This window comes from Leopardus geoffroyi, chromosome A3 (assembly GCF_018350155.1).
Source record: "Leopardus geoffroyi isolate Oge1 chromosome A3, O.geoffroyi_Oge1_pat1.0, whole genome shotgun sequence".
In the NCBI taxonomy this organism is placed as follows: domain Eukaryota; kingdom Metazoa; phylum Chordata; class Mammalia; order Carnivora; family Felidae; genus Leopardus; species Leopardus geoffroyi.
The window spans coordinates 65,083,706-66,121,266 of record NC_059336.1 but is presented as its reverse complement, the minus strand read 5'-3'; the positions used below and the strand labels follow the sequence as shown (position 1 = coordinate 66,121,266).

Sequence of the window (1,037,561 nt, the reverse complement as noted above, 5' to 3'; positions counted from 1 at the left end):
CTAATGATGCTCCCTCATCCTCGTCCCCTCTCTGGCTGGCTCTGGTCCCCAGGCCCCACCACTCTGTCTGACCAACCTCACAGAGCCTTTGCCAGCCTCCTTCCACATCACTCAGCCTGGTACCCAGCCTAGCCCTCCACCCCCAATACACTCTCCTGTCTCATTTACCTGCTTCCAGGCCCCTGCCCTGCCCCTGCTTCAGTCCTAATCCAGGCTTGAGCCAAATTCCCATCTTCCTTCAAGAAGTTGTACAGAAATTAGATTTTTGCCACTCTAACTGGATTTGAAATGCATTAAGAGATCTGTCTCTTGAAACACCTCAAGGTGAGGCAGTTGTGGAGAAGGATCCCTTACTGCTGCTTCCGTGCTTAAACACTGCTGGAGTGAATCACATTCTATTTTTGTACTAGGAAAGCTTTCTGTTTCAAGAAATCCCCCAGCAGGTCTCTGAGTGAAACAGAGACTGTATCATAAGGGAAATCACATCTCAAGTTCAGAGATTGTGAGCCAGTGGGCCTGGCCCACAGACTTTTGTTAGGTCCATAGTATGACAAGCAAAACAAAACAAAACAAAAAAACACAAACCAACAGTTCAAAATCAGCAGGTATTACATTAAAAAAAAAAAAAAGACTGGATTCCTGGCTGTTCTTGACCTGGACAGGGACCCAGCATCTTTACATGGTGAAAATGGGGGTGGGGGGAGGGGAGTAGGGGCTGCCTCAGTTGCACCGGCTCATCATTTCCTGTTAGCCACACATCTGACCAATTTCCCTGTTTTGCCTGCTCCACCTGGGCCCTCTGGGCACCCCAGCTTTTGATTCCTGCCCTAGCTGATTTGTTTTGAGAATCAGGATTGTTCTGCAGTGTGTGGTTTGCTTAGGGCAGTTATCTGGAGTTCCTCTGAAGGTAGCCTGATATCGGCTTTCTACACTTTGCTGTGTTTCTAGGGTCTTCCAGTCAAAACTCATCATTTTCTAGGAACCCACTCAGGCCAGTTCTGATGTGGGCTGGGTGGGAGAGTTGTGGCAGGTGCTTTGTGTTTGTGAGGATATAGAAATCACCCAGAAGTGAAAGTCAGTGAGAGTAAACCCTAAGATTCCTCTCTGGGTCTGATCACCTCCCTCTTCTTTTTTTGTTTTGTTTTGTTTTGTTTTTTCAACGTTTATTTTTGGGACAGAGAGAGACAGAGCATGAACGGGGGAGGGGCAGAGAGAGAGGGAGACACAGAATTGGAAACAGGCTCCAGGCTCTGAGCCATCAGCCCAGAGCCCGACGCGGGGCTCGAACTCACGGACTGCGAGATCGTGACCTAGCTGAAGTCGGACGCTTAACCGACTGTGCCACCCAGGCGCCCCCACCTCCCTCTTCTTTTACACACCTGTCATGGTACCCTGTTCTTAACAGAGCCAGGCATGGCTGATTCAAGAGGGAAGACTCCCAGGCCAGCTACAGACTCTCACGTGATTTGAGGGATCCAGTAGAGGATGTTGGGTGGGGTCCAGAGGCGGCTCTCCAGGGCTTTGAGTGCCGATCTCCCACTCCCCTCCCAAGAAAATGGTGGGTATGTGTGGAACAGGTGGGCCAGTGAGTGAGGACTTACATCCTCATCCCCTCTCAAAGAAAGACAGTTCCCTCCACAGCCTTTGGTGGGAGGAAAGGAGACACTGGGTAGAACAGAAAGGTAGCTTTTTAAGCCAATAGCTTTGAAGCTGCTACCCCTAGATATACATATTTGGAGGGACCCAGTGGGCCTGCGCAAGATGATTGGAAATACACAGTACTCTTCATATGTGTTATCAAAGAAGCTCTGAATTTTCATCCACAAACCCAAATGGACAAGACATAGATTTGCTCTTTTTAAATCAATTTTTAGCTCCTTCTCCTTGCCACACTTGGTCTCTGCCACCTTCTGGCTGAGTAAGCTCAGGCAAATCCTGAACCTCCCTGAGTGGGTTTTCCAATATGCAGAGTGGGGATGGGAATAGTGCTCCCTGGGGAGTGGCCTCAGATGAAATAGACACAGAGCACACTGGACAGGGCAGAATGCACAGTGGGTATTGAGTAAGTGTGTGCCCCCCTCTCCAGACGCCTTCACACAATGCTTTAGCTCTCCCAGCTTGTCTCAGGTTGCCTATTGCAGCCTTTTGTTCAGTGGATTGTTCATTTTTTCGGTAAGCACTGTTAAGTCCCCAGGTATTAGGTATTAGCCGCTCTGGCAACTTGGCCAGGGTTATTGGAGAAGAGCTGCTCTGTGTTTGAGAGCCCCGCCCCCTCTGCGTGCACGGGCCCTTCCGGCGTGGAGAGTAGCTCCCTGAAACACCCTGCCCGCCTCACCCCCCCCCCCCCTTCTCATCCAGGGTCGCCTTGCTCAGCACTTTCTCCAGGGCTTCCTGGTGGCTGGCTTCCAAAGCCTGCTCTCTGCACCAGGACCCTACAATGGCTCCTTTGATGAAAAGTTTGAGGGAAAAGGACTGTGTCATTTGATACAGTGAGGCTCATAGGGGTAAAAAATGGAGGTTTTTTTCCTCCTGTTCTGGGATTTTTGAGTCCAGAGAAAAATGATTAGTTGAGTGGGGCTGGGGGCAGAGGCCAAGAGGGGGAAATGCCCTGGAGGAAGACTTGGAGGGCCTGAGGTTTCTTGAGTCCTGTGATTAGCAGCTGCTAGCCTGGAGCTTCCTCCTGCCCAGACTCTGCTTCTAGAGCCAGTGGGTGGACAAGGGGTCCACGTGGCCCGGGAGAAGTCCTGTCCTCCCCACAGATCACCAGACTCAGCCCCCCAAGTCTGCTCCCAGGGTCCTCGCACCTTTTCAAAAGGCACAGAGCCCGCTCCCCTCCCTCTGGCTGATGGGGTGGCCTGGGACATAGCCTCTATACCCTGAGAGTCTCCTCACCTACCTCCAGGTCTGGCCTCATGGGCTTACCGTCAGGGCTGTGATCCCTGCTGTGCTTGGGAACCGCTGCCATTGTGGGGGTGGAGGGTACACTTGGTTTCCAGGCTCTTTTGAACAAGGAACCTGGCATTGGCCTTTCACGCTGGGCCCCACAAATCGGGAGCCTGTCCCCCCCCACTTCCCCTAGCTCTCCCAGTCAGGTGGCAGTCAGGACACATTCCCTGCTCCTCTCTCACTAGCACCTCCCATTTGTATAGCTCTGCATTATCCATTCCCCCTCCTCCCCCCATCATCCGTACCTGTCACTACAGCTTGTGACAGCTAAGACCACCAACTCACCGCTGAGGAAAAGGCCTTATGGGAGTATTTGTCCCTTCACCATAGGCTCCTTGATGCCACCCCTTTGTTCTCCTTGAGAAACAAAAGTGCTACCTGCTGGCACTATCTGTGACCCCCTCCTGCCTAAGGGTGGGTAATTTGCAAGTCCAAAGCTGATCCTGCTCTTTGCTCTAAAGAGCTACCAAACCCTTTGAGGGCGCTTAATAAATACTGACTAGTGAGCCTCAGCTGCTGCTCCTTTGGCTAATTAAATCTAAATAAGTCACAGACTTTAAATTATGCAACAAGGCTTGGCCAAAACAGCTGAAAAAATGCGGGAGCCCTAGCTTTGCTGCTGTGCCCTGTGGAAAAATCCCATCTTTTAATCATGCTTAACCTTCCTGAAGGAACAGTGGCAACCTTTAAATAATGAATGAATGCATATTAGCAAGATTTTCCCAAGCTACACGTGTAGAAGCTAGATCAAAAAAGGGACAGAGGCAGAGACAGGCCTGGGGGGATTCCGGAAGTTTCTGGTAAATCCCTGAGTGCTGGGATAAATCATTTGGTTCCTCAGAAGCCCAGAGCCAGGGCTCATGAAAAGGCACAGAGGGAGGAGGGGCGGACACAAGGCCACCCTGGGCTGTGCCAGATGTTGGTGGCCTGCCCCCCCTCCCCCTCAGCACTTCTAGGGGCTACAGGCTCAGTCGTCCTCTTTCTCCTTCCCATCTCGCCTCCACATCCCCTTCTGGAAGATCCTCCAGGCCAAGAGCAGTATCTTCATAACAGAGGACAGGTTGAATTGAATTGAATTGCATCACCTACAGTAATACTTCCCCTGAGAGTCCCTGGGGATATTGTCAAATGGAGCAGTTAACGGTGGGGTCTGGGCAGCTGGGGCTGGGATGCTGCATTTCTACGATGCCCCAGGCAATGCTGAAGCTGCCGGTCTTCAGATCACAGGTAGAGCAGCCAGGAGTTGGCTTTTACAATACAGCTGCACATTGCAATCAACTGGAGCACTTTTGAAGCGACTGAACCCAGATCGTTTCAGTTAAATCAGAATTCTGAAGTCAGACCCTAGGATTTGGTCCTTTTCTCCCTCACTAAGAGTTTCGGTAATTTACAGGTCATCCAAATGAAGCCTAGAAACCTTAGCCAGCTTGCTTGCAGTCACCTGCTCAAGTGAGATTAGAAAAAGAGAGGCCAGGAAGTGGCCTTTGGAACCAAGCCTGTTCCCTCTTCCCTCCTGCAGATTCCAGCTGTCTTCAGAATTCTGCTTTTGTCCTTGGGCTTGGGGTAGCGACTTGTGTGATTCCATCTGGGGAACAGGAAAGATTCTTCTATCTTTCCCTCCGGAAGCCTGCCTGAAAGTTAACTATTAGTGTTTGTTTGGACTAAAGCTGAGTGGCCCTTTATAAGGCGTAGGATCTGTCATACCCTCAGTCTTTGGCAGCTTGGGGTGAGGGGACTGACCGGAGAGACGAGACGGGGAGTGGGGGCACTGGGCTCAGTTCTGTGGAATCTGGGACTTGGGGGGGGGGACTCTAGGAGCAAACTTGCATCTTGCAGCTGTGCTGAGGGCACTCAGCACAGAGGGGTGTACCGTCTAGTGCCCCGGCCCCAGCCAGGGCTGCTGTCCTGGATGTGTAGGGCCTTGGGGCCTCAGGCAGAGGTCAGGAAGATGAAGGCAGAGCTGCTCCAGCCGCCCGTCCAGAGGAGAGGTCTGTGACCTTCCTGCTGTGGTATGTGAATGCCGCCTTGGGCTGTAGGGCTGCAGTGCTCCAGGCCCGGACTGGCCACAACTGTGCCCCCAACCCATGTCTCAACCCCACTAAGACCGGCGCAGGGCTGGGAGTGGAAGCTGGGTCTAAGAAAGCAGGCTATGCTAGACATAGTTATTTGATTCTTCGATATCCATCTCTCCCTCCCCCACACTAATTCTCCCTCCCCAGAATCCTAATTTTGTTCAAGGCTGCAACGGTGCGCAGGTAAGAAACTTCCCATCTCAGAAAACATGCAGCTAAGAGCAGCCACATGACCCAGTCTGACCAATGAGATGTAAACAGAAGTCTCTGGGTGAGTCTTTCTAGAAAGCTTTTAAAAGCTGCCCCTTTTCTTTCCTCTCTTTTCTGAACTGGAGTTGTGGATGTGGTACTTGGGGCAGCAGCAACCATTTTATAATCATGGGGCTGAAGGCCATAGGATGAGGAGGATAAAAGCTGAGTGCTGGGGCGCCTGGGTGGCGCAGTCGGTTAAGCGTCCGACTTCAGCCAGGTCACGATATCGCGGTCCGTGAGTTCGAGCCCCGCGTCAGGCTCTGGGCTGATGGCTCAGAGCCTGGAGCCTGTTTCAGATTCTGTGTCTCCCTCTCTCTCTGCCCCTCCCCCGTTCATGCTCTGTCTCTCTCTGTCCCAAAAAAAATAAACGTTGAAAAAAAAAATTAAAAAAAAAAAAAAAGCTGAGTGCTAAGGATGGTGGAGGAAAAAGCAGCCTGGGTCCCCTCTGATTTCCTAGAGCAATTTCACCAGTCGCAGACTGTCTTACCTGGGACTTCTGAGTATGTGAGAAACATAAGTCACTATATGGTGAAGCCACTTTGGTTGAGTTTCTTTTACAGCTGAATGCAGTCCTCCACGTGGTCAAGGCAAGAACATGGTCCCCAGGAGAGAGGGGGAAAGGAAGTCTTTTTTTTTTTTTTTTTGAGGGAGGTTTCTATCTCACACTACACTATTCTCTGTTTCCCAAGGGATGAAGTTCATATTCCTCAGACCAACATTCAAGACCATAACATTTGGCCTCCTATCAATTTTCCAGGCCTCTTACCCTTCACACCATTTATTGGAGCAGAATGAGCCTTCTCTTTCTTCTGTACACTGTGTATACACTCCCGTCCTGACCTTAGTTTGTGTGAATTCCCTCTCTTCCTCTCTGCCTATCCCGGGCTTACCTGCTCTTGTGGGCTGCTCTTTTGAGAGGTCTTCCTATCACCCTGGGTTCCAGGAAACTCTCCTTTGATTTCCTTCATCACTAAGGTCTGTGTGCGACATTTTCATGTATGTTAACCTCATCCTGCCAGCAAGGCTGTGAAATCCTTCAAGGCAGGATCATGGGAGCATAGTCATGTAGGAAGATCACGTGTTTAGGAGTCAGACTTGAGATCTAAGACGATTTCAGGTAAGTTATTTAACCTCTCTGAGCCTCAGTATCCTTATCTGTGAAATGGAGATAGTAAACCCTTCCAGGGTTTGAAGAGCGTCTCCATAAAGCATTTAGCAAAGTGCCTGGCACGTTGGAGGTGTTTGAGATATTCTTGGATGTTGTCTGTTTGCAACCCCTTGACTGTGCCTTCTTCCTATGTTGTACAGCTCTCTCCACGTTCATCTCTCTCCCTTCTGATTTTCTGCTCTGAATTTGAACCAGGAGAACTTTACCACGTTTGGGGAGTGACCATGAGCTGTTCTCATTTTCCCAGAGGGCAGATCTGACACTACCAGCTTCAGTCTTCAGTCACAGGACGAGGAATAGAAGGGAGATTTCATGCCCCTTCTAAGGATGGGATGCTAAATTAACTGTTCGAGGGAGTTAATTAAGTCTTTCTCTGAAGATTTGCAAGGAAAATGGATGTATTTAAGTCCAATTTACCTGGCAACAGGGCAAAGAACTAAATGGCCTTTTAGCACTTGGTATTTTTCTTTTTTTTTTTTTTTTTCAAATGTTTATTTATTTTTGAGAGAGAGAGAGAGAGACAGACCATGAGCAGGGGAGGGGCAGAGAGAGAGGGAGACACAGAATCCGAAGCAGGCTCCAGGCTCCGAGCCGTCAGCACGGAGTCCGACGCGGGGCTCGAACTCACGAACTGTGAGATCGTGACCTGAGCCGAAGTCAGACACTCAACCGACTGAGCCACCCAGGCACCCCAGCACTTGGTATTTTTCACAAACTCCCAGTTCCATCTGCTATAACAAATACCTGGACCTTAAATCTTTTTGATACCCTGATTTCCTTCTCCTCTTACCTCAATTCCACTCCAGATCAAATAAGATGAGTGTGAGAGAGGACCCATAGCAAAAACACCTATCATTCGAAGTTTAACGAGAAAGGAGAGTTTTCCTACTTTCAGGTAAATACGTGGTGCATGCAACTATGAATTGGAGTGGTGCCCCGAGCTGGGCGGGAAATGATGAGTCACTGCAGACTCACGTGGCACAATAATGTGTTAGGACATCGAGTCCCAGGGCGGTGCTCTTTTTTTCATGTGTCTTCACTGAGTATCTCTCACAGAGCCCGATGAGACAGAACTGTATTCTTTCGTCCGTCTCAAGGCTGAGATCTGTGCCCCAGAAAAAGAGGGGTTATGACAGCCTTGACTGATTACAGAACTGTGTCCACCCTCGTTCAGTTTGCTGCATTTTCCCGAGGGCCTCCTGTACCTTAGCCAGGTGCCAGTCCTCCCTGGGCAGGGCTGGTGGGGCCGGAGCAGCTGACGGCCTGCTAGCAGTGGTGTGTGTGTGTGTGTGTGTGTGAGAGAGAGGGTGGAGGGGGGTAGGGTATTGGCGATGGGGGAGTTGAACTCTTTGTTACATACATACCGGGAACCCCATTTTGTGCCTACTCTGGACCCTCTAATGTTCAAAGTCGGCTCCTTTTCATTGCTGCTGCCTGTTTATTTGGGGGTGGGGGGACTGTGTGTGTCGCTGTTATGGACAACTGCTTATTTGCTATGCATCTGCGTGTGTGTATATGTGTGTGTGTGTGTGTGTGTGTGTGTGTGTGTGTGTGTTTGGGATTTGAGGGTTGAGCTGTGTGGCCTGTTTTTTTTTTTTTTTTCTCCTCCTACTTTTCACTAATGAGCACTGCGGACTTGCTCTGGGCCCTGTCAGGCATTAGAGCCTCCCTGCCCCAGTCCCCTGGGAGCAGGCGGGGACTTTGCTCTCGAAGTCTCACCCAGGCAAGCACTGCTCAGAGGTAGGGATAGCCTTTGTCTATCAGATTCTGACAGGCCTGTCCTGGGCTCCCTGGGGCTTCAGAGGCTTTCTCTGAACTGCCTGTTGCCTGAGGGTAGGCTCTTCGCCTACGTGACTGACTGTACTGTCCTGCTCATGCCCAGTGTTAAACCAACTCTTGCCCATGGCCTGGCGCTGCTCTCCTGACATGTGTGCGGAGCTGGAAAGAGCTCGGGGAGTCTTGGCTCCTGTATTAGTTCCATGTTGCTGCTGTAACACAGTACTACCCACTTAGCGGCTTAAAGCAACACAGATTTATTCTCTTTACAGTTATGGCAGTCTACAGGTCTGTCTAAAATGGGTTGGCAGAGTTATGTTCTTTCTGGGGGCTCTCAGAGAAAATTCATTTTTGTGCTTCTTCTAGTTTCTAAAGGCTGCTTGCATTCCTTGGCTCGTTCCAACCTCCACTTCTCCAAGGTCACATCCCCTTCTCTCTCGCCCTCCTGTCTCCCTCTTGCAAAACCCTTGTGATTACGTTGGACCCGTGGAATAGTCCAGGCTTATCTCCCCATTGGGAGGCCTTTAATCACATCCCAGAGTCTCTTTTACTATGTTAAGGTGAATTCACAGGTTCTGAGGATTGGGACAGGCACATCTTTGGGGGGGCTTATCCGCGAGCCTACCACAGCATCCTCCACCTCAGAGAAGATCTGTGCAAATGAATAGATGTGGTGGATCCCGAACCAACCTGGTCATACTATGATTCCTGTGATCCTAACAAGGCTTTCCAAACCCCTTCTCCCTCTAGAAACCTCCCTAGCTTGATAACTTCTGAAGTCCTCCTCTTAGGGCGTAAAGTATCCTCAACCACACTGAGAACCCAGGCTTAGAACGAGGCCTGAATGCGTTTCTTCACACTAATATGTAAATGGTTGACAACAGAGCCTTTCCTAACAGCCAGTTCTGATTGGAGGGAGGCTCGTATGAGGGAAGGAGGAGGCAGGGAGGCCACAGGCCAACTTGGATCATGTCCTAATTACCCATGGAGGTTCCCAGTGATGGAGGGAGCGAAAACACCTAGAAGTATGACCATAAAGTTTTAATCAAACAGAGCAGAATGGCCGCGATGCAGAACAGGTAGTGCTTGGAGAAGAGGAAGAAGACCATCTCCTTGGTGACATAGATTATGTGTATAAAGATGAAGCAGTACAGGAACATGGCAAACTGGTTCTGGGGGAGCAGGAGGTCCTGGAGGCCTCCGGAGAACTGTGGGGGAAAGAAGAGAGTGGAGCTGGCCAAACCGGGCTCGGGTGCCAGGCAGGTCTGTGTGTCAGTCCTGCTCTTGTCCCCTCCGGAATGGGACCTGGGGCAGGTTGTCTTCCTCATCCCCCGCTCACAAGACTGCAAGAGGAAGAGTGGACCGAGAAGTGAAACATTCCTAGTCAGGTCACTGGCACGTGGAGGAACTCATGGGTTTTCACTTCTTGAGTCTGCCTTTAGCCTTCCTGAGCCAGGCTCCAGGTGACACCTTCCCTTCTCTGTGCGTTCTGTGCTGTGGCTGAGTCACACAGGTGGCAGTCTCTCTCTGACTCTGAGATCCCCAGATCTGGATGCTGGGTTCTTGGGAATGTTCTCTGCATGGTTTGCCCTGACACTCGGCCTTGTTTTCTGGACAGCGGCACAATGAGAGGATGTCCCTTGGGCGCAAGTGACTGTTTCTGAGGTTGGGTCTCCCTGGGGGATAGGTCGTGAGAGACAGGTGATAGAGCCTCCCTAAACCCTCACGATATTGAGGAGGAGGAAAGCAGCTCAAGTTAGTTCTGGCTGATTCTGCCTGTGTTCTTGCTGCTCATTTCTGGAATCTATAGAATTGAGATCCAACAAGCCTCCATTTTAACTGTAGAAAGCATCAACATCGAAGTACAGCAAAAAAGCTGATATAACTATTTTGATCTGTAGTTAAGAAGGCATCACCCATGGTTTATTCTTTAAAATATCTTTTAAAATCATGCCATGTTTTTTTGTAAGCAGGCAGATGGCAGGAGCTGTGATACCCCAAGCTGGCTAGAAACAGACAGAGATACTTTTCAATACAATGAAATCGATCTACCCACCCATTCATCCAGAAAAAGAGAGTGGGGAGGGGCTTAAAAATCAAGTCAGCTCTCTACCTGCCAATAAATGCACAACATGTAAAATACTTTTGTAGACGATTAAGAAAGACAGCAGTTTCAGACACACCATTGTTGGAGTAACCACATACAATGTGAGGGCAAATAAATAAACCCGAGGGGGCAGAAAATGACTCCAGGGATGCCATTTCCAAAATGAATAGTAAGGCAGGTTGAAGAGCAGAGGAAGAAACCCAGTGTTCTAGAGGGAGGGGTGGCTGCATGGGCCCTACTGGGCACCTATAGACCTGCTATGGCTCTGGGTCCATGGATTTCCAGAGGCCCCAAAGCAGCCAGCATATGCTTTCAGTCTAAAATGCTGATGGGTGATAATTATGATATTGACAACCAGACATGCATTTGTGAAACCTTTTAGACTTTTCACAACACTTTCCACGGTCTATCTTTTGAGCAGAAGACAGACAGCAGATAGGGCCATACACCCAGGGTTTCAGCTCATCCAACAAGAGTAAGCTTTTCAAACTAAAAAAAGGGAAAACAAATATGGTTAGAAGGAAGCATAGAGCAAAGGCACAGTACCTTAACCACAGGTGCTTTAAGTAGTTTCAGTGTCCAACTCGGGACACATTTTATCCCAGGATACTGAGAATAAAATCCCAAGCCTGGACATGGAACTTACCTGTGAGAAATCAAAAATCTGAGGAATGTGCCAGCATCTTAGAGACAAGCAAATGTTTGTTCTATTTTTTCTTTAAAGAGGGAGTAAAAAAGATGGGATTCTGGAGATCCCACTTCCATCAGCTTGACTTGGCTTAGCAAAACCATTCGGTGTATAATTAAGCAGGCATTTTGTGAGCAAGAAAAAAATGATTAATTGTTAAAAGCCAGCATGTGTTCATTGAAAACAAATCATGCAAAACCAATCTCATTTTCTTAGGGAAAAAAAATTGACCCGTCAATTAGGGAAATTCTATAGGTAGTGTAATAACAATTATGGGAAACTGTTTGACGGTGTGTCTGTTTCAAGATAGTTTTTCTGGACAAGGTAGAGAAATGTGAGCTGGATAAAATGTGACGCAAGGGTGGTGATTAATGGAACATTGCTAACCTGTAGGGAGATCTTTTAGTGGTATTTACTTCAGGTCATATCCTCCTCAACAATTACAGTGATGACTTGGATAAAGACAGAAGGCAAGTTTCTCAGAATTGAGGATGACCCAGAGCTGGGAAGCATGGCTAATACATTACATCCCAATAAAATTGCCAAGTGATGAATGTAAGTTGTTGCATTTGGGTCAAGAAGTGAATTGCGTGAGTGCATAAAAACAGTAATAGCTAACATTTATTGAGCGCTTACCTAATCTGCCAGGCTCATTGCAAGGCACCTCACATGCAGCCTATCACTGAATTCTCACGGCAACCCTATGAGGTAGGTACTGCTTTCCAGATGGGCAGAGCGAGGCTCAAGGAGGATTCGTAACTCGCCCAACGCCACGCAGTTCATACACAGGAGAAACAGAGTTTTAACCAATTCTGTCTGATTTTAAAGCCTAAGCAACCTGCCTTAAACAATGGCGTCTTGTGTAATTTAGGACTTGTGGTGGCCCAATCACACAGTGCTAAGTCCTTCACATCCCATTTAATCAAGAATAGGCTTTTTTATCCCCATTGAGTACAGGTTAGGGGAGAGCAGCCCATTTCTTGCCACAAGATGTCTAAGCCTTAGATGGCAACAAGGCAGAGCGAACAGAAACAATACAGCTCTGATAAGGGGAAGGTGATGGTTTTATCAAAATCCACTGGCCAGACTGCAGGAAGGCTCACATCTCTCACACAACAGGCAGAGAGGAATAGAGAGTGGTGAAAAGATGTTGAAGACTTTTCCCTGAGGAGGGAAGCTGCGGACAGGTGGGTGGACAGGTGGTTCTGGGGCCCCCTCCAGGGTCAGGGTCAACTCTCCTTAAAGAGTTGATCTTAGCCGAGCAGGGCAGCTCTAAAGCAGCCGGCAACCCATCTCTGGACCCGGGACAGGGTGCAGGGGTGAAGCAGGTCAGGCGGGCTCCCCATGCAGGCAGCCCCCAGCCCTCGGGCGCGGGGGGGGGGGGGCGGGGGGGACCTGAGGGCCTCTGGCCAGCGCCCCCACCCTCCCGGCACCTACCAGGCGGGGCATGGCCTGCTGCTGCAACTGCTCCATCACCTCCTCGTGCTGCCGCTGGCGCTCGTTCTCCTCATGCAGGTACCTGAGCCGCGTCAGCTCAAACTCCATGCGCACCTTCTCCAGCTCCATCTCGGCGTTGCGCTCGGTCCCCGGGGTCCCGGGGGTGGCCGGGGCCGGAGGCAGCTCTTCGAGTTCGGGTGCATCGCCCGCCTGGCCCTTGGCGGTGGGACCGGCCTTGGAGCACAGTGACTTGGGCGGCCCTGGACAGCCTCCGTCCTCGCGAGCTTCCATCTCCTCCAGGTAGTGGTAGGAAGAGTCTGGCTTCGGGGACTCTGCCTCCTGGAGCAGCAGCGAAGGGGCAATTCAGGGGCCTGGGGCCGCCCACATTCCCCCACAGCACATCTACAGCCCCAGGCCACAGTGGGGGCGGGGGCGTGTGAAAGAGGGCTATGACCTGTAAGGATCTAGAGTTCTAACCAGAGGTGCACTTACCTGGAGTTACACGGAAGGACAGGGCACACTGACGGGAAGGAATGGCACCCTGAAGTTGCAGGGGGAGGCTTGGGGCATTGAGGTAGAAGTCTGACTTCCTGATGACTTTCCAATCACCACTGGTGAAACTTTCCCATCCCCCACTCTATGTAACTCTGAGGCCAGTTATACACCCGGTCCTCTCTGTGCTACAGAGGGAGGAACCTCCACATAGAGGACCAACAAAAAAGGGCTACGGGGGAGCCAGATCCCAGTCACAGAGGGAGGAAAGGGCCCTGAATGGGGTGCTAGACGGGAGAGACCAAAGCCAGCTTCCAGTGACTTCACAATCTCATCAAGGGCTACCTGGTCCCTGGTGACAGCTGGGGGCCAGTTGTGGGGGTGGGGTTCACATCACCTGCTCTTGTTAACAGCTCTCTGGGATCCCCTAGCACTTAGCTCCGATCCTGTGTTCCCTCAACACTGTCCTCCCTGTGTAGGGACAGGCTGGGGCAGTGAAATGAGGCACCCCCCCCTTACCAAAGAAGGCCTTGACTTCCCTTCAGACATGGGGTCATCAGGCACCACCATGGGGAAGGCTGGGCCGCTTTCTCCTGCTCCCCGGGCTTCCACTGATTCCCTGTCCTCTGCTGCCATCCAGAAAACCACAATGCTGTCAACTGCAGCCAAAGGACATCTTTTGAGGTGCTGGCATTTGGTCTCGCTGGATTCCACAGCTGGGCCACCATCACAATCCCCTGCCCTCATAATAACCCACATTCTATTAGTTGCTAGGGCCCCTTTGGCAGAGGGTGTGACACACCTTTGAGGTCCAGTATGAAGAACTGCAGGATGAGTCTTTGCCACCCTAGGGACTGCTTTAGAAACTAGAATTCCACCACTTGAAACCCAGAGTTCCATCATTTGAAATGTCTTCCCTTGGGTCCCTCTTTTATTTGTATGTATGTATGTATGGCTATTGATTGAGGAGGGGAGGGGAGAGGGAGAGAGAATCCTAAGCAGGCTCCATGCTCAGCACAGAGCCCAACGCAGGGCTCGAGCTCACAAACCATGAGATCGTGACTTGAGCCAAAATCAAGAGTCAGACGTGTAACTGACTGAGCCACACAGGCGGCCCCACATCCCCCGCTAGGGTCCCTCTTTTAAAAGCAGACTGTATTGGGATGAGTTACAGTTGGCTCCACAAACCCTGTTATAGGCTGAATTGTGTCTCCCCTCCAAATTCATATATTGAAGCCCTACCCCTCAGTTCCTTAGAATGTGCCCTTATTTAGAGATAGGGCCTTTAAAGAAGTGATTATGTTAACATGAGGTCATTAGGGTAGGTTCTAATCCAGTATGACTGATGTCCTTATATGAAGAGGAGATCTGGGCACAGACACGCACAGAAGGAAGGTGGTGTGAACATAAGGGAGAAGAAGCCCATCTACAAGCCAAGAAGAGAGGCCTTGTGTTAGTAGTCAGTGTTCTCCAGAGAAACAGAACCAATAGGGGCCATACATATATATGATCTATTATAAGGAATTGGCTCACGTGAAGAAGTGGCATGATCTGCTGGCTGCCAGTGGGACCTCCAGGAAAGCTGGTGGTGTGAATTCCAGTCCCAGTCCATGGCCAGGAGAAGACCGATGTCTCAGCTCAAGCATTCAGGCAGAGAGAACCAATTTAGTTTTCTCCCACTTTTTTCTACTCAGGCCCTCAAAGGATGAGATGATGCCCATGCACAATGGGTAGGGCCTTCTGCTTTACTCAGCCCTCCAATTTAAATGCTAATCTCTTCCAGAAATACCCTCACACACACTGAGAAGTTGGGTATCCCACGGCCCAGTCAGGTGCAGACAAAATTAGCCACTACAGGGCTGGAACAGACCCTTTCCTTACAGCCTTCAGAAGGAACCAGCCCTGCTGGCAGCTTGATCTTGGACTTCCAGCCTCCAGAAGTGAGAAAATACATTTCTGTTGTTCAGGTCACCCAGTGACTTTGCACTTTGTCGTGGGAGCCCTAGCACACTGGTACAACTCCCATTATTCATAGAATGGATTGAGGGAGACCAGCAAAGAAACTGGGAGACTGGGGAATGTACTTTGCCCTCTTCAGTTTTGTGAAAATGACAAAAAGCATTTTTGGTAGCTGGAGGCAAAATTGCATTACGGAAAGAGAAAGGATTGTGTTTGAGTTTTAGCTTTACTACTCTCCCTAGCTGTTGTCCAAGGGAAAGTTATTTTATCTGTCTGGTGCTCGGTGTACTCATTTAGAAATGGGGGTAAGATTTAGCCACTTCCCTACACTGTGGCACTGACATGAAGACAAGAAAGTATATTTGCCCGCTACCTGCCTCTATAGGAGCTAAGGCAATGGTCATCATCATCACCATGATCATAGTGGGTTTGTCACTGGAGGGGAGAAAGTGCTTAAGTTCTGCCATCTTGCAAATCTTACAGTTTGAAAACCATGGCTCTTCCCTCCCAGCACTTTAATGGTGACCAGGAGAACTATGTCAAGATTATTGTGTAAGATGTTGATCTGCCTTAAGCACTAGAAGTAGGATTGCTAGATAAATAGAGGATGCCCAGTTAAATTTGAATTTTAGATAGTTTTTAGTATCAATATGTTCTAAAAATTACATGGGACACCCTTATATTAAAAAATGATTCCTTGTTTTTCTGAACTTCAAATTTAACTGGGGATCCTCCAGTTTTATTTGCTAAATCTGGCGATCTTAACTAGGAGAGAGCTACCCAAAGAAACAATTATGTGTGACCAAATAATGAACTGTCATTAAAAGTCACCAAGTACTGGGGTGCCTGGTTGGCTCAGTCAGTTAAGTGTCTGACTCTAGATTTCAGCTCAGGTCATGATCTCGTAGTTCATGAATTCGAGCCCCATATCAGGCTCCATGCTAGCAGTGTGAGCCTGCTTGGGATTCTCAATCTCTCTCTCTCTCTCTCTCTCTCTCTGCCCCTCCCCAGCTCTCTCTCTGTCTCTCAAATAAATTTTTTAAAAATCACCAAGTACTAAAAAGCATAATAAGTGTTATGGGTAGTTGTATTAGCTATCTATCAAAGAACCATAGAATCTCAGTGGTATAAAACAATAAGCATGCATTTAGCTCAGGCATCTAAGAATTGGCTCATCTAGGCTGGGCTCAACCAGGGGGCTTGCCCAAGGCAACTTCCTTCCACATGTCCCTCATCCTCTTCTTGGGAACAGTGGGCTAGCCTGTGCATGCTCGTTTCATGGCAATGGAAGAAGCACAAGGGTCCTTGGAACTGGCACATCATCACCTCCATCTTGAGCTATTGGCATTGGCCAATAATATAAGGTGGTCATATGGACAAACCCATATGGTTTGCCCACTACCTGCAAAGGTGGGAGTCAAAGGTGGGAGAAATGTACTCTGCCTTTTTAGTGGGAAGAACTGGAAAGACATACAGTAAAAGGTATGGTAAAAAACATATGTGGTATGGCTAGAGGGCAAGATGAAGAGTTGGGGCCCTTAAGGCAATGTAGTCATGTTAGTAAGAAGACCAATGCTAATATGGTTGGAGCGGCTAGGGAGGGCTTAGTGGAAGAGGTAACATGAAGGGTGGGTGGAATTCGGGCAAGAGGGAAGGATCTACATGAGCAAAATCTCAATTGCTAATTATTATCCATTTTCCTCTCCATTTCTGCTCTCTGCCCCTCTCCACTCTGACCTTTTCCCAGGAGGCTGACCTCCATGTAGCTGCATCAATTTCAGCAAAGCAGTATATTCTAAAGCAAAATGGAATCTATGACTCCCATTTCCCCTACCCTGAGGTAAGATCTTCACACACCTGTCCTTTAGGGGACTCTGCAGGAAGCTGGGGATATGGGTCTCACAAGCCTTGGCCTGGTTTCACACTCCTGGCAGCACGAAGAGGGTCTTTCCTCCTCCGCTGTGCCCAGGGAAAGGCAGGGTATGGTAAAGTCACATGAGGGAGCGAGGGAGACAGGATCATACGGGAGCCCAACAGGGACTTGGATGACAGGGCCTCACCAGGGCCTTGTCATGTTGGCTTCAGCAGCTGAGCTGGTCACTGTTAGAATGCTTTGGTTCTGGTGGTTCTGCTTCTCTGTGTCCTCTTTTTACCAGCATTCTCCACTTTTTTCCTACCTCATAGCTTCTGCATATTCAGCTAACTCGTTTCAGGAACTGTGGCTTCTAGTGGCCCTCCAGGGCCCTGACTGCATGGCCTCTCACTGTGTATTCCGTCTTATGTTTGTCCTAACTATCTTAGTCACTCATGACTTCCTAGTAGACTTTTCCAAAGACAAGAGTCAGAATGAGTTGGGTTGTCTGGGCACCGCTTCTCATTCTAGCCACTGGGGAGCCTGTGGTCAGTGTGCCTCAGCCGGGTTCAGTCCCGAGGTGAAGTGGAAGCTTGGGGAGAGCAGGGACACACAGTGCACAGCAGCCTAGGGTTGTCCGTAAGCGGGAGCTGTGTGTGTGGGGGTGGGGTGGGGTGGGAGGGTACGTTTCCTTTAGAGGGAGCACTGGGTGCCCCAGGCAGCATGTTGAGGATTTATGGGCACAGTCCTCGAGCAACATATCAACCGTAGGTTTGGCCAATAACCCGGTTAGAGGCTTGTGGATTAGCACAGTGCTCACCAGCTTTCATGCACCTTGTCTCATTTGATCCTCAGAATGCCCTTGTGAGGCCATTGAAAGCAGGTACCACTATTGCCTGACAAGCAAGGAACCTGAGTGACACAGGGAAGTGAAGAAATTGGTGCCCGGGTGTGAAGGACATGATTAGTTGAGATGGGTCTGGAATGCAGGTTCTCAGCTCCTAACATGGTCATGTTAGACCATAAGGATGGCCTTTGGATCTCCAACTCTAAGAGGTGAGATGATTTTTCCACCTCATAAAAATAAAGAAGTCATTATGTACAGTAGATAACTTTTGACAACATTGTTTATGACGGGAAAAGACCGGGGAGAAATAAAATTTCCACCGGAAGGGCTCTGGTTAAATACTTAGTGCTGTATCCATATCAAGAATACTATGCACATTTAAAAAAGAATAAGATGAAAGAAAAAAATGAATAAGGGAGCTGCATCAGTGCAAATATGGAATGCTCTCCAAGATATATTATTCAGTGGAAAAGCAAAAATGGTGTTCCCGTATGTATTAAAATATGAAAACATATTATATTTGTATATGCCTAAAATATGCCTGGAAATACACATAGTAAATTGGCTCATGGTGACTGTCTCTGAGGTGGGAGAGATGACGGACTGGGGGTTTGGTGTGGGAGGGAGACATTCTTGACTGCATAGCATTTTGTACTCTGACGTTTAAAAAAATCATATGCATATATTACATTTTCAATTAAAAATTTTAAAAGGAATCTGGGTGAGAGAGCTGTGCTCAGTGTATGTGAAGGAAGTTTAGGGTATAAAACTCATTCTGGTTGAGGACAGGCAGGGATTGGAGCCAATGGGGCATATCCAGCCTACACATCATCCTCTTACCCTCTGACTCCCTCCCCAGTCTTTACTTCAACTGGGGATGGAAGTCTTACTGCTGAAATGTCTTCTTCCCTTCTTGGCTGCCTCAGATACAGTGATGTGGCTTTGGGACCCTTCAGCTCAGATGTGCTGGAACATTTAGAGAATTATAATAGTAACACTAATAATAGCTTACAGTTCTTGGGCACTAACCATGTACCAGGCCCTGGGAGTTTTTCATGGATTATTTTACATAAGTTTTCAGAGGTACCATATGAGTTAGGTGTTATTTTTATCTCTATCCTTATAGAAGTGGTAACTGAGTTTCAGAAAGGCCAAGTCACCTGCCCACAGGGACAGTTAGGAACAGGCGGAGACTGTTAAGCACCAGAGTCCCTGTATTAAATTCCTTCCTGCTTGAAATACTTGGGATGGTTCCTGTCTTCCTGGTGGAAGCCTGATTGATACCAGGGATATTCAAGAGGAGGAGGTGACTCAAGATGCTCAGAGGATTTACGAGGGGGGAGAATCCATCTGAGGAGGGAGCAAGGAGCCCCTCCAAAGAGTCTGTATATATGTGTGTGAGTGTTTTATCCGTCGGGGCCTAATCAGGAGACAGAAACCACATGGTAATTCCAACAGGGAAGGTAGACTATCAAGAAATATTACCTAGTGACAGGAGATTGACTACTTAGAGCTAAAAAGAACTCTAAACATATAGGAAGGAATAAAATGGGAGAGGTGTCTCTCTAAAGCTGAGATTCAGGTCTCATTGGAGAGGGTGTGGCTAGTGCCACTGAACAGTATAAAAGTTCACAAAAGCCAAGGTCAAGTAGGTCAAGGCTGGTAAGCAGGAAACTGCCTAGTGGGGGGCCAACAAAACTCACTACTCACCTAGGGTTCGGTGTTGAACTTACCAGGATGTCACAGGAGAGAACCTCAGCTTGTTGTGAAGCTGTCCCTTAGGTGCCCCTGAGACTCTCGAGAGGTTAGTGTCACCGGATGTGCCCACGAGCGAGCATTGCAGCATTGAGGGATCAGGAAAAGAGAAGACTCACCTTTTCCTGTGACGTCTCTCCGTCGCCCTCTACTGATAAAGCATAACATCGCACACGGGCAAGAGGAATGTTTATAAACTCTGGCTTCATTACCAAGACCAAGGCAAAGAAGGGTAGAATTGCAGCCCAGAGGCAGTAACACTGCAGTATGTGCAGTTCCAGGAATTCAGTTCCCTTTCAACATAGCTACTCCAATGCCCTGGGGGAATGTCCTGTCTTTTGAGAAGTTCACCCAAAACAATAACTGGCCCCTTCCAGGTTCCTGACCCTGTGCTAGTTACTGATGGGAGCACTAAGGATCATCATATGCAGTTCTTATCTTTGTGGAATACATAATCTGGATGGAGACAGAAGGGGTGCTTCTCTCTGTTCCCTAAAAACACCCTAGCCTTCCTGCCTTCCAGGCTTTTTGCTGGCACTTTTGTCAGCCTATAAAATGCTCTCTCCTTTATCTCTGACTATGAAAGTCCCTGCAACCTTTGGGGTCCATCCCAGCCACTGCCACCTGTGAAACTGTGTGCTTTGTGTCTCTGGCTGCTTGGTGTTAACATGATCTGGTGTTTGTTTCACCTCTCCCCCTAGATTAGAGGCTTGGTGCGGGCAGGGCATACTGCTTCACTCACGGTGGGCACCGAATGGGTTAGTGTGGCCCCTGGCCCCTGGCCAGGCTGTGGCTCCCTTCTGGCTAGTGAGCGTAACATAGACAGGCAGACCAGAAGGTCAAGGAACTATATCTTTTCCTGTTTGTCTCTACACGCCCAGCCGAACCAGAGGCCTCACTTCCTACCCACTTTTCCTGTTTGATCCCTCGACTTTGATGTGGGTGAGTTAGCAATTGAAGGATTCACACACAGCTGGGTGTAAATTAAACCCTTGTCCCTTTAACTCTATTTTAAATGCTTGGGAAGTAGGATGATGGGTGCAGGAACTTTGCCATTTCAAGGAATTTTGTGCATCATTTCACAAAGCTCCTTTCCCCCAATCTACAACATATGCAAATCCAATGGCCATTCATATACTGGGCTTGTTCAAGCAAAGCCCACCTGTGGTGACCTCAGAGAAACCAAAATTTAGGTGCTCTTGTGCTCTAACCAGGTTCGAGCTCTTGATGGGAGGAATATTCCAATGGAGAACCTTCTTAAGGCTGAGATTCTGGATTTTCATCATTCAGAGCTGAAAGGGCTATGGAGACCCTACAGCCTGGGCCACAGTGGCTCTCAATAACAACGAGAATCCATTTGGGGTCAGAGAAGAGGACCAGTGGAGTGCAGTGGAAAATGTTCTGCACTGGTGAATAGGGGTCTTGGGGTTCTGGCCCAAGCTGTGCCACTGGCTAAGCCACGATCTCAGTAAGTCATTGAAACACTCCAAAGATGCAGCTTCTGTGTGTAAAAACTGGGGCAATTTAGGCCTTCCCTGCTTCCTACAGGCCCATTATCCTTGTTTCCACTTGACGACAGGTGGGCTTGCAGGTGGTGGTGCGTCTGCTATCAGAACTGCCCCCAGCTGGCCTTTTGGAGCGTGCTGAATGAGGTGATGGAAGGTCTCCCCTCACGTTGTTGAAGTTGCCCTCAAAAATCCTCCTTGAATGTTTCATCCGATACTCTTCTTTCGTTTCACATAAGTTAACATAAAACAAATTTATTCCGGGAAAGACCTTTACTCTCATCTTTGTCCCCCTCCATCCTCCTCCCAGGCGACAAGAGGTGGGGAACCAACTCTGTGAAGCAGGGGTTGGCCAATACTGCCCCCTTGTGGTCCAGCTTGTCCTCACTGGGAGGCTTTCAGCTCCGTTCTCCAGAGATTCCTAATTCTGACCATTTGCAGAATTATCAGAAGGCCACCCAGAAAAGCTGACCCACAAGACCCTTGGAAGGGGTTCCAGATACAGAGAATTCCTGGTGGTAACCCAAATGTCTACACTGGCTTTGTGGATGTCTGTGTTCCAGGGAGGACTTTGGGGGTGGAGAGGGAAGGAATACATCATAAATATCTGGCAGGTGTGAGGGTGCCTCTGGGAACAGGTGAGCACAGAGCTCTACAGAGCCATACTAGGACCTTGGCACTATGCCCTGCCCCTACCACAGCCAGTCATTTATGAAGGGCTGTGTGTGCTAGGCCTGGGCTGGGGCCCGCATGTGTGCATTGCCACATTTAATTCCCCTCTGGAGGGATTATTATCATCACCCCTATTTGTGCGGGAGGCAACTCTGGCTCACAGAAGTTCAGCGATTTGCCCATGTCACGGCTGTGAAGCGGTAAACTGATGACCAAAGCCAATCTGGTGTCTTACTTCCTCTTGGCCCTAGGGCTCACTGTCCCACACCCATGGGCTGAGCCGGGGGCCTGATAGCCCCCCCAAGTCATCTCCAACCAGACCCTATAACCTTCCATCTCTCCCCTTCTCTAGACACCCTGTAAGGGTCCCGGTCACCAGGGTCCTACTAACAGTGCTGCCTACCATGATGGGGAGTGAAGGCAGTGGTAAGACTCAGCAAGACATGCTTGAGCCTTCTCTGCCCTCCCTTTCTGCTGCCCACCCCCAAGTGTCACCTTCTCTGTTCCCATGGGACCATTTCCTCTCTCTGCTCCCAGCAGATTTTTCTCTTTTGAGTATTGTGTCCCGTGGTACATCTCCCTCATGACACTAATCACAGTGAAATGTTACTATTGGCTCTCGTGTTTCTGGACTTCTGAAACTCAGGCTTTTTTATTTTTTATTTTTTTAACTTAATTTTTTAAGAGACATTTAACGTTCATAGAAAAAGACTTTAGGTTTTTTTTTTCTTTTCTAGGACAGAAACTATCCAACTTATCTCCACCCCATCACCTAGCATGGTGTCTGGCACATAGTAGGTGCTCAACTATGAGCTTATTGAGCGATGAGTAAGGCAAAACACACTGGACATGGGTAAAAAACAACAGCGAAGTGTATCATTCAATGCATCTTTGCTGTAGCACGTGAAATCAATTACTGGTTTCTTGGCAGTTAAAAGTGATTTTTTTTCACGGCCCTCCCCTGGTTGATTTTCAAGTTTGCTCCAGAAGCTGCTGTGACCAAGGAGAGGCCTCTCCCTGGCGGCAGTACCACCTTTGTCCAGAAGATGGCGGTCAAGGCCAGGAGAACACACCTTGCAGCCCTCCAGAGCCAGGCCTGCGCAGGTGTGACCCCTTTTTGTAAAAGATGCGGGGATCTGAACCTAGTTGCCAACCCTATAAATGCGCATGGGCGATAAGAATTGGCTTTCGAGGTGGATTCTCTGGCTGATCCCTGTGAAAAGGAGCTTTTTTTGAAGACGTCTTTAAAGGGAAAATCTGGAAGCTGGCTGTGAGGGGACTGCCCCTCATAAACCCTCTTTCAGTAATTTCTTGAAACACTGTGGGAAATGAACTTAACGTAAAGCAGACACAGTCCTCAAACTCTAAATGACTCAGGACAACATCTTTTTTTTTGCCTCTTAGAGCTCATTTCTTTGGAGATCCTTCCCAGCTCTGTGGCCACCTCTCCAGTTGACTGGAAGTTTCTCTCCTGCCACATCTCTGCAAGTCTTCACCCTTAAGAGAGGTAAGTAAAGGCTTTCTGACTCGAACTGACTGAAAAGAGGTTAACAGCCTAACAAAACGGCCTCGGTCTTTCTAGCACGATGGGAGGTTGCCAAACAGCTTTTTGGCAGAATTAATAAGACCTACCAATATTTTCTCCTCAGGTTCAGCATAATTACTAAGGTAAGGCCAGGCCTCCCCTTCCCCCTGCTCCAGGGGACATGGGTGTGACCGTGGGAAGAGGGAAACATCTCCCTAATCTTGTGCTAAAACAGATTTTAGGGCTGCGGCCACCCCCACCCCCATTTTCCTTCTGACCTAAATCCTCCCCTGAATCTGAGCTGGGCTCTGGGCCAGGGTGTCAGCTGTGGACAAAGGCGCCCTGTTTGGGAGGCCTGGCTACTGTGTTTTCCTACCCAGTCTAACAAACGGTGTTAAACTCCCCCAAGTCAATGTGATAACACAGAGACATGCAAAGATAGGCAGTGGCCTCAGTGCTACCTCCCAGGAAACCAGAAACACTGTCCCCTCATATTTCTACCACCTGGCAACAGGTCTGTTCCTATGAAGCTGCCCACTCCTCTGCCCTGGGTGTGGCTGCTTACATGGAGGGCGCTGTGCTGGAGGCCTCCTCAGGCCAAGCTTGCCCTATTTTTTCTGGCTGACTGGGGAGCCAACGGTTACTCATTGCTTCTCCTCAGGGTCTTTGGAGCGTGAGTGCTGTCCCCCCTCCTCCCCATCTCTTTCTCTTTTCAGCACCCTGGCTCCTCTGCCTCTGGTATTGCAGGAGTGGTTGGGGAGGGCTGGGCTGGACACTGGGACCAGCTCTGCTCAAACAACCCATTGCCTTGCAAACTTGAGGGGACAGATCTTTTACTTCTGTAGGCATCGCTCCTGCTTCGGCAACGTGGGCATAACACACAGGCCCTAACTCGCCAGTTGGCCAGATGCCACTTTCATGTCGATGGTGCCGATGACAAATGGGGTGTTCGTTCGAGATGGACAGGGCTCTCTGTGGGCCTGGAAGGAAGACCAAGATGGAAGGAGGAGGGAGGGTCAGAAGGATGAGAGGGATTTTGACCTGTGTTCGTTTGGTGGGACGGTATGCCAGGTGGGAAAATGGTGGGAACGGCAGCATAGTGGCAGGAATCCACGGAACACTTCCTAGGAACAGGGACCACGTCATTCTGGCTTAATCAGAAGTTGTGTGTGTACACACATGCAAGTCTGCCCGTGGTGGGAACTTGGTGTGAGATCCAATTATGGAAGGCCTTGAGGTCCTGGCTCAATACTTTGGGGAATATTGCAAGTTTATGAGCAAGGTTCACCTGTCAAGTAGCATGTGGAAGATGAATGTGGCCATTTATGTATGAGAGAGGGTTGGAGAGACCGAAGGTAGCCGTTTGGGACAGAGAGCAGAGTGTGTGAGACCAAGATGGCGCCCAAGGGACCATTATAAAGGCCATTATGCACGAAGATCAGTAGGACTTGAGTCCAGTCCTGAGACGAGAGGCTGGTGGTACCGTGGCAGAAACTGGCAAGGCCAAGGAAGAAAGCCTGGTGTGGGCAGAAAGTTCAGCTTTCAGGTCTTCCACCTGAGGGGACTGGGTTCCTTTGGCCAAATAGAAGCGGTGACCAGTGAGAAGGAGGGCAGAAGCTTCCAATGGCCCTGCTTGAATGAGCTCTCTCTACCACTCTGGGTGCCTTGTCCTTTCAGAACGGGCTCTCCACCCTGACCCTGTGTCTGGACTTGGCCTCTACCAACAATCAGTTTAAGAAACTGGGCCTGCTGACCTCTGACCTGGGCCTAGGTGGAAAGATCTTTGGCTATGGCTGGGCTTAGCATCACTAGGAGCTGGTGTCCTCTCCCTGCAAAGCCAGGCTTCAGCTGTTTTTTTCTGGGTTGGTAGAAAGTCTAGCCACATTTGGCAGGCTCTATATGGGAAATAGAGGCTGGGAGTTCTGCCGAAGAAGGAGGAGAGAAACAACAATGATCATTTTCTGGGAAAGAGCAAAAGGCAGAAGGGGGCATTTTGTTTCTCCAATTCAGGCCCTTTAGGATAGCCGCTCATATGATTGATGGAGACATTTATTTGCAGCAGTTTTCTTGGAATCCCCAATCTCTAGTAAATGCTCAGCACCATGCCGGAGAACACTGGTAGTTTTGTAAGGTATGCATTTCAATTCTGAGGGAGTCACAGATGCAGTCAGGACATGGACGGAGCAGTGGCAGTAGAAGGTAGGTGTGAGCACCCACAAGGAGGAGTCTGGTGGAGAGGGAGAGCCCGCCCAGCTCTGCGGCAGACTAGTCCCTCCCTCCCTCCTGACCTCTATCTTCTCATCTGTAAAGTGACGGCACTGGGCTGGAGGACCTCCAAGCCCCTTCTGTACCCTGACATTTTGTGACTTCTTTTGTGTCGCGGTCTCAGCCTGGACCTGGGCTCTGTGGGCAGTGCTGGAGAACAATGCACCGACTGTGCTATCTGGAAAAGACCCCATCAGAACTGGCCGTCTCCAGCCTCTCAAAAGCTTTTGAATCAGTCTTGATCAGCTGAACAGAATTCTGGTCTTGTGAGCCAGTATCAAAGCTCACGCTGCCCACGGTGTGGCCCCTCCCACAAGCTGACCATAAGAAATAATTTTTATGACAGATGGTCAAAGACTAATTTTCAAACATTTTAAAAAGCAATTAAATCCTTGTTTTCAAAGGACTTGTTTTATGTGGACTCGAGACAAGAAGATAAAACTCTGGCTGCTCTAGTGGCAAGAACTTGCGGTCCCCAGGCCTCTGCAAACCCACAGGCTCTGAGCAGCGTGGTTTGAAAGGGGCCGGCTGAGGGGGCAATCTAATGACAGATACGGGGACGAACAAGGTCCTCATCCATGTTCATGTCCTGCCTTTGCATTTTAGCAAAAGCCACTTTGAGGACCAGCCATGAATGCTCCTCTGCTTTAGAATGCTCTAAAGCCTTCATTGAAGACACAGCACGTATAACATCACACGATGTCCACTAAGGAATGCCACCACGTGAGAAATGGCTTTCAGCAGTTCAGAGTAGGAAAAACTTTATCTTTTCCCCAGGAACTCCGATGTCCTTTAGTTCTTTGTTCTAAAACAAACAACCAACAGGCAAACAATCACTTTGTCTCCCCTGAGAGGAACTTCGCCATAATAAGATATGTATCATTTATTGCATTTCCCTCCCCGTGCTGTCTGGTGGATGTGGTAGATGGGCACTTGGCATCCATTTCCAACTCCTTCCCTGTGCCTTCCTGTACCTGAGGGGCTGGAAAGCTAACAATGGCATTTCCTGGATTCCCCTGCTCCGAGGGTTCTGGATTTAAAGTAGTTTCTGTCCGTAGGGCACTAATGCACTCTCTGGACGTGAAAGTGGAGGGGAGGCCATCTTCACTCTGTTCTGGCTCTTGCTGGGAACCAGCGTGGTTTTGGGGTGTGGATGTTCCTGCAGTCGTGACTTGACGTCCAGCCACAACCTCCAAGAGTCATCTTGGCACATTGGTGGGGTGGCAGTGCCTCCCTGATCCTGGGGTTGGAGGTTAGATGGTGTGTTCTTGACTTCAATAATTCTGTGTGATGGTCTTTGGTTCTCTGTCATCCTGATGACGGCAGAGGTGGGAGCTCCCTTGGCAGGCAGGTTGCATGGCGAGATTCTGATCATCCTGTCTGACAGCCCAGCCTGGAGCCTTTTTATCCCCTGCTCTTTCCATGACCCATTCTGTAAGCACAAATTCCTTGTGTTATACTGTCTTTAATAAACAAATGAGCAAGAAGGGATTGTTTCCTTTTTTAAAAAATTCTTTTTTAATGTTTATTTCTGACAGAGCACACATGAGTGTGCGCGCACCAGCAGGGAAGGGGCAGAGAGAGAGAGAGGGAGACACAGACTCTGAGGCAGGCTCCAGGCTCTGAGCTGTTGGCACAGAACCCAACGCAGGGCTTGAACTCATGAACTGTGAGATCGTGACCTGAGCTGAAGTCAGATGCCCAACTGACTGAGCCACCCAGGCGCCCCTTCCTATTCTTGATCTCTGACTAATACTCCTTGGTTACCAGCATATGCTTGGATCCAAGCCATCTTGCCCTTTGCCCTTCAGTGAAGCTTGAAGGGTCTGAGCCTCAGTTTCCACATGTATAGCTCTGTGATAGTAGTAATCTCATTGTATTGTATCCTTGAATCCCTCACTATGGGCTCCAGTCTCCTTCCATGACTAACATCTGTTTGAGGTTTTACAGCTTGTCAAGCCTTTCCCCTGTTATCACTTGACCCTCACAACCACCCTAGGAGGTCAATAGGGAATGTTGTTAGAATTACAAGACTACAAGGTAATTGCCAAGGCAGAGAGAGGCATGTGCAAAATGTGGCCAGAGAATGGGTGGAATGCTTCGGGTTGCTTGGGGCAATCAGACAAGGCTTTAGGAGGACCTGGTGCCTGAGCAAACTTTGAAGAATGAGATGTCTAAAGGGAGATAGGCAGGGGAAGACTTTACCAGCAAAGGGAAAGCATGTGCGAAGGCCGGTGGGGTGCACATTCAGGGGAGTCTGTGAGTGTGAGTTCAGGGCTGTTGGAGTGGAAAGTAGGAGGGATGGGCTAGAGACGAGGCAGGTGTGGAGGACCCATGTGAAGTCCTGGCATTCCTGACTGAAAGGGTTCAGATTTGCCCTGTAGATGGCTGAGAAGCAGGGGAACAACCTGATGGAGCAACCATGTTGGGACAGCATTGAGGGTGGGCTAGAGGGGTGAGACCAGTATGGGTGGAAACAAGGGGGCTGGTGAATGATCTGATGTGGAGCATGAGAGAGGGAGGGGTGATATGGGTTCCTCCCTGTTTCTGGCTTTGATGGTTGGGCAGGTAGTGCTCACTGAGAAAGGGAACTCTGGAAGAGGAGCAGATTTGGACATATCGAATTTGAGATTATCTGGTAACTAGCTAGCTACATGGCTCTGAAACTTGGGGGAGAGAGTTCTGTCTGAATGTATGAAGTTTAGGTAAGTCTATGTTCAGGTGGTGGTCAGAGCCTTGAGTGGATGACCTTGTTTAAGGAGAGTGAGAGGACTAGGGAAGAGGGGGAATTAAAGATAGAGCTGGGAGGACCATCCGTACTTAATGGGAGAGAAACCTGTAAATAAGCAGGGATGAGTGGCCAGAGATGAAGAGGGGAGAAAACTGAAGGAGAGAGGTTCAAGGAAGATGCAGCGGTCAGCAGTGTCCCAGCTGCAGAGAGATCCAAAAAGGTGAAGACTAGAACGTTCCCTTTGGACCTGGCAGAAATTCACTGGTGACCTTGGTGATTCAATTCATTTGTAACAAATACTTACTGAATGCTTACTATGTGGCAGGCACTGTTCTTAGACTTTGGGGTATTATCAGTAAATGATCTCATTCTAGTGAGGGCAGACAGCTAATAAAGAACGAACATAACAAATAAGTATTTTTATAGCATGCCAAGAAGGTGGTAAGTGCTATAAAGGAAAAAAAAAAAAGCTGAAAATATAAGGGGAAAATCAGGAATGTTGGACAGAGGTTGCAATTTTAAATATGGTGGTCAGAAAGTTACATGTGAGCAAAGACTTGAAAGTGGTGAAAAGTTGACCATGTAACGATCTGGGGGAAAAGTATTTCAGATGAAAGGCGTAGCCAGTGAATAGGCCTTAAGGTGGGATGTGCCTGACATGTTCTAGGAATAGTGAAGAAGCCCGCATGGCTGGAGGGAAGGGAGTGAGGGGGAAATAGTGGGAGATAACATCAAGGAGATAAGGTGTAGGGTGGAGGCCTCTTTCAGGACTTAGCAGACGTGGGGAGGACTTTGACTTTGAGGAGCCACTGGGGACTTTTGAGCCAAAGAATGACACAGTCTAACTTACACTTTTAAAAAGATAATTCTGGGGTGCCTGGGTGGCTCATTCGGCTAAAGCGTCTGACTTCGGCTCAGGTCATGATCTCACAATCTGTGAGTTCAAGCCCCATGTCGGGCTCTATGCTCACAGCTCAGAGCCTGGAGCCTGCTTTGGATTCTGTGTCTCCCCCTCTCTGCCTCTGCCCTGCTCACGCTCTGTCTCTCTCAGAAAGTGAATAAACGTTAAAAAATATATTAAAAAAAAAAATTTCTGGCTACTGCATTGACAACAGACTATAGGGAGGGTAGGGTAGCAGCAGGGAAACCTGTTGCAATGACCCAGGCAAGAGACGATGGTATCTTAAGTCAGGATGGTGGCACTGGCAGTGGTCAAATGGGTCAGATTCTGGATATATGTTGAAGGTAGAGCCAACGGAATGCCTGATGAATTGGGCCGTGGGGTATGGGAGAAAGAAAAGGATTACTTCAAATCTCTCGTCATGTTACCAGTTCCTCATGCTGTTTCCCTCAACTGAGATGGTGGGAATCGTAGGGGAAGAAGGTTTGGGTTCAAAGATTGGAAGTTTAATTTGGGGCATGTTGAGTTTGAACTGCCCACTACACACTTGAATGTGGATATTGACTAGGCGTTTTCAGTGGTGTGGGAGGAGGTGGAAGCCAGATTATCCCCCTTGGGGGAGTGGATTGGAATTGTGTAAGTGGAGGCTGAAATATAGACTGTATGTCCTAGAAACCTGGCTATGGGAGGAAAGTGTATTGTATGTGAACGTGAGGGGATGGATAGGTGGAAGAATTTTTTTTTTTTCTTTTAAGATGTGTAAGTGTGTTCACAGAAGTGAAGAATCGAGTGAGAACCCATAGGTTTTTGATCCTAGAAGAGAAATTGTTCCTGATGGCTCCAACTCCTTAAAGAAGTCAGTGATAATGAGTACATCTGGGCATCAGGAATACCTTTTCTTCTGAGAAGGGGTAATGCTGAGCACAGATATAGATAGATAGGTTTCTTGGTAGTAGCAAGGAAGCTGAGAGATTTTAATTTACGTTTCTGCAAAAGAAGAATTTGGTTCAACCAGGAGAGAAGGGAGTGGAGCTGGGGACTGGGGACTGGGGGGTGGGGGGGAACAGGAAGTCGGAAGAGACCCTGAGGGGAGAAATTGGGGAGGGGGTTGCTGACAGTGGTGAGGGTGTAGCTGAGGCTATTGCCAGAAAGACAAACAGATGATTGAGCTGAGGTAGTTGAAGTGAAGCTCTGGAGGGTCCCCGCTAGATGGGGGAGGAAGCGAAGTCAGGAGATGCTGATAGATAGGACCAGGTGGAATCAGGAACTCAGAGGTCAAGGTGAGGTCAGAGAGTAGGTGTGGTGGAAAGACCTGAGTGAGAGCTGGAGGAATTGATTGTGACCTGGGAGTGGGGTATTGAGGTTACAGTGGGGTATTGGGGTCAAAGATGAAATGGTTCTGGGTGGTTGTAATCAAGAAGGTGGGACCTCCAGGGGGATGGGCAGTTCAACCTAGACAGGAGATGAAGGTCACTGGAGCTGAGAATGTCAAGGACCTGGAGACTGGGATGTTAGATATCATTCACACATATGTGAAATTCTCTTGAGATGATGCTGGGAATTGGGGTGAAAAGGAAGTCAGTGGGTCTGGATGATAAACTTTTCAATATAAGTTGGGGGAAGTTCAGGCGGTACCTAAAAAATCATGATAATGGGGAGTTGGGGACAACGAGATGCTTGGCTTAGTACCAAGGAGAGGGGGGTGTTGCCCAAAAGCTGAAGAGGAATTTGTTTCTCTTTCTGAAGTTTCTCTGCACATTTTTGGCACCTCTATAGATAGGCTATGTTTCATATGGCCTCCTGCTATAACTGACCTCTTTTCAGTGTCTTTGTTTTACAACATTGTTAGGTCCTTGGGGACAGGTATAATATACTCTCACATTGAAGGTACTTAATAAATGCTGGTCTAAAAATGGAGAGTTGGACAGATTGGGACTTGTGTTGGGTACATTACCTGAAACAAATTGGTGAGAGCTGTATTTTTTTCTCCACCAGTTTGTGTTTTCAATGGGAATACACCATCCCCTAAATTCAAGGTCTGAGGATGGCTGGCCTCACCTGGAAAATACCAGAAATGTTAGATTCCCATATGTATCATGGCCTGGGACCTTGGGGTCTGGAAGTGTCCCTGAAACCTGAGTGTGCTCAGGCTCTTGGTGACCTGACACCTGATGGGGAAACACAAGGAAGTGGAAAAGAAGCCAAACCCAGAAGTGGCTGCTGAAAACCAGAGACTCCAACAGAAGATGAGTTGTACAATGAACAGCAAACTGTATACAAAGGCAAATATTTAATTTGAGGTGGAGCCTTATTTTCCTTACATCAAAATAATACAGACCTTGGATCAAAGCCTCTGGGATTAATGACAAAAAAATTAAATTAAGTGTAATTATATGCCACTCAAAGACTCCTGGGAAGCCATTCAAATATGCAAGAGTCCTTTGTGAAAGGTGGTGTTAGTTCTTCCTGATTGGGAAGGGCAAACTGAGGAGGAGGTTGGTTGAGTAGAGGTAATTATGTTTGATAAACTCAATTACCACTTCTCAGCAGCTGTAATGGGTTCTGCTCAAACAATGGAAAAATGATTATGTACCCTGTCCCTTTGATGATCCAAGTGAATAAAAGAAGAAATCACAGAGTTTCTAGAACCTGGCAACTTCAAGGCAAGACCAGATCCTAAATTTTGAAAGATACTTCAGGACTCGTTAGTACACAGGGGACTGACCCATTTAGCCAGCTGGTGGATAGCAGGTATTGGATGCCAGGGATGTTGGTAGCCCCCTGTAGGCAGGTACTATGTTTAACACTCTTTGGTATTCTGCACATGGCGTGGGCATTGGCCACAGTTGGTTTGGGAATGCTCTGTTTTGCTCCCCTGAATAAGGAGGGATGGATGTTTTGTTTGTTTTTTGATATAGTTGGTTGCACATTTTTCCCTTTGTGGTGGCTGTAAGAGGCAACTTTAGTTCACATCTTGATTCTATGGTTAGCCCTTAGAGAATTAGGTCTGTAAAAATAAAACAAAAGCTAGCTTTAGCCATGAACGAGTTAAGAGTTGCCTGGATTCATAGTAGTCTTTTCATATCACTATGAGTGAGTGCCCCAAAATGTTTTGCCTTCCCGATTCGTTTACCCCACCTTTCTTTTAACCTTCTGACCCACATGTCCAGTGGTTTACGGACACCTTACACAGGTATTTGAGATTCAATCCTCCCCTTCTCTACCCTGTGCCTAGCTATCCTCCCCTGGCACCTCTGCCCAAGCCCTCAGGGTGACCTAGGGACCCCTTTCTCTCTCTCAGTCCGATTGTGACTTTCCAAGTTGTCTTCTGCCAACTTCCCTCTAAAGTCTGTCCTCTTTCCTCCAACCCCCTTGACACAGTCCTAACTCCTGCCCTTGGTACTTGTCACATTGATGGGGGCAGCCCATCTCTAGCTGTCCTCCCTGACTGTCCTCCTGCTGAACTATCCTCTGTGATGTTGCTGGAATACTCTTTTTTTTTTTTTTTTCAACCTTTATTTATTTTTGGGACAGAGAGAGACAGAGCATGAACGGGGGAGGGGCAGAGAGAGAGGGAGACACAGAATCGGAAACAGGCTCCAGGCTCTGAGCCATCAGCCCAGAGCCTGACGCGGGGCTTGAACTCACGGACCGCGAGATCGTGACCTGGCTGAAGTCGGACGCTTAACCGACTGCGCCACCCAGGCGCCCCTGGAATACTCTTTGAAAACAAAGGGGAACAAAAGACAAATGGATCACACTGCTCATGACCTATTGGTGGAGGATGCAGACTCTGGATTAAGAGGCCCGCTCCACCATGTCCTGGTTGCAAAACCTACTTGTAAAGCCAGGCTCAAAAACGATCCCGACTTACTGTGACAGTTCAGCGAACAAACCTTTCTTGGCTAAGAAAATGAAGCTTGAGACGTTGCCATTTTATGAAGTTTCTCACATGCATATAACCCTCGGAGCAAGCTGTGGCAGCTTCAGATAAAAATCAGATGAGCCAAACCAGCCACAGTTTATACATGAGTATGTCTTGGGGGAAGGAAACTGGCCTTCAAAAGGTAAGGGGAAAAAAAAAAAGATAATGTGAAAATGATTGTTTGCATGGCAAGTAATAACTTAAATAATTTTAAGTTATTAATGAAAATTTTGTTTTTTAAATGTTTATTATTTATTTAGAGAGAGAGCAAGTGAGTATGGGGGGAGGGGTGGAGAGAGAGAATTCAAAGCAGACTTTGTGCTGTCAGTGCAGAGCCTGACGCAGGGCTTGATCTCAGGTACCAGGAGATCATGACCTGAGCCAAAATCAAGAGTCGGACTTTTAACTGACTGAGCCACCCAGGCACCCCTGCTGTGACATCTTTACATGCAGCTTCATGGATTTAATGATTCTTGCTCAGGGCTGTGTAATATTGCAATGAACGGGCAGCTCATATAGTCCCCTTTCATTGGAAAGCTAGGTTGTCTCTGTTTAAATTTGACATGGCAACACTGGTGATAATGAGTTTCTGAAAAAGGAATGTCTTGAGGGCTAACTAGGGAAGAGTTTACAAAAGGAAAACTAAGCTGAGGACCCCAAAGGTGGTCAAGAAAATGACATAAGAGTGGACCATTGTCCGTCTGTCTCCCCGGATGATGCTTGAGGTGTTATGTTCTTCTGGATGCGGTGGAGTTTGTTCTGAATACCTGTCACTGTACTGTGTTAGGTCCACTCAGATGCTGTGTAAAAGTGACTGTATTTTATCAATCTCTGCACAGCAGGAGAAGGGTGGGCCTTTGTCTATATAATAGTCTGATCCTAAAAATCCAAGCACCACATTTTTGCTTTGCATAAGGATAATTCCCTTTACAAGACCTGTACCTAATTATCTCTAACTAAAATGTTTTATTCCTGATTACATTGGTGTGGCTTCTGATTGGGAAAGGAGATGGAAAGTAGGGAGACTTTAAGCTAAAAGCCTGGGATTCCCTGTCTCCTTAAAGATTGATGGAAAAACAGTAAATTAAAAACAAACAAACAGCTAGAAAGTAAGGTGAACCACATTTACTAAACTTCAGAGTCCACTGTGGTAGATTCTGAGAATCTCAGCCTTGGAAAGGACACTTGGTCCCTCGCTCTGCTGAGTGTATGCTCTCTGAGGTCTCTTGAAGGATGGCATGGAGCCTTTGGGGCTAGAACATTTGCTGGGGTGGGGAGGTCACTACCTCCATGAGATGCTCTAATTGCGGGCAGGCTCTTCTTCCAGTGGTGATGTCTTCTGCCTCCCTTGGAGCTTCCTGTGGTGGTCCTTGGTTCTGCCCTGTGTGGCGGCCCCAAGCAAACCTATTTCCTCTCTCCACCTTCCAGCTGTTTGTGGCAGTTATTATGCCTGTCTGGAGTCAGCTCCTGTCCAGTCTAAATACCCTCATTCCTACTTGTTCCTCAGCAGACGAGGTTCCTAGATTGCCATTCTGCTCTGTCTCCTCAGGGCAAAGGCCATCCCGTCAATGTCTAGCAAAGGAGTGGTACTCATGAGGTTTCTGGGACTTGGACTTGAGTAATCCCACCCGATGAGAGTAAAGCCTCATTGGATACAAGAAACCTTCCTGCACTGATTTTTTTTTTCTTCTTCTTTGTGGGACAGTGAGAGTAAGAAACAGGAAAAACAGACCTACTGATTCCACCCAAATTTAGTTATTCATGGACTCTCTCCAATGATGAGACCAGTTACTTCTCTGGGTCACTAGGGGTCATGAGGGGGAGGATGAATAAAGGTGTCTCAGAAAAGAAGAGGTAGACTTGATCCATTTCTTCCCAGAACAGAAAAAAGAATCTCTTTTATTTGTGGTCCTAGAACATAAGAGCTGGAAAATTCTTAGACGCCATATCCACCAATCTCTAGATGTTCATACAACAAAACTGATACCAGACTGATCTGCCCAAGGTCACAGAGAGATTTAACAACAGGCCTGAAACTATAGTCAAAATCTCTAGGGTACTTTCCATCAATTTCTGCTGCCTCCTCATGTCTCCTCTACCTGCTCTCAGACTTTACCTTTGTGGGCAATCCCCCAGTCCCCAAACCTCTTTGTCCCTCTGACCATTATTTTTATCTGAGAACTTCATTGTGAAAACACAAGCACCAAAGTAAAAAGATGCCTTGGCACCATTTTCCCCCCCACCCCATGAGAATCTTTTGCACTGTGGTTTGTGGAGGAAGCTGACGTTAGCAATGTAGGTGACGTGGTGGTTATCAAGAGAGAACAGTGGCCGTTGAGATAATGTATGTGTCTAAATATGTCAGCAGGTGCAAGAGCTGTCTTGTCCCACTGGGGCTACAGGAAATGTATACACCCAAATATTCGGGTCACAGATAGGTCAGAGAGATAGCATAGTACCAGGCGTCAAACCAACCACAGTGTGGTTTTGATAGACACATAGCCTTCCCAGAGCCAGGGAAACAGAAATGCCCATCTCTAGAAAATGTCTTGAGTGTTCATATGGGCACCCAGAAGGAGAAAACTCATTTAAATGGGAATTTTTGCAGAGTCAAGGGCCATCTTTAATTTTAATCTGTGGTCTACTCACTGCCTCTAGAATATATCTTGGACATTACAATTTGTTCTTTTGTTTCTCCAGGCTTTGCATTCATTCTCTTATCCAATAATTATTTCAAGTGAACCCTTTAAGATTCACCTGGAATTCTAAGTCCTTTGGGATGCCTCTGTTGTCCACCCCAGCCCTCAGGGTTCTCTCTCTGCTCTTCACACTGCCTATACTCCCATCTGCTTTGGACACTTACTGCTCTCATGGGTAGGCTTGAACTCACTAACTGGATAACCAAACCAAACATTTGTTTAGCCATTGGTAGCCAATCAAGTTCATGTCTATCTTCATATTTCATTGCCAGAGCATTAGGTAGATATTATTATCATTCTCATTGTAAAAGTGACAACATTGAGGCCTCCGAGAGATCGAGAAACTTGCTGGTCACATGGCTGGAAGTGATGGTGCAAGACTCAAAACTCAGCTTTGTCTGGCTGAAATCTTCTACTTTTTCTTTTTAACCACATTATATTTGTCTTTTTATGGACTATGTTTTAGACACTTTTATTGTGAAATATACACTGAAAAAGTGCATAAAGTGCATCTGTATATATAGTTTGTTATAAAGTGAATGTCTGTATAACGAAATAGCCAACACTCCACACACCTCTGTGTATCTTTTTCTAGTATAATCCAGCCCCTCTGGTCCCCCTACAGGTAGCCATTAGCCTGAGTTTCTGTGTATATAAAGCTAAACAAAAAATTAGTTGGCTTGTTTCTGAACGTTATTGAAATGAAATTAAACTATATTCTTTCTGGCCTTACTTTTCTTGTTTGACATGATATCAGGAATATTTTTCCATGACCACGTGTATAGCTGCAACCTGCTCACTTTCACCACTTTATAATATCCCCTTGCATGAATATAGTAAGAAGAATTCATTCACATTATACTTGTCTTAAACTTCCTTTTTTTCTGTTGATTCTTACACACCGTACCCAACTACGTTCTCACTGATTGAATTGTTCCGATGTTTTTCTACTCTAGTTTGATAGTTATAGAAGGACATATTCATTTGGAAACCGTCATGGAAATATGGAAATGTTGGATTGTACTTGTGGCCATTTTTGTTTCTAGTGTTATGCTAATTGCTTGGCCTGAACCTGGCAGAAGATGAAATATATACATTGCCACCATAAAGCAACTTGTTAGTACACAGCAATCACATTATGCCCTACCCTCCAAAACACAAGTCAGTTTCTGGGGCAGAGGAGGAGAAGAAGAGGGCTACTGAGGTGGCCTAAACAGAACAGATGACTTGGTATCTGAGATCTAGTGAAATTTCTCAGTTTTCATCTATGTGTCTTAGGATCCATATCAATTCAGTTCAAGTTTTCTATTTAAACTGGGAGTTTGGTTTTGTTTCTCGTTTTTTTTTTTTTTTTTTTTTTTAATGTGGGCTCTGGTTGGGCTCTAGGATGAACTTGAAAAGAGAGTTCCAACTTCTTAATTTGAAATTATGTTACCAAATTAGTAAGAGTCCGTCTTATACTGGGTGCCAGATCTGATAGGCAGTCTTGCTAACTGTGAATGAAGATCGTTTCAGTTTTCTTTTTTTTTTTTTTTTTTTACCCCATCTGTATACTTATTATTTTCTTTTCTTCCTGCAGTAGCTAGACTTCCAGTGTGATTGTGAAGAGGAGAGATGAGGGGGCACATCTCTACGTTGTTACTGATCTTAAGGGGAAAGCAACCCATTTCTCCCCATTAAATGTGATGTTAGCTATAGGTTTCTTGTAGATGTTGTATATCAGGTTGATGAAGTTGCCCTCTATTCCTAGTTTGCTGAGCGTTTCCTTTTTTTTAAAACCACAAATGGGTATTGGATTCTGTCAAATGCCTTTTCTGAATCAGTTAATATGACTATATGATTTTACTTCTTTAGCCTGGTGATGTGGGTCACATTGATTTTTGGATGTTGAACCAGCCTTGCATACCTGGGATAAATTCTGCTGGATCATGGTATACAATTCTTTTTATACATTGTTGGATTATATTTGTTAATATTTTATTGAGTATTCACCTTGATTGATTTAAGCCCCAGCCATGAATAAATCATTCCCTTGTTCAAAAGCCTCAATGGCTCTTAATTTCAAGCAACTAAAATCCAGATTTCTTACTCATTCAATGCCCTCTATAATCTGGCCTCATATTGCCCTTCTGTGCTTCCTCTCTCCCACTACTTTCCATGATATACTATTTCTGTAAACATTTTCCTTTTCTTTCTTTCTTTTTTTTTTTTTTCAAGCTTTTATTGAAGTTCTACTTAGTTAACATACAGTTTCAGGAGTAGAAATTAGTGATTTATCACTTACATAAAACATCTAGTGCACATTACAACAAGTACCCTCTTTAATACCCATCACCCATTTAGCCCTTTCCCCTGCCCACCTCCCCTCCAACAACCCTCGATGTGTTCTCTGTAGTTAAGAGTCTGTTTTATGGCTTGTCTCTCTTTTTTCCCCCATGTTCATCTGTTTTGTTTCTTAAATTGCACATAGGACTATCCCTAAACATCTTCTATACTTTCTTATCATCCTGTGCCAAATTATCTTATTCCCTTCATTTGGGACTAGGCATAACGTTCAACATTTTCCCACTCCCATTTTTTAAAATCCCATTTTTCTTCAATACCCAGCTCAAATTACATTGGGAATTGTGTCTTTTCATCTCTGTACCTCCTGAAACACAGTGTCTCCTATATAAGGTGCTTAGGAAAGGATCCTGGAATTCAACTTTGCTTCATTTCTCAAAATCTGACTTTCAGTCTTTGTTTTTTGATCTCAGATATTGAGGTCATCTAGTTCAGCAGTTCAAGCAAAGTGGCGATCCCCCTCTCTATTATCTCAGAAAAGTCATTTCTGTGATGAAGCATCCACTACCTCATGGCTGGTTCTGTTGCTGGATTTTGTAACTGTGAGAAGGTTTACATGATATTGAGCCAAGTTTTGCCCACTTACGACTTATGTCATTGGTGTAGCAATCACTAGCTTTCATGAAGTGGTTTCAGGGAGACAGCTTGGTGGAATGGAAAGGACCTAGGATTTAGCATTGGGTGGTCAGAGTCCACTCTGCTGCTTACTAACTGTACTGTCTTGGATGAGTCCAGGGATTTGTCAGTGCCTCTGTTTTCCCATCTTTAAAATGGGGGTAGTGCTACTTTTTGTAGAATTGTCAGAACAACAAAATGTATGTGTGAAATAAATGATGTAAAGCTTCAAGCATAGCAGCTGGAATAAAGTACTCACCAATGCAGCAATTATCGAGCTCCTACAGTACACACAATACTAGGTGTCATGAGGAATCAAACATGTATAAACTTATCCTCCTCACTTAAGGCTAGTTTGAGTTAAATTAAATTTGGTTTCAAATTTGTTGCTCCAGATGAATAACAGGAGAAACTTAGTTCCTTCACTTGCCTGTGGGATGAGGCCAGCTTGGTAGATGAAGATTGTGATTTCTGTTGGGGGCAATGTCATAGTTTCTTGGCATCAGGAATGAATCAGAATTAATTGATCCATGATCAGTTTAATTTAAATTGCCAGTGGCAGGTTTGGAAAGGCCCAACTGTCAGTATGATGCCTGTGTGGAAAGGAAAAAGTGAGACAGACCCTCAGGGTGTTTGGTGAGTTGAGTGAGCTGTGGACAGTTGAGCAAGGGAGGGGGGAGGGACAAGTGAGAATTCCTTAGAACTTTCTTTTCACGTCATCAGAAGACTTTGTGGTGACAAGTGTCTATTTTCATAGACAATAATTCATAGTGATGTCCAAACCTTTTTTTCATTTTAGCATTGGTATATTTTTCCCCCTTCTTTCTCACGCTAGCGTTCTCGTTTTTTTTTTTTTTTTTAGTGTTTTATAAAGATGACTGCGTGTGTAGCTCATTTTAGTTAGATCCTGCAGTGTTTCTTGTTTGTTTGTTTGTTTGTTCATTTTTTAAATCCATGAGCTGGTATTAAGGTTCTAAGTGTCCTGGGCACTTCATTAAATGTTTTGTGGTCTTCGTGGGCAATTGGTAATGGCTGTTTTGAACATTTCCTAGGCTAATGTGCTAGTGGTCAATCTCTATGACATTTAGCTTTTGGGACCTTGCCACAGGTTGGAAGAGATGCAGAACCAATTCCTGTGGGAAACTTTGCTGCTGGTCTTGGCCCTGTTCTGGGTAGGGGTTCAGTGGATTTTTATGCTGGCTCCAATCCTGATTAGGCTCCATAACTTGGCAAAAGAGGACACTGGCTCCATCCTCCACTTGGCTTATGGCCAGAGCATATTCAGCTGTCCTTTAAGAGGAAAAATAAAGCTTTTGCCTGATAGTATAACTTCAAACTCTGCAGCCATCTTCTTATCAGTAGCTCATTTTTAAGAAATGTTTATGGAGGATTACTTGAAGGATAAACCATTCGTCTGTTTCTCTATATTCTAAATATTATCCTTGGGTCAAAGGCTACCATCAGGTGTCTGTAGGCTTGGACTGCAATGTCCTGGTCTTTCAAATAACTCAGTCTGATGATTTGAACTTTGGCCTGTGCCATTAATCTATACTGAAGGATAGCCCCTCGAAACCTGCTGTTGTATTCATTATGGGGTCATTCTTTTTATTATTACTATTTTTTGGATACTGTTTTTAATTTTATTTTCTTAATATATATCCAAATTAATTAGCATATAGTGCAACAATGATTTCAGGAGTAAATTCCTTAGTGCTGCTTACCCATTTAGCCCATTATGGGTCATTCTTGAAGGTGGAATTCATTCCAAACAACTACCTTTGGGTCAGGGAGAAGATTCTCCCTGATTTCAGTACCAGCATAAGCTATGCTTCATCTAGGCACCTATTTTTATCTTTTAGAAGCCAGGAAACTTGGAACTAATGTTATCCTCTGTATTTGCCCTAGGGAGCGTACTGTCAAATTTGTGGTCCTCTCTCTACCTAGCATTTTGCTTTATCTCTTTTGCCTACTTTATTTTTCCTTCAGGCCAATTTTCTCATTGAAACAAAAGTCTCATTGTGTTGTATGGATATCTGTACCTGGTAACTGGCACAAATCCCTCCATGAGCAGGTCAGGGCAAGTCTAAATCTTTAAAAGACTACTCCCTTTGACGAAGGTCAGCACAGCATATGGGAAATTCCAGAGGAAAGAGCAAAGGGAGGCACTCTTTAGAGAACAGAGGTCAGCATTTGCTTGCATCTCAGTTCTGCAGAACTCTCATCTGTCATTTGTTGCATGCAGTAAACTCAGGCCGCAAGGTTCGGCTTTCTCAGGAAATCATGGAGATGCTGCAGAAATGAAAGTCTGGGCCCACTGACCAGAAATGCAGTTATACTGGGTGGGTGTTTGGGGCCACAACCAAAACCAAACACACCCTTTGTCAGAACCCCACAGCCCCAGCCTGCCTCACCTCTTGGGTGACCAGCAGCTGCTGTGAATACCCACCTACCCCCTGCATGGCGGAGTCTTCAGAGTTCCGTGTGTCTGTGTATCTACCTGCATCTGTGGGCCTCTGATTAATTTCTCTAATTAATCCTTTCACCTGCCAAACAGACAGATGGGCCAGTGAGCTCTGTGTAATCCTGGCAAAGAGGTAGATGACCCCTAGAAGAAGTCATGGACTCCTTAAGGTGAGAATGTCTTTCTCAGCCATCGCCTCTTTCCTTGAGATGCCCTCCCTCCTGTGCTCTGTGCCCATCGCTCAGGCCCTTGTAGGCTATGCTCTGCATATGTGTGCTATGGCGTCCTTCAAGCTCACTCAAGTTCTTTAAGTTCAGTCCACACCACTAACAGCCCCCCACACCTGGAATTACTCTGGACTTCGGTCTGGAGCATGCTTGGCCCTTAAATTCTGCTGTCCCTGTGGCTAGGCCATTTCATTTGTCCATGGCTCCACTCTAACTAGATTTGAAACTTCTAGAGGGCAGCATGTATACCCAGACCTTGATCTTCTATTTCTCACAGACATTAACATGGTTCAAAGCACCAATAGGTACTCAAAAATGTCTCCTCCTCTCCTCCTGCTGTTCCACATCATCCTCTTCTCTTCCTCCTGTTTCTCCTTCTGCTTGTGGGTCTCTCTCTGTAGGGACAGTTCTGCTGTCGTAACATGTAATTCCCAAATCTCAGTGGCTTATAAAACATAGGTTTGTTTCTGCGTCGTGAAGGCCACTCTGGCTCTGCCCCATGTGTCTTCTAGGAACCCTACTGAAGGGGTGCCCTGATTTGAGATGAGCCATGGCTGTAGGAAAGAGTGAGAGAGAACTGGAAGAAATTCCCATTGTCCTTAAGGCTTCTGTCCTTCCCGTTTACATCTCATTGTCCCAAGCCACATCATGTGACCCAACCTGACTTAGGTGGAGACTGTGAACTCCACCTGCAGGAAGGCAATGGTGGGATGTATGATCAATTTTCAAGGAAGGGAGCCAACAGTTGGACATGATGAGACATTTTACCGTAGACTCCTTCTAGGTGCCTGGCCCTCCTGGGAGCATCACATAAAGCATGTATGACTATCTCCAGGCATAGTAGTTTTATGGCATGTGACAATTTTAGACCTGTTTTTTTAAGTTTATTTATTTATTTTGAGAGAGAGAGAGCGCGAGCAAGCAGGAGTGGGGGCAGAGAGAGAGAATTCCAAGCAGGCTCGGCACCATCAGCACCGATCCTGATGCGGGGCTGGAACTGTGAGATCATGACCTGTGCTGAAACCAAGAGTCAGATGCTTAACTGACTGAGCCACCCAGGCACCTCAACCCTGTTTTATAACAAGGAAACAGAGGCTCAAGTAATTTATTTAAGCATCTCTGAAATGAATGAATGAATGAATGAATGAGTGTCCACATTACTTTCAGCTTTTCTTGGCAACTGCTAATGCCCAGGTCCCATCAGCACTTTTCTTCTCCAGATGAGGCTGCCATTATCACTCTTACAGTTCTCCGTGTGATCCTGTAGAAGAGCACCCAATAGGTCTCAGGATGTTATTTGTTATCTCTCCAGATTAAGTTATTTTCATTTCAGTGGGGATTTCTAAAGATGCCTCAGTCCCCAGTGGTGAGTCTAGTGGTGGAAACTTCAAGTACTAGCCACATGTAAGACTAAGGGAAGCTTGTTGATAATATCTGTTAAGCCTCTCTCTCTCTCTTTCTTTTTTAATGTTTGTATTTAAATTCCAACTAGTTAACATACAGTGTAATATCAGTTTCAGGTATATAATATAGTGATTCAACACTTCCATACAACACCCAATACTCAACACATCAAGTACACTTCTTAATCCCTATCACCTATTTCACCCATCCCCCCACCCTGCTCCCCTCTGGGAACCATGAGTTCATTCTCTATTATAGTTAAGAGTCTGTTTCTTGGTTTGTACCCCCTCTTTTTTTCCTCTTTCCTCATTTGTTTCTTAAATTCTACATATGAGTGAAATGATCGTATTTGTCTTTCTCTGACTTATCACACTTAGCATAATATTCTCTAGCTCCATTCACATTGTTGCAAGTGGCAAGATTTCATTCTTTTTTAATGGCTGAATAATATTTCATTGTGTGTGTGTGCTTGTGTGTGTGTGTGTGCGCGCGCGCATGTAAGGCCTCTTCTTTATTCATTCATCAGTCGATGGACCCTGGGCTGTTTCCGTAATTTTACTATTGTAGATAATGCTGCTATAAAGATCGGGGCGCATGTATCCCATTGAATTAGTGTTTTTGTATTCTTTGGATAAATATCCAGTACTGCAATTGCTTGATGGTAGGGTAGTTCTATTTTTAACTTTTTGAGGAAATTTCATACTGTTTTCCATTGTGGCTGCACCCATTTGCATTCCCACCACAAGGGGATTCTCCTTTCCCCACATCCTTGCTAACACCTGTTGGTTCTGGCATTGTTATTAGCCATCCTGACATGTGTGTGAGCTATTATTTCATTGTGGTTTTGATTGGCATTTCCCTGATGATCAATGATACTGAGCATCTTTTCATGTCTCCATTGGCTATCTCTATGTCTTCTTTGGAAAAATGTCTATTCATGTCTTCTCATTTTTCCTCTCTCTCTCTCTCTCTCTCTCTCTCTCTCTCTTTAAGGCTTATTTTATTTTGAGAGAGATGGAGAGCAAGCAGGGGTGGGGCAGAGAGAGAGGGAGACAGAACACCAAACAGGCCCTGCTTCATCAGCAGAGCCCAATGCAGGGCTCAAATTCATGAACTGCGAGATCATGACCTGAGCTGAAATCAAGAGTCAGACTCTTAACCAACTGAGCCACCCAGGCACCCCAAAAAGGTGATTTTATTAAAGCATAGGGACAGGACCCGTGGGCAGGAAGAGCTGCCTCATTTTTCCTCTCTTAATAAATGTTCCTAGTTCCTGGTCTCAAATAATTAGTGGGTCTTGACTTGAAAGCATTTTCATGGGTCATCAAAGATGTATTTTAAAACATGAAATAAAATAGAATGGGGTGAAGAGTATCAGATTGTATCACGTACAATAAGGCTAAGTTTCATCAAACTACTGTCTCTATTATGTATGTGTATGTGTTATATGTATGCAGAATTGCAATGTAAAACGTATTTTTTGTTGTTGTTGAGTTTACATCAAAAAAGCTTTGAAAGCCATTGCTTTAAACAATGTCTTTTTCAGTTGATTCACTGGGTCTATCCTGAGATCCAGTTCAATGAATATCCTTCAAGGCCAAAGTTCACCTTCATTGTGCTTTTCACCATGGAGGTCTAACCTGGATGACAAGGATGGCTTCTCCCTCTCTTCCAGGTGTCCAGACCCTAACCTACAACTAGGATGCTGTAGGCTTCTAAAAAAAGATGTGTTTATTAGGTTATCTTATATCTGCAAGAATGAAGTGGTTGATCAAGACACTCCTTAAAAAAAAAAATTTTTTTTTAAGTTTTTTTATTTTTGAGAGAGACAGAGCATGAGGAGGGGAGGGGAAGAGAGAGAGGGAGACACAGAATCCAAAGCAGGCTCCAGGCTCCGTGCTGTCAGCACGGAGCCTGACACGGGGTTCGAGCCCATGAACTATGAGATCATGACCTGAGCCAAAGTCAGACGCTAAACCAGGCACCCCTGATCAAGACACTCTTTAAGGCCACTTTCAGCTCTATGATTCCACAATCCTACATGTTTTGTTGCAGAAAAGGGTAATCCACCACAATATTATGGTTTGATAATGTGAAACCCAAAACATTTTGTATCTTTTGGACTGTGACCTCCTACCTCACTCCTATGTCTGTGTCACCAGATGTTTTCAAATACTCAAATGTTTGCCAATTCATAGGGATAGTGGACATTTGTTGTTTTTGTCTAACCCCCTTTCCTGCCAGTTCTGCTCTTACTCTCTGTTAACCACATTGAACTGTGACAATTAGACAATGGATAAGTGTGTGGCCCAAACAAAGCCAGTCAGAAACTTTCCTTGAGGTTTTTCTCTGATGAAGCGGAGATAATTTTCTCTTGTTCTGGACTCCTAGATGGACACTCAGAATGATGTTAAGCCCAGGGCCTGATGTGCCTCTCCTGTCCCCCATCTCCACCAGGAGGTTGTATGCAGTAGAGGATGAGGGCCACACTCAGAGAATGGATACGTGGTGGTAGCTTGAGAGTGAAAGACGGACTCATCAGAGCATCCTGGGTTGAAGATAACATGGTTTGAGCTCTTGGATCCATCTGACCTCCTGTCAGACCTATGTCCTTTTTCTGTGTCACATGTACCAACGTATTTCTCTTTTGGGTGTAAACTAGTTTCAGTTTGGTCTCTGTCCCTTGCATCACAAGGAGTCCAGATCAAACAGTGGATTACAACATTTGGGTGATTTTCTAAAAATATCACTTTTGATCCAATCTGTTCACATGGCTTTTGTTAAAAACCCTCCCTTCTTTCCAAAAGTGTTGAAGCACAAAACATGTGCTCTAAACAATGTTAGATCTAGATAATAATGACTGCAACTGCTGTGTGTAGCAAGTTGTGCTTCAGTGTTTTTTTCCGACGTTTGCTTAGTGCAAAAAATAATGTGACATGGCTCAAGAGAACCTTCTAGAGAGTAAGATTTATCTCTATTTCTGCCAAAGTGGTTTTTCTGTTTTCCATCTTTTCACGTAGTGTTCCCTGCTATGCAAGATAGTATTCCATGATGAAAATCATGGTGTACTCCAAGTTTAGATTTCTATTTTTTTCTCTTAACATAAAATAGAGTCTTCATATCAATCATGATTTCTGTATAACAGAGTTTCTCAACCTCTGCCCTATTGACATTTGGGGGCCTGTCCTATGCATTGTGGCCAGTTTAGCCACTCCTCTGGCTAGAGGGATGCCCTTAGGTACCTATAGAACTCATTCCCTTCCCTCTCTCCCATTAGGACCACCAAAAATGTCTTCAGACACTGCCAAGTGTCCCTGGGCGGGGAAAAATTGTTTCCAGTTGAGAACCATTGCTCTACATTAGTCCTTTGACTCCACACCATGGTCTTCTTAAGTAGGCTCCTATGTTTGGACGTTGAGATTACTCCCAATGAATTGCTGTTACAAATAATGCAGCAATGTATCCCCTGGGCATGCACCTTTTTCTATTACAAAACTGATTTCCTGAAAAGAAATTCATCAAGATCAAGTCATAAGAACACTTTTAGGAGCTTTCAACTTGATCTTCAAAATACTTCCACTAGTGTGTACTTTCCTGTAGGAGGTACAATGTTAATTAATGAATGTAATTCTTTCCCTGCCATCTTGTTAGTATAGAGTCGAATATGTTGCAATTTCAGCTTCATGTGGTAAATGGAATCTAGAATTTGGAGTTAGCCTGGTCTGGACCCAAACCTAACATTAGCACTGACAGCAAGTTGACCTCAGGTAGTTTCCTCATGTTTCAGCCCCTGTGTCTCATTTGTAAAATGTGCTCAAAAACAACTATTTACTGTCTTTGCCTTTTATCACCTTGGATGCTTGAAGTACCTCTGCCTATGAGTAGTATGCACTGAAAAATATCATTTCTGTTTTACAAAGGCCATAAACGGGCAGGACTTTACCATGATCAGACCTGTGCTTCCGAGGTGGAGGTTTATTGCATCTGTCAGTTTCCTGCTTCATTTCAGCCATCTGTATGTGCTATGCCGGGTGCCTGCCCTCCTGTAGGCTGTGGGGCCCGCAGAGAAAGGGGTGGGAGGGATCACTGTCTGACACCTGAGATTATAGGGACGGTAGGCAGAAACAGCAAAGCCAGGGGCTAAATGGGGCAGAAGCCTTTGGTAAGAGCTATGGGTGTGCCCAGGAGGATGGGAGCACCAGGGGCCATAGGGCAGGGGTGGAAAGCTTTATGGGGACCTGGGATGGGCTGCAGGTAAGAGGTATGCTATGGAGACAGAGGAGGACACACAGAGATGGAAATGGGTGTGGCAGTTGGTGGGGACAGCTAGAAGCCAAGAAGGGCCAGGAGCCTGAGCCAGCACAGAGGGGAGGATGAGTGTCCTTGGAGCCAGTGGGACGGGGTGGTAAAGAGGGGGCAGGTAGGGTAGAGCTCAGGGCGAATCAGGACAAGGCGATATAACTGGCCCTGTCCTGTCCTGCTCCTGCTGTTTGGGTGGGTTGGACCAGGTATTTCCAAAGAAATTGCTGAGCGGTCCAGCAATCTGGTTTGAGCCCCTAACAGCAGGACTCTTCTTGATGAAAGTGACAGAAATACGATGTGTGCAACTTTCAGTAAAAAGAAGATACTATTGGTGGTTCCTCAAAAAGTTGAAAAGAATTCCTGTATGACTCAGCAATTCTAGCCCAAAGTGTATGCCCATCCCCCAAATGAAAATAGATTCAAAAACTTGCACGTGCACACTCGTGGCAGCACTACCCACTGTAGCCAAAAGGTGGGGACGACTCAAACGTCCACCAGTGGGTGACTGGATAAACCAAATGTGGTATATGCATACCATGGAATATGGTCCAGCCACAAAACGAAATTCTGATACAGGCTTCAAGGATGAAACTTGAAGACCTTATGCTCAGTGAAGAAGCCAGAGACAAAAGTCAACATGTTGTAGGTCTGTTTATAGGAAATGTCCACAACAGGTAAATCCATAGAGGCAGAAAACAGACTAGTGGTTGCTAGGGGGCAGCAGGGAGGATAGAGAGTGACTGCTTAATGGTATGGGGTTTTCTCTTGGGATGATGCAAGTGTGTTTGGAATGAGCAGTAGTGGTTGCACAACACTGTAAGTGTGCTAAATGCCACTAAATTGTTCTTTCTTTTCTTTTTCTTTTCTTCCTCTTTCTTTTTCTCTTTCTTTCCTTGTCTCTCTCTCTCTCTCTCTCCCTCCCTCCCTCCCTCCCTCCCTCTTTCCCTTCCTTCCTTCCTTTTTGAGAGAGTGTGTGTGAGTTGGGTAGAGAGGCAGAGGGAGAGAATCTTAAGCAGTCTCCATGCTCAGCACGGAGCTCAACCTCGGGCTCATGGGATCATGACCTGAGCCAATATCAAGAATTGGGACACTCCGTGGACTGAGCCACCCAGGGGTCCTTAAATTGTACATTTTAAAGTGGTTGCTTTTATGCCGTGTGAATCTCACCTCCTTAAGAGTCACTCCCATAGCCTCAGGAAGGGCAGGCTCATGGCTGGTCCTCAGGAACAGCCAGAAGCAGGGGGTTCCAAGGCCTCTAGGAGGCTTCTCTCTGTGGTTCTCTGTGTGTCTGTGTCATGCTCACTCTTCATGGAGGAAATGTGGCAGCAGACAGTTCCAGGGTGCCCTGAGCACACAGCCTCCCAGCTTCTCCAGCTTTATGACAGCGTTCCCTTATTGGCCCAGCACTGACCAACGGCCCGGTCCTGTGTCCTTCATATGCAGCAGAGATAGGGTCAAAAGAGCCTTGGGGGCGTGGAGGAACAGGGGGAGCCAGCAACGGTGCTGTAAGGTCAGCTCTGGGGCCCACGCATAGATTAGATTTCCAAGGGAGCATTAAAAGGTCTCACCAAACTAAGTCCACCTTGCAAATGTAATGTGAAGGTTCAGAGTAAATGTCCCCTTTCACCTTTCTGAGGAGCAGCACCCTTCCTCAGCCTGTGCGCAGTATACGTCCTGATTCTCCGTACTCTCTCTCACTGGTAGGACCTAACTAGGGCTCCTGCCTCTGCTGTCACCTCTCTATAGTCTGTTTTCCACAAAGCACCAGCCCTTAAAAGGCCAATCAGATCACGTCACACCTTTCCCTAAACCCATCGATGCCTTCCTACTGCATTTAAAATAAATGCAAACCTTCTTCTGGATGGTACCTCAGTGGCTCTCAACACTGCCTACACTTTAGAATCACCTGGAGTGGTTTTTAAAAGTCCTGATTCTTGGCTTTCCATAGACTAATTGAATCAGAACCTCAAAGTGAGCACATGGGCAGCTGGGCATGAATATTTTCTACAAGCCATAGAGCTGTTTCTCTATTGCAGTCAGAATTGAGAGCTACTGCCCCACATGGTCTGGTTGCTGGCTACCTGCCTCCCTGAAGTCTCCCTTATCACTATTTCCTTCATTCCAACACTCCTGCCACATTGGCTTTCTTTCTGCTGTGCAAGCTCAGACAAGTTCATCCTGACCGCAGGGCATTTGCACTGACTCGTTGGCTTGGAATGCCTCACGCTCATGTCTTCACTTGACTGGCTCCTTTTTGCTTTTGCAGATCTGTGCTTGGATTTCACCTTCTGACCCTCTGCCTGTTTTATCTGAAGTTGTTTCTACCTTTTCCTCTTCAGTTGCTTTCTGTCAGGTTACTCTGTTTCCCCTTTTTCACAGCACTTGTTACCAGCTGAAGTAAACTTAAAAGGAAATCTGTCCATGCTCTGTGTCTCCCATGGAAATGTCAATTTCATGAGAAAAGGGGCCTTTCATGATTTATCCTCAGAATCTATAACTGTGCCTGACATTTAGTGTATGGCTGAACCCTTGCATCTCAAATTCCATATCGTGTAGACATGGGCTATCTACATGGCTATTGAGCACTTGATATACGGCTAGTTCGAATAGAGATTAAAAGTAAAATACACACTAAATGTTAAAGTCTTAGTGTGAAAGAATGTAAAGTACCTTATTAATAGTTGATCATTTCAATACGTAATAAGTTTTTAATGTTTCTGATAAACTGAGTTAACTAAAACATTGAAATTAATCTCACCCGTTTCTTTTTACTTTTTGTAATGTGGTTATTAGAGAACATTACATTATACTCAGTTCAGATTAGGTTTCTATTGGCCCACTAAGGAGTTGAAGGGGCACTTTGTCCAGGGTTCATCTCCACTGGTCCCCACAATTTCATAGCCCTGCACTTGGAGTTCTGGTTCCAAGAAGCCTCATGGGTTTCTGGTTTCTGCATACAACATCCATGGAGCTGCCAGGCTAAGGACATTTATCACCTTGGCTTGAGCCCCCTCCCTTGCCTCTGGTGTTTCCTCCCTTTCTCACTGTTAGTCCCTCATTATACTCTTTTGAATTTTTCCTGTAATCTTTTCTATCAAAATCAATGCTATGCTACTTGGCAATCGTGTTTTCTGTTTTTCATTATATCTTTATTCATCTTTATAAAGTTCATTTATTTTGAGAGAGTGCGCATGAGCAGGGGAGGGACAGAGAGAGAGGGAGAGAGCATCCCAAGCAGGCTCCACGATGTCAGCTCAGAGCCTGACACGGGGTTCGAACTTATGAACTATGAAATCATGACCTGGGGCCGAAATCAAGAGTTGGACGCTTAACCGTCTGAGCCACCCAGGCGCCCCTTCTGTCTTTAAAAGGGCCACAAAAAACTATTCAAAAAAGAACCAGAGTTGTGAGCTGGATGGGACTGTAGGGAAAATTTTATAAATTATGAGACTTGACTTCAACGAGGCTTCACTTAAGGTCACCAGGGAGATCATCAGGGAGTCCCGACTCAAGTGCAGAGGTCAGTAAGGTGTGTAAAATAAGAAGTGATGTGTAAGCTGCAGCCCCTGTGCTCTGGAGACCTTCAGTACAGGTGGACAGGCAGGTGTGAACAGATGAGGACATGATAATACACTTGCTCCAGGACATGAGAAGGAGGGGGCTTGCTGGGGATCCAAGGGTTGGGGCTGGTGCACAAGGGGGATTCATAACAGGAGGGAGCTCAGGAGATGGAAGACATCTAGTTAAAGAGACCGGTTTGGCTCCTTCCCAAGCCCCATTGTGACTCAGACCACAGGATTGTGGTTTGCCTAGACTTAGACAATTTTCTGAGGGAGTCCATCATCTTTGTGTCCAGGGGTTTCTGAGGATATGAACCAAGGCTTTAAAATCCTTACTTTGTCAGTCTGATGGCACTTCTAAGTCTATGAAAAACCATGAAATAAACCCATTCACTCATTCATTCATTCTCCAAGGACACTTGGAGAACCTGCTATGTGTTGGACACTGTGCACACAGAGTTGACTGAGACATGGTCATGTGGTACCACAAGGGAGGTCGTCTGAGGACAAGGTGAGGGATGGGAAGAACCCAGGTCCTCAGTGGTTGTCTGAATGAGCCAGTCCTGCACTTTGCTCTGTGTCTGGATCTTCTTATTTTAAGGCATTGTTAGTCAAGCTTACTTGTTGCTTAAGCTGAAGCTGTCCTGATGGGACCAGTGTTTCTCTGGTGACATTTTTACCCCTGGCTGTGTCCCTAGGAGCCTTCTTCATCTCTCTTGTAGATCCCCATCACTCTGAGGGAGATAAGCTATAAAAGGTACAGAATTAAGTGAGAAAGATGAAAAGACATGGTTTTCTGTGGGACATTCACTTTTCATTGATTTCTTTCCTACCTTCCAGCTCACCAGCATCCCCATTCCTCGTGTCCTTTTAATCCAGCTTAGACACTCCCACCTGTCATTGCAGAACCCTGAAACCCCACCTGGGTCAGTTTTACTGGCCACTGTCTTTGTACACTCATGCTTTCCAATCTCAAGTAGACTCTTGGGACTGGTCAGCAGTTGTACCACATTTCTCTTGTCAACTCATTCTCTCATATCCCACAAGGGCTACTTTTAAAACCCTTTATTTTTGCAAAATTCCATTTCACTCTTCAGCATCTCTGATATTGCTAGGAAAATTCAATTCCCACACCAAATCTACAAACCAATTAGTATTTTTACCTCCCCCTTCCCCTTTCTATTCTTATAAACAAGGTGCTCCCATTTCTTTCTAAAGCCATCCATTCCTCTTTGCTTGGCTTTTACCCCTTGCACCAATTATCAATCATTTCTCACTTTTGTAAGCATTTTTAATTTTCTCCTATCTTAAGAAAAAAAAAAAACCCAAGCCCTCCTTCCTTGATCCCATGACCTATTATAGCTATCACCCTATTTTTTACCCTCCCCCCGCCCCCATACAACCAAACCTCTTGCAAGAGTTGTCTGCCCTTGTTGCAAGACTGTTGGGATTTTGAGCCAACTGCTTAGGTTGGGCTCCCCTCTTTCTTGGCCTGAGGCACTGACTAGGCCCAAGGGCAGAACATGATGGCTGTAGGACAGCCTCGCTCGCACTCTCCTCCCTCCTGCCTTCACTGCTGCTCTTCATGGAGATGCAGATGTACAGCCCTCAGCTGGCCTCCACCGAGTGACTCACCATCCAGGGCACCCTGCTGGGCTCTGGCCTTTTCATCTTCTCTCTTACTGCCTTCAGTAATCTGGAAAATCTTGTCTTTGGCAAAGATTCCAAGCAAAGATCTTCCCTGAGATTCTTCTCTGCCTCCTGTTGGCTCTCTCTGCATCTAGCCTCATCCACCGAGTCTGCGTCACCACCTGCTTCGTCTTCTCCAGGGTTGGCCTGTTCTACGTCAACAAGATCTCCTCCACTGTGTATCAGGCAACAGCTCCAGGGCTCACACTGGCCAAGGTCACTAGGAAGGGCAAAAAGAGAAACTGTACTTGAATGTCCAATAAAGTTGATTCTTTGTTTAAAAAAAAATATTGTTGGGATTTTGACTGGGATTGCATTGAATCTATAGATCAATATGGGGAGAAATAATCTTTTCAATATTGTCATCAAACCACGAATGTTTTCATCTTTCCTTTGTTTTCATCTTTAATTTTTCTATTTTATACTTTGTGGAAGTCTTACTGTGTGGAACTTGTGTTGCATCCCAGAAATTTCATATTTCTTTTTGCTACCGGATATGGTATTTAAAATTTTTTATTTTCTGTTTCTTGCTTATATATAGAAATATAGATGAAACTTGTTTGTTGACTCTGGGGCAGCATTCTTGCCCAATTTACTTATAAATTGCAATGATATGTCTGTAGATGCCTTTGGATTTTTTCAGGTACACAATTCTATCATCTGCAAATAATATTTCTTGTTTTCCAGTCATTACTGACTTACGTACTTGCTTAGTACTTCCAGTGCAATGGTGACTCGGAATAGTGATAGTGTGAAAACTTGACTCATGTTTTACTTTTTAAAATGGAAGTATAGTTGACACACAGTATTATATTAGTTTCAGATGTATGACATAGTGATTCAACATTTATATACATTATGATATGATCACCATAATATGTCTAGTTACCGTCTATCATCATACATACTTAGTACAATATTATTGACTATATTTTCTTTACATGCCCATGGCTTATAACTGGACGTTTGTACCTCTTAACCCCCTTCACCTATTTTGCCCATCCCTCTGCCCATCCCTCTACCACTTTCCCCTCTTGCAGCCACTGGTGTGTTATCTATGTGACTCTGTTTCTGTTTTATTCATTTGTTTTGTTTTTTTTTTATATCCCCCATATAAGTGAAATCATATGGTGTTTGTCTTCCTCTGACTTATTTCACTTAGCATAATACCCTTCATGTCCATCCATGTTGTTGCAAATGGTAAAATTTTATTTTATGGCTGAGTAATGTGTGTGTATGTATGCATATGTGTATATGTGTGTGTGTGTATATATGTATATATATATGTATATATATATGTATATATATATATGTATATATATAAAATAAATCTTTGTGTGTGTGTATAGCAAATCTTCTTTATCCATCCGTCAGTGGACACTTAAGTTACTTCCATATCTTGGTTATTGTAAATAATGCTGTAATGAATATAGGGGTGCATATATATGTTTTCCAATTGGTGTTTTCACTCTGTTTTTTATTTTTATTTTTTTTAATGTTTACTTTGAGCGAGAGAGAGAGAGCGAGAGCGCGTGAGCAAGTGGGGAAGGGTCAGAGAGAGAAGGAGAAAGAAGACAGAATCCCAAGTATGTTCTATGCAATCAGCACAGAGCCTGAAGTGGGGCTCCATCTCACGAACCATGAGATCATGATCTGAGCCAAAATCAAGAGTCTGATGGACTGAGCCACCCTGTGGCCTCTTCACTTGGCATAAATACCCAGAAGTGGAATTGTTATGTGGTGGTGTCATATGAGAGTTCATTTTTAATTTTTTGTGGAACAGCCATACTGTTTTCACAGTGGCTGTGCCAATTTACATTCCTACTGATAGAGCACAAAGTTTCCCTTTACTCCTCATCCTCACCAACACTGGATATTTCTTGTCTTTTTGATGATAGCCATACCGACTGTGTACTGTGATATATCATTGTGGTTTTCTTTTGCATTTCTCTGATGATGAGTGATGTTGAGCATCTTTTCATTATCTGTATGTCTCCTTTGGAAAATGTCTGTTCAGGCTCTCTGCCCAGTGTTTAAATTGTCTGTGGTTCTTTTGGTGTTGAGTTGTAGAAGTTCTTTATATAGTTTGCATATTAATTCCTTATTGAATGTATCATTTGCAAATATCTTCTTCAATTCAGTAGGCTGCATTTTCATTTTGTCGATGGTTTCCTTCATTGTACAAAAAGCTTTTTAGTTTGATCTGGTTCTATTTATTTATTTTTGCTTTTGCTCTTGCACGAGGAGATAGATCCAAAAAATTATTGCTAAGACTGACACCCAAGAGTTTACTGCCTATGTTTTCTTTGAGGAGTTTTATGGTTTCAGATCTTACATTCGGGTCTTTGTTCCATTTTGAGTTTATTTTTATATATGGTGTAAGAAAGTTGTCCTGTTTCATTCTTTTGCGTGTACCTGTCCAGTTTTTCCAACACCATTTATTGAAGAGATGGTCTTTTCCCCGTTGTATATGCTTGCCTCCTTTGTCATAGATAATTGACCATAGAAGTGTGGGTTTATTTCTGGGCTTTCTACTCTGTCCCATTGATCTATGTTTCTATTTTTGTGCCAGTATCATCCTATTTTGATTACTGTAGTTTGAGTGTAGTTTAAAATCAGGGTCCCTTGATACCTCCAGCTGTGTTCTTCTTTCTCAAGATTACTTTGGCTATTCAGAGTCTTTTGTGGTTCCATACAAATTTTAGGATTATTTGTTATAGTTCTTTGGAGAATGCTATTGGTATTTTGATAGGGCTTTCATTGAATCTGTAGGTTGCTTTGGGTATATGGACATTTTAACAATACGAATTTTTCTACTCCATGAGCATAGAATATCTTCTCATTTATTTGTGCCATCTTCACTTTCTTTCATCAATGTCTTCTAGTTTTTAGAGTAGTGGTGTTTAACCTCCTAGATTAAATTTATTCCTAGGTATTGTATTCTTTTTGATGTAATTGAAAATGGGATTCTTTTTAAATTTTAATTATTTTAATTTTAATTGTTTTTTAAATTTCTCTGTTATTGTATAATGATAATAGTAATTGTTGTATATAGAAACACAACAGATTTCTTTCTTTTTTTTACTGAAGTGTAGTTGATATACAAGATTACATTGGTTTCGGATGTACAACATAGTGGGTCAGCAAGTCTACACATTATGCTATGCTCACCACAAGTGCAGCTGCCATCTGTCCCCACACAATGGTATTACAATACCATTAACTATATTCCCTATGCTGTATGTTATTCTATAACTGGAAGCCTCTATCTCCCATACCTATTTACTCATTTTGCCCATACCTGTACCCCCCGCCCCCTCTTTCTGGCAACTATCATTTGTTCTAGGTCTATTTCTGCTTTTGTTTGTTTTGCCTTTTAGATTCTACATATAAGTGAGATCATATGATACTTACCTTACTCTGTCTGACTTATGTCACTTAGCATAACACCCTTGACGTTCATCCATGTTGTTGCAATGGCAGGATCTCATCCTTTTTTTTTATGGTTGAATAATACTCCATTATAGAATATCTGTATATATGTACACACACACACACACACACACACACCCTAAATCTTCATCCATTCATCTATTGAAGGATACTTGGACTGCTTCCATATGTTGATTATTATAAATAATGTTGCAATAAACATGGGGGTGTATATATTTTTTTAATTAGTTTTGGTTTTCTTTGGATAAATCCCTACTAGTGGCATTACTGAATCATATGCTATTTCTGTTTTGTATTTTTGAGGAAACTCCATACTGTTTCCCACATCAATTTACGCTCCCACCAACAGTGCATGCACAAGGGTTCCTTTTTCTCTACATCCTTACCAACAACTTGTTCTTTCTTGTCTTTTTGATCCTAGCTATTCTAACAGGTGTAAAGTGATATCTCTTTATGGTTTTGACTTGCATTTCCCTGATGAGTGACATTGAGCATCTTTTCATGTATCTGTTGGCCATCTGTATGTCTTCTTTGGAAAAATGTCTGTTAAATTCCTCTGCCTATTTTTTAATTAGATTATTATTATTATTTGTGTGTGTGTGTGTGTGTGTGTGTGTGTCTGTTTGTGTGTTGAGTTGTATCAATTCTTCATATATTTTGGATATCAACCTTTTATTGGATATATCATTTGCAATATCTTCTCTCATTCAGTAGGTTCCCTTTTCATTTTGTTGACATTCTCCTTTGCTGTGCAAAACCTTTTATTTTGGTGTAGTCTCAGTATTTATTTTTGCTTTTGTTTGCCTCACCCGAGAAGATGTAGCCATAAATAAGTTGCGAAGGCTGATATTAAAGTGATTACTACCTATGTTTTCTTCTAGGAATCTTATGGTTTCAGGTATTACGTTTAGGTCTTTTATCCATTCCAAGTTGACTTTTGTGTATGGTATAAGAAAGTATCCCACTTTCATTCTTTTGCATGTAGCTTACCAGTTTTTCCAAAGCCATTTGTTGAAGAACTGTCTTTTGCCCATTATATATTCTTGCCTCCTTTGTCCTAGATTAATTGACCATATAAGCTTGGATTTATTTCCAGGCTTTTTATTCTGTTCTAATGATTTAGGTATCTATTTTTGTGTTAGTAACATACTGTTTTGATATTATAGCTTTGTAGTATATCCTGAAATTTACAATTGTGATACCTTGAGCTTGTTCTTTCTCAAGATAGCTTTGGTTATTCAGGGTCTTTTTGTGGTTCCATACAAATTTTAGTATTGTTTGTTCTCATTCTGCGTTTTGTATTTTTATAGGCATGACTTTGCTTTGGGTACTATGGACACTTTAGCAACAGTAATTCTTCTAATCAATGAACATAGAATATCTTTTCATTCGTTTGTGTTGTCTTCAATTTCTTTCATCAATGTTTAGAGTTATAGTTTTCAGAGTATAGGTCTCTCACCTCCTTGGTTAAGTTTACTCATAGATATTTTATTCTTTTTGGTTCATTTGTAAATTGAATTGTTTCTTATTTTCTCTTCTGATAGTTTGTTATTAGTATATAGAAACACAACAGATTTCTGTATATTCACTGTGTATCTGGCAACTTGACTGAATTCATTTATTACTTCTAATAGTGTTTTTTGGTGGAGTCTTTAGGGTTTTCTATGTATAGTACTATTATGTTATCTATCAATAGTGACAGTTTAATTTCTTCATTGCCAATTTGGATGCTTTTTATTTCTTTTTGTTCTCTGATTACTGTGGCTAGGACTTCCACGACTGTGTTGAATAAAAGTGGTGAGAGTAGACATCCTTGTCTTGTTCCTGATCTTAAAGGAAAAGCTCTCAGTTTTTCGCCATTGAGTATGGTGTTAGCTGTGGGTTTGTCATATAAAGCATTTATTATGTTCCTTTTATTTTCAACCATTTTGTTGAGAGTTTTTATCATGAGTGGATGTTGAATTTTGTCATGTGCTTTTTCTGCATCTATTGAGATGATCATAAGATTTTTATCCTTTATTTTTTAATGTGGTTTGATTTTTGGATATTGAAACATCTTTGCATCCCTGGAATAAATCCCACTTGATCATGGTGATTGATTTTTTAATGTATTGTTGAATTTGGGTTGGTGATAGTTGGTTGAGGGTTTTTGCATCTATGTTCATCAGGGATATTGACCTGTATTTCTCTTCTTTTCTTTTCTCTTCTTTTTCTTTCTTTCTTTCTTTCCTTCCTTCCTTCCTTCCTTCCTTCCTTCCTTCCTTCCTTCCTTCCTTCCTTTCTTTCTTTCTTTCTTTCTTTCTTTCTTTCTTTCTTTCTTTCTTTCTTTCTTTCTTTCTTTCTTGTAGTATCTTTGTCTGGTTTTGGTATCCAGGGTAATGCTGGCCTCATAGAATGAGCTTGTAAGCATTCCTTTCTTTTCAGCGTTTTGGTATCGTTTGAGAAGGATAGGTGTTAATGCCTCTATAAATCTTTGATAGAATTCACCTGCAAAGCCATCTGGTCCTAGACTTTTGTTTGTTGGGAATTTTTTGATTACTGATTCAATTTTGTTACAATAATTGGTCTGTTCAGATTTTCTATGTCTTTCTCATTAATTTTTGGAAGATTGGATGTTTCTAGGAATTTATTACTTTCTTCTTCGAGGTTGTCCAATTTGCTGACATATAATTGTTCATAGTAGTCTCTTACAATCCTTTGTATTTCTGTGGTGTCAGTTGTTACTTCTACTCTTTCATTTCTGATTTTATTTATTTGGGTCCTCTTTTTTTCTTTAAGTCTGGATATAGGTCTATAAATTTTGTTTATCTTTTCAAAGAACCAGCTTTTGGTTTTATTGATCTTTTGTTTTTTTAGTCTTTGTCATTTACTTCTGCTGTGAACCTTACTATTTCCTTCCTTCTAATCTTGGGCTTTGTTCTTTACTAGTTCCTTTAAGTGTAAGGTTAGATTGTTTATTTGAACTTTTTCTTGTTTCTTGAGGTAGGTCTGTATTGGTATAAATTTCCCTCTTAAAATTTTCTGCTGTGTTCCAAAGATTTTGGACTGTTGTACTTTTATTTTCATTTTCATTTCATTTATTTCATTTTTTGATTTCCATTGACCCATTGGTTGTTTACTAGCATGTTGTTTAGCCTCCATGTGTTTCCAGTTTTTTCTTGTGATTGATTTCTAGTTTCATATCATTGTGGTTGGAAAAGATACATGATATGATTTTAGTCTTCTTAAATTTATTGAGACTTGTTTTGTGGCCTAATTTGTGATCTACCCTGGAGAATGTTCTATGTGCAGTTGGAAAGAATGTGCATTCTGATCATGGATGGAATGTTCTATATTTACTTTTTGAGTCCATTTTGTCTAATGTGTCATTTAAAAACACTGTGTCTGTATTGATTTTATGACTGGATGATCCATCTATTGATGTAAGTAAAGTGTTAAAGTTTCATTATTATTGTATTACCGTCAATTTCTCCTTTGATGTCTGTTAATATTTGCTTTGCATATTTAGGTGTTTCAATGTTGGGTGCATAGATATTTACAGTTGTTAATTCCTCCAATTGGATTGGTCCCTTTATCATTGTGTAGTGCCTTTCTTTGATTCTTATTTCAGTCTTTGTTTTAAAGTCTATTTTGTCTGATATAAGTATTGCTAAGCCGGCTTTTTTTCCCCCCACTTCCATTTGCATGGGATATCTTTCTCCATCCTTTCATTTTACACTCTGCTTGTGCCTTTAAGTCAGAAATGATTCTCTTGCAGGCAGCATACAGACGAGTCTTGGTTTTTTTTCATCCATTCTGCCATCCTATGTCTTGTGACTAGAACATTCAGATCATTTACATTTAAAGTAATTATCAATAGGTATGTACTTATTGCCATTTTGTCATTTGTTTTCTGGTTGTTTTTGTAGTTCTATTTCTTCTCTTGCTCTTTTCCCTTGTGATTTGGTGGTATGCTTGGCTCTCCTTTTGTGTGTGCGTGTGTATGTGTGTATCTGTTATAGGTTTTGTGTTTGTGGTTACCATGAGATTCATATATAATATCCTAAGTACATAGCAGTTTATATTAAGTTGATGGTCATTCTAAAAGAACCTTTTTATTCTCTGCCTCCACATTAAAAATTTTTAAATATTTATTTATTTTGGGGGGAGAGAGAGAGAGAGAGAGAGAGAATGAATGTGAGCAGGAGAGGGGCAGAGAGAGAGGGAGACACAGAATCCGAAGCAGGCTCCAGGCTCTGAGCTGTCAGCATAGAGCCTGACGCAGGGTCTTATAAGACCAATGTAGTGGTGATGAACTCCTTTAACTTTTGTTTGCCTGGAAACTCTTTACCTCTCCTTTATTCTGTCAGGTTTTTTTTTTTTGTTTTGTTTTTGTTTTTGTTTTTGTTTTTGTTTTGTTGTTGTTGTTTGTTTGTTTGTTTTGGAGGAAGAGCGAGAGTGTGTGAGCAGGCAAGGGCAGAGAGAAAATGTGGGGCCTGACTCAGGGCTCCATCTCAGGACTGGGATCATGACCTGAGCCAAAATCAAGTCAGATGCTTAACTGACTGAGCTACCCAGGCACCCCCTCCTTCATTCTGAATGATAATCTTGCTGCATAGAGTATTCTTGGTTGTGGAGTTTTTTCCTTTCTGCACTTGGAATATATCATGCCACTTCTGTATGGCCTGAAAAATTTCTGCTGAAAAAATTAGCTGATAATCTTATGGGGTTTCCCTTCTACCTAACTATTTGCTTATCTCTTGCTGCGTTTAAAAATCTCTTTAGCTTTCTTGAGAAAAAAAATTTTTAATGTTACTTATTTTTGAGAGAGAAAGAGACAGACTGCAAGTGGGAGAGAGACAGAGAGAGAGGAAGACACAAAATCTGAAGCAGGCTCCAGGTTCTGAGCTGTCAGCACAGAGCCCGACATGGGGCTCAAACCCATGAACTATGAGATCATGACCTGAGCCAAAGTGGGATGCTTCACCTCCTGAACTACCGAGGTGCCCCTCTCTTTATCCTTAGTCTTTGGCATTTTAATTATCGTATGTTGTGGTGTGGAACTCTTTGGGTTCATCTTGTTTGGAACTCTCTGTGCTTCCTGAACCTGGATATCTGTTTCCTTCCCCAGGTTAGGGACATTTTCAGCTATTATTTCTCTAAGATTTCTGTCCCTTTTCTCTTCTCTTTCTGGGACCCCTATAATGTGAATGTTCTCTTGATGTTTTCCAAGAAATCCCTTAACCTATCCCCAGTTTTTCTTTTAGAAATTCTTTTTTTCTTTTTGATGTTCTGTGTGGATGCTTTCCATTATCCTGCGTTCCATATCACTCCATTCCTCTGCATCTGCTAATCTATTGTCAATTCTCTCTAGTGTATTTTTGTTTCATTGATTGTATTCTTCAACTCTGATTTTATTCTTTTTTAATATTTTCTATCTCTTTGTTAAAATTCCCACTGAGTTCTTCCACTCTTCTGTTCAGTACAGTGAGCATCTTTATGGTCATTACTTTAAACTCTTTGTCAGGCACATTGCATATCTCCATTTCATGTAGTTCTTTTTCTGAGGTTTTGTCATGTTCTTTCATTTGAAACGTATTCCAATGTCTCCTCATTTTACTTGACTTTCTGTATTTGTTTCTATGAATTAGGCAGTGTTGCTACTTCTCCTAAACTTGGAAGAATAGTCTTGTGTATGGTTGTCCCCTGGTAGACTGCGTATGCCCAGTGACTTTGGCTGACTGGCTGGCTTGAGCTATGGCTGGTGTAGGCTGGGGGTCCTGGGGCACTCTGCTGGGGATGCCCTGGTGGGTGGTTGGAGCTGAAATGGGCATAAGCCAGGGCACTCCTGGGGCTCTCCATGCAGAGTGCTCTGGCAGGACAGCTGAAGCTGAAGTAGGTACCAACCAGGGAGCCCCAAGGCTCTCTGTGCAGAGGGTGTCCTGGAAGGACAGCTAAAACTCAAGTGGGTGTGGGTTGGGTAGTGTCTGGGCTGTTCACACAGAGGGTGCCCTGGCAGGATAGCTGAGCCCGAAGTGGGTGCAAGCCAGGGTATCTTGGGGCTCTCTGCATAGGGGGCACCCTAGCAGGGCAGCTGGAGCTGACTCAGGCGTAGGAAATGGGAGAATCTGTGTAGAGGGTGTCCTTGTTGGCAGCTGGGGCTGAGGTGGGGTATAGGTTCTAGGGGTCTTAGTGTGCTGCATATAGGAGGCACCCTGGTAGGATAGCTGTAGCTGAAGTGGGCATGGGATGGGGTGGTCCCACGGTTCTCTTTCTGTAGGGTACCCTTGAAGGATGACTGAAGCTAAAGTGGGTGCAAGCTGAATGGTCCCGGGGTGTTTAGGCACAGGGAGCACCCTGGTGGGGTGTAGGCCAGGGGACCCAGGGTTCTCAGTGCAGGATTGCCCTGGTGGGGTGGTGGGAGGCAAGGTAGTGTGTAGGTCAGTAGGTTCCTGGGTGCCCCACATAAGGGGTACCCTGGTGGGATGGCCGAAACCAAGGCAGGCATGGGCCAAGTGTTCCTGTGGCCCTCTACGCAGGGGGTAGCCGGGTGCTGTGGCTGGAACTGAAGCAGGCATGAGCCAGGAGATCCTGGCGTGCCCTGCACCTGTTGTGCCCCAGTAAGCCTTCTAGAACCAAAGTGATGCAAGCCTGGAGTGTTCTGGTGTGTTTTGTACCTGTGTCACCTTGGTGAGCTGGCCAAAGCTATAGTGAATGCTGACCAGGGGTGTCCCATATGTGCCACACTGGGCCACCTTGGTGGCATCACGGGGGCTGGTGTGGGCTAGAGCCCTGGGGCTCACGAAGGTGGCAAGCCAGTGATGGCATCGAGACCATGTTCCCGGCTGTTCTGTCAGGTTGGAGAGGGAACATGACCATGCTGCTGGCCAGTCCCTCCGATGTGGAGAGAGTTCCAACAGTTCCCCCACCTTTAGGCAGGGTTCTAAGGCTGGTTTCTTCCTATTCTAGTTGTCCTTTTAAACTGCAGCTTTTTTTTTTTTTTCCTGTGCCCCAGGGCAGATGAATCTGTTCACAGTCCCTCAGTATTATCCCTCCCCACTGCAATTCTCAGCATTGGGGGTCCCTACCCTTCATTACTGTGTGTCTGTCTCTCTATCTTTTGTTGTGAAGAAGCTGTTCAGTCACCCCCCCAGTTCTTCCTCAGGAGGAATTGGTCTATAAGTAGATTTAGATTTGGTGTTTTCATAGAGGAGCTGAGTTCAGGGTCAGCCTGTGATGCCATCTTGGGTCAGAATTTCTTTCGTTATTAATGATCGTAAGTAATTCAATTATGATATTGTTTGGTGTGGTGTTCTTGTTTCTTTTTCCTGGGATTTGTTGAGCTCTGGACTTACGGTTTGCATCATTTTTGGAAAATTTGGCCATTATTTCTTCAAACAGTACTTCGGTCTTCACTTCTCCAATTACATGTATTTTGTTCACTCAGTTCACGGATGCTCTTTTTCATTTCAATTTTTTTTCTCTAATCTTAATTTTTGATACTTTCTATTTCTATGCGTTTGAGTTCACACATCTTTTCTTTGGCGTGGTCTGATTTCTTTCATGAATCTTATCTAGTGTCTGTTTCAGACTCTGAAGTTTTCATTTTTAGAGTTGGATTTGGTTCTCCTTTACATTTTCAATGTAAAGTATGACATGAGTCATACTTTCTTTTTTTCTTTGCATGCCTGGTAACTTTTATTGGATGCCAGACATTAAGAATTTTACCTCTTTGGGTGCTGGGTATTCTGCATTGCTCTAACTATTCTTGAATTTTGTTCTGGGATGCTGCAATTTAGAGAAAGTCTGATACTGTGTGCTTGCTTTAAGTTAGCTGAGAGCATCATATCCTTTAGCCTAAGGCTACATTTCTCCACACTACTGAAGCGACGCTCTTCTGAGTCCTCCGTCTGATATATCATGAATCACAAGGCTTTCTGTTTTGCCTTATGGGAATGCAAACTTCTCCAAGTCCTGTGTGAGTTCCGTTGATGGTTTTTCTCCTTTTGAGTGGTCCTTTTCCCAGCTTCAGGTTATTTTCTCAACTGAATGCCTTAATTCTTAGCTGAAGTATCAAGGCGGTTGGGGGGGAACTGTCTGCAGATCTTTAGATTTCTCCCTCTCCCATCTCTTTTTTTTTTTAATTTTTTTTAATGTTTATTTATTTTTGAGACAGAGAGAGACAGAGCATGAACAGGGGAGGGTCAGAGAGAGAGGGAGACACAGAATCTGAAACAGGCTCCAGGCTCTGAGCTGTCAGCACAGAGCCCGATGCGGGGCTCGAACTCACGGACCATGAGGTCATGACCTGAGCCGAAGTCAGACGCTTGACCGACTGAGCCACCCAGGCGCCCTCCCCCTCCCATCTCTTGGGCAGCTCTCTCCCTTCTGCTACCACCCCTCTGCAAACTCTAGCTTCCAGGGGCTCCGTAGACTCCCATCTCTGTCTCCTCAACTCAGAGACTGTCAGGCTCTGCCTGGGTCCCCCACCCTGCACTGTGCCCTGGAAGTGCTCTCCAGTAAGCTTGGGCAATAATAGGGCTCACCTCGTTTTGTTTCCCATCTCTCAGGGATCCCTGTTATGCATCGCCTGATACCTGAAAACTATTGTTTCCTTTCTTCCTCCCAGTTTTTTTCTTTTTTCTTTTCTTTTATTATTTTGTTTAGTTTTTTTTATTATGAAATGTATTGTCAAATTGGTTTCCATACAACACCCAGTGCTCATCCCAACAGGTGCCCTCCTCAATACCTGTCACCCATCCTCCCCTCCCTCCCACCCCCCATCAACCCTCAGTTTGTTCTCAGTTTTTAAGAGCCTCTTATGTTTTGGCTCCCTCCCTCTCTAACCTTTTTTTTCCTTCCCCTCCCCCATGGTCTTCTGTTAAGTTTCTCAGGATCCACATAAGAGTGAAAACATATGCTATCTGTCTTTCCCTGTATGACTTATTTCACTTAGCATAACACTCTCCAGTTCCATCCACGTTGCTACAAAAGGCAAGAATTTCATTCTTTCTCATTGCCACGTAGTATTCCATAAGTGTAATAAAAGCTAGAAGCCAGAGGGAACATTTGTAGGTTCTCTCTTTATTTATTTATTTATTTATTTATTTACTTATTTATTTATTTTTTAAATTTATTGTCAAATTGGTTTCATACAACACCCAGTGCTCATCCCAAAAGGTGCCCTCCTCAATGCCCATCACCCACCCACCCCTCCCTCCCACCCCCCCATAAACCCTCAGTTTGTTCTCAGTTTTTAGGAGTCTCTTATGTTTTGGCTCCCTCCCTCTCTAACCATTTTTTTTTCCTTCCCCTTCCCCATGGTCTTCTGTTAAGTTTCTCAGGATCCACATAGGAGTGAAAACATATGGAATCTGTCCTTCTCTGTATGACTTATTTCACTTAGCATAACACTCTCCAGTTCCATCCATGTTGCTACAAAAGGCCATATTGATCGCCAGGGTTGATTTGGCTGATCTGGCTGGCTAGGCAGGTGCCCCCTTCCTCCATTACCACTCCATGTGCGTCCCTCCAGAAGCTGCATGCTCGGTCGAAGAGGACAACCTTCCCCGATAGAGGAGGACCATTCTTCAGTCAAGGGTATACGAGTAGCTGCCCTCCCCTGCTAGAACCTCCAAACAAGCTCTCCCAGTTTTTTTTCTATTGTTGAAGCTGGGAGGATAAACCTAGTGTGTATTAATCTGGGCCAGAAACAGAAGCTCATGTAGATGTTAAGGCCTCCACACATGAACCACTGTCTTTTGAACTCAGTGGATATTTCCATTCTGCTTCCTCAAATTAATTGTCCCAAATTTAGCCCATACTGGAAACACCATACAGCAGTTTGAGCTAAAGCCGATGTTAAAATTTTCCTTGCTTTTAAAGTTGTGAGTACAGTAGATGAACACTGGACTTCCTAAATTAATCCTAAAAGATTAATTCAGTGCTGATTGCCTGCCTGCCATGTAGTAGGCCCTATTCTCAGTACTGGGAGGACAACAACGAACAAGTCATATGAGAATTTTTGCCCTTCTGGACCTTACCTTGCAGTGAAAGATGGATAGATTGGACCATGTAATAGCTGACGTTTATTGAGTGATTGCTATGTGCCAGGAGTTATCTAGGTTCTTTAGACATATAAATTTATTCTATCCTTACAACAACCCTCTGTGGTAGGTATTATTATGCCCATTTTATAAAGAAAAAGATCCATTATGTGCCCAGAATGGCAAAGTTAATAGGGGATAGAGCTGACAGCAAATTCTCGCTGTTGGTTTCAGAGTCTGGCTAAGCACCGTGGTATGCTGCCTCTCGGCATATGGTAACTCGGATGATTTCTGGGGTCGACTCACCTCAGTTATAATTTTTGAGCTCAGACCTCCATTAACACACAGCTTTGCCAAATCAAGGTCAGTTGACCCAAATTATGCAAAACTCAGACCTCAGACCATTCTCTAATTGTTCTCTATTTTCTTGCTAGTAAATATGTTACCTTGAGAAGATGTCTTGTTCCAGAGCCAATTAAGAGCTGCTTGGAATGTTGAGGTCTAATCTCTTCTTACCTTTATCATCTCTACAGGCAGTCCTAACTGGTGCCATCTTGTCCCTTTTTAGAAAGGTAACTCTGCACCCCCTTAAATTGTCAGGTGAGCCGAGTAGGCATTGCTTCTAAAACAAATGTGTTTTTGTGCAACAAATGATAAGCTAGGGCTTTTCTTGTTCCGGTGTTTTACAAGAGATGCAGGCAGGCTCCAGACTCGGCTCTTCCACTTGAGATCACCGTTGCCAAACCTTGGGACAAGTCAGGTCAAGAGTGGGGCTTTAGCATTCGATTCTGGACAGGAATCAGTTATGATGTTATGATGTTAGACGAAGAAAGATACCATTTGAATTATTTAATTGACAATTTTAAAACTATGAGTCCTGTCCTGTGTTATCTTTTATTTTCCTTGGTCTACCTGATTTGGACCACAGACTTCTTGGGAGACAGATCTGATCAATGTTCAGTTATGGAGAATTCCAGGAAAGGATACCTTACGTATTGTCTGCCATGTACGTTATGATAACTGGTTCATTCTTGTCGGTTTATACTGGCTGTTTAAAAATCCTAAATCTAAAGACCTACAAATAATTAAATATTGTTTTATTATAAATTATATATAAATCACATAGTTTCAAATCCAATTAAAAAATACTAAAGATAGTAAAACTATTTGGGGCACTATTGTCGACCTAATGCGATGTGTCAGTCTGATGATTTATTTTACAAAATGTCAAAAATAACTTTTGGGCCCAGAAAGTCACTCTAAATCTGTAACTTTTGTTTGAGAACCATAATTTTAATGGCTGTATATGACTTAGAACAGCTTTTGGCAAATAACCACAAGTCTCTCCCTTCCCAAGTGTGGATATTTTTGCCTGGATTTAAAGGAAATATCAATATTTGGCTGGGGAGTAAGGTTTGGTCTATTTATTATTTGCACGGTGAGCATATTTTTAAAAACTTAGGTTTTCAATCAGGAGCATGAGGACTCTTGGGTTTGTTCCTTCCTGCCCTCTCTGGGCTGTTCAGTCTTGTGCTTAGAGGAGAGAACTTGGAGAAATTAGCCGCCCAAATGTGTGATTTCTTGGTCTGCTAGGGCTGGGCACAAAACAGGTGCTTCCAGGACACTCACGGGTTGCCCAGGGTGTTTGCAAGGGCATGGGAAGGGACCCGCCCTGTCTAGACATTTTGGTAGCATCATTTCCCAATGTTCAGCTGGCTCCAGCAACCTGGGCCATTCTAGATCTTTCCAGTTCTCTGCGACAGAGAGATGCTGGCTGTTGGTGACATGTGGGGCTGACTCTTACCCCTAAAACTTGGAGGTGAAGGAAACAAGGACACAGGCAGTGCTGTACAGCCTACAGAGCCCTGAGAGGGAGGAGCGAGGGGCATGCGCTCTGGGGTATGTCCAGGAATAGATGTAGAGTTAGCCTCTTCCAATCCTTGTGTGGAGTCTGTGTGATGTAGGGACAAGAGCTCTACCTGCACACGGAACCCTTGGATTCTGTCCCTTGCTTGCCATTGGACAAGTAGTTTTCTCAGCTGTAAACAAGAGGGTCAGGCTAATGAGTGATCCGTAAGGTCCTTTGAGGACACACATTCTATGTTCTATGATCCCCACTTCTCTGGGTTTTTTTTTCTTTCTTTCCCGCCCCCACTTTGGGGGCCGAACGTTGGTGCTGTATGTGATTGCATGGAGTGAGGGGGGTGGATGGGGGGCAGGGAGCGGCTTCTCCTTCTCCTGGCCTTCACTCTCCCTCCTTTCCCATCGTCTCCCCTTCTCCAGGGTTGAAAGCACTGCTGAAATCTCAGAATGTGGAGTTCCCCTCAGCAGTTCGTGAAGCTCGTTACATGAATTAGTAAGCTAGGCAACGCTCTTCTCCACTGACAGCTCTTAGTAGATACCTGTCGGGGTGTTGAGGGAAGTGCCAGGCACTTGAGGTGAATTTGGCTGGGATTGCGGTGACTCAGGGAGCTGGCTTCTGGGGAGGGACTGGTGTGTGTGTATGTGTGTGTGTGGCCGCATGGTGTGTGTGTGAGCCAGTGACACAGCCTAGCGGGACCTGGGCCAGTGGCTGGCCACTGTTGGGGCCGAGGTAAACACCTTGAGACGCTTTTGTCAACAGAGCCTAAGCCCTGTCCAAATGTTGACTGGGAGACATAATTGAGCCTCACAATAGCCCAGGGAGGGTTGGCCTTTTTCCACCTACAGTACTTAGTTTTGTCTCCAAAAACTGAGCCCAATCCTTTTAGCCCTTGCCTCTCCATGCCTCCAGGGGAGGAAGGTAATGCTATCCTTGCCTCCTCAGGCTCAGTGAGGTTATGCAACTGGTTCCAGGCACCAGGAGAGGGCCAGGTCTGCCTGTGTTCTCTCTGGGCTGGTGGGAAGGGAGGGGGTTGCCTGCTGGATTCTCCTGGGGAGCTTCCTGGCTGGCTGGACATCTTCCCCCCGGCCCCTGCATGCCTTAGCCCCTCTCCACATCCAGTCTTGCCCTTCTCCTTCCTTATTCTCAGACACTCCCAGAGGATCTCATACCCTACCCCACCCTCCCCGCCATGGCTCCCAGAATACCTAGCTTCTAGCCCAGGCCTCTCTACTGGGCTCTAGACACACCACCTCCCCTCAGATGTCTCACGGTCAACGTGGAGCAGAGGGTTAAGAACGCAGACTCTGAAAACCACATCATGGCTCTTATAATAGCTATGATGATAATTTTCAATCACTCTGCCTCATTTCTCAGCTGGAAATTGAGATGATAACTGCACCCTTCTCAAACAGTTAGTGTGAGTTTAAATGAAATAATTCATAGAAAGCTCCTAGATCAGTCCCCAGCACCTATTATTTTATTTCTCTTCTTTACCTTCCCTCCCCTCTAGCCCGCCCCTGCTGGGTCTCCCCAGTCCTGAGGAATGGCTCCATGGTGACCCGGTCTTCCTGGACTCTGTCTGTGCTTCTCCTGTATCTGGTCGCCTCCAGGACCCAGTGACTCCCCTCGCCTCCATTCCTGCTGCCATTATGTTAGCTTAGGACCTTTTATTTCTCTTTTCCATCGCTCAGGCTGCCCAGTGACACTTCTTATCCCCCATGTCCCTTCTTCCAGTCCAGCTGCTTCATGACACAACCACCAAATCCGATCATCCGATCACCCCAAAGAAGCATCTAGTTGCTGCCTGTCAGCTACAGGACCAAGCCCACCCTCTAAGGTGCACATGGCCTGCCAACGTCTGGCCTTCACCTGCCTTTCTGGCTGCCTTTCACCACATGTTCCCATGGAGCAGCCATGCCAAACCACAGCCCACGCTTCCACCATCCACGGCCCGTTTATGCGGTTCCTTCTTCCTGGAACACCTTCCCTACACCCTTCCTCATCTGCTAAATGCCTGCCTTTCCTTCCAGACAGTAATAAATACATTTCTAGGACCTAATAGCTGGCATGGTTCTAAACATGCTTTATGTGTATTAGTTCACTTAATCTTTTCAACAGCCTTATGGAGTAGGTACCATTTACAGAAGGAGGAAACTGAGGCACAGAGAGGTTGATAAGTTGACCAAGCCCATAGAACTGGTAGCTGGCAGAGCCTGGGTACAAACTGACTCAGCCAACTCTAGAACATGTGTCTGACCACATGCTTCATGACCCTCATGGGCATTGACCTCCCAGAGAAGCCCCCGCCTCTCCAGGCCTTGTTTGGTGCTCCCTCTTCTGGGCTGATGACTACTGTACTTTGTCACACCTTGGTCACATTGCTTTCTCCTTTGGACCTCTGGAGAGAGAGGACCATGTTCTATTTGTTTCCATATCCCAATTGCCTGTAGTGCCAAGTGGGTGCCCATACATATTTATTAAATGAAATGAAAGAACCCTGAACGAAGTGTTATCTGTAGGGATACCTTCTTGTTTCCACCAACCTTTGGCCCTCTATTTCCAAGACTTACCTGCGACTTGCCTCCCCCAAGAAGCCTCGCTCCCCCTCTCCCTCTCCTTTGGCTTGAAGCCTTCTTCGCCCTTGTCCAGGACTGTGTGTATGGTCAGCTCTTGGTTAGATCTGCTGGCTGCAGAAGAGCCACAAGAACCGGGGAAAAACTCCGGTTCTGTTTGGTTTGGGAAGAAGAGGCTTGGTAGTTTGGGGTCAGATCACGCCTAGCTGACAGGACAGAAGAGTGAAGAAGGGTGTGTGGGGTTGAGGGCAGGAGACAGACCAGCAGTGGGTTCTGTTCGGATGACCCTCTGCCACCACAGCCACCCCAACTCAAATGAAAGAAAGAGTAACAGGGAATACAAATGCAGAACCAGGGGCCATCCTGCCCCTACACAACTATAATTAAGGAATCTGACAGAGGGAAGGAAATGTCTTTCCCTAAAAGTAGTCATACTGAAGCCAAAACTGTGAATTGGGTCAGGCAGGGCATTTTGAGGCTGATTCAAAGTTCTCTCAGTCTAACAGCTGTGTTTCAGGGGCACTGATGGGAGCAGTGGGGCAATAGGGCCACCACTGAACAGGATCTTTCTTTGTGCCAGGCACTGAGCTGGACACCCCATGTACTTCATCCCACACAGTCCTCACTGAGACTCTAGGAGCTGGGGGTCATGTTCTTTGTGCAGAGGAAACTAAGGAACCATGTTGCCCACTCCCAAGTGTCTGTCTCTAAGGCCAGTCACTCGAGATTTGGACACATCTTTTCCTTACAGGCTGTCCTTCAGCTCCCGGAAGGAACTAAGTCTGTGGGCCTTCGTGGCGTGGGCTCCTTCCTCCAGGAAGCCTCCCCTCTTTAAATGTGTGTTGTCTCCAGGTGCTTCCTGCAGCCTCTACCCCACACTTCCTGAGGAAGCTGAAGCTCAGAGAAGGTTTGGAATATTCTGTCAGCCACCCAGAGAGAACCATTTTGGTATGGATGTGTCAAAATGGCCCTGTCCAAATGTAAAATCACTGGTTATTTTTTTTTTAAGTCCCCAAGTGATGTGTCCCATAGGCCTCCTTCAGTCACTGACCGCACATTAGTCCCCATGCCCAATCCCTGACTTCCTCTCCTCCCTCAGCCCCCACTTGATCCTCAGATCTCAGATGATCAGGTTGGGGGCAGGGAGAGAATAAAGATTTACACGTTAAAATTTTGTGACTTTTTAAAAGCAAAATGTTTAGTGTATGTGTGTGGCTGTGTTGGTTTTAGGTGGCCTTAAAATGTCCCCAAATGGGCCCTCTTCCAGAGTGTCGAAGCTTGGGGATTTCCCTGGGAAGTGCCCCTCCAGAGGGTGGGGCTCCCGGTCACAACAGCCTCCGATAGGCCTGGCCACAGTTTGTCTGTAAAATCTGAGTTCCCTGCCCCTGAGACCTGCTGGCTCCCTTCTTGACAACAAGAGGGGTGCTAAGAATCCTACAGGACACAGAGCTGGGCTCTGTGCACACAGGGCAGGCTACCCCTGGGGCCCAAGTGGGGACCTTAGTGAATTTAGCCAATTCTGGTGGTGGCCATGGGGCCTGGAGGGAAGGTATTTAGCTAGGCGAGTGTGGGGTTTGGACCCAGGCCGACTGAGCTCCAGCTTTGCCACTTACCACATGGGTGACCTTGGACTGGCCCCTTAACTGCTCTGAGGCTCATGTCCTCATTCATCGTAAAGGGGGAAAATGGTGCTTTAGCCATAAGTTTGCCGCGAGGGTTAAATACTGATATGTCGTAGCTGTTTGCCCTTCAGTTCTCATAATTCCATTAGCCTGTGTGCTGTCCACGCTTTCCCTCACCATTGGCCCGCGAACATAGCAGAGTAGTAACAGACTCTTATTCCTGAAGGACTTCAAGAACAGTGGCTGCCTGGGGGTGGGGGTGAAGGAGAGAGGGAATGTAAAGGGAAGGATGAGACTTGGCAGATGGTGGGAATGTTCACTGTTTTTGTGGTGATGCTTTGGTAGGTGTATGTCAAGGCTGGTCAGTCTGTGTACTTTGAGTACGTGCACTTTTTTTGAGAGAGAAGGTAAGCATGTGTTTGTGGGAGAGGAGCAGAGGGAGAGAGAGAGAATCTTAAGCAGGTTCCATGCTCGGCACGGAGCCCAACGCAGGGCTCGATCCCATGACTGTGAGGTTATGATGTGAACTGAAATCAGAAGTCAGTCGCTCAACTGACTGAGCCACCCACGCGTCTGGCATTTGTGCACTTCAATTATACCACAATAAATTTGGGGAGAAAATTTAAAAGATGTGTTTCAAATGGGCACAAAGGACAAAAATGTGCTTTAATGCTACATTTGAATTTCATTAAACTACAACGGAACGTTAAAAGCAGCTTTGGTGCACCTGGGTGGCTCAACTGGTTAAGCGCTGACTCTTGATTTCGGTTCAGGCCATGATCTCACGGTTTGTGGGTTTGAGCCTTGCGTCGGGCTCTGTGCTGACCGTGCGGAGCCTGCTTGGGATTCTGTCTCTCCTTCTCTTTGCCCCTCCCAAGCTCTATTCCTCTCAAAAACAAACAAACAAAACAAACAAACCCAACAAAACGGCTTTGTCTGTGGCCTATCACTAGGTGGTCTCACTAGACCATCACAGTTTGTCTGTGAGCTAGGCCAGAATGTGCTGTACCTCATTCTGCCAGGATCACGTTTACGGTGATATTCCTCATGCCCAGCCCAGAGTCTAGTGCCCAGGAGGTATGCAAAAAGATTGATGGGTTATTGAATGAAAATATGAACAGATGGATGTGGAAATGAAGCCCCTGGACTTGCAGCCAGCTCTTCTCTATCAAGCCTGCTTTGGAGCCGGAGAATGTTGTCAATGGTTCCCTCCTATTCCCCCTAAACTCTGGTCTGTCCAGGATGCCATGCCAGACCCTTGGTGTTGGTCTCCCTACCACCCTGTCGCCTGCACCCTCCCCCAGAGCACCTGCTTTTCCTGCACACGTTTCCTGGGGCCTTAGCTGCTGTCTGATGGTTGCATCTGCACACAGGTGGAAGAGTGATGGTGCGTGGGTGTTTAACTCCCAGATCATGTATTTCCATTTTGGAGGAATGCAGACCGTGGCTGCTTCAGTTTCCTCGTGGGCATAATGGGGGGTTGGGACCTGATGGCCTTTGAAACCTGGTCCTTCTCTGGCACCCAGGTGCTATCATCCTGGACACCATTGTTTTCTCTTTGGATTGACGTATTTACCTGCTGACATGATACAAAATTCAAAAGGTAGAATAGTGGCTCTGCCTCCTAGTGCCTGGCCATAGAGGTGACCATCACTGCTGGGTCCTCAGGTGTCCCTCCAGGGACATTTCAGTATACAGAAACCTAGAATAAAGCTTGAGGACTTGGGCCACACTGGGTCAACATTTGTTTGTTTTGACACTGGAATGCTATCGTTGAGATGCCCCATCATTTATTCAACACCCTCCCCCCAGCTTAAAAATAGTGCTGCAATGCATATCCTTATATGTGCATCTCTGTGCACATGCACAAATATAACTACGAAAATCCTAGAAGTAGAATTGCTGGATCAAAAGATATATATGGCATTTCGGTTTGTATAGATATGACCAAATTTCCATTCAATGATATTTACAATTTATACTTCCACCTACAATATAAAGCGCCCATCTGCCCACAAACCAGCACCAATAATATTTATCAAATCATGAAGTGTATGGTAGATGAGTTTTCCCAGAGTGGAACATGCCTATATAACTACCTTCTAGGTTAGAAGTCGCATATTGACAGCATTTCAGAGCCCCCTCCCCATGCTTTTTTGTCACTACTCACTATTCTGCCCAAGGGTAATCAATATCTGACTTATTGCTTTTTTGAGAGAGAAAGTGCACGTGCAAGTGGGGGAGGGCCGAAGGGAGAGGGAAAGAGAATCTTGAACAGGTTCCATGCCCAGCAGGGAGCCCGACTTGGGACTGGATCTATGATTGTAAAATCAATAGTCTGAGGCTTAACCAACTGAGCTACCCAGGTGCCCCAATATCTTAAAATTTATTTTTCATGTTTATTTTCGAGAGAGAGAGAGAGACAGACAGAGTGGGGTGAGCTGGGGCAGAGTGGGGTGAGCAGGGGAGGAGCAGAGAGAGGGAGACACAGAACCCAAAGCAGGCTCCAGGCTCTGAGCTGTCAGCACAGAGCCCGATGTGGGGCTCGAACTCACAAACTGTGAGATCATGACCTGAGCCGAAGTCATACACTTAACCAACTGAGCCACCCAGGTGCCCCTTAATATCTGACTTTTTTAATACCATACGTTAGTTTTGCCTGTACTAAACTTTTACGTGGGATTATACAGTTTGTAACCTATTGCTTCTGGTTTCTCACACTCAGCATTTATGAAACTCATCTGCCTTCTTGTGTGTGGCAGCACTCATCCATTTTCATTGCTGTTGCATATTCCATTTAAAAAAATATAGCTTGACTTAATTTGTCCATTCTGCTGGTGACAGACATTTGGGTGGATTTTAGTCTGGGGCCATTGAGAATAATGCTGTTACGTATGTTCGTGTGCCTGTCTTGCAGGACAACTGTACTAATTTCTCGGGCATTTCTATGAGCAGAGCAGCTGGGTAAGGCAGCATGCTTATGTTCAGCTGCCTGGCATTGTGTGAAAGCTCCAGCCGCTTTGTGTCCTCTCCAGGACTTGGTGTTGACAGAGTTTTTTAGTCATTCTTTGGGGGTGGAAGTGGTTTCTCACTGTGGTTTTAGTTTTCATTCTCCTGATGACTACTGCATTTGAGCTCTGTTTTATATTTTTTGCCCATAAAAACTTCCATAAAGTATCTCTTCAAGTCGTTCATTAATGTTTCTATTGCTTTTAAAATTGATTTGAGGAGTTCTTTATATATTCTAGACATGAGGTTTTGTTTTTTGTTTTGTTTTTTTTTTTTCTGGTCAGATGTAAATACTGCAAATATTGTCTCCCATTCTGTGAATTACCTTTCCGTGTACAAGAAGTCTTGTCTACTTTGAGGTGACGAAGATAGTCTCCTATGTTCTTTTCTAGAGGCTTTATATATCTTTTATGTTTAGATTTCTATTCCATCTGGAAATCTCGTTTGGTATAAAGTAGGAGTTAAGAACAATTTTTTTCCCCATATGGATATCCTATTGATTGGGTATATTTATTGAAAAGACCATCCTTTCCTCATTGCTCTGCAGTATTATTACCTTTGTAATAGAGTGAGTGTTCATGTATGAGTGTGTTGATTTCTGGGCAGTCTTTTTCTGTTTTACTGGTCTATTTGTCTATCTTTACATGATATCATGCTGTTATCATTTTTGTGATTTTACAATAAGTTTTGGTATCCAGGAGTATATGTCTTTCAACTTTGCTCTTCTTTAATATTGTTTTGGATACTTTTGACTCTTAGCATTTCCACATAAAGTTCAGAATACATTTTTCAGACTACAAGCACACATATACACACAAACTAAGCTCTAGTGTTCTGATGGGGATTACATTTGGTACGTAACTAAATTTGAGGAGAATTGATATCTTAGACATAATGACTTTTCCAATCCATGAACAAGGGATAGCCCCTCTTTTATTTTGGTATTTAATTTTTTCTCAATATTTTTCAAGGTTCTGTATTTATTTTCAAGGTTCTTATTCTTCATCTTCTATGTCTATTTGGATATTATATTTTTACTGATTGAGTAAATATTTTAAAATGTTATTTTTCAATTATTAGCATATAAAAATACAGTTGACTTTTATATATTTATATTCAGTAATCTGAAGATCCTTTTGCATTTTCTGTATAGTCTACAATCATGTAGACTATAAATAATGACAGGTTTTTTTTCTTTCTAATCCTTGTTCTTTTATTTATTTTTCTTATTTTATTTCACTGGCTAGGTCCTCTAACATTGTGTTGAATAGAAGTAATGATAGTTGGCATCTTTATCTTGTTTCTCTCAAGGGGAAAGCTTTTAGTGTTACTATTAACTTCACCACTAAATATGATGTTTATTTAGGTTTTTAAATAAATATCCTTTATCAGATTGAGAGAATTACTCTCTATTCAAAGTGTACTTAGAGTTTTTTTCCTAATAATGCATTTCAAATTTTATCAAATATCTTTTCTAGATCTCTTGAGTTTATTCTGTTAATATGGTGAGTTACATTGATCATTTGTTAAATTAGCTTTGTATTCTTTAATAAACTCAGCTTTCTCATAGTGCATTTTCCTTTTTATATGTTACTGGGTTTGATTGGATCATGTTTTGTTGAAGATATTGAAATTGGTGTTTGTGAAAGAGATTGACCTCCTGTAAGCTTTCTTTCTTGTTAAATGCTTGTCAGGCTTTGGCATCAAGGCTTTATTGGCCTTGTAAATGAATTCAAAGTAGTCCCTCTTTTTCTGTTTGCTAAATGTGTTTGAGAAAGAGTGATTTTCCTCGAACACTTGGGAGAATTTAATAATGAAGCCATCTGGGACTGAAGTTTTCTTAGTGGGAAAGTTTTATTTAAGGATTCAATTTCTTTAATTAATATGGAATTATTTTCTGTTCTTGAGTCAGTCTTTTGTTTTTCAAGAAGTTAGTCCATTTCATCTAGTTTAATGGCATAAAGTTGTTTTTAATATTTTAATGTTTTAATATTTTAATATTTTAATATTTTAATGTTTTAATATTCTTTTATAGTCTTTAACTTTATTTTGGGATATTAATAACTTGTATACAAGTTATTAATAATATTAATAATATTAATAATATTAATATTGTATTAATAATTTGTTTCCTTTTCTTGAGGTTCAAAGAACTAACTTTAGCTTTGTTTATTTTTCTTTATTTTATATTTGTTTTCTATTTCATTGTTTTCCTCTCATATTTATTATTTTCTTATTTCTGCTTTCTATTAGGTTTAATTTGCTATTTATTTCCTAACTTCTTGATATAAATACTTATATCATTGGTTTTCATCCTTTATTTTTTTCTTAATGTATCTATTTAAGGCTATAAAGTTCCCTTTAAGCATGGCTGTAACTGAATCCTAGAAGTTTTGACACACTGCTTTCATTAATATTTAACGTCTGCTCTAATTTCCAATGTGATTTTTTTTGGAACAAAGTACTGTATATTCCTTACATTCAAGACTTTGTGATTCTTAAACTTCCGTTTGGTTACCGGCGTCTAGTTTAATTCCACTTCATTCAGGGACTATACTGTGTGTCATTTAAAACCTTTGAAATATATTGATATTTGCTTGGTACTAATACTATGGCTTAGTACAGGGCCAATTTTAGTAAATTCTCCATCTGCACTTGAAAGAATGTCTGTTCTTGAGGTGCCTGGGTGGCTCAGTTGGTTAAGTGTCCAACTCTTGATTTCAGCTCAGGTCGTGATCTCAGGGTTGTGAGACTGAGCCCTGTATCAGGCTCCATGATGAGCGTGTAGCCTGCTTAAGATTCTCCATCTCCTTTTCTCTCTGTCCCTCCCCCCACCCCTCTCTCTCTCTCTCTCTCTCTCTCTCTCTCTCTCTCTCACACACACACACACACACACACACACACACGGAATGTCTATTCTGTAGTTATTTGGTAAAAGTTCTACATATGCCATTAGGTCTGTTTCTTAATTGTGTCCTTCAATTTTTTATGCCATTATCTACTTTATTTTTTATTGAACTATAATTCACATGCCATAATATTCATTCACTTTTTGAAGTGTACAATTCAATCGTTTTTAGTATGTTAACAAAATTGTGCAACTATCACCACTAATTCCAGAATATTTCATCACCCCCAAAAGAAACCCTGTTCACTTCTCTCTTCTTTAGTCCTTGGCAACCACTAATTTACATTCTGTATCTATGGATTTACTTATTCAGGACATTTCATATAACTGGAGTCATATAATATGTGGCCTTTTGTGTCTGGCATCTTTTGATCCATATCATGTTTTTAAGGTTCGTCCATGTTCTAGTATGTATTCGTTATGTTATATGGCTGAATAAATAATATTCCATTGTGTAGTTATACCACATCTTGTTTATCCTTTCATCAGTTGATGGACATCTAGGTTGTTTCTCCTTTTTGGCTATTATAAATAATGCCTCTATAAACATTTGTGTACAAATTGTTGTGTGAGCATAGGTTTTCAGTTCCTGGGGGTGTGTAGATATATGTACGTGTGTGTGTGTGTGTGTGTGTGTGTGTGTGTGTGTGTACATGTATAAACATGTATAAATTTCAGGGTCATATAGTAATACTATGTTTAAATTTTTGAGGAACTGCCATACTGCTATCCAAAAAGCTGCACCATTGTACATTCCCACCAGAAATTTGAGGTTTACAATTTCCCCACATCCTCACCAACATTTGTTACTGTCTATCTTTTAGATTTTAGCCATTCTAGTGGTGTGTGAAGTGGTATCTGATTGTGGTTTTCACTTGTGTTTCCCTAACAACTAAAGACATTGAACATATTTTTATATGCTTATTGGCCATTTGTGTATCTTCTTGGAGGAATGTCTAAAATCTTTTGCCCATTTTGAATTGGTTAATTGTCCATTTTAAAAAGGTTATCTGCCTTTCACTTGTTGAGTTGTGTCCTTTATATATTCTGAATATTAGCTCCTTATCAGATATGATTTCACAAATATGTCCCCTATTTTTTTTTTGGCAGATATGTCCCCTATTTTGTGAGTCATCTTTTTACTTTCTTGATTATTACTTACAATTTTCCTGCTTGTTCTATCAGTTAAAATCTCCTACCATGATTATAGATTTTATGTTTTTTCTTGTGGTAGTATCTATTTCTAAGGCTTATTGGGTGCATAAGTCAGAGACTTATAATATCTTTCTGTTGTGCTGACACTTTTATTATGAGATGTCTGTCTTTATTTTAGTAATGCTTCTTCCTTAAAGCCTACCTATCTGCTATTAGTGTGCTATACCAGATTTTTGGGCTTTTTTCTTTTTAGTGTTTGTCTTTTTTTTTTTTTTTTTGTCCTTTTAAATTCTCCTGTCTGTATTCTTATTTAGAAGTCCTATATCCTGTAAGCAGCTAATGTTTATTTTTTACACCCAGTCTGACATTTTGCATTTAGTTGAAATATTTAACTTATTTGTATTTTATGTAATTACTGATACATTTAGATTCAAATCTATCATCTTACTTGTTTTCAATTTGTCCCACTTATTCTATGCTCATTTTTCTCTCCTTTTTTGTTTTCTTTTGGAGCCATCATGTATTTTTTTAAAGATTCAGTTTCTCTGCTGTATTAGCTTGTTAGTTACGCATTATTTTACAATTCTTCTAGTGACTTCCCTAGTGATTACAATATGCATTCTTGGCTTATTAAAGTTGAATATAAATTAGTACATTGACCACTTCCTAGACAATGCAGAAACTGAAAGTCACTCCATTTACCCCTTCCCAACTTTAATGCTATTGTTTGCAAATATGTTAATTTCACAGTTATTTAAAACTCCACAATATATTATCATTATTGCTTTAACAATCAATATTCACTTAGATTTATTCACTTACCTATCCTTTTCTTTGCTTTCCATTTTCTCCTGCATTTATTTGTCTTTACCTGACATCTTAAAAAATTTTTTTTATTAAATACTTTCTTTTTCTTTAAAGAACAGTTTTGGATTTACAGAAAAATCACAAAGGAAGTACAGAGGATTGCCATTTATCATGCGGCCACTTTCCCCTATTATCATCTTACATCAGTATAATTTATTTCTTACAAGTAATGAACCAATACTGATACATTAACACTAGGTAATGTACATACTCTAGTCAAATTTCCTTATTTTTTACCTAATGTTCATTTTTTCCCCATGCAAGAAATCGCATTATATTTAATCATCCTGTCTCCATAGGCTCCCTTTGTGACATTTCTCAAGTTTATTATTTTTTTTTCCTAATGTTTGTTTATTGTGAGAGAGAAAGAGGGAAAGCGTGAGCAGGGGAGGGGCAGAGAGGGAGAGAGAGAATCCCAAGTAGGCTCCATGCTGTCAGCGCAGAGCCCAATGTGGGGCTCAGTCTCACGAACAGCGAGATTGTGATCTGAGCTGAAATCAAGAGTCCAACACTTAACTGATGAGCTACCCAGGCACCCCAAGGTTACTTTTTTTTTAACTGTTTTAATTTTAATTTTAATTTTGAGAGACAGAATGAGAGTGAACTGGGGAGGAGTGCAGAGGGAAAGAGAAAAAGAGAAATCCCAAGCAGGGTCCATGCTCAGTGCGGAGCCCAGTGCGGTGCTCGATCCCATGACGCTGAGATCATGACCTGAGTCAAAATGAAGAATCAGAAGCACACGGACTAAGCCACCCCACCACCCCTCCTCTTCCTCCTTCTTTTTTTTAAGTTTACTTATTTTTGAGGACCTTGACAGTCGTCAACAATACTAGGGAGGCATTTTGTAGAGTGTCCCTCAGTTGGGATTTGTCTGATATTTTTCCTGTTACTAGACTGGTGTTACAGATTTTGGGGCGGAAGAACCACAGAGGTAAGGTGTCCTTTTTACCACATCTTGTCAAGGGTACACACAGTTAACAGGCCCCTCAAAATCAGGATCTGCCCTTGAATGTGGGTCCCCATGCCCACTGACCATTCTAGGAAATGACACATGTCCCTGAGGTAGGTTGGGGAAGTAGCTGTGGATGCTCTGTCCTCAGGGAGTCTGTCACCACTCCCTTCTCAAGGTGTGAGCATCCTGCTGTTCTGAGTGTAGTTGTGTTGAAAGACATGCCTCTGCTTTGCAACACGCTCCCTAGATGTTAGCCAACGATTTCATCTGGTGCTCATCCAGAAACACTGTGATTGTTCTGACACTGGAGGGGAAGCCGGCGGTGCTGGGCTGGCTGGGGTGCCAGTTTTCAACAGGGTGATACCTTCTGAAAAGGTTTGCAAGGGTAATTTTGGCTCAGGTGATTTTTGTTTTACTCACTGCCTTTAGATGTGACCCCACAGGGGGTGCTTGGGAGGCTCAGTCGGTTAAGCGTCCGACTTCGGCTCAGGTCGTGACCTCATGGCTTGTGAGTTCGAGCCCCGCATCGGGCTCTGTGCTGGCAGCTCATAGCCTGGAGCCTGCTTTGGATTCTGTCTCTCTCTCTCTCTCTCTCTCTCTGTCCCACCCCTGCTCACACTCTGTCTCTGTGTCTCTCAAGAATGAATAAACATTAAAAAAAATAAAAAAATAAAAAGATGTGACTCCACAGTATCTCCTAAATAGAAGCAGTAATTCTTAGAGACCATGCAGTTTAAATCTGTATAAGAAAACCGTTTTATTTTATTTTACTTTTTAAAATATAACGTATTGTCAAGTTGGCTAACATACAATATATACAGTGTGCTCTTGATTTCAGGGGTAAATTCCCGTGATTCATTGCTTACATACAACACTCAGTGCTCATCCCAGCAAGTGCTCTCCTCAATGCCCATCACCCATTCCCCCCCTTGACCCTCCATGAACCTTCAGTTTATTCTCTATATTTAAGAGTCTCTTATGGGTTTCTCTCCCTCTCTGTAACTATTGTTTTTCCTTCCCCTCCCCCCTGGCCTTCTGTTAAGTTTCTCAAGTTCCACATATGAGTGAAAACTTATGATATCTGTCCTTCTCCTGACTGACTTCTTCCACTTAGCATAACATCCTCCAGTTCCATCCACATTGTTGCAAATGGCAGGATGTCATTCTTTCTCATTGCCAAGTAGTCTTTATCTTCTTTATCTATTCATCAGATGATGGACATTTGGGCTCTTTCCATGATTTGGCTATTGTTGATAGTGCTGCAATAACCATTGGGGTACATGTGCCCTGTGAATCAGCATTCCTGTATCCTTTGGAGAAACTCCTAGTAGTGCTATTGCTGGGTCGTAGGGTAGTTCTATTTAAATTCAGCAAAATTTGCACTTTCTTCTGACCAGACAGGAAAGGAACACTTAAGGAGCCGTTCCAGTTCCCCTCTGCCTGCGCCAATTTCCGCGGGGGCCATCGATGTCTGACGGCCAGGCCAAGACCTGAGCAAAGATTTGAAATCACAGTTTTTCTTTATCTTGACAAGATCTCCTGAGATGACATCGTTCTCCAAGTAGCTTTGTTTGGTGATCAGGGTAAAGACCTTATTTCCCTGACACATTGGGGAAAAAGTGAGGTTAACTCTTGAGTGTATTTGCACTGAGCTGAATGCTGTCTGACCTATGGGCCTGGTTCTATCACGTGGGGCCATCCAGAAAAATACACACTATGCTTCTCTGGATATTTGAAAGTGCGCTTTTGAGCTCCCCCAAATCTTAATTCCTCTGGGACAAACTGTCTCAACTTTTCTAGTTAACTGTTGTGACGTGGTTGTGAGCCCCGTCATCATTTTCATCTTCCTTCTGTGAGTAGATTCCTGTTTACATCTCAAAGTGTGGTGTTAGAGAGGGCCATAGTGTATTGGGGTTGCTGCCTAGCTCATGGTCTTGTGGAACATAAGCTCCCAGGGCCTGAGCACAGCACAGCTCAGAGCTGGTGCCTAACCTGAGGGTCCTTGGTATGTGGGCTGCTGGGAATAGCCGGCCCTCACAGCAGAGGCCACCCTGGGCAGCATAGCAGCCACTCCATGTTTTAAGAAGCAGCAGGACTGGAAGCACATTCTCTCGATTTCCCACACCCATCTGGGCCAATTTACCCCATTCTGAGTTCTCTCTCTCATCCAGATTTGAATCTTTACTTGGAGCTCTGCCTTGGCTTTTAAGCAAGGCCCCCCAAATGATGTCAATGTTCATGCTCAGCTGCCCTCGCCTCAACCGGGCTAACAAGGACAGGAGAAGGTCCCTTTGTTTCTGGCCAATGGGTCCTCCAAATACAGCCGACTTCCTCTGTTTCTGTAAGCGCTGGGCCCACCTACAGGGTGTAAAACCCAGATGCCAAGAGGCCGGGAAGCGGGGGGGCCCTGGCTACCCTCACACCTACCCTAGAAAGCAACAACTCCACCTTTCATTCAGTGAGAACACTCGTGTGATGGTCCCTAGGCGCTGCAGGGTATAAGGAGGGCCTAGAAAATTCTGCAGGCAGGGTGGAGAAGCCATGCAGGCTGCAGGGGGATGGTCAGCTCCCCACCCTTTGGCTTGCCACCTCTAAGAGATGGTCAGGATGATACACCATCTCTTTACTCTCTCTACCTCAGTCAGCGGTGGCAGACCAAGGCTTCCAGGTCATCTGTCACCATTTGGCCCCTGGCCCCAGTTGGTTCTCTGCATCCATCATTCTCTCCCATCTCCCATCCTCCAGATCCTTCCACCACACTCTCTGGAATCTGTCTGATATCAGCCACCTCCTAGATCCTCCCCTCTTCTCCGAACGTGCCTTCACCTTTCTCTTGAACTGGACCCTGTCTCTCTGCTGAGGCCCCTACTCCCTGCAGCCCTCGGGGAGGGGACGGTTTCTCTCCTATGGGTGGATATCAGGCAGGGCCTGGAGGGGGAGGGGGTCCTCCTAGTTTTGGGATGCTGCCTCCAAACCACTTCTCCCTTTTCCCTTTATGTCCTAGGACACTTCTTTCTCCTCGTGGCTGTCTACCTTGGCCTCTGGTCACTCCCCCTTCAGTGATTTCAGCCCACAGCTCATACCTCTCCTCCACCTCTCTGCTCAGCATCCTTGTGACCCCCACCTCATCAACCTGTCTCTCCTACTTCCTCACATCTTCCCCTCCATGTTATTTCCACCACCTCTGAAATCTCAAAATTTGCTTTTCTTTTTAAAAGTTTTGTATTTACACAAAGTAGAATTCTTTTTCTGATGTATGGTTCTATGATTTGTGTACATGCACAGATTTGCATAACCACCACCACTGCCAGGATATAGAACAATTCTAATACTCCAAAGAACTCCTCCATGCAGCCCCTTTATTCAAGCTGCTCCCACCGCTAACCCCTGGCAACCAATGATCTGTTGTCTCTTCCTGTAGATTTTGCCTTTTTCCAGAATGTCATATAAATAGAATTATTAGAACATACTGTTTGTTATTGCCTTTTTTCACTTGACAGAATACCTTTGCGCTTCCTCTATGTCATGTGAGTCAAGTTAGTTAACTTTGGTTGCCGAGTGGTATTCCATAGTTGGGATGGATTACAGTTTTGTTTTGTTTTAAATCCATACCCCTGTGGAAAGGCATCTGGGTTGTTTCTAGTTCTTGATAAATACAGCGGCATTGTTCACAAATAATGAATATTAATGAATATCTGTTTGTGGGCAGATTTTGCATAGATCTAAAGTTTTCACTCAAGATAAATACCTATTGTATTTATTTATGGTGGTGCTGGGTCATATGTGAGTCTAAGTGAAGTTTCAATGTTAAGTTTCCTCTCCTCTCTGGCGGTGACTATCTGCATGCTTCCTTTTCTCCACACCTCTCTCCGACCCCTGTCTGACCTTACTAAGGCCTCCGGTTCACTGAGCCTACCGAGTTTGCATCGATCATCATCCGCCTCATCTTTTTTTCTTTCCTTCTCAGACAACTTAGTTTTCATGGTCTAACATAATAGTCTTGGAAACATTCCTAGTTCCTTCTAACATACTGCCCCAGCTGCCCCCCAACCTGGTAACCTCAGCTATCCATCCATTCTGCCTCCACTAAGGTGGACCAATGTGGTTGGAGAAAAACATACAACTGTGCCAATGGGCTAATTTGTGACCCAAATCGCATTTGAACATCTAATACTAACCATCAATCTGACCTCCTGGAATGACAGTTCCATACTTCTCTCTCCTCAAAACTGATAACGCCTCCCATCCTCTCCACTGATGGTCTTGTCTCACACATCACTGAGGAAATGGAAACAATTAGATTGGAGGTTTCTCATCATCTTCCCCCCATCAATTTCGCCTGACAGGCTGCAGACTCATTCTTCTCTTTACCGCCCCCCCCCCCCTTAAAACGATCAACTGCCCATGCTTCCATCCATGGGTAGCCGCTCCATGCTGCACTGGATCCCATCTGTGGCCACCCCACCTTCTCGGTGGTGGTATTCCTGAAAGTATACCTTCTCTTTTCTGTCCTGATTGATTTTTCCCTCTGCCATCACCATATAAACACTCCAAATACTATAGCTCATCTTGAAACATAACTTCCCTGAAAAAAAAAATCTCTAACTTTACAGGGGGGCAACCCGACACGCAGTACCTCAGCCAACTAATTGAGATGAACATCAGCAGTGAGATGTCACATTGATTGTATGTGGCCTTGATATGGAGCGATGAGAATGGCACTTTACCTCTACAGTCTTCCTCCCACAAACCCATCATCTAACTATTCTAACTATGAAGATAACGTGAGAGAAATCCAAATTGAGGGATGCTGTAATTTAAGAATATCTGAATAGCACTCCTCAAAACTGTCAAGGTCATCAACAACACGGAAAGTCTGAATGGCTCTTATGATGGACCATGAAAACTATCAGTGTAGAGAAACCTAAGGACTCATGGCAATTACATGCAGTGTGGTATCTGGGATGGGATCCTGGAACATAAAAGAAATACATTAGGCCAAAACTAAGAAAATTTGAACAAAGTACAGATTTTAGATAATAAGAACGTATCCATATTGGTTCCTTTGTTGTGACATATGTCCCATAGTAATGTTAACAAAAGAGGGAACTGGGTGCAGGAATGCTCTAGAATATTCTTGCAACTTGTTTATGATTCTAAAATTACTCTAAAACGGAAGTTCATTAAATGTTAAAAAGCAAAACAACCCGTCCTCCAGCTTTACTCCATTTCCCTGCTTCCCTTCACAGGGAAACTTCCTGAAAGAGTTGTGTGTTGCTGTGGTCTCTATCTGCCCCTGCCCCACCCAGCTCATTCCTCAATCTACTCCCATCAAGCTGCTTTTCTTAGCTCTCTAACCAAATTGCTTCGGACAAGGTCAGTGATGATCTTCGATTTTCGTGTTGCCAAACCTGATGTTCCCAGAGCCAACTTTGTTTCCTTCTCTTACCTGGCCTTTCAGTCTAGGGTGTGACCCAGTTAACTGTTCCTGCTTCCTGGAACACCCTCTTCCATTGGCTTTTGGGATGTGACATTCCTGGGTTTTTCCTACTCGTGGCTGCTTCTGCTTAGCCTCTTTGCTGGCTCCTCCTCTGACTTTGACCAGCACTTACATGGCCCAAAGGCTCTACCTTAAAATGGTACTCTCTATGCTCTTATCTCCTGGGTAATTTAATCCAGTCTCATGAAGTATAACTTACCTGCTGTTGACTCCCAAATTTATATCTCCAGGCCTCATCTATGAAATAGGGACTATTATACCCAGTTCACAGGGAGGCAGACACAGGTTCTCGGGCATGAAGGGGCTTCCCCGAGGTTACACAGCTAGAAGCAGCAGAGCCAGGGCCCGAACTCACGTCTCTGTGACTACAGGCCTGTGTTGTGAGTGGCCAGGCTGCCCTTTCCCCCAATCCTAGCATCCTGTCTGCTCCCCAGGGTCCCCTGCATGTACTATCCATTCTGGCCTTATGCTTTCGTCCTCCTCCTACACTCCTGGAATGACCTTCCCGCCATTCCCCCCTTACTAAGCTTCTTCCCTCCCAGCTGTGGTGGGAGGTTTCTGCATTCTTGAGGCCCAGGCTGATCTTTCCTGGCCTCCTCTGAACTGCCACAGGACCTGGACTCTGCCCAAAAGCAACTGAGGGCTCATTTGCATCTATTAGTTTTGTGCTTTTTGAACCCAACATGGGCGTCCTTGGCCCAAGTACAAGTGTAGCTGGGGACACTGGAGCACAGTATTTGAGACAGGGACTATCTGGGAAAATGCGGGCCAAGGGCCTCCATCGTTGTACACCAGCTCACACAGGGGAGTTGTTCAGGATTTTGTTTCTGCCACTATCTGGTAAGCTCTTGTGGAGATCATGACTTCACCAAATGAGTATAGTTAAAAAAAACAACTGTGTGTAGGGGGGAATACTTTAAAACTCTTTTCTCCTGGGTCCTGCCTGGGTGGTCATGGAAGTGAAGCAATTGATTTCATTTTCACAGAGGCCACAGAGAAGCCAAGCAGTTCCCATTGGGGCCACAGAGGTCAAAGGAATACGCTGGAATGGCCGGTGCTAGGACTGATGGTTGTACGCAGAGGCTGCTGCCAGCTGTCTCCCCAGCCCTGCATGGAGACAGGTGCCTATTCATAAGCAGGTCATGATTTAGAAAAGTAAAATTTGAACTCAAGAACGCATCACATACGGTCTCGGTCTGAGGCGGTCTTTGCCCTTCCCATCCTACCTGGGAAGGTCCCGCTGGAGCCCTGCCACCTCCAAATGGAGGTCCTTCCTGACCCTTCGTGCAGCTGTCACGCTGCTTCACATAGTCTTCTGAAAGCAGAGCCGTGACTTCTGTCCTTGGGGACCCCCTAGGATATGAGAAAGGGCCCAGAGGCAGGCAGAAAAATATGTGGGAAATATGGACAATGCAACATGGCGCCCCGTCTTGAGCCGTTCCTAAGTGTTAATGTTGCTCTGTTCTTCCTGTCGGCTGGCCTCTGTTGCCTCACAGAGATCAGCGCCAAGGTTCGTGGTCTGTAAACTGTTTAACAGATTCTTTGCTTTACGTCGGTGTAGCCCATGATAAGTCCCCACGGAACAAGAGTCGCCGGCAGTGGTAGGATCAGAACACTTTAATAAGATATCAGTGTCAAAATACATTTCTTTATAAAGTTAAGCTCCCCTATAGTAATAATGTTGTCAGTAGGAGTTTGACAATACAATAATGTTCATGAACTCGTTACGTTGACAGGTAAGGTTACTATGAAGCTTGGAATATTTTTCAGAGTGTTTTAGTAAAACTGCAAGGGTAAAAATGCCCTTAATGCTGAGGCAACACACACAGGAAATCAAACACCAAACACCAGCATTTACGCGTCAGTAACCCTTCAAGTTCTGCCGCCGTGCGTGGGGCAAAGCGGTGGTGCTAAAGTGTGATTTGGTCAATGCAGCGACCGGGTCATTCTTCTTAGAGATTTCTTTTGAAATTCAGTTTTTTTTGTTGTGTTTTTGGCAATATGTCCCTCCAGCTTTACCAAATTCTTCACCGGCTGTGCTTTGTGTGTGTTTCTAGAAAACTTCCTTGTTGTATCCGGGACAGAAAAGCTCCATGTGATTGGTATTTAAAAACCAAAAAGGTATCGTCCTTCTTACCCAGTGAGTTACAAAGTGCTCTGAGAACACTTGATTTTCAGTGCTTCCTACCTAAATAAGTCACTTCAGGTGACAGACAGAACTTGGGGAAGGCCTGAGGCTAGGGGCCACCCAGGAAGTCTGCCTGCTGTTCCTTGCTGGGCCACCTCACGGCAGGCTGAGGAAGGGGTGCGTGGCCGGTCAGGACCAGCTGTGCCCCCTTCCCATATCCTCTCTCAGGCCAGCAACATGTGCTCCCGGCTGGTAAGCTGGGAGCACCATGGCTGGGTCACGACCCCCATTTCTGAATCCTTTCATGAACTCCCACCAAAACCGTCTCGTGGTAATTCTGGAAATATCCAAATGTGCCATGTGAAAGACCTTTTGGGTCCCATAGCTCAGTGCACCTGAAGGGCTGGCAACAAAATCTGAAGAAAAATTAAAGCACTTCCCCTCCCTTAGATTTGCCCCACCCTCACCCCCACCCCATGACATGCCATCAGACCCTCTTGGCAGCAATAATAATATACATACATACATACATACATAATACATATAGAACACGAGAAGACAGCTCGCAGTGCTCCCACACTTTATGATTCCACGTCTTGGATTGTCTGTCATGCCCAGGGCATATCCCCGAAGCAAAAAGCCACCAGCAAGAGGCCTTGAGCAGTGCTGGTCCAGGCCCGTGGGAGTTCTGTACAATCTGCAGTGTCAGTAACACCAGGGGAGAGAAAATGGACAGCTTCAAACAGATCTTAAAGTGATTTCGTGAGCAGGATTCCATTTCCAAGTTTTTAGATATTACAAAGTACCCATATATATGATAAACACTTAACCCAGATATAACTTTTCTTTTTAAAGAACTTATATTTTTGAATAATAATTACCAAACAAATCCACTGAATGCGGGAGAAAAACCACACTGGGGGAAAAGCCACACTACACAACCTTCACAGTTAACCCCATATGCTGGAGCCCACCCTTTGCATTTTCCTTTTCCCCAACAGTTGTGTCAAAATTAGAGCCGAGAGTCAGCTTAAGAAAAGCAGAAAAGATGGAAATTTATTATATGGTGATTAGTTTTAAAAAAGAAGGAAGGGCTTTGAGAGGGAAGAGGCCATGAAAATCAAGCTTGGAAAGCAAAATTTTGTTTCTCTTTGGCAATAACAACAACAAGACCTTTTTAGTTAAATGAAGCCAAAGCTTTCCCTACAAGAGAACAAATGTACACAAAACTCGTTAGTATGGATATCGTGTGTGTGAGAGAGGGAGACAGAGGGACCCATGAATAATATAAATTAGAAGTAATCAAAGTCGGGGGAAGAAAAATCTTACAAAATTTAAGAACGTTTCATTGACAGAACAAAACACAGCAGGTAAAACAACTGTGCATCTTAAAAATACACTAAAGTGAGCATCTTTAGAAAAAGGCCACCACGTGGGGGACGTGGGCGAGTTCACCAGGTAGGTACATCTTGTAAAAAGTGTGTTGGTGTTAGAAATACCTAGTTGGAAAAATAGATGTAGAGAGTGAAGCTGGTGGGGTGGCGCGGGCAGGGGGGGCGGGGGGCCTGCCCAGTGGAGGGCCCTGGCTCAGGTGGCCTGGTCCAGGGCTCTGAGGAGGTCCCCTCCTTGCAGGAGCGTGGAGCTTCCTGGCACAGGAACATTCACCTCACAGTCATATCTGGTCAATTCGGGCAGCAGGTAGGGCTCAAAGGAGGGCCCAAGCAGCCGACTCGCCATGCCTGAAAGAATGAGAGTTTTAAAAACATGGTACCAAATGTGCCAAAAGGGTCTCTTCCATAAGAGGGGTTCTGGCGTGTTTCCCCCAAACAGTACCCTTTTCGTGATGGTATCTATGTTTTGTAAATGGCAGCACACTCAGGCAGCCCAGGGAGGAAGACGGGCATCAGGTGCCTAACCCAGAGAACAAGGTCCAGGAGGGTGGCCCCCGCAGAGCTCTCTGGGCACGTCCTCCGCTCCGTTCCTGCCTGAAGGCAGAGCGGCACTCCTGCTATGGGAGTGAGCAGCAGGCAGTATGGCAACATGAAACCCTGAGCAAAAGACATGGGTTCGGGGGCTCGTAGGTCCAAAGGGCCCTGGATGTCCCTTCTAGAGCCCTGTGGGCACACGGCACCCAGCCCCTGCTGTAGTAAAAATCTGGAAAGGTCGCTGCCTTCCAGGGCGTCAGTCTCATTCTCGTGCCCTGCTGAGCTCTGTGGCCTTGTGAGATCCAGCTCCTGGCGCTCTCTGTCCCCCGTCAGACCCTAGCATGGTGGGTCCACTTCCTGAACGCACTCACCTGACACCTTGGGAGCTGACGGCAGGCTGTAGTCCTGGTACTGGGGGGCGTAGCACTGTGGGGGGAACCCACTCTTGGTGTTCTCCCTGGGGCTCATGGCAGGCGGCGGCGGTGGCAGATGTCTCAGAGGCTGTCCCGCACCCCTCATGGGAAGTTGGGTGAACTCATCTGAAAGACCAATGCCGGCGAGTGAGGGCAGTGCCGGGCCGAGGGAAGGGAGAGGCCGTGCCGCCCCCAGCATCCCCCTTCCTTCACAAAAGGTGCTCAGAACTAGAGCCAGCTCCTGGGGCAGCAGAGCCCAGAGCTTTCTGACTGTATCGGCTGAGCCAGAGTGGAAAGGGGGTGCTGGGTGTGTGGAAGGCAGGGCAGAGGACACCACCCTGTTCTACCACGGCTCAGAGGCGCAGGCGGTGAGACGGTGGGGGATCCCGGGTGGGCCCCTGCAAACACTGTCACCCCAGCACCCCAGGAGGCCCGGGCCTGCTGCTTACCACTGGGGGTGCTTGCGCTCAGCAACTTGTCGGGCACCAAAGGGCAGTTCATGCTGCCCCTGAGGCTCTTCATCCTTTTCCACATCTGATGTGAAGTGCTGCTGCCTGATGGGTCCCCCTGGATCTAGAGGTGAGAAGGCCAGATACCTGGTCCTCAAACTGAGTCGGGGGTGGGCTGCTCTCTCTGCAAGGCTGTATCCCTCCCTGCTGCCCGTCATAGGCTCTCTGAGCCCTCACAGCCATCGTGAGAGTTTCTGCCCGGGCCCGACCTCTGCTCTCGGGCTGTTTCCACCCCCAGCCAGCATCCCTAGGCCACACCAGGCAGATGGCTCACCCCGCTCAGGTCCTGGAAGGCCTGCTCCTCATATTCTCGCTGTCGCTTCAGCTTCAGCTTGTTGGACAGGGCTACCATGGCCGGGCTCATCACATCCGGGCCCTGGGGCCCAAAGCCTTTTGCAGACCTGCCAAGCCCAAGAGTGAGCTGTGAAGAAGTGGGGAGCCCCATACCCCCCAGGGCCTTCCCCCTGCTCCAGGGGCCCTCCCAGAACCAATAGTTGACCGTGCTGGCTCTAAGACCCAAAGGGCAGAGTCCCAGAGGAGGGGCAGGGGGCTTGAGATACCGATGGCTCAGATCACCTGTACCTCCCTCCACATCTGCCTGCTGGCCCAGCTGTACCCAGACAGCCTTTAGGCCTGACCTCATTCCATCTGTCTTTAAGACCTCTGTCTCCTGCCCTGTCTCTCCCCTGTACCACTGCCCGGAACCATTCCCCACTGAGGACCAGTGATGGGCAAGTGCCCCAGGGAAGCATAACCAGTAGGTCCTGGGAGCTAGAAGTCACATCCCAACCATGTGACTCCGCCCAGTGAGCACCCTGCTGGTTGGCATGAGGCTTATTGGGGAGATTTAAAAGAGCCCTAAGATGTTGCTGCACTAGGACCTTGGGAAGCCAAAAGGCAGGGCGAATCGAGGGCATCTTTTTGCTTTTCTCAATCAGGGTTCGAGGAGAGAACTAAGAAAATAGTCACTCAAATCATTCTTTGCATTCTGTGGCTCAGCTGATGAACCCTGGTCTGAAGAGAGAGACGGTGGGGCTCAAGGCCCTCAACACCCCCCTTCTCTTCCTTCTCTGGGCCTCAGTCCCCTCTTGGTCTCCAGCCCTGATAGAAATGTGTCCTGCTTGAGGCCTCACATACCTTGGGGGGATTCCCTCAACGCATCCAGACTCTGAGTACAGAGAAGGCTGTGGTGGGGGAGAAGGGGAGGAGGCAGGGAGCCTTTCTGGGGCCCCAGAGATTACAGTGGGAGTCTGCTGCTGCAGCCAAGGGTCTCTGCCACTTACTTTTTCTTGAAGACGGAGAGATGGGGTGAGTTGACGGGGGGCCCCAACGGTGATGGCCCCAAGGACTCCGCGTGCTGATCCACAACAGGCCACTTCGTGGGCCCAAAATGTAATGGCGGATCAGGGGGCCACTGTGTGCTGCTGGACCTGCCTCCCAGGGAGGAGAGAGGGGTGCCGGCTTGGCCACAGCACGGGGGCAGGGACACTTTACTGCCGCCATCAAAGAAGATGGAGGACAGGGGCCGGTGCTCAGGCTGTATCTTCTTGCTTCCCAGCTGCTGTTGATACTTGTCCAGGAGGAAAGGGTTGTGGGAGGCCACAGGTGCCAGCGGCTGGAAGATGTTCGTCATGGTGCTGAAGCAGTGCTGGGGGGTCGACTGGGGCTTCTCCTGCAGAAGCCTCTCCTCGGGGCAGATGGGACTGAGCTGGAAGTCTTCCCCGTCCATGGGGATGTAGGGGGCCAGGGTCTCCAAGTCCAGCTCACTGAAGTCCGTCTGGGGGCAGGGCAGCGGCAGAGGAGCAGTGAGGCTGGTGCCTCCTGAGAACGCTGGTCCAGCCGCTGTCTGCCCCTCACAGCCCTGCCCCCATCTCCCGTGCCCCTCCCGGAGTCCCTCCCTTGCTTCAGCACCTCCGGCCATTGCCCACCAAAAGGAAACCCAGGTTTGTCTACGCCATGTACACGTCTCCCCGCACGTGATGCTAGCCTTTCCAGGGGTCCACCCCTCTTCAGCCTGTGCCCCAGACTGCCCCACACTGCTGTCACTGCCTCACCCAACCCAAAACGCCCTCCTCTCTCCAGTCTACCTGTCCAAACCCCCCCCCCCCGCTCTTTCTCTCCTGTGGCCCCAGTAAGACTTCTCTGCCTGTGGTGACTGCCCCTGGGGCCAGAGCATACACAGGGGCTCCTGGAGAGCCAGAAACAGCTTTATATGCCCCAGCACAAAGGACGTTTTACAGAATTGCGGGAGCTTGTGCGAGGCAGGGCAAAGAGACCAGCTGAGCAGCAAGGTGGGATTTGTTTCATAACTGGGACTGAGACAAAGGGGGATTAATAATTCTTCTTGGGGCTTTGTGAAATATCCACCCACCTCCTCCTTGTTTTTATAATGTTTCGAGAACAGTGGCCCTTCTGTAAGAAGTGCGTTCCCAAAAAGTTGTGCGTAAGTGAAAATTTGTCAGACGCCTGTCATTTTTAAATCCATTTCAAATAAAAATTGTTCTTACGGAATCCTAAGGTGAAGGTGTTTGTGAGGAGAGTAATTGCTCCTTATTGCTTCTAAACATCTCACAAATCTGGAGATGCTCTTTGAACATAGGGCCTCTTTAAAGAATGCAAGAGCTGGATTTGGCATGCAAAGCCGAGGGCAGCAGGGGGAGAAGGGGCTACCCACCGGCCTCATTTCCCAGTTAAGACCAGGGCCTTGGCCAAGTGGTCCCACTGGTCTCCGCCAAAAGGAGCGGGGCTGCAAGAATGGGCACGAGCCTTCACTTCCACCTACCTGGGTGCTGCCCTGGTCCTTTGCCTCTGTATCTATGGTGAAGAGCTTCTCGATCACTTCAATCTTCAGATCGTCATTCAGAGATGTGTAATAGTCTCCGGGGCTGCTGGGCTGGGGGCCAGGAAGGAGGGTGACCAAGTCAAGAGTAGGACACTGGTCTTCCCAGAAGTCCAAGGTGAAAGGAGAAATCTATTTCTGGACCCACAGAGTCAACGCCAATCCATGGAACAAGCATGTGTAGAGGGAACAATCCTTACAAGAAGGCTATGGCCAGGGGCCAGTGGTGGGGAGGGGAGTGCTCCAGAAACTGTACAGCTGTCTGCCTCGAGCAGGATGGTTACTTGCCCTGCACAGGGAATGAGTCACAGGCTCCAAGCTGTGTGTAACTCAGCCCCCATCTTCAAGGATCTTATCACTTAGATTGGGGGGGGGGGTGCAGACAGATATTAATGGCAAACGGCTGGAACAGCCGGCAGGTAAGGGTTACCACTGCCCTAGGGGACTTTGGGATAGCTTGAGGGGCATGCGGGCAGTATTCTTGTCTGGGCAGTCTACTCAGCCATCCTGCAGCAGCCAGAAAGAGCAGCCCACCCTTTCAGCGTCCTCACCCCAAGACGGGGTGCTCACCGTGGAGCAGCTGCTGCTGCTGGTGGCACTTGGGGTGGCGCTCCCGGAGGCAGCCGCTTGGGGCACGGTGAAGGCGGGCAGGCTCCCGGCCTCGCTCTGGGTGCCGTGGCTCCTCAGCTCTCTGGACCACGGCTGGCTCGGGGGCAGAAGGGCACTGCTGTAGGCTGAGGACTTCTCAAAGTTCTGGTTCCCTGTGGAGACAAGGGCCTGGCCGCTTAACCCCCACAAGCACTAGGCCCACCCTTGGGCAGAGAAAACCCAAAGGAAGCACAGAGCATCCGAGGAGGCTCTGAAGGTGTACCTGGGGGCTCAGCCCTCCATGCTCCGAGGTCTGGCTGTGACCAAGAGGCCATTACTGGGTCTGTGAGTCAATGAACAGGCTCCCTTTGAAGCAAACACCTTCCGGGAGCATCTCATTTTCAGAGACCTCATTTCAGATCCTAGCACCCACTTCCTTGACAGGCGATTGGGAATGTTGAGGAGGAGGAGGTTGCAAAAGGACAAGTGGACAATTTGCCTCAGTTCTGCCACAAAATAAGGAAGCTGCAAGACCTCTTGTCCTGGGGCTGCTGCCCTTTATAGTTTCTGAGGTTGCAATCCTCACATGGCCTTCCAGAGCACTTCTGAAGGGGCCAAGACAGTTGTAGGGTGAGCATGGGGAGGTGCTGCTGGCCCTGGGGCAGCTGTGCAAGGCTGGGGGAGGAAAATGGGGGTCACGACCTGGGAGCAGGGGGCTCCCCGGGTGCACACTCGGGGTGCCTCCAGCACGGGAGGGGGACCAGGGCTGAAAATTTTGCCTGGGGCCATAGGACATGCATCTCCACTGGACTGGCATACATTTGTAAGAAATAGTGCATATGAGGGCTTCATGCTGGGCCAGAATCTTTTCTCCATCCACATTTCTGGAATTATTTCTGACACTATTTCAGCCTGGCCCTCCACCTAAACAGTCAATCTGTCCTTCAAGGCCCAGGTGGAGATTTATCCTCTATGAAAATGTGCCAGTGGCCTCAGGGCATCTCTCCTGCTGCCCCCTCCCTCATCTCAGACTCTCTGCTGCCTGGACCAGAAAATCAGTCGACGTCTCAGGAGGGAGTCCCCCATAACCCCGCCCCACTCGGCACTGTGCAAGGTCAGAAGCAGGACTGTCTTAGTGGCAGGAGCATGCATTGTGTTTTGGGGCTCAGCACAGTCTGGCCACATTCACAAGATGCAGGGCTTAAGAAAAAGCTGAAGCCAGGGAAGCCTGCTACAGTCAGAACTGCCTCACCCAGAGAGGCTCAGCAGGCCCCTTTGAGCTAAGAAGCACCCACCGAAATCCAGGGCAATGATGGCATCCCCCGCAGTGGGGGCCAGCTGGGCCAGCTCCTCCGGCTCCTCCTTCAGCTTGGTGAACAGGTAGTCACTCTGCTCAGACACAGCCACCTCACTGCTGCTGTCAAAGATGCTGCTCATGGCCGTCAGGTGCGGCTTGAACAGGGATTCCGTCTGGTCCATGGAGAACACCACGTCGTTCTTCTCAATCTCACTGATGGGACGAGAGGTGTGTCAGACCTTCCGGGTTTTCCAGCAAAATCCTTTTACACGCCCGGACCCGTGGAATACCAGGTAGCCAAGCCTTTCAGCCAAAAACATGGGTTCGGCCCCCATGCCAGCGCTTTGTAAGGAACCACACAATGACGTCTGGAGTCATGGCGGCAGCAATCCTGAAGAGTGCCCTCTGAGTATGGATGCATCTCGGATGCTTTTTATTATTGTGTGTGGGCTGCACTGTGTACACAGGTTTGAGGGCTTTTGTTTTTCTACTCTAGCAGTGTGACCGCCTCCAACTCTCTTCCCAGACACTATGGAGTGAAGGTGTTACATCTTCTCCCGGAAAGAACGAGCAATCCTCTTTCCTTGTCCCCCATTTAGAAAATATTAAGTGACAACTATGCTTTCTGCCTCCCCACGTGGGTCAGAGGCATGACACAGAGGACAAGCAGGGAGAAAGATGCAGGGGAAAAAAAAAAAAACACTGTGAAGGGGAAATGCCAGGTGTCCTGTAATTCCTGAGACAGCCATAGAAATCCTGTGGGTCATAAGGATCAGCACTGCAAAGAGCTTTCGGAAGTAGTGCCCAGGTTCTGGCAGGTCTGGGTTCCCCGGGACTGCTGCCCTCCGTCCAGGGAGCACCGTGGCCCTCATAGGCTTACCTCAGGACGTAGTTCACACACATGATGCACTGGGGCTGCAGGTTGCGAGGGTTGTAGATGACCGTCCCCTGGGTCTCCAGCCACACGTAGCCCCCATGCTTTGCAAGCATCCGGTACTGGCCACTCACCACCTGACCTTTGGTGCACACTGGGGGAGGAGAAACGGAGCCTGAGGTCAGGGAGGTTGGAAAGCGAGACCTCACAGGGAAGGCAGTCTGCAGGGAAACAGACAAGACTGGCCTGCTTATGGCTTCTTTCCTCCTCCAGATTGTTTTAAATGCTCATGTAGCGTTTGTTTACTGTATGAAAGCCCTGGGAAGGCGTCTCACATTCCCTACTCCGGAATTCTTCATCTGCTCCCAGTAAAAAGGAATCAATAAATCTCCTTAAAGTCTAATGTTAGAATTTCTGGTAGTTTTCCAACCTGGACATATACATTTTCATTCCTTGGGAATTCATTCTTCAGAATCCTAGCTCAGAACTCAAATCACAGAGAACTGGAAGAGGCACAGTGTAAGCATTAGAAAATCTTGCTTCATGGGGACTTTGGGAAAAGAACAATCCCCCTTAGATTTGGTTTCCTTATCTGCAAAATGAGGTACTGATAAAAATAATAGTAATGATAATAATCATTCTTAACTACCTGTATACCACAGCTATTTGTACTGGGCATGACATCTGCCTGTCTGGCTTATCAGGTGCAGAAGTGTTGACTGAATATCCTGGACAAATGCTGTATAGGAAAAGCCACCTCTTCCCCAGGTCTGCAGGTAACGTTGTGAGGGACCCCACGGAGAAGACCCAGATTCTCTGTAAACGCGGAGAATTGCCCCCCGTTCTCTGGGTACGCTCATGGGCCACCTCCCCATTCACCAGCCCTGTGTGGTGGAGGAAGGCAGCGTGGTTCACGCTAATACCACTTGTGGTCTTTTACATTAATGTTTTTCTAGGCACAGTTACCGTCTTCAAAAATTGAACAAGCACCACCTCCAGGGTGCAGGAAATACTAACTTACGGGTGTGCAGTGCTTTGCAGTGGTCAAACCCATCTCAAGATGAACGCACTGCTGCAAAACCCATCTCAAGATGAACTAGAAGTGCCCGCACGTAAGTGATCAATGAGGATGAGTGTTATCAGCAGCTCAAGTGACACATGGTGACACCATGAAGTGTCTCCTGTGATTCCTGTTTTACATCTGAAGAAACGGAGGCTTCAAACTATTGAGTGACTTACTGAAAGGTCCCCTCGGTGGAAACAGTAGACGGGATCACAGCCTAAATTAAAGACTCCTAATCTAGGCTTTTGTGGTTCGGTTTTCATTTTTAAAATCAACTGGAGTGAGGTTTAATTTACCTTCAATAGAAAATGCACCTGCTTTAAGCACAGAGTTCAGTGAGTCTGGACTAACGTACACACTCTTGCAGCTATCACCCCACAATCAAAGGTAAATGCCCTTCCCATCACCCCTCCCCCGCACCACCAAATTCTTTATGCCTCCTGATGGTTAATCCCCATCACCACCCCTGGTCCCAGGCCACCCCTGATCTATTTTCTGTCACTGCATGTTGCTCTTCTCTCCATCTGCATGTAAGTGGAGCCATACAAGAGTGTGTACTCATTTGTGTCTGGCTTCTTGTCACTCAGCATGTTTTCCAGATTCCTCATGGTGCTGCAGGTATTCATGGTTTGTTCCTTTTTATAGCTGAGTAGTATTCCATTGTATGGAGGTACCATAATTGGTTTATCCATTCACCTGTAGATGGATGTGTAAGTTGTTTTCAGTTTCTTTGCTTATTACCAATAAAGCTGCTATAAACATTTGTGTACAGATCTTGGTACGGACACGCATTGTGGGTGCAGCTAGGAGTGCAATGGCCAGATCACACGCTAAGAACATACTTCCTTTATAAGAAGCGGCCACGTTACTTTCCAAAGTGGTGTATCAGCCTCGTCTAATCTTTTTAACAAAATCCTGGGCCGTAGAGAGGACAGATACGATCTTCTTTCAACAAGAAGAAACTAAAGCCGGGAGGATGGTGACCTGCTTGACGTGATGCAGGAAAACAGCACTCCAGGCACCACGCTCTCTTCCTATATCCCCCAAGCCGCCATTCACTGGGAAGACTTGATTTGCTATTGCTGTGGTCTGAAATCATCGGGGACTCCTTGGCCAAAGAAATCACTTCCTCCCTGATGTCCCTTTATGTGCCCTGCTGAGGATCCCTTGCTGCAAAGAAACGATTCTTGCACAATTTCAAGTGCCTGGAGTTAACTTATTTAGTGGGATCTTAATGCAGACAAAGTTCAGGGCTCTTACTCTTTTTGATTAAACAGTACAGTGAGCAAAGGTCTTAACTGCATTTCTAGTGATTGCAGGCGAGGGCCTGCTCTGTCAGTAGAATATAATTACGCCTGCTTTCTAACCATCTGCTCATTAATGCCAGCCTTGGTGAGGGGCCTGCTCCCTGGTAGATAGGCCTTTTATGGCCTTTAATCTTGTTTTCCTAAGAGCACATAATGTCCTCACACAACAAAGAGAAACCGACCCCCCACCTTCCCGCCTAGCTCTTCCCACCCCTACCTCCAAGAGTAACAATGTATAAATTACTAATCTATTTGGAAATGATGGCTTTCAATTATCTAAATCTGGTTTGGGGATAGAGCTTCCCCAGTAATTTCAACGGTAAACTTTCACAGGCTAAAACACACATAGATGCGGAAACTCAGGATCCTGGTGTATAAACCTGGACCAGCCTCAAAATTGGGCCTCCAATTATTCCACAGCATTGGTGTGAATCTGTGCTACAACTTTATTTGCACAAACCCAATCTTTCTCTCTCTCTCTCTCTCTCTCTCTCTCTCTCTCACACACACACACACACACACACACACACACACACACAGAAATAGATGCTTCCGTTTTAGCTGGCATTCACACGATTTCCAACCCATGCAGATTTCCCTTTGCTGGATTTGGGTTTGCTGGCTGGGTACAAGGCCTCTGAGCTCAGAGCAGCTTCACTTGGCTTCATCAGGAGAAGAAGGGAGCCTGTGATTTCTATTTGGGTCATGAATTACCTTTAAGTGTGCCTAATGCTTAAATATACAGATTCAACAAAAAGCACCATATTTTCCCTGGAGTCAGCAGGAAACTGATATGACAAATTTTTACCCCAGCTCTGTTTTAAGGATCCAGGATTTTCTAAGAAGAAAGAAAAATCTTTTTTATATGCCTTGTGAGAAGTCATCATTTTTGTTCCCTTTGATAGTAGTTACCTCCACTTTCCCACCCTAGAAGACAAGGTACAATACTGTCCTCCAGGAATTCCCAGAACCTTCTAGTACCTTCTAGTCTACTCGTAGAACCCTGATTTGACTTCGCCCTTGGCTCATAAAAAAAAAAAAAAGCTGGACTTTCCCCCAATTTTACATCTAAAGGAGCAAAGGCCCAGAAAGCCAGGCCCTGGGCCAGAGCTGGGCCAGAGCCTAGGTCCCTGAGTAGCATTGTTGGGATAACTTTGGGAGCAAGAACCATCATGTAACAGAAAAGCATGGGGAATCCTACCATGAAGGCTGGAACCACATCCTACAATTTCAAAGCTGGGGCAGGCTAGGGCTGGGTCACATCCACGGGCACCCATCTCTGGGTCTCTAAGTGGGACTGAATCTAGGTTGGTTGGGCTGGTTGGTTTTTTTGCCAGAGAGCAGAGTGAGAAACTTCTCTGAGATATCCTCAGGGGCCCTTCTGCACTGTCAGCTCAAACCCCAAAGCCATGAGGAATAAGCAGAGAGACCAATTAGAAAGAGAAGATCCCACTCCATAAGAGAACATTAACTGTGCTCACGTACAGCTTATAGGGGTTGCTAATCTGTTAGCTGCTCTGAACTCAGCTGGCCTAGCCTTAGGACAGACAATGGATTTAAGAACAATGGACACACAGCAGCACCGCCATTTTCTTCACTGCCACCCCAAGCCACAGCTAATCCTGGAGGCCCAAGAGCAGCAGGGCCACGGGGAATCTTGTTAGACTTACCTTACCCATTTTTAATCCTCCTATGATCCTCTCAGCACCTTGGTCTGTACCACTATCACCACTTATTTTGAAGCATTCTTTCCCAAATATGTGTTTTGCCCTTGGGTTTATCACTCAGTGCCTGCATTTTGCCAAACACTGTGCTAGATACTGAGGCTAAAGGTAAGAGCCACCTTGCTCCCACAGAGCCCACAACCCTCCTTTTCCTTCAGAAATGAGATCCCTTAAGTCGGGGAGTAATCCCATAAATTTCTCTGTCCCCCAGTGGGGCAATATAGGGTTATAGGCCCGGAGTCCTTGCGTATTGACGGGCTGTATGGATTTAAGGAAGTTGTCTTGGATCACCTGCAAATAGGATGTCTGAATTAGGAAAATGGCTAAGTGAATGCATTAAAGTTGCCCTGTCCCATACGGTAGCTACTAGCCAGGTGTGGCTATTTAAATTTAATTAAATTAAACAAAAAATCCAGTTCCTCAGGTACACTAGACATTTCATATGGACTATGCAGGTATAGAACAGTTCCACTGCAGAAAGTTCTATTGGACAGTCCTGTTCCAGAATCTCTTTTAGAATTCAGGTTTTCGTTCAAGGGGCAAAGCACAGTGTCCGTATGCCATCACTAGTATGCCTGGGATAGCCTCCAACTGACTTCTCTGATCCAGCAAGATCTCTTGGGAGAACCACAGCCTACCTCAACACATCTTTTAAGTTGTGCCCTATGACTTTCACCCATGTAGCCCCATCCTCCCCCATCCTTCAAGGTGCAACTCAAGTGCTCCGTCCTCTCCTTTTCCTGAACTCTCCCAGGCCTCCTCTTCTCAGGACGTGTGGACTTCCTTCAATAGCATACAACCCAGTTGACTGTGTGTTGTCTCGTACTGCTCTCTACAGAGCTGTCCCACAGGGCTGTACAGACTGCTGACTGCATGTGGGTGTTGGGTGGAGGTGGCCCGTGGGGACTGAGATTCAGCCTGCCTTCCACTCGCCAAGCTGTGTGCCTTGGCATGGGTGTGTCCCCCCCCCGAGGAAGGGTGTGTGCCCTCTTCCTAATTTGTGTGAAGTTGTCATCTGGGCTGGTGGCAGCCTCAGTTTCTGACCATCCTGAGGGCACAGGGCTTGTCTGCCACAGAAGATGTGATGTCTGTGAAGGAGGTAAGCAGGTCTTATCTCACTGGTCACACCTCACTCAAGGCCATATTCCACAGATACAAGGGAGCCACATAGGGCACTCCAGGAACTTACGGTTCTGGTGACTTTTGGTCATGTTCTCTGAGTCCAGGGCATGGTAGAACTCGTAGGCTGAGCGGCCGAGCAGCTCCTCAGGGTGGTAACCAATCAGTTCTGTGATTCTGAATTAAAAAAAAAAAAAAAAAATCACGTGGGAAGAGACACTGCATGAATGTGGGCAGGGGCTCAAGGAGCTCAATCCAGAAGGTAAATCAAATGCACGCATTCTGATGAAAACACTCCAGGCTTCCTGGTCACACCATTCATCCAAGTTAAAAAACAAAACAAAACATGTGGTCAACCTGCAACTGTGGCTCCACCCAACCTCCGCTCTTCCTGCCCTTCCCGGACTCATGTTTGGAGGGTCAGGATTCCTATCCCCCGACCCCAATATACACATACACCTAGTCTCCAACAACCACTGGATGGGGCTCTCCCACCCTCCACCTCCCGATTTCTGCAGGCGAGGGAGCAGAGATCCAGGGAGAGCAGACAATTTGCTTGATGCCCACACAAGCATCCAGGGACAGACCAAGAATGAAAACCAGGGATCCGATCGCCAGCTCAAGCTTATGCTAGTACAGGGTGATATAAACACAAGTGAAGACGATGTGGTGTCAAGTTGGGAAAAAGCACAGAGTCGGCCTTCGTCTGTGTGTTAAGTCGTGACTGAGGAGGAGAGTGGGCAGGAGATCCCCGTGTGTGTCTGATATTCACTTCTCTGAGTACTTTTCCTTAGGCCCTGCCTGGTGACTTCGGGTACCTCTTGGACATCAGGCTTGCCTTCCATGGAACTTTAACCTGCCCCTCCCTACTTCAAGGGAAGGGGGCAGGTGGGAAGTGCTGAGGGGAAGAAATATAAAAGCAAGGTGGTGGAAAAGTGTCTCCTCATTATACTCTGATAAAGGGGCAGCTCTGAAATGACAGGGCTCGGCTGTCCCAAGTGTCCCTGTCTTCACCCTGTAAGGTGTCTGGGTTTGACGGAAAATGGGCAGAGAGCAGACAAATGTGGAGAACTGTGAAGGGTCATGTAACACTCTTAGGACTCTTTGCTCTGTACCAGAACCACTGAAATCAAGAAGACCTGCCCAAGAACCACCAGATTAGCCGCTTTCCCACATCATACCTAAATATTATTTCTTGTCTTTCTTATCTCACAGCTTTCCTAATGGGCTCATTGTCTTGTTTACCTGGCCTACCACAAGTCAGAAGTGGGGCTATGTTCTTATGATTACGAGCTCTATTTCAGAATGCATGACTTCTGAGTAAAGCCCTGTCATCGATCCATTTTGGAAATTAATAACAGAGGAGAAAGCACAAGCAGAGAGTAGACACAAGGGCCCCCTGATTTCCTGTCCCTATTCTCTCCCCCCTCCAAAGGGCCTTTGCACGTGTCTTCCAGAGCAAATAACCCTGAAATATTATTTCCATCTTGTCACTCCCCTATTTAAGCACTGACAGCTTTCTGTATTGTCAACCACTATCATCACCATGATCAAGAATAAATATACTCTGCCTAACTTCAAAGACCCCCTGGAATCTGGTCCCCGACTTCCCCAGCAATTTGATTTTCAACTAACCTGCAGCGTGTCTTACACGCTGTGCCCTGGCAGATAGCTCTCCTCAAAGTGCCCCACACCCAGAAAACCCATTCTTGCTGCAGAGCCTTGACGCTTTCTCCTTCCCCCTCTTCTCCAGGCCCTGATGACTGCAAGGCCAGCTCAAGGCCTGGCCCTCGCCACAGAGCCCTAATTCCCCCACCCCTCACCCATGTCTCCTTCTCATGGAGTCCTAGCAGGTGGATATAACATCACAGAGAATTACCCACATCCTAGGCTGCCAACCCCTGAACTTAGGGACCACTTTCTCCTTTGGCCTTCCTTCCAATGGACACTTGATAAATACTTGAGTGACTGACCAGTGGATTGATTCTGTCTTAGGACCTAAAGTACAACAAGAGCCCTGTCTCCTCCAGCACTGCTAAGGGATCTGGGCAATAAAACTCGACTTTTTCTCCCAGAACATGAGTAACTTGTCTCAATGCATGTCAGTGAGCACACACACACACACACACACACACACACACACACACACACACTTCTCAGCAGAACCCCTCGTGATATTCAATACATCCTTTCTTCATTCTGGAAGCTGTGGCTGGTGTGGTCAGAGAAGAGAAAAATTCTCTGCCTAGGTGAGACTTTGGGGTTAAACGCTTGGTTAGACAAGGAGCAGCCCAACAGGGCTGAGCAGCTTAGGCCTCAGCTGATTCAACCCCAATGGAGACTTCTTCAGAAAGATTCTCAGCAGTTCACTTGTGCCAGCCAGCTGCTCTCCCACCAGGAGGATCTGTCCCCTCACTTGGCCAGGAGCAGAGAGGCCTTTAAACTCATCGGCAACAGACATGTTCCTTGGCAGCCTGATCCTGGGGGTGGTGCCCAACAGCACCTTAGCGAGGTAAAGCCTGGGGGAGAACACGGAGACAGCGGAACAGTGCTGGCCTTTCCTTCCTTCCCTACAACCAAGTAACTTTCTTGTTGGATCCGGGGCTTTTGAGCGTAAGCCTGAGAATAGGAATTATACCAGTGGGCGCTGCTGACAGTGGACCGGCCATTAACAGGCTTGCCGGTTTGCCAGATAAATTGCTTCTGTTTCTGGACAGGGCTAGCATTTTCTAGAGACCCTCAAAAATGAGGCCATGCTGGAAAAGATAGGATACCACTCCCTGAAGAAATTAAATTTTCTTTCAAGATTAGAATCTTTAAAATGTTCAAAGTAAATATTTATGATAATCAGCCTCATAATAAAACATTTAAAAAATCTAATTACTTTACCATGTATTCAAAGGCACACAATGGGCATATTTTGGAAGGAGACAAACAAACCTAGATTTCAGAATTGCCAGCTAACTTCCCAGGAGTGGCCTTCATTTATCTTGTCAACTAAAATAAATATTTAATGTCTCCTTCTTCATTCCTTTAAACAGACTACTATAAAAACTGGGAAATACACATACCCCAAACACAATTGAAGAACATTCGAGTTGTCAAACTTCACAAAGCCAGGAAACCCCAACTTCAAGCTAATGGTCATTCCCCTCCATCTGCAGGCACGCAGACGCCAGTGGGGAGGTTAATGAACCCAGCTTGTTTATAGGGTCAGCTATGACAGCACAGAAGGGCCTTCGCTGCTAATTTCCCCGGGTCCCAGAGAAGCCTGTGGAGCTGGGCTGTGATAATGCTTTCATCTGCTCTCTCCATCAGGGGCAGGGAAAACTATTTCTTTCTTTTTTTCTAATTAAGGGCCCTGACTCACTGGAAGAAAAAAAATCAGTCTGGGGTCACCCATAAATTTAAAAAGTCAACTCAGTAGGGCTGTTCTGTGTTAGAGAAGAGGGAAATGTAAAAGGGCCTAATTTACCAGATTTCACAAATGAGAAGAGTAGAGCTCACTCTTTAACAATAAAGTAGAAGAAACAGATCAAGGGTGTGGCACAGAGAGAGAGATAGACACAGATGGGCAGCCACAGGAGGCAGAGATAGAAGGCAGAAAGAAAACAGAAAATACAGAGGAAAAAAGGTCACTAGATTCTGAAGTGTTATGCCAAGTTAAGATGTGGGTCAGACCGCCTGGATTTGGGATTCAGAATCAGATAGGTCTTCATAATGTAAAATGACAGTTACTCATGGTCCTTCAACTGTTCTTTACCTGTAAATGCCCACAGGTTCTTTTCAACATGGATTACCTGTGCCTCTCTTGCCTACAGTATCCATGCCATTGCCTCAGTGGGCAGCAGAAACCCAGCAAAAGGCCTAAGGTGACTCGCTCCTCCTCCAGGTGACACCGCTAAGCACATGTGCACGCGGGACACGGCAGCAAGCTCCCTGACTCTAGACACCACTGCCTGGAGTCAAACAAGGTCTGGCCACGGCTCTTACCCCTGCTTCCTAGGCGGGTAAAGGGTTTGCTAAGTCAATTCATCATGTAAACAAGCTGTTTAGAGGGTATTTTAACTATTCAAGAGGATAAAAGTTTTAAGGACTTTGTAAACCACGTATTTGTTTTCCAAAGAATGCATGTGCTAATAAACCATACTTCTGTTGAAGCCTGTTTTCTTTCCTTCCACCCTTTCTGGCCATGGCCTGTCTCCAGCAACAACCTGATTCACCTCAGTTGGGTTTCCATAATGGGCTTAGAAGCTTTGGAACTTCATTTCCTTAATAATAGCCAGACTGCTCACAGACTCAGATTTCAATGTCTTCTGTTTTAATATACTTTTACCCAGATTTTGTTTGCTTTAAACAGTAGTCCTTAAGCTTTGTGTTTTCCTCAAATATTATGTGGCCTTGTGAAATCTATACAAACAGCTCTGTAGTTAAGGGACAATCAGTTTTCATCTTGTTGGTGTGATGTGCAACGGGTGTGGTGACTTTATACCTAGGAAGACCGCCCTAGCTCAGTCCCGGACTGACCCTGCTCTGAGTACCACCAAATGCCACAGCTGCCTTTGGTTACCTTGGGACCCCCAAGCAGTAAGAAGAAATCTGCCTTGAATTGTTGCAAGAGAGGAGCAGATCGTGTAGAAGAAATAATCTTTGAATTAGGACGTTGATTCAACTTCGAAATATGTTGCAAAGAGAATTTGTAGAGCTGTCTCTTCTAGGGGAGTATCTCAAGCAGACCAGGCAGGATAATATATAAGCATTTCTCATATGTATGTTCAAACTCTGGCTGATTTCAGGACACTGTCATTTGGAGGAGACATAGATGCCAAGGAGAGCACTTAAAACTTCTTCTAATTCAAAGATTTAAAGAAAGTCACTACACCCTCTTCTATTAGATGTGAGCAGAAAGGCTAATAATGTGTAGGGCTGCAAAAATATTTAGAATACACTAGGTATGGTACTAAAAAACTACATGTATTAACTTGAAAGGCCACTCTGAGTTTTCAAATGCCACCTACCCTCTAAAAAAAGTACAATAATTTATTAAGTTTATCTCATGATGCAATGAAAGTATATAATCTTTTACTATTAATTTGCCTAAAATTAATGTATTTTATTCTCAGATTTCAATACTCCTGCCTCCCAAGTATTTTGATGTGTATGTATTTCATGACTCATGGCTCTTTATAGTTTTCTTCACTGACATTCTCTTTAGGATCCCCAATTCTTCTCTCACTACTATTATTTTTATTATTCCAGACTTTTTTTAATGCTTATTTATTTTAGAGAGAGAGAGAGTGCATGCAAGAGCAAGGGAAGGGCAGAGAAAGGGGGACAGAGGATTCAAAGAGGGCTGTGTGCTGACAGCAGCCCTCCCAACGCGGGGCTTGAACTCACGAATCATGAGATCACGACCTGAGCCAAAGTCGAACGCTCAACCGACTGAGCCACCCAGGCGTCCCCCTCTTCTGTGTATAAAGAGAATTCCTCATAAATTTGACCCACAGAATTTGAAACACAGACATCTTAACTTACCCAATTATGCCTCATGTTGCCTTAATCCAATGGCAAAACAGGGTTGCCTTCAAATTCTTTAACTGTAGACTACATGATCCTCTTTGTTAATCTGAAATTTTCACTGTAACTCTGATACCGTATTCTCCCTATTGATATGGAGCCTACCCACAATCTGCTTTTATAATTTATTTCTCAGAGACAGGAACACTCACACACAAATCATGGTAGGATTATGTGAATTAGAGTTGGCCCTCTCCCTGGATGCCTGGCTCCCTTCGCAGTTACTCCCTGTCACCACTAGGTGGCACCTCCACATGAGTTTAAGAACCACCCCATTTTAGAGTTAAACTATTTGTGAATAACCTCTATCTCCCTTTTCAGTGAACGGAATGCTCTATTTTGTGCCATCTACTGCAGTTCATTAAGCTGCTGGTGTCTCAATATCTAAACTCTTGGAGATCAGGAGCCATTTCTTTTACTTATTTGCTAGAATAGTCTCCAGCACAGGGCTAGATACACAGCACATGCTCAGTAAATAACAGCTGGCTCACTGGTTGCTCAGTATTTTAGGAAACGGAGTAGAACGGCTCTGTGGGAGTCCTAAATGGAGACAGATCATCGGTCACAGTGATAGTCAGGACATCCTTCCTTAACCTTGCCACCATGGTGCTCCCCTTGTCAGGAGCAGTCAACCACATATACGCAAATGTAACTGACATGAAGTGTCACAGAATTTACTTTGTAAAATGTTTACTTTTTAGATGATTCATGCGAGACCTAATAACGGTCCTCTAACCCTTTACGATGAGGCACGGGACCAGCGCATTCTGAGCTGTTTTCCTTTATTCAGCTGTGGCTGCCTCAGAACCCCATTGCCTGAATTCCATGGACTGTGGGAACCCGAAAGTTAAATGTGAGATTACAGCCTGATTTTCTCTCTTCTTTCTGCTTTATTTCTCTCCCCTCTCCCTTCTCCCTTTATTTCTTCTCCAACACCTCCCCCCCCCCCTTTTTTTTTTTATTATCATCAGTCTGTGGTTTCTATACACGGAAGAAAAAGTACTCAGCCCTCTTTAAAAAGTGATTTTGTGGATTCCAATTGCCTTATATTTTCATCAGATTCTTTCAGTTTTCCTTATGATAAAGTAGTCCCCTGGGTGGGAAATCACAGCCCCTCAATGTAGTTAGATGTCATCAAATCTAGTGAATTCCTAGATTAAATGGGAAATGGAAAGCAGTCCCCCGCCCCATTAGCTATCATATGTAAGTACTGGTTTTTGAAACATTGATCTCGGAAGGGTATTAAGGAGGCAGAGTGAGAGAGAGAGAGAGAGAGAGAGAGAGAGGAAGAGAGTGTGTGTCTGTGTACATGTGTGTTCATGTACACCTTTCCCCATTCTAATGAAAGAGCGAAAACAAAACAAGCTACCAAACCCAAAAAACTCCAGTTCTCATCAAAGCAATAGAGAAATAGCACTTAAGGATTAAGGACTTAAAATAGTCACTTTATAAACCGTCTAAGCCATGTCTGTGCCCTTGTTAACTAATCTGCTAATCGGTTAAACACAACTTCCGTGAGGCACAGCATTCTGTATACGTAAAGCACCTCTGTGTTCATCCCTCCAGCCCACTGAACTCAGAGTTCGGGCCATGTAATTAGGTTTGTTGAAAGGCAAGATTTTGCTGAAAATGCAATGTGTCCAGCAGAACTTAGAAGCACTATCACCCTCCACACTCTGAGTCACAAAGCCCTAAATCACAGGTTCCTTCAAGCCAGTATCGACTCTGCCTGTAAGCCCTGAGCCAGACTAAGCAGCCGGCACCAGAGATCTCTCTCTTCTCTGTGTCCGTTCCCTCCTCGACCACTGTTAGGCCAATTCCTGCTACGTGTGTCCCCTCTTCTTTTATCCAAAGCAAAGCTGCTTTCAGGAAATGACCTGAGACCCATTCAAATAAGGTAATGAAAGGAGGACAACCTCAGATTACTCTTTCCAGAGGATTTTTTTCTTCACTTTAACAAGGATCAAAGTCTTAAGCTTAAAAAATCCCTGTCTTCTATTAACTAGAGATGCTGAGTTATTTTCTCGGACTGTAGGGCTTTCCCAGAGCTTGTGGGGTCACATGAGGGATGGCTTCACTCACAGGGGCTACATGCAGCTTGCAGAGTCCCAGGCACAACAGCGGCTGCTCCGGGCTGTATGGCTAAGGCATCCAGAGCGCCACCCCATCCTGGAGCCAGACATGTGGGCCACGTAGTGGGAATTCCCATGTCATCTGGAGAGTCTACGTTATAGATCTGTGTCTTCTGCCAAGAATGTTCCTTTGAATGCAAAGGCTTCATCTGACAGATGACCCCTTACACACAACATGGATTTCTCCAATGCCTGCCTTTGGGACAACCTTTATCTCCAATCTTCATCCCGATCACAATAATGACACTATTAACCACGGTAATCAACGTCGACTGTGTCAGAGTTCTAGGACAAAAGTCTTCATATGTGCATTTTCTCCCTATGAGGTTAGAGTACTTCTTACTAGTTAGAGAATTAGCTGCTGCCTGGGTCCTGGTGCCATGGTGGTCAGAACAGGGGGCCAGGAATGACTCAAGGACCCTTTCACAAAAGTCCTTCAATTGTGCCTCGAGTGGAGACCAATTCTAAGAAGGGACATATACAGTCTTAGGCACTCTTTCAACAACTTATAATAAAGAACAATTTAGCAAGAGAATAACAGCTCACACTGAACATTTCCTATTGGACTTGAACCCGGGCCATCCCGCCAGAGCCGACACTCTGAAGCACGTCACTCTCCCGTAGGAGAGCTGTCAGTGGGGCCTGGTTTGGGGGGTTAGAGTCTAGCTTAGCTTCCTTCATCAAAAAGTCTTTGAAATTAGCCTGGACAGTAGCTGGGATGGAGGTGACACAGAAGGAACAAAGGCTGAGGGAAGAGCTCATTAATGGAAGAGATCAGGTGGAAGGCTTGCAGCCATGGGGCAGTTTCAGACCCCGAAGCTCCTGGCTGGTCTCTGAATTGGGAGTGCTGATGGAGATCTCTAGACCCTGGTCTCCTGGGAATGAGACTCCTGGAAATTTGCTCAGGAGCCTGATACATATGTGGAGGACTATGTACACACTCAACAAGGACAGCGGGGCCACAGAACAGAATGGCTCTGCCTTCGGCCCCTGACATCACATCAATGGGGAACCACCAAATAGGGTACCCAGAGCCCCTCAGCCTCACTGATGGGATGAAACAGTGACACACGCCCACAGACTTGTACCCGGCAATGCAACGTTCCCGCCCCAGACCCACACCTTTCCCACAGGCACAGCCACACATGCACGCCCGTGCACGTGAGACACAGCCCTGCCACGGCACACGTGCTCCGGGGCCCCCACCTGTCGTCACAGTAGGTGAACTTCATGTCCATGCTGTGGCGGCTCAGGAAGGTCTTGCTGTCCAGGGGGATGTCCATGTGGGATGGGTGCTGGATTGGTTCGCACATGATGATGAGGCAGGAGAGCAGGGGCTCCTTGAAGCTGCACAGACTACTGTGAGGGGGGCAGCTGTTGTAGACCTTCACCTGGCCGGTGCAGTGCAAGACCTGGAGACCAGCCACGGGGGGATCAGCTGCGGGGCCAGCGGCACACACGGGGGTCGGGGTGGGGGACTCCAGCCCAGGCCTGCTGTCGTCCTACCTTCCAGGTGGCTGACTTGAGGTTGACGGTCCGGCCTCTGTTGGTGACGGTGCACTTCATCCTCATGAAGAAGTCCCGCTCTGTGGACATGTCTTTGCCTTTCTTCCCAAAACCAGAGCCTGGATGGGGGTGAGCAGAGGGACCCGGTTGACTTTTAATTTCATGCTTATATTCAGAAGAGGGGCCCTGATGCAGTTTTTCTGGGCAATGTATTGTGCGTACTTCCTGAGGATCTGCTCCCTTAGCACCTGTGGCCTGCCATGAACGCTCAGTACCATATTGGCCCATGGACTAACGTTGTCTCATCTCTGGCTGGTCTCTCCAACTGGAGTAGAAGCTCCTGAAGGCTGTTCCACTGTTTTGTTTCCCACTGCACCTAGTACATAGTCAGTGCTCACTTCAGGGTTGCGAGGCAAGGGGTGACCAGTAGCCATGATCTTGGCATGCCTCTCCTGGGTCAGGCCCGTGTCCCCTAGAAGGAATTCCAAGGGACGGTCTGGGCGAGACCCAGTCTCCTCAAAGGGATAAACCTCTCAGATTAGAAATGTCCCTCAGACACCCCCGTTTTTTCCTCACCCCTGGCCCTCAGTAATTTGATCCCTCCAGGGCCCTATTTTCAACCTGCGGTAGCTGCATTCAGGATACCAAGCCATCAGCTTTCTCCCTAAAGTGACATGTGTCAGGGCTCTGGTCCAAGCCTCCTGGGTTTAGTGAGCAAGTTCACTTTGAAGATTAACTCAACACAGATCATATCCTTTCTCAGCCAGAATTAAATAAATCGCCACGACAAACACCATAGCCTCCTTTCTGATAGTCTTCAGATGCCTGCCCACTCAGAACTTTTCCCACTTTCCACAGAACAGTGATGAATGTGGTGAGTGCCAGCTGAGTCCCCCTCGTCAGTGCCTAAATTCTGCCTCCACCACCACCACCTCTTGGACCTTCCTGGGTGCACTCCTGCTCCCCTGCCCAGCATCACAGAACAATCCAGAGCCTTTTTTTCCCAAATAGTCACAGCCTTCCATAAACCTCTAGAGGGCCATGATATATCGGACTGATGTATCCTCAAAGGGCTGTATCAAATGAATTTTGGCATCTCTGAATCTATCTTAAACTTCCCTAGGAGCTGTTTAGCCCATGAAATAAGAGAACAAAAGTGAATCTCTTTTTTTTTTTTTTTAAGAGAGAACATTCCTTCAACATGATTATAAAATCATCTCTCCCAAAACTTAATGATGGTCCCTACAATTTTCATTTTCATCAGTGGGGTCTACATATCATGAGATATTCTTCTATCCTGGGGCCTGGATCCACTATTAGGATCAGTTCAGGTGCTGTTGATAAGTGGACTGGAGGGACTCATTTGTGGCTGTGGCATAGGTTACTATTGTGGCCTCCTAACTTTGCTAACCTCTAGATTCTCCCCATTCTGCCATTTAATTGATCTTTCTAAACATAGCTCCAATCAGATTACCCCACCCCTGCTCAAAAACTTTCAAAAGCTCCCCTCTGATTACAGGATAAAGTTCGAGGCCCTCTACCTGGCCTTCAAAGCCTTCCACAATCTGCCTCATGGCCTTATCTCCTTCTCGGTGTTCACACTAACCCTTTGCTTCCAGATTGTGAGTCCACGCAGGCCGGCACCTTAATTGAGGATTTGCTGATTCATACAGTGTGATCCCAAGTCCTTGACACATGGACCAAGCGACCTAAAGTTCTACTCAGATAAATAGAGTAGAATCATGCTATGAATCATGGTACTTGCGAGCAAAAGGTCCCGCCTAGACTTTGCCTGGTCCAATGCCATCAGTCTGAAAGCAGAGGCTCTGAGGAACAGAGCAATGGAGTGGCCTGGCTCAGGTCTCATGGTCAGACTGAGACTAGGGCAGTGGCTGAGCTCCGACTGAGAACCTAAGGGCTGAAGAGTTTCTGGAGTCCAGAACAAGAGACTTTTCCATTTTCCCAGGCTCCCAACACCTGCCTTAGAAAGAGATTCAGAAAGTCTGGTAGCCCCTTCCTCAGAGAAGCAGACAAGATCTTTCAGCAGCACAGATAAGGCACTGAACGGCCTGTGGAGTGCTCTCCAGCCTGTGCACTCTAGGAGCCAGGTGGCCTGAGGCCCTCAGGTGGGAGAGCGCAGGGGCTGGGTGAGAACTTTAGCGGGGGAGGGGGTTATAATTCCACACTTTTCGGGCTCCGACTGTAGCAAGGGTGGAGGTGGGCCTGTGAAGCACCTGTTTCTGCAGTGTGTGCAGGAACAGAAGCCCAACCCTGCAGGCTTGGTGCCACTGCCTCTGTCATTCAGGCTGGCCAAGCACACACCCCATGGCCGTGACAGGTAAGAGATGTTACAGGGGATGGACAGCCATGGGCACAATCTGCCCAGGACAGTGATGGAATCTCTGATTCAGAAGGGACCTGGAAAGTCACTGAGCCCTGCTTCCGCTCAAAGCTTCAGTCTTCTTGACAATATCTTCATTTGTGCCTGTGCCTGGAGGTCCCCAGCACTGACTGTCCTTGCAAAGTGATTTCAGCTTATGTGGGCCCTTCCATCCGCTGGTATGTGCTGGATACCCCCCATAGGTAGGATACAATATATGAGAGCTTTTCAATCTCTTCGCCATCAAAAACTACCTGTTGTGCGTCTTATCACCCGGGGACCAGATTCATTCCTTATCTAGTCTTCAAAGTTGGCCCCCATGAGCCATGCCTCCTGATATCCATGGCCTTGTGTACTCACCTCCCACCCTGAGCAGGGGCTGGCTTATAACTCCCTCTAATAACAGAATGGGGCAGGGTGATGCAGTGCCAGTTTCAGGGCTAAGCCTTCGGAAACTCTGGCAGCTTCCGCTTTTGTACTTTGGGAGCCCTGAGCTGCTGTGCCAGAAGTCTGGAGAGGGAGGGGATCTGAGACTCCACAGAGTGAGAGAGAGGTCCAGCACTGCCAGCAGCCCAGCAGAGTCCCAGCCTCAGCTATTGGTCACAAGGTCCCAGACGTGTGGGGGAGCCATCCTGGTCATTCCACTTAGTCCAGCCCCCAGACAACAGTAGCCCAGCTGATGTCATGTGGAGCAAAAGAACCAGTCACAGAACCCACAGAATATGACAGGTAATAAAATGATCGTTTAAGCCACAATGCACTGTGTGGTTTGTTACACAACAGGTAAAAGCAATAGGTTCCACGAACATCTGCGCACAGACGAGTGTACTGGTTTGGGTGGCCCCGTTTGGCAGAGGTGCTGGCCTCACAGGTGGTGAAACCTGCTGGAGACAATGTCCTAACCTAAAGGACTGCCTTACTAGCATGGCATCAGGTGCCATGAAGGGCCGGCCAGACACAGTTCTGAGTACCATGTCCCTCCCGTGCCCTCCATCTCATGCTGGATATTTTAGGGATGCCAGTTTTTTTCTGGATCATAATGACCATGATCCATCAGCCCTACATTCGTAGACAGAGGGAATACAGATCCCCTCCCAAGGGATGTAAGGAGGAATGAAACACAGAGTGAAGAATACTTTACCATTTTTGAGACTCAGGTTCTCACGAATCTCCTCGTGGTCACAGGGATGAGTGAAGTCAAAGATACTGTGTCCTGTTAGCTCCACCTGTTTCAAAAACAAGGTTGGGCTTCATTACTCCTAATGCTGAAGAAGAGGTCTCCAAGAGACATTTGAGCCACCTTCCAGGTCAGGAGACAGAGAGTAGGCTGAATTGGATCTTCCCATATTCCAGTCTGGCTTCCCACAGACACGTGGACATAATACATAAAAGACTGCCATTGATGACAGAGAATTGATTCACAGGGTTGGTCTGTTAATCTAGTCAGTAGAACTGTCCATCAGCAATGTCAAACTCAACACCAGGGCCTGGGAATGTGCTCCTGAGGCTTGTAGCCTGAGATCAGAGAGAGTGGGGGAGGGCACAGGCAGGGAGAAGTCAGGACGGATGTGACCAGAACCTTCCACTCATTTCTACCCCCAAATGCAAACATCTTCCCTTTTTGAAAGAGCCAGAGGAGGGTGTCACCTGTGTGAGTCCCATGAACTTGCTGATGTTTTCCGATAGAAAGATCATGTCGCCATCTTGGGTCACCACGGCAATGAAGCCCTCCAACGCTTTCAGGTACAAGTTGTCCATCTGTTGGTTAGCCTCAGCTTCAGACTCATTTTCAGAGCAAACTGGAAAGAGAGGGTGGGGGGGCGGTTGGGTGGCTTACACGAATGTGGTCCTAAAACAGATGTGACTGGCACAAACGAACACCAGCCAGGGATGGCTCAAAGGCATTAGGTGGACTTTTCTGGAACTCACACTGTCAACCATCTAAGTGTCACCACATGCCTAAAAAGTGGGTATTTGATAAGCACTACACAGAGGACACCCTGATGGGGCTCTGCAGGAGTGTGGCTGTAGTGGCAGCATACTTGAAGGACCACGGGTAATGGTGGCAGCAGGCGTCATAGATATGATGGCAGTCACAGTGGTACTAGAAACCGTAACCTTCACCACTAACACACACTGAGCAATGACTATATGTATTAGGTACTGCACTGAATATACTGTCTTATCTTTACAACGCCTGTGACGTAGGTACTATTCTTTGTCTCACCTTACACACGAGGCTTAGGAGACGTAGTCAGTCATTTGCTCTAGGTTATAAGGACTTATAAGGACTGTGGTTAGTGGGCTCAGGCAGCTGAATTCAACAGCTACACTCCAAACAATTTATCGGCCTTGGAGTCAAATAAATGCAGGTTCCATTCCTCCCATTAGGCTATGACTTTGGCTAACACCTTCTCTGAATATCAGTCTCCTCATCAGCCAAATGGAAAGAATAATTTCCATCTTTTGAGTAGCAAGGATTAAATGAGTGTCTAAAATGCCTAAAACACCACCTATCATTGTGATTTCCCCCCTCTTCTGCTCCCTCTAGGATAGTGCCGCTTCCCCCAAATTGCTCAAAGCCTAGATAGGGGATGTGTAGCACACGGTGGTACAAATCTAAGAATGCAGGAGCAACAGAACTGGGTGACCAAAGACGAATATAGACAGTAAGTGCTCAAGGGTTCAGGGGAAGAGGGGGTCACTTTGTGGTGGTCAGAGACAACTGTTCCAAAAAAGGGCATTTGAGGCAGCTCATAAAAAACAAGGATTCACTCTGTTAGGTGAAAGAACTTTCTGGGCCCGGTCGAGGTGGGCAGACACTGGGCAAACGTGGAGGTGGTACCGCCTGGAGCAAGCTCCCACCCGGGGACCGAGGAGACACTGCTGAGGGGAGCCCAGCATCCTGGAGCGGTGGCATCGCAGAGCACTGCTCTAGGGGGAATCACCTGGCAATGGTACTCTGAATGGTTTGGAGACAGACTGTGAAGACCAGAGGTGCAGAGATCACGCGAGGAGGCCACGAATCAGGTTGCAGAAGTAGTCGCTAGGGGCAACCTGGGGAAGAGCCCACCCCACAACCACCACTCTGAGTAGCGCCAGCTTTTCAAGTGCACCCCTGCCGCCTGCGGAAACAGCAGACGAGATGTAGGCTCAGCTCTTGTCCCAAACAAAGCTCTCAGGCCCCGGGCCCTTGGCTGTTGTCCTCCGATCAAGGACTTTCTTTTGGCCCTGCTTCTCCTACCTCATCATTGAACTCCAAACATACATTTACTTACAAAAATTTGTATTCATCCAGTACAAACATTAGGCCATGTAGGCCTCCTTTAACTTAACAGAACAAGGGGGTTAGAGAGTAATTTGTCCCTTATAAAAAGTGAATACTCACTTAACTAAAAGGAGTCTTCCAACACGGGGCTGTTCTGGGGAATGTGAAATGCAGTTAGATTTATGGCCCACTTGGCAAGGAACGCATGGATACTGTGACATGAGGTCCAAGGCCCTCTCCATGAGGGCACTGGATTTATTTAGTTTTCTTTTCCCTGGAGCCCCTAAATTTAAGCTCTGGGCTATATGCTGTCATTCCTCAAGAACAAATCCAAATTAGGAGATGTTTCTACCATGGGGCTTCGGTGGCACGCCTGGGGACCAGCCACCTTCAGGACATGGGACCAGCACACGTGCCCGAGGCACCAAGAGAGCCGGCAGTCCAGGGACAGGCTAGCAGCCTTTAAAGCTAAGGGCTGGGCTGCAGACAGTAGTAGCCTGGTGGCTTCCCTTCTGTTTTGCAAAAATGGTGAAAACAATGAGAGAAATTCTTTCCCCTTCACACCCTAGCTAGCCTCTGGGAGGGGAGACCATCTGGGGACAGCCTGGTGCCACACACATACCCACACTGGATCCCTGCGTTGGGTTTCTGCCCACCAACTAGTCAGCTGAACTGATGATAATGAGCCAAAGTTCTAGGTGTGGATGCCGTTACTGCTAATGTTGTGGTTCCAGTCAACAGCCATATTTAACCTGGGGCTTTAGGAGAGATGGTGATAGAACTCAGTACTTTCAAAGTTGAGCGTGCACCAGAGTCCCCTGCAGGGCTTGCTAAAGCCAAGGATTTGGGGGCCCAGACTACTACATAACTCAAAGCAAAAATGTGAGACCTCTCGTTGAAAACTTAAGCCATGTCCAGGGCCCCTCTCAATGTGCCTTGGGGGACCACATAGGGCACACACTCATGAAGCCGGCCTTGGATGGTCCCTTCCCCAGGGTTCCTGATTCAGTAGGGCTCAGGTGGGACTGAGAATATGCTTTTGTCACAAGTTCCCAGGTAATGTGGACATGCTGGACCTACGGCTACAGGTTGAGAATCACTGCCTTAACTCAAGGTCCTATGAGTGACCGTTAGTGCTGGGAAAATCAAACTGTTTTGGCAGGTGGTGACCTATTTTGGGGATGGGTGAGGAGAGGTTTCCAGCACCATTAAATCACACCAGATAGGTGACTACCCTCTCCAGAAAGCAAAGGCCAGCTCTGTGATTCCTGGCCTATTGAGACAATTTTTTTCTCCTCAATTTCTTTGATCTCAGTGGCAACACTGACATCAAAATCTGGTGTAATCCCAAGACAGCTCTATTTGGGTTAGCTAGGCCCAGAGGAAATAGTTCTGCTTAAAATTTCCTGTTTTTAACAGTTCCAACCTAGCCAAACTGGTTTCTATCCATGCCCAGTACACTTGCTTCCAGGAGGTGGTGAATTGGCTGTAGCAGCTGGCCAGCCGGCCTCTGGGAGGAAGGCAAAGGGGCACTCAGGGACCACGAATGGAAATAGAACATCTTGGGACTGAAGTCACAATGGCTGCAGGGCCAGGAAGCCAGCAGGCCAGCCCCGAGGGACCCCTGGGACAAGCTGGCCTCTTGCCTTTGTGGTACTATTTGCTCCAGCACCTGCTTTTCCTCCTAGGGGATTCTGAAGGAACCTGGCCAGCTCACTGTCAGCTTGGAGCTGAGGCTGAAAACTGCAGGGCTGGAGGCGGACCTTCACCCTACGGGCCAGGGGTACGCGTATATCACTCTCTGCTATCACATCCCTACTATGTGTCTGCCCTGTGCTAGGCACCAGGCAGGAAATCAGTCAGGACATCTGTAAAGAAGTGTCACTATGCACTCAATCCCGTCTTAGGGAGAATCAGGGATACTGAAAGGTGTAAGAGCAATCTTTTTTTTTTTTTTTAATTTATTGAGAGAGACCGTGTGCACACATGCACATGAGTGAGTGGGGGAGGGGCAGAGAAAGAGGAGAGAGAGAATCCCAAGCAGGTTCCGTGCTGGCAGCCCAGAGCCCAACCCGGGGCTCGATCCCACAAAGCGTGAAATCATTCTGAGCTGAAATCAAGAGTCAGACACTTAACTGACTGAGCCACCCAGGTGCCCTTAAAAGCAATCTTTTTGCTGAGGGAATCTACAGATGGGTGGGGAGGACAAAGATAAACCACCATAAGGTTTCACGGCGATCCAGAAGAAATCTTCGGTGCTAAATAAAGAGGAGCCCACCAGTAGATGCTCAAGAAGCCCCCAAAGGGGTCTTTAAGTTGCCTTGGGTTCGGTCTTAGTTACTCGCTTCCCAGGACCCTTCAGGGTCTGACCCCCAGAAGAGAGAGGAGGGTCATCAGAATCAGAGGCAATCTGCTGAGGCGACGCATGCTCAGCGTGGGGAGCACAACAAGATTCTTTAATGCTAAAAATAGCCCCAGTAAACAGGCTTTGATGACGACTCCCCACAGCCAGGATATGCGCGGGCTGAGGTTTCGGAGCACTTTTTCCGGAGCACTGCTCATTTCCTTCAGGCAGCACCACCCATGTGGGGTGGGACCCCATGGGCAGCAGGAGCTGGGCATCTGGGGTGAGCGGGCAGGGTGGCAGGGCAGACATTCCTGACCAGGTCTCTGAGACCAGACTGTTACAAGGTACTGTCAGTCAGGATGCATTTTTATTCCACCAGGGTCATCTTCCCTCTTTATTTCCTACCCTGAAAAGTTCCAGGACTGCTCTGACCATTCTTAAAACCATGCTGATGTGATCTTCCCAGTTCACATGTGCTCGGCAGTCACCATTTAGTTATTATTACAGGGGCTTTCTTTTTCAATCCAATTCCTCCCCTCCAACTTTCCCAGGCCCATAGACCCACCACTGCCATCACCAGGTAGTGGGCCTGGGCTATCCTTACATCTTGGGCAGAAGGCACTGTGTTTTACCTGATCTTGCTGGCCTCCCAATGGGCCTTAAACATCCACCACGTGAGATTCATTCCTTTGTTCTTTACATAGCCTATTATCCTATCTTACGTCTTTGTAGTACCCTTCGTAAGACGCACAGGGCCGGGGTCACCAAATACCTTTTTACCAGACTTTTTTGGTTTAAGTTAAGGGAGTGATCTGAACAAGGTCAGTATCTCTAGAAGAGATTGTGTATTAGCTGCTTTTAGCCATTTACATCTCGGCATGAATCAGCTTCTCAGCTCCTCTCCAAACAGGACAGACAAAAGGCTCGAAGTAGAAGGTGAGTGGGGCAAGACATGAATCAATCGATTCATTCATGCCAATGAATTGATAATAAACCTAATTTCTCTTTTGAAACCTTGCTACATAATGACCTCTAGCAATCGTGTAAAATCAATTTGATTTCACCTCTATGAGTGTGGGAAGCCAAAACTCAATTTTACGGTGGAAAGCCAATTTTGTATATTTGCTGCTGTTTGATGCCCCCCGAATGCAGGAGCAACCCTCATTTGGTCACGGTTTGCGGGGCTCATCTTGAAAGAGGATTTCAGACAATCAAGCGGTACTTCCACTGATGTTCCCGTCAGAGTGTGTTCTGTTCTCGGCCCAGCGTGGAAGCTAATATCATAAAGCTATTGTTTCAGTTTGCTTCCTGTGATATGGATCTCATTCGGCCGTCCCGACTCCCAGGCTGAATTTCTCAGCGCTGAGGTTTTCCTCTCCAACATTCCCACACAGAACAGCCTACTGTGAAAATCAAAGGGAAGCGTGTTACTAAGTAAAGCAGAAACTTTTCTAAAGCAAAACCTGGTCTTTTTTAGCCTTTTGAACTCTGAGCTAGGCAACTGGCTATTTCCTATTTTAAAGTGAGCCAACACAAGTGCTCACCTTTGTTAAAAAGGCTTCAATAATGAATCTGTGGTTTGTTTTGACTTGGAAAACCCTGGCTGTTCGGCATTTTGATAGGCGTTGCTGGAAGGTGGGTATAAGAGGACAGTAAGAGTTTCTGCCGGGTCTCCGTCTATGCGATTTCTCCAGAAGCCTATACTTAGTCTAAATCCATTTGCTTCTTCGTAATGACTTTTATTTCTAAGCTGTAACTCGTGAAGAACCTCCTATGTGGCAGCAGAGAGGATAGGGCTTTTCTATCCACTTAGATCAATCCTCAGATAGCACTGCAAAAGAACTCCTGTCATCCCACTCGTACAGATGAGAAAGGAAAGTTCAAAGGCAGTGAAGAGATTCTCACAAACTTGTAAAGAAGGCTCCAGGGTGGGTCTGTGTGACCACAAGTCCCATTCTCCTTTTTACTGTATGGCCTGTTTTGAAAAAGCAAAATGTGATTTAAAAAAAAAATCCTGTCTCACATGCAATTCCTGAAGATGATTTCAACAACTGGTCTAAAGAATGTGCAGCTGGAGCCTGGAAGAGAAGGCAGAGAAAGGGGATGTTGAAAAGCCATCCACTGCCTCATCCCCACCGTGGGTAATACGTGTTTTATGAGAACTGCTCTGTCAAGGACAGCAGGACCCGACGGCCAAATGTAGACACTTCTTATCATCTTCCGTCATTTCTTTCCTCAGGACGGAGAGGACCAGAGCTGACGTGCTGAGGGCTCTGGTCCGTCTGGGGCCAAGCCCAGCCAGAGGGCAGGCAGTTTGTGTCCACAACTTGCAACAGCTCCTGAGCGGGATGTGTGTGGTCTCGCCGTGGTCCCGTCTCCCAGGGCGTGGCTGGCACACGGAGGCTCATGCCAGCACATAGGCAGGCAGATGTGCTCAGGGGACCCAGCCTCTGGTTCACGGCTTTCACCAAGCCAACCTCTGAACCACTGAGAAGAATGATTGTATGTGGGGGAGCATGGAAATCAAGGCTGTCTATCAGAAGAAAGAACAGAAACAACTCACTGAATGTGTGAGGGCCATCGCTGCACCCCCTGCTCAGGGCTGGCCCCCAGGTGCTTCTGTTCAACTTTGGTTCTCCCACCAAGGAAGAACCTGCCCCCCACACCTAGCCCTCATCAACGTCTTTGCCTGACCAGGTTTGCACAATGCTCCTGCCCTCCCATGTCTGCCCTTCTCACAGAGACAGACTCCAAAGGACTTGCATAGCAGGTGCAGATTCACCAAGTGCTAAGTGTGTGGCTCTGAGCAACCTTTTTTGTACCTCACTTCTTCTCATCATTCTACAAGTTCTATGACGTTCTACAAGTCCAAATTCAATCAGAGAGGTGTCCCAGGATGAATACAGTATTCCTTTCGGGGTCTCTGGTGGTGGTGGGACGGGGCTTGCGGTGGAAGGAAGCAATAATTTACCCAAAGAAATTAATGTCTAAGAGTAGGATTTCAAGCATCGTAACAGGGGAGTTAAGGAGATGCTTCTGGGTGTGGAGGAAGCGTCTGTCTGGTCATTAAATCCTCCAGTGCAGACTCTTTGTGTGTGTAAAGATGATTCCAATGGTACCAGACACTGCCCTCACCTGTCCAGAAAGAGAAGCCTCTTTAAAAGAAAGAGGTACACACGTGCCCTCTGATGGTGTCTCCCGGCCACTGTCCCCTCTCTCGCTAGCATCTGTGACAAAACCGCCATTCCTTGGCATTGTTTCTTTGTAAGTATTTATAGAGCATGTCTTTGCCCTTGGTTCTCCCCCCTCCTGTCTACTCTTTTCGGAGACTCTTTAGATTTGCAGGACAGGGTTAGCCCTCCGACCCTTGGACCCACTGAGCTGTCATCCTATTTTCTGAAGGTCTTTCTTTCCCCATATCCTTCCTGTGCTTCAGGCCCAGAATAGCACATGCTGGTCTGGCCTCCCTGCCTCGCGCTGGATTCCCTCTGCTCTGGGTTTCCTTCCCAGAATAGCCACTTCATAACAGGATGGCAGAGTCAACCAGCTCCCAGGCACCAGGCTCACTCAGGAAAACTGAAAGCCAGCCACAAAAGAACCTTCCCCTGCCCGCCTCCCTGCCGCTCACCGGCTGGGACGCTGCCCACCCGTGGCACCTCAGCCGCTGCGTGGGGAGAGGTGCTACCTGCTGCCCAGTTTCCTCACGAAACTGACAGACCGGATGGGACTGTCACATAGGATCTGAAACTGGAAAACTAATTCCCCAGGCTGCTTCTTTCTGGCCAGGGCTAACAGGAAAAGGTTTCTCTGAAGATTGTGAATTCGGAGGGGAAAAAAAAAAAAAAAGATTGTGAACTGGAGACTCACAGTGATAGCAGGGAGGGTGAGTGAGCTCTGGGGAGGCTGTTATCCACCCAGGACTCCGTGCTGGGAATGAGTGTGGCTGGCTCAGGGGCCTCACACACACTTCACCTCCTCTCATTCCCACAGACACCCTGTGTGGTAGGCATTTTACAGGCGAGCAAACCAAGAGTGGAGACACCACACAATCGGTATGGTGTACGGGCTGGTAGGAGGGAAAAGACTGCACGGGCACACCAGCTGCCCTTCTGGAGAAGATAGCTGGAAGATAAGCGCAGAAATGCTTCCTAAAGACGCGCTCTGGAGTGGAGTGTGGGTCTGATGGCCGGGCGGCCGGGCACCTGGGAAGCTGGTGAAAGCCACTCCTGATGCCCCAGACCTTTCTCTCCTCCTCAGCTTCCGGGTGCCCACGTGCTTCCTTGGTCCTGTCCCTGCTCTTCACCCCATGGTGGTATTCACTGTAAAGGTCACTGCTGGACAGGAGGTGTTCAACACCAAGAAAGGAAGCACCAGTGATGGTGTCTGTGTGGGCGGGGGTCCTGCAGAGGAAGACCTTCCCAGGAGCCTCCTGACCCCGGCACGACAGAGCCTGCTGCGTGTAAGCACACAATGGTAAGGACGCCAGCCGTACCAGCCTGGGGAGACTGCCAGCCTCACCTGAGGACAGGAGCTTGTGTGTGCGCAGGAAGCTGATGGCCAGCCGCATGATGGAGGCTTTGTCCAGGTGGGAGCTCACGCTGTGAGGCAAGGGCAGCTCGTGGGCCAGCTCGTAGAAGACCTCCGTCTCCTTGCTCCGTCGGCACCGGGCAGCATCCCGGGACTTCTCCTTCCTCCTTTCTGAGCTGCTCCTAAATTGAGAGAGAAGGGGTTAGATCCTGATATGTCATGGTCATCCTATCACGCCTCTGGTCAAGACATCCCCAGGGCCACAAACCATGGGGCAGCCAGACTCTTCCCCTGAACAGATGTGGGTCCATACCTGTCCAAGCACACACAGCCTCAGCTGTACATTATCAGCTCTATTTTCGTGTGTGTGTGTTTGTGTATGTGTGTGTGCCTCTAACCGCCTCCCTCCTCTTGTGCACCTACAGTGTCCAGACTGGGGGCTTCACATGCAGGGGTTGGAGCAAAGACTTGCCAATTAATCAACTGGCAATGACTGGGACTGGTCCCACATTATCTGGGGACTGAGGTGAGTGCCCGGGAATGGTGGGGGCAGAGTGAGGAAGCCGTGGCCACTGGCCCAGAGGGCTGTGTCAAAGGATCTGGAGAACAAGACGAAAAACCACTTCAAGGCCCTCTTTCTGGATAAAACGCACTTTGAAAAAATTAAGCCCGGGACTGGACCTTAGATCCCATTTTGTATCAAAGAGTGATTTCCTCAGTAAACATTGAAAATGCCATGAGAGCCCCAGAAGAAACAGTCGGCCATACATCTGTCAGGCTGGTGTCCCAAAGTGCATGCCTGGCAAGGGTTAAAAAGGATTATGCACAAACACTCCTCCTCTCTCATCCTGCCAGCATAGGTTAGCAGCCTGTCTCACGCTCACTTTCCTCTTCTTTGCAGGACAGAAGGAAAGATGACACACAGTCAAACCTGCCTCTTTCAGGAAATCCTAAAGAAATCCTGTATCTTACAAAGCCTATGTTAGGTCCTAAGGTGGGCAAGTTCAAAAGCCAGCCTGCCTGGGTTGAAATTCTAATTTCTCCATGTACCAGCTCTGTACACTTAAATTATTTAAACCACTCAGAGTCCTTTTTCTCATCTGCAAAATGGGACTAATAGAACTTATCCCACCAAGTTACTGTGAGGATTGGATATGATAATGTATGTGAAACCTTTACAACAGGTTTATCACAACTATAAGCAATCAATGTTAGCTTATATTAATAACAAATCTGAAAAAAAAAAATCCTGAGAGTAAAAATGTTACACAAGAGTACAGTTCAACCTATTTTCATAGAAAGGTAGGTATTATACATAATACTTCTTATACATTACATAGGAAAAAATGTAGAAATATAACAAAAATAACTATTATTTTTTGTAAAAAAAACTTTTAATGTTTATTTATTTTTGAGAGAGAGAAAGAGAGAGACAGAATGTAAGCAGGGGAGGGGCAGAGAGACAGGAAGACACAGAATCCAAAGCAGGCTCCAGGCTCTAAGCTGTCAGCACAGAGCCTAATGTGGGGCTCAAACTCCAAACTGTGTGATCATGACCTGAGCTGAAATTGGACGCTTAACCGACTGAGCCACCCAGGCGCCCCCCAAAATAACTATTATTCTTATAGTTATAACATATATAGTGCTTACTATATTCCAGGAGCGGTTTTAAGCACTCCTACGTTAGCTTCTTGAATTCTCACAATTGTCCTTAAAAATAGTACTGCTGTTGTGTTTAATTTATAGATGAGGAAACACATCCAGAGAGGTGAAGTAATTCACCTGCAGTCCTTGGGCAGGTTAAGTGCAGAAGTGGCTTTGTGCCAGGCTTTTATCCATCAGTGAAGTTAGTGGAGGGATTATTATTTTTTAGTACTTATCTGTATTTTCTTACGTTTCTATAAATAATCTGTACTGCTCGTTTAGTAAACAAGTTTTTAAAAAACTTCTTCTATTTATATATTTTTTAAAGTGTTTTTTTTTTTTTTTTTTTTTTTTTTTTAATGTTTGTTTTTGTGAGAGTGCGCCAGCAGGGCAGGGGCAGAGGGATGGATACAAAGAATCCAAAGTGGGCTCCACACTGACAGCAGCGAGCCCCAGGCGGGGCTCGAACTCACCAACTGAGGGATCATGCCCTGAGCCGAAGTCAGATGCTCGATCGACTGAGCCACCCAGGGGCCCCCCAAAATTCTTTCATTTTTAAATAAACTGCCCAATGTAGTTAATAGTTCTCAAGGCCTCATCCGACCAGCTCCACTTTGCTCCCTCTGTCCTCCCATCTGAGACTTGCAGAGCCAGCCATGGCTTCTCCTTCTGTTTGGTTTTGCAGACTATTATCTGGACAGAAGATTGGTATCTGGGGATTCACAGAATGTTGACGTGTCTCTCCAACCCCTCCAGATTTGGGGCGGAGGCACTGTTTGGCTTTATAAGATGCTTCATTTTTAAAAAACAGAGAATCCAGCTCCCTGGATGGATTAAGCATCACACACTCAGACTACGGGAAGAATGTCCAACAGCTGTTGATAGGCAGGGAGAAGCTTCAGAAAAAGTGTGAAATGGGTTAGTTATTTCCTGTCCCCTCTCCCTATTCTGTTTCCTTTACCAAACTCCTGTTTCCTCCGCTCCCCCTGCATCCATTCTCTGAATCCTCACTCCATACCCCACCATCTGCACCCTCTCAGAACCTCAGGACCAGCTTGCTCCTGTATAAGAGTTTTAACAGCAGACTGTGTATGAGTCCCTTCCACTTATATTTTAGTCCTGACCTCTGACTGTGGAGCAAAAGCAGTTGTTCAAGGCTTGCCAACATTTCAACATAGGGAAGGAGATTGGGAGGGGACAGGACACTAAAACTGGACACATCACACCTGTCTGTCATGAGAGCAGGCAAGGGAGCGCTAGTGTCTTCAAGGTGCTGGATTCCACTCTCTAGCACCAACCCGTGGCTCCCCAACAAAAGCATCATCGGCACATGATCAGTATTAAGGCTTCTAGAGAAGCAATCCTGGGCAGAACAGATTGCCAGCACTGGCCGTGACATTAATGCCAACATCTGCATGCACAAAGCTTCCCTTTGCTACTGCCCCTTTCTTAGAGTGCAATAGACAAGGCAGAGAGGAAGAGCCAGAGGTAAGGAAAAAAAAAAAAGATAGGCTGGAGTCGATGCTCTGTCTGGCAATGGCATTCATGACTTGGGTCCTACCATGTTCCCTCAACCATGAAAATGTTTATTCACATCCCCTTTTGTGCCTCAAAACTGCACCAAGGACCTTACATATATGACCTTATTATAATTCCAATGACAATATGGTAGGTACTGTGGGCACAGTTTATACATGTGGAAACAAAGGCTCTGACATGATGTATAACTTGCCCAAGGTCACAAAGTAAATGCCTGCTTAAGCCCTTGGAAAGCATGAAGTCAGTTGAGCAGACACTTAGAAGTCCTAAGACATACTGACGCTCTGTGTCTAATTCTGTCTTTACAACCTGCATGTGAGATGGGCAAGACAGGCATAACTCTTGCCCCCATTTCACAGATCTGGAAACTGAGGCCCGACCAGGCTAAGTTACTTACCTAGGACAATCGAGCTAATCAGTGGCAGAACTAGGGCTAGAACCCATCTCTTCCTAGGCCAATACTGTGTCCACTGCTTAATGGCAGGAGATAGTGGCTCTAGCAAGAAATAAAGAAACCGCAACATCTTAACATTTAGAAAAAGAAAGACGGAGAATCTCAGGCAGCCTCTTTTAAAAGTCATGAGCTACATGTGAGCTACCTTGTTTTTACAGTTGCACTCTGGGGCTAGTATAACTTTAATTAGATTATCTAGTTAACCTTGACACAGCCCAGGGATATCTGTTTAATGCTGACTCTTAGAAGAACAAAAATGTGTAACGCTGCTCTCATTTAATTAGCAACACTGAAGAAGAAGCATAATTAATGATAAGTGTGAAGGTAAGACCTCCCTAATAGACGCATCCACAGCCTACTTCAATTTGCCACAGGTTGAGCCTCTTAGCAAATGGAAAAAGGGGCTGGAAGTTAGGAGGGCTGGTGTTTTTGTTTGTTTGTATTTGTTTTATTTTTAATTTTTGTAAATGTTTATTTATTTTTGAGAGACAGAGATGGGCGGGGGGTGGGGGGTGCGCAGAGAGAGACAGAGACACAGAATTCAAAGCAGGCTCCAGACTCTGAGCTGTCAGCACAGAGCCCAACGCGGGGCTTGAACTCACAAACTGCGAGATCATGACCTGAGCCGAAGTTGGACGCTTAACTGACTGAGCCACCCAGGTGCCCCAACTGGTGTGTTAATATACTGGCCACAAGACTATCTGATTCAGATGAAGAAATACATTCTCGGTGCCTTGACAGCCTCATCTGAAAAACGGGAGAGGTCTCATGTCTTATTTATTTGTCAGGATCAAAGGTGAGTGTACAGGGCTGGAAGCACTAGAAAGCTTCTCCACAAACGAAAACCATCATGACACCAGGCTAATCTGAGTGTCAGTCACAGAGTTTGGCCATAACAGCTGCTCTTCATCACCAAATCCACACTGTCCCAGGGCTGGAGGCATAACTGGGGGTCAAGCTGATCTTGACCAGTTCACGTTATGTTGCTGAACCTTCTTAGGGCAAGGAGGCTTCATGTACTAAAATACTTGGCATTTTGTTTTCTCTCCCTAGATAGGTGCTAGAATTACCTGCAATATAGACCAGCATTTTTTGTTTGTTTGCTTTTAATGACAACTCTTGACATGGCATGTTAGAATTCTCTGCTTTCTCATCAAAAGATAGTTAAATAAGTTTTCCAAATCATCCGAAAAGACTCAAATTTATTTCTTACTCCAAATTGTTCTTTCTATGAAGTGCCCACTCCTGTCTTTCTTGGTGGCCCTCCTGCAACCACAGGGTGGTCCTGCAGAGTATTTGGTGTCCAGAACGCACAACATAAACATGGCCTTGGTTAACTCTGTCCTCCTGCAGACCCAGAAGCATTTACTAAACTCCACGCTGGACCTCGTGAAACTGCAGAGTGGGTAAGGTGCTCACTCCTTGTTTGCATGGAGCATGCAGTCCACATGCAGTCTCGTTAGGAGCCAACAGCTTGAAACACCTCTGTGAACCACAGGCAGTAAACAGTATAAGCGGTTAAGATAAGGAACCAGCTAGGATGAGCAAGGTCACAGAAAACTACTCAGGGAGGCAGGACTTCAGCAGATCCTAGAAGGATACATAATACCATCCTTACATGGCTTGAGGGTCAGAAACTGCTTCTGCCCCCTCCCCCCCCCATATATGTGCTATCTCATTTGATTCTCGCAACAACCCTGAGGGATAGGAACTATTATCCCCACTTAATAGATGAAGAAGCAGAGATTTAGAGAGATTAAGTAACTTGATAAAAGACATTGTCTCCAAGGGAGTTCTTCTGGGTCCAAGATCAAAGATTTCCCCACTGGCAGTGGGGAAACTGCTGTTTATTGCACAGCTTTGACATGCTGTGTTAGATACTTTCCCACAAAGTGGATGTCCACAGACACTGCAGGGAAAAGAGGTGGGTTAAAGTTTGAAAAGGACACAGTGGCATAAAGATTCTCTGTCCTTAAGTGAGTACCCACTCATTTGGGAAAAAGACCTGAAACCTCAGAAGGAGGATTAAGGGCACTATCCGTGTTCCTATTGGGTGTGAGAAGAAGGCAGGAGTCAGTGTGGTGGCCCTTTGTGGGATGCAGCCTCCATCACTGTGGGGGTGGGGTGTGGAGGGGGGACTGCTGGAGGGGACCCGCTGGAGGCTGTGGGATGCAGCCTGCAGATACGTTTCTCTCCACGCTGCAGGGGAGGAACACGTTTCTATCATTTTTTCTTTTTTTGACATGTTAATACCTACAAGTTTACACTTACTCTCCCCAAGGTGGAAACTCACATTCTGAAACATTTGATCCTGATCAAGGGAAGCAACCATGTAAGGACCAGGCAGCTAGTCAGAAAAGAAAACAAAACTGATGTAAAGCTTCAGTGGGTATATGCCACAACTCAGCCAGGAAAGACCTCTGTGTCCACAGCTTTGCTCTCCAAAATGTCTCAACTTCTGGCTTAAGTCAATAATAGAACCATTATCAGCTCTTGGTCAAGACGATCCTGGTTGCTGACTTCCAGCTGAATACAGCCTGGTGTGGGGCCCCCAAGATGTCCCCACATGGCACCAGTAAGGCTGGTTGCTTAATTAGCTATCTTCTTCTGACCTTCAGGACTCTGTGCCTAATGTCTGTGGGCCACCAGGGGACCAAAACACTATGCCTGTTACCCTATAAGCTGGATGGATTTTAGCAGGTAGAGAAAGAGAGAGACTGAAGTTAATTAAGCCAGCTTGCATCAGTCTATTGGTTGGTGGTGAAATTCTTTGTTTTAAAAATGTTTATTTTTGAGAGGAGGGGAAGGGGGGGAAGGAGGGAGGGAGGGAGGGAGGGAGGGAGAGAGAGAGAGAGAGAGAGAGAGAGAGAATCCCAAGCAGGCTCCATGCTGAGAATGGAGCGTGATGCAGGGCTCAGTCCCACAACGCCAGGATCACCATCTGAGCCTAAATCAAGAGTTGGACACTCAACCAACTGAGCCACTCTGTGCCCCGTTGGCGGCAAAATTCTAAGCTGTGCCAATGTGCAGGAGGTTGTGAACAGACGAAGGTCAAATGCCATTGGGAGGGCTCTCGTGACCCTTCCGTAAGGCTGTGTGGCCGCTGCATAAGGGCCACCCGAAAGGGACGAAGAACAACAGCTTCAGGTCCCAGAGATCAGGACGAACCCCACACCCAGGGGTCGATAGCTGCACGGATGAAATCAGAGCAGAGCCAAAGCAAGTACTTCTCAATCTTGGCTGCTCACTTGAGTCACCAGAGGAGCCTTAAAGACTGATGCCTGGGTCCCCTCCCCCAGAGACTGACTTAATAGACCGATTTAATGGTGTGGAGTCCGGGTGTCAGGGATTTTAAAGCTTCCCGTGTGATTCTCATGTGCGCCCAGGCCTGGGAACCACTGTTGCAAAGCAGCCAGCTTAAAATAAAAAGGTTTGTGTTTCGGTTTTGGTTTTTGTGGAAGGAAAAGGAAATTGATATTTATTGCGCACTGGGGCAAGGTGCATTTCATGGACAATCTCATCTGATCCTTGGTTAAACTATGGGGCGATACTGGTCCTGGTTTTTGCAGAGCAGTGATTCTCAACTTTGGCCTCCAGCAGAATCACCCGGAGGGCTCACTAAACCACAAGCTTCTACACCTGCGATCACATGTCTTCAGAGGCTTGAAACCCACGTCTATTTCTGAAATTAACCACTGCTCTAAGTATTTGGGGTGGCCTTTTAGAATGAATTTCAGAGCCACAAAAGAAAAGCAGTTGTAACACTTCACAGAACATATTTCATTTTAAACCCTAAACAATATCATCCTGTTTGCCCGCCTCCTTTAGTCACCAGATTTGGCTGTGGATGGATGTTGGTTGTTTGAAAGAATGAAATGTGCCCTCAGAGATAAGGCCTTGCCACAATTGAAGTTACTCAAAAGAATAGTCTTTAGCTCTACAGACAATTCTAAAGGAGTGGCAAAAATGTGCAGAAGAGGGTGGTATTCTCACGGCCAATTTTCTGGTGTATTCGGATGTTTGTCCAAAGGGAGCAGAAATTAGTATATGAATCTATAACAGAGGGCAGTGAAGGCATCAATGTTAATCAGTCAAAATAGAAGAAATTAAACTTGCAAACTCAGGAGGAACTGGGCATATCAGACAGACCTCCACAAGGGGGGGTGGCGGGGAACCACATTAATATAGCTTCACTATGCACACCTCTGGTGAGAGGCATTGGCTCTGCCCGAAAAGAGACCAAGCCTCACTGGGAGAGAAGACTAATACTATAGATTTGTATATCAAAAGTCCTAAAACAGGGAATACCAAGAAGAGGTGAGGGCTAGAGTGGCTAAAACAGGAGTGGATGCTCCCACTCATCTCTTCCCTGAAGGACGAATCCTGGAGAGTGTCTCATACCTCAGCCTCCCAACCTCCCCTCCACTGGGGCCGAGCCCCTGACTCCCTGACCCACGCTGATGGTCTGTGTCCCTGGAGAGCGGGCCTGGACTGCATTCAGAGCTGACAGTAATGTCTGGGGCCCACCCAACATGGCCCTCTAATGGTCAATTCTGCTTAGGGCCCGCTGGAGATGCTTATCTCATGGGCTTCTGGGCTCCAGGCAGCCTGGGAGAAGAGCAGCAGACCCAATTACCAAGCAGCCCCATAGGTATAGCCCATGTGGGGCTCCAGATGACCCAGCGCCTTATATAATCTGAGGACGTGTGCAGTCCCCAGCCCAGCTGGGAAAAGCCAGGCAGGCAGAGGAGTACCAGTGGTGAACTGTTGCCGTGCCTAGCTTCTCCGAGCCCAAGCCTTAGCGGGGTTTTCCTTATTAGACATATTATGAGCAACACCACTTTGTAACAATCACTACAGTTTGTAAAGCGCTTTATGAGCTAGTCTGTAAATCTCACCCAGTAGGATAGAAAGAGCAGATACCATTATCCCCATTTGAGAGATGAGGCAACTTGAAGGTCAGAAGGGTAGTATCAATGTGTGGAGCTGGAACAGGAGCCCTGAGCTCCGAGTTTTCCAAGGACACATGAACAGAGAGCCCCCTGCCAACCAGCACTAGACATGTCACACAACTGCAACAGACCTTCGTTATTCATTGCCATTCTATAACCTAGCTTATCTTAAATCATTTCCTTTTTAAAAAATGCTTTGGTGAAGATAAGGGTAATACACATTTAGTGTAGGCAACTTTAAAAGTACAGAAAGGTATAAACAAAACAAATTGAGATTTTATTGGATTTATGGCTTCTTAATGGTTTATCACATTTTAAAGAATTCTTTAAAGATACTCATAACAGTCAGTCATATATTGTTTGGGTATATCACAATGCACTATGCTATTGTTGAGTTATGGTTTCTAATTTCTAGGTGTTATAAACACCACTAAGGTGACTGTGCATCAGGTGTTGCTTTCTAATTTATTTTTTATGATAAACGAGGACATGTATCAGCTGGCTGTCAGCTCCCCACAGCTGCCTCACAGTGACTCCCCTGTGCAAGCTGAGGACTGGACAACATTAGCATTTCCAGGGCCACGACGGTTGCTATTGAAGGCAGGGTCTCGGGACAGGTGCCGCAGAGGGAGGTATCAGGGGCAGGAAGGTAGGAAGCACACACCCTCTCAGCCACTTTCCCTGCCCAGTCTCATAGGCCTCCTTTCTCTCTCTTGCCATATCCATGTTAACACAACTGAAGAGAGATGGCCAACTGAGTTGGAATTGGAGATCCCAGTTCTGTAAAGGCAGCCACTCTTGTTGGTGAGGAGGACCTCCTTCCCCATTGTATAAGTGTCTTTCCATCTACTCTGATGTCACCACAACCAATGTGTGGACAGAGAAGGCTCCGTGGCATCTGTACCCATGAGAAGGGGAGGAAAGCGAGTAGCCGCAAGGGGCATCAGCCTGGCTCTCCATGGCGCTCTCTGGTCTCTGATGCCTGCTACTGCCTGACCCTACACTGTGCAGACTCTAGCCGAGGGACTAATCAACCTCAGTGAGCTGAGATACTGTGGCTGCTGGTGCTACAGCATGAGATACTTGCTGTTGTAAAGGTCTCTCATCATACTGCCTCTGATTTAATCCTGAAACAATCCTATCAGGGAGGTATCGTGTCATCCCCATTTTACACAGAAAGAAATAGGTTGCAAGGATGTTAAGTGACATGCCTGGTATCACCCAGTGATGGAGCCAGCACTCAAACCTGTCATTAAAAAAAAAAATTTTTGTTAAGTTTACTTATTTTTGAGACACAGAGCACAAGTGGGGGAGGGGCAGAGAGAGGAGGAGACACAGAATCCGAAGCAGGCTCCAGGCTCTGAGCTGTCAGCACAGAGTCTGACGTGGGGCTCGAACTCACAAGCCATGAGATCGTGACCTGAGCTGAAGTTGGATGCTTAACCGACTGAGCCACCCAGGCGCCCTTCAAACCTGTCATTTAATCATAAATCCTACTTCTCTTCATTGCATTGCCACCTTCTGGGAAATGCTCATAAGCAGATCCCTCTTGCAGGTTCAAATGGGTTAGCTGAGCTGGGTGTATTGGGGGTGAAGCCTTCCCTCTAAGGATACTTTATTAGATGAATTCTCGATCTGGGAAGGGATGTCCCCAAAAGAGAAACCCTGGCCACCCTCTTGCCCTAGGTCAGCCCCTTTTAAGCCAGGGATATGTTTTCTCTGCTTGGAGATGTCTGTGTTTAAAAAAAAAAAAAAAAAAAAAAAAAAAAGTCCTTACTTTGCTAGCAGACTTTGCAGACACCACAAGTAAAGTGTTTCATTCTAATTTTTTCCTATTAAAAAAATTTTATTGATGTCTAATTGACCTAAGTTACATTTGTTTCAAGTACACAACAGAATGATTCACTATCTGCACACACTGCAAAGTGATCACCACAATACGTCTGGTCCCCACACTATTTTCCTCAGGGCTACTTCCCTAGGCTTGAGACTATCTGTCCACACTCAAGGGTCTTTCTCTGAAGCTTCTATCTGCCGGCAGCCCTTCTTCCCCTGGGTCCCACGGGCTTCCAACCGCATGATCTGGTGGTTTGGTTCAAGCCATTCTGCATGTGCAGCCATCCTGATCCTATACCGCTGCGTGCAGCTAAGAAAACTGAAGAAATGACACAGCAGAAAGACAAAGGAAAAAGTGCCCGAGATGAGATGTGAACGGATTCCCACGCATGAAGCATGCACTTTCTCTGGAGGGAGTCGGGAACAGCTTACCGTCAGTGACCCCAGCCTCTACAGACCAGCTCCTGGCCTTCCCTGTCCCACATCCCACCTGATACACATGCCCTTCATCCACCTGGCCTGCCTAAGTGACACCCATCTCTCGGGACCTCCCGCAGCCCATGTTCTCCGGGAAGGCCTCACCTCTGCAGACTTCTGCACATCCCGCATCAGAGATTCCGCACTGCATGATCCAGCCCTGGTATTTATTCTCTTCTTACATCACTTCTGTAGTCTTTGTCTCTCCCTCTAGACCACATATTCCCCAGGGAAAGGACCCATCACCTGTTCTTTTGGTGTCCTCTAAAGCATAAATAGTACAAAGTGGTACCAATTGGAGACACTGGATAAAAAGCACTTGAATGATTTCTGTTCTGTGAATTCCTCAAAGTCTCTCACCGTTCTAGGTCTTTTGTAAGAATTCTAATCCAGTTCTCAATCAGAATAAAAGGTTTCCATCCAGGAAGAGCCATAGACAGAGAGATTCAAAGACGTGTGTGTGTGTGTGTGTGCGTGTGTGTGTGTGTGTGTGCGTGTGCGTGTGTGTGTGTGTGGGCGCGCGCACGTTTCCAACTCCTTGAATGAAACCTGGGGTCTGAACTAGTACTGCTGACAGCTGCCTGTGGGGTCCCATGCACCAGCAGTTCTCAAACTTGACTGCGCACACAAGTCACCCCAGGATCTTGTTACAGTTTCTGACTCAGTAGGTCTGGGCTGGGGCCTGTGAGTCTGCATTTCTAACAACCTTCCAGACGATGCTGATTCCACTGACCACACCCAGGGACACAACGGAGATGTCGATGTTGACAGGGTCAATGTTACCCTTGATGCCATCCTTATCCAAAGCCACCTAAAGTCTAACAAGTCAGATCTCTCTTCTGCCAGGAAGAATCTCCCTCTCTTTTCATATTTTCTTACAGGATATTTCACTGGGCTCCACTTGGATGTCCCCGCTCTCCTTTGAGTACCCCCTCCCTCCATCATCTCATCCCCTTTTATTTCTTAAAACTCCTTCCCTCGGGGCCAGTCCAAGCCCAACCTCCCGCAGACGCTTCCCGGCCACCCTCGCTCCCTTCTCCAAGGCGCTTCCTGCCTACATTACTCACTGGCCCTCATGAGAGGCCTCCCTGTCTTGCTGGCTTTTCTAAGCCAGAGCCCTGCTGCTAGAGCTGGACTGTAAGTACCTTGGTGCTTTTGCACGGAGAAGGGGCGCAGACACAACATTTACTTCTGTGCATCCTTCACGGGACCTTGGCCCAGGGCAGACACACTGGGTAAATATTTGCTAATTGACTCTAAGGACAATTCAAGCATGCCCTTTACTCTTCTCCTTTCCCTCTCAGGGCCGAAAGCAAAAGTGATCACAGCCGCCTTGGCCTCCAGCCCCAGCCCCGGGGCCTTGCCTCTCCCAGGAGCTGCAGCTGGGCCAGCTTAGATTTTGTGTAGTGCTCCGCAGCTCCTCTTCCCTTCAGTGAAGAGTTAAAGCACCGGGAAGGCTGCTTCCCACTTGGAAACCTCCATTTCCTCATGCAGCTTGAACAAGAGAACATCTATGGACAGAGGCTGAGTGAGCCAACTGCACAGGGAGTGAACTCACTCTGAATGGGGCTGTTCTAACGCCAGCCAAGTCAAGCCATTAAGATGCCAGCCCCAAGGCGCAGCCCCCAGCCTCACCTCTAGATATCCCCTCAGCTCTTTGGCACAAAGGATGAATGGTGAGCACAGAGCCTAGTGAAAGCAAGCTCTTTCATGAGCAGGGAAGCGGGGCTGGGTGCTGCAGAGTGGGTGCAAAAGTAGAACTCCTCCTCTCTCCCGCTCCCCCTCTTCACCACGCTGAACCAAATTAACCCCCGATGTACATGGAGTTGCCCAAACCACTGCTCCTCAAAAAGGCAACCGAGGGGAGGGGGTGAGTAATAACATTAGAGAAAATATGTGCAGTGCCAAAAATAATCACCGTGTCATGAGAAAACAGAACTGGGCCGCCTCTGGGGCCAGCGCTGGGCATAGGCAGGAAGGAGGGGGCAAAAATTCCCCTGGCAGTGTCGTCAGGCATTCTGGGTGAAAAAATTTAAAAAGCTATAACTGGAGTAGACAGTTGTCAGAAAGAACGCTCTTCTTGAAAAGAATATGATTTTAAAGGTCTGTTCTCTCCTATTTCAGACACTTTAATTTCAAAGAAAATAACATTTGTTTAGTCTTAGAATCGGGACTGACGCTTGATCATATGCTAATAGCGAAATATCCCAGGATCTGCCTTACTAATCCCAATTTGACGCCAGAAATTCTGGTGCCTGGTATTTAAAGTATTTCAAAACAGAAATAGAAGGCGGGGGGGGGGGGTGGGGGGGTGGCGCACAGACAGAATCTCTTACTTTCTCCCCCCATCCCATAACGCCTTCTCTCCTCCCTATTTAAAAAAAGAAGAACATGGGGAACCTGGGTGGCTCAGTCAGTTAAATGTCCGACTTCGGCTCAGGTCATGGTCTCACGGTTCGTGGATTTGAGCCCTGTGTCGGGCTCTGTGCTGACAGCTCAGAGCCTGGAGCCTGCTTCAGATTCTGTGTCTCCTTCTCTTTCTGCCCCTCCCCCACTCACGCTCGCTCACGCTCTCTCTCTCTCTCTCTCTCTCTCTCTCTCTCTCTCAAAGATAAACATTAAAAAAAATTTTTTTTAATACAAAAAAAAAGAAGAAGAATGCAAGCAAAGATAAAGGAAAAAGAAAAGGAGAGAGAAAGGAACCCAAAGAAAACCTCGGGGACCCTTTCTGTCCTGGGCTTCAATCCTATTTTCAGACTGTTACACGGTTGCATGTCCAGAGCTGTGGGATCTGATTCATGGCCAAATGCTAGTCCTTGCTTTCTTCCAATTCTGCCTGCCATACTACAATGAGAAGGGAGATGTTCATGCATATTATAGAAGCTACATTCCATTCCTTTGTAGAGAAGTCATCAAAAGCCACGGGAAATGCCAAAGTCTTCCCCCAAGTTACTATCATGCTCTCAAATGATAATATTGAGCAATTTGGGAAATGGGGTTTTCTCCCTGGCAACAGCCTTTCCTCTCCACTCACTCAGCAAGTATTTATGAACCCCTCTTCATGTGCTCAGAATGGGAGCAGTAGAATGAAGCCTAGAATGACCACTCCTGGCCTCAGGGAGTTTGCAGAGAAGTGCAGGGTCAAGTCCTGAGGGGCTGGCCTGGCAATCAGCCACTGTGATGCCAGGCACCAGGAAAAAGTCTGCAAGGCTAAACAATACAGGGAAAGCTGGCTTCTGGAAGAGGGCTGCTGGAGCAGGGGGTACAGGGAGGCAATCGGTGGGCAGGAGGGATGACAAGGAAAAAGATACTGCTGAAGAAATGTGGGGGCGGGGTGGCTGGGAGTCAGGAGACAGGCTGGAGCAGGTACCAGGCTGGAGAAGTCAGAGTGCGGAGATGCATTCATTCCACAAACACCACTGAGTATCCACAAGGTGCCAAGCACAGAGGAGGGCTTTCAACAACAAAACGACAGGGAAATAAAGTCTGATGATCAGATACCTGCCTACCCCACTGACTGGTAGTGTCTGAGGTGCCAGGTGGTGGGCAGGGCAGAACCCAACCTGGATCCCTCTTCTGCTGGATGTGCTTTTGCCATGCTGGACAGCAAGTATGAGAACCCCTCCTGGAAGTAATGCCAGGGGAAATGAGTCCCTTTATTAGGAGCTCTAAATATGGCAGCAAATTGTGTGCCACCACGGACTGGAGCCTTGGCTCAGCCCACAGAGACCTCAGCAAGGCATGCTTGCTAAACAGTAACTCATAAACGCTACCCGTGGGACGAAAAACAAACTTCACTGAGGGTGTGCGCCTCTTCTGGCTCCAGTGGTGCTTTGTTTATTTTCAAAGACATCAGCCCCCATCTTCTGGCTGTTTCCCCTTGCTTCCTGATTGAGAAGGATACAATTCCAATCAGACCTCAGGGGAAGGAACAGCTCTCCAGTCCACTCCCCTTGCCCCCAGACCATTTCAGCATGTCACTGCCCTGTTTAAAAATGAGAGTGGCTCCCTACTGCCCTCCTGATGAAGCCCAAGCTCTAGACCTCCCTTGAGGTCACCTAGCCACGACCTTGCCTTCTCATCTTTATTCCTGGAAGCCAGCAGCACCCTACCTGCTCCAGCCAGACCACGTTCCATACTGCCCCCCCATCACTGAGCACCCCTAACTGCCACCCAGTTATTTTTTTCCACCTGAAATGTGATCTTTACTCTCCTATATTCCAAACCCTATACTTTCAGAACCACCTCTTCCATGGCGATTTTTCTGATCACTCTACCCAGCCCACCCTGATCCCCCACCCCTGTCCTGAACACATGGAGAGCTGATCAGTACTAACCTGTAAGGTAGCATCACCTTATTGTTCCTTATCTTATGGGCCTTCTCTGACGGCAAAATAAGAGTTTCATCTCTTTCAGATGGCAAGCTGGAGTGAAGGCCAAAGCAGCCAAGACCACCCCCCACCCACCCCCCCCAGTTATAGGATCAGGACTGCAAATTTCTAATGCTTTGGTTCTTTCTGAGTAGAAAGGGAGTTAATAAAGAGGAACGATGGTGACTGTCTTCCTCACTAGGTTACCTAACATCCGATGACTCCTCACTGTCCCAGGAAACAGGTCCCCATACCCTGTCTTCATACTGAAGGTGCTGGCTGTGCCTGCTGTTCTCATCACAGGGGGTGTTCAGTGAGCCAAATGCCACTCAGCTTTCACTGACAATGCGCAAGCCTGGACAGAGGTGCCCCCCACCCCCCCGCACCAGATGAGACCGGGGAGGTTTCTGTGTCAGATCCCAGTTCCTTGGCACAACAGAACAATTTGCTGCCCAACACCACCCATCACGTCACATGTATAGATGCCCTTCTTGGGGCTTTCACGTCACATGTATAGATGCCCTTCTTGGAATCAGATTTTAAACAAAGAAGATGCCAGGAGTTGGCCAGGGTTCCACCCCTTTAGTGATGCAACTTGAGAAAATGGGCCAAGCCATCCCCCTGCCCCAAAAAAGCTTCTAAAGACAAAAATCCTAAGAGACAAAAACCAAACAAATTTAAAACCCAATGAATACCCTGGAGGTCAGCAAGAAGGGTTCAAGAAGGACCCACACTTTGGAATAAACATCCTCCATTAGCCCAAATGTCAGTGTTTAAAAATCTAGTCCCCAAACCTCAATCCCACCCCCTCAACACACACACCAGACCAGGAGGGGGTTAATAGAACCCAGCTGCTCCCCTTATCTGGCTAACCTGCTAATGGCAAATCTCTGCTACTGATATTTTATCAGTGATTTCTGCAGATCACTTTTATTAGAGATAATGTCATTTTTACTTCATTATCCAGCCCAGCAGTCAAAGAGAAAACAAGTTGCTATTTTTTTCTGTGAAACACCAGTTCTGTCCATTAATGCTGACAGGTGACAGCAAACTGAAACTCTTTGGCCACAATTTTGGGCAAAAGACTGGGCAGTTAACCCTCTGTTTCCTGGGTGGAGCGGAGCACCCCAGAAGCCTCTTCCATCATGGCTACAGAGCCAAGGATGGTTTCTATGTTTCTGATGCCCATTACCCCGAATGCTCAAGAAGGGCCCATTGGTTTTGCCTCAGCCATCCTGCACGCTCAGTCCCAACTCGGCAGATAAAAATGATTGTATGACATCTGGGCAGGCGAGTGCAGCAGCACTGTTAATTCTACTTTGTGGAAAGCGATAATTAACATATGAGTCAGCAGCAGAGAAAGACTTTAAGCCCAGGGAAGAAACAGCCCCAGAGTCCCTGAGGCCTCAGAAGCCGGACAGTGTTCGATTAAATGATTTAGAAGATTAGCCCTAGTATGGGGAGACCTGATCGGAGGGTGGTTGTGTAACCCCCAGTGGCTCTTTGGAGTGGCTCTCAGCTATGCCTGGAATAGTCCCAACCAGGCCGCCAGCGTGTGGAAGGAAAAGGCCCATTCCTCCGGAATCAACTAAGAAATGTTCTTTTCTGTCCTGCTTACTTGTTTCTCCTAATTATTTTTTAAAATGCCAGATGCAGCTTTGAGTGACTTCTGATTGACTTACAGACTGGGACAAACCCATTTGTCCTATACCCGCTGCGGTGGGCCACACCCCACAACTCTGTAGCACCTGGAAGAAAGTTCTAAAGCAGCCAGAGGTCTACAAAGCCACTATTTACTTGGCTAAAAGGGCAAGTACTCCTTTGCAGTTTAGCATTTTTGATAGAAGTGTGGCTCTCTGGAATTTAAATCCCATCTGGCGTTTATGTTTGGCGAGCTTTTAGCTTTCATTAACTGAACATTTACTGAGTGTCCGCCCTGTGCCAGGCACTGGGGATACAGAAGGAAAGACAGGGCTCTGCCCTCAACCAGCTGACAGTCTAGTGAGGGAGACAAATAAACAAACCACGGCCAAGTGGACCGCCTGGGCTTTGGGGCTCAGACACCCCCTCTGTGACCCAGCAAGAGTCCCTCAGGTTTTTCTAAACCTCAGTGTCCTACAAAACAGTTACTCTAAAAGTGCTGGCCTCCTTGAGCTTTTGTGCGGAGTAACACATGTACATGTAGCCTCGATCCATGTCTGTGGCACACCGTGGGCTGGGCGGTGCTGCAGGTGTTGCTGCAGAAGTCAGCAGTGAGTGCTCTTGGGAGCAGAGAAGGTGCCGTGACCCAAGGCAGGGAGAAGGGGAGCCTCACGGAGGGCTCTCTCAGTGAGACTGTGCGGACAAACAGGAGTTGGCCATGAAAAAGAAGTGGTAAAGGGGTCTCGAGAAGATGCAGCACAACAGGCCTGGGGAGGTCTAATAAGGAGGTGCTTGGCTCAGGTTTTTAGGAGCACAGGCCTTACCAATCGGGGCTGGCTTCCAGAACAATGTTTGGGACCGTGCCTCCCAAGGTGTCCCAAGGTGCCCTCGGCCAGAGGCAGAATCCTGGGTCCGCTGGAACATGGGGCAACCCTGTTGTGGCATTTCTTCTATTTTTGCATTCCTCGTGTTTTGACAATGAGATGATTGTGTGGATATTACAAGAGGTGATTATCTCCATGGGCGCTGAGCCTGTTTTAGTGCAAAGACTTTGCCTTGCCAGAGCCAAGACTTCTGAGGTCACCGCTGAGTTGCCAGTTCTAGAGAACCTCCGACAAACCTCAAGGCCACCAGGGAACCTGCTCTTTGCAGGATGGCTTATTTTAAAAGATAAGCCATGCTACACAGGTGTTGGATAGGAGACAGTCTGTGTGGGGGACAGTTTCAATTCAGGGTGGCATACTAAACATCTTCTTGTGCCTAGCTTTGTGTGTAAGGAATTGAGGGAAGAGAGAGGTACCCTCTGCCGTGAGGCAGTAACTGCACAGAAACGGTCATTTGTTCGGGCGCCTGGGCGGCTCAGTCAGTTAAGCATCCGACTTCGGCTCAGGTCATGATCTCGTGGTTCGTGGGTTCGAGCCCAGCATCCGACTCTGCGCTGACAGCTCAGAGCCTGGAGCCTGCTTTGGATTGTGTCTCCCTGTCTCTCTGCCCCTCCTCAACTTGCATGCGCACGCACTCTCTCTCAAAAATAAATAAATATTAAAAAAAAAAAAAAAGAAATGGTCATCTGCACTTCTGGATTCCATAAATTAGGATTTCACCCCAGATTTCTGTGGACTGGGAGTGTTTGGTACAGCTCACATCAAAGGAGTGGTGAGCACTGAGCTTGTTTGACTCTTGCGTGATCAAAAGCATTAAGGTGAAACACTGGAGGAAAAGTTTTAAGAAAAGGGAAACGATGAAAATATTCCTGTTTTTTCTACATGTTACAACAAGCAGGGAAGCACATATGTTCCGGGACCTCAATCAAAATATGGTCAGCAGTTACACATTCTTAGTTGGATTTAAGTCACTGTGAATGATTCATCTTGATGCCTATAAGTGAACTTCCTGGCTGTGAAGGGATGGCTGGAGAAATTAAAATGTATACTATCCCATTAAGAAGCAGGCAGAGGCTATCCAGATAGCCAGTGGTGCTTTTAGCTTTAGGGAAAGTTTTTTTGTTTTTTTTTTAATGAAAAATCTTACTATTCTTAAAATTTTCTTAGAGATAGAAATAGGGATGAGCACAGGTCAATGAACAAGCAAGTCTCCAGGGAAAAAAAAAAACTTGCCATATAGAGGGAGGGCTCCTGACTTCTATTGCTTTTAGCTGCCAGCTTCCCTTGAGTATCTTCCTGTTCTGCAGAATAACCTCCATGCTCCTCTCCTGCCTTGTAAGGATCCAGAGTAGAGGCTGAGTCCCAGGAAAGAAGGAGCATTCTAGAAACGGTACCTCCTGTCCTGATGTTGCCTAGCACCCAGATGATGATCCCCAAACCAGCATCCCCAGCCAGAGGTCTCCACTTTAGGACAGGGTCTAATCACCCAGGAAGGATTTCTGGAACTGCCCTTATTAAGGAAATGTAATATGTAACTTGACTTTAAAAATCCAGGAAGCTCTAACACTCTATCAAGTTCTTAAGACGTTTTCTTTCCTCCATAATCCTTGGCCAAGTTCAAAGGTGAGCACTTTCCCAGAGGCTTATTAGGAATAATGTTTATTTCATATATTTGGGGTTGCAAAGTTTGATTCCATCTTGCTTATTTGGGAAAAAAATAACTTTTTTTATGAAAGGAAGGGAGGGGGTGGGGGATGAGCCAAGGGTAAAATTTGGGAGAGAAGAAAGGTGCTTAGAATACTGGCCTGGAGGGCAGGCTCAAGTTCTGAACATTTTTTATCTCTGATTTTCTCTGAAGGGTCGTAAGGCCAGCTCACTGTACCTTTCACTCTTCTGAACCTGTGTGACCGCATCTGTCCTCCCTATCTTTGTGGGTGCTTGTGTCAACGGGTGCTCTGATGGCAAATGTAATACAAGCTTGTGCCTTCACAGAGGGTGCTACATAAATAAAGTGTACTGACAGGGATTACCAAGATTTCTGGGTTCTTTACCGTGAAAGGAATTCAGCAGAAAGCTGTGTGCGAGGGTTTGTGGTCTGTGCATCTGAAGCCAGGGTGTCACAACTGGTCTATTGAGCCAGGCCATCACTGACGGCTTGGGGTGGGGGGGATGGGGAGCAGAAGTTCTCAGTGACCGAGGGAGGCCAGGGAGTTCATTCTTGAAACTCATGTGTCATATCCACTTCATATCCATCCCCCAGGATAAAGCGCCAGATCTAACTGGCCCTGCCACCTCCCATGTTTGGTTAGTGAGGAGGAAGTATGGGAGTGAGAGTAGGGGGGATACAAATACTTGATGCCTCTACCCATCTTATCTGCTGACTTGGCCTCTACTTGTTCCTCAAGCCCCCAGCTCACCCCTCCAAGGACATTCTCCCACATTCCCTGGCTGGGGTGACCTCTCTTTTGTCTGCACCACTCTTTTGTCACACGGCGGTCTTTGCCAAGTATTGTTTTTTGTTTTTTTTCAACGTTTATTTATTTTTGGGACAGAGAGAGACAGAGCATGAACGGGGGAGGGGCAGAGAGAGAGGGAAACACAGAATCGGAAACAGGCTCCAGGCTCTGAGCCATCAGCCCAGAGCCCCACGCGGGGCTCGAACTCCCGGACCGCGAGATCGTGACCTGGCTGAAGTCGGGCGCTTAACCGACTGTGCCACCCAGGCACCCCTTTGCCAAGTATTGTTAAGTCTCTTGTCGCCTTTGTAGGTCAGGGGCACTCAAGGCCCAGTCTGCATATCTACCTTGAGGTACTATGGGATAGTCAGGCTGCAGGAGAAATTGGAGGCTATTGACAAGTTTCCTCAAAACCTAAGTTCCAACGCTGCTGGGCAGAGGTGGGGAAGCCTCAGGGAGCAGGTGGACTCATCTCTGATAAGGATGGTTCAGTAGGCATGAGGTAAAACCGACCTCTGACAAAGCTGGGGCTGGAGGGCTCTGCAGGGCTGCCTCTGAGCGCTGCCCTCTAGAGGAGGGGCTGAGAACACCACCAGGATGCCCGGGGCCGTTCGAAGCCTCGGGAGGGCACAGCGCTGGGCTTTTTTCCCACAAGTCGTGCAACACATGATTGTTTTATGCCTACTTTGTGCCAGCTGCTATGTTCTCCCGGAATGATTGTCTAAGAAGATCTGGAAAACCAGTGAGTTTTCTAGACTTTGTCCCGTCTCCATCCTGATGTGTAACCCTGGTCTTGCTACAGTTCTACTTTAAATATGAATGCGGTGTTCCAAGCTGAAGAATCTTGGGATTTGGTCAACTGGTCTGAGCTGCCGTCTACAGTCTTTGTGTTGGATTTATGGCTGCTACAAATCTCCTGACTGCTCTGGTCCCCTTGATATTCTCTATTCCTATTGTCTTACCACCCATACCACCAAGATTTAAATTTCTAATATTCTCTCACTCTCTAATTTTCTCCTGAATATTAATGTCCTCTCTCCTCTTAGACTATAGCTCCTTGAGGGCTGGGGCCATATATTCTACTTTTTCTCTTTCCCACCGCGCTCAGCACAGTACTGGGACCAGCACACCACTGGCACTGAATGTATACTCAATCACAGAACAACAGCATTTAAAAATTTTTTTTTTCAACGTTTATTCATTTTTGGGACAGAGAGAGACAGAGCATGAACGGGGGAGGGGCAGAGAGAGAGGGAGACACAGAATTGGAAACAGGCTCCAGGCTCTGAGCCATCAGCCCAGAGCCCGACGCGGGGCTCGAACCCACGGACCGCGAGATCGTGACCTGGCTGAAGTCGGACACCTAACCGACTGCGCCACCCAGGCGCCCCAGAACAACAGCATTTTAGAGTACACACGATGTTAGCATGTATCTAGTCGGATCAGGTCCCTCTGATGGACACATGAGGAAACTGAGGCTGGAGGTCATCATTCACTGACTCAAGCAGCACAAACCCTGTTTTCATGTCTTGGAGCTAAGACCAATGTTACGAGCCATTAGGACACACCCTCTGACATAGACTCTACTAGAATGACCCCCATTTTGCAGATGAAGAAACAGGAGTAGGGAATGCTTAAGCAACTTATCCAAGATGCTTCCACTAATAAACAGCAGATCCGGGACTTGAGCACAGGCTATGTGGCTCCAGGGCCTACATGGTTACCACCACTCTATCCCATTTCTCCTCTCCAGAACCCCTAGAATCATCTCTCACCAATTCCCCATCATGGCATTTACCATCTCCTGCCTTGACTATGACCACCTGCATGCCTGTCTCCCCCTACCCAGCCCCCACTAGATTGCAGCTCTCATGGGCAGGAATAAAGGTGTTTTCTTCTCCTTTAATCTTCCAGGGTTTCCATTCAGTGCCTTCCCTAAAGTGGATGTTTATGGGTAAAACTCCCAGAAAATACAAATAAAATATGCTAGACTAGATAAGGCAATAAATTTCTTCCTCCTAGAATGCTGTGCAGAACTCTAAGTTTTTTTAATGTTTATTTGTTTTTGAGAGAGAGAGAGAGAGAGGGAGAGGGAGGAGTAGAGAGAAGGAAACACAGAATTTGAAGCAGTCTCCAGGCTCTGAGCTGCCAGCACAGAGCCGGATCCGGATGCGGGGCTCGAACCCGCAAACCATGAGATCATGACCTGAGATGAAGTAGGACGCTTAACTGACAAAGCCACGCAGGTGCCCCTGTGAAGAACTCTTTACACCTGTTTTCCCCATGTTTACCAACATGTTTTACCCACGTTTCCCCTGTTTACCTACAGGGTACAGGCATCTGTTAAAAGTGCAAATGCCTTTGCCAAGGCCTCTCCACCCTGACCAAACATTGCACAACTCTTGCACAACCATGGAGTCACAAGGGAGGTTCATCCTCCAGGCAGGTGATCTGGCCACTCCTTTCTGCAGCTTATTCATGGTTTTCCTTCCCTTACTCTTTCACTCTGTACAGAAGACTCCATCCTGGCCCACATCCTTAAGCTACTTACTACTCCAAGACATCTTATGTCCCTTAATATTAAGTAGGCAGCTGGGACTGGAAGCTAATGTGAAAGCAGACCCACCATCCCCCAGCTTCTCCCAGGAACATAAGTTGGTCCCCTGCTGGCAAGACAGTCAGCAGTGACTACTGGATTTGGGTGTTTCCCAGCTCCACACAGGAGAGGGAACTGGGCTATCCCCATGGACAACTGAGGCCGGGAGCATGCGATCCCAGAAGCATGCGATCATGTCCAATCCCAGCAGCATGCGATCATGTCCCTTTCACAGAGAACCCCACTCTTTTCTCAAATATTCAAAACGGTGTCCCTGCTACTCCAAGGCTGCCCCTTAGGAAGACTAACTGGCCCCATAATTACAGTTTTCTTTGCAGGAAGTGATTACTACAGCTTGCTATTTTCTCTGTTCAGGATTTAAATGCTGTAGGAATGAGGGGTTTTCATTAACCTTGTATATATAGCTTTCTGTTTCTTCTATATTTTGTGTCCTTGTTTTAAAAGCAAAAAGCCCTAACACAAATTTTGAAAACCAACATGGTAATGGAATTTCAAGTTTTTCACCAAATTTCTTGTCTATACAGCAGCTATGGATAAATGTAAATAAGACCTACTAGAAGTGAGGGTGCTCATCCCAGTGGAGTTTTTCTGTAACAGATGGCAGGAAGAGAGAAAAGTGGTTATGGAACTCAGAGTCCTCTAACATGTGCCTGAAAACACTGGAATTCTCCTGCTGAGCAACGTGGAGGCTGACCAGCTATCATACAAGTAACCTCTACTGACCCGATTCACCTGGACTCTCAGTTGAACTGCCAGGAGGTCACCACCAGAGTGAGTCACCTCATCCGTCCCCCACTGGCTTCCTGGGCATTCTTACACTGAGACTATCAGGGATTTTACCATGAAAGACGCACACCCCTGGTGTCTCTCCCTGTCTCTCAGCCCTTAAGTAAACACATCAGTAGAGTTCACATGCTGTTTTACATTCTCCTCTCCCACCTCCAGTGGATGGGGCAAAATAGCTTTCCCTCCAAAGAATAACTATCTAAAATACTTCCAAAGACATTATTATTCTAATGTAACACAATAATGACTTTTAACACCTTTTGGAAAACTCTGACCTTTGCATATCCAGAGTCACTGCCCAGTGGAGTGCAATGGTCCATCAGGTGCTGGGAAACCTTCTTCTCTGTGCTTAGGCAGGGAGGTGGGCTCTTCCCAGGAGCCTGTCCTTAGGGGGTTTCTCTGCTCCATCTGGGAAGTTCATATCCACCCAAAAGATAAACTGGATCTGTTTTCTTTTCTTTTGTTGTTTGAACTCTAGAACATAACTGAATATTAAGCAATCTCTGTCAATGAGGAACTTCCCAATCCAGCACTACGGCTAAAGTCTGTACCCACATTAAGCAGAACAAAAGTATGGTTCCTGCAGGCCATGAGACTGACTCCAGCCAAATCCATTTTCAGTGCAGAGCAGGAACATTCACTGGTTTTGAATTTCCTTACCCTTGACATTTAATGAAACAGGCTCCAAAGAGAGGACTCTGCCTCTTCTGTTAAGCCTTTTATTAGGTGCAGTCAGCTTCCCAATTACATAGCTGTTTTTAATACATGACTTTAAAACTTACTGTGGAAAGGAAAAACCTTGGCATCTAGGAATTGCCCAAAGATGACCAGTTTTTATTCTAACCAGCCCCAGTCTTGCCCACCATGGGGCATCATCAAGCCAAAATGGACAGAGATGATGTCATTCCTTTTCTTATGCTCCCAACATCTATATGCTATTCCCAAACTAAAATGGCCTGCTCAAAGCATGTATACTAATTAGCCAGGACAGGAGACATCATGAAGGAACCTCTTTTGTTTTTCTCTAGGGGCCCTAGGTTCAAGTTTTTAACCATTAAATGATCTGTTCTTGTTGATCTACTTCATTTAACCTGCCCAACCATGGCCAATGGCTTTCAATAGCTAACTGAGTCATCATTGTGTATCTGCATGAAACTGACTTCCAATCCCATACAGTTTCATTGAAGACCCATTCAATATCTTGGAAAGCGTTCTTGTCTCCAGACAGATTGTTGGATGAAATTTTCTTCCTCCTTTTGCCAGGGGGCTACACAGGTGGTCTTATTTTTTAAAAAAGATAGCATGACTACAAGCATACTCATATAGAAACACAGGCATTAGGAATGTGCAGAGAAAATTGAGTTTTCTTTTTTCTCTATAAAGATTCCAAGGTGGAGATGGTCAAGTACCACAAAGTCTTTCCTTTTAAAACAATCCAGAAGGCAAAACCCAGGAAGGCCCTTCAAGGTAATAAACATAAATGCTCCCTGTAACTGCTTCCTGGTTTGGCCAGACAGCCCTGGACAGTTACTTTTCCCCACCTCCAACATACATACACCTTCCCTACCAAAGCTCTTTTCAACCATGTGCATGTGACCTCAGCCCCAATCTTCCCCTCAACCCCATCACATGTCCATTTCATATCTGAAATGCAAAGTCACCCATCACTTAAATACACACACACACACACACACACACACCCTACTCACTCTCATGTCAGATATACAAGGTAGATGCATACATATACACCCATATTATACGTATGCTTATGGACATTACATTGTTTCTTTTTCCCAAATTTAAAAAAGAAAAGATCTGTGTTTTCAGATAACGAATTTTTATTGAGTATCTACTACACACAAAGTCTTGCTAAATACTATGGGACTCAAGACATACGAAATCGTAATTCATCCTGCCCTTCCTTTTAGGCTGTGAACAAACATTCAAAGCAAACATTCAAAGAAACAAGAGATCTCCCTATACACATAATAGCAACAGACTAAATATCTGTTGGTGGTGGTGATGAGGGCCAGACATTGTGTGGGCTGGGAGAAACATGCACAAGGTGGTGGTGGTGGGGGGGGGGTTATTTTAGAAGACAGGATAATCACACCTGACATAATCAGTTTACTTTGATCATTACCATATATAGTTTAGAACACTCTTGACCTTTATAAAACTCTGCTGTAATGGAATAACTAATTTTTGAGTAAAATATAGCAGAGATGAATAGATTATGGCAGCCTTAAAAAATCTCCTTATTAATGTCATCTAAATTTTAAAAGTTATGGGTGAGGGCCCCTAGCCAAGGATCCTGCCCCTGCCTGCGTGCTGAACCAAGACTCACTGGTTATCCATGCTGTTCCAGCACTGTTTGGGATGGCTGTGCTTCTCACGGCTCCAAATCCACCAACCACTTCTCTCTGAAGCAGTGGGGACTGGAGCTCAGGCTAGGGCTCTTCAGATGTTAACAGACCGCTTTTTGGTAATGTCTCTATTTTAGGTATAGGTATAACTTATTTCGGCTCCCACTGATGGGTAGGTATGGTTGTGGGGAGCAGTGTGTGAAGGAGCCCAAGGCCATGTCTGTGCTCAGATATGCTATGCTTGGTTAATACTGCTTGTCCTGGGGTGGACTGGATGAGAGATGCTCAAAGGCTGTGTACCTGCCACTGCTGATTCAATGGAAACAACAGAGGCTTTGGAGTGAGGGCCACACCTTCAAATCTGGGCTTCTGGCACTCTGACTATGTGACCTGGGGCAAGTCATTTGGCCTCTCTACAACTCAGCTCCTCTTCTATAAATGGAAATAATGTCTATTTCACAGGGTTGATATAAAGTACTGGCTCTCAAAGTGTGGTCTCCAGACCACCAGCAGCAGCATCACCTGGGAACTTGTTAGAAAGACAAATTCTCAGGCCCCACCCCAGATCCTGAATCAGGAACTCTAGGGATGAGGCCGAAGATTGTGAATTCTGGTGCTGATGCACACTAAAGTTTGGAACCCCTGTTATAAAGAGTCGTATGAGTCCTTAAGTTATAAGTCCTAGAGTAACTTATTTTAAGGACAGAAGTCATGTTTTTCATCTGCTACAAAGTGACCAGCAAAGTACCAGGCTTAACCACGGGTGCTCAATTCTAACCCCCTTGGTAAGTCATCTGGGAGACTTCCTCCCCAAGGAGAGGAAAGAAGATGGGCTCATGCTTCTGTAGCCAGTGCCAACAATGATTATTCTCAGGGAAGAGAGACACTTATGCCTATACACCATGCTAAAGCAGGAAGGATTACGGCGGGTAGATCCAGCCCACAGAGGGCTTGCCTTTGTTAAATCTCCTCCAAAGAACCGCCATTCCTTCAGTCCCAAAGGTCTCCAGTTTAACACAGTTTCACTTGCTCCACAGTGCAGGCTTTGAGAATAGGTAGGTGGTCTACTGACATGCCTATGCAATAATCACACGGTGCCTCCCTCCCTTCCACCACCTCCTACTCCAACGAGGATCACCACACAGAGAGTCCCGTTCGCCTCACAGATATAAACAACGAGGCCGTGATTTCCACTGCCACACAGGCCATCGCGCATAGGCCAACATAGGCACAAAGATAAATAAACTGCTAATTGTTAGGGAAGTACAAATTAGAACCACAATGAAATACCTTTTCATACCTGCTAGGATGGTTTTTACCAAAAACAAAAAACCAGAGAAGGGCAAGTGCTGGCGAGGATGTGGAGAAATTGGAGCCCTTGTGCACTCTTGGTGGGAATGTACAATGGCGCAGGGGCTGTGGAAAACATGTGGTGGTTCCTCAAAAATTTAAACATAGAATTACCATATGATCCAGCAAGTCCACTCCTAGGGACTCAAACAGGTATCTGTAGACCCGTGTTCCTAGCAGCATTATTCACAATAGTCAAAGGTGGAAACAACCCAAATGCCCATTTAGGAAGAATAAACAGAATGCAGTATAGGCACACAATGGAATATTATTCGCTCTTCAATAGGAATGCAATTTTGACATGTGCTACAACATGAATGAAACTTGGACACATTATGGTAAGTGAAATAAGCCAGACACAAAAGGGCAAATATTGTATGATTCCGCTTACATGAGGCACCTAGAGCAGTCAAATTCACAGACAAGGTAGAGTAGCAGTTACTATGGGCCTGGGGGAGGAAGGAATGGGAAGTTATTTTTGAATGGAGGTAGACTTTTCAATTTGGGAAGATGAAGTTCTTGAGATGGATGGTGGTGATGGCTGCAAAACAGTGTGGATGTACTTAATGCCAATGAACTGTACACTTAAAAAATGGTTAAAATGGTAAATTTTATGTTATATATTTTTTGCCACAATAAAAAGAGAGTGGTTAACCACCCTCATCCCACCACCATCACCTAAGGAAAAAGACACCACAATGGCAACCTTGTAGTCTTAAGTCTCAAAGTAAATGTCTTGAACAAAAAGGACTCCCAAACATCTCCATGTTTGAAATCTAAAATGATAATGACAGCTACACCTTTTCAAGACGGTGTTCCCAATTTACTTCAGCTTGCCAAGCTCTGAGCATATCTGATGTGAAAAAGAGACACTCAGCTGAAAACGGAGATTTGGCGGTGGCTCTCCAGTGTGTTCGCTCGGTAGCTTCAAAATCCCCATCCTTCTTCCTGTTAATGAAGGTTTGCTTCGACCTTTCCATTAGCCCACAAACTACTATTAAAAAAGCCATTTATCAGATTAACACTGAGTACTGCAAAAGTCATCTGCAAGCAGCGTGCACTTTTCCACGTAGGGGTTGCCATGCCAACAGCTGCTCCATGTTCATTGTACAGAAGTATCAATTTCAACAAAGTCCCGCTTCATAGTTCTGAGGACCGATTCAGTCTTGTTGTCCCTCCTCACTTCCGAGATGTGCCCACATGGCAAAGACCCCACCAAAATCAGGTAAATGACCGAGAAAAAGAGCAATGACAAAATTAACCAGCTGCATGTCTACATACTGAAAACGCTGTAAGGCAGGCAATATAGTTATTTCCTCTATCTCTGACCCCATCCTAATTCCCCAGGAGTACAGTCAGGGAATCTGATGTAATAACCATTTTGCCAGTAATTCTAGAAAAAGGAGTCCAGAGGGAATAAACTGGAGGAGAAACCAGAATTACACAAATTTGTTGTAATAGATTATTTGCCCAGAGAGCAGACAACTATAAACGAAATGGGGTAAGATACTTGGATTTTATTGGTGCTAATTTTGATTGCAATTTTTTTTTTAAAATAATGCCTGAGAGGTTTTAAATAAATGTGTTTCAATTGACTGGCATTATCACATTTCAGAAGGTTTAGATTTGGAAGAAGAGTCTGAAACAGAAAGCTCTAGGAAACAATTTGTCTTTGACTCAAGAGTAAACCTAACAAGCAATTTCCAACCACGAGTAATGAACCCCAGTGTCACGCTAAAACTCCTGATGAAATCAAAGAAATAGCCAAACCAGTTTAAAGTCATTCAAAGAAAATAAGCAAATGCTGTAGACACCAGGCCCCTAAATGAACAGGAGCCATTTTTATGTCAAAGTGGACTAAATCTATGTCACACTTCCAGCCACCATCAGCAAAGGAAGAAAAATAGCTCACCATAACCCTTAAAAACACATAGCTTTCAGGGATGGGACAGAAACATTGTATTGATATCATTTATATCAGCTAATTAAAAAAAAAATCTTCTAACCGTGACATACCCAAATGATACTTTACACACATTAAAGTTTTCAGTATCAGGAGCACACTATTGTGTGAAGAAGAAAGGGCGCCTTTTACAAGATATGGATTGTATCACAAAATTTCAGAAGGGCAATAACCAATTAAAATTTTAAATGGGGCTTATTTGAAATCTCGGGCACAGGAACACCACTGAAGAAAAACTTGTTCTCCCAGCTAGTGGCTCCTTGCTCAAAGCAGATACATGAGGGGCGCCTGGGTGGCGCAGTCGGTTAAGCGTCCGACTTCAGCCAGGTCACGATCTCGCGGTCCGTGAGTTCGAGCCCCGCGTCGGGCTCTGGGCTGATGGCTCAGAGCCTGGAGCCTGTTTCCAATTCTGTGTCTCCCTCTCTCTCTGCCCTTCCCCCGTTCATGCTGTGTCTCTCTCTGTCCCAAAAATAAATAAACGTTGAAAAAAAAAATTAAAAAAAAAAAAAAAAAAAAGCAGATACATGGGCCACACTGGGAGATCATCTTATCCAAAGTGAGACCAAGCCCAGTCCTGACAGCCCTATGGCCTCAGCCTTCTCTATGCAATCATGTGTATTATTCTAAGCCTAGAGAAAAGATTACATGGGGGGGGGGGGGGAAGCACCTTTTAATTTGTAGTTATTTCTGGGATACCAGAACTAATACGCTGGTTGGGAACATGGAAGAGATGCTGCTTTTCAGGTTTGAGAATAATGTTTGGGCTGGTTATAGCTTGTTTTCTGAGCCCAGACACGTTAATGAACAGGGGTTGCATTATGATACATCTGTAAGTGGGCCGTAATACAGCTACTTATTAAATCTATGTACCATGATAGCTAAGAGATAACTCTGATATATTGCTGTATAGAAAGTGCAGTTTTCACAAGATATAATAGTATTCTATAATTACGTATCTATATTTAATATAAAGAAGTATGAGCAAGAAAATGTTAACAGTGTTATCTCTGGGTGGTAAAATTTTGCTGATTTTTAATCCTGAGGTCCTCGCATATTATGACTTTTTATAGGAAAATGCATACTTTTAATGATAAAAAAAAACTTAGCTACTTTAAAAATAATCTTACAGGAGAGACAATTTATAGGGACTGCTGTGTGTGTGTGTGTGTGTGTGTGTGTGTGTGTGTACATGAACATTCTTGCACAGTCTCCCCAACTCCCCTTATGCTATCATCTCTCACCAGCCAATATGGGGAGCACTATCCCTCCTGCCTTTGACTCACAGGGCCCAGGGCACTCCTGGGTGATGTTTACACATCCCCATCCTCTCTCCATATCCTGCTCTCCATCCAGCAGCGTCACTGAGCTGCCCCTTGCGCTGGGGGCAGCCATTCAAGAAGCAAGGAAATATTATGCAAGAGCACAGGAAGTCACAGGAGACAGGATTCTGGGCAGGCCTGGCAAGGAGTCTGTGTGAACTCCAGTGAACATGCGGACTTTGCTCAGTGGTGCTGAAGCCAGCGGAGAGCCTTCCCAGGGCGGCAAGGGAGAGCCGTCCACCTCAGGTCTCCGGCCAGTGGGCCGCCATCCAGAACTTGATGTACCTGATTAAAGGCAGATAAACCCACATCCCAATATTTCTACTTTTTTGGCCCAAGTTCAAGGTGACTCCCCAACACTCACGCACGGTGACTCACCTCTGTCCCACAGCGTGCTCCCCTCCCCCCCCCCCCCCAGTACAACATGATTCCATTCAGTAATGTTTGAGCCTGTTCCTCTCAAGGCCACCGGCTTCCTGACTCGGGCCTCCTGCTACTGCCTCAGATCAATACTTTCAGGTGGCTTGTGTCCCTCATCTCATGGCAATATGAAGCCTGAGCACCCCAGTTATGTTCATTTACACACACACACACACACACACACACACACACAAACACACACATGCACATATACCTATTCCTGTATATATGGGGGTCGTGGCAGTAATAACACCTTCTCTTGGAGCAGTTTCTATTTTCTCAGCCCAGGCAGAGATAATAGCAGCCATGTAACAGATGTGGAATCTGAGGCTCCGAGGGAGTCCATGACCGACTGCAGCATGGTTGTGGCAGTTGGGAGCCGGTCTCTTAGTTAAGGGTGCTCTCACTCACCCCAGCAGCCCACCCCCTGCTTCTCTGGCATTAGGAGATGAGCCACTGCCCCTCCTGATAACACGGCTGTTCCCGCTGTAGAAACCACTGGGCAGTGCACATTGTGTCACAGCTCACCCCTTCCTACTTAAGGGAGGTCCTGCTGCTACTGTGGAAGTGGATCCAGCCCTTCTCTCTGGCATCATGCCATGCCCAACAGCGACTACCAAGTCTCTGCCCCTGTCCACTTGAACCTCCTCTTGGGCGGGGAGCAGTTCAGGGAAATTGGAGAGGCTTCCTCCAGGCACCCACTGATCACCTTTAACGCCCATCCTCCTTCCCTAAGGAAGCACCTGGAAACCAGGCTCCACTTGGACTGCACTTCACAATGGAATTAGAACCCTAAAAGGCATCTTTGTGTCTGGTTGCCCCCTACTGGCCCATTTTAAAGGTGGAGACACTGAGGCCCATTGGTCACTCGGCCAGCTAGCATGCCTCTTTCCTCTTCACCAGACCACAGAAATTCCACTAGCTACCCAAACAGGACCTTTCCCAAGCAGAGGGGGACAAGATGTGAGTGGTGGGATAGACAGACCCAGGCAGAAATGCGGCTGTGGTCCTAGGACTCCCACTCCCCTTTGCCTCTGTCAGGAGCAGGCAATGGTATTCCAACATGCAAAACCAGCCACATAGGGAACGACACCAACCCAGTCACTGCCCCTGGCCTGACAATTGCCAATTGTGGTAAGGAGCAACACTGGAAGTCTCCTGGGACTCTGTTGTATATTTCCAGACGCCACCAACACACAATGGCCGCTACTCCTCCGGTGTAAACATTGCCAAATAGGGCAAACAATAACATCATCACAACACAAAATCAGTAAAAAGAGGCTGGGCCTGGGGGTTTGTTAACACGGGCTCCAACATTTTTTGTGATCACATTTTTATGCCACATGAGAATGACAACTACTTTAATCTATATCATGAGCTTTGGGGGAAAAAATTAAGCACCAAATGAATGTAAGAAACAAAAGTGCAGAGTTGAGGACAAAGACCCAGCAATCCTAGCTTAATTATTTCACTTAGCAATTATTTAAGAAGCATCTAATATGTGCCTGGCACTTTCCCAAATGCTAAGGATATGATGTTGAGCAAGTCAGCACAGTCCCTGCGCTCCAGGATATTAAAACTAGAGGAGGGGCGCCTGGGTGGCTCAGTCGGTTGAGCGTCCGACTTCGGCTCAGGTCATGATCTCACAGCCTGTGAGTTCGAGCCCCGCATCGGGCTCTGTGCTGGCAGCTCAGAGCCTGGAGCCTGCTTCGGATTCTGTGTCTCCCTCTCTCTCTGACCCTCCCCTGTTCATGCTCTGTCTCTCTCTGTCTCAAAAATGAATAAAATTAAAAAAAAAAATTAAAAAAAAAAACAACTAGAGGAGAACAACAGGTAACAAGCAGACAAAAAAAAAAAAAAATAACAGCATGTGCAAGTATTGTTAAAAAAAAAAATAGAACAGGGACAGAGGGATGGAAATTAACTGAGGGAGGTCAGGACAGGCTTCCCAAGGAAGTGATACTTAAGCTGAGACCTCAGACTTAAGTCAGCTGGCTGGCCTGGGCACGGGGCTGCAGGAAGGGCAGGTTCAGGCACAAGAGATATCAGGAATGCTGTAGATCTGAGGCCAAGTATCATGGTCACCGTGTGGCAGAGCCAGGGTCCTCCCACCCAAAGCCTCTTCCCACTTCTAGTAACACCCAGAGGCCCAGGTATCATCTAGGCAGTGTATGTCCCCCCATATCTGGATCTTCCAGTAAGTTGCCTGACCTTTATTTTAAAGACCTTGGACCAGGCACTCTGTCCCTTCAAGAGCCCACAATTAGGTCTTGCTTGTAAGATGCAAAGCATCAGGTGGGTCCTGAGCAGATGTGATGTGGATACAGCCCTTTAGATCATGAGATCTGGGGGTGCCAAGTCAAAGGGAAATTCCCACTCATAACAGGATGGTAGCCAGCATGGATGCTCTGTCTCCACAGGTGAGGGGACACAGGCCAGGCATGGAAAGGGACACGTCCCAAGTCACACCATTGTTCAGGAGTCCTGGAAGGTTTCTTGGTCTCTTGGTGTTATCAGATTTCCTCACATCTCAGAGTATGGGAAAAATATAGCTCATGCCCTGAAATCACTATTGGCGGGAGCCCATAATCCTGAAAAGCATCTTCTTTTAGATTCTCCTGAGACTCCCTTCCAACTGCAGTCAACAGGTAACCATGTTACCAGTTATTAGTTACCAAAAGGTAATGATGTGCTGAATAATTACACTGCTGTGCTTGTTAGTAATGATGCCTTGACGTCTGCACTTTATACTTTCAAAGATCTTTGTAGGGAGATAATGGCTGCAGAAATGATTTTTAAAGTGTAATATACTTTTAACATAAGTGGTTTTATTGAAACTCTAGCTCATTTCAACCTCATGACAGCACTCATAGAAAGCAGTTAGTGTGTCTAATCCCCATCTAGGAGTGAGAAACATTCAGAGAGGTTGAATTACTGGTTTTCGATCACACAAGCCAGAAAGGAATCTAGAACAGTCTTTCAGATTCCTTGAGACTGTTGAGAGCTCCCCTGACCTGCACGTGGAGGCAAGTCCTGCCAGGGACACAAAACAAATGAAGGTGGCCCTGGAGCATTTACAATCTGTTTGGCAACACAATGGCTAAGAAATATGGAATTCTTGGGACACCTGGGTGGCTCAGTTAAGGGTCCGACTCTTGGTTTTGGCTCAGGTTGGGTCGTGATTTAATGAACTGTGAGATAGAGTCCCACATTGGGCTCTGCACTGACAGCTTGGAGCCTGTTTGGATTCTCTCTCCCTCTCTCTCTCTCTTTCTCTCTCTCTCTCTCTGCCCCTCCCTTGCACTCTCTCCAAACAAACACTTAAAAAAAAAAAAAGAAATATGGAACTCTTGTGGTCATTCCCTGACGCTAATTTTGGAGGCAAAGAAACTCAAGTGGGTGAAAGTTTGTCCCTTTCCAAAATAAACATGTACCCTGCTGTGGCCCAGAAGATCTAACTCAAGGAGAATTACATCTGTCGTCATAACCCTTATAAAATCTGAATCCATACAAGGAGATACAGGTGGCCCAGAATCACAAGGCTTATGCTAATCTATGGAAGTAGTTCCAAAGGTGCTCGAATGAATGGCTTGGAAAAGACGGGATCAATGTTCATAGTGAGCTCAGACTCCTTTCTGCCAGCATTCTCTGGTCACTAGGCTTTCCCAAGGCCCGAAGTTGGCCAGAGGCTGTGGTGACCCCACCATCACCAAGAGTGCCCGGGTCCCCTGTCCTCACTGACCTAGGTGGGGAGAACAGTTTGCCAGGAGTTCTGCAGAGGCAACACTGAAATTTTTCAAAAGGAATTTTTACTTTGGAAAGGAAGGGAAAAGAGAAAAAACACAAAGGAATGGATACGCTATGTTCACAGGTTTTAGACCCCAGTGGTGTAGTCACAAATTATCTTGGTTAGGACACCTTCTTTTCCTTCCAAAGGCCTACCTGGAGCTGAGGTTAAGTAGACGCCAAACTCAAGCTTCTAGCCCTAGCCAGATTCAAGTAAACACCACTTTCCGGCCAACGGGGGTTCTTAGGATGCCCCAAAGGCAACTTCCTGGGGACTGCCCATGGCCCCAGACAACCCTATATCTGGGCTGCACAGGGCTCTGCAGCTGTCTGTCACCTGCAGTCCCAGATAAAGAAGCCTCCTTCCACCTGCCTCCATAGGCCTTTCCCTGGGTTCAGGCCCAAGGTTCAGCAGCCTGCACAGAGTAGGTACGGACATGATTACTGAGCACACTGCTGAATAAAGCTATTATGCCAGTGCTGGGTAGCAGTTTCCCAGTTTGACAACCATTTATTGATTACTGAAGGGATAGAACAGGAATAAGAGATGAAGACATGCGGTTGTCATGATGAGATTAAATCCCAAGCCCAGAGCATTCAGGAGCTACAGGCTCCCTCAAGGTGCCATTGGACAGCATGCGCTGAGGTGACTCTGCTGGTCCTTGGTGTGGGATCCTCTCCAGTGATTTGGGATCTCTGGTCAAAACTCTGCTCACAAGTGTCCAACCATGACCTCTAGTGCTTCTAAATACCTCCAGGGGAAAGGTTACACCTGCTGGGGGAGTGCAAAAATTTCATCCACCCTACCCACCAGGTGACTCCAGAAAGATAATGCCTTTTCTTTCTCTTCTGGCAGCATCTGCCCAAGAACATCAGAGCTCAGGCTTTAGGGAGTGGTGTAGGCACACAACAGGAAAGGCAAAGGTCAAGGAACTGCTTGGCTGCAGTTCTCTGCACAAGAAATGCTATTAATGGGTAGAGACTGGCAAGAGGGCTGGTCTGACTTGGATTTGGTGGTCTCTCTTCCTATAAATAGTAGTGTGTTGAAGGGACTTTACAATAATCAGACTCAAAGCCCCAGAATCTGGAATGAGAAAGAGCAAGAAGGGACAGAGTAAGAGACTTGATCAAACTGAAGGGGACAAAGACTTTATCACCAAAAACGAGAACACAGGGTAAGGGTCATTGCACCCTCCCTCAGAGCCTGAAGGAAACTATCGTAGCATATGGTAAGCTGACCCCTTTCAGCTCCCGTTTTGTACAACAGGAGGTATTTATGCCCCTGAGTGATGGTATAGTCCTATATATATTTATATATATGTTCCAGTGTGATTTGGATACACTGGCAAATGACCGATTTCCTAAGCAATATGGAGGGACTTTTCAGTCTTGGAAGTCATTCCTATGGAGAACAACCACAGCCTCATCCAGCCATCTTGCCATGTTCACACGAGAGCCAGGCTCCTGGTTGGAAGATAAAAGAGGTGCCCTGAGCAGCTCTCTCATGTCCCACTAATTCTCAAGAGAGACGTGGGCTGCTCCTGTGGCCCCAAGGCAGTCCAACGATTCTATCACAAGATAACTCAGGACGGACTGTTCCCAAACTTCTCTATACCGGCCCAGGCCTGGTCCTCACCTCCTGTCCGTTAACAGTGCTCTGGATTCAGCTGTGCAAGGAGCCAGCTCACCAGCCCTGACATGCACACCTTGTTTATTCCTGCCTCCTGGCTCAACTTAAGCTGTTCGCTCCAGCTGGAATGTCCCATACCCATATGCCTACCCAAGTTCTACCCAATGTTCAAGACCCAGATCTTAAGGCTCCTCTGTTAAATGGCCCTCTAATAAATGCTAACCATCTGCCTTCCTAACTATTCGCAACACACAAGACCTATTTACCCTTATTCACACTCATTTAATTACTACCAATATTCCACTGTTCGGTCAGTCTTTTATCTGAGCTAGTTTCAACTACCAAACGAGATTGTAAATCTTAAAAAGGGGCCTAGGGTTCCCATCAACATAACCATCTTGCAACGTTTTAAACAAACAATTTTAGGGATTCTTTAACACCAACACTAGACTGTAATTCCCCTGAGTGCAGGTCCATCTAATGGACCTCACTGCATGGCATGCCACCTGAATGTGGTAGGTGACCATAAATGTTTACACACAGACCTCACCACATGCATGGTGGGTGACCAAGGAGAATGGGAAAGTTGATCTGAGCAAAGGTTTCTCCCTGTGTCTCCAACCCTCTGTAACTAAGCACCCAAAATTCCAGTCACAGAATTACTGAGTCTACAAAGAACTACTGGGCACCCAAATGTGGGTCTCTGTTCTGGGTGCTATGGGAAGAAAGAGAAAGGTGACTGCCCCTTGCTCCCCATGGCCCTTTACCCCAAGCACCACCCCACAGACTGGGCACCAGATCCCTCCCCAAATCCCTTTAGTTGGGGAAGGAAGAGAACAGAGGGGAGGGGACCTGCCTCCTCCTCAGGCACCTGGGAGGGCCCTGCCTCCATTAGCTTCACCCTTTCCTAAGGGCTCTCTCCCCGCCACATTTTTAAAAATCAAACCTGAGTAAAACCACAAGTGTAATGCAAAAAAAAAAAAAAAAAAAAAAAAAAAAAAAAAGAAAGAAAGAAAAAGATGATTGGTCCCTGCTCATGAAGGCCTTACCACCTGCATGTTTTCAGAGACAGACACACACATGCACACGCACACTCAAAAGCAAGGTGTGAAAGCCTCATACAAATAAAATACAGACGGAAAACCATATAAATACAGGGGTAACCAATGTGCTGCTGATCGGGGAAGGTACCTCAGGGGAGGTGATTCTTCTGAACTGAGAGTTGTGTTCCCTTCTGCACACACTTTCCCATCTGGCCTTTTAAACACTGACACTAAGCTGGAGTACTTTATTGTTTGGCTCGCACTTGCCTTGGTGTATTGGGTGCTCCTGAAGTGAAGTGTTGACATAGTACTAGCCTGAGGTTTGCATTTGATGTAAAATCAGGTATCAGCAAGACCTGCATGTGGTTCCCCCAAGTTTTTCTTTTCCTTTTTCGTTCTTTTTAAAGGAAAATGAGTCCAGGGCTCAAATCTACATGACTGAGAAAAGGAGGGCCCAAGAGGAGGGCTTTCCAAGTGACCCAAGGGACAACAACCGCGCAATTCTATGATTTTTGAAAGTTAAGTGTGATTTTAGGGACTCAAAATATGGAAAATATTACAGAACACAGCAGAAAATTTAGACACCCTGGCCCTTAAGCAACACACAATCTAGTTGGAAAGACGAGAACACATGAAATGTCATTAGATAACAAGGAAACAGAATCAGGCAGCCTCTTTAGTAAACATAAGGAAGAGCTACAGTGCGGTGGAGGGGGGCGCGGTACGAGCATGGGAATTACTACAGCAGGCTTTGCTGGAGCCGGAGAACTTGGGCTTGCACTAGGAAAGTGGCGGATATTTGAGTAGAAAGAGCATCCAAGATAGCAGTAGTAGGGTGAGGGAATCTAGGTGGGAAGGAGCCTGTGACATGAGGTAAACAAGTCACTAGGGCACGGGGAGGTGGAGGTCTGCATAGCTGGAGCTCAGAAGGCATGTTGGGTGATGGTGGTTGGGGGGAGAGAGCTGGGATGGGGTCCCTTCCACTGCCATGAGGCTGCCCTTGGGAAGGAAATTAGGCCAAGGATCCAGGTCTTCTTTCAGACTCTACGCAAGCCAATCCTTCGAGATCTTTAGGAGAAACAGTACAATCCATGGCAAAAGAAACCCTTCTCCCACGCTGAAGACTCTCTGTGCTCTGAGGATGTGACAACCCTGCCTAAAACAGGGACAGTTCAGCACCATGCAAACCTCTGACGGGAGGCTAGGAAAGCTATTTTAGTAGCCAGGCTGCTTCCCAGCCAGTCAGATAGCAGGTAAATGCATGGGGCACCAACTTCCATGGAACACCATAAGACGCCAGAGAGTGGGGCCCCACAGTGGACTACAATTTCCTGACTTCTTGACCACCCCAAAGGGCCTCGCCTAATGGGAGGGGCACATCAGCTGAGCCAGGACATGCTGAGTACAGGCAAGGAAGCCAAAAAACCAAGAAGGGCCTGGTTCCCATGCCCCACCCACCATTAATTCCCCTAAGTCCCTGGTTTAGAATAAAAGACAGACTCCTGCTGCACAGTGATATGGTTACATTTATAGAAGCGCCTGTCCCTGGCAAAATGTGACCTTCATACTTTTCTTATCTTAATATCTGGGTAAACATTTGTTGTGCAAGCACACAAATAAAGGTTCTAAAGGTGAAATGTGGTGTGTCTGGCAACACCATGCTGCTCCAAACTGAGGCACCAGAAGCCCTTTTGGCTCTGCAGAGGACTTCTCTCTCCCTTTACCCTGGGCACCAAAATTAGCTTCATCAACCTTAGCCAGTGCTGGAGTGAAAGCTGCCATTCTAAAATAGGATCTGAGGACTCTTGGAAACATGGGAGAGAAATACAAGGGTACAGTGGTTTACAGACACTGAAGAGAAAAATTGCAGTGAAGTGCTCTTTAAACCAAGTGTGTAGGAAACGAGCATTATCAGGATTTACTCCGGAATCTTTATTAGGTGGATGATATTCTTCCTGCTCCCTGAAATCCCCACATGGCATATTTTATAAATCCTGATTTACTCCATTATGCATGACTGTTTTCATTCAGAAAAATATTGTAGAGATCACGTTCATAAAGTAGTATATACCAAATGACCTGTGCTTGAACTCAAAAATTTTTCTTTGCAAAGTCGTTTTATTTCTAGAATAACCCGCAAAAACATCTGGTGTCCCATTTCCCCATATATTTGATCATCCAGAATTGATTTTTTAAAATTTGTTTTAAAGTTCCTAGGAATGGATCCTCAAACAGCCCCTCATGAGCGTAATTTTGTTGTTTCCATGTGGAATCCGTGAACAGAGCCAAGCAACCGATTTTTTTGTGTGTGCTTAAAGCCACTCTTTCCTGCAACTGTGTATGACGTATTTTTCCAGGACAATCTTTCTCAATACTCCAAAGTGCTTCAGCAACAGGAAGTCGTAAAGGTAGGAAGGAGGCCTGTAAATATTTGCTATAATTACTCATTAGTAATGAGAACAGTTACCACTTAAATTTGAGTCACCCCTTTTGTGCTCTTGACTCTTTATTACCTTATAGCAGGAGCCTTAGGGGTCTAGCCTCACCAAGGGCACCTGGACCCAGTGGTAGATTTCACTGCAGACAGCGTGGTTTGCTCCTGTTAGCAGCTCAATTTCCCAAGTACAAAGTTAGGATAATGTTTTGCCCTTCCTTCCCCTTGCCCCCAACCCAGGGGCAGTCAGGACCAATATACAATATGGTTACAATATGAAAAAAAATTTTTTTTGAAAATTTTGTATCACAAGTAAAATACGGTATTTGTTAATACAACATCAAAACACAGAGAAAGAGTACTGCATGGCTAGACAATACAGCACAGTGACTTAAATGATTACCACCAAAAATAACCATATACTTTTACTGACGTATTTTAAAGGATTTATAAAATGCTTCTGAACAGTCTCAGATAGAACCCATGGATCTCTTATGCATAGCAAACCACTGACTCTCCACAAGAGAAAGGAGCCTCAGACTGAAAATAAGACCGAGAGAGTCAACTAAAGTTGTCACAGAGTTGACAAGCTCCTACAGAAACTATAATATTGGCTGTACCCCCAGCAGTTGCAGGAAGCGAACCTGGGGATGGGGACTACCCTCCAGTAGCAGCAGCATGAGTAGAGCACAGTGGAGTCATTTTCCCACTCATGTGTTTTCTTACATAGCCTAACCCAATAAAATCACTAATCTGCAAAGATTCCTAGAACCTCTCAGGTTTGACTTTTTTTTTTTTTTTTAATCGGAGGGTGCCATGGAAAGGGGAAGTCACCAGAGGAATATAAGAAGAGAGTTCTAACAACAATCCATTTCACGGCTTTGTAGAATTGGGAAAATGCCAGATGGGTGTGTGGCAGATCAATACACATTTTTAACGGGGTCCTTTTCCTTACTCATGAACCACCCTTTCTGAAATACCTTCCCATGTGAGAAAAGAAACTGCTTCTCAGAGTCATTATCTTGCACAGAAGTTACTTGTAACTTTAAAACTGAAGAATTTTTCCAAATTAAGGGGGAAATGTGTGCCTCCTGGGAACACGTGAAGCCCCTGGTGGCCATGCCACGTAATCAGTGTTGCTTATGTACAAGTGGCCCCTGGGAAGGGCCCAAGGCAGTCAAACAAACCAGTATTTCTAGAGAAACTAGAAAAAAAGAAAAAGGCCACCTAGAAATAGATGACGTTCTGACCCATTCTGCACCTGCCTCCTTGGCTCCGGAGATCTCAAAGGGCCCCACCGCTCTTCCTGACTCCATACTTGCAGACCAGTCTGTGGCTTTCAATACCAGACAACTGGCAACAAATTACACCCAGACTCTGCTTGAAAATCATAGATGTTGTGAGTAGCACACACCCACGCATGACCTACCACACATACGGTGATGTGCAACTGCCAGTAGGATTTGCTTCTCTCTGTGTGATGGTATGTGTTGGTGCACTTATAGTTTACAGCATGATGAAAACTCAAGAAACCCGTCTAGGCCCACAGTACAGAAGCCAATGGTGTGACGGCTGCGAAAAAGCTCAGGGCTCCTCAGAGAAAGGGCTCTAGAAAAACGCAATGTATTATTATTGCAACGGTCATAGCTATTCTTTATTCCCCCCATCCATTCTTTCCTTCCTGTCCTCGCAGTTTCAAAAGATCAAAAGAGCCAGAGGAAGTCTTGTGCATCTTGATTTGGAGATGGTTCTTCAGAAGCCACAGAGGAAAACTTCTAACAGGTTCTTCTGCACAATGGGGTCTGAAGGCTAAAGTAATTATTGAAGTCTTGCCACCAGTTAAGGGTGGGAGGTGGAAAGCTTTGAACTTGTTGGGGGCAGTAGACAACCACCTCCTATCAGAGCTGAGGAAAACGTACGAAAAGTAAGAATTTCCAGGACTTCCACGTCTACCCTTCAGATCTTCAATCCCTGTCTGTGTATGAGGTTCAATCCAGCGATGAGTCACAAAAAAGTAATTGTAATAATTATAAAATACAGCAGCAAAAGCAGTTATCATCTAGAGAGTACTTACCACGTATCAGGCATGGTATTAGATAGCTTCGAAAAGGTAAGGGGGAATGGAGCCCCAGTTCAGAATATAGACTCTGGAGATTATCTACCCAGTTCAAATCCCACTCCCACCCATGTGACCTCTGGCAGTCACCTTCCTACACTTCAGCTTTCCCATCAGTGAAATGGGGATAATAACAGGGCTTATTTAACGGGGTTGTTCGGAGGATTAAAAGAGTTAATCCATGTAAAGTTCTGAGAACAGAGCCTGCCCTAATAAGACTAAAATGTTCAGGTTTTATGGTTTTGTCCTATTGCATATATGATTTCTATTAAGGACACACATTCTTACTACATAAAAAGACCTCCAAATAACTGTTTGAGGATGATGGAAAATGTGAGGACACATTTTCACGGGTGTTTTAAGAAGCATTAAGAAAATGAATCACACCAGAGCTAACCCTGTGCCGCACACTCAGCTCCCCTTCCTTCCATCACCAAAAGCAGACATGTAGCTGGATACACAGGACAGCCAGGTACAGGTAAGGTTAAGGTGCACCACAAAATCTCTACTAGATTACACATACCAAAGCCCTCTCCTATTTGCAACTGGGGAGAGACACTGGCAGTAAATGTAGGAACTGTCTGGGACCTGAACAGAAAGATCCTGAAATGGAAGGCAGTCACTGAATCAGACACTGAAGAACAAGGGCTTGCCTTTTTCAGATCCTAGAACCTTTTAAAGGCTATTGAGAGCTGAACAGACTTTCATCCTGGGGGGGGGGGGGAAGGCATATATACATAGTATCTTGCACCCAATTTCAGAAGCTCATAGACCATCCCCTGAAGCCTACTCACAAAGCCCATGTTAAGAAGTTCCTTCTCTCTCAAGGAGCACCTGGGTGGCTCAGTCGGTTAGGAGTCTGACTTCAGCTCAGGTCATGATCTCTCGGTTTGTGGGTTCGAGCCCCACATCGGGCTCTGTGCTGACAGCTCAGAGCCTGGAGCCTGCTTTGGATTCTGTGTCTCCCTCTCTCTGTTCCTCCCCCACTTGTGCTCTGTGTCTCTGTCTCTCAGAAATAAACATAAAAAAAAAAAAAAAAAGAAGCTCCCTCTGTCTTCTTGGCCTTCTTGAAGTCACAGCTGTCTACACTGTTATCCTCAGAGGGAGAGGGACCACAACCTCTATCCCCATCACTCCCAGGGCCCTGCTAGAGACCCCTTCCCATGCCCCTCACCCAAAAGTTCTAAAGAACAGCAAACACACATCTTAGGGGCCTTTCTGTCCATAGTATGGAAGTATACAACAGGAAATACTCCTGAATCCCGCATTTTCTCTTTACTCTCATTACCCCCAACACGGACTACCCCCATTTGACCCTACCAGAGTCAGTCTCCATGCTGGTGATCAGCGTCTGCCTGTACGATTCCAGGAAAAACTATGAACCAACTCTCCCACCCACAAACCCACACAATACCTTTCAATAACTGCGTGCTTGTGTGTATGGTTATGAGCTTCTTTTCTTTAGCTTCAAAAGATTTGATCTCAACCAAAAAGTTACATGTAAGCTGCTACCTAACTATATTTTTAGGTAAACCTCCTTATGTGTCCTCCTCCCCCCACCAATCAAACTAAACAACTTGAAGGACCATATCCCCTATTTCTTAGTCTCTTGTTTAGCATTTTCTCCAGGTACAGGTGTCCAACACTCGTTTGTTATCTTAGGGATTTACATCATGGTGTGAACAGCAGAGCCGGTTTCCATCAGGAGAGATGACATCATGGTCCGGGGTGGGGGGGGGGGAGGGTGGTGGGGGGGCAGGGAGGGCTCTGGTGAGCCAACATTGGTAACTTCACAATATTAGCAAACACCCGACCAGGTGAACTATCGGTGATGAACTATCAGTGATGGGCAGTACTGAAAGCAAAAGGGAAGATTCATTAGGCTAAAATGAAAAGGAAAAGTCATGTTGGTAGGAGACAGAACTGGGGAAAAGCCAATAAAAGCAAATAGGACTGGATAGGTTTCTTAAAAAGTGAAAAAGCCTAAATCTTGAGAAAGTAATGATGGCAAGTATTTTCAAATGTATGGGGCTAAAATCCCGGAGCACTAAGCATTATCTAATTGGTTCCTTCTTTCTGTAAACATTTTATAGAATAAATTCCTACAAAGTTGAGGATCACCCTACACAGGCACACACGTGTGCACACACACACATGTGTACACACAGACTGACTGATTTACATTCCAAGTGAATTAAACACTTTAGTACTACCAACTCCATACAGGAATCAATCTAGTAGCTGTTTGAATGTGTCTCCTGACAGAGGGCTCACTACTTCACAATGCAATCTGCCCTACTGTGGAACAGTCCTTGCACTGGTTTTGTTTAATGAGGTCCACATATAAGTAAATTTTCTTCTAAGTGAAATAAAGGGAGAGCACTAAAACAACTGAATTCATACTTCCTCCAGTTTATAGACAATGGAACCAGGCTTCCTATTTTGCAAAAAGCAAACAGAACTGCTCCTGCTGCAGCTTGGAGTCTCTTATAATTATCTAGAAGAACAAATCTCCTTTCTACAAGGTTCAGTGATTTGGCAGGGGTGGGGGAGAGGGCACTGTAATCCCTTGGAAATCATCCTCACTGTTTAGAGGCATTTCAGGGCAGGGGATACTATTTGGTCAACAATAGGAAAATACATCATTAATGAAAGTAATGAACCAGGGTTCTGATTCTTACCAGCACTAACTTTCCTTGTGACTGGAAAAGTCACTTAACCTCTCTGGGCCTCAGTACTAGATGATTTCCATGACCCCTCATAAAATGATCGTTAAGCCCCTCTTCAGCGACACTGAAAAAAACCTGAGCCACAGCATTCTTTTTGAACTTTGTGAAAGCTGTATGAATTAAATTTTAAATGCCTGAACCTAATGTGTTAAACCAACTCCGTATCATCTCTGCATAGTCATGCAGTGGACAGAGATAATCAAATGATAAAGAAAGATTTATAGGAAATACACTTAAATTGAGTAAAAAGTTCCTAGCAATAATATCCCCATCAGAATTGGGAAAAGATGGGCTTTGCATTTATTTTAGCAGAGGAACAACTAACTCCAGCCGGCAGGGGGATGGGGAGGGAGGTTGAAAACTTCTGGTCCAGATGTCTCCAACTCCGTTCCACTACTGGCCCTGCACTAAGTGACCTATGCATTCCAGAAAGGTGCTCTGAGCTGGGTCTGGCTTTGGGGTAGACTTTGCTCCCTGATTATTCCAAAGATCTCATTTACATTTACCTGAACCACTCTCCAAATCCCCACATCGCTAAGGATTTCCAAACTCTTCTCTCCCAGGGAAGGGACTCAGGAATGGTTTTATCAGGAGGTGAGACACTTTCTAGCTCTTCAGAGAATCAGGAACCTTAACTAATGAACCCCCACTTGCTCAAGATAGACTGATACAGAAAGGGGAGTGCACTACCCTTACCAAACGTCGGCTTCTGACCTCTGAAATCAGTAGGAATGCCCACTACCACCCAAAAAGCGCACTTTGATACCCATTCTGGAGGCCAGCCAGCCAACCTTTAGAAAGCAAACTCTTTACTATTAAACATTAACATATCCATGGAGGCATAAACGTTTTTTGGAACAAAATAATCCCGCCCACTTCTTGAAGGGCTGTTAGAAGGAACATTGCAAAAGTTCTGTGCCTCTTGAATTTGGGGTAAGAAATGGTTCTGTTGAACCAGAAGATTACAAAATCTTAAGAACCCATGTGCAGAATCATCATCCTGAGAGCCCCCTGGGCAGGCATCACTTGTGAGGCACGTATGGAAAGCTAAGAACAGACACTTAGATGTAACTAAGACAGTAACTAAGACAGTATCTTTTAATGTATTGGTTCACGTGCTTTAATTACACCTTGGTCCCGCAAGGAGCCTGCAGCGAACAAACAGAGCCGGGCAGGAAAAGTAAATATATCTCAAAACAACCCAACAGGAATTGGACAAGCCCTCGTGGGGCTCTGGAAGGTGAGGGGCATGCTGTGTATGCTGCCAGTCTGGGACGCAAAAATCAAAGCAAGCCACAGAGGGCAGACACACTGGGCTCGGTCACCAGCTCTGCTCCTCAGCCCCAAGGGGGCCTTCAAGGCGACTTCGCACGCGATCCCCACAGCAGTTCTCACACCCACCGCAGGTCAGGAGAGTTAATTGGAGTCTGTTTATCCACTTTCTTTCCTTCTCCTATTCCAGCTCTCTCCATCTCTAACCAAGGAGGTAATACAGCCAGGCTTATCGAAGTAATTATTTCCCCTACTCCCAAGTTTCTTGCAATTATTAAAATACATAACACAAGGACCCAGGCGCTGAGCCGCGGGGAGAAACTGACACTTCACACATCTGTCAAGATTACCATCAGGCTCCACCTCCGCGATTGCGACCTTCCCCGATAGGCATCACAGTTGTAAAATGTACCTACCATAAGTTCCCTCGCCGGCTCCGGAGCCCAGAGCGCGCTCATAAGAGCGGACTACAACCTCGCTTTTTGGTTGTTCGGTCGTTAGCATTGGCATCATGACGATGCAGGCTATGTTGGTTTTACAAAATACGTCTTAAGAGATCTTAAGGTCTCTTGCTTTGCCGCCGTCAAAAGACACAGGACCCCAGAGAAGCTGCGAGGCCCTGGGGACCCAGCGCGGCCGGGCCCACGCTCCCTCACCCGTGTCAGGCCGGGGGGGCGCCACAGTGACGCGGGAGGGGGAGCCAGGCTCAGTCCCCTCCCCCGGCGATCCGGGAGCGCCGGCCCGGGCGCCCTGCCAGAACGCGCGCGATTCGCTCCCGGTTATCAAATCCTTATCGGTGCCCCGAGGTGGGAACCGCCGCTTGACCGAAAGATGCACTGTTTCTGGCGCAGGTCCCACAGTGGAAGTCAGAACAAGAGCAAATCAATCCCGGAACTGAGCTCTCCCGGGCCTCGGTTCGGGGTCGGTCACCCCCTCCCTTCGCGGCTCCGTTCCCCCATCTCCGCACCACCGCCCCGCAGCCCTGCAGCTTATCTGACCCGGCTCTGGCCACAAGTTCGATTCGGTTCCCCCGAAACCCAGCCCCGCCAAGCCGCCGCCGAGGGCAGGGCTGAAAGCGCCAGCCCACCGGGCAGCCCCAGAGGAGGAGACCCTGAGCAGTTGGGGTCTAGGCGACCGGCCTCGTTCCATTGCTGGAGGCGAGGCCGTGCCCACGCCGTGCGGCCGCGCCGCGCGCTCCCACCCCCGCCCGGAGAGGGCCGGGCGGGGAGCGGCTGGGAGGGGGCGGGAAAGCAGTGAGAGTTGGCCGGAGTTGCCTCTCACCCAGAGCCGAGAAGCTAACGAGGGCAGACGCGCAGATCGTGGCTGCCCTTCTCTGTCCTCTTGAGGGAGAGACACCAGGACCTGCCGGGGTCACCCGGTGTCGCCATTCCCTCCTCGCACACCAACACACCTGCCCCCCGCGAAGCAACCTGGCCCACCACCCACTCCTCTCCGGAGTCAAGGTGCGGGACCAGTAAGGGCGTTTCTCCAGGCTTCAATAGGTCTGTAAACCCAGAGTTGGGGGGGCCCTTTGCTGCGTACTGGCCCTTCCGCGGGGGCGCGTCCCAGAGCCGCGCTCCGCTTCCGGCCCCTGGCTAGTTTGGGGCGCAGTACGAAAATAGCTCACTTGCAAGAACCCGAGGGGTCCGAAGGAAAAGAAGACGAGTGGATGGTGCCTCACATGCAAGACCTGAGAAGGTCGAAAGTTGACCTAAGTCGAGTCAACCCAGAAACATTTCAACATGCTGGCCACATGAGTTCGGTGCGGGGGCTGGAGCGGCAGCGATCTGGGAAGGTTCTGCGCCCCAGAGCCCCTCCGACCTCCAGGGCCATCTCCCTGGGCCTCCTGGCTTCGTCGCGCGCTCAGATTCGTGATTCCTTCGGATCACAGAACCCTCCCCTGCGAAGCCGCAGCCCCGAGTCCGCGTCCAGGGACGGGGCACCTGCTCTCCCTCTCAAACCCCTCCAAACCGATCCTCGGGCCTCAAAGACCTCTCCGCACTTCTCTCCTAGCCGCTCTTGGTCGTGCCGACCCCGCGCAGCCTGGCCATCCCGCTCCAACCAGGTCCCTCGCCGGCTCGGACGCCTGCTTACCTTTTCTTCTCCTTGTCAGTTGTCATTGTCGCCGTGGTGCTCTGAGACGCCGGACACCTGGGCTCCGTGGCCGGTGGGGATTGCAGGCGCCGCCTTTGCTGTGGCCCTCGCCAACTCCTCGCGGCCGGGGCCGGTGTTAAAGGTCCCAGGTGCTCACAGGTCCCGGGCGCCCCGCAGGGTCAGGTGGAAGTTTGCGGGAGGCTGGGTAGGTGCGGGGGAGGAGGGTGGAGAAAGGTGACTGGGAGGAACCTGCACAGGGAGGCGGGGTCGGGAAAAGGAGTGGGAGGAGGCTGTCAAATCCAAAAAGAGGGCAGAGAAAGCGGGACCGAAGTTCCTTTTTCCCACGAAGAAGAGTCACTTTTCTGGGTTTTCAAAAAAAAAAAAAAAAAAAAAAAAAGAAAAAGAAAAAAGAAAAAGAAACGAAAGGAAAAGAAAAGAAAAGAGAGAGAGAAGAAAAAGTGGCTGCAACGATGGGAGTTGGAAGAGTCCAGGGCCCGGCAGGCGCGTACGCGGAGATGACCGTACAGTCTCAGGACACTGCCGAGGATTGTACAGCCTCCTCAGGCTAGAGCTGTGTTGGGTACAGGGACTGTGTCGCGGACCGCTCTCGAATGTCCGGCTCCCGCGGCCGCCCGCCCACTTTAAAAACTCCTACGGCCGCGCGGGGGAGGGCGCTGGGGGCGCGGACGCGGGCGCAGGGGGGGCGGGGGCGGGCGTGCGCCGGCAGGCCCCGCCCCCGCCCACCCCGCCCGCGCAGCGCCGCGCGCCCGGGCAGCCCACTGCGTCCCGGCCAATGGGGAGGCGCGGCCGCAGCCTCTGCCCTGACCCCGGCCCGCCCCCTGCCCCCGCGCTCCCGGCCCCGCCGCGGCCTGCCCGCCCCGCCTCCTCCCTTCGCAGTTCCAGAAGTTGTTTATGAGGTCGCGGGGTGGCGGGTGGCAAGGTGGGACTCCGCACCGGGCAGGCGCAGCTTAAGTGGGGCTAACCGGCAGCGAGAAGTCGGTCTCCGGGAGTGCTGCGAGCACCGGGAGCGCCCCTTTGCACCGGTGTCCTTCCACCTCCGCCATACCTTTGGGTCTAGGGCAGGACCGCGAGTTCAGAGGGTCCCGCGCTCTGCCGGGCTTCGCAGAGCCGCTCCTAAGTGCTGAGCTCCTGCTTCCCTCGCCCTGCTGCCTGGTCCCCTGGCCCAATGGGGATAATTCGAGGGCCCAGCAGCCGCGCTCCGAGCCTAGGCGATGCACTTTTTCGGCCGAACGCAGCTGACTTTGCCGTCTGGAAGAAGAGGCGGGGAGACCACCTGCAGCTGTTGGGTCTGGGGAAAACAGCTCGGTGAGGCAGAGCTAGGGCTGCGCCTGCTCTTCCGTTCCGACTGATACACCGGTGTGCTTGCGGGGCTGTGTTGGACCCTGTGACCTTGATAAGGATGCGGGAAAGGAGGGTCCTCGCTTTGAGCTGTCTGGCCTGCCTGCCGCACCCTACTCTCAACACCTGGCCACCACAGCGTGGGCCTGCGCCACTTCAGAATTGGCCAAGGCAGTCTGGCTTCCCAGTGTAATTTTCGGATTAAGAGTTGACAGCGTGTCCTCAAATCACAGGATCTCAGGCCTGCCCTGTGTGTCTCCAAGGTTTTATTGAAGCACTAGGAACATGAAAACTTCAGGTGTCGAGTGTGGGGAGACCAGAGATCTAAGGAGCGGGCCGTCAGAACTCAGGGATTTTCCAGATGTGCTTTAAACGCTGCCTTTGGGACACCTGGGTGGCTCAGTCGGTCAAGGATGGGATTTCTGCTCTGGTCATAGGGCTCTGTGCTGGCAGCTCAGAGCCTGAGCCCGCATGGGAGCCTGTGTCTCCCTCTCTCTTTCTCTCTCTGCCCCTCTCCCGCTGGTGCTCTGTGTCTCTCAAAAATAAACATAAAAAAAAAATTTTTTTTAAACGCTGCCTTCAATCGGTGCTGGCCCAGGCACCTATGTTCTATGTGACTGGGTGGACTCTGCTCTCCCAAGAATCCCACCCCATCGTCTACCTACATTTGGTTGATCCAGGTGGTAGGGATCGGGGACAGGGGAGGCTCAGTCTTCCAAGCCTTGAGAAAAGCCTGTGGGCTTCACAGGTGTGAGTGGAAAAGAAGAGAAAGGCCCACAGAACTGGTAGCCTGGGCACCGAAAGCCTTGCTGTATGTTTCCCCATAAGCTTTGCCTTATTTTATATTAAATAATCTGCATAATGAAACTCTAGGACTTTATGCAAAGTGAGAAAGGCCAGTCACAAAAAAAATTCTATATGATTCCACTTACATGAAGTATCTGAAGTAACCAAATTCATAGGAACACAGTAGAAAGGTGGTTGTGTGTGAGGGGGATGGGATGGCAAATTAATGTTTAATGGGTATACAGTTTTGCTTCTTGCAAGATGAAAACATTCTAGAATCTGTTGCAGAAAATGTGGATATATTTAACTCTACTAAACTGAACACTTAAAAATAGTTAAGGTGGTAAATTTAATGCCATGCTTTTTTACCACAATACAAAAATAAATATTAAGAAAAAATAATCATAAGTGGAACTTTCTTTTTTATATAAATTTGTGTTATCACCAAAATACAGAGTTTTTTTGTTTGTTTGTTTGTTTGTTTTGCATATCAGGAGGGGTGGGAATACTTTTCAGGTGCCTGGAAGGCATTGGAAAGCAGAGGAGAAAACCTGCTGAGAACCGGATAACCAAGCACATTTTCTCATTTTCCTAGAGCCACTGAGCACTGTGTACACAGACTTTGAAATCAAACATCACGCCTGACAGTGAAGGGATTCAAACAAAGATTGCAAATCTCTTTAGGGGGCCATTTCTTGGAGGTGGTGGGTTTTCAGAAATAGAGTGATTTCAAACTGGGCTTCTCCAGCCGCCCAGTCCTAGTGGACACATTTATTAACCTTAATAAAGAGGTTGGTAAGACACAGCGCTCCCTTAATCAACAATTAGCTTACTTATCTCACTTGGTGCAGGAGTGGGAGAAGAAACAGGTGCTTTGGCAGCTTCCAAGGTGCTCAAAGTGGTTCACTGCCAGAGCAAGGAGAAACCTCCTGAGTCCTGGGCTGTGCTCTCAAGTCACAGAACAACACCTCCAACCTACACAGAACATTTCAGTTGTACTGAGCTTATGAAATTATATTTTTTGATGTTAAAAAAAAAAAAGAGGAAAGGTAAAGGATCACTTAAGAACACATCTACCATATCAATATTGCTCCTTCCCCATGGCCAGCCTGCCCATCTTTCTAATTGGGATTTTGCCCTCTAAGTGAAAGGTCCCCAAGCTCTGATAAACAACTGGATAGATTTCGTGGAAATCCCAGTGAGTAACTTTGAAGAGTCTGGGATTGAATCCAGACTCTCTGATTGAATCTGAGAGATTCACCAAAAGCCCTATACAGAAGGATTGGCCCCAGCCTTGCTTAGAGCAGAGCTGAGCAGCCCAATGACCTTTTAAGATTTCTTCCAGGATTCAGTTCAACAACCTTTGCAGGAAGGAGCTGAGAGTGTGAACCCAACACCAGCTTGTGGCTGGAGGGTCCCATTTTACTTTTTAATGCCCATAGAGCACTAAAGGAGAAGAGCTTTAAAAGATAGTGGCGGAGAGAGATGGATTCCAGGATTTAGAGGAGTGTCTCTAGAGACACTGATGTTTTGGCCACAGAGGGCAGCAGAGGGCATTACTAAAAGAAACTCCCAAACTGCTTAAAATGGGAGCAGCTGCCCATCTCCCAGCAAATTTCCCTCCCTGTCCCCCAGCTGTAGCCTGGACCTCTTGGCAACAAAGTCTGTGACCCCAGGAGAACACCCTCTTGTTTTAATATGGGACAAGACTGGGTCTCCAGCTTCCTCTGTCCTCTGTAGAGCACAGAGGGATGGGACAGGATAGGGTGGGATAGATGTGAGACAAACAGTTAACTTACAAACTTAGTAGAGAGCGGGCACTGGGAGGTAGTGGGCAGGTAGAAGACAGAGGGCCTCAGTAATCTTGTTAAAGTAACAGTATGATCCAGGATATGGTTGGAATTTAGGTTGGGATGAGTGGGATCTAACGAGAGAGATCTTGGAAGGCAGGGCTGTTTCTTTACTATTTTACAACTTGCAATGTATTGTCACATGTCAGGGCCAGGGTGCAAAATTTAAGGAGGTATTTACTCTCAGGGTGGTACCAGCCCTGGCCCTGCCACATATGTCATCTCTCGTAACACCCATCTGGCCTAGTCTCGCCATTTATTTGGTTGGAAGGGAAGTCACCCCTTCCCTCATATTTGCCTGTTAGTCCTCCAAACAAAACCAACTCTTAAATTGTGACTTTACAAATCTATCCTCATACCCCTCATCAGTGAACTCCGTGACCAGAAAACCACACCCCTTGTGTTTGGCTTCAGGCCAAAGCTATGGGCTATTTCACACAGACATATGCTATATCTACAGTGAAATGTGACTTTTGACCGTACAAATCCAGAATTTGTCATCTTTCAAAAAGAGTTCTGTGACTCTTATTGAGGAAAAGGAGGAAGAAAAAGTAGAGCTTTTTTTTTTCCTACTTGAATTCTTAGTGCTTACTAAGAAGGATTCAGTTTTAAAAGAAACACAGTTTCCCCATCCCCCCTCCCATCTGGATGATCAGTGACTTAGAGATTAATGTCTTTGCCCATGAAAGGTCTTGTGTGTTTATCATTTTGTCACTCAACAAATAGTGAAGAAGTCTTCCTCTCCCAGACTACTTTAAAATGCATATATATAGGTATGTATTCTTAGAACTTTTTAAATATGAAAATTGAGAGCAAAATCATATACTCTAAACAATAGGTGTTGTGAGAATCTGGTGATGGTGGGTGGGAGGGTGGAGAGAGTGAACAAGAAGGCAGGTAAACCTCGAGTCCCAGCCATATTCACTGCTAGGACTCAGAGACGCCTCGCCCACACTGGCCCGTCTGCCCGGCTGGTGGGTGCGAGCTCTGGGGTGGTAAAGTCACACACATGCGAGAGGAATGGCCAATAGGAAGGATGTGCCAGCCCCACCTTAGAGTGGAAAGGACACAAGCAGAAATGAAGGTGCCGCTGTCAATAAAGATGATGACATTGGGCCCCAAGCAACACTGCCCTGAAGTCTGGTAACTAAGAATGACACAGAGTGGGGGGCAGAGACACCCTCCCCACTCCTATAGTATGGCTTTGGCCTGTAATAGGGTGTTAAAATGGGACTTTTTCTAGCTCAGTTTCAAAATACAGAAATACAGAACTGGACAGAGTGCTTTTGAAAATGGTTTTGTGTGCTTTAGTCAATGCCCATCTCAAGGGAATGCATGAACTGATAGAGACAAGGACTAAGAGTTCGATTTCTGGGGTAGAGTTGTCAACATCATGGAATTTCCCCTCCCTACACCATGGACAAAGGAATGCTTTTCAACTATCTCCAAGTCCTGTGACTGGGGCTTACTGGAGACCACATGAGAGCTTGATGTCTGTCCCCTGCAGCTTGAGGGACACAGGACACTGCCCCCGGGTGAGAGCTGGCTTAAGTGGCTATTGCAGCCAGGTGGAGGGCTGGGTTTGGAACTTACTCCCTCTCACCTAGTCATGGCAATGGTGTATTTTGCAGGCTGGATTCCCTGGAAGCCAACAGGAGGGGGAGATTAGTGTTCAGCAGGTTGATGAGGGAATGCTCTGAGGGATCACATTTGGGGGACAGAAGTGGGATTGGGCAGAGAGAAGTGGAGCCTCAACAAAAGTCTCATCCAAACCCTCAGGGGGTCTGGAACTGGAATGGCTCTTCACAGTCCCAAAGTGGGGTGAAGGGGCCAGGCCTTTCTATCTCTGTGTTGATCAGTCAAGGGGTGTGGCTTTGGGCAACAGCACTCAGCGGGGGGGGGGGGGGGGGGGGGGGGGAAAGGCCTTCATTCCTGCAGAGGGATCTGAGTAGGGATTTGGAGCTCCAATACAGAGCATGATGTTTACAGATCAGATGTGGAATCCACAGGAGGAATACCCAGCGAGGATTTTTAAGACGACCTTGCCACATGGACTTCTTCAAGAAGGTCTCAACAGAAAAAGATGGGGGGCACTACTGGAGGCAGAAACTGAGGAGGATCACAAGTGATCCGCTGGTGGAGGGTCCTTCCGGAGCCATGGGGGTTGCAGTTGGAGGAGACTGTAAGGGGAATATCCAAGGAATCCACAGAGATACCAAAGAAGCAAATAACTGCCATGGCGAGAGAAAACCAAAGAGAAATTACACTCATGCTAGTGAAGAAGAAGAAGAAGAAGGAGGAGGAGGAGGAGGAGGAGGAGAAGGGGGGAGGAAGGCGAAGGGGGAGGAAAGGGGGAAGGGGAGGAGAGGAAGAAGTGGGAGGAGAAGGAGGAGGAGAAGGAGGAGAAGGAAGAAGAGAAGGAAGAAGTAGAAGAAGAAAAAGGAGAAGGAGGAGGAGGAGGAAGAGGAGGAGAAGAAGAAAGAGAAGAAGAAGAGGGGGAGGGGAGGGGGAAGAAGAAGAGGAGGAAGAAGAGGAAGAAGAAGAAGACCTTTCTTATCTTAGTTTTCCCTCTCTCCTAGCCTAGAGGGGCCAATGTAGGCTAGTAGAGGGGTTAGGTGTAGAGGTGCTAGGTAAGGAAATATCTTAGCATCCTCAGTGCCTAAGAGGGCATCTGGCATAAAATGGGCACCCAGTAAATGCTGACCAAACAAATATGCAAATGTATAAATGAGTGAGCAAATGAGTGGATCAGTCAAGATTCTAAGGTGTAAGCAATGTATAGCATCTTGCCTCCTTCACAGGTTTCCAAGTTCAAGGAAGTCTGAGCTGGGGAGGACAGAGCTTTAAGTTGGGGTGAAGCTTGGAATTTTCATTATCTACTGGATTTGGACATTTATTTAATATGAGCAAAGGAATTTCTATTTTTACTACTAAAGAGTGATTTAAAAAGTCTTGGGACCTGAGATTTTATTTGAAGTGGGAATAAAATAATCCATCAAATGGACTACTTAAAAGTTTAATGGAAGAAAATAATAATGTTGCCTTCTGATTGTGTCATACGCACCCTGTTTGTTTAATGTAACTCTTCCAGAGGTCTTGAGACCCCTTTCAGGTCTGTGGGTGTGGATGATGTCAGAAGCCACAGTAATGCTTAGAGACTCGTTGGAAGAGGCTCAAGAGGTGGCCCAGAAAAAAAATTGGGCCCGGGAGGCAGTGGTAAATGTACCGACCTAATTTTGCAGAAGGCCTTAACTATGGAAATCACAGGAAGGGTTGTAGAAGGCCGGGGGAAAATGGCAGCAAAGGCAGAACTTATGAAAAAAAGCTCCAGGGACTCCCAGAAATAAGTAATGGGGAGACCGAGGAGCAAGGAGGGGGCATCCTGCAGCAAGAGTCAGCCAAATGGAGCAAACAGAGGCAAGAGTTGGCTAAATGCACAATGTATTTACATCTTGCACCTACATTTTCTTAATTTATTGGTGGTAATGAATATTTTCTTTCTTCTTAGCTCCTTAGCTTCCGAACCTTAGCACCTTCCCATGACTGGGGAGTTCCTTACTCACCTTATTTAGTAAGGCCTGCCTTTCACTAAAGGTAGTAAAAATGCTAGATTAATCTCAGCTCCCCCTAGAACCCTTGGCATGGACATGTGACTCAGGTTCTTTGAATCAGACACGTCTCCCTAGATTTCAAATCTAGTTGAATCTGGGGGAAGTGGGCACCTTGCAAAGTGGTCGCCATCTTGGTGCCAGCAGTTCTGACATCAGCGTTCAGAGTCGTGAGTTGGCGGGTTGGCCATGTGAACTACAGTCACCTGCGGTGGCAACTATGGTGCTCTCGTGGTTCCAGTCTGGGATGTTATTCCTGATTGCCTCAACCTCTGACTCTTCAGTTACCACCCCCACCCCAGAGATTTTGTGAGATTACCAGAACCTTCTTAATAAATCATTTCTTCTCAAATTGCTAGAGACAATTTCTGTTACTTGCAGCTAAGAATCTTGGCTGATATATTCATTCATTCCTTCCCTCATTCATTTGTATATGGTATTTACTTGATCAGCACCTGTTGAATGCTCACTATATGCCAGGTATGCTGCTTGGCATTGGTGACACCAAGATCAATGAGACATGCTCCATTCCTCAAGGAACCTACAGGCAGATAACTTGAACAGCTAATTTTCTACCTCTGGCCCTGAGTTTCCTTTTCTTTAAAGTGAGAGGGCTGGATCTTTAGATACTTTGGGCTCTGACGTTTGAATTGGCTATGCATCATTCAATTAAGCGGAGGTCTTTACCCCATTAGCTTCAGCTGGCAGAGATGTGAGACCATCTGTGGATTACTTTGGGTCAGGCCATAAGCTGTGTCTTTAGGGCTTCCATTTCCTACATGGGAAATTAACCACTCTCGGCATCTTATTTAGGCAGGTGCTTGACTAACGTTTGACTCGGCTGGAGCTGGTTTCCAGCATCTTCTCACCCTGCCTTCTCTTGATCTCATTTAGAGCCCTCTCCTGCCAGCCTGAACCCATCCCTGTGGCAGACCACAGAGCACCCAGCAAGGTCTGTGAGGGAGCTTGTCTTCTACGAGCAGATTGTAGTGTTGTCTGGCCCACTCTCTCTGGGTTTAAATTTCAGATTTAAGCTAATAGAAACACAAGGGAAAATGGAAGGAAAAAGCCTCACTACCTCACAAATGGCTTTCCCTGCAACTCATTATCATGTCTCCCCGGCACAGCACCTGCAGATTCAAGAAATGGTCAGAGATAACAAGATATAATTGAGACTTTTAGTTGAGAAGGATGGTCACATGACATTTAGGGGGTCTGGATACTATAGGAGTTGGTTTTGAAACTTATTAATATACAGGGAATGAGGAAAAAGTTTGCCCCTTTATGATTTCCATGGCTATGTAAAGGCTTTTCCTATCTGCATCACTTTGGAACTAAAGCTGGGTCCTTCTGCAGCACCGATGTTAGAGGGGAGAGCATCAGGGGTGCATACTAACATGGCCCTAAGTGCACCTGTACATTCATGCACCTACATGCACCTTTACCTCCCCAGGTGCCAAGCCCAGAAATAAGTTCCCACACAAACCTCATTGAAATGTTTGATTTTCTCTAAATGCATACCTCTGTCTTAGCCCTTTGAAGAAAACCAGAGATGCAATGCCGAGAATGTGCCTATAAATACTTAAGATTTTAAACTCTGAGGATTTTCTCTGGGTCTGCTTCAGAGGATTGCAGACTCAGGTGCATGAATGCTGGGGTTGCAAGCCCAGCTATGACCAGTGTACTCAATGATCTACTCTGATGGAGGGGGAGGCATAGACATGTCAAAGCCTTTAGACAATGGGTCTGGGCATGTTTTATCTTGGTAATTTTAAATTAGAGCAGATTAGCATTCCTAATTATTCTATTTTAGGCTAAATTAAAGTCAACTTTGATCAGACAGGAATTTATGGTAGAGAGATGCCTTCTGCCATAAAAACATGCCAGTGGTAAAGCTCTAAGTAGATGACTCCAAGTCAGAGAGCCCAGAGTTCATTGCGTATCAAAGTGAAGCTCATATATCCAAGGTTCAATAAATAGGATCATACTTAGGAGAGTACTTGAAAGATCTAAAGACAATTCCATAGTAACTTTACCAGTTAAGAATAGATAGCATATTTTAAAAGTAATAAAACAACAGTGTTTAAAAATGCACCTTTCCAAATTCTCTCCTCAAATCTCATCGCACGTGAGGCATCATCCCCTTCGCGAGAAGTCCGATTTTGTTTAATTAATTTTATTCGTTCATCCTTCCATTCTTAAGCATTTAATGAGTGCCCAGCTCACACTCATCAATGTGGTTGAAATTCAGCTTGGGCGGATGAGTGAGACACAGCCCTACCCTCTAAACTCACAGTGTACCATTGGGGACAAACTCAGAAACAGACAAAACGCCACACGGCAGAAGTTTACACCCCTGTTTTTGTTTTTCTGGGAGTTCAAAATAGAGAATGATTCTGTCAGTCTGGTGGGGGTTGGGGGATGAGAGTAAAAGCTTGCAGGAAAGGTGACATTTTGGCTGGGTCTTGAAGCGTAGACCTGGAGTTTGCTAGTCAGAGAAGTGACAGAACAGCATTTGGGTCTGGGAGTAGGGACCAAATCCTCTTTTACACCCCTCAGAGCAAAGGGCAGGGCATACAGAAGCAACACAAAAGACCCTTCAGGGGGGTTAGTTATTGTTGTCATCTGAGGTCATCAGCTATTATTGGCTCTATAGAGCACGTAGACCACCTGTATTCATGCCTCCTGGGACCTTTGGAGGATGACAGCAACACCTATGCTGGTGAGGAAGGGGCTGTGACCCTCTTCTTTTAGCCATGACATTCCAGTTTTCCCATCATGAATTTGCTCCCAATAATTAGGTGGCCATTGTGGCAGTAATGATACCACTGTACAGGACTGAGTATTTCTCTGCAAACTCTGGGAGCACATGTGGAAAGGAGTGTGGATGTCCTTGATCTGGGCAGCCCTTGACTCAGGTTACCAGGTAGCTTTTCCCAGGCTTTCATAAGAACAATTTATCATTCTTGTTCAGCAACCCCCCCCTTTTTTTTTTTTTTTTTACAAAACCTTCATGCTCAGTTTATACTAGAGTTTTGCACAACAGGCATTAACATCAGAGCAAACTTCCTGTAGGTTCTAGAATCTCCTGGGTACGACCTCTCTAAGCAAGGAGCCAATTAGTACAGCCCTGAAATTTGAGGGGATTCTGGTCTGTATGCACGGCCCTGGAAGTATAGACAGGTAGCTGTAGAGGCCATAGCATCTTGGGGATGTTAAGTAGGTTCAAAGGCAAATCAAGCTCTCCCCACAGTCCAGTTCAGGGGATATTTATGTGTAAGCAGCATGGGGGAGGCCCCTGGAGGTGTGACAGGTGGACACAGGCCCTGCAAATTTCTTCTGTATGTCTTGCCATGGGCAATCCCACCCCCTACCTGCTCCCTACCTTCTTCCTTCTCTTTCTCCACTCGTCTCTCCCAGTGAATACACCTTTTTTCTCCACAAGTTTCTACTGAGTTTGAGGGTTTCAGTGACCATGCTTTTCCCAGCCACAATGATCCCAGAGATAAGAAGGCCACTTCCATTAGTACCTGCATAAGGGAGAGCACAGTTGAGAGGCCTCTGCGCAGGCCTGCCTGGGCTGTTCAAGATGAACTGGTGGCAAAGATGTGTGGGAGGTGACACTCCAGCCAGCTTCTGTGGCTTGAAGTCACTCAGGCCAGTGCTGAAGAAGCCAGCACCGGGCTGCGCATCGGGCCCACAAATGCTGGAGAGGTATGACCGAGAGACCTCAAGAGAAGGCATGAGGAATAAACACATCTCGCTTCCCATTTGTTCCTACATTTATTTTTCTTCCAAATTAAAAGAAAGGTGAGGGAGTTAATGAGCCATGGAATGAGGAGAGTCTAAAGCCCTATATAACCATAAGGACCTGATTTGGCTGAACTGGATCTGTGTGAGCTCAATGCTCTGGGCTGGGCTAGAACAGGAGGCACATTCAAAGGTGCCCTTTTCTCCCTTGGGCCCAGAGGCTCCAGTGCTGTGGAGCCCCACTGGTAGGCTTGGAGTCTGAAGCCTAGAGCCCAGATTCTGGCCTCCACTTCTTAGGTGGTCACTGATCCATTCAACTGAGTCCCAGTGTCCCCATATGCAAGATGAAGATACTAAGGGTTCCTACTTCACAGACTTCGGGACAGGGTCAGATGCAATCCTGTGCCCAGAAGCCCCTTATAAAACTATGATACAAATGTGATTATTAATGCCCTATCAATATCATAGTTTCTCATACTGTTACAGATTTCCAAAGGGAAAGCATTAGCAAGACGGAATCGTCTCAGACTGAACTAAAAAAAAAAACTCTGAATTTTGCATACTAATGTAAATTCCATACCTTTGAAGCTTAGTATTTATCCAATATAATTTTAAACCAATTTATTTTAAAATTAAGAGGCATTTTTTTTAAAGAGTCAGTAAAGACCCCTGTCTTCTGCTCTTTGCCATTGCTAAATTAGCCTACTTCTGGAAGGGAGGCCCCCCCCGCCCCCCCCCCCCCCCCCAACTAGAGTAGAGCTATCCAGCTGAACTCCCTCCCCTTCTCTCTGAGCAGATGGGTGGGGACCAGGTAAGCCTCTAGTCACATTTTTAAAATAGTGTAGAGGGAGAGAGAGAGGGAGGGTGGCAGGCAGGGAGGCCTACTTGACAGGAAGGGCAGGTTCGTCTTCTTCTCTCCCTGCCTGAGGTCCTAAAGCAGGCCAAGCAGCTGAGCCCCACACCCTGTCACCTTGTCACCCCAGAGGAGCGTGGGCCCAATCTCACACATTAGAGGGCACTATTCTGGCCCTGCACAGACTTACCGCAAGCATTTGTCCTTCCCACTGTGTTTCCCTTTTCCCCAGGGGCTTCCCCCTGACATAGAAAGAAATCCCTTTTCCTAGCTCTCAGTTCCTGCATGCAGACCCTCAGTCACTCAGTCACTGAGCCAGCCTCAGTCTCCGTCACTCAGCCAGTCACTCAGCTAGCAGCTGGCAATGCTGAGAGAATGACTCTGTAGGAAAATGGGCAGCGGGGCCCAGGGCTGTGCCTGGGGCATCTGGGCTATCCTGAAGTGTGTGTGCAGCCTGTGCTGGGCACTCCCGTGGCCCTGTCCCGGCTTTCTGCTGTGCTTCAGAGAGACATACAACCTGAGTCCCAGGCCCTGGAAAGGGAAGCCGTCAGGCCCTCTGGCCTTCTCATGGTGGTAGCTGAACCCATATCATCACCCTCTTCCACCCGTCAGCATTGCACGGACCCTGATTCACTGTTAGCTCCTGGTCAGCTCCTTCCTCAGTGGCCAGCCCTGCCTCTCCTCTGGGCGTAGACACGGCTGCATCTTGTTCTCAAATTATTCTTGAATCTGCACACCTCCTGCCTGCCTGCCAGACCTCTTACCCAGGCCCGTAATTAACATCTGCTGGCTGATTGATCATTTGTCTTTTGATGGATTAAATGACAAGCCAGCCCCAAGAGGTCTGACTTTGTCCTCAATCATCTCTGGCCTGAGGGGTTCCCAGAATGTCTGGAGAGCTGGCCTTCATGGAAAGAACTATGGAGAGGTACCCTAAATGCTTTAGGACTGTGAGTCTCAGGGCTGGGGTGCACAAGGCCTTGGAATCGGCTGACCCGGCCTAACTGCCAGCTTTGCAGCCCATCAGGCAGCCTTGGACAAATCCATTACCTTCTCTGAATTACCAGTTTCTCAGTCTGTAAGATGAGGATGATGATATCCACTCGGTTAGGAAGAAGTGAGCTTTAATGCACTCACAGTGCTAAGGCACAAAAAGCACCTTGATCCCACCCACGGTGTATGCGCCCATAGACTCTGGCTTCTTACGGTTTTGTTTGTTTGTTTGTTTGTTTTCTGCTTCGTGCATGTGTTTCACAAAATGGCCTTCCGCTGGAATCCAGCCTGCAGGGCTGGAGGCAATAATCTTTCTTGATGTATCACAGGCTTTCTTTCCCAATCCAGTGACAACAGTGGTAGTTCCCTTGGCAGCAGCAACAACAGGACTAACACTCCAGCCCCTCCTCGGGGGTTTCTGTGGATCTCACACCGCCCCCCCCCCCGCCCCGCCCCGGGAGAAGCCGGGACAAGGCCCTATTCCCCATTCTTACGAGGCAATTGCCTTGGAGGAGTGAAGCAACTCAGCCATATGGCTGGTTTGAAACTCATCTTCAGTCCCAGGTGATGTTCCCATTCCCCTGCACAGAGGCTGTCTTAGTGCTGGTGGTGGGGCGGCCACTGGTTCTGTGGGGCCGGTGGTGACCAGTGACATCCAGCTAAAGGCTGTCTGATCAGGTCGTGGCCCGGGGATGGAGGGAAAGAATCTGGCTGGCACTGGGGTTGAGTTTGACCTCATTAACCAAATGAACTGACCAGCCTCTGTGCCAGTGAAGACTCAGACGCCATGATGTTCATGGAGGAAATGAACTCAAGTTCTTAGGACGCAGACCCCACTTCTTCACTTGAATTTAGTGTGTCTAACATACTGAGGGGCAAGAAGATACCACAGTCTTTGTTTTGTACTGCCCTTTGTCCTTTAAAGGTAATGTTTTAAATGGTCTATCACTGATTGCTACCCTGTCTCTATGACGTAAATAGCCTAGATACTACTACTGGCATTTGACAGACAGATAAGACAGGAGAGAGGCTAAGTGATGCATCCAAGATCACACACAGCACACTGAGGAATCCAAGACTCCTATCTTCTTGCCCATTGTCCTGTTTTGTTTGGTTTTCTCTTGTCACCGCTCCAGGCTATTCTCCACACAGTGGCCAGTCATCTTTGAAATCTCAGATGAGGCCGTGTCAGTCCTTTCTTTACACCCTCACGTGGCTTCTATCTGCAATGGAAGACAATCCCTTTCTGGTGCAGCTGCTACTCCTTCTCTGAGCTCTGGTCCTGCCCACCCCCCCAGGCAGTGTTGCCCTCCAGGCTCTGGGTTCCCGGCCCCCTGGTCCAGCTCCCCACTGGCCTTCAGAGCCCTCTCCTCATGGGTCACAGGGGCTTCTCCATTTCTACCCACTGATCCTTGCTAATTGCCAGGGAAAGAAAGAGAAGAAGGCAAAAGGGAGAAGACGGGATTGTTGATTTCCTTAGGATGAGGGCACACGGTCTCCCAATTAGAACTTAAGCTCTGTGATATCCATGCATCCCCGGAGTTTTGCTCCCCAGATTCACGCTCCCAGTAGCTAGCATAGCACCGGGTGGGTAATCAGGTAAGATCGGGTAATCAGTAAAGGTTTTTGAATGAATGGCTATTACACTGTATCGTTAAGAGACAGAGAAAAGGTCCTGGGCAAGAGAGGTTATTAGCAATGGGAAACACATGCTTCCGGTCCCCTGAAGGAGCAGCTGCTGTGAGAGGCCACAGGACCCCTGCCCGCCCGGTCAGCCCAGCCCAGCCCAGCCCAGCCCCACTCAACTGGGCCTTCCTGAGCCCCGGCTTCTCTAAGCCAGCTCTCTCGCAGAGCTCTCAGGCAAACCAAACCCAAGCAGACTGACTGTAAATTGGGCCCTTCACCCTAGGCCTGTCTGGTAGCCCCAGCATCTTCCCTGACTTTGCCCCACCCTGAATCATCACCTCAAGTTGCTACTCGAATGGCAATGGCACGGCAGACTCATAACTATAGTCTCCATGGGCTAATTTCAGACCCCGGAACCAGCAGACTCATTCATCCCAATTCTGCCATAACTCATCCTAACAAACTCTGCCTCAGTGCCACTAGTAGATGCTGTCACGTGAATTACAATCAGAGACAACAAAAGCTGGAAAAGACCTTAGAGATGATCTCATTTCTTCCCTTCATGGATGACATTACCATTAATGGATACTATCATTGCTTTCCTATCTGTCCATTGGTTCCGTGCTCATTTTTCTTGTACTCTTTCAGATCAACTGCGGATTATAACTTAATATTCCATTTTACCTCCACTCTTGGATTTGTCGCTAAACTTCTGTGTTGTTTTAACTTTTTGTTCTAAGTATTACCATATGCATCCTTAACTTCTCCCAGTTTACCTGGGATTTGCATATGAGAACTTAAACCAGTGCAAATCCCTTTCCTACCCACCCCCCCCACCCCCCCATCCTTTGTTCTGTTGTCCTGTATGATGATTCTTGAACATAAGCCCCAGGGTACATTGTTGTTGTTGTTGTTATTGCTTTTGACAATTGTCTTTTTCTTTTTAATTTTTTTTAAGTTGACTTATTTTGAGAGGGAGAGAGCTCGTGAGTGGGGGAGGGGCAGAGAGAGAGAGTGGGGAGAGAGAATCCCAAGCAGGCTCTGCACTGGCAGCCCAGAGCCCGATGTGGGGCTCGAATCCACAAACCGTGAGATCATGACCTGAGCCGAAACTAAGAGTTGGACACTTAACCAGTTGAGCCACCCAGACGCCCCTCGACAGCTGTCTTTTAAAGAAATTAAGAATGGAAAGATTGTTCTGTTAGAGCTACCCATATAATTACAATTTCTGATGCTCTTTATTCCTTTCTGTAGATCAAGCTTCCATGTTATTATTTCCCTTCAACCTGCAGAACACCACAATTCTCTTCCCACCTCCATGGACACTGAAGCCTCCAAAATCTGCAAGTTTCCATCCATTCCCCATAGTGCAGTTAACTGCCAAGATACAATTTTAAGCATTTCCAAACTCCCTGAGGATGGGTCCAGATGGAGCTATGAGAGAGGAAAGGGTAAGTAACAAGGGGCATCCCTTCTTTCCCCTTCCTGTGCCACCACCCCCTTCCCTGCCTCTGCCCTCCCTCTAAAGGGTATCTGCTTCACCCCAGAATGAAAAATTAAACTACTGCATTTATTTACTGTTCTTACATCCGTTCTTTCCTGGAGGAGGGAGGACAGCAGACAACCTTTCAGCAGTAGTGTAGACCCCACTGTCAGTCATTCACAGGCATTTACTGAGCCCATCTCAGCCCATGCCCTGTGCTTGGTGCAGGAAACATGGAGGAGAAGCCTGCATGGATGTCAAGGGGCTTAAGTGTTAGTCGGGAGAGCATGTGCACCCATCCTAAGGAAATCAACAATCCAGTCTTCTGCCTTCTTCCTCTTTCTTTCCCTGGCAGTTAGCAAGGATCAGTAGAAATGAGGGTTGTAATAAATGTAACTGGGTAAGAAAAGATGACCAAAGAAGACCTCTGATTCTGGACTCCGCTGAAGGATGTGGCCTCCAGGGCCTATCCCATCTCTAAAGTTTGTGAGGACAAACTGAAAGTTGTGCTGCGGCATACAGATTTGAAGAGGATGTGGGTAATTGCTGGAGGCAGTCCTCTGAAGAGTCATGAAAGTATGAAGGATGCCAGAAGGGTGTCCCTCAGCTTGGAAGCAATGATCAAAAAGACACACAGCTGGCACCAGGCCAGGCCCCTTCCTGGCTTCTAAGTCCCCCAGCACTGTGTTCCTTCTCCTCCTCCATAAACATCTCCAACGCTTCCAGGAGCTGACTTCTACTCATCCTACAGAACAGACTCAAGTTCCACCACTGAGGCTTCCACAGCTACCGTTACCATTTCTCTACTCTTCGTAATTTTTTCTGACTAAGAGTTCTACAGCCAGTAAGACCTGGGCTCAAATCCCAGCTAGACCATTTGCCAGTTGGGTGACCTTGGATAATTCACTTCTTCACTGAGTCTTGGCTTAGTCATCTGTAAAAATGGAGATATTTTCTTCTTTACTTGGAAAATTCTCCAAGAATAAGTATGATAAACATAAGGTTATGTTTATAAGCTTTAAAAGATAGAGTTCATCTAAAACATCAAGAAATATATACTAAGACAAAAACAGTAAGGTGAATAGGCGTCATGAACAGATAATCCCCCAAAATGAACTACCAGTAGCTAATAAACATTTCAAAACATTATCGTTAATAAGAAAAGTGAAAATTAAAGAAATGAATCATAATCAGTATTGCAATTATCTCTGGTTATAAGGATACATTTTGGAACGCAATTTGGCAATGTGTGCCAGTAGCTCTGACAATGCTCGTAGGCTTCGACCTGGTAATTTCACTTCTAGGAATGTGTATGAAGGATATGATCAGAGATGAGGTCAAAGATTAGTATTCACAGATATTCAAGATGTTCAGATATTCATAAGAGAGTTACTAATGGAAAATTTGGGGAAACAAAACTCTAAGTGGCCATGAATAAACGAAGGCTTCCATTTGTATGCTGTATCCCTACAGTGGCATTGGGCAGCTGTTAAAAGTAATATTGTCCAGGTGCCTGGGTGGCTCTGTTGGTTAGGCATCCAACTTCAGCTCAGGTCATGATGCAGTTCGTGGGTTCGAGCCCTGCATCGGGCTCTGTGCTGACAGTTCAGAGCCTGGAGCCTGCTTCGGATTCTGTGTCTCCCTCTCTCTCTCTGCCCCTCCCCCACTCACAGTCTGTCCCTCTCTGTCTCTCAAAAATGAATACATGTTAAAAAAAAAGTTAAAAAAAAGTAATATTGTCAAAGAGAATTAATAATACAATTAACAATACAATGCTTGCTGATGAGCAGGCTGGAGCATGGTATATACTAGTAATACCAATTTTTTGCAGCCATATTTATTTATACTTACATATGTATGTCATTGGAAAAAACGCTGAGAAATAAGCACCCCAAAATGTTAATAACAGTCATTTGAAAAGTTATGATGCTATTTTTTTTATGCGTTCCAAATATTTCACAAAAAACAACTCTCACTTTTGAAGTCAGAAAATAAAACTACTATTTAAAATCAGTTACACTGACCCCAACAGTTCTTCTTCAAATCTATCAAAAATACAAAAACAAAAGACAAACTCAGAAATTCATAGAAAGATGTTGGTACCAAGATGTTACTGAATCATTATTTATAATTTCAAAGGATAGAAAAACAGATGCCCGGTAGTTGGGAAATAGTAAAATTAGTTGTAGATTCGCAGAACGGCCACTGCGAAGGCACTACAGATGTTATTTTAGAATTTTCAATGACATAAAAATATGTCTGTTGTAAAGTTCAGTAAAAAAAAAAAATAGAAAATTGTAGGTACAAGGTAATATCACATATATTTAAAATGGATTTTAAAAACTGGAATATACACATATATAAGTGCTAATAATGGTTATATCTTTGTTATGAGATTAGAGATGATTTTCTTCTCTCCCCTGCACATTTATATTATTTTCATATACCATGTTTACAATGAATATGAATCACTTTATGACCAAAAAAGAAAAAAAAAAAAAACAGGAAAAAGAACAATGGAGAAAGGGTGTGAGAGGAAATAAACTATGTTGGGGAATGCAGCTAATGACAATTATCTCCCAAGATTTGGGGGAAGATTAGGTGAGGTAACATATGTAAATGTGATTAGCACAGTGCCTGGTACACAATAGGTGCTCAGTAAATGCAAGTTCATCCCTCCCTCCCTCCCTCTCAATACCCACACCCGCTTTTCCCATCCTTATGCACCACCGGCAGTCTGTCCCACTCTCTTATAATTGAGTAACATTTGTCCCTCCAGTGGGACCATGGGTCCAAAAGGACTGAGTTAGTTCCTTCCAACAGCTCTTCCTTCTGGGCAAGGGGCTGGCAGGAGCTTGCTGCCTTGCTGACACTGACCAGGGACAGAGGAGCAGACAAATATCCACAAGGTTTCTCATGGCGATATCTAAAGAAGTAAGGTCTGCATGGAGTAAGGGAGTGGTAGGTTTCCTTGTAAGTTTCTTTCTCCTCTTTCTACCCTGTGCCCCTTGTCTCCCGCCCTGCCCCCGTGCCCTGTCTAGAACCGGCAGCACAGAAGGCAAGGAGAGCAGGGTATGACTGAATGGCTCCGAGAAAGTTTCTCATGCCCACCATTCATCCCTTGTTGATAACTGGCATTCCACCACAAAAGCTAAATGATGGTTCACTAATGCTCTTTCCAGGCACCTCTGGCAATGCAGATTCCCTTTGGAGGACAGATGTATGAAATTCCCGATCCCTCAATATGCATATATTTATCAGCTCCCCTTCAGAAGCATGTAGGTGGCAGCCCCGGCACATGGCAACTGTGCAGGGAATGACTGGAGACAGGAACATCTGGGGCTGAGGTCTGGAAACTTCCCATCAGCAAAGCCACACTGAGCCTGCTATTGTGCACCAGGCATTGCTATAGCACAGAACATGCCAGTTGGCAAAGGCAAGCTCTGGTCCCTAAGGCTCTTGCTCTATGAGTAGAGAAGTGAACTTGTAAAAAATGACAGCAAAATCACATGGTCGTAATACAACTGCAGGACGGAAGGGACCCTTAAAGCTCTCAAGGTCAACTGTCTAGTTATTAAATGACTGTCATAGGTAGTAAGCATATGTGATCCAGAGCTCAGAGATGGGTAGCTCAGGGCTGTCTGGACAGGTTTGTATGTGGAAGCATTTGTTAGGATTGGGCAAGTAGTGAGGAACAGGAAAGGCATCGAGGACAGGTAAAGCCCAGAGTGGGACAGTACTTGAGAGGCAGTAAGTACACTATTGCACAGAGTTTGGTGACAGGGAAGGGTAAACAAAGGTGCACACAGGGGAGTTAAGGTCAATCTTCAGAGGACCCAGGACACCAGGTTTGAATGTTCAGATTTTGTCTTTTGACACCCAGAGTCACCTCTCCAAGTGGAGGTGAGAGGTGACTTGGAAAACAGAAGTGTCTGAAAATGGTTCTAACATTGGAAGGAGAAGGTAGGAACTGATAGGGGATGGAGACAAGGTGGTGAACCAGAAAACCTTCTGGGCTGTCCACATGAGAAGACAGGGGCATGGGTTAGGACTGTGCATGTCAGAATAGGAAGAAAAGGACAATGACTTTCAAGGGAAGGCTGGCAGGCCTTGGAGGCTGAGCGGTGACCGACCAGCCAGTCAACTGCACTTTAATTTTTTTTAATGTTTATTTATTTTTGAAAGAGAGAGAGAAAGAGAGAGAGAGAGACAGGGGAGGGGCAGAGAGACAGAGGGAGACACAGAATCCACAGCAGGATCCGGGCTCTGAGCTGTCAGCACAGAGCCTGATGCGGGGCTCGAACCCACGAGCCATGAGATCATGACCTGAGCCGAAGTCGGATGAGCACCTGACTGAGCCGCCCAGGCACTCCTCCACTGAACTCTTTGTAAGTGGCGCTTCTGCAGGAGTGCTCAGAGTCCTGGTGGGAGGGAGAGGAAGCCCATTTCTGACCAGGGTTTCCAGGAGTTGTGTGGCCAGCCACAGACTGGCATCCAAGGCTGGGGTGGAGTCAGGGAGAGGGGCAGCCTCTCCTATTCTCTCGGACAACAATGCCCCGTGAGCCCGTCATTTTCTGTAGTTAAAATGAAGGCCTTTCTCCCGGCCAGTCCCTCACCCACAGGAAATCCGTAACCCGGGAGTCCACAGCTGTGAATACAGTCTGTTAAATATCCAAGGGCAGGGCCAGGGACTGGTTGACTCAGGCCTCAAGGCACTTAGGGAACCAAAGCAGCCAAGTACTGCTCACTCATTCAGTCGAGTTGTCTTTACTGAGCACCTACTCTGTGCCAAGCAGGTGCTGGATGCTGAGGATACAGAGGTGAGGGAGCCACCGACAAGAGGCCACTGACAAGTCAACACATAACTGCCCCGTGGCCAGACACTCGCCTGTTGAGGTCTGTGCCAGGCATCACATAAGCAGAGGACGGGTTGGAACACTCAACGGGAAGTGAAAAGGGGCCTCATGGAGGATGTGACATTGAACTGACTCTTGAAGGAAAAGTAAGGGCTTGTCAGGTGGGCACAGGTAGGAGGAATGTGTGTGGCATTCCAGGAGATGCCATGTACCCAGGCCTGAAGCAGCACGATGCACCTGGGAACCACAAGTCACTGGGCAAGCTGGTCACAGTGCAAATGGAGAGGGCTCCGATGAGAGATTGGAGACAGAAAGAAGGCCCAGATAATGAGGATACCTGTGGGCATCCCAAGGTATATCAAAGGTATATCAATGTTATTCTGCAGACCGAGGGTAGTCACTGGAGCACAGACGTGGCCACTCATGTTGGCCCTGCCTCAGGGAGATTTTTTTTTCCTTCAGCTGAACTCTGGGGGTCCAGGTGAGGCCCAGGTGGCTAAGGGGGGCGGGGGGGGGTTGGGGAACAACGATCTCTGTATAAGTCACATTCTGCCAAGCAAGCTCTCACCTCAGCGCTTTCCATTGCCTGTTTCCTCTACCTAGAATGTTCTTCCTCCAGACAGCGATTTGGCAACTCCAACCCCCCACTCCCATTATTGATCTTCCCACCCCCTCCTCTTTCTTTCCCTCCGCAGCACTTGTTGGCTGTATAATTACTTATTACATCCATTATTCGTGGTCTGTCCCTCCGCTAGAAGGAGAGCTTTAGGGGCAAAGATCCCTGGCTGTATCCCTAGCGCCTAGAACAGTGCCTGACCCATTAGTGCCTGGCCAAATAGTTAAAAGAACAGTAACTACTTGTGGAACGAATGCATGAGCGAATGAATGAATGAATGAATGAATGAAGCGGAAACCGTCTTTGTAACGCCAGCAGCCAACACAGCTTGGCAGTACGAAGTGCTATAACGATCCGATCCGGGGAAGGAACGAAGGAACGATCCAAGAAGCGAGTGCACCCGGCTGCCCCTGCAAACCCCAGGGCCTGATTTGGACCCCAGCGTGGCGCCACCCCCCTCACCTCCGCCCAGCGGGGCATTTGGCACGGCCCGAGGCGAACGTGCCACTCGGAGAATCGAGCGCTTCCTCGGCGGGGCCGCCCTGCCAGGCTGCCCGGCCGCGCGTCCAGGAAACGCCTCCCCCCGGCCGGCGGCGCGGTCCCCAGGCGCGCGCACAATGGCTCGCCGCGGGATGGCCAAGGCCGAGGAAGCCTGGGCGGGTTTTTCTAGGAAGCGACCCCCTCCCTCTCCGGCTGCTCTGGCCCTCGGCCCGCCCGAGGGAGAGGCAAAGAGAACCTGGGGTCAGCTGGCCCCAGACACTCCGGAGCGGGCTGCACTGAAAATATCATGGAGAGCCGGTCCCCATTTGTAATTTTAGAATTACATTGTTTTTATTTACACAAACAGAACGCTGCACAAACAGAGTTGTAAGAATAGGATTGACTTCCCGACTACAAGGGCACTCTGCTCTACCTGAAATGTTTATTTCTTACAAAATGAAATGATTGAAAGCAAAGGTGAAATCAATCTTAGCTTAAATTTTAAGCGGTGAAACTCTGGGTGCTGGTTAAATAGCTCAAGATTCAAAATAAAATCAGCATAAGGAAGAGGGACCAGATTCATATTTTCTTTTCCATGATGATCACTTGGAGGTTGGCTGAATTAGTGAATGTCCTGGATTCCTGCCTGGGTGCTGTTGTTTAACCCTTCCGGAGAGGGAGGCACCAGGACAGTTCTGTGGGCAGAAGGGATCTCATAAGGTTGGTGTAGACCCAACCTCATCTCTTGAATTTCTATGAAATCAACGACTCTGCTGGTATCTTCGCTCTGGCTGCTATAATAAAATACCATAAACTGGGTGGCTTAACTGACAGACCGCTGTTTCTCACAGTGGCTGGGAAGTCCAAGATCAAGATCTAGTGCTTGCCAATTCACTTCTTGGTGAGGGCCGGCTTTCTGGCTTGCAGACAGGTACCTTCTCACTTCCTGGCAGAGGAAAGATGCCCTGGTGTCTGTTCTTTTTCTTATAAGGGCACTAATCCTATCAGGGGGACTCCACTCTTATAATTTCATCTAATCTAATCTAAATCTCATTACCCCATAAGGTCCTCACCTTGTAGTATCACTACATTGGGGGTTAGGGCTTCAACAGATGAATTTAGGGGGACACAAACATTCAGTCCATAACAGGTGGGAAGCATCTTGGGGGCCAACCCCAACAGGTGACAGAAACAGCCCTTCTGACTATGCACACACAGTCTCCCTTTTAACTTCCTCAGTGGCAGGAAACTCACTACCTCCATCCACTGAAAACAGTTCTGCTGTCTGGACTATACTAAACTTGCCTGACCCTTGTCCACAAGGCACCCTTCTCACATTAATAGACTGAGTATTCCTTTCTTTAGACTAAATGCCCTGGCTCCTCCCATAGGTCTCCCACTCTGAACAGGTCTGTGGAATGTCAATGATGCTCCCAAGAGTACTTGGAAACCCCTAAAGATTGATAAGTGATCAATGCACTAGCTGGACACGACAGCTTGGCATTACCCAAGCTATAAAATCACCCAACTCTGTTGATTTCCTGGTCAGCTGGGTCACAAAGTTGGTTAAAGATAGAGTGACCTCCTAAAGTGTTTAATCTGGGCTCACATGGGGCTTGGAAATTTCAGGACTTTTTACAGGAATATTCTTTCGATTACTGCTTCATGTACCTTGTCAAGTGTCAACTCTTCAGGGCAATAGAAGGCTAAGGAATCCTCCACAATTATTTCAGAAGATAGACAGTGTAGTCTGGCCTAAAATCCTTAAAAAACCCGTGTTTTATGTAGATTCACATGGCCCTCCATATGGCACCATTTCAGGGGTTGGGGTTGGGCCCAGAATTCGTCTATTGCAAATGTTTGCTGTGAACAGGAGGTATTGACCAGTATTTCTGATCTCCAGGGAATCAGGATGGAGCAGAGAGCTGCAGTGTGTCTGTGTGTGTTGGGGGGGGCGGGGTGGGGGGTGGGTGGGTGGGGTATTGGGGGTTAGAAGATGGGGGAGGGGAGGTTCTAATTACAAAGAAAGAATGGGTGCTACAGGGTCCTGACTTCCTTCCTGAGACACTCATCATCCTTCCTGCCTCACCCAGAATGTAATCCAGCTCCCTGGTGGCTCCTCTTTATCTACCCCCCACCCCCATCCCAGATTTCCTTCAGAGATTTCCTTCAGCCGACCGTGGGCACTTGTGTGTGCAGGCCTGAGTCGGGAGCCACAGTTTTTAATCTGGGTTGCCTGCTGACTCATTTTGACTCTGGATAATTACACAGGGCTGGGCACAGTGTCTAATTCAACACTGCATCTCCTGGGACCCAGCCAGGCACCCATACATGTCAGGAGGCCCTAGGGAGATAGCACAACAATGAATGGGTTTAGAGACCCAAACAGGTACTCGGGAACATGGAGGGCCAGGCCTTGGGCACCATATGCCTCTGGGGCACAAGCCAGCTCTTGAAAATGTCTCTGTGTTTTTTTTTTCTGGGCCTGCTGGGGCTCAAGGAGGTCAATATAGAACATCTATGTTTTCCTCACACAAATTCCAAAATACAGAAACAGCAGATAGAAGTAGAAATGTCAGCTCTATTTCCTGGAAGGATAATGCTCCCCTCCTTAACTTTCACACAGCAAACTCAGCTCCCATCAGTGGGGAGGGGTCTTGGGTGAAGCAAGCAGTCGGGAAGGTACAGAGAATTCCCTCCTATAAAAACCACAAGAGTGGGGAAGAAGCCAGCTCCTATCTAGTAATTTACTTCCAAGAAAAAAGCTTTGAAATTTGGGGTAAAGAGTTTTGGTTAGGAATTGGCAGGGAAAGTTGGAAAGGAGTCACTGAGGGAAACCAGTAAGTCTCCTGGGCGGGGCAGAGAGGAAGCCTTCAACTCAATTCCACAACAGCGTGAGTATCCACTTGTGATGCCAGGGTCTGGGCTCCCCCACGAGAATGGCAATTTCCTGCCTTCTGCATTCCCCACTACAGCCGTCCAATTTCTGCTGGGTCACACTGTGCTGTCCGGAATTGAGGTATGAATCAAGTGCAGAAAGAGAGGAGGAAGCAATGTTTCTACAGGGGGACATTCTAAAGGTGAGCAGATATAGGGTAGCCCTGAGGAGAGGACAATCATGGAAGCATCGAAGGAAGCCTAAATAACATCCTATCTAGAGGCAGAAGATTGTGCTAGTTGGATCACCTCTTAAAAATCCCAAACTGGGGCACCTAGGTGGCTCAGTTGGTTAAGCATCTGACTCTTGGTTTTGGCTCAGGTCATGATCTCACAGTTCCTGAGTCAAGCCCCGCGTTGGGGGCTGTGCTGACAGCGTGGAGTCTGCTTGTGATTTTCTTTCTCCCACTCTCTCTGTCCCTCCCCCCCCCCCACCCTCAAAATAAATAAACTTTAGGGGAAAAAAAAATCCCAAACTGTAACTAACTGTAGGAGTGCTAGGTTTAAAGCAATAATCCTCCAGGGAGAGAACCCATAGTCCCACCTAGGCCCCAAGTCAGCTCGTTTGCTTTGGGCCGCACCTCTGCACCAGTGACAGCTGCTTTCTGCAGGGCTACACCCTGCTTTTGCAGTGCTTTCACTGGCTTTCTGAGACAACTTTTCCCCAGGTGCCAGCAGAACCTTTGGGGGGCCTCGGGTCAGCCTCCAAGGAACCTAAGTCATCTTCCTAACCCTTTGGTTAAATTGTTCCGATTATGAGGTCTCACAACCAAATGGCAGGTCAGGAGAAGGTTCCCCATGTAGTAGTGTTCCCCCCCACCCTGATGAATATTAGAATTATCTGCCCTAGAGGTAATTGTTGTTGGGGCAACAAGTGCTTTCACCCTAGAGAAGGGGCCAACCTTTTCCAGGGGCCTTTCTCAATCACACAGTCCCATCCACCTGACCATGTGACTGACCAGGTCTCCCAGACCCTGGCGAACAGCTCAGGGCTTCTGTGGCAGCCATCGCCCCCAAGCAAACCACAGTGCTGGCTTCTGAGCCCACACAGCCTTCTGCCCAGCTCTGCAAAGCCGTTACCCTCTCCAGCACACACAGGCCAATTACGGCTGGCCCAGATTTAATAAGACGTTAATACCCAACAATAACAAAGAATTCACTTAAGCAAAAAGAGAAACCCAAGTTTCAATGCTCCACGTGTCAGATTGATTTGCCTCCTTTGGGGCCAGGGCAGGGTCCTGGGAGCCACAGGGTTGGTAGAGGGAGTTGTGTGTGACAAGAATGCTGTTGAGGGGAGAGGTGCTGTGTGGGACAGGGCTGGAGGCCTGGCCAATCCAGGTCTCAGTTTCTTCATCTGGTCTCTGGGCTAGAAGCTACCTCTGGAGGATGTCATGCAGATGACATGCAATCACACAGCCACATTGTGAACCCTGCAGAGGGGGTAGTGGGTGCTAATCTTTCCTTGCATATTCTACAGCCCTTATCAGAGTATTCAGCTCTTAGAAGCCACTTAGCAGAACGAATCTTTGTTGACCAAATGAATAAATCTGTTTCCTCCCTGCCAGAAATCCCCCATCCCCAAAGGGAAGCAAGTTTTGGGTGAGTCGCAAATATTACAATTGTTGTATCCAGGACCTTCCATTTCCATATTGTCTGTAGTTCTAGGAATTTGCTGAGAAACCTCAGCAAAGGCTTTGCTTTATAAAGGAACAATGCTCCTGAGAAGTTGGGTGTAAATCAGAGTTTTGTGAAAACAATTTAGTATTTTAAAGGCACAATGGGAACTGGCTATTTTAAGAATTCTGTGAATTTGTATAGAAAGTGAATAATTTGTGAAATCAGTGTAAGGTGATCCAACTAAATCACACATACAGATACATACTGCACCCTCCCACATCTTTCTTTATCTGTTGCTAAGGGACTAATCTTATATAGAGATTGTATTACATTATCAAAAAGAAAAAAGAAAAGAAACTCACTACTAGGGCTATGGCCCTTAAAAATGCAAATAAGTGATAGGGATTCTCCTAATCTTCCAGGATTGCAGCCCTGATTTCCAGTAGAAGCACAGGGGAAAATGGGCTGCTACATCACTAGTCACCAGTTGGTTGATTATCTTCTGGGAAGCCAAATGAGTCACACAGTGGCCCCTGTGAGTAGCCCACATGTGCTCCTCAAGAATGACCATGAGTCTACTCTCAGAAGGGGCAGGGCGGGACCCTCACAACCATAGGGCAGACCCAGCTGGAGTGTGGGAATGGGACAGGAAATGAACAGACATGGAGGGGACCTACCGAGACCTCTACACCCAAAACAAATTCCCCTAGTTGGTCTTGGAGTGCTCTGCTGCAGGAGGTGGAGGCGTTAAGAGTTCTCTCAGTGGGGCAGAGTGCGTGGGGGGTGGGTGGGGTGGGAATGGCCCTCTCCCCAACCCCAGAATTCTTTCCCCCAGGGGTGAGGGAAGTGCTGGGGGGCTGGTCAGTGTGGTGGACAGTACTCCTCTTCCCCAGTAGTCAGTGCACTCCCTGCAGGAGGATTATAATTTCCCACCTATTTTAAGTCTTGCTGGGCCATATGACGTGCTTTAGACAATGAAATGTGAGCAGAAGTGACCTAGGTCATTTCCAGGCAAAGGCGGTAAGAGCCAGCACCCACAGTTACCACTGTCTTCCTGATAGTGGCTATGGCATCATCCTGGATCCCAGAGGGGCCATGACACAGAGAAGAACTCTGGCCAACCTGTGGTGGATGTGCAGAGTGAGCAAGACACAAACTTCTAATGTTTTAAACCACTGAGATTTGGGGATTGTTTATTAGTACAACACAACCTTGCCTATACAGATGGGTTTGTGCATAAATACAGATGGAGGAAGCATAGATCCTGAAAGAAGCTCCCACAGAACCACAGAACACACATAACGTGGGCCGACCCTCAGGGAGGTGGGGAAGAGGGTGGAGGGCAGGCATGCATCTCCCAGGTCACCCCTGAGCCTCAAGTAACCAGGCCTCAGAGATCCAAGGGAAGGCTCATCTTGTCTCTGGGAGATTAAGATAACCTTCAATGAATCCTTTCAGAACTCCCCCCAAGAGAATCTTCCTTTCTGTACTCTGAGCTTCTCCATCCCCTGTTGATTCCTATCTATGGATTAAGCATGAACTAATACCCAGCCTCGCAAAACAGGTGGGCTTGTAGACCCAGCGCATGGGAAGCCTTCTTGAGAAGAAAAGTCTAACCTTTGAGAAAGATGTAGAAGCAAGATAATGCAGAGCCGACCATAAACCCTACAACCCTCATTTTCTTTTGTTTTTAAATGTGGTAAAATACACATACTATGAAATTCATCATAACTATTTTTTAAGTGGACAGTTCATGGCATTAAGTACATTCTCACTGCTGTGCAACCAGCCCCACCATCCACCTCTGAACTTTTTTATCTTGCAAAACTGAAACTGTACCCATTAAATACTAACTCCCCATCTCTTCTCTCCTCCTCCCCAGCTCCTGGCAACCACCTTCTACTTCTTGTCTCTGTGAGTTTAAATACTCTCGGTATCTACAGTACTTTTTGCTCAGGCTGAAGGGCAGTGGTCTGTCTCCAAATCTTTTCAACCAAGAACTCCCATCAGCTAAATAAGTTTGCATACACATAACCATTGTATCAAGAATTGTTAATTTTAAAAAAAGTTTATTTATTTTTAAGTTTTGTAAATGTTTACTTACTTATTTTGAGAGAGAGCGAGAGAGAGTGCGTGCCAATGGGGGAGGTGCAGACAGAGAGGGAGAGAGAAATCCCAAGCAGACTCCAACCTATCAGCGAAGAGTCACATATGGGGGGGGCTAGATCTCATAAAGCGTGAGATCATGACTTGAGCTGAAACCAAGAGTTGGACACTTAACTGACTGAGCCATCCAGGAGCCTCTAAATGTTTATTTATTTACTTTGAGAGAGAGAGAGATAGTAGGGGGAAAGGGACAGAGAGAGAGAGAATCCCAAGCAGAGAGAGAGAGAGAGAGAGAAAGAGAGAGAGAGTATGAGTGCACGGGCAGGGGAAAGGCAGAGAGAGAGGGAGAGAGAGAATCCCCAGCAGGGTCCATGCTGTCAGCCCAGAGCCAGACATGGGGCTCGATCTCATGAAGCTTGAGATCATGACCTGAACTGAAATCAAGAGTTGGCTGCTCAACTGACTGAACCACCCAGGTGTCCTTATAATTGTTAATTTATAAATTAATGGAAGTATCTCAATATATGAATACATTATGTGCATTTTAAAACGTATGAGAGCAGTAAAGTTTTTATTCCTTTTTTTAAAAATTTTTTATTTTGAAAAAAAATGTAGACTTCCAGAAAACTTGCAAAAATAGTACAGAGAGTTCCCACAAAGCCTTCTCCCAGTTCCTCCTAATGTTAATATCTTACATAATCATAGGACAATTATCAAAACAAAGATAGTAACATGGGTACGATACTATTAACCAAACTACAGTCTTTATTTGGATTTTCACTAATTTTCCCACTATTGTACATTTTCTGTACCGGGAGCTAGTCCAGAATCCCACACTGCATTTACTTGTCATGTTGCCTTCGTCCCCTGGTCCATTCTGTGATAACTTCTGCCTTTCCTTGTCTTTCCTGCCTGTGACATTTTGTAGAATTTTCCCCAGTTGGGATTTGTAGGATGTTTCCTGTTGTTTAGATTGTGGTTCTACATTTTCAGCAAGAATAAATACCACAGAGCCCACGTGTTCTTGCCACTGTGTCATAGCAGGGTCTCCATGATGCCACCAGACTCACTACTGGCTCTGTCTACTTGAAGCCTTACTTAAGGTGGTGTCTACTAGGTTTCCCCACTGTCAAGCCGTAGTGTGTCCCTTTGTAAATGATAAATATCTTGAGAGAGATGCTTGGAGATTATGCAAATATCGACTTTCTCCTCAGACTTTTGCTCACTAACCTTAGCATCTGTGTGGGTTTGCCTGTAACATTTATTACTGTGCTGTTCTGACGGTGGCTTTTCGATTTCCTTCATTCTTTCCACATTTCTGCATTCTTTCTACGTTTAGTAGTTGGAATTCTTCTGAAAGGAGGAGCTGTCCTTTCACTGCCATTTACTTATTTATTCAGTTATTCATATCGGTATGAATTCATGGATGTGGTTATAACCTAAGATTATTATTTATTTTATTCCTCCAATTGTTGTAGCTTTGGCTACCGGGAGCTCCTTCGATTTGGCTCCTGTGCCTTTTTTTACATGTTCCCAACCTTTTATTTGATTATTATTTTTTAATGTTTATTCATTTTTTTTTGAGAGACAGAGCATGAGCGGGGGAGGAGCAGAGAGAGGGTGAGAGAGAATCCCAAGCAGGCTCCACACTGACAACAGTGAGCCCGATGTGGGGCTCGAACTCACAACCATGAGAACCTGAGGAGAAGTTGGATGCTCAACCGACTGAGCCACCCAGGCTGCCTGACATGTTCCCAACCCTTTAAAAGCATTCCCTAACTCTCTGGGTCCACAAGATGTTACAGACTCATCTAACATTTCCCCTGTCCCAGGCCTACAGTCAACCACTTCTCCAAAGAGAAGTGTTTATAAACTAGGATCTGGGTGCTAGGTACGTCCATTGCTCCTGGAGTATAGTGGCTTCATGGCCCTCTCAGTGGACAGAGACAGGAAAATATGTTTTGTCCTAATACATGGACACTCATGTCTCCATATTCATTTCTGTAGCTACCTATCTGTATATAAATTTAAAAAGTCATGAGTGTCCATCAACAAATGAATGGATAAATAAGACATGGTGTAGACAATATGGTATACAGTAGAATATTATTCATCCTTAAAAAGGGAATGAAATTCTGGGGCATGTGGGTGGCTCAGTCAGTTAAGCATCGAACCTCAGCTCAGGTCATGATCTCATGGTTTGTGGGTTCGAGTCCTGCATTAGGCTCTGTGCTGACAGCTCAGAGACTGGAGCCTGCTTTGGATTCCGTGTCTTCCTCTCTCTCTCTCTGCCCCTCCCTGACACATGCCCTGTCTCTCTGACTCTCTCTTTCTCTCTCTCTCTTAAAAATAAATAAATAAATAAATAAATAAATAAATAAATAAAAGGACGAAATGCTGCAGTGCGTAGGTGGCTCAGTCAGTTAAGCTTCTGATTCTTGGTTTTGGCTCAGGTCATTATCTTATGGTTTGTGGGTTCGAGCCCCTCAATGGACTCCAAGCTGGCAGCATGCAGCCTGATTGGAATTCTCTGTCTCCCTCTCTCTCTGCCCCTCCCCTGCTCTCTCTTTCTCTCTCAAAATCAACATTTGTATTTAAAGAGATGAAATGCTGATACATGCTACAATATGGATAAACCTAGAAAGTAGTATGCTAAGTGAAATAAGACAGAAGAACAAATATTATATGATTCCACTTACATGAGGTATCTATAATAGAAATATCTATAAAGATAGTATAATAGAGGTTAACAGGGAGTGGAGGGAGGGCAGAATGGAGAATTTTTATTTCATGCCTACAGGGTTTCTGTTTGGAATAAAGAAAAAGTTCCGCAAATGGATAGTAGAAATGGTTGCACAACATCATGAATGTAGTTAATGCCAATGAATTTTAAAACTTAAAAATGGTTAAAATGGTGGGGCACTTGGTTGGCTCAGTTGGTTGAGCATCCCACTTTGGCTCAGGTCATGATCTCACGGTTTGTGGGTTCGAGTCCCACATTGGGCTCTCTGCTGTCAGCACAGAGCTGCTTTGGATCCTCTGTCCCCCTATCTCTCTGCCCCTCCCTCACTCTCTCTCTTTCTCTCTCGAAATTAACATTTAAAACTTTATAAAATAAAATTTCCTTATTTTCCTTATTTTCTCCTTTTCCTTATATGTAACTTCTTTCTCCGACAGTGAGAAATTGGGCTGTCCTTATCTAGAATATATTTACGTATTTGTCCAATATAAGTATATTCATTTTCAGATTTGCCAAAGCACATCCCTATGAGAAACAAACCACAGAATTTGTGTACAGTCTATTTTTCCTTTAGCCTGACAACATCCAGTCAAAATACTAGTTTCCGGAAGTACATAGGTGAGGTCTTTTCTTTTCCACCCCAATTCAGGGTAGTGACGTTATTCATTTATAATACATTGACGTTCATTTATTATAACTTGTATTCTATTTTGAGTTCATCCTGTATCCTGGTTGGTTTTTTCTTAATTTACATATTGTAAAATTCATTTGCTATTATGCTCAGTTCTATGGGTTTTGGAAAACACATAGTGTGGTGTATCCACAATGCCAGACACGTGATGCAGGACATCCCATCACTCCCATGTCCCCTCATGCTGGTTCTCTGTTACCAACACTCCTCCCAGCCTCTGGCAACCACTGATCTATTCTCTGCCCCTACCGTTTTGCTCTTTTTGGAATGTCACGTAAACAGAATCATGCAATACAGAGCCTCTTGGCTCTGGCTTGTTTCACTTTTAAAATACATTGAAGATTCATCCATGTTGTTTGAAACAGATCTTTGTTCCTGTTTTATTGCTAAGCAGTAGTCCGACCATTTCTTGGATGTACCATAGTTTGTTCATTCACTAGTGAAAGGGCATCTGGGTTGTTACCAGTTCAGGACAATTATGAATAAAGCTGCTAGAAACATCTACATACAGGTGTTTGTGTAAATACATGTTTTCGTTTCTGTTCAGTCAATCCCAAGAGGAAAGATTGCTGGGTCACACAGTAGGTGTATATTTCACTTTATATGAAACCGCCAAACTATCTTCCATAGTGCCTGTGCTGTTGCTGTCCTTCCAGTAACTGATCAGATTTCCAGTTGCTCCAAATCCTTACCAGCACTTGGCATTATCAGGGTCACGGGAACCCATGTTTTTGTTTTCATTTTGTTTTTACTCTAATGTGGGTGGGGTAGTATCTCATCTTGGTTTTAATTTGCATTCCCTGGTGACCGATGCTGATGATCTTCTATTTATTCATTCTTTAAGGTATAAAATAAATCTGAGTAAATGCTCTAGTATTTTCTAGCTTTACCCTAGTAGGAGATAAATTGTGGGCACTTTGGAGGCCATTGCTATAGGAGGTGTGGAGGGAGAGCTCAACCTGGCCTGAGGTGGTTCAGAAAATGACCGGGGCAGTGAATGTGTGGGCTGGTGTTGGTGTTAAAATGGCCCTTTAGTGGTGAGGAGCATCTGGCCAGGCAGGGACTGCCCGGATGCATTCTGAATCCCAGCTTCTGGGGTCCCTACTCAAAGTCCTTGAGGTGAACAAGAAGACAGCAACGAGCCAGAGGAGTAGAACTGTGTCTTTACCAATCCATGCCTGGTTCTCTCAACTAACTCCTATCTGTAAGGCGCTTGTATGTTTCCCACTCACAAACTCCTTAAATCTTCATAACCACTGCTGGTGTAGCTACTGAGATTACTCCCATGTTACACATGGGGAAACCGGCTTGGAGAGGTTAAGTAATGTGGCCAAGACTACCCTGTTGGAAGCAGCAGAACCAGGACTCATGTCTGGATCAGTTCATTCTAGATCTTGAGCTTTTGTCATTTTCTGTGCATGATGGAAGGGGGGGGGGGTGCCACTGTTTTCACATCTCAATCTTGACTTTATTTTCATAGACAGATATATCCATGTAGTCTATAAATATTTACTGAGACTTTACTGTGGATAGATAAACCACTCCTAGGTTAGGTGGGGGTTCAAAGATTAACAAGACATAGTTTTTGCCTCAATGGACCTACCTGAATATAAATAATCTAAATTTGATTAATTCTTAAATTTATATCTTTGGCTTTGACCACTTCCCAAAATTGCACTCTAGTATCCAACTGCCTGCCTGACATCTCCACTTAGATTTCCAACAGACAATTCAAACTCAAAATGTTGAAAGCCAGACTCCCGATCTTCCCCAACCCCCACCAACCCTTCTTGTCTTTCCCCTCACTTAATGGTGACCCTACCCTTGCATTGCCCAGTCCTAAGGTCTTGGAGTCATCCTTGACTTCATGCTTTCTTTTTTTAATTTTTTTTTAACGTTTTATTTATTTTTGAGACAGAGAGAGACAAAGCATGAACGGGGGAGGGGCAGAGAGAGAGGGAGACACAGAATCGGAAGCAGGCTCCAGGCTCTGAACCACCAGCCCAGAGCCCGACGCGGGGCTCAAACTCACGGACCGCGAGATCGTGACCTGAGCTGAAGTCGGACGCCTAACGGACTGCGCCACCCAGGCGCCCCCATGCTTTCTTTAATATCCATATTCAATTAATCAGCAAGACCTGTGGGCTTTACCTTAGAATAGATACAGAACCTGACCACATCTCACCAGCTGTGACACAACCACTTTGGTCCAAACTGCTGTCTTCTCCCTCTGTGTCCCCTACAGTCTCTCCTCAATACAAATGATCCTGTTAAAATGGAGTCAGATCAAGTCACTCCTCTATGAAAAGACGAAAGACCAAGTTCTTATAGTGGCCCCTGAGGGCCTGTATGATGTGGTTCCCTGTGGCCCCTTTGACCTCATTTACACTCACCAACCCCTGCCATTCTAGCCCCACTGACCCCCACTGTTCCTGCTCATATTCTCTTGCCTCAGGGGTTTTGCACTTGCAGTTGCCTTTGCCTGGACCACTCTTCCTCCAGGCTGTCACATGGCTCATTCTTCAATCTCCCCAGGGCTTTCTCAAACCCATCCTCAGTAAGGCCCTGACCTGCGCCCCCATCCTCCATATACACACGTTCCCTATTCTCCTTTCCTGCTTTGTGTTTCTCCACAGTACCCATCACCATCTGGCATATGTTGTAAATACAGGATGTTTTATTTCTTAAAAAAAATTTTTTTTAAGTTTTTTAATTTATTTTGACAGAGAGACAGTGAGCAGGGGAGGGGCAGAGAGAGAGGGAGAGAGGGACTTCCAAGCAGGCTCTGCACTGTCAGCACAGAGCCTGATGCAGGGCTCAAATTCATGAACCGTGAGATCTTGACCTAAGCTGAAACCAAGAGTCAGATGCTAACTGACTGAGCCACGCAGGCACCCCAGGGATGTTTCATTTCTTTATTTATGTGTCCATCTGTTCCCGCTAGAATATAAACCCTATGATGCATCAGTTTTTATCTGTTTTGTTCATGATATACCCCAGCTCCTGGAACAGTGCCTGGAATGTAGCAGGTCCTCAATAAACACTTGTTAAGTGAAGGAAATAACTAGTATAAGAAGAAAGAGATTTGTGTCACAGAATAGGTGCTATAGGATTGCCTAAGGGAAGTGACCATATCGGAGGGAGTCAGATGGAGGAGAACTGTAATTATTTGAGAAGAAAAGGACTTATTTTATAATTCTGCATGGAAACCCACACTGCTTGCATTCTTCTGTATATTCTAGCTCTTTGCTTGTTTTGAAGCATTTACGATTAGGATTTAGAAGTAACCACATAAAAATAAACTGCTCTAATTACAAGTGTGTACACATACACATACAAAAAATGGTTTTTAAAAAAAAGGCTTATTTCAGACAGCCTTATCTAATGCCCTTTCCCCCAGCTTCTCCGCAGCTCTGGGAGCCTCCATGTGCCCCCAGGGGCTGGACCACGGTGCCTACTCTGCGTTCCCTTAGTCCCACACTGACCCCTTTTTTTCTCAGCCATTTTCTTGCCTCTTTTCTTGTCACTGGAGTGTTTTGATAGCTTGGGAGTCTTTTTTCCTGTCTACATCTTTCCCAAAGAAATTTAAGAAAGAAATTTCTTACCAAAGAAATTTAAGACAAACCCATGGAGTAAAATTGGGCTGCCTGAAGTTGAGGCTTTTTTCATTCCATCCAGTGAATCCAAGAATGGTGACTTTGGAGGGCCCTTCTATCAGGCCTCAGGTGTGGCGTGGGGTTTCTCAGGCCTTCCTGACTACAGACCATTATTAACCCATTCTACACGCCCAGCTGGCTCCCAGGTCACCAGGCGTGAGAGAGTGAGGCTTCTCAAACCAGAGGAACTTGCGTGCAACAGAGCGGAAGACTTTTCTCTCCCTTAGCCATAAACCCGGAGCCTTCCTCTCTACCTTCCGTGTCATTCTACTGTATAGAATTTGACTGCTGGTTCCCATTTTGCCTGCCTCCTTCCCCAATGCAGGCAGGGCCCACGCACACCACTGAGTCCCTGACTCATTCAATCATCAAACATGTACTGTCTTCCTACTTGATGACAGGTCCAGGGTAGACCCATAAGCTACAGAGAGAGGTAAGGCCCATCCCTACTCCGGCAGAACTCTTGGGGCTCAAATATCCATGCCTCATCTATATATGTTTTGGGGCCAGAGTTTTCAAGGGAAGCCATCCCTGAAAGTTTTAGGAATTCCAGGATGGGGTAGAGGAAAGTTTGGAGTAAAGAGGGATAATGGGGGAGGGGGAGAAGGACTAGATGAGTTTGGAGTGGGAAGATGTCTCTGGCGGTAAAATTTACAATACATTCCGCAAATAGTAAATCAATAGCATCTCAGTCCTTAATATTTTTCAAAACCTTCCTAGGTACTATCTTATTCTCTCATGACAACATCCCTGTGAGTAGGCAAGGCAGGGACAATTATCTGCAATTGATTGATGAGGCATTTGAGGGCTCAGATCGGGTAAGCGCCTCACCCAAGATTGTAGAGTGAGTCAGCAGTGCAGCTGAGGCCAATTGGGATTTTCTCTCTCCTCTACCAGGGTGAAGAACATTATCCTATTATGATGATGTCATGTGAGGCATGTATATGTGTCTTCTAATTAGATTCATTTCAGTCAATTAAGTGTCATAATCTTTTATGAGGACATGAACTGTTGCTCTTGCCCCAACCTGCTTTGATCTGTGATTGGTTGGCCGAGATGATGGGCACCATGGTGACGGGTTGGCCACCAATAAATTCGTAGGCTTCCAAGCAAAATATTTTGTTAGGAGTAGTCATTGTACATGTTGGTGTGGTTGAGATTCCTAAAATGTGAGTTGGTTGCCTGCTATCGAGCCTGTGTGCCCTACCAAACACCTTTCTCTGGACTTAACATAAGGGAGAAGCCTATGGCTTCTGCTCTCATAGAAGCCCCTCATTTGGTGAGGATGGAGCCCTCGAGGTGCCCCTAGGTGAAGGAGGAGGCTCAGCTCCCATCCTCAGTGAGGCTTAGTGAACCTCCATGGGAGGAGTGCCATGGTTATAATGTTAGGGGCCTCCTGGTTTGGTTGGCTCTGTTGGTGACCCAACCGGCTCTGTAGGTTTCTGAGTTTCTGGTCCAGAACCCTCTCCCTAGTCATTTAAAGTGTGCAAATTTTTCACCATCAAGGCTTTCCTGGTCAATGCCAGTGAGTATAAGAGCCTGAGCATGCATTCTTGGAGTGGGAGTAAACTTCTAAGGCAGAAAGAGACCACTCAACAACACCAATTGGTGCCCAGTTGAAATTATGGCTTAGAGGGGGAAAATTCAATAGTTTTCTAAAAAACAAACAAACAAACAAACAAACAAACTGGAAATTGGGTTCTTAAGTGAAATTCCTCAATGTTGAAATATTGGCTTAACTTTTTTTTAAATTCTGTAAAGTTGAAGTCGTATATTTCTTTGGGCAAGATTCGATTATTTTTTATTTTTATTTTCCCCAATTTTATTATGTGGAACAACTTCAAATCCAGGAAAGGTGAAGGAAGAATAAGATCAATCCCTATATTCCAACTTCACTTAGACCAGCCTATTGTTACCATTTTACCACATTTGCTTTATTTCTCTCTTTACACACACACACACACACACACACACACACACACCCCACACACATTCTTTTACTGCTAACTGTTGGAGAATAAGTTGCAAACGTCATGATCTTTCCCTGCCTAAACACTTCAGCATGTATCTCCTAAGAACAGGATATATCTCTACCTAACCATAGAATGATCATCATATTGAAGAAACTAAACATGTCTTCATCTCAAGAAAAAAAAGTTTTTGTAACTATGTATGGGGATGAATGTTAACTAGATGTATTGTGGTGACCATTTCACAATATATACAAATACTGAATTATGTTGTACACATGAAACTAATATAATGTTATATGTCGGTTATACCTCAATAAAAAAGAAAAAGAGAAACAAACTAAACATGATACAATATTGTCTAATACACAGCCCGTATTCAAACTCCCCCAATTGTCATAATCCTTTCCTCTGTGACTCTTTTTTTTTTCCTCCTCAATCAGCAACCTAATCCAGATGTACACACATCTTTAGTGTCTTTTAGTCTCCACCAGGTCCTCTGCCTTCTTTGCTTTTCATGGCAGTGACAGTTGAGAAGAGCCACCAGCCAGGTGTTTGGAGGCCGTCTTGTCTATGGCTGCTCAGCAGTTGGAAGGTCAGACATCTTTGGCAAGAATACAAGATAGGTAATGTTGTGTCCTTAGTGCACGATGTCAGTTTGTCCCACGAGTGGTGATGCTAAGCTTCCCCACTTAGTTAAGGTGGCTTCCGGGGGGTTTCTCCATTGTAAAGCTGCCTTTCCCCATTTGTAACTAGTAAGTGATCTCTGGAATGATAATTTGCGACTGTCATCTTTGGTTTCACACCTTTGCAGGTGTATGGGAATGCAGAAAGAGACAGCGGCACATCAGTAACCAGATGCCTGCGTTCCGAATCAGGCCAGCCGTCCGGGAGCCCCTGGGCCTGATGTGTGCAGTCATTGGAAGTGAGGACTGTGTTTTTCACAAAAAGCGGAGCATTGTTAGTCCAAAACACACCTGCAAACCGGCTCAAGCACAGCGACCTTGGGAGGGCCCCAGCTGACTTTCTCCCTCAGGCTCTCAGTCTCCTCATCTGTAGAGTCGATTATATTACATGATTTTCAAAGTCCATTTCAGCTGTAATATTTTTATTTTTAAAACGATTGGGGCATCTACTATGTGCCATGAGTTTCCCCATCTGGTATCTTGTTTCAGTTGCCAAGAACTCCTTGTTTACCTAGGGTTCTGAGGCCGAAGAAGACTAAGTAAACTTGCTGTAGTTGCAAGTCTTGTCAGTAGGTGGTTCAGGGCTTGAACTGTGGTATTCCTGAGTACAAGAATCTTGCGCTCTGATCCAGGGAGGCAAAAAGCAGATTAGTGGTTGCAGGGGGTGATGGGAGGGGGACATGGGGAGCACAATAGGTACAGGGTTTCTTCTTGGGCTTTTGAAACTGCTCTGGAATTAGACCGTAGTGATGTTTGCATAACATTGCACATGTACTAAAAGCCACTGAATTGTGTACATAAAAAGGATGAAAATAGTGAGTTTTATGTTATGTGCATTTTACCTCAATGATAAAAAAGAAAAGCAAGAAGAAAAAGATAATATGCTTTTTTCCCCCCTTTTCTATGCTATGTCAGCTTTCTGGTCACAGACCAAACTAAAAATGTATCAGAAATGTGAGCAGATTTGTAGGTGGATGCCAGTCTCATTATTCTTCATTAAAATGGAAACCTGGAAATAACCTAAATATCCAACCCTAGGAAATCAATGAAATAAATGGTGAAATAGCCAAGGAGGGAACATTGTGGGGCCATTCCAAATCACGTTAAAAAAACCTTTCAATGACACAGCAATGTGCTCATGATATAATGTTAAAAGAAAAAAAAAACAGGATGCAATACTATGTATGATTATATACAGTGCTTGTGTATGTGCTTAAAAAAAAAAAAAAGGCCTTTATGGAGACATGCCAAACTGTTAACATCGGATGTCTCTGAGCTGTGAGATTATGGAGGATTTCTTCTTCTCTCTGCTTTTGCATATTCCAAGTTTTCTCTAGTAAGCAGCTATTACTTTTATAATAATAATAAAAAAAAGTACAGTAAAAGTTATTAAAACAAATTTAAGCAAAGTTTCCCTGCACTCTCTCTGGCTCTGGGCATAGTTCCCAGGACCTCTGTTCTCCTCCGCACCCTGCCCAGATAAATAACAAGCAGATAAATATTTCAAAAGGTCTTGATCTCAGATGCTGCCCAATTCCAGCAGCAAATTAAAGGGACACTACCCTGCTTACAGGCCCAGGGCTGAGTATGGCCCTGGAATGTCCTATTTTTGATGGGTGGAATATAAGAGCACCTCTTGGGAATCCAGATGAGCCTTGTGGGACACAGCCACTCACCCCCTAGATGGAGGTTTGGGGGGCGTGGATCCAGAAGGGCCCTATGGCTCCTCCTGTTCAGACAAGGGACTGTCCTATCAAAAGGCTAACTGACACATGACTGTTATCAGTCATTGACACCTCAGTGTGACTGAGCTTGTCAGTTTCCTGAGCACAGATTGATAAGAAGAGAAGGAAGTCACACCCCCAAGAATAATGATAAAATCCAAGTTAAATTTCTTTAGCTCCTTGGATACTGACTCTGAGAAGTGGCTTTTATAAATATACAAAATTAACGAGGATTGAGGTCATTTCAGGGCAGGGACTCTCAGTCCTGGCTGCACACAGAAACAGCTGGGAAGCTTTTTAAAAAAGACCAATGCCCAGCACCACCCCCCAGAGATTCTGACATGACTGGTCTCAGGTGGGACCCAAGCATCAGTACTTTCTTAAATCTCCCTAAGATTCCAGTCATGGTTGAGAGGCACTGGGTTTATGCATCTTTTTCTTCCAATAGCTCTTTGCTGTTAAAATAAAGTAATTTATGGGCACCTGGGTGGCTCAGTCAGTTAAGCATCTGACTCTTGATTTTGGCCCAAGTCATCAAGCCTCACATTGGGCTCTGCGCTGACAGATTCTCTCTCTCCCTCTCTCTCTGCCTCTCTCTCTCTCTCTCTCTCTCTCAAAATAAATAAATAAACTTTAAAAAATTTTAAAAAATAATTTAAAGATGCTGTTTCATCAAAAAAAATAATTTAAATAAATAAACTTAAAAAAATTTTTTTAAATACAGTAATTTAAGGATTGCAGCTAAATGGAATGCCGGGGTAGCTTAGTAGGTTAAGCGTTTGACTTCAGCTCAGGTCCTGATCTCGCAGTTCGTGAGTTCAAGCCCCACATTGGGCTCTGTGCTGACAGCTCGGAGCCTGGAGCCTGCTTCCAATTCTGTGTCTCCCTCTCTCTCTGCCCCTCCCCTGCTCTCACTCTGTCTCTGCCTCTCTCTCAAAAAGTGAATAAACATTAAAATTTTTTTTAAAGTGCAGCTAATAAAAGCATTCATAATATCTGACAATAAATGACCCCCTCTTTTCTAAAGAATAACTTAGGATGGGGGAGAAAAAAAAAGAAAACTTTATCTTACACTTGGGCATATCAGGATTCATAGCCCTAGACCCACATTCTGCTATTTGGAAGAGAGGAAAAGAAAATGATCTGAGATGTAAAGAAAGACTTATTTAAAAAGATGTTATTTATAACATCAAAAATTCTGAGACAGTATTGTCTGTTGTTTTTGATTCCCTGAAACCTGGTACAAGTTGAGTTTGGTCAAGAAAATAATCAGGTAAGTAATTTTAAACATAATACCGAGTTTTTAGACATAACATGAGGATGTTTCTATAGCTCTCTGTGTGAATTAGATCCTTCTGTTGCATAGAGGAGACATGCTTTGGTTTTTCAAAAAACCTAACAGGAAACAACATTAAATGTACTAAATGGCCAAGTATCAGGGAGCCTGAACCACCAGTTGGAAAATACTGTATTTCTTAGGATGCAACCTAGCTGTAGTGACGCGATTATTTAGCCACCCCCTGGGCAATTGATGCTGAGGCCCCGTCTGTCACACTCCATCATTATGGTGACCGGGCTACTCTCTGTGCTCTGGCTCTACCGACTTTCTGAGCCTTTCCAGGGCAGACTCCCAGGAAGGAATCTGATTGGTCGTAATCATTTTCTAAGTTCTTAATTCAACAATTATTTACTACACGCCTATGATACACCAGGCTCCTTTCTAGGCACCAAAGAAGAAGCAGTAGGCAAAATGCACAAAGTCCTTGTGATCATGGTTTTACATTTTAGTGAAGGAAGACAAGAAAAAGTTACACACACGTCTGTGTCAAATGTCAGATGGTGCCACATGCAGAGAAGAAGAGAGTATCACGAAGGAAGAGAGAGAGAGAGGAAATGCCATGTGTCATTGAGCAGTAAGAGGAACTTCTCTGACAACATGAACTTCAAGGTGGGATCTGAACACAGCGAGTGCACTCAGGAGATAGGCAGCAGGGAGGCCAAAAGCTTGCTTACTGCGTTGGAGGAAGAGCAAGAGGCCAGCATGGCTGGAGCATGGTGAGGGGGGAAGGAGTGATGGGAGGCCCCTCAAAAGTGGTCTTGTAGACCATGGTAAGGGCCTTTGCCTTGCTCCCAAAGTGGGGTGGAAGCCCCTGGGGGGTATAGAGCAGAGATGTGATGTGATCTATTTTTCTCCCCAATTTCACCCCGATTGCACAGTATGGAGTTCTGACATACCCCCTTCCCTCAAGCTTCCTCGATTATTTGCATCTTACATTAGTGTGGCACATCTGTTCCAACGGCTAGGCTGATACTGACACGTTATTAACTGAAGTCCGCAACTTATGGTAGGTCTCACCCTTCCTGGTGCATATAGTGCAGGTTTTGATGTGGACGATAGGACCTACTTTCTGTGTTATGAAAGGATCACTCTGGCAGCTGTTGAGTGGAGCATAGAGACTGGGGATGGGAATGGAGCAAGGGGAGAAGGGAGCCTACAGTAGGTTTCTCGCTGAGGCGAGGGTGACGTGGGCCAGGGAGGTGGTACAGAGTGGCCAGGTAGAGCTGACAAAAGTTGCCGATGGATGCCACATAGAGAACGAGAGAGAGGAGAGTCAAGGGTGACTTGATAGCTCGAGTAGCTGGAGAATAAAATTGGTGAGATAGGGACATACTGGGGGTGGGGAGAGGGGGCCGGGAAGTGTCAGGAGTTTGGTTTTGAACACATTTAGCTTGAGGTCCAAGGGGACGTTTTGGACAGGAATTGAATGTACAAGTGGAGGTTAGGGGAAAGGTCTGGACTGAGGTATACACCTGGGATTGGCATTCATTTGAACATGGGACTGCATGAGCTCAACTGGAGGGAAGTATGGATGGTGACGACCAGAGATGAACACTGAGCCCTGGGATGTCTCAGAGGTCACAAATCAAGCAAATGAAGTGGGTCCTGCAAAAGAGATTGAGAAAGAGCTGCCAGCAAAGATGGAGGAGAACTGAGAAAGAGTGGCCTTGGACACCAAAAGAAGAAATACCTCAGGGAAGAGAAGAGCCAGCATCCATGTCAAGCACTGTTGAGATGTGGAGGAAGATGAGGACTGAGAATTGGCCGTCAGCTTTGGAACATGATGGCCATGCGTGGCTCCTTCGAGAGTGGAAGGTTGGGGGAAGAAGTCTAACTAGAGTGAATTTTAAAAATACAGACAGGAGAAGCACTCCTTCTTGCCGGAGACAGCGAGTGTAGACAACTCTCTGCAGCCAAAGAATGAGGCCATGGCTACACAAGGTTGCTGAGTGGCAGGGAAGGGGGATGGACCCACATATGTTGTGGATTGCTCAGTCAGCATCAAGTGGAGCACACTGTTGGGTGGAGGGGGCAGAGATTTCATACCTGCTATCTTGCCTACATAGGGTTGCCCACCTGGTCTTATTGGCTGTAGTCAAAAGGGGTGTCATGTGGCACCAAGCCCAATGACCCTCTAGATGAGTCTCTCTCAGGATAAGTCATAGCAGCATCCAGTCTTCCCAGGAGGGGCCAGCGTTTCTAACTAGTACCTTGTATGGCTAATTTGGAACGATCCTTTCTTTAACGGAAGTGATATATTTTTATTTATTTAAAAAATTTTTTTAAAATGTTTATTTATTTTTGAGACAGAGAGAGACAGAGCACGAACGGGGGCGGGTCAGAGAGAAAGGGAGACACAGAATCCGAAGCAGTTTCCAGGCTCTGAGCTGTCAGCACAGAGCCCGACATGGGGCCCGAACTCACGGGCTGTGAGATCATGACCTGGGCCAAAGTCGGACGCTTAACCGACTGAGCCACCCAGGTGCCCCAGAAATGATACATTTTTAATTAACCCAAGGAAAGCATTTCTTCATTCATACACTTAAGTATTTGCTCTTCTGAGGTATTAGAGTCTCCTTTTCACAGTTGTATAGTAATGTCAGTATTGGTCATGCTGCCTTGCTCTGCAGGAGAACTTTATATTCTTCTAAGCACCTACCTATACAGCCTTGCCATTCAGATCTCTCAACTCCATGGGGTAGGAAAGATAAGCATTATTTTCCTCCTTTTAGTGTTGTAATCCCAGAAATATCAAAGCCCTGTCCAGGAATGTGGTATTAGGAACCTGGTTCCTACAGGAACCTGGGATTAGGGTTGAGGTGTCCTGATCCAAGGCCAATGATCTTGATTTTATCAGGCTGCCTGGGGGGCCAGCTTGCTCCAGGTTCTGAGGTGTGTCAGAAAATGTTTTACATTCACTGAGATTTAGGGCAGAGCATGGGCCTTCTGTGTGTGTGATCCATTTATGGTGGTGTGATGGATGCACGGAGGGGTCAAGTTGAAGGTCATGGTCCAGAGAGCATCATCAGGAAGCTTTGACCCAGGCAGAAGACCCTAACTGGCTTAAATAATCTGAGAAAGCCATTATATTAACACCTCCATGTGATAAATGGGAACTTTGAGGCCAGAGAGCAAGCAGAGTGACAGCCACCTCAGTGTCTTAGTTCCCAATCCAATTGCTTCTCTTCTTCAAACATTCTCCTCACTCATACTCTGGAGTTTCCCAAAGTCTTGATAGCAGTGGTGATGAGACTTGGCCATGTTTTGGTTGTTTGGGCCCTGTCAGTATGTCAGGCCTTGAATCCCATTTGAGGGAGACTTTATCCCTCATAGGACCCAGTCTCCTGGACACTCTGCTCTGGATGAAGTGTGGCCTCTGGCATTACCTCCAACCTCCCTATATTTCTCGACCCTTCCAACTTGCTCCCAGGCCTCTGGAAACATAGGATCTGCCTTCTGCTCCCATTGTTCTTGGGGGCTGAGGTCTTTCAGGTATCCTGTCTATCCCCAGGCCTCCTTTCCAGCTACCCAGCCAGACTTTGTTAGCTCTCTCCATCTCTCTCTCTCTCTCCTCTCCCCATCTTCCCCTGGCACACCACCCATCAAACGAACTGAGTCACTTGGAAAATGTGAGAAATCACTTAATAAAGAACTGCCCTGGGGAAATGGACAGGTAAAAGGCTTTAAATAAATGATTTCATCTCACGCTTAATTTAATAAGAACTATGCCCACAGTATCTCCACTAGTAAGGAAGATAGACAGCAGATAAGTGGACAAGAAGAACAAGGTGTCAGCTCTGGGGCATGTAATCTCCATGAGTCCAAATGTCTCTCTCCTGATGCAAATGCGGCTGTGCCAGGGAAGCAGTTCTCTGCCTGGCCCTACGGAGAAGAGAAAGGACTGGGAATCAGGCCAACCTGATGTCAATTCCAGATCTGTGTAACTCAGGGTAAATGACTTAGCTTCTCTGAGTTACATTCAGGAAATGGAGGAACAATACTTAACTTTATCCATTACACCACACACACACACACACACACACACACACATACACACACACACACACACACGCCAAGTGCCAAGCCCCATGCCAAATATTGGGAACACTCAGTAAGGACCAGTATGCCAGGAACACCACAAGCTGAGGTAAAATGGCAAGAAGACTGTAAATGACAGGGCAGGAACAGAGAGGCTGGTCAACCTTTACCATCCAGCGCAAAGAGGTGCTATTGGCATTTGATGACATCGTGGTCAGGAATCCTGGCAAATCAGAATCCTGCCCTGCTTCTCGTGTTTTCTCTCTTCCTCTCAGCTCCAGAAAGTTCCCATAGGAAGGAAGAGGAGCCAAAAGGGAATCAAAATTACACTTATATGCTGCACAAATGCAGATCTTGAACAAAAGCTGGGTTGAAGCATGAAGCTCAGACTGTAAACTGAATGACTTCCTACTTCCTCCTAGGCCCGCATCCAAAGTTTGTGAGCTCACCAATTTCTGTCTGGGCTGCATGGAGGAAGTCAAGGACAGAGGGGAGTAATAAGGCCAGGTCTGTAGAGTAAGACACGGCCTATTTACTAAGCCAGCTTGCCTATCTAGCCAGATGGAGAAAGAAAAGTGAATGCATGTGACCCATTAATGCACAGCATTCCCGCCCACCTCTTCAGGTTAGTACTCTCCATGGAGAAGAACTAGGAAGAGGGAGGTTATAAGGAATTCTCCTTTCTCCTAGATGAGTCAAGCTAAGAATCCGGAAGCCCAATGGGAAACCCCCAGAGCTCTTCAGCCAGGACAATGCCGAAGTAAGATTTGCATCTTTAAGAAGCACAAGTGCTGGCTTTGTTCCCCCAAGATCAACCCAGAGGATCTGTGAGATAGAAAACTGTGGGAACCCCCAGGGATGACAGGAGCTATTTTGATTTGTTGTGTGGGGGTGGTGACTTTGGCCTGGGGCTGCAAGCACTCCCTGGGACTGTCAAATAGAAAGAGCTGTTGGCAATCCACAACTGCTTCTCCACCAACAGTTCCCTGAGTCAAACCCCGTATTTACGGGCACCTGGGAGGTGAAATTGGGGCAGTGCGGAGCGGGAGCTGTGGGCTCCAGTTGCTGACAAAACCAGGCGGGGACCAGCTGGCTTGTTTTCTTATCCCATCTCCTTCCCACCCCCAGGGATGGGGAATTACATTCTAAGGAGTGTCTCCTCCGAAAGCACTTCTGCGTCTGGGGTGTGGAGAGGAGGGTGAGGACCAGACCTGACCTGAGGGTTGTTTTGGATGGTGAGCAGTGATTGACTATGTCTTATGGGAGCGGGGACAGTGCCCACTTGAGAGGATCCGGAGACCTTTCCTTTATAAAATATATTAAGAATTATATTTTATGACTGTACTAACATAAAGATTAATATAATCCAGGCTGGATTCATTATTACACATACATTGTTATTACGTTTGTTTTTTTCTTTTTATATTAAAGTGAATTAGAAATGACACATTCTCATGGGTCTTTGAAAGCATCATGGAAGCCAGGCACCATGCCTGCTATGGTGAATGGATAGCGAACTGTGGTTTTCTGCTGCCTGAGGCTCCCTCAAGGTTTATTCACTGGCCATCCCTTGAGCCTTTCGGCATCTTCCCCGCCCACCCCCTATAATTATTGCCTAACACAGTAGCCAATACACATAAGAGAAAACTAGCCCCTGGCCAAAAGAGCTGGCCACTTGAAGAGCTCATAAAAAAGGAACCAAGTCGAAATATTAGTTATGAACACCTAATGTTTCAAATATAGAACACAGTAGATGATTAAATAGCTGGATGGTCACAACTGAGAAATGAATTCGTAAATCAGAAGATGAAATTGGAAAAGCAAACAGAAAAAGGAAAGAAATGGAAATAGGCAAGGAAAGTTAAGGAGACATGGATTTTAGAGACAGAAATGCTAATATCTGGATTAGAAGTTACCAGAAGGAGACAGAAATAAAAAGGGAGAAGAGAAAACATTTTTTTAAATGTTTATTTATTTTTGAGAGAGAGAGACAGAGCATGAGCGGGGGAAGGCAGGGAGAGAGGGAGACACAGAATCAGAAGCAGGCTCCAGGCTCTGAGCTGTCAGCACAGAGCCCAATGTGGGGCCCCAATTCACGAACTGTGAGATCATGACCTGAGCCAAAGTCGGACGCTCAACCGAATGAGACACCCAGGCGCCTCAAGGAAACATTTTATAAAGCAGCCGAGCTGTAGTTCCTGAAATTAAAAAAAAAAAAAAAAGAAAGAAAGAAAAAAAAAAAGAACCTCAGATCCAGAGGATCTGTAGAGTGTCAAAGAGGAAAACATGAAAAGGCTCACACCTATCCTCAGTGCAGTGAATTTAAGACTATTAAAGACAGAAATCCTAAAAACCTAGGAAGTTCATCAAGCTGCCTGGATAGGAAATCAACACTCAAAAGTCCGTTGCATTTCTACCTGCCAGTGCAAATAACTAGAAAATGCAGTTGAAGGGAAGGTAGCATTGACAATTGCATTGAAGAATATAAATTACTCAGGAATAAATGTAATGAAAGGTAGTAAAGACCAGAGGAATGGTATTAAGAGATGTTTTTAAAGCATAAATAAAGGGGAAGAAATACCATCAGGAAAGCTGATTATCAGAAAGTTGTCAATTCTTTCTAATCTGATCTACAGAGTGAATGAAATTCCACTGAAAATCCATTAAGATATTTCTTTCTTTCTTTTTTTTTTTTAGAACTGGAGAAAATAATTCTAAAATTTAGTTGGGGAAGTATAGGGCCAAGAGTAGCCAGAGCACTTCTGAAGGAGATGATCAGGAGAGGACTCATTTTGAAGCTGTTAAGGGTAAGATCATGTGGTACACCCATACGGTTCAGGGATGATGAGGCTGACCAGTGCAGTATAGCAGAGAGTTCAGAAACAGGTTCACACAGCGTGGGACTCTGGCACGAGATAGAGATCACGCATTTAACTGATGGAGAGAGATGATTAGTTAATAAATGAAAATGGGGAAAAAATGATTGCCCAAAAGGAATAGATTAAATAAGATCTCTTCTTCATAACGCCATGTGGATTAAAGACTTAAAATTTCAAAAACAAAACTTAAATTATGCTTGGTAAAAAAAAAATGCGAATATCTTTTATACCTTGGCATAGAGAAGGATGCCTTAACATACAAAAAGTATTGCCCCAAATATTAAAGATGAATAAATTTGGGTATATTAAAATAAAGATTATTTTGTTTTTCAAGAGACCACCTGAACAGGGTTAAAAAAACCAATTCAGACACTGGGAGAAGATATTTGCAATATACGTGATAGACCAGGATTAGTGTCAGAATATATTTGTATATATATAACAACAGACATTTTATTTATTTTTATTATTTTTTTAACATTTTATTTTATTTTTGAGAGACAGGAGAGACAGAGCACGAGCGGGGGAGGGGCAGAGAGAGAGGGAGACACAGATTCTGAAGCAGGCTCTAGGCTCTGAGCTGTCAGCACAGAACCTGATCTGGGGCTCGAACTCACGGACTGAGAGATCATGGCCTGAGCTGAAGTCAGATGCCCAATCAACTGAGCTACCCAGGCGCCCCTACAACAGATATTTTAAATAAGAAGATGGGCCCAATCAAGCCAATAGAAAGATGGATATGAGCAGGGATTTCACAGAAAGGAAGCACATATGGCCAATAAACATATAAAGAGATGTTCCTCATCATTGGTGATCAGGGAAACACAAATCAAGACCATAATGAAACACTGTTTCACACTCATTTGATTAGCAAAAAATTTTTAAAAGTTTTGGAGTATGTGCGCCCACAGCCACACGGTCTTTTGTGCGTTGCCAGTGAAGGTATACATCAGTGGAGCCATTTTGAAAAAGTAGTTTTTGCATTATTTCCTTAAGTTTCCAACATAACCTACGCCCCAGATTTTCACTCACTCACATATACTCAGGAAACACGCGCAAGAGTATTCAGGGCAGCACTGTTCACAGCAGCAAACACCTGCCAACAAGCCAAGTATCCATCTACACAGAGTGGACAATTACAGTGTGGCATATTCCCGTGTATGGGTTAAAATAAATGCACTGCAAAGATAGACAACAATATGAATAAAACCAGCAAAGCAAAATATCAAGTGAAAATAGTAAGTCCCCCCCACACCCCCGTTCTACACAGCATGGCATTGTTTTTGTAAAGGTATTAATAGGTAAAATTTTACAAATAACATTTTAGGAATTATATAGAGTAAGAATCTTAAAAAGGAGTACAAGGAAACAAAGAATCTGGGATTTAGGATTATTACCACCTGATGTGAGGAGGAGGGAGAAAAGGTTAGTTCTGAGGAGTGATCATATCATTAGATGTAAATTCATAGAGACAGAAGTAGATCAGTGGTTGTCAGGGGCCCTAGGGGGCTTGGGGTGGGAGAATGGGGAGAGATTGCTACTATGTACAGAGTTTCTTTTTGGGGTGATAAAAAGGCTCTGGAATTAGATAATGGTGATAGTGACTCAACTTGGTGAATATATAAAATCCACTGAATTATAAACTTTAAAAGTGAATATTATGACCTATGAGTTATATCTCAATTAAAAAAACAAGAAAAATTTTATTATAAAACTACAGTAATTAAAAACAAAACTCTAGTAATTAATATAGTGTGTATTGGTTTAAAGATGGACAATCAATGGAACATTGAGTCCAGAAATAAATCCACAGATATGTGGTCAATTGATCATCAACAAAAGTGGAGAAAGGATAATCTTTTCAATAAACAATGCTTAAAAAACTGGATATATGTCTAAAAAAGAGGAAGGAAGGAAGGAAAGAAAAAAAGAAAGAAAGAAAGAAAGAAAGAAAGAAAGAAAGAAAGAAAGAAAAAGAAACAAGCTTTGACCTACCTTGAACTACATAAAAAATTTAACTCTAAATGTATCATATACCTCAATGTAAAATCTGGAATTATTATAAAAGTTCTAGAAGAAAACACAAGAGAAAATCTTTATGACCTTGAGTTAGGCAAGAATTTTTTAGATGCAACGTCAAAAGCATGATTTCTTTTATTTAAAAAGGGATTTTTTTTTAAAGAGCAAGTGGTAAATTGGACTTCATTAAAATCAAGAACTTCTCTTTAAAACACATAGAAGAGCACGAAAACACAAGCCACAGACTGGAAGAAAATATTTGCAAATCACATTTCTAAAAATGGAATTTTATCCAGAACATGTGCAGAACTCTCAAAACTCTGTAAGACGTAAACAAGCAACCCAGTAAAAAATGGGCAAAAATTTCAACTGACACTCTACCAAAGACAATATGTAAATGGAAAATAAGCACATGAAAAGATGGTAAACTTATTTGTCCTTAGCGAAATGCAAATTAAAACCACAATGAAAGACTGATACTAATTTTAGGATGCCTAAAATTAAAAAGACTGATCATATCAAGTATCATGATGATGTGGAACAACAAATTCTCATGTATTGCTGGTGCGAATATAAAACAACCACTTTGCAAGCGAGCCTTACGGTTTCCTAAAAAGTGAAACACACCCTACCACGTAACTCAGTCATTCCACTGCTAGATATTTGCCTGAGAGAAATGAAGTCAGATGTATACATAAAAACTTGTACACGAATGCTCATAGCAGCTTTCTTTGTAATAGCACCAAACTGGAAGCAGTGCAAATGTCCATCAACAGGCGAATGGATCAAAAAATCATAATGTATCCTTCCAATGGAATACTACTCAGCAATGAAAAAGAATGAACTATTGATACACACAACAACAATCTGAAAATAATTAGGCTAGGTGAAAGGATCCAACAAAAAAAGAGTATTTGCTATATGATTTCATTTATATAATACTCCAGCTAATGTAAACTCTGTTACTATGACACATCGGTGGTTGCCTGAGGATGGGGGTGGAGTGAGCTTCAAGGTAAGGATTGATTACAAAGGGGTATAAGGACATTTCTGGTGGCCATAGATATGCTCAGTACCTCGATTGTGGGGGGGGGGGGGTGAAGGGTTGTTCCATGGGTGTAAACATATTTCAAAACTTAATGAATTATCCACTTGAAATATATGTGATTTATCATTGTTGTTTATCCTTCAGATAAAGATACTGGCCTGTGTTCATAATTGGAAGCTCGATGATGGGTATATGAAGGTTCATTACACTATTCTCTCTGTTTTTGCATATGTTTGAAAGTTTGCCCATTAAAAAGTAAACAAATGTCCATAATGGTGATGGTTTTAAAATATTTTTACAAGTTCTTTGATCCTCCTCCCTTCCATAGATGAAGTCCAAACTCCACCTCTTAAGTGTGTGTGCTGTATCTAGGGATTGGCCTCTAGGCCAATCAGAAACCGGCCCATAGAAACTGGAAGGAATGGTGCATGATTACAGAAACTAGGTCAGAAATGACAGTGCAGTTTCCCCCTTTCATTCCTTCTTGGATAGCTCACTCTGGGGGACGCCAAGTACCTCATCATGAGGATTCTCAAGTGGCACTCATGGCAAAAAACAGAGGCGTAACGCTAACAGCCAGTGCAGAACCAAGTTCTCCTGCCAATGACCATGGCAGTGAATGTAGAAGTGAGTCCTCCAGCCCAATCAAGCCTTCAGATTACAGTGCAGCCCAGCCCAAATTTTGACTGTAACCTCATAAGAGACCCAAGGCCAGAGCCACCCAGCTCAGCCATTCCAGAATTCCCAGCCCATAGTAATGCTGTGAAAATGAATGTTTGTTGTTTTAAGCCAGTATGTTGTGCCATTGTTTGTTAGGCAGCAACAACTAATATACTAACATTAAAAAAAAAAATCAAAAGACAGGCAGAAAAATTACCCACATGAAACATGATCGGGCATCTTAACCAAGTCAAAAGTTTCATTCAAGTGTCAGCTTCTACAGCAAGTGTCTACAGCTGATCCAGACCTCACCCGTGCCTCCCCTTTTATGACCAGCTGCAACCCTCACCTGGTCCACACAGTTAGTCCACACTTCTCTGCACAATCTCATCTCCCCAGAGCCAGTCTTTGTGTTCCCAGGGAGGCCTATAGATTCCAAAGGTCATCCCCTGCTTCCCTCATGACACAAAACACAGGGCAAAGCTCATGGGAATACATACTTTTTGGTAGATACAAGTCAGGAATTCCAAACAGTACCATTCTCTACCTCATTTAAATTAGAGAAAGAGCAGGCATTTCTCTCTTGAGAGTCTCATCTCACTCTAAAGAATGATGACAGCAAAAGCCAACAACGTTCAGAGGTAAGGATTTTCATCTGTTTTACTGATGAGGAAACGGAGCCTCGGAGAAGTGAAGTAGCCCCCGCAAGTTAGCACATCTGGAGAGTGACAGCATCACTATTGGCCGTCAAGCCTGGCTTGCGTGGGTGCTGGTGTGCTCACAAGATGTCCATACCAGGGTCCGTCCTCCCTCTACTGATGAGGGCGTTCAGACCCACGAGCTGGGGAACAGTGTGTGCGTTACCATCAGCTGGCCGTGTTGTTCCTCCCTGCCCAAGATAACCTTCCCAATCCTCTGAGCTTCTCCTTGGTGAGCTGCCAAACCCACTTCCTCTCTCTGCATTGCCTTCCCAGACCCTCTGACCCACCATGCTCTTCCCTCCCGAATGTAATACAGCACTGCTGGGATCTGGCACCGCTTTCTGGATGGATTACCCATTTCCTTGTGTGAGCAGACTGGGTGTACCTAGATCCTCTGTCCACGGGGCAGGAAACACATCTCAGAGATTTGCCCCACGGTGCTGTGTGCAGAGACTATGGCTACACAGCCATCACCTCTGGGCCTCTCAGACGTGAGGACTCTGATTTCAGGTGAGCTGAGGCATCACAGCCCAGACCTTGCGGCTGCTGTCAGGAACCTCCAGCATGGCTCCCAGACCCAAACCATCAGGCCAGGCTGCCCTCAGGGGGTCAGCTCCACCTGGTCCAGCCCTCTGTGGGAACAGGATTTCTGAACATACTGGAAAGACCACATAGTTTTGTATCGCAGCTGCAGAGGCAGGGTCGGAGGCCCTCCTCCTCTTTACTTCCTCCCCACCCTCCCCACCCAGGCATGTGGAGCCCAGGGCCCTGGGGGGTCAGAGGTGGAGGGTGGCCAGAATGCTGACTCCAGAGGGAGGGATGGAGGGATCTGCTGTCACTGCCCCTGTCCTCAGGGGTACAGAAGCCCTTTGGGATACCAGGTCAGAGGGCCATGTCTGCCCAGGGCTCCTCTTCCCAAACCAAGACACTCCCCTATGAGAAACACTGTTCTTCCAGGTCACAGTGTTTCTGAGACTATACAAAGCTACCCCGGTGACCTTGTGGCCCAAGAGACAGGCTAGGAGACAACTGCAGACAGAGGGTCTCTTATCATCATCACTATCTTGAAGGCATGAGGAGCTAAGGACACAAGAGAATAAAAGTCCCTACCCTCAAAAACAGACCATCTAGTTGGGAGATAGGTACAATGTTAAAAAAAAGGATGTCTTTTTAAGACAACAGATAGGGGTGTAAGTCCAGATGGCCACTGTACTCACCAGGATGTCAGGAGCTCAGAGCAGGGAGAGTGACAGTGACCTGAGGTTATGAGCATGGGGGCCTAATTCCAATGGTCTTAGTCAGTGAGTATGGTAGTGGGACCCCAGGAGGGATCTCAGACATTTCTGAACCTTGGTTTCCTTGTCTCAAAAACTGTGGTGCTAACAATGCCTATTTCATGACTTTACTATGAGACTCGAGTGAGAGCATGTATGTAGTCTGCACAGAGACACCAAGGTCCACAGTGTGTCCAGTCCATGCTCCAGCACGCTAGTGTCCAGGGAGTGTTCCGTAGCAGGTGGCTGCTGCCACTGCTGTTCCTGACAGCCCTGAGTGTTGAAGGATGCCGCAAGAGCAAGAGCCGGAGCAAAGGTACAGAAGCAAGACTGGGCAAGCCTTATGTAGCAAAGCACGAAGCAGCTCATCATGTTCCACATTGGGTGAGATTGTAGGAGGGGCTAGAGATCTGGCTGTGGTCTCCCAGACGAGGAGACCCTAGATCCTGTGTGTAATGTATGCTTTTCCCTGTCCCATGCTGCTGCCAGCGGGGGCCCAGAGCAGAAAAAAAGCAGAAGCAGATTAGGAGGATGCCGGGCCCAGTGTTGGTCCACTCTCTCCTGTGGCTCGGCTCTGCCCTGCTGGGCTGAGGGAAGCCTTCACAGAGCATGGGGTCCAGGTGAGGAACATGAACAACTAGGGAGGTGGAGAAAGCCATCCCAGAAGATGGTAAGGAAGTGGTGGTCAGTGCTGTGGGTATGTGGGTACACACATTCAAGCTGATGCCCACACACACAGGTACACCCCCCGTCCCCGACAAGAGTATGGACAGATCCACCCAAGGCAGGGATAAGTGCACAGAGGTACACAATGACATCACATGTTCACACAGTGAATAGACACAGCAGTACAGGGATGCACAGACACACCAGAGCTTGAGTGCTACATCTAAGGGAGGTGAGGGCCTTTCTGGGCTGCTGTCTTGAGATGGGTGTGTTGTCTAGTGCACAAGGGTGCCTGGCTTAGCCAAGAGAGGACAGTGGGACTGAAGTCCAGCCCCCACCTCCACTTTCCAAGCTATGGGCCTTAATTTGGGGCTATGTCTTCCAGGAGGAAAAGGCTCCTTTTCCTGTGTGCAAAATCATAATTTACTGGCCACGCCCTGTACCCATGAGATGGCATCCACTGATAGGATAACTTTTTTCTACTTTGCCAAATGGGCTAGCGATGGCCCTACATCTGCCTTGTTCCAGGCTGACTCCCCAGCACCTAGCACTATGCCTGGCACAAGGTAGGTGCTCAATAAATATTTATCAAATGAACTAAAGGTATATTGAGAGGCAGACCCAAGTGCCTATGCAGAAGCACACACATCACATGTACAGACATAAAAACAAGGATCCTCATAGAAACAGGTGTGACTGCAGGCAGTGGGGAGCCTAGCAGGGAAGCTTGGGCCAGGCTAAGCTTGACTATTCAGAGAAGGGGAGGGTATTGAGGGAGGGGGGATGTAGGGGCAGCAGAGAGAAAGGCACGGAGGGGTTCTGAACCCAAAGTCCAGGAGTCTGCAAGAGAAATCCCTCTTGTGAGTGTCATGCTTTCCAGTTTGCAAATGATTTCTCCGCCTCACTTTACATTTGAGAGAATCAAACTCAGAAGGGAAGGGACAGGTCCAGAGTCACATGACTAGGAAGTGGCAGTCTCTCCTATCTGTGTGCAGTAAGAGTGGACGATTGTGGGGTGCCTGGGTGGCTCAGTCAGTTGAGCATCTGACTTTGACTCGGGTCATGATCTCGTGGTTCTTGGGTTCGAGCTCTGCATTGGGCTCTGTGCTGACAGCTCAGAGCCTGGAGCCTGCTTTGGATTCTATGTGTGTGTGTCTCTCTCTGCCCCTTCCCCACAGGTAGGGGTTCTGCCTCTTCCCCACAGGTAGACAGGTTCTGTCTCTCAAGAATAAATAAATGTTAAAAAAATTAAGAAAAAGAAGAGTGGACGATCGTGCTGGAGGGGTCTATGTATGCTAGGCATGGAGGACCTTGAGCGCCAGGGTAAGACATTCACGTTTAGGAATGGGGAGCCACGGGTGAATGTGAAGCCCTGCAGATACCCACCTGCACTCCCCAACACAATCACTGTGCCTCGAGATGCCTAGGGACTGAGGTGCCCTGTTCCCATTTAATGGACACCATAAAGCCTAGACCACTTTATAAAAACTAGATGCTGTACAACATGGACATACCCACAGACACGGAGATCCACACAAGCCCATGCAGTGGGACACACATAAAGAGATCCCCTGGAGAAGCAGGCTGTGGAACAGAACCTTCCCTGCAGTCACAGGAAAACTCCCACTTTCACACTATAGCACAGACAGACATGCGTGTGCAGGCACAGAGGCCCACACACAGATGCATAGAACACAGGCAGGGCCCTTAGGTTTGGGCAAGCTGACTGTCCTTCTGCCTCACATTTTGTCACAGAGGGATCCATGGGACGCTTACACTAGTGGTCAGCAAGCCAGGCCATTGGCCCCGAGCTCCCTTAGGTGAGTCTGAGACCTTTCTCTGCATCACAGTGTGCCTCAAATAATCCCTTGGGCCGAACTTCAGCTTCTGCTCTGCCAAGTCCTTTCCCTGTATTGGTATCATCTGAGCCTCTGAGTGCTCCTGGGTAGCAGTGATATTATCTTCACTGGCAGGGGAGGAAGCCAGGACCTGGCCTAACCAAGGTCAAGCAGTGACCTAGCAGGCCTCTCTCCCCACACTAAAGCAATGCATTTCTCCCAGAAGACTCTGCCAGACCCCCTCTCTCCTATCTCCCCAAACCCTCCCTTGACAAGCCTTGCAGAAATGTCACAAGGACATGGGAGTGACATCTGTGGTGGGTGGAGAACTCTCAGAGGAAGGAGCCAGACACAAGGGCCACTGTGGGAGCTGAGAACAGAAGATGAGGCAGCTCAGACATCCTTTTTAGACCCTTTCCGTCATGCCTATCCATTCTTCCATCCCCAGAGAAGCCCCAGAACTTACATGCTTAGGACTGGGAGGGGACGGTGGAGACTGGCCCTCAACGGACCTCAGCACTTTGGGGTTCCCTGTAGGCAGAAAGCTAGTTAGTACCTTTGTGCACATCATGATTTGCCTGAGGCCAGTGGTGAGCTGGCTGTTGGCTATCCTATAGCAAGCAAGACAAGGTAGATACGAAGAAGGACTTTCTGTCTCTGAAGCTGAAATGCAATAGTCTATGGGTCCAAGGAGAAGAGGCAGCAGCTATGATTCTTAAATTCATTAGGGCAGACCAACCTAGGGGGTGAGACCTGTGGGGGCCATCCAGTTCTCTAGCCCCCCAAACCATTAATAGATCTGATAGCAAGTAGCATTGGCATTGCACATCTTTGTTTACAGACTGTCTGCTATAGCTTATTTTTGTCAATGAATATATTCATCTGGAAGGAAGGAGGGTGCAGTTGGTCAAGAGTGGGAGCCTAGAGTGGCTGCCTACAGTCAAATTCCACTGTATTCTGTCTGGTTTGGGCCAGTCTTTTCCCTGCTCCAGGCCACAGTCTTTTCACTTGCAGAATGGGGATAATAGTACAAGCCTCCCTGCCTTGAGGGTTAAAGGAAGTTGTTAGCATGGCACCTGGCACCTCAGATAGTTCAGTAAATATTAGCTATTTGGATGAATTCTTCTGTTGATTGGTGCCCTGCCTCTACCTGTAAAGTTGGCTACAAACTTGGATTCAATCCTCCCAGTAGCCCTGGGGATAACCATGTTTGTCTCCAGGGTACAGTTAAGGAACTCGAGATCCAAAAGGTCGAGTGATTTGCCTTGGTCCCGTAAGTGAGTCCAGGCCTCTTGCCCAGACCTTTGGGCCCCCAGTGTTGTGTTCCTTCCCGGTACCGTTAGTTGACCCCGCTGTCCTGTCATGCAGCCCCTGGAACCTGGATTGGGGACCCTGGAGGAGTGGGTAGGAGGACAGGGCCTCTTAGCTTCAGAACTGGGAGCTGCATGGCAGTCTCTAGATGTGCATGGCATAGAGTCTGATGGTGTGTCCTTTGACATGGATTTATACATTTTTAAACCTGAAAGCTGATCTACAGTGACATAAATCAGACAGTGGCCGAAAGGAGAGGGGGCTGAGTGGAAAGGGGCATGAGGGAACTTTTTGGGGAAATGGGAATATCTAGAACTCAGATGGTGGTTGCACCCAAATTGTAAAGAATGATCAAACTGACAGTACATTTTGTTGTATGTTAATTTACCAAATGGTATCAAGTTTAGATGTAATTATATAAATTACATAAACAAAGAAGTCCGAGCCTACCTTTGGGGGCTCTTTGAGCTATATAAGGGGATTAACTCCACCTCAGTGCTCTGTGGCCACCATGGGCAGTGCAGGGACCTCTGAGGAAAGGCTTCAACTGCATCTGCTATGAGGGGTGTGCACCCTTGCAGGCACACATGTGCACACACGTTCACACTCAAACTCAGATGTGGGAGAAATGATAGGGACAGGGCAGGGAAGCATAGGACACTGGCAACTGAGTGCTCAAGGTAGGCTCCAGTCTCCTGTTTGCCCCATAGAGCTGGGCACTGTTGAGGGCACCAGAAGAATGTGGGGTGGGGTGGGGGTGGGGGCACACAGAAGAGTGTGCCATGAGCTGTAGCTGGAGTGAACCAGCCATCACCCCAACTTCACTGCCCTCCTGGCCGTTTTCTGGCCTCCCCTTCCTGGGAGCCCTCCAGAAACCCTGCTGGGCTGAATCGGTTCTCTGTCTGGGACCAGGGCATTCATCCACGAATTGAGATGCTGGAGCTGACTCAGAGGACAGGGGAAGCTTCAAGGACGTGAGTGAGAGCACGCTGGAGCTGCCCATGCCTCCCACACCACCCAGGCCCCAGCAGGAGTCCCAGGCTGCCCTGACAGGCCCTCCATGCAGAATCCATGACCACACAGGTTTCCTGGGTGGTCCCCACCACCCCTATCACAGGCCACCTGCTGGGACAGAGGGAAGGACTCTAGAGGAGCCGAGGAAGAGCAGCCACAGGGTGAGAGGGAGGGGGTCTTTCAGTTCTCAGGGTTTTAAACTCTTGTGTTTCAAAATATTTATAAGATGCATCTAAGAGGAAAGAAATAGTTTTGAGAGCATCTGCTATGATAGGTTATCCAGACCATATATTCATTTATTTATCCAACAATGTACTCAACTGGAAGCTAGCTTATTCTATGCACAGCTCTGTAAGAGGCCCTTGAATTGCATACAAAGATGGATAGTATAGTCTCTGCTTTCATAGTGTTTACAACCCAACTAGGCAGACAGGCAGGTAACAAATCACAATAACAAAAAGAAGGACATCAGGACAACTAGCAGCAGTGGCCCAGAATGAGTGTTCATTCTGGCTGGAGGGGTTTGCAGGAGGCTTCCTGGGAGGGAAGCATGGGTTGAGCCATGAAGACTGAATGCATCTGGTGAGGGGAACAGCATGGACAGAGATGAGGAAGGTGAGAAGAACGTCATGGGTTCCCAAATACTGAGCCTCTGGAGATGGTAGGTAGGGGTCTGGTCAGTCTACCTGATCATCACCTCCCTGCTCCCAGTTGACTGGATCAGGCCAGGCACTGCTCCAAGTCCTGTCCGTGAGGTGGTCTGGTGAGAACTCTCCACCCAAGGAATATTGGGACTAACCGGCTCAAGAGATTCTTTCCTTGTGCGGGATGAAGTAGATGTAGGAAAAACAAGGCAGCTAGCTGGTGGTAAGAGCAGAAGGAAAAAGGCAGAGAAGGGCAAGATGGCACACCTGTCTGCAACAAGTAGAGCTCAAGAGTCGAGGAGGTGATGAGGTAGCCCAGGTTCTAAGCTCAGGAAACCAGAGCTCACTGTCCACCTAGGTCTTTCTTGGTGGCTTTTCCTGGCTTTTGCCAGCAGCCCTAGTCACGTGGTTGAGGTTTGCCATTGCCTGATTTCCCTTGTCCTCCACTCCCCACACCTGCTGCAGGGGCAGTCTGATCTTTACAATGAACATCATCATGAAACAAGTACTTTGAAGTACAGGCCGAGGAGCTGAAGTTCTGGTTTATGGGCAGTGGGGCACTTGGCAGATTTCTGAGCTATTTAGGAAGACCCTCTGGCAGCAATATGGAGCATGGGATAGAGTAGAGCAAGACCGGAGGAAAGAAGGGCCTCCTGATGGCTGTCCCAGCTCTAGCAGAGAGGTCCTGAAGTGGAACTGGTAACTGTGGCATAGAGCCACATGGATGGTCTTCAGAGACCTTAAGGAGGTAAAATAGGTTAGATATGGTGACAGGTAGGTGGGGAATTGGGGCTGAGGAGAAACAGTCAAAGACTCCTGGGTGCAGAAACCATGAGCAAAGAATAGGTTTGGGAGAGGAAATGGGTTGAGTTGAAGGACCTTCTAAGACATTGAGCCCAGGAGAAAGATCTGGGTCAGGACATAGAAAAATGGCAGGTATGACAAGAAAGTTTTCAACCACAAAGCATGACTGACCTCTCAGGTGGGCCAAGATGGAGCCATAGGTGGTGAGTGACACTCTCTGGCACTCTACCCCTCCTCTTGGTTCCAGATGAGGAGATTCCAAAGGCACAAAGACATTCAAACATTATTGAGATGACCCAACTAAAAATCGGCAGGCGATTTGAACAGGAATTTTACAAAAGAGGACATCCAAACTGCCAATAAACACATGAAAATGTGTTCAACAGGCCCACCTCTAACACTTATGGTCCCAGAACCCACAAGTCTAGTGATATCCCAATTAACATCAGTCTTAATATTTCAGTGATAAATTGAGTTAACTATTAACTAAAATATATTCTATCCACCTAACTCCACAATACACATTCACAATGACCTGGGAGGCCAGGTTCAAATTTAGAATCATCAGATTTCTGGGAGTTCCATGCCTGAACATGGAAGTTCTGATAGGGTGGACCCACTCTCCTCTTTTTCCTACCCCCAGTGGCATCTCTCTCTGCAGAAACTTCACACTCCATAGGGATAGGCCAACCTATGTGTCCAAGGTCCACCCACAGCTAGCAAATTTCTTCCCTGTAGCTACCCTTGAGAGTAGAGACAATGTATATATACAGTACAGTCTACCCTTGGAAAACAGGCCTGGAGAAGACTCTGGAACCTTGTTTGTGGACATTTGGGCAAAGAATTCCAGAGTCTTATGCATCAGCTCAATCCCTAACTGAAAAACTTAACTTCTATGGGCCTCAGTTTGGTCACTATAAAGACTCAATAAAACCTCCTCCACTAGCTTGTTATGAGGTAAGAACATTATGTAACTCTTAATTCCCATTCAAATGTTAGTCCCATAAATTTAATAGTACTGGGCTGGGCACTAACCTGACAGCTTGGCCAAGGCTATGGGGTGTCACCAGGAATAATGACAAGCTGAGAGGGGGCTGGGCTCCCACTGACCCCCTCCTGCAGCCTCACAGGAAGGGGAAAAGGTAGCTAACCAGCCCAGTCCCGGGACCAGGTGGGCAAGAGCCTTGGCCAGTTTGGCCCCTCTCAGGCCTCCAGGCAATCCACAGCCTTGGCTAGAATGCCTGGCTGGGCTGGGAGCTCTGGCAGCGGCCCTGAGTTGGGTAACAGGATTCTGGCCCCAGCAGCATATCTGCCAACTGGGCTGGCTTGCAGCTTGGGTAGAGCGGTGTGAGTGCCAGAAGCAGGGAGACCTATTTTTGCTCCAGCCACAGGCCAAAGGCTGGAAAAAAAAAGTTAAATTAAGATGGCCTTTTTTTTTTTCTTGGCACATAAAGAGTGCAACTTGCCTACTTTTGAACAGAAGTGATTACAGAATCTGTTTGGTAAAAACAACGAATCCTAAATATGTGTAGGTCTGCCCTGAGGCTGACACAGGGGTAGACACATGAAGACAGAGGACAGAAAGAGAAGTGAGGAAAAGGGGAGGAGGAGGAAAGGAGGATAGAAAAAAACAAGTGGAAAGTGAGAGGAAGAGGGGCAAGGGGAGGGAGAGAGAAGAGGGGGATGGGGGAAAGGAAAGAGGTACAGATACACAGATACACCAGGGAACCTACAGGAGAAAGAGAGGAAGAGAGAAAGACTGACAGAGACAGAGAAGATTTGGCAGGTTTGGAGGAATGCATGGAAGGAGGCCGTGAGGTGATGTGTATTTGGATGTGATTCTTTGTGGCTAACCATTGGTCAAGCTCTTCAACTTCTCCCATCTGCGAACCCCCAGAGAGGCCATTTTCAATGCACAATACCAAGCAATCCATGAAAGAAGAAGTTATTCTCGATGACCTCAAATTTTGTCTCAAGCTAAGGGGGCACCTTCTTCTTCTGTGCCCCTGTTACTTCCTTGAACAAAGGCAGAAAAAGGGTCAACTGGGAGCAGACCCTGGTAGACAGGGGCCATCCAGCTCACCTCATGGTGAAGATACTCAGAGAAGGTGAGATATCTCCTTCCAAATAGCTTTCCAAAATATCAGGGTCCTGGGCCCAGGACCAGCCAAGACACTGGGCAGCCGCCTCCAGGGATGAGATTTGAGAAGTGCCAGGGAGACAACCCTACCCCACAATATCACCCCCATTCTCTGTCAGGGCCTTGGCCTCAAGGTAACAATCCTCAGCCGGGCCAGGAGTCAAGCTGCTAGCTAGAGGTCCCTCACAAAGTTCTCCAAGTCCTAATTTCCTATCTTCTATCAGGATCACATTCATTTCCTGCCCATTTCCCAGGGTTGCCATGAGAACCAACCTAACAAATGGATGCGCAAGAAAATGGCCTGAGTTTGAATCTGGCTCCGCTGCTAAGTAGACAGGTGAATCAGGCCCTCTGTTTCCTCACTGACAATACGACCAGGAATAAGTTGCTGTGACAAAGAAGAAAAGTAATTATTTATAGGGATCTAGCACCAGTTGGTGGCCAGTAGGAAAGTGCTCAGGTACTTTCTCTGGCATAAGCTGTAAACTAAGACATTATTAGGATTCCTTTGTGTGTAGGGACCCATATCACTTTTTGGACCCTGATGCATGTATTCCTGGGAGGGAAACACATCTGACTTGTTGTTAACATATTTTCACAAATATTTTCCAATAGGACAGGCGTTGGAGAGCAAGTTTCTGATGGCCTGCTGCCACACAGCATGGGTAAGGTCGGATGAAGATAGGTGAGAAATTGATACAAGGCTGGGCACTGCCAGGGTTCAACCAGGAAATCACTCAGTGCCCCACCTGGCAAATTCTAACATGTTCTTGAAGACTCAACCCAAATGTCACCTTTTCAATGACACTTTCCCAAGTAGAGATAGTTCCTTCTCTGGGTCCTATCACTCTTTTTCACTATTCTGTTACCTTCCTCACATTTTACTGCAGTTATGGCTTGCCTCCCCCCATCAAACTGAATTCTTTGAGAGCGGGGACTGCATCATGTTCAACTCTGGATCACTGGCCCCTGGCCAAGTGCCCGGTTTCCGAAAGGCACCCAAGGTTTATTAAATAAGTACCCAGGCTTGCCTGCCCTCTGGGGAAACCAGAAAACAGAAATGTTTAACCTCTGAGAAGATCCTTGTTACCAGAATAAAAGCCCTTCCGTTTGCAGAGCCTTTATAGATTACAAATTTATATATCTCATTTTCTCCTCAAAATGGTCCCATGGGGTAGATTGGAAAGGTGCTGTGCCCCACAGGACAGCTGAGAAAAAGAGCTAAGGAAGGCTAATGGTTTTACAAGGTCATCCAGCCAGTGAAGGGTGGAGCCAGGACTGGCGCCCAGGCCTCCTGAATTCTAGTCCAGGACAAATCTGCTAAGTTCTTGCTGGGCTGAGAAACTCCAGCCAGCTGAGGAAAGAAATGGGGGATATTATTTTCTGTTTTTTTTTTAAGCTAAAGCACTATATACTTTTTAAAGAAAGCTTGTTAAAAAAAAAGCCCAATAACTAAAACCTATGAAACATCTAAAAGCAGAATATTCTATAAATTTCTTTTATACATTTAAATTTATTGCATTTATCATTATTGAGTTGCTGAATGAGAACAACAAAGCTGTTATAAATCACACAGAGGTAGAGATTATACATGAGCTCTGCAGCCTAGTGAGCCTCATTATCAAATGAATTTATTTATTTTGTCTTGAATCATAATTGTTGTTTAGTTTTATAGCTTGTATTAGGGAAAGTAGCTAAGTGCTTTCTAATGACCATCAAGGAGGTGCCAGATCATTACAAATATCACTTTTCTCCATTTGTCACACAAATGGACTCATGCTATAAATATTGCCAGAAGCTTTTTTTTTTTCTTCTGGCTTTATATATGTTGTCCTCTCTTTGACATGAACAAACACAGATCAGCCTCTCTTCTTAATGGTGCAGAGTATTCTGTAGGCTAAGTTCTGGATGTCTGTGTCTCCCGAAAATTCATAGGTTGAAACCTAATCCCCAGTGTGCTGATATTTGGGGGTGTGGCTTTGGTGAAGCAATTAGGTCATAAAAGTAGAACCTTCATGAAAGGGATTAGTGCCTTTATAAGAGACCCCAGAGAGCTTCCTCACTCCTTCTGCCATGTGAAGAGCCAGAGAGAAGACCACTGCCTTTGAACCAGGAAGCAGGCCCTCACAACACACTGAATCTGCTGGTGCTTTGATCTTAGACTTCTCAGCCTCTAGATCTGTGAAAATCAGTTTTTGATGTTTATAAGCCCCCAAGTCTATGGTGTTCTGTTATACCAGCCTGAATAAACTAAGATACCATGAAAAGGATGTATCACTATTTGCTTAGCTAGTCCTATACTGAGAGACATTTGTGGGTTTCCCAATGAATGCCTTTAAACCCAGAGTACGTACTTGTGAAGTATATCTATAGGATTAAATATCAGAAGATGGGCTGTTCAAAGAGCAGGAGCATTATACATTTTCAAATATTCCCTATTGGCCTTCAACAAAGTCTGCCTCAATTTGCACTCTTACCTACCTGCTGATCTGCCTTTACCTTTGTTAGTGATGAGTATAAAATTCATTTTCTGTGTCAATATACTACAAAGAAGTGGCATGACATCATTCAATTTGCATTTCCTTAATTATGAATGACATGAAGAATTTATTCATGTGTCTCTTGATTGTATTTCTTTTTTTTGTAATGTGTATTCATATTCTTTGCCTCTTTTTCTCTTGGTTTTCTCTTTTCTCCATTTTTGATTCACTTATCTCTTTGAATATTAAGGGGGGTTCCACCCCCAGTGTTGACCAAGAATCTTTTATCTGGCAAAACTCCTTCAGAAGTGAGGGAGCTATTAAGACATTCCCAGATAAACAAAAGTTGAAGGAGTTTAGCCTAAACCCAAGGGACCACCCTGTGGGCAATGTCTATGTCAAGTACCAGCACAAAGAAAATGCAGAGTGGGCAGTGGCTGAGCTCAGTAACTTCTGCTTCAATAGTCAGGCTGTGCATGCCAAGCTGTCCCCTGTCACCAGCTTCTAGGATTCATGTTGTTGGCCACATGAGATGGGAAAATTTACCCATGGTGGCTTTTGCAACTTCATATCCCTGCAATCCATCTCCCAGAACCTGTGGTGGAAGCTCTGGGGTGGGGGGTGGAGGGTGGTGCAGGTCCAGGTACCTCAGGACCAGCCTTCTAAGACTTCTCATACCTTAAGTTTCCTATACCCTGAGATGAACCTGATGCCATGCCTCATACAGTATTTCAAGCATCTTGTACCCTAGGACTAGCCCCGAGTGCCACCCTGGGACCAGCACCTAAGTCCTAAGTTGGGACCAAAACCCAAACCGAAACCAAAACAAACAAGGTCTTCTGTTCCTTTACTCATATTTCCATTTGTTCATACATTATTTTCTAGATTCTCTTCACATATTCCTTTGGATCTTTAAGTATATTTTGGCTGTTTTAAAGTCTTTGTCTAGTAGATCTGCCATCAGATCTTCTTCAGAAATAGTTTCTGTTGACTTAAATTTTTTTCTTTGAATGGGCCATTCTTTCCTGTTGTTGTTGTTGTTTGCACGCCTTGTGATTTTTTTTTTGAACTGGACACTTGAATCTGATAATCTGATAACTCTGGAAATCAGATTTCCCCCCTTCCCTGGGGTTTGCTATTTTTTTATTATTGCTTTTGTTTGTTTGTTTATTAATTATCACAGGGTGTCTCTATGCCACAGATCTGCCTGAGGTGTAAACTTAAGGTCTTCTCAGGTCTTTTCTGAACTTGGAACTTCCTTTGGGCATGTGTTATCACTTTTGTTTTCTTTTTCTTTCTTTTCTTTTTCTTTTTCTTCTTTCTTTCTTTCTTTCTTTCTTTCTTTCTTTCTTTCTTTCTTTCTTTCTTTCTTTCTTTCTTCCATTAGAGGGAGAGAGTAAATGAGCAGGGGTGAGAGGCAGAGGGAGAGAGAAAGAGAATCTCCACGCTCAACACAGGGCTTGATCCCATGACCCTGGGATCATGACCTCAGCAGAAATCAAGAGTTGGACTCTCAACTGACTGAGCTAACCAGGAGCCCCATGTATGATCACTTTCTAAATTTCCTTATGCATGCAGTTGCTTTTAAATATCCCGATTTTTAATGTCTGGCTCCCAACAGTGGAAAAAGAGAAAATTAAAGGGGGGACAGGAAAAGGAGTGGTAGCCATTTAAATCCCCCTAGAATGGATTTCAGCTCCACACAACAATGGGAGGAGACGCAACAACAATGGCCATCCACCTCTTTGTCCACACTTCTGTGAAAAAAAGCAACTGTTAGAGGGCAGAGTCCCTTCTGCCTACCCTGGTTCCCACATGCTTCATGCCAGCTGCTCCTGGAATGTGTGCTCAGACCTCTGCCACGGGGCTGGGAATAGGGGCTGGGTGTCCATAATAGTGCTAAGAGCTGAACTTGGGTGAAATTAACAGCAATGTACCGTTCAAGACTTCCTCTGGAAGTGGCAAACCTTCCACAGACTCCAGAGTTCCAAAACAGTTACATCAGACACATTCTGCCAGTGTAATTGTTGTCTGGGTATGAAGGCAGATTACTGGTTCCTGGTGCTTCCCATTTTGCTGCCTTCTGAAAATCCTCTCTATTTAGCTTTATTTTGATTAAATTTACATGAACATAGTTGGAAGATTACAGTAGTTATATAAGGCTTATTATGAAAATTAGCACACTTACCCTCATACCCTCCATTAAATGTTGTTCCCCAGAGGCAACCAGTTTCAACCACTTAGTCGATTCATTTGGTATTTACTTCCACATCTCTAAGGAACATGCTTATACTGCTATTTATTGATTTTTCAGTTCTAGATATGACCTAGCCTGCTATGGAAAATGAGAATCTAGCTTTCTTTTAACCCTGGCTTGCCCCATCACATTTCATTCATGAACGCTCTTCATTCCTCTGTCCTTCAAATACAGTTACATCATAATTTAGTTAGATTGCTATTCTGTGTTTGCATTTTTCATGACTGCAAATGCCAGTTCCAGTTGAGGCAGAGAGTAAACTTTGATTGCTTTACCTTTCCCCGCCATGTTTTGTTTTCTCTGGAATTAAGAATTTGTTTTATTTTCCCATTATCTTCCGTTTTGACGAACTCATCACTAGCTCAACTCCAAACTCTCTCTCAGTTGTGTAAATCTCTCACCGTGTTCATAAATCTTAGGTGTTCTATCAATTTAATCCTCTCATTAAATAATCTCCTGAGTCTTCTGACCTGTTCAAGTTTGTCCTCTTTGCTCTCTGCACTTGGCAATAGCTGTTGTCTTTGGAATTTTTTTCTCCATCATTTTGGGGATTTCCTTCTTCTCTTCCTTGTATTGAATCTCTTGTTTCCTGGATCTTCTGTTTTCTCAAAGTTTCTGAGAAAGAGTGTGTGGGAGACCTTTTTTTAAACTTGAATATCTAAAAATGACTCTATTCTGCACTAAAACTTGCTCGTGGTTTGTCTTGGGTATAAAATCCTATATTTAAAGTAATTTTTTCATCAGATTTTAAAAATACTGCCTCATTACATTGTCTTACACACTTGCCTTTGAAAATTATGAAGGCATTCTGATTCTAAATGTTTGCATGTGACATCTTTTTTTTCTTTCCCGGAATCTTGAGAGATTTTTTTCTTTGACTTTCAGTGTTCTGAAATTTCATGATATGCATTGGAGAGAGTTTATTTTAATCCATTGTTCTAGAAACTTGAAGAGCCCTTTAATCTAGAATCTAATGAGCTCCTCATCTAGGGCATTTTCTTCTATGTATTCACCTAGTATCCACTAGTATTCATGCTCTTGGGAAGCCCCCTCCAATATTGAAAGGGATGACCTTTCTGATCAGTTGGATATTGGAGTAGTGATGATGCATGATACGTAAAGCTTGTCATAAAACACATTTCAGCCTTTTCCTTGGTCTCTTGGATCACTTTCTTGGGGGAAAGCCAGCTGTCATCCCAAGGAGACATTCAAGCCACCCTGTGGAGAAGCTCACATGGTGAGGACCTGTGCTCTTCTATCAAGAAAGAGCACAAATTTGATAGCCATATGAGTGAGCCAGTGTGGAAGCAGCTTCTTCAGCTATAGGCAGGCCTTAAGAAAACTGTAGTATTGGCCAATATCCAGTTGAATCTCATGAGAAACTCAGAGACAGACCATTCAATTGAAGTACTCCTGAACTCATGGTCACATAAACTATGTAGTCCTTATTCATGGGAGAGAAGTTTGAAATGTTTCTCTGCGCTAGATATCTGTTGTTTTGCTTGGTCAGCATTTCTTCTTCTGGCAAAATTACTATGTCTTCTCCTCTGGGGAATCATCTGTGTGGGTTGGAAAGGGCTTGTTCCTTCCCCTCTATCAGAAATGAACTGACCCAGCAGGCAGAAAATCAGTGAGGACACAGTTCAACTCAACAACACCATTAATCAACTGGATATAATGAACATCGATACACTACTTTATCCAACCACAGAATACACATTCTTCTCAAGCTCACATGGAACATTCACCAAGATAGACCATGTTCTACACCATAAAACACAATTTAACAAATTTAAAAGAATAGAAATCATACAATGTGTGCTTTCAGACCACAAGGGAATTAAACTAGAAATAAATAATAAGGTTACTGTAGAGGCACCTGGGTGGCTCAGTCAGTTAAGCTTCTGACTTCAGCTCAGATCATGATCTCATGGCTTGTGAGTTTGAGCCCCGCATAGGGCTTTGTGCTGACAGCTCAGAGCCTGGAGCCTGCTTTGGATTCTGTCTCTATCTCTCTCTGCTCCTCCCTCTCTCACACTCCATCTCTCTCTCTCTCTCTCTCTCAAAAATAAACATTAAACAAATATTACTGTAAAAAAAGAGATTAAACAATACTTTTCTAAATAACACAAAACAAAAAAATCTGAAGAAATTTAAAAATATTTCGAACTATATGAAAATGAAAACACAACTAGCAACATTTGTGGGATACAGTGAAAGTATTGCTTAGAGGGTTGCTTAGTATTAAATACATATATTAGAAAAAATAGACAATGACAAAAAATTGAAAACTTGAATGAAATTAATACATTTCTAGAACAATCTAAAGGATGATGGTTTTATATGGAAGTTTTGTTTCAGAGAATAGAAAAATACACAAATTATTTCAGATAATAGAGAAGAAAAATTATCCAGCTTATTTTATCCAGTACATTAGTCAGGTTTTGCTGTGATAATGCCATGTAACAAATAATGCCTTAAAACTTAGTGATTTACAACAACAATTATTTCTCAGTCATTTGTCCATGGGTCTCTATACTCCACCTAATTATATCCATCAATATAGAAAATATATGTAATAAAAGCCAACACTCAATCATGATAAAATAAACAAACTAGATCTCGTAGCAAACTAACATTAGAAAGTAATATGAAAAGACATGGCTTTCAAAAACCTATAGCAAAAATACAGGTTACAAAACTGTATGAAAAACAAACAAACAAAACAAAACCAAGAACCCAAAACAACCCTAAAAACAAACTTTTAGCAATCATTATACTCAATGTTAAAGCTATAGACTTCCTGTTAAAACTAATAGCAAATCAAGAGTGTTGGCTATAACAGCCTCTATTCAAATTGTCCCGGTGGTCCTCACCACAGTAGATTTGGGGAGGTGGAAGGATGAAGAATTTTTTAGCTGATGACTTTTATTTTCTCCATGAAGCATAAGGCAAAGTCATGAGCTGAAAGTATGGATGGGAAGAACTTGTCAGAAGTACAGCAAGAGAGGAAGGTATTAGCTAATCATCTTCCATAATGGGAGAGCAAACTTATTTGGGAACTATCTGAGGATTTCCAGGAACAGCTAAATGGCCACTGTGCTTTGTGGTCATGAAGGTAAGGGGAAACCTGTGATTTAGAGTTTGTGATTTTTCTCAACCGATATTTAGCTGCTCAGGGGTAGGCACAGTGAAATTGTTGGATTTAACCAAATTTGGGATTTTTGACAGACAAGTAATGCTAAGCCCCAAGGAAGCTAAGAGTGTTTGAAAGGTAGTCATAATGATGATGGACTCTAAGCTGGGTAATGAGGACTATGAAGACAAAAGAAGGATGATAGATGACGAAGAGGTGGTGGGCTCAATGGATTGGAAGTCTCAATGAAGTTGAAGATTCCTTGAGGGGATACAAAACTAAGTACACTGTTGGCTAGAAGGCTAGAGGGTTATGGTGAGAGAGTCTGAGGCTTGTGGTTGAGTTTCAGAGATGCTGCAGTTACTGGGTCTGAACAGGAATGGGGCAACCATCAGGGTAGGGGGTGGCTAGGTTGGGGATGGAAGAAAGTTGGAATTAGAGACAGGGAGGGCAGGGAACTGGGAGATCAGGGTGTTAGATGTGGGGGCTCCATGGATGTTACAGTTTCTTAGAATGAGGTCAGGAATGGGAAACAATGACCCCAAAACTGGAATCTTCAATGAAAGAGGGAAGAGCAGGGAGGTTGATAGTAGAGAGGGATAGTGACTGCAGATGGTATAGAGAGATGGGGTCAGTGTCACAGGAACCGGGATTTGGAAGGAAGGTACAAAAAGGCTTGGGAAAGTCAGTGGAGGGCAAGGAAAACACCTACCCCAGCTCTGTACCAGTGGAAAGCTGCCTCTACCTGGGAGGGCTGCAGGGGACAGGAAGACTTCAGTGAGGACTTAAGGCACCCAGGCTGAGGGTGTAGTGGAGGTTGCTAAAAATGGGTCTGAGGTGATGGAGGTTCAATGGGAGGGCTTGAGAAGGAAGGACTAGCAAAGGATTGGATAAAGCTGGGCCCAGGATTCACCAGAGCAGGAAGATCCTTGAGGACATGGGCAATGGCTGAAGTAAACAGGGATTATTTACTGTCTTGGGGAGGGTTGAGAGGAGAGAAAACTTTTTAAACTACCATATTGAGTAGTTGGGGGCTTGGGGGTTTGGGGTGATGAAAGCCTTATCAATTCAAATGAAAGCAGATTATGGAAGTGGAGCTGCTTTTGAGAGAGGTTCCCTCAGTGGGTCCTGAGGGAAGTTTCTGGAAGGGGGCAAAGGGGGGTCAGGACAACTCCCTGGAGGTAAGTGTGGGTCACAGGCTCAGCTCAAACTGCACCTCTTCAGGCTGCAGTGGCTTCAGAGGGCAGCAGCCCTGGGGAGCAAATGTGTCTGGGCAGAGATAAGGTCTACAGGAGATGGTTTAACCAGGAAGTGGTGTCCTGTCCTCTTATCATTGCTCATAAACAACAGGTATTAGGAGTTCTGCTTTTTTGGGCTGGACCCAGAGGAGCAATCTTAGTGGGTCCTATAAACATTGGTTTTAAGGAGTCCCTTTAGGCCAAAGCTGGGGTAGGGAGGCCCTAGGAAATGGTGGGTGCTAGCCTTCCCACAGGTCCTGAAGATGAGCTGACAGGTTTCTTTCTACGCACCTTTCTAGGGTACTGCCCCGAATTCTGCAAGGAAGAGCCACCCTGGGCACGTTTGGCATCTTATCCCCACCCAACAACCCTGAGAGGTAGGGATGAGGGTCTCTACTTTGCCAATGTGAGCAACCTGCTCAGTGTCCCATGGAAAGTGGCAGATCCCTCAGACTTCAGAACCTGTGCTTCCTGCATGGTATCTCCCTGCCTCTCATTCAATGCTTCACGTATTTGTGGGGCACCTACCATGGCAGGCCCTCAGCTAGAAATCAGGGACACCCTATCCACAGGAGAACAGTTTCACGGCCCTGGTTATGTACCAGGTCACCTTTGAAACCCCCCACCCTCAGACCTGACTTCATAAGTTGAGGGGTGGAGCCCACGAGTCCCCATTTTTATTTGAACAATATTCGGAAATGACAATACTAGTTCCCATTTGTGTGGGGCCCTCTTGAGCCACCAGCAGCTGAAGGAGATCGGTTTCCCTTTCTAGGCAGGCAAGAGAAGTGGGGTGGTCTAGCTTTGATCACTTGCAGCTGGACTCTGCCTTAGGCAGGGGTGACAGAGACAGCTCAAGGCTCCCCTGCACACCTTCCACCACCACCCCATCTCCTCCAGGGTGCCTGAAACTCCACAGTTAGAGATTTATTTCTTTGGGTTAGATTTTATCTCCAGCTAAAATGCAAATCCCTCTGGAGGGGTGGTGGGGAGAACATCAGCTATTATAGGTTGGATTTGGGTGAGTTTGTCACATCAAGACACTGGGAGAGCAAATATTCAGGACCACTTTTTTTTTTTTTTTAAGTCACAGCCCAGGCAAGTAATGGTGAGAAAACCAGATCAGAACCTGCCCTCTGGGAAGTTCTAGAAGGGAAGTAAGGAGAAAAGGGGAATAGGTCCAGAAGCCAGGGCATTGCGCTGGAGGAGTAGGTCTGGAGGGGGGTGGCAGGAAGGGCATTGGAGCACACAGGAAATCCAGAGCTTACAGAAAGGAGGATGGCTCAACCAGTGGACCAGCTACTGGGGTAGGAGGTGGGAGTCCCAGGAGCAGGAGAGAGACCTGGGAGGTGGCTGTGGGGAGGGGGCATCATGCCCAGGAGGGCCAGGGAAGGCTTCCCAGCAGATTTGTGATGTCAGTGTTAAAGAAGCATCTGATGTGGTGGAGGGTGGCTGGGAAATGAAGGGCACAAACAGAGGGACAGCAAGGGCACAGGTACCAGTCTGCGCAGAGGACCATCCATCTGGGGGACAGGACCCTCACCAGGGGGGTAGGTGGGCCCTTGCTGGGCCAAGCCAAGGCTGGGCTCTGGCTGCAGTCCCTAGTCTTTGTTAATTGTAGTCCCCTCCACTGCTTGAGCGGCAGTGGGAAAGGCGGGTGGAGGGCAGGACTGACAGAGTCATAGAGCCCTGCAAACCTGGGGTACTGCCCTAGCCAGGCCCTCCCTGACCTCCCCCTCCAACCAGAGAAATCTTCCCTGAGGCCTGCAGGGGAGGAAAAATGTTCCCTTCTACTCTTCTAGATTCTGTGGCTGGTCTATGAATTAAATTAACATAAGATAAACAGGGGGGAAAAAAAGCCAATTTTAATTACATAGGTGTTGTAGGGTCAGTAGCCCCACAAAGATAAGAGACTCAAAAGGTGACAGCCAGTTGATGGGACAGGGCCTGGGGCTTCTGGAGGGGGAGAAGATAATTCACTGGAAGGGGACAGGAGGAAGTATAAGGAAGGAAAGTTTGCCCAGCTTTGCAGATCAGTCTCCCAGGTGAAAAAGTTATCTCTGGTAGAGGTTCCCTTCTTAGCACTGGGAGGGAGACACCGGGACCAATGGTGATTTCCTTTACGAAAATAAATTTCCCTACAAAAGGGTAACTTCTACTCTGTTTACAGAGCTTTTCCTGTGTCTTCAGTTTCTCAAAATAAGCAGCACAAAATGATCCTGGTGCCAGGGAGACATATTTTGGGGTGGCAAATTCTGCTTGCCTCAGGCCTCTTTCCCTTCCCACTGCCCTGTGCACTGAACAACTTCTACAGAATAAACTAGGGTTTTAAAAGATTCAGTTAATCTCGATGGAAGGAGGGGTTATTCCCTGTGTTCAGTTCCCAAGAGCCTTTAACTCCAGCCAAGGACCTGGCCTGCTCTTGCAGGATATCTTCTTCCTCTCAGAGGTGGCTAGGGACCACAGTGCCTCTCTGGGCAAAATAAAAAGGCACATTAAAAGAATTACAACCTTTAAAAAAAAGCAACTAAAAAAGAAAAGTCCAAGAACAACAGGAAGCTGAACAGGAAGTTCCCATAGAAGATGAAAATATTTGAGAGTCATGCTGAGTGCAGAGGCTGAGGGCAGAGGGGGATTGCAGGGATACACAGCATGGAGGTGATGGTCCATGCCACCCCTCCTCTTAGCAGGATGCCCCTGGTCCTGCTGGCCAGGCCCTGCCCACCTCCAGGGGCTCCTTCATCAGGCGCAGGCACATACATATCTATACACACATGACAACTTTTACATGTGCTTGCCGAGATATGTCCGTGCTTGTTCATGTACACCTATGCCAACTAATATGTGTGCATGGTGAATTTATTTATGTACCCAAATGCAGAAGGACAAACACTCGGAGACGTTTTGTGTGCCAAACTGTAAAGAAAGTGAAAGTTAGACTGTAGGCCCTTCGTTTCACTTGCTGTGTTTGGCCACCTCTCCCAGGCATCCAGGCTTCTGAGTTGTTGGGGTCTGAGAGGTTTCTCGTTGGCATGTGCTTCCCTCGCCCCGCCCCCCAGGGCAGCCCTCCTCGGGCATTATCCTAGCTCTATCCTTTATGACCTGTGGTCCTCAAGTTTTTTGATCTCAAGATCCTTTTCTACTCTTTAAAATTAGGAGGGCCCCGAAGAGCTTTTTATTGATGTGGGTGACATCTCTCAATATAGTGGCATTGTTTTCCATTTCTACAAATCTCCTTTTTTTTCCCTACAAATCTCTTTAATGTGCAGCTTAATAGAGGACAGCTGGATTCTTGCATATGCTTCCGCATGAACTCTCTTTTGGGTGAAATATATGAAGAAAATCTAGCATCACAGAGATATGTTGGGAAAGACAGAGCCTCATGGATTTCCTGTTAGGCAGGATCTGAAATCTCTCCCAATGACCTCTGCCCCCCGATCTTCATGCCCTTGTGGAATCCCCTCCACTTGGGTGTGGGCTGGACCTGGCAATTTGCTTCTAAGAAATACATAGAGCGAAAGTGATGGGATGTCATTCTGAAGATGACATCCAAAGACTGTGGCTTCCGCCTGAAGTGCCTTCTCTTGCTCTCTTCCTCTGGGGGAAGTGAACTGCCATGGTGTAAACTCCCATGTGGTGCCACGGGGAGGTCCACCCAGCAAAGAACCGAAGGAGGCCTCTGGCCGAAGTCCTGAGTGATGAACTGAGGTCCGCCCACAGCCGCAGTGGGCAGTTAGAAGCAGACCCTTCCCTAGCTGAGTTATCAGATGAGACCGCAGCCCTGGCTGACACCTTGACTGAAGCTGGTGAGAATCTTCCAGCTAAGCCACACCTGTACTCCTGACTTATTGCAAGTTACTATGAGGTAATATCTGTGGTTTTAAGCTGCTAGGTTTTGAGGTATTTGATTACATAGCAATAGATTACTAGTAGATCACACCCCATGAAAAGATCTTGGAGATGCCAAGAGTCCTCAGACCTCACCTCCTTGGGACCCATCTATCTTCACCTGCCCTCACGGATTTTCCCAGTCAGTATCTACTTTTCTTTCAGTGTCCTGCTCTCAGCTGGTATGGGGAAGAGGGCTGGTAAGGGAAGCAGGCCTGCACAGGTGACAAGTGACAGGTAATGTGCAGGTGAGGTATAGGCCAATGCCTGTGTATGGGGTTGCTGCTCCCTGATGGTGGACTTCCAGGCAGTGCACCATTAATAAGGGTTAGCTTATTGATTCAGTTAATGATGGCAGAGTGGGGACAGTTTGTAAATAGTGGTTCATTCCCTCCACGGCCAGTCTACACTCTACCCACTGCCATCCCTGTGTTTTCTAGGGAATCAAACCACATGTGAGCGGTCTTCATCCCAGATTATCCTAATTCCTCAACAATTTGGGTCAACACATAGACAGCCAAAGTCCTGACACCTGTGGTGTCACAGCTCTTTTCACAGATGGAAAAAATATTAGTGGCATCTAGTCAGGGCCCCACCATCTATGGTGGAACCAAAAGGTCGATGTCCAAGTGGTGGAGGGATTCCTTGAACCCTCATCTACCACGTAGAAGTAAAAGTGCCTGACCAACACTGACGATGATGCCTCATGTTCTAGACTGCTTCAGGCTTCCCCCATTGGCATGCACCATGGAGGATGGGAACCTCAGGAACCATCTGGGCATTCTGTCCCACTGCAGAGGAACCCATGGAGACCTCGCCCCACGAGGTGATGTGACCAACCCAAGGTTACCTGGCAAGTTGGAGACAGTGACGACACTGGAGTTTCAGATAAGGCTCCTACTACCTGCTCCTGCCCCCTCCCCCAAATCTGATTAGAGCTTCACATGTGAGGCCTACCTTCCCTCACAGACTGTTAGGGTCTGTGCAGGCTGTGTTGGGCTCACAGCACTTAGCACTCAGTAAACTACTGAATGGATGAGGAGACTGGCAAGCAATTGAGTTTGTTCTGTGTCCAGGGTTAGGAAGCAAAGCTGTAGTTAGTACCAAAGGTTAGTTTCTGACAAGGTCAAGTGTAGAGGGTCAGTGTGTAGCCAGGATGAGGAAGTGAACCATAGGAAAGGACTAGGAAGTCAGGTTTTGTTGGGGGCCAACCAATCTCTGACGGGGGTTAGAAGCCACTGGGGTGGGGTGGGGGGGGCTGGTAAGAGGTCAGCCTTTGGCTGGGGTGAGGTCTCCACCCACGGTTAGAAGCTAATTAGCCTCTCTGGTGTTTTATGTAGGATTTCTGGCATTCCAGGGCTCTGGCCTAGTCTCAAATGACCCGTATCCTGAGAAGGGGATGAGGAAGTCAGTTCTGGCTCCAGGAGCAGAGGGGTTTGTAAGTGGCACTGAGGATCCCAGTCTCCAGGCTGGGGGTTGGGTGGCCTTGTGTCTGGGTCTTTGCTCAACAGCTGGCCTGGGACGCAGACCCTATGCGAAGGGCATGCAGTGACTAAAAAGACTTCAGACCCTTGGAGGCATTTCCTGTTTTCCAGTGAACTGAAAACCGGCTTCCTGCTTAGAATAGTCCATAGGGAGGGGTTCTTTTTCTGGTGGTGGGAGGGGTGTCTGAGGGTGGAGGACTTGCCGGGCTCAAGGACCAGCTCTCAGGGCCCTGCTAGGAGGGGGTGGCATGGGGACAAGGGTGGGGTAGGAGAGAAGGAATTCCCGGATACCTCTGCCCATTTCCTGGCTGTGCCTCAGTGTTCACACACTCAAAGCTTTCTGAGAGAGCAACACAAGTCTAATTCCATCAATCATATCTTTTCACTGGGAGGTGACATTTCTCTGGGAAAAAAAGCAAAAAGCATGCAGGACCTATGTGGGGACAGTGACCAGAAGCCCCACGGGTAGAGCCAGGTTTGGGGCACCAATTAGATGGATTCTTTTTTTTTTTTTTTTAATGTTTTTCTATTTTCGAGAGAGAGACAGAGAGACGGTGTGAGCAGGGGAGGGGCGGAGAGAGGGAGACACAGAATCTGAAGCAGGCTCCAGGCTCTGAGCTGTCAGCACAGAGCCTGACGCGGGGCTCGAACCCACGACTGCGAGATCATGACCTGAGCCGGAGCTGGATGCCCAACCAGGTGAACCCCCCCCCCCCAGGCGCCCCTGATTAGATGCAGATTCATGTTGCAAGCTTGAGTCTTGCATCTGCAGGGGACTGGTTGTGTGGCTTGGACAATTTCCTGAACTTGCTGAGCCTCAGAGCCCTCATTTCTCAAGCTGGGGACCTAATCAACACCGCCTCCATGGCACAGTGCCCGCCCTGTCCATGGCAGGCGCACTGGAAACCGGCCTCCTTCCCTCAGTCGAGCACAGCGGTGAGGGGGTTACTTGGGCAAGAGAATGAGGCACATCCGTCCCCACAGCAATCCAGTTTGCTCCCCTGAAGCCGAAATGCTCCCAGCTACTGTGGCCAACCCTTCCAAGACCCCGCCCCGTCTCTCCTTTCCACACCTGCGGGCACATCGTGGTCAGCCAGCTCCTTACCCCGCTCCTGGATCTCTTCATTGCCTCAGTGGGTGGTGATGAGATTTGGGAGGACAGACTTTCTTCCTTGGGCCCACCCACCTTGCTTTTGGCTGCATTTATCCTCACCAGGCTAGACTCTCACTGTTCTTCTTCCCCTGCCAGGGGTCACGCAGGAGCCCCTGACCCCCAACCCAGAGTTCACACAAGATACAGATTAAACACCCCCACACACAGCGGGGATAGGTGGAGTGGAAGGCAGGGCCATTTAAGACCACAAGTTTTAAGGAGGTGTTGGCCAGGGTAAGTTCTTCTGATTCTAGCCCCACTGTAGACCTGAGCTGCAGAGGAGGGGCTGGCCTCAGCTAAGCAGGAGGGCAGCCGGGGAAGGTGGGGAGGGGCTGTCCAGTCCATCCTTTGCTCTGATTTCATCTGCTGTCTTTTGTGTTACCACTGTCTCCTCCTGGTGAACAGAACCCACTAGGAGGGGCCCTCAGGAGCGGACCCCCTTACAGTAACTGGAATTGCTGGAGGTGATAAGCCCGGAATCACAAGTACTTACGTAGGTGTCTTTGTCAAGGGACAGGGCTAGCACATATTTAAAGGTACCTTGACTTTTAACTTAAAAATATATATATATATTTAGCCCTATGATCTGGACCTCCAGTTATACTCTGGCTTCAAATGTTAGGGGTGGCCTCGACCTTCTTACAAATTATGTAATTCACTTACTGGTCGTATTTGTTGCTTGTTGTCTGTCAAGATCCCGCCCCCTGGTAAGTTCTGTAAGGGCAACGATTTTTGTCTGTTTTGTTTGGTTCACTGATGTCTAGATGAATGGTTGGCACGTGGTAGGAACTCTACGAACATTTGTGGAATAAACGGGGGAATGAATAGTTCTGCATTATCTGTTCTGCGTGCAAATACTTTCTGTCCTGTCTGAGCAGACCCTACCAGTCACTGGGTCTGACAATTTGGGCAATTCTCTGTAGAATGGGCATAAGAATACAACAGTTTCATGGAGTCATAAGGACTAAGTAAGTTAGAAAATTTCTGAGCTTCAGTTTTTTCATCTATAAAATGGGGGTAACTGGAGTATCAACCACCATATAAACTAGAAACTACCTAAATCGTGTGATTTTTGTGAGGCTTACATAGATTACTTATGTTAAGAGCCTAGCATGGTGTTCGGAACAAAGAAGGATAATACATGTGAAACTTAAATAAATAATTAACAACCCAAAGAAGGAAGCGTAAACGGTGAGATTCTGCAGTTGGTGCCCGGAGGGGACCCCCCCCCCCCACACACACACACTCAGAGCTCCGAGAGCAGTGGGTGGCTGTCTGCTCCGATGCACAGAAGGCCTGAGAAGCAGTACAGTTTACTTGGTGTTTGGGTCCTAGAACTGAGAATGACCTGATCTCAGTCCTCAGGCAGCAATTACCGGGTCCCATCGGGAGAGCCGGCAGGGAGACCTCATCTCTCCTGTCATACACAAAGGCAGCCCTCTACCGAGGGCTGGGCTGGGCTCTCTGAGAGACCATCCCACCTGCAGAGACCATTAAGGCACTTTGAAGGATTCCCCATCCCCTGACAATCTCCTGCTGAGAGCAGAAGTTACAGCATTGCCCTGGAACTCCAGTTCCCCACCCCTGCCTTTCCCTGCTACTCCAAGCTGAGTGCGGGTCTGGTATTTTTGCCGTAAGCATCGTTGGTATAGATGCTTAGGCCCAAACAGATTTACAAGTGTTTTTGCCCACATGACTAGTTGGCCATAAAACAGTTTGCCATGAAGATAAAAAACACAAACAAACACTGGTTGATAGTTTGGTTTCATTTCTCCACTGGTACAGTGCTCCCATTTCGACACTCTGTAAATCTTAGCTCTCGTGCTATACAGCAGCACAGGGTGTCAAACCCATGTTTCCCATAGAACGTCAAAGCATCTGTCAATGGACGTGAGACAATACACCGAGAGCAAACAGCAGGGTAGAAGGCCTTCACAATGCGACACAAAGCTCAGTTATATATATGCATCCTAGCACTTGGAAACACATACCTCTCTTAATGAGGGAAGAAAATTCAGTGAGGAAAGAAAAAATGAGATAACAAACAGGGAGATGAATCAACCAGCAAAAAAAGAAAAAAAAAAGTATAATATTACGATAGAAAGACTTTGAAGTGCTTTTGTACAACCCACAAAATATAATCAGTGGCGGGGTGAAAATGCTTGTGGCAAAGTTGCTTACTGCCCAATTCCCTAGAACCAGCTGAGTGGCCACCCGGAAGGCCCTCCTCTGCCTTTTGCGTACCCATAGCTTCATCATCCTTCAGTACCCTCTCACCACTGCCTCCTCCAGGAACCTGCCTGGATAGCACACACCTAACCCCTTTCTCTGGACTTCCCCAGTGTCATCTGAAGGGCTTATCTTTGTCTCTCTTGTCAGCCCTGTGCTGCTCTCCTGCATGGGCCTATCACGTCTTCTGCTGGTCATAAGTTCCCTGAGCACCAAGACCTTGTCTTCACCACTCTTCTCCCTGCTCCCTTCCTGCCCCCAAAAGGGTCTTTCACAGGTGGGGTAGGGTGTGCGGGTGCCCCAGGAGAGCTGAGGGGCAGGACATCCGGAGGCTGAGAGACAACAAATCAGAGCGAGGACAGGAGAGCAATCCTCAGGAGACCAGGCCACGCCACTCGTGGTGGCAGGCTGGCCTCTGATGAAGGACAGGGCACCTTGGGGAAGAGAAAGAATACTAACAGTTCTAGATGCTGTGCTCTGGAATCTTTATCTCCCCTGACCCTTCACAACAGGACTTTGAGGTAGTAGGTCTTGTTATCGCCATTTGATGAATGTGGAAAGGCACGGTTGCCTGCCCAAGCGGAAAGAGCTAGAGCCAACCCTCGCTTGCTGCAGACTCTCTGAGCCGATTTTTGTGATGCATTTCCCCGGGTTCTTTTTGGTGATCTCAGTAGCTGCCAGAGGGGGAGGCTTAGCTGCTCCCTGACGACCTCACTGACCATGTTCTGAGACATATATGGACAAATATTTTATTAGCAAGCAGGGACAGAATAGTCTTGTGGACATTCCGCAAGTTGCATGAAGTCCCAGCTCCGGCAGCCTGGGTGTTTCCAATAGGGCCTTGAAGCAAAGGTCTACCCAGGTCAAACGCAACCCTGTGCCAGCCACAGACGAGGCTGTCTGTGGGAGTTAGGCAACCAAGGCTCTGGCAGGACAGCAGGGGGACACGGGCAGCTTATGGGGCCAGCCTAGAGTGCCATTCCCAAGGGTGAAAGACAAACCTCATCCTAAGGTAGGGGTGTGTGTGTGTGTGTGTGTGTGTGTGTGTGTGTGTGGCAATTTTTTATTGATGTACAAAACACATAGAGGGAAGTGCACCAATTGTAAGGGTACAGCTCGGTGAATCATCACAAAGCGAACGTAGTTCTTTGGCAGCTCCCAGCTCAGAGAATAAAACTTAACCAGCATCCCAGAAGCTGTTTCGTGGCCCCTTCTAGTCACTACATCCCTTCCCCATGAGGGCAACCACTCTCCTGATTTCTAGCGACACAGATGATCTGTTTTGCTTCTCTGCACAAATGGAAGCATACAGTCTATACTCCTTTCTGCCTGGCTTCTTAGACTCTGCGTTATGTTGTGAGATTCATCTGTCTTGTTGCACGTTGTTATAAGTCATTTGTGGCTATATAGTATTCTGTTGTGTAAATACTCCACAATTCATTTGTTATTCCACAGCTGCTAGACTTTTCTGTTGAGTCAAGGGTATTCATATTTGGCTTTAGCAGACTTTGAGTAGCCAAAATGTTTCATAGTGGTACCATTTTATACTCAGACCAGAAACACCCAAAGTTCCAACTGTTCCATATCCTTAACGAAACCTGATACATCTGCCTTTTGGATTTAGTCATTCTGGCAGGTATACAGTGGTATTGCACCGATTTAAATTTGCACTGTCCTGATTACTAGGGGAGGAGAAGGCTATTTTCTTACATTCTGTTTTGTTTTTTTTTTTTTTACTTTTAAATGCAGAGATTTGTCTTTAAATATCTTTGCCCATCTATTATCCCAAAGGTATCACCAACGTCACCTTTCTAACATTCTTTATGCTAGTTAACAAGCCACCATTTTCCTTGAGAAAATAGTTTCCTGGAGTTCCTTATGCTGGTGACAAGACCTCCAGGTGTCGATGGGAGATAAGAGAGCACATGCACTTGTGGTAGGCTTCTGGAAAAACACTATGCGATCAGTTGTCTGTCGCTAGAGGAGGGATTCCTGATGGGCACAGCTATTCCATTCTTCAGGTATTGCTTACAACAATGAGGCTAGAGTAAGAGGAAAGTAAGAAAGAGACTTCATAATATGACATCTAAGCCTTCTTTCCACCCCCATCTCTCTGCGGCTGTAAGTGCTATGACAATGCACGTCACGTGGCTCAGTCCTCTCATCACATGGGGATCTTTAGGCCACTGCTCACCCAAGCGCTGGACTCTATTCAGGTACAAGGACATGGAGAAGGGGCAAGGTACTCATTGATCCTATGAGAAATCTGTTAGACTGGCAGGTTTTCAGTTCCAGGGCACAGCTGCCCAGACAGGCTTTCCTGAAGCGGTTCTGGAGCCATCTAGGCCTTGCCAGGAGACAGCGTTCCTCTTCCTGGAACAGACCTACCAGCGCTGGGCATTCTCTCCTGGAATGTGGCTAGTGGTGGGGAGAGAGGTTCCTAACCAGGGATGCTGATCAGCCAGTGACTTTTCCTATAGCTTCAAAGTGATTTGTGCAGTATATAGATTTGGGAGGATGAGTTCCCTCATCTCCAGGACTTTGGAGCTGTCTCTTCTGGGCTACCAGGCAAGGAGGTGTAGGCTGGTCAGATTGCATTCAGTGCAATGCTTGGAGAGGTCCTCTGAACTCTCTGGAATGGCTCCTTTTGTTTCTTCTGACTTTTATGTAAATTAATAAGACAGATAAGCTGGCAAGAGGTTTGCTTTTCCTTGGTCACTTACCTAGAAACTTACCAGCATCAAGGGAGGAAAATATGTGATGTATACAACTTTCCTGTTGGGGTGGATCCGGGGGTCCTTTCCCTACATCTCCAGGCAGGCAGGCAGGCGACATTGCTAAGGGGAAACCGAGAGTACATTCAGGATGACATGCCATAGTCATTGGAGGGCTCACAAGGAAGCACCACCCTTACCCCTGAGGATGACAGATGGTAAAACTGCAAATATTTCCACAACTTGGAAGGAAGACAAAGTTGTGGCTAATTGAAAGTTGTGGTATACTCCAGAGCATACTTAGGAGTTTCAAATATTCTTGAAAAATCTGTGTCAGAGAAGGAAGAGGAGGAGCCTTGCAGAACCAGCAGCGTGACATGAATGGCGTGGCCAAAAAGGAACGCTCCAGAACAAAGGAGGAACCGGAGAGCCCAGGAGCCACCATGGTAGCCACGAACATTGGCTGAGCAGGGGCGGTGGGCACGCGCTAAAGCTCAGAGCCCCAGTGACCAGTCGTGCTCCAGGACCAGCCTGCAAGGGGCCCCAGTCTTGAAGGAGTTTCCTGGACTCCAAAAGCCTGAAGTTCTGAGCGACCGGCCAGAACCTGAGTCCTGACGAGGCTTGAATGGGCACTGGCTTCAAGAAGATTTGGTGTTTGCTTTGCTAGAAAGGTAAGAATGAGGGTGCTGCCTGCTTTGCTTGCCCAAATTCCAGCACTCCCAGGCTGACTGCGTGCTTTCGCTCTGCGCCCAGACAGCCCAGAGCCACATCTGATCTACTCAGGCCCCCTCCATCTCGATGGTGGTAGTCCCAGAAGCACAGAGGCGAGGCTGGGTGGGCCAGTACGGCCATTTGCATCCTTTGTGCATATTCTTCTCTCTTTTTTAATGTTTATTTATTTTTGAGAGAGAGAGAGAGAGAGAGAGAGAGGAAGCAGGGAGGGGCAGAGAGAGAGAGAGGGAGACACAGAATCCAAAGTAGGCTCCAGGCTCTGAGCTGTCAGCACAGAGCCGGGTGCAGGGTTCAAACCCACGAACCGCAAGATCATGACCTGAGTCGAAGTCAGACACTGAACTGACTGAGCCACCCAGGCACCCCTCCTTTGTGCAGCTTCAAAGGGAAGGGGAAAGCCGAAACCGTGCCTACGTTTCGGAATTTGGAATCCCTAATGTACAAAAGGCACAAAGCTTCATTGGTGCCAAGCTGCCACTCCCAAAGAAGATAAAGAAATGCTCATTGGAGCCGAGAAATAAGATTTAACGCCATTGTATTTATTAGGTTCTGAAACAATACACATTCACATCCTTTTGAATACAGTACATTTGGCACAATAATGTTTACAATGAAATAACACTAATGAATGGCAAGAGATTAAAATTACATCCAGAAAGGAAAAAAATGTACAAATAAAGCATCACAATACAAAAAAAACCCCTAAAATTGAGTACGTTTTATATTTAGCCAGAATTATTTTGCACATAATTTAAAAAGAGGTAATTTTTTAGCCTTCTTTTTTTTTTTTAAAGCAAGAATGCATTTTTTTTCACCTTTGGAGGAAAAAACGATGTTTCCACTTCACAGAGTCCATAATGAGAGAACACAGGAGAACAGCTATCCTTCATATATTTTTTGGCATTTTTTTTTGCACTCAAGAGCTGGATAGATTAGAAAGAAATGTAATAGTGTGTCCGCTTCCTAAGCCTTGTGAAAATTGAAATGAAACAGTGAATACTCGAGGAACACACAAGCTTTTTTCTATAGACGACATGGGATTTGAACCCGCCTGTGAGAGAACTGATCAGCTCCGGCCCCAAGCAGGAGGCATCCCAGCCAGCCCAGCTTCGGTGCTGGAAGGGGGCATCTCTGGGCCAGGCACCCCGCGAATGACTGCCTGGAGCTGCCGGGTGGAATGTATTACTTGACTCTGCAGCCAAAATGCCAGTTGTCCTGTAGGAAGGGCCCGAGCCCTGCTGACATGGGAACGCCACCGGGGCCTTGAAGCAGGCCGCTCGTCTTGCAGGTAGAGCTTGCTTGGCTGTTCCAGGTTCATCGTGGTGAAGGAAGCAGAGGAGAAACAGAGCAGTAGTGATGCAGGAGTATGATGGGCAGTATTGTCACGTCTTCTTAAAAACTGAGATGATGCCACCGTGAAGATGTTTCTGTGCTTGTACTCAACTCCGGAAGATAGTCTCTCCCCCAGTACGTCAAGTTACCGAAGAGAAATTAAGTTAATCTGTTCTTCTTCACTTCACTGGTACGCCAAACACACAAACTGATAGAGTAATAGTATTTCTAAGTATCATAAGAACGGATCATAACTACACCTGAGTTTTTCAAAAATAAAAACAAAAGGAAACTGAATCTCATCCTTAGTAATAACAAAGGCTACGGCCAACCAGATGCAAATATGGACACCAACCTTCTATGGGCTCGAGCTGGTCACCGTCCAAGCTTCGAAACCACCATCGAAAACATTCCTTTCGCTTCCCCATCCCTCTCAGGGCATAATAGAGCACAGGAGAACTGTATGTGAGATTTAATGTAGCTTACTATATGTTTACGTCTTTTGAAATAAACCAAAATGAAATAAACAATAAAAAGGACTCCTCCCCATCCTCGAAAAAGAAACACACCTTATCTCTCGGTAACTTGAACCAATATGCTTACAGAGTATTGCACCTGGACATTATTATAATTATTCTTTCATAGACTAAAGTTTTATAATATGCCTGAACATGCAGCAGTTGATACCTCTAAGTTCAATGAATTAATTCCACAGGCCTTGCAGCAAACACTATATACAAAAATCTCAAATGTACAAAAGGCAAAAAGCTTCATTAGTGCCACTTTGCCACTCACACGTATCTATATTTAGGGGCAGCTGGGAAATCCGCGTGCAACAGTTGGAATGGATTCCATTCCCTGCTAAAATCAGTTCGGTAAAATAGATAATCAAATAACCTCCGGGAAACATATACACAAAGCCACAGAGAACCCTTGGAAATCAAAGAATGTAACACTGTTAGCATATCTACAGGAGGTAACATCACATCCATGAAATAGTGTCCCACACGAGTTGCCATTTGCATGTCACACAGAAACAAAACTCCAAGCACGTCTCGCCATATTGGCAGTTTGCAGGTAAGTTGCTGTTCCGTCTCTGGATTCCCTCCGCATAACCCACGTTTAGCCTCATTCGGCTTGCTCCGAGAGCAGAGATTTCATATTTAACTTTACATGTTTAATGTCTAAAAAACACAACACAGCAGTACTACCAATTCTTCGTAGAAGTGCGCAAAAGTAACACACCGTTGCAGGAAATAAATAGAGCGTATGCTGGGAACTCAGAACGAAACTGGAAAGAGAATTTGGGAGTGAGTTTTCCTAGAACCTCAGGGTCTTGGCCATTGCTGCGGTGGCCTCTGTGTTCAGGCAGAATTTGAAGAATGAGGAGCATTACTTGTTTTCTTCTCTCTCAATTCATCCAGCCCCCGTGTGCCACAAACCACAAAAACGTTAACAGCCTAAACCCTGGACAGTTGGTTTCTCATTGTATAATAGCCCTTTAATATCTACCTGCGTTAATATTGGAATTTATATCTTTTGGCCGATTAGAAAGCCAATTTGGTGATATATTCCTCAAATGTTAACCGAGTTCAAAATCCGATTTCTTTTTCTACAAAGAGTGATTTCTTTCACGAGACACATGCTCTCACAACTTTGGCATGCCCAAGAGCTACAACCGAAGCAAGCCAGCGTTGGCCGTTCTGCCGAACATGGGCAGCCAACCCATGCATCTCGCGGTGTGCCTCCACCACAGCGCGCCTCGAGGGCACCCACCCCCATGCCGAAGAAGCACCTGTCTCTCCTGGACAGAAGGGCGGAGGGCGGCAGGCTCTCAAAAGTGGGAGCCTCAGAACCGAGGCTCTCAGAAGTGAGAGTGATCGGGCCCCTATGTCCAATAGCACGGCCAGGCCCTTCTTGTTTGCTTTTCTTGTTGCTCTTTGAAGTAAAAGAACCGAAGCTGCCTCGCTGCCTCGCTGCCAGGAGCCCCCGAGGAGTGGAAACGGGCTTGCCAACAGACCAAACACGCAGTGTGTCCAGCCGACCGCTGACCCCATGCGATTCTGCATCACTGGTGAGACAAGAACCAAGAGTGCCTTCTGGTCCCCAGGTGGAAGAGGGAGGAGCCCGCCTGGGGTGAGGGAACACAATAAATAGAGGGTAGACGAGGGACTGGGGCTCTGGAGAACAGGAGAGGCAGTTCAAGGCCTTCTGAGCCTCCAGAAATAGGACTCTTCTCGGCACCCTTTCCTGCAGCGTCACCAAACTCCACCTGAAACAGCTTCTCAGGGCATCAGGTCTTCGCCAAAGTAGGAGAAGCCTTTGAATTCCTCTTGGTTGATCTGCTTCACGATTGCTTCATCCACGAGCGTGAGGACGGGCTCTTCCCGGGTAAAGTCTTGGTCAAAGTTATTGACGTCTCTTTTGGTTTTCTGTGAGAAGAAAAGAGAAAGCACTGACTCCAAGCTGACCTTCCTCCCGGGGCCCCCCCACAGGGAGTGGGCATCACACCGACCAGCCTCTCACCAAAGCAGGCCTCTAGCTACTGAGAGAAGACACGGGGCTGCTCCAATGAGGTCACGACGGATGGCCCCAGGACCAGGAGGTGGCAGAGGACTTGGAAAGGAAGAATGAGTCCAGGTGAGAGGGAAGAAAGGGTGAGAGGGTATGATGGAAAAGCAGGGAAGTGGGATTCCCACAGACTGCCGTGTGGGGGTGGAGCACGCGTGTTTGGGAGCGTGGGATGCATAGCTCTCATCCCGTACTCCCCCTGCTAATCTAACCCTCTGGCTCCATCGAGACCTCCATCCCTGTGACCCGGGGAACAAACTTGAATCTCCCATGGAGTCTCCAGTGGTCTTTCTTGTCTCTAGGTAGACCTCCATAACCTTGCCAGGTCTGCTCCATATGACCTCTTCTAAGTAGGAGGATGAATGGAGTGGGGGCAGGGGACCGTCTTCTGGGAAGCCTGCCTTGATCCCTACCTGCATCCACCACGAACCCTATTTTGTGCTCCTACATTCTTTCCATGATTATACTCAACATGCTGACTTGCAACGAGTTGTGGCTATTTGCCTTGACCAAGAGCTCCTTAAAGGCAGGGGCCTTGTCTTACTCAACCTTGGGTTCCCTACAATAAGCATCTACTGAATGAATGGCCATGTGGAAGAACCCGCCACTGCACTGACACCCCAGCCCTGAAGGACCCATACCCAGTTAGAGGCTCAAGTTCCCGAAATAGGGCTTATGGTCCATGGGGGATGGAGAGCAGCAAACAAACAAATCCTGGCTTTTGGAGAAAAATCCGGAAGTGTAAATAATATTCTCTCTGCCTTTCGGGACTTCCAGTTGATCTGGGAGCCAGTACTACTGTCTAGAACACACGCTGCAATAGTTAGAAAAACTTCCATGGAGAAGTCGAGACTTGGCTGGGACCTGAAGAATGAATTACGGTTGTGTTGGCAGAGAGGGGAAGAAGTCACCTCGGCAGGGAGAGGTGGGACAAAGATGGTGGGTGGGGAGGTGGGAACAGGGTTCACTGAGTTGCCCGGGGTGGAGTCCAGCATGGGGATGGAGGGAGGCAGAGTGAGTCCGACTGCGGAGGCCTTCAACGCCCGCCCCCCTCACCCTGCACTACATGGCACAATGCCCAGAGGATTGAAGGAGCTCCGGCAATACCCTTTCAGGTGCTGATTAACTGGTGTTACCCAGGATTAGTGACCTGGATGATGGAATAAATCTTGTGGAAAGATTAGCATTATTATTTGTAGGAGGAATATTAATTAATATAAGCTTTGTTCTGTGGAAACTAGTAACCTAAAAGATGTTAATAATACTCCATGAAAAAGGTGGTTTAGAGACAAAGCTATTTTTGCACTCTGCTCTTGGAGGTTTGCCACATACAGTGGCAAATTAAAGGCTCTGAGATGTCATAGGGTCAAGAAACCTGGTTCACTTTGTTTAGAACAGCCTTCCTCAAACTTGACGCGAAACTTTCTTTTTCCTGAATAGCCTTTTTTAAAAAATTTAATTATTTAGAGAGAGAGAGTGCACATGTGCAGGGGAAGGGCAGAAAGAGAGAGAGAGACAGACAGACAGAGAGAGAGACAGAGAGAGAGAATCCCAAGCAGATTCCGTGCTGTCAGCACAGAGCCTGACTCGAGTCTCAATCCCATGAACCGTGAGATCATGACTGGAGCCGAAATCGAGAGTGAGATGCTCAACCGACTGAGGCCCCCCCACCCCACCTCAGGCACCCCTTTCCTGAATAGCTTAACATCCATCTCAGATGCAGAGTTCTGCAGGACACGGTTTGGGAACTGTGGTTTTATAGTTTATAAAGCACCTGCCCATTTGTTTCCTTATTTGATCCTTAGAACAGGCAGATACTATTACCCTGATTTTACAGATGGAGACACTGTGGCTCAAAGAGATTTGGTAACCAGGGTCACCCAACTAGTTAAGAGCAGAGTTGGATTCAAATCCAGATCCCTGCATGATGCTGCTTGCATAGAATGTCTAGAAAGCTGGACACTGGAGAAATGGAAAGACAATGCAAGGATCAAAGTCCACCCGGAGACATTCAGGCCAGACTGCTAGGCCTGGAGCCAGAAGGGCTTGCCAGTGGGTGAGTGTGGCAGGAGAAGCTGTGGGTCCGGGCGAGAGTGGGTAACCTGTACTGGGCGAGCTTGGCTGGGGGGAGGGGGCATGTGTTCAGACCATCCCAGGCTGAGATCACAATCAGGAGGATAGCCCACAGCAGGGATGACTGGGTCTTTCGGCCACATCAGTCATGCTTCGTGTCTTTTCTCTGGGCTTGAGCTGCATAGTTGAGTGGGTCTCGGAGACCTCAGAAGGGAGACAGAAGAGAGATACAGAAAATCCAAGGGATGGAAACAGGACTTGAAGGATGTGTGTGTTGCCCTTGAGATGAGGAACGTTGAGAAATCTGGAACTGCTCGGGCACTGGCCTTCCCTGTCTGCTTACTTGTTTATGCTTCACCTTTTCAGTCATTAGTGTCCATGGAAACTGGCTTCATTGCCTGAGGTCGGCTGAGCATAGTGACGGAGCTAGATTCCACAGGACGTCTGAATTTCATCACTCACTGACTGTGTACCAGGCAACCAGGTTCGGTCAGCACAGCAAGGGATGTCCTTCCCAGAGGACCTCTAGCTCCATTTCATGCTATTTTGGGGCACCACCAAGTCAGCTCTGGGCTCTCCAGGGGTCACAGAATCATGGGTGGCATTTCAGTGACGGTGCCATTCTTTAAGAACTCTAGAGAAAGACATACTTGCCTTGTTCGCCCCCTTATCCAAACTGGCCCAGGCCCTGGTTTCCTTGGAAACATTTTGAATGCATATCAGTTACTCATTTCCAATTCAAGAAGCCAAGATCCCCACTATGTGCAAATTCCTGACCATTAACCTTAGAGACTTGAGAAGTTTTCCAAAGCAAATATCTCTGGGAAACACCACTCCCTATTAACAGCACGTAGACAGCATAGCATCCTCAATGTGGAGGGGATTGGGCATTATATCCTTTATTCACCGATTTTATTCTTTGAAAAGCTGGGGCCTCCCTGTGAGCGAGCATAAGACTCAACTCCAAGGTTCAGATGGACAACCCCCCAGAGACATTCCCCGTTGACCTAGATCCTCAGTCTTCCCATATGCCTCCCCTAGAGTCTAAATGTTAGACTCTTAGCCCACAGTGTGGAGCCTGAGAGGAGACCCTGGGACCTCTTCAGTCTTTATCTCCTTCATGAAGCCCATCCTACATGCTTGTCCCACACTTAGCGGGGTGACACGGAGGAGGACAGAGAGCACTAGTTGACCTCTTATCTTGGTACTGCCCCTTCCTGGCTATATGACACTGTGAGGTCACTCTCTGAGATTTAGTTTTTTCATCTGTAAAATGGGGGTAGTGACAGGCACTCTATAGATTGCCTTGAGGACTCAGTGAGACATCACATGTTAGGTGCCTCAGTGCAGACTCCAACATGTAATGGGCACCCAATAAATGCACGTCCAAGTCTTAGCACCTGTGTGCCATGGGCACATATCATAGACAGCTTGGTTGCTACCCAACACAGTCTGTGTGGCCTGCCCATTGATGCCATGAGCTTCTCGAAGGAGGGACTCAGTCTTACATTTATCTGTATGCCTCCAAATGCTGAATGAGTGCAGAGCTAGGGTCTACCTGAACATCCCAGTGCTTTGTCCAGAGATTGAGATTCTTCCAATGGCACCTGACTGCCCTTGGGAAAAGTCCCAGGGTCTTACAGTCCTCTACTTCTAAGGCCCTTCAGGGTCTTATCCCCGCATAGCTCCCCACTGCTTCTGGGCCCTGCTGGACCATGAGGTTCTCTGGACTCACTGGCTTCCCCTGACTCCAAGCCTGTGCCTGGAACCCCCTCTCCCACCCCTGCCTCTGTCCCATGTCCTCATCACCCAGCTGAATTGCTCACCCTTCCCAACCAGGCTTAGATGGCCTTCCTTCAAGCAGCCTTCCTGTCCTTCCACCCCTCTTATGGGCGCTCCATCATCTCTCTTTTTTTTTTTTTTATGAAAGAGAGAGCAAGAGAGTGAGCGAGTGCACTAAAGCAGGAAAGAAGGGCAGAGGGAGAGATAGAATCCTAAGCAGACTCCACGCTCAGCACGGAGCCCGACACAGGTCTGAATCCTACGACACTGGGATCACGACCTGAGCAGAAACCAAGAGTCAGATGCTCAACCGACTGCGCCACCCAGGAGCCCTCTCCTGCCTTATCACAGCCCTGATCACACACATCCTCCTCCTTTCCACTAATCTGTGAGTTTGTTGGGGATGGGGACTGGGTTGAACTCACATCCCATCCCCATCCTAGTGCACTGCCTGGCACACAGTGAGTGCTCAATAAATAGCTGCTGAGAAATGAGTGAATGCACTGCTCTTGCTTCTACTGTATCCAGAGCCAGGTAAGTGCTCTGGCTTCAGGACCACTGGCAGCTGTTCTACCAGATGGGCTTTTCACGTCGTGGGGCGGGGGGGGGGGGGGGCCCAGGTGACGTGGCGAGATGGCTGAGGTCTGATCTGTGAGGGGCCTAGCGCGGGGCAGCCCAGAGAAACAGGCAGACTTAGGCCTACTTCATGGGGTTTCCTCTCTGAGCAGCAGTCAGCTTGGGGCACTGGGGTTCCCTGATTGCTGGCAGGAGACCAACACAAACAGGTTCAACCAGGGTTTGGGAAAATTCCATCAAAGACAGATGGGCTAAGGGGACTTTATGACACTAACCCTTGTGGCTGATGTTAGAGGAAAATGACACTCCCCTTCCCTCTGGCATCCCTTCCGAGAGAGATAAGGTCTGGGATTTGAGAGGTCCGGGGCTGACTCTGGGGCAAGGGCCTACCTTTGGTATCTCCAACGGGGGAGTGAGGTAGGTTATGGAAACAGTTACAGGTCCCTCCAGATCCTTTTGAGAAACTGCAACTGAGAAGCAGAGCCACTGGGCCTGCCTTATAAATCACCGGAGGCGGCCGAGGGCTTGGGGGATCAGCCGGCTGTGGTAGTGCTTGGATCGCAGCACGGACATGGGCAGGCGGCCTGAATGCCTGCTTCCTGTCTGGCTGGCGCAATTCTTTCTCTCACTGTACTGAGGTCATAAACACCAGCTTTCAGAAGAGCCAGCGATTTCTGCTTCTGTCTTCATCTGATTACGAGATCAACAGATGACTTTGTTCTGAAGCACCGAGAAAACTCCCTAATCTCACCAGCTGGGGCATGGGGCTGGCTTTCATGTGGCTACCTCGCTGGTCCCTGCCCACACCTCTTTACCTCTTCCGGGCATGACGAGAGCACAGGTTGTGGTCACTCTGATCCACGCACACAATCAGAATGGGGGAGGGGGGAACATGCTGTCTCCACACAGTCTCCAAAATGCCAGCTTTTTTTGGTCTTGGGCCCACATCAGGCTCCGACTCCCTCTTCGGAGTTCCCTGACAGCCACCTTACCCAATCTCACCCTCCTCCCAGCTCCCACAGCACTTTCTGGATCATGCATTTGGCCCCTTCTAAAATGCTATGTGTGTCACAGCCTCCTCTCAGATACCTTAAGACACCTAGGACACAGCAGATGATGTGCAAATATTCATTTGCTTGAAATAATTTCATTCACCAGAGCAGTCAAGCCCCAAATTCCTCCTAGCTTTGAAATGTCAAAATTCTCGCCTAAGCTCTACTTGGCTCTTTTACATACTTGAAAACAAAAAGCAAGACTTTAAATAATTAGAATGCTTGCTCTCTATTAAACAAATCTTTGTAGACACGTATCTATTCATTATACCCCTACATGGTAAATAACAGCGTATACATGTGTATGTTAATGCACCCATGCTTACATGTGAAGTTAAATGAAACAAAGGATGTAAAACTGCATAATGCCTTGCCTGGCAAAAATGAGGGCTGGAACAGAATTTCAAGTTAACTATCATTTACCTAGAAATTGCTCCAAACGTAATCTTCCATTCCTTTCTTTCCCTCTTGATCTTGTTAACCGAGAATTGGTCACACTTCGGGATTTTCTTTATAGAAATCAGAGCAAGATGTACGGGCTCCCCTGGCACTCGGCCGCCCATGGAGCTTTTATGGCACCTATCCTGCCCTGAGCCCTCAGTGGCTCCCTCCTTTTTAAAATCCACTTCCTTCTTAGCATGCAGTGGCCACAGCTGACCTTTCCACTCCTGACTCTGGTCTGAGCAATGCCAAGTGCTGTGGCATGACCTTCTACTTGGTAGGAACCCTCAAGTTCATCCGATGCCTAGTTCCATTTCTCAGGGAGCTGTGATAAATCAATGATGCTCTTAGTGTTACCTATCCAGTGTGACCCTATTATGGGTTGAACTGCATCTCCCAAAAAAGAGATGTTGAATTCCTAAGCTCTGGTATCTCAGAATGTGACCTTATTTGGACATAAGGTCCATGCAGATGTCATCAAATTGAGATGCAGTCATGAGGGTGGGCCCTCACCCAGTGTAACTGGGGTCCTTACAAGAAAGGGAAGTTTGAACAGTGACAGACCTGCACAGAGGGAAGCCCACGTGCAGAGACATGGAGAATGTCACCTGAAGAACGGAGATGTTGCCACAAGCCAAGGAATGTCTGGGGCCACCTGAAGCTGACAGAGGCAAGGGAGGACTCTCCCCACCACCTCTAGGCTGTGGGGGCGCCAAGGCCCTGCTGGCAGCTTGATTAAAGACTTCTCCTCCCCAGAACTGTGAGATGATAGGTTTCTGTTGTTCTAAGGCACCCCGTTTACGACACTTTGGGAAGCCCTAGGCAACTGATACAAATGTCAATCTTCTGAAATAGATTGTTTTGAATCCAGATGTAATCCTTTGCATTTGACTTTGATTTCCTCTTACTTTGGTGCTTATTTCCGGCTTGTTGAGATAGTCATAAATAATGATTTTGTAACTTACTTCTCTGATCTCAGTCTGTTACCAACAAAGTAGGGATAATAAATATGCCTAGCTTGCCGAGGGCTCTATGAGAGCATATAAGCAAAGCTCATGTAAACGTGAAAATACTACGGGAATATAATGTTAATTCTATCATCCATCTTGTCTGCTATATCCTTCGACTCTGTGTCATCCTAAAATATGACTGGCATGCCTCCCATTACTCCAGTAAGACATGTATAAAAATACCATGTAAGGCAGGCTCAGGCTTGAACCCTTCTGGCCTGCCCTCTACAAACAGCCCTTTTGCAAAGCCAACATCCAGGCACCCCAGCAGACTTTGGGGGCATTATGGTTAAATCCACTGTGAATTGACCAGCCAAGGTCACTTTTTAAAAAATGTTTATTTATTTTTGAGAGAGAGCACAGGTGGGAAAGGGGCAGAGAGAGGGGGACAGAAAATCCGAAGTAGGCTCCTCACTGACAGCAGCAATCCTGATGCGGGGCTCGAACTCCTGAACTGCGAGATCATGACCTGAGCCAAAGTCAGGTGCTCAACTGAGCCACCCAGGCACCCAGGCATGGTCACATTTCCCATCTTGTTCAGGAGGATGATATCAAAGACTTTCAATTGCTTTGCTGGAATAAAGACACCTAACGCTGTTGCATTTCTCTGGTCTATTGGTCTAGAAATGAAGTTTATTGGCTCCAAGTGATTACCATTTCCCCCCAGTGTTCACGAAATATCTTTTCATAAAAAATTCTAGAAATTGCTTTAACAGCACCTACCTCCAAGTATCCCAAATCTACATTTTCCCTATTTTTGAATACGGGGAGACTGTCTGCCCATCTCCCATCGCTTGGTGTCACTGCTGGTTTCTGGAAATCCAAATTACCAAGTAGTGGGCACAGCAGATTTTTTAGTAACCTGACATGTAGTTCACCTGGGCCTAGACCAGTGACTGCACACTGGACTGCCAGGAACTTTACATAACAGTGATGCTGGCCCCACATCAGAGATTCAGTGTCACTGCTCAGGGATCCGGCCCAGGGAATGGCCTGTCCTAGCTTCCCAGGTGAGCTTTATCAAGTGCAACTGATTTGCATTTGACTTTGATTTCTTCTTATTTTGGTACTTATTTCTGGCTTGTAATGACTTATTTCTCCCTTGGAAATCAGTTCATCTTTACTGGGTTTTGCCCTAATCTTTCTACTTCTAAGAGACTTCTCTTTGGGGAAAAGTTAGAGACAAGGTAACAGCCTTGCTTTTTGTCACTGGTAACAAAGCAGTTCTCCATCCTGCCTGTGCATCAGAAACAAAGGGAACCTGGGCAAGGAGCCCTGGTGCACTGCTGGTGGGAACCCAAACTGGCCGTGGCTGCTCTGGAAAACAATGTGGAGCGTCCTCAAAAAGGTAAGGATAGAACCACCCTGTGATGCAGTAATCACTGCTGGGTATTTACCCAAAGAAAACACTAGTTCAAAGGGATACATGCACCTCTAAGTTTACAGCAGTGTTATTTACAAGAGCCAACATATGGATGCAGCCCAAGTGTCCACTGACTGATGAATGAAGAGGTCATACACACACACACACACCCACGCATACTGGAACATTACTCAGCCACAAAAAGAATGCAATCTTGCCATTTGGAATGACGCGGATGGAACTAGAGAGTATAATGCAAGTGAAATAAGTCAGTCAGAGAAAGACAAATACCATATGTGGAATTTAAGAAACAAAACAAGGGGGAGAAAAAGAAAAAAGGGAGGCAAACCAAGAAACAGACTCTCAACTCTAGAGAGCAAACTGATGGTTACCAGGGGGGAGATAAGTGAGGGTGAAGGAGGGCACGTGTCATGATGAGCCCCAGGTGGAGTAAAATAAAAACTTAAAAAAAAAACAACAAAAAATCCAACAGTGCACCCACATGGACACCTGGGCCTTGCCCCACACCTCATTAATTGGGCCATCCAGGGGTGCGGCCCAGACCTGTGTATGTTTTAAAGCTTCCCAAGTGATCCCGACAGGCAGCCTGACTGGGTCCCTCTGTGTAAAGGAGCAGTGGGTCTCTTTCTTCCTTCTTTTCCTTGGCAGTTTCAACAGGCCTTTTTGTGGCTTAAAAGCCTATGTAGGGCTGTAGTTGCTGTGGATTTGGCTTCCTCTCAAGTTCACACTGTATATTGGCATTCCTTCTCCATTTCATGCCCTCCTTTCCTTATTTGATATTAGCCTTTATAAACTGGGACATCCAAGAGCTCACTGGGAAGCATACTGGTGTCGCCAGGTGCTGCCTCTGAGAGGCAGTGCAGCTCAGTAGGTTAGCACGAGAGCTCTGTGGCCAGACTGCCTGGATTTCACTTCTGCATCTCTCCAGCTTTGCGGCTTTGGGCAAATCACGTGGTCTTCTCTGGGCCTTACTTTCATCATCTGTAAAATGGGGATGCTGGTAGCCCTCCCTGTATATTCGTTATAAGGAGTAAGTGAAATAATACATTTAAGTGGTGAGAACAGCACATGGCATAGAAGAAATGTAAATTATCAGCATTGCTTCCTCATCATTATTTATCACAACTGTATGGTTAGAACAAACAGCACTGCCTTTGGGATGATCCTTGAGAGCGATTTCTACTTGATCTTGGTTCACAGAACAGTCACTATTTCACCTGGACACCCTGGGTGCTTTCTCGTCCCTCCACTCTGCTCTACAATTAACAGTCTGCTCTCAAAAGCTAAGAGCCACATGTGTGACACTCCCACAAAGAACATTCCTGATTTTTTTTGTCTTCCTGCCTTTGTTTTTCTTTCCTCATTTTCACTGATATTATATTTAGAGCATGTCCTTTATATATCCTGGTGGGCCATCTTTAAACTTTCAAGAATAAAGCAAGATAAGAAAAACAAGAAGAAGAAAGAAGACAAATTTTACTTTTGGCGCTGCTGGCTGTGATGTCATCTCTCCTCTGTAACGAGCAGGGTGTGAGTGTGTGTGGGGGAGCCTGGGGAACTTGGAGCCGTTAGAGACTGGGGCACGGTGGGCACCACATGGTGATGACCCCTGTAGGAACAAGGGCTTCTGAACGTCAAGAAATGCTCCAGTTACATTTTCACATTAGGGGTCCTAATTTTTATTTTATTTAAAAAAATTTTTTTTAACATTTATTCATTTTTGAGAGACAGAGCGCAAGTGGGGGTGGGGCAGAGAGAGAGGGAGACACAGAATCCGAAGCAGGCTCTAGGCTCTGAGCTGTCAGCACGGAGCCTGAGGTGGGGCTCGAACTCACAAACAGTGAGATCATGACCTGAGCTGAAGTCGATGCTTAACCAACTGAGCCACCCAGGTGCCCCAAAGCCCACAGAACTTTAAAAGGAGAGCCCAAGACACCACTCCCTGGGGTCCCCTGCTTAACATGGTCAAGTGGGGAGCTCATCAAGGTGAGTTTATTTTAAGTTTATTTATTTTAAGTTTATTTTAAGTTTATTTATTTTGAGAGCGAGAGCAGAGGAGGGACAGAGAGAGAGAGGAAGAGAGTGAATCCCAAGCAGGCTCTGCACCGTCAGCACAGAGCCTGACACGAACCATGAGATCATGACCTGAGCCAAAACCAAGAGTCAGACACTTAAACAACTGAGTCCCCTGGGGCACCGCATTCAGCTCAATTATTTTAAGTAAAGTATTTCAAGCAAGCCTCTTAACCTGGATTCTCACTCTTAAAGCAGGGGTGGCAAATTTTCTCCAAAGGGCCATACAGTAAATCTTTAAGTTTTGTGGGCCACGGATCTCTGTTACAATCACTCCACTCTGCTGTCGTGGCTCAAAGGCAGCCGCAGACAGTTGCACAAGTGTGGCTTTACTTATGGACGCAGAACTTTACATATGGATACTGACATTCGAACTTCATATAATGTTCATGTGTCATGAAACATTCTTCTTCAACCATTTAAGAAAAATGTAAAAACTATTCCTAGACCGAGGGCTGCACAAAAAGAGGCAGTGGGCTGGATTCAGCCTGTGGGCCAATTTGCAAAGCCTTGTGCTAGGGAATGGACTTCAGGGCTTCCGTGAGCCTCGTATGGTACAGCATGTTGTGCATGTGGAAACATCTCACTGCAGCAGATTCTTGAAGGGGCGGTGATTTGATTGCTAAGAACCACAGATTTGAAAGTTTCCCTTTGAATAAAACCTGAATCTGTCCAACGTATGATAACTCTGAGGAATCCACATAGAGAAGAAAGATTCTCAGGACATGAATTGTCCCCTTGGACCATGGCGAGGGGGTCCCCAGCACGGGGCGTTCCCTCTGGTGTATTCAGTGCTCTGCAGGAAGGCTGAAGCGACTCTATGACAATGATTGGGAAAAGTCCCCCGGACACAGACTGTGTATCTGAGGCTCTTTCCAGAAGGTTCTTTTAAGGCCAGGTGAAGTCATTTGTATCAGAGTCTTAACTCCACAGACAGCATTTCTTCATTCCTTTTAGGGAAGGAGGCATTTCTGTGCGGCTCTGAAGGGTGGTACTTCTACCTGCTCGAACCCTTCAGGCCTTCCAAAGTCCACCCACATGCACACCTTTGGCTGTGACAATTTGATTCTAAAGTTTGGTGACAAATGCATAATGCATACATTTCAGCCAAGAGTCATTTTGAGCCACGTGGGTAGGGAGAAGTCCTCATTGTCTGTACGGTGCACACGGGTGCTTGATGACATTCAGTCTGGAGTTTATAACCAGCCTGGAGGTGCCTCTAAGTGGCCTGTGAATCTTGGCTTCCCGGTGAGGCAGGCATCTCACCAGCGCTGCCTGGCTCAGAGCTGGGGCCTTGCCAGCTCCCGGTTAATTAAATGGACCCTGCTGCATCCCCAGAGGATGGCAAAGTGCAACGGCTTTGTTCAAAAGGTGAGCCTGCCCTCTGAGACCAGCAATGAGAATAAGGGAGAGTCCACCGCCCTCTCAAAATGCTGTAAAGGAGTTCTGAAACCATTCCTGAGGCCACAAGGCTTCCATTCTGCCACTAAAGACAGGGTCTGGCGCTGCCATGTGGGGAAGGAAATGCCCCTTGTATCAGTTCCCTTTCCTGGGGAACCATTCCCAGCCTAGGCTGGTCCCCCCATACCCCTCGGTTGTCCCGTGCCTCTTTCCTGGTACTCCTCATAACTAGCGCTAAATAATGATGCACTGGGCATCTCTCTTGTATTCCTAGCGTCGTCGTACAGAGCCTGGCACACTTGTTTCCGCACATGAAAACGTCACTAAAGCCCACGGATGGAGGGTTTTTCAGGTGCCGGGCTCTGCGCTAATTGTTTCCCTGCCTGATTCACTCTTGCTCACCCCCACCCCAGGGGTAGCGAGCACCGCCACAGACCCCACTGGAGAGACTGGGAAACAGTTTGCCCAAGGTGCAGCCGGGACTGAATTCAGGTGTCCTAACACCAAGGCCCATGCTCCTGACATGTGCCGTCCTGCCTCCCTCCGAGAGGCATCGATGCGTTCATGTGCGCGATGGGCTGCTGCACAGAGCCCAGCACAGGCATGCTGTTCAGAGCTTTCCACCAATAGCCTTGTTATTTGCATTACAAACGCACACCTGCAATCTTCCCTGTACGTGAAGCCACCGTCCCCACTACAGCTCATGGGGTCATTTCTTAGACATGAGGAGTGAAGAGGGGCCTAGCCCTTCAGAACTTTTTAGTATGACCAACAGTAAGAAAGACATTTTGTCTATAACCTAGTGCACATCACCTCATCCCATCAGCCCAAGAAATGACTCAGCAAGCCATAGTTTACCTAGATTGCATTCCGTGCTATAGTCTGATATTCTACTTATTCTTTAAAAACTTTTTTTAATGTTCATTTATTTTTGAGAGAGACAGAGTGTGAGAGGGGGAGGGGCAGAGAGAGAAAGGGAGACACAGAATCTGAAGCAGGCTCCAGGCTCCAAGCTGTCGGCACAGAGTCCGATGCGAGTCTCGAACCCACGGACCGCGAGATCATGCCTGAGCCGAAGTCAGACGCTTAACCAACTGAGCCACCCAGGCGTCCCATGATATCCTACTTATTCTATTCTGTTTGATTCTACTTGACCTGACCCTACTCTACCCTATCTTAGTCTTTATTACACTTTTTTCTTCACCTGACTCCTTAAATTGACTTCACACCCTGCTGCTGCGGAGACCCTGAAGTAGGGCAAAGGGGCACTCAGTCGGGGTGTCTGGAACTGACAACATGCGGAAAACCTGGGTGGATAGCCAGCCATAAAAAGGCTCAGGAGGAGACAGCGCCCTACATGCTGTGGCCCGCCCGAGGCCTGAGCGCCCGAGCTGGGCTCTGCAGGGAGCTGGCCCCACACAGCGGGACGTGCCACGGCAGGACCCGTGCCCGGTGATGCATCAGGAGCCCGCGTTCTCCAGCTGAAAGTGGGGAGGCCCACAGCGGCAAACCTGGCCCCATTCCGCTTCTAATCGTGCAGCCCTTTTTCATGTAGCATCTACTTTTCAAAGCATCTACTTTTCAAAGTCATGGTTGACGCCTGTTGGGTTGACATCTATCTAATTCCAGGGACTTTTTGGTGCCCAAAGAAACTTTTCAATCTGGTCCTGGCAAAAGCCCTGTTCCTCCACTCACCAATACTACCCCCCTTATTTATGAAAATGTTCTAGATAGAAATCAGTTCTCTTGGCCCGGAATGTATTGTTGCTCTGCCTGCTGGCTTTGAAACGGGAACTGTAAACACCCGAATATATGCCTCTCAAGTCAAGATGAGGTCACCCACCTCTCCTACCATCCAACACTTTCAGGTTTCCCAATGCAGGATCTTATCACCCTATATTCTGAGGCATAAACTGGAACAGATCTTGGGCCATAAAAGGTGACAAGAGAATTTAGAGCTGGAGCTAAGAGAGAAGTATTCTCTGGAAAAACACTGTCGACCTATAGAACTTATTCATTCATTCACAGTATATGTTACAACACCTACTACGTGCCGGGAGTTGCTGAGGATGCTGCTGTGCACAAAACAGATAAAAATTCCTCCCCTGACAAATTAACCAGAACAGGCTAGTTGTTGGTGTTGGGTGACGGGCACATGGGGATTCTCTCTACTTCTGTACACGTTTGATGTTTTCCATGGTAAAAAATTAAAAATATAATTCCTAAATCTCACACACATGGATGCTGAGTGAAAGAAGCCAGACACAAAATCACAAAACAGCACACACTACATGGCTCCATATATATGTGTGTGTATACACACACACACACACACACACACACACACACACACACACACACACACGAAACTCTAGAAGACAGATCTACTCTCCAGTGACAGAAAGCAGATCAGGGACTGCCTTGGGGCACAGGGCACCTGGGAACAGTTTGGGGTAGAGATCTTCTTTCACTGTGCTGGTGTAACATGGGTGCATCCATTTGTTAAAATGCGTCAAAATGCACATTTTAAATGGGTTAAATTTTATTCTATGTAAATTTTATTATAATAAAATTGATTTCCAAAAACCTCCAATCCCTGCCCTCATAGGCTGTAAGACATTTTAGGGATTATGTAAGTCCCTCATTTTATAGGAAGGGAGCAGAGAAGTTCAGTGATTTGTTCTGAGTCTCAAAGATATAAAAAACAGAGGGACCAGCACCCAGCCCTGTCCAGTGTTTTCCTCTTAGCTCGTTGCCTCTGATACAAAGTGGGGGCTAAATTCTGGAATCTCATGTTTTGGGGTGACTATATTCTGAAACTTTTGGTGGATCACCCACATCCCAGGTGCCTGGGTACCTGCAGCCTGAATCTGCCATGCCTCCCCCAGGAAGACCACCTGTGGTTTCCAAACACTAGCTAAGATGCGGGAGGGGTGGGGAGGGAGTTTGGCTGAGGCCCCAAGTCAAGGTCTGCTTTATTTCCTGAGTCATCGCAGTTGGTAAGCCCCACTGTGGGCTTATCTTCCTATCTCCTTACTCGAGGCAAGTATCATATCTCACTGTCCCTGCCATTCTTGACCTTCTTCCACACCTAGCGGGGCTCACACACCTGACATTCAAGCTCTGTGCACCGATAAAACCCCTTTGGGGGTGGAGCGGGTCCCAGAAAGAAGAGGCCAGAATAACGTGGGGGTCTGAGTCCCGCAGGCAGGCCGGGATCACCTTGCTCTGAGAGTGAGGCTGATGTGGAACTGTAATGATGTGCCACAGACCTAATGTGTGTTTGTCAAATCCCAGAATTCCAGAAGAATGTCTGAGTGTCGAGTTTAAGCTAAATCCAATTCTGTTACCTGGCACAAACAGTGGGGAGTAAACAGGGCACTAATGCCCCCGTCCCCCAATGCAAGCTGGGTTTCCAAGAGCTTCTTTCCTCCCTGATAGCCAGCTGTGCCCCCTTGCAGGCTGACGTGGGTGGGGAACACCCCCAACCCCTTGGTGCACAGTCTCCCTTGGTGCCTGCACCCCTCAGAGAGCAAATGCTGGCTGGAGGCCTGGAGGCCTGAGTCCCCAACCTGGGGAAGGTTTGAGCTTCTATCTGCTTCTACTTCGATGCACATTATCCAGCCTGGGACCACTGCCCCTCTTTTCCTGGCTGCCAGACCACCACCCCGGGAGGGACCTTCTATGAGACTGCAAGTGGCCAGTGGCTCCTGTGGCCCACAGAGGCCCTGCCAGCTGGCCTGTCCGGGGAGGCTTTCCTCTTCACATCACCTTTCCTCCCTGCCCCCTAACCTTAAGAGGCAAACCCCAAGACCCCTGCCCTGAGTCAAGGCCTGCATTTTGTACTGTGCCTGGTATTCCCCAAGCACTTTATGTTTGAGGCTCCTTCTGCCACTGGAACCCCTCAGGATGGTAGCATTCAGGTGATTCTTCTTCTTTCTTTTTTTAAAAATTTTGTTTAATGTTTATTTTTGAGAGACAGAAAGACACAGAGCATGATTGGGGGGTGGGGTGCAGAGAGAGAGGAGACACAGAATCCGAAGCAGGCTCCAGGCTCCAAGCTGCCAGCACAGAGCCTGATGTGGGGCTTAAACTCACGAACTGTGAGATCATGACCTGAGCTGAAGTCTGACACTTAACCAACTGAGCCACCCAGGCGCCTCTTATAGGTGATTCTTCTTACGTCAACCAGCCTTCTCCTCTACAGCTTCACAGAGGGTACAAAGTACATGCTCACTAAATTCCCACTGAAAAGACCTGATGTGAATCCTGCCTTGCCCTCCCCTGCTGCCATGCCTTTTCCCGGTAGCTCTCTGTCCCTAATCCTTTTTGGCTTTCTCTGCCCAGATCCAGCTCCTCTGGAGAACCTTCCTTCCTTCAGTCACATACAGCCCAGTAGGTCCCACGCTCCCCGGCAGGCTGTGTGTGTTACCTCAGGTGCTAGTGGGGTGGGGAGGAGATTAAATTCAATATACACTAGTTCGATGAACCCATGAAGGCAAATCTCAACTGAACAGCTATGAAGTTATAAATGAAAACTTCGGAACTTACAGAAATGCCCAGCCCAGCCCAGGGCTCAAATTCCTCCCCTAGGGTAGTGGGTGGGAGCACCAAAGTGATGTGCAGGTCGGGCTATAGGAACGCTCCTGCAAGCAGAATTCCCAGACAGAGAAATCCCTTGTGCAGAGTCAAAGATGCCCCACTGAGGCTGTTTAGCTTAGAAACACTTGGGAACCCTCCTTGCTCCTACAGCCATGGTCATGGGGTCTCATCAGACTGCCAGCACTTTAGGGCTGGGCTGCACGGCTGTGCTCGGCAAACAAGACCAGTGAGGACAGGGGCAGGGGAAGTAAAGGTGGTGGCAAGGTCACACCGTAAAAGGGGGGCAGACCCTGCGGGGCAACTTGGGGTTCCTCAAGGGGCATTAGGGCCGGGGTGAGTCTCTGTCTTGCCGTATCTCCTGTCTCCCTGTGCTCTCCCATCCCAGACCAGGGGCAGGGCCGGAATGAAACTCCAGAAGGCTCTCTGCGGGGATTGGATGGTGCTCTTTGCTAGTCCTCTGCCTTGCAATGGCAGCTTTCCCGACCACATGATTTCATCCCTCATGTGAACCCCTGGCCTCTCCGGGAACTGCACCCTCTCTAGCCCCCTTGGCTTAGACCCCCGGGATCTCCAGTACTGTCAGCTTTAGCTCTGTCCTAGCACCCGCTGTATCCCAAGGAATGTGCTAATCACTTCACTTGATTTGCTTTTCACTCCTCACAGACATTCGACGTGGTACATACTAGTATCCCTGTTCTATGGATCGGCTCACTGAGGCTCGGAGAGGTGAGACAACTCTCCCAAGATCCTGCAGCCCTAGTTGGAACCTGGCCGCCTCTGATTCCACAGCCTAGCCTCCATACACCGCACTGCCTCCTTAGCTCTTGATTCCTGACGCGAGCGGGAGAAGGAGGGGCTTTGACAGGCTGGGTGGGGATGGTGACTGGAGAGAAGAACTAAAATTCATAGGGAATCTACAGGTTTATCTAATCCTGTTCATAATTTTATAAGTGGATATTTTTATCCCTATTTTACAGATAAAGAGCTCAGGCCCAAGGAGGCCAGGGGTTTGCAAATGAAGTGAACTCCCGGGCTTACATGGCTAACCTACGACAGCAATTTTGTTCCAACCCAAGTCTCTCTGCGGTGAAAGCCGGTACGGGTCCACTGTGCCATGTCACTACCTGGGCCAACTGCCAGAAACAGCTTCCTGGACATTTCCCATGATGCCCTCTAGGCCCGGACTGGTGTCCTGGCTCTTTGCAGGACCTTGCAGCCTCTTGGAGACGAAGGGCTCCCACTCTGGCCTGGACACAGTCCGGGGGGATGTCCTCACTGATGTCTCTAGGCACTGGCCGGGTCCCGTCCCTGCTCTGCTAGGTGGAGGAGAAGGACAGCCTTTGCTGGTCACCTGGGACTCTGTCTTCATGGGGCCCACTAACAGGTGGTCTCCTGGGTGGGTTGACGAGCTTCAGGGGAAAGGGTTGCCTTTGCCTGCTCAGCAGGGCTTCTCCTCAGGCTGCTACGTTGGTGAGGTTGTGAGGGTCTCAAACCCACTTCCCGGTTTTCTCTCAGCACAGCCCGGTCATGCAGGAGCATGCAGGAAAGGCCTCCCTCGAGGGTCCCGCCATGCAGTGTGGACGACTGGATGGAAACAGATCATGGGGTTGGAAGGGCCTCCATGTCACCGGGCCTGAGAGGGCTCACCTACCTGGACAGACTCCCCATTCAGGAGGCCTTACCTTAAAGAGGGACATTCACACTGAAGCAAACTTGAAAAGAGAGAACACGTACACAAAGAGAAGTTTACTTGGCCAGCATTTCCCTCATTGCCCTTGGCTTTCACTGAGGATAGCTAGGTTTCTGGGGAGGCAGATCTCTCCCCCCTCCACTGGCTTCCCCCAATTCCAGCGTTGGAGCCCTGGGAGCCATAATCTCAGAGCCTAATGCTTTTTGGTTGCAAGAGGAGTGCCCAGGAAAGAAGCCTGGAGCGAGAAAATACCTCCAACATCCGCACAGTCACATGATGCTGTTCAAACACACTGAACCCATCACTCTACCCTCTGCGGTCCCCAAAGAAGGTGAGCTCACCAGTAACACAAAAGCAAAATGTGCTACATTTATTGGCTACTGGATGATGCCATCACCTTGGAACTAAATGCCCAGTGGGACAGACGAATGAACTCTATGATGGGAGATTTTTTTCCAGCATCAAAGGCCTTGGCTCCAGCCTTACTGGCTTCTCTAGCCTCCCAACTGCTGCTGGGGTGCCTGCCACCCACCCTGTGTGCCCTTGCCGTGAGGCCAGCCACCTCCAGAAATCGATTTGAATACAAGGGTGGCACAGAGTCTTTGGTTTGGTGTTGACGGCACATCGCTTGTGCAAAATCAATTGCAAATGTGGGTGGCAGAGGGTAGACAGGACGAATATAAAAGGCAAAGTGAGGGTGGGAGAATACAAGATAGTTGGCAGGACGAATGAGATGAAATCCCCACATTGAAGCAGAGGCCACTGAAAAATGTCTTGAGGTGGGGGTTAGTGCAAATGGGCCTAAACCCGAAGGCAGGCAATCCAGTCGGACTAATGACAGCTGGTGAGTCAGGGCAGGGGTTAGACAGGGAGGCTCAGGCGCGAGGGAGCAGAAATCTAAGCTTAGCAAACGTCTTGAGAAGGTAAAGGCCTGGAGGGGACAGCAGCCACCTGAGGTCTGTGAGGGAACTGGACCAGAGGCCAGAGGCCAGCTAGGGATCTGGACAATCTCGGTGAGATCTTTGGAGGGACGAGGATTCCTACGGAGGGGATGGAAACCAGGCCTGGGAACCTGCCATATCCTCAGCCCCTACGGGGGCGACTGAGCCACCCTAGTCTTCAGCAGAGCCAGCCTGGGCAGTGTACAGGTTTGCTCTCCCACCACAGGCTGTGCCGTGGAGGAGCTTCATCCCTGCCGCGTGAGCGGGAAGAGTCCGGAGATGCAGAAAACATACCATGGAGTCCTGGCTCTTCTTAAGCCCTGGCACCTGGATGACATGACCTCACCTGGCCTCACTCCAGCACCTCCCACCAGACAGAACCAACTCCCTCCTGAATCAAGACAGGCAGGACACCCCCAAGGCCCTTAGACTCGGTATGGCCGGCTCATTCAGTGGGGTGGTCACTATCCGGCTGTTTTCTGGGGGTGGCGGCATTTTGCTGTGATGTCAACAGGACGTGGGTAGGAGCTAGTGGAGCTAGCCCAAGACAAAGGAGCCCCAGGGTTCCCTCTGTGACTGAATGCCTGGGGCGGGGGGTTGGCATGAGGAGATTAGAGGGTTTCTGTGTATCTCGTTTCACTGCCTTCTAAAACACACACCCCGTGTCTTCTTGAGGCCACCGCCAAACTGCAAGGCTCGCACACTTGTCCTCTCCCTTCTCAAGGAGGCTGTCTGTCTCTAAGATCCAAGAAGCTCACACTGCCCTGTCCACTTCTTCCCAATGTCAGGCTCCAAAGCAACTTTCCTTCCTCCCACTGTCACAACCTTTCCTTCTCAGCTCTCCTCAAAGGGCATCGATGTACCCCTAAGGTTATGCGACACCCTCAGCCGGCGGATAGCCTATCTTATGATGGAACCCCTCCCCTGTAAACAGAAGATGACTTCTGTGGGATGCACTTCAGCCCCCAGTGTCTCTCCCGTGACCACTCGTGGGTGGCTATCTATTTTGCCTGTTGGTAACTGGCCCTACTTACAGAGCATAGCCACCACCACTGCTGGTATCTGAGCCAGGAGGGCCTGGCTACCCGTGGTCCCCCCAGGGTTAATCCTGAGTTAGTAAGAGGTGGGTGTTGGCTTCTTAAAACCTTGTGTGAGTTACACGTGGGTCTTGCAAGGCTTTCAGACACGGGAACTAGAGTATGTTTGTCACTGTGGTGGGCTTGAATTCAACTTAAAATTCATTTCTGCTGTGAACAAGCCCACAGAGGACTCAGGGTGGTACCATCAACATTTTTCAGAAAAGAGCTTTCAACTTAGGGGCAGTCTCAGGCAGACCTTTCCAACCTGCTAAGGAGATGTAGACTATTCTTTTCTTTCCCATTTTGATATTTCTCCAGAGACAAATCTCTAGGATATAAATGAGATCAGATACTTAAAAGAACTTGAATACATCTTTAAAGACCTGTAACTGAGAACTCTGTATGGAACATTATTCGGCTCAAAATGTGACCAGAGACACCTGTTGCACAATGGAAGTTTCCTTTCTTATCCTTCCTTCGGATGGCCTCTCTCTTCCAAACGGAATTCAAACCAGCCAGATAAACGCTCTCCCTGCCTCCTCCCCTACCCCAACCCCCAACAGTGTTAAGGATAACTCTGGAGTTCTGTGGGGGTGAGCAGGGACTTGCACAGAAGGTGACGTGTGAGGTAAGGATGAACTCAGTCTTTGGGAATGCTGACTCAGACAGTTGGACACTGTTGGGAGCTCCTGAACAGCCCCTGCCCTCACTCTTTGCCATCCTCTCAGGGGATGGTCTGGCCCCAGGAAGCCTACTTGAGCCCTTCGGCAAAGGAAGCGAGGAGAGTCCTGCCCTCCTGTCCCACACTGGAGGCTCAGGAGAGACCCAAGGGAGGGAAGCACGGGTCCCTGGTGCTCTGGGTGGAGTCCCACCTGACCTCCAGGTCAGCCTGACCCCCTCACCCAGAGATGTACTTCTGCTGCTGGTTCCCAGGGACCCTCTCCCACCCTGGCCCACAGGAGCACCTGCACGCCAGGCCGGCTACCCCTGCCTGTCCAGGCCGGGTGAGGCCTGTCTACCAGTGGACTGGGTCACGGGTTGGCCTCCCGAGTCACCCTTCTCTCCTTCTTCCTCTGTGTCTGGCTCCTTCTCCATCCTGCAGGCCCACAGAAACCTCATGCTTGTTCTTTACACTCTTCCCTCACTCAGGGGAAGCCAGGCACAGCTCAAAGGGTCGCTTCTCTTGGGTCTGCCCTTTCATTTGGCTCAGAGGTGAGACAGAGGGTCGCAGCCTCAGGAGGAATCCCTGCTATTGCTCGGCCTTAGGGACAGGCTTCTGGAGACAGGAGCTTCGCAGGGCCCCTGAAATCTCAGAGCACTTGCCTCTGCTGGGTTTGAGCCATGTTCTCCCTTCTCTTTATCCCAGAGAGAGACTCTTCTCCATGAATCCATACTTTAAAACTTCTTTGGGCCTTTTATCATAAAGATTCTCCCTAATTCCTTGCTTCCCTGTGGCTTCTCAGCAAAGACTTGGGTGCCTGCCTCTGCCCTACCCCAGGCCCGCTCTTCCCTTTGCACCCCCTGCTGACAGTCCCCTCAGCTTGCCCTGTCCTCTGGCCCCACACCCGCAGGAAGAGCTGCCCCTCCAGCCCTGTCTGGCTCTCTATAAGCCTAGCTTTGAGTCGAGTAAGTCATTTTGCAGACCTGTGCTGACTGATCGGTCCCTGCTCTTGCCCTGGGATCCCTTTTGTCAGGTGGATTCTCTACCTCGCTCTACTTCCCACTTTGCTTTGGGTAGATTACCTTAGACTAAACCTGCAATAACATTTTACCCTTGGATCTGAGTCTTTAGTTTTCCCCTCCTTCTCTACCTGGTCTCTGGTTTCCTACTTCCCCTTGCTTTTTCCAGGACACGGTTGATCTTGTCCTTGTAAACCATTCACAGAGACCGTCTGGGTAGGGGGGTAGCCTTTGAGCACGATGGCATGTGCAGGGAGCCCTGCCCAGAGCCAAGGGGGAAATGGGCAGGAGCAAAGGTGATGCTAACAAAGAAAGAAGGTGAGCCTGAATCTAGCCTGTTCCGAGCTGTGCACCAGCCAGTGAAAGTCGTAAAAATCAAAGGAGGAAGCAGATGAGGAATAGTGACCCAATCAAGCATCCAGGGACAGTCAACCTTCCGTGCTCTAGACTGGCTGAGCCTGGACCATGCTGAGAGTTGCTTCCTACTTGGGACATTTCATAGCACTATCAGTAACTGCTCCCCAGAAAACCTGGAATATAACAGAATTCCTCTGTGATGATTCACAAAGCACAGGAGGGTCCGTCCTGTACTTGGAGGTGAGGGAGAGGGGGCTGCATGACACAATGTGGGGTGACTGAGGCTTGACTGGATGGTCTCAGGTCTTTCCTGCCCAGGACCCCGGTCCCAGCATTCCGGGGCTCTTGGCCTGTAATTTCCTAATATTACATACCCCCTTTGCTCCCAGCATACTAGCCAACTGGCTACCCCAATTTTCAGTCTGAATAATTGCCTCATCAGGCCACAAGCCAGCAGACTTGGGATACTCCCCCTACACAGGCCTGTACGCACACTCTCAACTTCAAGGAGAGCCCTGCTGACCAGAAGGCCTCCCTCCAGCAGAAGGTCACTGCTAGGACATGGCCTCTGCTCTCTGATTCCTCTTTCCAACAGCTGAGCTTTGACACCCTTTCCTGCAGCCCCTTCGACAGGTATCACCGGGACAGGGCTGAGAACCTGGAAAGAGGTGTATGCTGGGCCGGAGGGAGGCCAGCAGGGACAGCGGGGCAGAGGGGGGTGGGGAGCCCTACAGAGACAGCCTCTTACAGACTCGGCCCCAGGGTTGGTGCAGCACAGCCCTACCCCAGGTGTTGGGCACTGGGTCTTACCTTCTCACGCTGCACTAAGTCCACATAATGACCATGACCGTGACTCTTATTTACCTAGTAAGTACTTTTCTTTAAATTGACTCAGTTATAAAGCGAACCCATTTGTTTATAAAGAAACCTTAAATCTCCACCATACACGGCCAACTCATATCATTTGTAACTTCTGATTGAAATCAATCAATTGATCTCTGTTAAAATTAAAAGTCTTCTGTGTCCCATACGAATCAGCATCCTGGTTATGGCTCTAGGTTATGTATTTTTGACAGTAAACTCTGAGGGCTAGCAGACTCTTTCGGGGAGCGGCTCGGCCACCTCCTGCCCTTGTCATTTTGGCTGTAAAACGTGCCCCAGACCGCTTTTTCTGCGCACCCAGGCCCGACGCACAGTGTGGAATGGGCTCTGGGGCCCTACTTACAATTCGAGGCTTGAAGGGTGGCTTGATCTTCTTCTGCTCCAGGAGAACCCAGTCGATCTCCTTGAAGAACGGGTGCTGCTTGATGGCGTCCTCGCCGTTCTGTGCCGCCACACAGCCCAGGCGCTTGTGGGGGTTCTTGGTCATGAACTGCAGGGAGGAGGGCATAACAGAATGAGTGACAAAGGCTTGGCAGGGACAGGCTGTGAGGGAAAGATGAAAGTCAGCCACGGCAACAGCTTCAAGACCATTTCCCAAGCCTGTTTCCTGCACTTTGAGGGGCTCTGCCCCTCAGGGTAGTCTTGAACTTTTTTTTTAATGTTTATTTATTTGAGAGAGAGAGAGAGAGAGAGAGAGAGTGCGCGCGAGAGCGAGCACACGAGCCAGGATGGGGCAGAAAGACAGGGAGACAGAGGATCCAAAATGGGTTCCATGCTGACAGCAGAGAGCCTGATGCAGGGTTTGAACTCATGAACTGTGGGATCACAACCTGAGCCGAAGTTGGATGCGTAACCGACCGAGCCACCCAGGGGCCCCAGGGTACTCTTTCACTCTTATACAGAATTTACCATATGCCAGCCGTCATTCTAAACATCGTATATAAATTAATTCATTTCATTCAAATGCAAGCCTCTGAGGTCTATTATTATCCCTATTTTATAAGTGAGGCACAGAGAGGTTAATTAACTTGGCCAAGATCAAACAGCCAACAAGGTACAATGCTGGGATTAGGAACTCAGGCTACTACTAACTCCCTGATTCTCCTCAGGTTCTCAAGTCTTCTAGTTGGGGAGACTGAGATCAGATAAACTCACTCATGCCGAGAGGTCCACAGTCCTTGTTGAGGTAAGGAAAGAGGACCAGATATTCATGCCAAGGTAAATTATCAAAGGCACCCCCTCCACTTCTCCTTTTCCTGGACCCTCTCATTTTTTTTTTAAATTTGAATTTGTAACCTCTAGCATAAAAGATCCATGTAGATCAACTGATTAAAAAACAAACAAGAAGAGGAAAAGCTTACTGCTTGTCTGGTAAACCACATGGATGTGTTTTCCTCCTTAGCCTTGTGAGAAGAGCTTCTGGCTTGGAGGCAGCTTCCCCAGATGTTAAAATCTGTACTTTTATCTGTATCCCTGATAGTTCCCCACACACCCAGGTGAACTTATTCCTGTTAAGTCAGTCAGTCCGGATGGCAAGTAATTTGAGCAGATGTGTACCATATAACTGAAAAAAATCAGTGCTGGTAGGTGGAAATATTTCTGATAGCCACCCAAAATAAAGGCAGTGGTGTGTGTGTGCATGTGAGCTGCAGACAAAGAGTTAGATTTTACAGGGGGAAGGCTGAGAGCCTGTATTTAAACAAAGGAATTTAAGAGGACAAACCATAATCCAAAGGAATAAATTTATACTGATACAATTTCAGGCTTCATCTTCAGGGAGATTTTCCTGGGCAGGGAGAGCGTCTTGCTGACTCTTGCCTGGTGTCCCTGAAGCCAAAGCACATGGACACTGAGCTGGGAGAGCCACAGGTACGAGAATGCCTTAAGGGGTTTTGGGCAGTTTGGAGTTAGAAATGGTACCAATGCACACCTTGCCCTCCTAATCTAAAAGTCAGCAGAGGCCACCCCTGCTTAAACACTCTTGATTCGTAACACCCATAGGATAAAGTCCATACCCCTCAGTTTGGCACACGGAAACTTCTCAGTCTGAACCAAGATTACCCGGTTAGGCTTTTGTATCCTTTATTGCACCTATAATGCCCATATCCAGTCCCTATGTATCCTCTAAGAAACAGGCAAAATGCTGCCTGCTCTGTTGAAGCCTCTCCAGATTCTCTCCCCTGTAGGGACCTGGGACCTCATGTTTCTCATTTATTTAAATTACAATTTATGGGGTGCCTGGGCGGCTCAGTCAGTTAAGCATCCGACTTCAGCTCAAGTCATGATCTCACAGTTTGTGGGTTTGAGCCCCGCATCGGGCTCTGCGCTGACAGCTCAGAGCCTGGAGCCTGCTTCAGATTCTGTGTCTCCCTCTTTCTCTGTTCCTCCTCCGCTCATGCTCTGTCTCTCTCCTTCAAAAATAAATTAAAACATTAAAAAATTTTTAATTATAATTTATCTAGGGGCACCTGGGTGTCTCAGCCAGTAGAGTGACCAACTCTTGATTTCAGCTCAGGTCATGATCTCAGGGTCATGGGATCAAGCCATGTGTTGGGCTCCACACTGAGCGTGGAGCTCAGCCTTTTTCCCTGTGTCTCTGCGCCTTCCCCGCTCATGTTCTCTCTCTCTTAAAATAAAAAATTAAAACAATTATAATTATAATTTACCCTTGGTGAGCTCTAGGATATAGGAATCAGTCCCATCTTCCCAGCATTTGGTTCAGTGCCTAGCTTCTATTGTGCACTCAGTACATTGAAATGACTAAATAGGGGGCTGAACACTGGGCCTTAGAGCACAGTGGTAAGGAAGGAAGGCAGCAGGACCAGCACTTACTATTGCACAGGTTGTGCACTGCATAACTCTATGATGCAAATGGCCTTCTCGAGAGCTCTGCACCACTTTGATGTAGGCAGCAGGTCTAAGAGACAGAGCTCAGTGGCCAGTCATGAAACCTGGCCTGGGATTAGAATGTGAGGAAGTAAAGTGTTCCAAGGCCAAGGGAGTAAAGATTCTTCCTTACTTCCTTAGCTCTTCCTGTCCTTCCACTTCTGGGAGACAAAGTATAAGGGCTACCGACAAACATATAGATTTTAACATCTCAAGAAGATGCTCCTGAGCCAGAAGCTCTTACAGGGAAATGCCTTCTCTCAGAGACTTTGCCCTCACGGATCAGTGGACACAGGCACAACTTCTAGCTTCTGAATCTCTGTAGGTCAAAGTTTCTCAACCTCTGTGCTAATGACACTTTGGATGGGGTACATCTTTGTTGTGGGGACTGTCCTGTGCACAGTAGGATGTTTAGCCACGTCCCTGGGCTCCACCTACTAGATGCCAGCAGCAGCAATGCTCCCTCCCCACCCCAAGTTGTGATGGCAAAAACATCTCCAGACGTTGCCAAACGAATCACACCTAGCTGAGAAACACTGCTCCGGGTTGGCCAAAATGAAAGAGCCTAGTGGGGGTGCCGGCAGGGGGCTCACTGGAAGGTTTGCCGGGCTGGTGTTCAGGGCGCCGGGCGAGTGATCAGCTCTGCTCGGCTGGTACTCTGGGTGTTTTGGGTGCTGCCTGCAGGTTTCTCCTTAGCCGGCATCTGACACAGTGCCTGGTACATAATAGATGCTCACTGGCACACACTAGATGAGTGAATACACATATTCTATCTGCTTCCTTCACCGCTTTCATCCCAGTGGTGACTATGTGTGGATCTATTTTTTATTTACTGCCCACGTTTGCCTGCTGGATTGTAGTCAACCAATCCAGCAGGACCCTGGCTGTAAGCCACCAAAGCTTACTTAGCATGAGGCATGATGCCCAGCACATTGGAAACACTCAATAAATAATAGGTCATTATGGGTCATTATGGCTCAGTCGGTTGAGTGTCTGACTTCAGCTCAGGTCATGATCTCACAGTCGGGAGTTCGAGCCCTGCGTGGGGCTCTGCGCCGACAGCCTTCAGATCCTCTGTCTCCCTCTCTCTGCCCCTCCCTCACTTGTGCACTCTTAAAAAAAAAATAGGTCATTAAATTATTGACTAGGAGGGAGAGAAGGTGGGGGGGAGGGAAATTGATGAGTTGAGGGAAAGAAGAAAGGAGGAAGAAAAAAAGAAAAAAAGAACCGCGGAAGAGAATAGCATGCTCTGATGTGGCATTTTCCGGAATATGGTATGTGTGCTTCCAGACACTTACAAAGTGATTTTAGGTCTTTTTACCAATTTCATATGATGCTTTATGTTAATTAGTTATGGCAATGATACTGATTTTCCATTTATGACAGCGATATAGAACTTCTTTGTAAAAAAACACATGCCATTAGGTAAATATTGGTAGTGGATTGAAAGAACAAGTAAATCACAGTTGAGAGGGTACCTGATATGGGAAATCTGGTGAATGTGATGTGCCAAATACTGAACTTTGGAGCATTCTGGTGGGTGAAAGAAGCCAAGACTGGAAGGTTCTGGGGCTGTCACCTCAGTCCTGCCTCAACCCCGAGGGTCAACTGCTCTGCTCACCTTCCCTGCACCCCAGCTTTTACAGCTTTCCAAGGAGGTCAGGGAGCTTCACGTACTTGCCCTAGCACAAGTGGCTTACATGGCGGAAAGAGCCGTGCTGAGGCAGTACTGAGCGTTTCACGTGTGAGGGATTATTTGCAGGACTGGGGATAGTCTCTCTGTCATGTCTGAATCCAGCGCATGGATTCCACGCCCTCAGTGGACACTTCTTTTCTGATCAGGTCTTCTGCCACAGAGATGCCGTCATGCACGCAGATACACTGTGCTCGCCTCCCTCTTGTCCATCACAGGCTCCAGAGGAAGACGGGTGCAGGTGGTAGGGGAGGACGCAGGGTCCAGTGCCTGGTGTGTAAGGGGGCAGAAGTGATCCTGGCACGGTTTGGGTTGGTTCTGCTCCCTCTGAAATGCAGAGCTCCCTCTCAGGAAACACAAACGCGTCCCTGGCCCACAGAAAGCAACTCGAGCCTCAACTCCCCACTGTGACTGCCTACCATTCGGCTGCAGCAGAGGTGGGCCAGAGACAGGCGGAGAGGGATGGCGAAAGGGCTCATGGGATGGGAAAGGAGTGACAGGGACAGAGGGAGAAGACAGAGGCCAGGGGAGCAGGCACGAGGGGGAGGGGGAGGGCGAGGACTCACGGCTTTCAGGATGCTGACGGCCTCCTTGCTGAGCCAGACGGGGTAGAGCACGTCGTCATGGAGGATGGACTCAAACAGGTCGTCCTCATTGTCGGCCTCGAATGGGGGCTGCCCAGCCATCATTTCATACATCAGCACCCCCAGGGCCCACCAGTCCACCGAGGGGCCGTACTCCAACTCCTGCAGGATCTGTTCGAGGAAACGGGCAAGGTCAGGGCTCACCAACGATCCCCACCCACGGCGACCCTTGTCTCAAGTGCTGTGCGAACTGCCTCGTTATTTCCAGCTTGCTTCTCTGCACAGCAGGGCCCAGGCTGGTATGATTTAGGCTCAAAATCAGCCAATTCAGTGAAAACTGAGTTTAGAACGCGCGATGCTGGGGGCTAACTATCAACTTTCCTCCAAAGTCAACACTGACAGCCTGTCCTCCCATGGGAATAGATCCTGTTCTTTGAGCAGATGAAGTTCCTGACTTGTGCTTAGGACCATATAAAAATGCATGAATGGTTTTGACACTAAATTCAGGGTCAGAGGAGCAAGATGCAGACTGAGAGAGACATAAGCAAGCTGTGAACGACTGAGAGCAAACAAGGATCGTCTCACACCGAGCACGGCGCACACAGTGAGAAGGTGAACAGAATGTCAGTCTTCTTTAAACTGTGACAATGTCAAGTTCACCTGAGTCCTGTGCTTTTGGAAAAGAAACTGTAGTCAATAAGTCTCCCCATCCTTTTGTGTTCTAACCACAAAGGATGACTATGTTTTTGGATGTTCCAGGAAGGAAAAGACCCATCTCCAGCGTTCCTCACGACTCCCATAAAACCCACTGATGAATCCCTTGTTTGCCTGCCTCTGCAAAGCCCAGGCCCCTTCACTTTCTGTGAGGCATTCTCCTTATTGCAATAGCCCCAATCAAATCCTCTCCTTGATCATCCAGTGTGCTTTATCTTTGTCAACAGTCACTTCTCTCACCTAGGCTCTCAGTCTCTCTTTTTTTCCTCTGACTGCAGGCACAGTTGAATGCATTTATGTTAAACGCATGTATGACACGTGGCTGAGGAATGTTCTGTGCCATCACCTTCCTGCATGGCGTGTGGGGACTGCAGTTTTAAAAAATGAATCACAATTTCAGTATCTGGGAGAAACGCCACCTAAAGTTAGGAAGCTACAGAACCTTTAGAAAAGCGAGTAATTGCCCCAATCCTATTTTTTTCTGGAGCACTGGCTATGGGTTCCAGTGGAAGAGATGGAAGACTGACCGGGATGTTTGGTGCTAAGTTCTTTCTGGGTGATCTGGAGCCACTCACTTGACTTCCTCATCCGATGAAGCTCAGATTCTCAGCTCAACCTCATAAGATGAATCAAGGTGGAAGATTTGAAAGCATATTGCAAAGTACAAAGCTCCAGATAATTGGAAGGTGGTAGGAGATCCAAGTTTTCTTCTGTTAGCTTTGGTCTCCATGTATACAAAGTACGTGGTAGGTCAATGGTCTATGTGTGGCTCAGGGTAGAAGTAAATGCTGCGCTGTCCCCACTGCTAAGGAAGGAATTATGAAGTGATGTCCCCATCCCATAATTATCTTCTCCTCTTATCAGAGCAGGAGTAGGCCTGGTGCTGCCCAAGAACAGAAGGGCAGAGGAGATGACCTCTCCTGGTTTCTCTCAGCTCTGTAATTCTATGGAGAATTCCCCAAAGTGATGGTGACGGAGGACAAGCATGGGTGGGGTGCATGTCCTAAAAGGGGTGTGCATCCAGGACTCTCCCCAAAATGGCAAAGGCCATGAACAGTCTCATCAGTTTGCAGGTAACTTCACAGGGAACTTGTCCAGAGCAAGGCTCCAGTTCAAGTTCTCAGATTTCAGGACAGCCAGCGAAGAGGATGCTGACCGTGAGGACCGGGGCTTTCCATGGTCTCTCAAAACACCCTTCTAGAGACTAGAGATTGCTTGGGATTAAGTAAAAAAAGACTTGGTAGGAATCATTTTGAAAACATTAAAAGCATGCATGATTTAAGAATTTAAGAATCCTTTTTAATTTAGAATGGAAAGAAATGCAAGCAAACGCAGCCATCTTTGAATTATTTGGGGCTGGCACTCTGTTTGGTGAGTATCTTTGGTCTCTTAGCTCAGTGGTCATCACATGGTATCTGAGGGTCAGTAAGCTCTGCTGTCCCGAGAAGCCAGTAATGCTGCTCTGTGCCAAAGCCAAAGCCAGCGAGTGGCTCTGTCAGTCATGAATGAGCCAACACCCTGTGCGGCTCAGCATGGCATTGCTGGTTTTGAGGGCATCGCTATCACCCATCTTGTCCAGAAAGCTTTCTCATATTCCCCCAGCTTTCCTCTTATCTTCTCACATCCTAAGACCCTTTCCTGTCCCTAAGATCTTTAGGCACTTTCCATATACTACCATGATTTTGGTTATTTTTTCATGGTCAATTGTTCCCTCTGGGCATCTCTAAGGCACCAGGCATAAGGGTTCTAGCATGCTTCTGAGCAACGCGCCCCCCGCCCCCGGCTCCCCCGCAACCAGGCCAATTGCAGCACTCGGGACACTGGCTGCCACATGTGCCCCAGTGTGTGTCTCACCGGGTGTGCTCCCTTCTCTCTTGGGTTCAGGGGGCTTGGGGTGCCAGGGTGGCCACCCTCCAGCCTCCAGGAGGTGGAAGATCTGGGTTCAGTGCCTCCACAGGGTGGTGGGGAGGTGACCTCCAGGTGGCCCATGTGTGCTCAGCCAGGACAGCTCTGCAGAAACCACAGAGCGGCCCTGCCCACCCTTCCCCAGGCCCACTCCAGAGCCTTCCCTTTTGGGGAGGCATCTTTTGTAAAATCCCTTTCGGGCTTGGCCCTAATTTTATGCTTTCTCACCAGCTTGTCAACAATGGAGAGGTGAGAAGGGCAAGGCTTCACACGCCACGGGAGGGCACCTGGTACGGTGGCTGCCCCCTTGAATTGGTCAGAGCCCGGGTAGAAGAGAAGGGCAGGCATTGGGTCTAATGGTGCCAGTCATACCCAGGGCTGGCTGCCATTTCCTGGGGAGCACGCGCTGGGTATGGGAAATGGAGAGGGGATGCAGTGGGGGCTAGCCCAGGTCGCATGGTGGGAAGAGAAGCCTTGGGGAAGAGCTAGCACCAAATGAGCTAGCGCCTCATTAGGTGTCTCTGGTTTCAGGGTTAACCCAGGCACTTCACAACCCCTCCCTGTTTGAATAGAGGCTTATGGTTTCTCAAGCATTTCCATGCTCTAATCTCATTAGATTCTTATAACACCTTGATGAGGTAGGTAGGGCGGGAATTGTTATTCCTATTTGAAAGATGAGGAAGCTGGGGGGTTGAAAACATTTTGTGACTTGGTCAAGGTCCCATGAGGGCATGAGTGGTCAAGTCTAGCCTAGAAACTCAACTCTCAGGACTGTGCTTTTCCCACACTGCACGTGCCAGCAACAGTGATGATGGTGACAGAGCTACTACGTATTGTCCCAGTGCTCACTGTGGGCCAGGCACCAGGCTAAATGCTTTAGAGGCATAATTTCATCTAATCTCCCCCGTAGCCCTTGGTAAAAGTAGCTATGTCTCTATCAGTTGTAATTTGCCTACAGGAAGACCAGGGATTGCTTTTGGCATTGCACACATAGTGGAGATTCTGTATCGCGGACATAAAGACGGAATGGGAAGGAACAGTGTCTGCGCCTCCTTATAGACAGAGAGATCAGCCCTATTCATTGTGACTCTCATCAATGGACTGCCTTTCATGAAGGTTGTGTGGGCGTTTTGTTCATCATAAAGTGAATGTTGGCCTTGGGCTGGGTCCTTAACTACTATGCTGGCCTGTTAACCCTTTGTCTCTGGCATCAGCTTACAGAGGAATTGGAACCGAGTATTCCGATGATAAGAAACGAATGAGGAAGATGGTAAAAAAGAAGGTCCCAATTGAGAGCCCTCACTTTTGCTGAGTTCTCCTCAAAGATTAAATTCCTAGTGTTCCTACTAAGGAAGATATTTTGAAATCTCTCCTTTCAGATCTCTTAGAAGATAAAGGTCCTAAGGGAATTCAACTATTACTTACCATCCTCACATCTCTCCTCAGGCCCCCCATGTCTTGTCCGGTCTGTGAAAAGTCTCTTCACTGACCTTCCCTCACTCTCTGTCTTCTGAGCTATATTGCTGTTGCCTGTCTGTGTCCTGGGACAGGTGTGAGAAACCTGGACACCCTCCAATGGAAAACTCTTAGTGGGTCTATAGAGCCTACAGGAAAAAGACCACTTTCCTTGGTCCTTTTTCCTAATTTTATCTATTACCATAAATAGCTATACTATTTTCCTTTTCTGAACAAGGCCAAGAATATTCTCATCCCTTCAACTGTGTTCATGGTGGAGTGTCACAAGTTCAAATTCATTTATTCATTCAACGAACCATGACTAAAAGCCTGATCTGTGGGCTGGTTCCTGGAGTCAGATTAGAAACACAGCCTCTGCCCTAAAGGATTCAGAGCCCAGGGATACTGAACCTCCTGTACTGCCCTGCCCCCACCCCAATCTTCCCTGTTGTTTTCGGGAATGCTTCCCACTCCCTACCACCAAAGGAAATCCTGCTGATTCTTGACAACTTAGTTAACCTACCAGGTGCTCCAAGAAGACTCCCCTTATCCCTGAGGATACCATCTTGTCTCTCATATCTATTTATTCTGCTTAATTAGTTGTTTACTTATCTGCCACTGCCTCTAGACCAGAAGTTCTTTTAGGAGAGTGATGAGTGTTTAGCCAATTCTTTATCCCCACTTTGCTTTGTGTCTAGCAGGTGCTCAAACAATGCCACTGAAAGGAAATGAAATCTGAATGGGCTAACACCTACCCACCACGGGCAGTGCTTAATGGAGATTGGTATTTCCTTCCCATCTTACATGTGTCAGAACCCTCAAGTCCATTTTTATTAAGCATCTGTGATATACTTCGTCCTAAATTGGAATCATATCACACTAGGTATCACTCAACCTAGGTAAGATTGATTTGGAGAAATTCGAAGCAAATAGTTTATGAGGCACAAAACATCCAGACAACTTGACAAAAGGCAGCCCATCAGTAGGGCTCCCAGTGGACATCTCTGATCTATATGTATCAGATATACATATAGCTTTCCTCTTCCTACTTGACCCTGTGCACCTGCTATGCAGAATCGCCACACCACTAGGAAGGGCAAATAATTCTTGGTTTTACTGTAGGTGCGTTACAGCTAATGAAGAAGCTAACTGCTGCCTTTATCGATGATGCTCCTTTATTCCGGTTATTAAGAAGTGAAAACAATGATAGAAGTTTACAAAGTTCTCTTAGTCTTACTTTCATTGGTAGTTCTGGACTGAGAGGGAAGGACCTGCCCAGGTTTGGGGAATGGCCTGTTCACAGTTTGCCCAGTATCTCCCTTATCACCGTCAACTTCCATACGGAGAAATCAGCAAACCTTCTACCTTTCCTTTTCTCCCTCCTCCCTCAGAATCTATCCTAGTTTTCTAGAGCCTTCCCCCAGCACCAGTAAGTGACCCCAGTGCATGGGAATGGATCCCTGCCTCTGCCCTGGTGGAAGAAGGTGGTTAGCACATGGTCTTACCTCGGGTGCGATGTAGTCAGGAGTTCCACAGAATGTGGTGGTTGTGACGCCGTTCAGAATCCCCTCCTTGCACATCCCAAAGTCGGCTAGCTTGCAGTGACCTTCTGCATCCAGAAGGATGTTGTCCAGTTTCAAATCCCTGCAAGAGGGGTCAGAACCACATGATTAGTGCTTCAGCCACCCCAATATGGTCTTCTTGAGTTGGAGAGATGTGGCCACCTCAGGGAAATCTGCGATAAAAAGGAAAACCTTTGAGGAGGCTTGACCTGCTGGCAACCAACCTCTGTCCGGGGCTCTTGCCCAAGTTGAGTAACCCCTAAAGGTGCCTCCATCGTCCCCAACATGAGAGGGGAGCTCCTAATATCTCAAGACTACTGTGGTTTAATAAAATCAGTAGCTATTTATTGAAGCCCTACTATGTGCTGCAATTCAAATTATTTAGACCTTGATATGAGAGAGAGAAGCAACTTATCCCCCTTCCTTCATGGGTTAACCATAGGGATCACTTGGAGGGACAAGACTAATGCATAGTAACATCGATGACTCAGATAAAACCACAGAAGGATCAGATGCTACTTTACAGGACACCGACTATGTGAGCTATTGTGTTTCATGGGGAAGACCACTGACAGCAGCTGCAGTCTGGGAGAGCTTCAGAAAAAAAAGGACTCTCAAGAGAAGCTTGGAGAGATGGTTAGGTTTGGAAAGGGCACAAAAAGAAAAGGTGGGAGGGAAGGGAAAGCCAACACAGCAGGTGCAAAAGGCAGTGAAAGGACCAGAGAATTGGGCTCCAGTGAATGGCGGGGCAAGACAGGCAGATTGAAACCAACCCCAAAGAGCCTAGAATGCAAGAGGGGTTTGAAATTCCTGCTGAGGACAACGAGAGACCTGCCTGCATGAGCACGATCTATTTGTAAGATCAGTCTTCTCTGGGCAAGCAGGCAGAGGGGGGAAAGTTTCTGGGGACAGGAGGGAAGACACACTGGTGGCAACGACCAGGGCCTACAGAGACCAGGTGGTTCCTTGCAGTGAGTGAGGGCCACAAAGGGTGGGTGGGGGCCTGGTGGCCTCAGTCAGTGTAGCTCTCTTGCATCCTGCTTTACAGTTTTGGGTTCCACATAAGATCCTGTATAAAATCTGAAGTTCTGGATAAGAATTCCCCTACCAACCAAATCTGCAAACCCCAACCCTGTCCTGTAGAAGAACCCAGACTGTCAGATGGAGGTCCTCACCCTGGACCTCCCTCTGCATCCTCTCTGGAATGGGGCCAGGGTCTTACAAAGAAGGCCTATTGCCCCACACACAGAGCAAGAGGGGCCTTTCTCACAAGTCTGCTGGCATCTGGATTTGAACTTCAGCCATCATCAGAGATCTGGGCCTGAGTGCAAAGGTGGGGCAGGAAACATTTCAGGGCCTGCCTGCTTTGCACCCACAGCCCTGTTTCCGCTTACAGCTGGGACTTCTTGAGAAAAGAGAAAGCTCATAAAATATGCTGTTCTAAGCAGATGCTTGTGAACTAAAGAAAGAACAGGGAGCCCAACCAAGCCGCGCCACTGGGACTGGGCTCCTCGACCTTCTACCCTGGCCACTGTGTGTGGTCAGGGCTCAGCTCTGGCTGGGGTGGGAGGGAAGGGAGAAGAACACTGACGTGGGCACAGGAAGCCTGGGTTTTAATCCCTCTTGCGGCATGGCCCTGGTGAATTCACCTTGTGGGTCTGTTATCTGGTCTATCAAATTGGGATGACACTTTCCTGCTTGTCTAAAGGGTTGAGATAGTATGTGTAGAAGTAGCAGGCCTTTATACCGTTACACCCACTTCTTTCACAAGGAAACTGAGTTGGAGGGGAGTGGGTGTTCTGTCTGCCCATCTGAAAATGTTGGCGTCGTCAAGAGGTGAACCTATGTGCCCCACTGAGTTACAGCCCCTTGCTGCTCCCTAATCTAGTGTTGCCTTGTCGAGGCCCACACGCACGCACCATGGTCACCATGGCAACACTTGCAATTGTAGCAGCAATAAACAAACATGTGGAAAGCACCTCTGTGGTCTACAAACCACATTCATGTTCTGAACAAGGGTTCAGAAGAACATGCTTTGCTATTATCGTGGCAGCGGTAAGCAAGTGGAAGCTGGAAAGAGGTAGGTGATTTCTGGAAGGTGACGAGGGGGTTGATGTAACTAGGACTTGAACTGGGTCCTCTGCTCTAAAATCTGGTGTTCTTGCCTCTGTGTACTACACTCCTCTACCTTCCTGCCTTCCTGTTGGTGGTCTTCTTCCAATGCCAGCCACCAGCCCCAATTTAGAAAGGCCCCACCTGCACCCTCTCAAGCCCTCTCTTTTAAAATTTTTTTTTTTCAATGTTTATTTATTTTGGGGACAGAGAGAGACAGAGCATGAACGGGGGAGGGGCAGAGAGAGAGGGAGACACAGAATCGGAAACAGGCTCCAGGCTCTGAGCCATCAGCCCAGAGCCCGACGCGGGGCTCGAACTCACGGACCGCGAGATCGTGACCTGGCTGAAGTCGGACGCTTAACCGACTGCGCCACCCAGGCGCCCCAAGCCCTCTCTTTTAAAGCCTTGTCATTGGAAGGGTGCATTCTGCTTTGTACGAATGGAGGAGATTCGGAAGATTCCAAGCCAGCCTGAACTTTGCCCTTCTAAAAATTCAACTCCGCACTTCCTTCTGCTCAGGATTCCTACTCAGGACAAGAGAAGGTGGAATGTCTTTCTTCTCCCTCTTCTGCTCTCTGCCTGTCCTAGCCCTGGCCCAGGTACACACTGTCCCCCTGCTTCTTGCCTCCTCTTCTCCCCGAGGGAAGAAGCCACCCCATGCTGAAGGCCCAGGGGGACCACGAGGGCCAAGTATGTTCTGTAGGCAGTCCACGGGCAGCTGTCCCCTCTGCCGTGGGGAAGGGAGGCTCCAGGCCAAAGCACATCTTCACACTGTCCCACCGCTGATGCCAGAAATCCTGCCACTACTCACCTCTTCAAATTTCCCCTCTGCTGTCTGTGTTTCTCTAGAGCTCTGCCTCCCCACATGAAACCATGTCTCATGGAAGAGATGGTGACTTAAGTTCCTTTCCTCTGTGACAGGGGAGACTGGCGCAGCTGGAAAGTCCCCTGGGGACCAGAGATGCCACAATTAAAACTTTATTCCCCTGGGAGTCTTCAGTCTCTTTAAAAAGAAAACTACCCACACTGCTGGGACTAAGCCTGCCTGGTGCTGGGCTCTCAGTGAGTTCTGAGTGGGGTTTCAGTGGATGGCACAGCCAGGGCCATGTTTTGCTCAGGCAGAGGAAAAGGGAGAGAACGCCCTTCTCTACAAGGGCGTAGGGGCCCAGGGCCCTTCACGGAAGGTGGCATCCCTGGAATCCTGCTTGTTGAATGGCTGGCTGAGGGTGGTGGCTCCTCTTTGTTCTCCCTCCCTCCTCCTTGGCCGCACTGCTGCCCCCCAAGACCCCCTGCCTCCCCCTCCACTTTCTACTTGCCGTTCCGGCCCCAGGATCTCCTCACCTGCTGGCTTTTAGTGCTCCCTGTTCTGAGGGGTCTCTAAAGCTTCCCTGGGAAAGAGGTCAGAACAATGGTTTCTCAGCCTTGCTGGCTCTGAGGCCCAGCTTGCAGGGCAGGGTGAGTGGGCTCTTCTCCTTCCTAGGTGTTCCCCAGGCGCTCAGGTCAGGGGCCGGGCACATAGTGGGTTCTCATTGAACTTGTTGACTGATAGCTTTGCAAAGAGGGATTTCTGACTAGATATTAACCCCCATCAGTCCTCAAATACAAGGGCAGGGTACTTTTGAGGACTGGGGACATTTTTAAAGGAATGGGGTCATTTGTTTTAATAGTGGAAAAAAATACAGTAAAATCCTTTCCCCTATATATGAATCAATATGACTAGCTTTTACTTATTAAATTAATAGTTTCAACATTTTAAATAGACAATGCCTTCATATGTTCTAAAACCCAAAGTATAAAAAGGGCATACATAACAATAAAAATTCTCCCTACTGCATCTGTTCTCCAGACACCTCTATTTTCCCCCTACAGGCAACTGCATTAAAAAAATGTTTAGGGGCGCCTTGGTGGCTCAGTTGGTTAAGCATCCAACTTCGGCTTAGGTCACGGTCTCATGGTTTGTGGGTTCGAACCCTGCGTCAGGCTCTGTGCTGACAGCTTAGAGCCTGGAGCCTGATTTGGACTCTGTGTCCACCTCCCTCTCTGCCCCTCCCCTGCTCATGCTCTGCCTCTGTCTCTCAAAAATAAATAAATGTTAAAAAATTTTTTTAAATGTTTATGTTTGAGAGTGAGCAAGGGAGGGGCAGAGAGAGAGAGAGAGAGAGAGAGAGAGAGACACGGAGACAGAGGACCTGAAGCAGGCTCTGAGAGCACAGAGCTTGATGCAGGACTTGAACTTACAAACTGTGAGATCATGACCTGAGCCTAAGTCAGATGCTTTGACTGAGCCACCCAGGCGCCCCAGGCAACTGCATTTTATTCATGTCTTGTGTATTTTCTTGGTCACATTTTACGCATAAATAAGAACACTTCATGTCCCCCCTTTTAACTAATCACGACCTTACTACATGCACTGTTTTGTGCGTTACCTTTTCCATTTTATATGTATTGGAGATCTGTCTTGGCACATAAAGAGGCTATTTTTTGTGGCTGTATAACACTCTACCATATTTATTGGGGAACGTTTAGCTTGCTTTCAATTATCAGGCTATTACAAACAGTGCTGCTGTAAAGATGCTTATAAATATATGAAGGTAACTGTACATGCTTTCTAGAAAGGAAATTTCTGAGTCAGATAGAACGGGGATGTAGATTTTGATGGATGTTGCCAAGCTGCCCTCCTTAGAGGCTGAAGGATTTACACTTTTTTAAAAAATATTTATTTTTGAGAGGGAGAGACAGACAGACGACAGAGTATGGGCAGGGGAGGGTCTCTGAACTGTTAGCACAGAGCCTGACACTGGGCTCAAACCCATGAACCATGAGATCGTGACCTGAGATGAAGTTGGACACTTAACCAACTGAACTACCCAGGCACCCCAACGATTTACACTTCTGTCAGCAGTCCATGATAGTGCCTCCTTGCCAAATGGTACATTATTGAGTTTCTGGTAGTCTGATAGGTGAATACAGTATCTCAGTATATTCTTAAGTTTCTCTGTAAGTTTGAATATTTTTTCATACGTTTAAAAGATATCAGTATTTTTTTTTTTCTGTGAACTGTTGTCGTTTTTATTTTATGGTGTTTGTTTCTCATTGGTTTTTTTTTAAGGAGCTCTTTCTAGATTAGGAAGTGAACTTTGAGTGGCAGAGGAATTGCAAATTCTTTTCCCAGGTTAATTTTTGATATTGCTTATGGTGGTTTATTTTATGGTTTTTGGATTTTATGTCTTAATTTGAAAGGATTTACCCCTTTCAAAGTTAATAAAAGCATTTTCCCAAGATCCCCTTTGTACTTTTCTGCTTTCATTTTATTAAAAAAAATTTTTTTTTAATGTTCATTTATTTTTGAGAGAGACAGACAGAATGCAAGTGGGTTGGGGCAGAAAGAGAGGGAGACACAGAATCCGAAGCAGGCTCCAGGCTCCGAGCCGTCAGCACAGAGCCTGATGTGGGGCTCGAACTCACAGAGCTGTGAGATCATGACCTGAGCCGAAGTCGGATGCCCAACCGACTGAGCCACCCAGGCACCCCTGCTTTCATTTTATAAACAGAAGTCTTTTGACGTGTTTGGAATTTGGCCTGATAAAAGTACGAAGCAGAGATCCAACTTGGGTTCAAATCCCATATGTTGGATAGTTCATGGACTGAAACACCACTTTTTCAAATGCTGTTACTAGCTCTCCATAAGCATTTGGACTTACTTCTGTACTCTTCATTTGATGATGTTGATCTATATCACACTTTTTAAATTACTGTGGGTTTATAAAACATTTTCACATCCAGTAGGGCTGATCCCCTTCTTTCTTAAAATTTCCTAGCTACTCTTGCTTGTTTATTTTTCCATATGAACTTTAGAATCATCTGTCTTGTTTTAAAAAAAATCCTTGTGATGTTTTTATTGGGAACATGTCTAAAGCTATAAATTAACTCAGAGAGAATTGATATTTTTATGATGTTGAGTCTTCCTATCCAATAATATTGTTTGTCTTCCGATTTGTTAAAGTCTAATGTCCTTGAGGGCCATTTGAAAGTTCTCTCTTATAGATCTTGTGCATTTCTGGTTATATTTAATGGCAGCCTGCTGGTTGTCCCAATACCCCTTCTCATTTTCTTCCTCAGTAAGAGAACGTTGCTGCTATTGTTGTTGTTGTTGTTTTTTGAGCCCTGCTCATAGAGATGTAGCTATAAATTGGGACTCAAAGCCTTCCTTAGAGCTGGGTGTGGTTATGTGACTATGTTCTAGCCAATCAACTGTGTGAAGTTGCAAAATGAAGAAGCTTACTCTTCTCTTTCCTTCCTCTCCCTACTGCCTGGATGAGGATATCATACCTGGAGAATCAGCAGCCACCTTCGACCATGAAGAAAAGGACCAAAAGCCCGAGTAATGGTGACTGGACTTCCCATCTCCAGTTAGCATTCGTATGAAAAAGAAACTTGTATCTTATTTAAAGCACTGTTGTCTGGGGTTTATATGATAATTACAGAGGAATCCACTTCTAAAGAATGCAATTTGTTATTGTCTGTTTTAAATTCCAATTATACATGGGGTCTTTTCTTGAGGGTGCCTGGGTGGCTCCATGGGTTGAGTGTCCAACTCAGGTCATTATCCCAGGGTCATGGGATTGAGCCCCCTGTGGTGTGCTAGGCTGAGCATGAAGCCTGCTTGGAATTCTCTCTCTCCCTCTGTCCCTCCCCATCCCCTCACTACCACTTATGCGCGCTCTCTCTGCAAAAAAACTTTTTTTTATTAAAAAAGTTTTTCCTATTATAAATGAGGTCTTTTCTTCCATCATATTATTTATCTGGTTGCATATGTATTTACTAGTTATTAATTTCTGCTTATCATTTTATGCCCTGCCACCATACTGAATGTTCTTTATTTAAAAAAAAATTTTTATATTTTATTTATTTTTGATAGAGGGAGACAGAGAACAAGTGGAGGAAGAGGGAGAAGGAGACACAGAATCCGAAGCAGGCTCCAGGCTCCGAGCTGACAGCACAGAGCCTGATGCAGGGCTCAAACCCACAAACTGCAAGATCATGACCTGAGCCGAAGTCGGATGCTCAACCAACTGAGCCACCCAGGCACCAAATGTTCATTTTTGTAAAGGAGTTTTCCAGTTGATTCTCCTGGATTTTCCAAATCATCTGTCGTTGCTGATCATTTTTACTTCCTCCTTTTCAGTGTTTACATTTTTAGCTTACTTATTTTGCCTAATTGTGTTAGCTAGAACCTCAAGAACAATGCTAAATAACGATGGTGATAGTGAGGATATTTGGTAGTCTTTGATTTTAGGGTGGGGTCCCTCCCAGCACTTCCTCAGGCAGAATGCCTTTATCATAGCCCTTGTCACTTGGTACCTGACTGAAGGCGACTAGACCTCCATTAGACTGAGGACTTGTGAGAAATTCCATGGAAACTCCCTTTCTCTCCCAGCTTCCAGAGGTCCAAATGAGGTGTGGGGAAGAGGGTAAGGAACAGGGTGTACAGTGCCCCCCTCTAGTCCTGGGTTTCTCATTCTTGGAGCTGGATTGACATTGGCAGCTGGATAATTCTTTGTTGTGGGGGGCTGTCTGGTGCATCGTAGGAAGTTCAGTAGCAGCCCTGACCTCTGCATATTAGATGTTATTATCAGCACCCCCTCCCCCCACCCCGCCCTGCCCAGTTCAGAAGGCCCCAGATGGCTCTAGACATTGTCACATATCCCCTACAGGACCTCTGGTGGACTGTTACTGCCCTAATCTAAGTCTTAAACAGTGATCAAAGCTCCAAGATGGTCTGGCCCAGATCATTAAGCCAAACAGGGATTTGACAGCAAAGCTATCAGGAAAGGGTACATCTGCCTGGAATGTCCTCTGCCATTTTATCCTGGGAGACAGGAAACCTGACCACACCAGCCTTGCAGACATTTGGTATACCATCAACCAATCTTTTTAAACGTCTTAGGAAATCGAGGCTCACCCACACGTGCATGGCTGGTAAGAGGAGGTGCTGGGCTTACGCCACACAACTACCCGTGACCAGCTTTCAGGCCAAATGTAAGATCCATAAGCTGTAAATCTCTGTCTGCTGATGGGACTCCAAATTCCTTTGGTCTTATAAAGGTGGGCTTCATGGTGAGAAGGGAAATACAGAAGCCGAGAGGTCACAGCTGCTGACAGGGAAGGAGTGATTTAGGGGCAGGATGGTATAACCAAGGCTCCCTTGAGATAGGAGCACAGATCTCTTCCAGAAACTCAAAAGACAGTCAAGAAAATCTCAAATATCTTTGGGACTCAGTTTCCTTATCTGTAAAATCTGGGTAACAATTGCCATGATTAAATGATGTAACCCATGTGATAGTTCTAGCATAGTACCCAATACATGGTGGTTACTCCAGGAGTAACTAACTGTCTCTAAGAGTCTCCAGGGGTCTCCAACCATCATTTCTTAAAACACGCATGCCCTGTGAGGGCAGGTGAGTAGGTCCCTAAAAACTCTTTGAGAAGTACTTATTACTTCCTAGTGTGTATAAACCACAGAGATAGACTCTGTAGGGCGAAAACTACAAAGTATACGTAACTATAACATACGGGGGAAGTGTCAAATAATACTTGAGAGATGGAAAGAGACTGAAACTTTTAGTCTAGTCCACTGAAAAAATCACGGATTCCTTTCCCCTGGGCCTGGGGAATGACACCTCGCACGCACCGAGGGGAATACCAGTGCCCCAGGGGAGAAAGCAAAGGTGGAGGCCATGGTTTAAGTAGTAGGGGGTAGAGCAGCACAGGTGTCACTAATCAGGATTGATGCGACAGCTTCCAGACCCTCAGCAACCTTCCCAGGCCCTTGGGGGTAGGCACTCTGCACAGCCAGGGAGCAGCTGTGGTAGCGGCATGACTCTGTTCCTGTGCTTTGTGGCTCACTGTGTGCTATCACACACCTTATCTCTCTTTGTCCCAACAACAGCCCCAACTTGTAAAGAACATGGCGGCATGGCCCAGCTGGGGGTGGGGGTGGGGGGGAGCACCAAGTCTCTTGAGGTGAGCAGGGACCTGAACAACAGAAGCTGGGCGGAGTCCAGCTTTCCTCCCGCTGTGCCTCAGCCATCTTATTTGAAAATCATCCTTTCCTACTTGTGAAATCGTATTTTCCCAACGTGGCAGATCCCCCAAGAATAAGGGCCAGAAAACTCTTCTGTAAACCACAAGCATTTAGCAAAGGGTTGGCACAAGTTGAGAACTTTCACACATAAGAAAAAAATTGAACAGGGGCACCTGGGGGCGGGGCGGGGGGGGTGGGGTTCAGTCAGTTAAGCGTCCGACTCCTGGTTTTGGCTCAGGTCATGATCTCATGGTTTGTGGGATCGAGCCCCACACTGGGCTCTGTGCTGACAGTGCAGAGCCTGCTTGGATTCTCTCTGCTCCTCTCTCTCTGCCCCTCCCCCTGCTTGCTCTCTCTCAAAATAAATAAACTTAAGAAAAAAAAAAAAAGAAAAAGTTGAACTTTTTTTTTTTTTTTGCTTGACTTGAAAACTCACCCCAAAGGAAGAGACCCACATGCCCCCATCCTCATCAACCAGGCTCCATAAAATTTAATGCCTTCATTTCCCTGGTGCTACGCTCACTGGAATATTTCTCTGGCATGCTAATTCCACAAAGCTCAGGCCTGAATGCCACACATATGATAGCAAATTCTTCCATTTACTTGAAGATAAGAGATTAGAAGGATTACTTCTCAGGATGCCAAATATTTCAATCACCAGAGAGCAGGCCCCTCAGGGGAGATTATGAAGAAACTCTGCTTGTTTTTGGACAAATAGTGGAGACTAGCACATGATTGTGGTTAACCAGATGGGAATATAGGCCCTTCTGGCAGATGTCGCTAAACACCTTCGTAAATTTAACAACACATTTACAAGAAAGACACTTTTCCCCTCTGGGATAGCACACTCTCCTTGACACTGTGGCAAATGTTGGTGACCAGCTGATGTCCTTTCTCCTGGCTCCTTCTGTGGCAGCCACCCCGAAGCACACCCAGGAAAGCCAAATCACTCAAGCACCACACCGGGCCAGATGGCACCGCAAACACGGAGCCTGTAAAACCGCCCTTCGTGCCTTTCACCAAAGAGAAAAAAGCAGAATTTGCTGCAGAGTCGAGGCAAATGATTTAAGAATTCTCCACTGCTATGCTGATACCTGAGCTGAGAGTCAGTGGTAATGTTTCACTCCGGGCCAGCATGCTGGGAAATCTCTGAGCCTTTCCATAGGAAAAGCTCAATAATTTAGGACAAAACAATTAACTACATTTTCTCCCCCAAATGCTTTTGCCCAGGCTCAGCATTAAATCTTTAAATGCATTATCTCATTCAATCCTACCAATAGCCTAGGAATGTGGCAGGACTATTGTTATCTCCATTTTATTTTTATTCATTCATTCATTCATTTATTTATTTATATGAAATTTATTGTCAAATTGGTTTCCATACAACACCCAGTGCTCACCCCAATTTTAAAGATGAGGAAGAAGGGTCTGAGGGGTTATTTACCTAGCCCTGGACACACAAGTGGGGAGTGACACAGTGGATTTGCCTGATATCAACTCCCATGCTCTGAATCACTTTGCTGTGTTGTTTGGCAGGGGGGAGGGGGGGGTAGGGAAGTGTGGAACATTGTATTTATAGCTGTGCTGCTGTGGGATTGACAACACAGTTGTTGCTATTGGGGTGATGGTTGTTTCTGACTCATGGCAACATGGTTATAAGATGTAACTGATAAGCTAGACCATGCTGTTTTGACCAGCAGGCCTTCAGCTACTATGCTGACCTCTAGAAATCTGAGGGGTGAAACTGTACTCTTTTCGTGGCCAAAATAAATAGCCTGGGGCTGTACCTGGACATGAAGACTTGGAATTGAAGCACTGTAGAATAACATCTGACTGCATGATTGTCCAATTACTTTTTAAAAATTTTTTTTAAGTTTATTTATTTTTGACAGAGTGTGAGCATGAGCTGGGGAGGGGCAGAGAGAGAGGGAGACACAGAATCCGAAGCAGGCTCCAGGCTCCAACGTATCAGCACAGAGCCTGACGTGGGGCTCAAACTCACGAACTGTGAGATCATGACCTGGGCCAAAGACGGACGCTTAACCAACTGAGCCACCCAGGTGCCCCGTCCAATTACTTTTTTAAACCCACAGTCGTGAAAGCAAATTCTTTTTTTTTTTTTTTTTAATTATTATTTGAGAGGGGAGGGGAGGCAGAGGAAGGGAGAGAGAAGGAGAGGGAGAAGGAGAGGGAATCCTAAGCAGGCTCCATGCTCAGCATAGAGCCTGATGTGGGGCTCAGCCCAACGACCCTGGAATCATGACCTGAGCTGATATCAAGAGTCTGATGCTTAACCAACTGAGCCACCCAGGCGTCTCATGAAAGCAAATTCTTAAGCTTGACACACTCACGGACAATATCCTGACTTCCACCGAAGGGAAATAAGTCTTGACTTGTGTCCCCAGCCAGTGGGATGGATCCCTCAGACCATCATGACACTTACCCCTGGCCCCCTCTATTCCTCTCCAGGTCATCAATCAACCTGCACTGGGAAATGGCTATTTATGGGCTTTGGTGTACAGACTGGGTCCAAGGACAACGACAACCTCAAGCAAATCACTTCTCTGAGTTCACTGTCCTCAAATATGAGAAAAGACGGCTGGATGAGTCAATCCCCAAGGACCTTCTCGTCTGAGATCCCGGGAAGTGAAGGCAGCTGGAGCCCATGAAGTCTGAACTTGCAGTCCTGGCTGTTGCACACCAAATGTGTCCCTTTCCACTCTGGAGCAAATCTCTGCCAGCAGGCGTTTTTATAGAAAACGTAAATCAGACGACGCTCTCCTTCCGCTTGCATTCTTTAGAGGCGCTCCACGAACATGCTTCCTGGCATAGTGTGCAAGGTGCTTTGGGGTCTCCACCAGCCTGGACTATCAGCCTCATCCCTCACTGTACTCCCTCATAATCCAAACCTGGGCCGTGGGCCTTGGGTGCTTCCAGGGAGTGTGAGCCTGTCTCCTGCCTCAATGTCCTGGCTATAAGGATCTGCCTCCCACAATGGACACCCCATGGGGGTTGCTGAGATGTCCCCCAGTTGCCAGATGCTCTCTAGCTTCTCAATACACATCCTCTATCAAAGGATGAAAGAATCAGTGAGCAGGGAGGGAAATTTGTGAATCGTGGCCCCAGGCAGCCAGACGGCCCGAACAAATGCTTTCAGATGATATATGGAACTATTAAAATATGTTATTATTAAAAATTGTTAAGGCCAAGGGCAAACCATCCGAGGCAGCTGATTGCATCCGTTCTCCCATTACATTCAGGAAGAACCCCTTCGCTAACGCAGCAGCTTCCATGGCAGTCAGAGGGGAGCCCCAGACCCTCGCTCTGGCTCTGGCACTGGCCCTCTCCTCCCTCTCTTTTGCCGCCACCTTCCCATCCGTCCAGCCCCACAGGGGACTCTGACAGCACTTTCCTGCCTTGAGACCTTTGCCACATCGCCGTTCCGTCTCCCTGGAGAACAGACTCTTCATCACTAGGGTCCCTGACTTGATCCCCATTCCATAGGCCTCTCTCTGGCCACTGTGTCTAAAATGGCCCACCACCACTCGTCCCCCACCGACCCTGACCCTCATCTCTGTCACCTCAGCCATTCCCTTCACGGCAACGACCACAGCCTGTAATGATGTTGCTTGTTTATTTCCTGGAGTAAATGCTTTTCCCCCACATGAGCTCCATGAGAACCGGGGCGGTGTCTTTGTGTTCCCAGTGTGGTCCCCAGAGCCCTGCCAAGTGAGCCTGCACTCACTTTTGGCTGAGCGTCTGGAGGAGCCGGATCTGTGTTAAGTCCACCTTGGTGATGGTGTAGTTAATGGCATGATTACAAACCCTAATGCACCCATTGCCTAAATGGCCCTACTGTGTAATGTTCCATTATGGTTGCCACTCAGAGTCTGCCTTTTGTAGCAGGCCATGAGGATACCGAGAGAGAAGACAGTCCCTGTACTCGGGGTCTGGAGGGAGAGGTGGACATGAGGCCAGAATGCCTGGGGTGGTAAGTTCTACACTAGAGGGACAGGCAGGATGCTACTGCTGCCCTTAGAAGGTAAGGGCTGCCAGCCTGGCCTTTTTTGGGCTCAGCGATTTGCAGCTCAAAATCCGGCCAGCATTCTGTCATCACAGAGAGGGCCACTCCGGCTAAAGGACCAAGAGTGACCCTTCTGGGGGTGTGTCGGGAGCCGAGCGGAAGTGGACTCTAGACCCTCGTGCCCAGGACTCCCAGACAGGAAGGCCAGAGCGCCACTCTCCAAGCTCCTTGGGCAGGGCGAGCGGCTGCCCAAACGAGGGCAGCGTAGGTCTTCCTTGTCTGGCCACATGGGCAGCCGCGTGCTAGAAGAACGGTCAGTGCCTCACGGGTCACCTCCACCCAGATAAAGAGCTGAGGGAGCACAAATGTAAGTCCGCACAAGTGGAGGGGGATGTAGGGAAAGCACGTCTTCCTGCGAAGTGGGGGTCACCCAAGTTACTTGGAGGATAGCAGAGGCCTCGTGCGAGGCCAGGGAGCTGAAAGTGGACTGACCTCTGAGGGGACAGAAAACAGATTTTATTAGTCTTAAAAAAAGGCATCTTACATTTGTATTTGTTTAATTTGGCCACGCAAGGGATTTGCTTCTAGGACTATGTGGTGCTTTTCAGCTGATCAGAACTGTTAATATGGGAATGTGCGCGTGTATATGCATGCATACATGCTGCGAGGACAGCGACAGGGCTGTGCTCGCGCCTACACGTCTCCTCGTGGGCGTAGGCCTGCAGCTAATGGCCGAGGAGAGGGCACAGGCCCACAAGGGGGAGGCAGGCGAGGGAGATCCCTCCGTGTCTTCCGGGAGGACAAAATCTGGTGGAATTTATAAAGCAGACGGCCTCCATCACTCCACCTGATGAATACTGAATGGGCCGCTACCACGCACCAGGGAGGTCCTGGCTTCCGAGTGAGGGCAGGGGTCTCCCAATACCTCAACCCGCCCATGCAGAGTCTGAGGTGACTTGGAGATGTCTAAATGGACATGCCAACCAAGTGGTGAGAGATGAAGGTTTGGGCTAGAGAAATAATAAGCATGGGTGAAACAGTCTGAGAAGAGAAGTGGGTTAAGACTGGTCTGGGAGCAAGGCCGATATTTAACGGGACAACCAGAGAGGAAACTCAGGAGCCTGGGGAGTCCGGAAGCCCACGGAAGCCCAACTATCCACCTCAGGCTCGGAGAGATAAAGGCACTTGTCCTTACTTATATTTATTGAGATTTTCTCTCTATGCTTAGATATTCCAATGCATACTCAGAAATGATGATGATAAGTTGTATTTTTCAAGAAAATACTTTCCAGATCAGTAGAGGTATCATGTGCCAGAGTTGGCCCAGTGAACAGCTTTAGTAAAGAACAGAACCGTAAACCGCAAATCCGCCAGTGGGAAGAAGGGAAGGGATTTCCAGGATTCTGCTCAGGGGAAAAAGGAAAGAAAGCATCATCTCTGCAGTGACCCCGGGAGATCTGCCCGTGCACAAGACAGTAGCTGTCTCTGTGCAGGAAGAAGCCCCGTTCAGAGACACCCCTGTTCAGAGACAACCCCCCGGCCCGCCCCCCCCCCCCCCGAGCTCTGTGTTCTCCAGGAGCCTCCCAGTCTCCAACCAAGATGGACCTAGTGCCTCCTTCTCTTCCCAGTTAGTGGATTTAGAGAGAGCCCAGCTCAACAATAGGGCAGTTTCCTGAGCCCTCTCGCTTCTCTACTAGCCCACTGCCTTCTGGGTGCCCTCCATGGACTCTTCTGCTCCATCCGAGGGGGCCACCGTGCTCTGGATATTTCTTTGCTTCCTTCTGGTTAGAAATCACCTACCCCCAGGGCACCTGGGGGGCTCAGTCGGCTAAGCGTCCAACTTTTTTGGTTTCCGCTCAGGTCATGATCTCATGGTTCATGAGATTGAGTCACGTGTTGGGTTTTGCCCTGAGAGTGGGCAGCCTGCTTGGGATTCTCTCTCTCCCTCTCTCTGCCCCTCCCTCCCTTTAAAATGAATAAATAAATAAACATTAAAAATTTAAAAAAAATAACCCTCCCCCAAACAATAAAACCCTTTGAATTAGTTGCAAATCTGTTCAATGTCACTGAGCTAAGGTGGGCACTTATGCCTTGAAGTATAACTTCCCCCAGGGAACCTGCCTAAACTGAAGACAGGACTCTGGAGAGTTAGTAGAGAAGATGGGGTGTGGAGCGGGGGGCACAGCTTCAATACCACGTCTCTAATCCTGGCTGGAGGGGGCCTAGATCCCTTCTAGGGGCCACTGGCTTACCCCACCTCTGGGTCCAGCCTGAGCCAGCTACTTCTTTTTATTTACCCCTAGGAACATCCGGGGAGGACTGGATTTTCTTGATGTCATTCAGCTAAAACTCAGGGTGTTGCTCATCCCCTGACTTCGCTGGCAATCACCAGCTGCCTTGATCTTCACACTGGAGCAGGCTGTTTGGCCACAGATGTGGATGAAACAGTACTAAGTTATGTCCAATGGAGGGAGGTACTTAAAAAAGGTTGACTCATCTCTGCCTTGGAAAAACGTGATACCCAGCTTTTAAACAAAGTCTCTTTCATTACAGTCAAGGTCACGGATGGGTAGTAAGGGCACGGGGTACACACAGAGCATAGTGGACCCCCAGATTGAGCAATAGTGTTACTACTCTTGAGCTAGCACGAGGGTGTATGAAAGCAGCAATTTCTACCTGTACAGAGAACATCTTTTAATTTGGTTTTGAATGGAGCCAGTTTGTGGTGTAAGCCAGCTGGCCAGAGAGTGGTCAGACCAAGTGAGATACTGATGAGGTCTATGAGAGGAATAGTTTTCAGCTAGAAAGCACGTTGTTTGACCAAATTAAGCACAAAAATGTGCAATCTGTGGGTGTTTCAGATATATGACAAATAAGTTCTCCAAATATTCTACTCCGAAATAAATTATGACTTGTGAATTTATTCTAGCAAGTGCTGTGGCAAAAACTAAACTGTAGTGAAAACTAAAAAGGAAGTGAACATGGCTGTGAGGATGTGCCCAGGCAACACAGAATTCTCAACATCTCCCCATCCACCTACAGCTCTACATCATACTCTATGCTTTAGGATACACACGCTGCATTATCTATGTGCTTTATTACATATACATAATAAAGTATACAGTGTTATTCACATAGAGACAAATTAATATTTGTAGACACAGATACATACAGAGATGCTGGGAGCTATGTGTTGCCTGTATATATACAAAGACATATATGTGTAATAAAGTAGTTAACATGTTGTGTGACAATGAGTGAAGATGTAACTCTCTCACATATTAATCATACTCTGTACTTTGTTGTGTGTATAATATGGTATATGATAAAGTAATATATATAGTAAATTATATATATGTAATAAATATAAAGTAATGATAAATATTTATGACATAGAGAGATATGGGGAGTTATACATTGCATATATATATATATATATATATACACACAAACACAAAATATATATATAATAAAAACAAGTAATATAAGTATATATGTAATATATATGTAATAAACATGTAGCATGATTAACATATGCAATATTTATTTGTATATGTATTGATATTTATATAATTCATGTATGTATCTATGAAACATGTGTATACAGTGTATGTTTTACATCACGAAGTTTAAGTGACTTGTTAGATTATATTTGGTGCTGTTGGTCTCTTTCCAATTTTGCAATATATTCCTGCCTATTCATTTATGGTAACAGAGATGGAAACAATTACTCTTGAGGCCTTAAGAGTACACAAATGCAAAATCTGTCATCTTACGAAGGAAAAAAAAAATTCACTCTTTTCATGCACTAACAGCCCCAAATGGAGGTTAATTAAACAAATGCTAATTTCCTAATCTGTTGAAGACTGTTAAATAGTTTTTATTGCCAGAGATTAGCTGTTAAGATATATATACCCACAACCATACCTGCTCTTTTTCAAAACATAAATGTTCGGATTTGACGGAAAATCACTGCAGGGCACAAGTATAAACTATAAAACAATTAAAATCATAAATCCAAATGGCAGCGATTCCCAGTGAGTTTTACAACATTACACTAAGCCGCTGCCAATCTGAAAAGCTGTGCCCTGGGCCCTGCAGGTGAGCTGGCTGGAGCTGGGTCAAGGGACCGGCACAGGCAGCTTCCGTGAGAACCCAAGCCTGGCTGCAGTCTGTGGGACAGTGGGATCATTAACCCCGGGGGCTCAGGAGGTCCCGGGGCTAAGGCTGCCCACAGGTTTCTAGCCAGCCTGTTTTCCTCTCTGAGGAAGAAACATTCATTCGTGCATTCAGATATTACGGAGCAACTGCTCTGTGGCAGGTACTGTTCCTGGCATGGAGGAAACAAAGTCCCTGCCTCACGGAGCTTACCTTCGAGTGTGGAAAGAGACTTCAGCTAATGTAACAATAACTAACGTGTGAAGGGATGCAAATGCTGGGAATATGTCGGGTGGGATTAACTCTGGTCCATGTCCTTATCTCTCTTCCGTGAAGTGACGAGTATCAAGCACCTTCTAAATGCCTAGCCTTTGTGAGAGGACTTACATGAGACAGAATTCTCACACGTAGCCTTTGTCACTCGCAGGTGAACCCGGGAGAAAGCTACCTGCTCGATGATGGTATTTGGTGAGTATTTACTAGCGCACCTCATGTGGATGATCTCATTTAAGTTGCCCCCAAACTCTCTGGAATGGGCACCGCCACACTCCCATTTCATAGATGACGAAATTGAGGCCTGGAGTAGGTGAATACCTTACCTGGAAGCCCACTGCTAGCACTGGGGTGGGGACAAGGATTTGCACCCCATAGACCTAGCTCCTAACCACGCCCTGGGGGGAAGGGTTCTAAACTGGATGGTGGAGATCATTGGCACTGGAAGAATTCATGAGCAGCTGCAAAGAAGGGCCCCCATCTGCTGCACTGTCCATATTCTCCCTTGGCTCTGGTGCCAGGAAAAGTCAGTACATACTGACAGCTGGGTCGTTCTCTGGAGGTCTCACGTCAGGGACACCCCAATTTCTAGTCCAGTAGGTTGTGAGGTGTGGTCGTCCAGCCCTGACTTCTCAATAATGGCATTTCATTGGCTTGTCAGACTTAATTTTTAATGGTCAGCCAAAGATCTAGATCTGGGGCCTCTGGAAAACTGGTTAAAGATCAAAGGCATAAGGATTAGGAGACGTTTACCAAAACAGGGACTATTCATGATCCCACTTAAGGATTAATAAGGCAAAACTGCCTGAGACCGAGCAGGAGACTGAGACATCTCACAGATACGAGTCTGAAGATTACTCTGGTTCTGACTTACTATTAACGATATGTGAACACAGTGACCTAATCTCACTGAGCCTCAGGTGTCTCACCTGTAAAATGGGGATAACAATTACTCATTTCAAAGGCTTACTGTGACACTTAAATAATATGTAAAAATTCATTACGGTTCCTGGCACAGAGTGGGTGCTTGACAAATATTAGTTCCAATTCTCCTTTGTGAGCAATTTCCAAACTTGATCACTGAAACCACTCATTTCTTACTCTTCTCTCACCTACAAAAAAATGACTGCCTGCCGCATAGATTTGAATGTCTGGGGTGTGTGTGTGTGTGTGTGTGTGTGTGTGTGTGTTGACTGACCACATTACAAATGACACTGGAAGGGAACAACGCAAATGGTAAACAACCAGAGGGGGAAACCAGAATGAAGAACTCGGAATTACAGAGTGGTAGCTGTGCCCTTGTTGCTTAGACTTTATCTCCCACAATAGCTGACTTTGTGTGTGTGTGTGGGGGGGGCGGGGTGGTGGTGAGGGGGGCAACCCCCGTGTGTGAGTTGTGGAAGGACACGGGACATCAAAGTCTGGCCAGCTTGGTACTCCTGTGACTTCTGAGGCAGAGGCACAAAGGTGAAGGGACTGAGCTGACCAGGCTGTGGTTTCCTATGGTCACGTCAACGAGGCACGGCTGTGTCCGGCCTCCTTGATCCCTGCTTATTTCTGATTTTCCAGCTTGCCCTTGGTATCTGTGAGATGCCCCCTTTGCTATCCAGCAAATTCCCTTTTTTGTGCAAATTAACCAGAGCTCTGCTTAGCACTAAGTCCCCCATCTAAGCCCCCAGGCCCAGGCCAATCTAAAAACCCCTCAACTCATTAGCGGTAGCAAGCTGCCTGTGATGACAGCCACTCAGCCTCAAAGGGTTACAAACTTGGATCTATCTCAGGAGCCGGACCAGCGTACTCTGAGAATGGAGAGAACTTGCTGGTCCTCGTCCCTTCACAAGTACCTGCAGATCGCCTACCATGTGCACACAACAGATTGAGAACAGGGACGGCTGCTGGGAAGAGCAGTCAAGGGCAGCAGAACAAGCAACACCAAATTCAGTACATCTCCAAACTCTAAGAGAAGCCTGGAATGAGTGGAAGCCAGTCAGTGTGTGTTGACATGACCTGAACATCCGAAAGCTGAGAGGTTGGGATCAGATGCTAGCTTATGGCTCAAGCTCTCTCTCTCTTTTTCAAAATAGACTACACAGCTGTTTCTACACCAACTCCAAAATAAGAGAAAACATTAGGCACACGATTAAAAACCCAGAGGCAGCATCGCTAGGGACACTGTGTTAAGAAGATTATAAGGAGGCACTTGTTGGGACGAGCACTGGGTGTTATATGTAAGTGATGAACCACCAAATTCTACTCCTGAAACCATTATTACACTATATGTTAACAAACTTGGATTTAAATAAAAATTTTTTAAAAAGTAGGTTCTAAGAATCCAGGGTTTTAGCAGTACGGGAAGGAAATATCAATGGCAAATGTTTCAGGGGAAGGACCAATGATTTTAAGCAGAACAGACCTGGAAGTTAAATAAAGACACAAAGTTGGAGCACAGAGCTAATTGGGAAAGCCCAAATCTGCAGGCTTTCTGGCCCTGAAGCCTTGCTCTTTCCATACTTTGCCCCTCAACTCCTAGGCTAAGGGTCTGGAGGCCTAAAATAGCACCAACCGTCTCTAGGTGTTAAATAAAGCTCAGCAATAATACCCATATGGCAAGGGAGCTCACCTAGAGAAGCCTATTAAGGCCAGGCCTTAAGGAAAGTAGAATTCAGAGAGGGGTCTTCACTCTCTGGAGCCTCTCCACCCTCAGACATCTACTCTGCTGGCCTCTGCCAGGAAGGCTGCCACAGAGGTATTATCCTCAGGGTGAACGCTCCGGAAAAGAGGGAAGGGAATTCACATTTTTCAAACTGTTACCACAGGTCAGGTTCTGTAGGGAGACCCAAGGATACTAAGAGAGTTTCTACTGGGAAAAGCCTTTTAACCTGGCCTTAAAATGGGAAATATATATTTACGTATCAATAAATGTCAAATAAGAGGTGTAAATAGTAAGACTTTTGCAGAAACTGCTCTCTCTGCCTACAACACTCTTTCTCTCTCTTCTCTGGCCAGCTTCCATCACTTACTTCCTGAAGGAAGCTCTCACAGGCTCCCCCAGTTAGGTTCCGTCCCCCTCCTAAGGGGTCCCAAGGTGCCTGGATCGCCCCTGGCATAGTATTCACGACAGTAGAATCTGAATGCCTATTTCTTTGCCTCCCAAACGAGGTGCAAAGAAGGATGAAGGCATTACACCGAGTTCACCACTTTATCCCCATATGACCCTGCACGGGGCCTGAGATGTAGCAGGCACTTAAAAAAAAATCTGTTGGTTGACTAAGAATGAACACGGGTACTAAGAAGAGACTCAGAGACATCTCTGTGGGCTGAAGAGGGTCAACTTTCAAGACAGCAGGCGCTTTGGAGTATTGACTAAAGAATGAACCATTAAGTAGTTTTCTTCTGGAAACTTAGTGTTGCCTGTGCCACAGCTCAGATGTCATGCTGATAATACAACCCTGCCTGAACCCGCTCTACAAGAACCAACCTGCTGGGTTATTAGTACCCTGGCTTGGCAGCTGCAACCCCGTTGCTTCCATCTGCCATGCTGTTTGCACAGATTAACTTCCTTAAATAATTTTTAATCATTTTAAGCAGGTACTTCACTCAGACACAATGAAGACACGTACAACTTGATTTTGATTCACACTCCATTTTGTTATGGCAGTAATCATGTATGGACTGGACTTTGATTTTCATTCCTATTTAATCCTAATGTGAATTACGAATGACTCACTGTCCTAGGCTGAACATTTGTTTTTCTCAGTGGATCCTTACTTATGTGCCTACTAAGGGTCCCTGCACTGTTAATGCTTTGTTGTGTGTGTGTGTGTGTGTGTGTGTCCACATTTATAAGCACATGTGAACTTAGAAGAAAGGGATTATCAAAGACACTAAAAAGTAGAAAAAGTCCATCAGTTAGTTGTATTTGACTAGATGAAGTCAATGACCAATTCATTTCCTTCCTGATGATATATAGTTAACCATATTCAGGGAACTGACTTTCCTTCTCCCTTCCTCCCTTTAAGTCCTGCATGGCAACAGCCAACCCCTAGTCCAATATACCAACTTCAGAAAAGATCCCTTTGTTCCAGATAAACTGGTTCCCATCAACTCAAACTTTTATTTTGAACTCAGTCACTGTTACCAAAAATGTCCCCTCAAAGTCATTACCTTGTTCATTTAATGACTGGTTCCAAAGAACTTTCTAGAACAACACAGTATACCAGAAACTAAACAATCTTCTTTGTTAACCATGTGATGGGGACTATGCCTATTTTTCCTTTCTAACAGAATTTGGATTGTTGAGTTCTCTTGGATGAACAAACTATGGAACTGCTCATCAATTAATTTTCCCAAATATTCTTCCAAAGGCATTTTTCCTAATATTTAGATACATGTCAAGGCAAATCAACTAAATTCCAATTTTTCTAGAGTTTCTATATGTCGATAGGACTAAAGTATGGCAGTGAGGAACTGGAGAAATTACTAGAGAGAGAGATCATTGAGCAATTAGTGGCTGAAGTGGGCAAGACACCTTTGCAAATAATTACCCAAGTGTCCTATTTGTGCCCCAGTGGCAGAGTCCAAGTGAGACATCCTTTTTTTCAGAAGAGATTTCACTATGTGTAAACGGTGTAACATCCACCATATTTACCAGTTAAATGGAGGTTGCCAGTGGAGAAATATTTTTAATTGTGTAGGGGCACCTGACATTATATAAACAGGTAACACAATCATCCTTATCACTCGCAACACTGACTGTAAGGAGCGTTGCTAGATGTAGAAGATCAGAGAGCTGGAGGACTGGTTCCGGTCCTTAAAAGAGTTTGTAGCATGCCAAAGTTAGATCAACGAGTGAAGTTTTGGTATAAAGACTATGATCTCTTTCCTCCACCCAGAAGCTCTAACATAAATATAGAGCCATGGATTTACATGGTCATTTTTAACACAAGCAGGAATTTCCAACTGGTGAATGAACATAGGGCAGTGTCAAGGGTACTGGTCAGATAAGTTTCATAGAGGAGGGGGATCTTGATCATATTAATATCAGCTTATCAGGTTAGTATTTAAAAAGAAATTCTCTCTAGATAGTTGCCTATTCATATTCCTTATGACATCTAAAGATACCATACATTAAAATGAGAACAGCATCCACTGTTTGACACTAATCTCTTCATTTACAAGCAAACATTTTATTAACAAATTTTTTTCTTATATGTTTTTATCTATTTTTGAGAGAAAGAGAGAGTGTGAACAGGGGAGAGGCAGAGAGAGAGAGGGAGACACAGAATCCGAAGCAGGCTCCAGGCTCTGAGCTGTCTGCACAGAGCCCGACGCGGGGCTCAAACTCATGAACCACCAGATCATGACCTGAGCTGAAGTCAAATGTTTAACTGACTGAGCTACCCAGGCACTCCGCAAGCAAACATTTTAAAGTCACTTTTCAAACGAGCGGCTCTTGGTGAAATCACTTGACCACTGCCAGTTGCTTGAACTCGGCAGTGCCTTGAGTTTGCTTCCCCTTTGGATCAGTACGTGCCTCATAAACATTCATTTTCTTCATTTATTGTTGGCAACTTGATCTCTTTGTGCTTGGGAAGGTGCTAAACCTTATCACCAAATGCCAAAGAGGGTGGAAGGAGGAAGAAGATACAATATGACCTTAAAACCAACATATTTGCTTTTGATCCATGTGATCCAGAGCCCTTAAGGATTCTTAAACAGGTGAAATCATTCATTCCTCCAATAAAAGTAATTTCTTGTTTCGGGTAGTGCTTTTGACACTTCCCCCAAATTCCTTTATCCTCATGTTCCATCGAACCTTATTTTAATCTCCTACTTCTCAGTAACTGTCCTACAATTGGAGGTAATAGTTTAAGGACATTAATATGTGTGACTTATCTTTTTACTCTGAGTTTCCTTTTCACAGTGTGTAGACAAAAAATAAGGGGGCGGGGGGAGGCTCAAGTGTTTTCCTTTCTAAGGCTCTTCCTTTCCTTGTATTTGTACATTTTTGCTAGTGAACTTAAGTAAACTTTCTTTTTTAAAGACTGAACACAGCACCTCAAAGGGAGGTTTCAGAAACCATGACCACTGGGCATTAAATATTGCCACAATGACCAATGGCAAGGTAGTCTGGTAAAATTTTCTAGAATCTTTCCTCAAGCTTTACTAGGGAGGACTGAAGTCAGTTTTATATGAAAAATAATCTGGCTTTGCTCAGACTCTTCTACGTATAATGGAGGCAAGTACCTGCTGGCATCGTGCTAAAGGAAAGAGGCTTCAGTGCCTGAGCCGGGTTCCAATGTGGCTTCCCCACTTCCTGCCTACAGGATCTTTTTGCTTCAAGTTACAACCTGAGTCTCAGTTTCTTCATCTGTAAAATGGGGACAATGCTGTCTACCTCCCAGACCACGTTCCTGAGGGTTAAATGAGAGAACATATGGAAAACCTCTACTGCCAGGCATGATTTAACCTCGGTAATCACTACTAATAATTTCCAAAGTGAGGGAGTGTCACATATCAACCCAGACCCAGGTAAGGTCAGAAGGATACAGTGAGGGCTAATTAGGGTATCCTATCACTAAGGTCATCTTTAAAGAGACCTGAATGTAAAACTTACCTACGGTCAGAACGGTGGCTACCTCTCAGGGGGTGGGATGGTGCTGATTGAAGGGCTGTAGGAGAGTCTGCTGGGTGCTAGAAATAGTCTGTATCTTGATCTGGGTTACATGGGTGTATATTCATGTAAAAGTTTGTTAACATATAGGAATTGTGTACTTTGCTATAAGCTTATTATACCTCAATAAGAAAAAAGAAATAAGAAGGAAGGAAGGAAGGGAAGGTAAGGGAAGAGGAGGAGAGAAAGAGGAGGAAAGAAGGGGTAAAGAAAGAAGAGAAAAAAACAGGGAACAGACATAAATAATTTTTCCTTTAGTCTGCCTTTGCTCCATTTAAGTTACCTACAAACCCAGCCCTGGAGAGGATTGTTCAGCGAGTGAGCCGACTGTACAGAGACATTGACGAATGTCATTTTGGGTATATATTTAGGTGTATGAAGCCATGGGGGTGTGTGTTCAGAGATGGCATGCTGGTCTGTTTACAAAACAATGTACCTACTGACCTACTGAAACTGGTGAACCTGACCACCAACCCAGAATTTCCCATCAACAAAGTGGTCAACATTTTCTCTAGCCACTCCCCTAATAAGCCCTATACTGGGCTAGGTTCTGTAACTTCCCGGTGGGCACCTATGCCATCTCAGAGCCCACTTGCTATGCTGCACAGACCGGGCAGGTATTTGCCGGCACTGACCACAGGGCATTGAAGACAAGGGAGTGAAGGCACTGGGTGCCCAGGTTTCAGAACAGAACCAGGAGACTTCTCTCAGGGTGCAGGGTGGACCCTCTCCCAGGGCACTGGGGACAGAGACTCTGCAGACTGATCTCGCACCATAAAATGTTCAAGGCACTCTGGTCCCAAGAAGCCATAAACAATACGAAGTCTACTTTATGATGGGTGCACTGAGGTGGAAATGAAAATTGTCTACCGGTGTATTTGTAATCCTTTTAATCCCAAGAACACCAAACCATTAACTGGCATAACCTTCTCATAAAAAGATTAAAGGGTGGGGTGGTGTTAAGGTGCTCTGGTTAGATCGGGTTATGATGGTAAATTGACTTTAAAAAAATTTTTTGTTTTGATTGGAGCAAAATTTATCTGGAGAGAAGTGGTTTTGGTTTGTGAGTGGGCCAAGCAATTCCAAAGGATACTGCCACATGTTCATTTTAACCATACATTAGGGCCAACCGGGGTGGGGAAACCCACATTAATACAGCAATAAGAAGAGAGGATCATATTTAGACTATTTCAGCTTTTATGGTATGGATAAATATCTTTCTTAACATTTATAGAAAAAAATATCTGGTTTTTCAAACATGGGTGGTATTCTTTAGGGAAAAAAACTCAATGCGATCTCAGAGGTTATGCTGTAGAATCTTAGAGAGTGGAGGAAAGGAAAGGAAATGAAATGACAAATGGAAATCTCTCCCTTATGCCTTTCTTATCTTCAAAAGGGTTTTAAAAATCTTCAGCATCCTGATCTGATTTCTTCAGGGTCTGAAAACCCTGCACTTCTGGCTGTGCTCCCCCTAACATGCACACACCTTACGAGGGCCAAGCAAGGGTCCTGTTAACTCCCAGCCTCCCCAAGCCATTAGAGCTGCTTCAGCAGAGAACTTTAGAACTGAGGCAGGGACTTTTGGTCTCGGCAGCCCCGGCAGGTTGGTCGGACAGCGTGCGCTGTGGGCTGTCTAGCAGTACTCTTGGCTTTTGTCCACTGGATGCCAGCAGCAGCCCCCTCCCCAGATGCGACAACCAAAATTGTCTCCAGACATTGCCCATTTCCCCTGGGGGCAAAATCACCCCAACTGATGTCAGAGGAACATCAAGAATCACCTGGTCCAATCTTAACAGAGAACTGAAAAAGCTATGGGCAAATAGAAGTTTCTGAACCTGAGTTCAGCGCTTTTTCCCCCCCTAAACAGTGCTGTTGCTTGAGAACCAAATTCTGTTTTTTTCCCTGAGCTCCATGCTGGGAGCTGAGTTCCCCAAGTCTATTGTCCAGAATGACAACACTTCTGGGAGCTTTAGGAACAAAGGAGGCTCATGGCTCTATAGGCAGAGTGCATCATCTCTGGGTGGTGCCCAAGGGGCCTCCCATCTGCAAACTCCCAGGGCACACACCCACTGAAAGCCAGGAGAATCCAACCAATTCCCAGGTGGCATTTTAAAAGACACATTACAACTACAACTTCTATCCAAAGTCCAGCAACAGGAATTGAGAACCCTAAAGCCGAAAGTAAGATATGCTAGATGAAGGTCATTAACAGACCAGGTGGATGTTTCTTGCTAGCTGCCGGTTGGTAAGAATTTAGCTCTGCATCGGAACATTGTGTGTCCCTTAGTCCACTGGTTCAGAAGATCTCTTTGTAGGAGTTTCTTTACTTGCTAAGAGGTGATGGTTTCTGAGAAAAGAAATTGCTGGAAACGGTCCTGCCTTTTCCAGCCCTAATATACACCACACTGCAAAACGAGGCACTATGCTAAAAACTAAATTCCTCCTGAACAGCCTAGAGGCACTAGCAATTGGATGATCAGAAAACATGAGCTCCCAGGGCTAACAAACCACATTTAGAACCACCCGAATATATTTTGTACTTAAAGGAATTTTATTTATGATAAGAATTTGAATGTCTTCTTGCCTCCTCCCCACCCCTTATTTATAAAGATTAAGTGACATCATTTAGCTAAAGAATGCCCTAAAAAGAACTAATAGGCCAAGTTGTTTCTACCATTTAGGAAAGGAAAAAAAAAAAAAAAAGCGAAACAAGAACAAACCTAAGAAATGCTGTTTTTTTTTTTTTTCTCCTTCACAAAAATAACAGAAGGAAAGCTGCTACTGTAATCAGCAGTGATTGCAGGCATTTCCTGTATTTTTATATCAAGCTGCTTGTTTTTTTTCCATTACATACCCAGTGAACTCCAGTTAGGTCAAGATGAGAGAAAAAACAGTACTAATTATGCCTCCAAACCCACAAATCTGCCTACTTAGCTCTGCTAATTTGTGTTGACTCCCTGGTTCCCAGGAACCAGTGGAAAGAAAACTCTTCGTAAGCCATTGGCTCCTTCTCCGGGAGCCATGGCCCTCGATATCCTCCGCCCCCCATCCCACTTAGTTTCCAACATCCCGAGAACAAACTTTTGCCCTATGTGTTTCAGGTTGAGATTCAATCAGGTTGCTCAAATGAAAGGGTCTCGGGTCAAAGATCTACTTTCTCAGGAGTTCCCAGGCTCCCTGGGTCAGTGCTCCAGGCCTGCTTACGGACAGTGAATTCCTAAAGCTCCAGGTGCCATAGTTACTCTTGCCCATCACTAGGGATCTTTGTCCTTATGTTTTATCTCCAAGAAGGTCTTCTTCCTTACTCGTCACCTTCCATCTCTTTGGCTTTAAGTCTGTTCTGTCTCCTTTGTCTTCCATGGTTACAAGAGAGCATTAGAAGCCTCGTTACTGAAGTCAGTATGTTACTGTATATCAGTAATATCAGTATATTACTATGCAGTGATAATCAAATAGGCTCATCTCCATTTTTCTTTTTTGTTACTTCAAGGCTTTGCATGAAAAGCATCCCCTATTGTGTTTCTGCCTTCTCCCAATTTTTGATTGCTTATGATACTGCGTCACACTGGGCTTTGTAGTCAATATGGTATTATTTTCAGAGCTGCGAGGGCCTACTCTCCCTTTTGAAGCTGAAAAGGTATGAAAACCTTATCAATCTGAGATCATCATAAGAGGGTGACAAGATCTTTGGCCAACCTTGGGCAGTTTTCTCTCCCCGCCCCCCCGGTCCCACGACTGCCCAAGGGCCCACTCTCCTTTGTTTGTGGACTTTGAGGTAGGTTTTCTTCTTGGTGATGCCTCCCATGCTCCAGTTAAACAAATGACCTCATCGGTTTTGAATGACGAGGCCACAGAGGAGCCTTTCCGGTTGACAAAACTGTCCCAAGGATATTCTCCTCTATATAGGGTTACTTGAGTCTCTGACAGTTTATTTTTCAATTATCTATGCTACTTAACATTTTTTCTTATTGTTCATATGAACTCCTTCGTTTCACATAATAGTCAACTTCACAGAGTAGGATTGCTGAGGTGGAACTCTGGGGTAAATAAATGCCACTCTAAAAGAGTTTCACAGGAATGAGTATTAGACGTGTTTCCTAGCCCTTCTACAATGACCTCAGATGACCCCACTCGTCAGCTACAGGTATACTTTGAAGTCAAAGCCTGACATCTTTTGCATCAACCTCACAACCAACCCACTGCTCTTTAGTGATTACCTACCATGTACCTGGTTCCACAGTCAGATAGTATGAGGGAAGAATAATAGCAATGGAATTACTATGCCCTGCCTATGTGCTTTTCAAGCATTACCTCATTTAATATTCCTAACAGTCACAGGGCACCTGGCTGGCTCAGTCAGCCAAACATGCAACTCTTGATCTCAGGGTTGTGAGTTCGAGCTCCACACTGGGTGTAGAGAGTACTAAAAAATATATATGTATACTTACACACACACACACACACACACACACATTATATATAAACTTAAAAAATAAATATATTCCTTACAGTCACAAGAGGTAGGTATTATTCCTATCCCAGGTTTTAAATGAGGAAATTGGAGGTCAGAAATGTTCAGAACAGGCTGGCAGGCAGAGCCAGGACCTCACCTGGCCCAGGTGTGTCTGGCTTACAGGTGGGTGATCGCCCAGGCAGGCTGCTGCATGTTGGATCCCTGGAAGTTACTGGAGAAAGCAGTGAGGGTGCTGCTTCTGCCTGCTTGATTTCTGGACCTCATGTAGAACTTACTTTAGAATGTTATCACTGTAAAGTCCCTCAGAAAATCGAGGTTTTCCCATTATATGCACACATTATTTTTGATACAAAGTATAGGATTTTCAGAAATCAGATTTACTCCTAAAGGAGAACCATCATACATGAAGGACACCACTTGAAGAAGAAGCTGGAAAGGAGTGTAAAAATATTCAAAGTGAAAGCAGTATTTTCCCCCGAGAATAAAGTCTCCCAGGAGGACTCCTTTAAAGGAGATGACCATACTCATTCAGATAGGCAAACTCTGGTATGTTTGTGTAAAAAATCAGTCCATTTCCTGATGGCAGAATTGAGAAAATCCTGGCCTCCTGATGCCCTTGTGTGCTTTCTGGAAGAGCTAACTTGACAGGATTTTATAGTATGTTTGACAGTCAATTGTGGTTTTCTCCCTCAACGTTCTTTCAAACATTCAATTGGGTTCTTAGCTATTGAAGATAAAATCCTTCATTTCATGTTGCTTCTTATATGAAATTTGACCCATAATTTTCTTTACTGTGGGCTTCCCTTTGAACAATAGCAAGGAAAACCAGCACAAAATTCTTTAGCTTCTCCAAGTGAAATCTCTTTCTGTTCTCCACAGTTTGCTTTTCCCCTCTGTAAACCTCACCACTGAAGTACCTTCTCATTTGCTACTTTCTCCTTCCCCTAATTTCAGTATGGGATGTTTTTAATCCTCACATTTTCTAGCCAGTCTTTCAAGGAGTTTTCATTTGTTTGTTTTTTTAAAGAGACATTCTTCTCAGAAAAAGCATTATTTGTGATTATTAAATTACCGCCTCTGGCCAACCACAGGGGAGAGTGGGGATGGGCAAACTTGGCTGGTGAGCCCATGTAGGTTGTGGGGATAGCACTGTTATCAGCACAGACCAAATCCCGTCAGTGAAATGGTGCACTTGGTTGCAGTTAAGGTGGGGACAGCAGGGGAGTGGGGTGTCGTGGGAGATGAATGGGGGGATGGCAGGGGAGAACTCATACTCAGGATAACCCAGAGTTCTTAGCCCATGATCAATCCTTCCCAGGTGTCAACCATACCAGGCTACCCCAGCAGCTCTCCAATCTCCTCTCACACTTCTCCTCATCATCTTAGCAGCTCACACCCATGGGTGCACACTGTTCTCTGAGAAGTTCTAAGAGGCAACTCTCATTTGACACTCTCCATCTGCAGGTGTAGTATGCCCCCTTGTCAACAGGGATATCCTCTCTGAAGCCAGCTTACCTCCTATGCAGCTGTGAGGCTGGGCACCTTGGAGGACCTGGGATGAGGAGAGGTCATGGCCCCTGACCACCAAGGGCTAACAGCTTAGTTGGGGAGAAACAACAAAGATGAAGCATTTCGAGACAGAGCAAGCACTACATCCCTACCTACACTCTGACATCCCATAAGCTACTAGGCAAATGCTCATTCACCTTTCAGGGAAATCTCACCCTAATCCTCCTCCCCTGTAACATTATAAGGCAAGATCTTTCCTCCTGTAACTTTAGGCTTTCAGTTCCTGATAGTGAGGACTTTTGTTTGTCTCATATTGAAAAGAAAAACAAAGAGTCATATACAAACAGAAAAGAAGGCAAAGGATGGGAGAGCTCTCTCTGAGCTGCATTCCCCAGGGTACCCTCCATGATGGGGTGCTAATTACAGAGAGAAAGAAGCCTGTGTCTGATTCTAAGTGGGTTCTAATTATAGCTCTGTATCTTATTTCCATCAAAAACACTGATTTATAACATACACACACACACACACACATACATATAAACTTGGTAGCTTTGAAGCAAGTACTGATGCATATATTGATAGCTCTAAAATCTGGCTTCATGCATGCAAAGATATGTCCCTCATCAATGGCCAGATACCATATTGTATGCACACAAATGTGTCCTTAGACTATAAAGGTCCCCACTGGAGAATACTGTGGAATCTTCAGGGAAGCAGGGCTTTTGGGTTTGTTACACCTCTTAGCACATTCTTCCAGTCATGTGCTCAGTGGCTCAACTCTGGACAAGATGGACTAGGTGGTCATTTTTTGCTGGGGATTTGAATTTTATGAGAAGTGAATTTCTCTGTGCCAGCAATAAGTTAGGTTTTCAGGCTCTCACCTGAAATGGCAATCACCTCCACTACCCCTCAGGAATATGGAAAGGATGAGACACAGCGTCTGGGACTAGGCCCTCTTTGTGCAAGCTTACAATATCAGGGGGTGAGAGTCTAAGGTGACCAGCTGAGCCTGGAACCTTTGTTCTGCTTTGGGTAGTGGATAACTCGTGAAATACTTCCCTGCCACTTTATCCAAGTATAACCTTCCAGTGCCTAGGACTGAGGCTTCAGCTCCACCGTATCCAGGAGGGACACCAGATGCAGAAACTCTCCACAGTACGCTTCACGTGGAGGGCCACTCAGGACAGGCTGGAAGCCTTCATGGAACTGTCCCTACATCTCCTCAGCAGCCCAGGCCAATGCGACAGGATTTTCCTGGGATCTTGCACAACACACAATCTTGAGAAAAGGGGTCCCTAAATATATATTATGAAGGGCTCAAATCCTTTTTCTTCAAATCCTGCCTTTTTCTTACACAATCCAGATAATTGCTTCAATTCACCCATATTTTTAAAATTCATGTCAGTATATCACAAAATTCTCACTGAATCATAAAGCACAGCAAAGAGGCACTCTTGAGGGAAAGAAGTTTCCATTCTTCTAGAAGCCTTGGACTCTGGAAGGGCAATGTTGTTTCCTGCTAGGTTAGCCAGATGATGGCTTCTGGAAGGTTGCAGTCTTGACTCGGAAGAATCATGAACAAAGCCCCCTGACCACAGAAAACTAGGTCAGACATAGAAATTTCCTCTCAGGCAGGCCTAGATCTGCATGTGTTTAGTTCTGTGCTGTTTGACATGCTCACCACTATGGTGAAAATGAACCAAGCACTATAGGGTTTTTCTGTGAAGGTACTTCTCCCTGCTCATCTGGGTCCAAAGGCCAGCCTGGTGGTTATTCAGACATTAAAAATGTATCTGGGGAATGAATAGAGAGGCAATGATTCACTCCCATTAAAGCAAAACTGCAGATTCAAGAAAAAAATTACATGCACACACACACGCACACACACATATACACACACACACACGTGTGTGTGTGTGTGTGTGTGTGTGTGTGTATGGAAAGTAAATAAGGAAATAAAAAAATGAAAAACTAGCAGTATCTAGAATATTCTTGAGAAAATTACAGGGATGAAGCACAATCACCTGGGACTGAGATGAATATGTAGGTGGTATTCCACCAAGATTCACTGCTTTATGATGGATGTGAGAATGGGGTTACTGTCCTGTGGCCCCTGTTACCTGCATTGGCCAGGAGTCTCTTCCTGCCCCAGAGCCAGCCCTGTCCAGGGTTGAGAGGTAATCCCCGACATGAGGTACACTATAAAGTGGCCCCATTCCCTTTCCCCTGACATGTATACCTGGAGAGATTTGTCCCTATGGCTCAAGGCATTTCTCCTGCTGATGCTTACATCCTTCCATGAGCCTTCTGCCTTCCTCAGGTCCTGCCTAGAGTTTCCAGCTCAAAAAGAGAGACTAAGGCATAGGGATGTTTTGTTTACAGGAAGAGATATGACAACTGATAAGAGTATATCTATGATTTGGTCACCTGTTAGGTCCTGACCACATTCTATAAGGCATTAATACAAGCATTCTACAGGTAAGGAAACTGAGGCTTGGAGGGGCTTAGAAATTCCCCAAAGTCATACATTTGTAAGTGACAAGTCTGGAATTCAAATACAGGGCTGTCTGACCTCAGAGTTCTGTTTAACTGTGGACTACAGAGCAGGTCAAGAGAACATATTCTCAGCAAGTGACTTAAAACAACAACAACAACAACCCCAGTCCAGATCTATATTCCTATGTATTTAGGGTAATTATTTTCAACTGTGGTGCAGTAAGGGAATTGGGGTGTCTAAGTCAGCTATGAGGTCCACAAAGTAATTGGATAGTACTAACACAGTAATTATAGTAATAGTTAATGTTTAGTGCTCACTGACAAACCAAATACTGTGCTAAGTACTTTGATGAATGATCCTATTTAAGCCCCATAACCTCCTTATAAGGGGGGTATTAAGACCATGTTTCATAGACTCTAGAACATAATTCTCCCCCACATTTTCATAATTTTGATGATGCATCTTACAATTCAAACTGATAATTTTTCTTTTTAGTTAAAAAGCATCAGAAAAAAGTGGGGGCGGTGCAAGAAAACAAAGAACAAATGTAATGAATAGTTATAAAAATGGTGATATGAATTCAATTATATCAATAATCTGAATATACAAGTTAAAGGACTAAGATTGTTGGAGTAGATTTGAAAACAAGTAAGACCCAATTATATGTTTTCTATGAGAAACCCACTTTAAATATAAAGATTCAGATAGATTAAAAAAGGATGGAGAGAGAAAACCTAGTACTAACACCAGTCAAAAGAAAGCCGGATTACCTATTTCAATTTCAGACAAAGCAGACTTCACAATGTGGAAAATTATCAGGAATAAAGAGGCATATTACCTAATGATAAAGGGGCCAATTCTTGCAAATGACCTAAAATCCACATAGCCACATAGGTATGCATCTAAAAACAGAGAGTGAAATAGAGGGAAAAACTGAGAGAACATAAAACCACAATGGGCTATATGTCACATCCACTCGGATCTGTAATAAAAAATGCAGACAATGACACGTGTTGATGAGGATGTGGAGAAATTACAATCTCCAGGTGCCACAGATGGGAATGTAAGAAGGTGTAGCCACTTTGGAAAACCATCTGGCAGGTCTTCAAAAAGTGCAACACAGTTGCCATCTGGCAGAGCACTGACACTTGTAGGTATACAGCCAAGAGAAATGAAAACCTATGTCCACTCAAAGACTTGTACTGCAACATTTCTAGCAGCGGTTGGACAACCCAAAGGTCCAGTAACTGAGGAATGAGTATACAAAATGTGCTACCTAAGCCACATAAAGGAGGGAAGTACTGACGTATGTTACAACACGGATGGACCTTGAACACATGTGGAAGAAGCCAGTCACAAAAAACCACATACTGTATGGTTCCATTTCTATGAAATGTCCAGAAGAGGCAAATCTAAAGAGAAAGAAGGCGTTAAGAGTGGTTGCCTAGGGCCGTGGGGGAGGGGTGGGAGCCTGAGGGAGTGATAGTTAAAAGGAATGAAGCTTCCTTTTGGCCCGATGGAAATGTTCTTACACCGACTGTGGCGATGGTTGTACAATACTGTGTGAAGACACAAAAACACATTTGATCTGTATACTTCTGGTGGGTGAATGGTATGGTATGTGAATTACATCTCAGTAAAACTGCTAGGAAAAGAGATGTCCATAACTGAAAGGAGAAATGGACAAATGGATCTGTCAGTGACAGATCAGGCAGGCGGCTAATCAGTAAGGATGTGGGTGACCCGAACGGCACTGCCCAACTTAACCTCCGGATTCCTTTTACAGCAGTGTGCCGGTAAATGTTTAACAATAGCTCTTGAGGGGAACAAACCTTGAGCTGTAGCATTTGCTGAGCCCCATGGCTGATTTCAAACCATCAGCAAATATCACCGATCCCAGAGTTGGGAAGAGGTGCATATAGTCAGCTGTCCCTTCGGGTACACTGTTGCTGGCTCGTACTGGCGCACAAACCAGACCGCTCAACTTCCAAGGATTTTCTGAGCTGATTGTTAAATATGGGTAGTTTGAAATTGGCCAGGGGGTAATATTTATATCACAGAAATCAGCTACCAATTAGGTATTTCTGTTTAGAGCCAGCTTATTAACACACACCATCAAAAAAACACCCAACTCACAATTCTGCTTGTGTCACCAAGAGACAGAACAACCTTGGGTAAGTCACATGACCTCTCTGTTTCAGTTTATTTATCTATAAAAGATGGATCTGGAGTAGCTGACCTCCAAGTTTTCTTCCACCTCTGAAATTCTATTAAATTGTAGGCCTCTCTTCCCCAGCCCCTACATACAATACAATCTAAGATCATGTACTGTCATTACCTCTCATGGTTCATCTGTGGTCCCTCCGGATGAGGACCCCGGTCTCCCCTCAAGCCTTGTTGCTCACCAGGCCTCCCTTTGTGCTCTGAGATACAGGCATGTAGAAATTCTTTAGCCCACAGCCCATTTGGTGTTGCCCCCACCCCAAGCCTTCGCACATCCTGTCCCCACTCCTTGGCTCATTCTCCCAGGTCCTTTTATTCTGGCCATCAGGTGTCTATGGGAGAGGTCACTTCCCCCAGAAAGCCGTCTTTGATGTTCTCCAACTAGCTGAGATATCCCTGCTATGTGGTTCCCTAGTACCCTAACCTTTCCCTATCACCATTCTTATCAGTTTTTATTGTTATTGCTTGTATTACCGTCTGGCATCCCCACCCAAACTTAAGTGCTAAGAGGGCAGCGAATGTATGTCCTTTCCTTTCCATCATATATTTAAGTCCTATACCTGACAATGCCAAGGGGACCAGACAATCATTGATTGAACAAATGAGCATCTGCTTAAGCATAGTGCTCTCTAAACAACAGAGACATTTTCTTGGTTGTGTCTCAAGAAAAGGTATAAACCCAAACAGAAATCCCCTTTGGGATTTAATCTGCTTTTACATTAGCAGATTTCTAACAAGGGAACACATTTCACCGGACAGATGCCCCTCTTCTGAGAGGGTTTTTGACCCCTGGGTGTGAGATTCTCAGTCCTGATGGGTCCACAACTATCTAAGCCAGCAGCCATATTCTTCACCCAGTTCTTGCGTTTCAGCCCCTCAAGGGATAAACATTTAACTTGGCAACATCAGAGCCTTGAAAAACTATTCATTCTGATTAAGAGAGAGGACTGAGGAGACATTAGGGAGGGGAGCCCCCATATGGTGACTTGATATTCAGAGAGCAGCTTATGGGACCACCTCCAATGATGTCTCGTGTTCCAAGGGATCATGGGAATCACGGACCACATCTCTGAACCTTTCCAAAGGGCACCAGGCACCCTTGCTACTTTGATTCAGTTGCCTCCAGAGACGCACTGAAATCATTTGGAGAAGCCATTTTCAGACTTTCATTTTCAGATTCTGTTCAAGGCATTCCCAGACCAATAATCTCATGGTCACAGGGCTAGATCATCCAATCCTGCCTACACACAGGGTACTAAAGTCCAGAAGGGAGAATTTGCCTAAGGTCACACGGCTGAGGCAGAGCCCTGTTAAGAGTTCTGGGCCCTGAGTCCCAGCCCATGCTTTTCACTGCAGCACTTCATCAACCAGGCACTGAAGAACAGAAAGACCCATGGCAGGGGCACAGCATACAGAAAAGGGCCCAGGGAAATGGTAGCCTAGCAAGAAGTCCATTAGAAAATACACCCTGTGGGGGTGCCTGGGTGGCTCAGTCACTTGAGTATCTGACTCTTGATTTCAGTTCAGGTCATGATCCTAGGGTGGTGAGATCGAGTCCTGTGTCAGGCTCTGTGCTGAGTATGGAGCCTGTTAAGATTCTCTCTCTCTTCCTCTGCTCCTTTTTCAGCTTGTGCGCTTTCTTAAAAAAAAAAAAAATCCTGTGGCCAAATATGTTTAGAAAATTCTCCCACCTTCCTGGAGGGGGTTCCTCGATATGTTTGAATGGGTTGGCCAAGAAATCAAGGACCATGGGGCAAAACCTTAAGTTCAGCATAACTGGGGGAGCTCTCTGTATATGATCTTTCAACCAAGAAAGCTACAATACGATGTAAGAAATGCTATTATATAAGGTAGCAGGTGCAGTGTGAACAGGAGAAGGAAGGGACTCACTGTGCTTGAAAAGGCCAGGAGATAAAGAAGTTGTGGTTTATATATACAACGGAATACTACTTGGCAATAAGAAAGAATGAAATACAGCCTTTTGTAGCAACGTGGATGGAACTGGAGAGTGTTACGCTAAGTGAAATAAATCATACAGAGAAAGACAGATACCATATGATCCTGAGAAACTTAACAGAAGACCATGGGGGAGGGGAAGGGGAAAAAAAAAGGTTACAGAGAGGGAAGGAGGCAAACAAAACATAAGAGACTCTTAAAAACTGAGAATAAACTGAGGGTTGATGGGGGGTAGGAGGGAGGGGAGGGTGGGTGAGGGGCATTGAGGAGGGCACCTGTTGGGATGAGCACTGGTGTTGTATGGAAACCAATTTGACAATACATTTCATATTAAAAAAAAAAAAAAAAAAAAGAAAGGGCCAGGAGAAATGAGCTGAGGCAGAATCTCAAAGGATATGAGTTAGAAAAAGTAAAAAGTGAAAAAGAAGGTATGGTATTCCAGGAAAGGGCAAAGGGAGGAAGGAGTCCTGTGACTGGTAATGTTCAGGATCTAGGCGATACATGTCCAGTGTGTGGCTGTGTTGATAAGGACACCTGTTAGCCTCAAGAAGATATTCGAGCAGGAGCTGGGTGGGAGAAACACTTGAAAAGCTGGGGGTAGCAAGAGAATGTCCATAAGTTCCAGAGACGAAGCTAATTAAGAGAGTCAGCTTGGGGATGGCTTTGAGGAAGAGGTAGAAGAAGTCTAGACATTATCCTGATAATGGAATGTGACCGCAGACTTCTGAGCAAGAAAGTGCATCAACTCCTTATTTTATGATAATTAATCTGCAAGGAATGGTCAGCCTGTTACCCCATGACCAAAGAAAGAAGCAAAGACAATTAAGTGTGACCCCTGTGGCCTCAATGTGCTGAGGCACCCTGTCCCCCCACCCCGAGCCCGAATCATTCTGGACTCAGCCAGGGCCCACAGAGACCACAGGACCAACTCAGGTGTTCATGTACATTCTGCTTACCATGGGGCGGAGCCACCCATTGTTTGCTAAAACAATTCCCATTTTTAGTAGTTCAATCATTAGCCAAAGGCATTGAAGAAACAAAATCATATGACTAAACCTAGGAGGGTTCAGGCTCTTATTATCAACTACTTTCTAGAGCACATTTTATAGTCCTATAATAACAGTGAATATACAGATATTGACTGCCTTCTCATATGGCAGCTCCCCCCCTCCTCAGATGAGTCTTCATTTGGAAGCTCTGATGTGACAAGGTGGTTTTCATCCATTTGCCAGCTGGCAGGATACGTTCAGGGCGAAATTCCCAAGATAGACAAAGTGAATCTTATCCACTGTTCACTCTGCCACTTGTGAAATAGAATAATATGACAAGGAGGACAGTAGCTAACACCTAGCGAGTGTCTACTTTGTACCAGACACAGTCGTAGTTACTTTACAGATGAAGAAACTGAAGTTTAGAGAAGTTCCTTGTCCCAAATCATATACCCGATGAGCCATGGAGATAGCGTTTGAGCCCAGAAGTCCTTAACCACCATACCAGGTTCTCAGCTCTATAGTAGGTAGCATGACAAACACAAAAGTAGAGGACAAGGTCCCTGATAATTTTTTTTTTTTTAAACACATACTATTAGCTGAAACACTGAAACAAATTTAATCAGGAGTTTCCCTCTGGTTCCAAACTTCCTGTTTGCTCTGAATGTCCGATGTCAATGAGAGTCAGAATCCTACTTCTGATCAGGTCAGCAATAATGTGGCTTCCTCAGAGGAATGTAAACTTGGCCTTTCAGCCCAAGCAGCTCAGTCCCTTCCTCTCATTCTCCCTCCCCTTTCTCATGTCCCAGTGACTTCACCCCATGCTGTGATGGGCAGGTAACACCACACAAAAACAGTTTGGGGTAAAGATGATCTCACATTTAAGAAAATCTGGACCCACAAAAAAGCAATTACTCCTGAAAAACTCCTGATGATATTTAGCATTCCTTTATCAGGAGGGTAAGCACTTTAATTATAAGAGATGGTACAGGGGCAGAATGATTCTCATGACCAAAATGCACATTTCTGAAGTCAGTGCATTTGGGGAAGCATGTCACGTGGGAAGCGGGTGGTGCAGGTGTGGGAGGGGGTGACAATGGATGGATGCAAATGGAGCCCAACAGGAAGGCTGAGGCACAACAGTCAGACCTCCAAGCTTTCCAGCGCAAGCACATCTGTTCAGGCCACTGGTCGCTGTCAGGCGCATTTATCAGGAGTTGCCTGTCCTGTCCCAGGGCCTCTGAGTGCTCCCAGTATTAGAATATCACCAAGGAGAGGCCCCCTTTTCTGAAACAGTGCTTGGCCCTGAGGTCTGGCCCTGCCCTTGGTGGGCCCTTTTACTTGCACGGGGCACACGACATCACATGTCCACCATCCTGCTCCCCTCGAACAGGGGCATTACTACACCATCATTACTGCCATGTGCCTGTACCTCTGCAAGGATTGCTGGGCCCCAAACAACTTCCAGAGGCCTTTCTGTGTGCATTAGCTGATTTAAATCTTTCAATTTATGCCGAGACTGCAGGCCTGGCCACCTTATTTTATTTATTATTAGCAGCTCCATTTTATAGATGAGGAAACTGGGGCTCAGGGAGACTAGGTCATTTGCCCAGGACGACACCAATTCGTAAGTGGCTGTGCTGGGGCTTGAACCTGGGACTTCAGTATTAGTTTGTTAGGGCTGCCATAACGGAGTACCACAGACCGAATGACTTAAGGGAAATTTATCTTCCAAGGCTACAAATCCCACATTAAGGTGGCAGCAGGATTGGTTTCTTCCGAGGCCTCTCTCTTTGGCTTGTAAATGTGTCCTTTCCTGGGATCTTTACATGGTCCCTCTAGGTGCATTTCTGTGTCTCAGTCTCCTCTTCTTCTAAGCACACCAGTCATATCAGATTAGGGCCCACCTATGTGACCTCATTTTACTTTTTACCTCTTCAAGGGTCCTCCCTCCAAATAAGCAGCCACGTTCTAAGGTTTGGGGAATTAGGGCTCCAACATATGAATTTGGAGGGGACGCAATTCAGCACATAACATCCTCTGACTCCATAACCTATTCATCTAACAAATATTTCTGGAGCCTCCTAGGTGCCAAGGATTGTACTTAGTACTTCTGTAAATGCTTTCTCATGCGATTCTCAAAAGCAGGTCCGGGTAATTCCACAGGAGAACGAGGGCACTACATTTCAAGCAGCTTGAGGATCCTGCCCAGGGAAACACTACAAAGACTAGGCAGAGCCAGGATGCGGCTGCAGTTCTCCGAGTCTGAACTCAGCGCTGTCTCCAACATACAACTCTGCTGCCCACGTGAAATCACAGCTGGCCTGTCAGGGAGACGGGACATTGGCGGCGGTGGGGCGGGTCTTCAGAAAGATCACAAATCCCGTGGATAATGGCAGTATCTACTGCCAGTATCTAATGGCAGGGGGCTGCTGTGAGGATTGAATGAGTTAATAAGTGGGAAGCGTGCAGAACAGTGTCTGGTTTGTAACAAAGGCTAAATAAGGGTCTTGCTATTCGTGGTTGTCATTGCTGCTGCTGTGGCTGTTGTTGTTGTCGTTGTTGTTATTATTATTGACTTCTGGATAAAGAGAGTAGCTTGAATAGCCACAACGACTTTTGTCTCCTTCCCAAAATTACACACAAAGGCCTAAATACACAAAGATGGGGAGAAGAAGAGAAGAAACAACAGCACACAACGTTGGAAGCTGGCAAGCAAAGGGATGAGTGGTGAATAACTTAGTAGACCCGAGAAAGAGCTGAACCCAGGACACACCATGGGGAAAGTCAAGAACAGCTACACGTATGCTGTAGAATCTCCCGTCCTCTGTCCCACCCAAAGCTCAGGAATTTGCAGTAACGTTTACTTCTGGAGAGGACGGTGGAGAGAGATAAAATAAAAACAGTTGGCTGAAAAGGAGCCATAAACCCAATTCTCTTCTTCACTCTGCATAGCCCCTTCCCTGCCCCCAGAGGTTTATTCTCTGGAGAAGAGAAACAGAGGGTCTCTGGACACAGGGTAGGATGGGGCAGAGGGCAGGCACCAGGATACAGAACTGGAAATGGAGGATTCAATGGACAATGTATCCTGGGAGCAGGGCCTTCCAGGTCTCCCTCCTCATGTGGGAGCCTCTTGTGGCTGCTAAGCCCTCTCTCTTCAGGCAGGATGCTGGAAGAGTCTTCCCAGGGCAATCTGAACATTCTAAGAGGAAATTTCTAAAAATATTGACAATCAGGGCCTCCCCAACTATGTAGCCAGCCATATGAGTCCACAAGCAAGCCCAAGTTGACTAATCCAATACCCAAATGACAGTTCCAGAAAGAGAAAACAGAAGGAATCATTAAAGAAGTATTTTCCAGAATTGAAGGACATGATTTTCTAAATTGTAAGTCTATCCAGAGCCCAGTGCAATGGATGAAAAATGGCCTACCCCACATCATTAAGTAATCGCCAAACTCCAGAAAAAAAGAAATAGATCCTTACCAAGGGATCAAGAATAAAAATATCTTGGGACTTCTTAAACAGTAACGCTGGAAGTTAGAAGGCAATGGAGCAATACCTCCAAATTTTGAGTGAAAATGGATTTCAATCTAAAGTTCTATACCCAGCCAAAGTCTTTAGCAGGGTTGAGAGTAAGATAAAGACAGTTTTATATATAAAAGAAAGGTCTCAAAAATTTATATCCCATCCTTTTCTTCAAAAACCTTCTGGGGCTGCTTCACCATATCAAAGGAATACATGGAGAAAGGGGAGATGGGGGACACAAGACCGGAGATTCACAGAGGAGAGAGGCCAAAGGAAGCCTGGCAGCAGGGGAGGGAGAGCGCAGGATGACAGCTGGATGGCAGCCACGGGGGCGGTGTTCAGACTGGAGCGGTCTGGAGGTCTCCAGGAGAGTTACCCATGAGCATGCAGTTGATAGAATACCCACTGCATGGAAACATCCTTCAGGGAGATGTGGACAATTTGTAGAGTTTGTGTTGAACTAATAACCACGTAGAAAGCAAGGAGATAATGATGATCTCCAGGGAAAACAAAGAAAATGTATAGGAAAAGTAATGATAGCTTACCACAGGGCTTAGTTCCACATAGTCTTTCACTGTCATAATAATGTACACGACGTATACTCATTAACCATGATTGCAGTAAACTCTAAGGAGAGGAAGGGAGGAAGGGGGGTTGGTACCAGAGTGTGGATGTGGGTGGGGCAGGGAGCAGGTAGAGGGTGGGGCAGAGAACCAAGCTCTCACTTCCACAGTGGAAAGTCACCGTAGAACGCCTAAAATAAAGTCTGACAAAAGTAACAATAAAGCATGTTATTTAGAAATACGAAGGTCCATACGAAAGGCAGCAGCTGGAAAGATTGCAAATGGTTATCTCTGTGGAAGAGGAAACTGGGCAAGAGGGAGAGTGGAAAATGGCTTTTAATTGGCTTAGGCACCTTGTAGAACAGTTTGAATCTTTATCTATATGGGTATCTCTGATTAAAATAACATCGAAGCTTTATAGTGCCTCAGTGTGTAAACGTTGGGGAGTTACTGCTCAGCTCTGGTTTCAAGTTCTGCATCTAGAAAATAGAATTGGATTAGACTGTCTCTGGGCCCTCCTTGATTTAGCATTTGAGATTCCTGCCACCCTCTCATTACACACTCAGGTCTGACATCCTTAGGAGTATTTTATCACAATATCATGTTCTAGAATGGTTGGGGAAAGCCTGACAGTAAGGGACAGTGCTTTGTGAGGGAAAAGATCCCCAAATGTCCTAGGAGATTTTCTGAGGGCAGGCCACAGAAGTCTGGGAAGGAAGAAGGAAGAAATGATCCTAATCCCTCCTCCTCCTCTGCTTTTTTTTTTAGCATTAGAGAAATCGAGAATGTAGTGAAAGAAGATAGGACTCTAAATATTAGGACTTCCATTTGTTAGCACGGGCTTTAACTGGAGACCTTCACCAAGTCAAGAAATGTCTAACTGCCAATGGCAGGAGATGGCTCTGGGGATCAAGGCAGGCCATCATTCCCCAAACTAGGCACACATGTTCCCCCTTGGACTAGCAGGAAACAAGGCTAGTGTTTACATCATGACTCTGTGTGCATTTTCCAGGGGGTTCTGGCTTGCGAGCATAGCTAGAGACCTCACTGTGTCTCCAGCTCTGTCGAGGGAAACCCCCCTCAGCCTCCCGTTGTTAGCTTTGTCCCCCAGTCCTTCTGAGGACAAGGCATTTAAGATTCACATTTATTAGGTATTCTGAGGTTTTACCTAAATCTTTGTTCCATGCTTCTCACTCTTATTTGACTTCTTGTGAACATGATCATCAACAAGGAAAGTCTTTTCTAAGCACCTCTTGAATATAGAGTGATCTAGAGTGAGCCAAAGCAGAGACACCCTTCTCTCTCCTCCTGGTGCCCCACTGCCCCCACTTCTGACACCGGGCATGCAATAGGCCCCTAGAACAGAATAGCTCTTGGGGAGCAGTGGTGATGATGTCTTGTTACAGATGGAAAGTTCTGAAGAATTAACAGAGGAGGAGAGCATTAGAAGTCATTGTCCCCTGTGCTAGATCAAGACAAAATTTTAGTGATCGCAGTGAGACATCATTCATCAATGAGGCTTCCCATGAATAAAATGCCTTGTCATTTCCCACTTGCTTTCAGACCCTTCACCTGGACCTGGTCAGTGTGACTTCCAGGAATCACGCTCTGCTCCTGCATGAGGGAGACAACACAGGCATTGTCTGAGCTCCAGGTCAATGGAGGCCAGTCACAAGGAGGTTCGGCAATTTGCTCAAGAAGAATTCTCAAAAGATTCTCTAGAAACTGTTGAACTGTTTTACCGTGGATGGCTGCAAGGCTGGTGAAGGGAAAACTGACTTCATCCCTCACTCTGCTGCTTAAATTTTTATTTTTCCTATGACTACTACTTTCATCATTTAAAAAAAGGAATCAAATTGTTTAAGAAGGAAAAAGGAATTCATTCTTCTAATTTGATTCCAGGAATCCCTTTTGGAGCCTGGATTGGTTAAAAGATCTCCAATGTTCTTTCAATACATTTTAATAAAAATCAAGATACAATAAGATAGCTAACCTTTATTGGGGACCTACTGTGTGGCAGGCAGTATTCAAAATTACTTAGGCCTATCAGATCACAAAATCTCTACGACCTCAAGAGATAGGTATGTACAACTATCATTCCCACTTTAGAGGTGAGGACACTTAGGCGTCAAGTGTTAAGACGCTTGGCCAGTGTGACAGCGGCCATGTTCTCCACCACCCTCTGCCACAACGATCCTGGCTTCTGAACTCTAAAAACACAAAAGATACATTCAGGTCTGCCAAGCTTTTGGTTCACTTCCCAGGGGCCCCCAGCTGTCCTCTGTCTGGGGTGGATCACACCGTCTTTCTCTCTCATGTTGCACACACAGAGAGAGGTGTGCTGAGAGTCAGCTGCTCCCAATAGAGCAGCTCAGAGGAAAATGGACAGGCCCAGCCCTGATGTAGAGGAAGAGAAAGTTCTCTGAACCCACGCTTTTTTTTTTTTAAGGCAGATTTTTTAAAGGTTTTTTTTTTTTTTTTTTTTTAATGTTTGTTTATTTTTGAGAGAGACAGAGCACCAGCAGGGGAGGGGCAGAGAGAGAGGGAGACACAGAATCTGAAGCAGGCCCTAGGCTCTGAGCTATCAGCACAGAGCCCTACGTGGGACTCCTCCTCGTGAACAGTGAGATCATGACCTGAGCTGAAGTCGGACGCTTAACCGAATGAGCCACCCAGGCGTCCCTGAACCCACTCTTAAAGAAGGCCCACCCTTCAAAACCTCTACCCTTCACGGTGTATGTGTGTAAAGGAGGGAAAGAGATTCTTTTTAAGCCATAGTTGGGAAGAGCGGACCCACAGTGAGCCACACAGAGGAGTCCCAGGAACGCTGGGCAGGGGACACAGAGACAGTGCCCTGTGCAGCCTGGTGCTGGAGCCTGGCTCCAGATGAGAAGAAAGGGGGCTATGGGCTCTCTGTTGTTAAGTGTGAGCCACCAGCCAGAGAAATGATTTTTTTCCTCAGTTCTTGAACACTGGCCAATTAGCCGCTAATTAGCATGTATATAAATTCCAGAAAGAAGGCCGGAAAATTCAATCTCAACTCCAGCCATCAGCTTCCTCCTCCAAAACCTGGCCTTGCCAATCTCCTAAGTAAGACCCTGGATCACACAAAATAGGGTCTCCGCCTGGGCTTCAGGACAGAGGCAAATGGCAGAGATAGTGTCTCTAGCCAGCGGCATGCAGACAGACTGCCCCTTAGCACAAAGCTACATGGGAAATAGAGATCATACCATGCTCATTAATCCATAAAATGAGAGATATGAAGGAACTGGGGGGCCTTTTAGGGTAAGGAGTTAGGAATGCTTCCAACACAGACTTTTAATCAGTACGCACCTATGAGCGAGCAGCCCACTGGACTGGAAGGCTCTGGAACATTACATACATGAGGAACAAATGTTTAGTGAACACCTACTATAAGCAGGCTACTGTTCTAGGCCAACCAGGTAAGGACTCTTGTGTGGAGTTCTCAACCACGGAACAGGCATCTTAAGTAAAAATATAAGCCCTGCAAAGAGAATCTGCTAAATGCCTGGTATGGAGAGACGTTATGTTGCTCAGGGAAGGCACTATTGCTAGGACAGCCTGGGTGGTCAGGGAAGGCCTCACATAGCAGGGGAGCTTGGCATAGTTCGAAAGGCACAATAGAATTTTTCTCGATCTGTGGTCCCCAAGCCACCTGAGGAACACTTTACAAAAATAGAGATTCCTGAACCCCATTCCAGACCTACTGCATCAAAAACTCTAGGAATGTTACCCTGGAGTTGCTAGTCTTTTTTTAAAAAGATATTATAATTATGGCAAATTTAAACATATAAACAGTTGATAGGATACTGAAGCCCCAGGTACCCATCGCCCAGCCTCAGCAATCATAAACTGATGGCCGTTCTTTTCTCGCTGATACCCTTATTGGTTTCCCCTCCTCCAGTATTATGGAATCTACACACCTTTTAAACCAGGGACTCAGAGGCAGTCAGAACACGGATGCGAACTAGGAACTGCTCATTGATGAAGACACAGATTAGAAGCAAGGGATTTCCAGGGACAGGTGTACAAAGGCTCAGAGAAATGAAAAAGAATGGTACTGGGGGAGGGGGAGGGGGAAGAATGGCAAATAATTTGGAACACTTAGAGGGTGGGATGTGTGGTTAGAAGGAACAGTGATAAGGGTCACAAGATCACTGGGGCTACTGGGGCCCAGTTAGCACACGTGGTGTCTTTGTGAGAAACACAGTAAGGCATCTCTTCTGGGTAGAAAAAGCACCCCTTTCCTGGGATGAAACCACCCACAGAAGCAGAGCTGACCTGGATGCCACCCTCCACTCACTGCTGTGCCCTTCACTGCTAAGCCATGTCCAGACCACAGACCTCTGCACAACAGGGCCAGGGCATGAGGGAGTCTGAAGGCCAGAAAAGGGGACTGTGCTTTATCTTTAGGGGCTGAAGGATGCTAAAAAGGGGAGCATGTGACAATCGTGTGCTTTCAAAGAATGCTGGGCAGCAAACGGAGGGAGGACAAAGAGGAACGATGGGACACTGAGAACCGGTGAGGGAGTCAGGTCAGTAAACTACTGGAAACTCACCTGGGAAGTTCTCAAGAAGGTCAACTCTTGAGAGAGAGAGGTTTGGGATAGAGATCTTGTTTGGGGGTCTGGGGATAACTGGGGACTGGATATAGTGACATAGAGTCGCTGGCACACAGGAGTCATCTGAAAGCATGTAAATGTTGAAATCACTCGGGCAGAGTATTTAGGGTGGGAGTAAGGAGGAATGAAGGCCTTGGGGAAAACCAGCATTTAGAGAATGGACGTTGGAAGGGAGAAGCAGCCGGGCTGGGTAATACAGACACTGAGGAGAAAGGGTCAGGGAGGTGGGAAGGAGGGGGGGAGGGGAAGGTACGGCACATAAAAACCGATAGAGCAAGTGTTCACAACTGTGATGAGACAGACTTGGAAAGGAGAAAAGTAGAAATGTAAGGGAAAATCAAGTTTTGGAATACCTGGGATGACAAGCCTAAGAGTCTGGACTTGGACCTGAAAAGGCAGAGTAACAGGTGTCATGGCGTACAGCACGAGCTTGCTTATCAGTCACTTAGACTTCCCGGGTCTGTCACTGACCAAGTAGGGCCTTGGGCAAGCTATTTAAAGGGAGTCTCTGAATCCCTGCCAGTAAACTGGACAGTTTATACCCACTCCTAACAGGGATGGAATGGGGATGACATCTCAAAGGACAGAAATTCTTCCTCCTGCCACTGGCACCTAACAGTGCACTGCCTTGCAGGATGGGTGAGCCCTTTGCATACGTAACTCCTGTATCTGGAACTGGCTTGTGAGCTGCTCTGGGGGCAGAGATTAGGGTCTTAAACTAATTGAAGTCAATGGTCATTTGTTGAATATTTACTATGTGTAAGACAAGAAGAGTATGTAAAATAAGATGATTGAGGGCTTGAAGAAGAAGAAGAAGAAGAAGAAGAAGAAGAAGAAGAAGAAGCAGCAGCAGCAGCAGAAGAAGAAAAAGAAGAAGAAGAAGAAGAAGAAGAAGCAGCAGCAGAAGAAGAAAAAGAAGAAGAAGAAGAAGAAGAAGAAGAAGAAGAAGAAGAAGAAGAAGAAGAAGAAGAAGAAGAAATGGTCCTTTAAGGTTGTTTGCAACTTGGTGAAGGATCCACAGCGATGCCTACTGCTAACACAAGGTGGACAGTGGTAGGCGCAGCGACGCAAGTCTCAAATCCCATTCATTCCCAAATTGCAAATGGAAGTGTCCAGCCTGGAAAGACCTGCTCTGGCTGGTGAGACCAGGCATTGTGCAGGCAGGCAGTGTTGTGTGAGGCCTCTGGGCTGGACAGGGGAGGGAATAAGCACAGGAAATTGGGAATTGGCAGGTGAGTTTGAGAAAAGCTACGAACCTTGGCGAGGTCAAAACAAGGTGCTATGGGGAGTAAGGAGAGAAAGGTGTCCTGGGCTATAGAGCAGATACAGCCTAAGCTGAGCCCCACTGAATCACACGCTGGTATAATCCCGTAACCCCTCCCCCAAGTATGGTGGCAGCTGTGACTTAACTCTAACCGAAAGAAGGTGGAAAAGATGATACGCTATCACTATTGTGATTATGTGACATTATAGGAAAAAGGACTTTTGCAGAGATAATAAAGGTCCCTAATCATTTGAGTGAAACCAAAGGGAGATGATCCTGGACAGTCCTGATATAATCATGTGATCCTTTGAAAAGAGGACCCAAGCCTTCCCTGAAGGTAGAGACTCAAAGCAAGAAAGGTTTTCTTTCCTGCTAGTCTTGAAGAAGCCAGCCATGTGCTTCGAAGAAATGAATTCTGCCTACAAGCACATGAGCTAAGAAGAGGACCCCACACTTCAGACAAGCAGGCAGCCTGGCCTGACACCCCGATCGCAGCAGAGAGACCCCGAGCAGAGAGCTGGGGCACATGATGTCTGAACTCCTGACCCATGGAAACTGGGAGATAATAAATGAGTGCTGTTTTAAGCCCCGAAGTCTGTGGTATTTTGTTACAGAGCAATAGGAAACAAATACATGGACGCAAGATGCGGAGGGCCATGACTAGGGGCTAAAGAGCATGGGCTTTATTATGTAGGCCATGGGGAGGTCCTGACTATTTTTGAGCAGAGAGATGCATACTTTAGGAAACTAAGACTCATCAGTAGAAAGGAAGTCTTGGGGGCGGTTGGTCAGAACCCCTTCAAGAGCATTTACTCAGAGCACTATTCCCAGGAGAGAGTCAGAAAAGTTTTGGTGACTAAGTTCTAGGTTGAACCCAGCCAGCTATTATTCAACCCAATTAAAAAAAGGGGGGGGGGAGCAAAAGCAATGGACAGTCATTGAGAAAACCTTAAGGAACTTTAGTGTCCTTATTGCTAATTATAAATATTTACTCCCCCCAGAATTCCTGACCTCACAGAAGAGCCTGCGTAAATAGCCCTGCTCCCTTACTGGAAAATCAGTGTGTGTGTGTGTGTGTGTGTGTGTGTGTGTGTGTGTGTGTGTGTTTTCTTGGAAAGGGGACAGGGCGGCAGTAAGGGACTGGATGATCTGCAGTCACTTCCTGTTGGATATTGTCTAGCTCCCTTCCCCTCCTCCTCCTTGAATCATAAACCCAGAGACCCCCAAGCAACTCCTCCTTCTCTGATTCTATCTGCTGGAGACAACTAAGCCAAACAAACTCAGGAAGTGGCAAGAGGTTGGGAAGGGAGGAAGTTCATGGCACAGAAGGAAAAAGTAAGGAGAATGCCCTGATGTTGAAGGAAGAGGGTGGGGAGAGAGAGAAATGAAGGTCACCCCAAGGTCGCTCGGCGCCAAGCCTTTAAAATGTTGTGTTTGGGCTTTCAATCAAAACTGGCACAAACGGTGGGCCAGATCTCCCGGGGCTATTCAAATATTAACATTCACAGTGATAAACAGCCCCCAAAAAAGTCCTCTGTGAACAAATTGGAACAAACAACTAATCTAAAGCGGGTTGCTAAGATACCAGTTGGGCAGGAGCCAAAGTCAGTTCAAGTGCCTGCAGAATTCTTTATTTTCTCGCTGTCAGGGAAGGGAGGCGGAGGAGGAGGGAAGAGCTACCTGTAGATGACTCCATGTTGGTGGAGGAACATGAGGGCTGACGTAACCTCTGCAGCATAGAACCGGGAACGAGGCTCATCGAATTTTCGAGAGCGCTGAATCTGGAACATGAGGTCTCCACCATTGACATACTCCATGACAAAAAAGAGGCGGTCCTGAAAGGAGAACAGAAAATGCCATTTAGGTATTTCTACCGCAGCTGCCCACGCAGGCCAGAGAGGGCATCGTGAGCCTGACACAACAGAACTCTAGGGGGAAGAGGGTGCGGAGGTGAATGAGTCCTGGTAGCACCCAATCCAGACAGAAGACAAATAATGCAGACAGCACACGGATTAGGGTATGAGGTGTTATTTTAAATCTCTTCCTCTGTTTTATTTTTATGAACATCAGCTTAGTCTAGTGGAGAAAGCCCAAAGCTGACAGAAAGGAGACTTGGGTCTTTGTCTGATTTCTGTGACGACCTTGGAGTGTGTCCTTGGGCAAATCTCTGCCCCTTTGGAAGCTCCAGTTACCTTTACATGTCGGGTAGGTTGGATAATGGCTCCCCAGAAGAAATCCATGTCCTAATCCCTTAATGTGCAAATGTGACCTTAGCAAAAAAGGACTTTGCAGATGTGCTAAGGATCTTGAGATGGGGAGTTATTCTGGATCACCAGGGTGGGCCCTAAATGCAGTCACAGTTGTCCTTATAAGAGAAAGGCAGGGGGGAGTTTTTTGAAGCAGGGAGAAGGCAATGTGGCCTCAGAGGTAGCGACTGTGATGTAGTCCCAAGCCAAAGAACATGGCGGCCACCAGAAGCTGGAAGAGGCAAAGATGGACTCTCCCCTGGGCCTTGGGAGAGAGCAGGACCCAGCCCACACCTTGATTTTGGCCCAGTGACACTGGTTCCAGACTTCTGGCCTCTAGAGCTGTGAGAGACTGGATTTCTATTGTTTTAAGTTCCCAAACTGGTGGTGATATGTTAAAGGCAGTCCTAGGAAACTACTACAAAGTAATGAGGCTGCAAGTGCCCCTTCTGCGAGGGCCACTTTTCACTCTGGAGGAGGTTCCTTCTGGGATTCCCATCTTGGCACATTTTCCCGTGGATTCCTCCCTCAAGGCAGCCTTCTGAATGGCCCAACCACACTCCTACCTCATGGGAGGAGGGGCCTTCTTTATCTGCCCTACGTGAGCACGTTACGTGAGCATGTGCGAGGCAGATAGATGGATATTTACTTTGCGGTGCATTTCTTGACTACTATTTCCTAAGGCTGTGGGGGTGTGGGGTGCTGGGCTGGGTAGGAGACAAAGAAAGACGAGCCAGCACTGTCCCTGCAGAACTTATGATCCAGGGGTAGAGATGAGAAATGGGCAGAATGAAAAGCAAAATAGGAGCAGAGTGTCTTAAAGATGAAAGAGCAAGAGAAGGGCGGGTTCTCTAAGCCAGGGACCATGGAGGATTCTGAACAGAGCTAGGGCCTGAGAAAATGAGGATGCGGGGGTGGAGGGCATGAACAAATCCCAGGATTTGGGGACAGAGTGAGAATGCCCAGGACAGGAGCTGAGCAGCTCGGCGGGGGAGGAATGTTCATGGAGCAAAGGGAAAACATTGATGTTGGAGAGGCCAGAGGAACAGAGCACATTCTTAACATATAGACAGAGTCTGAGTGAAGCTGCCAGGAGGAGGTGAGCATACTGTTTTCAACCAAAATTAGTAGAAACACTTCCATTAAGACTAACTAAAAATCACAATACTTCTTTATTCATGAAGCAGTCTTGATAGCATATTTACTTTACAATTGGAAGTGCTCTGAAAATAAGTCCCCCGTTAAGAATTGTTATGAATTCAGACTGCCTTCTCCTCCCACAACAGTGTCCAGATTTATTCAAGCTGTATTGCTATTCACAAAGGGCCTAAGGTCTGGCTTCTCTTCCATTTGTCTTCTTTCCCCTTCAAGACCTGCCTTGTTTTCTCCCCCAAGTATGATTCTGACTCAAAAATACACAAGCTGCCTTGCCAACCATTCACTCAATCATCCACTCCCCATTCAAGCCTTCATTACAAGAACCAAATGCCCAGGCTGACCCCAGCCCAATGACACCAGGATTTCTGAGGGTGGGACTTGGGCATTGGTAGTGTTCAAAGCTTCCCATGTGACCTCAACGTGCAGCCAAGGTTCAGAATCAGTCTTCCATCCGGTTTCTGCCAAGGTGCTTTGCATCTGTGAGATACATGGATTATAAGCTATTCGGATTTTCCCTCTTCTGGTTTCAAGGATACCCCAAGAACACGGGTTTGTGTATCGGAATCACACAAAGACTTGTTAGAACATGGATTCCACCCCTCGTCCCCCGAGGTTTTGATTTGGAAGACCCGGGGCGGTGAATCTGAGAATCTGCATCTCTAACAAGTTCCCAGGTGATGTCAACGCTGTTGGTCTGGGGACCCCACTCTGAGAACCGCAGCCCTGAAGCACTGGGGGCAAGCCTTTCCGCCTAGCAGTGCAGCTGTGTCACGTATCCGACGCTGCCCTGCTCTAGCTGAAACACGCCATCAGAAACAACTGCTACAGTGCCTTCCTATGGTCACCAGCCCGGACTTGGGCTTTAGCAACAACACTGCATTTCCTCAGCTGACTTTGAAAGAATCCAAATCTTTCAAGAGGAGAAAACTTCTCTTTCCCATGCCCCTCTCCACTCCCTGACTGCTTTTTATTCCACCAACCCCAGACACACAGCATTTAAGAACAGGGTCCATGGAGTGACGGAGGAGAGCTCCCTCCCGAATCTGTCACTTACTGGCTATCTGAGCTTGGGCAAATGACTTCATTCCTGTCCTCAGTTTTCTCATCTGTAAAAAGCAGATGACATAGGACCTGCCTTACAGGTGTCTTACGGGGGATGAAATTATATGCTAAGATGCATGGTTCACGACTGGTACTCTGTGAAGGTGGCCTATTCCTATTGTCACTGATGGCTGTATAGCTGCCACCATTACCAAGTCTTCATTTTCCTGTCCTTTTAGCAGCATTTTCTCGTGATCACATCCTCTTCCTGCAAACGCTTGGCTCCCTTGGCTTTTAGGCTGGTTTCCTCCCCATGTCTTGTGCCTACTCATGTGAGCATCCTGAGGGAGGTTAAATCCCTTACTGTATCTCCAGCAGCTAGAATGGAGCCCGGCACCTAGTGGGTTACTAGTGTGCCTTTGTCGAATGCACAAGTTCTTGAACATCCACCATGAGTGAGGCTCTAGTTGCTGGAAATTCAACAGTAAATCAGAGCTGGTTTCCCGTGTTATTTCTATTGTTAACCTCACTTTGAGTTATTCCAACATTAGCTCATTCTGAACTTCTGTTTTAACCTTTCTACTCAATATACCTCAGTGTACATGGCCCCAAAGCAGAATCAACCCTTTTTAGATAGGATGGACTGCTGCTAAAGCAAGATCAGTTTTTCACTCCCCCTCCCTCTGTTTAGTGAGCTTGGATCCTTTCTGACCTCCACACCTAACACATCTGAGAAGCATGTTTTGATGCATAGTGAGAACCTCAAGTCATTCTGGGAACTGCTTAATTACATAAACTGAAATCAAAAGAAAGCTGGCAAACCCAGCAGCTACTCGTTAATCCCCTCTTGGCATCAGTAGAAAACAAAACAAAACAAAAATCCAACTTCCTGGTAAAGTAAGCAAATATGTTTTCTGAGGTAACCAAAGGTTTTGAAAGCCTTATTCCACCTCCTCCTCCCTTAATCTCACCTGAATGTCTAAAAAGTTACGGTCTTGTGATAGTAAGTAAAATAATAAAATTAGGAAAGAGATTATATGTCATGGCCATTTAGGGTAAGAATAGTTAATAATGACCTACAAGCCGGAAGAGCCACACCGTGTGTTTGAAATTCTCATTGGGCTCTGTTTTCCCAGAGCGCTAACCTTTCCTGCCTTTGAAGGGAAAGCTGGGCCTGCCCTGTTCATCTTTCAAGGTGTGATGGATAGCCAGAGGCTTCCTCTCAACAGCACCACATGTCCTGCCAATTGGATTTGTTTGGACGCACATTCTCCATCATTTGTTAGCTGTTTATATGTGCAAAGATTCTATCGCTTTTGAATCAATTTCACATGAGTGCCCAACAAAAGACTGGACTTGGAACAGTCCTCCTTTGATGTGCCAGTGACAGGATGAACGATTTCTCCAATGCACCATCTAAGGGAATCATGGATCCTCACTTCACACTCTGTGACATCTCCTTGGCCCCTCCACATCTACACCATTTAATCTATCAGTTCAACAGGTCTTTCTTGGGTGTCCAGCCCTGGAGTGGGTACTTGGGGGGATATGAAAGATAACATAAGCCAAGGCTTTGGTTTCAAAGAACTAGAAACTGAACACGGGAAACCACAAAAAGCAACACAAAATGTTCTATCGTTATGTACGAATCAGATCGTGAAAGCTATGTATCTGGGTCATTACTTTCTAGCCACCATAGAGAGTAATCATCTGTCATGATCATTATAGGAAACAGTCATGGGAAAACCCTTTTTATATTTTATTTTCCATAATATCACTGGTCCTGGTCGAAGTGGCCATTTCTACAGGAATTTGGATGACACAAATCTGAATTGGAGTCAGGAGGGGGGGCAGGTGGAGGAGAAGTCCTGGCAAGTGAAAGGAACAGCCCTCGAGGACAGAGGGAAACAGAAAGGGACACTGCATGTGGGGATGGGGAGGCTGGGAGCAAGCAGGTGGAAAAAACCTGCTATCTAGGAAATGGCATAAACTCTGGATGTGGGTAGGAAGACAGACTGGGTGGTGGGGGTGGTACAGGGAGGAAGTGGTTCTGAAGACACAGGGAGGAACCAAAGAACCCTAGAAATATTTCTGAGTTGTGAAATGGCATAAATAAAGCTGATTTTATGCAAAGCTATTCTGGAAGCAGACTTCAAGATGGAGTGGTAGAAGGCAGCCTGAAGTTATTCCCACTGTTCCCTATTGCCACTGTCCTAAATACTTCATTATCTTTGAACAAGAACAACAAGCCAACCTTCCTCCTCTCTATTACACCTCCTTGGTAGAACCAAAGGAAAAATCCAATCACTCTGGGAAACTTAACCAAAACAATTTTTAATTTGTTTTTTATTTTTTTAATGTTTTTGAGAAAGAGAGACAGAGTGAGAGTGGGGGAGGGGCAGAGAGAGGGAGACACAGAATCTGAAGCAGGTTCCAGGCTCTGAGCTGTCAGCACAGAGCCTGATGCGGGGCTCAAACTCATGAACCATGAGATCATGACCTGAGCTGAAGTCAGACGCTTAACTGACTGAGCCACCCAGGTGTCCCAACAATTGTATTTCCCCACAAAGAAAGCAAGCCATCATCACAGGAAACATCCTTTTTCTCACTGGAGACTCAACTCTCAATTAATAGGGAAGAGTCTCGTGTGAATAAGAATTAGGATTAGTGATGTCAGCATCCCGATGCAATAACAAAAATAATTATCACTTAAATAATGTTGTCTACAGAAAATCATTTTCACACATTCTCAGTCCTTCTTCTCATAGGCCTTCTCTTCCTTTCGTCTCCCATCATTCAAAGGCCTTACTTGAGTGTAATGACCTTGTTGTGATATTTCCTCAAATTCAGATTTATCTCAACTGAATGCCTATCACAATAACCGATTCTGCCAACAGCAATGGTAGCATGGGGAATAGAGAGTGGGTTTTCACATGGCTGTGTCTTGTAACGATCTTCTAGAAGCCATCGAGGGTAGAGTCCACCCTACTTTGGGTAAAAGGGGAGACGCTTATTTTCATGTGGGAAAGCCTTAATCAGAATTGGCCAAATGGTAAAAATTCCACTTGACAGTTTGCCGGTTGAGAAGGTCTAAGCTTCATTCAGGTACATCTGATGTTTGTCTCCAATTGCTTAAAACTATGATTATTTGACATACACAGGATGACCCAAGTTTAAAGTGACCTAAAGCTGTAGCAAACTGACTCACCCAATAAAGTTCAAATAAACATTTCCTGCCTCTGACTAGAGCTTCACTTTGCTCACAGAACAACTTCAAGTTACTGCCAACCTGCACCACGCACTTTCAACTGTGTGAAAGCCAGGGGCAAGAGGAAGGGTGTGCGTTCAATACATCAGAGAACACTTTCCTTTTACAGCGGTCATCAACATCTTATAAGAAAGAAGCTTCTATGACATGACACAACAGTACGTATGGAACAGCTCCCAAATAGGCTACATGTCCACAATGTTGACTGCTGGAGTGTCTTCCTGCCATGAACAAGGGCAGTGTCTGAAGTTAAGTGGGAATAATGGCATGTCGTTAATTCCCCTCCCCATTTTAATGTTATTTTGAGAGAGAGAGAGAGAGAGAGAGAGAGAGAAGGAGGGAGGGAGAGACAGAGGGAGAGATAGCACAAGCAGGGGCGGGATAGAGAGAGAGAGGAGGCAGAATCCCAAGCAGGCTCCATGCTGCCAGAGCAGAGTGCGATGCAGGGCTTGGACTCACGAACCAGTAGATCATAACCTGAGTCGAAACCAAGAGTTGGACGCTTAACTGACTGAGCCAACCAGGTGCCCCAGTTCCCATTTTGAAAATGATAGAATCAAGAGGGTTTCAATGGGGAACAGTGAAAAGGATAGCAGTGTGGCTTTGCTGAGTCTCTTCCACTTCACCACATCATCAGAGCGTCAATGTCTTGTACCTCAGTGGCACCTCACAAAACCCAAGGTCCTTCTTCCTGGTTTCCCCCATTGGCTGTTTTGTTCATCAAGTGCCACTCCTGGGGTGTAGCATCTGATGACTGTCCTCTCTCTTTGGCTGTTGACCTGGACTCCAGGAAAGCACCAAGGTATCAGGAACCTTGCCCCTCACTCGTTTGCTCAACTTAGTGGCCCAGTCACCCAGCAGAGGTTTTAGGCTCTGTGCTATGCCTACTGCCCACCCAGAATCTGGTCTTCCCATTCTGGGCAAGATGGTGGCATAGGCCAAATCTGTCTTTGATGATACCAAGAGATCATTTAAAGAGGAAGAAGACACTGCCTGTTCATTAGAGCCCATTGTCACCAGTTGTTGGCTGTTTGAAGCCAATGTTAAGGACCTCTGGAATGTTCCTTCTAAGTGTTTTTAAGCATAGGAATAAAAGTATTCTTGTTCTAACTCCATTTTCCCAACCCAGCCGAGGTCCACATCATAGTCTTGTTCTTTACCAATGTTCTTCCCATGAGCTCAGGCTGTTCCTCCCAATCCAGTGTGTGACTGTATCCAACTCTGCTTGTTTCTCACGCATAAGCCTTCCTGTGTCTTTGTTAGGTCATAAGCACCAATAGGTGGGGCTCAGGACATCCCTGTCTTGTGTAACCCCATCTTGTCTAGGCTTGGTGCATGTGCAGCTGAGTAAAGAACTAGCTGAGATGCTCAGTTTTGATGCTAGAGATGGACCCCACACAGGACTGAAACAGCTCATTTAGCTGCTGCTCTGATTCCAGAAACTAAGCCGTCACCTTATCGTTTCCTGGGCCCGACACAAAAAGCAGCACCTATAGAGGTAATATTGAGGTCTGATTTCCAGGGAGCTCATGCACCTACTACCACTGCAAATAAAGCCTGTGGTCCTGGGTTAGGTCAGTCCTTGAAGCAGGTTATTGCTGTTGCTATTGTTTTTTCTGTTTCTCTATCTTTGCTTTTGTTTCTGTGCTTACTTGATTCTATTTAGAGAAAAATCCAGCTCACCACTCAGAGGATTAGAATGTACCCACATTCATGGTAAAGTGACCAAGTCTATTCAGTGAAAAGCAATCAAGGAAAGTTTTTTTCAATCTTGTGTATACAAAACAACTGACCAGTTAACTGAATTGTTCCCTTTACCACTAGCTCCTTTCTTACCTTTCTTTTCTTTCCAAAGATTATGCAAAGTTCTTGTGCCAGCTTTAAAGATAAGCAAATACCAGGTAGGTGACTCTGAATGGAGAACGTACATCAATATTTCCCTTCAATTGTGGGAAGAATACAGAACCTGCTTAGATGGAGATATTCAGGTTGATCCGCACCAAACGTGAAGAAAAGAAAAGCTGCCCCCCCACGTCTCCCGGCTCTGGGTAGCAGACAGAGCTGATCATCTGTAACAAGATCCTAGAATGTAAATTCCTGAACCAAAGGTTTCCAGCTTCTTCCATTCTAGCACTCTGACGGACAGAGTGTGTTCTCATGAAAACCATGGCTTTCCACAACAGGAGGCGTCTCCTGGAGTGATCAGAGCCCCGTCCCCTGCATCTGGCTGCGTCTCTGCTGCGCTTAACACCATGCTGGGCTCGTCCAAGCCATTCCAGTAATGCTGTACGAAAGCACTTACTGTGTAGCTGATACTGCGTTGTGTCGTGTATTTTGCAACTGTAGGGCCATACGAAATCAAATCAAGGGCCTGAAGTTCCCACCCGGGGCTAGAGAGCTGTGGTTTCACTGCATCATTGTATTTCTGTCTTTTCCTTTCTATCAATCCCACTTGGCTTGACTTTTAGTCCCATAGTCACGTTGTTGGACTCACATGCATGGCTGCCTTGAACCAAATAAGCCACTCCATGATGGCAAGGAAGCGTGGTTGACATCTCCACTGTGCTAAATCCCCTTTCATGTTCTGACTCCTTTAATAAAGCCGAAATGAAAATGTGCTAATCTGGGGGAAACTGGCAACTTGGAAATAATACACTAACGTACCCATACAACTCAATCCTGTGGATTCTGAACGCTCAATCACATTGTTTTAAATCTTAAGTGGCATGGTTGGTGGCTGCAGGCGTGCTAAAGAGGATTTCCATACCACTTCACTAATACTCTCATTTGATGGCAGATAGAGCGTGAAAGGTGGTTTTTTGATTATTAAATTCTTTGATCTCCATACTACTGCCCAGGTTTACTCAGAATGCCAGGCGGTGTGGTGAGATAAACTTCTAAATATTTGGTGTAATAGCACAGGGCCCTCTCAAAGGAATTGTTTAGCTACGGTTGTGCTATTGTAAGAAAGTGCTAAATTCCAGCATGTGTTGCTTTCAAAAATCTATGGGCACGGACTCCGATCGACACAGGTAGTCTGCACTAAACAGGTATAGGTACTCAAAAAGCGGAACACAAACAGCGTAGGTTTAATCTGTTCACAAACCTTTTGTTCTTAATGACCGGGAAAGGTGGTGATAGGGACAAAGCAAGAGAGAGTTTCGGGTTGAGTTGTAGCTCTGATGCAGACCGGGGGCGGGGGCAACAAATTTAATTTGGCGAGAACGCTGGTTTCTTTAAACGTAGAAATCCATTCTCTAAATAGTTTCATTTAATGCCACGAATGAGGGGAAAAAAAAGACTCAGGAACTTGCACACCTCAACAGGAATAGGGTATGACTGGACTATAGTCAAATCCTATTTGTGGTACCTTGTCAGTGGGTGTTTTTTAATGTTCTGATATCATTCTCCATCCACACTCTCACCTGCTTGGTGTAGTGGTCCGAGCTCAGCCTGTGGACCCAGATTGCCTGCGTTTGAATCCTAACTCAGCTGCTTATTGGTTGTGTGAGCCTGGAGAAACACGGACGTTGGCTTCCCCAACTATCAAATCAAGATCCGATAGCAGTGACTGCACAGAAAACAGATTACCTTTACTATAGGTGCTTGGGTCTGGGAAAAAAAAAAAAAAAAAACAAAACCAAAACTGCTAAGGAAAACATTAGTTCTAATTTTTCATTCACAAGCCTCCTTTTATTTGGTGGCTGCACGTGGCTCACTCAGTGATGGACTCATTTCAAATCAGTCCTTTGTACTACGTTTTAAACTATAAAGCACCATAAAGGTGTTTGCTATCATTGGTGACTTAGCTAAGTTTTTGCATAACACGCGCATTAAAACAAAACCCCTACTTACAAAAACCTACCATAGATGCACACCACATCACTACCCAGACAGGACCTACGCTCAGCCTTCAGAAACCACTTCAAAGAGCATTTATATGACTTCAGCTCCCACAGTTAAATGACTGGCAATTTGGAGAGGTTTTCTCGTGCAGGTGGTGACCAGCAGGTGAGTGAGAATTACAAGTGAGAATACTGAAGAAGCATACAGGTTGAAGACCATCTCCCCAAGGCCCTGGTTTGCTAGCTCACTAAAAAACAGGCCACCTCTCTACTCCAGAGCCTTCAAAGGGTCTCCACTGTCATTTGGAACAAAGCCCCAACTATCTGTAATGGTGCTTTTCAAACTTCAGTGTACAGAAGAATCAAACGGACGCTTTTTTAAGAACACAGATTCCTGGACCCCAAATCCCCAAATTCTGAGTCTGTAGGTCCAGATTGGGACCCAAGATTCTGGATCTCCAGCAAGCTCCCACGTACTGCAATACTGCTAGTCTGGGGATCGTGTTCTGAGTAGTTCACACTAGAACCTCCCCATCTGGTGGTGATCCAAATTTCAGTCTATCTCACTGCCTCCTACTTGACTTGATTTCACTTCATCTTGCAAGCAGTCCTTGGCCTTTGTCACTTCTGAACCATCTAGGCAACTCTGCTCCCAGGGCCTCCTCTCCACATTTCAAACACTTCCTATTCTCCTCCTCCTTGGTGACGTCCCTTCCAGTGAAGACAGCATTTACAGAACCCTTTCTCCAGTGAACTCATGGCAATCCTCAAGCCTCCCAAGAGAATGAGTAATCATATCCTGTGCACTATAAACTTATACCATTGGCATATACTGTGAATGCATACAGGGTTATTTGCCTCAGTGCTATTTTTCTACCCTACTTCTTCAACGAGACTTTCTCAGGCCATGAGAGCAGGACTTACACCTTGTATGTAACAGCCAGTCAATAATAATGACTGATTAATTAGACTTATCAGTCCATGTATTTAATATAATTTTGGTTCTGCCCAGCTAAGACTGTCTGAATTATGAGGTAGGTGAGTACCACCAGACAATCCAAGTCAACACTCTTTTGTGGTCTTGGTTCCTCCAGTGGCTCCTGAGGTTTCTTTCTGAATCCTTTACTGGACCTAGCACAGAAGGCATGCTTATAAATTAGATGGTTCACCACTGATGAGGCTCACCCAAATAGATTACTTCTCTTCATCCTGGATACAGACTAGCTGAGGTTTACACATGTTCATGACCCTTCTTTTGAGAATTCCACAGGGGAGATCTATCCACCAATGATGTAAAGTGCAGGCAAACCATCGCAGTCTCTTATGAACAATGAAAACAAAAGACTTTTCAATTGCCTTCTGACTAATTCCTTACTTAGTGAAATAATCAGTGAGCTGGTAAGGAAACCCTGCTTTCAACCACAGTATTATGTAAAAAATGTGCACTCTCTTGCAATACTGACCTACAAACAATCCAATGCCAGGAAACTCCAAATAAATGCCTGGAAAAGAGGTGCATTTCCAGATTCACATGAATTTTACTGTTCCTCTGCTCTGCGTCAAATTCTTGGTTTGCCACATCAGAGGAAAACTAAGTAACTATTCTGAAATAAACTGGCTTCCTAAGGATGGGCGGTCCTGCATCCGAGAGCCTTCAGGCCCTGCCCGGCTAAGTCTAAGTTTGGTACCTTCATTTCATAAATGTCAATCAGTCTTTGGCAGATACTTTCTGAGCACCTACTAAACACAAGGCAGCATGCCTCCAGGGTATAAACTGCTCATTCTCCATCTCTGTTCTCGGAGAACTCCGAGACATGCCATGCCACCTCTTGAGATTATCGTTGGTGTTTCATAATGTACCGTGTGGACTGGGCCTAAACCTGAACATGTGCTGAACAGACAGAAGAGATGCACAAGACTGCAAGAGGGCACAACACGCACTGCCTTAAGCTGCCAGGTACCCCCCTCCGTCCCGCCTCCCAGGCACGGTCCAAGTCGCCTCTCAGAGGCCGCCTCAGGCTGTTCTTCAGGGCTCTAAACCACTGTTTAATATCTCTTTCCGTAAGGTGGACAAGGCCTCAGTACACAGTGCACTTCACCCATGTGGCATGTGTCCAAACACAATGCTGTAATATCTCGAATGGGAATAAATTGAAAATTTATCTTTATAAAGGAATGCATTGCTTGGCCAATGAATGGCCAATTCAAATGCATGAAAACTGTGTAACTAACTGAAGAACACAAATCTTTAAGCACACTGACAGCACCCATCTACTCTCTAGCAAATGTGCTAATTAAAATTACGCTTATCGTTTTATTATGGAAGGTTCCTAGGGAACCTCTACCTGGCAGCTAGGAGTTAGCAGTTCTAATTCCTTTGCACGCACAGAGGTAGTAGCACATCATCTTTCTGAACATATTCCACATAATTCAGATTTGCCACCAATTCTAATTGTCCAAATTAGTTTTCTTTTGCTGTGTATCTCTGTTTGGATAAGATAAAATTCTGCCAACTTGGTTAAAACAGAAGCACTGACACAAGAATAATTAGCAGAAGCTCCCGACAAACCCGAGGCAGACTTCGCCCTAGAAACGAGCTTTTCTCCGCGCCATGAAGGCCTCGACCAAGTTCCCATGCACCTACAACCCAGGGTCGGCCAGTGACAACCGTTGCCTGTAGCTTAATAGTGCCACAAAAAACTTCTGCCCTGCTCTGATCATCCAAATGGAAAACTTATGAGAGACACAGACACATCAGTTCACAGACTATGCCCCGAGCACTAGAAATCACTTATTTTCACAGTTTACTCGAAGACAAGGCACTGAGTAATAAAGTTGTTAAATGAATATACGTCTAGGATTTCTAATTAGAGCAGGTGGTCTCTTGCCTGCTTTTCCCCAGACACTGGTTTAGCAAGAGGCAACCAACAGCTTTAGCCAATCCAACCTCTGATTATCTATTTCCATTTACAAATGTTTGGGAAAGGAAGGGAAGGAAAGCAAGATCAAAATAAAGGCAGGTGACTCTGATTACTGCAACATTTCCTTTGGGGTGACTCTAGCCACGCCGACACTCGAACGGGCATGCAGGCATAAACGGAGGGGAATCTACAAAACCCAGGAAAGGGAGTTTATCAACTCTTCCCCCTCACCCGATATTGTACAGGGCTATCTCATCTCCCCACAGACCCCCTGAAGCCCCTTACCACTTTCATGTGCTTCCTCTAGGTCCTGGCCTGCTACTCCTCTATTCTCTCAAGGGAAATGCCAAGGTTAAAATAGTGGCTGAGCTATCTGCAAGCAGCCCTTTGGAATGTCTGTGAAATAGTAATCTCCGGAGGGCTGCTGCTGGGTCTTTACAAATGTGTTGGGGCGGGGGAGAAGAGGGGAGCAATACCGTCTCAGAAGAGATAGTTATGACAGAGTCAGCAGCGGCATTCCATCAGCCCCGTGTGCATAAGGCAAGGGGGCCTGAGCTTCCAAGGAGACAATGCCATCAGCTAAAGCATGCGTCAACTGGCCCCTTCCACTTTCTCAACTTGTGTAAACACCTTCCTGGAATCAGCAGCATGACTCAAAGCATCTGTGATCATTTACAGCTGGGAAATATAGTAAAGATATTTCAGGGTAATTTTCCAATTGAAAAATAGTTAAATGTTCTTTTTTGCTTATGTTTCTGACCTCTAGTCACACCAGACCTTGATCATTAAGACAAAGCAAAGACCTGTCAGAAGGATCTAATTCCAGAATAGGAAGGTAAAAGGGTGTCTGCTAAAATCTGAAAAGTAATGTCTCCAAATTTAGTTACAACAGATCTTCTCTGAACTGTGGTCCCCACACCCACATGATCTTTGGCGATTCCAATGAGAAGAATACCCCATTTCCCCCAAATGACTGTGTCCTTTTTCTCACTGTAAAGCTTAGCAATCAATGGACAGATAGTAACATGAATGGTCTTCTGGTAGAGTCAGAGAAAGACTTTCCAAGGAGTGACACTGGCATTCACTTGTTGGGAAAGAAACTATTTCGTGAGTAGGTTAGAAACTATGACAAACCCCAACCAAACACTGTTCCTCATGGAGACTCGGGGAGAGGTTGCTTAGATCACCCACAGACACGTTTCCTGCCACTTGGATACTTGGTGGACAGCGTTATTTCAAGGTTCAGGTCTTGGACGGTCGCTTTCCCTTTTTCTCTTCCCTTAAGGGTAGGCCTTTAGGTTTAAATGAGCCAGGAATTACATCAACACCCCCACCCTCACTCCTTTACCTGTCTGAATAAAAGAAGCCTGGAGAATTATTACCCTATACTCTAGGATCCTAGCTCTGAGGTGTGGAAACAAGGAAAATATTTCAAAGGGTTAAGAATGTGCAAGGGTCAAAGAACTTAAGAGTATGGTCTTGTAAGTTAGAAAGTCAACACTTTCTCCTTCATACCCTGGTTAAAAGTAAAGAGCAACATCTGTAGAAGGCGTCAGCTCACTGTCAGCGACAACACCTAACCCCCCTTCCCCACCCCCTCAATCACATGCAAAGGAACATAAATTCCCGGGCCAGGGACTTCCACAGGCAAAGAGAGACATGTGAGCATAAGGTAGCAAAATTCTGTAATACTAAGGAGCCCACAGAGAGAGCCCAAAAGAGCTAGAAAACATCAGTCGCTGTTGACTGTGCCTCCTGCAGTAGTTGGTCGTGCTCCCAGTGTTAGGCCGGTGAGGCGTTTTCCAAGTCCCAGTCCACACCGTCCCCCAACTCAGAGTATAGCCAACCTCAGAAAATGTTTCCTTGTACCTCCCCGGTTCTTCTATCTAATCTAGAAGAGAGATAGCTTTCAGTAAGACTTTGCTTCTAGTGCAGGCTGCTGATGATAATCTCAATCCCTTGAGCTATAGTTGAAGCATTTGTGGCCAAGATGTCCTTCCCATTATCATCCACTACCATTTTCTTTTTTTATTTAAAAAAAATTTTTTTTTAACGTTTATTTATTTTTTTTGAGACAGAGAGAGACAGAGCATGAACGGGGGAGGGGCAGAGACAGAGGGAGACACAGAACTGGAAGCAGGCTCCAGGCTCTGAGCCATCAGCCCAGAGCCCGACACGGGGCTCGAACTCACGGACTGTGAGATCGTGACCTGAGCTGAAGTCGGACGCCTAACTGACTGAGCCACCCAGGCGCCCTTTTTTTTTTTCTTTTTTTTTTTTTTTTTTTTATCATCCACTACCATTTTCTAAAGAAGCCTTCCATGCAGGGAAGTCTAATTGATTTTGGGCTGCCCAATTAGTCAGTATTAAGAAACACATCATTAATTGACGTTCATGTGAACTTCATTTATAGATATATTTAGATGACTTTTGGGTGTCAGAGGAGTAAGACTATTGTAATGGCAGTTAGCTGTCCTTCTGTGCAGCAAAAATTAGCAAATGAAGGATTTGAGGACTAAAACCTTATTATAGTCAACAACCCTTGGGGCTCAGAGGGGAAGGAGGGTTCTGTCAGGTCATTAGAAATGAATCCTCTGTCCTCTCCCTGGGTTATTTAACAATTTGCATCTTCAAGGAGTTTGATAGGAAAATGCAACTCCAATCTAGGCAGAAGAGGGGTCCAGGGGTCCCTAGTAAGAACTACTGCAGCAGAAAGAATGGAGACGAGGCTTTCTCAGGAAAAAAAAAAAAAAAAAAAAAGCCGCAAAAGAGTTCTCTGTCCTGGGAGCGTGCTAGGCTTTCATTTTCAAGTGCAGGGGAAAACAAACTTGGGCTGCTTCACACAGCCTCAAATAGCTTCAGCCCTTGTCAGGTGGGTTTTTGAGGGCCCAGACCACAGAGACTGTCTGGGAGTCTGTGCTCCAAAGTCCAGAACAATTCAGAAATTATTTCAGCTGTTCTCGTTTTAGAAGTAAAACAAAAACACCAAGTAGGAATAAACAAACACATGCTTCTATGTATCTATTTTTAAAAGAAAAGCACAGCTCTGCCCCTGACTTTTTGTCCGTGTTTTGTTTTGTTTTTTTTTTTCCCTGCGTAACTTCAGAATCTTGCTCATAAGAAAAAAAGTGTCCTGCGTTGCTGGACATGGGGGTAATTCCAAAATTTATTCTCCTAGAATATCACCAATTCACTCACTTAGCTGAGCCTAAAGCATTTTAGCTCTCCCGCCTGCTCTTCCTGGCCCTGGATCAATCAAACATAATAACCAGTGGCTATTTCATCAGTATCGCCTAGTTCAATAGCCACCCTCTCAGCCCTCCCTTCCAAGTACCGTCGCCCTCTAGCGGCACAAGCGGCTAACTGCAAGATGTTCAGCAACTGGCTTGAAGAGAAGAGAAAAAAAGATCAGCTTTTCCCCACTCCACTTTCTGCTATGGTTTCCAAGAATACACTTAGCAAAACGAGAGACGTGCTTGAATATTTGTGTGCTGTGGTTGTAAATGTAGGAAAACCTACATTAATAAGCTGAGTTTTTATCCTTCACCTCCTAGTTAAAAGATGGGTAGTGAAGTGGGGAGAGGGAGGGGTGGATGCAAAATAAAGAAAACGGAAAGTGAGCATATCGCAGAGAACCTCAGCCATCATTCTGTCCAACTCTATTTACCCCTCAGTCCTCATGCTTTGTGTCCAGTCCCGGATTCTCAGGGATTGTTTTAGAATCACAGCAGGATTTTCTTGGCATGCTGGGCTTCTCATGGCTTCCTAAGGGGAACACTTTGCATGAAGAGGCTGACTAGATTGGGTAAGACACATCCGCCCAGGGAGTGCCCACAGGGATGACCTATCACCAGAACACACAGACTATGCACTGGGACAGATTTTGCCCCTGAAAGCCTAAAACTTATCCCCAGCAAGAGGATAGGGGCCACGTCTATCTTACTCATTTCCACGTCACCAGCATCTGACGCAGTGCTTTGTATCTGGGAAGAGAGCAAGAAACACAGTTTATGCACGAATGACAGCAACATGCTGAAAAGGTGCTCAGGAGAGCAAGCATGATACTACTCTCCGGGAGACTCTGGAACTCCAGTCCTGATTTCCCCCCATCAACGAAAAGAGGGGATTTAAAATTATACTCCAGGAATCCCAGGTACCAAGGAGGAACTTTGGGGGCCAGCCACCAGAAAGCCAAGTCCCCTTTTATAATTTTATACACTGAGCTGCTCTGCAGGTTGTGTTTTAAGGAAGGGTTCCATTACTATAAACAGCCTGGAACCACCTGCTGTAGGGCATTGGTCTCCGCAGAATAACAATGAATCCAAGAGAATTGCTTCTCCGAACTAGAGAGCACAATGCTAAATCAATTCTAAAAAAAAAAAAAAAAAAAATTAGAAGGAATTGGACACAATTAAAGGAAAAAATAAGATCTGGCGCTAACATTGACAGGACTAGACAGAGTTCTTTGGGTGACTGGGATGGACACACAGACTGAGATGCCTTCAGCGTGAGCAGGGCTGAGTATCCTACAAGCATATAGAACACTCCAGAACCCTGCTCCCAGTGGCCCATTGCAACCCAGCGGCGCTGGAAGAAAGGCCTGCTTCGTAAAGCTACCGTGAGCGGTCACCACCTGGTGTGCATGTGGGCTCCCCGGGTCGGCGGGGGGTGGGGAGAGGGCGGTAGAGCTCTGAGACTTAATGCTCCAAGGCCTTGCCCACCCAAGTCTCACTCACAACAGGTATCCTGAAACCTCGGACAGGGTCTCCTTTCCACGTCCAGGCAGTGCTCGTGGAAGGGCTGTCTGACCTTACGTGTGGTGGTTATACATGAACTGCTTTCGCAGTCATCCACGTTGTTAACTTCGGCTCTGGGGGCTGAAAACACATTCCCAAGTTGAAATGGTATGTTCTATAGAGAACAGATACGGCAAAACTACTCTTCTCGCGGCATTTAATAGCGTACAGCTCAAAGCCAACAACATGCTCTGTTGTTCTTTAATAACGTACAGGATAATTCACGTTTGGTTAATCCTATGCCTGGTATTTTCTTTAGTCCTTTAAAGGTCTGTTTGGTTTTCATTCTTATCGTACATGTAATGGTGCACCCACATGACCTTGAGCGTAGAGCAGTAAGGACATGTCAAATTAGCAAGGAGAAACGCTCTGGTTGGCTAATCTCTAAAATGTTCAAACATCCCTTGAATTCCAATTCATTTGAAAATGAATTCAGATACTTGTCTTCAGTAAGCACATGACAAGTAGCGAGCAGATGGTCCAAGCCAGACGCTGGGTCCAGAGAACGTGAACACGCACAGGGGTGGTAGGGAATGCCCACAGTGGAGTGCCTCTCACATCTGCTTGGAAACATTAACAAAACCACTAATCCCTGCAAAAGCAAGATGAATCCCAGTGGTCTCGAAGATGAACTGTTCTGAGTCAGACCACTCTGTACAGACTCACCGATCACTTACAACTGCACTGGTTACCTAAGGATCTGAGTGACAACGAGTGCCCTGGTTGATGCAACGATCTATGTGCTGTGGCCACTGTCCCCGAGGAGTCGAAGAAGAGAACTTCACTGGCCAAAAGAAACAATTAATGTGCAGGCAAACAGGCGTTCATAATATTTTACTTCACTTAAAAGTGACATTTTTAAGTAACAGAATCAAGAACCATTCAATGAGATGGAACCCATGGCATTTGGTGAACCTTTTGGAACGTCCAGAAAAACGGAAGTCCCTGGGTCTGTCCTGCTTGGGTGAGAGCGCAGCCCTCCTCTCACCAGGTGGTATATGCGGACCAGGTCCTGAGTGAACATCTTGATCGCAACTTCGGATCGAAAAAGACTCTCTTCTTTCCTTCCGCACTGTCCGTTCCCTCTAAGCCAAGTCTGTGGGATTTCAAATTCAGACCCTTTGACTAACTTCTTCAGCTGAAGTCTGGTTCGACCAAATAAACATTTAGCATCCTAAACAATGAGCCAGTTCCTTTGGAAACATTTCATCCCATCCCCACACAATGGGCATCTGGATCCCAGCCAGTCCAATTCCGGCTTTCCAGGGGCTGGGTGGACGGCATGGCCAGCTGACCTCCTCGTGTCCTGACCTGCCACAGGCCACCTAGGCCAGGATATTTGTGTCCTGTCAGGACAGAAAGCTTCAGTCACTTGATCCTGGTAGGCTCTGCAAACGCGGGTCCTCCCTCCGGCCTTGTCTAGCATCTGTGTGAGCTATAGCAGGCCGTTTTCTTTCACAGGAATTGAACTAGCCGGTCGCTAAGGTTCCTTCCAGCTCAAACTGCAAAGTACTGAGAAGGGCATGAATTCATCCATTATTTTGCTCCTCTTGCAAACCGAAAAGTGAGGGCAAAGAGGGGGTCGAGGAGAGGAAAGCGGGTTAAAAGTAACTCTTGAGGTCTGAACCTAACCTTCTCATTTCACGTCAATTGGCTGGCGGGGGGCCTTTGCCTCTTCTGTGTTTCAGCCAGTGTAAGAAAAGTCCCTGTGAATAATCCTGACAGAGATCTTTTTATATTCTTATCTTTTCACAAGTGGTTCCTCTTCTCATCCTCCCAACAGCTTGGCCAGGAAGCCAGGGAAGCTATATGCAAATCCCTGTTTTTGTGGAGGAACAAATTGAACTTCTGAATGCTTGAGTAAAAAAACCAAACCCAAACAAAACAGAACAAAAATGCAAAGTCACAGAGCTGAGTCATTCAGCAATTTGAAAAGAGAATCTTTCTTGCCTTATCCTATGTCTCGCCCTCTTTCCAGCACTTTACCCCAATAACTTTATCAACTGTGTGTTAGAGTTCTACGTCAGGCGAGACTGGGTGGGAAGAAGGTTGCATGTTTTCCAGATTGCTGCAAATTCCTCATTCCATGTGTCCCTTGAAACTGGGTGGGTTTCTGTGGAAGAACTGATGCAATGTGACTCCTGAGGTTAATCACAGATGGCACTGAAGGCTCCCCATTGTTCGCTGGAATGTTCTCTCTTGAAATCTTCAGCCACCACACCTGCCCTGGGCCCACCATGTTGTAGGGAAGCTCAAGTCAACCCATGCGGTGAGAACACAGGGACAGGCTTGGAGACCCCATGAGGAGGGAGGGATGCCAGCCAGTCCCCAGCTGCTTCAGCCCCCTGCCCCATGTTTCAACCACCCTCTGACTGCCCTGAGCCAGAACCAACCAGCTGGGCCCTCCAAGCTGAGGTGACTGACCTCTATTGCAGCAAAAGTAACCAAAACAGGGCCAAAGTCGCATCTTTCTATCAGGGAGGAAATGCCTTCGTCTCTTTCATATGTTCGGGGTTTCTCATTAGCATCAGAGCCATGAATTCCACCACTAAAATAAAAGGTTTGAGAGCTATCTTTAGGAAAGAGAAAAGGTAATTTCAGCCCTGCGGCTACCCACAGAAAGGATGGTGTCAGGAAGACAAAATCGAACTCCAGGCTTGTCTGGTTTCCAATATTCATTTTTATACAAAGAGACAGTTACTCATAACACACAGTAAAAGCTCTTAATGAATAGTGATCTGGGAGGAAATAATCTAGGGGCACCTGGGTGGCTCAGCCGGTTAAGTGTCCGACTTCGGCTCAGGTCATGATCTCGTGGTTCACAAGTTCGAGCCCCACGTCGGGCTCTGTGCTGACAGCTCAGTCTTGGGATTCTGTGTCTGCCCCTCCCTCTCTGCCCCTCCCCCACTCGTGCTCTGTCCCTCTCAAAAATAAACAAACATTAAAGAAAGAAGAAATAGGGGCGCCTGGGTGGCGCAGTCGGTTAAGCGTCTGACTTCAGCCAGGTCACGATCTCGCGGTCCGGGAGTTCGAGCCCCGCGTCGGGCTCTGGGCTGATGGCTCAGAGCCTGGAGCCTGTTTCCGATTCTGTGTCTCCCTCTCTCTCTGCCCCTCCCCCGTTCATGCTCTGTCTCTCTCTGTCCCAAGAATAAATAAACGTTGAAAAAAAAAATTAAAAAAAAAAAAAAAGAAGAAATAATGTAAAATCTAGAAACACCTAAATGCACTAATTGCCACCAATTTCTGTCTTAATCACTACAACACCTTTTGAGAAAAGAAAGGAAAGAGGATCTGGGGACAACAGCATATGCTCCCTCCAGGTAACACCTACAAAATGAACAGCTTTATCAGGAAGCCTTGTGCTGACACATGAATCCCATCTGAAAGTGACTGTGGGCTCAGCTCACAAGTGGGCTTGGTCAGACACATCAGGGGTTACAGAGTCCAGCTCTGGCGTCTGCCTTTTGGGACAGTTCTTTGCAGGCAGAGTGTACCCAGAAGAGCGAGATCCGAAAGGAAGGGTCTGTAAGCCACGAGAGGTGGTGGGGAGGCGGGTAAAGCAGCAAAGGTGCTGACATGAAGAAGAGGAAGCTAGACTGGAGTGACCAAATATGGTAACAGTGAGCAGCCCCGGGGTGCCTAATGATGCACTCCTCCCAAGAGCGTGTTTGCATTTTACAGATGAGGAAACTAAGGCCCAAGGTTACAGAGTGTGTTTGTCACAGAGCTGGGCTTCAAACCCAGGAAACAGGACTCCCTGAGCACTGTTCCAGAGGCAGAACCGGGGCTGAGGATGGAACTGACAAGGCCCAAGCCACCTGGGGCTCAGAAAGGAGGAGAACATTCTATCTAGAAGGGCTATCAAATAATAGTCACTATAGGGAGCTTCCCAGGGCAGAAAATGCGTAAGAGGAAGCTGTGTAATGAACTTTTGGTGAATATGGGTGAAATTGCAGAGATGCTGAGTTTGGATAGGAGTTGTCCTGAGGATCGAAGAGTTTTCGTTCTCCTGTCATTCTTCTCTAACTTACCTTACCTTATGTATGTGGGACATGTGCTCGCAGTGAACAGGATGGGTGTCAGTGTCTGAGGCAGCAGAAACACACCAGTGAATTGATGGGCAACTTATGTCATGGCCTTGAATAATTGCTTACAGGGTCTGTCCCTGCACTTCCTCAGTTATATGCAAGTGATAGGAGGCCGTACTGGGCCTGGTGAGGAGTCACCATCCTGTAGCCATGTTGCACGAATTTGTACCCCAGCTCTGCACCTTCTTAGCTGTGGGTTACAAAACCATATTTGCCTCAATATCCTCATCTGTAAAATGGGCGTGAGAACAGTACCCACCCCCTTGGGCTGGTGTGAGAATCCAGCAAGCTTGTATCCTGTAAAGAGCTGGGAGCAGAGGCTGGCACTAGGCAGGCATGGAGTGAAGATGATGGCAATTCTGCTCCTATCTCACCAGAAGGCTGTAGTGTTGGGAGGGGGGAGAGGGGGGAACAAAACAAAACAACAACAACTATATACTGGAAATAACAAAAAGAATTTGAAATAAGTAGCTATTTTATATTAAAAAGTTAAGTTCCCTTATAACATAATAAGGTCCTTATTAGGTCCAAATTTCTTGGTCTGCAGATGACCTGTGGGGTCCAAACAGTGAAAGGTTCCTGCTTTCAGAGCTGGGCTTCTCACCATGTCTCTAATCTGTTTTTCTCTCCCATCCAGTAATTTCTGCAGAATCACTGAAGGTCCTGCTTGTATCTCTTTGGCCACTGCTCCAGGCCTTTGACATTCTCATTCTGGTGACTTCACAGGAAGCTGTAGGTAGGACAAGGTCTTACATTTAGGCTTATTATTCGATTTAAGTGGATTTTAGCCGATGGTGTGGGAGAAGGTTCTACATGTCCTGGCACCATTTGCTGAAAAGATGATCCTTCCCGCAACTGAGTGGCCTTGTCCCTCTTGTCAATGATCCATCCATCACCATAAATGTGAGAGTTGATTTCTGGAACCTTTGTTCCACTGGTCTGTAGGTCTACCCTTATGCAGGTGCCACACTGTTTTGATTACTGTAGCTTTACAGAAAGTTTTGAAATGAAGAAGTGTGCCTCTTCCAACTTTGTTCTTCTTTCCCAAGATTCCTTTGGCTATCCCAAGCCCTTTGAATTTCCACATGAACTTAAACTTCAGATTGCCGCTGTTTGCAAAGAAGCCTGCTGGGGCTTTGATAGGAATTGCATCGAATATGCAGACCAACTTTGGGAGAAATTCCATTTCAATAATATTGTTTTCTAATCTATCAATATGGACTGTTTTTTCATTTATTTAGATCCTCCTTAATTTCCCTCAGTACTTTGTACTAAATTTTTTTTAATGTGTATTTATTTTTGAGGGGCAGAGAGAGAGAGGGAGACACAGAATCCAAAGCAGGCTCCAGGCTCTAAGCTGTCAGCACAGAGCCTGACGCGGGGCTTGAACCCACAAACTGAGATCAAAACCTGAGCCAAAGTCGGACGCTTAACCAACCGAACCACCCAGGTGCCTCCAGTACTTTGTATTTTTTAGTACAGAAATCTTCAGCTTCTTTTATTAAGTTTATTCTTGAGCACTTAATGCTTTCAGATGCCGTTGTAAATGGAGCTGTTTTCTTAACTTCATTTTCGGGTCGCTTCTTGCTAGTAGATAGAAATGCAACTGATTTTTGTAGGTCCATGCCCTTGCCCTTCCTCTGCTCTTTTTTTTTTTTTTTTTTTTTTTTTTAATTTTTTTTTTTTTTTCAACATTTATTTATTTTTGGGACAGAGAGAGACAGAGCATGAACAGGGGAGGGGCAGAGAGAGAGGGAGACACAGAATCGGAAACAGGCTCCAGGCTCTGAGCCATCAGCCCAGAGCCTGACGCGGGGCTCGAACTCGCAGACCGCGAGATCGTGACCTGGCTGAAGTCGGACGCTTAACCGACTGCGCCACCCAGGCGCCCCTCCTCTGCTCTTTTATTAGTTCTAGTAAGTTCTTTATGTGTGCGTGCATTTGTTAATATTTTCTACATACGGGATCATACACGGTGACTTCTGAAAGAGGCTCAACCCTTAGATACACTCAACTACTAGAGGGATGAGGGATCATGTCCAAAGTGACACAACCATCGATTATTCAGCTTTTCTCCTCTCTCTCCATGCACCCCCAGAAATCATCCCTGAATATTTGCTTCTCACTTGACTTCAGTGAAGCCTTAAAAAAGAAATAAATAATACATGCAAGTGGTAAAGCACCGGACAGATAGAACAGTCCCTAACAAATACTATGCCAGGGCACCTGGTTGGCTCATTGGGTTGAGTGTCCAACTCTTGATTTTGGCTCAGGTCATGATCCCAGGGTCTTAGGATTGCGGCCCATATCAGGCTCTATATGGGAGCGTGGAGCCTGCCTGGGATATTCTCTCTCTCTCTCTCTCTCTCTCTCTCTCTCTCTGTCCCTCCCCTGCTCATACACATGTGTATGTGTGTGTGTGTGTGTGTGCACGCGGGCACACGTGCATGCTCTCTAAAAAAAAAGAAAAAAGAAATGAAATGCAGCATGACTTCAAACTGGGTACCAGATCCAGGAAATAGTTTCCAGCTTCCCCCAAAGGAGATCAGAGCCACGTTAAAGTCTGCATCTGGTAAGAAAATAGCAAGGGTACTGCCTCGTGCTCAGGGGTTCAACCACGCCACAGGCTGCATGACTGAGCCTCAGCTTCCTCATCTGTAGAAGATAAACACACCTGCCCTGTTCACAACTTCCCAACCTTCACCACCAAGTCTCAGAGACAAAGTGACAGCCTGTATATGGTACACAGAGATGTCTGGACAACTCCTTGCCACTGGGAACCACCAGCCCAAGGACCTGCTACTCTAGGCTGCCCCAGGGCTGGCCTCGTTTTTGACAGAAGCAGTCATGTTACAGCGTGCCCACAACGCCCTGGTGGTACCCTGCCTGGAAAGCTCACATCCAAGCATCAAATGACACCAGCCAGAGGTATTTTGAGAACTGCTGTTGCAAAGAGAATTTGTGTTCAGCACCCAACCTGACACAACACACAGATCGCCACCCCCCTGCCTCTCCCACTCCGCACAGAATGAAGGTGCAGGGAGAAGAGAAGAGGATCGTGAGGAATCGTGGCTTTTACGGGATCCCTCAGATGATGACCCAGGAGGTGCTTCTGCCCATGGGGGACCTCGTGAAAAATCACCATTTTGGTTTTTATATGTTTTGCTTTCATTTTCCTGGCAAAGAGTGAGGCTTTGATTAAAAAAAACAAAATGGAAGAAGGCACATCCCAAATGTACTCGCCCGCCCACAAATGACTCCCAGGACATGGCTGAAAAAAAAAAAAAGTAAAAAAATCAGAGATCTACCAAGTCATGTTCTTTCTAAGCCACGGTATCAGTGTCCTGAAATTGCTCCTGGTACCCTCTGGAACATCACCAAGGGGCCAGTGCCAGGGGCGGGGGAGGGGAAAACCAACCCCTAAGGTGGTTCCTTCCCAACCCCCAAGGTCACACCTAGCATTTTATAATCCATTTGGCTCATAAGGGAGGGGCTGGGAGAGAGAGGAGGCAGGGAAGGCTGGAAAGGAAACCAAAAGACCAGAAATAATATTTTCTCTCCACTGCAACCCACAGGGATGAAAGCCATTAAGCTTGGAGTGATTACAGAAATGAGACTCCTTCTAGGGAGCAGGACCCAGAGCCTAGGTGTGCCCCAGGGCAGGCACATAGGGACGCCCAGTGAGCAGCACTCAGACAGCTTCTCATGGCTTGGGGATTAGAAGGAAGACTGTTGACATGAATTGCAGAAACTCAACAATCACACAATTGCTCATAAGAAATTACCAGGGTTAAACAAAACTAAAAGGCAACCAACGGAATGGGAAAAGATATTTGCAAATGACATACCAGACAAAGGGCTAGTATCCAAAATCTATAAAGAGCTCACCAAACTCCACACCCGAAAAACAAATAACCCAGTGAAGAAATGGGCAGAAAACATGAATAGACACTTCTCTAAAGAAGACATCCGGATGGCCAACAGGCACATGAAAAGATGTTCAGCGTCGCTCCTTATCAGGGAAATACAAATCAAAACCACACTCAGGTATCACCTCATGCCAGTCAGAGTGGCCAAAATGAACAAATCAGGAGACTCTAGATGCTGGAGAGGATGTGGAGAAACGGGAACCCTCTTGCACTGTTGGTGGGAATGCAAATTGGTGCAGCCGCTCTGGAAAGCAGTGTGGAGGTTCCTCAGAAAATTAAAAATAGACCTACCCTATGACCCAGCCATAGCACTGCTAGGAATTTATCCAAGGGATACAGGAGTACTGATGCATAGGGGCACTTGTACCCCAATGTTCATAGCAGCACTCTCAACAATAGCCAAATTATGGAAAGAGCCTAAATGTCCATCAATTGATGAATGGATAAAGAAATTGTGGTTTATATACACAATGGAATACTACGTGGCAATGAGAAAAAATGAAATATGGCCTTTTGTAGCAACGTGGATGGAACTGGAGAGTGTGATGCTAAGTGAAATAAGCCATACAGAGAAAGACAGATACCATATGGTTTCACTCTTATGTGGATCCTGAGAAACTTAACAGGAACCCATGGGGGAGGGGGAGGAAAAAAGAAAAAAAAAAAAGAGGTTAGAGTGGGAGAGAGCCAAAGCATAAGAGACTGTTAAAAACTGAGAACAAACTGAGGGTTGATGGGGGGTGGGAGGGAGGGGAGGGTGGGTGATGGGTATTGAGGAGGGCACCTGTTGGGATGAGCACTGGGTGTTGTATGGAAACCAATTTGACAATAAATTTCATATATTGAAAAAATAAATAAATAAATAAATAAATATTTAAAAAAAAAAAAAAAGAAATTACCAGGGTTAGAGTCTTGGTGGTGGTGCTTGTAAAGCTTTCCTGCTTTGGCCCTTTTCTTGTGCAAGGTAAACATGACTTAAGGGAAGTGACTTTATAGATGTGGGCCATGAGCTCGCCTAAGCCACCCTGTGAACAGGGCAGCTGAGTGAACAGCAGAAGGCCAATGTAGGAAATGCCAACCCCCCAAGGCCACAGGGCTTAAAGTTTCCCATTGGTCCAGAGGCCTGGTTTTCCCCTACAGCCTTCACTGGCTGTGACAATGGCATTTGAGGCTGGCACTGTGCTGAAGGGCCCGGTCTTTGCCCCAGGGGCCTTATAGTTATGAAGGGGAAACGCATATCACAAGAAATTAACCGTGTGTCCTCAAGACCTAAGTGGAGGTAAAGCAGGAGGAATTGGACAGAGGGAAACCAATGAGGGAGATTAAGATAGGTCATCTAGAACAGATGGGACTTAGGACTCAGCAGAAAAGTGGAGGTTAGGTCCCTCAACCCTTGGTGACCCAGATGGAATCAAGTGAGAAGACTTTCCCACAGCTTTCAGGAAACCAGAAGGGATTTCCTGCAACAGGTATATAACCTACAGATGCTTCCCTCTTGCCAGAGTGCTCCTCAGGAACAGTTCAGGCTTAAACCGGCATGGCTCCTCAAGGCCCGGACTCTGGTCTGGGCTCACAGTTCATTGCAAAATGTGTGTGTAAAGGGCTCTGCACCATCTGGTACATGATTTCCCATCTCACCCTATCTCAGACCACTTTAAGTCAAAAGAGGCTTAATGGACCTGTAGGCCTCAGTGAGGCCTGGCTACAGGCATCGTCAGGACTGGAAAGAAGCCTGGATGGAACTAATCCAAGGGCAGGGGCTTCCATCACACTCTGAGCCCATTCTGCAACTAGTCACTGCTTGGGAAACTTCTAGACAGAAACCCTGAGGCCGCTGGAGACACTAAAAAGGGCCGGGGACCGGATAAGGAGAAGACACCAGGAAGGATGGGCCTGGACTGGCATTCCTGCCCCAAGCTCAGTCCAGAAGGGGAAAGAAGGGCCTGTGTCTTCTTCTTGACCTTCTAACTCTGTCAAGGTCAAGTCATCTCTATCAGGGGACCCCAAAGAAGGTCTTCAGGACTCTAGACTGCAAGGAAGAACCAACTAACCTGTTTTTAGAACTTCACTGAGTTCCTCCCATACAGATGAGAGACCAGGCTTCACTGGAGAGCCATATAACACAGGCCCAACGATTACACTGTGTGATTTGTGCCATGTGGACGTGTGAAAGAGGAGAGTGCATTCTCTCTGGGAAGGAGAAGGAAGAAGGCAGGAGTCACTCGGAGATGGGTCTTGCAGGATGAGTACCATTCCCCCAGTTGGAGAAGGCTCTGAGTGCCCTGACCAGGCCCCTTTTGCATTCAAAGCCCAGTGCATTTCCTACCCAAAGGAAAGGCTCACCTCTCAGATGCTGGTTTCCTTCACCACCACCAAAACCCCCATGCAGAGCAGATCACTTCCAGCTATCACCTGCCTCTTCCTGGAGAAAGGCCAAATGTTAGGGAAGAATAGGGTCAAGGACCACTGGGCAGATCCCTACCCTGGGTGAACCTGCCCCTGCCCTCTGTGTGGAGACTGAGGCCCTTGCTCAGAAAGCCATTTGTTTGGTGGGAGGCGCTGGCAAGTCACTGAATGCAGTGAACACCATGTGGGCCCTGGCTGGAGGTGAGGAATCCTTGGAAGTGGGAAGCTGATGGCGGAATACAAAATACAGAAAGAACACACAGGAAGACTTTTCCATTTTGCTAACACCCTCAGGGCTCTACAAAATGCTGTTTAAGCCTGAGGACAATGAATGAATGAAGCAGGTAAGGACTGTTGTCCCCATTTCACAGATGGAGAAAATGAGGCTCAAAGGAATCACCATCCAGCAGCCCTGACTACAGCTAGTCAGAAACAGAACAGAAAATAGAACCTAATTGTCCTGGTTTCCCCCATGTGCCCCTGAGCAAGGTGCCAAACCTTACTGCGGTGGGCAGGTGCGTCCATCTGTGGAGTTCCTGTCCACGGTGCGGAAGGAGTTCAATTAAAACAGTGATTTTATGACTGTTGATAATAGTTAACACATACGTTGGCCTCCCAATGTTCAAAGCACTTTTTTTTACATTTAATGAGCTACCCAGCTGGTCTTGGTGAAACTGAGAGAGAACAACATTTCAAAATCAAGTTCAATTTTCCAGGATTTGCTTGGCACTTGACAGCAAACTTTCTGTATGCAGGTCAGAGGTCAGCAATCAAAGTGGAAATGCTTTGATGGGATTTTTTTAGGCCAAGATATCTTCTCTCTTGAAATTTTTTTCCCCAAGTCTTGTTTTTGAGTCATTTACCATGCTTACTCAAAAATAAATGAGTTAATGATTAAGTAAATAAGAGAGGGGAGAAAGGGGACCACTTTGATTTAAAGCCTTGAATGAGTGAAACAACCAACATTGTCAAGTTGGACCCAGTCCACTTGAGTGTTCTGAAATGTATAGCTTCTCAAACATTGAGCATCTAAAATGTGCTTAATGGCCTGAACACTATGGTGACCTCTAACTTGGCAAGTTAGCCAGGATGTGCCAACTACATCGCATTGACCTTGCACTGACCACACGGCACTGTGAGCTCGGTGGCCTGCTGGGTGGGCAGAGGGTACAGTGACTTCCCAAAATGTCTTCCATGACACGTGTTTTGCCTTATTCTTGTTTCAGCCATGGATCTTCATCACTCTATAAAAGAGCTGCGCATCACCAGTTATCTGTGGTATTTATCAACCCCTAACAAAATCTTGTCAAGTTCAAGTGCTTGGTCCCTTTGGCCAACTGGAGAGGAGATTTCTATACTCTTTTTTCTGAGCTTTTAGAAAACAGTATAGCAAAGAGTGATTCAGATGAGGAGCACAGCTTCAGTGAGAGCCCTTGCCCATCAGCTCATCTGAATCAATCTATTCGTGTGCCTTGAAACTTACTCTAACGAGGGATAAATACAGTCAGGAAGGCTGGGTCTCCCGGAAAAACAAATGCCACAGGATTTCTCCCTCAAATAGTTCATGGATATCAGATACATCTCTCCTGACCCAAGAAGAATCCACTGCAGGAGAAGGGACAGAGAACAAGGCTGAGCATGGTCCTTCAGTGCTGAGTTGAGGAAAGCGGCAGAAAGCTCAGTGTCAGGCCCATGGGGAGCTCTCAAGAGCGGCTTGTTAACTGGCAGATGATATTAGAAGTAGGGTTGTTCTAACGAGGTTCACTTATTACCAGAAATAGACTGAGAATGTGGACCACCTCGTGAATCCCATCTAAGTCCTTGCTTATAAGATTGTATTTTCAAAAGGATTTCTGAAGGAGTCATACCCAAGGTGATGCCCCAAGATCAGTGCTCTACTGTTGCTGTTGTAGATGAAGAGTTGATTCTCCCACTTCCTTTCAGTTTCCAACCAGCCACATAGCAACCCTAACCAAGAAGACTCCACAATGAAGCTGAATTAAAGTTTTTTAATTATGAAAGAATATACCCCACATGCTTACGTTTTTCCATCTTTCAGTGTGATATGTATACCAAAGAAAGCCAAAGCTGAGATTCTCAAACTTTAATGCACAGAAGAATCCCCTAGAAGGCTTGTTAAAAAAAATCACCTGGGACTCAGCCCAGACCTTATGCCTCATCAGGTGATTTTGATGTGAAGCTAAAGTTCTGCGGGCCACTCTTGGGGAAGACTGCTCTGTGGAGCTGCTCTGCCCCATGTCATCCACCAAGGCAGCCTCTTTTCACAGTAGGATCTATGGCCCTCCGTCATCTGGTCCCAGCCTACCCACCTAACCCCCCCTTCATTTCCCCTCTCTGGTCAAGTGAGTATACCCTCACTCTCTTCCCTAACCCTGAAACTACCATCCCATTTTCTTTCTCTGTTTACAGCTGCCTTTGAGACTCTATTTGTGCTGATCCCCTGGCCTGTAGATTCCTCCACTGCCCATCTCAGAATTCAAACATTGCCATTCTGCCTCCTTGATGTTATGTAATCGGGACTTAAAGTGCCCTTTCATTATTTCATGTAGCTAAAGCTTCCATGCTAAATAAGAACGTCAATGCCTTAAGGACCAAGCCCAGATTTTCTCATTCACTCATTCATTCAACAAATATCTACCAAATATTTGTACCACCAAGCACCATGTTACCCTTCTCTCTTATCCTTGGTCTCTAGACCAGGGTTTTGGAGAGTCTCCGGTCCACACCACCTGTATGGAAAAGAATTTAATGTGCATAGCTGGTGACCAAAATGAGAGACGTGTATTTTGGCCTCAGGCCTAAGGTAGCTGGCTTAAAGCCTTAACGAGGACAGAGCCCATGATGTCACCCATCGCTGCTGCGTTCAGGACACTCAAGCCAATGGACCCAGGCACTTGCCATCCTCTCTTCACAGGAGGGTCTTCCCCACTTTGGAATTCTGCATCTGCCGGGAGGTGGCTGCAGCCAGAATACATGAACCACTCCAACACAAAAAGTCTCTATTTCACTCACAAAAACACCCACATTTTCAGACAAATTGATAAGAGCTGTAATGATTCATGGATGTGGAAACAAATTCCTTTCTGATTCCTTCCATGTGGAGCTCCATGATGAAAATACAGGGGAGCAGTCAGAATTAACAGAACATTTCTGTCACCTTCCTTTCTCTGAATGATCATCACAGGTGCCTCCAGCCCTGCCCTGTGCCTCCCACCCGCACCACATCCCCACCACCCATCCACACAACTGGGTCTCCTTTTTTTTTTTTTAATTAAAAGAAGGTCGGTGGATGCTTCCATTATTTAGCATAGTGCCTTCCAGGCAACCATCACCTTGAGCGCCACAGATCTCTAGTGGAAGGTACACTATGTAATTGCCCCTTGAGTTAAAACATTTCAATGTAACATATCAAAAAAGAGATCAACTGGGCATTTCTAATGTTACTTAAAAAAAAAAAAAACACTGGAATAATTACTGCATGTATGACTCTTACCCTCCACTGTTGGACTGAAAGTTGTTTTTCTTGCCATATAAGCATGTCTATAAGAAGTCCAAACAAGTTCTGGGTTATATAACATATTTCACATTTTTGGGGGCTATAATTAGAGCGATAAGATTATGGCAATGATCCTAGAACAGATTAAGGACATAATTGTGATGAAAGAGGGCTCTGGGTCAGTAAAAGTACAGATCTGAAACTGTTTTATTTAACATGGCTTTGGCACAGGAGCAGTAGTAATCCCCTATTTACAGAACACCTTTCAAAAAATGTGTTTCTGAAGGCCCCACAAGGTTTTCCCACTTCACATGTTTAATCTGGATGTAGAGTTGCCTTGTGAGTTTAGAATGAAGTTATAAAACCAAGAGAGGGACTCTCAGGAAAACCACCACAATTTTGAAGGGCGTAAAGAGGCAGGTGACTCGAGAGAGGTCGATATGGTTTCTAAAACTTTACCATGTTCTGCTATTAAAAAACGTTACACACAACACAGCTGTGCTGGCATATGATGTCTGAAAATCAAAACGCTGACGAGGGCAGTGCCTGTCCATGAAGCAGTGTCCATGGAAAGGCCCACAGTCAGGTCGGAGTAACCACACTGCCTAACCTGGGGAAATCAGAAGAGGGTCTCTACAGCTGAGCTTCTGGGAGTGAACCCCTGCCCCTTGCCTCTGACATTCTGTAAGATGGACAGAAGACCCCCTTGGAGAAGGAGATTTCTTCTCCCACTGGTGACTTAACAGTATACTCCTCGCACTCCTCTTGGGGAACAGTATACTCCTCCACTGCTCTGTGGAGCTGCTCTGCCCCATGTCATCCACCGAGGCAGCCTTTTTTCACAGTACGATCTATGGCCCTCTGTCATCTGGTCCCAGCCTACCTACCCAACCCCCCTTCCTTCCCCCCTCTCTGGTCAGGTGAGTATATCCTCACTGTCTTCCCTAACCCTGCAACTACCGTGCCATTCTCTCTCTCTGTTTACACCTGCCTTTAAGACTCTGTTTGTGCTGATGGTCGAAACTTAATAGAAGGACCAAGATAGGGATACCTGGGCCTTGAAGATGGAGGTGGAGGGCCCTGGCCCTGGTTCTCCAGAGGCAAACAGAACAGAACCGTAGGCTGGCATGTGGACCTCTTAAGCCTGGCTGGCCATTTGACTCTGTGGCTAGAGCTTATTTAAAGTTGGAACAGAATCTCGGACTCTAACCTCTCCTGCTTACTTCTGTTTGTTTTCTCTTCTTACCAATGTCCCTTTTGAAAAAGCCCAACTTGTGCAGGCAATAAACAGTCAGAAAAAAAACTTTTTCCTTCCCTTAATAAGAATTTAAAAACAGGGGGGGCAACCTTCTTTTAGGGGGGACTAGGACATTGGGGGTAAGAAGTGAACAGGAAAAGGGAACTCACAGAGCCAGAATGTGGGTCAGCCACGGGAGCTACAGCCTGAGTCAGAGGGTTTGATGAGATCCACATGCTACAAAGACCCGCAGGTACCGGTCCTTACGACGCTGTTCATTTACCCATTCTGACTTGTCCTTTTCACACTGACCTATTTTCAGCTGGCCAGTATTCACAGTCGTCAGCTTTGGGAGCTTACATAGAACTCGCATATTAAAAAATGAGACAAACAACAAAACAAGTGAGATCCCTAGAAAGGGGGCTGCCACATCAAATTATATTGCACCCTGAGATACAGAAGTCAGATATTCTGGTAACTAAAAATCAGCCACAGAAAAGAAAAGCTTATATAATGTCCGTAGGGTAGAAAACAAGAGGGTTTGAGCTGAAGTGTTAAAACGGGAGACTGGCTTTTTCTACACCGAATTGCCAGCAGTGCATCGTAGTTGTAGAATTTTAAACGGAACTATAAACAGTGTAATGTAAACTGACCTACCGTTTGCCATGATGCATATGGAAAGGTATTTGCGAGGAAACACTTCAGGACGATGTCATTCATTCCACATTAAGCAAAACAGCTATTATTTGTGACCAGGCAGTTAGCTTGGTAAACAAACCCAAGGTCGTCAGTGCCTTCATGGTTACTCAGGACAGTACCTGTAAAGCCCGTCCTAGACTACGTGCCCAGATTCCTCCAGTCCTGCAAATGCTGTCACCTCCCGCGTTCTACATTTTCCAGCCTTTCCTCTAGAAGCCGGCATGGATGTGAGCAGAGTTCCAACAGGTGTAGGGAGAAATAGGCATAGGTGAGTTTCTCTCTTTAAAACCCAAGAGGGGACACGTGCTGTACTAAGTGGGTCTGATTTATCGAAAGCCCAAGCACCGGGTAGTGACTTACGGAAAGAAAGATGAACGGAACAAGTCCTGCACGAAAAGCATTCTGTTTGTTTTAATACTGCTTTAAAATTCTTACACAGGACATGGGCATCCCCAGTATTCTACGACCAAAGGTAATTATTTGTTACCTTAAGCCCTATGGCACAGTTACTGGTACTAATATGAGAAACGCCCGAGACTGATTCCACACTGTGAACCTGAAGGCCTGAGGAATGCAACCCTATATATGAAACGAATGCTTTGCCTCACTTACTCGTGAGAAGAACGATCTTCAAAAAGTCAGGATGTGACGGTAATACTAAATGATTTATTTTGAATAGTAGAAATATAAACAGTACCCTAATGAGCCTGCTGGCTTCTCACTCCTGGGATATATGGTGCTTTCGCTGTGACCTAGATATAGGGTAAAGTCTGAACTACATTTAAAATTGAGATTAGTCAGTTTGCAAGCATTCAGGAAGTCAGCAATTTTCAGAGTGCAAGGGTTACAATTAAGGGAGAGCAGGGGCAGGCGAAGTCTTAGTAAGTCGTTAGCACTGCCTGCCCCAGTGGTTTCTAGCCCTTATCATTCATTCTTTGTCATTGACCGATCTCTCTCATTGATTTTTACACTCCTCTTTCTAGGGTTCACGCTGGAATCCTAAGCTCCAGCCTGGAAGGCTCTAGAGGCAGATTTTGCCATTTCCCGGAGACTGTTACCAGTTTATTGTGAAAACGGCTTCCTGGGTGTGGGACTCTTGCCTTTCTGCAAAGTGTCCCGGTGGTTCTCAGCCCATCCCCAGAACCTTCCAGGCCCCACCCGCAGGGATTCAGTTTTAACCAGACTAAGGTGAAGCCATGAGGGGGTACGTTTTTAAAGTAGCCCGAGTGACTCTAACCAGAAGCCAAGGAGACAGCACTATGCTAAGGTTACTCAGCACACAGCCAGCGGCTGCTGTCTGTCCTCCCCTCACTGCAGTAGGTCACTGAACTGCAGTCGGCTTGCCATTCACCATTCATGATCCCTGCTTCCTGCCTGCTTGGGCTCCTCCTTCGTGTGGAAACTTCTTCCTGGAATGCTCCGAGCTCCCCTCTTCTCCCAGGGACCATCCTACTCATCCTTCAAAGCTCACTTAACATTCCCTGGGCACCCACTGGGAGCCAGATGCTGTGTCGGCTCAGAACACAGCAAAGATACACAAGACACAGGGCCAGTCTTCACAGAGCTTCCAGCCATGGCTGAGAAGTCAGATTTTCTGAGACGCTAGCCCCAATCAAATGTCCTACCCTCAGCAGGTAAACATGGCAATTCTAGAAACAGCGTGGGCCTATATGCATGGTAGCCCAGAAACGTAACCGCAATCAACTCAGGTGGTGGAAGAATAGATCTAGGATGCCAAGGAGACCGATGAAGAACCCAATGACAGTAGATGGTGGTGAGACCCCACACATCCTCCTCCTTGCTCAGTAGTGATCAGAGGGAACTAGCAAGTGGAGCCTCAGGTCTAAGCAAAAGGGCTTCATCCCCAAAACTTATCATCCCGTTTCTTGAATAAACAATAAATAAAAGATACTTTAAAGGATATTAGCTAGAGCAGGTGTCCAGAAGAGGAAGACTGAGCCAATCCAATCCAGAGATCGAACTTAGACCCTGGGAGCAGAATTGTTTTTTGCTTTTTGTCTTTTAAGTTTGGTTTTATTGTTTTGTTTCGTTTTTGCTTTTTGAAGTAAGCTCTATGCCCAATGTGGGCCTTGAACTCACAACCCCAAGATCAAGAGTCACATGCTCTATTGACTGAGCCAGCTAGGCACCCATTTTTTTTTTTTAATAACATGAGCCAATAATACAGCCAGAAAAACGTAGTAGCGATAAAAGAGACAGGCTTGGTGGAGGTTTACTTGGCAACTGTTTGGAACATCAGTGTGGGAGCCTGAAGCCCCAAGTCAAGTGCAATGCCAAATGAAAATGGCGGCAACCCTGCTAACTGGGTTCCAAGCTCTCTGGAACTTGTGAGAGGCGCAGAGAAACTGGAGGTGGGAAAACAAGGAACAGTAAACTTGCCAAGAATAGTAATAAAAATCATAGCAAATTTTGTGTGCCCTATACTTTACATTACAGACATCACCTTAGAGTCATTCATCTAAATCCTCAAAATGAGCCTTATTAGTTACGGTTATTTTCATTTGGCAGATGAAGAACCAGAAACACCGGGACGTCAAGTAGCATGGCCAAAATCACACAACTAGTCAAAAGAAAGGTGGGATTTCAAGCAAGGTCATGATCTTACCACCACGTGAAACTGCATTTTCACAGCAGAAACGGCGCCTAAAGAAGTAGATAAACTGCACTTGAAAGTCTTTTTTGAATATGTGCTCAACGCCAGGAACTGTGCTGGCACTTCAAACGTCGATTAGTAAGATCTAGTTCTCAGTTTGAAGATGTTCATGGTGGCTACAGTGAAAAGTACAAATATTCAAAGTGAATCGGCATTAAAAAAAAAATCAAAATAAATGTTCTATTTTTCATTTCACTGTTTGGAGTCGGCAGAGCAGCTCTGTTTATCGTTATAAAGTATGGCTAAGCCTGGAAGCTTGATGTAATGGAACAAGAACATTACTCACACGGAAATATCTGGAAAAAGTGTGTTTGTATGTGAGAGTGTACGTATTCGGGAGGGAGGCTGGTAACCACGATGCCTTCACTTCATCTATCCAGGCTATTTCTTCCCTATCCCCAACAACAGTGGTGAATACTGGGGGGCATCTGGGAGGCAGGAGCATCTGTGGGTCAAATCATTTTCGAGCCTCTTCTGAAGTCAGTTCATTTTAAATTGACAGATCACTTGGAGCTAACAGGAGTTTGAACTTTTGCCCAGCAAGATATCCTGCCCACTGGTAAGTAAACATGCACCGGGGACAAACAGTTTTTATACAACTCTTCATTGTATGATGATAAGATCTGGGGAAGCTTTTTTTTTTTTTCCCCCTAGTTTAGATTTCTTTATTCAAATATCACACTCAGAAATTCCCCACCCCACTTTGCCAAGACCCGACATTCACTCCCTTGTCTGGGAACTTCAATAATTTGGCATTGGCTGCCAGTAGGCTTTTTCTTCAAAAAGAATTTTAAGTGCTATGTAGCCTCCTGAATTTTTTTTCCCTCAAAATTATACCAACAGTATAATTGGCTTATAAAGAAGATAAATATAGAGGAAGGGCCTCCGGCCAGTGACTACCACACCCGACTGCTCCCCTTGAGTCCCCAGCTGACGCTAGAAGGAAACTGGCACACTGAGGTCCCTGTGCTAGGCATTCATAAACATCTTCCCATCTGAACCTTGAAGCAGCTCTAGCAGACGGTAATGGTCACCCTGTCCCCACCTTCCCCCCTGCTTTACTGAGATACAACTGATATATGACATTGTGTAAATATAATGTGCACAACCGTATTGATTTGATACACTTACAGGTTGCAAAATGATTACACCATAGTATTAGCTAATACCTGCCCCCATTTATTATTTTAAGATGATAAAACTAAGGTCTGAAGAGTCTCAGTAATTTGACCAAAGCCAACCGGCACCGAAACCAGAGGTCACACAGGTGTCTGGATTTGAAGTCTAGGGTCATTTCCTCTTTGCCAGAGCGAGGCTGCCATGTTTTAAGACGTTCCCTCCCACCCCCAAAGGCCTCTTAATCCTGCCTGTAATCTGATCATAACCCAGACCAGTTTCTGGAGGTTGAAGGGTGGCCTACGAAGGAACAATAGCCCCACGATGTCCTGCCCGCAGAAATAAGGTTTAGAAGTTGCTGCTGTTTCCTAGTATTATTACCAGGCTGAATAACAACGTGGGTATATTTCTCCCTCTTTTGAAAGATGGCAAGTAAAACAATACTCAGCTCTAGAGTTACCAACGTAAGGATGTCAGCATTAGCCTGGGGGGAGCTTCAAACTCCTCTGGAGTGTTTTATGTAATAATGCATCTCTAAGCCAAATGGCACTGGCAGGTAATCCCTTCTCCTTGTCTTATGGCAACAGTGCCTCCCCGCTTCTCTCACACGTGGCTAATTGCTGATGGAAGGAAGGAGGTGAGCTGGTCTCAGGGTGGCTGGCAGATAAGCATGCCTTGGAGTTGGAGGTCCTTATCTTGAACTCTCGCATGCCTTTTCAGTCCAGAAGCTAAGTAACACTTTTCATAATAGCTGCCCACCACCTTCCTGTGGGATTCCAGTGGTTCCAGAAAGAGCATTCCTGCAGACCTCAGAGATTTATGTCCAGGGAGGGTGTCTGTGGCTGGGAGGGGACCTGGTTTGTGCCCCTGGCAGAGTGATAGTCATCACTGGAAGGGATACAGGAAAGTCTGAGTCAGCAACAGCAGGGTTGAACCCGAGGCAGGGTTTGAGACGCTCTGGAGAGCCAGAATCTCCACCAGGCTGGGCCAAGCTGCCTGCTTGGTGGGATCGAACCCTGGACGGCCAGGCCCGCACGGACTTTTCACAGCCTCATCTGCCATCTGAGGCCCTCTAAGCACGGCCCCACTTCTGGGTTCAGCTTTATTGTCCATTAGCTTCCTTCACATCTCTCCTGCCTGGAACATCCTCACCCCCACCTGGCCATGCTGTCCTTCCTCTCATCAAGCCTTTCGTCTCGCAGGAGGCCTTTCTTGACCACCCCAGCCCAGAGAGGATGCTCTCTTCTCTGGGTGTTTTAAAACTGTCTGTGCCACTCTGTGTGTACTTACCACATCCTGCTTTTCTCAGTTACCTAAGTTTTTATGTGACTATGTTCTTTCTTTCCTAGCATGGCCAGGTGACTGCCTGCTGTTCTTCTGACTCCCATCTCCTCCTACCCTCCTTTTGGCTCACTCTGCTCCAGCCGTGCTGGCCTCCTCACTGTTCCTCAGAAAAGCCAGGCACACTCCTGCCCCAGGGCCTTTGCACCAGCTGTTCCTTCTGTCTGGAACACTCCTCCCCCAGGTTAATGTCTCACTACTTCCCTTCCTTAAAGGCTCTGCTCTGTTATTATAATTTATCATAGAGGCTTCCGGCATTACCCCAGATTACAACAAACAAACAAACAAACAAACAAACAAACAAACATTCTTTCCCAGAACTCCACTTCTACCTTCCCTTGCTTTATTGTTCTCCTTTCTTTCATCATGGATTTTTAAATCTGCTTATTGCCCTTCTCCCCCTACTTGAATGTAAGCTCTATGAGGGTTGGGATTCCCCACTATTTTGTACAATGCTGCAACACTAAGGACAGTACCTTACATGTAATAGACACATGCTAAACAGGTATTGAATGAATATCTCTATGTTATTCTGGCCCCTGTGCCTAGCCAGTGCTAGGCCATACGTGTCTATGTGTGTATTTGGGATACACACATGTGATATATACCATATATGGCAAACGCTCAACACATATTTGTTATAAATGACAATATTGTTGTTTCTGAGCTCAGACCCCTATTACTGAGGTATCAGCAAGGTGGGGGGGGGGGTAATCTCTGGGTCTAAAGAAGGGAGGTATGGGGTGGGGTAGAGCAAGCAGGGACCAGGGAGGACAGAGCATCTTGTTGTCACACTATGTCCAACATTACAACCTACCAGCCAGGTTGGGCCCATGCTCACAAGACAACTATAGAGTCGCCCATTGGGCATCTGGTTTAAGTGTGAATTCCTGGCTGGTAGCCCTGAGAAATCAAGGGAAAAATTTTCAAGTTAACCTGCACCTTCCTGAGAGGAGCCTCAATGAGAGACACGGGCTAGTCATGCAAAGCCCTGGCCCTCTCTGCTTCCTGCCCACATCGGATATTCGGACCTCATCGCCTCTGTAGAAGGGGGCTTGGGTCCTTACAGCCACAGGGAAGTCTCTGGACCTTCAGCTCAGCTCCGATTCGGATATTTCCACAGAAGTATAAAGTACACCCTGAAGTATGGCTGACAGAGCTGAGCTACAGACGAGCCTGCCGGTGTGCGGAGACCTGGGATGGGGGGCTGATGGGGGCTGTGAACGTTCTCTGCTCAGAAGCCCTGAGATCAAGGACCATCCTGATTTTGCTGAGTGGGAGTAGAGGAGATCCTGTCTGAGGCAAAAGATAGCCAAGGCCTTCGGTTGCAGCACAACTCACGTGATCACAAGCTGCTTCTGAGAATGGGTGGGCTGTTTGGGTAAAACCCAAATAAACGGTCCCCTTCCCAGAACCAGGATCTGCGCATAGTGGGGCTACCATGTAGTCAGTCCAATGTACAAGCAGCACGTGCCGGTGAGCAAGCAGTCCCCAAAGTTGCAAATCTCAGAACATACCATCAATAATGAGTCAAGCTACTGTTTATTAGTCCCTGATATGTGCCTGGTGCTATGCTAGAGTAATTTTCCCAACCACCCTCCATGGTGGGTCAGAACGGCTCATTTGCTGAAGGACTCGCTGTGGTCACACAGCACAACCAAGCCTGGGACCCCTGGGCCAGGATGCCAGGCTGCCTCTCACAGCCCATGGCCTCAGAGTGCTCTCAAGGCCAGGGGGGTGAATGTTACAGAGACTGAGCTACTGTGGAACCCCTCCAGGTGTGGGAGGGACGTCTGCACAAAGGAAGCAGTGATTCTGCCATTTCTTGAGTTTTGATGGACTGGTGGCCAGAAATCTACAATGTTTTCAAAATTGACTTTGGAGGCAAGATACTCTGACTGAGGAAGAACATAATAGCAAACACGCAGGCACAGGCACAGAGCTGCCCCCACCTCCATACGAGAGTAGTGAGGGGGGGGCCCTAGTGACTGCTATCATTTATGCAAGGCTAACAGCCCAGCACCATTCTCAGTGCCTCACCCAAGTTACCTCATTTAATCCTCATAGCACCTCTCCCCAGTAGGTGTTAATATACCCATTTCTCAAATGAAGAAACTGTGGTGTGGACGGGTTAAGAAACGTGCCCAAGGTTATTTAGCTCGTAAGAAACAGAGCAGTCTGACTCCAGAGCCTAAACTCTTAACCTCCATCCAGGCTGGGAAGTCAGAGGATTTCTGCTGTGGTCATGGCCCTCCCTACCTTGGGAGGATCACCTGGCCTATCAACCCAGGTTTTCTCATCTTTGAAAGTGCAGGTTGGACAAGGGCCTCTAAGATCACTCTTTTGCTGTACATTGGCTGAGTGCAATTCTTTGCCTGGCACTGAGCTCGTCTAGGAGAAAACAGAAGTGGACAAGCCATAGACTCTGTATTCAAGGAACTCAAAGCCTGGAAGGATCCTTCCCAGCCAGAAAATCAGAGGCTCCACTGCAAGGGGACCCTTCTAGGCTGCCTCAGGAAGTCTCAATTCCTCCACAGTCTCTCTCAGCTCTCTGGAGTTAGGACCCAGCCTGTTCTCCATCTGCCTGAGTCATCTGTGAGCACTAGCATCTTCCAGCCCTGATGCTGTGGTTCACGCTACTTAAACCTACCCAACGTCCCAAGGACCAGTAGACCATCCAAAGGATCCAAACCAAGGACCAGCAGAAGCCCCAACTCCCTAACTGCTTCAAGATACCTACATTCTCTCTTTTTTCCAAATTTCACTACCATTTACTGCCTGGCGCATACAGTTTAACTCATTATTGGCATATGTGTCTCTACTCATTTTGTTTGTTTCAGCCTTGTTTACCAGACATGGTTTATACTTTTTTATTCCCCACAGTAAGAAACACAAAGCTACACACACAAAAGAATTCCAAGCTTGCCTACGAGTTCCACGAAGGTTGTCTCTTTGCCCAAGAAGGGGTTCTAAACTGGACTTCCTTGACTCACGTCCATTCCTCTCAAAGGAGAGCCATTAACTTTGGAAGCCTCAGCTTCTTCATTTATAAAATGGAAATGATACTAGCATTTCCCCCATCAAACTGTTATGAGGATTCAACATAATGCATAAAAACACTCAGTTTTAGTACCTGACAACAGTGAAAGCTCAGTATTAACTGCTTTCATGACTGGTAGATGGTCTCCAAAGATGGTCCCACTGATTCTCCCTTTCCTTGATGGGCATGCTCCTCCCATCGAAAAGTGAAGTTTGTTTCCCTCCCCTTGAACCTGGGATGGCCTGTGGCTTGCTTTGGGCAAAATACACAGAAGTGATGCCAGAACTGTGCTAGTTCTGGATCTAATCTTAAGAGGTCTGGCAGTTTCTGTTTCTGTGCTCTCTAGGGCAGTGAGCCACCATGCTGGAAAGAAGCTTGGGCTCAGCCACCAAAGGACGAGGCCCTTCGTGGGGGCTACCAGATGTAGGAGTGAAGACTCCTAGCAACTTCTAACCCTATCCCAGCGACCAGCTGAATGTAGCCAAGTGAGGGAAGCCACCTAACCCAATTTCCCAAATTCCAGACCCACAGAATAAGGAAAATTAACTTATCATCGTTTTAAGCCACTAAGTTTTGAGGGTGTTTTTTTGTGTAGCCTGGATAACTGAAACAATCAACATTATTATTGTAACTCTTGTGATTAGATAGATTGAACTCAATCAGTTAAGGACACATTGAGGGGCTACTGAATGCAAGACAGGTATTTGTATCCCCCATGATCCTCAGAGCCAAAGCAGATAAAAAAAAAAATAAACAGGAGTCCTATCTAATTCTTCACCTTGAGGTTTCCGGTCTAGTTTGGTGGGAAATGCTACCACAGACATAACTACCATACACATAAGCATGGGATACATGGTACTCAGAGTGACAAAGTCTCAGGAGGATAAAAGGAAGAAGAGATGAGCCTTGTTTAGGAGGATGAGGGGGCACAGGTCATATGGGCATTCATAAAGAGAAAGACGTTTTAGATAGATCTCAAAGGGCAATAGGAAAGGATTTTTTCTTTTTAAACAAAGCAGAGCCCTAAAAATGACTCCAAGAGCCTTAGTCCTCACATGCAAACTGGTCTCAGTGGGGTAGCAGAAGGGTCTCAGCTGCGGACCAGAGGGACTCAATCCCACCCCATATCACTGACAGGATTTCAGGAACACTCCACCTGTTTTCTTACCCGTTAAAGGAGGTGACAGTCCCCAAATCCCACCAAAGGCTCAAACAAAAGCAAGAGCTTTGAAAATCTGGAACATACTCTGCAGACAGGTATAAATAGTGAGGTCTGAACTGTTAGAGGCCACAGCCTACGTTGCCCACGTCACCCTTTGCATCAGAGTACAATTCTGAAAGCCCAGAGTGTCACTTGTCATCTGCAGCATCATCGGAGCTATGTCCTGACCTGTCAGTAGCAGGCGGGGCCGCTGCCCAGACTTGGCTCACGGACACCAGATTTCAGGGAATCTCGGCCAGTGCCCACTGAGCCCATGACTTTCACAAAACTGAAATGTATGTTTTCAGGCTGGTGAAGTACCAAACTCAAGGCTGCACTCACACTAGTGGTCCCCCATCACAAATGCCTCCTTTCCCCTCTGAGTCATCAGTGCAGATGCTGCTGTCCTCCAAGCTCAGCTGGAGCCCCCACCACCCATGCCCCACCGGCCTTGACTCTCCAGCCCTTTGGGAGCTCCTCTGGCAGTCCAGCATCTGAGTCTGCCAAATCCTGTATGCCCACTCCAATTCTTCCATACACCTCTCAAGCATGAGGCTTACGGTATGTGAATCTTTTGCAAATCCCAGTGGGGCCTATGACAGTGTCTAGGACAGTCACCTGCCATCTAAGGCCAGCCGTCCCCAACAGTAGGTGGCTGTGCCACTCCGGCAGTGTCGTCAGAGACCACATTGCATTAAAAAATGCAAATCCCTAGTGCTTCTTAATCTAAAGCTCCAGGAGTAGGACCCATAATGTGCCATTTTAATGAGCTCTCTGGGAGACAGAACACACACCAGTGCTTAAGGACCCTGTCATAAGACATGGTGCAATAACCAACTTGGATGACAAGATCCATGTCCAAGGGCTCTGCCCTGGAGACCAAATGGGTCTCGCACAACCGTGTCTAGTGAGAAAGATAAAGAGCGATAGCTACCTGACCCTCCTCTTGCCCCTCAAACGTTGATGTGCTGATATGGTGCCATTCCTACAGACGAAAATGATAGGCCTGAGTCTGTAGCCAATGTTTGATTCACGTTTTCTCCTTTCTAATCCTCCCAGAAATGACCGATATTTGTAAATGCTACGTGTTGATTTCATGCCGTTGCTTCCTGAGTGGGGGCCATCCAGTCCATGCTTCCATACCGTTCACACTGATCACAGAGGAAAGTGGGCCTTTTCTCCTCCAGCTGAATGGCTCCAGGTCTGTAAATGAAACCTCGACCTTTAGAAGCAGTGCTGAGGATAGATACTTCATTCTCCATACTTTCCTGTTTCCAGTTCATGACGAATTCCCGGCAGAGTTCCTTTCTCACAGCTGAAAACATTGGCAGGTTGCAGACTTGGAAGTTTCAGCCGGGAAGCATGAAATTTCATTAACATCCCCCAAAGCACACACCTTGGAAGAGTAACTTTACCCAAGACTAATTAGAGTTGCTCTTAATAAGGAAATTACAGAGAAGATTAAGCCACTTCATCCCTTTCTCTTGGCTTCCCATTAGGGGCTTCTAGGGTTACAGGGCTTTTCATAAATCACCACCCGTGTAGCCCATCTGACTCCAGCATCAACACACCATCGCTGCCTGGGTGTTTTCCAGCCTAGCCAATGAAAGCTCCCAAGACACCTTGGAACTTTCTAGAATAACTGGGATGCAAGCAAAATACATGGTAACCTTGAACAAATCCTACTGCTGGAAGTAAGCAGGGGGGAAGGTTCCAGAGGGCTGGGAATAAGGAGGTGGCTTGACCATAATGAGGGCAAATCTTGCCAGAAACTCATGTCCATTCTAAGAGGAGAGTGATAGGCAGAAGTCAGGTGTTGGGGCTCAGTCTGTAGGCACAGGCTGCCCCTTCTCCCCACTGCCCACAAGGCAAATGTTGCCAGGAGGAAGACCAGGCATGGCAAGGTCTCCGGTCTGGCCCAGCCCTTCGTGAATCATGGGTCCTTGAGAAGACCCCTCGCTGATTTGTGCCTGTTTCCTCATCTCTCAAAGGAAAATATGCTACTGTCCTGCCTATCTCAGAGGCTCTGTGAAGATAAACTGCAGTGAGAGCCAACAAAGGACTCTGTAAGGTGGCTGAAGGGCTGCCCGTGTGCACCTGCTGGGCACTGTGCTAAAGGCCGGACAGGCCCACACTGAATTCTCGTGGCAGCCCTTTGAGGGGAACATCCTTACTTCCACTTTGCATAGGAGGACACAAAGACCTTTTCTGGAAGTTTAAAAAAAAAAAAAAGAAGAAAAGGTCTCTGAAAACTAAATGTCTGTGCAAAATAAGGGCTCCTGTGCTTAAGGGGCTGGGCGCTGGGCATATCTAAGGGGAGGGGAGGCAAAGGAGAAGTTGGGATTCTCTCCCATGCTACCCGTGGTCAGTCAGTAGGGGCTGGCAGGGGCAGTGCAATGTGTTCAGGAGTCTGCAGCAGCGTGCCCAACGGAGGAGGAGGGCGGGTTCGTCGCACGACAGTGGTGGTTCAGTCAGCTGATTTCAATTCCCGAAATGATTCCTGCTGGGTGCAGTCACATTACCATCACTGCCATGGCGACCACAGGAAGCACTTACTGAGCACTTACTTTGGGTAAGCAGGCTTTTCCTAAACACACACACACACACACACACACACACACACACACACGAAAAGTAGGAAGGGGTAAAAAAAATGTGTCAGCCTTTGGACATATATAGCTGGTTGTTTGGGGAGGTAAGACATTTGCACACACGAATCTAACAGCTGTATATGCTGGGTGGCGAGTAGTGAGTAATTAATAAACACTAGTGAAGTTCCGATGAATCGAAGGGTTCACAGAGGAGGCAGATATGGATAAGAGGTGGGCTGTGTCTCTTAGGCAAAGGGAACGGGCAGAGAGGCAGGAATTGGCATGGTGGTGGCCCAGAACTTGGGCAGTGAGATGGACAAGGGCAGGCTGTGATCCGCTGGAGGATGTTTTATTTTGTAGGCCATGGGCAGAACGGTGTGGCAAAAGCGGCAAGCTCCTTTGGTCTATTTGTAAAACTCCTTCCCTGATTCATTTCAAATTAAAATCAAAATGGCTAATCCCACCATAATCTGTTGCTCCTGTCACCACCCGACATCACATTTAGGTAAGTCCATTTCAATGTTCATCCCTACTCATAGGGAGTGTGCTACGTCATCCACAAGGAGGCAGCTCAAAAGTAGGATGCCCGACAGGTAAGGAATGATGGATATGGAATGGAATGAGAACCCCAGAGAGGTTCCCTTCTACCATGAAAGGAAACACAAAACGAAAACTGTTTTCAGGGAGAAGAAGCTTATTCTATGGATGACAAAGATGGCAAGGAGCCTGGAGTTTGTGGGGCAGGAAGACAGGGACGGTCTCCCCTCACGCAGGAGCAGGAGAAAGCAGCATGGTCGTTTCAGTGGTTAATTCCCTTTACTGGGGCATAGTTACAGTTTGCTACAGAAAAGGGTCACTCAGGGGTGCCTGGGTGGCTCAGTCGGTTAAGCATCTGACTCTTGATTTTGGCTCAGATCGTGATCTCACAGTTAGTGAGCCTGAGCCTCGCATCAGGCTCTGTGTTGTCAGTGCAGAGCCCGCTTCAGATCCTCTCTCTCTGCCCTTCCCCAACCTGAGCTCTCCCTCTCTCTCAAAATAAACATTAAAAAAAAAAAAAAGTGTCACTCAGCAGCAACCTTAGGAGACATTGATTTCAATGATTCTAAAGGCAGCAGCGACTTTACATCTTATCACATCCCCCAATCACCTCTGAAAGATGCTATTGCTTTTCAGAAGGAACACCAGTGGGAGAGAACGGACAGCGCTTACAAATCTCCAGGTTTAAGGGGAAACTGGGTGGCTCAGTCGGTTAAGTGGCTGACTTCAGCTCGGGTCATGATCTCGTGGTTTGTGAGTTCAGGCCCCGTGTTGGGCTCAGTGCTGACAGCTCGGAGCCTGGACCCTGCTTCGGATTCTGTGTCTCCCACTCTCTCTCTACCCCTCCCTCGCTCATGCACGGTCTCTGCCAAAAAATGAATAAACATTAAAAAAATTTTTTTTTTTTTAAAGAAATATTCAGGTTTGTTGCGTGGCTGGAAGAGCCCATGGGTCATTTTGGCAATTGCATCTTCTGACCACCTAATCTCCTCCCCCGCAAGCCCCACTGCCCAGCACCACTGTCCTTCGGGGGCCCTGGGATACAGGAAGAGCTGAAGTCTGACGAGGCAACCAGGAAGGCCCTCTGGAGAATCCTAGCGTGGGTGTAAAGGATGTGGACATTCCCCATCCACAGGAGGTTGATGGCTGGGGTACTGGTGAGAAAATGAGCTAGTTTTTTTTGGTACGTCAGCTGTGTTTCTCAGTGTATCCTTACCCTCTCCAAGTACATGGGGGATGCCTAGAATACTGTCTATGTTCATACACAGAAGACAGAAGTGAACATAGTCCACCTGCAGGACAGGAGGGCCACAAAGAGCTGTCAGCGTGGTCACCCCATGGGACCTCCCAAAGGTTTTGCAAGTGAGGACTTTTCACCAGTCCCTGATGGGAAGTAGCTTAACTTTCTGATTGGTGTTCACAATCTTCTAGCCATGTTTTGTGGGTGGACTTTCCTCCCGACATCACAGCGAGGGCATTCAGAAGAATGCGCAATGTGGGAAATATTTACCCAAATGTGCAGCCTGGGAAGGGGGTCATTATTCATGAAGCCTTCTGTTACAAAGGCCCCAGCAAATGCCCCTAAATATAATTTCCTCCACTTACATTTAAAAAAAGAGAGAGAGAGAGAGAGAGTGAGCTGGAGGAGTCTGATATTTTCTAGCAGTTTCCTTTTTCCTGACGCTCTCTGTACAGGATGATGTAGTTGTTTACTTTAAGGCTCAGGAGTCAGCCAGCATTGTATGAAAAGCTTTCCCACAAAAAACAAAACAAAACAAAAAAAAACCAACAAAAAATACACATATAACGAGACAAACTCCTTTCCATGATGTTCGAGCAATTAGCAACACACGAACAGGCTTGCTCATGCCCTCGATCCAGGATCTGCTCCTTCCTCCTGTCATAGAAGCCACTCACCCCAGGATTGGCTGGGGTAGGGGGGACAGGGAGGACACTCATTTCCCCAGGGTGTGGGCTGGGGAGGGGAGTGAGTAGGAGGGTGAAGGAGTGGGGGGCAATGAACAAATGATGTCCTCAATGGTCCCATCTCCAAGCCACTTTTGTGGCTTCCTCTGCTGTTCAACCCTGCGTGAAGTGAAATTACAAACCTCAGTATGCTTATCTGTAAAATGGGGAAATAAGAAAGCTTTTGGAGGCACGGTTAGAATAAATCACACCTATAAAGGTGTTAGCATGTCACCTGGCCCGCACAGTGGAATGGTGGGCACACAAATGAAGGCGTGGGGACGATCTGGGTTCAAATCCCAGTTCTACCACTTATTGGCTGTGTGATATTAGGGGAAGATCTTTCCGTAGCTCAGGAGACCTACCTCATAGGTCCCTTGCAAGCATTACCGGTCAATATATGCAAAGAGTTTTAAAAACAACAGGTACATGGTAAGTGTTGTCAAAATGCCAGCTCCTATTATTTTTGGCTTATAGAAGACATTGTATAAATGTTTGCTGCCGCTGAGGACAGCGAGGAAAGCTATTTGAAAACCAGTGGCAGGACAGGGGAGGGTGACACAGGAAGGGTCATGTTCTCCGTAGAGGATGTGTCAGAATCCAGAAGGAACACGTACATGTACAGCTTAGAAGCAGAGTTAACTCACAACGTAATTTTATAGATGGGAAATGGAAAGATGTCTGTGGTTTTCATGATATAAAGTGCCAAATGAAATCTTTGACTACATCTTCTTAGCTGTAAAATGTGGTTCAAAAAATGCTGAGAAATGCCAAAGTTGTGGAAACCAGGAGAGATTTCTCCCCTCGTCAGAGCCACGTGCCGAAAGAGTAGGGCTCAGCTAGGTCACTCCTTGAGAATTCTCCACCCGTGAGGCCACAGGCTGGGCTAACGGCAGGCCAGCATTCCACCTGGGATAACCCTGAGGTCCCAGCCTCATCTTGGCCTTGGTCTTGGGAAGGAGACAGGGACTGTGCTTTATCCTTCCAGCTAACCAGACCACGTGACCAGCTGCCACACTTCCTGTCCTTGAGACAGACCTCCCTGCCAAAGACAACAGGAAAATCAAGACTTTGGTGGCAAAATACTGACATGCAGACATTGTCCTCAAGCTCAGTTCTTACCACAGTGAGGTTTTTTTTGAGGGGAGGGGCTGGATATTATAACTTAAAATGCTAACATCTCTGGTAGTTTAGATACTTTCACGATCTTGTTCTATCCCCCCCTTTAGTTATAAAATACACCTACAGAAGGATATACAACATGCATTTATTTTAAAGAATAACCAAATAAAACAAACTCCTTTTAGCCATGACACATCTTGACAAACAGAAAATGGTTGCTTGCTGGTCCTCAGAAGCCCCTTTAAACCTCTCTGGCAGCATCCCTCCCCCCTACTTCCCATCCAGGGGTAAGGGTAACCATCATCTTGTTTTTCTTTATAGTTTTATCACCCCTATGCTTGTCTCCAAATAATATGTTGCTTGGTTTTTTTCTGTTTGGGCCCTTTCTATAAATGCAGCATGCTACACGTCTTTCCAGAACTTGCGTCTTTTGTCTCTGTGCCCTCTTTAAATCACCAGCTCTTACAGCTCGGGTCTCCATTCTGAGTGGGGGAGGGGGCTCCCTCTTTGTCTTTTTAAAAATTTTTAAAATGTTTGTTTAGTTTTGAGAGAGCATGAGTGGGGGAGGGGCAGAGAGACAGGGAGACACAGAATCCAAAATAGGCTCCAGGCTCTGAGCTGTCAGCACAGAGCCCGATGTGAGGCTTGAACTCATGACCTTCGAGATCATGACCTGAGCTGAAGTCTGATGCTCAATCAACTGAGCCACCCAGGTGCCCCTCCCTCTTTGTCTTTTAAAAGCACCTTTATAAAACATCCCTCAATCATCCTCCATAAAATATCATGACACAGCCACTGAATGGATTCATTCCATCCCCTTGCTTGCTAACTGGCTGCCACATTTACTCAAGCTGTGGCCACTTCCTCACCTTTATAATTCAAATGCACTTTCCTTAAATCAAAATGACGTATTTTGGGTAGATTTAAAGATAAAAGCAATGCATTCAAACCTTCCAGATGATAATCTCTTCCAAAAGGGGAGTTCCCCGCCCCCGGTACCACATTCTTAATATTTTTGCACATTCCGTGTTTCTTTCCAGTTTTGTCCAACTGCTCACACTCTTCCTATTCTTGCCCTTCCTTACCGATGAAGTCTAAACATCCCTTTTTATGGAATTAGGATTTTAAGTCTCACATCTGTACCGTAACCTTTGACCAATTTGTATAGGTGTTCACAAAGCCCTCTGACTGTATTTTTCTCCTCCCACAAAAGTGCCTATTTGGATCAAATGGGCTTTTTACTCTCATAATTCTGCAAACTGTTAGCACCATTTTCTATACAGCAGGAAGGAGCATCAGACTGTCTGCGTTTTATCCTAAACTTAGTGTCTTCAGGATTCAGGACTTACCGTGGAGCTCAAAGAGCTGAACGGAATCCATCATCCCCGGGGATACAGATGCATAGGAATCACATAGTTTTTGCACTAGAAGCATCTATCATTTTTCAGATTAGGGGAGGACCCAGTTTGTTCCTGCCTGTGCCATACACAACATATTGCCTTCCTGTGCTCACCCAATGCCAGCGCATCAGGCTCTCCCCAGTTCCCAGGATGGGGGGCTGATTTCCCTGTCATTAACCTGCTTTAACACTGGGAGATCAACACTGGGGGGCGGGGGAGGGGGGGTGACAGCTGGATGGGAGGACCTGAATTACAAAACCATCCAGACTAGTCTCACACGAAGTTTGTTCCTTGTCACAGAATGACAGGACCACATACAGCCAGTCCCATGGACTCAGCCAGGCTCTCAGCACTGTGCTCCTGACAGAGATGGACCCAGGCTCTTCCTCCCATGACAAAGCCCCTCATATGTGACAGTAGGGCCCCTCCCTTGTGCAGGAGTGTGCCTTCTGCCCCAGCCCACTCATGCCTCTTTCTCTGACTTCCTAAGAAAATTTCTGCATCACTTACTTTTGTACAGATTTCATTTTCTGGTTCACCTGTGCTGGTCTTACCTTCCTGGACAGACTAGAAGTTCTTTGGACAAGGACTGTGTCTTTTCCTATCCCTGGCATACCTGCCACTAAGCTGAAGACATACCAGGTATTGAAGAAATCCTGGGTGTCTACCATATACCAAAGCAGGACACTTCCTCTCTGGCTGATGGCGCGTATTCTGTGTGTCTTCCCTTCCTTGGGACCACTCTTCCACTGCCACAGGTTTTAATGCTGTAGGTTAAATACCTCTACATGTCAGCCGTTCCACCTGGCAAGTCCAAGTGGACCTCGTCAACCCAAGGTGTTTTCTAGTGAATTCTCTGCTAAACGTTTTACAAAAGGAGTTGGCTTTTGTAAGGTGAGCAATCACACCTAAGTATGTATGTATGTATGTATGTATGTATGTATGTATATTTTTTTAAGGGTCAGATTTTATTTTCAAGTTTTCTTGTCACTTCTACTTCTTTGAGGTTCACTTCTAATTTACATACAATAAGAAATGCTTCCCGTATTTCTAATAAATTCCCCCATAGGAAAAAAAAAAAAGTCTGAGTGAATTAGACTATGGGATTATTGCCACATTAACAGCAGTGCATTTCATTTGGTTGTGTTTGAGTGTTTCTAGTGTTAACACCGGTGCATCTAGGAAGCCTTCATAAGTCAGGACTTGATAAAGGAGGTTATCAATCTATGACTTGAAAGCCAAAACAAAACAAAATGGGTGTCAGCTGGATAAATAATGAAGAAACGCTAAGAACAAAGCCATCATTTTCCCCAACCACTCCTTCCTCAGACTCTTACCATACTGCATTCTCCATGCTCTTTCTGGAGGACCAGGGAAGGCCTCAAACCTCATCACCACTCCTGTAATTATCAGTTAGCCAGGCCCAAATTGAGCCTTAGAGCTGAGCAGCTCAGCTCTAAGAGCCAGGGCCAGGTAATGAGCTTAGTTCCCTAGCAACCTGTACATAAGTATTCCTGATAAAATGGATTACATACTGCTGACGAATCCCAAGCAAGTATCATATTGACCCAACAAAGGAGTTAATTTGTACCTTCTGCCATGCCATGGGGGGGCTGAGAGAATTCTTTATTCTCTGTTTATATTATCCCTGGAACATCATGGTAAAATAAAATGCCCCAATGGGGTCAAGAGTAGATGTTTCGACTTCTTATCGCCCCTGCAAAATAAAGGTCTCATAACAGGAATAAGAGGGTCTGTTTTTCCTTCCATTGCTTTCCCAATACAATTCAGATTGCCTAAAATACTACTCCCCAAGGAGTTATTCCAGAATGCCCTGAGCAACAGACATAAGTAGTCACCCCACCATAAATCAACCAACCACCATTTTATTTACACCTGGTCTCTTAGGAGTTTGGTTTGTGTTCATCAGTCTCAGGGGCCTAATCTGCACTGGATATTCAGACAAAATGAAGTTTCTAGAAGCCAACGGAGTGTGAATCCAGGCTCTGCCACTTCCAGCTGTGTGACCTCTCTTTGGAATAATAGGTCTACCTCAGAAGCTTGACTTGAAAACTAAATGAGTTAATAGATATAAAATGTTTGAAATTGAACGTGGAGTATAATGAGTCCTATAGAAATTGTTGCTATAGTATTGTCATTATTGAGCCAAGGGCGACCCTGAAATGGATGGTGAGGACTAGCCCACCTAGATGACCCCTGTCCCCCTTTCTCAGACCACCACAAGGGCAGTTTTGCCCAAGATATTCTTTACTGGAACCAGTAACCTCTTCCTCTCACATTGGGGACCTGGCCCCAATATGTGACCCCCTCCATCCACCATCTCAGTCATAGGAAGGAGACAAAGTGCCTAGCAAGAATTCACTAGAATCTTGTGGATGAAACGAAGCATTTAGAGGGGATATGCAGAAACCACTGTCATGGCGACCTTGTGTTGGCCCTAGTTCAAGTTATGGGTTGGGGAGTCAGAAGGATGAATTACTTAACTCCTAGGGACATATAATCACAGGCATGTTCCTCACACCTTAACTAGTTACACTTCTAAGTGTAATTGATTTCATCATTAAGAAAAGATTTTATAATTAAGAAAAAGGATGTAACAGAGCATTCATTTTCTAGTTGAGCAGACACTTTTTCAAAAAGGATGGCCCCTCCTGATGTACTTATGAGAGGAACAGACGAATTCAGAGAATGGGCCACAGCTATAGTCAAGGACAATCTGGGCTCAGGTTAGGGGACAGGTAATATATATTTTCTCTTTGTTTAGCTAGTATGCCTGGGGGTCAAATCTACCAACAATGGGGGCTCAAGTCTGTTTCATGAACAACTGGCCCACTGGTCAGAAGAGGTCATCATTATAGGCAAACAAAGCAGGACAAAGCTCTCTATCCAGTTTGGGGCCTATCTTTGTAAAGGATATTGAAATTGTTAACTAGGTAAGACAGAAGCTAACATTTATTGTGCCTTCTGTGTGCTAGAAACTGTGCTATGCTTTAATGAGAGCACAATAATACCTCCTAGGAGCTCTTCCAATGTGGCACCATTAGTCATTGAAAGTATGTCTGAATTTGGAACCCTGATGAAGAAGGAAAGCCCTGTGAACGTAAAGGCTTTGATCAAGTAGAAGCCTTTACTGAATTGAGCTCTGAAAAGGGAACACTAAATAGAAGCACTGTTCATTGATTTCATCCTTGTTTTTCTCTCACGTTAGCAGCAAGCAAGTCTGGAAGGGTCCTGTGTATGGTTCCCAGTGAGTTGCATTTTCAAAGATCTTTAAAATCCTATAGATCATGCTGTCTAATTCTTTCTGTGTGTCCTCCCCCAGCTTTTATGATGAGTGAGGAAATCAATGCCCAGAGAAATATCTAAGAACCATCAGTGTCAGAACCAGAACAAGAACCAGAATTCCTTGATTCACAGTGCCTTCTTTCCTATATCCCATTTTCCCTACAAATCAACAGGGCACAAACACACACAAGTAGCTGAATGGGACATACCCACTGTCTGGCAAGATCTCAAAGTCAAAGCATTAATGGCCAGCAGGGCCATCTGAAGTACCTGAGACCGTTGTAACAAAAAGTTCAGGTTATGTGAGGAAAGCCTGTTGCCTAAGTTGAGCAATCTCAATAGACTGACTTCTCCAAATTGCCCCGTGTGTAACACATCAGTCTACTATCAAAATTCAACATGAATCTAAAAATGGACACAGACACACACACACACACACACACACACACATACAGAGTGAATCCCGAAACCCAGCAGATGGTGTTGGGGGGAGGTGGGAGGTCTGATGTCAACCAATGAGGAAACTGGCTTTGTTTGGTGAATGGGTTCGATGACTTGGCCCTCTGGTTTTAGATTTCAAGTTGAAACTTTGTATTTAAATCTGATCCTGTGTACCCATGAACTGTGAGCAAAGGACACCTTAGAAGTGTGTAGGTCACCGAACCCAACTGGCAGCTATCTAAATTCACATTTCTAATCTGTCTGGGATTACACCACCAATATTTTCTAGACTATCCAAAGGAACACTCTACTTTCTTCACCAGCCTTTCTAGATGCAGAGGGAAGGTCAAATGGCCTGTGGCAATTCTTCCTTCAGAAGCTCTCTCTTACTGCCTCTGGACACATGTGGGTTATTGAAACAGCCTCTTTCCCAGTATGTCTGCTTTTCCTTTCTCCCTTTTGTCCATGGCACACGGAGGCGTCACGCTGCACTAAGTCCTCACTTCCCACGTGACCCTCAAGGAACCTTTTATCTCCAGAGTAAGTCTAGACTCCTTGCCGGGCATTGTAAGATCTCCCCAGCTTGGTCAGAACCTCCTCAGGAAGGTGTCTTTCTCATGCCCTCCCACTGTGGGCCTCCTGTTTCAGCACAGCCATTGCTCTCCTTTCACTGGCGGGTCTGTTCCTGCTAAGCCCTTCTTCCCTGTGGCTCCCTGTGCTCTGAGCCCCAGATCTGTGTGAGCCTGGCCAAGCTGTTGAGCACCCCAACCTCAGTTTCCTCATCTGTCCAAAGAGACGGCAGAAGCATCACACCCCATGAAAGTTTGTGTGAGATTACATCAGTTCTATGCAAGACTCACCACATAATAGGTGCTCATTAAGTAGAAGCCTCTCTGTGCCCCTCATCACATACTATATTCTCAGTTACGGATTGATGTATATTTTATCTACTCCCCTTGAACAGAAGAGTTACAGTCCCTGCTATCTTCCAATGGCACCTGATAGGGTGCTGGCACAGAGCAGATCTTCATGACCAACTTTCTCGTCATCAGAGTGGCATATCCTAGCCACGTTCCATCTACTTACCTCTCTCTCTCTGGTAGAAAACCTTCCTCAGTGAGCCAAAGTGGTTTATACACTTGCTTCTAGGTACTGTTTTCTGCAAATGCTTGTATTAACCATCCAACCCATTCAGAGAGGGCACTCACAGAGAATACGAGAAATCTAGGTTTTAAATCTGCTTCCCCAAATTCCATCTCTACCTAAATCTCAGGAATGTGTCTGTTTTAGTAATGGAAGGACCTTTGTAATGACAGTCTTCAGGAACCGCTGTTCCATATAAACATCAGCTTACATATGGGTAGGTAAAAATCATCAAGATTTATTCCAGACTCTCAGAAGTTACAGTGGTTTTAAACTGTTGTTTTGTTTTGAAGTGAAATCCCCTCTTCAAATGATAGGTTACTTGGAATCCTAATGTGTGAAGAAGTTAGAAGTGCTCCTTTGGGAGAAGGAGGCGAGCGAGGGTTCCCTTGCCACGGCATATCCAGGGTCTGTGTGTCCTCATGCGTGTGCACACACATGCAGGCACACACCGCACCTCCACAAAAACCTCATGCAAAAATTACAGCTTAGAAGAATATGCAGATAGTTTAGGAAGATACGGGTAAGTATATTCCTTAGAGGTGGAAAGAGCGTTTAAATCTTGCTCTGCCATATGTCAATGTCAGGTAGATTATTTACAATTTGCACTCGAGTTTATGTTCTAGAGAGAGAGAAATGGTAATAGAAAGAGGCAGTTCTGTTGCAGAGAGGCAAAAGCCATTTCTGGGCAGCACCTTCTGGTTCACTTCCTGCTGACGCAAGCTCCACGGGAAGCCAAGCATGGACTGATGGCCTGCAGCCCCCAAATACAGCATTTCTCTACAAGAGGCCCTCACATATTGTAGAGACCTCGGAAATCATTTGATGGAAGAATAGTGACAATGGGGATGGTTATACGCTGTCACCTGGTGAAACACTTTATTATATAGAATATCAACTTTATAAACAAACAGATAACTACTTTTAAACTGAAAATACATCAAATACTAGTCATTAGAATCACTCTTATTTTCTTGAGCTTTTCTGAATTTTCCAAATCTTCTACAATGAACAAAAATGCTCTGTGATAAAATTTAAATATTTTTTATTTTTTTAAAGTTTTTATTTGAGAGCATGAGAGAGAGCATGTGCGCATACATGAGTGGGGGAGGGGAAGAGAGGGAGGGAGAGAGGGAGGGAGGGAGAGAGAGAGAGAGGGAGAAGGACAATGAATCCGAAGCAGGCTCTGTACTGTCAGCACAGAGCCTGACATGGGGCTAAAATCTTTTAACTCATTTAACATGAGATCATGACCTGAGCTGAAACCAAGAGTCAGACGCTCAACCAACTGAGCCACCCAGGTGCTCCAAAATTAAATATTATTTTTTAAAAGCCAAGGACAACAGTTTCGGAAAGAAAACAAAGCAACGGGTTCTGGGCAGTAGGTGCATGCCAGCACTTCTCACACTGTGGCGCAACAAACATGTTCCAGTGAAGCTTTGAGTTCCATAAGGCCAGGAAACATAACTATCTGGTTCACCACTAACTCCCTCAGCAGGTAGCATGGTGCCATGACACCCATGGCGTGGTACATAGTGGTTGCTGAGTAAGTGATGGCTGAGTGGTCAGGTGTGAGGACCTCATCCTGTTCCTGCCCATTTCGGATACATGGACAGTCCCTGATTTCCGATGGCTCAATTTATGATGTTTGTGATTTACGATGTAGTGAAAGCAATATGCTTTCAGTGGAAACTGTACTTCAAATTTTGACCTTTACACAGGCCAGTGATTGCGGTACTCCCTTTTGAGGCTGGGCAATGGCATGAGCCCCAGTTCCTAGTCAGTGACATGGTCACCAGGGTCAACAGCCTACGTGCTTACAACCAATCTGTATCCATACAACCATTCTGTTTTTCACTTCAGGATAGTATTCAACCAATCACATGAGATATGCAACAGTTTGTTGTAAAATAGGCTTGGTGTTAGATGATTTTGCCCAACTGTAGGCTGATGTAAGTATTCTGAGCATATTTTCAACTTATGATGGGTGTGTCAAGATATTACCCCCTCGTGTAGAGAAAGAGCTCTAATTCCTGTGCCTAGGTCCCTTTCTCTTCCCTTCTCTTGCACTCCCAGAAAACAGACACATTTCCAGAAACGGTCTGATAGATCCTACTATATCTGCCAGCATTTTTTAAAATTTCAATCTCACTGGGTCCAAGTCAGATAGAACTATCATCCTTAGACCCTTTCTCCTATGTGTGATAGCAAATGGAGACAGGGGAAAGGAGTTTGGAGGTGAGGCTATCTGAAGTAGAGAATTTAAACAGTAGGAAGGAGCTCCACAGAATAATGTGTGAACAAGGGCCATCAGGAAATCTCCATTCCAATCTGGATTCTATTACAGACAAGTTGTAAGGCCTTGCTGGGCCTCAGTTTCCCATCTGAAAGAGAGAGTAACCATACTCACCTCCCAAAGACACATTTAGGGCATGTTCAATGGCTGATATAAGCAAAAGCATTTTTAAAAGCAACTGTCCATTTTTAAAAGCAACTTTAAAAAGCATTTTTAAAAGCATTTTTAAAAGCAAATGCAAGGTTTCCTTAGAGGCAAAGAGGCAGGAGCATCGTAGATTAAGAGCCAACATGCATACCTCTCTGCCCCCAGGGCACATGAACATTAATTAACTCTATAACCTTTGTTTCATCAGGTAGAATGTATCCTGGTATGTTTCAAGACCTGAGTCAGATCCTTCTCCTCTGTGAAGCCTTGCCTGATTATGAAAACTCTTATCTCCTCTGACTGGCTTGGGCATGCCTGGCCTGTCCGCACATAGACACATCCTACCAAACACACACACACACACATACACACACACACACACACACACACTCTCTCTCTCTCTCTCTCTCTCTCTCCCCACCCACACTTCCTCTCTCTCTCTCTCTCTCTCTCCCCTCTCAATCCCCACCAGCCCTCCATGGCCTCAGACCACCCCTCCTCAAGAGAATTGAATCTGTCCGCCATACTAGTTTGATTTGCGAGCATCTTGATTACCAGGTGGCTTTCTGACCCACACGCCAACTCATGGTGTTGAACATGTCAGTCTACTCTTGTGAGGCACCAGTTCCAATCAAAACTCCTCCAGCCCCTTCCACGTCTGGCTGCCTCATACAAGCACGCTCTAGTAGGAGGCATACTTTGTTCAACTGTTTCTTGGCTCTTATAATCTGACACAGTCATCTGTTTTTCAAAATATCTCCCAACGGCCTAATTTTTAACTTTGCTTTTTGCTTTTGTGTTTGCCATCCTACAGAAACAATGATCAAAACAAACATCAGGGTTCCTTGCAACTGTCATTTTTTTCCCTATGCTGTCAACACCCCTGCTCTGTAGTTCTCACCCTACGCTCACACGGATTACTAAAACTCATTTGAAAAATGTCTCCAGTTGCTTTTTAAGGATTTTTCCATTCTGCATTTCCCCCAGGGCAGCAAGGGAACCTGGCCAAGGGAGATTCTCTAGGAGTTCACCCTCTGTTTCCTTCACAGCAGCTGAGAGAGGCACAGCCCTCCAGGAGCTAGCTTCCCAGGCCTGGCGGGAAATGCCAAAGGGAGGGGGATGGGTGCGATGAGGTAGAGATTAATATTTTTAAAGAGGAAAAATCGTGGATGAAATTACTCGAGACAAGTTTTATGGGATCCAGTCGGAAGCAATGATTTCACAATGGGGTTCATACATAGAATCTAAAAATGCCTGAGAATTTTATTTCCTGTAACTACAAAAACAAAAACAAAAGCAAAAACAAACCCATCACTCAGTGGCTCTCTCTCGTCCCTAAGCTTTCTGTGCATGAGCGAGAGGCTTGAAGAGGCAGTTCCTGAAGTCACTCCTTGCCCTAAGCCCTGACTTTGACCAAACCTGTAACTTGTGGAGCTGCACTGGGTGCCTTGCCCAGTGAGGTTGGCTCATAGTACAGTAGGTCTGGAACAACATGGCAGTTGGGGTGCGCAGCCCCTGCACAGTCAAAAATCTGCATAGAACTTGACTTCCCCCAAAACTTTACCAATAGTCTACTATTGCACAGAAGCCTTGCTGAGAACACAGTCGATGAGCACATATTTTGTATGTAATATGTATTACACACTGTATTCTTACAATGAAGTAAGCTAGAGAAAAGAAAATGTTATTAAGAAAACCTTGAGGAAGAGAAGACACGTTTGTAGTCCTGTACTGTCTCGAAAATAAGCCGCACATAAGTGCGCCAGTTCGAGAGCGTGTTGTCCAAAGGCCAACTGTACTTCCGCCCCCTCTCTACCAATCATCTGATCTCGCAGGTGCAGGAATTTTCTGAACATCCTCTACTCTTCCTCTCCTTCACTGCTATCGTTCAGCCATTTTCATTTGCTTGCGGAAGTAGGGCACAGAAAGAGGTGAGAGTTCCAGCGTTGGGAAAACAGTGTCGAAGAGGAGATTGGTCGGTAAGTTCTAGGTTTTCTCAGTCATCTCTCTGCCCTTATCCTCTTTCAAATGCCACCCATGCTTTGAGGTCCTGGTTTTGTTTCACCTCCTCTAGGAAGCTTTTCCAACTACCCTTTGCAGGGCTTCAAATGTCTCATCTCCATGGCCCCATTAGAAGAGCTGTCCATCACTCCACACATCTGTCTCCCCAGTAGACAGTCATCTCCCTGAGTTCGGAGTTGGTATGTTTGGAGCTTTGTAGCCCCAGAATCTAGCAGTGTCTAGCCTATAATAGATGCTCAAAAAATACCTGTATATTCATTGAAATCATTATGGACACTACTTTTTTAACCAAGAAACAGTTATTGTGTGTGAAAATAGTAAATACCATTGATAGCAGTTTAACATCATCCATTTAAAAGTCATCTGGCAGTTTTAAATATGGAAATTTTAGTTTCTCATCTGCATCAATAGATGATACTATAATTCTGGATGGCTATGTCAATCTTGATGAGCATAATGCCTTTATGAAATGAGAATTACATTGAGGGTTCTTTAGTTGTGAGAGAGAGGATCTGATAGAAATGAGGGTTCTCTATCTCAGCTGGAGTTGGAAGTCCCTGATCCACCTTTCATACTATATATTTGATAGTTAATTAAATACAGTTTTGTAGCTTTCCCTAGTTCAGGCTACTCCACCAGCCCCAAGAGCACACAGCATAGCAGGAACTGAAGTCAAATATACTGGTTTGAATTTGACTGAAATTGAAATTACTGGCTTAATTTACTGGTCTGTCTGCCTTTTCTTACTAGCACTGGAACAACGGAGCTGTTTCCTTTGCTTTTCTTCCTTCCAGATCTCCAGGAGAAGGATCAGAGTATATGAACCAATGGCAGGTAGGCACGGCACAGAAAAGGCCAAATTGGCCTTGAATCGTACCTTCAGTGTGCTGTGAGGACCATATCGAATTCACGACTTGACATCATGACTGGTGCCAGTAGGTTTATATAGTCATCACCATTGGTCACCACACCAGACATAGCACCCACACCTCACACACATTTAAGTCCCATCGGGCAATCTGTATAGCGTGTGGCCTGAAGCTATGTGCAAACTATCAAGAAGTTCTAAAGTTGTGTTTCTATGGGGGCCTTTTCCCCCACACACTGAAAAACAAAGGCTCACCTAAAAGTAATTAAACCCGACTTAACATTATTGCTGCTTTGTGTGTCATAATTAAGTAAGAATGAAAGAAATCTTAATAGGATTGCAATCAGATCTCACATTCCTTTATCATGTATTAGAGTCTTAGTTGAAACCAGGTTCAGGGTCCTTTCTTTTCAGGAAAAGTGAAATGAAAGCAAGACTGAGCTATGGCTACTGAGCCCGGCTCCTGTTCCCACCCAGACTCTGGCCCAATCCTCCCCTCCTCAAAGCCTGGCTTGAGCTCCCTCCCCACTCCAAACCCCAAGAGCACCTCTTCTCTGAGTCCTTCTGGTTTGAACACCCACCCAATACTCTTTGCTGCCATTTGTTTACAGAAAGAGTATAAACTCCCCATTGCTTATGGAGTAAACCCCTCCACATTTTGCTGATAAACCTAGAGCCAGTGCCTACCTCATAGTCAGGTGAGTGAATAATAGCTACTCTTTAAAACCATGACTACTGGGGGCACCTGGGTGGCTCAGTCGGTTAAGCGGCCGGCTTCTGCTCAGGTCATGATCTCATGGTTCCTGGGTTTGAGCCCCGCATTGGGCTCTGTGCTGACAGCTCAGAGCCTAGGCCTGCTCTGGATTCTGTGTCTCCTTCTCTCTCTGCTCCTCCCCCACTCATGGTCTGTCTCTGTCTCTCAAAAATAAATAAATGTTAAAAAAAAAAAACCATGACTACTGGTTGTCATGGGAAAAGTCACCTTTTCTAGAAGTTGGGAGTTCATAAAATGATTCTTCGTAAGATTGCCTTCATTAATAAGCTAAGGTCCTTCAGTGAAGTTAAAATATGATTCACTTTCAAAAACTGAGATGAACATATGTCTGCTGTGTAAAGTAGGGTGTGCTATTTCTCTATGGAATAATGGTGGCAGGGAAGAGGTGGGGCAAAGTTGCTCCTGTAACTATGGCTACCTGACATCGGCCTGAGAAAAAGAGTTAGTAAATGTCTGAACTACTAAAGTCTCTTCTCTCCCCAGCCCCATGCTTCAGCCATCCAGACCCCAATCTCCATGTGTCAGTTTGGGTATTGTTCTCCCATAAAGGAAATCCATGGTGTTTATTAAATACTGCTTTGTGTTCCAAAAACTGCCATACAGTGAGGAACCTTAGCCTTGATATTCTACAATGCACAGAGGAGAACACTGCTGAGATGGAAGACATCCATTCCCATATCTCACTTATTCAACAAGAGGTGTAGGAAAGCTGACCCTTCACTGTGGCTTCCCAAGAATGTTGAACCTCTTGGCAATATGTCCAAAGAAAAAACACCAGTGTGGATCTCTACCCATGAAACCACCTCAGACAGGGAAAGAGATGGCTACCTGCTAGGGGTAGGGGAAGAGGGGGAAAGCTCCCCCCACAGAGGGGGGCACGGTGCTGGGTCAGGCAAGAGAGAATATCAGTGTGATATCAGAGCAAGGTCCCACTGGACTAGGAGTCCCAGAGACCAGATGCTAAGTCCACTGTGGCCAAAACAGAGTGTCTATAGGCAAAAGACTTCTACTTCATTGACATCTGATTTTCTCACTGGTGCAAAAAGTAGAGTAGAAGAGATAATTTTTATAAAATCTTCCAACCCTCCAATTCTGATAGCGAATACCCACCAAATGTGAGGCCCTGTGATAGGTGCCATGGAAGATAAAGACTTACAGGACACATTTTTTCATTAATCTAGAATTATACTCGAGTGGAGAAAAGAAAAAGTTAACCACATGACTGATCCTCTTTTATCATGTTGGGCTCCGCATATGTACACATACACGCATAGACCCACAAATATTAGGAATTACATAACACATTTCAAAAACAAGGATAGCTAATGACTCCTGCACCTGTTCAGAAAAGGGATTTCCAGATTTTCAGAAGGTGTTTCTTATCTTCCTGAGAGATCAGAGGGATAGGAAAAATCCACTAGATCACTGTTTCTCAGTGTGGAATAGGTGATTGTATAAGTGGAGCTTGAGATCAAATAATTGGGAAATAGTAGATTAAACACAGGCAATCCTTTCTTTCCCCCCATTGCATTTCTCCTCAGGGACTTAAACAAGCAAGTACATGTTGAAGCAGTCAAAAATTTCAATTTCCCAAACTATGGGCCAAAGGATCCTTTATTCTTAGAATTTCTCAAGTGATGAGGGTTCAGAGAAATATCCTTTGAAAAACAGTGTACCAAAGAGACTGTAAATTCCCTGAGGTGAGAGACTGGAGATACCGTTGTATCTCCAGTACCTGGCACATGGGAAGAAGTCAATAAAATATCATAAAATAAAAATTTGCCAAATGACCAATAATAGTTGAATTCAAAGTGGAAGAACATCATGGCAGTGACATAGAGGTGAGAGTATGCCAAGGGGCAAGAGATCGTGTCTCCATGATGGCGCCCTGTACTGTCTGGGCTCCAGATGGGCACGGGGGGAGTTTCAGGTGAGGTTGCCTTTGCCTTCTCAAGAAGCTAAGGACAACAAACCCATAAGCCACCATAAAAGACCTTGACTCCCCGCAACAAAAGGGGTAATAAAACAGGAGCTTCATAAAGAATGTTGGCATTTCTCTTCTTTACTAACAAACAGTAAGTTAAAAAATCAGTTACAATAGTCATTGGTCAGACTCCATAATGCAGCTACAAATTATTTTCATTTCTTTACTGCCACCTTCTGGTTCCCAGGCTCCCACACAGCCAGCTGAAAATGAGCATTGTAAGCACTTGTCCACATCCTCTGCCTCATATGACATTATACAAGTCAGAAGTGGTCAGGGCGGGCTTTACTCCTTTGCATTTGATCTGAAGGCAACAGAGAACTTAATTTGCCTAATGATAGAAAGTTAGGAGAAGAGCAAGGACTAATCACGCCTGTTGTTTTTTCCAGGGAGCAAACACTGGGTTTAGCCATTTGGCTTTGTCCAGCTGCATTTGCAAAGTTCTACTGCCCTCTCATCCCTTCACGAGCACAACCCTGAATGGAAAATTCCGCACCCTTAAAAAAGAGGATGCCGTTCAGATATACCCTGATCTTTTCAAGGGTAAAATCCATGCCACTTCACAAGGCCTGTTAGAAAATAATGGAGAGGGTCTATAATTGATGTTTTTAATCAGACATCAAGATACCATCACATCATACAGCACTACCTCAAGATGGTGGCTTCTTCCTAGACATACCTTGGTCTGAAAGCAGCAATAGAGTTGGGTTAGGTACGGGTGTTTCCGCGCCAGAGCCAAAATCCTCTTCTCTGTCATCGTGCAGTCCACATCATCATCCTGGAGGATGACATCCTTCTTTAAAACTTTCACAGCATATACTTCATCTTTGCCTTTCAGCTCGGCCAACATGACCTGCAAGGAACCAAAACCACTCATAGCAATCTATCCATGCATGGAATCCAAAGAAGCAAATACAAGTCAATGCCTAGTGCTGTAAGAACTCCTGTTTTCTTTAATTTTAAGTAGTAACAACATTAAAAAATGTTTAGAAAAACTACCCATTCTAATAGAGGTACTGTAATTCATTTATTTATTTTTAATCTCTAGCATAGAAAAAAAAAGAAGCTTAATACATATCTGTTAAATAATTGTCCATATGTTCATATAGATTTTTCCTTACAATCATAGTATTGCACATATAATTTTATTTAAACGAACGTGATTTCATAAGGTTTCATCATCTACATCGTCACCAACATTATCAGGGATGCTTATATTTAACTCAAGTAAACATATCACTGGAGCGCCTAGGTGACTCAGTCTGTTAAGCATCTGATTCTTGATTTCAGCTCAGGTCATGATATCATGGTTGGTGGGTTTGAGACCCACATCACTTCGGATTCTCTCTCTCCCCCTCTCTCTGCCCCTCCTTTCTCATGCTCGCTCTCTCTCAAAATAAACTTTAAAAATTTTTAAAAAGTAAACATATTACAATTTATTTAACCACTTACCTAATATTAGACACTGAAGTGAAATCTAATTGTTAAGCACTATATAAATAAATTGGATTGGGTGTTTTTGTACATGTACTTTTTTTCTTTTTTTCAACCATATCCTTAAGCTAGAAAGTCTTAGAAGTTGACTACAGGGTTAAATATTTTGCACATTTCTTGAATTTCAAAAAGGATGTACAACAGAATTTGCCATGAGGAGTGGAGAGGTGCCTTAGTTTTATGGCAATGTACCCACATTGGGTGTTTTCACTTAAAAAGCATTTTTGCTCATGTAACAGGTGTGATATATAACCTTCAGGCTGTTTTGCAGTGAAACTTGTTTCTGATTTTTAAATTTTGTTTAAATCCCTATTAGTTAACATATAGTGTAATAATGGTTTCAGGAGTAGAATTTTGTGATTTATCACTTACTCATGTCAGTAAATGCCCTCCTTAATGCTCATCACCCACTTAGCCCATCCCCCACTTACCTCCCCTCCAGCAACCCTCAGTTTGTTCTCTGTATTTAAGAGAAACTTGAAAAAATTTTTCCTCTAATTGTGTGAACTGTCAATTTATATTTGTCAAGGTAACTTTGTCTAGTTATCTACTACTTTATATTATTTTCTTATGAGTTTGTAGGAGTTTTGTATATAAAGATGCTAACACTTTGCTTTCTGCAAAGGTTTGTCTAAGCCTGTTTTAGGATTTTCTGTTCTATCTTCTATCAGACAGGATCACTTGTCCTCATGTAGCTACATCAGTCATGTTTGCCTTTGTGGTTTCTTCTAACACTGGGAATGTGATTCCTTTTCCAGAGGGCAAATTACCAGTTTATTAAAGTTCTCCTATCATTTGATATTTTTGCACTCATCTCTGCACAACATGACAAGTCTTTCTCCTTTTAAACAGCTCCTAAGCACAGTATTCCAAGGTGAGCTGCCAGTTCTCAAGAGTGGGAACTCAGAAGCCTCAAGAGGGAATTCAGGGGGCTACCTAAGGACCTTTCATTGCCCACATGTAATTCACTCTTTAAAACTAGCTCCAACGTTGGCTGCAATTTTCCCCAAGAAACAACCTAAATACTCCAGAGTCTTCCAAGTTCCCATCCTGCCTACACAGCATGGAGACCTGGAAACTCTGAGCCTGCTTGTTTACCTTGAATCTTGTTCAAAATTAAAGTGGCTCACATCCCGGAGTTAGGCCTGGACCAAGGGACTGGGGCTTGCTTCTTACTTACTCGGTCTCTGAGGAATGTGATTGCTTCAGCATTTGCCATTTAAGCCCCCTCTGGTTACCTTCCTGCTACAGTAATCTCAGGAGGAGATGGGGCAGGTGAGGGGCCAGGGGGCAGGCCCATACCCTGGAGGCTTCCTGAGCCATTCCCTTCAAGAGCAGTAGAGCGGTTCAGCAGCTCCGAAAGCTGGCTGACCCGCCGGCTGAGGCTTTCAAGAGTCCAGGACACGGGAGGGCACGTGACCCTGGGGAGCTGTGTGTGGGGGGGTGCCTGGGCCCCAGAACAGAGCCTGGGGAGACACCTCCCGTAGACTCCTGCCTTTGAGAAGAGCAAGGGAATCATCGGGGGTCTTGGCTGAAACGTTAGCCGACATCCCAGGCTTTCCGCCCTTACACCTTCTTTCCAAAACGAACAGTGAGTATTTACGCACCCCACTTCGCCAGCCATCAGAATCGTGCCTGATCGCCACGAAAGCTTCACGGGACATGCTTGGCACCCCTACCCTGCATGGTTCTGCTCACCTCAGTGTGGGGCAGGACAGGGAGCCTGGCACCGAGGGCAAAGCAAGACCCAAGACATGAGATGATTATCCTCATTCTCTTGCCAATGTGGAGGATAAACCCAACATGTAGTAAGTGCCAGAAAAGTCGGTTCAATAGTGTTTACCTTTCAAAATAACCCACACTCAGATTTGCTTTGAGCCCCAAGCTCACTGAGTGCAGCGATTCTAGAGTTCATTTTTTAAAGTCTTTGCAACGAATGAAAGCCAAAATTTCGCATGGAGCTCTTAGGAAGTGAAGTAGTAGCTAGTAGTACTGCTAACAGGAAGCCAAGCTCATGTAAAGCAATTTAAGCTTTTCAAGGTGCTCTTCTACCCGTGATCTCACTGGATGCCTGTGTCACCATCTGACAAATGAGAAAAACTGAATCCCAAAGAAGTTAAGTGACTACATTGAAGTCTCATAGCTACTTAGCAGCAGAACCCGGACTGCCACCTGCTCAGCCGCAGGCCGTTTCCACTGAACAAGAAAGGAAGACGCAACAAGACTGGGCTGAAATGTTCATAGCTTAATCTGATTTAGATCAGATAGATGAGGCAACGCCACAGGGCAGAGAAAGTCAGTGGTTGTACCCACGCACGCCACAGACCTTGCCAAAGCTGCCTTTGCCCAGCACCTTGATGAAGGTGAACTCATCCAGACCCAAGCGCTTGGCCTGGCCCTGCCGCACTTCGCCGTTCTCGCCGGGGCTCGCCAGGTGGCCATCGCTGCAGGCCGCCGCCCTGTGCTCCTCCCCTCGGTTGTCAAATGACAAGGCCTTCCGAATGTTGTTTTCAAGTTCTTTTATTTCTAGGGCCAAGGGTGACAAGATACCACATTAGTGCATGCCTCATGATCCCTTTCCATCAGGACCCAGCACTCAGAATGTCCCCTGCCCCCAAGCGTGAGGCCTCCACCCTCCATCTGGTTCTTCAGAGCAGCCAATCCAGTGCGGCATCTCTTCCCACATTCATTTGCTCTACACACCTTCATTGGCACTGAATGTACATGTAACGTACACGCTTTCATTGCACCGAATGTACACGTAAGGTACACACTTTCATTGGCACCGAATGTATGTGTAACGTACACGCTTTCATTGGCACCTAAGGTACATGTAACGTACATGCTTTCATTGGCATCCAAGTACACAAACAAGAGGACACGGTCCCCACCAGCCAACACCTTCAGATTACACAAAAACCCGGCCCTCTCTCTGAAAGCCCCCTTGGCTAGCAGCCTGTTGTTATCTTAGGTGTTGTGCAGGAATCCTAGCCTTGTCTGGAATCCTGCAGAGTCTCAAAGGCAACAGGTACCTGTCAAGTCCCTTTGAAACTTAGAACAATGACTGAGAACAGTCATCACAGTTATCACTGGTGATATGACTATATCAAAAGCGAGGACCAGGAAGCCTTTAACTTGTAAGGCACTTTACTCGGCCTTGTTGTTGCGTTTATTCTAATACCCATCTCCCAAGAGGATATTAAACCAAATGAGCAATGGGCTTATCATTAAGTGAAGAACTGTTTCCCGAGACTGGCATGCTGCAAATTTATCGGAGCCGGGGCAGGGATTCCTCAGTTCCATTTCACGACCATGGGACAGTCCTGTGCCCTGGCAGAGCATGTGACCTAAACTACCTGGCGGTGATAACACTGGATGACCCCTTGACCTTTGCTGTTTGGGGAAGCTTTATTGTTAGCTATTCATTCACCAGGACACACACACACTCCTCATTGTAGAAGTGGGCACCGAAAGCATACTCTGGTTTTAAGAGATGCTCATGAATAACTGGGATGGTCGAAGGAGAACACAGACCATTAACCCTGAGGAATCCGAGTTAGGTATGATAAGCATGTGCTGCCTGACATAAAGAGACCTTCAGCTTCTTTGCAGGACTGAGGCCCATGAAGCCTGCTCAAAGAATCTGGATCTTTCTTAGACCTGGAGTCCAGTTCCTCTAAGATGTGCTAGGGTGGAGGGGAGGGCAGGGTGAGGGTGGTTCCTGAGTCTAAAGCTCTCCCCTTGGCCAATTCACCCATTTCCTCTCTTTTATGCCTCTACTGAGTATAACTTCTAGTCTCAGCAAATGGCTCAAAGTCTCCGTTTTCAAGGCAAACTATTAAATGGGTTTTGGAAAACAGGACTTGGGTGTTTAGGGGATTTAGAGCTTAAAGAAAATGTCACTGTGGGTGTTCCTTCCTGGAAGGAAGAGAAACTATGTGGCATCCCTGTTGTGTAGCAATGCTGTGTCTTGCTAAGGGTCTTTGCATCCATTTGTGCCCACACCACTGCCGGGTAATGCTCGTGCCTGCACTGACCAGAGACAAACACAGGCACTGCGTCCTGCCGGGTCTGGGCAGCACGTTGGCAGGAGCCAGGCCTAGAAACTCCAGCCAGCTCACTCTTACTGGGGGTCTATACCATAGAACCCCGGCTCCTTGAAGCTCCCAAAGGAGGTCTCAGCACTAACATGGGGCACATGAAAACACCTGCATGGGTTCTAGGATAATACCTACTAGTTTGGAGGCCCCCTGAGTGCCACTGGAAGTACATACAAATGGACCAAATTCTTTTTTGGAATTAAGCAGACACAGGAATAAAGACACAGGAAGCTAATCAGAGCAGCAAGAGGAGGGATGCAGGCCGAGTACTTTGAGGCCTCAGGATCGGCATATTGCCCTGCAGCTGTTTCGTCTACTGCTGGATAAACTGAAGTGGGTCACACCCCCAGGGAGAGTATGACAGCACAGATTCTGAGGTGGGGTGGTGGCGGGGGCGGGGGGGGGGGGGACGGTCCCCAAACTAGGAGGGGTATGGCGTTGCTCTTACTGCTGACTTAGTTCCAGGCCTTTGGACAGAACTTTTTGACTCTCTGATCTTCCACTTCCCACCCTGTAGCATGGGGCCAGGGATGGGGCACACCAACACAGAGTTAGTGTGCGGATAAGATTAAGATAAGGAACACAACTGGGGCTGTGGAAAATCAAGGCACTATTGTCACGCAATGATGATTATTCCTGCTCTGCAGGAGCAGACATCCCTTTCCCAGGGATGCCTGGGTCTGATCACCAGAGGGTAAGGTTTTAAATGTGTTAGTCTCCCCTCAGCATTCTTGGATGCCTGCAGAACTCAGAAACTTCGACTACATGAGGCATATTCTTACGGGGAAGAAGGAAACATCCTAAGCTGAACTTTAGGAAGGGGTCAGGCCTAGAGCTGGCTTCCTCCCTTCTCTCGTCTGTTCTCTGCTTGGCGCTCCTGTCCCTGCTCAGCCACAGGCCCCCACTCATGCCCTGCTTTCAGGTTTTTGGGTGTGATGACCAGAGTCAGGAAAGAATTTGCTCTCAGCTGAGTGCCACAGACACATGGAAGGTCTGGGAGCAGGCTCAGGGTGCTTTCCTACACTTGGAACCCGGGAAAGAGGCAGGAGTAAAGAAAGAACCACAACATCCCCTGCTTTTTCTCTCTTACCCTGGCATGGACAAGGTTTAACACGAGCTGAGCCATTTAGTGCCTCTCCCTGAAGAAATACTTGTAGAGAGAAAAGAGTAGCTAATGAGTCAGCAGGAAGAGGGTGTCTGAAGCCCTCAGTCCTTCAGATGATATTACTCAGAGGTCACAAAGCAAATCTGAGGGTCTCACCCTGGTCACAAGGGGAGGTGGGTGCTGACTTGGATCGATCTTCCTCAGACGGTGAGCTTCCGGAAGCAGGCTGCGGAGACTCGGCGCCAGCGATGAGCTAGAGAGAGGGAGAGAGAGGGCGGGGGCGGAGACATGAGAAGGGAGGGTGGGGAGCAACCCCCAGGTCAGAACCGCCCAGATGCTGGACCCCAACGAGGGCTGTAGGAGCCCCGGGGGCACAGCACCACTTGCTGAACTGACCTTCTGAAAGCCCAGACTCAGGTTCCTCCTGACAGTTAAAGGGAAGACGAGACTGCACGTGGTGATGCACGCGAGTGCTGAATCACTAGGTTGCACACCAGAATCCAACATTACACTATGGGGCAGCTAACAGGAATTAAAAACTTAGGAAGAGACTGTGGTTTGTTCAGTTTTCATCCTATGCAAAGGCAATTGACCTGTCTAAGCAAAGCACAACTGCACCCCTTCCTGTGAAAACCCGCTCGCCAATGCAAGCAGCGCGAGTTATCACGTTTATCATGTTTATCCGTCCTCTTGTTCGGCTGTGTTTAGTTAATGGCTTCTGCTTGTGGATACTGTGTGGGGCACTCTCCTCGGGTAGACTATAGGCTCTTTGAAGGTAAGACTCTATCTAGCATTTGTATTGCCTCTGGCGCCTTGTACCAAATGATACCTTTAGTCGAAGCTCAATAAATATTTTTAGGTGCATTGATATCGGTTGGCAAATTTTAACAGGACACCCTCCAGTGAAGTCTATTTCCCAGCACAGGTGTCAGTGCACCCATGTGGAGCTCCCACCAAAGTCAGAGGTTTGGACTAAGCGGTCACACATACTCTATTTTACTCTTGCTCCAGAGCCGTGTGCACACATCCTTGCTGGGTGAAGGACTACTGGCAAAGGGCAACGTGAAGACAGACAACGCTCCAGCAAGCCTGATGCTCTTGCAAAAAGCCCGCTTAGCTTCTGAGCAAGAGACTTCTCTCCCTTCCTCACACGCTAAGGGACCAAGGGATCCAAGCCACGACTTGGATCATGTGGCTTTTTTCCAGCTTTTGCATCAGAAGCAACCCAGCAATAAAAATATCAGAATCTTTTAGTCTTTAACTCTGTCTCTTCTTGAATTCCTCCATGTTGGCTTCATATCACCAGGTGCCCCCAAATCTCAGACAGACGATGGCTGGTTATTGGCATTATGGCCTGTGTAAATTGGGGGTGGGGGGCAGGGAGGGCAGGTGTGTATTGAGTTTTCTTTTAAAATGCTTCATGATGATTAATGAAGGTTCTGTCTCCATTTCCTTCTAGCAAGGAGAAAAGCCGTATCTTCTGAAAAGGGCTCTCTCTAGAGCTCATAAATGTGTATGTCCAACTCTGTCATCACAAGGTGTTTACTTAACCCACTCCTTCGGTGGGGGTCTAGCATTCCTGGGTGCAGACATTCTGCTTGCAATTGCAATGCCTTGGGTCAATAACTAAAGTCCTACTTCCACTGGTGGGATTTACAGAGCTAAGAGTCACCAGAAGCACAAAATCCCATAGCTAACCAACCGGGGAGAAGAGAGTTCTTCTCCTCCAACCTTTGCTTATTGGGAAGGTAAAGAAGGAGGAGTTTAAGAAGATTAAAACGATCCAAACCTCCCCATTCAAGGGAAAGGGCTCTTCTGAGATGCACCCGGGAAAAGGGGTGGGCAGCCTCTAAAAGAAGGGAAACACAGAGCCCTTCAGAAGGAATTTTAGGGCAGGACTTAGGGAGAACATTGGGAGTCCAAACTGTAGAGCACCTGGTGTGAGAATTACTTTTCTAGAAAGTGCTTGAGGTTGCCTGGTACTGGGCGATGAGGATCACTGCCTGCTTCTCACCTCCACCAGAACTTCTTGCCCAGTTAAATGTGGTTCTGATTTTCTCATAACTTACTTTTTCAAAAACTCTTACATTTTCTAGGCTGGGAGCCAAGGCTAAGAAGGGCCTTCAAACAAAATGCTATGGATGCCTTTAGCTCTGTTTACATCTGTGGTCCCTGACTTACCAAAATAACATTTTAGCAAATGGATCTCTTCCCACTGACATTCCAAAGGTCACCCGGGTAGAGACGGGGGCTTAGGTCTCCCAAGAAAGACCCAGATGTTTCATGTCACGGGGCATTAACAATGTCCCCTGGGCAGCTGAGCGCGGGCACTAGCACAGACCTTCTTGGCTTGTTCCCTAGAAAAGAATGTGGCTCCAGCTCTTCGTCCACTTATCCTCATTACAGCAATACCAGGGGGCAAAGTTCAAAACAGTGACATTGCTTTCATGCCAGTTCTGGAGGCAGATAAGCCTAATGCCTTGTCTAGAACGGTGCTTTTTCTAGAGAGAATTCCAAAGTCCTCATCTCAAAGGTTATGCTTCCCCAAGGAATGTAACACTTGAGACTTGCTTTGTTTTTCCCCCACTTCTGGAACTGAAGGAGACTTTAATGTCACCTGCCTAATTTCTTTTTTTTTTTTTTCCTTCCCTTTAAGCACATGCTATTTTGTGTGCAGTGTCTCAAACCCAGTGATCTTAGAACCTCACTCCATGGGGCTCTCAGGAAGCCAGCACAGAGAAAGTGGGCCCACAGAGAGCTCCAGAAACACCACCAAATAGCCAGTTACCTTTTTCCTCCTCTGGCCGCTGTTGGTGATTTTGTCTGGAGTGACACCTAGGTCCGCCAGGACTTTGGCAATTCCTCTGGCGTCCACTCCACAGTTGGGAGCTACGTTGGTCTCACAGCGTCGGTGAACGTTCATCTTGCAGACTGTAAGGAGACACGGAGAGGAGACTTCCAACATTCACGACCGAAAACATTACCTTATTTTTTTTCCTGATTGTAAATGTAATACATGTTCATTTGACAGAATTTGGAAAATGCAGAAAGACAAAAAGAGAAAAATAAAATCACACAGAACTAACAGCATCCATCCAAACACCATACGGTGGTCACCACTGTTTGTGGATAAATATCACATTACATTTCCTTTCAGGGAGCAGAACACTGACTGTGAAAGAACAAAACTGGTTTATTTAGAGAAAATTCATTTGGATCCTGAGCACAGATGGGTTGCATATATACAGTGCATTATACTACTTTGCTAAAATGTGCGAATACTACCCAGAGAGAAGTGCCCATAGTAGAGCCTGAGACACTCGTCTGAACATGAGGACACTGAGCAAGGAGACCTCCAAGGCTCCTTTCAAATCTAAAATCCAATTTCAAAGGAACAAGAGCCGTGCCTGAAAGTCTTGTTTTGCCCATATCACTTAGTTGTCCTTGGTATAGAGCATCGCAAGTGAAAACATCAACCAGCTGGCTTCCAGCTTAGTATTCTGGTTTCCAGCTTAGCATGTACAGCACTTGGAGGACATCACTGGGTCCTAACAAGCACAAAGCTTGCACGAACCGAAAAACTCATTCTTCTCAGATTTACCAGAGAAGGAAGGTCACAGGGCAAACGCTACCGCCAAAATGAATGAGACAGATGGGTAGCTACAGTGAACCACAACTCACCAGGCAGAAACTCCCCAGCAGCAACCTCTGTGGGGGCCAGGGCAGGGGAACTAGAAGCGAAACTGACAAAGTGTTGGAGTCTCCGGCAGACAAGGCTGAGTCCAATCTCTGGGCAGACCCAGTCAGTCATAGGGACCCCCCACATCTTTGTCAGTTTTGCTTCTAGGAGTTTGACCAGGTTCTCAGAGTAAACCCTAGAGAAAAATTCCCTTATGCTTCTGGCTGCGGGGGGGGGGGGGGGGGGGGGGGGGGGGGGGGGGGGGGGGGGGGGGGGGGGGGGGGGGGGGGGGAGGGGGGGGAACCATTTTGAAATAAACCAGAATACTTTGTTCTTAACAAGGCCTGCTTTAAGGGTCAGATGCTACCTGACCCTGGCTGGGGGGGGGGGGGGCAGATACCCTAAGTCTAGCCTGCTGTAGCTTTCCATGTGGAAGAAGAAAGATACCCAATTCCAGCCCACTCCAGCCATACTGTCCTACCTAAGGTGGGAGGGAAAAGAAGAAAACAAAAAACCCTGAGTAATAGTCACAAAGCTCATAGTTCAGAGGAACAGGCTCAGGCAAAGACTGAGATCTAATTATAGGACTATAGAATGCTTCCCCTCCCCCACACCCTCGCCACCACCTTATTAAAGGCCTATTTACTGCAGTTCCTTTCACCTAGTACATCATGTCCAGCTATCAAGAAAAAGTTAAAAGGCATTCTAAAACGGCAAAACACACAGTTTGAAGAGACAGAGCAAGCAGTCAGAACCAGACCCAGACATGGCAGGAATGCTGGAATTATCAGACTGGGAATTGAAAACAGCTATGATTAATTTGCTAAGGGCTCTGATCAATAAAGGAGACAGCATGTGAGAACAAATAGGCAATATAAGCAGAGAGATGGAAATTCTAAGAAAGAATCAAAAGGGAATTCTAGAGATCACAAACACTTAACAGAAATGAAGAATGCAACGAGCCTGGGTGGCTCAGGTCATGATCTCACGATTTGTGAGTTCAAGCCCCACTTGGAGCTCTGTGCTGACAGCTCACAGCCTGGAGCCTGCTTTGGATTCTGTGTCTCCCTCTCTCTCTGCCCCTCCCCCACTCACGCTCTGTCTGTCTCTCTCTCTTGCTCTCAAAAATAAACATTAAAAATTTTTTTTTTAAATGAAGAAGACCATTGCTGGGACCATTGGTAGAATGGACACAGGTGAGGAAATAATCTCTGAGTTTGAGAATATGTCAATAGAAACTTCCAAAACAGAGAAGCAAAGAGAAAAAAAAAAAAAAAGACTAAGGAAAAGAGAGACTGTCTAAGAACTGTGGGACTATAAAAGGTATAATGTGTATGATGGAAACACCAGATGAAGAAGACAGAGATAAACAGAAGAAATATTTGAAGCAAAAATGACTGAGAATGTCCTCAAATCAATGTCAGACACCAAACCACAGATCTGGGAAGCTCAGAGAATACCAAGCAGGATATATGAAAGAAAAAAAAAAAAAAAAAAAAAACTATACCTAGGCATGTCATACACAAACTTCAGAAAATCAAAGATAAAGAAAAACTATTCTTGAAAGAAGCCAGAAGGAAATAACACCTGACCTACAGAGCAGCAAAGATAAGAACTACATCTGAGTCATCCCCAGAAACCATGCAAGCAAGAGAACACAGTGAAATATTTAAAGTACTGAGAAAAAAAAAAAAAACACCAACATAGAATTCCGTATCCATGAAGTTATTCTTCTTCAAAAGTGAAGGAGATAGAAAGACTTCTTTCAGACAAATAAAAACTGAGGGAATTCATTGTCAGCAGACTGGTCTTGCAAGGAATGTTAAAAGAAGTTCTTCAGGAAGAAGGAAAACAACATCGGTCAGAAACTCAGATCTGTGTAAAGAAAGACCATCGGAGAAGGAACAAGTGATGGTAAAATAAAAACTTGTATTTCCCTCAGTCTTCATTGATCTAAGAAATAACATTTCCTCAAAATAATGGCAACAATATAACCAATTACATATGCTGATGTACATCGTATGTATATAAATAGGTGTGCTTACATGTAAGGGAAATGAACCATAGCAATGATACATGGAGTGGGAGAAATTATGATTATTTTGTTATTATAATGTACATGCATTACCTCTGGAGCATTAAGAGTATTATTTGAAAGTGGATTTGGATTAGTTGTAAATGTATATTGCAAACTCTAGGCAACCACAAAGATAGTTAAAAAAGGAAAAATAATTGATATGTTAACAACAAAGAGAGAAAATGGAATCATATGAAATATTCAATTAATTACAGAAAGCAGGAAAAAAAGAGAATAAAAATAGGAAGAACAAGGGCATCAAATGGAAAACAACAGCAAAAATGGTAGCTATTAATCCAATTATGTCAATAATCACTTTAAATGTCAATGGTCTAAATATACTTGACCCTTGAACAACACAGGAGTTAGGGGTATCGACTCCCCTGCATAGTAAAAAAGCCAAGTATAACTTTTGACTCCCTCAAAACTTAACATCTAATAGCCTACTGTTGACTGGAAGCCTTATGGAAACATAAACAGTCGATGAACTCATATTTTGTATTATATACTATATTCTTTCAACAAAGCTTGAGGAAAAAAAATGCTAGTAAGAAAATAATAAGGAAAATACATTTACAGTACTGTAAAAATTCCACATATAAGTGGACCCACACAGTTTAAACCTGTGCTGTTCAATGGTCAACTGTATGCCAATTGAGATTTTTAGAGTGGATCAAAAAACAGGACCCAATTATATTTAATCTACAAGAAATATACTTTATTTTTTTGTTCTTTTTGAGGTTAATTTTTTTTAATTTTATATATTATTTTTTAATTTGAATCCAAGTTAGTTAGCATATGTTGGAACAATGATTTCAGGAATAGATTCCTTAATGCCCCTTACCAATTTAGCCCATCCCCCCTCCCACAACCCCTCCAGTAACCCTGTTTTCTATATTTAAGTCTCCTATGTTTTTGTCCCCCTCCCTGTTTTTATATTATTTTTGCCTCCCTTCCCTGTGTTCATCTGTTTTGTATCTTAAATTCCTCATGAGTGAAGCCATATGATATTTGTCTTTCTCTGACTAATTTCATTTAGCATAATACCCTCTAGTTCGATTCACGTAGTTGCAAATGGCAAGATTTCATTCTTTTTGATTGCCGAGTAATACTCCAGTGTGTGTGTGTGTGTGTGTGTGTGTGTGTGTGTGTGTACCACATCTTCTTTATCTATTCATCTGTCGATGGACATTTAGGCTCTTTCCATACTTTGGCTATTGTTGATAGTGCTGCCATAAACATTGGGGTGCATGTGCCCCTTCGAAACAGCAAACCTGTATCATTCGGATAAATACCTAGTAGTGCAGTTACTGGGTCGTAGGGTAGTTCTATTTTTAATTTTTTGAGGAACCTCCATACTGTTTTCCAGAGCGGCTGCACCAGTTTGCATTCCCACCAGCAGTGCAAAAGGGATCCTTTTTCTCCTCATCCTCGCCAACATCTGTTGTTGCCTGAGTTGTTAATGTTAGTCACTCTGACAGGTGTGAGGTGGTATCTCATTGTGGTTTTGAGGTAAATAATCCACAAGAAATATACTTTAAATGTAAGACATATTTAGGTTAAAATTAAAGGCATGGAGAAAGATATACTGTGCTAACACTGACAAAAAGAAGGCAGAAGTGGCTATATTAATTTCAGACAGAGCAGACTTCAGAGCAAGGTAAGTTGACAGGGATAGCAAAAGGCATTACATAATGATAAAGGGATCAATTCTCAAAGAAGACATTAAATCTTTAATGTGCATGCACCTAGAAGCAGAGTATCGAAATATGTGAGGCAAAAACAGAACTGCAAGGAGAAATAAATAGATGAATCCACTGTTACAGTTGGAGACGTCAATACTCTGCTATCAGAAATGGATAGATCGAGAAGGCAGAAAATCAGTAAGGACATGGTTAAAGTCAACAGCACCACCAACCGACTGAATATAATTGACTACTATATCTAGCAATTACTCCATCCAACAACAGCAGAATACACCTACTTTCGAGCTCACATGGAACATTTACCAAGACAGACAACATTCTGAGCCATAAAACACACCTTAACGGATTTAAAAGAACAACAAAAAAAAACTCATACAATGCCTGCTTTCAGACTATAGTGGAATTAAATTAGAAATCATTAACAGAAATATGTTTGGAAAATCCTCAAATGCTTGGAAATTAAATAACACACTGCTAAATAACACATAGGTCAAGAGGAAATCTCAAGAGGAATTTAAAAATATTTTGAACGGACTGAAAATGAAAACCCAACTTCTCATAATTGGCAGGATATAGCAAAACCATTCCTAAAAGACACAAACTCTACCAAACCTCACAAAAGAAATAGACAGTGTAAAAGGCCAACTAAAGCAATCAAGTTCTATTAAAGCAATCAAGTCAGTAATTAATAATTTTCCAAAACAGCCTCAGGCCCAGATAGGTTGACTGGTGAATGTTACCAAACCTTTAAGTTAGAAATTATACCAATTCTCTATAGTATCTTCGGGAAGATGAAAGCAGAAGGAATATTACAAGAAAAGACAACTACAGCCCAACATCTCTCATGAATATAGATGTAAAACTCCTCATTAAAATACCAGCAAATGGAATCCAGCAGTGCATAAGAAATATAAACCATAAGCAAGTAGGACTTATTTCAGGTACACAAGACTAGTTCAACATTTGAAAATCAGTTAATGTAATCCTTCACATCAATAGGCTAAAGAAGGAAAATCACACAATCCTATTGATAGATGCAGAAAAAGCATTTGGCAAAATCCAACACCATCACAATCAAATCTCTTAGAAACCAAGAAATACAGAAGAATTTCCTGAACTTAAGAACATCCACAAAAAAACCCTACAGCTAATATCATACTTATGGATGAGAAACTAGAAGTTTTCTAACGTTAAGTACAAGGCAAGGATGTCCCTTCTCATCCCTACTATCCCTTTTCAGTATTGAATCAGAAGTACTAGATAATACAATAAGACAAGAAAAAGAGATAAAAGGTATACAGATTGAAAAGGAGGAAATAAAACTGCCTTTATTCACAGATGACATTGTCTATGTAGAAAATCCCAAAGAGCTGAAAAAAATCTTCTGTAATTAATAAACAAGGATGTAGGATACAAGGCTAATATACAAAGCCAATCATTTTCTTATATACCACCAACGATCAAGTGGAATCTGAAATTAAAAACATGATACTGACATTAGCACCTAAAAAATACTTAGGTATAAATCTAACAAAATATGTCCAGAGTCTATATGAGTAAAACTACAAAACTCTGATGAAAGAAATAAAAAAAGAACTAAATAAAGGGAGAGACATTCCATGTTCATGGGTAGGAAATCTTAGTGTTGTTAGCATGTCAATTTTTCTTAAGGCATTTTCAATCAAAATCCCATATTTTGTGGATACTGACAAAGGGAGTCTAAAGTTTATATGGAGAGGCAAAGACCCAGAATAGCCAATGCAATATTGAGAAGAGCAAAGTTGGAGGACTGAGACTACCTGAGTTCAAGACTTACTCTAAAAGGTATATTAAGACAGTGTGTATTGGTGAAAGAGTAGACAAACCAATCAATGGAACAGAAACAGAGAGTGCAGAAAGAGATCCCCATAATTATACAACTATCTATCCCTGATAGAGGAGCAAAGGTACAATGGAGCAAAAGATAGGTTTTTTTCAACAAACAGTGCTGGAACCCCAAGACATACTCACACACAAACGAATCTAGACACAGACCTCACACCCTTCACATAAATTAATGGAGCACAGACCCAAAGATAAAACTCAAAACTATGAGACTCCTAGAAGGTAGAAGAAAACCTAGGTGACCTCAGGTACAGTGATGACTTTTTAGGCTTTTTTTTTTTTTTTCAACGTTTATTTATTTTTGGGAGAGAGACAGAGCATGAACGGGGGAGGGGCAGAGAGAGAGGGAGACACAGAATCGGAAACAGGCTCCAGGCTCTGAGCCATCAGCCCAGAGCCCGACGCGGGGCTCGAACTCAGGGACCGCGAGATCGTGACCTGGCTGAAGTCGGACGCCCAACCGACTGCGCCACCCAGGCGCCCCAATGATGACTTTTTAAATACAACCCCAAAGGCATGATCAATGAAAGAAAAAATTGATAAGCTGGACTTCATTAAAATTAAAGACTTCTGCTCTGCAAAGGACATTGTCAAGAGAATGAGAAGACAAGCCACAGACTGGGAGAAAATATTTGCAAAAGACAATCTGATAAAGGCTTATTATCCAAAATAAGCAAAGAATTCTTAAAACTCAATGATAAGAAAATGAATGACCCAATTTAAAAATGGGCAAAAGACCTAAGCAGAAACCTCACCAAAGATATACAGATGGCATCCGTTGAAGATGCTCGATATCATATGTCATTAAGGAATTGCAAATTAAAATGACAATGAAAATACCACTACCATGCCTATAAAAATGGCCAAAATCCAAAACAATGACACCAAATGCTGGTGAGGATATGTATGAAGCAACAGGAATTCTCATTCATTGTTAATGGGAGTGCAAAATGGTACAGCCACTTTGGAAGACAGTTTGGTAGTTTCTTTCAAAACTAAATATACTCGACCATACAATCTAGCTATCACATTCCTGGGATTTACCCAAATGAGCTGAAAACTTATGTCCACGTGAAAACCTGCACAAGGATGTTCACAGCAGTTTTATTCATAATTACCAAAAGTTGGAAACGGCCAGGCTGTCCATCAGCAGGTGAAGAGATAAATAAACTGTGGCATGCCCAGACAATGGAATTTTATTCAGCACTAAAAAGAAATGATCTATTAAACTATGAAAAGACATGGATGAGCCTTATATGCATATTGCTAAGTGAAGGAGGCCGATCTGAAAAGGCTCTGTGTTGCAGGATTCCAACCACATGACACCCTGGAAAAAAAAAAAAAAAAAAAAAAAACAACTATGGAGACAGTAAAAGGATCAGTAGTTGCCAGTGGTTGGGGGGAAGCAGGGATAAACAGACAGAGAGCACAGAGGATTTTTAGGGCAAGGAAATTACTCGGTATGAGACCATATTGGTGAATACAGGGCATTATACCTGTCCAAAATCATGGAATGGACAATACCAAGAGCGAGGCCTAATGTAAACCGAGTGATAACAATGGGTCAGTCTAAGTCCACTGATTGTAACAAATGTACCGCGCTGGTGGGGGATGCTGATAGTGGGGGATACCGATTGTGTGTGAGGGTATGGCGTATATGGGAAATCTCTGTACCTTCTCCATTTTGCTGTAAACCTAAAACTTCTCTAAAAATTAAAGTCTATTAAAAAAAAAAAAAAAAAAAACACAGACAAATCTTTCTGAATGAAACCAAGCCGGGTGGCTGGGTCTCCTCCTGGCCCTGCATAGCCTGATCACTGGCCTGGAGGAGGGACCGCACAAATCACACCCCCGACCCCAACTCAGGCTTGGAGGGTTCAACTGAGCTATGGAGCTCAAGATGTCCACAGAACCAAAGATGAGGGTGCAAGGTAGGGGTTCTGGTGGAAGGGCCTTTCTCAGGCAATATAAACATATAAGGAAGCTCCCCTGCAGCCTAGCCAAGGTGCTGATTGCATTCACTGAATGACTGCTAGTGAGGTCCGGAAATCCTCAGGCCCATCATGTACTCCCAGCCCTCTGTTCTAAATTCCCTATCCCGCTCCCTGTAGCAGATGCTACCCTCTGACACTCAGCTCACCTTACTACTCCTGCCCACCAGCCCTGTGAATGCTTTCTCCTGCCTCTTCTTGAGGTGACAGAAAGGACAAGAACAAAGCAACCAAATTAAAAGGATTTCTTAGCAAGGGCGACTGATCTACATAACTTAGCCTCTGGCGCCCTCTGCTGTTAAAATGCTGACCCTGTCGTAACGAAACCACAGAGTGAGTTGGCAGATAGGAGAACAGAAAGTCTTCAGGGACTTCATTTTTTACTTTTAAAAATTTTGTTTTCTTCCTCAAAGATTTTGCTTTTTATTTTTAAAGACTCTGTTACTTCCCCGGGAGAGCCATGTAGTTTTCTTAATACGTAAGAAAAAACAAATCCCAATGATGTGTCAGTTCAAACAGATGGCACGAGACAGTGATGTTGAAAGTGCTTTGAAAAGTCTGGAAACATGACAGCACAGCTGGCTGAGGAAGGGGAACTTGAGATAATTCAGGCAGCCCATGGGTCCCCTGGAGGCCGGGGGGTGATACCCAGAGGCTACAGACCAATAAAAGTATGTGGCCCTGCTGGCTGGATCCAAAAGAAACCTGAGGTTCACTCACATTAATGGGGACCAAACAAACCACCCACACTGTTCTTCCTCACCTCCACACCCCACCACTACTGGTGAACACCAAGGTCAAGGGCCATCAGCCCTGGGCTGCCAGTCTCAGCCCTTTAAGGTTTCCCTGTCCAGACTGCCTTGAATGTCCATTTTCAGTGGTTTCACCTGCACAATTCATGCCGGGAAGAAACAGAGCAGGCCTGCTGGGGCTCTTCTAAAAGGACAATCATTATTCTGCTACTTCCCAGTTACGCATAATTGTTGAGCTCCTACTGCGTCCTGGGCAGTGCCGCCATGCACTCACCTACGTTTTCTATCATCCATTCTACCGTCCTGTGGAGAGATTTTCTTTCTATGTTTGCTGCCTTTTCTTAGCGAAGATTAAGGATGGTACCGAGGTGGGTCAGGCTGTTGGGAATTTTTCCAAAGCAAGCAGCCAGCCTTCTGAGAACAATGACGGAGCCATGCCTGAAGAGAGAGGCAGGCCCATGTGTCCTGCAGAATTCTCTTTATGTTACTGTGATCTGGCCCTTGAGCACGAGGCAGGGCGCTGGTTTGATTCCATAGCAGGTTAGAGAGGGTCGTGCCATGCTCGGAGGCAGAAGATAAACAATTGTCAATAGGAAACAGTGTAACTATGTAATGCAGGTTGGCAGGGGGCAGGAATGACAGACTGTGGAGTCCCAGGCAGAAGATGATAAAGGAGGGTAGAGGGGAAGCTGCCTGGCGGGTCACACCGGGCACCGAATGTCACTGGATAGAGATTTGGGAGCCCTGATCACACTGGAACCACCAGTCAAGGCTTCCCAGGGACTGACTGACCAACTATTTGCTGCCCAGCACTCTTCAGATGATAATGCTGATGGAACACTCCACCGAACGTGCGAGCATGGCCCCCAACATCGCCAGGTGCCACTGCAAAGGAATCCAAATCAACCAGACTCCCGTGGCATTCTGGTGCTGAGCACAAAACTGCTTCTTCCTTCCGTGCCCTCCACTTACAACTGGTTGCTTACCCTTCCCTCTTCCCCTCCTTCCTGTTCAGGTCCTTCTCCTCACGGTATAGCTCAAGCCCCATCTACCCTCAAAAGCCTGTCCTGACCGCCTGAGTCCCGAGGGCCTCTCTTGCCCATGACTTGCTCACACTTATTTCTGACTCACTGCTTGATTTACTATTATTTAACTTGTTAATGTTCACCCCCCAAGTAAGGTGGAAGTTGCTAGAAAGCTAAAGTAATGCTCTATCTCCATGTTCTCCATGATGCCTTGCACAAAGCAGGGTGCCACGCTCTTAAATGAATTCTAACTCTCGAGAGAGTAGCGGAACGTTGGCAGCATAAGAGCAACTCAAAGACCAGACCCCAGTACGTGACAGTGACTGAGATCCTAAACTCCCTACACAAGCATTTTCCACTCGTGCAAAACCCAACGTCAAGGCAAAAGAAGGGAAAGCAGTTATTTAAAGACAAACAAACAACAAACAAAAGTCCCCTGATGTAATTACCTCCTCATGCAATTCAACCACACAGAGACCAGGACTTAAAGCTATTGCAGGACTTCTAGGGACCTTTGTCCCATAACTATTTATACATATGTGTGCAGATACACATACGAGGATGTTTGCAGCAGCTTGAAATAGCGAGGCCGCAGAAACAAGTAAGTGTCCCTCAAGAGGGCAACGTTGAAATGACGGATGGAATGGTCATAATGTGGATTATTAAGCAGTCATTAAAAATAATGAGGTAACTTATATATACACTGACTTGGAAATACTCTAAGATGTACTGGCAAGAAAGCAAATTACATAACAAGGCATAGACAATTTAATTAAATATTTATTGAGTGCCAAGGTATCAGACACTGTTGTAGATGCTGGAGAAATAGAAAAACAGATGGAAAAAACTTTTTGCCTTTATGGACCCTTGGAGAGAAATAAACATTATATATAAGTAATTTAGAATATTAGAAGGCGATAAGTGCCATAAAGAAAAAGCAAGCAAAGGAAGGGGATGGAAGGTAAAAGGTGAGAGCTTCAGTTTTTAAAAGGGTAGTCAGAGTAGCCCTCACAGAGGAGGTGATCACACGGGTGTGTAGGAGAGCATGGGCATATGGAGTGGGGGGGGGTGTGGGCAGCTTCTAAGATGGTTCCTAATGGTCCTCCTGGTGCCTATGCCCTCATGTCATTCCTTCCCATTGAGTGTGTGCTGAATGTAGGAATCTGTTCTCATTAACACAGAATGTCAAAAGTGATGGGATGTCATTTTTGAGATGAGGTTACAAAAGGCTGTGACTTCTGTTATGGGCATCCTTATTCACATTCTTGCTTGTTTGCTCTGAAGGAAGCCGGCTTCCGTAGTGTGAGCTGCCCTAAGGAGACACCCACGTGGCAAAGAACTGATGTCTCCAGCCAACATCCAGCAAGGACCTGGGGTTCCAACAGCCACATGAGCGAGCTTGGAAGAGATCTTCTTCCAGTCAAGCCTTCCTATGAGACCAGAGCCCCAGCTTGCCTACAAGCTCATGAGAGACTCTAAGCAAGAAGCACTTAGCCAAGCTGCAACGGGAAAGAGACTCTGAGATAATATTGGTTGTTTTAAGCCTCTAGGTTCTAGAATAACTTGTTATGCAGCAATAGATACCTAACACAGAGTGAGCGAGTGAGTTTAGGTATCCATGCAGCAAACATACACAAAAACATCCCTGGAAGGACCCATAGCAGTTAAGTCTTGGGATGGAAGTAGAAAGAGACCATAAAAGGTCTTTAATATCTTTTATAGAAGTTTTAAGTCTTGTTGGAATCTTTTAGAGTGAGAATGACTTACATATTACTTGTTCTTGTTTGTTTGTTTCCTTCTAAAAATACAAACAAAATTTGAAGTTATGACAAGGAGCCGAGTTGCTAGAAAAATAATAAAGGATCGACATTTTCAGAAATGATGAGAATAAAATCACTGTTGTGTGTGTTTAGTGTTTTACAAATGGCCAAAACACTTAAAAAAAAGGAAAGGAAAGGAAAGGAAAGGAAAGGAAAGGAAAGGAAAGGAAAGGAAAGGAAAAAGAAAAGAAAAGAAAAGAAAAGAAAAGAAAAGAAAAGAAAAGAAAAGAAAGGAGGAAGGAGGGAAGGGAGGGAAGAAGATTCTTCCTTTCTCTGGTCTTTCTGGCTCCCCACAGCCACTCCCCAAAGTACGCCACGAAGATGGCTCAGTTCACCATTTTCATTGCAGTTCCCAGAAGGCAGGAGAGCAGCTGAGATTAGAAGCAAGCCCAGGGTCACCAAGCCAGAGTGACTCCTGCAACTGCTCAGCCAGGAGATAATAGAACCAGGACCGAAACAGCCTCCAAGACTCTAACCCTGTGATCTCAATGGGCCACAACTCCCCTAGGTCATTTGTCCCCAAACAAATTGACCCATTCTTCATCACTTCTTGGAGAGTAAGTGATACTCTGGCTCCTTAGCCCATGAAAGCAGCCTCAGAGTAGGGCGGTTATTAAGATGGGATCTCAGAGAAAGGCAGGGAGCCCGGAGGGTTCTTTGGGAATCTCCCAGCCAGACTTTCCCCCAGGGTACCATCACCCCTGCCTGGGGACAGAGCTGCAATCAGAGTGGACATGCAGGCACAGGGGGCCCACCTCACATGGGGATGACAAAACGCCAGGGCTTCTGCAGGTCCCTGCAGGGCACACTGTGAGTGGTGTAGACGGATCTGGCTTTCTGCTGCCTTGCTCCTCAGTGCCTGATGACTTCAGGGCAGCTGTGCTGGAAGATGTGAGTGTGGGGGGATTGTGGGCAGAAGAGAAATGGAAGGCAGGCTACGAGGAAGGTGAGAATGTGTATCTTCTTTAGAGACGAAAAGAAAAATCATAAGGTATTAGGTGTCTTTCCCTCCAGGGGGACTGACTCCATGTGTCAATGGAAAAATAAAACACAGGTGCAAAAGGGGCTGGAGAGGTTCATGGTGCAGGTGAGGTCACATTGGGGAAGCCGAGCAGTTAAAATAAAGTGAAGAACTGGGGCACCTGGGTGGTTCAGTCAGTTGAGTGTCCAACTTCAGCTCAGGTCACGATCTCGGTCTTTGAGTTTGAGCCCCGCGTTGGGCTCTGCGCTGACGGCCCAGAGCCTGGAGCCTGCCTCGGATTCTGGAGCCTGCCCTGTGCCTGCATGTCCACTCTGATTGCAGCTCTGTCCCCAGGCAGGGGTGACAGTACCCTGGGGGAAAGTCTGGCTGGGAGATTCCCAAAGAAGCCTCCGGGCTCCCTCTCTCTCTGCCCCTCCCCCACTCATGCTCTGTCTCTCAAAAATTGATAAACATTTAAAAATAAAGTGAAGAACAACAAGGATTCACATGCCTCAGGGGCTCAGTGATGCTGGCCTCTGAATGTCTGAAGCCAGTTTCTGGTCTAACAGTGGTTGGGGTGCTCAGGCAGACCCATGAATGAATCGGGAGAGAGATGCGGACTCTTCGGGCACCTGAGTCCTAAGAAAAAAGGGATGAAATGTTTTGTCTGCCTACTTAGTGCTGGTGTTTTTCTACCCTTTACTAAGGAGCTCGGTTACCCAACAAGTGTTGGTGAGTGTCCTCCTTAGGGTCCAGTGCCTCCGGGCCGTGGGCGGGGAGGGGGCAGCCCAGAGGACAGAGGTGGGTCCCTGTGGGTCCCTGCCTGTATCCTCCTCGTGCACTCCAGTTCTCCATCCCCACCAGTAAAACAGGGTGGTTAAGTTCCCTCTACCTGGCCGACAGAGGGACGGTCTTTAGGGGAATACACACACAACCCATGAACCCACAGGGCTCAGGCAATTTTAGGCTGAAGGGAGATTAACCAAGACAGCCCCGTGGGTCCTTCCCTGTAGACCCAAGCTCTCAAGAAAACGGTTTCACTGAAAATACGTGACCCTATTCACAGGAGGGGGACAACAAAGCTGAAGGCATAGGCCAGGGGACCAGGGCCCCAGCCTAGAGGACCAAGCCAGCATGATCCAGCGAAGGTGGGAACCTGATGGAGGCTTCCAGAGCAGGAGAGGGCATGGAGCAGAGATCGGAGGCAGGTGGGGTAAGCTCTGGCCCCACAGGAAGGTGCTCTAGGCCCCTGGGCAGTTCTCTAATTCCTGGTTTCTTTTTTTTTTTTTTTTTTTTTTTAGCAATCATAGCAGCAGAACCAGACTCAGACCCAGGCAAGAGGGGCCCCTGCTCTGAATCCTGCTGGCCTCTTCAGACCATCACCCTCCCTACAGGGTAAGGGGTCCGCAGGAGCAAAAAGACATGAGGTTGAGAAAGGATCAAAAGGGAGAAGTAAACACAGGAGATCTGGAGCAAGGAAAGCATTCTGTAGATACCATGGGGGTGGATTCAGGTCACTGTACATTTGTCAAGACCCAAAGAATGTCCAACTCTAAGAGTGAATCCTAATGAAAGCTAGGGACACTGGGTCCCCAGGGTCCTACTGTGGCAATGGAGGCTCAGCCATTGTAACAAACGTACCACTGGTGGGGGGGCACATTGATGGTGGGGAGGCTGTGTGTATGTGGGTGCAGGGGGTATATGGGAAGTCTCTGTACATTTCTCTCACTTTTGCTATAGACTTAAAGTTGCTCTAAAAATAGTCTGTTAATTAAGGGTGGGGGAGAGGTAGCCAGGATAGGGAAGGAGTAAGAGGGAGTGACCACACCATGGTAACAGGGGAACAGGAGAGGGGAGACCTGTGAACGTGTGCTGGGGACCCTATATTCTGACAGCCTTGGCCTTGAAGTCTGTGTGGCCTGCCTCCCATCCGCTGCTCTGGGCTCCTGGGAACAGGTATCCTTGCTGTAGGTAGCCTCATTGTCCCCTTCCTCTGCTTGAGCTGGCATGAGAGCGTTTCCTGCCAAAACAGCTGAATACACGTCCCTGAGTCCTGCCTTCTTCTAGGGTCATCCAGGGACCCTACAGCCCTGGCAGTGACATCTGGGTGCCTGGGAGGCTTTCTTAAAATGTCAATATTTATGAGATGATGGTATTTTCATTTAGATTCCCCACATTGATCAGTCAGTAATATATTTACTGAAACCCAGACATGGCCTTATCAGAGTGGCATCCAAAGCAGCTCTGTGCTTCCCGGCAACCCCACTCAACAGTCCCTAAAAGCGTCACTCCTCTGCCAACAATACTCGAGAGTCCTGCTCCACTCACTCCCTCCTCTTCCACTGTTTTGATGTCACTTAGTGTCAAGAAGGATTTCGGGCAGGCCCTGCTTCTTTGTCTCAGGGTCGTGTGCGGGAATGCTGGTCTGAAAGTCTGGAGAGCTCACCCAGGACAGATGTGTGGACAGCCAGAACTTCCTCCTGCCCCTAATCAGGGTGCCCTCGGTCTCCAGCATAGCCGCTTCCAACCTGCACCACCTCTCACACCCTCCACCCACTCCTTACCTCGACTTCGAAAGGGATCTCCTCCTTCAGAAGACAAGGGGACTCTCGCGCAATGCCCTCAACAGAGTCAGAACTTAAAGGGTCACCTTGTGTCCTCACCTCCTACCCGACACAGGAAACACATCCGCACCTGTGCCTGGCCTCGAGGCTTCCTGTCCACCTGGCAGGAGGGGTGTCCATCTTTCTCCCCAAGGCCCACTCCTCTCCCTCCCAGCTCACTAATCTCTCCTATTCTCACAGTCTTTTCCCTCATTACCTAAAACATTCTGAAAATAGTTCATCTACAGCCTCCACACTTGGCCTTCAATCCCACCAAGACACCTCCTGTCAGGAGGTCACTAGAGGCCTCCTGAGAGTTAAATCCAACTCCATGTTCTACTTCTTACCTTGAATGACCTCTTGGAAACATCTGGCGCCACTTATCACTTCCTTTGAACATTTTTAAATACTCTCTCCCTCTTTGTCTTCCGCGATGCCTTTCCTCAAGACCTTTCCTCCTACCTTTGAAGTCCCGCCATAGCCTCCGCAGGCTCATCCTTGAATGCTGGTAACCTTCCTCCCCCAAATCTCAGGGTGTTACCCTCTCTCTCGATGCTCAGGTTCTTCCAGGGATGAACTTTATAGCTTTAAGTACTACCTACTATACCTTTAACTACTACATTGACAAATCCCAAGTCTGGATGCTCACCATAGCCTTTGCCCCAAATTTCAACGAGAACGCCAAAAAGTTAGCTCTGGTAGATTTCACACAGGCACCTCAAAGGTAATATGTCCTCAACTCAACTCCACCATCTTTGTCTCTAGCCTGATCTCCTCTCCTATTTCCTCTCAGCGAATGGTGTCACTGCCCTCCCAGTTGGATCTGGTCACACATCCAATAAATCACTCCTCAGTATCTCTTAAGTTACTCTCCTTCTCTTTATTCCCTCTACACCTGTAAACTTTGTTTCCAGTCCTCATAATTTCTCATTGGGATCCTTCAATGACCGGCCTGTTCATGGCCTCCAGTTTCCTTTTTATCCTTTACCTTTAATTTTTCCGTAGTGGGAATTTATTAATAATATATTCAGTACAAATCCCAACAGTCCATGAATGTCCAATGCTGCATGCCAACTGGACCAGCCCATGAAACTAAGCACTCCATTCAGATCCCCAGAGCATGTTCCCTCCTCCCCACATTATTATGTATTGTTACCCATCTCATCCGAACAGAAGACAATTCATGAGCAGGACAACAGGAAACAGGAAGGAAGTCGAGGCTCAAGAGTCAAGGTTCAAACCTTATTTTTACTAATAAGCGGTGTGGCATGAGCAAGTTACTTAGTCGCTGAGCCTCAGGGTCATAGGAATAATATCACCTATGGAACAGACCTATGAAGGATCAATAAGACGTCTTAGGTGATAGGGTCCTAACATGGCTCCTCCCAAGAGTAAGCTCGGAACCATGGATCGTGACAGGGTATCTATTACTTCTTTCGGGTCCTCTCCAGAAATATTTCTTCTCCTCTGCTCCAACCTATCTTTTCCTTAAATTATTTCTACACTTTTATGGACTCATCGTGTTGCTCTGCCTTGTTCATGGTCTTGATGGAAGAAGCACACCTCCCCCCTCCACATCCGCTCTGTGGAGTTTCTTTGGCCGCCATCTGCATGGAGATTGTTTAACAAATTCACAAGTAACTAATGAGAGCCAAATAAGGGCTTGGGCTCAGTCCTCCGGCCAGACCTGGAACTTACTGGGGAACAAAGATTTTTCAAAAAGGAGACCAAGGGGACACGCGAGTACGGAAGGGTGAGGGCAGGGCATGGGGCGCCTTACCTTTGCACTGCAAACCCTGCCGTAAGAGGCCCCAGAGCAAGGACCCACAGTGGTCGCAGAAGGTGGGGACCTTGTAGTTGTGGATACCAAACTTGTGGGGCATGTTGACGCTGAACCGCTGGGAGCCCACCTGCAGGGACGGCAAAACACAGGGTCACTGCCAAGCTCATTCACAGCCCGGCGTGCTTAGTGCTGGAGCTCCCAGAAGGCATGACCGCTGAAGGGGGCCAGGTCCGAGCGGGGCTCTGGAAGCTTCCCTGACAAACGAGGTGAAGAGAACCTCCCTGGACCTCTGCTCCTGATGCCTGTAACTCATTCTCCACCTCTCGGTTTGACCTTGCGAGGCCAGGCCTGCTCCCCTGTGTGGTCCCTCCAGGACCGCAGGCTTCAAACTCTCACGGTGCACAGCACCCATTTCATACCTCATGTTTTGGCTGTTGAGGAGATGTCGCCGTGTGCTTTTCAATGTCGCTTTGGGCATAGAAGGTGCACCTGGGCAGTCTTTCAGCAGCTTGATGGTGGGCGGATTCCATAAACACCCTGAAAACCCAGCACAGCTGTGGAGACTGTCGGCCATCCATTGGGACAATCACTGTGGTATGGAATGCTAATGCAGAGTCGTGACCACTACGGGCACTAAGCTACCAGTGCTGGCCACAGACCAGGCACTACCATCAGAGTGAAGCCTCACCAGCACCTACGGGCTAGATGCCATCATTAGCCTGAGTTTACAGACGGGGAAGTTAAGGCAGCGTGAGGTTAAGAAGCATGCCTGGAAGCTGAGGAGTGGTAGAGCCAGGATTTGATGTCCACAAGTGTGAATTCAGAGCCCAGGCCTTTTAACTACTCTGTTGCCACTTACCCATTACTGAAAAGGGGTAAAGACAAAGTGGCAAGACGGATGGGGAAGGACTGGAGGATGAGTCGGGGAACCTGATCTGCAGGCCTGGGTCTGCCACCAACCAGCCGTGAGGTCTTGGACAAGTTCCGTGACTTCACGGGGCTGCAGATTCCTTACCTGGGCAAATAAGGACAGCACCCCCTATCCCACCTAATGTCACAGGGCTGTGGGGTGGACAAGACACACGGAAATGAGGGGTCATCAGCATGGTCCACCATTTTGGGTCTCCTGTGTCCCTAGCAAAGCAGCCACATGAACCAGGTCCCCCTCAAAACGGGCAGGGACCAACACCTGAGACCCCATGGACTGGGGAGAAAGTCGCTCTTGTTACATTGGGAATCAGGGGGTACAAAGCAGGCCGCAAAGAAGCTGTCCTTGGCTCGCTGCGGACTGGTGAATGAAAGGTCCCCGTAGGGGGGAGCATCAAACGGGGGAAAGCCAGACACAGACATGACAAAGGTGTGGATGCAGACTTGAGCACAAACGTGGAGGCGTGCCTGTGTACACGCACACGCACTCAGGGTCACTCGCCTTCGCAGCAAGGCACAGAAAGTCTGATTCTTCCAGTGGACCAGAATTTTACTGACCCCAGCTAGAGACGCATGGGCTATCAATTAGGGTCTTGCCCCAGTACAAGATCCCCTGATTTACTGAAAACAATTGCGCCCACCCCTCCTTAGATGCATAGCTTAGGTGTATGTATTAGTGAATATAGTCACCTCACCTCTATGTGTGCCTGCCCACCCTGAAGGATGTATATCGTTGTACCCACCCTCTTCCTGCAAATGCTGAAGATGTGGTGGACCTACGTGGAGAACAGGGTCGTGGGTCCCAGGACGAGCCTCATAGGGATATGGGTGACAGACAAAGGTGAAGAGATGGGGAAGTATCCAGGAACTAGGAAGTTCAGGGAGGGGTGGGGAGAGCTGTGTGACTCTCAGCTGGGCTCCCTAAGGACCCGAAGGTGTCGGAGAATGGTGGGAGGTGGGTGGGGCACGTGCAAGAGCCACGGAATCAGAGAGGCTGCGAAACGGGCACGAGAGCGCATGCATCAGGGCCCAGCTGTGCACACACCACCCTACCAAGGAAGACCAGAAACGGGCGAGCGAAACCAACCCGGAGCTCGTGGGGAAGAAGAAAAGAGCAGAAAGACAAAACTGGAAGGTTAAAAAGTGAAGGAGGGAAGGTAACACGAAGGAGAGCCTTCCTTGGTCACCACGCTCAGAAGTGCGGGGAGAGGGGTGTCAGGAGTGCTAACCCCCAGATGCAAAACAGGGAGAGAACACCAGCTGGGTGCTCATGGTGTCCAAGTTCCAAAGCATCTGATAAGAGGAAGACCCTAGACATTTGGTGTTTAAAGCTACGTGTGTGCACGTGTGTATGCACATGCAGGCAGTTATAGGGGGAAAAATGAGCTCGAAGGATGCTTCCCAGAAGTGCTATATTGGGCAGAGGGCATGTCGGTCACCCAGGTATGCCGCGGTACACCAGTGCTAAGGGAGACCGGTCCTGGGAGCAGTGGCCCACAGCCCCCGTCCTCAAGCCTTGACAACTTATCTCCCTTGGGAGACCCGCCGAGTGTGGGAACACACCTCACCGGTGACTTCGATTCACTGCCAATATGCCAGGAAAGACAGAAGAACTCGGTCACAGATTAAGCTGCTGTGGGTATTTCAAATCTCAACCCTCTAATCCTCATGGCGAGGGCTCATGTGCGACTTTTTCTCTCCAAGGAGACAGGAAAAAGCTGGAGAAATATCCAGGGGCTCTCAGTGGATGAAACCTGTGAGATCCTGGAGGGCAGGAGTTGTGTGTTCCTCCTGGTTCTGAGGGACATGTACAGTAGCTGGTATACAGGCAGTGCTCAGTGGACTGTCCAGAGGAAGGAACAGAGATGGACAGCGAGCCAGCCATGTATCTCTCATTTACTAGAAAAGTAACAAGGGTGACAATCTATTCGGGTTATGATCCTGGTGCCGGAGCCAGGAGGCCCAGGTAGGGATGACCTGCAGTTTCTGCCATGACAGTAAAGTCCCTGCAAACAACTTCAGTGCCCTGGGCTGCCTGCCCCTTGGGGACATGGAAGGTTCCACCCTGGGCTGCCTGCCCCTCAGGGACATGGAAGGTTCCACCCAAGCTTTGTCCCTTGCTGCTTTCTGGAGACCGCGTGAAAGCAAAGGGAAATGAAAGATAGGAGATGCAAGGATGCAAGGATGCCATTTGGTTGAATTATTTTTAAGGAGTAGAAGATCCTGTAAGTCATTCCTTTTGGAAGACACATTAAAAATCCACTTGATTATGAAGCCACCTAGGGTCTCTCTGACCCCCAATTCTAATGTCCTATGATTATAACTGTATTTATTTCACCAAGAATTAAAAGCATGCCTTTGAAATCAACTGTTGTGAACACAGATAACATCCAAACTCTCAGTCACGCTCTTCTCCCACTTGCTTAGTTAGGAGGACTCTACCTTCACTGTTGAATCACCTTGCTTCCTTACCCCTAGCGACCTTCCCTAATCACCAATCCAATACTAGTTGGTAAGGATAAGAGACAATGAAGTCTGGCAGTCAAGGGCTCAGACTCTTCTAGAACAGACCACCTGGGTTTGAATGGGGCTCTTTCACATAGCAGCTGTGTGATCTGGGGCAAATTAATTTGACCCCTCTGTGCTTCTACTCTCTTTGTTGCAAAATGAAGACGGTAAGTGCATTGATCTCATTAAAACTGTTATGAGATTAAATAATATTCGATGAAGTACTGAAATCGGGACATGGGAAGTACCCAGTGAACGTTGGCTTTTATTATTACTGTGGCTATTTCCACCTCCTTAGTGTTTCTTGGGTCTGCTGCTTCTACTCCGTTCCCCCATCACCTCATAAAGAAAGGTTCTTGCTTGTGCATTGTCTCACACTGTTTATAAACAGTGTGGAGCTACTGACATGTCAGCTAGCTACTTTTCCGTTCCAATGAGAGAATGACATAAACCAATTCACATTTTCCTCACAGGCTTTAGCTCTGGGGTCACACGGCTCTTGGCACAACATCCAGAGACGCGAACCTGACTCTGAGCCACGCTCATTCTGCAGAGTGTGCCTCACGCTGGAAGGCTGTAGACAACTGCTTTAATTTTGATCAAACACAATGAAGAAAGCAAGGAGAGCTCAGAGAGATAAGGATTTTCTTAGGGAGTCTGGAGGAGGCAGGGGAGGGTGGGAGTGGCAGAGAAGAAAGCCCAGAATTTCAATGTTAGAAATATTTACCTCGTCGGGAGTTTCCTGTTTCTTTAATCCCGCACACTTCGTAATTATGAGCTCATGGCATCGCTTGTGGACCACGCAAGTGCAAACTGCAAACAGCAAAAAACGGAAGGCTGAGCGACAAGTGGGGGGTAGGGAGGTGCCCAACCCAAGATTCAGCTCTGAGCAGAGGGCTGAGGGGAGCCACGCCCCTTCTGTCACCAAGTCTTAAAGTAATATCCTGGCTGAAGCCCTTCGTGCTTCGTCATTTCAAAGCACTTTGCCATCAGAGCCATTAGGGTTTCCTAAATGATCTGGAGAAGAATGCACCACTCACACCCAGAGGGCATCAGCACTTTTCTCTAGTTCCAGAAGTACCGATCAATTTCCCTGCTTCTTTACGCCAAGGTCAGGGAACAGTTTCCCTTCCGTGAAGCAGGTCTATTAAAGGTACTGCAGCAGCCTTGTGGTCCACTCTAGAACGTCAATGTTGGCAGGTGCGATAGCAAACACTGCAGCAGGGGAATGGATGTCTTGTGGCACAGGAGTTCCTAAGCTTTTTGATCTGGCTGTGCCCTTATGTGCCGAACATTTTTGTTTAATTTCATAGCGGCCTGTAGCTGTGTCATCAGTGTCATGGGGCAGTGTGGTGGAAGAGGTAAGCAACTGTTTGTACACGTGATACCCTAAGGACATGGGAAGGTCCAAAAGAACCTGTCCAAGTTCCCCAGGGGTGAGACCCAACTTAACCAGTGGCTGACATGACCACAAGCGCATATCCACCCTCCAGTCCTGGACAACCTGACCTAGCATTTTTGCCAAAGAACCAGAAATAAACAATCTGCAGTAACTTCAAGTGAGTCTTAAATGCTTAAGAGCTAAAGATTCCACGGTAGAGACTAAAAAAAGAGAATCAGCAAGGGCCATTGGGTGATAGGAGTGAAACGAGGTGAGGGAACTTCTCCAGGGAGCGAGAGAAGGAGGGAGCAGACAGGAGACACAGAGCCCGGCTCCTTGTAGAGTGGGGCCTCCAAGGGCCTTGGACTATTGTGTCTCACCAGGAAAGATGCTAAGACCCCTAGGACACCTGGAGACAGGTGGCACCCCCAGGTACTCTGCTCTCATATGTGAATGCAGGAGCCAGGGCCAGGCGGGGACAAAGAAAAGCAGGGTCTTGCTTCTCAGAGAGGGACCATAAGCAGGCAAACAGTATGGAGCCTTCAAATGTTGTCAAACCCAGCACACGCTTCCCGTGTCACTGATCCCGATAGGCCTGCAGGCCCCCAAGGATTTAGTTCATACAATGTCTCTTACCTTGACACTGGTATCCCTGCTTTCCTATGACACCCCTGAAAAGAAGAATACAACCTTTTAATAAAATTTAGCACGTCAAAAACCATACAAAGCCACCCCATTCTGGCCACCACCCACAATGCACTGAGTACACGGGAGGACCAGCTAGTGGTTTCACTCCCACTTGCAGGGTGCTTTAAAATCGGCATCAGAGGGGCGCCTGGGTGGCGCAGTCAGTTAAGTGTCCGACTTCAGCCAGGTCACGATCTCGCAGTCCGGGAGTTCGAGCCCCGCGTCAGGCTCTGGGCTGACGGCTCAGAGCCTGGAGCCTGTTTCCGATTCTGTGTCTCCCTCTCTCTCTGTCCCTCCCCCGTTCATGCTCTGTCTCTCTCTGTCCCAAAAATAAATAAACGTTGAAAAAAAAATTAAAAAAAAAAAATCGGCATCAGAGGGTAGACCCAGTGCTTGGGATGAATATAGAGTTTGGTCAGTATCAGGTGTTGGCGCCCTAGACAAACAGCCATTCCAGTGGGGCCATTAGTGTTCTGGAAAGCCACAAAGACACTGTCTGCTCAAGGCAGGCCTTGATTAGTCAAACGTGCTGTTCCTTGTGGGAAATCATGTAGGCAGGCTGCAGCTTACAGATACATTTCCTGGGCATTCCAGAAGCAGTCAAGAGTTCCAGGTCAGTCTGTGGCCAGGACTAGGGGTTCAGTGTACTGTGTGGTGAAGGCCAATGTTAGAGGTTCCCTCCATGGCAGGCGTAGGGTTCCCTGGAGCAGGGTTTGGGTCAGCATGGATGGACAAGATGGACCATCTGGACCAATGGACACAGAACAATCCAACCAACCTGGCCTGGGCCCTGTCCTCAGTGAACCACCACCAAATGGCCAGGGGGCAATCTGCAATTCCCAGCCCAGCAAGAGCAGCCGGACGTCACTTGGGGGCAGTGCCTCAGGAAGCCTAGAACCCCATGGAGCTCACCATGGGCTCAGAGGAGAGCTGAATCCATAAATCTCAGCACTCACAGCCTACTCCCTCCAAACACACAACTTATGACCGAAATACAGAAAATGGAGGTCAGAGGGCAGAAGCAGCCTTGGGGGTGAAATGTATCTGTGGGTGGGAGTGGGGTGTTATTTCTGCTTCCATTGAGTCAAGTTTGCTCTGATCTGCACCGCCTCAGATGCCCATGCCAACCTCGGTGGCTAGTCCTGGAAAACCACAAGGACAAGACAAGCCACTCCTGGACACCTTGGGAATCCGGGGGGTTCTCAGAGTCCAATTCAAACATCCCCTGGCATGGTCCATGCTGCAGACTGGCCTCACTCTTTCTCTGCCACACAGGATCCAAGTGTACTGGCAAACTTCAAGAGCTCAGAGAGGTTGCCAGAAAGGCTGGTGGGATGTCAGAAAAAGCTTTCAGTCGGGCCTCTGACACTTCATACCTGGGGGACGCCAGACTAGTCTTGTTTTCATTTCTGAGCCTTGGTACTGTTGTTAATGAAATGGGTTTGGTAATACAAAGCTCGTAGGACACCGGGAAGATTGAATTAGACATTTTCAGTGCCTAAGAGAAAGGCTGGCACATGGTAGGTATTCCTTAAAATCCCCCCTCCAATACCCAAGCGAGTGCCCCTTATCCTTCTCCACTTCCTCAAAAGGCCTACAACCTGTCTCTGCCTACCAAATCCCAGTCATCATGCAAAAAGAAATGCCACCTCCTCTAGGAAGCCTTCCCTGAGCACTCCAGCCAATGCTGTTCTCTCACTCCTCTGAAATCTGGCCACCCTGGTAGCACCACTATTAGAACAGTTATTAACAACTGCTTGGAATTACAGGTATTGGCAATCAAGTATTTTTTAAGCTTTATAATGGAAAAACTCAGATGTATACAAAAATAAAGAGATAAATGTAACGGGCCTATCACCCACCTCCAATAATGATCAACACGTGGCCAGTATTATGTCCTTTACCCCAAGCCCCTGTCCTCTCCTTCCAGATCATTTTTAAACAAATCCCAGACACCATATGATTTGTAAATAATTAAGCTTGTGTCTCTAAAAGAGAAGGATTCTTTAAAAAAAAATACATCACAATATACCATTACTAGTTATAAACTTTTAACTCCTTAAACGTGATATGTGATATGATTCTAAGTATTAAGTCACCAGGAACCATGGTTTGTTCTTTCCATTTATCCCCCCTTCTCAAGCACTAAACATTCACTTAGCCTTCCAGAAAAGTCTTCTCCAATCAAATAGAGGACATAAAGCACATCAGCGCTTTAAAAATAAAGTTTCTATTCTCCGACACCGCTTCCCCGACTCCTTGCCTCAGAGAAGGCATAGCTAGAGGTTCCCAGGAGAGAGGGCCTTACCAGATAAAATCTCTGCAGTGAGAGCAGTAGGTAGGCTGCCGAAGGTAGGTGGCCATGAACTTGTGGCCGTTGACCTGGTGGACCCTGCGCCTGACGGCCCCCTGCCGCTTCCTGGGCCGCATGCGCTCCCTGAACACTCGCTCTTCATTGTCTTTAGGGGCTGGGGAAGGACAAGAGCAGAGAAGAAAACACAATCTGGGTTAGCACACCTCACAAGAGACCGCCCACCCCACTCTCGGTGCCTGGAGTGGGAGAGGCGTGGGGGCAGCATTCACCGGCTGAGGGGCTCCGGGGTCTGAGCCTCACTGCCCAGCCCCAGCAAGGGAGCACCACTCAGGGCAGGAAGGCCCAAAGTGTGCCTTTCCCTGCACCAGTGGCGCCCTCCAAATCCATCCCAATCCCAGTCCTGCCCTGGTCCTGTGGCTGCTCCATTCCCCTGCTGGAAGGGTGTGGGAACCCAAAGACTCAAGGTGCACACTTTATTGCAGCTTCTTGCAGCGTGACCTTAGACAGCGGCGTTTCCCTGCCTGGAGCCTCTGAAGGCCTGGCCCTCTGTAAATGGGAATAACAGTGCTGAAAACACAGGGTGCTGTGGAGTCGGTGGTGTGAGCCCTCTGCACCCAGCTGCCTGGCCCAGAGAAGCAACTACCAAATCTGACTTTTCTTCCTTCCCCTCTTCCAGCCTAGGACAACCAGGAGCCTTTTCCCGAAGGTCAAAAGGAAAGGGAAATATAACACTGTAAGAGCGGTTTTCCAGAAGGCTCAAGACCCACAACCGTGGACTTTAAGACCTCACTGGAGACAAAAGGACTGTCCCCATTTCTTCCTTCCTTCCACGGGAGAGGTTGCTGCAAACCTAAGTAAGTCCTGCAAGGGGGCTAATAAATGACAACAACAACAATAATAGTGATTGTTATGGACTGAATGCTTATGTCTCCCCCCCTCCCCAACTCACATGCTGATGCTCTACCCGCCAATGAGATGCGGTCATGATGGTGGGATTCCCAGGATGGGGTTAGTGCCCTTAGCAGAGGAAGAGACGTGAGCTCTCTATTTTATGAAGACACGGCAAGAAGGTGGGTGTCTACAAGGTGGGAAGAGGGCCCTCACCTGACCATGCTGGCACCTTGATCTCAGACTCACAGCCTCCAAAACTACGAGAAATACATTTCCACTGTCGAAACCACCCTGTCTATGGCATTTTGTCATGGGAGCCCAGCAGATTAGTACAATGATAATAACAGCTAATGCTCACAGAGGGCTTACTCTGGTGGCAGGTGCTCACTGAATCCTTACAACCACCCTTTCTTGAAGGATACTGATAGCATCCCCCCTTCATAGGTGTGCCAACTGAGGAATAGAGAGTTCACGTCTCCTGTTCTTGCGAACATAGCTACCAAGTGGTGGAGCCCAGGTTCTAACCCAGACAGCGGGGAGAAGCCACCGTTCCACTGTCCACACACTGCTTTGGGGGACAGCCCACTTTCCCAACAGCAAAGTCTCAAAGCTCTCATAACACAAGGGCTGAGTTGCCTTTAGCTTCCCCGAGGGCAGGGAAGGTAGGCTCTACTCTCCTGCCTGGTTCCCAGTACTAGTGCAGGCCCTGGAAGGTCGCCTATATGGCACTGAAAAGGCTCCATGCTCCCAAAAGTCCCCCCACACTCAACATGCCACCGTGGCAGTACCATTCCTGGGGAGAAGAAACACGGCTCCTCCCAGACCCCTTTGAAAATAAGGTTCTTTGCAATGGAGGGCACCTGTGTGAGCCAAATAGCTGCTGATCCAAGGGCAGCTGCGGGGTCAAGGCAGAGAGGGTAGGGGTGGAGGGACATAAAACTGGAGGAGGGAAAGGCAAGACAGAAGCACATGCCCAGTGTGGGCTTTTAGAGGGAAGCAGCCTCCAAGCAGACAGGCAGAGCTGCTGATCCCCAGCTGGTCCCTAGCCTGCCTGGGTCCCCTTTCTAACTGGTGCTTATTATTTCAAAAAGTCTCTGACACAGAAAGATATGGAATATGGAAAGCCCACCTCCTACCCTGCCACAGCCTAGGGACCAAGACCCAGGTGACCAAATTCTTATGGGGACATCCCAGCTGTTTTATTTTATTTTTTTAATTTACTTTTCCAGTTCTGTTTTAACACAGAGACATGCACACACACACACATACACACACACGAAGAAATCTGGCAACTATCACCCAGTTGTGCAATGATAGGTGACTTCCATTTCTGCTTCCTACTTTTCACTGCATTCAGAATATTCTACCATTTTTATAAGCAGGAAAAAAAGACCATGGTTAATAAAAAGAAAAAAAAGAATCTATGCAGCCCTTACTTGCTACAAACCTCATCTACAAAAATCCAGACGCCAATTTCCAGGCCCGGGCAGCTGAGGCCAGAGGATGGAAATTCTCTGCAAAAGGCAACCTCTAACTGCCTTCACCGGATTCCCCATGGGACACATTGAAATAGTAAGTTGGCCTCCTACTGCATTTAAGGTGCAATTTGATTTGCAAATCCCTCAAGCTTACTAGTCATTTTGACCCTGGAACGTTGTGTTTTCAGTGAAACTCATGATGAGTCCAATCTAGTTTCCTCAAGGGAGTCCTGCTGGAACGGGGGTTACAGGTATCCCTGAGGGCCTCATTTCTCAACTTTTTACAGAAATGACCAGGGACCAAATCAAACTTCTAGACTCTGTTTCCAATGATTTGATACGTTAACACAGCATCCCATTAATTTAACCCCACCGATTTTTAAAGATCTCTTGGAGGAGTGCAATCACACTTGGAGAGAAGCTGTTTAATGTCTGTGGCGGGTGAGGGGAGGGTCCTGGGGACAGGTTAGACAGACAGCCAAGAATAATTCCCCTTAGTCTGATTGTCAGACTGAACTTTCCCCCAAAGGCTCTGCCACTCCTGCCCCCAGAGCACATCCACACTGCCTCATGAGTTACATTCTGTGTCAAAGATGTGTGAAAACAGAAGGCTATAGGAGGGGAAGAACACAGGTAAACCTCATGCTCCCTTGAGGACCTCCCCACCTGCCATGTACACAGTAGTAGTAGGACAGGCAATAGGAGAAAGGGGACGGGGCCCCTGGTCGGTCAGCACACTCCCTCCCACATTCCTCTGGACAGGGAAGCTGAGGGTCCGGCCAGAGCATCTCTGTGCCTGTCACCCACATGCCTGGATCATGAGGGGAGCCGCAGGGTTCCTCGGCCCCACAGAACCTCCCTGCCGGGCCTGGAGTCACCAGCAGAAACCGGTCCCTTGAGCATTTCCTGCTGCTGTCAAGGGTCTCAATTAAAATGCAGTTCCTGTGGGATAATGCACCTGTGGGGTAATGCATCACACACGTGTATACGTGAGTGTGTGGTGTGAGTGTGACAGGATTTATAAATGTATACAGATGTGTATATAAAAATCAGTTAATAGATTAGATATTAAATATATCATGAATAATTTCTATTATTTATAGACATAATAATACAGACCAATAAAGTATTATTACATTTATTTACATCACGAACATAGTATAACCGTATATTATAATTACAATATTAATATTATGATCATGTTTTAATCATAATATTATTAATGTAGAGTATATAATAGGATATAAACCTATGTAGTTTGGCTAAACCATTTGAAGGTGGCAAACACAGTGACACCTTATCCCTAAATACTTTAGCCTTCATCTCCTGAGAACAAAGCCATTCTCCTACATAACCACAGTAGTAGAGTCAGGAAATTGAACATTGCTGTAACATTATCTAACATATAGTTCATTTTCAAATCTCTCCAATTGTCCTCCCCCAAAATACCTCTTATAGTTGTTGGGGCTTTAAATTTTTTCAGAAGCTACTTAGAGCTCATGCCTTGCATTCAGTTGCTGTGTCTCTTTAGCCTTCTTAATCTAGAACAGCTTTGTTTTCTTTTTATGACACATTTACGTTGTCTTATGGAATGTTCCACAATCTGGATTTGTCTCTTTCCTCCTGATTAGCTTCAAGTTAAATGGCAAGTATACCACAGAGGTCTATGTATCAACACATCCAAATATATCCATTAAGATCCCTAGAGACAACTGTGTAAATGACATGAGCATACAATTTATGGGGGAGATACAAAATATTCACTCTTCCTAGGAATTTTTAAAATGCAAAGCAGAGCAGTCTTGACATACCGCTGACTTACCATATAATACCTAATAAAGAAACAAATTTGCTTTAAAATGGTATTATCCACAGTATACCTACACAATGTGACATAACATTTCCAAAAGTGATATTATAATAATAGCAAATACCACAAAGAGACTCACATCCTTTCATTTGAGTTCCTTAGCTATTAACTCTAAGTCAATAATTAAACTAAAAGCTATGTAATTTACAGATGTTCCCCATCGCATATCTAATTTGGCCAACAAACAGAAGTAACTTGATTGTCTAACATTAAGAGAATGGTCTAGGGGTGCCTGGGTGGCTCAGTCAGTTAAGTGTCATACTTGAGCTCAGGTCATGATCTCACAGCTCATGGGTTCGAGTCTTGCATCTGGCTCTGTGCTGACAGCTCAGAGCCTGGAGCCTGCTTTGGATACTGTGTCTCCCTCCCTCTCTCTCTCTCTCTCTCTCTGTCCCTCCCCTACTTGTGCTCTCTCTCCCAAAAATAAATACATACACATTTTTTTAAAAAGACAGAGAATGGTCTAATGAATTATATTACATCTATAGCAATTTAAAAACGGTAAGTGGAGACTATGTAGGAACATGGGGAAATGTGATAGAATACTGTAAACAGAATTCACAAGAGCACAAACCTATGGAAAACACATCTGCAGGTTGAAGGTAACAAAAGTGAGAGTTCCTATGCTCTACTAGGATTATGGGTTTATGTATTGTACATAGTGTTTGAAAACAATGTTCTCTAATGTTCCTTAATGACTTTTAAAAGCAGTTCTCTGTGCCTAAGGGTCCTTTGTGCTGCGCAAGCGGGAGGCTGCCAGGCATGAACGAGGAGACAGGCTGCAGTGCAAAGGGGGACAGGACAGATTTCATCAGCTTCACAGCCGCCTGTGCTTCTAAACTGAGCGAAGAGTCACCCTGACCTGCCTCCCGACGCCCGCTCCGAAGGATGCTCACTGCTGTCACTGGATGCACCCAACTACACCCACCTGGTGGGACCCTTCGTTTGCAGCAGCCCCAGAGGCAAAATCAGGCTAGCTTTCCTCCCAGAACCCCCATCTGGCCCTTTCCAGATCCTTTGTTTTATGGGTGCGTCTGCCACACAGCAGAAGGGGAGACCGTAAGTCACGGAGAGACCAACAAAAAGCTGGATCACTTCTGCCAAACTTTCTGTGGAAACACAGATTTGGTCGGTCAGATATAATGACAAGAGTTCACAGAGGCATCAAGCGAAGCAGTGAATCCTCTGGAGCAACCCTAAGATCCTCTGTAACCTCAGCCTCCGGCAACATTCCTGGCAGGTTTCCCGCGTGGTTCGATTAGTCTATCAACTTCAGGCTCTTAGGAGCTTTACACGATGAGCATCCTACGTCCCCCATGCTCAGAAGAATCTAGGACAGCCTGCAGGCAGGTGGCAGAGCAGCAAAAAGAGCCGACGCGTTGCAGTTACGACTCTGTTAGTCTCTCCTCACCTGGCCCCTTTTCCCGGGGCCGAGACCTCCCTGTTGCAACCACAGGGACACTCTTGCACACAGAGAAAAGCAGCTCCTGGCACCAGTCTGATCGTTGAAGATCTCACTGCTCCGCCATGTCCTCCCTCACCCCACCTCACCACCTCTTACACAAAAAGGGAGCTGGCTTGACAGGACTGAACACCATCCCCTACATGAGGTGACAGACACCCTTCACCTCCACACACCTGGAATATATTTCAGTTTAAGAATACCGAGCAGGGAATTTCTGACAGGCCCAGACCTATGAATACCTGGATGCCAGCACTTCCTTCCAGGTCACATGTAGCAAGGACGGCCGAACCCAAGGATCGACCCTGCCCAAGACCCTTGACCAGAAGCCTGGACCAGACTGACCAATATGCATGACCAGCAGCCTCTGGGTACTACTGCTGTTCCCCACCACAGGACAGTCACCTATCCTTATGCTCAGGGGCACACGGGGGTCTTTTCCACAAGCAAATATGCTGTGGGGTCATCTTTATTTTTTTCTGACTTCTCTCTTTTGACTTCTTCTGCCAATATGGTTGAACTAGGCATTAGGAGACCAGACAAATGTTGCCTCTGCCCCAAACTTGCTTTATGTTCTAGACCAATTCATTCAATGTCTTTGGGCTTCTGCTTTCTTATCTATCAAGCAGGAGTAATGCAATGGCTCAGCCTAAACCCCAAGCTCATGTGCTTCTCTTTTTCTTCCTGGTGCGAACACAATACCTCCTTACTGCGGGGGTGGGGGGTGAAACCGCCTCACTCCCCACCCTGCGAAACCTGCTCAGTCACCCCCTAATTGCCCCACCCTGCTGGGGCCCAGCTGCCTCCAGATGTTCCACACCTGTCACTGTGAGTAAGAGAGAGTCAGCATTATCTCTCCCCACCCCATCCATTAGGAGCTTTAGAAAAACAACTCCATCTTCAGACTTGGCAAGCTTCCAGGAAGGTTGGGCTGGGCGAGGGACACTGACTCAGTTCTGGGACTCAGTGAGAAATGTAACGGGTTTGGGGAAAGGCTGGGGACCTTCTCAGAAGGCTTTTCTTAGAAGCCAAGCCAAGAATGAATCCAGCACTCAAAGGCAGGTAATTTCACAATACAAAGAAAACTCAACCATCCTTGTAGTTTTGGTCTAAGTAACTGTCAAACCTGAGAAATGGGAAGCTGAAAAATAACAGCTACAATTCATGGGGCCCCTGCCATGCGCTGAGTACCATTCTAAGCACATCATATCCATGAAATACTATTCTGTGCCCATGAGGTACTGTTACATACACATGAGGTGCTGTTCCATATTCATGAGGTACTATTACATATCCATGAGGTGCTGTTACATACACATGAGGTACTGTTCCATATTCATGAGGTACTGTTACATATCCATGAGGTGCCATTACATACACATGAGATATTACTACATACACATGAGATATGTAAGCAACTTACATACATCCTCTAATACTAAGGAGTGGTATTATTCTCGACTTACAGACAAAGAAACCAAACCTTCAAGAGACTAAATAACTTATTTGTTGAAGGTCATACAGTTAATAAACAGTAAACGTCAGTTCAGAAATTCCCACCTTGGCCCATCCAGTCACACCTCCCAAGGATGGAGGGATGGCCTGGGGGTCCCACTTGTACCCAACTGTGTGGACAGAAGTCACCTCCTGCTGCTGCCCACCTCCCTGTCCACACGTCCACCTCTGCTCTCGTCTGGAGACATAGGAAAGGAAGCTTAAAGGGACTGATGAGTTCATGATCCACCCACATGATGGCATTTAATGCAGTGGTTTAAGAAAGGCAGATATGCTTAATCCATCAAGAAACAATAAATAGAAAAAAGAAAACTAAGAACTGTGTGTATAGTCTGTACGTATATGAGAAAGAGAAAAGGATAAGCATACTCAAACAACATAAGTGAAAAGACACACTGAAAATCTTCGAAGGGAATAAAATAAACCGTTCATCTAAAAACGTTTATTATGTGGATAATGGATATCAGGCACTGTTCTGGACACAGACTCCGCACCACAAAGGATGGCCTGTGGCCACTCTCTCAATTATTGCCCTCAGATATTCTAGATTTGGTCCTTAATACACAGATCTCCACTAACAAAGCAACAAATACAAGGTTATTCCAGACAACGGTGGTTATGGCTTGGGGGGAGCGCCTAATAGAAGCCAGACAGAACCCTTCCCATTCCGTCACTGAGGGGTTAATTTTCCCTCTCAATAATTCTCTGGTCTGCCTTTATGGACTTATTGGTGAAAAGATACAAGATAAATGGAAAGAAGACAAAACCACCCTTCCCCCAAAACTAGGTACTGAAAATCAAAGAAGCAGTGACTTTTCTTTTTTATTTGCCATGAGGAAAATAGGTTATAATATTTTCAAGTGGAATTAATGCTTCATGAGCATGAGTTTTAAGTATTAAGTAAATATTTATGTGATGCCAGAGAATATGTTCTACATGCTGTACTCACACAATAAAGAAAATTTCTGTTCAAAACAGGAAAGAGGAAACAATTAACTCCCCGGGAGAGATTACTCCATGCTATCTATATCTTCCCAGAGAGTCACACAAGGAGAATCGGAGATGTCTGAGGGCGGAGGCTTGCTGTTGTCTACATGTTTTATTCGTGTGGAATCTAATCAGAAGAGCACTGGGGGCATTTCAAGATTAGCATCTCAAATGTAATAGAAACTATTTCTTCTTTCTCTGCTTTCTGAATGATCTGTCCTGTGTTTATTGCAGAGTCTGAGCTCTGTCCACATAGTAAAATAAAACTTAAGCTGGTTTGTGCTTTGTAGGGAGAAAATGTGAAAGAATCAGACGCTGATAGGTTAGGGAGAGAGCAGAGCATAAGGTGAGGTGGAGGGGCGCCTGGGTGGCTCAGTTGGTTGAGTGTCCGACTTTGGCTCAGGTCATGACCTCACGGTTCATGACTTAGAGCCCCATGTCAGGCTCTATGTGGACAGCTCAGAGCCTGGAGCCTGCTTCGGATTCTGTGTCTCCCTCTCTCTCTGTCCCTCCTCTGATCGTGCTCTGTCTCTCTCTGCCTCTCAAAAAATAAAGAAACGTAATAAAAAAAAATTCAAAGTGAGGTGGAAAACATGCTGCTGGCCAGACAGTGGGATGATGATCACTGAGGGAGAATGGGGAGGGTGACCCCCCCCCAATCCCACCACCCATGTTCTGATGCAAAGCACACACATGAACACAGAGAACCATTGGACAGCAGCAATTTCACTTAAGCATGGAATGTGCTCCCCTCCTGCCCTTCTGTATTCATTCATTCATTCACTCACTCATTCATTCCCTCTCTCCCTCCTCCATCCATTCAAAATTACATACTGGAGTTACACTGGAACTTCACTGCATGCCTCTGGAACCCAGGAGAAGTCACTACTTGCCAGGAGGAAACCACAGAGCAAAACCCTCCAGGCAGACCTGCTAAAAACTCCAAGAACTTTCCCAGCCCGGGAAATCAGCCAAGTGGGGCACCAGCCAAGGGTGGGGCGAGAGGCCCCACGGGTGCCAGTGACAGTCCTGTGATTCAGATCGCAGGAAATAGAGCTGCTGCCGCATTCCTGGGCACCTGAGCCCTAACGGAGCTTATGTCCATGAGGTTGCGTACTGTCCACTGTTCATGTTTCTAAAATACTGTATTGAAAAAGGCCTGTGGGAGAATAGTGGCAGAATTCTGTCTCAGCAGGGCGTCCGTCCATTCCCAGGTGCTAACTGGTTATTGTGGAGAGGAGTGTCAGAGAAGGGGTGTCAATGCCAAGTGAAGGCTGGCTCCCACCTGCCTTCAAATATATAATAAGCCTTCTAATGCCACGGTCACCCCCACCAAAAATGTTATGGGGTTACAAAAAGCCCACACACATCCAGTGTTGTTGATATCAGCCCTTCCTCATCATCCGGTCAGCGGTAGGCAGAGCTCAGAAAGGTTTGAGCACAGTAAACTACCAATCATAATCTCTAGTGCCCCAGGGCCCTTAGCTACCTCATCCTGGGCTCCACCCAGCTTCTCAAAAGTGCCTGTACCATTTTCAAAGACATCACAATAAACTAACTCTGTCTTCTCCAACCTTCTTCTTTGCTAAGGTAGTTTTGAGTGCTTGCTAATGAAGTTAAAGTTCAAAAGACAACCCACATCCTGTCCCTGAGCGATCTGGAGTCCCAGGCAGGGGTCCCAGGAAGCTGGCTAGGTGGGTAGGTCTTGTTACACTGGCAGGAGAGAAGGAGTGTTTCAGGGAACTACAAGATGGAAAGAAGAAAATAAAAGGCAATGTAAGAATGGCAGGACAAAGGAGCTGGAGCAAAAAAATAAAAAGAGGTGAAGTTGATTGTGAAGTCAAAAATCCAGGCTGGTAATGGGCTAAATGAAGGCCACCCCTTCCCAGGAAGTTGAGGGCTTTGTCTTAAGTACTCGATCCACCTTCGCCAGCCCTTTGGTCCATGCCGACCAAGAAGCGAGCTCACCTTCCTTCCACCCTCCCTCTTGGAAGCCCAGCCCAGTCCAGGCCCCAGGGCATGTCACGCAAGAAGCTTAACACAAGTGAACAAGCCCCATGTCTTTCTACTGAAACAGCTATAAGGGCCCCAGCTCTTGTGGAACTTGGATGTTTTCCCCTGGCTCTGAAACCCTGCTTAAACTTGTGCTTTCAAATTTTATGTTCCATTAAGAGTGTGACCAAAACTCTGCACATGGAGAGAGGGATGAACAGGTCAAAAGCAATAATGCTTTTGTGATGAACTGAAAGCATCCCATAATCCAACCCATGCTCCCTTAAGGTGCGTGCATGTGCTTTTGTGTGCCAGAGGTCTCTCTCCCACCCTCACCCCACCCCCTGCTCCGGGTATTCTCCCCAACCAGGGGACACTGCAGTCGAGGAAACCTAATAAATCCCCAGTTACTGCTTCTTAGGGCCTCAGAAACCCCTATCTCCCCCTCAGCTGTCTTTCCTAGTGATATGGGAATGTTGGGAAAAGAACAGTCACTATTGTGAGGAAAAAAAAAAAATGTTTTTCTAATAACTCTGTCAAACAACAGAGCCATTCATTGAAGTTTGGGCCCTGTATCTATAAACTCCCATACAAAGAAAACAAAAACTGCCGAGAGGAAAAGAGGTGTTGGGGGTGGGGGGGGGGGGAGATCTTCTTTTGTTCCAGTTTAATGAACATAAGAAAATATTTTGAGGCCACAGATGCTGAAGGGTGATCCAGTTAGCTCAGGCCTTGGTGCTAATGAAATCCAAGTGAGGATCAAATTCTCCAAGTAAGTGAGTTATCTTTGTCCACAGGCAAATGTTTTTAGCCACAGGCTCTGCCTTGAATCTCAGTAACTTCTTGCCCGTATATATTCTTGGTCACCAGAGCCCCGGGGAAGAAGTGATTATGGCTCAACATTATCCAACCTCTGTTCTAAAAACATAACTCCCATCCTACACCCTACTACCTCTGGGCAGCCCAAAAGTTACGTCTTTGCTTATAGAAGGTGGTACTTTCCTAATCCGGAAATCTGGGTCACGCATACAGTGCAGCGACCTCCCTGAATTTTCATTAGGGCTTGGCTTAGCAGTAACTGAGACTATGCAGCAAGGGTTAAGCTGAGGTTAAGGTCTATCACATATTTAAGAGTCAAGAACCACTGGTGATGGATTAGCATTGCCCCTGGCCAAAGCACATCTCTGCCACATCTCTGAAGTGCCAGTGAGTCTGGTTATCCCTTACTAGGTCATGAGATGCCTAAGAGGAGAGAATTGAAATGCATCTAGAAGAAAAGTGGTAAAAAGGAATTTTAGTTTCTGGCAGAAATAAGAAAGGGTTGAATGAGAGGTATCGTAGCCAATCTCCAAGATGACCCCTAGTGATCCCTGCCTCCCGATACTCACACCTTTGTGTAGCCCCCTTCTACAATGAATAGAAGCAACCTGCTGACTTATATAACCAAAAAGATTTTGTAGACTATGACTTCTGAGGCTAGGTCATAAAAGACATTGCAGGTTCCACCTTGTTCTCCCTTGGGTCACTCGCTCTGGGGAAAGCCGGCTGCCATGTCAACAGAACACTCAGGAAACCCTAAAGCAAGATCCATTTGGTAGGAAACCGAAGCTCCCTGCACACAGTCAACCCTGAATCGTGAACCATGTGTGTCAGCCATGTTGGAAGTGGATCTGGCAGCTGACCAAAGCCCTGGCCAACATCCCATTGCAACCTCCTGAGAGACCGTGGGCCAGAACCATCCAACCTAAAGTTGCTCCCGAATCCCTGGCCCCCAGAAACTGTGCGAGATAACACATGTTCATTCTTGCCTGCTAAATTTAAGCTGCTAAATTTGTGGTAATTTGTTGCATATCAACAGATACCTAATTCAAGAGGTAAAAGATAAGCCAAGCAGAAGAGATATAAGGTCAACATCAGAAGGAATCATTTTTTACTTGTGAGAATCAGTCATTCACTCAATCAGTGTTTACTAAGTGCCTCTTAGATGCTAGGCACTGTGTACTTTGTGTTACACACCTATCCTGCCTATGGAGAGAGAGGGGAGAAGAATAAATACTAACAGGACAGACTATATCAGATTGCTGTCACATGGATCCCAGAGTCTGTGTGAAAGCAAGTTTGGCTGACCTGGCTCTTGAATCTGGGAATTCAGAGATATTACTGGCTGTCCTAAAACCCAAAATGATCCCTGTAGGCGTTCGACTGTACTGCATAAGCTTTATCCTTTAAGTGTGAGGCTTTAACCCTGTTAAACCCTTAGATCCTCTGGGAGGGCCCTCATGAGTTTAGTTTGTGAATCTCAGATCCTATTGGGAGAGGTCAAGCTGGGAAGGGAGGAAATTGTGCTGCATGAAAAGGGGGAGGACCTAGAGAGAGTGGTGGCAAGAGACACATTTTGGAAAGTTCATATCCAAGGCTGGTGAGTGCTTGGCACATCTAAAGCAAAATATGAAATCCATTTTTTTTTTAATCTAAAACTCGGGGTGCCTGGGTGGCTCAGTCAATTGAGCGTCTGACTTCAATTCAGATCATGATCTTGTGGCTCGTGAGTTCCAGCCCCATGTCTGTGCTGACAGCTCAGAGCCTGGAGCCTGGAGCCTGCTTCAGATTCTGTGCCTCCCTCTCTCTCTGACCCTCCCCACCTTGTTTTCTCTCTCTCTCTCTCTCTCTCTCTCTCTCTCTCTCTCTCTCTCTCTCTCAAAAATTAATATATATTTTTTTAATTCTAAGAATCATGGTGAGCACTGAGTAATGTATAGGATTGTTGAATCATTCATTATATTGTATACCTGAAACTAATATCACACTGTGTGTCAACTATACTTGAATTTAAAAAAATAAATTTAAAAATAATAGAACTTACTTACTGCATAATAACTTCTCAAAAGGGTCCTCAGGATTGCCATTATTACCTGCACTCTACAAATGAGGGGTAAGAAAATCTAAGTGACTCACCCAAGGGTGCGTAGTTATTACGTGGTACAGCCTGATTTTGCATCAAGGTCTCTCTGGCTCCAAAGTTCATGGTTTCCCCACCATATCTCACATGTTAAAGAATATGAAATGGGACATTCCCCCAACTCTTCCCCTTTCATCTCATATGGAAACTAGGGAAAACACAAGAAAATTCAAGCATGCTGTTCATATTTCTCTAACAGGTGGATCATAGATTTTTTTTTTTTTAGTGAACTTTCCTTCTTAAATGCTGTAAATGAAAAAACACTACGTGAAAAATTATTAGCAGATTGGAAAGGGAGAGGCCAATCTCTTTCAAGTGAATATGGGGTTGGTGAGAAGTTCTGAACATTGTTTTGGAAACCAGACCACCGGCAAACTAACAGAAAATGCAAACTCACAAAGACAACTAACTCACTTTCATACATACACCAGGGAGCATAAGGGAGTGACAGAAAGACCAGAGACCCCACTTTGGGTCTATTTGTACTGATCCAGTTAGGTCATCCAGAATTTTGAAAAGCAGGAGGAGATGTGAGGTATGATGCAGGGACAAATGCAATCACCACATAGGCAACAACCTTCTGGAACAAAAGGTTTGTATTCAGTCAAGTCAAGCAAGGAAGCAAGTTTCAGTTCTAAGTGTTCCCCAAATCTGACCCAAGTCATCTAGTGTCCAGCAGGAACACTGGTCATGGAGAAAAAGTCTATTCTTTTCCCCAGGTCGGTCCCCTCCTCAATCCTGAGGCTACAAACATGGAAATTTAATGCTGCTGTTTTGTTTCATTTTAATAAAAATCATCCTCTTTTTCCAAACACAGCAGTCAACAAAGGCTCAGTTCGAATCTATTACTGGAAAATTAAAAGTGAGAGGTTAAAATATCGTGTGTGTTTAAGGTAGAGAACTAACATGAAAAGATGACATTATATCTTTTGCTCTTTTAAACCATTTTCCTGAGGGGAAAAAGCTTGCAGTGTTGAAGATGGCATCCCTCCTGTATTCCGCAGCTGCCCTGGCCTCTCTGGCTGTAGCCTGTACCAGGCCATCTGCATTTGCCGCCCAACGCGGGAAGAACAGGGCGACAATTTTCCTCTTGCAGTCAGGAAGTTTGAGGCTTTTTCATGTTTATTTATTTTTGAGAGAGAGAGAGTGCAAGTTGGAGAGGGGCAGAGAGAGAAGGGAACAGAAGGTCCAAGCTGGCTCCGTGCTGACAGCAGTGAGCCCGATGCAAGGCTCTAACTTACGAACCGTAAGATCATGATCTGAGCCGAAGCCAGATGCCTGACTGAGCCAACCAGGTACCCCAAGTTTGAAGCTTTTTAAAAGCTTACACAATATTCCCCCCTTATTTGCAGTCAAGAAAACCCCAGTTGACTTTTGGGTGGGGAGGACCTGGCACTTGACACTCACTAACCAGAAGAACCTTAACCTATCAACCTGATATGCACACCCATTAGATCCCTGACTTGGGTCTATCTGAAGTTGGTGTCTTGCTTGAAAACCTTTCTCGATATCAGAAATGCCCTCTCATTCCTCAAAGGGAACCTCATTTCCTGTTGGAGTGTGATGGCCACAGGAGTTCAGAGAAACATTTTAAGGGCAGGAAGAAAGGGAAAAAAGAATCTCTTTCAGACAGGCAAGAGCCACGGTCTCTGGTCCAATCTGAATGAGAACACAGAAGAACCTGATTAAGCCCATTAACATCATTCCACCATCATTTTCTTCTAAATGACCTGAATTCTGAGATCTTCACCTCCTTAAAAAAAAAAAAACAAAAACTGTGTTTCTCAAACTTCAGCATGCATCAGAATTACTTGGAGGGCTTCCTGAACACACGCTGTTGGATTCCATCCCCAGGGTTTCTAATTCAGCAGGTTTGGGGAGGCCCTGAGGATTTCATTTCTGACCAGCACACAGGTGATGCTAACGCTGCTGGTCTGGGACCACATTTTGAGGACTGCCTAGACCACATTAGGTGCCTTATCTGAATCACTGAAAAGTGCTACACTTACTTATCCAAAAGGGTTAGGGCCCTGCTAAGAATGTAGAAAGCTAGAAAGACCATCACTCCCACCGCTGCGATGAAAAATAGACAAACAGAACAAGGAAACAGAATAGAGCCCAGACATTAGTCCACACATACATGCTCAACTGACTTTCAACAAAGGTAGTAAGGCAATTCGATGGAGAAACTGTAGTCCTGTTCAACAAACAGGACTGTAACAACTGGATACTGGTATGCAAAAATAAACTCAAAATAGAGGATAGACAGAAATGTAACAACTATTACATATCTGGAGGAAAATAATCTCTGAGACCTTGGGATTAGGTAAATATTAGATACGACACCAAAAGCACAATTCATAAAAGACTGCAAATTTGAACTTCACCAAAATTAGTAGTATCTGCTGTTCACAAGACATCATTAAGAGAATAAAAAGGCAAGTCCCCAACCTGAAAAAAATAATTGCAAATTGCACATATGGTAAAGCACTCAGGTCTCTAATATATCAAGAACTCCCAAAACTTGATAGTAAGGAAACAGCCCAATAAAAAATGACCTCAGATTTGAAAGACACCACACCAAAAAAGACATACAGATGTCAGCTAGGCCCCTGAAAAGATGGTGAATGTTAGCTTTAGGAAGATAAAAATTAAAACCACACTGAAAACAGTACGTACCTGTTAGAATGACTAACATCAAAATAATAATAAAACTTGAAAATATCAAGTGCTAATGATGATGGAAAGGAACTGGAATTTTCATATCCTGTTGGTGGGAAAACAAAATGGTTTCACCACTTTGGGACACAGTTCACAGTTTCTTAGGAAATCAAACTCACACTTCCCACACATGTTCTAGCAATCCCATTTCCAGGTATTTACTCAAATAAAAAATTATAGTCACACAAAAACCCATATGCAAATATCTCTAGCAACTTTACTGGCGATCCTCAAACACTGCAAACAATCCAAAGTCTCTCAGCTGGGGGACGGATAAACAAATTGGTGAACACCCATACAATGGAATTCTACTCAGCAACGAGGAGGAACAAATCACTGACACAATCAGCAACACAGATGAATGTCAAATGCACTGTGCTAAGTGAAAAAAAAAAAAAAGCTAAATTCAAAAGGCTATATACTGTATGATTGCATCCAAATGCCATCCAAATGACATTCTGGAAAAGACAAAACTGTAGGCACTGAAAAGGGATCAGTGGTTACCCCCCCACCCCTTCCCCCGCACCCCACATGTCACACATTTTTAAGGTAGTGCACTGTGAAGGGGAAAGATAATGGGGGGATTTGGAGGGTGATAGAGCTATTCCGTACTTTGATCATGGTAGCGGTTACATAACTGTATGTATCTGTCAAAATTGGCAGAAATGTATGCTAAAAAACAGAGGAGTTCTACTGTCTATAAATATTGCCTTAACATTTTTTAAAAACAGTAATTAGGGAGGAGCTTCCATATCCTCAGCCCTGAGTCAAGAGCCACTAGAGATAGAAAGAGCCAACCTGAGGACAGCTTAGAATGAACATCTACCTAAAGCATTTAAGAAAGCCTGCTGAGAACTTGGGTGAGCTGGAGAGATGGTAAACACCAGAGAGAGCTGGGGTACCTGGCACAAAGCCAGTCCCCTCCACCCTCTAGTTCTACCGTGAACCTGAAAGCTTTTGTTCTTCTGCTCCTGCTCTCACCAGCCTACAAAGGTCCATCCAGATGGTCCTCACAGAAGTCATGTTTTTCCTCCCTCCAAGCTTCCTGTAAGTCACTCCTCCTTCCCAAGACATGGATCTTTTCCTATCTCCCAATCTAAAGCTTTCCCATCCTTTAAGGTCTAAATCTTCCACAAAACATGTCTTTATCTGAGCAGACCATTAGGACCTTCTGCTAGCACTTGGAGTCTTTACTATTCAATTTGATATCCATTCACTAAACACCCATTTATACACCTTCTGAGTGCTTGATGTGGTGCTCATACTGTTTCCTCAGCTATGGGCCTAGTTGCTTTAGGAAAAGAAGCCCTTAAGATTTCCTGTGTGTCCTCCCCTACCTTGCCTCTAACACACCCACTGCCTAGTTCCAATCATCATTAATTGAATGAAACCCTGAACTATTGACAATAGTAAGAGAATTAATGTTGTATTAAACACATTGCAATTCATTTGCTTATAGCTCAAAATACTTGTGAATTTCTTCCTCACTGACAAGGGGATTAAAATGTCTTTTCACAAAATAAAACCCATCCCAGTTCTAAACAATTTAACAATCCCTAAAAGACCCACAATCGTACAGCAAATATATGCATCTTTTGATATGTGATTGTTTCCATGTATTAGATTCCTTTCATGATAGCACATGGGGATGAGGGTCGGGTTGTTTTCCTCTAAAAAAACAAACAATAATCAAACAAATTCTACATATTTATCCTCTAGAAGTCCTTGACTAAGCATCTTGAGTTCGTAGGCATCCTCTATGGATATTTCCTATTTTCATGCATGCTTATGTTTAAATTAGACAGGCCAATATAATTGGTCTTTCAGTCCAGCAGAACAGCGATGCAAGAACATCATGCTGGGTTATTGCCATCCTATTCTGAGTCTCAGGCTACATTTCATTATTTGTTCTTTGGTTATTCTACAGTAAATTATAAATGAAAAGTGCTGTATTGATGAGGAATTATTTGATTGCAAGGAAACTGTCATTTCGTTAGAAATTTTAAACTCTTCACTCTGCATTTAACCAGCATTTAAACTCTTCACTCTGTTGAAGTTTTAGTGATAAGGAAACTATCCATCCTGTTTGGCTTGGATACACAGACCCCCTCCAATACTATATCATAGAGACGTGTGTGAATAAGTTTGAGAACTGTGATCTTCCCTGCCCAGAATCACTGGGCTGCACGAAGAGGCCGCGCATCCCTGAGGCAAAGCGGAGGTGAGTCTTAAAAAGGCTTGGAAAGTTAAAGAGGACTTGTCCAAACTGATAATTTTGTCACTGGCCAGTTCTTTCTAGGTATAGCTCACAGGTGTGATTTGAGGTATTATCTCCAGGTAGACAAACTAAAATAGATAGGAGAATGTTACTAAATCAGTAAGATTAAAATAAAACCACTTAGAGTCCCTGGAAGCTTGTTAAAGCACAGGTGGCTGGGCCACAAGCCACCCATTCAGGAGGCCTGGGGCAGGGGAATGGGGCTGAAAATCTTCATTTTTAAAAAATGTAATTTATTTCCAAATTGGCTAACATACAGTGCATACAATGTGCTCTTGGTCTTGGGGGTAGATTCTCGTGATTCATCGCTTACATACAACACCCAGTGCTCATCTCAACAAGGGCCCTCCTCAATGCCAATCACCCGCTTTCCCCTCTCCCCCACACCCCATCAACCCTAAGACTGTTCTCTGTATTTAATAGTCTCTTATGGTTTGCCTCCCTCCCTCTCTGTTTGTAACTTTTTTCCCCCTTCCCTTGCCCCACGGTCTTCTGTTTTCTCAAGATCCACATATGAGTGAAAACATATGATATCCGTCTTTCTCTGACTTATTTCACTTTGCATAATACCCTCCAGTTCCATCCACGTTGCTGCAAATGGCAGGATCTCACTCTTTCTCACTGCCAAGTAGGATTCCATTGTATATATAAACCACATCTTTTTTTTCCATCCATCAGTTGATGGACATTTAGGCTCTTTCCATAATTTGGCTATTGTTGAAAGCACCGCTATAAACATTGGGGTACATGTGCCCTTATGAATCAGCACTCCTGTATCCTTTGGATAAATTCCTAGTAGTGCTATTGCTGGGTCATAGGGTATTTCTATTTTTAATTTTTTGTAAGGAACCTCCACACTGCTTTCCAGAGTGGTTGTACCAGTTTGCATTCCCACCAACAGTACAAAAGGGCTCCCTTTTCTCCACATCTTCACCAACATCTGTTGTTTCCTGAGTTGTTAATTTTAGCCACTCTGACCAGTGTGAAGTGGTATCTCAGTGTGGTTTTGATTTCTATTTCCCTGATGATGAGTGACATTGAGCATCTTTTCATGTGTCTGCTGGCCATGTGCATATCTTCTCTGGAAAAGTGTTTATTCATGTCTTCTGCCCATTTCTTCATTGGATTATTTGCTTTTCAGATGTTGAGTTTGGTAAGTTCTTTACAGATTTTGGATACTAACCCTTTATCTGATATGTCATTTGCAAATATATTTTCCCATTCTGTTAGTTGCCTTTGATACTCCACTTACAGCAATGGGCAGATCATCCAGACAGAAAATCAATAAACAATGACCCTGAATGATATACTGCACCAGATGGACTTGACATATATTCGGAACTTTTCATCCTAAAGCAGAATACACATTCTTCTCGAGTGTACACGGAACATTCTCCAAGTAGATCACATAGTGGGTCACAAAACAGCCCTCAATAAATATAAAAGAATTGAGATCATACCCTGCAGATTTTCACATTACAATGTTATGAAACTTGACATCAACCACAGAAAAAAGTTTGGAAAACCTCCAAATGCATGGAGGTTAAAGAACATCCTACTAAAGAATGAATGGGTCAGCCAGGCAATTAAAGAAGAAATCTAAAAATATGTGAAAACATGAAAATGAAAACACAACAGTCCAAACCCTTTGAGATGCAGCAAAGGCAGTCCCAAGAGGAAAATACATTGCAATCCAGACCTATCTCACGAAAAAAGAAAAATCCCCAATATAAAATCTAACAGCATACCTAAAGGAACTAGAAACAGAACAGCAAAGAAACCCTAAGGCCAGCAGAAGAAGAGAAATAATAAATATCAGAGCAGAAACAAACAATATAGAATTTAAAAAAAAATAGAAGAATAGATCAATGAAACAAAGAGCTGGGTTTTTGAAAAAATAAAACTGATAAACCCCTGGCAGACTTCTCAAAAAGAAAAGAGAGAGGACCCAAATAGATAAAATCATGAATGAAAATGGATTTATTACAACCAATCCCTCAGAAATACAAGCAATTATCAGAGAATACTGTGAAAATTATATGCCAACAAACTAGACAACCTGGAAGAAATGGACAAATTCCTAGACATCCACACACTACCAAAACTCAAACAGGAAGAAATAGAAAATCTGAACAGACCCATAACTAGTGAAGAAATTGAATCAGTCATCAAAAATCTCCCAACACGTAGAGTCCCAGACCAGATGGCTTCCCAGGGAAATTCTACCAGACATTTAAAGCAGAGTTAACACCTATCCTTCTCAAATTGTTTAAAAAATAGAAACGAGGGAAAACTTCTGGACTCATTCTATGAAGCCAGCATTACCTCAATTCCCAAACCAGAGACCCCACAATAAAGGAGAATTATAGGCCAATATCCCCGATGAACATGGATGCAAAACTTGTCAACAAGATACTAGCAAATCGAACTCAACAGCATATAAAAAGAATTATCCACCATGATCAGTGGGATTCATTCCTGATCTGCAAGCCTGGTTCAATATTTGCAAATCAATGTGATACATCACATTAATAAAAGAAAGGATAAGAACCATATGATCCTGTCAATAGATGCAGAAAAAGCAGTTGACAAAATACATCATCCTTTCTTAATAAAAACCCTCAAGAAAGCTGGGATAGAAGGAACATACTTCAACATCACAAAAGCCATATATGAAAAGTCCACAGCTAATATCATCCTCAATGGGGAAAAACTGAGAGCTTTCCCCCTGAGATCAGGAACACGACAGGGATGTCCACTCTCACCACTGTTGTCTAACATAGTGTTGGAAGTCCTAGCATCAGCAATCAGACAACAAAATGAAATAAAAGGCATCAAAATTGGCAAAGAAGAAGTCAAACTTTCACTTTTAGCATATGACATGATACTCTACAGGGAAAACCCAAAACACTCTACCAAAAGACTGCTAGAACTGATACATGAATTCAGCAAAGTCGCAGGTTACAAAATCAATGTACGGAAATTGGTTGCATTTCTACACACCAATAATGAAGCAACATAAAGAGAAATCAAGAAATTGATCCCATTTACAACTGCACCAAGAACCGTAAAATACCTAAGAATAAACCTAACCAAAGATATAAAAGATCTGTATGTTGAAAACTATAGAAAGCTTATGAAAGAAATTGAAGACATAAGGAAATGGAAAAACATTCCATGCTCATGGATTGCAAGGATAAATACTGTTAAAATGTCAATACTACCCAAAGCAACCTATACATTCAATGCAATCCCAATCAAAATTGCACCGACATTCTTCTCAAAGCTAGAACAAACAATCCTAAAATTTGTGTAGAACCACAAAAGACCCCAACTAGCCAAAGTACTATTGAAACAGAAAACCAAAGTGGGAGGCATCACAATCCCAGACTTTAGCCTCTACTACAAAGCTGTAACCATCAATACAGTATGGTACTGGCACAAAAACAGACACATAGACCAATGGAATAGAACTGAGAACCCAGAAGTGGACCCACAAATGTGTGGCCAACTAATCTTTGACAAAGCAGGAAAGAGTATCCAGTGGAAAAAAGATAGTCTCTTTAACAAATGGTGCTGGGAGAACTGGACAGCAACATCCAGAAGAATGAAGCTAGACCACTTTCTTACACCATACACAAAAATAAACTCCAAATGGAAGAAAGACCTCAATGTGAGACAGGAAACCATCAAAACCCTAGAGGAGAAAGCAGGAAAAAACCTCTCTGACCTCAGCCGCAGCAATTTCTTACTTGACACATCTCCAAAGGCAAGGGAATTAAAAGCAAAAACGAACTACTGGGACCTCATCAAGGTAAAAAGCTTCTGAACTGCAAAGGAAACAATCAACACAACTAAAAGAAAATCTGCATTTCTAATAAGCTCCCAGGTGACTGCTGCAGCTACTGCTGCTGGACCAACAAGTGAGTGCACTGTGAGTATCACTGGCTGCCGCAGACATCTCTGGTCCCCTGGATCACCAGAATTAGTGGGGAATTCTGCACTGATGGACAGGAGATAGTCCAAGAAAGAAGGGTGACAGAGATGTCTTCTATCTTTATGTGGTTTATGTCTAAACCACACTCCTAACAGCGGCCCCAACAGCTCCAAGGAGGGACACCCCCAAGGCACTGCCCATGGGCGTGCCAGTGCCCCTCATCTCACATCTCCGTTCAGAAACCCGCTTCTAGGAGCATGTCAGGGAGCAGGGGACTTGCGCTAGGGAAGGAGACTGGCAGTGCAGGGATCAGAGAGCCTGTGACTACGTGAGGGACAGGGGGAAGAGCACCACTAAACAGGAGAAACTCGAATTCTCTGGCAACTAGAGCACCTGCTGTGCAGAGTACTGAGCCCAACTCTGGGACCGGGACCTGAACTGTCAGGATGGCACTTCGCCCTGGTGGGGGACCTGGGAGCTGGACATCCCGCCCTCCCTGCAGAGGCTCGTTTCTCCCGTGGGCATGTAGGGTCACCACGTTGGAAGCTGAGAAGCCCTCATTTATGACTAGCTTCTTCCAGTCTTCTCCTAGTAAAAGACCCTAGAGCCTTTCTCCCTGGGAAAAAAAGGGAGAGCTTTAAAATACACAGAGGCCTTGCCCCATCCACCCACCAAGGGTTGCCATTTAAATGGGTGGGGGGAGCACCCTGGAAGGAGGTAGTTTTTAAAGCTCCCCAGGGGATTTTTAACCTGGGGTCAAAATTGGGAACCACTGGTGTATCAGATCTGAGCTTCTGGGCCCAAAAGAAGTCTGTATTCTGACATTCCCTGTCCTTCATCTGGTGATGAGGGCATTTCCACAGCCAGGAGATTTGTTTTATTCCAAAATCCAAAAGAACTATAAAAAATGGCACCTAAATAGGTCTCCTTTCGTTCTCTTTAATAGGCAAAGGCACTAGATAAGACTGTAGGAGGGCAATGCAGCTTCTATGCGTTGGGAAAATAGACAGCTTTTGTGAATCCATTCCCCTCCCTGAAAGCTCAACCCCCTCCGGGCTTCGCCCACATCAACTGGTAAATTAGGTTTAGCAGGTACAAAAATAATTAGAACTAATATTGAGTGACACTAGCTCTCAACCCAGGCTGCACATCAGACTCACTTGGAAAGTACTGAAATATGCCAGTGCCTGAGGCCCACCCCAGATGACTGAATCACCATCTCTGGGGGTGAAGCACAGGAGTGCTAGTTCTTTAAAGCTCACCAGGGGATTCTAATGTGCAGCCAGTATCGAGAAGCACTGGTGGAAAGGGTGGGTGGTGGTGCAAATAAAACTCAGGAGAGGCACGGAGGGACAGTGGCGTTGATCAAGCCGGTGGCTTCTGACTCAGCAGCTGCCAGTGACCTTGAACAAATGTTTGGGTTCCATGTTTTGGGGGCATGACTCAGAATTGGGTATTCCAGAGGAAATATTGCAAGGATGAGAGAGAAGGAGGAATGGGAGTTGGTTTTCAGGGAGGGGGAGGGAGGGAAAGAAGAGAAAGGGAGATTCTGTTCTATCCTAATTGCAAAGTGTACGTAAAGTGCCCTTGACTGGGAATCGGCTAATGGAGGATAAAGTCTTGGCTCTGACACTGATCAGATGTGACCCTGACATAAGCCTTTTTGCTTGCCTTGGTCTCAGCTTCCCCCAAATTACATGGATGGCTGTGAATTTGCAAGTCCCTCCTGGTCCTGACATTCTCCAGGTATGTTCCATCAAGATCGCCTGACTGTTAAACAGACATTAACCCGGCCCCCCGGCAAAAGGAAGAGGAAGGAGCTTCAGAGAGGAGTCTCTTCTAAGTAACCTAATACAGATGCTCAAGTTTGAGAACTGGTCCAGGGTTATTTCAGAGCTATCAACTATTTGAGAAAGTTATCTCCAACACACTTGGTAATGTCAAAAAAAGGTAGCTGGCTTGAATTTCCTGTCCATGAAATTGGCTTTGGGAGGGAACCCAGCCTACTGTGTAAAACAAATTCGCATACTGGAATCTACAGTTTTATTTGGCTGCTGTGTTTTTGTGTTTTGTTAGTTTATAAGCTCCCTGGAAGTAGAAACTGCTTGTCTAATAGAACCTTGGTGTTATATGGTGTGACTTACAGCACTTTCAGTGTTCTTACTTTTCCTACAATTAACTTGTGTTCCTGGGAAGCTGCACGTCAACGGGATTCCCATCAATCAAACCCAATTTTAAATGTATCTTAAATGCTGTGTAAAGGAGCCCCGTGCTGAGTACTTTTGAAGCCTGGCTAAATTTTTTGGTAATGCTAATAATTACACCTTAATTCAAATTTGGTAAATCTAAATTTTAATGTAGCAATTTAAATGTAAAATAGAGGTTTTCTATGTGTCCTTAATTTAAACCCTTAGCAAGGGGCTCTGGGGCATATTGTAATAAATTCTGCTATAGTTCATGCTCCTTTAGAATACTTTCAGCAAAACGAGGGGTGTTTTGTTGGTTTAAACTTCAGTGTGTTTCTGTGGTTGAGCCACTTATACACACAGAACAGGGATAACTCTCACAAGGCCTAGGAGCTACAAGGTGTGCTGAAATGAGCACAGTCACAGAGTTGGGAGGCCTAGGTTCTTCGGCCTAACATCACCTATTGTGTGCTTTTGAGTGGGAGGGGGGGTCCCTTTTCTGGGCCTTAGTCTGTTTATCTGTGTGATGGGAATATTGGACTAGGTGATTCCTGAACTCCTTTTCAGCTCTAGCATCCTAAGATTTAGGGTTCCTTGGAGAGTCTGGATCATCTGAGGTTGTCAAGTTTCACAGCCCTAAACCCCTCTATTAGCGCTTCGACCCAGCTTGAGGCAAACTTGGAGAATGAGATGTGGGAGAACCAAGCCCTCCGTGTGTGATCGTGTAGCTTGTGCACTGCACGACAGCACTCAGCCTCTGCTACATTTGCCCCCAGCGCGGTGCTGCGTTACGTTAGTTATGGCCCCTGTTATGTTAGATGCTTCATGGTCGAGCCTGGCCCTGGTGATAGCAGGACCTTTAAACCTAAGGACCACAAAGCACAAATTCTGTGGTTAACATCATGACACAAGTTATCCTTCAGGGCTCAGAGAAGGTTTGGCTTGTGGATGGAGATCATGTACACATAAATATCACCTAGTTTCAGTGAGGAAGCCAGGGTTAAGGGGGAGTTATGGAAGCCCAAAGTCTTGCAAGGTAGAAGGGCATGTCTGAGAGTTGGCTGTGGGTGGAAATATTACTTAACGCTCTACATGACCTGCTTCCTCCCTGGAGCCGAAGGTTAAAGCTGTGTAGAGCAGGGGTTCTCAAACCTGGCTGCTTTTTAGTTGCCTGGGAAGCTGGTGCAACCACATACCCCTGAGTGGGTCCCTGATCCTGTTGGGTGAGGCTGGAATATCTGTCATTTCAGTCCGCTCCCCAGGAAATCTGGTGCAGCCAGCCAGGCACCAGACAGCCCTACAGTGTTTGAAGAACGCTGGCTTAGAGCGATCACACGGCACTGGGTGAGGCATAAGCTCTGGAAAGGGTCAGAATATACTGCGTGATCCTGATCAGAAATAGACAAACGCCAGGGGAAATGAAAGGAGGTCGTCTGGGGCCTTCTGTCAGGGTGGCCGAGTGGACGTAGTCCCAGGCAGAAAGTCTGAGGCCACCCAGTGGGCAGAGACAGGCCAAAGAAACGATCGTGGTGGTCAGGACATTAACTGAGGCGAGCCAAGTTCTCAGAGGTACTCAAGGCACATCTGTCCCCCTCATCCCGGGACACCTCTCCCCGACCGCCAACAGGAGTGCGAACCACAGAAACTGGCAGCCTCCCCAAGGCACCGTCTCTCTCTCTGCCCTCCATGTGCCTGTGGTAATCTTCTTTACTGCATTTCTTATTAGACACTTGACCTGGGGTATCAGCAAGCCAGGCATCTGGCAGTCCCTGGGGAAACTGGAATAGAGTCAAGAATAAACCCCGCTGATGACCTTGAAGCCTATTTATTTTCTCCATACCCAGAGCTACCCATGCAAATGTGCTGTGACATCTTTATTAGCTACCCTTAAAATCAGAAAGCGAGAAACAGAAAAAATGAACTCTGGGAGTGTAACTGCAATTCTGCCAGCAAATTTCAAGATTAAGCTTTTAGTAAGAAAACATGAAAATCAAATGCACTCATCTAAAGACCAAACATCGGCTGAAGTCCAAATTACCTGATTTATAAAGCAGTGGTATGTTTTTATACCTACTATCAGAACTCAGTGTTACAGTTTGATAAATATATTGATTTTATTAAAGGAAAAAAACCCACAAAAAACTAAACTGAAGATAGCTGCAGGCCTTGGTCAAAAATTCATTTTGCAGAAAACAACCTTTGTTATGTTCCCCAGGATACCAATTAGGGATATAATTTCTAAGTATTTATTTAAGGCAAATGTTTTACTTCATAAAAAATTTCAACTCAGGAATTAAAAAACCTGAATAGATCTATAATCTTTTAAAAACTCAAAAATTCAAAAAAAATCAATGCATTTCCAGTTTAAATCCCAGTTTTTCATGGAATTTGAGAAATTGATTCTAAAATTTACAGAAGAAAAATGGCCAAAAATAGTAAAAAGAAAAAAAAGAAAGAAAAGTTAAATCACAATAAAGAATGAGAGCTTGCTCTATTAGACACTAAGAATTGTTTCACAGATAAAGCAATTAAAACAATGTGTATGGGTTCAGGGATGGACAGACAGCCCAAAAGAATAAAACAATGATAAGATAATAGATAAGAAAATGGGTTGAGGGTGCCTGGGTGGCTCAGTCGGTTAAGCGTCCGACTTCAGCTCAGGTCATGATTTCACAGTTTGTGGGTTCAAGCGAGCCCCACATTGGGCTCTGTGCTGACAGCTCTGAGCCTGGAGCCTGCTTCAGATTCTGTGTCTCCCTCTCTGTCTGCCCTTCCCCTGCTCACTCTCTCACTGCTCTCTCTCTCAAAAATAAAACATTAAAAAAATTTTTTTAATTAAAAAAATAAAATAAAATGGGTTGATCACAAAGCGATCTTAGGTCCATAGGTTGTTAAACTGGGGGTAAAAACAGAATTAGGCCCACGTGTAAAAAGCAAAACACTGAAACTTTTACTTGAAGGCTAAATAGGAAAATATCTCTGTCACTTAGACAGGGAAGGCTTTATTAAAACAGAATGAAAAAAACACAAACCCAATATAATCATATTTAAAATGTGAAACTGCACAGAGACACCATACATAAATTATAACGACAAGCCACAGACACTGTGAGAAGATACTTATAACATTTAACAGACTTGGATTTGGTAGTCCAGTTTATATATATTCTTCTCAGGGGACAATTAGCCAATAACCCTAGCAGGGTCCTCAATCTTATTTATAATTATTCGGAGAAACATGGATTAAAATACTAACGGCATGCCACATTATACTTACTGGTTGGCAAAAATTAAAATCTAGCATTAAGAGATATTGGTGAGAGTATCAAGAAACAGACTCTTACACACTGCCAGTAGGGGTGTAAATGAATATAACTATGTTGAAGGCCATATAGCTATGTTATAATTAAGCTGATGATGTATATATCCTATAACCTAGCTGTTCTACATACTGTATACACTATATGTTGTAATATACCCAAAGAGACACAAAGACGTTTACTGAAACAGTCTGCGGTAGCAAACCACTAAAACCAACTTAAACGCCCACCACCAATGGAATGGATGACAATTGTGATGCTGTCTTACAATGAATATCATTTAGTAGTTAAAATGGACACACTCTAGTGCCACAGACACATTTTTAAAGCATAACATTCTCTTTAAAAAGCAAGTTACAGGGGAGCCTGGGTGGCTTAGTCAGTTAAGCGTCTGACTTGATTTCGGCTCAGGTCATAATCTCACGGTTTGTGAGTTTAAGCCCCGAGTCGGGGTCTGCACTGACAGTGAGGAGGCGGCTTGAGATTCTCTCTCTACCCGTCCCCCCACCACATGCTCTCTCTTAAAAAAAAATAAGCATTAAAAAAATAAAATAAATAAAAAGCGAGTTACAAAAGAATATGTAAGGTATCAGTTTACATAAAATCAAATTCACAAAACATTGATGGACAGACACACGTATGTAAAAAGAAAATAATAACAAACATAAGAATGAGCTAAATACCAACATCAGCTCAGTGGTTACCTCTGGGGAGAGAGGAAGGGCAGAAATCCCTCTTCAAGGTTACTTCAACAATATCTGATGTTTTATTTCTTTAACAAAGTCAATGCAAAAGACTGGAAGCAAATGTTAGATTTTTATATTTGCTAACTAGGGGAATTAGATTGCCACTAAATTATTATTGCTTTTTCATCTGTTTGAAATATTTTCAACATTCTTAAAGGTTCTGTGTTGTCCACATGCTGATGAGCATTTGTTTTGAATGTGCCACATTAGCATATAGCAAGGACTCAACTTCAGTGCACCGAATTTGGAGATAGGACCCGTGAGCACTCCATAAGTGATTGCCTTGCACAGCACAACTTTACAACCAATGCAATTTATAGATTAATTGTTCCCCACAGCTGTAGTTATTAGCCAGTGTCTAATGTTTAGACAATTTATATGTGAGCAATGTCTGAGCACAGTCTAGGGTCGGGGTGGGAGAGTGAGTTTTATCACTGTTCCAAGAGAGCACTGCTGATCTCACACGTTCATTGTTCTCTGACTTCCCCTGCTTCTAAGTCATTTTGACACCTCCAAACTTGGTTCGGTAAAATAGGCTAGAAAAGAAATATAAATTGCATGGCAAGAGATTTGACTAGATAGTCCCACTCCAGAAAAACAATCCTAAAGAAATTTTGGGGGGCATCTGGGTGGCTCAGTTGGTTAAGTGTCCGACTCTTGATTTCGGCTCAGGTCACGATCTCACGGTTCGTGGGTTTGAGCCCTGTGTTGGGCTCTATGCTGACAGCATGGAGCCTGCTTGGGATTCTCTTTCTCTCCCTCTCTCTCTGCCCTTCCCCCACTCATGCTCGCTCTCTCTTTCTCTCTCTCTCAAAATAAATAAATAGACTTAAAAATTTTTTTTTTAGTTCTACATAAACACCACTGCCAACAAATCTGGAAAACTGAATGCCTATCAACTGGAAAATAATTAAGCAAACTATCAACCTATAGAATACAAATGACAATTATAAAGACTATGTAACAAAATTTAAAAAGATTTGCTTAAAAAGAAAAATGAAAACAGTATGCTCTGACTATGCCTGTGTAAAAAAGGTGTCTCCTAGTAAAGATCAGAAGACATGTAAAGTTAAAATAGTTATGTCAGCATTGTATTATTATAAACATTATCTTAATCTTTTCCTTAGCATTTTGATACATTTGTTTCTTTTTTTGCTAACCACTTTGAGCTATAATTCACATACCATACAATTGACCCATGTGAAATGTACCCTCAATGGTTTTTAGTCTATGCAGAGTTGTGACGCCATCCCCATAGTCAATTTCAGGACATTTCATCACACCGAAAAGAAACTTCCATACCCTTCACCTGGCATCTTCTGTATCCCTGCCTCCAGCCCCAGGCAATCTCTAATTTACTTTCTGTCTCTATGAATTTGCCTGTTCCAGACATTCCACATAAATGGAATCCTATAACATGTGGCCTTTTGTGTCTGGCTTCTTTCACTGAGCAGAATGTTTTCAAGGTTCATCCATATTCTAGCAAGTGTCAGTACTTCATGTCGTTTTATTGCCAAACAATGTCCCATTGAATGGATATACCATATTTCACTTACAAGGTGCAGTTCTTACAATAACAACAGACACACTCTGCGATAGACAGAGGTTCAGAGAGTGCCCCATCCCGCCTACTCTGACATGGGTTACTTTTGGTGGCTAAAGGTGATCTCAGGGCTGCTACAAACAGCCATAGGGTCTAAGTCTACTGAGTCATAACCGGGACTTACCTGGTGGGTAGAACAGGCCAGACGTAACGGGCTGTGATCTGGGGACCAGAAGTCTCTAGGGGCTGAACTGACAATTGGTGCAGTCTGGCAGAGATCAAGGGAAATGAGGTTTTCTGGCCCAAGTAGTAGGTGGGAATTGTGAAGGACAGTGCAAGGCAGAAGACGGGCAGAGGTCCCTACAGGTGACCAGCTGCCCAGGGTGGTCCGGCCACACGAGCAAGGGCCCAAGCACAGGCCTGGGCTCAAGAGCAGGCCCAGAGCATGAGTGCAGGGAGTAGATCTGGCTGCGGGCTCAGAGTGGCCCTCCACCAGAGAAAGCCTGGTCAAGGCAGAGCCAGGCTACTCAAGCAGGGGTTTGGAGCCAGAGAAGGACCAAGGGGGCGCAGAGCTCGAGAGGATGCTGTCCCTGGGTTCTGTAGACTGAGCCCTCATGGGAGGTAAAGGTTACAGACATCATGCAACTCAAAGGACTGGGACAGAGGAAACAGTTATCATCATAACTAGCCCCACTGATTATTTGCTGTGCACCAAGCAGGGTGACAGGTGGTTTAACATATATTATCTCATTAATCCTCACCACCGCTTATAAGGCAGGCACCATTCTTATCCTAATTGCACAGATAAGAAAATTAAGACTTCAAGAGGTTAAACAATGATACATTAGATCTGAACCCAACTCTGACTCCAAAGCCTGCGTGGGCAGCTGTGAGGAGGGCAGTGACAGTTTGCCCAATCCCCGGCAGGCAGCTGTTCTCGGTGCTCCTGGCCCCTGCAAGCTGGGATGAGGCCACTTTCCATCCCATGCAGAGGACTCAAGGCCTGCCAGAGGGTGGTGACAGCTAAGCTGTGCAGCAGGCAGCATCCTGAACTGATCAAGAATGTGGTCACACCCCTCTTTATCTGGACTCTGTTTCCACTGAAGCCCTGGGAGGCAGGTGGGGGAGGATTAACCCAGTCAATCTGTTGGTGCCTTGATCACAATCTGGTTCCACTGGCCTTTAATGCATCTCCCCCTCCCCCACGGCACTGTGACAAGGACCTCCTCCCGGGGCACCGCAGAGGACCTCAGAAAGATTAAGCTGGCGGGGGCGATTCTCCCACCTCTCACCATTGTTGACCTTCTTCTTTGAACAGGAGCTCGAGAGCCGATGTGTTCGGGATTGGGCAGCTCTGTTCTCCAGGTTCTCACCTTCCCTCCCCTCAAATGGACAGATGTTTTAGCGGTCCCTGCTTTCCCTGCAAATCCCGGGAAGAGCTGAGCCAGCATATCCCCAGGCTCTGACTTGGGTCATTTATAACCCATTTCATTTCCATAAGATTTAAATGGAAAATAGATTCAGGTGAAGGGAGCCAGAAAACAAATGGGGGAGGAAGTAGGCCAAGTGGCCTTATTGCACGGTCAGTCACAGACTGATCAAGCATGACTCACAGTCACCCAGGGTCCCACGGGCCTGGAGCCCTGCGGTGGGCAGGGATTTACAAGACACAGGGCTCCTCCTGGCTCTTCAGCAGAGTGATTCTGCCAATGCCAGTCACCTTGGTTGGTATTCAGCTAGCAGCCTATACCCAGGAGGGTCTCTGTCAGGTTCATAATCAATCCTGGCCCCACAGATGATGGTTTAATGGCAGCCCTCATCGTTAATAAACATGAAACAATTTGTACGTGCAGAGCACCGAGACCAATTCAGTTTTCTTGGCTTATCATTACTGCCATCCAGGGCTGACCTCACACAGAGGTAAAAGTGGCCGTCGTGTGTTCTCACCGAAGGATGTGGAGAGACCTTGTACCAGTCTTCCCCACAAGTGCCTGACATTCTACCACTAGCCAGTCATTATTTCCTCTCTAGGGACCATATGAAAATAGAGACAACTAGCCTTGGCTTTGGGGTCACGTGCCTGGATTCGGATTCCGGCACCTACCAGCAGGGCACAGTTACACAGCTTCTTTTTAGGAGATCCACAAAAAGAGGGTGATAACAGGATTTACCTCGTAAAAAGCACTGAGCACAGCGCCTGGCACATAGTACAGACTCGCTGAAGGACAGCCGCGGCTGGGGTCGCGGTGTATTGTGGCCTTCTCCGGACCCCCTCTGAGACTGAGACCCCGCCTGGCAAGTGCCCTACCCTTAGTGCTTTGGTGCTTAGTGTCAGTCACTTTCTTTTCTTGCCTAATGGGGGAACCCGTGGCAGCTGAAGGCTCTGGAAGGGGCAGGTGGGACGAGGAGCAGGAAATACAAGACCCATTATTGAAGAGGAAAAGGCACTGAGGAGGAGGACTGGGAGTCTGAAGACAAATGTCTCCACTCCACAGAGGGCAACCTCCACAGCAAAATGGTCTTGGGAGTGGGTGGAATTCACCAACCTACATGCCCAAGGACTTACAAGTGAGGGTTTTGTGTGTGTGTGTGTTTTTTTTAAGAATTTAAAAGGATTCTTTTTGAGAATGAATGTATGTAAAGTGGAATGTATACATCTTAAGTGTACAAGTTGATGGGTTTTGACAGATGTCTACACCAGTGTAACTACCACTCCAAGCTAAACTGCCTTACACGTACATGCTGGCTCGAGGGCTTCCACACAGAGCTCATGAGTCAGAAACACACACTTGTGGGGACACGGACCTTCCCCTGTGGCTCCAGTGCCTGAGGCAAGCTGCCGAGTGCAGAACAAAAGTGATGCCAAGAACCTTGAATGGCATCAAGGGACTTAGAACAGTGAGGCAGACCGTAAGAACTGAGTCACCAGCTAACTGGTTCGATCTGCAGGGGCCGCGGGATCAGGGCATGTGGGCAAGAATCTGCAGAGAACGCCACGGTGGTAGAGCCCTGGAACTGATCGTGACGCCTAGATTCCTTCCACATCTGACTCGGCCGCGGCCCCACCATCTGTCTTTGAGGAAAACACATCATAGCTCCGTGCCTCGGTCACTAAACCTGGACAACAGGAGCACACTGGACACTCATTTGTGTCCTTTCCGGCTCTAGCAACTTAGACAGGCTAGACTGGGCAGCTCCACTGCACAGTGACCCCAGATTCTCCCCCGTTTACTTAACTCAGACACAGCCTCCCCCGCGGCCGTCTGGAACACTCTGCAAAGCTGGGACGCTCGGTAAAGAGGACACTAAGAAGCAGGCGCAGGGGCTCGGTTTACGCCAAGATAGTGGGACTTGGCTGACACAATTTTCATGTCCTGGTATCTGGTGAGAACTTCATATTCCTGTGTCTTCCTCTAAGGCATTTGGGACAGTGGAACTTGAAAATGTTTAAGAAAAACAAAGGAGATGTGGAAAGAAGAAATTCTGGTCTGTGTAACCTCAATGATTCTGAGTCTTTGCAGGAAAACTCGTTTTCATCCGGTACGTCTGAATTCTGATTAACTGGCAAGGCCCAGTTCAATCATTCTCTCTTCCCAAGAAGCCCTTTCCAAGGCCCTGGCCGGCGGGGTGCACGCCTAGTTCCTGTGTAGTTACCTGTGTCCATCTGTGATCTCCTGGCTGAGATGGTTACTGTCCCTTTAATCTTTCACAGGCTGGGGGTTTTGTGCATGGTAAGCGCAACATCCTTTTTGATTTTATTTATGCATTTATTCATTTTTTTTGCAACGTCTCTTTCTAAAATGGAGGATTCAGTGAATTATGGCCTTTGACAAAGGAATTTGCCTCCTACAATGCTCAAAAGGAAAAAATTACATAAAATGAGTTCTTAAATCCTCCTGAATCTTCGTTGCTGTGTTTGAGCCCACAAAATGCACCCAATCTCTCTAGCTAAAATGGTCAACTACAAACCATCATACAAGTTGAAAGGGTATCTGAAATAATAAGGACAATAACTGCACGTATTTGTGTCGCCTTTTGACTTCTAGAAGGAAAGGGACGGCGACCGCAGCCAGCTTCCAGGGAGAGGGGATCAGGAGTCAGGGAGGTCAGGCACCTTTGACTCTACTCCTCAAAGCACTTTTCTGTATTGTTAAATGTCTTCCTGTAAGCATATGGGTTTTTTTTTATTATTTAAATACTGTTTAATTAAAACTAGAGTTTACAGAGAGTGTCGACATTGATACACTCCTTTAATTACATGTGTATTACAATATATACAATGCATACAATGCATTATAATGCAGTTTATTGTTGAAAAAACTAAATTTCAAGGAGATTAAATGACTTGCCCAAGAGTTAACTGCAGAGCAAGGAAACAGTATGCTTATGTAACGAAGCACAGGGAAGAGGGAAATTCGTATTCCACTCACAGTCTAATCCTTCCTGTGAGGACCTCATTATTAGGCCAACGTGATTTACTCAGTGCACACCCTGTGCCAGTGTCTGCTACTCTCCTCCTGAGAGCTGGGAGGACCTTGCGCATCACACTGGCTGCAGAGTCCTCTGCACACAATGCGTATATGAAATGCACAGCCTTTTTCCGTTGCATCACCTAAATGGACTCTAGGAAGGCAATGTTACTTATATTGTTACTTTCTTTTCTCACTAGTACAATTTAGAAGTCATGGACCAAATGCAGTTATCATGTTCTTATCCTAACCCACAGGTAAATTTTTTGTCAGCATCTCAGGGTACACCCAGATAAGCACTGTCTTTAACCAGAAATGTTTCTTTCATTGGTGTCTTTGGAACTTAACCAGCACAATGATTCATTCTGTCAACATTAAACAGGTAGAAATAGAATCAATGTCTAACTTGTTCTGCCTCAGATGACCACAAGAAGTGAAAAAATATTTGTTTTTAATAGCAGGGTCCTACAGTTCTCTAAGCAAGAAGGCTGACGTTCCACAGACCATGCTAGACAGATCATGCCTCAAGAAGAAGGAGCAAACTCAGAACGGCAGCTAGGTTTGGTTTCCAAGAGTTTGCTTTGATAGCTGTTTGGAAAGACCGAGCCCACTCAGAACCTCCAGGCATGTAGCAGCCTTCCGCCTGGGTCTCCAGTTTTCACCCGTGTAGGAGAGGTAATCCTCTAAAGCAACAAGGGTCTTTCACCCCAACCAACAACCTCACAATCAGTGAGTGTATCACCTCTTAACCAGAACCAGCCAGGAAAGGCTGTGTTATCATAAAGCCTCAGGTGGACTTTCAGAGTTATGTAGGCCATTTACTTTCCACCACTTGAAATCCCCCTGAGGCTTCTCCAGTATCCGTGTGGACAGCCCAATGACCAGGGCACTACTCACTTTAGAATAAGCAACTTTAGGGGCGCCTGGATGGCTCAGTCAGTTAAGCATCCAACTTTGGCTCAGGTCATGATCTCTCTGTTTGTGGGTTCGAGCCCTGTGTCAGGCTCTGGGCTGCCAGCTCCGAGCCTGCAGCCTGCTTTGGATTCTGGGTCTCCCTCTCTCTCTGCCCCTCCCCTGCTCAAACTCTATGTCTGTCTCTCTCAAAAATAAATAGACACACAAAAACATTTTTTTTTTTAAATGTGCAACTTTAGTTCGGCGGATCCTCGGTCACTGAACAAATGGAATTGTGCTGGCTGAATCTTCTCTTCCCTCTTACTTTTCAACTCAACTATCTATCTCAGCTGAAGTCTACTTCTCCCTCAAAGTTCTCCCACTGACTCTCCTCCCTCTGAACTGCACAGTCTGGCGTGTTATAAATACCTGTCAGTGCCTAGTTTGATGGTCGATATCACCTCTCAATCCAAATATTAAGTTTCTTAAGGCTGGAGACCATGTGTTTTCCTCTTGCCTGCCCTCCTGTCGCCTAATCTATCGGTGACCACACACCGATGGTGTCCACCAACACCTGGTGGGCATGCAGAAAATGCCTTGGCTGCTAAGGGTCAGTGTGCACGTGCGGTGTGCTGACTTCCTGCTGCCCAGGTCGACCCCGGCCATCAGAATGGGTTACATCAGCCAGCAGGTGGCCACCGGTGCTCCTCCAAGAGACAAACGGCCTATTGCCTCCCCTTCTGCTCCTGGGAGTGTGTGTTCCTGCTTTGCGCTAACACACAAGTCATTTGTTTATTTGGGAGTGGGTGTCTATCAAGTTTGCAATCATCGCAGGTTATTAAGCTGAAGGTGCCCGTCTGTGTTTGCGAATGTGGGGTGTGCGGGTTTGTGAGAGTGGGGGAGGGGGTGGGGAGTGTTTGTAAATGGACGTAACCATGAGTATGTGAGGGTATGAGGGAAGGCGCGTGTGTGCGGTGTGCACGTGGCACGTGGGTGTGGCGTCTGTGGTATTTGTCAGTACAAGCATGTGAGCACACGTGTGAGGATCCAAATGCATGCTGTGCACGTAGTGTGAGTGCATGACCGTGTGTGCACAAGCGTATGGACAAGTTCCCGGACGTAAGCAATCACGTTTGCTGTTCTTCCAACTGGCATGCTTTCGGCTTCGTCCACTCCTGGGATCTACGGGGGTCAACTGAACCAGAGGTCTCCCCGTGGTTTTGACTGCAAATACCAGCAAAACACTTCTGGTCTAAACGTTTCTCACGAGCTGTGAGCATGGCAATCTATTTATGAAACACTGAAGTGAAATCACGTTGTTTCTGAGGGAAGAAGGTAAATACTAATGGAAGGTCTGTTGCTTGTTTCCCATAGCCAGTAGCCCAGCTTGCCCAGCTTGGGCCGCGTGCAAATTCTACTTTGGAGGCCGCTCCTCCAAACCACAAGTGCCCCTGATCCGGTCTCTCACTCCACTCCTGGCCAGTCACACAGACACACGGACACATAGACACACCCTGATGAGGGTTAGCCCTGGATCCCTCAAAGCAAATGTCCAGCGACGGACTAGAAACAGGGTCTGTGTCCTTCTGCACGTGAGGACAGCCTCCACTGTGCACTGTTGATGCCCATTTCTAGAAGCCAATAAGTGAGAGACAAAAGAAAGAAGCCAGGAAGATGTGGAGATGAGTTCTAAAACGTGAAGTCAACTAAGCAAGGAGAATCTTTGAGGTTATATGGGGTCAAAGGGGTGGTGGTAGTCACGTTATTCTGGTGTGTGTGTGTGTTTTTTAAATTTGTTTTAATGTACTTGCTGGCAGTTCACTGCCAGCCCAGCATGGTGAGGGGCTGAGTTATACCTGTATCTCAGAAATGCCAGCAGATTCCCAAAACAATTTACAGCAAGCGTGCCTAAAAGTGCATTAGCTAACTACTGCTGGAATCACTTAAGTAAAACACTTTTTTTTAATTCATTGCATTTCATTTTAATGGCACAGAGTTGAAAATGTCTCTTTGAAAACCTTAGTAATCCAGCCAAAGAGAGGGCCCAGATACTATTCTAAGGAGAGTAGGATATAACAATGAAAAACACAGCAAAAGGCCACCTCCAAGACCTGACCACCTGACAGTAAGGCTTATTAGGGGCTGAAATTCTGAACCCTGAGGAAGATGGGGGTGCTGGCTTTATACAAGCCTGTCTCTTGTCTGTCACTATTGGGGCACTACCAAGATAAACTCAAGATGTTTGATCACGTTTCACACTTGTATCAAATTTCGCTTTTCCAAAGCGCACTTATATCCATTATTTCACTGAAGGCTCTGAAGCGACCATATGAATGAGGCTCAGAAGAGTACAACGTACAGGAGTCTGTTTTTGTTTTTTCACATTTTCCAGAGAAAAGACAACTTGGAGAGGGACAGTCCAGCACCTCCCCCACCCTGGCACGGTGCTCCGGGCTGGATCTCACTGGGATGGTCGCAGGGTTGAACGAGGTTGGAGCCAGTGGGGAATCAGCCTACTGCACTGGATTCCTGAGTGTTGGTGCAGCCACAAAACTCCACGAGGGGAGAGAGCTAAAGTGCCAGAGTGAGATCCCAACGGGGTGCCCACTGTGCCTCACTGGGCGCGAAGACTGACTTCTGCCCTCGGGGGTTTACGAGAGGATCCATCACAAATAGGGCCAATGTTTTTGAGACATGGAAATTAGAAAGAAAACTGGCATCATTTTGTAAGTAGACGCTTTCTCAGTTTAAGCAAATTGGTACAGTTGTTCCTTTTGTTCCCAAAGTTGCTGAATAAGATACAATGAGTTTATGGTCAAATAATCAGGAAGAGGCAATGTTAAGGCAAAAGAGAAGGGATCCATAAGTTAGTAAAGAAAGCACACTGGATGCCAGAAAAAGCATGCTAGCTGAATAAATATCTCCTACAAGGACTGGTGGGGGTGAGGAGGGCAGGTATGGGAACACTGGAAGGGTACCAAAGGGTGGGTCATGGAAGCAAGGTGGGAAATTCAGGGAGATTTATAGAATAGGGAGAATTAAGTTCTGATTTGCCTGAGAGAGTCCTAGATTTTGCCTGTTTTCCCACATTCATTGTGAATAGTGCCACCTTTCATGCTCGATTGTGTCCTTCTTGAAGAATAAACTAGGCAGTCACCCTAGTTCTCAAAAACCCACAAGATGCCTCCAATCGCCAGATAGCACCCCCTTCAGTCAGGCTGTCTACACTGGCTTCTATATCGACACAAGCTCTCCAAGGGGCTAAACACCACTTCATCAGCCTGTCCTGCGCGGGGAGAGTTCCTGATTTTTCCTGAACAGATGGTAACAGTGTTAGGTCACAGCCCTTTGTTTCTGGGGCCACACTGGCTCCTGAGAATGGTATGAGGAGTGGAGGTGGGGGAGAGAAGAGGTGGAAAGGGAGAGATACCATGGAGATTGGAGGCTGGGGCCCATCATATTTTGGTCCCCCACTCCATAACATCATGGCTTAGGTCACCCTGAGGCAGAGAGACATGGGAAGTCATAAGGCTGGACTTGGTGGGCCAAGAGATACAGCTATGGCTGGGGTATCAACAACATCTACTATGACCCCCTAAACAGGTATTTTTACTTAATTACAATTATAAAACTACACACAAAGGAAAAAAAAATGTAAAGGAGATTTAAGACACATGAATAAAAACGGAATCTATTCTTCCCAAAGGGGATCACCTTGTTCACTCCCTCTCCTCTCCACATCTCCTCTCCTCCACATCTCCTCTCTAAGGAGCACTCTGGAAAGGACCCAAAGAAGAAAGTCCAAACTCCTATGGCGTTCAAAGTACGAGCACCAGAAGCCTTGTGTCTGAACAGCACAGCCCTAGCAGGTGTTTGCAGACGCCTGTGATTGATTAGAGCCTGCAAGTGTCAGGGGGGAAAGGCAGACCTCTAGCTCTGCCCCTCTGAATAAAAACCTGCACCTGTAAGAGGCTGTGGGTCGGAGGAAGTCTCCCAGAACTAGAAGGGGGCATACCCCACACCTACCAAAAATCCAGCCCCCCGCCCTCACAACTCCTCACAACCACTCCTCACACCTCAAGTTGAACAAAGCCCTAGAATGCTTACCTGTTAAGAAATAGTAGCAATAAAATTAAAAACTACATGTATCAACGAAGATTATGTAAAATGTCTTTTTCAGGAGGGTGCCAGGCCTGCAGGTGACGGCTGCATCCTCCAGCCTCTGCGTAAGGAAAACCCGGCTGCGTTTTCTAAACGCGTCCACCATGGCCACACGGGGGCACTCGAGTCAACGCCTTGGACTTGGGGCCTCTGGGCGGCTTCCGCTGGGTAAAGTAAGAAAGGAACGACAACGACGTTGGAGGAGGAGGATGATAGATGGTGAGCGGAGAATCACTCTGGATGATTCCTTGCTTGGCCCACTGCCACGAGGCCAGTGACTCAGACTAATCTGCCTTGGGTGTTTCAAAACCATGTGGGTGCCAGCCCAGAAGGTCTCCCCTCACTTTCCCAGCACCTTCCCAGCACTGCGGCCTGGGCACTGGTTACTGTATTATAGGGGGTGGGAGGGGGTGGGGCACGAATGAAAACCACCTAAACTGCCGTCTGGGGAGTAAATGAACCACCCCCCCCCCCCCACACACACACACAAAGGAGGGCTTGGAGGACAGACAGCAGGCTGGGGGTGGGGGTACGAAGGCATCGCCTGTTCTTCTGTGTTGTCACCACGGTGTCCTTGGCACGAATGGCATGCTCACCCTGAGTGCCTGCCAGGTCTGCTCAGAGGGTAAAGAATCCAGCCTGAGATGCAGGGCAGCAGGCTGGCTCCCAAACAGGGCAGTGCTGAGCTTCTGGAACAGAGGCTCTCCCACACGCACAGGCTGCAGCTTCCTCCCCACCACATACTACATGTCCACACCCCGGAGACAGGCCAGCCACCCAAGCTCCCAGCATCAGCAGACATTCGCTGCAAGGCAGGCGTGAGCTCCAGGCCGCAGGCCATAGGTGGACCCGCCGTAAAGATCACTGTGGATCCCACAGCACTGATCCCACACTTCGATTAGAAGGGAATTTAAATCACCAAACTACTCCTATTACGGAAGAATTCAGCTAACTCATAGAATTCCTCTCACAGAAGAAGTATGTTGTTTTATTTGAAGATTTGGGGGAACAAAATTTATTTTGTTTTTAAACATGGATTAGAATGCAAATATTGAAGTATAAATATTGTTGCTGTTGTTGTTTTTAAGGCAAAACTACTTCAAGAAGTTCCTAGCTTGAGGCCATCCAGGAAAGAGGAAGGATTCCTTCCCCTAGGCCCTCTTCTCCATATGAATAGAACAATGTTCCATTGAATGAGTCCATTAAAGCAGAGAATCATGCAAAACTAAGATATGTAGTTTCAGTATTTTAACTGACAGCATACGTTCAAACTTAAAACATTCATCTGAAAATATGTCCACCCACTGGCCAGTACCACAGAGCCAAGGACTTTTCTTTAAAGCATGTCCCTGTGTTCAGCAGTGTCTCGTAGATAATGGGTCATCCGTGAGTTCGAATTTGTTTCTTTAGAGTGGAACAAAAACTCTAATATATTAATGAAGCAATCTGAATTCAGAATCTTATAAAAACTCTATTATCTGCACCCCTCCCCCTGAATCGTATGGCCTTCTCTTACACACGTAGTTCAACAGCAATTTTATTAGCAACTTATCTTTCCAATGCCTTCAATTTCATTTTCACACAAACTTGTCACACTCACATATCGCCAGTTTAAATGAGACTGTATCAAACTTAGGCAATTACTGTAAGAACAATAAGCTTAAGTGACTTTTGATAATCATACAATTGATGTGTCAGGACGGAAGTCCACGTGCTCCAGAGAGCAAGCTACTATGTTATAGCTGAGGGTTTCAAGTGTGCTCTTGGGTGTCAGTCAGAGCGAATGGAATGCAGAGTTAATTTAACCAGTCTGTAGGGCAGAGGTGGGTTAATACATAACCTTTCCTAAACTTTGGCAGAAATATCTGAAAAGTCATAGACTCAGCATTTATAATATGGCCAAGTTCCCTAATTTATATGCAACTCTTCAGAAAAACAAAATGGTGCCTGTACCCATGTATACATCCACCAGTCACCTGAGCTGGTTACCAGTGGCTCGAGTTAACACGTTTCACCAACGTGCTGCCCAAATCCTAGGTTCCCACTGCAAGTATCCCACTTTCCCTAGGATTAAAAAGTACTCCCAATTGAGAAGGCAGACATATTAGATGAAAGGTAAAGTGATAAAGCTTCTGGAAGAGAACACAGGTGAATATATACCATGACCTTAAGGCAAGCAGCACTTCCTTAAATCGAAGGCAAAAAGAGTGCTAACTATAAAGAAGAAAAATGGATGAAGAACACTACATTCATTGAGGACTTCTATTCATCAAATATATTCTTACGGAATGAAGAAAAGGCAGGACACAGATTGGAAGAAGTTGCAAATAATATACCAACAGACTCATTTCTGGAATATATTAATATTTCCATAAATCTATAAGAAAAAGGCAGACAATCCAATAGAAAAATGGGCTTAAGTCTTAAAAGACTTAAGCAGGCCCTTCTAAAAGAGGATATCCAAATAGCCAATAATCACGGAAAGGTGCTCAAGAGAAATGTCAAGTTCTCAAATGCAAATTAAGATCAGAATGAAATGGAACGATGCGTGGGTCAACAGAATGTGGTACATACAATGGAATATTCTCAGCTTTAAAAAAAGAAGGACATTCTGATTTACCTCTGGATGAGCCCCAGAAACATTATGCAGTGGAAATAAGCCAGTCACAAAAAAATACATACTGTATTTAGTCTGAGGGTGAGTAGTCAAATTCATAGACATGAAGTAGGATGGTCTGGAAAAATAAAAAACGTTCTGGGGATAGAAGGTGGGGATATTTGCACAACAATGTGGATAGACTTAATGCCACTGAATCTTATGCTTACAAATAGTTGAAATGGAAAAAAATGGTTGAAATGGTAAATTGGAATGTTATGCATAGTTTACCACACACACACACACACACACACACACACAAAGAGACACACACCCAAACAGCTGGGTGTGAGAAAGAGATGGATAATACCAAGTTTTGGAAAAGGTGACTTTCTTTAAAAGTCAAACCCGAGTAAATCTATGCTGTGCTCTTGGGAGTCCGGATGGCAGAAGAAGGTGGATGGTGACAGTAAGAGGGCAGGGAAAAGGCTGGTCATGTTGTGTGGCTTCATCTGGATGTTGATCACATGGTATATCCACTTGGTGAAAATTCAGTGTGCTGTACACTCACGAGCTATGAATTTTCCTATGGGTATGTGTCACTTTAATAAAAATGTTGACATAAAACAAAATCACATGCAGCATTGCGTCTAGGGAAGTATCCAATTATGGAATATTTAGGACACAAGAGCATTGGTGAAGGGAAATGATGCATGCAGCTTCCACCAGATGTGATTCACCACCAGGGAGTCCTTCAGGAGTGGGGGAAATTTAGGTCAACGAGCTGAGGACACCAGAAGGTGTTGTTGGAGCATTTACCACCTAGGTCATTCATCTTGACATCTAATCGCATCGTGCCTCGTTTTGTTATTTAAGTGTCTGATGAGTGTTTGCCTTACCTATAAGCTCCCTGAAAGCCGAGACTGTGGTGGTATTTCCCTGGTATCAATCAGAACCTTGCACAGGGCCAGGCATGTTGTAAGAGTCAAAGCCACTTGTTTAATAACAATATACCACAATACTGGACTTAGGTGACAAGAGCATAATAAACTAAATGTGTTATCATCTAATGCAGGGACTTAGACATGTTAGAATATCTATCTAGGGGCAACTTTATAATAACCAAAGAGGTTTGGCTTTGAAGCATGACAGATCTTGGGCAAGTTATAGAATATCCCTGGTATTGTCTTTGCTGCCTCAAAGTGAAGGTAGCAGTGACCTCACGGGGTTGGCATGAGGATGAAACAAATTATAGGAGGCAAAGTGAGGAAATGGAAGATTAGGGGCACAGTTATGTGTCCAGTGGCACACAGACAAGCATGGTAGTTGTCTTCCCCTGAAGCCTGTATACACTTCTGACCCTAAGCAGAAGAGAAGGTAGGAAGAAGAATCTGGAAGCTTCTCCAACCTTCATTTCCTTACATCTTCCCGATGCCAACTCCTGGAGGGATCACACATCATGCACACGTCGTGCTTTCTGATCTGTTACCAGGAATCCCTTTTGCCATCACACATTCCTCTTCATGAGCCAGATGCCTCTTCTTTATTAATTTCACAGTTCCACAATTCAAGAATAACTTGATTACCCCAGTTAGGGCAGGGGTTGGTCCTAAAAAGCACTACAAATTTCTAAGTACAAATATGCCCTCACTGCCACACTTAACTGTTTCAAGCCTCTTCTCCAGGCCTCTCTCCCATCAAATCCCTCTCCTGTCCCCATCGAACACCCACTGAGAGCCTCTCACTGCTGGAGGCCACAGGTGCTGGGATCTCATAGCCCCGCTGTGATTCTCAGAGATGACACCGTGGACATTGGAGCGGGGAGTCCAGGGATAAATATCCAGTACATCCTCTGTGAGATGCTGGCCTGCTGGCCTCCCCTCTTGGGACCTTGGTTCTCCCATCTCCACTGTTAGATGCATTCAGATTCTTTCATTTGCAAGCAACAGGGACTAAAAGAGACATCTTCAGCATGAAGGAGAATTTATTGGGAAGACAATGGACCGTCTCAGACTCCAAGGGATACTTGAACCCTGAGCCCCCAGAAAGAGGGAAGGAGGGCTGCTCAGGACACCCCAGCAATGGGAGGTTGTGGGGCTGACAATGTGACTCAGCTCTAGACAGACACATTTTTGAGTCAGACAAAGCCAAACAAACAACAGATGCATGAAGTGGACTGTAGGTGGAATAAATCATGTGAGTGATGGCGGTGTGTTCCTAACCACGAGGCAGCAGAGTTCATCAAGGGTAACTGCAACTGACTTGTCCCCTGTAGACCAAATACAGGCCCTCCGATGGTAAAGTGGGCAGCAAGAGCCTTTGCAGCTCCCTGTGGGTGGGAGGGCTGCCCTGCCCCCAAGACGTCCCCTTTCTTTCCAGCAAGGGGCAGGGTGGTGTCTGTGGAGGGCTCTGAACTAGGGTTCTGAAGATGGGCCCTGTGCTTGTTTGTAAGGCTTACTGAGCGTCCTACGTGACCCCGCAGGCAATGTCCTGGAACTGCCACTCACTAACTATGCCACCTGGGGCAAATTTTATGAACATTCCAGGCCTTCATTTCCACATTTTAAAACTGACCAATAGTACCAGGGCATCTCCAAATCTCTTATCAACCCGTGAGCTTTCCAAACACGATACTAACTGTCCTCAATTTCTGACTCACTCCGTGACATCTTGTTCAGATGTCTTCAGAGTCCTCAAGTTCTCACTGTGGGGTATCACATGGGACGGTAGTCAGGCGACTGCTGAGCTGGATGGAAGTGCCACTTGGCTGCCAAAAGGAACCTGCCCCAGACCTGAATAATGACAGCAGGATTCGTCTCTCATAATAGATTTTTAGAAACCATAACATACCCCCCTTGGTTTGACCATTCAGTGATTCACTGAATCATTCATGTATTCAACAAGCAAGTATTTGGTGCTCACCTTGGACAAGGCACTGCGCTGGGCATTGGCTTAGACCAGGGCCCTGCCCCCAGGGTGCTCACGTTCCAGGGGAAATGCAGACCTTAAACACTAATCACACAACGGGGCACGGTGAGGGAGAGCTGTGCACGTTGGAGGCAGAGGGGCAGATGCCAGGAGACAGGTGATGGAAGATGCAGGAGAAAGAGACCAACTGATGCAGCAAGGACCTGGGGGTGAGGGGTTGCAGATGGGGACAAAGCTGGAGGAAAACAGTATTCCCTTCGGTTTCAGAAAACTCCCTAGTGTTAATTTCCAAGGCAGAAAGTACCTTTTGAGAATTTGAGTCTTCTGAGTGTCTGGTTTCAGGAGACATCTGAAGTGGGAGCACGGTTTACCATCATAACATCTGGCCACCCCCCTAGACAGCGCCTCGTCTGCTCTTGACGGGCCGCAGCTCTCTGCACCGTTCCCTTGTTACTCAGTCTTCATTTCTGTTGCCCAAATTCAGTTCCGTGGGGGATGAGAGGGAACTGAACATGGTTAAAAAGCCACAAAATGGAGAGTACGCACAAGAGTAAAATTATTTATATATGAGTATCTTCCGCTGGGAGGAGACGCTTCCCTATCACTCTTTGGTGTCTCAGACTAAGGCTTAAACACAATCTTTGTGTGTGTGTGTGTGTGTGTGTGTGTGTATGTGCTGTTCCATTCCAATTAGCTGCATATTTTTAGCACGTGTTATATAAGGCTCATCTGCCCAAATTCGTTGGCTTGGGGCCTTTCCTTCCTTTCATTTCACTGGTGGATTGACCCGCGTGCTGGAATGACAAATCTCTAAATAGCCTGCCTGAGGAGGGGTGGATGGGAAGAGAGCTCTCGAGATGAAGTGAGGATTTGTATTTGGCATGCCAGAGCTAAATCCATCTCTTCTAAAAGGGGAAGGCAGAAAGAACGCATGATTCCGAATGGAACTGCAACACGCTAGGAAGGGCCGCTCCGCCTACGACAGGCACACGCGGACCAGAAGCACAACTCAGGCAGGTGGAGCCGAGCACCCGCAGACAGGCCCCCGGACTTCCACTGAGCCAGGCGCGGACGGGCCGGCCTCGGGTACAAAATGCTCCAGGGGCTCCGGCAGCTGCAGAATCATCTAGTTCTGCCTGCCCATGTACTACAGGTATTAGTCGCAGACCTTTCTAGGAAAAACAAAATGCTCATGGCACTGTCAGTGAGAGGCAGGAAAAGGCATGCAGTGGGATTCAGAAAACCTCTCCCTGGCCCCATTGCTGCCAACCATTACTGCTCTAGGGCAGACCCCTCACCTCTCTCAAGATTATCATCCTTGTTGGGGCGCCTAGGTGGCCCAGTCGGTTGAGCGTCTGACTTCAGTTCAGGTCATGATCTCACAGCTCGTGGGTTTGAGCCCCACGTCGGGCTCTGTGCTGACAGCTCAGAGCCTATAGCTGCTTGGGATTCTGTGTCTCCCTCTCTCTCTCTGTCTGCCCCTGCCCCGCATGTGCTGTGTGTCTCTCTCTCAAAAATAAACATTAAAGAATTAAAAAAAAAAAAAAAAAAAGACTGGCATCCTTGTGTTAAAAACACCTACCATCTCTTCCAGACACAGGGTTGTGGAAGGACTAAAATGACACAATGGATGTGTCCAGGAAGGTATTAAAGTTACATTCTGATATAAAGCATTAATGCTATAGGAGTCTGAACTGTAATCCATGACTATAAGCCCCAAGTAAAACTTGTGGTGGGCACAGGGGCTAAGCCACTTCCTTTCAGAGACCACATCATGGAGTCAGTTCCTCTAGAACTGAAGCCTAGAGAGGGAATGGGGAGGAAATCTAAAAGTCAAGGAGTTTAGTGGTGGGGCACTGTCTTAGAGCCCCAAAGAACATCCAAAAGCCAAACACCCTTCCCCAGGTCCTGGGCTCATGGGAGGTAAGTCGCCTTCGGCCTACATCCCCCCTCCGCCCCCTCCCAGGCTATAGGTTATGCACCAGGCAGCAGTTACCACAGAAGGCACACATTTGAATGAAGCCTCAGAGGTGTCCAAACACTCAAAGTCACTACAGAAAAGTCTTTCTAGAACTGAAGAGAAATAAAGGTGTATTTTTTCTCAGCATACACCAGCAGTTGGCAATTATATGTTTATCTGTTTGAAGAGAAGGCATTCAAATCCACCGCAAGAGAGCATACCAGCATAGAGACGGATGGGACCTCCCGCCATTTTGCTGTTCCTCTCTCTGATGCTCTTCCGCCTGAGGCGCAGAATCCAGTAACCTATGCCAGGCTGCATATCTGCGGGCCAGCCATCACAGACTGGCACTTAGCATGCTTGGTCTTGGCCAGGCACTGGGGTGCTATAGAAAGATGGCCTTTGGATCATACGGGCCTGGATTCATGTGGCTTTCCTAGGTGACCTTGAGGGAGGTATTTATTAACTTTATGCATCAGTTTCCAACTGTGTAAAATGAAGATAATTCCTACTTCATGGGTGTGTGTGTGTGTGTGTGTGTGTGAGGATTAAACTGGATGATGTATATAAAAGTGCATTTTTTTATTTAAAAAAAATTTTTTAATGTTTATTTTTGAGGGGGGGTGCATACACACAGCATGAGCAGGAGAAGGGCAGAGAGGGAGACATAGAATCGGAAGCAGACTCCAGGTACTCCGCTGTCAGCACAGAGCCCGACTGGGGCTCGAACTCACGAACCGTGAGATCATAACCTGAGCTGAAGTCAGGCGTTTAATCGAGCCACTCAGGCACCCCAAAAGTGCACATTCTTTAAAAGGATGTATAAAAAGCATAGGGCTTGATAGGTTGGAGAGACTCAACAAATACTCATTTCCTTCCCTTCTCTACATTCTGATTCAAGGAAGTTACAATTAAATTCGTTAGTTCACAAATTATGTCCTTACTTTTAAATCTTCCTCTTCTCTGAAAACACCCCTCCAACACTCATAATCACAGATACACATACACACATTCTCACACCTTTGACTGTCCTGTGTCCTACTTTCCACCCCAAACTACTAAGCTCAAATTCCATTTCCAGAAACCATTTTGGTGCTTCTGGCCTACAGCAGCCCCTTTCTGTGTGAACACTTCTAGCCATAGCTTTCCATGCCACTCATTTGCCGACAAGAAAACAGTGGTATTTAAACAAACAAACAAACAAAAAACACAAACAGCCCTATCGTACAAATTCTCTGAATCTCAGCCTCCATTTCTCAACTGGAAATATCACTACCTTTTTTCACCTCATTTATTTTCAGAGAGCAAGAGAGAGCATGAGCAGGGGAGGGGGAGAGACAGAGGGAAAGAGAGAATCCCAGGCAGGCTCCATGATGTCAGCGCCATGTCTGATGCAGGGCTCGATCCCATGAACCTTGAGATCACGGCCTGAGCCAAAACCAAGACGCTTAACCAGTTGAGCCAACCAAGGTGCCCCCATAACACTACCTTCACCGTCTACCTCACCATTTTGCTTAGATTACCCATATGGAAGAGCTAAGCGATCTGCCAGTATTACACAAATACAAGGTCTCTTCTTTACCACCATCATCGTCATGACTATTCCTATCATCACCATCACCCCTCCATCATCATTAGTACCACTATCACCACCACCTCCATAATCATCACTGCTGTCGTCATCACCACCATCATTACCACCATCACTTCCACCATGTCCACCACCACCATCGCCACCACCCCTACCATTACCTCCGTCACCCCTACCTCCATCACCGCTACCACGATCATAAATACCATCACCATCATCACCATCACCTCCACCTCTACCACCATCACTATCGTCACAACACACAAAGGGTTATCAGGGCTGTAGGCACTCACATAAACCATTGAATTCACTAGCTGCTCCCACACTGGCTGGGTAATGGAAATTTATTTCTGTCAGGCTTTTCCTTGAAGACAGTGGTTATGTATGGCAGTCGCCCTAAACAAGGAGTGGATAACCCTTCTACCACACACACCCTTGGCCAGGGCCCTGGAGAAAGGAGAATTCAAAATTAGCCAGCTAAGTTTCCACGAATATCATTGCAAGCCCCAGAAAACTCAGTCAGCTGCTGAGCAGCAGACTGAAAATTCATGCCTGCTAACCTTGTCAATTCTCAAAATTTCTGAGTTATTTATACTGCACAAGTCTGTGAAATTTAAGTCCCTAGTTTCCTGGGATGTAAGAGAAACTGGCACAACGCTCTTCTAGAAATGCCCGACCAAAAGTAGGTGGTACTAAGGTTTCTAATATTCTACCCCACTGATTTCTCCCAATCTGATTCTACCCACCTACATTAGCCTTGACTCTTCACGGACCCCTACCCTCAGGGAACCCCTGCAATCTGCTTATGGAAAACCTTGAAGTTCTTGCCCAAATTGCACCTGTTGCTAGAAGTAGGTCCAGGTTTTCCCACCCTATGGTGATCAATGATCCACACAAGCTTTCTCTCATCAACATCATGGATCTTAGTTCTTAACAGTAAGCTCTGGCAAAGTGATTCTTGACCAGCTGGTGAGCTCCCGAAGCTTATGCTCCAGCATTCTCCCCTGGGTTCATTGCTGGCTGGGCGTATCTTCTGTACATGTAAATACTTGCTGATAAGATTTGATAAAAATGCAGGATGTTTAAGAGGTCAGGCGAGATAAGTATCAGAACAATTTGCAAGCTTATCAGGCCTATAAGAAAGGAAAGGGGAAAACCCTTACCCTTTAGTACATGGCCTAAGTCTCAGAAATAAGCAACTGGACATTTTAAAGAATAATCCTCAAGTCCTGGTGGCCTGACACCAGGCTCCAGATATTTCTCTCTTTCCTGGGAGTCCTAGCCACCGCAATCAGACAACAAAAAGAAATAAAAGCATCCAAATCAGTAAGGAAGAAGTAAAGCTTTCACTATTTGCAGGTGACATGATACTATATATATAAAAAAACCCAAAACACTGTACCAAAAAACCTGCTAGAATTGATAAATGAATTCAGTAAGTTGAAAGACACAAAATCAATGTACAGAAATCTGTTGCATTTCTGTACACCAATAATGAAGCAGCAGAAAGAGAAAGTAAGAAAACAGACCCATTTATAATTGCACCAAAAATAAGATACCTAGGAATAAACCTAACCAAAGAGGTGAAAGACCTGTACTCTGAAAACTATAACACTTTGATGAAAGAAACTGAAGAAGACACAAAGAAATGGAAAGACATTCCATTGCTCATGGGTTGGAAGAATAAATATTGCTAAAATGTCTATACTACCGAAAGCAATCTACACATTTAATGCAATCCCTATCAAAATACCAACAGCATTTTTCACAGAAGTAAAACAAACCATCCTAAAATTTGTATGGAACCAATAAAGACCCCGAATAGCCCAAGAAATCTTGAAAAAGAAAAGCAAAGCTGGAGGCATCACAATTCCGGACTTCAAGTTATATTACAAAGCTGTAGTGATCAAGACAGTATGGTACTGGCATAAAAATAGACACGCAGATCAATGGAACAGAATAGAAAACCCAGAAATTAACCCACATTATATGGTTAATCACTCTTTGGCAAAGCAGGAAAGAATATCCAATGGGAAAAAGATGGTCTCTTCAACAAATGGTGCTGGGAAAACTGGACAGCTACGTGCAAAAGAACGAAAAGGAGCCAATTTCTTATACCACGCATTATTCTTATATCTTATACCACGCATATTCAAAATGGATTAAAGACCTAAACGTGAGACCTGAAACCACAAAAATCCTAGACAAGAAACACAGGCACTAATTTCTCTGACATCAGCTACAGCAACATTTTTTTAGATAGGTTTCCTGAGGCAAGGGAAATAAAAGCAAAAATAAACTATTGGGGCTACATAAAATTAAAGAGTGTCTGCACAGTGAAGAAATCCATCAATAAAACTAAGAGGCAACCTATGGAACGGGAGAATATATTTGCAAATGGCACACCTGATGAAGGGTTACTACCCAAAATATATAAAAAAAAAACCTTATAAAACTCAACACCCAAAAAACAAATAATTCAATTGAAAAAGGGGCAGAAGAACAGATATTTCTCCAAAGAAGACATCCAGATGGCCAATACACACAAAAATGCTCAAAATTACTCATCATCAAGGAAATGCAAATCAAAACTACAATATCACCATATCACCTCATACACGAGAGAATGACTAAAATCAACAACATAAGAAACAACAAGTGTTGGTGAGGATGGGGAGAAAAAAGGAACCCTCTTGCACCGTTGGTGGGAATGTTAGCTGGTGCAGCCACTGTGTAAAACAGTATGGAGGTTCCTTGTAGGAGGCAATCGCACAATGGGGTATTTACCCAAAGAACACACAAACACTAATTCAAAGGGATACATGCACCCCTACGTTTATAGTAGTATTTACAATAGCCAAGATATGGGAGCAGCCCAAGGGTCCACTGATTGATAAATGGATAAAGATGATGTGGAATATATATGCAATGGAATATTACTCAGCCATAAAAAGGAGTGAAACCTTGCCATTTGCAACAACATGGATGGAGCCAGAGAGTACAATGCTATGTGAAATAAGTCAATCAGAGAAAGACAAATATCATATGATTTCATTCATACGTGGAATTTAAGAAACAAATGAGCAAAGGGAAAAAAAGGAGAGACAAACCAAGAAACAGACTCTTAGCTATAGAGAACAAACTGATGGTTACCAGAGGGGAGGAGGTGGGGGGGATGGGTGAAACAGGTGATGGGGATCAAGGAGTGTGCTTGTGATGAGCACTGGGTGGTTAAAATAAAAATAAACAAAGACTTTAGCAAGCTTACCCTTGAGGCAGAGTTGGATACCTTTAAAATACCCTGCCTACCATGCCCAGCATCACCTTCCCTCATCCTCTTTGGTGTTCCTCAGTTTCCCCTCACTGAGCCTATCCATGAACTCTGGCTTAGTCCTGGCTGCCATGGGCCCTCAAGCTGGTCCCTTGTCCTCTGTTCTCAGAGCTGTCCACATCCCAGCTAGCTGATGAGCCCTGAGGCATCCAGAACTCTGCTGGCTTCTGCATAGCCCAGGCCTGGCTTTGGTAACCAGCCTGTGCCTTCATCCATGAACACCTGCCCTCAGTGCAAGGTCTATATATGGCCTCACTTCCCCCATAAATCAATTTCGTGCCACCAGTTCAAATGAAAACACTCGTTCTTTTCAGTGTTGTGTTTGAGGCCAATAATAAAACAACAGTATCTCTAATATTTACTGAGCACATACTATTTGTTAAGCCCTCTTCCAAACACTTTATGTGTGTTCTCTCCTTTAACATTATGACAACCCCGTGAGGCAGGGGGCTGGGTATTAGTATTTTCCCTGCTGAGTTAAATAACTAGGTCAAGGTCCCATTGCTGGGAAGTGGCAGAGCCCTGTCCAGTCTGGGCAGGAGGCTATGTTCCCAACCTCCCTGCTCTCCATTCAGCACCCATGTGCAGTGAAGAATTCAACCAACCCCAACAATCATTGTTTTCTTAATGCCTCCTCTGCCTTCAGTCCTTCATCTTCCTATTCAGAACCAACTGGTCTGGTAAAGAAAGACTCAAATGTATATAAGGATTTCTTTCTTCTGGCAGTGGACATATTGGTTTTACCAGTCCCCAAAAGTATATTTGTTTCCCTTTGTTAAAATAATCAAGGAACAAATTACTTAGCAACTACATGGCCGGGCCAGGGATGAACAGTCTATTCTACTGCCCCTCCCCACCCACAAGGAAAGGTTCCCACTTAAGTTCCTGAGAAACTGAAGCCGCAGGAGAAAGACGATTCTCCCTCCACAGAGAATATGGACGAGTGAATTGGATCCATTTGTTTATTAGGAATGAAGTCCTGTGGAGGGAGAGCTCACATTCATACTCCTCCCTCCCTCCCTCCCTCCCTCTAGCTCCAAGGAGTCTAAGACAAAAACTCGTATTTAAAGAAACATTGATTTAGTCACGCCCCTCTGCTCAAAACTTCTGATAAACCCCTCTCTTCACATTGCCCATTGCACCCAAGAACATTCAGCTCTGGTCAGTGAGGTTCCCACACACTCCTAGTACATTTCACACTCCTTCCAACCACTTCATCTTTGTCTACAAGGCTCTTCCTGCCCCTCCTTCCCTCTGCTCATAGAAATCTGTCCTCCAAGGCCAGCCCCAGCCCCACATCCCCCATGGAGGCTTCTCAACCCCGTGAAGCCTGAGGGAGAGCCCCCACTCTGGTTCCTACCTCATGAGGTCCATGCTACACAAGTCAGCGTTTAACTAACTATATACCATCATGCCCTGTTTTACATGTGTCTTCTCAACTAGTCTAGGGATAGAAATCAAGTGTCTTACACTTCTGTACCTTCCACAGCGTCTGAAATGGTGTCAACATGGCAATTTGCCAGTCAGAGTCACAGATCCTACTGACCGTGCATAACATCTCTTCCTCTGGTCCCCAGGCCCTCCCCTGTGAGCCTCAGGGAGTTGGGCTCACAGCTGTCCCATCGGGGCGCGCTTCTGGGCACACAAGCACATTTGTCTGCCAAACGACTAGTTAAATCCTCCAAAATGATACAGCACTCCTATCTCCATATCTGAGAGCTGTCAAAACCTCAAGAAGAAGTAAATATCAGCTCAGGGGGCCAGGGACCTATACTTCCTGCATTTTCTAAAAGAATTTTAGTGTCACCCTCTCTCCAACAGAACCTTCCTGAAATGCTCTCACTCGGGGAAGCTTAGTCCTCCCCGTACAAATGAATAGTCACTCTGAAGAAAATTCAAAAGCACCATTTCCCTCCCCTCTATACACACAACACTCAATTTCTGGTTCTTTCCTTTATCTTGCTTTACAGGTGTGTGGTATTTGCTTCCCTCTAATGTCCTGAAGAATCACTGATCCCTGTAAACCTGGGGATATGGAACACGATCTTTTGTGTACTTGTTATTTCCAATGACAAATACATGAAGGATGTATCTACCCTTAAGTTATAGGGATTTAGCATAAAAGCAGACCTGCGAGAGAACGGTTTGGTGGTTTTTAGGTGCTCGAGCACATCCCGGCACCAGATGAGATACCCACGTGTGGCCTCAACTCGGTGATAATCTCCAGGCAACCAAAAGCCAGCTGCTTAGCAACACGAGCTGGAGAATCAGCTCCTGTGTCTCTATTAAAGAGCAGTTCTCGCCTCTTGGTAAGCACAGGTCTGCACTGCAGGTGCCCTGGGCAGTCCGCTGCCTGGCAGAGATGGGGCCACACAGGCTTGGGGTGAGGGCATCCCAGGAGGAAGGGTTTAGTGAAGACAGTCAGTGAGAAGTGAGTGGGTGGCAGACTTTGCAGAAGTTAAGGGAGGAATTCCAAATGAGACACAGGCTACAATTCCAGGGAGGGCACTTAACCCCCTCGAGGGGTTCTGAAACACCACCTTACACTTAACTTCTTATTCCTCCATTTTCCCTCTCTAGACACTAAACCCCTTGAGGTCGCAAGGGGGCCTTGGCTTCAGAAAGGTCTCAGAGTTGGTTAGTTCAGCCAGTACAAAGCATTTGTACTGGCCTCTACTGCAACTCTTTTCCATTGGACCACACCTAAACCCAACTGTAAAACTAATAGGGATTCGTGAAACCGCTACTTAACAAATCGCTATGGAACTCAAGCTTTTCCAGTTGCTCTGAGGGGTAGAAACAAAGAACATAGGAGCAGAAAGCAAGCTATGATTTGGAATATAGGATACCTGGGCTGGAAATCAGGCTCTGCCACTCACCAGCTCTAGAACCAGGGGGGAAAAACGCTTTCCAAGCCTCACCTATAAAAGAGGGATAATAAATACTTGCCTTGTTCACCCCGGTGTCGTTGTGAAGGTCAAATGAGAAAACAGGTGTCTGGAGGAAGTCTGTGGAGCTCTAGTATTAATACTATGCAGGGTGCCTGGGTGGCTCAGGTGGTTGAGTGCCCCACTCTTGATTTCAGCTCAGGTCATGATCCTAGAGTCGTGGGATCGAGCCCCATGTTGGGTTCCGCACTGAACAAGGGGCCTGCTTAAGATTCTCTCTCTCCCTCTGCCCCTCTCCCCTGCTTGTGCCCTCGTTCTTGTCCTCGTGTTCTCTCTCTCTCTTAAATAAATTTTTAAAAATACTATCATAGATCAAGAGACCTGCCCTGAGGGGTGCTCAGCTGGAGAGAGACCAATGTATGATACAATGTGAACTAGGAAGCAGGTGGCTGGCAAACCTGTAGGAAAAGGGAATCCAGAGACTGGAGTGTCTTTTTCCCATTGCCCAGTTTCCTAACTGCTTGCCTAAAAGCTGGGCAATGAAAAGTATAGGAAAAGCAATTTACACTAATCCAGAGGGGTCCTCGGGGACAGCTCCTTTGAAGTAGGTCTTAACTGGTCCGTGTCCTGAACCAATTCTATGGATTTTAATTATCCAGGCTACCGCAATCCCCCGGAGTCAGAGACAGCCTCAAGCGGCTGTCAGTGGAGAGATACTCATGCCATCTCCACCCCAGATCTTTCGGTGTGACCTCCCAGAGGAACAGCAGCTCATTAGTAACCACACACATGTCACCAGGTGTCCTTATGAAAATCAAGTCCCTAAAAGGAAGACATCTCCTGTGCAGAAAAGGTTTTTGAGATCTCAGAGTACCTGCCCACCTGTAATCTCATTTGAATCTTAGGCTCACTTTTCCAATATAAGGGTGTAAAGGGATATATATTATTTATAATTACAATTCTATCCCTACTACTGACAAATATAAAAAACAATCTAGAAATCAGTTAACCACCTTCATTTATTATACATCCAAATTATGTATCAAGTCCTTTCTATAAGCCAGCAGGCATCACACCAGGCGGAGATACCAAAATGAAGACAACACTAGCTGTGCCCTCCAAGGTCTTCCAGAAGGGCTATGGCCCAGGGTTGTGACACCAGGGTACCCTTGCTATGGAATGGCACATGTGGGAAATGATAGTGTTTGATCAGCACATACATGTAACTGGAGGAAACTGCCCATGGCCAGAGACAGCAGGCCACAGTCTCTGGCCACTGGGACCACCTTGTCAATTTATCCTAGCTCTGCCACTTGCCAGCTGCAAGACCTTAGGCAAGTGACCAACTTGAGTTTCCTAATCTAGAAAACGGGGATGATAACAGCAAATAACTCATCGGCTTGTTGTGAGGAACAAATACACTAAGACTTACAAAACGGTGTCTGGAACAGCATAAATGCTCCATTAAGGCCAACAATCACCAATCTGCCCCATCTTTTAAGGGAATCCCATTAACTCCTTTTAGGCAGCTGCACCTTATTCATCTTTATTTTCTACCATCCCCAGCCAGTTTCTCTCAGAGGACATAGGAATTTAGCAGCTCCAACCCCACACATAGTACATCTTCTATTTACAAAAACCTTGGGGACTCTATCACGGGCTTTGCCAGGTAAGATGTAGTTCCCCGCCCCACCCCCTCCCTGCCCTCCTCCCAACACACACACAGCTGTATTTGACCCATATTCTTCAGTATCCTTTGGTTCATTGAAGACCTCAGCCTAATCATTTTACTTCTCTTCTTTTATTTATTTTTTTTTTATTTAAAAAAAAATTTTTTTTTTTCAACGTTTATTTATTTTTGGGACAGAGAGAGACAGAGCATGAACGGGGGAGGGGCAGAGAGAGAGGGAGACACAGAATCGGAAACAGGCTCCAGGCTCTGAGCCATCAGCCCAGAGCCTGATGCAGGGCTCGAACTCACGGACCGCAAGATCGTGACCTGGCTGAAGTCGGACGCTTAACCAACTGCGCCACCCAGGAGCCCCATTTTACTTCTCTTCTGTGATATATTTTTAGGTCAGTGTTCTAGGGCAGGGGCCATCTTGACTTCCTTGCGTCCGACGTCTGTTTTACAGAGTTCGCGCCTCATTTCTGCAGCTCAGTTTAGCAGCGATGGGCTGATTGCCTGGCTGCTTGTTAGAAATGTTTAACCACAGGCCCATGCAAGGGGTGAGGAGGGGACAATTATTGGGTTGATCTTTTTAAAAAAAAAAAAACAACTTCACGTACCATAATTTCATCCCTCTAAACTATACCATTCACTGCGTATAGACTTGTGCAACCATCACCATAGTCCATCTTAAAGCACTTTTTTCACCTCAAAGATAAGCCTCCTTTAAATTGTCACCCCCATAACTCTCCAATTCCCCGTCCCCAGCCTAGGAAACCACGAATGTACTTCCTGTCTACAGATTTCCCTACTCTGGACATTTCACACGAGTGAATCCTCTAACACATGGTCTTTTGTGTCTGGTTTCTTTTACTTAGATGATATTTTCAAGGTTTGTTCATGCTGTACCATGTATCCATACTTCATTCCTTTCTATGGCTTGATAATACTCCCTCGTATGAAGACTCCATATCTTACTTATCCACGCTCACGGACATCTGCGTTGTCTCTGCTCTTCGGCTGTTGTGAATAATGCCACGAAGACCATTACAGGCTTTGTGTGGACATAGGTTTTCATTACTCTTGGGAACATACCTAGGAGTGGAATTGCTGGGTTAGGGTAAGTCTCTGTTTATTCACTGGAGGGACTGACAGGCTGTTTCCAAAGCAGCTGCACCATTTACACTCCCCTATGTGATTAATTATCGAGCGGCCAGTTAGAAAGCCTAAAGCTGAAGCCTTAGTGTACTCTCCTTCACCTGCTAAAGTTTTCCCTCAAGTGAAGGTCGCTTTACTTCCTCCATGAGACCTTAGGAACAAAGCTTTTCTCTTGTCAAAGAGAAACTCGACTGTGAGATTGTTCAGACCCTGCCTGAGTATCGCAGAGCAAAGCAGTGTCCTTACCCCCCAGTGGGGCTACTGGCCCTCGCCCCACCAGTCTTGGGGCTGCAGGAGATGAAGACGACAGGGGTGGACTGCCGGGGCTGGACCACCATGCAGGCATGTGGAAACAAAGCCTGAGGAGACCTGCGGGCCAGCCCAAGATCACTGGGTGACTGGCAGGGTCGGGGTGAGACAAGCCAGGTCTTGCTTCCGAGTGCCTTCCTTTTCCCCTTACCAGTGTCTCTCCTTCACCCAACCGAAGCCTTCCCACACCTGACGGACGCCGGCACCAGCCCTCTCCCCACCAGGGAGGACCCCACACACATGGAGTCCTCTCTTTTGGAGAGGTTCTTACATTTCTTTCCTTCCATGTGTCAGAACAGACCCCACGCGTGCTGTGACAAATGTCCGCAGTTGTTTACTGTGCTCTTTTCCAGCCCCCACCCGACGGCCTGGATTTAAAAAAAGCAAGGCCGTTCCTGACAACAATCTCGGGCTGCCCTACTCAGCTTTTCCGTGGCCTTTGTCTCCTGGTAGCCTTCCCACCCCCATTCTTCTCAGTGTTCTCTAAAGCGTGAGCCAAACAGCACCGAGCACACCAAGGGTACCGGCTCACCACGTGAAAGAGGTACGGGAAGGGGCCCCAAACTCAGGCCAAAAATGTGGCATAAACACACACTTCGGTGGAAAGGCAGCAGATCCAGTGAGACTAGAGGGTAGAGGCAAACACCTTCACACACACACGGACTTCCCTGCGGCCTCCCTTGCCTAGTAATTTGGAGATCACGTGCCTTGGAAAGGAAGAGGCTCTCTAAGGCCAAGCCAGTGCCGGAGGGTCCAGCGTGGCCTGCCCACACCTGGTCTTCCAGGGGAAACTGGTGCTGACAAGTGTCGGCCTGCTTCGGCTTCTGCTAGCTCCCGTTCCCAGGACAGGCTCTCGGTGCTACATCACCCCCGCCCCCAGCTCAGGCCAGGCCTCTTTCCCGTGGTCCGCCCACCCCCCTCCCTTCCTTCTCTCCCGGCCCTGAAGTGCTCCTGTTTTCAATTAAACTGAAGTGAAACCAGCTGTCTCCGTATAGCCACCTTGATTTACATAAGCCTTATCAAGCCAGAACCGGCTGGCTTCGGGCCTGTTCTGACACACTCTCTGGGTGGCTGTCCGTCCCCACTGGGATACCCTGGCCACTGCCACATCCTGCCAGCTCTTTCCAGTGAGCGTCTCCAGGCCCCTGAAGTAGCTTACACTCTCCTTCCTCTGCACCCATTAGCAGCCGCAACCCCCCTTCTCCAACCCAACCCATGGATGCCTTCCCTGGGGCTGTGGCCCACAATGACCCCCTCCCCCCTCCCTGTCACTGCCGGCCTGTCCCTACCACCCCCTCTGACATTCGTTTTCATCTGCCTGTGACATCTCTTGAATAGCAACCTTATGATTTCCATCATGAACACTCTACAAGATTATTGAAGAAAATCTGGCCAATTAAACAGGTGTGGAAGAAAAGCTATTCAAAAACTCCACCATCCAAACACAGAACTGTTAGTGTTTGGAAGTATTTCCCCCCAGGGGTGTCTGTGTATGTGTTCACATCATGGATCTTGCCTTGTTTAGCTTTTTAGTTCTGCCCTGCTTGTATTTCTATCTGAAAAGGAAGCTCCTTGAAGACAAGGGCTGTTTGACAGGAAGGCAACGTAAGTTGGGCCCTGGAAAGAGCTGTGAGGCCTTCCAACCTCTGCGACATTTGGCCTAACAACAGTATTCTCTCGGCTTCTGCAAAACACAGCCAGGCTTGTGGGACTCAGGCTCAGAGGCCTTGCACTGCCCACCCCCCCCCCGCCCCCCACAGGCTCCTGTGTGCCTCGCCCCGCCGCCAGCCTTGGCCAGCCCCACCACAGAGGACTCAAGCCGGCAATAAACCTGGCCCATGAAAAATAATTCCTATATGTGCCTTTACTTTCCAGCTGGTGGACAGATTGGTTTACTATACACAACCATGAAAGCTTCAGGGATTTGGGCTGAATTTGAGTCATCTGGTTTTAAGGGAACTATAGAAACCTAAAAATGATTTCTATGGTGATTTTCCCTCCTACAATTCCGTTTATTGTCCGAACCTTTTTCTGGTCCTTAATCCCATGTAGCCTTTTATGGTCATCATCTAAGTACGCGTGTTTATACACACAGGCCTTCACATAACAAGAGCTACCTCTGCCTTGGCTCCTTGACAAGTCCAGATGCTTCTTGGTTCTGGTCATGCTGTCCTCCACAGTCTTTGCAAAATGGCAGCCGAATAATAGAGGCTTAAACTCATGCATGTTGCTGGTACAACATGTTTGGTACAACAATCAGAGCTTCAGTAAAAATACAGGAGTTGTGATTTTGAACAAAAGTTCGAGTGAAGCGCCTTCAGAGAGCAGACACAGAGAGGTGAAGCTAGAATCCTCCTTATAAACCTCCTCCCTCACAGGTCGGGGGAGGAAGCACCCACTGCCCCTCCCACGGAGAGCAGGCAAGGTTTCATAAGCAATATTAAGTGAGCTGATGAATAGCAAGACACCGCCATGGGGCTTTACTGTGTAAGGACAGTACGCTCTTGTAAAAGTATAGCCGAGAGAGACCAGAGCATCGAAGATTCTCTATTCCACTAAGCAAATACTCAGTGTGAGAGGATGTGGAAATTGACCACATAAAATGCTATTACTGCAGACATGCCTCTGTCAAGTCAGAAATTTCCCCAGTGCAAACAGAAGAATCCCACGACTCTCTCCTGCAATAAAAACACTACGTCCTAGAAAACTTTCAAGGAAAAGTAAGTAGTGATGGAAGAGACCAGCACAAGCCCACCAAAGAGCAGAGGGGTCCTTCTCTGTGCCTATGTTTCCTTCTCAACCTAGTGGTCTCTCCTCACGTGAACCCCAGAACCACCCCAAACTCTCCAAGTTCTACCTTCTTTTCACAGTAAAGGGTGAGCTCCTTTAGACCAACTCAGAGCATGGTCCTACCTTTTCTGGCTGATGACAATTCTAAGAGGATGTGGATGCTGCCGAGGTCTCCATGGCGGTGGGGGGGGGGGGGGGGGCGGACAGGTAGGGAAAATGTTCTCCCGGGTTTGTTCAGCCCACCACATCTCTTGTGACCTCCCCTTTGAGACCAAGAGCACACAGGGCTGAGTCACACCTGAACAAGGCCACGACATGACCCTGCCAGCACCATCCCCTGCTGAGCTAACCAGCGAACGTAGAAAAGATGGTGTGGGTTTTGTACCACTTTGGGAAGGCTTGAAAATCTACATCCATCCTAGGAAGCTACGGTGACTTTCATTTGCCCTTTTGTTCACTCCTCAGGTAGAAAATACTTGCTCCTAGAAAGGCCCCTGGGGGACCTAATCTCTAATGATGAGGGGCTGAGTTCTTTAGGGTTCACTGGAGCTTTATTGAATTCTAGAACACTCATAAGAACAGCCAATTCTCAATCCGATTAATATTTAAAACCTTTCTTCTTATAAATTCATAGCATGGATCTTGAAGATGTGTTTAGATGCTAACAACGGATGGGCTGGCTAAATACTTTTTAAAAAAACATCTATTTATTCCTTAAAAAAAATAAAACTCTCAACAGCATGTCCTACTCCTCCATTGTTTTAAATTATTTTGCACAAAACTTCAGGTGTAGGGAACGAACAAAAATCTCTTCAGTCTGAGGGGCGCCTGGGTGGCTCAGTGGGTTAAGCATCTGACTCTTGATTTCAGCTCAGGTCATGATCTCACAGTCATGAGATTGAGCCCCATGCTGGGCTCGGTGCTGACAGCCAGAGCCTGCGTGGGATTCTCTCTCTCTCTTTCAAAATAAATAAATAAACATTAAAAAAAAAAAACTCTTCAGTCTGAAATTATACAGTATGGTAAATCCTAACAAAAAGATACTTTTTTCAGTGTCTGATAATAAAGGAAAACAGAAATTTGAGGAAGGAAGCCCAATAAAGAGTTCTCTATTGGGTTTCCATGTGGAATCCCCAAGGGCTGGGCGCTCCGGGAGAGCTATGCATGGTATTCAGTCATTTCTATGTATGTCAAGCCAATAAAAGCAACACTTGAATAATGTGCCATCAATGAAAGACTCTGTGGACTCTTAAAAAATTCCTAATCTGATTATGGCTCATTGACTTTAACATGAAAGTGAGAATAATATTTGCTGTTGAGAGTCATATAGCCCCTCCCCCTACTTAACGCCAAAACCAGAACTTTGTAAAGTGGGTCACTCAGCCAAGCGGCCTCCCTTTACAAATGAGGAAACCAAGGCCCATAAGACGGCTCGCCCAGGGTCACATCACTAGCACTGACAGAAGCAGAAGTCCTCCCTCAGAGCTCTGTTTGCACAGTATTTAGTGAAGTGTGCTCTCTTTTTGACAAATGTTCAAAAAAGTTCAAAAGGCTCAGAGATGCTAAGGTAGGCTTGAGAAGACTCTTGCTCCCATAATACCCTGAATTGCTTAACTCGACAAAAGGAAAGCTTCAGAGAAAACAAAACCCGCTTTTTCTTCTCTGCAGGGCCATCCGTGTGAAGGACATGACAGATTCACTCTGTAGAGCTCCAGGGGATTGACCAAAACCAGCCAGAGTGAAAGCTTTAGGCAGGACCGGTTTGGATCAGCCCCCAGGACAAGTTTCTAACAAGAAGGTGCATCCCACGAGGCACTGAATGCCTGCTGTTCTGTGAGGAAGCAGCTCACAAATGAGGCTATTCATGCACATACCTGGGGGTGAACAGGGAGAGAAAGGTTGGCACCCAGAATCTTGGTTATCACTGGCCAAAAATAATATAAATGGGAATCCTCTTTTGGGTGTGAGTTTGAACCTGACCAGCAGATTTTCAACATGGTTGATCGCTGAACTCTCTGGGGATGCTTTCTAATGCCAATTATTCAAAACAATGGGTGGAAATCGGCCTGGAAATAGGGTAGTTAAAAAAAAAATTCTCTGATTTCAAGGATTCTACAAATAGGGAGCCAATGAAATGGGTCAGTGGCTCCCATACTTTTTGACCACGACCCCAGAGTATGGAAAACATTTTTGGCACAGAAACTCGAGACACACATAATTATATAACTGAAAGAGAAATTTCACAGAACAATTGTTGCCCCTACTGCATATGATGCACTTTGATATTTTCAATTTTGTGTGTGTGTGTCTGTGTGTGTGTGTATATATATATATATATATATATATTTTTTTTTTTTTTAAGTTCACTGAGATTCACTAAATTCACTTCACAACCAGCTATGGGTCACTTTGGAAAATAGCGAACTACATAACCACCAAGGACTCAAGAAACAGTAAAGGTGAGAAAGAGAGAGAGTGCCCACAGAAAAAAAGGAACCATGATGTTAGATTCTCTTGGCAGTTTGCATGTGGCTTGGTTGCTTTAGGTATAGATGAGAAGGAACCAGGCAGAACCCTGAAGGAAATGGCTCATTCAAAAAACAAATATTCAGGGGGCACTTGAGTGGCTCAGTAGGTTAAGCATCCAACTTCAGCTCAGGTCATGATCTTGCAGTTCACGGGTTTGAGTCCCGCGTCGGGCTCTGTGCTGACAGCTCAGAGCCTGGAGCCTGCTTCAGATTCTGTGTCTCCCTCTCTCTCTGCCCCTCCCCCACTGGTACTCTGTCTCTCTCTCAAAAATAAATAAAACATGAAAAAGAAAGTATTCGGGGCGCCTGGGTGGCGCAGTCGGTTAAGCGTCCGACTTCAGCCAGGTCACGATCTCGCGGTCCGTGAGTTCGAGCCCCGCGTCGGGCTCTGTGCTGACAGCTCAGAGCCTGGAGCCTGTTTCCGATTCTGTGTCTCCCTCTCTCTCTGACCCTCCCCCGTTCATGCTCTGTCTCTCTCTGTCCCAAAAATAAATAAACGTTGAAAAAAAAATTTTTTTAAAAAAAGAAAAAAAAAAGAAAAGAAAGTATTCAAAGAGGTGGCTGCTAAAATAATTAAAAAAAAAAACCCTCATAGGTAGGCACTTACTGAATCTTTCAGAAGCAAACCATCTGAACAAACCTCTGGCACAAGAGTTATCTTCCCTTTGGAGAGCTTTGAAGAGGCAGCATAGATCAGGCTAATCTACACAGCTCAATCACACTAGCAGTGGAAAGGGTATTTCCTTCCTTTACATCTGAATTATTATTTGAAGAAAATGGCTGTTAATTAAAAATGTAGGAAAACTTGCCCAGAGCCCAGGGTGCTCCACCAGCCTTTTGTCAAGGGGGCCACCATGGCCCCGGTCCCATGGCTTGGTGGCCAGTGCATGCCCTTCCTGGTAAAGGGAGCTCTTCAAGGCCCTCTGAGCACATGCAGCTTCTCGAGCTGCTCATGGAAGGGAAATGCATGTCTTTCACCCCATTTCTCTTCTCCCAAAGTAGTTTGGGTCCTTCTTACCTGAAACCTGGGTTACTAACATGTGGTACAGCGGTAAGCACAGAGCAGTGCTTCTCACACTTTAAAGTGCATGTATCTCACCTAAACTTTGTTCAGGAGTTTCTCTTTTTTTTTTTTTATCTTTTAAAAAAATTTTTTTCTTAATGTTTATTTTTGAGAGAGAGAGAGAACGAGCATGAGTGGGGGAGGTGCAGAGAGAGATGGAGACACAGAATCCGAAGCAGGCTCCAGGCTCCGAGCTGTCAGCACAGAGCCCGATGCAGGGCTCCAACCCATGAACTGTGAGATCATGACCTGAGCAGAAGTCGGACGCTTTACCAACTGAGCCACCCAGGTGCCCCACAGGAGCTTCTGAGTAGGTCTGAGGTAGGGCCTGAGAATCTGCATTTCTCATCAGGTCCCAGGTGATGCCCACGTTACTGGTCCCTCCCCGCACCACACTTTGAGTAGCAAGGTCCCAGGCTTCGGAGCCAGGTATATTGGGATTTGAATCCCTACTCGGCCACTCTCTGTTTGCAGTACCTTTGGAAAACACTGAATAGCCTTTCCGGGGGCAGGGAACAGGGAGGGGGGGGGGGGCGCGGTGGTGAGAGTGGGGGTTTCTGTTTATAATAGTAATGTGAAAAGGGACAAAGCATTTCACCTGTCTGAGCCTGGTCTCTTCTGTAATCAGAAAACAACAACCCCACCTCAAGTGGGTGGTGGATATTAAAAGCTCTCACCCATACTTTCTCCTCCCCTTACAGTCCTGAAGGTGGCCCCTCCTGGTCCCTTCAGTGCACCTGGCCTCAGCTTCCTCTTGAGATGGCTCTCACCTGGGACGCTAGGTTCCAACAGGTGCCGCTGCCCCACTCTCATCTGGATCCCTCGTGAACATCGGAAACTAGCTACCTTTTTGTGCCACAAGGCTCTTTGGTTTGGGGAACAGCCCCCACCTCCACCTCCCGGTTTTCCTTCAGCTCCTCTGGCCAGCCCTCCTCCTTTGGAGATTCTTCTTCCTCTCCCTGTCCAAGCATCTGGGGCTTTCTTAGGCTCTTGCTTTTTGTCAGATTCTTCTACACACGCTTCCTTGACCATCTGGCACTGGGATTCTCCAAATGTTGGCAATTCCCAAATCTAGATCAACAACATGGAACACTCCTCTAAGCTCCAGACCCAGAGAGCCACCAGCTCTGTGTCCTCGAGATACCCCTAACTTCACACGACCGAACAGAACTTGCCTCTTGTGTACCCATATTCAGTCCCTGGACCTGCCATCCACCCACCTTAGCTATTTGAGGGGCTGTGGCATTTACCCTACACCCCGCCTGTATCATTACTTCTTCAATTCACATATGGAAGTATTATCTCCCTAACAGTTATGTAGTAAGACTCCCTAATGGCCTCAGAGCACTTACACTATACCCTTACTTCTAATTTAAGTCACCAATAAGTTATTTCAGAAACCAGCATGTGAATTACACTTTGCTACACAGGCAGAGAAAACTGCATCCGCTAATAGCTCTTGGCTTTTTGAATGTTTCTACCTAGGAAGAAAAGTACTAGGTTCTGTTAAGTTTGTAGGTCACAAATAAAATCTCAGAATTAAAAAAAAAAAAAGCGGGGGGGAGGTGAGGGATCCTTGTTTTCCTAGGACTTGAGGAATAAACACTCACGTTTTGGCTGGCGGCATTATCAGTATAGTCCTAGAATTATCATGGGTGAGCAATATTCACTGTATTGCACAATAACATGTCTGTTTATACACCTGGCTCCTCTCCCTGACTATATATGAGGTAGACGGCAGGTCACAGCCCCAGAAGCCCAGGACTGTGCTCAACGTATTAGAGTTGCCTCACTGAGTAGATGGACGAGTAGACAAAAAACTGGCCTACTGATGCTCAAGTAGGTCTTTCCACCTCAAGTCCTAAAAATGGGCTGGAGAGATTAGACCGGGCCTCACACTTCAAGCAGCTCTCAGATGAGATCATCTAATCCAACCCAGAACCCAGTGTTCCTCTTCATGTCCGACCATGATCTCTCCTTACACAAAGCAAACACAAGCTCTGTCTTCTCCATAAATCCAGGGGCTAGAGAGTACACAGATCATGGGATACTTGTCTAGCTCCCTCATTAAGTGGCTCCTGAGTGCCAATTCCACACACTGCAGCAACATCATGGCTATTGCTCTGTCTCGAGCGGCCCCGTGAGGTATGGGCTTGAACTTCATCAGGATGCTCACTCCGGCTCTGGTGGGGTCAGCTGGTGGCCCCCAGGAAGCTCCCAGGCAGCACACTACAAATGTACAGGTGGGTCCTTTCCCAACACCTGGGCTAAGTCAGTCTGTTTTGTCATTTCCAAACCTTCCACGTCAAAGACTTGCTAAAGCTTTTCCTTTGAAAGCTATTCTGTATTAGAAACCTCCACCTGGCTGAAGCCAGGGGCCAGGAATGGGTCCTGGCTGCTCCAGTGGTGTTTTCTGGCAAGATATGCTTCTATGATGGGTCTCTGAGGCCACTCCAGGCCACCTGCAAAGCCTGTCTTTCAAATGTCCCCAGGGAGGCTCCTTCCAGCCTCCTGAATTATCACCCCTGCCAGGAGCTGTCAGATGCCTTCTTCTCTGACAAAGGCTGGAGTCTCAACTTCTGCAGTCAGGGCCCTGCGGTGTATGGCAGAACCCGGCCCCCACCCACCCCTCAGGAAGTTACAGTTCCAAGGCAAAGTGCCTTCCTCCCTCCTGAAGGCAAAGCAGACGCAGGGTAGTGGGGGTGATCCCTGATTGTGATTTCCTTCCTCTCTGACCTTCCTTGCACCTGAAGAACGCTCAGAGGGCAGTGCTACTGACCTGCAGCTGGGGAGGCATGGACCATGGGGACTTCGTCTGTCACTGACGAGCCTCGTGGCTTCAGGCAGAACAAGTACCCCGCGTCTCATCTATCACGCAGGATAACACCTTCCCTGCCTTCCAGAGTGTTGTAAGAATCCAGTGAGATTAGGAGTGCGTTTGGAAAACGCTTGCTTTCATCCTGGCGTTTTCCTTATTGCTATGACCAATACTCCCCACTAGTGAGAAGCCACTCTCGGGGTTCTTCCTTAAATTCAGTTACCAACAGGTTTAGGCAATATTCTCCTGGCTCCCTAGCAAACTAAACATTCCCTATTTTTCTCTAGTTTCTTTGTAAATGCGCCTGCCTGTGACTGCTGCACCACACTGCCTCCAGTCCTTGAAGCCAGATACCATGAGCAGACCACATTCCCAAAGTCTCAGAAGATGCACAGAGGCTCTGAGTGGTCATCTGATCAATCCATCCCCTGCCTTCGGGTAGGGCTTACAAAGAATAATCCTTAAAATCAATTTCTCATCTGGTCTCCAGGGTTTAGGGGAAATGAAACCACATACAGCCCAGGAGCATGGCCTTGCCGGAAATGGAGTCACAGCTGCTTCCAGTCACATTTGGGATTTGGTGACCCATTATCCCATGGGACCACCACTCTCTGCATGCATAATGCAGCATTTCTGAGCCGGCAGCACACTCATCACCTAGCCCTCTGCAGGCACGGTCTACTCTGAGGCCTGTTTCCTCAGTGATTCGTTGTTTTTCTTTTTCCCTTTTTTTTTTTTTTTTTGAGAAATGTTGGGGAGGGGGGTTGAGAAATGTAGCAGTGGGGCTGGGGAAGGTGCTTATAGCAAAAACGACACAGCTTTTTTGCTGTTGTTTTAAAGAACGCATCTCTCTTCCTAATGTTGGTTGATAAGCATTTCCCCTGGATTCCAGTCAGAAGAAATTTGTAAGGAAAACCCGTTTAGGCTGACAACGCCAAAGGTCCATATCTCTTGGGTAAAGGCAGAACACCCAGGCCTTTGCTTAGGTTTGAGCAACAGTGCACTGCTATGGGCCGCCTACAGCAATCGGCGCAGCTAATGTGGAAACCAGTGACCCTCTCTGTGATCAGCATCACCTCCTGCCTTATTTTCCATGCCTCTTGCACATGTCCAGGGCTCTGGACAAGCTCCCCTAAGCACATACGCGCCATGGGCCTCCATGCTTCATATTCTGCTGCTGTGCAGTGGAATCCGGTATGCGTCCCTGCTCCCTGTCCACGCCTGTAGCTCCACCCCCCCCATCCTCGCCTTGCACCCTTCCTTCCCCTCCGCCACTGCTCCACCCTCCTCTGATAAGTGGGAAGGAAAAGAAGGATGGAACTAGGAGTGTTCAGGGAAGGCCTGCTATGTGCAAGCCACCATGCTAGGCTCTTCAACGTGCACCATTTCACTTTGAGCTCATAGCCACCTAAGAAGTCAAGGCGCCCAGATACCAACAAGCCACCCAAAGTCCCCGAGCTCATGAGTGGAAGAATTACGATCTGCTCCACAGCCTGCCTCTGGGAGAAGCGCTCCCAGTCTCCTTTCCACAGCACAGCTGGAACCCCGATGCAGTGCTGGATAATGGGTGCAGGATGGTCTTCCCTCCAGATGGCAAATCCTTTTGGGGCAGGATCCCTGTTTGAGGACTCTCTAGATTTCCCGCCATCACCTTCTCTCATTTCCCAGTTACCCCACCTGGAAACGGTGCGTGCAGCCATAGGGACTCCAGAACTGGGTCCCAGTGGCAGTGGCCTTCAGAGCCCATTTTATGGTGAGGCTCTCCTTATGCTTGGTGACTTGTTTTTTTGTTTTTTTTTTTTTTCTTTTTTTGTTTTTACACAGCAACTTAGCAGTTACTTTCCTGGAATCATTAACTACAAAAGGAGCTTAGAAGGGATTGTTCTCAGGTGTCCTGTTTTGCTGTAAGTACTCTGTAGGGTGAGTTTCAGGGCCCTCCTCACAAGTTCCAGGGCACTCGGCTGGGGGCGAGAGTACCGGAAGGGGCGCTCACAGACAGGCCGCTCTGTCACTTCCACCTTGCACAGACGCACAAGTGTGATTCCAGCTCTATTTGAGGGAGAAGGCAGTAGACCGTCTCCATGGCAACTGGAAGCAGCCTGTGAAACAGGAGCCTAAAGAAGGTTTGGGGCAAATTCAGTTGTGGCTGGCCACGTGTCCATCCCACCTTGTCACGGCCAGGGGCTTGATATGCCTGCCTGAAGGCAAAAGAAAGGTGTGGTGGCCTGGAGGAACCGTTCCAGAAAGGAGTCCAACATGCACCACACAAATGACCCCCTGCTTGGCTTTGCTAAATGCTTTCCTGAGGGATGTCAACCGAGCCAGGAAAACCAGGCAAAGCGTGTGTGCACACACGCGAGTTTGAGAGAAAGTGAGAGAGCAACTGAGTAACTTAAAACACACTTTCTAGCTTGTATACTCTATGGCTTGGTTTTTGCTGGTGTTGTTCGCTTTGTTTTTTTTAAAAAACACTTTTTTAAACTTCAGAGCATTCTTGGCTATGCACTTAAGTAACAATGTGGCCACTGTCATTTCAGGAGGAGTCCTAACACCCAGCTGCAGGCAGGCCACACTAGGAGTGTCATCTCTGATATGGCATCACGAGGCCTGGGCTGGGGCGAATTACGACCCAGGGGATCAGCAACTGGTTCAACTAACTCCACTCCATACGAATATGCACCCACATCCCAGTTCTGCCTCTCAGCACCCTGTGATCCTGGCAAGCTCATAAACCAATCTGAGCCTCAGTTTCCTAAAGATGATAATCTTTTATCTCATAATGGCCGTTTGAGTATCAAATAAGATAATGGTGATGAAAGTGCTTTGTAAAACAGAATATAATCCACAAATGGAAAAGAGCGCTATTATCGTATTATTAATAAATGCAGGATTTAATGCAAAGAGGTTGCATTACTAATGACGTTATTTTAGTCAAACGGCTTACTGCTTTTCCTGCCTAACCTTTTTCAGAGTTCAAAGAGACAGTGAAAGACAGAAGCCTGCATGGCTGGCCGGCTGGCTTCAAGGTCAAAACTCAGTCATGCATTTTTCTGTGGCACAAAATGTGGCCAATCGATTGGACACAGAAATCAGAGCGCTAAGTAGAAAGCTGCCTGAACAGATGACTGTGGGGCTCAGAGGAAGGAGCAGGAGGTACCAATCTGCCAGCTGCACAGCCAGCCTGCTCCCCTCTCTCCAGGGCTGCACCCACCCCGGAGGATAACCCTTCCCTCTCGGGGAGAGCAGAGCAATGTGCTCTCAGAGAGGTCCTCCACTTTGCCCCAGTGGGACCTCATTAGCCTGAGTGTTGTTCCCATCCAGCTGGTGTTGAGAAACCTGTGAGCCTGAGGAGGAAAATAAAAGCCATGCACAAGGGAAACAGAAGCGGTGCACACCGATGGGAAAAGACATCCGGCCCATGCCCACGCGCCCTCTACACCCTCACCACTGGGCCAGGTCCGTGAACAGCGCATGGGCAAGACTGGGAGTTGGGGAGAAATGCAGAACCTGCGGCTGTACTTGGACCCACTGACTCAGAACCTGCATTGCAATGCGATGCCCGGGCTTCCCTGGTGCAATTCAAGTCTGAGAAGCACTGCTCTTGTACCCAAGGGGTAGGAGACAGGGTGAGCACTCCTTGGGGGGTGTTTGGTAAGCTTCGCCCACCTGCCTTGATCCTGATGAGTTCTGGCAGCCCCTGCCTCCTGATCACTTGGTACAGAGAAGGACCACCACCCGGGTGTGCCACTTTTCGGCAAGCAGCCCATAGGCTAAATTGGCTTTCTCCTCCTCTCTACTCGGGGACAACCGGTGACCTCAGCCTCTTCAGTGCTGTGGGAAATTCGCCTTTCCAGTTCACTAGGCCTCTGTCCAAAGAACTTGAGAGGCTGGAGTGGTCACTTCCAATCACACTTCCTTAGCACTTGGGAGCAGGCTGCACTCTGGGCCTTTAAACCCAGACCGCGGGGTCAGTCCCCTCTTCAGGCTGTGCAGCGCGCCTGGCCTGCAGCGCCGTCCCCTCCCCCACCTCCTCGGCACTTACTTTCTCCAGGCGCTGAGAACTGACCTTGTCATCTGTTAGTTTGTCTTCATTCCGCGCCCGGGAAGCGGGACTCTATAGCGGATGATGAGACTGGGAAACTGAGGGAAAGTGGAGGGGCTCGGATGCAATTCTTTCCCCTCTGAAAGTGGTATGGTCAACGGCTCTGGCTTCTTGGTTTCCACCCTGCCCATCCACTAACCAGCCATGGGCACTCTGGCAAGGTCTCCAAAGTCCCCTTGTGTTTTCCCCTTTTCCAAAATGGGGAGAAAGTCCCTCCGCACCTTAGAGGTTTGTAGACGATGAAACAGAACTACAGGAAGTGAACACTGGGATGAACAGATCATTCCGGACAAGGTGTTTTATTCATTAATATAGGCGGCGGGCACAGCTCTCAGCACCTTACGCATGCTGACCCTGTCGGCACAACAGGGTCCGGTTTAGGATAAGGCCCGGAGACCCAGAGTCAAGGAGTTTGCTCACGGTCACTCCTGTGGAAAGTGACAGAGAAGTGCTGTGATTCCAGCCGGAGCTCCAGGTTGGTGTCCCACAGGGGCTCAGAGAGGAGGCCTGCCTTGACAGCCTTGACCGTTGTCTAGACTGGCTCTTGGGCTGGGGGAAAACACAAGATGCGTGACAGGGGTCAGCCAAACCCGCCTCACCCGCCTCCACCAGGAAGCCCTCAGAGAAATGTGCTCCTTGGCTACCACCTGGTCAGGGACAAATCCAGTCGAGTCTAGTTTTTTCCTAATTGCATAGGAGAGTGACCCCCAGAAGCTCTTCAGAAAACACAGTACAGCCTCAAAGACGTTCTTGACCTCTGAACACAAATATAATCTGGTGCATTCAAATGTTTCCTCAGTATCTAATTGGTCTTGCCTCTGACTCCTGAAAGTTGCTCAACAGGGGGTTGATTTACTTCTCCCTTTGCCAACTGCCAATCCACTGAAAACCCTGTTACTCCCAGTCTGACGCTCTGTGATATGTAAGCCTGGACTTTCTTCTCTCTCAGGCTTACTCCTCCACTGCTGATCCAATCATTTCTACAGTCCATCAATTAACCTTGAGCAATTTAACGTAGGATGACCCCTGGACTCCTTTCCTCTATCTCTTACCACACTTACACCTCCCCTGGCTTGTTCTGGAGCTGACCAAGGAGGCCTCCCCGCATGGTGTCTGTGGGGGGCCATGAGAGATTACCCCTCTCTGCCCCTTGCACTTCACCGGGGCCCCCCACCAGGTTCTCTGGATCTGGACCGACCAGCAGAATCCAGTGCAGCCCGCAGGGAGGACAATAGGCAGACACCTTGCAAACCCCTGCCCCAGCCAAGGGTGGGACAGTTTCCAACAGACGTTTCAGTCAGTGCTGGCCTGGGGCCTCTCCACAGGGCTTGCATGCTCAGCCAGGTGTCTTGGAAGCTGCTGGAATACTGACACCCAGGGGGACCGGCAGTAACACATCATGGCCTTTGCTCCTGCTGCCCCTTAATCAGGGGACATGTGGGGGAGCACATCACCCTGTCAAGGCAGAGACAGCCGCCCGCCTACTTCCCAGCGGTAAGATCGAGGGATGACCCCAAGATCCACACCAGCCAGGCTTGTGTTCAGAACCAGGTGAAAGACAATCAGGGAAAGCACGCACCCTGCACCCTCCTCCCTCCTTCCCACCTGGGTTAAACCAAGCCGTGCATAGCCCCACAGGTAGAAAGGCCTCACCTTGTTTAATTGTGGGAGTTTGGGCTTTGTTTTAGTAAACGCACGCTTTTAAATCTTCAGAGTCTCTCAGAGCAATTTTGCAGCTGGTGAGCTATAGGGGTTTAATTAGCCTAATTACCTTCAACTTCCTGCCTCCAGAAACCTGTTCTGTAAACATTGGCAGTGACCTGACCCTGTGGTCTCGGCCCAGGCAGAGCTGCCTGTACCCTGTGCAAGCCCGGCTAGACTCTCAGACTCAGCATCGCCGCACCTAGCAGTGGCCCCAGTGGGCAGGAGATGCCCGACAGTCCAGGGGCCGAGACTCTTCGGCTGCCCATGGCCCAGCTAATTAGGAAAATCCATATGAGATTCCAACATACGACCAGAAAGCACATCATGCTCCAGACCTGGGGACATGCAGGTGGGAGGAGGAGGAAGGCCAGAGTGCTTCACTGAAGGCAGCCCTCCTCCCAGCTTCCCCTGCCCATGCACACTCGCACACAGACAGACACATACACGCACATCATGCTATGCACAAACTGCCCTCGTCCCACTGAGACTCTCAGAATAAAGGTCTTAAAGAAAACGGCTTCCCAGTATAGGCGCCATGTCTCACCCAGTTTGGGGTCCTGAGAACAGAGCTGGGGAAGCAGTTAAGGGAAGGATGTGTGCTTCTGGACTGCAAGGGGCAAGAGCCAGTCCCCATGAGCCCTTCGGTACACAGCCTGCCTTCACATCACAGTTGAGGGGCTTTGCCCCTGGCTTCCACCCTCCTGCCGGGCTCCTGTTCACCCCAGTACCTGCAGAGGCTTCAGCTGGGGCTGTGACCGGCCCCTCTGTCCTTTAGGAAGAGCCCACGGGGCCATGATACAGGGCTCAATGCAAACACTGCTCTGCCAGGCTTTCAGGAAAGCACAAAGGAATCCGATGTGTGGAAGCTGTGTTTTACTAGACTGCAGGATATCTTTAGCTGATTATAAAGTCACGGTCTACTATGGCCCATCAACAACCAATTTGGCCCCGGTAAAATGGATTCCAATTCCCTTAGTACTAGTCTCCTAGAAGTCAGCTCATCAATATACATCATGTTTAGAAGCTGGATATTGATTGTGGAACCTAATGGACTCATTATTTAGGATTCAGCTTGACCTCTGGAATAAATTTTTTTGGACTCCCCTCTATTTCCACTACCAAATTCCAAAACGGGTGGTGGTGTGGGGCAGCAGGAATTTTGAAGAGCAAAGAGTTTCCTGGGCCTTGACCATAAAGAATGCTTATAATCCAGGGGTTTCCCCGAAGCCCACGTGAAGTGGCCTGTACCACTGCCTACCCCCAGATTCACTGAATTAACAAGGAGCTGCCGTTGCCATAGGATACGGCAAGCACCAGTGGTGTGATTAACATTGGTGGCACCCATGTGTCACAATGCCCGCAGAGGCGACTTGGAGTCCCTACCAGTGTCTTTATAATGATCAGCAGAAGCTCCGTGCCCTGACCCTCATATATGTCCCCCACAGCCCAGTTCCCCAGTGTTCCCCAACTCCTCACTCAGGGCCACCAACACCCATGCACTGCACAGGAGCTGCTTCCAACCTCCTCCTAAGTCCCTGCTGTCAGGAGCACGTCCCATGCATGGCTGGGGAAAGGTGGGCTCCTGGGGCAGAGAGCAGGTAGGGGGAGGGGGTCATCAGGAAGAGGAGGGTAGCTGTGGTGAGCAGTCCAGCCACCCAGCAGATCCTGGGAAGACCTTTCCAACAAAGAGATTGGTTTGATTCTTTTCTCCTCCTGATGATATCCCTGAGCAGAGACCACTGATAAGGCCTGACCTTTTAGTAACAACCATCCCATCACTAAACACGGAAAGGAGATATTCCACTTCCCAGCAGGGAAAGGGACATCAGAGTCTGTGTATCCCAACCAAGGATAGCCCTCCCTGGCCAACCTTCATTTACAGTTCTTTTGGTTTCAAGACTTCTAGGTTCAGACACAACTGGCTTCTTCCTACAAAATTATAGGCTTTTTACATTTTCGGATCTGTGCTTTTGGGGGTAAACTTTTGGATCTGATATTTGTTTGTAAAAGTGTGTGAGCCAAATAAAGGTTATGACCTCTCACATACAAACTCTCCCACGCCCAGGAGAACGGGGGCGAGCGCAGGGAGGGGGCCTGAGGCTGTAGTCACACATCTCCTAGGAGGGAGGGCCTAGACTCTCAGGAACTTGAAATACATCCACGTTACCTTGCCTTTACACTGTAAGTCACTTTCTGGTCCTAGCGTGGCTAGGCTCCCCGAGCATCTTGGGCAAGTGGGTCAGATTTAGAAAATAAAAATACCAGACGCCTTGTTAAATTTCAATTTCAGATAACAATGAATAATTTTTGTGTGCAATTATGTCCCATGCAGTATTTTGGGACATAGTTATACTGAAAAATTATGCAGAGTTGATCTGAAATTCACATGTAGCTGGGCATCCTGTATTTTATCTGGCAAGTCCCCAGTGCCAGCTAACCTTCAAGGCTCTGTCCCTACAGTGAGGCTATGGGGTGGATACGAAATCCTTCCCCGTATTTTAACAGAAGCAAGGGCATAACAGTAACAAAACAATTATTTTGTAAAGCCTGTGTTATGTGTGTATTCATATCCTGGGGAATAACTTCTGAACTAAGATGGTATTTCACTCCAGGCTGGGCATCCTTGAAGGACCACTTATTTGCTGGTTTCTTTAAATGAAGTCCCTCTAAATTCCTTCCAATCAATCCCCTTGGGCTTTCAAGACCACTGAAAACATGACTTTATTGCTAGTGACTCGCACTGAAAAAAACACACGGAAGTAAAATCATTTAGGTTAGCATTTCCCCAACTCGATTATACTCTTTGGAGCTCTATTCCTGCAGGAACCTCCTGGAGAAAAGACATGGTTCTGTGGTCAAATAAGCAGGAAGCTGCATGTTATATATGCCCATCTGGCAAAGTCACTGTGAATGTCAGCCTATAAAAGGCCTGAGGAGTCTTGCAGCAAGAAAACTCTCAGTTGCTTATTCTAGCACTATCCAAACTTATGTGACCACAGAGCCCACTGGCCTCCAGTTCCCCCATTTAATACCTACAAACCCTACAGATAACACGTTGGATATTAGAAACAGATGAATATTTGAGTTAACTAACAACTAACCCTTGAGTTAGTATTTCTATTCCTTACTTGGGTCTGGGGTTCTTCTGGGTTCTTCCGAAGTCTTTTCCTAGCCTCGCTTCCAGACCTGTTCAGTCATGGCCCTTTGTCGAGGTCTTCCCCAAGCTCCACATGCTCCAAGAAGGCTCCCTGACCTCACACCTCTCCAGCCCACAGTGACCACCTCCTTGATTACCTGATCTTATCCAATCAGAACCTACTGTCAGCACAAATCGCTTGCCTTGAGGACATTGATCCAAATATCCTGATTTTTTAGCTATTATTTCCTGATTCTTTCATTTCTATAGATTTTGCCTCTCCAAAGAGACTTGAAGCTACTTGGGGGCAAGACTCTTCCTGCTTAACTACAGCCACTTAGTGCAAGATGGATTGGGCGTCCAGCAGGCCTTAGCAAATGCTTGTTGACAGAATTATGTCTATTCATGCACCCATATTCTAACTGTTGCAAATTTCAGGGGCGGGAAACGGATGGTTTCCCTAGAAGAGCTATGAACTGGCTTCTCTCGTGTGCCATGAACAATCAAAGATCAATCTCAGCGTTGTTTCCTGGGCCACACGTGGTCACATCAGTCACTACTCCCCTGGCAGAAGCCCCAACCCTGACCCAAATTCCTGGGGGTGAGAAAGACTTGATTTTCTTCAAGCTGGAGTGACTTCTCAGTTAAGTTCATAAGTCAAAATTCCCAACAATTATGGGACCCACAGCCCTGTGCTTCTTTCCTGGGAAATACCACTGCAGTATCCTAAGGCAAAGGCAGCCATGTGCTCTTATAAAAAAAGAACCATTTGCAAAATGACTGATCTCAAACTCTGAAGTCACTGTACTCTTTTATAATGTGCCTGGCTGAACTTCAGGGTTTCACAGACATTGTGCTGTGAGCTCCATCACAAATCGAGGCCTGTGCGGTGCAAACTTCTAACGATTCAACTGCATTCCCGTGGTCCTCAGGGGGCTCTCATCTTCTGCCCTGAGACTCTGACTTAAAAAGACAAATCTGGGGCGCCTGGGTGGCGCAGTCGGTTAAGCATCCGACTTCAGCCAGGTCACGATCTCGCGGTCCGTGAGTTCGAGCCCCGCGTCAGGCTCTGGGCTGATGGCTCAGAGCCTGGAGCCTGTTTCTGATTCTGTGTCTCCCTCTCTCTCTGCCCCTCCCCCGTTCATGCTCTGTCTCTCTCTGTCCCAAAAATAAATAAACGTTGAAAAAAAAAATTAAAAAAAAAAAATTAAAATAAAAAAAAATAAATAAAAAGACAAATCTGGGCAAAAACAGGGGAGTCTCTAAAATACATAATGGGAAATCTAAATACCTTGTACAAATCAACTGTGCGCTCACTTCATTGTCCCAGAAGCTGTTTTCTTTCCATTGTAAGTTGTTAAAAAAAAAAAAAACCTTAAAACTCCACAAAGCTTTAAATAAATAGCCTTGGTTTCTAGGGTAAAAAATAGACTGATCTCCTCCTGAATGATAATGTGATAAAAATATCAGTAATAACTGATTTTTGTAAATCAATTGTTTTCTAGAAGGCATAATAGTCTTCCCAAGAAGGCTTCCACTGCATTTAGATCCTGAAAGTGTTAAATGAACAATATGTGAACCAGTTAATATCATTGCCTGGGTGAAAACATTACTAGGTCTGAACATTTGGAATTCAGCAAGAAATATTTTAATATTCTAAGCCACTAATGCTTTGCTTGTCCCCATCTCGATCCTCAAGGTGTCAATCAGGAATACTTGGAACGTTGTTTGCAAGCACAGTTCAAAATAAGCTTTGGATTCTGCAGCAATTTCTGTATCTCAGAAATACCAATATGATTTCAGGTAAAATGAAGTTCAAATATATTCGGTAGGTTCTGGTGGATCAGACTGTTTTGTATCGTTCAGGACTTTGCCCAAATGCTGACCCTTCAGAGTCCTTCCCAGGCTTCCCCAGCTAAAGTACCCCCGGCCCATGCACATGCAGGACGTGGTTCTAGACCACATCAACTACCTGATTTTATCTTTCTCAAAGTCCTTACGGTACCCACACAGCCCTTCTTGTCTGCTAAATGTTTATTGCCCACCTCCCAACAGTAGAAAATAATCTGAAAGATCTTGCAGTCAAGTCCTCTGCCTGGTCCAATGCTGTCTCCAGTGCCTAGGCCTAGCAGCATCAATTTGTAAACCACTTGCATTAAAAAATGGTTAACTTCATTGTGACAAAATGTATATTACATAGTATTAATTTAATCATCTTTAAGTGTACAGTTCAGAAGCATTAAGGACGTTCACTTTGTTGTGCAAAGCATCACCACTCTCTATCTCCAGAACCTTCTCATCTTCCCAGACTGAATCTGCACCCATTAAACACTGATTCTCCATTCCCCCCTCCCCCCTGGCAACCACCATTCTACTTTACGTCTCCATGAATGTGACCACTCTAGGTACCTCATTTAAGTGGAATGATACAAGATCTGTCCCTTTGTGTCTGGCTTATTTCACTTTGCAGGATGCCCTCAAGCTTCATCCTCACTGTAGTCTGTACCAGAATGTCCTTCCTTTAGAGGCTGAAGAGAATCCCATCGTAGACATATACCACACCTTGTCAATTCATTCATCTGTCAATGGACAATTGAATTGTTTCCACCTTTTGGCTATTGTGAATAATGCTGCTCTCAACAGTAGTGTACAGAGATCTGCTCAGTCCCCTGCTTTCAATTCCCTGGGGTGTCCATTTGACGGCAGAACTGCTGAATCTTATGGCAGGTTCTAGGTTTAACTTTCTGAGGAAATGTCATGCTGTTTTCCACCTGCTTCCAACTTCTCCTCATCAACACTTGTTGTTTTCCGGGTCTGTTTTTGTTTTTCGCATTTCGGGTTGTCATTTGCCTTTTACTTGCACCAACAGTTCCTCCTTATGTCTGCTGTTGATTAATGGATCTAATGAGAACAACCTTTGCATGTGACTTGGCGTACCACCTAATGCATACATAGGCAGCAGTCACAAGCCGCTAAACAAAAATAATTTAACTTCCACAGCTCAGCCTGAGCTAATTAGCACAGGATTACTTCTGAATACTTAGACTCACCTTACACTATACCTGGCAGCAAGTCCAAGTAAAGAGAACCACCTGCTGGGTAGCTTTCTCCCCATACTAGTATCAAATAGCCCCGATGAACAGCAAGCGGGACCTCAGGCAGGAGCTGGTCTGTGCAGCACTAACTTCAGGCCTGTCTCTTCTGGACAAGCATGAAGGGGCCTCTGGAAATGGTGTGGCATGGGCCATCAAGACTTGGAGGGAAAAAGGAGTGGAGATTACGGCCATCTGAATGCAACTACCTGGCTTTATCTTTGCCCAACACTCTGAGAGCCTATAAACATCAGAAGGAAAAAAGTTTAATTTCTAGACATAAAATTTTCAGAGCTATGTGACCTCTGAGAGAATATGGCCATCTGAGAAAACCATTTCCTGCAACTCAAATCTAGCCTTTGGGGGTGAAGCTGCCTGCGAAGGCTCAGTCTTCCACTCGAAATGACTGCGTATTAGTCTTTCCTGCTGGAGAGAAAAGGCTGTGGCCTACCTAAACACGTTGCCACATCCTTTGGCAGAGGCCCTGACACCCATCTGGGAATAAATACATATTTCCTGAAGCAATAAATGTATGGATGACAAGTCTAAGAAAACTGGGGGCTTTCTTAGGTGAGAGAATGTTGCCTTCTTGGTACTTTCTACCCCAACTGTTGCCTTTCTCAAGGACTAGGCCTCAGTGTCCCATAAACACCCAAGATAACGGTCCTTCACAGAAGTCCCTGTAACTGTCACAGCCTCACATGAGTTTATGGTCACGACAGGCCTCCTCCATTCCTGCGTTGCCGCTATTCCTGAGCCAGCCCTCAGGAATACTAATCTGGTTAGAATAGTTTTCAATCCCCAGTCCGTTTTTATGCCCCACTCCTGTGTCTCCCACAGCAGTACCTCTTTCCAACAATAACAACAGTTGTGGCGATAATGACAGAAACAACCAGCTTCCTTTATTGCTTTATGGTTTACATTGGGCCTTCAACTGCATTAGTTTATTTGACTCACAGCATAACCTGACAGGAAAACCAAAGGGAAACTGGATTTACCAAAGGTATGTGAGGAATATATGGTAGAACCAAGTTTCTAGATTCCAAACACTCACTCCTCTTTCTTGTTAGTGGCTTCCTATTCCTTAAATACTACCCAAGCACATACTAATCTCAAGACCAAAACTCTCATTCTTTAGGAATGTCTTCAATAACCCACTGAGAGGAAAGATGGCTCCCAGTGAAGAGATCCTAACCATACTAATGACTGAGAATGATCTCACATGTTCGTGGTTGTTTTAAAATCTGTCCACAAATTCATACTCCTCTCTTCAAAAGGGGGAGCTTATTACCCTCCCTTTGAGTGTGGGCTGGATGGACTCAGTTACTTGCCTTTAATGAATAAAGCGAAATGATGTGTGATTTCAGACACTAAGTCATAAAAGCCCCTGTGGCTTCCTCCTTGCTCTCTCTCGGCTCACTCTCGGTGGGGGAAGCCAGCAGCCATATTGTGACAACACTCAAACAGCTCTACGGACACGGTCACATGGCAAAAAACTGAGGTCTCCTGCCAACAGCCATGAAAGACTGTTTCGGAAGTGGATCCAACAGCCCCACTCAAGCCTTCAGATGACTGCAGTCCTAGCCAGAAGACGGACTACCTCATGAGAGTCCCTGAATGGGAACCAACAAAACTAAGCTTCTCCTGAATTCCTGACCCACAGAATTGTGAGGTAATATCTGCTGTGTAAAGTAGCTAAGTTTGAGGATAGTTTTTTGTACAGCAATAGGTACCTAAGACAATTTTCTACCACTTTGGGACTATACTTTAAGAAAGGTTGCCTTTAAAACAAATTATATTTATACCATAATGTATGCTAATATTAGAATGTTGAGTATACATGAGAAAAAAGACACATTTAAAAAAATTATCCATATTTTTATTATGGATTTTATATGGATATTTATGGATATTTATTTATATGGATATTTATATGGATATTTATGGAAATTATCCATATCTCTTTCAAAGATAACTAATTTTATCATTTTAATATATAGCGTTTCATGTTTTCTATTTGTGTATGTTTTTCTTACAAAAATGAACTCATATTACTTGGAATCTGCCTTATCATTCAACAACACTGAATAATATTTCAAGTCATTAAAGAAAATTACAATATGTGGAATCGTTGCATAGTATTTTATTGTACAGGTACACAAAATATACTTAATTTTTTTTTTAAGGAGATTTAGGCTATCACCAGTGAATAACCATCCATGTGGCTTTTATGTGCTTGCTTGAGAGAAGTACAACTGCTGGGTAAGAAAAGGCACATATGTCTTAAATGACTGGCATACACATTGCCAAATCACATCAAATATTGGGCAAATTTAGATCCTTCCAGCAGTTTATCAGAGTGTCTTTCCCACCCTACCCTGGCCAACAGCAGTGCTCATCAGAATCATTAATGGCCAATTCTTAATGAATTGAATCTCTAGTGGTGGAATTTCTAGCAGACTAACAAAAAGATATCTGGGCAGCTGAGAAAGGATCTCTCTCAAATCATACACCATACTGCAATATTCCCTCTGGTCTATGTCCCTCCAAGCTTCCTCTTAACTCCTCTTACTTCAGCTACACAGACCAGGGGAGGAGGCAGAGGTAATCTCTGCCATGAAAGTCCCCAAATGCAGTTGCAGAAAACGTGGCACCATCTTCTGGTGCCCCTCCAGACAGCAGTTATCTCGGGCAAAAAGCACCTTTCTCCCCTGAAGATCCTCAATTGCATGCTATTCTCTAACACTAACCATTCATCCCTTTAACCTATGTAAACTCATCCTCTGATTTGCAAAATAAAAATGTAAAATAAAAACCACCAAATGACTTATTTCTGTTGGCATGGACCAAGATGGGCAGGCGGAGCAAAAGGAGGAGCCTTGATTCACCGGACCCATGGACACACGGCCTTGAACAGCATTTACCAGGCAGTGTTCTGTGGAAAATCAGTGTCCTACAAGAGGTCTAAAGGTAGGAGGTAAGAGTCTGGGGGATGCTAACGTTACGTGGATGGATGGAGGCATGGATGGATGAAAACAATAGTAATGCCTATATTAGTTAATGGAACTAAAGAGCTTGCTAGATTATTTGAGTGTATGTTTAATATAATTTCAGCTATTTCGGAGGACATAATATTACATTTAATGGTACTACCAATCCAGTTAATGGTCATTTTTCTCTCGTATACCCCTGCAGCACGTGAAGACCTGGGCCACAGTAGGTCACTGCTGGTCACTTACAAACACATATATATTTATCTCAGGATTATTTACCAGCTGTGTATATTTTCTCCATAATCCACTCAAATAAAAATGTGTGTATTTTACTCCTTTGATAAGGGTATATCAACTCAAAATTGCCTCTTATACAGAAAATACGCACATTGTGCTGTTTGCACAATTTAAAAAAGACAATGTCTTGATTCAAAGGTATAAATTCGATATATATATCCAAAGCCAGGGAAGGGGAATACAGAAAAGAGTCTGAAGGGGGAAAAAAAAAAAGCATTCAGGTGGTCGTTCACACTATCCTTGAAGCAGGATAAAAAGGTGAGACTCCCAGGAGACGGGATGGAGCAGAGAGGTGCTTGAGCCCCTTGTCAGCTATGGAAAGCCCGTGACTCAAATTTCTTCCCTTGCAGCCTGTGTAGACCACCTGTAGGTAGGATGGGGAGGACTACGACCACTTAACCCACCGGCAAGAGCTACATGCATCTGAAAGAGGCTGCCATGACTCAGACGAGGTAACGGCGCTGGGCACGGGGCAGGGGCAACACCCAGGTAACAAACACACCTTTGTGGCCAACTGCCCCAGCTCAGGCATGTCTAGGACAGCCATCCGAAAGTGCTGGGACTCTGTCAAGTGCCTTTGACACCTGAGGCCTTCCTCGTGGACACGTATTCACGCAGAGAGCCTCAGCCACGGCCCAAACACCAGCTCCTCTGGAACCCTTGCCCATGCCCCCACCTTTCCATATTAGTGGCTCCATCCTCCGGGCCCCACAGCACTTCTGTACCCCTGTAGCTCATCTTGCCAAGACAACCCCCAGTTCCCTGACCCACTGGGATGGGAAGCATGCCCTCCTCCGCTTGGGTTTCCCAGCCCTTAACAGAGCAGAAGGGCTCCGTAAAATCTGACTCAGCTGAGATGGAAAAGCTTACATCATCCACCCTGCATGCCTTGAGAGTGACTTCTACCAAATGATGAATAAAACATGATCACTTTGCATAAATTCAGAGAAGCATTTTTCCCCTAACCAAACTGAGGAAGTAAAGAATGAATTAGGCTTTCCTCGTGTCCTACAGTTACTCTTCTTAAAATCACCACATGGCTGTCTTTCTTGGTCCCGGGCACCATTTACCCACACAGTCTGAGGTCAATCAAATGCCATCAGAGCACCCGGAGACAGCCAGGCCTACTCTCACTGCAGAGTAGAAGCTTTAGGAGAAAGTCCACCGTTTCCATGGAAACTCCCCAAAGCGCGCGTCCCCAGCACGGGGCTCACCGCCGCTGGGGAGCTACCGTCGCGGGCTGTCTGCATTCTGGAGGAACACACCAACACCCTGTCGTGTGACCACGAGTGAAGATGAACCAGAACAGAAATCACCTTGTGAAAACACACCCAATCCACACCCTTTATGCTGCAGAAATTTTATTTCTCGGCAGACCTTCTCCTCAGCATGCGGCCAAACCCTTACAACTTAATGCCGTCGACACGCACCTCTGTCCGCCTAAGTTCTTGAGTTTACCCAGACCCAGACAGGAGCACGGATAATGGGATTGGGCCCACTTTGAAAATGGTCAGGATTCTTCCCCTTCAGGGGGAAGTGGTCACATCATCTTACTGTGTGCCAGGCGATGGGGAGAGCGTCTCACATACACGGCCGAGTCTATATTCGCATCAACTCTGAGCACTGGCATTACCCCCACCCCGGGCTTAAGGAAAGCAGCTGGCACCCTGAGGAAGGTGAGAAAGCCACCCGCCCTGTCACCCGGCCAGGCTGCCTCACCTCAGAGGATGCCTCCACGTTACTACACGGCACTAACTCTCACGCATTCCAGCTATACTTCCTCTTAGGTTTATCCTATTAATTTTTATCGTTCCCTCTACTGAATGCTTAACTTCCTCTCTCTGAAGAGGCCTCTACCTGGCATTAACCAGATATTCATTGCTCAGCAAAGTAATTAGTTACCTTAATCTTCCTTTATCATCAAACCTACGTCCTTAATCCCTCGGCATAAGTTCCAGGCTCCCCCCAGCGGTTCTAGATCTGAATGCTGGCAGGCTGAAGTCCGAGCCCTAAAAGAAACCTTCAAAACCAGATACCATTAAACTCTCATCACCATCAAACAGCAGGTATCGACAGAACAACTATTATGCACAGATCCTGTGTGGTAACATGTATGGGCTGCAGAGGAGGGGAGGGGTGTTCATTTGGACAGCGTGTGAATGCCCACTCTAGGTTACCTCTTTAAAGACATACATTTGTGTTCTTTTTACAAATGAACAGACTGAAGTTAAAGACTTCTTCACCTGGAAGCAGAGAGGCAGGATTATGGCCCTAGAGCCTGAGCCCTCCCCCCACCCTCATGCTGTTTGGCACAGTGCTAAAGTACCCTAGGGCATACACAGAACAAGCCAGTTCCAGGCTTCGAGCTTCAGCCTGGCTGTTGAGCAGAAAGTGGACCCACAATTCAAGTGAGTGTTTGCAGAGGAATGAATGGCTGTCTGAACAGAAGGGGCCCCTGAGGCAGGAGGAGATGGTCTTCTGGGGAGGCCCTGGGCAGAAAAGACATGAGCCAGCTGTGATGAGGGAGACAGAGGCTGCTCTTGAAGGACAGCGTCACCTCAGAGCCCACAGCACATTGACCCCACAGGATGGCGGTCATTCTCATGGGCCTGTCCTTCCATCGCCCACTCGCCACAAGCCTCAGGAGGCACAGGTCACTTCTCTGCTTCCACCACTCCCTTGGTGCCCCAACTCTTCCTTCTCATTCCTCCCTACTTGAACTTTGCTGTGGACGTGGCCCTCAGGGTTCCATGAGGGATGTAAATTATCAGCCCAAACTGGGGGCCCCCTTTCAACACTTTTCTGGACAGATGAACGAGACTCATGGGAAAGTGGGCAGGAGGCCCCGGGCTGAGTCACGGTGATTTCCTGAATGCCTGGCTACGCTGCCTGTGAGAAGTCACCTGTCATCAGCAAGCCGGGCCAGCGGGGTGAGAGGGTGCATTAGCGACTCCTATGCATTTCTGAGCTCTCGGAACCCTCCTGCTGCAAAGACCACAATGATCTATCTCAAAGTCCCCCGCTGGTGCGAGCTACGAGGACAATCCTTCTGCCATCAGCGTATGCTGGTAAATCCACGTGCCGTTCAGCAGCCAATGTTGCTCAAGCACACACCACTCTTGCCCCTGTCTAAACAAAAACATGCTGAAGTCTCCAGAAAGCCTTGCTGCTGGACTCTCGGCCACCTTCGGAGCATCTTTTTGAACCAGGTGGGCGCTCAGAGCACACGACCCAAGTGTACTCCACAAACAGAGCAGATACGCAACCACCCCATCCTCCCAAACTCACCTTCCACGCCAGCTTGCCTGAACTCCTGCTTTTCCACCTCTGCATTTTACATTTGAGCTTCCCTGTTTCTAACATCCCCCACCCCCTTCACTCCTTCTTTGAAAAAACAAAGCTTCAAATGTCTGGAGAGCTCCCACGTGCTCTGCACAGTGCTGGCACGTAAGAGAAAGATGAGGACCAGCAACATGCCATCCAATGAGCTCATCGGTCCACACGGACAGACATGGGCCACGAAGGGGCCCAGTAAATGCCCACACGTGCCGCAGGGCTGAACGCAGGCAGTCCCCCCTCTCTGGGGAGGTGCACAGAACCTGAGTGGAACAAAGACTTTGCTGTGCAGGCAGCAGCAGCGAAGGCCTTCTGGACAACAGAACTATCAGCAAACAAAGCACGAAGCCAGCAAGGCACAGGGTATATCTGAGGACCTGCTTGGTCAGGAAGAAGAGTTTCCAGAATGACAGACAAGGCTGCAAATGGAGACCAGACGTCGACTGTGAAAGGCAGGGCCAATGGAACGAGTCAGTCTTTATCCTCCAGGCAACAGGAAGATAGCAAAGAATTTTCAAGCCACCGTGCTGTTTCATGGGGATGGGTGTGACAGCGGCGCTGAGTAGGAGGCCTGCAGGTGGGAGCCACCAGAAGGAACCTGCTCAGATGCTCTGAGACACCTGCCGGTGAGGGGCACCTGGGCTCTCACCATTGCCATGGGAACAGAAAAACAGGATCGACGCATACAAATGGCTTTTTTAAGGAAAACGATGTTGTGACGGTGCTGAGAGCAGTAGAGAGAGAACAGTCAACGAGGACAGTGATGTTCAGAGTGGACACTTCTGTTTTGGGGGACTTGGCCTTTAAACCCTTTTCTGTCTCGGAAAAACCCTCCCCACCCCCCCACCCCCCAGTCACATGCTTCTCGATGGAAGGCAGAGCCCATATCTTCTAGAGAAGTTGAAGGAGACAGACTGTCCTCTGCCCCTCCCCTTGGCAGCCATTGTTCAGAGGTATGACCTCCCCCAGATGGTCCCACCTGGACTTCGAAACTCAAGGGGTGACAAGGACATAGGGACAGTTTAGGATTCAGTCCCAGAGGAGGCATCCAGCAGCAATCAGGGCTGGATCCAGGGCTGTGATCAAGCCAGAGAGCTTCTGTGGTTAAACTTGGGCCGGGCTTCCCGTGGTCTGGCAGAGCATGGCTCTCCAGCCATGTTGCAGCCTAGAGATTCCTCAGTTACTCAACGGGCCCTTAACATATGCCTTTAGTCAGAATCATACAGATAAAAATATCAAATCCAATCCATGCTCTGTGCCCCTCCTCAAAGCCTTTGTCCCCAAACACCCAGATGGCACAGCCTCTTGTCCTGCCGAACCCTTCTAGCTCCTCTGAACATAGATGCTCACTAGGTAACCCCTTTGTGCTCATTTCTATTAGCCAGTGTTCCACTGACTAGGCTGCAGATGCAGCCAGGATAGAGCCCACATCTTTTTTTTTTTTTAGGGTGGGGAGGGGCAGAGGGAGGCAGAATCTTAAGCAGGCTCCATGTTCAGGGCAGAGGCCGACATGCAGCTCAGTCCTCCAACCCCGGGATCATGACCTGAGCCGAAATCAAGAGTCCCACTGAGCCACCCAGGGGCCCCCCACGTCTTCTCTTAAACTTACTTCTGTGGTCTTGCTCCATTCCACCCAGCAAAACCTGGCCCACTCCCACACTAGCACAGCACTGTGGGTAGGAAAGGCACTCTGGATACACCTACAGAGGGATATGAATTTCATTTATTCACTCTGGGCAAAATCTGAAAAGCCTCTCACAGGAGTTAAAAGTCCTTAACGCTGCAATGTTTGGAAAATTTTGTAAAAATATTGAGAGATAAGGTAGAGAAAGAAGAGGGGTGCTAGAGTAACATCAAAATATATTTAATTTTAATTTTTGCCTCAAAATAATCCAGGGGAACAAAGAAATGGGTACAAGTATAGATTCAACGAGACTGGCCGTACATGAATGGATAGCTCGAGTTAGGAATAGGCACATGGGGATTTATTTTCCTATTCTCTTTAGTTTTGATGTTGAAATTTTCTATAATAAAAACCTTAAAAAGGTTCAAGATATCAAAATTAAATGGCTGTCCCTGAGAGTCTAAGCATGAACGGAGAGGGGATTGAAATCTCCCGTGACCGGGTAATAATTGCTCAGGACGGATAGTGAGCGGTGAGTTCCATGTTTTTAGGAAAAGCTTGGATTTAGTAATAATGCAAAAACTTCCATTTATTAAAGAGCTTCCAGGGGTAGAGGTGGGGGAGAGTGCTTCAGTAATGGAATCAGCATGGAGGGATTTCAGCCCAAAGAGCACACAAGGGGGAAGCGGTGGTGATAATACCCACTGTGCAGTGCCTACAGTTCCCCGCCCTGTTCTGGTCACCTCAGGGTGACCTGGAGGAGAATGACTGATACCCGTGATTTACCTTTGTATACATAAGAAAAACTGCCATCCATCCCATAACATCAGGTGCAGTGAATCAGAACACGTAAAGATATAAGGAGTAAGAAACATGCTCTTGACTGCAGAGACGTAACTTCCACCTTTCACCAGACTGATTGAATCTTATAAATCCCATGTCCCCGTTCCTGGGAAAGCTGCATATAAATCTACTTAGGGCATGGCAGACTGACTTCTTATGGGAACCCACCTAGTCAGATTTTTCAAAAACCCGGTGCATTATTACAGTGCTTCGACTGAAACTTCAAAAAGGGTCAGCTTGAGAATGACACACCTTTGCCACAGATGACCTGTGTGTCAGATGGCAGAAAATTAAAATCAGTGGAAGATGAATTGTAAGATGGAAGTCCATCTCTGGAAGGGTCTCCTCTTACCCTCTTCTGCATCACCATAGTTTTAGAAGGTGCTTACCGACTACATTTACTGCTGGTCCGACCCTCATTTCCATCTCTGGCCTTTTGCCATCAACCTGGCTGCAAATTCCTCTAAGCAGGGGTCTGCCTTCCCCTGCCCTCAGCTGCAGCTGTCACTCACAGAGGTCCCCTACACTCACCCGCCTCCCCCTCTTCTACCCAGGACACTCACTGGAGACTCTGAGCTCCCTCTCCTGCTGACCTTATATTCCTTGAGCTACATGCAATTCCCTCCCTGCACCACCACCTGCTTCTGTAACAGATCAACACACGAGATGTGGCCTATCACTGATTAACACTTTATTATTGTTGTAACTTCTCCTAGTGATTACAAGGCTACTTTCTTAGAGGCCCCTAAACGTGCCATCTGGGTGCCTAAGGGAACCTCCTCTGTCCACACAGGCTCATTTCACCTAGGCAGGTGAATGTCCCCTCCTTTCCGGTTCTCCTTGAAGGGAAGAGGGCCATCCTCCCTTTAGGATATCCTATCATTTCGATGGTAAATGTTCCTGATGGAGGCTATAGAGAAGGTTCAGTTCCTTGGAAATAAAATAAACCCCTCCTCCAAGGTACTCCCTTGCTTCCTCTTTGAATTAGAGGGAATGTGTGTTTCCCACATATGTTGGGGAACACTACTTCTACGTCTCTTAAAAGCAGGGCTTTCCTGTGACCAAGTTGGGAGAAGCTTGCATTCTGTATTCTCACTGAAGAGAGATTCACACACATATTAGTATAGTAAAGACTACAATTAGGACTGTAATGTATCATTTCCCCTAATAGCATCCAGTGAGATTAGAATTCTCTAGAACTCTCCCTTGGGATGTTGCAGCTACAGCTTAATAGTCCCAAAGAAGCTAAGCAGAAGCCAGAGGGCAAACCTGTGGCCTTTCCTGCTTTTAACTCCTTGCTGTCTGTTATCTGGAGTCATGAACACACAACCCCCAGAAAGATTCATGATGATTCCCTGCCCTGGCTATAACCTCATTTCTGTCCATGTCAGCTGACTCTGAAAATCAAGGCCCATTTCTACTGACCATCAAGCACGGAGGATACAAAGGATTGGTTTTCAGCACACGTGCTACCCTCTTCCCAGCATGCCCACCTGTCCTGAAGGGGATGGAAAGCCAGAACTACATCTCCCAGATATCTCATGGCTAAGGTTCCAGCTGTGAGTTCAGCGTGGCCATTCAGATGTACTGTTGGGAAATTTGGAAAGTAAGAGTGAGGCAAAGGCCATAGTTCTCTGTTGCCGCTCCTTCCACAGCAAGAAAAGTCCAAGAGGCACTAGGTTCTTCTATGATGGTTTTAGCCAAGGTTCCAGCATGCAGGTGCCAGCTTCATGGGTGTCAGGAGGCAGGACTAAAACACCCATGTGCTGGTGCAGATCACAGCAGTGTGGCCTGGTTTTGATCGAGGCAGCCTCTCAAGCATGGCAGTGCCAGTGTGGTCCTGGGGAGGTTGCTCCATCACTGTGGAAGAGGCAGCAGCTTCCTTGGTGGTCCAGCTCTTTAGCATGGCTTTGGGACACTCAGTCCTGAAACCTCCACCTGGAGAACTGTGTCATCAGAACTCTTAATAATTCAAGCCATTCAATTCCCTGCAATAAATCCCTTCCTCCTGGTGTTTGCTATGGTGGATTCTGCTTCCTGAAATTGAACCTGGATCCATACTCTGGCTCCGTCTGTGTTCTTGCAAGGATGACCCAACCTCTCAGTCGCACTGTGATGGCTGTGGGATTCTAAATAGTCATGGTCTATGTTCCATCCAGGAAGGAAGCCTCCTGTATGGCTGACTGTGGGGGAAAATGCTGAAAACCTGAAAAGCTGGCCTTCTGGACCCAAGTATGCGTCCTGGGTCAGTTCAATATAGATGTCTGCCTCCCAAGCAAGTAATGATGCCAAAACTCCTGGAGTGGCAACTGTATGTTGGGTGCCACCAGAGGTGGAAACCACGTAAAGCCCAGGCAGCAGAGTTTACCGGAAGGAGCAATATACCTGGGTTCTAACTGCAACCTATGCCATTTAAACTTTGTGAGTTGCAGACCCCCCTGTTCTGCCCAGTGGGGACAGTGACATCATCCACCTCAAGGGGAGACAGGAAGGAAGAGTAACCTGAAAGGTCTTTGGGCAGTAGGCGAGGCAGGGGGCGTGGAAGGGAAGGGGGAAGGGTGGTGATGGGAGACAGGGGCGAGTATTATTATTTTTGAAGGATGGCATTTATTACTACTAATTATTATTAGGATCCAGAAATCATAACCAAGAAAAGTATATTTTCCATACTTTGAAATATACTGGCTAAATCTTTAATACTCATAACTTTTCAGCACATTGGCATTTAGAGACAAAATTTTATGAACCTCATAAAAAAAAAAAAATCAGAGCACTAAAGTGCAATGCTTCCTTTAGATTACAGCCAAGCGTTGGAAAGGTTTTTTTTCAAAAATCATCTAATTTCAATGGTACTATTAAGACCCATCGCAGGGTTACTATTTTCAGGTCAGTTATCCTTTTGTGCTGTCCCACAAGTTGGCTGGAATATTTCCCGTACCTCCGTGGCTCTGGTTTTTTGTTGTTGCTATTGTTGTTTTTGTTTTTAAGCAAGAATCATTCCTGTTTCTTCAGTTTTTGACACAACAGGAAATCAATATGGCAGGTTTCTCTCACCACTAGCCTTAAAATGCCATGACCCCTTGAAGCAATCTCAAAGTGCTGCTCTAAGATAACAGAGAGCCACAAGGCAAGGGGTTCTCGGGAAGAAATAGACTAACAGGCAGGAAAGCAGGCAGTGGCCAGACCAAGGGGAAGGAGCTCCGTGCTCTCAGTGTGCAGCAGAGCAGTGGGTTAGGAATTGGGACAAGTGACAGAAGGGGACCGAGAGTCACGTAGCCAGAGCTCCCTGGGCTCAGGACAGTTCTGCAATCAACTCACCATGCATTCTAGAACCCAGAACAGAAGTCAGCCACAGTGTGGAGCCCAGAGCCCATGGGCTACGGCAGGTAAGGGTTATACCTGCCAGCAAGAGCTGGGTCCATCAAAAGAGGCCAAGGAAGGCCCCTGGGGAGGTCCCTGATCAGGGAGTCCTGTGGAAAGGATCCAGACCCTAAAGAGGGGGTGGGCCCAACACTCTCTCCACACCCGATTCTTGCACTTATGTTACCAAAAGTCTTCAGTAAGACAAAACAAAACACATAACTCAACAGGATTCCTTTAAGGTTCCCTAGTGCATTTAACATAGGATTTAGCTTTTTAAATGGTCTTACACATAACATTTTGGGAAGATAACAAAAAATCAAACAAAAAACCATAAATCTATGGACTTTTTTAAACCATAAAACATTTCACGCTGCAAAATGAAATCCTAGGAGGTGCTCTGACCCTAAAATATTCACTTTAGGATGTTTGAAGTGTTTGCTCTAACCATGGAACTAAACCCCATTTGTTGTCAACGACAGGCAAAGAAGTCAGACTAGGGGATGATTGTGCAGTGCTGAAAGAGCAAGCAGGTCCGATGCCATCAAAGGGATACATGAATTCATGTAGATTAACTGCTTTTTAAAACGAAGTTGACTGGATTTGCTTTGTGTATAGGGAGACATGTTTTAAAATACATGCAGCCACTTTCTACAATCCAATTAATGGCAACAGCTTTATCCAAGGAGACTAAAGAGTTAGTTGCAAATATAAATGTCCCAAGCAGAAGGGCTCTGCAAACAGGGCTGCCTAAAGACAGCTTTGCTGTATTCTCTCAGATCAAAAAAAAAAAAAAAAAAAAAGGGGGGGAGGGTGGGGGTGGGGAGCTTTGTTAGGTCCTTCCCTCCAGACACACACATCATTTTATTTGGAAGTCACATGGTGTGATTAAATTTAACTGGGTGGAGCAGTGGAAAACCACAGTATTAACAACACAATTCTTTTTGAGGAGAGATTCTTTCTGCCAAGTGCAAAGGAGATAATTCTGAAAGTGGTGAGCTGCTAAGAACTACTTTCTGCATTTTTTAAAATCTAGAGGTACCAAGATAGAAGATCTCTGCTCATTATGCACTGCTTCTAATAACTGAATCCAGGGAGGGACCTGGGTTTTCATCATTTGGGCTCATGGTGGGGAAAAAAAAAAAAATCATAGCCCATATAGGAGAGATTAGCCGCTTACATAACTTATGTAAGTTAATATCTGTGCGTGTCCATGTGCCCAGTTTCTGGAAGGTTACAGAAGAAGTAAACAGAAGTCATCTCTGGAGAATAGAACAGATTGGGGGAGGAGTGTCTTTCCCTGTCCAGTTTACACCCTTCTGTCCTAGCTGAATTTTTATGCTAAGTATTCCTTTTATAATTAGAAAAACTAGCCACGAACACATGCTTGAAAATCACTTTAAGAGCCCACGGGCCAGGAATCCTAGAAAGCTCAGTGTGAGCCCTGCTCAGTCACCAGGAAGCTATAAAGGTAGAAAGGCTCGGGGCGCCTGGGTGGCGCAGTCGGTTAAGCGTCCGACTTCAGCCAGGTCACGATCTCGCGGTCCGTGGGTTCGAGCCCCGCGTCAGGCTCTGGGCTGATGGCTCGGAGCCTGGAGCCTGTTTCCGATTCTGTGTCTCCCTCTCTCTCTGCCCCTCCCCCGTTCATGCTCTGTCTCTCTCTGTCCCAAAAATAAATAAAAACGTTGAAAAAAAAAATTTAGAAAGGCTCTACAACTGTAACACTCTGCACAGTTTCCAGGGCATACACTGTCTCCCTTTATTCCTGTAACACTGTCACTGGCGTCAAGACAAGACACTCCAGAGACCGTGACTGCTCCTATTTAACCCATAAAGAAACGGAGGTGCTGAAGACTAAATGTCCTTCCCGGGGCCACAGGAGCTACAGTCAGGGAAGCTGCACTTGGACCCAGGCCGCCTTCATCACCGCCATCCTGTCTTCATTCTGGAAACCTTACACAGGTCACTTCTGGGTCTTGGTCTACCCATCAATAAAATGGAGACATTATCATAGGCATCCTTTCAACAAATGAGTAAACGGTATCTTCTTTTACTAAAAACACAACTGAACTCAGGTCAAGTAACTTGCCCAGTGACAGACAGCACTTGAACCCAGAAACCCTCTCACTCCATTTCCTGGCTGCTATTCCAGCCACCTCTCCCGATTGTCCCTTCCACCTACAACAGGGCTGGTTTCAGGCCCCCAGATGTTCACAGTCTTGACTTGCAAAAACAGGTGTCCTAGAACGTGCATGGCAGGGACAAGGGCCGATAAACCGTGCACAGAGCCACCCACTCTCAAGGCATTTGCCTAAAATCTGCTCCATGCCCCAGAAGGCCTCGAGCAAGCTCACGGATTCCAAGCTGCTCTGCGGGAAGGGAGAAAATAAACTTCGGCTCTGCAGAACACTGACAATTAGGAAAGCAACTTCCAAGGAAAGATTCCCAGGACCTTTCCCCAAAGCCAGAGCCTGCACATCTCTCCAGGAGATGCTGGGGAGAATGATGGTCTCCCACCCACTCCCATGCCTGAGCTATGCCCCGACCTCCAGTGCCCACTACGGCTGTGCAGAAATGGACATGCCAGCCCAGCCCGCCCTTCCCCACAGTGTGACAGGGAGAGAGGCCAAGTCCCTCCTAAGGTACGGAGTAGAAACGATCCGTGCAGGGAGGGAGACGGCACTACAGTCGTACGGGCTCACTTTCAGCGCATGCCAGGAGAACAGCTATCAATGCATGAAAAATACAGTATAAATTTAACTCCTCCTGCCCAGGAAAAGCAAAACCCCATCCAGAAGAGCCAGGAGGAGGAGTCCATCAGAATGGCCCAGGCAGAGGGAAGTAACTCCATCTGTAACCCTAACACACAGGGAGCTCACCCCAGGAACCTTCCACACATGTGGCCTGGCTCCCTTGGGGCATCAGCCACTGGTCACAGCTCGGGAGCCTGTAACAGGCCTGGGGCCCTCACCCACACCCTGGGGCCAGCTGGGGGTCGTCCCTGCAGGGCCCTCAGAGTCCTGTTCCAAGTGCCCCGCAATTGCTCTGCAGCTTCCAATCAACGCAAACTCAACATCCAGTTAATCTCTACAAAATCAAAATCCCTACTTGGCTCTGTTCATGAGCCATCCTTTTAGGGAAGCCCCCACGTGGCTGGCTGAAATGCAGCAAACACACACAATGACCACACAGTGCCTGGCTGCAGCAGTGAGGGGGAATACCTAAGACTAGGGCTGAGACATTCATTTGTATATGTGAGTTGTTTTGTTTTGTTTTGTTTTGTCTTTTCCCCCCACTAAGATTTAAATCCCAGATAGCCAAATAGTTTAGCGGTGACTGGTCATCGCCACACACTGCTGTGGAGTGCGGTTTCTGTATAGCTCTGGATGAGCCAATGGCAAATCTTTAGATTTCCGAGTGGTGGCCAGCTTTATTAACTACATCCAAGTCCTTCTGAATGGAGCCTGCTTTCCTCCACACAGGTTCACCCTGCCAGGGGCGATGACAGAAGCCGGAGCTACCCTGGAACCGGCGAACTCAGAGGCGCCGCGTGAAGACCTAAGAAGAAAAGTGCAGTGCAGGCCCCAAAGGGGCAGGTGGAATCTTGAACTCTAACTCACCAGACAGACACCTTCCATTCATTTTCCTCCTCGTCCTTCTCGTCCATTTGTGGACAGGTCCCCAGGGTCAGAGAGTCGCTGAGTATTAGGCCAGTTTGGGGGGAATGCAGGAAAAGAAAAATGCCCACCAAATATCAAGGTGAGGACAGGCATGTGGGGAAAGGCAGTCGATGCCTTTTTATCCCGCAAAGAGAATTTTCCAAACATCGTTTTCCCCCAGTCACTGGACACAAATCCTCAAGACATCTTTGTATTCTTCGAGCCCAGCTGTCGTAGGAGGACCCAGCACCACAGAGTAACCCGCCCAATGAAGAAACCCTCAGAGTCCCACAGGCTCAGACTGCTGTGTGACTGACACTGGCAGGGCAAGGGTGTCGCATTAACTCCCACGTGTCCCTTGCCAGCTTCCACATGGTCGTGTGCAATGGGACAGCCCCACCCTGAAAGCTGGAGCCTGCTCTCCACAGAGGAGTAACTGCATCTCCATGAAATACAAAGGAAGTAGGCGAGACAAGTCACCAAAGAGGAGAACCCGCTGTAACAGAGCCATTTACTCTTTAAACGTTAAAAAACATTTACTTATGTTTGGGTTTTGGCTTTTTTCTTTCCACACACACACAAAAAAAATGCCTTTTCCCTTAGCCAGCCAGACCTGACACATTAGGTTCTTTTGGAAATAACTCAAAAATCCAATGGAAGGCAGGAAAATGCCCCTGCGGAGGCTATGGCATAATGATGCACAGAGCTCCAGAGGTCCTCCAGCTACCACTGAGCTTTTTAGTCTCTGGTTAACATGCACAGTGGCACACAGCCCTGGGTAGCCTCAGAAAAGCCACTTAGAATTCAATCTTGTTCCCTGCAACACTAGAGTGGGAGATCAAGAAGATGGACATCAGAGCCAGAAGGAAGGGCTCTGTTCAAATCGTGACACTGCCTCTTACTGTGTGACCTAGTTACTCCACCACACCGGGCCTCAGTTTCCTCAACTATAGAAATGGGGATGATAAGAGCATCTGCCCCACAATACTGAAATGATTAGATGAACTTATAAAACATATTTAATATACTTCTTGAGATATAGCCAGCACGATGTAAGCATTGGCTATTTAAAAAAAATTTTTTTTGATGTTTATTTACTTTTGAGAGAGAGAGAGAGAGAGAGAGAGAGAGAGAGAGAGAGATACAGAGCATGAGTGGGGGAAGGGCAGAGACAGAATAGGAGACACAGAATCCAAAACAGGCTGCAGGCTCTGAGCTGTCAGCACAGAGCCCAATGTGGGGTTCAAACTCACAAACCAGGAGATCGTGTGAAGTCAGACACTCAACCGACTGAGCCACCCAGGTGCCCTAAGCACTGGCCATTATTAATTAGAATTGCTTAATGCACTGAGGACCTACTGAGGACTGTGAATGCAAGAGCTTTTACATTGCAATAATAACTATATTCATAAATTTCTGACTTGGGTACTTGAGGGTTATTGGTGTTATGCATTATCAAAATGTAGTAGTGAGGCCTGGAAATTCTGTCGATTTAAAATGTGTACACCTAGATAATTTTAAAGGTGTGCACCTAGACTGCCAGATGTGCTCACCCTTTGTTTTTCAGGATGTACGGGGCAAAATTCAAACACGGCGTGTCCTATATATGGATTGCCTTAATTCTGTGGTCCGGCCTCTTCTGGAAGACACTGCATAGAGCAGGAGAAGGTGGGCACGTTCAGATGCCAGCTGCAGTCCCCGAAACCTTGAAAGAGGTGTTCTGAGCCCTTAGGATCTAGCTCTCACTTACTGATCCATGAGAATGTGACAAATTGTGCTTCCTGATAGAACTGTATTCAAACCACCACAGTCCTTTGCATCTAGCCAGAACCTACAGACCCAACAGAGACTCTGCTGCGTTCCTTTTCTGAGAGACCAGATATTTACTGCACACCTGCTATGAATGAGCTGCCGTGCTAGACGCTGATATAGGTACACTCTCTGCCCTCACATAGCCATCCAGGCCGATTTCTTTAATCATAAAAATACACATAAAATTATAAATTGAGATAAACGTATGAAGATAAAAACAGGGCTATGAAAGTGTATACTGAGGAGACATAATGGACACTGGCCTTAGCCAATTCTCTGCTGAAGAAGTGACAAAGTGAGACCTCCAGTTTCTGGTAATGGTAGATTAGGTAATGGTAGTCGAGCCAACTGTATCACCAAAAATAATGACCAGATTAAAAAAAGTCAGATAAAATTATTCTTTAAACCATCGAAAAGTATAGGGATGCCTGGGTGGCTCAGTCGGTTAAGCATCCAATCTTGATTTTGGCTCAGGTCATGATCTCGTGGTCCATGAGATCAAGCCTGTGTCGTCAGGCACTGCGCTGACAGTGTGGAGCCTGCTTGGGATTCTCTCTCTCTCTCTCTCTCTCTCTCTCTCTCTCTCTCTCTCTCACTGCTCCTACCCTGCTTGTGTGAGCAAGCTCTCTCTCTCCCTCTTTCAAAATAAACAAACATTTGAGGCAAAAAATAAATAAAGCATCAAAGTATAGACGAGATAGTGGTGAACAAGGGAAATTGCAGAGAAATAGGAACACAAGGAGCCACTTTTGCCCTGAGGGTATTTGCCAATTCTGAAAAATTTCTATTGTTTACGAGCCACTCAATCTATGGTATTTTGTTACTGCAGCCCAAACAGACTAAGACAGAAATAGCAGCCTGGATGAGATAAGACAGAGACCCAAGCCCTAAACTTGGCTTAAGTTAGCTCTGGATACCAGGCATTAAGCAGAACAAATACTAGAGGAAGGCACCTTCGTAACAGGTCCCAAATACAAATCAACACAACAACCAAAGATAACCAAGTCCACAAGGAAAGAAGCACCATGAGTAAGAACTAGTTGAAAAAAACCCCATAAGAACAGAACTACAAAACCTTCAAGTATTGGAACAGACCATAAACTATGTTTACAGCATGGGAAGATTTTAAAAAGACCACTTGGAAAATATGTACCAGGAATAGGAAAACTAGTGACCTGAAAGATTTTAAAAAGAACCGAATAGAAATCTAGAAATTAATATAGTACCAACAATTTAAAACTCAAGATTTTAATACCAAATTAGATACAGTCAGAGAGAGATTTGAAAAATCAGACTAAATTATCCAGAGTATACCATTTAAAGACAAAAAAGATGGAAAATACAGAAGAGAGGATAGAGGATGTAGAGGAAGAGAAAATGAAGTGTCTGTAATCAAGACCTCAGAAAGAGAAAAGGGGATGGGGTAGAGGTAATATGTGAAGAGATAAAGGCTGATCATTTTCCAGAATTTTTTTTTAACTTTTAATGTTTTTTGTTTTTTGTTTTTTTTTTTTTAATATAACTTGTTGTCAAATTGGCTAACATACAGCATGTAGAGTGTGCTCTCAGATTTTGGAGTAGATTCCCGTGGTTCATCGCTTACATAAACACCCAGTGCTCATCCTAACAAGTGTCCTCTTCAATGCCCATCACCCATTTTCCCTCTCCCCCATCCCTCCCATCAACCCTCAGTTTGTTCTGTATTTAAGAGTCTTTATTTATTTTTGAAAGACAGAGCATGAGCAGGGGAGGGGCAGAGAGAGAGGGAGACCCAGAATCCAAAGCAGGCTCTAGGCTCTGAGCTGTCAGCAGAGCCTGACACAGGGCTCAAACCACGAGATCATGACCTGAGCCAAAGTCAGATGCCCGACCAACTGAGCCACCCAGGTGCCCCTCCAGAACTTATGAAAGACATCGATAGGTAAATGTAAAACCCATTCAGTTCTGAGAAGGAAAAATAAAAAGCCAAACCCTGATACAATACTATTAAAATATACACCCCCAAAGATAAGGAGAAAAATCTTAAAGGGATCCTGAAATGAAGCCAAGCATATTACCTTTAGTAGTGACAGAGTGATGGGTGTCCTCTCAGTAAGAACAATGTGAGATAGTGGAATGATCCCTTTAATGTGCTTGAAGAAAATAACTCCCTAACTAGAATTCTATACCAACAAAAACAACAAAATCATTCAAGGATGAAGGTCATCAGAAATATTTTTAAGTAAAACTAAGAGTGTTTGCCATCAGCATACTGAAATGTGAATTGTAAGGGAATTTATAAAGGATATACTTTAGGCAGAAGTATCCTAAATGATAGGTTTGAAGTATATGAAAGAACAAAGGGCAAAGAAAGTGGTAAATATGTGGTACTATCAACAAAATATTGGCTACATAAAACGATTATGATATTTTATAGTTTCCTTTAATTAAAATTTTTATCATGAACAGCATGTAAGATGAGCATGGGGAAAACAAATGTAATTATTCTAAGAGCCTTGTATTATCTGAAAAGAGAGTAAAAGTTTGATTAAACTTTAAAATTTGAAAAGTGGGCATAAATATATTTAAGTGGTAATTTCCAAGGTAATCACTAAGAGAAACAGACATTTTCAAAACTAATGGCAAAAATAAAATGATAAAAAAAAGAAGAAAGAAAGGAAAAGGAAAGGAAAGGAAAGGAAAGGAAAGAAAAGGAAAGAAAAGGAAAGAAAAGGAAAGAAAAGGAAAGAAAAGGAAAGAAAAGGAAAGAAAAGGAAAGAAAAGGAAAGAAAAGGAAAGAAAAGGAAAGAAAAGGAAAGAAAGAAAGAAAGAAAGAATCAAGAAAGGAGGGTAAAAGACCAGGGTACATGTAGGAAGAATAAAATGTTAGGTTTAAATCCAAATATATCAGCAATTACATTAAATATAAGTAGATAGAGATATTCTAGTTAAAAGGCAAGGACTATCAGACTGGATTTTTAAAAATTCTGCAGTATGATATTCATAAGAGACAAGGTATCGGAAGCTGTTGATCTGACCAAGAATAGTTTTCCAGGCAGAAAGAATAACATATGCAAAAGCCCAGGAGTAGGAAAGCTCAACTGATAGGAGGTCAGTGTGGTAAGGTGTAGAGATTAAAAAGACACACAGCCTAAACTGAGCTGGAGGTGTAAGCTTAGCCACTCCACACAGGGGCAGGCCAGAAAAGAATCACCGAATTTATCCTAAATGGCTGAGAAGTATTGGATGAAGTACACAACACACAATCTAGGATCTCAAGCTGCAATGAATAGACTTAAGCAGAAATGATAAAAAAAAAAAAGCTAGTGCTTCCAAGGGCACCTTGGTCCATTTGGGAAATGGTGTGGCTCGAATATGAATTCTGAGGTGAGAATAAGCTGAAGGTGACCTGGGAAGAACCGCAGGGACCAGATGATGGAGGGCTTGTATGCTGATAAAGGAATGTAGATTTGCATGTTGCAGGTGATAGGGGACTGCCAAAGGATTTTAAGCTGTAGAGTAATTTGATGAAAAGTGCATTTAAAACCATTCAGGCATGACTGTGGAAGATGAAATAAGAGGGGGATTGGAAGTAGGGAGACCAATTAGACCACTCGTGGTTTCAGAGCCACTGTCATTTTTTCATACTACCTCTCAGTGATATACAGAGAAATGAGCATTTTTTTTTTAAGTTTATTTATTTTGAGAGAGAGAGAGACAGACAGTAGGGAAGGGGCAGAGAGAGGAGACAAAGAGAATCCTAAGCAGGCTCTGCGCTGTCAGAGCAGAGCCCAATGTGGGACTCATACTCAAGAACCTTGAGATCATGACCTGAGCCAAAATCGAGTCTGACCCTTAACTGACTGAGCCACCCAGGCACCCCAAGAAGCGTGCACTTATCTCACACTCCCCAGACAGAGGGACCAAAATCAGGGAAGCAGAAATGGATTTTCAAGCACCCATAGTAGATTATTCCCACCATGGTTACCAAACTCCAGAAAGTGGCTTCATTTTGAAGTTATAAAATCTACCCACTGTACTATTAATTAGCAAACATTTTTTTTAGCATTTTCTGAAGACTAGGTATCTGCTAACATGGTGGGAAATACAAAAGACCTAGCACTTTTAACTAGGAAGAGATGTTATGTCATTCACTTTCCAAAATGTCTGAGGAGTTTGACAACTCATTAAGTTCAACCTCCCAGGCATTGCCCGAACCCCCTGTAGGCGGAAGGTTAGCTGACATCTATATGAACATGTGGAGGGATGGGAGCTCACCATCTCCACAAAGCAGCCTGGTTAACCGTGGGGAAATCTTTACCTTGAGCTTGCATTTTACCCCACTGCTATTTTCCCTGATCTGTGCAGAACAAAATGAATCCCTCATCTATAGAACCACACTTCCCTGGGAGGTGACTGCCTTGAGGCCTTGATCCATGCCAGGTGTCTCTTCCCTCAAGCGACCGCTCTCCTGGTTCCCTCCAGAGTGGGCTGGGGTGTGCCAACATCCTCCTTAGCAGGTACCCCCTGAACCGGTCCCCAACGTGAAGTGTTCAATATGGTCATGAACACTGAATTAGCAAGCTTTAAATCATAGCGAATTTAAGGCTATAGATGAAAATGCTTAACCAAGACCAAGGTCAGACATACTGTGGGATTTTCACCACAAATACTGCCGGCTGCACCTTGAGCTCAAATGTATGGCTTTCTCTATTAATGGACTAGAAAATCTGCATTTGGTTGTTCTTTCCTCTCAGACTGCTGTCCCACTGCTGCCCTGGGCCTACCTGGAGAAGCCGCCCTCACATCCACACCATCCAAATGCTCAATCTTGCAGCTTCTCAGGGGGCCCATGGAGATCAGGTGCACTTGTTGGGGGTTTTCTATATTTGTAGGCATACACACATAGGCATACATATATTTCATAACTAATTCATATATCTATATTTATATCTATCTATATATGGATATAGATATTTCTTCCTACCAAAATAATACAGGATACACTCACCTGCTTGAAACAAGCTTATAGACATAAGCTTTACCCCCAAATTAAAATAAGAAACAAACAGAATGAGGCATTTAATTCCCCAATATTCCCAGTTGCCATCTGTTCGGTGGCATATTCTGAAATCTGTGAGATCTAGGGCCAGCAGTGAGCAGAAAGCAGGAATCCTCTCTCTCTGTAAACTGTGGAATGCAGTTTGTTGGAACAAGCCACCAGCCACATTTCATCACCAGGAACGTAGACCCCAACAGCAAGGGTTACTTACGTGACACTTTAATGAAATAAGCGGACACCTTAGCTAGGTATTTGACACATCTCATGGCCATGCTCTGCCCAATGTGACTCTTCCAACAACCCTTATCAGATAGTAAGAAGGAAGGAGAGGGGGCCCCCGAAAGAGTGGCAATTGGCAACTGGCTCAGAGGCAAGTGACACATTGGAAAAAGAGCTCCGCGTGGCTCAGTCCAACTGTGGGGAGGACATGGTTGAGAGCTGGCAGCCATCTGTAGGCTGAGAAGCCTCCTCCCTCACTCAGTCTTGAATATGGCAGGTGGGAGGACAGGTACCAGTTCAGGGCAAAGCAATCACAGAAGCCACCCCTCCCCCACCCCAGCTGGAATGGAGCCCCCTGTCATTCCATGAAAGCCCTACAAGGCGGCCCATCCAACAACTTGGGATCCAGCAGGCTCACTACATAATCCTATGAGCAGACAAGGCAGGGAAGGGAGAGACCTCAAGAAAAGGAATCACCCTGAAGGTCCCACCCAGAAGGAAGAGCTTGAAACATAGAAGGTGGGGCAAGGCTGGAGTCCTAAGTAGGAAGCTCCCTACCTGGTGTGATTTGACAGAACTTTGGTTGACAGATTTTTGACAGAACTAGGGACAGTACCAGCTCCTCTCCCTAGGTACCCCACACCACTATTTCACATAACACTCCCAACAAGCTATGACGAGGAGATGGTCACCCCGTTTTATACAGGGGGAGGGTTAAGACTCAAAGACTTACAATGTGGGGGGTCTTAGTAGACCCGGATTCTAGTCCAGATTTTCCAACTAACTCCAGGTATAACACTGGGTATAACCTTTTACACTCCTGTGTCACTGAGTTTCCCTTCAGAAGATGACAAGTTTGGGGGCACCTGGGTGGCTCAGTCAGTTGAGCGTCCAACTTTGGCTCAGGTCATGATCTCGTGGTTCTGGAGTTCAAGCCCTGCATCAGGCTCGCTACTGTCAGTGTAGAGCCCGCTTCGGATAATCTGTCCTCCCTACTCTCTGCCCCTCCCCTGCTGTACTCTCCCAAAAATAAATAAATATCAAAAAAAAAAAAAAAAAAAGATGACAAGTTTGAACCAGGCAGCCACCAAGGAGCCTTCCAGCTCCCAGGTGTCATGCTCTCCAGACTTACAGCTCCATAGACTGCCTACCTGCTCATGATTCCTCAGTTCCCATCTCCAGCCTGGACCTCTCCCCTGAACACCAGAGCCATACATCCTGCGGCCTACTTGATGCCTACCCTCAAGATCTCCCGGACATCTCGAACTAAACATGACTGAGGCAGAGCTCCAAAATCTACCCCCCCACCCCTCTTGGTCTTTCCCATATCAGTTAATGGCCAACTCCATCCACGCAATTGCTCAGACCAAAAATCTTGGAATCATCCTTGATTTCTCCTTTTATCTTGCAACTTCCAACATACAAAAAAAATTTTCAACTTACATGTTCACATGTATCCCAAATGCAACTCCTTATCATCCCCACCACCCTGATCCAGGCTACACCATTCTACTGCTGGCCTGACTCATGGCAGTGCCTCCTAATAGGTCTCTGGTTCTGCCTTTGCTCCTCTGCTGTCCTCTCGTGCACAGTAGCCAGAAGGATCCTGTTAAAACCCAGGTCACCTCTCCTCTGCTCAGAACCTTCCAGGCTCCCCCCGCCCCCTTCCTTCAGAGCAAAGCCCTGCGTAAGCTGGCTCCCTGCTGCCCTCTGACCTTGCTTTTTACCCTTCGCCTCTTTATTCTCTCTGCTCCAGTCACACAGGCTCCCTTACACACAAAGTCTTTCACTTGCCATTCTCTCTGCCCAGAATGCTCTTCCATTTCTGCAGAGCGCATCCCCTGATTTCCTTCAGGAATGTAGCTGAAGGTCTCCCTGGTCCCCTAACATCTCAGGGTCCGCCACCCACTACAATTCATATCCCCCTTTCTTAACGTTTTCTCCTTAGCAGTTACACTTAGGTAACAATACTTCATCTTGTTTGTGGTCTGTCTCCCCCACCAGAATGTAAGTGCCCCGAGGGCAACGATTTTTGTTTTGTCCCCAGTCCAGCCCCAGGGTCCACTACAGTGCCTGGCACAAGGTAGGTGCTCAACACATTTGTGGAACAAGGGAAGGAGTTCCACGGGTCACTGGTCAAGCCGGTCCAAGGTCCTCTGGTCGCTCCGTCTCCACTTGGTCACCAGATTCAGACAGTGAACATCTCAGGCCTAAGGGGACAATTCCAGCAAGGGGTGATAAAGGCCCGTCCCCATCACTGGGGCACTGTCTTGAGAGGGGACTGCACAGACGTCCGCTCCTCACAAATGCCCCAGCTTCCAAAGCCGCTGCTGTGCACCGTCATCTCTGCAAAGGAAAATACCCCCTAGGATGGCTCTAAAAACCTAATCCCATGTAAACCCTTCAGCTGTTTACCTGGATTCCATTTAATCTCCTATAAAGATGCCTCTAAATCACCTGCTGTCAAGGACTGGGGGGGGGGGGGGAACCACCAACTACTCCCCAGAAAATGTTTTTATCACCCTGCTGCTGAGAAAATAGGCTTTAATTTCCATCAAGAGAAGTACAAAGCAATAGAGCAATTATTTATATTTTTTCCTCAGTGCTGGATTATCTAACCACGGGTCTCACAGCGTTTAATCTCCAACAGGTAAAGGGCTTTACCCATGCAAATGCACCTTCAGACAACGATCTCAGTCCCCAGCTACAGGCTTACGTGTGAACCTGCTGGACCTTCCATTTGACCTCATCAGGGAGGTCATGAAATACTTTCAAAGCCAGAACCATTACAAATGAGATCTTCCTCTTTAGGGGCAGGAGGTGGGGCAGAGAGGGTCTCTTCCATATATGTGGTTCACGAGATGTCTGCTGTCTCATTCCACATCCAATGGCATTCTCTCTGAGAGGAGCAGGACACCCCAGAGGATCTCAAGACAAGAAGCACCCAGAAGCCCTTGGGGCACTCTACTCTCTGAGAAGTCCCTTCCACAATGTCCCAGACAACCAGGCCCACTGTTTGCCCAGATGCTACTGGGGACAGGGCATTCCCTCTCCATCTTCTGGGAAGCCTGTTCTTCCTAAGTGCCATTGGTCCCCTGGGTTTACTCTTTTCAAAGATCCTGGGCCTTTGTAATTACTGAGTGCTCACACTGTGCTCAGCACTTGACATAATTTACCTCACTTAGTCTGAGGAGAGAGTTACCATCCCCATTTTCAGATGGGGAAATGGAGGCTTCCACTCCTTCCACCCCTTCCTAGCCACTCTCCTGTGACATGGGTCCTAATGCGGCATTTTATCTTATGAATGCTGTAACCATGACTGGAATCTCTTTCTCTCTTATTCTAGAAACACAAGCTAGCACTTGTAAATCCACTAAAGTCTTCAAAGACAGGGAGAGAAAAAAAAAACACAGCATGCTTAGCCTAAACCCCAAGAAAGAAACTGAAGAAACTCAGGTTCATCACACGTTCAAATAATGAGGCAGGTCAGCCTCTCAGCTGAGATTAGACCCAAATTTAGATGCCGACTCTGTGAATCTTCATTTCACCAAGGCCCTCTATCATTTTTGAAATAGCTTTTAGAGTAGTTTTAGTTTTATGGGAAAATTAAACAGGAAGTACAAAGTTCCAAAATACCCCCTGCCCCCAGAAACACAGTTTCCTCTCTTATTTACATCTTGTCTTACTGTGGTAAATTTGTTAGAACGGATGAACCGATGCATCCACGGCTTCCTTTAGGGGCCACTCTGTATTATGTTCTACGGGTTTGGACAAATATATAATGACGCGTGTCCATCATTACTGTATACAAAACAGTTCACGGCCCCAAAAATCCCCTGTGCTCTGCATGCTCATTCCTCCCTCCCGTCCCCAACTCCACCCTCTGGGAACTGCTGATCTCAAATAATTGACAAGAAACCCCAGAACTGGGGCGCCTGGGTGGCGCAGTCGGTTAAGCGTCCGACTTCAGCCAGGTCACGATCTTGCGGTCCGTGAGTTCGAGCCCCGCGTCGGGCTCTGGGCTGATGGCTCAGAGCCTGGAGCCTGTTTCCGATTCTGTGTCTCCCTCTCTCTCTGCCCCTCCCCCGTTCATGCTCTGTCTCTCTCTGTCCCAAAAATAAATAAATGTTGGAAAAAAAAAAAAAAAAAAGAAACCCCAGACTAATTAGCAATTAGAGCAAGGTTGCCTAATACAAGCCAATTGCTTTCCTATATCCTAGCCATGAACGATTGGAATTTGAAATTAAAAACACATTAGCAACAAACAAAAACCAAAAACCCTCAGGTATAAACCAATATGAAGCTAACAAAATACGTACGTGATCTATAGAAGGAAAACTATAAACCTCTGGTGAAAGAAATCAAAGAAGATCGAAATAAATGGCCATTCCTTCGTTGAACTTTAAAAGCAAACCCTCCAACTCCCTCTGTTACCCTGATCTCAAATCGTAGCGGTAGTTAACAGACAAAACCCCCAAGCAGAGGTAACCCCACGGATGTGCGGCTACAAACCCAAAGTTCAGGCCCTCCGCCCACTGTGGCAGGGAAAGAGGTGCCCAATGGGGTGGAGACGTGAAATACAAACAATTGCTTCCTAGTATGTATATATCTCAAACTTTGCATGGGACATATTTACGCTAAACAATTAGAAAGTTACTTGTACTTTAGCTACATTTGAAATTTACCTGGGGCTCCTCTTGCGGTATCTGGTGACCCTACTCCAAGGCCTCACTGTGGCCACACAGGGAACAAGGAAAAGTAACAAACCTCTTAGGTGTATTCAGGGCTTGACAGTTTTCAAAGCCTTTTCAGTTCTCTTTCTCCGGATTTGCTACACGTCTGAGAGGAAAACAGGACAACTATCTCCACCCTCATTAACCAGAGGAGGGGGAAAGGCAGGCGCCAAGCAATGGAGCCGAGGCCATGCGGGTCAGGAACACAGCTGGCTCTCATTATGCCTAAGCCCACCTGTTCAATTAGTCCGGTGGCTGAACCTTGGGATCACCTGGCGAGCTGCCAAAAGCCCCTGAGGATTGGGCCCCCTCCCAATGTCCGGGCATCTTTTAAAAACACTTCATGATAGAAAATATTAAAGATGTATAAAAGTAAACAAGAAATAATGAACCTCCAAGTACCCAATCACTCAACCTCAACAGTGATCAGCTCATGGCCAATCACATTTCACATACCAGTGCTGCCCAAGTATTTTCTGTCGTGATGGAAATGTTCCGTATCTATGCTGCCCAATATGGTAGCTGCTAGCCACATGTGACTAATGAGCGCTTGAAATGTGGCTGGTGTCATGGAGGAACTACTTTTTCAGTTTTTAAAAATGTTTAGTTGGTTTCAATTCAAAAAGTCACAGGTGGCTGGGGGCTACATATTGGATAGCCCAGATCAATACCCTCACCCATTTCTCCCCACCACCATGTTATTTTATTTTTTTAAGGTTTTATTGAAATTCCAGTTAGTTAACATACTACCATGTTGTTTTAAAGCAAATCCCAAATATATTATTTCACCCATGTATCAATAGATTTTAAAGCTTTCCAGATGATTCAACTGTGAAACCACAGTTGGAGACCAATCACTAGTCCATCAAATACTCAAAACTGTAACACTCCATTTAATTTGAGGACTTTCAGCAACTTCACAATCTTGACAACCAGATTCTAGCCTTGAGTGCTTATCCAATCGCCTGGGGAGCCCAGACTCCACTCCCAGAGATCTGGGTTTGGGGAGATAACTTTATCTTTCCCTCCTCCTCTTGCTCCGTCCCCATTTTTCCACAAGCTCCTCATGTGATTCTAATGTGCAGTCTGAATTCAGAAGCACTGCTTAAAAGTCTTTCTATATAAAGCATCTTCCACAGACCAGCCTCACCTGGAAGCTGGTTAAAAACAGCAGAATCTCGGACCCACCCCAGACCTTCTGAATCAGAATTTACATTTTAACAAGCTTCCCCAGGTGACTGACATGCACACTGAAGTTTAAGGAGTACTACTCTAAAGCAGTGGTTCTCAGAGTGTGGTCCCCTGACCAGGACCCTTGGGCTCCAAGCTTGTTAACAGTATAAGTTCTGGAGCCTCATCCCAAGCCTACAGAATCAGAAACGCTGGGGGTCAGGCAGAGCGATCTGTATTTGTACTTTCACCAGCCCTCCTGGTGATGCTGATGCACGTTCTAGTTCAAGACCCACTGCTCTGGAGTCTAGAACGTGACTGTATTGCCCAAGCAGCAAGTACTGTTTATAAAACAACACTTTGCTTCAAAAGAGAAGCTGAAGCCATCCTTGGGCTCCTATGCAAACAATTATACATAAATTAAGATATCTCTTTTTAACTCATGACATAGGAAAACAAGGAGAATTAAAAACAAAGCAACCTGGGATCCTTAGGAAAGCACAGGCCAATAACTGATGTTCATAAAAGCATCCAAGATATTAAACATGTCGGTTATGTTCCATACATTCTCCTTGAGAAGGCACCCAAGTTTACATTTTAGAAATAGTTCTATTACAATGTTTTAAATTTCTTGCAAGCAGAAAAAGAATTGCTTAGGACAGTGTATTGTGTCACATAGTTCATTCCTAAAATGGGGAGGCGGGAGAGGGAAACAAGAAGAAAAGTCCCTCTGGGGTGGCATGGGAGGACCCAGCACCATTCTCTGGAGCGGTTACTGTTAAGCTTTTTGAGGTCTTGAATTCTTCTGAGAACTGGAGCAAAGACCTGCCCATAAAACACGTATCCAGAATGTACAGAAAATTTTGGACAGAGTGTCAGAGGAGTCAAGGCTCCTAGGCCAGTGGGTCTGATGCTGAGGACGCCTATTCTGGTATAGAAACGAGGCAGAGAGAAGAGAATGCAGCTCTCTCCGGGGGAGAACCATTCAGTCCCCTGCCAAATCCTAGCTTATTCTCTCACCAGCTAAACAATCAGAGATTCATATTCCACTGAAAAAGTGGGTGCAGGAAGGCCGGTTTTACTGCTGCCATCTACATACGAGTAAGGAAACGGAAATCCGGGACAGTGAGGGGCTAGTCTAGGTGGGCCAGTGACAGAGTCAATCTCAGCCTTTCCACTGGCCCATCTCCTACATACCAGGATGCAAGAACCCTGCCTTCCTCACAGCCCCAGGATGGCCAGGCACACCAGTCTCAGCTTTACCGCCCACCCTTTAGGGCCCATCTCCCACACAGCCACAGCCTGCCATCTGTGACCATTTGTACCCTCCTGACCAGGAAAAGCCCATCTCTGCCTCCAAGCCTCTATTCCAAGCCGGGTAGGGTTGGCCAGCCCGTCCTTGAAGCCTCAATGAATCCTGAACAGGAAGAAGTCTTAAATCAATGACACTATGGCACTGACTGTTGTAATGCCGATTCCCACAACTAAAAGCATGAGCTCCTTGCCAGTAGAGTCATGTGACTCACCTCTGCATCCCCAGAGTTGGCCAGTGAGCACTCAACAGATGAGGAAGGGAGGCCAGACACCACTCCAGCTTGTGAAGATTCATAATGGAGAAGCCTTCAGGCCTTTGCAAGTGTTAGTTTACCCTGGGATTGTGTTTGCAGACCAGGCTGTCTCCAGGACTAAACTTTAAGCCCCTGAGGACGCGGGTGAGTTTTCCTATCTTTATGTGGGAAGTACCAAGGGCCATGTTGTATAGGTGTTATATATACAGTGGGTGGCCTTAAGACCCTCCATTTTCCTGAAGAGTCGAGTTCTTCCAAACAAAGTAGCCATAGGGTCTAGGCTGAATGCTAAGGAGATGTCAGGAAATGGGGAGCCTAATTCTACACACCCACCTTTCAAGAACCCCAAACACACATTAACGGGACAAACTGCAGGTCCGGCCGCCCTCTCCCACAACCTCACAGCTCCTCAAACCACACATACTGCCCCCAGCTTCTGCCTTCTCCTCCAGCAGAGCCCCAGCAGGTTGCAGGAGGGGGCAGTGGTGCCTCCAGGCACCAGGGAGTGGAACAGAGAACAGGAAGGCTGCTCTTTGCAAAACTGTTCTCAGCCATCATGCTCTGACCTGGGGCGGGGTGGGAGGGTACCTGCATTTCCAGCACGAATGTCGCTTCTGTGGAGCTTGCGGAGGACACAGAATTGGCAGAGCTTAGAGCCCAGGGGCACACCACACAGGTGATTGTGAATGCACGTGTGTGCGTGTACGTGCATGAGCACGCACAAGCACAAGCCTTGGGGGTTGGAACAGAGCTGACTTTAGTAATTGGCTGCCTGCCCTGAGTCCTAGCAGCAAGCAAAGCCCTGGGTATTGAGTCCTTATTCCTATCACCTGTAGGGGAACAAGGCAATATACGTTTCCCAGCCCAGCAGCCCTTGAGAATGGGTCACAGAGGCCATGACTCAAGTCCAGCTCCAGGAGCACAGACAGCCCAAAGGGCCAGGCAAGAGATCTTTGCCCCTCAGGCTGCACCTTGAGGCCTTCTCGTACAGTGTCGTCTTCTCTCCGGACAGTCGGTTGAAGAGCAGTGATAACTGTGAAACAAGGCAGAGAACAACCTAAGAGAGGCCTAATGGATTGCTAAGCTGTGCAATCAGAGAGTTCTGTGGGGCTTCAGAAACAAGGCCAATGAGCTCAATGTCAATGAGCTAAAATGACATGGGGGCAGGCAAAAGTCCTTTGCTCTGATTCCAACTCTGCAGAGGTAAAATTCTGTGTGTGAACACAGGTCTAGTGTGCATATGCGTGTGCGTTTCTTTTTGCACGAATGGGATCATACCATATCTACTGTTTCAACTTACTTTACTCAACCATTTGTTTTGAACATCTCTCCCCGTTAATATATAAAAATCAGCCTAAAAACTTGTAATGGTTGCTTATTCCATTATAGGGAGGTACGAAATGCCCCTCAGCTGTAGGATTTTTCTTGTTTCCAGTATTTTGCTATTTCAAATCCTGCGATTTGTCTTTGCCAGTGGGATAATCCTGCAGCAGAATTTCTGGGTCAGGGGTAACTTCAGGTACATTCCTACCACCAGCTCAAATGGCACTTACTGAGCACTTACCATGTTTTACGAAAGAGGTCAAATAAAACAGCTTTTATTTTAATGACACTGAAAGTAAACTGATCCTGAGCTCCTGACCCCAACGAGGAGGAGGCCCTTTATTGAGGGATGAGTTAAGCGCATTTCTATTCTTTCTATATTTTTTCTATTGTATGCACATATATATTTTATGATAAATATTAAATGTGCATTCTAACACATGAGTTATAAAAACATCACTGCAGAACAGGTAATTACATGGCATATTTACCCCAATCTAGTACACATCATAAATTCTTTTCACTGTCTTCAGCACAACTCAGTGTGTGATTAAATTATGTGCATAAAAAAATCACCCTGCGCTTTTTTAGAATTCTCTCCCAGGGGTTGCAAGGATTGCCTGTAGGGAAGAACCAAATTAGTCTCTAGCCTCAAACCCACCCCCACCCCTCATACCAGCCCCAGCACGAAGGAACATTAACATCAGGCAATAGCTCAGCTTGCTGATTTCCCAGCCGGAAAACCAGGGAGTAGGAAGCAGTGCTTCCCACTTGGGTTCTGATTTCCTGAAAAGCCAAATTCTCACTGCTTTCCCCACCCAGACCCTTTCTCTGCCCCCACCCTTTGATCAAAAGTGAAAGTCACTGCCACAGCACACAAGCCTTGGCTTCAAAGATTCGTGTTACTCACTGGTTCCCAGAAAAGCACTTGTCTGGGACACGGGTTAAGGAGCAGCCAAGAAGAGGTCATTGATCTCCGTCTCCAGGGCTCAGCGGCTTTGGCACCAGGAGGGGCCAAAGCTTTCCAGATGTTCCACGGAATGGCTGGAACAGCGCCAGGAGAGCCCTGCAGACCTACAAAGGGATGCCTGTCCCCCAAGCGTGCACCATTCGAAATCACAAGCTCTCTGAGGAGAGCGCCCTCCAAAGTGGGCAGGGCCTTCATGGAGAGGTCTGCGGTGTCCTCACCCCGTGTCCTGGGCCACCACCCAGCTCTGGAGCTCTGCCACTTCCACGACACCCCTCCCCCAGCATTCACATGCACACACATTTCCCCCAAACTACCAGCTCTGGTTTCTATAGCAACAAAGCAAAAGCCAACAGGGTTTGAAAAAGCGGCGAACTTGACAGCAACCATGCAGAAGGGCAGAGAAAAAAGCCTGGGAAACTCTGGTCTCACCCTAGCAATCTGCCCTCAGAGGAGTGCCAGCCCACCAGGGGCCGGAGCTACAAATCTAAAAACTGAGCTCTCGGCTCCCAAGGGTGCAATTCCCTTCCTTTGGCTCCACCTACCCTCTGTGGAAAGAAGAAGGCTGGAGAATACACTGAACAATGCCCTACACAATTTGGAAAGTTATCTGAACAGGGAACAAATCCTAAATACAGTGTTGGGACGATCGCACCGCTATGATACCCTGACTGCTACAAATACCACTGGCTCAAACTCACTGCACAAACATTTTTGAGTACCTACTCTGTGCCAGGCACCAATCCAGATTGCCAGGAATGCAATGACAACCCAGCAAGATAATACTTGCCCTCTGCAGCCTATACGCTAGAAAAGCAACTAGATAATAAGTGAACAAAATGTCAATAACAATTTCAAAAGGCACCCACTGCAATTTAAAAAAAAGCAACTCAACAACAAAAAAGATTTCCAGAGAAGATGTTATGGTATAGAAATGAAGGCAGTATGATATATGTGATGGTGCTTTACTTTCAAAGTGGGTTTTCATGCATAAAAACTCCTCCCGCCATCACTCTCTGTTAGTGAGTAGGGTGGGAATCCGTCAGTATGCTCACTTGATTGAGCAGAAACAGAAGCCCAACCGTGTGAAATGACGTGTTCAAGATCCACACGTTTCACGCCTGGGATCTCTATTTATCAGATGACCACGGAGAGAATGTAAATATCAGCCTCGTATAAACATTAGGGGAAGATATTTGCGACAAATATAACTGCCTCTGAAGCTATAAGACCTAGAAAAAAGCTATGTAAAAGTGTAAGAAGTAATGAACAGCTATCTTTCATGAGCGATCAAAAACCTGTAGATACATGAAAAGATTCTCAATGTCACTAGTAGTCAGAGAAATACAAATTAAAACTCCAATGATGCATTACCCACCGTACGAGCAGAAATGTAAAAGTCTGATAATACCAACTATGAAGCTATAAAGTGATTGGAAATTGCAAACATGTCTGGTGGCAGCAGCAACTGGCATGATACTTTGGAAAACAATTTATCATTACCTAGTGAAGTTGAACATACACAAAAATATTGAGCCATCATTTCCACACCTAAATAACTTAAAGAAGTTATAGAAGCCAGTATGCCCCAGAACACAGTATTATCCCTGATAGCAAAAACTTTAAAACAACCCAGGTATCCTGAATAGGACAGATAAATGAACTTTAATATATTACTATAATAGAATAAAAATGAATGAACTACAGCCACCCACATCAATATGGATGAATTTCAAAAGCATAACAGTGCATGAACCACAAAAGAATTTATATAGGATGATACCACTTAAAGAAACCTTAAAAAGTAGGTAAAAACAGGGGCACCTGGGTGGCTCAGTCAGTTGGGTGTCTGGCTTCAGCTAGGGTCATGATCTCATGGCTCATGAGTTTGAGCCCCATGTCAGGCTCTGTGCTGATAGCTCAGAACCTGGAGCCTGCTTCAGATTCTGTGTCTCCCTCTCTCTCTACCCCTCCCCCCTGCTCATGCTCTGTCTCTCTGTCTCAAAAATAAATAAAAATAAAAATAAAATTTTTTTTAAGTTGGTAAAAACAAAACAATGTATCATTTAAGAAAACACACGTAGGAAACAACACACAATTCAGGACAATAGTTACCTTTGGGGAGAAAGGGTGAAGACAGGATCAGCAAAGGGCCACAGAGGGCTACAAAGGCACCAGAAATGTTCTTTTTCTCTATCTGGATCATAGGTACATATGACCCATGATATATAATATGATATAATTTCCGAATAAAAATAGTGGGAAGAGAGTAAGGGAGACAGAGAGTAAGGCTGATTTAAATTTAAATCTGTCTCAAAGGACAGATTGATTCAAGGGAAACAGATCACAAGAGGGTATTTTTGCCTCCAGTCAAACCAAGAAATTATCATTTTTCATTTTCTAAGGCAAGAAAGCCTGGTGAGGGCCTCAGGCAGCATGGAAGGAAATGCTCAGTCGAAAGTACCCTGGTTTGATATATGTTTTAAAAAATTAAAAATAAAAACAAAATAGGTCCTTCTGCAGTCCAAGCTAGGTGTTTCTAGCGGGCCTGGCAGTATAGTGGCTACAAAGGCCATAATTACAGCCAGGGAGAGGTCCAGTGGCTAGACGGACATCTGTAATTAGGCAGGTGAAGTCTGCCTTACAGACTCCAGCTGCTTGGCCGACAACCCTGCTGACCCCAAACCCACCTATGACAGGCAGTTCTCGGCTTCCATACATCTCGCGTCCCGACAACACACATGGACGCTGGCCATCAGCCGTCAATCGCGTTCCACAGTGGTGTCCTCTGTCTGCCAAGCCACTGTGCCACCTTCACGCCTTCGCCGTATTTACCTGGACAGCAGCCACTCATTTTTCACGCAACAAACATTTCCTAAGTATGCCCAGACCCTGGCGCTGTATGAGGCCATGAAGGTAGAGCAGAGACCAAAACAGACATGGTCTCTGCCTCATAGGACTTAAGAGTCTAATGAAAGTGATTTTGCAATTATTTTAATATTTTATTGCTTCCTGCCTTTTTTGGTTAAATAAAAATAATAGTAAAAAAAAATGAGAATATTGGCCTTTGTGATAAGATACATCTTTTCTACTTCGGAGAATAGATTCTAATACAGCAAATCAGCAAAGGGAGCTCAGGGGGCTGCAAAGGCCCCTGGTTAGCCTCAGCTGGACCCTCCCAGCCTGTAAACAGGTCGGCAGGCTGCCCAAATGACCAAGTGGGGAAGGATGCTGGAAATAGAACCAAAGATGGTATCTAAACACTGAGACACAATGAGAGCATTTTATAACATATGTTTGTTCTCTGACATATCTAGAAAAATGCTGCTACAGCCCATGTCAAAAAAAATTACTGCCTACGCGTTTTTCTAAGAGTTTTATGGCTTTAGGTCTCAACATTTAGGTCTGTAATCCATTTGGAGTTTATTTTTGTGTATGGTGTAAGAAAGGGGTCAAGTTTCTTCTGCATGTAGCTGTCCAGTTTTCCCAATATCATTTATTGAAAAGACTCTTTTCCCCGTTACCTTTGTCATAGATTAGTTGGCCATAAAAATGTGAGTTTATGTAAGGGCTCTCTATTCTGTTCCGTTGATTTACGTGTCTGTTTTTGTGCCAGTACCATATTGTTTTGATTACTACAGCTTTGTAGTATATCTTGAAATCTGGGATTGTGATACCTCCAGCTTTGTTGTTCTTTCTCTAGATTGCTTTGGCTACTCAGGGTCTGCTCTGGTTTCATACAAATTTTGGGATTATTTGTTCTGGTTCTGTGAAAAATGCTGTTGGTATCTGATAGAGATTGCACTTAACCTGCAGATTACTTTGGGTAGTGTGGACATTTTTTTTTTTAATGTTTATTTATTTTTGAGAGAAAGAGAGAGACAGAGACAAATCAGGCAGGGGCAGAGAGGGAGGGATACAGAGAATCTGAAGCAGGCTCCAGGCTCTGAGCTGTCAGCACAGAGCCCGGCACAGAGCCCGACACAGGGCTCGTACTCATGAACCTCAAGATCATGATCTGAGTGGAAGTCAGACTCTCAACCAACTGAGCCACCCAGGTGCCCCGGTAGTGTGGACATTTTAACCACATTAATTCTTCCAATCCACGAGCATGGAATATCTTTCCGTTTGTTTGTGTCGTGTTCAATTTCTCTCATCAGTGTTTACAGTGTTCAGAGTACAGAGCTTTCATTTCCTTGGTTAAGTTTATTCCTAGGTATTTTATTCTTTTTGGTGCAACAGTAAATATTTTAGCTCTCTGGAATGTAATCTCCCATTACAACATTAACTCAGTTATTCAAACTTTCACTCTTTTGACCTTCAGACACCTTTTTAGAAGTGTGTACAAATTTAGGGACCTACCTACAAACCTAACTGTTGGTCCTCTGAGCATGAGGAAATTCAAGAAATGCTTAGGATTTCATCTTTCTATAAGGATTGGTCTTTCTTTTCTTTTCTTTTCTTTTCTTTTCTTTTCTTTTCTCTTCTTTTCTTTCCTTCTTTCTTTCTTCCTTCCTTCCTTCCTTCCTTCCTTTCTCTCTTTATTCCTTTCTTTCTTTCTTTCTTTCTTTCTTTCTTTCTTTCTTTCTTTTTAAATAAAAGAAGAGTTAGATATTCAATGAGCATCATGAACTTAAACCAGCAAACACATGAAAGTTCTGGAGGTAAAATTTCAAGCATTTAACAAAACGTAGGTGACCATTAAGGGGAGATGGGCCAACCTGCCTTCCTGGTGCCCCACCTCATATGGGCAATAAATTCTTAATTGTAATCTTTATGCCAATACATCACCCATAGTGAGAAGCTATCTATTCAGAATCAAACCATTTCTCAGGGCAAGAAGCTGAGTAAAGTCTTCTCAAAGGAACTTCCATTCTTCCTACTTCTATAGCTCCTAGGCTTCTTAAGTCTGAGGAGAAACTCCTTACCTCCCAACACACATGAACTGATGTTGCTTCCCCTACATCAGGGGCCTTGGTTGCCATCCTTCTCTCCCCTGGGTGATCTCTTCACAGATGCACACCAAGGGACCACTCTTTCAGTGATCTCTGTGTGCATACCCGCAAGAGCGAGAACTAAGGAGCGAATACTGGTGTTACAAGAGATTTTCGATTTACAAAAAGTATTCATAACAGGGGTGGACACAGTTTGGGGTCCGTTCAAATAGAGATCTTCTCTAGTTCTCTGGAAACAAGATCCACATTGTAACATTTCCATTTTTGCCTAAATTTTCAAGAAATATAACTATTCTGTAAACAGATGCTGAAACCCAACTTATTCCGTGTCCCCATTATCCCATACTCTCTTGTTCTCTCTGTTTTTACAATGAGGACCTTGGATTTTTTTTTTAAATAAAATAGGGGCGCCTGGGTGGTGCAGTCGGTTAAGCGTCCGACTTCAGCCAGGTCACGATCTCACGGTCCGGGAGTTTGAGCCCCGCGTCAGGCTCTGGGCTGATGGCTCAGAGCCTGGAGCCTGTTTCCGATTCTGTGTTTCCCTCTCTCTCTGCCCCTCCCCCATTCATGCTCTGTCTCTCTCTGTCCCAAAAATAAATAAACGTTGAAAAAAAAATTTTTTTTTAATAAAATAAAGTAGCCCTACGATTCTCCATTTGTATATACTTAAGGAAATTATGTTATAAATATTCAGATCTCACAAAAGACCATTAGGAGATTGATTTTTCTATAATATTTTAAAATGCTCATTCAGTCTCTGAATACCTCCAGCGACGGAGAGCTCCCTGCTTACTGGTCAAATGTGTTTAAATGCTGGAGAGCTCTGTCTACTAGAGGCATTTTCTATACACTAAACCAAGCTTAAAGCTGCCTCCCTGTACCCCTACCCCTCTGGTCCTAGAACTGCCCCTAAGGGGTCATGAGATAAACTCTCCCTCTTTACTTAGCCACCTTTTAAGTTCCTCAGACTGCCACCATGTCTCACCCACTGCTAAGGACCCAGTGCTTTGGCCAGGGATAACTGAGTCTGACTTCCCGGTGGTAAGTAGGGATAAGCAGAGTAAGCAGGTAAAGAGGGATTATGAAACCTTCTCATTGAGCCACACCTGTATTCATAAAATCTCCGATCTGGCGTTCTGGAATCCTGAACATTCACTGAATCACAGCGTCTTAATGCTGTCGATGCAATCCAGTCAAGGGCTGGAAACACTCAATGATTTGTTCACCTTTAACTGGCTGGTTAGTAGCAGGTCCAGGAACCGAATCCAAGCTTCTGATGTCAGTAAAGGGGTTACTCCTATTGCCACTTCACCACAAACTGCTTAAATGCTTAATGCTGAAATTCACTGTAACTAATCAGGGGGCCTTGTGCCCAGCACTAGCCAGGCCCGGCAATAATCAAGGCTCCCATGGACTGAGTCAATGTCTCTATGGTATCCCGTACCACCCTGGGTTTGGGTGGTCTGGTTCCTGGCTGGATGGAGAGGCCCCAAGTACAGAGATGGCCCTTGCTTCCCATCTAGCTTTGTATAGTCCTAACGGTAGGATGGTCTGCATTGTCATATTGTGAGGCCACCCAGGAGCCTCATGGGTGCTGGGCCAGCTCTTAGCTCTGGGCCCCTTTTACAGAAACCTCTGTCCTCAGATGGCTTGTGGCTTACTGGGGCGGGAGGGCACAACCAGGACTCTCGTTATAGATACAATATAAATATATGAGTACACGGTTGTACAGAAAGACACCAAGGAGTGTGGGAGCAAATACAGTGTTGTGAACCAGCAGGTGGGGGTGGGTGGGCTGATGTGGGAAGGCCTCTGGCAGGGGGCAAACTTGAAATCAAATTTTGAGAGAATGGAGAAGTAGCTGAATAAACAGGGAGGGGACAGGGTATTACAATTGGGGACATGGTGTGTGTGGAGGCTCTGAGGAGGCCTCAGAGAGCCCCTAATAAGTGCAAGGTACAGAAAGCTTAAACACGCAGGCCCTCGCTCACCCATGAAGTCCCCAGTGACTATACACTGGAATATGAAATAACCGGCTATCCAAAGCAGAGTCAGTCCAAACACTTGTTTATCTCAATAGTTTCCTTTTAAAGTGGCACTTTCTCCTGTGATTTCATTTAGCCACGCATTCATTTATTCAACAAATAAAAATTATGCCCCTCCTGTGTACCCAACATCTCATCCAGAACTCCCTCTGTGTTTCCGCATCCATCAAAGGAAGGTGCAACCTACCTACCTCATCAGAGGAACACATAAAGGTGAGTTCTAGCAAGGGCCCTGGGTAAGCTGTTTTCATCAAAGCCCCAGAAACAAGGAGAAAATTAGCACAGTGGGATCACATTCAAGCACCACTCAATAGTTGCAGGTATTTATAGAAAAGCAAACACAAAAACAAAAACTCCAATATCCTGACTGCTTTTTGTTTTCCTCGTGCTCCTCGCTGAAGAACACCAACGCCCTCCACTCTGACCTTCTGCAGACAACTAAAGCCGGGCCTAGAAAGCCAAGGCCGGGGAATTGCTCACCTTCCCTAAGAATATCGAGTGCCTTCTCAGCCCCTTTCCCAGAAGAAAGGAGAAGAGGGATGGAAAAGGATTGAAAGGTATTGACTTTGAGACAGGATGTAGATTTCTCTCTCAATTTCCAGTGAAATAGAAACTGATGCCTTCTCAGCATGCTGCAAGGACACCATCAAAGCTCTAGTAGTGTCCTGCTTCTCAGTGTTGTCCTGAGGATCCCCAGCACCTTCATCGCCCTGGGGTGGGGGTGGGGGGCTGCTGAGAAATGCAGCATCTCAGACCCCGCCCGAGGCCCACTGAGTCAGGATCTGCATTTCCTCAGGATCCCAGGTGATTCACACTCTTCAACTTTTTTTTTTTAATTTTTTTTTTTTTTTAACATTTATTTATTTTTGAGACAGAGACAGAGCATGAACAGGGGAGGGTCAGAGAAAGAGGGAGACACAGAATCTGAAACAGGCTCCAGGCTCTGAGCAGTCAGCACAGAGCCCGACGCGGGGCTCGAACCCACGGACCGTGAGATCGGTCCGAAGCGAGCCGAAGTCGGACGCTTAACCGACTGAGCCACCCAGGAGCCCCAGTCTTCAACTTTTTAAGCCTAATTCTTCTCATATGTAAAATAGGATCAAAGTTACCTGACAGACCCCTGGAGGCTTCAATAAAATGATTTCTATATGGAGATTTGGCTTAAAATTTTGTACTCACCACTTGCCCCCTTTCAGGTGCCTGGCTGTGTGTAAATTCTTGGTTTTGATTCAAACCACGGAGGGAGAAGGTGCCCTTAGTCCCCATCACCCTGCACGTATGGAGGAGGCCCCTGAGACCTAAAGAGAGCCTGTGACTTCTGGATGACAAGCCCTAGCCTGGGGGCACCTGGAGGGCAGGGCCTCATCTTTCTCACTTTTGATTCTCCAGCTCTCAGCATGGCACATAGCCCACAACAGGTTCTCAGATGATGTTTGTTCAGCCAATTGGTAAAGCCAGTAATTAGTGCAGCAGGAACTACAATGCAGATGTCTAAGGAATCCTGGTCCCAATAACACCTAGACATACCTTGAAGGGAATTTAACTTCCCCTGAAAACTCCAGGAGAATTCACACCTGGCAAACTGTAGCAGTCACGGGTTGCTGTTGGAGAGAACATCTCTGTTTGAAATAAACATGACCGTTATTTTCAATGTCGGGAAACAGGCAAACTTGAGGGTCTGGAGAGGGGGAGTAACTCACCCACTGGCAGCAAGCTGGCCCTTCCTGGCTGGACAGGAGGTACCCCAGCTGGTGAAGCCACTTGGTCTGTGGACATGACCAAGCTTGGGACCAGTACCAGCTGCCGCTAAATGCTGGAGAGTGCTGTTTGGTGCTAGAGAAGATGCCACCATGAGATTGTGCATCCAGGGGGGCGGGCCTTTCAGCGGCCTCACGGCTAAGCACCCAGAGGCAAGGTGCTCCATGGAGTGAACGTCTGCCCACATCACTGGCTCATCACCCACTCTGTCCTACCTGCTTTTCCACACTGGGGCACTTGGTCCTTGGTGACAGGCACAGTCTGGGGGATCCCTACATATCCTACATTTCAGCACATCCCATTACAAATCAGAGGTGTCTGTGGAGTAATGCAGAGCATTAAGAAGGGCATTATCCTTAGAGTCCCTGGATATGATGGGTCATTCCTCTCTGCAGGGTCTTCTGGAACTTGTTGTAGCCTCTGGCCACGGACAAGTTGCTGTGTCTGTGTGTATGGCAATGGTTGTATTTCCATCTATTTTTTTTTAAGCTTCTAAGTGATTGTTTTAAAAGCTAATACACATACATGGGAAAGAAAAACAAGATTACAGGTATTGACAGGAAAGTTTCCCTCTTTCTAAACTTACCCTTTCCCCTCCCCAGAGGCAGCTGTCGTTCCCAGTGTGTTAGGTATCCTTGCAGAGACAGCCTACACACACACAAGCATAGCCACTAAAGTGTAAGGCCCATGCGGCTTTGTATTGTTTATAGGGTTCACTTCTGGGCCCCTAGCACTCACAAGTGTAACTGGTACAGTTGCCCAATAGCTAGAAGTTGAATGAATGAATGTATAAATCAGATATATTCCTGCAAAGTTCAAATTTAGGTAGATCAAAGTCTTTGTCCACCTTTCTTTTACCTTCTGATTGGACAGTGGCTCTGTTTCTTCAACCAAGGAAAACTTGCCTTTTGGGTTTGCCATGAAGAGCTGATGGGAGGCTATGGATCTATAATCTTGTTTTTCTTTCCCATGTATGTGTGTTAGCTTTTAAAATAATCACTTAGGAGCTAAAAAAAAAAAAAAAAAAATAGATGGAAATACAACCATTGCCATATACAGAGACATAGCAACTTGTCCATGGCCAGAGGCTACAACAGGTTCCATCACTGACTGACTGCCTCCTCCAGGGTGAGCCCTCAAGTTGAAAGGAGTCTCTTCGGTGGTCCCACAGCATGCTGTTCTGCCAGCCGCTACACAATAGCTAAAACATGTCTATCGCCTGCCTCCTTCTGCAGGAGTATAGATACCTGAGAGCAGGGGCCAAGTTCATTAGCTCTTCTCCCAGAGCCTACCATATCTTAAGTAAACAAATACATGATGTTTCCAATCAATGACGGAAACTAAGGATGAAGGGGAGACAGAAAAGGTGATTCAGAGACATTCATTCTCATCTACGTGTGTGTGGACAAATGCACAGACTTCCCAGTCACCCCAGCTCACACCAGCTCACACCCCCCCACCCCAGCTCACACCAAAGGTCTGTAAAGAGGAGGAACATAAAAGCCCCTGTGTTAGCAACTTGAAAAAGATGGTGAAGCACTTGATTGTGAAAATGTGAATGTTTCAACAAAGCTAGGTAATAAGGAAAATCAATAAAACTGTCAGCACTGGCCAATTTCGACTGGATAAAAGAATAAAGTAGTTGATCCTGAAAGACAGCTCTCTAAATTAGGTTAGATGAATGGAAATACTCTCTTGTTTTAAGCCAAATCACGAGGACATAAACAACAGTCAATGATTAAATTATAGGCCGCTTTGACCCAGTGTGAACTAAGCTGCAAACATGAATTTCCCAAAACAATCTTCTTTATAAGACACAGAAATGATGCATAGCAAGACAACAGAGACAGAATTAGAGGCCATGCCAGGAAACACGGGGCTCACTTCTTGACTAAAGATCTATTATAAATCCGCCCTTTCTAGAAGCTGCTTTCTTCAACATAACTATTCCTTCTTCAATTACTTCATTAGTGAAATAGGCACAAAAGTCAATAGAAAATACACATCTATACTCCATAATGGCACAGGGGAAGGAGGCTTTGGTAGTGATACGCAAGAGCTCTGCTCTTTCAACACTCAGGATTCAATTCTGTTTTTCATCTGCTAATGGGTGGCATTTGGTCTTGTTAACTGTGGATGACTCATTTCAGAGGAAGTGCTTTGCATCGAGAGCCTATTTGGAAGGAAATGAGGGTTTCTTGGTTTATTTCTCATCAAGCATTTTAGCACTGTCTCTTTGGGACATAATAAACCCCTTGATGGCGGTAAGGTGCTCTGTTTTCTCCCCTTGGTTCACTGCTGACTGCCCCCCCCCCACTCCAATGTCTGGTGCATATGGTCATTTCTAGGAACAGGCATTTATTCCATCAGAAAATAGAGCCAAAAACCTGGAGACTAAGGGCTCTGTGTCCTGGGTATCAGTGGTAAGTACTTATGCCAGGGGGTGGAGACGTGGGATACACACTGCAAGATCAATGTTTTTGCACATCTGGACTTTATTTTCACTCTTATCAAGCCCTGGGGCTGCCTCTGTGCTCCACATGCTACTAGAGAATCTTCCATGCCCATGCGCGTCGGGGGAGTCTGCGGGGTGAGCCGGACCACATCCCACTGCCTAAGGCACCTCTTAGGAGGGAAACCTCTTGGCATCTTGGAACTGGAGACTGACTTTGAAATCCCACGTTTGGGAAAGTGAGAGTCTTCTTTGTTTCTCAAGCAACGCTTCTCGTTAGAGACTGAGCAGAACTTGCAAAGAGAAAGAGGGAGTGTCAGGGCTTGCTGGGGGGACACAAGCTAGATAGGCTGGCGAGGAGGAGGGTGGTGGAGGTGGTGGAGCACTTACCATAGGACTCCATGTGGTTGCTGAGGGAGAAAAGGGGAGGGGGGCAGAAAAGATACAAAGGAATGCCTGTACCTGGACTTGATCTTCTAATCCCCTAAGCCCCAAGCTTATAATAAAATGTGCTCTACTCAACATCGCAGACTTGACCAAACCTGACCTAGAACATTCCTCCTCCTTGGGCTCCAAGGTGGGTGAGAGGCCTTGACCATGAAGACACATCTAGAAAGAACTGCCTCCAACCTTCAAACACAGCTTAATCATTTCAGGTATTTCATTTTCTTGTTTGCACTGTATGAGAGTTTCTGTCTACAATACTGATAACTGTCTTTGTTAGGAAGCTCTTAGAGAAAACAATTTGTATCTATTTAATTTATCGTGTCTATCCAACCTTACCTAAAAATAAAAGCCACAAAGCTGTCTTTGATAGCAATGATATGATGCCCCTGTGCTCAGAATGCCTCCCCCGCCCCCGTTTCTTCCCTGTCAACCCAGGCTATCTATCTTTTCCTTTTCAGCCCAAGCCCTGCCTCTTCTCTGAGGTTGTCCTGGGTTATTCCAACCCCAATTTGTTCTCTGAGGTTGTCCTGGATTATTCCAGCCCCAATTTCCCATTTGGAGCACTCTTGGTAAAACCAAAGTAAGCATTTCATGTGATACTACCTTGCATTTCTCTCTAGTACTTTTGTCCTACAAGTGAGTCCTGGATTCCTAAATGAGCTGTACACTTCCTTGAAGGCAAGGCCTTCTTGGGTCTTGTGAAGGCCATCTCTTGTTTTCTGCTTACCTCCCCACTTCCCATTCTCCAAACCCAGCACGGGGCACCATGCCGGGCACATTTGTTAAAGCGCGCCGGTGACTATCGTTCGCTTGAACTAATGGTTCTTTTTAACTATCTGGTAACTGAAGGCATTGGATTAAATGCTGTAGAATTCTCAGGAACTAGACCTGAGAGATGTTATCCAGATAGAAACTGCCCAGTGGCCGAGGCAGTCTCCAGAAGCCCTCCCCTTCTATTTCAACACGGAGGATAGCACTCTAATGCTGGCCGTGGAAACAGGGTAAGAAAGACAACTAACCTGCTTGGATTTGAATCACGTCTAGTTGCAGACCAAGACTTAGTTAGGAACCCACCTTCCAGAAAGCCTGAGAAGGAGCTAATGGCTCTTGAACTAGGACTAAAGGAGTTCTCATTTCTAAGAGAGCAGAAATCTGCTTATATATGAAAAGGACTCTGGGTCACCTTTGGATTCAAAGCTAAGAATTCTAGCTCCTTATCACTGTAAAAAAAAAAAAAAAAAAGCTGAAGAAAAAACTAAAACAGAGTGTTGGGGAGGTCTTTGCCACGTTGGCACACTCACTACTGAGGCCATGATGTAGAGCAGGGCACCGGATTGCAGACTGGGGGTCTAGACCCAACAGGGTGGTGCAATCAGACTTTTGGCCTTGGGCGTGGCACTTGACCTCTCAATGGGACTATCTCCCACGTGGAGGTAACACTGTCAGGCACGTGCCCTACACACCTCTACATACATTACCATTTAAGCCAAGCAGGTCTGATCATGTCTATCTGCCCTTGCAACTTGCAAAAAAGTCCAGGAGAGAGCTGCGAAGATGAGTTAAAGTTCTCAACGATTCCTTCAGAAAAGGTAAGGGATTGGAATGATCAACCTGAAGAGGAGAGATTTAATGACTGTCTTCAAATCCATGAAGGGCTTTTACCCAGGGGCCAGTGAGAGTGTGGGGCCCACATGTGCTCAGTCTGCACTGAGCAGAGAGGGCACACCCAGGCTCCAACAAAGACAAGTTTCTGACATCCAAGGCCAGAGATACAAACAGGATAGAGAACGTCTTTCTAGGAAATAGTTCACTGGGGGGAAGGGTGAGGAAGAAAGAGAAAGACAGAAAATGGGGCAAAACTATGGCAAGGTCTGAACTCTGCAGAAAGCAGTCTGTTAGCCCCAGGCAGATATAGATAGGAGTCTATAAATGGCCTCTTTGTCACCTTGATCTGTTCTTATACCTTTTTAATATGCCCCAGAGTCAGAAACCTGCCTTCAAACTGCTTCCCTGTATACCCTTCCTGCTGTTCTTTCACGGGCTTTGCCCACCTCCCTGCCTGCAGGGCTCCAGGGCCTTAGGGCATTTACTGAGCATCACCTATATTCAAGGGCACTGTTCTCATAGCGATCTGACCGTAGTCCCTGCCATACACGGGATTATCCCCCTTCGCCAGTGAGAAGCTCCAAACCAGTAAGCACTAGAGCCAGGATTTAAGGCCAGGACTGATGGGCTCCTGGGACTGTACTCTTTCTACCCCACCTGCTGGGGCTCCCAGGGAAGAGACTGAATGGTGTCCACAGCATGTGGCTGCAGGAAGAAGGGGACGGCGTGGGTCCTGCTCCCTGCTCTTCTGCTTCTGCAATGCGCAATCACTCCACTCCGAAACCTGATCGAACTGCATTATTTGCGATGCCTCTGTTACAAAAATCCTTCAAATTATTTAATCTCTCCTGCGTTTTATTGGAGAAGCAGTTTGGCAATCCAAACATATCAGTGAGACCCACTTTTAGTTCTTTCTGTTGTTGTGTAGGCTCTGAAGGACTCTCCGGGGTGAACACTGTATCTGGATGGAAGGCAGGGAAAGGAGAGCTTAGAAATCCCCGGGTCAGACCCTGCTGGCCCCTCTGGGAGCCTGCACATAGTGGTGCATTGTCACATCATTATAAAGAATCGGAGTAATGGACAAATTGCATCACAACAAAGGTAGAAAGGCTAACTAATGTGCACAGCAGGAGACAATACTTTGCACACTTGAGAATAACATTGCTGTTCATGCGTCTGTCACCTGGGCTAATTATGCTCTGATTTAAGTGTTTAAGTATCCGGTGAGCCTGTAGTGCTATGTTTACCAGGAAGCCAGGTGGCTATTACTTAGGATAAAAGCAAACACTAAGAGGCACCCGAGACTGGAAGATCCCACGTGAGTATTCTGGAAGGTTCACTACTGGGGATAATGTAGGTAAAGTGCCTGGTGTGGTGCCTATCCAATAGAGCCCATTTCCTTCAACTCCTTCAACCTGCTACAGATATTAGCCAGTCCTCAACTTTGAGCTCTGATAGCTATTCACATGAGACCAGAGATCGAAACTGCATGACCGGAAATGGCCTTCACTGTCATCGTGCCTGACCCCTTACATCTGGGGTTAGGGTGCCTGGTTTAGCTAAAGCACACACCAGTCAAATCCCATTATGATGAGCTGTACAGGACATGCAAGCAGTGGAATTTTATTAGACAGCTAGAAATCACATTAGCTCCAGCTCTGGCAGACACAAACGTCCAGGCGTTCTACAGTGTGTTAGCAAGAAAAAGAAACCTTTGGCACATCCTGGGTTCGGAGCCTCATCCCACACCTCTCCCTGGGCTCTTTGCTGTTTGCCTGTGTTGTAAAGTGTATGTGATCGCTATGAACATAGGTATTTTTGTCCACTGATGGGACTGGAGCATTTGAGACAGGCGAGCTGAAGGGATGCCGGACGGCAGAATAACAGAGTGAACCTGGCAGCCCTGCTTCATTGCAACTCTCTTTGCATGCTTTTGTAGAATACAGTGAGGTGCTTTCACTAAAGAAAGGGACTTAGATACGAATCCGTGAACATCCACAGTCCAGCTGGGACAACCGTGTTTTGCACTGGACCCTTCTCATGCAGTCTAGGTAACACATGTTGTGGCTACCCAACCTTTGCTCCTCTCCTCGCCCCACCGCCCCCCCCCCAACCCCTTCCAAAACCTCTGGATCAGGAGATCTTCAAAGTCTCAACGGTATGATGGGCAAACAGATGTACAGAACGCAAACAGAGCACAACAAGGTCAGCTCCTCCAAAGAGGTTGCTGGAACTCTTTCCCGCCATCCAGAGAAAGACTCCCAAATCCGGGAACAGTGAGAAAAAAAAAGGGGAGGGGGGCAAAAAAAGTTTTCCTTTTCTTCAGAGCAACACATGCTAGCACTTTACAGAGTCTGGCATGTGTCAGCATTTCTGAAGTAAACTCTATTTTCTTAAGATGAAAGAGATAAAAAAAAAAATACACTCCGAATTCAGCCCAATGAAAATTGCTTTGGCCATTCACATGCAATAAGCCACAGAAGCAAGGAGGAAAAAAATCAATTGCTTCTGATTTATTTACTCATTCATTCGTTCCCTATCCTTTCTGTCTAACGTAAAAAAGGGGGTCTTCCATAATTTCACAAGTGTTTCATCTTTTCAAAGCAAAAAAAATAATAATAACCTAAGCCCTCCGATCGGTTACCCAGCATTTTGGCACAGGAAAGGTATATTTTGTTAATTTTCCTAATTTTCCTATGACATATAGATTATGCAAGGAAAGGGGGAGTTGATTTTGCTCATCAAAATTTTCGCCGGGATCTACAATCAGGAGGCCACTGTAATACTTTTAGGTCTGCTGAATTTGGGATCACACGCTACGTTAAAAGCAGTGCAAGCTTCCACCCTAATCATTGCTTTATTTCTTAATCTGGGTGGTGGGTACACTGGTGCTCATTTTATTATTCTTCAGGCCCTTTGGCACATCTTAAATATTTCACACGAAACATTGCTAAATCCCTGAATCTTCTACAACAGATTCTATTCTGGGCTGCTCAGAGCCGAGGGTAGAGAAGGAAAGCTGGAAACGCCAAAATGTAATTGCAGTAAAGAGAAGAAAATGTACGAGACCAATTTTGGAAGGCTGTTTAAAGTTTTAAACCTATGCCAAATAATTGAGATCTATTCAAAGAGGACTGAATTCTATTATAAGCCCCATATACACACAATTATTGAATTATTCTGAACACCTGTTGAAACTGGGTGATAAATTAGCCAAATGAAAACCATCAGGCACAACTGTCAAGCACATAGTTTGACCCACTCCACTGAGTCTGCGAGCATAATCTCTCCTCCCACTACTGAACTGCAAACTAGAGCTCATCCCTAAAGCAAGGAGACCATGTGGCATTGTGACTTTATGGCTTGCAATCTCCAGCATTCCGGAGAGATGCTATAAAAGACCCCGGTCTTCCAGCCAGGTCTACAGGAGCTGACTGTCTTTCCCTAAAGACTGCCACAGTCCCTGAGTTCCATTATTTTCTCATCGCCAGGAGGAACCAGCCTTGGCCTTCCCATCCATCTTTCTGCCATGACATTAAAGCCAACTGTTCTGTCCTCCTGCGCATAGAGAGAGGAGAGGAAAGATGGTTCCCAATAAATTCCAGCCCTAGTTCCCAGCCTCCCTGGGGCCTACATCTGCCACCATCTCCCTGTTCTGTGTGGACAAGGTTTTACTGTCCAGTCTTCCCTTCCACTCTGATTGCTCAGTCCTCGCCACCCGGCAAGCCTTTAAAGGTAGTAAATGGGCCAAGACAGGACGGAGAGAAGAGGGTGTATGGAGAAAGAAAGAAGGAAAATCCAACCATCAGAGAACGTCTACACCCTATTTCATCATCCAGTGGGGAGCAGACATTCCCTTACCCCATTATTTCTCTCTATAAGCAGGGCTTTTGCCTGCGTGGGGAACTGTAAAAAGAAGTAACACTTCTATAAAGGCTCGAAAAAAATAAGATTCTGAAATTTGACACCTTATTTGTTTCATTTCAGAATACCGTTAGACCAACTGGTTTTACTTCCTTCCCCCCACACTCACACACACCCCACGCGAGCCTCCGGGGAGAGGCTGCCGCTCTACTGAAGCCTGCCTTGTGCACCAGCGTGCAGGGACGCCTGCTTTGTTGGCCTTACTTGGTAAGTCAAAAATCTTCCCTCTGCTCCACCAAAGCTAACAGATGGCTGGTCCCTTTTGGTACACAGGCGTAAGCATCTTCAAAATAACCTTTTCCTTTGAAGGGTGCCAATTAATTAAATGTCACTGTAATACGTCCCAGCCACAGAGGGGAGGGAGACAACGTTAGACAAAGGGTCAATGGAAGAGAACAATGAGGAGAGATCACATCCTCCTACCTTCACCCGACGACCCCGACAGATCAATGATCACATACACTCTTCCTTCTGGCTCCAGATCAATCTGCAATTAAGAAAATGATAGTGACTCTGTTAATGCATTGTGGGAAACAGCTGGAGAGTTCCATGACTTTTCCACCCCGAACTGCTAAAACCTAGGGTCACGGCTCCGTTCAACTCATCAACCTGTAGCGTGCCAAGTGTGGGGTGAATCAGGAATGCAGGAGAATTGGCATTTGTGGAATGTCAGCTGTGTCCCAGATGCAGCACGAGGAGGTCTGATACAGACCCAACAGGTAATGTCATCCCAGTGGTTCTCAACTGGAAGTGATCTTGCTGCACAAGAGAAACTTGGCACAGGGGACGCTTGACACAGGGAAGCTTTTTGGGACACAAAAATTATCTGGAGAAGTTTTTTATGGTCATGTCTGGAAAGGAAGGGCTGCCAGTGGCATCTAATGGGTGGAAGCAAGGGATCGTGCTAAGTATCCTACAGCGGACAGATGGTACCCACGACGAAGCATTATCCAGTCCCAGATGCCAATAGTGTCAAAGTTGAGAAACCCCGGGTTACGCCATTTCACAGAGAAGGAAGCTGAGATCAGCGTTTTAGCAAAAGTGGCAAGGCTGAGATTCAGTGGCAAGACCGTCTAGAGAAAGCCGTGTTCTCTGTGCTACACAAACTGCTCACAGGGGAGGAAAGAAAAGCATAAGATGCCATTCACACTCTGAAGGTGTTTACACTCTCATCGGGGAGTTAAAAAACGGAGAACAATGCTGAACCCAGCTTGGTGATGATCGACAGAGGATAACCGGTTAAGTATCTGGCAGGTTGGAAATCAGTGTTGAAGAGCAGTCTGGGAAGACCTCATGAAGACAAGAAAGGGGAGTCATTCAAGGTGGAAGAACCCAGACAGCAGAAGCAAAGGCTGGGAGTGTGCGTGGTGCCCATGCAACACTGGAGGGCCCGAGTGCTCGAGCTGCGTGTTGATACGTGTGTTTTGCAAACCCCAGATTCTACCCGGGTTGTAAAGAGTGAGCCAATACTGCTACATTCTTACCATCGGCCTTCTCCACCCACCCTCACTTCCTCCCTGCCCACCTCCAAATCCAGCTAGCTGCTTCTATATAGAACCAGGCTGACAAGTCAAGGCAGAACGCCTGGGCCTCTTCCACTTGACATCTTTGCAAGGTCTGAACTGTCCTTACAGAAACTGTGTTCTCCATGAGAGAGGAGTAACTCTGGAAACCCTGGATCACCAAGTACCCCCGGTGGCCTGTCCTCGCCTCCGCAATTCCATCTGTCTGCACAGAGCTTTAATTGGCTCGTACGTCCGTGCCAGGCCCGTCTCCCCAGCAAGCTGTGAAATTCTTGAGTGCAGGAACCACTACCCCTCCTTTTCTGTTTCACTGTCTCCAGCAAAGAGCAGAGACACACATTCATCAAGCACCACTTAGAAAGGGTCAGTCTGGTGAACACCTCCTTCTCATTCAAGGCTGAGGTCAATTATCCCCTCCTCTCTGAAGCCTTTCCAGATATTCCCAGTCAGAATTGATCACCCCTTCATTTGTGCCCCAACGAGACACATGCACATCTGACCTACGGTTCCTGTAACACATTGTCCATATGTCCATCTCCTCGGCTAGGCAGAGAGTATGAGAATTATATGTATGTATCTAGCGCCCATCTCACTGTCCATTAGTCAGGAGACACCCAATAAAACTTCAGGGAGGGGGAAAGACTTTATGATCAGAACTCTGAGAGCCTATTCTGGGGTCATTTGCCCCTGCAAGCCCCACCTCCAGGAAGGTAGGCAGGCATGTGATCTGTACTAACGCAACATTCAAATGAAGTAGCAGGGGAAGAAGAGGTGGCTTTCCCACGATCACTACGTACTCCCTGTGAGGTGAAAAGAATTCACCTTGGACTGATATTCTCTAGGTCCCTCCCCCAGCACCTCACGCCCCTCACAGTACAGGTTCCCCGAGACATGCGTGAGCCGTACTTTCTTTGCGGACTCAGTCTTTTTTTTTTTTTCTAATTTTTTTTCTCAATGTTTATTTTCGGGAGAGAGAGAGAGAGAGAGAAAGAGAGAGACAGCATACCAGAGTGAGCGGGGGAGGGGCAGAGAGAGAGGGACACGGAAGATCCAAAGCCGGTTCTGTGCTGACAGCAGAGAGCCTGCCTGCCTGCTGCGGGGCTTGAACTCACGAACTGTGAGATCATGACCTGAGCTGAAGTTGGACACTTAACCAACTGAACCACCCAGGTGCCACCGCTCCCCCCCCCCCCCAGACTCAGTCTTTAGTGGTTGAGTGTTCAAGGTTTCTCTCAAAATTTCAGTTCCACTGGGGCACCTGGGTGGCTCAATCAGTTCAGCATCCAACTCTTGATTTTGGCTCAGGTCATGATCTCACAGTTCATGGGTTCAAGACCCACTTTGGGCTCTACACTAACAATATGGAAGCTGCTTAAGATTCTCTCTCTCTCTCTCTCTCTCTCTCTCTCTCTGCCCTCCCCCGCTTATGCTCTCTCTCAAAATAAATAAACGTTAAAAAAGAAAAAATCCAGGTCCACCAACAGAAGTCTCCAGTGGTTGCCCCACAGGGGCCGCTCACCTGAGTTTGGGATCTGGAGCTTGGGATCCAGATGGAAACCCAATAACAGAGTGGTGATGCCAGGGGATGACTCTCCCAACAGTTTCTGTCCCAAGAATCTGTGATTTTAGGTTTCTGTCTAAAGAAAATGTTTTCTGGCACCCTCACCACTAGGAATCCCCGCCCTGCACACCCCCCCCGCCCCCGCCCTCACACACACTGCCACAAGCATAACCCAGCCCCCACACGAAATTACAAACAGGAAAACCACCAGTCAGCTCCACTGAACAGAGCCAAACCAAAATCCTGTCCCTGCCACAAATATCAGGGGTCCTCTTGTCCAAAAGCATGGAATTTAAATAATGTATGCCTTTCAGAGATTAGATCATCTCTATTAAACCCTGCCAGCTAAATGAAACAATTTCTCATATCCTCCAACTCCGAGGTTTCCCACGACTTCGGACTGCATTGGCAGAATACAATGCTATCTGTGAAAAGCAGGGAGGGAGACAGAAAAGGAATGAGATGGGCTGTGAGGGCCTATTGGAAGGCAAGCAGCCTGCCTCTCTTTGCAAAGGGCGAGAGAGAACTTGTGGCAAGGGCGGGGGGACAGGTCATTGACGATAAAATGTATTAGGATATTAACATTCAAGATAGCAATCAGACACCATTTTAGCACCCACTGCTGCCTCAATGCCGATGAACTGCATTTCCAAACAGAAAAATAGAAATTAAGCTATTAAGCATGCCAAAAGCAACAAAGAGCTTTGCAGCCTGGGCAGATGGCCACGGAGGGCTGGCCGGGCCCCAGCCGGCCGAGTGAGGAGGCGCTGAGAACCATGTAGGGAGGTAGGACTTCAACGCAGATGACTGGAGGCTTATCAGGTACAAAACGTGATGGAGTTTGCAGCAACCTCATGGTCAAATTAATTTAATCACAAGTTCTGCTCACAATTACCTGGCCCGGATAATGAAGCAACGAAGGTGCCCAGCCCTGCAAATCCCTGCAAGCTGTCGATTGCCGTCACCACTAGGCAGCTGGCAGTACATGAAAGGAGGCCTCCTCTCTCCTCCTAGCCATTCCCAGGATTGGTTCTAAGCTCTTTCTCCTGCATTCAGGGTTCCTGCAAATGATCCCAGATGCAAACCTATTTATCAAATCGCCTTGAAACTCCTACCTTTACTTGATGAGTCTTCCCAGCTACCATCACAGAGATAGTATGTCTATGTCTGTTTTCTTTGGACCTCTAGCGCCTTTGGCTACCCCTCCAGCTGAGGCCAGGAGCAAGGCAGTAGAACAGTGGGAAAGACAAACACAGCCTTTGGAGTCAGACCAGGGCTGAATCCCAGCTCAGGCAATTATTTGCCTTCTCTGAGCCGTGGCCTCAGTCTCATCATCTGTGAAATGGGCTGCTGTAAAAATGCCACAGAACACACATAAAGCACTTGGCACCCAGGAGGTACTCGGCACAGGGTGGTTATGTATGAACCTACTGGCTCTCTGGCCTGAAGCAAGCGACTACCTTCTCTGAGCCTCAGAAGGCTTCTTCGCGAAATGGAGCTAATAACAGACCCTGTCACATCTGTTAAATGAGATAGCCTGTGTAAAGCACTCAGCACGGTGCCTGGCACAAAATACTCAGTTACCACTGGTGCTCTTGTTATTAAAAAGCCAAGTCTTCAAATGTGCTGCATAGTCCAATATTCCCTCCACTCGGTCAAGCTGTGCTCCAACAAAAAAGGCATTTTCTTGCCCCAAATTGACATTATTACATGCTATTCCAGGACATCTGACAGCATTACAGAGTTGGGATTATCAAATAAAGCACTGTAGTGAGAGTTTCATGCCCAGCCTGTGGGGAACCCCGAGGCAAAACAGGCTATAGCCTTGGTCACCAGAGGGGTCATGAGGTGCTCATGAGAGAAGGAGAAGGGGAGGGGGACCGTGGAGCTTCCGAGCTCCCCCTATGCCTCAGACACTGTGTGGGTGCTTGATCTGCATTCGTTCCCTCAACCTCGCGTGTGGCAAGCAACACTCCCTACTTTTTGGATGGAAAAACTGGAGCTCAGAGGGCTTTAGGCAGGATTCTGACCCCCCTGCCCCCAAGGCTGTCTGGAGAAGACTCTGCCGGAGCTCCTGTCCCAAAGCCCCAACCAGCCTGGGAAGCCTTCTCTGACAATCCAGGGCCAGGCCTCTCTTCCCAAGGCCTCTGGCTCTCCCGCTCACCTGCAACTGACGGGCTCCCCAGCCCGGGCAGCTGGTGACAGAGCAATGCCTCCGGCACCCTTCTGGCCTCCCAGAGCTCTTGGGGGCAACAGGCTCTGGGCATAAACAAGAGCTCCCCTCTTGTGAATGAGGAACAAGGCAATGGGGAAAGAGCCTAAACCATAGAAACCCATGCAAGAGCCACCTCTGAAAAGCACAAAAGTATTACAGGCATTTCTCCGGGTGATGCCTGACTTCACAAATCCTTCACGCGCACTATTTCATGTATTCCTCACAATTAACCTGTAAGATAATAAGTACTGCGAGTGCCATCGTATGCGTGAGAAAGCTGAGGTTAAGGAAGGCAAGTGGCCAGCACTGCGCGGCTAGGGAGGGAGCTAGGGAGGGATGAGCGCCCCAGAGCTGGACAGCCTGGAGTCCAAGCTCGAAGCCTCAACTCTGGCCTCTCGGCCAACAGGCCTCCCCCACACCTCACCCGTCCAGCAGGAACTCCCGCTGATGCCGCGGCAATGGGCGGCCTGCTTAGGCGGTATTGCCGTGTGTCACTGTGACCCACAGGTGTCTGCACGCCCGTGTTTTGCAGGGGGGGGGGGGAGGGGGCAGTAATCGAGTTCAAGTCAAAGGAGGTAAGAAACTCACTGTCAAGACTCCCCCTAACCACAGGCTCAACTTCCTCCAGAGACCTCTAGACAAACCTTCCCTTGGAACAATCCACAAAGGTCACACGTGCCCAATTTGAGTTTTGCTTCCTTTTCCCTCTGCTGTCAGGCTCTAGGGCCTAGAAAGAAGCCAGAAGTAGGGAGTGGGTCAGAAAAAGACGAATCCAGGGGCACTTGGATGGCTCAGTCGGTTAAGTGTCTTACTTCAGCTCAGGTCACGACCTCACGGTTCGTGGGTTCGAGCCCTGTGTCGGGTTCTGTGCTGACAGCTCAGAGCCTGGAACTTGCTTCAGCTTCTGTGTCTCCCTCTCTCTCTGCCCCTCCCCCACTCACACTCTGTCTCTGTCTCTCTCAAAAATAAATAAAACATTAAAAAAAAAAAAGAAAAAGATGAATCCAGAAAGGATGAGAAGGAAGAAGGGAGGCTTGCACTGCCTGTGTTGCCCCAATTAAGCCCTAGATAAGAGTCTGTTTCTTTTTCCCTTGGAGGAGGGGAGGGGACTGGAGTGAGGGACGCAGAGGTATAAAGGGAACCATCAAGAGAGAAACTCCAGGGTTCCTTCCCCAAACAGGGGTCCCATTTCCCAAGTCCTACACACCCCTTTTTGCTGGCCATTGTCCCCTGGTGACACCACAGTCATATCACAGTCTCTGGAGGCACCTGGCACTGAAGAGGCACCCTAGACATTGCAGGAGACCTTCAGGCAGCAGGCATCCTCCTCACTTCCGCTTTGGAAAACCCTGAACGATGAGCACGCTGCTGGGCGCCAATGTTGAAACCGGCCACTGATTAAAGATTTCATTTGGGGAGGACATGGCTACCAGGCCTTACTGGTAGCGTGCACTGTTTGAAAGCACAGAGTGCCCACATAATTAAATATTTTAAGGCTTCCAATAGCATTTATTTCCTTAAAATAAGGGAGACGAGCGTTGTTTCTCTCTCAAACACTTTCCATGGCAGTGCAAAGATATTATGCAGGCTTTAGTGTATATGCCCGCAGGGCAGAGTCCTGTCTGACCAGCACATGGGAGGGATTTAATACATATTGTGCTTGTTGGCTCAATGGATGAATGGCCTGACTTTAAAGTGAATCTGCACAACTGAATTATGGAGATGAGTCACTTGGGAAGCCAGCAACCTGGACATAAATGTTCCCAGCAGCTTCATTCATAACAGCTAAATGCTGGCAACAACCCAAATGGCCAACAACAGGTAAAGGAGTAAGCAAACCATGCTGCATGCATACGATGGAATTTTGCTTGGCAATGAAGAATGGACTACTGATATATGCAACAAAATGTGTCGCTGTGAGAACAAAGCCAAACGTTAAGAGAATATATCATGGGCAATTCCACTTATATGATGTCCTAGAACAGGCAAAACCAATCTATAGTGATAAAAAGCATATCTGTGATCTCCCAGAGGTGAAGGTGGGTGGGAGGTGAACATAGAGGCACAGAGGAGCTTTTGGGCATGGGGTTAATTTTTCTGTATCTTTTTCTTTTAATATTTTTTTATGTTTTTATTTACTTTGAGAGAGACAGTGTGTGAGCAGGGCAGGGGTCGAGACAGAGGGAGACACAGAATCCGAAGCAGGCTCCAGGCTCCGAGCTGTCAGCACAGAGCCCAACACATGGCTTGAACTCACAAACCGCAAGATCATGACCTGAGCCAAAGTCAGATGCTCAACCGACTGAGCCACCCAGGTGCCCCCAGTTTTCTGTATCTTGATTGAGGTGGTGGTTACATGAATGTATACATTTGTCAAACTCCATCAAGCCAAACACTTAAAATGAATGCATTTTACTGTATATAAATTAGACCTCAATGAAGCCATTTTTTAAAAGGGAAAAAAAGAAGCCATCATTTCATTTTGACACAAGGATTCCTCTGCAAGTTTCCTCTAAATAACAAATCATCTTCCCACCCTCAGGGCATTTAAATTTTCATATTCCAGTTTTAAAAATAAAAAGGTTCATTCAGAGTTTTTCAAGAGTACATCTGTCACACAACATAATGTACACCTACCTGTGTAGGCACACACATTCACACATCCACCCACGTGTGCAAAACACACTCACAGGCACAGCCACCTTCTTCTGTCTTGTGTGATCAAAATACAATAATAGCAAGAAACACACATCCAAAATGTAGGTTTAAGAGCCTGCTGACTTATTTAAATCTGTCTGTGTGTGACTGTCTTTCAAGACAATAACACCAGATGCTTTAGAAGATCTTTAAATGACCTTAAGTACCTAAATATCCATGAATAGGGAACTGCTTAAATAAAATAGGATACATCATGTGGTAGATCGCTAGACAAGCCCGAAAAAAAGAATGAAAAGGTAGAAATGTGCTGATCCCTGGGATATATTAAGTGGGCCGGGGTTGGGGGGGACGAGCAAGGTGCGATGTGTTTATTATGCTAGGCTACTGTGTGAATAAAATGGGCGTGTATGTGTGTGTACGTCCTCACACACTCTCACACACGTCCTCACACTTGTTCCACATCGATTATCTCCAGAAGTCTTAATCAACAGGAAGCAGGGGTTGCCTTAAGAGATGGAAACTACAGGATTGGGGACCAGAAATCAGGAAAAGGCTTATTCTTCACTAAAGCTCTCTTGAACCCTTTGATTTTTTAAGTCATGTTCTTGGGTTAACTTTTTACATAATTTAAATTTAAGTCAATACCTTTTGCCTTAGCTATTTCTAACCTCCAATCCCCCAGAGAGCAGTTTGCTTCAGTTACAAGACACATCTTAACTTTTTTTTTATGTTTATTTTTAAGAGAGAGAGAGAGAGAGAGAGAGAGAGAGAAAGCACGAGCAGGGGAGGTGCAGAGAGAGAGAGGGAGACACAGAAACCGAAGCAGGCTCCAGGCTCTGAGCTGTCAGCACAGAGCCCGATGCGGGGCTCGACCTCATGAACCGTGAGATCATGACCCGAGCCGAAGTTGGGTGCTTAACTGACTGAGTGGCCCAGGTGCCCCACCAGACACATCTTAAACGCCCCTAGAAACTGGCTAACAGATTGTTTTCCCATCCCCTGTAGCCAGGTCATGGCAACCAACCCACCAGCAGCCATCATCTCCATGTGGCAGTCCTCCGGGCTGGACTGGAGGTCTGTGTCACAGATCCTAAGCTCTTCCAAGGCCACAACTGAAGTCAACTCAAGTTAGCACCTGCTTCCTCTTTTCAACAGGCTCAGAAATAGACCCGGAGAGCTGGCTCCGTGGGATGACAGAGGTGGCTAAAAACAAATAACTCTATGTGTACACAATGCTTTCCTGCACTAAGAAAACATCCAAAGCTGCCAAACCCAGGATCAACAGTGTGCAACGGTTTACAAAGCTTCAGATAGGAACAGTATAGATTTTCTATCTTCCTTCAGGGAAATGGCAGTGCATGATTGTGCATCCCAAGAGGAGATGGTGCATGCAAACAGAAGGAAATGGAGGCACTTACCCTACCCCCAGTGTTGTGAAGTGAAAACTATCCCACTACCAATCTGCAGTTTGCATTTTGCATTTTGCCTTGCAGTGGTCTCTCTCTACGGGTATACTTGTATGTGTGTGTTTTATTCTACATTTCCTATTTGTCACAGAAGGCCAATACATTGTAGTGTCTAAAGCTAGCCCACCTGGGTTCAAATCCTAGCTCTGCCTGTTACAAGCTGTGTGGCCCTTGTTTCAATTTCCTCATCTATGAATTGAGAACATCAGTGGCGCCTGCCTCATGGTGTTGGGAGGTTCAAATGACATGGTGTAGCACTTGGAGCTGTGCCTGGCACACAGCTCACAGCCTATAAATGTAAGGTGTTGGGCCATTATTGTTACTTCCTGCCCAGACTGTGAGCCAAGTGTTCCTTTGGGGTGGGAGTGTTCTGCATTTCTTGCTCCAGGGCTGGGCACAAGGCAGGTGAACCCTAGAGACTCCAAGTGAAACTGAATGGATCCATGGAGAACAGCTTAGGCAAGCTGAGCTGGAGGAGCCCAGGACTGTGCAACCAGAAAAATTACCTTCAAATTCTCTGTCTCTGTGCTAGGACAACCCAGCAGAACCTTCCACGAATGGCTGCTCACAAAGATGTTCATTTCTTGACTCCATTCAAAATCCAAGACATGTAATTGTTCTCCATCACTTCTGAGCTCCTCAAGAGGGTGTCTGGTTCCTAATAATAATCACAACCCCAATAAACACCCTTTATTGAGCACTTTACACATGTTATCTGTGTAAGGGAGGCAATGTCCTTATTCTTTCAGGGATGAAAAACTGAGGCTGATAGATTTAAATAACCTGCCCACATTCTCACAGCTTGAAGATGAGAAGCCTGGATTATAGCAGGGCTCTCCAACTCTGGACCCAATGCTCCTGGTTGCATTTTATAAAATTCACATAAGTATGAAATTTAAGAGTCATAAGCCACTTGGAAATCACTTGGTTAAAATAAGCAAAGAAATAGGGCGCCTCGGTGGCTCAGTCAGTTAGGCCTCCGACTTCGGCTCAGGTTGTGATCTCACAGTTTGTGAGCTCGAGCCCTGCGTCAGGCTCTGTGCTGACAGCTCAGAGCCTGGAACCTGCTTCAGATTCCATGTCTCCCTCTCTCTGCTCCTCCTGCACTCATGCTGTCTCTCTCTGTCTCTCAAAAATAAATTAAAACATTAAAAATTTTTTTTTAAATAAGCAAAGAAATAGGAATTAAAGGCTAAGAGTTTTTTAAATGTTCTTTTTCCCTATCAAATGAACCACAGGTGCTTTAGCTTTAGGTATTTTTGTGTTATTTGCTTATTAAAACATAAACAAAATTAAGTCTCATGATACGTTCAGTTGTTAAAAATAAAAAACTACATGTGAATCTTATAATGAGAAGCAACAGTCCCCTGCCCCATTATTCCCCAGGGGGGGCCAATTTTAAGAATTTCTATTTGGGTTTTGCTGGTGTCACTGCCATGTCCCTAAATAAAATGCTTGTACCTCAATTTCCTGATTTTTTATTTTAGACACTCTCTTTTGCCTTGCTGCTGTGATCAATGAGGATTTAGTACTCTCACCGCCTCCCTCCACTTTCCCCCTCCACAAAATATACATCGCAATTCTCAGTTCCTTCTCTATTCTCTGCAACTGCAAAAAAAAAGCAATGTCAAATGTCAATCTCTTGTTCTGTTGGCTATAGACAATATTTCCTAGGCCTCCACATTACAACTAGAGGACATTGGTGCCTCCAGCCCTCTCTGTCCTGCGATCACCTCTCCCACCGACCTCCACCCCCATCTATGTGTCTCTACTGTTAGACTATCAATGTTGACAACAATGATGCTCTGTTCTCTCATTGTAATTGAGTTTTCTGTATATGCTGTTTCAAAAATCTGAAAACAAATTAACAGTGTTTATTTATCCTAACTTTGTAAATGGTATTATATATATTGTCTTTTCCATGGGTCCAGTGTGAAAACCCATGTGCCACCCAATGGAAACTATATCTAGTATCCAATCTAAATGGATTTTTCCCCCCAGTCAATTGCCTTTCTGAGATCATCAAGTTTTCCCTGGGTCCTTATCTCTTGGGTTTGCCTTTCTAGAAACCCCCACTCTCCTCCTCTTCCTAATGGACGGACCGCTCTCTGGTCTGCTACATAGCTGTAGTGCTGTGACTTCTTTTCACTGCTCTGCTGAATGCAGCCACTGTTGCTGGAATCCATCATCTTCTTTGTTCTGGGTTACTCCCTTGTTTTTACCAGTAAGTACTCACTGAGATAAAGTTCTGATTGAAATATTGATTAAGAGTACATTGAAATCCAGCTAAGACCTTGTGTGCCTGTCCTCACACACATGATTGATACTTGGCTCTATACAGAATTCTAAGTTAAAAAAAAAATCACTATCTCTCAGAACTTTCTTTTTCTAACATAAATATTGCCAACGAATCTCATGTCAGCTTGACAGCTGTTGTTTAGTAGGTGATTCCATTTTGTTTTCACTCTCTGGAAGTTTTAGAATGTTTTTATCTTAGTGTTGTGGACTCTCACAAAGATACGTCTCAGGCTGTCCTTTTCTGATCCATTGTGCTGAAACTCAACTTGTGGAAGAGGCTCTTCTCTTTTGTTTTTTGCTATTGGCCTCCTCATTTTTTCTACGAAACGCCTATTATCCAGATGTTGGACCAGTAGGATGATCCCTATGACTCTTACTATGTGTTATACATATTACCTTTTCTTTTATCTTCTTTGCCCATATTCTAGGAGATTTCCTTGGCTTTGACCTACAACTCTTCCACTGTACTTTTATTCCTGATGATATTATGCTGTGTTTCCAGAAATGCCTTCCTATTTTCTCCTTTCTCATAGCATCCCTTTTAAAGTTTTGACTTATTTATTTAGGTTTATGGATGCAACATATTTCTGTGGATACCAGTCCAGTGGTCTTAGGGTTAGAGAGTGGGAGCTGACCATTCTAGCAAGGGATCCCCACACCAGCCTTGCCAGTTCTCCCCAAAGCATTGCACCATTTGCTTTTGAAAGAACCATCCATGTTTTTACCTGAGAGTCAGAGTCTGGCTCCAGGACCTTCTGTAGTGAGAGTAGGGAGTACATAGTTGTACATATAGACCTTTAGATGGGCACATGTTTTCAGCTACACATCTCATGTCTTCGAGGTTCCTACAGTCTTCAAACTTGGAGCCCCTTCTGGGTCCTGTAGACGAGGCTCCAGTATCTTCTGCACATGTTCCTGGCTGTGACTCTTCAGTATTGCCATTCTGTCCCATCAATTGCCACCCTGCCCTCTACTTTCATCCCCAGAAAGTCACTGAGATAATGTGATGATATATCCCTTCTGCTGACTCAGTTGTTATAGAATTTTATCCCTCCCCTTTTTTTCTTTGTCTATTATTTAGATGGGGTCTTTAGTAGGCAGAGGAGCAAACATTTTTGCTTCAAGACGATCTTGAATGGAAAATCTAAAAGCATATCATCTTAAATGATATAATCCTGTGCTGGTGAGAGTAGAAAAGAAACAGACACTCTTGCACACTGCTGATGAAGTGTAAATTGGCACAGAATTTGTAGAGAGGGGTTTGGCATTATATAACAAAAATCCTTTGACCTAGCAATTCCATTTCTGGGAATTTATCCCAAATCACACATGTGCACAATGATTTAACAACAAGGATGAGCATTGCAGCATTTTTTTAAGAGTGTAAAATTAGAAACTAATTGTTTAATAGTCGCCAACTATTTAAATAAATTGTGGCATATTCAAATCATTAAATACCATGCCATCACAAAGAAAGATCTTGCTGAATTATATGTAATGACATAAAGAGATATGCAACGTACTGTATTAAGTGAAGGGAAAATGAGATGATAAAGGAAAATATATTCTATGATATAATTTTGTAAAACAAAAACAAAAGGTATATGGGTGGGTATATACACAAAGGGGAAAAAAAAGATTATCTAAGGAGGAGGGAAATAGTGTGTAAGGTTTTTTTTTGCATTTCTGTACTTTTCTAAACATTTTACTTTTCTTCTATGCCCCACTATAACTTTTGTGGTTAAAAAATCAATAAATTTGTTGTTGCTTGAAGAATATTGTGTTGCTCAATCCCCTCATTTATAAGTAAGGAAACTGAGGCATGATGAGATTAAACAATCCATTTAGGCACCTGAGTAAATTACCCATAGCCAGGAAAGAGGATAGGGAAGGGAAGAGAAGGGAAAGGAAGGGGAGGGAAGGGAGGGGAAGGGAAGGGAAGGGGAAAAAGAAAAAAAGAAACTCAGTTATTCTAATTTTCAGTAGAGTTACAGTGCAAGTTAAAAATGAGAAACATTATTTTAAATTTACATATTTTTTAAAGTGTAGTTTTCTGGTCATATAATAATAGCACTACTCAATCCTAATCACCCATTTGAGAGTAACCAGGCATATTCTTAATTAGATACAATTTGAACATATTAAGGAAAAGCTTCCATAGCTCAACCAAATAGACACTACAAATCCTTTTCTTTGATCAAACCTCTTTCTCTACATGTGTTCCTCTGTTTCTATTGGGTGATGTGGTCCACATTTTTACACCTTACACACTGTTGCCTTTAAACTACCTTTCATGGGGGCACCTGGGTGGCTTATTCTGACTTCAGCTCAGGTCATGATCTCGCATTTCATGGGTTCGAGCCCCGCATCGGGCTCTGTGCTGACAGCTCAGAGCCTGGAGCCTGCTTCGGATTCTGTGTCTCCCTCTCTCTCTGCCCCTCACTTGCTCACGCTTTGTCTCTCTGTCTCTCAAAAAGAAACATTAAAAAATTTAAAAACCAGTAAAATAAAGAGATAAACTACCTTTCATGTAATAGACTTTCATAACAACGTAGACTTTATTCATCAGGTAACAAGCAAACATTTTTGTTGTGACACGCCCATACAGTGCCTATGACCTAGCTAGCTATGCTGCATCACCATTTTATTTCTACAGGAATACTTTGGAATATATTCTCTATTTGTCTTCAAATTTTAGAAGACATTGAAAAAATAATAATTAACAATGCTCGTTCTACAAAACTCAAGCATAGGTCTCAAATTTATATACTATAAAGAAAAATAGAATTTATCTCTATATTTCTATATCATAATCAGTAAAAACTTTTCCACCCATTGGATACTTACTCGTCATGGGACATGTTGTGACTCTATTGAATTTTGAAGGAAAACATCAAATTCTAAAAACTTCTAGATTTTGTATCAAAAAGGTGAAAAAGATGTAAATAAGTTGGACATAACTTCCAGTTTCCTGGGACACGGCCTGCCTGAATATGTACTCTAATGAGTGCGTGTTAAAGTTAAGTTGGGTTTTTTTTTCTATAAATAAATGAATATGTAAATGTTACATGTACAAAATATATATGAATGCACAGACTATCTAGTCTCTGAAAATGAAGAACTCCCCTTATACATTCTGCTCTCATTTTCTCCACCTTAATGAAGTCCCAGGTCTTATAAAATGAACAGGTTAATACAGCTGGAGACACAAATCAGACATATGTGTTCTGAAGCCCACACCAACATCTGAATCAGGAGGAGAGACCTTCCTAAAGCACACAGCAAAGGGGACCTGAAAATTATCTGTTCAAGCCCTAAATGTCAGAAATAGTTGCTTAATTCACAGTGTTCTATCCTGGATATTAGACTTCCATATATATTTTGGACAACCACAGAAAAGAGTTATATTACATATATATTGTGCTATAGACCATATGAGATAGATTTCATGAACCCAAATCTACTTTGTGAGGACAGCTTGGGGCTATCTACAATCATTAATTACTTAATTAATTAATTGGGTAGGGCTTGAAAGAAATAGAAGACATAAATCACTGCTCAAGCATAAGGAAAGTTCTCAGCCTTTCAAAGAGATCAAAGAAAAATAGAACATCCAACTCTATCCTTACAGTAGTCAATGCTTTGTTTGTGGCTCAGAGTGGATGTGTAACTGGAACTTAGTTTTCGTTAATAGATCTCTTCTAATGTGTTGGAGTTTTTGTTGGTTTTCATTTAGATTATTTCATGCCTTGGCTGCAGAAAGGCACTTTTCAAAGTTTGGGTTTGGTGACTGTATGTTAATGTATCTGTTAATTCATCAAGGATGGCCTTCCTGATACTCAAAGGATCCAGGCCTGTGGGTTTCTGAAAGGGGAATGGAAGCATCGGAAGCAGAGGAAGAACCAGTGCAAAGGCGTAGAAGTGGGAGAGGACTTGGCCTGGCCAGGAGTAGTGGAGGCAGGTGTGACTGGAATAGAGGGAGGGGAGGGGCAGTTGGAGGTGAGGTCAGAGAAGTGAAGCACCGTGAGTACTTGGGCTTTGGCTCCCAGAGAGATGGGGAGCCAGGAGAGAGTCTGAGCAGAGCAGTGACATGCTGTGGCTTACGCTTTGGAAGGGTCACTCTGGCTGCTGTATGGAGAATAAACCTGAGGCACAAACAAGGAAGCAGGAGGGCGGCTTAGGAGGCTCTCCTAAGCATCCAGGTGGGAGACGACGGTGGCCGGGAAGGGATGGTAGTAGTAGTGATGGCCAGTGGCCAGATTCTGGCTATATTCTGAAGGTAGAGCCAACAACAGGATCGGACGCAAGGTTAGAGATGAAAAGTGGGCTCAAGGATAGCGTGGAGATTTTTGGCCTGAGCCAAACATGGAGCTGCCATCAGCCGAGCAGGAGAAGGACCGGAGCGGGGTGGATGGGAGAAGGGGCGCCAGAAAGAGGGTGTGCACAGGCTGGCCTGGAGACACCTCTGAGACAGCCAAAGACAACTGCATACACGCAGGGAAGGGCCCAAGCTTATGATCTGGATTTGGTAGTCACTACAGGTAAACGGTACAGATCCACAGGCCCTGACCCACCACCCTGATATGCAAAAGGCTCTAAAAATTTGACTTTTTCTGAAGTTTGGGTCAAAATCATTTGGCAACAAACCCTGACCCATGCTAACACAAGGCTATTTATTGTTCATATTTACCCCATTAAAGTGAATGTTTATCCATTTGTGCTAGAAATCTTAATTTGTTTGATCATGAAGGGCTGCCCTATGGTCTGCTGGAGGTGTTGTGTAATACATAGAATATATACTATATGAACATTCTAGAATAAAAAACAAAATGATTTCTAAGCAAATCTGGCCCTAAGGGTTTTGGATAAGGGTTGTAGGTCTGTAGTTTGAGTGAGCCAGGACACTGGAAGGCTGAGAATTGATCCCAAAGGCCCTCCAACACACAGAGATTGGACGATGTGTGAAAAGACCCCCATGCAGAGGACTGACCTCCAATCTTGGCTGGAGTCAACTTTGACTTCCCTCCTTCTTTCCTCCAAACCACCACCACCAAGCAAACAACAAGCACTTATCATAGATACATGGCTTATAAAAGCCTTGGTTTTCTTGGTTTTCTCCATGTCTTCAAAAGAGATGGCAAAAAATCTCCCTCCCTCCCTCTCTCTCTCTCTCTCTCTCTCTCTCACACACACACACACACACACACACACATCCATAGTTTTTACTAAGACTGTTAAACACTGACTTCATGCACCGCTGAACTACTCGCTGTAGTTGTTGCAAGGTGGGGTGTGTGTGATGAGGGGGAAAAATGTAGAAAACCAGAAATAATGCTTGTAGTTAGCATAAAGACATTTCCTGTTTCTGGGAAGCCCGTCTGCCTACTGCTGTTGCTTTAATAGACTGAGTGTCCTTCCTCCCACCATCTAAACACCCAAACTCCAAACTTCTGTCAGGATGTGGTGGCAGAGGCTTCCAGAAGGACACTCAGACCCGAGGCCTATCACAGGAAAACACTGCTCCTAGATGCGGTGTCTCAGCCCCTCCCCCTGCTGTCCCCTTGAGCTGCAGAACCACAAGGTCCCGACAGGGGCAGCCTTGTGTTCTAAGGCAAGACAGAGAAGAGGTGAGAGGATTTAGAAGAAGGCCAGGGAAGCTGCTGTGGACATGGCTGCCATCATGCACACTGCTATGCCTACATCCATTCCTGAGGATAAACGCGCTCTGGACCATGCTTGCTGGTTTACTGAAGATAAGTTACCTTGTACACAGTTACAAAAAAAATTAAAAGGTAGTTCTACTCACAAATCCATCCAACCCCCAAACAGACCCAGGTTCTGCTGCCTTCCCAGACCCCACCACCCAACCCCCTGCCCCCCATCCATTTCAACTGCCCAGGATGCAGATTCCGAGGCTCAGAAGACCTCCAGATCAGCCTAAACCATTGGCCCATCTCAATTCTAAGAAACAAGAGACAAGAGATCTCTATTAGAAATGTTGGGAGCTCCTTTATTCATAAACAGGTGAGCAACACGCACAAAATGGAAAACCGGTCAAGATAAGCGTTGAAACCGGGCAGTAGATAGAGGGGAGTCCATTATCCTACCTTGTCCACTTCTGTACATGTTCGAAATTCCCCATAAGACAAAAAGAAGGGTGGGGGGAGAAGGAAGTACTCAACTTCAATATCCAGGTGGACCCATGTTCCAAGGACAACCCTAGGTTTTTGTAAAGACCTCAGCTGGGGAGCAGGTGCCTCATTGAACTCAAACCCTTCCCACCTCCTGTTCCAACCAATTCAACCCAATACCTTGCTAGGGACAAAGGGATGGGTAACCACAGCCACTGCTGTCCTTTCTGGCTCTCATCACGGCCCCTCTGAAGAGACTCTCCGGGCCTTTTCCTGACCCTCTCATGCAGATACAGTAGGTGGCTGTAGCTCTTAATGTTGTGTTGAGGATTCACAACGCTAAGTGCTTTGCAGAAAAAAGGAGTTGATCACTTCCTGCTTTCCTTTCTTCATAAAGACGTTTTCCCTGACTTCAAAGGCTGTCTGTTTACCTTAGATGATTAGGGAGGATTAATGGCATTAATTGAGTTAACAATAAGACTGTCCTGCTGAAGCCTGCAAATTACCCCCGATTCCCTTTGACTGTCTCCAGATTACCTCACCACCACCAAACCCGGTAAACTTCCATATGACCAGGCTTGGCTGGGCCGCTGTAGAAAGCTGGTTGTGCAAAGTCAGCAATCGGCGGGACAGAGGCTGCGGCAGCCTTCAGAGTGTGAAACATGCCTGCCAATCTCCCAGCAGTGCCGAGGAAAAGCCAGCAACCCGATGAGCATTCCCTGGCAGTGCAAAGCTTGGTCCCTGTCAGCCTGTCCAGACGCCCTGCCCTCACGCATGCCGGGAACGGTGACTTCTGGCTGGCAACTGCTGTGCAAGCCACCAGGGAGTGCAAGCGAGGGACAAAACCAGCTGCCCTGGGCACACGCATCTCAGATGCCTCCATGGTGCCAGAGGCAGAGCAGAGCATGCCACCAGAGGAGGAACTGGACCCAGGGAGCAAGCCGAGAAATAGAATGCAGCCAAAGGAATAGCTATGGAAAACCTGAAGCTGCCTGTCACAGACACTTGGAAGGTGTCCTCCTTGGAAACTTGTGGCCAGCATTCACACCAAGCAGGGACGGGGGAGGGGACACTGTCATGGCCCACTCGTGACTTCCTCTCTGCCTCCCCACCCCCACAAATTATTGCTGTGGGTGACTCTCATAGGGTGTGACACTGACCCTGGTATCTAATGAGCCAAATATGCACAAACCGACCACTCGATTCTCCCCTCGATCCAAGTTACTCTGATTCTTTCATTCATTAACCTGGCGGTGAATAACAGGCTTCCCAATGTAATGGGACCCAAAGCCTGCAATAGTCTGTCCGAGAAAGTGAATTCAACGTTTCAGCCACCGCACGAAATATTTTCCAACAAATTCCAATTTCTCTTTATCCAGAAAGAGCAGAGAATCAAGGTCACTGCTGAAAAACCTGGCGGCCCCGGGTGTGCTGTTTGGGGCACTGGGAAGGATGTGGCTGTCAGGACCAGTTTCTCAACTTTAAGAATCACAGCCCTGGGAATTCACTCCAGTGCTCCAAGCCCTAGCTGAGCCCGCTTCCCTCTCCGCCAAGTCTCCTGGGGCACACAGGGCTTGACAACGAGGAACAACTTCCGTGGGAGCCTGGGCTCTTGCAGAACAGGCCCCCATCCACCTTTGTCTCCCCAGGCCCAGCATGGCACCTGTGCAATTGGGGTGAGGGTTGGTAACAGGTGTTAGTTACAAGGAAGTGACCGTCCCAATCAGAAGACTAACGAGAAACTTCACGTATTTGGCGTATCCTTTTGTTTAGGCCATTACATACCAATCATAGGAACAAGGGTAATTATTAATGCGAGTTTATGCTTTGCATAAGGGCATCATTGCCAATATACAGAGCTAAGAAGCAGCTCTCCTAACAGAGAGAGAAGGTTAAAAATAAACACTCCTAAGGGAGAAAACAGAAACCCGTCTTAGGAGGGTTAATTCTCGATCATGCAGCACATGCAGTGAGGGACATAGATCCATACCTCCTGGTATACAACATCCCCAAATGCACCTCTCGATACCTCACCTGCCAAGTTAACCAGGCTGAAAGCGCACAGCCTGCGGCACAAGGCTCTCTCCTGCCCAGAGTCCTTCCAGGGCATCCACAGCCGGGCAAAAGGAAGAAAGTAACCTTGCAGAGTTGGGGACCGCGGGCAGTCACCCTTCACTGCACACTCCCCCTGACTATATCTCCTGGGGCAGCCAGTGAGTGCACAGTTCTGGCTGCTTTTCTAATTTCCCCTAGAGCCGCAGCACCGCTCCCCAGGGCTAGCTCAGGCTTCCTTCACTGGAAAGTAGTGCTCTTCAAATGCCACGGGCTCCGTGCAAACAACAAAATTACCTTCCCCCCCACCCCCCCCCGCTTCCGGAGGTGGTGGGAACACAGCTTTCTCGCCTCTGCGTGTGTTTGTACACACACATATTTGATGTACACAACAACCAGTACACCCTGACTTCACGCAAGAACTTCTGAAGGCATACCTATGAAGAATTCAGAAAGACAAGAGCGCTGGACAAAGGCCGTCTCGGGGTCCTCCCACACCGGGCCCCTCACATCTGGTCAGTCACTGAGCCTCTCAAATCCTTCTTCAGAGGCTGCTGGGCCCACGCTTTGTTTGCATTCCCATCCTCCAGGGCCAGCCCTCACAGAATCGGGCCTGAGGACCCCAGAGCTTCCCTTCTACTCCCCAGCACTCATCCACCCTCCACGCGCAAACCCAACTGATGGATGTACCACACGGTCATCACGATGCCTCTTTCCCCACACCTCTCTCTGCCCACAGCGTGACATTCGGCTCCCTGTGCTCCTCCCCACCGCAAAGGCCCCGTGCTCCAGGCAGGCCCACCCAGCCACCAGGCTGCCCGAGCTCCCCTACACGTGCTGGCCTCCAGCCTCACACTGTACTCTGGGGCCCAGCCTGACTCCTCACACCTCCTCCAGGATTCTCCATGGGGCCCTTCCTCTGGCACTGAGCATCGTTTAGGTTGTCAGGAAGTCTCCTCTCACCTGTATTACTGGTCCTGGGGTAGACGCCACAGGGAGCTTGCAGGGGCATGACCCCGCTCTATACTCTCCTCTTTCCTTCTGTCTTTCAGCCCCCGGGCCCTAGTTAAGGACCCCGTGCATAGGAGCTTTTCAAACAATATTTGCTTTGGGGGGTGCCTGGCTGGCTCAGCGGGTGCAGCGTGCAACTCTCGATCTCTGGGTCGTGAGTTCAAGCCCCACGTTGGGTGTGGAGTCTACTTACCAATAAAAAATATATTTGTTACTTGTTTCTACTCCAGGCTGTGATACTCCATCTTTCCTCAGCATTCTAACTTGGAGGACATAATTACTTCAACTTCTAAGTGTTCAATGTTGAGCAAAGTGACTCTAGACGTAAATGGTAGTTTTCAAAAGCCACGCCTCCTTTCCATCAATCAACCAGTTTCTAAAACAACAAGCGGGTAGTGTGCCTACACTATACAAGATGCCCAGAGGGCATGGGGGCTTGGAAGGGTGAATGACCCCAGGCTAGCCTTGGAAGTCCTAAACACAGCGCCTCTCTCCCCCTACCCCCACCCCCATCCCAGGCTTGGCTCCCTCAACCCCTGAGGCTCAGAGATGCTGGCTCTCTGCAGTCTTGTGTAAGGGATCAAGCCACACAAGCTCTCTGGAAGTGAGAGAGCCAGAGCTAGGCCTCAGAGCATTTCAGCTTGTTATCCTGCAGAAGAAGAGCCCGAAAGCCAGGTTTGTCACCTGGCCTCTGCCACTGGGCCCACATGACCCTGGGCCCTCTCTTGCCCCTGCCCCCAGCCACCTCCACTGTACATTCCCCCAGGGACAGGGTGGGGAATCTACAACCGTCATGCATAAAGCAGAGCCTTCAGAATAGTCAAGAACTCAATAAATGAAGCAACGAAGCTTTCGGCTTGAGAACTTCAATGGCATTTGGGTCCTGAATCAAGACTTAAAGACCAAAGTTCCCCTAGGCACCTCATTTTCCAAATAACAAAGTTAAAATCTTTGGTTTTGTCATTTCTATTGCCACAAGTCACAAATTCTCTTGTTGGCATTTAACATTCTTTAAAGCTCAGCCCCAACTGGAATTTCCAACTCTCTCTCCCATCCCTCTGCGTCAGCCATACTGGCCCCCCCACCCGCCACCGTCCCCCTCCCCTCCCCACCCCATCCCTGTCCCCCTCTCGTTCTGCCTTCTCCCCTCACTGGCACCCCACCGCAGGCCTTCCTCACTCCACCCTCCCTTCCTCAGCACAGGCTGTTCCTTCCAACCCCACAGACTGAAACTCGATAAAACCTACCTAAACTTTCAGACCTACGTCCACCCAGAACCTACCCCCGCTCTCAATACTAGGACCCCTCAAAGGCAGGTCCGCACCTACATCCTTGTACGCCACCCCCCTCCCCCCCCGCCCGAGATGCCCCTCTCCCACCACGAGCACATGGAGCGCTGTTGGGCACTTGAAGTGTTCAATGACTCTTGTTTGTTCAATGATGTCATACCAAGAAAAACTGAAGCGCCATGATGTTTCCATTACATTCAGCTGGAAAATCCCATTGAAGATCCACTCCTGCAGTCCTACCCCCTGAAAACACCCTCCTTCATTTTGCTGCTGAGCTCATCCCCGTCCTGTAAAAGTGCCACATCCCAGTTCCATCTGCATTCTCCAGACCAGTGATCACTTCCAACCCCTGTTAAACTCCCCATTCCTTTTCAAAGAAACAGCCACTCCGGACCCATACGCTATGGAGGCGCTGGGCTGTGCAGTGACATGGCTCAGCCCCATCTTGATGCAATTACTTCCTTGTGTTGTTGCTTCCTGGCAGTGTCACCATTGTTCTTCATTTACCCAGAGAGCCACGTCTGAGGCTTTATTGGAAAAATGAATTACGACTTGCATTACATCCCACACTGCCCAATGCACCACCACGGGTTTCAAAGCATTAAGTTGGGGGCTCTCGAGGCTCCGAGGTGAACAACTGCATGAACCAGCTTGCCATACGGTGTCATTCAGCTCTGGCCCCCATCCTCCAACCTCCCACGTCCCATGTCCCACGTCCCATCTGTACTATGTATGCCCTGCCTTTCCATCACCTGGACTCCCATCCCCGGCTCAGGAACCTGAAAAACCACATGCTAACAACCAGCCAGCCTGGCAGAGAGCAAGCTGGAAGAAAAGAATCATTCCTGAAACCACATGCTTTGGAGGAACGGAACAGCCACTCAGCTCCATGGCTGTAACAATCGAGGACGACGCGTCCTCTTGGATCCACACTGTACACCTTGACTCATAAAAGTGGCGTCCTCCCCGCCCGCCCCAGAGGAAAGACAGCGTTGTGAGCCAGGTGAGTTCTTAAGTCAAGAGGAAAACCTACCACATGGTGCACAAATGACTGAGGAGCCAGACTTCCTGGGCTCCAGCTCCACATCATAGCCATGTGACCCTGGGCAAGTCAATTACTCCCTTCACGCCTCAATCTCAATCTGCAAATTACAGACACAACAAGACCTGTCTCATAGGGCTGTTGTTCCTCTATATAAAATGCACAGAAATTATGCCTGACGGTGTAAATACGTATTAAAGCCACCATCATCATTATGGTTATTATTACCTCCTCCCTTTGCTTTGTTTAGGCAGGAGAGGAAATGCCTCCCCCTCGACACAGATCTTCCTGTCACTGAAGACCACACTCCAGGTTTTCCTCCCTACCTCCTTCTCATCGCCTCCAACATTTCAAACATGAAATATCCATCCAAGCATTCAAGCCAACACGATGAACTGTTGTCACTTGCATTCTCTCCTCAGCAAACACCCCAGATTCTTGCAAGCTACTGGATACACTTTGTGGCAACTTCACGGATGTTTATACAGCTTTTCATCCTTGCACATGTTTTGGAGACATGCGCGGTAAGTGCTGACGCAGGGCAAAAGGGAAAGCAAGACATTCCAAAGATCAGAAACAGGTCTCCACCTCCTCGTAGTGAAACTGCAGCCAGCGGTCATTCTCCACCAAAGCCAGAGGCTCCTTGACTCTTCTGTTCTTCTGAATTGTCAGCTCAAAGAGCTGGCCTGGGAGTGAGATAAGGCAGATGGGAAAAACTGCGGACGAAAGCGGGATAGAGGGCTGCATCCCAAAGTGTAAGATGAATCCTTTAGATGTTCTCATTTAATAACAGTTTCTGAGACTTGCCCACCAGGGTCCTGTCCTTCCTAAGTAAACATCTGTTAGGATGACTGAGACCCAGGGTAGTTTGTTCTTTCTTTGCTAAAACTTCCGGTGAGGTATTGATCTCATAAATGTTATCCTTATGGCTCAGATGAAAGTCAACTTTCAAATCCAGAAGGGGGTGTGGGCCACCCAGCCTATCCATCTTCCGAAGATAGAGATCTACAAGTTGCAGGATTGATTGGTGTTTACGCCTCCATTCCCAAATATTTGGAACGAATGCTTTGATGTAGCAAAAACATGTCTCATGAATGCCAAAAAAATAAAAAAACAGAACTTACATTTCTATGCGACAGATAGTTAATGGTACCTTATGGGCCGGCCGATTACGCAAAATGATTGTGCAATTCCTACCGCTGGTCACTGAATCACAAACGGATCACCTTCTTTTCTCCTGTCACACTCCAAAGACCAAACTGATTTAAACTCTGCACGACTCCAGGCTTAAAAAGGAGAAATTCCAGGGAGGCTGAGCCTCGTCTGGTTCCTACCCCAGCTGGATGAAACCCTGCCTGTTGCTTGCCCAGAACCCCGAGAGCAGGCCGTGACATGACCCCTGCCCCTCCCAGCTCTCTGCAAAAGCAGGAAGACAGAGCACTGAGACTGCCTTAACACACAGGCCTCCAGGGTGCCGTCAGACCACTAAACCTACTTGAGCCTCATTGTTGGCAGAATTTGAGGGTTATTTGAGGATTTTATAAGATAAGATATTTGACAGATGGTATTGGCAAACTGCAAAGTCCTATCACATGCAAACTGCAATGCCCAATAAGAAGCTAGCTACTGCCATTACTGGAAAGGATGGATGGGGTTGCAGCTGGTGGTGTAGAGGCATGTGTCCCCTCCCCCACTGCCACCGGGGCAGGCACCTACCCGTGTCACATACACACAGAGACGCTCAGCACACATTGAGTAACTTCCTCACCGAACAGTCTCCGCCACCCCCCCCCCCAAATGGGTACGCTCCTATGGATTTTTAGTGATACTCTTATTTAAAAAGTTCATAGTAGGGGCGCCTGGGTGGCTCAGTCGGTTAAGTGTCTGATTTTGGCTCAGGTCATGATCTTGCAGCTCGTAAGTTCGAGCCCTGCATTCTGTCTCTGTCTCTCAAAAATAAATATTAAAAAAAATTTTTTAAAGTTCATAGTAGTAATTGTAGAATAGAAACAAAACCTCAAAAAAATCACCATAATCTCACAACCCCAAAGACAGGTTGCAATATATTCCTTCCAATTTTTCATGTTTGTGTCTATGTATACATGTATGTATAAGTACTGTTTTTAAGTTTATATATCCATTTTGAGAGAGACAGAGAGAATGTGAGCAGGGGAGGGCAGACGGAGAGGGAGAATCTCAAGCAGGCTCCTCACTGTCAGCGCAGAGCCCAGTGCAGGGCTCAAACTCACAAAACTGTGAGATCCTGACTTGAGCTGAAATCAAGAGTCAGACGCTTAACTGACTGAGCCATCCAGGTGCCTCTGTATAAATAATTTTTAACAATACAGCTAATATGTATTGAATACTTTTTCTGTGCCAAGTACTAGTGTAAACACCGAACATTTTTTAAATCATTTAACCATGTCAATAACCCTTGAATAGGTACTATTCGTCCCTCATTTTACAGAGAAGAAAACTGAAATACATGGGGTGCCTGGGTGGCTCAGAGGGTTAAGCGTCCGACTTCGGCTCAGGTCATGATCTCACGGTTCATGGGTTTGAGCCCCGCATCGGGCTTTATGCTGACAGCTCAGAGCCTGGAGCCTGCCTCAGACTCTGTGTCTCCCTCTCTCTCTGCTCCTCCCCTGCTCGTACTCTGTCTCTCTCTCTCTCAAAAATAAATAATAAACATTAAAAAAATTTTTTTAAACGAAAACTGAAACACAGAGAAGTTAAGAAACATGTCAGAGGTCACACACCTTGTAAGTGGCAAAGCCTGGGCTCACACCCAAGCAGAGTCCAACGTTACAACATCAAACCAAACATAACAATATAACCTGCAAATCTTGTCACTTATTATATTTTGAAAATTTCTGCACTGAATTCACTTCATTTATTCACTTCTATCATCATAACTGCATAGGCTTCCACAGTATTGATGAGCTGAGTTTTAATCAATTGTTTAATAGGACTATTTCTGAGTAGCTACAACATACCCCCATTGGGGATATTTTCCAGTTTTCAATATTTTAAACAACACTAAAAAGAACATCTTTTATATACATCTATGATCATTCTCACCTAGAAATGGAAATGCTGGGTCAAGAAATATGTATTTACAAATGCATATTTTTAAAGTTCTTGATATTTTTTGCCATATTCCCCTCCAGAAAGGTCTCATCAATTACACCCTCACTTGCACCATAGGAAGAAATCTGTACGTCTTCATCAACACTAGGTAGTATCATTGCCTTAGATCTTTAAAACATTGTTTAATAGTGCAACACATCTAAAAGGAATTAAACGTACCCCTTCATTCATGCCTTGGGCCAGTTAACGTTCTACCAATTAGGGAAAGGGACGTGGAGTGTTACTAGGAAGACCAAGGCGGTCAAAGGAGCAATCAGCTGGCAGGGAAGGGCAGTCTGACGAATGGGGGTGCAGGGTGCTGTGTGGCATGGGGAGAGACAGGTACAGGAGTAGGATTATGGAAGACGGGGCAGAAGGAAAAACCAGGGTGGTCCAAAAACAAAGGCCTGGCACTTGAAAAATAATTATGATAATAAAATGGCAGGAATCTAAGGATAAGGAAAGAAAGATTCGTTGAAAACAAAACAAAAGAAACAAAAGCCAGAAGTTTCACAAGAAGTTTGGAGTCTGGCCAGCGCTGGGTTGCTTCTGTCTAGTTGATACAGAAAGGGAAGCACGCCTCTAGGGGTTAGGGATGCTGAAGTGCCAAGTTACCCACCTGTGCGCTCCATCCTGGAGAAAGTGCCCCTGGAGTCATCCCCAAGAAAAATCACTGATCAATGTTTTAGGTCAGAGGGCCAGGATACCTGCAAAAGCTTAAACCTCAGTACAGTCCAGGGAAGGGTGAACACAGACCACTCAGCCTGGTCAGTTAGGACGGGATGTTCTTGCATATGCACGGCGGGTCCGGGACTCAGGGAAGAGCCACATGGGGCTTTTAAAGCAGAATCTTGAGCTCATACCCACTGGACAAGGCCACATACCAAACCTCCATACATGCAGTGCCAGGCAACAACAGTGGTAGGGATTTCAGTAGCTGTGATAATGAGTGGACAGGTGAATAAATGCAAATATAAAGGAAGATGTGTCTTTCCAGTACACCTCATAGACCAGGAGAAAGCGGGTAGGTGAAAGTCCCATCTACGCCTGGGACACATCTTGCTTTAATGGCCAGATTCATGAATGCCCTGCGAGCATTTTCATCTCACTTCCTGGCATTCACACGCACCATCCCAGTGCCGGCACTGGGCTGGTGGGGTGGATACTATCACTGCCATTTTTCAGATGAGAAATTGAGACTTGAGGATGCTTTGCCCGAGATCATCGAACTGGAAAGTAGCAGACAGAACTAGAACCCACTCATTCCAATACCAGCAACTCCCAGCAATGGTGATTTTCTCCTCCAGCTCTAGGTTATTGCTCACCAACATCTCCTGGCTCTTTCTTATAAGTAAGAGAGAGAAATTAGTATGCTTGCTGGAACATTCTATCAATAAAACACTCTCCCCACAGGGAGGGTCCGGACTCTGGCTAAAACATGTGGTTATTTGCAACTACCTGAGGGATTTTCACCTAGGTTGTCTCCCCCTTGAAGCGAGTGAGGAAGAAGTCACTAACCAAGCATAGGTCCTTACTGAAGTCTCATGGGGGAAACCCAGGAAAAAAAAAAGAGAAGGCATCCAGGGTTGGAAAGCTGAAGGGAGATGATGAAATATCAAATCAGAATAGGAGCCTATAAGACAGGGTCAAGAGAGAGGAAGGATCTACTGGAGTAGTGGAGGAAGGCACCACCACCTGAGCTTTGGATTCCAAAGAGGATTCCAAACACCCGGAACCACGGCCTGCCTGCTACGGTCACAGCTCAAAAAACACACAACTTTCTTTTGGCTCCAGAACCAGGATTTTACCCAATGCACTTCTTGCTAGAGATTATAAAATAAATAAGTAAATAATAAGTCATATTCTTGACCCTGAACCATCAAAGAGAGAGCAAAGAAAGAGGGGGGAAACTGCTGTATCAAATTTCCTGCATAATCCTCTTACGAGATTAGTGCCTTCTTAATGGTAATGAGGTTCTGGCTTGGGAACTAAATTATACCACTGGTGAATGCTCCCTTGTGGCTAGGGAATGCCTGATGATATGAAACAGGGTGGGAGCACGGACCTTGAATCCCTTGCTCCGAACGAGTGCAGCTGGAGCCATTTCAAACCAGGTGCTTTAGAACCAGAAGGAACTTAGCACCCAACCCAATCCAAAGCCGTGTTGGTTTGGATTTTGGAGATGTCACACTGCCACAGCCTCCAAGCCCATGGCATGGGATGGTGTCCCCAAAACCCCTTCTTGGACCTCTTCTCTTCCTAAGGGCCCATCTGACAAGTGCAGCCTGTGTCTGAGGTGCCACCAGAGCCCGGCTCCCTGGTCCCCTCCGGAGAATATAAAGTGCCCTGCAAGACACTGTCCAGGGCTAGGACATTTCAGCAACTCTCTTGCACTAAATATTCTTGGCGCCTCAGCCACCTCCTGTACGTGCCTGAAGTCTGAAAGAATCAAGATGCCTGGCTCACACCCTGGAGCAGCTCAGGCCCCAGAACAATCGGCGCTGCTCGTTTCCTCTCAAACTGGCAGTGACTCGGGATTATCCTTCCCTCCTTGTCCACATACAACGACATGTTCTGTCCATGAGTTTTATTTGCCTTCTGGGTTTTCAGCATGAAAGAGTCTTGAAATCCCACTGGAGGAGGAGTGAGCTTGGACCCCAGCAGTGGTGCGAGGAGTGAAAGCAGAGATGCGGACAGAGGCAGGGCTGTGAGCACCAGCTGCAGCCTGGAAACCTCTGGCTTCCACGCAGGGAGCGCCTCTGCAGAGAATGGCCCCGCGTCATTCCTGGGGGGCTGAATTTGCTCTGAGCCGTCATCAAGTTTGCCACTTCTCGTCGCTGGCTCTGGCTTCCAGAGTCTTCTCAACCTGGCCCTGGAGTCATGCTCAGGCCCCCAACACAAGAGCCATCACCATGGCTGGGGCTGGGGGATGGTTACCCCCTATACCACTCCAACTTACAATCTATCTATCCAAGTCTCTCTTTTTTTCTTTCTCAAAACCAAAGTCCGGGGCAAGGGGGTGGGGAAACTTTGCTGATTATCCTGTCCACCCTAGGAGCTCAGTTCCCTGATAAGGGTCAATTTATATGATTCCTGTTGGACTCACGTAGACTATTCTCATTTTTGAGTTTCCTGTGTGTGTTCCTGGAGGTTTAGATTCCACAAACACCCAGTTAGGCTCAGCCGTGTTGATGACCTAACAGTGGAGAACCAATCTGGACATTCTGGAACATGTGCTCCATGAGCCATATTAGGGACTTTACATTATCTCAGTAATTCTGACAGTATTATACCCTACGGGCCATTTCACAGAGGAAAACCCATGATAGGGTGCAATTTGGACCCTGCTCTGCCGGCTTTTCCCCTGTAATGTACTGTGTGGCCACTGGAACCCTGAAGGCCCGAGTGCTGGGTCTGGCTGGGCCCGTGTCTCCAGGTGACCTCCTGGGGCCTCCCGGAGCCCCAATTTTCTCACTTGTGAACATGTAGGGATGGCTCATGAGATCTCTTCATGTCCTCATGTGTGTTTAGCAGGGGGCTCACCACACAGGTGGAAGGAAAGAGGAGGACAAGGCTGCCCCTTCCCCTCCTCTCTACTCAGGAATATGACACTTCCCCCCGCCCGCCCCCCCCGCACTGTTCCTTATCATAAGCACCTATATCTGATCTGCTTCCTACTGTCTGCACCCAGCCATTAACCCTGTGAGCCCCTTCCTGCTAATGCAGCTGAAGGGTCACTTTCAGGTCCTTTATAAGAAATGACTTGAGGCTGGCCAGCAAGGGGCAGGCCGGGAGAAGCCTGAGAGCCCATCCCGGGACCTTCCAGACAGCTGGGCTCCTGAATGGCCTTAGATAAGTGCCTCAGGAAGGCGCGATGGCTTCCCGGCTGGTGATTAGCACATTGGATGAGATAATGCCAAATTCCCTGAAGTTTTGCAGCCTGGAACTAGATGCCAAAAGCGTATTAACTCCGTCCCAAACAAGGCTCACTCCAGGCTGCTAGTGGGGCCAGGAAACCCCAGAAATACAATTTCCAATAGCTGTTTTCTCCTAATGGCCTTCCATGTTTTTTGCAACCAAGCTCAAGATTCTCCTTAAGGTGCTTGTTAACCTGCCAAGGCTCCGTAACGCCGATGAGGGCACTCGATATTTAAACATTTCACCTGGTGCCCTACTATTTTGCTAGTGCAGGCTCTTTCACGGGAGTCCTTCCACCATGAGACCGTACGGGGCACAAGGGCAGAGAGCAGCGCGATCAGCACCTCGACTTCTCCACCACTCACTCCCCCTGGGAGGCCAAGTCACGGGGTTCCTGGCCCTGGGCTGGGTGCTTCACAAATCAACAGCTCTTTTCATCATCCCCACCCACAGAGGTATCTTTCACAACACGTCCCACGTGCCAGGCATTGTTGTTAGAAGTGCTCTACGTCTATTAACTCATTTAATCGTCAAAACAAGCCTATGAGGTGGGTACTAATAACCGTCATTGGACGGAAGAGATCACTGAGACACGGAGAAGCTAGGTCACCAGTCTGACATCACTCAGCAGTCAGGGAGTTTGTGATCTGCCCCACCCCACCCCCGCCCCTGCCTTCCTGGGTACCCTGCAAACACTGGTTTTTTGGAAGCCACTGCCACAGTTAGCTAGCTCTTCGGGCTTCGTGTTTCAAACGGCTCTTCTGCCGCCGAGGGTGGAATTTCCTATAGGAGGTTTGAGATCTGTGCCTTCTCTCTCAGCGGGTAATAACAATCCTTTGCATTTGAATAATGCTGTCGTTTCACACGCACTGACAGTTCACCTGCCCACCAATCATAAATCCTGACAGTGTTCCTGTAAGCTAAGTAGACCAGCGCATGGAAGTAAGCCTCGAACAGAGGAGGAGTCTTTCTCCAGAGATGTGAAGCGACACCCAAACTCATGTAGCTCATCAGGGTTGCGGCTAAAATCCAGGCTTAACTCTTGATGCACATTCCTTCCCAACTTAAGAAGAGATGAGTATAAATAGTCCCAGGAGATCTGCCCAGTAGTGGACTCCCCCAGCCAGGAATATATGGATATAGACACAGACACGGATATGGATAGAGACAGATGTGTGGGAGGGAGTGTGTAGAGAGGTGAACTATAATAGCTACCATAATTTTAAGTTTTATTTAATATTTTGATTAAAATATGCACTGGTAGGGGTCAAAAGGTAAAAAAATAATAATGTTCTTAAATACCATTAAGGCTGTAAATAACATAAGATCCAACCAGTTCAAAATTCAAGAATTACAAAAGGACATGCAGTGAATGTCCTGTGTTTTCATTCTAGGATTCCATCATTTTCTTCTTTGAGCCTCCCACTTCTCCTGATACTTGGGAAACCCAGTAGCAACAATTTAGAAACCTTGCCCCCTCCCCAGCCTCAGACCTACTCCAATATTTCTTTGAGCCACACATGATGGTGACTTTTACTTTATTTTATTGACGACAGACAATACGCGAACACAGTACAGATTCCCAAAGTACCAAAAAACAATTATAGTAACGGAAAGTCAGCCTCCCTCATTGCTCCCTGTCACGCAGAAACTTTTACTTCTTTCTCTTGTTCCTTTCAATAAGAACCTATATATTTATGTGCATATTCACATGTTCTTCCCAACTCAAACGAGGGTCCTGTGTGTGTGTTTTCACAGAACAAAGTATCTTGGAGATGTCTACATCAGTACTCATGTAGCTGCCTCCCTCTTTACTGGCTACATAATATCCCATTGTGTGGACATACCACAAATTACCTAATGGACCCTTACTCGTCTCTGTTTGCTATCAAGAACAATGCCCCAGTAGCCATACATAACAGTTGAGCAGGGGCTACTGGCTGTCCTCAATGTCTTATCTTCCCCTTCCCCCATACAAGAGAATCTTATAAAGTCCGCATTTCCCAACCGCCCTTACAACTAGGTGTGGACATGTGACTAACTTCTGGTCATAGGATGTAAGCAAATGCATATGTGGCAATTTCTAGGAACTTTCTTTAAGAGAAAGCAGACGTATTCCCTTTACTTGCTTCATCTTTCACTTGCTGGGAAAATTGTGAAATGGACAAAAATAATTACTGGTGTCCTGGGTAGAGCACGACTTCTGTGTTCTATCAGACTTTGGTTATCTTGGAGCAATTTTACAACCCTGTGAGTGGTAGAATACTGTTCATGGAAATGAGCCCTGTTCATAAAAATGCAAATTTGGGCCAGCAGAGATGAAGTTGATATCGCAGTGAGTACTGATAAATGCTGCATCTAGCTGTAGGCTCATTTCAGCATTCTTTTTTTTTTTTTTTAATTTTTTCTAATGTTTGATTTTATATTTTGAGAGACAGAGAGAGACACAGCACAAGCAGGGGAGGGGCAGAGAGAAAAGGAGACACAGAATCCAAAGCAGGCTTCAGGATCTGAGCTGTCAGCACAGACGTGGGGGCTCGAACGCATGGATGTGAGATCAAGACCTGAGCCGAAGTGGGACGCTCAACAAACTGAGCCACCCAGGCGCCCCTCATTTCAGCATTCTTGGTGGGCTGTATGTGTGTGTGTCTAGCTCTCCTTTGAATGAGCCCTAACACCTTACAAGTTCCTTCATAACTTACAAGGTGTTTATTGTACATTTGTTTTGACCGGCATGATTTTACCTTTTCAAAAGATTATCCTTTAACGATCCTTCTTTCCATCTCGCTGCCTGGAACACAGAGGGTGCCACCCTGGACAGTAAGACTGAGACCACCCTAGATGGAAGGAGCCTGGGTCCCTGAGAGCCTACAGCACCACACCCACACTGGACTTTCCCCCAGACTTTTATGTGCAAAGCACGTGTCTGTCTCGTTTAAGTCACTGTTATTCAGAGTTTTCTGTTAAAGTCAGACCTAACAGCAATAACTTCCAAGAGAGATTTTTACTGATAGAGTATGTAGTGATTTCATCTTTGTGCAGCTGCAAATTCCCCCTCAGATGGCTCGTGGTGGACAACATTCATCAGTCACGGTGCTTTGTTTCCCCCAGAGCCCTTACTCAGAATGCTTCTCAAGGTCACATTCTAAGTGGTCATTAGTATCAAGAAGAATTATGGATGACATTTAATTGCCCTCCTGCTACAGGATAAAAAATCAACACAAGTTTCTCAGTCGTCCAGGTTCTAACCCAAAACTCACTGATTTATACCTCACCTTATTCTTGAGAAGATTATAACCAGCATGCTCCAGGGACCTATGTAAAAAAAAGCCTGTAGAGTTTCAGAAAGAGCAAGAGTGTCAGCTCTTCTCTTCAATCCGGGATACACCCACCGCGAAGTCTTTCCCCTCAAGGAGCTCACTCCCAGTCTTACACCCACGTAACTCACAGAGGGAACAAGTCACCTGGGTAAATGAGTATCATCAGGGAGAAGGGTGGTCTAGGTCAGAGAACAGTGGTGATTTAAGAAAGATTGGCCTCGGGGCGCCTGGGTGGCTCAGTTAGTTGAGCTCCGACTTCGGCTCAGGTCACGATCTCACGGTCTGTGGGTTCGAGACCCGCGTCGGGCTCTGTGCTGACCGCTCAGAGCCTGGAGCCTGCTTCGGATTCTGTGTCTCCCTTTCTCTCTGACCCTCCCCCGTTCATGCTCTGTCTCTCTCTGTCTCCAAAATAAATAAACATTAAACAAAAAATTTTTTAAAAAATAACAAAAAAGAAAGATCGGCCTGGAAGCGGGCAAAGGGCAAGATGTATGAAGAGAGCCCCCAAACTATCATTGTACACATGCCAATCCCAGGTAAAGCCGGAGAATGAGCACTGAGCTAGAATCAGGGATGCCAGTAACCCTTCGGGCTCTACTAATTAACTGTGTCACTGAGTGAGGCACTTTGCTTCCCTGGGTCTCAGATTCCCCAGCTGAGACTGGACTAGATGATTCCCTGACCCCAAAGTATGTACTTCCTTTTACCTAGAACAAAATACAGTCTAGGCAGCCTTGAGAGCATCTTCAGCTCAGCGGGGCCAGGTGCAGAGACAATTTTCCCACCCACCCTGACTCCTCGGCTCTGGGGCCCCAATCTGGCAGCACCCTGGCAGCGAGCTCAGTGGCAGAGGAAGGGCTGGCAGGAGAGGTGACATTGGCGTTCTCCAGACCGTACACAAACAGGAAGCCAGAGAGGGGTGATAATTGTTTAATCAGCTCTCCAGCAACACCTGTTGAGTTTCCTCTAATGATGTGAAAAGCCGGGCGTACAGGGAATAACAGTTTCTTGTGATGATTAGCGCTGATCTTGACCGTCAGAGATGACAGGGAGAGCATTCTCCTCACAATTTTCCACAGTTTCTTTTTCTCAAATAGGTATGTTTTGAGTGTCTACCATTGGTGCTTAGAATGCAAAAACACACACTGAATGCCGAAAGGGAAAGAAAGAACTGGAAGGCTCACTCACTCCTTGCCAGCCAGGCATCTGCAACTCGAGCTTGGGGGACAAGACGGATCTCCAGAGAAGCTAACTGATGAGAAGGGCAGCAGTGAGGGGGGCGGATCCTAAGGGTGACAGATGGTCAGAGAGGAAGCAACCACTATGGGCTGGCATGACCAGGTACGGTTCTGAGGGCGGCCTCTCGGGATAGATAAAATCCTGATGAGGTAAGGGAAAGAAGATTGCAAGTGTAGGGCGTGAGGCTGGAAATGTCCCTTGCATTATGAGGGAGACCAGTCTGGCCAGAGCAGAGTTTATGTAAAACAGCAGGGGGAGAGAAAGCAGGAATGGTGGCGGGGGCTGGAGCGGTGATTCTCAAACCTGAGTGTGCACCAGACAGCTTATTAAACGCAGGTGCCAGAGCTGTCCCCAGGGCGTCTGGTTCAGGAGGTCCGGGCTGGGGCCTCAGAATCTGCATTTCTAACAAGCTCCCACGTGATGCTGCTCCTGGCCCAGGGACCACACTTTGGCAGCCGCTGGGCTAGACTGTGGAGGGTCATGAACGCTGGGCAGTTGGGACTTCCAAGAGGTCTTTCTGCAAGGGAGAGGTGGCATGGGGGCCGTGCTTTGTGTATTTTGTACCCTGGTCTTTTCCATTTCTACCTGAGCTTTTCTGCCTGTCACTGTTTTCTGTTTCTGTATAGACAGGATCCGTAGACATCAACCACTACTAACTGCCTCTACCCATACTCTTACTCCTCATTTCTGTGTGAAACACGACGCTTCTAAGAGAAATTAGCAGTCGTGATTCAGGGCCAACAGCAAAGACCAGGAAACACTCTCCATTTGGGAGATTTCATCTTCTTTAAAATGCCAAGCGGGGGGCAGCTGGTGGCTCAGTTGGTTAAGGGTCCAACTTCGGCTCAGGTCATGATCTCGTGGTTCATGGGTTCGAGCCCCATGTCGGGCTCTGAGCTGACAGCTCAAGGCCTGGAGACTGCTTTGGATTCTGTGTCTCCCTCTCTCTGCCCCTCCCCCCGCTCACACTCTGTCTCTCTGTCTCTCTCTCAAAAATAAATAAACATTAAAAAAAATGCCAAGCGAGTGTGAGAAACCCATCTTGGATCATTCCATGGGTACCATTTGTGAGTGCTTCTATGCTTAGACACAGCATTTCACACTGTGTACACATCATTTTTTTAGAACAACGTTGCAAGGTAGGGATTGTCATCCCCATTTTACAGATGAAAAACTGAGGGGAAGACTAGTTAAATGGCTTGCTCCAGATCCCATCTAATAAAAGGAAGAGGCAGTGTTCAAAACCAAGGTCTACCTGCTCCCCCGCCCATGCCAGGCCCGCATCCCGCAGCCTTCCTGCTCTATCCACCCTGGCCTGCAGAAAGCTCACAGATGCCGCTTCAGCACCGTCTTGTCAGCCTCGGTGAGGACCGCGGGCTGTGGCTCTCTAGGCAAAACGTCCGCAGAGCCCCAGCTTCTAAACAAGCCTCACAGAGGTTCTGAGTGGCAAGCCCCACCCCTCACTCACAGCCCCCTGGGGCTTCAGAGCTTTCCCAGCCCCCCTCTCCTTGGGCCCTGACACACACGTGATCTCTTCTGGCATGCTCACTTCCCTCACAAACCCTCAGGTCCTCCTCCATCTGCACGCAACCTGAAAACCATTGAGCGGCAAGACTCAAGTGGCCTAAGTAACGTAAGCCCGTCCCCAAAGGACGATACTATAGGATTGCAGTTCCGTGCGGTCCCTAGAGCAGTGAAATAGACACAGAGTAGAAGAGTGGTTGCCAGGGGGCTGCAGGGAGAGAGGGGTATGGGGAGTTGTGTCTGATGGGGACAGAGTTTCAGCTGGGGCAGATGAAGAGTTCTGGCGAGGGATGGTGGTGATGGTTGCCCAACACTGCGAAGGTACCTCGTGCCACTGAACTGTGCATGTTAAAGTGGCTGATACAATTAACATGGTAGAGCGTATGGTGTGTATATTTCACCCTAACTTAATACCCGAATGAACGAGTGTGAGAGAAGAGAACTGGTCCTGTTCTAGCCAGCCTGCATCTCCTGTATCCGCTGCTCACAGAGGCACAGTCGGAAGTGAAAGTGAATGTCAGCCGGGGGACAGGTGGAAATGGTGTGTGTGTGTGTGGGGGGGGTGTCTGCTGGGCTCACACGCGTATCATGGAATACTGATGCTGTCTATGGTGCTCTTCAGTTCACAAGCGTTCTCACACGCCCTTCCCTCGTTTGGTGGATGTACCTGCCAGGATTCCCAGAACAAAACCCTTCTAGAATCTACTTTCTCAGTGGTGTACAAGTTCTGTTGAGACCTGCCCCCCCCCCCTCCACTGAAGCTGGGAAGGAGGGCCTCAGTCTCACATCCTGCTGCTAAAAGCCTGCATTGCAAAGCCTAGCCCCTGAGCTCAACTGAGCAAACATTTACTGAGTTAAACGTAGGGGCTCAAGGGCATGGATAAAGTTGCCCTGGATGGCTTTGTGGCCTTGGGCAATTCCCTCAGCCGCTCTAAAGGTCATTCCTTTCTGGGTAAAACAGAAGAGCTGTGAGAGGATGTAGAAGGTAATGAAAGCAAATGCTTAATGGAAGTTCTTTGAGATCTTTTTTTTTTTTTTTTTTAAGTTTTTTAACGTTTATTTATTTTTGAGAGAGAGAGAGACACACACACAGACCATGAGCGGGGAAGGGGCAGAGAGAAAGGGAGATGCAGAATCAGAATTGGGCTTCAAGCACAGAGCCTGATGCAAGGCTCGAACCCACAGACCGTGAGGTCATGACCCAAGCCGAAGTCAGACGCTTAACTGACTGAACCACCCAGGCGTCCCTTTTGAGGAGCTTTAATTGCCAGGGTCTGTTCTTGTCAGACCCCCTCCTGTCCTTCAGAAGTCATGGCCCAGGGAGGCAAACAAGGAAGGAACAGGTACAGTAAACACCACCATGGTGTGCTGTGTGAGTGGGCAGGAACGCCGAGAGAGGACACAGAACCCAGCCAAGAAGATAGGACTCATCTCTAAAGGCCCCTTAAAGGCCCTACATGTAGCAATTAAGAGCAGACAGCCATGCAGCCAGACCGGGTTTGAATCCCACTGTGTGATCTTGGGCAAGTTAACCTTCTCTGTGCCTCTGTTTTCTCATCTGTAAACTAGGGATCATAAAAGGTGGCTAACTCATAGGGTTCCTGTAAAGACAGGATAAATTCATGCTCAGATACAAATTCATGTATCTGAAAAGGCGAAAGCGGTATTTACAGCTTAGCAATTTGAATTATTGGGTCTTTGACTTGTCTTTTGTATTTTTTCCCCTTTGCTTCCACACATCTAACCTCATTCTAGGATTTAGGCAGCAGAGCTGGGAACATGCAGTAAATGCTCAAAAAGTAGTTGATGAATTTAATCGAACAGAGTATTTAAAAGGCTTAAAACCATATCCCGTCCCAAAGAAGCAAACAAATAGAGAAGGCTTTGAGACCATCAAATTTGATTCCTGGTTGCCCTTCCTGTGCTAACATGCCCTAATCTCTGATTTCCGACATGCGGACATCAACACGGTGCAGCCCTCCTGCCAGAGACGTACTTCTCTCCGTCTCCATATTCACTGGGTGATGGGGTGGGAAGAAGAGCCATCTCTCCTCTCGGTGAGAGACCTGAATTGTTGCCCAGCGACAAAGCTCATAGTGCTTTCTGGAACATCCTGCAAAGATGTGCCCAGGGGTGGGTCCTTCCTCTAGCCACAGCCTTCAGCAACCCAGTGTAGAAGTTACTCCTGTTTAGGATAAAGCCTTTCCAGATTTGCCTTGCTGTCAGCCCCGGAAGACCGTTAAAATAACTTGCAGCTACCTCTCTGGGGCAGGTCCTCACCTTGGTTTTCAGGTCACTAAGTCTGGGGTGGGGTCTGAATATTTGTATTTTTAAAGCTGCTTCAGATAGTGCTGATGCTTAGGGTTGAGAACCACTCCAGTATTTTCCCTAGCGACTCTAAGCTCTGGCTATACTGCACTAAATTTTTCCCTACTGGTTGTAGCATCTTCTTGAAGCTCCCAGTAGGGTTGTGCATTAAGCATTCAAGGTAGGCAAGACACTGAACTGAATGCTATGGCAGTGGTGACAAAGATGACAGACAGCCTGGGGACCACAGAACCCCCGTCCGGTAAGGGAGAAACGTGCTCCTGTAGGACAGGAAATGTAAGGCTTGGCTCGAACTTGTGACCACAGGTCCCTCTCCCAGAATGGGGTGAGGACACGGACCCGGGAATCCTGACTTCGGGCTTTGCCCATTTAAGCAACATTTTCTCTACAGAATTCCTGCAAGTTTAGACAGGCTATTTTATGGGACTAACCCCCACCAAAGCATAATACATTGTTTAAAACTAACTAAATTTAAAGTGCAGAAAATATTTTGGGGGGGAAGCACTCGGTTACTAAAACATTTCAGAAACAATTTACTAAACATTTATTCCTTTGGCCTAAATAGAGCCCAGCCCACGGTGGCCGAGCCGGCATTCATCACCACTGACGATGGTAACAAGCCACGACTATCCAAACGCAAACCATAGACAAAGAGGCCAAAGAGGCATTAAAGTTAAAAGCTTCAGTGACGACTCTCTTAAGTCTAATGGGACAAGCAGGGCCAAAAGGATTCTAGCAAACCTTCCCCGCTATCTCTGATGATGCCAGTGGAAAAAGCATATAGTCACAGGCTACCTTCCAGTGTCAACCCATGCCCAAGAGCAGCTGAAAGTGCCCATAGGACAAAACCCCAGGGGAGGGGGGTGGGCAGGAACACACTGGAAACTTGACCATTCAGGTCCTCCAATTCCACATAGACCCCAAATACCTTATTTTGCAATGCCAAACGGTTACAGCTAAATGTCACATCACCGTGTACAATTCGAATGCCTGGACAGAGTCCAAATCTTGATCTCTTGTATCTAAATATTGCCCCTTTCCTTCCAGGGCTCGTAGTGGTTATTAATATGATTCCTCTGGGGTCCACCGCTGTCTGAGACATTTTAAATTTTGATTTTTTTTCTTTAAAGTTGCTTTGCATATTGTTTAGAAGTCAAGTTCCAACTTTCAAAGCAATGTTTTACTTTTACTTTAAAAAATATACATCTCCAGGGGAGCCTGGCTGGCTCAGTTGGTACAGCATGTGACTCTAGATCTCAGGGTTGTAAGTTCAAGCTCCACGTTGAGTGTAGAGATTACTTAAAAATAAAGTCTTTTGTGGGGCGCCTGGGTGGCTCAGTTGGTTAAGTGGCCAACTTCAGCTCAGGTCATGATCTCACAGTTTGTGGGTTCAAGCCCCGTGTCGGCCTCTGTGCTGACAGCTCGGAGCCTGGAGCCTGCTTTGGATTCTGTGTCTCCCTCTCTCTCTGCCCCTCCCCTGCTCATGCTCTGTCTCTCAAAAATAAACAAACATTTTTTAAAAATTTTTAGTCCTGTGGGGCGCCTGGGTGGCGCAGTCGGTTAAGTGTCCGACTTCAGCCAGGTCACGATCTCGCGGTCCGTGAGTTCGAGCCCCGCGTCAGGCTCTGGGCTGATGGCTCAGAGCCTGGAGCCTGTTTCTGATTCTGTGTTTCCCTCTCTCTCTGCCCCTCCCCCGTTCATGCTCTGTCTCTCTCTGTCCCAAAAATAAAAAAAAAAAAAAAAAACGTTGAAAAAAAAAAATTTTTAATAAAATCTTTTGAAAAAAAAATACATACACATCTCTGTCCACATAGCAACATTTTGCAGTATCTTTCATAAAATTAGTCCAATGGTTCTATGCTAGTTTGGTTATAGTTCATGTAACACTTGGGCCTTCCTTAGTAAACAGGTGATGATAACAGAATCATATACAGATGCTAGCTGTGTTTTTAAGTTAGTAACTAAAAAAGCTGAAATAGTAGTCAAAATTCTCCTAGAAAATCTTAAACCACTCATACCATAGAGTGTATATGTTATGTGTGTTTATGCTTCTGTGTGCAATGATCTTAACTCTCACTGAAATGTGAGAGCCACTGAACCAGATCCCTAGGAAGGAACAAAAGGTGCGGCATTCACAAACCTTTCAGCTTTGAGACATCTATCAAATCCACCGCCAGGAAAGGGGGCTGTGTGGGGAGTTCTAAAGTGCCACAGCTTCCCTAGAGGGTTTACTCCAGTTGTTTAGAATTACGCCCTTAATACATTTTAATTTGTTTGTTGTCTTGAAGATTAAACCAGAAGACAGACTCATCTGCAGTGGGAGGAAGGCTGTCAAAGACTTATAATAGTCTTACTTTGTTGAGATTTTCAAAACATACATTAATTACAGTAGTTCAGCTAATCTAAGACACCATCACTTTTAAGACAGACCATTATCTTATCTATCATTAAGAAAGAAAAATGCTGCCAATTAAAGTATATAACAGGCTACCATTATAAGAAGGATCTAGAATTGGTAGATGTTAAAAGGTACAAAACTGTGCATCTTAGACTAAGTGAAATACCATCTTGCTTTGAAATCTCAACCTAGATGGCGGGTCTTATGAGCCATATTTTGCAGAAAGGGAAAGGAGGAGAGAAGATGGGCCCCAGTCACAGGGCTAATACAAGCAGCAAAGTTGGGACCCTGACTCAGCTCCCTGACCAGTTCTGGTCACCACCCTCAGACCCAGAGTGGCCTCCCTCCCTCTGGCGGGGCAACTTGCCTTGGTAACTGCCAGGAGGCACCAGGGAAGGACGTCCTCCCTGCGACCTCCACTCTTGCTGTGCCCCCACTGGCATTCTGCAGACTCCTCTCCACCAACTCCCACACTGCACTCCTTACCTTCCCCCTCTCCCCCAACACTTACCGCTAAGTCCTATGGATTCCACCACCTAAATATTTCCCCAGTCCTCCCCTTCTGTTCCAATTAACACAGCCCTAGTTCCTATTCCTGCCACCTTCTGCCTGTCACTGGTTTCCCTCCTCTGGTCTTCCCTCTAAACACATCCCTGAAAAATTCATTTTAAAACTCAGCCTTTAATGAGGCACTAAAATGGCCACTCTTCAGCTTCAAATCCTCCCATCATGGTCTAGGTGAACAAGGGGGACTGTGGGAGCCCAGCAAACAGGCCCCCGGGTGTGGCTGCCCCTCCTTGAACCCTGCTCCATCACACCTCCCACACTCTCCTGCGGGGAGATCCCACAATACACCAGGGCTGCGTCCCTGCCTGTGCTTGTGCTGCTCCCCCTTCCTGGAAGGCCCTTGAGCAGCTTCTGAGATTGGCCAAGGAGTCTTTCCTGGCCAAGTGAGTGATCTATAGGGCTGCGCTGGTCTCGGTGTATTGTAACAGGCTTCTCTTCTGTCTGCCTTGTATGGTGGATTTTCATCACCTGGTGGGGAGATGCTGGGACTGTGGTTCATTCATACAGTGCATGATGCGTGGGAGACAATCCATGAATATTTGTAGAAGGAAGGGGGGAGACCAGCTTTACTAGCTCTGCACCAAATTCCTTTCCCAATTTTATTTTTTTTAATAAATAAATAAAATATTTATTTAAAGACGGAGAGAGCGTGAGCGAGTGGGGGAGGGGCAGAGAGAGAGGGAGAGAGAGAGAATCCCAAGCAGGCTCCACACTGTCAGTGTAGAGCCCAATGCAGGGCTCGAACTCACAAACTGCAAGATTATGACCTTAGCCGAAATCAAGACTTGGACGCTTAACCAACTGAGCCACCCAGGCACCCCTGACTTATAACATTTTAATATTTAGACACATGGTATATAGATCTTCATCAGCACCTATATGAGGTCTCATAAATGTGGGGCAGGAATGTGTATGGGGTGTGTTTCAGCAGTAAGAGTTTGGACTTTTAAGTTCAAATCACAGCTTTGCTACTTATGGGCTGGATGACTTAACTTTGGGGAGCCTCAGTATTCACATCTATAAGATGGACAGAGTAAAATCTAACTCGTGTTGTATACTCCATAAATGTATATTCCTCTGTTTTACTCTATAACTCTATTTTTTTATGCTTCCCGTCTTCCTTTTACAATCTCATCTCGCCTTATCCAAGGGAAGTGTGGTTTCAGCTGGGTGCTTCATTTGAACAAATGAACTCTGCCGAGCTCCTTAAGATCAAGCTGGGAGAAGTTCCACTAAAGGAGTGGTCCTGGGAATCTCATTACACATGGCCTCACCCAGGACACCAAGGAGCCAGCTTATGGCTGGTTTATGGTTTATGACATTATGCATCCCCGAGAATTCTTCACGGGAATATAAAATAAGGGAATGGGAATGAGCCTACATTCCTGGTTTTACAAATCCAGGGGCTCAGGAAAGCCAGCGCATGGTTTTGCTGTTTTGGCAACTTTGCATTCACCTTCCGGCTAAAATCTAGCTGAACACCAGAGCCCCATAAGGACGCCTCCACACCCGCGACCTTTACGGAGGCAGAGCATAGCAGCATTTATACTTAAAAGCAAAACACTAAAGGTGCCGAGGTGGTCCCGCTTCAATAAGACGGGGTTTGGGACAAAATTAAATGACAAAGCACAATGCAGTCCCTCCTGAGGTATGGAAGTTGCAGACATCCACTTCAAAACCACTGTGAGACCCTCTGAAGAGATGGGGTCCAGGGCCTGTTTAGCTGCTCCCTGTCTTTCTGAGGGGTTCCACCTCCTCCCCGAGCAGAAGCAGGCTCAACTGGTTTGCACAGAGAATAAATAAATGACCTCAGCCTCTCACCCAGGAGAAGTCTGCTGGAAGGTTCAAAAGAAGCCATAAGATGTGGCCGCCAAGCTCTGGAAAGGATGCCTGTGAGAGTGAACAGGTGTGCTATGCATCGTTTTCCTGGGCACCTGGGTGTAAACCTGGACTGTACTGGGCAACACCAAACATGGCCGCTTCCGTAAGTCTAGTAAGGACTTGGGGGTTCGTGGCTCCCTCTCCCCCACCTACCCAGTTGTCTTTGCTATGGGTTTGGCTCAAAGAAGACCAAGCAACACAGTAGGAGTAAAGTGACCTGGGTCCTGAACTCAAGTGGCCAGCTGTGTGATGTCAGCTAAAACAGGTTCAGGTGAGGCTAATAATACCCACCTGACCGGTTACACAGATCAGGTAGCAGGCAGTCTGAAAATACAACACACTACACAGGAAGCGGTGTATACTCTCCCTCCTCTTCAGTCTGCATTGTCTAAAGCATGTTGCACACCCTCTCCTGTACTGTTATATATCTCAAATAAATAGCAAATAGAGCTACGTGACCTTGAGTGATTTTTTAACTGCCTCGATATCTTTATCTGTAAAGTTCAAAAGACTCGTGACCTTGAAGTCCTTTCTAACTCTCCAATTGTTGACCTGAGCCCTGGGGGAAATATGCAAAATACGCAAAAAATAAGGTGGCTCTCCCTTACTGACCACCAAGTGCCAGGCACTGTCCTGGGCACCTCACCTACTCATTTCATCTTCCTCAGTGATGTAGATATTATAGTAATGCCATTTAGCAGACAGAGAAGCTGAGGCCAGGAAGGTGAAGTTGCCTTGCTAGAATTAGACCTTCCAAGTCGAGATAAGATAGTAGCTTCTCTTGAGAAGTTCAAGTTTAGTAATAATTTCAGTTTGGCACATACTAAATGCTACCATAAGAGTTCAAAAAGAGCCAGCACATGTGGCACTTACTAAGTACCAGGCACCGTTCTCAGAGCAAACCAGATATTAACTCATTTAATGCTGTAAGAAGTAGAAGTTATTGTCACCTGTTAACATATGAGGAAACTGAGGCATAGAGGGTTAAGTAAGTGCCCACGATCTCAGCTGGTTAAGTAAGCACTAGGATTTGAATGCAGGCAGCCCGGCTCCAGTCTGTGTTACCAGCCACCGCACTACACTAACTACACCAGCATGTTTTGTGCAACGAAGAGGGACAACTTACCTGGGGCAGGCATTGGGATGGGGATGCTGAAGATTAAAGAATTAGCTGCAGTTAGGCAAGTAGAGCAGGGAAGGGCATTCCACACTGAAGGAACAGCATAGGCAAAGGCACAGAGGTGTAGAGAATAACTTCATTCAAAGAAATGCAAATAAGGCTAGAAGAAGGAGGGTGGGGGATGGGAGAATTTCTTAGAGAAAATGACCTGTGTTCACTTTTCTATTCTTTTCAACGTTTCCGAATGCTTCAAATTTTTTGTAAGAAAAAATTTTAGAGGCACTTGGGTGGCTCAGTCAGTTAATCTTCCAACTCTTGGTTTCAGCTTAGGTCATGATCTCGTGGTTTTGTGAGTTTGGGCCCCACATTGGGCTCCGTGCTGACAGTGCAGAGCCTGCTTGGGATTCTCTGTCTCCCTCTCTCTCACTGCCCCTCCCCAACTCATGCTATCTCTCTCTCTCTCTCTCAAAATAAGTAAATAAACTTAAAAAAAAATTTAAGGGGCACCCAGGTGGCTCGGTCAGTTAAGCACCTGACTTCGGCTCAGGTCATGATCTCGTGATGCATGAATTCAAGCCCCGTGTCGGGCTCTATACTGACCACTCAGAGCCTGGAGCCTGCTTCCGATTCTGCGTCTCCCTCTCTCTCTGCCCCTCTCTCATACTCTGTCTCTGTCTCTCTCTGTCTTTCTCAAAAAGAAATAAGCATTAAAAAAAAATTTTTTTAAATGTAAAGCACTGTTGTGCCTCAGTGGGGATCATCCAAAAAAAAGAAAAAGAAAGGGCAGCATAAATCTGCATTGTTGGACAAGTGCATGGGGTCCTGTGGCAAGGCCCACCTCTGCTCTGCTCCTGGCCCCTTGGGTGGGGTTGGCAAACAATGAAGAGAGAAGGTACAAGAGGCACAGCAGCCGAGCCCCAGCAAGCCCCTGGTGAGGAAGTCAGAACCCAAGGAGCCAGTTTGTATGCTTTTGAAGCAGTTGACTGCGGTCTTTGGGCCAGGCAGAGAATCCGCCGTGGCCAAGGAGCAGATAATAGGCTGGGCAAACTGGAAATGTTCTAGTGTTTAGGGTTTGAGGGAGGGCCGGCATGGATGCTCAGAAAGGGAAGAAGTCAAAGGCAAGAGTAAGAAGCTTGAGGTCGGAAGGGGATGTGCCAAGGTGTCTCAAGTGTAGAAATTCCACGTGTGAGCTCACACACACATGCACACCAAGGAGGGCCAGAGACTATGAGGCCAGAGGGCCAGCTGGCTGATCAGCATAGGTCCTACAGTCTCTGGAAACCCCAGTGGGGAGAGACCTGGAGGAAGGGAAGAGGACGGTCAATGCCGGCCCCTTGACCTGGCAGCAGTGATCTCCAAAGGGAAGGGTGGGTAGCACAGAGATTCAAGAGCAGTGTCTGGAAGACAACAAAAACTGTGCCTGAATCGCTCTGCTCTCGTTACCTCTGTGATCCAAAAATTTATACTTTATTTGAGGTTCAGTTTCTTCCTCTGTTAAAAAGGAAATAGGGGCGGTAACAGTCGCTCCCATATAGCTCTCGTGTACTGAATGAGCTACTGTGTCGCCCAGTACAGTGACCACTTGGTGAACAACACATGGTGGCTACAGTCATGGTGAATATTTCAAATAACTAGAAACGGAGAAAGATAGTCATTCACCCATCCCAAATCGGCACTGTGTGAGGACGACAGGAAGCAGAGACCCTCTGAAGGAAAAGCACAGAGCCGTGAGTAGTCAGGGACCAGTCACACATCTCCCTCTGGGGACAGTGTTGGTGGGCAATATTCACGCTCTTCTGGAGATTTCCAGCAACAGCGACGCTCGGCTTCTTCCCCAGGCGCTTCGAACCACACAAAAGGCGTACATGGCATTCGGTGCTGGAATAAGGCACCAGCCAGGGACAATAAGCTTCTTGCTTCATTCAGGCGGGGTTAATCCCTCCCTCAAAGATAAGAAGAAACCCAACCCAGAGTGCAGTTCCTTCCTGTCTGTCCTGGCAATGCACTTGCCATTTTGAAAAAACAAAAATCTCTCCCTGAATAATTCATTACTCAAAGGAAACATCAGCCCAGAGTGCTCTACTCCATTTATTCTGGCATAAGAGCTAATCTCGGGCCATGTGTATGTGTCTCTGCAAAGGATCCACACGAGAAATCACTTTTGAAACATCGATATCTGAGGAGGCAAGCAGAGAGTTTAAAAGGGCCATAATTCATAAATCAATGACGCCACACTCCTGAGGAAGCATTCCACATTGACTGCTCAAAGACCCCATTTGCAGCAATCTCCAACATCTGCGTCTCCCTGGGTCGCCCACCAGAGTCCCGGGGCTGTGGTCCTGCGCTAATGAGGCAGTGTTTCAGGGATGATCACAATCTCATGTTCTTTGGGATTTAGGCATGGGGATGTGGGATTGCTGTAGATTTTCTCTAAATCAAGGACTTTTTTTTGAACAATTTTTTTTAATGTTTATTTATTTTTGAGAGAGAGAGAGAGAGCACGCACACACACGCGCATCAGCGGGGGAGGGGCAGAGAGCGAGAGGGAGACACAGAATCTAAAGCAGGCTCCAGGTTCCGAGCTGTCAGCACAGAGCCGGACACAGGGCTCGAGCCCACAAACCATGAGATCATAATCTGAGCCAAAGTCGAACACTCAACCGACGGAGCCACCCGGGCTCCAATGTACCAATAACTGGAACCGATCTGAAATGAGCAAAAAACCAACGATTTGCATGGTCATAACTTAGCGTCCTTGTTGCCTTGGTTATTTAGCAAGCCTGTTCGCCAGCCACTGTGAAAACCTGCCCTCGTCCTTCACAGGCACCTGTCTAGGTTTCGGCTGAGCCCGAATCCTGGGTCCAAACATATCTGTGAGGAAATTTCAGCAATTGTTGCTGTTGTTGATGGTTTCCGATGGCCTCGATCGAGCACAGTACTTGGTGCTGCTGATCAGGGCTGCGGAAACAACCCCGCACTGGGCACTGGCTAAATGCCCAACAAATGTTTATGCAGAAATAAAAGCCAGAGCATCGGGGAGAAAATCAGTAAGCCCGGGCCTCTGGTTAGAGCTGCTTTTTGACACAAACCGCACCACTGCTGGAGGAAAACAGCCTGAAGCTCAGCCTGACTGATAATTCTCACTGCAGAGAAACAGGAGACAGGATACCAGGAGTGCTCAGGATTTCTTTTCAAAGAGCAGGGCTTGGGAGAGTCTACGTACGATTTCTTCTTCCTCCTTCCTCTCTCAGCTTGCTCCCCTCCCCCTGAACTGTCGAACCAAACACAGAACACACGCTGGCGGAAGAAACAGAACAAGCGAGAGAGAAGAGCAGAAGCCCAGAAACAACCAAGAACCGGTAGCATTCGGAGTTGTACCTTTCCCCCATTCACCCAAATTCAACAAATAGGAAGAATCTTGCCCTTGCTCTCTCACAGTCATCAAAGAGCGCTCCGGCACATTTTGTACACTAAATACCTCTTCTGTGCCCTGTTTCGGTCTATTCTGGAACAAGGAAGGGTAAATAAATTATACTACCTACCGTTTGCCAGCCTTTACAGAATGGGTATGTTTATGAGCATTATCTCATTGAATCCTAAAACCAATTCTCAGAAAAACTACTCTTACCCCCACGGTGCAAGGGAGGAGGCCTAGGCACAGAGAGGCTACGTAAATTGCCCAATTAATTTCACTTGGTTGGTGGGCGGTTAGAAGTGGGACGCGAACTTGGACAGTTTGGCACAGGAGCCACCCCCAGCCGCCAGGCTCTCCTGTGTCGGCAGAAGAAGCTGACTAGAGGTGAGGGGGTGGTTTCTCTGGCGTTGTGTTTAGGACGGCAATGGGAAGTGGCTAGTGACAGTAACACTTAACATACACTGAGCGCTTACGATGTGTCAACTAAGCAGCAAGCCTGTGGTCATTTACAGTGCCCTGTGGGAAAGGCACCCCTGTCCTCATTTTACAGATGAGAAGACAGAAACCCAGAATGGTTCCTGGGGTGTGTATATACTAGAGCCAGGATTCGCATCCAGACAGCTGGGGTCAGAGGCTGTACTCTTAACCATCACGCTCTACTGGAGTTACAACTGGCAGTTGAGAACCTGAGCTGCAATGCTGCGTTAATATCAGCAGACACGAGCACAGTACCCCCAAAGCAAGAAAAGGCTGTCTTTGAGGAAAGTGCAACTGCTTTGCATAAGCTATCAGGATTTAATTCAGCAGCTATTTAGTTGGGCTCCTATTTGGTCAGTCAAGATCAATCAATCAATCCATTCTTCTAGAAAGAGATAAAACAAAGGACACAGGAGGAAAACAGGGAGTTATAGAAATATAGTGTAATGTGGACCCTGTCGGCCCCGAGGGGTGCCTCAAAGAAGGAAGCGAGACCTCATGGGCACAGGACCTGGCTGAGGGGCTGCTATGTACGTTCTACTGGGCAAAGGGTTCTGGACTGAGACCACCACCGGGCCAACTGTGACCTCTCTCCATCAAAAACCTGAGAGTCAGACCCACAGCTCCTGGGGCTTTTCCAGCTTTAGCGTGCTGTTATCCCAAAAAGGAAATTTCAGTCTTTTAGTAGCAGGATTTTCTTTGTCAGAAAGCCTAATATCTAAAATGCACACCAGGAGCCGCCAGATGGGAATGGGGAAGGGGGGTTCAGCAGAGTGTAGGCCACCGGGTCCTATTAGCCCAGCCCCATGACAAGACAGGTATCTTTGCAGGCCAATTTAGAAACCTCCCCTCTGTCACCCAAGTGAGCTGGCTATAGACTACAACACTGGGGGCGGTGGGGACCATATATGCAAAATGTCTGGACATGCTGGCCTGGCCTCTTCAGGAGGCCAAGATGCCTTTATAGAGGCCCTGAATCAGGTCCAGGTCCCCTGTCTCCCAGGGCAGGGGCTGCTCACCCCCTCACCGCCACCACCACAGCCATCCGACCACAAAGTAACACTGGCAGCTGCCTGGCTGGAGAATCAACGACCTTGAGAGCCTCATCAAAAGAGATACAAAGTGTGTCCACAAATCATCTGTCCCAGAGCCCAGAACTTAGCACATCCCTCCTCCAGCGTGGCAGCCTTCAAAGTCTGCAGAAGATGGAACAGGAGCAGAAAAAAAGTGGAGGGTTACCCAAGGTTGCAAGCACAATGCCCAGAATGTGTGTAAATACTGGAGTGGCCCTGTGCCGCTTTGGATCCCCTGATATAATGGCCACTTCCTGGAGCCCCATTTCCTCTCATTGTATTTCAGCAGGACAAAAATGTTACAGTGAGCAGCTACTCAGTCACATAGGTTATTTTAATAGATACATCCTACAAGCCTTGAAAACTTGCTCTGTGCTCTGATGACAAGGCTAAATATAGCATAGTCCCTAATAGTGAATTTCAGAGCCTGAAACAGGGAGATCGGAACACACATGTGGTTTTCTCCATTTTCTCACATTCTGGCCCCCTCCACATGGATCCACCCGATCCTCCCCCCGACCCTCCGCTGAATCTCACTTAAACCACTGCTTGCATGCAACACTAGAGAATTCTATGGCACCGATGCATGTCTTCAGCATCTCTGATTCAGCTGCACATTAATCTGAAGGCTGAAGGATGATACACTCATTTCTGTCCTTGTGCATTTTTGCAAATACAAATGTGCAAGACAGACAATACTAAAAAGCTACTTATGCAAGAGCTGTCCATCCAGGTGGCCATCGCAGAAGCCAATCCTGCCACAAACCATTTGTGAGCTCCTGCTGGATCCATAATTCACAGTTGCTCTCAGGATTTCCACTCTCGTGATCAGAGACAAATCTGTGGTGTCCCAGGTGTCTGATTAAGTTCTCCTTTCCCTCCTAGCCTACCGACATGAACACATTCTACCACGTGGGTGTTAGATTTGTAAAGCTAATCTAAAGACAAAGGTTGCCATTATCTCCGGAAAAACACTGATACATTTAAAAAAAGATCTCCAAGCCTCTCAGAAAATGCAGACTTATAAAAAGCAATCTTCCAGCCCAAATATCTTAAACCAGTGGTTCTGAGCCCTAATTGCTCACTAAGAAAACCTGGCAGGGGTATTTTCAAACTGTTCCTAGCTCTTCCAGGTGGTTGTCGTGGGCGGCCAAGGCTGAGAACCGCTATCCTAAAGAAACACAGCTCTTCAGCATGGTGGTTTGGGAAGGATCTAAATCAATGGTTGTCAATCTTGGTTGCATTTTAGAATCCCAAGGATATTTTTATTTTTTTTTTAATGTTTATTTTTGAGGAAGAAAGAGAGAGAGTGAGTGACAGAGCGTGAGCTGGGGAGGGGTAGAGAGAGACAAAGAGGGGAGACCCAGAATCCGAAGCAGGCTGCAGTCTCTGAGCTGTCAGCACAGAGCCTGACGCGTGGCTCGAACCGCAAGATCATGACCTGAGCCGAAGTCAGACGCTTAACTGACTGAGCCATGCAGGCGCCCCAGAATCCCAAGAATATTTTAAAAATATTAATGCCTGGGCCTTACCCCCAAAGATTCTGACTTAAGTGGCCTGGGGATGAAGCTGAGTCCTGGTATTTGAATATGATTTGAAAATTCAGCCAGGGTTGAGGACCACTGGTCTAAGTCGACCCACTTCTCTGATTGACTCATCCTTAAATATGTGAAGATAGAGAGCTCACGGTATTTATCTTCGTGTATTTCTTCAGCTTTACAAAATCCAAAGGGCAGCTCTACTTTGCCTACCTAAAATAGGAAGCAAGTAACCAAGGCACATGAATGTACAAAAACATGATGTCATGATGTCCATGGACATCCTTTCCAGGCTGAGTGTCCCTAGGGTCTTCATGTATAGCTTGTGTCATTTCATACACTGTTGAACCAAGATCATTAATCTGGTTTCTACACCAACAGCAGATCAGAATCAGGCAAACAAATGACAGAGAGGGCAGGCAGAAAGGAGGGAGACTATTAGAAACAGGTCCCCTGATTCAGTGCGCAGTGACGGATAATAGGGAAGAGGCAGAAAGACTGAAGTTGGACACTGCACTAACAAGCATTAAAGTCAGGGTCCTTTAATGAAAGGACTCTGTGGACACCCAGGACATCACCGATAATCCTGAGAATATCCCAGAGTCACTTAGAACAATTTATGTTCATTACAACCTGGTTATGGAGGCTGAAATGTATGTGATACTTCCATCAAAAATAGTAATAATAAAAGTGAGAGCTATGAAAAGGATGAATCTTTAGCTATTTGGAAATCCCAGCCACCCGGAATGACTCATTTCCTGAGGGTCCCAGGTGGCCGTAGACTTTTTCAGGAGACATTTTAGCGGGTAAGCTTCAGCTTACCCAAGAAGAATTCCCCTTCCCTATCAGAGTCAGAAGATAGTGAGGTATGGGAGAGGAAAATGGTAGTGGATGATTCTGACCCTTGGGGTCTCCAGTTCAATGGTATCTCCATCGCACAGGGTCTCCAAGCCTACAATTCCTTGCTGAGAACATCATCCCTCAAGGCCACACATCCTACCATCCAGACATGTCTTTAAAATGCGGGGCGCCTGGGTGGCGCAGTCGGTTGGGCGTCCGACTTCAGCCAGATCACGATCTCGCGGTCCGTGAGTTCGAGCCCCGCGTCGGGCTCTGGGCTGATGGCTCAGAGCCTGGAGCCTGTTTCCGACTCTGTGTCTCCCTCTCTCTCTGCCCCTCCCCCGTTCATGCTCTGTCTCTCTCTGTCCCAAAAATAAATAAAACGTTGAAAAAAAAATTAAAAAAAAAATAAAATGCAAAACCCTGGGATAAATAATACCATATATATATATATATACACATATATATATACACATGTATAATATATAATTATATTATATTATACAAATAAAATGGGACACGCCTGGTTGAAGGGCTCTTGGTAGCTCGAGTCCCATCAGAGTTCCATGAAACACCTGCTTAGGAAACCACTTGGAAAGGACATGCTCTCGGCCCCGCCCCAGACCCACCCAAAGGCTCAGTCCCCCTGTGACTCTGTGGTCAATGTTTCCCAGGGGTGATGACTAGTGTGGAGCCCCTAGCTGCTGTTCTCCTTCATGGGAGCAGCTACCCCCTCCCATTATATTTTATTCTCCTGGTCTTTCTGATCCCTAACCCATCCCCAGAGCCGTCTAGGTCTGCTGATTGAGCCTGTGTACCTGGAACCCATTTTGATCACACTCCTAAGCCAAGGCTATGTCCCAGCTGACACAAGCTGATGTTAGGAAGCCGCTGCCAGCGGTGTTCCCACCAAAGCCTGCAACCAGAGCCCAGGCTCTCCCAGCTGGGGAAATAGCACCTCACTTCCAAATGGCCGGGGGCCCAACTTCCTAAAGCCACCCGCAGGGAAGAGTCACTTAGGGTCTCTTTCATTGTTCAGATTCCTGTACCCACGGGATCCTAGTGGCAGATGGAACTCTCCGGGGAATCCACACGGGAACCAAAGCCTCAAGTGATTCCTATAACTGGGTGAAGCTGAGAAACACTGGCTTCACACTGGTTAACTATGAGGCTCTGGAGCCAGATTGTCTGCGTGTGAATCCTGGCTCTGTTACTTCCCATGTGACTTTATGCAAGAGACTCAAGCCGTCGGGGCCCACAGTTTCCACATCCGTAAAGCAGGGATGATGCTGCTGGCTGCCTTGCTGGGTCACTGGAAGATTAGGTGGCCCTGAGAGCCCCCCCGGCACGTGGCAGATCCCTGGGAAGGGTTGCCGCTTCTTGGTAATGAACTCAGACCCTGGCCACCTGGCTCCCACTTCTGACTTCTCACACAAAATACTCTGCCTTCCCCACTGAGCCTCCAGCACCCGAGATGACCCCCGCCGGTGCCCTGAAGGCCCATCCCATCCCTGGGAGTGGGCCTGGTTCCTGCGGGTCTGCCTTGTCTTGTTGTAGTGAATGAAGTTCTGTGCAGATGGAGCCTAAAGATAAAACGGCTGAGGGAGAAACCAGGAGCAGCCAGGGGGAGGTGGGGTTGTGGGACGATGGCACGCAGAAACACAAGGTGGCAAGGAATGCACACTTCGCTGATGTCATGGTTGTCTAGGAACCCGGTGGATGAGGCGGTTAAACCCCAACTGCCATGTAAACGGTCTTTTCACCGTAACGCCTCCTGGAGAGAGGGGATGAGCTCTACTGTGCCACTACTCAACTGTCATGAGCTCTACTGTCTGCCAGGGATATGCAGACGCCGGACGGGGGACTCGGAGAGCACAGGCTCCCTGGGAACCTGGGGGCCATGAGCAGCAAGGACATACGCCCGTCACAGAAGGACTACAACCGATGTTCCCAACGCACTGTTTATTTCGAACAGAGACCCTCCGCATGTTATCTATGGAGGCCACGGGTCCCTGGAGAGCGCACGATGGCCCACAGGGCCTGTTCCCGAAGCAGGAACCTACAAGGCACTGAATCACAGCAGCAGGTGAGTAAGGGAGAGGGCTCAAGGAAAGTTCACGGCCCTGTCTCTCTCTTACTCCAACAGACAGCATGGCTGGCCTCTCAGTCACTGGGAGCTGCTGTGAGGTGGCGGCCAGAATTTTGTGTCCAGTTGAACCACTCACATCTGCAGTTTCCGGGGTCCGGACTCACTGGTCTCCCGCCCACCACAGATGCCCGGATGGCAACAGCCGTCTTTTGACGCCTCTGGCTCTGGGGGGCACTGCCCCCCTAAGTTCAGAAAACAGAGCCAAACTCGACAAGGAACGTCTGAGTGAATCCGGACAGATCATTTTTCGGCAAGACCCTTCTCCTCTGTCCCACAGGGTCACCCTGAAGTAACGACCCCCTACCCACCAGTGTTTCCCAGATGTCTGCCGGCCACATGCCATTTTCCAGTTTTCACTCTGTATGCTTACCGCTTCTGTCTCCCTTCCTTAAATTATTTTATTTTATTTAGTTACTTTTTATTTTTTGAGAGAGAGAATCTCAAGCAGGCTCCACAGTCAGCGTGGAGCCCGATGCAGGGCTTGATCTCACGACCATGAGCTTATGACCTGAGCTGAAAATCAAGAGTCACTTAACCGACTGAGTCACTCAGACGCCCCTAAATCATTTTATTTTTGAAGAAAAAATATTATAGTACTACTTAGGAGAGCTAGTATCAATAGGCATAAATAATTTTTTTTTTAATGCAATGAAAACAAGATAATGTTCTTTTGAGGCCTCTGGCTTTTGTTTAAAAAAGGAGGGATCAGGGCGCCTGGGTGGCTCAGTCAGTTAAGTTCCCAACTTCGGCTCAGGTAATGATCTCGCAGTTTGTGATTTCGAGCCCCACGTCGGGCTCTGTGCTGACAGCTCAGAGGCTGGAGCCTGCTTTGGATTGTGTGTCTCCCCCTCTCTCTGCCCCTCCCCCGCTCACACCCTCTCTCTCTCTCTCTCTCTTTCTCTCAAAAATAAACAAACATTTAAAAATTAAAAAAAAAAAAGGGAGGGAGCTAAGTATTAGATGGTATAACCCTCTGGCCCCAACCAGGTTCTCCTTGACATGATCAAAAGGACTGAAAGAAAATTAAGGGCAAAAAAAAAGAGGAACAACTTTATTTTTTAAGGTAGAATGGCGTGCAGTGCTTAGATCTTTTATGCAGTTTGCTAAGTTTGACAAACATACAAACTTTTGTCACCAATGCCCCCATAAAGATGAACTTCATCATGATCCCAGAAACTCCTCTCTTGCCCTCTTAGTCAACCCCTCGCCCTCACCAGAGGCAACCACCATTTTGATTTCTATCCCCACAGGTTAGCTTTTTCTGCTCTTGAACTTCAGGCTGTTGCCTCACAGGGATGCATTTTTCATAGAAGTTATGTTCCAGGGCACCTGGGAGACTCAGTCTGTTAAGTGTCCAACTCTTGATTTCAGCTCAGGTCATGATCTCACAGTTCGTGGGATCGAGCCCAGTGTTGGACTCTGTGCTGAGCATGGAGCCTGCTTGGGATTCTCTCTTTCCCTCTGTCTCTGCCCCTCTCCCTCCCTCTTTCTTTCTCTCTGTTCTCTCTCTCTCTCCCTCCTCCTCTCCCAAAATAAATAAATAAACATTAAAAAATTTTTAAGTTATGATGGTGTTATACCTTCGTGTATTTTTGAAAATTTTTATAATAAAATGTTCTGTTTTGTTTTTCAGTGTTGGAACACCCTGTGCACGCTGTACCTACCATTTTCTCCAGACCCTCCAGTGGAATGACACCTATAATTTTGGGCACCCTGAACTAATGAAAGGGGAAGATGCCAAATTAGGAAATTGGATTCTGACTTTGTAAATCCCAACATGATCCTGATTATAGCATTGATTTGCCAAATTTTCTCCCCAAAATCCCAACTAATCTGATTATCTTTTAAGCTCCCAAAAAGGCAGCTTAGACTCACATTCCTTCCCGGCCAACCCAGTTCTTCCTCCGTCTTGGGTCAGTTCAGCTCCCCTCCTCACCCACGAAAGCCCCTCATCCCCACTGTGGGCTGTTGTTCATGCCACTGCCTCTGAGGAGCTGCTTTCCTGCTTACCTCCCACCCTGCACTGACCTTCCTCAGCACCCCGCTCAAGGCCAACACCCTCCATCCCATTAAAATCAAGTTTAGGGGTGCCTGGGTGGCCCAGTCCAACTTTGGCTCAGGTCACTGTGCTGACAGCTCAGAGCCTGGGTCCTGCTTCGGGTTCTGTGTCTCTCCCTCTCTCTCTGCCCCTCCCCTGCTCGCACTCTCTCTTTCTCTCAAAAGTAAAATAAACATTTAAAAAAATCAAACTTCTATCACATTTACATTCAGCTTTCCTTGCGTTCTGTTGTTACTCCTCTTTTACCATGAGTACATCTTATCTCTTCAACTAGACCCTGAGCTCCTCCAAGGCAAGCACAGAATTGTCTCGGCCTCAGTGAAAAGATATTGGAGACGGAGAGGTACGTGTGGGTGAACGTGTTTATAACAGAAGTGAAGTGAAAACAGCCTGCAGGTTGGATCCTGACAAGGCTCAGAATCAGCCTTGAAGAGAAAAGATATGCATGGGGCCAGAGTTGTATGATCTGTACACAGACCAGCACTCTGACTGTCCTTTCTCAGGCTCCTGGGCCCCATCACCAAACACTCAGACTTAGGCCAGGGGTTTGCATAGTCCTCAGTTTCTGGAAGATCTACTGCTGGTGGTTCAAGGACCACACCAAAAGAAACACCACCTGTGAACAGAGAACGGGGTGGGATAACGAACATCCCTGCACCTACCAGACAAAGGAAAACAGCGGTCCCAGCCCATGTTAATTCTACCTCTGTCCCCAGAGGTGAGATTACATGGTAAGAAAACCACCTCAATACAACCAAAAAGGAATGTGAAGTGAAAAGAAAATGCAGAGAGAAGGGGATTCCCAGGGAGGGAAAAGCTGAACCCCAGCAAAGGAGACCAGGGTTCCTGGCCTGAGACCTTGTCCTATTTTCCTTATAATGTTACATAGAGGTATTTCTATGTTTCTGGAAGGAAAATCAAGAGTAAGGTGAATCCTTGGGGTGCAACCTGAGGCGGTGCACTGAGTGATTTAGAAACATTTTTAAATGGGGCACCTGGGTGGCTCAGTCGGTTAAGCATCCGACTTCAGCTCAGGTCATGATCTCACAGCTCGTGAGCCCAGCATCAGGCTCTGTGCTGACAGCTCGGAGCCTGGAGCCTGCTTCGAATTCTGCGTCTCCCTCTCTTCTGCCCCTCCCCCGTTCACACACACTCTCTCTCTCCTTCAGAAATAAATAAACATTTTAAAAAAAAAAGAAAAAAAAAGAAAAACGTTTAAATAAAAAGGCTAACTACAGGACAGCTACCAGCAGGAGGATGCCTGCTGAGGGAACTGGCATTCTTACCACTACGAATGAAAACCCCGAATATTTGTCCTCTGCAACCAGGGAACAAAGGCTGTGTTGAGATGGCTGTGTGTGCAGGAGGTGGAAGTCATTCCAGCACTTAGAGCTTCAATTGAAAATAAACAAACAGCCCAAGCCTGCCCAAGGACCCCAGCTGCCAAGCACCAGCCCGGGAGCGCACGCGGGCCGCTGGGGCCAGCGCACGGCTATTTATATCTGTAATCCAATTTGGATGGGGAAGGCGCATGAAAAGAAATTGATTATCTTGAAACTGTAAGGACAAATTCGCTGGGACAAAAAAGTAATGAAATAATAAAGAGGAAGTACCTGAGTAGGGTCAATGGAGGGGGTGTTGCTCATGAAGCTGCTTCCGACCCCGTTTGCTTTTGGGATTCGGGTATGAGGAAACCGCAGCAGAGGACTTGCCAGAAATCTTATGTCAACCGTGGGTAGAGGTTTGCTGAGATCCCCCCGCCTGTGCCGTGTGTGTGTATGTGTGTGCATACATATGTATATAGAATCAATCAACCAAAAAAAACACTCAAGAGATTATATGACAGAGAGCTGATTATCTCCACTCAGTTTATAGCTTGTGAGGAAGAAAAGTGGGTAGTTCATAAAAAACAACCATCCTTCCCAAATCTAAGGGTCAGACAAAAGCATATATTATCCTGAAAACACTGGCCTTTTATCTTAGATCTCTCTCATGCCCCCTTCCCTAGAGGCTGGATTCAACTCTGCCTTTCCATAGTTACAATGGCAACCATTTATTAAGCATGTGGTGCATGCCTAAGGCTGGAGATGTACAGTCTGCAATGGCCACAGCAATCCTGGGATAGAGATTGTCAGCCCATTTTAAAGATGAAGAAACTAAGGATGGTTATCTAAGTGACTTGCCCAACCACCACCCTGCTACCAAATAGGGACGGAGGATTTGATTTCTTTCATTACACCACCCGTCTCCATGAAAGGACAGGAATACGGTCTCCAAAATCAACACAGATTCCCCGGAAGTGTGCAGCTGAGCCTGTGAGTATTTGTCAGTCCAGAGTTGGAAGAAGGATGCGGACAAAAGACAGTAAGAAGAGACGTGGTGAAGCATTTTGGTAGCTCAATCAGGAAAGCACTCACCCCCTAACTTAGCTCAAAAGAGTTTATGCAACAGACTTAAGGACTCACAGACTGCACCTATGAAGGATGCCTGTCACTATGGCCTTTACCTCTGTGGGTAAATCATAAAAAAAAGTACAAGGATTTTGACAAAACTCAAATAGACATAACCGAAGACTAGGCTCAAACCTCACTTCCATTTGTTACTGATTGACTCTGAGAAATGATAGAACTCATCTAGGATTCAGATTATATATCTATCTATATATCTCTATCTATAGATAGAGATATATAGATAGATATATACAGATACATATATATATATATATATATATTTTTTTTTTTTTTTTTTTTTTTTTTTTTAATTTTTAAGTGAAGGCCTGGGGAGCAAGGGATCAGACAGAAGAATTCTGGACCAGGTTATCTTCTGTGGTCCCCTCCAGCAGAATCTAGTAACTAAGAAAAGTAACCCTGTGGTAGCCCAGACTCCTAGGAGCTCAGGAAAGTGAAGACAAGACTTTTAATCTTTCAAAAGGCCCAAAGAAAGGTACGCATTTCACTGAGATAAGACTACACAGCAAATTAAATTATCAACCTTCGTTGATTTAATGTCATGTTAGTGTACAGACCTTGTATTTGCTGCTGGTGATGAGCAACTCTGGGCCCAAGTCTTTGATTGATCGAAAATAGCAATCAAATTATCTTTAAGAAATGCCACTTATTCCCATGGTGGAGGCAGGGAGAGCTAGTCAAAGGTACTGAAAAACTGGAATGATTGTTTAAGAAAAATGGGGCTGAAGATGAGTTTCTAGGGATGGGGTAGGAAGTCAGATTCAGAGATAGTCATATAATTTCAAAATTAAGTGATTCTTCTACAGGAGTGTGTGATACGAAGTGTAAGGCATTTCAAGAGCACTAGTAATTTCTGCAAACACTGTCCAGATCTCTCCTAGCTCTGAGCTGAGACAGTTAAGCTGTCCTTGGTGGCTCAGCAGTGTCATCGGGATAAACTTGCTGGGAAGAGGAGAGAAAAGCATTTTTATGGAGTTTTTTCTTTTTTTTTGAAGTGGAGATGTTGGACTTGTGGGAAGAAGGGAAGGAAGCCAGTCCAAAACCACGGGAGAGGAGAAAGCCATAGGCTCCCATTTGAGAGAGCCAGCTGCCGGTCAGCTCTAGCTGACCAGATGGTGGGGTCAGATGGCCCCAGGGGCCCCTTACAGAAGGTTCTGATGAGGTGAGAACCACCCCCACCCCCAGCAACTGAGCATCCTTGAAGCCAACCCTACAAAGGTTTGGGGACAGTCCCCTTGGGCTGTTGGGGAAGGCCGGTAAAGTGTCCCTTTCTTTCCTGGCCAGTTTTGCCACCAAGTTTGCTCCTGGTCACTTCACTCCCCTGCCTAAGCAGCTCCAACCTTTTAGCCAAGGAATCAAATCTGATTCTGCTCAAGCTCCTAGAACTAACCACCTGCTTACAGGAAATATAAAGGACAGAGAAATAGTTTAAAAGACACCATGAGGATATACAATCAGCAAAATCCAGGATGTGGAAAACTTTACAGGACCAATGACTAGTTTCTTCAGCAAATGAATGGCAAAAAGGAAAAGGAAAAGGAGAGAGTAGAAATCTGTGAAGAAAAAGAGACTTAAAAAGCATCAAGCAAATGTAATCTATGGGCCTTATTAAATCATGATTCAAACACATCAGCTGTTACAAGTGGAAAAATTTGAACACCAACTAAATAGTTGGTGATATGAAGGAATTCATGCTTTTTAATGTGATGATAGCATTGTGGCTGTATTTTGTTTGAAAGTTCTTTTGAGGGGCACCTGGGTGGCTCAGTCAGTTCAGTGTCCAATGTCAGCTCAGGTCATGATCACACAGTTCGTGTGCTGACAGTGCAGAGCCTGGAGCCTGCTTTGGATTCTGTGTCTCCTTCTCTCTCTGCCCCTCCCTCCCTCACACTCTGTCTCTCTCTCAAAAGTAACAAATACATTTAAAATAAAAGTGTTCTTTCGAGATAGATACAGACCTATTTACAGACAAAATGTATGGTATCTGAAAATTTCTTTAAAAAATCCTGCTGGGAGGGGGCGCCTGGTTGGCTCAGTCAGTTGAGCATCTGATTCAGCTCAGGTCATGATCTCACAGCTCTGTGAGTTCAAGGCCCTCATCAGGCTCTGTGCTGATGGCTCAGAGCCTGCAGCCTGTTTCAGATTCTGTGTCTCCCTCTCTCTCTGCCCCTAACCCACTCGCATTCTGTCTCTGTCTCTCTCAAGAATAAATAAACATTAAAAAAAAAATTTTTTTTTAATCCTGCTGGGAGGACACTAGGAAGAGGGGCAGAGGTGAAACAAGATTGGCCATGTACTGACAAATGTTGAAGCTGGGAGAATGGATTTATTACAGTATTCTATTTTTATAGCTGGTTAACATTTTTAACAATAAGATTTTTTAAGAAGCTGGCTGTAATATATTCCTGAGTTTTTTTAAATAACAAGGAAATTATAAAATTATAGTTTAAAATAATCCAATTTAAAATAACTCACACTATACGTGCACATATTTATGTGCGTATGAGTGGATGTATTTATTTGTCTATATAATTTTACAGGAATAGGAAATCTTTGGGGAGCGTATGCACCAAACTTTTAACTATTAGTTCTATTTCCTGATGGGGGACGGGTGTGAAGGGAGACATTCACTTTGTTTACTTTATGTACTTCTACATTGTCTCAATTTCAATTTCACCAAGCATGTCTTCCTCACCAATTTACCAATGTAGCAGGGGAGAAGACATGGTGACTCCCTGGAGCCCCCAGCCTAGCTCTCAAAGCTCTGTACGCATGACACCAGGCTTGGCCCTGGACAGGCAGCCTTTCCTTGCCCACAGACATTCCCCATTCCTGTGCCACCTCTATGCCTTCATCTATCAAATGTTCTCTTCCCACGCGGCCTTCCAAATCCCAGACTCACCTCTTCTATCTGGGTAGTCCTGCTGGGCTACTTCAGGGCACAGGGTCTCCCCGACTGTGCAAGATGGCCAGGACCTGACAGTGCTTTGCCAGTGTGTCTGGATAGTACAGTTTTGGAGGAAAACAGACTGTAATCCACATACTACCTCTAGGAGGCCTCTTGGCATGCCATGGTTTGAGTACATGCCAGGTGCTCAGTAAAGTGCCAAGTTACCTAACTTTCCGAGCCTTGATTTCTTCATCTGTAAATGGGGCTGCACACACCTGCCTCATCGAACTGCTGTGAGAATTAGTCAAGGGACAGGAGGTAGAGTTCCCCGCACCCATTGCAAAGGTTCTGTCTGCACCTCACTGACCCCTGCAAGAGAATGGAAAACGGACCTGACAATCCACTTGGATCTGCTCACTTAGAAGAACACTGTACTCACAGCTGCCCATTAGTTTACCTATTAATAACAGAAATAATGCACTGGGGTCAGGAGGACCTCTGAAGGTCACACTCTGAACTCCCACTAGGTGGCAGTATTGTTTTCTTGCTGTTATGCAAATAGAGGGGCGGGCCTGAAGAGGAAAACAAACCTTTTTCTGAGGCTGATACAAAGGAGAACATGTCTATATCAATTTCCCCATGATACTGAAAGAGAGGTTGGTGTGAGATAATGCACCAACTTAGAAGAGCATCCAGTAACACCAACGATGAGATCCCATCAAGGATCCCTTGTGTCTCTGGGAAGTAAAAGGGGGTCGGAGGGGATGGTGATGAAGTGGAGCTTCCATTTCAGAGAGGGGATTCCAGTCAGGAGTGAGAACTTACTAGAAGTCCAAACCATGATTCAACCTTCCTCATCTGAAAAGGCACATGAATGAGAACAGTCGTAACGGATCCCCCCGTGAGATCCCCCCACTAGAGCACAAACTCTGTGGATCTAAGTGGCCAGGCATGTCCCCTTGGGAAGTCAGCCTCTAGAGAAACATAGTTGTCAGATAAAGGCCTCTCAGGCTCTACTTTCCTAAAGCAATACTTTCTTCTTCGCGTCCCCCTACCGACAACCTCACCCTGGCTCCCCGCTACCTCAGGACAAAGTCTGAACTCTACCCTATGACAGAGTCATCAGCAGTGGTCTGAACCTTGTATCACCCACCCTCACCGTTCCTCAATGTTGCTGAAGAAGAACACAAAGCCCAAGAGGTGAACTGCCTTACCCCCAAAGCCAAACCTCCACTCAGCTTGGTTTTCCCATTGGTGCTGTGTTATGTTGTATTACTATCTTTTCTCTCCAGAAAGACCACAGCTCCGTGAGGGCAGACAAAACATCATGGTTCAGCAGAAATACTGCAAACCGAGGTTATGGTAGGAGGAAGTACAGGGTGATAATTAGGAATGTGGGGGCTCTGCAGTCCTGACCCTACTCCAAGCAGTGTGACTCTGAAGGGGTTCCTTAACCTCCTTCAGCATCAGATTCCACATCTGTAAACAAGGAACGATAACAGTACTCACTGCACAGAGCTGCTAGTGAAGATTAAATATCAAGCATGCAAAGCACTAGAAGTGTGTCCGCCACATGCAAGGGCAAACGCGGCTTTGTGTTCTGCTCCCAGTTCTTTTGCTTATCAGCTGAGGTGCCTGCACAAGTCACATTATCTCTTGGGCTTCTTTTTCTTCACTGGCAAAATCCAGGGGGAGTGAGGGTAGGAGAGGATGGGTTATATAGCGTTCTCTGAAGTCCACTGCGCCTCTGAAAAATCCATGCTTCTATGGAACACATCTCCCCCCTTCCCCAAAAGACCTAGTATATGAGTATGAGGGGAGATGAATCCAGGTACTGACTTCACCTACTTAAAACTAGCCTTCGGTCGGGCGCCTGGATGCCTCAGTCGACTGAGGGTCCAACTTTGGCTCAGCTCATGATCTCGTGGTTCACGAGTTCGAGCCCCCCTTCCCGCTCCATGTCGGGCTCTGTGCTGACAGTTCAGACTCGGGAGCCTGCTTGGGATTCTGTGTCTCCCCCTCTCTCTGCCCCTCCCCCATTCTCTCTCTCTCTCTCTCTCTCTCTCTCAAAACTAGATAAACATTAAAAAATTAAAAATAAAACTAGCCTTCAGTCAACACACAGCACAAACATCAGCTTTGCAAGGAAGTTTTCCCTGACATCCCCCACTCTCACCCCACCCCTCTTCAACTAGGTTCAGCCTCCCTGCTTTATGCTTTCACAAGACCACATACTTTGCTTTGAAATACATACCCCAAATGTCAACTCAATTATTCATTGTGCACTGCAACCCCCATTTTGCAGATGAGCAAACTGAGGTTCCAAGAGTTTATGTTCTTCATCTAAGACCCATACTCCAGTAAGTGATGAGGCAAGACTCAAACCCTGCTCTATTCGACCATAGAATCTGCAGGATCTTTTTTTTAATATTTAGCTTATGTAGCTTATTATTTTATATTTGTTACACATAAAAGAATATTTGTAATATATATGTGAGTTATGTGAATTATGAAGCATAACAAGAATTCTAATGAATCGAATAATCCAACCTAAAGACAGTAATGGAAACTCAAAGCTGCCAGGACACTTCTCTCCAATGCCATCTTCCCACATTCCCTCACCCCCCAAAGAAGCCCTCCCCTGAAGTGGTGGTTATTATTCTCTTGCTTAATTTTCTCTTCTTCTTAACTTTGCACTGAATTGGAATATATTTACAGAAAAGTACACTAAGTAATGGCAGGTGACCAGTGACACAGGAAGAGTAAGTGTGCACCAGTCAGAAGTCCCTGGTGCCCCAGGCAGTCATGAGATCTGATATTCTTCCTGCTGGGCCAGGCCAATCCTAAAGGCTCCTTAGTTCTGTCTAATCAAATGCAAATGTCCACAGCAAGATTGAGGTCTTTCTCACAGACAAGATGCTCAGTCGTCAGAAAGGGTTGGCATTCTGGGCTCTTGGGAGGAGTCTGCTTGGAGAGTTCTGGTCCAGAAGAGAATCAGAGTCATCTGTGAAAAAAAAGCCAGTGGGGCTGTCCACCCACCTGTGGCTGGCCTCATCCAGCAGCTTTCTCCAAGGCTCTGGAACCACACTTGGACTTCTTTAAACAGAGTCAGAGTGCAATGGCGGGTGGGGAGGAGTGGGGAGAGGAGCATCATAAAAGCATCATGTATGGTTTCGATTGGATCATCTGAATTAATAGTTCTCACAGCCAGGTCTTGAGTAAAAGCAAGTAAGTTTGCAAACGGACCACCTACTGAAAACTACCGAGTTTGGTGCAGGAGTTAAGATTCAAGTCCCCTGAGGAAAAGCTGGCAAGAATATGTGGATGAGACACTAGGTTTGGTCAGTGTATTCAGATGTCTTGAGAAAAGCCACCCTTTGCCCTTTAATCTGCAAGTTCCTGGTAATTTATTCTCTTCAGTGGGCACTGGCAGCTTCTGTTCCTCTCAAGTCAACCGGCGTTTATCGAATATGGGTGAGTACAAGGGCCAAAGTTCGCAGAGGATTCGAATGATGATGTCTGAGCCCTGACGTCAAGGAAAATGCCAAAGCAATGGCTCAGAAAATAAGGAGTTGGTATGGTACGTCTGGTGGTCAAGAAAGAATGTCTTGTGGGAGAAGGGGTTTAGGTGGGGAGTTGGAATTAGGCCTTAGCAGGGTGTGGAGGGCCCCATCGGATTGTTTCTTCTCAGAAGCTTCGCTATTCTGTCCCGTGTTACGTGTTGAATTCATTGTCCATTGGAAGGCAGAATTATAACCATTATGTGAATTATGAAGCATAACAAGAATTCTAATGAATCGAATAACCCAACCTAAAGACAGTAATGGAAACTCAAAGCTGCCAGGACACTTCTCTCCAATGCCAACTTCCCACATTCCCTCACCCCCCAAAGAAGCCCTCCCCTGAAGTGGTGGTTATTATTCTCTTGCTTAATTTTCTCTTCTTCTTAACTTTGCACTGAATTGGAATATATTTACAGAAAAGTACATTAAGTAATGGCAGGTGCCATTGTGACCAGTGACACAGAAAGAGTAAGTGTGCACCAGTCAGAAGTCCCTGGTGCCCCAGGCAGTCATGAGATCTGATATCCAAGTGCTGGGAGAGGAACAAGTTCGATCCTATTGGGTTCTATTATAACCCTTTTAAAAATTTTTTTAGAGAGAGACAGAGAGAGAGAATACCAAGAAGGCTCCGAGAGGTCAGCACACTGAGCCTGATATGGGGCTCGAACTCACAAACTGTCGAGATCATGACCTGAGCCAAAATCAAGAGTCGGCCACTTAACCGACTGAGCCACTCAGGTGCCCTTCCGTTATAACCCTTTTAACTTTCTCCACAGCCCACGAGGACCCAAGGCTGAGGGAAGTGAAGCAGCTTGGGTCCCTTAGTACCTGAGAGCAGGCAAGGATGAGAAATGCCCTTAAATGACTACCCAAAGCCTAAGCGAAGCCTTTCCGTCTCCATGGAAACTCTCCAAACCTTCACTTCATTGGCACCCAATGTTCTGTAAGGTGTACTCGGTGTTCCTAATTATTCCCCTCTTATCAGTCAACAGGAGGGCTTTTTCCGGGACAGTTTGGACAAAATGGATATCTACTTGTGGTGAGTATGACCTATGATAACCCAGGGCTGATCTTGGTGTCCTGACTCTTCATATTCAATGATGATGGCACCCCATTGCAAAAACCCCACAGTTAGGTGGTACCCCTGCCCTACATGGAGACCGACTCTATTTGCCATACTGCCTACACTACTCTCTCTGAATTTTTAGGAACACCTTATACGTGTTGTGCTTTTCACTTCCAAACTCCCAATTAAGGAAACGTCCCCAGCACGTGGCTCACGTATTATATTTGTGTTCCTGCTTTGTGGATCTGTCATGCTAGTCATTTTATATAGTATGTCTAATCTGGGTAGAACAGAAGCGCCTCAGTGAAAAGAATGAATTCACCTTTCACTGTATGATCCGGACAGCGGGTCCTTCTAAAACAGAGGCGCACACGCTCATCTGGGGAGGCTTCCACACCGGCTTCCTGTTGGTTCTCAACAGCTTGACACACGAGCATGAAGGGCATACTGGGGAGGAGCCTGCAGGGGGTTGAGAACAGCAAGGTGGTCTTCCTCATGGTCCCCTGCAGGCTCCCTCCACAGAACCAATGACCAAGCTTACCGGTGCCCCAGCTCTGGAAATCAGTAGCCAACACACCCTTCAATGAGTAGCCAAACCTTACAGTTGCTTTTTTGCAACCTGCTGGCTTACTCTGGCTGGAACCTGGGCAAGCACCGGCACCTTACTAACAGGTGCCCACAGGGATGCAGTCAAGTCCACTTAAGGCATTGCAGGAAAGGAGAAGGAGGCAAGGGCCAGCCCTCCTGATCCTGGGAGAGGGGAGCAGGGCCCAGACCAGGTGAGCTCAGCATCAGGTCTGGCTCTCCCCACAGGCAGCAGGAAAGTCGGGAGCAAACAGCCAGGCTGTCAGTGCTGTCTCCTCCAGGGAGGCCTGGCATTCCCAAGGTGAAACCCCGCTCAGTCTCTGAGTAGTCTCTGCAGCCGTGGGCACATCATGTATCTTCAGTCCCACTCCCCTCTCAGGGAAGATGTGCAGACAGCATGAGATGATCCACACACATACACAGCACCTGGCACATATTTCATGCATGGTACACTCTGGTACACTTAGGCTTTCTATGCCCACGTTACAACTTGGTTTCTCTCCAAAAATCGAATTGTTTTCTTCTAACATAAAACACTTGGTGGGATGGAATCTTTAGCTTGGGAGTAAAACGCCAGGTTCTGGTCATGAGTCCCTCGCTGACCTGATCTGTGATTTGATTCATTCACCAAATATTTACTGTGGTGCCCACTGTGTGCCAGGCCCTGATCTAAGTACTTGCGATGTGTCAGTGAGCCAATAAGGGGAAAAAAATCACTGTCTTTACTGAGCCCGCAGGCTAGCTATAAATAAATTGCATGATGTTTCAGAATGGGACAAGTTCTCTGGACAGAAGACTAGAGAGAGCAGGGTGAGAAGCATCGGGGCGGGGGAAGAGGTTGGTGGTTTTCAGTATATTTGAGAATATTTAAGGATGTTCTGGGTATACCTCATTGCAAGGTCACTGGAGCAAAGACTTGAAGGGCAAGCTTCCGATATCAGAAGTGATCCAAGCAGAGAGAATGGCCAGTGCAAAGAAAGTACTCGGTCTGTTCTAGAAACAGCAAGAGACCAGTGGAATGAGTTGGGAGAGAAAAATACAAAATGAAATCAGAGAGGTGGGGTTGAGGGTGCAGGGCCTTGTTGGTCACTCTAAGGATTTTGGTTTTCACCCACGATGAGGACCCTTGGTGGGATTCCAAGCAGAAGAATGACATAATCTGAAGATCAGGTGGGCTAGGGCAGCAGGGAGAGGGCAGCGATAGAGGCAGGGGGGACCGGTCGGGAGGCCACTGTAAGCGTCCCGGCAGGAGACCTAGAGGCTCAGACAGTCATGGTCGACACGCAGAGGAGGGGTCAGATTCAGGATTTATTTCCTTCTTGGACCCTCAATTTCCCAGTCTGTAAGAGTTTCTGCACCCCTTTCCATATTCCAGGCAGGTATGAAAGTAAGTGAGAAGCAACAACCATCTGGAAATGTTTGGGGCCACTTAGATTTAAAATGCCCCTGGAGGGGCGCCTGGGTGGCGCAGTCAGTTAAGCGTCCGACTTCAGCCAGGTCACGATCTCGCGGTCCGTGAGTTCGAGCCCCGCGTCGGGCTCTGGGCTGATGGCTCAGAGCCTGGAGCCTGTTTCTGATTCTGTGTCTCCCTCTCTCTCTGCCCCTCCCCCGTTCATGCTCTGTCTCTCTCTGTCCCAAAAATAAATAAACGTTGAAAAAAAAAAAATTTAAAATGCCCCTGGAGATGCTTGGGTGGCTCAGTCGGTTAAGTGTCCAACTTCAGTTCGGGTCATGATCTCACAGTCCGTGAGTTTGAGCCCCGCGTCGGGCTCTGTGCTAACAGCTCAGAGCCTGGAGCCTGCTTCAGATTCTGTGACTCCCTCTCTCTCTGCCCCTCCCCTGCTCATGCTCTGTCTCTCTTTGTCTCAAAAATAAATTAAAAAAAAAAAAAAAACATTAGAAAAAACAAAGATAATAAAATAGAATAGAAAAATAAATAAAATGCCCCTGGAAACTCACAGCAGTATGAATAAACTCTTGCTGGTGGAGGGATTTTAGGAGCCTCCAATGCCATGAGAACTGGGCGAAGCATGGGGATGGATGGTCTGCATGGAGTCTGTCTTTCCATATGTCTGCCCTCACAGCCCCGTGCACAAGTGCGCGCACACACACACACACACACACTCAGTAGGAAGACAGCCATGGAGGGGGACAGACCTGTCAGGAGCTTGGCTAAGACCACAAGGCTTAGTTCCTTATGAGCAAATGGGATAAAAACATGGACAGATGAGGTCAGGAGGACACTGACATGAACAAATGTGGGCAAAGTGCCTGTCACAATGTCTGGCACATAATATAGTCTCAATAAATCTTAGTTCCTTCCTTGTTGTTAACCCCTTTGGGAACCGCTCCCACCCTGGAAAGAGAAAGCTGTGGATTATCCAGAATGCAGATGAACCCACTTGTAAATAACTGAGAAGTGTCTACACTGCTATTGTTGTTTTACTATCCTGTTTACCATTGAGAAAAACAACTTCCTTCACCACACCCTGCTGGGACCATGTCACTGTGCTTCCTCGGGCCAGCATGATACCCTGGACTTGGAGACAGCCTCAGGAATGGGAGGAGCAGGGCTAGTGCTCGGAGGCACACGGGAAAGGGAGTGCTAGCTCCAGGGGAGGGTGCTGCCTGGGTAGCCCTCTCCAGGAGGGAGCCAGGGTCAGGGTGACCAGAAGTCCCAGCCTGATTCGCCTCTCCGGAGGCAAGGTGGGAGGTCAGACGGTGCCAGAGGCCAAGGCCAGCATGTCTTGCTGGGTGTTGAGAACACCCCCATGGTGGAACACCACTCCTCACCTTGCCCTGCCTCTGTAGGGTCACAGCAATCCACATCTGACTCCTAACACCCAGCTCTCCCCGAGACAGGCAACCAGGGGAGGGGGGAGTAACGGGGAGCACAGAGTGCTTTTGCACAATGGGAAGAAGACAGGACAGATGGGGAGGGAAGGGAATTCAGTGAAAAGAAGGACATAGAAGCACTCAGTCCCTAAAGCTGTGTCAAGGCTGCCTTTACAGGCCCCTGCCTCCACTCTGCCCCATGCCATGTTCACGGCTCAGTTCAACACGTATGTAGGGAGACCCTCTGCAGTGGAAGGCTGGAAGCTACAGATGGCCCGGTGAGCCTCCCTGCCAGGCTGGTGTCAGATCCCTTTCCGGGCACTTGTGAAGCAGCTTAGACAGAGGGGAGGCCCTGAAGCCTGAGAGCCAGCCGCAGGCCCTGACGACAGGGATGGTCCCCCAGTGCACTCCAGCAGGGCCACCCTAGAACTCCCAGGCTGACAAGCCCCTGGCTTCCTCCAGCCCCCTGCCCCTCTGAGGGAGGCCCCACCAACAAGGCACACAGGTGGGTCCCCCAGATGAGCTGCGGCAGAGGGGAGGGCTCTGGGGCCCAGCAGGAAACTTCTATTTCTAACCTGATGTGGCTGTCAGCAGCAGCTGCGGGGTGGGGGACAGTAGCAGAGGGCTCTGAGTAGTGAGCTGTGCTCGGCGGGATGGTGCTAATGGCCCAGCCACCAAAGAGGCGAGGCTTCGGGCATCCCCCGGTGTGTCTTCTCTGGGGCCTGGTGGCTCTGGGGACAACAACCCCAGGGGCACTCAGAGGGAGCCCAGCGAGGCATGCTCGCTCCAGGAGGCCAGGGGAGAAAGGAGCCAAGAAGTAGGCACTCAGCTACTACGGGACAAGCAAAGGCCCAGCTGCTTGGCTCTTCCCCTCCCCAACATTTGGGAGGCGCCACCGTCCGCAAGGTCTTTGCCCACCTGGGATACCTCCTCTCTAAACAGCTAGAATGACAGTGGCACGGGAGCCTGAGCAGACAGTTCACTCAAGTCCTAATCTTGCAGGCAAGTAAAGAGAGGCCCAGGGGTAATAACTGGAGAGGCAGAGTGCCCTAACCATCAGCGCAAGGTCTTGGGTGCCAGGAAGACTCAAATCCCAGCTCTGCCTCCTGGCACCCAAGAGTTCCCCAAGTTCCGATTCCTCACCTGCACGAGGGGTGTACAGATAGCACCTCCATCCTAAGCTGTGGTGAGGATTGGACCAATTGGTGCTTAGCACAAGGCCAGACACAGGGAGTAGTGACCATGGCCATCTTCACCCAAGTCACACGGCTGGCCAGGAGCAAGCAGGATCCAGGTCTCCTTCAGCCCACCACTCCCCCTCTGGCCCGCCCCCCACAGCCCGGGCACCCTTCTCCCAAGGCAGATCTTCTTCGACTTGGGGTCTTGAAAGACCCACCCTGAGGGACTTCCTGCTCAGAAATCTCCTCACAGGCATTAGGCAGCCCGCGCCCAAGGAGACCCAAAGGGGACAGAGGAGCCAGGAGCAGATTGGTGGGTTGGGCTCTGGTCCTTCCTGGGGACGACAAAGCTCCTCCTTGTCAGATTTATCCAGCCCAGATACATCACCCCACCCCCACCTGCTGTCACCGTGGTTCAGAAGAGCTAGATTCTAAACACCCAGCAAAAAGGCACTCACTGGACGTCACAGGTGGCCAGGTGAGCGCGGCTCACTTCACATTTCTCCAGCGTCCTTCCATAGCAGGGTAGCGGGGGGCGGGGGGGGGCATATTTTCCAGCTTTCTCTTCTCCCACCGAGACCCCCTCCCTCACTGCCGTCCCCACTCAGAGTCGGTCGCTCGGAGCCCACGGCTTGGTCCTGAATGGTGCCAGGTACACGGCATGTGCTCAACACACCTTTCTTCGGTCAACAGCCCTTTGCTGCCTTACTTAGTGCTCCCAAGTGTGTTGGCCCGGCATAGGCTACAAACTCAGTGGAGCTTGTCTCTCCCAGTCTCAAGTGTCCCCAAAGCGTCCAAGACCAGGCACGCTGACCAGAAGATGACCGACAAGCATAAAGAAGCAACTGTGTGCCGGCAGTGATGGAGAAATAATAGGACAGGTTAGCAAGACCCGCATCCACCGGGGAGGGAGCCCCTGCCTGTCCTCCTCTCAGTGACCCCTGGAGGTGGGTGGGAGAACGTCCCTCACCAGGGCCCCACCCCTGCTCCGGTTCACCCACCCCCCTGCTCTGTTTCCCCTTTTCCTTCCGTCACCTTTACTTCCCTTGCTTTTCCTTCGCTCTCTGGCTTTATGAAGAAGCACTACATTAGGCACCAGCATGTCTGGGTGCTGATTCCGACTCTACTAATCAAACTACCTGCTTTCGCCTGGTTAAATCAGCCACTCCATCCCCCGGGCCTCGGTCTCCCCTTCTGTCCAATGGAGATGATCACATTTCCAAAAGCTGTTGGGAGAATGAAACGACGTGACAAGGGGCTGCCCATCCCTTCCAGCCCCTTCCACCCGTCCGCAGTGTGCTTTGGGAGGGGAGGGGGCCGTGGTTCGGCCCTCACGGCAATGAGTGAGCATGCCAGCCAGGAAGCTGGAGTCACGCATGGTTCTGGCTCCACTCTCCCCTCTCCACCCCCAGCAGCGTGTGCAAGAGCCGGGAGCCTAGGGAAGGGTTTCCAGAAGAGGCTGGAGGCCGCTGGAGAGGAAGGGGCACAGCCTGTGGCCACTGATGGAGGGCAGCCCCCCTCATACACACACCGTTACAGAGTCACCCCAACAGAGCCCCTCCACTTCCCCTGGGTCTTAGGCAAGGGTAAAACCGGAACGAAAGTTCTGAGAAAAGACAAAGGAGGAGGAAGGGGAAGATGGCCAGGATTCAGTCCGCGTCACAAAGGGCGGCTCTCAGAAGGAGGCAAAACCTGGGCCACAGAGCACACGCTGCTCGGCGCCTGCACCTCAGAGGAGACAGCAGCTGTGGGGAGAGGTCACCCTGAGGCCACCAGGTTCCCCATGTCCAGCTCACGCTGGGGGAGGAACCTCTCATTAGCTGTCTGCTAGGCTCTTCCCCAGCCCACTGCTCGCAGCGTCTGCCAGGAAAAGGGTCTGCTTAATGCAAGCCTACATAAACAGATTCTGCTTGTTCCTTTTCGTGCGCCTTCTTCCGGAGCCCTGCCCTCTGCTTGCCTCCCAGCTTCCAATTCCCCGAGGTCACCTCCATCTTTACCAACACAGGGCAAGTGTGTGTCAGCCTGGGCAAGTATGAGACGGCCAGCCTCTCCCACCCGGCTCGCTGTTCACCAGCAGGACCCCCCCAGAACACTGGCGTCCCTCGTCACCACTGAATTTGTAGGGGGCAGGGCGGGGCGGGGGGGTGCCCGGTCCAGTCCCAGAGCACTCCGGGGCAAGGAGGACATGTAGAGAGAACAGGACGGTGGTTTCTAAGAGTCCGTTCCTAATGCAGCCGAACTGGCCAGCCTCAACAATGACCAAACTTAAATATTTTCCACCCACGTTAATCAGCTCAATAACTCCTTAATGACTTCCTAAGAAAAGTGTTACAAAAAAAAAAGCCCTTGTTTGTTTTGATTTGGTTGGTCTTTTTCACCCTTGGTTCAGGATTTCATTGTCTCCTCATGGCAAGAAGCAGCCTGGATTTTTAGGAAGGAAGAAATAATGTGCCGTGCAGGGGCCGGCCCCTGCTGCCCTACGGGTCAAGAGAGAGGGTGCGGTTAGGGAGCTGGCACCCTGGCCCCAGGGCTTCTCACTGTCTTAATTTCATCATCCACCTATGCAGTTAAGATAGCCATAACTACCGCCTGCCTAAATCACAGGGTGTTTTTGTGGCTTTGGGGGTGGGCCCATGGCTGTGCCAGCCTGGTCCTCCTGTGAAGGTATGAAGCTAAAGTGATAGTCATCCTGCCGGGCAGACAGTCAGTCCGCCTCCTGGGAAGGCCCAGCAGCACTGCGGAAGGGACGCCACACGTCTGAAATCTCAGAACACATCTCGGGGTGCCTGGGTGGCTCAGTCGGTTAAGTGCCCGACTCTTGATTTCAGGTCAGGTCATGATACCACAGTTGTGAGATTGAGCCCCGCATCGGGCTCTGTGCTGAGTGTGGAGCCTGCTTGGGATTCTCTCCCTCTCACTCTGCCCCTCCCCAGCTTGTGCTCTCTCTCCCTCTCTCTCTCTCTCTCTCTAAGAAAAAAAAAAAAAAAAAAAAGAATACATCTCAAACGCTACGATCTATGTGAATATGAAAAGCTTGAGTAATACTCACACCTTGGAAACAGAAGAGCGGTATCATATTCTTAAAATAAAAAGCCACAGCCAGTGTTATGTTTTCCAGATACAGGAAGCAGGATTTCCACCTTCCTGATGCATCTGTGTAGTAATTCCAGCTCGTGCCTGGCTGCTCAGGGCTGGGCCCCGGGGAAGAGATTCCACAGACAGGGAGAGCAGCAGAATGTCACCGAGCGGGACCCTGAGGGTGGGCTGGAGCTCACCCCCAAGCCAATGCCTGGCATCCTCTCTACAAGAACCGCCCAGGAGAGGGGACAGCAGACCTGCGAGCACAAGGGAAGGAGAGCGTTTCATAGCCTACCTCTTGCAGAATTGCAAAGCCTTTGTGGTGGTCGTGCATCAGTGTTCAGCTGGGCATCCAGGGATGTGGATGTGAGTGACCTAGTGACTGGGTACGGGCTATGCACGTGTCTGTTGCACCCTCAGAGAGCAAGGACCCACAGAGGTCGGGGCTGTGTGTGTGCTCCTATCTGTCCCTCTCCTCTCCTCCTACAGTTGTATCCAAGATGCTAGAATTTGAGGATTTGAAGACAAGTGTTCACTGAGCGAAGGCTACGCATCCACAGGTTCGGCGATCCTAGAGCCTGGGTATGACCCCAAGTAGCAAAGCACACCAAACTACGTGAGCACAGAATACAAACTTCATGCTGACGGGCAACTGGTTAAGGCCCACTGAAGAGAAAAGAACTCACAAACTCAGGAAACAGAACCCCTCCACAATTCTGTATCACAGGAATCACACCACTGAAACAATGTCAGTGAGAAATAAACAATAGCCTGTGGAGGCAAAAAGCTATTTTTTCACTTTGTGAGGGCCCCGGATCCCTCTCCGGTGCCGTAGCACTCACGTAGGGGCTGCGCTCCAGCGCGTGTGCAGGGCTATGTGCAGGCACGATACTCAGAGACACACACACACAGAAGCCCACACGTGTGCATGTGTGCACGGGGGAGGGTACATGCACATGCGCATACATAAGCGTGCATGGGCGTGCACGCAAGTGTACGCACAAGTGCAGACGTACACACACACACACACACTCCTTCCAGCCCTGCTGAAGGGGAGGCAGCACAACCGTGGAGCCATAAAAGCGAACAAAAGGGGTGGAAGAGAAACCGGCAAGTACGAAGTACGGGTGAGGAGGAAGGAGAGAAAGCTCCTGGAAGTGCAGCTTGACTCACAGTTTTCAAGGCGCGAGGTGGGCGAGGGTAAAAAGACCTGCATGGAGCGCGTACAAAGGAAGTCAGGGCAACAGTTGGGCCTCGCTGGCTCCCACACAGAACAAACCCAGCCAGACTCCAGATGATTAAAAATGAGCTAATCTGATTAGAGAATTTTAAATTTGGATGGATTGCCTAGCTCACCAATAAATGGGAACAAATAACATAAATCCTGCCCCACGGCTCTGTTGCCAAAATTGCCCGAGATCCGCCAAACACTGAGAGCAGGGTTTGATCAGACGACCGTGGCAGTGGTGGGACCATCAGATGCTCCATAAGTGTCCGTGGCTAAGCCCTGTCCTGGACATGCGGGCATGTAGAGATACCCAATCAGCTCGGGGCCACCAGGAAGTGACCTACGGCTAAGCGGACACACGTGTGAATGAGACAAAGCGTAGCCAAGAAGTAGGTGTAAAAATCATGTTAAACTGGGTAGAAAAGACTGTGATTGCTGTAGATATTCAGAGAAGGGACAGACAACGAGAGGCGGGGGTGAGTTTTCCTTCATCTGGCATGTGAAGGGCACAGAGGATACGGATAAACAGAGAGAGGGAAGACAGCATAACTGCTCACCTCCATTCTCCTGCCCATTTGTTGGGCCCACTATTCAGGTAGGGCTCCAGGTAAGAAGAAAAAGAACTATCTAGTATTGTCTCTCAGCCCTGACTGTCCCTTCTAACTCTCCCTTGCCCCCATTTACTTTAGCTTTTGTGGAAGGAGAAGAGGGAAGGGAAAACTAAAATGTTTTCATTTCTCAATCAAATTGGATAGTGCCATGAAGGAAGGGACCCAACTAATGAAACGCGATATGGTTCTCAACTGTTCCTTCCCAAACCCATCCTCATGGGACTCGCGCAGGGAGCATGTCATTTGGAGTTAATCAGATGTCTCTGTAAATAATTAGAGCCAGGCAGGGATAGGACCAAGAAAAAAAAAAGCACTCCCAAAACGTACATGTAGCAATGTAGCTGTCTTTTGAGGTTCATTCATTGTTTTGATTTTTTTTTTTTTTCTATTAACAAAACTGGACAGTTTCCTCAGAGGTCGGCTCTTCTCATCCGAACACATGTGGGTGAAAGAGGTGTGAAAAGCTTGGCCATCTCAGAGTCTCTCCTCCATGACTTCAGTCACCGGGGCTCGGGTGGCCATCCACAAGTCCTGGCCAGTGCTTTGCTTCCCACCAGGGCACGGGCATTGCTGCCGAGGAACAGCCCCTCTCTGGAAAGCTTCTGGAGTCTTGGCTCTCAGAGCTTTAACTCCTCGGCTTGGTATCAGGCAAACTTTCACTCTTTGGGGTATTTTTGCATGGATCCACTATTCCCACAAATGTTTTCTATCCTTCAGCGTTTCTAGTTCACCAAGCTCTCTCTGGGAGGCCAACACCTGTGACACCAGGAAGGGTAGGACAAGAGATGTCCCCAATGCCTCAAATAAAGCCCTATGTCTTCCTCCAGGAAAACCATCCAGTAAGGAATCCAAGATTCCACCCAGGGGACACAGGGCAGACAGCACCCTGGGTAGACAGCAAGTCAACAGAAATTCTGCTAGGAGGGAAGGCATACTTTTTTCTGAGGTTGTTTCTTTGATCCATAATAAAACTGAGGGCAGTAATGAGAGAAAAAGTAGTTTGAGTGTGCCGGATTATAAACATATTCCGTGTGTTCAGCCTCCAGGATTACAAAGGCTATGCCAGAGTTCTCCTGTTTAAATGCTGTCTGCGATATGAACTTGGCTGAGGATATACCCTCTTTCTAAACAAATGCCCTTAGAATGCAAAGAGATAGGAAGTCTGAGACTTTCACATCAGCATCATAAGGATGCCAATTTCTGATATAAACACTGCCGAATTCTGAAAGCGCTAAAAATTACCTGTTAGGAGGCTTTTGAAAAGGGGACGTGGCTGTGCAGGCTTTTTACTTTCTTGTTCTTTAAAAAAGATAGTTTATTCATTTTGAGAGAAAGAGAGGGAGCGCATGTGAGCGGGGGAGGGGTAGAGAGAAAGGGAGAGAGAGAATTCCAAGCAGGTTCCGTGGTGTCAGTGCAGAGCCCGACTTGGGGCTTGAACTCACGAACCATGAGATCACTACCTGAATGGAAATCAAGAGTTAGACCCTTAACTGACGGAGCCACCCCCGTGCCCCGGTTTGTTTGTTTTTTTTTAAACATTCACAAAGAACAGCAATGTATTGGGTTAGGAAGGTGAGATAATTCCTCTCCATCCTCCTTTCAGGAGAACATTTTAAGAGAACTACTGCCTCCATCTGATTTTTGTGATAATTATTTATTCCCATCCCTTCAAGAAAAGAAAAAACAAAGTACATCTATATGGGAGGCAAACATGAAGATCTATGTCATTTTCCCACATTTACTCAAGGAAGTCAGACTTGTTCTTCTGTCCCACCATTAGGAACTTGAATGTAAGTGAAGAGGCCCCTAGGAGATGTGACATAGGAGACTCAGGCAATGACATTCACCCCAACCAAAAACTAACCCCCATCCATTAGCCCATGCTAGCATCTAAAATTCCGCCAGTAAGATTTACTACTGGGAGTTAAGAAATTACACTATAGGCTCTTTTTTTTTTTTTTTTTTTTTTGTCTTCCTGTGATTTGCTTATCAAACTTCTCTCACTACCGCTTCTCTGCCTGTCTCTGTATCTTAATTCTCTAGGACTTTCTCTGATCTTTTTCAAAGTAAAATAGAAGGTCCACGAGCTGGAGAAAAAGAAGAGAGTTTGAGCCAACCTGCAAGTGGCCACAGGGCTCTCTCTCGCTTACATCATAAAGTGCTAGATTGGCTTCTCGCTCAGTTCTTCCTTCAGAACAGAGATCTACACAGAACCTTGAACCAAAAAGGGAATAGAATATTGGTGTAAGTCCTTCAGATTAATAAGCAATCTTCTCTTTTTCTTCCCCCAGTTGATTATTTTGGCCTGACGTTTTTGGATGAGCAGGAAAATTAACTGGCTATAGAGTCCACAGACCTACATACTTTTATCTGCCACAGCTCAACGTTCAAATCCCCAAAAACACAGATAAACTTAGGTACCTGCCAGCAACACAAGCGACCTGCTTGCTGTGCCTGCCAGAGTCCTGAAAAAAATCTCTCCCATCTCCAGTATCTCTTAAGTTTCCTAGTCGCCACCTTGAGGTAAGGGTCAGGGGGTCAGGCTGGAACCAACTTCTGGACATGCAGGTTCATTGCAATAAAGTTCTTAGTTCTTTCTGCCACCCACATTTACCCAATGCAATTCCCTTTCCCTAAACTTGGTCAAGACCAGCTCTTCTGGCTGGAAGTGAGAGCAGGGAGGGTGGCAAGAGAAAGGGGAAATCCCCTTCCATGCAGGGATCCTCTGTGTTCTAGAAGGCAAACTCCACCAAGAGCCCAGTTCTGGGAAGCAGCTCTAGGGGCAGCCCAGGATCCTGCTGGGTGGTCTCATCTTTAGGCCTGGGGTGGGGGGTCAATGGTCCAGAGTTCTATTTCCAGCACCATCAAAACTTCAGCCAAGATACTTGACCTCTTTTCATGAGCCCTTTCCCCCAAATGAAAATGAAGAGCAGGGTTGAGAGAAAGAAAGAAGTAGAAGGGGAGGACCACACTGTGGCAAGACATAAATACTCAGTGCTGTGGAAACAGACCACAAAAGGTATTGTCACACAGCAAGGTGACCCTGTAGGGAAGAAGGAGGGTTTGAGAATGAGGTCACTTTGGAGCTCAATACCCTGCAGCTTTGAGGCATCTGCGAGTTCAAATGAAGCCCCTCTTCAGAATTCCATCCACAGGTCACACCTGAGAACCCAACGTAGCCCTTCAATAGGCTCTGTCCATTAGAGTTGCCCCTTTCAATAGACATATTTTTGTTGTTGTCAATAAAACCTCTTCAGAAAGCTTAATCTCCAGGCTTCCTCACCATGTGACTTCTTTTTCAAAAAATGAAGGAAAAAACACTGAGGAATTAAGTAAAAATTAATTAGAAGCACATGGCTCAATTTCTCTTAAAGTTACACATGGCTTAAGAACATATTAAGGGAAAAGCATTCCCTCCACGCCGGCTTGAACGTTTGCTGAAAACAAGGTCTGTGTCAGTGCGTGGGTTCTGAGGGTCTGACATCTAGAACTGCCCCAGGCCAAGGCCATAGGGAGGAAGGCTTATAGCTGAAGTCGGATCCCCATTATTCAGCATGCCCACTGCTGATGGCAAAGAGAGATCCAAGAAATACCAGAGTTCCCTTTGTCCCCAAGGCATTCAAGTCAAACCACTTTGCAAGATCTCAAAGAATAAAGGCAGGAATTATAAATATTTTTGATATATGATTTTAGTGGTTTTTTCTAATGTAGTCTAATTCATCTCCAACAGAACAAATGGCAATTTCTTTCCATTCCAAAAATAATCATAAACCCATGCCGTTACCTTCTGGCACGGAAATAATAATTTGAATTTACTTCTAGGCGGCCTTACTAAATGAATTTTTCTCAACTTTCCAGTTGTGGGAAGTGGATAAAGAGAAATCTGGAGAGTCAAACCCTGCCATCAAGCACCACTTTCATTCAGCCTCAGATTTCACATCACTCAGCCTATGATTCCCTTGTTGGGTTTCAGGGCCATGACTGTCCCACTACATGCATTTATGCTACAGACTTAACTGTCACACACACGTGTACGTACATATGGATCGTGCCTGAACACTGAACCCTGGTTGCAATAGAAACCAGTTAGCAGATTATTTTATTATTTCTTAAAATGCTAGCTTGGGTTTTATTGTGGACCATAATCACTTCCTTCTTTAAACTTAAATTGTTTGCCTTCATTTACAAGCTCTTGGTAAAACGTGTGTGAGAATTTCCTCAAGTTAATTAGAACTGTGGCCATCTTGTATTGAGCAAGTATAACTTAAGTGGGTCAACAGTTTCACCCATCGACATTCTTACAAGTGGGCTTCGCCTTAACACACTCAAAATAAGAGGATCAGCATTTTAAAAACCAGAACAAGACAACTATTCTTGGTGTGGAAGGACTCGTGGTTCCTCCAAAGATTCACCAATAACAAGAACTCCTGGGGGACTGTGACTAATAGTGGGTGCCCATAAGCCTTCCTTGAGAATAATGAGAATGAATTTTGTGATAATCTAAAGCATTTTCTCTGAAGGAATAGCATTTCATGACCTCAAAGATTTCTTCTAGTTCTTTCCAAAATATCAAGAAGAAGGGAACATTTCCAAGCTCATTCTGTGAAGCCAGCATTACTTTGATACCAAAACTAGATGAAGATACCACAAGAAAAGAAACCTATTGACCAATATCCTTGATGAACATAGATACAAAAATTCTCAACAACATATTAGCAAACTAAATTCGAGAACACTAAAAGGGTCACACACCATGAGCAAGTGCGATTTATGCCTGGGATGCAAGAATGGCTGAACATATGCAAATCGATAAATGTAACCAATCACATCAATAAAACGAAACATAAAAATCACATGATCACCTCAAAAGCCGCAGAAAAAGCATCCGACAAAATATATCATCTTTTCATGATTAAAAAAAAAAAAAACCCTTAACAGATTGGATGTAGAAGGACCATACCTTAACATAATAAAGACCATATATGACAAACCCACAGCTAACATTATACTCAATGGAGAAAAATTGAAAGCAACTCTCCTAAGATCAGGAGTAAGGCAAGGATGTCCACTCTCTCCACTCCTATTCAATATAGTACTGGAAGCCCTAGGCAAAGAAATAAAAGGCATCCAAATTGGAAAGGAAGAAGTAAAATTGTCGCTATTTGTCTATACAATCTTACACAGAGATTCTGTGATTTGATACTAAACATCGGAAATAGCCTAAAACATAAGCAAGATGGGGGGGGGGTGGGGAGGCATGGTTGAGGATGAATTAGGATTTCAGATCTAAGTGGAGAAATCCAAGCATTCAGGAAAGCATCCACCAAAGCAAATAATACACAAAGCTCCACCACAAAAAAGACTGTTAAAGTGAGTGCATTAAAAAACATGATCTCTTAGGTCCTTCCCGACTCTAGAGCTCACCAAGTTTGGGCAGGATGGTGGCAAAAGAGAGTGGAAGCCGGACCCCAACACCTAAAGCAACATGAGAAAAAAGGAAGACTGGAGAATCGAGCCATATTTGGATATTATGGAATCCAAATGCTGAGACTTTCAAGAAGAGGAGAAATCAACGAGGGCTGAGGTCGTCTCAAGAGGACATCAGGGGAGACTAGATGGGACATGGTGAAGACTTGACATTTCCTGCACCTGGCTGCGTAGCACTACGTCTGGATTTAGATAACGGAGACAAAGACTGATATGAAACCATTTCAGCCCCTGCCCTTTGGCCTAAAGCTTGGGCTCAATCTTCCACCAACCAGTCTCTGCTGTTTTGTGCTGCAAGGGCTCTTCATTTGAAGGGAAAACCCCTCTCCTCTCTCCAGGCCTGAGCCCAAGCACATCCAGGATCTCCAAAGAGGGGCCAAAGAGGGGACCATCTCACAGGGCTCTTGGGCCACTCGGGGCCTTAACCTGAGGATCTCCCACAGCATGGTGGTTCACATTCTGGTCCTGCCCCTTTTTCATCTGTAAAATGGGCTAACATATATCTATTAGGTTGCTGCGTAAATTAAATAAGTAACACACTTAAAGCACTTAACACACACTCAAAAAATGGGAGCAGTTTATGTTGATGGAAGAAATGAAGCTATCAGTGCACATTCATATGTGTGCTCCAGGGAGTTGCTCACAACGTACCTTTTAGACATCTACCTTCTTTGCCTTTCCAGGCCAGCCCTTGCAGACACAGCCCAATATGAGAGGCCAAGTTGGTCCCACTGAAAATACTGTCCATCAAAAGTGCCAAAGAATATTAAAAAAAAAGCCCTCCTGTTCTGAAAGGGGCTTCCCTCTGAGTCTCTGCAAACGTGCGTTTGAGGCCACCCAGCTCATCCCATCCAGTTTCCGGTGACAAAGGTCAGATGGGAGCAAAAGACAGATGGAGCAGGGACAAAGGCAGGAATTTCGGCCTAAACCCAAGAGTTACTCAGCTGGTCACCGGCTTTCCCAACACAGTGGGACCAATTTGGCAACATCCCCAGATACGCAATCTCTCCACACAGGAATAAGGGCACATGGATCGTAGGGTCCAAAGGGAGGAAGAACCCCAAATCCTTCAGAAGTCAGAGAGCTTGACAAAATGCCTTTCTCCTCCTTTATTGATGGCAGTGATCAACCTAATGTAGTTTTAAAATATTTTTATTGGGATAAAATTACAATGGCACGTGGCAGCCACTCCCCCTGGAGAGTGGCTGAGCAGAACGCCAGCCTGAGGAATGCCGTGGGAGGATGGAATGGACCCTTGTCCACCCCTGACTTGGCAATATCCTCTGTGGAACTTGCTGGGTGGTCCTGAAGGGAAGGCGAGCTTTAAAATCAAGGAGACCTGGACTCTGCTTTTATGATCTTTGGAAGGGACCAATGGGATGCAGGCATTACTGACTGAAGCAGAAAGGGTGAGGAAGGGTGTGATTCTGGAGATGGAACACAGCAGCGTGGGGCCCAGAAGAAGAATGTCTGAGATCAGATGGGCAAGTGCCTATCTCATACAAAAGGCCAGGGTTTTGCAAGAGCCCCAGGGCAAGCCTGAAACAGACAAACACAGCCAGAGAGAAGGGGTTTGAGACAGGAGACAGAGAGATCCGTGGCCAGGGAGAGACAAGGAGCCAAGACTCACTCCACCAGACCCAACGGTGAGGCCAGCTGGAATCTTCCTCAGACTGGAGGCTTAAGAGCATATTGAAATCTCTACAAGCCCCAGTCTCTCCAAAAAAAATGGAGACGATAACAGCACATACTTTTGGAAGTTAAAAGGATGACATAAACATAATACAGGTAAAGTGCTGAGGACAGAATAATGCTCAACAAAGAACAGCTGTTGATAGTTTCGAATCATTGCAAAGCCAACTTACTAGCGTGTAATCTCCTCTGTACCTGTACCTAGGTTTTTTTTTTTTTTTTTTTTTTTCAAGTAAAATTATCCCTTCTAGACTTCAAACTGCTTGAAAACCTGTCAGGAACGATTGCACATGCTTCACGGCTTCAGTTAACAGAAACGTAGGAATGGGGTACTACGGAATGCTGGTGATAGAGACAGAGACAAGACCAGCTTTGGACCCTGGAATCAGACACGTGTTTCCTTTATGCCCCCGGCTGCCAGGACACCCAGCACCAAATCTGATCCCCACACAGGCTAATTGTATGATGGAAAGTGGGGACCAAGGGAGGGAACATCCACAGCCTCTCCCTGAGTAGAACCTTACCAGGGCCAAGGAGATTTCCCTTCTGAATTGCCCCCTAGAAAGGCTCCATCAGGGATTTCTCCTCTGTCTACTCTTCTGGCGGATGATCCTAAGTTCATTTTGCATCAAGTCAGAGCCCCCGAAGCCACGTAACCGGATCCTGCCAGCTTAGCCACTGGCCCAATTACCTTCATGTTGTCACACCTTGGTGCTCAATCCTCCACATTTATAAAAGCTTTTGTTGCTGATGGATCAATAGCCATTATACCCCTGTGTCCTCTGTATAAACTGCTACATGAGAAAATAATTTTAGAAAAATGTGCCGGGAAGAATTTTGCCTCCCCTTTCTGATCAAGAGAGCTGTGTAATTAACCTGCTTTTCATTATGTCCTGCCTGCCAAGAAGCTCAAAAACAAATGCAGCACTCAATCACAGCAAGTAAATTAGCCAATTCTTTCTTTTTGTGGCTTCGATTTTTTATTTATGCTTGTTAACTTTCTGGCATAAGGTGCTTCCACCCTTAGGAGACAAAGGCAGGTGGAGAATCAAGTGAAAGCCAAACATTCCATCCCTTATGTCTCCACCTGCTCACATACAGCGTCCTCCAGGAACCCTTCCCTAACTACCCCAGTCCACAGTGATCCCCCACCCTGTCCCCAGATTCTAGGGGCTCTTACGGTCCCTTTCACATGGCACTTTTAAATGTATCCTCTTAACCTGCGCGGAGGTTTTGCCCCTAAGACCCAAGGGCTGTGTCCTGCGCTTTTGGTACTGCCCATAAAATCTAAGCACAGTCACACGGTGGGGACCACAGAATATCAGGTGCTCGGCAGGTCACCCAGGGCGGAAACTGTGAGGAATTTTAGCCAGGGCTTCCCTGAGACCTCCACCTCCCTTCCCCCCAACTGTAAATGTGGGGTGCCTGAGCACTCACTCAAACTTTAAACAGCACATAACGCCATGGCAAGGACGATCCCTGGGAAATCTTTCAGAAGATTACTCACCCACACGGACTAGCTATTTCTGTCTTACTCCTGAGAGCATAACCGAGGTGCTTCTATACTTAAATTCCAAGAGTGTAATAACTGACATTTCAGATTGGAGCTAAGAGGTCTGCCCTTAAAGAGATGACGCTAATTGCTGAACTTGAGGAACAGCGGGGCGTCGCCCAGCCACTGGGGCCCCTGCCTCCCCAAGGGGCTCAGGTGTGAGGGCGGAGGTCCAGCCTCCCAAGGGCCAAGCAGCCTGGGAGCCCCGCAGCAGCACCCGGCCGGCCTGGGCTCCTTCCCGGCCATGCGCTGACACGGAAAAATCAGAGCCATCTGGCTGGCTCGTCTTCTGACACATGTATCAGCCCCTCTCCCAGCCTCCACGCCCCCTCAGCCTAATGCGGTCCCGATGCCCAGAACCTGAAGTCGGCTCCATTTCAAAATGGAACAGCTCACGACATATTAAAACAATGACCCCACGTACCACTCACTTGGCATTTACCGACGCTGCCTGGTTCTGGCACATTCATCTCCCACGTGTGTCTGGAGCAGGATGCCCAATGCAGGGCATTGGCAAGAGACAGCACAGAGCCCAATGGAGACAGGAGAGAGTTTGAAACATCATATTCAAAATTACCTTTCAATGACTGGGTTCACTTTGCAATTTCAAACAAGGCATCAGGAGCAGAAGGTGCTTGAGTCTCCAAAAATAGGAGGTTTTTGTTTTTTTTTTAAAGGAGAGGGACAAAAACATACAAATGTTCATAGCAGCATTATTCATCATAGTCCAGAAGTAGAAGCAACTCAAATGTCCATGAGCTGGTGAACTGAGAAACAGAAGAGTTACAGCCAACACACGGAATACTATTCAACCACAAAGGGGACCCGAACTCTCCCGATACACCCTACAACGCAGAGGAACCCCAAAGACGCACACAAAGGGAAGGAAACCTGACGCAAAAGGCCACCTACTTTATGATTCCATTTACATGAAATGTCCAGAATCAGCAAATCTAAAGAAATAAAAAGTAGACTACTGGTTGCCATGGGGCTGGGGAGAGAGATTGCTCCCCAGCACGTACGGGTTTTCTTTTGGGGGTGGTGAAAATGAGCTAAAAATCGAGGTGATAGTTGCACAACTCTGTTGAATATACTAGAAACCACTGAACTGTACATTTTAAATGAGTGAATTGTATGGTATAATGAAGCCATTATGAAAAGACGAGGGGGAGGGGAGAGGCAACACTGGCCTCGACCACAAGTACTTTGTGGGCAGGAAGGAGCCTCTCTCCTTAGAATCCATAATATTAAGCACAGGCCTGAATACAAATCTTTGCCCAACAAGGCCCTGACTAATGAGAAGAAGGAAGTGATTTACATTTTTTTAATGTTTATTTATTTTTAAGAGAGAGAGAGAGAGACAGAGTGTGAGTGAGGGAGCAGCAGAGAGAGAGAGGGAGACACAGAATCCAAAGCAGGCTCCAGGCTCTGAGCTGTCAGCACAGAGCCCGACACGGGGCTCGAACCCACGAACCATGCGATTGTGACCTGAGCCGAAGTTGGACACTCAACCGACTGAGCCACCCAGGCGCCTCAGAAGTGATTTACATTTCTACGTGTCAGTGCGGTCCAGTGGGCCAAGGCCATATCCCTCCTGGATGCCCTCTCTCCTTACCCTCTTCTCTCGTGAGCCCCAACACTCTCTCATGGCCCCTGCATCACATCACCCCTCGCTGAGACCCCACACCCAACTCCCCCAGAAGCACAGCAGCTTCAGGCTGGGAGGGCTCAATAGGTTTACGGGTGAGGAGACTGAGGCCTGAAGAAGCTACACGACTTACCTCAGGATACACCTTGAGAAGTCCGCCAGCCAACAAATATCTACTGAACATCTACTACATTCCAGGAAGTGTTCAGCCTCAGAGGATAGGGCGGTAGACAAAGCACAGTGCCTGTGGAGCTTACGTTCTGGTCGGGGACAGGGAAGACACAAGCAAACAGATCGAAGTTGGGTAGCAAGTGGTGAGGGGGCTGTTATTTTTCAAAGTGGTGGTCAGTGAAGGCTTCTCTGATGGGGTGGCAGAGACCTGATACATGTGAGAGATGTCAAGGAGCAACCAGGTGGACATCTCAAGGAAGAGTGTCCCAAGCAGAGTTGTCCCAGCAAGAGCAAAGGTCCCGTGGTAGGACCAAGCTAGAGGCAGTTCTTCCTCTCACTGCTTGTTTCTTGATGATCCTGGCATTCAAGGTCCTGCCCAATAGTACATGATGATGATGATGATGATGATGATGATAGTGATGGCAGCAATAACATTTGTTGAGCACTTAGTATATACCAGATACGATTCTGAATACTTTCTGTACGTTAATTCATTCAATGTCTACCTTAACCCTATGAGGCATAGACTATTACTGTTCCCATTCTACAGTGAGAAAACCGAGGCACAGAGATGTTAGGTGATTGGTACACAGGTTGCCCAGTTTCTAAGTGGTGCGGCCAGGACACACAGCCAGGCAGTCTGGATTCACCCAGCATCCTTCTTCGTTCTTGATATGAGCCCTTCTCAAAGTTCACCCTAGTCTTCCCTGCACCTGCCTCCCTCTTGTTGTTCAACTCGGCTGTTGACTCCATCTTTAGGCTTTGCTCAGTTGGCACCTCCCTGCTTTTTTTTTTTTTTAAGTTTATTTATTTATTTTGAGAGACAGCAAGAGCGCAAGCAGGGGAGGAGCAGAAGGAGGGAGGGAGGGAGAGAGAGCGAGAGCGAGAGCGAGAGAGAGAGAGAGAGAGAGAGAGAGAATACCAAGCAGGCTCCATGCTGTCAGCACAGAGCTTGACGCGGGGCTCGATCTCACAAACCGTGAAATCATGACCAAGATCAAGAGTCAGACGCTTAGTCAACTGCGCCACCCAGGCACCCTGGCACCTCCCTGCTTTTAACATGCTCTCCGCTCCATGAAGTCCATGTGTGATACTACACCCACCCAGAGATTTTCCTGACAGGTCCTCAAAGGCAGTGCCTTTTTCACCAGTATTCGCTTCCATTAAGGCTTGCCTTTAATTGTGTTTGGTGTTAACACTGGCCCTTCTTTGCCATCCTGAGCTCTTTGAGGCTGTCCATTTTTTTTCCATTCATTTCCACTGAAATGAATTCATCCTGGTTCAGGGATGAGAACACAATACGTTTGCCATAGTGGCTTATTTTAATGAACTACACTGAATGTCTGAAATTTTTAACAGCTGGTGAGGTATAATTAACAGACAATAATTTAAACCCACTTAAAGAGTAAACTTGGACACATTCTGACATAGACACCTGTGGAACTATCACTATAATCAAGAGAAGAGACATCCTTCAGCTTCAAGAGTCTGCTCATAAATTGGTTTGCATTTTCAAGGACTGTCTATGAATGGAATGCTATTTTTCATCTGGCTATCTTCACTCAGAATAATTATTCTGAGATTTATCCTTTTCATTCCTCTTTATTGCCAAATAGTATTCCATCGTACGGACACACCACAATTTGTTTACCCACTTGTCTCTTGATGGACATTTGAGTTGTTTCCAGTTTGGGGCTGTTACACACAAAAGCTGCTATGAACATTCCTGGACGAGACTTTGTATGGACATATGCTTTCATTTATCTTGGGTAAATACCTAGGAGTGGAATGGCTGGATCACATGGTGGGTTTATGTTTAACTTTTAAAGAACCTGCTAAACTATTTTCCAAGGCAATTGTACCATCACCATGGTTTTCAGTCTGAAACTTTGCATGCTTCCATCTCCTCCAACCCAAGTGTTTCTTTTCCAGCTAACCCGCCAGAGCCCTTAATCCTCCTCTTCCTTCCTGCCCCATTATCTGGTGTTTGGGGACATGCTTTTTCGAAGTCCAAGAACCTAGAAAATAGGGTGGATCTCCGTCTGATAAGCAAATGTTTATCTCTGTCTTAACCTGACTCATCCCCATCAGTCTCCCCAGGAACTGGAGTGAGCATACGTTTTAAGAATTTTGTAGCCACCCTTCCCTGTGGTCAGTCTGTAGAGTTCTTGGCAGTTCATAGTGTGTCTAGCAAACACCCAGAAGCCAGTGGTTCCAAACTAATTAGCCACACCTCTCTATTAAGCCAGTGGTGCAAATGCAAAGTCTCTTCCGATCCTGCCAACACGGAACCTGCTCTCCCTCCTCTTCCTCCTCCTCCCGTCCACCCTGCCCAATTCTCCACCATGCCAGCCCATTCCAGCCTCCTTCGGGAGGGCTCTCCTGATGACTCGAGTGCCCAGGAAGATCCCCCTCATCTGAACTCAAAAAGAGCCACCGTCTGAGCCATTTTCAGCACTCACCAAACACGGCAGCCTTGAGTGTCACTGGGCAACTAGACTGGAGTCTCTGTTATTATGTGTAGACCACGGTGCCAGGGCTAAGGAGGACGGGAAGAGAAACCAAATGTAAATGCTGCCCTCATCACACACCATGCAGTCTAGATTAGGGATAAGACATGGTTACAAGTGAAATATTTCTCAGCAGCCTGGTTATTGCCATAAGAAATCTGAGCTCAATGTAGTGGGGGTTTTCTAGGCAGGAAAATGTGAGGAACAGGACATTGATAGGGTTTCTCAGCAAAACAGTAGCCATTAGCAGGCACATTCCAATGAAATCCCATACCTTGGGTAGATTAGTTGTTCTATGACATTCAGAACCATCCCTGATTTGTTTTTGTTCTGTGTGGTTAACCTAATTCACCACAAAGACACGTCCCTTCCCTCCATTTCCTGGGCTGCAGCAACGAATTTGCTGAGTACCACTGTGTACCAAAGGTCAAGATGGTCAACATCACTGCCCCTGACGATCTTCTAGTACAAAGGAGAATAAGGACAGGGCAACAGCTCTTTAGAGCCCAGTGTGGTTGCTGCCCTGATGGGACCACAGCAGCGGCACAAAGAGGGCAGACAGGGGGCACAGGGGACTGTGCTGGACTGATGTGTGGCCGTGAGCCACGCACTCTCCCCTCTCTTCCAGGTCCTCTTGCTGGGTCATTCAAGGGTGCTGCTCCCCCAACTTTGAGCCAATGATGGAAAGCCCCCAGCAGTCCCCTGACCCTCAGGCCCCTGTTCAGGAAAGTCTTCCCCTCTCGGTAGCCTCACGTTTCCATCCTCAGCCACGCTTGAAGCTGGCAACCCCTCTTAGCACCGCGTTGAGGGCCATATGGCAGTACAGCTGATGCTTCGCTCTCCAATCCACGTCAGCCCCAGCCACGGGTACACTGTGGCATTTAAACTGCAGCAAGGGACCTTTGATTTCGATGGGGAAACTAAATTAGAAGCCTGTAACATGTTTGCAACACCTACGTGAAGAATGAGTGTGGAGGCAGGGCTGTGAGGGGGCCTGGCACCGCACATCAATATTTATTTATCATACTTCTGGCAGGAAACCAGGCCACCCAAGGGGACTAGGTGTGCACGGGAGCTCTCAGGGCTGGGAGCTCCAAGGAATAGTTTCCCTCCGGGAAGCCTAGATGGAGGCTGGATTGTTAACAGAGGGAGCAAGGAAAGCCCGTGGAGAATAAAACACACATCCCAGACACTCCAGAACACCCACAGCCAAGAGTCCTCAGGGCCAAGAGCTCCTTTTGCCGAGCCTGGGCAACCGAGCCGCTTTTCCAAACATATCCTAACGGATACGTACTCCCACATGAAAGCAACTCACTGATCTAGAAGTCACACGCCTGGTCTCCTTGCCTCTGCAGATCAAAGAAAATAGAAGAAAGTACAAGAACATCTGTGCAGACAACAGAGATGTCTCCAAGCCCCTGAACCAGACCTGCACTCTCCTTACCGTCACTTGAAACCCGTTTTCCCTACTTTAAATGCACATCATCAGCTTTGGGTAACCAGTGGTGATTATCTCTCCCCAATTCACGGCAGACCCCATGCCCCCCACCCCCAAGTAGCAAATTCGAAGGTAAGCTACCTAACAATCAAAAGCTTTGAGGACATAAACCTTTTTTCCATCCAGATCCAACTGGAAAGACTTTTTCGAACAACTTGGAAAATGGGAATACAGTTTCAGTACTAGATGATATTGAGGAATTACTGTCGGATTTGTTACTTGTGATAATGGTCTTGTGGTTAGGCAAGAAATGTCTTTATTTTTTAGAGATGCAGTCAGAAATATTTGGGAGTGGAATGTTATGATGTCTGGGATTGACTTTAGAATAGTTCTACAAAAAAAAAAAGAAGCAAAAATGTTAAAAATCCAGATGATGAGTATATGGGAATTCATTGTCCTACTCTCTCTACTTTTATAGGTGTGAACATTTTAATAAGAAACCTTTTTCAAAAGCTCTGGACAGGAAAGGAAACTACAGGTACACCAGCCAGCATGAGGCGGACCGGCTGACCTCCAGGGGAGGGTTGAAAAATGTAAAACACAAAGCAACAACTCAAACAGCCTGGACCAACCTCAAGGGGGTCCCGGAGACTCCCAATTACAGCCAACCATAATAATGAACAGTCATAATTATGACTATCTATATAAAAAGGATACTCGATTCTTTTTTTCAGTATATCTGAATACAAGTGAATCATTTTTACCTACACACATAGCCAGAAGGGCTTTACTTTTGGTTTCGTTGTTAAAAGGATGGGAAGTTTTAATTCTCTGGCACAGTGGTTGTCAAAGTGTGGTCCCTGGACAAGCAGTTTAGGCATCACCTGGGAACTTGTTAGAAATGCAAATTGTCAGGCACCACCCCAGACGGCCTGAATCAGAAACTCCCGGGTGGGGCCCAGCAAGCTGTGCTCTGAACAAGCCTTCAGGGGATTCCGGGGCACCTCAATCTGTGGTGCTAGGTAAAGCAGACATCTCTCTGAGCCTGTTGTATACACCGCAGAGGTGTAAACACATACACACAGTGCTCAGACCCTGCGCTCCACCCGTTGCCCTGATCAGAAAGCTGGCAGGGGAGGGAGCCTGGGTGGCTCAGTCAGTTAAGCATCTGACTCTTGGTTTCGGCTCACATCATGATCTCACGGTTCGTGGGTTTGAGCCCTGCATCGGGCTCTATGCTGACAGTGTGGAACCTGCTTGGGTTCTCTCTCTCTCCCTTTCTCTGCTCCTCCCCAACTTGTGCTGTCTCTGTCTCTCTCAAAATAAATATGTAAACTTAAAAAAATAAATAAGTAAAACCCATTCAGGGAAAGAATCAAAATGGCACAGCCCCCTTTCTATGCATGCGCTGTAAGAAGCCTATAAACCTTGAGGACCCTCCCCCTAAGTCCATGCTCCAGGAAGCCCCATAAACAGCAGGCACCCATCTGCAGTTCAAAGGATGCACACTCTATTAAAACGGATCGTAAATGGATTACATAACCCACTAAATCCCAGACGCTCGGCAAAACCCACTGAGAGGGGCGGGCTGGCTGGCAGCTTCTCCAAGCACACTGAGGTGCGGGGAGGTACCTGGGTCAGGGTGACCTGACTGCTTGCCTGCATGAATGGAAGATAATATGCTTGCAGGTGCGCAGATGGGGAGTGGGGCAGTGGGGGGAGGGGGAGCGGTGGCAGGGAGACACGGTAGGAAAGCAACTCCCTGCTTCAGTGCCTAATTCATAAAATCATGGAACGTTCTAGCTGAATAACAGAGATTGGGGAAACCAATTCCCAGATTTATAGACAAGGAGACAGGCTCAAAGAGGTGAAATGATTGTCCTAAGGTCTCACAACAGGTGAACGCACAGGGGAAAGAAAATCCAGCTTCCCTAAGTCCCAGTTCTGATTTGTCCATTAAACATGAGGCAGGGAGGAGGTACATGTTGGTGGGTGTGGGGAGGAGGGGAGGCAGTTTAGCACAGAGTGAAGAGTATAAACCCTAAGGCCAGACGGCTTGTGTTTGAAACTCAGCTCCTCTATTTACAAGCCTTATGGTCTTGCACAAGGCACCTGTTTGGTGCCTCAGTTTCCTACTCTAAAACGGGGATACTAGTAACCCTTGCATCATGGTGGGAATAAATGAGTCCAATCAGATGGACACTTAGCAAAGGGCTTAGCACATAACAAGCACTCAATAAATATTAGGTACTATGTACGATATTAACTGGTTCTAATGTTAGTAGTGGGTAACATCAGAGGTAGGATTACAGGAAATTTTCATTTTCATATTTTCAAAAATTTCTAACGTGGCTTTGGTAATTTTTTTAAAATTTTTTTTAATGTTTTTATTTATTTTTGAGGCAGAGACAGAGCATGAGCAGGGGAGGGGCAGAGAGAGAGGGAGACACAGAATCTGAAACAGGCTCCAGGCTCTGAGCTGTCAGCACAGAGCCCGATGCGGGGCTCGAACTCATGAATCGCGAGATCATGACCTGAGGCAAAGCCAGACGCCCAACTGACTGAGCCACCCAGGCGCCCCGCTTTGGTAATTTTTTTAAAGTTAATGAAATTCATCAGGTACGTGTTAGCCCTATTCTGTCTGCACGACCTGGTGCTACATGCTACAGAGGATCAGAGAATAAACGAAGCCGAAGGCCCTCCTTCAGGGACCTGACTTCTTTCATCTGATAAGAGAAACGAGAAACTGTTTAGGAAACAAATCAGTACGTGACGTTAAGGGACGATTATATATATCTATACATATGTATACACACGTGTGTATGTGTGTACACTCGGGAAGAGGACAGAGTCAAAGGCAAGGTGGTCACAGACCGCAAGTCCCCATGGAGGAGGTGGGAAGAGGGAAAACCAAAGCACAGAGGGCGTGGGGAGGTACAGAAGACAGCAAGGAAGACGGCCCGGGAACGGACAAGCAATCTGCACGAACGGCATCTGAAAGCAGTTTGGGGTCAGAATGATGAAGGCATTTGCTGAAGTTCACACGGTTAGTCTGCAGTGCCGGGGCCCCTCTTCACAAGTTGGCATTAATTGGTCAGACTAATCAGGCCTTTACCCACCATGGTCCTGGACAAATGACAGGGCACAGAATAGGCAAGTTGTGAAGTGTGGGTGGAAGCAGGGAAAGGCCTAACGCACAGAAGGGCCCTGGCTAGGGCAGCCCTGTGAGAGGGCCTCTGGGTGGCAACCTTAGCTCCAAGGCGGCATTTTGGGACCCTAAATGGTGGCGAAACAAAGCCAGCCCATTGTGCCAACTGGCTCTGAGTTAAAGTGACTTCCTCCCCCTGATGGAAGCAGAGGCTGGGAATAACCAAGAAGATCTCTCATTTTCATTCAATTTAAGAAATAACTGTAGAGGGGCGCCTGGGTGGCTCAGTCAGTTGAGCATCCGACTTCAGCTCAGGTCATGATCTCACGGTTCATGAGTTCGAGCCCCGCGTCGGGCTCACTGCTGTCAGTTCAGAGCCTGCTTCAGATCCTCTGTCTCCTTATCTCTGCCTCCCTCTCTCTCTGTCTCTCTCTCTCAAAAATAAATAAACATTAAAAAAAAAAGAATAGCTATAGAAACTCTCTGTACGCAGGGCCCCCTCTAGGCACAAGTGGGGATACAAACATTACAAGATACAACCCTATTCTCAAGGAATTTGCAGCCTACTTGGGAGAGCAGATGTGTGCAAACAGTCTTAATAGAATGATGTAATGATACGAAGATAACTAACACGTCCCAAACAATTACCAGCTGTCCCCCACATGTGTGCTTTTCATCTCAGGTGACATTGCTACGTGCTATGTATCATCTTCGTTGTGTATTATGTCAGATAATCCTCAGAACAACCCTGTGATGTACGCACTATTATGAGGACAAAAAGCTGAGGGAAAGAAACGAGCACAGCTTTGCCAGGTGACAGCGAGTGGAAAGTCATTCCCAACAGAGGGAAGACTAGGAGCAAAGGTGTAGAGGCTGGCAAGCCCAGGCGACCTTGCGAGCCGAGGGTGGCCCAGAGCAGGGCTGGGAATAGGCTCACAGGGAAGAGGATGGGCTGAGAAACCAGAAAGGGAAGGAGGGAGAGGCAGAGGGCCTTATATGCCAAGCTGAAGACCGAGAACTCTCTACACTAGGCGGCAGAGAGTCATGGCGGTTTCCTGAGATGACAAGTGGCCAGTGCTGCTTGGGTGACGACATCCAGACCAGCTCTGAGCGCAGACAGGCCACTGAGGGGCCTCTAATATTATCCCAGGGGGTGATGTAGGGCCCAGTCTCATTTCATGCTACCAAACCAAGCATGTGCTTCTAACACATAAAAAGCAATTCCCATACGCAAGCACTGTTCTAGGTGCTTCCCTGTATTACCTCACTTAACCCTCAGAATGGCCCCATGATATTGATGCAATCCCCGTCTTACAGGGGAAGACAACCAAGGCAGAGAAATATTAACCAACTTGCCCAAGGTCAAGAACAGAACAAGGAGCTTCACATCATCTCACTGAATCCTCCAACCACCTTGACCAGCTCAGAGAGGCCACCTCACTTGCCCACCTTGGTCTCTCTGATCCAAAAGCCATACCCACCTGGGGTCACAGCTCTCCGTGGGGGCCGTGAGGCTGCGAATGTTGGTACTGAAAGGAGAACCTTGAGTGGCAAAATTAACGGGACGTACACAAGGCCATACGGTTTGTACATTCATTTACATGAATTGTAAATTTCCATTTACATGAAATATTGAGGTCGGCAAGTCTGTAGAGACAGAAAGCAGATTAATGTATGCCCAATGCTGGAAGGGGGAGGGATGGTGAGCGACTGCTTGATGGCCACAGTGCTTCCTTCTGGGGCGATGGAAAAGTTCTAGAACTAAACAGTGGTGAAGGCTGCGCAAAACTATGAATGTACTAAATGTCACTAATGGTATATTTTATGTTGTGTGTATTTTACCCATTTTTTTTAAAAGCCCTAGCAGGACAAAACAACCCTTTGGGTGTGGGGACCAGGGAACTGTAGAAGGCGATAGACTCTTTGCTACTCAGATTTAAGAGCCTAGGAAAATCAGCCATGCTGTACAAACTCGGGCTACAGACAAGTAAGGTTTCCTTTAGTACAGAAAAGATGTGCTCCCCAAAAAAGTCCTCATCCTTTAGCTGACTCATGGCCCCTACAAATGTCTCTGGACATTTGTCTCTAACTGTGGGCATAGGTAAAAGGCATTTATATTGACTTCCATTTTTCAACCAATGTCCTATCTTCCAGTAGCATGTGAGATGGAGAGGTGGTTTAGTATGCCATCTGAAAGCAAAGATTTAAGAAACGAAGCAGAATCCATCATCCACCAGTTGTAAGATTATGGAGAATTCACTTCGCCTCAATGATAATAGTACCTACACTCCACAGGATTTTTACAAAAAATAAATGAGATTGTATTCATAAAGTATTTTAAGTGCTCATTATGTGGATTATAAGTGCTAAAATATGTAATTCACATCATATGAATGCCACTCTATACCTGGAACTGTGTGCTCCCACTTTGAGGCTGGTGGAGCCATCTCGTAATGACTTCCCTTCATTCATGACAAGCGTTCATGCAAATAGCTGGTCTGTGTCCTGTAGCAGGACTACATCCCATGCACTGCAAGCCACAAGCCAACGACACTCAGTGGTAGACATTCAATCCCAACTAAACCCGGGCCCAGGCAGCTAGAAAAATGCAAAATCCAAAGATGGCATTTCTTGGCTCTGACCACACTGTACAATTTGTTTTGTAGCATATTTCCTTCCTGAGTATGTTTGGTTCAGCATGACATTGGACAGGTGGGCTTTGCAGAACACACATCCATGGTGGGTCAAGAAACATGTAAAATCTTTTCCCTCTCTGTTCCTGGAGCCATAACAATCTGCACTACGCCATTTACTCAGCTTTCAAAGGTGCAACATCTCTCTTTGCTCTAAGGTTGTGTTTGCTGCCTGGTCTAGCCCTTGTAGTGTCTACTACTCCGGGGAGGGACTGTCTTCCCTTCCCCCAATCCCACACAAACTTCCTGTTGAATCGAATTGATTAATGCCTGTGAGCAGCTCTGAGAAGTCCCAAGCCAGAAACAGGACTGCAGAGATGATAGATGTGAAAAGCCAGAGTATCTGCCCTCCCGACACAGGTTGAATAAAGAAACACCAGGTATTTGAGTCACATCAAGAGCCAAAGGTGGAACGGGATCATATTTTGCAGAGTCAGGGGTGCTGGCAGTGGCCTGCTTGCCTGTCACAGGGGTTTTTTAATGAAATCCAGAGAACAAGAGTGATGAGCAACACATGTGTGAAGCTTGCCCACATGCTCTCACACACAGTCTGAAGGCGCAGGAGGCGAGTGGAGTCAGAAGGGCTTGGCTTCCCATCCTGGTTCTGCCACTTCTTTGGCTGGAGGACCTTGAGGAAATTTTTGGACTTCTCTGAACCTCAGCTTCTTCATCTGTAAAATGGAAGTGATACCTCACACCTTCCAGGGTTGTTGGGAGTTCTGCATGAGATCAAGGATGGAAAATACCAGGCATATATCCATAGATCAAAAAAATTCTAGGGACACCTGGGTGGCTTAGTCGGTTGAGCGTCTAACTTCAGCTCAGGTCATGATCTCATCGTTTGTGAGTTCGAGCCCCGTGTCAGGCTCTGTGCTGACAGCTCAGAGCCTGGAGCCTGCTTCAGATTCTGTGTCTCCCTCTCTCTCTGCCCTCTCTGCCCTCACACTCTGTCTCTCTCTCTCAAAAATAAAATAAACATTAAAAAAATTTTTTTTAATTCTTTCAAATTATTTGGCAGCTGGCATCTCAGGACCTTCAAGTGTGGATTCCTATAGTATGGTCATTGATTAGCAATGAGTTCCTTATCAAAAAAAAAGTACCCAGTTATTTCAAATCATGTATCTGACAAGGGATTAATATCCAGTGTACATAAAGAACTCTTACAACTCAACAACAACAAAAAAGACATCATCTGATTAAAAAATAGGCAAAGGACTCAAACAAACATTTCTCCAAAGAAGATACACAAATGGCCAATAACTATGAAAAGATGCTCGATATCATCAACCATTAGGGAAATGCAAATGAAGGCTGCTAACAAAAACAAAAGCAAGTACTAGCGAACACATGGAGAAATTGGAACTCTCCTGCACTGTGTAGGAAAATGGAGTAGCCGCTATGGAAAACAGTATGGTGGTTCCTCAAAAAGTTAAACAACGAATGACCACATTATCCAGCAATTCTGCTTCTGGAAATATACACAAAAGAACTGGGAGCAGGCTCTCCAAGAAATATTTGCACACCCCTGGTCACAGCAGCATTATTCATGATAGCCAAAAGGTAGAAGCAACCCAAGTGTCCTTGGGTGAATGGATGAACTAAATACACACACACACACACACACACACACACACACACCACACACACACACCCCTAGAATGGAATATTATTCAGCCTTAAAAAAGAAGGAAATTCTGACACAGGCTACAACATGGATGGACCTTTAAGGACATTATGCTAAGTGAAATAAGCCAATTACAGAAAAACAAATACTATACGATTCCATTTATCTGAGGTTCCTAGAGTAGTCACATTCATAGAGACAGAAAGTAGAGTGGTGGTTGCCAGGGGCTGGCGGAGGGGGAGAATGGGGGTTATTGTTTAATGGGTATAGTATCTCAATTTTATAAGATGAAAAGAATCATGGAGGCGTGTGGATGGTGGTGATGGTTGTACAACAATGTATTTAATACCACCGAACTTGACTTATAAAAGTGGTTAAGATGGTAAATGTTACATTACATGTATTTCCCCGCCATTTTTTCTTTCTTTTTTTTTAAAGTATAATGTATTGTCAAATTGGTTTCCATACAACACCCAGTGCTCATCCCAAGTGCTCTCCTCCATGCCCATCACCCACTATCCTCTCTCCCCCATCCCCCATCAACCCTCAGTTTGTTCTCAGTCCTTAAGCATCTCTTCTGGTTTGCCTCCCTCCCTCTCTGTAACATTTTTTCCCCTTCCCCTCCCCCATGGTCTTCTGTTAAGTTTCTCAAGATCCATATATGAGTGAAAACATGTATCTGTCTTTCTCTGCCTGACTTATTCCACTCAGCATAATACCCTCCAGTTCCATCCATGTTGCTGCAAATGGCCAGATTTCATTCTTTCTCATTACTAAGTAGTATTCCATTGTATATATAAACCACATCTTCTTTATCCATTCATCAGTTGATGGTCATTTAGGCTCTTTCTATAATTTGGCTATTGTTGAAAGTGCTGCTATAAACATTGGGGCACATGTGCCCCTAAGCATCTATAAAGAACTCACCAAACTCCACACCTGAAAAACCAATAATCCAGTGAAGAAATAGGCGGAAGACATGAATAGACACTTTTCCAAAGAAGACATTCCAGCCATTGTTTTTAATCTGAAAATTTGAAAAACACACTTATTTCATGCTATATGTACTACAGGATGAAAGAGAATGAGAAACAAAAGCCCTGGCCTCAGGTGGTGACAATCTCTGACGAAATGACATGAAAACATTCGGGGGAGGCAGGGTGCAACCAATGTGGGTAAGTCCTGGAGAAATGAGAGCACCAAGTAATCGGTGCAGCTGCAGAGGGGCGGAGGGCGGGGGGCACTCTGGGGGAGGATGGGACTGAGGCCCTGAAAGATAGGAAGAGTCTGGAAGGGCTGAGGACATAGAGGACAGCGTTCCAGGCCTGGGACCAGGAGAGGAGACCTAGAAGCAGGAATGTGAGGACATGGCCCTGAGACAGTGAGGAAGTCTGCCTCCTTAGAGAAAAGGGGTGTGTGGAGAAATCCTTTGGGCAGACAGGATAGAGATGTGTAAAGCAGTCTTGAATAAAAGCTGCATAAAATGCCCACATGATGCAGCAGGCACAAGGGGGACGCTGAATGCTCTGGGGAAGGCACGCAACACGAAGCCTTGTGACAATATAGAGCCATTCTCTCATTACGTCCCAACACCGTCCGCCACAGATTCAGTCATACCCACATTTTAGTGGGGTAGAAACTGCGGTCGGGAAGTGACACACATCTCATTAGCCATCGAGTAGGGAAGGCACCCACTCTTGACTCAAAGCATAAAGGTGTGAACTCTTCATTTTCTTATTCTTCATTCTACAAATATTTATCGAGCACCGACTATGTGCCGGTACTCACTCTTCTGGACGCTGAGGATGAGAAAGGGTCCACAAGGAGCAGATCCGGGCAGGAAGACCAGGAGCTCAGGTCCGGACATCTGAAGTGTGACAACCCATGGGACACCCAGGCAGGTGGATACAGAAGTCTTAGAGGAGAAGTTCAGACAGAAGGAGAAATTTAACAACTGGCAATATAGGAAGCGTCTGAAGCCGTGGGACTGGAGGTGGCTGGTAGCTTTCCCTACCAATACAAACAGAAGGGAGAGGAAGGAAAGAGAAATTCTCAGAGAGGAGAGACAAGCGTACTTAGGATTGCTGCCTAATTTCCTTCAGTTCCACTGCGTGGCTTCTTTTTGCTATCGCGTACAGGCACTTGATAATCGACATCTTCATTTACAAAAGGGAAGGACATCTAGTATGGTAAAAGTCCGTAAGCTTGTGACTTCACCTATAATGACCTCTTAGGCCACCCATTTAAGTTAGCACAGTGACTGAAGATGAAGTTAAGACAAGGCAGGAAAGAACTGGATGCTAAAAAAAGAAAAAAAAGAAAAAAAAAAAACCCTGAAATCCAGAAATTGGAACTCTGATTCTCAGAAAGAACCCCGGTGCTGCTCTGGCTTCCCTGTCTCGCACTGTTCAGATAATGGGGACACGGTAAGCGGCAGGTCCCCATCTGTGCTCTTCCTGGGAGACAAACTGAGAAGGCTGGTCAGAGCTCACTCTCCTCCCCAGGTACCCCATTAACCACCAGAAACAAAATTGCCTGAGATTATTAAGGGAAGCTGGAATTTTGTTTCATACCATACCCACTTCCATTTGGGGGCAGTTATCCGTACAGACCATAAACACAAAAAAGCAAAATGTTCATAAATTGCAGTTCATTTGTTTTTTACATTTTTTTAATGTTTATTTATTTTTAAGAGAGAGAGCGAGCAGGGGAGGGGCAGAGAGAGAGGGAGACACAGAATCCAAAGCAGGCTCCAGGTTCAGAGCTGTCAGCACAGAGCCTGACATGGGGCTTGAACTCACAAACTGTGAGATCATGACCCAAGCCAAAGTCAGACGCTTAACTGACTGAGCCACCCAGGCGCCCCCACATCTCACAGCTTAAATTAGAGAACTTCCTCTGAAATCCAGAGGTCAGATCTCCCCGGGGCAGAGTGTGCATTGCGGACGGGGCAGTGGGAAAGAAGGATTGTTTAGCAGAGATGAAAAAGGGAGACTCACCGGAGCGAATAGGAAAGCAAGCCACGATTCTAGGCACAAGTTCCAGGAACGCTGGAGGGAGAGGTGTGGTTGGCCTGTCAGAGCACAGTGAGACTGGGGCATCTGTGTACCGGGGCTCCCCACGTCCACCACCATCTGCTGCAGGAAGAATGCAGTGGTTTCCGGGACCCCCACTAACAGACAAGGACGAGTGTAAGAGGTGACTCATCTCAGGGTCCTGAGAAAGCAGCCCTCCTTGCCCTGCAAGCCTTCCCTCGGCAATCCCACACCACACCCCACACTCCACAGTAATGTTTAAAATTCTACTCAGGGCAATGAATTCCTCTGGGTTCGAGCAGACGGCACATCAGAATCACCTGGAGGACTCCAAAAATTACAGAACCTAGGGCACCACAGGAGACTCACGAGTCAGAATTGCCACAGCCGAAAAGCCAGGCAAGTGCCTTTTTTAAACCACTCTATATGATTCTACTGTGTGCCCAGAATTGAGGAGAACATATTGCCTGGTGTCGGAAATTTTTTGGAAAGCAAAACTGCAGACTGCCTAGCTGATAGACAGTATTAATAACAATCACTACCGTTGATGGAGAGCCCCTTCCATTACCGATCCTGAGCTGTGTTTCTACACGTATTGTCTCCATTATTTCTCATATCAAACAACATGGCTGGTATTATTATTCCCACTTGACAGATGAAGGAACTAAGCTTGAAACATGAAGCGAGTTACCTAAAGTTACCCAGCTTGTGGTGGCTCAGGATTTGAACCCAGAGCCACCTGCCTCTTTCCCACACGTCATTTTTTAGATGCACTATCTAAAGAAAAACAACAGCCAAAGCCACAGTCCTCTTGGCTTCTAGGGGCCAGGCTTCTTCCTGTACGTTCAGGTCTCCGCACTCTTCACCGGGGCCCAGTGATGAGGTCATTCTGGCACTCGGGCCCTCTCTGGTCAGGCCAGCTTCCTATTTTGATGGCCCAGAGGCTGAGAGAACATCTGTAGGGGACCGGGGCCGGAATCAAGCTCTCTGTAGAGTCTGCTCATGTGGGTGTGTTGGCTCAAACTATTTGGACTGAACAGAATCGAAGAAAGCTCATGCTTGGGGCAAGGTTTTGAAAAGAAGCAGTGGGGGCGGGGTGGGGGGGAATACCCACGCCCACAATACGGATGTGAGGAATAAGTAAATGTACACAGATGTAGCCAGGCAGGGCGGGATCTGAAAGATAAACCAGAGTTGGCTCAGTGGGAAGGGATGAGCTAACTTCCGACATCAGCTTCTCCCGGTTCCTTTCTCCGGAGCAGCTTCAAAGGCAGAAAAGCATCCGTCTAGCCTGGAAGGTTCCTGGACCTGTCTGTGAGGGTAGGAAACAGCAGGAGAGGAGAAAGGCCTCCACCATTTCGCCTTTGGCTGACTCTTTATCCCAACTCTTAAAGCTTTAACCTGGCCAGTGTTAATAAGAAGGGAAAAAAAAAAAAGTCTGTTCAAACTATTGTCCTGTGCTTCATTGCATGGATAATTTAAGGCTGTCTCTTCGAGAGCAGAAGAGCCCTGGCTGTGTCCCCAGCTGCCAGCTGGCAGTCCCCTTTCGATCCCTCAGACCCCCTCCAGCCTGAGTCTGTAATCCCTTCGAGGAGGCAGGCCCAGAGGTGCGCCCAGGTCCATCAGCGGCATAGCTCCGACAGGTGATTTAGGGCGCACCTGCTCGAGAAGGAGGCCAGTTTCCAACCCCAAGAGTAGGTGGAGGGCACCTGGACGCAGGCCCCACAAGTCCACCCGTGCCTCACCGTGGCCTGTCATTCCAACATTGCTGCGGCACAGGGCGCTCACTCCGGGCTGTCAGAGGCCGAGCATTACAGGGGAGTAGCAGTGAGACCCTCCTGTCTCTAGCCTCCCCAAAGCCCAACTGAGAGGACTGTGCTGGAGCAGCCGAGCCCTGTTGCGCTCCTGGCCGCATTGGCGGTGGGGTTGGCAGCCTTCCCGGGGAATCCAGCACAGGCCGTATTAGCACCGAGCTCCCTCCTGAACCTGCCCTTCGAGACCACAGCCCGCAGCCTGTCAGCAATGCCATCCAGCCCGGGCACAGGCCCAAAACGTGTGCATGCCCATCTGCCGGGCTGGGCTGGCAAGATCTCCGAGCCGATCGGTGGACCCCGGCTGGGGGCTGTCAGAGCAGAACAGGCCGCGTTCCACCCAGGCAGTGCTGGTTCCCCCAGAGGACCCCTTGCTCTCTCTCTCCCTGCCAAAGCCAGGCCCTGATATTCATCCCCAAAGGGCTCAAGACACTGTCTCACTCCCTGATCACCACTGATTGTTTCTGTGCAACTTAAGGCCAGAAAGTGTCAGACTGCATATACAACTATAAACAACCTCCAGGAAATGTTTCCTGTGAGCTTTATTACAACCCGAGTCTCATCTCTAACTTGTTTCCAGGGCATGTTGTTCAATCTGATTTTCTAACTCCTCAAAAAACTCCTAGTTGCTGAAATGGAACAGTCTCCCCTGACCCCAGATCCTACCTATAGCTCAGCACAGCCTATTTCCGTATCCGGTGACTCCTTTACAGGCACAGATAGACGTGACCCCATTTGGGGTTGCCATGACCCACTTCCTAAAGCCTCAAGTCTACCACCAGAGTTTTCCTTATTTTAGTTTTAGTAATTGGTGAGCAACATTTGGGGGCGGGGGTGGTTAAGAGAGTTGTTTCAGAAAAAGTAAAAATGCTTGCAGCTTATGCATATTTTTAATCAGATGTTTTCAATCAGAAAATGCAATCGATATCTACAACTGGATGGATTTGTTATTTCCCTGTCAGCAGAGACATTGAACAGAAGACCGCTAACATGTCAGAAAGCACTATGCGATTTGTACATGTGCATGCAGTATCTTATCGCGATGCCACACCTTTGAACAGCTGTGGTCTGAGATGAGACCAGGTAGAATCAAGGTGGGCCGAGGAGAAATCAAAGCATTTGTGGGTGCAGACGTGAATAATCAGACAGGAATGAAAAAGCAAAAGGCCCAGATTGCAGCTGGTTGAACCAGACGGGACCGGGGAGACACAGGGAATACAGAGACTGGCACATGACAGGACAGAAAAGATAGTCCCCTGGGAGACGCTGGGAGCCAAGAGCAGAGAGTGCTGTATGAGGAATGCTTGTGGTAGGGTGGGTGATGTGGGCACCTGAGTGGGTCCTAAAGAACAGCATGGGGTGGCAGGGGTGGCCGAGTAAGGGGGGGAGGGGTGAATGCTAAATACTGGGAACAGTCCTATTCTCCCATGTCCTCCCAATACACCAGCCCTGTCACCCATGCCCCGCCCTCAGCCCTCTGCACCAATCCCAGACTCCCCAGCTCCCTGGAAGCGTCCAACGGAGGGACTCAGACCAAGGGAGGGCAGCTGGGGCACAGCTACACTGCTCTAGTCAGATGGCAACAGCAGAAGGAGCGTGTGATTCACTGAGCTCAGGGAGGGCTTGTTCACTTCCCGGGAAAAGAGAGTAATTATTCTTGAACAACTCCAATACTTGGTGATTTCTCGTTCTCCCTATGAGATTATGGGGATATCGCAAAGCCCCTTAGTTCACAACCTACAGTTGTGATGTTCGTGAAGATGCAAATCCCGTTGTCACTCAGGCCTGAATGGGATCTAAGATCAGGGCTTTTTGTTGTTGTTTTTATTAAGGTATAATTTGCATGCCATAAAATTCACCTTTTTTTTAGTGTACAGTTCTGTGAGTTTTGACAAATATATGCAGTCTTGTAAACACCGCTACAATCAAGATATAAAACCATCTAGGGGCGCCTGGGTGGCTCAGTTGGTTAAGCGTCCAACTTGGGCTCAGGTCACAATCTGGTAGTTCGTGAGTTCGAGCCCTGTGTCGGGCTCTGTGCTGACAGCTCAGAGCCTGGAGCCGGTTTCAGATTCTATGTCTCCCTCTTGCTCTGCCCTTTCCCAGTTATGCTCTGTCTCTCTCAAAAATAAACATTAAAAAAAAAAAAGATAAAAAGCAATCTATTATGTAAAAAAAAATCCCCCATGCCACTTTGTACTCAATCCTCCACTGCTACCTCATTCCTGGCATCTGTTTTCCAAACCTAGAGTTTTGTCTTTTCCAGAACATCACATACATGGTATGATACAGTATATAACCTTTTGAGTCTGGTTTCATTCACTTAGCATATTGCTTTTGAGCTCCATATCAGGTTTTTGAAAAGGATGGGAAAAAAAGAATTAGAAGGAACTGGACATTACCTGAGTTCTCTGGTAAAAGGGTCCAGAGAAAGGAAAACAGACACCCCAACAATACAATCTGCTACCTTTGCAAGTGGGCCAGGGGCTGCCTTGAACTAAAAAATGACTCACACATAGAATAAAAGACACTGGTTGTCCAGGAACAACTTACGGTAACTCAAAAAACACGAACTTTGGTCAGAAGATGCATACATACTTGAGTCTGTTGTGTGACCTTGGGTAAGTCACCTAGCCTCTCTGAGGCTCAAATTTCCTTCCCTGTCCAGTGAAGCCCAGACCCAGCCAATCCGAGTATCACATCTCCTTGGCCACAATGATGAGCTCGAGGAAAGACTGTCCCTTGGCCACAATGATGAGCTCGAGGAAAGACTTTCCTAGTGACTTCTGCTGAAGCTATCAGTAAAGACACTTTCTCTTGTCATTCTGTGGGTTTCTAAAATAGTAGTAGTTGTTTAAGCATGGAGCTGCTGGTGGCCATTTCCACCACCACATAGGAAAAATGTGTCTGTGAATATGACCAGCCAAAAGACAGCAGTCTGGAGGGACAAAGATATCAATGTGATGACATCACATGAGTGTGCTGATCCAACTCGATTTCCATCTATCCCTGGACTGGTATATGAACCAACACAGACCCTTTATTTGCTTAATACAAATAATACAGGAGCAACCTCATTGCTCAGAGATATTGGAGGGATCATAAAATAACACTTAAGGCAGAGCCATGTAAACTACACAGATACATGATGTTAAAATGCATCTATTTCAGGCTTTGGAAACACGATTCCCAATCCTGTGCCTTTAAGAGCACAATCCTAATTTCCAGTAACTCTAAGGCCAAAGGCAAGGCATTTCTTACACCACATATGACAGCCAAACACACCAAGACTTCTCAGCAGTGGTTAGGCCTTCTTGGAGACTCATGCTGGCTCTCCCCAACTTGCTACTATCCAGTGCAGTTCAGCCAACACTGACGGAGAACAGGAACAAAGCTAGGATCTGAGGTTAGATAAGAGTTAATAAGCTATAGCTTACCATAAAGGCAATTTGAAGGAAAGAGAAAACGCATCTGGTTGGGAAAATCAGAAGACCCCAGAAGACATGTTATTTGAGAATGAGATTTCAAACAAAGGAGAAAAGAAGGATGTGCATTTAGGGGAAGGCAAGGCAGAAGCAAAGGTAGGCACGGAGGAAGGAAAAACTCAGCTTCCTCAGAAAACAGCAAACATGGGAATGTAAGCTGGTGCAGCCACTCTGGAAAACAGTATGGAGGTTCCTCACAAAACTAAAAATAGAACTACCCTACGACCCAGCAAGTGCACTACTAGGCACTTACCCAAGGGATACCGGTGTGCTGTTTCGAAGGGACACATGCACCCCCATGTTTATAGTACCAACAATAGCCAAAGTATGGAAAGAGCCCAAATGTCCACCGATGGATGAATGGATAAAGAAGATGTGGTATATATATACAATGGAGTATTACTCAGCAATGAAAAAGAATGAAATCTTGCCATGTGCAACTACGTGGATGGAACTGGAGGGTATTACGCTAAGTGAAATTAGTCAGTCAGAGAAAGACAAAAATCATATGACTTCGCTCATATGAGGACTTTAAGAGACAAAACAGATGCACATAAGGGAAGGGAAACAAAAATAATATAAAAACAGGGAGGGGGACAAAACAGAAGAGACTCTTAAATACGGAGAACAAACAGAGGGTTACTGGAGGGGGTGTGGGAGGGGGGATAGGCTAAATGAGTAAGGGGCACTAAGGAATCTACTCCTGAAATCATTGTTGCACTATATGCTAACTAATCTGGATGTAAATTTAAAAAAATAAAAAATAAAACAAGTTAAAATTAAAAAAAAATGAAACAGCAAACAAACCCTTTGGCTGAGGTGTAGTTTATCAACAGGTGTAAAGGAATTAAGTCAGAAAGGCTAGGTCAATACTACAGGAGACTCTAGTTGTCAGGCAGGAAGTCATTATTTAATTACAAAGCAAAGAGAAAAACCCTGAAAGATTTGAGCAGGAACATAATTAAAACTGGGTTAATTAATGAGTGCCATTAATGTAATGAAAACTATACATCTGGTAATCGTACGTAGGCTGGGCCTGGAGGTGAGAGAGACTGGAGCAGGGACACCAGTCCAGAGGAAACAAGTCACAGACACCTGCCTGAGGAGAGATGGCAGGATCTTGGTTCAAGAGGCTGTCAGGAAACACCAGGAGGACAAGGTGGGGGAGTGACACACAAGTCAACGAGGCCGGAAGAATGGCCATGCTGTCATCTTCAGGAAGGGAAGCCAAGTCGAGGGGAGGGATAGTAAGTGTTCTCCTGGGCCTGCTGAGCTGGGACGCTAGGGTAATGTCCAGATTGAGATACCCAAGGAGCTTTGGAAATACAAACCGCTTAGCGGATGGGGCAAGCCTCAAGACCCGGAGCCAGGAGAGGAAGCACTGGGGGCGGAGGGGGTTCTCCGAGCAGAACACAGAGAACCTTCAAGAGGGGATGGCGGGCAGAATCAGCAGAGGGCACCTGGCTGGACTTGACTCTTCTAACCTTGACTGTCTACATCTCATGGCTCCAGAGGAGAGGGGGTTCACGATGGCAAATGCTGGAGAATATGCACACGTGAGGGATGAAAGGGGAGACCCCGTGAAAGCGTGAAAGAGCAGAAAAGGTGCTGAGAAGTCGGAGGAGAACCAGTATGACTTTGTGAGGCAGCTGGGCGGGGGAGCCACAGCCTTGGACGAATCGGCCCCCACTTCGGACCTCAGTCCCCAGCCAAGTCGATGGACACACTGCCTCGTGCCCCGCCTCCTGGGCCGGCCGTGTGAAGGGTGGACAGGTAACGTGCGTACGAGTGTGCTGAGGAAGAGCGCGGAGGGTCCCATGGCTGGCAGGCCTTGACTCCGCCAGGCTCAAGGCAGGGCAGGGAGGGGGGATGGTTCCATGGGGAGCGTTGGGAGTTCCTGATTTATCTAAAAACTGCGAGAAAGCTCAAGCAAGTAGGCAGGCTGTCAGCGAGCCAAGACGTGGGCCGGGGGTAATTCATGCCCGCTTGCTCACCCGCCTCCCTTAAGGATTTCATTTTGAAGACAGCTGTGTAGGAAGAACATTTGGTCTCAAGTTGGCAAGGCTGGCATATCCACACTCCCCTGGGGGAACCATCCAGTCCCCTGTGCCGCGGGAGAGACACTGGCCACCAGGTTTGGGCCTGACCGCACCCAGGAGGAGAGGTACACGGGACTGGGGACCCCGCCGCTCCCAAAGGCAGCAGCTCCCCTATAGATCGTGCCCCTCTGCCCTCTGCCCTACCTGACCCCTTTTCTCCTGTTCTCCAACATCTGGGTCTGGGCCTCTCCTCCTCAGCGAAGCCCCCCGTGACCACCCTTTGCCAAAATGAACCTTATCTCCACCGGATTTTTAAAGCACCTTTAGCTGCAGGTCACTTATTACCATTGTCCAGTGTTCGTATCTGTTCATGCCTTCCACAAAGCTTCCTGAACACCTACTGGAGGATGCTCAAGGAAAGGCAACATGCAGGGCTATGGAGGGGAAGAGGTTCAGCCCTTCCATTCCCTAGAAACTTGACTCCAACGGGAGTGAGAACAGCTCCCCTAGTTGCCACAACACCAGGTAGAAAGGGAGAGGAGCCTCAACAGAGAAGTCGGAGCAAGGGGCAGACTCCAGAGCACTCAGGGAAAGCTTCCTGGAGGAGGTGGCTTCTCTGTCTGATTTGCCCAACAGACTGATTTGTGTGAGAGCCACTGATTTATTCCCACGCCTCTCTGGCCCTGGCCCACGACAGCACTTTAGTGCTGTCAAAATGCTTCAGGCAGCGTGATCTAGCCACAAGAACACGGGCCCTGCTGTCACACAGACCTGGCTTCCAATCCCGCCTGTCACAGAACAGCTCTCTGACCTTTCACAAGCAACTTAATGTCTCACAACCTCAGTTTTCCCATCTGTGAAGCGGGGATGAAAATGCATGTGAAACGGATATGGTAAGGAATGAATGGGACAACATACAGTAGGACTTGACACATCACCTAGCACCCAGTAGGTGCCCAATTAGCGTTGGCTCCCTTCCCACCCCCACCCCCCGGCCCAGCTCTAGAATCCAAGCCCTGGCCTTTGTGAGTAGCGTCTTTGGTCCTTGTTTCCATGCTCCTCAGCATAAGGGGCTGGCCGGCCCTCCCCATCTATTCCCACGTGCATCTTCGGACAAAATACACCAAACAGTCACGTTCTAAGAGCTCTTTTTGCCTTGGCGCCCCCCCAACACTTTACTTCTGTGCCACCTGCCATCCCCTCTGAGCTCCTGTCTCTTATTAATGTTCTAAGAGCCGACAGTTACACAGGGAAGTGCCAGGCGCCCCTGAAATTGCCCTCAAGGCACTACTTCACTCAATCTGCAAAACAACCCTGTGAGGTGGTCACCATTTTGCAGACGATGAAGACAGGTTAAGTGACTTGCCTGTGGTCACCAAAGCTAACATGTAAGGGAGCTGAAATGCAAACCCAAGCAGTCCGGATCCAAATTCTAGGCCCTTAGCCCCAAACTGCACCACCTCACGTGTCTCACGGCTGCTTTAGACTGATTGCCCTTCTCAGGGACTAAATCGCTTTGACATATTCATTCATATTGAGGTGACAGTCCCCGAAGAATGCAGAGAGCCAAAGGAGAGGCCACTGGAAGAAGGACAACATGTAACTCAAAGATACAAATCTCCAGTGATGACAGATATGGCAGACAGCCTTGCCAGAGACCCAAACCACCCCACAGAGGTGATGGGCCACACAGAGTGATGCACTCATGTCTGTCCCTGTGGCTCCGAGGGATCTGCCCACACCGCAAGCTACTGTTTCCACCAGGGGCTGGCCTGGCCTAGCGTCACAGGTTGGGTTTCTGGGAAACAGACTCTGAGATGAATTTTTGTATGCAGGAGGTCTCCTGGGGACCACTCTCAACACCAACCCCTGCAGGAGGAGTGAGGGAAGCAGGGTGGGGCAAGGGAGAGGGGGACTGTCACACAGTCCTAAAGGCCTCAGCAGACCCTAAGGGGACCTGTGCAAGGTCCTCTGTAAGATGGCCTTACAGAGTTGGCCCAAACCGGGGGGAGGGGCAGGGCCGTTTTACTCCCCAGAAGCTGGTCGTTCCACTTCCCTGGGAAGGTTGGGACCTTGGGCAAGAAGGCTCTCTTCAGCTGAGAGTAGCAGGCGAGGCAGGAAGGTCTGCTTGTGACTGAAAGCAGCCTGGCATCTACAGTCCCAGCGGTTGGGGGAATAAAGGCTTCAGGCCTGGAGTTGGGGGGTCTGTGCACCACACCATCCACCACAATACTCGGGCTCAGGGATTATCTCGAGGCGCTAGAAGCCAAGACCAAAAGTCCTACTGCCCCAGACCTGGGCAGCTCATCACCACCCTGGCTTGCCTGACTCCCGAACTGCACCAGAAGGCCGGCTCTTGTCCTCCAGACATTTGCCCGTGTCCAAACACTCTGGCTGCTCAACCCAGGAAACCACACGTGCACACAGAGGAACACGCTGCCTTTCTAGATGGCGATCATTATGCAAAACAAGTTCAACTATGGACATGGAACTGAGTGTCAGAGTACAACGAATGTCATCGGGCTGGACTTCCAACCCAAACAGCCTAAACTGTGTACCTTTGAACCAATTCACAATGACTCAGCCTCAAAGGCACAACCCACACTGTGCCACGTGCCATACGGTACACATGAAAAGTACGACATGGTCCCTGCCTTCAGGAAGATTTTTCTGAGACGCTAAGACCACCCTGGATGGATCCATGCTGGATCTCAGGAAGTACAGGCTTGAAGTGAAATCAGAGTTCTCAGAAGGCAGGGATTGGCAGGCCCAGGGTGGCTCCTTACTCGGCAGAGTGGAAAGAGACCACAGGGTGATCATCAGAGTCGTGTTGGAATCCAGGCCTCCCCAAACCCCAGGCTTCACCTGCCATGGTACCTTGGGACACAGAGAAGAATGACCCACAAAGATGTGAGAGGGAGGACAAATGGCCATTTCAGGAAGCTACTTGGCCAACCCCATGACTTGCTTCAACTCAGCTCAAGTCCCACCCTCCCAGTGAGGCCAATGCTCACTATCTAAAATATTGACTAAATCAAGGGCACCTGGGTAGCTCAGTCAATTGGGCATCTGACTCTTGATATTGGCTCAGGTCATGATCTTGTGGTTAGGGGATCGAGGCAGGCATCGAGCCCTGCGTGGAGTCCCCCATCAAGCCCCCTGTCGAGACCCCATCGGGCTCTGTGCTGGGCATGGGGCCTGTTTGGGATTCTGTTTCTCTCCCTTTCCCCCTGCCCCTCCCCCTCAAAATAAATGAATAAACTTTCAAAAATAAATAAATAATAAAATATTGACTAAATCATACTGCAACCTGCCACCCCCACATCACCTGGGAGCATTCCAATGTCCCTTACCCTGCTTGGTATTATTTCTTTTTCCATAGCCCGTATGATCTTAGCACATCCTGCATCATTAATATTTACTTTGCTTCTTGTTTATTATCTGCTTTCCCTTGCCAACATGTAAGCCCCATGAGAACAGGGATCTTTGTTTTCTGTACTGAGGCATCACAAGCTCCTAGAATGCTTGGAATATGGCAGGCATTTAATAAATACTTGATGAATGAATGGATGAATGAATGTGAACATTTCTCGAGCACCTACTATATACAAAGACAGGCCAGCTACCAAGGAACAGGCAGTGAGTGAGCCAGACTCTCTGCCCTCACCAGGCTCACAGTCGGTCTAATACTTCCTCAAAGGTTCTGAAAGAGAAATAAAGCCTCATGCCCCAAGCCACGGGGTCAGCAAACTATAGCCTCTGGGACCAAATCCCAGCCACTGCCTGTTTTTGTAAATAAAACTTTATTGGAACACGGCATTTATTCATTCATTCATTCATTCACTTGTATTGTCTCTGGTTGCTTTTGTGCAACAACAGCAGAATTGAGTTGTTTTGACAGAGACTGTATAGCCTACAAAGCCAAAAAACACTTACTTTCTGGACCTTTGGGGCAGAAAGTTGCCAACCCCTGATCTAGAGCATCCATGAATTATCATGAATTAATATCTCTCCTGTTCATCCACAATCGTACCAGTTACGTACCATCCTTGGGAGAACTGAAAAAATAGTCACTCATGTCATGTTTTTGTTCCGTGGTCCATTTGAGGGATCCTATTTGAGAAAGATACTGAAAGAGACAAATAAGCAAACGGGAAAATACCAAATAGCGTGCTAACTGCTGACTGGGAGAAGTACAACAAGATACTACTGAGGCACACAGACAGTGGCACACATAGCCTGATTTGAAGGATCCATGAAAGCCTCCTGAAGGAAGTGGCATGTAAAATACTATTGTTATTTTTCCCACCACTACTACTGCCCCAAATCAGCTATTCGTAAAACACAACAATACAGACTGACTTGAAACCTTTTTTCAAAGAAGTGGTTATCAATGGATGTAATAAGCCCATAGAACATGGGTAATGATCAATAATATTGTATTTGATTATTTAGTAATCTCCTGGTTGTATGACAGGTTCTCTGAAGCATACAGCTGCCTTGTGAATTGATATCAGCACACAAAGAACCTGAAAATATCCTAGATTTCAGCATTGTCAGTCTGGGTAGAATGTAACGATAATGGCATTCAGGGCACCCTATAGAGAAACCTGAATTCCTGAGACCTGTCTGTCTACAACCTCCCCATGTGGGGCTCCGTTCTGCCCTGGGATGTGCAGGGCCCTATATTCTCTCGTCCCTCCAATGATAGTCAGTGCCATGTAAAGCTTTTATAAATTTCATTTACACTGATGTTCAAATGACTGATAAGATGGTGTGGTCCTATTCTAGAACATCTGTATTTTAACCTAGTCATAAAAAGGTGTAGGTTACAGGTAAGACTTTCTAAAGGTTTCTAAAGGTAAAGATTTTCAAGGACTGTGGTGGAAGGCCGGACAGATCTTCTGTGGACTGGGAGATCATCCCTAATGCTTCATTTGCATTGTTAATGGTAGTCTGCTGCAGGAGAGAAGGGCAGGAGTTCAGAAGACCTCTGTTTTTAGGCTTCAGTCTTCCATTTAACTGCCTAGTCCATGATACACTCCCTGATCACGACCAAGATCCTGAATGTCCCTCCTCCTTCTCTCCTTCTCTCATCCACAGAATGAGGTGAGCAGCAGAGAAGGAAAACTGAATTGTTCCCAACAGCCAAGACGTGGGATCAACCAACTTCCATGTCCACGGACAGATGAATGGATAAAGAGAAGGCGGCGCACACACACGCACCCACAAGGGAATAACATTTGACCTTTAAAAAGAAGCAAATTCTGCCATATGTGACAGCATGGATAAGCCTGGTGAGTGAAATAATTATGCTGACTGGAATAACCCAGACACAGAATGAGAAATACTGCATGAGTCCACTGGTATGAGGTCCCTACAACAGTCAAACTCGTAAAGACAGAGTAGAATGGTGGGTGTCAGGGGCTGGGGGATGGGATCACAGATGCTGTTCAGTAGGTATAGGGCTTCAATTACGCAAGATGAGTAAGTTCGGAAGGCAATAGTGCTTATAGTTAACAACACTTATTGTCCACTTAAAACCTTGTTAAGAGGGTAGATACCGTGTTCAGTGGTCTTACCAAAACTTAAAAAAAAAACAAAAAAAACGTAAGGGACTCAGTAAATGAAAAATCTCCAGACAGATGATTATTGCTCTAAGAAAAGTCCACCTCTCTACCCCTTTGGGCATCGCTTCCGGGCCACACATTTCTACATCAGACCCAATAAGCCATAGAACTGATGGTCCTAAAATATTAGCTGTAAAACCCCAGAGAATGGGTCTGCTTTAAGTGAATTACCCAAAAGGGTAAGCTGTAAAAGGCAGGTGATCTTTTCGGCAAATGGCCTCCGTCCTGAAACCACACGAAAACAACATGTGTCGGTCCATCACAGGCAAAGATGGTGTGTCCCTCAGTTTAGTCACACCGTGCTCCCCTGAAAGTTGCAGTGATAATCATCCTCTTCTGTAAAAGCAGAGTGCTAACTAATTACAGTTATCAACTGGCCCTAAAACTCACCTTCTTCCCAGGCCCAGACTGTCCCTAGCTGCTGCCTCCTGCCTAAGACTACTTCCTGGTTCAGAAGCACCCAAGCTTCCACTATCTTCCACATTTCTATTTCCTACAGCTCAACATTTTTATTAACAGCCTCCACATGTTGTTTCACACCAATGGGATTGGGTTTCCTTTTAGGTAAACCTGGGGAATATCATTTTCGTAGTCCATGAATGTTAAAATTTATTTTTAAAACATTTTACAGATAATAGCTCTGTGTCTCCCATGATACATCGGGCTGACACACAGAGTTGATTTCTTTTTTAAGTGGGAACTGTTTCTTGGGAGAAGTGTCTCCTAAGAGACAGGAGGAAGAAAGAAAGAAAGAAAGAAAGAAAGAAAGAAAGAAAGAAAGAAAGAAAGAAAGAAAGAAAGAAAGAAGAGAGAGAGAGAGAGAGAAAGGAAGGAAGGAAGGAAGGAAGGAAGGAAGGAAGGGAGGGAGGAAGGAAGGGAGGAAGAAAGAAAGAAAGAAAGAAAGAAAGAAAGAAAGAAAGAAAGAAAACACAAAAACCTGGTAGGGCTGAAACCCTTGACCGTTAAAAATGTTGTGATCCAGGGGCACCTGGGTGGCTCTATCGGTTAAGCGTCTGACTTCGGCTCAGGTCATGATCTTGCAGTTTGTGAGTTCGAGCCCCGCATTGGGCTCTGTGCTGACAGCTCAGAGCCTGGAGCCTGCTTCGGATTCTGTGTCTCTCCTCTCGGTCCCTCCCCTGCTCATGCTCTGTGTCTCTCTGTCTCTCAATAATAAATAAACGTTAAAAAAAAATTTTTTTTAAATGTTGCACTCTGGGAAGACCCCAATAACAATTCCGGCTCAGTGTCCCTGGCAACATGACTATTCTCTCAGTGCTGTTCTTCTGATATGACGTTTTTCCATCTTTCTTTCTCTTTACTAATGCAAGGTTAATGAAGGGACTCAAAATCATCCATTCTTGTCAGTGCTCTTGAACTGTAAAATTATGATCCTTCATCCTTAAAAAGCAATGCAAAATATGCACATGTCCCAAAGATCCCCTCTATAGTGATTAATTTCTCTCATAAAACCCCAGAAGGGTCTAGAACCCTGCCTCCCATTTGGTGGGCTCCAAAGCTGTTGTTAAGTCTGCTGTCCTTGGAGTGAGGTGAAGGTACCAGTCTCTCCCTTGTAAAGAAGGACCAGAGAATCCCTCAGACCCCACTCCAGCCTGCATCATCAAAGTTGGCATGCAGGCTGACCACTTAGATGGCCAGTGTCCCTTGGAATATTTTCTGCTCAAACTTGAAAAATAAGCCCCCATGGAGGAGGAAGCCTCTGGCACAGCACAGAACCTCTAGGAGAGATTCAAAAGCAGCTGTATTCTAGAGTCTGCAGATCCCTTCACTACTACGTAAAAATTCACATAAGCCAGAGGGCAGTGATTGTAGCTTTACTGGCCTAAGCAATATCCTTCAGGCTGTTGGTATAGGAAGTGGGGGAGGAAAACAGAAAAAGAAGAGTGAAAGGCAGAGACACAGACGCATATGAGTAAGACACAGACGCATAGAGACCTCAGGCGGGAGCCCCTCAGCTAGCTTGCCACCACATCTGTACTGGTATATCCTGGGCCATCCGTATTAGAAACATACCCTTTGATGATAAAGATGACACGGCTGACCCCTGCTTGAGGTGGGGATGGGATTCACAGAGCCCTCCATCCGCTCTCTCTCTACTCTGTTTTGCTCAGTCTCTCCTAAGCTAATGTAAGAAGGGACAGGATTATGCCCTCTGTTGCCCTAACCAGCCAAGGATTCCTGGAATCAATGATATGATCTCAGCCCCTTTAAGTCCCCAGGATAAGGATAAGGCTTCTGAACCATTGAAAATGCTCCAAAGGAAGGAGGCCGGGCTCCTAAGTCGTCATGGTGGCCGCGGTCAGAATCCTACCTTCATACTATAGGAGAGAGGACGGTCCCAGTGGGACAGGGGAGAGGAGTGAGGCGAAGATGTGAGAGCAGAGAGAAGATCTGACTTGGGAAACACGGTGCAAGCACAGCCTACCCGTTAAGAGCCGGTTCTCTACAGTCACCCACTGCATTCTCCGTTCAAATCTCTGCACCACTACCTATTAACATCTGACTGGGACCATATTCCTCGACCCCTCTGACCTTAAAGGAGGAATGATAACAACACTTCCTTCATACAGCTTTTAAAAGAAATAAAGCACTTCGCACAGGGCCTCGGTAAGTGGTAGCGTTGCTATTTTCTCAGATACTGAAGAAAATCACGAACTGGGTGATGAGAAACTTGGATGAGTCTCGGGCAATCTGCGTTCTCAGTTCCCCATTTTTAAAATGAGGGGCTTATAATTAAGGTTCCTTCCAGCTCAGATATTCTAGAAGTCTGTGACTAAGAGCTAAAGACTAAAATGTCATGTGGTTATTACAACTGTAATATAAAATGACACCCAATAGCACATTCGCCACCATCAAAGGAAGCTACGTGCACAGCAGGCTAGTGTGAAGACTGAGTGGGTGTGGGAGTGTTGGGGGAGGGGCGCCGGTGGGAAAGGGGGTGGTTAACCACAACTGTCATTGCTTATATTGTTTTTCTTTGGTTTGCTAGACCAGCCTCCAGAGAAGTTTCTGGCCATCTAGGTACCAGGCAGGCAACTAGGCTGTTATTTTATTTTTTATGTTTTTAATGTTTATTTACTTATTTTGAGAGACAGCATGCAAGCAGGGAATGGGAAGAGAGAGAGGGAGAGAGAGAGGCAGAGGCCGACACGGGGCTTGAACCCACAAACCGTGAGATCATGACCCAAGCTGAAACCAAGAATTGGATGCTTAACAGACTGAGTCACCCAGGTGCCCCAGGGTCTTATCTCTAAAGTTTTCCCTAATATCAGGAGGGAGAGATTTCTCCTTGCTCTAACCTTGATTCTCTGCCCTTTGAAGTCAAAACTGATAGTACCTGTATTTTATTTTTTTTTTAATATTTATTTTGAGAGAGAGAGAGAGAGAGCATGCATGCGAGCTGGGTAGGGGCAGAGAGAGAGAGGGAAAGAGAGAATCCCAAGCAGGCTCCACTCTGTCAGTGCAGAGCCCAGTGCGGGGCTCTATCCCACCAAACGTGAGCCAAAATCAAGAGTCGGATGCTTAACCGACTGAGCCGTCCAGGCACCTTTTAATTTATAAAGAATAACTTCTCAGCCATCATCTTACTCTCTTGATGGGCTACAAAAGGCTTTTGGAGAGAATGTGAAGTCACACTTTAAAAAATACACTCAAACAGACAGGCATAGTGTTAACATAATACACCGCCTCCCTCAGCTTAGTTTAGACCAACGGGGCTTTAGTTTCATTGGTGTCCTTCCTCGCTTCCCAGAGTTCTGGTACAGCATGAAAATACATGCCCTAAATGTGGAGCCAAGAAGCAGAGACCACTGCGATGGCAAGAAAATAGAGTCATCAGTGACTCAAATGATAGCCGGCACATCTGGGCAGAATGACAGATGTTGCACAAAAGCTTAGTCAAATACTCTAAGCTACTGGGAATGCCTTCCCTCCTGGTCCAAATCCTCTTAGCCTGCAAGGCAGAGTTCAAACCCCTCTTCTTCTGGAAGCCTCCACTGATAGCACCGCACACCCAATGATACCCATTCACATGTACTGCCACATACTCACAGGACATACAGGACATTCTGCAGCTTGTTTTCTGTCCTCACTACATGCCTCATTTTCATGAAACAACATCCAAAGTGCTTGCATATCACCTTGCATTTGGCTCACACTGAATAAATAGCTGTGGCCTAAACAGGTGAGTAAACCATTCTCATGATACACACAATTTTCTTCTCAGGAGTAGACTGCACCATTGGCCTACTATTCCCAGTCACACAGCATCAGTTTCACTTTGGGCAGAGAAGGGACTGTGCTATGACAAACATCAGGCATACATCTTCACCTGGAAAATATGCTCGGTGAATGGCAGGTTTATTAATAAGAACTCTAAGGCCAAATCTTAAACTGAATAGAGCTTCCCTTACCCTCCAGCCACCCTCCAAGGCCCTCTGTGCCAACTAGGAGAACAGGAGGTCTGAAGCACAAGACGATACCATCAGAAGCCAGAGGCTCTGATTCCTTAAATCTGGTTCCTTAAATCAGCACTATTTTGTCTCAGAAAAATGTATCTTGAGACTCAAAACTATGCAGTGGGGACACCAGTGCACCATCCAGAACCTGAAGCCAGGCAGTGGTAACTAGAGATTCTAGACTGTTTGAGCTATTCGAAAACAAGAACTAAAAGCGGGATCTTCTAAAAGAATGCAAGATTGGGCCATGTCATGACAGCATGAAGAAATTAAAAGAACATGTGTTGGAATGTTAGACCCTAAACCAGTGAGCTGTCCTGAGTAGCAGAAAATCCACAGTGGGCAGAAGGGAATGGTGAATCATGGCCATCAACAGGGCAAACTTGTTAGGAAAAAGGACAGCACCTTCCCCGTGAACAGCAACAAGCCACACACACTTAACCTAGAGCCCAGAAGCCCAGAAGCACAATGGTGTTGATAATTAACACTTAAACCTCAGGCCCTGGAAGATTCCTGGGGCTCCATTGCAGGCAGCCTCTAAGCACTACTACCTTGGAAACACATGTGAACCGGATCCTGGGCTCACAGCGCCTCTCTTCCCCAATTGCATATTTTAACAGGGAAGATTCACAGCATTTGCTACCAAGAGTCTCCAGGGGTGAAAACAGCCACATGTGTAAACCATGTGGACTGAGTGCTCCGAGAGGGCAAAAGTTGTATCTCGTACTCTACTTGTTACCTGCATCAGGAAATGGGGAATAAATGCTGTTATCCCCTGGCCTACTACAATACATTCCCGGGTTTCTACAAAGGGAGCCATGAGGCGCCTTCAAGACATACACAGGGTGAGATTAGAGCTCCAAATGGAAACAGGCCAAGTCTGTCACCACCACCGCATCACATCTGGTTAGGACACATAGACTCAAGAGATGGACCAAACACAATCATTCCCAAACTGAAAGGGTAGTGTCCAATCTGCTTTCCTTCTTCCTCCCACTTCCTAAGGGAGACCTGCCATGACCAATAAATATCCCAAGTTCAGCACCATCTTCTGCCTACATTTAAGTCCTACTGCCTACACTAAGTCCTACATTAAGTCCTACTGGTTCACAGCCAGTGTGGGCCAGGGACCCCTGAGGGTCCCTGAGACCTTATCAGTGGGTCTGCAAAGTCAGAATTATTTTCATAATAATATTAACTCATTATTTTGTCTTCTTCACTCCCATACACTCAGGAGTGTACCGTAGAGTTTCCAGGGGCTACATGACCACATGTGATATGGCAACAGACTGAATGCAGGAGACAAAAGAATCCAGCTGATTTCTGCCTTGCCAGACATGAAAGAGATTTGTGAAACTATAAAAATAATGCCATGCTTCTAAGATGTTTGTCTTAGAAAATGTAGTTGTATTTCATAAAAACACGCTCTTATGTTAACATGTAATAGATTTTTTAAAATTGTTTTTAATGTTTATTTTTGAGAGGGAGAGAGTGCAAGGGGCGGGGAGAGAGGCAGAGAGAGAGGGAGACACAGAATCCGAAGCAGGCTCCAGACTCGAGCTGTCAGCACAGAGCCCGAGGTGGGGCTCGAACTCCCAAGCAGTGAGATCATGACCTGAGGCGAACTCAGACGCTTAACCGACTGAGCCACCCAGGCACTCTGATTTTTTTTTTTTTTAATTTTTTTTTTTTCAACGTTTATTTATTTTTGGGACAGAGAGAGACAGAGCATGAACGGGGGAGGGGCAGAGAGAGAGGGAGACACAGAATCGGAAACAGGCTCCAGGCTCTGAGCCATCAGCCCAGAGCCTGACGCGGGGCTCGAACTCACGGACCGCAAGATCGTGACCTGGCTGAAGTCGGACGCTTAACCGACTGCGCCACCCAGGCGCCCCTGATTTTTTTTTTTTAATATTTATTTTTATTTATTTTTGAGAGAGAACATGCACACATGTGCAAGCAGAGAAGGGTCAGAGAGAGAGGGAGAGAATTCCAAGCAGGCCCTAGCTGTCAGCACAGAGCCCGACACGAGGCTTGAACTCACAAACTGTGAGATTATGACCTGAGTCGAAATGAAGAGCCAGATGCTTAGCTTACCGACTGAGACACTCAGGCACCCCTCATGGATTTATGTTTACTTAATTTTTAAATGTACTGGTTTTAATTTTGATATGGTTTTAATTTTTAATATCGATAGATACAGTCCACGTAAACAAAAAACTCTCTGGAGTCTCCAATAATTTTAAAATACTTAAGTAATTGAAATTTTGGCCTTGAGACCCAAAAGTTTGCGAACCACTAGGTCATAAAAAAGAACGGTGATCGCATCCCATCTGTGTTTCTTAAGGAACTAAATCTAAGTAACTCTGCTCCTTTCTGCCCATCAAACCCAACCCATCCTTCAGGGCCCTCTAAATCTTCCTCATCATCCCGCCCTCTGAAGATTTCTACCCTCTGATCTTCCCTAATGACTAGTTGTTCTATATCACCTAGCATTTCATTGAACATCGCCCTGTGACATCCACTGCATTATTGTCCTGGTGCTTTTCCAGCATCGCCTAACTGGGGATTTCTCTGAGAACAAACTGCTATAACAATCTTGAGCACCAAGCACAGAGCTGGCATGCAGGAGGCTGATCAGTCTTCCCAAGTGTGCTGGTATGACAGGCAGAAATGACCTTAACAATCACCTGCACTTATTAGGTGAGTGAATGATGCATGAATCAATATGTAAGTTTGAGTCTCACCAGGGTACAATATGCCCTCCTAAGGGGACTTTGGGGAATGAGCATGGGCAGAGAGCTACTGGCTTTTAGTGCACAGGAATTATTGACATCTAGTAGGCGGGGACATGCTTAAGTCTCCGTCCACCACAGATTTCTATCTCAGACATGAACTTTACCACCTCCCTGTCCTGGGTGGTGCCTCACCGAGTACACAGCAGCATAAGCTTCTCGCTCACAGAAGAGGGTCCCCAGTGTCTCTTCCCAGCCATCCCTGGGGGTCTCTAGGGTATCCCCCAATCCCTAGGAGAGATGCCGGCTCCTCCAATCTCCCAGGTAGGCAGTTCTCTTACTAACAGGTTGAAATGATGGAGTGTCCACATCACTTTATCTCAGCTCCCCAGAAGGGTAGGAAAGTGGCTGCTCCCAGCTTTGCAAGCTTGTCTCCTTCACCTAGAGCACCTTCCTTCAGTTCTCCTATCCCTCCAACCCCTCTTCCTCACTCTCTCTCTCTCTGGCAGACAGCCCACAGCTCCATCAGGGAGAGACAGGAAGCAGCCAAGGAATGCTTTTTCCGTGTGAATGTGGATTCCACCGCCTTGGATTGTAATCCCTGGGAAGGGACTCTAGCCAACAAGACCCTGTGTGTGAACTCAGGACAGGCGATCTGAATATTTTAATTGTTTTCTGGGGAGTCACAATTCTGTTTGATCTTGATTGCAAAGGAGGGAGAAAAAATTTCTCCCAAGCCATATCCACATGCTCCATGTGCTGAACAGCTACGTACGGTGCATCACGCACATAAGTGTCAGATGTACCACACCTTGGAACACTTGTTAGATAAAACCCTGACCCTGTCTTTCAAATGTGATCCACCATCAGTTCATCCCACCACCCACTGAGTACACATTTCCCAAGGGCCCGCTGCCCACCACTGCTTTCCCGAGAGTGGGAATGAGCTGAATGAAATGAAGGTGGGGGGATGCCCAAAGAGTCCTTCCCATGGCCCGCAGGACCCCCTGGGGATATGGGCTGAAGGGATGTCAGGACTTGGGCCTCCACGGATCCTCCTTAAGAAAAAACTTCAAAATAAGAAACATAGTTTGCCCTCTGAGACCAAAACTGTGAGAACACAATAATGAATCAGTGCAAAAATAAGCAAAGTCCATCACTTAGACTAGATCTCAGATTACTAACACATTAACATAATCTCAAAAAGAAAATCAGAGGCTGAAATGGGACTGGAGTGGGGGGCAGGGCGGGGTGAACCAGCAAAGAGTCAAGAAAGAGAGAAGTCCCAAAACATAATAATGACACTACCCAGCCCAGCACTGCTGGTGAGGGTATCCTATGGTGGGGACGGATGCCTCTGTGATGGAGTGTGATGGTGGGCCACAGACTTGACTTCTGAAGTCAAGACTGATCAAGAACTCAGATAAAAGGAACACATTATGCTCCTTGGGACCCGCAGGTATGCACAAAGCATGAGTTCTGCTTTAGAGGGGAGCCCAGGATGGTTTCCTTGTGCAAGCAAAACTCTCCCAAATATGTACATATCTGTGTTTGAGCACATGTGCCCATGTGTGGATAAACAGATGAAACAAGATGGATGATAAGTGGACACACAGATGATTGATTGACTGCACGATTACAAAGTGGCTGGTATCTAAGTTCTGCTCCTTAACCCACACGTCGTTCTCTCCATCCTAGGGGAGTTTCTGTGAGACAGACACACAAACAACCTGCAAGCCACAGAAGCTGCACTCCGGTAGCTAATGAGAGGCTTAAGCTCTGCCTTCCTCACAGGCGTGACGTCACCCTCACCAGGGCCCAGCCTCTGGGGGAGGCAGACACAGTGGGAGCCCCACCGTTCACTCAAGGACCTTGAACAGGTTGGGGCAGCTGGACTCTCACCATGGCATTAGCCTTGACCTTTGAAAGCTGGAGAAATGACCCTTCCCAAGGATTCAAGTTCTGCCTTGGCCCCTATTTAACAACTGTAGATGAATAAAAGAGGAGTACACAGAGAGGAGGGAGGGCAAGTGTTTGCAGGCTTGAAAAGGCACCTTCCAGGTTACGAACTGAAAACAGGATTCTGACAGGTGGGACTCAGCTAAGCTTGGGAGGCATGGCACTGGGAGGAGAGACCTTTGGGCCTCTACCCAGGAGGGAGGGGATCAGGGGTGCTCTGAGGTGACAGGCTCCAGGGGCGAGGTGCAGAAAAGAGAGGACAAGCAAGGCTTTGTGGACTTCAGTTTGCCTTCAGCTAACACTGCTCAACCTGTCCCAAACCATTAGACCCCATCCTGCCCCAAAAATAGGAGCAAGAGGAAATAACTGAGTCAGCAGAGAAAGGCAGTTTATGTGGTACAGAGAGAGGGCAAGAAGGAAAAATAAAAATCGAACTAGCAGTCAAGAGATCCAAGTGAAAGAAACAAGATGACCTGCGCCACGTGGAGGAAAAAAGCACCCCACCCCAATGCCATTATTCACCGCAAACCAGTGAGAGCACTTAGGTCAGCACAGAAAACAAGGCACTGTGGTGTGGCAACACACACACAGGCTCTGGAGGCCAACAGACCGGGTCTCGAGCCCTGGTGCCGCCACAAAGCTGACTGACCTCAGGCAAGGTGATTTCCTCCCCAAGACTCAGCTTCCAGCTCTGCAAGATGGTGGCAACAATGCCTTTCTCCCTGGGTTGTGAGGCCCAGGGTGGTGCAAACAAGGCAGAGGGCTCTCAGAATCCATCCATGCACGGTCCTTCCCTCCCCCACTTCTTTAGGCCCTCACCACATGCAAACTATTTCTGAGAGGGATTTGATTCCTGAGAATATACTAGTCTGTTTCTATGGAAACAATAGACTAACGATTGTAGAAAATTCCAGAAGAAGCCAAGTCTTTGGGAGGGATGGCAGGATTCCCTTGTTCCTCAGAAGCTCCATGACAATAAGGGACAATAGATGGATGAAAGTAGGAGGAGAGGGGTTTCCTCTGAGAGAACGAGCTGAAATTGTTCAGAGAAAAGAACCAAAGTGGGTGACATGACTTAAGATTCCCTAGCATCTGCTGAGGGTGTCAAGGGACACTGGGTGCTGAGGGGGTCAGAAGAGAAGGAGAAGAGAAGCTTCCCCCACCAGGAGCTTAGGCCTGGCAGAGGTCCTAAGCCCAATACACTGGGGACAGTCCATGGCAAAAGATGACCAAGTGCAGACCAAGGGCATCTGATGGCACCATAACACCCACCCCTGCATACAGTCGGTGCTCAAGAAATATTCGTGGAGTGAATGAGTTACTCATTAAATTCACATCTTTGAGTCGCTTGCCTGCGGAAAAGCTCTGTGGAGCCCAGTCTCCTTTTCTTCCAGGGAACAATTCCAGCCTATTTCAGGGAAAACAACAAAGCTTGGGGAGGGACCTGCAAATGATGGAAACCCTGAGGCCAAGAGGTGAGCCGCCCTGTGGTCGTCTGCTCGGCCCAAACACCCAGACCGCGGGGCTGCAACCCACTCTTACTCACATGTGTGACAGTTATTAATACTCTCGGGTCTATGGCCAGCACCTCAGGTCCGCCTTGGTTCTGAGAAACACAGAAATCACACTGCCAAGCGCACTGAGAGATTCCGGGACAGGCTCAACAAGCTCGAGGCCCATCGCCTGAGTCAGGAAAGGCATTCATGAAGTCTGACCAGGATCACCCACACTCCTCCCCACACACTCTGTCCACTGCACACAGAAAGGACATCACCTCTTTAATAGGCGAAGCAGTGCTGGGCCAAGAAAACCTTTTACTAGGCCATGGCAAAATGAGACAGGTTGGAAGGAAGATAGAAATACCTTGTAAGTTTTTCATAGAGCTGAATGTGTTTAAAGAGTCATCCTTTATTCTGAGTTATGTCTATCCTACTTTTTCTATTTTCAGTCTTGAGCATACCAGGTCCTTGCCCACCTCAGGGCCTTTGCACATGCAGTCTCCTCTGCCTGAAATACTTATCTCCCTTTTTATATCCAGCTCCTTCTCTCCCTCTGTGTCTCAGTTTAATTGTCCTTTCCATAGGCCTTTGTTGAACATGCCACTGGAGGAGGCAAGTTTCCTCTCCTCACCCTGATCTTAGCCTCCCGTTTTTCTTTAGAACCCCTTTTACAATGTGCACCTCTTTATTGGCTTATCTCATGCCAAACCCCCACCCCGCTCTAAGTCCCAGCAGAGCAGGACCCATGCCATTCCACAGCCACTACCTGGCACAGTGTTTGGGACATACTGGCTCTCAATAAATGCTTATTCAATCATTGGATTAAAATGCCGCTTGTTTATGGTAGTAAATCTATTCTTCAAATTCTTACTTGGAAAAATTAAAAGAGCTTAACTCTAGGTTGGTGCCCTCCTCTTTTTCAGGGGTGGTGGGAAGAGGAAACATCTTACCGTTTTAAGAAATGCAAAAGTTTGCAACCAATGCTTTACAGAACAAAAGTCCTTTTGTGAATATTATGAGGGTCCATCTGTTAAAAACAAGAGGCTTTTTTTTTAAGTTTCTTTTTATTTTGAGAGAGAGAGAGTACATACGAGCATATGTGAGCGGCGGAGGGGCAGAGAGCGAGGGCGAGAGAGAATCCCAGGCAGGCTCCATGCTGTCAGTGTGGAGCCTGACATGGAGCTCAATTTCACGAACCATGAGATCATGACCTGAGCCCAAATCAAGAGTCAGATGCTTAACCCACTGAGCCACCCAGATGCCCCCAAAACCAGAGGCTTTTAAGAGGTGCCTGAAACAGGTACCTATAAATGGAATGTCTACAAATCCAGATCTATTTCCAGAGAAACTCACTTTTTCAGAGATGTTTTATCTTCATTCATCCTTCACCAACAGTGGACACTAAGATCACATCTCAGGCTCTTCTGGCTTCCCCTTTCTTTACCGAGTTCTTTGTTGCGTAGGTTTTAATTTTTCCACGCATAAACATTCGTGGGTTTCTAATTAAGGAAATGCCGATGAACCCTTTCTTCAAATGAAGAACCAGTTTTGTTAGCATTAATAATTCCCCACTGTTTTGTTGATTTGGATGTTCATATAGTGAGTTTTCTTACAACAGGGTTCACCTGAGCACCGTATGGCTCCCTGGAGGCCTGACCTCTCGGTTAGTAATGCAGGAGAAGGACGTATATCCCTGCAGCTATCCAGGACATAACGAGTCTTTCCATCTATCCATTTCCACCAGGCACTGCACAACTATGTAGGGCACAGAAAAATACACATTATCAGCTACCCCCAGGCTTGCGCTCTCCCGTGGCTGTTCCCATCTGGCAAAGTGATTGGCTATGGAGTCCAAGGGCAAAATGTGCAAAACAATGACGCCCTCTGTATGTCTGAAGCTCCATGCCAAACACATTCTTCAATAAGCATCCACTTCACCTTTACAAGATCCTTGGGATGGATGTGACTGCAGATCTTTTACAGGTAGAGAAACTGAGGCCCGGAGAGATGCTCTTGCAATGCTACACGTCAGCTCCAGATCAGGATGAGGATAAAAATGCAGAGGCATGAGAGCTTTGAAGTCATAATGTGCATTGGAAATGCAAGGCAACAGTGCTGTGGCTCTCATCAATATTCATCCATTCAAAATCTTGGAGCATTTACTGCTGCCACATGTGCTTCCGGACTCAAGGAGGTAGACGCGGGGGTGAATACAAAGATAAATGACACACAGTCCCTGCCCATCAAGGCCAAGGATGTGTACTGGAGGAGCTGGCTGTCTCTTCAACAAATCAGTACCAGAGAATAGAACCCTAGAGTCAAGCGGCTGGGATCCCAGGGGAGGACAGCTCAACTCCATCTGCAGGAGCAAAGACAAGGGGACATCTGAGCTGGAACTTGAGGAAGGGCTTTGATGGATGGAGGGAAGCAATGGACCATTCTGGGCAGAAGGAACAGCTTGCTCAGACCCTGGAGGTGTGCCAGATCATGAAGGGACTGCAAACGTCAGGTGCGATCGGCCAGGGCCAACTGGCCAAGAGCCTCACGGGCCTTGCCAAGGAGGAGAGCCTTTCCTGGAGGCTACCAGTAGGATGTGTCTCCAGTGGGGGGCATCAAACAGAGGGACAGCATGATCAGATTTGGGTGTCAGGAGGATGAGACAAGCAGTAGGTTGGCGAGAGGGTACCAGGGGCAGCTGGGAGCACAGAGACCGGTGAGGACAGCACATAACTGGTAAGGCAAGTGACAGTGGGGGGCTAAACAGGGGATCTGTCTCCATCACTGAACCCTTTACCCACAGAGCATATACATAGTATTTGTCCTCGTTTACAGGACGATGATGAAGTTCTCAGTAATAATGGAAAGACAATAAAAATAGTAGCCAACAAGTATTGAGTACTTGTACTTGACCATTTACTTAGCATTTGCTAGGCACCAGGCATTGTCCTAAGCACTTACCAGTACTAGTCCATTTTCTCCTTGTAACAACCCGGTGAACTTTTATTATCCCCACCGTACAGATGAAGAAATGAAGGCACAGAGAGGTTAAGTAACTTGCACCAGGTCACACAGGCAGTAAGTAATTGAGCTGTGGTTTGCATGCAGGCTGTCTGGCCCCGGGTCCCTGCTCTTACTCAAGTCCATGACTCTTGCTTGTCACAGTGCAGCACTGTGGTGAGAGCCTTACAGCCATTGTTTGTTACTTCAGTCCTCACAATAATCCTATCAGGTAGGCATGTTTAATCTTGCTTTGCAGATAAGGAAACTGAGACAGTGAGGACATATACTTTGCCCATGGTTACACATCTAGTAAGTAATGAAGTTGCAAACTGCACCCTGAGTCTGTGTGACTGCAAAGTCTGTGGGTTTTTTTGTGTTTGTTTTTTTTTTGAGAAAGAGAGAGAAAGAGCACATGCAGGGGAAGGGTAGAGAGAGGGGGACACAGAGGATCCTAAGTGGGCTCTGCACTGTCAGCCAAAGAGCCCGATACGGGGCTCAAACCCACAAACCGTGAGATCACGACCCTGGCCAAAGTTGTATGCTTAACCAACTGAACTACCCAGGTGCCCCTGCAAAGTCTGTGTTTTTAACTGCTTTCCCCTCTCCCTTCATTCTAAAAGGATGAAAAATAAAGGGGGTGGGGACAGGGAGGGGCAGCAACCTGGAAGGAAGGCCAACCACCAAGTGCAGTGGGCCAGCAGACAGAATAGGTTTTTGCCTGGCCAGAGTGTCCCAGCCAAAGTCAAGCAGCACCCGCATCCCAGCACCCCCTCTCAGCCTGGCACACAAGTGAGGCCCTGCCAGCCAAGCAACAAAACACCCCAATCCCTTGGGGTGAGGGTCTGTAGGCCTCCGTGCTGGGAACGGGGGTGGCAAACAATGGTATCTGAGTCAGGCCTGGGCTTCACTGATGGGTCCTGGCAAAAACAAGATGTCAGTTCTGTACAGTTGTGAATCCTTGTGACAGCAGCTCCCCAGGCCCTGGGAACACTCTGGGCCATGATGGAGCCTCAATGTCTAGAGCCTTCTGCCACCTCTGAGGACTGGGAGTCCTGGCCTGGGGCCTAGTCATGGAATCATTTATCTATAGACAGGCCTCCTAAGGAAGAAAACATGCAGGAAATGTGACAGAAGAAAACAGAACTGAAAAATGATTTCACCAGGTTCAGCTGAGCCTACACCATCTAAGGCAGTGACTCCAAAGCAGGAGGGCAAAACCCCCAGAAGGGCATAGTAGAGGTTCTGGGGGATATGTGGACCCAGAAGGAGCACTGACGACAGGCTACATATCACAGTGGTCAAGGGCATGAAGCCAGACTCCCTGGGTTCAAACCCCAGCTTGCTCATTTGCTGGCTGAGAGCCTTGGGGCAAGTTCTTTAATCTCTGCAGGGCTCCGGTGTCTCACCTGTCATACAAGGATAAGGAAGGCACTGACCTCATCAGGTTGGTGCAGAAATTAAACGAGTTGCTCTATAAAAAGCTCTGAGCATGCTGCCCAGCACCTAGGCAGTGCTAAACATGTGTTTCTTAAATAAGATAAATGGGCTGGGGGAAATAGATGTTTCATATCTCACGGTGTGAGATATCATAATATCCGGGTTCATGGAGGTGGGGGCCGGGGATGAGATGCTTCTATTACTTTTGAAAGAGTTTAGACTTCGTTTAACATTAGAAGTTATTGCTTTGGGGTCACAGGGAAGTTGGAAGCACTATTCAGCAACATGTCGCAGCAGCTACACAGGCAGAGCCAAGGCTTTGCAGTCCAGGGTGGGGTGGAGTGGTCCAGGAGCTCCAGAAACTCCTACACTGTGGTCTGTACTAGAGCTTTCAAAATGCACACTCCGGAATCATCTGAAATCATCTAGTCCACACCCGACCAACTGAGCAGGAAAAGGATCACGCTGAGGGCCAGGGAAGGGCCTTGTCCAAGGTCACATAGCTGGCTGGCATGGGGAAACAGAGCAAGAGCCAAGAGCTGCTGGAGCTGTGGCATCTTCTGGTCCCGCCCCAGGTAGGCTGGGAGCACCGCCCACCCCCACCCCCAGCCACCCATCCAGGCTGGCCCCGGCCCAGGGCACTCCAGAGCAGTAACTGCCCCCAAGCGCTGGCAGTCCCTAGAAGCCTCAGGCCAGATTTCTTCTTTTGGAAGCAGGGATGGGGGTCCTCGCCTCCTATGCTCTCACACCCAGAAGGGGCTCCCGGCCGGGGCGCTAGTCCAGAAGGAGCTGCTCAGGAATTCCTACAGTGTCACTTGTTCCATCCATACTGATTCCATGTTCCTGACTCAAGCCAACAACACCATCCCTAAAACCAGTATAGTAGGGAAATAGGTACATCCCCAAATCTCAGTGGCTCAGTGCAATCCCAAGCCCAAACTGTGTGCTCCCATCTGCACAAGAGGGCTCTCCTCCAAGCAGGGATTTGGAGACCCAGGCTCCCTCCTCCTTGTGACTTTGCCACCTCCAACCCATGGCCCCCACAGTAACCAAATTGGCTGCTTCAAGCCAACAGAGTGGGGAGCAATGACCCTCTGGGCTTTTGATGGGCTTATCCCTTCCAGCCACCTTCCGCTAGCCAGATTCAGCCACATGGCCACACCTGGCCAAAAAGGAAGCTGAGAGGTGTAGTCCAGCTGTTTGCCAGAGACAGAAGAATGGGCTTTGGTGGACACATAGGCCATCTGCTCCAATCCACCTTACAGCTTTGCTGTGTGGCACTTAACGGCCCTGGCCTGGAGCCCCAGCTTAAGTCAGTGACCTGCTCTGCCCAGGTGACTCAAAGGGAGTCTGATGGCCCACAGTGTCCAGGCTGTGACACGCAGGGGGAAGTGACAGGGACAGACTGTACTAGACCGGGAACTCGAGGGCAAGAACTGCACAGGGCTCCCTGTGGCATCCCCAGCACAGGTTCCCTGTGGCATCCCCGGCACTCCGTGCACGTGGCCATCACAGAGCTGGCCCCGTGCTTGTTCGCTGAATGGGGAGAAGGCGATGAGTGTGGTGCATGAGTACCAGGCAGGAGTCGTGTCACAGGAACGCCACAATGTGACTAACTGGAACTTCTTGCCTGGGATTCCCAGGTCCACTTTACGGGGAGGGGGGGCGCCGCGAGAAGGGAACAGCCAGAGCCATCTCCCCCTCTGTGCCCAGCTCTCACGTCAGAGGCAGACTCTCAGCTTGTCTGCGTGGGCAGGAAGCAGGAGCTGTTTCCATTTTATTTCATCTTCATGACGAACTCTGTCCCACGGACATGAGAAGCCACAGGATAAACGTTCTCCCTCCCCCACGGCGGTCTCAAAAGCAGGAGCCCCAGGAGAATGTAGATGCGAATCCCCTTGACTACGGGGGACAGACAAAGGCTCCCCCAAAGGGGCCAGCAGGGGAAAGAGCCAGAAGCAACGACAGCTCTTGGTTTGCTTCGTGACCTTGAGCAAGTGACAGATTCTGTGTCTATTTTTCCCCATCTGTCAAATGGAGATAATAAAGGCTGTTCTGAAGTCAGAATGAGATAATCAATGTTTAAATGGCTCTGGAAAGTGTAACACTTTATATGGGAATATAAGGTGTTATTATCCACTCACCCTTCCTGCCTCTCCAGTGAATTCAGATGTTTGATAACAATTACAGTCTCGGCTAGGGCTCTGTCTTGATGAGTAGCGGCCTCCACTTATAAGAGAGGGGTAGTGAGGCACGAGCCTGGGCTAGACACAGGCCCTATATGTTCTGGCACACACGCTCTACTCAAGGAATATTTGCGGGTGAAACAACAAACTGTGATCCACGAGGGCCTTCCCCTGCATTCATCGGAAGCTGGCTCTTGCAGACTGCGATGTGGTATCTGTTGCACTGTGAGGAATATAGTCGAAACATTGCAGAATTCTACAGTTGACCAGGCCCCCGGTCTTTGGGGGAAATGATCTAGTCAACTCAATCTCCCGCTGACCTGTGAAAGGCAAAACAGGTTCGTGTCTAGCATCATTTACTCAGTTTGGGACCTTCAGCAAATCACTTATCTACCCTGGACCCCAGCATCGTCCTCCTCAGAGGACTACAGAGCGGGAAAGGACTCTGGTCACTAAAAGACACAGTTCACACGAAACGTACTTCTTGCTATCGAGGATCAAGTTTCTTACCTATGAATCACCTGCCGTGTTCTCAGATTCTCTCACACACAGAAGACAGCAGCCCCCGTTTTCCTTCCGCTGGAATTCAATTCAACGTGGGGGAGGGGGCAACCTGTCCCGCAGCCAACACAAAACACTACCTTGGGATAAACAGGAGAGAAGATGCTGCCAGAATGAGGCAGCAGAGACTGTGACACCTGCAAACGATTAATTCAAAGCAGAAGCAGGAGCAGAGATCATTCTGGACTCCAGTCTGACTCCTGCAAGGGCCGAGGCCAGGTTTCCAGATACCTTTCCAGACGGCTTGACAGCTCCTGCGTCAGGTCCCACTGACCTGACAGAACCACAGGATGGGGCACGAAACAGGGCAGGCAGGAAGTCATGGAAAAGAAGGGAAAGATGAGAATAACAAGAAACAGGGTACTTTCAAGAGCCCCGTTTTCTCATTACCATTACTGTGCATTTATTTCCTCTGTTGAAAGGGAAAAAAGTTTTCCATTGAGAGTCTAGGGCAATTCCATGTAATATTTCACTCCGCGGCCTCCTTTTCTTGCCAACTGCCTCAGCAGCTGTTAAGCACTATCCTTCCTGTCAGCCCCAGGGCACTTCTCCCCAAGCGTCAACTCAGAATCCTCCTCCTTTTCCCTCCTTCCCCGCCCCCCTCCCCCCCAAGGTGTCACCTGGACACTTTTCTGTTCAGGCAAACCCCTGGCAGAAACAGTCTCTAGACCTTGAGCAACGGAAAATTCACGGAAGACCAGAGACCCCTTGATGTGCTAGAATGACCTATGGGACAGAGTGAGCAGAGGAGGGAAAGCCAGGTGCGAGCTCCAAAGCGTACATCTAACTTGACATGTCTGATGGTTATTAAAGCCCTGCTCAGCACCGAGTCTCAGAACCCTTTTCAAAAAGCTCCCTGGTCCCACCAGCCACGGCACTGGACAAACTCATTATCTTTGGCTCCAAGGCAAGACAGAAGCTTAATCAGGTCAGCAGCATTTGATCTGAAAATAAGTACCTTCTTTTGACACTCGACGGATTATAGGAATTACGCCTGGTAAAGCCACCTATACCAACATCATGTCAAAGGATATTCGGGGATATTCAGCTGAGAGGAATAATTACATAGTCACATGCCACCAGACCCACAAAATGAAAGTAAGCCCACCCATCACTCCAGAAGCCAAAGCTTTGAGGTTGATGTAACAGTGGAAAAAAACAACCAGTTCCTAAGATTTGTCCTGCCTCCCTCCTTCCGTTGAGCCTATAACCTAGACTGGGGGAGGGCAGGGGATGGGATGGCTGGGGCTCCACCCAGCCTATTCTGATGGGTACATATGCCCTGGTTTCTGGTCACTCCTATGTTTTCTGAAAAGCTATTGCTTCCAGCTAAAATTTTCCACTCCTGGACTCAACCCAAAGGTGAGTTTATTTTGGAAAGTCTGAGCCAAATTTTTCTGCAACTAGAGTTTTAAGCAGGTGAAATCAAGGTTGCTGCCTCCCCCAACATGAAATTATGTCCTACAAGTACAACAATAGTTCGAACTCCCCCCGCCCCAGGTTCCATGGAGCCACTCTCCACAGGTCCAGGGGCAAAGTATGCATGAAATGTGGCGTGAAAAGTTATGCTTCCAAAAATGATACTGAATAAGAAACTCAGATTTAATTTTGACATATCCAAACACGGGGGTGACAGGGAGTTACAGGCAATTATAAGCTTTAGACTTCTCAAAATACTTGACCCCAAGCTCTCATCCATGCCACAAAGCTGCCATGGGGATATGAGGGGACCTTCCATGCTTTTATCTGACATATGGTAAATGGGAGCAAAGGAGAGGCCAAGGAGGACATAGGGTCACGTTATATGATACTCGCTAAGGTCAAGACCACCCTCTTGATCGCTGGTCTTCTTAGGCCAAATTCTATAGCCTTTTATAGGAGTTACAACGAAATCTTAAAACATGGCACTGAACTACATTATCAAAACTTCTTAAAAGTTTATCTTGTTTGCCATCTTTACAAATTCGAGAGACGAGGAAGACACTGCGTTTGCTGAGCACCCACACACGTCAGATACCACACCAGGCATTTCATTCTCACAAAACTTCTACACAACTGCTCTGGTGATGCCCTTTTTTCAGAGAAGGTAGGCGAGAGAGCCAGATAGTAACTGGGGGTCAGGGTCAGTACTAGGGATCAAGTGGGTCTTCTCACAGAGGTCATATCTCCAGACCAGAGTACCAGGCTCAGGAAAACTCAAAGACCCCAGGTCACATTTTATACAGGAAAGTCACGTTAGTCTTACCCCTCCTTTCCTGACCCTCTCCAACAGCCCTGTCTCTGGAAAGGGAAGGATCTTGCCCAAAGGTATGGAATATTCAGGGGATGAGGTAAAGAACCTACAAACCAGAAAACCAACCCCTACATAGGAAGCCAGTAGTGGCCTTCCTGTATACTGCACTGAAGAGGCACATACAGGCTTTTTACCTTACATGTAATCCTAAAAACAATGAAAGAAATTAAATGGAGGTACAATGCTAATAATCTCAAACACTACACACTGCTCCCTGCCATGACTTCCTTGGCCTTTTTCTATGTAGGTGTGTATCACCCATGGGTCTCTGGGCCTGCACCAAGTAAAAGCTCAATGATTGGTGGATTGTTGGATGGATGGATGGATGGATGGATGGATGGATGGATGGATGAATAGATGGACAAAATAATAATGTTTTCAGTAATAATGCCTCTTAATCTAGATGGAATTCAAATCTGCACTCTTCCAATCATTTGGTATTTGGAGACATATTTGTCATTTTAATACTTGTAATATAAAAGAAGCTATTTTAGCTTTATCTCCTGTGAGCATATGTATGAAAGAATATGAATGTTTTGTTGTGAGTGAACAGACTGCATAGTTGAAGATAGTTTTCCCAAAAAGTGTGACAGAAGCCCAATTATTGTCTTTTTAAAAAACAAAGCAAAATAAATGTTCTGGGAAAGAATTTTTACAAGAACAAGTGGAGCTTTCTACTTAGGACAATAAAAGAAAATCCAAAGAAGAAACTGTTCTACAAATGGAGGGCTTCTGTCTGTCCTTCTAGTAGAAGGTACTCTGGAGATTCCAAATAAAACGCCTCTTACCCTGCAGGAGCTTCTAATCGAGTCATGTATTTCTGAGCTAGAGAATAAAACTTAGGAGGAAAGGAAATAGTGCCTGGTCTCTAAGTCAGATAGGGGGGCCTGTAACAGTCACTAGGCATGCAAAAATAATTACACAGAAGCTGAGGCCCAACACATTCCACTTTTACTAAGGGCAGCTGACTTGTTAGATTTATAGTTGAAAATAAGGACTAATTTCCTTCAAGCAAAAAATAAAATCCCCTTCTAGTTCCTTCTACGCTCAGAGTAAGGTTTTTGAAGGGCTCCTTTGAGGGTATTATCCAAGGGACGACAAAGGACAGGGAATGAGACAGAAGAAGCAGTCCTTGCCCCGCCTTCAACAAGAGAAGCTCCTTAGATTTACTTTACGTGCTGGGGTTCCCCTAGAGTTTTATTTAGAAAAAGAAAAGGGGAGGGGGTTTCCTACTACTAAAAAATATTAATAATTTGGATACCACTGTTGTAGAACATTGGCTAAATCTCATTCAAGTCTAGATGCTTTAAATAGTTGAGATATTGAAACAACCTATGTATCTGTCAATGGATATGGATTTTTAAAATGTCTGCACTGAGAGAATATTATTCAGAAATAAAAAAGAAGGAAATCCTGCTATCTGTGACAACCTAGGCAGACCAGGAAAAATTATGCTAAGTGAAATAACGCCTGACAGAGAAGGACAAATACTGCATGATCTCACCCATATGTGGAGCCTAAGAAGTCCAACTCATAGAACCAGAGGGTAGAGCCATCGCTACCAGGGGCACGAGGGAAATGGGACGAGGTCGGTCAAAGTGCACAAATCTCCAGTTATGTGATGAATGAGTTCTGGGAATCTAATGTACTGCATGGTGATGATGGTTAATATTGGCCCTGATACTTGCCAAGAGAGTAGATCTTAAGTATTCTCACTGGAAAAAAAAAAAAGTGAGCATGTGAAGTGATGGGTGTGTTCATGACCTTGGTTGTGGGAATCATTGCACAATGAATTTACCATGATCACAAAGTCTATGTATATTAAATCGTTACATTGCACCCCTTAAAAATCACGTTGTTCAATTAAATACATATAGATAGATAGATAGATAGATAGATAGATAGATAGATAAGCCTTCAAGAGGCATAAATCCTACAGCTCAAAGTAAACACATCCAACAAGCTGACTGGGCAACTTCACAGGTGCCATCCCATATGATCGCCACTAAAGAACTGCCTTTAGTGGCAACTTTATATCCCACTCTTCCAGGTGAGGAAACGGACACTGAGAAAAGGCAAAAAACTTGTCCAACAGCTGGGACTAGAACCCCAGGCCACCTGACACCAAAGCCGCCTCATCACAAAGCATCCTTGCCAGCTACTGAAACCAGGCTGATCTCCACTTTCGTGTTTCAGCATGCCACTCTCCAAGTCAGGTTTATTCTTCATATTTGGCTTCTGGTTTTGTATCTGCTAGGTGATTCCTAAATTTCGATACTAAAGAGAGAAAGGAAGGAAATATCTAGACTCCTCAATGTCTCTAAGAATCCAGATGTCTTCTAAAACCCCAACGTAAATGGTATTTTACATCGCTTCTTAGCCTGAACCAATAGGAAAAATTCTGCCTTCATCCAGGGTCAGGCCTGGGTTAACCCACGAGGTGGGCAAAACTTGCTTTCTTCCCTGCCTTCTCCTTTTTGGAATGCCCTCTTCTGCACTCCAGGCCTTTATTGCCCTCGGAGGCTCTGTGCTCTCCCCTCTCTAGATAAAAACTACCCCTAAAAAAGATCTGGGGATTGGTCATTTACTTGTTAGTGAATCTTCAGGTCACTGTGACCCACCTCCCAGTGCACCTGCATTTTAAAGCTCTCCACTGATAAAGGACTGGAGGTCTCATCGATGGAAGCATTTATTTTTAGCATGTGAGTATAGGGGATTCTCTAGAGTGGCTACCAATGTGATATATACATATCAGGCAGCCCAATTTAAACTTTGAATACTTCCTGTTTTTCCAAAACCAAAACAAAACACCACACATGGGCACGCACTCACACACACACACACACACACACACACACACACACACACACACCAAAAACCAAAATGAAGCCTGCCCCTGTTTTCCACCCAATAAGATAGCAATAGCTACTATTCACTGAGCACCTATTATGTTCCAGGCCTTGTCCTAGGTGTAAATATATTTATCTGTAATCTTCAACACAACCCTTCCTTTTCCTTCTTTCCTCGCTGTATTGGTTTCCTGGGGCTGCCATATAACAAACCACCACAGACTGGGTGGCTTAAAACAACAGAAATGCATTCTCTTGCAACTCTAGAGGCTAGGAGTCTGGAATCAAGGTGTGGGCAGTGCTGTGCTCCCTCCAAGCCTCTAAAAGAGGACCCCTCCTTGTCTCTTCTAGCTTCTGACAGCCTCAGATGTTCCTTGGCCTGTGGCATCATAACTTCAATCCCTATCTCCACCCTCATGTGGCCTCCTTGTCCCTGTGTCTGTCTTTGTGTCCATATTTGTTTCCCTTTTTAAAGGTACGCTAAACATACTGTATTAGAACACACCCCAATGACTTCAGTATAAATTGATTACTTCTGCAAAGACTCTACTTCCAGATAAGGTCATATTCTGACAAACCGGGAATCAGGGCTTTAACACATCTTTACAGTGTAGGAGGGGGGGTACACAGTTCAACTCCTCACACCCACCTATGAGATGACCTCGTGGTCCTTCAAGGTCCTGGTGAAGGCAAAGTTCTGTTTCATTTCCTAGATTATTCTAGGTCAAGCAGAAGCGCGGGCTTGAATATCTTGAAGGAATGTCTCCCATCAAAGCTGGCAACGTTATGCTGCTTCCTGTTGTTCCCTCTGCTTCAGGCCTCTTCTGTGCCTTCTTTATCCAACTACGCCTTTTCCTCCTTTACATCTTGGCTCACACATTGTGACCCCAAGGAGCCTTCCCTCAGCTCCCAGACCAGGTCAACCCATTTCAGGATCTCTGCACACCATCTATCTCTCCCTCACTGCCCTCATCAACATTGAAATTTTCCATTTGTTTCAGGATTATTTGACAGACATCTCTCTCCGCCAGCAGCCTGAGAGCCCCCAGAGGGCAAGGACCTCTCTGTTTTGTTCACAACTGCATCCCCAACTCTTAGCACAGCCCTGGCACTCAGGTGGGGCTCAGAGCTTTGTCCTCTGCTCCTCAGAAAGAAAACGCAGGTAACCATTTCATGCTCGGCCCCAGGCATCCTGGTTAGTGAAGTGCAGTCATTAACCTGGGGACCCATGCCTTCCATCTTCAAGAGCTGCGCCCAGCTGCTGCCTCCCCTCTGCAGCCCAGTCTGTGGCTGGCCATCTCTGAGAACCAGAGAGCCATCATCCAGTGCTACCCTCTAAGTTCCCCCACTTTGCCACCCCCACCCAGCCCTCATCAGTGTGAGAAACAGGTGTCTTCCCTCCCACCAGACACAAGAGGCAACATCCGCCCTAGAATCTTCCAGGGTCCTAAGAGGTGTGTTCACTTCACACCTTCGCCATCAGCTGGCAGCACCAACACAACCTCCTCGAAGCCACGATGTTCTGAGGAGTCAATTTCATATTTCTAACACCCTACCAAACCCCGTACACCACACCCACCCTGCTCCTGAAATCCTCCAGGACCCCAAAAAACAGGGCTGACCTCCTTGGGATCAGCTTTACACAGTCAGTGCAGCTAAAGCAAGTGTGGCCTGTGTGCAGATAAGGACAGCAGAGGCACATCTACAATGACCGAGCACGGCGACTGGCCTCTTACCCCCAACCCACAGCCCCTCCAGCCAAGGGGCTCTGGGTGGCACCACCAAGGAAGGCCATCTGGCCATTCCTAGGATCCTTCACCTTCCAACTCATGATAACTCACTCACCAATCTCTTACTGGGTTCCTATAGTGGCCATGGGACAATCTAAGACACTGGAATTGACAGAGTGGGGAAAAAAGAGATCCATCATGTTCCCCCGTTCCAGCACCTTAACTCTGGAGAGACACAGACAAGAAATCAAATGAGAAGGCAGTGGAGCACATGCCCCAGCAGAGGTAAGCACTAACGGGCTGCGGGGGGGGGGGGGGGGTAACATCTCTGGGGAGTGGCTGGAGCCCCTCCTCTGCCTGTGAAGGACAGTAAGGGAGGAGGTTGGGAGGAGGCAGGGGGCACGAGGCAGAACTTCCAAGCAGAGAGAAGAAAAAGATGTTATGGGAACAGCAAACCACACCATTTGCCTGCGGTGTAGGGTGTCCAGTAAAAATAGAAGTAGATGAAGCTAAAAAGATAAAACTGGGGGCCAGCTTATAAAGGGTCTTGTAATGAGCTGACAAGGCGTAATTTGTTACCACTCCCTTGGTGGTATGTAAGTTTTGCCCTCATCCTAATGGTGAATTTTAAGTTCATAGATGTTAATTTTCTCAAAAGGGGTGTAAGCATGTAGGCATCTCTATGTGATGCCTGTTCTGTTCACCTCTGCACACACAGCCAGACCCTAAGAAACCCAGACAACTCACACCCGCATGGCTGCCCGTGGCCATCCTCAGGGCTTTCTCAGATTGGCTGTTATTCCAGATGGGTTCCTGGGGTACATGCGCTCGCAATCATGCCCCAGATACAAGAATTTGGATTTGAAGAGCTAAATCTCATCCTTGTTTCCTGCTTACATTACTGACCTCCCTCCCCTTCTCTTCCTCTCACCTTCCCCTCTCTCTCTTCCTTTATAGTTTTTTTTTTTTTTTTTTTTTTTTTTTTCTGTGCTCACTGCTCTTTGCAACAGCTGCAGAACCTCACATATCTGGGAAGTCCATTAACTTGTTGTTTACTGACATCATTTACTCCACATCATTAGCAGAGATGCTGAGCAAAATCAAGCCTCACTCCCAGGGAGCCATAGCCCCTCGTGAAACTAGGGACACTCCCTCCAGCTGCCCCTTCCTCTCACTCCCCCAACCGAAGATGGATGTATGTTTTCTATCAAGCCAGATTATATTAACTTCGCTGCAATAAGATTCTAAATACGATGTGGGATGTGGGTAGGAAACAATTCCAGCAAACTCACCTATCGGGAATCTGGACAGTTTAATGTAAATCTACACAGCATCAGACACAAAATCTGCTTTTAACCACTTGTCCAGAACTTGCTCACAAAATGAGTGCGGGCTGCCCGACACGCAGCCAAACGTTACATTTGCATGTGGCACCCAACAGAGCATTTGTGGGAAATAAAGCCAGCACAGACTGATGTCCGCTCTAGTCGTCACTGCCTGGACATGGAAAAATAAGCCTATGGGGAATTGACACACGCTCGGCAGCACTTTGGAACCTGGTCTCTTCCTTCTGTCAAAAGGCTCCACTCCACTCGCTCTGGCTGAGAATAAAGTGCTCCAAGAGTTTTAACGTTCTTTCAACATAGAAAGCAAATACACACACAACTAGAGAACTCGGGAACAAACTCTGTCCACTTGCAGGAACATCTGGGTGTTGGCTCATCCAGAAAAGCTCACAGGGAATCGGGGTGGTCAGCTGAGCTAGTATGAACATTCGGTCTGGGCCGGCAGGGGAAGGATGGGGCTCTGAGTCAGGAAGCTACTTCCGGGCAGCTCCTGGGAATGGAGGCCGGGGAGGGCCTTGGTACTCCAGCCGAAGCTGGTCCCTGTAGGAAGCCACCTGAAGGGTGAGGTAACCAGGTCTAGAGTGAAAAAGACAGGCTGGAGACAGTGCCAACCAGTTTCCACCAAGTTAAGAGCAGAAGCCTATTCTATGTCGGCCCCTCACTTTGCTTTGTCGGAAGGCCCTGATTGCTATTGCTACTCCAGTTTTGTTTTATTTTTGATAGTAAAAGTCCATATCTGTCGTGGTTGAATGAAGTAGAAAATGGACTTTCACCCCCATTTTGGCCACAACCAATAAAGGACCAGAGCACCGTTAGGGGGCACAAAAGGCAATAATGTCAGCCAGACCACTTCTCTGGGGCTCCAAAATAAAATTCTTCAGGACCATTCAGAGCCAAGCAGAACGTGGGCAGCCACAGGGACAGGACAAGGCCAGAAGGGAGCCCCCCTCCCTACCCCCCAGGCCCTCCCAGGCCCTCCCGGGTCCTCCCAGGCAGAACACTGGCTTTGAAATGACAAATCACTTGTCAGGTACATCAGACTATTTCACTTCATATGGAGGCATCTTCCTGAGTGTTAGAGAAAAATCCATCTTTGATCTCAGGATAATCCTCTGTATCACCATGGGTGTGAATGGAAGAGGGGTCACAACAGGGTTTGCCTTCAGTTCTGCACCAAACATAGCCCTTTTTGGCAGGTACAGAAGCCAAGGCAGGCAGGAGGTCAAGAATAAAAAGGAAGTAGGGTTCGAGGCCCAGGAAGAGAAGAAGGGCTCTGTGACCATGGTGGTGTGGTCACATGATAGGTCACGGGCCCAAGCAGTATCCTGAGCAATCATTTCCTGGTTCTCACCTGCACAGTCAAGGGTACTAGAGCTTTTTCAAGCTCTGTGATGAGCCCAGAAATCTAACAAAAGGTCCGATGCTGGAAGAAAAAGCCACCCGGTGTCCAGATTTCACTGTGTGGAACAACCTAACCGTCAGCATTCTTGGCTTCCTGTGAGAAGATTCCAGCCCGGTGGGAAAACAGAGGTCTGGGTTCTCAGATCTCTGCTCACCCCCACCATCTTGGCAGCTCCCTGTCAGGTCTTTTGCTAATTTCTGGAAAGCCTCAACTATTCAAAGAAAATGAAAAGATGATGCCAAGCAGCACCTTCACCTGCCACGGGGCCCTGTGGACTCTCTCCTAAGAGTTGTGAGAAGAGGGTGCGTGGCGGGAAGGACAATAGCAAAACGCAAGACGTGAAGTGGAGAAGCCAGAGAAGCCAATGGGACACACGAAACACCTCAAGCAAAACTCAACATGTGAAGGCAAGGGGGGGAGGGGTGCACTCCCCTGTCTCCTGCCAAAACCCCCACCAGGATCTGGAGAGACAAGGTGTCTCTCTCGTGGCCCCAGGAAACCCATTGTGAGGAACTGCCGCTGATATTTAACAGGGCCCCAGAAAGCCTTTTTTTTTCATAATTTAAAAAAAGTAATTATTTTAACCACTGATGTGTATAATAAACTCTTGTCAGCCTGACATAAAAATCTGTTTCTTTTCTCTGCTCCCCACCCGCTTCCCCACAAAGCCCTTGCTTCCCACAAGTGTGGCACATGCCCCAGTATTGTTATTTTAGGATTTCTTCAAGGAGCTCAGTGACGGGCAGCTATTTTGTTAAGTGGCGGTGCATTTATCTAACACACACACCATCTCCCTGCAGGGAAGGAGAGAAGGCTTGGAATGCAGTCAGTCTCTCAACCTCCGGCTGGGACTGTGTTCTCTTGAGCGAGTGGCAATGGTTTTGGAAAAACCACTGTGGATACAGGGAAAATCTGAAGAGGAATGGTATCAACGTCCTTAAAGGCCAAGGAGAAGAGACCAATGTTGAGGGAGAAAGAAGAAAAAAAAACGAAAACCTGATTTTTCCTCTCAAGATGTACAATAACCTTCATTCTGCACAGTCTGGAGGAATAAACTCAAGCTCCTCAGGAAAGTTTCCTGACAGAGAGAGGAAAAACAGGAAGGAAGAGCTGCCCTCCTCCTTGTCTGTGAGTTTCACAGGGCAGGAAACACAGCCGGTGCATCTTGCGTGAGGTGGTTAGCTCTTCACAGCCAAGCTAAAGTAGAAAGGAGAGGCGCTCTCCTTTCTGAAACATGGGCTTCCTCATGAGACTCCTTTTCTCTAACTTCCAGTAGCTCCTGGTCTCTCTCAGACAAAAAGTCCACACTCTTCAGTCTTATATTCAAAGCCCTCCACAGACCAGATTCATTCCACCCGATTACAGCCCGCTCCCAGATACAATCCCTTCTTGGCTGGCCAGTCTTCTCATTGTCTCCCGGACACGCAACATTTGTGCCAACATGGTAGCCATCAGCCCGAGACGCTTCTACATTTCTTACCTATTTATGTAAACAAACTACTCATCATTCAGAGTCTCTCTCTTATCTCCCATGAAGCTCTTCTCCCCCACACTAGCCAACACTGCCCTTGTCTCGCCTTTCTGCACCACAAAACTAGCACACGTGCGTTGCTCAGGGAACTCTGGTCTCCTCCGCTAGTGTGGCACAGGCTGTAGGTCCCACGTAGGTCCCATGAAGGCAGGACACCCATCCCTCTTGTATCTGTTAGCACTTAGCATGGAGCTCGACTGGCTGATTCCTCTGGTACCTAATGAGTATGGCAAAGGGTTGTGGTCACACACTCCAGGCTTCCTGACCACAACCTCATTCCCCTGCCCCATTCTCTAGACCCAGATCCAGAAATTCAGATCTCGAAAGAGGTAGGAATGAAGGGAAGAAGAGAGCTGTTTCTCTGGATGGTGACAGAGGGAAAACAGTTGTGATTTCCAGGCTAGGCTCCTACAGCACTTCTGTTTCTGAGATGAGCCATTTTACTCGGCATTAGTTGTTGGGCCAGAGAAAGCCTATCTGGGATGTAAGCCCTACCTTTTAGTTTTGGAAATAGCCATAACATGGAAAGGCTGGACAATCTATGGGGAAACCATTGGAGGTGGGGTGTGAGTCTTCTGTCTCCATGACAGTAGGGTACAGCAGAGGTCAATAATCACAAAGTTCTGTCCCCAGGTCAACTAGTTCATTCTCCAGTCTTCAGGGAGGACTGTGGACCCCACCGCATGAGTGATTCTCATCGACTAAAAATCTCCATGAGATTTGGGGTACCTGGGTGGCTCAGTCATTTAAGTGTCCGACTCCTGGTTTCAGCTCAGGTCATGATCTCACAGTTTTGTGGGTTCAAGCCCCACATCGGGCTCTGTGCTGGTAGTGCAAAGCCTGGTTGGGATCTCTGTCTCCCTCTGTGTCTCTGCCCCTCCCCCGCTTGGGCTCGCTCTCTCTCTCTCTCTCTCTCTCTCTCAAAATTAATAAGTAAACTTAAAATTTTTTTCTAAAAAAAATCTCCGTAAGACTCAGATCTCATGCACACTATGACTCACTTCTATTTTTCTCAAAATTCCCTTCAGAGTCTCAGTTAAACTTCTTCTCTCCCTGCAATTGATCCCATAGCCCGCCACCTATTCTAGAACTTGGTTCATCAAGTAATTATCCTCTTTTCTACCTTCCTGACTATTCCTTCTTTTTACTCTGCTTCCTCCTCTACCCCCCACCATCTCTCTTCTCCCTGCCAAGAAGTGACAGTCAACCCTTCTCCCCTTTTCAAGAGTGACAGACTACCCTTTACTGCCTTGCTTCCACATCTCCCCACTTGTCTTCTTAACCTCTCACAATTTGGATTCTGCCCCCAGTTGCTTCGCGGAGAGGGTTTTCTCGCAATCAGCCTCTCAGACAGAACGTCAACTGTCAGATCTGACAGTCTCCTTATTTTTCATTCTCTCAGCTAACTCAAGGCAGGACGTGGCCCTGCTGGGTGTACTGTCTCAGCTCTCTCCCTGCTGCCTTTCCGGCCTGCACTGTCTCCTATCCCTGTCCGTCCCCTGGGCTTTGCCCAAGGTTTGAGCCTGCCCTGCCTCCCTTTGGACCCTGTCCACTCTCACATCCACTTCACCCGCTCCCATGGTTTCAACAATCACACTGGCATCATTGCCTCCAACCTGGACCTCTCCTCCAGAATGCCAAACTCAGGTTTCTAAATTTGTGCTGAACATCTACACCCAGAGACACAGTTATCTCAAACTCAACATACTGACAAGCAAACGCATTACTTCCCTTTCAAATGTGTGCTTTCCTCCTGAGTTCCCTGCCCCGTCTAATGGCACCACCATCCTCCCAGTCAACCTCACCAGAAGCCCTGGCATCAGCTCTCCTCTGGCCATCTCCCCCTACCCACCCGCTGCCACCTTCCATCAACTCCCTGCCCCTACCCCACTCTTTAGGATCTCTCCCTGACTTCTCTTCCCACCACCATTTCCAAGTTCAGGCCCTCCTGAGCCCCCTGGGCCTCCTGCAGAATCTCTCAACTGGTCTCCAGTCTCCAGACTGCCAATTCTTCCCTCACATTTCTGCCAGAAGCATCTTTTTTTCTGGGTCTGACAGAGCGTGCTCACATTCAACTTGAAATGCCCTTCACTGCCCACTTCTTTATAACGGAAATCCACCTACCCTTCCAGGCCACAGCAGGAATACTCCACAGAACCTTTATAACTTATCAATTCTCCATCATACCATACACGTGTATTTGCTGTTGGTTGGGGTATATGTATGCATGTGACTGTGTGCGTATGTATATACGTGTGCGTGCACATGTGTACGTGTATGTGTGTATGTATGTGTATGTATCCTCCCCTCTTCAGCCCAGCATTTGGGCCTCTGTTAGTGCAGATTTCACCAACCTTTTCCATCAGCTTCCCCCACTGATTTGGAAGCTTCCTGAGGTCAGATGGCTTTATGGGTTGCTCCGTTGAAAGCTGTGTTGAAGCCCTAGGTCCCTGTGAATGTAACCCTACTTGGAAATAGGGCCTTTGCAGATATAATCAAGTTAATATGAGGTTGTAGGGTGGGCCCTAGTCCAATGACTAATTGTCCTTGTAAGAGAGAAGGAAGAATGGGAGGGAAGCCATGTAAAGACAGAGCTGAAACATGGACTTCTACTGACACAAGCCAAGGAATGCCTGGGGCTACCAGAAGCTGGAAGAGACCAGGAAGGATTCCCCTACAGATTTCAGAGGGAGTGTGGCCCTGTCTGCGGACAACTTGACCTTGGACTTGTAGCTTCCAGAAGTGTGAGAGGATAACTTTTGTGGTGCTTTGCCACAGCAGTCCTAGGAAATGAAAACAGATGGGAGTGAGGTCTTGATTCCTCTTTGTGGACTCTCGGTATCCAGAGGATCCACAGAATTCTTTTTGTTTTAAGTGTATGTATTTATTTTGAAAGAAAGAGAGAGAGAGCACACATAAGTCAGAGAGAGGCAGAGAGAGGGGGAGAGAGAATCCTGAGCAGGCTCCATGCTGTCAGCCCAGGGCCCAACACAGGGCTCAATCTCATGAAATGTGAGATCATGACCTGAGCCAAATTCAAGAGTCAGACGCTCAACTGACTGAGCTACGCAGGCGTCCCAGGATCCCCAGAATTCTTGAGACTCATCAACTTCTTGGTGAATTTGTGAACAAAAATGAACTATGCACACCGAGGAACTTTTACCATGAGTGCATATTTAAAAAAAAAAAAATCTATTAAAAAAAAAAAATCTCAAGGCGCCTGGGTGGCTCAGTTGATTAAGAATCTGACTCTTTATCTCAGCTCAGATCATGATCTCACAGTTCTTGAGATTGAGCCCCGAGTCGGACTCTGTGCTGACTGCACAGAGCCTTCTTGGGATCCTCTCTCTTCCTCTCTCTCTCTGTCCCTCCCCTGCTTGCGCTCTCTCCCTTTCTCAAAAGAAATTCACCTTTAAAAAAATCATAAAATAAATTTTAAAAATAAATTTTAAAAAATCTCTTAAATTTAGGGGCGCCTGGGTGGCGCAGTCGGTTAAGCGTCCGACTTCAGCCAGGTCACGATCTCGCGGTCCGTGAGTTTGAGCCCCGCGTCAGGCTCTGGGCTGATGGCTCAGAGCCTGGAGCCTGTTTCTGATTCTGTGTCTCCCTCTCTCTCTGCCCCTCCCCCGTTCATACTGTGTCTCTCTCTGTCCCAAAAATAAATAAACGTTGAAAAAAAAAAAAATCTCTTAAATTTAAATTCACGCTTCAGGATCACTGACTTATAAGTACTAGAACCTCAGTGTGCATTCTGTGTCCAGAAAGACAAAGAGGTGGGCTGAGTTTAAGGCACCTGTACCCTCTTCACCTGGCCTTCCTATCCCTCATGGAAACGCTGGCGAGGCAGCTGGCCGGGCCTGCTGGTGTCCTCTACAGGAAAGTAATGCCTTCCTCTGTGCAAAGCTGTGACCTTGTACTCATTAGCACAGGGCCCTGTTCCACTAAGCTAATGACCTCAAATAGCAGTCAGCCGAAACTAGATTCGCTAAAAGAGAGTGGGGAGAAGAGGCTGATAAAGACGGTATCTCCCTTCACATGCAAGGTGAAGCCGAGCATAATTTGCAGGACGTCAATGCTGACACCGAAATGCTTTCTATTCAACCAAGTGGACAGTCAAACCACACGCCTTTTAGGAATGAACCGGGCGGGGAGAAGGTGGCCAAATCAGCCCGAGACTGAGTTGTTCTCTTTTCTCTTTCTTGAGCAAACACTGAAAGCCAACACATTGGGGGCATTCCAGAAAAACCTCTGAATGGAAAGAGGGGAAACACTCTCCGAGCCTGTGTCACTCAGTCTGTCTGTTGCTACCAGCACGGTGGCCATAAATACTACTCATGAGTCACAGCGAAAATCCACAGTCTCTCTGGAGACACCGCGGAGCAGCAGCAGGTGCGCCTATAGCCCTGTTCCTGTGAGGAAATCAAATCTCGGGGGTGGTAAAACAACTATCCCTACCACAAAAATGCAAATGGTCCATTCTTCCTTGAGCGCGGTGGAAAGGAGAACTGTACAGCCGGGCCCCTGCTGGACATGGCCCGCTGGTTTCCAGAGCCCTGCCACCCCCACTCGGGCCCGGTTACCGCCTTTAGATCCTCGGTCCTAAAAACTTGGTGCTATCCATGTGTGTGATTTCAAATAAAATGAATACAAGGGCTCCTGGGTGGCTCAGTCGGTTAAGCATCTGACTTCGGTTCAGGTCGTGATCTCACAGTTCGTGGGTTTGAGCCCCACCTCAGGCTCTGTGCTGACAGCTCAGAGCCTGGAGCCTGCTTCAGATTCTGTGTCTCCCTCTCTCTCTGCCCCTTCCCCGCTCATGCTGTGTCTCTCAAACATAAATAAACATTAAAAAAATTATTTTCCTTTAGAATGAATACTGAGCCATAAGGGAAGCAAGTCCGATAAAGTTCGTGATGACTACTTTGAAGGTTTTTTGTAAATATGAGACATAAAATTCTCTCCAAAATAAACATGCAGTGTCCCCACTTTGCTGGTGCTTCATCAGCCTTAGGTACTTGAGTGTGGCCCATGCTGTCACTATGTCATTCCTCAGTGGTGAGAGCCCCCCCCCCCCCCCGTAGTCTCCAACTGCCAGTCCTTTGCCCCCACTCCACACCCCTTCGAGTGTGTTAGTCCGGTCACTTGATCACTAGATACAGAGGACAAATCACTCCTGCCCTCGACCTCCCTGATTATCTTAGCTCCATTACATCCAGCTCCCCTATATGTGCTTCATCCTCTGTTCCATGGGTTCTTCAGGAGCCCCCAAATTTTTAAAACTTTTTTAAATGAAAAATCTCTAACATGTATCTATCATTTTTTTAATGTTTACTTATTTTTGAGAGAGAGAGAGAGAGAGCACAAGCAGGGGAGGGGCACAGAGAGAAGGAGACACAGAATCAGAAGCAGGCTCCAGGTTCTGAGCTGTCAGCACAGAGCCCGACACGGGGCTTGAACCCACGAACCACGAGATCACAGCCTGAGCTGAAGTCAGATGCTTAACCGACTGAGCCATCCAGGCGCCCTACAACTATTTTTTTTTTCTTACTCGGACATCTTCTTAACCAAGATGTTAAAGTCATAGACATTCAGAGCTGCAGGGAACTGATGATGTATGAAAATAAACTATTCATCAACAAGACACTAGTTAAACTAATTACCGAGCTGTGGATTACTACACTGTAGAGTCTTCCAGAAGAAGAAAGTAGATCAATGCGAGCCTATAATCACAGCTTCCGAAATTGTTAAGTAAAAGAAGCAAGCAGCAGGACAATGTGTATGCCAATGATCTCATCCGTTTTCAAAAGATATACACATAATATACCTGCAGAAGATTTCTGGAAGGATATACAAGGAACTAGTATACTGGTTGCCTCTGGAGAGGGAACTGTGGGTCTGGGGTAAGAGGAAGGCTAACGTTTCACCATCTGCCTTTTCACTATTTGAATTCCTTACAATGTATATGTATTAAACCTTTTAATCTTTTAAAAAAATATTTTAAAAATATTATAAATATATAAACATATAAACACAAATAAAGCACAGATTATATATTTTCAATTTTTAACAGGGAGAGAGACCTTGAAACCATCTAATACTCTCATTTTCCCAATGAGGAAACCACGGTCCAAAGAATGGCCTGAGGGTGGCTGGAGGCTGGACCTCTGACCCTTCGGTTCTTTCTTTCTGCTTTTCTACAGTGTTTCCTTATTCATAGCCATGTTCTGGTTGCCCAAGGTTACCTGAAATGGACCCCCCAGTTAAATGAAGCATCACTGTTCTTTATTTCATTTATATTACATGTTTAAAACAAGGAATCCGTGATCTAGATTTTTTTTTTAATCAAACTTTTCTCAATTTGCTATGAGTTGTGCTTCAATCACTCCTTTCGTGAAAACCAAAGTGATCTCCCAGCCTATTAGGTTTCTTTAACCCTGCTTTTCTTTTATGGCGTTTGCCTTAAATAGAGCACACCTCTCTCATTCCTCCCTGAAACGTTTTGTCCATTTTTCCTTGTGTGCCTATGTTCGGGCCACACCAGCGCTTTCTGCTTTGAAATGTGAGCTCCCCAAAAGGTCGGCACTGATTCCCTTCTATCACTGGTGTGCGACCAGTGGATATGCCGCGTACAGGCACTTCAGAAGCCTTCTGATATGACAGGCTCTGCAGCTAATGCACTTGATGCATTTGCTATAGGTGCAATATGTTAAATTATCCTAACAAATAATCAAGAGTATCTTCTTCCAGCCCAGATAAGACGTTTGATTTGAGATCTTGTTCCCCATGTCTTTTTTCTTGACTTAACCAATGCAAGCTGAAATGTTACATAAGTCAGGGAGATTCTAAATGCTTGGGCTCTTTCAAGAAACCCACAAAATCAACACAATCATTTGGTGGTTTAGGCTTTTGCCATTAACAAAGCCCAGACTGATGCTCTTATTTCTTATGGATGATATATTCATCCAAGTTAACTTCTCTTCATTTTGCTAAATTGTAGCCACTGCTGTTTATAAACTCCCAGAATGGTTATTTTATTAGGCTTTATTTTGGGGTTGAGGGGAAAAAAAACCCCAAGGAAATCTAACATGGTATTTTTATAACGATATTTTAAAGAAACAAGCTTAAAACCAAAGTTTTAACTTCCCACGAATCTCAGCTTACCTTCTTCTATTATATACCCTTTTCTGGACAGATAATAGCTATGACATCTTATTCTAGAGCTTTTCCTGTTTTTTTTTTTTTACATTAAAATTTTTTTACCCCTCCCCCCCCCCCCATTAATTACTTGAAAATATTTCCTTCTGGCCTCCAACTGCTCAGGGACCTCCCTTAGCAATTTCCTTACCTATGATTACAACGATGGGCTGTGTAACAGGCTACATCATTATCTGAGTTAAATTAAGGTTGGTGTAAATGTAACGTCACATCTGAGGGCTCCCCGTGTTCTGGGACCCAAGGAGATGGCCCCAGGGGAGCTACCCTCTTGAGGCATCCCAGGCCAGGCTGGATGCTCCCAAGTGGTGAGGGCCACAGCGTCTAGGTGCCCCATCCTCTTGGGGCCCCATGCCAAAAAGGCCACCAGCCACTCCTGTCACAATGCTTCCCAACCATCAGTGTTTCCCTGAGCATTTGATGCCACAGTAGAGAGAAGCAGGCAAAAACCCAGGACAGCTAAGATGACTTTGCCCTGGCATTTCAATTACCTAAAGGCAATTACCTTATAATTAGGACTCTTTCTTTTTCTGAAACACCAGAATAATATCCTAAATTGAGAGAATACCTTTCTTCTTTCAGGAAGCCTCGCTGTTTCTGAGACACCCTCATACCAACCATTTCAAGTGTCAGGAAACTAGAATCATTATTTCTGCCTCACAGATGAGCAAAATGAAACCCAGAGTAATGAGGACCTTGAGATGCTGCTACGAATATTCTCATACATCTCTTTACACCTAAATATTTCTGAAGGATAACATCTCTAGAAGTGAAATTATTGAGTTAATGATACCCATTTTAATAAAGATTATCAAAACACCCACTACGGAAGTCATTCCAATTTAAGCTCCCATTATGCATGAATGTCTGCCTCCTTCTACCCACAGTGATAATTTTTTTAATGTATTTACCATTCTGGCGGTTTAAAAAAAATAGCTTATTATAGGTTGAACGTCCTTTTATACATTTGAGACTCATTTTATTTATTTTGTCTGTCAATAATCTGTTCTTGTCTTTCCTCATTTGTCTATCATGTTGTTGATCTTTTATTAATGTATTAGAGCTTTTAATCTACTAAAGATATTGTCTTTTGGATTTTATATATGATTCCAAGTTCACTGTTTTTTGACTTTGCTTATGATGGCCCATGAAGCTGTCATAGATGAGGCCTGGGTTTTTTCCGTTTTTTGAAATGTAACATATCAATCTATGTTTTTATGATTCCCAAGGGTTTGTGTTACACCTAACAAGACCATGCTACCACAAGATTTTTTAGACTTCTCTGTTTTCTTCTACTGTTTTTAATATCTAAATTTTTTATTCATCTGGCACTTATGTTGGCATAAGAAGTGACGAATGGATCCAATTTTTGTTTTCCCAGATGGCAACCCAGTTGCCCCAAACTATGCACTGAATAATCTATCATTTTCTTACTGATACAAAATGCCACCTTGATCTGAAGACAAAGTATCTGTATATAACAGCATCCAATTCCAGATCTTATTCTGTACTATTGATCTTCCTGTCTGTTCCATACTACTGAAATATACCAGTGAAATATACACAGTGTTGTTTAAAACACATAATATCTGGCACAGCTACTTTATCTTAATTATCCTCACTTACTACGATGAAAAGAACCTTTGCTCCCATTCTATTTCCCACCTGATTGTTTTCTCTAAAGCTACTTTCTTTATTAATTTCATGCCAAGCCACTTTACTATAGTCTCATGTTGTTTACATTAAATCGCATCTCATCTAGCTATCACATAGGTATATCACATGCACATAATAACTCCACCTCTTGTTTTCCACATGTGTACTTGCCTTCTCTATTTCTCTTGTCCAAGAGTATCAGCCAGTTCCTACAGACCAGCATTTAATAAATGTAGTGGACATGCTTATTTTGATAGCAGCATGACCCCTAACGATCCTGTAATCATGTAATCCTGCTAGCTCTATGTCCTGCAAACCCTTTGAAGAAAAGAAAAAGGGAGAAAATCACATTGCCGATTTCCACTCTGGGATCTGGGTGAAACAGAAGCAGGGAAATTATGAAGAAGGAAAAGCTTTTCTCTAGGACCCCACCCCCACCCCCGCACTCTCCCTGCTAGGGCCCCCATGGGTTTCTGCTTGCCTTTCTCTCCCCTTTATCGGCCACACTTTAGAGGGCCAGGCAGGTGCTCTGTTGATGACAAATACAAAACAAGGGACTGATAGACCATTCTAAGAACCTCTGTGAGTGATTCCCTCTATTATGCCTACAAAATCTCCCATACTTAAAGTTTTAAATAATAGTAATAACCGAAACCTAATAAGCTATATAACTTGTCTCGTGGAGCTACCGGGCAATCAGGATTCTATGAATGGACAGGGAGCAGCTAGACTTCCAGGGCAGGACCTTCACAAGCTCTAGTCTAAGTATATCAGCACCAGCAGAGGCGTCTGGGCTACAGCATCCAGAGTGTCAGCCAGTCTCATCCAAATACTATCCAGTCCATGAAAGCCTGAATCACATCCCACCCCCTTTACAACGCTTTCCTACACCACTGTACCCAATACCTGGGGAGAGATGCTAGTTGCCTACCTCAAAATCCATTCTTCCCTTCTTTCCTAGTGATAAACTTCCTGAGAAGCACCTGGGTGGCTCAGTGGATTAAGCGTCCGACTCTTGGTTTTGGCTCAGGTCATGATTTCATGGTTTTGTGGGTTTGAGCTCCGCATAGGGCTCTGCCCTGGCAGCTCAGACCCTGCTTGAGATTTTCTGTCTCTCTCTCTCTCTCTCTCTCTCTCTCTCTCTCTCTCTCACTCCCTCCTCCCCCACTCGCACTCTTTCTCAAAATAAATAAATAAACTTAAAAAAAAAAAAAGAAACCTCCTGAAATTTAGCTGTGTATACAATTGCTTAGAAAAAGGCTGCACTTCTCAAACTTCCTCAAAAGGGAGAAAGTATATCTTTCTTCTCTCCTTTCTTCTGGAATGAATATGTGGTGGCTGGAGATCTGGCAGCCATCTTGGACCATGTGAATGAGGACCACACTCTAATGATGACAAAGCAGAGAGCTGGGTGGAGCCAGGGTCCCTGACAGCTCTGTGGAAGACATATCAGCTCTGATCAAGACTCCTTGTCTGTGACAAAATAAAACCTTAAGTCTTTAAGCCACTATTGATTTAGCTTTCCTGTCACATGCAGACACACTTAATCCTAACTGGTATACACGGAGTGGAACCTTTACTGATCACCATGTAAAGGGGTCTCAGGGCACTTTCTCATGACTGATCAGGAAAAAGTCTTAGGTTCCCCTCAACCCTGCTCCCCAAGGGCCCCTGCCCTTCTCAGTTCTGCTTCAGGTCAGGTGCCTACTCAGTATTGGGGGACACAATAAATATTCAATAAATATCTGCTCAATGAGGAACTCTGAGTGACATGAAAGAAATACCAGTAAATTTCTCTGCTTTCCATGGTGTTATTAAGGACACGAGGGGAAAAGAAAACTTTTTCTTACCCTAGGAAACTTGGCAAATGTTTTATTAAGTTTAATTAATTCTCTGACACTCCCTCCTGGCACAATGGTCATTATTTGAATAACAGCAGTTGAGTTTCTTCCATGGTGAGGAAATTCACGCTCAGTGACCAGCTAAAAGTGGAGAAAATTCATAGAATTCAAATGAAGGCATTCATGCAGATGGACAAATGTCTTTTTTTTTTTTTTTTTTAGAGAATTTGTTATCATCCATGGTGACTATAAGAAGCTATTTAAACATCTGACTCAGTCTCAGGTACAGAGAATGTTTTCAACAAATATTTTTTGAGTTTATTATTTATTCTCTATTTATTTTTTCTCATTGCTCTTTCCTAATTTTCCCACACAGACAAAACTTCAGCTCTTCCCTTCAGACACCCCTTGGTTCTGTAAGAGGCAGTGGCTAGTGGTCAGGTTACCTAAGCTCTTTTGTCCTTTGTCTCCATTCAGCACCTTCCCAATCTTCTGACCACAAAAGAGGCCATGAGAAAAAAGCCAGAAACTGATACACTAGACCAGCACCAAAACCATGGCAGTGTCCTTTCTCTGGATCTGGCTTCTCCACACCTGTGACTTTCTTCCTTCTCTTTCTTCCGCACGTTACCTATTGACAGGACACTATGGGCCACACAGATCCTATCTAAATTACAGATGGTGTTGGGGGGTGGGGAGGGCACACAAGTCCCCTGCCTGCCTGCCTTAGACACATGAACTGGGCACGTTATAAAAGCACCTCCTTCCTCCAGCAGATCCAGTCTGAATCTGGATGCCTGAATCTCAGAAAGGAGATCTGAGTTTCAGCCCCACGTGCCCGGCCACAGGAACCCTAGAACAGCATCTGGGCCTGGCCCTCTAGCTCAATGTGTCACTTGTGAGTAGTGAAATCAATTTAAGACTTCCAATCAACATTTTTTAAATTAAGTAACAGGCTAATAAAATGGATCGGGTGTCCTCTCGTGTAGTTAAGTGTTATTCCATGACTCCTCATGCGTGATACGAGGCCGAGTGTGTTTCCTACTGCGGGTCTAGCTCAGAGGTGAGAACCCAGCCTGAAGTGGGCCCACGGTGCTCTTTTGAACGCAGTCCGAGAATCACACCTGTCTATTTTTCATCTCCTCGTGGGTCCTTCCCCAGGCTGTTTAGTTCACCAAAGAGACCCAGATTCAAAAGGCAAATTTCCTGAAAAGGGGAACCCCCTGACTTAAGTCGCACTGGGGGAGAAATGGCTGACGGCAGACGTTCCCGAGAACAAGTTTCAATAAGGTGGGGAGAGACCATCACCTTACTGAATGGAGAGGAAGGGAATGAAGACATCTCCACTTAACTTCACCACTTTGTCCAGCTCTGGCATAACTTCTCCTTCCCTCCCACCCCTCAACCCCCCAACACCAAGCCAGTTGTACCTGAAATCATTTATGGTGTTGGATGGCAGGGACAATTGAAACTTCTGCCTTATAAAGCCTTGGGTCTCCTTGCGGATGGAGCTTCCCAAACGATTTCTGTCCCCCTAACACTGCAAATGATTGCGAACTGGCTGCAAATGTAGCCGTCCATCAATGGAAAATATATGTCTAGGCAAGGCAGGACAAAACAGGAGCATCCACTACTGAAGACAGACATTGGATCCCTGCTGAGTGTGGCCAGAGGGGCGGGAACACTTTCAAGGCTGTGGGCTGTTTGTTTTTTCAGACTTTATTCTTGTGGCATCAGTATACAGTTCCAGCCCTCACGATTTGTTCAAGGTAAGAAGATGCCTTCTGAAATGGCCATAAATATCGCTCCCAAGAAAGGTTTCCCCAGCTCCGTGAAACATGAAGGCTTGATTACAACCCATCTCACTCCGTGAAAACAGGGCTGAAAGTAATTGAGAGCAAAGACTTTCAGCATCTTCTCCCTGCTGTACCAAGCCCCACAGCTGCATTCAGAATGAATGTTTCTGGGCACCTTGTGCCTTGGGTATTTCTTTTCCTTATCTCACTTCCTCCCTATTTCTGAGAAAGGCGGGACTTGCAGAGACTGAGCCTGAAAACAGTTTTGCCTCTTGGAGGATGCCAAAGAAAGATGTCTCACCTTTCCTGATGTTACTTGGCTGACTGCTTGGGGAAAAAAAAAAAAAAAAAAAAAAAACAACTGTTACAGTCTATGGCAGTGCTAATTAGAATCAGTTAACCTACCCTGGCACTGAACTACCCTGCAGGGCCAGCTCAGCACTTTCGAAAATCAAAGAGGGATCCGGAGAGAAAGATTCTGCAGTGACCGGAGCGTCGGCTTACTGTCCTGTCTGAATCTTCCAGCTAAGACTTAGCCAGCCAGCATCTCTTCGCTCAGGGAATAAAACCACTGCTGCATTTGTCAAGAGGAAAAAATGTCCTTAGTTGCTGAGGGCATTCTAGTTTATAGTAAAGTGATGTATCTGTCAATGAATTTAATTTTGGGAATCATATATGTGTGTGTGTATATATATATATATATATATATATATATATCTCATATCATCATGTTGGACACTTTAAATATATACATTTTTATTTATTGATTATACCTCAATAAAGCTGGAAAAAATACATGGAAAAAATGACCCTCCGTTAAGAAAATAAAGGATATAAAATATTTTCTTTTTTAAAGGGGACACAGGGGCGCCTGGGTGGTGCAGTCGGTTAAGCGTCCGACTTCAGCCAGGTCACGATCTCGCGGTCCGTGAGTTCGAGCCCCGCATCGGGCTCTGGGCTGATGGCTCAGAGCCTGGAGCCTGTTTCCGATTCTGTGTCTCCCTCTCTCTCTGCCCCTCCCCCGTTCATGCTCTGTCTCTCTCTGTCCCAAAAATAAATAAACGTTGAAAAAAATAAAAATAAAATAAAGGGGACACAGATGAAAACTCGAGCATCGCACACACATGACCATCAGTGACTGGGACTTATCACATGCCCGCTGCATGCCAAGAGCATCTCAAGTCCCTGTGGCAGGAAACTACAGCATGAAATTCATCTGGGTGCCAAACTACCCCCTTACTGCCACACAAGCGTCATTTCAAAAGTTTATACCTTACACTCCCAGGCAACTTAAACGAAACGAAATCAGTGCTTATTGAAAAAAAAATTTTTTTTAAGTAAGAAATCAGAGGTGCCTGGGGTGGCTCAGTCAGTTAAGTGTCCAACTCTTGATTTTGGTTCAGGTCATGATCTTGCAGTTTGTGGGATGGAGCCCTGAGTCAGGCTCCACGCTGACAGTGAGGAACCTGCTTGGGATTCCCTGTCTCTCTCTCTCTCTCTCTCTCTGCCCCTCCCCATTCATGTGCACTCTCTTTCTCTCTCTCTCAAAATAAAGAAATAAACATTAAAAAATAAATCACATTATCAGCTCCAAATTTATCAAATTGTATACTTTCAATACATGTAGTTTCCTGTATGTCAATGGTGCCTCCATAAATCTGGCTTTTCAAAAGTAAGTCCAATTAGTCCATTTATAATTGGTTGAATAAACAATACTTATATTTTCATAAATCAAACACCCCATTTAAAACACAAATCAAGTTTGTTCCTATAATGAGCACTGGTAAGAATCTGAATGGGAAGGAAACCCTGTGTCCACACCGTGGGGCAGTCGACCTGCAGAGGAGAAATTAATGCACGCAAAGGTTACTAATAACCCAACACAGGATGTAATAGGTGCCAAATGAGTGACTCAGACAATGCGTGCTATAGGAACAGTGACTGTGGCCATATTCGCTCAGGGGGACCAAGCCACTCTGCTGTTTCAGAGAGGCTATGCGTTCCTCTTTCAGTCCCAAGGGCATCACACATTCACGTCCACCCTCATGGGCACAGCACTCGTGGCACCAAGAAATAACCCTAGCAGGGCATCTGGGTGGCTCAGTCAGTTAAGCATCATACTCTTGATTTCGGCTCAGGTCACCATCTCGCAGTTTCTGAGTTGGAGCCCCGCGTTGGGCTCTGTGCTGACCACACAGAGCCTGCTTGGGAATTGTCTTGTCTCCCTCTCTCTCTGTCCCTCCCCCTCTTGCTCTCTACCTTTCTCTCTCAAAATAAATAAACATAGGAAGGAAGGAAGGAAGGAAGGAAGGAAGGAAGGAAGGAAGGGAGGAAGGGAGGAAGAAGGAAGGAAGGAAAGAAGAAGGAAGGAAGGGAGGAAGGGAGGAAGGGAGGGAGGGAGGGAGGAAGGGAGGAAGAAGGAAGGAAGGGAAGAAGAAGGAAGGAAGGGAGGAAGGGAGGAAGGGAGGGAGGGAGGGAGGGAGGGAGGGAGGGAGGAAGGAAGGAAGGAAGGAAGGAAGGAAGGAAGGAAGGAAGGAAGGAAGGAAGGAAGGAAGGAACCGTAGCTTCTGGTCTCCCTGACCTCACCCACAGGCCAAGGGAGGGATAAGCAAAAGAACTAGAAACATTTTGGAACACAGTAAGAGATGAAATGGCTCAAGGAGTCAATCGTGGCATTAATCACAGGTATAAACACTAAAGCCAAAACACTAAAACGAAAACCAGATTGGCCTCTGTTTCGGTACATAAAGTCCTACTTGGGCACTCTGAAAACTTTATGACTCAGTTTATAGATAAACGTAACAGGACCAATTTCCAAATGGCAATTTAAAACCCACCTGACTAAAGTTAAGGATAACTACATTGCCCCAGATACTCGATCACAACTACTTCTTATTATGAGACGCACGAGGAGAAGCTATATAGCAAGTACAGGAAGAAAACACTGTCTCTGACACTTATAGATGGTAATAGTGGGTGCTACAATTTCTGGGTTTTTTTTTAATGTTTTTATTCATTTTTGAGAGATAGAGTACTAGCGGGGGAGGGGCAGAGAGAGGGGGACACAGAATCCGAAGCAGACTCCACGCACTGAGTTGTCAGCACAGAGCCCGACGTGGGGCTGGAACCCACATACCTGAGATCATAACCCGAGCTGGAGTCAGTCGTTTAACTGACTGAGCCACCCAGGCGCCCCTGAGTGCTATAATTTCTAACCTCTAACACAGTGCCTGGAACATAGTCAATAAATGTCTGTTGAATGAGGAACAAATACGTTGTATAAGAACTTAAGAGGGGCGCCTGGGTGGCGCAGTCGGTTGAGCGTCCGACTTCAGCCAGGTCACGATCTCGCGGTCCGTGAGTTCGAGCCCCACGTCAGACTCTGGGCTGATGGCTCGGAGCCTGGAGCCTGTTTCCAATTCTGTGTCTCCCTCTCTCTCTGCCCCTCCCCCGTTCATGCTCTGTCTCTCTCTGTCCCAAAAATAAATAAACGTTGAAAAAAAAAAATTAAAAAAAAAAAAAAAAGAACTTAAGAGTGTCTAAGACAATGCTCTGTTTTATGTGGATCAGCCTGGCTTCCGTTAGAAGCACCTTAAGACAACCATATCTTCTTATTTATTTTCACAAGCTGAAATGTAGAAGGTGTTGGAAAGTCTCTATAATACGTACATTTGTTAAAAGGATTTTCTTCTCTCCTGAAAATCCCTCGACAGCAGGATGCTTAGGGTATGTATGTATGTGTATATCTCGGAGTGACTGAGTTCTGGTCTAATGGCCAAAATGGGCTGTGCTTTATCAGCCCGGCTCTCCATGTTCTGAGCATGTCAACAGCCCGATTTTAATGTTTAACCCTGGGAAACATAAAACTATCAAAGAAACAGGTTTGCACCTAAAGGGCCAGGACAAGCCTCCCTACCATATATTAGCACATATTGGGGATATATCAGGAGCGTGATCTTCTTCTCCCTTTTGGTGGGGGAGGGAGAGGCATACAGAGCCCATTCCATCAGCCTGAACACGTTAGAATCTCCTAAGTTGGAAAGAACAAATCATGCTGCTGGACCTCCTAAGATTACCAGCCCTCACCATTCACATTCAACAGAGTCGGCAACCTGTAGAATTGTAAGCCTCAATGCCAAACCACCCCCTTACGAAGTGTCTAGTGGCTTTTCCTTGTTTCTAAAACCGCCAGCGCTGAGTCTGTCAAAGCCAGCTTCAAACCTGCACCCTCACCCTTCACCCCAACACAGTCCTGTTAATCTTTGAATCTATCTCTTTGCCTCTCAATACTCATTACAATCTCTCTCAAAGTCCTCTGTTACACAAAGAGATGCTAAATCTCTTCCCAGAACTAACAACATGGAATAAAAGCATGGGAAATAGGCAGAGCCTAGATTCGGGAAACAGACTCACCCCGCCCTTCGCTCAAGGAGGACCTCAGCCTGCACAGTCCTCTGGTCAGACCTGGAAAGGCTAAGCTGAGCTGGTCCTCTGTCCTAGCTGGCAAGAACCCAGATGAAGGAAGGTCAGAGTCCCCACCGGGGTTAATCAACAAACCCACAGAAGGGCCCCACATTCACCGGCTCTTGGCAGTCCCCAGCACCTCAAATCCCTTCTTCACATGGGCCCCAACTTGCCCCTGTCTTTTAACCCATCACCCAGGGTCCACTTCTCCCAGCAGGACTTCTCGACTGTCACAGCCCATATGCCCATGAGCTTGACCTTCTGAGATCTGCAGTGCTTCCTGCCTGTATCACATACTTGGCACTTTTTACAAACAGACTTAGATTGTAACATATGTGCATTTTATTTTCCCAATTGAATTGCAAACTCTGAGGGTAGAATTTTCCCTGGCAAAACCACCTTTTCCATAGACACACTAAAAAAATGTGTGAATTGATGTGGAATAAAGATAAAGTAGGAGCTTGTGCCTCCCCTTAGTGTAAGCTTTAGAGGAAAAAGCCTCAATCCCAGTAGAAATGCATAATTAGGCTTCCAATACCGTGTTTTTCTTTTGCATCTAATATGTGGGCCTGTAGTTTAGTGTTTCCAGCAAGGGATTATCTGTGGAAGTCCATGGGCAGATTCTATTGTAGCCACATTACCATTTGCTCCTTGCATATTTATGAAAAATTATCCTTTCAGGATGAAATTTTCCATGACTGGTTTCTGATCCAAAATAAGGGTGTTTCTCTCTCTCCTTTTTTTTTTTTTCTTTTGGAAAATTTGAACAATATCCAGTCAGCCATGTAGAAGTTGGGCATTAGCGAAAAAACAATGGCATGTTTTGTCTTTCAAAATCAATGTAAGCCTTTCTTTTGCGTGACCAATTAAAAAACAACTAAACTTCAAAATGAGAAACTTTCCACTTGTCTAGGCCTCATCAAGGATGAACCTTGTCGCTAATGAGATAATGCAATGAGAACAGAACAGAAACCATTGAAGTATGTATCCCTTCGTGTTACTTGCATTAAACTTCACAAATGCCCACAGATGTAGTCCGCCCCCCAGGCCTTCTGAAATTTAAAAATACGCTGTATCTGTGAAATCTCAGCATCCACTGAGGCTGATCATCAGCTCTGAGAAACGAACAAAGTTTCCAGATAATCCAGGATAAATTTCTGGACAGTAAGTAATTGAATTATCTTGAAAGAAGGATTCCCTCCAAATATGGCAGAGTTTTCTCTCTCTTAATACAGATTGGTTTGCCTTCAAACTTCTCATCAATAAAACTTCCTCACCTAATACTTGTTTTAACACTCGGACTGACTCAATTTCACTGTGCCCTTAAAATCAGAAAGAAGCTTAGAAATGACCAGTCACCTTAACTAGCATGTTCAATTTTTATTTGGCAATAGCTGTTGCAAAACAGTTGCAATCTACAGAATATAACAACATTGTAGACATCTTCAAACCTGATCTTCACTAATGTTACCAAAATTATACAACACACTAAATAAATTTTAAAATCTTGCCTTTAGTTTCTTTTATTATTTTTTTTAATTGAAAAGAAAGACATTTTAGGAACATTTTTGCATCACAGAATTCAAAAGAACTGTATTATATATTCTGAACCCATCTAACCATAGATGGAAATATTAAAAGGTTTTTTTTTCTTTTAAAGAAGCCCAAATTTCAATATGAAGTATTCACATACACATACAACCCAAGAAAACCAAAAAGAAATAGATGAGGAAGGCAGAAGAGCCAAGTGGGTAGAAATTCCCCGGTTATAACTAAGACACAGAGCTTTCCCCCAGATCAGTGGATGAACCGCCAGTTTGGTTGATTAGGTCCTAAAAGATTTCTCAGACTCACATAAAATAAAGTTGATATTTACATTGCAGGAGCAGAGAAAAGGGCGGGGAAAACTACTGTTATGCTCATCCCAGCTCCTAGCACCTCTTCAGAGTTTCTATCACTGAATTCACCCTTCAGTCCTCCTCATCACTCCTGCCTTACACAGCCCTATTTATTCTGTAACAAAGCCCATCTACAGCAGCCATCAAAGACCCAGCACACATAAAGGCACCTGCTCCTCTGAATCGCCCACAGTCAGTAAATAGAGCCCACAGCCACCCATTGCTCAAGCCAGCAAACTAGGTTTCATCCTAGATCCCAGCCTTCCTCACCTCCCTCCCCACCCCCCACCCCCATTCAGTCCACTGCTGGCTCTAACTTTCACAATCACTATCAGCCCTGACAATTTCCCACTTGGGGTCACCAGCATCTCTAACTGGCTCACTAACTACAACAGTTCTCTCATTTTTTAATCCCTTCTCTGGTCCATTTTTGAGAATGATAAAATTCAAACCTGATCAGGCTATCCTGCAGCTTGAAAATCTTTCACTGGCTCCCCTGTTACCCTCAGATAGAGCCCAAACTTACAAACTGCTGTGCACTTAAAGGGGCCTCCCATGACTCCTGTTTTTTTTTTTTTTAATGTTTTATTTATTTTTGAGAGAGAGAGAGAGAGAGAGAGAGAGAGAGAGAGAGAGAGAGAGAATGAGTGGGGGAGGGGCAGAGAGAGAGGGAGACACAGAATCAAAAGCAGGCTCCAGGCTCTGAGCTGTCAGCACAGAGACCGACACAGGGCCCGAACCGACAACCCGTGAGATCATGACCTGAGCCAAAGTTGAACACTTAATTGACTGAGCCACCCAGGTTCCCCCAGGATTAAATCTTTTTTTTTTTTTTTAGTGTATTTATTTATTTAAAAAAAATTTTTTTTAACGTTTCTTTATTTTTGAGACAGAGACAGAGCATGAACGGGGGAGGGGCAGAGAGAGAGGGAGACACAGAATCGGAAACAGGCTCCAGGCTCTGAGCCATCAGCCCAGAGCCGGACGCGGGGCTCGAACTCACAGACCACGAGATCGTGACCTGAGCCAAAGTCGGATGCTTAACCGACTGAGCCACCCAGGCGCCCCTAGTGTATTTATTTATTTGGTGAGTGGGGGAGAGAGAGAGACAGAGAGAGAGAGAGAGAGAGAGAGAGAGAGAGAGAGCATGCGTGAGTGAGTGAGCGGAGGAGGGGCAGAGAGAGAGAGAATCTCAAGCAGGCTCCACATTCAGCACAGAGCCTGATGCAGGGCTTGATCCCATGACCCTGGGATCATGACCTGAGCTGAAATCAAGAGCTCTTCAACTGACTGAGCCACCCAGACATCCCTCCAGGATTAAATCTTAAGGAAGGAAGAGAAAAGAGAGAAAGAAGGAAGAAGGAAGGAAGGAGTCGCTGACAATACAGATTTCATTCCTCCGCATGCTTCCAAGTCACCCCCAGCCACCGCCCTACTTCACAATGCAGCTGCACTAGACTATTTTCAGTTTCCCATTTTAGGTCTTTGCTCAAATGTCACCTTTTCCCAAAAGCCGCCCCCCACCCCCACACATCTAGTTCACCACCCCTTTTATGCCCCCACGGCATACATCACAGCAAGTCGCATACCATATAATAATTGCCTATTTGTGTATCTGCCCCCAATTTGATGTAAGCCCTCTGAGGTCACGGTCTGTATCTGTCCTGTTCCTAGTTATACCCTCAGGGCCTAGCTTGATGTCTGGCACATGGCAGGGGCTCCCTAATGACTTGTGGAATGAGTGCATGAATGACCTAGAAAACAGGAAGAAAGAAGGAAAGGATGGAGACACTTGATACCTCCCCCCCGGACAATCAGAAGGATGGGCATGTGCTGCCCTCCCTCACATCTCCTGAGAACCTGCAGTGAGCTTTTCACGACCCTCTTCACACAGCCTTTCATCACAGCGGAACTTTGGGTGTGTCCAGCAAAGAATGCCAAAGGCCACAGTATCTGCGCACACGGGTGCCACGTCCTGGCTTTGCTTTGGTGTGTGGATCAGAATCGATTTCAAGCAGCACCTTCCTTCTCTCCTGTCTTGAACTCAATCTCCTCTCGATGTGAAAATACAGTCCTTATTGATGTCATTCTGAACCGCGTGTGTTAAGCGAGCAAAAGGCTCTGTGTCATTTAAGAAATTATTAAAACGTCTTAAGTGATTTTGTTGCCCTCGTTTTGGTTTCTAAAAATCTCTTTCACAGCAACACTCCAGTCACTGGAATGCTTGCCTTGTGAGGCAAACAACGATCAAAACACAAGCTGCCGGGCCACCCTGCACAGGTGAGCTGTGAAATGTCAGCCCGGCTGACCGTCCAGCAGAGAAGCAGGGGCAGGAGGGGGGGCACCCTGAGACTGGAAAGGATTCGGGTAGTGATCTCCTCCAGTGAAGCCATCTTGGGGCTCCACGAAGTTCACAAGGCCCGCAAGAGCTCCCCACTCCGGTAACTTCTTCCAGAAAAATAACAGCCACTGGCACCCGTTAACCACCATGACTGTAGAGCCGAGGCACAACAGCAACGTGGACAGGCTGAAGCTTCTCTTGTCAGAGCCTGGAGCGAAGGCAGTGAGTGTGACGAAAAGAAGCCCAATGCTGAAATACTTTTTCATATCCATGACCAGCATCTGCCCCCTCTCCAGCCCCCGCCCCATTCCTGCCAGCTGGATGGGGCTTCCTGGTGGACGGCGGCCTCCCACGGGGCCCTCCACGGGCTGAGGCCCAGCTCCCTGAAGACCCCTAGGAATTCCGAGTGGTGAGAGGCCTGGCAGCTTCTTGCATGACCTTCGGCCCAGCCCCTCCCCCTCAACCCCTCCTCCCAACCGAAGATGAGGTGAGATAAGGCGCCAAGTAAACTGGTGACTCTGGACTCTCTCCACTCTCTTGGAAGGAGCCTGAGTGGAGGGGAATAAGGGGTGACCAAACCAGGAAATGCACCGCTGCATTTCCCCAAACCACACGGACCTTAAAACTCGTCAGACCGGTTTCAAATTAGCCAATACCCAGAAGAATTTATTAAATGCAACTGTTATGATTCATTGAGATTCACTCCAATTCCAAAATGAGAAGTGACAGTGTAATGACTGGATTTATTTCCCCCAAAGCAGTCACAGTAAAAGTGCCTGAGTAAAAGATGGGATAAAAGCATGAAAGCAAAGACTTAAAAACGGCTCCGTGCTCATCCGCTGTAGGAAAAGGAGGGCAGAGAAGAGTTGAAAGCTTGGGTTAAGACGATGAGGGGCTCGCCGGGTCTTCTCCATTTGAGGAAACTTTCTGGAAAGGAGACCGCGGTACGTGTCTACCGAGTGCTTTCTCATGCCGGTCCTATTTTGTTTTGCAATATACAACCTTCCGGACTGTTCCGTTTGTTTGGAATTTATGATGAAGTCCAGTCTCCAGAAACTGTCTGCTTTCTCCCTTGGTCAGCCAGCCTCAGAAACTCCCACTTCATCCCTTCTTTTCCTTCTCCAACATTTAACCAGCATTCAATTGGAATCAGGTACATGTCTGGCCTGGAGAATTCTCTGCCTTGTTGGGGCAGATGTCAATTAAGATACTGGATCTATAACAGGCATAATCCAAACCCAAAAACCTTGCTACCAAAGTAATCCCTTTTGCCATCCCAAGCCGTCCAACCACCTGCTCGAGTGAAGCCAAGTGAGTCTTCTGGTTCATCATCATGAGGCCCAGAATACCCATAAACTTGCCAAAGGCACCAGAAGAGGAGTTTTTGTAGACTCACTGAAGTCTCCCCTCCCACCCCCACCTCCACTTCTTCAGGCAGTGGCTCCCTCTTTTCAGGAAGCAATCTCTCTTTTCCATTCAACTTTCCATAAAGAAGCTGGAGTTTTATTTTTCCTTGGCTTCCAATCTGTGCTTTGGACAGTCCCATAAAATTCCTTAGGAATTTATGGCCTGCTTTTCCTTTCAAGTGGAAAAGCACTAATCCCTCACAGAGGGGAAGGACAAGTGTTTCGAATGGGAGGTATGCTAGAAATATGTCCATTCAGCATAGGTGAGTTGGGGCCTGACCCACTGTTGAAGGCTTCCATGATGAGCCTAGCCCTTGACATAGAGCATGGTCTCAGTAACAGCCTGGGTAAAAGTGAGTGCTTGGCTTTGAAAGATTTCTCTTGACCAGAAAACTTATCTTCACCTGTCACTGCCATCCAAAAATTCCCGAGGCAGAGCTGTCACCTAAATGTCATCCTCTACAGCACTCTTCTAAAATGCCAGCCCGTATAACTCGTTATTATGTGTCTACACCTCAGTGTAAATGAGTTTATCAGCAAGAGGAATCCAGGAACACTGACTTTGCCCCAGGCCAAGAGGGGGTCTCAAGGGCACGAAAACCTGAAGTCCATCTTTGCCTCCTGCCCTCCTTCACATTTTTTGTTGCAAGTCAGCTCCAAAGATCTGATCACACTCAGATCTGTGCAAATAGCTTTTCACCATCTTTTCTAATAAACACAAGGGAATGGGATATTAAAATATGCCTTCACAATTGAGTTGATTGGTAGCAACAACCAAGTAAGAGATGATTTCCGAGGAGAAGGAGGGAGAGTTCACTTGAACTTGGATGATATTCAGCCTGATTTGAAGCAGGAAAGAGGAGGAACCATGGGGTTCTGTCTCAGTCCATGTAATTCTATATGAACAATCTCAGAAACCATAACATTAGCTTTGCTACTGCTTGATAAATGTCGTTGACTAAAGACAGAACAAAAACTACTACAATATCATTTAGACAATCTTGCGAATGAGGGACCCATTTGCACCCCTATTTTCATATAAAAACATTTGTTCAACCTCAGCTTTTCTCCCCAAAACAGTGTTGCGTGATCAAATGAGCCGGAGAACACTATTCACGAAACTGTCATCCTGGAGATTAATGGAAATTAGCATATTAAAGGCTCTGAGAAGGCATGCAATAAAATGTTTAGCTTTATTTAATCTATCGTTTCACAAATCTACTTGATTATGGCATTTATTGATTTACTTCTTTTATTCTGCAGACGACATTTTAGAAAACCCTGCTCCAACTTAAGAGGAAGGATCTGGCCATTGCAGTAGGCTGAATTACAAAGTAAATGCATCTGAACACTGTAGAGAATTCTGGAAGTGGGAGGAACAAAAAGGAGAATCTTAAAAAAAAAAAAAGTAATCATCCCTCATCACAGTTCTTACTATCCTTTTGACAGGTAAAGACCAACCTCTAAGAGACAGGTGAAGGGTTATCTCAACAAAAGAGACAAGTCTCCACTTTTGTCAGCCCGAAGGGTGAGCTGATAAACTGTTCCAACTTCAGTCAACAGCTGGAGAACAAACTGGAAGCATAAATATATCCATCAGCCTCCTTATTAAAAGTTCCAGACACATGGTATCGGCTTTAACTTGTGACCGATAACCTGGATGGGCAGATAGAGGTGGATGATGGGAGTGTAGGAGGTGGATAATGGTTTGGATCCAGCTAGCTACATAAGCACCTCACTAGGAATCGGGAAACCTGTTTGCTCCTAATTTCTGTCTCTACTGCATTTTTTTATTTTGATCAAATCACTGAAGTTCTGAGCTCTTATAGTTTTCCATCTGTACATGACGATTTAATGAATATCTGTTACTAGATATCAGTTTTCACATTCTTTCAATTGGAGGGAATATGTTCCATAGGCCTTTCCACCACTTAGGGATGATTTGATGATCCCTAAGAGGAAAAGAGAGAGAAAGTAAAGAAAGGGGAAGCAAAGACGAAGGTGGGAAGGAATTTTGATTCATTTGAATGTCTTTTGAATAGAGCTTAAATGTATAAATACATAAAGGTAGGGACACCGGGGTGGCTCAGTTTGGTTGAGTGTCCGACTCCTGATTTCAGCTCAGATCATGATTCCACACTCATGGGATCAAGCCCCGCATGGGGCTCTGCGCTGAGTGTGCAGCTGCTTAGGATTCTCTCCCCCTTGGCCCCTCTCCCTGACTCGTGCTCGCTCTCTCTCTAAAAAAAATAAAAATGAAAAAAAGAATACATAATGGTATTGAATGTATTATGGCATTGATATCAATACCTTCTGGACCATGCCCTGGGCCTCTTGGACTCAGTGTGTTTGGGAGACTATATATCCAGGCATGTAAACAGTAAATAGTAATAGCTAAAATAGTGAAATAGTAAATATAGAATAAGTAAATAGCTCTTCCTAACAACCAAGAAATGCAGGTGCTTATTCATCTGCCCCACCTGTCGATCCATCATTTAACTTCCCTGGGTCTTACTTTTCTGAGATGTCAAACTAAGAGGGAGAACACGTATCCGTGAGGCACCACTGTGTGATTCTGCATGCCATCTGCAGGGATTTCAGGAGATGGCGGGGCGGGGGGTGGGCGTGCTCCTGGAGAACATAAAGTATTTCAGTTCATCAGGTCATATCTGCATCCTACGTTGTTACGGGACTTGCTCACGGAGGAGTCGTTGGGCAGGTTTTTCAGAACCAGTCTAGCCTACCCATTCTTCAGAAGCCACCTCCTGCACAAAACCCTTGTGGATCCTCCCCTGGACAATCCTAACACATTTGCCTTTATGGAACTGTCTGGCTGAGCACATTCAAAGCTTACTGAGAGCAGAGAACCCTGTCTTTTTTGTTTTCCGCATCTTACTAGTACTAAGTAAAGTTCTGTTAAATGAAAATTGGTGTTCTAGGCCATTATTTCTCAAAAAATTTTTTTATTTTTATTTTTTTAAGTTTATTTATTTATTCTTGAGAGAGAGAGGGAGACAGACAGAGACACAGCGAGAGCAGGGGAGGGGCAGAGAGAGAGAGAGAGAGAGAGAGAATCTGAAGCAGGGTCTAGGCCCTGAGCTGTCAGCACAAAGCCTGATGCGGGGCTCAAACTCACAAACCGAGAGATCATGACCTGAGCCGAAGTCAGACACTTAATTGACTGAGCCACCCAGGTGCCCCCCAAATTTTTTTTATTGGGACCCACAGTAAGTATTAATATCATATAAATAATACTCATAAGTAAAACTGAAACAGAAGCTTTATAAAGCAACATCTACCCTTACTGTATGCAATGCCTTCTGATAATTTTGATATTGTTCTACACTGCTTCCATATTTAAAATTGCTATTTGAGACCCACCTAATGGATTTCATGACCTCAAATGATGGGTCCTGACCTATAGTTTGAAAAACTACTCAAGATATGCCCTGATCCTCTTTTCTCCCCCGCAAAATGAAAAAATGGATCCTCCACAAGAAGCCGATGAAAATTCTAGAAGTTCTTCACTGATTTAAATTTGGAACGTGTCAAATGATGCTCACGTGCCTAATATCCAAATCCCATTAGAGAAGGCACATGGCAGGCAGCCTTACTGTGTGTGGGTGTCACTATCATTCCACCAATAGGTTAGGACAGGATCTACTTTCCTTTCTAAAACTGATGTGATCAGTCTTTTCAAGCAGGCATTTCTCCTTTTTATATTCCTGAGTGTAGGTAGGAGACGTCTCCTTCGGAGCCCCTATTCCTCCTAGCACTGCCTCATGCACAGGGCAGGGCTCAAACCTCCAGGAGGGAGAGCAGTAAACAGCACACCCCTGGTGAAAGCATCCACATGTGAAGGGTGCTCCGTCTGGGTCTGAATCTTCTCTGAGCACTGGAAAGGGCTTTCAAACACATGCCTGATGGGCCTCAGTTACTCTCCAGGGACTCAGGAGGCTTTCTGAGTCTACAAAACTGCTATGCATCCCACCCACAAAGGGGACAACCACATGACTCCACTTTCCTGCTTGTTTCTGAATCACTGTCTTATCTGTCTTCCTCCCTTTCCCCCTTAAAATAGTTGGCTTCACGGTTGTCTGTGCACAGTCATATGATAAGCAGTGATAAAGAAAAAAAATTGTAAAGAGCCAGGGAGGAGTAAGGAAGCAACGAGAAAGAGACGTGTTCTCTTGCACATGGGATGGGCTCCTAAGACTCCAGTTTCCTAGAAACAAAGCCCGCAGATCAATTTTAAATCTTGAGCCCCAGCAATGTGAAAAGGGCCAGGCTGAGAAACCCAAATGCTGTTCAGTGTTATCAGGCACTTGAGGAGATAAGAGCTAAGCTCTATTCTAGTCCCTACCAGGAGACACCGGCTGTCCTCAATTTTCTCATCCACAAACTTCGGATGAAAATGCTATCCTCCCTCCCCAAATCTGAAAGTGGTTCATCACTATGACTTGTGTGTGTGTCACATGTTTCATTTTGCTGAAGTATATAAAATGAGTATCCAACCCAACGAGGTAGGCAGAGCCAATATGACTCTTTGCATTTTACAGTTGCGGGAACTACGTTCAGAAAAGTTACATTTCTTCCCTGAGGTCACACCGCTCATTCCTGTGGAGCCGAATTAATAAAGAATAAACAAACACATTGTGAATGCAGCCTTTTGTGAATGTATACTGGCCCACAAATGCTTGAAAGCAGGCAGCAAATACAAACTTAGCAAGCCATAGTGATTTCCTACGCAACTCGTTCTAATTAGAACAACCCCTCTATCCAAGTCATGCCTCTCAGATGGAAAGCAATCCGTAATCCCTAGAGACCCTGCAACACACAGAATCTAACCAGGCACTCTCACAACATAAATCCTAGACCACATAATCTACAATTTATTTTTTACAATATAATGATAATGATAATGATAATAATAATAATAATAATAATAATAGGGTTCCTGGATGGCTCAGTCAATGAGACATTCGACCCTTGATCTTAGCTCAGGCCTTGATCTCAGGGTCATGGTCAAGCCTCGCGTTGGGCTCCATGCTGGGCATTAAGACCTACTTAAAAGAAAAATAATAATAATAATAACAACAACAGCTAACATTTTGTGTGCGCTTATCATGTGATAAGTGCTTTTCTAAACACTTGCTACACGTTATATTGTTTATTCCAAATAACACGATTAGACAGATATTATTGATCTTGTCTTATAGATGATGAAATGAAGTCTCAGAGAGGTTAGACAACTTGTCAGAAGGATGCACAGGGGCACCTGTGCGACCGACTCCGGCTCAGGTCATGATATTGCGGCTCATGGGTTCAAGCCCGGTATTGGGCTCCATGCTGACAACTCAGAGTCTGGAGCCTGCTTCAGATTCTGTGTCTCCCTCTCTCTCTCCTCCCACTGCCTTCCACCTCGCGCGCTCTGTCTCTCAAAATTAAACTAAAAAAAAAAAAGGAACGCAGAGCTGGTTCAGTGGTACAACCAGGATTGGGACCTGTCCCTCTAGTGCAAAGCCTTTGCATTTAGCCATGATGCCACCTGCTTCAAAATGCAGTCACTGTACTCTATCTTTTTCACCTTTTCTTACAAGTTAAATATATACACATACAGTTGACCCTTTAACAAGCTGGGTTTCAACTGTGCAGGTCCACTAATAGGCAGGTTTTTTCAATAAATACAGTACAGTACTATAAATGTATTTTCTCCTCCCGATGATTTTCTTAATAACATTTTCTTTTCTCTAGTTTTCCTTGTAAGAATACAGTATATCGTATCTATATATTCAACATAGCAAATAATGTGTTAATCTATTGTTTAAGTTACTGGTAAAGCATCTGGTCAAACACAGGCTATTAGCAGTTAAGTTTTGGGGGAGTCAGGTTATACTCAGATTTTCAACTGCACAGGGTCAGTGTCCCTAACCCCCTCATTGTGCAAGGGTCACCTGTAATAACAGGGGAAACTATATGTGCAAATGAGGCGGTATATGGGAACTGCCTGTACTTTCTGCTAAATTTTTGGTAAACCCAAAACTGCTCCAAAAAAAGCAAAGTTTAGGGGCACCTGGCTGGCTCAGTTGGTTAAGTATCCAACTTCATCTCAGGTCATAATCTCCCAGTTCGTGGGTTTGAGCCCAGTGTCAGGCTCTGCACTGACAGTTCAGAGCCTGGAGCCTGCTTCGGATTCTTTGTCTCTCTTTCTCTCTCCCCCTCTGCTGCTTGTGCTCGCTCTCTTGCTCTCTCTCTCTCCCTCTCTCTCTCTCTCTCAAAAATAAACTTTTAAAGAAAAGCAAAGTTTATTGATTTTTTTAAATAATGCTGAAATGAAGGTAAAAGATATAAATTCTCCCTATTATGTCAGCACCCTCCCTTGCCTTTTCCTTTTTAAAAATAACATACAGATATGTGTGTGAGCGTGTGTGTGTGTGTGTGTATGATTTTTAAATATTACCACACTCTCTGTCATGGAAGGAAGGAGAACACTCCAGAACAAATGTCTATAGAACACCTACTGTTTAGTTAAATACTATTATAATTTAATGTTAAAATTTACTTAAACAATCGAACATCTATCATGTACAAGGCAATATGTCAAGTGTTAGCACAAACTGGCCCAAGTGTTTACTCTCTGGGACCTTTTCTACCTCTGTAAGAGAACAGACAGAGAATACCCCAACATGAACACTAGACATCAATAATTGTAAGTAGAGAGTGCAAACAGTAAAAGCTACCAGGATTCCAAGGGCCAAAAGAGCTATAGCCCGGAGAGTTCTAGGAAGGAGGCCCAAGGAGGAGGGAGACTAGGAGAGGTGGTTAGAGTATTCCAGGAATATGGACATGCGGGGATCAGAGTACCAAGAAATACTGGACAGGATGAGAAAAACAAGCCACCGTGCAGGAGGCTCCCAGCATGCAGGATGCGGGATCCCCTTAGCAGAAAATGGGGGAGGGGATGGACACAAGCCACATAGGACCCTGAATGTCTGCTGGAGCGATGAAGCTAGATTCTATTCTATAAGTAACTAGGAGTGGGGGTAGGGGGACAACTGGTTCTGAGCACCCCAAAAGGGTATTTAGTGCCATTGCACAACTCTTATATAAATCCCCTGGATTCCGGAGAACAAGGCTAATAAAGATATGAAAACGAGCCCTAAAGCTATCATCATGAATTCGTACTCAGGCACCTAAAACTTAAGTGAGCTATTCTTTTCTAAAATGAAAAAAATATTTTTATTTTTTTTAAATTGTTTTTTTCAACGTTTATTTATTTTTGGGACAGAGAGAGACAGAGCATGAACGGGGGAGGGGCAGAGAGAGAGGGAGACACAGAATCGGAAACAGGCTCCAGGCTCTGAGCTGTCAGCACAGAGCCCGACGCGGGGCTCGAACTCACGGACCGCGAGATCGTGACCTGGCTGAAGTCGGACGCTTAACCGACTGCGCCACCCAGGCGCCCCTAAAATGAAAAAAAAAATATTTTTAAAACAGCTAGGTGGTCATGGCCAGTGACTTGCACTTTCTGTGAATAGAGCTCTCATACTCAGTACCAGGAAAGTGAGAAGCTGTGGGGTCCTGAGGCACAGAACAGGCCAGTGGTGTGGACTGAACTTCAAACTTTCAGGCAGGAGGCTGCCTCCATGATTCCAGGGGTTCTTGAAAGGGGTCATTCATCAGAAAAAACATGTTCCCTACTTCTGGCTAATGCTGGAATTGTGTTAACAAGGGGCTAAGCCTTCCATTTTAAAGTGACCGCAAATCTCCCTCTTCTGCCTTCAGTGGGACAAAGAGATGATGAACATATCCTTTTCCTGGGCATGTTTTGTTACTGGGGTCGGGGGACACAGGTCCAGCTTTAGCAAATAAAAAGGCAGGATGCCCAGTTAAACCTGAATTCCGCACAAGAGATACTTTGGTAGTGTATGTCCCATGAAATGTTTAGGACATACTTATAGCAGAAAAGTATTTGTTGTTTATCTGAAGTTCAAATTGAACTGGGCATCATGTATTTCATTTCATCTCGCAACTCTGGGCTCTGGGCACCTAACAGAAATAGGACAGATTCCTGGAAGAGCAAAGGATACAGACAAAGGAGACTGGGTGCCAAAAACAAACTTTTCAAATCAATTTCAATATATGAAGGTCTACAAAAGCATACCACTGCTCATCAATAGGACTCAGAGTTAATGCTGACAGGCCCAAGAACCTTCACCTACCTGTCCCTCATTCAATCCTGCCCACAGCCCTACAACCCAAGAAGGGTGACTATTGCTAACCCTCTTCATAAACAAGGAAACAAAAGTTTGAGGAGGTCAAGTGAATTTTCACAAAGTCACGAAGCTATAAAACAGAAGACCCAGACCCCTGCTCTTGGGTGAATTCCAAAGAAGGTTTTAAAGGAAGAAAAGGATTCATGTGGTTGAAGGCAAGAAGAAAAGATAGTTTGCAAGAACTGATCCTTCATGGTCATATGAGCTCTCTGCTACCTTTAGTCTCATTACTTCAGTATCAATTATCTAAAATGAAATCTGAGCTTAAAAACCAAGGGTCCTAACAGAAAATTAACGAAGGAATTATGATTCCTTACAAGCCTCCCATAATCTTTTCAAAAGGCTGGCTACCCTTCAACTCATGTTTACCTTAGCAATTCTGATGTCCTGGTCAAAAGCAAAGTCCTGGTCTCTCAGTGCGGTACCTTTGTGCACTACTGACATTCAGGCCAGAACAAGGCAACCCGTGTGCATTCCGTTAGAGGCTGGGCTTACTGAAGAGACACATGGTAGGAAAACGCAGTCAGGTGCTTTGGCCCAGAGAAATGGGATGTACACCTGGGCCACAGCAAACAGACGGTAAGAAATCCTCAAGCCTCAGTCACCCCATTAGGCTTATGAGTTAATGCAGGTGATGTTCAGGTTAAAATGCAACACTGAATCTACTTTTTAAAAATTCCAGGGGTGCCTGGGTGGTTCTGTTGGTTAAGCATCTGACCTCGGCTCAGGTCGTGATCTCACAGTTCGTGAGTTCGAACCCTGCCTGCTTCGGATTCTGTGTCTCCCTCTCTCTCTGCCCCTCCCCCACTCACACTCTGTCTCTCTGTCTTAAAAATAAACATTTTTATAATTTTTTAAAAAATTCCAGAGGGCGCAATGCATCAGGTAGGTCAGGACCAAAGCCAGCCCCAAGACAGGTAATCCATGTTCCCTGAACCTCCCACCCCAGGGGCTGCCTAAGAAGCACCAAGTTCTAGTTCTGCACACCTGGAATCTGGCAAATGCTGAATTCCTGTTGCCAGCTTATCTCAGAGAGGGAGGGAAGTAGGGAATGGAACAAAACTCCTCATTTGGCCATTACTGAATGAAATCTTCAGACAAAAGCACAGTTTCACCTGTATCAAATAAAAAGTATTAAATGCAGACAATTACCAATAATTAATTACCATTTATTGAGAACTTGCTGGAAGCTGGGCACTTTTTCATGTTTCATCTGTCATTATAATAACTCTACAAGGTAGCTATGATTCCCATTTTACAGATGAGGGGACTGGTAGATAGGTTAAATAATTTTCCTAGTATCATGCAGCCACAATTGAGAAAACTAGAATCCAACCCAGGACTGACTCCAAAGCCCACGTGACTGTTCAAGATCCATGAATTTAGATTAAGTCACCACTCAATGACATGAAGGATGTCATCCTACAAAGCTCTTCTTCATCTCTATTGGGCCTATTAAGAAATAAACAAAGAAAATCAGCTGGAAATATAGCGTGGGAGATTGGGGTTAACCCTTAGGATAGATTCCCTTGATAATCAAGAGTTCAATATATCATCGTAGTGATGCTGTTCAACACCTTGCTCTGAGCAAAATCCCTAGAACGTAAAAAGTGTTTATTATTTATTTGTTGAATGGCTGGCCAGCTAGCTGGATAAACAGATGAATGCATGAATATCCATTCTGTCCACTGTTCCCTTTCTTTGGATAGCTTATCATTTTGGTTTTTGTGTATGCTTTGTTAATGAAGCAATTATTTTTGGATTGCATCCCTCCTTTGACTTCACTGGTTTCCTAACTGCCCTCATCACCCAAAATGCTAAAAAACTGCTTGCCCAACATTTTGTATGCTCTTCCTCCCATTTAGAGGGGCTCCCTTCCCGACCCAGATTCCATTTTTGGCAAGGCCTGGCTCAAAATCTTATGAAGAAGCCTTTGCCAACTAGTAGAACCCACATTAATCTCCTCTCCTGTGATGTCCCACAGGGTCTTCAACTTCACTGTTTCATAAAAGGGTGTTAATCCCGAATCCCCAAAGGGCCCACTTGAGGAAGGTCCATTTCTTCTTTTATCTAATTATAATGTTTTGCAAAGTATGTCCACAAAACACTAGTTCTATGATGCTAATAGTTTTTTTACAAATAAGGGCATTCTATGATGGATAAGTTTGAGATATATGTAGCTACACACAGAGGGATACAAGTCCCTTTCCTACAGGCCATCTTGGCGCCTTAAATATACTAATGCGCATTTGACTCTGCAAAATTTCCCAACCTCTTTGATCAGAGCAATCTGAAATTATTAGAAGGCTCCTACTCATTGAAAGATACCCTGGCAAACACTGGTCGATTACACGTCCCATCCTCGGTGGCTGACTGATGATTCTCTCAGCCGCCCAAAATGGTTTAATCATCCATTCCAAAAGGTAGGGAGATGGAGTCATAAGCCCTGCATTCCAGAAATTCTGCTTGCTTGTTTGCTTTTGGAATATCTTTGGAGTGGCTCAGTCATATAGATGGAGGGCTCCATTTAAAAAATAAATATATTTTTGTGGGCCTTGAACAGTATGTAAAGAAGCAAGCTATCAAAAATGACTTTGTGATTTTGATCACAGTAATAAAGATAAGGAGGGAAAAAAAGCAGAGGCTGGCAGTTTTTCAGAGATATAAGACTTAGCTTCATGGAGAACAATAAAGATAAAATATCATCAAGTGCTAGGCTGAGCAAAGTCAAGGCCCAAAATGCAGACAGCCAAGTATGGATCACTGTTAACAGGGGCCTTACCCAAGGGTATCTAGATCTATACTAACGCCTGCCTTCACAGGTGTGGAATCTAAGGTCAAACCCCATTGACTAATAGAAATCACCTGACTCCTAGTCAATAAATTTCTCAGGGAGTTGGGGGGAAGTATTAGTGAACCCAGCCCTGAGGAGGTGAAGCCTAGGGTGTCCCCAGGCTCAGAAAACCCTGGGATGGGCTCTCCTTCTTAATTATAATTTTATTCACCAAAAGATCTGTGTTACTCATAGATTAATATTGTGTCTCCTACCAGACTACATGCTCCATGAGAACAGCTCCTGGCATGGCACCTGGCATATAAAGTATTCAGTAAATATTTGCTAAATGGATGAAAGGATGGCTGGAGCAATGAATGAACATACCACTTTGTCCACTGGTTAGAATCTTTTGTGGGTTCCGCCATCTTTCTTTCCAGCACTGTAGTGGATGGTGAACTTGTAAAGTTTCTTTTTTTTTTTTTAATGTTTATTTATTTTTGAGACAGAGAGACAGCATGAATGGGGGAGGGTCAGAGAGAGACGGAGACACAGAATCTGAAACAGGCTCCAGGCTCTGAGCTGTCAGCACAGAGCCCGATGCGGGGCTCGAACTCACGGACCGTGAGATCATGACCTGAGCCGAAGTCGGACGCTTAACCGACTGAGCCACCCAGGCACCCCATGGATGGTGAACTTCTAAGAAGAGCAGAATCTAAGTTAGTCTGATGAAAGAGTGCTGCCGGATGAGTGACTGGCTATCTGTACTCCCTGAGTGGCTCATACTCTGCTTGGTGAACCACTGGGAGGAAGACACTTCTACTCACAAGATGCTTGTATTTGGCTAGGGTAAGACTACTGGCATCAAGAGATAGTACAGTCTGAAAAAAAAATCTACTCAAGAAGGACATAAGCAAAATCAAAGTCTATGTTTTTCCTCGATAATCAATTACTGATCTGCCCACCATGATTTTCCTAAACCCTTCTTGAACCTGATTGTATCTTTAATCTGATCTACCCCTTGAAGTCATTAGCTCAACGAGTTTATGCCTTGCTGGCAAATAAAGGTGACTTTTTCACTGGCTTAAAAAACTACCTCTCTGAGACTTCAAGGTGAAGTAGAGGGGACCGGGAGGGGTAGGGCAGGAGAGGTTCTCATTTCTGTGCTTGGATTCGTTAACAGATTGTGCTTTCCCCCTTCCTCCCAGGCATGATATCATGGGGCTCAATCATATTCCCTCTGGAGTCTCCATTCTGTTTAGTGGCCAGTAAGCTGCAGTGACAACAGTACGTTCCTGTCCCCTCTGCAATCCCAGCACAGTACAGACTTTTGGCCACTTCACATGGTTTCTGCCAGAGAACTGGATTTCAAACAGGTGCAGCCCTGCTGATTAGCATTATAATAGATTGTAATTACTTACCCAGCCCATATATACCCAGAGGAACTTGGAGAGAAATATAATGTTTTGCCAAGTGTAGCTTTTATTTATGTAAAATACTGCAGGCCTGCTCTGGAGTTCTTTTAGTCTAAGTGAAATCCTGGAAGCTTTGTCTGCATATGCTTCAATGAGTTCCGGCACTGGAGTTCAGGCACTGGAATTTAAAATTTCATTTCTTGTTGTTGTCAATTACAAAAGGTTTTGTATCTAAGGCCCTTAGGAGAATTTAAACTTGATTTTAAACTTGGCAAAGGGAGGACAAGTGGGCCTTTTTCTTCTCCCCTTCCCACAGCACCTTGCACAGGCCCTGACACCCAGAGTGTTTATAACTCCTCTCAAAGGGGTCCCTGGGTGGCTCAGTCAGGTGAGCCTCCGACTCTTGATTTTGGCTCAGGCCATGATCTCATGATCATGGGACGGAGCCCCACACCAGGCTCTGCACTGAGCCTGCTGCCTGCTTGAGATTCTCTCCCTCCCCCCTCCCTCTGTCCCTCTACTTTCCACTTGTGTGGAAATAATATGGCTTTCTTCCATAAGAACAGCTTCAAGGATCCCACAGATTTTTTATGAGATATCCTTTCCTTCTGTCCTCTCCTCACTTCTTTCAACTGAACACAAAGACTGTTTAAAGGAATTCCTTCAACCGTTTACCACACTGGTCTTCCCAACTAGATTTCACCCTCCTTGATATCATAGACAACTTTTGTCTTACCAAGTCCCCGACTTGCTAAGGGAATACACACTTGTTTAATTAAATTCATTCACTCATTCAACAGGGGACCAGGAACTGTCTGGGATACCAAGGGTAGAGCAGTGAACAAACACCAGTGCATTTATAGAACTTCTGTTCTGGTGTTAGAGACAGACAATTAAGAAAAACATATAAGATAGAGATAAGACCCAAAGAGTAAAACTAAAGCAAGAAAGGAGTATGTAAAACATCAAGGAGAAGAGTGAAATTTTAAATAGGGTTACCAGAAAAGGCCTTACTGAGAATGTGATATTTGAGTAAAGGCTTGATCCATGAGGATATCTGGGAAAGGAACATTCCAGAAAGATGGAACAGCCAGTGCAAAGACTGAGGTAGGAACATGGTGAATATGTTTAAGGGGGTCGAGTGGGTCAACATGGCTGGGAAAAGAATGATGGAAAAAAGTAGCAAGCAATATAGGGTCAGAGAGGTCATAACGGGAGGCTGACTGTGTTGGCCTTGTAGGTTATAAGGACGTGGGTTTCTACCAAGAGGTCTGTGAACTGAGCGGCATGAGCTGGTGAAGTTGTGTCAGAGGGGAAACAGTTAGGATGCTGTAGAAATAATCCAGGTATGAGATGATAAGGTCTAGCGCCAGAGTGATGTCAGCAGAGGTAAACAAAGATGACCATATTTGGGATATATTTTGAAGGCAGAGAAAACAAATGCTGCTGTGCGCCTGGATATGGGGGCATCAGAATGCCAGGCATCAAGCAAGAACGCCTTCTCACGGATTCTGGCCCAGGCAACTGAAAGGATGCAATTGCCATTTCTTGAGATGGGGAAGCCTGTAAGAGGCTTAGATTGGGGAGGGGGGAATCAGATATACAGTTTTTGACATAATAGAGTTTGAGATGCCCTTGCACAATCAAATGATAATGACCAGAAGGCAATCACATATATGAGTTCTGAAGCTATAGTTACATGGGCTGGAATTAGGAATTTGGAGTCAACAGCATTGAGAATGTATGTAAATCCATGAAACTAGATGAAATTGATACAGTAAAACCAAAACAGCAGCTCCCAAATATCCTTATTTTCAATTGGTCAGATGCTTCAATAAGTAATTAACCTTTGACTACAGTGGCCACACAATTCCTAGACTTTTCAAAACAATCTCATTTCAAGTGATTCTAATATTTTCAAAAAGGCAATTGTTAAGCGTAATTAAATTAACTTTATTTTTAGACTATGTGAGACTTTTCATATAAATACATTCACAAATCAAAGAGGGAAATATCACTGGACCATATGTTCTGATTTAAGATTCTAAAACTATGAATATACACATATAACTCTTCAACTATTAATAAAATTGTTAGAATGTACTGTAGCCTGGCCCTTTGCTAAGAACTTCACATAGATTCTCTTATTTCTCATAAAAACCCCCAAGAGGTTGTCAAATTTCATAAGAACTATTATAGTCCCATTTTACAGATGAAGAAACAGACATAAAGAGCCTAAGTCACATGCCTCAAGAATGACAAATGCAACCTGGGGCACCTGGGTGGCTCAGTTGGTTAAGTGTCAGGTCAGGTCATGATCTCATGGCTCGTGGGTTCGAGCCCCTCATCGGGCTCTGTGCTGACAACTCAGAGCCTGGAGCCTGCTTCAGATTCTGTGTCTCCCTTTCTCTCTCTCTGCTTCTACCCCCCCCCCCCCGCCCCCCGCCCCCGAGCACGCACGCGCGCACACACACTCTCTCTCTCTCTACCAAAAATAAATAAATAAACATTAAAAAAAAAAAAAAAAAAGAATGGTAGATGTATCCTGTAGGTAGAATCCACAGATCCAAGGGAGAGGGGCCCACTGAAGAGTTAGGGAACTGAGGGTCTCAAATATTCACTAACTCAGCTGCTGGTCAAAGACAATACAGAGGAGAAATAGGGCTGACAGACAAGGTCTGACTGCCCAGAAGACCCTTTAACTGCAGGGCCCCCATGCCAAGTGGCTTTTTGCGATAGCACTGGGGCAAGAACTAACCCTTAGGGCAGTGGTTAAATAACCAATTATGTACCATAGGGAGCAGTATTTAATAAGATGTTAAGTATTATAGGAGTTAGTAGGGAGTCGAGTACGGAGAAATCCTGGAACCTAAGCTGTTGTTGGACAAATTCAAGTTGTACGCTGCATAGGTGGAAAGGGGCTTTGACCACGCCCAGTCCTTCCACACCCCCTTCTAGAACCTTCCCACCTCACTCTATCTAAATGATAATAATAGCTTTCAGGGATCTTCTAAGATTTCCCCACAAAAGTCCTGAAGGTAGAGAGATGCCTTCAGGCAGTGTATATCGAGGGGTACTCAAGCCACCCTCCCTGTGAGACAGAACAGGGCCAGTTTAACCACCAAGCCAGTCCTCAGGCTCTGCCCAGAGCATCAGCATCTGAACTAACAGGGGGTTGGCCTGGGCCTCTGTTGTTGTAACAGTCTCCCCATGGGATTCTGGGGTCAACACAAAGTAACAGTTCCTGAGCCTGACCCCTTCAGAAAGAGTGTCGGCCTATCTCACAGGGTCAGCAGGGTGGAATAATTTTGAGAAACCTTGTTAATGAGCTATTTGGGAAATATGAAACAAACACTAGTGTCCCATTCCTTGCCAGACGAGGCTATCCAACTGAAAAGAAACATTTTGGAGATGAAAAACCGGCTTATTTAGGTCCTGTATAATAATCAACTCTATAAAGAACCCTTTCTGGGACCAATCCCATGGTAGGCTTAGGGGACATAATACTAACTGTAGTCGCTAAACGTTCATGAGCTCTTGCTGAGGGCAGGCCTCGGTCTATCACTTTCCATGTATTAACTCCTTTCATCCCTTCAACAAATGCATTTTGTTAGAAGTAGAGACTTTTACTGTCATCCGCTTTTTACAGAGGAAGAAACAGGAACACAGGTTAAATATCTCACTAAAGGTCACAAAAGCTATTGGTGGTAGAGGCAGGATTCAAACCCAAGCAGCCTCCCTCCAGAGCTCTGCCCTTAAGCACTGGGCTGTACCACCTCTCAGAAAATGACTGTCACTATCACTGCATTAGGAGTGCCTCTTCTACACCGGGGAGGAAGCCAGGGAGTGACACAAACCAAAGATGTCTTCAGAGGCAGGGGTGGTGGAACAGGGAAGGGCCGAGCTCAGAGTACACACTAAGTGAGGTGACCACAGAGCAAACTCCAGACTGCGAACAGGAGCAGTCAGCTGTCACGTGCTCGCTCCTTCCACCCTCTGCCATCCACCATGCTCCCACCATCTGTCCTCAATGCAAAGCAGCTCCATCCAGCATTCGCCGGGCCCCTGCTTCTAAGGAATCCCCATCCTTCTTGTTTCCACAACTATGCTTATAAATCTTGCTTGAGGAATCACAAAGGTCTACTATAAAATTTCAGGACATCAGGACATTTCTGTGTACAAAGTCTCGATACAAGAATTATCTGGAACCCTCCCTCCCCTGCTGTTTTATTCTCCCCCAATGTTTCTCAAAGCATGCTTTGGTCAAATTCTCTTGGACCACTTGTTACAAATGAGGATTCCCAGCACTTGTCCTAAACTACCGAATGAAAAGCTCTGAAGGTACAGATACAGGCAGACCTATATTTTTAACACCCTCCCCTAGTGATTCTAATGCACACTCGAGTCACAGAAGCATTAATATCTCGTTCCTGGAAAACAAGCGACAGCAACAGTGTTTAATGGGTTTCTGCTTTCAGTACAAGTGAGATCTTCCCATCTCTCTGTAATGAGCTTTCTCTAAAACAACTCCCTTTGTCATCACAACTGATGCATCTCTCATTATCTGGAGAATAATTATCTCAGCCTGGCTTTCAAACATTCTAGAATCCACCTCAGTTTTCTAAACTTTCTCCTACTCCAGTGTATCCAAATTGTGGCTCCCCGTATAGCTAACGATGTGAAGAGGTACCTGACATGAACTTCCTTCCTTTTTATTTTAGAAGCCATGTGTTTATGTTCATGTGAATGAAGAAAAATTGCAACCGCAATATTCCAACCTGTGATACTGGGGCTAAAGTGAGAAATAAGGGAATCAGTGTTTAAAGGTTTTAAATAAAAAATAGCACAGGTGGTATGAAGAGAAAAGTCTTAAATGGGGGAGGAGATTTTATCCTGCCTGACCCTTGCTGACAGGCACCCTCAGTTTGGGCCATGCCTGACTGTTCCCCAACCTTGACCACAGGTGTTCTCAACCTTTATTCCAGCAGTGTCTGTGCCCATGGAATGATGTCTCCTATTGTGAATACCTCTTTAAATGCTACCCACCACCTCATGCCCAATTCATGCCTCCTTCTGACCTTTTTGTAACTCAAGTTTTGGTGTTTTTTTGTTTGCTTTTTTTTTATCTGTCCAATACCTGTTGTACCTAATTCATATTTGCTACCAGACAAAAGAGATACGATATTGAAAGCACTTTAAATTATTGTGTACCATGAAAACATCAGGGACACGGCACAAGAATCTGCAGGGAGAATACACTGCAAGGACCAGGGGGCTCAGTTCTCCCCAGACAAGCCATGGGCAATAGATGTAGTGGGCCCTGTGCTTGTCATGTGACCTTGGGTACCCACTGGGCTTCTCTGAGACTCAATGTCCTTGTCTCTAAAACCTGCATCTGCACTAGCTGATCTGGTCCAGGGCCAAGTCCAACATGAATTTGCGAACCTTAGAGAATAATAACCAGACAAGGCTAGTGCTCACTGGATGCTTCATGGCAAATGCTCCAACGTGGGGACGGTGCCCTGATGAGCCTAGGGCTGGGGCAGGCTCCGGCAAAGCATTACCAGAGACACTCGGGCACCTCTCCCTCCAATGAGATGTGTTCTGTGGCTAAAGCAGCCCCACTGTTCATCCCGCCTGCTCTCTGCCTCACTCTCCACCTCCCTCATCGGCATAGACAGCAAAGACCCTATGGATGGCTTCGCTGCCATACTCATGTTTTTCCCATCCTCTTCCTGTTCTAAGACAACAAATTCAAAACCACAAGTTCTTAGTGTGAAGGTCTGGTCCTGAAATTAGCTATCCCTGCAGCTCCCCCTCAGACATGCACTACTTTCCTGAGTCAAAGAGCCCACGTGTGGAAAGGAAATGGGGAGTGGGTGGGAAGTCTGATGGTGGGAGGCAGGCAGAAGGAAGGGGCATTGCTGAAACGGCACAGAATGGGATGGCAATGTGTTCTTTGGGACTCCACAAAGGTCTGCCTGCTTCCCAAAGTGTAAGCCGCAAATCTCCCAGGGTGGTACTTGGTATGGTTTGTTGGAGCTTCCCTGTAAGCCCCGTAACCATGGTTTCGGGCAGACTACATCACAGCGTGAGCATAATGAGAAGAGGCTTTTTTCCTATTTTCCTCTAAAAACTCCATCTCCTTTTTAAAAATATGTAAGGTGATATGCCAAGGTGGTCTGTATGTAACCTCTGACCCTAGGAAAATCACCAAGTGGTCTGCTTTTGATAATTAGAAGGGGATTCCTCTATATTTCTCCATGAGGATCCAGATATTTCTTTTGGTATAGACCAAAGAACCCTGAAAACATATGCACCCAGAGCCACACCTGCTCTCGGTGGAAACATGTAGCATATTGGAAAACACCAAAACCCATTTCCTAATTTAATACCTTCCTTCCAAAAAGGGCAAAGGCAAGGTTTGTTTCCCTGCTTCTGTGGGGGCCACGGTTGAATGCATTTGGCTTATAGTACCTGGACAGGGGAGGCCTATTTCCAAGTCCCTAATATTCTGACAATGTAATCAATCAACTCAATGTCAGACTTAGAAACAGTATCACACTGCACAGTTACCTTGAAAAATCAAAACAGGGAAATAATATAACTTTAAGTGGGATTCAAAGCACTGACTTCCAATTTCTCACAAGCAGAATCATTTTAAAACTACAACACTCATTCTGGATGAATGGGCGATGCACTGGGCAAAACAAGCTGGTCTTACGTTGCTGGGACCCTGGAGGAGACATCCTAGAGGAGAACACATTTTTCTCCCTGTATGTCAGAAGATGAGCTAACCACCATGCAACAGAACAGAAACAAGCTAGCTTCCTCCCGGAGGGAAAAATAAAGCAGCTCCTCACTGGGCTACACAGGACAAAGCCAGGACGTGCGAGAAGCCTTCAGTCTAAGGCTCCACGTGCCTCTCCAGGGACGGAGGAACCCACCCACACACAATCACACACAGCCAGCCCACCACGCGCCTGGAAGGCACCGGGTTCTCTGCCAACCTTCAGCACCAGCGGCTGGGGGCTCCCCCAGCTTGCGAGCGCCCTGTAGCACCCGTTGTCTGGAGGGGACAGAGGGCCTGACCCTCTTGCCAAGTCTTCTCTTCCTTGCCCCAGCACCTACTTCTCCCCACCTACGAAATGAAGTATGCTTCCCCAAGGCAACTGAAACACATACACATACACACACACCCCAGATGGCAATAATTCTCGGCGCCCCATGACCAACGCCAAGGCCGCGAGTGCTTCCCCGGGACCCCACAGCTGGGCTCCTGGACCCGGAGGCGCCCGACTCACCCAGTCCTCGAAGTGCCGGCTCCCGTTCTGCAGCAGCTCCTCAAACTGGATGGTGCAGTTGGCCACGAAGTCGTCGTAGCCGATGGGGGCATCGTGGAAGACGGCCAGCTCGATCTTGCGCCCATTGCACACATCGGTGACGAACTCGTCGTGCCAGGCCGGGCTATTGGTCTTCTGCTTGGTGGCCGTTTGGCCGATGCGCGAGTCGTCCACGTTGAGGGCGATGTAGGGGTCGAGAAGGAAAGTCTGCGGCCGGGGTCCCACCGCATGGCGCAGCGACCAGGCTGTGGGCTTCAAGCTCACTGCCTCGCAGATTTTGATCTTAAGAAGGCCATTGAACACTACCATGGTCGGGGCGGGGAGTGGGGGCCGGGTCACTCCGTCCGCCCCGAGGGCAGGAATGAAGAACCGACGCCCCGGCGCTCTGAGCCACGGGGACTCCTGGGTCCCCTCTCACCCCACCCCACACTCTCCCTACACCTTGTAGCGTTGCGCCCTAGCGCGGGCGATTCTCGGCGAGTGCATGTATTTCCTCGCCGGGCTCCTAACGGAAAACAGGGAGGGGGGGAGAGCTGGGGAACGTTCGCGTTTGGAGCAAGTCTCTCCCCCCCTACCACCAGCAGCACCCCCAGAAGAGGAGACGAGCTGTCGGCTTCGCTGCAAGCCGCGGGGGCTGTGTCGCCGCCTCGCTGGCTCTCCGGGTCCGGGCTGCGGGGACGCGGGCGCCGCGCCCGGCGCTTACCTACCTTTCCGAAACATAATCCCCGGGAAATTTCGACTCCGGGAGGGGGAGGGGGAGGTGGGACGGGGCGGGGACAAGAACCGGGGGCGCAGATTTCAACCCGGATCCTCTTCGCACACCCAGCGCCTGCCTCTGACCGCGCGGGGCGGGGGATGGATCGAGGGATGTTCAGTCTATCCGGAGGGATGCATGTCGAGAGGAAATGGTCCTCCTCGGAGCCAAATTTTTAAAAATCCACAAGCCGCACAGCCCGCCTGGCCGCCTCCTCTTGGGCGAAGCCGCGCGGCGCGGCAGTCGGCGATCGGGAGGCGCCAGGAGCCCGGAATCTCACATCCGCGCGGGCTGGGGAGTCGGGGTGGCCGCCGCTCGGGCTCGGGGCGCAGGCCGGCACCGGGCGGTGCGCAGCGCGGCGGCGGCGGGGCCGGGACTGCGACTCGGCGCGGCCCCACCTCCCGGGCGCCGGCGCCCGCCGGCCGCGCTCCCCGCGTCCCCGCTCTCGGTTGCCGCTCGCTCACCGCCCGCCCGCTCTCCCCCTCGGTCTCTTCTCCCTCCGTCGGTGTGCGAGCGAGTCTCCCTCCCTCTAATGCAGGAAATGCGCAAAAGACGTCAGTGTGTGTGTGTGTGTGTGTGTGTGTGTGTGTGTGTATGTGTGTGTGTATGTGTGTGTGTGTGTGTATGTGTGTGCACGCGCGCGCGCGCTCCTGTGTTTGGGGAAATAGAAAGTTTTGCCTGTTGGGGGAGCAATACGGGAAAAGTGAGCTGAGGAGAGGAACGACGCAGAGAGGGCGAGCCTGCCGGGTCGCGGCGGCGGGCGGGGGAGCCGAGCAGGGGACCCGCGCGGGACCCCGGGGAGTGGCGGCGTTGCGGACGGCGGTGCGGACGCCTCGGGCCGTGGACACCTCGTCTCTGGTCTCCACCGGGAGATCAGAGGACCGCGCGTTTCCCCGGGGCTCCACGGCCAACACGGTCTCGTAGAGCCGGGGGGTGGGAGAGTGGTGGGGGTCGCACTGCGGGAGGAGAGTCGGGACCCTCCCCCAGTCCCACCCCACTCGGGCCGAGGCGGGCGAGAGCAGCGGGCGGAGTATTGGCCCGTCTGTCTGTCATTCTGTCCGGAGAGTCCCTGCTCCACCGCGGTGGGGGAGGGGAGAAGGGAGGGGCGTGCAAAGCTTGGTGCGAGTTTTTTAAACATTCATTCTCTCTTCCCTTGCTTTGGGGGCATTTCCCCCCTTTGGGATCTCTCCTGGACTTTTCGGGCCGCGAGAACTTGTTGACAACTGAAAGCTCAGTAGAGACCCGGCTCTATTTGTGTTTGTTTATTTTTTACAAAGTGACTTCATATTTACTCCGGGCCTTGTCTGTGCCCTTTTGGGGGACATGGCTCTGATCAGCGCGCTGACAGCGGCCGTCGAGCTGCGGCAAAACGGGGCGCGCCCTCCGGGGGGCGAGTGCCTGTGTCCGCGCTAATTTCCTCCGTAACCTTTAAACTCTCGCTGGAAGCCGCGGCGGCGGCTGATCACGTGAGGCGAGCCTTGGGCTGCTAGGGAAGAATTTCCTCCGCGGGGAGCCGGGGACCGGGTAGGCGGCCCGGCTAGGGACGGCCCCGCGCCGGGGGACGCGAACCTGGGGGGGCGGGGCGAGAGCGCAGAGGCCCTGGGCGCGGCCCCGGCTGCTACAGCCCAAGGACTAGGCTGGGAAGAGGTCATCTCTGCTACCTGGGAGCAGGAGGTTGTGCACACGGAAAGAGAACCTCGGCGCTCCCCCCCCACCCGGTGCCGATCCAAGTCAGGGACTTTGTAGGCATCGCGATAAACTGAGTTTTTATCTCGCGGATTTGGTTAGTGTAGACCAAAATTTTAAACCCACCCCTCGATTGCATTTTCTCAGGAGAAAAAGGTTATCATGGTCTGTAGCTTAAAGGCTTAAAAAGGATTAAAGGTGAGGAAGGAGGCAGTCCCCTGAAACAACTGGATACCAAGGGCAGCAACACAGGACGCAAGAATTATCAGAAAGTCCCAAGGTGATCTCCTAAGGCCTGAAATCGCTGCTCTGCCTGATCTTACAATTTCTCCCAGCACGCCCTGATGAATAGAGCAGCTGGGTAGAGAGTGCTAAAATGCAGTCTTAGGGACTATTGAGATCTTGTGCATGTAAAAAGTCAAGATATAAAAGTTATGCCTTACATGGCCACTCCCACCAGCTGGAGGTGTATTTTAAAATCTGTCAGTTGGACAAAGCATGAGTGGGATGTCTCATTGCTGTTTAACTTTTATATGTCTTTGTTCATCAGAACTTTTTCCTCCTTGCTCTTTCCTTCCACCATGTTATTGTTATTAAACTTGTTTCCCCCTTCACGGGGCATGTGATTGAAGGCAATGGCAAACAGGGCTCCATCATTGGACAATGCATCTGGGAAGCAGAACCAGCACTAGAGCTGAGATACTTGACAGGCAAAATTTAAGGGGTACCAATAATAATCAGCTAAGTAATCAGTAATATTTGAATGCAATATTTTTGAAAATCAAAATTAATGTAAAAATGAATGGGCATAATATCCAACTTTTAAGTAAATTTAAATGTTGCATTAAAATATTACTTATGTTACTGAGTTTATCAACACCCTTGAACTTCTGTACCTGAGGTGAGTGCTCCATTTGCCTCGCCCTCCCCCCATCACTCTTGGGAAGTCTAGAAAGGCAAGGATTTCATGAGTTTAGGGATCCATGAGGGTTTCATACCTTCTCTGTACTTTCTCTGGGTGAGATTACCATGCAAACAGAAAAGTACGCAGGATTGAAAAACATTGGCCAAAATACCTCCTTTTCAATGGGTTAAATAGGAAATAAGTTTAGAATTAAGGGCATGATGAACTTGAACTTTTTGCATGATATCCTATTCCACCCGTCCCCAGACAAGACCTCCCAAGTATATATAAATAAATGGGGTCTGTTGACATCTCAGTGACTAGGCGTTCTTAAAAGCCAGTAACCTACACACTTCCAACACCAAAATTCCTTGTGACCTGGGTACAGTTGCAGAAGAACAGCATCTGTTTGTTACACCATGTAAATAATCAGGCTGCAGTTCTCAAATGCGACCAATACCAGTGTGACCTCACCTTCCTTTTTTGTGGGTTTTAACCCTTTACTTAAGTTTTTATTTAAATTCCAATTAGTTAACACAGAGCATAATATTAGTTTCAGGTGTACAACATAGTGATTCAACACTTCCATACAACACCAGGTGCTCATCACAACAAGTGCACGCCTCTTAATTACAACTCTTTCTGTCTGGGGTGGAGTCACTCAAAGACTTGGCCAAATACACTGCCTGTTTTGTATTGAATGAATACTTAAATGGAAAGCGAATGCCAGTATTCTACATTCAAATATCGCTAATTTCCTTCTCTTTTTACATCCTTATTTCTAAATAAACCTCTCACTTTCTTAACTTTCGAACCCGGCGGCATACAAATCTGTATTCTCCGGGATCACCACTGCGATGCCGGATGTGAGGTTGCTTAGGGAAATTTACCTTAAATTTACCTGAAAGGGACTGCTGGGGAGAGAGTGGGGTATCCAAAATAACCCTTTGCTCCAGATTCCTGTGAAAAGAAAAACAAGTCCTTGCAGGTGGGAAACTTGAGAATGTAAAATTTCAATCAATAACTATTACCTACTTTCACCTTCTCTTGGCCCCTATGTAGTCCTGAAAGATAGGACAGAGATGGCATTGGTGCTAAATTAGATGCCCTGTCCATTCCAACTATGGCCTAGTTATTTTGTGACCTTTGGGAGAGGGAAAGGAAGAAAAATGATTTCAGAACTTAACAAAGATGATCAAGACGGTACCCCCTCCTTCAAAAATTAAGCTCACGGGAAAAGGACCGATTGAGCAAGAGTCCCCAGGGCCACATGATAAATGCTGCAATAAGATTAGGGGTGCTCCCAGAGGCAGGTTCACCCCTTGCCTGGGAAGGCATCAACCAGCAGGTCTAGACATTCCAGTAGGCAAAGAGAAGCAGGAAGGGCACTGGAGGCATTGGGAACAGAGTGTGCAGAGCATGAGTAGTAAGAGTATGGCTGTGTGGGATGAGGAAGCAACCAGGCAGTATGGCAGGCAGTAAGAGGAGGAAAGGTAGGTTGGTTGGGATAATTAAGACTCTGTTGAGCCTGTAAACAAGTTTGAAGTTTTTCCTTGAGAGACACTGGTCATTCTAAAGTGGGGAACAGCATAACCAGAGTTAATGCCTTAAAAAAAAAAAAGCCATTTTGTAGGGATGGATATTTTCCTCTTCAGCAATCTCCCCTCCGCCCTAGAAGACTCTCCCCACAACAGGATGTTAGAGAGATGGAAGATCCATGTCTGAAGATGGTTTACTCTAATCAAAAAGAAACACTCTGTGGCTATTGTTTAGATTGGCTAAAAGAAGCAGAGAGGGGGTGCCAGAACCTTAGCCTAGCATATCAATATTCATGTCCTTGTTGCTGTGCAAGTTGCCATTTATAGAATGTTAATGGCTTCTGCAAAGGTCTGCCTGGTCAGGGACTGTCATACATTCCACACATGCTCTGTGGAGCAGAATTCAACCACCTGGGCCACAGGATGGGACACGTAGTAGCATAATGACAGGAGAAGCCTTCCAGAGCTCTGTTGGCCTGGCCTGGCCCAGCCCCACCTGAGTTCCAGCCCAGCTTCTAACCCCACCCCAGGTCCTGCCTCTTGTTGCTGGCTTATGCCTGGCCTGCTGCATCTTCTAATTTTGGCCCTGTCTCTGCTCTGAACTCTGTTGCAGTGACCCAGAGAGCAAGCTTCACTCACACCCTGCAAAGAGATGGAGGGGTCAGAGGTAACCCCATAGAGCTTAAAGGTAGATACTGGCATGCTGCCCCTCCTTCCTCAGTGCCTTTGACCCTGAGTCCCACTCTCTCAGGCAGCATATGGAAAGTGACATCACACACCACATCTCTAGCTGTGATTTTGGGTTGCATCTTGGGACTCGTAAGCATATAAATCAATCCATGGGTCTTGCCAAGCACCTGCTATGTTCACAGTCCTGGGGCAGGTGCTCTAGAGAGGTCAAATGGATATATGGACAATCCCTACTCCAGTGGGAGAGATCGGAAGAGTGATTCAGTCATTCATGCCACAGTTGGTATTGACTACCATGTCATTTGGAGCCCTGGGGAAGCACAGATGATGACACACAATGACCCTTTATTAGTCAGAATGGGCCATGGCATGCTGCTGTAATAAACAGTCCCCAAATCCCGAGGTCTTATTTTTTTTTAATTTATTTTTTTTTCAACGTTTATTTATTTTTGGGACAGAGAGAGACAGAGCATGAACGGGGGAGGGGCAGAGAGAGAGGGAGACACAGAATCGGAAACAGGCTCCAGGCTCTGAGCCATCAGCCCAGAGCCTGATGCGGGGCTCGAACTCACGGACCGCGAGATCGTGACCTGGCTGAAGTCGGACGCTTAACTGACTGCGCCACCCAGGCACCCCCCGAGGTCTTAAAATAACAGGCTTCTCCTCACACTGCCTAAGACAGACCATAGTGGGTTGACTGGGAGCTCTGCTCTGCCTCGGCATCATTCTCACTCCTGTACCCAGACCACCAGAAAAGTCACTACCTGGAACTTAGCTGGTCATAGGTAGCAAGCAACTACCCAGGCAACTGAACAGTCCACTGGATGTGCTAAATGTCACTCTGCTCACTAGTTATTAGCTAGAACCAGTCAGGTGGCCTCTTTCCCTGAAACTCTAGGGGGCTGAGAAGTTGTCCCACATGCAGGGGTGAAGAGTCTGGACTATTTGGTGAATAACACTGAAGAATACCATAGACCCTGTCCTCAAATACCTAGTGCAGAAAGATCACTCCAGGCAGCCCACACTAACTGACAGATAAGTGGTGCAGTCAGAAAGTGCTGTAGAAATTCAGAGGTGACAACAATCACAATCAGATCCTCCATGGCCCTGGGCCACCACATGCAGAAAAGACTTCCGATGCCATGGGGAATGCAGCCTGTATCAGAACTAGCAGCCACCTAAGCTCCCTTCCTGCAGTATTTTTTTTTTAACATTTATTTGAGCAGGGGAGGGGCAGAGAAAGAGGGAGACACAGAATCAGAAGCAGGCTCCAGGCTTCGAGCTGTCGGCACAGAGCCCAACACGGGGCCTGAACTCACGAACCATGAGATCATGACCTGAGCTGAAGTCTAACCAGCTGAGTCACCCAGGTGCCCCATTGCCTCAGTATGTTTAACCTCACAGGAACTGTAGGTCCTTCAAGTGACTTCAGAACCAAGTCAGTACGAAGAATGCATCTGGACGTGACAGAACGAAGACCTGTTTGTTGCATGCTCCAGGATTTGAGAGATCACCTGGTCTATATTCTTCCTTCTTATTAAATTCCTCTATTAAATGAGGAAACAGAGACCTAGAGAAGTTAACTGACTTGCCACAGGGGAATTTTTAATGATAATCAAAAAAAAAAAAGCACTAATTAGAGGTCTAAGATCAACTCTTACACTACAATTCCTGGTTGGAGTTTACTGTTTTTCCTAAACTGTCATGCTGGAGCCAATGTCATGCCATTTAGTGATAAGAACTCCAATTACGTTTTAATGCCTTGGGAACAAAATTTCTGTAAATCCAAGGTCCAGGTTTGTTTTAATTTATTGGTTCCAAACTTAACTGGCCTTAGCACAAAACAATATTATAGGTTTGTGGGGCACCTGGGTGGCTGAGTTGGTTAAGCGTCCGGCTTCAGCTCAGGTCATGATCTCGTGCTCTGTGAGTTTGAGCCCCACATGGACCTCTGAGCTGCCAGCTCGGAGCCTGGAGCCTGCTTCGGATTCTGTGTCTCCCTCTCTGCCCCTCCCCTGCTTGCACTCTGTCTCTCTCTCTCAAAAATAAATAAACACTTAAAAAATTTAAAAAAAACAATATTATACAGGACATCTGGGTGGCTCAGTGGGTTAAACACCCAACTTTGGCCCAGGTCATGATCCCGTGCTTCATGGGTTCGAGCCCCGCATCGGGCTCTGTGCTGACAGCTCAGAGCCTGGAGCCTGTTTCAGATTCCGTGTCTCCCTCTCTCTCTGCCCCTCCCCTGCTTGTGCTCTGTCTCCCAAAAATAAATAAATAAATATTTTAAAAACCCAATATTATAGATTTGTTGTAATAATTCTCTGGGAGGACTATGACATTCATAGAATTCTTCCTTAGGCTGTTTTGGTGATACGTGTAAACAAAGTCCTTAAAACAAAAGGACTTTATTGTTCCTCTACATCTCTATTTTTGCATATTACCTCCTAAGACCAATTAGATGTATCTTTGGCGTATGGTTTTATGACACCTGTACCGAGTATAACAGCTGTTTCTGCAGGCTCCCGTGGCTATTTCAACAATTAGCAGAAGGACTAACTGTTCGGATTAGGTTATATATCTGTAACCCATTCTGGACACTTTGCCAGTCCATTTCTACTTCTAATTTACCTTTCAAGATTTAGGAGCTCGGTCTCCCGGGCAGGGAATGTTGCCTTTCGGCACTGATAACACTCGTTTAGGAATAACAGATGTACAACCAGAACTAGCTAAGCTCACAGGTTCTGTTGCAACCAAGCTGTGATGCGGGGTGGCAAATCCTTTCCTCTCTTAAGAGCCAACCCCTCCCTGTCCCAGTCCTTATTCCCCTAGCTGAGGCTACAGACTCTCCTGCCTGACCCCTCCCACCACTTCCCCTCACTTCTCCTCATAGCCCTGACCTCTGCCTGAACTCCAGTTTTCTATTTGGCACCTGTCTTAATTCAGCCACTTCTCCGGAAAGTCTGTAAGTTTGGAGATGAAGTATGACTCATCTCGATACTTACTCTCCAGGATCTTGGACGTAGTAGGTACAACTTTGCGCTCTCTAAATACTTGTCACAAAGATGACACTTTGAAATAAGAAGGGCGTCACAAATCTTGTTAGCTTCTTTCCTGCTTGCACAGATGAGCGCCTTGGCGAGCGCTGGCTCGCGCCGCTCCACCGCAGCTGGGGATGAAGAGACGAAATCACTGAGCAAATGGACAGCTTCGCATGGCCGCCACCTCCAGGCCCTGGACCTCGCGGCCAGCTCCGCGGGCCGATGGCGCCCTCTGGCGGACGCGAGCGCGCCCAGCCGGGCTCCCAAAACGGAATTACTTGACAAGGCGAAGGGATGGGTTAGGGGTAGACCACGCGTCTTGGGACTATTAGTTTTATCCACATCCCCATCATGAGCAGGGGACAAACACAGTCACCGAGCAACTGTCTTATGAAAAAACTATGCTGAGTCTTTACAAAAAAAAAAAAAAAAACAAAAGTTTCTTAAACAAATAAGCTTCCGAAAATGAAGAGTTCTGTTCCAATCTCAGCATCAGAACAATAGGCCATCCATTTGCCAGTGAAATCCATGCTGGGTTCAGGAAGAACAAGGAAGGAGAAGCGGTCCAGGTTTTAGAGAAGCTAAAACTTGAAAGTAAAGGAATGTTACCTCGGGACAGGCCCCAGGGACCCACCTTGCCTCTTTCCAGATGTCAGACTGCAGGCCAGTTCCTAAAGCTGAGGTGAGGGCTGTGAGAGATGGCTGAGGAGCCCTACTGGAGCAGTCACCCCCAGACTGGGGGATACTGGGAGTGGTAGAGAATTGAGGCCCTTCCAAGTTTGCTCTTCTCGTTCCAGCAGAAAACTTGGTTTCCTTTTCTGACAAAACACCGAAGCCATCAGCCGGGGGCTCACTTGACTTTCTGCCACCTAACTCCACAAACACATAGGAAAAAAGAAAGGATGCGTGTTGTCTGTCTATCCCATGAGGTGTCATGGAAGCGGGTCCCCCCAGCCCAGGCCCCTGCCTGTGTCCTGGACCCATTACCCAGCCCTACTTCTCAGGAACTCTGCTGCTGGCCATCCCCCCCGGCCCCCACTCCACCAATCTCTCCCTCAACCTCCCCCTCTCTGCCATTCTTGCCCATCAGTCAGTCTCATCCATCCTAAAAGACATCTCACACCCTTCCTCACCTCACATTTCTCTCCAGCCACCTCTCAAACCTTTCCTCCTCCCTAAACCCCTTAAGAGTTGCGTATTCTCATTTTCTCTTTCTTACTCTCTATTCTAAGCCCAAGCCCACGCACTGAGGCTCACTGAGACACCTCTCGTTGAGGGTACCAATCATTTCCACCTATGAGGCCCAGTTTTGGAGTCTTCACCATACTTAACTACTCTTTTGGCCCCACCTGACCATGACATGCTCCCCTCCCTTGGTTTACATGACATCTGAGCTGTCTGAATTTTTCTTCCTGCCCCTTTGACTTCTCCTTTTCAGTTTCTTCCAGTCTCTTTGTCCTTTGCCCACCTCTTAAAGGCATGATTGTTTTATAGTTATACTTCAGAATGCTACAGCAAAAATGTAAAAGCTGACTCAATGAAATTGTGACCCTAGGTGCTATAAACTTTGAAGGAAAGAAAGATCACTGCGGCCTGGAGTAGTAAGGGAAGCCCCCACAGAAGGAGAGAGATGGAAATTGGAAATGGAAGGGGAGTAGAATATTATAGGCAGAGAAAAAAGAGTAAGGGTGTTCCTGGGGGAAGGACTGCCCACTAAGTTCACAGACATAAGGTTTAATCCAGTGACTGTTAAACATCTCTTTGCTAGGCATGGCATAAAATAGAGAAGAAAGGCATGAGTCCCTAGTCTAAATTTTAGTTAACATTCCATTAAATAGCAACATAAGGTAGCATTTGGTAGAGGTACGGGGGGTGGAAAGAAGGAAGAGATCAGCATGAGCTTCCTGGAGTTGGCAGGACTTACAGGCTATTCTGCTCTGTATGAATTAGGGTAGGCTAACCGTTCCAACAGGTATACCCCCAATGTATAAAAGCTCAAACACAATAATGGTTTATTTCTTACTCACTTAACAGTATTGGGTGAGTGAGTATGTCAAAAGGGGGGCCCTGGCTCTCTAGGCTTCCAAAGTCACTCTGGGGTTGAAGCAAACGGAGCCATCCAGAAAGAGAAAAGATCACGGGGGAGCATGGAACCTGGGGGGTTGTTATGGGCCAGATTGCCAACATCCCATTGGCTACCACTTAGTCACATGGCCTCATATAACTGCAAGGGAGGCTGTAAAACAAAGTCTAGTGGAGAGCCAGGAAGAAGAGGGGAGCGCGGCTTTGTGGCGGGCAGAGAGCAGCACCTCCCACATGGTCCCTTCCCCCTTCACTAGCGATTAGGACGATCTGTGTGAATTAGCCCTCAGTGCAGATTCGATATCATTGTCATTTTCCCCTCCGATGTGTGAAAAGAGCTACAAGGACTCTGCAGCTGTGAAAAAGAGATGCAGGTGCCAGTATGGGCCAAGGTAAGGGTGATGAGGCAGGAGAAAGAGAACAGTGTGCTGAGCTATGGGTGTCGGGAGAGGACATGCTTTTCCAGCCCCCCACCCCCCACCAGGTTGCTTTCATCTTTGGTGCAGGTTGTGACATGACAGGAGACGTTGCCTGTTGCTTTCTGGGAGAAGGGTCCATCCTCAGTCCACAAGTGAACTTAGTCAATGTCCTCCTTCCCTGTGACCTTGGAGACGGTGCAGCGCAGCATGTGGTGAAAGTGTGGGATGGTGAGTGAGCCACCAGGCAGAGACTTCAAATGTAATAATATTCTGCACTTTGAACTTCTTAGGGGGCTTTTATGTCTATCCCTCCTTTATTATTCCCTTCTCTGAATCACAAGTTCAGGGCAAGTATCATTATTCCCATTTTACAGATGGGGTAACTGAGGGGAAAAAAGGTAACCCAAAGAAGGAGAGGGACCTCAAGTGCACATAGGAGCAGAGCCAGAGCAGAACCTGGTTCCCTAGAAGGGGCTTCCTTTCGGCGACCAACCTTACCAGCCTTACCAACCTTATCTGTGTAGTGGTCAAGGCATAGTGGGTGGCTGTTCTATAACTCCCCGGGGAAACTGAACCTCTAAGGAGGCCTCATTGCCCTACAGGACATAAACTGCTGCTCTAGCTGGCAGGCTGCATGGAGACACGGGCCCCAACATACAAGTCAGTCCATCTGCTCTCTGCTGGAGATTGTGAGGGTTGAAAGAGTACTGGTGGGGACACATTCGCATTGTGGTGGAACAGGCAAGGCACTGGGTGCATAGAGAGGAAATAAGGATATTCAGAACACCACCTTTAAAACTTAGAGCCACTAGGGCAAGCTCCTTGTCACTTTTGGAGAGGGCACTAACTTCACCCCACTCTGGGTTAGGCTAGATGTCCCTCAAGTTCTTATCTCACTGAAGGATTTTATTTTATTTTATTTTATTTTATTTTATTTTACTTTATTTTATTCAAAGATTTTTTAAAGTAATCTTTACACCCAATGTGAGGCTCAAACTCATGACCCAAAGATCAAGTGTCACATGCTCCACTGTCTGAGCCAGCCAGGTGCCCCAAGGATTTGATTTGATTTGATTTGATTTGATTTGATTTGATTTGACTTGATTTGATTTTTTAACGTTTACTGATTTGAGAAAGAGAGAGCGCATGCATAAATGGAGTGGGGTCAGAGAAAGGGAGACAGAGAGAACCCCAAGCAGGGTCCACACCGTCAGTGCAGAGCCTGATGTACGGCTCAAACTCATGAACTGTGAGATCATAACCTGAGCTGAAGTCAGACACTTAACTAACTGAGTCACCCAGACACCCCAAGGATTTTATTTTAAAAGACAGTCACTCTGGGGTGCCTGGGTGACTCAGTTGGTTAAGCGTCCGACTTCAGCTCAGGTCATGATCTCATGGTTTGTGGGTTTGAGTCCTGTGTCGGGCTCTGTGCTGACAGCTCAGAGTCTGGAGCCTGCTTCACATTCTGTGTCTCCCTCTCTCTCTGACCTCCCCACTCATGCTCTGTCTCTCTCTGTCTCTTAAAAATGAATAAATGTTTAAAAAAAAATTTTTTTTAAAGACAGTCACTCTCCACTTCTCTTCCCTTCCTTTTCCTATCTTTTCTTTCTTGGAATGTGTTGCACCTCAGGTTAACCTCTGACAAAGGAAGATTTCTGGATTGTTTTATTCCTATAAATGCAAACAAAAGCTAGGAGAGGCAGGCCAAGGACAGCCAATGCTGGCCTGTATTCTTAAAGTCTGGGCACCCAGCCTGGGTCCCTTCTCGTGGGATCTGCAATTTCTCAAGAAGCTTGGAGAAAAGGCATAAGCTGTGCCCAGGGCAGGTCCTGTTAACCTCTGGAATGTGGCAACTCAGGGCCCTGCACTTGGGGAGGGACCTAGTGCCTTGGGGTCAAATAAAGGAAGGAGAAAAGGCATCCCTATACACTGTGGCAACTCCTTTCCTCCACCCAGATCCTGTGCCCTTTTATTCCCTCTGCCAGGACTCCCTGGCCCATCCTGGATGGAAAGGGGCATAAGCGTAGATGGCATTTCCTCTAAGAGACTCCTCTGCTCCCCCGTCAGCCCTGAAGACATGTTACTGTCAATGCAGCTCTACTTGTTGGCTTCCCCCAAAGGCAGAATTGCAGGGAAGCTACTAGAGCTTACACTTCAGGGCCCTCCCCTGCTCCTTTCCAGACCCTTTTGCTAATTTTACATTCTTTTTCCCAAAGACAACTTTTCAAATTGTTTAAGTTTAAGCCACATGAAACCCAGGTCTACTTGTGGTCTTTCCCATTATTCCTCCAACTCCCTGATTCGGGGTTGTGAGTCGGATTCCCTGGGGTGTTTCCTGGGTCTAGAGCACAAGAGAGGCTCTCCATAGTTTGTTAAATGAATGAATGAATGAATGAAAGGAAGGAAGGATCTTTAGCTGGTGCTCAGCTGAACAATGATTCTCATTAAGGGTCCTCATCGCTCTCACCTGGGCAACCCGGATAGACAGATAGACAGATAGACGGCATTACATGCCTGTCACTTCAGTGCAGCACAGCATGGGATGGGATCCAGCCTGGGAGCTCCGGGGGCCTAGTTCCGGGAGCCTGGGCATATCACCCGCCTCTCCATGGGACCTTGTTTGTTCAAATGTAATAAGGAGTTGTAACAATTACTTTCTAGAATAATAACAGGTATCGTATTACAGCTAGGCACAGTAACTGGCACTAAGTAGTTCTCAGAAAATTTCTTTATGTACTCACTCCCTAAGGAACATTTCATTTTTATGGCCTTTTGTCCAGGTGGCTCCTGAACAACAAGGTTTGGGTGAAGGGTTCAAGCACACAAAGGAATTTGCACTGGTCCCAGCCCCCCAATAAGAATGGTTTTGAGACCAGGTCTGGGGTATCCCCCTATATACTGCTCTTTCCCGCAATAAGATAGAGGACTCTGCAGGACAGAGGAACTTGAATAAAAATACAAATAATAAGAAAACGTATGTGGCTAACCAGCTTCCCTTTGCAGCCATGGTTGACTTTTCCAGCCATTTAACCCAACCGGAACCCTAATTTATGTATACCCCTTGGTGGTTGTAAGTAGTAATTATTTCTCTCTGTCTCACAAAGAAGTAACTAAGACTGAAATGGCATTGAGCCACGTGCGATGGGGGGCAAGCCGCAGACCCACAAATGCAGGCCAGGTCCCTGCTCCTGCCGCCTTACACATGGCTTCCTGCCCCTGTCCTTCAGTGCAGGATTGACACACTCAGGCTCAATTAGATGCCGTTCCCACTCTGACTCTCCCATCTCGTGTGTGTGTGCCAATGCAAGAAACGACCTTGCCAACACAACCTCTAGAGTGTCGTTGTGGTTTTTCTCTAACAAGAATTGAGAAGTGGTAAATGTTTCTCATGTTTTTTTTTTGTTGTTTTTTTCTTTTTCTGGTGACGTCCACACATACTGTGTTTGCATGTGCCAGAGCTTGAAAATTCAACAGCAAAGTAGGTAGGGCATGCAGAAGGCAGGATGGAGTGGGAGAGGCATTTTAGAATGTATTCCAACGCAAGTTCCGCTATTCGTTTCTTAAAATAGTAATAGTAGTAGTGGTAATAATAACAACAATATAATAATAATAGCTAACAACTATTAATTGAGAACTATGTGCCAGGCATTAACACTTAACTTTTTTTTATCACCAAAACAACCCAGCGGAATAAGTATTATCACGTATCTCCAATTCTAAGACACACTTTTTTTAAAATCACATTTTAACATCTTATAATGCAAGATAAGAAAAGTACTGTGTTACAGTTTAATTGCTGGTGAGATTTGTTAAATCTCTTGCTGGTACATAAAACTAGGGTACATTTTGCAGATGAAGCAATGGAGATGGGAAAAAACTAAACAATGTGCTCAGAGACCCATCACTAGTAGGTAGCACAGCCTGGATTCAGACACAAGTGGTCTAGATCTCCAGGGCCCACCCATTTATTCGTTTGTTTTCTCTGGCATCCTGCAAACATCTTCCCTAATAGCCATACATCTGTCCATCAGGAGCTGGATCCATGCTGACCACACCCTCTATAAAATAGGCTATGTGTGTTTGCCATTCTTACTGATTTTAACTTGTACATGTAACCATGATTCTGCCTCTTACAGAAAACTCTGAATTTAGAAACTGCCTTAATTGAAAAAGAGGCCAAATTAACCCTGGCTGGGTAGGCTTGGGGTGAAAAGCTGCAGAGATGGTTACCAAGAGAAAATAAACTCTCATGGTTGTTTCATCCTTTTTTTTGGCCTTAAGTTACTTTCACTTTCTGGCCTCAGTGTCCCCAGTTGTAAAATGAGGGGCATGCACCACTTCCCAACTTTTTGATGATGTATCCTCTTAGCATTCGAAACATTTGAGCACACATCTTCAATATCTGTATCGTTTTTATTTCACTTACAAAGCATAAAATGTATGTGTGTGTGTATGGGCGTGTGTACATCTATGAGTTTTAACTCCTGTACAGATTTGTACAACCACCACCCCAATCAGAATACAGAACACTTCCATTACTGGCCCTGAATTCCCTTACTTTATCTTCAGTAGTGAAATGGCCTCCCATATCTAACCTCTGGCAACTACTGATCAGGTCCTCTCTAGAGTGTTGCCTTTTCCAGAATACCGTGTAAATGGAACCATACAATATGTAACCTTTGAGCTTCGTCCACATTACTGAGTGCATCGATAATTCGCTCCTTTATATTGTTGAAAAGCTATCCATGAAAAGGTATGTTATACTTAGCCACTCACTCACTGAAGGGCATTTAGGGTATTTCCAGAATTTGGGTGATTATGAATAAAGCTGCCATAAACACTCATGTATAGGTTTTTGTGGGAGCATAAGTTTTCAAGTCTTGAGAATAAACGTTTAGGACTGGGATTGCTAGGTTATGTAGTAAATATATACATAACTCTGTAAGAAACTGCCACAGCTACCACCTGTCACCTACCAAAACAGCAACAACCACAAAAATGTAAAAAGAAGAAATTAAAGGAAGAAAAAAAGAAACTGGCAAACTGTTTTCAAAGTGTCTGGACCATTGTGCGTTCCCACTGGCAGTATGTGAAGGTTCTAGCTGTTCTGCATCCCCTCTAGCATTTTGGCTATTGTTTTACTTTTTATCATTCTGACAGATGTATCCTGGTATTTCATTGTGCTTTTAATGTGCACTTTTAAAATGACTAATGATGATGAGCATCTTTTCATGTGCTTATCAGCCATTCCTGTGTCTTCTTTGGTGAAATGTTTATTCAGGTCTTCTGCCCATTTTTAAACTGGGTTGTTCTCCTACAGCTCAGTTTTGAAGTGTATTTATGTGTTCTGGATACAAGTCCTTTGTTGGATATATGATTGGCTAATATTTGTTCCAAGTTTATAGCTTGTCTTCTAATTCTTTTAACAATGTCGTATGCAGAAAAAAAGTTTCAATTTTGATGAAGTCCAGTTTATCATATTTTTTTCTTTTATGGGTCAGTTTTTTATGTTATTTCCAAGAAGTCATTGCCTAACACAAGGTCACAATCATTTGCTCCTATGATTTTTATTTTTTAAATATTTTTTAATGTTTATTTTTGAGAGAGAGAGAGAGAGAGGAGAGAAACAGAGCATGAGGAGGAGAGGAGCAAAGAGAGACGGAGACACAGAATCTGAAGCAGGCTCCAGACTCTGAGCTGTCAGCACAGAGCCCGACGGGGGCTAGAACTCACAGCCCGTGAGATCATGACCTGAGCTGAAGTTGGACGCTTAACGGACTGAGCCACCCAGGTGCTCCACTCATGATTTTTAGGTATAACATTTATGCTTTTGGTTTTACACTTAAATCTATGATTTTTTGAGGTTAATTTTTCTATATTATACTCTGATATATAGGTTGAAGTTTATTTTTTTGCATATAGATGTCTACTTGTTTTATTTGTTGAAAGGACTATCGTTTCTCCATTGAATTGTTTTCATATTTTTGTTCAAAAATCAATTGATCATGAACTGTATGTACACTTTAAAATGATTAAAATAGGAGTGCCTGAGTTGTTCAGTTGGTTAAGCGTCCAGCTTTGGCCCAAGTCATGATCTCGCAGCTCATGAGTTTGAGCCCCGGGTCAGGCTCTGTGCTGACAGCTCAGAGCCTGGAGCCTGCTTTGGATTCTGTGTCTCCCTCTCTCTCTGCTCTGCTCTTCCCCTGCTCACACTCTCTTTCTCTCTCTGTCTCAAAAATAAATAAACATAAAATAAAATAAAATAAAATAAAATAAAATAAAATAAAATAATTAAAACAGTAAATTTTTATAGATGTGAATTTTATCTTAATAAAATAATCTATCTATCTTAAAAAATCAATTGATTATAGTTGTGATGATCTATTTCTGGACTCTCTTATTTTATTCCATTGATCTACGGATCTAAACATTCATCACTACCATATTGTCTTGATTACTCAGCTTTAGATTAAGGTTTAAAATGGAATAGTGTGAGTCCTCTAACTCAGTTTTACTTTTCCAAAATTATTTTGATTATTCTAGGTCTTTTGCTTTTTCATATATATGTTAGAATCAGCCTCCCTATATTGACAAAAAAAAAAAAAAAATCCTGCTGGTGTTTTGACTGTTACTGCATTAAATCTCTAAAATCAATTGGACTCTGTAGGGTTGTCAGATAATATATAGGACATCCAGTTAAGTTTAGCTTTAAGATAAAAAGAAATGAATATTTAGCATAATAACATCCCAAGTATTGTATGGAACATAATTATACTAAAAATTATTCATTGTTTATCTGAAATTGAAATTTAATTTGGCATCCTGAAATTTTTTTTTTTACTTCTAAATTTGACAACTCTTGCTTGGGGAGAATGAACGCTTAACTATATGAGTGTTCTGATTTATGAACACTGTATTTCTATTTATTTAGGGCTTCTTTGATTTCTTTCTTCAGTGCTTTTTAGTTTTTAGCATATGAATCTCACACATGTAGATTTATATCTAAGTATAACTTAAAAGAAATTTTTTTTTAATGTTTATTTATTTATTTATTTATTTATTTATTGAGAGAGAGGGAAACAGAGTGCAAGCGAGGGAGGGGCAGAGAGAGAGGGAGACACAGAATCTGAAGCAGGCTCCAGGCTCTGAACTGTCAGCACAGAGCCTGACTTGGAGCTCAAACCCAGGAACCCGTAAGGTCATGACCTAAGCTGAAGTCTGACTTAATCACCTAAACCACTCAGGCACCCTGGAGCAATGATTTGTTTTTAAAGATGCAGGATGTCAGGCAATAATGAAGAGTGATCCCTTTGAGATGGGAAAGAAATAAAGGAAGCCCTGTGATTGACCCAGCTTAATGCCTTGAGAGAATTTCCAGGCCATAATGCAATGAGGGAGAATCCAGATAGAGCTCGATGGACTGCTTGCTGAGCTGGGGAGGTAGAGCTGACAGTCTAGGAGATCACAGTGGCTAATAAAAGTTGTAGGACATAGTAGTGGAGAAGTGAGAACGATACAGAGGGGTAATCTGGATATGTAAAGAGTTCTCACCCATGAGCTAGTTTAATATGTGTGTTAAACTATCTGCCTGAGAAAGAATCACCTGAGAGGATTAGAGCGGATAGTGTTCCAGTACCAGAAACTGGAACTCTTCTCATCATCCAGAATGGGAAACCTCACTACTCACAGAGCATTGAGTACTTGGAAAGATCTTCCCTTACTAATGGGGAAAATTAGCCTCAGATTGAGCACTGCTCTAGCTCTGCCTAATAATTGTAAAAGTATACCCAAAAGGATCAAATGATTTCCAACTAACTTAACTGTGCCCCAGAACAAGGCTTAAGAATATTTAAGGAAAACAAAAATATCCATTGTGTAACAACTTTAAAATGCACAATGTCTAACATCCAATCAAACATTACCACATATGTGGGGTGCTTGTCTGGCTTAGTAGAGCATGTGATTCTTGATGTCAGGGTCATGGGTTCAAGACCTATATTGGGATGTGTGGAGCCTACTTAAAAAAAATTACCAGGTATGCGAAGAAGCAAGAAAATATGTCCCATAATGAGGAGAAAAATAAATTGAAATAATTGAAATGGATGAAGAACTGGCACAGATGTTAGAATTAGCAAAGACATTAAAACAGTTATTATAACTGAATTCCATATGCCCAATAAGTTAGAGATAGATAATATTAAAAAAGACACAAATCAAACATCTAGTGATATAAACTATAATATCTGAGAAGAAAAACCACATTGAGATTAATAGCAAATTAGACATCACAGAAGAAAACACTGAATGAATTTGAAGAATAGCAATAAAAATTACCCAAATGAAACATACAGAGGAAAAAAGTATTTAATGAAAAGGTCATCACTGAGCTGTGGAACAACTTTAAGCAGCCTAATATATACAAAATCTGTAATTGCAGTCCTAGAAGAGGAAATACTGGGAGAGATAGAATAAATATTTGAATCCAATCCAACTCTATCACTTTTATAATTTTAAATGTAGGCAACTCATTTAAAAAGTAAAATAATTTGCAGGCCAGACATTTCCAGTAGGCTGCCAGTTTGAGGTCTCTGGCATAATGGGATGAGTAAAGTAAGATACTTCCAATGGCAGTACAATTGCATAATGAGGCAATAGTTTTTCTCCCAGTGCTCCATTGCCTGAACTTCAACTCAGTGCTTAAAATCTGAACTTAAAACTGAACTTAAAATCAGTGCTGCTCAGTGGGTCAGATGCCCAAAGGATACTTTGTACTTTGGTGGAACTTGAGGTAGACTTGAAAGGTAAGACTAATAACAAGACAGCAACAGTCAAGACAGTATCTCACAGGGTGTAACTTACGTAAATTGTACCAAAAGCAAATATAAGTTCCATGAATTTAACACTAGTGAAAGGTGGGTTCCTGGATAACTAACTGAAGGGCACGGGCTGCCCCATGAAAATTGCTTTTTTGACATTTCCTCTGGAGGGAAAAGGTTTACCCTTTACCTGCAGGTTGCAAGTTCAAAATCAGGCTTTGGAAGATAAGGCTAGTCTCCCTGCAGTCTCCAGGCTGATTTAAATGCAGATATCCCTGGTCATTCTTCCTCTAACAAAAAGTCTTGCCAATCTGTTTTCAGCCATATCTGCATAGCCAATCATTTTTCCAAGGAGACATCCTGAGTTCTGAAAAGAGCTTTTTCCCTGGTGCTTTGAAACCTCAGTAATTTAAAAATACTGAGTGGCCATGCTTGGCTATTTGCCTTATGACAAGGTAGCTGTCTTTTGAAAGAATATTTAAAAAAAGACCCAGTTGATATTCATTGAAATGCCTTCTCCCATAGCCCCTGGCATTTCAGAAGTATGAGGAGAGCACATGCAGAAATGCCAGATGCTTTTTTTTGCATCTTCCTTCCAGCCAAGTGCCCCCGACTAGGTATGTGCCATGTGGTAGAGCACTGCACACGGTAGAGGTCAGCTCTACAGCTGGTAGGAAAGGGGGTAGCTTGTGTGTAGTGTAGACAGTGGTAGATGCCTTCCAACAACCATCCACTAACCCCTACTTCCTTGTTGAGATTGTTTTGTTTTGCTTTTTATGGGAGGTTACATGTTTCTCAGAGGCTGGACCATCCCTACTTCCCTAGCCCCAGGAGTGAATTCCTGATCAGTCTCAGGCTCGAAGCCAATCATGGGAAGTATAAAGTGGCTCCCTTACCTGCGATTAGTTTAGGAGTGAGCATGTACAACAAAACTATACAGGGGAGTCTTTTGGGGGATCTTTCTGAGAAGAAAATGATAAAAAGAAATAGTTCTTTGGTACTGCCCAAAACACCACTTTTGGTACTGCCCAAAATACTATTTTCCTTTTAAATTAATCATTGCCCTTTTCTTTAGGTTAATATATTTTTAATGCAAATACAACTGGAAGGAGTAATACCTGGGCTCATGTTGTCATGAATCAGTTGGTCAGCAATATAGGAAGGATCTGGGTGGTTTAAGGGGATTTCATGGTAGCCCCCTAAAAGATAGGATTACCTCTTAATTTCTGGAATCTAATCCTTGGAACTGTGACTATTACCTTATTTAGAAAAAGGGTCTTTGTAGGTGTAATTAAGTTAAAGATTCTGAGATGAGATCATCCTGGATTATCCAGGTGGGCCCTAAATTCAATGACAAATATCCTTGGAAGAGTAAAGCAGAGGGAGATTGACTTAAAGAAGGTGATGTGAAGACAGGGGCAGAGATTGCAGTGATGAGGCCACAAGCCAAGGAAGCCAAAGAATGATGACAACCCCCCAAATCTGGAAGAGGCAAGGAAGGATTCTCCACTAGAACCTCCAGAGGTAGTGAGGCCCTGTTGACACCTTGATTTCAAACTTCTGGGCTCTGGAACTGTGAAAGAATAAAATTTCTGGTGCATTAAACTCCTGGCTTATGGTAATTTGTTGCAGCAGCCACAAGAAACTAAGATAGGTGACCTGGGCTTGCTGAGTGATTAAATGAAATAAAGACCAAGAAAGGGAAGTCTTCAGGTCATGATGAAGAGGTCATTGACTCTAAAAGTTCAGCTTTTCCTCAGAGTCCCAGCTTGGACCCTAAGTAGGCCAGTTAGCCTGTGCCTTGCTCCATACTCAAAGATACACTCACAACTCCTTCTAGTCACACATTTCATCTCGACCCTGGCTATAGATATTGCTCCTCACCTTGACCATCTGTCTTTCAGATGCATGCCCTTCAACACAGGAAGTCAGATGAAACCATATGGCACACCATTCAGTACAAATTGTTCTCATTCTTGGGGATACAACTCAGAGGGTGCTGTCCCTCCAAAAGCCTTCAAGTTTCCATGAGAAGAAAGACAGAGGCGCCTGGGTGGCTCAGTCAGTTGAGCGTCTGACTTCAGCTCAGGTTATGATCTCACGGTTCGTGGGTTCAGGCCCCATGTCAGGTTCTGTGCTGACAGCTCAGAACCTGGAGCCTGATTAGGATTCTATGTCTCCCTCTCTCTCTCTGCCCCTCCCCTGCTCATGCACTGTCTCTCTCTGTCTCTCAAAAATGAATAAACATTAAAAAAATTTTTTTTAAAAGGAAGAAAGACGTGTTTGGTAGATTCACTCCCCCAGGTGACTCTGACCAGGTAAGTGACATAACTGAAGACTGGAAGAGAGCAAGGAAGAAAAGTTTGGGGAAAAGGAACCAATGTTTGTTGTGCAAGTACTGTGAACCTGGCCCTGTGTTAGGTATTTACATACACAATCCTATGTAATGCTCACAAGAATTGTATGTGGTGTTAGTATTCCTGTTTCATATATGGGGAAACTGAGACTCAGAGGGGACACAATGTGTCCATGGTCACACAGCATGTAAGTGATAGAAACAAGACTCAATGTGGTCTATTTGGCTTTAAAATACATGTTTTCTACACTAGAAATTGCTGTCTCCCTGTGGAAGTGAGAAAAGGCTCAAGACTGAGAGCAAAAGATGAATGAGGAAAACATTGGATTCATGCTTCTCTGTCACTCTTTCTCCACAGGCAGCAGAAAAACACCTTCAGTGTCCCTGGAAAGGAGTAATCAACTTTTTGATAAATGTGTCTAGGCTAAGTAAGGAAAACTGACAGTCTGCATATGAAATGACACAGAGCTATCATGTGGCTCACTGGAGGCCTGAGCTTCACGGTTACCCTGGAACCATGGATCATTCGGAAATGAAAAGATAAGAGTAGTTGCCTACCTCAGGCTTTGGGGCTTGTTTCAACCCAGGTCTGATGACTAGTACTGGTGTGAGCCAAAAGTCTATTTGAAAAAGGAGGCAGTGTTGTTGACTTTTCCTATTCTTTCTTTTTTTTTTTTTTCTAATCTCTATTTATTTTTGAGAGACAGAGTGCGAGCAGGGGAGGAACAGAGGGAGAGGGAGACACAGAATCTGAAGCAGGCTCCAGGCTCTGAGCTGTCAGCACAGAGCCCGACGTGGGGCTCGAACTCACAAACCGCAAGATCATGACCCAAGCCAAAGTCACTCAACCAACTGAGCCACCCAGGCGCCTCATATCCTATTTTCAAATCAAGCAACCACACACTCATTCCTTCCATTAATGAGCTTAGTTCAGAAGAGGCAGGTGGAAGGCAATCTCTGGAAAACTGTTATGAGTATCTGCATTAAGACTGGCCTTTCCTTCACTGGCTTGTTTGCTTTACTTAGCTTTGAAGATTACCAAAAACTTCTCTCATCACCACCCGGCAGGATCTATTTACCCGAAGTTCAGCTTTCCTTGTGACTTTTCTCTTAGAATATGGACTGGATCCAGGTTGTAAGTCCCTGCCTGACCAGTTACCAGCTGTGTGATTTGGAGTGAATCACTACATGGCTCTGAACAGCAGCGTCTTCATCCACATAAAAGAGGAGAGTCATCCCTGCCACCTACTCACAGTGTTGATCTCAAACAAGAGAGAGAAGATATGTGAAAGCACAATGAAAATACAAGAAGCTGGTAGCAGGTGTAAATGATACCATTGTGAAAATCTTTGCCCCGCCAGGATGTTAGCTGTCACCACTGCTCAGCATTCAGCACTGTTCAGAGACCCTGAACTCCAGTATCTTGTAGTTTGATATATATAGAGAAGAACTCTTTATATCCATTTACACTAACAGCTCAGCTACGGCCCACTCTAAGTTGCAAATTGAGTATCCTAAAATAGGATACTATACCATGGGGGTGGGTGGTGGGAGAGGAATGCCTTTAGATGCCCCTAAGAAGATATCCTTTGTTTTCATGTTGGGAACATACACATTTCTGATGGTGCCATCAAACCTCAGCTGGGACCCTTCTGGGTAACTTCCTTTAAGGGTCCCCTTCTCATGTGGGTCAGTTACGACTGTTAGCAAATGCTTCATAAGTGAGAATCCAAACTTATCTTTACTTTTTTTCTTCCTACGGGAGTCACATAGAGAAGGTCTGCCCACTCCTTCACAGGCTGGAAGATATTTGCTTGCTTTATATCTTTTTCAGATATCTTGTGGTTAGCATATAGAAATGCAACTGATTTCTGTATGTTGGTTTTATATCCTGCAACCTTACTGAATTCATTGATTAGCTCGAACAGTTGCACTTTTTGGTAAAGTCCTTAGGAGTTTCTACATATAAGGTCATAATATCTGAGAACAGAGACAATTTTTTTCCTTTCCAATTTGGATGTCTTTTATTTCTTTTTCTTGCTAAGCTGTTCTGGATAGAAGTTCCAGTACTATGCTGAATAGGAGTGTTGAGAGCAGACACCCTTGTCTTGCTCCTGCCCTTAAAGGAAAAGCTTTCAACCTTTCGCCATTGAGTATAATGTCAGCTGTGGGGTTGTCATATATGGCCTTTATTGTATTGGGGTACATTCCTTCTATCCCCAATTTATTGAGAGTTTTTATCATAAAAGGAGGTTGTATTTTGTCAAATGCTTATTTTGCATCTATTGAGATGATCATATGATTTTTATCTTTCATTCTGTTAATGTGGTGTATCACATTTAATGATTTGCGTATGTTGAACCATTCTTGCATCCCAGGGATACACCCAATTTGATCATGGTTTATGATCCTTTTATTTATTTATTTATTTATTTATTTATTTATTAATATAATTTATTGTCAAATTGGCTATCATACAGTGTGTAAAGTGTGCTCTTGATTTTTGGGGTAGATTCCCATGGTTCATCACTTATATTCAACACCCAGTGCTCATCCCAACAATTGCCCTCCTCAATGCCCATAACCCATTTCCCCCTCTCCCCTGCCTCTCCCTCATCAACCCTGTTTGTTCTCTGTATTCAAGAGTCTCTTATGGTTTGCCTCCCTCCCTCTCGGTAACTATTTTTTTCCCCTTCTGCTCTCCCATGGTCTTCTGTTAAGTTTCTTCTCAAGATCCACATATGAGTGAAAACATATGATATCTATCCTCTGACTGACTTATTTCACTCAGCATAATACCCTCCAGTTCCATCCACATTACTCCAAATGACATAATTTCATTCTTTCTCATTGCCAGGTAGTATTCCATGGTATGTATAAACCACATCTTCTTTATCCATTCATCAGTTGATGGGCATTTAGGCTCTTTCCATAATTTGGTTATCGTTGATAGTGCTGATATAAATATTGGGGTACATGTGCCCCTATGCATCAGCACTCCTGTATCCTTTGGGTAAATTCCTAGCAGTGCTATTGCTGGGTCATAGGGTAGTTCTATTTTTAATTTTTTGAGGAACCTCCACACTGTTTTCCAGAGCGGTTGCACCAGTTTGCATTCCCACCAACAGTGCAAGAGGGTTCCCATTTCTCCACATCCTCGCCAGCATCTGTAGTTTCCTGAGTTGTTCATGTTCACCACTCTGACCTATGATCCTTTTAATGAGCTATTGAATTTGGTTTGCTAATATTTTATTGTGAATTTTTGCATCTGTATTAATCAGGAACATTGGCCTGTAGTTTTCTTTTTTTGCAGTGTTCTTAGCTGGCTTTGGTAGCAGGGTAATTCTGGCTATGTAAAATGAGTTTGGAAGTGTTCCCTCCTCTTCCATTGTTTGGAAGAGTTTGCGAAGGATTGGGATTAATTCTTTAAATGTTTGGCAGAATTCATCAGGGGAACCATCTGGTTCTGGACTTTTCTTGGGAGGTTTTTGATTACTGATTCAGTCTTGTATTCAGGTTGTATGTTTTTATAAATTTATTCTTTTGTTCCTGGTTGTCTAATTTATCAGCATATAATTATTTCTACTAGACTTTTTGATCCTTTCTATTTCTATGGTATCAGTTGTAATGTGTTTTCTTTCATTTATGATTTTATTTGAATCTTCTTTTTCTTAGTTTAGGTAAAGGTTTGTCAATTTTGTTTATCTTTTCAAAAAAAAAAAAACCAGCTTAGTTTTGTTGAATTTCCTTAAAATAGCTATTTAGAATTCTTCATCAAGTAAATTATAGATCTCCAAGTTATTGAGATCAGTTACTAGATTACTGTGACCCTTTGGTGGTATCACGTTTCCTTGATTTTTCATGTTTCTTGAAGTTTTGCATTGCTGTCTTGGCATTTGAAGTAGTAATCACCTTCTCCAGTGTTTACTAACCTTTCCAAACTCATATATATATATATATATATATATATATATATATATATATATATACACATATATATATGTATATACGTATATACATATATATACATATATATATATGTGTGTGTGTATATATATATATATATATATATATATATATTTTTTTTTTTTTTTTTTTTTTTTTTTTTTTTTTCCCCGAAAGTATGCTGGAACCTCTCTGCTGGAAAGCTGGAAGCCTTCCACAAATGCTATCTCATCCACAAGTGATTGTCTGAGACAACGTTTTCCAAGGCTCCCAGAACATGGTCAGGAAGGGTTGGAACTGGTTCATAGGTTACTGTAGGGTCCACAGCTGGGACAGAAGTTTGTATGTCCATTACCTGACACATATGTGGGTGATACTCCTCCCACACTCCTTAGTGTATGGTGTTGGATCCCTCAGCTTCCAAAAAGGCACTTTTGTCCAAGGATGGATGCCAAATTGTTGTTGTGGGATGGGACATGATGAGGGATGTTTTATTTAGCCCATGATGCTGATGTCACCGAGCTGGAAAATATTTGCACACAAAAGCCAGGTCCTCATCAGACTTTCCTACTTGAGACAAAAACACCTCAAGTGCATTCCACACATGACAGGGCTTCACACCCTAGTGCCTTCCTGAGTGTCCTTCTTGGGACACACTTAAGTTTGTTAAAGTGTGTGCCTTAGTCATCTATTGCCATGAAGCAAATTACCTAATGTTTAGTTGCTTAAAGTTACAAGTGTTCCCTCGTATCATTTCTGAGGGATCATCAAGTGCTCATCTTGTATCATTTCTGAGTGTACAATTTGGTGATTTTTAACATATTCACAAAATTATGCAACTATCACTACTATCATTACTGTGTAATTCCAGAACATTTTCGTCATTCCAAAAAGAATTGGACAGGAACCCAGGAATGACTTAGGTGGGTGGTTCTGGCTCTGCTCTTTCATTAAGTCCCAATCAAGAATCAGTCATTTGAAGGCTTGACTGGACCAGCAGGATCTGCTCCTAAGAAGGTTCATTCACATAGCTGGTAAGTTCCTTCTGGTTTCTAGCAGGAGGCCTCCATTCTTGAAGGCCCTAGTTCCTTACCATGTGGACCTCTCCATAGGGCTACTTGAGTATCACCAAACATGGCAGCCTGCTTCCTTCAGATATAGTGATCCAAGAGAGAGAGCAAGAGGGAAGCCACAACATGTTTTATGTCCTAATATCAGAATGACATACTATTACTTCCTCCTTATTCTATAGAAACAAGTTATTAAGCACAACCTACACTCGAGGAGGGAAATTTGGCTTCACCTTTGAGGGCACCAGCATCAAATAGCTTGTGGACACAATTTAAAACCATCAGTGAGTTTTTCTAAGCTGGTCACAATGGCCACGATGGAGTAGAATCTGTGCAGTTTGCTGTCAGGTTATCACATCCCTTGATCTGGACTTTTCATCTTTTTTTTTTTTTAAGATTTTATTTTTAAGTAATCTCTATACCCAATGTGGGGCTTGAATTTACAATCCCAAGATCAAGAGTTGCATGCTCTACTAACTAAGCCAGCCAGGTGCCCTTGTACTTTTTATCTTTTCTTAATGCAAGTATGGTTCAGTGGTCAGGCACACAGGCCCTAGGGTCAGATAAACTGGGTTCAAAGCCTGGCTCTCCCTTTCCTAGTGGAGTGCTCTCGGACAAATAACTTCAGGTTCCCTTTCTGTAAAATGAAGAAAATAGCTATTAGCAAAGTTTTTGTGATGATCCTGGGAATACTTGACTCAATTTCAATGTCTTCAAGTGTCGATGAAACTCAAGACAGCATATTTTCTTTTTTTATTTTAAGACCCATTAGCAGACATTCCCCATCGCCCCATTCCAATTACCCTGCCAACCAACAATGTATTTTCTGCCTGTATTCGTTTGCCTACTCTGGACATTTCATATAAGCAGAACCATATAATATGTGGTCTTTTGTGTCTGTCTTCTTTCATTTAGGATCATGTTTTTAAGATTCAGCCATACTGTAGTATATATCAGTACTTCATTCCCTTTAACAGCTGGATAATATTCCATTGTATAAATGTGCTACATTTTATTTACCCTTTCATCAACTGATGGTCAGTTGGGTCATTTCCACTTCTTGCTTATTATACATAGTGCTGCTATGAACATTCATGTGTAAGTTTTTATATGAATACATCTTTGATTTCTCGGGGGTATATATCTAGGGTGGAATTGCTAGATCCTATGTTTAACTTTTTGAGGAACCTCCAAACTGTTAGAAATAGAGGAGTTCAAGGACAAATTTATTAAATTTCCTTTTACTGATTTCAGAGATTGGTTTTTTTCCCCAGTAGAATGATTTTATTTGATTTATCAATGAACACGTTGTGTGGAATCGCCAGCTTGATTGGAACTAGGTGGAAATCGAATCCACATTTCTTCATCACTTCCATGAAGATTTCATGAAAGACAGCAGACACTTTGCTTACTTACATAAACAAACTCTAGATCTTCCAAATTCTCCAGGTTATAGTTAAAATATATATAGTTATATATAATGTAATCACAACCAGGTTTAATTAAAATGTAACTCACTGGAACAAAGTTAGGAAATAATAAATGTAATCTCTTCATTTTAGAGAAAGAAAAGTAAGATGAAGCGACATGCCCAAGGTCACTACGCAGTGTCAGAGACAGGATTTGAATCAAGTTCCATTTTTCCCCGGGTTATGCTTGTTGTTCTTTTCTTCTTTTTTGAGGGGGAGAATCTTTTTTTGTTTGAGTGTGGTTGACACACAATGCATGTTTGTTGTTCTTTATAGGTCACTCAGGGCATAGGTGAAGGGAACAGTCACCTGACTGTTGACAGGGTATAACCATTTAGTTCGCTGGCAAAGTAAGCCATCACTTTAGACGCCTAGATGGCATAAGCTAGGCATAAAATTTCCAGCGAACCTATTCTGGGCCTCCCTAATTACCTCTTTTTCTTTAAATTACAAAAAAAAAAGTATGACATTTTTACTTTTTAAATGCTAACAAACTATCTTTTTATTAAAAACATTTTTTTTAATGTCTATTTTTTTTGAGAGAGACAGAATGCGAGCAGGGGAGGGGCAGAGACAGAGGGAGACATAGAATCTGAAGAGGCTCCAGGCTCTGGGCTGTCAGCACAGAGCCCAATGTGGGGCTCGAACCCGTGAACCACAAGATCATGACCTGAGCCAAAGTTGGACACTTAACCGATTGAGCCACCCAGGAACCCCTAAACTATCTTTTTAATAATATATTATAAAAGTTTTGTGAATGAGAAACTTTACAAATCTGTATATAGCATAATCTACATTTTCGCCTTTTGTAAACACCTTTCATACCATCCCCAGTCACCTTTTCTTTCCTTTGTATTTCACAGTAATTCCCAAGAATGATTTTGTTACATCTGTGTGTTGTTACATCTGTGTTTAGTTGTGATTTGTCTTTGTGCACACTCAGACACTTTAACTTCTGTAAAAGGACTCAATATCATCTTCGATTTTTTTTTTTCTTTTATGGCAAACTTAAGTCTTTCTTCATGATATTTGTTCTACACTTTCCAATTTGAATATCTTTATCCATGGAGAAGAAACACAATAAGCATCACTGGGTTTTCTTCTCCAGTCCTCTGCAGCTTATTCGTGATCTTTTCCAAAGAGTGTCCTGTTCTTTCCCTTTTCACTTTCTGACATAGGACATACTCATTAAAGACTACTTTTCACAGTGCTCCCACATTAAAAACGAGAACAAAATGCCTTAGATATTGATACGAAATAAGCTCCAGGAAATATTGTTAAGTGAAGCAAGCATGGTACAAATAATAAATGTAGGCCACTATCTTTTGTGTAAAATTTTAAAAAATATATAGACCATATTTCATTGGTTCTAAAATGCACAGGTTTTCACATTTTTGATGTCTTTGAAATTAGAATTCATTGTACAATCGACACCAAGACATAGTTTAATTGGCAGGGCTTTAAAAAATCTTTTGTAGTATTATAATAATATACCATATTTATAGTATATATAATAAATAGTATATACAGTATATATAAACATAATATTTGCATCTTATATGCAATTAATGGCATCCTAGGTTTGATAAAATATATTATTTCAATTGATTGCATACGCAAAAATTTTCCCTAGGAGGATTTGCAAGAAATCAGTGACACAGGTTGCTCATAGGGATGGGTATTAAGTGGTTGGGGAACAGAGGTGATAATTTCTATTACATTCCTTTTCATATGTTTTGCATTTTGAATCCCATAACTATGTTGACAAATAAAATGTTAGAATCATAAATTCAAATTTAAAAAATGCAATTGGAGGGGTGCCTGGGTGGCTTAATCAGCTGAGCATCTGACTCTTAATTTCGGCTCAGGTCATGATCCCAGGGTCATGGGACTCTGCATTGGGAACCGCACTGAGCGTGCAGCCTGCTTGAGATTCTCTCTCTCTTTCCCTCCCTCCCTCTGCTCCTCTCCCCTGCTCACACACTCTCTCTTCCTTTCTAAAGTAAAAAATTAAAAAAATCAAAAATCAAAATCAAAAAGTCACCTGGACATGAGTCGACACCACTGCTTCATTCAGATCTGTACAGTTTTGTGTTTGTTCCTAGTAATGACAGACGAGCACTGTGAAGGATGGGCTGTGCCTGCATGCATCACTCTTCATCCAGAGTCCAGCACTGTGCCCGGCCAGCTACTAACTCCAGCAGACATCACTCCTTTTTCCCAGGATTTTTGTCACTTGTAAATCATCAACTAGATATTTGCTGGTTAAAATTAAGTTCAATATAGCTATTTCCCTCATTGCTTCCTTGACAGTTCTACTGATGAATCTGTCCCATAAGGCAAGGCATAAATATATCAGATGTTCTGTTTTTGTTAGACTTTGACTTCCAGAAGAACCACCTAGCAGCATCTAGATGAGTGAGGAGGGAAATATCTTGAAAAGAAAAAGAAAAACATTTTAATTGGCACCAGTGCACTTGGCAACAACTGGGATACCACGATAGCTCATACATGGTGTTTGCTAAATAAACCAGGAAGCAACTGCAGTGAATGACTCGAAGATGTTGGCAGTTATGCCATTAAAACAGCACTGCTGACTCATTCCTGTTGATGATGATATTTAGAAATGCAAAGATCCACTTCCCAGACCACACTGAATGTCTTATACACACAAAACGTAGTATTAAATCTCAAGTAGGCAAAATCAATCGTAGCAATCCTGAGTGGCAAAGAATAACTGATAACCAGTGTTGAAGAGGTGAGATGATACCAGGACTATTGTGAAAATAACTCAAAAGAGTTTAACACAGAAGTAAAATTTTTAGGGTCAGAACTTTTAAGCTTGACAGAGATGGGAGCTGGTTGGGTGAGGATAAGAGCGGGAGCCAGGTGGTTGCCATCAATTACTGATGGCATTTGTGTTCCTTGTTGTAGGCAGGCTGGTGCGGAGTAAAGCAAGCTTAATGTCCCAGCAGTGAAATGAACAATTCTCAGTGGTTTGTGTTTTCGGTTACAAATACACCACTTCCTAGAATTAGGACAGACCTAACTTTATATAAATTTATTTTTTAATAAGATTGATTGTTTAATGTGCAACTAACATAGAACATTTCCACATGATGAAAACTTTTCAGATCTTACTCTCTTAGTAACGTTCAAATATACAGTATTGTTAACTACAGTCATTATTTGTACATTACATCCCTAGAACTTGTTTATCTTGTAACTGGAAGTTTTAACTATTTTATGAAATAGCCTACAGACATTTTTTAAGGCATTATTTTTAATATATTTTTAAAATATGTACTCTTACTTATCCAGACTCTGTCTCTCTGGACTCTAGTTCATTCAGTTTATTTATCGGGAGATTATTTAAAATATTTACAACACTAAAAAATTATTTTGGGGTAATTTGTTTTGTAGCAATAGGTAACTAATACATAAAGGTCTAGTTGAAGTAGGCATATAACTATATATTTTTTTAGTTCTTGAGGTTTGTGGTACATATATTTAATTGTGTTCTGTATTTGGGGTGAATTAAGCTTTCTAAGCTTCAGTTCCATCATCTTAAAATAGGGATAAATATATCACCTATTTGCTTTAAAGTTACTTTTAAAACAAACAAAGTATATACTTAGCAGAGTATCTTACAAATATCAAGCAATCTGTAAGTGTAAGCTATTTTCAATTAATAAACTACACCATGATAGTTAGTGTGGCTAGTAGGAACTGAATATCTGGTCTTCCTTTTGGAAGGGCATGTTTAAGGTTAAGCCTCGTAAAACACTATATTTAGAAACCATACGGCCACAGCTCAGTCTTCTAACTTCCTTTTTTAAGATTATTTGTTTGTTTGTTTGTTTAAAGAGCATGTGCAGGGGAGGGGCAGAGAGAGAGAGAATCCAAGCAGGCTCGGTGCTGTCAATACAGAGCCTGACTCAGGGCTCTGATCCCATGAACCATGAGCTCAGGACCTGAGCCAAAATCAAGAATCAAATGCTCAACTGACTGAGCCACCCAGGCACCCCATCTAACTTTCTTAAATCAAGTGCCCAGTAAGAATTAGACCAATCTTTTTGTAATGCATAGATACCCCATCTGGTCACCTGGTGTTCTCATACACGTGTAGATACCAGCTTAAACTCATTAAATTGGGATCCTGGGGGCTAGTGGGTGGAAATCAGCATTTAAAAAGAGCTCTGCTGGTGATTCTCATGTATATTGAAGTTTGGGAAACACTAGTTAATAATTTCTAGAAAGAGGTTTGAAAGTTTTGGGAATTATAGACCTGCGTCTTTTAACTGACAAAAGCTTGTGGCAGAAAGCTATAGATGGCCCTTATATACGCAATACCTATTTCTCCTTTTTTTTCCTTAAGCTTTTATTTTTAGGTCATCTCCACACCCAACGTGGAGCTTGAACTCACAACCCAAGATCAAGACTCTTGTGCTCCACTGGCTGAGCCAGATAGGCACCCCTTTGGTACCTACTTCTGCTAAACTCTCTAAGTTGCAGGATCCAGCAGGAGTTTCTTGGTAAACTATTTGGATTTTCTTATATTCAGATCATGGTCCAGTCTAACCAAAATATTCAGTAATGCTGTATGAACATTATGGTTTAGCTAACTTTCCACATTATTTGCTAAAGCTTGTGGGTACCACCTTCTCAATTTTAAAGCATTCTTTTAGGGTGATCATCTTTCAGTGTGAAACTAGGTCATTTTTTTCCTCCAAACAATGTTTTCTGTATGTGGTAATGTTGGTTGCAGGAAAATTCATGTATGTAAAAATGTTGGTGGTTTTGATAACATCTATTAGCTAGCTTCTTGAAGAACATTTGGCTGTGGCAGAGTTTTCTTTGTGGTTAGAGAAGAAATCAGTTTTCTGCGTGCTATTATGCTGGCAACTGTCTGTGCTAACTTATGACTCTTAAAGCTAAGTGTCATATTTGATAAAGGAATAGTATGCACAATATATAAAGAACTCTCATGATACACAAATCAAAAAACCCAATGAAAAACTGTGAAAATATTTTAACAAACACTTCACCAAAGAAGATATATGGGTGGCAAATAAACACATTACTAATAAACACCATTAGTCATTAAGAAAATGCAAATTAAAGCTCTAATGAGATACTCCTACACACCTATTAGAGGGTAGAAAAAAAAGAAATAAAGAAAAAACAAACTAACTGTATAATATCAAGTCCTGGCAAGGGTGTGGAGATCTCATGCATTGCTGGTGGGAATGCAAAATGGTACAGCCACTTTAGAAAATAATTTAGTAGTCTCATAAAACTAAATATTTACCACATGACCCAACAATCCTGTTCATAGGTTATTTACCTACCCAAGAAAATGAAAATATATGTTCACACAAAACACCTGTACATGAATGTTCATAGCAGCATTAAAAATAGCCAAAAAGTGGAAAAAACTAGATGTTCATCAACTATTGAATGGAAAAACAAACTGTGGTACATTCACAACGGACTGCTAACCGGCAATAAAAAACCCTATTGATATATGAAACAACATGGATTAATCTCAAATACAGTATCCTAAGTGAAAGAAACCAGACTCAAATGGCTACTTACTGCATGATTCCATTTATATGACAATCTGGAAATGGTAAAATTATTGAGACAGAAAACAGATGAATGGTTGCAGGGGCTGATGGGGAGGAGGCTGACTACAAAGGGGCATTTTTTTTAGGTCATGGAAATATTTTATATCTTGATTGTGGTGGTGGTTACATGACCGTATGTGTTTGTCAGAATACAATAGTTAGGTTTTACTCTATGTAAATTATACTAAAAAACATGATTAAAAAAAAAAAGTCAGGTGCACAAATGTGGACATAGACTGATCTGACACACAGTGCTTTTTTGAATTTGAATTCCAGTTAGTGTGTGAGGCTTCCAGTATTAAAACTCTGACAACAGGCATTCTGAATAAGTATTTCTAGCAGGCATTTTGTGGGATAGTTCCAGCTTCTTAAGCTGTTAAGATGGACCAACGGTGCTAGAAGCAAAACCTAGGTCTGATGTAGAGTCTCCAGACCTGGCTCCCTATGGTGAGGAACAAAATAAATCTGGCCCCAAGATGCTGCCTTTCATCCCTTCCCTGCAACCCAACCAGCCATGCCATCATCAGGATCCTAATGACTCTTGTGGGGTTTCTCTGCTTAGATCTCAGGTTATTTAATGGATATTTTAGGCCTTTGAGGGGGTCCCTGGACACTACGTGAGGATCAAAAGCTCATCAGGAGAAAATTGTACAATATGTTTGCTCATGAATGCAACTGACTGAGCCAGTGAATTTGCCAGTCAGGTGATGAGCAGAACAGTGGACCTTGCAATAGATATAGTATTTCATCTATTATTCAGGTATTTTTTTGTCTTAATTTTGCTTTTAATTTCATTCATTACAAAATACCTTGAGGGTTTGTAAAAAAAAAAAAAAGTAAGTGGGACAAAACACTGGAAATCTCAGTTTTCAGCTAAAACAGAAATTATATTTTAGTTCAACATGTATGTCCTATGATTTTACTTCATGTAAGATAAATGTATTTAATTCCTTTGAATCACGCCTGAATATCCATTTCCTAGAAAACTCTACAATTAATTTTCTCAGGCTTAACTGATGGCTCTTCAAGATCCATTCAATATTTTATCAAAACTCAGGATTTTAATCCATTGAATCTATTTTCTTTTACACAAAAAACTGACATACTTATCTGTGCTAGAACAATGTCCTCAGACTAGACTAGCCCTTCGGAATTATGCTGCTGTTCCCAGACTGAAAAAGTAATAGGAAAGGCGAAGTTTGGGAACCCATTCACCAGCCTGGTCTAGCTCTCTTAACAAGAAACCCCTTTGCCCCTTTCACGAAGATGGCGCCGAAGGCGAAGAAGGAAGCCCCTGCCCCTCCCAAAGCCGAAGCCAAAGCAAAGGCTTTGAAGGCCAAGAAAGCAGTGCTGAAAGGCATCCACAGTCATAAAAAAAAGAAAATCCGCACATCACCTACATTCCGACCATCCAAGACACTGCGTCTCCGAAGACAGCCCGAATAGCCTTGAGAGAGTGCCCCCAGGAAAAACAAGCTTGACCATTATGCCATCATCAAGTTCCCCGTGACTACGGAGTCAGCCACGAAGAAAATAGACAACAACACTCTTGTGTTCATTGAGGATGTCAAGGCCAACAAGCACCAGATCAAACAGGCTGTGAAGAAGCTCTATGACATTGACATGGCCAAGGTCAACATTCTGATCAGGCCCAATGGAGAAAAGAAAGCATATGTTTGACTGGCTCCTGACTATGATGCTTTGGATGTTGCCAACAAAACTGGGATCATCTAAACTGAGTCTAGCTGGCTAAATCTAAATTTTTTCATCATAAAAAAAAAAAAGAAAAAGAAAAAAGAAACCCCTTTCTCATTTGGAAAACACAGGCCATCCCCTCTCTGCTTAATAATCATTTATATTTTGCAGGAAACATCTAAGTTCATGGCTGAATTATTGAGAGAAGCTCACTGAAGCCAATGAGTTTCAGTATGAGGAATGAGAGCTGCTAGAAGTAGGAAAGTGGATGGGTGAGGCTTATACGCAAATTCATGAAATAGGGCTTAGTTTCATTTTGTGCTTCTCTAATCTGAAACACTCATCTGCTTTTGCCAGGTGATTAACTCTAAGGGATAAAAAGTTTGAACTTCCATAAGTACACTTGAGTTTTTATTTATTTTTTTAACATTTACTTATTTTTGAGAGACAGAGCATGAACAGGGGAGGGGTAGAGAGAGAGGGAGATACGGAATCAGAAGCAGGTCCCAGGCTCTGAGCTGTTAGCACATAGCCCAACACAGGGCTTGAACCCATTAACTACAAGATCATGACCTGAGCCAAAGTCAGACGCTTAACCAACTGAACCACCCAGGTGCCCCTACACTTGAGTTTTTAAATGGTAACTCACTGGTGGCAAGAACTTTAGATTACTTTCATAGTGCGAGGAAAGATGTATTTTTTTTTACAGGCACATTCTTTGGGCCACGCACTAGTCTACTATTTTATTAAGTACTTATTATTTGTCAAGCATTATTGGGCACTATGTGGGTGGAGGGAAAAGTTAGAGAAGGAGAGACCAAAATGACTAAGACTTATTTCCAAGGCTTAGATCCAAGTACCTTACAATTTAGCGGGTGCAAAATATAGTGCATCTTTATTAAGAATTTTTGTTCCCATGGAACTTTGATTAGTTTGAAGTCAAGGGAGAGAAGAGCCTTGTTGTATCCCAGGTGGGTAGATAGCACTTTATTTAGTGTATTTAGAGATTCAACAGTTCCTGAGCATCTCAAAGATTCAGTCTTGCACTGGCCAATGTAACAGATAAGGAAAGATCTTTGCTTTGAGTGGAGGTATATGCAGGTCTTTCAGAGTACTAGGTTTAGATCCAGATCTGCAATTTAATAGCTGATGTGACTTTGGATGAGTTATTTAACTTCTCCATACCTTGGTATTCTCATCTATAAAAACAGGATAATAGCAGTATCTCATTGAGCTGTTATGTGAGTTAAATACACACATACATGTAAAAACTTAATTTAATGCTTGGCATAGGGTAGATGATCAATGAATATAAGTCATTACTATTATTACAGTCTCCTTGGGGAGACAGAACCATAGGGAAAGGACTTGAAAACACAGATAATAACGTATAAGTGATCACATACCAAGGAATATCATATGAATAGCTACATGCTTTGCAGCAATAAAATAAATAGCCTCCAAAACATGTTTCATTACTCCAAAACTCTGTTGCAATAAGTCTCAGGTGAGCATCCAGATTATTCCAGGCTAAAGTCATGAATTTTTTGAAATTCAGCACTTAAGGTGCAAAAGTAAACAATAGATTGGGCAAGGACCTGGAGAGAAAAGGCAGTCTTTGTGGTGGGGCCTGGTTTATACTTAGTGATTATAAATTTCCCTTGACAGCTTTTAGTGGGAGTGGCTGTCTTGCAAAATTCCAAGAGAAATGTTTTCTGGACAGTCTTACTTATCTTTGGAGCAGGTTGCCACCTGCATTACTTTCAGAGGACACCACCCCAGCTTTTATTTTTCCCAGATGTCTGATGTCTAAAACCTTACAGGTTATTTACTTTCACTTACTAATCATTTTTCTTCCCCAGTTGAAAGGCAAACATCTCTGATGGAGGAGTCAAGATCCAACACTCCACTGTCCAATCCTTATACTCATTCTCACTTTACCACTGTGGCTACTTTGATATACAACCTAACCCTTGAATCCAGACTGTCTTGTATGGATCTCTGTCTCTTACAACTGTATATATTCTCCAGTCTTGTTTGTAAATTCCTCCAGGGTAGAAATTATGGCAAAAGATTTTGCAAAATACTGGTTTATCTTGACCGTTTTTACTTCCTACCTTAAACATGTATAGCACAATTCAACATCAAAAATAGGTGAATAGTAAATAGTAAATTATTGTTGATTATTATGGCCTGGTTTCCCTTCCCATAATTCTGGACTATAATGTGTTCTCTAGTATTTTCAGAACTAGAAATTATGGAGCAGACTGTGATTGTAGCAGACAGTTCCAAACCTTCTGCAATCACTGTGAAAGGCAACATAAGACTACAAATTAAGGAGGAAAAAAAAAAAAAAACAAACCAACTCTGAAAAGTCTCAGAAACTGATCCTTACTGACCAAGAATCTTCAGATACAGATGAACAGACTTACTATATTGAAAAAGAGTCCTATTTTCTTCCCATAGCAAACATTATCTAATAAAATTTATGTTTACTTTGGGTGAATCTATAGTTAGCAAGGCCCACTCATAAGGTATTTCAATACCTTGCTTGGCCTTTCAGTACTCAAAACACATGGAAATGAGTCATTAGTATGGAAAGCTGCTCTATATAATCTTCTAAAACAAATCCATGTTTGTTTTCTCTGTAGAGATTTAAAAAAAATTTGTTTTCAGGTAAACTCTATGCCAAATATGGGGGGCTCAAACTTAGGACCCCGAGATCAAGAGTCACATGCTCTACTGACTGAGGTAGCCACGCACCCCAAATCCAGGGTTTTGATCTAACAACAGACTTTATTTCCTAATTTTACGTCTAATTTTGTTGTCTGTTTTTGTGAGTTTAGAATTTAGTGTGTTTGGCAAAAAAAATACATCACCAAAAAACAAGTCATTTTTTCTTTTTACTGAATACTGATTTTGAGAAAATATATTCAAGGTAAAGGGAAAGAATTGCTGGGGAGGCCTTTATAGCTCTTAATTTGGGTTAGTCAAAAAAAAGTGGAGCTTAGGGAATGGCAGCGGGGTTAAAGCTTCTGACTTCAGCTCAGGTCATGATCTCATGGTTGCTGAGTTTGAGCCCCACATCGGCTCACTGCTGTCAGTACAGAGCCTGCTTTGGATCTTCTGTCTCCCTCTCTCTCTGCCCCTCCTCTACTCAGGCTCTCTCTCAAAATATAAACATTTGGGGCACCTGGGTGGCTCAGTCGGTTAAGCATCCAACTCTTGGTTTCCTCCCAAGTCTCAGTCTTCTGCCCCTCTCCTGCTCGTTCTCTCTCTGTCTCTGAAAAATAAATAAACATATATATATATTTATTATATACTTATATATACATAAACATTTTAAAAACAAGATACCTTGGAGTCATTCAAACAAAAAGCAGGAGCTACTTTTGTGTTTTGTGGAAAGGGAAATGGAAATTTGGGATACAGAGGGAAGACTCGCCTAGGACACTGTTATTAGGACTTATAAGTAAGTCATAGCACTCTCCAAGAATCTGAAAATGAAATGGATCAGGGTTTTCCCATTTTTGCCCAAGGTGAGGTATCTGGGACCTGCGTTTACTTTGAGTAAATTAATTGAGTTCTTACCTCTAATATGAAACGGGGTACCTTACCAGGTGAGGGGTAGGATGGAAGGGAGGCCGGGAAAACAAGTTCAAAGACGTAAAAGGATTTGCCCAAGTCTATCAGTAAGTTTCTAAAAGAACCCGGTTTCCAAATCGGTGTACCTGGCAGTACGAGCTGCCTGAGAGACTGAAGCAAGGCAGACGTGACTCTAGGGTTAAACTCCATTAAGGTAGCATGCACCTCAAGGGCTGTGTGAGGGCTTCTCAGAAGAGGCCAACTTTGTGTATTTCCATAAGACTAGAGCAAAACCCTTATCTCGGGGCCTAGGAAATAATGAAACAGGCTAAAAGTATGCTTAAAACACACTGAGCGAAGTTCATTAACGACACTTAAAATTGACTTTAGAAAGAATAAAACTTGCTTCTCCTTTTTCTACTGCAAATTAAAAATAATGCAATGAAAAGAAACATTTTTGACTGAATTTCAAAGAGCAGGATGCAAAGGGTAAGGCGGGTGAGGAGAAAGAGAAAGAACAAGGAGGTGGGTCCGCGTTAACAGCACCTCGGGCTCCACTTCTGGCAGTATCCGGGGAGAGAGAGCTTGTTTCCAGTCCCGCCACACCCCGGGTAGGGCCCCGCCTCAGAGCTCCCGAAGGATCCTCGCCTTAGCCCCGCCTCCGTCCAGCTTGGCTCCATCCCGCTCCGGCGGTCTGAGCTGCTGCCGCGAGTCAGGGAGAAGCGAGGCGGGACTTCCGGCGTTTGAAAAACTTCCGGCGGGAACCGGAAGATGCGGTCACACACAGAATCCCGGGCCTTCTGACTCGCCGGGCGGGAAGGTGAGCTGAGCGTCCGCCTTGGCGGTGTTCCTGCGGGCTCGCGTGAACCCGGTGCCCGGGCTCCGGTAGTTTTGGCGCCATTTAAAAAATTTTAAGCGCTCATTTGGGAAATAACATCCCTTTTTAAAGTGAGAAGTGTCATTACATATTACGGTCTGCCGTCTGTATCTTCTAACCTGCACCCGGAAAACCCCTCCTAGCTGCCGCGTGTCACCTGGCGCGTCTTCTCAGTCAAATCTCAGCTCTTAGCACGTAGGGACAGACATGGGAAAACCCAGGCAAACCTAGCTTGTTTCCACACCTCAAGTTATCGGAGATGGGGGAGGAAGCACCCTTTTTACCATCAGATCATGGCCTTGTCGGCATCATCCGCATCCTCAGCAGCGTGTCTGGCATTTGGAGGCGCTGAATAACTCTTGAGGAAAGGAATGAATGGGAACTCTCTAGGCAACTTTCCTTAAACCTCCCCCGCGCTAGCATGTTATACTATAATGTTTGTGGAATGGGAAACAAGGCTGGTCTTGCTGTTTGGGGCTTTGGATTCTACCTACATAATTAGAACATTCCCTTTGAGTAAACCATCCATCTCCTGGATCTCAGGCTTCTTATTCATTAGAGGGGTGGGGAAGGACTGTCTGATTTCTTAGGATCTTTACAGGTCTGTTACTTCGTATTATGTAGGGATCTTTGCTGACATTCCAAGCACTTCTGTTTGTACCCTTGGGGAAACTTCTTCAGCTGCCTCTTAAAAAGTTCCCCTCTGCTCTTAACATTTCTAATTGTGGTTTTCCCATTTTTAATGTAATATTTATGTGTGTGCAGGTTTCTTCACACCCCCTTCCCGATTTTCGCTCACCCTAATTTAGTGCCTTCTCCCTTAGGACCATCACAGCAACTGATTTTGAATATGCTCTTGTGTCCACAGAGATAAGACAGCGTTGAGAGGGAAAGATCTTAAGCCACTAAGAATAAGAATGTTCTTCTGTACCATCACTTTTTCAAAAAGAAAACAATGAGTGCCATGTGTGATATTGCCTAATAGTTATGGGGAAAAATGTATATTCCTTTATAGAGACCATTTTGTATATATTCTTATGTTCATTTAATACATGTATGTTATAGGGTAGGTATTAAGTGCTAAGCTCTGTGTTATGCAGAAAAAGGCAAATGTGGTTTCTTCCTTCATGGTGTTTACTGCCATGAAGTAAACATGGGGGATGCAGACAATAGACAAGGATAATTCTAGATTATGTTATATAGTACTGTATAAAGGAAATAAATAGGGTCCTATAATAATACTATATTTTGGAAACCCATTTTAGGCCTAAAATGCTGAGCTGTAAGAAATGAGAAAGAGCTAGTCCATTGATAAGCATCGGGAATAGTGTTCCAGACAGAGTGAACCTGAGATGGCAAAGAATCGTGGTTCATTCAGGGACTGAAAGAATGTTGTAACTGGCTGAAGAGCTGCAACAAATGGTAAATGTGGTTAGAAAGACAGACAGGGGGCAGTCCTGTAGGGCATTTTATTTTATTTATTTATTTATTTATTTATTTATTTTTAATTTTTTTTTAACTTTATTTATTTTTGAGACAGAGAGAGACAGAGCATGAACGGGGGAGGGGCAGAGAGAGAGGGAGACACAGAATCGGAAGCAGGCTCCAGGCTCTGAGCCATCAGCCCAGAGCCCGACGCGGGGCTCGAACTCACAGACCGCGAGATCGTGACCTGAGCTGAAGTCGGCCGTTTAACCGACTGAGCCACCCAGGCGCCCCTAGTCCTGTAGGGCATTTTAGAAGGTCATGGTAAAAATATGATTTGATTCTAAGTGGAGGATGGAGTGGGAAGTGGGAATGGTTTTTAAGCATTTTCTAAATGATCTTTTGGGTTCATATGTGGAGAATGGGTAGTAGAGGCAAGAGTGGAAGCAGGGAAGCCAGTTAAGAGGTTATTATAGTCTAGATAAAAGATATGGGGACTAAAGAGATAATAGAAATGTAAGCTGTATTTTGGAGGAAGAATTTATGTTGCTTATTAGTAGACTGGGAGATGACAGGAAAAAAAGATTTGCAAGGCTTTAGCTTAGCAAATGAAACTTTGGAGGATGATAGATGTATTATCTTGGTTGTGGAGATGTGTATACATATTCCAAAACTTACCATGTTTGTACACTTTAAGCATGTATATGATTTATTGTATGTCATTTATAGCTCAGTGAAGCTGTTAAAATTTTTCCAAGGTTCTGGCTTAGCCACCTATTTAGATGGATGATGGTGCCATTTACTGAGATGGGAAAGACTGGTAGGAATGGGTTTTAAGACAAGAAATGGTTATCAAGATTTCATTGTGGGTATGTTACATTTTAGGTAAGTATGAGGCATCTACATAGTTTCTTAGGCAATATGAATAATTTATTATGTAAATCTGAATCTTAGGCAAGACTTGGGTTGGAGGTATTAGGATTGTTAATAAGTAGGTGATACAGATATTTAAAAGCATGGAAATGGATGGAATTTTGGTTAATTGAATGAGTCCTATGATATGAAGATGGGAACTTGGGAGGAGTGGAGTTGGAGAAACATCAGTCATGATGGAGAAACAACAGCTTCTAGAAACATCAGTCTTTAAACTGGAATATGTATACCCTTGGGAGTATACCTGGCATAGGCAGTTTTGAAAAAATAATTTCTAGGTCCTTAGCTTCTATATATACTCTTTCTAGAACTAGTCTGAAACTGGCCTACGTGCTCAAGCATATTCTCCTTCCCCACCTCCCTTTTCAAATTCATATTTTTCTACTTGTCAGAGGATAAGTTTACATCTTACTCATCATTCAATGGTAACATTGCTTCCAGGGTGCCTAATAAAGGGGAATTTGGACATATTTGTTTCGGGAAAGGACAATATTTGTTTCTTTAATGGTTACTCAGAATTTTATGAGATTGCCATGGGTGTGTCTACCCCTATTTTAAACACATTTCTGTTAAAGTGTGGAGTGAGAATTGGTGCATGGTGGTCTGTATGGGAATGTTCTGAATTCCGGTATATTGTAGAATGGAGAGGTGCGAGTAGATGATCTAGTTGGGTTGTTTGTTGGGGGAATTTAGTATCTTCAGGTTTTTATTTTTGGGCTGGTCAGATTCTCCAGAGAAGAGCCTTTCCGTTTTCCTCCCTGGAGAAAAGGTCTAACTAGGAGCTTAGTAGCAGAAGAGGACTGGTGGGGAGGGGTCCTCTTCATTTACTGTTTGGTCTGTATGTTTCTCATGCCCACAACTGTATTTGGTGTCCTGTAGTCTAAAGATGGTTTTATTCTTTCCAGACTTTTTCCCCACGCAGTTGCTTAATAGCATGAAGTGGAGTAGGGCCTCTAGAGATATTTCTTTGCCTCAGACAACTTACACCAGCCCTTAGTCCCTTCATTCTTAGTTCCAAGGTATCAGGTACTGCTTCTTGTGATTTTTTTTGATGATAGTGCAGAATAAATTGGTTTGGTTCTGAAGCACTCCCACTGCTGACTTGGAATTTTAATTTTTATATAGTGAAATCTGTTTCTCTTTTGGCTTTTGAAATTTTGAGTTATGCCTAGGAAAACTTTTCTTCCCCTACCTCCACTCTAAATTATGAAAATGGTCATATTTATTTTCTGTAGTACTTTTGTAGTTTTATTTTTTTTAATGAAATTTTTTTTATTTTAGAGAGAGAGCATGAGTCGGGGAGAGGGGCACAGGGAGAGAGAGAGAGAGAGCTTTTTAAAAAATTTTTATTTATTTTAGCGAGAGAGAGCTCGAGCAGGGAGAGGGGCAGAGAGAGAGAGACAGAGAGAGAGAGAGAGTCTTAAACAGTCTTTATGTTTTGCACAGAGCCTGACTTGGGGCTCAATCTTGTGACCCTGAGAGCATGACTTGAGCCAAAGTTAAGAGTCAGACCCTCAACTGACTGAGCCACCCATGTGCCCCTTGTAGTTTTATTTTATACATTTTATTTTTAATTTATTTTTTATTTTTTGACTATCTCTTTTACATTTATTTTTTAATTATTTTCTTCCCTTTTTTAAAATTTAAATTTTAGGCAACATACAGTACAATATTGGTATCAGGAGAATTCAATGATTCATTATTTATAAACAACATCCAGTGCTCATCACATGTGCCCTTCTTAGTACCCATCACCCATCTAGACCATCTCCTACCCATCTCCCTCCATCAACCTATAGTTTGTTCTCTATTATTAAGAGCCTTTTGTGGTTTGTTTCCCTCTTTTCCCCCTCTTCCCGTATGTTCATCTATTTTTGTTTCTTAAATTCCACATATGAGTGAAATTCTATGGTATTTCTCTTTCTCTGATTGACTTATTTGCTTAGCATAATACATTCTAGCTCCATGTTGTTGCAAATGGCAAGATTTCACTTTTTTGGTGGCCGAGTAATATTCCATTGTGTATATATACCACATCATCTTTATCCATTCATTAGTCAGTGGACATTTGGGCTCTCTCCTTAGTTTGGCTATTGTTGATAATGCTGCTCTAAACATTGGGGTGCATGTACCCCTTCAAATCTGTATTTTGGTTTTTATCTTTTAGGTAAATACCTAATAGTTCAGTTGCTGGATCATAGGGTAGTTCTATTTTTAGTTGCTTTTTTTTTTTTTTTTTTTTTTTTTGAGGAACCTCCATACTGTTCTCCAGAGTGGCTGCACCAGTTTGCATTCCCAGCAACGGTGAAGAGGGTTCCCCTTTCTCTGCATCCTTGCCGACACCTGTTATTTCTTGTGTTGTTAATTTTAGCCATTCTGACAGGTGTAGGGTAGTATCTCATTATTGTTTTGATTTGTATTTTCCTGATGATGAGTGGTGTTGAGCATCTTTTCATGTGTCTGTTAGCCATCTGGATGTCTTCTTTGGAAAAATGTCTCCTCATGTCTTCTGCCTATTTCTTAACTTGTTTTTTGGATGTTGACTTTGGTAAGTTCTTTGTAGATTTTTGGATACTAACCCGATATCAGATATGCTTTTTGCAAATATCTTCTCCTATTGTGTAGGCTTCCTTTTAGTTTTGTTGATTGTTTTCTTCACTGTGCAGACTTTTATCTTTATGAAGTCCCATTAGTTCATGTATACTTTTGTTTCCCTTGCCTTGAGTGATATGTCTGGTAAGACGTTGCAGCGGCTGAGGTTAAAGAGGTTGCTGCCTGTGTTCTCCTCTAGGATTTTGATGGTTTCCTAGCTCACATTTAGGTCTTTCATCCATTTTGAATTTATTTTTATGTATGGTGTAAGAAAGTGGTCCAGTTTCATTCTTCTGCGTGTCGCTGTCCAGTTTTCTCAACACCATTTGTTGAAAGATTTGTCTTTTTTTCTATTGGATATTCTTTTCCTGCTTTGTTGAAGATTGATTGACCATATAGTTGTGGGTCCATTTCTGGGTTTTCTATTCTGTTCCGTTGATCTTTGTGTCTGTTTTTTGTGCTGGTACTATATTGTCTTGATGATTACGGCTTTGTAATATAGCTTGAAATCCAGAATTGTGATACTTCCAGTTTTGTTCTTCTTTTTCAAAATTGCTTTGGCTATTTGGGGTCTTTTGAGGTTCTGTACTAATTTTAGGATTGTTTGTTTTAGCTCTGAGAAATATTTTGCACGTTTTAAATTATTAGTTGTGTGGAATATATTTTTGTTCAGGGTATGGCAGTAGGACTTAAATATTTGTTTTCCTCCAGAAGGATAGCTTGTTGTCTTAATACAACTTTTTGAACAACTCATTTCTGCCCTGATTTGAACTGGCACCCCATGATACACTAACTTTTTCTGTTTGTGTTTTTGTTTTGTTGTAGTCAAGTTCATATAACATAGAAATCAAAAGTTACCTATTCCTTTATGACCAGTATCTAGAAACACTTATTTGAAGAAGGCTGACTGGTATAAGCGTACAGTGCCACAAAGGGAGGTGAAGGAAAAGATGGAAGATTATCCTGTCCACTTCCTGGAGACTGTTTTCCTTTTGTTCTCCTGGTTTACTCTGGGTGTGCTCTTGACTAATCTGCAACTACTGGACTGAATTGAGCTAAAGAGCCGAGGGCACGTGTATGCTTTTGTGACAACCCCTTTGTATTTCTATGAAGTATTCCTTCTTCTTCTAAGTGGAAGTTAGAACTGGAGGCATTGTAACATGACTGGTTAAAGGGTTCCAAGCACGTCAGAGTCTAATGTAGATTTTAGGGTTTGACATAGACTCTTTAGGTAATAAAATTTATTAGCTAAAGTAAATTTGCTGACTTCGTATATTGTAGGATGTCTCTGGTTATTTTTCTCCGTGTTTTGAAGAGCTGGTAACTATTTCTAGTGACATTAGTGATTATTTTTTATTTTCCAATAAGTCTTTTATTTAAATACCATAAACTAAGGGAATAGATGTTCTTGTTTTAAGAATAACGTGGCTGCCTTTTCAATCCATCAACATTTATTTGACTGTCAACTTTATAGATAGGCCTTTATATTGTAAGAAGATATAAAAGTGGGAAAATACTTCTTATCCTTAAAATAGTTTGATAAAGGACTTTATAATTTGCTGTCTGATAAAACATCTAATAGTGCTTGCGGTATATTCATGCGTGTAACTCTAAAAAAACCTAAAAGTTGTCACCCTACCGGAGCTTACATCTTTCCAAAGGTGGCCCACATTCCTCAGGCTTTTGAAACCATTGGAAGGCTGTTAGCTGCTCTTATATTTGGCAGCCTCATAGGAGGGGAAACCGGTGTTTGGGCTTTTGAATACTTCTCATTTTTTTTTCCTGTGGCATTTTTTTTTAACAGCGGAGCTATTGGAGTGTTAGTTTTGAGTGGCACATCGCTTTGTAGACAACGTAAGTGATCAGTTATTCAGGTGATTCACATCATGCTGATTTTATCTTCTGTTTCTTCCAGATGTCATCATTGCCAAGAAGAGCAAAAGTCAAGGTCCAGACTGTGGTATCCAAAGATGAATTCTCTTCCTTCTCAGAGTTGTAAGCATATTGGTTTCCTATGGGGTTGGGAGAATGATGTATATTTTAAGGACAAATGCATTTTGTCACTTACTAATGTAAGTCATTTGGGTTGAGGAAGACTGTTGTCTTTTTCATTCATTCACGGGACAAATATTTATTGAACTCATGTTGTGTACCAGGCTCTGTTTCGGTGTTGGTGTTCAACTATTGAACAAGGAGAGAGAAAGTAACCAAGTGTATACCATGATATTTACACTAGAGTGTAAGCTCCATGAGAGCAGGGAGTTTTTTTATATCACTTCAGAACAGGGTTTCTCAAAATCAGCACTATTGACCAGATAATTCTTTGCTGTGGAGACTGTCTTTTGTATTGTAGGATGTAGTAGAGACCAGGAATGCTGGTCTCTACTAACTAGTGCCAAAAGGATCTTCCCAGTTTGATAAAATTGTCCCAGTTGTGACCATCAAAAATGTCTCCAGACATTGCCGGATGTTCCCCAGGGGGATAAAATTGTCCTCAGTTGAGAGCCTCTGCTTTAGAGCACTGTACTATATGTGCCCTGAAGTTATTTGTTAAATAGTGACTGATAAATATTAGGCAGTAATAAGTACTCTAAAAGAACACTAAACAGGGCAAGGGATAGCATGGTGAGTGTTCTGATCAGGAACCATCTTGGATACAGTATTCAGGAAACTTCTTTTGGAGGATGTGGCAAGAGATCTAAATGAGATTTGGAAGTAACAACTTGCAAGGATACGGGGATGGGTGTTCCACGTGGAAGGAGCAGCAAGTGCAAAGACCCCGAGGCAGGAATGAGTTTGGTGTGTTTAGGCAACAGCAAGACAAGGGTGGCCAGACAAGAGTCACCAAGGCTGAGAGTGACTAGAAATGAGATTGGAATGGATGGGACCTAATAGGCCTTGACAAGGTGTCGGCATCTTATTTTGAAGTTGTCTAACTGGACCAACCTGAGTTTGCTCTTAGGTGAGTCACAGATACACCAGGTGGAGTTGTCATACAAAGTAAACTTGATTTGCAACAAGTAAGGAAATCACTGGGAATATCTTGCAAAGCTGTGACTCCCCAAAAGAGGGTGAATAGGTACCTTTCGTTTAGGGTTAGGATGACAAGAGAAGCCTTGTCATTGTATGTGGAGGTGGGCATAAGGTCACACATGCACCTTAAGGAAACATGCCCATACATACATTGCATGTTATGTAAGTGAGGCTTGTGGCCCTCCTTGGGTGGAGGTTTTAGTATTATAACAAGGTAAAGGTAATTGCTGGACATTTCAGGGGTCACCCTAAGGTCTGTCTGTGCAGGTGTGAGTCAGGTTTAGCTCAAAGGGACTGGGTGGTCTGGCCCTGCAAGAGGTCTTGTCAGGGAAGTCCCATCACCTGAAGGGTGGTTTTGGGTTTCATTTGCCTGATTTAAGGGATAAGTTGCCAGAAAGAAGAACTTAAAGGAAAATGTAAGACGGGAAAGATGTTAGTATAAGCAAGTGGGCAGTAAAGGTTAGGTCTTGGGGTCTAGCTGGTGACAGGGGGTTGGGAAGCCATTGGAAGGTTTGGGCAGGGATGTGACATGATCCAGTTTACATTTGTAAAAGATCATTCTGGTTTCTTGGTGGAGAGCAGACTGTAGGGGAGCAAGAATGGAAGCAGGGATCAGTTAAGGAGATTATTGTAGAAGTCTAGGGTCCTGGAAGTGAACGTGGTGAGAAGTGGTCTAATTTGGGATATATATATATATTTATTTATTTAAGTTTATTTAGTTATTTTGAGAAAGAGAGAGAGTGAGTGAGCTGGAGAGGGGCAGAGAGGGAGAGAGAATCCCAAGCAGGCTCCACGAAGTGGTCAGTGCATGGAGCCCGATGCGGGGCTTGAATTCACTAACCATGGGATCATGACTAGAGCCGAAGTCGGATGCTTAACTGATTGAGCCACCCAGGCACCCTGGTGCTGGCTTTTTATGTAATTTAGGATGTTTCCTACAGCTATTTCCCACTCTTTACATTGGTTTGAGGAACTTCATTTAAATTAATTTGATTACCACTTAGGAAATTGTTAAAGTGCTTTTCATTGGTATAATAGCAAACCTCACAGACTGTGGTGTGACACCACCCAGTAACTTGCGTTAGGTAATGAATGATTTCCTCTGTCTTGAGTGTGTGTGTGTGTGTGTGTGTGTGTGCGTGCGCGTGTGCACGCGCGCACACGCCTGTGGGTGCATGCGCTGTATAGGTGAGAGGGGAATGGAGACACCTGTGATTCATTGCATATCCGGACTGTTTTTACATTGGCCTTTGATCAACTCTTGTTTCAGTACTTAGCAATATGTATTCATAGCTTGTACTCACATCATTCCGTTTTATATTAAACACCTCCTACCTTATTCTTTTTTCAAGAAGCATGTCTTTTTGCTTTTAACATTTGGCTTCATTTTTCCTTCATTTTCTATCAATTTACTCCTAGATCATCTGCCTCTGAAGAAGATGACAAGGAAGATAGTGCCTGGGAGCCCCAAAAGAAAGTGCCCAGAAGTCGTAAGCAGCCTATTCCCAAGGAATGCAAACCAAAGAGGGTGCGACGGGTAAAGAAGACCACCCTACAGATCAGTGATGGCTCGGAAGGTGTGGCTGTTAAGGAGGAGCTGGTAGGTGCTTTAGTTAGATGGAGAGAACACTGCAGTGCTTTCCTAACTGGCAACGCTACTTTCTCCTAACAGAGAGAAGGATGAAGCACGTAGATGACAAAACTTCTAGGGCAGTGGTATTCTGTGCCATGGGCCTTAATAGTATTTATCATCAGATCCACTGTATTGGAATGGAAAGGGTATTAATCAACTGACATATTTTTTGCTATAAGCAAACACTATATCTCTACCAATCTGGATTTAAAAAAAAAGCCAAAAAATAAGTTATAGACTTTATTGCATTACAAAAAAATTAATGCATCTCCAAAATCATTCTCTGTGATATTCCTTTAAATAACTGCTTCCATAGTACTTTTGAAAGAATACTCTTTTAATATGTAACAGAAGCCTGACTTTCCAGGGACATATTTATTATGTCTGGTTGGGGACATTACATTGTACTTTCCTGTGCCCTTGGATAGGGCTTTTATTTAAATCAGTCTTTTCTCCTATTATCCTCTGTTTCTTCATCTTTGCATACAAGCTTTTCACTGAACACACTTTTAATGGGCGAATGGGCATTACCTATAGCTGAGAAAGTATTGACTTATATCATCTCGTTGGCAGAATTTGGAGGTTTTTTCATTAAGCATGGCATGGCTTTACTTAAAGGTAGCTTGATTGCCTAACCTATGAAATATCTCTTAGTTCAGTGGTTGTTGGTATTAGAGTCATAAACCCTTTGAGAATCTGATAAAAGTTATGAACGCTCTCTTCCCATGCCTGTCTTCTAAATTTTAAAGTATGGTTCAAGAAGTTACAGTTTAAGAAACCTTGTCATGGTGATTTCTTGATCCTTCCAATGATGCTCAGTTATATGTGTATAAGGGGAAAAGAGAATTCAAATAGTCTCTCACTTAAGAAACATTCTGGGGAGCACCCGGGTGGTTCTGTCAGTGAAGCGTCCGACTTCGGCTCAGGGCATGATCTTGCCATCCATGAGTTCGAGCTCCGTGTTGGGCTCTGTGCTGATACCTCGGAGCCTGGAGCCTGCTTCGGATTCTGTGTCTCCTTCTCTCTCTGTTCCTCCCCCGCTCACACTCTGTCTCTCTCTCTCAAAAATAAACAGAGATTAAAAAAAATTACATTTAAAATAAGAAACATTCTGGGAAGTTTTTAGAATGTCTTCCAGAATTGTCAAAATTCACATGTTTTATACCTCAGTGAAAGTACTTTTAGCATGTTAGAAGATTTCATTTCATTGGATTTGGCATTTTGCTCCTCTAGCCACCACCAAACAAAGTAATTGAAAACCTTATTTTGGGTCGAGCTAGAATTGGTAGCCTGCTGATAACTTTACTAAAGTTTACTAAACATCATAGACAAAATTCATCATTATTTAGAGTCTTCCTCTCTGTGTTGCTGGCATTGACCAACCCATTGGCCACTCCTCTTTGTTTTTTGAAGACTTTAGCTCAGCTCCTACTTCACATCTCTCTTTGCCACCTTCTGCCATTGTTTGTAGTGATTTCCCCTCCACTGGGATGAGCTCCCTAATGCCCTATGTTCCTGGTTCTTTGACCTCCTCATCTCCAGGGACTGTTTCGTCTTCTCTGCCTCTATCACCCCTCTCATGAACTCAGCCTGAATCCTGTCATCATTAGAAACTGTTACCACTGGCATTCTTATTCAGCCATCCCACTTTTGGGGCACTATCCCACCATTTCCTGTTCTCCCAGCTCCCTGTTTAGGTACTCTCACTGCCACTGTTTTATAGCCTTGACACAACTTCTCACTGGTAGCTCTCAACCTGTGGAACTCGAAAAAATGTCAGTGACAAGGTCACTCTAGTGTTCTAGTGACAACCCCTGTTCTAGACCAGTTAAGCCTGGAAAGAATTGGGGTTAACCTGAGCATCCATGGTATTACTTTCCTAAAGCTCCTCAGGTGACTTCTGTGGACAGCCAGGGCTGAGAGCCATGACCCAGATCTGCATCACAGATCACTGCCAGTCAGCCCTTTTCCTACCTTACCTAGTCTAGACTACATAGTGTCTCATTTAAATCACTTTTTATTAGTCACACCAGTTTTGCCCTTCTTGCCTTCAATTACACATGGCTGATCAAACCTGACACTGGGTGAGCCATCGCCTCTCTTCTGCCAGCACTGAGCAGCTGACTGTTGCTGAAAATGGCCTGGACCTAATTTGTTTTCCTTTAAATTCATAATCTCAGACCTTAAAATTACACTAAAAATACCTGGTAGACTCATTTTTTTTTCTCTGGCAGATTTGTTTTTCCAATTTTTTCTCTTTTCTTCAACTTCCTAAATTTCTTCCTCCTCTTTCCCTCTCAGCTGATGACATTGCCTTTTGCATATTTGAGAACATATGGAGCTTCTTGTTGTCTCACAACCGGGCTAGCTGTATTTGTGTTCACTTTCCTGTTACAGTGAAGGAAATGTCATCCCTCCTATCCAGAGTTAGTCCCACCGCTGGGGCTGTCAATGCCATCCCCTCTGGATCAAGGTCTGTGTCGTTAGGCATCCCCTTTCTTTTTTCTTGTCAACTTTTCTTCCAGTGGCTAAGTTGCTACAGAGTGTAAAAATGCTCTTTAAAGTCTAATTTTTAAGAAGCGTCCCCTTGACTCCTTATCCCTCTCCAGTTCTCTGTCAAGCTCACACAGTACAACACAAGGCAAGGCCAAGGCCTGCTGACTGATTTGACTGGAAAAGACACAATGAGCCACATTTTTACCTTAGTTTACTACTTACGGAGACAGCAAAAAGAAGAGTGATCTGATTTTTCTTGGATTTAGTCATAGGCTACATAACAACCATTTGGAGTGTTAAGGCTGATTGAAAAAAACCAGTGAAGGCAGAAGAGAATGAGCTTTGATTATTCAGTCTGCCAAAGATTGAGGTTGAATATAAGGAGGGAAATGTTCTGATGGAGGCATGTTAAACTTGAGTATGTCACTAAGACAGGCTATAGAATCTTATAAAATGGGGAGATATTTCCCTATGTTTTTGATAGTTTAGATCTACATTTCTCAAAATTATTGGTCTTTGAACCCCTTTACATTCTTAAAAGTTACTGATGACCACAAGGAACTTTTGGTTATGTGGGTTTTTGATACTGATATTTACCATATGAGAAGTTAAAATGAGAAATTAAAATATTGATCAATTTAAAAATAATAAACCTATTATATGATTATGCAACTAACACTCTCGTGAAAAAGAAGTATATATTTTCCCAACCAACTACAAAAAATTAGAAGAATGACACTGTTTTACATTTTTGCAGATGTCTGACTTACTAGAATATGACAGAAATTGTATAAAGAACACCCGCCTCCACACAGATACGTATTTGGAAAAGGGAGAGGTGTTTTAAAAGCTTTTTTCAGATAAATGTGGATATTCTTATTCGATGCAGTACCAAAACTTAGGAAGTGGTAGTTTCTTAAAAGTTTGTTTCATTGTGGAATCCGAAATCAAATTAATGAATTTTTTTAGACGATTACATTAAAACCCTTTGGTCTGTGTTATTTGGATGGATCTTTCATCCATGCATGAATATGTGACATAAAGTATATCAGTCTTTTGCAAAATATCGGTTCACTAATTTATGCAGATCTCCCAAATGTTAGCATCTTTCATTATCTGATGATAAAATGTTACATTTATTAATATAATCACCAGTCTCATCACAGTGTTGGGAAGCTGTCAAGTTCACAGTGTATACAAATTTTTCAAAATCCTAATTTTCGCTTTTAAATCTTGAATTTTACTGTTGGTTGCAAATGTCAAGTGTGTCCTTACAGTGACAGTCTCAGTTCATTTATGAGAAAATGTCTGCCAGATCCCAAGTCTGAAAATCCATAACTTGTCAGTCATTATTTCAAGTAAACATGGTGGTGTATGGAAAAAGAAGCCAGTTCAGTTCACAACTGACACAGGTGCAGGAGAGCTTTGCTCCAGACGACCGGTGCACATCTGTATGCACCCGCACGCAGCAGAAGTGCTTTACGTGGACTGACCAGTTCAACATAGAGGATTAAAGAGGTGTGTTTTCAAGGAATGAAACCTTAAAAATTAGTAATTTTTAACTGCATTGTGAAACTCAACATTGTTTTATTCTGAGTGTGTGGCTGTGAAGGGAACGGTGATTGCTAGTACTGCTTTGTGTCATTGCCTTTGGGTGTTGCTACCGTTGCTCTGGTACCATCGGTGAATGTCAAAAAAAAAAAAAAAAGGCAAATAATGTCTTAGCGTTATTTTGAATGGAGTTGGATCTCATAGACCCCCTGAAAGGGCTTCAGGGCCCGCAGGGGTCCATGGACAACACTGAGAAACACTAGGTAAGTCTTACCCAAAGACTCCAGAGAGGATACCCTTAAGGGTCTTTATGACTGTTGACTTTTCTTCTTTTTCTCTTAGTCATTTTACTTTTTCTTCGTTTTTTTGTCTACTTCCTTTTCCCTCTCCTAGGAGGTGGTCTAGGTGTGGTAGTGGTGGTGTTCACAGATATTTTAGTGCTTACCCTTAGCGAGGCAACATGATCAGCACTTCAATTGTATGAGCTTACTTCATCCTCACAACAACCCATTGAGGCAGATGCTGTTGTTATCCTGACTTTATAGATGAGAAAGCCAAGGTGAGAAATGCTAAGTGACTTGCTCATGGGTAACATATAAGTCATGGAACTGGGTTTCTTTTTTTTTTTTTTTTTTTTTTACGTTTGATTTATTTTAGAGAGAGAGTAAGAGAGAGACAGAGTGTGAGCGGGGTGTGAGAGGGTGTGACAGAGTGTGAGAGAGAGAGGGAGACACAGAAACACAGAATCTGAAGCAGGCTCTAGGCTTGGTGCTGTCTGTGCAGAGCTCAAAGCAGCGCTCGAACGCATCAACTGTGAGATCATGACCTGAGCCAAAGTCGGACGCTTAACTGACTGAGCCACACAGGCGCCCCTGGAACTGGGTTTCTAAGTTAGCAACATGATTTTGTCAGCATTTCAGGAAACAGTATATCTCTCTTGGGTGGTTTTACATCAGCCGTGCTCATAAGAGTGGTTTAATAATTAATGACATTTTTCTGACTGGTATCATCACTCAGAGGTTGAAGTAAGTAGGCACTTAAATGAGAATCAGAAATTTACTTGATGAGCATGGATTCAGATTGGGAGAATTAGATAAATCCATTTTTTTGGGTCTATTGAATGCCTACTGTGGCCTAGGTATTATGTTTGTCACAATGACATCAAATGTTTTAAATGCACATATCTAAGGTAGTCTGGTCTGTCCATCTCACAGGAGGGCTATCTTACCATTGGGACCAAAATACTCGGAATCTGTATGCTAAGCTTCCCTCTTCCTTGCACCTTGCTTAGAAGAATGCTGGTCATATTTGCTTTTTACAGTTCCTCTTTTTCTTCTCTTCTGTGGCTGACAGCCCTCTGTATGATTGACACCTTCTTTCTTTTGCTATGTCAAGTCATATGATCAGAGTTATTATCAACTCTTATGGACCTAGGACTTGTTCTATTTTTATATCTCTGTTCTTACCCATTATGTTGCAGCTAAAAATGTAATACCCAGAGGGCTACATCATTTCCAGGTTAGGTAGTGGGAGGGGTGCTCTTTATTGTAGTTTCCAGTATTTTCAGTAGTCAGGAACTCTGGAAAAATACTTGATAAAGGAGAGAGAATTGGATTTTGACTGAAAAATAGTTTGGGAATTCTTGCTTTGGTTGAGTTTGTGCCATCTGCATCACTTAGGCAACCCCAAACAGGCTAGCTTGTGAAATTGTAAACTCCATACAGGCAAGGTCTATATGTTATTTACCACTCCATTGCCAAAATGAATGCCAGGTATCATTTCTTCACACTTGAGCTGTCACGAGGGCTGGGGGCGGTTGAGAGAGTAGCCCCTGAACACTAGTGTGGACTGCTACTCAGACTCTTCCTAAAGAAAACCTCCTGGCACTACTCTGCTGTCATGCCATGTTTTCTCTTCCCTAGCCTTCTGCATAAATTGGTGGCAGGTATAGCCTGTTGAGTTTTATGAGTGTGTGAGTGTTACTTTTTTCCCCCAAAGAGTTGACTTTTGATTGTAGGTTTTAAATCTTGGTTTTTCCAGCACGTGTAAACTTATCCTTTACTCATTTTTAAAAATTAAACTTTTTATTTCTAGATAATTATAGATTCACATACAGTTGTAAAAAACAATACAGAGACCGTGTACCCTTTAATTTCCTCCAGTGATAACATTTTGCAAAACGATAGTAAAATATTACAACCAGGATATTTACATTGATAAAATCCAGGGATCTTATGAGATTTCTCCAGTTTTATATGTTATATCTGTATGTTTAGTTCTGTGCAGTTTTATCACATGTATGCCTATGTGTATCCACCATCCAGAACAGTTCCATCACTACAAGGATCCTTAGTATTGCCTAATATTTGCCTTTTTGTAGCTGCATCCACCTGTCTCCTGACCCTTACCCCAGTCTCTGACACCCAGTAACCACTAATTTTGGGGGGAATGTTATATAAATCATAAATCATTAATATTATGTAAAATTATTAAGTGTGTAACTTTTTGCAATTGCCTTCCCCCCGCCTCCATTCAACATAGTTTCCTTGAGATTCTTCCAAGCTATTGTGTGTACCATAATTTGTTTCTTCTTATTGCTGAATAATATTCCAGAGCATTCAGTTTTTCTCTTTTAATTCTCATGTGTTCTATTTACCATTTGATAGAATAACTCTGTGGCTATTGCTGATGTTGATTTGGAAGACAGAAAAAATAAGTTGGATACTGTGCAGACTCTGAAAACAGCAAAGACAAAACGGAAAAATTCAGCTCAGTCACCTTCTGGTCAGAGGACCAAAAAGCTAAAAGTTGATGAAGAAGGCAACAGGGCTAGCACCATGGAGAGCGGGCACGAGGCTGCAGAGATGCCGTCCACAAGCACCATGTGGGAAGGTGCATGCAAGAAGGAAGAGAATGGAGATGACTTTACATTTGGTCAGTCCCCTTTAAAGAAAATGAAGACGGAAACATGTCCCCAAGGGCAGCCTGTGAGGCTTCCAGCAAATGCCACCAATATTAAGGAGGAGGTGGAAATGAACTGGGACATAGTACAGGTATGTGCAGTTGCTTTCTGGCGTTTTAGTTCATTTGATTCCTTTCTGTTTCACTAAGTAGGAGTGGCACTGGCTAAGGAAAGGGTTGGGAGTTTTTAGTTCTCTTTTGTTTTGCCAGTGATTTCCGGAGGCTTTGGGCACTGGTTCCTGTCCCAGGTACGCCGTTGTGTATTATAGCACTCATCATCACATCATCGCCAGCTCTTGAACTACGAGCTATGACCTCAGGCAAGGTTGGTCTCTGCCATGGTGTTGGAGTGAACATGCACTTTGTAGAGAGATTGTACTAACAGACTGGGCCTTCAAAAGTTCATTGTTAAGTTTTTGTTTTGAACTTGGCCTGTGTTTCCCTGTAAAAGTAGGTGAGTGATTAGGTCATTAGCCATTAGTACATCTCTAACTCGTAATGTAATGTTGTAATATACTATAAACAAGGCCTAGAAATTTCTTAGGAAAATTCTATCTGAATTTCAACTTGAGCTGCCATTGACTTCTCCCAGTTTCTTGACTGGCTTTGGGGATGGCAGAGAAGACCTGAAGAGTGACTTTTAAAGAGTGATTCTCAACCTTCTATGTGTGCCAACACACTCTGGGGGACATTTCAAACTTAATTATGGCAGTGCCCATCCGGGTAGATGGGCATGACCTCCCTCTTTCTTACATGTCTTGTGGTGATTCTGATGTAACTTCTTCTGCTTCTGTGAATTACTGCTCTGCAACCTGGGGCTTCTGCTGGCTTCTCAGCCTGGGACTGTGTGTGGGTTACCTTTTTCTTCAGAGGAAATTTTTTTTACCCATGCTGTCTCTTCTATTACCTATTAGTCGAACATCGCCAGCAATTTTTAATTATGATTTTTCTTTTCTCTGGTCCACTAAGGAATAGGATGCTGCCTCAGAGTTTTCTTCTCATCTTTGTTCCTCAACTAAATAGTTCAAAGTTTCTTGGAGAAACAGTGTATAATTAGGCTCCTTTGTATACCATCTTTTTCTTTATTCACTTAAGCCTACAAAGAAATGTTTTAAAAGGATGGTTTATGGACCACCTGTATCTGATTCATGTGAAGACTTTCTTAAAATGCAGACTCCTTGCTTAGTTCCAGTCCAGACTCACAGGGACAGGTGGATATGTCCCACTTTCCTTTCACTAACACTTACAAGCTTGTTTCTGTTATTGACACAGATCTGCCTCTAGTAGTGGACAGTGAGCAGGAGGGAGGGAGGGGGGGAAGGTTTCAAAGACGATGAAGTCTCTTGAAGTGCGGTTGTAAGTTCTTCAAAATTAAGGGCTCCTTACTCTATGGTACCTTGCTTCACACCCATCCCCTAATCTATGTAACAGAAAAAGAGAAGAAAATGGTCCTGCCTTACCCAGTTGTCCCTTGGTTACAAATAATACAAAACTATTTGTAATGAGTTTAAAACGAAAAGAGTTTATTTATTACCAAGAACACCGAGGTCTTTTAAAGAATGTAAGGGACAAAGTGTGATCAAGTCTCCTAAAGGCCTTGAACCAGAAATTGGAAAACCATGAGGACTTGAGGAAGATACTTTCTCACTTCTCTCTCTTTCCTTTCAATTCCAAGCATTGTTTTCTCCTCCCCTCCCTTGTCGGAAGTGATTTTTGACAGCTCAAACAAGCGTGTCCTTGGAATCTGGCACTCCTTGCTTGTGAGTGAGGAGAAGTGGTTGCTACAGCGGCCACCTTCACTGAGCACCCTGACAGTGAGTAAGCTCAGCATTTTCTAGGTGGGTTTAGGGGTTGCCTGGGGAACTTTAGGTGTGATTTGCATTTGGGTCTTTTGTTTAACCAGATGTAGTCATCCTTGTCCAACCCTGAGTTACTTTTTCAGACAATTCTTGTGATATATATGGATCTTTTTCATTCCTTTCTTATTCCCCCATAAGCAGCAGAGAATAATTTTATCTTGGCACTGCATTCCTGCTTCCAAACATGGTTAACAACAGTGGCAGGTGTTAGGGGAGAGGGGATTGAGAAGAGTGAGATTGACCAGTGCTGAGTGATGATCAGGAAGGCCTTGAACCTGTGGGTGAGGACCAGACTCATTGAAATGGCTTTGATATGCATATTATCTGCCACAGAACACAATATATGGCCAAGGTCGTTGGGAAATCCTGAAAAATACTTAGTAAGGAATGGTCAATGGAAATTAATTATATAGAGATTATTAATCATTACTAATTGAACATGTGGGAAATGTCTTTTATATTTCTTTCATTTTGTGTGCTGTTCCCTGTGGCTCCTGCCCACCATGACACCATGACCTGTTTTTTTCCCTTCATGGTGTGTTTCTCAACTCTGAAAAGTCCACTGATTTTTCAGGACATCACCATCTTGTTTGGGGACGGAAAACTGCATTGCCATTACTTAAGTACTTAAGTTATTTATAGACTTCATTAGAAACCTACTTTGTGTCCATTTCTTAATCAGGCTTTGGGGATCTTTGGATCCCTTGAGCAGAAGCAACCTATTCTTCAGCCCTTTCCCCAAAACTACAAATGTGTGGTCACTATCAGAAACTGGTTTTTGTTAAACACATTATATCATTATGCAAATATAATATAAACATGATCTTTATGAGACCTTTATGAGAGTTTGAAGAGGTGACTAGCTACAACCAATTTTTGAGAAAAATTAAATGCTTCAAAATGGTGATTGCTATTATATAGTTTCTTTATTTTGAGGGGACTGGAAGTAAGTGAGTAGAACAGCCACATATAATATATTAGTAAAGTTTGCTAAATTAGGGAGGAAAAGCAAGCCAACCCTCTTTATTAGCCATTTTTCTTGCAGGAAATGATCAGGATGATGGGATGATAAAACTGGGGAAAGAAGGGGGACAGGAAGGAGGTGGGTGTCTCTAAATTGGCTTTTTCACTGTAGTTTTGCACATAAGCACACACCACCCATTAGGTTACCTATTGTTCCAGGAGAGATTAAGTACAACAATGGAATTAGCCCTTTTTGTTTCTTTAATTCATCTGGTATTTGTGATGGGCTTTAAAAAAACCCCAAAAAACTGAAGGGTTCCTGGGTGGCTCAGTCGGTTGAGCATCTGACTTCAGCTCAGGTCATGATTGTGCTGCTCGTTGGTTTGAGCCCCATGTCGGGCTCTGTGCTGACAGCTCAGAGTCTGGAGCCTGCTTCGGATTCTGTGTCTCCCTCTCTCTGCCCTTCCCCCACTCGTTTTCTCTCTCTCTCTCTCAAAAATAAAAAACATTAAAAAATTAAAAAAAAAACTGTTTTTGAAGTATGTATACAGAAAATTATACTTAAGTGTATAGCTCATGAATATTTGAAAGTGTGACCATGTAACAAGCTTCCAGTTCAAGAAACAGAATCTTACCAGCATCCTACAGTACTCTATATGGTTTTCCAGTCTCCTGTCATCTTTCCTATAACCACTATTGATTATAACAGCATAGTTTTTCCTTTTGCAGTCTTTAAGGAAGCTCCTGTGTGTGATAAAATAAGTGATATAATAAAAATAAATAGACCAGAGTAAAGAGAACAGCAGGAATCAAAAGCTTTTCAGAAAGAAGGTGTCCAACTGCTGATTTGGGGATGATTTTGAGTAGAAAATTGCATCTCTCAATTCTCATTAGGGTTGAATTTAATTTAGATGTTCTTTTAAAATGTAGATGCTGCCTAGGTGATTAAAGCTATAGTTTGTTGATACCCAGATGTTTTCTTTTTTAACTGAGGGAATGGGAATATAGATTTGGAGAAGTAAATCTCAGGACACTCTGGGAGAAGTCCATTTTGTTGGAAGTTTTAGACACCAGAGGGCAGTATGAAGGCACCATGTTTCATCTCTAGTGGGATTCAGGAAGAGAAGTGAGGATGTTTGATTAATTTATATTTTTGCCTGAAAAAATCATCTTGCTTTGCACACATCAGATTTTTGAAAAGGTAATATAGCTTGTGGAACTTTAGGCAATTTAACTTTTTTTGGACCTCAGGTTTTCTGTCTCTAAAATGGGAGCACTAATACCTATCATATAATTTGAATTAATGATGAATAAGTGAAAATGTTTAGAACATAATAAGCCCTATTCAAGTGTTAGCTTCAAATGACAGTCACAAAAAGTGCTTCTATTATTTAAGTGTTAGGGTTGAAAAAAATCTTGAGACTGCCTTCCTTTTTACTTTACTCTCAGTCTTATCCACCAGTTAACTATAAATATTATTAGATATTAGTAAATGTGAATAGTTTAAAAGTAAAAACTATAGTAGTTCTCTGCCTTACCCCTACCTATCCCTAAGGTTTGGTCTCTGCTTTTAACTCTTTTAGTTATGTCTGTGTTGTTCACCTCATTCTTCTAAAACACAGATTTCTGGGCCCCACTCAGAGTTTCTGGTTCAGTGGATCTGGGTGGCGTTCAAGAATTTGCATTTCTGACAAGTCCCCAGGTGATGCTTATGCTACTGGTTTGGGGACCACACATTGTGAGCCACTTGCTCTAGTCCACAGATCTCATTGACTCGTAAATATCACAGGGTTCATAGGGGGATTGACTCAACAACTGCAATTCAGTAATAAGCAGGTCATTATTGAGTGGGTTACTGTTGAGTACAGAATGATGTTCAAACCTATATGGAATTCATCCCCTATCTCCATCCACCTTTCCATTTCTCACCTCATCTCAATACCCCTTGTACATTTTAGCATTGCTGAACTTAGAGCAATTAAAAAAAATTTTTTTAATGTGTATTTATTTTTGAGAGAGAGAGAGAGAGACAGAGCATGAGTGGGGGAGGGGCAGAGAGAGAGGGAGACACAGAATCCGAAGCGGGTTCCAGGCTCTGAGCTGTCAACACAGAGCCCGATGCGGGCTCAAACCCACGAACCGCGAGTTATGACCTGAGCTGAAGTCAGATGTTCACCCAATTGAGCCACCCAGGCGCCCGTGAACTTGCAGCAGTGTTAAAATGTGCAGTGGTTTCTCATCAGTGGCTTTTGATATGCTGTTCTCTTCCTGGAATTCCTGCCCCTATTGGCTGCCTGGAGATACTTTCATTCTCTTTGGTGCTTTTCCATCGCTGCAGAGTTAGATGTTTCTACCTTTCGTTTGCTCTTAAAACGATCCATATGTGCTTCTGTCAGAGTACAGATCACACTATATTTCAACTTGTCTGTCTGTCTTCTTTCTAGCTTGTAAGCTCCTTGGGAAGAGGGACTTGGTTTTTTACATTTGATTTTCACTGGCTTGGTATGGTTATTGGCATATAACATGAGCTAAAATAAACGTTTGACTAAATTAAGACAGAAGAAATTGGGTGATTTGGAGGCCCAAGAGTGGTGACTGCTTATGGAGGGAGTTCTCTTGTCTTAAATTTCAAGGAGCAAATCTATACAAGCGGCAGCATACACTCCCTTAACACATATGATGCTTCTGGATTTAGGACCTAGTATGACCCAGAAGTGGAAGTTGGACTGAGTTGGAGCCCCTTTCAGTTAACGGTAGCTGAGGTAGTTTAGGGTAGTGGGAACCCATAGGTTGCTGTAACAATCACATGGTTCCAAAATAATGAATATTTTGGTCATTTTCATTTCTCCAATCTATCTTTCAGAATCTGGCCTATCTTTTAAGAAAGGGCCAGCTGAAATACTACCCCTGGAGAAAGTCTTTCTTGATTACCTTTCTCTTCTCTGAAAACATTATATCACTGGCACATCCTGTTTTATTTGTACTTATTTACATTAACCTTTGTTCTCCCTTCTAGATTGTTTACTCCTTTAGAATAGTGATATTTGGAACCACACTTGGGAAGGGATTTTAAAACTGTGCCACAGTGGCTGGACTTTTACCAGTAGGTAGATAAGAGTCATTGGAGCCTGTGTTCAGAAGAAAAAAAAAGAGAAAAAAATACAGAATTCATTATGTCTATGTTTTAGAAATATAATCAGGGGCTCCTGGGTGGCTCAGTTGCTTAAGTGTCCCACTCTTGATTTCAGCTCAGGTCATGATCTCACAGTTTGTGGGAGTGGATCCCTGCCTTGGGCTCTGTGCTAACAGTGCAGAGCCTGCTTGGGATTCTCTCTCCCCCTCTCTCTCTGTCCCTGCCCTGCTTGCATGCGCTCGCATGTGCGCGCTCTCTCTCTCTCTCTCTAAATAAATAAATAAACATTTAAAAAATGCATAGAAATATCAGTAATGCAGAGGCTGAGTGGAAGGCATAGAAAACAAAACTGCTCTGTGGTTCAGATACAATAATGATATTAGCAGAAAGGGAACTCGAGAGGAAAGAAAAGACATTTTAGAAGTTCAGTTTGCTTCCTTGGTGACAGATGAGATGGTCATGATAGAGAACACACAGCGATACTGAGGACATTGATTAGAATGCTTTTGGTTGCAATAAGAAAACCCATCTCAAACTAGCTTAAGCAATAAAGATTTATTAACCTGTATAATAAGAGAGGTTGGTCATTGCACTGAAACAGTCTTTCCACGATTATCTTAGCACTGCCATCCTCAGCTTCAGGAGTCTAACATGTACAAGCTGTGTTTCTCTAGAAGAAATTGTACCTGGGTCCGGAGTTGAACCTAGATTTTGAGCTTCATGCTGACTGGACTAATCTTTCTGGCCACACTCTGGCTGTCAGTTATAAAAGTCATTTTTTTAAAATGTTTTATTTATTTCTGACAGAGAGAGACAGAGCATGAGTGGGGGAGGGACAGAGAGAGACTGAGACACGGAATCCAAAGCAGGCTCCAGGTTCTGAGCTGTCAGTACAGAGCCCGATGTGGGACTCGAACTCACGGACTGCGAGATCATGACCGAAGCCGAAGTTGGACGCTTAACCGACTGAGCCACCCGGGCGCCCGTCTGGCTGTCAGTTATAAAACTGTGTTATACTTGTGGACAAAATGCTGTGAAGGTAGAGTTGAGGTCAAGTGCTCTCAAGTCGCATGGCTGCTACATAATGAGAAGGTGTTGTTGAAGGAGATAGCCATAATATTCCTGAGGCTTTCTGTGGTGGAAGATGATGTTGGCTGGAATAAGAAAGAAATAGGAAGAGGTTCAGGTTTGAGAAAGTACTGATAAGTGATTTTTGGAGGGGTCAGGGAAGATAGCAAGAAGAGCATTTCTGAATGAGGGAGCAACCTTAGGAAAGCCTCTAAAGAGGGAAGCAGCTGGGCTTGTTCTAGATTTGAGAAAAAGCCTTTGGGGCTGGCATCTAATAAGGGGAAGGTTGGATGAGAGGAGGTTGGCTGGAGGCTCATGTTTTTTGAGTTGTGGTAAGGAGTTTGGATTCTAAATGTACTTGGAAATCATTGAAAGGTTTTGACCAGTCAAGTGACATGATCCAGTATACATTTTAAAAAGGTAATTCTTGTTGGTTCATGGAGACTAGACTAGAAGGGATTGGAGTGGATGCAAGAACAGTTAAAGGCTACTAAGTAGTCCTAGATTGAACTAGGTGGGTATGGGGAAGAAGAAATGAAGAGCAGTGATGAACTAAAGAAATATTTTGCAGTTAGAGTCAAATGTACTTGTGATACAGTATATTTAAGAGTTGAAGTAGACAAAAGGGTTAGGCTCTTAGTTTTCTGGCTGAACTGCTGTTTGGATGTAATAAGGGGAAAACTAGAGGAGGAAGTTTCAGAGGAAGATCACTTTGTAAATGCAAAGTGTGAGATGCCCATTATGTTTTCAAGAGAATGTGTCAGGTAGTTGGCTAAACGAGTTGAGCTTACTTGGAAGAGAGCCGAGGCCAGAGATGTGATGTGGGCGTTCTCACTCACCAGAAGCTGGTATTGATACATCCAAGTGTTGATAAGTGTTGATAAGATGTAGGCCTCAAAGGGCGACTGGGTGGCCTCGAGCCCTGCATCAGGGTCTGTGCTGACAGCTTGGAGCCTGGAGCCTGCTTCGGATTCTGTGTCTCCCTCTCTCTCTGCCCCTCACCCACTCACACTTTGTCTCTCTCTCTCTCTCTCTCTCTCTCTCTCTCTCTCTCTCAAAAATAAATAAACATTAAAAAAAAAAAGGTGTAGGGGCGCCTGGGTGGCGCAGTCGGTTAAGTGTCCGACTTCAGCCAGGTCACGATCTCACGGTCCGTGAGTTTGAGCCCCGCGTCGGGCTCTGGGCTGATGGCTCAGAGCCTGGAGCCTGTTTCCGATTCTGTGTCTCCCTCTCTCTCTGCCCCTCCCCCGTTCATGCTCTGTCTCTCTCTGTCCCAAAAATAAATAAACGTTGAAAAAAAAAAAAAAAAAAAAAAAGGTGTAGGCCTCAGGATTTAAGATTCCCAGTAGAGTGAGAGTGTACTTCATAGTCTCTGGACTACAGCCTTTTATCTCGTCTGTAGTTTTGAAATTCATTCTGTTTTGTATATTAACTTGATTTTGTTAATGAGTTGATTATGATAATTCTTTAATATTTTTCTGGTTTTTTTCCTTTCCATTTTTGGCTGATCTTGGGCATCAAGATTGAAATAATAATAAAACTTATGCCTTATGTATTGTGCTTTGAAAAATCTTCTTCAGTTTTGAGAACAGTTACTGAAATTTGCATTTCCCTGTCTCTTTTTTTCAAACAGACTTTTCTGAACTTTTTTGCTTACATGTATATTCTGCTGAAACCTATAGGTTTATTTTTTAAAAAAGAATTATTTCACATATGTAGTGTATGTGCATGATACAAAAGATTTATAAAAGAGTTTTCCTAATTAAGTCACCCACTTACCTTTTCTGAAAGTAAGTCATGTTCTTGTGAATCATTCCTTATCAGTTCACATAAGATTAGTTGCATGGTATTTTACTCTATCGTGTCATGATTTATTTTTTAGTTCCCCATTGTAGATTTAGGTTTTTGCTGACTTTTACTATTCTGGAAAAAGTTCTTCAAAAAATATCATTATATTATTATTATTATTATTATTATTATTATTATTAAAATGTTTGTTTTTGAGAGAGAGAGCTGGGGGGGAGGGGCAGAGAGAGAGGGAGACACAGAATCTGAGGCAGGCTCCAGGCTCTGAGCTGTCAGCACAGAACCCGACACGGAGCTCAAACTCAAAAACCGTGAGATCATGACCTGAGTTGAAGTCTGACTCTTATTTGACTGAGCCATCCAGGCATCCCCAAAAATATCATTATAAATAGTATAATTTTCCAGGGGTATGACTATAGCAGGATAAATTCCCAGGAGTGGGAATGCTGGGTCAAAGAGTTTATGCATTATACATTTTGATAGATACTGCCAAATTGCACTTTCTCAATAGCAGTGATTGAAAGTACCTTTTACCGTCACTCATGCCAACACAGTGAGTTACCAACTCCTTGATCTTCACTGCTAATCTGAGAAGTGAAAATTGTGTCTTATTGAGCCCTATAGAACTTGTTTACAGAGTGGCTTTGATTGGATTTTATTGAATTAGTAAACTGACTATTTTATGGTTGCCAGTACATGTGTGTATTTTTTTAAACCACAGCAAGTAGTTTCTAAGTGACTGGAGAACGATTATTTCTTGCTATATTTAAACCATACGTTACAATATAGATGTGTAATTTTCAGAATTTTAAATAACTACGTATCCTTAATTTGCAGGTTTTATCTGAGAGAACTAATATTGAACTTTGGGTTTGTGCCAACATTATTCGTCTCTTTAATGACGATAACACAATTCCCTTCATTATACGGTATCGAAAAGAACTCATTAATAACCTTGATGCTGATTCCTTGAGAGAAGTTCGACAAACCCTAGAGGAGCTCCGGTAAGAAACCTGGGAAGGGATGAATGTACTGTGAGTGGAAAGAGAGCCCATGAGCCAGTGAGGAGAAACAGTGAGGAGGTGAATGGCAGTGTATTTCAGCAGTTACGCTGTTTTATTTTCTTGAATAGTCTGAATATAGTCATCTTCTGACAGAGAAAAGTCAGCTGTTTTCCTTATTTAGGTGTGCACTCCCTCTGCTGGAGTGTTTGTGCATAGCTTGAGTGCCCACGGGAAGAAAGGAGCTTTGCATTAAAAGTGTGCACCTGAGGGGCGCCTGGGTGGCGCAGTCGGTTGAGCGTCCGACTTCAGCCAGGTCACGATCTCGCGGTCCGTGAGTTCGAGCCCCGCGTCAGGCTCTGGGCTGATGGCTCAGAGCCTGGAGCCTGTTTCCGATTCTGTGTCTCCCTCTCTCTCTGCCCCTCCCCCGTTCATGCTCTGTCTCTCTCTGTTCCAAAAATAAATAAACGTTGAAAAAAAAAAAAAAGTGTGCACCTGAGAGTTTGACCTCATATTATCTCAGAAATGACTGTGCATAACGGCAAAGGAAGGACACTTCTCCACAAAAGGAGAAAGGCACCTCTCCACAAAATACTTAATTACAAAGAAATAGAGTGCCTGCACCATGGAGAAACCCACAGATACTATCAAATGATCTAAAGTGATAAGTAATAGTACAAATGAAAAGTACATTTTAGTCTGAATCTTCAACAGCTTATTTAAAACTTCCCTCTTAAAACTATAAAGTCTCTAAATGGAGAGATTTCTTGGCAGTATAGAGTTTGGTGGGAAATATGTCTATTTCCTTTTTCTGTTCTTTTAAAGGGCATGGTAGTTTGATATTAATGGGTTTTACGTTTTGTGTGGTTATAGAATGAAAAGCACCCTTTAAAAAATTATTACTCTGGTCTTACTGTAATAACTCAGAAATAAGCATACAAAGACTATCAGATTAACTGTAATTTTTAGTAGAGTTTATTAAAACACTCTTCACCATTTCTGCATTTATTGCATGTCTCTTACATGCCAGCCACTGTGATATCAGTGGGTGTGTTCTTCAACTTTATGACAAGGTATATAGTCTTACCATCAAGCCATTCTAAAAGTGCTAAAGGTTATTTTTACAACAAGCCTAATAACCTTCCTGTGATTTCAGGGGAACTTGCAACTCACTAGCATTTATTTCTACATCTTTTGTTGACTTTCTTTTAGTGCCAGGAGGATTAAAATGCTAATTGTGGAGAGTTACATTTCATTGAGAGGCAAATCAATTAGCCAATTCAGTGGTATAAATGACTAGTTAATCAGATTCAAGTCTTCTAGGACCAGGTTAGTATAATAAGGCATCAAGGGATATGAACTGGAGACCCAGACTTCTAACTGCTGCCCCTCTACTCCAGCAGATTACTGACATGCAGACTTGTCTACCCAGTTTGACAGCTTGTCCTATTTTTTAAAAGAACCCTTAATCTGAGTTTTTATGTAAAAAATTTCTGGGTCAAACAAAACCATCTACAGGCCACATGTAGAAGGCCAGTAGTTTATAAATTCTGAAGCTTTCTATTTAGGTGAAGGCAAGGTAATGAGGAAAATCTGAGGATTTGGGGATCTGAAGTTGGGGAAAGTGTCACAAACAAGCAAGAATAGTTTGTTTTAAAAATTAAAGGTATTCTAATAATATTTGGTTGTATGGGGAACAAATGGAAACTTTATGTCAAGATTATTATTATTTTTTCTTTATCTATAGAATAACTTCTGCAAAAGAGTTAATTCTCTGGGTATCTATTAATAGTGAAATATATTGAATATTAGTAGAAGAATAGTTCTCTGAGTGAGTGAGAGCATTGACTGGGGCTTGGAAGATCTTTTTTTTTTTTAATTTTTTTTTTTTCAACATTTATTTATTTTTGGGACAGAGAGAGACAGAGCATGAACGGGGGAGGGGCAGAGAGAGAGGGAGACACAGAATCGGAAACAGGCTCCAGCCTCTGAGCCATCAGCCTAGAGCCTGACGCGGGGCTCGAACTCACGGACCGCGAGATCGTGACCTGGCTGAAGTCGGACGCTTAACTGACTGCGCCACCCAGGCGCCCGGAAGATCTTTTTATATTATATAGAGATTTGGTAACGAGTTATGGTCTTCATTTTTTTTTAAGCTCAGCATTTTCTATTCCTGGAGCACTGCTTTTTCAATCTGTTAATTGCTACCAGTAAAGGAGTAGTGAAACTAATTTAGTAGGTCATTACCACTTTAACAAAAATGAAATAAAGAATAGAAAATGTAAGATGCAGTTTATGTAGTAAAAGTAAATAGTGTTTTATGAAACTGTTTATCATATGTTTATATAACTTTACTATATATATTTATATTATGTTTATGTAATTTTATTATATATGAAATTATGTATGTGTATATAATATATGCCAGATTGCAAAGTAAAAAATATGTTTTATTGATGGTCTCTGTTAAAAATGTGAATGAAAGAGGCTGATTATGGATAGTAAGAAAAACTTCCTGAATTTTCTCTAAAGATGCCTTTCCTCCTTTTTATATGAAGACCAGTAGTTCATTGGCCTTTTGTCAAAATGACCCTGGTGAAAATAGTCTGAAAATAGTCTGAAAATAGTCTTGGGTTACCAGGAATGTAAAAGATACATCGATTGTAATCGAAGAACTCATGTGCCTCCTCTTTAATTTACCATCTTCTCTCTTTTTTTTTTCTTTTTTCATAAGTAGGTTTAATTTTTTTCCATCAACCATTTCTAATAATGTATATTGTCATCTAACTTTTTTCTATTATTTTAGCAATTTCAGTTGCTAAATATAATGATAAGATTGTACATTCACAGTACAAAATCATCATAAAGTGGTGGAACAACTGTGCCTTTGCCCCTACCTGTACTTCGATTCCTGGTATCAGCTTTTTTCTCTGTGGTATCCTGGCTCTCTCCATTGGAGAACTGTGTTTAGAAACCAGTTATGGATGGGTGTTATGCATGCTGAGCCTGAGTGGTGATACCCAGTAGCAGTGAGCACATCTAGCACCCGTAATTTGGTTTCTATGTACTATTCGTTTGATTGCAGGGCCAGGGCAGAGAAAGTAAAAGCCTGGAGTATCTTGTGCCAGAGAATAAGGAAGTACTCACAGAATGATGGGGACATGTCAAAAGAACACAGAAACTAGCTTGAAGAGGTTACTTCTGGTCAAATTTGGAACAATTTGAGCATCAAAATAAGTGTTAGTAATGGATTATAAAAAAATCATGACTCCATGGTGATATAAATAAATTAGTGAATAAATTGAGAGTTTAGTAAGGAATGGGATAATTAAACAGTTTCAGAGCACCTCTCCACAAAATACTTAATTACAGAGAAATAGAGTGCCTGCATTGTGGAGAAACCCACAGACACTATCAAATGATCTAAAGTGATAAGTAATAGTACGAATGAAAATTATTTGCTGCCTAACAGGATGTAGTGATAAGAACATGGCATTACTCTATTACAATATTCCTGGCCAGAGATAGACCATCTGAATCAAATTGTGAAGAAACATCAGAGAAACTCAAAAGTGTAGGACATTCTACAAAACAACTGGCCTGTAACATTCTAAAGGATCAAGGCTCTAAAAATGAAGGGGAGACTGAAATACGGTTTCTGCTTGAAGGAGACTGTAGACACATGGCAGTTACATACAACTCACTCTTAACTGAATTCACTGTCATGGACATTATGGAAATACTTGGTGATACTTACATGAGGTCTGAGGATTAGAATATAGTAATATATCAATACCCATTACCTGATTTTGATGGCTATATTGTACTACACTTGATCTTAGCCAAAAGGCCGAGAAGTGATTGATGGCTATATTGTTACATAGGAGGAGATTCTTGTTTATAGAAAACATACACTAAAGTATTTGGGTGAAGGTAACTTATCCTCAAATGGTTCAGAAGGCGAAAATGTTTTTATCTCCGCTACAACTTTGTTGTAAGTTTGAGACAGCTTCATAAAGGATGTTTTGACATAGAAGTCTTGTATATTATGAAAGTTTTTATTTTCAGGGCTGTTGCAAAGAAGGTTCATAGTACAATCCAAAAAATTAAGAAGGAGGGGAAGATGTCTGAGTGCTTGTTAAAAGCCTTACTGAACTGTAAAACTTTTGAAGAACTAGAACATGTGGTAAGAAACTCTTTTAATCTTTTAATATAATACCTACCTAAGTATATAATTATATGGATCTTTTTATAGTTATAAAAGATCTGGAAATAAAAAGCTAAAATCATCAGCCACCGTTATTTAATTCAACAAGGTATTTATTCTTTATTCAATAAATATCTATCAAATGCTTTTTTGGGTTTTCTAAGATAGGTGATACACAGTCCTTGTCTCCAAGGCATTTCCAGTTAAGTGGGGGGCAAATGAAAGTAGGTTATGGAATTGAATTGGGAAGCCTAAGGGGGAATGCTGAGCTGGAGACCTAGCTGTGAGCATCTTCAGCATGTGGTTGGTATTTATAACCAGGAGAATGGAAGATTTCACTCAGGGAGAGTTTGTGGGTAAGCAGGTCAAGATAGACCATTGAGGAACACTAACTTTTGAAGCACGGGTGGAGGAAGGGTGAGCCGAAGACGGAGACATGGAAAGAATGGTCAGAGAAATAAGAGGAGAATCAGGAGATGATGACATCTTGGAAGACTAAGGAAGAGAGTCTTAGAAGGAGGTAACAATCAGCAGTTAAGTAAGTAAATGTAGCAGTGAGGCTTGGCAAGGTGAGGACTGAAAGATGTATATTTGGTAATTAGGGGATCATTGTGGTTCTTTGGGTTACGACTTTCAGCAAGGTGTGTGGGCAGAGAAGTCTGATGGCTCAGGTCGAGGAGTGAATGTGCCTTAGGCAGTGGAAGCATTGTGTATTTGCAGCTTTTGGAGGAGCTCCCTTGGGTTGAGGAGAGGGCCTTACAGTTCTTTCTGTCCAGGCACTGAGGTTTTTTTTTTTAAATAAATAAATATTAAATATTTACTTAATATATAATGAGAGAGAAAGAGACAGAGTGCAAGCAGGGGAGGGGCAGAGAGAGAGGGGGAGACACAGAATCTGAAGCAGGCTCCAGGCTCTGAGATGTCAGCACAGAGCCTGACGCGGGGCTCGAACTCATGGACCTCGAGATCATGATCTGAGCTGAAGTCAGATGCTTAACCAATTGAGCCACCCAGGTGCCCCTGGCACTGTTTTTGAGATGAGTGAATCCAAATAAATGCCTAATGTCAAGTGTGTAGAAAAGTATAAAGAATCAGATGAGGAACAACCATCTTTGTATAGCTAGTAGTCTCTGGTTAGTATTAATTTGTCTCTGAAGGGTTGAGAAAGGATGTCTTTAGCCTCCCCACCATGTCTTCTAATTGTGTGTTTTAATTTTAACTTTTGCTTTTTAACACTGAATGGTGTGGTGTATTTTCTGACTTTTTTTTTCCTCCCCCTGCAGTCAGCTCCATATAAAACTGGGAGCAAAGGCACTAAGGCCCAGAGAGCAAAGCAGTTGGGATTAGAAGGAGCAGCCAGGACACTGCTTGAGAATCCAGGGCAGCTCAATCTGCTATCTTACATTAAACCCAATGTAAAAGGTACCAGCTTTACTTCAAGAGATCATCCCTGTTTCTTTTTCTTTTTCTTTTTTTCCAAATTTGAAAACTATGTTAAAAAAAGATTTTATTAAGTAATGATTATACAAAAGAATATTATAGCATATAAAGAATAAATAATTCTAATAAAACAAGTCCCCATATACCTCCTGCTTAGCCATCCAGCTTCTTCTTTTGATGAAGTGCCTGTTCTAGTCTTTTGCCCATTTTTATTTTGTGTTGTTGTTTCTCTTTTCTTATTAATTTATAAGTACTTTTTAAGATATTCTTTCTCAGTTATATGTATTATAAATCTTATCTCCCAGTTCGTAACTTCTCTTTTCACTTTCTTTATGCTGTCTATTAAATAAAAAGAAAATAGAAGATCTTAATTTTATTGTAGTTGAATTATTAATCTTGTCAATTTTGCTAACCTTTTCTTTTAAGATAATTGCTTTCTTTTCCTTTTTAAATAATTTTTTCACATCCCAGTGTTATAAAGAATGTCCTATATTATCTTTTAAAATACTCTGTTTCTAAAAAATATTTAATTACAAAAGTTGTATGTATTCTTTAAAAAGAATTTCAATGATTCTGACATACATGAGTTATAAAGTGAAGGCCTGCTTCCACACTTCTACTCTCCAGGTGTAAAGTTTCTTTTTTCTGAAGCGTATCTTCCTCTCCTTTTGTGTGCGTGTGCACAAGAGAGAATGAGATGGGAAGAGGGTAAGAGGGTAAGAGAGAATTCTAAGAAAAACCCAAGGAAAGTGACAACTGATGCATGTCAGGATACATTGGTTTTATTGACAAAATAAACCCTAGAGTGAGAGCTTTGAGTAAGCACGGCTTTTTTTCGGGAGTGCTCTGACAGGATGAGATGGGAAGATTGGTGCTCTCCTAATTCCTGCACTCATTCTAGTTTCTTTGGCCTTCTGTTGATTCTTTAGGCTGGGAGACTTAAGTGTCTATAGGGGGCAGTCTCTGATAAGAAATTCCACAGTATGTACTACTACATTGTAGAGAATCCTAGCATACTGTAACCTGTGTTCCTTTTAAACAATTCAGCAGTGTGAGTTTGTTATTAAAAAATTAAGGATGAGTGTCTGTAAAACTCCATATGTCTGTTCACATACAAATACACTTATCTTAATCTCTGTTCCGAAAAAGGCAATAATTAAAAGAAAAAGCAAATTAGTATTATTTGTGTTTAGAGATGGGTTGAAATGAGTAAAAGTGAAGTTTGTTTAATTTTTTTTTAAATTTTTTAATATTTGTTTATTTCTGAGACAGAGAGAGACAGAGCATGAGTGGGGGAGGGGCAGAGAGAGAGAGGGAGAAACAGAATCTGAAGCAGGCTCCAGGCTCTGAGATGTCAGCACAGAGCCCGACACAGGGCTCGAACTCACGGACCATGAGATCACGACCTGAGCCGAAGTCGGACGCTTAACCGACTGAGCTACCCGGGTGCCCCTCTGTTTACTTTTTTAATGTATGTTTTTTAGTTAGATTCTCAAATGATTGCAAATTTAATGTTTTAATAGTAGCTGAGACTGTGTAGACAAGCATGAAGGTCAGCCACAGTGGGAACTTTCTTGGCCAGTGATAGTAGGTTTTCTTAGAATCAAATGTTGGAGTTTTCGGAATATCAGATGCATAAAGTTTTGTTGTCTGTTCTTATTTTTCTTTTATGGTCGATTTCTTTTCCTTTCACCTCCTTTGGTACAAGGTTTTCCTTGGTTCACTCATATACTGAATTCCTACTGGATAGGTTTGATAACTGTATCTCTGAGTGGCTATATGTAGTGATGCTCATGGACTACATGGTGATGACACTTGGTGATACTTCTGATAATGCGGATCGGTCAAGGCTTATTGCTGCTAAGGTAGTATTAGCACATGTCTTGGACTTCCTGTTTGCTTTATTCCCTTTTTCTTTCACTCTTATCATAAATGTCAAAGAATTACAATTAATTCCAAACAATCTAGGTGCTGGTTTTTAAAGTTCGCTTGGAGTGTTCTTTTCTTTGCTCTTTTAGGTTATCTACAGACTCATGATCACCCTCAGATCTCTTATTGTTTCTCTAAAGAAGTATTTTCATCATTCCCATCATTTCTCAAAGAAATGCCTAAGAAACCAGATATTTCAGTGTGAAGTAGAAGACACTTGTTGCCACAGACCAACAAGAATTTGATCTGAATCAAACATATAGATGCCACAAATGGAATACATCCTAGAATTTCCAGAATATCCCTGTTTTGTTTACGAAGAGAAGTAGCTGATTGCTCTGTTGTACAGAAGAGGTAGCCTTAGTGCAGATAAAGTGAAAGAAATGTTGGTCCTTCAGTTTTTGTTACATTTGTGGAGCTTTGAAGAATCTGTGGCTGGAAAGCTTTCACTACAAGAAAGGAAATAAGATTTTTGGCTCCTGTAGTCCTTATTTTCTCCTGATTTCATTGAGGTGCTAAACTTTGTGGACTTACATTATTCTTGGCTGTATTAAGCCCCAATGACCGAGTCTTTCTGATGGAAGAAGGTGCTTTTTCAAACACACAAGACTCTTTTCCAGTCTTTTCTCTTGAGAGGGCTTATGTAATTTGGATGAGTCCAGTGATTGATAATTTCTACCTCCCACTAAGAACCACTGCTCTAAGAGTTCAAGGCACCTCCCCAGCAGTGTTGGTTTTTTGTTTTTGTTTTTTTTTCCTTAAACTTGAATGAGTATCAGAATTATCTGGGATGCTCTGTAACACAAAAGTCCCAAAGCCTAGGAATCTGTGTTTGTAACAAGTACCTAGTGTGATTGTATTCTGGGGTCCTTAGAGTATAAAAACATTGCTCTAGAGCTCTAGCATAATTTTAATTACATAAGATTTATTAATTATAAAAAGTTTACAAATTGTGTTCACTCAAAATGATGGGGGCTTTTCAGAGGTCTTCTGTTATAATAGCAAAATCTATAACTTCCTCTTTCTGTTCTCTCTCATTGATGGTTGTTATTGGAGATGGGTTCCATCTTCCCTTTTCACTTATCACCCTGGTATTCTCATTAAACTTTGTGTAATGATGCTGTGAGGTGCTTTGGGACTCCAGGAGTTAGTGCATAGTGACTGGTTTTCTAAGATGAAGACTGATCTAGGGAGATAGCTCACCAAGAACAGACATTTATTGACTGCTTACTGTATGTCACAGTTGTTCTAGGTCCTTTACATATACAGCCTTCTACTTCTCAAAGGTAATTCACTCCTGAAAATCCCCTCATGGGGAAGTTCTCTTAAAATGTAAACAGAATTTGTATTAATTTTAATCATTAAATTCCTTTAAAATAAATGTAGTTACTCAAGATTAGTTATAACAAAACTCAACAACGCTTCTCTTTATTAATGACTCCATAAGTCTGTCCTCCTGTTCTCTTTGTCTTTTGTACCTATTACTCATTAAAATTATGCTCTCAGCAAAACCTACTTATGATACTTAGTGCTTGTGTAACTCAAGCTTTAGTGCAAGAAAAAAAAGCTTTAATGGAGATAGAACAATTAAGATAGAAGAAATGGAAGAAGGCAATGCAGATGATTTCTCTCAATGTATATAGAAGTTGATATCACAGGGGCTATAATGTTCAAGAGTCACTGCTATAAATTAGCAAACCGGAAGCACTTAGAAAGAACATAACGCACCATTGGTAGACAGTTCAACTATGAAATAGATGAACAATCACAAATAGCTCTTGTTTTGTGCTCCTGAGATTTGAGAAATTCAAGTGGGTCATTAAAAATGTGAGTAAACGCCTCAGAAGTCAAAATAGGAATATTAATAAAATTACTATTTGTAAAGGATAATTTTTCTTTTTTTTTCTTTATTTTTTTTTTAATTATTTTTTTTTTTAACGTTTATTTATTTTTGAGACAGAGACAGAGCATGAATGGGGGAGGGTCAGAGAGAGGGAGACACAGAATCTGAAACAGGCTCCAGGCTCTGAGCTGTCAGCACAGTGCCTGACGCGGGGCTTGAACTCACGGGCCGCAAGATCATGACCCGAGCTGAAGTCGGCCGCTTAACCGACTGAGCCACCCAGGCGCCCCAAGGATAATTTTTCTAAGTGGTATGAAATGGTATATCTTAGGTTATGACTCTGTTAATACATATTTCCCATAATACATTTAACCTCTGTAAATACTTCGTGAAGTAGGTACTATTATTTTTGCATTTTTATAGGAAACTGAGGCACAGAGAGGTCAAGTTACTTGCCCAAAGTCAGACATTTGGTAAGTAGTGAACTAGGATTAGACCAGGCAGATGGTTCTAGAGTTGCATTTTTCACCATTAGGTTATATGGTATGTAAAGGTCCTGTATTCTTGCTTTGGAGACTTGTTACTTTTTTTTCAGAGGTAAACTGGTCAGTGCTATGATACTTTTCTGTCTTAAGTTTTTCCGTTTAAGGGTTTATTTTGACTGGAATAAATTTATTGTGATTTAATTATAGATTTAAAAAAAAAAAAAAAGAAACCAATCTGTAGTTCTTGCTTTTGTTTTCCCTCTTACCCATTTCTTAAAGGACTTTCAGCACTCCAGGATATTGAAACGGGAGTGCAGCATATTTTAGCAGACATGATTGCTAAAGACAAAGACACGCTTGACTTCATTCGGAAATTGTGAGTAACTCTTTTATAGAATTCTCTGCTTTGTGGACTCATGCTGGTAAGGGTCATATGATTAGTGCTAACACTAGTGTTCATTAAAAACTTTATTTTTGGACTGTTTTTTGGTAGCAGAACTCTTTGTTCAAGCAGCAGAGCCTTAATACATAAAACAGATAAAAGTAAAGTTGCTTTAATTGAATTCTAGGCAGGGCGCCTGGAACTCTGCCTGCTCATCCTCCTTACACTGAAACCCCTCAATGGAGGGCTGTGAGGAACAGTTTAAAAACTATTGTGTGGTTACACAGTGTGTGCTAGAGAGATCCATGTTCATTTAGAGCGGGTGGCATGCTTTGTGAACATATGTGATGTGTGTACTATACATGTATTATATAATATCATTTAACTTTAATATTAGGTAAAGATAAAAGTGTTGACCTCAAAATGAATTTCAGCTGATGGAGAGAGCAGCTTATCCATGGTGTCACAGTCCCAATTTATAAGAGATTAAAACCTCATGACCTAAGCCCTACTTGGGCCTTTGGATTTTATGCCTCATTAAAGAAAGATATCTCAAAACCCTGTTTTAATATATTTTTCAGCTGTGTATCAGCAGACAAGACAGGGTTTTCCAGCAAAAACCTTTATGCTCTTACTCTTTCTCCACATCCCTGGCTGAGTGAGGTGTGCAGAGGAGAGGAAGGGGGAGATGAACCCGTTGACTACCATCGCTTGTCAGGGTTTTTGTTAATCCAAGGGAGAGAACTTTCCTATTTCCTCAGTGGCCCTAGTAGGAATGAGTCAGAGAAGGAGAACTGCCCGGATTTTAATTGTGTTTTTGTAAATAATTACACTGCTGAATTTGGCCTGTCATTGGAAGCTGTCCCACCACATCCCCTTGTTTCCCTTCTTTTTAGCTTTTACTGGGCTCTGACTGCTTCACTCAGTGGTTAGGAAAGATATCTAGACTAGAATTACCGATCTGGTATCTGTAGATACCAGATGGTATCTGAACTGACATAGGCATTTTATAGGAGGATTGATATAGACATAGCTCTGGAGGACCTATGCTAGCATGAATGGGCAGAGTCCTCTTTTGATGGGTCAGTACATTTTTATAGTTGGGCATCATTTAAAAATTTTTCATTTGGGAATGGCTTAAGTTTTTGCTAACGTTATTTCCATAAAAGGTGTTTCCTTACTAAGGCATAGTAATAACTATGCCTTAACTTTTTTTTGTTAATTTTACATTAATAAAATGTATTTGTAACTGCTTGTTTTGTGCATATTTATCTGAACAGGTGCCAAAATAGGTATATTTGCATCCAGTCATCTCTGGCGAAGGTGTCCTCAAAAAAAGTGAATGAGAAAGACGTTGATAAGTTTCTGCTCTACCAGAATTTTTCATGCAACATAAGAAACATCCAACATCATCAGGTAAATAAGGAAACTGCTTATCCATGCTGATAGTAATAATAATGATGATACTTTGAATTTGCCTACTACTTTGGTTTTTAAGGAATTAAAGTTTTTAAGGCAACCATTTTTTTTTCATATAAATTCTTATAATATTGTCATATCCTTCCCATTTCAAAATGGGGTAACTCAAGACCCAGAAAAGTTGCTAACATTGAGAATTATTAGTAGGGCTGACAATACACTACTTCAGATATTTTGACTTTCTGGCTGGTGATCTTTTGTATTAGACTTTGCTTCTCAGTGTGCTTGGATTTGAGCTCAATTCTGGATCTTTTTCATATGACATACAAATTAGAGGTATTCTGATTTAGAATAAAGTGTGAGAGATCTCACTTAGTTGTATAAACATAGTTGTTTTATCTCAGTGTTTTAATTTCATTTTTCAGTTTACTGATTTTTTTTTCCTAATTGTAGTCATAGGTTGTCTCTACAGTGTATAAAGTGGCTTTTAGGTCACATGGGGGAAAAAAAGATTATTTACAAACTGAAATTTTAATTACTGTTTTTTACCTATGTAGCTACTTTTACCAGTGTTCTTTATTTCTTTGCATACTTTTGAGTTATTGTCCAGTGTCTTTTCATTTCTGCCTAAAGTAATTCCTGTAACAATTAAATGTAGGGCTGGTCTATTAGTGACAGACTCCTTCAGTTTTTGTTCATCTGTAAGGTCTTAATTTCTCTTTCTTTTTTAAAATATATTTTTAATTGTGATAAAATACACGTAACATGCGTGTTTAACTTATAATTTTACCATCTTGGTTTTTTTTTTTTTAACTGTTTTTTTTAATGTTTATTTATTTTTGAGACAGAGACAGAGCATGAACGGGGGAGGGTCAGAGAGAGAGGGAGACACAGTATTCGAAGCAGGCTCCAGGCTCCGAGCTGTCAGCACAGAGCGAGATGCAGGGCTTGAACTCATGGACCGTGAGATCATGACCTGAGCCAAAGTTGAAAGCTCAACCGACTCAGCCACCCAGGCACCCCATTTACCATCCTGTTTTTAAATGTACAGTTCAGTATTGTTAAGTATATTCACATCGTTGTACAGCCAATCTCCAGAACTTTTTCAGGATATAGAATTCGTGGTTGACATTTTTTTTTCAGCAGTTTGAATTTGTCATCCCACCATCTTGTGGCTTCCATGGTTTTGATGAAGAATCAGCTGTTGATCTTACTGAATCCTTAACACATAATGAATTAGTTCTCTTACTTCTTCGAGGATTCTCTGGCTTTAGGTTTGGACAGTTTGATTATAATGTGTCTCACTGTGGATCTCTTTGAGTTTTTCCCTCTTGGGATTTATTATGATTCTTGGGTGTGTTGATGAATGTTTTTTTTTTATCAAAACTGGGAAATTTGGGGCCATTATTTCTTCAAATATTCTTTCTGCCTCTCTCTTCTCTCCTGGGTCTCCCGTTATATGTATGTTGGTATACTTGATGGTGTCCCATATATCTCTCAGACTCTGTTTATTTGTTTATTTTTCTTCTCAGACTTCATAAATCACAATTGACCTATCTTCAAGTTTGCTGATGAAATTCTGCTTCCGCTTGCTCAAATTAACTATTGAACCCTTTTAGTAAATTTTTCATTTCAGTCATTGTAGTTCTTGGCTCAGAATTTCTATTTGGTTTCTTCTTATAATTCTCAACTCTATTTATATTCTGTTTTTGTTGAGACTTCATTCTCTTAATTCCCTTTAGGTGTCTGTCCATGATTTCCTTGAACTTGGAGCATATTTAAAACAGTGGTCTAATTAAGACTAATGTCTGAGCTTCTTCAAGGATAGTTTCTGTCAGTTTCTTTTTTTTCTCCTGTAAATGGGTCATACTTTACTGTTTCTTTGTATGCCTTGTGGTTTTATGTTAAAAACTTGACATTCTGAGTGTTATACATTGCCAACACTGAAAATCAGATCTTCCCCCCACCCCCATCCTTGGTATATGTTGCTGCTACCTTTGGTGGGGAGGTTTGTTGATTTTTTTTTGTTTAGTGCCTTCTGAATTATTTTTGAAACATCTGTATTCATCTTTGTCATGTGTGACCACTGACATTTCTTCCATTAGCTTTGTGGACAGCTAGTTATTTGACAGAGGTTTTCTTAATGCCCGGAGCCAGAACAAAAAACAAACTCTCCCCTGTTCTTGCAGATTGGCTGTGTGTGGGTAGTCCTTCAACATTGGCCTAGAAAGGCTGTTTACATCTCTGCCTTAGCTTTCATTTCCTGTTTGCATGGAGCCCAAAGGTCTGTCAAAGGTGAAAGCTTAAGGTCTTTTCAGAGTGTGTGTCTTGTCCCAAGCATGCACGCAGACTCCCGGATTCTCTAGTCTATGCAGGAACTTTACAAAGACTCTTTCCCCTTTAGTATCTAATTTTCAAGCCTCTTTTTCATTGAGGTTTTTTTGACGTTTGTTAGTGGCCCTGACTGTAATCCCTACATCTACTGTTAGCCCTCACCCCTCAACACTGTGGCACAATTATTTGCCTTTAAATACTTCTAACAAATGCCACTCAGGAAATGGCTTCTGTCCTGGCGAAGCTCTGAGGCAAAACAAAGTCCAGCCCTTGAGTCTGTCCTTCAGGGAGCCATCAAACAGGTCAAAACACAAGATCGCAAATTTTTGAGAATATGATCCATGTCGCTCCCTCTGGCCCTAGCAACCTGCCCTAGGAATGAGGCTGTTATCTTCATGGCCGCTGCTCATCTACAGAGCGGAGGAGAGCAAATGGTAAGTTCAAAGTGCTCTTTTACCAAGATTCTGTGGCTTCTTGTTTCTTTAAGTGTTCCTCTGGTTGTTATAAGCTTTTTACTAGGGTCCAGAGTTCTGAAAAAGTTGATTCTGACAGTTTTTGCCAGCTTATTACTGTTGTAGTAGGGTGGACTTTTGGAGTTCCCTACTCTACCATGTTAGTGATGTCTTATGTAACAGCATCTTTAAAGTGTGATATGTAGTCCCCTTGCTCTATTCCAAAACCAGAATGTGGCTTTAACATTATAAAGTGTTCTTCTTTACCTCATTTAATGGTTTTTAGCTTAAAGTCTACATTGGTATCAGGATTGCAACCTGTATTTTCTTTCTTTTTAAAAAATTTTTTAATGTTTATTTATTGTTGAGCAAGAGAGAAGGAGGGACAGAGAGAGAGAGAGGGAGACAGAGGATCTGAGACAGACTCTGCACTGACGCAGGGAGCCTGATGTAGGGTTTGAGTTCACAAACTGCGAGATCATGACCTGAGCCGAAGTCAGACACTCAACCAACTGAGCCACCCAGGCTCCCCGCAACCTGTATTTTCTTAATGGATATTGATTCCATTTTAATCTTAGCCCTACAGTTATATGAAATGCCTGGCCTTAGTCCTTTTGCCAAAACTTTCCAGTCCTCTTTTGGGTGAAGCTTATTCTCTAGTCAAATAGAGAGTTGGCAAAGTTTTTCTGTAAAGGACCAGAGAATAAATGTTTTAGATTTTCTGAGCCAGGTGGGTTTTCCGGCAATTACACAGCTGTCATTGCAGCATGAAAACAGTCATAGATAATACACAAACGAGTGAGCATGGTTGTGTTTTAATAAAATTCTATTTATGAAAACAGGTGTTCATCTGGATTTGTCCCATGGACCATAGTTTACTGACCACTACTCTTCTGTAGTTTTCAAGGATGGTATATATGAACAGTATTTTCTGAGTTCTAACACATTCACAATTGTTTCCTATGGGCTTGATACATGGACAGCTTGGATCAGTATATTTTTTGTTTTCACTTTCTTCCTTTAACTTTCTTAAATGTCTTGCTTTGCTGTTGTCTTGCTTTGTATGTTGTTTTAGAGAAATCAGATGGCAATCTAGTTCTGGTTCCTAGAAATGCCATAGATGTAGGTCCTATGTTATTTTATTTTCTTTATTAAGGTTTTATTTTATTTTATTTATTTATTTTTAATTTTTATTTATCTTTGAGACAGAGAGAGAGAGAGAGAGTGACAGAGCGCGAGCAAGGGAAGGACAGAGAGAGAGGGAGACACAGAATCCAAAGCAGGTTCCAGGCTCTGAGCTGTCAGCACAGAGCCTGACATGGGACTCAAACTCACAAACCACAAGATCATGACCTGAGTGAAGCTGGACGCTTAACTGACTGAGCCACCCAGGCGCTCCTTATTTTATTTTTAAAAAGTTATGTATTTATTTTGAGAGAGAGTGATTGCATGTGAGTGGGGGAGGATCAGGGAGAGAAGGAGAGAGGGAGAGAGAGAATTCCAAGCAGAACCTGACGCAGGGCTCTATCTCACCACGGTGAGATGATGACCTGAGCTAAAATCAAGAGTTGGGTATTTAACTGACTGAGCCAGTCAAGTGTCCCTCTTTATTAAGGTCTTATAGGAAGATGAGGGGGAGATTTGGAATCAAGAGATTGCCAGTTTCTCCAAACTTGGAAGTGCTCACTATAAACATTTTTTAAATTTTTTTTTTTTTTTCAACGTTTATTTATTTTTGGGACAGAGAGAAACAGAGCATGAACAGGGGAGGGGCAGAGAGAGAGGGAGACACAGAATCGGAAACAGGCTCCAGGCTCTGAGCCATCAGCCCAGAGCCCGACGCGGGGCTCGAACTCACGGACCGCGAGATCGTGACCTGGCTGAAGTCGGACGCCCAACCGACTGCGCCACCCAGGCGCCCCACTATAAACATTTTTAAAATTGAGTTTTTTCTTCCATCTGTATTTTACTGTTAAAAGAGAGGATAATGAAAAGATTAGAGTACATTACTTTTTGTGGGATATTTCTCATCCTAACAGCTGTTAATTTTTGTAACTTATGATGATACAGATTTGAAAAGGTGTTTTTTTGGTGTAAGGTAACATGGAGATTATCCTACAAATTTTTCCTGAACACTTATTTTATATCAGTTCCTACTTGGAGTGTAGAGGTGACATGGTCTTTGCTCTTGTTGTAAGTATTATTTATATGTTCTAGATCTAACTCTTTTATGTGATAACTGATTTGCAAAACTTTTCTTCCATGTTATGTGTTCTCTTTTCACTTTCTTTTTTATTTTTAATTTTTTAATGTTTATTTATTTTTGAGAGAGACAGCATGAGTGGGGAGGGGCAGGGAGAGGGAGACACAGAATCCGAAATAGGCTCCAGGCTCTGAGTGTCAGCACAGAGCCCCACGTGGGGCCCTAGCCCACGAACCGCGAGATCATGACCTGAGCCGAAGTTGGACGCTTAACTGACTGGCCACCCAGGCGCCCCTCTTTTCACTTTCTTAATTGTATCCTTTGAGGTATAATGTTATTGAAGTCCAGTCTATTTACTTTTTTCCTTTAGTGATTGTTCATGTAGTATTATATCTAAAACCTTACCTAATTCATGGTCACAAGGATTTTCTCTTATATTTTCTTCTAAGAGTTTTATAGTTTTAGTTCTTATGTTAAGGTCTAAGGTCACTTTTGAACAATTTTTGTGTATGATGTGAGGAAGGCAACCAGCTTCATTTTTTTTGCAGTCAAATACCGTACCCCTGTAGCTTCATTCTTTTGAACGTAGCTATTCAGGTGTCTGGGCGTCACTTGTTGAAAAGACAGTATTTTCCCCAATGAACTGTCTTGGCATCCTTGTTGAAAATCAGTTAATTCTGGGCATATGTATTTATTTCTAAACTCTTTTAATTTTATTCTACTAAGCTATGTATCTATCCTTATGCCTGTCCCACACAGTTGTAATTACTGCTAGCTTTGTAATAAGTTTTGAAATCAGAAGGTGGGAGTCCTCCAACTTTGTTCTTCTTTTTCAAGATTGACTCTGGGTTGCTTGAAGTTCTATATGAATTGTAGAATTAGTTTGTCAGTTTCTGGAGAGAAGCTAGCTGGAATTTGATAGGTGTGCATTGAATCTGTAAATCAATTTGGGGAGTATTGCCATCTTAGCAATATTAAGCCTCTGGTTCATGAACATGGGATGTTTTTCCATTTCTTCAATTTCTTTTAACAATGTTTTGTAGTTCTCAGAGTTTACGTTTTGCATGTCCTTTGTTAAATTTATTCCTAAGTATTTTATTCCTTTTGTTGCTATGGTAAATGGAATTAAAAAAAAATACTTTCAGAATGCTTACTGCTAGTGTGTAGAAAGTGATTATCCTGAAATCCTGCTGAACTCTTTTTTAGTTCTGATAGCTTTATGGTGAATCCCTTAGGGTTTTCCATATATAAGATCATATTATCTGCAAATAGATATATTTCTTTCTTTTCAACTTAGGTGTCTTCTTTTTCTTTTTCTTGCCTAATTACTCTGGCTAGAACCTCCAGTACAATGTTGAAAATACAAGTGGCAAGAGTAGACCCTTGTAATCTTAGAGGGAAGGCATCCAGTCTTTCACCATTAAATATGATGTTATCTGTGGAGTTTTTGTATGTGATTTTTATAGCATTGAAGAAGTTGCCTTCTATTTCTAATTTGTAGAGTGTTTTTATCATGAACAAAGCTGGAATTTTGTCAGATATTCTTTTTGCATATATTATGTAAGAAGATAATTGTGTAATTTTTGTTTTTTATTTTATGGGTATCATGTATTATGCTAGTTGATTTTTGGGTGTTAAAGCAACTTTGCATTCCTGGAATAAATCCCTTTTGATCCTGGTGTGTAATCCTTTTTATATATTTATGAATTTGGTTTACTACTTTTTTATTGAGTATTTTCATGTCTATATTCATAAGAGATAATGATCTTAATTTTTTTCTTGCAATGTTCTTGTCTGGTTTGGGTATCAGGGTAAATAGAGTTGGGAAGTTTTCTATGGTATAATTTGGAAGGGTTTGTGAAGAATTGGTATTCTTTAAATGTTTGGTCAAATTCTGTGGTGAAGCTATTTGGGCCTGGACATTTTCTTGTGGGAAAATTTTAAATTACTAATTCAGTCTTCTTTAGTTAATTTAGATCTTTTTGGATTTTCTGTTTTTATTTTACTGTTTGGCAGTCTGTCTTTTAAAGAATTTTTTTCATTTTATTTATGTGATGTAATTTGACGTGCAGTTGTTCATAGTATTCTGTTATGATCTTTTTTATTTCTCTAATTTCAATAGTAATGGCCCCTCTTATTTTTGATTTTGGTAATTGGAACGCTTCCTCCCTTTTTTCTTGGTCTAATAAAAGGTTTGTTAATTTTGTGACATTTTCAGAGAACCAACTTTTGGTTTTGCTAACATTATTTTCTATTATTTTTCTGTTCTCTTTTTATTTTCCCTCTATATTATTTCCTTTCTTCTACTTGCTTTAGGTTTGTTTGCTCTTCTTTATTTTTTTTTTTAATTTTTTAATGTTTATTTTTGAGAGAGACAGCATGAGCAGGGAGGGGCAGAGAGAGAGGGAGACACAGAGTCTGAAACAGGCTCCAGGCTCTGAGCTGTCAGCACAGAGCCTGATATGGGGCTTGAACTCATGAACCATGAGATCATGACCTGAGCCGAAGTTGGATGCTCAACCTACTGAGCCACCCAGGTGCCCCTATTTGCTCTTCTTTAAAGGAGTGTTTTTAATATATTTTAAGACAATTACTCTTTTAATATATTCATTAAGAGATAGCTTGAACTGAATTTAAATTTTTCCTTCATTTGTAATCTTTGTTATTTGGGACAGAGTAGTCTTAGAAAAATGATTATGTAAAATGAAGAAACTACATACCTCACTGGTGGCTTTGAAAATTAAATGAGGTAAGTATTTAAAGTGCTTAGATGGACTTGACAATTAGTAAATGCTAAATAAATGGTGACAGTTAGTAGTTACTATTCCACATGGGAATTTGCATGTTTGTAAATCTCAGCCATAAATTTTCACAAATGTGAAAAATATATTTTTTAACTCCAGATGATCAAAAATTTTCAATTAATCAAATCTGAAATGAGATTCTTAGATCACCAAAGTCTCTTTCTGTGAATGTCATAGGCTTTATACCAGTATTTTATTAAAATAGTTTTTTCTTTAAATATAAAGAAGTGATTATTTTTAAATACATTTTGGTAAAGAAATGAGTGAAAAATTCATATAGCTCTAGACTGGATAACTGCTCTTTTATTTCACAAATGTTGACTGATTAAATTGACCATTTATATATTTTGTGGATCATCAGTCTTTGCCATATATGTTTGCATTCAGATCCTGGCAATTAACCGTGGGGAAAATTTGAAGATACTGACTGTTAAGGTCAACATTTCTGATGGCGTGAAGAATGAATTCTGTAGGTGGTGCATCCAAAACAGGTCTGTTTATAGATTTTTAAAGAATTTCTTTCTTTTCTAAAATAAATATAAATGTTGTGTATGTTTAAATAGGAAACAGGATGTATTGAGTATTTAAATAAATTATTCATATTACTTATCTCTAGGGAGAGGGATTTTTACTTAGTACTTTTTTGTACTGTTGGAATCTTATAATAAGAGTGTTTTCTCTTATGAAAAGCTAAATTAACAAAAACATGCTGTATATGACAGATCTGAAATGTTTTGATCATTAAGGATAATTGAAACAAAAATATAATTTGTCAGATATTATAATATAAATCTCTAAAGCTGTATATGCAGTTTACCTAAAATATTTTGCACAGTAAAGATGATTGCAGTTAACATTAAATTTATTGGAAATTTCAGAGAAATGTCTAAGCTTATGTAACTTTTTATTATCTTTTTCATTTGTTAACAGAACCTTTTAAAATTGCAGCATATGTTTGTATAGAACTTCTAACTTTTAGTTTTCCCTTTTTGGAGTGTATTTGATCCTTAATCTGGTTCGTTGGTAGAGCAGATTTGTAGCTGCCGTTTTGCGAGTGAGAAAACTGATACAAAGGTCAAGAAGATTGCCTGGCAGTTAGGATATGTAGTTCTGTGTAACCTTAAGTTAGGGAGATTGCTGGGAAAGCTATTTGAAGACTTGGATGAATTTTTCTTTGAGAGGAACCAGTACTGTGTACTTTAGAAATTAGCTCTCTCATCCAACATAGTACTTTCATCAGTTCATTGGAAGCCGCTTTGCCAAAAACCAGTTCCATGAAGGATTAACTTGCTTAATGACCAAATAATGCTAACCAAGGACTCATGAAGTGAAATGTCTATCTCAATGTTACTCAGTAGGTAAATTGTGTAAGCTAATTATGTTATAGCCATACATGGAATTCTGTGCAGCCATCTTGAAAAGTTGAGATAGAGCTGAACTTGAGATACAAACATGTCTTACTGGCTTAAAAAGACAGCTTATAATTAGTATTTATAGTATGGTTTCATTAATGGCAAAAAATGTGTATAAGAACATTTTTTGGAAAAATACAAATGATCTATTCCATAGCTCTGGTGTGAGATTTTAATTTTCTGTTGTATACTCTCCTATGGATTTTGTAGGTGTTTTTTTAGTGAATGTTTATTTTCTTTGTAAACAAATAAATTTCATTAAAAATAAAAAGGAAGTAAATACCTAAAAGAAATCATAGATTTAAACAGTAGTGTGAAGAAATTAGATAATTTTAATTTAAAATATGATGAAACTCTGAGATAGTTGCATAGAAAGAACAAAATCTTGAGGCCCCTGGGTGGCTCAGTTGTTAAGCATCTGACTCCTGATTTTGGCTCAGGTCACAGTCTCATGGTTCGTGGGATTGAGCCCCGCATCGGGGTCTGTGCTGATGGTGTGGATTGGGATTCTCTCTATCCCTCTTTCTCTGCCCCTCTCCCGCTCGGCTCTCTCTCTCTAAAATGTAAATAAGTAAACATTTAAAAACAAAACAAAAAAACCCAAAATTCTAAGAAGCAAATATATCTGAGTTTGAATTCCAGTTATATTACTTCTTACCCTTGTGACTGTGAGCATGTTATTTCTTTCTCAGTTTCATTATTGTCTAAATGATAAGTAATACCTTTTTCACATATTTGAGAGAAGTAAATGATAGTCCATTTAATTGTGTAGCCTTCAGTGGTATCTGTTATTACAAAGTAGTGGGATTATTGTGCATATTTCCTTTTTAGAAATATCTTTTATAAATAGGGGACAACACCTATCTTATTTTCCTATGAATATTCATAATACTCAGTATCAGTTAAGGAAGTATTAGTTATGGTTTTAGCCTATTATCTTCATACTGAGTAGATGTTAAGGAGTGGTTTCCTTACAGTGATTTAAATGGTTTTTCTTGGTTCATCTATATTTTATTTTATTTTATTCAATTCTTCCTCAATTGAATAATTGGTAATATTATTTAACCTATACTATAATACTTTACTATGGTATAGTGATATGTTTCAGTTACATTCTAGAAGCTTCTCTGTATATAGATAATTGAAGAAACACTTCTATGGGAAGTAAAGACCCAAAACAAGAGCTAGCTAAATTATTTCTCTGGGAACCAAAGAAACATTCTCAGGGAATTGTTTTCTTTTTTTAAAACACATTTGAATGACTGGAGATGCTTACTCAAATCTTTCCTTCTTCATCCTCTTCTGTTTTGTTTATTCTCTATGCCTCTTCTTCTTTCACCTTCCACCTCTCTCATGTATTCATCCATTCAGGTTATATGCTAGATGCTGGGGATCCACCTGTAGCCTTATGCTACAGATAAATACGCTGTTTGTCCTTGGTGACAATATAGTTTAATGGAGAAGATCCTGACAAATGGTTAAGGGTATGCTGAGGTTATAAAGGAGAACTGCAGTGTTTCATGAGTCTGTAACAGGGAACCCTAATGGAGTCTGGGTTGCATGCATATGTAGGTCAGAGACAGAAGGAGAGGAACAAAAAGCAACATGAAATGACAATTGACTTGTAGGCCTGGGCCGGATCGATCATACCTAGCTTTCTAGACAGGGAAGGATTTTGTTCTTCTTTATCTTAAGGGTAATGGAAAGCCAATAAAAGGTTTAAACAGAGGATTATCATAATGATCAGTTTGCATTTTAAGATCACTCTGGCTCAGTATAGGGAATTATTTGGAAGGAAACCAGAGTAGATGTGGGGGCAAGAGATAAGGTTTAAGGAAGACTGTTAAGGCTTCCAGAAGGATCAGATAGGCAATGTTAAGGATTTCTGGTTTCTTCCTACTAGCAATGGGGAAACCTTGGTTTGGCCTTAAAGGGAATGACCCCCAGCAGATATCAGGTACATACATCTAAAAAAATCTCTCCTTTAGGGCCTTTCTGCCTCTAAGGACTGTCTTCCTATCTTATTGTCTCATGACCCAGGACTGTGTTCTCTCCTAACTTGCCAAGCTCCATAGCATGATGTGTAAGACGCTTAGTGATCTGAGCTCTGCCATGTTTTCTAGCCCCCCCTACCCACCCCCCCCCACCTGCTCCTGGCAGTTATGCTCTAGCAGTACTAATCTACTTGTAGTCACTTAGACTCATCATGTGCTTTCATGCCTCTGTGCTTTTTCATATGCTATGGTTTCTTACCAGTATGCTTTTCTTTCTGGGTCTTGTTTGATAAAGCACAGTTAATTTTTTCAAAACCCATCTCAGATGCTTCTTCTGGGACATCTTTCTTGACATTGGGCTCTCCAAATTAATAATAACAGTAATAATAATATTAATTTTAATATTAATTATGTGTATCCAATTCATATCCTACTCCTCCCTACCCCTCATGCCCTCAGATAAAGGTGACAGTAGAGAGTTACAGAGATTTGTGTGGAAAGATGTATGTCCTGAAAGCACTTTCATTTAAATTAAAAAACAAAACTATATGCTACTCAGATAATAATCTTCTATGGAAGGGATTCAATTAGTTATTATGAAATCTTTGGTATACTATATAATTGATTCTTGAATGTTTATTCACTGGAGTTTAGTTAATTTCCTACCTGAGATAAGTAAGGGAGATGACAGTGTCCCTAAGGTATATTAATGGTTTATTTTATTATTATTTATAAAGTAAATATTTATTAGTGGTTTATATTTAAGAGTCATTGAAGGGCAAGGGCAGAGATACTCTAGATGGATGGAAACACAGAAGGGGTAAGGCTGAATCTGTCCTTTTTAGCTTATACTTTTTTCTTATTGTCCTCTATCCAGTGTCCACCAACATTTGATTCTCTGACATTTATATCCATCAGCATGTGTGCAGATACACTGCATGGTAGAGCACTACAGCCTGAGGAGTAGAGTGAGTTCTACTCAGGAATGGCAAGAAGCAAGAGGCAAGAGTTAAAACAGAGTTTGTCCTTTGCTCAGTCTACTCTCTCAGGAAGAGATAAAGAAATGGGCAAAGAGGATACATGTTTGTCTTAGCTTTGATGCCATAACAAAATACCATAGACTAGGTGGCTTAAAGAACAGAAATTTATTTTCTCCCAGTTCCGGACACTGTAAAGTCAAGGTGCAGGCTGATTTGGTTTCTGGTGAGAACCCTCTTCTCGGCTTGTAGACTGCTGCCTTCTCACTGTGGCCTCACCTGACTGGGAGAGAGAGGGATGGAGAGAGGGCAGGCTCTCTGATATCTTTTCTTTCAAGGCACTAATGCCATCATGAGGGCCCTTACTCTCACGACTGTATTTAAACCTAATTATCTCCCAAAGGCCCTATCTCCATATAACATCTCACTGGGGGTTAGAACTTCAATATATTAATTTTAGGGGACATAATTCAGTTCACAGCAGTGCATTAGTCATTTTCTGGTGACTTTTTTTTTTCTGGTGACTTTTTTATATCTTAATATTTTCACCATTATTAATAATGCTTCGGGAGACTCTTCCCAGAATAAGAAAGTTTTTTCCTCCTTTAAGTTTTATGTATGGCTGTGGTTACCAGGTTTTTAAAAATAAGAACTCCAGATGTCATAGTAATAATTTCCAGACATCACAGTCTTTCCTCACAGATTATGTTACTTTGGCTTCGATAAAGTTTTCCCCCTCTTCTGTTCCACTTCCTCTCCCCTCTTCCAGGAGCCCTTTCATGGTCTTGTTATTGTTACCTCAGTTTTAGTGTAGGCTTTTCTTTTTTGCAGGTGGAGACCACGTGGCTTTGCAAGGCCGGAGTTAATGAAGATCTTACACAGTTCACTGGATGATTCTTTTAAACGCCTTATTTATCCTCTCCTCTGTAGAGAGTTCAGGTATGCATCTTATTTAATTTTATATACCATTTATTATTATGTATGGTAATACATACATTACCATTAAAGCATGAAGTAAATATTTGTTGATCCACTAAACAGTCCAAAGAACTGAGTCAGAATCACAAAGTAATTATAGTTAAGTCTCGATTTCAATCTGTAGAGGCAGTCACATGCATAGATCACAAAACGTAACTCTTAGTTACAACATACTTTTCAAATCTTGACCACTTAATGTATACCCCTTCCAGTCTTACAATACCAGTTTTGCACTTCGACAGCCAAGACAGGCAAATGGTTTTATTGATGAGAGATTTGACTTGGGAATAATAAACCAAGAAGTTAATGAAGAATTTAGTTGGAAGCGGTTTTTGGAGATAAGAGAACCAAAGACACCATAAGGAAATCCATGGAGCACATGATGCATTTCTTACTGTGAAGAGAGAAGGCTAATATATACGTTTTTAACTCCCAACTGGGAGTTATTTGGGTGAATATTATCAGCAATGATGAGTGAATATTAGAGGAGATGATTAAAGTGACCATCTAAGTGGACTAGCAGAAGGACTAAGAGTTACAAAGAACTGCGCAAGAGCTAAGGTGCAGATTGTGAGTTTTTGTCGGGGAGGAGACGGAAAGAAGTTGTGGGAGGCAAAACCCTCTTTCCTGCTTCTCTCTTGCCTTTGTAGTCAGTCTTCAAACCCGCCATTCCCTTCTATATTCCTTCCTATGTGCTTTAGACTTTTCTTCATTCTCTTTTATGGGTTTCAGCAAGGATTACTTGAGAGTAGATTTCTAGCCATCTCTTCAAGCTCACTAGAATTGATAGCAACCTTTATAATGTTTGGCTGTTTTTCTTTTACTGGACTTGGCCATTGACTTTGGAGGTGTTATGAGCAGGGTTTGAGGAGGGGTGCTTGAATGGCTCAGTTGGTTAAGCGTCCGACTTCGGCTCAGGTCATGATCTCATGGTTTGTGAGTTCGAGCCCCGCATCGGGCTCTGGGCTGACAGCTCGGAGCCTGGAGCCCGCCTCAGATTCTGTGTCTCCCTCTGTCTGCTCCTCTGCTGCTTGCACTCTGTCTCTCACATTGTCTCAAAAATAAACAAACATTAAAGAGCGGGGTTTGAGGAGGTACTATTGAAAAAGACACACAGCTTTTTTAACCAGCTTCTTTTTATCAAAGTCATGCATTTTCTTGATTCATCCTTCATAGCTCAGTTGTCCCTTAACAATATTGTTTCGGTTTGAATCCTATTTCATTTCAAGTCTGTGTGAGGTACCATCTCTTGCTTTTGAGTGCTAGGCATAAAATTTTAAAATAAGGGATTTTGTTTATAGTGAAGGAAAAAGAGAAAATTACTTTATTCAAAATTTTATTTCCTTTTATATATTTTTTCTTTATCTTGTTTTTTCATATTGCATGAAATGTCCAGTAGTGCTTTTGACATTTTTGCATACATTTGATTTGAGTAGCTTCACTGCCTATGGAATGATTTCACTGAGATTTAATGTAAGCCATTTGGGTGTGGGTGTGTTAATGTATAACCCTTCTTTGACTTATATTAGCAGTGGGCAAGCAAGACCACTTTTCTTCTCTTTTTCTAAAATGGCTGTGGTTAAAAAAAATACGTATCTTATTTTAGTCTGTAAGTTGGTTTGCAGACATTGTCTGCAGATGTGTCTCTTGATAGAAATACTTGTAATTACCTGAAGAGCAATTGAGGGAGAAAACTCCCAGTTGATTTTTCTTTAAAGAAAATTAACTTGATTCTCTAATTAAAAAGAAATTTGTCCTGGGGCGCCTGGGTGGCGCAGTCGGTTAAGCGTCCGACTTCAGCCAGGTCACGATCTCGCGGTCCGTGAGTTCGAGCCCCGCGTCGGGCTCTGGGCTGATGGCTCAGAGCCTGGAGCCTGTTTCCGATTCTGTGTCTCCCTCTCTCTCTGCCCCTCCCCCGTTCATGCTCTGTCTCTCTCTGTCCCAAAAATAAATAAACGTTGAAAAAAAAAAAAATTAAAAAAAAAGAAATTTGTCCTAATGTAGAAAAATTGAAAGAATTAGTAAAACATAAAGAAGAAAGCTCACAAAATTTCACTACCTAGAGATAATCATGAACATATACATTCAGTTCAGTTGACTATATATATATATATATATATATATATATATATATGGCAGTCTACTTTGGATTTCTTATTTCTGCAAATATCAAGATGATTCATCCATGTGTCATTTTTCACACCTATCTCTTTAATCAATCCTACATTGTCAGTTACCAAGTGCTGTCTATTCTCCCATCCATCCTTTATCATACCTTGAATTTCGCCTCCTCTTATTCTCTGTGGTTACGGTTTTAGTTCAGGACATCATAATTAGTTGTCTGGATTACTCTTCTAGGGTCATAGATGATCTCTGTCTTTGTTTTGCAATAACACATTTCACTTTGCCATCCTAAAACTCTCATCTGATTATTTCATGCTCTTCTACTTAAAATTCTTCAATGGCTCTTCTTTGTCTCTAGGATTAAATCCAGGCTCTTCAGAAGAACATGCCTAACCCTTTGTGGTTGGATTTTGTTTTGACTTATATCTTGGTATTTCTTTTTACCTTAGCATATGAAATTACTTGGTTTTCCATTGCCTGGAACATTTCCTCTATGTCTTCCATCCACTGTCTCTACCTTTGTTTTCTTATTACTCTATTAGTTGTTGTTTTTTTTTTTTTTTTTTTTTTTTTCTATTAGTATTCTTAATTCACCTGAGAAAGTTCTCCAGTTTAGGGGCACCTGGGTGGCTCAGGTGGTTCAGCATCTGACTCTTGATTTTGGCACAGGTCCTGATATCACAGTGGTGAGATTGAGCCCCACATTGGGCTCCTTGCTGGGCTTGGAGCCTGCCTAGGATTCTCTCTCTCTCAAGGGGTGCCTGGGTGGCTCAGTTGGTTAAGTGGCTGACTTTGGCTCAGGTCATGATCTCACTGTTGTGTGAGTTCAAGCCTCATGTCAGGCTCTGTGCTGACAGCTCAGAGCCTAGAGCCTGCTTCAGATTCTGTGTCTCCCTCTGTCTCTGCTCCTCCTCTGCTCATGCTCTGTCTCTCTCTCTCCTTCAAAAATAAATAAACATTGAAAAAAATTAAAAAAAAACACCTCCCTGTCTCTCCTGCCCTCCCCCACTCACACACAAATGTGCATGTGCTCTTTCTCTTTCTGTCTCTAAAAAAAAAAAAAAAAAAAAAAAAGACTCAAGACAGAAAAGCAGAAATTAGTTAGCTGTGTCTTCAAATGTTTTTTTCATTTTTTAATGTTTATTCATTTTTGAGAGAGAGAGAGAGACAGACAGACACAGTGCACCAGTGGGGAAGGGGCAGAGAGAAAGGGAGACACAGAATCCAGAGTGGGCTCCAGGCTCTGAGTTGTCAGTACAGAGCCTGACACAGCGCTTGAACCCACAAACCATGAGATCTTGACCTGAGCTGAAGTCGGACACTTAACCGACTAAGCCACCCAGGCAGCTGTGTGTGTCTTTGGATATGTAAATAATTGTACCTCAGCACTGATATGAAATGCACTTTGATTGGCTTTTGTACTCTTTTCTTGTGGCCGTGGCATGAATTTCTTAACCTAGTCTAGTGGCGAAGACATGCTTGTTATGTCTTATTACAAAATTCATTAAGAATTTCAGGACATGATAATGTTCAGGGCTTTTGTTAAGATGAATGGTGTTGAGAACTTAGTTTCCAGTGGACTTTAAGTCCATCGTGGACATATATATTTTATCCTAGAAAAAGTTTTAAAATTAGACTCTTACTAACTTCTTTGGAGTAAGCTGGGAAGTTATGTACATGAGGCAAGATTCTGGACTGCTTACTGGTATCCTTGATCATGTCACATCTCTGTGAGAATGACAGGGTGGGGACTCAATGTGGGGAATGGAATTGAATGATTAGATACTCAGATTTGTACAGATAAAAGTGTAAAAGTTTAAGTGTTGATAGAAGAGATTACTTAGGATTTGATAATTTACCACTAATTTTGTGTTTGTGGGGCACCTGGGTGGCCCAGTCAGTTAAGCGTCCAACTTTGATTCAGATTATGATCTTGCAGTTTGTGAGTTCGAGCCCTGCTTCGGACTTTGTGCTGACAGTTCAAACCCTGGAGCCTGCTTCAAGTTCTGTTTCTCCTCTCTTTCTCCTTTGCTCACACTCTGTCTCTCTCTTTCTAAAAATAAAGAAATGTTACAAAAAAATTAAAACAAAAACTAATTTTGTGTTTGTATTTTTAATCAGCTGGTAAGCTTTAACTTGACATTCTATGTGATGTCCAAGTCTTTATATGCTCTATTTCTCTCACATACACAGATATTTATAGGTAGAGATTTTTGCATAGAGCAGATAGAGAAGGAATATAGGTATGACAAACTCCTCAGATTTGCTTCAGAATTATTTGTGGTTCCATGTATTACTGCAGTTAGCAAAAATTGACTCATAGTATAATTTTATATATGATGTTTTTTCCTTTATTTTTTATTTATTCTTTTTTTTTTTTTTTTTTTTTTTTTGAGAGAGAGAGGAGGAGCAGAGGAGGGACAGAGGGAGGAAGAGAGAATCTTAAGCAGGTTCCATGCTTAGCGCAGAGCCTGACATGGGGCTTGATCCCATGATCCTGACATCATGACCTGAACCTAAATCAAGAGTCTGTCACTTAACTGACTGAGCTACCCAGGTGCCCCTCCTTTATTTTGTTACAATAAGTATTCCTGTGAAGAATAAGTGGAATGAATTTTGTTCTTTTTCAGGAAGAGACTTTGGGTGAATGAAAAACTAAATCCGTTCTTTTTCCTTTTATTTTTCGGTTTCTAAAGGGCCAAACTAACATCAGATGCAGAGAAGGAATCAGTAATGATGTTTGGACGGAACCTTCGTCAGCTCCTTTTAACAAGTCCTGTTCCAGGGCGCACCCTGATGGGGGTGGATCCTGGTTACAAACATGGTTGCAAATTGGCTATAATTTCTCCTACCAGTAAGCACATCTTTCAGCTTTTCAAATAAAAGTTGGTTGGCTGGTCATAACTTTTACATGGTATATGTTGTGAGGGTTTGGAAATTATGTTAATTTTTGAGGCTTAGAAAATGGTTGTCTCACATATATGGAAACTAGAAAATCAAACTTCATATTTGCCTTCTTTGGTGACCAAAAGTCTCAACATATTACTATCATTTATGACCTTTCCTATGTCACAGTGGAGATATTGAGGATTAACTAGGCTCAAGCTTTAATAACTATCCTCTAGCAACTTCTGTTTATTGTAGTGTATTTATATATGATGCATTTTAACTCTGTATATATTTTAATGCCAGAAATTTTTGTTTTGCCCAGCATTTTTTCCCTTACTCTCTACTTTTTCTATTGCTCTTTATTTCTTACTGCATTTCTGTGTTATTATTTGAGATCATTTTCTTTCTGCCTGACACTCTAACTTGTTAAATTTAGTGTGGGGTCAGCTGGTGACAAATTGTGTCAGTTTTTGTCTAAAATGTTTCTGATTTGCCCTTGTTTTTTGAAGGATATTTTTGCTGGGTATAGAATTCGGGATTGGTGTTACTTTCAGTACTTTAAAGGTGTCATTTCATTTTTCGTTAGTGTTTTTTCCCACCTCTGGCTACTATACTTTTTGTTGAGAATGAAAAATCAACCAAAAATCTTATTATTGCTCCTTTGAAGGTAATGCTATTTTTTTTCCTCTGACTGCTAAGATTTTCTTTGTGGTTTTCAGAGATTTTCTTATGATGTGCTTAGTTGTGTGTGTGTGTGTGTGTGTGTTTTGTTTTTTGCCGGGTTTTTTGCATGAATTTGGCTTGGGGCTTGTAGAGCTTTTTGCATTTCTTTCTGGGATTCCAGCTACATGCATATTAGATCTTTCAACTTCTTCTGTTTTTCATTCTTCTATTTTCTATTGTTTGTCTTTATATTAATTATGTTTTATTGTATGTCTGATCTGCAATTAAAGCTATCTATTGAGTTCGTTATTTAAATTTCTATGTTTTTAAGTTTTGGCATTTTCATTTGGTGCTTACAAAAATTCATTTCAGTTCTATAGTGAACTTCTTCACTTTAAATTTTTTTAACTTTTATATTTTTCTTATACCTTATGGTTCTCTTATTTATTTATATTATTATATGCTATTATAGATTACATGTCATATATATATAAAAGGACATTATTATATCCTGTTATATTTATTCTTGTGTTTCTTTTGGTTTTGTTTTTTCTTTCTAAAATAACTTTTTCTTTTATGCTAATTCACTTTTTTTTTTTTTAATTTAATTTTTTTTAACGTTTATTTATTTTTGGGACAGAGAGAGACAGAGCATGAACGGGGGAGGGGCAGAGAGAGAGGGAGACACAGAATCGGAAACAGGCTCCAGGCTCTGAGCCATCAGCCCAGAGCCCGACGCGGGGCTCGAACTCACGGACCGCGAGATCGTGACCTGGCTGAAGTCGGACGCTTAACCGACTGCGCCACCCAGGCGCCCCTCTGGGGTTTTTTAATTCTGATTTATGTTATTCTTTTTTTTATGATTTTTTTTTTTTTGTAGATCATTCTTCTATATTAGGTTACCATTTTTCTCTGTTTTGTGGACACATCTTTCTGTGTCCTCTTTTTAATTTCCTGTTTTTAAAAAATAATCATTCTATATGGCATTTAATTGTGATCCTTTTCTGTTGGTCAGTTTTATATAAAATTCATTTTCTCCAACTTTTAGGATAGAACACCAGGAAAGGTTTTCTAACAGTATATCTCTAGAACTATCACTTATTTTTTTCCCCAAAATTATTGTGGGGGAAAAGCTCCTCTGTATCTATATGAATAAAGAGATGGTCTTCTACTTTCTAGAGTCTGTTTTCCCAATGCTTTCCTCCCTTTCACTGGGACTTTCACTCCCTTTTCCTTTGCCCCTTTTATCCTTGCCTTGCTCAGTGTGGATATGATTCTCAACAGTTTGTCCTCAGTTGGGGTTTTTGTCTTGAAAAGCATATTCTTCTTGTTTGTTTCAAGAGTTCATAGAGAGCAGGGTTTTCCAATCCTGCCTGAACTCAATGGGCAACCTTTATACTGACCTATAAATTAAGAGTGTGCAAAGGTCTTTTTTCCCAGGGAAGTGCTTTTTGATATTTTTGGTCCATGAGATACTTCATTGCTTCTTTCTTCTTGCTCCCACAGAAATGCCCATACATGTCGGCCTTGATAGTTATGTTATTCCCAATTGATCATCCTTTGGTTTTCTGGAGATGCTTTGTTATAGATATAGTCATGGGTTTTTGATTTTGCAGTTCTACTTGGTCTGTTTTTTTTTATGGTGTACATTTTTACAGTAAATGGGAAGTATATTTTATTAGTGTTTTTTCCTGCATCTGTTGAGGTAACATATGTATTTGTGTTTGGACATGATATTATTTGTACTGCTTGTAAGATAACTTTTTAAAAATACCATATACACTCCCACACGTATATATGTATGTATATATTTTCAATCTGTTTTGGTAAGACATTTCCAAGAATTTATCCGTTGCATCATTTAATCTGAATTAACATGAAGTTGATTATCATAGTCTCTGTATCTTTTTAATGTGTGCTGAAGCTCCAGTAATATCCTCTTCTCATTACTAATATGACTTATTTGTATCTAACTTTTTTTTTTAAGTTATTTGTGTCTTCTTTCTTTCTCTTGATAGGTATTGCTAAAAGTATGTGTTTTTCTCAAGTGATTTTTAACTTTAAACTTCACCAATCCCCTCTATTATATATATTTTTTTCTGTTTCATTAATTTCTGTTTTTAACTTTATCATTGCTTTCCTTCTGCTTTCTTTGAGATTTTGTTGTTTTTTTCATAACATTCTAAATTGGTCACTTAGTTCATTATTTCTGTTCTTGAGGTCGTTACCATCAAATATATTTTTCACTGAAATATAATATAGAGAAGCACACAAGTCAAAAATATGCAGCTGAAAGAATTATACAAGGTAAAGAAATTCACATATCTGTAACCCAAAAGAAGAAATAGAATAGTATCACAACATTGCCTGGCACATAGTTAATATTCAGTAAATGTTAGCTTGATATTAGGTGTTGTTAAAAACCATTTCTCTTTTAGGCATCATGACATTTAATCTAATGATTTTGTTAATAATAATAAATAGCAAAGTAGTGTCCTTGTAACTTTGGAGGTAAGAAAATTTTAGAGTACTTCGGGAGAATTCAGTTTAGTGAATATGAATGATTCATGCTGCATTTTAAAAGACAAAGCAGTTCTCTTTTTTGGTTCAGATTGCTTAATCAGATCATCTGTGTGTTATGTTTTGTAATTTGTTACAAACTGGCTTCTTATTTTCATTTTTTCTAAGGTCAGATACTTCATACTGATGTGGTTTACTTGCATTGTGGACAAGGCTTCCGAGAGGCAGAGAAAATAAAGAGGCTTTTGCTGAATTTCAAGTATGAAAATAAGTAACATTTTGAGTACTTCACTGTCTCAGCCAATCAGAGATACCTTTGACGCTCCTAATTTGGAGGGAGGGATTAAGGGAAGTGCCTTGGTGAGAGAGAAGGAACCATGTAAAACAATGCTGGGACAAATTGCTGGAGAACTCTACATTTGGAGACTCAGGAGGGACACTGCTCCCTTCCTCTGCCGCCTTCACTAAACCAAGGTGGTAATATGAGCAAAAGTGAGCATTAACTTCTTTTATTTGGGCTTCCTCTGTCTCCTTCTCTCTCTCTCTCTCACTTCCTGTCCGTCTGTTCTTCCTGCCTTCTTTCCTTCTTTCCTCTTCCATTCTTTTTCATGGACTTGAGGATTTGAATGGATATGATAGTAGTTTGAAGCTTCAGAGATTACTTGACAATATATCACATAGTTCAGGCATGACGTCTTCATTATGGCGTAGAATGTACCAGAGTTTCTTATCCATGTCTAAATTTGGTTCCTTCTAGATGGGAAGTAAGCTGATTGTTCTTAATTGTGTCACAGTGAAATATTTGTCCACTGCCTCCCATAGCAAATGCAGCGGCATTGCCCTTAATTCTACCTAAGTCTGTGTCTCCCTTGTGATACAATGGAGAGAGTAAGATCATCGTATGATAGTATTTGTGCATTCTGTACGTTTTCTCCTGATTGATTTAGAAGCATGCCTTGAGCTCATTCCATTTCTCATCTTGTTTATCCCTTGAAGCTGCAGCACGGTGGTGATTGGAAATGGAACTGCCTGCCGGGAAACAGAAGCTTACTTTGCTGACCTGATAATGAAAAATTACTTTGCACCACTGGATGTTGTTTACTGGTAAGGATGTTAGGAATGTTTGTTTTCTTTGAGGGACAGGGGAACTTCTGTAGTTCCTTCTGTGCTGAGTTCCCTCTTCTCTTTTTATGATATACCTCTTTTTTCCTGTAGACCATGTCTTGCTGTTCACGAGAGCTTTGCAGGACAATGTAAAGTGTCTGTCTCTCAGAGAAATTTGAGTTCAGTATCCTGAAAACTCTCACAGGAATAGCAATATAGGACTTACCTGTTTTCATGGGGTTTTCCAGGCTGTACCTTGCATGAGGGCTCTAATTAACTACTAACTGGTACATAGGATACTGTACTAAGTGGATAACTTAGCTTTTTTCTCCCAAAGTTCTGATGCCTATAAATTGTTAGTTTTCAGAACTAAGAGCCAAGGTAAGTATTATACATTCAGAGCACTTCTGATATTCCTTTATTTGTGTCTTCATCACAGGCTTTCATTTCATATAGTTATCTAGTTAACTTCTGAATAGCTTTGGATTCGCATCACCCATTTCTCCAGTCCTGCCCCTGGAACTATAATAGTTGTACTTTCGTTCACCATTGTTTTCTTACTTTCCCTTTGTACCTCAGGTAGCCATGCTTATCTTTTCCAAACTACAGTAGAATATTAAGTTCTTAAGAGTTTAATTCTACAAGAGAAGAGAATTACTATACCTGATATCTAGGGAAGAGTGCACGAGCACCATTTTCCACTGCTGTTTGAGAAATATCATAACTAACTATAAGTCACAACTGATGAGTATGTGACTGACAGGACCAACAAACAAAACCTAGCATGAGAAGAATTCTAGGATCCATGGAAATAGGCCAAAAGAGGGGGGGCCTCGTATTTAGTATAGCGTTCCATGTGCCAAGAATGTAATTAAGATGTCAGGAAAACAAATGCAGAGTAACCGAAGGGGATTAGGAAGTCAGGGACAAACTGTAGGTACCACAGGGCCATGGTTAAGGAAAGGACCAGATTGAAATGTCTACCTCAGCTTTTTTCCGTCTCCCTCTTCTTGTTCAGGGTAGTGTGGGGAATACTGGGGATCTTCCCTACCCTGGGAAGTGTGCATATACATCTAGTCCTTTTGAGAACCTAATACAAGGACCTGATAGAGCTAATTCAGTTTATTTCAGGCAGCTTCTCTGATTTTTCTGTAACTTGTTCATGTTACTTTCATAAAAATATCTTGGGTACATTTTAAGTGCTTATAAATAGAACTTTCAGGGCACCTGGGTGGCTCAGTTGGTTAAGTGTCTGACTTCGGCTCAGATCACTATCTCACAGTTCGTGGGTTCGAGCCCTGTGTTGGGCTCTGTGCTGACAGCTCAGAGCCTGCAGCCTGCTTCAGATTCTGTGTCTCCCTCATTCTCTTCCCCTCCCCCACTCATGCTGTTTGTCTCTGGCTCAAAAGTAAATGAACATAAAAAAAAATTTTTTTAAATAAATAGAACTTTCAAATCATTGAAAATATTAAATAGTGAAGGTTTCTTGAATTTTTCTGGTTTTGCTTATGGAGTATCCATTGACTGAACTTTCAGCAATATCTTGCGTGGAAAAGATGAATTTTGGAGTCCAACAAATCTAGGTCCATCTTTTTTGTCACCATTTACTGGCCAGGCAAGTTAGGAAGACTTCCTGTGCCTCTCTGAGCTTCACTTCACTTCACTTCATCTTTAAAATGGGGAGTAGTTTTGCTTTCAGTAACACTTTGAAGTTTTCTTCATAATTATCTTGTATATTAAATATTAAAACTTTCTTTTGTATTTATCTCCTTTTGTGTATCTATTAAGAATTATTTTACTACATTACTTTATCTCTGTATAAAAGAATACCATTTTTTATGTTAATTTTGTCCCTAGCCATAGCACAGAATTCTTTCATTGTTTATAATTAGTTTTTTAGTTGATTCTCTTGGATTTCTAGGTAAATGGTCATATCATTTGCAAAAGATGATGAATTCCCTTTCAAGTTCTATACCTTTTGATTTTCTGCTCTTGTTTAATGGTGCTATGCAATATCTTTGAAAAACTATTAAATATTAGTAATGATATTAGACCCTTTTTTTTCCTTCCTTTACTTTTATGAGAATGCTTCTAGCACCTCCCTCAAGTCTAATACTGACTTTTGTATATTTCTCAAAAATCACTTAAAGGAAATCTTTTTTTTTCATGCATGTTGAAAAATACTGATTCCTTTTTTATTGTTTTAAAAATCAAGAAAGAACGTTTATGCTTCTTTAGAATTCTGCTGTAATTGTGTGTGTTTTTTCCTCTTTTGGTCTATCATTATGCTGAATTATAGTAGTAGATTTCTTACACTTGAACCATCTTTGCAGTTCTGATTTGAGCCCCACTTAATCATAGTGTATTTTTTATGTACTGTAAATCCGTTTGCTAATATTTTAGTAGGTGGTTTTGAAGTCCTTAAACAATGCAAATACCTAATCAGAATTTATAGTGAGAGCTTTAGGAAAATCAGCTTTCATTTTTTTGTCAGTTCACCTTGCCTCTACAGAAAACACTATTTTCTCATCTAACACTTTGAAGTTACATTACAGACTATATTGAAGTTGAAATTTCCATACTTTCTTTCGCAGTCATTTTTACTACCCCCCTGTACAGATAATCTGATATGCATTAGTATAATCCTGTCAGTTATTCATTCTGAAAAATCTTTTCCTAACACATCCACCAGCATATTTTCTCTTATCCGTTCTTTCCAATACTTTTTCCTTGGCATATCTGTCATAGGTTAACATACTGTGTGACTTACCTCCTGACTCATAAACCCCATGTACTTTGACCCATCCATCCAACTTCCCTATCCCATTTCTCTCCCTACTTTTAAAATATCTTACACTCTACTATTTATACATACTATGGGGGAAGTCTTTGAAAGCTTCAAATCCCAATTATTAAAGGAGGAAAAAAACCCTGGAATTAAGTTGTAGAACTTAATTAGAACTGTGCTAAGGCTTAGTTACTTATATATGTTTAAAGTTGGAAGTTTACTGTAAACTACACATTAGACTTCTTTCTTCTTCTTTTTTTTTTTTTTTATTATATGAAATTTATTGTCAAATTGGTTTCCATACAACACCCCGTGCTCATCCCAAAAGGTGCCCTCCTCAATACCCATCACCCACCCTCTCCTCCCTCCCACCCCCCATCAACCCTCAGTTGGTTCTCAGTTTTTAACAGTCTCTTATGCTTTGGCTCTCTCCCACTCTAACCTCTTTTTTTTTTTTTTCTTTTTTCCTCCCCCTCCCCCATGGGTTCCTGTTAAGTTTCTCAGGATCCACATAAGAGTGAAACCATTTGGTATCTGTCTTTCTCTGTATGGCTTATTTCACTTAGTATCACACTAAGTGATACACACAAAAACGTGAGGGCACGTTTACCCCTTGCTGCTTTCAGAATTTTCTCTTTATCCTTGTGTTTTGCCAGTTTCACTATGATATGTCGTGCAGAAGATCGATTCAAGTTACGTCTGAAGGGAGTTCTCTGTGCCTCTTGGATTTCAATGCCTTTTTCCTTCCCCAGTTCAGGGAAGTTCTCAGCTATGATTTCTTCAAGTACCCCTTCAGCACCTTTCCCTCTCTCTTCCTCCTCTGGGATACCAATTATGCGTATATTATTTCTTTTTAGTGTATCACTTAGTTCTCTAATTTTCCCCTCATACTCCTGGATTTTTTTATCTCTCTTTCTCTCAGCTTCCTCTTTTTCCATAACTTTATCTTCTAGTTCACCTATTCTCTCCTCTGCCTCTTCAATCCGAGCTGTGGTGGTTTCCATTTTGTTTTGCATTTCGTTTAAAGCGTTTTTCAGCTCCTCGTGACTGTTCCTTAGTCCCTTGATCTCTGTAGCAAGAGATTCTCTGCTGTCCTCTATACTGTTTTCAAGCCCAGCGATTAATTTTATGACTATTATTCTAAATTCACTTTCTGTTACATTATTTAAATCCTTTTTGATCAGCTCATTAGCTGTTGTTATTTCCTGGAGATTCTTCTGAGGGGAATTCTTCCGCTTGGTCATTTTGGATAGTCCCTGGCGTGGTGAGGACCTGCAGGGCACTTCCCCTGTGCTGTGGTGTATAACTGGAGGTGGTGGGCGGGGCCGCAGTCCGACCTGATGTCTGCCCCCAGCCCACCGCTGGGGCCACAGTCAGACTGGTGTGTGCCTTCTCTTCCCCTCTCCTAGGGGCGGGATTCACTGTGGGGTGGCGTGGCCCGTCTGGGCTACTTGCACACTGCCAGGCTTGTGATGCTGGGGATCTGGCGTATTAGCTGGGGTGGGTAGGCAAGGTGCACGGGGGGCAGGAGGGGCAGGCTTAACTCTCTTCTCCTTAGGTGATCCACTTCAGGAGGGGCCCTGTGGCAGCGGGAGGGAGTCAGATCCGCTGCCGGAGGTTTGGCTCCGCAGAAGCAGAGAGTTGGGTGTTTCCGCAGAGCGAGCAAGTTCCCTGGCAGGAACTGGTTCCCTTTGGGATTTTGACTGGGGGATGGGCGGGGGAGATGGCGCTGGCGAGCGCCTTTGTTCCCCACCAAACTGAGCTCTGTCGTCCGGGGGCTCAGCAGCTCTCCCTCCCTTTGTCCTCCAGCCTTCCCGCTTTCCGAGCAGAGCTGTTAACTTATGACCTCCGAGACGCTAAGTCGCGCTTGCTGTCGGAACACAGTCCGTCAGGCCCCTCCGCTTTTGCCCGCCAGACTCGGGGGCTCTGCTTGGCCGGCGAGCCGCCCCTCCGCCCCGGCTCCCTCCCGCCAGTCCGTGGAGCGCGCACCGCCTCGCCGCCCTTCCTACCCTCTTCCGTGGGCCTCTCGTCTGCGCTTGGCTCCGGAGACTCCGTTCTGCTAATCCTCTGGCGGTTTTCTGGGTTATTTAGGCAGGTGTAGGTGGAATCTAAGTGATCAGCAGGACGCGCGGTGAGCCCAGCGTCCTCCTACGCCGCCATCTTCCTCCAGGACCTGTACTCCATTTCTTAGAATGTATTGTAAAGAAATGAAGGATGTGTAGAGATCTATGCACAAAAACATTTATTATAGCTTTACTGATAATGGTGATGATTAGAAAAAGCCAGCTGTCACACAATGAGGAATGTCTAAAATATAAGTTCAGGGGCGCCTGGGTGGCTCAGTCAGTTAAGCGGCCAACTTTGGCTCAGGTCATGATCCCGCGGTCCGTGAGTTCGAGCCCTGCATCGGGCTCTGTGCTGACAGCTCAGAGCCTGGAGTTGCTTCAGATTCTGTGTCTCCCTCTCTCTGACCCTCCCCTGTTCATGCTCTGTCTCTCTCTGTCTCAAAAATAAATAAACGTTAAAAATGGTTAAGATGGAATCTACCCTATGACCCAGCAATAGCACTGCTAGGAATTTACCCAAGGGATACAGGAGTGCTGATGCATAGGGGCACTTGTACCCCAATGTTTATAGCAGCACTTTCAACAATAGCCAAATTATGGAAAGAGCCTAAATGTCCATCAACTGATGTATGGATAAAAAAATTGTAGTTTATATACACAATGGAATACTACGTGGCAATGAGAAGAAATGAAATATGGCCTTTTGTAGCAACGTGGATGGAACTGGAGAGTGTGATGCTAAGTGAAATAAGCCATACAGAGAAAGACAGATACCATATGGTTTCACTCTTATGTGGATCTTGAGAAACTTAACAGAAACCCATGGGGGAGGGGAAGGAAAAAAAAAAAAAAAAAAAAGAGGTTAGAGTGGGAGAGAGCCAAAGCATAAGAGACTGTTAAAAACTGAGAACCAACTGAGGGTTGATGGGGGGTGGGAGGGAGGAGAGGGTGGGTGATGGGTATTGAGGAGGGCACCTTTTGGGATGAGCACGGGGTGTTGTATGGAAACCAATTTGACAATAAATTTCATATATTAAAAAATAAATAAAAAAAAAAAAAGAAAGAAATGCAGTACAGGTTTAAAGATGTACCTGACCACTGCTCCTAAACTGAAATATGCTTAATTACCAAACTGAGTCTATTACTGAGATTATTTCCCTGCTATTTCTCCTTCTCATTATGTTGGCTAATTTGGGATGTCATTACTTAAAAACATTTATGTCACAAGTCCATATAAAGGTCCAGATAAAATTGTAAGGAAAGAAAGGATTTCTTATTGTGAAATATATCCAAAGAATATAGAACCTCTGTATACAGTTTAAGGATGAGTAAAGTGAATGTCCTTGTTCCCAGCTTTTAGTCTCCTTATGTGTTTTTCCGTGGAGTGCCTCCACCCCATGTAATCACTGTCTTGGGTGGTATCTATTATTGCTTGAGAAAATTTTCAAATATTTGTAGGGCTTTTGAACTTCATTGCCATGCTGTCTTTTAGAGTGACTATGCCAATTGATACTCTTACGTAGGGTGTCTGTTCCCATTTTCCGGGGACCTTGGGTATTAGTACAGTGCATGCTTGCTCTGTCATTTTTGTTTTAATTACATAGTTGAAATCCCAGCATCACTGCTTATTAACTACTTGTGTGAGTTTGGACAAATTACCTAACCTTTCAGTTTCATCATCCATAAAAGGAGATGATAATAGTACCCATTTTACAGAATTGTTGTGATGGTTAAATAATAATAAATATAAATGTATATATAATATATATATAAACTGCTTAGAACAGTATTTAGCATATACTTGTGTTATTAATGAAGTCAAATATATTTTTGTATGTTCACTGGCCATTTCTGGATTTTTTTGTGTATGTGTGGATGGCATGTGTCCTTTGCTCATTTTTTTTTCTTTTGGAGGTTTTCATCTTGTTCATAATGTTTTGTACATGTTTTTATATATTATTGATTGATTTGTCCTAATTTTTTGAGAGACAAAGTGAGACAGCATAAGTGGGACAGGGGCAGAGAGAGAAGGGGGACACAGAATCTGAAACAGGCTCCAGACTCTGAGCTATCAGCACAGAGCTCGACGCGGGGCTCGAACTCATGGACTGCAAGATCGTGACCTGAGCTGAAGTTGGACACTTAACCGACTTAGCCACCCAGGCGCCCCTGATTTTTCCCAATTTTTGCAAATTATACAAGTAGTTTTCTCCCTTTTGTGTTTAAATTTAAGAATTTAAACCTTATTTCATATAGAATTCTAAATTTTATTTTTTAAGATGTATCTGTCTTTTTTCTTAATGGCTTTTGAGTTTTTTATTATTCTTGAGTCTAGAATATTAAAAGCTTATTAGTATTTGTAGAAAATATAAACCTCTCCTATATCCGGAGAATCCGTTCTGCTAGTCTTCTGGAGGTTTTCTGGGTTATTTAGGCAGGTGTAGGTGGAATCTAAGTGATCAGCAGGACGCGGTGAGCCCAGCGTCCTCCTATGCCGCCATCTTCCTAAACCTCTCCTATATCCAAGAATATCAAGGTTTTTTTTTTTTAAATGCAAGTTTTTATTTCCCTAATTTTTCTTTAAGTCTTTTGACTTTTCTTTGTGAAGACATAAAACCTCATTATTTTCTCAGTTACTTATATGGTTGCTTTAAAGCTTTATTCTTTAAGAAAGAAACTAAAAATTAACCAGAGAACCTTAATCAGCTTAGGTAACAAAAACAAAGAGTTGAAGGCTGTAAATTAGCTTGAGAGTAGTTTTGAAAGAAGAATGGATGCTGATTTTTTCTCTTTCTTTCTTAAGGCCTTTGTGACCAGCTGTAGTATTTTGTAAACAGAGCCATCTGATTTCTTTCTTTTCCTCCTGTCTTCTCCCTCCTACTTTCTTTCTCCTTCCTCATTTTTCTCCTCCTTCTCTTTCTTCTTTTTTGTCTTTAATTCTCTTGTTTGGTTTCACCTTATTTTAGTCACTTCCTTTTGTTTGGCAATTGATTATTTTTGATCTTTGATGTATCTTTAGTTTTAAACCTGTTAGTAAAAACTTATCAGCCATAATTTCAGTATTTATTTCCAGGCATGGGTAGTATGGGATTTGTCCATAACCTGTTTAAAGTTAATTTTTATACATGGTATAAAGTTCTTTTTTTTTGCCTATGAGTATGAACTATTCCAGTACCATTTGTGAAAGGTTTTCCTTTCCCTATTGAACCGCTTTGACATCCTTCTTGGAAATCAGCTCACCATACACCTGTGAATGTATTTCTGGAGTCTATTGTTTAATTGATCTATATATCTTAACACTAACAAGTCATGAAATTAGATAGTGTAAGTCCTTCACTTTTGTTCTTTTTAAAAATTGTTTTGGCTATCGTAGGGCCTTTGTTCTTCTACATAAACTGTAGAATTAGCCTTTCATTTTCTACAAATGATCCTGCTGGGATTTTGATTGGGATTAAGTTGGCTCTACAATTTAATTTGTGGAGAATTGACATCCATTCATGTAATTTTTAATTTTATTTTAGTGTAGTTGACACATGATGTTACATTAGTTTCAGGTGTAGGATGTAGTGATTCAACAACTCTGTACATTATACTATGCTCACCACAAGTGTGGCTGCCATCTGTAGTAATTTTTATTGTCAGTTCTATTTTTCATTTCTAGAAGGTCTGTATTTTTTCAAACCTGCTTGATCATTCTTATAGTCTTTTGTCATTCCTGAATATATTTTCAAATCTATCTTTTACTTCCTTAATCATACTAACCATTGTTATTTTATAGCCTGTGATAATTCTAGTAATGACAATCCTTGAAAGTCTATTTCTGCTATCCGTTTTTACTGCTGGTTCTGCTGTTTTGTTTCCTTTTCTGTTCGGTTAATTTATATTGAAAACTTCTATTTTCATGGAACTTTACCTGTGGGAATTCATCGAGGCCTGCATTGATGGGGAGATGCTTCAATGAGGATTTGTACTTACTTCTGTCAGGCTCCTGTAGACACCAGTGGTTTGGAATCACTTAAATTCTCAGGTTGAGATTTTTTTTTCTGGCTACCTAGGTATTGTGAATTTAGGCTGCACACTAGAGAGATGACTTATTGTTCCATGTTCTCATCAGAGATTCCCCCTATGACAAGGGTTGAGATAGTCCATTTTTTAGCACAGTATCCAGGGGGTAGGGTTTAGTGAGCTTATTTTTCTTTGACCCTTATACTGGGGGTTTACCCTTTAGGACTATATATATATATATATATATATATACTGGGGGTTTAACCTGGGGGTTTTATATGTGTAAGGGTAGTTGGGGGAGTCTTTTCTTAACATATATTGTAGTTGGACCCTGGGTTTTATATTTTAATCCTCTAGTTGTGTGAAGCTCTGTGAGACCTTGAAGATGGAAAATAAAATTCACCTGGTTGAGCACCTGCCCTCCGGTGAATGTCAGCTTCAGAAATCAAGGTTCCCACATTCACTTCACTTTTTTTTAGCTTGAGTATTTCTTTCTTGCCAATTTACTTTTTAAATAAGAAAATGTATTACATCTAGGACTTTTTGTTGTTTTCAATAAAATATCGGTCCAGGAGACTGATCTTCCATATTACTGGCAAACAAGGTTATGACTTGATTTTCTATTTTTGTTTGCCTCCCCTCCACCTGCTTTTCTGTTTTTAATCTACTTTAAATTTAAAATTTGGTGTTTTCAGACATGAAAGACATAAAACATAAGGTAAAATTCAGTGATCATTTTTAATCATCTCAGTTTACACTTTTGAATTAAGAATTACTTATTTCTTTTATTTGTTTACTCTGGGTATGAATGCCTACTGAAACGTGTGTGACATTGTTCTCTGGCAATTAAATATATATATATTTATATGTATATATATATGTATTTATATGTATATATATATACATGTAAATATATATATTTATTTATATGTATATATTTTGAAGCATGCTTAAAAGAGATTTTGAAAAATCCAGGAAAATACAAAGAGGAAAATAAAAATAACGTGTAATCTCACCAAGAATGGTATCAATATTTTTATATATTTTATTTGTGTATTCATTCCACAAGTATTTATCACGTGTAAACGTGTCATCAAATGAGATAGACTCAGTAAAGGTGCAAGAAGAAAACAACTACTTCTTTCCCTCCCATGCCCACTCAACTCATGTTTGGAGTAGTTCTTTCATCCCTGGCTGAAATAATAGACAGGTCTCAGCTCTGTCAGTCCCTTTTAGTCCTGAGAACAGTCTCACTGCAGTAATTGAAATATCTTCTTTAGTGTAATAATCGAGCCTCCAAACTTGACAGGCATTAAATTCCATGTCATGTCTGTTTCACTCTGGGAAACACCACTTCACCCTAAGGGTTTGCAGGGGGCATGGTTAGCTTCCTCACTCTTCCCTCCTTGTTATTGTTTTCTTTCTTCTCAACCCACTAGCTGAATTTTCTGATTCCTTTAAGTATAGTGTTCAGAGTTGGGAAGAAGTGAATAGTCTACACAGTGGTGACAGTTGCAGTTTGAACATAGGGCCCTCTGGGTGGCGCACATGCAGTTGGTAATTTATATGGGGTGTTTTTTAAAAACTTGACTTTTATTTTTGTTACCTGAGATCTTCCCCAATAGGATCTTTGAAATGTCATTGCTGTGACTTGGCAGATAATATTCTCAGGCTGACCCTGACCCCCCTTCTTCAGTCCTGGGCTTTAGGCAGACTGCTGTTGTCTGAATCACTTTGCTACTCCGTCCTCTTGGACAGAATCTCTTTAGAGCACCCCACCCCCCAACACTTCCTTCTACAGGCCTGTTTGGTTCATACATCCTTGTCTCCTCTAAAAGGGGGATCAGCAACTTATCCCTGGTACAGCTCTCTGCCTTTGTTATTCTCTCTCTGTCTCTTTCTCTCCCCTTGCATCCCCTCGCCTACCCCTGTGCTTGTGTTTGCATCTGTTCTCTTTCTAATGTCACTCACATATTGGACCCAGGGAGGCCCCTCTCACCTGGCACAGGGGGAGTGAGACACTCCTCTCCGTGAGATTTTCAGATTTTCAGGCAGCAGGAGAAAAGCCACAGCATTCCAACAGTCTTCAAGAAATGTTCTCTTTCAGGGGTGCCTGGGTGACTCAGTCGGTTAAGTGGCCAACTTCAGCTCAGGTCATGATCTCATGGTCCTTGAATTCGAGCCCCGCATCGGGCTCTGGGCTGACAGCTCAGAGCCTGGAGCCTGCTTCAGATTCTGTGTCTCCCTTGCTCTCTGCCCCTCCCCCATTCACACTCTGTCTCTCTCTCTCTCTCTCTCTGAAAAATAAATAAACATTAAGAATTTTTTTTATAAATGCAAAGAGATAAGAAGATTGTAGGAGTCCTTAATGAGAAGTTGGGAAACTCTTAGATATGTAATTCAGATTATTCTATAATATTGCAAAAGATCCTCTTAAGGAAAGAAAATAGGGTTACAACCCTCTACACATTGGGAAATGTAAGCTGGACTAATATGCTCTACCACTAAAATTATGAACTACGATCCTTTCCAAATCCTCTGGAAGAAGTTAAATTAATGGATAGAATTTTCTTAGTTAAACTTCCTTGTGTCAAAACTTTCCAAACGCTACATTTACGTAGGTGAATTTTATGATAATCTTCTTGCAAAGGTAAAGGCTTCTAGTAGGCCAATTTAGAGATTCAGTCTTGGTAACAAAATACTATAGAAAAAGAGAAGGTAGGATAATTACACTAGAAAACAAACAAAATAGGTTGGGTGACTGGTTTGCTAAGTCTTAGACCTAAAAAAATATAGCAGAACATTGCTGAGGCATTCTATGAAGAATTTTTTTTTTTTCTTTTCTAGAAGAAGGCTGTAAATTACATTACACAAGAATGGTTCTTTGCCAAATGAAGTTTGGATCAATTTTAATTTTACACTTACACATTTTTCTTAATTTTTTGATATCTGCCAGTATCTAGTATTTGATTTAGCCCTGTGTGTTTAATCATATGATTTAAAATTCATGTATTCCATCATGTTCCGAATAGTGCATGTTGACTTCCAGGGGCTTTACCACCAGTAAAGGACTGGGAACTAAATCAATTTATGTGTGTTGGCTGCAGGTTTTGAGTCCATTGTATGTTTCAGTATATGTGCTGTGGAAGTGAGCGGCGAGTCCATTGTATATTTCAAAAGGACAAATACAAGGGCGCCTGGGTGGCGCAGTCGGTTAGGCGTCCGACTTCAGCCAGGTCACGATCTCGAGGTCCGTGAGTTCCAGCCCCTCGTCGGGCTCTGGGCTGATGGCTCAGAGCCTGGAGCCTGTTTCCGATTCTGTGTCTCCCTCTCTCTCTGCCCCTCCCCCGTTCATGCTCTGTCTCTCTCTGTCCCCAAAATAAATAAACGTTGAAAAAAAAAAAAATTCAAAAGGACAAATACAAAGCTGAAAAAAGTGTAAGTAACCAAGAGTGTGTAGCAGAAGAATCACCGATCTGCCAAAAATAGTACAGGAAGACTAAAGCTTCAGGCCTGAATCCCTCTGTTTACTACCTCTCCACAAACGTTAAGTGTATCAGAAAAGATTTATAATGATTATCTTAGGAAAAAGAGTGAGACAAGAGATCCCACTGCTTGTAGATTATGTCACCTCCTCATCAGGGGCTATGAGAAAGTAGAGTTATTCACCTCCTCTTTTGATTGGCAGGTTAGAATGATTTGCGGCTGACAAGATAGGATAAGGATCACCAACAAAAACCAAAATGGAACTAAAATAGGGCATCAGGAAGAGAGTTCACATTTCTTATTTCATCTTTCAGCTCAGATGAAATATTTCGTAGAGCTCTGGGTGGACTTGGGAATAAAATTTTGGTGTCACCGTTGGTTAATTATTGAGAAACTGTGGAAGCTTAGAGAGAGGCAGATGTTGTTTTAATGTTCCAAAGGAGAATTCAGATAGATAATGCAAATGACTGTTGAGTGTGATCTTGGTCAGGCAAGACCATTATGAAATCAGAAAAGGATGGTTTATGTGCACTTAGGAAGGGACAATAGAGTATATCCACTGGAAATCAGTGTGTGTTGCTTATAAATAAAACATTTTGGCTTTATCCGGTTACATTTTCTGTGTGGAAGGGTAGAACTGGTAGACACAGCTAGATCTCAGCACAGCTTTGAATAGTCTCTTGATACTTTTATGGAGGAACTAGAGAAATAGAGATTTGGTTACGTGGCTCCCAAAAGGAACTGATTAGCTACTGAATTGATGTCTGGTGTGAGGTCTCTAGCGGCTTGCCACAGACATTGTATTAACATTTTACTCACTGATTTAGTCAGGGTTTTCAAGTTTGTGGATATTGAGGTATATTAGAATCAGGATCAAAAAAGTTTTGAAACGCTTCAGTTGTCGAACCTAATCTAACAAGATGAACTGGAACAGGGACAAGTGACTTTTGTGATGCCCGAAGGAATTTTCAGTAGAGATTTCGATGGGATGATTTTTAAAAAAAAAAAATTTTTTTTTTAACGTTTTATTTATTTTTGAGACAGGGAGAGACAGAGCATGAACAGGGGAGGGTCAGAGAGAGGGAGACACAGAATCTGAAGCAGTCTCCAGGCTCTGAGCTGTCAGCCCAGAGCCCGACGCGGGGCTCGAACTCACGGACCGCGAGATCATGACCTGAGCTGAAGTCGGCCGCTTAACCGACTGAGCCTCCCAGGCGCCCCGTCAATGGGATGATTTTAAAGTTTCCTTCAAATCTGACCGTTGAGGATTCTGTCAGAATAACGTGTAGCAGATACCCTGAACCACCTGGACCTATTTTTTTGTTTTGTTTTGGTTTAAGGATATTTGCTTTCCGTCAAATCAATAAGCTTAGCTATGTGACTTAAGATTATCTAGCTATGTAAAGCTCATTATGTTGTGAAGTTGAAGTTATTTTATATGGAGGAGAAACTGCTGTGGTTGCTGTTATTTACTTATCTTTTTTAATGTTTATTTATTTTTGAGAGAGAGAGAGAGAGAGACAGAGCACGAGCAGGGGAGGGGCAGAGAGAGAGAGGGAGACAGAAAATCCGAAGCAGGCTCCAGGATCTGAGCTGTCATCACAGAGCCCAACGTGGGGCTCAAACTCACAAACCATGAGATCATGACCTGAACTGAAGTTGGACACTCAACCAACTGAGCCACCCAGGCACTCCAATTGCTATTATTTACTTTTGACTAGTGCAATAATTTCTGCTTTCCATGTGGAATGTAAAGCAGGTTGTTTGTATTTAAAAATATGGTCTTCTCCATCTTCAGTTTATAGCAGTGATAAAGGCCATGACTTAGTCTTGAAACTTGGGAGAGCCTAAAAGTGTTTTTTGGATATTAGTTTGATTATTATGCTTAATGACAAGTTAGAGTGATAGAATATTTGTCTCACTTCTCTCTACACTGGTGGCTTGAGAAAATGTACTGTGATATTCTAGGATTTTATTGCCCTTCACCTATTTTTTTATATGTATATTTTTTTTATTCTTTAGAGAGAGAGAGAGAGAGAGCACGCTAGCCTGTGAGGGGGGAGAGGGAGGGAGAAAGAAAGAGAGCGAGAGGGAGAAAATCTTAAGCAGGCTCCACACTCAGCATGGAGCTCTGATGCAGGGCTCTATCCCATGACGCTGGGATCATGACCTCAGCCAAAATCAAGAGTCAGATACTTAACCAAGCCACCCAGGTGCCCTGCCCTTCACCTATTGATTGTTACTTCTCTCTCCGTTTCTGTGACTGTCATAAACACTGGACTCTTGTTTATAAAGGCTTCCTTTCTGGGATGCTTGTGACAGTAAGTAAATTTTAAAGAAAAATTATTTTACAACTCATGAATTATGTTCATTTTGTTGAAGTGGCCAGAGTACTTTTAAAAAATACATATTTAAATGACCATTTCAGTGAGCTAGTTGGAGAGGAAACATAAGGAATGAGTCATTATGGGTGGATGTGGATGTGTGTGTGTGGTTTTAAAATACTATTTGGATTCAGATTCAGTTTGACAGTTTTTGATGAAAATAAAATATTTTTTACTAGCTTTGTAACCCATGTGTTTCTGTATCCCTAAGTCCGATCTAAGTATCTGCAGGAGGTACATCCACCCCCCTTAGCTGTAGCCCTTCTTGCAGATCTTTGTTTATTGACTTAGATTAGAACTGGCCAAAAGCCCAGTGATGGTCATTTCTCCTCTTAAGGTTTTTGGTTACAAATCTGCTTTTGTTGCCAGATCCAATAAAGATTTTTGATTGTTTTTGTTAGTTTTATTATAAGTTCTTGCCAAAGATACTGTGTATTATAACCAAAACAGATGTTCTGTTTAGACAAGTGTATTTGCTATAACAGAACCTAAAAATGTAAATTAAAACAATAATGTGTTCAGCTTTAAGGTAATAAGTGATGAACTTTGGGACTTTGTGAGTATTTTTGATAACCTTTAGAAATAGAAGGAACAACACCTTATTTTAAGCAATTGTTTTATTTTTTTCTCCATCTGAGTTTGTGCATGTATACTCTTACACTCCTAGATTTCTCTTCCAAACTGACGTTTTACTGTGATCGTAAAAGTGGAGTGGGTTTTACCATTTTCATATGTACATAGTTCTGTTATTAAAGTGTATACATCAGATAAATCGTATTTTCTGTCGTAGAGACATCAGTTGCATAGAAGAGTTTTTAAGATTCTAACGTTTATAAATGTAAATGAAATAATTATTCACAGACCTCTCCGTAAATGGTGTACTTGGTAAAGGTAGGAACCCTATTATAGGGTTGTAGTATAGATCTTTTGGGATGCTAAATGTCTCTGTGATTAGGGCCCAGAGCCGTCTTGATTTACTCTGAATTCTGTGTTGTAGTGAACATAGCTATGTAGTAAATACAAAATGATGTATTTATATTCTGTAATTTTAAGTCTTGTTTTTTATCATAGTCCCTCAATAAATTAGATGTGTAAGGAATAAGATCACATTATTAACAAATTATGAATGGATAGAGTTTTACCTTGAGATTTTTAACTCTTTGGCCCATCCTGATTCATATTTTCCTCTTTTCTTTGGCATTAAAGAGCTGTTTTCTCTCACTTTTGGCTGACATTAAAAACAACAACAACAAAAACATGTTCAATTGATTATTTGGGAATATTTAAGTTTTTTTTTTTTTAATTAGGAATGTTCAGGTCGTGCAGAATCACTGTGATGTGTGTCTCATTTCAGTTGCATTAGGAGAATGCAAGATTGCTAGAATGCTTTGTTGTTGAGATCCTTTTCATTTGATTACATAGGACTTGAAGATTCTGCGACCAGAAACCGGTACTTGCAAATAGTTTTTGAATCCATCTTTATTTGTGTTTTATATTATTTTCTGTTTTGTTTTTGTTTTTTGAAGGAGGAACCTTTTGAGTCTAATATATTTTATGTGGCTAAATCTTTGTATTATGCTCTTCTAACTTATTGAAATACCACTTTCAAGTTCCCCCACATCCATACATTTCTAAGGTTACACCCAGCTTAATTCCCATTACTTTTCTGCTTCACAGCACTTGCATTTTGAAGGGACCCTAACATTTGGGTTCACATTATGATAATTAGGTTTCAGGGGCATGGGGGATTAAAGATGTCTCAGGTCTAGTTGCAGAATAAAGTTCAGAAGCACTTGTAAAACTTGCCTGATTGGTGGTGGAGGTGCTTTTATTTATTCACTACTCATGCAGCATTAATCCGTATTTCATCAGGTACCTACAGTGCTGTAATTCTAGATGTGACCTTGGGACTTGATTTACTTCGGCTTCGTTTTCTTTATTAATGTGCCATGAAAGAGGTACATGAAAGATAGCCAACATCAAAGTACCTTTTAAAGTAAAATGGTTGATAGGAATTCCCTGGTATTTAACACTGTCTGTCAAATGTTTCAGCTGGTTTGCATCCTTTTACAAGCTATTGCTTACTGCACTAAAAGAAATTTAAAGGAGTTGTTTCAAGTCTTTTGTGTGTGTGTGGGGGGGGGGGGGGACACTGATCATGGTGGTGGTGGCTGGGGTAGTAGTGGTTGGGTGGCAGTAGTTAGCCAGAGAAGCGAGTAAACGAGAGGAACAACCTCATTTTCAACTATGCTCCTCCCAAGATGGTTCATTTTGGTATTTTTCTTTGGGTTGGGGAGTCTTTAGTCCAAAGTGGTGCTAGAGTTGAAGAGGCACTCACCTTGGTTATAAGGAGATTGAAAAGGGTGGCCAGATAAGATTCATCAAACCTCAGTGAAAGAGAGAATAAAAGGCAAAGTCAGTATCTTATTCAGAAACAGTTTACCCAGTTTAACTTTACAGCCTGTTTATTCTTTACTGAGCCATCTGAGAAAAAGCTTTTCAACATAATAATGCAGGAAACTGAGTCTGAAGAAAAACAAAGGAAACAGGACTCAAACAAGGTCTGCCATATGTATTGTGGAGTATTTATTTTCCTGTAAATGCATAGTTTAGAGGCTGTTGTCTCTTGTCTGGGCTAAATATATGGCGGTAGAACTTCTCATGGCTCATTTTTAAAACTGCTTCCTTCTTTGTTTCAAACGTTTGTTGGATGTTTCTCTCTACTTGAGAAAAAATATATAAAAGCATTTTGCTTTTTAGATATAATCATAAGGATTATCTGCGGATCTTTTCCTATCATCTTTACCATAGAACTTATCTTAATCTAAACAGTGAAAAATAAAAATCACAGAATGTTTTAGAAAATGAAGTTTACTTTCAAATTTATACTTTGTTTTCAAATTACTTCATCTTGACTTACAGAAGGCTTTTAAAATCATTGTAATAAAAAGCGTTTTATAATTAGTATTTGTTAAAATGTATTTATATAGTATTAAAATGCTCTAAAAATAGCATATTCTCTTGATATTCTATAATTTTGTTTGCGCTTAACCTGCTTAACTTTTTATTCCTATATGGCAGGAAAATAAATTTCAAGCCACACCTGGTCTTGGCAATTTATTGAACCTAAAGTCTTTGGCCTGTCAAGTGTAAGAAACCAACGATAAACCTGACACAGAGGAGGTTAGTAATGGCCTTTCTCACTGTCAACACAGTGCTACAGGGCTACAGAGGTCTCCTGAAGACAGATAGCTTAGTTTATGTGGGGAATGAGCAGTGCATGCAACTTATTTCGCGTTTGAGTCTACGATTAAGGAAGTGGGTGGAAGAGGTACATCTTGGCCCTTTTACTGATACGGGAAATCCAGAAATTCTTGCTGCCCTAAGTGACTCACCCCTGGCATTAGCAAGAGTGACCTCGGTTTGAGAGGGGAGGATATTAGGAAATCGGTAGTAGAATGAAGGCTGGAAGATGTATACCTTTCCATTCATGCCACATTTTCCTCTGCCCCTTCATAGTTAACAGCATCTTTTTTTTTGCACAGAAGATATGTTCCTTTAAGAATTTGCTTTGCCTCGGGGCGCCTGGGTGGCGCAGTCGGTTGAGCATCCGACTTCAGCCAGGTCACGATCTCGCGGTCCGTGAGTTCGAGCCCCGCGTCAGGCTCTGGGCTGATGGCTCAGAGCCTGGAGCCTGTTTCCGATTCTGTGTCTCCCTCTCTCTCTGCCCCTCCCCTGTTCATGCTCTGTCTCTCTCTGTCCCAAAAAAAAAAAAAAAAAAAAAAAAAGAATTTGCTTTGCCTCATTATAGTCCGAGGGAATTGGGAGACAGAGAAGCATGATACTGCCTAGAAAGTCCTCAGGATCTTATTTTGCCAGCATTTTAGCTTTCATGAGACAGAGTATTGTCTAGTTCTTTGGTTAACATAGTGATCCACGCTTTTTTTTTTTTTTTTTTTAAGATTCTGAAGTTTTGTGTATCCCATCTAATTTCGGGCCAATGTAGTTAAAACACCTGAATTAGCCCTAATATTGTATAATTTAATCTTCCAAACATGTTAACTATGTTAATCTAAAGCTTAATTGGAAGGATCAACAGAGTCAAGGATCATAAGTATATTTCTCAGTTACTTAGTGGTAAGCAATTGGAGCTTGTGAATGAGCCACCAGGTTATAGTTGATTGATAATGTTTTCGACTGGTTTTTAGGTTTTCTTAGTTACCCCATTTACCTAAAATTCCTCTTATTCTTCAAAGCATTTTATTTTTCCTCAGCAGAATGCTTTTCATGAATCTAGGAATATAAGGGATGACAAGAAGTGTGATAGACTCCCCTCCCAGTTCCCAACACGTTTGAATTCATACAGTTTTCGTGGTTTAAATGGTGACACTGTCATCATTGCCATTGTCACGTTCTACTTGTTATTTTAAGTTACACTCAGTAATATATTGCGGATGTCTCTGGCTCCAAATTCAGATGTTGGCATGGCCAAAATGCTAAAACTCTGAGGAGGGATATGATGTGAAGAAGCTTCTGTAGTGTCTTCAACGTATAAGAAATATTTTGAAGATGCGCATTTCTATTCAAATCATATGCTCTGATTTGTACGAGTCAGTGATTTCCTTGTCTTCCAGGTCCTAGGCTTATTTTGAATTAAAATTCACTGGTTATATAAGAGGAACCCAAGTACCTATTTTCTTTCTTACCTGAACTTCCTTACTGGAGGGCCTTTACCTCTCAAGCTCTTTAGGAAATCCTGTATCTTGTTCTAAATATGAAATGCTACTTTTAGGTTTTGACTTTGGTGGGAAAAGTAACAAGTAAAATCTCTACCAAGAAGTTGGTCTTTTTCTGTTTTAATAAATTTTTGTTAGCTGTAGAAAGACTGGAAGGATGTTAAAGACCCATGCTTAAATTTTCAGATTTGAGACTTGATGTGTTTCTGATTCATGGTTTTGGCAGCAGGGTATGAGAAGTGGATAAAGGAAGCTGACTGGAGAATCTCCCAGTAACATGTTGAGCCTTTAGAGCATCTTAATCTTTCAGGTTTGGTTTGCTTCTACTCTTCTTCATTTTCTTACTGGCTTTTTTTTTCTCCTTCTGGCTACCTTTCCTTAGTGAGAAGTGACAAGTCTGTGTTAAGTGGGAAAAATTTAAATGTACCTATCTTGTTGAATTTAATAACTTGGAGGAAAGTTTGTCTCCAAAATTCAGTGTAAGTATAGCATCCTTCATTTGTTTTTACATAGAAGCAATATTTTTCAATTAATATTTGGTCCAGCTTATTTGGACTCCTTTTCAGTTTATATTCTCATATTTCTCCCACCTCTTTTAAATACTCTAACTTCTATTTCTGATCATTCTTTTTTTCTATGCGTCCTTCCACCTCTTCTTTGCTCTTCAACTTAGTGCTCCAAATATTTTCTTCATTCCCTTTTCCTTCTCTATATATCTTCCTTTCCTTGATAATTTCTCTATCCATTCTTCTGGGGCTTCATCTTTTCATCTGTGGGTTCTAAATGTATATCCTTAGTTTAAATTTTTCTCCAGAGATCTGGACTCAAATTTCAGTGGCTAGCGGCCAGTCATTTGAGTATCACTCTGGTGCCTTAGATTCATCCAAATTTAATTCCATGCTTTGGCTCCCAAAACTATTTTCCTTCATGTGTTTTTGTTCTTTTTATAAGCCCCTACTTTGCTAGTGACAAATTCAAAATCGACAAATTCAGCTATATACTGCATTCAGACTACTTTCAAATCCTGTCGATTCTCCCTCAGGAATGTTTTTACTATTTCTTTCTTTCTTTCAGTGTCTCTTGTTGCCATTCTACTTCCTTTAAGAGTTTGGGTTTTTCATTAGCTGGCCTCAAGCTACATTTCTGAGATAATCTCTTGATATTCCCTTCTCAACCCAAGACATGGTGTTTATCTTTCAAGTACTTGTAATGTGAGTCTGCATAGTTTTTTACGTTATGCTGCTGATATCATTCATTAAGGAATAATATGGGGCGCCTGGGTGGCTCAGTCCGTTAAGGGTCCGACTTCAGCTCAGGTCATGATCTCATGGTTCGTGAATTGAGCCTTGCATTGGACTCTGCTGGCAGCTCAGAGCCTGGAGCCTGCTTTGGATTCTGTGTCTCCCTCTCTCTCTGCACAAGCCCCCCCCCCCCCCCCCCCGCCCCGCTTGCATTCTGTCTCTCTTTCTCTCAAAAATAAATAAACGTTTAAAAATATTTTTTTTTAAAAAGGAATAATATGTTACCCTTCCTTATAAGAGTTAGGATAGAGTTATAATTTATAAACCTGTATTTTATTAAATAAAAGCTAAAATAAGTCCATCTTCAGTATTTTATTTTTCAAGGTATTTCATTTAAATCTTCCCCTGATCTGTTTCTATTATTTATAGTGAAATTGTGGTTCTTATTTTCAGTGGATTCCACTTAAATGCCCTCTTCTCTCATATTGGGTATCCTCAGATATCAGAAATTCTTATATGCCAGGTAAATTGGAATATTTGTTCTTTGAATATGGGTGGGTTTCTTTTTCTACTTTTGTAGTTAAGAAAACAGTCTGTGGATAGCTTCATTCCTTACTGCCACAGTGACTGTAGTTAAGTCGCTTAATCTTTTGGTCTTTTCGTCTCTAAAGTGGGAATGATAATATTATCTACCATAGGATTTGGTGAAGATGAGATGGGGTGATACACCACAAAATGCTTAGAATGGTGCTTGGCACATAATTTGTAATCAATAAGTGTTCGTAAAAGGGTCCTTGGCTGTGCAGTATGGCTACCCCTTTGGTCATACCACCATCTTACCTCACACCCCACCCCTTTCAAGCTAAACCTTGGCCTCTGTTAGCTCAGGGAAGAGAAGGCCTTGACCACAGCAAAATAGGGACAACAAGCTCATCTGGCCTGTTGTGTGGCCACTTAAGGAGCTCACGAGGTTCTCTGGAGTAAGCACAGTTCCGTTGTGCTCCATCGTCCCCGTCGCACACTCTGGGGAGTGCACCGTCAGCATACAGACACTATGTTCTGCTTGTGGTAACTCCTATAGCCGTGTCTATCTGCTGGTTCAAAAGCAAATTTTGTTACTTCTGCTGACTTACGCACATACATTACGTGATTTTTTTTTTTTTTCTAATTGTGTGTTCATTTTTCCTGGCATCTCAACTCTAGAAAGTCTTGATGCCTGCATTTAAGGTGTTTTTCTTTCAGAGAGGATGGAATTTGCCTCTGTTAGAGGAGTGGTGCAGTCTTTTAAATACTTTCATACATTAACTCATTTCATCCTTACAACAATCTTATAAAGTTGCTCTTCGTGTTTAAAAATATATATCTAAAATATGAGACATAGAAATGACAAAAGTAAAGAATGGAAATTTATATCCCAAGCAATTTCTAGTCAAAAGAAAGGATTTCCAGATGTCAAAGGGGGCCCATCCAGCATTGAGCGATGAGCGGTGAGCAGTGCAGAGGCAGCAGCAGCAGGCTCTGTGGCCCCATTGATACTTCTGTGCTGCTGCCGGTTTGAGTTAGGCCCATACCTGCAGGAGTGTATCTGCTCAAGCTCTGAATCTGGTTTCACTGAAGTACATCTGGAAGAGATACCCCTCCAGCCCAAGATGCCTTGTGAGAAAGTGGATTCACACCTCTTCACACAAACTGCCAAAGAGCAGTTTGCTTTTGGCATTTTTGATGACAGCCAGAAGATCTCCACATTTACCACCAGGATGCAGCCAAAAACCTACAGAGATCTAGCAAAGCAGCGAAGAAAGGGCTGGTTCCAGCATTATACATACAGAACTCCCACAACTCTACCAGAAAGACAGCGCAATTCAAAAATTAGTAAAGGACTTGAATAGACATTTCTCCAAAGAAGAGATATAAATAGCCAATAAGCACATGAAAAGAAGCTAGACACAGGACAAATAAATATTGCATGGTTCCACTTCTATAAGGTACTTAGAATAGGCATTCTTCATAAAGACAAAAGGGGAATAGAGGTTAACAAGAGGAGGGGTGGGAGGAAAGGGGGTAGGGCAAATTATTATTTTTTAATGGCTATAAAGTCTGGGTTGGATATGATGAAGTTCTGGATATAGACACTAGTTTGTTAAACAACATTGTGAATGTATTTAATGCCACTGAGTTGTACACTTATGAATGGTTAAAATGATAATATGTTGTGAATACTTTACCATAATAAAAACAAAATTTAAAGCAGTGATGGTGATGAACAAATAAAATATAAGAGGGTAGAAACAATATAAAGCATGTTCCATAAGCACAATGAAATGAAATTAGAAATTAGAAAATTGGGAAATTCACAAATACATGGAAATTGAATATTAAATAATTAACCATAAATAAACAAGAAATCCAAAAGGAAATTAGAAAATACATTGAATGGAAATACAGACATAACATACCAAACTTTATGGGATACAGCTAAAGGAGTGCTAGGAGGAAAACTTATAACTGTAAATGCCTGTATTCAAAAAAGAAATCTCAAAGCAAAAACTAGCCTTTCACATATGACAAATAAAGAAGAGCAAACTAAACTTAAAACAGGCAGAAGAAAGGAAATAATAATAAAGAACAGAACATAGAGAAGAGAACAGAAATAGAGAAGAGAAAAACAGTAGAGAAATTCAACTTTGAAATCAAAAGTTGTTTCTTAGAAAGTATCAACAACATGGACGACTTATTAATGAGACTGACCAAGAGAAAAAAAGAAGACTAAAATCAGAAATGGAAAGAGGAAATCACTACTGACTTTACAAAAATAAAAATTTATATAAAGGATTAATAATGTATAAAAATATATAACATTATATATAATATGTAAAAATTATATACCAGTAAATTAGATAACTTAGATGAAATGGAAAAATTCCTGAAAAGACACAAACTACTGAAAATGACTCAAGAAGAAATAGATTATTTGAATAGGCCTATAACATACAAACACAGTGAATTAGTAATCAAAAAACTAACCACAAAGAAAAACCAGATCCGGTTGGCTTTACCACTGAATCCTACCACACATTAATTCCTCACCCACTCTTCCAGAATGCAGGAGGAACACTTTGGAACTTCTTCTGTGAGGCCAGTATTACCCTGATACCAAGACCTGACCAAGAAAACTATAGACCAGTATCAATTATGGATATGAATGTAAAAATTCTCAACAAAATACTAGCAAGCCAAATCTAGCAACCAATAAAACAACACACAATGACCAAGTGAGACTTATCCCAAGAATGTAAGGTTAGTTCCAAATCCAAAAATCTGTGAATGTAATAGATCATATCAAAGAATAAAAACCAAAATTCAGGGGCGCCTGGGTGGCACAGTCGGTTAAGCGTCCGACTTCAGCCAGGTCACGATCTCGCGGTCCGTGAGTTCGAGCCCCGCGTCGGGCTCTGGGCTGATGGCTCAGAGCCTGGAGCCTGTTTCCGATTCTGTGTCTCCCTCTCTCTCTGCCCCTCCCCTGTTCATGCTGTGTCTCTCTCTGTCCCAAAAATAAATAAACGTTGAAAAAAAAAATTAAAAAAAAAAAAGAAAAACCAAAATTCATATGATTAGTAGACACAGAGCAGTTGACAGAATCCAACATTTTTTTTTTCATTATAATAACACCAAAAAAAACAAAGATTAAGAGAACTTTCTCAACCAGATAAGTAGCACATGAAGAAACTTAGAGCTAACATCAAAGTTAATGGTGAAAGACTGGATACTTTTCCCTAAGATCAGTAACAAGATAATCTATTCTGGCCACTTCTTTTTTTTTTTATTTTTAAATTTTTTTTTTTTTTTTCAACGTTTATTTATTTTGGGACAGAGAGAGACAGAGCATGAACGGGGGAGGGGCAGAGAGAGAGGGAGACACAGAATCGGAAACAGGCTCCAGGCTCTGAGCCATCAGCCCAGAGCCTGACGCGGGGCTCGAACTCACGGACCGCGAGATCGTGACCTGGCTGAAGTCGGACGCCCAACCGACTGCGCCACCCAGGCGCCCCAATTCTGGCCACTTCTATTCAACATTGTATTGGAGGTTCTAGCCAGGGCAGTTAGGCAAAAAATAAAATAAAATAAAAAACATCCAGATGGGAAAAGAAGAAGTAAGACTATTTCTGTTCACAGATGATATGACCTTATATGTAGAAAATACTAAAATATATACCTAAAAAAACCTTGCTCAACTAATTAAAATGTTCAGCAAGGTTACACGAGACAAGGCCAATTACAACAATTATATTTCTATATACCGGACAATTCAAAAATGAAGTAAGAAAATTACATTTATAATAACATCCAGAAGACTAAAATAAATTTAACAAAAGAAATATAAAACCTACCCTTAAAAATTACAAAACATTTTTGAAAGAAGTTTCAGGAGATCTAAATTAATGGAAAGACCTCACAAGTTCATGGATTGGAAGACATTAAAATGGCAGTAATCCCCAAACTGATCTACTTATTCAGTGCAATCCCTATCAGAATCTCAGCTGACTTCTTCGTAGAAATTGGCAATTCTAAAATTCATATGGAATTGCAAGAGATTCTGAATAGCCAAAACAGCCTTGAAAAGGAAGAACAAAGTGGAAGACTTGCACTTTCTGATTTCAAAACTTCAAGCAATTATGGTATGTGGTACAAAGATAGACATATAAATCAATGGAATAGAGCTGAGGGTCCATAGACAAACCTTCACTTCTTTGACCAACTGATTTCAGCAAGTGTGCTAAGATCATTCAATGGGGAAAGAATAGTCTTTTCAACAAATGTTGGTGGCACAACTGGAAAGCCACATGCAAAAGAATGAAATTTGACTCTTACCTTGTAGTATATACCAAAATTAACTTAGAATGGATCAAAGACCTGAATGTAAAAGCTTAAAACTGTAAAACTCTTAGAAGAAACCATAGGAGTAAATCTTCGTGACCTTGAATTTGGCAAAGGATTCCTACATATGACCCCAAAAGCATGAGCAACAAAAGAAAAAATAGGTAAATTGGACTTCATCAAAATAATCTCCTAGCAGCGCTCAAGGAAGTTGGGAGGTATTGGGGATAATTACTTAAATATTCAGTAGATTCTTTGAAGAGTCTGTATTGCGTGGGAGAGCCAGAGGAGGAGAACTATGTGTCACGATGACTGGTGAGGGGTTGTGGAGGTGGAGGAGTCACTGCCTCTTTGGTAGATGAGATGTCTAGTGCTAAGTCTAGGAGCATAGACTTCAGAATCCTACGGTCTCGAGTTTGAACTTCAGCTCTGCTCCTTATTAGCTGTCTGACTTTGGGCAAGTTTCTTCATCTCTCTGAGCTTCTGGTTTCTAATTGGCAAAATTAGAATAATAATATCTGCCTCTCAGGAGTATGAAAATTAATGAGATGGCTGCATTGTGCTGAATATAGTACACAGCTCAAAATAGTGGTTAAGAATTTGGGCTCTTAGGTCAGACTGTGGGTTCCTGTTGTAACCCTGCCACTTCTAGTTGTATTAATTTCAGCAAATTACCTAACCTCTTTGTGCCTCAGTTTCCTCAGCTGTTGTATGGGATAACAGCAGGGTTGTCGTGACAATTAGAGAAAGCTAACGCATATTGGAGAACCACAGTGTCAGACCCTGTAAATGCTACCACTGTAGCTAATCTTAAGTCCCGTTTCATTCAGAAGTGCCTCCACACTTCATGTCCAATAGGATATCATCACATCTGCTCTTATTCCTAGATTCTCACTGAATGTGCTGTTCTGGAGCTTAAAGCACTATTAGTTTCCAAGTGTCTCAGTCATATTGCTTGGTGGTATGTTTTCTCATGAGATACAGAAATGCCTTTGAAAATGAAAGAGTGACATCCAGTGATAAAAGGACTGAATAGGATATTTGGTAAAGAACACGGTCTATGATAGCTGTTCATAATCTAAGACAGACTTGGAGTTTTGGGCTGAAAATGCTTTGAAAATTGTTAGTGCTATAAAATTTGAAGATATAAGGAAGTTGTTAATAATTTTAAAAGTGGTTTAAATGAGAATTGGAACACTTTGAAAAGCATTTATTCCAGAGGGACTGTGATGAAAATAGATATTTCCTCTGGAAACCCTGACTCAGACTGTTCATCGATTTCCATAATGATGGAGCCAGAAGGTCTCAGACAGTTCCAGCACCCCCATTCCATTTTATTCTTGCTGAGAAGGGCCCAGAAGTGTGACATGCATTTGTTTTCATTTCAGTCATGGATTATGGAAGCATATAAAATTGTTTTTCTGCTTAATTTGAGCCTGAAAACTAGCTGAAACTGTCACAGGTAAATTATTTTTTTGGGGATGCATTTCTGAATGGTGTTTTTGCATTTTAGGAAATAATGTATGGCAGTAAAATAATCTTTTTTTCCTTTTCTTTCATAGGTGAGTTGCCACATAAATTTGATTTCTCACATTTGTTCTTTGTTGAGATTCATACCAGTTTTCTTGGGAAGTTATACTTGTATCATTTAGTGATTACCCAGGACACTACCTCACCATAACCACTTCTTCCTGCTGATTTGCTCTGTCAGTACGTCACTGCCTTGTAGAATGTGATTTCATAAACTGGGAAGTCCTCTCAGTAAAAATTTCATGTGGCTGGTTTGTAGCAAAAAGGTTACTTCAGTCAAAAATCAGGAACCTTGCTTTCAAATATTGACTTTAGATTTTTACCTAGAAAATGTCCTTTATAGTAAATCATTTTGTGTTCTGTTATGTATTTCTAACTTAAATCATGATATCCTTCTCTTATAGGTGAAAAAAAGTAGATTTTACTAAATTCTTTACTTCAGACTTCTTTGTAATACTATCCCATGGCTTTCCTACTGCCTTCAAGCGCCTTTGCACCCATCCGATCCGATCCGTATTTGTTTCTCATGGTAAACCCCTGGTTGTTAAGTATTCTTTGCATTTTACAGGTGAGGAAGCTGGACTGCAGGCTAATAGGGATTAAAGACTTAGTGGAATGGGAACTTGGGTCAGGCTACCTGATCTTCAGTCTCACACTATTTCCAGCACACATGCTTTTTCACCTCTCTATTGTTTAAATATGGTAGGCGTTTCTGGGAAGTTTGACTTAAGGGAATAAACTTGCCTATTTTTAACACTCTTAATTTACTCTTTTATCTTTGATTGTTCGTTTGGAGAAGTTGGAGACAACAGCAAAAACCTTCCGAACAAGACTGAGTTTATATTCAGATTAATCCATTTTCATCTGTTTTTAGCATTAAAGAATTTCCCCAAATCATGCATAATACAGTAGTAGGGTCAGAATACCCTCAAAGACCTCATGTTCCTGAAGGGGCCTGAGGCTCAGTGATCAATCTAGCCGGATTTTGTTCTGTGTGGGCCCTCAAACTCTTTTAAATGGTTTGTTATTAAGGTAGTGGAATACAACACTTCTTGAGTTTCCCACCCTCTTCCACTTTTAAATGTTTTAGAATTCACCATGAACTAAGTTTGTCTCAATGCTGAGTTGAAACCATTTCAACAACTGGTCATTTTTTTAAGGAAGCATTCTGGAGGAGTGGCCTTTTGGGGGTAAACTCGCCCTTGTTACGTAAGTAGGCAGTTTTGAGCCAGAAATCTTAGCAGCTGATAGGAAATAATCATTGAGGGATTACCTTTGGCCTGATATAGTTTTTATATGGTGAAGAATGTGGAGGAAGAAAGAGATCTCTCCACCGCTTCGTGTGTGCTGTCCTGTGGATATGACCTCACTGGAGCCTTGGGTTAAGTGTTCTAGAAGAATAGTGGCATGACGAGGAAGGAAAGAATTTGAAGGTAGAGCTTGATTGATTTCTTGGTTTTGTAGAGGAGGGAAAACTTTTCCTTGACTCTCTTAAAGTCCCTGACTGGGTCTGAAAGTGAAACTGACAAAGACAGATTAACAGAGAAAAGCCTGCACATTTATTTCATTTAAGTTTTATGTGACACAAGAGCCTTTATAAGGGAATGAAGACCCAAAGAAGTGGTTAAATCTGAGTGTTTTGATACTAGGTTTGAGGAAGAGTGGATAGTTGTGGAAAAACATGATAGGACAAAAAGCGTATGAGCTTTGGGTAGTAAATTGGTGGAAACTTGGCAAGGCCCATGTATTGGGTTTCTTGGCATCCCTCCATTTTCAGAGGTAAGGATGCTCCCTTACTCAGATACAAGGAAGATAGCTCTGACAGGAGAGTTTCATGACCTGCCTCAAGGGGGAAGGGGGTCAGAGAATCCTTCCTGTACCTGCTGTTTCTCAGATTCCTTCAACTTAAAATAATTATTCTGTCAAAGTGGCAAATTTGGAGGTGACATATCCTGAAATCCTTCACTTTCGGATTTCACTTCCAGTTAGCTGAGGGGATGTGTCCCAAGGGTAATTAGTGAGTGATTATTGTATTTTTGCTTGGTCCTTCTCAGCAGGAGGTTTTTACTTCTTCCCATTTCCCTTAGGAACACGAACTAGCTTTAGGTGAAGGGGGACAGGCCTTTCTTTCTTCTAACAGTAAAACATGAAGGTTCACATTTCCATGATTCATATAAGTATGGTGCAGGCAGAAAGAAAAGTATAATTCAATTATGCAAATTCTAAACACAGAATCACAAGTTAAAAGCTTATAATGGAAGGGATGACCAATTGCTTTATCAAGTAATTTTTTGCACTGTTAAATTTCACTTTGTAGTTCCTTTAGCTGGGGAGCTGTCTTGTTGCATTTAAAATGTATTTAAAATGGAATTTGACTTGTGAAAATTCAGGTTAGGAGCAGATTTTCATGAATCCACCTACACCTAATGCAAAATCATCCTCTTTTTGTTCAAAGCCCAAGTTGATTGCCACTTGGAAATAGTAAAGACTTCAACATATGCTCTTGGCATAAATGCCTGAATTTGATATGCCAGAAAATTGTATTATTCTTTGAAATTTAAAAAATCTCTTTGGGAGATAAGTGTAGTTTAGTATGTTGATACGATTATTTTTTATAGATTCAGGTTTTCTTTCCATTTGGGTTAAGTGATGGGTATTCTTCTTGAATAGACCAGACTAAAAGTTTCTACGTCCAGAATTGTGGTTAGCAGTAGGGCTCCGAAAATTAAGTATACTCAGATCATGCAAATCTAGGAAAACTAAGGAAGGATAGTCCGTAGGCAGAAAACTTGGGGAAATGAGAGTCAATTACATGAAGATTTTCATTTCCTGTCTTTAAACAGCCTTCAGGTTTAGAAGCATACTTAGAAAAACAGTGTTTTAACCAGTCTTAACCAAGACTTCTGTCTTGACAAAGGCATGTGGGTCTGCATGCTACTTTGCATAAGAGATGGATGGTAGTGATGGGAGTGGAGAGAAAGGATTCAAGTGTATTTCAGCCGCTTTGCAGGATAAGGCAAAGCAAAGAAAATAGCCATGCTGTGTGTCTCAAAGGGCCCTTGTGTGGGTATTTCAACTTGAAAGGGGATTAGCATTGGAAGTCTGTGATCATGTCAAACATTTGTAATTGAAGGTGGCTGTTGAAAATAATTCTTAACATAACTGGATTCTAGCAGTCTTGTTGATGATGAGGTAAGTGGAGTGAATAGGAAATGATCTGTTTGTCATCGCTTGAGCCACAAAGCCGAGAAACTTAGTCTCCGGGAATGGAAACTTTAAAAAGCAACAACACTGGGAAATGTTTGATATTTCAAATCAAAGAGGCTTTTGGTGAAAAGTACAGAAGGGATATATAGATGGGAATATATACCATTGAATTTTTGCTTTTAATATTATCTCTTGATATAGTTAAAACCAGACCTTTTGATTACTTTAATAGCCACAGGTCATACAGTGCTTTTGCCAAATTGTAAGACTAGATAGCTTAAGTGCGTGCCTCATGTAAACGGTTGTATTTTGTGAGCTTGTCTGTCCTGTTGCTTGTATGTATTTCTTGTCCTTTGAAATCAAGGTTTAGGACTTTTGGGGGGGAAGTTCATGGACAATCAGTAGCTCTAGTAGGTGCACATGCCTTCTATGTCTGTGGGTAAATGACAAGTATCATATTATGTAAATTCATCTGGACTTTGAAGTGATAAAGATACAGTAGGATTGGCTGCCAAAGAACATCTGTTACGTCTGCACACTTACACTGCTAATGAATGAACACTTCCCCAAGGCAGTCTGAGTGATATGCAGCTTTTGGGAAACAACAGAGTGAACAGGAAATGTTTTCCTTAGAGGTTTTTATTTGCTCATCTGAGGCAATAGAGAAACATTAAGTGATTTGTGGTGGATTTTATTTTCCTGAAGCACCTTCTATAACTTGAAATTCAATCAGTTATTGTGCTAAGGGATGGGTGCACTGACCTTGTCAAAAGAGTGAGCAAGGATTTCATTTGACTTGGTTTGTTAGTTCACAATACTCATGTATATCTGGGTCTCTAACCTTGGCTTTTTATAACTCAGTAATCCTACGCAGTCATTCACTATGAAAACACTTGTGTTTCTCTTTTTTCTTTGTATTTGTTCATTTGAAAAGCCTTTCAAAAGGAATTGCAGCCTGCATGTGATTATAGCTATCAGTAGCACTTAAACTAACTGCTGAGATGAAACTTTTCTTTCTGGACCCTGCTAATTTCAGTTATCAATAGAAAAAGAAATTTTTTCTCCATTAAGAGGCCCGACTTTACTAATTGGTAGCTGTGCTTTGGGTTGAGCCTACATTCCTTAGGGACAGCATTTGATAGAATAATTTTTGACATTTTAATTTGACAAGAAACAATTCAGAGAAATGACCTAGACATGTGCCTGAAGTGAAGTCTTCTCGCTGTGATTGTGATACTCAGTGCCAGGAATGCCTTTGAACGTCTGCAGCACTTTGTAAACCCTGTGATCCATTTAATATGATAGTTCAAGCTTCTTGGCAGGTGTTTTCATAGGACCTTCACCTAAATGATTCTTACACAGTTTAAAGACTTTTTTCCCTATAGATACTAAGATGTGGGGCTGATGCCATATATTCTACGTTTGTGATGAAAGCACAACTTTCCAGGAGAACAATAAACTTAGGTATGAGTTGTGTAAATTTTATGCCTCTTTGTTCTTTGATTATACTGTAGTCTCCATCTTTCTAATTCAGAAGTATTACTTGCTTTAAAATTTTGCTCCTTGCATTTGAAAATGGTGGAGTAGGCTAATTTCAGATACAAGTGATCTGTTATGTATGTATCTCCATATAATGGAAAATTTACATTTTTAAATGGTGAAGTTAAAGCTTGAAGCAAATCTAGAGTGTATACACACACACACACACACACACACACACACAACACACACACACACACGAAAGCATGCATGCTCACTTATTTCTTAAAATTCATCTTAGAATCCTGCATTATTCCAAGTGTATTGGGGAATATTTAAAGGACCAAACACTTAAATGGGTGTTTGAAAAATATATGCTGACAGAAGCCTGGTTTCTAAGCCTGGGAAATAGGCTGAAAGAAAAGGAAAAAGTGATTTTTAGTTTCTTCTTTGTATGTGTGTGTGTTTCAAATATGTGAGGTTTTGTTTTTTAACCACCAGATAAGGTTAGAAATGGATACTCTCAAACTTGCTCATGATGATAGTGATTTATTCCAGGTGAGGAAAATGCATTCTTTTTACTACCAGTGTATCCCCTGAGAGTGGGGTGGGTAGATGGTTTGGCAAAGAAGACTGCTTTGAGTCGACTGGTTACATTCTGTTACTTCTTTATAAGCCGTTATTAGTTTGTATCCTGTGTATTTTTGTGAAAAAATACTTTAATGGATTTGCCAGTCATGTATGTGTTATGTGTGTGCTTGCTTGCTCTTTTTCTCTCTCTCCTGAAAACACTTATCTGTCTGCTTCCTGTGTCTCTCCCCCTCCTTTTCTCTTTTCTTTCTTTTTCTTTTCGCTCCCTTTTAAATATGAGGAAAAAGTTAACATCCTCCCTCTCACTGTGTAAGAATGCCTCTGTCTACAAATAATTTGTTTTGTTTTATAAAGACCTATTATTTAAATCATTTTTATATTTGTTTTTAGTAAAATCATTTATTTACTGTATTTAGCAATCCAGTGTTTATAATTGCACATAAAGAAGAAACACCACTATTCAGTTTTCCTCTAAGAATCAAAAAAGTCATAGTTAACATTAACCTACATACACTTGGGCTTGTATTTTAACACTTTTGTTTTTGTTTTTACACCTTTCAAATGAAAATCATGTTGGAATATGACTCCTGACTATGTGATGTGCTACATTAACATTACTTTAAAGATTGTAGTTTTACTTATAATCATCCTAAATTTGAGTTAGAAAACTTGAAATTAACAGGAAAAATTCATTGGATCCCTTTGATATAAAATATATTTTTAGAACAACATCAAGTCATTTAAAATTTACTTTGGAATAGAGACTTCATACTTAAACAGACTTAAGGGAAATAAAATCATTTTAAAACCTTTTTCAGCCATTGTGCACAGTTACTGTTGGAGGTGATTGCCAGCACTGGAGAATCAGGAAGTGTGTAGTTTAAATTCTTCAGGATCAGATTATATCACAGATTTTCTTTACACATGGTGTTAAGTAGATATTAAGTGACAGCATAACTTGCTTTTCCTTTCTTACCTTTGGGAGTCTCAAGAACTCAGCTTTCGCTTCTAATTTGTGTTATTTTTAGATTTGTTTTTAATTTTATTTTATTTTATTTTTTTCAACGTTTTTATTTATTTTTGGGACAGAGAGAGACAGAGCATGAACGGGGGAGGGGCAGAGAGAGAGGGAGACACAGAATTGGAAACAGGCTCCAGGCTCTGAGCCATCAGCCCAGAGCCTGATGCGGGGCTCGAACTCACGGACCGCGAGATCATGACCTGGCTGAAGTCGGACGCTTAACCGACTGCACCACCCAGGCGCCCCTAGATTTGTTTTTAATTTTAAAGAGTATATGCCTTTACATTGTGACTAAATATCTGAACAACTTAACTTTCTTTAGTATAATGTGTTTTTAAAAGTATGTAAATATCTAGTGGCCAGGTTTTAAAATTTGGGGGCAGGAAACTTTATGAAGGAATGGGGGTGATGTCATTACTTTTAGGTAAGATTAGACGTGGAGGTTATGTTTATTCATTTGTTAGTTTTAGGATCCTTTACTTCCTGTTTATGATTTTCTTAACATTGAGTGTTGTTGAGATAAAATATGTTTGCCAAAAACATAGAACATATGGAGTAGAACATATATGTGAGAGTACTCTTCAGTCCTTATGTGAATATGGGTCTGTGTTAATCGATATTTACTTTAATCCTTCCCATAAGAATAAGATCTAAAAGTACAAAGATGAGACATTATGTGAGCAACTGCACACAGTTGAAGAATAGTACTTGCTGGTTGCTTAGAAGGCAAGACAAGATAATGTAGATTCCAACGAATTATTTTAGTATGGAAACAGACACAAGTATATGAAAAGTAAATGAATTTCAGTGGTGTAGCCATAGTAAGTAAAAATGTAGAAAAAAAACAATTTCTAACTTGAATTCAAGTGAGGTCCTGGATCCTGTTTATGCTTTGTCTTTTGAAGTATGGGAGGAAGTCAGGTGTTTTAATGTATAAATCTTTGGTGCAGTGATCCCTTTGTATATTTGAATAGAGCAAAAACCCTAATGATAATGGATTTCCTATTCCATGGATGGATTAGATCATTATATTGTGTACTCTTCATCTGAGTGAATCCTAGTTTATTTAGTTTCAGATGTATCTAACTAGATGACCTGATAAATGCTCCTCCGTAAACAAATAACTTATTTTTATGTTTCTCCAGCATCTCCTGCTTTGAATATTCCTCAGAAATCATTATTATGTCTTTTTAAAAAATTTTTTTCAAAGACTTGATTTTTTTCATATGTTTTATTTATTTTTGAGAGACAGAGCACAAGTCGGGGAGGGGCAGAGAGAGAGGGAGACACAGAATATGAAGCAGGCTCCAGGCTCTGAGCTGTCAGCACAGAGCCCAACACAGGGCTCGAACCCACAAACTGTGAGATCATGACCTGAGCCAAAGTGAAGATGCTCAACTGACTGAGCCACCCAGGCGCCCCTAAAGATTTTATTTTTCAGTGATCTCTACACCCAACTTGGGGCTTAAACTTCAAGATCAAGGGTTGCCTACTCCACCAACCAAGCCTTCCAGGTGCCCCTCATTACTGTTTCCTAAGAGTCAGATCTGAGGAGAAACCCGAGACCATCATGCCAATTACATTAACCTCTGGGAATGCTTATCGATTGACCTTCACAGACAACTTTCAAAAGGCTCCAAAGCTTTATTATCGGGAAAAGATGATTGGGAGGCAAGGAACAGACAAAAGTAGCTAAACAGAAAGAAGTCTGGCCAAATAGTTCAGAGATCACTTTTTTCTTTTTAAGTCTTGTTTTCACATGATCTTGGCCTAACTTGAGCTCTTTGGTTCTCTTTTACTCCTTTTACTCCATAGGTAAAATGAAGAGGTATTTGTGATGCTGACTTCCTTATGGGAAGTTAGAGTTAGTAGATCTTAAAACGCTTTCAAAAAGTAAAAGTACTATGCAAATGCGGGAGATGTGCATTATTACTTTAGAATAACTGAAAGGGCCCTTGTGAAAATAATGCCCATGTTTAGACTAAGCAAAGCATACTGTAGCCATTTTCTTCTCTGCATGGAAGGGGCTAGTTTGACCAAATTATGAGACAGACAGGATAGGGATAGGTACCATTGCACTCAGCTCTTTTCCCTTTTGTGAGAATCTTGAAGTTCAGTGTTTCTCTGGGCAGCTAATCTTTGGCAGCGAGGCTTTGTTCCGATAGTGGCATCTGGCACCAGATTGATTTAACCACGTCTGAGGTTTGCTCTTTTCAGAATGTGCTCTCTAGGCAGCTTCTGTGTGGCTGTGACATGACCACACGCTGTTGCTGCTTTTCCTGCCTTCTAGCACCACATGTGAGGCTAAGGCCTTCTGACACCTGCCTTTGGAACTTTTACTTGCTGAAAGATGTCAAGATTTTCAGACAAGATGAAGACAGATATAACTGATCGTTCTTTCCTTTCTCAGGAATCGGATGAGGGCATTTGTTCCATGGATGAATTGCTGAAGTATGCAGCTCTGTTAGCTTTGGAAAGCACATGGGGTTTATGTAGATTTGCGTGTGCCTGTTTATGTGCTCTTATTCTCCTTTATACCTATTTGGTGTGATACCCATTTGCTATTTGTATAAGTAAAGGTTTTAGTGTTTACTTTATGGATTTCACTGGATAAATGGTGAGGGTTAGGGCAGAGTACTCCTCTGTATTCCTCATTTTTATTAAGAACCTCACTAGGAAATTGCATATTTTCAAGGACGAGCTTCTTTTATGACCGTATTGCCATACACATGCACACACTAATGACTGTCAAATCTTCAATGGCCAGGAGTAAGACATCTTATTTGAGGTCCTTGCTGCTTCTGTTTTTTTCTGCCTTGAGCCATCCAGAGGAAAGACTGGTGAATAAAAGACAGAAGTGCTAACCTGTTGAGTTTGTTCCTTGTAGTAACTGGTACCTAAGTGATTGAGGAAAGGAGCTGAACTCCGGTATAAAATGAAAGCTTAAAAAGCTATTATATTTTGCTTATTCTTACCCTTCAGTTTTGTGGCTAAATCATAATTGGCTGTGTGCTATTATGTAAACTCTTCTGTTTCTCATATCTTGATATTTATGTTGGATCACAAGCCCAGTAACATCACAAAGATGGTGATACCCTAACTTGTTATAATTTAGGAGTTTTCCACTGACTCGAGTTATTTAATTGAAAAAAACCACCACCACCACCAACAACAAAAAACGTAAATGGGGTGGATGAGAAGATGACTAAAAGTGAAGTTATTGGGATTGTTGAGACCATGTTGAGAAGCCATGGATCACCTGTGAAACTATATCTTCTGGCATCTCTTTGGACAGCTTCTATTTAGTGGCCTTAAGTGGCTAAGTGGAAAAGGGAGAGTGAATATTGGCCAATAGGCTTGTTCCTTGTAGTGTAATGTATGGAAATTAGTAGAAATATAAAATCTGTCTCCAGCAATTGGAAGGCAGTGAGGAGTAATGACTTCTGTGTTAATCAACAGTATCCATGCATTGGAACAGAAATATTTGCAAACATTTTAGTGGAAGCCTGGTAGTCTTACAGTAATCAAAGCTTCTTGCTTTACCTTCTAGGTTAACTTGAATTATATACGGGACTCGTGCTGCAAATGGATTTTCTTTATCTTTTAACTGGATCCTTCCTATGTTTAGGGTTTTTCCATAAGGTCACAGAATATGTATCTCAGGTCATGGTTATAGAAACAATGTTCATATAAACTTCTTAATCTTATGATTTACTTTTTGGGTAATCATCAAGGGATAAACATACAGTATTTTGGGTTTCACCTTAGAAACTACTAATCTTACTACTGCTTCTACATGAATTAAACCTACCCTATATATTCTTGAAGTATGTTTCATACACTTGCAAGTTATAGTTCTAGACAAGATTAGAACTTTGGTTGCCATCTTTGGCTCCTCTTGATTTAAGGTTCAATAGCTTTTCAACAAAGGAAGAGCTGTAATTATATATGAATTATCTTAAAAGGCCCTTAAGTGAGGAAGGCTAATAAAATCAGACAAAAATATCAAGATAAATGCATCTTTCAGGGAATGCTCTTGTCTCGATAATCTCTACCATGACGTACCATTTATCTTTGTTCCCATTAATTTGTAGAGTTGATATATTTCTTACATCTTTAAGCATGGTGTTAAAAGCCATAGGACTGATTAATAATTTTGAAAATACTGGCTCAGAAGTTCATATTGTGTAGTGCTAGCATTCCTTCCATTGTTCCCAGTTGATATCTCAGGCCCATTTGTAGCTGAATTTATTCACCCCATAATATGTTAAAGCCAATTAGTTCCAAATTCTCTTTTCCTCCTAAAAACAGTAAATATATTTAGGATGATAGTTGTGATAGGCTTTGCTAAAACAAAACAAAACAGAAAAGCGGATGTGAGTGACGTTTACATATTTGCTGATGTAGATGGGAAACCACTAAGCTTTCACATTTTTGAAGGGTTTGTTATTTCTTTTGAATTTTTGAGGCTTTAGAACAGTGGTTCTCAAAGTATAGCCCTAGACTTCATCAAAATTAAAAACCGTTGTGTTTCAAAAGACCATTAAGAAAATGACAGGACAAGCCAAAATTTGGAAGAAAATGTATGCAAGTCATGTGTCTGATAAAGGACTTGTATTTATAATGCATAAAGAACACTTCTGATTCAATAACAAGGAGACAAACCAATTAAAAATGGGCAACAGATTTGAATAGGTATTTCCTAAAGAAGATTAGGGAAGGCCAACAAATACGTTGAATAAATGCACAGCATCATTATTAATTAAAGATATATAAATTAAACTACAAGTAAAAAGATACCACATAACTACTAGAATAGCTTTAGTCAAAAAGGCAGACAATAACAAGTATCATCAAGGAAATGAATAAACTGGAGCCCTCGTTAGTTGCACCTAGACAGTTTCTTTTAAAATTAGGCATAAACTTATACTTCAGCATTTCCACTTCTGGGAATCTGTCCAAATGAAATGTGTGTCCAACATAAAGACTTATTCTTTTTTTTTTTTTTTTAATGTTTTTGTTTTGTTTTTTATTTTGTTTGTTTTTCTGAGAGAGAATCCCAGGCAATCTCTGTGCCAGCAGCACAACAAGGGGGCTTGATCTCAAAAACAGTGAGATCATGACCTGAGCTGAAATCAAGAGTCAGATGTTTAACCGACTGAGCCACCTAGGCTCCCTGCCGCATTATTCTTAATACCAGAAAATTGGAACCAACCCCAAAGTCCATCAACTGGTGAAAAGATAGATAAAATGTGGTGTACCTAGAACAATGGAATACTGTTCAGCACTAAAAAGGAAACACTGATGCTACAACATGGAAGAATCTCAAAAATCTCATAAGTGAAGAAGCCAGACTCAGAAGACCATATATTTTATGATAACATTTATGACACATGTCCAGATGAAGTGAATAGAAAATGGATACCTGGGGCTGGAGGTGGGAATGAAAACTATAAATGGGCACACACTGTCTTTTGGGGATGAAAGTGTTCTGAAATTGGATTTTGATGATGCTTGTGTAACATTTACTAAAAGGCATTGAATTATACACTTTAAGATGGGTGAATTTTGTGAACTGTGAATTATACCACAGTAAAGCTGTAAAATGAAAAGTGTGGTCCTAGGCCTAGCAGTGCCAGCACCACCAGATAATTTGTTAGTAATGCAAATTCTTGGCCTCAGGGGAGCAGAAACTGGGGTGGGGCCCAGGGAACTAAGGTTTAATAGCCTGCAGCACATTCTGATGCAGGATCATGTTTGAGAACCTTTGTTCTAGAATCAAGGAAGGTCAAATGAGATGAGGATAGTTTGGAGTATGGTGTGTGTACATTCAGACTACCCTGTTCCTGTAACTGCAGGGAAGGTTTGAATTAAGGACTGTTGTAGTAGAGCTAAAGAAAATTACAGGGCAGTGGGAATAAAAATAAACTGGCCTTTCATGTTCTTGCTATGTCCCCATGAGAAGCTTTATGATTGTGATGTTTGTGTACCACATATGTTAGTAAATTCCTGTGTACTTTTAGGCTTGCTGTTACTTAACAAACATAGCATAAACAGGTTCATTTGCCATAACGACAGTGGAAATTTAGATCCTTGAAGGGAATCATTTCTCCTAAATATTTACACAGTATAATATAGCAGAGCCAGAAATGTGCAGTGATCCCAAAAAAGTAAAGATCTGACTATAGATAAAGAAGTAAATGGAGCAGTCAGCTGAACTGAAATTCATTCTCTCCTTCCATCTGTTCAGTGTATCTTTAAAAACCATGATTAGAAAAGTGGTTGATCTGGAGTAGTGGTCTTATTTATGCATGGCCTGTGTGTTCAGGTTTGATTTTTCTTTTTCTTTTTTTTCTCCCTGGCATTATCCGGGTGGCCAAAAGAAATTCTGACGGTAGAGGTTGCCCCAGAATTGGGCTTGGTAATCCAACTTGCAGGCTGCTAGCTGGTGAATGTGTAAGATGATGTTCCTAGATAGGGTCTCCCTTAACAGGGATTGGGGAGCAGCGGCCGGGGGTTGGGGGGGGGGTGATGGGTATGAAAATTGATCAATGTGTGTCATTAGTGAAATTCACTGAGATTGTCAATGGTAATATTTAGAAGAGTATTAGGGAATGTAACACAAACCATTGCTGTTACCAAAACTTTATACTGTGGGTAGAAGGAACTGGGCTACAAGTTGTTGGCAAAGTAGGTCTGTGTCCTTTTAATTATTGTTATTATTTTACTTTTCATTGTCTCATTTCCTTTGCTTCTCCCCTTTTTTGTTACTGTTCTTTCTTAAAACTTTTAATAATTAGTATTGCATTATTGAACACTTACTATTACTGACAAATATTAGAATAGTATATCTTCTAAGTTGGTAATTCCGATTCTGGGTTCTTTGGGTTTTGTTTTGTTTTGTTTTTGTTTTTTTAGAGAGAGAGAGAGAGAGAGCTGGAGAGGGGCAGAGGGAAAGGGAGAGAGAGAATCTTAAGCAGGCTTCTCACCCAACATGGAGCCTGACGTGGGGGCTCCATCTCACAACCATGAGGTCATGACCTGAGCCTAAATCAGAGTCAGACACTTAACTGACTGAGCCACCCAAGCTGCCCCTGACTTCTGTTATTGGGTGGATAATAAAGGAATAAAATATTTTGCAGTAAGTCTCATTCTAAAAAGTCTGTGCTCTAGCAATCTGAACTCATATTTACTAATGGATAAACTCCCATAGATAAACTAGAAAAGGTGAAAAGATGAGTTAATGAAGCAAACTTTTCCCTTTGTAAGAAAATTCTACACAGTTCTCTGTGCAACTCTCAAATTTATATCTGAATAGCATTATGTTTGAAAAAGAATAAACAAATGCAGATAATTGGTTTATTATATGAGTAAGTACAAATTGAGTCAATGAACGATTTTGGAGTTAAATGTAAGAATCAGAAGAAGCATACTTTTTGATGTATGGGGGTAGGGGACTCAGCAGATAGGTTGACATCATGTTCTTTAAATCAACACATTTCAAAATGTTGACCAAAGGACATTTTCACTGTAAAATCAGGTCATTATTATTTTTGTGTCTTATCAGTAGTGAACGTGGAATGTTTCCAGTACTGCTGCAGACGACAGTTTCCTCTGCAGTTAATGCTCCTTTCTTTGGGACGGATTTTCTTGTCTTGGAGTCAGGAGGCCCTGTCCTTTTGCTTAGTCTAGGCTCCAGGCCTTGTGGTTGCTCCTGTGGCAGCTTTTTCTTGAGCTCCCTTTGTGGTACCATGCAGTACTTGTGACAACTTCATGTTGATCTCAAACGTAGATGGGGAAAAAGAAATAAAGAAGGGATTTTTAAAAGAGAAAGCAGAAGGTGAAGGGAAGGGAGAGAGAGAATAAAAGGGATGCTTACTGTGGAGAGTAGTGGAGATGATCACTTCTGCTGAAGCCATTCTTGGTCAGGAGTAGCTTCTACCTCACTTGAGGGACCCAGCCTACAAATGGGAGACTAGGGGCACCTGGGTGGCTTAGTCAGTTGGACGTCTGACTGTGGCTCAGGTCATAATCTTACATTCATAAGTTTGAGCCTGTGTCGGCTCTGAGCTGACAGCTCAGCCTGGAGCCTTCTTCAGATTCTGTATCTCCCTCTCTGTCCCCCTCCCCCACTGGTGCTCTGTCTTTGTCTCTCTCAAAAAATAAATAAACATTAAAAAAAAAACAAACCAAATGGGAGACAAGCTCTCCATCCTTTTTGTCTTTCAGTTTGTTGACAGTATAGCCTGTGTGTTTGTTGCTTTCCCCTATAATAGCATTTGAAGATACCAGTGATTTTTGGCATCTCTGGCATCGAATGTCCTACTGCCAGTAGTACCAGTGATTTCAACGTAATATTTTGACACAGTGGTCCACTGTAGAGACATAGCGTCCTTGTGAACATAGACCTCTGATACTAAATAGCATCAAAACCAACCGTTGGTTTGTTTAGAGCCTGGAAGGATAGGTAGCCGGTGCTCTGAGGAAGCTCAAACTCCAAATTAAAGTTCTGCTCCATAGTTGCTAATTTGGGTCTTCCTTTTTTTTTTTTTCCTCTGTGGCTGCAAAGTGTTCTTTTTTATCTATGTATGGAGCACTGAAGGAAAGGTAGCCAAGGGAATTCTGTACTGTTGAAATCTTGCTGTGTGGGTAAGGTATGATAGGATGTCCATCTGGGAGTACGTACCCACCTTTGGTAGACATTTTAAGTTCTCCCGGGATTATGATGGGTCCTCTGTGTGATTACTGTACCTTTGCCAGGCTTATTCTCTTTGGAAATGCTCAGATTTTGAAAGACGGCTTGGAATTATGTTTTTTTCTTTTCTTTCTCTCTTTCTTTAAAACTAGCAATTGAATTGTTTCTAACGAGTCATCCACCAGATGGTGCTAGTGTTACATATCTGAAGGTGAACTTCTTTGGCGCTATTGAAATCTTGAGCTTGTGTGTTTTCTTTTTCTCTTTCACCGTATTGTTTTTAGTGGTTTTTGTTTTTTTTTTTTCCACGCACCCTGCTTTCCTGGTACACTACCATGTCACCTTGCTTCTGGTACGCTGTGGGTAGTGAACTGATTGTTCCTTGGGGATCATGAAGGATAACTTGGGAAGTGGATTCAGAGGCCAAGGACTGAGTAAAACTTAAGGATATATGAAATATGTAATTTCTTGTAAAATTTTTCATCATACATTTGTTTCTTATCTAGCCTGTGTGTATAAATTGAGAACTTGTTCTTTCTGCTCCAGCTTTCTTTTGTTATGGCAATGTCATAAAACTTATTGTTTGAGATCTAGAAGCCATGTGTGGAAGTTATTTGTAACAAATGATATGTTTACCCATATTGAATTCAAAATAACTTTAATAACTGTACAAGAAAGTTTGGTAGAATAAAAGAGAATGTTGGGTGCTATGTGATACCATCTTTTTTTTTTTTTTTTTTTTTTAATTTTTTTTTTTTCAACGTTTATTTATTTTTGGGACAGAGAGAGACAGAGCATGAACGGGGGAGGGGCAGAGAGAGAGGGAGACACAGAATCGGAAACAGGCTCCAGGCTCTGAGCCATCAGCCCAGAGCCCGACGCGGGGCTCGAACTCACGGACCGCGAGATCGTGACCTGGCTGAAGTCGGACGCTTAACCGACTGCGCCACCCAGGCGCCCCGTGATACCATCTTTTGTGGCAATTAGCAATTGTTATTTTAAACTTAAATTTTAAACTTTTTCTGTTTACAAATATTACATGGCTATTGAAAAAAATTAAAAAAAAAACAAGAATGCAATTAAAGGAGTAACTCATTTAAGCACTTTTTTTTTTTTAATTTTTTTTTCAACGTTTATTTATTTTTGGGACAGAGAGAGACAGAGCATGAACGGGGGAGGGGCAGAGAGAGAGGGAGACACAGAATCGGAAACAGGCTCCAGGCTCTGAACCATCAGCCCAGAGCCCGACGCGGGGCTCGAACTCCCGGACCGCGAGATGGTGACCTGGCTGAAGTCGGACGCCTAACCGACTGCGCCACCCAGGCGCCCCATCATTTAAGCACTTTTAACATCACATAAATCTTTTTTTCTTTTTATGTAAAAATTTAGGTAAATTTTAAAATATTAGATTGGTCTTATCATAGTCCTTTTTTTTTTTTTTTTTTTTTAAGTTTATGTATTTATTTTGAGAGAGAGAGAGCATGAGCTGGGAAGGGGCAAAGAGAGAGGTAGAGAGAATCCCAACTAGGCAGAGCCTGTCGCAGGGTCTCAACCTCACAAACTGCCAGATCATGATCTGAGCCAAAATCGAGTCAGAAGCTCAATTGACTGAGCCACCCAAATACCCCTCATGTTTTAGTCTTATAACCATTTTTTTTTCACTTAGTTTTTGGCAACTAATTTTTAGTGACAGTGTAGCTTTTTATTTAATGAACCCTCTAATGATAGGGGTTTTGGTTTTCAGTTTCTTTCCATTAAAGCTATGCTCTGACAAATAACACTTGTTCATTTTTTGTGTATTTTTAAATATCTTTTGTATAAATTCTTAAAAATATAATAGCTGATTCAGAAAGGATGCATATTTTTTTAACTTCTGATTTATATTTTCAGGATACCATCCAGAAGAGTTCTACAGCTTAAACCTCTTTAACAGTTTATGATTTTGCTTGTTTCCTTACTTCCTTATCATCACCAGGTTACCCTAGTTTTTAAAGTGACTAGACATTGCTCATTTGAAACTCCCTGAAATGACAGTTCATCACTAAATATAGGAACTTAAAATTGCTTTGATATTGTCCTAGAAATAAACTTTGTACTTTAACCATTAAATCCTAGAGCCCCTTGTGTTCACGGGGTTTTGGTTTGGGCCTTGTTTCCTATCCCTAAAGGACAACAGCCGTCCTTTCATACTTTAGAACAGGTTATCTTGTGTGCAGAGCACAGAATCCAGGTCTGTGTTGCCTAACTTTTTTAGTACTATGTATTACTTGTTGCGGAGCTTAGCTCAAAGCATTTACTCTCTCTCCATATGAATGTTTCTCAGTCTGAAAATTTGGAAGAAGAGTTTTTAGATCAATTATTTTTAAACACTGTAGTGAAATAAGCTGTGCATTTAACCTAGTAGTTAGTGTGTATTATTATTATTTTTTTTTTTTGGTGGGCAGAAGGAAGATATGAAAGCTGTTAGCTAACAGAAAGGTTTGAGGAATTCCAATGTACTTTTGAAAAGAATTAAAAACACATCAGTTTTTGTTAATTTAAGCAATATATCCTGGCTGATTTTGATATCTTCCTAAATAACTGCATTTTCATTTAAGTAGATTACCTTTGAATTAAATTCTCCTGTTAACGTGAGGAGGCATGTGATTTAAAATAAGAGAAAACAAAGCTATTTTCATATTTGGGAAATGGGGAGAAGAGAGGAGACATCATGTAACCTTGTAAATGAATGTGAAAACTATTAGCCTAATAACTTAAAAAAACAAATGGCTAGTTCCCCTGTCTCATGAAAGGAATCCCCACCCTCCATCTCAATTTCATAAAAGAAAATTGCCATTTTCTTATTGTCAGAATGAATAGTCACTCTAAGAAAACTACTTAAGAACTGGGTTTTAAAAGATTCATCAACATACAATCTCTTTTGGCAGAAGATACTTACAAATTCTGTAGTTTAAGCCTAGCTTTAAAAAAAATAGAATTATATTGATAAATGGTCAGATTTATGTAATATTGAATTTTACTTGAGATAACAAAATTTAGCATTTTTAACTTCAAGAGTTTTTATTAAAATTTTAAAAAATGAATTTAAGAGTAAATGCATCTGTGTTGTGGGCCTTTCAGTTTTTAGTTTTGAGTGTATGGTTTGTATATTTTTAAATAAAAGAGACCCTAAAATCATGCTGAGTTTGATTAAGTGTTTTTAAAAATACCTATTTAATTACAGAGCATTATTACAGTAACATATATATCTGGTAAAATGTGAGTCCAGTGTGGTAGCTCCTGAAATGTACTTTCCTATTTTTATTATTATTATTATTTTTTTTTCAACGTTTATTTATTTTTGGGACAGAGAGAGACAGAGCATGAACAGGGGAGGGGCAGAGAGAGAGGGAGACACAAAATCGGAAACAGGCTCCAGGCTCTGAGCCATCAGCCCAGAGCCCGACGCGGGGCTCGAACTCACGGACCGCGAGATCGTGACCTGGCTGAAGTCGGACGCTTAACCGACTGCGCCACCCAGGCGCCCCTGTACTTTCCTATTTTTAACACTTGAGATATTTGCCATATATATATATATTTAGGTATTTACATGTACTAGCAATTTCATTGAAGGAACTTCAGAGCACTGTAATAATATTGAACCCTTAGTTCATTTACAATTCTCTCATTTAAATTCCCCCCAAATAATAAGTTCTGCTCAAAGTCTTGTCTGCTTTATGGCAAAATAAAGAAAGTAATCAAATTGCTAAGATTATGAGTCCAGTTTCTTTACACCTGAGAGAAACTTGTTTTATGGAATATAATATTTATTAAATCAGGAGCTGTCTGAATTTTATGTAAAGTTTCTTTTTGCTTTTTTCAAAATATATTAGAGATAATTGGAGTACTTTTCCAATAATTTATTGGGAAACTTGCAATACACAGAAAGTGGCTTATAAAATCTAGCATGCTCTCTGAATGTCTATCCTTGAAATCCAAATAGGAGTGAACAGAATGGGGGTGGGGTCATTATAACTTTTGTTCTTCTCAGCATCTCCTGAAAAAAATCATCACCACTCCCAGCTTGATTTGTTTCATTTAATTCTTGCCGCATACACTTCTTAGGTCCTTCAGTGTTTTATATTGAAGAAGTCAGTGTTGAGGTTTTTCTGTTCATTTAGATTATCGGAGCATTCTGATCTGTGCTTAGTACTGAACTGTTTATTGGACCCATGCTATGTAATAACTAAAGCATATGAAATTTACTACATTTTGTATTGATTTAATATTAATGTTAATCTAAAATCTTTTGGTGCAGTGTGTCACATCTGTTTTGTATTCCTCTGTTTAAAAGAAGTGGCAGTGTGGTATTTGGAGGAATATTTATTATCTGAGTGTTTTTCTTTGCAACAGTTTCCCTCAGTCTACTGAGAATTATACCTTCCAAGAGACAGTGAATCACCCAGAAAATTCTCAGGTACCAAGTTGCTAAAGGCCACAGTTAATTGGAATTTGTATTTACCACTTCAGTCTCCTTTACTTAATAGTGGTAATTTTGGAGCCTTCTTGAAATGATAGAAAATAAATTTGTGGTGAAATTTTAAAAAATATTCTTTTCCCTTAATAATAGGTCCAGCCTGCACTTCATGGATGCTCTAGGTTTTTTTAGGAAAAACAAAACAAAACAAAACTTTGTTAGACTGTTGATTTGTGTTTGAAACCAGATTTTCCATGACTAGTGACTGAATATTCTTATACTGTGATGGTGCTTCCTAACCTCTTTTGGGGTTGTGGATTTCTTTAAGTAATCAGTGAAAACTATAGTCCCTTTTCCTAGAAAAAATGGATAAACACAAATATTTTGTATACAGTTTTTATTAATCCTGTTTTTCCTTGCCTAGAAGACCAAGGGCCCCAGGTAAGGAAGTACCACTATGATGGAACTGAAAAATCCCTTCTAGTATGTTGGTTTTAACATCCTATTATGCCACACTAAGAGTTTTCTTCACTTCAAGCTTTATTTGACATTACATTTTCTCCTTGACCATTACATAGTAGAAGATAAGCAGAATCTAACTCTTATATTGAAGAAAAAGCACAATTACCTTTTCATTTTAAAGTCCATCTCTGAAATCATAGAACATATTTGACCTTCTCCATGCTTTAGGTTCTGTTAGACACAGAAAACAAAACCCATTTTACGTTTTGATTGGAAGTGAAGGCATTGAAAGAGAGAAATGTGCTCCTATGGATCCATTATTTAAGAAAATGGTTCTTCTTTAAAAAGATATTATTACATGTATTGTTTAGTACAAAAATATGGGTTTTCATTTTAATGAGGGGTTGTAAAGCTATTCAGAAGTTATTTGTGCTTCTTTCTGCTGGTTAAGAGCTCATTCTTGGGGCGCCTGGGTGGCGCAGTCGGTTAAGCGTCCGACTTCAGCCAGGTCACGATCTCGCGGTCCGTGAGTTCGAGCCCCGCGTTGGGCTCTGGGCTGATGGCTCAGAGCCTGGAGCCTGTTTCCGATTCTGTGTCTCCCTCTCTCTCTGCCCCTCCCCCGTTCATGCTCTGTCTCTCTCTGTCCCAAAAATAAATAAACGTTGAAAAAAAAAAAAATTAAAAAAAAAAAAAAAAAAAAAGAGCTCATTCTTGGGTTTCAAGCAGATTAGGGTTCAAATCCACCTCAGTAGTTTACCTTCCAAATGACCTTGGGCATATTACTTATCTGTTAAAGCAAATTTTGTAATACACACTCATTTACCTCCTTTTGTATCCTGAGGGTAGTATTGATGAGGAACAGGATAAACAGCCTTGCTTTTCAATCGCAGCGTGTTCATTTTTCCTATTATGAAATTTAGGACAATAGACTTGGTTGCAAAAAAATATAAATCTTCATATTCCCCAAAATAATCTTCTCAAATCTTGGTGGGTTTTAATTGTTGTCAAAGTTCGGTCAAGAGTTCTTGAAACACAAGGGGTAGCAAACTAACTTTTTTACACTTTTCTTTATCAGTGTTCAGCTCTTAAAAGGGGGCAATATGTTAAAAGGTATCCACTAAACTTGTCTCATAATTGAAGTAAATATTGAGGAACAGAGAAGGGAAGAAGTTTCTAATAGTGGATTAAAAATTAAGTGCTAATATGTTTCTGCTTTTGAGTCTTAATGCCTAGATGGCATGGCAGAGAGGTATAGGTCTTGTAAATTCCAAGGGTAGATGATGTTTCTTTGCGTGTTTTGTCATAAAAAAATGCCTCTAATTTTAAAAATGTTGAATGAACTGTAGTGATGTCAACCACCATAAACAGGTCAGCTGCAGAAGAGTGGTGTATGAAGTATTTGGAGGCAAAGAAGAAAGGAAGAGGATGATGTATGGGATGCTTTGATTAAATAGATGCTGAAATGAAATGGTTTGACCAACTGCCTGAGGTCAAAGGCTTCAAGTTTACTGAAGGATGATTTTAGATTCTCCTGAAAAGAAGTGGGATAATATCCCATCTGATCCCCTTCCTGTTCACATTGTGGTTGTTCATTATAATTGAGTAATAATAATGGAAGTGTCTATGGCAGTGGTTTTTGTATATATCCACGTATGTACATATCCACACACGTGTATGTGCTTTCCATGATGCTTTAGAATGGTTAACTCAGTTGGGAGTCATTAAGTGTCAGTGAACAGCGGATTATAAAGAGAATTTCAGTGTATTCTGGAAATTTGAAGTTGGCATCAGGGGAGAGTATCCATTGTGTTTTTCTATAATCTATTTGATTACTATGGACAGGAAACAACTGAATGAATTCATTATGTGTTTAAACCTGTGTATTTCTGGGGCACCTGGGTGACTCAGTTAAGCATCTAACTCTTGCTTTTTGACTCAGCTCACCATCTCATGGTTTGTGGATTCGAGCCCTGCATTGGCTCTGTGCTGACAGCTTGGCACCTGCTTTGGATTCTCTCTTCCCCTTCTCTCTGCCTTTCCCCTGCTCGCTCACTCTCTCTCTGTCTCTCTCTCTCTCTCAAAAAATAAATAAACCTAAAAAATAATAAACCTCTGTATTTCCTCTGTGCAGAACACAAACATTACTTGATCACTTTATGTTTATGAAAAATTAAATGCTATAGGTACCACTGAAATAAAAAGAGAACAGGTGTTTTGTTTTTTTTTTCTTATAATACCCAGTCTTATTCATTTATTTTCTTCGACCAGGCAGAAAGTTTGGAAAATTATATTCCCCCTTTTGTTTCTTCTCAGTATCGTCAGTGAAGCAGGGGCATCAATCTACAGTGTCAGCCCTGAAGCTAACAAAGAGATGCCGGGGCTGGACCCTAATTTGAGAAGTGCAGGTAAGAAACTACGAACCATCACAAAAGCATGTGATTGTGATACTTTGGACTTATGTTTTAAGCAAGCAAAATATTTATCCAAAATCATTTAGAAGATATATACGTAAGAATTGGCATGTTAGGAAGAAAGTGGTTGATTAGGATAATTGGAATTATGGAACAGAAGAGGAAGAATACTAGAAATTAGCCCAAAATGCCTTTAGTAAAATTAAATGCTTGAAAGTTAATAATAAAATTAATAAGATACTCTAAGATCTCATATTATTACTATAAAATATTATTTATTATAGCTTTTTATTGGCAAAATTAATATATTAACCTAAATATATTTATATTGCAAGTTAAACACGCATAGTTTATTGCTAAATATTTGTCAGATGACCAGTTTCTCTTGTCTTGCTAATGCGGTTTCATTTAATGTTTAAAACAGCCTGCTTTGAGTTTAGTCACATTAAGTTGCTTTGGTTTCTGTTTTGTGGAATAGTTAAAATCTTGTGTGTGAAGAAATTAAGATAGTTTGATATGTCCTGTGAAAAAAATTTGTATTATAAGGAAAATGTTAACTCTGGTCAGAACATTTTTCTGTGTAATAGCTGGAAATTTAGACTTTGTTAGAAAGGGACTTTTGAAAAAATTTTAACTTAAAATTTCATTGGCTATTCTTCAAGTTTCATTGGCTATTCTTGAAATATGTACCTGGAGATACATATTTGAAATTTTTTGCATTAATCTGAGCCTAAAAGCCTACTTACATCCAAAAGAGCTTGTAGTTTCCCTTTGATTGCTCCATGATACAGTCCCCGGTCTAACATGGTCATCTTCTCAAACTCAGATCCCAGCTCAAAATTTTGATCCTTCTGTGAAACTTTTCCCTGTCACAGCAGTTCAGTGGGGTCTTTGTCTCCTTGCCATGTGCTCGGTCGAAGGAGGAGATATAGTAATCATATTGGGAACTGCTAATAATTGCCTTAGTCTCATAGTTGCCCTTTGAGACATTTATTATTCCCACTTTACAGATGAGGAAACCAAGGCTTAAAGAGGCCACATAACGAATAAGTGTATATATATGTACTTCTATAATGAAAGGATACTTTTCTTTCTTAAATAATAAAATTCAAAACCTTCCAAGTTGGTGGCACTGAAAGATAATCTTCTAACAGAACGTTTGAGAGAAATATCGTCTGGGGGGTGGCAGTCTCTTAGACCTCCCACTGCTACGGGGGCTGCTGTTTCCTCTTCACCACTGGCCTGCGTGGGTAATTGTCACAGTGTTGTGGGTGAGACAGGATTACAACATCCCAACAAGACTCTCTGAAAATAGGAGATAATAAAAAGAGGAATCATTATATGGTCCTACTTACTCAGATTCCAAAGGCTGGCTGTGTCTTCAGTGTGATTCACCGCAGGTATGCCTTCCTTCTGTGATTCAGCTTGCTCTCGTATGGCAGTGACTATGTTTGATCCATATCAACTGAAAAAATCTACCTAGACATATTGAGTCTTCCAGGAGTGGTCCTGAAGGCAAATACTGAAAGAAGCTCGGAATCTCCATTCTTGGTTTTCTAGGGCCGCCACCTTTTCAATTCCTGATTTCTGACCAGAGGTCCTTCTCTTTCCTAGTGACTGATGCCAGGGATGACTTTATACTTCATTTGAGACCTGTGCTACCTATGGGTGTGGGTTTTACTTTTTAACCCTCTGTAAGTTTACTCTGTCTGAACGTAACAGAACCTTAACATTCATACAGTGTTAAACATAACGTAAGATGACCTTCCAATCACTACATTTTCTGACCTGTTTGTCAGCTTATTGAAAGCAGAGGTTATCCTTATATGTGCTTATAGTCTCCCGTAATAAGTCCATCATACATGAGAGGCATTTCAATTGGATAGATAGAATAGTAAGTAAGTAGGTGATATTAAAATGTTTATTATAGATTTCTGACTTAAAAAAGAAGATTGAGTATACCTGTTATTCCTTTACTCCTTTCTGAACTCCCACCAAAATGACAGTAACATGACAGAAAGAAGGCAGAAACTCAGGACAAGGAGGATGGAGAGGAAAGAACAGCAACAATCATTTTTTTTTTTTTTTTTTTTTTAATTTTTTTTTTTCAAAGTTTATTTATTTTTGGGACAGAGAGAGACAGAGCATGAACGGGGGAGGGGCAGAGAGAGAGGGAGACACAGAATCGGAAACAGGCTCCAGGCTCTGAGCCATCAGCCCAGAGCCCGACGCGGGGCTCGAACTCATGGACTGCGAGATCGTGACCTGGCTGAAGTCGGACACTTAACCGACTGCGCCACCCAGGCGCCCCCAGCAACAATCATTTTGAAACTAGAAAGCAGATGACTGAATAAGAAGTAAGGTAGCCAAATTGAGAGAGTTGAATACTAAGAGAGCATGTAGAAAACAGAGAACTAACCTGAAGTGGTCATGGAACCCTTATAGGTTCAGGAAATTCACCAGGTTACCTTTAGAAGTATCTTGTGAGGGCAGTGGGTGGGTCTAAAGTAAGAGGATTGATTGAAAGTTTTGTTTAAAGGGCAATTAGACCAAGTTAAACCCAGCAATTCCACTCCTAGGTGTATACTCAAAGTTGAAAACAAGGACTCAAACAAAATACTTGTACACTGTGCTTATAGCAGCACTATTCACAATAGCCCAAAGCTGGGAACAACCCAAAGTCCATCTGTGGCTGAATGGATAAACAAATGTGGTATATCCATACAATGGGATATTATTTTTAGCCATAGAAAAGAAGTACTGACATGTGCCACAACATGGATGAACCTTGGAAACATGCTGAGTAGAAGAAGCCAACACGAAACGCCACATATTGTATGGTTGCATTTATAAGAAATGTACAAAATAGGCTGAGCTATAAAAGCAGAAAGCTGATTGGTTGTCATCGGGCACTGAGAAGAGGGGAAAATGAAGAGGGACTGCTTAATGGGTACAGGGTTTTCTTTGGGGGGCGTTGAAACTGTTTTGGAACTTGATAGAGGTGGTGGTTTGTACAACAGTGTAAGTATAATAAATGCCACTGAATTGTACTCATTGGTTAATTTTATGTTACGTAATTTCACTTCAATTAAAAAAAAAAGACCTTCCATTCCACACAGTTAAGTGATTGTTCTTTCACCTTTGTATAAGACCGGAGATTTGTTTCTCTGGAGAGGGCTAAACAGAAAGTCTGTATACTGGAGGACACAGGTTATACATGAGAGTTGGGATACCTACTGAAGAAGGGATTAAATAATTACTTACATGCTGATGTAGAGATCTTGGAGAGCACTAAGTCCTCCATGCAGGAGATAGGGGAATTCTGACACCTAGACAAGAGAAAATACCTAAAGAACTGAGATCAGAGGTACAAACAGAAATGGGCCAAATCACCATATAATGAAGCCCACAGCTGATAAACTTCACATTTAGGCAACGCACTTAGAGGCAGCTTTTTGGTACCCTCTTCCTGATGGACAGTCAAGGGTCACCTGTCATTTAAGGAAACTTACACTGTTAAAGATAGATGGTGGTGGGGCGGGGAGGGGACAGTACAGAAGCCACTTGGGTGAAATAAAGACTTTAAAATTTTTTTTTTTCAACGTTTATTTATTTTTGGGACAGAGAGAGACAGAGCATGAACGGGGGAGGGGCAGAGAGAGAGGGAGACACAGAATCGGAAACAGGCTCTAGGCTCTGAGCCATCAGCCCAGAGCCTGACGCGGGGCTCGAACTCACGGACCGCGAGATCGTGATCTGGCTGAAGTCGGACGCTTAACCGACTACACCACCCAGGCGCCCTAAAGACTTTAGAAAAAGAAGAAAAACTTTTACATCCTTAGAGAAATGAAAGATATTTCATTCATTTAAATAAACTTTACATAAAATAAAATTCACCCTTTCTAGGTGAATTTTTGAATTTGTCTATGCATTTTGAAAAGCTTAAACTAGTCGGGTAACCACAACCACTGACACCACAATCAAGATAAAGAATATTTTTATCAGGTCAACAGATTTGTCAGCTTCTTGTTCAGAAATGTAGTTATTAATTAGGGGATCAAGATCATTAATAAACTTTATAATGAAAAAATTCTTATTTGGAGTTGTTGAATGAAAAAAGACAGCACTGGGAAATTTTACTTACCTTCCTCTGTTGCTGTCTGATGGCAAGGGGAAGGATAAAATGAGGTGAGTGTTGGACTTTAGAAATAAAAATTTCCACTTTGATATTCTTAGATAACAGAATATGTCATATTTTTAGATAACAGAATAAGGCAATTTTTTTTAAATCTCACTAACCTTGAGATCATGACCTGAACCAAAATCAAGAATTGGATACTCAACCAACCAAGCCACCCAGGCACCCCCAGAATAAGGCAGATTTAGGAGAATACAGTTATTACAGTCTTTTAAGCAGGAAGTTTATTTGCTTTAGAAGCTTTAAGATTCTAGATATTTCATAGAACTGAAGACCAAAACCCATACCTTTTTATCCTTCAGATAGCAGCCATATTATGAAGGAGAGGGAAACAGTGCTTTCAAGGGTGCTACATACAGTGGTGCAGGTTGTACACTGTACATCCTGCCTAACCACATGCCGAAGCTCTGGTTGCTTACCTTTAGCACTCAGTCTGTGCTCCCTGCCCCTCTTTTTGGTGTAACTAACAGAATTTTTCCCTCTAATGCTTAACTTTTGTCTCAATAGCAGTTGAGTTGTCTCCCTTTACACATTGAGTTACATTTTTCCCTTAATTTAACAAGTTACCATATATTAAAGACTAAATTCCTATGTATCCTTTTTGTCATCTTTTCATTTGTCTGTCTAATGTGCCACAATGCAAGAAGCTCTCAATTACTGTGGCTTATGATGTGATTTGCTTTAATCTTCTTTTAATGGCACTTTTCTTTTTTTAATGTTTTTTTTAAATTTATTTTTGAGAGAGAGCGCACACACACACACACACACACACACACACACACACACAGAATTGGAAGCAGGCTCCAGGCTCCGAGCTGTCAGCACAGAGACTGATGCACGGCTTGAACTCAGAACTACGAGATCATGACCTGAGCTGAAGTCGGATGCTTAACCAACCGAGCCACCAAGATGCCCCTTAATGGTGCTTTTCTTATGCATTTCTTTTTTTCCATATAAATTTTAGAGCCATTTAATTAATATTTTTAAATCTCTAGAATATAAAGTGAACTTCTTTCTGTTAAATTGGCACTTTTATCTACATTCTGTACACTTAAAAAAATTTTTTTTAACATTTATTTATTATTGAGAGACAGAGAGACACAGAACGTGAGCAGGGGAGGGGCAGAGAGAGGGGGAGACACAGAAGCAGGCTCCAGGCTCTGAGCTGTCAGACACAGAGCCTGATGTGGGGCTCAAACTCACAAACCGTGAGTCAAAGTTGGATGTTTAACCGATTGAGCCATCCAGGGGCCCTTGTACACTTTATTTTTATTACTCGCAGGCAATATACAACACAGTAAATGGATTGTCCTCCATGGTATTTTCTTATTGGTTGTTGATGGCATATGGTACTGCTTGGTTATTGTCTGGGTGTCTTTTAAAAGCAGCCAGTTGCAATGTTGCTAGTTTTGATATTTTTTCAGTTGACTTGCTTGGGTTTTCTAGGTAGTCAGTCATCATCTGCAAATCGTCGTCATCATCATCATCATCTAGTTTCTATCTCTTCAGTAATTGTACCTTCCTTTTCTTGTCCAGTTGTGTTGACTAGAATTTCCTGAACAATGGTGAATAGTAACAGTGATATAGAGATATATTGACATCATGTGGGCAAAATAGTATTTGGCATATATTTGGATATACTACATTTAAAAAAATATAGGGGTGCCTGGGTGCCTCAGTTGATTAAGCATCTGACTTGATTTCAGCTCAGGTCATGATCCCATGATTCATGAGTTCAAGCCCCACGTCGGGCTCTGCTCTGACAGGGCAAAGCCTGCTTAGGATTCTCTCTCTCTCCCTCTCTCTCTTCCTCCCCCACTTGTGCTTTCTCTCTCTCTCTCTCAAAATAAATAAATAAACCTAAAAAAAATAAAAATACATAACCACTTCATTGACATATAACTTACACAGCCTCAAATTTGCCCTTTTAAAGTGGATAAGTCAGTATGTTTTAGTACAGTCAGAATTGTGCGGCCATCACCTCTATCTAACTGTAGAACAGTTTCATTCCAAATAGAAACCCAGCACCCATTAGCAACAGTCCCCCTTGCCCTCTTCCCCCCAGAAGGGGGATAATACGAATCTACTTTCTGATAAATACGAATCTACTTTCTGTCTGTATGGATTTGCCTATTGCCAACATTTCATATAAATGGAATCATTACAACATGTGGTCTTTTGTACATGGCTTCTTCCACTTTAGCATAATATTTTCAAGGTTCATTCACGCTGTAGCATGTATCAGCACTTCATTCCTTCCCATTGCCAAATAACTTTCCATTGTATGAGTATATCACATTTTGTTCATTCGTTCATCTGTTGATAGATATTTGGGTTGCTTTCACTTTTTTGGCTGTTATAAATGATGCTGCTATGAACATTCATGAATAACATTTTATGTAGACATATGTTTTCACTTTTCTTGAGTGTATACCACCTACGAGTAAAAATTGGGGGACATATGGTAACTCTGTGTTAAAACATTTTCTAGAATTTTGTTTTCTATCTACTGCTATACTTTCCTCCCTGTTTATTCTCTGTCTCTTTCACTGTGTCAACCTTTTCTTCTCTATCTCACAGTGTGAATGTGCCCCCAACCTTTGGGCCATGACTCTTCCTTTCTCTTCATTCTCTTTATCAGCACTTTGTATAATTCCCTTTGCCTGAGCTACCTATCTGTCTCTTACCTTCAGGAATCTGTTGTCAGCCTGATCATTCTCAACCTACGGGTAGGCATTACTGTTAATTAAATAACTTCTTTCTTGTGTACCCTGACAGCACCATCTTCTCTTGAAAGCCTGGACATACAACTTTCCAGTGCTACTTCAAACAATGTTTAAGTTACCTCCTTCAAGAACAATGAACATCCTTCAAATGAACAATGGTCATTTTCCTCTTGTCTCCCAACTCTCCCATGCTTGGGTTTTTATGCTCTGTAGAGTGAGTTGCTCTGTAGAGTGAGTAGCATCTGAAAGCAAAACACCAATTCTGGAAATATTAGGATCTATGTAGAGGTTGTATATTGGGGACACTGTAATTCCAGAGGCTCTTAGGACGTACTGGAGAACTGTCATGTCCAGTTTATTGTTGCTGCATTTAGCAATATCAGGATGAACAGAGGAGATGCTAGCAGTGAACCAGTTAGGGAGGAACCAGGTCGAAAATAAGTTAAAACCCTTTTGTGTATTTAAAAACTTTTTAAAATACGGAAATCTGCTCACACTTAACAACTTATACAACTGTCTAACCAGTTTCTAAGTATAGATTTTCATAATGTGGGTTTTCCTGAAGGGGTAGATTTGAGAGATTTACTTATTTAATATCTTTTTTTTTTTTTTATTTCTAGTATTGCCTTCCTGCAATGAATGTTCTGATGCCTGTATTTTTTCACTTGGTTTACTGTTGTGGGTTCTCGTTTGTTTGTTTTTTGTTTTAAATCTGAAAGTATTTTGACTATGTATGTGTTTGAAAATCAGTCTTACTGGCTAGAATAAAGGAATGCTGCTTGCTTTCAGAGACTATGAGATGTTTCCCTGGTGGCATCTATTCTTACTGTGTAATTATACGTGTGATTACTGGGGGGAGGCATTGCCCTGTAACCTGCAGTGCTTGCACTCATTATTAACCTTTTGTGAGGTTTGAAAAGAAAGTGTATGTGAAGGCCTTGGAGTTCCCATCTCTTTGGTGGAGAAATAGGCAGATTATATGACACCAGCTTATCGCTGTCTGCTAGCTTTGTAAGCTGCCATTGTCACTGTATGTTAGAAGTAATAATAAAGATATGAAAAAGACTTGAGTGACCATGCAGTGAACTTGATGCTCAGAGTAGGTCTTATCTCTGGTGAAGAGATGGTACAAATCAGTGACAAAAGAACATGATAGTCCCTTGCATGAGGTGGCTTCTGTTGCCAGACCTTGAACAGTTTAACACAAGAACAGGCATGGGATCTCCTCTGATGGCCTTCATGTTTTCACTAACTGAGTTTGTATTTCATCCAACTGTCTGTGTAAGTAGATGACACTGACTAGCTTTCTTGAATTTAGAAGAAAGCTGTTTGTAGGTAAGGACCCCATGTAACTATATTACTGGGGAAAAGAAAAAAAAAAAGAGCTGTCTTTGGAGGCATCCTTAATATTCATATTACATTTCTTTTCTCCAGCTAAATCTATCTTTTAATCTAAATTAGATATGAAATTTTGTTAACATTTTGTAAAAAAAAAAAAAAAAAAAGACAATAAATGATGACCAAGTATAAAACCATGACAACAGATAAAGGAATGTTTGAAGCTAACTCAAATCTCTTGAACATGGATTGTGATGTTCAAGAAAGGGTTGTGATTTAGAACTGTGAATGTGTTAGGAGTCAAGCATTTGAGACTCGGATCACAGTCAAACTTGCAATCGTATTTAAGGTAGTACAAGTGTGTTCAACAAGCAACTGACATGGTCTCTGGTTGCAGTAAAATATGATTCCGTCAGTTACTCATTATTATCAGGATCTTGTCCTAGTAACATTTGATGTGCAGATGTATGTCATAATCAGGATTATTTAAAAGTAAAACAAATATATACATACTTGTTTGTTAAAGCGTGAGGTGCCCTACTATGCTGTGTTCAAAGAATGAACAGATAATTGTGTATGCATAGTAACTGTTTTCTATGTTTTTCCAAATGTATAACCCTTTCAACCTGTTTGTGCTCAGAAATGCCTAGGGATTCTGGTAACAAAATTAATCCTGAAATTTTGCCTTTACTTTTTTTGTGTGAAAAAAAAAAAAAAAAAGATACTTTGAAACTTAAATTGCTGGTCTCCTTGTGTGGGAGAAGAGGGAAGGAATTAAATACTTGCATTATAAGGAAGTAACATAAGTAATTATCTGGATACTGCTTTTCACATTAAGCCATACTTATTTTCTGTTTTTTCAGTTTCCATAGCAAGGCGTGTACAAGACCCATTAGCTGAGCTGGTGAAAATTGAGCCGAAGCACATTGGAGTCGGAATGTACCAGGTAAAGCAGTGTGGGTCATTTACTTTATGAAACCCATCAATAGTATGCAAACTTGGCACCGTAATTAGGTGTCAGTGGAAATAGATTCCCACTTCCAAAGGTTTTACAGTTTATGGGAAGGTAGTTAGGAGTTATGTTATTAGGGAAGGAGGGAACTTTTTTTCTGGTGTTTATGGTTTGGATCAAGATTTAGAATTGACTGTAGTCCGATTTAAAGATTATTAAAACATTAGCTCCAACTAGTAACTTAATCCAGAGAGTCTCTCCTTTTACCATTATTATAAAAAAGGAGAGGATATGAAGCAAGGTGAATATGTTGGCTCTTTGTGTAAGCCAGTATGAAATATTGATCTTTATTGATCTTTGAGGAAGAAGCCTTTGGTACTTACTGTGCCTTCTTTCTTTTTTCGGTTCCTATTTGATTGTTATAATTAATTTTTGGCCATTACCCAGGATGAGCTAAAGCCTTTCAATTGTTACTGTGTAGCAGTCGTGGTAGTGGTGCTTCTTGTTGTTACTGTATTTTCAGTTCTTGAGGTCGTATGTGTTCATTGGGCAATCAAGGCCGACACTAAATCTTCGCAAAGTGAATCCATGGTAGCTTATCTTTAGAAACCTTGAGTTGAATTACTTTTCTCTTCAATGCAAGTCTTTTCTAAACCTGAAATCAATGTTATCTTCTGTGTAATTGCCATGGGAGCTGAATGATACGTTCTATACTTTTCTCTAAGGAAATGTATTAGAGCACGGAATCTGTGACCACTAGAAATGGAAGAGATTTTAGAAATTATTTGACAGAAAAGGAAGCTGTGCCCTGCAGTAGTTAGGATTTTTACTCAGAATCACACATTGGCAAAGCCTGAACTAATATACTAGACTTAACTGGGAGTTTTCCCATTTTATTGACTGGGCCAGCTAGGTGCCCTCTGGGAGTATTCCCATTTTTCTTTTCTTTTCTTTTCTTTTCTTTTCTTTTCTTTTCTTTTCTTTCTTTCTTCCTTTCTTTCTTTAAAAATTTTTTAAGTTTATTTACTTATTTTGAGAGAGAGATAGCATAAGTGGGGGAGGGGCAGAGAGAGTGAGAGCGAGAGAGAGAGAGAGAGAGAGAGAGAGAGGAAGACAGAGAATCCCAAGTAGGCTCTGCACTGTTAGCTTGGAGCCCTATATGGGGCTTGAACTCACAAAACTGTGAGATCATGACCTGAGCTGAAACCAAGAGTCAGATGCTTAACCGACTGAGCCACCCAGGTGCCCCCCATTTTGCTTAATGTTTGTTTATTATGAGAGTGAGAGAGAGAAAGAGCGAGTAAGCTGGAGCAAGCAGGGGAGGGGCAGAGAAAGGGGGAGAGAGAGAATTCCAAGCAGGCTCTCTGCTGACAGTAGAACTTGATCCAACGAACTGTGAGATCATGACCTGAGTTGAAAGCAAGAGTTGGAGGCTTAACCGACTGAGCCACCCAGGTGCCTCAGAGTATTCCCATTTTATAGCAAGTTAGACTAAGAAGCATCTAGACCTTTGACTTGTTCATTTGGGAAGGATTGTTGCTGAAAGGACAGACCTAGCTTTAGATAGATAGAAATGCCTAGTATCTAAAGAGTACAACTAAGCAATTTTATTATATAGGCATTGTAGTTAAGAGGAATTGTGGCTTGGGGCGCCTGGGTGGCGCAGTCGGTTGAGCGTCCGACTTCAGCCAGGTCACGATCTCGCGGTCCGTGAGTTCGAGCCCCGCGTCGGGCTCTGGGCTGATGGCTCAGAGCCTGGAGCCTGTTTCCGATTCTGTGTCTCCCTCTCTCTCTGCCCCTCCCCCGTTCATGCTCTGTCTCTCTCTGTCCCAAAAATAAATAAACGTTGAAAAAAAAATTAAAAAAAAAAAAAAAAAAAAAAAAAAGAGGAATTTTGGCTATATTAGTTCAAGATGAAGTTGTGGAATGCCTCAGCAAGGTAGTAGAACAAAGAACAGTCAAGCTCATAGAACCCAGTCAGGCTAATAAGCTATTGGCATCAAAAAAGTCTTTAATAAATAGCAGAGACCTAGCCTCCAGATTCTTCAGATATATAGCATTTAACATGAGAGAGTTTGGAATTCATTCCAATAGCAGTGAGAAGTAATGGTAGAGCTTTATGCAAGGGAATGATATGATCAGATTTGTATTTTTAAACATTGGCTCTGGCTAATCTGGGGAGAATGCCTTAGAAGGGAAGAGGAGAAGCAGTTAAGACCAGTTCAGAGACTTATATAGCTCAGGGGTGAGAGATGATGTGGCTTGGACAAAGTTAATAGCAGTAGACATGGAAAGAAGTTAAATCTCTTGCAGGGACTACTTGGTAATAATTGGAGGAAAGAGAATTGTCCAGAATTTGCTCCAAGGGTCCTGGTATGTGGATGACGCCTGACTAGAACAGATTTGGTGGGGATAAGATGAGTAATTCAATTTTGGATGCGTTAAGTTTGAGATGCCTGTAAGAAATCCAAGAGATGGCAAATAGAAGTTGTATATACAAGTCTGAGATTTAGAGGAATGGTCATGTTAACATTGGAATACATGCTTCTCAGCAAATAATGACACTGAGAAAGTAATCAAGATGGTAAACTGTCATATCTTATGATATCCTTTAACTACACTACCACAACCACTGTCATATCCACAGCCCGACCTTCCATAAGATGACAGAGAAGGTGAACATGTTTATTGGTATCCATATAAACATGTATTTACATGAATAAATTGATAACATGGGAAAAGAAGAAAGGGTTGGTGGATGGAAATTTCAGGAATTCCTGAAAGCTCTTAAGCATGAGGAAGCAAATCCATGGAAAAATAAAACCTGATGGAGCGATAGCTCAAAATATACAGATCAATAGTGTTCTCAAACCAGTCATGTTCAAGTAGTGGGGAGGAGGCCTGTAGTATTAGATAAGGAAATGCATATAGAGTGACTAGTCCCATACTGATGCCCTTCCTCCATATACCATGAATCCAAGCTGAAGCACTGGGTATAACCCAGAGGCCACAGAGAGGCTGGGAGATCCCTCAGGTAGCCTCTGATTGTCAGGAAGCTCAAGGAGCCTCATGCTGGGAAGACAAACTCCTGACATATGCCTGACACCAGGCACCATATCTCACATTCCCTACATTATCACCAGACGCTAGATAACCCAGGTAGGCTAATAAGCTACTGGCATCAAAGAAAGAGAGAAAGAGTTAGAGCAAGCAGGGGAGGGACAGCGAAAGGGGGAGAGAGAGAATCCCAAGCAGGCTCTGCACTGACGGTGGGGCTTGATCTCGCGGTTCGTGAGATGGTAAACAAAAACAGCACACACAGACAAATGGAGACTCTGAAATGACTTTGCTACTAAGAATCACTAAACATTTGAGGGAAACCTATCTTAGCAAAAAGAAGCACCAAATGTAATAAGCAAAAAATAACAAACCATGAATAGGCAATAGACTTTGAAATAACTAAAATTAATATTCAGAGAGGTAAGAGAGGTTATTGTATGTATAAAACAATATACATTGTTAGAATGTATTAAACCAATCTTAGCATTAAGAAATATGCTTGTCAAGATAAAAAAAAACCAACACAAATAGAATAAAGTGGACACAGCTAGAAAGAAATTAATGAATTGAAAGATCGAGCTAAGAGATTCTTCAGAATGCAGTCTTAAACTGAGAAAGATGGACAGTATGAACAAAAAGTCATATATAGAGGCCATTTTATTTTTATTTTTTTCTATTTTTGTTTTGTTTTGAGGCCATTTTAAAGCTTCAACATTCATCTTCCAGAAAATTCAAATAAAGACAATGGAAGAGAGTTAAACTCACAGAAATGATAGGAGGAAATTTCTCCAGACTGATGACAGACAAGTCTTTAAAAAGCCCAGTGAGTACTGAATAAAAGAATAACTGAAGACCTACACTCAGACACCTTCATATGAAATTACAGAATGCTAGTGATAAAGGAGGAACTGACTAAAAGCTTCCAGAGAGCACACAATTCACTTCCAAAGAAAAGAAGCAGTCCTATTATAGGGAAAAACAAGTCATATAAGATAAAATGCAGTAGTTTTGAAGTTGTGGGAAAAATTTTATTTGAGCCCATAATTCTATATTCAGACAAATCAGCAATTCAATGTGAGCAGAAAATAAAAACATTTTTGGACCTACAGTGATTTACCTTTTTGGATTGTTACAGATCTTCTTTGAAAGAATTATTTATGGAAGTACTCCTGAGCCCGAAAAGGGGGGAGTAGGGACCAAAGAAGGGAAAGGCATGTCATGAAGACACAGTATTGAGGTAAAGAAATAGTGGAGAGCTTTACAGTACACACATGTGCAGTAAAATGTTGAGCCTCATAGTTTCTGATCTATGATGTTCATCTTTAAATATGTCAGCTTAAAATGGGAGGCAGAAGAAAAAGAAGTGAAGTATTAGGATTCTTTTTCAGGAAAACGATTAAGATATAGATTAGCTCTACACTTGTTTAGAGAAGCATAATCTGAAATGTATGAAAAATAACTGCAAATAGGACATTTAATGTAAATCATGAGACTAAAAAATTAGAAGTTAATCATTCCAACCGAAGGTGGAGAAAACAAGGAAGTATAGTAAATAAATAAAGTATGTGATGACAGGAATAAGTATAGGTAATAGATAAAGGTGAATGGGTTGAATTCCCCTTGTAGTAGAATCCCAGACTTTTAAAAATAAAACACAGCTCTTAGCTGTATGTCTGTGTGAGATAGTTCTAAAGAAAAAAGCAACCTTGAAATTAGAAATGTGGAGAAAAATATTCCACACAAATGAAAAAGCAAGTCATAGTACTGCTAGTATCAGATGAAATAGAATTTAAGGGAAAAATGCATTAACGAGGTCAAAAAGGGATATTTCATATTAATAACAGATACAGTTTCCCAAAAAGATGTAATTGCCCTGAACATTCTATGTTATCTAACAACATAGCTTCAAAACATATGCAGTATTAAAAACTTCTAGAGTTAGAGACAAATATACTTTTTTGGTAAGTCTTAATAGACTACAGTATATTAACACATAAAATTTTAAAAACAGCTTTATTAAGATATGATCACATACCATACATACATACATACATACATAAATTCACCTATTTAAAATGTACAAGTCAGTGAATTTCTATATATTCAATGGGGTATGAAACTATTATTGCTATCTAATTTTTGAACATTTTCATCACCCTAAAAGGAAGCCTGGTGACCATTAGCAGTGACTCTCCACTGCCCCCTCCTTCCCTGCCCCAGGCAATTACTAATCTGTTTTGTTTTTATAGATATGTCTGTTTTGGATATTTCATACAAATAGAATCATACAGTACATGGCTTTTGGTGACTGGCTTCTTTCATTTAGCATAGTATTTTCAAGGTTCATCCATGCTGTAGCACAAGTCATTACTTCATTTTTTTCTTTTTTGTTTTAAGTTTATTTATTTATTTTGGAAGAGAGAAAGAGCAAGCACAAGCATGGGAGGGGCAGAGAGGGGAGGGGGAGAGAGAATCTCAAGCAGGCTTTGCACTCTCAGTGCAGAGCCAGATGCGGGGCTTAAACTCCTAAACTGTGAGATCATGACCTGAACCGAAATCCAGAGTCGGATGCTTAACTGACTGAGCCACCCAGGTGCCCCACTTCATTCTTTTTTGTGGGCAAATGGTATTCCATTGTATTTGTATAGTACCACATTTTGTCTATTAATTCATTGTGTGGTAGAAATTTGGGATATTTCCATTTTTTGGCTATTATGAGTAATGCTATTATGAACATTCTGTACAAATTTTTATGATGTATATTTTCATTTCTTTTAGATACATACCTAGGAGTATGTTTGCTAGGTCATTTAACACATAAATTTAAAGCTAGATAATGAACTAGGGAAATTATTTGCCACAAATATATATGTACATATGATAACTACATATTTTATTATTAAGGTTTTGTTCTTGTTGATTTGCATACAATTGTATATTATTTTACATAAAACCTTTACATAAAATATGTAAAGAGCATTTAGACACCATTCATCATAGATGAAATAAAAATTTCTCTTTAACAGGGCACCTGGGTGGCTCAGTCTGTTAAGCGACCAACTCTTGGTTACCACTCAGGTCATAATCTCATGGTCTTGGGATCTAGCCTCACATTAGGCTCTGTGCTGATACCGTGGAGGCTGCTTGTGATTCTCTCTTTCCCTCTCTCTCTGCCCTTCCCTTGGTCACTCACTCTCTCTCAAAATAAATAAATAAACTTAAAAAAATGTTTCTCTTTATCAAAGAAACCCAAATTAAACAAGGGGATATCATTTCAATCTGACAATTGAGTAAAGTTATAATAAAATGATAAACATCTGTGCAGGTGAGAAGGCTACAGTGAAATGATCATTCACATACACTGCTGGTGGAAGTATAAATTGTTATTTCTAGCAAGTAATACCTATCAAGATGCACTTTTAAAGAATGCATCCCATTGACCTGGTAGTTCCCCTTTTAGGGATCTCTTCCAAGGCCATGTTAAGAACTGCTGATAAGGGTGCCTGGGTGGTTTAGTGGGTTCCAACTCTTGATTTCAGCTCAGGTCAAGATTTTTTGGTTCCTGATATTGAGCCCCATGTCAGGCTCTGCACATACAGCATGGAGCCTGCTTGGGATTCTCTTGCTCCCTCTCTCTGCCTCTCCCCTTCTGGTTAGCGTGTGCATGCATGCTCTCAAAAATAAATAAACATTAAAAAAAAAAAAAAAAAAAAAAGAACTGCAGAGGCTCCTGGGTGGCTCAGTCAGTTAAGCATCTGACCTTTGACTTCAGCTCAGGTTATGATCTCACAGTTCGTGAGTTTGAGCCCCACATTGGGCTCTGTGCTGGCATCGTAGAGCCTGCTTGGGATTCTCTCCCTCTCTATCTGCCCTTCCCCTGCTTGTGCTCTCTCTCTCTCAAAATAAATAAATAAACATTAAAAAAATTGCTGATAAGATTTATACACGCTTGCTATTATAGCAAAATTATTGGAAGCAACTACAATAGAATAATATATCCACCAATTGAAATATTGTACAACCATTAATACAGGCTTTCAAGGAGGATTTAATGACATGAGAAGTTGTTCTTGACATAATATTTTAAAATTGCAATAAAATTGATACAGAATAAAGCCAATTTCTATTTGAAATACATAGATATGCATTTACACTGAAGAAAAAAAACTGGTTGGTGACTGATATTTATATTTTTGTTGGTGTGATTAGGAGGTTTTATTTTCTGTTTTACTTTCATTCAGACTTTCTTTTTTTTTTTTTTTTTTTCAACGTTTTTTATTTATTTTTTTTTGGGACAGAGAGAGACAGAGCATGAACGGGGGAGGGGCAGAGAGAGAGGGAGACACAGAATCGGAAACAGGCTCCAGGTTCTGAGCCATCAGCCCAGAGCCTGACGCGGGGCTCGAACTCACGGACCGCGAGATCGTGACCTGGCTGAAGTCGGACGCCCAACCGACTGCGCCACCCAGGCACCCCACATTCAGACTTTGTATAGGGAATATGTATTAGGAAGAAATTGTTGTAAAATATATATCCATATCCATATCCCAACCAATAGTCCACTTAATTTTTAAGCTTTGACACAATAGACTTCCAATATAACCAGAGTGGGACTGAATTTCTTTTCACTTGGGACCTCTAGATGCATTGAGTATAAATTTAATACTTGAATTTATTCTGATTTAAAATATAAGTAGCTAGACAAACATTGTTGATTTTAAAAATGAAAGCTATTCAAAGAAAGAATGTTAAATACTTAGATGAAATAATAGAAACTATATTATTATTTCAATAGAAACTAAAATGCTTTTGGTTTAATAACAGCTAAAAATGTTAAAGGCAGCATTCCAATCCTTGTCTTAGAAAATAGGGAGACCTGATTTTAAAAACACATGCCTGTCATAATTTCTGGAGAGAGAGGCCGCCAGTGTGGTTGAATGACAACATATCCCTAACTGACCCCTAAAGACTTTGCTGGAAAGTGGCTTGGTGTCACTCCCAAGCAAACACTCTAGGGTGAGAGCAGGATGATGCAGGGTTGGCTCTGTTGAGTTCTGTGGGACATACAGAGTGTGGTTTAGCTTGGCCTTTTCATATCCTGAGAGCACAGCTTAAGTAAGTTGGATTTACTTGTTCTTTATTTCTTCTCTGGACCGTGTTTTAGATACTTTTGTGCTCATTAACACCTCAATTTGTTAATGAACATGTACAGTAAAGTAGGAAAGACAAAACAGCCCTCTTCCTCCTTTCGTGCCTTTCTGTTAGATCATTTGATGATTTTAGAGAATGAAGTGGTGTTCCAAAATGAGTTTTTGGAACCTTAGTGGATTTTCTATATCCAGGCCATTTTTATTCCTTAATATTATGGATAATGGAGAAGTCACCGTAAAAGGAAAATCATCTTCCCAGCTGAAATTTTTCATGGTAGAACTTCAAAGGTGGGAATTTGTATTTTATTTCCCTACTCCCCCACTGTGGGATCAGTTCTAGGTAAAAACAAAAAAGCAACTCTTCAGTAGTGATATTACTCTGTTAAAACTGTTTTATAGGTAACATGGATTATGAAATGTTTTAGTTTAGATCTGTAAAAGGTAATAATATTATGCCTGCAAAATACCTGTAAAAGGTAATATCATATTGTTTGCCCAAATCCTTTTAAACATATTAATCCCTTAATTATTTGTTATTGTAGAGTGGGATATAGGAAAGAGTAGAGTGGATGTTCACTTAGATGACTTTTACCTGGATTTTCGCTCCCTACACTAAAGCAGTATTTTGAAATAGATAAAGCACAGAAGTAAAACACGGAGGAAATTTGTGCTAAAAATCAAGCATCACTTACGTAGATGAGTTCCTTGCCAAAATGTTTTTACAATCTTGTCCCTTAACTGTAAGTCCCAGCTAATGGCCTGTTATCTAAATCTGTTTTATCTGGTATTGTAAATGAAAATCAAATTTAGCCTTGCACTTTAGATGTTTCATTCATTTGTGACCATAACTGAACTATTTGTGTAACTGAACAAAAACAAGTAATTGACTTTGGGAGTATGAATAAACTCATGTATTACAATTTGGTAATTATTCCTTAAACTTAGTTTTAAAATGTCTTTTTTTGGGTATTTTTTTCACTTCAGGATGAATTATGCATCTTTTCATTGAAGTATTAGCTTCAGTTTTCTCAGATTCTTAGAAATTCCCGACAATGTAATAAATCATGTATATGTACACACGCCCTAGTATAACACCATACTTATCTTTAAATGAAATGTGAAATGTTAGTATGATTTGAAGAAACTGTTATCAATAATGCCTTAAATTATTAACAATGAAATATCTAATTTCCTTTATCTTTTGTTTGCTTACTCTTTGTATATCATTGACCTTGGACAATGAAACGAGATCAATTTCAGTTTCTACTCAAGTTCACCTTTTAGTTTTCATACATCAGCACAAAGTGGTAGGATTTCTAAAACATTAAGCTGTTTTCACGGTGTTTAAAACTAGTAATTGTTTAGGATGATTGAGAAAAATTACACATGACATTAAAAGTACTACAGTAAAGGAAAAGATTAATACATTTTACTGCATTGGAATCTAAAACATCTCTGGATCATAACACAGTATATAGAAAATCCACAGACAGGGAGAACGTTATTTGCAACACATATAATCTGTAAAGGACCCAGAATATATATAAAGATCTACAAATCAAGAGGAAAAAAGACAACAGTTCATCAGAAAAATAGGCAAGGCATATGAACAGGCAGTTGACAAAAGCAGACACACACACAGACACACACGCGCACACACACAAATATTTTTTAAATGATCACTTTCACTAATAATTGGGGAAATGCAAACTAAAGCCAGTATAGGAAACCTTTCAGGTTGTTGAAACTTAGTCTGACAGTTTGGATGTTAGCAACTATGTGGAGTATTGGGAATTTTGTATATAACTTGTAGGAGTATAAACTGGTACAACCTCTTTGGAGAGCAATTGGATATTAATAAAGCTGGTGATGGGGATTCTTTTCAGGTCAACAATTCTGTTGCTAGATATACATAGCCTTGAGAATTTTCTGAAATGTGCACAGGAAGACATGTATAAGAAATTCAATGAAATACTATTTATAGCAGTGAAAATTTGGAAACAGTATGTCCAACAACTGGATAACAGGAAAATAAACTAGACTATACTGAGACAGTGGAATATTATACAGGAGTGGAGATGACCCAATTAGAGCTATTGGTATTAATATGGATAAACTTCATAAGTATGTACATTATTATAGGATTGGTATAAAAATTTTAAATATGAAAAGTAATACTGCATACTATTTGTGAATACCAGTATCTATAGTAAGAATATAGAAATAAGCACTGGAATTTACAATTGTGATTACCTTGGATGGGCATGGAATGGGAATTGCAGTTGGTTCCAGTTGGTTTTAATTTCTTCCTTACATTCGTGTATGTGTGTGTGTGTGACAATGAAGTTTTAAAGAGTCAGGAAAAAACAGCTACTTTCAATTTTCAGTGAAAATGAGAAAAAAAACCACATTTGTTATTAAGTTGAATTTCTCTTGATAATATTCCTTGAAATTTTCATCTTTAAGTCCCTAATTTTGCACCAAATACTTTTTTAAATTTTTTTATTTTTTAAATATGAAATTTATTGTCAAATTGGTTTCCATACAACACCCAGTGCTCATTCCAACAAGTGCCCTCCTCAATACCCATCACTCATCCCCCATCAGCCCTCAGTTTATTCTCAGTTTTTAAGAGTCTTTTATGGTTTGACTCCCTCCCTGTTTTTTGTTTTTTGTTTTTCCCTTCCCCTCCCCCATGGTCTTCTGTTAAGTTTCTCAGGATCCATATAAGAGTGAAAACATATGCTATCTGTCTTTCTGTGTATGACTTATTTCACTTAGCATAACACTCTCCAGTTCCATCCACGTTGCTACATAAGGCCAGATTTCATTCTTTCTCATTGCCAAGTAGTATTCCATTGTGTATATAAACCACAACTTCTTTATCCATTCATCAGTTGATGGACATTTAGGCTCTTTCCATAATTTGGCTATTGTTGAAAGTGCTGCTATAAACATTGGGGTACAAGTGCCCCTTTGCATCAGCACTCCTGTATCCCTTGGGTAAATTCCTAGCAGTGCTATTGCTGGGTCATAGGGTAGATCTATTTTTAATTTTTTGAGGAACCTCCACACTGTTTTCCAGAGCAGCTGCACCAGTTTGCATTCCCACCAACAGTGCAAGAAGGTTCCCATTTCCCCGCATCCTCGCCAGCATCTATAGTCTCCTGATTTGTTCATTTTAGCCACTCTGACTGGCGTGAGGTGGTATCTGAGTGTGGTTTTGATTTGTATTTCCCTGATGAGGAGTGACGTTGAGCATCTTTTTATGTGCCTGTTGGCCGAGATATTTGCAAATGACATATCAGACAAAGGGCTAGTATCCAAAATCTATAAAGAACTCACCAAGTACTCTTTAATGCAAAGTTCTAACACTACCTTTAAATTTTTTCTCATTTCACAAATTTGAATTTTTCTTCTGTAAATTTTAAAAATTAAATATTGTTTGTTGGTCCTATTATTTGAAATGGTCATTTCAGAGATATAGCATAGGACAAAACTGTGGGTGATCATCTTTCTAGTGCTTATTTACAGGGCAGAGTTAGGTAGAATCAATGTTTAAGGAATTGTTAGTAAGTTATAATAATGGTGCCATAATATGACTAGCATTTGTATGTACTAGTTTCTTTTCACTGCTAGCTACTCCCCCAACACACTCCTAAATTATCCAAATTAGGAACTTTAAGATCAAGCAGAGGAGCTTCTATTTTTGTTTTAATGTTTATTTATTGAGAGAAAGAAAGAAAAGAGAATTTGAAGCAGGCTCTAGGTTGTCAGCACAGAGCATGATGTGGGGCTCGAACTCATGATTTGTGAGATCTTGACCTGAGCTGAAGGCAAACGCTTAACCGACTGAGCCACCCAGGTGTCCCAAGCAGGGGAGCTTTTAAAAATAACTAGCCTGGGGCGTCTGGGTGGCTCAGTCGGTTGAACATCCGACTTCAGCGCAGGTCATGATCTCTCGGTCTGTGGGTTCGAGCCCCGCATCTGGCTCTGTGCTGACAGCTCAGAGCCTGGAGCCTGCTTCTGATTCGGTGTCTCCCTCTCTCTCTGCCCCTCTCCCGCTCATTCTCTCCCTCTTTCTCTCTCTCTCTCCCCCCCCCCATCAAAAATAAATAAACATTTAATAAAAATAACTAGCCTAGGCCACATCCTCATAGATTTTTGTTTAATTGGTCTGGGTGTTGGGCCCAGACATTAACAAACATTTTAAAGTTCTGCAGGTGATTCTAATGTAGACCAAGTTGAGAACTGTTGGTTCTTAGAGACCAGCAGCATCAATATCACCTGAGAACTTGTTAGAAGTGCATCTTCTTACACCTACTTCCCAGGTTTATAGAATTATAAATTCTGGCGGTGGGGCAATGTCAAGCTTGAAAGTGCATTAAAAAAACCTTTTGGAGTCTTGTTAAAATGCAGATTCTGGGGGCGCCTGGGTGGCGCAGTCGGTTAAGCGTCCGACTTCAGCCGGGTCACGATCTCGCGGTCCGTGAGTTCGAGCCCCGCGTCGGGCTCTGGGCTGATGGCTCAGAGCCTAGAGCCTGTTTCCGATTCTGTGTCTCCCTCTCTCTCTGCCCCTCCCCCGTTCATGCTCTGTCTCTCTCTGTCCCAAAAATAAATAAATGTTGAAAAAAAAAATGCAGATTCTGGTTCGGTTGGTCTAGGGGTGGGGTATGAGATTCTGTGTTTCTAATAAACTCCCAGTTGATACCAATGCTGTTGGTCTGAGGATTACATCTTGAGTAGCAAGAGACCCTACTGAAAGCCGCTTGGGCCCCAGCCCAGGCCTGTTGAATCAGAATCTGATTTTAACAAGATTTCCAGGAATGCACATAACAGTGTATGTAATGAAAGAGGAAGATCAGGACATGCCAATATCTAAGGGATATGAGAATTTGGAGAAGCAGAAATCAACATGGTAAAGATAAAGGTAGGATAAAAACTGAAAATGTGTCTTTCACGTTTAATTAAAAAAAATGTTGGTGGCCAAGAATTTCATTGGAGTAGTAGAAGCAGAAGTCAGATGAAAGCATATTGAAAGCTGAATGGAAGATGAGCACGTAGAGACATGTGTATACAGATCTCTAACGAAGAGAGGTTTTTAAGGAGGTCGGGATTTGAATGCGCTTAACTGTTGATAGGAAGGAGGTAGAAGTAGAAAGGGAGAAGTTGAAGATGCTGGAGAGGCAGAAGCTGGAGGAGGCCTGAGGAGATGACACCTATCACTTCCCTAAGGGAAGGGAATGGGCAAGAGTTCAGAAGAGAGAAGCCCCCAGGGTGGCAGGTGGCTGGGAAGAGGTGGAAGAGAGCAGGACTGGGAGGGGTAGCTCCCCTACCTGGATAGTTTTATTTTTCTGTGAACTAGGAGCCTACTGTTCAATACCCCTTCTTCCCCCCAGGAAAAAGAAAAAAAAAAAAAAGCTGATTTTTTAATTTCTGGAATCATTGTATTGTTTTGTTTACTGTCTGTCTCTTCTAATTGAGGACAAACCGTTATATGAGGACAGGGTATTTCCACCTTTATATCCACAGCTCCCAGGGCCTGGCACACAGTAGATACGCAATAAGTATTTGCTAAGTGAATGAATGGCGGAGTATCAGTACGGTTGCTCTTTTATTGTACTTTTCAACTCTGTTGTGAACACACCATAAAATTTTGTACCCTCTCACTTAAAGTTTTTGTTGGGTAAAAGTGAAATGTGAGTTACTAGTATTTTTGTAATGAGTCCTATTCAGGCAAAGTGAGAATTTCAGAGCAGAGAGCATTAGCATAGCCAAGTGGTTGCAGTGAGAATGACCAGAAAGTGAAGAAGGCCTGCTATGGCTGGAAGAACGGGAGTTCTCCACTTCAACACCTGTTGCTTCCTTCCTTTCTCGCTCTATAATGCATATTCTGTTCTCTGTGGAGATAATTCTCCCAGAGATCAGGCGGAGCACTTACAGAGGAGTGTTCTTTGTGACAAAATCTGCCAGTCAGTCTATATCTTTATCAAAGAAAAAGTTTTGTTGCAGTGGGATTCATTGAAATAGAGTCTTCAAAGTGAAATGATCTCCTAAAATGTGAGTTTATGAAACTTCTTAACAATTTTATCTGTGCTGCCACAGAGCCCTGAGGAAGTTTTGGTATACTGGTTAGGTCCGATATTGATTGTGTGCGGATGGGCAGTCTACAGACTAAAAATGGTAGAATAGGGGCGCCTGGGTGGCGCAGTCGGTTGAGCGTCCGACTTCAGCCAGGTCACGATCTCGCGGTCCGGGAGTTCGAGCCCCGCGTCGGGCTTTGGGCTGATGGCTCAGAACCTGGAGCCTGTTTCCAATTCTGTGTCTCCCTCTCTCTCTGCCCCTCCCCCGTCCATGCTCTGTCTCTCTCTGTCCCAAAAATAAACGTTGAAAAAAAAATAAATCAAAAAAATAAAATAAAAATGGTAGAATAAGATTATTCCAAAAGTGTTTAATTCTGACACTCAAATAGATAATATGTTCTGTTTTGCTGAATACATAATTATGTGTGGATAACTGGCATACTAAAAGAGAATCTTGGATGTAATTCTTAGTGTAAGAAACTACTATCTGTATAATACAGTAATGTTCATATTAGAAAGGATTCTTGAAAGTCCAAATATAAGATTGTGTTAGGTAATTACAGCAATCAGGAAGAGAAATAAAATGTATAAATATTAGGGGAGGGCCACTTCTGAGAATTTAAAAACTATATTCTGAATACCTGATATCTAATATTTTTAAAGAATATTGATGAACTCATTATGTGTGTATCTTGGGGTAGGTGTTGATCATGGTCTTTAAGAATATCACAGGTTAAAAAAAAGAATATCACAGATGTAAATCTAATTACTTGTAAGATTATATTATATTTTAAATTCAAGGGGAAGGCATTGTGACAGGATGCCTTAAATGCATAGGTAAGAAGTGAACCCTACCGGCAAAGTGATAATAATGTGATGCAGAGACAAGAAAGATGGCCTCATTAAATTATGGCATGGATTCACTCACAGCACATTTCTCCTCGAGATCTCTCTTATATTGTGGATGGTTGTATAACAGTGGCTTTCTTTCTGGTGATCATGGAAAGGAATTCTAAGGGGAAAAGTCTGTATTGAGGAAAAATTATACTGATGAGAAGTTTTTGGGAGAGGGGTTGCTCTCAAGAACTTTAAATATCATTACAGGTAAGAAAAGTTAATTTGCCTGCATTTGTACAGAATGAAGATTGTTTTCTTAGTTCCACAGAGAGAAATGTCATGTGTCATTTCTCTTGTTGAACAACCAACTTTAGAAGGGATCTTTGGTTTTGGGTAGGCTAGTTGGCTGCTTTCTCTGTGCACTGCTAACTCTGGTGATGTATTTTCTTTAATAATCCAGATCAGGCTCCCAAGCTGTTTATTGTATAGTATTATTAAAAAGATGTATTTCCCTTTCAAATGTATAATTGAAAGCGAGAATTTTTTCTGGACATATACACGGCTTTTGTTTCATTATTTATTTGGGATAAATGGGGCCAGACGGTATGAGTGCAGTTAGGTTTTGTTGGAGGGGGGCTTGCAAAGACTTTTTGAGGCATGATGTGCAAGTGAGTGTTTTCAAATCTCAGAGGTGTGATTATGTCATAACAGCCATAACCTCTGGGCTTGCTTTATTACGTTTATTAAAACAAATCTGTATGGGGGTGCTATGTATATTTTGGTGATGAAGGAAATGAGGTGGTTAATTTATTATGTGAACAGCACTTTCAGCTAACCACAGTGTGATTCACTGAGAGAACGGTGGAAAAGCCTCGCTCTGTAGAAATGACTGCTTTTTGATTTGTGGACCATAACTTTCAACGCCAGAGCATGAAGTTTATCTACAAAATGGTCCCCCCCTTCCCCCCCTTTTTCCTGTAATGTTTCTGCCCAATCTTAAACTTAATTTTTTTTCCTTCATTTTATTTTGGGCATTTACTGAATATGAATGATCTAAATCAACTTAACCTGCCAGCAAGTTAAGGGGAAAAAATAAAAGAAGAGATCCATGTGTTAAGAGCATTAGGGAAGTTGGTATGATCTTTATGGTTCCCAACCCATATATACCTCATAGGAGGACTTCATTACACACCTGCAGCCAATGAGGATAACTACCTGGTATCAGATGTGAATTAAGGGAAAGTGAGGAACCTATTGTCCTTCCCTTTTGTAGGATGTGTTTAGAAACGTGCTGTTTCGGAATACTATATTGGAAAGGAAATTATTCTCATGCAGAGTAATCTCTGACAAATGTCTGTTCTGAAGTGGGGCTTGGCTGTGGGAAGAGGTGAGGATGTAATGCCACATAGAGGCACACATAGTATAGAATGGAATCACGGGACGCCTGGGTTGCTCAGTTGGTTAAGCATCCGACTATTGGTTTCATCTCAGGTCATGATCTCATGGTTCGTGAGTTTGAGCCCTACTCTGGGCTGTGCACTCACAGTGTGGAGCCTTCTTGGGATTCTCTCTCTCTCGCTCTCGCTCTCTCGCTCTCTGTCGCTCTCTCTCTTTGTCCCTCTCTCTGCCCCTCTCCTGCTTGTGCTCTGTCTCAAAATAAATAAATAAGCTTAAAAAAAAAAATGGAATCAAAAGAAGACCTGTCCATCTAATGAGCACACAAGGTATAAAGCACTTGTTATATACTCATAAACAGCCATTTCAAGATCAAGAAAAGTTTGTTTTCTGTGGAGTTATGCCATAAACAGCATGTGATGATGTGAACCTGCCTAGAGAAAGAGTGGAAAACAGGTCATCTTCCTGGCAATATTTTTGAAAGACCCCCTTCCTTTTCCAGATGCGCCACGTACCAACCATTCACAAACAGAAAGTCTTGGAAATCAGTAAGGCCTTTAACTGATAAGAATTCATTAAAGCATTTTATATTTGGGATATTACATGGTTCCATGAAAGACCATGGATGACCATCAGTTTTCTATTTTATTTCTGCTGCTTTGCAGTGGCACACCACATTTTTTCAGAGTCCTCAATTTGCTCTAAAAATTATGTCATTCCCTCATAGCACTTCCCCGGAGAGTTGGTAAAGACCAGGAGAAACATTATTTGTGTAGTTTCAAGACAGAGTGTAGAGGAGGGAGGTCCAGGCCTGTGGTTTATGTAAACAGGGTAGACTGAGAGGGGGCACTGGCACCCCTGGTTAGGTTATTACTCAGTCATCATGAGCAGTCAGTCCTGGTGAGAATGTGTCCACTCTGAGACTGCTCCAGCCCCGGTGATTAGCCGTGATCATCCACGGCCCCAGACTGGGATAGACATTTAATTTTAAAAGGAATTGGCTTGTAGGCAAAACTTCATTTTAGTGACGTTGGTTGGGGCTCTCAAACTTTTGAGACTTCCTCACTAGGAGAATGAAACTATGTTTTGGACAGTCCCAGAGACATTACGTTTGATACCATGTCAGCTAGCATTTACTGGGCTCAAAGTGGATTTATCTTCACAACAGTTTGGTTACTTTTTAAAAGATTGAAATTTTAAAATTATTCTTGAGAATTGGCTTTAAAAAGTCTGTTACCCTGCCTTCCCCCTCCTAAATGCCCATCACAAACACACACAGAGCGTAACAGTTATTTTAAAAGCATGGCTAATGGAGAAACCTTAATTCCAAGCATGCCCTCCATTTTTCTCTGCCTTCCTCAGCATTTTCTCCTGCTGAGTCCTTTTGCTTATGTACCTCTTTCCTCATCTGCCTTCCAATCTCCTGTGAGCTGTTTTTTGAAGAGGTAGTTTGTTCCCTAGTCCCTTTTCTCGGGGCCCCTCCCTTCATATGGTGTGAAATACAACCAGGCTTTTAAAAAAGTGAGTCTACCCTCGTTTACGATTTGAAACCTACTCAGATATGTGTTGACAAATTTAAGCAACTTTGAATTTTTCAAAATACAAATTTACGGGCATGTTCCCAGAGTAGCATTAACTGAACACAGACCCACTGATGGCAGCAGAATACAGAAGATATCCAGCCCAATCTGCTAGATGGTAAGAGCATGATTTTAAATAAAATGGAACCCTGTGGTTGTGAGAGAGATAGGAGCTATCTTCTTGTGGAGAAATCCTCTGTTTATCATTAAGTTTGCAAAGGAAAGTTGGATTCTAGATTAAAATACTTGTTAGTCATACCTGGGACGCATTAAGTATGCCCATTGACATATACTCCTCCTTGTATTGGTAGTTATAATGCAGGGTGTGTTTAATCAAAATTTCCCAGAGAGGTAAAGCTTCTATATGGATAGGGAACCTGCCTACCACTGAAATTGCGTGAACATTTTCACTGGCCTCCCACCTCATTTCATTGTGGTTCAGTGGAAAGAACACAGGGGCCCAGCAAAAGGAGCTGTGATCTTACCTTGGTTTAGCTACATTTGCTGTGTGACTTTGGGAAAGTAATTTTACTTCTTCGTGGCTTGTTGGAAAATAAAGTAAGGTTACCTATATGCTTTCTGAAAGGGTGTTAAAAGGAAATAATGTATATGTATTAAAAAAAAAAAAAACCTCACACACAAAAAGTACATGAAAGTGCCTGAAGGTGCAAATGTGAAAGTGATTTTATTTCATATGACGAGGACATCAAATAAAGATTCCATTTACGATTGTGGATTTTTTTTTTTTAACCTGTGATGTTAAGGTTCTTTTTATTCCCATTATTGATTCATACGCTAAGCTTATCAAGTATTCCTAGAATCATTTAGTTTCAAGTTACAATGGACCTTAGAGTTCACACTGGCAGATCTAAGCATGCTCATTCCCTGCTGCTAACAGGGAGGATGGAAGAAGCTACGGAGAAAGCTTCCAGAACAAAGGATCAGAGTGGCAGCATTGCTGTGGTCATAATCCAAGAATGAGGAAACAGGCCCATTGCCGGAGCTGCCTCTTATAAATAGTAATGACAGGACGTGTTGCACAGGGAAAGATAGCCATTTGAAGTTGAATTGGAAAGTATACTTTAAACTTCTGTTAGTTATTACGTACAGAATTTTTTATAAGTCTGTAGTGCTTTACTTGTTATCCTTGTGTATCCGATTCTTCTGTTGTGGTTTGCATCTAATGTTTAAATCGACTCAGTATTTTGGACGTGGGAGGGGAAGGGGGTGGAATAGTTAAAAACAAACACAACAGCAACAACAGAAACAAACTCCTTAGTTTGTTGGGATGCACGATCTAGTTATGGGTTGTCAATAAGAAACAGCTGTTTGTTTGTTGACAGCCCGCCTTGCCTCTCCCATAATCAAGCTGTTTCTCATCATATAATTACCAGCTCTTTAGTATTTGAGGCTTGTTGTGGATTTATAGTTGGTTATATAACGTTTGCCAAAACGTCATAGTTTAGATAAAAAATTAGTGACTCCCTTGTAGTTGTTCTACTGAAATATGAATGTGGGCTGTAATAAAAGAAAGATGCCTGAAGAGACTTATGAAATTCATTTCAAACTCAAGGGAATGTAGAGGGTGTTGTGTGTGTGTGTGTGTGTGTGTGTGTGTTTTCTAAGGAGGGAGTGTCACCATAAGTCTTGCCCGTCCATCTCGTAGACTCTATTGCCATTCCGAAAAGCGTTCAGTGTTCTTCTCACGAGTGTAGTTAAGCAGCACAGATGTGGGTGGCAGGATTGATTCGTTCTGATCTAGAAGGACATGGTTTCGTTCTCCCATCCGTTCTCTTCTTTTTTCTGTCTTTTCAAAATCCTGTTCTGATGTTGAAGCCAGAAATGAAAGGAAATAAAGTCAAGTTTCAGTTCTCTGAGAGTCCAAGGTGATGTTTCAGCCCCCTGGGTAGCTTTAGTAGTTGAACCAAAGCTGGATGTGCCTCCTACCCTAAAGAGAACCTATCTAGGACAGTTTTATAAACAGACCCCTTTTTCAGTCTGGGTTATGCTGAGTGAGGTCCTTTTTGAAATAAGGATAACCTGTGTTTTAGGAAAAGAAGCCAGAAAGGTGACGTTTCCATTGCTCCATTTAGTTTTACTCTTCAAAATAGAGCAAAAACATTTCCTAATCGTGCTTAAGTCACAGCTTCTCTTGGAATGAAAGTTTCTGTCCATAGTCTTCTCATAGTACAGTTACTTCAAAAAAAAAAAAAAATCCCTTTTGAAGACTATAGTTCCACAAATTTTAATTTTCATAGACTCCAAAGTAATGTAACAACTTCTCCTTCCTTTAGTAGGTCTAAAATTATAATGGAATTTAGAATATTTTTAGTAATTTTCTCTCTTCGGTCTCAAAGGCAATGTTACATAAATCAATTTTTTCCTGTATAAATATTTATCTTGAAAGATAAAATAATATGGGAATACGAAGTGTGCTTCTTGATAGAAGGTGTGACCAGGAAAAGGGAATACTTCAAAATTTGTAAAAAGTAAAATTTTGAGGGGAAATGTATATTTTGCGTGTGTATAGTTTTTATTTCTATCTTTTTAAGGGTTCACGCTGTATCTTTCATCAGAAGCCCACATCTATTCTTTCCTAAAAGCAAAACTCATAGAAATATTTTACTTTCCTTTAAAAGAATATGTCAAAATGCTTACTCTCTCATAGTCCATGCTCCCAAACGTCAGTGGGAATTTGTCTAACAATGATTTCCACCAGGTGGCCAGGGATAGTCAGTACTTAGGATTATTACCAGAATATGAAATGTTCTGATTTCGTGTGTGTTTTTAATACATCATGAGAATGACATTTCATATAGCTGCTTGAAACTCATTGGAGTTACTATCAGGGCAAGATTTAATTCTTGATTTTAACACCTGGGCTGTGCCATGAAGTTGGAATCCAAAATTAAAAGATTATGTCTAGCTTAATCGGGACAGGTAGAAATGATGAAGTAAAAAAATGAATATTTTCCTTTGTACAGCTGTGCATATATTCTTAGGATCCGTTAGTTAGCCAAAATCTGTTGTCTTAGCAGTACTCAGGTGCATAATTCAGTCAAATGAATCACAGATGATCCATTTTAGAAGCACTTTACTATTTGGGTGTTAGGAAGATAATTTAGTTGTAATTTTAAGAAAATCACTTAATGGTATATTGAGTTTTAGCTCCCCCGAATCTATGTGGACAAAAATTATTGTTATAAATAAAAGAAGTGCAAATCCTTTATTCCAACTACCTGTTTTGGGGGGGGGGGATGAAGGAGATTTAGAGATGTTATAGGATGTAATTACAGTTTTCTATTTTGTTTCTCCATTAGACATTTCTGTTTGGAGAAGTTTTCTTAAAAACTATGCTAAAAATCCATTGTTACAGGGCCATTAAAAATGCTGTTTTATTATCCAGTGATTAATATCCATGACCTTTATTTTTGGATCAGGTTCATAAATATATACATTTTTCTATGTCAGTCATTGTCTAGAATTTCATTTTTGTTCTGCTTTCCATTACATACCATGAATTATATGAAATTAATTTAATCGCTCCTACAAACAGAAATTAAATGTGCCCTAATCCAGAGTTACGTTGTTTGCTTTTACAACTGTAAGTCATAAGTAATTAATTTTCCTTGGAAAATTAATTCACTTACCATTCCCAGTAGCATCATATGTTGACACAGGGTTATACATAGTTTAATATTTTTCTTCAGCATGCTGGCCTCAACTTTAGAAGACCTTAAATGAAAACAAATTAAAATTGACTCAACTGTATATAATTTGGAGTCATTTAAAATAAGTGTTGTTGTTATTGCTATCATCCAGGTGACTGGAGAATTACATTCAAACTTTACAAAATCTCCATTAGTATATTAACAAGTCTGAAACAATAGTAGTCATTAGTATTTTCTGTTCCTCAGTTCTGGGTAAAACAGTTTATACAACAACCACCAGACAGCAGCAGCATGGTGTTTTTCCATCACTTAATTGCTAGGGAAGCGAAGCAGGTAGCTTACTTGCTGGACGTTTTACCGCCTAGAATATCAGCCATCATATCTGATTCTTACAGAGCTTGTTTTCGGTATCCGACATCAGTCAGTAGACGGATTTTCTTCAAGGTCATCTTAAAACATAGACTATGAAAGATATTTTGTTTTAACCCCCTAAATATTTTTTATTTTAATGACTGCCTTTCTCTGATTCTTTCCTGTTTAATACTTTTTTTCCTTTGCTTTCCATAAAGGCTAATGTGGAAAATGAAATAAGCAAAAGTCTTTCAGTTAAATAAGTTAGGTTTCCCCTAGCTGCTTCTTATATTCTGGGAACTCAGAAAATATGAGCAAACCAAATTTAGCTTTTCTTTTGCATTTGCCAGGAGGTTATTTTGTAAGGTGATTTTTTTTTCTGGTTCATAGAACTCTATAAAACATATAGTGTTTATTACTTTATTTATATTTATTTAAGTCACTAAGGTGAAACTCTAGTGATGGTGGCAATGTTACAGTTTTAACAAGTGGGGGCTTATTTTATAAAGGTGCCTTTGTGGCCACAGCTTTCAAAAATGCAGGGGGTTAGCAGTGAAATGCTCTTTATGCCTTTTGGAAAGAAAATGTGCTGTTTAATTCCAGTGTAAAAGTACTACTATAATACAAAATCACCACTGTTATTTTTTATTATTTTATTCATTGTTACAGTTAGTTTTTTTGATCTGTACTCAAGGAGTGAGCTATGTACATTCCAAAGCTGCATGAGGAAGAAAAGTGTTTTACTTGCTACTTCTTTCATAAGGAGGATGACAGAGGAGTCCCCTTCCCTGTGCTTCAAAGGGTTTCTCTGAGTGGCCTTCAGAGTTATGATAATGACTTTCTTTTTAATCATCAGACAAAATTAAACCATCGCACGTGTCAAGTCATATACATTTATGCTTATGCTCTGACTGAGACACAGAGTGTTAGGCAGTCAGGTTTAAGGGAAAGCAGTCTTTCAAAAATAATTTATGTAGGCATTTTAGGCAATCATTATTCTAAAAACTTTCTAAGCCGCTCATCATATACCTACAGTGTGATTACCTATAAATATGTATGATAATTCTGAGTGCATTCTCACACAGCTTCAAACAAAAATGCCTTTGCCTTCTTTCAGAAATGAATACAACAGGATTAGTTTATCCTTGTTTTGAGATAGAAAAGTAAACGTGTGCCGGTAGGCATTTGCTGGTATAAATCTGCATTGTATTTTATAATATACTCTCTCAAAATATTACATTTAAATGGGAAGAATTTGTCATGTCCTTTATTGACTTTTATTTTGTATCAAAATGAACACCTTCTAGAGAAACATTTATTTTTCTATTGAGCTAAGAAGTGTAGAGGGTTGTATGTGGCGCGCGTACACAAAAAGGTTGCAAGAGTGTGGAGAAAAGAAGGGCTGAGTTTCAGCGACGTGGTACTTTACTCAAAGCTGGCAAATGCACGTTATGTTAAAATTTATAAGAATTATGGATTCAAGAAACAGTGTTAAGAGAAGCAAAATCTTTCACTTCCATGATTATTTTGTGGATTCAATTAGAATGGAACTAACAAGACTTTGTGGTAGAAATGAGTGCTCTTTTTAAAAAGTGTATCATATGGAGATAGTACAAAACTTATAATCCGCTGAATAATAGTTGTGACAAATGTTAAAAACTATTTGTGCTATTTGTGACAAGTCGACAAACAAGTGTGTGTGTGTGTCAGGAGGATTCTGAGGAACTTTGAGCACATGCTGGCTTGGGTTTGGTCAATAAGATTTTATTTTTAATCTGTAAGCAGAGCATAAATAATAGCTCCCTAAAGTATGGTGGAAGTGGGTTTTGTTGATGGCTGATACCTGTTGGAGAGTAACATTGATGTCTTATAACCTGTTAATTGTTCAGTAGAGTCCTTAGCAATGCCACTAGTAGAAAAGCAAACTTGTACTTAATGAGATGTACAGCTATTATGTTCTGTTCCACACTGCTCTGTCAGAAGACTAAACTTAAATGAGTGTGTAGTTCTATTCACGAAAGTGATACTTAAATTAAAGGGATGTATAGAAAGGTAAAATGGCAATTTACCACCACCTGAGGTTTACAGAACTTTTCCAGATCCTTCATACTGAACCATGCTCCCAGTCACATCCCATTCAACCTTAATCTTACACATTGACATGGGATAGGTTGGGTTACATTTTGCTTTTACTAGAAACTCAAAGAAAATGGTAGTCAAGGCAGAGAGTACTACATGGGAATATCCTGTTTTTATGCTTCTTTTAATTTTATATACAATATTATATTACATCCTTTTGGCTATAGTAAACAGCTTACCTAGATATTGCCCTTTTCTTTTGCAAGCACCATTCATCATTTTGGATTGTCTTCAGTCTGATATATAAGAACCCTGCTTCAAAAGACTCTGTGTATATATAAGAATGCGGAATAATTTAATGTCCCCTTTTGATGGGTTTAAATAACCTAGAGACTTATGTTAATTGCAGTGGATGGATTTCCTCATTTGTCCTACTAAACCTGCTAATCAGAAGATGAAAGTGGCAGGAGAACCTTTAAGTAATGTCCCGTCTCCAAGTTGTTGTGTCGTGTTTGCATATTAACCCAGAAGATTTTTGTCTGTAACACACACACACACACATGCACACACACACATGTGCGCGCACACACACACACACACACACACACTAGAGGAATCATTTTTGGATTTGATTTTTATTAAATTTGCAGAAACTCCAAGAACTTCTTACCAAACATTGCTACTACGTTTATCATTTTTAGAAAGAACACTAGTTAGAAGCTATTTAATTTGCTTTAGTTTTAATATTTACCAAATTTATAGGAATCCTCACAATGTTGTTTTATTTTTTTCCCCTCCATATATGTAAACAGAATGAAGTTAAAAATAACTGGTGATTCTCCCCTGGAGTGATTAAAAGAAATGTGTTTGCTAATAGCAAACTTGGACTTATTTTTAAGTTATCTTGAAGTTACTATACACTCTATATGATATAACGTGGAAATAAGGAAGGAAGATAGAAAGACTATTCTAGCTAATAAGAGAGTTTCATTCTAGAGGGGCCACCAAAGAGTCTATCGTGATTGACAAGTATTCTAGTGGAGTCTTTCTTCTTTCTCTCTCTCTCTCTCTCTTTTTTTTTTTTTTTCCTATAGCAGTGTTGAAGTCAGTCAAAGTATATATACAAAGCTGAGTGAATACCAGTTTCCCCAGTACAGGGGCTATTTTTTCAGGAAGTCTAACTCAAACCAGATGTTTTGCCTAGACCCAGAGTTTGTTGCTGCCAAGCATCTCATCAGAGGTCAGAGTTCTGGGCTCCGGGCCCTGCTAGAATTCTTTCACAAATTGCTATTCGGTGAGGTTTTAATCCTAATGGAAAGAATAATGTGCTTGTAAAATCTACAGTTATTACAAACACAGTATACATATTGTGGACTTCAAATGACTACATATTTCATTCCCATAAACAGGGAACACAGATGAATGCCTTGTGTGATAGCTTTAGACATTCTAACTAAAGTCTAGTATACAATTTATACCGCATTAACCATTTGCATTTGTAATACCCCCATAAAAGTAACTGTTATCTTTGGGTGACAACTGGTAACCAACTCATGCCTTCCTCTCCCACCAACTTTTTTAAGAAGCTCTGCCACTTCATACAGCTGTTCAAATGCAAGAATTAAAAGCATTTGGAACTAAATATTGGGTATTCTCTTAGGAACCTCTATGAATGCTATAGCACTAAATGAAAAGTTCTTAAAGTAGAGCAGAAGATGCTGTTGCGCCAAGGCTTAACTGTCCCGTATTTGGAAACACATATTAAAACTGAATTCATTTACTCACATTAGAATGAAGACTATTTCTCTGTAATGGAGAATGTGATTGGTGTATATAGCTGACCTTGAATTGTGGCTCTTTTGAAAAGATTAAGGGAGATTAGTGAGACTTATTATATCTCTGCTTACTTAATTTTATATATGAATGGTATTAGGTGCTTATTTTGAGTCTTTGCTGTTGTTGATTATAAGCCCAAGAGAAATTCCCAGGTGGATGTAGGTGTGTGAAACCAGAGAATCACAATTTGGGCTAGAGTTAAGTATGTTAATTAGACCATACCTACTAAAATTAAATCTGCATTTGGGAGAGATGTGTGTCAGTTTTTGTGTCAGCAAAACAGAGAGAGACTAAATTTCTGAAAATGAGGGAAGTTGAACTTAAAAAGACATAAGACAGCAGATTCTCGCATCCCTGAATTATGTCATACCAGTATGAAAACACTTCTTGGTTTAAATAGTTTGTAGCATTTATTTGGGAGTTGGAGTCTAATTTCTAAATACCACCTGTTTCTTTTCATATTTAAGTGTCAACAATATAGGGTATAATAAGTATATAAACGAGGCTCAAACAGGTTCTCCAAATCTTCCAAATACATAAAATTTGGTTAATCTTGGGAGCCCAGAAAATTCTAATAGAACCTTATGTATGGTATAGGTAGTACTTTTTAAACTACAGTTTTGACTTTCCCTACCATTTCTACAAAAGAAAATCAGTGTTAATATCCTCTCTCCTGCACAGACAACTGCATTGGTGTTCAGAGGAGTCATCATTTCTATGAACATTAAATTCTCCTATTAGCTGTCAATGAGTGGAAAAAAAAATAATTTGTGGAAGTGTATGATGTAAAAAGAAAATGTTTGTAGGGCATTTGTGTTGCATCACTCTCTTTCCATTGTGCAACAGTTTTTAAAAGCTATTTCCTGGTCAATCTGTATGCTGCTTTATGCCTCTGAAAATCTAGTGTGCTGACAGGTCTTCTACAGAGTCTTACTTTCTGACGTGCATGTTCCTGAGTAAGTACTAGCTCCTTTCCACATACAGTACATCATATTTGCTACCCTTATGTAGTTTCACCTTATTATAGCATTGCTTAGAAGGGATTTTTTTCTTGGAAGAAAGGTGCGAGATCTCGTGGTATTTTTACTGTCTTTGACATTCTGGAAAGTGAAATAATGTTTTTTAAAATTTGATTATAAACTATAGTTGGTGACCTCCCCCACACTCATAAAGACAGGTGATACCATTATCAATTTCTGTAAAGAAGTTGAAAGTAAATGTCAAAACTTGAGGCTACATTTCATTCTGTATTGTATAATCATTCAAGTGCAATTAAAAGAATAGTCTGAGACTGTGATCAGTTAATGAGAAACAAACAATTTCATATTAATGAGTTCCCATTTGCCAATAATTCTGTCATTTGTAACTTGAATCAGTCATCACCCCTGCAAATAGCCCTTTCAAGACATTATTTGCAATTTTGCCCTCTGTTTTCTGTCCTTGATGTTGTGAAAATGGCCGTCTACTGTTACAGGAATGAAAAGAGATCCCGTTCAAACATCTTTTGTGTTTCCACTTTCAGTGAAAAATGTTTTTCAAACCTGCAGCTGGTTATTTCTGCAGGAGTTCCCACTTATGCTCAGATTTGATTGACATTTTGAAATGGCAGCTTTTCATGAAAAGCTGTTAACTTGTAGAATTCAGTTATGGTACTAAGACAGACTGACTTTGTTCTGTGGCTGGGACCTGTCCAAACTAAATAGAACCCTGCATCTGAATTTAATAGTGCTACTCAGCCAAGATAGGGCAGTTTTGCCTTTTTTTTTTTTTCCTCCAAAACTCTGATGCTTCTTATGTGTTCTAAAACTAACTTGATGGATATTCATCCCAACATCTTTCTGTTCTATAATTGCTTTAATTGACATATATAGTCATTCTCTTACTTCCCCCCTTGAACATCTAATGAACAAGGGCAGTGCTTTATTTTAAGATACGATGCTGAGAGGAGCTTATTTCACAATTAATGTTATAAAGCACAAAAAAATTAGGAATATTATAATTGTTTTCTTCCAGCATAGAGGATCTAAAATGTTTGGAAACATGTTCCTACCAGGACTTACAGATTCAATCGTTCTGTGAAAATATTTTGAAAGCCATTTTGCATATGATACTAATCAAATATAGTTTATTAATATTATTTATTCATTTACTCAATAAATAATTATACGCTCAATTTCAAAGCAAATGTGCTATAAACCATGGGAATCACAAAGAACGTGATCCCTACCCTTAAGGAACTTTGAATTCAGTATCTTCATATTAAACTTAACTGATAATTAGTGCTTCCACATGTACCAGTTTATAACATCTAGTGATGTTTAATTTTTCAAATGCCTCGCTGTTCTTGTACTTGATTTCCATATATAATAGTCTCATGAGATGAGTAAGAAAATTTAGTATCCTAGTCCTTTGTGTTTTTTTGTTTTGTTTTGTTTTGTTTTGTTTTGTTTTGTTTTGTTTTGTTTTGTTTTGTTGTTGGCGTTTAGGTGTGTGTATGGTCCCATGCTATCCTGTTAGGAAATGTAAAACTCTGGTTTCACTTCCAGATTTTGGGGCACTATTTGTTTTGTTATATGGGGCTCTTAAACCTGACCATGATACCTGGTTTCACCTGTCCTAGAGAACTGAGACCATTAATTACTAAAGACCCTGATCACTTTTATGAAGTGATCAGCTTTACCCCTCCAAGTTTCATTGAAATAGGTGACTCAGGTATGATTATACAGTTTGTATTAACTGTAGCTGGCGAATTGCTACTGCTTTACTCTTAGGTAGATAGACTTTAGGTTCCATAGCACATCCCGGCGGGAGCTAGAGCTCTACAGTAGGCTCTGTGACAATGTTGATGTAAGTAAGATGCGGTGTTTTAATTTTTATTCCTATACTTCTGAAACAAAAAGAAATTCAGGGTTGATGCTGGTTGAAAATATTGCTAGGATGATAATTTTAATGTTTCCCTGGACTTTAATTTCTTTTGATGATGTGTAAGGAGTAGTTTCAGAATCTTAATTTAACATAGGTGTTAGACATACCATAGGTTCATAGTTGGCAAACAGATAGCCAAAAGGCATTCCTTAATCTTTCTGTGGGATTAGTTACTGATGTAACTATTTCAGTGTTCAGATGGACAATATCTATCAAGGGACTTTAAAATGTCCTTTTTCATTTTGACCAATTCTTGGGGCGGGGGTGCGATTATGTCCTAAAGAAGTAAGTTAACTTTTAAATTTTATGCATAAACATATTCTTACAGTATTACCTATAATTAAATACTGAGAAAGCAGAGGAAAATGTTCGATTTTTAAAAAGACTTTGGATTACTAAAGTGTGTCCATATAACTGAATAAGCTACAATTATTTAATGTTAAGTTTCCAAAGAATCTTAAACGTCAAATATTTAGTCAAAAACTTGGGTTTGTATTTGTATTACAAGAAGAAAAATATGCCTAGGAAAAGTTGAAGGAAAAAGGAAAATCCCTAAACATTAAGATCAGTTGCTCCCCAGTGATAAGATTGTATGTGTCATTTTCTTCTCCTTTGTGCACCTGCACACTTTCCTAATTTGCTGTAATTAAAACATGTAACTCTTATTCTGTGGGGAAAAAAAGATTTATTAAAATGAGAAACCTAGAAAAAAATCATAGCAACACATTGGAATCTTAGAATCCTGCTTTCTGGTATCTTTCTAAGGGGCAGCTTGAGAGCTTAAATAATGGTTTTAGTTCAGGCAGTGAAAACCAGTTACCTATGGGCCATATTCCACCAGCAGAGGATTTCATTTAGCTAGCACTGGAATTTTAAAATAATTTTTAAGTTTGATTGGAAAGGACACACCACCAGTTAACCACCAGCCCTTACCCATCTCCGTCATATTCCTGGCCTGATTTGTGTAACCTCCCAGGCCTCTGAGATGCATATATTGTATTTGTATAGGGTCTGTGCCTAATGCTGAATACTTCTCTCAATAGTAGAATGATCTATTCCAGTTTTGGGGTTTTGTTTTGCCTGCCCAACAGATGAGAATGGTGGTGGTGGTGGTGGTGATGTTGATCATAGCAGTTAGCATTTGTTGAGCCCTTATTCTGTGCCAGGCTTATAATAAAACTTAGATTAACCATGTAATCTAATCTTCACCATATTGTTAGGCCAGGCACTATCTCTTCTTCCATTTTATCAAGGAAACAACTGAAGCTCACAAGGTTAAAAATCTGTTAATAGTAGAGCCAAGATTTGAAGCTAAGTCTACTTTGATTCAAAGTCTGTGCTCTTAATAGTTAAGTTGTATGCATAATTAATATAATTGAGCATCGCTGGGCATCTGTAATCATGCTGCTTATGTTATTGAAGAGAGGACTTGGTTACAGTTGCCATTCTTGTTTATGCATGTCACAAATGAAAGGAGAAAAGGGTTTTGGTAGTATTTTTTATACTTCTGTTAAACAATAAACTATGTTACTTCATTTTTAGTTTATAACTGTACACTGTATGTTAAGATATAGAGAGGAAATACTGGCGTTTACAATGAAAACTTGGTATAAATGTCATTTTCTGTACTAAAGAATTGAATACCTGTTTCTTAATATAAAATTATGTTGATTTCAAATATGCAATTCTTATATGTTCAGTCCCTGTTACGTAGCATATTCCGGAACATTACATACCCATGTCGTAAGTATCTAACTAAAAACAAAGCTCTCTGGTAAATACTTTGGTACATAGCTTTCATACTTCTATATACCTAATGCCTATTATTTCACATATATGCTTTGTTTTACCATTTGGTTTTCTTTTGACAAAAGAGACCAATTTGGGGATTCTGTGTAGAGGGAGAAAATTGGTTTATATAGAACAAAATAATGCTTTCCAAAGTTTTTAATAATCTCATGAGGGTTAAGTCACGTGACTCTGATCTCTGAATCCCGTTTAGGAATTGTGACATGCCATTTTCAAATTATTTACAAGTGATGGGAAAAGCAAAAAAAGACGTGACCTCCGCTTTAAACTCTCCTTCATTCAGCAAACACAAAGCATTTATTACACTAGTAGTACGTGGAAGGTTTGAAAAGAGGAAAAAGCAGTAAGTAAAACCCTACCATTGATAGATAACTGTTTGGAGGTGTGTAAGAGGTAAATGCTTTGACTTTGTGCATGTCAAAAAGGCATTTGACTCTCACATGTGAATAATAGTTTCCCTGGGTGCAGAATTTTAGGTTGAAAATAATTTTTCCTCTACGATTTTGTTGCTTCCATTCTATCACTTTCTATCATGCAGTGGTATTGGTGGTGATCCGATTCTCATTCCTTTGAGAGGGACCTGTTTTTCACATTTCTGGAAGTTTTTTTTGTTGTTGTTGTTGTTTTTCCATTTTCCTTTATATGCCTAGGTGCTTGTCTCTTTTCATTCCTTGGGCTAGACACTTGTATCTTTTATAATCTGAAGATGTCATTTGGCTCTGTTAAAATACCTTGTGCTATGCATTTGATTTATTGTCCTGTGTTTTCTCTAACTTTGCTAAGGTAGATAAGGACCATCTTAGGTGGAATCTGTCTCTCTTTTCTGAAATTTTCAGCCTTTGATTTTTGTCATTGTTGTGTTGGGCCGCCCTCAACTTTACCTTCTAATCATTTTATTTTGAATATATCATTTTGGTAATCTTTTTTTTTAATATGAAATTTATTGTGAAATTGGTTTCCATACAACACCCAGTGCTCATCCCAACAGGTGCCCTCCTCAATCTTAACTTTAATTTCTAAAAAATGATCTCTTGATCTGTAATTCCTTTCTTATGGTATTATTTCTTGTTTGTTTTTATTTTTAGCTACAACATTTTCTTTTATTTTCCTAAGGATGCAAACCAGAGGGATTTCCCCCTCTATCTCTCTTTCTCCTGCTTTTTTTGTTTGTTTTGTTTTGTTCTTCTGTTATCTTGATATTCCTTGGAATGGAGACTTTTTCAGTTTTTAAGAGAGCCATGGTGATCTCTTCCTATTTAAGAATATGGCCATATGAGGCCAGATGGAGCTTTGCTATATGCAAGTAGTTTGCTTTATTGTGATCTCTTGAGGAGAGGTGTCTATTCTTTAACTGGGCAATGTCTACATGCCACGTTTCAGAAGACTTTTTCCCTGGGGCCTTTTTAGTTTCCTTAGTGAAGAATCCTACATTTTTTTTTCCTGTTTGGTGAGGGAAGGTAAAATAAATATTTGGCTGTATAGGTGGAATAAATGTTTTGGATGCTGCTTGTGGTGAATTTGGAGGTATACTGGGTTGACTAGTGTGCCCCCCAAATTCATAGCTACCCAAATCCTCAGAACATGGTCTTACCTGGAAATAGGGTCTTTATAGATATAATTAAAATAAAGCCATACTGGATTAGGGCTCACCCTAATCCGATGACTGGTGTCTGTATGAGAAAACACACACACAGAGAAAAGAACACTATGAGAAGATGAGATAGGGATTGGAGTGAATATAAGTGGAAGCCAAGGAATACCAAGGACTGCCAACAGTACCAAAAGCTAGGAGAGTGCAGTGGAGCGGGTTCTCGCTCAGAGATGGTGGACTTCTAGGCTCCACAGCTGTGAGAGAATACATTTCTGTTGTTTTAAGCTACCTAGTGTAAGGCAATTTGTCGCGACAGCCCTAGGAAACTAAAACAGGGGGTGCAGCAAGCAGTCTTAACAATCCGACCAGCACGCTCACCAGACCTTTTGAGCAGCGTCTGTTGCCTTCCGGCCTTCTGCATCTGGGCACTGTACAGAAGAATTGCAAACGGCCAGACCTCAGACTTGAGAACTCAGGCAAGAGTAAAGGATTTCCAATCCTTAGGTCTGTGAGATTTTAGCTTTAAAGGTGAGGGAAGGATTCGCCTCTCCCCTGGTATGAGTAAGGGCTAGAAAGACTCAGTCATAGCAGGGTGTGGCAGAGTTTTTTGTCTACACTCCTGTTCTTCTGTCTCAGCATGTGTAGTTGGGAGACCACCAGCCCATCCCTGGCATGGTAGAAAGGACTGTGGTGTCGGGACTTGCGGTTCCAACGTTAGGAGCATTTATGAAGTAGTGACCTGATTCCCCACCTCAGATTTCTATCAGGATTGATTGTCTTATGCACTGGGCCCCTTTTTCCATGGTGTGCTGTCCTGAACCATCTCCTTTTTTTGTGAAATCAGCCTGCTGAGAGTCCTGGAACGTTAATTTTTACCTCTCACAGAAGGCAACTGTTTTATAGTCTGACTCAGAATGAATGCCCCAGGTCTTATTCCGGTATGGTCTCTGGAGTACCCCAGGCCAGAGCTTCTCCAGAGGTTCTGCCTGGTTCATGAGCGCCTTCCTCATCTGTGTCCTCTGCGTGATGTACCAGCCTGCAGCCTCTTCCTTCTGACTTTCCTTCCTCAAGACACCTAGACTAAGGCCTTGAGGAACACATGTTCCTAGCCACTGGACTTTCTCTAGTACCAGGTACAATGGAGGTTTAGGCAGGGGGGAACGTCCCGGCCTTTTTTTCTTTTTAAATTATCTTTCTATTTTTGTTACACTTTCTAGGGAAGATTTGTAGAACTCAAGCCTTTAAATTCAATTCCTGTTAAGATGGATAGTTTCCCAGGTGAGCTATCAATGGTTGAAAAGTATATCTGATTTTTAGAACTAGCCATTATTAAAACAAGTATGGCATGGTTTCAAGTCACTGACGACATGTGGTTTTCTATGCTGTCTATGCATTGCTTTCTGTAACGAGTTTCTCACTTTGTTCCATGCCTTGACTAGCATTACTTCCTTTTCTACCACTTCTTTACTTCTGGGAAGGTATTGCTTCTGTAGACTTCACATTGTAGAGTGAAATTCACCTTATGGTGACCCCTAACCTATGTAGTAAATCCTCTGAAATTAATTTTGGTTCTTTCTGATCTGTGCCCCCATATGACTCCCCCCAAGGTTTCATTATTAGATTTTGACAGCCTTTTAAATTTGTAAGTGCCACAAATTTGTCACTAGAGATGAATGGGTAAAAAGAAAATTCCTTGCAGTGGAGGATATGGGTAAAATATTTCAAGCGACAGATCTGCATCAATAATGTTAATGTTTATAGGGTGATGAAAACCATATAAGTCTTAAGCCAGAATCTTGTTTCAGCTGAGTCCCAGAAATTTTGACCACAGAAGCCAAGGCACATTCCATTTATTCCAGCAAATGTTTTTTTCAAGTCCTTTCCAACTGTCTGAAAGACAATTGTCACTCTTGAATGCCTGAAACATTAATTTTTTTCTGCCATATTAGTGAAAAGCAATGGAAACATTGTCTACTATTCCCAAGGTGACTTTTGTCTTGCCTTGAGTTCTAAAATGGAAAGCAAATTTGACAATGTTATTTTGCCCTCTATTTTTCATGTTCATTCTCTGGCGAGGTTTTTAAGAAATTTTGCATCATTCTTTTTAACTGACTTCTGGCCTTGTTTCATGCCAGAAGATTGCCTTTACTGAGCACTGAGCAGCCACAGTCACAGATTTTCCTTGTTATTGATACCAATAGCGTTCGCTCAGTGGTTTCTAATTTTGGTGAAAAAGAGTATTAATATTTGGGGGACGAAGAAGTACATTCAGAAGACATCTAGAAAAAAACATAATTGAAACTATCATGAATATGATGCCAATGAGCATATATGTGTATGTATATGTATTTTTTTAAAGAGAAGGATAAATAATATTAAACCATTATAGTATGGTCTTTTGTTTATCTGCATAGTGATTGTCATATTTTCTTAAAAAACAGTAACGAAAAATGATTTATTAAAAAGTCAGCTATTATAAAGTTTTCAAGGGAAATTAAAAGTAGTGCTTAGGAAGAAGAAGAAAGAAAAAGGAGAGAAAAATACCAAGATTAAAAATTAAAAATTACTACCACCACCCCCCTCCCCCTCTCCAAGCCTGCATAGATGCTTTCCTTGACTATGGGTATTTTTTACCAAAGTCATCTAGAGGTGATACCCTAACAATATAGCAAGCATGTTCATTTTACAATGGAAATTTCATATTACAGAAAGCATTATTATATTACAAGTTGTTATGAAGACGGGTTTCTTGAAGTGGGCCCTTATATTACGTTGTCCTAAGTAAGTTATAATAAAATAGCTAATTAGTATTTATGAAATACTTAGTAGGGATGGAATGAGATTGTTTTCTCCCTTTTGCAGTGGATGAGAGAGTAAAGTAGCAAGATGTTACTTAACTTGTTTAGTGTTTCTCACTGTCTTTCATTTTCATTTATTTCCAAAGGTTAAGATATATAGCATAGGCTATACAGTCAAATTTCCTGAGTTCAAATTTTGGCTTCACCATTTATTAGCCTAGTGAACCTGGGCAAGTTATCAAATTTGTCTTCATTGTCATCTTTATCATCATCATCACCATCATCATCATCCCTAGTGTAGAATTGTAGTGTGTTAGCACTGGAAGGTATTTAAGAAACTATCAAATCCAACCCCCTTATTTTCTAAAGAAACCTAGGCAAGAAAATCAAGTGACTTAATTTTTCACTAACTAGAAGAGTAATCTTTTAACTTTTATGTCCTTTCTATTGCAAAAGTTTTCAGATTTGATTTTGTGGTCTAGTAAAATAACTTAAAAAAAAAAAAAAAAAGAAATGTGGTCCTGGTAGCCAGTCTCCAAAATGGTTTAAAGTAATCCCTACCTTGTGGTATTAACACTCTGATATAGTCCCTTCCCACATTGTACTGGTCTTTGTGACCAGTAGACAATGACAGAAGTAATGGCATATCCCTTCTGAGATTAAGTTACAAAAGTCATTGTGGTTCTGTCTTGGATGCTTTCATTCTCTTGGATCACTCACTGGAGGGAAGCCAACTTCCATGTCGTGAGCAGCCCTAGGAGAGACCTATATGGAGAGGACCTGAGGCCTGTGGCCAACAGCATTTGAGGAGCTCAGGCCATCAGCCAACCATGATGCGAGTGAGCCATCTTGGAAAAAGATCTTTCAACCCACTCAGATCTTCAGATGATTTCAGCCCCAGCTGACAATTTGACTGCAGCCTCATGAGAGCTAGAACCATCCAGCTAACCTGCTCCTGGATTCCTGACCCATAGAAACTGAGATAATAAATGTTTGTTGTTTTAAGCTGCTAGATTTTGGGGTATTTTGTTACACAGCAGTAGATAACTAATATAGTAGGGTTAGGGAAAGTGATATATTTCTGGAATTTTTTTCCCCCCACATAACAGGGAAAAATTAAAGGACTGTTTTAGTACCAAAATAGCAGGAGTGTCATAATTATATAGTACAGGACAGTTCTTTAAATTGAATAAATTCATCTCATCGAAAAACTTTGACATTGTTCTTTTTCTCATTTTGCAATTGACCACTAAAAAGTTTGTCATGAACTGACATTTGGGAACCATTGTACTTCATCATACTGTATTGCAGTTAGTAATTTTTTTTTAAAACATTTATTCATTTTGGAGAGAGAGAGAACACAGGCAGGGGAGAGGCAGAGATGGGGAGAGAGGATCCAAAGCAGGCTCTGCACTGGCAGCAGTGAGCCTGATGTGGGGCTCACGAACCGGGAGATTGTGACCTGAGCTGAAGTCAGATGCTCAACTGACTGAGCCACCCAGGTTCCCTGTTAGTTAGTAATTTTTGACTTTGCCTTCTTTTGTGTCCTCAGATGTTTGGTGAATAAAGGAAAATTTGTTGTCTTTTGAAATGTGGCTATAGAAAAACCAAACTGAGGAGACTTGGGTTGTATTCCTTGTTCATGGTAGAAGGTATAAGAGCACATGAAGACGGTCCTAACTTCAATCACTGTAGCCAATATCTGTGTACAGAAGTTCTCATCTGTGAATCGAAAGGTTATACTCTGACCTCCTGTAAGATTTTCCAGTCCTAAAAGTTTTGAGAAGTTATTATAATAGAAGGCCTTCTATTGGAATATAGTCTAATATGGGAATTTACTTAACTTAGGAGAAACGGGAGCATAGGTCCTGAAGACCTTTGGACATCATTCTTTTCTCTTGTACTATTTGCCAAAAAAAGGGAGGTAGCCATGAAATAATTTGCTTTTTACATTTTAAAAAATGTAATTGTTTAGAACTTATCAGGACTGATAGTTACCCAAAAGGAGAAAGAAGGAAAACCACAAATAGAAGGGACATAACTCCTTTTCTTCTGACTCTGACATGAACATACTTATGTCCTAACCTCCATACTTACTGTTCTGCTGTGAAGGAACCAACCATAAATGAAAATGTCCCGGGGCACCTGGGTGGTTCAGTTGATTAAGTGCCTGACTTTGACTTAGGTCATGATCTCATGGTTCCTGAGTTCGAGCCCTGCATTGGGCTCTCTGCTGTCAGTACAGAGCCAACTTTGGATCCTCTGCACCTGTCTCTTTCTCTCTCTGCCCCTCTTCCACTGGTTCGTGTTTGTGCTCTCTCTCTCTCTCTCTCTCTCTCTCAAAATAAATAAAAACAAACAAAAACCCAGAAATGGAAATGTCCCAAAGCAGTCAAGTTTCCCTTGAGAAAAAGAAAAAGTATCTGTCATTCACAGCTGAGCTGGTTAGGTGGCAAATCATAATTATTTTCAGTGTGTCAAATAAAATGCCGTAATTGATTTTTCTTATTGACAGAAGGATAGAAAAATTAGAGGGAAAGGGAACAGGAGAAAGTAAATTATAGTTTTATAAGAGAAAAGACTAGCACCCTGTCAAAACAAGGACTGTACTTTCTTCACAAATCTCCTTTTTTTTTCTTTCTTTTCTTTTCTTTTTTTTTTTTTTCTTTTTTTTTGTCATTACATAGACACTGTCACCATTTACATCAGATTTGTAATAAGAACAATGTGATACAGAATTTTAAAAGCATACCTATTTTGTCAGGATATTTTTAGTCATGGTAAGCCTTATGAATGAATAGAAAATATTACCTTGTAAACAAAAAATGTGTTCCTGATTGTTACAAAACTTTCCCATAAAAAAAAAAAAAATAGGTAAAGTCAGTGGGTTTTCTTTGCAACCCAAGCAAGAGAGCTGGAATTAGCATCTCTAGATCAAATGATACCACTTCACTTCTGAGAAACAGAGAAGGGCATTGTGTTCAAAAGCTTGGGCTCCAGCAATAGACCCATTGCATTCAGCTACACCCTGGCAGTGTGACCTTGGGCAACTTGCTTAACTGCTCTGTGCCTCTTTACTCTTAGGCAAAATGGAGCTAATTATACAACAATAATAACAACCACAGGGGTGTGAAGATGAATTAAGTTAGCAGTATAAAATTCCAGACATTTATTAGCACCCAATATAAATATTTTCTGGTGTTATCACTAAAAAAAAAAATGGATTTTCTTGTACAAGGAACTTGAAGAACTTTGACAGCTTAGTATATAGCTTCTCCGCAGCCCTTTGTATTTTGCCCCTTCATGGTGGTAACACCCGAACCAAATTATGAATTCTCACTTGACAATTCAGTCCTGTCATGATCATTTACTTATGGAATATCTATCATTAAAGGTTAAGTGTCTCATCCAATGAAAATTACTAGGTGTTCATAAAAAGGATTCTGGAGGGAACACTCAGTATAAACCAGTAGTAGTTTTTAGATGAATTTCAGAATTATTTGCAAATAGCAACTGCAAAAGAATTGTATTCAGTCTTTCATTTTTATAGCTGCTTACAGTGCACACTTCCACCTCTGTCCCTTGTTGCTGCTCGAGCCTTTCCCTACACTTTGCCTCCCTCCCCAGGTTTTAGATGTTTATTATGTTCATACCTGGAATGCTTCCCCATACATCTCTCCCTTGAGCTCCAGATCCCATATATTTAGCTGCCAACCTGACTTTTCAGTTTGGAAGTCTAATAAATAGACTTGTCTAGAAAAGAACTCTTGGCCTCTGTCTGCTAACTCTCCCTACCTTCCCCAGATTTAAGATGGAAACCATTAAGTGAATCTCTGCCATCTTTCCCTATTTTCGATTAATGACATCACCATCCACCCAGTTAGTAGAGCCACAAACCTATCCTCATTAAAAATTTATTTTTATTAAAATCCTTGATCCTTTCTTTTGCTTCATCATCTCCCAAAATTGACTGCTTCTCCTTTTTTCCACTCCAACCTCCTGACTCTAGACCACAGTCTAGGTATACTGAAAAAGCCTCTTACCAGGACTCCCTGTTTCCACTTCTGTCTGTTTTCAGTCCATTTTATACAGCATGCTTTTTTGCAAATGTGTGTTAGATCCTGTCTCTGTCCCCACTGTAAAAAGAATAAAATTCAGACTCCTTGCCATGGGACCTGTCAGACCCTTGTCTGCTTTATCTCTGACCACTTTTCCTTTTGCCCATTATGTCCTAGCCACACTGCCTCCTTTCAGTTTTGTGAACATCTAGCACATTCCCTTCTTAGGGTTTTTTGCGTTTGTTTTTTCAGCCTAGAATGTTCTTTCTCTGGCTCTTTGCATGGCTGGCTCCTTCTCATTCTTTAAGTGTCCGTTTTACTGTATTTCTTCAAAGAGTCAATCCCCAATCATTCACGTAGCCACCTCCATTCTCTGTGACTATCATGTTACCCTATTTCCCTTATAGCATTTATCACATTATAATTATAATTTTTATTTGTTTACTTAAGTTTTCATCCTGTTTGCTGCTGTAATCTTATTAATTAGAACAAGGCCAAATACAAAGCAGACACTCAAATAATTTATAACACTCATTGAATGAATAAATGAATAGATTTTTATAAGCATTAGAAAGTTTGTTTTTTATTTGCTTGCTTTTGAGTCCATTCAAGGCACTTCTAAGCTTCACTTTCAAGCTCATTCAGGTTGTTGGCAGAATTCATTTCCCAGTTGTATGATTGAGGGCTTCAGCTTTTTGCTGGCTGCTGGCTAGAGACCACTTTCAGGTTCTAGAGGCCACCCACAGTTCCTTGCCACATAGGCTCCTTCAGTATGACAGCTTACTTCGTCAAGAAATTAGGAAAATCACGTTTGCCCTGTTAGGTAACTTGATCACAAGAGTGACATCCTGTCACCTCTGTCATATTCCACTGCTTGGAAGCTCACACTCAAGGTGAGGGGATTATACAAGGAGTGATCACCAGGAGGTGAATCTCTCTGGAGGGTCTCCTTGGGGTCTGTCTGCCACAGTAATTAATGATAAAGTTAAGTGCGACCTGGATCAATGTGACTTTTAAAAAGAGTGAAACTTACTACTTCTTCCAGTTGGAATGACGGAATTGTGTTGCCTCTTGAAATTTTCTGTTCAAAATAGTAGGTGTTATTTATAAACCATCTCTTATGAACCAAGAGACACCCCTGCTTCAAAGGGAAAGAAAGAAGTTTTGTTAGAATATTATAAAAGGGAAGGGACATAAAGAAGAAAAGCTTTCATATAAAATGGAAGTAAATTTCTAATTCACTTTAAAAGTCAAATTTGTTTAAAATTGTCAGTTCTGAGATGTACTCCATCAGAGTATTCCTCTTAGTGGTTTGAGAAATGAATACCATGAATTATTTGTGCTCTTACCTGCTTGTGTAGCTGATCCTATAAGGACCAGTGTTTAGTTCTTGTATCCTAGAATTCTTTCCTTAGTAACATCTGTATCCCTCTTCTAAATTCTGGAATTCTCCAATTTGTATTTTCTTTAACTCTATGACCTAACCCTTGTCCATGGCCCAGTTATTCTATGGATGAAATGGGCTTGATTCTGCCCAATTCTGCAGTGACCCACAGAGATATCTTGGGAAAATACTACATTGAGTCTTAATGAAAAAATTGGGTGTAAATATAACATATTTTCATATCAAAAGTATTTTGTCCCCAGGGTGCCTGGGTGGCTCCGTCAGTTAAGCGTCTGACTTCGGCTCAGGTCACGATTTCACAGTTCATGAGTTCAAGCCCCGCATTGGGCCCTGTGCTGACAGCACAGAGCCTGGAGCCTGCTTCGAATTCTGTGTCTCCCTCTCTCTCTGCTCCTCCCCTGCTCACACTCTGTCCCCCCCCCCCCCAAAATATAAATAAACATAAAAAAAAGTTATTTTGTCCCCAAACCTATTAGCGATATCAAGGTTATGTACCTGTATCAAAGTTTGCTCTTTGACCTTCCTTTCTGGTAAAGGTGCCTAAGTCCATTTTTATTCATCCTGGTGATGAGATCGTCCATGGTAAATGGAGTCCTATGAATGAGTCTCAGAAATCTTGACCTGGGAGCTGGCAAGTCAGGACTTTGTAAAGATTTTTTTACATTCTAGGTCAAATCTCTTAGCTTCCTTGGTCTTCTTTTATTGTGTGACAGGATGCTGTACTTTAGCTTATGTTCAAAATGGCAGAAGCGTAAGTTTAATTCAGTTGCCAAGAGAAGAAAGACTTAAGCTTTTCTAATTAATAGCCTCAGAGACTAGTCTATGAGTTAACAAGAACTGTTTTTGACCTAGAAACATACCAGAAACTATTCGCCAGAGGATTTGGTGGCTTGGAATGAGAGACCCTGTGACCATGGTTAGCCTTAACATGCCATGTTAGGGCATCTCAGATTTCATTTCCGGATTTCACCTGAGCGTGCTGTTGACTGGTGCTTGCTAGGACAGTTTCCCCATAATACGAATGTGGGTTGTACTGCTGTAATGCCCTTAAACAATCTCTAGTCACTGGCATCTCCTTTTATTTTAAGGCAACTCTTTTTCTTAAACCAAATTCCCAACTTCATCAAGAAGAATCCAAAAGCAAAACTGCCAGAAATTGGCTCTTGATTGTTCCTTCCTTTATGCCTTTAAGTTGTAATTTATTGAGTCTCCACCATGTGCTAAGGAGCATAGTGTTAGGAAGTGGGAATACAGAGAAAAGTCTAACTGGCTAGCAAACACACAAAGAGATCCTCAACTAAACCAGTGCTCAAGGAAATGCAAACTAAAACAGTAGTAGGATTGAGCACCTATTGTGTGCCAGGATATAGAAGTGAATGAAATATAAATATAAATTTATATATTTTAAACACACAAACACACACACACACACACACAACAAACCCGTGTGTAGTAGATGATAAGTACTCTAGATAAAAATAAAAAAGGACCTGGGGATAAAAGTGATGTAGAGGATGGAGTCTGGGAACCCTGTCTTCACTCCCAGTACAGAAGGCTAGGTGCGGAATAATTGTTTCAGATTCTGTGGAGCTCCTAGGCTGAGCCACAGTAATACAGAGGACAGAGGCAAACAAAAGGGAACCTTGCCTTACTATATTAATGCTTCACCTGTGGAAGTACATGAATATGGATTCTGTGCTGGTGTTGTCAGCCTCAGGTGTAATTGGGAAAAATGTACTGTCCACAGTTTTAATGGACCGGAAGATGTTTCATATATGGCTGTATGTGTGGCCACATATGAGTATATGTATGTGAATTTGGGGAGACAAAATGTATCCTTAATGCTTATTACTGGAAATATGGACAGGGAACCTAGTTTTTACAATTTGGGGAGGAAACAACATTTTTTATTACTTTACATTATATCCTCCTTTTATCCCTACCCCCTGTCCCCACCTAACAATTTAAATAGTAGACTGTCAAAATTTCTATGCACAAGGATCTCTTTTTCTCTCTGTCTCTCTCTCTCTCACGTGCACATTCACACACACAGAAGTTTCAGATCAGATTTTCTACACACTGTGTTGCTTTTAATTTATTAAAAGGGAAATTTCTCTCTCATGGCTAAATGTTTGTACCCTACATTTTTCTTAAGTCTGCTTTTATGACTAAGCTATAAATCTTATAAACAGAGATTTACAGTGGAAATGCCGACTTCTTTGTATTATGTCAGGTCAAAATGTCTAGCTAATTGGTATGCATTTGTTCATGTGTGTGTCATAAACCAGGATTATGTTTTAGTCCAGGTCCTATATTTGACCACACATGGGGCAGATAGGTGTGGTCCAGTTCAGATGTGTTAATGTTTTTCTTTTTTTGTGGTGAATTGGGTGGTATGAGGCATTGCTTTGGAAAAGCATGTGGGCAAGGCAGGCATTTAGGATTTATGGACCTTTACTTAGCTAGTATTGCCCTTATCTTTCTTCTACCATATCGACCCGTATCCACTAGGGGACATAAGAACACCTACTAGAAGACAAAATGAAAGCCAAACTGGATTAGAATTTTAACACTGAACTAGTATGATAGCAGAGACTCATTTTTTAGCTTCATACTTCATAAAGAAGTTACACGTTATGTTTAAATTTTAATCATCATGATCACTTTTTAGGGCAGGATCTCAATGAGATAGTTCTTAATGAGAACTAACAAGCAGCTAACTAGCCAGTCTGTGCCATCTAACTGAGTGTATTTGTCATTAACTAAGTTTCTATGTGGTCTACTGAAGCTGTGCTGAGAATGATTCTGGATTTGCAAATTACTTTGTACAAAAAAGAATTACCTTTTAGGTTCAGGAGGTGAGATAACTGGGAAGAACATCTACCATCGGATTCCAAAGAACAAAAACCAGAAGTGGTCTATATGTTGTATCCCAGCCATCTGTTCCAGAGCTATGAATCCTGACACTGAGCTGTAGTTAAGGGCATCACTGTTCCCAGCTTAATGATTCAGAAACTTAGGTATTTTTATTTATTTACCATTCTTTTTTCGTTTCTTTTAAGATATAATCTACATACAAAAAAGGGCAAAGTGATACAGTGCAATAAGTTTTGACATGTGTAATCCATGCATATCAAGATGTAGAACTTTTCTCTCATCCCAGAAAATTTACAACTGTCCCTTCTCACACTCAGAACACGCATGTTTTCACCATAGATTAGTTTTGTCTGTTTTAGAATTTTACATAAATGGAATCATATAATGTATAGTCTGTTGCACCCGAGTTCTTCCAGTCAGCTTAACGTGTGTGAGATTCATCCATGTTTTTGGATGTATCGGTAGTTCTTTTTAGTGCAGAATAGTATTCCATAATATGAACATAACTACATTTTTAACCCATTCTCTTATTAATGGACACCTGGGCTATTCCTAGTTTGGGGCATTTTCTGTTTTTTCTTATTAGTCAATAAAACTGCCATAAATATTTTGTACAAGGTTTGGGAGAACATATTTAAAATTTTCCCTTAGATGAAAAAAAATTTTTTTTCTCTTAGGTAAAAACACTTAACAATTGAATTGCTACAGGTATTTTGAAGCTCTGTAATTAGGTAATAAGCATTTTGTGTTGAAGTCTTTTTTGTCTAATATTAATATATCCACTCTAGTCTTCGTAGTCTTAATATTTGCATAGTATATTTGTTTCGATCATTTTACTTCCAACCAATTTGTTTATAATTTACTGTATGTCTCTTGTTAATTGACAATCTTTGCCTTTTAATAGAAACATTTACTTCATTAACATTTAGTGTACTAATATGGTTGAATTAAAATTTATAATTTTGCTATTTGTTTTCTATATATCCCATCTGTTTTCTGTCCTTTCTTCCTTTTCTGCTTTATTTTAACAGAAAACGAAATAATTTTTAGTTTTCTGTTTTAACTCTTTTAGTAACTTTTCATCTGTACTTCTTGGCTTTTTTTTTTTTTTTTGGTGGTTACTCTAGTGATTATAATTTATATTCTTTTCATAGTCTGCTGAGAGTTAATATTATACCACCTCACTACCCTTCATTCTTTGTGTGATTATTTTCATATATATATCCCAAACTATTCTGTAATTTTTGCTTTGAATGGTCATATGTCTTTTAAATAAAATTAGAACATAATTATATATTTATCATATTTACCATCTGGTATCAATTTTCCTTAGTCTGAAGAATTCCCTTTAACATTTTTTATAGTGCTAATCTGCTGGCAGTGAGTTCTCATCTACCTTAAAGTGTCTTTATTTTTCCTTCTTTGAAAGATACAGAATTTGGTATTTTTAACTTTGAGTCTTATTTTTTAATGCAGCACTTTAAAGATGTCATTTCTTCATCTCTGGCCTCTGTTGTCTCTGATAAGAAGTTAGCCATTTCTCCTGTTGTTCCTCATATGCAATGTGTCCTTTCTTTCTGTCTGCTTCTATAATTTTCTCTCTCTTTATTTTCCTGTAGTTTGACTATCATATCCATAGATGTGGCTTTCTTAATATTTATCCTTCGTAAGATTCTTCACTGAGCTTCTCTGTTGTATACATTAAGTTTTTCAAAATATTTTGGGAATTTTGGTCATGACTTTTTCAAATTCTCTCTTCTTTTCAATTACACCTATTTAAATGTTTTGATATTGTCACACAGGCTGTGAAGGCTCTACTTTATCTCTGTTCTTCAGACAGAATGATTTCTGTTGATCTCCCTTTTTTCTGCTTATCTCCAGTCTACTGTTAAACCCGTCCAGTAAGTTTTTCATTTCAGATACTATGTTCTCAGGTCTAGAATTTCCATTTTGTTATTTATAGTTTCCATTTATATAGTTTCCATTTATCTTCTGCTATTTCATATCTATTCATTTATGACCATATTTCCTTTGCATGAGTGAAAGTTCCTGTCTACTGTTTTCAATATCTGGGTTTATCCGAGGTTGGTTTCTATTTATTGATGGTTCTCCATGCCCATTCTGTTATGGGGCATATTTGCCTGCTTTTTTGTCTAGTTATTTTTTTATTGTATGGTGGACATTGTGATGATGTTGAGATTACAAATTCTGTTGTCTTCTTTTAAATAGTATTGAATTTTATTCCAGCAATCAGTTAATTTTCTGTCACATCAGATTGAATCTTATGAGGAGTGTTGTGGGTTTTTTGTAATAAACTTCAAACTTTTTAAAAACTTTATTTCTAGAACAGTTTTTAGATTCATAGCAAAATTGAATGGAAAGACAGTTTTCATATCCTCTTTGTCCCCACATATGCACTATCTTCCTGTCAACTTCCTGCACCAGAATGGTACATTTATTACAATTGACACATTAATATCACCCAAAGTCCACAGTTTATATGAAGATTCTCTTTTGGTATAATACATTCTGTGGGTCTTGACAACTGTTTAGTGATATGTATCCACCATTATAGTATACAAAGCAGTTTTACTGCCCTAAAAATCCTCTGTGCTGTGCTGATTTCTCCCTCTTTTCCTGATAATCACTGGTCTTTGTATTATCTCCATAGTTTTTCATTTTCCATAATTCGATAGAGGTAGAACCATATAATGTGTAGCCTTTTTAGATTGGCTTCTTTCGCATAGTAATATGCATTTAAGGTTCCTCCGAATCTTACCAGGGCTTGATGGCACATTTCTCCTTAGCAGTGATTAATATTCCATTGGCTGGATGTGCCAGTTTATCCATTTACCTCCTGCAGAACATCTTGGTTGCTTTCATATCGTGACAGATAGTCCCCTATTTGTAGTGGTTTCACTTAGGATTTTTCAACTTTAAGATGGTGTGAAAGCAATACACATTCCGTAGAAACCATACTTGGAATTTTGAGTTTTCATCTCTTCCTGAGCTAGCAACATGGGGTATGATGCTCTCGTGATACTGGGCAGCTGTAGCAAGCACAGCTCCCAGTTAGCCACATGAGCCTGAGGGTAAACAACGAGGCTTACAACCATTCTGTACCCATACAGACATTCCGTTTTTCACTTTCAGGACAGTATTTAATGAATTACAGGAGATATTTAACACTTTATTATAAAACAGTCTTTGTGTTAGATGATTTTGCCCAGCTGTAGGCTAATGTAAGTGTTCTGAACATGTTTAAGGTAGGCTGGGCTAAGCTATCATGTTCAGTAGGTTAGGTGGATTCAACGCACTTTTGACCTACTGATATTTTCAACTTCCGGTGGGCATATCGGGATGTAACCCCATCGTAATTCAAGTAAGGTCTGTATGAATAAATCTGCTGTTTTCTGGAGGGGATTGTAGAGAATTGGTATAATTTCTCCCTCATATGTTTCGTAGAATACACCAGTGAATTTACCTGGACAAGGATTACTTAATAAACTTTGTTAGGATGGGTGTAGAGTCACCCCCTACTCTAGAACTACAATAGCTCCACTTTTTTTTTTATATGAAATTTATTGTCAAATTGGTTTCCATACAACACCGAGTGCTCATCCCAAAGGATACAGGAGTGCTGGTGCGTAGGGGCACTTGTACCCCAATGTTTATAGCAGCACTTTCAACAAGAGCCAAATTATGGAAAGAGCCTAAATGTCCATCAACTGATTAATGGATACAGTAGCCCCACTTCTAAGGCCTGTCCATTCTAGAGTGTTATTGGAGTATCTGGGTGTTCATTGAGGTTTCTCCACTGTGGCTGATAGGGACATTCTGTGTCTCCCAGCTCTGTGCATTTTCAGGAGTCTCTGTATAGTCCAAAACTCCCAGGCAGCTGTTTTCTAACTTGTCTTATGGAGTCTTGTCCTGGTGCCCTGGGTATATGCAGCTTAGTATTTGGCTAAATATTTTCAGAGTGTCATACAAATTTCTGGAGTTCTACTCTTTAAAGCTCCATTCTCTCTGGTATCCCAGTCTTAAAAGTCCAGTTACTTCAGCTGGCCAGAACTCTAATCTTTGCTTCCCCAGCTCAGTGAGATGGCTGTGCTCTGCTAGCCACTTCCCCGTGCCACAGTCTCCAAAGTCAGACAGATCATGGGCAGCTATGGGACTCATCTCATGTAGCTCTCCTCTCTCTAGACTCATAGACCTGCATTGCTTATTGTCTAACATCTAAAATTAGATATATTATGCCTGGCTTTCTAGTTGTTTATGGTGGGAAAAATACTCTGGTACAAATTACTAGATTGTAAATAAAGGAGAAGTCTTAACTGAGAATAAACTGAAGGTTGATGGGGGGTGGGAGGGAGGGGAAAGTGGGTGATGGGCACTGAGGAGGGCACCTGTTGGGATGAGCACTGGGTGTTGTATGGAAACCAATTTGACAATAAATTTCATAAAGAAAAAAAAAAGTAGAAGTCTTGCTTTTTTTTTCAAAATATCTTTAACCAGATATTAATGTGCACACATGTAGGCAGAGACTCCATAGGCCTAACATAGAAAAGCTGCCGAGGCTTTAGTTGCTGAGTGGAGATTCCAGAGGTTATACATTGCCCTGGAAACACAGGGGTTCTAGCCATCCATAGTGGGAAGACGTCACTGGAAGAACTGTAGGCACTCCTTTGAGAACCCCCAGAAGATCCATGCCTTAAGAGTGGGGCTACTCTAGCCCTAGAGTCTGGGTAGAAGGTTGGGTTCTAAAAATTAGTTTCCATTTGTCTTGTGCAGGACAAGGAAGACAGTTGCCTCAGGGATCTTTCTGTCAAGTTGGCTTGAATAAATTGGTTTATGTTAAATAGCATAAATTAATGCAAACTAAACTGGGTGCCTAAATACTGAGTTAGCAATAAAGGATTCTTCAGCATACCTTCCATGTGATTTTTTAAGGGAGGAGGATTTACAAAGATAATCTCTTCCTGTGTTGTTTTTCCCCCTCTTATGACCACTGGCCATACTTCATGTTTCCATACTTCATGGAAAAAAGTCCCTCCAGTACGGAAAGACTGATGCCCTTTGCCGTCTTAATTCCCAGGGTCCCATAAGCATAATGAATTGTTCACTGTATAATTTGTTCATTTAAAAATAAAAATATTCTGTTAGTGTTCAAACTATTTTTTCTTAAAAGAATGCTTTTATGAAGAAATATTTTAAAGGCTTTTATCAAGAGCATTTGTCTCATTACATATAAATATCTCTGATCTAGTAGAGCTAGAACACGTAGGTTTTTAGAAGGTTAAATACAGTATTTCTATGGTGCTGAACATTGTCTTAGTCTTTAAAGGGAATATACTGTATACTGGCTTTGAAGAAGTAGAGAAGGAGCTACTCTTAAGCACATACTCTGTTTTCTGAAATGTCTCCATTCTTCTATCAGTTCTGCCTTTCATGGGTCATCAGTACCCACTCCCCTAGATGACTTCTTAAAACTGTCACATGTCAAAGAAAAGTCAATGCAAGATGAGGAAGTCACCTTGCTTTATGTGATTGGCTAGACTTTCCCTGTAAAACTTTTTTGCAGCTTTAATTCCTAATTGCATTTTGTATTTTGATGATAGTAAGAGGTAGGAAGAACCATGAGTGAGTGATTAATTTATAAAGAAATTACTCAAGAATATTATAGGGAAAACAACTTGGGAATAAATTTAAACTTTAATATGGAATATGCGAAGTGCAGTTTCACTGCTGTAAAAGTTATAGTCCACAGACAAGGTTTCATCTGGAAGGACTTTTTAAAAATAGTTGTGAGATAATTTTAGTGCTTCAGGACCAAAAAAAAAAAAAAAGGAGAGCAGTTTGGACCAGCAATTCTTCAGAAGTTTGTGGTAGAGTAATAATAAAAACGTGGATTCTGACCTCAAAAAAGCTGACTGGCATGAATGAGTGCTTATATTCCTAAAATCTCATAAATTTTAGGTAAAAATGTAATGGCCCAAACAATATTTCTTAGAATTTGAAACAGACTGTTTCTACAATTCAAGTAACTTATCCAACAATTCAGTTAGATAACTTGTTAAAAAATGGAGTAATTCATTTTTCTGGCATCAAGGCCTTGACCATTAGCATAGCCAGTCCTGGGGTCCTCCTGCTCTTCTAATCATGACTGCCAGTAGGGGTGTGTGTCTCATCTCAGCTTTTCACAGATGTCAACCGGGCTTCTTAAAGGCATGGGCTTCATATGTTTTTTCCTGTACTCACAACACCCAGCGCAGCCAGCCCAGTGCCTGGTGCATAACAGTTGCTTAGAAAACGTTTTTAGAATGACAGAATCAATGCCTCTGCTTTACTGCCACAGATATTATTATGGGACAATATGGAACTTCATTCATTATTTCCTCCCCTAAAGGTAGGTGATTTGTACTTTTAGAAAACAGTGTTAATTTTTTAATACTTTTCCTAAGCAAAAAGTTGGGGAAGAATGTAGGCCAAACCCAGGAGTATAGGTCACAGCAATCCTTGCAGAAAATTTCTAACGTAAGTCTCCCTGCTAGAGGAATTAAAAAATATTTGAACTCCATAAGTTATCTTACAGGGTGTTTTGGTAAATAGTTGTTCTAATTTACACGTTTTAATGACTTCATAATAGTTCACATTGGTGACTATAATTTATTTGTATCAGTCCCATCTGAGTGTATTTTTAGATTGTGCGCACACACACGTCCTATCTTTGCACATATCTTTCTATTTCCTTAGAATAAATTCTTAACATGTGAAGATGCCACATTATATTACATGCACATTTTGTACAGTTGTTGTAAGGATTAAATTAGATAATATTGTAAAGCCTTATAACAATGCCTGACAGTAAAATCTCAAGGGTTTTTGGTAGTAAGGTTATTGGTTGCTGTTTTTGTTGTCTCAAACCTTCCCACTAGACCTTGAGCCCCTTGATACAATAACATCAGTTAGAAAAACATCAGAGATCCCAATTCCACATGACTTGAACAATAAGTAAATTTATTATTCTTTATTAAATAGTAGAGAAATTTCATTACAATAAGGTCAGAGTAGTGGTGAGTTCAGAACTGGTTAATATAAACTCTCAAGGGTATCATAAAGAACTACATTCTGGCCATGTGTGCCACCTGCCATCCTCACGGAGTCAGCTTTGTCCTCAGGCTTGTCCCAATCACATGATACAGTGCTTACCCTGGCTCCAGTAGTCCTATTTGAATGAAAAGAAGAAAAGATCCAGCTCTTCATAAGGCTCTATATACAAGGGTCTTTATTTAAGTTAGTCTTTAACCTCTCAGTAAAGAAGGCTTATTCTAAAGCCCTCAGCAGATTTACCCTTGTATTTCATTTGCCATCATGGAATAAATGGAATGGGACCACCATGACTGGCTTAGACCATTATTTTTCATACCTTTTGATCGTGATACACAGTAGGAAGTACATTTTATACCATAACCAAGATACCTATCACACATGTATGTGTATATGTATATGTCTTACACAATTAAACATAATTCAAAATAAAAGCTTCTCAAAGTAATACCCTTATACCTATGATAAAGTTAAATACCATTTTTCTTTATAATTAAATACAAGGTTTTTTAACCCTCAAATACAAAAAAATTAGGAAGACTTAATTCAGTATATAGGTATAATGTTCATGAATTTGTTCCAGTCTGGAATAAATGAGGACAATGAGCATATATGGTACACTATTAAGCCTACTATTTTAAATCTTGATTGAATCAAAATTGAAAATATGGAGCACTTGGGTGGCTCAGTTGGTTGAGCGTCTGACTCTTGATTTCTGCTCAGGTCTTGATATCACAGTTCATGGGATTGAGCCCCGCATCGGGCTTTGCGCTGTGGGATTCTCTTTCTCTGCCCCTCCCCTGCTTGCACTCTCTGTCTCTGACTCTCTCTCTTTCTCTCTTTCTCTCTCTCTCTCTCAAAATAAATAAATAAATATTTTAAAAAGACATAATTTTAAAAAATTGAAGATACTTTTTCACATAACTAGGTCACTGAGTGGTAAAATAATCTTAGTGATAATTCATGCAGATAAGACTCCTGAGTGAGTTCTACACTCAAGGAGACAGGCTGCAAAGTACCTGCATACCAGGAGTTGGATCAGTAAGAACCATCTTGGAAGCTGCCTAGCACAGAATATAGAAACATAAGACAACTAAGTGTAGTGTGTGATGCTGGATTGAATTCTGGATGGGGAGGAAAAATACTGTAAGTACAATTGGGGTAGTTGATGAAATTTGAGTATGGGTTCTACATTAGATAATAGTACATCGGTGATAACTTTTCTGATTTTGATTATTCCATGGTGGTATGTAAGACAATGTCTTTGTTGTTTGCAAATATACACTGAGGTACTTATTTGAGGGAAAGCTAAGGAAATTCCTTGCATGTTTTCCTCTGATTTTGAGATCACTTCAAAATTTTTAAAGTTTAAAAATGCCAAGAGAAAGTATTTTTCACCTGAAAAAAAATATGTATGTGGTTCTTGAGTCCACATATACTGAATGCATCCTATGTATATCATGTGTTTAATCCTTCTAATATACTGTTGGGTTTTGTTTGCTAGTATTTTGAGGATGTTTGCATCTATCTTCACAAGGAATATTGGTCTATAGTTTTCTTTACTGATGTTATCTTTGTTTGGCTTTGACTTCAGAGTAATGCTGGCCTCATAGAATGAGTTAGGAAGGGTTCTCCTCTCTTCTGTTTTCTGTAAGAGTTTGAAAAGGGTTAGTGTTAATTCCTTTTTAATGTTTGGTAGAATTCATCAAGCTGTCTGGTCCTGGGCTTTTCTTTGTTGGGAGATTTTTGATTACTGATTGAATCTCTTGCTTTAAGTCTGTTCACATTTTCTTATTTCTTCTTGAGCCCATTTTTGGCAATTTCTGTGTTTCTAGGAACTTGTCCATTTTTTTATTCCTTTGCAGTTTATCTAGTTTAATTTGTTTTTAAATTTTTTATATACATTTATTTATTTTTGAGAGACAGAGACAGAGCACAAGTGGGGGAAGGGACAGAGAAGAAGACACAGAATCAGAAGCAGTTTCCAGGCTCTGAGCTGTCAGCACAGAGCCTGACGTGGGGCTCGAACTCACAAGCCGTGAGATCATGACCTGAGCTGAAGTCGGACATTCAACCAACTGAGCCACCAGGCGCCTCTTATCTAGTTTAATTTGTATTGAACAAGAATGCATTTTTATATTGTGTATATATATGTGATTCGGTTTTATGTGAATTTATACTTAAACCATACAAAATAAATCTGCCATAAAACTGCCTTCCCTTGCCTTGCATACCTGACCTAAAAGGCATTTATCATGTTGGTGTTTTGAGCATTCCATTTGCTTCACATCCTTACCAATACTTGGTATTTTCCATCTTTTGCATCTTAGCCATTTTGGTAGGGATGTTCCCAGTGTTTTTGTTTGGTTTTTAATTTTGCAGGTTTTATACTGTCATCTACAAACACATTGTTACCAACAATGCCATCTGGGGTCGATCATTTTTATTGTTTTGTGTATTTGTAAAATCATTTTTAAGTTTATTTTAAAGTCTTACAGGTGTTTTGTTTTTTTTTTTTTTTTTTTCTATTTAAAATGTGCCTCAAGTCCAGTTGAATGGAGGAGTCAGCATATTCTCTCATTTTTGTCACTATTAACACTTCCAAATCTGGTAGTTGAGCTTGCTTCATTGCTTTTCTTTTTCCTCAGAGTTTATGGTGCTTAAGGTCAACTTGAGCTAACTTAGTTAAAATATTACAATTGCTGATAATTCAAAAAGTGTTATACTCAGTAACATCCTTTCTGAAAAATACAATGAAAGTTTGTAACTAAACTTGGTTGAAAGAATCAGAACTTTGCCAATAGATGATAATCTTCTCATACTTTCTTTGATACTCTGCTTCATAAACTTGTAAAGTTACTCTTTAACCTTTCCGTCAATCTGTGACAATCATTTATTAAAAGATCTAATGAGACAACCAGGAACATTGAAATTGAAATTGTCCATGTTCCTGGCCAATTTATGTATCCCTCTCACGTGGTACCCTCACCTGGCTGCATTATTGATTGTACTGTTTATTCCATATTGAATATGTGCAACATGCTCTGTGTGGGTTAATTCTGTCTTGACTTTTCTGTGCTGCTGGCCAGCCACCAAATTAACTTTATGACCCTCTAATTGATCACAACCCTCAGCTTGAAAACCATTGATTTTACTGTTATTATCATCTGCTGCAGTGAGGCCAGTCTCCCCAAATCATATGGTCTTCCAGGGATGGGGTGGATGCATGGAACACAGTCACATTTCTGTTTGGAAGGAGGAAAAGAGGGTTGGAGACTAGAGGTTAGGCAACCAAGACCGTCCAGCTACAGGGACTACTTACCAAGCATCTGGTGTGGTTTGACATATGTGGGGTTGTTTGCCTTTATTCTAATGGCTCGCAACTATGACTTTTAGTTTTTCCTATTTGCTTATAGTTTTGTCTCTTTCCTCAGGTACTTTTCTTGTCCCTGTCATGGTGCTTGCTGCTACGTTGTCTGCCATCTTCTACCTTCTCATTTGTAAACTGTCCCTTTTCATTTTGCTGTTTCTCATCTACTTAGGCCAAGAAGACTCTCCAGCTTCTTAAAAGTTGTGCCTCAAAAGTAATCAGGTTCTTAGCAGGGTCTTAGGTTTTTCTTTATGATCCTTTTCATGATTATGTTTGCTTATTAGGATTTTTAAAATTATGTCTGTAGTTTTTAGCTGTGGCCTAGATAACTAGGTTATCTCTGAAATATGAGAATACTCCTGCACCCTTCAGTCTTCCAGAACAAAAACTTCTATTACTAAAAGATAATAGTGTAATTACAATCCCTAAGGACTCTATTTACTCTATGGTCTTCGTAAGAGTTTAAGGTTATCAAACTTAACCTTGTTTTCTTGAGACAAATGGGGAAGGATGCTGACCTATAGTTTCACATCTGGGAACAACAACTAGAGTACCTTTAAGTTTAGAATTAAGAATAATATTAAGTGTATTAGGAGGTACTCATTGTGGTAATCTGGCTTCAGTTAGCCAACAAATATTTACCTTCAAATACTGTGTTTCATAAATACTAAGATGCACATTTTCTTACATTTTAACATCTCTGAAATCAGGATGCTTAACAATTAATGGTGTCCTAAAAAAATTAAAAAAAAAAAAATTAATGGTGTCCTATGGTTGCTGTTGGCCCCGGGATATACCGTGGTGTAGTTTCTGTGCGAACTTGATTATTAATCTTGGAGCCATGACTGAACTGCAGGCCCTTCGCTGTTTTAGTCAGCAAGCTATTGAACAATAAAACACTTAAGGATCTTTAAGGAAAGAATAGGAGTTTTGTTGCTGTCCAAAATCTCTTCTGTTGATACTTTCTGTTCAGATTAAGGTAGAACTACTACCACAGCTTACAGAATGAGCATCAGAAGCTTTAAAGAAACTCTCAGAGACTATGGAGTATAACTGTTTCAGGAAATGCTCCATGACCTGGGATCTTAATAGTTCAAGGGCAATACTGAATGGTGAAATTTAGACATCTAAGGCTCCGAGTAAAAAAGTGGTTCAGAAGAGTTGAATGCTGAATGTGAAGAAATTTTAGAAATACCTTAACCAGTTTAGATTGCTTATATTTTCCTTTTTATCTGTGCATAATAGATGATTTAAGAACTTCCTAATAAGTCTAAAAGAATTCTTTCAGTATTTAAAAAAGTAAAATTTTCAAGTAATAAGAAAGCATCGTGTCATGATTTAACAGGCAGTGTAGTTTCTTTCTTAGTGGTACGTCAACTAACAGTGCCTTTGATAAGCAATAATATCTTCACTGTGATGAAACAGAGTTTGATTTACTGTCACACTTCTTGTGTATTAGTGTACTGCTTCCTACGATAATTTACGCTTTCTTCTCCTAAGAGGAACTAAGGAACAATGCACATGTGAGTGAAGGTAACACCACCAGGCAGCGTGTGAATGATGGAGACCAGTAGGTCTCAAAGTGTGTTCCTGGAAGCAGCAGCGGCAGCACCACCTGGGGGCTTATTCGCATGCAGATTCTCAGGCCCCACCCCAGACCCACTGAGTCAGCCTGTGTTTTAACAAGCCCTATGGGTGATTTTGATACCATGCTAAAGTTTGAGAACTACTGTTCAGGCAGAATTCTGGGAAAGGGAAACTTACTGGTGCTGTTCTATTGAGGTTAGGTATATGAGTGATTTAGAGGGTAAGAAAACGTAGATTCCTGAAGTTCAGCTCAGTTACATGCTCACAGTGTGTTTAAGAAAAGTGAAAAAAATGTACTACGTTGTGTCTCAGCCAGCTGCCGGTGACACAGGTATATAACGGAGTAGTCCAAAACCTGCCTGTCTTGCTTTCACTTTTGGTTGACTTTTGATCTTTGTCTTTTTAGCATGACGTATCTCAGACTTTGCTCAAGGCAACACTGGACAGTGTTGTAGAAGAATGTGTCAGCTTTGTGGGAGTGGATATTAACATCTGTTCTGAAGTTTTGTTGAGGTGAGACGAGAGGTCTGTGGCTGAAGATCACAGAATCTTCAGTTTAACTGGCTGTTCAGTTCAAACTGAGCTAACGTAAGGAGACACATGTATGAAGTTGTCAAGTATAAAAAACCTCTGAGTTCCTACCTTGCTCTAGGTAATCAGTTTGAGGGGAAGACATCGTTCAAAAAAAGACTTCTAACAATTCACATTATCCTTTTTGATACTGCAAATCTAAAGTGAAGAGCATATGGTAACCATTGAGTGCATTAGTGTTGCTAATAGAACTTAAATAAGGTTAACATGGAAAAGAGCTGTTTCCCACCACATGAGAGTAGATATTTTTCACTAGTTCAGTCTTTTGCATACATCTGTCAAAGCTGGCAGTAACCAGAAGATAAATTCTGAGGGTTCAAAGTATGGTTACCATATTTTTACCTGGAATCTGCAAGTCACATATCAAAATCTTTATCGTACTATAATCATGTCTTATATACCCTTTTTAGTGTGGTTATAGAAGAGCTGCTTTTTTCCGTTCATAGTTTGGCATTTATTACACAAGTCTGCTGATGCAGCATGAAATTCTGGACCTCTGTAAAAGATCTGGACTTCTTTGCTTTGAGATTAGTATAGCAGAAAATATCCCTTACATTTTAAGGTGTTGACTTTCTACCACAGCTACAAACATTCCATACTTTCATGTATAAAATTCAATAATAGAATTAAGAATCTCTTAAATAGTAATTTTTAAAGTTAGCACCAAGCAAACTACCTAATGATAGAGTTTTTATATTTTTGAGCTAACCAGGACAGTCATGACTTTCTATAGTTTAAGGCTTTATGTTAATGAGAATAGGCTGATTAAAAAAAAAAATAGGGTACTACAACACAGCTGAAGCTATTGTAACTTTTGCTTCTAACTCACTTTGTAAACTAAACAGGAATAGGCAGAATTATTACTTGATTCAGAAACACGAGGAACATGAATAGTATAGAATTACTGTGGGGAACAATTCTTTTCTTATCCCAGTGTCCATCAGTTTACCAGCATCTTTATGACAGCTGCTGGTTTTGTCATTAGTTTGTATTGTGTTGTCCTTGCCTCCTCTTGGACAACTCTTTCCCCTTTGTCTTTTTTATTTAACTCCCCTTTGGATTTACTTAACTTAGAGCCATATGACAGTATGTAATTGCAATGGTTTTTATGATGCATATCGTTGACTTTCCAGATGAGATCTTTTCTTTGATTATTCTTAGAACTATTGTATCTACCACATTATTCATTTTGTTTATTTTTTTAGGCATATTGCAGGACTCAATGCCAACCGAGCCAAAAATATTATTGAATGGCGAGAGAAAAATGGACCCTTTGTCAACCGAGAACAGCTAAAAAAAGTGAAAGGGCTGGGTCCAAAATCTTTCCAACAGTGTGCTGGCTTCATCAGAATCAACCAGGATTATATTAGAACATTTTGCAGGTGATTATTAAAGTGTGCGCTTTGGGTTCTGTTACCAACCTTCTCTGTTACTGTTGCCCATCCTGCTCACTGGCCTAAATCCTAGGTGTCCATTTGTTCAGTCCTTCAGTATATATGGACTCTAATCTTTGCTTGGCACTGGGAATCCAGCAGTGAACAAATCAACAAATTCCATGTTCTCGTGAAGTTAAATTTTAACACATGAGGCAAACAATAAATAAACTAGTAAAATAAATAGTTTCAGATGTAGTAAATATTATACACATTAAAACAGAGTGATATGACACTGTCTTGGGGAGTGGTACAACTGCTTTCAATGAGTTATTCATTGAAAAGTTATTTGAGCTGAATTTTGAATGAAATGAAGGAGCTAACCACACAGGGATTAGAAGGAAAGCATTATAGGAAGAGCATGCGGGTTGTGTGCAAGGTCCTAAGGCACGACCAAATTTGGTGTATTCAGGAAATGAAACTAAGGCCAATGTGATTGGAGCATCACAAGTGGGAAGGACCGGTACAAGAAGAGGTGACAAAGAGGACTTCACAACAGCCACTTCATATTGACAGCTGTTTCCCTAAGTATACTTGGGCCTCCCCACACCCTCCTCCCTGAAAAGTGACCAAAGCATAATTGTCAGTTGGGTAGATTGAGAGCTAAATTCTTTCTCTTAATTTCTAATCCTGATAGCACAAAAGCAAAGAATTTGGGTAAACTTCGCATTTTGTAATCATGAAAGAATAGTTTTTCTGTACTTGCTACTTTGGGACTACCTGTCTATATTCGTTTCTATTATGTTTTTCTTTTGACAAAATTATAATAAAGGGGCGCCTGGGAGGCTCAGTCAGTTAAGTGGCCGACTTCAGCTCAGGTCATGATCTCGCAGTTTGTGAGTTTGAGCCTCACCTTGGGCTCTGTGCTCAGAGCCTGGAACCTGCTTCGGATTCTGTGCCTTCCTCTCTCTGTGCCCCGTCTCTCTCTCTCAAAAATAAGTAAACATTAAAAAAATTTTTTTAATAAAAAATTATAATAAAAGTAATATGGAAAAATAATCTTTAGTCTGGCAAAGACTAATAAGGGAAAACCAGACCCACTGGACAGTAATAATAATAATAATAATGGAAAACCAGCCCCACTGATAATAATAATATTAATAATATAAAGTTATAGTTACATAACTGGTTTTGATGTAGAAATAGATGAGAATAGAGTCTGCAATTCACCAAAATATAGACAGAATCTAGTTTATGATAAAGGTGGAGTTTCAAACACTGGTATTATGACAGCTGGCAGGAATTTGATATGTGTAGGGGAAACTGTAGTTGCACCTCATACCTTATACCCAAATAAATCCCAGATGGATCACAGACTTAAAAAGAAGAAGTGAAACTGCAAAAGTACCAGGAGACAACATGGGTAAATTTTGCAGAGGACTGGAGTGGCAGAAGGCCTTTTCTAAGTAGACCACAAAACCCAGAAGCCAGAAATGAAAAACAACTGAGGATAAAATAATCCCATGTTTCTTAGTTTATATGTTTTTTGAACACTTAGTTAGAACAGTATAAAAAATAAATGAAAAGGAAAGAGTACCTCAGCTTCTGACTTCAAATAGTTTCTTATATATTGCTTCCTGAAAGTAAATTTATACTTATATCAACTCATATGTTTATTATTTAAAAATTCAGAGGCATCTGGGTGGCTCATTGGGTTGAGCATCCAACTCTTGATTTTAGCTCAGGTCATGATCCCAGGGTTGTGGGTGCTGCTCTGAGCGTGGAGCCTACTTAAGATTCTCTCTTGCTCTCTCGCTTTCACTCTCCCTCTCCCTCTCTCGCTCTCTCCCTCCCTGTGCCCCTCTCCCCTGTTTGCATGCTCTTTAGGAAAAAAAAAAAAGGATTGTGCTACACAACTATTTGCAACTTGCTTTATTTGTTTCAGTAATACATCTTGGTTTTCTTTCCACATATTACATATAGATATAGATCATTATTTATGGTGTCTGCATAGTATTTAGTTTGTGGGGGAAACCATAGCTTAATCTAATCAGTATCCTATTGATGAACATTTGAGTTATTTTTAAAGCCTTATATTTTTTCAACTGATAATGAAGTACTTGAAGTTTCATGACTGTTACATCTTCTTGATAACTCATACCTTTGTTCAAAATGGACTGTTGCTATCTCATTGAGTGTTTTGTGCGTTGAAATCTATTTTGTTTGCTAGCTATGTTGCTACACTTGCCTTTTCAGTATGCTTGGTATTTTTTTATTTTCAAACTTTCTATGACATTTAATTTTTGTTACAACTCTTGTAGATCAATAGATTTCATGGGTTTATTCAATTTTATATTAATACATTCACATTTACTACATTTATTGATATTTTGGACTTCATCTATCGTATATTTTCTCTTCATCATGCTTTCTGATTTTCTCTCATGCTGTTTGTTGGATTTCTCAGCTAACAAGTTTTCCTTATTTTTCCACCTCGTTTTTATCTCCCCTTAGTGATTTCAAGTTGTTTGTGTTTCTCTGATGATTATCCTTAAGCGTGATTTGGACTGGCCTCTGCAGTTAATAGGTGTCTCTGTCCTCCTCCCGGAAAAGACTAGCACCTTAGGACTCTTCCCAGCCTCTTTCCTTCAGCTGTATGTCCCATGATGAGATGACTTGGGATTTTAGTTTCAGACTATCCTATATATATATATATATTTATAAACATACATATATTTATATATATTTAAATACATATATTTATATATTATATATTTATATATTTATAAATAAATATATATTTATATTTATATTTATATTTATATTTATATTTATATTTATATTTATATTTATTTATTTTGAGGGAGGGAGAGAGAGTGGGTGAGCAGGAGATGGGCAGTAAGAGAGGGAGACAGAGAATCCCAAGCAGGCTCCATGCTGTCAGCGCAGAGCCCAACATGGGGCTCAGACTCACAAACCACGAGATCATGATCTGAGCCCAAATCAAGAAGCAGATGCTTAACTGACTAAGCCTCCCAGGTGCCCCTATACATATATTTTTTACATTATTCATGAGCAGTTTTTTAACATAGCAAGATTTTATAGTTTCTGTGCTCATCACTGTTTCTTGTAGCCCACATGATCACTCTTCTTGAATTTGTTGTTTTTGCTGGAATGTATCCTTAAATTCTTTTCAGAGAGAGTATATATATTATATGGGTTCTACTTCAATCCTTACATGTCTGAAAACAATTGTAATTTGCCCTCCTATCTGAATGCTAGTTTGGCGAAGTATATGATTCTCGATTCAAAATCATTTTCTCTCAGAACTTTTAAGATACCAGTTCACTGCATTCTAGCATCTGCTGTTTATCAGGGAGTAATCTGATGCCAGTCTGATTCTAGTTCCTTGGGAAGTATTCTGTTTTATTTTTCTTTCTTGATTCTTAAGTCCTATTCTAAAGTTGCCCCACAGTATGTCAAATCTGAGTCTTTTCCCATTCATCCTATTTTGTACTCAGTAGGTTCTTTTAATTTGGGGACTTGTATTTTTCTTCAGTTCTGGGAAATTGTTTTCTCTTTCTCCTTCTCCCTTTCCTTGTTATTTAATTTATTTCTCTGCGTTTTTCTCTGTTCTCTCCTAGAATGCCACTTTTACAGGCTAAATCAGTAAAGAATATTTTTGGCTTTAAGTAACAGGAAACTCTGTTAACAATGTTTAAGCAAATATGTGATAATGTGGGTGCTGTTTGTGCGTATTTGTGTGGCAGAAAAATAAGCACATTTTAAAGACTTTTCTTTTCTTCCCAATTTTCCCTTCCCTCCTACTCCTCGCCTCTTTCAATGGTGATAGTAGTCAGCAAACCGAATCTGCGGGCCAAATTCAGGGAGTTGCTGTGACATCTTCAGCAGGTGTTGAGGTCACAAATGAGAAGCAGGGCAAGAAGAAGAGCAAAACTGCAGTAAATGTTGTACTGAAGCCAAATCCTTTGGACCAAACTTGTATTCACCCGGAATCGTATGACATAGCGATGAGGTAAGTCTGAGGTCCATGTGAGAATTCTCCGTGCCCAGAGTGAGTTCTCTACAGCAAACGGCCTTTGTTTTGGCATAATGGAGACTTAAAAAATATGGCCATATTTAACATGACAACATTTGTCAGAAGTTCCGCATTGCTGAGTTATGTGACACATTATTTTATTTCAGTGAGGAATGAAACCATTATTCCTGGAGCAGTGTCAAGCTAATAAACCCTGGTACTAATGGTGAAGTGTGTGTAATGGAAATTGCATGGCACTCTCCTCTGTTTGTTTTGGAAATTAACAAGACACAAATGACTAGCACCTGGCTTAAAGCTTGTGCTTATCTAAAGATAAAGCCCTTTTGGAAGTAAACAGCCAACTCTCAGATTTCTAATAAGTATTGCCCAGCTAGGTTATTACAAAGTCTAAGAAATGATGTACTTTTAATGAGCATACATTCCACAGAATGATATGGCGGAGGTTTTTGAGTACATGGAAAGATTTAATGCTAGGCATTAAAAGAAAAAAAAATTAGCACCACATTGAATTAGTTTAAAAATTTTTAATTAGTGCAGAAACTGTCTCGCTACATCACTAACTAGTTTAAGGCTTTTAGTGAGTTAAATAACAGTAGGTTTTAAGATAGTGAGTATTTTAACGTTCATTGAATCTGAAGTGAGATTTTTAACTTGTTTTGAGAAAATTTATATTTGATTATTTTAGTAAATGGAAATTGTTTTCTTTTTTAAAAGATGTTTGAAATTATAGATTATATAGCACATGATAGAGAACTTAGAAAATAGGGGAAAAAAAGAAGTGAAAAATAATATTCTGTCAACATCAAAACAGTGGTACCTGTTTTTCCCCCAGCATTTTGTTATGGAAAAATTTAAGCATAAAATTGAAAAAACAAAGTTTACAGTGAATTCCTGTATACCCACACCTAGATTTTATCATTAGCATTTTATTATGCCTGCTTTTCCACTTACCTGTCCATCTATTTGTTCCTCAGTCCTTCTTATTTTATGTATTTCAAAGAAAATTGCAGACATCAGTATACTTTCAACTAATACTTCAGTATGCATATCATTAACCAGAATTCTGATTATTAACAACATTTTTTCCTTTGAGGTAAAATTCACCTACAATTAAACTTTAAGTGTATATTAGCTGAGTTTTGGCAAATACTTATATGTGTATAACCCAAACTCCTCTTGAGATAAAACAAGCAAACAAACAAAAAAAAACCTTGCCATCATCCTAAAACCTTTCCCCATCCTGGACAATCCCTGTCCAAGCCTCCTGGAGCTAACTGCATGTTCTGACTTTTTCTGCCAAAGGTTACTTTGCCTCTTCTAGAACTTCTTATAAATGGTGCCATACAATTGTACTCTTGTGTAAGCCTTCTTTCAGCCTAAAGTTTAGAGATTTTTATCCATGTTGTAACAAGTTTGAGTGGCCTGTTTCTCTTTATTGCTAATATTTCATCGTATGAATGTACCACAGTTTATTCTCCTTATTGAAATACCTTTACTATTTCCAATTTTGCGCTATTATGAGTAAAGCTGCTATGAATATTCTTATACAGTTTTTGTTGTTGACATTTGCTTCCATTTTTCTTGGAAAAATACTTACGAGAGGATTTTCTGGCTCCATAAGGTAGGTGAATGTTTTAGTATTCTTAGAAACTTGTAGCCAATGCCATTTTGCACTCCCATTAACAATATATAAGAGTTCTGGTTACTGTGCACCGTTATCATCATTTGATGTTAGTCTTTTTCATTTTAGCCATTCTCTTACGTGTGTGGTAGAATCTCTTTGTGGTTTTGATTTGCATTTCTCTGATGACATTGAGCACTTTCTTGTGGGCTTATTAGCCATTGACGTACCTTCTTTTGGAAACTGTTCATATCATTTAACCATTTTCTAATTGAGTTGTTTACCTTTTTATTATTGGGTTGTGGGAATTTTTTAAATGTATTCTGGGTATTAGTCTTTTGTGAATATATGTTTTGTCCTGGGTTGTCGTTTACCTCTTTATTTTCTTATTGGTGTCTGTTGATGAGCAGAAGTTTTAAATTTCGATGATGTCTAATATATTGATATTTTCCTTTTATAGTTATTGCTTTCTGTGTCCCGTCTGAGAAACTTTTGCTACCTCAAAACATTTTTCAGTGTTTTCTTCCAAAAGCTTTTAGGTCTGTGATGCATCTGAAATAACAATTCATGTATGATTTGAAGTAAGGATCAAGGTTCATTTTCTTTTATCCATTACAAACATTCAGTTATTTTGGAACCAAGTTTGAAAAACAACAACACAACTTTGTTTTTTACCCGTTGCTTTGGTGGCTTTGTTGCAAACCAAGTGACTGTGTAAGTGTGGGTCTCTTTCTGGCTCTCTTCTTGTTTCATTGATCTGTTGGTCAGTACCATACTATCTTGGTCTCTATAGCTTTATGCTAAGTTTTGAAGTCCGAGAGTGTTAGTCCTCTATCTAATTTTTTTTAAATACTACTCTGAATATCATAGATGATTTGTATTTTCCTGTATATTTTATAGTGAGCTTATCAAGTTTCATTAGAAATGATTGAGTTATGATTGGGATTACATGGAGTCTGTAGGTGAATTTAGGAATAGTTGATGTCTTCATAATACTGAGTCTTTTCACCATGAATTTATCACATCTTTTCACTTATTTTGGTCTTTCATTTCTCGCAGCAGTGTTTTAAAATTTCCACTGCACAGGTCTTATCTTGCATGTATTTTATGTTTTCCAACTTATAAATGGAATTTTTTGAATTTGTTGCTAATTTTTGCTAATATGTAAAAATACAATTAATTTTTCATAGCAACTATGTATCCTGCAGCCTTGCTAATAAGTTCACATACTAGTTCTAGTAGGTGTTTGTAGGTTCTTTAAGTTTTCCTACATAAACAATTATGTTACTAGCAAATAGATGGAAGCTTTACTTCCTCTTTTTTAATCTTAATGCTTTTTCCTTTTCTTGCCCATTGCAATGGCTGGGACCTTTAGGACTGTGTTGAATAGGAGTGGTGAGAGTGGACTTCCTTGTCCTGTTCTCAGTCTTAGAACATGGTTCTCATTTTTTTGATATTAAAAGAAAGTATGGTCTCCTATTATAGTAATTGTGTTTTTAGTGTTTGTTGTTTGAGAAGATGCACGTGTACTGCACATGATTGTATACACTTCTTGCAACAGCTGACATCTTCATGGGTACTAAGTCAGCATTTTGTTATATGCAGCTCAGTGTCTTTTTAATAATGTATATTTTTGTTCGTTTTCCTAATATAGTTCTAATATAGTTTATAAATTTTTCAGCTTGCCTTCTAACATAAGCACAATTTTTTATTTTATTTCTGCCTATCTCTCTTTTTAAAAAGCTGGGTAATATTCCATCACATCATTGAAGTATAATTTGGTAATAGCAGTGGTTCCTCATGATGGATGGATTCCTAGAAGTGGAATTACTCTGCCAAAGGGTTTGAGAGTTTATGTGGCTCTTGATATACGTTGCCAAGTAACATACCAATTTGTAATGCCACCAGCAGTGTTGAAGCTGGAGAAATCTTGAATTTCTCCTTTTAAGCAGGACTTTTCTGCCAGTTTTCACATGGGCCACTGTCTGCATGTGGAGCATAAAAGCCCTAGCAGCACTACCCGTCTCTATGCTTCCTTTGGGAGTAACCTTGTCTCTCAGAAGGAGGATACTTGTAGACTATTTCATGGGAAGTTGTTTTCTACATGAAGTTCAACTCCGGACCTTTAAAATCTGGCAGCAGAACTAGTAATTTATCTGATTAAGCTTACCATCCCCATTATCCACCTTGGAACGATGATAGTCATTTCTGGCTCTCAAGCATACTTAGTATAGACGTCACTCAACATACGTAGCTCGTACTTTCATATAGTGTTACACAAGGATCTTCCCAGGGAAGGAAAGCTCATAAAGCTTATGGGTAGGTCATCATTGGTTTGACCTCAGTTCTGTAAAAGTAAGTTCGACTGCAGTAAAGTTCATTTTTAGTTACATCAGAAAACCGGTAGGAATGTAATAATTGGCTTTCATGCCCCCCTACCATAATGTCACTCCCAGAAATACACCAAGATATGAAGCTGTTAAGTCTTTTTACTTCTGTATTTATGGTATTCTTTCTCACATAATATTTAGAAATCATGATACTTTTTAACCTAACTTAGTCATTTAGTGGTTCTTTAAAAAGTCTATTTTTAAGCTATTTTTATTATTTATATTACTTTTTAAAAGTTTTATTTTACCAGTTTTATTTACATGTAGGGATTCTCTGTTAAATATTGAAGTGATTTGTTGTGTGTTTTCTAGTTTGTTTACCTTTTTTATCTCCTTACAATGCTATTTTGTTTTTGAAATATGGATGTTTAGCTTCTTTTTGCTTTTATGCAAATTGGTATTCTCTTAATATAACTGATCTCTAAGATCAATACAGTATTTCCTATACTTTTTTCATATTCTTTGTGGTTTTGGTTTTTTACTCTATGAATTATATTGATGATTTTATTTATTGTTTGGAATGTACAGAGCATTGTGGTAGGGCCTGAAGAATATGAAAATGAATGGAGGCACTTCATGCTTTCAGGGAACCTACCAAAGTAAAATAAAACTTACTCACAAATAATCATAACAGAGGTCAGCAGTCAATGCCCTTTGTGAAGCACAAAGGTGTTCACGGGACTGAGAGGTCATTGCCCAAGGGGATTGTCTTGTAAGGGCAAGATGACTTGAGGCCATTTCGATTGAGAAACTGAGAGGATGAACTGCTCTATCTGAGATGAGGAAGACCATGGTTGGAGCCAGGTTTGGGGGAAAGACCAGGAACTGGGTTTAAAGCATGTCCGGTTTGAGGCATCAAGCAGGGAGTTGGATGCACGAATCTGGAGTTTGGAAGAGCGGACTGGGCTGAGGATATGAATTTAAGACCCATGTATTTATGCAGGTCCTTAAAGCCATGAGAAAGGAAGAAACAACCACAGGGGTGACCAAAGTTTGGTTAGTTCTTCAACTGCTCTTTTCCTCGTTCCCTCCATTAACAGTTTCCACTTCCTCCTCCAGTGTCTCTGGTGTTCATGTTATTTTTGCCATTCATATCCAGTTACTGTCTTTTATACCCTTCATCCAGTCTGTCAGACAACAGTATTGGCTGTCCTTTTATTATTTTTAAAAAATTTTTTATTTATTTTTTTAAGCAGACTCCACGCCCAGTGTGGAGCCCAACGCGGGGCTTAAACTCGTGACCCTGAGTTCAAGACCTGAGCTGAGATCAAGACTTGGACGCTTAACCAACTGAGCCATCCAGGCTCCCCATTGGTTGTCCTTTTAAAATATACCCAAGGTCTGACCACTTTTCATCAACTCTTGTGCTGTCATCTTTGTCTCAGTCACCATCATCTCCACCTGGATTACTGCATTTAGTCTAACAGGTCTCCCTGCTTCTACCACTGAGCATCTGGATAGTCTAAGCACGACAGACCACTAGATTCTTTTAATATGTAAATCAGAGTGTGTCACTCTTCAGCATAAAACCCTGCTCTCAGTTTCACTCAGAATTAAGACCAAGTCCCTATGCCTTCCAATGCCTTTTTGACCAGTTTCCTATTTTTCCCTCCCTTGCCCATTCTACTCTAGCCATGCAGCCTCCTTGCTGTTCCTTGAACATGCCAAGCCTGCTCCCACATTAGGACCTTTACACTGTCTGGCCGACCCTCTTCCTGGAACACTTTTCCTCCAGATATCTGCACAGCTAACTACTTTACCTCCTTTACCTCACCAAGACTTTGCTCACATGCCACCTTGTAAACAAGACTGACCCTGACTACCCTACTTAAATCTGGAAGCCCTTACCCATAAGCCTGGTAATTCTGAGCCCCATTACTCTGTTCTTTCTCTTTTTCCTACAGCACTTATCACCTTTATCATACTTTACAGCTTATATATTATGCTGGTTGTATACGATCAGTCTCCCTGAGAGCAGGAATCTTTGAATGTATTCCAAGATTGCAGAACAGTACCCTGGAATACAGCAGGCACTCAGAAGGTATATGTTTAATGAATGAATAATTCTGTGAATACGAGCCTCGGTTAGTGGAAAGAAGTAGTGCCATTAACATTCATTATGCAACAAGAGAGGAGGACCAAGCCTTTGTATTTGTTGTTTTTGTGCGGGGCTGGTGAGGGTGGATGGGAGGTAAGAGATATAAAGAGAGGGAGAAAGGAGGATACAAATTTCAGCTTTAGATACGTTGAGTTTGAGTTGCTAAAATATTCATGAGAACCTCTCTTGCAAGCAAAAGGAAAGGTAAAGCTAGAGTTTAGGAAAAGGGCCTGGACTAGACATGATGACACATAGGATTGGAATTATCAGTGGAGAGGCAAGAGATAAGGAGTCATGTGAGTGGAGGCACTCATCCAAGGAGGCATGTAGAACAAGAGGAGAAGGTGGCTAAGGTCAAACACTTGAAGAATATCTACATTTAGAGGGCCAGAGGAGGGAGAGAAGTCAGAGAAGATAGAATATGAAAACAAACATCATGAAAGAAGGTCAGTAAGTTGATGGTGTCACATATGGCAGAATGGGTAAGTGGTTTAAGGATGTAACAGTCAGGGGGTCATTAGATGGGAAATTAACTTTAGTAGAGTGTCAGGGAAAGAAGCCAGTGTGTAAGAGACTGGGGAAAAGCAAGCGGTAAGAATTAGAAGCAGGTAATTCTTCTGAGAAGTTTGGCAGTGAAAAGAAGGAGCCATGTGATGGAAGTCCAGGAAGAGGTAAGATAAAAGGTGGTTGCTGCTTTTAGCTTTTAGGGGGCGTAGAGTGAAGAGACTACAGCGATAATACATCTGTGGCCAAAACAAGAAGAGTGAGTAGTAGAGACATGAAAGATACCAGAGTCAGTCATAAAATTTTATAAAGCTAAAATGCCTTATTCATTTAGCTCACTCCCCATCCCTAACCCCTACCTTTAGAGGTGAGACAACTATACAAGGTGGAGAGGTCAAGAGTCCTTGGCAGCCTGTGAGGAGTGAGGTTGGGGAGAGGAACAGAATCACCAGATGGAGCAGTAGTTTAGGGAAGTATGGATTAGGATGAGTAAAGATATGAAGACATCTAAGGAAGGGGATTCAAAGGTATTTTTGAATCTTTCAGTGAAGTAGGATTTAATGGAGTAAATGTGAAAAAGGCCCTGAAACAAGTAAAAGAGATTTAGAACAGAATGGCTTCAAAGGATTACTGAAGGAAGATCGATCTGTAGCAATAGTAGGTTTCTTAATCCCCTGTTCCACTTAAATCTGTAATAGGGATTCTCTGTGTTTTTTTCATTGACATTTCCCAAAAGCCTTGCATTATTCCTTACTCTCTCTCTGTTACTTAAAAATATCTTCTAGTAGAGGTGGGTACATTTCTGGGATGAATATGCTATTCCTGCTCTACACCCTGTTCCTCTCCTAACATGAGAAGATACCAAATGCGGTCACTATCAAGTTGCTTCTTTTGAAATGCACATGCCCTCATTCTGAAAAACATAACGGAAGGGAATTCTTTTAATGCAATATTCAGGAAACATATCTGCAGCAGAGCAGCATAAAATCCTGCAGACTCTATGTGAAGAATTCATTTCCTACAGATCCCTTAATAAAATAAATAGGCCAAGTTTCCTTTAATGGAGGAGGTAATGTTTTCTCCAGAGGAAAGGCAGAGTCTAATTTCAGCCATGTGATGATAGAAAATAACAGTCAAATCCAGCATATTCCAGCTACTCATTTCTTTTTCCTTTCCTTAGGAAACACATATACACATCTTGGTACTTTTCTGTGTTAAACACATACCATCTTTAAGGATATGATATCCTTAATCTGAATGATCGTTATGGATGTATGTATGATTATATTTAAATATATGGTTCCACTTAAATCAGGTTCCAAACCAGCTTTTTAATTGTAACCCAGTTAAGAGATCAGGATTTGGAGCTAGTTAAAAGCTTAGGGTTTGAACTGTCATAGATCTGGTTCATATCTTGGTTCTGTAAGCTGAGTTCTGTTAGTTTAGGCAGATTGCTTCACCTATCTGAGACTGTGTGTACCTTAAAAAGTGGGAATAATAATACACCAACCTCATAAGATTGCTCTGAAGTCAACAAGATGATGTTTCTAAAGTGCCTGATAATGAGGGAGATACTCAATGAATGTTTATTATTTGTATTGAACTATTAGCTATTCCCCAAACCTGACCTGAGCTATATTTTCTTGTCTCCAACGCTTTAAACATCTCTTTTCCACATTCTACTGGTTGAAATTCTTAAAGACCTAGCCCAAATGTCACCTCCTGTATGAAATCTTAGAAAGATACTCCTCTCTGGAAATGAGCTCTTTCTCCTGTATACAACTTCTGTACTTCACAAAGGCCACTTACTAATTATTGCCCTGTGTTACGGTTATTTGTAAGTTTTATCCTATTTTGGCTAAAAATGAAACGAATGAAATGTCTAGCTTTACTTCACTCCAGGTATTTTTTCTCTCATCTAAAGTGGCTGAGGTCAATGCAGTTGCATAAGCCAAATTATTGATAGAACATCTAGAGCATCCTTTCTGCAATTGCCTATCCCGCAAGTTGAGTGACATTTCAGAGTCCCTTATGGATTGAAGGCGTTTTCAGACCTCCCCAAGTTGAATCCCATGCCTTCACAGAGCATTGTGTCCAGAGCCTTCCTAGATTTTACAGACTAGAAAAGAAGACAGACTGTGAAAGAAGATTACTTACCATTTTCTGTCATCAACCAGAAATTGTCACGCTGTCCTCATGTGTGAGTGATTTCGTTGTGTTGGTGATATGGGTCATGAGGAAAATTGCTGCCGTACTATGAGTAGAATGAAGTCCAGAAACAACCTATTTAGGGGTTGCCACAACCCCATGCCTCTTCTTTTTTGCCTTACCATTTTGGTTGGTCAAAAGAGCCAAAGACAAGTATCTGATTTCTCCTTTTTCTTGAATAAGGTATTAGGAGGTAGAGCTTTGTGCTGCACATTATGCTGATTTGTACATGTCACCGTGAGACCTGGCACTGTCCCAAAGAATGTCCTGCGTTGAGAATTTGATTCACTGCAGATAGTTAACCTTGAAAGTTGTGATGTTCTGAATTTAGCTTGAAAAAAATTCCAGGAAATTTAATGTCAAGACTGTCACGTGGCACTCATGTCGATAAAGTATTGGCTGGTATTTAATTGTCATTTCCATTTTGGCCATTAGGGAGACATTTTAAAAGAGTAGTTTCTGGAGGTGGTTAGTAGCCTGCATAGCAGGAACACACACGCAGCACCATTGTGATGGACTAGGCAAATGTGTATCAAGGAATGATTTGTGTCAGTGGCTGTACTGTGCCGTACTAGCACTATCATTTCCTTTATTACTGCCGAAGCCCCTATTTCTGGCCCTTACAATCAATGCTGAAAGCATGTTTTCAGAGAGTAGACGACTATCCGTTTAAAATCCAGGTCAGGGACAAGAGTGATCATGTAACTTGACAAAATATTTACTTGGGGAGGGCAAGGATATCTTCTATACAAAAGCCCAGTGATGTGTATTCTTAATTTACTAAAAACCTGTATCAGGTTTTTAAGACCAACAGTTGGTAAAAGGGTACAGACTTTCAGTTATGAATAGGTCCTGAAGATCTAATATACAGCACGGTGATTATACCTAACAGTACTGTATTATGTACTTGAAAGTTGGTAAGTGAGTAGATCTCAAATGTTCTCACCACAAAAAAAGAAATGGTAAGGGGCTCCTGGGTGGCTCTGTTGGTTGAGTTGTCCAGCTCTTGATTTCGGCTCAGGTCATGATCCCAGGGTTGTGGAATCGAGCCCTACATTGGGCTCTGTGTTAATCATGGAGCCTGCTTAAGATTGTCTCTCTCTCTCCCTCTGCCCGTCCCCTGCTTGCACACACTCTCTCTCTCTAAAAAAGAAGTAAATACCTAAGTAAGAAAAAGAAAAAAGAAAGAAATGGTGATTATGTGACCTGATGGAGTTGCCACGATGGTAATCATTTTGCAGTTATGTAAGTGTCAAGTCAACTGGTTGTATACCTTAAACTTGTATAGTGTTTTATGTCAATTATGTCTTAATAAAGCTAGGGGGTGAAAACAAAAGTAGAATTAAGCCAACAGATACACAGGATTCTGTGATGAGATAAATGGATAAATGGATCCCAACGAGTGTTTCTGGCCCAAAAGCAGTTGGGGACTAGGGTTTGGGGAGGCCCCGTAGAGGTCCTTCCTTGTCCCTGGCACGGAGCTACAGTAAGTCAACCCAGACAGTGACAAGTGGCCCATACTGAAGACCTTTAACGAGTGAGCACATCTTAGACTCGGTTTCTTTCCCATTCCTATTCAAGGATTTAGCATCTCAGAACTGCTCTTTTGGAATGACTTTCAGAGGCTTCATCACATTCTTCCCAAACTTAGCTCTCTGCCCAGCAAGAGCTAAGTTTTTGGCTAACGAGCAGCTGTAGTGCAGGGAGTTTAGATTGTTATTTTAAAACGAAACAGAACAACAAACAGCAGCATTAGAGCAGTGAGGTTTACAGATGTGACATACTTAGCTTTGACTGTGAGCAACCCAGAAGGCGCAGGACTTGAGGTGATTTGTAACTTTCCTGAGCCCACACACTCACACACCTCCTCACATTTAAACTCCACCGCAGCTTGCTTCTGCGTTCGCATGCCAGCTCACTTCTGCAATGATAAAAACATGTCTCTTTGTGGGGAAACTTGCCTGAAAAGAAACCCAACGACAAATAAATGCTGTGAAAAAAAAAAAAAGTGAAGATTAGGTAAACAGATGTAAGAAATTATTTGCACATTTGAAAGGTGCATTTTTCTGGACTTGCCTCACAAGAGTTGGCAGCTTTGGGACGTGAAAACTAAGACAGAATCGTTGCTGACTTGTGACAAGTGATGTGTTAGCATGTGTGTTACCCAGCCGGTTACCCTACGTTAGTTCCTGTGGAGCTGTGACTGCCTCTTCAGAGAGATACACAGCATCATAAGAGGGTGGCCAAGCCTAAACTATAAAGGTAAGTGGGCAGGTTATAAAAGTGATTTTAGGTTTTCTTTTCTTTTTTCTTCTTTTTGGTAGTTAAAACCCCCAAACATCAGATCGTAATTCCCAGGAAGTAACATTTATCACATTTTTGAAAGGGCCTTCACAAAAGAGCCAGTCAAAGAGCACCTGCCCATTTGACAACCAGATGACCAGGCTGTGGGCTCTTAGGAAGGGACTGTCATGTCTCATGCCCTGCTCGCTGTCCTGACACACCCTGCCTCCAAGTTTCAGGCAAAGCTGGTGGAGGGAACTGGGAACTTGAGGAATCTGAGACAGTACCTGACTGTCCCCTAGCTCTGTCTGGAAGCGGTACAGTACCAGACTACCTGGGTTCACACCATGCCTGTTTGATCTGGGAAAGTGATTTAATCTCCCCGTACCTCAGTGTCCTTGTCTGTTCAGTGAGGAAAAGCTTAGTACCTGTCTCATCGGATTACATGAGTTAATACATCTAGAATTCTTAGCACCTGGGGCAGAGGAAGTATTGTTGTTGCTGTAATTATTATTGCTGTTTTCTCTAAGTTTATGTATTTATTTATTTAGGTAATCCCTACAACCCAACGTGGGGCTCGAACCCATAACCCCAAGATCAAGAGGCACATGCTCTTACAGCTGAGCCAGCCAGTTGCCCCTTATTGCTGTTATTTTTGTTGTGATTGAGGAGGGGCTGTCAAGCTGAGCCTTTTATAAAAGAAAAGGGGGATGTGGTTTATAAACACTGGTCTCCCAGGAAGAAATTGTTCTACCATGTGATCTGGCGATAATTTGGGTCATTTAACATTGCTAATTAACATTAACGCTGGGTCTTGGGACTAAAGAAAATGCTGTGGTTTCTGTGCTGCGTTGTTGGATCAGCCTGTTAGCACCCAGTGGAGGAGGAGTGGCAGGGACTTGCCAGCCAGCCACAACATTGCGTTTGCTTCAGTCTCTCTCATCTCCAAAGTATCGGCCCTCTCCTTCTCTCCTCTTCTTCAGGCTTAGATCACTCAGTCTGGAGCCTGAAATTCAGTAGGGTATCGATCTAGTCTCCCACTGTCTCCCTCCTCCCTTTCCTGTCCCCAGTCTCACTATGGATTTTAACTTTAGCCTGTCTTCTAACTCTCTGTGGGACCAGAAGCAAATTACTTTCACCTCAATTGCACACTCTCTAAATGGAATAAAAATGGCTCTGCCCATTCAGAGGACAGCTAGGGGTTTTATGGAAATGACAGATGTTTAGCATTTTCAAATTCCTTGAAAGGAGGATTCTTTGGCAGTACCAAATTCATAGTAAAAAGGCTGTTTTCTCAAGGAGGAAAGGCCTTACCCTAATACCTGAGCTTTATCCCCTAGTAGTGCCGGAGCTATTTAATTTCAGCTCTGCCATCACTAGCCTGTATGTTTTTGAGGACTACTTTTTTTATTTGCTCTCTTCTTTCAAATATTCACAGGCACTAATCCACATTATGGCTTTACAGCCAGTAAATTAAATTATATGAATTCTAAACACAGTGTTTTTGAGCTATAGAGAGTGTACAGCCTTTGAAACCACTAAGTTAATTTTGTCCAACTTTTACTGAGTAACTCAAAAAGAGCCAAACTTTTTCCTTTTGAATTTGGTTTGAAAAAAAAAATAATAAGTTGTTCCCAGGCAGTGGTCCTTGGGTGCCAAAGTTTAGACGTGATCTAAATCTTCTGTCTGCATTGAATATTCCCCAAAGTAAAGGGTTAAGGAGTGTTAATGAAGAGGTGATATATGACAGCTTTTTCCTTACCTACATCCTTGCAGTCTCCGATGTGTGACTTGGGGCACATCACTTAATCTATCAGAGTTTTGATTCTCTTGTCTGCAAATCTATATCCACAATAAATTTTTGAGAGAGTTCAATGAAATCATCTTTATTGAGCACTTTCAAAGTGTGTTTATCTGCAGGTAAAATCCTACTTCCTGTTTCTAGAAGACCAGGTGGAAGCGGAAGATTATTTATTCTGACATAATGTCTTTGCTTAAAATTAGACTTAGTAAGCTCATTCGAGGCAGAGGCTCTGTCACCGTCTTTCATAGTCTTCTTCCACAGTAAATAAATACTTAGTGAAAAAAGCTGAATATGCTTCTCTAAATTATTTTTCAGATACTTCAAAATGCTTTAGCATTTTGTCACATTCCTTTGAAGAGCTGTGTGTGTGTGTGTGTGTGTGTGTGTGTGTGTGTGTGTGTGTGTGTTTAAAGCAACCAGACTCCATGGAAAGAGGATGATCAAGCTGAGTAATATAGGATTGTTGGGGTTTTCTCTGGTTCTTTTTATTGGAGAGGAGGTGTTGTTGTTTTAAAAAATGTAAGAAAACTAATTTCCCTTTGTCACTTATAAGTTTATTTCTAAGGCAGCTCCTAAAACAGATTTTAGAAATAATGTGATTACATCATTTCAGTGCATGATGCCTTCCCATTTTTATCTACTCATACCCATTTGGATGTATATGTATATACATTTTTAAAATTACAGTTTTAATTATATTATCATCACACAGTATACCATAACCTAGCAAGTGGTTCTGAAATAGGAAAAGCCACATAAAAATCAATACTACTTATTCTTTGTGGCGTTGGTTATTATTTCACTGATCGTAGATGTTTTGTTTGATGCAACTGTGTAAGCACACTGGCATTTTTTTTATAAAGCTAATTCCCTCTACTAAATTGCTAAAATAAAATAAAACAGCTTTCTAAGGATATGTTCTCTACAGACAGTTAATGCAGTGTGCATGCCATGTCCAGTTTCTATGCATGTATACCAGATCTTTGAAAAAGAAGGAAACATTTGAAGTTCTTCAGAAGTTAGAAGCAGGTAATAGTGTGATGCTTCTAAACCAAGTCTTTTGGAAGACAAACTGCTTCTTAGTCTATGACAGCTCCTTTTCAATTGCTCTTGTTTTTTGTTTTTATTTCTGCCACTCATAGATGCAGGGGGGTGTTCAGATGCAGGGTTTGTTCAGATGCAAGGGGTGCTCCAAAGACCTGCCAACTGATACCAAGCCAGTGCCGCCGAAGATGCCCCTGGCTGCCGCCTGGATAGCCCCATACCATTTAAAACTCTACTCTTAGATAAAAGTCCATAAGGGCTTTCAGAGCAATTCCTGTATCCTTTCTTGAAAGGGTTACATTTTTTAAAAGTTTATCTGCAGGCCTCAGAAGCCAGTTGGCTGTAAGTTCTTGTGAAAAAATTGCTTGCGGTAAGTTTCTCTGGTTGATCACATGCTAAGAAAAGCCACTGAAGGGTTATCTTCAGTTACCTACCAGCTTCTCCAATACAGTAGATTCTGTGGGCCTCTCCCTAAACGCACTGTACTTGAATTTACCATTACTCATGGATTTTGCACCAGCAAAGAGTTTTAAGGATTTTGGCCCAGTTCAGTGTCTCAGTTTAACACAGAGGTTAGACGATGGATGATTAAGGCGCAACTCACATTGCTGCCCCTTTGACATGGCTGCTGACACAGCAGATGCGGTAAAGCTGGCACTCTTCCTCCAAGCTGAACTAAGCGTGTACTGCTGTGTGCCCACCTGTGTAGTTGCAGCTCCTGTAGGTAGTGTGAAAGGAGTCCCGGGTCTTTCTTTTCTGCCACAGTGGAACTTATACTTGGTCTTTAATATTAAGAGCAGTACATTTGAAAATACACATAGAACCTGTGGTATTGGCATAAAAAATTATTTGTGAACTTTCATTTGTGTCCCACCACTTACGCTACAATCATAGTTAGAATGTCAGGCTTTCTCCTAGAGTACAAGCTCTCCTTTTAAATCACTGAACATCTCCCTGAATTACAAATCACGGCCTGCTTTGTCTGTACCTACTCACTTACAAAATGACCATGCTCTTGCATTTTATGTTTTGTTTACTGATAAAATTGCAACTGAGTCAAATGAATGGATAAAAATAAACCAGTACTAAAGTTTCTTGGAAATGTTGAGAGTGGACAGACGACTTCAGGCCCTCAGCCCTTGCAGCCTGGCTCTTTGCGAAATTGCGAGGCCTGTGTGTTGGGCCCACACACAGGCTAGGAGCCTGTTGCTAAGAGCAAGTTGTTTTTAAAGCGACCGACTTGCATCACCATGGTTCTCCTGTGCTCCGTGGAGTGCTGTGGTGCTTTAATGCCACAACGCCGGTCCCCGGCTCCCAAACTGAACGGATATATCTGAAGTCTTACGAGTCTCAAGAATTTCTTATTCTTTGGGGGAAAATCTTGCAAAGATTAACTCTGTGAGAGGAAAACCCTTGAGTATGTAACAAGTTTCTGTTGCAAATATCAGCGATTTTAGGTTATATAAGCATTCTGCTTGAAAAACAAGCATCATCTCTGCTGCAAGGTCTGTGTTTTAACTTTGTGCAGATGTGCGCTAAAAGAACATGATGTGCTTATTTGTTGCATTTATGCTACTTTCTTACTTAAGTAAGATGGATGAAATTTCATATTAAATAAAAACAGCAGCTCTGACGGCAGTCCTTAGCAAACTGAAAAGCCTTCCAGAGACAGTGGAGAAAATGACACTGTGACTTTAATAACTCATTCACGTTTGAGAGAATTGTCTACATAAATGCATGTATGTAATAATTTCTGTGTGGGATTTATCAGTATTAGCTGTCTCATGTGTAAAACTAATCTGCCATTAAATCATGTTGGTGAAATGTTACCAGAAGTATTATGTTTTATATATATCCCTTATTTTGACATGACTGCAGGTATAAACAGATACGCGCTGATGTGTGTGGCATGAAACTCCAGTCAGTGAAAATGGCTGTGTGGCCTTGGGCAAATTATTTAACTTCCCTGAACCTTAGTTTTCCTATTCTGTGTGATAGGACACCTAGCCTTTAGGATTATTGTCAGGATTAAATGAGCACATCGATCGAGCACTTGCGTAATTCCTGGCACTTACTTGTTAGTACACGTTCACCTCCTTTCTGTGTTCCAAGCTTCATAAAAGGCAGTGTGTTTTTATATGGCATTTTTGAGGCAGAAAGTACTTTGTATTGAGTATTACTTAGCCTATCCAGTTCTAAAATGAAACTTTGTATTACATGTTACTTACCACATTCAACTCCAGGGTGAAAATTCAGAATATGTAGAATAAAATTTTCTTAGGCTATTTAAAGAACACATATTTATTGAATGATTACCAACTGTAAAACATTGTTTCCTATCATTTACAGTTGAATGTATTTGAAATCCAGGAGGGGAGCAATCAGTCTGAATGCTATATTCCCAGTTCATTTTACAGTCCCCCTTTTGTTTGCTATTTTTCCTTTTTCATCAACCCTGTTGTAACTTTAAGAAAGTTGTCAAAATAAAGTAGCATTTGACTTTGTTCCATAGTCATTTAAAAATAGGATTGATCAATACGAAACATTAGCCAGGAGCACAATTTGGTACTTTTTTATTGATTTCAGTTACCAGTGCCCTCGGGCTTCTGGTGTGATAATGAAAATGATATATGAAATATGCACCCAGGTTAAACAGACCAATTTTCTTCTTACATCTGCAACCACTATAAACAGAATTCTTTATATGGAAGTGGCTTTGGAAGCAGTTTAGTCTCACGCGCATGGGCACGCGCATGTACACACACACATGCACACACACACAACCTTAAGACTCCAAGCAGCCTCCTAAGCCAGTGTTTTTGTTATTGAGGCCAAGACTTGTACAGTGCTTTGGAAATTTTCTGCCATTTAGTTACTTTTATTAATTATAAAATGCCATTCAAAGTTATAGATTTACAGCCCATGAATATGCTTTGGCATCTTAATGGTGATTATAAGCCAGAATCTTGAGGATTTGAAAGATGTTCTACTAAATAACTAGTTACAGACCCATCAAGCCAAGAGGATAAATACCGGGGAAGCCTGCTCAGCAGGGCATATGCATCATTTAGAAAGTTGTGCACAAAAGTTGGCTGTGGTCAGAAGTTGTCGTAGGTCAGCTGTCCCGTCAGTCATCTTCAGCAGCTGTTCCCTGTCACCAGGGCCCTTATGTGCTACTGCCTGTCCAACAGCACCAGCAGATACTGGCTACCTCTCTGGTGGGCTGGAGAAGCCATGGACACACACACTTATAGTGTAGTTCTTACTGGCCACCAGCTTAGACAGCGACCAAGCACCAATTCCTTGGTCTTTCATTAGACCATTCACCAAGATCTACTCTCTAGAGAATTAGTTGGATTTTGGGGAATCTATCTGTTTTTCAACAAAAATACAGCCATGGGAATATAGAAAGATGGCATATTTGGGCCCAAAGAGATGCCCTCAGTGAGAGATGAGAGAGCTTTCTCCACCAGGTGCCAGATGATCAGTACCACATGATCACTGAAGAGGCTTTTCTGGTTGAACACAACAACGCAGAACAAGACTGGAAATGACAAGCATTCCTTTTGCGATAATGCAGCACCCTGCCAAATGGGATACATCCCAATTCTGATTATAGACAAGCCTCCAACAGTTTTCTTTTTCCCTTCTTGTGTTCCAGAGACATCCTTAGAGGAAAGGATTTGAGGGCATTAGTATCACTATCTGTCTGATTACTGTGTTGACATTTTTAAAGTGCCATTAATCATAGGAAATGGAACTTAATGATGTTGAAAAATACCCAGCCAAGAACTGTCAAGAAAGTTAGCTACGGCCCAATATTCAGATGAAACTGAAGGGGGTAATTCCTTAACCCTTTGCTTTTTTCTTAATTATTACTGAACTCAGAAGCTAAGTAATTGAGAGGCAGCAAATAAGGGAATGCTAAACATAGCAAAGGGAAATTGAGAAAGGCAGGTATTTTTATTTTGTAAATATTGCAACTACAATTTATACAGCATATGAAGATAATATTCATCTTAAGATGATGTAATTGAGATCTTACTTGCCTCTACCCCTTCCATTTTGTAAGAAAGTTATTTTTTCTTTTTGATATCTCCTCCCATATTTTTTCTGTGGACTCAATACTTAATATACTTGATATAATCTATTCCATGTGAAGCTTGACTGGCGATGAGATTTGAGAATTCGTAGGCTGACAGTATACCTGCACAGGTAACACTGCCGTCCTGGGGCCACAAAAGTAAAAAGCAGTGATATGGCATATGAAAAGAATAATTCCTTTGTCAAAAGCTGGCAGTTCTTACTGGATATTTTGCTGGATTTTGATAGCATCAGTTCTTGTTTGCCTGTTAGCGAATTTAAATTCAAGTAAGTGTTCCTAACTCAAATTTAGGAAACATGAGGTAAACTGAGGTATCCTTACTTAGAAAATATATATGACACTAAACTCTAATGAACATTACACTGTAAAGTGTTTCTGATCCTGATTTTGAGCAGGTGCTTCATTGGGAAACAGCACAAGAACCTAAATTTATCGCCTCCTCTTTTTTTTTTTTTTTTTCCAAGATAGATCATTCATCATAGCACGGGACACATAACAGATATTCAATCAAGACTGATTGATTGGTTGATTAATGGTACATGGATCTGAGATGAATGAATTTTACGGTGACCTCTTTGAAAAATAAGTAATATTTGGAAAATAAGTAATATTATTAATAAGTGTTGGGCTTTTTTTGTCCCTGCAGGTTTTTGTCATTCATCAGAGGGACGCTGTATGAGATTGGAAAACCTGAAATGGAGCAAAAAATAAATTCGTTCCTTGAAAAGGAGGGCATAGAGAAAATTGCAGAAAGTTTGCAAACAACAGTTCACACCTTACAGGTCATCATAGATGGTCTCAGCCAGCCTGAGAGCTTTGACTTTCGAACAGGTAAATAATTAAACGTGAATAACAGCACCTTTTACTTGTATAGCTCACGTTATCTCCCGTGGCCCTCACAACAAACCTCTGCCATAAGCAAAAACGGATATTATTCTCCATTCTGTACGTGTGGAAACTAAAGCACAGTGACCTTTCTTCAAAGTCATTGCAGGTAGTTAGTATCCAGAGCCAAAGCTAGAAGCCCTGTCTTCCCACTCCTTATCCCATGCTTATTTTCCATCACACTAGACTTAAATGCATCACACACTGGCTGCTGTGTGCATGGAGGCACACATTTTTCATAATCCTTTTGTAAGCTGTTATCTCGTAGGAGCCAGAAGTCCAAGGTGAAGCATTCAGTTCATAAACTAAAAAGTGAATCTTCCTCCTAAATTACAGCCTTCCAGGTTACTGGATTCTGTGTCAGCGAACACACTGAACAAATAAGATACTATCTCTCTGTTGACTTTCCTTCTAATTAAAAGTGCTCTCAGTTTTCAGCGTAGGTAGATGGTGAGGGAACAGCCATAGTTGTTGAGAGCAATGACCCGATGAAAAAGAATTAAGGGATCAAGTGACCTACTTCCTAAAGAAGTTTGAATAGGAAGCACAGATTTAAATGAATCTGTACTTGTATCATAACCAGTTTTATGACACCATGTTTAGGGCTTGACTCTTTTCAGTCTGAGTTAGGCTCTGTTGAGGGGGTTAGACATGCTTCTTTGAAAAGGTTTAAAGGAGTTTAAAAACACACCCAATAAGAGGTGCCTGGCTGGCTCAGTCGGAAAAGCAAGTGACTCCTGATCTCAGGGTTGTGAGTTCAAGCCCCACGTTGGGTACAGAGCTTACTAAAAAATAAATAAATTTAAAAAAGAAGAAAAACTCACCCAGTGAGTTATACTATTCCCTCAACTTTTCTGTAAGTCAGAAATTACTTTTTTTTTTTAAGTTAGAGAAAAAATACACAGTAAGATGTATTACAAAAATGTAGGAGACCCCAGGGTGGTCCGTCCAAAATGGATGTTTCAGTAGACAGATCCACCTTCATTTGGAGTCCTGATGTCCTTGTATGTGAATTCTCTGTTGTTTAGCAGGATACCAGGGAGAGCAGCAGTTCTCAAACCTGGTGGGATACGAGGCTGGTATGCCTAGGACCACCACATATAGAAGACTGGGAACTATTCTCTCTCTAGCTGCAGGCCTCCTGTACTGGGTTTTCTTGTCCATCTTCATTTTTCTGTCTTGGTGTTGATTGCTCCATTATCCTAGTTACATTGTAGACTAAGAGCAAAGATCGACATTCAGATTATATGGTTCAATTAAACAACCAACTGCTAAGTAGAGGTCCTCACCTTGTCATGCCCTTAGTGAGCAGAAAACCTGGGCTCTGGACCAAGCTTACCAGTTACTGCAGTGTTTTATCAGTGTGACAAGTGAAATTTCAAATAAGTCTCTTTTTTTTTTTTTTTTTTAATTTTTTTTTTTTCCACGTTTATTTATTTTTGGGACAGAGAGAGACAGAGCATGAACGGGGGGGGAGGGGCAGAGAGAGAGGGAGACACAGAATCGGAAACAGGCTCCAGGCTCTGACCATCAGCCCAGAGCCTGACGCGGGGCTCGAACTCACGGACTGCGAGATCGTGACCTGGCTGAAGTCAGACGCTTAACCGACTGCGCCACCCAGGCGCCCCACAAATAAGTCTCTTTTAAACTCATTTTGGAATTGACCTTTGCCCTAGTATAAGTCACAATTCTCAAAATGTCTGAAAACTTTTAATACTAAAAATATCCCCAAGTGGGAAGGCAAACAGTCATACTTGAGAAGAGGCAGTTAGTATGTTGGATATTTCCTCATTACAGTATTTATAAATGTTACCTTTTTTCTTTTCTCCGTCTTCTCAAAAATATTCCCTTCCTTGATGCCACATTCTTTCCCTGTACCCATCCCGTCTTCTATTTTCTCAGTGGGGTGATCAGTTCTATTTCTGTTAACACTCTGGTTGCTAGTTAGTTCCTATAATTGGGTTTGTCAGAAGCAGCCCGGTGACAGGAGATTGACTATGTAGGCTTGGCCATCAAAGTGTTAATGTTTGCCTGGTACATGGAGGATTTTCTGATTTCTCAGTGGCCCAGGCTGTCTTCAGGAACATGTTAAGTAGTTCCTGACTCTGATTTTCCATGCAAAATTAAACTAGGCAAGCTGATCAGGAACCCTTGGGGAATCTGTGGCAGCTGAACCTCTGTAAGAAAAAAGAATCTCCAAGCATAAAAACAATGCCTGTGAGATCTCAAGACCATCCCACCTCTGATCCTGATCAATGACTGAGTTTCACTTTGCTTTGACACAGTCGCTGCCCAGTGTAATATTACAACATATTCTTGCTTCTGGAATCCACTACTTCGGTGTCAGGGGAAAATCTAAAGAATCAATTCGTTTTTGCATATTCCTTTTTTATGAGGAGAATGAGATTTGAGGTTTAAAGAGGGCTTTTTTATTTTACAGGCAAAAGGTAAATTAAAAAAAGAAAAACAAACTTGATTTCAGGATGGTTGGACTGGGGGAGGGGAACCAAGAGGTGGCCAGTTGTTAGTACAACTGTAAAGGATAGCTTTAACAAGTAATCAGGATCAAGCCAACAGCTGTGGAGGAAAAGGAAGTGGGATGGGTGGAGGGAAAATGAGGCCTTGGTAAAAGGAGATCCAAGCATAGAATGTTCTTTGTTATTAGAATCAACATTCAGTAATCCTAGGAAAGGGGGCCAAGAAGAGCATGGGAAAATGGAATCCACAGATAACCCCAGAGTCCCACTTAGACTTTTATTTCTACCCTTCTCCCTCATGAAACCTCTGTTGTTGTTTTTGTTTTGTTTTTACTAGAGCCATGATTCCTTGGCACGCTTAATACCCACTTTTTGGGAGGATGGTGTTAACGAACACTGTACGCATACACCGGGGCGAACAAGAAAAGAGGGCTGTAAGGAACTTGAGAGCAGAGATCTGTGTGTCTTCATCTTTGTAGCTCTAGCACCCAGCAGAGTGTATGGACAGGAGCTGATAAATGTTTGATGAATTGAATTGAAGGAGGAGAAAGAAGATTAGGTACTGGCCGATCTGGGTTTCTGAGCCATAGATAGTCAAGAATCTATTAAGTTTTTGGGGCGCCTGGGTGGCTCAGTCAGTTGAGCGTCCGACTTCAGCTCAGGTCACGATCTCACGGTTCGTGAGTTCGAGCCCCGCGTCAGGCTCTGGGCTGATGGCTCAGAGCCTGGAGCCTGCTTCCGATTCTGTGTCTCCCTCTCTCTCTGCCCCTCCCCCATTCATGCTCTGTCTCTCTCTGTCTCAAAAATAAACATTAAAAAAAAAATTAAAAAAAAAAGAATCTATTAAGTTTTTGATTGGGTAAATATATTCAAAATGGATGGAAATTGATTCCTGAATCCCAAATTCATGGAGGGAAATGAGAGAGGAGAGCATTTTAATTTCATCTACACTTGACCAAATGTTGACATACTTTCTACCACCTGTAAACAGTTTGAGAATTCAGGAACTGGGGGGAAAACTCCCCATCTTCTGTCGGGGAAGATCTTACTTTTCTCAGTGTTTGTCATTTGGCCTTGTGTATTCATTGAACAAAGATGTTTTCCCATCACCTCCTCATAAAAAGGAACACAAGACCCTCTATTCTTCTTGGTCCTTGTGTGTACTACTAATGTTTGCATGTTAGCAAGATAGAGTTTGGAGAGAAAAAAGTGTTCAGGTAAATTCTCCTGACCGTTCCTACTATGCGAATGCTGCTTCTCCAGCTGAGATACATTTTCCCTGAAGGCAGGCCTGGGTTTCAGCTTCTTTCATGGCCCCTCTCAATGCTTACTCCTGGTCCAGCATGTAACTGACACGTGGTAAATACTTATTTACTAATGCATATTGTGTCTAGGAGGTACAGGACCTACTATTTATGCTGTCTTTTTTTCCCGTTTCCTTGTAGATTTTGATAAACCTGATTTCAAGAGAAGCATAGTCTGCTTGGAAGACCTGCAGGTTGGGACAGTTCTCACAGGCAAAGTCGAGAATGCCACTCTGTTTGGAATTTTTGTAGATATAGGAGTGGGGAGATCAGGGCTGATTCCCATACGAAATGTAACAGAAGCAAAACTTTCTAAAACAAAGAAGAGAAGGAGTCTTGGACTGGGCCCTGGAGAAAGAGTGGAAGTCCAAGTACTCAACATTGACATCCCCCGATCTAGGATTACTCTGGACCTCATTCGGGTGTTGTGAGTGTCATACTAAAAGTCAAATACTGATTTTATTTCCTCATTTCTACAGGTGGGCAAGAATAAGTCAGATGTTTGTGAATTCTAGGTAGCAGGTGAGAAAGAATTCACTCAATATCAGAAGTATTTTTCAAACGCTTTCCTTATTTTTCTTTCTGAATAAATATTAAAGTAACAGCTCAATTTCTTTTCCCGTGAAAGAAAACAACTAATAGACATCCTTATGGTCTTTACTTAGTAATGATTTTTTGACCCAAATCTTATTTTTTGTACTTCATCTTAGACTCCTTTTGCATTTTGTATAACAAATTGTTTCATTTCTACTTGCCAGCTTGCCTTGCTGGACTTGTATGGAATTGCTTTCTTCATCTGAATTGTACGATGTTTCTTGACACAGAAGGATGGGCAGTGTTTCGCCCTCCCTTTTTTACAGATTTTTTTAAATCAGGTCTTTTGGACTTGATTCATGATTTTCTCTTGCCAAGTAAATAAAAAATAGGCCAATTAGATCCTGATGTGTTCATAACCATCAAGTGAATGGCTCAAAACATTTCTGAGAAGGATATATGTATCGACCCCTACAATAAAGTTCTGTGGCTGGTGACCTTGTTTTTGTTATGTTAACTCAGTGAATGACCTAGGAGTACATCTTGATTAAAGATGTGGCACATATGGGAAGCCTCTGGAAATTGGAAGGATGGCATTCGGTTTGACTTTGCTTAGCACAGAAGGGTATATATTCTTTCTTAAGCATTCAGATTAAACTTCAAAGGGGGGAAGAAATGGCCTTCCTAAAGACTGACTATAGATCAGGTATGAAGGGGCAAGAAAAACAAGTAGATAAAGCAAGTGACTCTTAACTCTGTTTTTGTTCAGTGGAGATGGTGAGTATTAGCATGCCCATTCAGGGTCAAAATTGTTTAAATAGAGCCCATACTAGACTGGTGTTTTGTCCATTCTGGCTGCTCTGCTGATTTGCTTAATGGAGTCATTTGCATGACTGAATGAATACCTGGTTTTCTCCATGTGTAATGAGTGGAAGATGGTTCCTAAAGAGGGTAACCAGTCCTGCGCTTATTGCCTGGAACAGTCCTAGTAAATACTCATTTGTCCTGGTATGATTTTTAATAGTGCTTCTTTTTTATTCCCAAACTGTCCCATTGTGCATAATAAGTCATATGATCACCTTAGTAATATAGTCCCTTACAAAGTGGTAAATTGGACTGTATTTATTGATAGTTCTGCCTGGTAGTTTGCCAGTCTCAAAATATGCAGTCTTCCAACTGTTGTACGTAGATTTTTTTAAGGCAGTAGGTCCCTTAAAAGTTGTATAACTGAAGGCCTGTTTTCCTGACAGTTTCATTTCTGAAACGCTTTTCTCTCTTTGTTACTGGTCTTTAAGAGACAATGGATCTTAATGTTGTACTTTAAGTTGACCTTCCTACACCTTCCAGTGTTCTTCCTAGTTCATAATTTGTAGATCAGTGATGAGTGATATGCACCCAAAGGGTCTTATTCTGAAGCCTGCAATGTAATTTTTAAAAAAATGTTGTTTTTTTTTTAAATTGAAGCATAATTGGCATATAACATCATATTAGTTTCAGGTGTACAACATGATATTTGCATATTTTTCAAAATGATTACCATAATAAATCTGGTTAACATCTATCACCATATATGGTCAAACAGATGCTTTTGGGGAAGAGGTCCTCTCCTTGGCCACTTTAAATGCAGGAACCAGAGCATTTGAAGCATCTCTGTTGACCTGGTAGCTAAGCCTTTGTAGACACAAGAAGAGCTTGATATTGAACTGGGTTGCGTGGCTGGTCCTTTCTAGCCCAAACATGGTGGAAGCTCTATAAGGCCTACACTGGGAAAAGTGGGGCATGTCTCATTCATTATGTACCCCTAGAAAGTAGCATGGCGCTTGGTGGTCAGTATGTTCAACTAATCCTAGTCCCTATCTTACTGATAATCCACAATGTGACTTTGAGCTGGTATCTTTACTTCTCTGGGCCTCCTTTTCCCAAGTTTAAAATGGGCATGATTCTAATAAAGCATTAATTCTCCCAAAATTTATTGGTGGCCTCCCGACACTGACCATACAGTTATGATGGGAAAATAGACCTTATCCCTGCCCTTATGGAGCTTAGAGTCTATTGAGGAAAAAAGAATCTTTAATTGAGAAATCACATGCAAGTATAAAGTTACTTTGAGGATAAGCAATATGATAGCTAGCATGTAATAGAGTGGTTTACTTAGTCAGAAATGTCAAAAAATGTTTCGGAGGGGTTTCACTGAAATGTGAAAGATGTCCAGAAGTTAACTAGATATTTTGCTGACCTTAACAAGAGTTGTTTCTGGTAAATGGTAGGGGTGAGAGCCTGATGGGATTGGTAAATAGCGGGAGGAGTTAGATTGGGGATTTTGAATATAGACAATTTGTTCAGGAGGTTTGGCTGTCAAGCGAGAAGAGAAATCATATCGTGGTTGGCAGGGGAAAATGGGAGTCCAGAGAGAGTTTTTGTGTTTTTTTAAGAAGAAATAATAATATGTACAAATGGAAATGAGCTAGTAAAACAGGAAAATTTGAGACGGGAGACCGAGAGGAATCGCTGGAATGATACCCTTGAGTAGATGAGACTGGGTGGGATCTAGTACACAGTGACTGGTCTGAAATCGGAATACAAACAGTGTGTCCATCTTAACAAGAGAGAAGATTGCATGGGCCCAGACATAGGGAGGAGGACGTGATGATGGAAGCTCATAGAAGGTCTCCTTGGGTCACTTCTATTTCTCTCATTGAAATAAAAAGGAAGGTCATCATAGGAGCCTGAAGATCAGGGGTAAAGAGAGTTGGAGGTGTGAGAAGAAAGGAAAAGGAAAGAAAAGGATGAAAAGAGTGAAAAGCCTAGGGAAATAGAGTGTGACTTCCAGTCAATGTTAAATGTTCCACTGCAGGTTAAGGGTCAGGCAAGTGGAAGATCAGTGCACTTGCTTATATAATTTTCTTCCACCCATCAGCTGGATGGGCACAGGTGGTGAGGTGGATCTAATCAGGTTTGGGAGTTCATCAAGTGAGTAAAATGGAGAGAAGAGCAGGGAAGTTGAGGGAAAGTGGACAAAGAAATTGTTGACCATGGAATTTAAACTCCTTAAGAAAGAGTGTAATGGGAAAATGAGGGGCAGTGAAAAAGCACAGGATTAATGATTGTAGGTCCTGATGGAGTTGGAGGAATGTTAGAGTGGAGGTAACAGAGGACATAATGGGTGAAAGAGTGGCCATCAACAGTGGCAAGCTTAACTTTGAAGTTACAGCTTTCAGGGTTGCAGTGCTTGGTAATCATAAAAAGGGGAGGGGATGATCACAGGAATAAGTAGCAGCGGTAGAAGACCAAGGATAAGATCATTAGAAAAGAGAAAGTCAAGGGGCTCCTGAGTGACCAGTGGATTAAGCAGCCAACTCTTGATTTCAGCTCAGGTCATGGTTTGTGAGTTCAAGCCCCTCATTGGGCTCTGTGCTGGCAGTATGGAGCCTGCTTGAGATTCTCTTTCGCTTGCTCTCTCGCTCGCTCACGCTCTCTCTCTGCACCTCCCCTGCTCACTCTCACACGCTCTCTCTCAAAATAAATAAACATTAAAAAAAGGAAGTCAGGGAATTGAACCTTCAGGAAGAATTATCTATGTGGGTAATGATTTTAGGAGGCTGTCACGGTAATGCAGGCATAAAATAATGGTGGCTTGGACAAGAATGTTAGTGGTAGAAATGGTGAGCAGTGGTGGGATTCTGGATATATTTGGAAGATGAACACAGAGCCAAACAGGATTTCCTGGTGTATTGGATATAAGATGTAAGACAGACTGGAGTCTAGGATGGTTTTTGGCCTAAGCAACCAGAAGGATGAAATTGTTATCTACTGACATGGAGAAGACTGTGTTGGACGGTTTGGGTGAAGGACTTTATTTTGGACCAGTTGAGTTTGAGATCCTTACTAGACATCTAAGTGGAGATGCCAAATAAGCAGTTGGCTCTTTCAGGCTCTTTCTGAAGTTCAGGGAAGAGAGCCGGGCTGGAAGTGTCAGTTGGTAATCGGCAGCATAAAACTGTACTGACAGCCCCAAACTGAATAAGATTACCAGTGGGTATAAATTCTTTGAACATCTCCCTAAAGGCAGGAATTTGTCTTGTCATGGCAGGGCCTGCCTAGATGCCTATTCAGAATTCTTCCCCTCTTCCTTACTAAAAGAATTCTGATTTGAGGGGAGCGATAATGTGACTAATGGACACGGATGTGGCTATGTGGTGTAGTTCTGGCCAGTGAGTGTAGGCAAAAGTCATGGGGTGGGATTCTAGAAAGGCTAGAAACAGTGGGTGTCAGGACCAGCTATCATACTTTTCTTATCCGGTACCCTTGCCCTCCTTCCTGCTTGGAGTGCAGACAGAATGCCGGAAGTGCTGGAGGTCAGACAGTGACAAACACTCAATAGCGACTGCTGGACAGAAAGATAGAAAGTTCCTGAATCCATCTTGGCATTGTAGACTCACACAACAGCCCTGAACTGCCTACTCTGGACTTCACGTTAGGTGAGAAAAATAAAAGTTTTATTCATTTAAGCTATTGAGGGGGCAGGGGAAGGCTTAGAGCAAAGTATATTCCATAATATATATCTGTGTTGTGCCATACTTAAATACCCTGTATTTAATACCAGCATGTGACAGGTACTCAATAAATGTTGATTGGATGAGTACATACCTAATAAGAGTTCAATAAAAATAGTTGAATATAAAATGTTCCCTAAAATCCAGTTTTCCTTACTCATGTTAGACAATATGATGGAATAAACAGTTCCCATTTATTACAACAACACACTGTAAAATATCTAGAAATAATCTTACAATGTACAAGATCAGTATGAACAAAATGTGTAAAGCTTTACTAATGAATATAAAATAAAAGCAGAAAGCATGAAGGCATACCGTGTTCCTGGATTGGAAGACATGGTATTGTAGAAAGATGAGTCCTCCAAAAATTATTATATATGTCTACTTTTGGCAGAAATCTGATTATTCTAATCAGCTTTGCTTTTGTTTGTATGTGTATTTAAACTTAAGCTAAAAATTAAAATTATTTCAGGGCACCTAGGTGGCTGAGTCGGTTGAGCATCCGACTTTTGATTTCACCTCAGGTCATGATCTCACAGTTTGTGAGTTTGAGCCCCACAGTGCTGGCTCTGTGCTGATGGTGCAGAGCCTGCCTGGGATTCTCTTTCTCCCTCTCTGTCTGCCCCTCTCTTTCTCTCAAAAATTAAAAAAAAAAAAAAAAATTTTTTTTACAGTTTAAAAAATATTAAACTTATTTGGAAGAATATGTAAAAAAAATTCAAAACAACACCTTAAAAGAATAATATGAGGGAATAATATGAGGGAATTTGTCCTTCCAGATATAAAATATAGTCAAGAGCTGCCATAATTTAAACAGTATATAATAGCACAGGAAGAGATAAACAAAACGGTCGAATAACCAATTCAAAATCAGTGGGGATTTGGGGGGCCTGGATGGGTCAATCCATTAGGCCGCTAACCCTTGATCTCAGCTTAGGTCTTGATCTCAGAACCATAAGTTCAAAGCCCACATTGGGCTCCTCCCTGGGTGTGAAGCCTACTTTAAAAAAACAAAAACAAAATCATTGGAGATTTAGTGTGTGTTAAAAGTGGCATTTCATATTGAGGCAGAATCATATTGACATGCTGTACACAAAAATAAATTCCAGATGGGTTAAACACAGATAAAATTGTAAAAGAACTATAAGCAAGCATAGAAGAGCTTTAAGAAGTGATTGAACATGGGGCGCCTGGGTGGCGCAGTCGGTTAAGCGTCCGACTTCAGCCAGGTCACGATCTCGCGGTCCGTGAGTTCGAGCCCCGCGTCGGGCTCTGGGCTGATGGCTCGGAGCCTGGAGCCTGTTTCCGATTCTGTGTCTCCCTCTCTCTCTGCACCTCCCCCATTCATGCTCTGTCTCTCTCTGTCCCAAAAATAAATAAACGTTGAAAAAAAAAAAATTTAAGAAGTGATTGAACAGCCATGGTTGTAGAATGCAAGAAAAAATAGAACATGGGCCTATAGACCTAAAAGTTCCATTCAGAAGACATTTATTGGATACCTCCATGAGATCCCGTGCCAGGTACTGGAGACAAAAGATGAATATGATATCTTTTGAGGATGTCTGCAGCCATGGGGAGTTGGAATTTAAACTGCGGCACAGAATATTTTAAGTTAAATATCATGGGCGGTTTGGAGTTAAGCCTGGCTGCTATCTACTTCAGAATATGGTGTCATCCCATCTCATTTGCAGCCAAAAAACCCTTTGGAATACTTGGTCTTGCATTAATGGAGTGCTCATGTTGAGGTGTCTATACCTCTAATCCTGACCTCGGAGTTAGCACTTGTGTTAAAACTAGAGATGGAAAGAAGGGACAGAATGGAAAAAACAAAAATACGTATTTAGTCAGTCTTGTCATTTTGGCTTCCTGCCTGAAATCAGTCATAATGAGTTGGATTTAAATAACAGATCATGGAGAACTTCAGAATGACTGGGCTCATTGCCAAAGCAGTCTGTTCCACAGGAAGAAAGATATAGATTTCTTCCCACTCACTCATTTTATATGGTGAGGATGATTCTGTGCGTGGAGGCTGAGTTTATTATTTAGAGGCAGAGTAGGATAAGCAAACTCTGGTCCTGTCAGCACTAAAAATTACCTTTTTAGAAATTAAATGTCACCCCCCGAAAAGATTTGCTATTCTCTTAGCTCATCTCAAGAATCTAAACAAGGATTATAATCCCCCTCCTCTCCAGTATTTTTAAGGAGAAACGTCTATCCCAGAAGAGAGGAAATAAATTATCAATCTAAATACTATGGGGAAACCTCTCATGTACTGGAGAATTTGTTACAGCTATATAGTCCATCTCATGTGACAGGTCAATCCTAGCAGAAAAATCTAAAGTTAGAGATGCAGTGTTGAAGGGAGAGATGGGTGAGGGAGGGAGAGCAGTGGAATAGCCCAGCATTGTTTTGTCTCAAGTTTTGAGAGTCTTGTTTTATCTAAGTAATGAGGCCAAATGTAAGTCTCCAGATTTGTTATAGTATTTTGCAAAAGCAGTCAAGTAATAGATGGACAAAAGCCTGCTACTGAAAGCTTCCCACTTCTGATGAACTTTCCACCTCCTTATAGCCAGGCGCACAGTAACTGGGGAGGTTCTCCCCAAGAGAGCAACTCGCCTTTGGATGTCTTTCTCCAGTCCCAGCCATGGTTCTTTGATCACTTGATGACATTTGCCCACCTGCTTCCCAGGTTTGAATCTTGGCCATGAAGAAGAGAGTGGCACCAGTGAAAGTCGGACCTAAGGTTTGTTCAAGTTCTTTGCTTCACAAGGTTAAAAATGATTCCATGAAGCTAAAACTTAATATGCCAGCTGAGTCAAATTTGGTATAATTTGCTACTTGGGTAACCAAAACCACTGAATTTCTGGTAAACTAACAACCTCACTTCACCTATAATGGCACCCTCAGGGAACATCTGAAGGTATTTTGGTCATTTTCTTTTAACTTTATTTTCATTATTTTTCCCAATTGAAAGAGTAATACAAATATTGTCAAAAGTGCAAATAATGAAATATAAAAGCTGGTGAAAAACAAAAATCCCCTGTAATTTGAGGAATAGCCACCTTTTCTAGTTTATATTTTTTCTCAACTGTTTTTCTGCACATAGACTTCTTCATATATAAATATTTTTAACAAATCAGGGTGAGATTATATACATTACACCTTTTTATAATGTAGTACGTACATCTTTCCATGTTAGTACCTACGTATCTACCTTGATACGTTTCATCGTATGTATGTAAATCACTGCGAACAGTTCTGTGGTGAACACCATGGCACATTGTTCTAGTGCTAGTACTCTTTCCAAGTATACACACGTTTCATTGTTCACAGCTATTATGGAAAACCCCATAAAGATAAAGATCATGTAATGAAACTTCTGTTTTGGTATGTCTGTCTGTATATTTGTATTGATACTAGGTTAAGATGTAAAATACATTCTTTATTGTAGGTTGAGATTTTTTTTTTTAAGTTCTTTTTTTTTTTTTTCAACGTTTATTTATTTTTGGGAAAGAGAGAGACAGAGCATGAACGGGGGAGGGGCAGAGAGAGAGGGAGACACAGAATTGGAAACAGGCTCCAGGCTCTGAGCCATCAGCCCAGAGACTGACGCGGGGCTCAAACTCATGGACCGCGAGATCGTGACCTGGCTGAAGTCGGACGCTCAACCGACTGCGCCACCCAGGCGCCCCGAGATTTTTTTTTTAAGTATGAAAACTGAGGGGTACCTGGGTGGCTCAGTCGATTAAGCACCCAACTCTTGAGTTCAGCTCAGGTCATGATCTCACAGTTGTGAAGTCGAGCCCCACATCGGTCTCCACACTGGGCGTGGAGCCTGCTTAGGATTCTCTATCTCACCCTTTGTCCCTCCCTTGCTTGTGCTCTCTCTCTTTCAAAAAAAAAAATTTTTTTAAGTATGAAAACCAAGGCTGGGAGGCATCTTTCTCTGTGGAGAAATCCTTTCTGCTCTCCTGAACTGAGCATGGTCCCCCTCACCACAGAGCCTGTGTAGGTGTCCTGTCATTCCTCTTGCCCAGAGCAGCCTCCCTTTGTTCTCACCCCCACCCCTTTGGATGTCACCCCAGATGGCATTTTCTCAGAAAAGACTTACTGAACTCCCAGACTAAATCAAGTTCACTTTTGTAGGCTCTCCTTGCACCATGTGATGCAACTTCCCTTCACTTCCTACACACAGTTTATGACTATACATTTATGTATGTGATAATAGCATTTAACTAATATCTTCCTCTGTCGATTGGAAACTCCACCAGGACAGCAACCTTGAATTCCCATCGCTATCCATGGTATTGGAACCTTCCCCCCTTTTTATTCATTCCTTACATCCTCAGATTTTGACTCCAGCTTCACCAGACCTGAGTTGTCCATTGATTACCTTGATTCCTCTGGATACAGTGGTTGGCCTTGGTCTCTGCATTAGCTTTGCATTAGGTTTTCTATAAAACAGCATGAGAAAAAGCTTATGTACTCATGTTCTATTGGGGTTTACAATTCCAGGGCAGGAAGAGCAAGGGAAAGGGGAAAATGAGTCCAGGTAGTGAGAGGGCAAAACGAGATGTGCATACAGCCTCATAAGAAAACCCTGCCAGCTTCTTAGAGGCCAGGTTGTCTTTGAAGAAGTTATATGGAATGATGGTGGCTCAGATGGTAAGAGGTGGAAGGAAGGTAGGAAAGAGGAGGAGTTTATCTGCTTTCTCCTTCCTGTCTCCTGTTTCGCACTGGTCACAGTTCATCCTACCAGGCATGGACTCCCCCATGCTTCTAGGTTGCCTTCTGTGGACAATTGCTAAGGAGGTAGGTATGGTTGGGTCAGACCTTTGTGTTGGAGCTACTTTGAGTCTCACTGCAACAAGTGTGATAGAGGTCACACTGAATTCTAGTCCTTATCCCCACTTCTCCAGTAAGCAGCACTAACTGCAGTGCTCAGCATCTGGCTGAGGATGAGAGTAGGGGTCACCTATTGAGGCTGGGTGAATCTGGGAGCATAAACAAGTCCAGTACAGCCTCTGGAGCATTAGAATTGAGCTTCTTCCAAACTAACTGTTTCTGTGATCCACTAGCTCATGAACGCCCACCTTCCCTCCTTTTCCCCCCAGTTATCCCTTGCTCCTATTCTGTACTTGTAGAGCTCAACTCTCACCCAGCTGCCTAGCCAGCTCTCCAGCAAACCAACCCCAGCATCTACCCATCCCTGGCCTCATAATGTATGACAGCACTGGGTAACCTAGGTGCTGAAAAGCCTATGAACCTATTCGTTCATTATTTACAAGGTTCCCTTAGATTACTTCCCTCCCACCTGCACCTCTAAGAACACTGAGCAGAGACTGCACTTCCACTAAAGAAAGAAAATTAGAAATTCAGAGCAGTGGGGAGATCTCTGTGCCTCATGGAGAGTTTGGCTCCTGTATGATTGATACTGGAAGCTGTTGGAGTTGAAAATGGACATGAGTCAGGGGCCAAGAAAACTAAAACTGACAATTAATTGGCCCTTAACCCATCACATCTTTCAAAGAGGAAAACATACCCTCCATGCTCCACCCCATCCCCAAGATAAAAACATCAAAAACCCTAGGAGAGGATATGCAAAACCAGACTGTGTATGTCTAATTTGACAAAGGGTTATTTAAAAATAAATTGCTCAAGGCAAAGCACAGATGAAGAGAGTTCCTTTGGGCTTTGGCCAACTCTTCACTAATACTGTCTGCTGGCCCCAGTGAATAGAGCCAGGACCAAAGAAAATAGTCTGCAATCACAAATTTGCCTCCAGAAACTTTACCTTGGTCATGTTTGAGTTTGGGTTTTGCTAACAGCTTTATTGAGATATCATTCACCATTTTTAAAAATTCCTTTTTATGTTTTTTCATTCTTGAGAGAGATATAGAGAGATAGAGAGAGACACACACACACAGAGAAAAAAGCCGGGGAGGGGCAGAGAGAAAGGGAGACACAGAATCTGAAACAGGCTTCAGGCTCCAAGCTGTTAGCACAGAGCCTGATGTGGGGCTTGAACCCACGAACCGTGAGATCATGACCTGAGCTGAAGTCGGACACCCAACCGACTGAGACACCCAGGCACCCCAGTTCACCATTTAAATAAAGAGCACAAAGCAATGGTTTTCATAGAGTTATGCAACCATCACAGTGAACTTTAGAACATTTTCATTACTCCAACAAGAAACGCTGTTTTTCTACATCCTCCTCACCACTTGTTATTCATCTGTATTTTTTATTACAGCCATTTTAGTGGATGTGAAGTTGTTTCACAGTGTGGTTTTAAATTGCATTTCCTTCATAAATAATAATATTGAGCATTTTTTCATGTGCTTATTGGCTGTTTGTATATTTTCTTTGAAGCAATGTCTATTCAGACTCTCTGACCTCTTTTGAATTAGATTATTCTTCTACATTTTTAGGAGTTCTTTATATATTCTCTATGTAAGCCCCTTATCAGATAGATGATTTATAAAAACTTTCTTCAGTTCTGTGGGTTTTCACTTTTTTTCATAGTGTCCTTTGAAAAGCAAAATTTTTGATAACATGTTGAATTTATTTTTTTCTTTTGTTTCCTATGCTTTTGGTGTCATATTTAAGAGAACATTGCATAATTCAAGGTCATGAAGATTTACACATTTGTTTTCTTCTAAGAGTTTAATAATTTTAGTTCTTACATGTAGGTCTTTGATCCATTTTGAATTTTTTAGTATATGAAATGAGGTAGAGCTCCAATTGATTTTGTTTTAATGTCCTAGCATTATTTGTTAAAAGATAGTTCTTTCCTCATTTAATTATCTTGGTACGCTTGTCAGTAATCAATTGACCATAGACTTATGGGTTCTATACTAAAGACAGATAGGTAAATTCTATTCCATTGGTCTTTATAACTACTTATGCAGTACTATCCAGTCATGAGTACAGTATCTTTGTAATAATTTTGACATGACATGTGAGTCTTCCAACTCTATTCTTTTTCAATATTGTTTTGGCTATTCTAGATCTCTTTCATTTGCATGTGGATTTTAGGATCAGCGTGTTAATTTCTGAAAAGAAGCCAGTTGAGATTTTGATAGGGATTGCATTGAATCTGTAGACCATTTTGGGGAGTATTGCCATCTTAACAATATTAAGTCTTTCAATCCATGAACATGGGATGTCTTTCCACTTACTTATGTCTTTAATGTCTTTCAACAAAGTTTTGCTATTTTCAAAGTTTAAGTTTTACACTTCTTTTGTTAAGTTTATTCCTAAGTATTTTATTCTTTTTGATGCAGTTGTAAATGGAATTGCTTTCTTATGTTAATTTTTTGAATGTTGGCTGCAGTGTATAGAAATACAGTTGATTATTTTATACTGATTTATGTCCTGCAAACTTACTGAACTCACTACTTTTAATAGTTTTTTAGTGTATTCCTTAGGGTTTTCTATATATAAGATCATGCTATCTCTGTGAATGAGATAGTTTTACTTCTTTATTTCCACTCTGAATTTCTTTTATCTAATTTTCTTGCGTAATTTTTCTGACTAGAGCCTCCAGTACATTGTTGAACGGAAGTGGTGAGAGTGGATATTTTTGTCTTGTTCCTGCTCTTAAAGAGAAGGTGTTCAGTCTTTCATTATTCAGTATGATTTAGCTGTGCATTTTGTGTACATACCCTTTATCAAGTTAAGGAAGTTCCCTTCTATTCCTAGTTTTTTAGTGTTTTTATCATGTAGGGGTATTGAATTTTTTCAAATTCTTTTTCTGAATCTATTAAGATGAGCATGTGGGTTTTGTCCTTTATTCTATTAGTATAGTATATTACATTAATTAATTTTTGAGTGTTAAACCAATCTTTCATTCCTGGGATAAATTCCTTTTGGTCATGGTTTTTGTTATGGGTTGAATGAGGCCCCCCCCCCCTCCCAAATTCATATGTTGAAGCCCTAACCTCCAGTATCTCAGAATGTGACCTTATTTGCAGAGAGGGCTGTAGAAAATGTAATTAGTTAAGATTCGGTCATTCTGGATTGAGGTGGACCCTGATCTGATTGACTCAGGTCCTTATAAAAAGGAGAAATTTGGACACAGACATGCACACAGGTAGAATGTCATGTGAAGACTGAAGTTATACTGCTACAAACCTAGAAACTACCAGAAAGTAGGAGAGGCCTGGAACAGACTTCCCTAGCACCCTCAGAATGAACCAATCCTGCCAATACGTTGACCTCAGACTTCTAGCTTCCAGAACTGGGAGGTAGTCAATTTTTGTTGTTTAAACCGTTCACATTGTGAAACTTAGTTTGGGCAACTCTAGCATAGCAAACTTACACAGTGAATTAATCTTTTTATATATTATTGGATTTGGTTTGCTAGTTTTTTGTTGAGAATTTTTTGCATCTGTATTCATAACAGATGTTGATCTGTAGTTTTCTTCAATTGTGATCTTTGTCTGGAGTCATTTTCTTAGTGTTTCAGTAGGCTTACCAGATAAGATGATAGGTATCAACCTACTTCACATTTATAGTAACTTATTCCCAGTGAGATACAGAAACATCAACCCTATATAACTCTATTCCCTCCCCCCTTTTTAAAATTTTTATTATTGTTATATTATTGTTACATCTATGTATGTTACAAACCCAACAACAATACATTGATATAACCATGACTACATAATTTTATGTTAATTAAAAACCTGATAAAAGAGAGGAAAGTATTATACAGAGTTTATTATATTAACCTTTTTATCCACCATTCCTGGTTCTCTTCATTTGTACCTGATTTTCTAAGGAAAGAGGATCCACTGAAGATATTTAGTGGGGAAAGGGGATGTGCAGCATTATTTGAGGACAGTTGCTCTGACAGACATGTGAAAGTGCATTGGGGGTGGTGCTAGGGATAGAAGTCCAGGAGGTATGTTAGGAAGCAATTGTAGCAATTAAAGTACAAGTTCATGGGAAGCCAATGAGTTTGGCTTCATTTTAAGTCTGTTGCCTTGTATTTTGCCTTCTCGAACTGGGAATGTCTGAGTCAGTGAGAATAGACACTGATTCAGTCCAGATGCATAAGTACACTCATTAGTACTTGTTGATGAACTGATAGCAATCCAAGGATGAACCCAAGATGGGAAAAATGCCTGGTCTGGTTATTTGAGGGGGCTCAGAATGAGAGACTTTCCCATGGCAATCCTCTGTGGAGAACATGATGCCTAGCAAGTAAAGCCCATTGCAGGCCATGGTGATAAAAGTAAATTGCCACACAGTTATGTGTGAATGCCAGGAAGGAGGGGGGTGGGCGGTGGGGAGGAGGAGAAGGAGAGATTCTTCATGCACGTGTCCCTGCAGCTGTCAGGGATGAGGTTACAAACCATGGAAGAGAATGCAGAATCCCCTTTCCCGTTCCCAGGGCAGATGACCTTTCAGAAATTAAACAAATCAATTCTGTGTCCTCAGAGGAAGCACGTTTGACTGCCCTAATTCAATGGCTCTATTGTTTCAGGTGAAGCTAGGTGATTCAATTTATCACTGATATCCCTCCTAGGTTTTGTCTGTGAATTTTCCTCTGGAATAATTTTGTAAGATGAGGATTAGACAAACCACTACATATAGTATTTTTAAAAATACACAAAGAATAAAGAGCACTCTCCCCTAAGTGTAAAGGCATAGATCATGTGTAGTGGTTTTTCCAGTACAAGCAAGAGGTAACCAAGGCCTGAATAAGATAGTAGTGATATTTACTTGCAAGGGCACCTGGGTGGCTCAGTCTGTTAAGCATCCGACTTTGGCTCAGGTCAAGATCTCAACGGCTCATGGGTTCGAGCCCTGTGTCTGGCTCTGCACTGACAGTGTGGAGCCCACTTGGGATTTTTCCCTTTCTGTCCTCTTCTCTCTCTCTCAAAAATAAATAAATAATAATAATAAACATTAAAAAAAAAAGATTTGCTTGCAGAGTGCTCATAGAGGTAGTTGAGGGTAGCAAAAAATAATAATAAAAATGGCAAATGTTTGGAAGTTTAAAAATACTTCTAAATAACATATCAATCAAAGAAGAAATCAAAGTGAAAATTAGAAAATACTTAGAACTAAAGAAAAGAAGAAAAATACAAACTATCAAAAATAGTAAAAATGCTGCTTAGCACTGCTGATTTCATACTACTGGAGTGATCTCAAAATCCTCAAGCTAAGAATTTTTTTTAAATGACTGTGCCCCTTGGCATCTGCAGGAGTGAATGCAAGTCTTCTCTGTAGGAGAATTCTCTCAGAAAAGTTCAAGGAATATGACACCATAATCAAAAATGTTAAAGCAAACAAAACAAGTAACTATAAGAAGCAGCAGGAAAAAACAGCTAAATGAGACAAACCCTTCACATATTAGAATTATTAGACATAGATTATAAAATAAGTTTGTTTAATATCTTTTAGTGAGAGAAGAGGTTGAACACAACTCATTTGAAGGAGAATATTTTTTAAGTGATCAAGTAGGTGTGATAAACTAAATGAATACTCGGAAATGAAAAATATAATTGGAAATTTTTGCCATAAAGAAAAAAATTTTTATAAAATCAAATGTATCATTTCTATTACCTTTATGTTTATTTTTTCTTTTAAATATTTAATCTATCTGGAATTTAATTTGGTGTAAGTGAAAGAGAGAATCCAATTTCATATTTTCCAGATGGCTACTCTCTTATCCTATTCATTAAATATGTCATTTTAGCCCACTAGTTTGAAATGTCAGCTTTATCAGAAACTAATCCCAATATTTATTTGCATCTATTTCTAGGCTATCTATTTTGTTCCATAGATCTTTCTGTTCTTGTGCTGATACCAAACTTTTAATTACTATAATGTTTATAATACCTTTTAGTGTCTGATAGGGCTATATCTCCCTCATTACTCTTTCCTCACTTGATTCCCAAAGTAATGGTATTAATATTTTTCTTGAGAAAGTTCAATTTATATATGTATTTATAAAGGATTGCCGTCATATTCCATCATCTCTATAAGAATATGTCTATTTATTAAAATATTTTTAGATGACCTTTCATAACGTTTCCACATTTTCTTCGTGTGAATCTTGTACATTTCTTAGATTTACTCCTAGGTATTCTATAATGTTTCTTGTTTTTGTAACTTGGGTATTTTTTGTTATATTTTCTAAATAACCATTCAGATATTGGAGAACTATTAATTGTGTTTTAATTTTATGCTCAGCTACCTGACTAAATTATCTTACTCTTGGTAATAATGATTTTTTTAAGTTGATTTTTCTGAGTTTTCTGCCTTAGCATCATCCTTCCTACTAATGTTTTCTTCCTTTTCCTTTCTGATTTTATATATTTTATTTCTTTTCTTTAATGACGTCAGCTAGTAGCTAAAGTTAAACAATACTGGTAATGTACATCCTTGTTTTGTTTCTGATTTTAATGGGACTCAGTGTTTCACTATGTAGTTTCTAGCCTTTGAAATGATATATATACTTTTTCATGCTAAGAAGCTATTCATCTATTACTATTTTATGATAGGGTTTTTTTAGATGCCCTTTCAGCATCTACAGGAATGTTCATATAGTATTTCTCTTTTTTTGATATATATTTAAGTTGTATTACAATAATAGATAATATTGATCCATCTTTGCATTTGGGGTATGAGTTTGACTTAATCATGTTAGAGTCAGTTGGCTCTATTTTAGTTGCAATGTTTAGGGATTGGGACTATCTCAGTATTATGCTGAATTGGTAAAAAGATTTTGGAATTTTTCCTTTTTATAGTCTAGAACCATTTAAATAATATTAGAGTTACATATTTCTTAAAGATTTGCTAGAATTCACTCACAAAATTTTCTGAAAATTGATCTATTGCATTTTCTTCCTTTTCTGGGGTCAATTTTAATAATTTGTATTTTCCTAATTATGTATTATATATATTTGCATAAAGCTGAACAATGTATTCTCTTATGATTCAATTTCCTAAGTATGCTTATTTCTTTGTACTCATTTTTTCATATTTATATACGTGCTTCTTTCTTTAATATTTATATTGTTTGACCAGCTTTCCTAAATCTTTACCTTTTTATTTTTCTTTAAGAACATTCTCTAGGACATGTTTATTTGTTCTATAGTTCTTCTCTTTCCTAATTCTTTAATTGATTTTGTCTTTACTAGTATCTCCTTGCTTTTGTTCTTAAGATTGCTGTTGTTCTTTTTCTAACTTACTGAATTGGACACGTAATCATTTTCATTCTCCATTTGCCTTTCAATTGACAGAGGCTATTTTTAGTAGTTTTTTTCAAGAAAGATCCCTAGGATTTGTGTTCTGTAAGTATTTGTGTGTTTTAAGTCATCTGCATGTTGCGTTTATGCTTGAACTATACTTTGGCTGGAAATAAAATTCTTGGGTCATAGTATCCCTTAGAATTTGAAGACAGTGAATTTCTACAATGTTGAATGCTGCTTTAAAGAAGCCTGATTTCTCAGGGTGCCTGGGTGGCTCAGTGGGTTAGGCATACGACTTGATTTCAGCTCAGGTCATGGTCTCATGGTTCGTAAGTTCGAGCCTGGCAGTAGGCTCTGTGCTGAGCAGACCCTGGTTGGGATTCTCTGCCTCTCTGTCTCAAAAATAAGTAAACGTTAAAAATAAATAAGGAGGTATGAAGCAGCCTGATTTCTGTCTCTTCCCCTTGAGGTCATTTGGTTTTTCTCCCTGAATGATCGTATCTTTGAAGTCCAGTAACTTTATTAGGGCATGTTCTAGTGCTGATTAATCTTTGTTCTTCCTGGAAGATGGTGCGCCTGTTTAAATATATAGAATCAAATTTTTTATTTCAGAAAATCTTCTTGAATTATACTGTGAATGTGTTTCGTGTGCTGATTGTTCTGCTGTCTTCTGAATGCGTACTTGAGAATTAACCTTTATGTATATGAGTTTTTCCTATAATTCTATAAAATTCTTTTTTTTCTTTTTGAGTTTTAAAAAATGTTATTCATGTTCTTAAAATGTTACTTGACTTTTTAAAATGTGACTCAGTTTCCTTAATCCTGTCTTCCATTTCTTTAGCTTGTTTTCAACAATATCTCATTCTTTCTGCAGTTTCCATTTCTGTGTGTCATTACTTTTCTACATCTTTCCTGGGCTCATTCAGGTCAATTTTATCTTTTCCGATGTTGTCTTATCATTTCTTCCTCAGTCCTTTATCTGTGCTTTGAACTCTTGATTCATGGAGGCCACTTTTTCACTTGAAGTTTTTCAAAGAACTTCACTAAGTTCTTTGAATCCATAAGAAGTTACTTAGTCACAATTTTCAGCTATTCCACGATACATTTTCTGACATATGTTGAATTTGTTTTCTTATTTCTTTTGTCTTCTTTCCTGCAATGGTTTTGTCTCCTAGTCCCTTTTTAAAAAAAGCTTTATTGAAATATAATTCACATATAATATAATCTACTGATTTAAAGTGTACAATTTGATATTTTTTAACATATTCATATGGTTGTGAAACCATACGTAGTTCCTTTTATGTTACTCTCATTGTTGAATGCAGAGTCCTTTCGGAACCACCTATATGGGGAAAGAAAATGTGAGAGAGGTGTCAGAGGCTTTGAACAACCTCTGGGCTAACAAGTCCTAACTTACAATAAAGCCCTACATATATAAGGTCTAGTGGAATGTATTGTGAGTGTGGGTTGAGCCTTTATAGGAGAATTCAAGATGGCAAGCAGCATGGAGACCCTGAGCTTGTCTCATCCCTGAAATGCAGCCAGATCAGCACCAACCGTTTTGAATACCTACGAAGTTGATCGGGGGGGGGGGGGGGGGGGGGGGGGTTAACACAAAAATCTGCATAACTCGAGCCACAGAACTCAGCAGGTGTGCAGTGCAGAGAGGTGAACTGGGGGAGAGCCTTTACAAAATATTAATTGAGTAGAATTGGTAGTTGCAATGCCATCCATTCACCTTAGTTTCCCTACTTTCAGAAAGTTTTCCTGCAAAAATGTCATGTCTGTGTGGTTTCAAAGGGAGTCATGGAGAATTCTAGAACCGGTTTGCAAACCTCAGCCTTCTTTTAGACAAGCAACTATTGCTTCTGCTCCTCAGGGTATGCTGCTAACTTGGAAAACTGTGCCTTGTTGACTCTGCTTGAGATCTGCAGCCATGGGTGTCGTCTCTTGGCACCCTTTCTTTGACCTAATTTTCACTGTACTTGGCAGCCTTTCTTTATAAATAATAAGGTTCAGGTTATAAGTGTTGCCCCATTCCTCCTAGACAGACTTTTTATTTCATTTGTATCCTTGTTATTTCTGATTGGTTTTAGAAAAACAGGTTCTGTCTTAGCTCCAGCTGCTATAACAATATGCCATAAACTAGGTGACTTATAAATATCAGAAATTTATTCGCACAGTTCTGGAGGCTAGAAGTCTGAGGTCGTGGTTGGGTTCCCGTGAGAGCCTTCTTCGAGTCTGCAGACAGCTGACTTCTCACTAGGTTCTTGCATGGTAGAGAGCAGAGAGAGGAAGCAACCTCTAACTCTTACGGGGGCAGTTACTGCATTTATAGGGCTTCCACTCACCCCAATTTCCTCCCAAAGACCCTATCTGCTAATTCCATTGCACCGGAGGAATGGGCGTGAACATATGAATCGGGTGGGGGACACAAACATTCAGTCCATAACAGAGTCAGAGATTTCTTTATTCTTCCATCTTAAAACATGAGGCTGATAGTTTTATTATTAATTTATTTCTTCTACTGGTTATTTTTTCAACTTTAATATATTTCCTGTCCAATTTAGACTATATATATTTTGATTCACTGCTTTGTAAAGTAAGAAAGTAAAGATATCTACAATTCTGACCCCTTTTTCCTCAATTTTTCGTTTCTTTTTTCTGTTTTCTATGTTGCCCTGCCACATCTGCTAGCATCCCAGTATTTTCACAGCTCTGAGATTTAAGACATTTGTATTCTTTGTAACTGCAGTGAAGTGTCTGGGTGTTTTGTTTTTGTTTTTTGTTTTGTTTTGGGTTTGTTGGTTTGTTTGTAAGTGTATTCTAAAACCTAGAAAAATAGCAGTCGGTTGAATTTTTAGGACTCTAAATGTTGTGAACTACGGAGTAAAATAGTATCGATGGACCCTCAGAAAAGGAAACATAATTCTATGCCACTAACTCTTTTTTTTTATTTAATTTTTTATTTTTTAAAATTTACATCCAAATTAGTTAGTATATAGTGCAACAATGATTTCAGGAGTAGATTCCTTAGTGCCTCTTACCTATTTAGTGCATCCAGTAACCCTCAGTTTGTTCTCCATATTTATGAGTCTCTTCTGTTTTGTCCCCCTCCCCGTTTTTATATTATTTTTGTTTCCCTTCCCTTATGATCATCTGTTTTGTCTCTTAAAATCCTCATATGAGTGAAGTCATATGGTTTTTGTCTTTCTCTGACTAATTTCACTTAGCAAAATACCCTCCAGTTCCATACACGTAGTTGCAAATGGCAAGATTTCATTCTTTTTGATTGCCGAGTAATACTCCATTGTATATATATACCACATTTTCTTTATCCATTCATCCATCAATGGACATTTGGGCTCTTTCCATACTTTGGCTATTGTTGATAGTGCTGCTATAAACATGGGGGTGCATGTGTCCCTTCGAAACAGCACACCTGTATCCCTTGGATAAATGCCTAGAAGTACAATTGCTGGGTCGTAGGGTAGTTCTATTTTTAGTTTTGTGAGGAACCTCCATACTGTTTTCCAGAGTGGCTGCACCAGCTTGCATTCCTATATGCCACTAACTCTTGAGGGAGAATGTTCCAAGTATCATGTCAAGTGAATTATCTTTCTTATACTGGGAGAAAAGTATGCTATATTTTAATTGCTTCACATTTTCTGTAGAGTACCCCTTCCAGGCTTTTAATTGCCTTTTTTCCTTATCAATATATGCATTATTTCTAACATACACAATATTACATTTACCATAACATTAAAAAGTACATCTTTTTCACTATACTAACTTCTTGATAAAAATCTACTTTCTTCTTTGAAGGCAGCTTGCTGGGGTCCAGCTGGGGCTTGGTCCTTTCAAAGCTTGCTGCTTATTTGTCACCTGGGAATTTTTTTCTTTTTATCACACTCATAGGTACACATCATTTTCTTGAAGCTTCAGTCTTTCTCATACTTTTTTTTGTTTAACTTGAATACATTCTTAGGTTGTTTTGTTTCTTAGAAAATATGCATGGGATACAAATACCTTGAGACTTACATGTCTGAAAATAGCCATTGATCTATTTAATTACTTGATTGCAAGTTTAGCTGAGCACAGGTTTCTAGAACAAAGGTAATTCTTTCTTCTGAGGACTTTTAAAGTATTGCTCTATTCTAAATCTTTTTTTTTTTAAGTTTATTTGTTCATTTTGAGAGAGAAAGAGAAGGTGCGTGTGCAGGCAAGCAGGGGGAGAGGCAGAGAGAGGGAGAATCTCAAGCAGGTTCCGTGCTATCAGAACAGGTGCCCCAAGTATTGCCCTAGTCTAGAAAATGATTTTACTGAAAATAAATCTGATGCCACTTTAATTTTTACTCCATTATAGGTGATATACCTCCATTAAGAAATAATTGACATTCAATAAATTGCATTATTAATGCACAATTTGATAAATTTTAACATTTGCATACACCCATGAAACCATCCTTCTTTCCTCTCTCCACTCAGGATCTCTTTTAATGATGATGTGTCTTTTAGTTAACTAATCCTCTTCTTGTCTATTCATTTTTTAATCCCTATTGAACGTTTTAATTTCAGCAATTTATGTGTATCCATTTGAGAATTTACATTTGATTCTCTCTTTTCATTATCATTGATTCTAGTTCTCTGGTGAAAGTCTCCCTTTTGTCCTATATTTTCTAGAACATACTAATCATAGTTAAAGTCATGCCCGATAACTCCAATATCCGTATCATGTGTGAGTCTGTTCTAAAGTCTGTCGTACTCCTTGGTTTTGGTCAGTTGGTTTTATCTCATGGTGTGCATGGTAATCCTTTGATTGAATGCCAGATTTTATATATGAAAATTGTAGATACAATTTGAGGCTCCGGCAAATATTTTCTTCTTCCAGAGAAGATTTACCCTCCACTTGGCAGGCAATTAGAGTAGGGACAGATGACTTTAAACCAATCTGGGCTGAGCTGATTTGAAGTTGGACTTGAGTAGAGCATACTCTTCTACTTCCATCTTAGCCATACACCTGTGGTATTTTTTCTTCCAGAGGCTAATTGCAAGTCAGAGATCTATGCCAGGACCTCTCCCCTTTGGTAGGCACCGGTCTCTAATTCTCTCACTGGCCTGAAAGATTTGCGCAAAGACTTGATTGGCTGCCTGGGTTCTCAAGGGCTGCTCTTTGCTTTGTGCTTCAGCTCTTGCACCTGATACATTTACAATGAGCAAACTCACTGAAAGGAAAAGTTGTACAGAGTGTACCCCTCTTCCTGGAATTCTTGCCCCTCAAGTCCTGTCAGTGATCTTGGCATCCAAATCAAACTTAAAAAAGGAGCAAATCAAATCCAAAGAAAGTAGAAGGAAGAAAAAGAATACACAGAAACCAAAACTAATGAAATGGGAAACAGAAAAACAAAAGAGAAAGTGAATGAAACCAGAACTGATTCAGGGAAGAAAAAAAAAGGTAAACCTCTACCCAGCCTGATTTAAAAAAAGAAGAAAAAGAAAACACCAGTTACCATGATCAGGAATGAGAGGTAACATAACTACAGAACCTATTGATAAGAAAAATAATAAAAGAACAACTTTATTCAAATCAATTCAACAACTTAAATAAGATTGAATTTCTAGTTTAAAACCTTCCTACAAAGACCTACATGGCTTCACTGGTGAATTTAACCAAACATTTAATAAAAAAAATAATACTAATTCCACACAAACACTTCGAGAATACTGAAGAGAGAAATACTTCCCAACTCATTCTATGAGGCTAGCATTACCCTTTTACTGAAACCATGAAATAGAGGGATCAATATAATGAACATGAATGATATAAAACTTATTATCTTGAGGTGTTTAAAATATGTAGAGGGGAGCTTGGCTGGTTCAGTCAGTGGAGCATGCAACTCTTGATCTTGGGGTTATGAGTTTGAGCCCCACGTGTGGTGCAGAGTTTACTTAAAATAAAAAAATTAAATATGTAGAACTATATATAATTCATGACAATAATAGCACAAAAGGCAAGAAGAGAATTAAAAAACTTAAAGTGTTCTATAGTCCTTGCATTGGTGGAAATACAAATTTATGTTAGAGTCTAGCAAATCAAGATACATGTTGTATTGTAATCTCTAGGGTAACCATGAAAAGAACAGTCAAATAATGTATAATTAACAAGCTAATCAAAAGAGAAACAAAATGATTAAAAAAACATTTGGTTGATTTTTTTTTTTTTTTATGTGCAAGAAAGGAGAGTGAAAACAGCATAGAACAGATGGGACAAACAGAAACACAGGTAAGATGATATATACAAACCCTAATACATCAATATTTACTTTAAATGTAAGTACTTGGATTAAAAGGCAAAGATTATTCAGTCCGGATGAAACAACAGAAACAAAACCATGGAGCTCAAGCAGGAGAGCCTGCGCAAAGAAGCAGAGAGGATGCATTTGCAGGCACATTTCAGAACAGCCTACCAAGGTGTGTTTCCCCACATTGAGGGACACATCCCGAAGTGTGACACCTGATCCTTCGTGAACAGTAGCAGGAGTCAAATGCACAGGCCAGTGGCAGATGCTTCCCCGAGACCAGATTTGGTTTTGAGAAACAAAAAGAAGATGGACTGAACAAGGAATCACACACTTAGAGTTCACCAAGGGTGCCGCTGATAAAGGCATAACACCTGGCTCCCCAAGTGTAATTCCAACAAGAATGTTGATATTAACAAGTTGGATGCAAGTGAAACAATGAAGATGTGTTGGAACCTCCCACATCCACCCATTGTGTGACTTCTTTGTGGAATTGGATCATAGTTTTGGAATACTGGAAGAGTAGGGGTTTTTCTTCTCCTCCTCCTCCTCCTCCTCCTTCTTTTTTTCTGTTCACAATGTAGTGGCTATAGACGTGACATATTTTTAAGTTTCATCTGTATCATTAACATTTTCTCCATCACTTTCTTAGATCTAGACCAGAGTCCGGCAAACTACATCCCAAGAGCCACATTAAACTTAGTTCACCTTACTGTTTTAAATTATCCATTCAGGTCTAAATATCATAAGACTTTGATAGGCACCAAAATATGTGAATAAGCTCTTGTTAGAAGTACAAGAAATATTGTACATCATTTCTTTTTCCCTTGAGCTTCTATTTTCCTTTCACTTCTTTCACATAATTTTATCCCAGTGGAGTATCATTATGCTTAAACATTTTTTGTGTTATTCCTATCATATTTCTCTGCAACAAAAAATGTATGAATTAAAATTTAATTTGTTTTAATTTCTTATGTCCATAAGTCTCATAAATATTAATTGTTTCCTCTGATGGGAGTTATTGCAGTTATTAACGGTATACAGTTAAACAAATGTTATGAATTTTGACAAATAATGATTAAAAAGTAAAAGTGTATTAGAAAATTATCATTTCATGGTATTGAATGAGACATTTCTCAGTTCATGTAAGCACAGGTAAATGTTCAAGTATGATTTATTTTCAGAAAGAGACAGGCTTAGCATCAATTCTCTTCCTCCTTTTACATTTTATAGATATAAGCACTGAGAAAGAACCCTTATTGACATAAATAGCTGATAGAGAGAAAAGGAGTTTTACTAAACATCACTCAAGGCTTGGAAATCTTTTCAAGTAATATGCCAAAATAATGTAGTAATCAGCAAAAATTGTTTGTTCATAATGGTATATCACTGGTAATTCGAGTAGATCCTCCCTCATCTTTGTCAAAACCCAGGAATTAGAAACCACCCAACTTGTAAAAAATTTTGTTTCTAGTCTTTAAAGTCATTCAGTTTTTCAATTTCTGATAGTTTTGACAAAAGAGACTTTCCAAGTCTTATCATATTACTATTATTTATTCTTGTTATTTTTAGAGAAATCTCATTTTTTAGCTTAAGTTAAAGTGAGATTTAAAAAACAACAACACATGGGACGCCTGGGTGGCGCAGTTGGTTAAGTGCCCGACTTCAGCCAGGTCACGATCTCGCGGTCCGTGAGTTCGAGCCCCGCATCGGGCTCTGGGCTGATGGCTCGGAGCCTGGAGCCTGTTTCCGATTCTGTGTCTCCCTCTCTCTCTGCCCCTCCCCCGTTCATGCTCTGTCTCTCTCTGTCCCAAAAATAAATAAACGTTGAAAAAAAAATTTAAAAAAACAACAACACAAATATGAAACTTGTACAGCCTTTGTGAAGAAATTATAATCATGCTGAATTTCTGTTTTGTAAGACTTCCTGAAATGTCTTTAAAAAGCAAGACAGAGTTGGAAAGAGTTGGATACTCAACAGTTGTTATATAGAGATAAGTTGGTAATTTATTAGTGAGTGAAAAGGAGCATGTTTGTAATTAAATATTTGATATTATTAAAAAAGCACATCAAGTCTGAGAGGGAGGAATTATCCCTAATTAAATAAAGTTGGTTTTGTAAAGCTCATGATATTATGTTCTAGTTTATGTTTTGGGAACATTTTATCCTACACCTCTACAGAGAAAGGTGTTCAATTGTTTTTAATAGAGTTTATTTTTTTTAGAGCAGTTTTAGGTCACAGCACAATGGAGCAGAAGGTACAGAGATTTCCCATATACTTCATGCCATCATCCATACATAGCCTCCCCCATTATCAACATCCCTCACGAGAGTGGTACATATGTTAAAATTGATGAACCTACTATGACACAAGGTCTATCGTTTACACTAGGTATTACTCTTGCTGTTGCACGTTCTATGGGCTTGAACAAATGTGTGATGATATGTTTCTACCAATATAGTATATAGAGTAGTTTTACTGCCCTAAAAACCCTGTGTCCTACCAATTCATCCCTCCCTCTCCTCTAATCCATGGAAACCACTGATCTTTTTACTATCTCCATTATTTTGCCTTTTCCAGAATGTGATGGAGTTGGAATCATTGAGTGTAACCTTTTCATGTTTGCTTCTTTTACTTAGTAATATGCATTCTTTTCATGGCTTAATTCTTTGTTTCACTTTGGTGCTGAATAGTACTCCATTGTCTGGATGTTCCAGTTTGTCCATTCATACTGAAAGACATTTTACTTGCTTATAAGTTTTGTCAATTACAAGAAAAAAAATCTGCTACAAACATTCATGTGCAGGTTTTTGTGTGGACATATTTTCAACTCCTTTAGGTAAATACTAAGCAGGATTGCTGTATTGCATAGTAAGAGCATGCTTAGTCTAGTAAGAAACTGCCAAACTGCCTTCCAAAGTGCTGTACCATTTTACATTTCCACCAGCAATAAATGAGAGTTCCTTTTGCTCCACATCCTGACCAGCATTTTGTGTTGTCAGTGTTCTGGATTCTGGCCGTTCTAGTAAGTGCACAGTAGTATCTCATTGTTGTTCTAATTTACATTTCCCTAATGGAATATAATTTGGAGCAAATGCTTATTTGCCATCTAGTGAGGTGAGGTGTCCGCTAAGGTCTTTGACCCATTTGTTAATCAGGTAGTTTGTTTCCCTATTGTTGAGTCTTAAGTGTTCTTTGTTTATTTTGGATAATAGTCCTTTTTTCAGGTATCTATTGCAAAATACCTTTTGCAAATATTTTCTCTCCATTTGTGACTTGTATTTTCATTTTCTTGATAGATGTTCTATTTTTAATAATGCAGTTTAAACTGGTTTGTGGAAAGTCCTAGCAAAAGGAAAGTATTAGACGGTCAGTAAGTGGGAGACTTACAAAAAGTTTATTAATGTTGCTGTGTGGGGGCGTCTGGTTGGCTCGGTTGAGCACCCAACTCTTGATAACTGCTCAGGTGGTGATCTCAGGGTCATGGGATCCAGCCTGGTGTTGGGCTCAGCAGTGTGCATGGGACCTGCTTGGGATTCTCTCTCTACCTCTCTCCGCCCCTCCGCCAGTCATGCACACACATGCTCTCTCTCACAATAAATAAATATTTTTCAAAAATAATAATAATTCTTGCTATGTATATTATTTACATTAAAATCTGTAACATGTCTGTTAAAATAAAATAAGAATACAAACGTATAAATATAAATACATATAAAAGTATATATAATAATATAACTCTAATTCCACACATGGTGGAAAGAATAATTGATCAACAAGTGGTTGGCTAGTAACAGTAAGGAGACACATGACCAAACAAAAATAAATACTAGGGGCGCCTGGGTGACTTAGTCAGTTGAGCGTCCGACTTCGGCTCAGGTCATGATCTCGCGGTTTGTGAGTTCGAGCCCTGTGTCGGGCTCTGTGCGGACAGCTCAGAGCCTGGAGCCTGCTTCGGATTCTGTGTCTCCCTCTCTCTCTGCCCCTCCCCGACTTGTGCTCTGTCTCTATCAAAAATAAATAAAATGTAAAAAAAAAAATTAAAAATAAAAGGTTGGTTTTTTTGTTTGTTTGTTTTGTTTTTTTGAGAATAAGAGCATGCTCTGTAGTTACCTAAGAGAAAACTAGGAAAGCTGTAGTAAAATAATCTGGTGGTAAACATTGAGTCTACTTAACTGTAAAACTAAAATTAAAACTAATGTAAATATCTATTATGAAAAAGGAATGAAGTAACAAAGTTGAGAGGAGAAGGAAAAAAGACATGAGTGTTAGTGTAAGCATAACAAAACCTTTTACAGTTGGGAGGTAACAAGATATCATTTACTAATAGAGGTATAAATATCCTTTTTAAATGATATCTTAGGATAATTTTTTATGAAAGTAAAACATACATATACAAATACAAAAATTTATATTTTTTGTATTTGATCATGTTGCATGTAACAGTAGTCTATTCGCTATCATAAATGTAGGGCACTCAATTGTATGAGTATATTACAATTTATCCACTTTTCTGTGAATGGACGTTTATTTGATAGGTTATAGGAGGAGACTTTTATGAATAACTTTGCTATGAATATTCTTGTACTTTTTTGGTGCACATATGCCTGCTTTTCTGTTGGGAATAATTATTTAAGGGGAAAAATAAAAATATTAACTTAATATGCAAAAATATTATCCCGATATAACATGTACACTTTGTTGATTTAACCAAAAATTAAAATATAACTATAAAATAAAATGGGAGAGAAGGAGTGGATAGGCTTAAGTGAGCTATAGCTTTATCTAATAATACAAGAAATCAGTAGATAATGTGGATAAATATAGAGTATTATAAAATATTGAATTCTACTCTTTAATATAATATTTAATATTTATAATATATAAACCAAATTTTTCTATTCTAAAACAATTATTTTAAAATAATTTATATAAGGAAGGTTTACATGCCTGCAGGTTTTTTTTATGTAAAAAATTGAAGCATTAGGATATCATTTAAAAATACAGAGATAAATGTCAAAAGAGATTGCCCAAAATAATTGAAAGTAGTTATCCCAGGTGGGTGGAGGAGACTTCTTTTTATTATAAGTCCTGTAATATTATCTAACTTTCCTCTAAGCCTCCTCTATGATTTATTACCACGTGTATATATTATTTTAGTAAAATTACGGTTTTTGTTCATTTGGTTTGCTTTGCTTTGGTTTTGCACAAGGACAGCCAGCAATAACTTAACATGAAAGTGATTATGAAGCATATAAACATATCTGACCGGTTCCTAAAAATGCCCCCCACTTGAAAGTTCACCTTAAGTGAACGAGTCAGAGAGGAAAGTCTGAATGAAAAGAGAGTGATTTTCAACTACGGCTGTTTCAGTACCTTATGTTTGCAAATGTTACACAAATACCTGACCATACAAACATAATGTTAGGGCCTTTCCCGGGGTCCAGGAAGGACAGGTGCAAGTGTGGACCTGATAAATCTGGGAGCAATAGGAAGAAAGTAGACTTAAAAGATTCAAGTCCATCCCTGCCTTTTAGGAATTATGGAATGTCAAGTACTTACTCAATCTGTTAAGTGACGATAATAAAACCTTATGTGTTGTGCTGAGATGCTAATAAGATCACAGTGACATCATGTCAGTGAAATACCAGCTAGCTTCAAAGTCACAAGCAGTTGGCCCACATCCCACAGAGAAGGCTGGGATCCTCCTATCTGTGGTGCTGTGTGAATTTAGAAACCTCTGGTTACAGTGGGGTATGTCCTTAAGTAGCTCTGATCCCAATTATCTCAGGACAATATGGAACTCCAAATTAAATCAATTTTCTTTCATCTTTGACAAGCACGTCGAGCCAGTCAGATTACTAGAAAATTGTGTTCCAAAAGCAGACCTACCTAGGAAAGGATGTTCTAGATATCTCCCAAAAATCACAGTGAAAGGAGCAAGTTCTGACCGGGGTCTTTTGATCTTTTTCTTCCTCCTGTTTGTTATCTCTAGGAGTAAGAAAGCAAAGCTGACCAATCCATAGCTGGCCTCTTAGAACAAGATGTTAATTGGCAATGCTATATAAAATTCAGATGTAGGAAAAAGGGTAAAAATCAAAGAATCTACACCTTCCATTTGGAATTCCTGCAGCAGTTTCACCAGGTCGGTACCATTTTACTTGCCACTTTATTTTCAACAATTTTGTTGTTATTGTCCGGCCTGTGGCTGTATAATTTCATGGTATGGATTGTATTTTTTCATTAATTCATTTCAACAAATATTTTTTTAATGTTTTTAATATTTATTTTTGACAGAGAGAGAGAGAGAGAGAGAGCATGTGCGCACATGAGTTGGGGAGGGGCAGAGAGAGAGGGAGACACAGAATCTGAAGCAGGCTCCAGGCTCTGAGCTGTCAGCACAGAGCCTGATGGCCCGATGTGGGGCTTGAACTCACAAACCGTGAGATCATGACCTGAGCCAAAGGTGGACGCTCAACTGACTGAGCCACCCAGGCATCCCTCAACAATACATTTATTGAGTCCTTTACTATCTATATAACTTTTGTGACTGTGCCAGGCAAAGGAACAATAAAGATCTTAATATATTTGTCTGGTCTGAGGGAGCTTAAAAACTAACTGCAGAGCATTTCCAGTGCTAGAAATTTATCCTACAAATCTACTCACAAAAGCTCACCGTGTTATGTTACAAGAATATTCATTGCAGCCTTGTAATAGGAAAAAGAGCAGGGGACAACCTAAATGTCCACCAGTACGGGACTGGTTAAATTATAGTTCACCATCCAGTGTAACACTCTATCAGTCTCTCTTAGCCAGGATCCTCATCCAAACCCCAGAAAACAAAGTGATTTGAGTGACTGGATTTTCTCAATTCTCCTAAGGATTGTACACAACTACTACCTTTCTGGAGGCACAGGAGAGAAGTTAGTTCATGACATTCATTGTGGCTTCCAAGTATTAGGGCTTAATTCTTTAATTGGAACAAAGTTGATATGGAAATATCTGCAACACGTAGTATAAAGTGAAACAAGCAAGATGAACAACAAAGCGTCCCTTTTGTGTAAATAAAAAAGATCATCTATCTGCTTATCAGAGCAGAGCGTTGGACGAGCAAAGGCTGGCTGCTGGGCCCAGGGAACACGGAGACCAGGTGACAGGTCTGGATTACTAGCGTCCGGCTCCTGCAGGTACAGGCCAGAGAGGTGGGTCCTCTGTCCCTGGCATAAGCCAGCCCTGGCCTTTCTTTCCCCATCTCTTAGATGGGGCCCCACTAATTTGTCAGTTTGAGGATGGATTTCGAGTATGTTCCACAGGAGTGAAATCAGTAGGAAAATAAATCCAAGGGAATTTCCATTCGGTCCTGCCTTCTGCTCCACATGGCCCCTGCCCCATCAGCCTTGCTCTGGGATTGTGTTTCAGGCCAGTCCTGGCTGCTCTGGGCACGCTTCTGAGGCGATGCCTGGAGCCTCGCACACTAGGGCCAGAGATTGATATGGTGTGTGCACACCAGGGCCAATACAACTCTTTTGATCTATTTCCGAAGGCAGCTTTTTGCCTCCTGCTTCAAGTGATTGATTAAGTTAGGATCTCTTTTAGGAATTCTCTCCACTCATGCTGCCTCACAGGCTCACAATAAGCGCTGCCAAATTTTACTCTCCTTTTATGCTACAGATTGTTCTGTTCCAAGTGAGTAAGTTGAAACTGTGTTCTTAATATGCACTCAGTTACCTAGTCCTTTATACGCAATCAGTTACCTTGGAATTCCTGTTTTGCATTCAGTGTGGTATGGGCACCCTCTTATCACATCATCAGTCATGTTTCTAGCAAGGCTTTGGCCTTATCGTTAGTTAGAGAGTAGCTTTGCTTCAGAGCTTTCCTTCCCCTGCGCGCCCCCCCTTGCCCCCATTTTGGTGTGAGAATCACTGGGGAATCAGGGTGATACCATTTGTTTTAAAACAAGCTAGCACACATGTTTGTAGACTTTCCAAAGACCTTAGAATGTAAGTGGACTCGTGATGTCCTTTAGGCTCCAGCTAGAGAAGGGGACCTTGGATCAATGGGTGGAATGGAGACCCAGTGTATCCCAAAGAGCACCAGGTTTCTGGTCATGTAGACCTGGTTTCACCCCCTGTCTCCAAGCATAGTGTTTGCTTATAAAAATTGGGATTATACTTCCCATTGTGCATGAGCGGAGAGGGACTAGAGTGAACGAGTGAATTCCCATCACTGCTTAAGTCCTCCTTCTACCCCCAAACCTTACATTGTCTTTTCTGCAATGGCCCATACTGCAGCATACGTGAGACTGGTCCTCCGTGAAATGACATTATCTGGAAATCTTTCTTCCTCTTTTCTGCAGCCCTCACAACTCCTGGTATCCCCTCACCATACATCAAGCCTTTCCTTTGGTTTCCCTGGACCTTTGGTGACATCTCGTTTAAATAGTCCAGTCTGGGCTGAGCTCTATTTCAAGATGTGAGAGCTGGGGTGAATGCAGCAATGGTTCCAAAGCTCTTAGGACAGAGGTCCAGCCATGCCTCCCCCGGCATCCTTTTCTAGGCCTATATAGTCTGGGTTTTACTTTATTAAGGGAGCTAGACGTTCTCTTTATGTCTGTGCTACCCTATCATCAAGCCTCGTGTTTTTCTTTCTTTGGGCGACCATTTTCCTCCCCACAAAGAAACCTGCTTTTTTTTTTTTTTTTAATTCATGAGAGTTACTGTGTATGATAATGAGGATAATAATGTCACATTAGCTTACAGCTTACATATTTATCCACTCACTGATTTACTCACTCAACAAATATGCATTAAATACCTTTAATGTGCTAGGCACAATTCAGTCACTGGGAATGTAACAGTAAACAAGAGAGACAAAATTCCTGCTCTCCTGGACCTTAGGGAGATATCAACAACCAAATAATACGTATAATCTCAGATGGTGAATGTGAAGACTCATGAAGCAAGAAAGGAGGAAAGGAGTGACAAGGATGTGGGATCCTGAGGGTAGTTGTTGTTTGGAAGGTGACCTTGGGTGGAAGCTAGAGTGACCTGAGGCAGGGCAGCATGCAAAGATATAGGAGAAGAATGCCAAGGAGGTGGTGAGGCAGGGAACAGGGTGACGGGTTCAAGGAACAGCAAGAGGCCCATGTGACTGGAGCTTCGGGAGGGCTTGGTGGGAAATCAGGCCTCATCAGGTAGGGTGTTGGCAGCCACTGTAGGCATCTGGGGTCTTTTAGGCATAAGGGAAGGCCAGGAGAGGGTTTTGAGTGGTGAGAGCACATGGTCTGATATTTGTTTTATTTATTTTTTATTTTGAGAGAGAGAGACTGAGAGAGTGAGTGCAGGAGGGGCAGAGAGAGAAGGAGAGAGAGAATCCCAAGCAGGCTCTGCCCTGTCAGCACAGAGCCCGACGCAGGGCTTCATCTCACCAACTGTGAAGATCGTGACCTGAGCTGAAATCAAGAGTCTGATGCTTAACGGACTCAGCCACCCAGGTGCCCCTGATTTGTGATTTTAAAACATCACTCTGGCTGTTGTGTGGAAACACATCGTAGGCAACAAGATAGAAGCAAGAAGACCAGTCCTGGGCTGCAGCGACCCGGGAGATTGTTGGCAGGTTTGCGCACTGTTTTAGTGGTCAAATCGAGTTCAGGGAATGTTCCGAAGATAGAGCCAACAGAACTTGCTGAGGGATTGCATGTGGTATGAGGGAAAACTCAAAACTGATGTCTGGGTTTTGGGCCTGAGCAGTTGGGTGAACGGTCATGTTATTTCCTGAGAGAAGTGGGGGCAGAGCTGGTATGGGACAGGAATCAAGAGGGGTGTTTGGACATGTGAACTGCAGGATACCCATTAGACATCTAAGTATCTGGCTCAGGAAGAGGCTGAGTGTGGCGCTTTAAATACAAGTATCATCAGGACTTTGATAATATTGATAATATTGGGGCCTTTCCTCAGGGAATGAGTGTAGCTGAAAAAAGAAGAGGTCCAAGGAGGGAACCACCAGGCACTCCAACGTTTATAAATTTGGAAGAGGAGGAAGAGTAACCACTGATCGAACCTTTCCTGGTCTAGCAGTTTTGTGGGCATCTCCACCTAGTTTCCTAGGCCTCCCAGACCAGAACTAGTCTTACCTGTTGGTGGCTAAGGCCCCTGTCCCACAGTGCCCTTGGAAATCTCATGGATCTAGTCCTGGCTCAGGCCCTGGTGGCCTCCTCCTTCCTTTCAGCAGGAGCTCTAGATCCCAAGCATCTGTTTTGGCCTCCTTCCTAAGCAGGGAGCCTACCCTAGACCCAGAGCCGGCAGACTGATGGCTTCAGCCCCACTTGTAATATCATCTTTCCATTTTGTGTCTGAACCAGAGGCTGATTTTGTTGTTTTAGCAAGAGGATATGTATATGTTGTGGCTTCTTAATTTTCTCTGTCATGCTATGTGTTTGGGGAATATGGGCAAGGGATGTTGCTATTCTGACTGGAGCACTAACTTTTGATTTTCGAGAGCTTGTTTTCTTTATGGTTCACCTTCCCCTATGCATCTCTCCAACAAGTGGTTATCCCTGAGTCACTCACTCAACTAGTTTGACCGGTAACTATGAACATTTGCAAAATACCGAATAAGATGTGGTTCTTGCCCTCCAGGAGCTTAAACTCAAGCCAGGCAGTTGGAACCACAAACCTAACGTGAGGAATATCTTTGGAATATATATTCTCGTGAGGATCTGCTGTGACACGTTGCTTACTGGCATATAGGAGATACTCAACAAATGTGAAAGGCACAAGCCCACTGGGGCTTATCATTGTCCGGTGGCCTAAACTGGTGGCCCGTCCAAAGCAAAGCAAGCAACCAAGGCAGCTGCCTCGATACCACTATTATGAACAGTTGTTACAAGGTTCCATATTGTTAATGGCAATATATCCCCCTACTTGGCAAAATGCTCTGGGCTATAGCTCAAAAAGTACTTCTACTCACATCTCTCAATTCTCACAACTTTCTGCCCTAAGTCTCTGCATTCCCACCTAACAGAAGGAGACACGCATTCACTGAGTGGCCTCCTGGCCTGCTACTGTGTGCCCCAGGGCACTGAGACCCCCAGGTGCGTGATTTTGGCAGTCCACGCACCAGCACCAAGTGCTCCCTGCTCCTATAAGTCTTCCAGGGTGGAAGACACAACAGGGAGGGAGGGAGGTGTGACAAACCTTGGGGCCAGGCCCCACAGTGGAAGCAGAGGGAGGGGGAACAAATGGGTTTGTAAGGCTTCTGCAGTCAGCATGGATGTGTGCCGCTCAGTGGACCAGGATCGGTATTCCTGCCACGCAGGGCATGGTAGAGTCAAGCTCTATCCTCAGACCTCAGCCCCGGTGCCTAGAGGGCTGCCGATCCTGCCAACAGGCAGACACACAGATGCCCACTGTGCCCAATAGCAGATGGCATCAAGGTTAGTCTTGGCTGTGGGGCAAGGCCGGGATCCGGCACGGAGAGCAGGTTGTACTTCATTAGCTGATAAAGCACCTGGTGCTACAGGGTGCCTTGGCTCCAGATCATCTTAGTTCCTACCTCACAAGAACAAAGTCCCAATTTAAAACAAATGCTCAGTTTACCAAACATAAAAGGAAAGCAGTAGATGATAAGAAAACAAAACAAAAAGGAGCATGCTCTGAGCCATCTTTGTTCTATTATCATCATATTTTGTCTTCCAAACGAAGCATCTTTACATGCAAATCCATTTTTGTATATTTTGACTGATTGCTGGCAAGATAGAGAGACATAAATATTTCTGGAAATGGACATGACATAAACATATCATTAGCAGGGCTGCAACTTTGTGTGTATGTGTGGTTTGCAAAGATGTTTATGGCGAGTTCAGTCAACAGACCCTCCTCGTCTTTGTCTGATCAAGAGTCTTGAAGGTTTGAGAGCATCAGGCCTGGAGAAGATAGACAGGAAAAGTTCTGGGAGCTGGAGGAACGTCCCGGATTTTAAGCATTAATTAAGTTAGAAACCCACCATCTGCACACTTGCTCGTAACCCCTCTGATTATCTTTCTTAATTTTTAAATGTATGAAGCGTGTTTAGTTGCCTCCCATGACGCCGCTTCAGAAATTCCAGCTGTTGCATAGCTTTTCTTAACGACATTACTGAGCAACTCAGCCACTGTGGGGTGGGGGCAGGGTGGTGTGTGTGTGTGTTTGTGTGTGTGTGTGTGTGTGTGTGTGTGTGTGTGTGTGCGCGCGCGTGCGCGCGTGCCCTCAAACTCGAGCAGAGCCCAGGCCTTGAAAACACATGCAAAGAGGCGATTGCGACTTTTTCTTTTCCTTTTTAAAAATCAGGCCTAGTCACAGCAAGGCCCCATGCCAACACGGGAGGATTGAGAGTAAAGACGTTAGCAGCCGGGTTGAGATGGCAGCGTTTTCACGTCTGGGATATATTGCTTTGTCTAACAAGGCGCCCCAGCAGGCTTCCAATTGTGGTCTCTCTGCAGACCCTCCCAGCTGCATGGGCTGATTGACAGGCTGTGGGCAGATGCAGTGCCAGACTCTAATAAAGAGAGGGCCTTGGGAAAATATAAGGCAATTATTGATGGGCAGCAATCCACTAATCAGACAATTTCAAAATTAATCCCATATTCCCTTACTGTATTAGCTTTCTTTCTTGTTTGTATTTATATAGCAAATTCATGACTTCAGTGAAAATTCTTCCCTCCAGCCCAATTATATCTCTCTGAGGGCATTAAATTAAAAAACAAGAGATATTGAAAGTGGCTTGCAATTAGTTTCTTTAGTTAAAGGTGCTGCGCGCACTTAGCGACAGTGGGGTTCATAACAGGATGTATTATAATAAAAGTAAACACTCGTCTTTTCTTCCTTGTCTTGACAGCGTGAGGGCCGGTAAGAGTAATGTGCCTGCCATTACTCTGGACCAGTGATAATGGGTTAAATAATTATGATTTGATTTGGGGGCTGATTAGATTTGCATAAAATCCTACTCAAATGTCTCGACAGGCCCCGAACATCTCAGGATACACCGGCCCTCCTTTGCCGTGGTCCATCCTGGTGGCCTCCTCTGACTTTCCTGTGCCTCATTAAGAATGTGGATTTCTTACAATAAAGTCATTCAGAGAAAACCTGACCAGTTTCTGTTACAGGCTTCACAGGCAGGATTACCTTCCAAGTCGTGATATGAGACTTTTAAATATACATAAAGAAGTCTCAAATATTTTGCCAGTTACTATTCTAGAAGTCAGTCTCTCTGTTACTATTTCCACTCTCTTTTCATCTCCCTTCTCCACTTCACCCCCATTTTTTTTTGACCCGAAACATATGGAATTCTCTTTTTGTTCACTATAGAAATTGCTTCTGCAGAGTGCTTCCTGAGTGCATACCTCCACTACCTAAACTGAGGAAGGTTGATTATCAGGACAGTTTGGAGGGCTTATGGGGCCAGAGCCTCATGCTGGGGGCCTTGAGGCTGTGGCTGCCCCGGCCCGCCTGCTCTCCCACTCTCTGTCTCCCCCACACCCACACAGGCTTGGCGACGTTGCAGTCTGCTCCGTGGATCCTGTCCTTTGGCAGGAGGATCTGTAGCAGCTCTGCTACAACAGCTTGGAGTACCATTCTGATCCCAGGCCCATGTCTAGCAGCTGACCTTGTCGCTAGTTTGGAAGTCCTCAGCTTTCATGCCATTACTCTTCCCTCCTATGCCTGGAGCAACATTGGTAATGTAGTCGTGAAACTCTCCCAGAAGCTGTCTTAGAATCTTAGAATCTAGATGAATCAGGTGTGGGGGCATCCAGGCAGCTAAGTCAAGAAGTAAAGGCTGACTGTGAAGCTGCGAAGTGTGAGGAGATCTTCCTGTTCCAGATTGTTGGGATGGGGAGTGAGAGAAAGTGAGCAAGAGAAAATCCCAAGGAAGAGTGGAGAATGTGCAGAGTATGTGGAAGGAACCATGAGAAACCCAGCCTGCCTGGACAAAAAGGGCAGAGAGGAGGCTACCCAAGCAGAAGGGAACCAGAATCTTGTTCCACACAGTG

The 1,037,561-nt window shown here is 44.2% G+C and overlaps 4 protein-coding genes, 3 long non-coding RNA genes and 3 pseudogenes across 20 annotated transcripts; 5 read left to right on the top strand and 5 right to left on the bottom strand.

Annotated features, from left to right (window-relative positions):
* Window positions 1-9,233: 9,233 nt before the first annotated feature.
* Window positions 9,234-13,670, bottom strand: TMEM247 (transmembrane protein 247). The gene is made up of 3 exons (XM_045445940.1): window positions 13,458-13,670; window positions 12,447-12,785; window positions 9,234-9,422 (listed from the first exon to the last, which is right to left on the bottom strand). The coding sequence occupies exons 1-3, from the start codon at window positions 13,572-13,574 to the stop codon at window positions 9,234-9,236; spliced, it is 645 nt and encodes a 214-aa protein (XP_045301896.1). The 5' UTR covers window positions 13,575-13,670.
* A 25,448-nt stretch (window positions 13,671-39,118) lies between these two features.
* Window positions 39,119-52,427, top strand: LOC123581351 (annotated as a pseudogene).
* Window positions 52,428-87,705: 35,278 nt separating this feature from the next.
* On the bottom strand, window positions 87,706-172,442 carry EPAS1 (endothelial PAS domain protein 1). Of its 3 annotated transcripts, none has more exons than XM_045445931.1 (16): window positions 171,805-172,442; window positions 123,618-123,808; window positions 115,132-115,283; window positions 114,626-114,710; window positions 111,105-111,223; window positions 110,805-111,010; window positions 101,960-102,066; window positions 96,683-96,830; window positions 95,801-96,015; window positions 94,488-94,678; window positions 93,861-93,971; window positions 92,362-92,855; window positions 91,353-91,479; window positions 91,019-91,142; window positions 90,528-90,695; window positions 87,706-89,970 (listed from the first exon to the last, which is right to left on the bottom strand). In XM_045445931.1, the coding sequence occupies exons 1-16, from the start codon at window positions 171,828-171,830 to the stop codon at window positions 89,819-89,821; spliced, it is 2,616 nt and encodes an 871-aa protein (XP_045301887.1). In that variant the 5' UTR covers window positions 171,831-172,442; the 3' UTR covers window positions 87,706-89,818. The 3 variants fall into 3 exon arrangements, with proteins under 3 accessions (XP_045301887.1, XP_045301886.1, XP_045301888.1); XM_045445930.1 differs by having other exon boundaries at window positions 91,353-91,488; window positions 171,805-172,416; XM_045445932.1 differs by lacking the exon at window positions 171,805-172,442 and adding an exon at window positions 147,558-147,580 and having other exon boundaries at window positions 91,353-91,488.
* Window positions 92,854-97,707, top strand: LOC123580743. The gene is made up of 3 exons (XR_006703440.1): window positions 92,854-93,021; window positions 97,339-97,452; window positions 97,633-97,707. It is a non-coding gene; the product is annotated as an uncharacterized LOC123580743 (long non-coding RNA).
* Window positions 172,443-256,395: 83,953 nt separating the features above from the next.
* On the bottom strand, window positions 256,396-757,135 carry PRKCE (protein kinase C epsilon). Of its 2 annotated transcripts, none has more exons than XM_045445928.1 (15): window positions 755,762-757,134; window positions 571,117-571,180; window positions 441,485-441,644; window positions 439,126-439,160; window positions 437,836-437,921; window positions 433,671-433,800; window positions 416,181-416,323; window positions 413,549-413,645; window positions 410,514-410,713; window positions 407,373-407,546; window positions 343,254-343,408; window positions 293,546-293,684; window positions 287,949-288,137; window positions 283,147-283,293; window positions 256,396-259,641 (listed from the first exon to the last, which is right to left on the bottom strand). In XM_045445928.1, exons 1-15 carry the CDS (start codon window positions 756,107-756,109, stop codon window positions 259,495-259,497), a joined length of 2,214 nt encoding a protein of 737 aa, XP_045301884.1. In that variant the 5' UTR covers window positions 756,110-757,134; the 3' UTR covers window positions 256,396-259,494. The 2 variants fall into 2 exon arrangements, with proteins under 2 accessions (XP_045301884.1, XP_045301885.1); XM_045445929.1 differs by lacking the exon at window positions 256,396-259,641 and adding an exon at window positions 277,857-277,886 and having other exon boundaries at window positions 755,762-757,135.
* Window positions 347,589-351,683, top strand: LOC123580734. Its single transcript, XR_006703439.1, has 2 exons — window positions 347,589-350,860; window positions 351,142-351,683. It is a non-coding gene; the product is annotated as an uncharacterized LOC123580734 (long non-coding RNA).
* A 34,327-nt stretch (window positions 757,136-791,462) lies between the features above and the next one.
* Window positions 791,463-791,952, top strand: LOC123580732 (annotated as a pseudogene).
* A 4,275-nt stretch (window positions 791,953-796,227) lies between these two features.
* SRBD1 (S1 RNA binding domain 1) lies at window positions 796,228-1,024,501 on the top strand. Of its 9 annotated transcripts, none has more exons than XR_006703435.1 (23): window positions 796,228-796,303; window positions 803,226-803,305; window positions 805,763-805,943; window positions 812,690-813,076; window positions 822,651-822,817; window positions 826,883-827,000; window positions 828,305-828,443; window positions 832,998-833,094; window positions 834,381-834,516; window positions 842,700-842,803; window positions 847,527-847,634; window positions 852,494-852,651; window positions 856,038-856,128; window positions 856,866-856,973; window positions 906,309-906,400; window positions 915,532-915,614; window positions 971,596-971,702; window positions 972,986-973,162; window positions 977,007-977,189; window positions 995,917-996,101; window positions 1,000,078-1,000,363; window positions 1,004,803-1,004,948; window positions 1,007,596-1,007,704. XR_006703435.1 is itself a non-coding variant. In XM_045445920.1 (23 exons), the coding sequence occupies exons 2-22, from the start codon at window positions 803,226-803,228 to the stop codon at window positions 1,007,732-1,007,734; spliced, it is 3,123 nt and encodes a 1,040-aa protein (XP_045301876.1). In that variant the 5' UTR covers window positions 796,228-796,303; the 3' UTR covers window positions 1,007,735-1,007,769; window positions 1,023,470-1,024,501. The 9 variants fall into 9 exon arrangements, 8 of the variants coding, with proteins under 8 accessions (XP_045301876.1, XP_045301878.1, XP_045301875.1 ...); XM_045445920.1 differs by lacking the exon at window positions 1,004,803-1,004,948 and adding an exon at window positions 1,023,470-1,024,501 and having other exon boundaries at window positions 977,010-977,189; window positions 1,007,596-1,007,769; XM_045445922.1 differs by lacking the exons at window positions 1,004,803-1,004,948; window positions 1,007,596-1,007,704 and adding exons at window positions 1,007,716-1,007,769; window positions 1,023,470-1,024,501.
* Window positions 826,572-826,676, bottom strand: LOC123581810 (annotated as a pseudogene).
* LOC123580731 lies at window positions 933,558-956,532 on the bottom strand. 3 transcript variants are annotated; one of them, XR_006703438.1, is made up of 5 exons: window positions 956,193-956,514; window positions 955,877-955,981; window positions 937,376-937,460; window positions 935,208-935,549; window positions 933,558-933,568 (listed from the first exon to the last, which is right to left on the bottom strand). It is a non-coding gene; the product is annotated as an uncharacterized LOC123580731 (long non-coding RNA). The 3 variants fall into 3 exon arrangements; XR_006703437.1 differs by lacking the exon at window positions 933,558-933,568 and having other exon boundaries at window positions 934,386-935,549; window positions 955,877-955,984; window positions 956,193-956,532; XR_006703436.1 differs by lacking the exon at window positions 933,558-933,568 and having other exon boundaries at window positions 934,386-935,549; window positions 956,193-956,527.
* Window positions 1,024,502-1,037,561: the final 13,060 nt, after the last annotated feature.

What these genes read in the sequence shown, in the direction of transcription:
- TMEM247 (XM_045445940.1), bottom strand. Translation starts at nt 13,574, where the DNA reads ATGGCAGCAGAGGACAGGGAATCAGTGGAAGCCCGGGGAGCAGGAGAA. An exon ending in GGAAGTCAAGGCCTTCTTTG is followed by an intron (nt 12,786 to 13,457) that starts GTAAGGGGGGGG and finishes CTGCTGCTCCAG; the next exon opens with GAGGCAGAGTCCCCGAAGCC. An exon ending in AGCAGGCCATGCCCCGCCTG is followed by an intron (nt 9,423 to 12,446) that starts GTAGGTGCCGGG and finishes TTTCCCCCACAG; the next exon opens with TTCTCCGGAGGCCTCCAGGA.
- EPAS1 (XM_045445930.1), bottom strand. Translation starts at nt 171,830, where the DNA reads ATGACAACTGACAAGGAGAAGAAAAG. An exon ending in ACACAAGCTCCTGTCCTCAG is followed by an intron (nt 115,284 to 123,617) that starts GTGAGGCTGGCA and finishes CTCTCTTTCCAG; the next exon opens with TTTGCTCTGAAAATGAGTCT. An exon ending in TCAAGTCAGCCACCTGGAAG is followed by an intron (nt 111,011 to 111,104) that starts GTAGGACGACAG and finishes GCTGGTCTCCAG; the next exon opens with GTCTTGCACTGCACCGGCCA.
- PRKCE (XM_045445928.1), bottom strand. Translation starts at nt 756,109, where the DNA reads ATGGTAGTGTTCAATGGCCTTCTTAAGATCAAAATCTGCGAGGCAGTG. An exon ending in CACTGCAGAGATTTTATCTG is followed by an intron (nt 439,161 to 441,484) that starts GTAAGGCCCTCT and finishes TCTTCTTTTCAG; the next exon opens with GGGTGTCATAGGAAAGCAGG. An exon ending in CAACATGGAGTCATCTACAG is followed by an intron (nt 293,685 to 343,253) that starts GTAGCTCTTCCC and finishes CCCCTCTTGCAG; the next exon opens with GGATTTGAAACTGGACAACA.
- SRBD1 (XM_045445919.1), top strand. Translation starts at nt 803,226, where the DNA reads ATGTCATCATTGCCAAGAAGAGCAAAAGTCAAGGTCCAGACTGTGGTA. An exon ending in GAAACATCCAACATCATCAG is followed by an intron (nt 834,517 to 842,699) that starts GTAAATAAGGAA and finishes GTTTGCATTCAG; the next exon opens with ATCCTGGCAATTAACCGTGG. An exon ending in AGGTGGTGCATCCAAAACAG is followed by an intron (nt 842,804 to 847,526) that starts GTCTGTTTATAG and finishes TCTTTTTTGCAG; the next exon opens with GTGGAGACCACGTGGCTTTG.